Here is a 1,040,040-nt window from a genome sequence, read left to right as displayed (position 1 = left end):
GGGGGAGGGGGTGGGATATGGAGATTGGGCGGTGGGAATTGTGTGGAGTTGTACCCCTCCTACCCTATGGTTTTGTTAATTAATCCTTTCTTAAATAAAAAATAAATAAATAAATAAATAAATAAATAAAAAGAAAAAAAAGTGCAGTGGGAGCCGGGCGGCAGTGGGAGTGCAAGTGCATGGTGCGGAATGCAAGGACCTGTGTAGGGATCCCAGTTCGAGCCCCCGGCTCCCCAGCTGCAGGAGGGAAGCTTCACAAGTGGTGAAGCAGGTCTGCAGGTATCTATCTTTCTCTCCCCTTCTCTGTCTTCCCCTCCTCTCTCCATTTCTCTCTGTCCTATCCAACAACAATGACAATAATAACAAAACCAATGATAAACAACTAGGACAACAAAGGGGAAAAATGACCTCCAGGAGCAGTAGATTTGTAGTACAGGGAACCCCAGAAATAACCCAGGAGGCAAAAAAAAAAGTGTAGTATTCTAGTCACAGGATGCTGTGACTTCATGGCTGGATGTAAGGCAACAAGAGTGCTCTAAGTAAGTCATCAAATACAGGACTGGTTCTGTATTTACTTAAACTTTAGGCTATATTTTGAAGAGCATAATAGGTTTGTTTGCTTCCCTCCACATCTTAAACACAACTTACATATCTACTGAAAATAACCTATAACGTTCATTTTGCTGATGAAAAAGCCCTTGGGCAGTGACGCATCCAGTAAAGCACACACATTACTGGGTTCAAGCCCCCAGTCCCCACCTGCAAAGGGGAAGTTTCACAAGTGGTGGAGGAGTGCTGCAGGTATCTCTCCTCTCTATGCCTCTCTTTCTCTTCTCATTCTCTATCAAAGAAAAAAAAATTAAGTAAGATTAAAAAAAAAAACAGTACAATTAAAAGCTCTTCTGGTGTTCATTGCAGAAAGTAAATGTTGGGAAAGGCTGTCTCCCACTCTGTCTTCCAACCTACACTCAGCTGTGTTAGACTGGGCCTGGGTCTGGTCCCAATCAAGAGATAAGGAGCCCACACACACTTTCAGTCTCCTTCACAGCTCCTCTTACTTATTTATTTGATAGAGTCTGAGAAATTGAGGGAAGAGGAGAAAGAGAGAAACCTGCAGTATTGCTTTACCACTTGTAAAGTTTCCCTACCTCTCCTGAAGGTGGGGACTAGGGGTTTGAACACAGGCCCTTGGCACTGTAAACATATGCATTCAATTGGGTGTGCCACTGCTGGCCCCTCCCTACTAGTTCTCTTTTAAAATTTACTTATTTAATCACATGAGTGTAAACCAGCATATAACTCTGTCACATGCAATGGGGTGGTGGTGGTCACAGGACCTCATGCTTCCAAGGCCAATGCTACCACCACCGCACAACCTCCCAGATCACATCTTTTATCTTGTAACTCTTCTCCCTAAAATGTTGATATCCTTCATTATTTATCTCCTGATCAATCTATCTTCTTGCTACATTATCCTCTCTAGAAGATTCTATAAACAACTCTAATCTCCATTTTGTTGTTGTTGTTCAAATATTCATGCAAAAAGCATTCCTCTTTTTTTCATCTTCTTAATAGTTATGCATTTCTCTACCTAGTCACTAAACTGGAAAACTGGAATAAACTCACATTCCTCTCTTATTCTGTATAATAGAAATTTCTCTGGGCACCACTACATTACTGACATTTTGGATCATACAATTCAATGCTGCAGGCGCTGTCCTGTGCATCACAGGATATTCAGTAGTGATCCTGGTTTCAAATCATTAGATTCCATAGCTATCAATCAATCTTGCCCCTAGTGTTGTTCCAAGCTATGACTCCCCAAAATATTGCCAGCAATTTCTAAATGTCCCCTAGAGGAGAAGTTGCCCTTTCTTTAAGAATTCCAATATTCAGTCTTAGCCATCCAAATGGTAGTATTGACCCCTTCAGTTGCATTTTTTTTTTTTACCATTTATTTTATAGATCTTACACCATTTCATGCCTAGAGTTATCTAAATGCATCTTATCTGGCTATGGTAAATTGGCTAGCCCGCCAGTTACTCTTGATTCAAATCTATACTGCCACCTGTCACTAGAGACAAATACTTGTTGATCAGCCTTCCTTGCATGGCCAGGTGACACCATTTAGCATGGCAAATGAGGTACGTGCCAAGAGTGACAACAGAATCTAAAGGTTATGATTAATCTTTAGAGCCATTCAGTTTAGACTTTCTCAGCCTCATTGCTTTGGAAGGAATGTAGCCTTAGAAAAGTTACTCAGCGCATTAGTAACACTGGGACAATAATAGTACTGATCTTATACTATCGATAACATGAACACAAACAAGTCCATACGCACGGAGCATAAGCACTTAACAGGCTGAATACAAACAGTAAGTGGTCTTCTGATATGGAGTTAGAAGCAATGCTGTCACCCCTCTTTTCTCTGATAATCTCAACTATCTCCAACTACAGTTCATCTTTTGTAGTTAGCATAGGGACGAAGTGTTCCCATAGTTTTGTTTTGAAACCACAAGTCCTTTCTCAGATATTCTTGTTTTTTTTCCCACACTCAGCTGTGAACTACTTCAAGGAACACACACACACACACACACAATCTATCTCTCCCTTCCTCACCCCAAGACCATAAGTATTCAATAAGTATGAACTGCTCATAAAAGTCTGTTTACTAAGTAAGTCAGTTAATGAATACTAGTCTAGTCACATACACCAGTCTACTGAATTCTTTCTTTCCCATTTAGTAGCAGGTAGGATGGTGGACTGCTAAAAAGCTCTGGAAATACCTATTGTAAAGATACATGAATAAATCAATTTACTAAAAGGTGGATTTTTTTTTTCTCCTGTCCCCAGGGATACACTGTTCCAGACTGACTTTTTTTCCAGGTAGACAGGCAGACAGACAGAGGCACTACAGCACTGCATTAGCTTCCCGCAGTGCAGTGGGGGTCCTGGCTGCAATCTGGGTTGCAAACATGACAAAACAGACACCCTCCCAGGTAAGCTATCCGGATGGACAAAGGCAAGTTTTTAGAAGGAAATTGATCTCATTAGCCTGACCCCTCCCGCCAGCTTTTCAGTAAACTGAAGCCAGTCACTAAATTATTCTTAAAGAAGACATGAATAGGGCTAGGGGTACAATATAAATGTTAGGCAAAAGGCTTCTATGCTTGAGGCTCCAAAATCCAAAGTTCAGACCTCCAGCACCTCATAAACCAGAATTGTGCAGTGCTCTCGGGAAAATAAATGGAGGAATTGACATGTATACAAATACATGACATACATGACACCAAACTTGGCAGAAACCCTCACAAGCCTTTACTAGAAGTACATTGACCTAAATCTGCACAAAAGTGGCAATGGAAAGAGTTAAAGGCAGAAAAGTCATAAGTTTACCATTCCATGGATAGTTTTTCCAAATGAAGATATTCAACGTGGTTACCTTGCGGTTTAAGGGACTTTTAATTACACGCCTGCCTGCCCGCTCACACCCACACGTGTGCCCTTTTCACCTCTCCAGTCAGGCAGATTCTTAGTAAACTGAAAAAAACTTCAGTTTAAAGGGTTGGGAGGGAAGGTAAATGTAATCTCAAATAAATCTAAAGATAAACTCTTTCTGTCCCTATAAACGGGGTCCATTGAACAGGCAAACTACCCACTATGGTCACACTTTTCACCTGTCCAAACTACCCACTATGGTCACACTTGTCACCCACTTGTCACACTTGTCACTGTCCACATCAGTCTCAGCAGCACCTGACACTTTCTTAGAATGCTACTGTCCTTCAAGACACTGGTGACCCCATCACTTTGCAAGGACGCCCCCTCTGAAGTGCTGGCATCAACTCCAGGGCTCACCCAACAGGTGGCACGCCCAGCGTTCTCCAGGTGGCAACACCCCCCACCCCAGGAGGCTCTTTGTCAGAGATTAGCACCCTGGGTGCTGGGGAGGGAGGGGGCTCCTGAGCTTTGGGGAGCGGGGAAGGGAGGGCTGGCGAGTTCCCATCGCCTTCCCCGCCCCTTGCCAAAGCTGTTGGGGACTTTCAGGACTGCCCTGATTGTTGTTGGCTGCGTCCGTCACTCTGTGGCTGGTTGACATGAATGGATGGGCTGGACACACCTTCCAGCCTTCAATTAAAAAAAAAAATCTGCATAGAGAGCGGCCAGGACTTACCCCCTCCCCGACGCCCCCGGGCCCAGGCCACCGGGCTAAGGAAATGCACAACTTCCCCCTCCCCCTGCCTCCTCCCACCCCTTCAAAAGTGCCCAACCCCAATAAATAATATCGCTCCACTCCCGTTCCCCAGTCGGTGCGCCGCAGCCCCGCAGGAGGCGGCCCAGGCGGGTGGGCGCGGGGCGCGGGGCGCGGGGCGCGGCACCATGCTCCCCAGCGCCGTGGCGGCCCACGCCGGCGCCTACTGGGACGTGGTGGCCTCCTCGGCTCTGCTGCACCTCCCCGCCGCGCCTGGCTTCGGCAACCTGGGCAAGAGTTTCTTGATCGAGAACTTGCTGCGGGCCGGGGGCGCCCCGCCGCACGGGCTGCAGCCCCCGCCGCCCCACGGCCCCGCGGCCGCCCTTGCCCCCGCCGCCGCCGCGGGCGCGCAGCTCCGGGCCCTGCCGGCCAGTCCCGTCCCGCTCAAGCTGTGCCCCGCGGCCGAGCAGCTCAGCCCCGCCGGCGGGCCCTATGGCACGCGCTGGACTTTCCAAGTGCTCAGCCCCTCGGCGACCGGGACCAGGTTGCCGGGCCGCGCCCCCGGAGGACGAGACGCTACCTTCCAAACTTCGGCCCCAGGTGAGGCGGCTCTCGGGTCCCCGTCTCCGCCGCTCCCGTGCCCGCTGTGCGCACCGCGAGGACAGCGCCCTCGGGTTCGGAGCCCCGCGTACCCGGCCACCCCTCGCCTCTTGCGCTTGGGCGCGGGCGTCACGCCGGGGTTGTTACATACAGACAGATGTGTGTCTGTAGGGTGTGTGTGTGTGTCACTCCTAACCCCAATTTCCCTCCGAAGGGCGCCCCGCCAATGTTCTCTCCATTCCCTCTTTGCAACAAGTAACACGGCTTCTTGGCATATGGTGGTGCTGGGTATCGAACCGGGGACCTCAGAGCCTCAGGCAGGAAAGTCTTTTGCACAACTGTTATGCTGTCTCCCCATCCTGAATGGTCTGGCCTTCCCGGAGAAACCCCCGTGGGTGCTGGAGAAGGCAGACCCTGAGCCGCCATCTCCAGGCTCCCGGAACTGGCTTTCTCCGGGTTCCTCAGATCAGCTCCCGCGCCCCAAGGCCTCGCGGTTACCCCAGCCGGGTGGAAAGTTCTGGGTCAGGGCAGCTTTATGGCAGCCAGCTCTCCGAACTTTTCGCACCCACCACCTTTTGACCCGCGGGGAGCTTGCAAGAGCAAGCAAAGATCTTTGCAAGGAGAGTTACACAGAGTTCTTTTGGTTTTCTCTGCACTCAGGTTCAGGATTATTATAGCTATGAGAAACTCCAGGCTGAGTTTGGAACCCGGAGTAGGAAGTTCACCAGCCATTGCGAGTCAAGGGAACTGGGATCTGTTTTAATTGCTACAGGAACCCCAAATAGGGTGTGCGGACTGTTAAGTAGAATATTTGCTAAAGTTTCTAGAGAGGTTGTAGAATTTGCTAAGGAAGATAAGAAAATCCTCTTACAAAGGAATTGAGCTAAAGTTGAATTACTGTTTGGGTGGTGGGAGTGGAAAGCGAGTCCTTAGAACTCTTAACTCCTTATTTTAATTAAGATGGGTTCCTTCAGAATGACTAATAGATTTGTTTTTAGCAGATTCCATTGTCCCTGCAAACTGTCGGTTCAAAAAAATATATATTGCTAATGGCATTCTACACTTTTAAGCCCTTTTAGGACCTGACCTGGTCTTTCAGTTTGAAGTGGCTACTAACAAAATAGAATATGACTGTGTGAACATTAGTCTCCAGTCACCTGTTTGCAAAACGTAAACTGTGGGAAGCTATTCTGCTTCCTGGGAGAGGAACAAATGTAGTTGAGGCAAAGTTTCTATGCCTTGGAAATTGGGACCATTTTGCTCTTCTTGAGGTATTAATTTAGAAAACATAAAGCAGGTTCACATAGTCAAAACTTAGTAAATAAAGTCTCATCAAAACAGCATTTGGTAATTTGAGTAACTTCTGTTGGTCTGACATTGTATTCATAGAAGTTATTTTCCTAAGATTTCTCAATTGTCCCTAATCATGATTGGCTTCTCAACTGTGACAAGGTACATAATTGTAACCTTCCAACATATTACAGATTAAACTTAAATTAACTAAAAGTTAACTGAGTGTAGGTATTCCAATAGCTGCAATTTTATTTAAAAATTCAGCCATTTTATTCAAAATATTGCGATTATTGGGAAAGTTTTTCCTAATTGCATTCTTTGTGCTTTCAAGAACATTTTCATCCTTGTGCATGTATTAAAGTATCAAAATGATTTTTTTCAGAACAATTTCCATTTCCCTTTGAAGTATTCTAAGGTAGTTAAAGCATGCATTCTTCCTGCTATATTATTCCCTTCTCACTGAAGATTTTATGTTCCCTCAGGTTAATTTTATTTTGAAGAAATAATCTTTTGTTTCCAGGTTAATTTTCTTTTGAAGAAATAATCTTTTGTTTGAATAAAATTTATTCTTGCCAAGCATACTTTCAGTTTTTGAAGCTAGAAAAATAACCTTAGGAAGGAAATTCAGACTTCATAAAATTTGTGCCCACATATAGACTACTTAAAACCAACATTTACATTATTTTAATAATTAAAAAAAATTGCAAAGAATAGTTTTCTGAACATTGGCCTGGCTTCATTTAGATGACAGCTTTGCTCTGCCAGATGTTGTTTGGATATTGTTTTATACAGTTTAGGATTGTGAAGCTAGTTAGGAATGCTTAAAATGCCAACTATCACCTGCAAATGAGGCAAGAAGGAAACAGTGATGGAAAACAAAGGAGATAGAAAAACTAACATTCCAGATATCACAATATATCTCTCTCTGAACTGTCAAGGAAAAGTCTGCAAATTCTTGGGAGTGGATCAAAGTGTAAATATATATATATATATATATGAAGCAATTCCAACATACTGCTATCTCTCCCATTTCTCTCTCTCTCTTCTGAATTTGTTGCTTTTGCCAGTCTAAATGTTGACTAAGAAAAGCCCTAAATGCTCCGGTAGCACATTAATCAAGTACAGCGCCATTTTAATTAGGGAGCTTAAGCCACCATGTTCAATGCTGCTTCACTGTTTTTGTTAGACCATCTATTTCTTCCATATTATCTCCCATATGGCAGATTCTATTCTTGGCCACTAGGATCATCAGTGACCAAAACAGGTGACTGTCTTCGTGAAGCTAACATTCCATATTCTGTAAGGCATTTGCACAGTTGTTAGCTGCTTTAGTCCTCAGAATGGACACATTTATTTCTATAGTGACTACTCCACTTGCTCATTTTGCTGAAGACCTCTGGACTTGTGAAAGAGAACAACAAATGGCTTCGCATCTTTAGGTTCCTTAGCTAGTCTCTCTCTCTCTGAGTATGAGAAACAAGTAAAAAAGAATGTTATGTTATCATGTTAATAAATTAGACTGTGTACCTGAGCCCATAAGAAACTGGCTTCCCTTCTCATCTTGTTATAAGTTGTATTTGAAAGGGGTGGCAGTTTGATGGGAACAGAGTTACAGGCCAAGGCTGAAAGGACAGCTGTCATAGCCTAAACCCTGAAAATCAGGAAGACTTCCAGTGTTGAGAGTCAGAAAGAGAATACTCTCTAAGTTGTTCAGTTGCTTATATAGAGTAGTCAGAAAACATACCTTAAAAATCAAAGGGCCTTCCTCAGTGGGAAAGGAGCATGTTTAGTGCAATAGCAGGTAATAAATAGACTCACCTTGGGGCTTGTATCTGAAAAAGCGAGACAAGTGTTGGCTCTGTTAGAATTTATTCCTGTAAACCATTCAGTATTGCAAGTAAGTCTTAATTGTCAGAGATCTCTCTTCCCAGAAGTTCAGTGGTGATATGACTTGGGGTATGTGATGCCAGATTAAGGATTCTTGTTTTTGATTGTAAAAGATGGTCTTGGGATGTTAAAAAAAATGCTGAAAATGATAAATTATTCTTGGATTTGCCCCTCTTCAAAATAAATGGAACAAACAAGCCTGTTGTTTTCAATGATCTTTGTTATTTTAAATGTTAGAAAATACTTAAATAATCTGAATAGACTTTATTTTATTGGTTATTAAATCTGCTCTGTTGCATATGAAAAGATTGGAGAGAAATGTTTATTTTGGATAAATGAGTTTACTCTTTTTTTAAAAAAAAAAAAAGTGCAGTCATTTTGATAAGGAAGTTGTGTAGTATAGAATAGAAGCCAGATTCACAGTGTAGTTTTTTTTTTTTTGCCACCCTATTAGAGTTTTTCTTACTATTAATGTAGTGTACACTCCGGTTTTCTTGCTCTCACCTCACTGTAGTTACTGTTTTTGCTAACTCTTGATTCTATCTTCAACTGCTCCTATTTATTCAACGAGTAATTTTCTCTCCATTTACTAAAATGCTCTCAAAGTATGAAATAAAATAATTTCACTTCTCTTTTGGGCTAGTGATGGGGAGAAGAGGGAACTGTGGGTTCAGGTGGGAGGTAGTCCAGCCTAACTCAAGGCAGACAGATTGTTTTTTACTATAGTTAATTATTATTATTGTTATTATTATTTTACCAGAGCACTGCTCAGCTCTGATTTTTGCTGGGGATGAGGGATTGAACCTGGGACCTCAAGCATGGAAGTCTTTTTCCATAACCATTATGCTGTCTCCTCAGCCCTTCATTCGATTTATTTTTATTAATACTAAGCCAAGTTTGTTCTTTATTTTTGCTAACACTGTGCTCTGAATTTGGACAACTTATTAACATAAAATCTATCTTACTTGATGATGCTGACACAGAACCAGGAAAACAAAAATGGGAATTCAGAAACAAATATCAATGGGACCAATTTCAGTGGCTTTCTAAATCTGGAGGCCATCATCCTTAATCATCCTTTGGTAGAATTTGTAGATAATGCAGAGTGGGGGTAAAATGTTTAATGGTTATGCAAAGAGACTCCTGCCTAAAGATCCAAAGTCCCAGGTTCAACAGCCCAGCCCCCACCACCATAAAGTGGAGCTGAGCAATGTTGGGGGGGGGGATTTGTAGACAATGCTAACCAATAGTCTTACTTCATCCATCCAAATCTGCTTAAGATTTATATTAACATACAAAAAGGTTTTTTTTTTTTTTTTTTTTACTTAGTCCATGAGGAATTGTTTATGAACACAGTGCTGTATGGTCCTCAAGATAACAGCCCTCAGTTTAAGGAGTTCTGGAAGTGAAAAACAGCCAATAGGCCAGTTTCAGGCCCCTGGTCTCCACCAGCAGGGCGGAAGCTTCACAAGTGATAAAGCAGTGCTACAGGTGTCTGTCTCTCTCCCTATCTCAATTTCTCACCGACTCTATCTTATAATAAACAGTACTTTACTTGTAGCCTGAGTCAGCTGTATGTATTAATGGTGTATTATTACAAAATGATGTATTAGAGGTAGATCTGGAGAGCAACATTTGGCCTTGAGTTTCACCCGCTTCTCTCCCAACAGGAAGACATCTATCTCTACTTGATTTGAATAAGGAACACCAGTCTTTTAACATATGCTACACTTACTGTTGTTTACTAATAGAACAGGGTAAACCTAGCAGGCAAGTAGGAACATTTTTATTTTGTTTACATAGGGAAAATTTTACTGGTATTTAAATAAATTCGGTTTCATCCAGTGAGCGGTATTTGCTTTTGTACCACGTGCGCTTAATCCGCTGGGTACCGCCCAGATCCCATGTATTTGCTTTTGTGTTTTGTTTTTTAGCTAGAGGCAGAAACAGAGAATGAAGGAAGACTACAGCACCAATGCTTTCTTCAATACAGTGGATCTTGTACATGACAAAGCAGCAAACTACCCTAGTGAGCTATTTCACTGGTCCTCAGTGAGCAACTCTTTACCAGTGTTATATCTGATAAAAAGAAAAAAAATATATATATATATATATATTTTTAAGTGACATAAATAAACAGAAATTCCTGTTTTCTTTTAGCATGAGAGTAGTTTGTCTAATAATTGGAGTATGGGCATCCCAGCTCGGAAACCAATATGTAAAAAGCGTATGCAAGAGTGAGTGTAATGGCTCTACAGAACACTTTCATACCTGGTCCCAGGTTTCACACTTCAACGCTCTAGATTCATTCCCCTAAGCCTTCAAGAACTGAGTAGTACTCCGATAAAATATATATACATACATATACATGGACATGTGTATGTATGTATGTATATTTTATATGTACATGTATATGTATGTATATAGGGGGCCGGGCAGTAGCGCAGCGGGTTGAGCTTATGGTGCAAAGTCCAAGGACCCGCGTAAGGATCCCAGTTCCAGCCCCTGGCTCCCCACCTGCACGGAGATCACTTCGTAAGTGGTGAAGCAGGTTTGCAGGTGTCTATCATTCTCTCCCCCTCTCTGCCTTCCCCATCTCTCTCCATTTCTCCCTGTCCTATCCAACAACAGCAATGGCAAAAATATCAACATCAATAAGGGCAATAAAAATGGAAAAGTAGTCTCCAGGAGCAGTGGATTCATAGTGCAGCCCCAGCAATAACCCTGGAGGCAAAAGCAAAACAAACAAACAAAATCGTGTGTGTGTGTGTGTGTGTGTGTGTGTGTGTGTGTGTGTGTGTGTGTGTGTTACTTCCTTTTTTTTTATTGAGCTTAACAAACTTAACTGAAGTAATGTAACTTTATGGCATACATATTTTCAGTGTTAGTTACTGCAAATCAGCATACATATATACTACTTAAGTTCACCACTAAAAGTACAGTTCATTCTTTCACCTACAATTGTTCCTTTTGTCACTATCTACATACCCCCCTTGCTTCTAATTTTCTGGTAACAACTACTAGGTCTTCTCATCTAAAATTTTGTTTTGCTCTTTTGAATTTATCTGCTTACTTGTTTTCTGTCTATGCCATACGAGTAAGATCATGTGGTGTTCATCTTCCTCAGGTTTATTTCACTAGGCACAAATGTAGGGGTCTATATTTTTTTCAAATCACTAGATTGTATCTTTTTTACATAGCTGCATATTATTCAATTAGCATTTATATTGTATCCGATTCTTAACTATTTGTAAATAATGCTATTATAAATGGTGTGTCTTATTCTTCAATTTAGGGTTTTTGCTTTTTGGGAGTAAATACTGAGAAGTGGGTGGAATTTTATTTTTATGTCTTAATTGAGTTAATGGTTTACAATAAACACAGTTGTTCATACATGTGTAGAATTTCTCAATTTTCTGCAAAACACTCTCAACCCAGTCTAAGTCCTCCTCCACCATCACGCACCAGGATGTGAAAATACTCCCCACTTCCCCCAGTCCTTTGCTTTGATGCAATACACCAAACCCAGTCCAAGTCCTGTATTTTGTTTACTCTTTCTGTTCTTATTTCTCAACTTCTGTCCATGAGTGAGACAGAGGCAGAGAGAGGTAGACAGAAAGAGATCACAGCACCAAAGCTTCTTTCAATTAATTGGGGTCTGGACTCAAACCTGGGCCATACACAATTGCAAAGCAGCACACTATCCTAGTGAGCTAACTAGCCAGCCCTCCCTTCCTGGCTACCCCTAGCCACGCACCCACTTCCTCCCTTTTTATAGAGAGAGATATCTCCATATTGCTCTCCATAGTGGCTACACCCATTTACAGAGCCACCAATAGTAGACAAGCCCTCTCTTCTCTGTGCAACACTTGTTGGCCTGGTTGTTTACATTGTGGCCGTTCTCTCTGGCCTGAGAAAAGAACTGATTCTGTTTTGATTTGCACTGATTGTCTTTTCATGCATCTATTAGCCTTCTGAGTGTCTTTCAAAAGATGGTCACATTATTCCCATTTTTAAAATTGGATTTAAAAAATATTTATTTTTCATGAAAGAGAGCTACAGAGTAAAAGAATGTGTGAGAGAGAGCGAAAAAGAGAAAGGGGAATCAGAGCACTGTTCTACTCTGATTTATAGTGGTGCTGGGGATTGAAACTGGGACCTCAGAGCCTCAGACATGACAGTGTTTTGCAGAACCATTATGCTGTTGGGCACCAGTAAATACGTCATCACTCCTCACTTACCTATTTCTCATCACTACTTTTGTTTTGTTGAAATTGCCCATAACTTTGGAATCCAGATTACTTTGCTGCCCGGGTTATTATTGGGACTTGATGTCTACATTACAAAACTATCACTCCTGGTGTTCATTTTTTGCTACCTTGTTTATGTTTTTCTTTGCTTTGCTTTGCTTTCCTTCTTTCTTTCTCTTTGTCTTTTTTCCTTTCTTTCTTTTTTAAATTTTTAAAATATTTTTAAAATTTTTAAAGTTTATTTTGCCTTTTGTTGCCCTTGTTTTTCGTTGTTGTTGTAGTTATTATTGTTATTGATGTCATCATTGTTAGATAGGACAGAGAGAAATGGAGAGAGGAGGGGAAGACAGAGAGGGGGAGAGAAAGATAGACACCTGCAGACCTGCTTCACCACCTGTCAAGGGACTCCCCTGCAGGTGGGGAGCCGGGGGCTCAAACCGGGATCCTTACACCGGTCCTTGCACTTAGTGCCACATGAGTTTAAGCAGCTGCGCTACCGCCCAACTCCCTCTTTTTTTTTTATTTTATTGTCTTGACTTACTGGATAGAGACAGCAAGAAATCTAGAGGGAAGAAGAGAGAGATACAGAGACAGAGAGACAGAGAGACAGCCATGCTTCACCACTTGCAAAGCTATCCCTGTGCAGGTGGGGGCCAGGGGCCCAAACCTGAGTCCTTGCTCATTGTAATGTGCACTCAACCAGGTGCGCCACCACCTACCCCCAATTTTTTTTCTTTTACTTGATAAGACTGAGAGAAATTGAAGGGGAGAGGTGATAGAAAGGAAAAGAGAGAGAGAGAGAGAGAGAGAGAGAGAGAGAGAGAGGCACCTGCAGCACTGCTCCACAGTTCATGAAGATTTCCTCCTTGCAAGTAGGGACCAGGGATTAAACCCAAGTCCTTGCATTTAGTAAAGTATATGCTCAACCAGATGCACCACTGCCTGGCCCCCTCCAGCATGTTTTTGCAAAGATGTTTTGGTTATTTTGTTTGCTTTTTCAAGTTAATCTGCTTTAGTTACCAAACTTCCACATGTAAGGAAAACCTGTTAATGTCTTTTCGTTTCTTATTTCACTTAGTATAATCACCTCAAGTCCCGTCCATTTTGCCCTGAACAATATAATATCTTTTTTTTTTTTTTTGCTTCCAGGGTTATCTCTGCGGCTCAGTGCCTACACTACGAATTCACTGCTCCTGACCGCCATCTTTTCCCATTGTTGTCATTGCTGCCATTGTTGTTGTTGTTGGATAGGACAGAGAAAAATTGAAACAGGAGGGTAAGACAGGGGAGAAAGACACTTGCAGACCTACCTCACCACTTGTGAAGTGACCCCCCCCCCCTTTAGGTAGGGAGCCAGGGGCTCCAACTGAAATCCTTGAGTGGGTCTTTGTGTTTCTCAATATGTATGCGTGAGCTGATGTGCCACTGCCTGGTTTCACAATATCAACTTTTTAAATTGCAGAGTAGGACTATACATTTAATTTATAGCCAAGATTTCTTTTTATTAATAAATTAAAAAATGTAAATGTTTATTTTATTTAGTAGGACAGAAGGAAATTCAGAGGGAAGAAGAATAGACTAGGAGAGAGACACCTGCATCACCACTAGTGAAGCTTTCTCTTTGCAAGTGGGGACAGGGGACTTGAACCCTGATCCTTGTGCACTGTAATGTGTGCACTCAACCACGTGTGTGCCATTGCTGACCCCTGGCTTCTTTATCTTGTCTGTTGAAGAGCATTTTGATCCCATATCTTGACTATTATGAGTAGTGTAACTACCAATATAGGGATGTATATATCCCCTCAAATTAGTATTGCTAGATCATACTTGTCATATGGTCTTTCCATTGTCTACTTGTTTCAGGATGCTCCATACTGTTTTCCACAGGCTCTCCAGCAGTTTGCATCTCCACCAACAGTTCAGGCACACAGATTTAAAGCCAGTTGAATAACTGCGAGTCAAGTTTTCATCTAAATACACCTGGAAAGCAAGTTGCAAAAAGAAACTAAGACTTTACCAAGGAATGCTTGTTAGAATCCTTATTAATTTAAGATTTCATTCAATCTTACTTTTATTTTATTCCCTCAGTAAGAAATTGGATTTTCACCTTAACTTAGAACATGCTTACCAGACCCTTGTATATTTCATTCCCAAGTATTTTATTTTACTTGCAGTAATGTTTCCACTTTAAATCAAGTCTCTCCCTTTCATTCTTTTTAGCCTGCAGTCAACACTTGATTTGGCAATGCTGAATGAGTCATCACTTTATATAAAGTCTCTATGACTGACTTCATTTTTATAATAGTGTTATTCTTTTTGTCAGCCAGCTATTAGTTGGGAATATTTCAGGGGCACATTTTCCCCCCGAGTTATATGAACAGTAAACTTAAGGCACTAAAATTCTCTCTGAAGTCAAAGATCAAAAACCTCTATAAGTTTTAGTCTTTTGTTTCCAAACCAAAGCATTCAGGAACAGGAAAGAAAAAAAAAGTCAGTATTTTTGTATTGCTGAATATTTAATGGCCTTATTGTTTTTAAGTATTCCAAAGGTGAATTATATTTTGCACTTTTATATGCTGTCACTGTACTGTAACAACCTTCATTTTAGCATCTCTAGGGTTTGTGTGCACGCATCTTTTTTCTTTCTTTTAGATAGAGGAGAAAAAGGAGGGGGAGACTACAGCAACAATGCTTCTTTCAATGCAATGGGGGCGAGACTCAAACTTGGTTCTTGTGCATTGCAGAGCAGTGGTCTACCCAAGTGAGCTATTTTACTACACCTCCGATTTCTGCCAGTCTTCTTGAGAGGCTTTATAATTTCTTGTTCTTTAAAACTTTAAATTTATGTGGGTTGGGCAGTGGTGCACCAGGTTAAATGCGTGTAGTACCAAGTGCAAGTATCCTGATTTGAGCCCCAAGCTCCCCACCTATGGGGGGTCGCTTCACAAGCTGTGAAGCAGGTGTACAGGTGTCTTATCTTTCTCCCCTTCTCTTTCTTCTTCTCCCAATTTCTCTCTGTTTTATTAAAAATAAGTTGAAACAGTGGCCTCCAGGAGCTGTGGATTCATATTGCGGGCACCAAGGCAGACCAATAACCAGGGTGGCAAAAATAAATAAAATAAAATAAAAATAAAACTTTAAATTTATGGGGGACAGTTGATGGCACAACTGGTTGAGCACACACATTACAATGCACAAGGACTTAGGTTCAAGACACTGGCCCCCATCTGCTTCAGGGAAGCTTCAGGAGTAGTGAAGCAGTATAGCAGGTATTTATCTCTCCCTATCCCCCCCTTCTCCTCTCAAACTTCTCAACTTCTCTGTCTATTCAAAAAAAAGGAAGGTCAGGTGGTAGTGTAGCCTTTTGAGCATACCTGTTACCATCATGTGCAAAGACCTGGGTTCAAGCCCCTACTCCCACTGGCAGGGGGGGGGGAAGCTTCATGAGTAGTGAAGCAGGTCTGCAGGTGTCTCTCTGTTCCTCTCTATCTCCCCTTTCCCTCTCAGTTTCTGTCTCTATCCAATAAAAATGAAATATTAAAAATAAATAATAAAAATAAAATAGGAAAGAAAAGATATATTTATTTTTCTATAAGAAAAGAAAAACCGGGTGGAGGGTAGATAGCATAATGGTTATGCAAACAGACTCTCATGCCTGAGGATCCAACATCCCAGGTTCAATCCCCCACACCACCATAAGCCAGAACTGAACAGTGTTCTGGTAAAACAGAAGAAAGAAAGAATAAAAAAAGAAAATAAAAACCTTAAAATTCTAATTAGAGTTCATGAAAGGAGAAGGTAAGTTCTTCTTTGAGAAGATTTACATACATTTCAAAGGCATAAACACCAGGACTGTACATAGGTTTTATGATAGGTTGATGGAGGGATAGACCGATTTTAGATGTATTGAACCAATTCTAGAGTTACGGTGAATGAGATACGAAAAGTCAGTCTTGCGTCTTCAAATTACGAATTCATTTTAGTTTATATATTCCCCACAGGTGCTTGATTGAACAGTTGCAACAGTGCACGTGTGCACGTGTTACAACTTTCAAAGCCTCATGTATTTACTGCCTGACCTTTTACAGTAATAGTCTGCCAACCCTCCCGAAAGCATAAATAGCAAATTGGAAAGGAGATTAAATACTGGATACATTTCTGAGCCTTTTTTAAAGAAGCATTTCTCTCGTTTTAAAGCTTAGATTCAAGTAATCCCGAGCAGTTCTGATAAGTTTACTGAGCTTCTGTGTCCTCAGTGGAGAATGAGGACAGATCTCAGGGTGAGCACTTGATGTTCAAGTCTGGGGATAAGACACAGGGGGTGATGTGAGAGGTGCCTTGAACCACTCCACCAGAAGCCGACTGTTGTCAGAAGCAGTATTGTGAAAGAAATTGTCTCAAAGACTCATAGATGTAAAGGAATTATTTGTTAATTTCCTCCCATATTTTGTGACTGTACTGGGCTCCACTTGGTGCTTGGCGGTTCTCACCTGAAACCTCCTGCATCTGCAGTTGGACCCTACCTGGCTTGCTGTCATCTGAACACAGCTGGACTGCATGTCCCTGATGGCAGCTCGCATGGCTGACAGTTGATGCCAGCCATGAGCTGGGTGCTCACCCAGGGCAGTTCGTTGGAACATCCACACTTGAATTGTGTGGAACTGAGCCATTAAGGGGATGAGTTCTAACAGCAGGCATTCCCAAGAAGTGGGTGCCAGGCTCTTTTAGATTCACTTTGTGGGAAATTCCAGACTGTCACTTCTCCCACATCCTTTGGTCAAACAAGATCATTCCAAATCCCCAGGGAAGAGATGCCAGGTCATTTGTAACCACTAAAATCTGCCATAGGATGTAACCAAGGAAACTCATTAGATGAAGTTCCTGCCTAGAATAGGCAAGTGAAGGACATACTTACCTAGAGCAATGTACTTGGAAACTTTCACAAAAACAGTCTTCTCCTTCTCCTTCCTCCTCCTCTTCTTTTTTTCCTTCCTCCTCCTCCTCCTCCTTCTTCTTTTTAAGATTTTTTATTTAATCCACTGTCAGGGATTGAAGTCAGGACCTCATGCCTGAGAGTCCAAAGCTCCATCCACTGCACCGCCTTCAGGATCAATACTCTGGTAATTCTAATGGATACTCAGTATTGAGAACCACTAGTTAGGAAAACACACAGGTCTCATCTTTTTCTTAGGGAATGCTCATATTTAGCAGGATAAAATTGAAGTTGGAATGTGGAGAAATGTTGCATTTCATTCCTTTAACAAGAGATCCAGAACCCATGAGGCCAAAACATTTACAGTCTTCTTTGAGGGAGGAAAATGATCCTTTTCCATCTTTGTGGTCCCAGTACATAGTATACTTGGCACTTGATGGCTATGCAATAAACATTGTTTGCATGGAATTAAAAAGACAGAATTAAATACATGAAACACTAAGCTTAATTTGTCTTCTTATGAGCTGTATCAGGACATTAAGATCTTTGTTTCTGTGGGGCCAGGCAGTGCCACACCTGGTTAAGCTCTCACAGTGTGCAAGGACCTAGATTCAAGCCCTTGGTCCCCACCTGCATAGGGAAAGCTTCCTGAGTGGTAAAGCAGGGCTTCAGGTATCTCTCTGTCTCACCTTTCTCAATTTCTTTCTCTGTCTCTATCCAGTAAAAAAAAAAAAAAGTTTTTCTGTCTGAAATTCTTAGGGCTAAAGAATACTGAATTGTGTTGTTTTCCGATGAGCACAATGGTAAAGCAAGATTTTTTTTTTTTCAGATAGAAAGAGCAGGGCAGAGAGAGGAGATAGGGAAAGAAACCACAGCACTACAGCTTCCTCCAGTGTGGTGGGGTCAGGCTTGAACCTGGGCTCCACACTTGGCAAAGCAGAGCATTATCCAAGTGAATTGGTGTTTTTGTTTGTTTGTTTGTTTTTGCATGCCCTGAATTCACTATTCCTTTGACTGAAGGCAGGTTTGCAAACAGGGTCACACCTGTGTATTACCTCAAAGGTGTATGGTGAAACAAATCAGACCACATTCAAATATTACTACTTCCTACACCTTACCGCTGAAGGGAGATAGATGACTGTTCTGCAGCCTCATATTAGGGACCAGTTTGTTCAGTTAAGTGCCACTTTCAGATTTATTTTTATTAGTGATTTAATAATGATCAACAAGATTGTGGGGACAAAAGGGTTACAATACCATACAATTCCCACCAATAGAGCCCCATATCCCCTCTCCTTCATAGGAAGTTTTCCTATTCTTTATCCTTCTGGGAGTATGGACCATAATTCTATATGGGGTGCAGAAGGTGGAAGATCTGCTTTCTATAATTGCTTCTTCACTGGACATGAATGTTGATAGGTCAATCCATAGCCCAACCTGTCTCTCTTTCCCTAGTGGGGGAGGGCTCTGGAAAGCCCAGGGAACATTGGTGAGGTTGTCTGCCCAGGGAAGTCAGGTTGGCGTCATGATAGCATCTGCAACTTGGTGGCTGAAAAGCATTAAAATATAAAGCAGAACAACTTGTTTATAACCAGGAACCTAAAGCTAAGAATATAGCAGATGAAATTTAGGGTCTTCATGTTAGAAGAAACTAGGAAGTCTGTTTTGGGTATATTCTTTTTTTTAATTTTTATTTATTTTATTTTATTTATTTATTCCCTTTTGTTGCCCTCGTTGTTTTATTGTTGTAGTCGTTGTTGGATAGGACAGAGAGAAATGGAGAGAGGAGGGGAAGACAGAGAGGGGGAGAGAAAGATAGACACCTGCAGACCTGCTTCACCGCCTGTGAAGCGACTCCTCTGCAGGTGGGGAGCCGGGGTTCGAACCGGGATCCTTATGCCGGTCCTTGTGCTTTGTGCCACCTGCGCTTAACCCGCTGCGCTACAGCCCGACTCCCAGGGTATATTCTTTTTTTAAAAAAAAATTATTTATAAAAGTGAAACACTGGCAAAACCATAGAATAAGGGGTACAACTCCACACAATTCCCACTACCAGAACTCTGTATCCCATCCTTTCCCTTGCTTGTTTTCCTATTTGTTAACCTTCTGGGAGTATGGACCCAAGGTCATTGTGGGATGCAGAAGGTAAAAGGTCTGGCTTCTGTAATTGCTTCCCCGCTTAACATGGGCATTAACTGGTCAATCCATACTCCTAGCCTGCCTCTCTCTTTCCCTAGTTGGGCAGGGTTCTGGGGAATTGGAGCTCCAGGACAAATTGGTGGGGTTGTCTGTCCAGGGAAGTCTGGTTGGCATCATGCTAGCATCTGGAACCTGGTGGCTGAAAAGAGAGTTAACATATAAAGCCAAACAAGTTGTTAACTAATCATGAACCTAAAGGCTGGAGTAGTGCAGATGAAGAGTTGGGGGGGGTCTCCATTTTGTAGAAAGGGCCTGTGGCTATACTAGGTTTTTTTTTCATTTTTCCCTGAGCCTGAAATCTGCTATGCAGCTGGATCCAAGTTATTCTCTGGGGAGATGATGTCATGGCTGGAAAAAGGACCAGAAAGCTTGATCAGGGAAGAGAGTAGCTCCCAAATATGGGAAAGGTGTATAAATATTGTTGACTGTAAACCCCATCAATTTGATCTGATCTGGGGCCTATATTCAGCTTAGGAGACTATGTGACCTCTTCTGAGTTCACATTCTGTGGTCATGAGTAGGAACATCCCAAGCTGCCCTACTATCAGGAACCATCTTCCTCAGGTGTACCATAGAGTATGTTGTCCAGCCTCCCTTTGGAGAATGGAACATTCTCTACTGTTATTGATCCAAGTTGAGGGAAAGTCCTTTGGGGGCCCACAAAGGGGTCTGTTTTGTTGTTCCTGATAGAGATGACTAGTAACAATGGAGAGAGTGATTTATTTGAGGTCTAGGCCCATCATGTCTGTTTGGGAATCTCAGTACTCCCCGACTAGGGCCCCAGCTAATGGGGTGGCCTGATACTGACTAGAGTTGTCGTTAAATTATGCCAGTCTCTTGCCTTTATTCAGCTTTTGCAGTCCTTGCTTTGATAAGGATAGCTTGGGAGTGAGTGAGGGAAGTATAATAAGAAATAGGTGAAGAGGGTATCTATGTCTAAGTAGACACTATTTCATTATGAACTTCATACTCACTGTAGACTGTTGTGTACTTTTGCTTTCAGGTATATATTTTGCCCTAATTTAAGGATACATGTGAACATATGCCCTATTTCATGGAACCTGGTCTATATCTAAGTTTTGGGACTTTGTTAGGAAGTGAACTACCTGGAATTAGAGAATCATGTGAAAGGAAAGGTCTCACCTGAGTAATGAGGCTGAAGGGTTGACATTCCATGCCTGACGTCTCTGGACACAGTCTGAAGTGAAGCATGCCAAGGTGGTATTCATTGTGTTGATTAGGTTGGGATTAGCAGATGTGGTATCACTTGGTATGAATTGAGAGAAGCATGCAGGATAGTGAGCACCACTCTAGAGGTTCCAGGACTGGGGGAAATATAGGCTCTATAGAGGAGGTGGGAGGTTTCTGCTGTCTTAGGGTTTAAGAAGGCAATGGATAGTTATTGCTGTAATCACATTATATGGCAGTTGGATTAACTTTGAAAAATCCCTTTGTTAGGATTTATTGTATCATATACAACATCACCATAATTTATGTCCTTTGACATTATTTGTATGTAGCTGTGCCACCAGTTGCTTCTGTTCTCCCTGGTCTAAGCTTTTAAGAGAGTCAGCATAACAAAGACTCAGCCTATGATCTGTGCATTAAAAAGTTTGATACATTCAATCAATTTTTCCCCTCTCACATGAATTAGTGATTTATATGACTACAAATTAATAGGAGTGTACAAAAACACCATTCCCACCATCAAAAGACTGTGTCCCACCCCCCACCCCTGCCCCATAAAGTGGAACATCCACCCTCACCCTCAACCAGGGTTTTTACTTTGGTGCCCTATGTTTTAGGTATATTCTAAGGGACCCATGACTTTACTAATTTTTGCCTGAGCCTGACAGCTAGCATGCAGGTGGCTGAAGCTATTGTTTGGGAAGATGTCAGAGTTAAGACTTAGAGTAAAATGGTGAATCAGGGCAGAGAGGAGCTTCCCAATTTTTTTAAATCCCAGTATGCTTGTGTCAGCGCTTGAAGGAGGTCTTTGGAACCATTCTTTTGAAACCATTTAGTTTCCCGTTACTTCAGAGATATTTGTGGAGCATTGGGTTGACTCAGGAAGACTTTTTTTTTTTGCCTCAAGGGTTATTGCTGGGACTCGATGCCTGCACTATGAATCCACTGCTCCTGGAGGCCATTTTTTTCCCTTTTGTTGCCCTTGTTATTTATCGTTGCTATTATTATTATTGTTATTGCTGTCATTGTTGTTGGACAGGACAGAGAGAAATCAAGAGAGGAGAGTCAGGCAGAAGGGGAGAGAAAGATAGACACCTGAATGGGGTTGGGCGGTGGCGCAGTGGGTTAAGCGCACGTGGCGCATAAGGATCCCGGTTCGAGCCCCCAGCTCCCCACCTGCACGGGAGTCGCTTCACAGGCGGTGAAGCAGGTCTGCAGGTGTCTATCTTTCTCTCCCCTTCTCTGTCTTTCCCTCCTCTCTCCATTTCTCTCTGTCCTATCCAACAACGAATTGCGTCAACAAGGGCAATAATAATAGCCACAACGAAGCTACAAGGGCAACAAAAGGGGAAAAAAATGGCCTCCAGGAGCGGTGGATTCATGGTGCAGGCACCAAGCCCAGCAATAACCCTGGAGGAGGAAAAAAAAAAAAAAAGATAGACACCTGAAGATCCGCCTCACTTGCAGGTGGGGAACCAGGGGCTCGAACTAGGATCCTTACACAGGACCCTGTGCTTTGTGTCATATGCACTTACCTGCTGTCCTACCTTCTGGCCCCTCAGGAAGACTCTTCTTTCTCGTCATCCTTCTTAACATTTGCTGCCTGAGCAGCCCAGCTGTTGGTGGGCTCCTAAAATTTGTTGAGGCTTTTATCTGTAATCTTCAGTGCTCTTTCTCTGAAATGTTAGTTGAAGCCTGGAGCCACAGTTGAGCTGATGATTAAAAAAAAAAGTGTTAGGCTTGATACCATTAATACAGTCATCTATCATCCCCCATAATAACTAAGAATGAAAATAATGGGCCGGCAAGGGAACTCACCTGGAGAGAGCACCTGCTTTGCCATGTGTGCGGCCTAGATTCAAACCCAGCTCGCACTACAGTAGAGGAAGTTCTGGCACTTTTGTGCCTTTCCCTCTCTTCCTCTGTCTGTGAAGAGAAGGAAAAGAAGAAGAAGGAGATTGCTGAGTCAGTGAAGCCCCAGACATGATAAAAAGAAAAAAAAAAAAAGAATGAATGAGAATGACAAAACACACAGACACACACACACACACACACACACACACACACACACACACACACACACACTATGGGGCCAGGTGGTGGCACACCCAGTTAAACAAAGTATAAAGTGCAAGGATCCCAGTTCAAGCTCCCAGTTCCCACCTGCATGGGGGTCACTTCAAAAGATGTGAAGCAAGTCTGCAGGTGTCTTCCTCTCTTCCTCTCTGTCTACCCCCTTCCCCATAATTTCTCTCAGTCTAATTCAATAAATGGAAAAAAAAAAGGCCTTCAGGAGCAGTGGCATGCACCCATGGCTAGCAATAACCCTGGAGGCAAAAAATATGTATTGCTATCTAGACAATAGAAAAATTAAAATAATTTCTCTCTAGCTTTCAACCATTCTTGACCACAGAATTGTATTACTATGGAGCCATACAGTTAGTTATGTTTTTTAAAAAGTCAGCCCAGGTTCATCAGTAAGTTAACTCTCAGTCTCCATTTTAACTAAAATCTAAATCAATTAGTAGATATTTTGATCTGTAGCTTGAATTAAATCAGGATTTCTGGTTTAGAAGTAAAAAGTTCACCAAGTCTTCTGCAAAGCAGTAATTTTAGTCATTTGAAGTCAAGCCACAATGTAGTTCCAGGAATTTTAAGTCCCTTCCTTCCTTCCTTCCTTCCTTCCTTCCTTCCTTCCTTCCTTCCTTCCTTTTTTCCTTCCTTCCTTCCTTCCTTCTTCCTTCCTTCTGTGGCATGTTACAGTTTCACACAAAACCCAGAGGTTAGATTAGCTCACAGGTTGAAAAATTCACAGCCTGCTAAAGTATTGTACCAGAAGAGCCTGCAGAATCTGACAGTGGTGTGTACTGTTTCATAGGCAAGACCATTTATTTTTCTCTTGTGAAAAGCTTGGGAACCATATCCATTTTCTGGGCTCCAGCTCTTACTCAATAACTGGAAGTCTCAATGCATGAAAACTTTATCCCTCCTGGCTTGTAAATAAATATGCTGACATTTCGTATGTCTCCCTTATCCTTTAAAATTCTTGCTGAGTCCTATGATGGAGGGAGAGGATGGTGGCAGGTGAAGTATGCTGACATTAATCTTGGGAGGATTTGAAAACTACCCCTGTGACAACAACAGTCACATAAAACATTTCCTCAATAAAGGGATTTGGGTAAAATACTGAAAGTGGTCATCATCACATCCTAGGTACATGCCCATTTGATTCTGGTCATTCAAGAATCAGTGAGAACACATTAAAACTGAGGCAGCTCACTTGAGCCTGCCATTTATTGTATTCATATGTTACGAATTTCCATTTCATTTTTACAATAATTTTTTCCTAAGATGAGAAGGGGCTGCTTCTTGATTTTACCAGTGGGTTTTGCAACACATATTACCCAGATGAAATAAATTTCTTTTCTCCCCTTTTTAGAGTATCATCACCATCATTCTTAGTGGTTTAGAAAAGTTTCAACACATCTGGCAACCTGTCACTTTTTCTTTTGAATCAAGCTTCCTTTACTTCGCTGGTTGCTTCCAAAAGCATGTAGTTTACAAGCATTTCAAAGTTGCATGTATTTTTATGGTGCATTGCCTTGTTTTAAATGACCATTTCCTAACACCATTCAGTCCTCCTGTGGTGACATACTCAGATGGATTAGCATTTGACTTATGTCAGAGTAGGAGCATGTAGAGAAAAAAAATGGAGCACTTAATTGGAATTTCACAGTGATTTCCGCATAAACCAGTTCCAACAAGGTGTATGTATGTATAGCAGTCAAGAATTGACTAATCTCCTGTGTAAATCTGTGTGTATCAAAAAGGTGATTGAAAACGGTAAAGAAATTCTACACAATGGGACTTAAAGCCAGTCATGTCATATATAGTTCGTTGGTTCTTTAGCCAGAACTTGCATTGTAACTGTAGAGAGTGTCACTTTGAATCAGGTTTTACTGCATTCAGATGGGGCAATATAAAGCACCCTAATGAACTGTTCAATTAAACTTCTTTCTGGTTAAATTTAACAATAACATCTCAGAAGCATATTTACCACAAACAGGTTTAATTGATTACTTGATCTCAGGCAGTCGTCCATTTTTTCTTATTAATTTTTCCATTTCTAGGGTCATAAGGTTAGACTGAGAAACATTTAGCCAGAATTGAACAATCTGTAATTTGCACATATTCTGCCTTGTTATTCTAATGGCATCACTGGTATATGGTCTTATGTTCTGTGCTCTTTATGGAACAAAAGTAAATTTTTTGCATGTATTTTCATTTATGGTGATGTTCATTATATGCATGGAAATGCAACATTACTGAGTTTTCTCTTTCACCTCATTTATTAAAAAATGCCAAGCAGCACAGCTGATGCAACTTAATTATCAGCTGAGGGTTTATTTTAGAGCTGAAGTAAGCTACCTAACAAGAATAAATTTTTTTTAATATTTAATTTATTTATTTATGAAGAAGATAGGAGTAGAGAGAGAAAGAACCAGACATCACTCTGGTACATGTGCTGCTGGGGATTGAACTCAGGACCTCATGCTCAAGAGTCTAATGCTTTATCCACTGTGTCACCTCCCGAACCACAACAAGAATAAATTTTTAAGAATATTTAAGAATAAATAAAGTTAGGTGACTTTTATATGTAGAAGCATATATCCATTTTCAAAGTATATACTGACAGGATAATGAATAAAAAAATTAAGCATAACTAAATAATGCCAAAAGTTTGTGATATAATTTAGATGTTAGATTCAAATGAAAAGACTTTATGCTATGACGATTTTACAGTCAATGTTAAAGCAACTCAAGTAGGAATGATGAATATTTAAAAATTTTTATGGAAGTGTTTGAACACTGTAGTGGGTTTTCATCTTATGCTTTGTCCAGTTGCCACATTTTCAAAAGAGCAGTAAAACAAGACTTTATCCTGACACTCAAGGTCCTAGAAAACTAAAACTACAGTTTCCCACTTTGTTACAGAAAAACCCTGCATTTATGACTGACTTGCAATTTGAATGAATTAAGGACCCCAAAACTTGAAAAATCTTACTGGGTAATAGTTACTTTGATATATAACCTTCAACAGTATTGTTGAAAATAAGTGCATGCTTTTAATTTGGTTAAAAGACAAATTTGCAACTTCTGTGTTATCAAAATTGTATGTATTATGGGTGATTAGAAAAAGAACAGGCTAGGGATCTGGGGGCTGGTGTACTTGGTTAAGTGCACAAGTTAATGACTATGCATCAGGGTTTGAGCCCTGGCTCCCCCAGCTGCAGAAAGGAAGCTTCACGAGCAGTAAAGCAAGTACTGCAGGTGTCCCTCTATACTTCATCCTCTCTATTCCCCCTCCCATCTCAGTTTCTCTTTATCTTATCAAATAAAGGGAGGAAAAAAGAGGAAAATGACAACCAGGAGTGGTGGATTCATTGTGCAGGCACTGAGCCTCAGTGATAGCAATTGAAAAGAGAAGAGAATAAAAACTAAAGCAAGATAGCTCACTGAAGAGGGTGTCTGCTTTGTCATGGATGCACTTGTCCCAGTGAAGCTGATTCTCTTCTCACTGGGGGAAATTTTGGTGTCTTTCCTCTTCTCCTGCTTCTGTTTCTGAAAGAGTAGGCCCAAACTGGAGAAGCCCAAATGACTAGGAAAAAAAAAAAGAAGAAGAAGAAAGAAAGAGAGAAAAAAGGGAAAAGGAAAAAATTGCCATTCAATTTGAAAGAGTAATAAAAATATTTATTTCTTTTAAAATTATTTTTATTGTTATTAGTTTATTTATAAAATAAAAAATATCAACAAGACCATAGGATAAGAGGGGTACAATTCCACACAGTTTCTACTACCAGAGTTCCATATCCCATCCCATCCCATCCCATCCCTTGAAAGCTTTCCTATTCTTTATCTCTCTGGGAGCATGAACTCAGGGTCATTATGGGGTGCAGAAGGTGGGAGGTCTGGCTTCTGTAATTGCTTGTCTGTTGGACATGGGCTCTGGCAAGTTGATCCATACTCCCAGCCTGTTTCTGTCTTTGTCTAGTCAGGTTAGGCTTTGGAGAGGTGGGTACATTGGTGAGTTTGTCTGCCCAGGGAAGTCAGGTTGGCATCATGGTAGCATCTGCAACTTGGTGGCTGAAAAAGCATTAGGATGTAATAGTTTAATAGTTTTAATAGTCAGAAACTTAAACGTAAGGATGTAGCAGATGAGTTTTGGGGTCTCCATATTGGAAAAAGCTAGTAGGTCTATTTTAGGTATATTCCAAGGGACCCATGACTTTACTAATTTCTGCCTGAGCCTGACAGCTAACATGCAGGTGGACCCAAGGTATCATCTGTGGAGATGGTGTCAGGAGAGTTGGAAATAGGACTGGAAAGGTAAATCAGGGCAGAGAGTAGCTCCCAAATATGGGAAAAGTATATAAGTATTTTACAGTGTCGTTTTTTTTTTTTTTTAGTTTTTTCTACTTGCTTACTGTTTTGGGTTATTGTGCACTTTTGCTTTTAGGTGTATATTTCTCCCCAACTTGTGGGTACATGTGCACATGTGTTCTGTCTCATGGGCCCTGATTTATATCTAGGTTCTGTGGCTTTGTTAGGTGGTGCACCACCTGATATGGGATTGAGGAGTCTAAGAGCTAGGAATGGTCTCACCAGAGTGCTGGAGCTGAAAGGTTCACATTCCAGGCCTGTTGTCTCTGGACACAATCCAAAGTGAAATGTGCCAAGGTGGTACTGGTTGCATAAAAATATTTATTTTCAAGTCATGTTCTAGGTTTCAAGATAATCTGCTATGGAAGATTTTTGTATTTCAGCAGTGTGTCAGAAGATCAGGAAAGGAGTTAAACCTTGCTGCTCATCCTTTAACTAGGAAGACCAGGAGATGACCACTGTTTCTGAATTCTGTATAGCATTTACTGAGTACTGACTGACTATTTAGAGTGAACCATATGCTCAGCAAATTGCCCACCTTCGGGAACCCTCACTCATATTTATATAGCTATAAACCCTATTATCTTAAAAACCATTAAGTGAAAAAAAAATAAAGGAAAAAATTAAAATTAAAATTAAAATAAAAAAAAAATTAAAGGAAAAAGAAAAAAAGGAGGCTGGGTGGTGGTACACTTGGTTGAGTGCACACATTTCAGTGCACAGTCCCCATCTGTAGGGGAAAAGCTTCATGAGTGATGTCTGGCTCTTTCCCTCTCCTCTTATGTTTCTCATAAATAAATGAAATCTTAAAAAAAAAAGAGCAGAACAGAGATGGTAGCAAATGCCTATTTTTTTCAAACACAAATACAGCTAGATTTGTCTTGAGATGAAAGTTTAGTACTATCCCCAAATACTTAACAACCTTGAAATGTAGTCAGAAACATCACTGTTGTTGTTATTTTTTTATGGACTTCTTGGTAAACCAATCAATTTTGAAACCCTGTGAATTCATATGTATTTCAAAGAAACTGAAAATCAACAAAAGCATTGAACCTCAATGTGTCCTGGAGCCCCACTTTCCCAGAGCCCTGCCCCACTAGAGACAGAGAGAGAGAGACAGGCTGGGAATATGGATTGACCTGCCAGTGCCCATGTTCAGTGGGGAAGCAGTTACAGAAGCCAGACCTTCCACCTTCTGCATCCCACAGTGACCTTGGGTCCATACTCCCAGAGGGTTAAAGAATAGGAAAGCTATCAAGAGAGGGGATGGGAAATGGAGTTCTGGTGGTGGGAATTGTGTGGAGTTGTCTTATCATATGGTTTTTGTCAGTGTTTCCTTTTATAAATAAAAGTTAAAAAAATCAAACTTAAGCACCTAATAGTTAACTTGCTTCTTGGTAAATCCAGTATTCGGAGCTTTTCCAGTTGCTATGATAGCCTCTAGCTACAGGAGTCAATTTTCAATGAAATCTATGATTAAGAATTCAGTTCCCTAGACTTACTAGTTGTCTTGCAGGTGCTCAGACATTGAACATGGCTAGATGCTGCCAAGTGCAGATCTGGAACATTTGCCATCACATCTAAAGATGCTCTTAATGTTGCTCTAGGACAGATAAAGAAATATTTAATACTTGGCATTTATTGAACTGTTAAGTACACTTTGTATTATTGGAACACTCCTACCACATCTACTAGATCTTGATAAAATTCTTTGATAAGATATGTATATATAGTTATAGAAATAATAGTCAACCCAAATCTGTGACCCTGGGAGAACTAATGCAGTTTTCAATAGGCAGGAAGGTGTGGAACTATATTCCTGTTCTCTTATAATTTTGTAAATAACTAATAGAAATATTTTAGCAGGAAAAGTTATTGACAAACTTAGGCTGTGGATTAGAGGGTAATCTTCTTACGCACAGGGACTGTGTCTTTGCTTCTTTCCCTACAAACCTGATGTGTTGCCAGGGGGAACAGAACACAGTAGTAGAGGTGGTTGGTTTCTTAATTGAGTGAAAATGGAACCCCCACTTAAAAAAAAAAAGTAAGTTAATGCTATGCTCAGAACAAGTAAAATCTTAATACCATAACTTTTAGTTGTTGTGAAGCCATTTTCTCTAATAAAGTGTGTGATTTTTTAATATTTATTTCCTTTTCTTGCCCTTGTTGCTTTATGGTTGTAGTTATATTGCTGTCATTGTTGGACAGGACAGAGAGAAATGGGGAGAGGAGGGGAAGACAGAGAAGGGGAGAGAAAGACAGACACCTGCAGACCTGCTTCACTGCTTGTGAAGCGAATCCCCTGCAGGTGGGGAGCCGGGGGCTCAAACCGGGATCCTTAAGCCTGTCCTTGCGCTTTGTACCACGTGCGCTTAACCTGCTACCCTACCGCCCGACTCCCAAAGTGTATGTTTTTAGAAGGGAGGAATTCTTTGCTATTTATTTATTTATAAGATTTTATTATTTTTTAATTGGGGGGGGCAATTAATGGTTTACAGTATAGTCTTTAGCACATAGGCACAATCTCTCATCTCCCCTTGACTGGAGTCTAGGAGACACAGGAGGATCCCACTGCCCCTTAATCTGTCCCTCACCCTTCTTCCCCAGAGTCCTTTGTTTTGGTGCACTATGCCACACCCAGTCCACATTTCACCTTGTTTTCCCTTACTGTTCTTTGTTCTTAAGTTTCACCTATAAGTATTGGCCTTTCTCTTTCTGTCTTGTCTCACTCAACAAGATTCCTTCCAGTTCTGAACACACTGTTGCATAATAGATGACCTCATCATTTTTGGCAGCTGCTAGTGTTCCATCGTATATATGTATCACAGAGAAAATAAAAACACCTATCTGTAAAGACCTACGCACACCAATGTTCCTATCAGCACAGTTCATAAAAGCTTAAACTTGGAAGCAACCTAGATGCCCAAGACAGATGATGGCCAGGACTACTTTTAAGGGACTCTCCCCTGAGTAAAAGTTAAAACTACTTAAAATCAAGGCTCAGGGAGCTTTGTACTTAGTGACTTATGGGGAAGTGACTTTCGGGGGAGGTTGCTTAAAAATAGAGTAATCCATGCGCTCCATGTTTTCTCCGCAGTGCCTCCTTCCAAGCCGTTTTTCCTGAGCGCCCCGCCATTCTGCTCTGCGTGCTGCGGTGGGTCCTGCCGGCGCCCCACGCCCCCCACTGCCTTCCCAAGTAAGTCTTCATGCTTCATCAGCAACGCTTCAGTTGGTCTCTAAATCCAGGCAGCGGGGCTTAATGTGCACTGGAAAACTAATTGGCGATGCGATGGCTAATTCCTCACGGCAAAAACCACAGCGCCCCTATTCAGGAGGGTCCCAGAGATTTATCAAACCCTCAGCACACTGAGCAATTGTGCACGGTCCCCAGTGCCATTGAAACCTGGGGCCGACACACTGAGGAAAGCGACTTGTTTTCCAGTTGCTATAAAAGCGCTCAGAGGGACTGTTTGGCTCTTTCTGGAACGCGTCACCATGCTCATTTAAAGATGGGAACAGAGGAAAGTGAAGGCATCGTGCAGTCTAAAAATTGCCATTTAGCTCAGATGTGTGGGCCACTAAGCATCCTATAAAGTAATAAAACTTTATTTATTTTGTTTTTATCAAAGGACATTAGTGCCTCCTCCTCCTTCCTTAGGCTGGGAGAAAACCAATCAGACCTGTAGGAGACTTTTTTCCTCCTAACATAATCAAAGTTTAGTAGTGGGCGAGGGTGTTCAAATGAGAATTTAAAATTCTCAAAAACTTGTAAAGCAGGCACACTCAAGCACGAGAAGAAATATTGTTTCACAGTAAATAAAATAACTGTGGGCAGTCGGGTGGTAGCGCAGCAGGTTAAACACACGTGGCGCAAAGCGCAAGGACCAGATGCTGGTTCGAGTCCCTGGCTCCCCACCTGCAGGAGAGTCGCTTCACAAGCGGTGAAGCAGGTCTGCAGGTGTCTATGTTTCTCTCCCCCTCGCTGTCTTCCCTTCCTCTCTCCATTTCTCTCTGTCCTATCTAACAATGACGACATCAATAACAACAATAATAACTGCTACAACAATAAAAAACAAGGGCAACAAAAGGGAAAATAAATAAATTTTAAAAATTAAAAAAAATAAAGTAACTGTGCTTGTGTCTCAACAACTGTCCTGTAAACAAGTAGCCTCTCCCCCCACACACACATACCCAATAAAATGGTTTGGATTAAAAGAACAAAAGAGTTCATTTTTGTCTTACTATTCCTAAGAAAGTGCAGACAAGGAGAAGCAGAGCTTTTGATAAATGTGGGGTGTGTTTAGTCCAGCTGCCCGAGAGAAAATATCTATTTGGCTTCACTGCTTTGTCAACTGGACGTGAAAAAGAAGAAAACAGAGTAAAACTTGGATTGGGTTTGGTGTGTTGCACCAAAGCAAAGGACTCTGGGGAAGGAGAGCAGGGGTAGTTTGGTGGGTAGGGGCCTTGGGGACCTAATACGTGATGGTGGAGGGGGACCTAGGTTGTTGGTTAAGAATGTTTTGCAGACATCTGTCACACGGAGATGAGAATTTGTACCCCTCTGTCAACAACCGTACTGTAAACCACTAATGCTCCAATAAAATGTGGATGATGATGATGATAATAGAAGGAAGAAGAAAAGAAAAAGAGGAGTCTGGTCAGGCTGATGCTCAAAGCTCCAGCTCAGCTGAATTCGGAGCCCTGTGACTGCCCTGCATGTATATTCTGAATGCTTCAGGGGTTGCTCAGAAGAATGCTTCCTGACAAGCCAGGCAGCAAATGCAGGCCTTTTAATAGGCTGCGAGCTTCTGAGCATCTCTTTAGGGGGCTGGTACTTTCCCACAGAGTCCTTGACATGGCTGAGAGCGAGCCACAAAGGGAGACAGAGCCGTGACCAATCTTCACTTTCACTTGACTCATCCACACGCGACCTCACCACGATTTTTCACTGGGCAGATGAACTTTCGGACCCGTTTTCACATGGAAAAGGCTTAGGCAAGGGTCAGTCGCCCTTTTGTATGGACATAAAGCAAGGCTCCCCGCGCCAGTCTTTTCTCCTGTCCACATTCCAAGTTGCATTTTTGGACACCATTTAAAGCACTCAACTGAAAAATCAAGCAGTGAATGAAGCTGACTTTTATAGACTCATTCCAGCTCATCTTCCCATATAAACCCTGTCCACCTGAAAAGGGGTTTAGTGTATACAGGGACTTGCTGAATACATAGGGCCCATTATCTACTGTGGGGACTGTGTATTAACCAGGATGGATCCACTACTATCTTGGAAGTGACCTATTAATTGTCTATTTAGCTAGAATGCATTGAATGCAGATAGAAAAATAGAAACCATGACTAAACCTTTTACGTGCTCCTTCAAGGTGGTCTCCTGTGAGGGCAATTGAAAACTGTTGTGCAAATTAAGGAGACATTTATCACCGTATATTCAGGCATCAGGAAATGATTGCTGGAAAAGGAACTTATGCTCCAACTCTCTCTGTGGAATTAAAATCTATAGTGGTGTATTCTGGAGGCAGAGGTGCAAAGAGAGCCCACACCTCATATCACTTATTTTACCTTGAATATAATACTGGTTTTCTGCTTTAGAATATGCTTAGCAATGCTGGTTAGGCTAAGTGGAAATGAACATAAACAAAAAAATCCCATATAAAGGCAGATATCAGTGTTATGCATGTATTTACTTTGTAGTGGTGTTTTAATAAGTCTTTCAGAGCCATAAAAGTACACAGTTTAATAAACAGAACACATAAAAATAATTCTGGAGAAATTTCCTAAATAACTTCTTAGTTGCTTAAGAAATAACTTTAGGGAAATCTCTTTTTCCTCTCTCTCTCTCTCTCTCTCTCTCTCTCTCTTCCTTCCCACTTTTTGCCTTTGGTATAACTACTGTGGAGGCTTGTAAAGTCTTCTTTTTATCTTTTTATTTAACAGAACATACGAGGGGAAAAATCAGTATGGCTCATATAAATGATAGGGATTGTTGTGCTTGGTTAGAGTCCATTTCTGATGCTGGCATTTCAAAATGATTTTGAAATGCCACAACTATTTTTTTTTTCAAATAAGCTTTTGGGCCTCATATTATTACTTGTAAATCTGAAATGAGCTTTTATTTTTTTGCTTATAATGTTTATCATACTGAGAAAATAATAATGAGATGTCAAATTTATACTATTAATAAAGGGCTTTTGGCAAATTGTGGTGACAAGGAACAGTTAATAAGATTTCTGTTTGAGTAGTGATTTTTTTTTTAATTTAAGATGTTTACTAGGTCTTATTTCCCTGTTTTTTAAAAAAATAATTAGAGTAGCTCTTATGTTCAACTACTTAACAGTGTTTCCATTGTACAAAAGAAGGAAAATGAACTGTCCCAGTAATCTCATAACAAGTAGCAGGACAACCAAAAATATGGTCTGTGCTAAAAAGTTTAATAAGCTGTGAAATCAACAGCCATCATCATTTCACAATGATGAAGACTCCAATCTTTCCCAAAAGTTTAGGGTTAGAACGAGTCCACGGCCATGCAAATATAGTTATCACTTTGCCTCTTTTAACATGATTCCTCTACAGTGAGTGGATTCACTTTTTCTTGTTAATCCTTGAGATTTATGATCGACTTGTTTCTGCAATGTGGAAACAATTATTCGTCTGGTGCCCTTCTCACATATAGTAGGTAGTTTAACAGGGCTATTTAAGCACAGCCCTTATAGTGGGAAGAAATTTTAAAAGCTCTGATAAAAGTTCTCCTCTCCCCAAAGTGGTGGAAAGAAAATCTTTGATATTACATCCACAAGGAAAACAACACACTCCTCAGCTCAAATGAAAGGGGAAGTTGTGAAAATGACCTATTTAAAAAAAAAAAAAAACTTCCTGTAAAGACATAGGAAGTTAATTATGTACACTACTTAATTGAATTAATCAGACAATTACTACATTTTGTCTTGAAGTACCCAACTTGAATTTGACCTTTTGAGAGTTTTACACCTTAAAAGACAAAGTCTAAATTCAGAGCAGCATTATAATGATATGTTAAAGGAAGTACTCTGAACAGAGACCAGGTCCTTTGCTTACCACTTATGGGGTTGACATACTTTAGCTGGACACTTGAAGATCCGATATTCTCTTCCCTTCTTGTAGGCAGTTGAAACTTGAAAGAACATAAGATGCTTTCCAAATTGGTATTTAGGATCTTTTCCGAAGGGAGTAAGGAAGGGCTGTTATGTTTACAGTGTGAATCTTGGCTCGTACTATGAATGTCACTGTCCCAAATCGGCAGCTTCCTGATTCATGTTCCTGCCACCTACTTCCCTGTTGCATGTGACTTTCCCTGCCCTCAGCTGGAGTGTTGCGTGGAGCCCAGGAAACTGGTCGAGTCCCCCTCCTGGGACTCTTATCATACAGCGGGACAGGAAGACTATGATCGATCGTCTGAGGCCTTTATATTATCCAGTGACTGATGTCTTCTTTATGTGCATCTTGGTGGTAAAGTCCATCTCATTTCAAAATGTAAAAGGAGTGGGTGCCAGAACTGCAGGAATATGCACCCAATGTACCCTGCTTATTAAAAGGAACTCAGATTGATCTCTGAGATGACCCCAAAACTCTGGCAACTGAATGACATGAAAGAAAAGCCTCTATGTTTGGAACAAGGACAGAAACTAGCAAAAGAGATAGCAGCATGCTGCTCTGTGGCATATTCAGCTTTAACCCTGAAGGGACTGGAGACTGTTTTTGATGAGGCTGTCATAGCCATTTTAACTCCCAAGAAACACACAGAATCAAGATATATTAACTGGTGTTTGATTATGTGAAAAACGTCTTCAGTGGCCAAGGAAATTGTCCATTTTTTTCTTTTTCTATATTGAGTGATTAATGGTTTGCAGTTGACTGTAAAACACAATAGTTTTTACATGTGTAACATTTCAGTTTTCCATGTAACAATTCAAACCCCACTAGGTCGCCTCTGCCATCATGTTCCAGGGCCTGGCCTCTCCCCCCCAGACAGAGTCTTTTACTTTAGTGCAATACACCAACTCCAGCCCAGGTTCTGCTTTGTATTTTCCCTTCTGTCCATTTTCTCTCAGAGAACATATAAAATACGACAGCTATACCTAGACCTCTTATGAAGCAGTTCGAAACATGAAAGATAAACAAACAACCCCTGCCCTCAGAATTCTGTGGTCATTAAGAATACTTCTTAAAAGTCCAAGAAACAGCAGACAACATCTGAAGCCACAATCTATTATAAATACTCCGTACTCTCCTTTTGCTCCAAATTAAGTGTTCTTGTATGTAAGTTTCTTTCTATTCCAGTATAACTAGAGTGGTGAAATGATAAGGCCAGCCATGTAGCTAAAGGTTGCTTCAAGTGTACAGGAGATGGGCCATACCTGAGGAGAGCATGTATGAAATCAGAAAGGGAACAAGTTTTCTGATTACTTGAGCACAAGTTAAGTGTAACCTAAGTACTTTTTTTTTCTTTCTTTTTTTTTCCCTCCAGGGGCTCGGTGCCTACACTATGAATCCACTGCTGCTGGAGGCTATTTTTTCATTTTGTTGCCCTTGTTATTTATCTTTATTGTTGTTACTACTGTGTTCTTATTGCTTTCGTTGTTGTTGGATAGGCAGAGAGAAATCGAGAAAGGAGGGGAAGACAGAGAGGGGGAGAGAAAGACAGACACCTGCAGACCTGCTTCACCGCCTGTGAAGCGACTACCCTGCAGGTGGGGAGCCGGGGGCTCAAACCGGGGTCCTTACTCTGTTCCTTGCATCAAGAGATCCTTGAGCCAACCGGTCCTTGCGCTTTGCACCATGTGTGCTTAACCCGCTGTGCCACTACCCAGCCATCAACCTGAATATTTCTGTATTAGGGCTTCATGTGCTTTCTTAAAGAATGCCAAAAGTGTAATAACGTCATAGCTGCATTTATCATGACCACTAAAAATGTACATCTTACAGTTAATGTGCTTTAAGCTATAACAAGGCTTCCACCAACTGTAGAGTTAGTTTGATGCTCTCCAAACTGCATGCGATACATGCTAAATTTACAAATTAAAACTCTGAGTCAGACTTTGCCATTAAAAAGGTCTCCCCCTCTCCATCTTTTTACCCAAGATGAGAATCAGGCCAATACCAGGATACTACATAACATCTATGAGAATATTCTACAGTATAAAGGCCAGATATAGCAAATGTTGGGGAGGATGTTGAGGACCCTTATTCACTGTCGGCGGGAATATAAACTAGTCAAGCACTTACAGAATAAAATATGGAGAGAAGAAAAATAGATCCATCCCAATAAAGAAAAGAAAATTATCTAAATTCCAAAAAGAAGGGAAAAAAAAGATTAAATTTCACCTTTTCCCACACCATGGATGGAACTGAAGAGACTCATGCTAAGTGAAACAAGCCAGAAAGAGGAATTCAGTTATCCGATGATCTCATTTTTATGTGGGATTTAAGAGACAAAGCAAAGGTACAGAGTGAAGCATATATACACCCTTAGTTTATGTCTACAGATCTGAGTTCCCTGAAAGGCAAAGAGCAAAAGGGTAGGAAGCACCATGGCCTTATGGTGGAGGCAGATGGCATTTTGGTAGTCGGTGTGTGTATGTGTGTGTGTCAACACATGCTTTGGAGTGGTAAGAAATGTAACACCGAGACAACTACCGTCTTATAAAACAACACTTCCTAAATAGTAAAAATATTTACTATTTTAATAAAACAAGTCAGATGAAGATGTGGCAACATAGGACCCGTGTCTAGCTAGAGAGACACCTGCTACGTGCTCTGGTAGCCCTTTGCTTTATGGGAAGGTGAGCCCAGTGTCATTGGCTGCCTTGGAAGATGTTTGATCGTTGGACTTCACATGGAATCTCCCAATCTCTCTCTCCCCACTTCTCTCCTTCTTTCCCTCTTTCCCTCGCTCCCTCTTCCTAGGATTTTTGCTGGAAATTGGTGCCTGCATAACAATTCCATTGCTTCCAGTGGCCAAGCCCCCACTTTTATACATAGAGATGGAGAGAAATCAAGAAGGCAGAGGGAGATAGTGAGGAAGCGAGAGAAAGTGAAGCCTGCAGCACTGCTTCATCACTCATGGAATTTCCCCATTGCAAGTGGGGATGGGGGACTTGAACTTGAGTCCTTATGTGTGTGTTCTCTCTCTCTCTTTCTATTTGTTTGTTTGTCTGTTTGTTTTTCCACCACTCCTGTCACCAAGGGTCTATGTCTCCATCCCCACACCCATAGATAACCACTATAGTTCTCCCACAGTCTTGCAAATTGGTTGGTATTTTGTTTTTTCTCACATTTGTTTATTCAGTTGTCTATATTCTGAATATGAGTGAAACCATTCTGTAGTTGTCCTTTGCCTCCTTTCTTGCTTCACTGAGCATAATGTTCTATAATTCCATCCACTTTATCCCAAAGGACACAATATCATCCCTTTTTATTGCTGCATAATACTCTATTGAGTATATGTCCCATAACTTTTTGATCCAGTTATCTGTTGAGGAGCATTTTGGTTGTTTCCAGGTTTTTGTTATTGTTAATAAAGCCACTATAAATACGGGGATGCCTATATCCCTTTGAATCAGTGCAATTATCTCTTTTGGGTATATGCCTAGTAGTGGAATTTCTGGGTCATATGGCATTTCCATTTGTATTTGTTTAAGGATTCCCTGTACTGTTCTCCAGAGTGTTTGGACTAGTTTACATTTCCACAAGCACTGTAGTGGTTCTTTCTCTCTTAAACTGAATTGAATTCTTTTTATTTATTTATTTATTTATTTATTTTCCCTTTTGTTGCCCTTGTTGTTTAACATTGTTGTGGTTATTAATGTCGTTGTTGTTGGATAGGACAGAGAGAAATGGAGAGAAGAGGGGAAGACAGAGAGGAGGAAAGACAGACACCTGCAGACCTGCTTCACCGCTTGTGAAGCGACTCCCCTGCAGGTGGGGAGCCGGGCTCGAACCCGGATCCTTACGCCGGTCCTTGTGCTTTGCATCACGTGCGCTTAACCCGCTGCGCTACCGCCCAACTCCTGAATTCTTTTTAAAGATATGACTCAACCTAACTTTCTGAGCTTACTATTCCCTCGTTTCCCATAGCATAGCATTTTGTAGCTCATTGCTGTCAGTACTAAGGCAGCCATTTACTTAGTTAGAAATAATGATTGTGCACCAGAACATATGCCAACTACAGCTATAAGCCAGAGTTCCTGTTCTCCAGGCATCTGTATTCTGAAGGGAATGCTCATGTGTTTGTCCTCCCATGAGGAAATGAGCTCTGTGAAGTCAGGTGCTATTTTTCTGGTTTCCTTGGTAATTAACCTGTTGAACCTGATGCAACAAAGCAAAGGACTCTGGGTGTGTGTGTGTGTGTGTGTGTGTGTGTGTGTGTGTGTACAGTTTTTTTATTCCTCCCCCTTCCTGCTTCTCTTTCCCACCCAGAGTTCTTTGTTTTGGTGTAATACACCAACCCCAGTCTAAGTTTGATTTTCTGCTTTCCCTTTCTGTCTTTGTCTCTTACTTTATATTGGGGCTTCTTAACCTAGAACCATGGACTTTTCAACAGGATACATGACATTGGGGAGATAGACTGTGAACACACACATGTGAACTCCTTTTGCAATAGGGAGCAGAAAGCATGAGATTCTCCATAGTAATTGACTACAAAGAGGTCAAGAAGTAATGTCCAGTGAGGGCATGCAGAGGTGAGACAGGATGTTCCAGTCCTGGGATGGACTGACGTCTCATCACTAAAATGGACCTTGATGTCTTTTTTTTTTTTTTCCCCTCTAGGAGAAGAGAGTGTGCTGCCTCTCCTCACACAAGACTCTAATTCCAAAGCCCGGAGGGGAATTTTGAGAAGAGCCGTCTTTTCTGAGGACCAGAGGAAGACTCTGGAGAAAATGTTCCAGAAGCAGAAATATATCAGCAAAACAGATAGGAAGAAACTTGCCATCAACTTGGGACTAAAGGAATCTCAGGTACCAATAATCAGGGAGGCATCTGCAGCTTCTGTTTCCTGAAAGAATATTTTTAAGATCCCTCCCCATTACTTGGCAAATGTGTATACTAGAAACAAATTTTTTTTTAGATTTTATTTATTTATTAATGAGAAACATAGGAGGAGAGGGAAAGAGCCAGACATCACTCTGGTACATGTGCTGCCAGGGATTGAACTCAGGACCTCATGCTTGAGAGTCCAGTGCTTTATTTACTGCGCCACCTCCTGGACCACCAAAATTTCTATACTAGATATAGTGTGGATTCTTCAGTATTACTGGAATACTTTTTTTCTTACTCCTTAGTGGAAATATATGACCCAATTTCTATTTGGAAACAAGTCATCCATTTGCTGAAAAGTCCTAGGTTTTTGCAGTTGAGTGCACACTCCCAGAAAGGATAGTGCTGGTCATGTGACATTTACATCATGAACCTGCTTTCTCTGTAGTCAGACTACAGATTCCTTACAAAAGCAGGGACCAGCTTCCTTGCCTCTTCCCTTTTTTTCCAATCCAAAATCAAGGCACGAATGCGCAACTCATAAATATCTCCTAACAGATTTTCATTATTCTGCCCTGTGGTTTGAGTAATTTCACATTTGCTGCTCTTACACATCTTCCTGTACACTCATGTTTCACATAATTTAGAATTAGACTTTCTGGCTTTTGGGGAAGCATAGAACATGCCATGTGAACTTGCTTGATTATTCCAAACAATTAGCGTTGTCAGACTGCGGTATTTTCCTATCCGACCCGTCATATAATCATCATGTAAGTACTGTAATCACCCACCTCCATTTTTTAGCTAAGAGCAGGTAGAGAGGTAAAATCAGGCCCTTGTACCCTGGGCAGCCTGGGTCTCGAGGTTGTGTTCTCTTTAACCTTGACCACCATGTACAACTGTTCAGGATCTTCACTGCACCAAGACAGTTGATGAGAGGGTGGCAGGCAGCTGACATGCAGCAGTTGCTCTAACTGGAAGGTAACTTTCCTAGCTCTAAGCTTGGCTGCATCACTTCTTCTCCCTCTCTCTCTCTCTTTCCCTCTCTCACTGCTACCAGGGTTATCTTAGGATCTTGTTACCTTCATAATAAATCCACTTTTCCCAGCAGTCATTTTTGTATCTCCTCCCTCCTTCCCTCTCTTCCTTCCTTTCTTTATTTCATCCCTTCCTTTCTGCCTCCATTTTCAGATAGAAACAGAGAGAAATTGACACAGAAGCGGGAGATAGGTAGAGAGAGAGAGAGAGAGAGAGAGAGAGAGAGAGACCTGCATTACTGTTTCACCACTTGTAAGCTTCTCCCTTGCGAATGGGGTTAGGGGACTTAAACCTTAGTCCCCTGTACATGGTGATGTATGTGCTCTGCCAGGTGTGCCACCACCACTGGGTCCCTCACCTGGACTTTTCACTTAGCACAGAAGCATGGAAAGTCTAGCCAAAGGTTTGTCTTAAGCATCACACTCCTCTACTGTTCTTCCCTCAATATCCTTGGCCCACTTCTCAACCGACCTTGCACTTTATTAAGCCAGTTGTGTTAAGGAGCACAACTCTCTTTGGTTTGACTTCCCTAAGTAAATGATCTGTCTCCCCCTGCTGTCTCCTTTTTTTCAAGTCACAGGAAGCAGTCAGTATGTGGTGTGCTTAAGGGTTACTGGCCTAGAAAAGCCTCACTGTATGGTAAGAATGAGAGCCCAGAACCTTGACTGACTGCTTTGCACATCAGTTTCCCATTTTAAAAATAGGAAGATGGGGAGGCTATATAGGCATTCTGTCTATGTCACAATATAATATTGTATATGATGGATCAGTAGCTCTATCACGGTGGCTTGTTATGTCCAAGACCATGTGCTAGGTAAACAAGAAGATATAATTGTGATGTATAACTAATTTATTTGTGTATATTGGGAGAGAAGGGAAAGAAAGTGAGAGATATCTACAGCACTGTGTCACTACTTCTGAAGCTCCTCCTTTAGAGGATGGGGGAACTTGAGCCCAGAGCACTGATTAAGATATACTCTTTGGGGAGTCGGGTTGTAGCACAGCGGGTTAAGCGCAGGTGGCGCAAAGCACAAGGACTGGCATAAGGATCCCGGTTCGAACCCCGCTCCCCACCTGCAGGGGAGTCGCTTCACAGGCGGTGAAGCAGGTCTGCAGGTGTCTGTCTTTCTCTCCTCCTCTCTGTCTTCCCCTCCTCTCTCCATGTCTCTCTGTCCTATCCAACAACGACAACAACAATAAAACAACAAGGCAACAAAAGGGAATAAATAAATAAAATAAATATTTTTTAAAAATTAAAAAAAGATATACTCTTTGTTAAATTAATAATAAAAATTTTTTTTAAATAGCAGGTCGGGAGGTAGCACAACAGGTTAATTGCACATGGTAAGAAGTGCAAGGACAGGTGTAAGAGCCGCGGTTCGAGCCCCCAGCTTCTTACCTGTAGGGGAGTCGTTTCACAAATGAAGCAGGTCTGCAGGTGTCTGTCTTTCTCTTCCTCTTTCTGTCTTCCCCTTCTCTCTCAATTTCTTTCTGTCCTGTCCAACAACAATAGCTATAACCTGGGTCATTGTGCATAGTAACATGGCACTCAACCAGGTGTGACACCAATTTTTTTTATCATTTATTTACTTATTTTGGATAGAGACAGAGAGAATTTGGTGGGGGGATACCTGCAGCACTGTTTAATTGCTCATGAAATTTCCCTTGTGTAAGTGGGGACCAGGGACTTGAATCCAGATCCTTGCACACTATGATGTATGCACTCATCAAGGTGATCCACCATGAAACCCCTGGTGTCTTTTTTTTTTTTTTTTTTGCCTCTAAGGTTGGGGTTAGTGCCTGCACTACGAATCCACTACTGGTGGCAATTTTTTTTTTTTTTTTTTACGTTGTTGTTGTTGTCGGATAGGACAGAGAGAAATTGAGAGAGGAGGGGAAGGTAGAGCCAGGTAGATGGGGAGCCAGGGGGTTCAAACCAGGATCCTTGTGCCAATCCTTTTGCACTATGTGTGCTTAACCTGCTACCGCCCAACTCACACCACGGCCGTGTCTTCTTAAAAGCAGGTTATCCCAAAGGGCGTGCAAGAACTGTAGTCAAGAGAGTATCTGTGAGTTTATGACCATAATCCTAGAAAGCCAACCATTCTCCTATTTGTATCTTACCTTTCAGTTGTTAACCAGAGGTGAACAATTTTACATAATTGATCATACCATTTTAAGTGTAGGAGACAGCATCATGGTTATGCAAAAGACTTTTCATGCCTCAGGCTCCATGGTCCCAAGTTCAGTCCCCAGCACCACAAGCCAGAGCTAAGCAGTGCTCTGATTAAAAAAAAATACACATGTACAGGGAGTTGGGTGGAAGCACGGCAGGTTAAGCGCATGTGGCATGAAGCTCAAAGACCAGCTTAAGGATCCTGGTTCGAGCCCCTGGCTCCCCACTGCAGGGGAGTCACTTCATAAGCAGTGAAGCAGGTCTGCAAGTGTCTGTCTTTCTCTCCTCCTCTCTGTCTTCCCCTCCTCTCTCCATTTCTCTCTGTCCTATTCAACAACAACAGCATCAATAACAACAACAATAATAACTACAACAATAAAAAAGGGGCAACAAAAGGGAATAAATAAATAAATATCAAATTTTAAAAAAATATATACATGTACAAACTATTGTATCTTACTGTCAACTATAAACCATTAATCCCCCTCAATAATGGGAACATAAATATACATATACATAATGAGTAGAATAGATTGAAGTACCTCAGGAATGAACATATTTTATCTTATTAAGTTTAGTGAGACAACTCAGACACAATTTAACATTTATTTGTGCGTGTGTATGCGCACACACAGACAACCAACTCATGGCATTTGTGATGATAAATTAAAACAAAAGGGAAATTGGTAAAGTGAACAAGCGAATCTCACTCCTTTTCCTGTCCCTAATTCCTTGCTTGATCATGTTTGCTTTTTTATAAGTGGCTCTTGTGTGATTTTTTTACACATCATTTAAATATCATGTGTGCTAAGGGGCTGAGAGATGACACACCTTGTTGAATGCATGTGTTACAACATGCAAAGACCCAGGTTCAAGCCCCTTGTGGAACTGTTTCCATTTGCCTCTTTGTATCTGGCTTCCTCATTTCACTGAGCATGGTGTCAAGGCTTATTTAGGCAGTAGCACACATCAGAACTTCCTTTTTAGGCTGAATAACATTCCTCTGGGTGTTTGTACCCAGTGTGTTTGTATCAGTGTTATATCAGTGTGCTTGCTGATCTATCAGTATGCCCTGGAGTTTTGTGACATCTTTTGGATGTTACGAATAACACACCATGAACAGGGTATACAAGTATTTCTTCATGTATCTGTTTTTTAAAAAATATTTTTTATTATCTTTATTTATTGGATAGAAACAGCCAGAAATCAAGAGGGAAGGGGGTGGTAGAGAGGGAGAGAGACACAGAGACACCTGCAGCCCTGCTTCACCACTCATGAAGCTTTCCCCCTGCAGGTGGGGACCGGGGACTCAAACTTGGGTCCTTGCACATTGTAATACATGCACTCAACCAGGTGCACCACCACCCAGCCCCTAATGTCTCTATTTTTTATTGTTTTTGATAGTTTGTGATTTTAAAAAATATGTACATAGTATCTGCATTTGTACAGAAAATTCTCAGTTTGATATAACCAACTCCATCTTTCCCTTTGTGTCCTCAGTCTTTTGTGTTTTATTTAAGAACATATTCATTGGGAGGTGGTGTGATGGATAAAGCATTAGACTCCCAAGCATGGGATCACGAGTTTGATCCCTGTCATCACATGTACTAGAGTGATGCTCTGGTTCTCCTTCCCTCCTCCCCTCTCTCCCCTTCTCACTCTTCCTCCTCTCATAAATAAATAAGTAAAATTTAAAAAGAATTTTATTATCTTTATTTATTAGATAGAGACCGTCAGAGATCAAGAGGGAAGAGGGTAATGGAGAAGGGGAGAGACAGACACCTGCAGCCCTGCTTCACCATTTGCAAAGCTTTCCACCTGCAGGTTGGGGACCAGGGCACCAACCAGGGTCCTTGCGCATTATAATGTGTATGCTTAACCAGGTGTGCCACCGCCCGCCCCCCCTCCCCCCAGTAAATATTTTTCAAAAGTTCTGATCACTGAATTGTAATTTAAATGGATGTCTTGTGGACTCAGCTGCCTGGGTAGGTTTCTTTTACATTTTTTTTTTAAACATTGCCAGTCCAATTAGAAGAACAAGAGGAGTCTAGCAGTGGCGCACTTGGTACCATGTGCAAGGTCCCAAGTTCAAGCATTTCATCCCCACCTGCAAGAGAGAAACTTCATGAGAAGTGAGTGCTGTAGGTGCCTCTCTTTCTCTCTCCCCTCTTCCTCCCCTTTCCCTCTTGATTTTATTAAAAAAATTTTAAAAGGAAAGAAAGGGGTGGTGGTCACCAGGAGCAGCAGAGTCATCACACAGCAATGAGCCCTAGCAGTAACACTGGTGGGAAGGAGGGAAAGAGGGAGAGAGGGAGGAAGGGAGGAAGGGAGGGAAGAAAGAGAAAAAGGAAGGAAGAATTTCACTATTCTGTAAAGGCTTTCTCAGCTGGATATTTTTGCTCCATTAGGAGAAATATTTTGTTGATACACTCTAATATTTATTTTTAAAAAATCTTATTTATAGTTTATTTATTGGATAGAGACAGAAATTGAGAGGGGAGGGGGAGATAGAAAGATGCCTAGGGTAGATAGCATAATGGTTATGCAAAGAGACTCTTATACCTGAGGCTCCACAGTTCAATCCCCAGCACCACTGTAAGCCAGAGCTGAGCAGTGCTCTGGTAAAGAGAGGGAGAGGCAGAAGGAGAGGGAGAAGGAGAGGGAGAGCAAGAACGAGAGGAGAAAGAGAGAGACCTGCAGCACTGCAGCATTACTAGTACAGCCTTCCCCCCTGCAGGTGGGGACCAAGAGCTTGTACCCACATCCTTGCTGATTGTGACATGTAGTAGCTGGATTTGTTTGTTTGTTTTTATACCAGAGCATTGCTTAGCTCTGGTTTATGTTGGTGCAGGGGACTGAACCTGGGGCCTTGGAGCCTTAGGCATGAGAGTCTTTTTGCATAACCATTATACTATCTACCCAGCCCAATAGTTATTTCTTTAGGTATATGTTTTTCATCTTTTAAAAATAGGAATCTACTAAGTTGTGTAAGGCTACAATATGCTACACAGGAAAGCCATGTGAATGGGATTAGAATGTGTTAGGAAAGCAGCTGTGAAGGTTTCTGTTCAAGTACAGCAGATAGAAGGGAGCTTAATAATGGGGTGAGGAGGAGGGAAGACCCTCCTCTTCGGGAAGACCCAGGATCAGAAGCACTTGTGACTTAATTACAATTATCTGCTATTTACTGAGCCCATTTTCTTCCCTAGTTTGATAAGTCCTAGGAGCTGTTATATTTGGAAGCTGGATAAAGCCCGATAATTAGCAAAGTATTATAGAACATATTCTTAATTTAGTCTTTTAATACGAGCCCCTGTCAAGGGCTGAGTGTTTGAAAGAAACTGGGCTCTGGAATGACCATTGTGGATTCTAGTCTCAGTGTTCCCATTTTACTGGCTTGAGCTTTATTCTCTCCCTGAACCTCACTCCCCCCAGGCCCATGTCAAGTAGTAATTTCTTGCAGTCATTGTAAGGATTAGACTACATCATCCACAGAGTATGTCTGACCTATATTGACACTCAGATATTATTCATAGCTGATAGTATTTCCACCGAATAAACAATTTAACAGTCTTCCCTGTTAAATTGGGAAGGTGGCTAAGAGAGTTGTCAGTTTTGAAAAATGTCAAAAACTTATAGGACAGAACTAATTTCTTACAGTTGTTTTGTTTTAGAGGTGCATGGGGGCAGGGGTATTATACAAAGGTAATTTCTAGCACATTGTGCAAAACCATACAAGGACTTGGCTGGGTAGGCTCTCACACTAAGGTAGTCAGTCTACAGACAGAATAGCCAGGGAAACTGCAGCTTCAAATGCTGAAGCACGTGCAATAAGTCGGTGGTTCTTGTCTGATTATTTTATCCATAGGTGAAAATTTGGTTTCAGAACAGAAGGATGAAATGGCGGAATTCCAAAGAGAAAGAAGTGCTGGCCAACAGGTGTCTCCAAGAGGACCACCTGTCAAGACCAGATCTGGGCTTCCCTTCTCCGCCGTGTCCTTCTCTCTGGAAAGTCTCCCAGCAGCGCTCAAGTCCAAGATGGAGGGAGAACTCTCCAGAACCTTCGGAAAGACTCATCCAGGGGAGTGCAGGGGCACCACCCCCAGAAGGCCATTCCCTGCCTGGTGCCTTGTTTCTGTGTTCTGAAGAAGATGGAGACAAGGGTGTAATTACTGGGACTATATGAATGGAAGCATTCTGATACTTGAAAGAAAGAAAAAAAATTAACTATTAATGTTTGGACTTAAAATCCAGCTCGCTGTGGCTCGTCAGTGCCTAAAATCTAACACTTTCGGAGTGACTCTTGGACTAATGCCTGTAGTGCTTTCTATTGGCTCTTCTTTGGGGCCCCAGACTCAGATATAATTTGTACATGGAATAGAACCTTCCAAAAAGTATGAGGGAACTGAAAAGATTGAGAGAGATTGTTGGCTTAGTCCCTGCTTTGAGTATGTATATGTGTGTGTGTATTTCTATTTCTGTACATATATAAATATTCATTAAAATACATGCGTAGAAATTAATTCCTCTTTAAATATCTCATGGAGCAAATCCATTGCCTTTCATCTGAAGGAGAACAAACCATTGCCGGAAAGTTCTTAATTTTAAAAATGACATGAAATGTGTCCATGTTTCATACCCCAAGAAAATGCTTTCAGTTTCCTCTGCAGTTCTAGTTTCTTTGGGTATCCAGCTGTGCATGAATTTTAACAACACAGCAGCCCTAATCAAACGAGTTACTCCTCTGTATAAACACTGAAAGTTCATACTGAAAATTAATCCAGCAAATTAGAAGACTTTCCAAATGCAGCTATTAGCAGCATTAATTTTCAAGGCTCTGGACTCTGTCAGACCCTCAGTCAGGGAGGCATCCAATTAGCCAGTGGTTATCTTTTGATCTCTTCTTTGTGAACATGTGCCTTAATCATGGTTTGCATGTAACAATGGAATGCCTATCAGGTAAATAGAGTTCACAGCACAATGACAGATATTTGGGTTTAATAATTTCTAAATACTATATTGGCCAAATAAAACATCTGACCCAATCAGACTGTGACCTCCAGTCAAGACACAAGTGTCACAGTTCTGAAAGTGTTCCCCAAGTTTTGGCTTTCAAAACCCAACTGCTGATGGGAACCTCTTGTGATTTCTGCTTGCTCTTGTACTAGTAATACACTTGACTTTCCACATAGGTGCTATTCACTACATATGTAGTAGGTGACTCTTATGTGCTAACAAACTCACACAGATGGTTTTCTGGTTTTCAGCTACCCTAAACTAGTCTTACGATCAAATTTGCCTATTAATCTAGAACAATTAGAAGTTCATGATGTGGAATTCTGTTAAGATGCTATGTTTTTAAAAAGTATATGTTGGGCTGGCAAAATAGCTCACTTAGTATGCTGCTTTGCCATGTGCCGAGATCAAGCCTGGCCCCCACCATATTGCAGGAAGTTTGGGTGCTGTGGTTTCTTTCACTCTCTTGCTGCCTCTATGTCTCTATCTCTCTCTCTCTCTCTAAGAAAAAAGTATCTTATAATTTTCTTACATTCTTTATTACAGACTTGTAGGGTTTAGGGCTTAGAAAAGAGTGTTTCAGAAGGGTCTACTAAACTTCAGAGAATTACCCTGTTTGAGTGGAATTCGATTTGATAAACACCAGCCTTTCTTTGTCATAACATCTTTTACTTAAAAGTCATCTCAAAAGAAGCTTGTCTGTGTGTCTTTGTGGGGGAACTGGGGCAAGGGTTTGCTGACAACAGTTTAAATTATAAAACCTAACATTATAAAACTTCTTCAAAGGAGTCACGATTAGGCCTCATTTATTGCTTCCTTTCTATGCGCTAGAGACAGAGCTAAACATTTAGGGTGGGTTATCTCATTTAATCTTTCTGGTAATAATCCTATAAAGTGGTCACTATTACTGTCTAGGTTCCTTATGCCAGTCTTTGCGCTTTGCACCATGTGTGCTTAACCCGCTGTGTGATTGCCCACCCCCCAACTGTCTAGGTTCCTATTGCCCAGGCAAAGGGCCTGAGACAGTGTAATTATGTGAATGCCTACGGTTATAAGGTCACTCATTGGGCTTTGGACCCTGGCCCTTGAAAACTCACCAACCTTGTGTAATACATTCACTCAGCCTTGGGATTCATTGCAAAACCTAAATTTAGAAAATTGTAGTGAGATTTACTAAGGAAATCCAGAAGCATATTTGAGATTTACAGTCTCTTAAAATGTGATTACTGCTTCTGTATTCTCTGTTAGGTTTTGAAATTCAGACAAGTTATAAAGTTAAATTCAGGCAAATTATAACTATGAAGCCTCTACAAACTATTTGAATGTGAAATGGAAATGTATGTTTTTATCACTCACTACAAAAAATCATGAAGTGCTTATCAATGGTTAATGTTTCTTGAAAGTAGCATGAATAATCAAGTGAGAGAAATCTGTTATCCAGGGACTGAATGGACTAAGGGATGCTCAAATGACCTCCCCTGGGGCTTCAACCCCAGAGTACTAAGATCTAGAGGAGGCTTGTAGTAAGATTAGCTTGGGATTCAAATCTGCTAATCAGTCTTCTAGTTGGTTTCCAGTTTGGACTGTGCTAAGGCTCATGAAAAAATATATACTTTGGGATGAAGATATTAGTGGCACTTAAGAAACACATACAAATGCATGGTGTGCCTATTGTGCCTTTATTTTGCGTCTACTCACATGACTTGTGAGAACTACCAAGCTCCTGGATGGGCAGTGACACACCTGGCTGAATAAATGCAAATGATACCATGCACAAGGTTCAAGTCCTTGGTTTCCGCCTGCAGGGAGAAAATATCAGGAGCTGTGAAGCAGTGCTGTTGGTATCTCTCTTTCTCCCTCCCCACCTCCCTTTTCCCTCTCAGTTTCTCTCTGTTGCTATCCAATGAAATGAAAATATATAGAACACATAAAAAAATGTAAGGGGGGTGGGCAGTAGTGCAGCGGGTCAAGTGCACGTGGCGCAAAGTGTAAGGACCTGTGTAAAGGATCCCAGTTGGAGCCTACAGCTCCCCACCTCTGGGGGGGGGGGCTCTTCACAAGTGGTGAAGCAGGTCTGCAGGTATCTTTCTCTCCCCCTTTCTGTCTCCCCATCCTCTCTCCATTTCTTTCTATCCTATCCAACAACAACGAGAGAAATAACAACAACGATGATACACAACAATGGCAATAAAAGGGAAATAATAGACTCCAGGAGCAGTGGATTCATAGTGCAGGCACTGAGCCCCAGCAATAACCCTGGAGGGAAAAAAATTAAAAGAACCAACAAGCTCATTATTCCAGTTCCAAGATTGATTCTTCTCTTACTTTGTCCCCCACTAGCCTGCCCTCTACTCACAGTGCACTAAATGGATATTTTCCTACTGACTAGGAAATATGGTCACAGGTCAGTCCATTTGTCTTTTGCTTTCCAGACAAACACAGCACTAGTAACACCAGGACCATGGAAGCCTAGCAATATATATATATATTTAAAAAAAAAAAAAAAAAGCAATTCTTGGAGGAGGGGAGGTGGGTGGTGACACACTTGGTTAAGCTCGCACACTCGACCCCGATTCCCATCTACAGGGGGAAAGCTTTACAAGTGATGATGCAGGGCTGTAGGTGTCTCTCTGCCTTTTTCCCTCTCTAGTTCCCTTTCCACCTCAATTTCTCTCTATCCAATAATAAATAAAAATATTTAAAAATAAATTAAATCATAATTTTTGAGTGGTATTAATCTGGTGAAAGGAAAAAATATGGTGACCATCATCCCCTGAACTTTCAAAGCTTTATATCAATGTTTCTATTATAAAGGTTGTTAGAACAGAAACAGGTTGGGGGTAATCACTGGATCTGACAGTGAAGGTCTTGGTGTCATGACCACTTATGTGTAAAGGGAAACTGGATTTCCTTTTTCTTTTTTTAAAATATTTATTTATTCATTCCCTTTTATTGCCCTTGTTTTATTGTTGTAGTTATTATTGTGGTTGTTGTTGTTGTATAGGACAGAGAGAAATTGAGTGAGAAGGGAAAGATAAAGATGGGGAGAGAAAGACAGACACCTGCAGACCTGCTTCACAGCTTGTGAATCGACCCCTCTGCAGGTAGCGAGCCGGAGGCTCGAACGGGGATCCCTACGCTGGTCCTTGTGCTTCTTGCCATGTGCACTTAACCTGCTGTGCTACTGCCCGACCCCCTATATGATTCCTTCTAATTGGTTGTGGGCATGTTCTCACATGTAGGAATTTACTTCATGCACATTTTATATGCTTCCTTCAGTCCATCCTTAAGAATCACAGTACATATTTTTTCACTTTCCACAATTGAATGTGCTTGTCAAAACACAGAGGTCCTTTGTAACCTCTTTGTGACATATCCTTTTACGACCTAACATGCTCCAGGATCCAGTCCTTGATGTTCAACAAGCTCTGTTGGCCTTAAATGCGACAAAAGTCTTTCCATTTCGTTGGCAAGATTGCTTCAAAACTGTCCTTGAAGTCACCTAAAAAATTACAAAAACATTATTTTCTTTCTAGATTTCACAATTTCTTGGGCACTGTACTTGAGTCACTGTCCCAGGTTTTTATTAGACAAGCATCAGGTGAAGTGTGATCATCTACAGTGGGCTTCGTTTCTAGCCTCCTTGATAAATAACTTTTCAGATGTTTCATGCTACTTGTGAATGGGTCCAATCTTCTAAGATGACTTCTAGAACTCCCCTGTGTACTTACAGGATTATAAAATGCTCTAGTCTGGAGGAATAAAAGCAGCTTGGCATTGCTGGTCTTGTAGGCTCTCTCCTCCATTCAGTCTACCGTGGCCACAAGAGAAATCAGAATGAAGCTAATGAAAGAATTTAGCTACTTTTGCTCTACCTCACCCTTTATGCTTTCTACTTTCTCAGTTTCAAATCAAGATACACACACACAGTGGGAAAAGAGAAGAAGAAATAACACAAGTTACAGGGATTCTGAATGATGAGTATTCTTGAAAATATAGTCAATCTTCTGCCAAACGTATTTATTCCCTCCACCTTCTGCACCCCTTAATGATCCTGGGTCCATACTCCCAGAGGGATAAAGAATAGGAAAAATTCCAATGGAGGGGATGGGATACGGAACTCTGGTGGTGGGAATTGTGTGGAATTACACCCCTCTTATCAGTCTTGTCGATCATTATTAAATCAGTAATAAAAAAATGAGAATGACCTCTTCAGAGCCCCACCCCACTAAGAAAAGATAGAAACAGGCTGGGGGTATGGATCGACCTACCAAGGTTCATGTCCAGCGACAAATAAATTACATAAGCCAGACCTCCCGCCTTCCGCACCCCAAAATGAATTTTGGTCCAATATTCTCAGAGAGACAAAGAATAGAGAAGTTTACAATGGAGGAGATGGGACACAGAACTCTTGTAGTGGGAACTGTGTGAAATTGTACACCTGTCATCTTACAATCTTGTTAATCATTATTAAACCACTATTAAAAATTAAAAAATTTAAAAAAACTGAGACAAGACTTTGTAACTTAATATTAGTTTGGTTATAATATGTGCATTCATGGCCTTAACAACTGGGAAAAAGTCTAAGCTTGTCAGACAGGGACTACAAGAACTGGAAAAGGGCAAGAGACCAGCTCATTTAATGAGTACCAGATCACCTCATCACCTGGGAGCCTAGTCAGGAAATCCTTGGATTCTTCCCCATGGACCTAGACCTCTAACAGATCCCTCTCTTTACAATCACTGGTCATTTCCATCAGGAATATCATCGTAAGCCCTTTTGAGGACCTTTCCAGGACCTTACCCTCGCTATAAATTAACAATGATAAGGACAGTCCCACTGTCTGAAGGGAGACTAGGTCATTGTGCTCTGCCACTCAAGGAAGACTGGTCCAGAAACGAGTACAGCCTGCAGCCTCTCCATGTCCAGTAGAGAAGCAATGACAGAGGCCAGAACTCCCACCTTCTACACCCCATAAAGAATTTTGGTTCATATTCCTAGAGGGGTAAATGTTAAGGGAAGATGACCAGAAAGTTCTAAATCCCCACTTGACTAGGATTTGAAATGTTTGTCATGAGGAACTTTTTTTTTTTTTTTTTTGGCCTCCAGGGTTATTGCTGGGGCTCAGTGCCTGCACCATGGATCCACTGCTCCTGGAGGCCACTTTTTCCCCTTTTGTTGCCCTTGTTGTGGTTATTATTGTTACTGTTAATGTCATTCGTTGTTGGATAGGACAGAGAGAAATGGAGAGAGGAGGGGAAGACAAAGAGGAGGAGAGAAAGACAGGCACCTGCAGACCTACTTCACCACTTATGAAGTGACTCCTCTGCAGGTGGGGAGCTGGAGGCTCTAACCGGGATCCTAACGCCAGTCCTTGTGCTTCACACCATGTGCTTTTAACCCGCTGCACTACCACCCGATCCCCGAAACTTTGTTTTGTACCATCACTGAAAAGGAACTCACTCTGGAAAACACCAGAGGAAGTCAGGCACTGTTTTGCTTATCTGAGAGAGAAGAAGAAAAAGGAAGTAGACTTAGAAAGAAAGTGAAGGCAAGATCATAGACATGAATAAAAATGGACAAAAAAGAACAAATAGGTAGATAGATGGATAGACAGACAGATAGATAGATAGATAGATAGATAGATAGATAGATAGATAGATAGATGGATAGACTGACAGACGGGTAGGTAGATAGATAGATATAGAAATATAGTCAACTGATATCTGTGACCTTGGGAGAACTACTGCCATTTCTGCTAGAGAGGGTTGGAGACATAGATCTCTGCTGGTGGGAACTGTGTGGAATTATATCTCTAGTATCTTATAACTTTGCAAATCACTATTAACTCACTAAAGTAGTTCCTTTAAGGACATAATATAACCCCACAAAGATGGCCCTTAGCTTCCACTCACTAGTTGGGTTCCATTACATTATTTGCTTTGGCTGTAAAAGTTACGTATGCATAGTAGAAAGAAACACATTTGAACATAAAACTGAGAGGCCAGGTCGTGGCACACTGGGCCAAGTGCACACATTACTGTGCACACATTACTGTGCACACATTACCGTGCACACATTACCATGCACAAGGACCTGGGTTTAAGCCCTGGTCCCTACCTGTAGGGATGAAGCTTCACAAACATTGATGCAGTGAGACAAGTGTTTCTATTTCTCCCTCTCTATTTCCCCTTCACTCTCAATTTCTCTGTTTCTATGCTACATAAATAAATATTTAAAAAGAGAAAAGAAAACATGTAACTCCACCATTTGGAAAAAGCTGACTCATCTCATGATTTTCTTCATTTTTTAATGTGTTTATATGCAAATGTGTATGTGCCTAAATGAATTTGCAACAAATATATCCTGATTTTTAAAAATGCAACTCTGTACAGAAAACACATCCCTAGGCCATTAAAAATTCTTTGAGGGAGTTGGGCGGTAGCGCAGCGGGTTAAGAGCACGTGGTGCTTAGCGCAAGGACCGGTATAAGGATTCCGGTTCGAGCCCCCAGCTCCCCACTTTCAGGGGAATTGCTTCACAGGCAGTGAAGCAGGTTTGCAGGTGTCTATCTCTCACCCTCTTTGTTTTCCCCATTTCTCTCTGTCCTATATAACAACGACGACATCAATAATACCAACAATAATAACCACAACAGCAATAAAAAAACAAGGGCAAAAAAAGGAAAAATAAATAAATAAATACTTATGAATATTTTTTCCCTACACCTGGAGACTGTAAGAAAAAGCAACACTAATTTTTAAAGCCTTCACATGTATTCCAGATGTTGAGTATTTAATACAAGAAGGTGTTTCCTTATTATGGGAATATGGGGCATATCAAAAAATTGGCATTGTTTAATTCATGACTCACACATGAGCCATTGTTTTTTGTGATGTAGTTATTTTAGTGATTCATAAACCAAACAGTGCTAACATTTTGGACACATACCATGTTTGTATAATGAGGAAACACCTTCTTGCATTAAATGGTCAGCATCTGGGATCCATGTGAGAATGTCTTTGAAATTTTAAATAAAGACAAATCAGCATGGAATACAATTTCTCAGAGATGCAGCAAGCTGGTAATCAAATGACGGAGTGAACTTAGTGTGACATTATAGTTAAGAAAATGGGGGATATCACTGATAGAGGCACCCAATAATGCTCATACGACACTAAGATAAACAGAGGTGTGACACGAAATGCCCTACAGATAGCACTGAGTCAGGGGTCACGACTCAACCAAGGTGTGCTAATTTAGCACACTTCAGAAAATTTAAAACTTTCTAGAGGTCAGCTTAACATAGAGAACTTGTTAAATGAAATGAACATACACTTTGATGAGGCAGCTCAACTTACTGGAGTATATCATTTAAAAAAAATTTATTTATTTTATCTTTGAGAGAGATTCAGAAAGACACAGAGAGAGAGAGAGAGAGAGAGAGAGAGAGAGAGAGAGAGAGAGACACACCAGAGCACTGCTCAGCTCTGGCTTATGGTGGTACGAAGGATTGAACCTGGGGGAGCCTCAGGCATGAGAGTCTGTTTACATAACCATTATGCTAACTCCCCCACCCACTGGACTATATTTTAAGGAAATAGAAGTATTCAAATAGGGGGCCGGGTGGTGGAGCACCTGGTTGAGTGCACATGTCACAATGTGCAAGGACCTGGGTTCAACCACCAGTCCCCACCTGCAGGGGGAAGCTTTTCATGTGGTGAAGTAGTGTTTTAGGTGTCTCTCTGCCTCTATCTCTCTCTCTCTGTCTCTCTCTCCCACCCCCTTCCCTCTTGATTTCTGGCTGTTTCTATCCAATAAAAATAATTTAAAAATTGAAATATTCAAATAGTATTATAGAGAGGATGCTCATTCTAATGTAATTACTTTTAGAGCAGTTTTTGTCTCAACAAAATTGAGTGGAAGGTACAATGGTTTCCCAGACAGTTTCTACTCCAATATCAACACCTTCTACCAGATTGAAATGCTTATTACAATTGATGAGCCCATGCTGATACATTGTTATCATGCAAAGTCTATAGTTGATATTAGGGCTTAATATTGATGTTATACATTCTATGGGTTTTGAAAAAAAATCTCATGACATATATCCACCACTGTACAGAAAATTCTTCAATTTTTTTTTGCAACAATAGGTAATAGCCTATTCATTTTTTGTTATCCTCATCATAAGAATCTAAATAGTGTTACCTTTTTTAAACTCAGTAAGGTTAGCGTGTGTCTTCCTTTGTTGTTAGAAAGTGACAGAGTTTGGAATTTATTAATCCTACAATGCACTTTTATTGGTTTAATTAGACATGAAATGACATGAACATTTTTTGCGGGGTGAGGGGGGGTCCTCCATTTGCCCTATGCATTTGACTGCTATACAGTTTCCTTGTTAAACAGAAGAAAGGAGAGCATAATGAGACAAAAAGGCAAGGGAGACAATGTGGCACATAGAATAATAGAATTCCTGCTTCTGCCAGTCTGGCGATGGTCACCAGGGTTTCCAGAGTATCGCAGGTCCATTGGAAAGACCTGCACTTTCTATAGTCTGACCTGTTTGTTTCTTTTAAAATCTTTTTATTTTATTTTATTTTATTTTATTCCCAGAGCACTGCTCAACTCTAGTTTATGGTAGTGTGAAGGAACTGAATCTGGAACTTTGGAGCCTCAGGCATGAGAGCTTCTTGCATAACCATTATACTATCCACCCTTACCCTCTGTCTATTTATTATCATAGATAAAGGATATGAGAAGACTGAGAGAAGAACAGAGAATTGCTCACCTCTGGCATAAAGTGGTACAGAGGATTGAATTGGTAACCACTGGGACCTCAGACATGCAAGTCTGTGCTCTGATAGGCTGAGCTATGTCCCTAACCACAGTCCTTCTCTTCCTAGACTATATAATATCAAACACAAACTCAGATTATATAGGGCATAGCAAACATCTGGGAATACTGCAGTGTAAAATGTCTTTCCAATAAAGGCAAGACAAAGCATATTTCTTTCCTTCTTTTTTAATTTTTTTATATATACTTATTTATTTTTCCTTTTGTTGCCCTTGTTTTTTTTTTATTGTTGTTGTAGTTATTATTGTTGTTGATGATGATGTCATTGTTGGATAGGTCAGAGAGAAATGGAGAGAGGAGGGGAAGACAGAGAGGGGGAGAGAAAGATAGACACCTGCAGACCTGCTTCACCACCTGTGAAGCAACTCCCCTGCAGTTAAGGGGCTGGGGGCTCAAACCAGGATCCTGAGGCGGGTCCTTGTGCTTCATGCCACATGCACTTAACACACTGAGCTACCACCAGACTCCCAGCATATTTCTATTAGCATGGGCAGTGTGACAGAATGCCACAGGATGAGTGGCTTAAGTGACAGAAGTGAATTTCTCACCTTCTAGAGGCTGGCAGTGCAAGATGGAGGTATCAGCAGGGTTGGGTTGGGAGAAGCCTTTCTCTTAGACTTGCAGACAACCAACCACCTTATTATGCCTCATCTATTTTTCCTCTGTACAACTATAGGTACAGAGAAGTCTTTGATATCTCTTTCTCTTTTCTTTTGAATTTAAAAATATTTTAAAAAATATTTTACTTACAAATTGTATGAATTTGAGAGAGGTAGAGAAAATAGGAAGGGGAGAGAAAGAGAGAAACCTGCATCATTGCTTCTGGGCTCATGAAGCTCCCTCTCTGCAGGTGGGGTTGGGGGGCTTGAACCCAAGTCTTTGCAGACTGTAATGTGGGTGCTCTCCTAGGTGCACCAACACCTGTGCTCCTATTTTACTCTTCTTACAAAGACATAAATACCAATGGATTAGGGCTATACATGTAGGACTTCATTTAATCTTAATTACTACCTCTTAAAAAAAAAACTCTATCTCCAAAATGTTGGACACTCAGCATTAAGTGTCAACTGCAATCCCCAACATTACATATGCCAGAATGATGCTCTAATTCTCTCTTTCTCATTTTTCTCTCATTAATAAAATAAATAAATCTTTTACTAAATGAAAATCTCTGTCTCCAAACACAATAACGTTATGTGGAATTATAATGTCAACAAGGATTTGAAGCGCACAATTTTAAGTCTTTAACACTATTATCTACGGCTCATTCTATTTTATATAGATAAAATTTAAATGGACTTTTTAAAATTCATAAATATTTATGGACTAGTGTCCAGTGGTTACTGTAATAAGAAACTATTACATGTTGGTTGTTTAAAACTACAGAAAAAGTGGGAGTCGGGCTGTAGCGCAGCGGGTTAAGCTCAGGTGGCGCAAAGCACAAGGACCGGCATAAGGATCCTGGTTCGAACCCTGGCTCCCCACCTGCAGGGGAGTCGCTTCACAGGCGGTGAAGCAGGTCTGCAGGTGTCTATCTTTCTCTCCTCCTCTCTGTCTCCCCCTCCTCTCTCCATTTCTCTCTGTCCTATCCAACAACGACAACAACAATAATAACTACAACAATAAAACAACAAGGGCAACAAAAGGGAATAAATAAATAAAATAAAATAACTACAGAAAAGTATTTTTAAAATACCATTGTTTTTTATAATTAAACCTTGGTCTTAGGCTAGATGAAAGTATATATTTTTTATTTATTTATTTATTCATTTACTTTCTATTTTTTATTTCTTTACTAGAGGACTGCACTGCTCTGGCTTATAGTGGCCCCGGGCAATTGAACCTGGGACCTTGGGACATCAGTGATGGAAGTCTTTTTGCATAGCCATTATGCTATCTCCCCAGCATAAAACTATATTTTATGTAACAATTCTAAAACATACATCAATCTTTATGATAACTTCAAGTCATGGAAGTTAGAGGTAAAATCAATAGTCCCGCTACAATTGTTTTTAAATTGTCGTCTCTCTGTGCATTATGTAAGGAACAGAAATTAGCTATTTCATTGTTTATTTACATTAGAAGAAATGATACACTTAATTAAAAAACTAAAAGATTTTCTGATCTCATTGTCAGCTTTATATAAGTTCAGTTTATGTTTTATTGCATGACCTCAACTGTTTTCTTCTAGGTAATTTATATAGAAGCATTTATGAAGCAAAGATGAGGGATTTTCATTGTGGAACTGCATAAGTAAGTTATCTGGTGGTTGGAAAATAAAATATTTAAAGCTATGACTATAGAATTGATGACATTTATTTTTTTAATTTTTAATACTTATTGATTCCCTTTTGTTACCCTTGTTGTTTTATTGTTGTAGTTATTATTGTTGTTGTCTGAAGGTGAGGAGCCGGGGGATCAAACTGGAATCCTTACGCTGGTCCTTGCACATTAACTACGTCTGCTTAATCCGCTGCGCTACCACCTGATTCCCAGAATGGATGCCATTTCTATTGTTTATGAGGACCAGGATGAGACAGCAGGGATAGGTAAATGACGGATGGGTAAACAGGTGGAAAATCTAGGATTTTGCAGTGAGTACCCCCCCCAACACTTCCTCTCCACTATTCCAACCTTTGGGTTCATGATTGCTCAACAATTTGTTTGGCTTTGTATGTTAACTCTCTTTTCAGCCACCAGGTTCCAGATGCCATCAGGATGCCGGCCAGGCTTCTCTGGGCTGAAGACCCCACCAATGTGCCCTGGAGCTCTACTTCCCCAGAGACCCACCCTACTAGGGAAAGAGAGAGGCAGACTGGGAGTATGGACCGACCAGTCAACGTCCATGTTCAGCGGGGAAGCAATTACAGAAGCCAGACCTTCCACCTTCTGCAGCCCACAACGACCATGCTCCCAGAGGGATAGAGAATGGGAAAGCTATCAGGGGAGGGGATGGGATATGGAGATTGGGTGGTGGGAATTGTGTGGAGTTGTACCCCCCCTACCCTATAGTTTTATTCATTTATCCTTTCTTAAATAAAAAAATAAATTAAAAAAATCTAGGAGAATTTCTATTGCTTTTAGGATGAATTCATTGATAGGGATCCTCACTGATTTTTGTGAAATGAACTTTGAACATAGAATTCTGTGTAAGTCATCTATCTTTCTGTTTCAGGTAGATTCTATATTTTCTCTTTAATAATTGCAAGTATCAAAGAAGATCTAACACCATTCTCCTCAAATTCTTCAGAAAAAAGAAGAAGAGAGACAGTCCCAAACACATTTTATAAGGCTAACATCATCCTCGACCCCAAAGCAGTAAAGGACACCACCGAAAGATAAAACTATAGACCTATATCCCTGATGAACATTGATGCAAATATCATCAATAAAATCTTGCCTAATAGAATCCCACTGCATAGCAAGAGAACAATCCAAGTAGGATTCATCACTGGAAAAGTCAATGTAATCCACCATATGCACAAAAAGAAAGATAAAAATCACATAATTTTATGCAGAAGAAGCATTTGATAAGGTTCAACACCTTTTATTATAAAGGCCCACAAGAAATTGGGAATGGAAGGAAAATTCCTCAACATAATAAAGACTATATATGACAAATCCATGGCTAACACCTTACTCAATGGGGAGAAATTGTAACCTTTCCCCCTAAAATTAGGAACTAGTCAAGGTCACTCTCACCACTTCTATTGAACATAGTCCTAGAAGTCCATGAGAAAAGAAAGAGATATTAAAGGGATTCAAACTGGGAAGGTTGAAGTTAAATTATTATTTACAGATGATATGTTGATATACCTAGAAGATCCCAGAAACTCTGCCAAAAAAACCCTGGAAATCAATAATTTCACTAAAGCAGCAGGTTACAAAAAGCAATACTCCCAAATCTGTGACATTACTTTATAAGAAATATGGACCAGAGGAAAAGGAACTAAAGAAAGCAATCTCATATACAATGGAAGTAAAAAAAGAAAAAATATCTAGGCCTAAATCAAGGCTACCAGTGCTGCCACGCCACATTATGCTGCTACTGATTTGTTACTGTGGACTGTCACCAAAGATACCAAGCCTGAGATGTCAACGTCCCAACTCCTTAATCTGGTGATATCTCTCCTAACACATGGGACTATCTAGTTTCATTTCAGATGGCATGTTATCTAACAAAGTTACAGATACTAGACACAGGCTAGGGGTTGGGGACTGGGTACAGGTGTGCATGTATCTATAAGCAAGATGCAATTATATAACTCAAGATAAAAGTGCTTAATAGCCCTCTATGGTTAGACTTAAACCTAATAAACTCTGGATCCTAGTAGAAGGACCCAGCGAAGGCATCATAAAATCCTCTAACCAATTATACTTAGAACAAATAAACTTGTCAATCTAGTAGAAAGGCCCAAAGAAGGCAGACCCCACAAACCTAATACTGGTTTGGATACAACAAAGGACACTCAATGCTTTAACAACTGGGAGAAAGTCTAAAGTTTTCCAATAAAGAAAGGACTGCAGGGAGCTGGGTGGTGGCGCACCTGGTTGAGCGTACATGCTACCATGCCCAAAGACCCAAGTTCAAGCCCCTGATCCCCACCTGGAGGGGGAAAGCTTTACAAGTGGTGAAGCAGGGCTGCAGGTGTCTCTCACTCTATCTTCCCCTTCCCTCTCAATTTCTGGCTATCTCTGTCCAATAATAAATAAAAATAACAAAAAAGACTACAAAAGTTGGATAAGGACAAGAGACTGGCTCACTTAATAATAGCCTTTTTTGGTCAATACCAGACCACCTCATCATCTGGGGCCCTAGTTAGGGAATCCTTGGATTCCCATACAGATATGATTGGCCTAGACCTCTAATAAATTCCTCTCTCCACCATCCCAGGTCACTTCCATCAGGAATGTCAGCATAAGCCCTCTCATGGGCCACTCCAGGAAGCTTCTATCCCTGTAAAATAACAATGGTATGGACTGCCCCACTCTCTGAAGGGAGGCTGGGCCATCCCACCCTGATACTCAAGGAAAACTGGTCCTGAAATGAATGCAGCCTGGAATGTTCCGAGCTGTGACCATGAACTGTGAGCTCAGACCAACTATGACTCAGAGGTTACACAGGCTCTGTGCTAAATATGAATGATCTTGGGTCAGGTTGATGGTAAACAGTTGATTTTATTCATAGATTTTCTTCAAGTTTAGAAGCTACTCTTTACCTTAATCCAACTTTCTAGCTCTATTCTCAACTCTGACACCATCCTCCCAGACAATATTTTTGTTCACCTCCGTGTCAGCTGTAAAACTCAAGTGAAGGGGGTTGGGCAGTAGTGCACAGGGTTAAGCACCTGTAGTATGAAGTGCAAGACTGGTCCAAGGATCTAGGTTGGAGCCCCCTGACTCTCCACCTGCTGGGAGGTCACTTCACAAGTGGTGAAGCAGGTCTACAGAAGTCTATCTTTCTCTTCTCTCCCTCTTTATCTCCCCCTCTTTTATTAATTTTTCTCTGTCCTATACACACACACACACACACACACAAAAAAAAAAAAAAAAAAAAAAAAAAGGCTGCCAGGAGCAGTGGATTCATAGTGCCAGCACTGAGCCCCAGCAATAAACCTGGAGGGAAAAAAAATACTCAAGCAAAACCCACAAAATTCATGACCCTCTAGGAAAATACCTAAAATAGACTTTCTTACTTATTTCCACCCTAATATCACTATTCTCACCTGTTCTGTTTCTACTTTTTGATTCCTATTCATTAATCATTTGCCCTGCTTTATATCTTACCACCTTTCAACCACCAAGTTGGAGGTGCTATCATGATTCCATCTAGACCCTGGGCAGATGGCCAGGAACCTCACCTCTTCAGAGCCCTACCCCACTGACAAAAGATAGAAACAAGCTGGGGGTATGGATGGACCTGCCAATGTCCATGTCCAGTGGAGAAACAATTGCAGAAGCCAGACATCTACCTTCTGCCCCCTGCACCTCCCAGAGCTTGGTTCATACTTCCAGCAGAGTAGAACTGAAAGGGGAAGATGAGCAGAGGGCTCCGAATTCCAACTCTGTCAGAAAACAGAGAGAGAAGAGGGGAAAAAAAAAAAAAAAAGGAAAGACATTCAGAAGTTGTAGAAGGTGTAATAGGAAGAGAAGGCAGGACCATAGAAAACAATGGGCAACTATATTGAAATATAGACAGATAGATATAGAAATAATATTAAACCCATATCTGCAACCTTAGGAGGGCTACTGTAGCTCCCAAGGAAGGGGATGGGGACACAGAGATGTGATGGTGGGAACAGTGCAGAGTTACATCCCTTTTATCTTATAATTTTGTAAATCAATATTGAGTCACTAATAAAATTTTTTTAAAAGAAAGAAAACAAATTGCAGACTTTGGGAAAAATTAAAGATACAATTTAAAAGATTTCCTGACAAAACCAGCCTTGTTTTGTACTATGGAACTACATTTAAGAAAAGAGTCTGAAATGCATTTAATAATCCTTCAAATCAAATGTTTCCACTTTATTCTCAAATCAAAGTACATCTTAAGCTAAATGAGATACAGATGTTTTTGATTCAAGAAGTTGTTTTGTCTGGGTCACTCCATGTAAGTAAAATTGATTTTTCTCTTTAGTAAGTTTCTAATGAGTCATTTGATTTTTAAAGGCAGGTGGTCCAATTTTTCCATTAGGAAATTCTCTAAATTCATAGGTTCAAATCATGAACAGTCCTAGTAGGATTTGGCAAAACTAGTCAACTCCTCTTTATTTTAGTATACTTATCCAATGTGCAAGTGCTTGAAAAATGACTTAAGTGATGGCTAAATGGATCTTGATTCTATTATATTGTCAATAGAGTTGATTTTTTTTTTTTTTTAAATAAAGCTTCTTTGTAACTGTTGCCTCATTAAAGTGGTTAAAAATCTCAGGAAATAGTGTGCTAATAACTTACATAAGAAATCTTACTATTTGGAAAAGTCTGCTTTCAGTCTTTTCTCCCTGTGACAGTCTAAAGATTATTTACCCCTCTGTCTTCCCCTTCTTGCTCCATTTCTCTCTGTCCTATCTAACAGCAATAACAATAATAACTACAACAGCAATAAAAAACAAGGGCAACAAAAGGGAAAATAAATAATAATAATAATTTAAAAAGCAGATATCAGCACTGAAAACATGTTAAAAGGCATATTTATTTATTTAATTTTTTATTTAAGAAAGGATTAATTAACAAAACCATAGGGTAGGAGGGGTACAATTCCACACAATTCCCACCACCCAATCTCCATTTCCCACCCCCTCCCCTGATAGCTTTCCCATTCTCTATCCCTCTGGGAGCATGGACCCAGGGTCATTGTGGGTTGCAGAAGGTAGAAGGTCTGGCTTCTGTATTTGCTTCCCCGCTGAACATGGGCATTGACTGGTCGGTCCATACTCCCAGTCAAAAGGCATATTTTTATTGATCACACAGTAACGTGCCCTGAGTTCAAATGTTTGATTAAAAAGACCAAGTTGCAGATGCTACCATGCTACCAACCTGGCTTCCGTGGGCAGACGGCCTCACGAATGTGTCCTAGAATCCAACCTCCCCAGAGCTCTGCCCTACTAGGGAAACCAGAAACAGGCTGGGGGTATGGAACTACCTGCCAACACCCATGTCCAGCAGAGAAGCAATTATAGAAGCCAGATCTCCCAACTTCTCTGCTCCCCATAAAGAATTTTGGTCCAGGGGCTGGGTGGTGGTGCACCTGGTTGAGTGCACATATTACATTGTGCACGGACCCAAGTTTGAGCCTGTAGCAGGAAAGCTTTGGATATGGTGAAGTAGGGTTTCAGGTATCTCTCTGTCTCTCTCCCTCTCTATTACCCTCTTCCCTCCCGATTTATGGCTGTTTCTATCCAATAAATAAAGATAATAAAAAAAAATTAGGATTTGACTTCTGGAGGCAGAGCTACGAGCAGCAGATCGCTTTCTCTCCTCTCCTCTCCCAGATCAACTAGGAATAATACCAAAGGAGACCACCGGGACCGAAACAAGACAGGACTAGAATGACCACAGAAACCCAGTAAATCACCCGTGAGTACAAACACATGTGGCTGGTGACAGAGAGGAGAGAGGAGCCTAAGGAGAGATTAAGTGACTGCTAACACTTCAGCAGTGTATCATTTGAGACATCACCTCCAGTTTGCTCCACCAACAAGGGGACAGCTTAAGGGAGGAGAGGACTCCCCCAGAGACTCACCAAGTGCAACTCTGAGTCTCCATTGCTACTACCCTCAGAATCTGGAGCAGTGGCAGGGAGGGACACCAGGGGACAGAGATCTAACCGGGAAACTCAGGAGAAGACCTATACATAGGTGGCATAGCTTCTACTTATAGCATTTGCCCTTCTTCCGTAGCCAGTCAACAGCATCAGGTTGAGCCTGATGTAAAGTTTCGAGACCTCCTTTGAATCTGGAGAGGTGGCAGTCATTGACTATGTGGGTCATAGTCTGTCTGGAGCCGCAGGGGCAGTTCAGGTCGTCTCTGGCTCCCCAGCGATGGAACATAGCGGCGCACTGGCCATGGCCTGTTCGATAGCCATTGAGGAGGGCCCAATCATATCGAGCTAGGTCAAAGCCGGGTTGACGCTTGCAGGGGTCTGTGATAAGGTGTTTGTTCTTGACCTCAGCTGACTGCCAGCTCTGTTTCCAAGAGACTGGAACAGAGAAGTTCAGTGTAGGCGTAGGGGACCAGATTGGGTGACAAGACGTCAAGCGTTGAACAGGTGGCATAGCTGAGGGGCTGTGAAAGTCTCTTTGCATAACCACTGGATTATCTCTGCCACACCCTGCTTGGTCAGGAGTCAGTGATTAAGCTGAAGCCTATTGATAGTTTAAAAGCCCTCAGGCTCCCATCGCCTACAGGGAAGAAAAAAAAAAGAGGCTTTTAAACCACTGAGCTCCAACTCAAGGGATTGAAAAAACTGTTAACTTCCACCACTGTGAACCCTTTAATTAACTTACTTAGACACAAGTCAATCCAGGCAATAGTGATCAATAATTTGAAAAGTACTGATAAAGGGAACTCATAACATAATATATAAAATGGTTAAAACAACAAGAAAAAATATTGGAGACTCGAACCAGGACAAGAGTCCAGCTAAAAGTCCTCCAGAGGGTGAAGCACAAAACAACGAGTTCAACATCCAAACATTAGCTAAGGAAATAATAACAGGAGTGAGTAAAGAATTTGAAAAAATTGTAATCAGAAATGTAGGAACAACAAGTGAGAATATGGAAGAAAATTCTAATTATCTCATGGTTATTAGAGAGCTGAAAGCTGAAATCGCTGAGCTAAAAATGCAACTAGCTGAACAAGCTAAAACAGTATCAGAGCAGGGCAACAAAATAGATGAACTCCAGAAAGCAGTAGAGGGCAGAGAGAATAGAATCTCTGAGGCTGAAGACAGAATTAGCAAGATTGAGAATGAATTAGAGACAACTAAAAAAGAAGTAAGAGATCTCAAAAAGAGATTAAGAGATGCTGAAAACAACAACAGAGTCCTATGGGATGACTTCAAAAGAAACAATATATGCATTATTGGCTTACCAGAGGAAGAAAGAGAAGGAGAGGAAGAAAGCATTCTCCAGGCCATAATAGCTGAAAATTTCTCTAGTCTAGACAACATCAAAGACATAAAGATTCAAGAAGCCCAGAGGGTCCCAAACAGAATTACCCCAGACCTAAAGACACCAAGACATGTCATACTTAGAATGGAAAAGAATAAGGATAAAGAAAGGATCCTTAAGGCTGCAAGAGAAAAACAGAGTCACCTACAAAGGAAAACCCATAAGATTAGCAGCAGACTTCTCCATACAAACACTACAGGCCAGAAGAGAATGGCAAGATATCTATTGAGTGCTCAATGAAAAAGGCTTTCAGCCAAGAATACTATATCCTGCTAGACTGTCATTCAGACTAGATGGAAGCATCAAAACCTTCTCAGACAAGCAACAGTTGAAGGAAGCAACCATCACCAAGCCTGCCCTGAAAGAAGTTCTGAAAGGTCTCCTATAAACAACCAGACCACCACAAATAGGACATATATCAAAACACTCTAAAACTCTACAAGAATAGTGTTAAAATATCTTCAATCTTTGATATCAATAAATGTCAATGGCCTGAATTCACCTATTAAAAGACACAGAGTAGGAAGATAGATCAGAAAACACAACCCAACAATATGTTGTCTACAGGAAACTCACCTAACTCAACAAGACAAACACAGACTTAAAGTGAAAGGATGGAAAACTATCATACAAGCCAATGTCCCACAAAAAGGGGCAGGAACAGCTATTCTCATATCTGACATGATAGACTTTAAAATAGATAAAATTTAAAAAGATAGGAATGGACACTACTTAATGCTCAGAGGATAAATCAAGAATACATAACAATTATTAAGATCTATGCACCCAATGAGAAGCCATTTAAATACATCAAACTTCTACTGAAAGAGCTACAGCAATATATTAACAGTAACACAATCATAGTAGGGGACTTCAACACCCCACTCCCTCAACTTGACAGATCATCCAGGAAGAAAATCAGTAAAGACATAAGGGAGCTAAATGAAGAGATAGATAAACTAGAACTATTGGACATTTTCAGAGTCATTCATCTCAAGAAACTGGAATACACATTTTACTCAAATCCACATGGGTCATTCTCAAGGATAGACCATATGTTAGGCCACAAAGACAGCATCAGCCAATTCAAGAGCACTGAAATCATCCCAAGCATCTTCTCAGACCACAGTGGAATTAAACTAACACTTAACAATCAACAAAAGATTAGTAACAGTCTCAAAATGTGTAAGCTCAAGAGTACACTTCTTAACAACTTCTGGGTCAAAGAGGAAATCAAGGAAGAAATCAAAATGTTTCGAGAGTTCAATGAAAATGAAGACACAAGCTATCAAAATATTTGGGATACAGCTAAAGCAGTCCTAAGAGGGAAGTTCATAGCTATATAAGCACACATTAGGAAACAAGAAAAAGCACAAATAAACAGCCTGATTGCCCATCTTGAAGACCTAGAAGAAGAACAACAAAGGAATCCTAAAGCAACCAGAAGGACAGAAATCACTAAAGTTAGGGAAGAAATAAATAACATTGAGAATAGGAAAACTATACAAAAGATCAATGAAAGTAAATGTTGGTTCTTCAAAAGAGTAAACAAAATCGACAAACCTTTAGCCAGACTCACAAAACAAAAAAGAGAGAAGACCCAAATAAATCGGATAGTAAATGAAAGAGAAGATATCACAACAGACACCGCAGAAATTAAACATATCATTTGAGGCTTCTATGAACAACTATATGCCACCAAGCTAGAGAACCTGGAAGAAATGGACGATTTCCTAGATACCTACCAAATTCCAAAACTAAGTAAAGAGGAAGTGGATAACATGAACAGTCCCATCACAGCTAATGAAATTGAAACAGTTATCAAAAATCTTCCCAAAAATAAAAGTCCTGGACCAGATGGTTTTACAAATGAATTCTACAAAACCTTCAAAGAAGAACTAATACCTCTACTTTTAAAAGTCTTCCAGAAGATTGAAGACACTGGAATACTCCCTGCCAGCTTCTATGAAGCCAACATCACCCTGATACCAAAAGCAGACAGGGACACAACCAAAAAAGAAAACTACAGACCAATATCTCTGATGAACATAGATGCGAAAATATTGAACAAAATTCTAGCCAACCGGATACAGCAGTATATCAAAAAGATTGTTCATCATGACCAAGTGGTGTTTATCCGAGGCATGCAAGGTTGGTTTAATATACGTAAATCAATCAATGTGATCCACCACATCAACAAAAGCAAGACCAAAAACCACATGGTCATATCAATAGATGCAGAGAAAGCCTTTGACAAAATACCAGCATCCCTTTATGATCAAAACACTACAAAAAATGGGAATAGATGGAAAATTCCTGATAGTGGAGTCTATATATAGCAAACCTACAGCCCACATCATACTCAATGGTGAAAAACTGGAAGCATTTCCCCTCAGATCAGGTACTAGACAGGGCTGCCCACTATCATCATTACTATTCAACATAGTGTTGGAAGTTCTTGCCATAGCAATCAGGCAGGAACAAGGAATTAAAGGCATACAGATTGGAAGAGAAGAAGTCAAACTCTCCTTATTTGCAGATGACATGATAGTATACATGGAAAAACCTAAGGACTCCAGCAAGAAGCTTTTGGAAATCATCAGGCAATACAGTAAGGTGTCAGGCTATAAAATTAACATTCAAAAGTCAGTGGCATTCCTCTATGCAAACACTAAGTTAGAAGAAATTGAAATCCAGAAATCAGTTCCTTTTACTATAGCAACAAAAACAATAAAATATCTAGGAGTAAACTTAGCCAAAGAAGTGAAAGACTTGTATACTGAAAATTATGAGTCACTACTCAAAGAAATTGAAAAAGACACAAAGAAGTGGAAAGACATTCCATGTTCATGGGTTGGAAGAATTAACATCATCAAAATGAATATATTACCCAGAGCCATCTACAAATTTAATGCTATCCCCATCAAGATCCCAAGCACATTTTTTAGGAGAATAGAAAAAATGCTACAAATGTTTATCTGGAACCAGAAAAGACCTAGAATTGCCAAAACAATCTTGAGAAAAAAAACAGAACCGGAGGCATCACACTCCCAGATCTCAAACTGTATTATAGGGCCATTGTCATCAAAACTGCTTGGTACTGGAACATGAACAGACACACTGACCAGTGGAATAGAATTGAGAGCCCAGAAATGAGGCCCCACACGTATGGACATCTAATCTTTGACAAAGGGGCCCAGACTATTACATGGGGAAAGCAGAGTCTCTTCAACAAATGGTGTTGGAAACAATGGGTTGAAACATGCAGAAGAATGAAACTGAATCACTGTATTTCACCAAATACAAAAGTAAATTCCAAGTGGATCAAGGACTTGTATGTTAGACCAAAAACTATCAAATACTTAGAGGAAAATATTGGCAGAACTTTTTTCCACATAAATTTTAAAGACATTTTTAATGAAACAAATCCAATTACAAAGAAAACTAAGGCAACTATAAACCTATGGGACTACATCAAATTAAAAAGCTTCTTCACAGCAAAAGAAACCACTACCCAAACCAAGAGACCCCTCACAGAATGGGAGAAGATCTTTCCATGCCATACATCAGATAAGAGTTTAATAACCAACATATATAAAGAGCTTGCCAGACTCAACAACAAGACAACAAATAATCCCATCCAAAAATGGGGGGAGGACTTGGACAGAATATTCACCACAGAACAGATCCAAAAGGCTGAGAAACACATGAAAAATGCTCCAAGTCTCTGATTGTCAGAGAAATGCAAATAAAGACAACAATGAGATATCACTTCACTCCTGTGGGAATGTCATACATCAGAAAAGGTAACAGCAGCAAATGCTGGAGAGGGTGTGGGGTCAAAGGAACCCTCCTGCACTGCTGGTGGGAATGTCAATTGGTCCAACCTCTGTGGAGAACAGTCTGGAGAACTCTCAGAAGGCTAGAAATGGACCTACCCTATGATCCTGCAATTCCTCTCCTGAGGATATATCCTAAAGAACCCAACACATCCATCCAAAAAGATCTGTGTACACATATGTTCTTGGCAGCACAATTTGTAATAGCCAAAACCCGGAAGCAACCCAGGTGTCCAACAACAGATGAGTGGCTGAGCAAGTTGTGGTATATATACACAATGGAATACTACTCGGCTGTAGAAATGGTGACTTCACCGTTTTCAGCCGATCTTGGATGGACCTTGAAAAAATCATGTTGAGTGAAATAAGTCAGAAACAGAAGGATGAATATGGGATGATCTCACTCTCAGGCCGAAGTTGAAAAACAAGATTAGAAAAGAAAACACAAGTAGAACCTGAAATGGAAGTGGCATATCGCACCAAAGTAAAAGACTCTGGGGTGGGTGGGTGGGTGGGGAGAATACAGGTCCATGAAAGATGATGAATGACATAGTGGGGGTTGTATTGTTAAATGGGAATCTGGGGAATGTTATGCATGTACAAACTACTGTATTTACTGTTGAATGTAAAACATTAATTCCCCAATAAAGAAATAAATTATAAAAAAAAAATTAAAAAAAAGAATTTTGGTCCATACTCCCAGAGGGACAAAGAATAGGAAACCTTTCAATGGAGGGGATGGGTTACAGAACTCTGGTCGTGGGAATTATATGGAATTTTATCCCACAATCTTGTTGCTCATTATTAAATCACTAAAAAAACCAACAACAACCTGGGACCAGGTGTTGGTGTACCTGGTTAAGAGCTCACATTACAGTGCACAAGGACCCAAGTTCAAGCCCCTGGTGTCTACCTGCAGGGGAAAAGCTTGATGAGTAGTGAAGCAGGGCTGCAGGTGTCTCTCTGTCTCTCTCCCCCTCTCTGTCCTTCTCTCAATTTCTCTGTCTCTAATAGTAAATGAATAAAATAATTAAAAAAGAAAGTAAAAAAAATATCCTAGTAACAATTCAGTGTGTAGGATTGAAAAGCAGACAGGTTTAAAAAAAGGTACATCAAATTATTGAACAGTACTTATATTTTTCATTCTATTTAACTATATAAATGGCATTCTTGAGTCAATAAATGCAGCAAGAAAGTAGAAAGACCTAAAAAGACCTATAAAGTACCTAATAAAATAGTTTCTATTTAGATCTAGACACCCTCCTCACCTACCTCCTATTATACATCATTCAATCACTCCAAAGCTAACCTTGTCAGACAAAGTAAGGACTAAAAAGCCAAATACACTAGAGTTTGCAGTGAGTACCCCCCCACACACACACACTTCCTCTCCACTATTTCAACCTTTGGGCCCATGATTGCTCAACAATTTGTTTGGCTTCGTATGTTAACTCTCTTTTCAGCCACCAGGTTCCAGATGCCATCAGGATGCCGGCCAGGCTTCTCTGGGCTGAAGACCCCACCAATGTGCCCTGGAGCTCCACTTCCCCAGAGACCCACCCTACTAGGGAAAGAGAGAGGCAGACTGGGAGTATGGACCGACCAGTCAACGTCCATGTTCAGTGGGGAAGCAATTACAGAAGCCAGACCTTCCACCTTCTGCAACCCACAACAACCCTGGGTCCATCCTCCCAGAGGGATAGAGAATGGAAAAGCTATCAGGGGAGGGGATGGGATATGGAGATTGGGTGGTGGGAATTGTGTGGAGTTGTACCCCTCCTACCCTATGGTTTTGTTAATTTATCCTTTCTTAAATAAAAAATAAATAAAAAAAAAAGCCAAATAAGGGCAAGAAACTGCATACTTTAAAAAAAATTTATAAAAAGGAAACACTAACAAAAGCCATAGGATAAGAGGGGTACAACTCCACACAATTCCCACCACCAGAACTCCATATCCCATCCCCTGCCCTGATAGCTTTCCTATTCTTTATCTCTCTGGGAGTATGGAACCAGGGTCATTATGGGGTGCAGTAGGTGGAAGGCCTGGCTTCTGTAATTGCTTCCCTGCTGAACATGGGCATTGACAGACTGATCCATACTTCCAGCCTGTCTCACTCTTTCTCTAGTGGGTGGGGCTCCAGGGAAGTGGGGCTCCAGGACACATTGGTGGGGTCCTCTGCCCAGAAAAGTCCAGTTGGCATCATGTTAGCATCTGGAACCTGGTGGCTGAAAAATTAGTTAACATACAGAGCCAAACAAATAGTTGATTAATCATGAACCTAAAGGCTGGAATAGTTCATATGGAGAGGTGGGGGTGGGTCCTCCATTTTGTAGATAGTTAGTAGTCCTATTTTAGTTATATTCCAAAGAGCCCATGACTATACTAGTTATTTTTTTTCCTGAGCCTGACATCTGATATGCAGATGGATCCAAGTTATTGTCTGGGGAGATGATGTCATGGCTGGAAAAAGGACCAGAAAGCTTGATCAGGGAAGAGAGTAGCTCCCAAATATGGGAAAGTTGTATAAATATTGTTGACTGTTAAACCCCATCAATTTGATCTGATTTGGGGCCCATATTCAGCTTAAGAGCCTATGTGACCTCTGCATCCCTGTAGATCTGATCTCACATTCTGTGATCATGAGTAGGAATGTTCCAAGATTCCCCAATTTCAGGACCCATCTTCCTTGAGTGGAAGACAGAGTATGTTGTCCATAGAGTATGTTGTCCAGCTTCCCTTCAGAAGATGGAACATTCTCTACCGTTGTTAATGCACATTGAGGGCAAGGTCTTATGGGGGCCCACAAAGAGGTATATTGTGTTGTTCCTGATAGAGATGGCCAGTAACAATGGAGAGAGAGATCTATTTGAAGTCTAGGCCCACCATGTCTGTGTGGGAATCCCAGGACTCCCTGACATGGTGGGCCTATACCTCTAAACATATCTCTCTTGCCATTTTCACTGGTAATCTCCATCAAGAACAACATAATGGACCCCTTTGTGAGCCCCTATAGGACCTTGCCCTCAATGTGGATAAACAACTGTAGGAAATGTTCCATTCTCAGAAGGGAGGTTGGATAATATATGCTACCTATCACCCAAGGAAGATGGGTCCTGAAATTAGTGCAGCCTGGAATGTTCCTAGCTGTGACCGCAGAACAGAATGTGAGCTCAGACCTACAGGGATGCAGAGGTTACACAGGCTCCTGTGCTGAATATGGGCCCCAAATCAAATCGAATGGGTTTACAGTTAACACTATTTATATACTTCCCTCATATTTGGGAACTATTCTTTTCCCTGATCCAGCTTTCTAGTCTTTTTTACCAGCTATGACACCATCTCCCCAGATAATAACTTGGGTCCACCTACATACTAGATGTCAGGCTCGGGCAAAAACTAGTAAAGTCATGGACCCCTTGGAATATACATAAAATAGACCTACTAGCTTTTTCCAAAACAGAGACCGCCAAATCTTCATCTGCAATATCCTTGTCTTCAGGTTCATGATTAGTCAACAATTTTTTTTCTTTATATGTTTTTTTAATATTTTTTAAAAATATATATTTCCTTTTGTTTCCCTTGTCTCATTGTTGTAATTGTTGTTGTTATTGATGTTGTTATTGTTGGACAGGGCAGAGAAAAATGGAGAGAGGAGGGGAAGACAGAGAGGAGGGAGAGAAAGATGGGCACCTGAAGACCTGCTTCACCGCTTGTGAAGCGAGTCCTCTGCAGGTGGGTAGCCGGGGGCTCGAACCGGGATTGTTATGTTGGTCCTTGCGCTTTGTGCCACCTGCGCTTATCCCACTGCACTACCAGCCAACTCCCTCTGCTTTGTATCTTAACTCATTTTCAGCCATTAGGTTCCAGATACTATCATGACACCAACCTGACTTCACTGAGCAGACAACCCCACCAATGTGTCCTGGAATCCCACCTCCCCACATCCCTGCCCCACTAGGGAATGAGAGAGACAGGCTGGGAGTATGGATCAACCTTCCAACACCCATGTTCAGTGAAGAAATAATTACAGAAGCCAGACCTTCCACCTTCTGCATCCCATAATCATCCTGGGTACATACCCCCAGAGGAATAAAGAATAGGAAAGCTATCAAGGAAGGGGATGGGATATGGAGTTCTGGTGGTGGGAATTGTGTGGAAATATACCCCTCTTATCCTATAGTCTTGTCAATATTTCCATTTTATAAATAAAATTAAAAATATAAAATAAATGGCACTCTTTACACTTGTCACTAGTTTGCATGTGTGATTGAACATATATGAACAACTGGATCCTACCATTTTTGAAGCTAGAAACCTATGGCATTTCATTTGATTAAGTCTGTTTCAACCACTAGTGTGAGAATTTTATCTCCAGCAGTCAGTCTTAACTAGAAGAATCATCATTACATTTGCTTTCTCTTCTGTTTATTTACAATGCCTTGATTATAAAACACTGAGCTGGAGGGGGCCGGGTTGAGTGTACATATACAATGTGCAAGGACCCAGGTTTGAGCCCCCAGCCCCCAACTGAAAAAAGCTTTGTGAGCAGTGAAGCAGGGCTGCAGGTGTCTCTGTGTCTCTTTCCCTCTCTATCATCCCCTTCCCTCTTGATTTCTGGCTGTCTCTATCTAATAACTAAATAAAGAATAAAAATAGATAAATAAATGAAGCACTAAGTTGGTAGATCCAAAGTCTACTGAAGTCACACCATTAAGAATACATAAACCAAACATAGCATTGTATAAGTCTGATAAAAGTCTTAGGTAACTCCTTAGTTTATATTTCAAGGAATGAGATAACATTTTAAAATTCCCAAGTGATATAGGCAACAATAATTAAATTTTGCTTTTAGACAGGGTGGTTGAAATTGTGTTTTTGAGGCCACTGTAAGACAAATTTTGATGGGAAATCCAGCAATTCAGATAAGTTAGAAGTTTTACTGTAAAAAAAAAAAAGCAGAAATTGGATATATAGGAATCAACTCAAGGGGGACTAGGTTTTAAGTCATAGAATGTTTTCATTCAAGACAAAGTAACAGCAATACTGCATGAATAAAAAAATACTGTGAAACCTACAGAACTCATGAAGGAGGGGGGGACAATGAGACTGGGGGAGGTCCTTACCAGGTTGGTAATACCCCAGGAACAAAACAACAGACGGAGACATTCTTTGTAAGTGAGTCATTTCATTTTTACCTAAAATCATCACCTTCTGACATGCACTGAAGGGTGAGCACTGACTCAGTGAAACCTTCTTTAAAAAAATTTTTTTTTATTTATAAAAAGGAAACATTGACAAAACCATAGGATAAGAGGGGTACAACTTCGCACAATTTCCACCACCAGACCTCTGTATATCAACCCCTCCACTGATAGCTTTCCTAATCTTTAACCCTCTGGGAGTATGGACCCAAGATCCTTGTGGGATGCAGAAGGTTGAAGGTCCCTTGCTGAACATGGGCATTGACAGGTCAACCCATACTTCCAGCCTGTCTCTCTCTTTCCCTAGTGGGGAAGGGCTCAGGGGAAACAGAGCTCCAAGGCACATTGGTGGGGTTGTCTGGTTGCATCCTGCTAGCATCTGGAACCTGGTGGCTGAAAAGAGAGTTAATATACAAATACAAACAAATTGTTGAACAATCATGGACCTAAAGGCTGGGGTAGTGCAGATGAAGTGTTGGGAGGGGTCCTCCATTTTGTAGATAGCTAGTAGGCATATTTTAGTTATATTTCAAAGGGCCTATATCCAAAAAAAAAAAAAAAAAAAAAAAGGAAAACCAACAAACAATAAAACACTAGTGAAACCTTTTAGAGGTTGATGTTCTCTAAACATCTAAACCTTTTAGAGAACTGGGGTGTGAGAAGTTGAACACCTACCCCACCCTGGGATTTTAAGAAGACTGAATGATTTCCATAAGGAAGTGAAAGAACATTTCTGTGAAATTGGAGATGTTGACTGCTGGGAAATTGTGCAAATGAGGTCACATCCACCATGCTGTCCCCTCAGGGTATAGCCCATTCCCACAAGAGCTGTAATTCTAATCCCGGAGTGCCTTGTTCCACCATGTTGTCCCCTCAGGGTACTGCCAATTCCCGACAGAGTTGAAATGATATTCCCAGAGTGCCTTTCCCAACCAATCCTGTCCTGACTTGTCACTTCCGGTTTTTGCCCTATAAAGCGCTCCTGCTTCTGCCTCTCTCTCTCTTGCCCGCTTTTCACCTTGGTGACTGAACGCAGGGAAGGGCACTGTGTGTAGCGGGAGGTAGCCATTTTGCTAGCTTCACGTGGCCTGAACTGCTGCGCTCTCACCCAACTCTGAGGTGCCCGTGTGAATAAAGATTTGTGTTCCCTCTCCGCTCCAGATCTCCTCTCTCTCCTCCATGTCGCAGCCCAACAGTTGACTTTTAAAAATTTATTTATTATATATTCTTAAATGTTTTATTTATTTATTTTAGATAGAACAGAAATTGAGAGGGAAGTGGAAGATAGAGAGAGCGAGAGTGAGAGAGAGAGAGGGAGAGAGAAACTTATAGCTCTACTTTAGCACTGTGAAGCTTCCTCCCTCCCCTACAGGTAGGGACTGGGGGCTTAAACTTGTAATGTGTACACTCAGCCAGGTGCCCCAACACCTGGCCCCTGGCCTTGACTTTTTAAATGAGACTAGATGAGGGTAGGGAGATAGTGCCCTTAGTAGCACAATAGACTTTCATTCTTGAGACGCCTGAGGCTCCAAGTTCAATCCCTAATACCAGAACTGAGCAGTTCTCTGGTAAAATGCTAAATTAAATTAAATTAAACTAAAGTGGATGGTCACTGGGGTTGAGCAGTGGAACACCTGGTCTTAAGTATACATTACCATGCACAAATATATATATCGTCAACAGGTATTTGACAAGGGATCAAAGGATCAAAGAGTACTCAGTGACTGGGGCCAAAGTATTCCAAAGTATATTCCAAGTATGGCTTGTCTTGCATGTGCCAGATTTGAGCACAGGCAACACATAGGAGTAGTTTTGGCACTTGAGGAAGTTCCAGTGATGTGGAGTCTCTACACTCTGTCTATCTGAATTTAAAAATGACTCAGAGTGGTGAAATTTCATATGCTGAAAATCTCAACTAGGGGGAAAAAAACAGCAAATATTCAGTGGCAAAAAAATATATATCTCTTTAATACGCCATGTTGGGGAAAATGGGCATCTACATGCTAAATAATGAAAGTACACCACTCATAAAGCCCAATTTAAAAACATATATATATAGGGAGATGGCATAGTACATAGAGTGTTTGGCTCAAGCATGAGGTCCCTCTCTCTCCTTTTCTCTTTCTTCCTCCCTCTTTTCATCTTATTAAATAAATAAAATATAAAACCTAATAGTAATACTGGAAACCAGTAAACTTCTAGAGGAAAACTGAGAAAAATCTTGACAGTTTTTTTTTAATTTGACATTAACACCCCCCACAAATATCAACAAATAATCAAAAGCAATAAAAGTGAAAAAAGTATCAGTACAACATCAAATTACAAAAACCTAAGCACAACAAAAACCAAATAAGGAACAGAATGAAGAAAAGCTTTGGGTCCTATGTATACTTAACAGGGTGCGATACTGCCTGGCCCCCAAAAGACAGCTTTTGGAATGAAAGGAAATATTTGCAAATCATATGTCTGATAAGGAGTTACTACCTACCTCAAATATATACAGAATCTTTACATTAGACACTATTTATTAACATGCATTGAACTTATTATCACATTTCATTGGCCAAAGTAAGTCACGTGTATGGTTACATGTGACTTTAGACAGGCCCATTCTGACAGGGCAATCTGTTAGGTGACCAAATCTTTGATGGACAGCATTAATGATGACTGAGAAATGAGGGCAACTTCAAGTGAAATACAGGGTTACTGTGACTTTTTAAGACATGAAATATGGCCATCTTGGAGATTCATTCCAAGAAGTGAACCCCTTGGGCTATGGTTCAAAAGATCTTTTTGTCATATAGAGTTACTGTTTTTCTTGAAGCACTGCTTGTGTTTCAATGGTGTTTGGTAAGTAAGTTTATGGCTACATTTTCCTAAATCAAATACCATTTCTAGGGGACCAAGACTCTCTGTGATAAATTAGAAACACTGAGGCCATTCAGTTATGGTCTGTTTTCCTGGCTTAATGAGCTACGTATGATAGATTTGAAGCTAACGGCTGACAATGGTTTTGAAACCTTAGCATCATAGCTACAGTTATGAACTACATTAAAAAAAAAACACAGATGGGGGGGTTATGATTAAAGAAACATTTCCCTCCCTAAAAAGAATCTAGCATTCACTTGGCAATTTATAAATCATATCTCGAAGAACTGTTGGGTGACTCTAGCTATGAAAAGATCCTTTATCAAAGGATCAGCTATAGAAACATTTTGCAAAATATAAAAGTCTATGAAAACTACCAAAAGCATGTATATAGCAAAAGAGAGAAGCTACCTCTCAAAAAATTTAAAGTCACAGCATAAAGTAGACATTCCATAATGATGAGAATCCAAGTATGGGGAGGAAAACTAGGATTTGGCCTCTTTCCATGGTTCAGAGTGTTTAAGGATTAAGTTTGAAATTGCATTTTTTTGTATCTCCAAATTTAGTTCATCAGCACTACAGAAATCACAACTTGACTATTAAAAAGTTAAGCTTATGTGTTTTATATCCCTAACAAGGTTTATACTAATTGTAACCCTTTTTATTGAGTATGCCAGATGTTGCCTGATGTGTAAGCAACACTGGCATCATAATGTTTTATAGTAAAAAAGAAAAAAAGAAAAAAAATTCTTGGCAAGACCTCAGTCTCCTTGTGCAAGAGGGCTGTGGGGAGAAAAATAACAGAAATGGATTTCAAGAGACTGCAATTCTTGATTTTCTGCTTAATGATTTTTACACAAATAACTCCCACCCCCAAAATGCTATTCTTGCAGAGATTACTAAAAAAAAAAAAATTAAGACTATAATCCTTGTAAAAAGCCACAAGGATATTATAGTTAAGCATTTCAAAGCACTTCCATTAATGCAAGAAGCTGAGGGAGCTTTGAACATTCACTGTTGTAGTTTCCTAATTATTTCAGTTGAAATTTTAACCCAGCTTTGCTTCTGCTTTGAAAGTTCATGCCAATATTAAAAGACACAATTTACCTTAAGATTTATGACAGCCAGTGACAGTGCTGAATTTTACATGCCATTTATATGAATTTACCAAGTTGCCAATAACTTAGGAAAGAGATTAGCAAATTCATTAAAAGGTAGCAAATTAATCTGTTTATATTTTAAAAATATTCATAGATATGCAGATATTTCTCTATTTTTCTAGGATGATTTTTTTTTAAAAAAAACTGATTTGTCTATTTATCAAAGAGAAAAAGAGGAAAGAATAAGGAGGGAAGAGGGGAGAGGGAGGAAGAGAAAGGGGAGGAAAAAGAACCAGAGCTATACTGTGGCACATGGAATGTCTGAGAACAAACTCAGCACTTCATGCCTGAGAGCCCAATGCCTTATCCATTATGCCACTTTCTAGGCTGCTCTCAGAAGATTAAAAAAAAAAAGTTTGAACAAATTTCAATCAATATTTTCAAAATAGAAAGTTTTCAAAATAGAAAGAATGAACATTTGGGGCTGAGGCAGTGGTGCACCGGGCTAAGGGTAAAGGGTACATACATAGTAGAAAGCTCAAGAACCTACACAAGGTTCCCTATCTGCAGGTGTCTCTCTTTCTCTCTCCCAATCTCTCCCTCCTCTCTCACTTTCTCTTTGTCCTATCCAATAAAATGGAAAAATGGCTGCCAGGAGCAGTGGACTCATAGTGCAGGCACAGAGCCTCAGTGATAACCCTGGAGTCATAAAAGAAAAGAGAAGAGAAGAGAAGAAAAGAAAAGAAAAGAAAAGAGAAAACAAAAGTCAAGATCATTGGGATATTCTTCAATCTGGTGAGATAATAATCTTTTCACCGCAAACAATATCAATAGATCAGGTATTTTTTCTAGGTGAAAAAAAAACCTCTGTGTTGAGAATCAGTGCACTTATGATGTTGCATATGATCTACAACTGATTTGTACTAGAATTGCATTAGTACTATTTCCTGGAAAACTTTGGGACTTGGTTTAGAGATGGCATTAGAGGATCACTGAGACACATCCTTGGCATGTTCTCCTCTGCGCCTTCCAAATTCAGTTAACTCAACAGGCCACTGTCATGGAAATTTTCCAACAACTATACTTTTCAAAATTAATAACAGTCTTGGGGCCTGGTGGTGGCACACTGGGTAGAGCACACGTGATATTATGCACAAGGCCTGTGTTCAAACCTAACCACCACCACCCCACCCACCTTCTGGGGTAACTTTTATCAGTGGTGAATCAGTGTTACAGGTGTTTTTCTCTATCTCCTCTTTCCCTCTCAATCAGTTTCTCTCTTTCTCTATCAAATAAATAAATAAAATTAAAAAAAGAAGAGAAAGAAAGAAAATAGGCAAAAAAAAGACAAAAAAAATTAAAAAGAAAAAAAAAGCCATCTGGAATGGTGGATTCATCATCTAGGCTTGAAGCTCCAGTGATAGTCCTGGTGGAAATAAACAGACAGACAAACAAACCATACAGTATGTCTTCTGAGCCACACTATCCTCAATTCAAATCCCAGTTCTGTTTTATATTAATTACAGAGATATCAACCTTGGTACTTACCTTGACCCAGTCTCTTAATCTCCTTAAATATGTTTCTTCACTTGCAAGCATCATAGGATTATTGTGGTAGCTAAATGAAACAGTGCATAGAAAGAGACAGAGTAAGCAATCAGTAAATCATTATAAATAATAATTAAGAATCAGTGAAATAGCTCACTTGGATAGTTATTGCTTTACCAGTTCAAGCCTGGCCCTCACTGCACTGAAAGAAGATTTGGTGCTGTGGTCTCTTTCTTCCTCTCTGTCTCTATCTAAAAAAATAAGTGAGAAATGTTATGCATGTACACACTATTGTATTTACTGTCGAATATACAACATTAATTCCCCAAAAGATGGTGGCGAGTCCGGCGGTAGCCCAGCGGGTTAAGCACACGTGGTGCAAAGCGCAAAGACCCAGCGGAAGGATCCTGGTTCCAGCCTCGTGTCCCCACCTGCAGGGGAGTCTCTTCACAAGCGGTGAGGCAGGTCTGCAGGTGTCTATCTTTCTCTCCCCCTCTCTGTCTTCCCCTCCTCTCTCCATTTCTCTCTGTCCTATCCAACAATGACATCAATAACAATAATAACTACAACAATAAAAACAAGGACAACAAAAGGAAATAAATAAATGCTTTGAAAAAAAATTTTTTAAAAAAAGATGGTGAACTCACCTTCTTCACCTAGTATTGAATGGAGCTTGAAGGAATCATGTTAAGTGAGATAAGTCAGAAAGAGAAGGATGAATATGGGATGATCTCACTCATGGACAGAAGTTGAAAAACAAGAAAACAAGGGAAAACACAAAAGCAGAATTTGGACTGGAGTTGGTGTATTGCACCAAAGTAAAAGACTCTGGGGTGGGGGCAGAGAATGATTCAGGTCCTGAAACATGATGACAGAGGAGGACCTAGTGGGGGTTGAGTTTTTATGTGGAAAACTGAGAAATGTTACATGTGTACAAACTATTATATTTTACTGTAGACTAAAAATCATTAATTCCCCAATAAAGAAAATTTAAAAAAATTAATAATTGTGGATATACTAGGCAAAATCATCAAAATCAATTAAGAAATAGAGGTGGAAAGAACAGTGGATTCATTAGCCAGAACAAACTTAAGAAAAACAAGAGACGGGAAAAAGATGGAAAAAGCATATTAGAACATAGCTTGCTTGACTGAACCTAGTGATTTTAACACTCAACTACCCAGAAAGGGAGGGAGGAAGGGAAGGGAGGAAGGAAGAAAGAAATGAAACAAGATGGGAAAGAAGAAGGAACCCATCTTTTAACTCATTTACTGTGCTCCTTGTGCTGAATTGATGTTTTGTTTTTTTTTTAGATAAAAAAGACAGAATTTTAAATCAGAATAAGTGCTTTTAAAAAACCAAATCAGTGTAATAATGTTTGCATTCATTCTGTTATTATCATGACCATTATTTTAATCAGAACACTGCTTAGCTCTGAATTTTGGTAGTGCTGGGATTGAATCTGGGATCTCAGAGCCTCAGGCATACAAGTACTTTTTGCATAACCATCATACTATCGCTCTAGCCCCACATCCCTTCTATTAACGTATTTATTGTGTTTACCTCATAGTTGTTTTTTTTTTTTTTTTTTGCCTCCAGGGCTATTGCTGGGGCTCTGTGCCTGCACTATAAATCCACTGCTCCTGGAGGCCATTTTTCCCATTTTGTAGTCCTTGTTGTTTTGTTGTTGTAGTTATTATTGTTGTTGTCATTGTTGGATAGGACAGAGAGAAATGGAGAGAGGAGGGGAAGACAAAGAGGGGGAGAGAAAGAGAGACACCTACAGACCTGCTTCACCACCTGTGAAGCGACTACCCTGCAGGTGGGGAGCTGGAGGCTTGCACCGGGGACCCTTATGCTGGTCCTTGCACTTTGCACCACGTGCGCTCAACCTGAGGCGCTACTGCCCAACCCTCCTCCTAGTTCTTTTTAAAAAATTATTATGATGATGATTATTTTCACTGTCACCAGGATTATTCTGGGGGCTTCATGGTGGCATTATAAATCCGCTGCTCCCAGAAGCCATGTCTTTCCTTTTCTCCTTTTAATTTAATTTAATTTAATTTTATTTATTTATTTATTTGCCTTCAGGGTTATTACTGGGGCTCTGTGCTTGCACTACGAATCCACTGCTCCTGGAGGCCATTTAAAAAAGATATTTATTTATTTATTTATTTCCTTTTGTTGCCCTTGTTGTTTTTATTATTGTTGTAGTTGTTTTTATTATTGTTGTAGTTATTGTGTAAGGTTCAAGGAAAGCTCCGAATATTGAGAACAGCTATTAACCCGAAACCAATTGTTCCTTGTAAATATTTTTCCATGTAAATATTTCCACCTGTACCCAACCTGTGATAACTATAAAAAGGTGGGATGAAAAATGATCGGGGTCGCAGACTTTCCCCTTGTGTGGAAGGGTGTCGGCTGCCCAAGCTTAAGCTTGCTAATAAAGGCTCTTACTATTGCATGTGACTCTGGTCTTCTTTGTGTGAAATCGGGACTTGAACCTCTGGGCATAACATTTGTTGTCGTCATTGTTGGATAAGACAGAGAGAAATGGAGAGAGGAGGGGAAGACAGAGAAGGGAAGAGAAAGATAGACACCTACAGACCTGCTTCACCACTTGTGAAGCGACTCCCCTACAAGGTGAGGAGCCGGGGGCTCGAACCGGGATCCTTAAACTGGTTCTTGCGCTTCATACTATTGCGCTAAACTCGCTGCACTACTGCCCGACTCCCCCCTCTTCTCCTTTTTTAAAAATTAGATTAAGACAGTTATAAATTGAGAAGGGAGAGTTAGAGAAAGAGAGACACAGCACTTTTTCACCACCCATGAAGCTTCACCCCAGAAGGTGGAAGAAGGGAGCTTGAACTTGGTCATTGTGCATGGTAAAATGTGCACTCAACCAGGTGAGCCTGCCCATCCCCTACCTCACAGTTCTTTAAAACACTTTATATGCTTAATATAAAAAATATGAACAGAATTTTTTCCATAAACTACTGATTTAAACTGTTTCTTGGCTTGCAATCTACAGGGAATCATGAGCTGTCAACACAGATATAAAAGCAACTACAATTATGCTGTTGCTTGGGCTCTTTTAGAGAACACAGCTGATTTCTTGGGTATCTGTTCTATCATGAAGTAGATAAATGTGCCTGAAGTATGGAACATTAATCTGTCATAAACTCAATGGTTGCTGTTTTCAAAGAGCTCAAGTCCAATGTGGGAAGTCATAAATTTAAAAATTCAAGACAGATGCAATAGCTTCAAGGCATAATATGGATGAAAGGGTTGAAGGGAAGAAAAAACCCCACAAAGGTGAGATTTACTATGAGCAAAGTCTAAAAACTGTATGCATGTGTTAATTAATTTATTTATTTTGTTAATGCTAGGGCTTTCCTGTGAGCTTTTTCAGATAGGATGCAAGTGACAGAGATATAGATAGATAGATAGATAGATAGGATGGCATCACAACAAAGTTTCTGTGAGAGCTCGAGCTTGAACCTAGATTGTGCCCATGACAAAGCAAGAACACTGTCCAGGTAAGCTATCTTGTCAAGCTAATATTTCTTCCTTCCTTCCCTTCCTTCCTTCCTTCCTTTTTCTCTCAGCTCTGGCTTAATGGTGGTGGTAGGAGTAGCCTCAAGCATAAAAGTCTTTTTTGCATAATCATTATATTATCACTCCAGTCCTGTTTCCAGCTAATTCTTTTTATTTTTAAAAATTTTTTATTTAGAAAAAGGAAACACTGACAAAACCATAGAATTAGAGAAGTAATGCTCCATACAGTTCCCACCACCAGAACTCTGTATCCCATTCCCTCCCCTGATAGCTTTCCTGTACTTTATCCCCCTGGGAGTATGGAGCCAGGGCCATTATGGGTACAGAAGGTGGAAGGTCTGGCTTCTGTAATTGCTTCCTCTCTGAACATGGACATTGGCAGGTGGATCCATACTCTCAGCCTGTCTCTCTCTTTCCCTAGTGGGGCAGGGCTCTGGGGAAGCGGAGCTCCAGGACACATTGGTGGGGTTGTCTGTTCAGGGAAGTCTGGTTGGCATCATGCTAGCATCTGGAACCTGGTGGCTAAAAAGAGAGTTAACATATAAAGCCAAACAAATAGTTGACTAATCATGAACCTAAAGGCTGGAATAGAGCAGTTGAAGAGTTGGGGTGGTGGTGGTTGTAGATAGCTAATAGGCCGATTTTAGTTATATTCCAAAGGAACCATGACTATACTAATTTTTTCCCCCCCTGAGCCTGACATCTGATATGCAGGTGGATACAAGTTATTGTCTGGGGAGATGATGTCATGGCTGGAAAAAGGTCCAGCTAATTATTAACCCAATCAAATCTTAATGTTGAATCAGGCCAAAGTAGCATTGTAAGTATCAATTTTTGAGTTCCTGCACTCTGCCTGGAAATTTACCCACACTTTGACTTATTGCAGTGACATTTAATGAATCTATAAATATCCCCATTTTTCTGTGTGACTGCCCAGAATAACTGACTCCGGGTCATGGGAGGAGTAAGTAACTAAACAGGGATTTGGAGTCCCTTCTGCCTCACTCCCAGGCCCGTGTATTCTGGCATTATACTATGTCTAGAGGTCTTTTGTCCCTCAGGGCTTCCCAGATGGAGGCATTTATTTTTTGTTTGTTTTTGTTCTTTTCTTTTTAAAATATTTATTCTAATGAGAGTAACAGACACACCGAGGGAGAACAGAGAGAAAGATACACATACACACAAATAGAAAGAGAGAGAGAGAGAGAGAGAGAGAGAGAAATACTACTCAGCTCTAGTTTATGGTGTTCAAGAGACTGAATCTGGGACCTCTGAGCCTCAGGCATGAAAGTCTTTTTGCACAACCATTATGCTGTCTCCTCTGCCCAAGGCTCTTGCTTTTTTAAGCATTCTCTAGGGCCAAAAGAATCTCAGCAGAAAGCTTGCCTTATACATTTTGATTTCTGACTTTTGACCCTTTTGGGGGGCAACAGTCAAACGGACTCTGGGGTGTTTACATTTCTGGCTTCAGGCATTCTGCCATCTGTTTTGTGACCCAGTGGGCTAATCTGGGTAACTGTCTCAAGGAGGAGGATGTGAAGATCTGGAGGTAACTAGTTTGAGCTGTGTTCCTTTGTGAGCCATAGCAATATGTAAGAGAAAAGGTTTTTTTAAAAATTTTTATTGTCATTTCTTAACTTTTTAATATTTATTTGTTTATTTTTACTAGAGCACTGCTCAGTTCTGACTTGTGATGGTACTGGCCATTGAAACTGGGACTTTCTGAGGCCTTAGGAATGTAATTTATTTATTTATTTTTAAATATTTATTTATTTACTTTGCCTCCAGGGTTATTGCTGGGGCTCAGTGCCTGCACTATGAATCCACTGCTCCTGGCGGCTATTTTCCCCATTTCTAAAAAATTTATTTATAAAAGGACACACTGACAAAAATCATAGGATAAGAGAGGTACAACTCCACACAATTCCCACCACCAGAACTTTGTATCCCATCCCCTCCCTGGATAGCTTTCCTATTCTTTATCCCTCTGGGAGGATAGACCCAGGATCATTATGGGGTGCAGAAGGTGGGAGGTCTGGTTTCTGTAATTGCTTCCTCGCTGAACATGGAAAAGTTATCTTTATTTATTTATTGGATAAAGACAGAGAGAAAGTGAGAGGGAAGGGGGTGATAGAGAGGGAGAGTCTCAGAGACAGCTGCAGGCCTGCTTCACCAGTCGTGAAGCTTTCCCCCTGCAGGTGGGGACCAGGGGCTTGAACCTGGATCCTTGTGCACTGTAATCTGAGCGCTTAATCAGGTGCGCCACCACCCAGCCCCATGTTTCTTTCTCTCTCATTTCCCCTCCCTTATCAATTTCTTTCAATCCTATTAAATAAAATAAGATAAAAATAAATGAAAATATTACATAGAAATGGAGAGAGGAGGGGAAGACAGAGAGGGGGAGAGAAAGATAGACACCTGCAGACCTGCTTCATCGCTTGTGAAGCAACTCCCCTGCAGGCGGGGAGCTGAGGGCTTGAACTGGGATCCTTAGGCTGGTCCTTGCGCTTTGTGCCACCTGGGCTTAACCCGCTGCACTACCGCCTGATTCCCGATGTTTTGGATTTCTGTACATGTTGCAATGTACAAGTTTGAGCCCCTGGTTAGTTTCCCCCTGTAGGGGGAAAACTTTGCCAGTGGTGAAACAGTGTTGCAGGTGTCTCTCTCTGTCTCTTGCCCTCTCTATTACCCCCCTTTCCTCTCAATTTCTGGCTGTCTCTAACCAATAAATAAAGATAATAAAAAAAGAAAGAAAGAAAGAAAATGAGAGGGAGAGAGGACGATAGACATGAGCAGTACTGCTCCAGCAGATGAAGGTTGAGCCTGTATGTGGGTACCAGGGCCTTCAACCTGGGTCCTTTAACCTGATAATGCTTGTGTTCTACCAGGTGCAACACTGCTTCCTGAATTTATATATAATCTTCCACCCTGCCCCCCTCTTCTCATTTGGCAACTGCAGTTCAGAAAGATACTCTTTGTCCCTTGGGGAACCAAAGGTATCACATGAAAATTCATTTTAAACAGGGAGTTGGGCGGTAGCACAGCAGGTTAAGCGAATGCGGCGCAAAGCACAAGAATCAGCTTAAGATTCCTGGTTAGAGCCCTTGGCTCCCCACCTGCAGGGGAGTCACTTCACAAGTGGTGAAGCAGGTCTGTAGGTGTCTATCTTTCTCTGCCCCTCCTTTCTTCATTTCTCTCTGTCCTATCCAACAATGATGACAACAATAAAACAAGGGCAACAAAATATAATAAATAAATATTAAAAAAAATTAGTTTAAACAGATTGGCCATGCCAGTTGGGGTTTAGATAGACCACAATTTGATGTCTGTGAGAACTATTGAAAATCTAAAGTACAAAACATTGCAGGTTTATGAATAGTAGACTTTTGGGGGGCATTCTGATACTCCACCAAGTCTAGTTTTGACTAGTCTGAAGTCTAGATGGTATCTTGACTGAGATGTCAGATAATATTAATAACAACATTACTATCACTACTGTGTATTTTAAGACAGAACACTGCTCAACTCTGCTTTATGGTGGTGCTGTTGATTGAACTTGAACTTGGGACCCCACAGCTTCTGATAGTAAAGTCTTTTTTTTTTTTTTACCAGAGCTGATCAGTTCTGGCTTATGGTGGTGTAAGGGATTGAACCTGGGACTTTGGAGAGTCTCTTTGCATAACCATTTTGCTATCTACCCCCACTGCCCAGCCCATTAGTCTTTCTGCAGAACCAATAGGCTATCACCTGTTCCGGAGATGCTAATTTTATTTAAGAGTCTTGGGGACACACACATGGAGTATCTGAGATTCCAATTGCACTAAGTTGCTTAGCAACTGGAGAAATGGCTCCATTGGTAGTGCTGTGCTCATCTGCTTGAGGCTCATGGTTCAATCCACAGCACCGTGTACCAGTGTGTGCTCTGGTTTTTTTCTGTCTGTGTCTCATGGGAAACTCTTACATGTAAACAATAAAATACATCTTGAAAAATTTTAAGTGACTTAACAAAACATACAATTTAACTTCCTTTTTAGCAACTACAGTCTATTTTTGAAGCACGGTTGATACCAAATAGCAAGTCTTTTCTAGAGAAGGAGACTGAAGATTAGAGACATTAAACATTACAATCATTCACCATATCCTGTTAACAATTGAAAAAGCTGAACTCCTCAAGAAATCACTTTTAATTAGCCACTGCATGTCTTAGGAAAGGCTTTAATATTTTATGAAAATTAGTGAATGCTCAGAAATGCTGCAAAAACACTTTGCAATGAATGTGCTTTGTACTAGATCCCACCTGTGACACATTAGGAGGTGAAGTGATAGATATCCTGTCTAATTTCCAACTGAGATCCACAAATAGAGGTTTATCCATCCCACCCCCCAACAGCAGAGTATTTTGAAGCATTTTCTGTTTTTTTTAAAAAAATTTTTTCTATGTGCATTTATGAAGTACCAAGACACATAGAAATAAACTATATTTTAATAAAAAATAAACTATATATTTAATCTAATAAATAAAAAAAGCTGGACTTTGGCTTCCAGCCTGTCTAACCAGAAACTTTTTTTCTTTCACTTAATTTTATTTTATAGTTCTTACATATCCTTTACAGTCTTTTTGAACACCCATTCTGTTGACAGTAATGCAGTAGTCGTCCCTTATTCAAGGGAGGCTTGTTCCCAGACTCCTAGTGGATGTCTGAAACCTCAGAAGTACCAAACTATATATATATATATATATATATATATATATATATATATATATATATATATATAGTGTTTATATGTATATATTCTGTTTTTTTTTTTACTGTTGTTGTGGTTATTATTTGTTGTTGTTATTAATGTCGTCATTGCTAGCTAGGACAGAGAGAAATGGAGAGAGGAGGGGAAGACAGTGGGAGAGAAAGACAGACACCTGCAGACCTGCTTCACCACCTGTGAAGCGACTCCTCTGCAGGTGGGGAGCCGGGGGCTCAAACCGGGATCTTTACTCTGGTCCCTGTGCTTTGTGCCATGTGCGCTTAACCCGCTGCGCTACCACCGCCCGACTCCCATATATATTCTGTTTTTACTATTTATCCACACATAAGAGTTTAAATTATGTTTATGGCAGGTAAACTATTAACAATAACTACTAATAAAATATACTTAATTGAACTTCAACTGACTGTGGGTAGCTGAGAGTTTAAACAATTAAACCATAGGTAAAGGGAACCAGGAATTTGTCTGGAGTCTGGCATTTCCTAATTCCGACCGAGCACTTTTCTCCTTCAGGGCAACGGCGGTGGATACAAGTAAGACACTTGAAACTGCAAGGCAAGAGAGGTCTTTCTCTGCTAAGCCCACAGAAGGCATCAGTGACCTACCTACAAGATTCTTTGAATGAGCTTCACAAAGTCCATGCTCCTGCGCTCATTGGTCCCCTTGCCAGCCTTAGTGGCGGCTGTTTTCCTCCCTGGGCCGCCAGAGGGCGCTCTGCAGCGATGCTTCCCGGAGGAAGCGCCCCTCTGCACTCTGGCACCACCTGTCCCTAGGAACATTCTTAAAGCTCCGTGGATGTTGCCGGAGGGGAAGCCAGGCTGTGTGACACCGCCCAGAGTGCCCCCCCCCCCCCAAGCTTCCCTTTAGGTGCTGGTGGGGCAGGTCCTCCAGCTCTGCCTGAGCTAAGATGAAGCCCCAGATCCCCCCGTGGTGTCCCCTGGGCCGCGCCAGGGTGGATGTGGACCCTGGATTTCTGGAAGAACCCAACACAGGTATATCTACAAGATGTGGCAGCAAGTCCCAAGTCGACTTATTTATCCCTCCAAACACGCAGGGAGGTTTATCTAAACTGGCCCCCCTCCCCCAGGCAGCCCTGGAGCCTTGTACTTTCTCCAAGTCAAGTTTAACATCGTCCCAGGAAAACCTGAGCTGACACGGGGCAGGGTAGCTATGATTTGATCAGGGGCTTTGCTGTTGTCGACGATGTATGGACAGAGTATTATCTGAAAACCTGGGCAGATCTCCCATAGTCTCAGGTAGGGGTCCTGTCAGCTTTTCATCTCATCATTTTCATATAATGATGACACCGTGGTATTAATTGAACGGAACGACTCTAGATTATTCGTATCATCGTGGAATGGAAATATATGTGTTTGTATTTAAATGCACATAAATTTTAACCTGTGAATTTTGATAACCAAATATAGTAAGATAGCAAATACCTATTTTACTGCTTCCGCTGGGCTTTTCGGATCTTATTTTATTATTGTGTTCAAAGTAGAACAAGTTACTTTGGGAGCAAAAAAGTTACTGTCTTTAAATAATCAACACCGAAAAGACTTGTCTCTTGGGCATATCTCAAAAACTTTAATAAGATGGGAAAAATGTTTAATAGGCACATACTGTGAAACACTATGCTGTTATATCCCCTTAAAATTTATCAACAAATCAAAGCAAAGCTTTGTTGGAAAAAATATTTACAGAGTGACAGTGTTAGCTGCTTATGAAGTGGCAAATGGGAACAGGGCATGATTCAAAATCATCCTCAAAATTCAGGGAGTGAAGTAAAGACAAGTTTCTAAACAGCTTAAAGAAGATATTACGATGGAATACTATGATTTTAGCAAAGCAAATGATCACAGAAACAAATGGGGTGGGGGACAGAGAGAGAGGAAGAGAGAGAGGGAGAGGGGTTTAACTACTGCCCACAACAGTGCCTATCATTCGTTCCAATGATTCCTTGAAATGAACCTGATGGGAAGGAATGAGTCAGTAGTAGTCCCCTCAGTTTCTCTGTTTTTATTTTTTTTGGTAGGGGGTGAAGGGGAAGTCTCTTCATTCAATGTGAGTTTATCGCTGAGCTAAGTGTGATTCTGGTTTTTAAAGACGTGCACGTATACATTTTTCCTATACATTGTACCCTAAAAGCAAGCCTACTACTTCATCTGGTGCTCAGCTGAAGAAACGGGAATCTGCTCCAAGGCTGGAGAGAAAAATGGCTGTGCTGAACCAGTTGGTGTTCTCCAGGCAAGCCCCCATCAACAGACTTTTCCAGGGTAATTTTGATTATTCATGATTTTATGTTTCTGATTTTAGAATTTAAGAAATTTGACATTAACATAAGAGCAGTATCATCAGAGAAGTACAAACAGCCTGGGGGGGGTGGTTTACTAGGAAGGAGGGAATCACCTGCCAGGCTAACTTAGCTTGACTTTATTTTACCATACAAGGGGAAATTATTTAAGCTTTGGAAGAGAGGGATGCCAGGAGCTGGGTTTGGATTGGCGGTGCTATTTTACAAGAGCTTAACGATGAAAAAAAAAAATCATACCAGGAAGCAATTGGGAAATAGTTATAATCTTAGAGGTGAAGGAGACTCTCTTTGATTGGAAACTCCTTTGGGTCTTTCAAAGTTGTGTAAATAAAGGAGTGCTCTAGACCCCAGTTATTGGCTCTCCTAGGCCACGTAGAAGTGACTGGAGTAGCAGAGACCAGGAGAAATTATCTTCAGATGAGGAAATGAAGAGAGTATTGAGATTAAGCACAGCTTGTAGAAAAGATGAGCCATCTATAATTATTTTTCTGCTGAATGTTACTCAAGATCTGATCAGTGAACTGAATACAGTAAAGTGATTAAATTCAGCCCTACAAATATTTACTGAGCTCTGACAGTGGAAAAGATGAGGAAGGAGACTTAATGACGAAGCAAAGAATCCTTGCCAACTTGATGCTAGAAGTAGACAGATCCTGAGAGACGGCAGTTAATTACTCCAATTTAGTCAATGGAAGCATAAGAATAAAGTCAATGCAGTAGTCTTCCTCTATTTGCAAATGATATGTTCCAAGACTCCTGGTAGATGCTTGAAAACATGGGTAATACCACACATATTTTCAGTCAGCCATCAGTAGGATTTCTGTATTGGTACAATTTGGCTTTTTCTTCTTCTTTTTTTTAAATTTTATCTGTGGCCTTGGGAGAACTAGGACAATTATTGCTGGAGGTCAGTGGGAACACAGAACTTTGGTAGTGGGAGTGATGTGGAATTATATCTCTATTATCTTATAATCTTGCAAATAAATATATGCTTAGTGAGCTTCTGATTCCTTCTTTAGAACATTCAACTAGAATGCCAGGCTTATTAGGTCTAAGTCTAATCATGGAGGATGATGATGAAGCCCTTTTCCTTTGAGGTATATAGTTGCCCCTTGCCTGTGGATCCATGTATACATGTTCCCAGTACTCTTAAGTGCTAGCCTGTGTGTAGTATCTGCAACCGTGTTAGAAACAGTGCCATCTGCAAGGTCGTCCCATGTGAAACTGAGAGTTTTAATAATTTTTTTCTAAGGAGCTGAGAAACATGCTTCTAGTCTTTTTTGTTTTCAGACAGAAAAGGGAGTGAAACAAATAATGCACACTATGTCTGGAACTTTTGCTTAATTATCTTGTTTAACAAAAGTAGAAGTGAAGGCATAGATTACAACATGAACCTTGTGCTTATTAGCATTTTGTATTACAAGGATGCAAGTCCTCTGGCAAGTCCTTTTTTTTTTTTTCTTTTCTTTTGAGATACTCTACTTACCTACCTGGTGTTTTTTTTTTTTTTTTAATTCGTTCAAATCATTTTATTAGGGATAAAGTCTTACGGTACAAATGTTGACTCATGAGGTCAGTTTCTTATCTCCCCATGCTAGGTGTCTGAAAACACTCTCACCCTCACTGCATAGTGCAACTCCCCTGTGTCAGCCTCAAACTGTCTAGGTGATACCTCAGTTCTTGACCCTACGGAGGCTAAGTGAATTGTTTCTCCACATCAAGATTTTTTTCTTCTTATTTAATGACTGCTGAAGGATTCCTTCTTTGCAAAGCAATTTCCAACTTGTTTTTTTTTTTTTTTTTTAAGGAATACTTGTACAAGTGTTGATCCTCCTTTATAAAGAGAATTGCTGAGAGTTAGGTTTTCGATGGACATAGATGAAGGGCAGCCATGCTTGCATTCTTCTTCCCTGTTTTTGAACCCAAGCACACAGTAAGTTTAGGGCATGTCTGATTTCTTGTTCTGTAGCTATTTTCTTAGAGAACTTAGAGCTTGACTTTCGTGTTAGTTAACAGTTGGTGACTTTAATTGTTTGTGTTTTTGGTGTTCAAAGTCAAGTTCACTGATGTGAATATGTGATCAAACTAAACAGAAATAAGTTAGTTAAAAAATAGAAATTGGATTCCAGATGGATTTTTTTTTTGCCTCCAGGGTTATTGCTGGGGCTCAGTGCCTGCACTATGAATCCATTGTTCCTGGAGCCCACTTTTTCCTTCTTGTTGCCCTTGTTGTTTTATCATTATTGTTATTATTATCATTGTTACTGCTGTTATTGTTGTTGGATAGGACAGAGATAAATTGAGAGAGGAGGGGAAGACAGAGAAGGGGAGAGAAAGAGAGACACCTGCAGACTTGCTTCACCACCTGTGAAGTGACCCTTCCTTTTTTTTTTTCAACTCTTAGTTTCCATCAGATGTCATCAGTTTTCTTCTTTCTTCTTCTGAGTTATCTCACTTAACATGATTCCTTCAAGTTCCATTCAAATGAAGGGAAAACAAAGGACTTCCAGGGATGTTCAGATTGGAGAGGTGCAGACATGTCTACACTGGTGTATGATGGTGGAGGAAGACTTGTATGAGTGGTGGGAGTGAAAAGCAGACACCTTACCATGAGATGAAACGTTGTCCCTATCATTGGGAAAGTAGACTCAGGGTTGAAAACCCTACAGGAAACGCTGGCAAGTGACAACTTTGGAAATAAATCAGTACAACCATAGCTCAGTAATGGCTGCGGTATCTTATGGAATGACTGCTTGATTTTTACATGAGGAGGGCAAGATTTTCACCACACACAAATACCACTGTAAATGTATAATTGACTGGGGGCTGGGTGGTAATGGAGCAGGTTAAGCACACATGGCTCAAAGTGCAAGGACCGGTATAAGGATCCCGGCTCAAGCCCCCACCTCCCCACCTGCGGTGGATGGGGGTCACTTCACTAAAGGTCTGTCTTTCTGTCTCCCACTCTGTCTTCCCCTCCTCTCTCCATTTCTCTCTGTTGTATCCAAAAATAAATAAATAAATAAATAAATAAATAGATAAATAAATGTATAACAGACTCAATCCAGGAAAACAGGTTATAAGTGCTGAATATGCACTGTGATTAGTATCCTTGTGAATATAAGGATGGGTAAGACAGTCTTTTTTTTGGTGGTGTGGGGGCTGGGGCCTGTGGCTTTGGGAGCTGTAGGATTAAAGAAGAAAGGATGACAAGAATGAGAAAAAGAATAAAAAAGAGAGAGAAAAAAGAAAAAGATAGGAAAAAGAACAGTCATAAAAGAGCAGTGAAAGGAAAGAGTTTTTAAGTTAATTTATTTACTTTTAATTATTTAATTAGCTATCGGGGTGAGGTGGGGGGGGGTTGGCTACTTAGAAAGAAAAAAGAGCCAGAGGTTTCAGAAGGGTATAGACTTAGAATGAATGATACTCCCTGGTGGGACAGGAATTTGGTAAAGACAGAAGCTCAGCAGGGGATTCTGCTAGGAGCTGGTCCCCAGGGACTGGTTGGAGGGGAGGGGAGGCGGTGTGCTTAATAATTAAAAGGAAAAAAAGTTTTTGTTCCCTTTTTTTCTACTCTAATTCTTAACCCAAATTAAGTTATAGTCACCTCCTTGGTGTCACCGCTAGGACCCCTTATTGATTGGCCTACTAAAGGCAGAAAATCCTACCATTTCCAGAAGATGTGATCAGAGCTCAAGCCACTAGCAGCTTCTCAGTCCGCCATCTTCCGACAGTCTTTTTTTTTTTTATTATTCAATTTATATGACTACAAGTTAGTAGGAGTGCACATAAACACCATTCCTACCACCAAAAGACTGTATCCCATTCCATCCCATTCTCCCCCCTCCCCCTGTAAAGCCAAATAGCCACCCTTTGTTTATTTATTTTATATTTATTTATCTCCCCTTTTGTTGCCCTTGTTTTTTATTGTTGTTACAGTTATTATTGTTGTTGTTATTGATGTCGTCATTGTTAGATATGACAGAGTGAAATGGAGAGAGGAGGGGAAGACAAGGAGGGGGAGAGAATCTTTCACCTGTAGACCTGTTTCACTGCCTGTGAAGCGACTCCCATGCAGGTGGGGAGCCAGGGCCTTGAACCAGGATCCTTACACTGGTCCTTGTGCTTCATGCCACATCACTTAACCTGCTATGCTACTGTCTGACTCCCCCACCCTTTGTTTTTTAAGTGCTCACAGTCATAGAAGAAGGAGGCAGATAGTTAATGATTAATAAAGCATGAAGTGTGAGATTATGTACTGAATTATGAACAAGTTGCTATGGAAGGACAGAGGAAGGAGAGAGGATGCCTAATTCTATGTGAGGGAAGGTTTTACTCTGTGCTTTTGTGGATTCGTAGTTGTCTGGAAAGTACTTTGATGATGAGTAGTGATCTCTTGCTTTTCAAAAGTTTGGGTTAGGCCGTTTAGCTTTATGAAAGACTCAAAGACTTACATTTGGGCCTGTTTTTACAGTCTGAAAGAAATCCAAAGAGGATTTTCCCATTCAGGATAAGAGTGGAAAAATAAAACTGATGTTCAGTACAAAAAAAAAAAAATTTTTTTTTCAGCCAGTACAACCAGAGCAGGCAAAGAACTCCTTCATACCGTATGTGTATTTATCATGCAATTCCTACTTTTACTCCTATATTGTTACCTAGTTTTGTGTGTCATTAGGTATGATTTAGTTGTTTATTTCTTGGGTCTGGGAACACTCTGCTTCTTTTTTTTTTTTCTATATAAAATGATGACTGTTTCTTCTTTGCTTTATGCCATTTTTATATTCAAAAGCCTTCAGAGACACGCTATGATTTTTGATGGTGGAGGAAAGCTCTGTAGCATTGAAAATGAGTGGAAAACCTTCTTTTTCTCCTCTTTCCTCTCAAGTTTTTTTTAAAAAAAATATATTTATTTATATATAGAGAGAGACATTAATGAAGGGGAAATATTGAGAAGAAAAGAGAGAGACACCTGCAGCCATGCTTCACTGCTTCTCACCCTTATCCCCTGCAAGTGAGGACTTGGGGCTTGAACCTGGGTCCTTTACACTTTGTAACATGTGTGCTCTATCAGGTGTCTCCTCCCCACAACCCTCACTTCTAATAAATGTCTTACAGATAGCTTGATCTTGTGAACTAGCCATCTAAAGCATTACTCCTAATGAAGAATGATCTGGAGGCCAGGTGGTGGTGCACTTGGTTGAGTGCACATGTTACAATGTACAAGGACCCAGGTTTGAGCCCCTGGTCCCTGCCTGCAGGAGGAAGGCTTTGCAAGTGGTGAAGCAGGGCTACAGGTCTCAGTCTCTCTCTCTCTCTCATTCACTCTCTCTCTCTCTCCATCTCCCCTACCCTCTCGATTTCTGACTGTCTCTATCCAATAAATACAGATAATAAAAAATAAAAATAAACAAATGAAATAAAAATAAAAATAAATAAATAAAAGAATCACCTGTGGACTTTACCATCCTCTGAATGTCTTGAGGGCGGGATTATGTATATTGTTCATTCATTCACTTCCTGTGCCTAGCGAGTTCTTGGTACTTGTAGTCTCCCAATGCATTTTGCTTCATTGAACTAAGAAGAACATAAAAGATCCATGATGCTCTCATTTCACACAGTTACCCTTATTTTCCCTTGGACCTCAGCAAAGTTCCTTCTTTCTGATTAAGAGTATTCAGAAAAATGCTTCCATAACAAGTTCTTCAGATGATGTAGTGCAGTTATAGTTAAGGATTCCCTTTGGCTTTCAAATTGGAATGAAGAATGGAAAAGCCTTCTTCCTTTTCTACCACTCTGTATTTTCAAGGATTCCAGGGAAAGGTCTAATAGAGACATAAACAACGTTTTTTTCTTTTTTCTTTCTTTTTTTAAAAACTTGATGCCCTTGTTGTTTATCGTCGTTGTTATTATTGCTGTCATTGTTGTTGGATAGGACAGAGAGAAATGGAGAGAGGAGGGGAAGACAGAAAGGGGGAGAGAAAGATAGACACCTGAAGACCTGCCTTACCATCTGTGAAAAGACTCCCCTGCAGGTGGGGAGCCAGGGGCTCAAACCAGGATTCTTAAGCCGGTCCTTGCGCTCTGCACCATGTGCACTTTACCTGCCGCACTACTGCCCAACTCCCGCAAATTATGCTGTTTTTTTAAAAAGAAATCATCATTAAAAGAAACTTGAGTTGGTGGACAGGAATTTCAGTTACATTTTTTTTCTAATCACAACATTTTACTAATTGGATAATTTGTTCCACGAGATGGCGCTGTAGTACTACTTATTATTTCATTCTAGACGGGTTTATTATTTTCTTTTTAATTGAGGAAGTCTTGTTTCACAAGCCTGTAGTCTTAGGGGCACAGTGTTACATCTCCAGATATTTGTCAGTATACTTTACCTACCACCAAAGTGTCATTTCCCTCTTCAGGAATTTACTTTTTGAAGTATTTCTTTTTCTTATGTCTTTATGTTTACAAGTGACATATAAGAGAAACTGTAGGACTGTTACTTCATAAAAGGCCAGATTTTAGATATTTTTAGATAGGTTCATTCGTATAGAAAAGCCAGAATAATGTGAATTGTTAACAAATAACAGGAATGTGCACACTGTGAGTGATTACCAGAAACGAGATGTAAGTGGTTTTTCTTGATAGAATTTTTTCTTTAAAAATTGTTCTTACTAGAAGAAAATTTATCAAACAGCATTTTGAAGCATTGTGGGTGTTTGAAAAGTGAGTTATTTACTTTGTTGGGCATTTTGTTTTGTCTCTTGAAGAGAAACATCTTAGAGGGGTGCACCTGGTTGAGTGCATATGTTTCAAGGTGCAAGGACCCAGGTTCGAGCCTCCAGTTTCTAACTGGAGGGGGAAAGCTTTGCTAATAGTGAAGCAGTGCTGCAGGGGCCTCTCTAACCTCTGCTCTCTCTCCCCCTACCCTCTTAATTTCTGGCTATCTCTATCCAATAAATAAAAATGATAAAAAATATTAACACAAGGAAACATCTTAGATATAGGACTGAATTCAGTTTTGCTGTAAGTCTTTTTAAGTTGGGCTAGGTGGTGGGCCCCCAACTATAGGACTGGGAAGCTTCATGAATGGTGGAGCAGTCCTACATGTGTCTGTCCTTCTACTCCAGTAAAAGGGGAAAAAATGTCTTCTGGGGAGGGGAGGGTCATGTAGACAGTGAGCCCTGGCAATAACCCAGTGGCAAAAAAAAAAAAAAAAAAGAGATTTACCCAAATTTGTGGATAAATTGGCAATTGAATCCGTTACTAATAAGGACTTTAATTTTTATTTATTTTTCTTGTGAACTATGAACTCTTTTAATGTGCCAATGGACTCTACCCAGGAAAATAAAATGTCATTATTAGAGCAGGTCCTTGAATACTCTCTTTCCATCAACATCCTTTCCTTATAATATTGATTGGGAAAAAAGTGAATTTCTAGCCCAGCTACTGTCTGTATGGTGTGTTTTCTGCTTTGGGCTACCCTATGTGAATTAGAAAATGAATAAGTACAGGGGTGGCAGGACCTGTACAGTGGCACACCTCAGTAACCGCACAGGTTATTATGCTCAGGGACCTGAGTTCAAGCCTACTGCTCCCCACCTGCTGGAGAGAAGCTTCACAAGCCATGAAGCAGTTCTGCAGGTCCTCTCTCTCTCTCTCTCTCTCTCTCTGTCTGTATGTGTGTGTGTGTATTTATGTCCCTGTTCCCTCTCATTTTCTCTCTGTCCTGTCATATGTAGGGGGAAGAAAAAAGAAAACGAATAAATACAAATGATGTCTTAATACTGGGGTGTTTGGGATCTTCCTAGAGTATGAGCATGTGTGCACGCCCTTGGCCTATGTCTACAGACCTTGGGTCACTCAGTAGTGTGTAACTGGGGGCCATAGGGAGCAAGGGGGCCCAGTTCCCTGAAATGGAGGAGAAGGGCACTTTGGGTCCTGGGCGAGGTAGGTCAGTACATATTTTGGGGAGATGTGAAATTGTACCCCTGAAGCAGCAACAGTCTTGCAAACCAGCATTTCCTCCATGAAAGTCAAGTAGCAAAAAGAAAAAGAGATTTGGTGATGTTTTCATGAACAGAAATAGTGACTCAGAAGCTTAACTCTTGGTTTTCCATTTTAAGTAATGAAGGGAATGAGTGGGAGGGGAGTGAAAGAGCACACTGCTCTGCCACTTGTAATGTTCCTTGTTTCTCCTTTTTTGTTGGGCAGTGCTGGGGATTGAATCCAGGGCCTCTCAAATTCAAAGCACTTGCCCTACCACTGAGCCCACCTTTGAGACCTCAAGAACTTAACTCTTATTTATATCATTTAGTAGAATTGGGCTTATTTTTAAAAGTCTGTTTAAATATATAGTTCTGAAAACTTAACAATGATTTTGAGTACTTATGGTCTTTTCTTATAAGACACAAAACCTGAAGAAATAAAATAATTGCTATTAATAAAAAATATATTCAGGAACATTCTATTTTAATATAACTTTCGGGTGACTACTTTTTAGTTTCATTTTGACCATCCTTGGTTTACTTAATAAAAATTACACATCAACTCAGAATATTACAAATCTTAGTTGATGTCCAATCTTAATAAATGTCCAATCATATTTTAATAAGTCACAAATTTAATTAAATAGTACATTGTGACAGGAAGAGAAAAAAATCACTACACGCAATTCTTAACTATGTGTAACTGCAGAGAGTCTGTGATGTTTTTACATTTAGAAAACTGCTTAAGTTATCAATGTCTGAGACAACAGTTTGTGTTTATGAATTGCACATTTAGAAGGAGTGAATTTGTTAATGTGCTAATTTGAAAACTCTTGCCAGGGAGAAGATAGGTTGTGGTTCACTTTTCTCCCTTTGCACTGTTCGCATTATATGGTGGTGGTGGAGTGAGTTAGAAAGCCATGTTATGTTTATTTTTACTTTTTTTTTAAAATACTTTTATATTACAGAATTACATGTCGACAGGGGTTTGAATCCACACCATTCCCACCACCAGAGTTCTAAATCTTCAGTCTCCCCACTGCAATCCACCACAGTTCCCCTAAAGTTGTAGACATGGGCCAACCATCTTCTCTACAACTATCTGTCCATATTTATACAGAGTTGCCCCTTCTCTTTCTGATTCAATCCTCTCTTCCTCTCTAAGCCACTCATGACATCATAACTACCTCCATATGTCCCTCTCCTTTTCCTTCTCTCTCTCTGGGTGCTGATGGAGCTGGAGTGCAGAACTCTTTTATCTTCATCCTATCACTTCTCCCCTGCTAGGAGTATGGATCAAGGTTGTTTATGGGGAGCAGAAGGTAGGAGTTCTGGCTTCTGTAGCTGCTTCTGTGCTGAGCATAGGCATTGACAGGTCGATCCATACCCCCAGCCTGTTTCTACCTTTCCTTAGTGGACCAGAGCTCGGGAAAGGTGAAGGTCCAGGACACATTGGTGAGGTCGTCTGCCCAGAGACATTGGGGTGGAGTCATGGTAACATCTGCAGCCTGGTGTCTGGAAGGTGGAAAGCCACGTTATGTTTTTTAAAAAAATCACTGGAGGGGCTGGGTGGTGGAGCACCTGGCTGATTGCTCATACAAGGAACATACAAGGAACCCAGTTCAAGGCCCTGATCTCCACCTACTGGGGTGTGTGCGATAAATGGTGAAGCAGTTCTACAGATCTTTCTTCCACCTCTACCCCCACCTCCAGCTTCCCCTTCTCTCCCAGCTTTTCTCTGTCTCTAGCCCAAACAATGATATGTATATGGATATATATGTACATATATATGTATATATATTAAATCACTGAATGCACATGAGCAGAGAGGTTTATGTTTTCATTTGTGGCTTGACGTACTTATACCATCTACACTGTCCTTGTGACTGCGACTACTATTAATTGCTCTCAGGTTCTATCTCCTGCATAAATAAATTGACAATAAAAACAAAGACGGCAGTGTCTGTGAAATACCCCATCTGGATAGTGTGTTGCTTTGCCAAGTGCACAACCCAGGTTACAATCTAGTCCCTGTGGCATTGAAAGACACATTGGAGCTGTGGTCTCTTTTGCTCTCTTTGTCTCTCTGTCTCCCTGAAACAAATTAAAAGACTGTCTCACTTGCACAACCCAGGTTTGAGCCTGGCCCCTATCACCTTGTAGAGCTAGCTTCAGTGCTGTGGTCTCTTTCCCTCTCTCTCTGTCTGTCTGTCTCAGATCAATGGTCAGATTATTAATTAACAATTAATGGTTTTTATATACTCTTCTCATATTTGGGAGCTACTCTCTGCCCCAGTCCAGATTTCTAGTCCTATTCTCAATTCTTTTTTTTTTTTTTGCCTCCGGGGTTATTGCTGGGGCTCGGTGCCTGCACTGCAAAGCCACTGCTCTTGGAGGCTATTTTTTACCTTTTGTTGCCCTTGTACTTTATTGTTGTTGATACTATTATCATTGTTGCTATTGCTGTCATTGTTGCTGGATAGGACAGAGATAAATCGAGAGAGGAAGGTAAAATAGAGAAGGGGAGAGAAAGACACCTACAGACCTGCTTCACTGCTTGTGAAGCGACCCCCCTGCAGGTAGGGAGCCGGGGGCTCAAACTGGGATCCTTACACCAGTCCTTGTGCTTTGTGCCATGTGCAATTAACCTGCTGCGCTACTGCCCAGCTCCCCTATTCTCAATTCTGACACAGTCTTCCCAGACAAAATTTTTCGTCCACCCTCATGTTAGCTGTCGAGCTGAGTGGTGGTCTGGTCAACAGTAACAGAAAAAAAAGATGGTTCCAGAGAGCTATCTCACCTGGAAGGGGACCTGCTTTGCCAAGTTCAGCCTGTGTTCAAGGACCCAGTACACTACACATGGGAGATGCTTCATTGCTGTTTTCTCTCCCTCCCCTTTCCCCCCAAAAGTTTGGTCTGGAGCCATGTAACTTTAGTATGACAAAGCGGGAGGGAGGATGCTAAGTGGCTATCTGGGTGAACTGGATCTGTGTACAATGAAGTCTTCATAGAAAAAGAAAATTCTGGTGCCAGGTGGTTGAGTGCACATGTTACAGTGTGCAAGGACCCCGGGTTCAAGCCCCCAGTGCCCATCTGCAGGGCAAAGCTTCACGAGTGGTGAAGCATTGCTGCACCACTGTCTCTCCCTCTGTCTCCCCCTTCCCTTTCAATTTCTGGCTGGCTCTATCCAATAAATAAACAAAGGTAATTAAAAAACATTAAAAAAAAAAAGAAAGTTCTGATGACTATTAAACTCTCCATTAACCCCAACCATAAGGATTCTTTACTTCCGGGTCACGGCACTGCCCCAGCATAGCCAGCTGAGCAGCACACCTGGGTAAGAGAAGGCTTTGTACACTGACTGTGGGCAGCTGCCCTCTGAAGGCTTAGCATTTTTAGCCTATTCAGTTCAGTATCTGCTGACCTCTGTGTCACAGGCAATGTGTGGAGTATTGCAAGTCTCAACACACACAAAATCAAATGATCAATTTAGTGTATTTGCCTCTATATGTGATTATATCTCTTATGGTGCCAATGATAGAATCTTTGGGGCTACAGTTTTTTTAAAAAATAATTTTTATTAGTGACTTAATAATGATTAACAAGATTGCTAGTTAACAGGGGTACAATTCCACATAGTACCCCTAAATTATGTCCATTTTCATTATCATTTAATAGGACCTGAAAAATCCCTTCCCCCCACCCCCCTCCCTGTCCTCCTTTCCCGGAGTTCTTTGCTTTGGTGCAATATACCAAGCCATTCCGAGTTTTACTTTGCATTTTCCCCTTTCTGTTCTTGTTTATGCAGTTTTGTCCATGTATTGTGTGTTACCAGGGGATAAACCCAAGGCTTTGCACATATGTGATACCACTGCTGAGCAAACTCCACAGGCTTCATTCTTTATTTTGAAAGGGGTTTGGGTTTTCATTCTTTATTTTGAAAGGGGGCAGGGGGAAACACCACTGTACTTCTGACACTGTTATGGAGTGCCAGGGCTCACACCCTGGGCCTCAAACCTAACAAGATACATGCCTGACCAAGTGTGCTCTCTTCTGGACCTCAAGACAGTTTCTCACGATGACTGGGAGAGACTAAAGATTAAGAATATCACAACCACAGGGGGCTGGGCAGTGGCACACCTGGTTAAGTGCACATATTACCACGCTCAAGGACCTGGATTCAAGCCCCCAGCTCCCCACCTGCAGGGGGAGCTTCATGAGCAGGTCTTCAGGTGTCTGTCTCTTTCCCTCTCTTCCCCTCCCCTTTCAATTTCTGGCTGTCTCTACTCAATAAATAAATAAATAAATAAATAAATAAATATAATTTAAAAATTAAAAATATCACAAGCTTTGGACATTTTCAAGGATGGACTTTAAATAGAAAGAAAGTTGTCATTTTCAAAAGATACCATGGTTGAGACGAGGCTAGAGCTAAGCAATGTCAAGGTGTTGGCTTAGGAGTTAGTCAGGGATTTGCATTTTATTCATTTTGCAATAAGAACAGGAAGAAATCTGAAATATGTGTCTGATTTTCCTGTTAGATATTTACATTCCTCTTAGATATATATATATATACATATATATATATATTTGATCTCTTGAATTCACAGCAGTACCCAACTCCTGTCTTTGTAATGTGTTTCTAAAATCATTTCATTGAAACCAGAATAAATTCTGTTCCCTACTCAAGACTTGAGGGTTGCAGTATTTCCCAAGGTCACTTTAAGGAATGAGAAGCAAATAGAGTAAATTTCAAGAGGAGATTAAAAATAAAATTGTGGGTCCAGACAATGGCACACCCAGTTGAGTGCACCTTACCTTATTTCTTTTCCTATTTGAGTTCAAAGCCCCTCCTCCCCACCTACAGTGAGGAAGCTTCATAAAAATAGAGCTAGCCTGCAAGCCTCTTTTTCTCTCTTAATTAAAAATTTTTTTTTATTTATAAAAAGGAAACACTGACAAAAACTATAGGATAAGAGGGGTACAACTCCGTACAGTTCCCACCACCAGAACTCTGTATCCCATCCCTTCCCTGATAGCTTTCCTATTCTTTATCCCTCTGGGAGTATGGACCCAGGGTCATTATGGGGTGCAGAAGGTGGGAGGTCTGGCTTCTGTAATTGCTTCCCTGCTGAACATGGAAAAATTATCTTTATTTATTTATTGGATAAAGACAGAAAGTGAGAGGGAAGGGGGTGATAGAGAGGCGAGAGTCTCAGTGATACCTGCAGGCTTGCTTCACCAGTCGTGAAGCTTTCCCCCTGCAGGTGGGGACCAGGGGCTTGAACCTGGGTCCTTGTGCACTGTAATCTGAGCGCTTAATCAGGTATGTCGCTACCCAGCCCTCATTGTCTCTTTCTCTCTCATTTCCCCTCCCTTTTCAATTTCTTTCAGTCCTATTAAAATAAGATAAAAATAAATGGAAATGTAAACATCAAAAACAAATTTTAAATCTATTCATAGTTTTTGCTTAGAAAATTTGAAGTTCACAAATCCTTTCTGTTTAGTGAGATTTCTGAAACAGTAGAAGTCAACACTGTGCTTGTGAGAAGTCACAGATTTGTGGTTTTCCTTTAAATAGTTCTCCTCATCTTATGAATTAAGGTAGAGTGAGATAGTTTATCATGAAGCGTATAAATTTCACTTTGTACTGTGGGTAAAGGCACGTTTTAAACATAACCTCATAATGAAACAGAAAGAAAGTGAACTGAACTGCACCTAGATCCTTTATAAGAGATCTTATTGCATAATATGGGATGTCAGTAATCTCTGAAATTTAACTGGGGAGTTGATTCATATCTACTATTAAAGTGAAGCTTACTTATAACAGACTAATACCTATGTATAATGCTGATGTCTAGCTCAGTAAAATTTTCCCTCCAATATATAAAAAGACAACTTGTATGTATATGGAGTTAGTTTGAACCAAAGAATAGTTAAAACTAAATTATATAATTTGCCACATTAGTTTGTATTTGGGGGTAGCCAGTTAATATTTTTGAACTTCTGTTCCATTTCCTATAAAAGTAAAGTTGACCCTGGGTCCATTGTTCCCAGAGGGATAAAGAATAGGAAAGCTATCAAGGGAGGGGATGGGATACAGAGTTCTGCTGGTGGGAATTGTGTGGAATTGTACCCCTCTTATCCTATCGTTTTGTCAGTGCTTCCATTTTATAAATAAAAACTAAAAAAAAAAAAAGAAAGAGACAAAAAAAATGAGTGTGTAAAAAAAAAGTAAGAAAAATAAAATAAATAAAAGTAAAGTTGAGCCAAATGGCTTTCCAAGGAGGCATATAGATCTGCAATTCCTATGATTTTGTAATCAACATTGATGAGCTAATTATGTAATTAATAAGGAAAATGGAGGGGAGGGTATTTGTTATAATTTTGTGATTATTTATTCAAGGTTATAGAATGAATAAATGTTAAAATGTAAGACTGTTTTATAAACTTGATAGGACAGAGAGAAATTGAAAGAGGAGGAGGAACTAGAGAGGGAAAGAGAGAGCTTCCTGCAGCGCTGCTTTACAGCTCATTAAGCTTCACCCTTGCAGGTGGGGACCAAGGACTGAGCTCAGGTCCTTGCACATGGCAACATGTGCTCAAACAAAGTGCCACTGCTGGAGCCCCAGGATGTAAAATGATTGGCTGATAGTCAGTTATTGTTTTATAGATAAGAAGACATCTTAGTTTTTGCAGTATTCTCTGAATTACATGGAAATTAGATTCCATAAACATTCCCCAATGTTTCTCACTTCAAAAAAAGTTTTTGGAGCTTGAAGCAATCATACTAAGTGAGATAAGCCAGCATGAGAAAACTGAATATAACATGATTTCACTCATGGGCAGATCTTAAGAAGCAAGAACGGAAAAGGGGAGGCACAAAGTAAAAATTGGGCTGCTGGTGTATTGCACCACAGCAAAGAACTCTGGGAAAGGGAGAGAGAGCTGGGGTTAGGGGAGAGGGTAGGCTTTCAGGTATTGGTACAGAATGATAACCTAATTTGGGAGGGAGGGAGAGTATTTTGCAGACATTTGTTCCCATGTGCTAACAACTGTACTGTAAACCGTTAATCTCCCAATAAAAAAATAAAGGGGAAAAAAAGTTTCTGGAAAGAAAACTCTCACTGTTATTGCCTCTTGCATGTGTTTTCACACCCTCAGGACCTGAGGTTAGTTCTGTGAATTAGTCATGGTGTTAAATCACTGCTGTTTTTTGCCTCTTTTCCTGTAATGTTCTCAATAATCCAAATGCTGTAAGTAAATGAAAGAGAAGTTCAATGTTGAGTGGAAGAATAAGAGTTCAGTCTGGTAACAATAGCTCTTCTAGGGTTTTGATTTGAATGCAGATATTCTTATAGGAAACTTGAATTTTTGCAAATATGTTGATTTAAAAATTGCTTATGGGGGCAGGCAGTGGGGCACTCAGTAAGCACACAGATTACCATGCACAAGGAAATGGGTTTGCCTGCAGTGTGGACACTTTGCGAACGGTGAAGGAGGTCTGCAGATGTCTATTTTCTCTCCCTCTTTCCATCTCCCCTCTGCTCTAAATTTTTCTCTGTTCTATCTAATAAAAGAGAAGGAAAAAAAACAAACAAACCAGGAACAAATGACCACCAGGAGTAGTGGATTCATAGTGTTGGTACCAAGCCCCAGGGATAACCCTGATGGCAACAAAAATAAAAACAAACATAAATACTTATATTATCATTATGAGAGAGAGAGAAAGTGAATGAGAGAGCAAGTGCTACCTGGACAATGCTCAATTATGTACAGTACTAGAGATAAAACTCAGGGCCACACACATATAAATCCTGTGTCTTAGCCACCAAGATACTTCCCCTTCCATGAGCAAATTGCTTTCTTATAGGAGAGTATTTACCTAAGACCTTTTTAGAGATGTCACAAGTACAGTATGCAAAGTCATTTAATTGCTCTAATTTATCCTTGGTAGATTTTTTCAAAAATCAGGAACACCCAACCCAGTGAGCTATTTATTTATTTTTCTTTAATGGGGGGATTAATGGTTTACAGTTGACAGTAAAATACAATACTTTGTACATGTGTAAAATTTCTCACCTTTCCACATAACAATCTAACCCCACCCAACCCCCAGGTCCTCCTCTGCCATCATGTTCCAGGACCTGAACACTCCTCCCCTCCCCAGAGTCTTTTACTTTGGTGCAACACACAAAACCCAGTCCAACTTTTCTGTTTAGCATGTTCCTTTCTGTTTTTATTTTTTAATTTCTGTCTATGAGTGAGTTCATCCGATACTTATCCTTCTCTTTCTGCCTTATCTCATTTAACATGATTCCTTCAAGCCCCATCCAAAATGAGGTGAAGAAAGTGAATTCTTCATTTTCAGTAACTGTTTAGTATTCATTCTGTATATATACCATAAATTGCTCACCTACTTATTAGTTGTTGGACACAACTAATTGCTCACCTACTTATTAGTTGTTGGTTTTAGTTTTTACAAATTGTGCTGCTACAATCATAGGTGTACACAGAACTTTTTGGATGGTGTGTTTGGTTCCGTAGGATATATCCCTCGGAAAGGAATTGCAGGGTCATAGGACAGGTCCATTTCTAGACTTCTGAGACTTTTCCAGACTGCTCCTGACAGAGGGTGGACCAATTTACATTCCCACCAGCAGTGCAGGAGGGTTCCTTTTTCTCCACAACCTCTCCAGCATTTGTTGTTGCTGTCCTTTCTGATGTATGACATTCTCACAGGAGTGCAGTGGTATCTCATTATCTCATTGTTGTCTTTATTTGCATTTCTCTGACAGTTTTTTTTTCATATGTTTGTTGGCCTTCTGGATCTCTTCTATGGTGAATATTCTGATCCTATCTTCTCCCCATTTTTGAATGGGGTATCTTTTTTTTCTGCTGAGTTTGGTGAGCTCTTTCTATATTTTGCTTATTAGTCTCTTCTCTGATGTATGGCATGTAAAGATCTTCTCCCATTCTGTGAGTGATCTTTTTGTTTGGGTGGCGGTTTCTTTTGCTGTGCAGAAGCTTTTTAAGTTGATGTAGTCTCATTGGCTTACTTTTTGTTTTAGTCTTCCTTGAACTTGGATTCATATTATTGAAGATGCCTATAAAATTTAGATGGAAGAGGGTTCTGTCAATATTTTCCTCTAAGTATTTAATAGTTTCTGGTCTAACATCGAAGTCCTTGATGCATTTGAAATTTACTTTTGTGTCTGATGAAATAATAGTGTTTCAGCCCAAATTTTCAAACACCATTTGTTGAAGAGACTTTCCTTTCCCCACTTCATAGTCTGGGCACCTTTGCTGAAGATTAGATATCCATAGGTATGGGGGCTTATTTTTGGGCTCTCAATTTTATACCACTGGTCAGTGTTTCTATTTTTGTTCCAGTATCAGGCAGTTTTGATTATAAAGGCCCTGTAATATAAATTGAGATCTGGGATTGTGATGCTTCCAGATTCTTTTATCTCAAGATTGTTTTGGCAATTGTAGGTGTTTTCTAGTTGCAGTAGCTTTTGTTCTAGTTTCTTAAAAGATGGGAAGACCTTGATGTGGATTACATTAAATTTGTACATGGCTCTGGGTAGCATATTCCTTTTGATGGTGTTGATTCTTCCAATCTATGAACAGGCAATACCTTTCCACTTCTTTGTTTCTTTTTCTATTTCCTTAAATAGCGACTCATAATTTTCAGTATATAAGTCTTTAACTTCTTTTGTTAGGTTTACTCCTTTATATTTTGTTGTTTTGGGGCTATAGCAAGTGGGACTGGTTTCTGAATTTTTTCTTCTTCTGACTTAGTGTTTGTGTAGAGGAATGCCACTGACTTTTGTATGTTAATTTTATAGCCTGACACCTTACTATATTGCCTGATAATTTCCAGGAGCTTCCTGCTGTATTCTTTAGCTTTTCTTCTGTGTATACTATCATGCCATCTGCAAATAGTGACAATTTGACTTCTTCTCTTCCATTCTATATCCCTTTAATTCCTTCTGTTGCCTGGTTACCATAGCGAGAACTTCCAACACTATGTTGAATAGTATTGGTTGTAGTTGGCAGTCCTGTCTAGTACTTGATCTTAAGTGGAGATGCCTTAAGTTTCTCAACATTGAGTATGATGTTGGCTATAGGTTTGCTTTATATGAACTTCACTAGATTAAGTAATTTTCCATTTATTCTCATTTTTTGATCATTTAGGAATGTTGGATTTTTGTCAAAGGCTTTCTCTGCATCTATTGAGATAATTATGTGGTTTTTGGTTTTTCTTTTACTGATGCATACATCAAACCACATTTATTTATGTATGTATATTGTACTAGCCTTGCATCCCTGGTATAAATGCCACTTGGTTGTGATGTAAAATATTTTTAAGACACTGTTGTATCTGGTTGGCTAGAATTTTATTCAACATATTAGCATCTATATTCATCAGAGATATTGGTCTGTAGTTCTGTTTTTTTGTTGTGTTCCTATCAGCTATTGTTATCAAGGTGATGTTGGCTTCATAGAAGGTGGAAGGGAGTATTTCTGTGTCTTCAATCTTTTAGAATAGCTTCAAATGTAGAGGTATTAACTCTTCCTTAAAGTTTTTGTAGAATTCATTTGTAAAAGCATTTTTCCCAGATTTTTTATTCTTGGAAAGGTTTTTGATAACTGTTTCAATTTCTTTGGCTGTGATTGAACTGTTTATATTTTATAATTTCTCTTGGTTCACTTTTGGACAGTTATATGCTTCTACAAGATCTTCCATTTCTTCCAGGTTCTCTAGTTTTATGACATATAGTTGTTTATTGAAGCCTCATATGATACTTAGTATTTCTGTGGTGTCTGTGTGATATCTCCTCTTTCATTTACTATCCTATTGATTTGAATCTTCTCCCTATTTTTTAGTGAGGCTGGCCAAGGGTTTTATCAATTTTATTTACCATTTCAAAGAACCAGTGCTTAACTTCATTAATCTTTTATATGATTCTTTTATTTTTTATGTTATTTATTTCTGCCCTATTTTTAGTTATTTGAATCCTTCCGGTTGCTTTATGGTTCCTTTGTACCTCTTCTACTAAGTCCTTCAAGTGTTTAGTCAGGTTGTTTATTTGAGCTTTTTCTTGTTTTGTAATGTTTGCCTGTGTGGCTATGAATTTCCCTCTCAGTACTGCCTTAGCTGTGTCGCAAATATTTTGATAGCTCTTGTGTTCATTGTAATCTGATTACAATGAACTACAGGTGTTTTGATTGTTTTCTTAGTTTTTTTCTTTGAACCAGTAGTTGTTAAGTAGTGGACTGTTGACTTTCCATGTTTTGCAACTTTTGCTAATTTTTATTTAAGTGTTATTTAGTTCCGCTGTATTCTTAGAAGGTTCCTGGGATTATTTCAGTGTTCTTGAACTTTTTTGACACTGTCTTTGTGGCCTAACATATTGTATATCCTTGAGAACATCCCATGCAGACTCAAAAAAAATGTGCATCTCAGTCTCTTGGGGTAAAGGTTTCTGAAAATGTTCAGTAGGTCAAGTCAATATCTTGATTTAATTCTCTTATTTCTTTATTAATTCTGCCTAGGTGATCTGTTAGTTTGTGAAAGTGTGTTGTTGAATCTCCTACTATTACTATGTTGCTGTTGATGTATTTTCCTAGGTCTTTCAGTAGATGCTTGATGTATTTAGATAGTCTCTCAATGTGTGCATAAATTCACCTTGATGTGGTCTCCCTTTCACCCTATTCACCGAAGCCACTTTGACCTAGGAACTGACCTCTGTGCCATATTTTTCCTTGCTCATCAGGCCCCTTCAAATATACAGTTTGCTCAACTTAAAGCAGTATTTCTTGTTTGTTCTCCCAGCTGACTATCATTAGTCCCCAGAAGGCAGTTAACTTCTATTTATTACTCTTCCCAAATATCATTTCCACAGGGAAGCCTGGTTTGATCTTTTAGAAAAGGTCACATCTCCTTTTATAAGCACTCTGTGATCCTGTTCTCTCTTTTTTTCCCTGTCATTTATTCACGCAATAATTATTGGGTGACAGCAACCCCACATATGTATAAAAGTTGGTGATGTAATAATGGAAGACTCACAAAAATTATAAGTTATATGATTCCATGCAGTGATAAAGACTCTAAAGAAAGTTAAGCTGTTGTAGTCTGGGAAAACCTCTCAGCTGGGTGGGGATATAAATTGGTCTGACCTCTGTCAAGAACAGTCTGGAAAAGTCTCAGAAGTCTAGAAATAGACCTATCTAATGACCCTGCAATTCCTCTCTGAGGGATATATCCTAGGGAACCAAACATATCCATCCAAAAAGTTCTGTGTACACCTATGATTGTAGCAGCACAATTTGTAATAGCCAAAACCTGAAAGCAATCCAGGTGTCCAACAACTGATGAGTGGGTGAGCAAGTTATGGTATATATACAGAATGAATACTAAACAGTTACTGAAAATGAAGAATTCACTTTCTGCACTTCATGTTGGATGGGGCTTGAAGGAATCATGTTAAATGAGATAAGCCAAAACGAGAAGGATAAATATCGGATGAACTCACTCATAGACAGAAATTGAGAAATAAGAACAAAGGGAAACACAAAGCAGAACTTGGACTGGGTTTTGTGTGTTGCACCAAAGTAAAGGACTTTGGGTGGGAGGGGTTCTCACGTCATGGTGCATGATAGTGGAGGAGGACCCAGAATGTTTTGTAGAAAACAGAAATTTGCACAGGTATGTTGTTTTCTCCGGGCTGGCTTCACGGGTGGGTAACAGATGACCAGGGACACATGGCTGAGCTGAGAACGCAGTTTAATCTTTATTCACGAGTGGGCAAGCAGTCCAACAACCTAATCACCACACAATGTGCTCCTCCATCTCTCTCCTCCGCCCACAGCATCCCGAACCCAGGAAGTATGTAGGATAGGGGGTGGGGAGAAGGAAGAAGTGCAAAACTAGCAAGGACTAAACCAAAATCTCTCAGAGGCAGGGGGAGTGAGACCAAACCAATGTAACAGAATGACCATGTAAATAGACCACAATGTCAAGCAATGTAACAGAAGGGATCCCAGAAGCAGAACTAGAAGCATACCAACACAGGTACCCACAATTTTATTTACTTCAAAGTGTTAATCCTCCCAATTAAAACAAAAATTTCAGCTGGTACAGTGCAGGACTTGTATTCTTTTTTAAGATTTTATTTATTTATTTGATAGAGACAGCCAGAAATTGAGAGGGAGGGGGAAGATAGAGAGGGGCCCTATTTGGGGAGTCTTGAGATTCCCAAACAGACATGATGGGCCTAGACCTCAAATAAATCCCTCTCTCCATTGTTAGCGGTTATCGCTATCAGGAACAACAAAATAGACTCCTTTGTGGGCCCCCTCATAGGACCCTGCCGTCAACTGGGATCAACAACAGTAGAGAATGTTCCATCCTCCAAAGGGAGGCTGGGCAACATACTCTATGCTACACCTGAGGAAGATGGGTCCTGATATTGGGGCATCTTGGAACGTTTCTACTCATGACCGCAGAATGAGAGCTCAGATCTACAGGGATGCAGATGTCACACAGGATCCTAAGTTGAATCTGGGCCCCTGACCAAATCAAATTTATGGGGTTTACAATCAATAATATTTATACCCCTTTCCCATAGTAGGGAGTTACTTTCTTCCCTGATCCAGCTTTCTGTTCCTTTTTCAGACATGACATCATCTCCCCAGACAATAAATTGGATCCACCTGAATATCAGATTTCAGGCTCAGGGGAAAAAAAAAAAAACACACCAAAAAACTAGTATAGCCACAGGCCCTTTGGAATATAACTAAAATATAGGCATATTTTAGTTATCTACAAAATGGAGATATCTACAAAATGAAGGACCCCCCCCAACTCTTCATCTGCACTATCACAGCCTTTAGGTCCATGATTGTTCAACAATTTGTTTGGCTTTTTATGTTAACTCTCTTTTCAGCCACCAGGTTCCAGATGCTAGCATGATGCCAAACAGACTTCCCTGGACAGATAACCCCACCAATGTGTCCTGGAGCTCTGATTTCCCAGAGTCCCACCCTACTAGGGAAAGAGAAAGACAGGCTGGGAGTATGGATCAAACAGTCAATGCCCGTGTTCATCGGGGAAGCAATTGCAGAAGCCAGACCTTCCACCTTCTGCATCCCACAATGACCTTGGTTCCATACTCCCAGAGGGATAAAGAATAGGGACGCTATCAGGGGATGGGATGGGATATGGAGAGCTGGTGGTGGGAATTGTACCCCTCTTATCCTATGATTTTGTCAATGTTTCCTTTTTATAAATAAAAAATTAAATTAAAAAAAAAAGATAGGGAGAGACAGAAGACACCTGCAGTCCTGCCTCACCACTTGTGATGTTTCCACCCTGCAGGTGACTTGGGGCTCGAACCTGAATCCTTGTGCACTGTAGCAGGTGTGCCCAACCAGTTGTCCAACATTCAGCCCTGGACTTGTATTCATGAGGTTCCTTTTTTTTTTTAATTTAAGAAAGGATTAATTAACAAAACCATAGGGTAGGAGGGGTACAACTCCACACAATTCCCACCACCCAATCTCCATATCCCACCCTCTCCCCTGATAGCTTTCCCATTTTCCATCCCTCTGGGAGCATGGACCCAGGGTCATTGTGGATTGCAGAAGGTAGAAGGTCTGGCTTCTGTAATTGCTTCCCCGCTGAACATGGGCATTGACTGGTCGGTCCATACTCCCAGTCTGTCTCTCTCTTTCCCTAGTAGGGTGTGTCTCTGGGGAAGCTGAGCTCCAGGACACATTGGTGGGGTCTTCAATCCAGGGAAGCCTGGCCGGCATCCTGATGGCATCTGGAACCTGGTGACTGAAAAGAGAGTTAACATACGAAGCCAAACAAATTGTTGAGCAATCATGGACCCAAAGCTTGGAATAGTGGAGAGGAAGTGTTAGGGAGGTACTCACTGCAAACTCTAGTGTACTTCTGCTTTCAGGTATATATTTTGCAGTAGTTTATAGATACGTGTGAAGATACGCTCTCACAGAAACTGGTGTATATCTAGGTTTTGGGACTTTGTTAGAAAGTGAACCACCTGAGATGAAATTAGAGTATACTATGAAAAGAAAGGTCTCACCCGAGTAATGAAGCTGAAGGGTTGTCATTCCACATGTGAAGTCTCTGGACACAGTCTGAAGTGAAGCATGTTGAGGTGGCAATCATTGCGTTGGTTAGGTTGTGATGGGCGGATACAATATATTTGATATGGATTGGGAGAGGCATTCGGAAAAGTGGGCCCTATCCAAGGGTTCCAGGACTGGGGGAAGTAGGAGCTCTATAGTGGAGATGTGAGGTTCCTGCTGTCTTAGGGTTCCAAATGATAATCGATAGTTAATGTTATCATTACATTATTTGGTAATTGGGTTAACTTTGAAAAGTCTTTTTGTTATGGTTTTCTGTACAGTACCCAGTATCTTGTATATAGCTGTGCTATTGGATGCTTCTGATCTACTTGGTCTAGGCTTTTGAGAGAGTCCGCATATCAAATACACAGCCTATATATTAAAAAAGATTCAGTTTGTGTTTTGAAAAACTTTTGAGACATACAATTAATTTTACCCCTCTCAAATTAATTAACTAGTGATTTATATGTCTACATTTTGCTAGGAGTGTACATAGACACCATTCCCACCACCAAAAGACTGTGACCCATCTCTCCCACCCACTCCCTCCCCCCATTGGCCCAGGAAGCTGCATGTCTACCCCTTACCACAGGGTTTTTACTTTGGTGCCCTACTTACAATTTGGTCAGGTCCTGCTTTTAGTTTCCCTTTCAGATCTTCTTAACTCAACTTCTGTTGATGAGTGGGATCATCCCATACTCATCTTTATCTTTCTGACTTAGCTCACTTAACATAATTCCTTCTAGCTCTGTCCAAGATGGGTCAGAGAAGGTGGGTTCATTGTTCTGGATAGCTGCATAGTATTCCATTGTGTATATATACCACAGCTTTCTCAGCCACTCACCTGTTGTTGGGCACCTGGGTTGCTTCCAGGTTTTAGCTATTATGAATTGTGCTGCTATGAACATAGGAGTGCACACCTCTTTTTGGTTGGGTGTTATGGAGTCCTTGGGGTATAACCCCAGGAGAGGAATTACTGGATCATATGGAAGGTCCATGTCTAGCCTTCATGAGGTTCCTTTTTCCATCGCCAGTGCTTCATATAATGGGATGGTGCTCTGGCTTCTCTCTGTATGTCTTACATAAAACACACACACGGGAGTTGGGCAGTAGCACAGCGGGTTAAGCGCACATGGCACAAAGCGCAAGGTCCTGTTAGGATCCCGGTTCCAGCCCCCGGCTCCCTACCTGCAGGGAAGTCACTTCACAGGCGTTGAAGCAGGTCTGCAGGTGTCTCTCTGTCTCTCTTCCTCTCTATCTCCCCTTTCTCTCTCAATTTCTCTCTGTCTCTAGCCAATAACAAATAAATTAAAAAAAATTAAACACACACACACATACACACACACTTTTTCTCTCATGAAAGGAATAAAATAAATCTTAAAAATGACAGTCTATATTGTGTTAGTAAATGACTTGAGAGAGTTACTTTGAGTATTTTCTTTCAAATCAATCTGATAAGTGCTAATATATTTTGGATTTCTTTCTTTCTTTTTAAAAAATTTTATTTATAATCTGGAAATATTGACAAGACTATAGGATAAGAGTGGTACATTCCCACACAGTTCTCACCACCAGAACTCCATATCCAATCCCCTTCCTTGATAGCTTCCCTATTCATTATCCCTCTGGGAGTATGGACCCAGGATCATTATGGGATGCAGAAGGTGGAAGGTCTGGCTTCTGTAATTGTTTCTTCGCTGAACATGGGTAATGGCAGGTCGATCCATATTCTCAGCCTGTCCCTCTCTTTCCCTTGTGGAAGAGGGATCTGGGGATGGGGGCTCCAGGACAGATTGGTGGGGTCGTCTGCCCAGGGAAGTCCAGTTGGCATCCTGCTAGCATCTAAAACCTGGTGGCTGAAAAAGGAGTTAACATATAAAGCCAGACCAGATCAGATCAAATCAATGGGGTTTATAATCAACAATATTTATGAACCTTTCCCATATTTGGGAGCTACTCTCTTCCCTGATCCAGCTTTCTTGTCCTTTTTCCAGCCATGACATCATGTCCCCAGACAATAACTTGATCTACCTGTATATCAGATGTCAGGCTCAGGAATAAAAGAAAAAAAAAACTAGTATAGTCATGGACTCTTTGTAATATAACTAAAATAGACCTATTAACTATCTACAAAATGGAGACCCCCCAGCTCTTCATCTGGACTATTCTAGCCTTTAGGTTCATGATTAGTAAACAATTTGTTTGGCTCTTTCCTTATTTCTTAAGTTCATAGCCACACCTAGCAGTTCACCCAGCAATTAGCAGACTCAGTAAATGTTGCTGAATAAATAAATCAGTTGACCTAATGTATTCTTTTTGTACATCTTCCATAACAGTTTTATAACCTGTAACTGAAAACAACTAAATGAGTTCTGTTACTCTTCTCTAGGATAGGAGTCTTGAATCAAGAAGGCAGCGTCACCTTAATCATTTTGAATTCTCTCAGGAACGAATTCCTTCTTGCATCTACCTAGCTTGATATCTTTGCCAGCAACCCTTGATGTTTATTGGCTTGTAACTATATCACTTCAATTTTACCCTCTGTCACGACAAGGTCTTTTCTGTCTGTTGGTCTGCTCTATCTCTGTATCCAAAAGCCCTTTCTATTATAAAGATATTAAGAACTTGATTAGGACCCACCTTAATTCAATGAGATCTCTCTTATCTAGATTACATCTGCAATGACTATTTCCCAGAAAGTCACATTTTTTTCATATATCTGTTGGCTGCTTGGATCTCTTCTTTGGAAAAGATTCAACTCATGAAGTGATATAAAAGGGAAAATATCAGTCACATTTACAGGTAGAGGGGTGGGGTGAGGGCTATAGTGTATCATCTGTTGAGACACAATTTATGCCACAATAAATAATTCAATAAGTGAAAGAAAATGAAAATTTTACATTCAAAAGTTATGTAACGTAGTCTTTAAGACTTAAAAAAAAGTTCTGTATGATATGGAAATGTTTGAAAATGCATTATTGTTTTACTCTGTGTAAGCCTAATCAGTTATTTTTGTTTTGCCCCAGACTATTAGGTTGACCACACCAATATTCATGCCATAGCAGCAAAGAAATAAAGTATTTTTAATACTTCTTGTATTAAAAATAAATGAGTGTGGTAGGATATTCATGGCACTCGTATCTTACAAATTTATCCTGACATTTTTGCAAAGACTATGTGGAGAATATTGACATATTTTTGTTATAAAATGACAGTTTTAGTGCAAGTTGTTCTCATTGTGACCAAGGAGAAAGAGCAATAAAAGGATGAGAATAAGTTACAGTAGGACCCACACATGAAGCAAACCTGTCAAGCAGTAGAATAGTATGAAATACTATCTGAAAAAGTAGAGAAGTTCTTTAGCATATGACCTGGCTGGTCTTTTTATTATCTTAGAAAAATCATCCCAGACTTTATCATTGAAGGCCATCATATAATCCCTTGGAGAATACATTAGCACCTTCTAAAACATTCCTCAAATAATAACCCTACCCTAATATTTATTGTTTTTACTTTGCTAAGTGCAGAAACATAAACAGTGACATAAATTATGTGTATTAACATAACTATCTTTGTAACAACCCATTTCCATTCCACAGCTGAAAAACTGAGACACAGAAAGATTGTAACCAGAATTCAATCTCTTATTTCTTGCCCACTTCTGACACCTATTATGCTGTATCACATTCATCGTTAATGCACTTTAAACTTGTTGTATACCCCCTGACAGAGAGTGAACTTTTTTTTTTAATATTTATTTATTTATTTATTCCCTTTTGTTGCCTTTGTTGTTGTAGCTATTGTTGCTGGTGTCGTTCGTTGTTGGATAGGGCAGAGAGAAATGGAGAGAGGAGGGGAAGACAGAGATGGGGAGAGAAAGATAGACACCTGCAGGCCTGCTTCACCGCCTGTGAAGCGACTCCCCTGCAGGTGGGGAGCCGGGGGCTTGAACCGGGATCCTTACGCCGGTCCTTGCACTTTGTGCCACGTGCGCTTAATGCTCTGCGCTACCACCCGACTCCCGAGAGTGAACTTTTGAGAGCTTATTCACTGTATCTTCTTTGCATATGTATTTCTCAGCACACCTAGCTCCATATATATTTGTTCATAGTAGGCACTCAGCAGGTGTATATAAATGCATTGAAGGTTGACCATGGCTTGCGCATGTCTACAGGAGTCTGCCCTCTAACCTCCATATCATGTTTTACATAAGAAGATGTTCATTTGGGAAATAAAAAAAAGGAGGTAACAAATGTCAGCTTGGGCACTACCAGCCTCCATCTCAGACTCTTTTCTCCTCAATCCCCTATTATTAGTTATGAAAATTTAGGTTGAGATCACAAAACATGTTAACTGAGGGTGTGGGCAATTGTACAGCAGGTTGTACACGCACATTACCATGGGCAAGGACCTAGTTTCAAGCCCCCATTCTTTCTCTCTCTTTAAATATTTTTACCTTTATTGATTTACTGGTTAGATAGCCAGGAATTGAGAGGAGGAGGAAGTTAGAGAGGGAGAGAATCAGAGAGACAGCTGTAGCCCTGCTTCACCACTCGTAAAGCTTTCCCCTTGCAGGTGGGGACCAGGGGCTTGAACCTGGGTCCTTGTGCACTGTAACATGTATGCTCAACTAGGTGAGCCACCACCTGGCCCCTCAACCCTTCACTGCAGCTATCTGTCTTTCTCTTTCCCTCTCCATTTCCCTTCCCTCTCGGTTTTTCTCTTGTCTATCAGAAAGGAAAAAGGCAGAAAAATGAAGGGAAAAAAAAGAGAAAGAAAAACCTGAAGATCTCTTTATTAAAAACAATTTTTTAGCTGAGAATAGTTTACAGTCACTTCCTTTAAGCATATTAACATTTTCACAGTAACTGACACTTTAATAATTTCTCCCACCTGTCATAGATGGAGTCATTTGAACAGCAGAAACACGACCCATTTTGTGTAAAATATATTGTTTTTATCATTTTGTTGCTAACTTTTGAACTTATCTGTTCTCTCTTGGTGTATACATATGAGATTAATTAAAAGAAAATTAAAGCTTTAACCTTCAATTTTCAATCTGACAGCTCTGAAATAATGTATCCAGGTTGGTATTCATTTGCTTATAGGAAATCTTGCTACATATGAATTTAAATTTAATCTTTCCTTTTTATCATGTGATATGTACATAACAAGCCTGTGAGCAATAGATGAGCTTTAATAAAGCTAAAAATAAATAACATGGGAATGTTAATAAACCTTGTAGCTCATTAAACATTTGGATCCACTGAATATATATCTATTAATTTTAGATGAGACTACATTAGAAAACCTTTGTTACATGAAGGTTGTAATTAAGTGAATAATATATTCAAATTCAATATAAAACATCTTCTTCCACATCTTTTTGCTGACATCTCTTTACTAAGAAATCTAAAGGAACTGAAAGACTTAAAATGAAACTATTAAATATGCAAATATACCAATTTCTAGTCCTTTGTAAAGCATTAAAATTTAAAAGACATGTCCAAATGGATTCTCTTCTCACATCTTATTATCTTCTAAATCTACTCTAGCATTTCTGGTTTCATCATTTCATTAAGAACATGCACATGTCTTTTAACCCTCTTTATTGCTTAGTTCCATTTATGTATTAAAGAATTCTTCCTCAGATCATATTAAAATGCATACTCTTCAAATTGTTCCTTGGTATTTCTCTGTAGAATGTTCTTCTTTCTCTCAAGAAGCTCTTCTGTCTCTGGCCTGAGGTTAATCCATATATACAGACTTTATTTTGTGAATGACTGTTTTAAACTACCACCAGTTAATTATCCATGAAGCTAAACAAGAGCTTATGAAAGTATGACTGTGAAAATGTGAAAGTCCGTTTTCTGTTCTGTTCTGTTGGATTCTTGGTTTATTATTATTATTATTGTACTATTGATTATATAGATTAGCTTGCTAGGATTGCTGTAGCTCTCTGATACAAAGTGGGTATCTTAGGGAGTTGGCGGTAGTGCAGTGATTTAAGCGCACATGTCATGAAGCGCAAGGACCAGCATAAGGATCCTGGTTCGAGCCTCTGGCTCCCCACCTGCAGGGGGGTCGATTTACAAGCGGTGAAGCAGGTCTGCAGGTGTCTGTCTTTCTCTCCTCCTCTCTGTCTTCCCCTCCTCTCTCTATTTCACTCTGTCCTATCTAACAACGATGACATCAATAACAACAACAACAATAAAAAACGAAAAACACAGTGAGTATCTTAAACACTGTATTGTGTCGTCTCACAATTCTGGAAGTTAGAAGTTCAGAATCAAAGTATTAGCAGTATTGATTCCTTCTGAGAACTAGTCCAACTCCTCACCTGACTTTAGATGATTTCATGGCCATCTTTATCCTTCTTGTCCTGTAGACATATAACCTTTGTCTCTTCCTTCATGTTCACAGGGTGGTTTTTTTTTTTTTCTTACTGTGTGTCTCTATGTATCAAAATCCCCCCTTTTTGTAATGACACAGTCATTTTGGATTAGGGCCCCACCTTAATGGTTTTATCTTAAATGGATCATCTGCACAGATGATCCATTTAAATATCAATATAAGTCCTGTTAGAGTACAGGACTTTAGTGCTTGACTCCCCCCCCCCCCCAAAGTCATTCTTTAAAGGTAATTCAGCTATTGTGCAGGGATTAGGAGAAGAATGCCCAGGACCATGAAAGAATTTGAGACATATGAACAACCGGTAGTGCTAACTTTTCTGCTGTTGTAAACCAGCTAACTATAAACACAGTGATGATACAAACATTGTGATTTTTCTTGAAGTTTCTGGGGCTCAGTAATCTGGGTAAATCTCCACTGGGACTCACAGGCTGAATTTTCAGTTTGAGGCTTGATGAAGAGTTGCTACTGAGCTTGATCAAGCATGTTGTTGGCAGAATGTATTGCTTTGAAGTTATATAACTGGAAGCCCTTAATTAAAAATATGTATTTAGGGGTCGGGCGGCGGCACAGTGGGTTAAGCGCATGTGGCGCAAAGCGCAAGGACCGGCGTAAGGATCCCGGTTCGAGCCCCTGGCTCCCCACCTGCAGGGGAGTCGCTTCACAGGCGGTGAAGCAGGCCTGAAGGTGTCTATCTTTCTCTCCCCCTCTCTGTCTTCCCCTCCTCTCTCCATTTCTATCTGTCCTATCCAACAACGAATAGCGTCAACAATGGCAATAATAATAACCACAACGAGGCTACAACAACAAGGGCAACAAAAGGGGAAAAAATGGCCTCCAGGAGCGGTGGATTCATGGTGCAGGCACCGAGCCCAGCAATAACCCTGGAGGGAAAAAAAAATGTATTTAGTTATGAGAGAGAGAGGGAGAGGGAGAGGGACAGGAGGGGGAGAATAAAACAAGCTAGAGTATCACTGTCACACATACAATGTCAGGGATATGACTTGAGACCTCATGTTTATTTTTCAGTGCTTTATTCACTGCACCACCATCAGGGCAGCTGGAAGCATGCTTTTTTTTTTTTTTAAATTAGTGATTTAATAATGATTAGAAAGATTGTAGGATAAGTAGGATACAATTCCATACAATTCCCACCACCAGACTATATTCTATCCCCTCCATTGGAAGGTTTCCTATTCTTTATCCCTCTGTGAGTATGGACCAAAAACAATTTTATATTTATTTATTTATTTTCCCTTTTGTTGCCCTTTGTTTTGTTTTGTTGTTGTAGTTATTATTGTAGTTGTTGTTGGATAGGACAGAGAGAAATGGAGAGAGGAGGGGAAGACAGAGGGGGGAGAGAAAGACAGACACACCTGCTTCACTGCCTATGAAGTGACCCCCCCCCCCCCCCCCCCGCAGGTGGGGAGCTGGGGGCTCGAACCGGCATCCTTACTCTGGTCCTTGCACTTTGTACCACGTGCGATTAACCCGCTGTGCTACCTCCTGACTTTCTTGGACCAAAATTTTTTATGAGGTGCAAAAGGTGGAAGGGCTGGCTTCTGTAATTGCTTCTCCACTAGTCTTGATATCTTGATGAGCTGTTGACTGAATGCATTGGAGACCACCTGTAGTTCTTCACTAGTAAGCTTCTGTAGTATAACCTTGAAGCAGAAGAGTCACCTCAAATGACATCAGGGACGGGCTCCTTATTCTTGAATACTTTCACTTGATTATACCAGGCCCCACTTGAGATAATCTTCCCTTTGAAGAATTTGTCTTTTAATTGTTGAATTTGGTGAGTTCATTGTATATTTTGATTATCAGTCCTTTGTCTGATATATGACACATAAAGATTGCTGTCTCTTTGTTATGGTAGTGATACCTTTGCTGTGCAGAAGCGGGTTCAGTTTGATGTAGTCCCATTGGTCTCTTTTTGCTTCTGTTTTCCTTACAGTTGAATTTGAATTAGTGAAGATATTGCAATAATTTCAATGGAAGAGAATTTTGACTATGTATTCTTCTAAGTATTTAATAGTTTCTAGTCTAACTCCTAAATTTTTGGTCCACTTAGAGTTAAGTTTTGTATATGATGAAATTTGGTGGTCCAGTTTCATGCTTCTGCATATTGCAACCCAATTTTCTCCAAATCATTTGTTGAATATGCTTCTCTTTTTTACATTTGATATTTTGTCAAAAATTAGTTGAGGGGGTTGATTTCTGGACTTTCAATTTTGTTCCACTGGACTACATGACTATTTTGGTTATAGTACCCAGTCATTTTGAGTATAGTGGCTCTGTAGTACATTTTGAGATCAGGAAGTGTTATGCCTCCATTCTTGCTCTTTTCCCTCAAGATTGCTTTGGCTATCTTGGACATTTTCTGTATCCAGACACATTTTTGCTATCTTTTGCTCTGAACTCTTGAAAAAATTTGGTGAAGCCCTGTTAGAGGTTGTGTTAAATTTGTATATGGCTCTGGGTAGAACAGTCATTTTGATGTTAATTCTTTTCGTCCATCAGCTTAGATGTCTTTCCACTTCTTTCTATCTTTTTCAATTTCATTGAGAACTGTCTTATAGTTCTCAGTATAAAGGTCTTTAATTTCCTTTGTTAGGTTTATCCCTAGATACTTGGTTATTTTCACTACTATGGTGAATGGCATTACTTTCTGGATTTCTTCTTCTATTTTGATAGAACAATGCCACTGATTTTTTTGTATGTTGAATTTGTAACCTGCAACCTTACTACATTGCATGATAATTTCTAAGAGTTTCCTACTGGATTTTTTTTGGGTTCTCTATGTATACTACCATATCATTTGTGACTAGTAACAGATTGACTTCCTCTCTTACAATCTGGATCCCTCCCTTTAATCTCTTTCTTTTGTCTGACTTGTTAGCTTTTTCTTTCTCTCTCCCTTCCTTCCTTCCTTCCTTCCTTCCTTCCTTCCTTCCTTCCTTCCTTCCTACCAAAGTACTGCTCAGCTCTGATTATGGTGGTGCAGGGGATTGAACCTGGGATTTTGGAGCCTCAGGCATGAGAGTGTCTTTGCATAACCATTATGCATAGCATCAAGGAATCAAACTGATGCCGAACTGTGGGGAAGGCAGATAATCTGGACACAGTCTGAAGTGAAGGTTGCTGAGGTGGTGCTTGTTGCATTGATTAGGTTGGGATCAGGAGATGCAGTATCATTTGATATGAATTGAGAGAGTCATGCAGGAAAAGTGAGCCCCACCCTAGAGGTTCCAGGACTGGGGGAAATATAGGCTCTATAGAGGAAGCAGGAGCTTCCTGCTGTCTTAGGGTTTAAGAAGGCAATAGATAGTTATTGCTATAGTCAAGTTATTTGGCAATTGGGTTAACTTTGAGAATTCCATTATTTGGATTTGCTGTATCATACACAACATCACCATAATTTATGACCTTTGACATTATTTATATACAGCTGTGTCTTATAGAGTAACACCACCAGTTGCTTCTGTTTTCCCTGGTCTAAGCTTTTAGGAGAGTCAACATTTCAAAGACTCAGCCTATGGTCTTTGCAATAAAAAGTTTGAGACATTCAATCAACTTTCCCCTCTCATATTAATTAAATAGTGATTTCTATGACTACAAGTTAATAGGAGTGTACATAAGCACCATTCCTACCACCAAAAGACTGTGTCCCATCCCATCCTCCCCCCTCAGTGAAGCTGAACATCCACCTTCACCCTCCACCCAGAGGTTTTAACTTTGTTGCCCTACTCTCTTTCTGCCCTTTTTTTTTTTTGCTTTTTTTTCCTTTTGTTGCCCTTGTTTCATTGTTGTTGTAGTTATTATTGTTGTTGTTATTGATATCATCATTGTTGGATAGGACAGAGAGAAATAGAGAGAGGAGGGGAAGACAGAGAGGGGGAGAGAGAGATAGAAACCTGCAGACCTGCTTAACCTCCTGTGAAATGACTGAAACCGGGATTCTTATGCAGGTCCTTGCACTTCATGCCACATGTGCTTAACTCACTGTGCTACTGCCTAACTCCCCTTTCTGTGCTTTCTTATCAATGAGTAGCTCAGGTAAAATATTTGACTTGAATGACATAAGAATGGGATGACTAGAACAATGATGAAGTGATGTTTTGTTTTTTTTTGGGGGGGGAGAAGGTTCATTCTGGAAGACAGTGAATTCTCTATTAATCAAAATATCTCAGTAGAAATAATCTGTCTGCTTGGCAGGAGTGTTATGATAGAGGAAATTTGAGAATGTGGAGTTTGTTGGGTGAACTTCCTCTAAAAATATCTTCTGACCTTGACAATCTATGATAGTCTATTATGCTGGCGCTCAATATGTTTTAAATCTGAATTATAATGGGTTACCCCAAAGGGTCTCAAAATTGTAATTTTCTTGACTCCCATGGTCCTTACTAAAGGTGGATTTATGGTTGTGATTCTGGATGCTGTGCACCATGCTGCAGAGATGGAGAAGAAAAGGCTCCAGAGATTTTAATGGGAAGGAGACTGAAACAAAAATGAATGACGATGGCTCGTTTACTTTGAACCTCCACAAAATTTCAGGATTCTCTTTCTTCATTTTATATTCTATCAGTTACAGTGCTGTCCATTTCTAATGCGGGTTTGGTAGGATTGTTGTTAATACCACATTATTGTTAGCAAGCAAGGCAAATAAATGAAATGTGCTGTTGTCTAAGCTAAAAAGGATGCTGTTTCAATAGTTTCTGCTTCTTTACTTTTATACTTTTCTGTTTTCTCACGTGATTTTTCCCTCATCTGTTTCCTTAACAGAATTTTAATTTCTTGCTCGGTGTCTTCATTTTCTTTTTTCTTTCTTTACTTTTCTTAAAAAGTCTTTTTTTAAAGTATTTATTTATTTTTGTTGCATAGGCCAAAGATAAATTGAGAGGAGAGGGAGAGAGTGAGGGGGCAAAGAGAGAGACAGAGAAAAATAGATAGATAGAGAGATAGAGAGAGAGATCTACAGCACTGCTTCTCTGCTCCTGAACTTCCTCCCTGAAAGTGAGGAATGTGGACTTGAACTGAAGTCCTTGTGCATGGTGTGCACTCAACTGGGTGCACCACCACCCAGCCCGAGTCTTCATTTCCATGACTCCCAACCTGCAGTTGCTTATAGTTTTCTGACAGGTAAGGTTAGTCTGTTGATGGCCTCTCATCTGCTTAGTCAGTACCCTCTAATATATGCTACTTGCTCAATTATGTAGGCCCTTCCAATACCTTAACTTCTATTTAGACACACTTAAAATATATAATGTAGGCTTTATGAATTTAAACATAGTAGGCGATGAAATACATCATTTTGGAATGCAGTGGTTGTGAATATGCATTAAAGATGTTTGGGAAAGACTCTAGATTAATCTGTGGCCTTGTATCGTCTAAGCTGACTACATTTGCATCATGTTGGAACAAACTGCAGGGGCTGATACGCTGATATGTGATGTCACCTAAAGTACAGTGTGTTGACAACCTCACAAATACAGTTACCACAAACTGCTAGGCAATGGGAATGATCAGTATGTATTGACTTGCTGGGAATGTCATGAAGTATTTTTGTCTGGTTTTCTAACCAAAACTGGATCAGGAGTTTTCAGACAACCTGGTTATACTCTCCCTACTATTCACATCTGTTTTTACAAAATGCAGACAGTGGTCTTTGAAGGGACTGTTATGCATCCTAATCGTTCATCTTCAGTAAAGTGTTGTCTGACCTTGTGTTCTGCATTTTTGTTTTGGAAAAGATTCCACATGAGTTTCAGATTATTAGAGTGAGGATTGTGATATCCATTTACTTCCAAATATGTTATTTCAATCCCCAAATGTCTTGTTAGTCCACGTGTACAATTAAATGGTGTCAAGAGGAATTCCTTAGAAACACATTATCTCTGTTTTATTTCTGTATTGGTGCTTCATGTTCATTGTTTCATTTAGATGGTAGATAGAAGTATGAAGGGCCATCTATGTCCTTTGTTTACTGAGAAGACAAGGTAACTTTGAATAGGAAATACAGCAAAAATGCAATTAGAACCTTATTAAATTTCTTTTATCCAAACTCCTGCAATTACAGAATTTTATACCTTTGAAACAGCCATCCATTTTGTAAATTTTGCTAAATTGAAATGTGCAAAAAATATATATATGTTCTTTAGGGGCCAGGCAATGGTGCACCTGGTTGAGTGCACACATTACCAAGCACAAGGACTAAGGATCTGGATCCCACCTGTAGTGAGTAGGGGGACCTTCACAAGTGGTGAAGCTGTGCTGCTGGTATCTCTTTCTTTCTCTCTCTCCTGTCTCTGTCTCTCAGTTTCTCTCTGTCCTATCAAAATAAATAAATAATTTGAAAAGTACTTCATTTTTTTAAGATTCTGCTTTTCCAACAATAGTATGAAAATAAATGCTTTCTACCTTAATTAATATCTTACTATCTGCCAAATATTTCTCGAGTAGCTACTGCGTACCAAGCTTTGCTCTAACCACTGGGAATAAGCAGGAAGCAAAACACAGCAAAGAGCTATCTTTATGATGCTGCTTTATTGAGGATATTCAAACAGATAAACAATGAAAATATCCGAGTTGTCAGTGTTAAGTGCCATGGAGAAATTGCTTGTGTGAGATAGTTTGCAATTTCACAGGTGGTGAGGGAAAAATCTTACTGATAAGCTATCATTTGAGCAGTTTGGTAAAGGAAAGGGAGTAAGTCATGGGGGCATCTGTAGCAACATTCCAGGCATAGAGTATAGCACGTGCAAAGGCCCGACTTACTTTTTACTAGGAATACCAAAGAGACAAGAGAGAAAGAGAAATGAGAGTGGGTGATAACTTTGCAGACTTGACCGGGACTTTGGATTCTACTTTAGGCAAGGTAGAAAGCCACTGAGGGTTTGAGGCAGAAGGATGGCATTTTCTGATATGTCATAACAAAGACCATTCTTTTGGTTGTTGTTTTGAGCATAGACTGAAGTAAAGGACAGTGTGGGTAGAATAATTAGGGTATTAGCTTAAACCAAGGTGGTAGATGTGATAAGTAGTCACATTCTGTATACACACATGAACACAAACACAAACATGTATACACATGTGAACACAAACACATACATATGTGCATGTTTGTACAAACACACACATGTGCATGCACACACATATATGGAGTAGAAAGGTATGAAGATATAGGAATATACTGGGAAATTGGGTATTAGATGCCATAGGAATGACTCCAAGGGGGACAAGCAGTAGCATACTCAGTTAAGCACACTTCACCGTGCAGAAGGATCTGGGTTCAAGTCCCTGTTTCCCACCTGCAGCATGGATGCTTTACATGGTTGAAGCAGGTCTGCAGGCATCTATCTTTCTCTCTCCCTCTCTATCTCCCCTCCCCTCTCAATTTCTCTCTGTCCTGTCAAATAAAATAGAAAAAAGAAAATGGAAAAAACGGCCGTGGGGAACAGTGGATTGGCACCGAGCCCCAGTGATAACCTTGGTGGAAAGAGAGAGAGGAAGAGAGAGAGGGAGAGAGGAATGACTTCAGTGTTTTTGACTTGAGAGATTCATCACGTACTTATTAAAATGAAAAATATTCCTTTATAAAATTTAAAAGAAAACAACTTTATTGTCTTAATATATGGATAAGAAGACGTCTCAGTTTTAATCCTCAAAATTAAAGTTCTTAATCCTTTTCTTACAAACTTCATTTCAAGATTACTCTGAATGCCATTTTCATTTTTTTATTATCTGATTTTTTAAATCATATATAAAGATTCACTGTCTTGGCTGACTTTTTTGTTTATTAATTTTAAAATTATTATTAATTTATTTATAAAATAAAAATACCAACAAGACAGTAGGATAAGATGGTACAGTTCCACACAATTCCTACCCACCAGAACTCTGCATCCCATCCCCTCCCCTGATAGCTTTCCTATACTTTAGCCCTCTGGGAGTATGAACACAGGATCATTATGGGGTGCAGAAGGTGGAAAGTCTGACTTTTGTAATTGCTTCTTCGCTGAACATGGGTATTGGTAGGTCAACCCATACTCCCAGACTGTCTCTCTCTTTCCCTAGTTGAGCAAGGCTCTGGAGAGGTAGGGTTCCAGGGTACACTGGTGAGGTCTTCTGCCTAGGAAAGTCAGGTTGGCATCATGGTAGCATCTATGACTTGGTGGCTGAAAAATCAACCAGACTTCCCTGGACAGACAAACCCAAGAATGTGTCTTAGAGCTCCGATTCCCCAGGACTCCGCCCCACTAGGGAAAGAGAGAGGCAAGCTGGGAGTATGGATCAACCTGTCAATGCCCATGTTCAGCAGGGAAGCAATTACAGAAGCCAGACCTTCCACCTTCTGCATCCCACAATGACCTTGGATCCATACTCCCAGAGGGTTAAAGAATAGGAAAGTTATCAAGGGAAAGGATGGGATACAGAGTTTTGGTGGTGGGAATTGTGTGGAGTTGTACCCCTCTTATCCTATGGTTTTGTCAGTGTTTCCTTTCTATAAATAAAATTTAAAAAAGATATAAAGCAGAACAAATTGTTTAATAGTCAGGAAACTAAAGGCAAGAAAATAGCAGATGAGTTTTGGGGTCTCCATTTTGGAAAAAGCTATTAGGTCTATTTTAGGTGTATCCCAAGGGGCCCATGGCTTTACTAGTTTTTTGCCTGAGTCTGACAGCTAACATGCAGGTGGACCAAATGTATTGTCTGGGGAGATGGTGTCAGAATTGGAAATAGGACTAGAAAGCTGGATCAGGGCAGAGAGTAGCTCCCAAATATGGGAAGAACATACAAGTATCATCTTATGTTGTCTTTTTTTTTTTTTTTTTATCTTTCTACTTGCTTGTTGTTTGGAGTCACTGCAAACTATTGTGCACTTTTGCTCTGAGGTGTATATTTTCCGCCAACTTATGGGTACATGTGCACATCTGTTCTGTCTTACGGGCCCTGATTTATGTCTAAGTTCTGTGGCTTTGTTAGGAGGTGCACCACCTGATAATGGCTTTGAGGAATCCTATGAGCTAAGAACAGTCTCACCAGAGTGCTGGAGCAGAAGGGTCGACATCCCACGCCTGGTGTCTTTGGACACAATCTGAAATGAAGGGTGTCAAGGTGGTACTGGTTGCATTCATTTGGCTGAGCTCAGCAGATACAGTATCAAATGGTATGGTCCAGTGAAGCGTGTAGGAAGTTTCGCCATGCTCCAGTGTTTCCAGGAATGGGTTTTATAGAGAATTGGGAGGGTTCCTGTTGTCTTGGACTTTAAAGAAGGCAATAAATAGTTATTATTGTAACCAAGTTATTAGCGAATTCGGTTTACTTTGAAAATCCCATGGTTAGGATTTACTATATCATACACAACTTTACCATGATTTTTACCATTTAATGCTATTTATGTAAATAGCTATATCTTATATAGTGACACAAGCAGTTGCTTCTGGTCTTCCTGGTCTAAGACTATATGTGATTTAATATTTCAATTAAACAGTCATTATTAGAAACATATTAAAAATTGGAGTCCACTCTTAAACTTGTCAAGTTACTGATTTGAAACCTTAAGTGCTCAGATTGAACGAATATATACTCAGAACTGGGGCCTATCCATAAAAAAGTTTCAGAGTTTCAATCTATTTTTCCCCTCACATATTGATTAAATAATGATTTATAGGATTATAGTTAATAGCAGTTATATAATATATAATATAGTTAAACCATTCCCACCTGTATCCTCAGCCCCACCCCCTTATAGTGAAGCTAAAAATCTACCCTCTCCCCTGACCCGGAGTTTTTTTTTTACTTTGGTGAAATACTCCAAACTTAGTCAAATTCTACTTTGTTTTTCCCTGTCTGTTCTTCTTTCTCAATTTCTGTTTATGAGTGGGATCACCCAGTACTTGTCTTTCTCTTTCTGACTTATCTCACTTAACATAATCCCTTCTAACTCCATCCAAAATGGGTCAGGGAAGGTGGGTTTATTATTCTTAATAGCTGAGTAGTATTCCATTGAGTATATATACCACAACTTTCTCGTGGCTGACTTAAAAAAAAATTATAAAGTGAAAAAAAATATATATATTAACAACGAAGTGGAAATATTGACAAGATTATAGGATTAGAGGGGTACATTTCCACACAGTTCCCACCACCAAAACTCAGTATCCAATCCCCTCCCTTGGCAGGTTTCCTATTCTTTATCCCTCTGAGAGTATGGACCCAGGATCATTGTGGGGTTCAGAAGGTGGAAGGTCTGGCTTCTGTAGTTGTTTCTCTACTGAACATGGGCATTGGCAGGTCAATCCATACTCCCAGCCTAAGGCTGACTTTTTGTAAAGGCAGAAAGGCTATGGGGTGGGGGGTGGGTGGGTGGGGGGATGGAGACACCACATCACCAAAAATTTCCCCAGTAAATTATGGGTTCAAGCTTGCATAAATGACAAAGCAGTGAACTATCCAAGTGAGCTATTTTGTTGGCCCTGAATGACCTTTAAAACAGCTATGAATATGACTATTGTTTCATTAAAAATATATTGCTGGTCATTAAAATTTCAGTGTATTAAAATTTTGTATTTTATTTGGTAAATTCACAATTTATAATTTGAAGTATAATACTCAACCCAACTTTTTAAAAATATTTTTTTATATTTTACTTATTTATTTTCCCTTTTGTTACCCTTGTTGTTTTTTATTGTTGTTGTAGGTATTACTGCTGTTGTTGTCATTGTTGTTGGATAGGACAGAGAGAAATGGAGAGAGGAGAAGACAGAGAGGGGGAGAGAAAGATAGACACCTGCAGACCTGCTTCACTGCCTGTGAAGCGACTCCTCTGCAGGTGGGGAGCCGGGGGGCTCCAACCAGGATCCTTCCACCTGTCCTTGTGCTTCGCGCCTTGTATGCTTAACCCACTGAGCTACTCCCCGACTCCCTCAACCCAACTTTACCTGCAGCTTATCCCTGTTTAGGCTGAGAAGGAAAGAAAAGACACCACATTGTATTTGTCTTCTTTTCTAACTCTAATTTGAAAACTGACTTTTTAAAAGAGCAGTTGTTCTGAAGAATAAAAGTGGTACACACTGAATTTGGAGAATAGGAAGAATAGGAATAAATATGAAGATGAAACCAGTAACTAACTTTACCCCTTCATCCTGCTGTTACTTTTTTTTTTTTTTTTTTTTTTTTACCAGAGCACTGCTCAGCTCTGGCTTATGGTGGTGTGGGGGATTGAACCTGGGACTTTGGAGCCTCAGGCACAAGAGTCTCTTTGCATAGCCATTATGCTATCTACCCTTCCCCCCTTTACTTTTTTTTTAAATCCCAACTTTTTAAATGGGGTATATAGAGAAAATAATGAAAGCCAGGAAACAATTGCTCACTACCTAGGGGAAAGATTGATGTTTCACTCAAGTTTCTTGCTTCAGGGAAAAGCCTAAATGGTTTTGTGTTATCTCCAATCTCTAAAAGGCCTATTGATTTATTACAGTATTTTCCCAGAGTAAATGTGCAGTAAAATACTTTGGTATAGGAATGAAAATCACCCCCTCTGACACTGGCAAATGTTTCCTTTCTTTAACCAAAACATAAATTGTAATTGCTCTGTGCCAATTGTGGAGTTGGAGGAGGGCCCCCAATATTGAGAGCAGCTGTTGATGTGTAGCCAATTGTTCTTGTTCCGTGTGGATATTTCCACCTCTATAACCCCTGTGATAACTATAAAAAGGTGGGACGAGAAGTTATCGGGTTCACAGATTCTCCCTTTGCTTGGAAGGGTGTCAGCAGCCCAAGCTTAAGCTTGATACTAAAGGCTCTTGCTATTGCATGTGATTCTGGTCTTTTCTGCGTGAGATCGGGACTCGAACTTCTGGGCATAACACCAACTACTGCGGTAAGTGCAGTAGCAGGTTTGATATATTCCATTTATCTGATCATTATCAGAACAATTTCAGGTAGGGACTACTCCAATTTCCACTTTATAGCAATGAGCTGGAAGAGAATATGAAATCATTCAGTTTTTCTTTAAAAAATGAGCTGAGAAGAGAGGTTAAGGTGCCAATGCACATCTGAATAAACATTAAAGAAGGAATTTGATTCATTGATTTCTTACTTGTATCCTGATTGCTAGGTTTTGTTTGTTCAGGTTAGTGTCAGTGAGTACTAACTTGAGAAATGTCTACTACTGAAAGAAAGCATTACTCACAGAAGAATGATATTTGGATATTAGAGTTACCTCAGATAAGATTTATAAAAATCATGATAACTCACTCTTAGAACTAGAAAAATTAATTAAAAAGGAAATTTCTAAGTACAAAAAATCACATAAAATTAAAAATATTGCATTATATATATTGAGAAAGTACATGGTAAAATATAATTACATTAGGAGGAGAAATAATATTCTAGGGAAATATTAGAAAACAGTTCATATAATGTTCAAAAAAATTTGGTTGTCAGAAATGAAAAGTTGTTTATTTTTATATTTTAGCTCATAAAGCTGGCAAACATCTGGTTTGGTGCTCAGAGTTTTTTCTTTTGTGTCATCTCAGATCTGTTTGGCCTTCATTGGGCACTGCCCACAGAAGAATTACAATGAAACAGCCAAATCCCTAATGAGTTATCATGTCATGTAGAGGCTCTATAGTGGAGATGTGAGGTTCCTGCTATCTTAGGGTTCAAAAAGACAATCGATAGTTAATGATATCATCACATTATGTGGTAATTGCGTTGACTTTGAAAAGTCCTTTTGTTAGGGTTTGCTGTACAGTACCCAGTATCTTGTATATAGCTATGCTATTGGTTGCTTCTGATCTACTTGGTCTAGGCTTTTGAGAGAGTCTGCATATCAAATACACAGCCTATATATTAAAAAGATTCAGTTTGTGTTTTAAAAAACTTCAAGACATACAATTAATTTCCCCCTCTCGTATTAATTAACTAGTGATTTATATGACTACATTTTACTAGGAGTGTACATAAACACCATTCCCACCACCAAAAGACTGTGACCCATCCCTCCCACCCACCCCCATCCCCCATTGGCCCAGGAAGCTGCATGTCTACCCCTCACCACAGGGTTTTTACTTGGTGCCCTACTTACCATTTGGTCAGGTCCTACTTTTAGTTTCCCTTTCAGATCTTCTTCCTCCACTTCTGTTGATGAGTGGGATCATCCCAACTCCTCTTTATCTTTCTGACTTAGCTCACTTAACATAATTCCTTCTAGCTCTGTCCAAGATGGGTCAGAGAAGGTGGGTTCATTGTTCTTGATAGCTGCATAGTATTCCATTGTGTATATATACCACAGCTTTCTCAGCCACTCACCTGTTGTTGGGCACCTGGGTTGCTTCCAGGTTTTAGCTATTATGAATTGTGCTGCTATGAACATAGGAGTACACACCTCTTTTTGGTTGGGTGTTATGGACTCCTTGGGGTATAACCCCAGGAGAGGAATTACTGGATCATATGGAAGGTCCATGTCTAGCCTTCTGAGAATTTTCCAGACTGCTCTCCACAGAGGTTGTACCAATTTACATTCCCACCAGTAATACAAAAGGGTTCCTCTGTCCCCACAACCTCTCCAGCATTTGTTGCTGCTGTCCTTTTTGAGGTATGCCATTCTTACAGGAGTGAGGTGGTATCTTAGTGTTGTCTTAATTTGCATTTCTCTGACAATCAGTGACCTAGAGCAGTTTTTCATATGTTTGTTAGCCTTTTGGATCTCCTCTGAGGTGAATGTTTTGTTCATATCCTCTGCCCATTTTTGGATGGGGTCATTTGCTTTTTTGGTGCTAAGTTTGCTGAGCTCTTTATATATTTTGGTGATTAGTTTCTTGTCTGATGTCTGGCATGTGAAGATCTTCTCCCATTCTGTGAGGGGTCTCTCTGTTTGTTTAATAGTTTCTTTGGATGTGCAGAACCTTTTCAATTTGATGTAGTCCCATTGGTTTGTTTCTGCTTTAGTCTTCCTTGCAATTGGGTTTGATTCATCAAAGATGTCCTTGAGGTATAGGTGGGAAAGTGTTTTACCAATGTTTTCCTCTAAGTATTTGATTGTTTCTGGTCTGACATCCAGGTCTTTGATCCATTTGGAGTTGATTTTTGTTTCTGGTGAGATAAAGTGGTTCAATTTCATTCTTCTGCATGTTATAACACAGTTTTCCCAGTACCACTTATTGAAGAGAGCCTCCTTCTTCCATTTAGTCCTTTGGGCCCCCTTATCAAAGATTAGATGTCCATAGGTGTGGGGATTTATTTCTGGGCTTTCAATTCTGTTCCACTGGTCTGTGTGCCTATTTTTGTTCCAGTACCATGCTGTTTTGATGACGATGGCTTTATAATATAGTTTAAGGTCTGGGAGTGTGATGCCTCCATTTCTGTTTCTTTTCCTCAAGATGGTTATGGCAATTCTAGGTGTTTTCAGGTTCTAGATAAATGATTGTAGTGTTTGTTCTATTCTCTTAAAGAAGCTTGGTGGAACTTTGATGGGTATTGCATTAAATTTGTATATGGCTCTGGCGAGAATATTCATTTTGATGATATTTATTCTTCCAATCCATGAGCATGGGATATCTTTCCATTTCTTGGTGTCAGTTTCTATTTCCTTGAGTAGTGACTCATAGTTTTCAGTATACAAGTCTTTCACTTCTTTGGTCAACTTTATCCCTAGGTATTTGATTGATTTCACTGAAACAGTCAATGGGAGTGATTTCTGGATGTCTTCTTCTTCAGATCTAGTGTTTGCATAAAGAAATGCCATCGATTTTTGTACATTGATTTTGTAGCCTGATACCTTGCTATACTGCCTAATAACTTCCAGTAGTTTTCTACTGGATTTTTAGGTTTTTCTATGTATACTATCATATCATCTGCAAATAGTGAGAGTTTGACTTCTTCCCTTCCAATCTGTATTCCTTTGATTCCTTTCTCTTGCCTGATTGCTATGGCAAGAACTTCCAATACTATGTTGAAGAGTAATGGTGACAGTGGACAGCCCTGTCTAGTCCCTGATCTGAGGGGGAATGTTTTCAGCTTCTGTCCATTGAGTATGATGTTGGCTGTAGGTGTGCTATATATAGACTCCACTATCTTGAGGAATTTCCCATCTATTCCCATTTTTTGTAGAGTTTTGAGCATGAATGGGTGTTGGATTTTGTCAAAGGCTTTCTCTGCATCTATTGAGATAATCATGTGGTTTTTAGCTTTGCTTTTACTGATGTGGTGAATGACATTGATTGACTTACGGATGTTGAACCAGCCTTGCATTCCTGGGATGAATCCCATTTGGTCGTGATGAACAATCTTTTTGATATGTTGCTGTATCCAGTTGGCCAAGATCTTGTTTAATATTTTGGCATCTATGTTCATCAGAGTTATTGGTCTGTAGTTTTCCTTTTTTGTTCTGTCCCTATCAGCTTTTGGTATCAGGGTGATGTTGGCTTCATAGAAGGTGGAAGGGAGTATTCCTGTTTCTTCAGTCTTATTGAAAAGCTTAAGAAGTATGGGTACTAACTGTTTCCTGAAAGTTTTGTAGAATTCATTTGTGAAGCCATCTGGTTCAGGACTTTTGTTGTTGGGGAGATTCTTTTCTTTTTTTTAAAAATTTTTTATTTATAAAAAGGAAACATTAACTAAACCATAAGATAAGAGAGGTACAACACCACATAATTCCCAATACCAGAATTTTGTATCCCATCCTCTCCCCTGATAACAGAGGGGATGGGGAGATTCTTATTAATGGTTTCTATTTCTTTGTCTGTGATTGGTGCATTTAGATTTTGTAGTTCTTCTTGGTTCAGTTTTGGAAGGGCATATGCTTCTAGGAATTGTTCCATTTCTTCCAGATTCTCTAGCTTGGTGGCATATAGTTCTTTATAGAAGTTTTGCAGGATTCTCTGGATTTCTGTGGTGTCAGTTGTGATATCTCCTCCATCGTTTACAATTCTATTAATTTGAGTCTTCTCTCTTTTTGTTTGGTGAGTCTGGCTAGGGGTTTGTCAATTTTGTTTAATCATCAAAGAACCAACTCTTGGCTTCATTGATCTTTTGTATGTTTCTTTTATTTTCGATGTTGTTTATTTCTGCTCTAATTTTAGTGATTTCTGTCCTTCTGGTTGCTTTATGGTTCCTTTGTTCCTCTTCCTCTAAGTCCTTGAGGTGTGCAGTAAGGTCATTCATTTGAGCTTCTTCTTGGTGTTTAATATGTGATCGTATGGCTATTTCCCTCTCAGTACTGATTTAGCTATGTCCCAAATATTTTGATAGGTTGTGTCTTCATTTTCATTAATTTCCAGGAACATTTGAATTTCCTGCTTGAGTGAGTCTCTGACCCAGTGGTTCTTAAAGAGTATGTTGTTTAGTTTCCAAATTCTGTGACTTTTAATAATTTTCTGTTTGTTGGTAAATGTTAGTTTTACTCCACTGTGGTCTGAGAAGATACTTGGGATGATTTCAATGTTCTTGAATTTATTGATGCTGTCTTTGTGGCCTAGCATGTGGTCTATCCTTGAGTATGTGTTATGTGGATTTGAAAAGAAGGTGTATTCCAGTTTTTTGGGGTGAAGGACTCTGAAAATGTCCAAGAGGTCTAGTCTGTCAATCTCTTCATTCAATTCTCTTGTATCTTTGTTAGTTCTCTGCTTTGTTGATCTAAGTGTGAGAGTGGGGTATTGAAGTCTCCCACTATTATTGTATTACTATTGATGTATATTTGAAATTCTTTCAGTAAGTGCTTGACGTATTTAGATGATCCCTCATTGGGTGCATAGATGTTAATGATTGTTAACTCTTCTTGGTTGATTGATCCTCTAATCATTATGTAATGTCCTTGCCTATCTTTTATTACTTTATTTAATTTAAAATCTATCGTGTCTGAGATGAGAATGGTTGTTTCTGCCCTTTTTTGTGGTCCGTTAGCCTGTATGATAGTTTTCTTCTATTATTTCCTCGAGAATGTTTGCTTCCCCTTCCTCTGTTTTTTCCTCTGGCAGGGCAATTATACGAATGTTACTTCTTTTGAGATCATCCCATATGTCTCTCTTGTTGTTTTCAGTGTCTCTCAATCTTTTTTTGATCTCTTTCACCTCTTTCTTCATTTTCTCTAACTCATCATCTGTCTGACTAATTCTGTTTTCTGCTTCTGTTAGTCTGCTTTCCCTTGCCTCAGCTTCTTTCTTCATTACAGCTATTTCAGCTTTCAGTTCTCTAATTGCCTCAAGATAGTCAGTATTTTCCTTGGGGGTCTCAACTGTTGTTTCCCTAATACTGCCATTCCTTTCCTCCAATGTTGTTTTCATTTCTGTGATTAATAAGTTTATTATTGCTTGCATACTTTTCTTATCTGTGGTTACTTCTGGCTGATTTATAGTTTCTTCTGGGCTCTTGTCTTCATTCATTGGAGTAGCAGTTTTATTGTTTTTTTATCTACCCATTTTTTTAATTTATGTGTTTCTTTTTTTTTTATGCTCTGTTGTTCCTCAGTTGTTGTGTCTTGAGTACAAGCGACACTGTAATAAATACCTTTATGACAATTGCACTCACCATCCTCAGGAATTACAGTAGCAACTGAAGCAAGTATTGAAGCAGTTTAATCACTACCAGTTAGCCAAACAATGTCTCCAGTCCATGAAAAAATAGTAACCAGATCCCAGTGAAGAAGAAAGATAAAAGAAGGGATAGCAAGAATAGACAGTTATGCAAATCTACTATCCACTGTATATTCTAGGGGTAACAAGAGGGGAAAGGGGAAAGAGCAGAGAGACACACATAGAGAGTCCACTCTGAGTCTGATTTCTTCCCCCAAATAATTCACAAATTCAGAAAGGCAAAGAAGAAGGAAGGAAGAGCTGTATGACAAGATAAAAAAAAAAAAGAAACAAGGGAGAGAAAAGAGAAAATATAAGAAAAAGAGCTGTAATTAAAAAAGAGCAGTGAAAGTAAACTTTTTTTTGATTACTTTATTTTTAATTTAATTTAATTTTTTTAATTAGCTAGGAGAAGGAAGGGGAGAGTCTGTAGAGGAGGTAGCAGTAAGGAGACAAGTTCCTCCCACAATAGATAAGATGACCACTACCCTAGCAATGAAAGATACCCTAAGAGTTAATTCTGATCATCCTAAAGGGGAGGGAAGATATCTGCCTTTATATAATATTAATAATAAAGTAGAGCAGGGTAAAAAAAATCCCTGTCCCAGATTACCTCAAACCTCATGAGCAGAGGCAGCTGATTGTTAAGAAAGGAAAAAAACAAAACAAATAAAAAAAAAAACACCTCAGGACTAGATAAGGATAGCTGAAATAGACAGTTATGCAAATCTACTATCCACTGTATATTCTAGGGGTAGATAAAGGAGGAAGGGAAGTTGAGCAGAGATACTCGCAGTGAGAGTCCACTCTGAGTCAGAATTCTTCCCCATAATAATTCCCAAACGTGTATCAGTGAATTCAGTGAAAGCACACTGTTTGGTGGTGTGGGGGATGGGGCCTGTGGCTTTGGAAGCTGTAGGATTAAGGAAGAAAGGATGACAAGAATGAGAAAAAGAAAAAAAGATAGAGAGAAAAAAAGATAAGAAAAAGAACAGTAATAAAAGAGCGGTCTAAGGAAAGAGTTATTTATTTATTTATTTTTTTATTATTTAATTAGCTATTTGGGGGGGGTGTTTTGGCTACTTAGAAAGAAAAAAGGCCAGAGGTTTCAGAAGGGAATAGACTTAGAATGAATGATACTCCCTGGTGGGACAGGAATCTTGGTAAAGAAAGAAGCTCAGTAGGGGAGCCTGCTATGAGCTGGTCCCCAGGGACTGGTTATGGGGGGGGAAGGGGGGGAGGTGCGCTTTGGGAATAATAATTTAAAAGAAATTTTTTTTCCCTTTTTTTATACTCTATTTTTTAACCCAAATTAAGTTATAGTCACCTCCTTGGTGTCATCACTAGGACCCCTTATTGACTGGCCTACTAAAGGCAGAAAATCCTACCGTTTCCAGACGATGTGGTCAGAGCTCAAGCCACTAGCAGCTTCTCAGTCTGCCATCTTCCGGGAACCCCCCTGTGCTAACTACTCTTAATAAACACCCCAAATCTTACTCAGTTTTCATTTCTTGTACAAGCTAAAACCGAGAAACAGGACAAAGGTCCTTCTGGATAGCCCTACAGAGATCTAAACTTCTTTCTTCATATGGCATTTTTCCCTCCTCAAATCTGCAAGAACCCCAGAAAAATCCATCCATCCATCCATCCATCCATCCATCCATCCATCCATCCATCCATCCATCCATCCATCCATTATACCTAACCAGTATACCATGAAAGAGAGAAAGCATGGAGGTTTCAGGAGTCTGACTTGGGAGAAACAGATGTCACTTCTCATATTCTGTTGGCTAAAATTCAGGCAAGAGCTTTTTCTGTACAAGGTGACTTGAGGAACATATTCTGGCTGTTTCTTTAATAAAAGAGAAAACCGAGTATAGAGTATATTATATGTATACACTACATCTGTCCCAGTGCCTGACCTGGTTCTTCCCACTTCCTCATGTTGAGAAGTTTAATGCAGTGAAGTCACAGTCTTTCTAAAAATGACATTTGGGCTTTTAATTAACTGTATTTGCAAACTAGTAATCCAAAATCTTCCTGGATACTTTGGTAGATTCATTTTGAATTCTCCTGACTATACATAATAATTTGCCTAGATTTTGAAGATGCTAAGTTTTAACGTCAGAAATCACTCCTTGTTTCCATATCTTATTTTTCAAAGTGAATCTTCATTGTTTTTCTGTTATCTTCAGGAAGGTCACGATCAGTTTCTTTCTCATGTTCTGTGATCTGGAAACCCTGATGGGTGCTCAGCTTAGCTCTGTAGGTGATTTTTACTCATAGTCATCATGTCATATTGGAGAGGAATCACAGTTTCTTTTTAACAGTCTGATTTCACCAGTGCTTTATTGATGAGTCTTTTTGTGAAGGTATGCCAACAATATATTTAGTATTTACTTGCATAAAAGAACAAAGGGCACTTTAGAAGCCTTTTATGGTTGAGTCACTCTTGTGCCTGGATAACCATTAGCAGTTCCTATTGTCAGTATGGACACCTGCATGATAATCATTGTCAAGGCTACTCAACCTCTTCCGTGAATCATGTATCTCTATATGTAAACTGTATTTTTGTTCTTTAATTAGGGAGCAAACATTTGCTTCTGATGGTCCTTCTATCTAGAACGCTTTATTTCCTTTTCTTTTGGACCTTTTTTTTTCTTCTTACCCTACCTCTCTTCCTCCCATCCCTCTTCCTTCCTATTTCCTTCTCTACTTGTTTCTTTAATCCTTCCTTCCTTTCTCTTCTCATCTCCTCTCCTTCCCTCTCTTCCATTCTCCCCTCCCTCCCCTTCTCCTTCCCTCTCTTCCTCTCCCCTCCTAGCTTCATCTTCTTCTCTCTTCTCTTTCCTCCCACTTTCCCTCCCCCCTTCTCCTTTTCCATTTCTTTCTTCTTTTTACATTAAAACCCAAATCAAATACTCCATGCTCTAAGACAATTCCACTGGTCTTCAAGTCAATCATATTGCCTTGCCCTCTGTGTTCTTCTAATACTCTGAGTAGTTCCCCTTTCATAGAACCAGTTACATTTGACTTTGCCAATGGTTTCCGTGTATATACATGTGACTAGACTATGCCTTTCTTAAGAGCACATTTTTAGCTTTTACCACTCCTGTGTTTACTTTGCCCATGGGATTCCTGTAAGGAATGTTAATTGATTTGGATTAAAATGTTAAAGTCATATTAATTGCCATTATTGATTAGCAAAGGACTTTAAAAAAATATTGGTGATTTAATAATAACTGACAAGATTGTGGGGTAAGAGGGGTACAATTCCATACAATTCGTAGCACCAGAGTTCTGTATCCTATCCTCTTCATTGGAAGTTTCCCTATTCTTTATCCTCCTTTGGGAGTATGGACCAAAGATCTCTATGGAGTACTGAAGGTGGGAGGTCTGGCTTCAGTAATTGCTTTTCCACTGGACATGGGCTTTGACAGGTCAATCCATACCCCCAGCCTATTCCTGTGTTTCCCTAGTGGGACAAGGCTCTGGGGAGGTGCGTTTTCCAGGACACATTGGTGAGGTTGTCTGTTCAGGGAAATGAGGTTGGTGTCATGGTAGCATCTGTGATTTGGTGGCTGAAAAGCATTAAGATATAAAGCAGAGAATTTTTTTTTTTAATAATTAGGAACCTATAGGTAAGAGTATTGCAGATAAGAGTGGCGGTCTTCATATTAGAAGAAGCCAGGAAGTCTATTTTAGGTACTAATTTTGCCTGGGATGGACAGCTAGTGTGCAGGTAAGCTAAAAGTATTGTCTGGAAGGATTGTTTCAGAGTTGGTAATAGGACCAGAAAACTGAATCAGGGCAGAGAGTAGCTCCCAAATATGGGAAAAATATATAAATACTGTTAACTGTAACCCCCATATATCTGACCCATGGCCCATGCCTATTCATATTCAGCAAAGGAGCCTGTGTGACTTCTGCATCCCTGTCAATCGGTCTGAGCTCGAATTCCATGGTCACAGCTAGGAACATTCTAGGCTGCACTCATTTCAAAGGACTTTTAACTAAGACACAGAAATGTTTAAAATCTGCCTTCACCTTACTTAAGGAAGTCAGTTCAGCTACCTACCCTTGGCTCCTGGATGTCTTTAACTGAAACATGCATTTTCTTCTTTTTTAAAAAATTGCTGTGTATTTCATAATAGATTATACTAGCATATATATATTTAGCAACTGTCAAGAATTGCTTAGTTGGTTGATTTTCGTGAAGTGGTACACACTTTTAGCCTGTTAAAATGACATCTCTTGGCTTTTGATTTAGCCAAATGAAGACCTGCCCTGCTAGCCCTTCTTTCTCGCTGAATAGGAATTACTTTTCCAACTAGTGATAATTTGACCTTAGTGAAACTCAAACTTTTTGCTTTTCTCATTCTTTATTCTTAACATACAAGCACAAATTAGCCAAAATAACAGACCAAGGCACCACTTAAACTATATATAACAAAACATTCCCATTTTAAATGTATGCATTTAATTAATTGTCCAATTGAGTTTTTACCGGTTTAGACATATTAGATGACAGTGCAACCCAGTTTTGGTTTTTGTTCTTATTTTTGGCCCATCTTTGGAACTTCATCACTTCAGGCTTTTTCAGCTAGACAAAGGCAGGGAAAGAGAGTAAGAAATCACAGTACTGAAACTTCCTTCAATATAGTGGGGGTTGGGATTGAATCTGGGACATATAGACATAGACATAGACATGGCAATGTAGTATGCTACCCAAGGGAGCTATTTTGCTGTTCCTGTAACCCAGTGTTTTTATTTCATTTGTGTGTTGATGACAGAATGCCACCAAAAACACACAGGGGGCAGGCAGTGGTGCACCAGGTTGAGTGCACATAGTACGAAGCACAAGGACCTATGTAAGTATCCTGGTTTGAGCCCTGTGGCTCCACACCTGCAGCAGAGGGGGGGTCATTTCACAAATGGTGAATCAGGTCTGCAGGCATCTCTCTTTCTCTCCCTCTCTATCTTCCCCTCCCCTCTCAATTTCTTTCTGTCCTATCCTATTTTAAGAAAAAAATGGCCTCCATGGGCAGTAGATTTATAGTACAGCCACTGAGCCCCAGTGATAACCCTGGAGGTAATAAAAAAACAAACAAAGTGATTCTTTCAAGTCAATGATTCTTAAAGTGGAAGTAAGTGTCCTGGAATGGTGCCAGTATAAAATTAAGATGGGGTGGTAGGGTGATTTGAAAATATTAACAAGACTCAGTGAAAATCTTAAGTGACTATTAAAGGGATAGGGGAAATTTCTCATCTACATCTCTTGGTACTTGTTAGTCTGAGCAATAGGAAAAACCTCAGGCCAATCAGAAGGAGAAAACAACAAGTTCAATTATATATGTATGAAGAATTTACCTGTATATAAATTCTTTTTAAAAAAGTTTATTGGGGATTGTTAATGAATTGCAATACATTTGTTTATACATGTGTATGGTTTCCCAGTTCTGCGTAACAGCTGTCTACTAATACTCTTATTACCCTTTCATCAAGAGTCCCCAAGCCCCCTCTCCCCCTCTCCCCCAACCCCCCTATTCCATTTCTTCTCCAGGCCTCTTGCTGTGGTACACCACCCACTGTTCAAGTTTCACCTGGTCTTCTCCCTTTGAACTCTGTCTCTCAAGTTCCACTTACATGTGGAGTCATCCCACATCCCGGCCTCTTGTCCTGACCTACCCCATCCAACACTTTTCCTTCTGTTTCTAGTGAAGTGAGGCAAAGATTAAGTTTTAAGAGTTTCTGTTCTGATGTCCAGGTCTCTGATGGTTGGTCAACATTGGTCATATCACACTGCCCTTTTTGCACTCCTTTTTCCTATAGTTTGCTCCTTTTATTACTGCTGTTTGAGTCTCCATTTCTAGCCCAACATTCTCATCAACAGTGTAGGGAGTTCCTTTCCCCCACATCCTCTCCAACAGTTAGTGTTTCTGTCTTTTCTTTTCTTTCTTACCAGAGCACTGCTTAGTTTTGGCTAATGGTAGTGCCAAGTGAGGAGTGAGTCCAGGGCATCGGAACCTCAGGCAAGAGAGTCTGAATAACCATTTTTCAACCTCCCCTGCCCTTGTATTTTCTAATATATGATATTCTCACTGATGTAAAGTGGTATCTCATTGTTGTTTTTATTTGCCTTTCCCTGGCCATCAGTTACTGAGCATCTTTCCATATGTCTGTTGGCCCTATGAATCTCTTCTTTGGTGAAGATTCTGCTTGTGTCCTTTCCCCATATTCCAATGAGGTTCTTTGTTCTTTTATTGCTGAGTTTGGTGAGATATTTATGTATTTTTGTTACAAGCCTTCTGTTTGATGTATGTCACGTAAAGATAAAAAAAGAATTCCTTTTTTTTCTGCTTTCAGAAGACTTATCATAGGAAGCAGTTACGTTATCAAAGTGATGCATCACTTTTTACTTTTGATTTTCAGAGCATCTGAAAATATTTTATACATTTTTTCTAAGTGTATGAGGCACTTTTTATGGCTGTATCCAGCCACTGTTGAAAAAGTCTGTTCAGTGAATAATTATTGAGTACCTGCAATGTTCCTGACATTGGAATTTGGGATAATAAAAGAAGGCAGTCTTGGTATCTGTCCCCATGGTGGTTCCATTCTAGAAGGAAACACAGACATTAAAGAAATAGTGATGAAGATAATGAGTTCTAACAGAGAGTACAGGGTATGAAGGGGGAACAATAACTATGTATGCGCGAGAGTGAAAAGGAGGAGAGAGAGGAAGTGGCATGAGATAAAATCTCGATGGCTGAGTGAGGGTTGGAAAGAGTCTTATAATTCAAGTTTATACTATGTGTGCTGTTGTTAAGTAGTTTACGGTGGGTCCATTGTAAATGTTTAGAAGCTCTTACTGTATTTTGATCAGTATCAGTGTGAGATGCAGATTGGTTTTATGCACATCTATGATTCTGTGTTATAACTAACAAGAAAAAAACGCTATGGAGATAAATGCCCAGAGTAAGAAGCTTGCAATGTAACATACTTCTTCCATCATCAAGAAAGTTTTGTCATGAGAACAATGCCATCTGAACTGAACAGCATTCTTACCCAACACAGTAAGAATCAAGAGGTCTGCCAGAGATAATGCGTTAAATTCTATATTACGCTCCTTATTCTGACTTGAAAAATTTGAAAGCTTATTGATTTTAAGCCACTTTTTGTATGCTCACACGCTGCTGCTGCTCATGGTGGTGGTGATGTTGGTGGGAAAATTCTGTTGAGGACGTTTGAACTGTGAAAGAAACTCGTAGTTTCTATCTCTGCAAGATAAGAAATCAGTTTTATCTCAACATTTTAATGCTGTGAATCGAGCAGTATAAATCTGTCTATACAGATGACACATTTGCTATTTTTAAAGATCTGAGTATATCCATGCAAGGAAGGAATGAAAAATATATTTCAATAATAGTTAAAAACTGAAGAGTAGAATTGAGAGTTAGAAGCTTGGAAGAACGGCTTCAATAAATTGTTATGACATGTTCCATAACTGAACAAAAAGAATCAATGAGATAATTGATGATCTTGGTTGTGCACATCTGTGAATGCCATACAAGTTTCAGAGAATGTGTGGTGATCTGTTTTATATCTGAAGAAAATGCATGCGATGAAAAGCACTGAACTCATCCTTTCTTTTGCTTTTGGGGAAATAAGGTAAATTTAACCACGAATCTCCATAAGTTGTTTTAACTGTTTATAACTGAAGGATTAAAGGGGGATTTTGAATATGCAGGATCACTTGTTTCACTACAGATCTTTTTTTTTTTATTCTGAGCTTACTGTAACTAATTTTCTTATGTTCCTGTCAGTTTACTATCGATAGACCAATTTCTTTATTAGGAGTATCAATAAAGACACAAGAAGAGATGCATGCTATCAGCTGAGAGTGGCATTGCCACTAATCCAACCTAGATAAATTAACATGCAGAGAAAAAGCTCAACTATCTAACTAACTCGATAGACATGTTCAATCAGGGTGTGTGGAGCTTGATTTAGTATAGGGAATTGCTATCTTATTTATTTACTTTTGTGATTTTCCGTGACAAAATTATGAACACATTCAGCAATTCTCCATTTTAATATCCTATCACAATTTCAATATACAAATTTTACATTATACATGGTTTCTAGTTCTTTTCATTTATGTTTATTCTGATTAGATTTATTGAAATGTAATTTTGGCTCTGCTGAGTTCATTTATTTTTATAGACATTATTGTACTTTTTAAACTTTTTAAAAATTATCTTTATTTATTTATAGGATAGAGACAGCCTGAAATTGAGAGGGATAGGGTAGATAGAAAGGAAGAGAAACAGACACCTGCAACCCTGCTTCACCACTTGCAAAGCTTTTCCCCTTCAGGTGGGGACCAGGGGCTCAAACCTAGGCCCTTGTGTATTGTAATATATGTGCCAAAACCTGGCCCCCTTATTGTACTTTCTAGACATAAACAATGTAAATCTTGCATCTGTGGATTCATCCCAATACAACTGGAAAAAAATTATTCTGTAGCTGCAGATGGTTTTAGATGTTTTTATTTAGGCAGATTTAATAGTTTAAACATGTTCCTAAGGGCAGTAAAAGTCTTAGGAAATTCTGTGGTAGTTGTTATTTTCTTTTTAAAAATATTTTATTATTATTATTTTTTTATTTAAGAAAGGATTAATTAACAAAACCATAGGGTAGGAGGGGTACAACTCCACACAATTCCCACCACCCAATCTCCATAACCCATCCCCTCCCCTGATAGCTTTCCCATTCTCTATCCCTCTGGGAGCATGGACCCAGGGTCATTGAGGGTTGCAGAAGGTAGAAGGTCTGGCTTCTGTAATTGCTTCCCCGCTGAACGTGGGCGTTGACTGGTCGGTCCATACTCCCAGTCTACCTCTCTCTTTCCCTAGTAAGGTGTGTCTCTGGGGAAGCTGAGCTCCAGGACACATTGGTGGGGTCTTCAATCCAGGGAAGCCTGGCCAGCATCCTGGTGGCATCTGGAACCTGGTGACTGAAAAGAGAGTTAACATACGAAGCCAAACAAATTGTTGAGCAATCATGGACCCAAAGCTTGGAATAGTGGAGAGGAAGTGTTGGGGATGGGGGGTACTCACTGCAAACTCTAGTGTACTTCTGCTTTCAGGTATATATTTTGCAGTAGTTTATGGATACGTGTGAACATAAGCTCTCTCTCACAGAAACTGGTGTATATCTAGGTTATGGGACTTTGTTAGAAAGTTAACCACCTGACATGAAATTAGAGTGTACTATAAAAGGAAAGGTCTCACCCAAGTAATGAAGCTGAAGGGTTGTCATTCCACACGTAAAGTCTCTGGACACAGTCTGAGGTGAAGCATGTTGAGGTGGCAATCGTTGCATTGGTTAGGTTGTGATCAGAGGATGCAATATTATTTGGTATGGATTGGGAGAGGCATACGGCAAAGTGGGCCCTATCCAAGGGTTCCAGGACTGGGGGAAGTAGGGGCTGTATAGTGGAGATGTGAGGTTCCTGCTATCTTAGGGTTCAAAAAGACAATCGATAGTTAATGTTATCATCACATTATTTGGTAATTGGGTTAACTTTGAAAAGTCCTTTTGTTATGGTTTGCTGTACAGTATCCAGTATCTTGTATATAGCTGTGCTATTGGATGCTTCTAATCTACTTGGGCTAGGCTTTTGAGAGAGTCCGCATATCAAATACACAGCCTATATATTAAAAAAATTCAGTTTGTGTTTTGAAAAACTTTGAGACATATAATTGATTTTCCCCCTCTCATGTTAATTAACTACTGATTTATATGTCTACATTTTGCTAGGAGTGTACATAAACACCATTCCCACCACCAAAAGACTGTGACCCATCCCTCCCACCCATTCCCATCCCCCATTGGCCCAGGAAGCTGCATGTCTACCCCTCACCACAGGGTTTTTACTTTGGTGCCCTACTTACCATTTGATCAGGTCCTACTTTTAGTTTCCCTTTCAGATCTTCTTAGTTAACTTCTATTGATGAGTAGGATTATCCCATACTCATCTTTATCTTTCTGACTTAGTTCACTTAACATAATTCCTTCTAGCTCTGTCCAAGATGGGTCAGAGAAGGTGGGTTCATTGTTCTTGATAGCTGCTTAGTATTCCATTGTGTATATATACCACAGCTTTCTCAGTCACTCATCTGTTGTTGGGCAACTGGGTTGCTTCCAGGTTTTAGCTATTATGAATTGTGCTGCTATGAACATAGGAGTGAGTACACACCTCTCTTTGGTTGGGTGTTATGGAGTCCTTGGGGTATAACCCCAGGAAAGGAATTACTGAATCATATGGAAGGTCCATGTCTAGCCTTCTGAGAGTTTTCCAGACTGCTCTCCACAGAGGCTGTACCAACTTACATTCCCACCAGTAATACAAAAGGGTTCCTCTGTCCCCACAACCTCTCCAGCATTTGTTGCTGCTGTCCTTTTTGATGTATGCCATTCTTACAGGAGTGAGGTGGTATCTTAGTGTTGTCTTAATTTGCATTTCTCTGACAATCAGTGACCTAGAGCAGTTTTTCATATGTTTGTTAGCCTTTTGGATCTCCTCTGAGGTGAATGTTTTGTTCATATCCTCTGCCCATTTTTGGATGGGGTCATTTGCTTTTTTGGTGCTAAGTTTGCTGAGCTCTTTATATATTTTGGTGATTAGTTTCTTGTCTGATGTCTGGCATGTGAAGATCTTCTCCCATTCTGTGAGGGGTCTCTCTGTTTGTTTAATAGTTTCTTTGGATGTGCAGAACCTTTTCAATTTGGTGTAGTCCCATTGGTTTGTTTCTGCTTTAGTCTTCCTTGCAATTGGGTTTGATTCATCAAAGATGTCCTTGAGGTGTAGGTGGGAAACTGTTTTACCAATGTTTTCCTCTAAGTATTTGATTGTTTCTTGTCTGACATCCAGGTCTTTGATCCATTTGGAGTTGATTTTTGTTTCTGGTGAGATAAAGTGGTTCAATTTCATTCTTCTGCATGTTTCAACCCAGTTTTCCCAGCACCATTTATTGAAGAGAGCCTCCTTTTTCCATTTAGTCCTTTGGGCCCCCTTATCAAAGATTAGATGTCCATAGGTGTGGGGATTTATTTCTGGGCTTTCATTTCTGTTCCACTGGTCTGTGTGCCTATTTTTGTTCCAGTACCATGCTGTTTTGATGATGATGGTAGTTGTTATTTTCTTTAGGTAAGAATGCTACGTGGACAGCCACAGTCAGGTGAGTTGGGAGGGCCTGTCAGTTTTCCAGAGGTGTTTGAACAGGTGCACAGCTAGTTGCACCTCCTATCGTCAAGTTGGTTAAATATAAGTGCCTCTCTGTAATCAATCCTGAAGTGCAACCTTTGCCCACAGTGAGAGGTAACAATCAACTTCAAGAAATATTGGATTTAATGGTGTTAAAGTAATGTCAGTTGTCACTCATGTAGTGGATGGCCTTTTATGCTAGACTGCCATTAGCATAATCATGATGAAGTGAGTTACCTGTAACTAGTTGATCTTAGTCATATGCAAGATGTAGTGGAACAGAAAAAAAAAGAACCATGTCCAACAAAAACAAGCCCCATGACGCTAATGTAGAACTGAGGTCATCAAGGAGAGGGAGGAACGAATGGCACCTTGGTGGTAGACTTGTTGTAGAAGCACGTAACTGGAGCAGAGGTGAAGCTGTACACCTGAACTGTATGCAGTCTTCTCAAGCAGTATCACCTCAATAAAAAGGCGACTTTGGAGTTGAGACCTCATAACCAGTGTGAGATGCCCCTTATCCTTGATGCCCATTTGCCTCCTCCAGAAGTGTTCCCTCTGTTCTATGTTGGACACCGCTTTCCAAGTTTGATGGTTGTACCCCTCTTATCCTATGGTTTTGTCAGTGTTTCCTTATTTATAAATAAAAAAAAAGAATAAAACTTGGGATCATCTTATTTATGGCTCCACTTCCAGAGTCAACCACAGTGCCGAGCAGTATGCCCAGGGCTCCATGTGTAGTTACTTAAGCAACTTGAAGTAGAATTTCATCTGCCTCTTCATCATTTCCATGCAGCGTGGTTCTAATGCCCTGCCTCGATAAAGCCAGCTTTTTTTTTTTTTTAAAACAACTAATTAGATAGATATGTTTATTGTCTAAATTTCAAAATATACTATAGTTCATTTCAACTACATCTTAAAAAGAATGTGCTTACTCTAGTTTGTCAATAATGGTGGCTTATGTATGGGTTTTTTTTGGCACATGGGTACAATTTCTCATCTGCCTATGACAGGTGTCTGCAAAACACTCTTGTCCCCAACTTATTAAGTACTTTTCTTTTTTTTTGTTTTGTTATCTTTTCTTATTTATAAAAAGGAAACGTTGACAAGACCATAGGATAAGAGGGGTACAGCTCCACACAGTTCCCACCATCAGAACTCCATATCCCATCCCCTTCCCTGATAGCTTTCCTATTCTTTAACCCTTTGGGAGTATAGACCCAAGGTCATTGTGGGATGCAGAAGGTGGAAGGTCTGGCTTCTGTAATTGCTTCCCTGCTGAACATGGGTGTTGGCAGGTGGATACTCCCAGCCTGCCTCTGTCTTTCCCTAGTGGGGCAGGATTTTGGCAAAACGGAGTTCCAGGACATATTGGTGGGGTTGTCTGTCCAGAGAAGTCTGGTTGGCATCCTGCTAGCATTTGGAACCTGGTGGCTGCAAAGAGAGTTAATATATAAAGCCAAACAAAATGTTGACCAGTCATGAACCTAAAGGCTGGAATATTGCAGATGAAGAGTTGGGGGGTGGGTCTCCATTTTGTAGATAGCTAGTAGGCATATTTTAGTTATATTCCAAAGACTCAGGGAAAAAAAAAACTAGTATAGCCACAGGCCCTTTGGATTATTAAGTACTTTTCTATCATTATACACCAGAACCCCAGCAACCTCACCGCTCTCTCCCTTCCCCCTTCTTCCCCAGAGACCTTTCTTTGCCTTCCAGCTCAAGTTTGACCTTGTGTATTTCCTTTCTGTTCTTGTTTCTTAGTATCATCAGGCTAGTAGTACTGATGAAGGAAACAGAGCAGGAAATAAATCAACTAACTTACCTAAGATCAGTATTAAGTTAGGGACAGCTGGGTGCTGAATCTTAACCTGATTAGCAGATCCAAGCTCCTCACTCTAGAGAGGATTTTAGTTAATTAGGAAAGTTGCATACTGAACTGCACTCTATCAGTACATGTGTCAATTTACTCAGAACTCTGCTTCTGAGCAGTTTTGCTTAGCCTGATCCCCTCCAGCTCCATTTATGTTGCAGCCAAAAGCTACATCTCATGCTTTCTTATAGCTTAGCAGTGTTCTCTTGAGTATATAAACTCCACTTCTTCATCGACTCCTCTGTCATTGAACACCTGGGTTGTTTCCATATCTTGGCTCTTGTGAATGGTGCTGCAATGAACATAGGTATGCAGATATATTTGCATATTAGTAGTGATGGGGTTTTCTTTGGATTGTTAGCTTATAGGGAAAACTTCTAGATCTAATGAAGGAACTATTTTTAATCTTTTAAACTTATTTTTTATTTAAAAAAATCTTAATTTTTCCATACCGTTTTCTACCAACAGTGCACTAATGATGTCTTTTCTCTACATCCCCACCAGCAAGTGTTGCTTTTGTCCATTTTGATGCACACCATTCTCACAGGTGTAAGGTGGCATTTCAGTGTTGTCTTGATTTGCATCCCCCTGATAATAATATCTGTTACATGAGCTTTTATTTTATTGCCACCAATGTTATTTATGGGACTTGGTGTCTGTACCATGAATCCCTTTGGGAAACCTTTTTTATGGGTACAAAGAGATACTGAGAGGGAAGGAGGGGAAGAAAGGGCAAGAGAGGGGCCAGGTGGTGGAAAACCTGGTTGAATGCACATGCTACAGTGCACAAGGACTCATTTAGGTTCAAGTCCCTGGTCCCCACCTATAGGGGAAAAGTTCTCAAAAGGTGAAGCAGTATATCAGGTATATCTCTTATCACCCTCTCTATCTTCCCCTCCCCTCTTGATTTCAATTAGTCTCTGTCCAGTACATACATAAATAAATAAATGCTATTATATATATATGTTTAAAAAAATGAATGGGAGAGAGAAAGGGAGACAGTTATCCTCCACCCCTCGCGAAGCTTCACTCCTGCCAATGGGGACCCAGGACTAGAACCTAGATCCTCACACGTGGGAATGTGTGTGCTCCACTAGGTGTATCACTGCCTGGCCCGACATGGACATTTTTTCACATGCCTCTTGACCATCTGTATTTCTTCTTTGGTGAAGCATCTGTTCAGCTTTCCCCTAACCCACACCGTCTGTTGAGATTATATAGCAGAAAAAATAGAGTTGCATTTCTGTTGCACCTACATTTTGTAGATTAACATAATATATCATCTACAGATGGAGATAAGTATTCCAGCATAAAGAAAAAATAATTGATAAAATCTGGTAAATATACCTGTTATGTTGTCAAGATAGCTGTCAGTCATATGGCTACACTTTGCTGTGGGGTTGGAAGGAAACAAAAAGAATGAAAAGATTTTCTGCGCTTTATCCAAACTTTGAGGTGTTTTGAGGCATAATCTTGTGTCTAATCAATAACAACCTAAATGCAGAGATAAATAACAAGTGAAAATAAGTTGTCAATTTCTTTTTGTTGCTAAAAATTATACTACAAAACTGCTGCAAATTTTAAACAGTATATTTTACATGAAAGCTTAGATCTTTATAAAAATCATTTGCTTAAACAGCAAGGGAACAAAAGGGAAAATAAATACGTAAATAAATAAATGTAAAAAATAATTTTCTGAAATCATTTTGATTTATTATAGTGGTAGAGAGATGAAAGAGGCAGGTTTTGTCATATCGTAGCAGACAGGTAGAATGTTCTATAGCTGCTAAGGGGGACTTTTTGCATATCCTAGAAGGTGGTGCTCTACTAATCAATAGTTTATACAGTTTCTAGTTAATTTGAAGCATTAGTTGCTAGTAGGAAGAATATAGGGGGGGTCAGGCAGTGATGCACCAGGTTAAGCACACATGTTACTATGTGCAAACACCCAGGTTTGAGCCCCCTGCGGGGCTCATTATTGGTGCGTTAGGTGTATAGGTCTGTCTCTCTCTGTCTCTCTCCATATGTCCTTTTCCCCACTCAATTTCTCTCTGTCCTATCCATTAAAAAAAAATGGAAAGAAAAAAAGAAAAAGGAAAAAATGGCTGCTGGAACTGATGGATTTGTAGTTCTGGCACCAAGCGATAACCCTGGTGGCAGAAAGAAAGAAAGAAAGAAAGAAAGAAACAGAGAAAGAAAGAAGGAAAGAAGGAAGGAAGGAAGGAAGGAAAGAAAGAAAAAAGGAAAGAAAGAGAGGAACTAGGTATGTTTATATACATTATTATTTTCTTTGTTTAGAAAGAGACAGAGAATCATAGAGAGAGTGTAAGTGAGCACAGCACTGAAGTTTCCTTTTTCAAAGTGGAAGGGATTAGGCTTGAATCTGGGTCTCACACAGGGCAAAGCAGTGAATTCATCCAAGTGAATTATTTTAGTAGCCCTCTGTATATAATTCTTATTTTTACTGACAATTATGCTAGTTTACATACTGTTATAGGTATTATGGGGGAAACAGTGATGGAGGGGGCCAGGAGATGGCTCATCTGGCAGAGGACACACTTTGCCATGCACAGGAACCTGGGCTCAAGCCTCCAGCCACTACATGGAAGCACCTGCATTGGGGAAGCTTCACAAATGTCAGAGTAGTGCCGTAGCATCTCTCCTTTTTTCTGTGTATCTCTTTCCCGGTTTTTCTCTTGCTCTGTCTTTAAAAGAAGAAAATAAAAAGATCTGCTAGGGGTGGTGGAAACCTGCAAATACCAGTCCCTGTGGTAACCATGGTGGCAATAAAAATAAAAACAAACACAAAACAAACAAAATCCCAGGATGGCCAGAGAAATAACATCCTTTACATGTTGAAGGCCCTGAGTTCAAGCTTGGATACCAAATAGGACTAACCAGTGCTCTAATCTTTGTCTTGATCCCTTTCATTCTCATATATGTATGCATATATATGCATATATTATATATAATATATATTATTATATATACTATATATTATATTATATATAATATATATGTTATATATATATAATATATATATATAATACGTTTCTGTACTTATGTATACATTTGTAATGTATATGGCTATGAGAACATTAAAAAGTTAACAAAGCCCATGAAAAATGGAGCTTATGTACCAGAGTAGAGGGGCATAAATAAATAGCTTGATAAGTAAATTTATAATGAATGTACAAATAAAAATCAGCAGGGAACAGCATCTAGAACTCTGTCTCTTGGTCTCCGTCTCTCTCAATATATGATTGCGATCTCAAATAAGTTCCTTTTGGGGGTGAGTTTGCTGAGAAGGTGAGTTTGGAAGTGGTGAAGCAGAGGTGTGGGACAAAGAGGAAACCAAACCTGAGAGGAGACACTCCTATGCTTGATTCAAGAACAGCCAAGGAGCAGATAGGATAGGGAGATGTTGAGGAAGATGGTGATGGGGACTGAGAAAGCCTTCCTGTAGGTGATCCTGGCCACACAAATAGCTGGGACATTATTTTCTTAGGAAACCAGGAGGCAGAGGTTACATCTTGAGATTTGTCTGTGACCCTTCATAAGGCTCTTTTGCTAAATAGGTCTGTAGCTTCCTGGATACCTGTGCCTATGAGGCATGGGGAGTGGTGCTCATCACACAGTCCTCAAGTGAATGAATGAATGAATGAATGAGCATATCACACCTTATATGCAAACTCAGAATTAATTGACTCAATTGTGCTATTTGGAACCAATGATTTGCACTGCTGGTGTGCTGGTGTGCAGCACAGGAACTTGTCAACATTTCCTGTTCAGCAATTTTTTTTTCCTCCAGGGTTATTGCTGGGTCTCAGTGCCTGCACTATGAATCCACCGCTCCTGGATGCCATTTTTTCCCCTTTGTTGCCCTTGTTGTTGTAGCCTCATTGTGGTTATTATTATTGCCATTGTTGATGTTGTTCGTTGTTGGATAGGACAGAGAGAAATGAAGAGAGGAGGGGAAGACAGAGGGGGAGAGAAAGACAGACATCTGCAGACCTGCTTCACCGCCTTTGAAGCAACTCCCCTGAAGGTGGGGAGCTGGGGGCTTGAACTGGGATCCTTACGCCGGTCCTTGAGCTTCCTGTTCAGCAATTTTAAGTGAAGACGTCCCTTCCTCATTACTTGGCCCAGGGACTGTTGAGCACCAGCCTGCCAAAGGGAGGAAGACCAATGGCACCACTCCTGTGGTTATGTACCTGCCCACTCAGCAGCTCTGGCTTCCTGTTTGCATTTTCAGTTCCATTCTTAGGCCAACACAGAGAAAAATGGAGTCAGAGGTCAGTTCTGCAGGGCAACACAATTCCGGAGACATTTTTTCCCCTCCATGTGAGATTTGAAGTGTGAAAAGACTTTTTTCCCCCTGAGTTTATGGTGAATCTGGGTCCTTACTTGCTTTTTAAGATCCTAACATAAAATTATCCTTGTCTGAAACCTAGTCTGAATTTCTGTGTAGTAACTACATGTTCATCATAAAGAAAGTCCCAGTATTAGTAGCTAAGCACTAGCAGGGATAACATGCCAAGTAAGGACAGATTGTTAATTGTTGTATCTTGGGACAAAAACGGAATACATTTTCTTTAAGGTGTGGGGTATGTGTATCTTAGAAAAAGAAGTAGGGGCTGGGTGGTGGTGCACCTGGCTGAGCACACATGCTATCATGCACAAATACCTGGGTTCAAACCCCCTGTAGATAGAGAAACTTCATGAGTGGTGAAGCAGTGCTGCAGGTGTCCTTCCTTCCTCTCCTCTCCCTTCCTCCCTCCCTCCCTCCCTCCCTCCCTAGAGAACCAGAACATCATCTGTCCTGTGTGGTGCCTGGGATTGAACTCAAGACCTCATGCTCAAGAGTCCAACATCTTATCCACTGCACCATCTCCTGAGCCACTGCAGCTGTCTTGATTGCTTTCTCTCTCTCTTTTAAAATTTGTTATCTTTATTTATTATTGGATAGAGACAGCCAGATACTGAGAGAGGACGGGATGTTAGAGAGGGAGAGAGCCACCTGCAGCCCTGCTTCACCACTCATGAAGCTTTCCCCTGCAGGTAGGGACTGGGGGCTTGAACCCATGTCCTTGAGCACTGTAATATGTGTGCCTAACCAGGCGCATCACCACCTGGCCCTTCTCTTTCTCTCTCTATATTAACCCCTTCCTTCTCAACTCCTTTGTCTGTCCTATCAGATTAAGAAATAATAAAATAAATAACATATATAAAAATTAAAAAAATAGAAATAAAGTATATATGATGGTACTAGAAGTGGAATATTAAAAAGACCTGCTTTTGAAAATAAGATTCTTCATCACATGTATAGTTACTATTTTCAGAGTTAAGTTTACGAGGGCAGGGGGTGGGTGGGTGATGGTGGTGAGGAGAAACCTCAGAAGTAAAGCTCATTTCTGGAAAGTGACAAAAATATCCTGGCCTTTAGTTCTTTGCCTCTCCATGAGAGGCACAGCCTTCAGCAAGGCTGGGAGCCAGCAGACCGTCTGGATCTGGTAGAGGTTGGATGTTTCATTCTGTTCAGATGAACATTAAGTGCTGCAGCCTGCTGGCAAAAGCAGCCCTGCTCATTCTGCTTGTCTATTGGCAGTTAAAAATAAGGCTCACACGGTGGGATAAGTTTTTAAACCTATGACTCATGGCTCTTGGAGACTGATAACATTTAAAAGCCAGTTCTGTGTTCAGAATACTTGATGTATATTTTTAGCCATCTTAGCTAGGCTCACTAGCTAAGAGTGCTATTCAGTTAACCTGTTCATACTCCCAGTTCTTCACTTTACCTTGCTTGTTTCTGTGGACTACCTTTAAATTATCATTATTTTGCATTATAGTGACAAAATGACAGAGGGAATGACAGAAACAGGCCAGCCCTGAGATGGTATAGTTTAATGTGACAACAGCAGGGAGAAGTCGTGTTTGTGTGTGCCACAGCAATTTTTGACCCTCAACAACCCTGGAATAGATGAGGTATGATCTTAATAGCAGGTGCAGGGGAGAAGTTTGTATCTGGCTCTGAAAAGAGATAGAACAATGCTTCTTTTTCTTTCTTTCTTTCTTTCTTTCTTTCTTTCTTTCTTTCTTTCTTCTTTTCTTTTCTTTTTTTTTTTACTTTATTGCCATCAGGACTCTGTACCTAAGAGATGAATCCACTGTTCCTAGGGCCATTTTCCCCTCTTTTACTTAATAGGAGAGAGAAAATTGGGATAGAGGGAGAGAGAAAGGGAGACACCTGCAACTCATGAAACTTTCCTCTACAGATGGGGGCCAGGGCCTTGAACCTGGGTCCCTGTGCTTGGTAACAAGTATGCTCAATCAGGTGCACCACCTCCTGCCCCCCCCCCCCCGACAGTGCTTCTGAGTGCTTTCTTTCATCACACTGCTTTTAGAACTGGATTTGAAGCAACAATTTTTATTTTCCTTAGTTTCATTGAACTGTATCAACAGTTCAGAGTGTGTGGAGAATATAAAGGAAAGCTGACCGAAACCCAACTTTCTTTCATGTCCCCAGTTGGTATCTTTTACCTTCCTGTGTCAGCATGAGAGTGAGAGTGTTTCAGTTGGGAAGGTACCCTTGCTGTAGAAATGATCTGCTCTCATCATCCATTCTCCCATATTTTAGTCATTTTGAGATACTGCTTCTTTATTCTGACCTCTTTTCTCTTATACTTTGCTTTCTGATAATTTAACATGCCAACATTTTTCACATTATTTGGCCTTACTAACCAAATTTGTTTAGACTTATTTTTTTATGTTGTTCTTTTGTTTAAAAGAATCTTCTCAGATAAAGTCTTGAAGTGTTAAATCCTTTTATTTTTAAAACATTTAATTTAACAAATGAGAGACATACAGAGAGGAACACAGAGAGAAAGACCAGAACACTGCTCAGCTCTGACTTATGGTGATGTTAAGGACTGAACCTGGCACCTTGGAGCCTCAGGCACAGAATTCTTTTGCATATCCATTATGCTATCTCCCCAGGGCCCTGAAGTCTTTTTTTTTTTTTTTAATATTTTATTTAGATGAGAGACACAAGAGATGCCAGAGCACTGCTCAACTCTAGATTATGGTGAGGCTGGAAATTGAACCTGTGACTTTAGAGCCTCAGGCATGTGAGTCTTTTTGCATAACCAGTAGTCTGTGTCCCCAGCCCAAATCTTTTCAAATTAAATCTAGGCTAGGGAGGTATATGAGTGTGTGGTTGTTAAATAAATCTGAGTGAACCTGCTTTGCCCCCTAGAATCTAAACCAAGGTACTCTGATCATTATTAATATGAAATGAAGGGGAGAAGAAAATAAGTCAGGATCATTCTGTCATCAGCCCAAGTTTTGTAACAGACACCAAAGTGTAAAAGAAGCACATGGTCAAACAGAGGTTGTTGCTTTTCATTGTACGCTAGTGGTCCATTGCATGTGTCTACCATGGTTTGTGTATCAGCTCATGGACATTTGAAATGATTCTACATTTGTTAAATACTGAATAAGAATCAGAAATGATGGGTACTGTGGTGAGCATAATGGTTATGCAGAGAGCCTTTCATGTCTGAGGCATCAAAGGCCCCAGGTTCAGTCTCTAGCACTGTATTGGTGGGAGTATGGCCCACTTCACTTCCTGCTGACTTAAAGGTTCCTCATACATAAACCCAACAAGGAACTGAGGAGAAAGCATGGTTTTTCAGGAATGTTAAACTTTATTCAGGAAAATTGAGAACGCCCACATGTTGGAGAACATATGGGCTCTGTGTGTATGTGTGTGTGGTGGGGTTTGGGGGTGGGTGAAAGGGAGAGAGAATTAGAACACAAGCCATTTACTCACTTGTTAAAGCCCCCACATTGGGGGGGGGAGAGAGAGAAAGAAGGGGGGCAGAGAGGGAGCAAAAGGGATCACAAGAGAGCAACCAGGCCCCTAACAGTTTCTTCTAATTCCCAAGATCTAGCCTCACTCCGTTTCTAAGCCACACCCAGGTCCTTGTGCAGGGTAATATGTATACTTAACCAGGTTGCCACTGCCTGGCCCCATTCATCCTTTATTAAATTTATGCACTGTTAATATTTTCTCCTATTCTTTAATTTGGTTTTATAAAAGGTTTCTAAATAATTTCTTTAAAAAAAGTTTTGGATTTTTTGCATTCTTATTAGTTTATTTTTACTATTTTCATTCAGTGGTACTGAAACCCATTGAAGCTGGTGTTTGTGCCATTGTTCTTAGCCATATAAGGATACCACAATTTGTTCATTCTTCACCAATAGTTGTAAATTCTGATGAAGCACGGTGCATCAACTTTTCTTTTTTATGTGTTTTTTCCCCTAGATTAAAAATCTTAAAAAAATTATCATGGGGGTGGTTAGTGGTTTCTAGTACAGTTGTTGACACATAGGTATAATTTCCCATTTCCTCATGCTAAATGTCTGTAAAATGCCCCCCCCCCCCAACTTAGGACCCCTCAGCTCCCCCAGGCTTCTCTCTTTCCCTTCTTAAGTCTTCTGTGTTTTTAGTGCCATTGTAAATGGTTTTATTTCAATTTGCATTTCCAGTTATTTCTTGCTAGCCTGTCCAAAGACACTTCACTTGTGCAAATTGATTTTGTATTCTGTGACATTGCTAAACTCATAAGTTTCAGTAGCTTTTTCAGAGATGCACTGGGATTTCTTTTTTCTTTCTTTCTTTCTTTTTTTTTTTTTGCCTCCAGGGTTATTGCTGGGTCTCAGTGCCTGCACCATGAATTTACTACTCCTGGAGGCCATTTTTCCCCCCTTTTGTTGCACTTGTTGTTATAACCTTGTTGTGGTTATTATTATTGTTGTTGTTGATGTCATTCATTGTTGGATAGGACAGAGAGAAATGGAGAGAGGAGGGAAAGACAGAGAGGGGGAGAGAAAGATAGACACCTGCAGACCTGCTTCACCACCTTTGAAGTGAAGTGACTCCCCTGTAGGTGGGGAGCTGGGGCCTTGAACCGGGATCCTTAAGCCCGTCCTTGCACTTTGTTTCATGTGCGCTTAACCCGCTGCGCTACTGCCTGAACCCCCCTCCGGATTTCTAAATTAGAGGATAACCATATTGTCTAGGGAAAAACTGTTATCTCTTCTTTCCAATGTAGATGACTTTCACTTAATTTTATTGCTCATTCTATTGATTAGAAGCCCCAAACAACTGTTGCTTATTTAATATAGGTTCTTTTAGATGACTTTTATTGTCCTTCTAATATTGTGTTATTTATTTTATCATCAATAGTTGTTGAATATTGACAAATGATTTTCTTGCTTCATTGATATGATCACAATTTTTTCCACTTTAGCTTGTAAAGATGTGATAGTAAATACTGAATTAATCTTGCATTGCTGCAATAAATCCTTATACTTTGTACTTTATATTATTTTAATATATTGGTAATTTAATTAACTTGATTTTGTTAAGGATTGTGTATGCATGTTCAAAAGATACATTTTGTGCCCATGCTCCAAAGTTTTTGTGTGTGCCTATATTCTGGTTTTCTTTTTCTTGCTGTTTCATTTTGGTATAAAAGCTTTGCTTTGGGAGTCGGGCTGTAGCGCAGGGGGTTAAGCGCAGGTGGCGCAAAGCACAAGGACCTGCATAAGGATCCCGGTTAGAACCCCGGCTCCCCACCTGCAGGGGAGTCACTTCACAGGCGGTAAAGCAGGTCTGCAGGTGTCTATCTTTCTCTCCTCCTCTCTGTCTTCCCCTCCTCTCTCCATTTCTCTCTGTCCTATCCAACAACGACAACAACAACAATAACTACAACAATAAAAAAAAATAAGGGCAACAAAAGGGAATAAATAAATAAATAAATAATAAATAAATAAATAAAAGCTTTGCTTTTATAGGTCTTCACTATTTACATAAAGAGATGGACTGTGTTCCTACCCTTCTATTTCCTGGAAGATATGTGTACAGTTGATATTATTTCCTCTTTGTTTGCTGGGATTTGACATAGAAACTTTATGACTGGAGATGTCCATAGACTATGAGAGAACTGCTGGAAATTTTCAAACATACTTGTGAATTTTTGTTTCTTCTTTCAGTTCTGTTTTCATTTCTTTAGGGCAAATGCTACATATATTTTGCTGCAGTGCTCTTAGGTGTATACACACAGTGCTCTGTCTCCTTTGTGAGTTGACTTTTTTATTATTATGCATCATGCAATTATTTACCTGTATCTGAAGTTGATTGTTTTCAGGACTCCCTCTCTTGAGGACACTCACATCTGTAGAAACCCTTGTATAAAATGGTACAATATCTGCATTAACCCTATGCACATCCTTTTGTTTATGCTCTCACTAGATTATTTACAATACTTACTACAATGTAAGTGCTGTATAAATGGTTCTTCTACTGTACTGTTTAGGGAGTAAGAGAAGAAAAGAAGTCTGTACATTGCTAGTACAGACATAAATGTCATAACTAAGCAGTATCCATTTCTATATGTGGTATGTTGAATTGCCAGATAGGAAGTCACAGCTGTGGAAGGCAGATCATTCCTATTTATCCCTCGTAACTTTTATTTACTCTAAATTTTTTTTCTGATATTAATATACCCATTCCCACTTTTTTATTATATTTGCATGATATTTCTTTTAAAATTATCCTACCTTCACCAAATTATATTGAAGTTACTTTCTTTTTATTTTTTGTTAGTGATTTAATATTGATTTACAAAATTATGAGTTAACAGGGGTATGATCCCACATTGTTCCTACCACTAGAGTTCTGTGTCCCTATTTTCTCCATTGGAAACTGCAGTAGTTTTCCTAAGGTCATAAATATGGGATGATATATATGTGTGTGTGTGTGTGTGTGTGTGTGTGTGTGTGTGTCCTTTTTATGGTCCTGCTTTCTCTTCTTTTCTGTGTCACATCTATACTGAGGTTTCTTTTATTTATTTTTTTGGTTAGTTTATTTTAATAGCATATAGTGAGGTAACATTTTCAAGTCTATTCTGACTACCTTTTAATTGATGCACTTAGGACATTTACACTTATTACTGTTTTTGATATGTTGAGATTTGGTCTATTGTTTTAAAAATATTTTAATTTTTTGATAGAAGCAGAGAAGGTAGATGGAGAAAGAGGGGGGGAGAGGGAGAGAGAGAGGGGGAGGGAGGGAGGGAGGGAGGGAGAGAGAGAGAGAGAGAGCGAGTTATGCAGAGAGGAGAGAGAACACAACACTGAAGCCTCCTTTAATACAGTTGGGGCAATGCTTGGGCCTGTGTCATGCACATGGCAAAGCTGTACACTATCCAAGTGAACTATTACTATTTTGCTGGCCTGGCCAAGTTTTAAAATATCTGCTTTCTCTTTGTTCTTTTTGTTGGATATTTACCTTTCCTCTCTTAATCTTTGTTGTGCTTTCTTTTGAGTTATTTAAATTTTTTACATTTCAATTTTATGTATGGTAACTATTTCTCTATGTATAGTTATTTAAAATTTGCCCTCTAGGGAATACAATATTCATACTTTTCATTGTTCACTTGGATTTCATAACTTTTTGATAGAAATATAGAAGCTTCACTATTACATAGGTCCCTTTTTCTTTTCTTCTTCTTTTCATAGCTCACTTGCATAGTGTGCTTCTTTTAAAAATTTTTTTGTATTATCTTTATTTGTTGGATAGAGACAGCCAGAAATTGAGAGGGAGACAGAGAAACACTTGCAACATGCTTCACCACTGGTGAAGCTTTCCCCCTGCAGGTGGGAACCGAGGGCTCTTGAGCACTGTAACATGTGCACTCAACCAGGTGCACTGTGGCACTTGGTCCCTTTTTCCTAACCTCTAAGTATGTGGCTGTCTTGTATATTACATTTACATGCACTGAGATCTCTTTAGAGAATTTTTAAATATTTTCTTTCATTCAGTGTCTGTGTTTGTGGCTACATAAGCAGTTATGACCAAATAACAACAACAACAACAACAACAAAACTTTGCACATACAATTATGGTTAATGGCTTTTTGGTGGGGACATTTTCCTAGATTTTTCAGGTAGCCCTAGTACATTATATAACATCTTGAAAGTAGATATTTTCAAACAATAATCAGACAGTAAGAAAGAATATACTGTGAGAATTCAGTCTGTCATTGCTATCTTTAAAGATAGAAGGAAACAAGGAGCCAAGGAATGTAGACATTTTCTAGAAGTTTACAAACAAACATGCAAATGGATTTTATTTTAGAGCCTTCTTAAAGAAAATACAGCCTTGTCGACACTTACAGCTTAACTTAATGAGGTTAGTGTCATATCTATGGCCTTGGAAACTGCCAGATGACAAAGTTGTCTTCATTAAAGTCACTGACTTTGCGGTGACTTGTTACAGCAGTAACAGAAAACTAACAGAGCCATGAAACATACTTTACAGGAGTCAAGAGAACAATCATCTTTTCTGTTTTACCACTCTTGCTACTTTTCCTTCATTTCTGATATACTGGTTGTATTTCTGTTACCATTTCTTTTCTGTCTGAGAAACTTCCTTTAGCAATTCTTCCAGTGATGATAAGCTAGCAAACAATTCTTTGACGTTTTCTTTATCTAGGATTTTTTTTTTTTTACTTCATTTTCACTCCTAAAGGGTATCTTCTCTAGATATAGAATTCTGGGATGCTAATATTCTTTGAGCATGTCAAGAAATCTGTTGCTTTTGATACCCCTGCTTTCTGATGAGAACTTCATCTTTCAAATTGTTGCTCCACCGTAAATAGTATAGATTCCCCCTTCTTTATTTCTAGCTATGCTTCTTTGTGACATTTTTCTCTTTATATAGTTTTCAGAAATTTGATTCTGATAGGACTGGATTCCTTTGCATTTGTTCTGTTTGGGTTTGCTAAGCTCCTTGAACCTATAAGCTTGTGTCTTTCACCAAATTTGGGAACTCTTAGCTTGTTCTTTTTAAAATACTTATTAAATACATTTTTTTCTACACTGTTTCTTCTCTTCTGTGATTCTGGTGACACTAGAAGTTTTGGATTTTGCACTTGCTTCTTTGGGAGACTCTGGAGGCTATACGTGAGTTCTGATGTTAGAACTCTTACACCAGTAGGGAGTGTTGGAGTCAAGATTATAATTCAGCAGCTTTCTATCTATCAGGGTGAGAGTCAGAGGGACTCCACATACTGTGATTTAACTGAGTACAGTTAGGAGAACTTCTACATCTAAATATTCATGCATATGCATATTTTCTTTTCTTTGTCATCTTATCTTCTAGTAAAAATTTAGGTATTTTTTGTAGCTTTTATAAATATTATAGTACTTAGTATGTGCTGCTATAGAGAGCTTTAATTTCCCGGTGAATAATTTCCTTTTATTCAACTTTGTTATCTTAATGTTATCTTGTATAGTTTTACAAATTTGGGGAGTTTCATACAACAGTTAAATCACATGGGAGTGCTTTCCCAAAATTACAAAAATCAAATGGAAAGTTGATAATGATAATAAAAATTTAATTTGGAAAACTTCCAGAATATGCTGTTTTTTTTTTTTTCCTTAAGAAGTCCAAGGACAGAGGCTGGATGGTGGCACACCTGGTTAAGTGCACGTTACCATGCACAAGACTTGGGTTCAAGCCCTCAGTTCCTACCTGCAGGGGGAAAGCTTAACAAGTGTTGAAGCAGGGCTGCAGCTATCTCTTTGCCTCTCTCCTTTTCTATCCCCCCTCCCTCTCAATTTCTCTCTGTCCTATAAAATAAAGTTAAAAAAAAATCCAAGGACAGAGTTAAAAATAGGGAATGTCCTAACCGCATTCTAGAGCAATGTACGTATCACTTTCCAGGCGTCCCAAACTCTGCCCTGTAGGTGTTTGATAACTAGATATGTAGAATGCTGCTAGGGCAATTAGGTCTACGTGTTTGGACAGTAAGTTAAGAAAGCCAAAGAGTCTTAATACAGACTAACATTTTAAGTGCCCGTGAAACTTGTCTTTTTCATTATGGGAGCTGAATGCCATTATTCAAAATGCACCTCAAAATGTTGAGACTATGTTGAATCAAACATCGTTTGCCACTGAATTAGAATACACACACACACACACACACACACACACACACACACATATATATATTTTTACCTGTGAGAACTAGATCTCCGATGACTTCACAGGTGTAGTCCTGGGTCTATGAGATGAAGGGGGTTGGGGGGTAGAGCCTGTGTGAGGGTGCTCTGTCTTCATCTGCTAACCTATTTATCTTTTTCATCTATGGATAGATCATCTATTATGCCGGCATTTGCCTTCATCTACTTTTCCCTCCAATAATCTATTCTGTAGTCTACCTATGTATTAATGAATAACCTAGCCTTGCCTATTTCCTATCTCTTATCTCATCTATCAATTCTTCTCTATCTTATATGTGTAGTCATCTATTATCTGCCATGCCGGCTTTATGCCTTCACTTGCTCACTGTCCCCCCCCCCCCCGCCCCCTCCGCCGCCTCATGATGTACCCTGCTCATCTTCACTTATCTTATCTCTCCTATCTGTCTATGCTTGTCCTTTCTATCCTTTTTGGTGTGGGCGCTCAGGTTATTGGTTATGCTGTCCCAGCCTCCCGCCTTGCACTGGTGCTGGGAGCTAGGGTCTGGGTGTCCTAGCTGTGTGTGGCAGGGGGCGCGCGCGGTCCTGGAGCTGTCCAGTCTGTGCCAAGTTCTCCCCTGAGCTCTGGGCCCCGGGCAAGCTCTCCAGCGCCCCTCCCCGGCCAGGGGACCTCTCTCCCCGGAACCCTCGGGCTCCCCGGGCTCTCCAGGTTGGCCCAGCTTCCCCTGGCAGCCTTTGCGGGGCTTGCCCCGCCCCAGTTCTGGAGCCTCTATCCGCAGGTCCCGAGCGGGAGTCCCTGGCCCAGTCCCGGGCGGCCGGGAGCCTGTGCAGGCGTGTGCGGCGCCCTCCTCTGCCTGCAGGCGGGGCGGGTGCTGCTCTCCTCTCCATCCGAGACGCCCCATCCCTTTCTCGCTCCCTCCGTCTTTGCCGCCCCAAATCGCCGGGTGAGCAGAGACCGCCCCTCAACTTAGCACCTGGATTTTAGGTTTTCCGATGCAGAGGAGCGGATAGCTGGGCCCCGGCGGGGGCGGCTTCGGGGTTGGCTGACGGAGCTGGGGGGGGGGGGAAGGAGGCTCTGGGCGCGGGCTCCGGGCGAGGTCCCCCCACTCCCGCCGCTCTCTGCTCGCCCGCGCGCGCCCCTCCCCGCCGCGCCCCGCCCCGCCCGGCCGTGGAGCGTCTCCCCGTGCCTGGCGCCCACTCCATTGTCTGCCTTTCCGCGGGCTCGGCGGCGGGTGCTGCGGGGCTCGGGCCGCCTCCCAGTCTGCGGGCACAGAGCCCGGTTGCGGGGGCGCCGCATCCAGTCCTGGAGCTCCCTCCCTCCCGGAGAGTAGCCCCGGCGCCCAGCCTCTAGCGGGGCCCCTGCCGCCCGGGCGCAGCCCGTGGGAAGAAGGATGCGCGCACTGGGGGCGCCAAGTTCTTCACGTGCCGGGGAGGTCCCCCCTTTCTTTCCCGAGGCCCCCAGGTCCTCCTGATCCCCTTCAGCCGGAACCTGAGACACCAAAGCTCCTTTCCCGCTAGATTCCAAAATCCTCTCCGATTTCTCTTTTTCTTTTTCCCCCTTTTTTCTTAAAGAGAGAGACGATGGACTGAGCCGAGCCACACCATGGAGTCTTGGATATTACTGAGAACATTCTGTCTGATCTTCGGTCTCGGAGCAGGTGAGTGGCGGCGGCCAAGGTTTGGGGGTACCGGGCAGGAGGGTAGCCCCAACTTCAGAGCAGCCAGGTATTGGGGGCCCCTGGCTTCTCGGGACGAAGTGGGAAGCTGGGGTCGGGGCGGTTTTTTCCCTGTGCCTGTTTGGAGGTGTCCGGAGGAGTCACACCCTGGGTTCGGGTTCCCAGGGCTTGGGGGCAACTTTGCACCAGAGGGGTTTAAAGTAGATTAGGGAGATGGGACTGGTGCTCTGTTATTAAAAGACGGGGCGCGGGGCCCAGGTGAGGTTGTGGGCAGTGGTGGAGGGAGGCACCCCTGCCCCCGGCCCAATCTTGACTCCCAGATTCGGGTCTCGGTCACCCCGGGAAGAGGCTGGTGTTTTGACAGAACCTTTCTTTTCCTTCCTTTTCCTTCCCTCCACCCCTACTAGTCTGGGGGCTTGGGGTGGACCCCTCCCTACAGATCGACATCTTAACAGAGTTAGAACTTGGGGAGTCCACGACCGGAGTTCGCCAGGTCCCCGGGCTGCACAATGGGACGAAAGCCTTCCTCTTCCAGGGTAAGGTATGAGGAGCAATTCCAGACGCCCCTCTGCGTGTTCAGTCTGTGAGATTCACAGACCATGCACCCCCCCCCCCCAAGTGACTTGATTTTTCTTCCTCTCTCGCTCTCCTCTCCGCCTGATTTTTGTACTCTTGCCAGTCCTAATGGATAGTTCCTTAATTACTGCACAGAAACTCCAATAGCAGATGGTTGATCTTAGAGTCTGGGGAACAATGAATTATAACACAAACGCCTCATTTGGGTGAAATTGATTTAGGTAGGAAATAAGATAGCTTAATCTCGGTTAACACACTGCTCTTGGAACCTTTCAAGCACACTGTGGAGAGTAATTTCTTTATGTTGTGTAGTTTTCTGGCCAGTACCTCTCAGTAGTTTTACTTCATGTACATATTATATTTGAGACAAGGTTTATCAGCAGAAGATCATGAATCTTTCTTTACAAAAGGAGATACTTCCTGAAAACTATACTGAAAATATTTCCTATAACTACTATATCCACACTAATGGTATACATACCATTTTAAAGCTTAGAAAAATCATTGGAAATTGGCTATGCATGCATGTCTACATTTGAAATTATATTTCAATGTGCTGTGTAGTCAGAAGCAAATTCCACCACATTAAGAAACCAGCTTTGCTTTTTCACTGCTTTTGACAATTGATTGGGGACCTGCTGTAGTAGCTTCAATAAGGTAAAATCACACAGAAAGACTAGATTTACAGAAGGTGAAGTATAGATGGAGGCAAAAGACAAATGGATTCTAATTTAATGTCTCTGATGAATTCTGTCTTTTTTTTTAAAGTCTTTTTGTGAGAGAGAGAAAGAGAGAGAGAGATGCAAAAGGAGTGCAACTAAGAGTTAGATTTGTAAAATAAAGCCACTTCAGCAAATCTGCCACCAAGAAATAGGCATAAAATACAGCTTGAGTGCTATTGCTTGATATGGCCAGTGTGTGTCACCATGGACATTAACACCAAGCTTGCAAGGAAGTCGATATGTGTTGCATTTTTTTTGCAAACAAATTCACTCCTATTAGAGATTAAACTGTGCTTTTTTTTTGTTTCCACTAAGTGTGTTTATGGTGACCATTAAGTATGGTACTATTTAGTTTATTTAACTTATTTTGGGGACATGGGAATGGAGGTGAGACTTGGATGTGAGTCATTAAGCTAGGCTGTCAGCAAAATTCAGAATGGAATAGATGTGTCCTTAGGTTTAAGCTTTTCTTTTCTTTTTCTTCTTCTCTCCATCTCTGATTTTTAATCCCTATGAACTGTAAACAGAATTGTTCCAAGATTTCCAATTTGAGTGGATGAAAAGCTCTATAGAAGCTAAAGCTCTTAATAAACAAATGACTTGAAATGTTCTTAAAGTTTTCAGAGGTCCTTTAAATTACATTACTGTTCTTCCTAGCTTCTTCTGAAGACGAAGTTGTCATGAATAGGCACCTTCAGAAATATGCATTTATACTGTGCTGTTAGGCAATCACATGATTTCTTAAAATAATCTAAAGGGGCCAATATCTTTCTCTGGTTGTTTTTAAAATTGAATATTTAGCTTTTGTTTTTGTTAGAGGGTCAGTTCTTCAAGGCAGAACTCATGGAACATATCTCTTGGATAATCTGTAGTAACTACATGTCAGTGTACACTATTTGTATAACTAATTGAGGTTTTTTGTTGTTGTTGTTTGTTTGTTTTTGTTGGTACCAAGCCCAGCATATGGATTGAGTCAATACATAACAATTGAGATGTAAAATTTTCTTTTTTGGCCAAATTTTGAACCTTATTTCACATAGTTAACCAACCAATCAGGAGGTTTTTGCTGTGTTCTCTGTAGGCATATGTTCGTTATTGTTGTATTGATTATATTCTAATGATTTCTCCTATGCTAAGATTTAGATCCTGAAATTAACAAGTGTCACTGGAGTCCTTCCTTACCGGTTCTGCATTCATTGCCTTAGGAAGGTCTTTTCTCTGCTATTCCAATATGAAAACTACTATTAATCAAATCAATCTTAACTCCTATTGCTTTACTGGATTCCATGGGGCTTAGAGAAACTAAAGCTTTCAAACCTTGAAGACTTTATGTATTCAGTTTACAGTGAATTGAGGCTGATACAGATATTTTTGCGGGAAGTATATAAACTGCTATTGCAGGGTAGCAACAAATTACAAATTACAAAACTTGTGAGATGCTCTTAGAATGTAGGCCTATCAGATAACCTACTTTGTGCTCTCAGATATGTTCCAGAGAGATGGAAGAGATTTTAAACCAGTAAATTTCACCTGTCATGAATATTCCTCTGCTTTTGGCTCTTAGTTTTAAAAGAAAGAAATCTCAATGTCTAGTTTTTTTTTGTTGTTGTTGTTGAGTTTTTAACTCACCAAATATTTATATAATTCGACTTTTCCTTTTCATTACTTTCTTCTTTCCTTTAGTGCTTTTTATGGTGCTCACAATTTAATACTTTTTTGAGACTATAAATATTTATAAGTATTTTGTAATACACATTTACTGTGCTTTCTAATTGTAATATTTTATTGTATATGGGCAATTAAAATAAATGAAACTATATTTCAAAATCTTGGATATTTAAAAAATAACAGTAACAATAATCCCAGTAAAAGTGTTTTGTTGGTGAAATTTGATTTATAGTTGCTTTGGAGATTAAAATAACAAAATACTAAATTAAATTAGGTTACCTCTTAGTAAATAAGACTTTTGATCTATGCCAATTATAATAATTTGCAAAAGCAAAAGGTGTCCATGCAACAGCTTGGGCTCTATACTAAGATCTTCTAAGTATTTCTAGCTCCAATATGACTCATAGCCACAAAAATAGACTAATGGTTTTAAATAATAAAGGACTGAATGCTGACAATGAAAAAACCTCAGAAAGATTGTGAAAAGTTTTGAAGTCTTAAGGCCTAGTGAAATTATAAATAGAACTCTGCCTACCTTACTTAAAATCTCAGAAGTGTTCTTCAAGATAATGATTATGATGTTCCTTCCTCTCTGTACACAGGAGACCAAGATTGAGAGCATACAAAAGGTCAGTTTTCTTTCTAGCAATGGTAGCAGGATTTCCATATTGTTTAAAAAGTATTTTTTGTTAGTGATTTAATATTGATTTACAAAATTAAGAGATAACGGGGATATAATTTTATACCTTTCCCACCACCAGAGTTCTTTGTCCCTATTCCCTCCACTGGAAACTGGTAGTTCCACCATGATCACAATTATGGGTTGTCTATTATTTCTATAACTATCTATCTATATTTATATATACTTGCCCCCCTTTTTTCTGTAGTTCTGCCTTCTCTTCCTTTCTAAGGCGTACTTACTACTCAGAGTGCCCTTCTTCCCTTACTTCCCCTACCTTACCCCCCCTTCTCTCTCTGGGTCCTGATGGAATTGAATCATTGCCATCTTCCCTCTAACATTTACCCCTCTGGGAGTATGGGCCAAAATTTTTTTTATGGGGAACAGAAAGTGAGAGGTCTGGTTTCTGTAACTGCTTCTCCACTGGACATGGCCATTGACAGGTTAATCCATACCTTCAGTCAATATCTTTCCCTAGTGGGGTAAGGCTCTGGAGAGGTGAGGTTCCAGGACACACTGGTGAGGCTGTATGCCCAGGGAGTGCAGGATGAAATTTTAGTAGTATAGTAGCATCTGCAACTTGGTGACTGTAGCTTAGTGAATTTCTGGAGAGATACTGGTTGTATTTTGTTGAGTTTTCAGGTGATTTTTCATTTTTTCCCCCTTAGTTTATTAGGAGCATGATATGAAATGGATCCTACTTCATAGCTGCACCTCAGGATTTTCAGATTTTAATAATTTATCTGGCAAGGTTTCAGGGAGAGTTTTATCTGTTGCTTTAATAAAATTTCTTCTGAAGTGGGCACAGATTTTGTAAGACAAGTGGATTAAATCGTTTTCCTTGAGTTGATAATTTGAAAATGAGTTGTGGATTATTATTTTTTTTCCATTGGATGGGACAGAGAGAAATTAAGAGGAGAGGGAAAGATAGAGATAGACACCTGCAGACCCACTTCACCGCTTGTGAAGCGACCCCCCCTTCAGGTGGGGAGCCCGAGGCTCGAACCCAGATCCTTCCACTGTTGCTTACACTTGGTGCTATGTATGCTTAACCCAGTGTGCCACCACCCAGCCTCCAGTTTGTGAATTCTTTTTATGGACTGTAATATTATAAAGGAGAGCATTTTCATAAGTTTACTCTTATGCCAGTATTTTTAAAATTTCTTTATTGGGGAATTAATGTTTTTCATTCAACTGTAAATACAAAAGTTTGTACATGCATAAAATTTTTCAGTTTTCCATATAATAATACAACCCCCACTAGGACCTTTGTCATCCTTTTTTTTTAAAGTTTTTTTTACATTTATTTATTTTCCCTTTTGTTGCTCTTGTTGTTTTATTGTTGTAGTTATTGTTGTTGATGATGATGTCATCGTTGTTGGATAGGACAGAGAGAAATGGAGAGAGGAGGGGAAAACAGAGAGGAGGAGAGAAAGAGAGACACCTACAGACCTGCTTCACCGCCTGTGAAGTGACTCTCCTGCAGGTGGGGAGCGGGGGGCTCGAACCAGGATCCTTACACTGGTCCTTGTGCTTTGTGCCACATGCGCTTAACCCACTGCGCTACCGCCAGAGTCCCCTTTGTCATCCTTCTTGGACCTGTATTTATGCCAGTATTTGAGAGGAGGGAATGAAATCTGACGTTTGTTAGTAGGCATAGAATGTGAGAGGGTGCTGAGTCCTTTCTTTAGTATGAAGATCACTGAGTATCTGTGGACTTAAAGGCAAGGGTTATTGGTGCCCTAGAGAATCAAATAGCGTAGTAACCAAAAAGATGACCTTAGGAACTAAAGAAACTCAGATGCAATCTCATTAATCATGTTGCTATGGTGAAGTTACTTAGTTTTTCTAAGCTTCAGTACCTTCAAATATAAAGTTAATATTATGAGGATTAAAAGGGACGTGTTCCTTCATTCAAATAGTTCTTTTTTTTTTTTTTTTGGCTCATCACTCAGCCTTCACTGCTCTGGGCTGAATTTTTCGGGGGGGGGGGAGAGAGAGAGAGAGACCGACCCCATAGGTGTCGAAGCTTCTCCCAGGACCTTGGTGGCTGGGTGCACATGGTAAAGCAAATGGCTTCCCAGATGAGCTTTGTCACCAGCCATCAAATACATTTTTGTTGTGAAATTACTCTTCTAAGTTTTAGGTATGTATGTAGTAGAGGAAGAGGGTTGGACTTAGATGCCACTCTGCCTCTAGAGTAGTTAGTAAACAAACAATTCCATAGCCAGTAATGGAATCCCCATGAAATGAAATGAAGAAACACTAAAGGCACAATAGTGATCTGTATTTTTGTTGAGGGAGTCACTAGATCAGGAAAACTGTCATTGAAGAAAAGTAAATTAAACTGATGGCAGAAGCACTGTAACTTAAGACACCAAGTTGTACATGCTACTACGGTTCTGTCTTGACCCTCTTAGACAGATGACATCATCTAACCTCAGAGCCGTACCCCACTAAGGAAAGATAGAAACACGCTGGGGGTATGGATCTAATGGCCAACATCCAGGTCCAGTGGAGAAGCAATTACAGAAGCCAGAACACTTTTCTTCTGTACCCTAAAAAGAATTTTGGCCTAATTTTGGGGAAGCATTAGGGGGAAGATGACCAGAGGGCTCTGAACCCCAGTTCCACTGGGACCAGAAATGTTTGCCACTAGAAATTCTTTTTTTTTTTTTTAATTATCTTCATTTATTTATTGTGTAGAGACAGCTAGAAGTTGAGAGTGAAGGGGGTGATAGAAACAAAGAGAGACAGAGACACCTGCAGCCCTGCTTTACCACTCGAAAAGCTTTCACACTGCAGGTGGGGACTGTGGACTTGAACCTGGGTCCTTGCACATTTTAACATGCACACTCAACCAGGTGCATTACCACCTGGCCCCTGGGAATCCTTGTTTTTATATCATCACTGAAAGAGAAGTGAATTTGAAAAACACCAGAGAAAGTTAGGCACTGTTTAGCTTATCTGAGAGGGAAGAGTTTCTATCTCTCTGTCTGTCTGTCTATCTATCTATCTATCTAGTCAACTCTTATATCTGTGACCTTGGAACTATTGCACTTTTAGCTGGAGGGTGATGGGGACAACTGATGGTGAGAATTGTGTGGAATTATACCCCTATTATGTTGCAATTTTATAAATCACTATTAAAGCACTAGTAAAAATATTAAATAGCCTTTATTAAGATGATAGTTACAATAAAAATTCTCATAATAAAAAAAGAAAAGCAACTTAAACTGATGGCTGAAGAACACAAGTCTTCTGGTATAGAGGGTCTTGAGGATTCAGAGAAAGAACCACACAGAAGGAACAGCTAGAGTAAAGGTTTTGAATCTGAGATGAACCAATGAAAAAAATCCTAGAGTAATGGAGATAAAGAGGTATATAATGGATGACATAAAATGAAGCAAATGAATGATATAAAATGAAAGAGGGGCCACTGTGACTGATGACAAGCCATATTCATATAGACTAATGAAAATGTATCACTGTAAGTACAAGAATCAATTGTGGAAGGCAGAATAATGGTCCCTCAAAAATGTTCATGTCTTGATTCTAAAATCCCGAGAGTTTTATTTAAGGGGGATCAAGGTGGCAGGTAGAATTGAGATTACTAATCAGATGATCTTGAGAAAAATAGACAATCCTGGATTATTTGGGTAGATTCCGTGTAATTAATGAAGTATTTTACTTTTGGAAAAGAGAGGTAGCAGTTTCCCCCTTAAGAGTGTTGGGAAGGAACAGCAGGGCTGACACTTTGACTTATTTTTTCTTTTTGATGGGCTTTTCTTTTCTTTTTTTTTTTTTAATTTCTATTTCTAAAATGGAAATATTGACAAGACCATATGATAAGAGGTGTACATTTCCACACAATTCCCACCACCAGAACTCCATATGCAATCCCCTCCCTTGACAGCTTTCTTATTCATTAGCCTTCTGGGAGCATGGACCCAGGATCATTATGGGGTGCAGAAGGTAGAAGGTCTGGCTTCTGTAATTGCTTCTCTGTTGAACATGGGTGTTGGCAGGTCGATTCATACTCCAGCCTGTCTCTCTCTTTGCCTAGTTGGGCGGGGTTTGGGGGAAGCAGGGCTCCAGGGCACATTGGTGGGGTCTTTTTAAAAAAAATTTTATTTATAAAAAGGAATCATTGACAAAACCATAGGATAAGAGAGGTACAACACCACACAATACCCACCACCAGAACTCATTATCCCATCCCCTCCCCTGATAGCTTTCCTATTCTTTAATCCTCTGGGAGTATGGATCCAAGGTCATTATGGGATGCAGAAGGTGGAAGGTCTGGCTTCTGTAATTGCTTTCCTGCTGGACATGGGCACTGACAGGTCGATCCATACTCCCAGCCTGCATCTCTCTTTCCCTAGTGGGGAAGGGTTCTGGGGAAGAGGAGCTCCAAAGCACACTGGTGGGGTTGTCTGTCCAGGGAAATCTGGTTGGCATGATGGTAGCATTTGGAACCTGGTGGCTGAAAAGAGAGTTAACATATAAAGCCAAACAAATTGTTGACTAATCATGAACCTAAAGGCTGGAATAGTGCAGATGAAGAGTTGGCGGTGTGTGTGTGTGGGGTGTCTCCATTTTGTAGATAGCTAGTAGACATATTTTAGTTATATTCCAAAGGGCCTGTGGCTATACTAGTTTTTTTTTTCCCCTGAGCCTGAAATCTGATATGCAGGTGGATCCAAGTTATTGTCTGGGGAAATGATGTCATGGCTGGAAAAAGGACTAGAAGGTCTGTGGTAGGCTAGCATCTCCTGTTGATTTTACTTAATTTTATACTTATTCAGGATACTGATTTACAGGATAATAGAGGAAGGAAGATGCCTGTGTAGATGATTAAAGAGGTAAAACAGGAACCAACATTTAGTTATAAATAGTGAAAAAGGAAATTTGGAACTTTGTTTTAAAGAACAGAGTTAGCAGATTGTTGAAATAGTTCACTTGGGATATTGTCTGCTTTGCCTTGTTTCGGACTCATGTTGGAGCTTGATACCCACCTACCCACTGAAGGAAACTCCAGCTTTGGTCTCTTTAATGCTGCTTCACCACTGGCTGGGTAACCTTGGATTTCCATAGCAAGGTACAAATTAGGCCAGTTAAGTTTGTGGTGGGGGTTAAGATTTTTAGGACATGATTATGAAGAGAGACTTGAGTTGATGGTGGGAGTGGTGTGCAAATACCTATTGTGGGGAGATAAGAAATGTACCCTTAAACGCTTGAGAAAAAAAACACAACAACTGTACTTATCTGTCAACAACTGTCCTGTAAACCATTATTTGCCCAATAAGATGGCTTGAAAGAAAAAGTATCTTCAGGAACCCTAAATAGTGGTGCAGGGCTGAATTTAATGTTGGCAGAATCATTGGGGTGGCTCTGTAGACCTTGGTGATTTGCTGCTGCTTTTCCCGGCATATTTTTTTTTTTTTTGACTGTTCTTTGGCTTCATCTCTTTTCTATCTTACTGGCACTGTTTTTATTTATTTATTATTATTATTTTTTATTTCTGCAATCCAAAGTCCTGCCAATTTTGATTTAAGTAGCATCTGTAATAAGCAAGTTGCTGTTTTCTCTTCCCTATTGCGACGGCAAATTCTCTAGGGAATGAATCATGCTTATTTTTCTCCTGCCTACCAACTTCATGCCAGTTCTCTTATTTGGACCCCCCCACCCCAACCCCAGCCAGGTTCTTTTTCTTGGTGAACTTATCATTTAGAACTCAGCTAGGTTTTGGTTCTTTGGCTACATGTTCTTCTTTTGGGGGTAATTGTTTATTTATCTGTGCTGTATTAGCTTCCACTATTTAAACAACCATCAACTTGTTTTCTCCTTCCACCACAGGACAGTGGGCCCTCAACTACCTTCAACTACGTTCCCTTCACCCCTTGCCACTTTGAGTCTATGATTCTGCTGCAGTAGATCACATTTTGTCATTGTTTATTGTATTTTCCCTTTGTTTCTTCGGTCCTACCTATGAGAGAAACTGTTGGGAACATGTGTGAGCCTGATAGAGCTTAGGGAGAACCACCCCCATCTTTGGATGGAGGTCTGAGAAGATAACCTCTTGGTAAGTCTCTCTCAACCGAGGTGAGCATAAGGGGGGAAACTCAGACTTGGTTCTTTCCTTCTTGACTCTCAGGCCCACAGATACCCCAGTACTTCCCTCCATTAACTACAGGCCACATGGCTGCAGATTCACTTATTCTAAGTCACCTTCTGATCACAGAAGAACACACCTTATCACACACTTCATCACACACCTCAGACCCCAGACAAGAGAAATTCCAAACTATATGGCCTTTTGATATACATCTTCTTTCTGTTTCACCCTACAGGTTTAATCCCTATGCTTCTCTCAAATACCTTTGGATAATTAAGTTGCTTGTGTCATGGAGAATAACTGTTTTGTATCTCATCAGTTCCTGTCATACCAGCCCCCTACCTTAGGGGCATGCTGACTGTTAAGAAACCTGTAATTTATGTCATATTTCAACAATAATTACCTCCATTGCTTTTCTATTTAACTCATGTCAATTTTGCTAATAAACGGACTCTAGGATTCTGGGACTCTAAGGACTCAGATTCTAGATTCACACTAAGAGTCCCTGGTGTCTTTTACTTCGTGTTACCCCTGTCATGAGCGAGAAAGAACCAGCCCATTACCTTTCCCCTGGAGGCCACCCTGCCAGAGAAGGAGAGAGACACCCCGAAAAGAAACCACAACTATTTAGCCTTCTCTTTCTGGTTTATTTAGCTTAGCATGATTCCCTCCAATTCATTAGTGTGTAGCAAAAGAGAAGACTTAATATCTTCCTACAGAAAAGCATCATTCCACACATAGCACTGTTGATGTGCTGTGCATACAACTTCCTTCTTCACTTATCTGTTGTTGGACATGTGGGTTGTTTCTAAATCTGTGTAACATAGCACATAGTGCTGCAGTGCACGTAGGCATGCACCAAGCTCTTCAGATGAGAGCATTTGTGTTCTTTAGCTAGAAATGTAGGAGAGGACCTGCCAGATCACATGGCAAGTCTATTTTTTAGGATTTTGAGGAGTATCTAAGCTGTTTTCCATAGGAAATGGGCCAGTTTACATTATCACAAACATGTTAGAAGGCTTTCTTTTCCCATGAGTGATTATTTGTGAGCTTAAATTGATTCCATTTATTCATGGAAAGTTTCATGCTTATTTGGGTGATATTTTATATTTTTGGGTGATGTTTTATATTTTTATAATTTTAAAGAAAGCTGAAGGATTATTCTTTTAAATCAAAACACCTACTTCCTTCTTAGTCATGAAAAAGGAGAGAGAGTTGAGAGGCATGGTAAAAAGGTAGTTCTGTTTAACTTAGTGTTCTGAATTGTTCTGAAAGAGCTCTTGTCTATCCCAGCATGAAATGTACTAAGGGGGAAATGGCAGCATGTTGAAGCACTTGGACATCCTGAATGCTTCTTGATGAGTGAGTACAAGATTTTCATTTGAAGTATTGTGACTCCAACATTTAGCAGAGCTATTCATGTTCAAATAGTGCTTAATATGAAAATACCAAGAAACTTTTTCAAGACTAATAAGAAGGGAGGGAGGGAGGAATGGGAGAGAGAGGGAGAGAAAGAGATCACCAGACAATGTAGTCCAGCTTCCATCTCACCTCTGTCTGAGTATAAAAACCTATTCAGAATGGTGAAATGACACCTTTTTGCTCTTTCAAAAAGAAAAGTACTAATAGGGGTTAATATGGGTTACTTATACTATGGTACTGTTACACTGTTATAAATAAGCCACATCAACTGGAATGCTTGTCAAACAAAGACAGCAACCAGGGAATTAAGGTATAGAAATCTTATTAGATGAAGAATGGCAGAAAGACCTTGATGTTTTTAGTCTGAAGAATAAATGATAGTGGAGATAAAATGTTTTTTGGATATTTGAAGAATAATTATATATAAGACTAACATCTATTTTGTTCTGCAACTGGGTAGGTATTCCTAGATGTCTTTCTGGTGGTCTACTGTTTACTGACTATTGAAATCACCTTTAAACCAACTAAATTTGGATATCTGGGAGTGAGACCTAGGCAATCTGTGTTTCAAAGCTCCAAGCTTCCTTCAGTGTGGCAGGAACTAGGTTCAAGCCTGGACTGCACACATGGCAAAACAGAATACTATTTAAATAAGCTGTTATCCCAATCCAAAGCTTTCCTGTGATTTGGGTTGATATTCAGCTAAATTTGTGAATTGTTAGCTTGTCCCAAGCTAAACAGTTTAATACAGTAGCTTCTAGTCACTTGAAATGAGCTTAATATAAATTGAGATGTATTGCAAGTGTGAAGATGTGGAATTCTGAAGAATGTATTAAAAAGAATTAGAAATCTCATTTTTATGTCAGCTGTGTGTAGAAATAGTATCTTGGCTCTATTTGCTCAACTAGATATGCTATAAACAGTAACCTTACCTGTTCAAGTTACCTGACTCCCATTTGTGGTGCTCACACTTATGTTGAATAGTAGTGCTCTAGAGTCAAAACTAGGATCTATAAAGAAAGTTAGGAGGGGGTCAGGCAGTGACACACCCTATTAAAACATACGATTACCATGTGTAAGGATTCTGGTTCAGGCCCTTATTCCCCACCTGCAGTGGGGACCATTCAGAACCAGTGAAGTACCTGGTCTCTTTTCTGCCCCCTCTCCATTTCCCCCACCTTCTCATTTTCTATCTGTCCTATCAAATAAAAATAGAAAAAAAGGAGAAAATCTCCTTATTGAATGTTGAATTTGTAGTGCTGCTACTGAACTTCAGCAATAATCCTGGTGGCCATGATGATGATGATGATGATAATGATGATGATGATGATGATGATGATAATGATGATGATGATAGGAGCAGGAAAATTTTTGAGTTGACAGAAGGAAAATATTTGCAACAAATCAAGTTTTAAAAGCTAAGTGACTTATGTTAAGGAGTATCTATTTCTGTTCACTCATCTGTCATGTATTCACCTCTCTATCCATCCATCCATCCATCCATCCATCCATCCATCCATCCATCCATCCATCCATCCATCCACCCATCCACCCATCCATCCCACATGCTTTTAAAAAAACTCTTGTATCTGAGCATGGTACTTGGAGATAGCCTGCTTTTTGTCATTGTGCTATATGTGTATTTATTATAGAGGAGGGGAAGACAGAGGAGGAGAGAAAGACAGACACCTGCAGACCTGCTTCACCGCTTGTGAAGCAACTCCCTGGCAGGTGGAGAGCCAGGAGCTCAAACTGGGATCCTTACGCCTTATGCATGTATGAATATACATACTGATTGTTAGTGGTCATAATCCACTTTATTTCTTCCATTCACTGATGCTTTCCTGTTTAATCTATTTTGTTTGTCTGTTTAAGTGGAGAGTTCCATAGACAAGCACTATGTGATGATGTGTTCTTATAGTATAACAAATTCTGTTGACAGGCCATTAAATGTCCCTGAAAAAGGGCCCATTAAATTAAGTATTTAGTTTTAGAACTTCTTTAAATCTCCAGCAGTAATTGGTAGCTGGACATCCTGATTATGAGTGGTGTTTGTTGATGTGTACTTGTAACTAAGTAGAGTTCTTTTTTGGAGACTGACAAATCTTAATTAGAAAACTAAAAAGGCATATGAAGATGGTTTCTGCTCTGTGCTGTGAAATGTAGTGCTATTGGTTACTAAATGTTGAACTTGAATCTTTCCTGAGAGCCTGCTGCCTTTGTTTAGAGGAGGACATATATTGCTAAAAGCACTGTAAATACAGATTTATTTAAAGTGTATAAGTATTCCAGAGAGGTAGCTTCTTTTATGAAATTATCATAAAAGTCACGAAAGTTTTTCCAAGACTGATTTTCAAAAGGTTTGTTAAAATTTGAGGATTAGTGCTCTTGCTTTTGCTAATACTTTCTATCCATTGATATTTAGAGTGAATGTATATAGGATCGTTAATAGATCATTTATTTTATGCATCTTAGGCTTCAAGACTCTAGGCTTGATGTTTTTGCCTTTCAAATGGAAATAAAAGGATTTTTTGTCTCTGTGAAGAAGCATCATATGCCAAATAAAGGGAGAAATGCTATAAAATTTTTCTCCAAGGAGGGATTGTTAAAGCCAGATTTGAGTCCAAAGAATTTAAATTAGGATTTGTCTTGGGTTTTAGTATACTTAATGTTGCCTTAAGATTCTGAAAAATAAAATGTACAGAAATGTCTTTATTGCTCCTTTACTGCTCATCTCCCTTTCTTTCTTTGTCTCTCTTTCCTTCTTTCCTGCTAGAGCCTCACACATATGGGACTCCACTATTCCCAAGAGACTCCCCCCCTTTAATTCCACATAAAGAAATGGAGAGAGAAAAAGAGAAACACTATAGCATGCTCCTTCCTTCATAGAACCTCCTTGATGCTGTCTGTGCATGGTGCTCCTCTGTGGTGTTGCTGGGGCTTGAACACAAGATATTGCGCAATGAGCTATCTCCTGGTACCCACGGTTCTTTAATGTAAAATTTCTGGGTCAAAATGAACATTTTAACTGGACTTTGGAATTTTTAAGTCAAATTGGGTTGCCCTGACCATATACCTCATCAAATTCTTATTGAAGTTTGTCATTCATTTTTATGGTAAGCAGTAGTCCTGAAGAGTCAAGGTGTTGATTTAATTAATATTTTGTATAAAACTACCATGGGATGGGTTAAAATAAGGAATTACTTGACGTTGAGATGAAATGGCTGTAAGAACTTAAGTTAGTATATGAAGTAGTATAGGGATCTTGCAAGAAATGATACCCAAATAAAGGAAGGAAAGAATTCAGAGTGGATGGGAGTCGGGTGGCGTAGCGCACTGGGTTAAGCACAGGCGGTGCAAAGCGCAAGGACGGGTGTAAGGATCCCAGTTCAAGCCCTGGGCTCCCCACCTGCTGGGGAGTTGCTTCACAAGCGGCGAAGGTGTCTATCTTTCTCTCCCTCTCTTTGTCTTCCCCTCCTCTCTCCATTTCTCTCTGTCTTATCCAACAACATCAATAACAACAACAATAATAACTAGAACAATAAAACAAGGGAAACAAGGAAATAAATAAATATTTAAAAATATATTAAAAAAGAATTCAGAGTGGATGTGTAACTATTGCCATCTATCTTCAAGATGCTAATCTTCTGAGTGAGAGGCTAATTTTTTAAAAAGTTGATACAGAAATTTTATTATGAATGCCTCTCAATAGCAAAGCATCACAGAGCATATTTTCATCCTTAAAAATAAAAACATCAATAAAAATCAGTCACACTATCAACAAAATGCAGCACATTTTCATTTGATTAAAATTGTTGCATTTTTAATAGTTGGACTGCACCTCCAGTGTAAATAGAGTAATCCAATTTAATTTTTGATAAAACACTTCCTAATGGAAACATGTTTTAGAGACTCATAAAAAACTGTATAATCACTCTTGAGTTGTTAATCAAGAAAGAAATTGTTAGCTCTTTTTGTTATTTTTGTCAACAAATCAATAAAGTAAGATGGTAAGGTTGGGCAGTTCAGTAAGTTGTAGAAACTTGCTTTTGGGGGTTTATTGTTAGTTATCAGACTTCTGATAAGAAGAAAATAGGGTTCTAAGTAAACACTCTCCTAGCTGCCTCTTGAAAACTAGAGGGAGTGTTTGACCTGTAGTCATCTGTAAGTGATAAAGATTTTCACTCCTCGGAAAAGCAGAAAAGAGGTGTAAGTGCAAAACCACCTAGTTTTAGACTTTCTGAAACTATTAGCTAATGATGCAGCCAAAAATATATGGCTGAAAAGTCCCAGAAGATTTATGTTCTTTCCATGCTGCTATCTTAGTTGAAGAAGAAGCTAAGGGAAATGCAATTGGATATATATATGTATTTGGTGAATGTTGAGATGCAATTTCATAAAATGAAAAAAAAGGTGACCATTGAACAGTGGATCTATTTATATTTAGTAAATTAAGTATAAAGGATTCATTGTAAAATAAATAAATAAAAGTAGGAGAGGGCACGAGTGGAGTGAAATTAATGTTCACAGTTCTTTCTGCAGAAAGTGTCCTTTTCAGCCAAAGAAACTATAATGGCATGTACTTATATGCAAAATGTTTTCAAAGGGCAAAATCTCTCCTTGTGGCAGTGTAGGTGCTGAGGAGAAACAAGATGTGGCATAAGATGCCTCAAAACAGATTCAGCTGTCAGTATGTGATGCATGAAAAGACCTGGGTACTGCTGGCTCTGGAACTGGGATTCTGGCCCAGATTGCTTCTACATTGGAAATTCAAATAGGCTATTTCGCACATGGTGCCTCAATCTTCTGTAGGAGGAATGAAGTTTATTATAAATGTTAGCTACTCAGTAGCCTCTCCTCCAGTTAGGACCAGAAAGCTTGTTTCCATTTTGATTTTGAAAGCACTATGATTTATGGTCTAAGTTTATAGATATAAATGTAAATAAACCAATTACTAGAAAAATAAAATGAACATTATAGCAAAGCTATAAGTTGGGTGCTAAAAATGATGGCAACAGGTAACCCTTGACTACATCTGTATCATTCTGTCTAGAGTTTGCATATTCTAACACTGACTGTCTATTATATCTGTGCATATATTATATCTGTGTTATTAATATGCAGTCATAAAGAATTAATCCATATTTGGACTTGTCTAGATCTTAGTACTTTTGATATTTCACTGAAGGAAAATGCATAGTTATGACTATTCCAAAATCCCTTATCAAATTCTTTCTGGAATTTACCATTTGTACCTTTCTGTGGATGTGAATTCCTTGCTCCATTTGATTGATGCTGGTGGGTGGTTGAATTTAGAAGACTGAATCAGTCAGATTTTCTGTATTCTTTCCAGAATAGTGGTGTTCTGACTTGATGGATTTAGCCATTTCTATTATAAGTGATAGTAGCTGTTTAGGATTTTGTTGTGAATTCTGTTAAAAACATTTTATTTGTTGGCTAGAGATAGGTAGAGAAAAACTGACTGGGACTGACTGTGATCAGGCTGCTTATGTTTTCTCATTTCTCAATTTTGAAAGGATATATATTTCTAGGAACTTTTCCATTTTTTTTCAGGGTTCTCTAGCTTGGTGGCATATAGTTGTTCACAGAAGCTTCATATTATACTTTGGAATTCTGTGTTGTCTGTTGTGATATCTCTTCTTTTCTTTATAATCTTTTTTTTTTTTTTTGAGTGAATCTAGCCAAAGGTTAATCAATTTTGTTTCCCCTATAACTTCTCTCCTTCGGGGAGTATGGACAAAAATTTATTTTGGGGTGCAGAAGGTGGGGGTTCTGGCTTCTGTAATTGCTTCTCTACTGTATATGGGTGTTGGCAGGTTATAACCCCAGCCTGTTTCTATCTTTCTCTAGTGGGGTAAAGCTTTGCTTAGGTGAGGTTCTCCGATACATTGGTGAAGTAGTCTGCCCAGAAAAGTCAGGATTGAATCATGATAGCATCTACAATTTGGTGGCTGAAAGGTGGTAAGATATAAAGCAGGACAAAATGATTAATGAACAGGAATTAACAGTAAGAATAGAGTAGATGAGAATAGGGATTTTAGGGTGGAAAGAAAATAGGAAATCTATTTTAGGTATGTTTCTAGGGGCCAATAACTTTCATAGTTTTTGACTGAATTTGTTGTCTAACATGGAGGTGGACACATATATTGTTTGGGAAAATAGTATCTAAGTTGAGAAAAGGGCTGGAAAACTGGATTATGGGAGACAGTAGCTGCCAAACTTGAAGAAAATCCATGAGTAAAGTTTACTGTTTATCCCATTTGAGTTTTATTTTGTTTCCTAATGTGTGCTTGTATGGCTGTCAATTTGCCTTTTAGTACTGCCTTAGCTATGCCCCAAATACTCTAATAGTTTATGTTTTCATTTTCATTTAGTTCTAGGAGCATTTTAATTTTTTTTTTGACCCAGAAGTTGTTAAGCAGTTTACTTTCCATACTTGGGGTCTTTTATTAATTTTCTGTTTGTTGTTTAATTCTGCTGTGGTTGTTTTAGGAGATACTAGGGATGATTTCAATGCTCTTGAATTTTTTTCTTTTTTTATTGGTGGTGATTAATGGTTTACAGTCGACTGTAAAATACAATAGTTGGTGCGTGTGTAATATTTCTCATTTTTTTGCATAATACTTTTTATTCTAGTGTCTTGGGGTAAAGTACTCTAAAAATGTCCAGTAGGTCTAGTCTATCTATCTCTGTTTAATTCTGTTTCTTTATTAACTTTCTTTGTAGATGATCTGTCACTTTGACAGAGTGGGTGGGTATTGAGAACTCCTACCATTACTGTGTTGCTATTGATATATTCTTGTATCTCTTTCAGTAGATGTTTGAGGTAGTTAGATGGCACCTCATTGGGTGCATAGATTTTAATAATTTTTTAAGTTCTTTTGTTTGACTGATCCATTGAACATTAGGTAATGTCCATTTCTATCTGTTATAACTTTATTTATTTCAAATTCTATTATGTCAGATATGAGAATAGCTATTCCTGCCCTTCTTGTTGTCCATTAGATTGTATGATATTTTTCCATCCTTTCACTTTGAGTCTGTGTTTGTCCTATTGAGTTAGATAGGATTCCTGCAGGCACCATACAGTTGGGTTGTGTTTTCCTATTCATCTTTGTACTGACCCTTTTAATGGCAAAATCAGGCCATTGACGTTTATTGATATTATGGATTTAAGATACTTCACTGTTTTGATATATGGCATATTTTTGATAATGCTATTGTTTGATATATAGTATTTTTTGATGATGTTGTTGTTTAAGACAACATAAGAGTCCTTTAAGAACTTATTACAGGGCAGTTTTGGTGATAATTGACTTCTTCAACTGTTGCTTGTCAGAGAAGGTTTATATGCCTCTGAATGACAGACTATTCTTAGCTGAATGCTTTTCTTGTTGGACATTCAATATACATCTTGCCATTCTCTTCAGACTTTTAGAGTTTGCTTGGAGATAATTGCTGATAATCTTCTGTATATGACTTTGATTTCTCTTGCAGCCTTCAGAATCCTTGATTTATGTTTACTTCTTTCCATTTTAACTATGATGTGGCTTGGTATTTGTAGGTCTGGTTTGATTCTATTTGGGACAATCCGGGATTGCTGAATCGTTGTCTTTTCTTGTCATCTAGAGTGGGGAAGTTTTCTTCTATCATCTTCTCTAGCTTTCTTTCTTCAAACCCTTGCTCCCCCATCCCCCTGGTAAGCCAATAATGCTTTTTCTTGCTGTCATCCCATAAGCCTCTGTTGTTGTTTTCAGTATCTCTTAACCTCCTTTTTTTGTTATTCGTTTACTTTAGTTTTCACTAATTCATCTTTAGTCTTGCTAATTGTTTTCTGGCTCAGTTGTTCTGTTGTAATTTCCCTCAGCTCTATTCCTTAGTTCAGCTTGTTCATCTGGTTGGTCTCTTAGTTGTTTCAGCTTTCATCTCTTTAAGACAGTGTTTTGTTTCAGTCTTATTTGTTGCTTTCCCATTTCTGATGATATCAAAAGCTTTCCTCACACCTGTGATTATTTCATCAATCAGTGTTTGGATGTTTTTCCTCATTCTTTTTTGGTTTTGGCTTGTTGGGGATATTTTTTCCAGACTTCTGTCCTGGTTCATTGCTGCTGTGGTTCTTTTGGTTTGACCATTATATTTTGTGTCTTGAAATTTGTTTCCTAGGTGTTTCTACTAAGGTATCGTGTGAGGTTGTCTCTGGTCTGTTGGGTCCTGGTCCTCTAAAGCCAATCAGTTTGTGCTGTATCTCACTAGTGTATGGAGCTATTGTTCTAGTGGTGACACCAGTGCCTTTGGAAATTGAAAAATAGTATCTCTTGTTCAAATTGAATAGAGTAGTAGACAACTGGAACAGCTACAAAAAGGATTTTAAAAAAGCAAAACAAAACAAAATAACAGACCCCTTGAAAACAAACAAAAAAAAAACCCAAAACCAAAAAACCAAAACAAAAAAAATAAAGAACAGAACAACAACAAAAAGCAGCTAACAACAGCAGAGAAGAAGTATACCCTGAGAGACAGAGAAGCAATTAATAAACTAAAAGAACCAAGTTTGGTGATGCAGTGGGAGACCTGGCACTGGGCTTGTCTTTGTCATTTCCAGCACCCTTTAGCCAGTTTATAAGTGGGTTATAATTTTCCACCATGGTTTCTCTTTGTCCCCTCCTTTATAGTTTCTCTTCTGTTTTCTTCCATTTAGAAATTTCAGGATCTGAGGAGAGTCTGCTGAAGTGCTGTCTTCATGCAGCCATCTTGACTCCACCCTCACCCTCTTTTAGTGAATTCTTTAAACAAAAGACATGCTGGTGGATTACATACAGGATGGGTGACTTACTTTAATTAATTATACAGACATTTTAAGTGCACAACTAGACATGCCCAAATTTTGTTTGTTTATTTTCTTCAATCTCTTGATCTGGAGTCACCAATTTCCTCCATTACACATTGTCTTTCTGAGCTCTTTGGTGGCAGTTCTTTTAACATTTACATATATATATATATATATATATATATATATATATATATATATATATATACATACATACATACATACACATATATATATATCATCATCATCATCGTCATCATCATCCATTTCTGTAGAGGTAGCTACCACTTATTGTTATTCCTAAAGCTTTGTTTAACCTTTCATTTTAGGTTATTTATTCATTTTATGATGTTTATTTTATATTTCAAGCTGTAAACTTTACATTCACTCTTGAGAAACTAGTTTCATGAATTTGCTTTATTCAACAAAAGCTCGTCAACTGTCTTAGATCTGTTGGTGTTAGCTTGATAATCCATTTTACTTTTGATGTACATTTGGGTTGTTTCTGGTTTTGGTCTATGAGTCAGGATGCATAATTATGATTGTACAAGTTCTCTTTTGTATTTGTTCAGAGATTCTAGTCCAAGCCTCTGCTTTCCACCTGCAGTGGGGAACTATCATGAGCAAGCAGTGAAGCTGAGTTGCAAGTGTCTCTTTCTCCTTCTCTGTTTTCTCCTCTCCCCTCAATATCTTTTTGCCTCATAAAAATAAAAAAAATAATAAACTTTCCAATAAGCACTTAAAAATAAAGAATGATCTTTGTCTATTGATCATTGCTTAATGAAGGACTCTTTTCAGGTTCGAAGGAGTGATGAGAGCTCAGACTGCTGATAAAAAGCCTGTTTCCTTAATTAGTCTCCTTCCTTTTCTTTCCTCTTCTTCCTGCTCAGCCTCTTCTTCCTTCTCTTCTTTCTTGTTTTGTAATGATATAACTTTGTGTGAAGAGGGGGGTGTAACTTTAAACAACCTCACACCTAAAGAGAAAACTTGAGATACTGGGGAGAAATTTTCTCTGATGCATATATCTATGGTGTGTGTGTGTGTGTTGCCAATCTTCCTGCTGCTTACTGAGGTGGTGTCATTGGGTGACCACCTGTTGCTACCTGTTCTGCAGGCTGTTGTGGTTCATATTTATGATTGCTGTCACTTGTATAATATTTTTGTTGTTGCTGTTAGCTTGGTCAGAATGCAATTGTAATATCTAGCTGACTCTGCCTTAGCTTGGCTTCTTCCTTGGTGCTACGAAATGAAATGCTATGAAATCTTTCTCTAACTTCCATTCAACCCTGGCCAGTGTGCTAGCCCTCAGCATTGCTTTCTGTAAAACTGTCTCATTGTTGCTTTAAACTTTGCTCTATGGCAGAGTCCTCAGTCAGACTGTGGGAAGTCTCAGGACATTCCCTTCTTCTCTGAGTTTACTATGATGTATATCTGCATCAAGTTGATACAGTGCAGTCTCCAAGGCCATCCTCTTCCCAAGTTTAAATATGAGTGAGCAAGAGATCTCTTCTGACCTCTATAGTCCCCCCCACTCCCACTTACTTCTTTTAATTTAATTTAATTAACTTATTTTTTTATGCCACCAGTGTTATCACCAGGGTTCAGTGCCTGTATAATTCTATTACTCTGGTGGTCAGTTGTTTCTCCCATCCAGTTAGAGAGTAAAGACAGAGAGAAAAAGAGACATAGGAGAAAATAGTAGGACATATCCTAAAGCAGCACCACTCTAACAGTTGTAAAACTTCCCTTCATTAGGCGCTCCCACATGGGGGTCTGGGACTTGAACCTGGGTCCTTGTGCATGGTATTGTGTGCTCTCCAACTGTGAGCCATTTGTTAACCTCTGCCCACATCCCAAGAGATTTATCTACTTAGCTCTTTCTGGCTTTCTTCACAATCCTACCCATCCTTGAAAGACACGTATTTCAATTTTTACTTTTTAAATGATAGTAGTAATAATTAGGAACTCTAATATATCCCTTCTGATCTTTTACTGCTTGTTGTTGGTGGATGGGGTATATTTAGTCCATTAATAGTGAACTTTTTTTTTTCTTATTTCCACCAGAGTTATCACTGGGCTTGGTACCTGCATGACTAATTTACCATTCTCCATGGGCATTTTATTTATTTACTTATTTTTGATAGTGACAGAGTGAAATTGAAAGGGAAGAGGGAAATGAAGAGGGGGGATAGACACCTGAAGCACTGTTTCACTACTCATGAAGCTTCCCTCCTGCAGGTATGAGTTAGGGAGTTGAAAGTGGATCCTTATGCATGATAACCTGTGCACTCTTCCAGGTTTGCCCATGCTTGACCCTCGTTAGGTAGTATTTACAGTTACACACAACAAAAATGACCAATGGTAGCTAAAGAATCAAGAAACTTGTAAATCCTTTTTGGAGACAGTACCATGTTCCTAAGATTGTAATCTTTCTGTAAAATCCTATTTTTGAGTTACAAAGTAGAATAGTAAGGCCCTCCTCCCTTCCTCTTTTGAATTCCACTTGTACTGTACGAGTCAAAACATTCCTCTCAGGCAGAATGAGGCTTAGACTTGCTAGGTGAATGCTTTCAGAGAGAGCATTAATAATTTAGAAAGTTTCTCTACTACCATAGGAAAAGTTCACTGTGTTATATCTGCTATATCAGTCTCCATGGAGTTAAACACTAACTACTAAGAGGTTGTTATATGATGGTGATACTTAATACTCCTCAATGTGGAAAGTTGATTATGAAAAGTTAAGAACCTGTAGATAAGATTATAACCCAGTGTGCTTGCTTCTTAAGAATATTACATGTACATATTTTACCTTAACTCTCTTTGCATCTTGACTATACTAGTGATCTTGGTGTGGACTGAATTATTGGTTTATATTGGTGCCGAGGATTGAACCTGAGTCTTTTTGTGTCGCAGGCATGAAAGGCCTTTTGCAGAACCATGATACTATCTCCCCAGCCCAGTAATGGTACTGTTGATGGGACAGCTGAGTCCCTAGCCCATTACTGGGGTCCGTTTCTGGTCTAACCTGTCAGCTTTGAAAGAAGCTTTAGTGCTGTGTTCTCTCTGCTTATCTCTGGAGCTATCAGAGATAGAGGACATTATCTTGTATCTTGAATTCTGGTAGCAGCATTATGTAGCATGGGGAGGATCTTTGCTTGGTGATAATAAAGTGATTCTCTTTCACTACATGATAGTCTGAGATTAAAGAGCTGGCTCTCAGAGATTCGTGGGACATTGGTGTTTGTGAAAGGTCAGAACGCCATGGCAGAAAGGGGTTGCTTTTAATTCTGGACAGTGGGATAACTGAATGTTCCAAGCAATATTTATATGTGTCCAGCATGTAGTGCTGGCTCAGGTGGACATTAAGAGACATTTTGAGCATCTTAAAAGTAATCAGCCTAAAGGCTGGTGAAATAACTCATTGTGATAGTGAGCTACTTTGTCATGTGCCTGACCCAGGTGTGATCTTGGTTTTCACAGCATTGAAGGAAGCTTCAGTGCTATGCTCTGTCTGCCTATCTCTATCTCTATCTCTATCTCTATCTCTATCTCTATCTCTATCTCTATCTCTATCTCTATCTCTATCTCTATATCTATCTTTATCTATCTTTCTCTTTCTGCCTCTATTTAAAAAAAAAACAAAAATTCCCACCTGAGGAAAACTAGAAAAGTTAGTTTGGGAGCCAGCTGGTGCACACCTGGTTGAGTGCACATATTATATATAGTGTGCAAGGACCTGGGTTCAAATCCCCAACCTCCACCTGGAGGTGGAAACTTCATGAGCAGTAAAGCAATGCTGCAGGTCTGTCTGTCTGTCTGTTTGTCTATCTATCTCCCCTTCCTTTTGATTTCTCTCTAATAAATAAATAAAATATTAAAAATGAAGCATTTGCTTTAGGGTTCACTTCACACATTTTGATTTGATCATCTTAAATGAGTTGCTTACAATAAAATCTTATAATGCTCTGACGTATTATCTGAAAGGGGAAGAATATGGAAGAAGAGTTAATTTTTTTTTTTTTCATATGGAGCCCAGACTACTGTTAAAGGGACTGTATTGGAGCAGGAGCTGTAATGACATGACAAATGATAATGGTTCCAGGGGCGCTCTGCTCATCAATACTGCTCGTGATCCATAAACTGAGGACTCTCTTAACAGAGCTTGATGCGATTAGACCACACTGTTGTGAAAGCAGCCACTCATCCATGTATTGAGGATCTTCTTGAAAACTGAATGTTGACACTGACACTGTAGCCTGCCTGGCAGTGCTGCAATCTCCCTTAAGATAAATGCATTATTAGCCGTGATGGTTCCAAAGGAGCTTTTGTGGTTTTGGGGGTCAGTGATCTCCAAATGTCTTACATACCGAACCACAGATGCTTGAACTTTCACAGTCATCTGGCCTACCAGTCATCTCTTAAATGGATGTAAACCATGCATGTGGCCAAGCCTGTAACTTCAAAGGAGCCAATTCAGTCATTAGTCCACATGGCTTATTAGAGCTCTTTTGCAAATGTTCCCAGTCTGGTTATTTGTTGTTGTTGTTATAGTTTTATGGTATCAGCATTTTCAAGTACAGAATAAGAATTGTCTTCGTAGGGAGCTCAAGCCATTTCCTAGTCTAAGATTCAAAAGCTTTTAGGATTTAATTCATTAACAAAAATGGACTCACTGAAGCAAAGAAAAAGTGCACCTTGGCTCAAAGAATTTCTCTGTAAATGGAGTCAAATTTGGTGCCACAAGCTTTCTTTGGCTAACTCCCATAGGACCTGAGGCAAGATACGCTAGTATGACAGAATACAGATGTTACAGCGCACAAGGATATAGGTTCAAGCCCCTGGTGCCCATCTATAGGGGAAAAGCTTCAAGAGCACATGGGAAAGTATGTGTTCAACAAGGTGTGTGGTGTGTCATAGTCTGGTCCCACACAGGTAGCTGTTGAGCACTTGAGATGTCACTAGTGTGAACAAGCACCTGAATTATTTTTTTCTTTTAAAAATATTACTTCTTTTTGACAGAACAAAGAGAGATTGAGAAGAGGGGGAGGGGAGAAAATGAAGAGGAAGAGGAACAGACACCTGTAGCACTGCTTCACATCTCATGAAGCTTCCTCCCTGCAGGTCGTTAATTTTTTATTTAAAAGTTGCAGTCTGGGGGTCGGGCGGTAGCACAGTGGGTTAAACACACATGATGCAAAACACAAGGACTGGCATAAAGATCCTGGTTTGAGCTCCCGCCTCCCCACCTTCAGAGGGGTTGTTTCACAGGCAGTGAAGCAAGTCTGTAGGTGTATATCTTTCTCTCCCACTCTCTGTCTTCCCCATCTCTCTAGATTTCTCTCTCTCCTACTCAACAACAATGACAGCAATAACAACAACAATAATAACAATGACAATAAGCAACAAGGGCAACAAAAGGGGAAAAAATTACAAAATAAATTAAAAAAATTTAAAAAGAAAGTTATAGTCTAAGATGTCTCCCAGTAGGCTAGTGTACTGACCACCACTGAACACTGTGCTACATCCCACACTGAACACTGCTCTCCTGAATTGGATTCAACTCTGGATACTGTCTTCCATTCCTATGCTTGCTCATGTCCTTGGTGGACTTGAAGCCAGGAATCATCACATTTGATTAGGATAGGTTATACTCAGTCCACAATCTCTCTCCGACTGTCTACACTAAAGGCCTTTTGTTTGAAAAATGTTCAGCAGTTAACAGGCCTGCCAATTCTTAAAGTTTGGGATCTTTGTGGTTTCATCACAAAGTTCTCTCAGTTTTCAAAGTGATCAATGACTTTCTATTTCAGTTCATATTGAACAGGAGAGTCACACTAGACTAAACCTTCTCAGAACCCTTGGCATGTTCATTATTTTCACTATTGAATGGAAAATCCTAAAGGGTTAAAAGACTATGTGCAAAAATACCTAGTAGGAGACAGAGTGTACAGATTGCCAGAATTAAAATGGAACAACTATACCTATTATAACGAAAAAAAAAGGTTTTGGGGCCAGGTGGTGGCACAATACAGTGTGTGAGGACTCACGTTCAAACCCCTGGTCCCCACCTGAAGGGAGGAAGCTTCATAAGAGGTGAAGAAGTGTTGCAGTTGTGTGTGTGTGTGTGTGTGTGTGTGTGTATGTGTGTGTGTGTTGTGTGTGTGTGTCCCTCTCTGTCTCCCCCTTCCCTCCCAACTTCTTTCTGTCTCTATCCAAAATAAATAATAAAAATAAATGAAATATAAAAAATTAGGTTTTAAGACCTGCAGTGAGGCTCCTCAGTTCTAGGAAAGCCTGCTTTGTCAGGAGTTACCCAGCTTTGAGTCCTTGGCCACGTGACTCTAGAGGAAGCTTCCATGCTATGGTGTTTCTTCCTCTCACTTCTGCCTCTCCCTTTGTAACTGTAAAATAATTGGCCTGAAGAGGTGAAGTCCCAATGATGACTAAAAAAAAAATAGGTTCATTTTTATATTGTGTACAATAATACATTTTCTTCTATTATGATATTCTTTCTCTAAGAGAAGGAAAATATAGACTGTTGTGGTCTGACCTCTAGAACCCAATGCTTCCTATGACTCTAATGACTTATTTAAGATTTTGAATGGCTTTTAAAATCTGAGTGGATATATATATATAATTTAAAAAATTCTATTTATGAAAAGGAAACATTGACTAAAACCATTGGATAAGAGGGGCACAATTCCACATAGTTCCCACCACCAGAACTCCGTATTCCATCTTATCCCCTCCCCTGATAGCTTCCCTGTTCTTTATTCCTCTGGGAGTGTAGGCCAAGGGTCATTGTGGGTGCAGTAGGTAGAAGGTCTGGCTTCTGTGATTGCTTCCTAAATTTATGTATAGTGAAATACTGAGACATTAAGTATGCAGCGACCTGAGCTTTGAGAAATATTATAGTGGGGCTTCTCATATTTCTTCACTCCAGACACAGGAAAATTTCTCATGTAAAAAAAAAACAAACTCAGGAGGTCAGGTGGTGGTGCACCTGGTTGAGTGCACATTAAAATGCTCAAAGACCTGGGTTTGAGACCCCGGTCCCCATCTGCAGGGGGAATGTTTTGTGGTGAAGAAGTGCTGCTGGTGTCTCTCTGTCTCTCTCCCTCTCTATCACCCCTTTCCCTCTCGAATTCTGTCTCTATCCAATGAATAAATAAAGATAATAAAAAATAAATTAAAACAACTCAGATGGGACAGTTTAGCTGGTGCACCTGGTAGAATACCCACCTCACTGTTCTTAAGGACCCACTCTCCACCTGCAGAGAGGAAGCTTCAGTAGTGGTGGAGGAGTGCTGCAGGTGTCTATTTCTCTCCCTCCCTCTTCACACTCTCTTTATAGTTTTCTTTGTCCCTGTTGGAAAAGAAAGGAAAAAAAATGGCATTTTGGTGTGGTGGACTCATTGTGATGGCACTGAGCCTCAGCAATAGTCATGGTGGGAATTAAGTATAAAAGGAAATAATAAAAAAATGAATAAAACGTAAAAAAAAAAAGTCTCAAAATATTTAGGCATCTTTGTGCTTCTTTGCCACACCCCCTTGACTGTGCCCACCGTTGAGTGTTGTGATTCTGCTAACAATAGTTTTGTCTCTCTAGTGCTGCTTAAGTTGGGATGACATAGTGCTTAGAGTTGTTTGGATACTCTGGTTTCTCATCAGATCGCTTAAATCTTTCACTTTTTAGATTCTTTTGTTTGTCAAATTATGGGACAAGTCCTTTTTGTACATCTGAAATTAGTCTTTCTTCATTGCTGAGTAATATACCACTGTAGAAATATGTCACCACCTGCTTTTCCATTCTTTTCAAAATACATATTTGGACTGCTTCCCAGTTTGGGTTGTTTTGACTAAAACTGCTATGTATTTTAATGTGAATAATTTGGTTTTTGGACAAAGGGTTTCATTTTTCTTGGTAAAAAATTAACAGTGGAATTTTTAAAAAGATTTTATTTATTTATTAATGAGAGAGATAGGAGAGAGAGCGAGAGAGAGAGAGAGAGAGAGAGAGAGAGAGAGAGAAAGAAAAGGAAAGAAAGAGAAAGAACCAGACATCACTCTGGTACATGTGCTGCCAGGGATTGAACTTAGGACCTCATGCTTGAGACTCTAATGCCTTAGCCACTGCGCCACATCCTGGACCACAGCCGTGGAATTTCTTACAAGCTATATTAGCTGAACAACAAGCCAACAGACTCACTTATATTTTTAAAGTGAGCTTATTTAAAAAAAAAATCAAAATGAAGTCTCCAGCCCAGGAAGGACTCAAATCCAAGGACTGCTCTCACACTGCCCTTAGAATACTGCTTCAAATATTGGAGTTTGGTGTAGAAATTTTATATACTGTATGGGTAAGAGGGGAAGTAACAGCTAGTATATAAGGAATTCTATAAGATGGAAGTGATTATACAGTACTGTATGACTCAGTGTTATCTCTGCACTGAAGCAACTAAGCAAGGATATTTTATTTTATAAGGATAATTTTATTAGTGATTTGATAATGGTATGCACAATTATAAGATTTCGGGGGGATAGCTCGGTATAATACTGGACCATCTCACTCTTAGCAGGAACATAAGACACAAGGCCAGAGAGGGAAAACGAGGTGATCCTTGGACTGTGTGTGGTGTTTTGCACCAAAGCAGAGGGCTCTGGGGAAGGAGGGATTCCTGTGAAGTTACTGAGTCTTCAAATATAGTATGAGAAGCCTCCCCATCTTCTTTCTCCTTCCCTCCCTTTTCAAGATCGTTTCGATTATTCTAGGTCCTTTTATTTCAACTGGATTTTATTATCTTCCTCTAAGTGTTAAGTTTCTTTTCCCTGATTGCCAGTAGCTTTACAATCATCACCGTTCTGTGAAGGCCTGGGTTTTAGCGTTCACTGAGGTAGTTCTAGAGTATCTGGAGCTACAGTGGCTTCATTTTTTTTCTGAATAATTTTACTGTATAATTAATGGTCAACAGTTGTTGACACGTGGGGATAATTTCTCATCTCTCTGTGGTAGGTGTCTGAGAAACTCTCTCACCTCCAGCTTAGCTCTAGTTCCACCACAATGCATCCAAAGCTACTCCCTTTTCTTCTCTTTCTCTCCTTCCCCAGAGTCCTTTCCTTTATTGCAATGTACCACATTCAGTCCAAGTTTTACTTTGTATTTTCCCTTTCTGTTCTTTCTTTTATTTATTTATTTAAAAAGTATTTTTTTATTTGGGGCCTGGTGGTGGAGCACCTGACTGAACACACATGTTATAACAAGCAAGGACCTAGGTTCGAGCCTCTGGTCTCCACCTGCAGAGGGAAAGCTTTCCAAGTGTCGCAATATTGTTACAGGTATCTCTCTGTCTCGCTCTTTATCCCTCCCTCCCCTATTGATTTCTAGCTGTCTCTATCCAATAAATAAAGATAATAAAAACTAAAAGATATTTTTAAATATTTTAATTTTATTTATTTTTCATAGAGACAGAAATTGAACAGGAAGGGGGAGGTAGAGAGGGAGGTATCTATAGCACTGTTTTACTGCTTATGAAGCTTCCCCCCTGCAGTGAGGGAATGGGTCCTTGAACCTGATTCCTTGTGCATTGTAACATGTGCATTCAACCTGCTACACCACTGCTTGTTTCAGAAGTTCTACTTTATTTATTTATTTATATTTTACCTTTTGTTGCCCTTGTTTTTTTATTATTGTTGTAGTTATTATTTTTGTTGTTATTGATATCGTCGTTGTTAGATAGGACAGAGAGAAATTGAGAGAGAAGGGGAGACAGAGAGGGGGAGAGAAAGATAGACACCTGTAGACTTGCTTCAGTGCTTATGAAGTGACTCCCCTGCAGGTGGGGAGCCAGGGGCTTGAACCGGGATTCTTTCTGCTCTAATTTTAATGATTTCTGTCCTTCTGGTTGCTTTAGGTTTCCTTTGTTCCTCTTTCTCTAAGTCCTTAAGGTGTGCAGTAAAGTCATTTATTTGAGCTTTTTCTTGTTCTTTAATATGTGCTTGTATGGCTATGTGTTTCCCTCTCAATACTGCTTTAGCTGTGTCCCAAATATTTTGATAACTTGTGTCTTCATCTTCATTTGTTTCCAGGAACATTTGAATTTCTTGCTTGAGTGTCTCTCTGACCTAGCGGTTCTTAATCAGTATATTGTTGAGTTTCCAAATTCTGTGACTTTCAATAATTTTCTGTTTGTTGGTAAATGTTAGCTTTACTCCACTGTGGTCTGAGAAGATACTTGGGATGATTTCAGTGCTCTTGAATTTGTTGATACTGTATTTGTGGACTAACATGTGGTCTATCCTTGAGTATGTGTTATGTGGATTTGAAAAGAATGTGTATTCCAGTTTTGGGGGGTGAAGGACTCTGAAAATGTCCAGGAGGTCTAGTCTGTCCATCTCTTCATTTAATTCTCTTTGTTTCTTTGTTGATTCTCTACTTCATTGATCTAAGTGTGAGAGTGTGGTGTTGAAGTCTCCCACTATAGTTATATAGCTATTGATATATTTTTGTAGTTCCTTTCAGTAGTTGTTTGATGTATTTAGATGGTTCCCTCATTGGGTGCATAGATTTTAATAATTGTTAAGTCTTCTTGGTTGATTGATCTTCTAATCATTATGTAATGGCCTTGCCGGTCTTTTATTACTTTATTTAATTTAAAGTTTATGGTGTCAGAGATGAGAATAGCTGTTCCTGCCTTTTTTTGTGGTCCATTAGCATGTATGATAGTTTTCCATCCTTTCACTTTCAGTCTGTGTTTGTCTTATTGGGTCAGGTGTGATTCTTGCAAGCAGCATATGGGTGGGTTGTGTTTTCTGATCCATCCTCTCACTCTGTGCCTTTTAATGGGTGAATTTAATCCATTGACATTTACTGATATTATGGATTGAATGTATTGTATTGTATTCAACAATTCTTTATTTGCTCTGATATATGGTAAGTATTGCAATGATGGTCTACTTTATAGGAGATCTTTTAGTACCTCTTCAGGGCAGGCTTGCTGATGGTTGCTTCCTTTAACTGTTTTCTGTCTGAGAAGGTTTTGATACCTCCATCTAGTTTGAATGAAAGTCTAACAGGATATACTGTCCTTGGTTGAAACCCTTTTCGTACAGGGCTCAATAGATATCTTGCCATTCTCTTCTGGCTTTTAGAGTTTGAGTGTCGAAATCTGCTGATAGTCTTATGGGTTTTCCACTGTATGTGACTTTTTGTTTCTCTCTTGCAGCCTTTAGGATCCTTTCTTTATCCTTGCTTCTTTTCATTGTAACTATGATTTGTCTTGGTGTCTTCAGGTCTGGGATGATTCTGTTTGGGGCTCTCTGTGCCTCTTGATCTTAATGTCATTTCTGTTGTTTAGATCTGGGAAGTTTTCTTCCATTATTTCCTCTAGAATATTTACTTCCCCTTCCTCTCTTTCTTCCTCTGGTAGGCCAATTATACGAATGTTACTTCTTTTGAGATCATCCCATATGTCTCTGTTTTTGTTTTCAGTGTCTCTCAATATCTTTTTGAGCTATTTTACCTCTTTCTTAGTTTTCTCTATCTCATCCTCTGTCTGGCTAATTCTGTTTTCTGCTTCTGTTAATCTGCTTTCCCTTCCCTCAGCTTCTTTCTTCAGTTCAGTTATAGTATTAGCTTGTTCTCTTAGTTGGCCTTTTAGTTCAGCTATTTCAGCTTTCAGTTCTCTAATTACCTAGAGGTAACTTGTATTTTCTTTGAGGTTATACTCTGATGTTTCCCTAATTATGATAGCCCTTTCCTCCATAGTAGTCTTCATTTTTGTGATTATTAGGTTTACTATTGCTTACATACTTTTCTTATCTATGGTTACTTCCGACTAATTTGGAGTTTCCTCTGGGCTCCAGTCCTGATTCATTGTGACAGCAGTTTTATTTGCTCTTGATTTTACCATTTTTTTTAAATTGATGTGGTTTTTATTTTTCTGTTCTGTCATTCTTCAGTTGTTGTGTTTTGAGTATAAGCCACGCTATACTAAAGACCTTTATGATAAGTGCAGTCACCAACCTCAGAAATTACAGCAATCGTAACTGAGGCCAGGATTGATGCAGTTGAACCAGTACCATTTAGCCAAACAATACCTCCAGTCCAAGAAAAAATAGCAACCAAACAAAAGAAAAAGAAAGAGACTGGGAAAAAGGGGGAGCAAGAATAGACAATTATGCAGTCCTACTGTCCACTATAAATTCTAGGGATAGAAAGGGGAGAAATGGAAGTAGAGAAGACCTCTGCACATATAGTCCACTCCAAATCAGATTTCTTCCCCTAAATAATTCATAAGCAAGTATCAGTGAATTCATAAAACAAAAGGAGGAAGGAAGAAAAGAATAAATAAAAAAAAAAAGGAAGAAAGAAAGAAAGGAAGAACAGTGAACGGAAAGGCTTTTTTTTTTTTTATTCGCTAGGAGGATGGAAAAAGGAGAGTAGAGAGAAGAGGTAGAAACAAGTTCCTCTCACAATGGACAGAACACCTGATCACCTAGCAATCGAAAAACAACAATGGTTAATTTTGGTCAACCTGAAGAAGGTGGATGGAAAAGGAATACGTGTATATAATAATAGTAGTAATAAAACAAAATAAAATAGAGTAGAAAACCCCTAACAGTCAGTGTGAAGCTTGGACTGCTAGATTGGCTGCAGACAGCCTGGACAAAGACAGCCAATTGTGAGAGGAATCCAAAAACCCCTCCAGGTAGTCTTTCCCAAGCAGGGATGAGGCTCTGACTGGTCAGGTATTTTGTCACCCAAATAGAGCTCCTGCCACTTAAAAAAAGGAGAGAAATTAAAGGAAGAGAGTTGTAATAACACCCCTGGTGAACCAGGAATCTTGTTAAAGAAAACAACTTAGCAGGGAGCCTGCTAGGAGTGGCTGAGCTGCCCCTGTGGGCTGGTATTGGGGTGGGGCGGTGAGCTCAGAAATAAAGGATTTTCCTTTGTTCCCCTGACCTCAATTTGTCAGCCCGAGAGAGTTATAGGTCTGTATTTTGGTGTCACTCTGACTAGCTTGTGTTTACCCTCCTACAGGCAGCCCAATATCCTACCAGATCCAGTGGATTCCAGGTTGCAGGCAGGAATCTTGGAGTTCATGGCAGCTGTGGCACCATCTTGGCTCTGCCCCCTGAACCGCGATTATTATGCAGGTCCTTGTGCTTAGCACTACGTGTACTTAACCCGATGAGCTACCCTCTGACTCCCCAGAAGTTCTAGTTATTGATGTCATCTGGTATTCATCCTTCTCTTTTTGGCTTATCTCATTTAGCATTATCCCCTCAACTTCCATCCACGATGAGGAGAAGGAGTTGACTTTATTATTTTTGAAAACTGAGTAGTATTTCCTTTTGTACATATACCACCAGCTTTTGTAGGAGTGGGTTCATTTTTCAGTCACACCTTTTTGCAATTGAACGAACTTGTTTAGAGATACGGTTTCATTCTGGATGACCATCATGACTACCAGAATCGTGTCTCCTCTGAATTTCTGTTCAGTTCAGACTCTCCAAGAGCTATTCCTGTCTACTTGCTAGGATTTTGTCTGTTGTGTACATGGCTCAGTAATGGGCATAACTTGGGCAGTTTTCAGGGTTCTTAGGAGCTCTGTGCAGATAACCAGAGCTCTTTCTCTGTTTCTCCATCTTGAAAGCAACTCTGCTTTCCAATCTCAGAACACTGTTCACCTTTCTGTGCCTCAGTTTGCCAAGTGCACCTGGGCAGGCAGTCAAGGTCCTCAGCATTGTATGTTGCTCAATACCTAAGGAGAGCTGCTTTCTTTATTTTTTGTGAACAATGAGGGGCCGAGTGGTGTGATGGTGCTCCTGGTGAAGTGCACATGTTACAATGGCTTGAATCTGGGTTCAAGCCTCCTTTCCCCACCTGCAGGAGGAAGAAATTGTGAATAGTGAAGCAGTACAGCAAGTTAATCTCTCTCCACCCTCCCTCTTGATTTCCCCGTCTCTTAATAAAATATTAAAAAAAGTGATTGATAACAGTTGTGGATAAGTCTGATTAGTCACTGCTGCATTATGGCTGAGATGGGAAGTTTGAGAAAGAAAACTGTTAGCAAGATTATAAGGCAGTTAGCCATGAAGACGTCAGGTCTTTAAGGACACCATCTGGAGAAAGTGGAGACAGGCTGTAGAGGTAAGGAGCAGGAAAAGGCCTGGAGGGTGCATTTAAGGAAGTTCAAGTGATTCTGGCGGTGGAGACTGCAGACATATGAAATGGCATATTATATACCTGGCCAATTTCTGTTCTATTCTCTATTGAATTTTCAGCTAATAGATTTCTGAGGCAGTGCCCAGTGCACAAATGCTCTCTGGCCTATTGCTTTAAACTGTTAGATTTTTAATAAAATTATTATAGTCTTCCCCAATAGATTGTTCTGCCAATAAAAACACCGAGGCTGTTAATAGTGTTTTGTGAAGCTACTTGCTATCTTCTCAAATTCAGACACATAAACAACTTCCTGGAAAGATGTTTTATGAATTTTAAGATATCTTTTCCCCCCTCCCCCAGTGTATTTGACTCATTCTGGCCTGGAGGGAAAAAAAAGAGAAAATGAGCCACTACATTTCTCCACTATATTTGTGGACTTAATTCACAATACAATTTGTTTTCAGGTCTGTGAAGTAGTGGTTGAAGTTTCAGTTCATCAGGGAACCTCTTTGCTCTGTATTCCGTTCCTTCTGGGGGTTTGTTAAGAACATAGGCTATATATAATGTGTTTTGAAAAGAAAACATAAAGAACATTGTTAAGGAACATATATTTAAATATCAAAGCAAGAGATGCGCATTTTATACCTATTTGGAGCTAGGTTGAAGTCTGAACATTTGGCCAAGAGGAAACATTAGCTACTTAGAGAGAGAGAAAGGGGCTGGCATAGGGGAGAGGGTGATACATGAAATGAGTGATGTGATTTTATAGCAGCTCTCCCTTGTGTGTGTTGTGTCAGCCTTTTGTAAGCTGCAGAACCTCATTAAGTACATACATTATTTGGGTTGTATTGCTCTCTAAATTTCATGTTAGCAGAGACTGGGCCTTGTTTCAGCTGATAAAGTGCCCAAGTTACTATGTGGCAGGACCCAGGTTCGATGCCGAGGTCCCAGCCTACAATGGGGAAAGCTTCACTAGCAGTGGAGCAGGCTGTAGGTGTTACTCTTTCTCTCTCCCTCTCTATTGCCCTACTTTACTCAGTCTCTATCATAAATCGTGCCAGCAAAAGGCAAAATAAATATCTTTGTGCTAGTAACACATTTCTTTTAAATCAAAACAAATTTACAATTTACAGAGTGATAAATAGAAATGAACATTAGTTTAAGATGTTGGACAATGTGTTTTTGAAAACCTGGAATGTTAATTTATGATGTAAATAAGCTGCTGGTTATTAATACGCAGGTTCTTTTAAGTCCTATTGACATACTGTGGGATGGCTCATTTCTCCTGCCAATTTGTTGTGGATATTGAAAAGCCTTTTATCACAGTGCTCAGTGATGTAAGTTGACTGGCTTCTTGGTTTGAAATAGATTTTGTAGGTTTTGTTTACAAATATCTTTTACATTGGTTTATAATGACTGTAGTGGTACTCCTAGGGACATTGAGCTATAAACAAAAACAATTAAGTACCTGAAAACTTCTGACATCCCTCCAGAAGGTGATTTGCCAGATGTTTAGAGTGTATTTGTGCGAATCTTAAAGACTATTATCTACGATCAGTGAGATAGCTCACTTGGGAGGGTGTCTGCTTTGCCATGCTTGTGACCCATGTTTGAGTCCAGCTCCCATTGCTGTGGGGAAAATTCAGTGTTGTGATGTCCCTCCACTCTGTCTCTGTTTTTCCAGTCTGTCTGTCTCTCTTTATATCTGAAAAAGTCAGTCTAGAGTGGTATAGTCCTGAGGATATAAAAATAAAAGTTATTATCAAGTTAGAAAATGATACAGTTCTTATGGGTAACTTTGGAACTCTTAGGAGTATGCCTATGTCTGTACAGCCTTGTAGCATCAAGAGTCAGAGATTGAATGCAGGAAGAGTAGGGGATTATTAATGAAACAATTCAGGGTTGGGGGAGACAGAATATAATGGTTCTGCAAAAAACTTTCATGTCTAAGACTCTGAGGTCTCAGGTTTGATCCCCAGCACAACCATAAGCCAAAACTGAGCCATACCCTGGTAAATCAACCAACCAAACAAAACCAAAACAATTTAGAAGGTGCAAATCAGAGCCTAAATCAGAGTGGAAGTAAGTGGGTGGTCATTAGTCCAAAAATTCCAGTGCATTTGAAAGGTTTTTGAATAGCGTATTCAGTCATTCATTCCTTCACTTGTTCTGATGTTGCTGGCGAGGTTGTGCTCAGTGGTGTGAAAAAGTAAAAAATGTAAACTGTTGGTAAACAGTAAGCTCTTTAAGAATGAGGGCTATTACTAATCTGTTTATATTTATTTATTTTTATTTAATGCTTATTTATTTCCCAGAGTGCTGCTGAGCTCTGGCTTATAATGGTATGGGGATTGAACCTGGACCTTGGAGCCTCAGGCATGAGAGTCTGTTTGTATCAGTGTCATGTTATCTCTTGTCCAATTCCTTGGCTTTTTAACCATGTCAAGAAGTTGAACAAATCAGGCTAGGTAAGATCTCAGTATGATATTTATTCCTCAGAATTCCATTCTGTCTCCATTGGCAAGCACACCATATTGCTGGGTAGTTACTTGACTGAGCACACCTCCATTGGCAAGCACACCATATTGCTGGGTAGTTACTTGACTTAGACCCCACCTTAGTGGGGTCTGCAGGGCAGTGCTGTAGAGCAGGCACATGACTGAGCTCAAGTGTGGAAAGCGTTCATGTGTTTCTTGGGTAGGCCAGCTAGGCTAGGAAGACCTTCTTGGCAGAGCCACAGCATTTGTAAAGTTGCAGGGAGTTCAGGAGCTGGGCAGAGTGGATGACATTCAGTGTTTCTTTAGGGTGAGTAGGGGTACAGGTAGAGAGAGATAAGACAACATGTGTCCTGGATTATGGGGCTCAGATAACAGGAATGGATCCCAAATCTGTGTCTTCGGTTGGCAGGCAAGTAGAAGTCAAAAGAGTGTTATCATTAGGGTTTTTTCAGTGGCATCATGACAATTTTTGCTGCCATTGTAGCCTTGGTAGCAATCTGAGGGAATAATAGTTCATAGGTGAAATCTGTACTAAGTTATATTAGATGTTTGAGGGAAAAAAATCTCATAATTGAAGGAGTTCTCAATGAGATTATTGTAAATGTGTGTGTCATATTAGTTATTTGGTTGTCAGAAAAGTCACGATGTGTTTTTACATAGAAAATCATAGGAAAATACATCATGACTTTTCTGACAACTCAGTATGTCTGACAACCAAATCGAAGGGTTATTTTTGGAATCACTGTTGTTTTGTTTTCCAGTCACTCCATATTAAATTTGAATCTAGGTATTTCTAGAGTAGTAGAGAGAGCTTTCCGCTTTCATATACTAATGCTCACATTCTCATTATTTACAGTTGTATAGATTTAAAAACACTGAATTTGGCTTTTGTTACAAATTATTTTTTTATGACTTACACTGTACCATTTGTATAGACAGAGCCTTTCTTTTCTTCTAATTCAATTTTCTTTTGCTTTCTTCTCACTGTCATAAGTAGAATGAAAATGTAAATATAGGTTGGTTGTTCTAATGATGACCATAGCACCTTAACTTGCTTAAAATTTTTTTCTTATTTTAATTTATTTATTAATTTACTCACTTTTGTTGTCCTTCTTGTTTTTATTGTTGTAGTTATAATTGTTGTTGATTTTGACGTTGGATAGGACAGAGAGAAATCGAGAGAGGAGGGGAAGACAGAGAGGGGGAGAGAAAAATAGACACCTACAGACCTGCTTCACCACTTGTGAAACGATTCCCTTGCAGGTGGGGAGTTGGGGGCTCAAACTGGGATCCTTATGCCGGTCATTGTGCTTTGTACTACCTGCACTTAACCCGCAGTGCTACCGCCTGACTCCCCCAATTTTTTTTTCTATTGCTGGGTATTACCAAGCTTACCAAAAGGGCTGATAAGTATTTTTCAGAAGCTTAATCAATCAGTCCAAAGGCAGAGAGAGAGTTTTTCACAGATGGTATAAAGAAGTCACAGAAAAAAATATGACAAAAATCCTAAGGAGAACAGGAAGTGGTATAATATAAATTCACTCATGTGGCGCAGATTGAAGTGTGCGTGGGGAGGTGTGGGAGAGGCACAGAATTAAACCCCCAAACCACACTCTGAAAATTGCCATCTTGCAGTCTTCAACTCCTCCTCCTCAGATGGAAGAGCTGTGCTCCCAGACCAGCAGAAGAAAATTCGAGTTCATCGGAGTCCCACTTATTTGATGAACTCTTTTACCCTGTTGGCTGTGAAAGACTGTGGCTGTGCATTTTACATGATTGTTCATGTCCATATCTTCCAGAGAAGTATTCTGTTTTACCTGTGACCTTTAGGCCTCTCATTGTGTAATAAAGGTATAAGTATTCTGCTTCCACTTGAATAGCTTAAAACTCTGATTTGGCATTGGACTTTCCTACTTTCTCCTCCTCCTCCTCCTTCTTCTTTTATAAAAAAAAAAAAAACATGCTGGATGCAGGGGATAAGAATTTCATTTGCATTTAGGGTTGAGAAATAAACTAGGTTTGTTTTTTTGTCTCACCATTAATAGTGAGAGACTAAAGGGGATATGGAGTTGCCGACACATGGTGTACATCTTAAAAGGAAGTTCTGCTAAATGTCTTCATTGGTTCTGCCTAATCTCCAGAGCGAGGTTGCTGTCCCTCTAGTTATTGGGTATGTATGTATATAGATATGTCAAAGGTGTACATAAACATCTGAAAGGTATGCGGCATATGGAATTGAATGATCTCTCTCCCAGTGCTAGGCCACTCTATATCAGTCTTGTTATCTCCAATTCTGGTGATTATATCTGATTCTATGTTTACTCTGCAAGTCTGGATCTTACTCTAGGGATGTCGGCATAGTTCAGGACTATCTGATAAGGTGGGATTCATGTAAGCCTGATAGGGCCAAAACATCCCTGGCAGCTGCAGACAGAACTACAGAGTTAACTAAGAATTTCTGTCATGTCTGATGTAATACATAGCTATTAGTAATTAAGAAAAATCATTCAGCCAAGAAATAGAAATCATTATAATTCAGGGGTAGTCAAGAAATCAGGGGTTTTCCAACTGTCGTTGTTAATGTCACTTGATTTCACTACTTCAGGATGACTTTTCCTTTCTTCTTTTTCATTTTTAAATTTATTTATTGGGGGATTAATGTTTTATAGTTGACAGTAAATACAATAGTTTGTACATGCATGACATTTCCCAGTTTTCCACATAACAATACAACGCCCACTAGGCCCTGTGCCATCGTTTTCCAGGAACTGACCCCCGCCCCCCAGAGTCTTACTTTGGTGCAATATACAGACTTCATTCCAAGTTCTGCTTAGTGTTTTCTCTTCTGATCTTGTTTTTCAACTTCTGCCTATGAGTGAGATCATCCCATATTCACGGGGAGGGAGAGGGAGAGAAAGAGAGACACACCAAAGCTTCCCCCAGTACTGAAATGCTCAGTTTAGCAGGCCTCTAATTGGCACAGTGCACATATGACAAAGCACAAGCCTTCCCAGGTGAGCTGTCTTGCTGCCCTTACCGACTATATTCTGATTTATATATTTTTACACACCTTTTTATATATACACATCATTTCTGATATTTTGAGTCTCACCATTTCTGCACATATGTCCCCATTTGGTATTGATGGGATATTTGTGTGCTAAACCACCTTTCTTTGGGTCCATCTGTATGAATTCTTTTTTTTTTCTTTTTTATTTAAGAAAGGATTAATTAACAAAACCATAGGGTAGGAGGGGTACAGTTCCACACAATTCCCACCACCCAATCTCCATATCCCACCCCCTCCCCTGATAGCTTTCCCATTCTCCATCCCTCTGGGAGCATGGACCCAGGGTCATTGTGGGTTGCAGAAGGTAGAAGGTCTGGCTTGTGTAATTGCTTCCCCGCTGAACATGGGCGTTGACTGGTCGGTCCATACTCCCAGTCTGCTTCTCTCTTTCCCTAGTAGGGTGTGTCTCTGGGGAAGCGGAGCTCCAGGACACATTGGTGTGGTCTTCAGTCCAGGGAAGCCTGGCCGGCATCCTGATGACATCTGGAACCTGGTGACTGAAAAGAGAGTTAACATACGAAGCCAAACAAATTGTTGAGCAATCATGGACTCAAAGCATAACACCCAACCAAAAAGAGGTGTGTACTCCTATGTTCATAGCAGCACAGTTCATAATAGCTAAAACCTGGAAGCAACCCAGGTGCCCAACAACAGATGAGTGGCTGAGAAAGCTGTGGTATATATACACAATGGAATACTATGCAGCTATCAAGAACAATGAACCCACCTTCACTGACCCATCTTGGACAGAGCTAGAAGGAATTATGTTAAGTGAGCTAAGTCAGAAAGATAAAGATGAGTATGGGATAATCCCACTCATCAACAGAAGTTGAGGAAGAAGATCTGAAAGGGAAACTAAAAGCAGGACCTGACCAAATTGTAAGTAGGGCACCAAAGTAAAAACCCTGTGGTGAGGGGTAGACATGCAGCTTCCTGGGACAGTGGGGGGGTGGGAGTGGGTGGGAGGCATGGGTCACAGTCTTTTGGTGGTGGGAATGATGTTTATGTACACTCCTAGTAAAATGTAGTCATATAAATCACTAGTTAATTAATACGAGAGAGGGAAAATTAATTGTATGTCTCAAAGTTTTTCAAAACACAAACTGAATCTTTTTAATATATAGGCTGTGTAATTGATATGCAGACTCTCTCAAAAGCCTAGACCAAGTAGATCAGAAGCAACCAATAGCACAGCTATATACAAGATACTTGGTACTGTACAGCAAACCCTAACAAAAGGACTTTTCAAAGTTAACCCAATTACCAAATAATGTGATGATAGTATTAACTATCGATTGTCTTTTTGAACCCTAAGATAGCAGGAACCTTACATCTCCACTATAGAGCCTCTACTTCCCCCAGTCCTGGAACCATTGTATAGGGCCCACTTTCCCGTATGCCTCTCACAATCCATATCAAATAATATTGCATCTGCCGATCACAACCTAACCAACACAACGATTGCCATCTGTATGAATTCTGCCAGTGATCCAAAGTGCTTTTATCATTCTGGTTTTCTGGTGAGAGCTATGGTAGTCCAGACCCAGTGAGATGATGGAACTGGTACAGATCTCAGTGTGTGCTGATTCCAGAGTGCAGACAATGATCAGAAATGCTGCTCTATCTACTCTGTGAAAATTCAGCTCTTAAAATTTATGCATTCATGTTATCTTTGTCATTCATACTGGTATTTCTTACAAGAAACTTTTTTTTTTACAATTCTGTAAGTAGTAGTTGCCTTTTATTTTTCAGTATAATCCTCCACGTAAAGTACTGTGACTGACCTCTTAGGGAGTCTTTCCTCTCTTGACATCACTCCAGACATGCTTTCTGTGCTTTGGGCAATTCTGTGCTACCAGTTCCTGGTGCCATATTTCTCAGTGGGTTTTATTACTTTTAATATGAGCTAGTTCATGCTATAAGTTCTAAATACTCAAGACAGGTACTCTGCAGGGAAGTTGCTTCACAAGTGGTGAAGTAGGTCTGTAGGTGTCTATCTTTCTTTCCCTCTCTTTGTCTTTCCTTCCTCTCTTGCCTTCTCTCTGTCCTATCCAACAACAAGAATAGCAATGACAACAACAATAATAATAACAAAAGCAACAAAAGGGAAAAAATAGCCTGTAGGAGCAGTGGATTTGTAGTGTAGGCACTGAGCCCCAGCGATAACTCTGGAGGCAAAAAAAAAAAAAGTTAAAAAAATATCTATCTTGTCCTTCATTCAGAAAATATGTGGGGAAGGCTTGCTGTGTGCCAGGCACTGTCCTTGATGCCAGGAATACAGTGGCAGCAAAATAAGCTCGGTCTCCTCTCTGGAGGTCCTTGCTACTGACTGTAGGCGTCACTGCAGAGTGACTGCTATTCCTGACGGGTAGCAACACCTCTCCCTCTTGGATCTACCTAATGTTCATACCTGTTGTCTTTATTTCTTCTTTCTTTAGCAGGAGAGATGCCTGCAGCACTACTTCACCATTCATAAAGCTTCCCCTCTGCAGGTTGGGCTGTAGAATTTGAACCCTGGTTCTCTAATATATTATGCATGCATGAAGTCCTGAGTTGGATCCCTAGCCTAGCATATGACAGAGTGATGCTCTGGCATGTAGTCTCTCTCTCTCTTCTTCTCTCTTTTGTAAATTAACCAACGAATGAATCTTGAAAACGAGGTCTCTTCTAGACATAGAAGAACTCCCTAAAAGAAGAACAAGATTAGCCTCAAGTTCCCACCCTCACTCGGGTGCAGAGGCTGAATGCATCCAGAGTAGGGGGTGGGATGGGTTCTTTCAAGCCAGTGCTCCTCAGTCAGACAGTGGATAGCACCTTGAGACTCCTCTCCTTCCTCACCACTGGCTGTGGTCATCCTACTCTCCCTTCGTCAATGCTGTGATCCATGAGTTTCTTCTCCTTTTTCTTCTTTCTGCAGAGCTGTCAGGAAGACCTCAGGTTCCCCGTTGCCCCTATAGCTTGGAGGAAAGGAGCTCCCCAGTTCATCTGCAGGTTCTCTTGAGGGAGGAGATGTTCCTGGTGTCTCTAGTCTGTGGTAGCAGATGAAGGCATTCACACTATGAATGCTGGGTTGTGCCAGCAGCTCTTTTCTGATGTGGTTGACTCACGCCTTGAATGCCAACTATTCCCAGCTCCAGAGCCAAGCCCATTCTCTCCAGGTCAGGGAGTGCCTGGGACCTCACCCAAACAGTTGTGGGGGGTGGGGGGTGGTGTGGGGTGGGAGGCTTGGTTATAGCTCACTGTGCCAGCGACAGCTGCCTGGGTTTCTTTTTCTTCTTTTCCCCAGGAATTTTAAACTTTATTCAGCAAAGTTGAGAACATTCACATATTAGGTCGAGAGAGGTAGCCCTCCTTACTCACACTTCAATGAAGACTCACCTAGGCTTAGACGCTGTCCAACGCTTGACGTCTCGTCACCCAATCTGGTCCCCTACGCCTACACTGAACTTCTCTGTTCCAGACTCTTGGAAACAGAGTTGGCAGTCAGCTGAGGTAAAGAACAAACACCTCATCACAGACCCCTGCAAGCGTCAACCCGGCTTTGACCTAGCACGTTATGATTGGGCCCTCCTCAATCGCTATCGAACAGGCCATGGCCGGTGCGCCGCTATGTTCCATCGCTGGGGAGCCAGAGACGACCCGAACTGCCCCTGCAGCTCCAGACAGACTATGACCCACATAGTCAATGACTGCCACCTCTCCAGATTTAAAGGAGGTCTTGAAACTTTACATCAGGCTCAACCTGACGCTGTTGACTGGCTACAGAAGAAGGGCAAACGCTAGAAGAAGAAGAAGAGCAAAAAAAAAGGGGGGGGCATTTGGATGTAGTAATTGGTGTACATGTGACTTGGAAAGGAAGAGAAGATGGGATGGGATCATAGGGAAAAAGGGAAAATATATACAAATATAGACAGATAGTTGTAGGAATAATAATTCATGTCTACAACCGCAAGAGAACAGCTATAGCTTACATCAGAGATCCAGATCTCTGGTCAAGGGAATGGTGTGGAGTTTTACCCCTCTGTTATCTTGTAATTTTATAACTCACTTTAAAAAGAAGAAGGAAAAGGAGGAGAAAAGAAAAAGAGAAGCCCTGTGCTGCTTTGTCCTTTTCCTCCAGTTATTACTTTACTCAAGCACTTTACTTACACATCTATCTCTTGGTTGGTCCAGTTTATATAATTGGGCTTCAGTCTTGGTTTTGTCTTGACCTAGTATTTCTTTGAGTGACACATTGTTTTTTGAAAAGACTGCTCATAGAGCTGTGATCTGTTCCTAAGTGCTGGTCTTATTTTCTGCATCCCTTCCCCTTATCCTCCTTCTGTTCTGGCAGTAAACACTACAGGTGGGTCCAAGGCTCACCTTGCTCTATACATGCACAGCTCCAGACTCTGTGTTTGTAGATTGCAAACAAGCCTGCATCCACCTTTAACTGTGATAATCAGGTGCTGCGTCCTTGCTTTAGTATCTAGCCTGTAGCTTATTCAGCTCTCCCACTTCTCTGTTGCATCTTGGGTTTTAAGTTTTTTTACCCTTGCTTAGTGAGCTATTGGGGGTTTATGGACTTTAATGTACCAGGCTCATGAATCTAGAAGCCACATAGTTTTCCCCCCCTTTTGTTGTTGGTTGTTTATCATTGTTGTTGGTATTGATGTCGTTGTTGGGTAGGACAGAGAGAAATCGAGAGAGGAGGGGAAGACAGAGGCGGGAGAGAAAGACACCTGCAGACCTGCCTCACCACCTGTGAAGCGAACTCTCTGCTAGTGGGGAGCTGGGGGCTCGAACCTGTATCCTTATGCTAGTTCTTGCGCTTTGTACCATGTGCATTTAACTTGCTGCGCACCACCACCCAGCTTCCGAAACCACGTAATTTAAATCAGCCACAGCATGCCAGCATAGACTCATTCTTCTAAGGACCTAATCATGGTGTATAATTATGTTTCTGTATAAAGATGCAGGGCAGGGTTTTGAAAAATGTTACTGATGTTTTGGAAACAGTTAAATCTGTAAACTATAGGTTGACCATGGAAGAATGTGTATGGAGAGGTGTGTAGACATGCTTATACACATACACATGCATATGTGAATATTAATGTACTCCAATCTTTGTACTCTATGCATTTATGTAAAAACTTTATGTAACAACTGAGAAGAATGAACAAACATGCTACAGTAAGAAATCAAGGGGAAATAAAATTAGAGTATAATTGTAGTGACTAAGTGTGGAATTGTACAGATAAAGGAGAGGGTTATGCAAATAAAGAACTACATGAGTGAATCATTGGGTGCTGATATTTAAATAGATGTGATTAACATATAAGGACTAATTTCCCGAGTTAGAAATAGAAGTGTAGGGTTCTGGGCAGTGACTCAGTGGGTAGAGTGCAAGTGTTACCATGTACAAGGATCTGTGCTCATGCATTTGGTCCCCACCTCCAGGAGGGATGCTTCACATTAGTGGAGTAGTGCTACAGGTATCTCACCTTCTTTCTGTACACCGCCCCCCCACTTTGTCAAAGGAAAAGAAAAGAAATTACTGCAGTGGGCCCCAGCAATAATTGTGGTAAAGAAGAAAGATGGAAATACATCTTTCACATATGTGTATGTAATTTTTAAAGGTAAAGACAGAAGCAGAGAGATTGTGTGTGTGTGTGTGTGTGTGTGTGTGTGTGTGTGTGTGTGTGTGTGTGTTAAGAAGGGAGGGAGGGAGAGAGAGAAAGAAACAGAGTTAGAGAAGGGGGCAGAGAGAAACACACACGTGCACACGCACACACGCACACGCACACACACACACACACACACACACACACACATTACAGTACTGAGGCTTCCTTCAATGCAGTGAGGACCAGTGTCAAATCTGGGTCATGCACTTAGCAAAGCAGCTCACTATCCAAATAGTGCTGCCCTCTTAATGTAACACAGAGTCATGTCCAAACAGGCTGCTAAGGTTTCTGTATCCATTTTACTTCTCCTTCTCTTCCTCCCCACCTTCTCCTCCTCCTTTTTAACTTTAGAACTTTATTGAGTCGTGGTTTACAGTATAGTCTTTTTTTACCACTCCCATCATCAAAAGTCTATGCCTATTTTCCTTCCTAATGCTTGGAAGAAAACAATTTTGTGGAAGGTGGAATATGGGGCAAAGTACAAGGAAGATTTGGCTTGGAGTATTTATCATTCACACAGGAAATTCTGGGAGAAAAGAAAGCAGTTTGTTTTAAACTCTAACTCAGACAAGATAGCTTTAATGTAATTTGAAATCCTAACAACTTTCCTTGCTGGACTAATGAGATAGTTGTACCCAGTAATTAGTTTGGGCCATGCCTCCCAGGACCTCTTCATAAACCTTTGTGCAGGATAAATTGTGTTTGCACTGTAGATGATCAGGGACTATTAAGAGCCTTATGGTGGTTTCAGGGCCATAATCCTTGCTCCAGTGGAGAATTAGGAGAAGAGGGGTGAGACTTATCCTTATCCAGTCAGTGTAGGTATTGTGTCTTTTCTTTCAGACCCTGAAAAGGGAAATTAACTCAACTCTGTTCAGCAAATGTTTATCGAGCTCTTTCTTTCTAGCTCGGGCCATATTTTTTGGTGATAATTGGAAGGGAAGTATGATATACAGTTCTTAAGGAGATTGAAATCTGTTTGTGGATGTAGGACTAGCTTATAAAGCAATTACATTAAAAACAAAACAAAACAGAAAGATACAGGATAGTACAAACAGCTATTCTGAAAGAAGGAAAGTTCGGAGTAGGTAAGCAGAGCAATGGACTATCACAAAAGCAAAAGAACTGTCAAGAAGGTACAGTGTGACATGGTGGACTCTTCAAGTCAGCGAAATAATAATAATAATTCAAGTCCTGGTTGATTTCAGTGCCCCGCTCTTCTCTGATTTAAAGAGTATAAAATATGAAGCAAGTATCTATAGACCACTCTTTAGGCTTTTCTGCCTGGATTTTTGTTTTCCAATTTTTATTATTATCTTTACTTATTTATTGGATAGGGAGAGTCAGAAATTGAGAGGAAAGGGGGTGATAAAGAGGGAGAGAGATAGATACCTGCAGACCTTCTTTACCACTTGTGAAGCTTTCCCCTTGAAGGTGGCGACAGGGGCTTGAATGGAGTCTTAAAGTGAACTCAGCTAGATGTACCACCCACCTGGCCCCCTGAATTGTTTTTTAAAAACACAATATTAGATACAAAAGGAAAAAATGACATTAATTTGTTAAATATACATCCTTTGTAGGCTAACTTACAGCTACCCCTCAAATTAATGGTGAAATTGCAAAGAGATTGGTTCAGTACTTCGGTTTGATTCTGGAAGGTGTTTCTGGCCATTCAGCTAGAAATTATTATTTTTTTCTCTGATATTACAGAGCTCACCTAAATTTCCAAGAATATATTCAAGTTGTCATTACCAGAGGGAATGTTTCATACCTGCCCTTAAGTGAGGCTCTCTAGTATTCAGAATAATAAAAATGATTAATTCTTTTCATAATTCTAGATTCCCCATGTAGATGTACCAGTTTACATTCCAAGAAAATAGGAGAGTCTTTAGTCTTAATGCATGACAACTCAAATGCTGTTGTTAGTTCTTTCTAGTATATTTTCTACTTTAGTTCACTGGAGTTATCACCTATCCCACCTTTACATCAAAATATTGAGCTTGCTGGCAATGGAAGAAATGTTTGAAGACAAGCAGATCTGTCCTTTTACTTGTTTTTCTGTGCAGGCATCACTGCACTGTGTTATGAACAAGAAAAGAATGGTGAAATCATCAATGAGCAACACAATTGACCATACTTAATTGACCATTTGCTGCATGGAGAGCACTGACAAGGGGATTTATGAAATTGATCCCCACACTTGGAAGCCTTCTCTTAGAAAAGAGGGATGCTAGGATAAGCACCAAAAGGGATACTTCAGGAGCAGTGATGCAAACAAATCAACAGGCAGTACAATTTGTTTCCTTCCTTTTCTGCTTGTGCAGCATCTAACCTGGCTCTAAGCCTCTTATCACATTGCTTTGTTCTTCTTTCCTATACATAACTATAATTAACTGAAAATACCAAAGAGCTACTTTTTTTCATTTTTTTTTTAATCTGGAGGAAGTTAGAACTATTGTTGTCTCCAGGGGCCAGTCAACTCTGTGTCCTGAAGGCCATCTTCAGGACCTGCTTTTGTTAGACCTTTTAAGTTGAGAACAACAGGTTTTATTTTTTTAAAGGAGTGTTAAAAAATACACGCACAAATAGAAACTAACACATAGCAGAGATGTATGTTACCAGCAAATTCTGAGAAGTGTTTATGGTTGAGTCTTACCCAGAACATTTTGCTGACCCTTGTTATTTATTTAATTGCCATCAGGGTTATCTCTGGCATGCAGTGCTGACACCACGAATCCACTACTCCCGGAAACCATCTTTTCATTTTATTTTTCTACTTTATACTTCATTTTGATAGGACAGAGAGAGATTGAAGAGGGTGGGGGATAGAAAGCAGCTCTGCTTCCTGGCTCATGAAGTGTCCTCCCTGTAGGTGAGGAACTGGGGCTCAAACTCAGGTCCTTGCACTTGGCCATATGTATACTTAACCAAGTGGCCTTTTTAAATTTCTTAATTAGAGTTTTAATAGTGATTTGCAAGCTTATAAGATAATAGGGGTAGAGTCCTATACCACTTTTACCACCAAAGTTCTATTCCCCACACCCTCATTGGTAACCACCAAAATTGTCCCAAAGTCTTAAAGATAGGTTAACTACTTTTTTGTTCTTTCAAGTTCATGTTGTTGTCTGTATTCCACATGTGAGTGGAAACCATCTGGTAGTTGTCCTTCACTTCATTCTTACTTTAATAAATCACCTTTATCCCAAAGGACACAGTATCATCTTTAAAATTGCTGAGTAATACTCCATTGAGTATATGTCCCATAACTTCTTTAAGCTTTTACTTTTTAAATATTTTTATTTTGGATAGAGACAGAGAGAAGTTGAGAGGGGAGGGAAGGTGAAGGAGAGAGAGGGGAGGGGCAGGGGGGGAGAGAGAGATAGAGAGACCTGTAGCACTGCTTTACCACTTGGGAAGCTTGCCCACTGCAGGTGGGTTATGGGAATTTGAACCTGGATTCTTGCACACTGTAATGTGTACACTCTACGAGGTATACCACCATTCCACCCCACCCACAATTTATTTGTTTAGTCCTCTGTCCATGGGCATTTAGGTTGCTTTCATATTTTGACTATATAAATGTGGGCGTGCATAAGTCCCTTTGAATTAGTGTTTTCATGTCTTTTGGATAAATGCCTAAGAGTGGCATGGCTGGATCATAAGGTATTCCCATTTGTATGTGTTTAAGGATTCTCCATACTGTTCTCCATAGTGGCTATACCAGTTTGCACACCCACCAACAGTATATAATAGAATCCTTCTTTCTCCATGTGTCCCCAACACTCAACTCCAATTTTGATGATGAAGGTCATTCAGGTGTGAGGTAGAATATCAGTGTGGTTTTAATTTGCATTTCTCTAATGATAAGTGAAGTAGAACATTTCCTCAGATGGCTGGCTGGCTTTTGCTTTGAAGAAGAACCTCCTAATGAAACATCTGAATAAACCAGAGGGAACTAGGGAAGATGGATTACTTAGGGAGTAGGCTGAGCCCCTATAACAGGAGCTACAAACATATGTCAAACAATAAATACATTTATTTACCTCCCTGGCATCATTCTAAAGGCAGACTGGTGGCTCCAGGGCTGATGGTAGCTCTCCACACGAGGTGATTCAGGTTCCCATAATGCCCAGGTCTTCACTGAAGATCAGGACTCTGTGCCACCACTTCCTCTGTGTAGTTTCAAGGAAAGAAGAACAGGTCATAGTTCCCTTGGGTTATCACACTGTGTGTGTGTGTTTATTCTGAAAGCAAAAATGAGAATTACTACTACTGGAGGAAATAAAATGGACGACACAACTTTTAGAGGATGGTAGGATGAGGTGATGGCAGGGTGGGTGTGATGGTGAGTAGGAGTTGGTGTTGGTATCAGTGTAGTATATTGGGCAAGTCCAGAAGAACCCCCGTGTGCCACTTTCAAAGTCAGACAGGCATTGTTTGATGTATTTAGCCTTTTTATGCTTCTTAACAGGATCCATCCATTCCTGAGAGACAGCAGAGTGAGTTCTGGCAAGACCGTGCCCAAGTATTTGCCTCAGCCAAGCAGATGAAGAGGCAGGAGCTCAACTTGATAGATTGGGCCAATATAGCAGTACTGGGCAGTGATGTATTTTAGAGACTACCCACATGCTCAGAACTGTTTGTTGTTGATTTGAGTCTCTAGGCAACAAGACTTAGTTCTGATTCCCACTTCTGATTTTCTGCCATCAACATCTTGTCTGGTTCAGGGAATAGATATGGGACTTGGGGAAACAAGGGCAGCAGGTGGCATATCTAAGATTCTGGATTGAAACATTTACACAGCACCTCTTGTCCTTGGGACAGTAAAGGGCTGCTTTCTCCTTTTCTTCCTTGAAAATAATAATGAAAAATAGAATACCATTTTGATTGGGTGATAAGTCATGGTAATAGATACTTTGTTGTCTTGTTAATTCTAAAGGAATTTGATTCTAATGATTAAAAAAGGAGAGAAAAAGCAAACAACAACCTACATCACAAAATTGATGTCAGGTCAAACTGATCTCTTAGATGCAAGGAGAAACTGCATTTCAGCACTTTAGGTCTGCATAATTGATGGGGCACTGTGTGCACTGTCTCTTTGGCTACTCAGCAAAGACTCTGCTAGAACCTGCTTTCAAAACCTGAGATTGCACTACATATGACACATATATTCTATAGATGTAAAACTAGGTTATAGATGCCTATTCCTTGTTGCTGTCAATAGGTACCAACCATGTGTTAAATATATATATATATAATAGGAATATTACCTCGAGCCTATTATGTTTCTGTCCTTCTTTCTACACTAGTCCTGCAAAAGCCAAGCCAGAAACAGCAGCACATATGAAGATAAAAAGATAGGCAGTTCTTTGTACTATGTGCCCTTAGCTCAGTGCGCCACCGCCAGGCCCCCATATGGACAGCTCTTTGAATGGAAATAGTTTTTTTTCTTTCTCTCTCTCTCTTACTTCTTCTCAGATTCTATAAGTATGATCAGACCTCAAATAAAACAAAAAAATGACCTGTGATTCAGTTTTCACTTAAAAATTGGGTGTTATTTCCTTTTTTAATTCTCTTAATAGATCAGCATTTTAGAAAGAGTAATTATATGTGTGTTTAAGATATAATTAGAAACTGTGTATAGGGTACTTTAGAAAAAAGAAAAATTACCTAATTCATGAATGTATATGCTTGCAAATTAAGGTGAGTAATTGTTTAATTTAAGCTCAACTACTAATAACTGGTATCTGCATACAGAAGTACAAAAGAGCCTTTTTATCTATATTACAGAAGGAAGAGCCCAGCAGAGACTCAGGTGCTTTGATTTTTAAAAATAACTCCAATCATTTCCTTTATTCAGGTTTTCAATAACTTCAGTCAAGGCCAAAAGCATGTGCTGTCAAACATGATGGTTGATGAATTTAATTTTACATATATATTTAAGACTTTGGCTCAGAGTAGTAGCTGACAAATTGTGTGCATTCAACCCGGGTTCATTTTGATGTGATTTCTTGCTGATTCTTAAATCTGCTACAAATCAAGTGGTATTGTTGAAATTGTGGTCTACAGGTAAAGATGTACTATCAATCAAGGGATGTTTCCATCTGCTCAAATTGCATATGGCATCGCTAGTCGATCATTTCCGTTATTAGTTGTCAGCCCTCTCTTTTGCTTAGTATTTCTGCCTATCTCATGCTCCTCTTGAGCAGTCTCCCAGGTGGGAGAAGAGAAGATAAAGAAAAGCACTGTTAAGACTTATTTTACTTCCCCAATGTTGCTACTAAAAAAAAAAAAAAAGCAGGTTCTGAGTGACTGATTCTCACAAGTCAGAAACACTAGCCTGATTATGAGCTCAAATGCCAACTTTAATTTTCTTTTCTTTTCCTTTCTTTTTGCCTCCGAGGTTATCACTGAGTCTAGGTGCCTGCACTATGTATCCACTGCTCTTGCCATTTAAAAAAATTTTTTTTTTGGATAGGACAGAGAGAAATTGACAAGGGAGTGGAAGATAGGGAGAGAGAAAGACATCTGCAGACCTGCTTTACCACTTGTAACGGCAACCTCCTTGCTAGTCAGGAGCTGGGGGGTTGAACTGGGATCCTTGAGCTTGTCCTTGCCTTATGTGCTATTTGTGCTTAACCTGATGTGCCACTACCCGGCACCCTTTAATTTTAATCTATACAATTTATTGAACTAAACCAGAATACTCATGCTGGTCTGTACTGTTCTCTCTAAAGAAAGATGTATCTGGGAAACTATATTATTACTATATTGTCTTTATCTTGTAATTAAGACAATTAACAGCTTGTATTATATCTGTTATGTATAAAATTTATACTTTAATTTTAAGGTCAAACTTATAAAAAGTTTTTGTTTCTGGTACTTTGACACTACAGTTTTCTGTATTTTATTAATGAAAATTCCAGTATAGGAGCCATAATCATTTGCTTAAAATTCAGTGACTGAATTCTAGAGTAGAACCTTCCTCCCTTTTTTCCTTCCCCTTCTCTCCCTCTCCCCTCCCTGCTTCCCTTCCTTCCTTACCTTTGTTTCTTCCTTCCACTGTGAGTGTGTGTTAGTTCAGTGCTATAGGGGCCAAGCTCGAACCTGGGTCACACACATGGCAAAGCAACACACTGCTAGCCCACCTTTTGTTTCTATGGAGGGTTCTTGATACTATGTTTATTTTTAAATATTTAATTATGTATTTTGTATCAAGACAGACATTGAGAGGGCTGGGGTGCTGATGTAGAGAGGGATGGAGAGAGATACCTGCAGCACTGCTTCACTATTCATGAAGCTTTCCCCAAAGGTGGAGATCAGGGGTTTGAACCAGGGTCCTTTGGTTCATTGTACCTTGTGCACTCAAACAGCTGTGCCATCATTCTGCCCTACTGTATTTCTTTTTCCCTTCACTTTATTGGGGGGTTCGGGGTGGGGCTTATTGATTTACAGTATAGATGCTACATTTCTGATTATATTAACTTATTTAAATTTTATGTAGCTGGATATTTGCATTAAGTCAAAAACAGTTTTCTGTGTCTAATACATGAAGATACACATGCTTATTGTGCACTGAATTATTATTTTTTGCAGATTGGAAAGAAACTTTTGAGATTGTTTGACATTTTCATGGGAATAAAATTTAGAAGGGAAATCTCTACTTCCAAATTCCAGTTTCAGAGGGGAGCCGGGTGGTGACTCCAACTTCCTGTGTTCTCCAAATCTGGCAGTGTAAAGGACGCATAGATGCCAGAGAGTGGCATCATTAGATGTGGGCTTACCCAATGAAACATTTGTGGATTATTTTGACATGTTTCTAGGTAATTCTTTTAGGGATAATTATATGAAGATTGTGTTTTTAAAAAGCTTCTGGTATTAAAATTCAGAAATTTAGTGCCCCTTTTATCTCAGTAGTTTGTAGTATCAAGCTGAACAATTACACAGGTATGATTAGTATTGTAGATCCAAAAAGCCTACTTGGCCAAAGATCAAATGAAATATATTTATATCCTTTCAAAGAATATTTCAATAAAAATCAGCTTTTATCACTATAGTGTTGGTAGGGCACAGTTTTGTAATGATAGGAAATATATTCTTTCTTGGGCTATTATCCTAGCTTTGAGTATTGTCCATCTTGATCATTCTGTTGGAGGTTCTTGAGAGGACTGAATTGCCAAATGAATTGGGTTCTGGAAGGGCTTTCTTATCCTTTGAATGTATGTCCTGTCCATGTTCAAAGTGATTTTATTCACAATAGCAAAAACTTGGAAGCAACCAAAATGCCCTTCGACAGATGACTGGATCAAAAAGTTATGGGGCATGTACTCAAAAGAGTATTATACAGCCAGAAAAAGATGACATTGTGTCCTTTGGGATAAAAAGGATGGAAGTAGAAATTATGGTTAGTAAAGCAAGTAAGGAGGTGAAGGACAACTACACAATTGTTTCACTCGTATGTAGATATAGAGAACTGAACATATGAATGTGAAAAAAAAAATGTCAACCAGAGGCTGGGTGGTAGTGCGGTGGGTTAAGCACACATGGTGCAAAGGATTCCGGTTTGAGCCCCCGGCTCCCCACCTGCACAGGGGTTGCTTCGCAAGTGGTGAAGCTAGCCTGCAGGTGTCTATCTTTCTCTCCTCTTCTCTGTCTTCCCCAACTCTCTCCATTTCTGTTTGTCCTATCCAAGAACAGTAACAGCTTAAAACAACAATAACAACCACAACAAGGACAACAAAATGGGAAAAATGATCTCCAGGAGCAGTGGATTCATATTGCAGGCACCGAGCTCCAGAGATAACCCTGGAGGCAAAAAAATAAATAAATAAAAAGTCAACCTGTTCCTAAGACTGCAGGGGAACTACAGGGGTGAGGATGGGGACACAGACCTTTGGTTATGGCAGGGGGGATGTATGGTGGTGCCTGCACTACAAATCCACTGCTCCTGGAGGCTTTTTTTCCCATTTTGTTGCCCTTGTTGTTGTGCTTGTTGTTAGTTGTTATTGTCATAGCTGTTGTTGTTGTTGGATAGGACAGAGAGAAATGGAGAGAGGAGGGGAAGACAGAGAGGAGGAGAGAATGATAGACACCTGCAGACCTGCTTCACTGCTTGCGAAGTGACCTCCTGCAGGTGGGGAGCCAGGGACTCGGATTCTTACGCCGGCCCTTGCGCTTTGCGCCATGTGTGCTTAACCCGCTGCACTACCGCCCAACTCCCCATTTTAATTTTCATGGATAGAACTTATCCACTTATTTGAAGGTGCTCTGAGGTTTATGTGAGATTATTCATGTCTAAGGACTTAGCTAGCTTTATGTATAGTATTAATCAAATTTTAGTGCATTTGCAGAGGGTTACTGTTGCTTTGCTTTGAGGTATGGGCATACTGAAGGGAGAGTAAGAACTACAGACAGTACTATAGTAATAGCTCTAGCTTCATCACTTTCTTTAAAAGAATATTTTACCTATTTATTTATTGACTAGCTACTGAAAAATCAAGAGGAAAGGGGGAGATAGAAGGAGAAAGAAAGAAAGATACCTATAGCACTGCTTCACTGTTTGTGAAGCTTTTCTCCTGCAAGTGGAGACCAGAGACTTGAACCAGGGTGCTTGTGCATTGTGATGTGTGCACTTAAGTTTGGGTGCATCACTGCCTATTTATTTATTTCTAATGTGAATATAGAAGGCATCAACCTTTCTTAAGACTGAAAAAAATATGTGTTTTAAAGCATTCTAAGTGAGTTATGCTAGTCTGGAGACCAAATGTTTTGTAGCTTGATTTTCACGTGACAGTTTTACAGTCTGGTGAGGAGGGGGCAAGTAAATCTAGGTTGCTGCACGCTGCCCATGGGCTGGAGATCTGTCACCTGGCAGGGACTCAAGGATACACAATGGCACCTGTATTGGTGCAGTGTAAGTGATAAGGGAGACAGTGATGGAGGCTGATATCTTTGTTAGTGGAAGACAGACCAGTTCCTTCTCTTTATTTTCACTAACACTCTAAAAATATTAAGGGAAACTTCAGACTGACTCTGTTTTTCTTTTAAGACTCATATTTGCTATCACATACGTAATTTTTTATTAAGCTAGAAATAAGACATTCTAGGGGTTGGGCTGTGACACACTTGGTTGAGTGCACATATTACCATGTACAAGGACCTGAGTTTAAACCCTACATCCCCTCCTGCATGGGGGAAGAAGCGGTGTGAAGTTCCTCTTCCTCCTCAACTTCTGTCTATTCTATTACATGAAGTAAAGATTTTTTTTTTTTTTTTTTGTAAATTAGACACAAAGAAATAAGCCAGTCTTAGGCTGGGAGTATGGATCGACCTGTCAATGCCCATGTTTAGTGGAGAAGCAATTACAGAAGCCAGACCTTCCACCTTCTGCACCCAATAGTGATCCTGGGTCCATACTCCCAGAGGGATAAAGAATAGAAAAGCAAGCTACCAAGGGAGGGGGTGAGATACAGAGTTCTGGTGGTAGGACTTGCACCCCTCTTATCCTATGGTCTTGTCGGTGTTTCCATTTTATAAATAAAAAATTTGAAAAAAAATGAAATAAGTCAGTCTCTTTCTTGATCTCTCACCATGTATTTGCAGTCTTTCTCCCCTAAACTGTGTGTATAGAGAATACACAAATTAGTCCCTAGAAATCACTGTTTGTCCACATTTGAATGCTGTACTCCATTTTGGTAGTTCCATGACTAAATACAATTATTTCAATGTAATTGCTTCTGAATTGCTTCATTATATATTAATAACTGCTCTAAAATGGCACTCAGTTGTTTACTTTGTGGGATTTTAGCCTTTCCATGTATTCAGAAAGGAAGATGTTGGAACAAACTTGTGGTTTTTTTTTGTTTTTTTTTTTACTCAAGCAGTTCTCTTGTTAAAAAGGCCCAATATGCCATAGGTTTAATTTTTTCTATAGACTTTAGTGGTAGTATATTAATTTTCCTTTCCTCAGCTATTTTTTTTTCTGAAGAAGAATGTTGAATGATCTTTGTCAGTCTTTGAAAAAAAATTCAATTTCCATTGATTTTTGTTCATAGAGGAAAGATCATTCATAGCTCTCTACAAACAGATTGGGTAGGCAGACTTTTATCTAAAAAATTAGTCTGACTGCCAAAAATGTTTATGCTTGTTTTGCAAAAGTAGAAAGCAGTCATTTGCATCTGAGTTTAATATACGTATAAAGACAACAAATTAAAAAAAAATCATCACAAGAGTATTTTGGCTATTGGTAGTTTCTGCTAGCACTATAGGCTAAATTCCATAATTCTAACAGCCAACGTATTGGTATTTGCTGGATGCCAAGAGAGCTATTAATCTGCATAGTTGACATTGGAATATAGTCTCTTAATTTTTAAAGATTAATTTATTTAATGGGGTAGGGACTGATGAGAATACCACTTCACCTGTGCAGTGGTGGGGATACAACTTAGGGTCTCACCCATACAAGTCCTGCACGCTACTACTGAACCACCTCCCTGGTCACTGGGAACACATTTTTCTGTATTCAGAATTAATTCTTATTGTTCTCATAACCTCCACCCTCACTTAAATAGATGTCTGAAGTAAAAATTTTAACTTAGAAAACTGAAATGCTAACAAATATAAAGTAAAATTTATCCTCACAGGGTAAAGGATGGAGAGAGGGAGGAAGGAAGAGAGAGAGAGAGAGAGAGAGAGATCATGAGAACCAGAGATACCGGGGTACCACTCCACAATGCAATGAACTTTCTTAGTGCTATCCTTGGTGTGTGGTGCCATAAATCTAGGGCTTCCTTGAGTTAGGAGAATGCTTGGTGCTGCTACTCAGTCAGTCTCCTATTCTGTCAGCCTCTTGTTATCCAACCCTTTACTCCAGCATTCCTGTCACTTTAGGCGCCATGATCTGATGACTTACAAATCTCTTGAGATCAAAGCCTGTAGTCCAGTCTCCTAATTGGCATCTCTCTACATGCATTTCCCACAGCACCTCAAAATTACTATTTCTTTTTCCTTTCCTTAAAAATATATGTTTATTTATTTTTTTATTTGTCATGTTGGGGACTTTGCCAGTACATCAACTACTTTGATTTTCTTTTTTCTTTCTTTCATCTCAGAGAGAGAGAGAGAGAGGAGATACCACAGCAGTGCTCCACCACTCATGAACCTTCCCCTGTGTGTGTGGTGCTCTCATGTGATACCAGCAGTTTGAACCTAGTTCCTCACACATGTTAAAGTGTTTGCTCTACCTAGTGATCTAGCTCTTGGCCCTAAAATTACCATTTCTAAATGAGGGAGATTTTGGTGTTGTGCTTTCTGTCTCTTTTCTCTATCTGGAAAAGTCAGCCCCAAGTGGTATAATCAGGACAATTACTCCCCTCCCCCTAGAAAGAAAAAAGAAATAAAGAAAAATAAAATAAAATTTGAAATCACATCTGATGCAAATTTCTACATCATTGTCTTTCATTTTAGTTCCTCAAATTAGAAATTGTGGATTCACTTTTCTATTTCTTTTGCCTTTGATTGGTGACCAAACTCTTCATATGTAACTCTATAAATACCCCCTGAATTTCTTTTTTTATTATTATCTTTATTTATTTGATAGAGACAGCCAGAAATTGAGAGGGAAGGAGCTGATAGAGACAGAGACAGAGAGACACCTGCAGCCCTGCTTCACTACTTATGAAGCTTTTCCCCTGAAGGTGGGGACCAGGGGCTAGATTCTGGGTCCCTGTGCACTGTAACGTGCACTCAATCAGGTGCACCACCACCCATCTTGAATTTACCTCTTGAATTTCTTCTCTCCTGTTTGTGCTGATGCTGCTGACAGAATTCAGGCTGTCTTCAAGTGCTTCCTGAATTCATGCACAATGAATTCTTGGAAAGATAAAGAACAATAGATTTAAACTTAAGAACAAGAGATTAAACTTGGGTGCAGTAAAGGTTGGTGGGGAGCTGCTGATTTGCTGACACAGAGCTGAGAAGCATAATGTAGTCATGACTTAGGTTCCCATAGACTTTTGCTTTGTCACTTAATTGTTTTCCCTTCAGTCCTGGGCCCCTGGGCTGGTGGTATTAGGCCAACAGACTGTCCTGAGGATTTGGTATGTTAGGTCCTTTCTCTTTTACATTTGCCTCTCACTGTGGTAGTGATAGAAAGTTCATTGCAAGCCCCAGTTATAAACTTAAGTGCAATTAACTTTACTCACAGGCTTTAGATTATACACAATTTAATCAGGGTGTGGAAAATCATGTTTCCTTTTTCTACCTTGTACATTATACTGTCTTAACTGAAAGAGCATAGTATTGTGGAAGGGTCCTTCTTTCCTGGAATTCATCCTCTATGCCCATAGACGGCACACAACAGCAAGGGAATGGACCAGGAGACGCTGGATAGAGTAAATGTCCTGAAATGTAACCTTGCAAGAATGATTAAGCTGGACTGGTTCTGCGTAGTATGCATACCACTTCAGGAAGCATAGGAGAGAATTTCCCTCTGTAGGTTTCTGTGGTCACTTCCTTAAGCATCTCAATGAGGAGATAGGTCCTTATTAGGTTTTCCTGGCTCTTCTCAGTATCCTAACAAGGAGTACAAGAAGCAAAGGCTCTATGATCATTCTTACTGGCCAAAGGGCAATGGAAAGCTTGATTTGAGAAAGGTTCTTTTAGAATGTCTAATTGTGATGCTTAAAATCTTTCTAGTCCTATTCCTAACTCTGACATTATCTTCCCAGACAATACTATTAGACTACCTGCGTGTTGTCAGGCACAGGAAAAAAAGTTAGTGAAGTCATAGGCCCCTTGGAATATACCTAAATTAGACCTATTAGCTTCTTCCTCTTACATGAAGACCCCAAATCTCATCTGCTCTATTCTTACCTTTAGGTTCCTGATTATTAAGCAATTTGCTCTGCTTTATATCTTAATGCTTTTCAGCCACCAAGGCTGGGGATATGGATCAGCCAGTCAATGGCCATGTCAAGCAGAGAAGCAATTACAGAAGCCGGACCTCCGACCTTCTGCAACTTATAATCATCCACACACCCAGAAGGATAAAGAACAGGGAAGCTTCCAATGGAGAAAATAGTATATGGCACTCTGGTAGTGGGGATTGTGTGGAATTGTACCCCTCTTATCTCACAATATTATAGATCATTATTAAATCACTAAAAAATGTGAAGTTTAACATAAAAGTCAAAGGTCTCCCTAATTTCTGGAGCTTAATCAGTCATCCTAGGTTTAAGTATATTTATTTGTTTATTTATTTATTCATTTTGGATAGAGACAGAGAAAAATTGAGAGGGGAGAGGAAGGTTAAACAGAAAGGGAACAGAAATAAAGTTACCTGTAGTCACTGTTTTCACTTCTCACGAAGCTTCCTTCTTGCAGGTAGGGACCAGGGGCTTGTTTTCTTAAGCACCGTGATGTGTATGTTTAACCAGGTGCGCCACCACTCAGCCCTTAATATTCTTTTCTTCAAAAGAATTTTCACAGGATCTCCAGAGACATTTTTGCAAGTGCTGTTTTAAAAAACTGTTTTTCTCACCATGTTTTCAAGCAAGTATGTGGGTTTGCATTTTTACTAGGTATTCAGATTGTCATGTGGATCTTTTTATTTTAAGGCCAGCCTTTCTATGGCATTTGCTTTTTTCCTGAAACAAGACCAGTAAACATGTGAAAAACTACAAAAGAAATAAATGGTGCATCTGATCCCACAAATCTGACTTTAAAAGAAAGGGGAAATAATATAGCAACTCAGTGGATGTTTGTTGTATATACAAACACAGAAACACAGATCTTCCTAGAATTTCTCTTTAAGCATTTCTTCTTTGAAGTTTCACCTTGTAAGGCAGCTGCCATTTATTTCTAAAGTCCTTTTCTTGCCTGGTAAGAGCTGTAACTCTGGGCCACACTTTTGGCCCTCTCAGTGGGCCTGATCTTCCTCTCTGTATTCTGTGTGGTCCTATCTCTAGTTCTCTCATTTGCATCCTCATCTGTCATCCTGCTAGACAAGGTAAAGGCTGCTGTTCAGTCTCTACCTGTCTGATGGGGTGAGGTGGGGGATAAATATTTATCATTTCATTTTAAGTTACTTTTATCGGTCACAGTAAAGCAAAGTAATAAAGGTCATGAATGACTAAGTTGTGTACACATTAGGGTGAATTAAGAGTTACTGTTGGATGAATTAGTCTCACAGAATTATAGTGTGCATGCTTCTGTGAGGAAGCAGGTGTGGGAATAGGAAGAATTGTGTGGATCACCCCTGTAGCCTCTTTCAGTTCTAGTGGAGCCTGGAGAGAAGCTATTAAGTCTGAAGAAACTAGAGATTATTGTTAGGTTTCTGAAATGTGCATATTGAGTAAAAAAAAGAAGGGGATGTTTTAAAGGAATGCTTTATAAATTTGTAAAAAAATTTTATAGAATAGAGAGAAATTGAGTGGGGAAAGGCTGATCAAGAGGGAAAGAGAGAGACACACACTTGTAGCACTTCACTGCTCATGAAGCTTCCCTCCCTACAGGTGGGGACTGGGAAGATTAATGTTGGGTCCTTGTGCATGGTAACATGAGCTCTTAATCAGGTGCAACATGTCCTGGTCCCAGTGAGGAGATTTCAGAAAAAAGAATATATATATATATATTTCCTTAGATTTGGACAGATGTACAGGGGTTGATGACATCATCCTAGAACAGGTGCCCAATCTCCACACTTAGCATTCCAGTGTTTTAATTCCTCATATGTGCAGAACTTAAATTAATCCTCTCATCTCTACTTCATCAAGGCTGTGTTTCTTAACTAGGTTTCTACCCACTCTTGAAAGGAAAGCTTGACAATATGTAGAAGTACTTTGGGCTGTCAACAATGACTTGGCTCTGTAGTTCATGGGGCAGTCTTGAATATGGAAGGATTGTTTTCTTCAAATACTAGTGTTTCCCAACTGAGTTCTACCTACCTAGTCACCTGGTCCACCTCTAAGGGACAGCAAGGAGGTTCTAGAATGATCTGATAATGCAAACTGTGGTTCTGGTCCCATCAGTGCTTTGTGCTCACTGGGAACAGGTTATATTCAGCTAGCAGATGGCTTGAAAGATAGGTATTTCCTGTCCACTAGATAAGTTTCTATCCATGTCTACTTCCTTACTGTTCTCTGGGTCCTGAAGTTGGAGTGCAAGACTGAACCATTTGGGAGGGGTGGGGCACATAAATGTTTCTCCTTCTGCAGGCAAACCTCGCTTGGCTCCCCTTTCTCCTGGTTTGCAGAGGACGTGGGAACTAGTTCTGTGTATTTCTTTGAACAAATGCTGTGAAGCAATTTGATCATAATGTTTCATCTACTGCACAGAAGGCTGCGAGTGACTAATTTCAATGATCTTTTAGAAGAATCTATCTATAGCAAACCTTCTGGCTAGAGACATCTATGTGGAAGGTGGCACATAGTTTCAAACCCAGTGATTTCTTTTCTTTTTTTTCCTTTTGTCATGAGGTGTCATTCAGGTCTTACCATGGGAACATCTTTTTGTTTGTCTTTGCACTGATGTGACTCAGGTACCCAGAGCATAGGGAATGTGGTAAGAGCACAGCTGTCTGTATGCATCTTTCAATGGGCTTTTGATCCTTTGTCTCAAATGTGTCATTTCTGCAAACAGACTTCTGAATCTCAAGTTCAGTAGTCCTGTGGTTTTATTGGTCTACGTTTATATGTAGCACAATTTCTTGCTGCACAGATTTATCAGGAGCATCTGCCACTTGGTTTACTGGTTATTACTTGACAACGGTTTTTTGAAAGATGTTGCATGTGAAGGGTACTTTATAAAATCGTATACTAGTCTATTCTGACTGTATGCTTGTTTCTTTCTTAGATGCTCCCAGAAGCATAAAAGCCTCTACTGTGACAGCTGAACAGTTTTTCCAGAAGCTGAGAAATAAACACGAGTTTACTATTTTGGCGACCCTAAAGCAGAGCCACTTAAACTCTGGAGTAATTTTCTCCATTCACCACGTGGATCACAGGTATGTGTAGCTACTGGTGCTTCTGCACTTTCATTCTGTCTGTTTAAAGGGAAGTAAACAAAAGCAAGATATGCTGGGCACTTAAAATACTTAAGATAATTTTGATGCACATTCAAAACTCCAAGCACTAATAATTGAGATCTGCCAAAACACAGAAGCTGCTGTTTTTATTTATTTATTTAAAAAAGGAAACATTGACAAAATCATAGGATAAAAGGGGTACAACTCCACACAATTCCCACCACCAGATCTCCGTTTCCCCCCCCTCCCCTGATAGCTTTCCTATTTTTTATCCCTCTGGGACTATGGACCCAAGGTCATTGTGGGTTGCAGGTCATTGTGGAAGGTCTGGCTTCTGTAATTAAGAAACTTCTGCTTTTTAAGATTACTAAGAATACACAGAAGTTACAATCCCTAAAGCAAATTTACTAATGACTAACTTCCTCGTTATGTATCTTCCACAGTTTTCATGGCAATGTAATTCTCCATTTGTTAGTATTCAAGCTAAGAAATACTATCTATGTAGTGTATATGTATATATAGAGGAAAGTCCTTGGGTTTAGTGTATTATAGTCATACTTTTAGCCATTGGCTCATGACTTCTTTTCCAACCTACTTCTTCGATTACTGTTGTTACATTTGTATTTATGTGTGTATGTTTTATCAATGTGCCATTCAGTCTCTTCCATTTTCTCTTATGGATGGAAATCAGGTGAGGAGAACTTGGTGGGAATAATCAAAGAAGGATGGAAGAAAAAGAGACTCACTCAAGGTACTTGAACTAGACATAAATCACTTCTAAACAACAGGCAGCTTAAATTATTTTTTTCAGAAAGAATTACCATAATTCTAACAGTATAAGTTCCTCCTTGCTCATGCTTTGATTATCTGTTCTACCACATATCACCTGTGTATATTGTCCAAGTCACATAACCTCTCTGTGCTTCAATTTTCTTTTCCATAAAACTGGAAGCATGATATAATTCATAGATTATTGTGAAGATTATCTGTATAAACTTATTCCCATATCTGTATGTCTGTCTCAGCCATAATGGTCTGTTTGATTTATTATCTTTATTTATTGGATAGAGATGACCAGAAATCGAGAGGACAGGGGAGATAGAAAGGAAGAGACAGAGAGATACCTGCAGCACTGTTTCACTACTTACAAAGCTTTCCCCCTGCAAGTGAGGACCAAGGGCTCAAACCTGGGTCCTTATGCATTGTTACTTGCACTCAACCAGATGCACCACCACCCGACCCATTAATGGTCTGTTTGTATGTGGGAAGAAACCTTTTTGTTTCTGTTATCAGTAATGAAACATTCTAGGGCATTGAAAACTCTTAAATTCAATGATAAAGGGCAGACAGAGCATATAATATGTGATGAACCAAAATATGGCAAGTTTTTTATAGAGAGGTTGTGATTCACGCTTTGAGTAATCACATGTGGCTTTAAAGGCCACCTAATGGAAGTTGGGCAGTAGCGCAGTGGGTCAAGCATACATGGCGCGAAGTAACAAGGACTGGAGTAAGGATCTGGGTTGGAGACCCCGGCTCCCCACCTGCAGGGGAGTTGCTTCTCAGGCAATGAGGTAGATCTGCAGGTGTCTATCTCTTCCCCTCTGTTTTCCCCTCCTCTCTCCATTTCTCTCTGTCCTAGCCAATGACAACGTCATCAATAACAACAACAATAACAACAATAAAAGCAACAAGAGCAACAAAAAGGAAATAAATAAATATTTTTAAAAATCTTTTAAAAAAATTAAGGCCACCTAATGTCCCAGCTCTTGTCTTGAGGACTGATGTAACTTCCAAGACCACTCAGGTGGCTTCCTTTTCTCCCACTTTTTCTCCTGGGTGTGAGAGAAGGCTGCTATCCTAAACACCCACCTGGTAGTTGGCTTAGGCAATTACAGAGCTAGAAAGGTAGACAGCCCATTAGAGTCCCCATCTCTAGTGGTTGGCTAGGACTTTATATCTTGGTGTGTTTCTGCTCCTGGGATAGACTTTGTTCCCAGGTGACTAATCATAATCCAGCTCCTGGTTGGTAGCACTGTGCCTCTGTTTGTCTCAACTGGGATTCTAGGCCTTGGTATCTGCATATAACAAAGGAAGATTGTTCTTTTATAGATCTCCCTGATGTATTACTGAGTAGTTCCACTTGCTAAGAATTCTGCCCTTGTATTTTAGGTACTATGTGTATTTCTTCCCTGTTCTTTTTTCTACTACCTGGTTTGTATAGGTGTGGGCTTTTCCACTCTTCTTTGTGTGTCCGTCTTCCAAATTGCATCCCTTATGTACTGATTCACCTCTATAGCCTCTTGTCTAGCCCCCTTTTAAAAATACTATTTATTTATTGAATTGTATTAACATTATTTTATTAGTGACTTAATAATGATTGACAAGATTGTGAGAGAAGGGGTACAATTCCACACAGTTCACACCATCAGAGTTCCACATCCCCTCCCCTCCACTGGCAGCTTCCCTATTGTTTATTCCTTTGGGAGTATGGACCAGTGATCTTTATGGGGTGCCGAAGGTGGGGAGTCTGGCTTCTTCTCTGGGCTAGTGGAGCTAGGTACTTCATCTGCTCCTCTTATGACCTGATTGGTGGCACCTCTTAGCTAAATGTTTCTTTGTTCCCATCGTCTCCGCTTCATGCAGTCCATATATTTTCCCATGAATGTGTTATTGAAGTAGTGTGAAGATGTGTTTAGCACCTTAAATGTAGTGAGAACGTGAACCACTGCATCTGATAAGGATTTTTGGTTACCAGGCAGTTTCTTTCTTACTATTCCTATAAACTTGATTTGTTAAAATTATATGTAGAGCTTAATATCGAGTTACTTCAATTAAAATATTTGTTTTTGAAAATTATTGTGATATATTTTCATAGTCTAAAATTTGCCAACTGACAAGTGTAAATAAAAAGGAAAACTAATACAAATCACGTTACCCAAAGGAAACTAATGTTGAAATTCTGTCACATTTTAATTCCATCCTTATGTCTCTGTGTATAGATATTGCCATATTTTGTTTGATCAGCCCTTCCTTTTGGATATTTATTTCATTTCCTTTTTAGATTTTAATAAACAACAGCATGCTGAGTCTGTTTATGCACAAATTTTTCTCTTCAACTCTCAGGGTTCCTGGTTGTACTTGTTAAATTTCATGTTAATTGTGCATTTCTTTGTTTTTCTCCTGGTCATTCTTTCTTTACATTACATAGAAGTTTGATAATATTTATCTGACCAAATACAACACTGGAGACATTATGTGTCTTTTTGTGGTTTAAAAAAGCCCCACCTGACTAGGGAAAGAGAGAGACAGGCTGGGAGTATGGACTGTCCTTTCAACGCCCATGTTCAACGGGGAAGCAATTACAGAACCCGGACCTTCCACCTTTTGCACCCCATAATGACCCTGAGTCCATACTCCCAGAGAGATAAAGAATAGAAAAGCTATTGGGAAGAGATAGGATATGGAGTTCTGGTGGTGGGAATTGTGTGGAGTTGTACCCCTATGGTTTCTTTCAGTGTTTCCTTTTTACAAATAAAAATTAAAAAATAAGACATTTTGATTTGAAAATCTCTTTTCATTTGCTGAGTGCAGCAGTTACTAAAGGTTTTCTGTATATTAAGCACAGTGGTCAGTATACAACTTGCCTTTGTTCCTTTTATCATGTTATTTTATTTTATTTGCCACTAAGGTTTATCACTGGGGCTCAGTCCTGCATGATGAATCCATCACTCCTTGTAGCCATTTTGTTTATTTGTTTGTTTTGCTTTCTTTTATGGATAGAGACAGAGAAAAATTGAGAGTTAAGTAGAAATAGAGAGGGAGAGACAAGCGTAGCACTGCTTCATTGCTTCCCTTCTGCAAGTGAGGATTTGGGCCTGTGTTCTTGTGCATCGTAATTATTGTGTGTCTGTGTGTTTACCAGTTTACTGCTTTTTCTGATGTACGACATTCTCACAGGAGTGAAGTGTTATCTCATTGTTTTATTTATTTGCATTTCTCTGACAACCAAAGACTTGGAGCATTTTTTCATGTGTTTCTTGGTCTTTTGAATCTCTTCTGTGATGGATATTCTGTCCATGTCCTCTCCCTATTTTTGGATGGGGTTATTTGTTTTCTTGTTGTTGAGTTTAGGAAGCTCTTTAAATATTTTAGTTATTAAACTCTTGTCTGACATATGGCATGTAAAGATCTTCTCCCATTATGTGAGAGGTCTCTTTGTTTGGGTAGTGGTTTCTTTTGCTGCGCAGAAGCTTTTTATTATTTTTTAAAATTTATTTAAGAAAGGAGACATTAACAAAACCATAGAATAAGAGGGGTACAATTCCGCACAATTCCCATAACCCAATCTCCACATCTCACCCCCTCCCCTGATAGTCTTCCCATTCTCTATCTCTCTGGGAGTATGGATCCAGGGTCGTTGTGGGTTGCAGAGGGTGGAAGGTCTGGCTTCTGTAATTGCTTCCCCGCTGAATATGGGCGTTGACTGGTCGATCCATACTCCCAGTCTGTCTCTCTCTTTCCCTAGTAGGGTGGGGCTCTGAGGAAGTGGCGCTCCAGTACACATTGATGGGGTCGCCTGTCCAGGGAAGTCTGGTCAGCATCCGGAACCTGGTGGCTGAAAAGAGAGTTAACATACAAAGCCAAACAAATTGTTGAATAATCATGGATCTAAAGACTGTAATAGTGCAGATGAAGTGTTGGGGGTATTCCCTGCATGCTCTTGTGTACTTCTGCTTTCAGGTATATATTTTTCCCCTAGTTTATGGGCACGGGTGAACCTGTGCTCTATCTCAGGGGACCTGGACTATATCTAGGTTTGGGGACTTTATTGGGGAGTGGAACACCTGGAATGGAATTAGAGAATACTATGAAAGGAAAGGTCTCACCCGAGTGATGAAGCTGAAGGGTTGTCATTCCACACCTGAAGTCGTGCAGAAGCTTTTTAATTTGATGTATTCCCATAGGTGTATGCTTGCCTTAGTCTTCTTTGTAATTGGATTCGTTTCATTGAAGATGTCTTTACAATTTATGCGGAAACAAGTTCTGCCAATATTTTCCTCTAAGTATCTAATAGATTCTGGTCTAACATCCAAGTCCTTGATCCATTTTTGTATTTGGTGAAATATAGTGGTTCAGTTTCATTCTTCTGCATTTTTCAACCCATTCTGTGAAACACCATTTGTTGAAGAGACTCTGCTTTTCCCATTTAAATGTCTGGGCACCTCTGTCAAAGATTAGATGTCCATAGGTGTGGGAGCTTACTTCTGGGCTCTCAATTCTATTCCCCTGGTCAGTGTGTCTATTCATGCATGTTTCAATCCCAAGCAGTTTTGATTGCAATGGCCCTATAATACAGTTTGAGATATGGGAGTGTGATGCCTCCAGTTCTGTTATTTCTTCTCAAGATTGTTTTGGCAATTCTAGTTCTTTTCTGGTTCCAGATAAACATCTGTAGCATTTGTTCTATTTGCCTACATAATGTGGTTGGGATCCAGATGGGGATAGCATTCAATCTGTATATGGCTGTAGGTATTTTAATGATATTAATTCTTCCAACCCATGAACACAGAATATTTTTCCACTTCTTTGTGTCTTTTTCAATTTCCTTGAGAAGTGACTCATAATTTTCAGTATATAAGTCCAATAGTTCTAGTTTATCTATCTCCTCATTTAGCTCCTTCATGTCTTTATTGATTTTCTGCCTGGATCATCTGTCAAGTTGAGAGAGTGGGGTGTTGAAGTCCCCTACTATGACTGTGTTGCTGTTAATATATTGCTGTAGCTCTTTCAGTTGATGTTTGATGTATTTAGATGGCTTCTCATGGGGTCCATAGCTGTTAATAATTGTTAAGTCCTCTTGATTAACTGATCCTCTGAGCATTAAATAATGTCCACTCCTATCTTTTTAAATTTTATTTATTTTAAAGTCTGTTGTGTCAGATATGAGAATAGCTGTTCCTACCCTTTTTTTTGGACCAGTGGATTGTTTGATAATTTTCCACCCTTTCACTTTAAGTCTGTGTTTGTCTTGTTGAGTTAGGTGGGTTTCCTGTAGACAGCATATTGTTGGGTTATGTTTTCTGATCCATCTTCCTACTCTGTGCCTTTTAATAGGTGAATTCAGGCCATTGACATTTATTGATATCAAAGATTGAAGATATTTTAGTGCCATTCTTGTAGAGTTTTAGAGTGTTCTGATATATGGCCTATTTATGGTGGTCTGGCTGTTTATAGTAGACCTTTTAGAACTTTTTTCAGGGCATGATTGGTGATAGTTGAGTCTTTTAACTATTGCTTGTGTGAGAAAGTTTTTATGCCTCCATCTAGTCTTAATGGCATTCTATCAGGATACAGTAGTCTTGGTTAAAAGCCTTTCTCATTGAGCACCCAATAGATATCTTTTCATTCTCTTCTGGCCTGTAGTGTTTGGAGAAGTCTGCTGCTAATCTTACAGGTTTTCTTCTGTAGGTGAGTGACTATTTTTCTATTGCTGTCTTTAGGGTCCTTTCTTTATTTTTATTCCTTTTAATTCTAAATATGATGTGTCATGTCTTTAAGTCTGGGTTAATTCTGCCTGGAACCCTTTGGGTTTCTTGAACCTTTATGTCTTTGATGTTGTCTAGACTAGAGAAGTTCTCTACTATTATGTCCTGAAGAATGCTTTCTTCCCCTCTCTCTCTTTCTTCCTCTGGTAAGCCAATAATGCATATATTATTTCTTTTGAAGTCATCCCATACATAGGTCTCTGTTGTTGTTTTCAGTATCTCTTAATCTCTTTTTGAGATCTCTTACTTGTCTCTAATTTTTTCCTTGTCTCTAATTCATCCTTGATCTTGCTAATTCTGTCTTCAGCCTCATTTATTCTATTCTCTCTCCCCTGTAGTGTTTTCTGGAGTTCAAATATTTTGTTACCCTGTTCTGATACTGTTTTAGCTTGTTCAGCTAGTTGTGTTCTTAGCTCAGCTATTTCAGCTTTCAGCTCTCTAATAACCTTGAGATAATTAGTGTTTTCTTCCAGGGTCTCATTCGTTGTTTCTGCATTTCTGATGACAATTCTTTCAAACTCTTTACTCACTCCTGAGATTATTTCCTTAACTAGTGTTTAGATGTTGACCTCATTATTTTGTGCTTCAACGTTTGGGGGGCTTTTAGCTGGACTCTTGTCCTGGTTCATTTCTCCAATATTTCTTCTTGTTGGTTTAACCATTCTATGTAGTATGTTATGAGTTCCCTCTTTCAGTACTTTTCAAATTATTGATCACTCTTGCTTGGATTGACTTGTGTCTAAGTAAGGTACATAAAGGGTTTTGGAAATTGACAGTTGTTTCAATATTATTTTAATCCCTGAGTTGGAACACAGTGGCTTTTAAAGTCTCTTTTGTTCTTTTTCTTTGTAGGCTATGGGAGCCTGAGGGCTTTTAAGCTATAACTAGGCTTCTTAGCTTAATCCCTCACTGCTGACCAGGAGATAAAGAAGGGTGGGGGAGAGAAGTCTCCCTTATCCATATTTTTAATTTCATTATTTCTTGAATGCTTATTTTTTATTATCTGCTTTTTTGACCCCCTTGAAAAATTATGGTGGTCTACAGGACAAGACAAAGAAACTAAAGCAAGATGTGCATGGGAGGACAAAGGAAATGTTGAAACACCGTTAGATGATTATGGGAGACTGTGACTCTTTTTGGTCTAAGACTGGAGGCACATTTCTCCTGTTTCTTCTCTGTGCAATAATGTAAAGACTGGTTTTAGAGAAGTTCAGAGGACTTCGTGTCAGCAGGTGTCATCATGCAACCAAGGAATTGAGAAAAAGCTGACCCACAGTGATGCCACCCCAGTGCACCTGGCTGGGCAGGGACTGGAGATTGCCACTGACTCGCAGGCCCTTGGTAGTGTGCACGCAAGTTGTGTGCAGCTGGTTTTCCTGCTGAAAATACCAGTTATCCTCTCCTCTCTGAAACCATGAGACGAGATTGTGTGCTTCAGGCAATACTCTGTAGAGGTAGTTTCTCTGGAGTGTAACTCTTGAGAGTGATGTTGAGTTCAAGTTGAACTTCCCTAAGAAATACCCAAATTGCCACTTTCTTTGTTGACAGCTAAGTGTTGAGCACGAGTCAAAATAGCATTGGAGAAAATTTTAACTTATTTACACAAATGAACCTAGCTGGGAGTCAGAAGGTAGTGCAGCAGATTAAGCGCATGTGCTACAAATTGCAAGGAGTGGCGTAAAGATCCTGGTTCGAACCCCCAGCTCCTCACCTGCAGGGGAGTCACTTCACAAGCGGTGAAGCAGGTCTGCAGGTGTCTATCTTTCCCCCTCTATGTCATCCCATTACTCTCTGTCCTATCCAACAAAGATGACATCAATAACAACAGTAATAACAACAACAACAACAAAACAATAAGGCAACAAAAGGGAAAATAAATAAATAAATATATATATATATATAATGAACATAGCCAGGGAAGGCTTGAATGTAGGGTACCCATCTTTGTTTGGGGGAGCTACTCAGCAAATTCTGGGGCTGTTGGAAAAGTCATCCCAGGGGCTTCACTGCTCTAGGTAGGGTAGGCTTAAGAATTGGTAATATATTTCATGGTCCAAAATTTAAAGGCACAATGCAAGGAATAGAGAATATCCACCTCAACTCCTGTTTCTAGACACTTCGTTTTTTTCTCTGGAGGGAAAAAATGGCATTATCACCAAATAAATGTAGAAAATAAAAAATATGAGGAGAAAAAAAACATGTAATTTATCCAATTGGTGATATTCTGGAATGGACTCATACTGGCTCACACAATTTGACTTGCACACTGGCTGACTTTATTATGGTAGTTTAAAATGGGCCTTAGTGACAGTGTTTGCGTCATAGAAATTACCAAGTGCTACAAAGAAGGGATTCTTTAGAGTATATTGATAACTTATCTCATGTTGTTAAAATTCGGAGGTTCCAGCTGGCCGGGATAGCTTCACGGGCAGGTAACAGAGACTCAAGGACACATGGCTGGGCCGGGAAGCTGTATTTCTTTATTCAGGAACAACGATTCATAAACTAACCCAAACTAATCACCAAACAGAACTCTGTTGCCTCTTTCCCCCGCGATGGTGCCAAGCACTCTCGAACTCTGCAACTCTGGAACCCTCTCAGGGTTCCTTGGGGCGGGGCCAAGCGGGCCCGCAAAACTAGCAGGACTGATCCAATTTTCTTGGCAGGGGGAGAGCTAGAACAACCCAATGTAAAGCATACAACAATTCCCCCTTTTCTTTTTAACTAAATGACTACAGTATCAAGGGTGTGGGGTGAACAGAAACCTATATCGTACAGGCATTTTTAAAAAAAGAAACTGGCACAAACATGGAGAAACATGTAAGCAAGTAATAAGAACCAGTGTGCTGCCACGGTAAGGCCTGAGGGGGCCATGTTTTGCCTCTGTGGGCAAAACTTTATCAGCTTAAAAAAAGATTTCTTGCCTCTGGGGGGAGTACTTGCCTCGACAGGCTTTTGCATGGGGGTGGGGAACGGCCTAGAGTCCCAAAGGTAGCTGGCTGCAATTTACTTGCTATGAAACAAAACTTGTTATTAGCATAACCACAGCACAATCTAACGTTTCTAACAGAGAAGGAATTTGAGACTTTTACATATCAACAACGTCTTTTTAACCTTTTGTTACACCCATTCAAGATGGAGACACACCCTAGGTGTGCGCAGGAAAGAAAACCTCAGGCATGAGAATAATTAGCATAGCCATTGTGCGATCTACCAATTCTAATAGAGAAGGTAATGGAGAGTTTTACATATCAACAAGTCTATTTAACCTTTTGTTTAGACCAACTTAGTTAAAATATATTGATTGTTAACTAATTTTTACCTCAGACTTTAAATGTAAGTTAATTTTATCTTTATGAGAATTACGTTGAAAACCTTTTTCATTTAACTTTGACTAGTAAGAATTTAGCCTTAAAGTTACTGTTTACCAAACTTTAAACATATACATAAACATGGTCATTAATGTACAAGGAGAGAAACCTTTGTTACGAAGACATGTCATTTCAAACACGAATTTAGATATGTACTGTCTTAGTTGTTGGGGGGGTGCGTTGTCCAGCGGTGGTCTCTTGGGCAGCTTCACTTCTAGGAATTTCAGGTTGCGATCTCTGTACAAATCTCTGCGTACTCCAGCTTGTCTGCCTTCAGACTGGACCGGCAGCTGGAGATCTTGTGTGCCCAGTTTCGGCAGAGAGCCCGGGGGTCCGGGAGGTCCGGGATCATTCCAGAATTCATACCATGAGAGCGGGCGGGCCAGCCTTGTAGAAGGCGCGGGCCGAGGTGCCCAGGGGTGACGGCCATGATAGGCTGCCGCGGCCCTGCCCATGGCCCTGCCATGTCTGCTGCCCTGCTCGCAGTGGCCGAGCAGCGTGGAGGGATCCAGTGCCCTGCGCCACACAGTGGAGAGCCGGCTCCTGTGGGCTGGCCTGCGTGCTGGCATTGGGCTCCTGCGTGGTGGCATCAGGCTCCTGCGTGTTGGCATCGGGCTCCAGCGTGTTGGCATTGGGCTCCTGTGTGGTGGCATCGGGCTCCTGCGTGTTGGCATCGGGCTCCTGTGTGGTGGCGTCGGCCTCCTGTGGGCTGTGGGGCTGCGGGCGTGGTGCGTGGGGTTGAATGGGCACAGCTGGCTGGCTGTTTAACCAGGTGGAAACAGCAGCTCCGCGCCTCGCCTCCCGCCCACAGGCTCCTCCCGCTGGCTGTTCTGAGTTCAGCCGAGCGAGTGGAAACCACAGAGTGGTCAAGAGATAAATGTTCCAGAAACAGCAAAACAGTCTCGTGAAGAAAGAGCAGAGGACTTTGGAGATCTCTTCACAAGCAGAAGAGAAGGCCATAGTACATAGGTAGCCAAATTGTCTTTACTTATCTGAGAGATGCACAGGTCAGGTCCACGTGGGCGCCATTTGTTGTTAAAATTCGGAGGCTCCAGCTGGCCGGGCTAGCTTCACGGGCGGGTAACAGAGAGTCAAGGACACATGGCTGGGCCGGGAAGCTGTATTTCTTTATTCAGGAACAACGATTCATAAACTAACCCAAACTAATCACCAAACAGAACTCTGTTGCCTCTTTCCCCCGCGATGGCGCCAAGCACTCTCGAACTCTGCAACTCTGGAACCCTCTCGGGGTTCCTTGGGGCGGGGCCAAGCGGGCCCGCAAAACTAGCAGGACTGATCCAATTTTCTTGGCAGAGGGAGAGCTAGGACAACCCAATGTAAAGCATACAACAATCTCAGTCTTTTTTTCTTTCTTTTTTTGGGTCTTTATTTCGTAACCATGTATTTGCCTTCCTTTCTGTTTCTCCATTCCTTTCTTTCCTTCTTAATTTCTGTTTTTGATGAGCTGCGGTCTCACAAGTGCACTGTGTCACTGCTTTTATGCCAGTTTTCCACTCAGATGGGGGTGGGGTGGGGGGGAGAGAGAGAGATATGAAAGTATCAAAGTTAGGTTTGATGCTATGGATTCCCTTGTGATGCTGGCACTCAAACTTTTCCTGTGTGCTTCCCAAGGCTCTATGAGCTATTGCTCCAGCCCTATTATTTCTGTTCTCTTTTGCTTCCTATACACATGTATAAGTGAACTCATATCTTAGAATAATTTCTCTGGCTGACAGAGAACTAGCCTCTATACGTTTGAGCAGCATCCACGACCTATTATCCTGCTTCTAGAGATAACAACTAGGACATAACTCTCTAAGCTTTCCCCAGCTGTGCTGGTGTGTTTGTGAACATGTTTATATATGACATATTTTGTACAGATCTTGAGTTGTTTCTCTTGTCAAAGATCGGGCATGTAACTTGTTAACTGTATTTCTACACACACGTTGCATACACATTGGGTGGGTGAGGGAGTGTGTGCAGGATCAAGAGAAAGGCCACTGTAAGTGCTCCTGGGACCTTGAATGATGCCAGGAAGTTTCATTAGGCTATGGCAAAGGATCTGGAGAATGTGGTCATTGTTGTATTGATAAGGGGTGCCTAATTTATCCTGAAATGTCATTAGAGCCCTTGTGAGGATTTCACTAATGGGCAGCCACTGCCTTGGAACAGCTCTAGGTCAAGTTCTCAGGAAAGTAATGACAACTGCAATGAGCAGCATCTCTGCCACTGTGTTAAGGCTAGAAATCTAATCATACAACTTGGTGCTCTGGACAAGTGAGACTAATAACACACTCTAGATTCTACGGTGCCTAAAGTGGGTGAAGAGCAACACAGGAGTAAGAAAGGCAGACAGCACAGCAGCTTGCAAATGGAAGAGGGCTTGGCCCTGAAATGTATTGATAGCTTCAAACAAAGTGGCATAATTGTGAGCCTGTTGGAAGAAACTCTGAGACCAATGGAGACCTCATCCCCACTATGCTGGTAGGGTGTGAGCAAACTCCCAACCCTCTTTGCCACCCCAATCTGAGAGCCATTTTTCAACCAGTGCTTTCTCCTGGGAGGGCTGCCATTAAGGACTCGACCACAAAGGACATGCGAGTATAGTGTGACAAGGCTGTAGAATTTCCAGCCATTTTTGTGTCTGCTTTGCTAAGATTAGGGCTAACATCAAAAAGAATAGGTACTAAGATGTGACATTTTATGTCTGAAAGAATGCACACGCTCAAGCAGATCAAAGGGATTACTTACCTGGCTATTGTGTTTTGGAAAAAAATATAAAGAAATAACAATTTCAAGATCCTGCCTCACACATCCATCTTTATAGGGAGTGCAGAAGAGAAATATGAAAACAGCCAAGGTTTATTGAAAAGCAAAATCTAGAGGCTGGGTGGTGGTGCACCTGGTTAAGTGCACATATTATCATGCACAGGGACTGGGATTTAAGCCCCTGGTTCTGCCTGCTGGGAGCAAGCTTCATGAGCAATGAAGCAGGACTGCAGGTCACTCTCTCTCTCCCTCTCCTTCTCTCCCCTTTCCCTTTCAATTCCTCTCTGTCCTATCATGTTAAATAAAGTGCCACACCTGATTGAGTACATGCCTTACCATGTATAAGGACCTAGGTTCAAACCCTAGGTCCTCATCTATGAAGAGGGGGACGGACCTTGATGAGTGATTTAGCAGGGCTGTAGGAGTCTCTCCTTCTCTCTCCTCTATCTCCCCTGCCCATATCAATTTCTCTCTATCCTATCAAATAAGTAAAGTAATTAATTAAAAGTAAAAGTTGAAAAGAAAGAGCTTACTTACATAAAAGTGAATGAGAAAACATTTCCCTCATTTAAAAGGACTTCATTCCCTTCTAAGTGTACAGAATTGTTGTTCCTTTAGAATTAATAAAAGCTTTTTGCTAAGTCTCGGTGTAGCTTTGGTAGGATCACCTAGATTACGTTCTGTATTTTCTAGTACTTCTCATATTTAAGATGAAGTTTAGCTTTTGGTAAATTTGGGTTTTTGATACGTAATGGGTTCTCATGGTGTTATTATTGGTGATTTCCTTGCTATGCAAACATTATCTTTGAATGCTTTGCAATTAGCAGACCTGGAAATACTCCTCAAATACCTGAAATTACCATTTTTCTTTCCTGACATAACTAAATAAATATTAAGCTAGCTGGCAATATTAGCTTGGTTTAATGGTTTTGAACTAAAAATGACTGCTTATTATAGATCAAATTAACAGCCTGACACAACAGTTACTGTACTCTTTACACTTTTGTTGCACTCTCTAGGAAAAATATTAAGAAAACAGGATTTATAAATTAAAAATTCAAGCCCAAATGTCTGCACCATTCAACATGCTTGCTTACATATAAATCTGTTAAATATGCTTCTGGATCATTGTTTATCCCCAATAATATTTTGTCTCTAATGTATATTGTAGTCCCTTTCCTATTTTTTTGGAAACTTGCAGGACTGTGGTTAGGTATGCATATATCTTTACCAAGAGGACAGGGTGAGGTGTTCATCAAATAAAATGAATCATAGGGCAAATGAGCATCTTATATGTCTTATAGGTCATACTTATTTATAGATGAAGTGACAGGAATAAGTACCCATTTTCTTTTTTGAAGATTGTAGAAGATTGTATTTATTGGATACAGATAGAGCACAATTGTGAGGGAAGTGGGGCATAGAGAAAGACACCTGTAGTATTGCTTTATTACCTATGAGGCTTCCTCCATGCAAGTGAGGACCAGTACCCTGCACATGGTAACTCAATGGAGTGTGCCTTCTGTCCCAAGTACTTGTGTTTATGTGTAGAAGATACTGCATGCAACATGAACCTTCCTCTCTTGCTTAAGAAGTGAGATGTTCTTTTCCTATGGGCTATAATTCACTCTCCAGTGCCAAAGAATGAATCACTTGGCTTTTACTTATTCAACTATAGACTAACTCACATCACTGCCGTCATTCATTTTAGCTATTTACTTTCCTAGTCAGACACACGGGACCAAGGTTATTTCTTGGTCTCTTTCCTGTTTTGATCTCTTCTAGTTGTTAGGCTCCAAATAAACTCAGTTGCAACCTTCATGTTGTGATTCTCTCACATCTGCTGTCTTCATTCCAGTTGACAGCATGCCAGTGCCCTGGCTATGTGTAGGCAACTTCCACTGAGGGGTCAGCTGCCCATATTTTAGGAAAGCATCTTATAAATGTGTAATGTCAAATGTAATACAGAATGTGTCATGGCCAGATACCAGATTCAAAGCACTAAATGTGATACTGTCTTCTTTAAAAAATAATCATTTTATTTCAGAGAGAGAGAGAGAGAGAGAGAGACAGGGGAGAGATAGGTAGTTGGGCTTCTTAGCTCTGGCTTCTGGTAGTGCTGGAGTTTGAACCTGGTACTTCAGAGTCTCAGGTATGGAAGTCTTTTTTCATAACCATTAGTCTATCTCCACAGCCCAAACAATCAGTCTTCTATAATGGGTAGTCCGTTTCTGGGACCTGTGTTCTGTTCCATTAATCTACCTTTTGGCTTAGGTAGTTAGACCACACTATTTTAACTTGTGTAGTTTTATAAGATTACTTAGTAGTAGTTCAGGTATTTGATCTGAAATATTTGCTGTGCTGATACTTCCTTTTTTTTTTTTTTTGGTATAAACTTTAGAATCAGTTTGTTAAGTTTTACAAAAAAGATCCCACTGGGATTAATACTGGATTTGTATCACACTTACAGGTTAATACATATTGAGTTGACATTTTTATGAGATTCCTCTCTCTTTTTTCCAAGAAATGACATGGTTGTAATTATCTCCATAAAGGGCACAGACATATTTTGTTAGATTTATTTCTACATACCTTATCAGTTGTGTTCTTCCTCAGGTGAGTTTTCTATCAATATTATGTTTTGTAATTTGCAGAATATGTTTAAGTTGTTAAATTACAAAAATGTGGATTTCATTTTGTCTCAAAATAACATTCTTGTACTAATTAAATTGCACTCTATTTTGTCTTTGGGAGAATTAGATTCTTTGAATACATCTCAAAGTATAATAAAAAAACTCAGGGTGCTATTAAAGTTCATTTAACTTTTTTTTTCCCAATCTGCTGTACATTGATATGCACTGACATTTCAGTGCTCTTTTCCAAGATGAATGTTGAGGGATTGTTGTAATATATTTTAATTCTTTGGCATTAAAACTCTTTTCAGTCTTCTAATGTCAGTGTGAGACTCCTCAAATGCACTTGAGGCTTTGGATCAGCTACTTACAATCATTCCACAGAAGGTTTTTTAGAAAGTTTTTAAAAGATATATGTGTTTATAAATTATTAGGAGAAAGGGAGTGAGAACCTTGAGTAGCACTCTGGCACATGTGATGTCAGAGTTAGCACACAGGACTTCATGCTTAAGAAACTAAGGCTTTATCTGTTGTGCCATCTCCTAGATTGTGGTTTATTTCCCCACTCTGTGTGTGTGTGTGTGTGTGTTTGTGTGTGTGTGAGAGAGAGAGAGGGAGTGGGAGAGGGAGAGGGAGAGGGAGAGGGAGAGGGAGAGGGAGAGGGAGAGGGAGAGGGAGAGGGAGAGGGAGAGGGAGAGGGAGAGGGAGAGGGAGAGGGAGAGAGAGAGAGAGAAGAGAGAGAGAAGAGAACAGTGGAGAGGAGGGAAGAGGGGAAGCCACCAGTGCTAGAGATTGAATTTAGGACATTCTACTTGTAACTTTCACACTTTAAAGGGATACTTTCCAACTTATTATTCATATACAAGAAATAAAATTCAGTTTATTTTTAGCTCATTTTGCTAATTCTTTTGCTTAAGGTGAAACGTACCTTTTTAAAACTCGATATGAAATATTACATTGGTGAACTTATTGACAGTGGGGTCTGTGTTATCTGCATTACCTGAGAAGTTTTATTTCTCTTGATGTTGCATAGAGTTGAATCCTATTGCTCTTACTGTTGTGGTTGAAACCATATATCAATGTGTCCCTCCATGTCGTTTACTTATAGCTTTCCTCCTCCTGGCAATTTTGTCTGTTGAACATTTGAAAAGATTTATTTCATATGAGACAGAGTTTCATATAAGCTAGAGCAGAAGTGAAACTGGAGCACCAGTTCAATGCATGTGGTGCTGGTGATTGAACCCAGAGCCTCAGCATGGGGTTAGTTTTACCAGCTGAGCTATTTCCCCAGCCTCCTCTTTGAATATTTTTAGACGATAGTCAACCCATCGTCAGCTTTTGTTTCTAAGTTAATCAGCTGTTATTTCTCATTCTAATTTCTGTTGTGGCTTTAAACTTTTTCAGGCTTTTTAGATGTTTGCTTCCCTTGAATTTGTAATCTCAGTAAGTATCCTTAGGATCATAGTTTTAATGGATTTAGGAATCTTCCTTGTTGTTACTGTCTTGGCCCAGCAGTGTAAGTAATCTCCACTGCCCTTTCTTATTTGATATTCCATGAGGACTGGGGCTTGAGGAATGGGGTGGGGAGGGTCTGTGTTTGAAGCTGCATAGCCACCAAAAGTTCTGGGTTCTAAGTGCTTAACATTCACTAGGTTGCCATGAACAAGGATTCAGGCCTGATATGGACTGGGACCTCAATTTAGCTTGTGACAGTTCTACAAGTGCTCTAGGTCTGGTAAGCTGTGAAGCTGGAATCTCCCCTCAGGGTGTGCTGCTATGCAGATTGAATTCCTGTATGGATGGATGGCATCACCCGAAGCTCTAGCAAGTCACCTTGCTGACCAGATAGCTCTGCTTCAGGGACTCCTCTGCTCCCTTGTATAGCTTTCCAGTTTTCCATTTTCTGTTGCCATGGAACCTCACCAATAGGTTTCTGTATATCTTGCTCTCTGCTTGTTAATTGTCTTTTGAGTGTGGCTTGTTGTGGCATAGAGGGACTATTGTCTTCTTCCTGGAGAGTTTTTTTTCTGTGTCTTGCTGCCTGGACATTGACCTCTTTGTATTTTCTTTTTTCTTTTTCTTTCTTCTTTCCTTTCTTTCTTTCTTCCTTTTTCTTTCTTTCTTTCTTTCTTTTTTTTTTTTTTTTTTTTTTGATTCCAGGGTTATTGCTGGGGCTCCTGCCTACAGTAAGAATCCACTGCTCCTGTAAGCTATTTTTCCCATTTTGTTGCCGTTATTGTTGTTGTGTTGTCATAGCTGTTGTTGTTGGATAGGACAGAGAGAAATGGAGAGAGGAGGGGAAGACAGAGAGGAGGAGAGAAAGATAGACATCTGCAGACCTGCTTCACGGCTTGTGAAGCGACCTCCTGCCGTTGGGGGAGCCAGGGGCTAGAACCAGGATCCTTAATGCAGGTCCTTGCGCTTTGCGCCATGTGTGCTTAACCCACTGTGCTACCACCCAACTCCCTACAAAGTCTGTTTCTCCTTCCTTCCTTCCTTCCTTCCTTCCTTCCTTCCTTCCTTCCTTCCTTCCTTCCTTCCTTCCCTTTCTTTCTGTCTTTGTCATTCTTTTAAAAAAATATTTGTTTTCCCTTTTGTTGCCCTTGTTTTTTTATTGTTGTTGTAGTTATTGTTGTTGTTATTGATGTTGTCATTGTTAGATAGGACAGAGAGAAATGGAGAGAGGAGGGGAAGACAGAGAGGGAGAAAGAAAGATAGACATCTGCAGACCTGCTTCATCACCTGTGAAGTGACTCCCCGGCAGGTGGGGAGCCTGGGACTGGAACCGGGTTCCTTACACCAGTCCTCGTGCTTTGCGCCAACTGCACTTAACCTGCTGTCCTACCGCCCGATTCCCTGTCATTCTTTTTTATTATCTTACTGTGGCTTTGGCGTTGATTCCTGGAGGAGATTCACAGGCTTTCTTTATATGAGTACATTGATCCTGCTTCCCCTTATACATCCCTTTTTAAAGTGCATACCAGCATTTATTAACTAAAACATCTTTATATTTGCTAAATATCTTTATTCTTCTTTACTCATAAATCATTAAAATGAATTTCATTTTGAGAAAAAGTCATTTTTATTTGAAATTTAATTCAGAGAAAAAAATCTTATTTTCATATAGGTTATTTCTCTGAATTTTCTACCACTTGACAGTTTTGTATACAGTATTAATTAAACTGAAATATAAGACATTTATGAAAGCAGTATTAAAGTGTATATAACATATATCAGAGATAAATTTTTTAAAAAAATTTTATTTGTAAAAAGGAAACATTGACAAAACCATAGGATAAGAGAGGTACAACTTTGCAGAATTCCCACCACCAGAACTCTGTATCCTATCCCATACTCTGGGAGTATGGACTCAAGTTCATTGTGGGATGCAGAAGGTGGATGGTCTGGCTTGTGTAATTGCTTCCCCGCTGAACATGGGCATCAGCAGGTTGATCCATATTCCCAGCCTGTCTCTCTCTTTCCCTAGTGGGGAAGGGTTCTGGGGAATCAGAGCTCCAGGACACATTGGTGGGGTTGTCTGTCTAGGGAAGTCTGGTCGGCATCATGCTAGCATCTGGAACCTGGTGGTTGGCAAGAGAGTTAACATACAAAGCCAAACAAATTGTTGACCAATCATGGACCTAAAGGCTGTGATAGTGCAGATGAAGAGTTGGAGGCTCCTCCATTTTGTAGATAGTTAGTAGGCATATTTTAGTTAAATTCCAAAGGGCCTGTGGCTATGCTAGTTTTTTTTTTTTTTTTTACTTTATCTTTTTGCCCCTGAGCCTGAAATCTGATATGCCAGTGGATCCATGTTATTGTGTGGGGAGATGATGTCATGGCTGGAAAAAGGACCAGAAAGCTGGATCAGGGAAGAGAGTAGCTCCCTAATATGGGAAAGTGGTATAAATATTGTTGACTGTAAACCCCATTGATTTGATGTGATCTGGGGCCCATAATTAGCTTAGGAGCCTGTGTGACCAATGTATCCCTGTAGAACTGAGCTCATATTCTGTGGTCATGAGTAGAAACACTCAATGCTGCCCCAATATCGACCCATCTTCCTCAGGAGTAGCATAGAGTATGTTGTCCATCCTCCCTTCAGAGGATGGAACATTCTCAACCATTGTTGATCCAAGTCGAGGGGAAGGTCCTATGGGGGCCCACAAAGGGGTCTATTTTGTTGTTCCTCATAGGAATGACCGGTAACAATGGAGAGAGGGATTTATTGGAGTTTAGACCCATTATTGTGATTATTAGGTTTACTATTGCTTGCATACTTTTCTTATCTATGGTTACTTCTGACTGATTTGGAGTTTCTTCTGGGCTCCTGTCTTGTTTCATTGTGGTAGCAGTTTTATTTGCTCTTGATTTAACCACTTTTTTTTACTGACAGGTTTTTATTTTTCTGTTCTGTCATTTTCTGTTGTTATGTTTTGAGTACAAGCCACACTATACTAAAGACCTTTATGACAAATGCAGTCACCACCCTCAGAAATTACAACAATAGTTGCTGAAGCAAGGATTGATGCAGTTTAACCAATAACAGTTAGCCAAACAACACCTTCAGTCCAAGAAAAAAATAGCAACCAAATCCAGAAGAAAAAGAAAGAGAAATGAAAAAAGGGAAAGAAAGAATAGACAATTATGCAAATCTACTGTCCACTGTAAATTCTAGGGATAGCAAGAGGGGAAAGGAAAGTAGAGAAGAAATACACACTGAGAGTCCACTCTGTGTCAGATTTCTTCCCCAAAATTATTCACAAGTCAGTATCAGTGAATTCAAAAAGCAGAAGAAAGAGGAAGGAAGAACACAAGAACAAGAAAAAAAAGAGGAGTGATAGGAATTTTTTTTTTTTTAATTAGCTAGGAGGAAGGAAAAAGGGGATAGTGGAGAGAAGTAGCAGAAACAAGAACCCAGTCACCTAGCAATGGAAAAGACAGTAACAGTTAATTTTGGTCAACCTGAAGAAGTAGGCGGGAAAAGGGACTCATGTATATATAATAGTAATAATAAAATAGAATAGAGTAAAAAAACCCTAATAGTTAGTATGCAGCTTGAATGGCTGCGTATTCACTCAGGCAGCCTGAGCAAAGACAGCTAATTATAGGAAGTATCAGGAAAAAACACACACACAAAAACAAAGAACTTACAGGTAGTCTTTCCCAGGCAGGGGTGAGGCTCTGATTGGTCAGATATTTTGTCACTCAAATAGAGCTCCAACCAATTAGAAAAAAAAGAGAAGGAAATCAGAAAGGAAAAGGATTGGAATGACACCCCTCATGAGCCAGGAATCTTGGTAAAGAAAATAGTTCAGCTGGAAGTCAGCTAGGAGAAGCTGTCCAGCCCCTGGGGTCTGGGTCTGGGGTAGGGGGGAGGGGTGAGCTTCAGAAATAATCAAAAGATTTCCTTTCTATTTCCTCCATTTTCTAACCCAAGAGTGAGGTATAGGACCCCTCCTTGGTGTCCCACTCTGGACTCCTTTTTCACCCTGCTGACAACCCAGTATCCGACCTTATATAGTGAATCCTAGGTCACAAGCTGCTGCTTGCTGGGGCTCACACCAGCAGCTGCCTCCAAGTCACCATCTTCCAGAGATAAATTTCTTAAGGTTTTGTTTTGTTTTTTACATTTAGTTGGCTAAGACTGGCCTATTGGTGTTTTTTTTTTTAAATCTAGTTAGTGGATTTTCATTTCTTAAAATTTTTAAAATATAAAAAAATGCATGCTTTCTTCATTTAATTAAAATACTTGTTTTCCATTAGCTAGTAACAGAAATAAATACACAGCAAAATCTTTCCAACCTCCAACTATCACAATTCAGGTTCTGTTGCCTGAGTTTTGCTTATTAGCCTCAAAAAATTGCAGCTGTTTGTACACCCTGTATTGCCAAGTTGGTTTGGTAATGTAGCATAATATGAAATGATGAATATGAAACCAGCATAAAATATCTGGTGTTAGAGAATAAAGACATGGCAGAAATATAGCAATTCTAGGCAGACGTGAAACTACTAGATTTGTTAGCAAGTTATCATCCTGAGAAGTATCAACTCTGGGTACTGTTGATAATGAGCAAATAGGAAGCTCTTTAAGGGCTTTGACTTGGTCTCTTTTATCCTTTTTTTCATGTTCACAACTTACATCTTTCTTTTTCCCAACAACTATTGAAGTTGATGAAATATAAGTAAATTGTGTTAAGCTGTGTGACTGGATTTTTTTCTTTTTGGAAATGTCTTCTAATTCCTTTTCTATAAAATGCTTTTGCAAAAACTTGAAACTAATATTCCAAGCTTTTTGACCTTTTCATAATGGCTTGAATTGGAGAGCATGTAGGTTCTGTTCTACTTCTTCTGTCTAGGGGTGTTCTACACCTAATGTAGTTGGGAATGCCTAAGGTCATGGTCCCACTAGGAGTGAAATGTCACCTCAGTAAATGACCCAGGAATCCTGCTGCCATTCTCATGGTCTCTTATTTATTCTGAGCCTTTGCAGAAGCATGCTGACCCTTGAAGCATGTCAGAAACAGATGCTGTGGTGGTGACAGCTTACTGTCCCCTGTGACTCATTTCTTTCTTTCAATTGCAATCTGCCTTGGACTCCTAGTTGTCTTACATGCATCATTGTTTTTCCCTTATTGTCTGCCCACGGATTTACCATGTGTTACATAGAAAGCTGCTGAAAATTCCCACACTGGGCAACTTTGATTGATTTAAAGAATTTCAGTCAGCTTTGGACACCCTAAGAAAACAAATTACTAATTTGAAATTGAGGTTTAAATCCAGATAAAATGCTGTATGGATTCATAAGACATAGAGGATGTTAAGGAGTCACTCGAGATGAACACATCTCTGAAAGAAGCATGAAGCAAAATTGGGTGAAGGTGAAGATGAAAACCTATCACCTTGGGGATATCGTTTTCTTCCCAAATTATTGTTATTAGAAATAGTACAGCTGTTACATCTTGATATACTTGTAAAATCACTTAGGTATATGAAAACCAAACAGAATATTATTATTATATTCCTTGAGAAGGCACTCACAAGTCCTTTCACTTTGAGCCCTGTTTTTGTCTTGTTGAGTCAACTGTGTCTCTTGCAGACAGCATATGGTTGGATCATGTTTCTTGATCTATATTTCAACTCTGTTTCTTTTGATTAGTGAGTTCAGACATTAACACTTAATGTAATTATAGATTTGAGGTGTTTCAGTGCCACTATTGAATGTTATTGACTATTCTTGTGTGTGTTTGCTTTTTTACTCCATCCTCAAGTTTCACGCCATGTGCACTTAACATGTCTTTGCTTTTTTAAAAGTCCCTTTAGAACTTCTTGTAAGGCTGGTTTGGTTGAAATTGATTGTGTCAGTTCTCTCTTTTTTTTTTTCTGAGAATTTTTTTATTCCTCCCTCCAATTTGAAGTGGAATCTAGCAGGATAGAGTATTCTTGGTTGGAGCCTTTCTTGTTTATTTTAGAGTTTCAGTTGAGAAATCTGCTGATAGACTTAAGGCTTTACGTCTCTATGATACTATTTGTTTTTATCTTACTGTTTTCAGGAACTTTTCTTCATCTTTCTTCTTTGCAAGTTTCATAATGTGCCTTGGTGTATGCATCTCTATTGATTTTTTCCAGTATTCTCCGAACTTCCTGCATCTTTATATGTTCCCTGTGGGGATATTGAAGGTCGAGCAGGGCTGACACCCCAATCATTTAAAACCTCCCTCTCCTCAGCTGGCCTTGTTGCCAGCATTCTGCACCTGGCCCGAGGGCAGGAGCTATTACCAAAACTGCTCCACAGATTATAGTTGAATTTCCATTTCCTTCAGGCAAAAGGGTATTGCCACAAATAGCTTAGCCATTGAGATTCCATAAGCCTTTGCCCCAGCCTGTTCCTGATAAGACTACAACTTCCCTGTCCCCAGCTTGTTCCCACTTCACAATATTGACCTTTACAATGATTGGTCGTACCATACTTCCTTTTTCCTGCCTGCTTGTTCACGTATAGGAATACCTTCCTGTATCCCAATAAATGCACCATCCTCTGCTATAATGCCTAGAGAAGTCTCTCTGTGTACTTACCCCCATGGCGGCCTGTTCTCCTCATCCCCTATGACACCTCTCTGGTGGCCAACAGGCTGGTGGGTATGGTGTGGTCAATACAGGCCATCCAGAGCTTGCCCTGTAGTTCCCCATTTTTCATTTGGGGGAAGTTCTCTATTACTTCATCAAGTATTCGTTCCTCTGTCTCTTCCTCTCCTTCTGATAAGCTGATGATTCTAATTTTGTTCTGCTTTAAGCCATCACACATGTCTCTGGTGTTGTTTTCATTGTCTCTTAGCCCCTTATCTAGGTCTGCTACTTTTTTGTTAGTTTTCCCTGTTTCATCTTCATTCTTGATAATTCTTTCTTCAGTTTCCGTTGTTCTGCTTGAAAGTTCTTCAACTCTATTTGTTAGTTTCTTTATTTTGTCCTTTTGCTCAGCTACTGTAGCTTTTAGTTCATTAATTGTGTGACTTTGTCCTGCTGTTGTGGCTTTTAGCTCTGCTGTTGTACTATTTTGCTGTGTTGTGGCATTCACTGTGGTTAATGTTGCAGTTAATTACTTTTTTGACACTTGTTTCTTTTCTTTCTTTTTAATAGATATTTTTATTTATTTATTATTGGATATAGCCAGAAATTGATAGGGCAAATGGAGATGGAGAGGGAGATACAGAGAGAGACACCTGAATCCCTGCTTCATGACTTGTGAAGCTTTCCCCCTGAAGTTGGGGACCAGGGGCTTGAACCCAGGTCCTTGACATAGCAGTGTGTATTTAACCAGGTATGCCACCATCTGGCCCCATTCTTTTCTGTCTTCTGGGTTTTAAGTCCTGTTCTCCTTTGGGGTCTCGAACCCCAATGAAAAGGAGTTTTCTCACTTCTATGGCAAACATGTGGACTAGTTTTCCAGGCTTCACTTCAAAGATTTTGATTATCTCTGGTTTATTAAAGTTTTTTTTTTTTTTTGATTTGCTGGAATTTCTAGTCTCCCCATTCTACCTATTGCTAACATACTTCAGGTTACTCTGTGATCTCAGGGGATGGGTGGTTGGCCAGTAGTAGTATCAGTGGTGTTCTATACTGAGAACTGGTCACTTGGGGGTACACACAGAGTGGTTTCTGGGGTAGTCAGTGTGTTCAAAGATATTTAGAAGACACCCTAAATTTGTCACTGGCCTGGGGAGCTTGCGGGGTTGTCTTTGTGATGATTAGTGGCACAGAGTCCAGTCCTAGATGGAAGGCCAGCTGATGGTCTCTGGGTGGAGCACTTGAGGTCTAGCAGGTGCACAGGGTTCTTAGAAGTTCCTGGGTGTCTGTATGCAAAGGGAGACCTGTTTTTCTCTAGGATTGGTATGTACAGTCTGGTAGTGCAGGAGGGGTTTCAACAACTGTGGTGTGGCTGAGTGTGAACTGGTGGTAGGCCTGTTCAGGCTCTGTGGGACACACATCTGAGAGTTGGGATACATACTGATAGGAGCACAATAAAACCTGAGGGTGGGGGAGCGGCTGCATTGAGTCCAGTGGGTGTGCAAGCAGATTTGGAAGCCACACTTCTCAGAATACAGTGGAGTTTGGGGCGAGAGGCCCGATATCTTATCACATTGTAGGAATTAATGCACCCCCATGTGGGTATACAATTAATACTCCTATATATTATTTTTTATTAAAAGATTAAAATTCAATAATTTGTACTATTTGTTTTATTTGTATATCTTAGCTATTGTAAATAGTTCTGCATTGAATGTAAGTGTGAACATGTCTTTTCAGACTATTGCTTTTGTGTTCTTCAGATAGATAACAAGTAGAGGAATTGCTGGATCCAATGACATGTCTATTCTTCACTTTTTGAGAAATCCTCATACTGCTTTCATTCCCATCAACAGTATGAATCTCCCTTTCTCTGTATCCTCTCTGTATCATACTTCATGTATTGGCTGGCCATATGGAGACTTTGTTTGGTGACGTGTTTCTTCAACTTTTTTCTCCATTTTCTGATGGGGTCCTTTATCTTTGCTGCTGTTGAATTTAGTGAATTCTTAAATACTTTCGGTATTAGCCCTTTATCAAATCTATGTTGTGTGACATTTTCTCCCATTTAGTAGGATGCTTTTTTGTGTTGATAACAACATTCTTTATTGAGCAGAAGCTTTTTAATCTGATGCAATCCCATCTGTTGATTTTTTTTTTTTTACTTTAGTTTCCTGTGCTATTAGACTCAAATCCCAAAATACATTTTTTTTCCTATGGTATTGAATTCTCTTCCTTTCTGAGTCACACCTATATCTATTACTACTTCCAAATGTCCTTTTCTTCACTATTAGCTTTATTTATTGGATAGAGATAGCCAGAAATCGAGAGTGAAAGGGTGATATAAAGTGAGAGAGACATAGAGACGCCTGCAACCCTGCTTCACCACCTGCAAAGATATCCCCCTGAAGCTGGGGGCCAGAGGCTTGAATCTGGGTCCTTGCACGTTGTAACATCTGCACTTAACTAGGTACTCCACTACGTGGTCCCTCCCCTCCCCCATCTTTTCAGATCCTGATGGAGTTCAGAGCCCTCTTTCCATCTTCCCCTAACATTTCTCTACCTCTGAGAGCACAGAACAAAATTCTTTATGGGGTGCAGAAGGTGGGAGTTCTCTGCAATTCTTTTCTGGACAAGGATGTTGGTGGGCCTATCCATACCACTATCTTGTATCTCTTTCCCTAGTGGGGTAGGGATCTGGAGAGGTAAGGTCCCAGGGCATACTGGCGAGGTCTTCTGCCCAGGGAAGTCAGGATAGAATCATAATAGCATCTGCAACTTGGTGGCTGAAAATTAGTAAGGTATAAAACAAGATATATAAAAAAATAAGAATAGAGTAGATGAAATTAGGGATCTTACAGTGGAAAGAAGCGAGGATGTCTATTTTAGGTATGCTTTTTGGGACCCATGACTTGTAGTTTTGCTTGATTTTGATAGCTAATGTGGCTCCCAAACTTGGAAAAAGTATATAAATACCATTAACTGTTTACCCCATCCATGTGACCTAGGGCCCATATGTCTTCATATATAGCATAGCAGTCTGTGTAACCTCTGAGTCTTTGTCAGTCTGAACTTGCAGTCTTGGTCATAGTTGAGAACATTCTAGGTTGCACTCATTTCAGGACCAGTGTTCCTTGAGTGGCAGAATAGGCTAACCCAGACTCTCTTTGGAGATTGGGGCAACCCCTGCCTTTGATCCATACTCCAAGCCTGTTTCTATCTTTCCCTAATGGGGTAAGAGAGATGAGATTCCAGGACACATTGGTGAGTTCGTCTGCCCAGGGAAGTCAGGTTGGCATCATGGTAGCATCTGCAACTTGGTGGCTGATAATCTTTAAGATATAATGAAGGACAAATTGTTAAATAATCAGGAACCTAAAGGTAAAAATACAGCAGATGAAATTTGGGCTCTCCATTTTGGAAGAGGCTAGGAAGTCTATTTTAGGTATATTCAAAGGATCCCATGACTTTATTAATTTTTGCCTGAGCCTGACAGCTAACATGCAGATGGACTGAAGGTGTTGTCTGGGGAGATGGTGTCAGAGTTGGAAATAAGACTAGAAAGCTGTATTGTATCAGGGAAGAGAGTAGCTCCCAAATATGGGAAGAGTATATAAGTACCATCCTTTTTCCTTACACCCTTGACATCTAAGTGCAGGACTGTGCCAGCAGTCAATCCTCAGTGTCCTCTCAGCCCACACCCATCCTAGGCAATCTCACTGGAGGAAAGGCTCTCAGTCCCCTCTCAGTGAAACAAAGATTTCCTGTCTTTGCCCTTAAAAGCCAGGCTTGTGTGCCCAGTCTTTGAGAATCTTCTTTACTTGAATGTTTAATGGGAATATCAAACTGTTAATATCACAAATTCACCTTCTCTTCCTCTCCTCCAAACTTGCTTTTCTTTCAGTCTTTCTCATATTAGTAAATGACAATTGCTTTCTTCTAGTTGTCCAAGTGAGAAATCTTGAAGTCTTTGTTTATTGTCAGAGCACTGCTCATTTCTGGCTTATGCTGGGGATTGAGGATAGAATTTGGGAGCCTTTTGCTTATCCATCTTGCTATCTCCCCAGCTCTGTTTCATGATATTTATTTATTTATTTATTTATTTGCCTCCAGGGTTATTACCGGGGCTCCCATTTTTATTGGATAAGACAGAGAGAAATTGGGAGTCAGGCGGTAGCACAGCGGATTAAGCGCACGTGGCACAAAGCACAAGGATTCGCACACAGAAGGATCCTGGTTCGAGCCCTGGCTCCCCACCTGCAGGGGCGTCGCTTCACAGGCAGTGAAGCACGTCTGCAGGTGTCTATCTTTCTCTCCCCCTCTCTGTCTTCCCCTCCTCTCTCCGTTTCTCTCTGTCCTATCCAACACTAGGACATCATCATCAACAACAATAATAAATAAATAAACAAAAAATAAACAAAAAACAAGACAGAGAAATTGAGAGATAAGGGGAAGATAGAGAGGGAAAGAGAAAGATAGACATCTGCAGACCTCCTTCACCACTTGTGAGGTGACACCCCTGTAGGTGGGGAGCCAGGGGCTCAATCTGGAATCCTTATGCAGGTCTTATGCTTTGTACTATATGGGCTTAAATAAGTGTGCCACCACCTGGCACGTTTCCTGATTTTTATGACTCTCACAGTTTACATTTAGTCCTAAAAAAATTATTCTTTCTCCCTTTAAAACTGGGTCCATGGTTTGACCCTCTTCCTCACTCTCTCTAGGTTTAGCCACCCCTTACAACAACCGTCACACTCATCTTGCTTTAATCCTGCAATCTCTCATCCTCTACAAATAGCCTGTTTCTCTCATGACAGCTCTGTTGATTATATTGAAGCTCAAGTAGTGGGGCTAGCTAAGTACACATATTACCATGCGCAAATCCTGGGTTTGAGTCCCCACTCCCCACATGCAGGGGGAACGCTTCACCACTGATGAAACAGGTCTGCAGGCATCTTATCTTTCTCTCTCCCTCTCTATCTCTCCTCCTCTCTCAATTTATCTCTTTCCTATCCAATAATATAGTAAGGTGAAAAGAAAAAAAAAGGCCTCTAGAAGTGGTGGATTCATGTGCTGCCAGGCCTCCAGTCCACAACAGCCAAAGCCATCCTGCTAGAGCATAAGCTCCTAAATGACCTCCTTCCTAGCCTTCTGGTACCTTTCATACTTTATTTCCTACTATTTTGCCTTTACTCGTTCCATTTTAGCCACACAGATATCAGTGATATTTCTTATATTGCAGGCAGACTACTGACTTGGGGCAATCGCTCTGCTTCAGGGATTCACTCAATGTCACATTTTGCATGAGGCTCTTCCTGAACAGCTTGTTTTAATGTCACTTTGCCATACGCTTAGCTTCTTTCCTACTTTAGTATTCTCAACAGATTCTATCACTCTCTAGCTATTCAATTTATAAAACTTCAATAAGGGACATATATATCTTTGGTCTACTTCACTAGTCCCAGCTCCTAGAACTGAGCCTAGAACAAAGTGGATATTCAAAAATATATTTGGAGGGCTGGGGACATATAATAATGATTATGCAAAATACCTTCATTCCTGTGGCTCTGAGGTGCATGGTTCAATCCCTGGCACCTGTACACACCAGAGCAGAGGAATACTCTGGTCTGTCTGTCCATCCATCCATCCGTCCATCCATTCATCTGTCCATCCACTATTTACTTGCATATTTCTCTCTCATTAAAGTAAATACATAAAATATTAAAAATATTTTGAATGAATAAAGCAATTAATTAATTAATTAATGTAAGAAACTCCAATGAAGTGTTTATACTATCTGGGCCAAGAATAAATGGGCACATACACATTCATGGAAACATTACTATTTTTTTTTTGTTAAATTTATTTATTTATTCCGTTATGTTGTCCTTGTTTTTTTTTATTATTGTAGTTGTTCTTGATGTCATCGTTGTTGGATAGGACAGAGAGAAATGGAGAGAGGAGGGGAAGACAGAGAGGGGGAGAGAAAGATAGACACGTGCAGACGTGCTTCACTGCCTGTGAAGCGACGCCCCTGCAGGTGGGGAGCCAGGGCTCGAACCGTGATCCTTCTGCATGTGGATCCTTGTGCTTTGTGCCACGTGCGCTTAATCCACTGCGCTACCACCTGACTCCTGGAAACATTACTATTAAGACTTTTTTTTTTTTTCAGAGCACTGCTCACCTCTGGCTGCTGGTGATGAGGGGGATTGAACTTGGGACTTAAAAGCCTCTTTGCATAACCGTTATGCTATCTCCCCTGAACAATATTATCTTTAAGAATGAAACAATACAAATAGTAACAAAATCACGTAGTATAAAATTTGTAGTATAGGTATTCTACCAAATACAATGCTTCTTTTTAAATGGATGTGGGTTTGCTTTTAGTGACATGAGAATATATTTGCTGTGGAGATGAAGTGCATATAACCAGGAAGGATGTTACCAAAATGCTTACATTGATTAGTTCTTGCCAGCTGCACATTAGTGATCTGCATTTCCTTTCTTTCCTTCTTTCTTTCTTTCTTTCTTTCTTTCTTTCTTTCTTTCTTTCTTTCTTTCTTTCTTTCTTTCTTTCTTTCACTTCCAGGATTATCACTGGCTCTGAATGCTTTGGAGGCCATTTTCCCCCATTGTATAGGACAAAGAGAAATTGAGAGGATAAGGGAGGAAGGTAAGATAGAGAGGGGTGAGAGAAAAAGAGACACCTGAAGCCCTGTTTTACCACTTGTGAAGTGAAGCCCCCTGCAGGTGGGGACCCAGGAGCTCGAACCAGGATCCTTATGCAGGTCCTTCACTTTTGTACTATGTATGCTTGACACTGTGCACTGTAGCCTGGCCCCCTGTGATCTGAATTTTCTTCTCTGTACTTTTGAGTACTTTCTGAATTTTTTTTTTTGGTGGCTTAAAACAACATACCTTTATTATTCTATAATTATGGAGATCAGAAATCGGACACCAAGTTTCCTGTGTTGAATTTAAGGTAATAAGGGTTTTATTTTTTTATTTCCTTTTTCTTCTTTTTTTATTTAAGAAAGGATTAATTAACAAAACCATAGGGTAGGAGGGATACAATTCCACACAATTCCCACCACCCAATCTCCATATACCACCCCCTCCCCTGATAGCTTTCCCATTCTCTATCCCTCTGGGAGCATGGACCCAGGGTCATTGTGGGTTGCAGAAGGTAGAAGGTCTGGATTCTGTAGTTGCTTCCCCACTGAACGGTCCATACTCCCAATCTGCCTCTCTCTATCCCTAGTAGGGTGGGTCTCTGGGGAAGCTGAGCTCCAGGACACATTGGTGGGGTCTTCAGTCTAGGGAAGCCTGGCCGGCATCCTGATGACATCTGGAACCTAGTGACTGAAAAGAGAGTTAACATACAAAGCCAAACAAATTGTTGAGCAATCATGGACCCAAAGGTTGGAATAGTGGAAAGGAAGTATTAGGGGGGTACTCACTGCAAACTCTAGTGTACTTCTGCTTTCAGGTATATATTTTGCAGTAGTTTACGGATACGTGTGAACATATGCTCTCTCTCACAGAAACTGGTCTATATCTAGGTTTTGGGACTTTGTTAGAAAGTGAACCACCTGAGATGGAATTAGAGTATACTATGAAAGGAAAGGTCTCACCTGAGTAATGAAGCTGAAGGGTTGTCATTCCACACGTGAAGTCTCTGGACACAGTCTGAAGTGAAGCATGTTGAGGTGGCAATCGTTGCATTGGTTAGGTTGTGATCGGCAGATGCAATATTATTTGATACGGATTGGGAGAGGCATACGGGAAAGTGGGACCTATCCAAGGGTTCCAGAACTGGGGGAAGTAGAGGCTCTACAGTGGAGATGTGAGGTTCCTGCTGTCTTAGGGTTCAAAAAGACAATCGATAGTTAATGTTATCATCACATTATTTGGTAATTGGGCTAACTTTGAAAAGTCCTTTTGTTATGGTTTGCTGTACAGTACCCAGTATCTTGTATATAGCTGTGCTATTGGATGCTTCTGGTCTACTTGGTCTAGGCTTTTGAAAGAGTCTGCATATCAATTACACAGCCTATATATTGAAAAGATTCAGTCTGTGTTTTGAAAAACTTCGAGACATACAATTAATTTTCCCCCTCTTGTATTAATTAACTAGTGATTTATATGACTACATTTTACTAGGAGTGTACATAAACACCATTCCCACCACCAAAAGACTGTGACCCATCCCTCCCACCCACCCCCACCCCCCACTGGCCCACGAAGCTGCATGTCTACCCTTCACCACAGGGTTTTTACTTTGGTGCCCTACTTACAATTTGGTCAGGTCTTGCTTTTAGTTTCCCTTTCAGATCTTCTTAGTCAACTTCTGTTGATGAGTGGGATCATCCCATACTCAACTTTATCTTTCTGACTTAGCTCACTTAACATAATTCCTTCAGCTCTGTCCAAGATGGTTCAGTGAAGGTGGGTTCATTGTTCTTGATAGTTGCATAGTATTCCATTGTGTATATATACCACAGCTTTCTCAGCCACTCATCTGTTGTTGGGCACCTGGATTGCTTCCAGGTTTTAGCTATTATGAATTGTGCTGCTATGAACATAGGAGTACACACCTCTTTTTGGTTGGGTGTTATGGAGTCCTTGGGGTATAACCCCAGGAGAGGAATTACTGGATCATATGGAATGTCTATGTCTAGCCTTCTGAGAGTTTTCCAGACTGCTCTCCACAGAGGCTGTACCAACTTACATTCCCACCAGCAATGTAAAAGGGTTCCTCTGTCTCCACAACCTCTCCAGCATTTGTTGCTGCTGTCCTTTTTGATGTATGCCATTCTTACAGGAGTTAGGTGGTATCTTAGTGTTGTCTTAATTTGCATTTCTCTGACAATCAGTGACCTAGAGCAGTTTTTCATATGTTTGTTAGCCTTTTGGATCTCCTCTGAGGTGAATGTTTTGTTCATATCCTCTGCCCATTTTTGGATGGGGTCATTTTCTTTTTTGGTGCTAAGTTTGCTGAGCTCTTTATATATTTTGGTGATTAGTTTCTTGTCGGATGATTGGCTTGTGAAGATCTTCTCCCATTCTGTGAGGGGTCTCTTTGTTTGTTTAATAGTTTTTTTGGATGTGCAGAAGCTTTTCAATATGATGTAGTCTCATTGGTTTGTTTCTGCTTTAGTCTTCCTTGCAATTGGGTTTGATTCATCAAAGATGTCCTTGAGGTGTAGGTGGGAAACTGTTTTACCAATGTTTTCCTCTAAGTATTTGATTGTTTCTGGTCTGACATCTAGGTCTTTGATCCATTTGGAGTTGATTTTTGTTTCTGGTGAGATAAAGTGGTTCAATTTCATTCTTCTGCATGTGTCAACCCAGTTTTCCCAGCATCATTTATTGAAGAGAGCCTCCTTCTTCCATTTAATGCTTTGGGCCTCCTTATCAAAGATTAGATGTCCATAGGTGTTGGGATTTACTTCTGGGCTTTCAATTCTGTTCCACTGGTCTGTGTGCCTATTTTTGTTTCAGTACCATGCTGTTTTGATGATGATGGCTTTATAATATAGTTTAAGGTCTGGGAGTGTGATGCCTCCATTTCTGTTTCTTTTCCTCAAGATGGTTTTGGCAATTCTACGTGTTTTCAGGTTTCAGATAAATGATTGTAGTGTTTGTTCTATTCTCTTAAAGAAGCTTGGTGGAACTTTGATGGGTATTGCATTAAATTTGTATATGGCTTTGGGGAGAATATTCATTTTGATGATATTTATTCTTCCAATCCATGAGCATGGGATATCGTTCCATTTCTTGGTATCAGTTTCTATTTCCTTGAGTAGTGACTCATAGTTTTCAGTATACAAATCTTTCACTTCTTTCGTCAACTTTATTCCTAGGTATTTTATTGATTTTGCTGAAACAGTAAATGGGAGTGTTTTCTGGATGTCTCCTTCTTCAGATTTAGTTTTTGCATAAAGAAATGCCACTGATTTTTGTACATTGATTTTGTAGCCTGATACCTTGCTATATTGCCTAATAACTTCCAGTAGTTTTCTGCTGTATTATTTAGGTTTTTCTATGTATACTATCATATCATCTGCAAATAGTGAGAGTTTGACTTCTTCCCTTCAATCTGTATTCCTTTGATTTCTTTCTCTTGCCTGATTGCTATGGCAAGAACTTCTAATACTATGCTGAAGAGTAATGGTGACAGTGGACAGCCCTGTCTAGTGCCCAGTCTGAGGGGGAATGCTTTCAGCTTCTGTCCATTGAGTATGATCTTGGCTGTAGGTTTGCTATATATAGACTCCACTATCTTGAGGAATTTCCCATCTATTCCCATTTTTTGTAGAGTTTTGAGCATGAATGGGTGTTGGATTTTGTCAAAGGCTTTCTCTGCATTTATTGAGATAATCATGTGGTTTTTAGCTTTGCTTTTATTGATGTGGTGAATGACATTGACTGACTTACGAATGTTGAACCAGCCTTGCATTCCTGGTATGAATCCCACTAGGTCGTGATGCACAATCTTTTTGATATGTTGCTGTATCTGGTTGGCCAATATCTTGTTTAATATTTTGGCATCTATGTTCATCAGAGATATTGGTCTGTAGTTTTCCTTTTTTGTTCTATCCCTATCAGCTTTTGGTATCAGGGTGATGTTGGCTTCATAGAAGGTGGAAGGGAGAATTCCTGTTTCTTCAGTCTTATGGAAAAGCTTAAGAAGTATGGGTACTAACTGTTTCCTTAAAGTTTTGTAGAATTCATTTGTGAAGCCATCTGGTCCAGGACTTTTGTTGTTGGGGAGATTCTTAATATCGGTTTCAATTTCTTTGTGATTGGTGCATTTAGATTTTGTAGTTCTTCTTGGTTCAGTTTTGGAAGGGCATATGCTTCTAGGAATTGTTCCATTTCTTCCAGATTCTCTAGCTTGGTGGCATATAGTTCTTCATAGAAGTTTCGCAGGATTCTCTGGATTTCTGTTGTGTCAGTTGTGATATCTCCTCCATTGTTTACAATTCTATTAATTTGAGTCTTCTCTCTTTTTTTGTTTGGTGAGTCTGGCTAGGCGTTTGTCAATTTTGTTTAATCTTTCAAAGAACCAACACTTGACTTCATTGATCTTTTGTATGGTTCTTTTATTTTCGATGTTGTTTATTTCTGCTCTGACTTTAGTGATTTCTGTCCTTCTGGTTGCTTTATGGTTCCTTTGTTCCTCTTCCTCTAAGTCCTTGAGGTGTGCAGTAAGGTCGTTCATTTGAGCTTCTTCTTGGTGTTTAATATGTGATCGTATGGCTATAAGTTTCCCTCTCAGTACTGCTTTAGCTGTGTCCCAAATATTTTGATAGGTTTTATCTTTATTTTCATTTGTTTCCAGGAACATTTGAATTTCCTGCTTGACTGAATCTCTGACCCAGTGGTTCTTAAGGAGTATGTTATTTAGTTTCCAAATTCTGTGACTTTTAATAATTGTCTGTTTCTTGGTAAATGTTAGTTTTACTCCACTGTGGTCTGAGAAGATACTTGGGATTACTTCAATGTTCTTGAATTTATTGATGCTGTGTTTGTAGCCTAACATGTGGTCTATCCTTGAGTACGTGTTATGTGGATTTGAAAAGAAGGTGTATTCCAGTTTTTTGGGGTGAAGGGCTCTGAAAATGTCCAAGAGGTCTAGTCTGTCAATCTCTTCAGTCAATTCTCTTGTATCTTTGTTGGTTCTCTGCTTTGTTGATCTGTCTAAGTGTGAGAGTGGGGTATTGAAGTCTCCCACTATTATTGTATTACTATTGATGTATTTTTGAAATTCTTTCAGTAAGTGCTTGATGTATTTAGATGGTCCCTCATTGGGTGCATAGATGTTAATGATTGTTAAGTCTTCTTGACTGATTGATCCTCTAATCATTATGTAATGTCCTTGCCTATCTTTTATTAGTTTATTCAATTTAAAATCTATCGTGTCTGAGATGAGAATGGCTGTTCCTGTCCTTTTTTGTGGTCGTTGGCCTGTATGATAGTTTTCCATCCTTTCACTTTAAGTCTGTGTTTATCTTGTTGTGACAGATGGGATTCTTGCAAGCAGCATATGGTTGGATTATGTTTTCTGATCCATCCCCCAACTCTGTGCCTTTTGATGGGTGCATTTAAGCCACTGACAGTTATAGATATTATGGATTTAATGTATTGTAGAGCCATTGTTCAAAAAAAACATTTTTTTTTGTTTGCTCTGATATATTGCCAGTATTATAGCGATGTTCTTGTTTGTAAGAGGTCTTTTAGAACCTCTTTCAGGGCTGGTTTGGTGATAGTTGCCTCTTTTAACTGTTGTTTGTCTAAGAAGGTTTTGATCCCTCCATCTAGCTTGAATGAAAGTCTAGCAGGATATATTATCCATGGTTGAAACCCTTTTTCATTCAGGGCTCGATAGATATCTTGCCATTCTCTTCTGGCTTTTAGAGTTTGAGTGGAAAAGTCTGCAGATAATCTTATGGGTTTTCCCTTGTATGTGACTTTTTGTTTCTCTCTTGCAGCCTTTAGGATCCTTTCTTTATCCTTACTTCTTCTCATTGTGACTATGATGTGTCTTGGTGTCTTCAGGTCTGGGTTGATTCTGTTTGGTACTCTCTGGGCCTCTTGAACCTTGATATCCTTTCTGTTATTCAGGTCTGGGAAGTTTTCTTCTATTATTTCCTCTAGAATGTTTACTTCCCCTTCCTCTCTTTCTTCCTCTGGCAGGCCAATTATACAAATGTTACTTCTTTTGAGATCATCCCATATGACTCTGTTGTTGTTTTCAGTGTCTCTGAATCTCTTTTTAAGCTCTTTCATCTTCTTCGTTTTCTCTAAGTCATCTTCTGTCTGACTAATTCTGTTTTCTGCTTCTGTTAGTCTGCTTTCCCTTGCCTCAGCTTCTTTCTTCATTACAGCTATTTCAGCTTTCAGTTCTCTAATAGCCTCAAGATAATCAGTATTTTCCTAGGGGGTCTCAACTGTTGTTTCCCTAATACTGCCGTTCCTAAGTTTATTATTGCTTGCATACTTTTCTTATCTATGGTTACTTCTTGCTGATTTGTAGTTTCTTCTGGGCTCTTGTCTTCGTTCATTGGAGTCTCAGTTTTATTTGTTTTTGATCTACCCATTTTTTTGATTTATGTGTTTCTTTTTCTATTCTCTGTTGTTCCTCAGCTGTTGTGTCTTGAGTACAAGCAACACTGTACTGAATACCTTTATGACAGTTGCACTCACCAACCTCAGGAATTACAGTAGCAACTGAAGCAAGTATTGAAGCAGTTTAATCACTACCAGTTAGCCAAACAATTTCTCCAGTCTGTGAAAAAATAGTAACCAAATCCCAGTGAAGAAGAAAGAGAAAAGAAAGAAGGGATAACAACAATAGACAGTTATGCAAATCTACTATCCACTGTATATTCTAGGGGTAGTAAGGGGGGAAAGGGAAGTAGAGCAGAGATACACACATAGAGAGTCCACTCTGAGTCAGATTTCTTCCCCAAAATAATTCAAAAATTCAGAACGGCAAAGAAGAAGGAAAGAAGAAGTGTATGACAAGATTAAAAAAAAAAAGAAAAAAGAGACAAGTGAGAGAAAAGGGAAAAGATAAGAAAACGAGCTGTAATTAAAGAGCAGTGAAAGGAAAGGGTTTTTTTTTGATTACTTTATTTTTAATTTAATTTAATTTTTTTAATTAGCTAGGAGGAGGAGGGAAGGGAGAGTCTGTAGAGGAGGTAGGAGTAAGGAGACAATAAATAAGATGCCCACAACCCTAGCAATGAAAGATACCCTAAGAGTTAATTCTGATCAACCTAAAGGGGGGGAAGATATATGCCTTTATATAATATTAATAATAAAATAGAGCAGGGTAAAAAAAAAAAACAAAAAAAAACATGTCCCAGATTACCTCAAACCTTGTAATCAGAGGCAGCTGATTGTTAAGAATGAGAAAAAAAAAACAAAAAACCAATAAACCTCAGGACTAGACAAGGATGGCTGATATTAGACAGTTATGCAAATCTACTATCCACTGTATGTTCTAGGGGTGGCTAAAGGAGGAAGGACTCTCGCAGTGAGAGTCCACACTGAGTCAGAATTCTTCCCCCAAATAATTCCCAAATGTGTATCAGTGAGTTCAAAAAAGCACACTGTTTGGTGGTGTGGGGGTTGGGGCCTGTGGATTTGGAAGCTGTAGGATTAAGGAAGAAATGATGACAAGAATGAGAAAAGAAAAAAAAGAGAGAGAAAAATGAAAAAGATAAGAAAAAGAAAAGTCATAAAAGAGCGGTGAAAGGAAAGAGTTTAATTTTTTATTAATTTATTTTTAATTATTTAATTAGCTATGCAGGGTGAGGTGGGGGGGTTGGCTACTTAGAAAGAAAAAAGGCCAGAGGTTTCAGGAGGGTATAGACTTAGAATGAATGATACTCCCTGGTGGGGTAGGAATTTGGTAAAGACAGAAGCTCAGCAGGGGAGCCTGCTAGGAGCTGGTCCCCAGGGACTGGTTATGGGGGGGTGGGGTGGGAGGAGATGTGCTTAATAATTAAAAGGAAAAAAATTTATTTTCCCTTTTTTTCTACTCTATTTTTTAACCCAAATTAAGTTATAGTCACCTCCTTGGTGTCACCGCTCGGACCCCTTATTGACTGGCCTACTAAAGCTAAAAAATCCTACCGTTTCCAGAAGATGTTGTCAGAGCTCAAGCCACTAGCAGCTTTTCAGTCTGCCATCTTCCGGGAACCTCTTTTCTGAATTTTTGTCTAAGTATAGCCTACTACTTTATATAAATTCATGTGGGACCATGTTGTCAAATCTTTCGCGTTCTTTCTGCTTGTTCTTAGCATAAGGCAGGAGCACTTCATTTGAAGTCTGAAGAGATTTCATGGACTCTGCAAATTCTTGTAAAATTTGTATAGTAAAATTTTCCCCTTCTTCCTCTGGTCTTCCTTGTCTACCTACCTTCATCCCCCCCCCCCCTTTTTTGTTACTAGAGCTTCTTTTTTCCAGGTCAACTTTCAGATGGAACCACAGAGATAGACATAGAAATAGAGATAGAGAGACACCACAAAACAGAAGCATCTGACTGTGTGGAGTGAGCTGGTTTCCAACCTGCGTCATACCCAGGACAAAGCAGGCACATCTAAGTGTATGATCTTGTGGGTCCTTAAGCTTTTACTACTTTACCTTTCTCCTTCCCCTTCCCCTTCTTCCCCGCCCGCCCTCCCACCCTCCTTCCTTTAATATAGAGTGGGAAAGAGACGCAGAAAGAGAAAAGAATCAGAGAACGAAAGCTTTCGTCATTGTGGTGAGCTGGGTTTGGACCTGTATCTTGCACATGACAAAGCATGGAACTTTCCAAGTGAGATGCTGTTGGTGCATCTGTTTTATCATGTATCTTTTTTCTCCCCACTAATTCTCATGTAATACATTCTTCAAATTGAAATTTTATAAAAACACAAAGTTCCACAAAACCCTCATTCTCTCTAGGATTATATCATCTTATTTCTTAGAATTTCTTTGTTTCCCCTTGGCCTTGTCATTAATAGTAAATAGTGAAATACCTCTATTATAGAAGTGGTAATTGCTTCCCTTTTATTATCATTGTCAACTCAGTTACATAGGGTAGTAATATGGAAGCTTATTATTTAACCATGATGTTAGATACCAGAACTTCAGTCATGAGTTACTTCTGTTTGCCACTCATCATTCCCTTTGGTGAATGATCTGTGTTCTGGCTCCTGGCTATATTATTTGTGAAGAAACCATCTGTCTTCATTAATCTGGCTCTATTCCTCTTCTTGTGGCAAGACTTTACTAGTACTATTAGCTTTGAAATGGCTATACTTAATGTTCACTTAAGTTTATTACTGATGAAGTCTAGCTCACCATATTATTTGATCTTGTTCACAGCAATATGCTCAGTGCCCATAATGTTCCCTCATATAAACCGAGCAATGAATCAGAATTTATAGAATCTTTTTCTCTTTATGCTCTTTATAAGGGATGGTCTATATTTTGTAAACATGAAATTGTAGCAATCTTGGAATTGTTATTTTCTGAATGCATTCAAAGTTAACTGCATGATCATTTCATGGGAATATCACAGTGAGATTTCACATTAGTTAGATATCTTATTTTGGAAATACCATGCTGTTTTCATACTGGTTTAAATTATAATCCACTTGGAAAAATTACTAAAATTTAAATAGCATACATAAATGTCATGGCAAATGTATCGATAAATCATAAACATGATAGGAATGGGGTCTTTCTATAAAGAACCATGCAAACTAAGCATGGCATTTTACTTAATTCTTTAAACACTCATATAAAGAAAATAACATATTATTTCTACTTCAAAGAACCTGAGTTTCTTTTTTTCACTTATTCCGGTATCAGAGTAATTTGTGGAGATAAGGACTGAGAGTTTTTTTTGAGAACTCATAAATTACTGCCTTATACTTTCTTACCTTTATGATCAAATGCCATTAAAGACAATCCCAGCTAGGGGAGTCAGGCAATAGCACAGTGGGTTAAGCGCAGGTGGCGGAAAGCAGAAGGACTTGCATAAGGATCCTGGTTCCAGCCCCAAGCTCCCCACCTGCAAGGGAGTAGGTGAAGCAGGTCTGCAGGTGTCTGTCTTTCTCTCCCCCTCTCTGTCTTCCCCTCCTCTCTCCATTTCTCTCTGTTATATCCAACAGTGATGACAACAATAAAACAACAAGGGCAACAAAATGGAATAAATAAAAAAAATAAAATTTTAAAAATCCCAACTAACAAAAATAGAATCAATATTAACTTTTATATTTATAAAAATGAAATTTTAATCAATATTTTTTATTTATTAAAAGGAAACATTGACAAAACCATAGGATAAGAGAGGTATAACTCCACACAATTCCTACCACAGAACTCTGTATCCCATCCCCTCCCCTGATAGCTTTCCTATTCTTTAGCCCTCTGGGAGTATGGACCCAGGGTCATTATGGGATGCATAAAGTGGAAGGTCTGGCTTCTATAATTGCTTCCCCACTGAACATGGGTGTTGACAGGTCGATCCATACTCCCAGCCTCTCTCTTTCCCTAGTGAGGCAGGGCTCTGGGGAAGCGGAGCTCCAGGACATATTGGTGGGGTTGTCGTGTTGGCATGATGGTAGCATCTGGAACTTTGTGGCTGAAAAGAGAGTTAACATACAAAACCAAACAAGTTGTTGACTAATCATGGACCTAAAGGCTGGAATAGTGCAGATGAAGAGGTGGGGGGAGGGGTGTCTCCATTTTGTAGATAGCTAGTAGGCATATTTTAGTTCTATTCTAAAGGGCCTATGACTTTACTAGTTCTTTTTTTTCCCCTGAGTCTGAAATCTGATATGCAGGTGGATCCAAGTTGTTGTCTGGGGAGATGATGTCATGGCTGGAAAAAGGAACAGAAAGCTGGATCATGGAAGACTAATCATGAACTTAAAGGCTGGAATAGTGCAGGTTCAAAGAGTGGGGGGGGATCTCCATTTTGTAAATAGTAGTCCTATTTTAGTTGTATTCCAGAGGGCCCAAAACAGATCAGATCAAATCGATGGGGCTTATAGTCAACAACATTTATACACCTTTCCCATAATTGGGAGCTACTCTCTTCCCTGATCTGGCTTTCTGGTCCTTTTTCCAGCCATGACATCATCATGTCTCTTTGGTAGTATCAGGACTCCCTGATTAGGGCCCCAGCTGATGGAATGGCCTGATAGTGACTAAAGAATCATCGTTAAAGTATGCCAGTCTCTTGCCCTTATTTAGCTTTTGCTTTCCTTGCTTTGATAAAGTTAGCTATGGAGTGAGTGAGTGAGTGAGTGAAGTGTAATAGGAAGTAGGTGAGGAGGGTATCTAAGTCTAAGTAGACACTATTTCATTATGAACTTTATACTGACTCACTGCAGACTGTTGTGTACTTTTGCTTTCAGGTATATATTTTGCTCCAATTTATGGATACCTGTGAACATATGCTCTATCTTATGGGACCTGTTCTATATCTAGGTTTTGGGACTTTGTTAGGAAGTGAACCACCCGGAATGGAATTAGAGGATCCTATGAAAGGAAAGGCCTCACCTGAGTAATGATGCTGAAGTGTTGACATTCCATGCCTGACATCTACAGTCTGAAGTGAAGCATGCTGAGGTGGTTTTTGTTGTGTTGATTAGGCTGGGACTGGTGGATGCAATATCATTTGGTATGACTTGAGAGAAGCATGCAGGAAAGTGAGTCCCACTCTCGGGGTTCCCAGACTTGGGGAAATATAGGCTCTTTAGAGTAAGTGGGAGGTTCCTGCTGTCTTAGGGTTTAAGAAGGCAATAGATAGTTCTTGCTATAATCATATTATTTGGCAATTGGGTTAACTTTGAAAAATCCTTTTGTAGGGATTTACTGTATCATACACACCATCATCATAATTTGACATCACCATAATGTACTTTGACATTATTTGTATATAGCCATGCCACTGGTTACTTCCGTTCTTCCTGGTCTAAACTTTTAAGAGAGTCAACATATTCAAGAGTCTACAAAAGGTCAATTTTTTATAGAAAATGAGCAAAAGCTTTAAACTCAATCATTTTGACTCTAGCATTGGACTTCACATTTCATATGTTCTATATTGTCACAATGCTGTCAGCTAGGTTCTTCTGTTTTGCTTGTTTGTTTGTTTCTGTTTTTTTTCCTAGTTTCTGCATTCTTTCACTGAATAAATGTATTCAAGTTTTATTTTCTGTTTTTCTTTCTTGTCCTTTTTTTTGTTAAGTTGTCCCATATGAGCGAGGTCATCTGGTACTGGTATTTGTCCTTTCTCTTTTTGGCTTATCTCAGTTAGCATAGATGTGCTCTACTGCACCAAAACAAAGGATTGTGTGGAGGGAGGGGAATAGATGGAGTGGTAGGTGGTGGGAACTTAGGGAATCTGGTGCATGATAGTGGAAAAGGGGTGAGAGTGTTTGAGAGAGGCCTCTCATGGGGATATGAGAAGTTGTATCCATATGTGACGATTATACTGTAAACCACCAACACCTCCAATAAAGTGAAAACACACACACACACACACACACACTCACACACCCCACTTATTTATAGAATTGACTAAGAAGCCAACTTTTCAACTGGGATTACTAACTTATAATGGAAATACTTCATATGTCTTGTTTCAGATGCCCTCCATTATATGACCATCTCTTGTGTTCTGTCATTTTACAGGTGAGAAAGCTGAGGCAGGGAAGAGTCAGATTATAATTATGTAGAGAGGAGTGAGAGGCAGCCCAGTTGGACTTTTAGTTCTAAAGTCTGTGCCTGTACCTCTCTCTGTAACTGTGTCATTCATGAGCTCCACAGAGGATATGTGTGGCCATGTAAGCACCTGCGACTTCTCTTCAGGTGACTAATTTACAGCTGGGTTGTAACTTAATGTACTGTGATGATCAGATCATTTTTCTGTTTACATTTAATTTAAGGCAGCATGGAAGTTCTCATTTCACATTGCGTGCAGCATTTTTGTCAGCTAAGACATGACCTTATTTTTATCCTTTGATCTTGAGTTGTGAAGGGAGTTGTTATGATGAAGGATGTCCAGTCACTGTTGTTAGCCTTTCTGAAGTCTAATTTTAAATTAGTTTACATCTCTGCCAAACCAAAGGGCATTTGAATAACGAGGAAACGAACCATTGTACAGGATGAACTTTCTTTCTGATTAGAGTTACTTCTCAAAATTATGAATAGTAAAGGGGAAGTAAAAGGCAATGGAAGGGTTAAGTAACTACTCAGTGATTCCACTGCTCAAACAATGGCTTTCAAAAATACTGAAACCTTTAGGGCCAGGTGGTGGTTAAACACAAAGACTCCAGCTGTAACCCCCAGTTCCTACATGTGCTTTACCAGCAGTGAAGTAATGCTGTAGGTATCTCTCTCTCCCCTTTTCTATCTCCCCAATCCTTCTTAATTTTTTGCTGTCCCTTTCAAAATGAAAAATGAGAAAAAGGAAAGAACACGGGCCACTGGGGAGCTGTGGGGGCATTAAAAAATTAAAATACTGATATGTTTAGTTCCAACTGTGTGTTTTGCCTCTAGTCATAGTTGTATCATCTAATTGTGTCAGATTTTTAGTTGCCCAGTGATCTTGCAGATGTGGGTAAGAGGGCAGCTTACAGCATTGATGGAAAGCTGGGGCCCCTGAACTCAGGAGCAGTTGATAACTCAAGGCACTAGCAAAAGGGAAGCAAGGTGCAGGGTGCCCTTGGTGTAGCTGATCAGGGTGCTGCTGTCCTCACATCATGCCATAGTCTCCTCTTGCTCTGTCCTAGCTGTGCCCCACGTAGACTCCAGGGCTCAGGAATGAGCCTCTGATTGCTAGGTCAGGACCCTGCCTCTGGCTGCGACATAGGAAGAAAAAGGAGAGATTTGACCTCTTGCTTTTGTTTAATAGTAATAAAAAAGTTTAGCTGCCACAGACCTTTTTACTGAATGTCATACCTGGACCAAGTAGCATGAGGAGAGTTTTCTCAAATTAACTTTTTCAAATTCTTACAAAACCCCTTTTTGGTATGGGGTGTGTGTGTGTGTGTGTGTGTGTGTGTGTGTGTGTGTGTGTGTGTGTGTGTGTGTGCGCTAGTATGTAGTGATGGACCTGATTTGGGGGTAAGAATGTTTTGCAGACACCTATGTGCCAGTAACTACTATAAATCATTAACCCCCAATTAAAACAAGACAAAATAAAACAAACAAGCCATAAATATAAAATCTTAACTTGAGATAGAAGGAGAGAGAGAAAAATTCAGGACTACTGCAGCACATGTGATGGTGGGCCATAGTTTTTTATTTTATTTTATTTTTTCACCAGAGCACTTCTCAGCTTTGGTTTCTGGTGAAGCAGGGCATTAAACCTCAGGCATAAGAGTCTTTCTGCATAGTTATTATGATTTTACCAGCTCCCATTTTAGTGTTTTGAATCATTATTTTCTTCTTGCTCCTTTTTTTTTTTTTTTTTTTTTACAAATGTACTTAATTAAACAAAAACAAAAACAAAAAAACCTGTATTGATAATACTCATGAAACGATAGCTTTTGGTTAGCTGCTTCATTCCGAAGGTTTGCTTTTGCTCCAAAGGCATACTGTCAACCTCATCATGACTGAGAGCTGCTTTGGGTGCCAAGTTCGAAATCCAATTCAAGCAACATTTCTTTTTTTTTGTTGTTGTTTTCTGGTCTTTTTTTTTTTTAATTTAAGAAAGGAAAGATTAACAAAACCATAGGGTAGGAGGGGTACAATTCCACACAATTCCCACCACCCAATCTCCATATCCCACCCCCTCCCCTGATAGCTTTCCCATTCTCTATCCCTCTGGGAGCATGGACCCAGGGTCGTTGTGGGTTGCAGAGGGTGGAAGGTCTGGCTTCTGTAATTACTTCATGGATGTTGACTGGTCGGTCCATACTCCCAGTCTGCCTCTCTCTTTCCCTAGTAGGGTGGGTCTCTGGGGAAGCAGAGCTCCAGGACACATTGGTGTGGTCTTCAGTCCAGGGAAACCTGGCCGGCATCCTGATGGCATCTGGAACGTGGTGGCTGAAAAGAGAGTTAACATACAAAGCCAAACAAATTGTTGAGCAATCATGGACCCAAAGGTTGGAATAGTGGAGAGGAAGTGTTGGGGATAGGGGGTACTCACTGCAAACTCTAGTGTACTTCTGCTTTCAGGTATATATTTTGCACTAGTTTATGGATACGTGTGAACATATGCTCTCTCTCACAGAAACTGGTCTATATCTAGGTTTTGGGACTTTGTTAGAAAGTGAACCACCTGGGATGGAATTAGAGAATACTATGAAAGGAAAGGTCTCACCCGAGTAATGAAGCTGAAGGGTTGTCATTCCACACGTGAAGTCTCTGGACACAGTCTGAAGTGAAGCATGTTGAGGTGGCAATTGTTGCGTTGATTAGGTTGCGACCGGCTGATGCAATATTATTTGATATGGATTGGGAGAGGCAAACGGGAAAGTGGGCACTATCCTAAGGTTCTAGGACTGGGGGAAATATATGCTCTATAGTGGAGATGTGAGGTTCCTGCTGTCTTAGGGTTCAAAAAGACAATGGATAGTTAATGCTATCATCACATTATTTGGTAATTGGGTTAACTTTGAAAAGTCCTTTTGTTACGGTTTGCTGTATAGTACACAGTATCTTATATAGCAGTGCCACTGGTTGTTTCTGATCTACTTGGTCTAGGCTTTTGAGAGAGTCCGTATATCAAATACACACAAGCAACATTTCTGATCCTATCTCCAGGAGGAAACCTCACAGCAACCACAGGGCTCTTAACTGGCCACGTTTTGGGCTCACAGGGATGTCTTGTCTGTGCAGGTACCTGGAGCTGGAAAGCAGTGGCCATAGGAATGAAGTCAGACTGCACTATCGCACAGGCAGTCGCCCTCACACGGAAGTGTTTCCTTACATTCTGGCTGATGACAAGTGGCACAAGCTCTCCTTAGCCATCAGTGCCTCCCATTTGATTTTGCACATTGACTGCAATAAGTAAGTGTGCTGATTTTGGTTTAGGACATGTAAGTATTTAGAAAATGACTGTCAACTCATATTATATGTATCTGATGTCTCCTTTCTACAGAATATATGAAAGAGTGGTGGAAAAGCCTTCCACGGACTTTCCTCTGGGCACAACATTCTGGCTAGGACAGAGGAATAATGCACATGGCTATTTTAAGGTATCTTTTGGTCAACATCTGAGCATTATGTATAAATATGAATGCTTTCTTAGGAGCTTGGGAAAAAATGTTCTTTTTATTTTAAAGGTGTGATATAAACAATTTGTGTAATTATTTTTTTCTGTTTGTGTGTATTTTTTTTTTTGCCCTGGTGATTTATTTTACTAATCATTGTTGTTTTATCTTTTATCCTAAACCACTGCTTCAAGTTTCAGACACAGTAGAGATTGCCTTTGGGCTATGATCACAGTACAATTAGCATGATATTCTTGAGATGAGTTATTAAAAATAATAAGAATCTTGATTAGGGAACAAGGAAGGTGTATGCTCTAGGTAGAGTTGTCTCTTTGGTGTAGCGGCACTGAAACTAATGGTGGGTGAAAAGAGTCTATTTATACAGACACATACACACAAAGAGATGTTGAGAGGGGAGGGAGAATAGAAAGGGAGAGAGAGAGACACTTGCAGCACTGCTTAACTACTTTGTGAAGCTTCCCCACCTGCAAGGTGGAGATTAAAGCTTAAACCTGAATCCTTGTACATGGAAATATATATTTATATTTATCCCTAAAACTGTAATTTTTGCAAAGCCATGTTGAATCATTAAAAATTAACATCTAAAATATTAATACCCAAATAAATTATCCAACATTGAACTATCAGTTTTGAAGATACTTTTAGAGTATACTAATGATAGTATACTAATGATAGAGGATTGAAAGCTTTTCTATATTCATTATTCATGGTTTGCTTGTCTTCCAGAAAGTGAGAGAGGAATACATATGTATTTAAACATTTATCATACTTAGCAAGCAATCATAATTTATGGTCTTTTCTTCAGTGTCTACGTAGAGATACACATCAGAGAGTTTTATTACTGTTGAGGTGCTCAAAGAACCTCTTTGACTTTCTGTATTTTTAGAATAAAGAAATAAAGTCCAGAAAATTTCTTAACAGCAAACCCATAATATAGCCATGGTCCTTCTAGTGACTATATTATAGCCATTGCTGGGGAAATGAAAGTGCATGGTGAGATTAAAAAAAAAAAAATCATAGGTGATGTGTCCAAATCATGGATGTGCAGGTAGAGTAAGTACGAGTAACTTAAAAAATAGTTTCCTAGGACTAGTCAGTAGCACACAGGGTTAAGCACACACAGTGCAAAGAGCAAGGATCCTGGTTTGAGCCCCTGGCTGCCTACCTGCAGGGAGGTCGCTTCACAAGCAGTGAAGCAGGTCTGCAGGTGTCAATATTTTTCTCCCCCTCTCTGTCTTCCTCTCTTCTCTCAATTTCTCTGTTTTATCCATCCAACAACAGTAACAACAACAATGAAAAAAAGATGGCTTCCTAGAGGCAAAAAAAGAAAAAAAGAAAAGAAAATGGTTTCCTAAGCAAGGCCTATATAATTTCAGCAAGATATTTTAAAGCTGAAACATTTTCTGTTACTTGGAAACCAGGTGCTTTGACTATGTTAGTCCATTGAATCATAGTCTTGCTAGCCCAATGCAAGGACTTCTCCCGTGTAAATATTCCTAAATCTGCTCAGAGAAGTTTAGTGACTTGTCCAGAACCAGTCATGGGGAATTGATCCCATTCCTGCAATTTATGAAAAGTGAATGCTTTTATCCTGTGAAAGCGGTGGCAGACTTGTGCTGAGTGCCAAGATTCTCCTATAGTTAAGTCTGAGAGACTTTCTCATGTGTTCCAAATAGGACTTTAGAATCCTTCTCACACATCAACTTTGTGTATTACTCCAGGGTCATATTTTTGTTTTATAGATTGGGGATGTGGATGTCCACTAAAGTTTTACTGTATTCAAACCTTTAAAGTATATATACATTTGGACTTGCATTCACATTGTTACTTTTAACACCAAACAGCAGATTGAGCAATTGCTCTATAACAAGCTGAAATATTGATGATTTTCATAGGTGCTGTTTTTGTGCTATGCTAGTAATAAGATTAAACAGATACCACTGAAATCCTAAGATTTTGTTAACCATGATCGAATGGTAATAAGTGAAGTAGAAGATACATAGGCCAGTATTTAACTGTGAAGTTGCCATCACATTCAGAATTGTCTTGATAGTATGATGGCACTAGTCACCTCTGTCATCAGACATCCTGTTTGTATTTGTAAAGGAATAATGGGCTACATTAGTTACATAAATAGATAACGTTGATAAAGGAGGAAGGTCTTGGTGGATGAAGAGGGCAGCTGGTGACGTGAGGGTTATCTGGCTGTGACATCTGTCACCCCATTGACTTCCAGGGTTGATTCAGCTGGTTTGGTTGGCCAGGTGGGTGTCCCCTTCCTTCCTCGAGGCTCTATCTGCAGCCCTTCTGAAGCTGCGCGCTTCGTCAAAGAGGATGGCCTTCCCCTAATAGAGACGGACCAGTCTGAGGTCAAGGGTATATGAGTAGCTGCTTTCCCCTGCTAGAACCTCCAAATAAGCTCGCAAGGTCCATTTGTAGGAGATCGTAGGGTAGTCAAGCTTCCAAGACTCCAGACACATCCAAATGAGGTGCTGCATGTTGCAGTCTGCCTTTCTTAAAAAATAATAATAATAATAATAATTGGGAGTTGGGTGGTAGCACAGCAGGTGGCGCAAAGCACAAGGACATGGTGCAAAGCACAAGGACCGGCTTAAGGATCCCGGTTCGAGCCCCCGGCTCCCCACCTGCAGGGAGGGTCACTTCACAGTTGGTGAAGCAGGTCTGCAGGTGTCTATTTTTCTCTCCCCCTCTCCTCTCGATTTCTCTCTGTCCTATCCAACAACTATGGCATAAATAACTACAATAATAAAACAACAAGGGCAACAATAGGGGATAAATATTTACAAAAAATTTAAAAAATAATTTAAAAAGAGGGTAGCTGGAATGTGCCATTTGCCAGCCACCATTTGATGTTTGTTTTAAGATCGCCACAATGTAGAAACTAATCATATCCTCACAGTACATACAAGGGGCCAGGACCAGTGGATTCGTAGTGCAGACACCGACCTCGCCTAGTGATAAACCTGGAGGCAAAATAATATTGATAATAATAAATTAAAAATAATACATGTGAAACTTTCTGTACACATAAGGACTCATCACTAATTCTTTGAACTGAGAAATGAGTTACAAAGACTCTCAGTGGAAAAAATGAGACATGATTAAATGCTGTTATGACTCAGTTTTTCTATCCTTTTCTTTCTACTGTTTGCAGTTAATTTAAAACTAGGATCAGTTTTACTGGTGCTGAAAGCAGATTTTTTTTTTCCCAGATTGATTATAAAGGTCATTTTCAAGCCTGTCTTTAGTAACTACCTAAAAATAGCTTCTCAAAACAACATGACTATTGCCTTTTAATTATATCTTGACATTTAATCTTGAGGCTTTAATAATATTATCAGAAGGAGAGTATGTGGGTAATCATCTATTTTTCCCATTGTAATTTCTTTGTACCTTTGGTTTGAAGCACAAGTGATGTGTTTTAAAAAATATTTTACTCTGGGATTTTGGTGAGTCTGTTCTGTAATACTTTCCTTCATGAACTTGACTGTTAAACATAATTTGGGGTATATGAGAGTAATATGTCTCTAAAACAATTTTTCACACAGGGTATAATGCAGGATGTGCAATTACTTGTCATGCCCCAAGGATTTATTGTCCAGTGCCCAGATCTTAATCGCAGTAAGTCCATTAGTTTTTGTACTGTCTGATGAGATGTGTGCTTCTTGCTTAATTTTGTCCAGAATGTCAATTTGATATTGGAGTTCTCCTATATTAGTTGTCAGCATTGACTTAATCATATTGAACTCCTTATAAATCCAGCTTGACCAATGTGGTGTTTGTAATTCCAGCCTGCCCAACTTGCAATGACTTTCATGGACTTGTGCAGAAAATCATGGAGCTACAGGATATTTTAGCCAAAACATCAGCCAAGGTAAAAAAAAAAAAAAATCTACTTAGAACTACAGTGTAGAAGAGCTTAACCATCCTTGAGCTTGTCTAAGATTCACCCTTATACACACTAAGATTCACCCTTAAAGGCCATCATACTATACTGTTTTCTAACACTGAATCTAAATCCCTAGTCAATGATGAGCTTATAAATATTCAAGCTGTAGCCATCTGTATGACCAGTGATTCAATACATCAGGAAAGAGACAAATTTCCTGGTTTATATACTCTTTATTAGAACAAGAATTGTTGTTTAATGTATTATTATTTTACTTCTTTTTTTTCAAGAAAGAAGCGAGAGGAAGGACACTGTAGAGAACATGAGTACTAGAATTATATATAGGAAACAGTTCCACAAATACTTCCTACCACTGTGGACACTTGTGTGATTTTTATGTCTTAAACTTGTATCCAGTTTACCTACATTTTCCTAAGACAATTATGATTACCTACATTTCCCCAAGGCAGTTATGAAGATGCATGGTAGTTGCTGACAGCCTTAAAGTTGCATGGTACAGGAGCTTATTTCGGACACGTATAAGTTCTAAAATGTTTGTTTTCACTAGAGTAAGCATATTAATGAAACAAAACATATTTTAATCTTCACTTTTTTTTTGGTAGTATAAAACACTTTTCTGCATTGTTGGTGCTGCCATCTTGACTTAGACTTTATATAGAAATATCCAAATAAAATAAACTTTTTATTTTCACCTTTAAGAAGCAGATTTATCATGCAAGGGGAAAAGCTCTTGCCAATCAAAGGCTTACATATGCATATAGCTAGTAGTAGGTAGGCATAACCATCTTCACTGCTTTGCACTAAAAAAAATAATAATCTGACCCCAACTGTAGTATTTTGCATTTTGTGTTGATGGATTGTTGAACATTATATGTACTCCTTTGTGCCCTAGCTGTCTCGAGCTGAACAACGAATGAACAGATTGGATCAGTGCTATTGTGAACGGACTTGCACCATGAAGGGGACCACCTACCGAGAATTCGAGTCCTGGACAGATGGCTGTAAGAACTGCACATGCCTGGTATGGATTCCACTGGCATTTAGATCAAGGGAACACAGGGGCCCCCATTCTTCAAAAATGTATTACAACAATGTGGTCATGAAAATTTCAAGACCCATTTCCTCAAGATACAACACTCAAGTGCCAGCAAACCCTGTGAAATCTAAAGGATTGTGTGTTACATTATTAAAGACACTTTCTAGCCCATAAAGATAGAGGATTATGACCTACATATACTACAAAGTTCAAGTTTATTGGTGCCAACATCAAGTTAGCAATGTAGATGAGCTTAGTGAGGTGACTCCTCAAGGACTGAGTCCTGTGATCCTTAGCATTTCCATGATTAGCATTTCCCTCAAGTCTTTATTAATGTATTTTAATAAAACAAATTTTATGTGGCTTGGGAACCTCTTGTGATGGTTGTCAGCATAGCATCTTGGTAGAGTCTGTCCAACTTCTGGGTGGATTCTGTGTCCTGAGGTTGGATCTCCAGGATGGTAGCAACTGGTCCAGAAATCTCCTGGTTTGTTAATGTTCAGATTATGGATAATCTGGGGAGACACGGCTTCCAGATTTATCCTTGACCTGCTAGTTCCCTGTTGGTTTGTGCCCACCCCTCTATCGATGTTCTCATCTACCTTACTGCAGCAAAATTTTGGACAGAAATTATTGTTGAACAGAAGAGTTGAAGGACAGAAATTAAGAACCAATCTCTACCTATGTCATTACCTAGTTTGTGTTTTTTAAATCACTTTATTGTGGGGTTGATATGTTAGAATACAGTTGTTGGCACATGGGTACCATCTCTAATCTCTCCATGTTAGGAGCCTGCAAAACACACTCAACTCCCAACATAGGTCCTTTCTCACCATCATGCATCAGGAGCAATTACTGTAGTTCTTTGTTATATAATAAAGACCATATTTACAGTGGATTTGTTTTCCGTAGAATAATTGAAGACACTGATGATATTTATGATATTTTATGCCAGTAACTTGAATCTATAAAATTTAAAGCTATTTTGAGGGCAAAATTTTAAAAGATTATAGAAGTATGGAAGATTAAAAACACATTGAGAGTGCCAAACTACAACCTGAGAATGATTTGATTGTGGTTTGCTTCGCAGAATGGAACCATCCAGTGTGAGACTCTGAGCTGCCCCACTCCTGACTGTCCACGAAAGATGGCGCCTGCATATGTGGATGGCAAGTGCTGTAAGGAATGCAAATGTGAGCATCACTTTTTTTACTGTGGAAAAATAGAGCTGTTTATTCATCTGTGTGCACTTGTAGTTGGCATGATAGATTTGCAGATAGCTGGAAAAAGAAAGGATACTTTTCTTTTGTGTGATCACTTTTTTTTTCTCATTTAAAGTGCTTTGCTTGAATTTTAAGCAGAAAATTGGTTCTTCTTTCTTCTTCTTTCTTCTTCCTTCTTCTTTCTTCTTCCTTCTCCTTCTCCTTCTCCTCCTCCTCCTCCTCCTCCTCCTTCTTCTTCTTTTTTACTTTAAGCCATAGAGTTTTTCACTTTCTGGCTAGGGTTCAGTGCCTGCACTATGAATCCACTGCTTCCCAGCAGCCATTTATTTTTCTTTTCTTTTTTTATTAGATAGGTTAGAGAGAAATTGACAGGGGAGAGGGAGAGAGAAAGAAAGACACCTGCAGACCTGCTTTACTGCTCATGAACATCTCCTCTGGAGGTAGGGAATGGAGGCTGGAACCCCAGGTCCTCTTGTGCATGGTAACCTGCAGAATGCTTTTTCTAAAGGGAGTTGGTTCTGTGTCATAAGAGTACTAGAAAAGATAGAAAACTTAGTGGAAGACATTTCTCTGTCTTTACACTGCTCAATTTCTTTTTCTTTCTACTACTTTATATAAATATCTCCCATTAGATCAAGGCTATTCTACATTCAGCCACAATAACCAAAGATGTCAACAGTAGATTATAATGCAACATCATTAGCCTGAACCATTGTAGTTCACACCGTTACAAGATTAGTCAGTGTAGGCAGGGAAATGGTTTTAGTTCATTAGAAGACAAGTTCACGTCACTGACCAAGAAAGCTTTTCTGACTTTTAGTCATCATTGTATGCAGTTGGTTTATGATACCAGCAATGTTCTTTGACTCCATGGCGGTGCTCATCATTCATGGCTGTGCTTTTCATTAGTAGAAAAGCTTTGTACCTGTGTTACTTAAACTAGGATAGACTGTCCCCCTGTCCTCAAGCTCTGGTCAAAATTGTTGTAAAATGTAAATTATAAGACTATATATAATTGTAGCATAATACAGAAAAAAACCAAAGGGGGGGAGATGGAGAAAGAGAAAGTGAATAGCAGGCAAAGGTGGGAAGGTGTGGAAAAGGGAAGGGAAGAAGGGGGAGTATAAAACCTTGCTTTTATTAGGGCTTTTGTGTTTATCATGTGGTCATTGGTGCTATGTTATCTTACCTAGAGGGTTTTAAGTCTGCTACTGCTGGTGAGAATGACAAGGTATTAGAGAAAATTCAGGAAGTCACTTTGTGTCAGACCATTTATAAAATTCTCTTATAGTTTCATTTATGTATAATTTAGTAGACTTTACATTTAAACTATTTTCTGTCAGGAGTGTATATTTGCCTAGTCACTTCAATTCAGTTGAGCTAGAAAGGATCAAATCAAACTGTTCTTTTATGCATACTGGGAGTTAATTTCTATTCTGAGTTTCTACTTGAACTTGACTTAATAACTAAGTTATTGGCTAATGTTTTATTCTGTAGTTTTCTCTATGGATGATTGGAGGTAGGAAGAAGACGGGCCCTCTATTGGGCTTTATAACAAGACAGTTTTAGGAATCATAGTTTTTGCTGTTATTTACTTTATTCTTCTTTCTTCCAATAACTCTATACTGTTGTTTGTGATATGATAGATTGGCTTTGAGTGAAGTTGATTTTATTAGATAGGTTGACTGAAATAATGGAATATCATGATAGATGAATTATAATTGTGACTTTAAATTCTGATTTTACCATTCATTTTTGTAACCAGTGTATACTCAATCTGTTCTTGAAATCATACTAAAAAACATGGGTTTAGGCTTAATGAAATGGTAAAATATTTTGAGATTCACTAGTGCAGAAATGCTTCTGGCAGATTTTGGTGTTAATGATGGAAAATCTACTGTAGTTGCCTCATCTGTGAAATCATGAAAACTAGAAATAAATAATCAATTCAGAAACCAAAATACTACTGGAAAGAAAAACCCAAAATTGATCATTTCAATTTGTTAATGACTGAAAATAATCAGCAAAAAGTGACTGTGCCTTCTGGTAATACTAGTGATCATTTAATATAGACTTTTTGTGCCTTTATTTGTGCTTTGAGTGTTTGAGCTTTTAGTCCAGGTGAGTTCAACACTTTAGAAGAGCTAAAGAGACATTTTCAGTAAAGACCCACAGATTTTTTTTTAACTCATGTGAATAAACATTTAATTCATATGGAGAATATTCTTAGAGGTCATTTAGAAATGTGTTTCCACAAAATGCAATTTGAAAACTACTCAGATATTTTAGACAATCTGAAATACAAGTATTGAAGAAACAATGCTTCTGAAGAATCATGCACATTTTATAAAAGACAAGTGACACTGAAGTACTGATTAACTGACTTGTCCGTTCATATTTCCACAATATAGTTTTAACTTTCTGTGTTGTTTTAATAGGTATGTGTGCAGGTTTGCATCTATCCCATTGTTACAAATGAAGGGAAACATTCACATGTTCCTATGTTAATTGTTCACTATAGCCATTGTGATTCAGATACAATTTCATACATAGTCGATTCAGATTCATTGATGCAGATACAATTCCAGTGGATTACACATTCACTTCCGTTTTTACTTTTAAAAAGATAACACAGACTTCCTTATATGCCCTACACTCATCCTACCTTTGAAACCCTTTTGCTCAATAGCTTTATAATGACAAAAAATTCACAAAACATATTTTTAATGGAAATTGTTGAGAGGATGAACCTCTTATTGCTTCTAAAACCCTTGCTAGGTAAAATGCAACTCAAATACTGTTTCCCTGTCAAGATCGAAAGGAGCAAAAACAAGTACATGTGGACATTCCCCCGGTTCCCTTTTTTGGTTCTTTGAGGCTTGCTACATCAGAGTTGTTTACACAACTACTAGCTGCCCTATTTTGCACTGTCTTATTATTTCCCTCTGCAGCTTCAACTCTGGCCCTTTATCCAAATACAAATGCTAATGTAAGTAAGAAGGTGGTGGTTTTAAGAAAGAAGTCAGAGAGAACCCAGCCATCACTTTTCTTTATTTGAACCTACATCTGCAAAATGTTTGCAGAATGGGTTTCAAATCTGACTTTACTGCTTATTTGCTATGCTTAACCTCTCCTGCCCCTGTTATTGAGCTAATGTGGTGTAGCTTAACTGAGAGAGTGTAAAATCCAAAGTTATGCACAAGGACCTGTGTTCAAACCCCAGCCCTTACCTGCTGGGTGGGGTGGGTGGGGCTTCATGAACAGTGAAGCCATGCAGTAGGTGTCCCTTTTCCTCCTTCTTTATCCTCCAGTCCCCCTTCAATTTTTCTCTGCTTTATCAAACTAAAGAAAGAAGCAGTGGTTGGGGACATGGGGGATGGCCTCCAGGAACAGTGGATTCATCATGCAGTCACCAAGCCTCAATGGTAACCCTGGTGTAATATAGAAATAAACAAATAAGTAAAAACAAACTAGGAAAGTCCAACAAATATCAATGTACAAGCACCCAGGTTCAGACCCCCCAGTCCCTACCTGCAGAATGGAAGCTTTACAAGTGGTGAAGCAGTACTGCAGGTACTTCTCTGTCTCTCCTCTATCTCTCTATCCCTCTCAATTTCTGTCTAGTGATGAAAGTAAAAATAAATCCAAAGGCAGAAATCCTCACTGCCAACTCATCAAGATAAACACAATTATAAGTCAGATACCACTTTTATAGGTCAGAAGGCAAATAACATACTCCTCTTTTGATTTTTTTAAAAAATATTTATTTACTTACTTATTTACATATTTATTTTGCATAGAGACAGAGAAATTGAGAAAGAAGGGCATATAGAGGAGAGAGAAGTGGACTGGGCAGTGTTGCACCTGGTTATGTACATTACCACGTATAAGGATCCTGCTTCAAGCCCCTCATCTGGATGTGAGGGCGATCTCACTGGGACATCTGTCACCCCACTGATTGCCAGGGTTGATTTGGCTGACCTGGCTGGCTAGGCAGGTGTCCCCTTCCTCCCTCACCACTACATGTGCGTCCCTCCACAAGGTGCATGCTCAGTTGAAGAGGAAGGCCTTCCCTGAATAGAGATGGACTGGTCTTCCGTTGAGGGTATAGGAGTAGCTGCACTCCCCTGTTAGAACCTCCAAACAAGTTCTCAAGCCCCTAATCTCCACTTATAGACAGAAAGCTTCATGAGCAGTGAATCAGTGCTACAAATGCCTCTTTTCTCTCCTTTTATATCTTCCTCTTCTTTATGGGCTTCTTTCTCTGTCTCTATCCAATAAGTAAATATAAAAAAGAGGGAAGGAAGGAGCGACACCTCCAGCACTTTCACTGCTTGTGAAGCTTCCTACCAGCAGGGGAGGACCCAGGGCTTGAACCCAGGCCCTTGAACACTATAATGCATGTGCTTAGCCAAGTGCACCACCGTCTGTCCCCCATCCTTTGACTATTACAATAGCTCACAACATATATTATAGTTAGTAAAAAATGAAGACAACAAAGAAGGAAGATTTCAAATGTAGGAAATAGGAATGTGGCCATCAAAATCAGTTGGTGCTTTTCTAGTATAGATAGTTATTTTAATTGGCTCTGTTTCAGAGACCAGATATGTCTGAATAAATTGGACCGTCATTTTATTGAACAAAATCAGTTTAAATACATAATATAGATTACATTTTAATATGTTTTGTGCCGATGAGAAGACAGTAGATTGTTAATATGATGCCTTTGTATATTAAGTAGCTAACTAAGTATTTGGGTTATAGTTAGATTTGGGGGGGTTGAGTTCTGACTTTACTGCTTATTTGCTATGGTTGAATTGCTTGAAGTCTAAATTTCCTCATCTGTGCAATGAATAAAGCAATTGTGTGGTTTTTAAAATTTTTCCATAGGATAGATTTTTAGGATTGGTTCAGCAGTACATGTAATGTGCTTTAAACAATATTAGCTATTGTTTTACTAAAGTAACTGTTTGTGATTTTCTTTTTTTTATTGATTTATTTTATAAAATAAAACATTGACAGAACCATAGGATAAGAGGGGTACAACTCCACACAATTCCCACCGCCATAACTCCATATCCCATCCCCTCCCCTGATAGCTTTCCTATTCTCTAACCCTTTGGGAGTATGGACCCAAGGTCATTGTGGGATGCAGAAAGTGGAAGGTCTGGCTTCTGTAATTGCTTCCCCACTGAACATGGGTGTTGACAGGTCGATCCATACTCCCAGCCTGCCTCTCTCTTTCCATAGTAGGGTGGGGCTCTGGGGAAGCAGAGCTCCAGGATATATTGGTGGGTTTGTCTGTTCAGGGAAGTCTGGTCGGCATCATGATAGCATCTGGAACCTGGTGGCTAAAAAGAGAGTTAGCATACAAAGCCAAACAAATTGTTGATCAGTCATGATCTTAAAGGCTAAAATAGTGCAGATGAATAGTTGGGGGGGGGGGTCCTTTTTGTAGATAGCTAGTAGGCCTATTTCAGTTATATTCCAAAGGGCCTGTGGCTATACTAGTTTTTGTTTTTTTTCCCTGAGCCTGAAATGTGATATGCAGGTGGATCCAAGTTATTGTCTAGGGAGATAATGGCATGGCTGAAAAAGGAACAGAAAGCTAGATCAGGGAAGAGAATAGCTCTCTAATATGGGAAAGAGGTATACATATTGTTGACTTTAAACCCTATGTATTTGATTTGGTCTGGGGCTCATATTCAGCTTAGCAGCCTATGTGACCTCTGTATCCCTGTAGATCTGAGCTCACATTCTGTGGTCATGAGTAGGAACATTCCAAGCTGCCCCAATATTGACCAATCTTCCTTAGGTGTAGCATAGAGTATGTTGTCCATCCTCCCTTCGACATTCTCTACCTTTGTGGATCCAAATTGACGGCAAGGTCTTATGGGGGCCCAAAAATGGGTCTGTTTGGTTGTTCCTGATAGAGATGACCAGTAACAAGGTGAGAGGGATTTATTTGAGGTCTAGGCTCATCAAGTCTGCTTGGAACTCTCAGGATTCTGTGAATAGGGCCCCAGCTGATGGGGTGGCCTGATAGTGACTAAAGAGTCATCATTAAAGTATGCCAGCCTCTTGCCCTCATTCAGCTTTTGCAGTACTTGCTTCATGCTTTTCTTGATGAAAATACAAAGCAGTGACATTATCTCTTTGGGGCAAAGATCTTCAGGTTATCTTTTGAGTATGTGAGGTTTTACTATGTGCTGAGAAATACTGACACCATGGAGATTAGATGACTTTCTTGAGATCAGGTCGTGCATGCTGAGAGTCAACTTGTCTTTAACATTTGCATTCTAAAGTATGATAATTTCTCCATATGGTGCTCTTCCTCAGTATTTTGGATGCCTTGGCCAAAGTTGATACCAATGACCAATTTTTCATGTACTGTGTATTCTTTCATGTCTAGATTAATTCACTCCAAATCACATCTTTGGGAGTCATCACTGTAGGAATATGTCGGTTCGTGCTGTCTATATTCTATTTGTACAGGTGTACCACAGTGTAATACACTAGGGAGTGATTAGATAGTTGTCAGTTTTAGACTTTAAAATAACCCTATAGACATTATTTGAATGCCTCATGGGCATATAGTCAAAGAGTGTATTGTTTTGGTTTTAGGATATAAAACTTCTTTTTACTTTTAGGTAAAATTGTTTCGCCAGTTTTCCAAAGCTGATACTTTAGCCAAATGATTTTCTGTGGTGGTTACACTGCTTGAACCTCCCAACAACAGTATGTGAGTGTTCCAGCTCTTCCACATCCTCATACATTTCACATTTTTTCCTTTTAAATTTAGCTATTGTGATTAATAGTGTGGGTACATGATATTGCATTATAGTTCCAATTCATTTTTACTTCCCAGATTACTAAGAAAGATTTTTGCATGATGTGTGGGTAGCACCCATTAATTTTAGATAACTGAATGGAAGGGTAGATGCTTCATGTTTTATGTGTACATATTTTGCTAAGTGTGGTTTTCTTGTTTGAACTGGGGATTGTAGAATGGGAGGTTTGACTCTTTTTTTAATTCTCCACATTGGTGTGCAAATATGGATGATTCTGAATCTATCACTTAAAATGCTTTGCACACTGTGGATAGAAATTAAATGACTACTACTTAAGTAATTTGGAGAATGAAAGAAAAGGATGAAAGCATAATACAGCTGATCCACACACCTTTGAACATGCAAATATAAGCATGAGGAACAAAAATAAGTGGGATACCATTGGCCAAAGGTCCCTTTGTTTCTAAAATAAAAGGAAGACAAAAGCTATGCCATTTTTCTATGAAACAATAGGAAAACAATTTTGGGCCAGTGTAACCAGTGACCTGAGGTGCCCCTCAGTGTTGCTGCAGATATGGGGGCGGGGTCACAGTATATGCTGGAGGTTCTCATCTCCCAACACAATTATAAAGCGCTTGACATTTTGAAGACAGAAAGGGCTGCATGATCAGAATGCTGGTGTTGCCTGTAGCAATCTACAAAACAATGAAAAAGGTAGAAGCAGCAATAGAACAGGGGGCAGGATGTTTTACATATCAGGTGCACTATCTTTAGACCGTTTCCCCAGTCTAGTTATAAAGGATTATTTTGTGACAGCAAAGAACTGAATGAGTTGAGGGTCTATGCTGCCTCCATGTGTCTTGTGTACAACTTTGGTTTGAATTCAGTCTTTTCTCACTAAAACTTTCTGTACGTGCTACTTTGAGATTATATTGGCTGGACATGGACCTGCATTGAAAACCTGCAAGAGGCTATGAAGGGGGTTGGGGGAGAGGTTCATGGTGAAGCAAGGCTGGAGGACATTTTCTTTCTGTTTTCCCGTCTGTCTCCCCCTCCCCTCTCAATTTCTCTCTGTCCCTATCCAAAACAAATAAAATGCTTGAAAATTGTATATCAAAAAGTTTCTAAGATCATTTAGGCCAGCTGATAGACTTAGGACACTTTTTCTTATTCTGTAAGCATATGTTAAAAGATGGGTAAGAATAGTCTGTTTGTAGGTGGTGTGTCAGGTTGTGTGTGTCTCTGCCATGCACAGGGACTTAGGTCCAGTCCCCCCACTCCCCACCTACAGGGGGAGTTTCACATACAGTAAGGCAAGTGCTGAAAGTGTCTCTCTTCCCCTCTTTATCTCCCCCCTCCTCTCTCAATTTGTCTGTATCTTGTCAAAAAAACAAAAAAAGAAGAAATGGCCACATAGGAGTGGTAATTTGTTGTGTAGGCACCAAGCCTTAGTGATAACCCTGGTGGCAGTAAAAAAACAAAAAAGAATCATCTATTTGTGCATTACTTTACTAAGATAATTGGGCTTAACATAGTGAATGTTTTCTCTAGAGTAAATTTAGTCAACAGTGAAGTTACACAAGAGAGAGATTTTATCAGGATAACCTCATAGGTTTCCTAAACAGAATCAATCCTATGCTGACTTTTCCCCAGAAGCTCTTCAGAAAGGCATTTGGCACCCTGCTCGCTTTTAGGCAGTATAAAAACTGTTGAATGTCAAATCACTGGAAAAGTATTGGCAATATCTTAATAAGCAGGAAGTAACAATACGGCCTTCAGATTAATGACTGTATGAGACTCCACATGATACTTTTTAATGATCTTGAGAAAATTATAAATCTCATTAGTTACAGCAGAACTGAGAAGCCAGGGAAAGGCCGGGCAGACTCACAGGCTGATGACAGTGTCACTGTGATTTAGTGACTGTGTAGCACCATCATGAGTAGCAAAGTTGTTTGCTTCTGAGCGTTGTACTTTCATCTCAGTCCTCATGTAGCATTTTGAGTTTTCAACGAGAATTAGTTCAAGCATGCAATAACTAGGCAAACCATAGGTAAAATTATGTACATATTTATGATTGGCATATATAAAGGTGTAGAAACCACTTTTCTCTCTCTTTTTAAGCTTCTAGTCTTTGTTTATTCTTCCTGATGCTATTTTAAAATACTTTATCTTTTGGATAGAGACAGAAGCAAAGAGGGAAGAGGAAGATAAATAGATGATAGATAGATAGATAGATAGATAGATAGATAGATAGATAGATAGATACAGACTGACCTGTGGCCCTGCTTCACCAGGCAGTGAAACTTTTTTCCTGTAAGTGGGGACCAGGGACTTGAGCCCAGATCCTTGGCATTGTAACACATGCACTCTACCTGGTGCACCACCCCCCTCCCCCAGTTGATTTTTAATGCTTTCACTCATATGTGACAGTGTAGATTCTCTGTTTATGTTAAATGATACCATATGTTTCCCTACACTTTTATCTCAGAAGCATTTCCATTATCAACTAAGTTTTTAAAATGACTGCATGTTGGAGCCAGGCAATGGCTCACATGGTAAAACACGTGCCTTTCCATGGTTCAAGAACCACACGGTAGTGCCACAGCACCAGGGGCCACTCTAATTCTGTGGTATAACTCTCTGCCCTGTGTGTGTGTGTGTGTGTGTGTGTGTGTGTGTGTCTGTAATAAAAGTGTTGGCCTGAAAACTGAAATTTTTGCCTACTTGAGGCCCCTGTGCCTCAGAAATAAATAGATAATAAATAAATAGATAAAATGACTGGCTGTATGCTATTCCTTTGGCTCATTATAATGTTGGTTTAACTTCTCAAAGGTATTTTGGTTGCTTCTACTTTGTTGGGATTATTTATTTATTTAGAATGAAAAATGGTACTGCAGTTTGCCATGCATATACAATTCTGGCCCACTTTTTATATGGCTTTACATATAGAGTAAATTGCTAAGGGCAGAAGTGTGGAGTGCTAGACAAAGAGATTTAATATTTCCATGTACTTTAATCCACGAACACACTAACATCCCCCCCCATGCCAGTAAAGAAAGAACAAGGAAAAGACAGTGAGCACACACTACCAGTATAAGGACCCATAGGAGGGAAGTTTCAGGAATGGTGAAGCTGTGCTACAGGTGTCTCTCTTTTTCTTTCCCTGTCTATCTCTCCTCCCTCTCAATTTCTATCTCGATCAAAAATAAAACAAATAAAATTTAAATTAAGGTATTTAAAAATAAAAGAACTGGAAAATTATCTCCAGCTTCCCCTGCATAAAACTGACTGGATGTCCCTCTGCCTTTCTGGGGAGTTGTGAAACTTTTCACCTGTGAAAACAACAACCTTGTTGTGAATTTTCATTTTTCCAGTCAAGTGAAAAAAAAAAAACCTAGAAAATACTTCAGCTGTGGTGCTTTATTTTCCCAAAGATCCTTCTTAAGGGCATGGCTCTTTATTAGAGATGCTTTTTAAAAAAATCTTAATTGTTCATAAGTGAGAGAGTAAGAGAGGAAGAGAAAGAGAGAAAACCAGAGTATCACTCTGACACATGTGATATTAGGGGTTGAGCTTGGGCCTCGTGCTTGAAAGTCCAACACATCATTCACTGTACCAGCTCCTGGGCCACTTCTAGGAGATGCTTTAATGAGATGCAGCCTATGGAAACCTGAGCACCCTTTTTCTACCATGAATAATTGTGAACTCATTTGAACTTTCTGAGAAAAACACTTGGTATTCTGAATCTCCAGTCAAGTCTCAGAGTGGCATAGAGATATATTGAATCTCTTTTATTGCTGATAGCAAACTAGCCATCCAGGGGGCATAGCGTGGGGCACTGCCCTCTGATTCTGAGGCATTTGGCTGTACTGATTTAATCATGTTTTATTGTAAAGTGATAGGAAGTATTCAACTTCTAGTTATTCATTCTGAATTGTAATTTCTCTTCATTACTAAGAGGCTTGAATGAATGTATTCTGTGGGTCTTATTATTTTTCACACCCCATTACATTTTCTCAAAAGAACTTCTCTGCCTGTCTAATAACGTTTCTTAAATGGTCTAACACTCTTCAGAAGAAAGCTTCATGAAATTCTGTAATAATAATTAAATCGACCCATATAGCACAGATTCAGGAGACTACAAATGGAACTCTTTAGGTGATCAGAAGGTTAGTCTTCCTTAGTAAGAAAAGACTTTGAAAGTGAGAGGATTTCAGCTTTATACCAAAGCAAAGTGGCAATAATCTAGCTATCATTCATATGAGACACACTTTAACAGAAAAGAAAAGCACTTAACTTCAGTTGAAAATGCAGTTTCTTATCTACAGTGATGCTAGGTAATTATTTTAAAAATGAACTTTTTTTTTCTCAATAGAGATCATACAAAATGGTATTTTAGAAGAAGAGTTGAGACAATAAGATGCATTGCAATTTAGAACATCTTACAAGTTGATTTTTAGCAATTAAGTGGAAAGTAGCAAGCCATAAAGAATAGCTATTCATAGTAAAAGTAGGAAGACACCATAGTGCTCACTGAGAATGAAGCTCCAACACCCACCATGCCCAACAAAAAGCATGAGACAGCAGTTCCTTTGCACTGGTTTCTGAATCAGCACCTTGTGTACTGGCTGTGGGCTATGTTCTCTAGTAGGTGTATACATTGTATAAAACCAGTGGAGGTTAACCTTCAGCCAAAGCAAACAGTGGAGTTGGGGCTCTATGTGAAGAGTAAGAAAGGGGTTCTCTTTTCTCTGCTTGGGGATATTTGTGCTAGTGGAACATTTTAGGTGAATTTTTACAGGAAAAAATTTAGCTCCCAATTTAAAACTTCTTAACTGCAAAAAAAAAAAAAAGTGAAGTTGCTCTAAAATTATTACTGAAATTGACAGAATAAGAATGGAAAAGGTCCCTTTCTTCTTTCCTTCCTTCCTCCCTTCCTTCCTATCTTTCTTTCTTCCTTTTTTGCTTCCAGAGTTATCACTGGGGCTCAGTGCCAGCACGAAGAATCCACTGCTCCTACAAAGGAAGACTATAAAAAAATAACAGACACATGTATATTTGTCTTTATACATATACATATGACTATACACACACACACACACACACACACACACACACATATATTCATGCAATTGGATAGATACTGTCATCTCATGACCTGTTACTAGGATGTGCCACCACTTTATATACTAGATCCTTTACCTGGAATTATCTGCTAATGTAGACAGCTCATAGTCACTCCACTTGCCGTAATGCTGCCTCTCTTGGGAAATCAGGTACATGATTGCTCGATTTGGGGCCATGTTAGATAGTAGGATTTGGTTCATATATGGGTTTATTGTTTGTTCTATACTCTGGTTATATCACTGGTTTAATTTCTCTTTTCTGCTTTGACTGACTTCAGAATGGCCCTGCCTAATAAATATTATTTCCACCCATAAAGAAACGTCTCATAAAAAAAAAAACTTGCAAATTCAGCAGTTCAGGAAAGAGAATTCAAGTCCAGCTAGCATGATAGAGGTTCTGCAGATACAATATTTATGATTTTAACCATTGGCCACTGACCCCAATCACCTGTGACACAGGCATTGATAATTTTTCTGAGGTTTAATTTTCATCCAGGGAGCTATGAGGCCAGTGTGCAGGGCACATATTACTTAGTTTAGTGCCTCTCAAAATTTAATGGGGCCATGAGTCACCTGGGGATTTTGTTAAAGGGAAAATCAGGACTCACTGGTTGTGGATTGAGTGTGGCCTGAGAGTTTGCATTCTTACCGAGCTTCTGGGTGGAGCCCTCACTGCTTGGTAAGTACACTTTGATTAAAAAATAATAATACTAATAGTAAAGCTATTGAGTATACTTTTCTTATTACCCATGTTTTTTATGGGGATTTATTTTTCTCTTTCTGATTTCCAATGTGCAGTAAACTTTTGGGCTGTGTTTCATGTCGGATGTTCCAAGCCAACAATAAGTATTTTTGGCATACAAGGAGGGAATGTGAATCATTTCTCTTCCTTCTCACAACGGCTCCCAATTTACAGGGGAAAGAGACTTAGGTTGGAGGAGGCTATTTCCCTTGCCTTTGCCTGAAGTTGTCCCACCAATAAAGTGGCAGTGTCCCAAGTTGAGCACAAGCCGAGTTTCTGGAGTACTGGGTCATGTGGTGTGTGGTATGTTTAATTAATGGAAAAACAAAATCAGTTTGAATAAAGAGGTTTAAAGTTCATAATGTCCCAGACACAACAAATGTGTGTATGTTCCAAGGTTATGTAGATATTTGAGAAATAAAGTTTTGTATCACTGACTTCTCTGTGTACTAATAAAGGAGAGAAGTCAGTTATAAATTACATACCACTTATTACTGAAATGAAGTGTTATACCTACTATAAATAACAAGTATTTATTTATTATTTTGCCAGAGCACTGCTCAGCTCTCGCAAGAGATTGAACCTGAGACTTTGGAGCCTCAGACATGAAAGAAAGTCTCTTTGCATAACCATTATGTATCTAACTCCACAAAACCTAGCTTTTGATTGTAGTACCCCATACACAGAACAAAAACTCTTGACCCTCATAGTACTAAAAAAAAAAAAAGAAAAGAAAAGACATCTCAAAGCAATATCTTCTGTTTGAGGCTTTAAAAAAAATTTAATAGGAAGAATGGGAAAATTTCCAAGTTAAATTGGAAAAAAATTGAAAATCTTTAGGCCTATTTAGATTATTAACTGAAATTCTTAAAAATCTGTGATCATGGAGAATTCTTCCTTTTGGATCTCAAAACTTTAAAAATCATTAACTTCTCCACATTGTTACTAATCAAAGTCTTTTCATGAAAACTGTTAGAGGAATATTTTACATCAAGCTCATTTCCCAAACTGTTAGTGGCTTACTCCAGCCTCATCAGATAGTCTTAATTCACTCCACTCACTTCTGCTGAGATGAATCATGTTTGTCCTTGCTAAATTAAGCTGTTCTCATTTCACATCTAACTATAGGAGTCCCATGTCTGTTGACGTCTTTTGTTTTTTGATTGTAGGGCTAGGGATGATACGGAGATTTATAAAAGCAATCCAGTATGAGAAAGCTCAAGGACTGTGCACTTTTCCATGAGTTTGAATTCCCTTTGTACAAATGTCTATTATGCCAGGCCTTTACAGTCATGCTCCATGTCCCCTGATTCCCACGTAGCAGGCGATCTAGGAGGAGTCAGTGAGCCTGCACAAATGTACTTCCAGTGTGTGCAGAAGGTTCTGAACACCCTTAATTTCTATTAGCTGGGTTCATATACAGAACTTTTGATTAGTTTTAGGTCCTAGGGGTTGATCCTAGCATCAATGGTAAGAACATAAAATAGAAACTTTTTTCCCCCCTACATAGTTGATATTAGATTTGCGATGCTAATTCTGATTCTTTTTTTTTTTTCATTCTTTGAATGAGGGAGAATAAAAATGGTGAGGTGGGTCAACAATCCTTTTCATGTTATTTTATGCTATTTCAAGCATAATGATTTTAAGCCAGTGGCATTGGGCTTTCCTGATAAAAGTTTAGGCCATGTCGCAGCAAGCAGTATTAAGAATCCACCATATTGTTGTACCCTTCTTATCCTATGGTTTAGTCAATGTTTCCTTTTTATAAATAAAGAATTAAAAAAAAAGAATCTGCCATATTAAGAATCCGCTGTGTCTGTTTCTGCTTTTAGTCTACCCCCACCTTTTCTCAGGCCCTGAATCTCACAAAGGTCACTTTTATTTGTTGGCTGGAATAAAGGGAAGGGATAGGCTCGTATCAAACAAGATGGACATTGTTCTTATTCACTGGTTTATTTAATCTATTAATGTCCCTCAGACTATGATTCCTAAATGCGGGAGAACTTAGAGCTTGGGAGAGACAGACACTATAGTATGAAGTGGGATGTAAGGATTCAATTAACTGGCCTGGGTGCATCTTCCACACCCCTCAGAATGAACTTCATGCAGTTACGATTCTTGGAATAATTCTGTAATAGTAGTAAGAGGAAGATTGGTTTTCACCTTTAAAATTTTATTGAGTATGGATGAAATTGCTTGTCTTCACTCTGAGTCTCTTTCCTATAATCTTCATTCATTTGGGAAATAGCTAAGTACGTCCTATGAAGTAGGCACCACTGAGGCTCAAGTGGTGAACAAAATAAGAATACTTTATAGCTTGGGAGTCGGGCAGTAGTACCACGGGTTAAGTGCAGGTGGCGCAAAGCATAAGGATCCCGGTTCGAGCCCCCGGCTCCCCACCTGCAGGGGAGTTGCTTTACAAGCAGTGAAGCAGGTCTGCAGGTGTCTGTGTTTCTCTCCACCTCTTTCTTCCCTTCCTCTCTCCATTTCTCTCTGTCCTATCCGATAACGACAACAATAAAACAACAAGGGCAACAAAAGGTAATAAATATTTTTTAAAAAGAATACTTTATAGCACATATCATGGGCCTGATAATCAGGTTGCAGAGACAGTCAGTCCTCATATAATGATGACATGTGCAGTGCAATGTTGTGGCAGTAAGTTATTGATAAGGGAGGAAGGTGCTGATGCACTTGGTACAGCACATGTCTCACCTGCATGGGGAAATCTTCACAAGTGGTGGAGCAGTGCTGAAGGTGTCTTTTTCTCTCTATCTCCCCCTCCTTCTCAATCTCCACTCTGTCTCCATGCATAAATAAGTAAATAAAAAGATGTTAATAAAACATCTAGAATAAATGAAGCTTACCTCACAGAGGGGACCAGGGAGGCATCAACAACCATCAGGATTTTCTGTTTGCTTGATGTGAGTGTGAAGAACAGGTAGAGTGATTCCAAGGTTTTTAGATTGAGGCAGCAGGGAGATGGAGTTGCTGTTAATTGAGATGGAGACGGATGCTAATGGAGCTTTAATTGAACAGTGATTCAGGGTTCAGTTTAGATCTGGTCTTTTAAAGAGGTGGGTTAGCCATTTTCGTGGAAATGTTGAGCACATGTTTGTATGAATCTGGAATCTGGGACAAAGCTTCAAACAGGAGGCAAACATATGGACATGGAACTTTTTTCACGGATTATTTGACAATTTATATCATCATTATCATAATCACCATTATCATTATTAGCCACAAGGGTTATCAGAGGGGCTTGGTGACTGCAAAAGGAATATACAGCTTCCAGTGGCTTTTTCAAAAAAATGTTATTGTTAGAGAGAAACAGAGAAGAGAAGAGAGACAGACAGAGACAGAAAAATACTTGCAGCACTGCTCTGCTGCTTGTGAAGCTTTCCCCCCTGCAGGTGGGGATCAGTGTCCTTGCATATTGTAACGTTCGATCTACCATGTGTACCACGCCCTGGTCCCTGCTTATTTATTTGTTTATTTGTTTGTTTTCTTTATTGGGGGTTAATGGTTACAGTTGACAGTAAAATACAGTAGTTTGTATATGTGTAAAATTTCTTAGTTTTCCACGTAACAATTCAACCCCCCCCAGATCCTTCTCTGTTTCATGTTCTAAGACCTGAACCCTCCCCCTCACCCCAGAGTCTTTTACATTGGTGCAGTATACCAAACCCAGTCCAAGTTCTGCCTTTTGTTTTCTTATTTTTCAACTTTTAAAAAAAAAAATAAGTGACTTAATAATAATCAGCTGTGTGGGATAAAAAGGGTATAATGGCATACAATTCCCAAAACCAGAGTGCCATATCCCATCCCCTCCATTGGAAGGTTCCCTTTTCTTTATACCTTTGGGAGTGTGGACCCAGGATCATTATGGGGTGCAGACTCTGGGAGATCTGGTTTCTGTAATTGCTTCTCTGCTGGACATGGTGTTGGCAGGTGGATCCATACCCCCAGCCTGTTTCTATATTTCCTTAGTGTGGCAGGGCTCTGGGGAGATGGGGCTCCAGGACACACTGGTGAGGTCGTCTACCCAGGGAGATCAGGTTGGTGTCACTGTAGGATTTTTCAACTTCTGTCTATGAATGAGGTCACCCCATATTCATCCTTCTCTTTCTGACTTATCTCACTTAACATGATTCCTTCAAGTTCCATCCAAGATGGGGTGAAGAAAATGAAATCACCATTTTGAGTAGTATTCCATTGTGTATACACACCACAACTTTCTCAGCTACCCTCTGCTGGTTTATTTTGAATGAATTTTCCTGTTTACTACTCAATTATTTTTGATTCTGGGTTTATAAGGACCTTTTTATAACCTAACGCATGCATTGTATGTTGAAATAGATATCTTAATAACATTGCTTATATTATTATTATATCAATATATTATGAATACATACTAATATATCAGTATTTTCTACATGAAGACTTAGCATTTCTTGTAATTAATCTCTTATCCATACTAAAAGTAAAGGCTTTTCCCTCTTTTTGTGTGTACAAATATTCACCATCTAACTTCTGATGTCTCACTTTTTACAGTTTAAGTATCAGGAGTCTGGTATTTATTTTGGTGCACTGGAGGTAATAATTCAGATTAGCTGTTTTGCTCAAGTAAGTTCACCAATAATTCCTGCATCATTTGTTGACTTCTATTTTTGTCCACTGTGCACTTCGCTTTACTTTATAATTTGTATTTACATGTATTTGAATTTGTTTTGGGGGTTTACACTCCTTCCTTCCCTCTGCCCTCTTTCTTTTCTTTTTTTTTTCTGTGAAGCTGGGACCTAACACATGCATGTCTTTACCATCCTTGGTTGCTTTTTCATCCAGATAAGAGAGGTAGAGAGATAGTGAGAGCCCCAGATCTATCCCCAGTGTACCTCTTACGTAGCTTCAGGATTTGAACCTGGGCTGTGTGGATGGCAGGAGACATACCCTCCTTATCCTTGGTGAGCTCTTCTAGGACTCTATATTTTTTTCTGTTGATGTATTTTTTCTTTTTTTTTTCTTTTTTAAATTTTTTATTTAAGAAAGGATTAATGAACAAAAACATAAGGTAGGAGGGGTACAACTCCACACAATTCCCACCACCCAATCTCCATAACCCACCCCCTCCCCTGATAGCTTTCCCATTCTCTAGCCCTCTGGGAGCATGGACCCAGGGTCATTGTGGGTTGCAGAAGGTAGAAGGTCTGGCTTCTGTAATTGCTTCCCCGCTGAACATGGGCGTTGACTGGTCGGTCCATACTCCCAGTCTGCCTCTCTCTTTCCCTAGTAGGGTGTGTCTCTGGGGAAGCAGAGCTCCAGGACACATTGGTGGGGTCTTCAATCCAGGGAAGCCTGGCCAGCATCCTGGTGGCATCTGGAACCCGAGTAATGAAGCCGAAGGGTTGTCATTCCACATGTGAAGTCTCTGGACGCAGTCTGAGGTGAAGCATGTTGAGGTGGCAATCGTTGCGTTGGTTAGGTTGTGATCGGCGGATGCAATATTATTTGGGGGGTGGGTGGGAGGGATGGGTCACAGTCTTTTGGTGGTGGGAATGGTATTTATGTACACTCCTAGCAAAATGTAGACATATAAATCAGTAGTTAATTAATATAAGGGGGGAAATCAGTTGTATGTCTCAAAGTTTCTCAAAACACAACTGAATCTTTTTAATATATAGGCTGTGTATTTGATATGCGGACTCTCTCAAAAGCCTAGACCAAGTAGATTAGAAGCATCCAATAGCACAGCTATATACAAGATACTGGGTACTGTACAGCAAACCCTAACAAAAGGACTTTTCAAAGTTAACCCAATTACCAAATAATGTGATGATAACATTAACTATCGATTGTCTTTTGGAACCCTAAGACAGCAGGAACCTTACATCTCCACTATAGAGCCCCTACTTCCCCCAGTCCTGGAACCCTTGGACAGGGCCCACTTTCCCGTATGATGTATTTTTTTCTATCATTATAATGATTCTACAGTATTTTAATTATTATTGATTTTGAGCTTAACTCATTTTCTGGGAAGATAGTTTTTCATCATTCTTCTTTTTAAATATTCCCTTGGAGTATTTCTACTCTCATGTTTTCAAATGGCTTATATGTATCATGAGAATTATCTGTATCTAATTGGTTTTAAATGCTTAGTCATATGTATAACTGACTCAGAGGGGCTTTTTCTTTCTTCTTTTTTCTTTATAGATAACCACCTATTTTAAACCATGAAACTGCTTTTACTAACACATACAAAATAAACATGGATAATTACAATTTTTTTCCTGTGATGGCTGCAAATATAGATATCTGTGGTAGCTATTCAGAAATAATCATTTCTCTCCCCCTTCCCCTCTTCCTCTTCTTCTTCTTCTTTTTTTTTTTTTTTTTTTACCACCAGGATTCTTTCTGGGACTTGATGCCTGCATCCTGGAGGCCACTTTCCTTTTTCGTTCTTTTTGCTAGAGTATGAGAGACTTCCATAGCAATATATCACAGCCTGCATTGCTTCAACCTAAGAAGCTTGTCTTCTCTTGTTCAAAGGCCAGAAGTTTAAGATCAAGGTGTTGACAGGCTTGGTTCTCCTGAGGACTTTCTTCCTTGTCTTGCAGACACACCACCTACTGGCTGTGTCCATGCATGTGCTTGCTCTGCCTTGTGTCTGTGAGTGTCTCTTGCCTTTTTGTGTGACTGACCTTCTTGTTATAAGGAAGCACTGGTTAAATTGCAGTAGATCAGGGCTCACAGTAATCATCTTTTATCACCTCTTCAATGGCCTTTTAATAATGATTGCATTTTTTTTTTGCCTCCAAGGTTGTTGCTGGGGCTCAGTGCCTGCACCATGAATCCACTGTTCCTGGAGGCCATTCCCCCCCTCTTTTGTTGCCTTTGTTGTTGTAGCCTTGTTATGGTTATTATTGTTGTTGTTGGAGAAATGGAGAGAGGAGGGGAAGACAGAGAGGGGGAGAGAAAGACACCTGCAAACCTGTTTCACAGCCTGTGAAGCGACTCCACTGCAGGTGGGGAGCCAGGGGCTGGAACCAGGATTCTTATGCTCCACTTGTGCTCTCCTCGTGCTTTGCTCCACGTGTGCTTAACCAGCTGCACTACTGTCCAACCCCCAATGATTGCATTTTCTGTTGTCTATAGGACTTTATCACTCTGTGCTGACTTTTTCAGATAGAGAGGGTCCAGTTGGAGACACCATAATGTTTAAACCTCCCCCAGGTCAGTGGGGGAGAGGGTGTCCAGCTCTAGCCTAGGTTGTGCACATAACCAAATAGACACCCTCCCAGGTGAGCAATATTACCTGCCCTAAGGCCTTAAGTTCAAGTACAGGTACATTGCACGTACTAGTGTCCTTTTGTATTTCTGTGGTACAAGATACCTCATGCGATCCAGGTGTTACTCTCCTGGGGAAGCCAGAGCTCACCTAAGGCTAAAAGCCTAGAAGGTGAAGTAACAGAAGGGATTTAATTAGAACTCTTAGGGGCCAGATGATGGCACACACACAATAGTGCATGGAAGACTGGTTTCAAGCCCCTGGTCTCTACCTGCAGAGGGGAAGCTTCAGGAGCGCTGAAACAAGTCTGCGGGTCTCTTCCCCCCTATACTCCAAATTCCTAGCTTTTCATCTAATAATAAAAGGGGAAATGTAAAGAAATAGTTAGAACTGAGTTTAACAGAGAGGGGAAAGTTTCTAGGCCACAGGTAGGTATGTGCAAGGGAGTCACAGTGCTTATTATAATGGTTTGAATTTAAGAGAAGGGAATGAATAGAATTCACTGGTTGGGTTCACAAAAGCACATGAAAGGAGATATTTGACTTTTTGTTGAATTCACTGCCACATGGCAATGTCAATAATAAATCCTGATGGAAAAATAGTGGGTTTTGCAGTGCTTTTCACAGTATTTTATGTTATTTCTGTTCCAAGTGAGTAGGTCTTTATTTATTTTTACATTGTACTTCTCAATAGGTTATTATTTATATAAAGAAAGGCTATTGATTTTGTTCTACCTATTTTATAACTCAATTATGGGTTTAAATAGTTTCTTGGGGATTCCTCTTGTTCAGGTTATCATTCATATCTTCCATAAATAGTGATCATTTTGTTTCTTTTCCAATATACCTCTAATCTTATTAATTGTAATGATAGCAGTGACTCTGGACATCTTTGTTATATATTGACCCATGGGAGCAACCGGGTTTTATTCTTAGAAATGAATGCAGCTCTGACTGAATATAGAGTCTAAAAGAAGAGAGTTAAATTATTATTTCTTTCCTCATTTCCACCCAGATATCAGTGAAACATAAGGAGAATGCCTCTGTTGTTTTACCCTTCCTTCCTTCCTTCCTTCCTTCCTTCCTTCCTTCCTTCCTTCCTTTCTCTCTTTTTTTTCCCTCCAGGTTTATTGCTTGGGCTTGGTGATAGCACTATGAATCCACTGCTCTTGGCAGTCGTTTTTTTTTTTTTTTTTTTTTTTTATTGGATAGGACAGAGAAAAATTAGGAGAGGCAGAAGAGGTAGACAGGGAGAGAGAAAGACAGATACCTGAAGATGTGCTTCGCTGCTTGTGAAGTGTCCCCCCTGTAGATGGGAGCTGGGGGCTCAAACCTAGATAATTGCACTTAGTACTATGTGTGTTTAACTGGTGCACAACCACTGGATCCTCAGAGTATTTCTTTATAAGAAATGTTTGGAAGGAAAAAACTACACCAAAGGCTATCTAGTATTTTAGTACTTAAAAGAGACAATTTACTAATGTATTGACTAGCAAGCAAACTAATGGGAAGGGGAGGCAGAGAGGGAGAGAGAAAGAGAGAGACCTGCACAGCTGCTTCATCGCCCATGAAGCTGTCCTCTTGCAGGTTTGGAATAGGAGCTTAATCCTGAGTCCTTGTGCATGGTAACTTGTGTACTCAACTAAGTGCACTACTGCTCGGCCCTTAGTAATTTTTTGTGCAAGCTACCAAACTGTATCCAGTTATTTCAGCTATCTTTGCATGCCTCTTTGCCAAAACTGTTGAAGCAGGTCTACAGGTGTCTTTCCCTCCCCCTTCTTATCTCTCCCTCCACTCTCAATTTCTCTCTGTCCTATCAAACAAAACAGAAAGAAAATAGAAATGGCTACCAGGAGCAGTAGCTATGTAATATTGGCACCGAGCCCCAGCAACAACCCTGGAGGCAAAAAAAAAAGAAAGAAAAGACAAAGAAACACTGATTGTCACATGATTGTCTAAAATTATAAAGTTACCATAGGAGCTCAAACAGAAGGCTATACAAAAGAGACTAGGAACTTAGTTTTATTAATACCATGCATACCTTACATTTAGTTTTTCTTATATTCCAGAATTAGTTCACATACATTATCTAAGATGAATCATATAGTATTTTAATAACTACCTTAAGAGCAACATTTAATAGGTTTTACTTTATTCCAGCAGTATAGTTAATATTGAATCTCATTTGCTCAACACCAAAAATCATGGGGGGTGGGGAGAGAGGCTAAGTAATCAAGATACAATTGAATAATGTCCCCAAGTTCACAGTGATTGAAGTTACAGATTCTGAGGTCCAGCTAGATAGCTTACCTGGATAGTGCACCTGCTTTGTTGTGCACATGGCCCAGGCTGAAGCCTGGCCTCCCAGCACTAAAGGAAGTTTCACTCTGTCTTTCTTCTTTCCTGGCTGACAAAGAAGGCAAAGTTGGGAGGCCCCGGAGAAAATAAAAGCAACAAGAAGAAAGTGATAGAGTCTGGACTCTAATCCAGTGTTGGGTTCAACTACAGGCAGTAACCACCACACCACAGTCTGTGCTTCCCAAGAATTTAAAGGCATTCTTAGGAGAAGACTAAATCTCAGGTCAGAATGTCCTGAAAAGGTCTGTCACTCAGTCCAGGACTCAGTTCCATCTTAGTTTTCCTCCTACTTTTCTGACTATTATTTGCTTCCTGTTTGTTTTTCTGTTTGTTTTAGATAGAGACACAGAGAGTGAAAGAGACCACAGCACCAATATGAAATAATGGCTTGGCCATAGATACTTTATTTGATTTATTTGATAGAGACAGAAAAAAATCGAGAGTGATGGGGGTGGGAGAGAAAGAGAGAAAAGAGATACCTTCAGTAGTGCTCCTCTGCTTGAGAAGCTTTGTCCCTGCAGATGCAGACCAGAGGCTTGAACTCAGACCCTTTTGCATGGTAACGTGTCCATTCAGCCAAGTGAGAGACTGCCCCCAGGTAGGTTTTTTTTTTGTTTTGTTTTGTTTTTTTGCTTATTTGCTTGTTTGTTTGTTTGTTTTCCTCTTTCCTGTGCTGATAGACACAGAAAGCAAAGAGTGGGGCTAGGGGACAGGGGAGAGGAAGGTGAGATCTGTAGCACTGCTCCACTTCTCCTAGAGCTTTCCCCCCACCTACTGGTGAGAACTAGGGCCTTGAACCCGGGTCCTTGCACAAGGTAATGTGTGCATTCTACTGTGTGCACCACTGGCCACCCCCAGAGACATTTAATCTTACTGTTACTTTCTGGTTTTGTGTATTAAACACTCGTTTCTTGGAAATGAAATTGTAATTAAATATGTGTAGCTAATAGCTAATCTTAATGAGAATGTTGAGAAGGTAGAAAAAATATGCTTCAAATTTCTAGTGAGGAAGAGTTATCTTACTGGCTCAGATGCTTCCAGCACCTGAGCCACTCCCTTGAGGCCATTAAGGGCACTATCGAACGCTGAATATGAAGAAAAAATGTAATTGAATCGGGGAAAAAAATATCTAAGTTTGTCTGTGAATGTCTTTAAAGAAAAATTGGTTCATCTGAAACCAAAATGCTATTTATGAATACTTCTGCTATCCTTCCCACCTCCCTTTCCCATACTCTGTAATTATATTTTATTTCCTATTACCCTGTCTCTCATCCCGTAATGACCTCAATTTTCTGATTGGTCGTCTTTGACCTACACAGAAGCCTGCTTAAGCATTCAACGAATTCTTTATGAAATTCCGTGGATATTTAATCTGCTTTATAGGGGTCTCTGTGGAGTTTTGTTCAGTTCTGTAATGTTCAGATTAGAAAGGCTATAGTCAAATCTTGATGTTTTTATGTGATCACCTGGGCTTCAATGGTCTGGGATGACTTTTTCAGGTAGAGAGAAAGACAGGCAGGATGAAAAGAAGCTTCTTCCATTGTGGTCAAGCTGGCTTGAACTGGGTCATCCACTTGGCTAAGCCATGTACTATCCATGAGGTAGATTTTGCCAGCCCCCAAATCTTAATTTTTTAAATTTTTTCCTCCTGTTAGTAGTATGTTAGTTAGGGAAGAACCCACACAGAAGTCCCCCAGGTTCCTTTCTAACTTCTTTCTTGATAATTTTGATCTTGGAACATTTTGAGAAGTACGGAATTCCATTTAAGTCATCTGACCTCATGGCATTTAGAACCTGTATCTTCATCTTCTTATTCAGAATATCTTAGTATTTGTTATCATGCTTCGTCTCCCCAGTGGGTGGTGTGTGTGTGTGTGTGTGTGTGTGTGTGTGTGTGTGTATCTGCCTATATGTGTGTGCCTGAATATGTTATAACCAAGCTTATATATAGAAAAATAACAGAAAAAATGAAACTTAGTGCTTGTTGTCAAGCCCTATCTCCCTTGATTGTATGTGTATTATAACCAAAAAAATATATTTTTATATGTATATATGAACAGAAAAATTGAAATGTGTCTAGACACTTTGTCTTGTTGTTTTGATTGTTATTATGGTGCTTGGGATCATGGTACCTGAGAAAGAATGAGAAGTTCTTTTCTGTGAATAATGCTCACCCAAGAAGAGTGAATTTTCTTGCTTTTTTAAAAGAATTTATTTATTTATGAGAAAGAAGGAGAGAGAGAAAGAACCAGATATCACTCTGGTACATGTGCTGCTGGGGATTGAATTCATGACCTCATGCTTGAGAATCCAGTGCTTTATTCACTGCACCACCTCCCAGGAGTGAATTTTCTAATAGTACAAGTTTAGGGTAACTCCACTGACTCTTAACTAATTACCATATCACTTTAGCAATTTGCACCTGTTAATAGAATACAAACATTTTTGATTTGCTTGATTTTTCTTGCATGATGCAAAATACTCACATGTAAGCTTATAAGCATATAAACATGAAAATTTATGTTTCTCATTGGTGAATCATCCAGCCTTAACATGATGGAAAATAACTTGTAGGGGTAGATAGCATAATAGTTATACAAAAAGACTCTCATGCCTGAAGCCCCAAGTTCTGTTCCTAGATTTAATCCCTAGCATCATTATAGAGTTTAGCAGTGCTCTGGTAAAAAAAAAAATGTATATATATGTGTGTGTGTGTGTGTGTGTGTGTGTGTGTGTGTGTATATATATATATATATATATATATATATATATATATATATATATATATATCCATATCCTATGAACAGCTCTTAACAATTTTTCCTCACATGATTGTTTAATAAAAATCTTCCTGTTTATCAGTTCTGCTAGGTAATTGTGTGTTTTTTCAAACATCAGCTGCTGTAGAGATCAGAAAGAAAGATACATTTCCTTTTTATTTTTGCTGTAGTGATATGCATTTGTTAATTCCACACTATTTTTGAAAGCATGTGGAAGGGAAAAAATTCCCTCTGGGTGGTTTTATTTCCCTTTGAAGATTAATATACCTTTATAATTCCAACCACCTGTAGTGGAGAGAACTTTTCTTTTTCTGTCATTTATTTTATTGAGGAAATTCTGATTTATAAGGCTATTGTCACAGGGGTGCAGCTTTACATCTCCCTCAAATATGTGTCAGCCCACACCACTTACCATCAAAATGCAATCAATTTCCATAGGACACAGTGGACTCCTAATGCCCTACTTATCACCTACTTTCCTCTGTAGAGTCCTTAAATCTGTTCAACTTGACCACGAGGGTATTATTTTACCCTCTATTTTCCATTGCTTTGTTTTTTGAATTCCACTAATTAATGAGATCATCAGGTATATGTCTTTTTTTTTAATTTCACCTAATATGATCTGTTACAGAAAATAAAATGGAGGAGCAGAAGACACAGTGGAGGAGAGACAAGATGGAAGAGATGCCTTTGCTTAGAATGCACACTCAGAATCCCCATTATGTCTCATTTTTCTCCTCTTTCCTGTTTTCTGCAGTTACCCTTTTTGTTGTAGCACTTTCATTGCTTGAGACTATTTCCCCATCATTTCTGTGGTATGTACCTGCACCAAGTGATCAGTTTTCCACAACATAGCAGAAAGTGCTTCTTGGGTGAGTGAAATAGCTCACTTAGACAGTGCTATGATTTGCCATGTGCCAAACCCAAGTTCAAAAACACAGCGCCGAAGGAAGCTTTAGTGCTGTGGTTCCTTTCCCTCTCTGCCTCTCTCTCTATTTTAAAAGAAAAAACAAAAGACATGAGATAGTGCTATTTTTGTTGGGCCATTTCCCTCTCCCTCTCCCTCTCTCTCTTTTTGATGTCATTTGGCCTTTCTGCATAGCTGTGTTCTGAATGGCAGTATCATTTCTCCTACTCTCTCACTAGAATTCTAGGAAGACCCTCACTATCTACCCCTTTCCTTCTCTATTGGGGTTATCACTTCTCTCTTATCAGGGAGAGGATAGTCATCATAGCATTTCTCCACTATTTGTGAGGCTTCCATGATGTAAGTGCTTCCATGTGCTAATCTAGTCTCAAGCCTGGTTCCTTGGGCATGACAAAGTGTTCTTTTTACTAGGTGAGCTATTGCTGGGCCTAAGTACTGCAGTTAATTTTTGACATGTACTCCATATATTCTGAGCTATGGGAGGCAGAAAGATGGTTAAAAGTAGAATTCAAATAGAATGAGGGGGCAGACAGTGGTGCTCCTAGTTGAGTGTACATGTTACCATAAGCAAGGACCTGGGTCCAATACCCTGCTCTCCACTAGCTGACACTTCAGAAGTGGTGAAGCAGGTCTACAGGTACCTTTCTTTCTCTCTTCCTCTCTCTCCCCCCTCACCCTCTCAGTTTCTGTCTGTCTTATCAAGTAAAATAGAATGGAAAAAAAAAAGGCCAGTGGGATTTTGGATTCATAGTGCCAGCTCCGAGCCCAACAACAATCCTGGTGGCAATAAAGTAAGTAAATAAATAATAGATTCAGAAAAAATAATGCAACAGTGATGAAAGTATATAACTTTCCCCCCATATATCAGTAAGGTTGAGATAAAATAACAAAGCAAAAGTACAGGGAAATTTAAATAGCACTAAAAAAATAAAATGTGTGTGATAAATAATTTTGAAAGGCAATGATACTGCATTATTTATCACCTCACCTTTCAGCTAGCCCCTGATGTACTGAACCCTCCTGGGAAATTTCTTATGCAGTTTGCCTTTAAGCTACACCTTTGGGGAAAGACTGAACCAAAGGAACCGACACCTTCAAGAGGTTCACTACATGGCAATCTTTGATTTAAACTCTTGTCAGTGCTAACAAAACAGCAGAGTTACTCCTTTGGAGCCATCTTTTTTTTTTTTTTTTGTAGAGAGGACAATTTTGTCATGTGGCAGGAGTGATGTTCATTAAATACTGAGAACCCTGTAAGAAGGAACATTTTTCTTTTTGTTATTAATTAATTTATAAGATAAAAAAATATCAATGAGAGCATAGGATAGGAGGGGTACAATTACACACAATTCCTACCACCAGAGTTCCGTACTCCATCCTCTGCCTTGAAAGCTTTCCTATTCTTTATCCCTCTGGGAGGATGGACTCAGGGTCTTTTTTTTTAATCTACATTATTTATGAGTGTGCAAATTCACCATCTTATAAGCCCTATAAAGTGAAGTACATTAAAAAAAAACTCTTCTCTCTTTGTTAACCTTTAATATTCTCTCTTTGGCATTTGATTTTCATTTCTTGACTTTGGAGGGCTGATCTTAAATTCTGATTTTTAATTTGGTAAATGGATAAATCTTTTCACTGTTTTCATACTGTCCAAGTTGAAGAACTTGGTTAGCATAAGGCCAAAAATGTCTGGAAGTTTCCACTTGTACTCTATAAGCAAAATATGTTTAACATAAATGATTATATTGCCACAGAGATCAGACATTTCTCAACAATTATTCTTTCATGTTTCCTTTTACTGCACATTATTAGGAAATCAGTGCTAACAATACCAGTGATGACTTATGTTCATCCCTTTGTAAATGTAATATTTTCTTAATATTGTGGGTAACAAATTTCATTGAGAACATTTGATAAGACTTTCAGCTGTATTATTTCTGTAAACCAGAATCATTAGGAAACAAAATGATTTTTTTTTTTTTTTTACTATGAAGATTAAATGGAGTCCAGGAAAAGAGCTCACTTGGACATAGTACTCTGCATTGCATGTGTGTGACCCGGGGTGGAGCCTGGCCCCACCTTACTGAAAAAATCTTTGGTGCTGTGGTCTCCTTCATTCATGTTCTCTCTCCCTCTCTCTCTCTCTATCTAAATAAATCAACAAGTAATGATTAAAGATTAAAAGGAAGACAAAAATGATCTATGAAACCAGACTACATTAAAAAATGGTTCATTGACTATGTTTCTGACCCAAAGAAGCAAAAAGGGTCAATTTTCTTCCTTCCTTCCTTCCTTCCTTCCTTCCTTCCTTCCTCCCTCCCTCCCTCCCTCCCTCCCTCCCTCCCTCCCTCTCTCTCTCTCTTCCTTTCTTTCTTTTTAATATTTCCTTTGGATAAACAAAGAGAGAAATTGAGAATGAAGGGTGATATAGTGTGGGAGGGAGGGAAAGAAGGAAGAAGAGAGAGAGAGAGACAGAGACACAGAGAGAGAGATCTGTAGCACTGCTTCACCTCCTATGAAGCTTCTCCCTTGCATTTGGGTTCCAGGGCATCGATCCCAGGTCCTTACACATGGTAGTAAGTGTGTTCAGCAAAGTGTACTACCATCTGGCCCCATCAGTTTTATTTCTATTATATGTTAGTATTCTATTATATGTTGTGTGAACTATATGTTACTTCTAGATAACTGTGTGGAGAAATGTGCCCCTTAGTGTTGAACTTTCCAAAAAAGATTAATTTTCATTGACGCTAATTGCTGGTTTATCTTACATATATTTGTGGAGTTTATTTTTGCTATGATGAAGAGTTCGTTTTACATATGAGAAAATTGATCGTTAGATAAGGGATGGTATATATTCGTGGGAAGTCTGGATTCTGGAACAAGAACACTTGATTTCACATCGTGCCTTTGCTACTTACTATCCAAGTGACTTAGGTTACTTACATAGACTCCTTGGTAGAGTTAGTGTTTAATGTATATAAAGTGCTCACATTCTGTGATCATAAGTAGGAACATTTCAAGCTGCCTGAATATCAGGACCCATCTTCCTCAGGTGTAGCATAGAGTATATTGTTCAACATCACTTGGGAGAATGGAACATTCTCTACCATTGTTGATCCAAGTTGATGGCAAAGTCCTATGTGGGCCCACAAAGGGGTCTATTGTGCTGTTCCTGATAGGAATGACCGGTAACAATGGAGAGAGGGATCTATTCGAGGTTTAGGCCTATCATGTCTGTTTGGTAATATCAGGACTCCCCATTTAGGGCCCCAGCTGATGGAGTGGCCTGATAGTAACTAAAGAGTCATCATTAAAGTATGCCAGTCTCTTGCCCTTATTCAGCGTTTGCAGTCCTTGCTTTGATGAGGTTAGCTTGGAGTGAGTGAGAGAACTGAAATAGATAGTAGGTGAGGAGGGTATCTAAGTCTTAAGTAGATACTATTTCATTAGGAACTTAATACTGACTCACTACAGACTATTGTGTATTTTTGCTTTCAGGTATATATTTTGCGCCAATTTATGGATACATGTGAACATATGCTCTATCTTATGGGACCTGATCTATATCTAGGTTTTGCGACTTTGTTAGGAAGTGAACCTCCTGAATGGAATTAGAGAATCCTATGAAAGGAAAGGTCTCACTTGAGTAATGAGGCAGAAGGGTTAATATTCCATGCCTGATGTCTCTCGACACAGTCTGAAGTGAAGCATGCTGAAGTGGTACTCCTTGCACTGATTAGTTTGGGATTGCAATATCATTTGGTATGGCTTGAGAGAAGCATGCAGGAAAGTGAGTCCCACCCTCGGGGTTCCTGGACTTGGGGAAATATAGGCTCTTTAGAGGAAGTGGGAGGTTCCTGCTGTCTTAGGGTTTAAGAAGGCAATAGATAGTTCTTGCTATAATCACATTATTGGCAGTTGGGTTAACTTTGAAAAATCCCTTTGTTAGGATTTATTGTATCATACACACCATCACCATAATTTATGTCCTTTGACATTATTTGTATATAGCTGTGCCACCGGTTGCTTCTGTTCTCCCTGGTCTAAACTTTTAAGAGAGTCAACATATCAAAGACTCAGCTTATTTATTAAAGAGACTCAGTCTGTTATTTAAAAAGTTTGTGGCATTCAATCAATATATTCCCTCTCATCTTAATTAAATAGTGACTTATATGACTACAAATTAATAGGAGTGTACATAAACACCATTCCTACCACCAGAAGACTGTGTCCCATCCCATCCCCCCCCCATGCCCCATAAAGCTGAACATTCACCCTCACCCTCAACCCAGGATTTTTACTTTGGTGCTCTACTCCAAATTCAGTCAAATCCTGCTTTGAGTTTCCCTTTCTGTTATTCTTTCTCAACTTCTGTTGATGAGTGGGATCATCCCATACTTATCTTTCTGACTTAGCTCACTTAACATAAGATCTACAGGGATGCAGAGGTCACATAGACTCTTAAGCTGAATATGGGCCCCAGATCAGATCAAATCAATGGGGTTTACAGTCAACAATATTTATACCCCTTCCCATATTAGGGAGCTACTCTCTTCCCTGATCCAGCTTTCTGGTCCTTTTTCCAGCCATGACACCATCTCCCCAGACAATAATTAGGATCCACCTGCATATCATATTTCAGGCTCAGGCAAAACAAACAAACAAATAAACCAAAAAACACTAGTATAGCCACAGGCTCTTTGGAATATAACCAAAATATGCCTACTAGCTATCTACAAAATGGAAATCCCCCTAACTGTTCATCTGCACTGTTGCAGCTATTTAGGTTCCATGATTGGTCAATAATATATTTGGCTTTGTACGTTAACTCTCTTTTCAGTCACCAGGTTCCAGATGCTAGCATGATGCCAACCAGACTTCCCTGGACAGACAACCCCAAGTGTCCTGGAGCTCTGATTCCCCAGAGCCCCACCCTACTAGGGAAAGAGAGAGGCAGGCTGGGAGTATGGATCAACCTGTCAATGCCCATGTTCAGCAGGGAAGCAATTACACAAGCCAGACCTTTTACCTTCTGCATCCCACAATGACCTTGGGTCCATACTCCCAGAGGGTTAAAGAATAGGAAAATTATCAGGGGAGGGGATGGGCTACAGGGTTCTGGTGTTGGGAATTGTGTGAAGTTGTATCCCTCTTATCCTATGGTTTAGTCAATGTTTCCTTTTTATAAATAAAAATTTAAGAAAAAAATATATCTCCCTAACTAAGGTTTTATTCTTTTAGATCACATGTTTAACACCACTAGGAACTAGGCTAGACTTAGAAAACTCTGAGGTACTCAAGTTGAAAAATCAGATATAGATATCACTACATTCTCTGATCTACCCCAAATTACATCTTATATTTTTTTCTGTGAGATATATATATATATGTAACCTGGTCAGATATGATTTTTACTGTATAATAAAGTTGTAATTTACAAAAAAAATATATAAAGTACTCTAAAACTGTGTCTTGCACAGGATAAATTCACATAAGTGTTTTTATTATTGCTAACATTCATGTGACTGCAGATTATTCAAGTCAGTACTGACTGGTTTTTTTCTCTTTCTCTAAACTATATTATATTATATGCTGTTCTCTTAGTATGTCAGGCTATTGTGTGTTGTTTCTTTGAAATGTAAAGATACTTTCAGAAAGATAAGACCTGTGTGAATTTTAGGCCTTTATTTGGTATAGCAGAGGGATATCTCGATGTCAAGTGGTAACTGCTACAGAAAAAAAGAAATCCAAAGTGAATAATAATGGGACTGTTGGATTTATAGTGCTGGCATGGAGCCTTAGCAATAACCTTGGGGGGGGGGGAAGAGAAGAAGAAGGAGGAGGAAGAGGAGGAGGAGGGTAGAAAAGAAGGGAAGGGAAGAGCAAAGGTGGTGGATACTCCTTGAGGTGATTCTTGTACAGGACTTAATGTGTCTGAGCTCATTTTGTCTACTTGTGATAGCCATATTTGTTGGAGACTGTCATTGCTCCATTGTATTGCTTTTCCTTCTTATTTTTTTAAATAAAGAATATATATAGCCATGCTTTTATTTTATTGACATAAAACATACAAATGACTTTTATTTATTTTTATTTAATTTATTTATAAAGTAAAAACTAGAAATTATCAACAAAACCATAGGATAAGAGGGGTAAAATTCCACACATTTCCCACCATCAGAGTTACATTATAGATCCCCTTCTTCACTGTCACTGGTCATCTCCATCAAGAACAACATAATGGGCCCCTTTGTGGGCCCCTATAATACCTTGTCCTCACTGTGGATCAACAATGATAGGGGCTGTTCCATTCTGGGAAGGGAGGTTTGACCCAAATCCTCTACCACTAGAGGAAGTTGGGTCTGGCAATGGATATACCCTAGAATATTCCTAGCTATGACCACAAAATGTCTTATTTATTTTTGTGGAGCTGGCGAATGAACTCAGGGGCCTCTTAAATGTGAGACATGACAACACTGCTGAGCACCATCCTAGGCCACCTTTTGTCTCAATTTTAAAAGTTGTCATTAATAGTTTGTTACAAGATTGTAAGGTTACAGTGTGTACTTCTACTACACACGCACCAACCAGGATCCATATCCTCACCCTCCCATCTCTCAAAGATAGATAACCACCATAGTTCTCATAAGTCTTATAGTTTGCTTGCTTCTGTTTTGTTTGGATTTTTTTTTTTTTGTTTGGATTTTTCTTTTTTGCCAAGTTCATGTAAATTAGATCTCTAGATTCCACATATGAGTGCTTTTACTTCTATTTCAAATATTAGTGAACCATTTTTATGGGCATCTACTTCTGGATTTTCTCTCCCATTCAGTTGATCTAATCTCTTTTTTTGTTTTGTTTTGCTAATATCATATTGCTTTGATCACTGTAGCTTTGTGGAAAATCGTGAAGTCAGGTGGTGTCAATCATTCTTCTTTGCTTTTCTCCTTCAATATGCACACAGTGAGTGATCATTGATAGAATTGGATGCCATAAGGAAGTAAAATGATAACTTCAATATATATATACAAAAGGAAAATTGCTTCTGATCTGGAATTTTAAAAATATTTATTTGTATAATTAGTAATTTTAGTGCTACCAGGTTTATAGCTGGGGCTCAGTGGCTGCACAATAAATCCACTGCTCCCCATGGCCATCCCCCACCCTGCTTTATTTCTCCTTTCTTTTATTTGATTGCTAAAGAGGTTGAGAAGGGATGGGTAGATGGAGATAGAGAAACCTATAGCACTGCTTCACCACTTGTGAAGCTTCTGCCCTGCAGGTAGGAACCCTGAATCCTTAAATGTGGGCCCTTGTTCATGGTAAAATGTGTAATCAACCAGTTGTGCCACTGCCCAATCCCTATCTTTTTTATTATTATTTTATGGACAAATTGGAGACAAAGGGAGAGGGAGGAGAGGGAGAGGGAGATGGGGGTTGGGGGAGAGAGAGAGAGAAAGAGAAACTAGAGCACCAGTCTGCACAGGTGATGCCAAAGATTGAACTAGAGACCTTATGCTTGAGGGGCCAGTGCTCTATCCATTGCACCACCACCCAGGCCACTGATCTGCAAGTTTATCCTTAATAATATCAATTTGAGGAAAAACATTTGGGCTGGAAATTAACTCAGCTAGTAGGGAAGCCCTATACCATCCATAGGTTTTGGACTTGAGCCCCAGGACTACATGGGCACATCAGGAATGACATTATGGGAGGTTCTCTGTATTTCAGATTCAGAGGCCAGGATATTTGTTTCTCTGTTCACTGCCATGTCCCTCGTCCCACATAGTTTCTGTCATTTAGTAAACACTGGAATTATGGAATTATTCCTTGAAAATAAACATTTCTCTTATTCTCAATAAATGGAGCTGAAAAGCCATACAGCACTAGGTGTGATAATATCATTATCTGCCTGACTAATTATGGGAAGCCCTTCACTTACTTCCAGAGACTTTGAAGGAGTGTAATCAAATGTTGACACATTCTTATGAGACGTGTTAAGAGTTGGGGTAGTTTAATTCTTAATTCCCTGACTTCATTGTGTTACCATTTTAACCTCCTCAATGTTTCATTCAACACAGCTGTCAAGAATTTCATTCAGTTGACCCCCTAGGGGAGAAAATTGTCTGGAAATAGGAGACAGTGATACATTTTCATAAGTTGCTTGTCACAAAGTGTAAGTACAGCTGTATCAAATGAAACTCAGTCTTCTGTTTAATAGTGTATGAATGTGGCTTCTTCTCTTTCTCTGTTTCTCTCCACTCTGCCCCTGTCCTTCCATCCCTTTCCCTTGAGCTCTATATCCATCACTCCTAATGTGTTATTTGAAGTTAAGAACACAGTGATTCTGAAGTTAAGAAGTTATTGGAAACAGACTTTAGGTTTATACCATTATCTTTATAGCATAAAAAATTGTACTGTAAAATCTTGTGAGGATGGAGATGTATGTAGTGTTTGACTAGCTGGATGAATCTATAGCATTGATTCTTAACAATAAGCATTATAATAATCTGGACTTTTCCCCCATACTGGTGCTTATATTACTAAATCCAAGATGCACATTGCTCCTGGCTTGAAAGCCAATATTCAAGAGACAAGGGAAGCAGTAGGAACTGAAAAGTCGGTTAAGATGCTAGCGGTGGGAGTTGGGCTGTAGTGCAGCAGGTTAAGCGCAGGTGGCGCAAAGCACAAGGACCGGCATAAAGATCCCGGTTCGAACCCCGCCTCCCCACCTGCAGGGGAGTCACTTCACAGGCGGTGAAGCAGGTCTGCAGGTGTCTTTCTCTCCCCCTCTCTGTCTTCCCCTCCTCTCTCCGTTTCTCTCTGTCCTATCCAACAACAACGACAACAAGAATAATAACTACAACAATAAAACAACAAGGGCAACAAAAGGGAATAAATAAATAAAATTTAAAAAAAAGATGCTGGCGGTTTGAAAAGATAGCAGACTTGGTTCATCAAAAACTTCTTCTCAAATAAGCTTCTCCACAAACTTATTCTCAGGCTGGAGTTTGGGATTTATGTAGGTCTATTTGAGGAAGTAAAGACTATAAAAGTGAAGTGGGACAGAAAGGATGTTGTCACAAGGCCATTTGTCTGGGTGTCAGTGGCTTAAAAAATCACCAGAGACCGTGGGGGGAGGTCTACCTCTTGTAAACCTTTGAGATAGCATTGTGAGGCAGTATATGTCCCCTGAGGTCCAAGTGGCAGGTTTCTAGTTTACCATTCCTTAGTATTAAAAGCCAAGGCAAGTGAGAACTGCAGAACTGCAACCTCCCTTCAGGTGGGGAGCCTGGGGCTCGTACTCTGTCCTCTTAACCTGGTGTGCTACTGCCTGGCCTCCTGCTCATTTTTTTTTTAATTGCAAAGATCCTTACTAATTGCTCTGGTGTCTCCCTGGAGCATAGAGAGTTAGATGTTTTTGAAGTGATTTAGATATGCGTCCATAGATAACTAACTGTTGGCTGGTAGGTCGGATCACTTAGCCAGCTTATAGGCAATCAGTTTTATGGTGGGGGGTATGGTAAATTAAATTAACTGGTGGAACAGGAATTGAATGCCTGAAGGTCGTAGATCTCTGGTCCCACATGTCTGGCATCTCTCTCTCTCCCTTTCTCCTCTGAAGCTGTCTCTCATAATAAATAAATAAATATCAACAAGTTGGTAGCTCATCCTTTAGAGAACACACATTACCATGTGTGAGGATGTGGGTTTAAGCCTCTGGTCCTGCGAGGGGGATGTTTCAGGAGCTGTGAAGCAGTGCTGCAGGTCTTTCTCCCCCTCCACCCCTCCTTTCATCTTTTACTCTATAACAAAAAATGGCCACTGAGAACAAAGGAGCAATGTAGATACCAAGCACCAGTGATAATCTTGGTGGGAAAGAAAGGATGGAACGAAGGAAGAAGCAAGGAAGGAAGGGAGCCAGGAAGGAAATCTCTAAAAATTAAATCAGCTTCAGCTTATATAAGTAATTATGTAGTAAATCTCTCTCCTCTCCTCTGAGTCTATTAAGAGTGTTACTTTCCCTGCCATAAACAATGTTCAAGCTTTCCTTCTTCATTGTTCATTTGCAGATGCTCCTCTGTGAACCCTTTTCAATTTCACCCTTGCCAAACCCTGATTTTCCTTCCAGTTCTTGTGTGACCTCTGACCTGTATGCAGCCCTTTGTGTGTGTCCTGTTCCTGCACTAGGTGGGGATACACCTTGGAGGCAGGAAATTGCTGTTCAAGATAGATCCTGGTGGACAGTTGGTTATCAGACATGTGTCTCATTTCAAGCAGGCCTTGCCACTCTTGTTGAGAGTCTTTAAGAAGTCATTTTGTTGCTCTTGTGTATCCTTTTGATACTGTCTGCATTTCCTTTTTCTACTCCAGCTCAATGGTATTTTTAAATATATATATATTTTACTAATATTTCATTTTATTTATTTTTTAACAAGAGATACAGAGATAGCAGAGCAGCTCTGACTTATGGTGGTGCTGGGGATTTGAACCTGGGACCTCAGAGCCACAGGCATGAAATCTTTTTTTTTTTTTTTTTGCAGAGCCATTGTACTGTCTCCCCAGCCTTATTTTCAAATATTTCTGCTAATTATGGCTTGCTCTGCTCTCCCTCCTCATTGTTCCTTCTGCAAGTCTAGCTCTCCACGGAATAGTTGCCCTTTGATTTTGTGCTGCTTCCTTTCTCTTGGCTCATATTATTTGCATGATGAAGGGAGATATTAATATCTTCTCAGGTCACTTATTTAAAATATGTCCTCATAAGACAGTAGCCCCACTCCCTGTTTATTCATTTTCCTTTGTCCTGTCTGTACACAAGAAGTGGATTTAAAAATTGCATAATCGTTGTTTAGGGTCTTGTAATGTCTTAGTTGAACACTAATACAATGGATTGTGCTTTACAGTCTAGAAAGTCTTTTGTGTTCAGCAACACCTTCATTGTAGTATTGAAATGCTCTGTGTCTAAAAGATAAGATGGAAGTTATTTGGATAAAAAAAAAAATCCACAATGTTAAACCAAAGACCACATGCTCAGGTGTGGCTGAGAGCACTGGATACTTAGTGTGAGAAACCACACAGAAGGCCTGTCAGATAAAGATTTTTCTAGGCCTGGCTTTGAAACTGACGACGTGTGAACTTTTTCTTACTCTGTTACACATTACACTTTCTTTTAAGTGAAAAAAAAAAGGAAAAGAAAAGGCAAGCCTGTTGCTCGTGTGTCTCATGTTCTATCACTTTAAAAGCCTTCTGTACTGACACAAATAATATATTTCCCCCAGATCTTGTGTCTATCCATTAAATTTTTATTTTTTTATCCCCAAAGGATCAAATAGATTTGTTACATTGCCACTAAGAAAACAAAACAAAACACAACAAGCAAAAAAAGATTGTGATTCTGGATGGAGTATAAGGCCATTGATGGAAAGATAAGTGGAAAAAAAAATTCAGAATACGTCTCAGTTGCCATTTAAATAGGTAAAACTAAATTAGAATCCAAAATACAACAAAGCAACCAGAATCTTCCTTTTGATTATAAGTTTGGTCTTTTTTGCTATTATCCTTTAAACATCAAATCTCTTATTTTCCCATTGTGTAGCTTCTTCTCCAATCCAAAGGTGTATTTGAATAAGGTAATAGGATTTTTGCACTTGTTCTATTCTGCAAGTTATTTTTATCCTCCTTTGCTTCCAACCCCTCACCATGCCAGATTTATGTTGTTTCAGTGGCTGTTCTTTTCTTGGAAGAGTAGGCAAGTGACCTAAAATAAGGCCCCCTAGGACAAGTGCTCTTTGGTCCCTCAGAAGCCCAAGGACATGGTTTATATAATGAAAAGGCATGGCTGAATAGTGACTCTCGCCATCTTATTTCCTCAACTCTAATATTAGTTTTGTAAACAACGAAATTCTCCAACAATTAATGAGATTTCGTTAGAGGAAGTGATCATGCATAATTAATGAGGCTGTGAATAATTGAAGCGCCAGTAAATTCTGATTCTTTTAAATAGCACAGACTTATAGAAACTGGTATTCTGTTGAGGCAGGATAAAGTTTTGTCATCATACTTGTCCAGAACGACTTCTGTCTTGCCTGTATTCTTTGTGTTACTAAGTTACTGTGGTAATAGCAGGCAGCTGCTTTTTCTGAACTGATAGGCAAATCTGCTTCTGTTCCTGGTGCTCCAGCTACACTCCAGTATAAAGTAAGTATTCCATTTTGCATAAAAAACAACTATTTCTATGGGATCAAGTGATAAACCCTTTAGAGTAAGTGGCAACATCAAAGAACAAGGTGAAATGTAAAGGAAAATGCAGAGATCAGAGGGTCTAATTCGTTTATTTTCTGATTTTTTTCATCAAATATGAAACTAGTAGAAAACTTACCACAAAAAATAAGGAAGGAAGAAAGGAAAAGAAAAGGAATATAGAAAAACCAAATAAATCTCTAGATTTTATTATGCATGCTCAGTGCTGGACATCAAATAAGTTTCAAACACAAATAAGGCACTGTCCTTGTTCTTATTATAAGAAAGATTTAAATTAGGTCCTGGAAAAAGATGGCAGAGGACCTAGTGGGGATTGTATTGTTATGTGGAAACAGAAATATTATGCAAACTATTGTATTTACTATCGACTTAAAAACATTAATGATTTCTTCAATAAAGGAAAAATAAAAAAGAAAGATTCAAATAAAAAAAAATGTAACACAAGGTGAAGAGAAGGAAAACTGTGATAAGATCCCTAGTAGGGGTTTAAGCTCTAATCAAGATTGCAGAAGAAGAATTAAGATATAGCATGCTTTTATATGCTTGCCAGCACTCTCTCTCTCTCTCTCTCCACCCCCCAAATCCCCCCTCCCCAGGATTATTGCTGAGGTTTAGTGCCTACAATGACAAACCCACTGTTTTGGGTGCCCTGTCTTGTTTTGTTTGTCTGATAGAGACAGAGAAGCATGAATTGACGGGAACATGGAGATGGGGAGAAAGAGAGACACCTGCAGCACCCCTTTACTATTTATGAAGACCTCCTTTACCCCCACTTAAAGCAGGTCCTTGAGCATGATACCATGCTTTACCAGATGTGCCACTACCCAGCCCCAGCATTTAGTTTTTAATTCTTTTATTATGACTATATTGTAACAATTGACTGGGAATATTTTCAGATTATAGAAAAGATTATGGCTGGACAGATGCATGGTCAACTGGAGTCTTTAAAGAGTACTGGAACACCTTTAGATGTTTTTTATTGTTTCTAAAAAAATCTTATCGTGGGGTGGGGTCTGGTGGTGGTGCACCTGATTCAGCGTACATATTACAATGTACAAGGACCTGGGTTCAAGCTCCTGGTCCCTACCTTTAGGGGGAAAGCTTTGCCAGTGGTGAAGCAGAGCTGCAGATGTCTGTCTCTGTTCCTCTCTATCTTCCCCTTCCTCTTAATTTCGGGTTGTCTCTATTCAATAAGTAAAGATAACAAAAAAAAATATATTTTCCTACCTTGTCAGTTAATGTATTATACATTTTAATTAAATATATATAGTGTTGTAATTTGAAATTTAAAAGGGGTGTAGGGCTGGGGCGCATAAAGTATTCACAGTGGAAAGCTGAGTACAGGTTTAAACAATAGAGGCTTTATTTGGGCTGATATCTAGGTGCTGCAAAATAAGTGGGTCCATTTAAAGTTAAGCAAAAGAGAGGTTTATTCAATAAAATTACTGACAATGTGAGGGGAGAAGTCTAGTTAAGAAAATAGGCAAACATTCAAAGTCCACACAGTAAGTTACCCAAGATCACCACGTGAAAAGACCAGGATCAATCCAGGATCCATGGGAAATGCAGAGTCCATGGTGAAGGTCATAGGATTAAGAGAGCACGCTGCTCCAAGTCAGTGCTTTTATACATTCCCTTGTGTGTCCTGAGTCAGGCTGACAGCGTTCATATGCTGATAGCCCCAAACTGCTGTTGGGGTCATAACAATATAGAATACAGGACTTGGTGGTTGATGATACACGTGGTTGCTCTGAAAGTTATAATGCACAAGAACCTGGGTTCAAGCCCCAGGCCCCATGTGAAGGGGGAAGCTTCATGAGCAGTGAGGCAGTGCTGCAGGTCTCTCTCTCTCTCTCTCTCTCTTCCTAACCCCTCTGTCTTATAAAATAAACAAAAATATAAAATAAAAGCACTCATGATTGCTGTTTATAAGATATTTCTTATCCAACAATTTTGGTTTGTTATCACTATCAGATATCAATCATGTTGACTCAGAATGAAATGATTGACTTTGCACATGAGATGTCTAAGAACTCTGCCAAAAGAAATCATGATCTCGAAAAAATGAAACGCCACATATCTTATCAAGTTCTACCCTTAAACTACAGCTTAAGTAAGTCAGTGATCCCGAATTCCTAGTGATTTCAAAGAGAATTTAAAAAACCCACAAATTCTGTTTCTCACACAAGTGAATTATACTGTTTTTTCTTTTTCTTAATATCTAAAACAGTTAATTTTATGTTGGAGACATGCTTAAGGTACAGACACAATTCAGGACAAATAGATTCTTCTATTTTCACTTTAGTAATACAAAGAAGAGTTACATTTGTAGTGAATAAGGAAATGTTTAGAATTAAAATATAATATCTCCCTTTTGCTTTATATTTTAAAAATATTTTTAGATAGCCTCAGATGATTCTTTCTACAAAGATTTGCAGAAGTTAATTTAGGTCTTATTATACCTTTTTATCTTTATACTAATGGCATGAAAATCATGATATTAAAGTATAACTTGGAACATTTAGAGTTTTACTGGCTTCTTTTGCTTTATTTTTCAATCTGTGCAATAAATTCCTTTTCACTTTGTTACAGCTGGTGACTTTCAGATTTGCATCAGCACCATTTCTTGCCTTCTTTTTTTTTGCTAATTGTAGAAATGAGAGGGAAAATGAAGTGAAAATCATTCACATTAATTGCTTTTGCAGATTCTCTCCTAATTATGGTGCTAGTAACTAGGTAATTAGAAATACTTAACATTGCTCTTGGTTAAACATAGATGCCACTTGCTGTATCATCCGATTGAACTTGCCCATGTTTAATTAATCTTCCAACCTATGCGTGAACAGGCTGTGTGTGGAGTGCTCCACAGCTCTGGGTGAAGTCATTCATTTAGACCATGATGTGAATGGTACCCATGGAGGTAGACTAACAGCAGCATATCCCAGAGTCAAAGCAAATATACATTTGGCCTTCATTAATGTCATATCCTAAAAAGCATTTGTGCTGCAATGGATCAGTTCGATTTAATGGGGATCTAGATTCCTAGTCTGGACTGAAATGCCTTTAGGAATGAGTTTATACTCACCTGCAAATCATCATCATCATGTCTTGAAGTGTACACTCGGAATGTATTCAATTAGTGTCTTAGCTTTGATGTCTTAAAATAGAGGCTATCCCATATAATTCTGTTGTAAACTGTTATGTTAATTTGCAATAGAAGATTCAGGGTTCTTATCTCCCATGAACTGCTTCCTTTTTTCCCTTTACTGTTTATTTATTATTTATGAGATAGAGACAGAGACAAATCAAGAGGGAAGGAGGGAAAGAGCTAGAGACACACCTGTAGTACTGCTTCTCTGCTTGCGAAGCTTTCCCGCTGCAGGTAAGGACCAAGGGCTTGAGCCTGGGTCCCTGTGCATTATAACATTTGGGCTTAACTGTGTGTACCACCATCTGATGTTTCCAAGAACTGTTTTACATACCTACTCTTATGGAGATATGGACATACATACACATACACACACACTCCAAAACTAGAGGGGAGAGGAACTTCTGATATGAATATGTGAATGTAATTAAGTACATTAAAGATGAAATCAGAGTAAAATGACTATTCCTTTGTGGTATTTTTGAGAAAGTGGTTTTCAAAAATAATCTATTTATGTTTTGCTTATTGAATAGAGACAGAAATTAAAAGGGAAGGGGAATTACGGAAAAAGTGAGATAACAGCTGTACTGGTTCACCACTGGAGATGCTTCCTTCCTACAGATGGGGACCAGTGGCTTCAACTGGGTCCTTGTGTACTATACTATGTGCCCTGAAGTGGATGTGCTACTATCTGGTCCTTTGATTTTTTTATTATTATTATTATTTAAGCTTTATGTTTCACTGGGGAATAAGTAGACAGGGAGCTGTATTTTAGTTACATCAGATGTTGGATTTATTATCTCTGAGTTTTTGTTGTTGATATCATCAGGGGCTGGTCTTTATTATTATTATTGACTTCATAATGATAAAAAAGACTATAGGATAAATTGGGTACAATCACACACAGTTCCCACCAACAGAGTTCCACATCCCATCCCATCATATCCCCTCTATTGGAAAGTTCCTATTCTTTATCCCTCTGGAAGTATGGACCAAAGATCTTTATGGGATGCAGAAGGTGGGAATTCTAACTTCTGTAATTGCTTCTCTGCTGGACATGAGCATTGACAGGACAATCCGTACCCCCAGCCTGTTTCTGTCTTTCCCTAGTGAGGCATGGCTCTGAGGCAGTGGTGTTCCAGGTCTCATTGGTGAGGTCATCTGCCCAGGGAAGTCAGGTTGGCATCATGGTAGCATCTGCAGCTTGGTGGCTGAAAAGCTTTAAGACACAAAGCAGAACAAATTGTTTAATAATCAGGAAACTAAAGGCAAGAGTATAGCAGATGAGATTTGGGGTCTGGTCTTGTTTAAAAGAACGGCATAGGCGTAATCCTATTTCCCTCCTGCCTTTTGACAGTTGATCTCCACAACACTCATTTCCTTCCTGTTGCCTTCTAAAAACCTCTGGGCCTCATTCGCTAGTTGTTGTCTTCAGCAGGACTTCACCATTCTGGACTGACTTACTCAGATAATAAGAGAAAGAGACAGGGAGAGAGAAGACACCTCAGCACCTAAGCTTCCTCCGGCACAATGGAAGTCAGGCTCGAACCTGGGTTGTGCCCATGGTAAAGCAGGTACCCTCCCAAAGATGCTATTTTGACCTACTGACCTCATATTAGTAAACTCTCTGAATATTTTTTGAGAGTGGATGAGTATTTTAGAAACATTTCTCTTTCCCTTCTTCAAAGCTGTGCAGGCTTTGTTCCACTTTTTCAAGCCCATTGTAGGGAACCTGCCCTTGTATACCTGTCCTCTTCATAGTTTTACATGAATCAGTATGATAACCCTATCATACTAGCTCATACTGGGCTCCAGAAAAACCATTTTCTCTATGGTTCTTTAGCCCTGGGGTGATGGTGGCGTCTTACTGTTGTCAGAAGCCGGGCCCTTCATCAGCTATCTTTTTTTTTTTTAATTTATTTATTTTAAAAAAGAGACATTAACAAAACCATAGGATAAGAGGGGTACAACTCCACACAATTCCCACCACCAGATCTCTGTATCCCATCCCTGCCCTTGATAGCTTTCTTATTCTTTATCCCTCTGGGAGTATGGACCCAAGGTCATTGTGGGATGCAGAAGGTGGAAGGTCTGGCTTCTGTAATTGCTCCCCCCGCCCCTTTTAAAGTCCTGCTCCAGTTGTCTGGAAGTTCACCACTCAGTCTGTTGTGTTTGTATACAATTTACTAATTTCTCAATTATAGAACTTGAGGCTTGCGTCTAGTTGACTTACTCATGAGTCTGTGTGTCCTAAGGAATAGTGCAAACATGAGACATGAGTCGTTTCTCATCTATCTTTGAATGTTAATCTCCAGCAGGCTATCCCACACAGTCAGTTCCTGCTCAAGGCTTTAATGCATGGCTAGCACTACTTCATCAGTGTGCTTTCATGTTCATCCTAGTGGTGTTTTCACGTTCTCTTAGAGTATTTTAAGAATCATTACAGATTCTGTTTTGTTAGGTTGGTTTTAATTTCTCAGTAATTTTTACCTTCAGAGTCTGAGGAGGACTCTTGATGACTTTTTTTTTTTTTAGCTGTTTGGTTGATATAAACCTCAAAATTATGGAGACTCACTAACTTATCAAAAAACAGATTTAAAAAGAACAGTTTACTCTGGTTTCTCTGTGAGCCTACTTTGTGCTCATTGCTTGAAAGGAGATGAAGTCATTGTGATCTCATTTATTTTTGGTTGGTCAGCCTCTCTCTCTCTCTCTCTCTCTCTCTCTCTCTCTCTCTCTCCCTTTTTTCTCTTTCTGCCAAGCTCCATTTGGTGCCTTACTGTTCCCTGAGTTGCCTCTATGAATCTTTTAAATTAAGAGTTTGTTATAGAAAGAAGTTCCATCTGCTCTACATGAATATTAAATTGTCCTAAGACCTTCTGTAAGGAGAATTTACCCTTATTATTATTTTTTTTACAGTGCTTCCTTTTCCATTAAAAAAAAAACAAACCATGGAGCTTCAGATCCTTTTTTTTTTTCCTATTAATATACCTTTGGATTTGAATAGGTTGCTGTTATCAAGCCATACAATATAATGGGCTTGGAAGCCTTGAATGACAGGTGCTTAAGAGACGTAAGAAGGTTTTATTTATCCTCATTATCTTATAAAATGTGCTACTTATTAAGTATAATTGAACACGTGGTATGTCAGGTTTTGATATTTAGAGGTTACTGGATCTCCTAAGGAAAAAAGGCACACTTAAAAAATAATGTGTTGGGTGGGGTATTTTACAATCAACATTCATTAAGCAAGTGCACATGACATTTTAATTCATAATATGGTAGATTGAATGCAACTGACAAATCCTTAGTTTCAATTTGAATATTCATGAGTGAGCAAGCATCAGCCAGCTTTTAAGTAGTAAAATTTATGGAAGCAGGTTGTATTCTTTCCCAGCAAGCTACCAAAATTTAAATATCAATTTTCCAGTGATATATATCATGAAGCAAAGTTTGTTAATAAGAGCTGAGTAAGGAGATTAGTTGAAGGATGGCATTTTATTTTAGTTTTGAAAGATGGTATTTAAAAAAACAGGCATACTCTCCATTACTTAAATAGGTTGCTCTAAAATACTTCTTTTTAGTGAAGAGAGAAGCTAAGCTATGTACACATAAGTACATGTGCAGAGTATATGTGTATATTTACTACTATTAAGAAATGTAGGTATAAATTTCCTTGCTAGCAATTATTGTAGAAACTTGATGCTTTTAAATGTAAAACAAATAAAATAAAAACAGTGGTCTGACGGGTGGTATAGTGAATTGGGCTCTCAAACATGAGGTCCAGAGTTCAGTCCCCAGCAGCACATGTATTAGAATAATTCTCTGGGTCTTTTCCCTTTCTCCTCCTATCCCTCTCATTAATAAAATTAAAAACAAAAAGTGGGCAAAGTGTTTTTTTTCCCTCCAGGGTTATTGCTGGCCTTGGTGCCTGCACCATGAATCCACTGCTCCTGGAGGCCATTTTCCCCCCTTTTGTTGCCCTTGTTGTTGTAGCCTCGTTGTGGTTACTATTATTGCCATTGTTGATGTTGTTCGTTATTGGATAGGACAGAGAGAAATGGAGAGAGATGGGGAAGACAGAGAGGGGGAGAGAAAGATAGACACCTGCAGACCTGCTTCACCACCTGTGAAGCGACTCCCCTGCAGGTGGGAGCCGGGGGCTGGAACTGGGATCCTTACGCTGGTCCTCATGCTTTGCGCCACATGCGCTTAACCTACTGCGCCACCGCCCGACCCCCCAAAGTGTTTCTTAAGACTCTGTGAGAACTTTTGTGATAATCATTGAGGAATGTGAGTACAGAGCTTTTGGTTATGTGGAACTGTAATCTTATAATCTTGTAAACCACCTTTAAATCACTCATCAAAATTTTAAAAAAATAAGTAAACGTTTGCATTCTGAATATGGCAGTGTTTTCCTTTTCTCTTTTAAAATCATATATTCTTATATACATTTATATTATATATGTAAATATATATATCTTCTTGTCTATACACAAGAAATTTTTTTTCTTTCTTTGATAGAACAGAGATAAATTGAGAGGAGAGAGAGAGAGACAGAGACAGGGACAGAAACAGACACACCTACAGTGCTTGCTTCACCACTTGTGAAGAGTTCTTCCTGCAGGTCAGGAGCTGGGGCTTAAAAAAGAGTTCTTTCACATGGGATTGTGTAAATTTACCCAGGAGTGCCACCACAAAGTCTTGGACAATATATATATTTGAAGATTTTTCTTTTAACTTTGATTTGATAGGACAGAGAGAAATTGAGAGGAAAGGGGGATAGAGAAAGAAGACACCTGCAGTACTGCTTCACCACTTGTGATCCTTTCTTCCTGTGAGGGGAAGCGGGAGTGAGACTGAGGTTTGAACCTGAGTAAAATATGCACTTACCCTGCCCCCAGCAATATTTTTAATTCCTACAGAGTAACTAAAAGAAAATGTGTGCATCTATTTTATAAAGTAGGTAATCCATGTGTTGGTTTTGTATTTAGGACTCACGGACTGCTGGATTTGTCTTTTGTTTGTTTGTTTGTTTCTATCAAATGATTATATTTTTGTAATCTTTTGAGTAGTTAACCTGAGGGAGAGCTGGATATTATGACACTCCAAAGCATCTACCAGGGGCAAGACCTTTTCAAAGAGAGAATCATGAAAATAAACGTTAGTTTGGATTCATAATAGATTTCTAAACTGGGGTGTAAATTTAGTAACACATTGCCTGTTTGCATGCCTGAGCCCCTACAGGCTGACCTTTCAATCCCCTTACTACTCTATTCCAGAGCTGAGGAGAGTTTTGCTTCTCATTCCTCTCTACCTCTAGCTCTGTCCCCCCCTCCCCCTCATAATAAAAAAAACAAAACCTTGAAATGTATGTCTTTGTTCAGGTGGTAAGTCAAAATGGGTAGTGTGAAGTACACAGTACATTTCAAAACAAGCAAGTTCTTTTTTAAAAATTTATTTTTCCTTTTGTTGCCCTTTTTAATTGTTGTTGTAGTTACTGTGTTGATGATGTCATCATTGTTAAATAGGACAGAGAGAAATAAAGAGAGGAGGGGAAGACAGAGAGGGGGAGAGAAAGACACCTGCAGACCTGCTTCACCTACTATGAAGCGACTCCCTTGCAGGTGGGGAGCTGGGGCTTGAACCGGGATCCTTATGCTGGTCCTTACGCTGGTCCTTGTGCTTCGCACTATGTGCACTTAACCCGCTGCTCTACCTTCTGACCCCCAACAAGCAAGTTCTAAGTGTGCATTGGCAATCCCAAATGCATTGAAGGTTCAAAAACGAACATTTCTAAGTCTTTCCCTAGAAATTTTAGTTAACACTGATAGAAGCAAAGGAAAAAAAAAAAAAAACCTAGATTAAGACCTTTTAACAACCAGAGGCCAGAACTTGGTTTCAGTTCCTACCACCCTGCCACACACATACTACTGCCAGTTATACAGGATGAAAAAAATTGGGTCGATGAGGCTGGCCACTGGATTTCAAAGTCATCCATGTGCCGAGGCCCCTGGTTCATTCCCTGGTACAAAACAAAAGAGAAAAAGGTGTCTTGGTATTCTAAATAGAGTATTCTCATCAATAAACACATAGAAATACTACTAACCTCCAAAAGATAAAGTTGGTATGCATGTTTTAAAAATTAAAACAGCTTCTAATTTCTGTTTGAAAAATATGTAAAGGAATATGACTAATAAATTTTTGTTATACTTGTTACCTCTGAGTTTTAGCTCCCATAATAACACTGATATGCTCCTAGTGTAATTGTCATATTGCAGACAGGTAATTGCTTGTACATCTGCTTTCTGGCATTCCGTTATCAAAGTCTGATTCTGACCTGCCCTGTTCTTTTTAAACTTGTTAGTTTATCGCCACAAGGGTTATCACTGGGGGTAGATGCTGGCACTGTCAATCCTTCACTCCTGGCAGCCATTTTTCCCCTCCCCCCTTCTTTTATTTCATTTGATACAACTGAGAGAAATTGAGAGGGATGAGAAAGAGAGTAAGAGAGAAAGAGAGATACATGCAGACCTACTTTACCACTTCTGAAGCATCCCCCCCTGAAGGTCGGAGCAGAAACTCAAGCCCCAGTTCTTGGGCATGGAAATGTATGCACTTAACTGTGTGCACCACACCCGCCCCTCGGCCATATTATCCTTTTTATACCTCCGTTTCCTAGCTGAACTTCATGGGCATGCCAATCACCCGAGAATACATGTGCTTTTTGTTAGGATGACTTTAGATCGACGTACAGTCATATATCAGCATGTTGAAAATATCTTTGAGGGGCTGGGCTCTGGCACACCTAGTTCAGCACACATATTACCATGCACAAAGTTCCTGGGTCAGGCCTCCAGGCCCCACGTGCAGGGGAAGCTGCATGAGTGGTTAAGCAGTGCTGCAGTGCTCTCTCTCTTTCTCTCTTTCTTTTTCTCTCTCTCCCCAACTCCCCTTCCCTCCTCCCTCTTCCTCTTTTCTTCTCTCCCTCTCCTCCTCTCTCCCTTTCTCCCCTTTCTATTTCCCTGTTACCTCTAAATTTCTTTAAATTCTATATCTGAACAAATACAGGAAAATAAATGAATTAACAAATGTGATTTATTTTTTAAAGTATAAGAACATGCGACATATTGCTGCCAAATGATATGAACACCTCTAAGCTATTTTTTTCTAATGAAAACAAAGCAAAAATAAAATGCATTTTTTAAATTTTTATTCCCCCCCTAAAGCTATATGCCAGTTTCAAGGACGAACCTACTTTGAAGGAGAAAGGAATACAGTCTATTCCTCTTCTGGCGTATGTGTTCTATATGAATGTAAGGTAAGAGAACTCTTGATTCCTTCAAAAATTACTGCAGTGTGTACATACAACAAATATTTCTTTATAATGTCACCTCTGTGTTACATTTAAAACTTCTAAAGCAAAAAAGAACATTCAAGATATCATAGTTTAGTGTGCCGGGCAGGTTTGACCCTGCTCCCAGTCAGCAAGGATGACACTGCATAAGCAGTGAAGCAGGTTTTCAGATGGCTCTGTTTCTCTCCCCCTCTAGATGCCTCTCCTCTCTTAATTTTTCTCTCCTATCAAATAAAAAACAGGCATCCTCATTGTTTTTACAAACGTGCAGTTTAATGGTTGTAAAGTTACCGTCTGCATGTCTGCATAGATAAAAATGCTCTTATGTCCTATTTTATTTTCCAAATTTAAATGAACTTCTTGTCTGCCATTGTGGATAAAATGCAAATAAGGATAAATTAGGTGTGTTGTAACTCATACTTTTTACCCATTTAAGAAATATTATTCAGTTCGTTTAAAAACATAAAAATTATCTGCTTGCCTTTTACAAATTATAATGGCATTTTTGTTGACCTTAATATTATATATCCCAAGTCATCTTCTTTTTTATTATTCTTTTTTTATTGAGGGGGAGCTAATGCTTCACAGTAGAATCACTGACATATGCATACAATTTTATTATATAATAGGCCCCCAGAGACTTCTCCCTGTTCACACTCACCTTCCCTCCCCAGAGTCCTTTGTATTGGTACAATATACCATGTTCAGTCCATGTTTCACTTTGTGCCTTCCTTCCCCAGAGTCCTTTGCTTGGGTGAAATACACCATGTCCAGTCCATGTTTCAGTTTGTGCTCTCTCTGTCCCTAATTTATTCAGTCCCACTAATAAGTGAGATCATTTAGTTTTCATCCTTCTCTTTTTGGCTTATCTCACTGAACATGATGTCCTTGAGTTTCATCCAAGAGGATGCAAAAGAGACAGCCTTGTCATTTTATAACAGCTGAGTACTATTCCACATTTCAAAAAATATTTATTTATTCCCTTTTGTTGCCCTTGTTGTTTTATTGTTGTAGTTATTATTATTGTTGTTATTGATGTCCTTGTTGTTGGATAGGACAGAGAGAAATGGAGAGAGGAGGGAAACATTGAGAGGAGGAGAGAAAGATAGACACCTGCAGACCTGCTTCACCGCCTGTGAAGCGACTCCCCTGCAGGTGGGGAGTCGGGAGCTCGAACCGGGATCATTATGCTGGTCTTTGAGCTTTGCGCCACCTGCACTTAACCCACTGTGCTACTGCCTGACTCCCTCCACATTTTTTTTTTTAAACCACTCATTTGATGTTGGACATCTAGGTTGCTTCCAGGTTCTGGCAATTACAAATTGCTGCTATGAACATAGGTATACACAGATCTCTTCTCATAGGTGTTTCTGTCTCCTTTGGAAGAGGAATTGCTGGTTTATAGGGTATGTCCATTCCTAGTGTTCCAATAAGTCTCCAAATTGCTTTCCACAATGGTTGGATTATTTTGCCCTCCCACCAGCTGTGAAAAAGTGTCCTTTTTTCTCAACATCCTCTCCAACATTTGTCACTTCTATCCTTTTTGATGAAGGACATTCTCACAGGTGTAAAGTGGTATCTCAGTGTTGTCTTTGTTTGTATTTCTCTGAGATCAGTGACTTTGTGCACCTTCTCATATATCTGTTGGCCTTCTGGATCTCTTGCTTGGTGAAATTTTCTGCCCATTACCTTGCCCCATTTTTTTTCTTTTACAACATTTTTTTAATTCATTATTCAATAGAGACAGAGAATTGAGATGAAAGTGTTAAAAAGAAAATAAGACACCCATAGCACTGCTTCAATGCCCATGATGCTTCCCCTGCTGTAGGTGGGGACTGGAATATTGAACCTGGGTCCTCATACTTTATAGCATGTGTGCTCAATGGGTGCATCACTTCTTGTGAGGGCTAATTACTTAACTAGAGATTGACCTATTAAGTTTTATTTTTTATAATTTTTTATTTTTATATTATAGAATTACATGTCGATAGGGGTTTGAATCCACACCATTCCCACCACCAAACTTCTGAATCTTCACTCTCCCCACTGCAATCCACCACTGTTCTCCTAAAGCTATAGACATGGGCCAACTATCTTCTCTACAACTATCTGTCCACATTTATACATAGTTGCCCCTTCTTTTTCTGATTCAATCCTCTCTTCCCCTCCAAGCCACTCCTTACATCATAGCTACCTCCATATGTCCCTCTCCTTTTCCTTCTCTCTCTCTGGGTGCTGATGGAGCTGGAGTGCAGAGTCCTCTTACCATCATCCTATCACTTCTCCCCTGCTGGTAGTACGGATCAAGGTTGTTTATGGGGAGCAGAAGGTAGGAGTTCTGGCTTCTGTAGCTGCTTCTTTGCTGAGCATGGGTGTTGACAGGTCAGTCCATACCCCAGCCTATTTGTATTTTTCTCTAGTGGACCATAGCTCTGGAGATGCGAGGCTCCAGGACACATTGGTGAGGCCATCTGCCCAGACAAGTCAGGATAGAATCATGGTAGCATCATGGTGTCTGGAAGGTGGCATGACCTAAGTTGAGATAAGATGGCTAATGAACGGGAACCAAAATGTAGGAACAAAGCAGATGAGATTATGGATTTTAGGGTAGAAGAAAGCTAGGAAAACCATTTTAGTCATGTTCCTAGGGGCATACAACTATGGTAGTATTGCTTAAGTTTGGTAGCTAGCCTGAGGTTGGATAAAAATATTGTCTGAGAGAAGGGTGTCAGAGTAAAGAAAAGGCCTAGAAAGTTGAATTGGGGCAGGGAGTAGCTCCCATTCATATATATATATGAATATATGAATTAGGGCAGGGATATATATATATATATATATATAAATTCTATGCTAAAAAATTAACTGTTTACTTCCATACACCCACTCCAGGGCATATGCATATATATATAGATATATATTGATATATATATATATATATATAGATATATATATATATATAGAGAGAGAGACCCATTTTCTAATGGGGTTGCCTTTTTTTCGTTATTAGTCCTTCGTTTGATGTGTGTTGTGTAAAGATCTTATGGATGCTGTTGGGCTCTCTTTGTTTGAGTAATGGTACCCTTTGCTGTACACAAGCTTTCAGTTTCGATGTAGTCCTACTGATCTGTTTTTGCTTTTATTTTCTTTTCTGTTGGATTTGAATCTTTGAAGGATTTTTTGAAGCATAGGTCATAAAGTGTCCTGCCAATGTTTTCTTCTTTGTATTTGATAGTTTCTGGCCTAGTGTCCTGGTCCTTAATCCACTTGGAGTTGATTTCTTGTGCATGGTGATAAGTGATGATTCAATTTCATCTGCTTACATTTTTCTTTTTCTTTTTTTTTTAAATATTTATTTTATTTATTTATTCCCTTTTGTTACCCTTGTTGTTTTATTGTTGTAGTTATTATTGTTGTCGTCTGCTTACATTTTTCAATCCAGTTTTTAACCACCATTTGTTGAAGAGACTATCCTTTCACCATTTAATGGTTTGGTTCTCCCTTGTCAAAAATTAGCTGGCTCTAGATGTGGGGGTTTATTTCTGGATCTTCAATTTTATTTCACTGGTCTGTGTCTATTTTGGTTCCAGTACCAAGCTGTTTTGATTACAGTAGCTTTGTAGTATAGCTTGAGGTCAGGCAGTATAATGCCTTTAGCCTTGTTCTTTTTCTTCGTAAGATTACTTTGGCAGTCCTGAGGATTTTTGGGTTCTAGATAAATTTTTTAAGCTTTTGTTCTATTCTTTTAAAGAAGCTCATTGGAACCTTGATGGGGATGGCGTTAAATCTGTATATAGCTCTGGACAGGGTGGTCATTGTGATAATGTTAATCCTTCCAATCATTGAGCATGGGGTGTCTTTCCATTTCTTTGTGTCTCTTTCTGTTTCTTTGAAAAGCATTTCATAGTTTTCAGCATATCAATCTTTCACTTCCTTTGTTAGCTTTATTCCCAAATATTTCGTTGTTTTTATTGCTATGATGAAGGGCATTGATTTTTGTATCTTTTCTTCTTCTGATCTGGTATTTGCATAGAAAAATGCCATTAATTTTTGTATGTTGAGTTTGTAACCTGCCACTTTACTATACTGTTCAATGGTATCTAGGAGTTTTCTACTGGACTTTAGGGTCTTGAATATATACAATTATGTCATCTGCAAATAAGGACAGTTTGACTTCTTCTCTTCTAATCTATATCCCTTTGATTCCTTTCTCTTGCCTTATTGCTATGGCTAAGCCTTCCAAGGCAATGTTGAATAGTAGTGGTGGTAATGAATTGCCCTCCCTTGTACCTGACTGAGAGAAATACCTTCAGTTTTCACCACTGAGTATAATGTTAGCTGTTGATTTACTATATATAGACTCAACTTGTTTGAGGTATTTCCTATCCCCAATTTTCTAAGTGTTTTTATCATGAAAGGATGTTGGCTTTTGTCAAAGGCTTTCTCTGCATCTACTGAGATGATCATGTGATCTTTGCATTCCTTAATGTAGTGGATCACACTTAATAATTTACATATATTGAACCAGCCCTGCATCCTTGGGATAAACCTACTAGATGCACAATCTTCTTGATATGTGGTTGGCTGCTGTATGTGGTTGGACAGAATCTTGTGGAACATCTTAGCATCTATGTTCATTAGGGACATTGGTCTGTAATTTTCTTTTTTTTTCTTTTTTTTTTTTTTGTTGGATCTCTGTCTGTTTTAAGTATTAGTGTGATGTTGACCTCATAAAAATGTGTTTGGGAGATCCCTGTGTCTTCAATAGTTTGAAAGAACTTGAGCAGTCTTGGTAGTAATTCTTCTTTAAAGGCCTCTGTCACCTGTAAGTTCATTAGGGGAATGCAGTCCCTGGGATCAAGACAAGGTGCTTTGAGTTCCCTCCCCTCATGCCTTGGGTGCAAGTGAGTTCCTTTGATCCACAAGATCCCCTACTGGGATAAATGGCACTTGGAAGGCTAGGAGCTTTAGTAGTGCAGCCCTAGAGGAGCCAAGCAAGTGGGCATCTGCCAGTGAAACCTGGTTGGGATGTGTATGTGGAGGCTCTGGCAGTGAGTGGGGTCTTGGGGCACTTCCCTGTGTGTCCAGGATGTGCAGGAGCCTTCACTCAGGTAGTGAGTGCAGTAGTCTGGATTGTGCCCTACCCCAGCCATAGTGGGTTCCTCTTTCAGTGCTGCTCTGGGATTCCCCAAGCCATCTTCTAGCTGAATAAAGCTGCCCACATTTGAAGTATTTGCTTTAGTGTTCCATTTACATTTGAGTTTTTATTTTCCATTTAAGTGCCCCCCCCCCAACGTTTGGGGGATTGTGGATAAGTTACATCGAAAAATAAAAGAAAATCCTAAGAATTTTGTCAGTTGAAGTCTAAAACACAACTGTGAGCTTTGTGTATCTAAAGTTGAACTCCTTTAAGCAAGGAAGGAGGAGGTGCAGAGACTCCAAAACTGACAGCATTGATTTTTAAAACATGAAAACTTTGAATTATTTGTGCCTATTATGAAATGGCTTGAAATCACTTCTCCTGTGATGTAGATAGTCTCTGCTGCAGCATCATTAATATGTAGTACTGAACTTATATGTATAGGTAGAGGTTGCCTGCCACTTCCCTCCCAGTGCCCTGTTGGGTCGTGTAGGACCCATTGTAACATAAAGACTGAAAAACTCTAGGATGAGAAAAGGGAAACACTTACTTTATGGAAGCTAGAAAGCTGGTAAACTGTAATTTTGACATGTTAGCTCTCAATTTTACAATCTTAAAGGCATTTGAAAATTTGCTGTTCAGTGTACATGTGTGTGTTCTAGCCCTTTAATCAGTGTATTCCACAGTGCTGGTAGTTATGGTTTAGAAATATAGTGACACTCTTGATTGTTAGAATTAAAATGATTTTATGTTAGATCGGTTTAGTGAGAGGACTTTTAGATAGGCACCACTGCAGGTGCTCAGTAAATATTAGCTGAATAAACTGCTTCTATTTACTCAAGAATATGGCACCACTTCCTGCCCTCTGAAGTTGCTCTGATCCATAAAAATAGGATGCAATCCTCACACATGTTTTTATTGAATTAAAGCTTCTGTGTTTAGGCACATGTAGAAAATGGTAGGCACATGTAGAAAATCATTATCATTTCAACCTGTAGTTGAAATAACACTATTCATGAAATATTTCACATGATTTGTCACATTCTGCCCCCCGAATCTTGTGTGTATGTCACATTTAGAGTGAGTGGCTACTGACTGAACAGTACAGCTCTCTTCCATCTTATCATAAGCTTTTGTAGTTCTTGACTAAATTCTGGACATCAAGGACTATTCATTGTTTCTGCTCCCTTCAGGCATGTCACCGTCTTCAATTACACCTTTACATAATTGACAGCTCTCATGGTGCTTCCCTTTTGAGGACTGTTTTTGTTTCTTTCATGTCAGCTTTGTGGCCTTGAAAATACATCCTTAGAGTTGATGATTTTAATAGTAACATAAAAAAAATAGCTTTGTGATTCTGAAAATAAGATTCCCAGAACATATATTACTGTCAAACACAAGGAAGACCAGCGGTTGACTCTGCTATATGCGTGTCTCCTGCCACTTTCTTGATAGTAGTTTGTGATGATTTGTAGATACAGAAATGCCATCCAAAAATCTAAACACCTGATCTGTATTAAACTGGAAGCCTACAAGTTCCAAATATGGTTTTATTGCATAACACCAATCATATAGTAATTTACATATAGCATGAAAATCAAATATAAAATAGATCAAAATAAATTAAAAACTAAATGTAACAGGACACAGAGGCAGAGGACAACTAACCCTTAAGAGAATCTCACTTTACCAAGTGTGGGGGCCCAGCTCTTGGCTTTATACTTCAAAGAGGAAACTGCACAAGCATTGAAGAAGCAATTTTGTGGTCTCTCCTCCTTCTCTCTGTATCTCTGTATCTGACTATCTCTCTGTCTTTCACCTTTGGAGGGAAAATAAGGCATCCAGGAGCTCAGAAATCACGTAGATACACGGCCCAGGGTAACGGGTAAAAACAAAAGCAGAATTCAAATACAATATAAGTTATTTCATTACTCATATACTGATAGCTTATCCAGTGACTTTCCTTCCATAGAAATTAGGGATTGACACTGTCTAAAAGTTTGCTTTGAGGTAAAGCTACTAGTTTTACCAGTAGTCTTTTGTGTTTTGGTTTCTTCTTGAGAAGGATTTTTGCTGCTTTGATTGCTGTAACTAGAAACATTTAACCTTGAATTATTCATTTATTCAAGGAAATTTTTATGCAAATAATATGCGAGGAAATATGCTAGACATTCATTCAAAAGAGATAGAAATCCTCCTCTCATTTTGTCATTTTATGAAAAATCCTTAATATTTCTTATCAGAATCCACTGCATAATAAATAAAATCAAAACCCAGCTATCATCTATTATTATTATTTTTTATCAGAATGAACAGCCAGTCTAATTTAAGCTGTATCTTTGCCACAATTGTCTTGATTTACAAATGTATTGTAAAACTATCACTATTCTTAAGGATTACTCATATGTTTGACAAATTGTAGACATAACCACAATGTGGTTTCTGCTCCTTTTCCAGAGCTCTTGATTTTAAAGGCTTTCTGGCTCTGAGTTACGTACCATTTTGTGAACAATGCAGGGATTCTCAGGAGAGAAATTTTGTTCTTATATTTGAAGAGACTCCTCAGATCCAGTGCTTTCTAGATTTGGAAACTTCTGACTAAGCCTTAACGAAGAAGTTAGAAACACTTATGTTCTGTGTTTTTCATAGGACCAGACCATGAAGCTGATTGAGAGTTCAGGCTGCCCAACTTTGGATTGTCCAGAGTCTCAGCAGATCACCTTGTCACATAGTTGTTGCAAAGTTTGTAAAGGTAAGAGTTTTGTTTGTTTTTGAAAAGTAAGTATTCTCTTCATGAGTCATTCTCAGAAAGGGGTTCAACTGAAATGAAGTAGACATTTTTTATAACCAAGTTGCTTATAAAGATCAGTAATATTTCTCTAAATGCTTTCCTAATTGGGCATTGGGCATATAGTCAGAAGCCATGAAATGTTCACTGTAGTGACTAAGTTTGCTAGCCCCTTTCCCAACTTGAAATACCAGCAAGCCTCTTCACTGAATTACCATTTAATTCAGCATGTTCATCAGGCCTGATAGTAGGATATTATAATTATATTATATTATACTGTATTATATATAGTAGGCTATAGCTATGCCAGGCATAGGTAGGCAAAACCAAATAGTATTCACCTAAATGTATTGTACTTTCTTTCACCTAGCTATTATGCATACATTGGTTTCCTTGAGGTTAAAATTCAAATAAAAATAAAAATTTTTAGAATATATTCAATTATTTATCCATCCATTTGTATGACACATTTGCATTTTCTCCTTTGTAAATAATCGGATACCATGAGCTATTAAATTATCCTTCTTAGAAAAAGCACAATGGTTGCTAGGCTATAACAGTGAAAGCTGAATCACATTATTATGTTGGAACATTTCTCCTTATCGATTAAGCATCACATGGCATTTGATGCTGAGATGAGGGAGTGTCACCCTTACAGAGGCAGAAAGGAACATTTTTATAAGAAATAGAAGCGTGATGGCATAGACAAATGAGGGCAGAGGCTGGGCAGAGTCTGAAAAAATGTGAGAGGAGATACGCAGCCAGGGACAAACTGAAAAATAGTTTTGAAAAATGGAAACAAATGAAAGAAAAATTGATATGTAGTAGTCACCAGACCTGTTTTTAGTCATAGCACTCAAGAAATTGTTTGAAACATTACACTCTACAGAGATTCTGACCACATCAGAACACGCCGTCTTAATAATTCTCTTGGCACTTAAAGAAATAGATTAGGTTGAATATCAAGTGACTGAGATCTTTTCATTTTAGGCTGATGATGTGTCTATGCTATTGGGATAGAGAATGAAGCTCACTTTTAGCTGAAATGATTCACCCTCAGGCATTGTAAAAGGACAATGGAATACATTTTAAGAAGTATAGCCTCAATTTAGCTACCTAAAGAAAAAGGATAAAAAGGCTTGAGGAGAAAAAAAAATAACTTTTCCTCTTCAGAATTAGCTTTTTACTTCTAGATGTTAACTTGATCCTGAATATTGAAATTATGAAGGAACTGGTCCAGAACAGTTGTCAGGTGATTTAAGTTTTGTTGTTTATTAATATATTTCATGCAGCCCTGCTATATTTTATTATCATTATTTTTAGGAAACCACTAATTTATTTGAGTTTTGTCTATTCTATTTTAATAACAGCATTGCTTTTGAGAGTATCACTCTCCTTAAGACTTACAAATTTATACAAACAAGTATTTTTATATGTCCTGCCATTCCCATATCATAGGAGATATGTTTTAACTCTGAGATGATACTCATAATGACCATTATGGGCACCAACCAATCAGAAGAGACATGCTGTTCTAGGCTGGTCCATTCTACTCTGTACTAGAGTAGGTCTGCCAAATGAGTAGAACTTGGTCGACCCTTTATCACACTGAAGCATACACCATTCTACTGTAATTTGATTACAAATACAATGAACTCATTTAGAATTTCCATCTTCATGATTTCCTCAAGTATGAGTCCTTTCTTGGTGATGGGATGATAACTATATTCTGAGCTAAGTGAAATAGATTCTTTTACTTCTCTTTGTGTAGGGAGTGTGATAGTAATTCATTAGGCATTGTGAAATGAAATAGATAACTTATGCATCGGGCAATTTGAAAACTGTTTGAATGATGCATAATCATGTAATTTTCATTTAATATGGATTCTCATGCTGATGCTTTTCATTCAGCTTCTTAAATAATTTTTGAACAAAAGACTCACCCAGGAAAAAGAGCTGAAGAAATTGCACATGATTGGTGTCACTCTTTATAAAAAATGTTCTACTTCTCTTTCTGCTCATAAAGATGTAAGATTTTATGAAATATTTCTAAGCTATAGAAATTTTCTTCTCTATTGAGTAGACATACTTTGTCCAGTGTACTTCCAGAGGAAACTTAGGTAAAAAGTAATGTAACTCACCTTTTTAAAAAAGAGACAGTCAGAATTTTAATATATATATATTTATTATTTTTATTTTTAGGGATTTGTTTTTAAATATTTTATTTATTCAATTTTTAAGATAGAGAAAGAAACTGAGAGGAAAAGAAGAGCTAGAGAGTGACATAGAAAGACAGACACCTGCAGCTTTGTTTCACAACTTGTGAAACTTCCCCTCTGCAGGTGAGCCGGGTCCTTGAGTATTGTAACATGTGTACTCAACCAGGTGCACCACCACTTAGCTCCTTTATTTATTTACATTAATGAGCAAGAGAAAGGAGGAGGAGGAGGAGAGGGGGGGGCAAGGGAGAGGGAGAGGGAAAGAGAGAGAGAGAGAAGGAGAGGAACGGAAGAGGGAGAGAGAGAGAGAGAGAGAGAGGAGAGGGAACGGGAGAGGGAGAGAGAGACAGAGACAGAGAGGCCAGAGGCCAGAGCACTGCTCAACTCTGGCTTATGGTGTTACTGGTGATTGTACCTGGAACCTTAGAGCTTCAGACATGAAAGTCTTTTGCATAACCATTATATTGTCTCCTCATGCCAGGTCACACTTAAAAAAATTATTTCAAGCTACCATTTTCATCTTGGAAAATTTCACATTTCATCTAGCCAAGTATGCATTTATCTGTAGTTGTTGATAATGTTGAGCCACTAGTCCTCAGATTATGTTCTCACTGTTTTCTTCTATAAGTCTTTGCAGTCTTAGGATTTTCATTTCTGATATTTGGAGGACTGTAATTAGAATATTAGGCTCTAGATAGCATTTTAAAAATTAAAAACAAAAGAGGCAGGGAGTTAACTTGCAGTAGGGACTGAATGAAGCATGAAGAACTTTGGGGTACATAGCAATGAATGAAGATATCAATTAAAAACCATTTAAAGAAAATAGCTTCTAAATTGTAGGAATTAAATCGGCAGAGTTTATCTTGTCATAATTTCATTTACCTTAATAGGTTTTTACTTCTTCTTCTTTTTTTTTTTTTCATTTTCCCTTTTAGGTTATGACTTTTGTTCTGAAAGGCACAACTGCATGGAGAATTCTGTCTGCAGAAATCTCAATGACAGGGCTGTCTGTAGCTGCCGGGATGGGTTCAGAGCTCTTCGTGAGGACAATGCCTATTGTGAAGGTAATCCCTGCAATGCTATATAGCTCCACTGCAAAAATGTCCGAGGAGTACTGCATGCCAGATTTATTAATTTCCCAGGTTGTCTAGTTGATGGGCCCATTAGAAGTAACGAATTTAATTTGAAGCATATTAATCACCTAAAAATAATTATCTCCCAAATGAAGGTTTTCCAGCGATCTGCTCGATGTCAGACTAATAAGCTAATATGGCTGGTTTCTAGAATTAGACTAATGCTTCCACTGTGAAATCGCTTTCTTTTTTTCATAATTAGATATTCTGATAGTTCACATATTGATGTGATTACTGTGCCTTGCAGTTGGAATTATAGTCAGATTTTCCCAGACCCCATTGTGTAAAAAAAGACAATCAATTAACAGGAAGATAAAAGTGTCCAATGATATTTTTGTTTGCTAACATATGTGGTCTTGGTGGTTGTGTTCATGCTGTGTGCTGTTTACTAAATAGTTCCAATGGATCACACAGTTTCTTAGGTGTTTTTTTTTCTTTTTTTAGATATCTAAAGTAATATTCAAGGCACTTTTCCCTTTCATCTTGAGCAATGATGCAGGTGCCTCTCTTTCTCTTTCCCTCTCTATCACCCACCCCAATTTCTCTCTGCTCTATCAAATTAAATAAATAATTTTTTTTAAAAAGAGTACTTTCTTCACTCATGGAAAGAAGAGACCAAATACAGTGAGTAGGCCATTGATATTCACAAATATGGTAGTTTTGACTATGAAGACCATAGAAGTTCATGAGATGTTAGAATTTACAATTTCTCTGAGGCATGAATTTGAATCTTTTCCAAATTATTGTGTAGCTGAGTCGCAAGTTAGTTGTGTGTGTGTGTATGGGAAAGGGCAGTGCTGGGGTGCTGGGGTGCTGGGGAATGAACTCAGGGCCTCAGATGTGAGAGGTATACATTCTACCACTCAGCTACATCCTGGGCTACCTTGAAAAAATGGTTTTCTATCTCTGGGGGCTTCAGTGCTCTAGGCTGACTTGTTCAGATAGAGAGAAACAGGAGTTACGTTGCACATGTTTTCATATGCAAGGTCTCTGGTTTAAGCCCTAGCCCCCACACACATGAGAGAACTTTCTGGGTGATGGAGCAGTGCTTCAGATGTTTCTCTGTCTCTTTCCCTTTCACAATCCTTTCCAGCCTGCAATTCTCTAAACAAACCACTGCCAGGAATAATGGAGTCATGCAGTCACCAAGCTCCACTGATAACTCCGGGGTCGGGGGAGGGGGAGGTGTGAGAGAAACTACAGAACCAGAAGCTTCCCCCAGTGCAGTGGGCATCAGGCTCAAGCCTGGATCATGGGCAGAGCACAGCAGGCACTTTCCCCAATGAACCATCTTGCTGCTTATGAGTTAATGGGTCTTTCACATTAAGCCACTGATATAGTGATGGTTGGGTATTTCAAGGATTTTTCAGACTTACCAAAAACATGAATGCACGATACATCTTTGGAGTTGAGAAACTCCAGTTTCAAATTTCCAGATTCTGTTTAGCTACAAGACGACTTATAGGCCCTTATGAATCAAAATCCTGTTGTTCTCTTTGGTTTTGAATAGACTTTTTCTTAGCCTTAGAATTAGATTCAGTGGGAGTCGGGCGGTAGCGCAGAGTTAACCCTCTGCACTGGTGGCAACAAGCACAAGGACCAGCATGAGGATCCGGGTTCAAGCCCCCAGCTCCCCACCTGCAGGGAAGTCGCTTCACAGGTGGTGAAGCAGGTCTGCAGGTGTCTAGCTTTCTCTCTTCCTCTCTGTCTTCCCCTCCTCTCTCCATTTCTCTCTGTCCTATCCAACAACAATGACATTAATAACAACAACAGTAACTACAACAATAAAACAAGGGCAACAAAAGGGAATAAATAAATATTTTTAAAAAATTAGATTCAGTTTGGGGAGAAAATTCAGCCTGTTAAGAGGACCAACTTGTGTTCCTAAGTCCCCAGAGGTCAGAGGTTCGATCCCCAGCAACACTTTATTTATTTATTTATTTATTTATTTATTTATTTATTTATTCTTTAATTATCTTTATTTATAGAGATAGCCAGAAATTGAAAAGGGATTTAGGGAAAAGAGACACTGAAGCACTGCTTCACCACTTGTGAAGTTTTCCCTTGAAGTTGGGTACTGGGGGATTGAACCTGGCTCCTTGAATTTAGTAACATGTACACTCAACCAGGTATGCCTCCACCCCCACCCCAGCACCACTTTGAGCCAGAACCGGGCAGTGCTCTGGTCTTCTCTTTCTTCCTCTCTATCTCTCTCATGATAAATAAATCTTTTAGAACATTTTGCTTGTAGAACTGGATAATAGCCTACCTGGTAGAATGCACACTTTTCCTTGCACAGGGACCAGAGTTGAAGCCCCAAGTATCCCATTGGTATCCCATGCAAAGGGGCAGCAGTGGAGATGCCCTGTTGTGCTTCTCTTCTACTTTCTGTATTTCTCTTTCTGGAAAAAAATGATGAAAGAGAAGAAAAGAGTCCATTTTAGTGCCAGAAATATTCGGGCATGAAGCCTCAGAGAACACAGGACCAAGGAAGAGAAGACAGGACGATGGAAAAAATGGACAAATACACAAAAATATAGATAGATGGTTATAGAAATAACAGTCAACGCATATCTGTGACCTCGGAAGAACTACTACAACTTCCAACAGAGGGATTGGTTTACAGAACTCTGGTGATGGGAACAGTGTGGAATTATATACCACCTTATCTTAAAATTTTGTAAATCATTATGAAGTCACTAATAAAAAAATGTAGTTATATTGTGAATAAGAAAATTTTATTCTCTAATTGATTTCCTAGCTAGATAGGAGTTGTTTACTTAAATGAGAGTGAGAGAGCATGAGAGAGAAACCAACACCAGAGGACTTCTTAGCTTTGACTTAAGTGGGGTGATACTGGGGGTTGAACATGAGGAATGAAAGTCTTCTTGCATAATCGGTGTGCTGTCTCACCAGCCGCTGTATTTGTTTTAAGTTTGTATGTATTAAATTTTTAAAGTGATTTTGAAGTGTAAAAACAGAAGTTATTGATCTGTGGTACTCATTTTTTTTTTTTTACTTAATTTATTTTATTTTACTTTTTAACCAGAGCATTCTTCAGTTCTGGTTTATGTTGGTGTGGGGGATTGAACCTGGGACTTTGGAGCCTCAAGCATGAGAGTCTCTTTGCATAACCATTGTGCTATCTCCCCCACCCATTGTTTTAAATTTATTTATTTTTTAGTATATTTATTTAGTTTGGATAGAGACAGAAATTGATAAGGGAGGGGAGAGAGAGAGAGATGCACATTACAAGTATTGGGAATCCTAGAAATTTCTTTTTTTTTTTTTGACAGGACAGAGAGAAGTTGAGAAGGGAGGGGAGAGAGAGAAGAGAAAGACACCTGCAGACTTGCTTTGCCACTCAGGAAGCATTTCCCCCTGCAGGTGTGGGCATGGGACTCAAACTCAGGTCCTTGCACATGGTGATATGTAACCCTGGTGCACCACAGCCTGGTCCTAAAATCTTCCCATCTTTATTGTTTTTACTAAACATTCTCAGCTATTGCTCAGAATTTGAATTTTGTCTGCAATATGCAAGCCAACTCACTTGAACATCATGTATCTGCTTTTGAAAAAGGCCAATTTGCTGATTTAAAAAAAGAAAAAAGGACTCTTCACACCTTCAAGCATAAACTTTAAGTTCTTTTATTTAGATAGCCATTTTTAAACCAGGCAGTGGCACACTTGGTTGAGTGTGCATGTCACTATGCGCAGGAACCTGGGTTAAAGCCCCTAGTCCTCACCCATAGGGTAGGAAGCTTCATTAGCAGTCAAGCAGCACTTCACAGGTCTCTTTTTCTTTCCCTCTTGACCTCCCATTTCCCTCTCAAATGCTCTCTTCCCTATCAAGTAAAAAATAATAATAATAAGTAAATAATGATGCTCATTTCATATATATATATGTATACTTACAAATAACTTTTTAATGATTAAGCTGTGTTTATGCATAAATATATATATACTTAATATGTATATATATATTCCATCCTTCATGTGTTTCCAAATGCAATGCTGCCTCCTCCCGCCATATTCCTATCTTTCTATTGTTTAAAAGTATTTTGTTTATTTATTTACTAAATAGAGTCAGAGAGAAATCTTTTGGTTAATGTTGCTTCTTCTAATTTCTTTCTTGTTCTGCATTTTAATAGAATTTAGCCCTTGCTGAAAATAATAACAGAAACTTTCTGTTCTTTTCTATTTTTTATTCTTATTTCATGCCACCCTTTCTCACTAGAGCTCTAATAAAATATAGCACCAACAACTAATCAACATAATAAGGATCTGGTTCTTTGCAAGCACTTTAGATGCTTTCTACAGAGGAGGGTTTATCTCACCCAGAAATCCTATGATGCAGATATTACTCTAATATGCTGTTTTGTGTTTGAGAAAATGGAAGACTTCAGTAACCCATTATTTGCCCCAAAGCATTTACCCATACACCAAACAGGATATAGGGTTCTAGGTCTATTTCATCTTATTTGCTGCTTTTAAATCTCTTACTAGATGGATAATCTACTTCATATTTTTATACATAATAGTAGCATACAGATTTTCATTTAAAAAAGACATCTTTTCTCCTCTTTGCCAGAGCACTATTCAGCTCTGACTTATTGTGGTGGTGGAGACTGAACGTGGAATCTCTGTGCCTGAAGCATGAAAGACTGTTATGTAAATTGCAGTGCTCTCTCTAAAGACATTTGCAATGATTTAACTGATTTAAAAAAACTGAATGCGTTTGAAAGTGAGGAAAAATATATATAGTTCACCCAGAAAGCAGCTCACTGGCATGAGTTATAATGAGTTGCTTTCATAGTAAATACCCTATTCAGGGAGCCAGGCAGTGGCACACATGGTTAAGCACACAGATTATAGTGCACAAGGACCTGGGTTCAAGCCCCTGTTTCCCACCTGCAGGGGTAAAGCTTCATGTGTGGTGAAGCAGGACGGCAGGTATCTCTCTGTCTTTTTCCTGTCTATCTCTATTATTGTCTTATCCAATAATATGTAAGTAGTAAATAAATAAAAAATAAAAATTTAAAAATGCCCTATTCAGGAGTCAGTGGGAAAATAGCCAGTGTTTCTTCCTCCTCTTTGCCTCTCTCTTCTCCCTTTCTTCCTACTCCGCCAAAGGTAATTCAGTCAGTGATTAATGCCTCCCATAGCCACTGTCTGTATGTCATTAATTATGAGAACATAGAGTCAATCTGAGAAGATCCTGGGAATATGATGGTGATAAACTCCCTAGGTTGCTCTCACAAAGGTGCAGAACAGAGGCAGAATGATCTCCACCCTTGGTTTGTAAACCCAGCACACAGGACTCCACTGGGCATGATGGGAGTCCTGATAAGCAAAAATAAATAACCAGAGGACCAAGCCCTATGGGACTAATTAAGGGATTCTAGCAGACTCTGTAGCTTTCAAAACCATGGTTAATGATGTACTCACTATGGTGTGCCGTAGTAGAGTTTGCTAAATAAATAAATTTAAAAAAAATGTCCCAAGGCTGTTGCATTATGCTTTTTATCAGTCAGTGTTCTCCATAAAAATGCAGCCAGCAGAGTCTATCACCTGTCTGTATACCTGTGTGTTTCATCTCTGTGTCTGTCTATCTATCTATCTATCTATCTATCTATCTATCTATCTATCTATCTATCTATCTGTAAGGAATTGGCTTATGAGATTATAAAGCCTGAGATATCCTGAGATCTGCAATCAACAAGCTGGGTACTGAGGAGTAGGAGGTAATAGTGTCCAAGTCCAAAGACCTGAGGACAGGGAGAAATGATGGCTTACATCTAACTCATACACAAGTGAAGACCAACACCCCAGTTCATATTGTCAAACAAGCACATATAGTGCATAACAGTTCTAAATAGAGATAAATAAAGATGGGAGAGAGAAAAGAGAGACATCTACAGCACTATCTACAGTGCTGCTCCACAGCTCCTGAAGCTTTCCCTCTGCAGGTGGGGGAATCTGGGGCTGGAACCTGGCTGCAAAGCACCTTCTTAACCAGCCATTTTGTTGTGATCTGATCTTCATTAGCTAGGCTGAGGCTTAACCACACTATGGAGGACAGTCTAAATACTATTCAAACATGATGTCATTGATGCCTCCCAGACTGATTTCCAGATAAATTTCTGCTCACTCTAGAACCTAGTCAGATTATACATAAGGTAGCCAACAAACTTACTTGATTTCAAAGAGAAAGAAGAGCAAAATTATGTTTACAATTATTAATTTGTCTTTTAATTACATTATCTATCCACCCAAACAAGTAAAAATGTTTCCATATAAAACAAATTTCAGTGTTTATGTGTTTTATGGACAGATTAAGTTACTTTGTGGCAGTGGGGATCATCTAGTTTAATTATCTTTATTTATTTATTGGATAGAGACAGCCAGAAATTGAGAGGGAAGGGGGTGATAGAAAAGGTGAGAACAGAGAGATACCTGCATCCCTACTTCACCACTTGAAAAGTTTGCCCCCCTGCAGATGGGGACTGGGGGCTTGAACTCAGGTCCTTGCACATTGTAACGTGCTCTCAACTAGGTACGCCACCACCCAACCCCTCATTTGCATTATTAGTTCTTCAGATTTTATTTGTCACTTAATATCTTAGGCTCTTAACTTTAGCAAAAACAATCTTCACTCATTTGTAAAGTGAGCATATTTCATATACTCATATCAGAGAAAAAGGAAAAATATTCTTTGAAGTCTCTAATATGAAGGGAAGTCTTTAAAATTTTAAAAATCAGAGGCTGGCTGGTGGCGCACCTGGTTGAGGGCACATGTTACAATGCACAAGGACCCAGGACTGAGCCCCTGGTCCCCACCTGCAGCGGGAATGCTTTGCAAATGGTGAAGCAGTGTTCCAGGTGTCTCTCTGTCTCTATCACACCATTCCCTCTTGATTTCTGGCTGTCTCTATCCAATAAATAAAATAAAGATAATTTAAATATTTAAAAATTTAAAAATCAAACCTATGAAAAGTTAAACTTCGTTAGAATTTCTGATTCTTGACCAGAGCAGTGCTCAATTCTGTTACGGTATTGCCCGAATTGAACCTGGGGCCGCAAAGTCTCAGGGATGACAGTAAACCTTGTTATTCTTCTCAGGTATGGTTTCTCATGCAGAGGAAATTGAAAGAGAAATCAGTGCTATATACATACTATTCTTTTGAAACAATGCATCACAGTTGTGTGACTCCCAAGGTCAGATGATATTTTTCCCTCCAAAGGATGCACTTCTCTAGAAAATATTCACATTTAAGTCTATTGTAGCTGATGATTACTTCGGATAGAGAATAAATAATAAATTCATTGTAATTCAACAATCCACCTATCCAAGTGCCACCTTCTTTCCTTCCTTCCTTCCATCAGGCCTTGCATATGTTCACTTTCATTAGTCTGGGCCTTTTTTACATTCAGATGGACAGACTGTAGAGAGACAGAGATAAGAGAGACAGCACAGAACCAGAGCATCCTCCATGGACAGAGCATGACAATGTGTTGCCAGGATTCAAACTTAAGTCATGCAAATGGCAGGACAAACACCTCAGCTGATGAGTTGTGTCTGTATTCCTATATCTCTGCATTAAACCTGTCAAAGAACAAAAAACTAGCAGGACTAAGAACTTTCTTCTTCCTGGGCTGGATGAATAGGTTCTTTGTTAGATTTTCACTGTACTACCTCCATCCTTAGACTTCATGGTGAGAACCTCAGTCAACATTCATTTATAGATATTTGTAGTATTTTCTGAGCACATTCTACATATCATTCTGTGAGAGATTGTTGGTTCTAGCACCAAAATTCAAGTCAGTCAAAGTCCTGGACCTGACTTTCTCTTGGGGGTGGCATTTCACATCTGTGTCTTTAAGTAAAATGATCCCTCCTCGTTTGGAAAGGAACCGTTTAATGTGACATGTAAGACATTATATACTTAAGTTAAAAAAAAAAAGATATAGAATGTCTTTTTTGCAACTACATTAAGTTTATGATCAGTTATAAAGATTAAGTTATGAGTATCATCTCTGCTTTCAAGTAACTTTAAGTCATATATCCTGCCTATATTTGTGAATAGTGTTGAAAGTTTAGGAGGTCAGAGCTGTGTTTTGTAGGAAGGTTTTTGAGCTCAGTTAAATGAATATGATAGGGCAGAGGGTAGATAGCATAATGGTTATGCAAAGTGACTCTCATGCTTGAGGCTCCAAAGCCCCAGGTTCAATCCCCTGCACCACCATAAGCCAGAGCTGAACAGTGCTCTGGTAAAAAACAAACAAACAAACAAACAAAAATAAACAAAAATTAAAATGAATGTGATAGATAAGAAGAAAAAATCTTTCAGTGCTGTGATTCAAACAAACAAAATTGTCTCAAGGAATTTTTGGATTTCTCCTTTGATTTCTTTGTTGACTAGTTAGTTGTTTGGTAAATATTGTGATCTTGAAATATGTGTCTATTTTTAAAACATAAGTATTAATGAGAGAGAGAAAACCAAAGAACCATTCTGGCTTATGTGGGACTCAATACTGAACTTCAGGTGTATAAGTCCTACAGTCTTCTGCTATGCTGACAATACCCAGACAACTGCAAATTTCTGCAGTATTTTTCCATATTTTTGAAATTGATTTCTAATTTCATAGCATTGTGCTCAAAGAAGATGTCTGGACTGATTCAGTCTTTCTAGCGTCTTTAAGCTTTGCTTTGTGACCTAACAGAGTCAGAGAACACTGATGGAAAACTTGATGAAGATTGTTCGAAGACAGAATCTTTGAGTAACAGATAATATAAATCCTGGACATTCAGGTTCCAGCATGGTGCCATAGCTGTTAATTGCATTATATGTTTTAAACAAGTTTAGAGAGTAAATTTTAAAAGTTTCCATCACAAAAAAGGAAGTTGTCATACTGTGTGGTGATGGACATGACTAGACTTATTGTAACTAATTAATTGTGAGATTTCAGTTAAGCCTCAAATTCCTTTATGTCATTTTTCTCTTTTTCACTGCAAGTGATTTTGAGAGAGAGACCAAAGCACTTTCCGGCCATTAAATGCTGAGACTGGAATTGAACCCAGGATCTTAAGCAAACAGGGTATATATTGTACCATGGAGTCATCTCCCTGGCCCCTTATTTCATTGAAAGTTTCTTTCAGGTATTTTCTTAATATCAAGAATGTGTAAGAATGTGCTTTTTACAGATTACTCAAATCCTTAAAGAACATGGTGGGACTAAAATTATGACACATATATATGTACTGATTAGTTGTGAGGTAAGGCTTCTTTATAAAAATATTTTTTATTACTTTTATCTTATTTTTATTGTGGATAGAGACAGAGAGAAATGGAGAAGGAAGGGGGAGATAGAGAAACACCTGCACCATTGCCCCCACCACCAGGTAAGGCTTCTAATCAACATCAAGCATTGATTAAGATTATGAAAAGTAGGGAAGTAATTTAGTTGGTGATTTATGTTTACACACGCAATTGAGAGCTAGAGTAACTCCGTAACATTCATGAAAACACTGGTACAATATTTAAAGTAAATCTGAATAGGCAGCAATTAGGCTATTACTATGACTTAAATCCTTGTTTTCTGACAAAAAGAAAATATTCATCTTGTTTGTTTGTTTGTTTGTTTTTAACCAGAACACTTCTCAGCTCTGGATTCTGGTGGTATAGAGGACTGAACCTGGGACCTTGGAGCCTCAGGCATGAGATTCTCTTTGCATAATCATTATGCTATCTACCCCGGTCCCTGTTTTTTTTATATTTAAAAGTAATATTAATCTTCCTTCCTGAGAATAGCATTATTGCAAATTGATGAGTTTTCCAATTCAACATGACAGAACAATCACTCAAATGAGACTGCCTGTTCCTTAGTTGTCAGTGCATTGGATTCAGCCAGAATAGCTCCTAACTACGTATGAACAAGCACAGAAGTAAAAACAGATGGCATCCCTATCACCCAAGAGGTTAGGGAAGATATCATGGTAGGAAAGGGACTTTACTTGAGCTTTGAGGAATGAATCCAATTTAGACTGGCAGAGAAGAATATGCATTGAGAAGGAGAAAAACCAGTTTGGAAGTTTTTCTGCAATAGGATCCTTGTATCTCCAGCTGTGAATATACCAAACTCAGAAGTGGAGACCAGATTGTAAAGAAAATAGGTTATGGGGAGTCGGGCTGTAGCGCAGCGGGTTAAGCGCAGGTGGCACAAAGCACAAGGACCGGCATAAGGATCCCGGTTCAAACCCCGGCTCCCCACCTGCAGGGGAGTCACTTCATAAGTGGTGAAGCAGGTCTGCAGGTGTCTATCTTTCTCTCCTCCTCTCTGTCTTCCCCTCCTCTCTCCATTTCTCTCTGTCCTATCCAACAACGACAACAACAATAATAACTACAACAATAAAACAACAAGGGCAACAAAAGGGAATAAGTAAATATATAAAAAATTAATTTAAAAAAGGAAAAAAAAGAAAATAGGTTATGAAAGGTGATGCTGCTCTAAACTAGCTAGAAACTAGAAACCTGCTATGGGAAGCTTCTAAGTTATATGCAAGTCTTTTGACTATGAAAAGGGGTAACCATCTTCTCCCTGAGTCACAATGTTATTATGAAAATTGTAGTCTTATATAGGAGGATTGTAACATATAGTATAATGAATTTAACATAAATCAAAAGGCTATAAAATTGGCAAGCTCTCAATCTATATAGACTGTATAGGCGTGACTGCTAACTTACCAGCTGCCAGCACTAACTGAGCTTAGTAATATTATACCATGTGCCCCTACTTCATTTTCTTTCATTGTCTACAATGACTATTTCAGATATGTGGTTTTCTTGCCCACATTTGGCTCTACCCATTATCTTATTCTCAGAAGGTAACTACTCTTTTAAAAAAAATTTCATGGGAATCAGGCGGTAGCACAGAGGGTTAAGCGCATGTGGCGCAAAGCGCAAGGACCAGCGTAAGGATCCCTGTTCGAACCCCCGGCTACCCACCTGCAGGGGAGTTGCTTCACAGTAGGTGAAGCAGATCTGCAGGTGTCTGTCTTTCTCTCCCCCTCCGTGTCTTCCCCTCCTCTCTCCATTTCTCTCTGTCCTATCCAGCAACGACATCAATCATAGCTACAACAATAAAAAGCAACAAAAGGGAATAAATAAATATTTTAAAAAATTTATTATCTTTATTTACTTATTGGATGGAGTCAGCCAGAAATTGAGAGGGAAGGGTTGACAGAGAGGGAGAGAGACAGAGAGATAGACCTCCAGCAACACTGTTTCACCACTTGCAAAGCTTTCCCCCTGTAGCTGGGGCCCAGGTGTTTGAACCCAGGTCCTTGAGCATGGTAATACGTATGCTCAAACAGGTATGCCACCACCCAGTCTCAGGAGGTAACCAACCAACCAGAGAAAGATAGAGACATTCTCATCTTTCTGGTCTCATTATCCATTTGTTTTACTCTTATTTCCATCTTTTCCTGGCCCCACCTACTCCCATCTCTTCCTCTGTTCAGAGGAAATTTGCCCCATCTGCTATCTCTCTGTTTTCAACTTCATTATCCTCTCTCTCTCTCTCTCTCTCTCTCTCCCTCCCTTCCTACCTCCCTCCCTCCCTTTCTACTTTCCCATCAACCCCTTGTGTTGGAAATGAAAATGAAGAAACCAATGCAGAAGTGGTGGAATTACACATGTGTGAGGCTCCAGTGCTACTAAATAAATTACATAATATAAAAAAAATCAAGGAATGTTCAGTGGCTTCAGATATATGTGGGAGGACAAGTTTTGATGATGTTCAGTCTAGTCAACACCTACTCATGTTTTAATTGTGTTTTCCTTTTCTGTTCTTGTTCCTAAGTTTTGCTTATGAGTGAGATCACCTGGTGTTCAGCCTTCTGTTTTTGGCTTATCTCATTACACATGATTCCTTCAAAGCAAAAGACTCTGGGAAAGGAGGGGAGAGAAGCCATTGGAGAAGGAATTGAGGTCCTGGTACATGAAGGTAGAAAAAAAAAAGTTTGAGGTGAGAATGTTTTGCAGCCATCTGTCCCAGAGAGATGAGAAATTGTACCCATGTGTCAGTGCCTGCAGTATCATCTGTTAACTCCCAAAAAAACTTAAAAAAAAAAAAAAGGTTAACACGTTATCATGTCTGAGTTCAAAGGTGACAGGTGGACCTAAGTGTTGGTAGTCACGTCCCTCGAAAGCTCCTCTAGTATTGCTTTTACCTCTCTGAGCACTCTTTTTTAGTCTTCTTTATTCACTTGTTATCCCAGTGTTCACACTCTCCTGGAGTCCATCTCAACATTTTCTTCTTCTCTCTTGGTACCCTCTCCCTGGATGATGTACCCTATTATCTTTGCTTTAACACACCTTCTCTGTGACGTTGGTTCCATCATCTTGGTCTCTACCCTTTTCATTTTTCCTGAACTCCAGGCCAAAACATGTAACTACCTCTTAGCTATTCTTGGATGTGTCGTACACACCTCACATTTAACATATCTAAAACTATACTTTTCTGTAACCCAAAGGCATTCATTTCATTTCCCATGTACAGATACAACCAGTTGTTCAGTTAAGAAAAGAGGGTCTGGGGAGACTCTCACTATAGTGGCTATGTAGTCAGAGGCATTTCAGATTACCCTCCTGATAAATTAGCAAAAGCAATGAAAATTCACTTGAAAAACTCAGCAAAATACAAATGAGATGTCTTCAGAAATTCACTAAGCCGCAGTGAGTACACACACATGTAGCCAGTGGGTGGAAAAGGGCTGAGGAAGAGATTCTGGGACCTTAAGAAATTTAACTTACTGAAGGCTGGCTCCCAACTGGGAATGAAGCAGCAGAGCACACTGACTGTGGCGGGACAGTAGGGCAGGGCACTTAAACTGTGAAATTGGGCAAAGGAACATCATACTGCTCATAAGGACTCACTAGTGACTAAGTAAAAATCAAACTATAGTTCGGGGTCCAGGCGGTAGTGCATTGGGTTAAAAGCGCAAGGACCTCGCAAAGCGCAAGGACCAGCATAGGGATCCCGGTTGGAGCCCCTGGCTCCCCACCTGCAGGGGAGTCGCTTCACAGGTCTGCAGGTGTGAAAGTTGTGTAGCAGGTCTGCAGGTGTCTATCTTTCTCTCCTCCTCTCTGTCTTCCCCTCCTCTCTTGATTTCTCTCTGTCCTATCCAACAGCAACAGTAATGACAACAATAACAATAAATACAACAAAGACAACAAAAATGGGAAAAAAGATGACCTCCAGGAGCAGTGGATTAGTTCGTGGTGCAGGCTCCAAGCCCAAGCTCAAGCCCCAGCAATGACCCTGGAGGCAAAAACAAAAAAACCCCTATAGTTCAAGACCTCAGATCAGCTCAGGCTTTCATGGCCAGCTAGAAAAAATAAATTCCAGCCAACATCCTAGCAATTTAGTAAGGAATTACCAACTACTGTGCATCACCTGGGGGATTGAGTTAAAGATACAACTGATAACAAAAACAAATAAACAGAAAAATCACATAAAGCCTTACCAATTTATAACTACAACTTCTTTTATTATTTATTTAGTTTATTTTAATTATTTATTTTATTTCATGGAACACTGCTCAGCTCTAGCTTGTGGTGGTGAAGAGGATTTGAGCCTGATGATACTTTGGAGCCTCGGGCAGGAGAACCTCTTTGTATAACCATTATGCTATCTACCCCCTCCCAACAACCTTGACTTCTTAAATAACTCACTTAGCCACAAGTGGATCTAGAAAAGAAAAGGAAAGAAAAGAGGGAGAAGACACAAGTAAATAGGATAGTCACAACAGACACCACAGTAACCCAAAGTATCATTCCAGGCTTCTGCATGCTTTCATGATCAAATGCTACAAAAACACGGGACTAGATGTAAAATTCCTTAATTTAGTAGATTGTATATTCAGCAAACCTATAGTCAACATCATTCTCAGTGGTGAGAAACTGAAAGCATTTCTGCTCAGATCAGATACTAGACAGGAGTGTTCACTATCACCATTACTATTCAACATAGTGTTGGAAGTTGTTGTCATTGCAATCAGGCAAGAGCAAGGAATTAATGGGCTACAGTTTGAAAGAAAAGAAGTCAAACTGTCACTGTTTGCAGATGATACCATAGTATACATGGAAAAAACAAAAGAATCCAGTAGGCTTCTAACAATTATCAGGCAATACTACAAGGTGTCAGGCTAGAAAATTAACATACACAAGTCATTAGCACTCCTTTATGCAAACACTAAATCTGAAGTAAGAAGAAGAAATCCAGAAATCAATCCCACTTACTACTGAAGCAAAAATAATATCTAGGAATAAATCTCACAAAAGAAGTGAAAGACTTGTATACTGAAAACTATGAGTTGCTATTCAAGGAAATAGAAGAAGATATAAAGAAGAAGAAAGATATTCCATGTTCATGGTATGTAAGGATTACCATGATCAAAATGAATATTCTACCCAAAGCCATATACAAATTTAATGCAGTATTCATCAGGGCCCCACCCAATTTGTTAGGAGACTAGAATGATTGCTACAAATGTTTATCTGGAACCAGAAGGTATCTATAATCACCAAAGAAGTAATGAGTAAAAAAAAAATAAAAAAGAGCAGAACTGGAGGCATCACACTCTCAGATTTCAAACTATATTATAGGGCCATTGTAATCAAGATTGCCTGGTACTGGAACTGAAATAGACACACTGACCAGTAGAATAGATTGAAAGCCTAGAATTAAGCCTTCTCACATATAGTCATCTAATCTTTGACAAAGGAGTCCAGAGTATTAAATGGGGAAAGGAGTGTCTCTTCAAAAGATGGTGTTAGAAAAATTGGTATCCTCATTCATAGAAACCCAACTGCAAGGTACACAAAAACAAAAATAAACCAATAGGACTATGTCAAATTAAAAAATTTATGCAAGACAAACCTCTACCCAAACAAAAAGTGTTTAGTAGGAAACTAAAATATTTTACACATGTCCCTACAAGTGTATTTACTGTAAACTATTAAATCCTCCCAATAAATAAATAATTTAAAAAATGAAAAGGGCTGGGTGGTGACACACCAGGTTGAGCACACACATTCAGTGGGCAAGGACCTAGATTCCTGTCCCCAGTCTCCACTTACAAGGGGAAGTCTTCATGTGTGGTGAGGTATGGAGACAGTTGTCTCTCTTTGTTTATATCCCTTTTCCCTCTCAATTTATCGCTGCCTCTATCCAATAAATAATAATTAAAGAAAAGATTTTTAAAAGAGAAGAAGTATGGGACCAGGCAGTAGCATACCCTGTTGAGTGCAGATTCTACCATAACTATACACAAGGTCCTGATATAGGTTCAAGTCCCTGCTCTTCCACCCCACTGCATCCACCTGCAGAATGGATGTTTCACAAGCAGTGAAGTTGGTCTGCAAGTGTTTCTCTTTCTCCTCTCCCCCTCTCAATTTCTTTCTGTCTTATCAAATAAAATAGAATAAAATAGAGACAGACAGAGAGAGAGAGAGAGAGAGAGAGAGAGAGGACATTTCTGAGAGCTTTATTCCCTTATCTGTAGATACCCAGTTTGTTCAGAGTACAGCCAAGTTGAGGAAAAACTTACTAATCTGCTTCACTATCTCTATGTTCAATTATGATATTCTGTCACAGACCTAGAACCTAAACTACTAATTAAGCTTTCTCCTGCCTCCCAGATTTCCTCTCAAATTCACACTATACCTTACTGTTAAAAAGATTTTGCTTAACATCTCATGTCATTTTATTCTCCTGTACAACAACCTTCAGTGGAGAAATACTCACAGTTCACCCGCAACCCTCTCTGTGTATGCTTATACAGTTCTAAATCACCTGTTGATGTTTTGGTCAACACCACTCTCCATAGCCCACAGTAGGCCTTGAAACTGCACTATATAGTGGAGATTTACAGTGTCCTCTGGAAAAATAAAGTAGTCATTACCATCTAGATGTGCATAACTACAGCCTGTGATGTTCACAGAACAATGAAATCACCTACCAACACATTCCTTATAAAGTACCCTGTCATTGGCGTATTGCACCAAGGTAAAAGACTCTGGGGTTGGTGGGGAGTGGGCAGAATACAGGCCCAAAAAGGATGACCGAGGACCTCTTGGGGGTTGTATTGTTATATGGAAAACTGGGAAATATTATGCATGTACAAACTATTGTATTTGTTGAATGGAAAACATTAATTCCCCAATAAAGAATTTTAAACACATTTTTTTAAAAAAGAGTGGTCCAGGAGGTGGCACAGTGATAAAGCTTTGGACTCTCAAGCATGAGGTCCCGAGTTTGATCCCTGGCAACACATGTGCCAGAGTGATGTCTGGTTCTTTCTCTCCCTATCTTCCTCATAAATAAATAAAATATTAAAAAAAAAAAAAAGAAAGTACCCTGTCATTAAGTGAAGCACAACTGCATATATGAGTGTCTCGCAATGTTTTCCTAAGAAATGTATAACAGTGGTTGTCTCAGGGATCTGGGTTGCCTTGGGAGTTTGTAAACTACTGGGTGACTGAGAGTCAAACTTAAAATGATTTTATTCATTTATTTTATAGAGGACAAGAGAAATAAATGGATGAGGGAGATTTAAAATGATATAGATACCCACAGCACTTCACCACACATGAACCTTCCCCCTACAAGTGGGGACAGAGGGCTTGAATCTGGGTCCTTGTGCATGGTAATAAAGTGTTCAATGACCTTTCTCCACCACCTGTCCCCCAGACTTCCCTTTAATGTAGACTTACTTTTTTAAAAGACTTTTTAGTATTTATTTATTCCCTTTTGTTGCCCTTGTTGTTTTATTGTTGTTGTTATTGATGTCATTGTTGTTGGATAAGACAGAGAGAAATGGAGAGAGGAGGGGAAGACAGAGAGGAGGAAAGACATCTGTAGACCTGCTTCACTGTCTGTGAAGCGACTCCCCCTGCCGGTGGGGAGCCAGGGGCTCGAACCGGGATCCTTATGCAGGTCCTTGTGCTTTGGCCCAACTGTGCTTAACCCATGGTGCTATTGCCTGACTCCCATAGACTTACTTTTTAATATACACTTTATTACATCTTACATTTTATACCATGTTTACAGACGATGTATTAAAATTGACAAAATTTCTTTTCAATATCTCCTACTAACCATAGTGTAGCATAAACTCATGTGCTATGTAAGAAATCAACACAAAATTACTCCTGTTTATTTTGTTAGTAGTACTGAATGCTTGACTAGTCATTCAGTATTTCTGGTATCTGTTCATAGTTTCCTATGTTGGCAGGAAACTCTCTTCTATCTTCTTATCTGGATAATTCTGCTTCTCCAATTCATTGCTTTAAAGTCTCATCTTTCTGTACATCTATCTTGCCTCAGGAGTAGATTTGGACTCCCCCACCCTAACCCTTTGTTTTCCATATGACACTGACCTTATCAGACTCCCTTTGTGTTCTATTATGACTGTTATTTGTCTTTCTTTGCAGAATGATCATAGACTAATAAAGGACAGGTGCCACATCTGCCATAGTCTAGGTTATACCATTATTGTCAAGATCAAACATAGTTGGAATAGTTACGATATAGTGGGAGTTCAGTAAATATTATTTACATGGATACCATGAATACTTTTGTTTTCAAATATATTTTAAAACAATTTTAAGGCATATATCTCGGATATTCTGCCTGATTATGTGCACGTGTGATTATGTAGTAATATATACTATTACAATATAATATGCATATCTGTACTTTGTAGTAAATTTTTCATTTATATGTTTTGATCATCTTTATTTTTTTAACTTTTATATATAAGGTGGAAATACTGAAAAGGCCATAGGATAAAAGGAGTACAATTCCACACAATTCCCGCCACCAGAATTCCATATCCAGCCCTCTTCCTTGAAAGCTTTCCTATTCTTTATTCCTCTGGGAGTATGGAACAGGATCATTGTGGGGTGCAGAAGGTGGAAGGTCTGGTTTTTGTAATTACTTCCCCACTGAACATGGGCATTGGCAGGTCAATCCATACTCTCAGCCTGTCTCTCTCCTTTCCTTGTAGGGTAGGGATTTGGGAGGCAGGGCTCCAGGACACATTGGTGGGGTCTGGGGTCCTCTGCCCAGGGAAGCATCATGTTACCATCTGGAACCTGGTGGCTGAAAAGAGTTAAGATATAAAGCAGAACAAATTGTTGACTAATCATGAACTTAAAGGCAAGAATATTGCAGATGAAGATTTGGGATCTCCTACTAGCTGAAAAAGTTTTAGGTCTATTTTAGATATATTCTAAGGGGCCCATGACTTTACTAGTTTTATTTATTTATTTAAAAAATTAAGTTGCAAGATTGTAGTCTTACAGGGCATATAGTTCTACCACACCTACCACCAAAATTTTGTGCCCCCATTCCCCCACCTCCCAAAGATAACTATCACAGTTTTTATAAGTCTCAGAAACAGTTTGTTTGCTTTTGTTTTGGGGGGATTTTTTTTTTGCAAGTCCATTTGTATCAGTTCTCTAGACTGCGCATATGAGTGAAACCATCCTATAGTTGTCCTCCACCCCTTTGCTTGTTTCTATAAGGATAATTACCTGAACTTCTATCAGTTTTAGCCCAAAGGACTTAATACTGTCTTTTTCTAAATGCTGATTAATAAGCAGTGAGATATATGTCCCATAGCTTCTTTTGCCATTCATCTGTTGATGGGCACTTAGGCCACGTCCTCTTCATGAACACATACTCTTGTCTCCTCTGCTTCCAGTTATTTCCTATTTACTCAAAGACATGATTTTGTGAACCACTCACAACCCTGTCCAAATTTTCCCAATTTCTCTATATATTAAGTATTAACTAACTATGTTAACTATATTAAATGTAGAAGCCCCAAGTAAAATAGTAATGGGAGTATATTTGAAGTAGTGCAAAAGATGATAGACTAGATCTTTTACTCTCTTTGAGAGATGTACCTTGCATTTAATAAAATGACTAAAGGAAATTTATGATGATTTTTGGATATGTCAAAAATTGTGTTTCTGTAGTATATGATAGATACATATTTTAGAACATGAAATTATTATTTGGTAAACAGACTCATCAATGCCATTGACTTTCAAACATGATTGCTGGCAATTCTTTTTAAATGTTAGCTTATTTGTACCTTGCATTTTAATTTATTCTTTACCGATATTTTCCCCAAGTAGCCTACTTATACTTGCAAATCTTTTTTATTTTTAAAAATACTCTAATCTTCTCAAATGTTACTCTCAAATATCTCCCCTGAATTACATTTCTCAGAACCCAGCCTTTCCCCCAGTTTATGAATTAAGTTAGCGCTCTCTTTGCCAGCTATGCCAAGCCAGTTTCTCAGAGTTGCTGGGCAAGATTTAGCAATAACTTATACTGATCTGTATTATTCCTCAGTATGAAGAATCCTTGATTTTGAGCTACATGACTTCAAGATTTTGTTGATTGAATTAGAAGATATTAGTCTTCCTTAATGCAAATTTAATCCCCTTCTTATGGCTTAATTGAGATAAATGCTATAGCCTTAGAAATACACCAGGTTTTGGGAGTCGGGCTGTAGCGCAGTGGGTTAAGCACAGGTGGCACAAAGCACAAGGATCGGCTTAAGGATCCTGGTACGAGCCTGGCTCCCCACCTGCAAGGGAGTCGCTTCACAGGCATTGAAACAGGTCTGCAGGTGTCTATCTTTCTCTCCCTCTCTGTCTTCCCCCATCTCTCTCCATTTCTCTCTGTCCTATACAACAACAACAACAACAATAATAACTACAACAATAAAACAACAAGGGCAACAAAAGGGAATAAATAAATTAAATAAATATTTTTTTAAAAATTTAAAAAGAAATACACCAGGTTTTTAAAGAACTAACACTGGAGGTGTGCAAGGCCTAAGTTAGGGGCCTAAAACCATGATTGTGTGGCAAAAGCACACAGAAATGGTGACATCATGCCTGAATGCTCCTTGCCTCCAGGCACTGGCTTGGGTAGTGGGATGTGGAAATGTTGTTTTTACTATATCACTAATTACCTGTATAGACTTTTGCTAGAGTGCTCATCCAAAAATAGAGATCTGATTCAACCACTTCTCTCCTGTAATTTTTCCAATTCATAGAAGATGAAATTCATATTTTTAAATATGTATTATTAAGGTATCACTGTCTGATTCCTGCTATTTCTTTAACATGAACATTTTTACTGTTTTTATGCTTGTTTATGCCACCAGAGTTATCTCTGGGGCTTGGTCCTTGTGTGACAACTCCAAGAAGCCTTCTTTAATTTTATTTCTCTTTATTATTTATAATAGAGACAGAGAGAAATAGAAAGGAGAGAACGAGAGAGAGGGAGGGAGGAGGGAGAGAGAGAGAGAGAGAAAGAGACTACTTCATCACTTGTGATGCTCCCACCTGCATATTATTGGGGACTGGGGACTTGAACCTTGGTCCCTGCACATGAGAACTATGTGCATTTTACACAGTGTACCAGCTCCCAATAATTAGTTTTATGCCTGGTCTCTCTCTGCCTCCATTTCTTCCATTGTAAATGACATGGATTAGGCTTCACAATTTCTATAGTTCTTTTCAGGTCAAAAAAATTCTGAGCTTCTGAATAATTATACAGTCTCAGACTTCAAATAGCATAAAAGGGAATTTATAAATTCCCTAGTTCTAAAAAAGATCAGCTTAAATTATCCTGTGTCAAGAGAAGTAGTGCAAGTATAAGAAACAGTTTACTTCTGCTTTTTTAAGTTGGTAAAGTGTGACTGTGTAGCCTACAAAATTCAGGATACTCAACCATTGCAAACACAACCATAAGGTTGTGTTCTCTTTGTTAATACTGTAAAGTTTACCAGATATGAAACTTTACAGTATTAACAAAGAATTCACTCTACCAAGTTGAGCTCCAGGTCAGACTAAGGTACATTATAACTTTTAGGAGTGCACTGTAGCACAAGCAAGTGTACTAACAAAGTGATCCTGAAACTCAATTTGATCGTGTAGTACTCAGTATTCAAGTGAACACTGAATCTTTCTTAGGCATGTTGTTCTCTAAAAGGCAGGCTTAAACATAGCAGGCGGGGGTCGGGCGGTGGCGCAGTGGGTAAAGCGCACGTGGTGCAAAGCGCAGGGACCGGTGTAAGGATCCCGGTTCAAGCCCCTGGCTCCCCACCTGCAGTGGAGTCGCTTCACGGGCGGTGAAGCAGGTATGCAGGTGTCTATCTTTCTCTCTCCCTCTTTCTCTGTCTTCCCCTCCTCTCTCCATTTCTCTCTGTCCTATCCAACAACAAAGCAATGTCAACAATGACAATAATAACCGCAACGAGGCTGCAACAGCTAGGGCAACAAAAAGGGGGGAAAATGGCCTCCAGGAGCGGTGGATTCATGGTGCAGGCACCGAGCCCAGCAATAACCCTGGAGGGAAAAAAAAAAAAACATAGCAGGCACCAAACTATGATAAAGGTGACACTGATGGGGACCAAGAGATAGTTTACCAACACAGTGCAGCCTTTGCCATGCTCTGGGCCCTGAATATGAACCCTCACACCAGAGGGGAGTACCATACATGGCATCAGTACAAGCTTCACCAATAGTGGAGTGGTTCTCTGAGGTCTCATCATCTGTTTATCTTTCTCTCTCTTTCTTTAATTTCTTACATTCTTATTTTAGATTTTAGTTATTTTATTTATTTATTTTTTAGAGAGATATGCGGAGAGAGAGACACACAGAGAGCGAAACACCAGAGCACTGCTCAGCTCTGGTTTATGGTGGTGCAGGGGATTGAACCTGGGATTTAGGAGCCTCATGCATGAGAGTCTGATTGCATAACCATTATGCTGTCTCACCCACCCCTATCTTTCTCTTTTTAAAAATTATTTATTTATTTATTTATTATTGGATAGAGACACAGAGAAGTTGAGAGGAGAAAAGGAGACAGAGAGAGAGAGAGAGAGACAGAGAGACGCATGCGGTACTGCTTCACCACTCATGAAACTGTCCCCCTGCAGGTGGGGGTCAGGGGCTTGAATCTGGGTTCTCACACACTGTATGTAATGTGAGCGCTGAACCAGGTGCACCACTGCCTGTCCCCATTTATTTATCTTTCTCTGTCTCTTTCTATCTGAAATTAAAAGGAAAAGATGATTAGGAAATGCTGACTGGTAGAGCACATAGCATGCATAAGAACCCAGGTTTGAGACCCCAACCACTAGATATGAGCACAATGCAAAGTTTAAGAGCCTCATGAACAGTGGACTAGTGCTATGGTGATTCTCTTTTCATCATCTCTCCCTCTCTGCCACTCACCCTCTTAACAAAGTAAAAGAGTTTGCCAAGAGCAGTAGAATCAACAGTATGAGTGATAATCCAGGAAAATATATTGGACATAAAAGGCGTTCAACACATACGTAGGGAATTTCACTGGACTGTGAGGGTTTGACAGCTTGCCATTTTGGATTGGAATTTAGAATAGAAAAAATTTGCACTGCTATAAATTTTGAATATAACATCCCACAACATTATTTTCAAGGCTTATAATTTGTGTGCCTGTGAGTATCTGAACAGAGAAAGGAATTTCTTTATCTTTGCTATTTTAGATGTAAATAGAACTTTGGGAGAAATTCTACTTTTGAGGATATAGCATGGGAAATTTAAAAAAGGCAACTGACAAGATGATGATATACAGTTCTGTGGTCTAGATGTGTGTGTCTGTGTGTAGTATACCCTTTTTTCCTTATAACACTGCTTCAGGAAGGAGGCTACACATGTCGGTCATGAACCCAATAATTGAATAATATAAATCTTACAAGTTCCAGAAAGGATTTCCAGCTAGGTAGTACCCCCCCATTTCCCCCCTCCCAACGGTGTACTATTGAGTTTTCTCTGACCATTTGATAGCTTAGAAGGGGGAACACCTGTGTCAGCAAAAAAGCTCACTTGGACGATGTGTTGCTTTGCTGTGTGCTCAGTCCAGGTTCATGCTTAATCCCCATCACACTGAAGGAAGCTCTCATGCTGTGATTTCTCTCTCTCTTTTATCTCACTCTTTTTGAGTCAACTCAGAGCAGTGAAACCATGGATATGATCAAAAAGAAAGAAAATGGGGAAAAATCAGAGAGAGAGAGAAGGAAAGATTTCACATCTCAAGTGGAAGTTGGGTAAATTAGTGATCCAAACAGTCTAGTATATAGCCTGGTATATAGCCTATAGTTTTCCTTTCCTTTCCTTTCCTTTATTGGGGTGATTAAAGGTTTACAGTAAATGCAGTTGTTGACACATGTGTAAAATATCTCAGACTTCTGCAGAACATTCTTACCCCCAGCCTATGTCCTCCTCCAACATTGTGCATCAGGACCAGAAAGTCCAGAGTCCTTTGCTTGGGTGCAAGACACCAAGCCCAGTGCAAGTTCTACTTTGTGTTTTCCCATTCTGTTCTTATTTTTCAACTTGTGTCCATGAGTGAAATCATCCCATGTTTATCTTTCACTTGCTGGCTTATCTCACTTAACATTATTCCTTTAAGGGACAGTTTACCTTTGCACAGACTAGACCTACCTTTCTTATAAGCAAAACTACCCAGTAACTCATGGTTGTAAATAGGGTCACATTAGCAGAAATAATCCTGATTGGCTAGTTCTTTCACTGTCACTTCTCAAAGGACTTAGTAACTATTCCTTAAGTATCCTTGGAAAGGATCTAGGATACTTCATGCTTACTTAGGACTTTTATTTTTCAGGCCTGACAATTTCTCCTGCTAGGGAAGGGTTTCTTTGTTAAGATACTGTCTTGTCTCTGGAGAGAGGGCAATACCTGCAGTAATTAGTGCTTGCTCCTTAAATGACTGCTCTAGATTGCTTCCTGGACTCCACCAGGGAAAGTCTCGAACCAGGATCTACTCTTGTTTGGAGGAGCTGCCACAGTGTGCTCAGATCATTCTTCTCTCAAAAACAAACTTTTTTTTTTTATTATTTTAATTACTATTTTTTAATGAGTGAGAGGTACAGAAATAAAGATGAGAGAGAGAAAGAGAGAGAGAGAGAGAGGAGAGAGAGAGAGAGAGATCAGGACACTGCTCAGCTCTGGTTTATGGTGGTTCTAGGAATTGAATCTGGGATCTTAGATCCCTGGTATGAAAGTCTTTTGTATAACTATTATGCTATCTCTCCAGACTGAAACCAATATGTCTTTCTGGGATAATGTTCACTATTCTTGGCTCTTTCATCCCCAGAGGGAAATTCTTCATGCCTTCTTGTCCATGAACTTTATGGACATTCCTCTATTCATAAGCTACAACTCCAAGTTACTTCTGTTACTCCTTTTCGTAACTTTCACTTCTCTGCAAGGAGGCTGGGTTAAAGTTTATTGATTCAGATAAGCACACAAATAATCCCATGTGATTCTAAGTATCAACTTAAGACCCTGAGAAAGTTTTCATCATGTTCTCCCATGGTGTTTTTATACTTTATTTATTTATTTATTGGATAGACACAGAGAAAAACTAGAGGAGAGGAGGAGATGGAGAGGGAGAGAGACAGAGAGACACTTGCAGCCCTACCTCATCAATACCTTATTAAGCCCACCTCATCAATACCTTATTAAGTACCTCTGATATAGTGATAGAATGATAGAAAGCTCACCACTTGTGAAGCTTTCCCCCTGCAGGTGGGGACTAGGGCCTTGAACCTGCAATCCTGCACACTTAACCAGGTATGCTACCTCCTGGCCCCACCATGGTGTTTTATAGTTTGATTTTTTTAAGGCTGTATTTAAAGATGATACTTTCTTTGTAGAACATTACAAACATTTAGCAGTAGCAGGCTATCATGAGAACAATACTAGTATAAGTCAGAAAGCCTGAGAGCTATTTTTATATCCTACTAAAACTAGCCTTGAAACATGTAGTCATAACTTCTGCAGCATTGAAGCCCTAGGGGTGAGACAGTGGCTAGAGGGTTAAACTTAGAAGCATGACATCCCATGTTCAATACCCAGTGATGCATGTACCAGCAATGATGTTCTGAGTCTCTCTTTTCTCTCTTTATACCTAAGTAAAAAGCTTTAAAATATTTAAATCTTATTTTGTAGCATTCTATCACTGTATCAGAGGTGCTTAATAAGGTATTGATGAGGTGGATACAGAAATTAGTTATATGTGCCCTGATTTTAAAAAATAATTTTATATAATTATTTTAAAAATAATTATTAAAAATTATTGAAAAATTGTTTAAAAAATAATTTTATATAAATTATGTTTTGATACAGAGAGAAATTGAGAGATAGGGAGAGAGAACGATATCGCTGCAGCATTGCTTTACCACTCATGAGGCTTTCTCCGCAGGTAGGAGCAGGAGGTTTGAACTTAGGTCCTTGCTAATGGTAATGTGTGCACTCTCTGGGGTATGCTACATCAGACGCCATGCCCTTATTCTTAACTCTGGTAGTGCAGGGATTAGCCTAGGAGTCACTGAACTGTGGCCCCCAATCAAATATAATTCACCATCTATTTTTGGAACTAGAATATTTTGAACAATGTAAGGCTCATTGTTTCCGTTCCATGTTGCTTTCATGCTACAGCAACAAAGTTAGTTAGGCGCAGTAGAGATCCTGTGACCAATTCTGGCTCTTTACTGGAAAAAAAAATGCTGACCATTATATTGGAGTCATCAGAGAAAAGATATAAAATAATTATTTCCTGTGCTTCACCCCACAGGGTAATTCTTATAATTAAATCAGAATTTGCACTAGAGAATTGTAGGAGTTTTCCCAAGAACCAGTTTTTTGTTTGCTTGCTTGTTTATTTGTTTTAATATCCAAGATGAATATAATGTGTTGCTGGAATGAAGAAATGCTACTATTGAGGGAGGGATATAGCTTGTTGGGGAGCAAGAACCATACAAAGTTAAGAAAGGCACAATTAATAAACCTATATGAGACATTGACAAAACCCAAGGGAGCTCCTGTGAGCAGCTTTTTAGTTTATGAGAGATGTTTACAGAGACAGACACTAGGATAGAATTAAGGAGGAGTTCACTGGTGGGCAAGACCCACTGGGGGTGGTGATAAGAGAAGCAGTAGATATGGGATGATCTCACAAATAGACAGAAGCTGAAAAACAAGATCAGAAGGAAAAACACAAAGCGGAACGTGAACTGGAGTTGGTGTCCTGCAACAAAGTAAAAGACTCTGGGGTTGTGGGGGGAGGGTTCAGGTCCTGGAACATGATGGCAGAGGAGGACCTAGTGGGGGTTGAATTGTTATGTGGAAAATTGGGAAATGTTATGCATGTACAAACTATTGTATTTTAACTGTCAACTGTATACCATTAATCCCCCAATAAATAAATTTTACAAAGAGACAGAAGTAGAAGAGAGAATAGCATATACAGTGGCACATAGTAACGAGAGCATTGCCCATTCAGAGAATGCTAGAAACTCAGCGTGACCAGAATATTGATGGAAGTGAGGGCATAGGATATGAACTGGAGGAGGGCCAAGCCAGGAAGGATTTTGTATGCTAAGAGGTTTAAGTTTATTGTGCTGACAGTTATATAGAAGTTGAATGGAATGATCAGTTTCTCCGCATCTCAGTTTTTCCATCTAATTCATCTGTTTCTCTTAATAATACAGATGAAGGCTTTGTTGTTTTTGGAGCCTCCACAAAGATTTAAGAAATTCAAATTCTTCTGGCAAAAGTCCTTGCCTGGCCAACACATTAAAATATTTAATAATGCAAGTTATATAATGATAAAATACCTTTGAGTACTTCAGAGAGGTGCTATAAAACTGGGACAGTTTGGTTGTCAAAATGTATATCCGTCCCAATTAGTAATAGTACCTCTTAGAACTTAGCATCTGTAAGTCTTTGCACTCAAAAGTTTGTGTGCAAATTTCTATGAAGGTTCTTAAAGATTATATCTCACCTTGATATTTTACAACTGTCCTTTATAGCAGGTCTGTAGCAGAGATTTCATCGATGTTCAGACATTTATGGGATAACTGTCTCTCTACTTATATATCTGATAATATCTTACTGGTTTCACATCTGGAAGTGAAGGTGTATAAACTTAATGCTTTATTTAATTCTTGGGGACTGTTCCAAGTTATATTATAGTAAGTGAATGGAGAAACAACATAAGCTAGGTTCAATGATTGAAACTTCCAACACTCTATAAAACAACCCAGTCTATGCCCTGACTCACTTTATTCAGCTCAGGTAGGTGAAAGCAATGAGAAATTCCAAGTGTATTTGGAATGATGCTTGCTGAAACATGCAGGCATTTCTTAAACTCCAGTAATCACTGCTGGAAAATAAACTCCCTATGTCTGTCCCTTGAACACCAAGCACTCTTATTAAAGAAGTTTTGAATGTGTTGGAAAGGTGCTTTAAATTAGTAACTATTGGAGGGATAGGTGGTGGTGCCCCTGGTTAAGCATACACATTACAGTGCACAGGGACTCAGTTTCAAGCCCCTGATCCCCAGCTGCAAGGAGAAAGCTTCACAAGTGGTGAAGCAAGTGTGCAGGTACCCCCCCCCACTTCTCTCTCTTTCTCCTCTCAGTTTCTCTGTCTCTATGGAATACTAAATAATTAAATAAATAATAGTAACTATTTCCCAACTACCATCAAAGAAAATTGTAGAGGTGTTGCTGAATATGGGCCTCTTGTTAACTTCTTTGCCTTCCTTTGCTTTTACAGACATTGATGAGTGTGCTGAAGGACGCCATTACTGTCGCGAGAACACCATGTGTGTCAACACCCCGGGCTCTTTCATGTGTATTTGCAAGACTGGCTACATCAGAATTGACGATTATTCATGTACAGGTAAACTGCAGCTACCTGAGAAATAGAATCTTCCTTTGCCTTAAATTTGCTTTAAGTTTTGAGAATTGCCAGTAAATTTACCAGTTTCTACTTCTTAGTTTATTCTAAACAATTTTACATGATAGCAATATATTCTTTTTTTCTTTTGTAGACAACACTTAGTATACAGATATATTTCTACATAAAAAGGGATGAGAACACATGACTTCTAATTGGCCACAGTCTAAAAGGAAGGGAGATGTGGGAATAATAAATGAAGGGTTAAGGGTGCATTCTATAGTCAAGGGCAAATTGAACTTTTAGAGGTTGGCTAAATGTACTGTTAGCAGATGCTGCACACTGCAGCCTATGTAGAGTTATGCTGCAGTGTTGCTTGAGTCATACAAAGAAAAGTCTTTTTTAATTATTAGTGATTTAATAATGATCCATAAGGTAGTGGGATAAGAGGAGTACAATTCTGTAAAATTCCCACCACCAGAGTTCCATATCCCATCTCCTCCATTAGAAGCTTCCCTGTTCTTTATCCCTCTGGTTGTGTGTGGATGATTATGGGGTGCAGAAGGTGGGAAGTCTGGCTTCTGTAATTGCTTCTCTGCTGGACATGGGAATTGACTGGTTGATCCATATCCCCAGCCGATTTCTGTCTTTCCCTGGTGGGGCAGGGCTCTGGGGAGGTGGGGTTCCAGTACACAATGGTGAGGTTGTCTGCCCATGGAAGTCAGGTTGGCTTCATGGTAGCATCTGGAACTTAATGGCTGAAGAGTATCAAGATATAAAGTGGAACAAATTGTTTTATAATTAGGAGCCTAAAGGTAAGACTATAGCAGATAGGTTTGGGGCCTTCATGTTGGAAGAAGCTAGGAAGTCTATTTTGCGTATATCCCAAGGGGCCCATGACTTTACTAATTTTTGCCTTAGCCTGACAACTAACCTGCAGGTGGGCTCAAAATATTGTCTGGAAAGATGGTGTCAGAGTTGGGAATAGGACTAGAAAGCTGGCTCATAACAGAGTAGCTCCCAAATATGGGGAAAGTGTGCTGGTCTCTTGCCCTTATCCACAAAGGTCAAGTCTTAATAAATGCATGGAAAATAAAATACTAATACCAATAAGTCTGAAGTCCAATGTAATGGTTAAAAAAAAAAAACATGACGAAACTGCTGCACTTCAGAGAGTTATATTTCAAGATGTGCTCATTGAAAATAAGAGTGCTAGCCATTTCAGATGGGTCTGCTTATAGGGAGTTAAAGAGCATTGTGCCTTTTTACACTCCTACTGAATCTTTTCTTTTCTGTGCTTAACATATAAATTGGCCTTGTATTAAATGATGAGTGTTGAGCCTTTTTTTTTAACTTTTTAAAAAATTTTATTTATTTAAAAAAGGAGACATTAACAGAACCATAGGATAAGAGGGGTACAACTCCACACAATTCCTACCACCAGATCTCTGTATCCCCTCCCTTCCCCTGATAACTTTCCTGTTCTCTAATGTCGGGCTGAGCTTCACGGGTGGGAAACAGAGACGACCAGGGACTCATGGCTGAGTGGTGTGCAGTTCAGTCTTTATTCATGTGGAACGCAGCACAATCTAAGCTATCTCTAATCACAATCTTGTCCTTATATATCCTGAGACAGAACAGTCAGGTCCGAAGAGGATGTACGTAGGATAGGGGGTGGAGAGAAGGAAAAAGCTCGAGCCAGTGAGGATTAAACCAATACCCTGGAGCCAGGGGAGTGCTTAGTTAACAGTGGTTATGTAAATAGAATACAGTGTTAAGCAGGGGGGATTAAACCAATGAAACAGAAGGGGTTTTGGAAGCAGAATTTAGAAGCATACCAACACTCTCACCCTCTGGGAGTATGGACCCAAGGTCATTGTGGGATGCAGAAGGTGGAAGGTCTGGCTTCTGTAATTGCTTCCCTGCTGAACATGGGCGTTGAATTGTCAATCCATACTCCCAGCCTGCCTCTCTCTTTCCCTAGTAGGGTGGGGCTCTGGGGAAGTGGAGCTCCAGGACACATTGGTGGGGTCGTCTGTCCAAGGAAGTTGGGTGGCATCATATGGGACCTGGTGGCTGAAAAGAGAGTTAATATACAAAGCCAAAAAAATTGTTGAACAATCATGGACCTAAAGGCTGGAATAGTGCAGATGAAGAGTTGGGGGGTCCTCCATTTTTTAGATAGCTAGCTGGCATATTTTATATTTCAAAGGGCCTGTTTTTTTTTTTTTTTTAAGCGGTTCATTTCCACTATGAGTCTGTCTACTGGAAGTAAATCCAGAGACTAGCTTAACTGTCACTCCTTAAACAAAGTCTGCTCCTTCACATTACCTCTCCTGGGTATTTTCTATTCATACAAAACCCCCAAACTATTGTCACTTTGAAAATTTGGGGAGGATGATGAAAATAATATGCCACTTTGTAGGAATTCTCAAGAAAATCAATATCAGATCTTTGTCATTCCTAGGACTTCCCCATTCCCAGCCCACTTTTCTAGACACAGAGGGAGGCAGAGATAACTAGAGGCAGAGGGAGTTGGGAGAAGAGAGAAAGGCATCACAGCACTTAAACTTCTCCCAGTACAGTGGTGGCCAGACATGAACTTGGGTTACTCAGAACAAAGTAGGCACCCTCTCAGGAGAGCAATCTTGCTAACACAAACTCACTTAAAAGTAAAAGTTTTTCACACCATTATTTTTGTGCCTGAGAAGTCAGAGCTATGAACTTCAAGATCATGAGGTAATATTGTAATGGTATAGTAATATACCAACATTTTCAACTATTACCATGCTCAGTGCTGACACTATGAATCCAGTGCTCCTGGAGGCCATTTTATTGGATAGGCCATAAAGAAATTGGGGGAGGGAGACAAGACAGTAAATGAGAGAAAGAGACAGAGAGACAGAGACCTGCAGACCTGCTTGTGAAGCATCTGCCCTGCATGTGTGGAGCAGGGGCTGGATCCTGGATGCTTCCTAGGGTCCTTGTGCTTCCTCCTGTGCAGTTAACCCAGTGTGCCATGGCTTGGCCCCCATCACTCTATGCTTCAACTGAAGAAGAGAAGTATTCTTGCTCTCATCTTTTCTGTGGACTATAACTAGGTCTAAAAATCTGATAAATTACATCATAAATAAGATTGTTTTACTCAAGAAATATAAATGGGTGATTTCATTTTGGACTCGAGTCAGGTGACTGGTCATTGCCAGAACTCCTTTTATGTTAGGCCAGGCAGGGATGGCACTCAGGGTTCCTGGAAAAGAAATAAATATTTAAATTCTCCTCTTTGGCTATCCAAACAGCTCACCTGGTAGGGTGCATGCACTGCCATGCAGGTGACTTAACTCCCAATCTGGCCTCCAGTGCTCTTGGAGGGAAGCTTCCCTGCACTCTGGTGTATTTCTGTTGCTCACTCTGTCTTTCTGTCACTCTCTTACTATCTGAAAAAGTTAGCTCAGAGCACTGCAACCCTGATGATAAAAATATATATATAAAGTATCCCTTTCATATCTTCTTCTTTGCACTGTAAAAAAAAAAACCCTCAAAGAAATGAATCTTCTTCGGAGGGTTTGCCTTGTGGTTAAAGGCACCTCCGCTGTATCTTTTCAAGAGCTTATACATGACTAGGCTCTGACTTTAGTTTCTGGACAAATATTGATGTGTCTTTCCTCTTAATTTTAGTAACAGGCACCATATGCTTGCAAAACAATAAACATCGGGACACCTCTGCAGAGCTCTCTGATGACTGTGGCTGAGCTCTTGGAGTTCTGATCTTCCCTAGCTTGTATCCCCTACTTTCTTTCCTGATTGAGATCCCCTGCCTTGACATAACAGCTGGCACTCTCAACACTGTACCCAGCAGACTCTCACAGATACTTGCCCTGTCTGGAAATTAATCACAGACATTCTAATTTAAAGAAGAACCCAGGCATAATACACGTTACTTTATAGTCATGAGCTTTGATCAGAAAGAGAAGCCTTTATTTATTTATTTATTTATTTATTTATTTATTTTTGCTTTTATAACCCTGTAGCTCTGGCATACAAATTATGCATGCCACAGCGTAATTACCTTCCATACTAGATAGAATTGCAGGGTTTTTTTTTTTTTTATCTTTCAGTTTCAGGTGATTTCAGTTCTATTTCCTCCATGATGATAAAACTTTGGAGCTGGAAGAATTCTTGAAATCTAATCCTCTAACTTTTGCAAAATAGAAGAAATTGCCTTTCTCCTGGTCATACAGTTAGACCAAAGCAAAGAGGGCCCAAGACCAGCCTCCATTTTCTCAGCTCTTGTAAGATAGCATCATTGTTTAACTTACCACCACATAAAGTAAATGAGGGGAGAAATATTTATGTTTTCTATGGTAGCTCCTTACTCAATTTGTAATGTTTAGTAATTAAACTGTCTTTCATATGTATTGTTGCAATTTGTTCACTTTCACTCCAAGAAGAAAACTTCCCCATAAGTCTTATAATAAGAATCTTAAATCAGTTGAATAAAAATAAATAACAATCTTTCTGGGGCTGTAATGCTACTGCTTAATTGTACTGTTTGCATTGAATACAGCATTTTATGCTCTTCTGTATTCAGTATAATTTTCCATCCTTTGAGGATTTTTAAATAATTAATATTGCATAATATCTCACAGTCTCATGTCCTTTTCTACTTTCATAGAGAAAAGCATGGTTATACCCACAAAGAGAGAGAGAGGGAGAAAGAGAGAGCAGAGAAGGCAGGAGGAAGGAAAAGAATTTGATTAACATGAACCAAATGTAGAAGTCTGTTCCTCAGTGTCTCTCATTGCAAAAATTTAGAGATTTCTTTTAATGAATATTTATTTACTTATTAGTGATAGAGAGAGAGGAAAACAGACAACCAGAACATCACTCTGGCATAAGTGATGTTAGGTATTGAACTCAGCATTTCATGCTTGTATGTTCATCCCTTTGTCCACTAAACCAACTCCCAAGCCCAACATAACGGTTTCTTGATCACTTTATTTATTTTTTCTTAGACCTTTTCAACTGAGATATTTTTTCTACTTACTTTACAATTTAGTCATGAGTCTTCATCCTTCACAGACAGCCCCCCTCATGACCCAAAGTGTCAGTAGTGCCAAGGTTGAAAAGTTCTACCATACAGCCTACCAATCAAAGAAAACTGTAAGGTGTAGACTTTCTTTTCAATTTTTCCTTATGTTTCCTTTAAACTTCTCTGCTTCTGTTAGCATGCTGTGTGCATTTGTTGTCTTTTGTTCACTAAGGGGACCCTTTCTCAATAGGGTACACTAGTCCCTAAGTTATTCACTCACCTGTCTTTCATGCAAATCTGTTCTTTTTTTTTTAATTGAGGTGTTTTTTATTATTATTTTTATTGAGGTTAATGGTTTATAATGCAGTTGTTTACACGTGGCTAGTCTCTCATCTCCCCATGAAAGGTCTATGCAGAACACTCTTACCTCCAAATTAGGTCATTTTCCATCATCAGACAACAAAGCCCCAAGGTCCTTATCACCCCTTCCCTCCCTCTCCTTTCCCCGTACTCTTATTTTCACATTGTGTTTTCCTATTCTTTCTTTATTTCTTAATTTAAACTTACAAGTAAGATCATTTGGCATTCACTCTTCTCTTTTGACTTATCTCACTTAACGTGGTGCCTTAATTTCCATCCAAGATGAGGCAAAATACATGACATCATTTTTTCCTTAGTTGATTTTTTTCAAAGTAGTAGTTCCTTTTTAAAAAAGTAACAATGTATAAGAGTAGAGGTTAATTGGAATGTATATTAACACCATTCCCACTGCAATAGATCTGTGTCCCTATGCTCTCTACTCCCTACACCACCCCTTCAAAAGAGCTTAAAATCTACCCTCCCCTCACCTGAGTCTTTTACTTTTGTGCAATACCCCAAACCCAGTCCAAGTTGCTTTGTGTTCCCTTTTTGTTTTTCTTTCTCAGCTTCTTTTTTTTTTTTTAATTTTTTATTTAAGAAAGGATCAATGAACAAAGCCATAAGGTAGGAGGGGTACAACTCCACACAATTCCCACCACCCATTCTCCATAACCCACCCCCACCCCTGATAGCTTTCCCATTCTCTATCCCTCTGGGAGCATGGACCCAGGGTCATTGAGGGTTGCAGAAGGTAGAAGGTCTGGCTTCTGTAATTGCTTCCCCACTGAACATGGGCGTTGACTGGTCGGTCCATACTCCCAGTCTGCCTCTCTCCTTCCCTAGTAAGGTGTGTCTCTGGGGAAGCTGAGCTCCAGGACACATTGGTGGGGTCTTCAATCCAGGGAAGCCTGGCCAGCATCCTGGTGGCATCTGGAACCTGGTGATTGAAAAGAGAGTTAACATATGAAGCCAAACAATTTGTTGAGCAATCATGGATCCCAGGCTTGGAATAGTGGAGAGGAAGTGTTAGGGAGGTACTCACTGCAAACTCTAGTGTACTTCTGCTTTCAGGTATATATTTTGCAGTAGTTTATGGATACGTGTGAACATAAGCTCTCTCTCACAGAAACTGGTGTATATCTAGGTTATGGGACTTTGTTAGAAAGTGATCCACCTGAGATGAAATTAGAGTGTACTATAAATGGAAAGGTCTCACCTGAGTAATGAAGCTGAAGGGTTGTCATTCCACACGTGAAGTCTCTGGACACAGTCTGAGGTGAAGCATGTTGAGGTGGCAATCGTTGCGTTGGTTAGGTTGTGATCGGCGGATGCAATATTATTTGGTATGGATTGGGAGACGCATACGGGAAAGTGGGCCCTATCCAAGGGTTCCAGGACTGGGGGAAGTAGGGGCTCTATATTGGAGATGTGAGGTTCCTGCTGTCTTAGGGTTCCAAAAGACAATCGATAGTTAATGTTATCATCACATTATTTGGTAATTGGGTTAACTTTGAAAAGTCCTTTTGTTATGGTTTGCTGTACAGTATCCAGTATCTTGTATATAGCTGTGCTATTGGATGCTTCTAATCTACTTGGTCTAGGCTTTTGAGAGAGTCCGCATATCAAATACACAGCCTATATATTAAAAAGATTCAGTTTGTGTTTTGAGAACTTTGAGACATACAACTGATTTTCCCCCTCTCATATTAATTAACTACTGATTTATATGTCTACATTTTGCTAGGAGTGTACATAAACACCATTCCCACCACCAAAAGACTGTGACCCATCCCTCCCACCCACTCCCACCCCCCACTGGCCCAGGAAGCTGCATGTCTACCCCTCACCACAGGGTTTTTACTTTGGTGCCCTACTTACAATTTGATCAGGTCCTGCTTTTAGTTTCCCTTTCAGATCTTCTTAGTCAGCTTCTGTTGATGAGTGGGATCATCCCATACTCATCTTTATCTTTCTGACTTAGTTCACTTATCATAATTCCTTCTAGCTCTGTCCAAGATGGGTCAGAGAAGGTAGGTTCATTGTTCTTGATAGCTGCATAGTATTCCATTGTGTATATATACCACAGCTTTCTCAGCCACTCATCTGTTGTTGGGCACCTGGGTTGCTTCCAGGTTTTAGCTATTATGAATTGTGCTGCTATGAACATAGGAGTACACACCTCTTTTTGGTTGGGTGTTATGGAGTCCTTGGGGTATAACCCCAGGAGAGGAATTACTGGATCATATGGAAGGTCCATGTCTAGCCTTCTGAGAGTTTTCCAGACTGCTCTCCACAGAGGTTGTACCAACTTACATTCCCACCAGCAATGTAAAAGGGTTCCTCTGTCCCCACATCCTCTCCAGCATTTGTTGCTGCTGTCCTTTTTGATGTATGCCATTCTTACAGGAGTGAGGTGGTATCTTAGTGTTGTCCTTATTTGCATTTCTCTGACAATCTGACAATCTCTAGAGCAGTTTTTCATATGTTTGTTAGCCTTTTGGATCTCCTCTGAGGTGAATGTTTTATTCATATCCTCTGCCCATTTTTGGATGGGGTCATTTGCTTTTTTGGTGCTAAGTTTGCTGAGCTCTTTATATATTTTGGTGATTAGTTTCTTGTCTGATGTCTGGCATGTGAAGATCTTCTCCCATTCTGTGAGGGGTCTCTCTGTTTGTTTAATAGTTTCTTTGGATGTGCAGAAGCTTTTCAATTTGATGTAGTCCCATTGGTTTGTTTCTGCTTTAGTCTTCCTTGCAATTGGGTTTGATTCATCAAAGATGTCCTTGAGGTATAGGTGGGAAACTGTTTTACCAATGTTTTCCTCTAAGTATTTGATTGTTTCTGGTCTGACATCTAGGTCTTTGATCCATTTGGAGTTGATTTTTGTTTCTGGTGAGATAAAGTGGTTCAATTTCATTCTTCTGCATGTGTCAACCCAGTTTTCCCAGCATCAATTATTGAAGAGAGCCTCCTTTTTCCATTTAATCCTTTGGGACCCCTTATCAAAGATTAGATGCCCATAGGTGTTGGGATTGACTCTTGGGCCTTCAATTCTGTTCCAGTGGTCTGTGTGCCTATTTTTGTTCCAGTACCATGCTGTTTTGATGATGATGGCTTTATAATATAGTTTAAGGTCTGGGAGTGTGATGCCTCCATTTCTGTTTCTTTTCCTCAAGATGGTTTTGGCAATTCTAGGTGTTCTTTCTCAACTTCTGTTGAGTGGATCATCCCATACTTATCTTTCTCTTTCTGGCTTATTTTCACTTAACATAATTAACTTCAAGCTCTCCAAGATGGGTCAAACGAGGTGGATACATTATTCTTAATAGCAGAGTAGTATTCTAACGTGTATCTATACCACAGTTTTCTCACCCATTCCTCTGTTGTTGGACACCTGGGTTGTTTCCAGGTTTGAGCTATTACAAATTGTGCTGCTGTGAGATGACATCACTTTTAACAGCTCTGTACTATCTCATATCTATAACACAAATTCCTTGCCCACTCATCTGTTGCTGGGCATCTAGGTTACTTACAAGTTTTCGCTATTATGAATTGTGTTGCTATGCACATAGGTGTGCATGGGAGTCTTCTGATAGGTGCTTTTATAGCTTGACCTATTGGGAGATTCTCCAGTGGTAAAATGGCAGGCCTCAGTAGGGGGCAGTAGTAGGGAACTTCTTTAGGACTCCTGAAATGCCCTTGACCTGATACCTGCTGGATGTGCTGCCTCCCAAGAGTGGCTTTGTCTACTCTAAGACCTTCTAGTGCTGGCTTGCTCTATGACACACATCATAGAAAGTCTATAAAGTGTCAGCCCTTAGGGAATTCTACTACAAACTTGATCTGTATTGTTAGACATAGAGCCTCCTCTGCTAGTCCCTAAGGAGTTTTGCTTCTGAAAATACTTAACTTTTTATAGCAGTGCATACTCCTTTGTAGTGGTTGCATTTTATGACTCATTGTCTTTCTCATTCTATAAAATAGTCAGTCCCAGTGTTGTTTTTGTTGTTGTCTTTATTTCCTTTTCTTCTCCTTTTGCTTCTCCTCCTTCTTTTCTTCCTTTTCCCTCTGCCTTGTCCTTTTTCTTCCTCTCCTCTCCTCTCCTCTCCTCTCCTCTCCTCTCCCTGCCCCTCCCCTCCCCTCCTCCCCTCCTCTCTTCTTCTCTCTTCTCTTAAGTATTACCATCACCCAGACTGGTTTAGTTTTATGATCATGGAGAAAAAGTCGTAAATTTTATCATGAAAGGTTCCCCCCCCCTCTTCTTTATTACTGTTGATTTCCTAGCATATAAAAGTCTTAAATGCTGTTGTCATGCTCAGTAGGTTACAAAGAAGCATTTACTGCTTCTTGTAACCTGTGTATACCCTTCTCTCAAATCACTGCTTCCTGTTTATGCAATGCCTTATGAAGCAATGCTAGAGAAGATAATCCAAGGGACTAGATAGTATAATGGTTATGCAAACAGATTCTCATACCTGAGGCTGGCTCCAAAGTCTCAGGTTCAATCTTTCACAGCACCATAAACCAGAGGTGAAGAATGCTATGTTTTTTTTTTAAAGAAAAGATAAGACAATTTGTTTAAGGTGTTAAAAAAAAAACTTCATTTGGAAGAGGCAGTAATGCCATTTAAAAATATCTCAAAGGATTAAAATTGAAGCTGGTAATTTTATTGTATAGATGGATAATAGTATTAACAGCTATTTTAAAATAGCTAAGGATAGAGTTCTCAAAATCACAAATACAGAACAAGACAGAAAACTGTGTTTGTGTGATAATAATTACTTGACTATAAATGGAAAATGAGTTTAAAAAAAACAGCTCTGAACAATGGCAGAGAGAATAGGGGGTCAGGAGAAGCACAGATCACAGAACAGCAACTACAAAAACAGGAAGTAAACACATGACTGTCAGCATTCACAGGAAAATCCCAGTCCACAAGGTTATTTTCTTGATAGTTGTAAAATGCATGATGCTTCATCTTTAGTGAAAGGCCTAGCACAAAGAAATCTTTAATAAATGTAAACTACTATTATTGCTGCTGCTACTGTTATGACTAGACAAACTATCCTCTTAAGGGAAAGTGTTGCTTCCCTGGGACCTTATCAGCTGGGCTTTTCTCTGGTTATTTTTCAGCTGAGTGATTGATTAGCTCTGTGCAGTAGATAGCTTCACTACAACAACAGGTTCAATGTACTGCTGTGCATTCTACTGCCCTTCTTCTGTACCTGTGAAAAAAGACTTGAGGAAAGAAAGGAAAACCTTAGAGCAACTGAATAACACTTTCGCTGGAAGCGAAACAAAAATAAATAAAAATCAACTCCTTCCTTAGTAGAATCCCTTGTACTTCCCTGATAGGGGAAAATTCCCCTTTGTTCTTGTGCTGTAGTGTTAGTTGGTCTCCTCTGGGGCTAGATATTCCAGAGTCCAGCCTTGTAGACTAACCTCTCTAGAGCAAAGACCAGGTCCTCAAAGGAATTGCTGAGTCTAGTCACTCTTTCTGCAAGGCAGGGTTTCTGAGCAACCCTGCCCTGCTTCTGTCTGGAGATTTCTTTTTTTTTTCCCTCTTTTTTGTTGCCCTTTTTTTTTTTTATTATTGTTGTAGTTATTGTTGTTGTTGATGTCATCCTTGTTGGATAGGACAGAGAGAAATGGAGAGAGGAGGGGAATTGTTGTATGCTTTACATTGGGTTCTAGTTCTCCCCCGCCCAGAGAATTGGATCAGTCCTGTTAATTTCACGGGCCCGCTTGGCCCCACCCCAAGGAACCCCGAGAGAGGGCCAGAGTTCCAGAGAGAAGGTTCCTGATTTACAGAGTGAGAGAGAGTGCTTGCGCTGCCGCAAAGAGACAGCAGAGTTCTGTTTGGTGATTAGTTTGTCTTAGTTAATGAATCGTTGTTCCTAAATAAAGAAATACAGCTTCCCTGCCCAGCCGTTGTCTCCGCGTCTCTGTTACCCGCCCGAGAAGCTAGCCCGCCCAGCTAGAGCCGTCCAAATTTTAACAACAAATGGCACCCAACTTGGGGCTGACCTGCGCATCTCTCAGATAAGTAAAGACAATTTGGCTACCTATGCACTATGGCCTTCTCTTCTGCTTGTGAAGAGATCTCCAAAGGCCTCTGCTCTTTCTTCACGAGACTGTTTTGCTGTTTCTGGAACATTTATCTCTGGACCACTCTGTGGTTTCCACTCACTCGGGCGAACTCAGAACAGCCAGTGGGAATAGCCAGCGGGCGGGAGGCGAGGCGCGGAGCTGCCTTTTCCACCTGGTGGAACAGCCAGCCAGCAGACTGCACCCAGACAACCCCGCGCACCACGCACCACGCCCGCAGCCCTGCAGCCCCGCAGCCCGCAGGAGGCTGCCGCCAGCACGCTAGAGCCGAATGCCAACACGCTGGAGCCCGATGCCACCACGCAAGAGCCCGATGCCAACACGCAAGAGCCCGATGCCAGCATGCAGGCCAGCCCACAGGAGCCGGCTCTCCACCGCGTGGCACAGGGCACTGGACGCGTGATCCCTCCACGCTGCTCGGCCACTGTGAGCAGGGCAGCAGACATGGCAGGGCCATGGGGCAGGGCCGTGGCGGCCTATCATGGCCGCCACCCCTGGGCACCTAGGCCCACACCTTCTACAAGCCTGGCCTGCCTGCCCTCTTGCTATGAATTCTGGAACGATCCCAGACCTCCCGGACCCCCAGGCTCCCTGCCGAAACTGGGCACATGAGATCTCCAGCTTGCCAGTCCGGTCTGAAGGCAGACAAGCTGGAGTACGCAGAGATTTGTGCAGAGATCGCAACCTGCAATTCCTAGAAGTGAAGCTGCGCGGGAAGCCACCTCCGGATGGTGAACCCCCCTCCCCCAACAACTAAGACAGTACAGATTTAAATTCATGTTTAAAATGACATGTCTTCGTAACAAAGGTTTCTCTCCTTGTATACTAATGACCATGTTTATGTGTATGTTTAAAGTTTGGTAAACAGTAACTTTAAGGCTAAATTCTTACTAGACAAAGTTAAATGAAAAAGGTTTTCAACATAATTCTCATAAAGATAAAATTAACTTACATTTAAAGTCTGAGGTAAAAATTAGTTAACAATCAATATATTTTAACTAAGTTGGTCTAAACAAAAGGTTAAATAGACTTGTTGATGTGTAAAACTCTCCATTACCTTCTCTATTAGAAATGGTAGATCGCACAATGGCTATGCTAATTATTCTCATGCCTGAGGTTTCCTTTCCTGACTCCATCTTGAATGGATGTAACAAAAGGTTAAAAAGACGTTGTTGCTATGTAAAAGTCTCAAATTCCTTCTCTATTAGAAATATGCTAATAACAAGTTTTGTTTCATAGTAAGTAAGTTGCAGCCAGCTGCCTTTGGGACTCTAGGCTGTTCCCCGCCCCCATGCAAATGCCCGTCAAGGCAAGTAGCCCCCCAGAGGCAAGAAATGTTTTTTTTAAGCTGATAAAGTTTAGCCCACAGAGGCAGATATGGCCCTCTCAGGCCTTCCCTTAGCAGCACACTGGTTCTTGTTACTTGCTTGCATGTTTCTCCATGTTTGTGCCAGTTTCTTTTTATAAAAATGCCTGTACGATATAGGTTTCTGTTCACCCCACACCCTTGATACCCTTGATAAGAAAAGGGGGAATTGTTGTATGCTTTACATTGGGTTCTAGTTCTCCCCCGCCCAGAGAATTGGATCAGTCCTGTTAATTTCACGGGCCCGCTTGGCCCCGCCCCAGGGAACCCCGAGAGAGGGCCAGAGTTCCAGAGAGAGGGTTCCTGATTTACAGAGTGAGAGAGAGTGCTTGCGCTGCCGCAAAGAGACAGCAGAGTTCTGTTTGGTGATTAGTTTGTCTTAGTTAATGAATCGTTGTTCCTAAATAAAGAAATACAGCTTCCCTGCCCAGCCGTTGTCTCCACGTCTCTGTTACCCGCCCGAGAAGCTAGCCTGCCCAGCTAGAGCCGTCCGAATTTTAACAACAGGGGAAGACAGAGAGGGGGAGAGAAAGATAGAAACTTGCAGACCTGCTTCACCACCTGTGAAAGGACTCCCCTGCAGATGGGGAGTTGGGGATTCCAACCAGGATCCTTAGGCCAGTCCTTGCACTTCGCGCCACATGAACTTAACCCACTAAGTTACCACCTGACTCCTATGTCTGGAGATTTCTTTTCTGAAGAATCACAATAAGTATCAGACAGTCCCTCCATCTGGACTCCAGTTGCCCTGACTATTGGAACAAACACTTGTATCTTTATGAACAGGCTCATAAAGGCTCTAGACTTGCAATATATGAGAAAATCATAGTACTAATTTTTAAGTGAGAAATAGACATTAAGTTTCTTAATATATATTTATTTTTCAGTGAAACAAAATATTGACAGCAAAACACACACACACAAACAGAGAGAGAGAGAGAGACCAGAACACTATGACTCTGGCTGATGCAAGTGCTGGGGAATGAACTTGAGATCTTAGAACCTCAGGAATGAAAGTCTTTTACATAACTATCATGATGCTATTTCCCTTAGACATTAGGTTTTACTATTTAAAATGTACCTCTTCATATTAAAAGGTAATCCGTGAATCACCTGTAGTTTACTACATGTGTCATTGTTACAGGGACATCTTATACCCTCCAAATTCTGTTACAGGGTGAGCTTATGGCCTCCCCCAATTTTATGAGGTTAGTATAGAAATCACTAATTTGAGGTTATTATCTAGTAGGTGCTACCATAAAAATATATTAATTAACTTAATAAAAACAGGTTTTATTTTCTTAAACTAGAGACAGTGATATGCACTTAGTAAAGGGATGCCCATGTGGACTGCTCCCTCCACTCCCTCCAGTCATTGTTTCTCCCCTTCCTGGTCCAGCCCTCATATCTCCTCACCTCAGCTCCATGCTCCCAGTTCCAACTTTATCTCCTTTTCCATCTCTCCCTGCAAGGTACTACTGCATTATGCTTCTTCCTCTGTCTCCTGCTGTTTATAACCTAAATTGAAAGGTCAGATTCCAGGTTCTCCACTGTCCAAACATATGTCTTGCATTCTTCCTTTGGGGCACTTTTTGTTTTATGTTACTTGGTGCTAGGAATTCTGGGAAATGTAGTTTTATTACCTTTTATCCTGCAGACCTGCTTCACCTCTTGTGAAGTGACTTGAACCAGTATCCTTATGTCAGTCCACATGTTCCATGCCATGTGTGCTTAACCCACTGCGCCACCATCCAGCCCCAATGTAGACTTTTCTACATCAAGTTATACACCTTAATTAAAAAAAATTATTATTGGATAGAGACAGAGAGATATTGATGGGAGAGAGGCAAAGAGACACCTAAAGCTCTACTTCATCACTTTTGAAGCTTTCCTCCTGCTTGAACCCAGGTCCTTGGGCACTGTAGTGTGTGCAGTTAACCAGGAGTGTCACCACCTGGCACCCACACCTTAATTTTTTATTAGTGATTTAATAATGACTAACAAGATTATAGGCAAGGAGGGGTACAATTCTCACCACCAGATTTCCATTATCCCATCCCCTCCATTGAAAGCTTCCCTATTCTTTATCCCATTGGGGTTATGAACCAAAAATTTTTATGGGGTGCAGAAGGTGGGAGGTCCTTCTTTAATTACTTCTTCACTGAACATGGAAGTTAGTAGGTGATCCATACCCCCAGTCTGTCTCTTCCCGTAGTGGGATACGGTTTTGGGGAGGTGATGTTTCAGGACACGTTAAGAGGTTGTCTGCCCATGGTAGTCAAGATAGCATCATAGTAGCCCCTGCAACTTGACACCTTAATCTTTCTTTCTTTCTCTCTTTCTTTTTGCCTCCAGGGTTATTGCTGAGGCTCAGTGCCTGCACTATGAATCCACTGCTCCTGGAGGCCATTCTTCCCATTTGTTATTGTTATTGCTCTTGTTGAATAGAACAGAGAGAAATTGAGAGGTGGGGGAAGACAGAGAGGGAGAGAGAAAGATAGACACCTGCAGACAAACCTGCTTTGTCACTGGTGAAGTGAAAACGACCCCCCTGTAGGTGGGGAGATGGAAGCTCGAACCAGGAGACTTAATGCCGGTCCTCATGTTTTGCGCCATGTGCACTTAACCCGCTGTACTACCACCCGGCCACCCGACACCTTAGTTTTTTAATACCATGAAACAGAATTAATAGCCCACTTGTGACCTGTAACATTATAAGGTAATTATTATTTGTGTTTGAAGATAAAAACATGGTCACCAAAGCTAATCAAAACAACAACAGTAGGACTCAGATGTCTCTCTTTCCCTCTTTTTTTCCGCCTCCCATCTCAATTTCTCTCTGTTCTACCAAATAAGATAGAGAAAAAAGGAGGGAAATGGCCTTCTAGAGCAGTGGATTCACAGTTGCCAGTACTGAGCCCCAGTGATAACTCTGGTGGCAGTAACAATAACAATAAAAATTAATTGTTACAAAGAAGAACTTTAAGCAACATGCTCTAAAAATAAAATAATAAGAACAATAATAATATGTTTAAACAATAATAATATGTTTATACAATCAAGAAAGCATATCAGAAGAACATGCACCATAGTTGCCAGGAAGAGTTAATGTTTCGAAAATTTCAGGGACCTTTCAAAAACTTACTGGCAACAGAAGTAAGCCATGCCTGTGCAGCTAGGGAGGAGGCCAAAGCAATGTGCTTATCTCTTGCTCTTAAACACAGATTGTGTACATACAATTAACAGCGGGCTCAAAGTAGAACCATTGCAAAAGCTCCCGGAGCCCCACTGCCTTTGTAAAAATGAAAAGCCTACAAAGGAGCCTGTGCTATCTGACTGTGTCAGCAAGTGTTGGGTAGAAGCACAGAAGCTCCCTGCAATAGCTGGCTTGTCCGCAGACTTGGCGAGCTTTAAGCAGCACCCAGGTGCAGCCATCCTGGCCATTTCTGACCTCACCCCACCCCAATTCTGGTCTGATTATCAGAACAGCCAGTTCTGTTCACAAGATCCTGCTTCATAAGCTTTGACCTGGTTAGTCGCTAAGCCCTCATTCACCTTTGTCCCAATTGGATGTATGACTTGAGTTTTCTGTTGAGCTTCTTGTGTGAAAGGAAGAGAGCTGAAAACTCGCAGGGTTGAATAAAAGGATTATATGTGTTGCCACCAGTGGAATGCTGGTGGTGTCTTAGCAACAGACACCTGTGGAGTACAGAGTTATTGAAATCAAGAGCCAGCAGATGCTTTTCAGCTCCTTCCTTGATAGCTGGCCTTGACATGTTTGTTGCGATGGCAGCTTGGCCTTCCTTGAGCCTCCTCGCCAGTGGAGTGCTCCTTGGAGCAGAACTTCTATGCTTCTGCCATGATCCAATCCGAGAGACTTCTTTCTTCCCCAGCCCAGGCTACTTCTGTCCTGGTACACTCAGGTCTTAGACTTAAGCTCTGGGGGTGAGTTTCTTCTCTGAAATCTGGTCTCTGTTCTGCCCATTTGTTGGGGACAAGCAAATGCTTCACTAGCTTTCTTTTTTTCTAACCCCGCCCCACCCCACCCCATACACATGGAGCCGGGACCTTACACATAATATAATCTCACTGCTCTGGGTTAATTTTTTTACTGAAAGGGAGAGGGAGAAGGGTGGGGTGGTGGTCAGGCAGTAGCACAGAGAGTTAAGCGTACATGGTGTGAAGTGCAAGGTCCAGTGTAAGGATCCTGGTTCCAGCCCCCAGCTCCCCAGCTGTGGGGGCATTCCCTTCACAAGCGGTGAAGCAATTCTGCAGGTGTCTATCTTTCTCTCCCCATCTGTCTTCCCATCCTCTCTCCATTTCTCTCTGTCCTATCCAACAACAACAGTAATAATAACCACAACAGTGATTAAAAAAAAAAAAAAGCAAGGGCAACAAAAGGGGAAAAAATAGCCTCTAGGAGCAGTGGATTCATGGTGTAGGCATCAAGCCCCAACAATAACTCTGGAGGCTAAAAATAAAATAAAGTAAAATAAAATAAAATATAAGAAAAGAAAGAAATATAAATGGTAGCAGAGCTTTGCCTCATGCCAAGGCATGCCCAAGAACATATCCTCCTAAGTGAGCTCTCTCCAGCCTCCCCCACCCACTTTCCAGTATCCTTTTCATCTCATTTCTGCTATTATATAGGAAGTTTCCTGTGGCTTAACATCTTTCATCAAAGTAAATAACATTGTATTAGTTATCTACTTCAGGGTAACAAAGAGCCCCAAGATATGTAGTTTAGCAGCTGAAAATGACTGAATGTGGCATGGCAAGGTCCTTGGATTGAGGGTCTCTCCCATATCATAGTCAAGATGACTGCCTGGGTTAGGGGAGGATTTGTTTCTAGACTTGTTTTGTGTGGTTTTTGGGAGATTCAGTTTTTCACTGACTGTCTATTAGAGGTCATCTTCAGCTGCTTGCCATATAGAACCTTTTCAATATGGCTGTCTGCGTCATGAAAGCCATGGAGGGTCTGCCAGCAGGATGGAAGTCACCATCCTTAGTGACCTAATGACGGAAGTGACTGCTTGTCCTTTTTGCTGTAGTATGTGGGCTAGAAGCACATCTTCAGACACTTTCCATGCTGAAGGAAGGGAACCACACAAAGGCATAAAGATCAGGAGGAGATGGTAAATAAGACCATTTTAATGTGCCTTCTACAGACATTCAGCTTGTCATAGAGCTCAAGCTCCCACTGTAGCTAGATTTTGCTCTAGAACACCAGCTTGACTATTGAAGGTAAAGAGAGTAAGTAGTAAGGTGTTAGGGACAACCTGTGGAGGGGGGTGATGGTGAAAACCTTGGGATCTTACACATTTCTCTTATTCTTACATCAGAGCTTTGAGCTGGGAACACAGTAAGGTTATTCCCCAATATAACAGCAAGAATAGTGTAAATGAATCATCATAGTATATTATGGTACAATTTGTAGCAAAGAAATGCTCAGAACTCTATAAGAAGCCCAGAACAGACAGTGAGTAATCTCACCAAACCCTGGATATGGGTAGGCCTCATCAAGCGACATTTAAATTGAGGTTTTAAGGATGAGCAGACATTTTGGGAGATAAAGAAGTGAGAAGACATTTCAGGATGAAGGAAGAGTAGCTACAAAAGTATACATTGTTGTGTAATAGCAATTTTTGTGTCAATGGAATTGTAAGTGATAGAGCCTGAAAAATCTGTAGAAAATTCTATGATACATGTTTTTTCTTTGTGAAATATTTCAGTCCCTGCACACTCTAATTGAGATGTTCACTTTGAAGTGTCAGTCCTTTATTTTTGTTTTATGTTATTCTTCTTTTATGGAAATCTTATTATTGAATTGATGATGTTTCAAGCAGTTAATGCAGACCTTAAATCAAGGTGATAGGGCTTTCCATTTTAAGGCAGACAGAATGCTTTGTCAATATCCTTGGAAAGTTCATGAAAACATATTTTCAGTGTGGCCTAATAAGAAGTGATATTCAGATTTTTCATCACCGCTGACTTACTACCTGAGGCATTCACTTCTACAAAATAGATTTGTGTAAACATGTCCACTAAATGTGATAGAATAAAGCAATAACAAAAGTAAGGCAAGAAATGACTACAAGGCTATAGAGACTCTCTCTCCTGAGCTGGCCCATGTGAAATCATTATCATTCTCTCTGACTGGGTCTTCTTTCTGACTGGTTGGTGGCATTTTTTAGCTTGTGAATAATAATAGCTAAGTCTGGCTTTTTGGATTTGAGCTCTTACTCTGCTATCTACTAGCTGTGGTCTGGAGAGCAATTTATCTATTTGCTTCAGTTTCCCAATCCTTAATATTAAATATCATTACCTGTCTTGAATGTTCATTTTAGAATTAAATGAGATAGAGGTATGCACAAGGCCCCAGGTTCAGGTCCCCAGTGCCCATCCTCTTAGGGATAGCTATGAATATGTGCTATAGGTGTCTCTTTTTATCTCTCCTTCTCTATCTTCCCCTTCCCTATCTCTGTCTACGTGATAAATAACTTTCTGTCTCTATCTGATAAATAACTTTTTTTTTTTTACCAGAGCACTGCTCAGCTCTAATTTATGGTGGGTGGGGGATTGAACCTGCACTTTGGAGCCTCAGGCACTAGAGTCTCTTTGCATAACTAGCCCTGCCCTAAGGGAAAAAAAAGAATTAAATGAAGTTTAGTAAATGATCAGCATAACTGGAACATAGTACTCAGCAAGAGGTGTCATTACTGTTGCTGTATGTAAAGACAGCATAATGGTCCTCCCAAGATGTCTACTTCCCCATTCTTAAAACCTGTGAAGATGCTACCTCACATGGCAAAAGGGAACTTTTTCAAGGTTAAAGTCCTCAATATGGGATTATGTTGATTTACATGACCTTAGTATAATCACAGGGGTCCTTAAAAAAACAAGTACCTTTTCTCTACTTTCATGAAAAATAGATGTTATTATGGAAGAAGAATCAGAGAGATGAAATGTTACTGGTTTTGAAGATGAGGTAGGGTTGCATGGGTAGTAATAATCTCTGGAGGAAGTCTCTAGAAGCTGGAAAAGGCAAGGTGACAGAACACCTAGAAAGGAATGTAGCCCTGTGGACATCTTGATTTTAGCTTGGTAGATCTATATAGGATTTTTATTCATTTTTTATTTTTTAATTAATTATTTTTTTTACAGAACTACATGTTGACAGGGTTTTGAATCAACACCATTCCTACATACAGGATTTTTAAATGATAGATGATATGAAACAGATTTCATAGTGTTTCAGTTCACTAAGTTTAGAGTGTTTTGTTATAGTGACAATAAAAAATGAATATAGTATCTGCTAGTGTTAGATAACACTATTAAGTTGTCCAAGATGATATATATATATATTTTTTTTTTTTTCTTTTTGCCTCCAGGGTTATAACTGGGGCTTGGTACCTGCACTACTAATATAAATCCACTGCTCCTGTGGCCATTTTCTTTCTTTATTTTTTAAAGAAATATTTATATTTGGACAGGACAGAGAGAAATTGAGAGGGAGGAGGAGATAAGAAGAGAGACAGAGACACTTGCAGATCTGCTTCTGCTGCTTGTAAAGTGACCCTTCTGCAGATGGGGAGCTGGGGTTTGAACCAGGATCCTTGCACAAGTCATTGTGCTCCATACTATGTATACTTAACAAGGTGTGCCACCTCCTGGCTCAGCTAGAGGGATAAAGAATAGGAAAGCTATCAGGGGAGGGGATGGGATATGGAGTTCTGGTGGTGGGAATTGTGTGGAGTTGTACCCCTCTTATCCTATGGTTTTTGTCAGTGTTTCCTTTTTATAAATAAAAATTTGAAAAGTGATATGTCAATATGATCTCTTATATCCCATCTCTTCCAATTGCTTAAGAGAAACAATTAAATTATAATAATTCCAGAACAAGTCTGATGTTTTGGGCGAAGAATGAGAGGGCTCCTCTGCTAAGGAAAGAGGGATACTGTACCTGTTGATTTACTCTTTAAATTCTTACTGTCATGACTGAGTTGCTTTACCATACTTGTTCTTGGTGAAAACATTAGTGGAGTTCATTGCTTTTCAGCACTGTTTAATAGGCTGCTTCTAATGAACACAAGCACACAAAATCATGCAAAATATAGATTATATGTCAACCCCAAACATATTAAATCAAGCAATGATGTAGTCTCCCCTTCAGCTTTATTACCCTGAGATTAATAACATGAAGGAAGTGGGCAGCCAGTACTTTTGAAGGCACTATATAAAAATTTACTTTGTAGCTTGAAGTAGCTGTTGGGAATTGTTGCTGCCATCCATCTAGAACATGGAGTTGAGAATAATCTTGTAACTCAGAAAGACTTCATGCTAACAAGACAAGGTCTGAGTCACAAATTTTTGAGAGAGATGCAGAGAGACAAAGACACAGAGAGAAACACCAGAGCACTGCACAGCTCTGGCTTACGTGGTGCGGGGAATTGAACCTCAGGCATGAGAGTCTCTTTGATATCCATTATGCTATCTATCCCCGTGAGTCACAAATTAGTGACCTGTGAGCTGAAGTTGTCTCTTGATGATACAGTTGACTTTTGAGGCAGATTAGTGACTTTAGATTTTGACACTCAGAATTCATTATGAAATATAGATTGTAGGCAGCCTTTCTAGATTGTTCTTCACCTATTTGTTCTCGTGTTGCTACGCTACTTCAGCTATTCAGTACAGCTGAAGAATAGCAGCCCTTTCAGGAAATGAATGTCTTTCCATTTTACCACAGCCCTTTGTACCCCAGTACAAAGACACAGCAGGTTCAATAAGAAAATTAATTTCCAAATGCCAGAAATCTTAGCCATTGTGCCTGATCTATTTTCTCTATCTGTTTGACCTGTGAATTGGAATATTTTTAGTTTGGAGCATCTGGCTTGTATCATTAATGTAATAATAAGTATGGCTATCTTAAGGCAAGGTGGTTTTAATATAGAAATAGTACTAAAGGTTGGGCTACATTATGAGTCACTTCTTTATTAAATTCATAAATCGCTGCCTGCCTGAGCTCTCTGAGGTCTCAACTTTAATCCCTGGCGCCACCATAGGCCTAGCTGACTCAAGTCCTGATCTCTCACTCTCTCATGAAAATAAAGAAATCTTTTAAATGGAAGAAATTCATAAGTTACTTCAGAAGTATCATCAGACACTTCCATAAAATTTTGACAGACTGTAATATTTTCCTTGTGAAATTAAATCATATGACACTATAGTGTCAGCCTAATCATCCATCAATTTTAAAAAAACTCTTAAAAATTGAATTGATTGCAAAATATATAGCACAACAAAGGGGGGAACACATAAAATGTGCTTATAAATACTGGATGTCATTTTGTTTTCTTTTTTAAATTTTTATTAGTGATCTAATATTGATTTACAAAATTATAAGATAAGGGGCATAACTCCATACCTTTCCCCACCACCAGAGCTCAGTACCTCCATTCCCTCTAGTGGAAGCTGCATTAGTTCTCCCAAGATTACAGGTATGTGTTGACTGTTATTTGTGTTCTATAACTACTTATTATTTATAATCCTTTACCCATTATTTAGAACTATTTACCCATTTTTTCCCTATGGTTCTGCTTTCTCTTTCTAAGTCATACCTGCTATTTCGTTTTTTTTTTTAAATTATTTATAAAAAGGAGACACTGACAAAACCATAGGATAAGAGGGGTACAACATACAATTCCCACCACAAGAACTTTATATCCCATCCCCTCCTTTGATAGCTTTCTTATTCTTTAACCCTCTGGGAATATGGACCCAGGGTCACTATGGGGTGCATCAGGTGGAAGGTCTGGCATCTGTAATTGCTTCCCCACTGTACATGGGTGTTGACAGGTCAATCCATACTCCCATCCTGCCTCTCTCTTTGCTTAGTGAGGAGGGACTCTGGGGAAGCTGAGCTCCAGGACACTTGGTGGAGTTGTCTGTCCAGGGAAGTATGGTTAGCACCATGCTAGTATCTGGAACCTGGTGGCTGAACAGAGAGTTAACATATAAAGCCAAACAAGTTGTTGACCTTTAGGTTCATGATTAAAGGCTGGAATAGGGCAGATGAAGAGTTGGGGGGGGGGGATCTCCATTTTGTAGATAGCTAGTAGGCATATTTTAGTTATATTTCAAAGGGCCTGTGACTATACTAGTTGTTTTTTTGTTGTTGTTTGTTTGTTTGTTTTGTTTTTTGTCCCTGAGCCTGAAATCTGATATGCAGGTGAGTCCAACTTATTATCTGGGGAGATGATGTCATGGCAGGAAAAAGGACCAGAAAGCTGGATCAGGGAAGAGAGTAGCTCCCAAATATGGGAAAGGTATATAAATATTGATGACTGTAAACCCCACCGATTTGATGTGATCTTTGGCCCATAATCAGCTTAGGATCCTATGTGACCTCTGCATTGCTGTAGATCTGAGGTCACATTCTGTGGTCATGACTAGGAACGTTCCAAGCTGCCCCAATAGCAGGACCCATCTTCCTCACGTATAGCATAGAGTATGTTGTCCAGCCTTTCTTTGGAGGATTGGAACATTCTCTACACTTGTCGATCCATGTTGAGGACAAGGTCCTATGGGGGCCCACAAAACGGTTCTATTTTGTTGTTCCTGATAGAGATGACCAGTAACAATGGAGAGAGGGATTTATTTGAGGTCTAGGCCCATCATGTTTGTTTGGGACTCTCAGGACTCCCTGACTAGGCCCCAGCTGACAGAGTGGACTGATAGTGACTAAAGAGTCATCATAAAGTATGCCAGTCTCTTGCTATTATTATGCTTTTGCAGTCCTTGATTTGATAGCTTGGTTAGCTTTGGAGTGAGTGAGGGAAATGTAATAGGAAGTAGATGAGGTGGGTATCTAAGTCTAAGTAGACACTATTTCATTATGCACTTTATACTGACTCACTGCAGACTATTGTGTATTTTTGCTTTCAGGTATATATTTTTCCCTAATTAATGGATACATGTCAACATATGCTCTTTCTCATGGGACCTGGTCTACATCTAGGCTTTGAGACTTTGTTAGGAAGTGAACCACCTGAAATGGAATTAGAGAATCCTATGAAAGGAAAGGTCTCACCCAAGTAATGAGACTGAAGGGTTGACATTCCATGCCTGACGTCTCTGGAAACAGTCTGGAGTGGAGCATGCTGAGGTGGTACTCCTTGCGTTGATTAGGTTGGGATCAGCAGATGCAATATCATTTAGTATGACTTGAGAGAAGCATGCAGGAAAGTGAGCCCCACCCCAGAGGTTACAGGACTGGGGGAAATATAGGCTCTATAGAGGAAGTGGGATATTCCTGCTGTCTTAGGGCTTAAGAAGGCAATAGATAGTTATTGGTATAATCACATTATTTGGCAATTGGGTTAACTTTGAAATATCCCTTTGTTAGGGTTTTCTGTATGATACACACCATCACCATAATTTATGTCCTTTGACATTATTTGTATATAGCTGTGCCACCGGTTGCTTCTGTTCTCCCTGATCTAAGCTTTTAAGAAAGTCAACATATCAAAGACTTGGCCTATGGTCTGTGCATTAAAACATTTGAGGCATTTAATCAACTTTTGCCCTCTCATATTAATTCAATAGTAATTTGTATTACTACAAATTAATAGGAGTGTACATAAACACTATTCCCTCTACCAAAAGTCTGTTTCTCATCCCATCCCTTCTTAACCCCCCCACCCCAGTAAAGCCGAACATCTGCACTCTCCCTCAACCCAGGGTTTTTACTTGTGCACTACTCCAAATTCAGTCAAAACCTGAAGTTTCCCTTTCTTTTCTTCTTTCTCAACTTCTGTTTATGTGTGGGATCATCCCATACTCCTTTTTATCTTTCTGACTTAGTTCACTTAACATAATTCTTTCTAAAAGAAGGTGGATTTATTGTTCTTAATAGCAGTGTAGTATTTAATTGCATATATATATACCACAGTTTTCTCAGCCACTCAACTATTGTTGGGCATCTGGGTTGCTTCCAGGTTTTAGCTATAACAAATTGTGCTGCTATAAATATAGGTGTTCACACATCTTTTTGTTTGGATGTTATGGATTCCTTGGGGTATATTCCTAGGAGAGGAATTAGTGGGTCATAAGGAAGGTCCATGTCTAGCCTTGTGAGAGTTCTCCAGACTCGCCTCCACAGAAGTTGGACCAATTTACATTCCCACCAACAGTGCAGAAGGGTTCCTCTGTCCCCACAGCCTCTCCAGCATTTGTTGCTGCTATCCTTTTTGATGTATGCCATTCTCACAGGAGTGAGGTGATATTTCATTGTTGTCTTTATTTGCATTTCTCTGACAATCAGTGACCTGGAGCAATTTTTCATGTGTTTGTTAGCCTTTTGGATTTCTTCTTTAGTGAATGTTCTGTTAATATCCTCTGCCCACTTTTGGATGACGTCATTTGCTTTTTTGTTGCTAATTTTGCTCAGCTCTTTGTACATATTGGTGATTAGTCTTTTGTCTGATGTATGGCATGTGAAGATCTTCTCCCATTCTGTGAGGGGTCTGTTTGTTTGTGTGATAGTTTCTTTGGATGTGCAGAAGCTTTTCAATTTGATGTAGTCCCATTATTTATTTTTGTTTTAGTCTTCCTTGGGTTTGTATAATCAAAGATGTCCTTGAGGTTTAGGTGGGAAAGTGTTCCACCAATGTTTTCCTCTAAGTATTTGATAGTTTATGGTTTAACATCCAGGTCCTTGATCCACTTGGAGTTGACTTTTGTTTCTGGTGAGATAAAGTGATTCACTTTCATTCTCCTGCATGTTTCAACCCAGTTTTCCCAGCACCATTTATTGAAGAGAGCTTTCTTTCTCCATTTAATACTTTGGGCCCCCTTATCAAAGATTAGATGGCCATTGATGTGGAGGTTTAGTTCTGGGCTTTTGGTACTGTTCCACTGGTCTGTGTGCCTATTTTTGTTCCAGTACCAGGCTGTTTTGATGATGATGGCTTTATAATATAGTCTGAGATCTGGGAATGTGATGCCTCCATTTCTGTTTCTTTTCCTCAAGATTGTTTTGGTGTATTCTGGTTTCATATAAATGATTATAATTTTTGTTCTATTCTCTTAAAGAAGCTTGATGGAAGTTTAATGGGTATCGCATTAAATTTGTATATGGATCTTTGGAGAATATTCATTTTGAAGCTATTCTTCCAATCCATGAACATGGGATATCTTTCCATTTCTTGGTATCATTTTCTATTTCCTTGACTAGTGACTCATAGTTTTCAGTGTACAAGTCTTTCACCTCTTTGTTCAGCTTGATTCCTAGGTATTTTATTGATTTTGTTGCAATACTGAATGGGAGTGATTTCTAGATGTCCTCTTCTTTGGATCTATTGTATGGATAAAGAAAGGCCACTGATTTTTATACATTGATTTTTGTAGCCTGACACCTTAATATATTGCTTACAAACTTCCAGTAGTTTTCTGCTGGATTCTTTAGGTTTTTCTTGTATACTATCATATCATCTGCAAATAGTGAGAGCTGACTTCTTTCCTTCCAATCTGTTTTCCTTTGGTTTCTTTATTTTGCCTTATTTCTATGGCAAGAACCATCAATACTATGCTGAAGAGTAATGATGGTAATGGACAGCCCTGTCTAATCCCCAATCTGAGGGGTAATGCTTTCAGCTTCTGTCCATTGTGTGTGATGTTGCTTATAGATTTGCTATATATGGTCCACTCTATTGAGGAATTTCCCATCTATTTCCATTTTTGTAGTGTTTTGAACATGAATGGGTGTTGGATTTTGTCAAAGGCTTTCTCTGCATCTGTTGAGAACAATCATGTTTGGTTTTGCTTTACTGATGTGGTGAATGGCATTGGTTGACTTACGTATGTTGAACCAGCCTTGCATTCCTGGGATAAATCCCACTTGGTCCTGATGAACAATCCTTCTGATACACTGCTGTACCCAGTTGGCCAGGATCTTGTTCAATATTTTGACAGCTATGTTGTTGTGTCCCTATCTGCTTTTGGTATCAGGGTGATGTTGGCTTCATAGAAGGTGGAAGGAAGTGTTCCTGTTTCTTTGGTCTTATGGAAGAGCTTTAGAAGGTAAGGGAGTCTGGCGGTAGTGCAGAGGGTTAAGCAACTGTGGCACAAAGCGCAAGGACCAGAAAAAGGATCCTGGTTCAAGCCCCCGGTTTCCCACCTGCAGGGGCTTCACTTCACGTGAAGCGGTGAAGCAGGTCTGCAGGTGTCTATCTTTCTCTCCCCCTCTCTGTCTTCCCCTCCTCTCTTCATTTCTCTCTGTCATATCCAACAATGACATCAATAACAACAACAATAATAACTACAACAATAAAACAAGGGAAACAAAAGGGAATAAATAAATATTAAAAGAAAAAAAATTTTTTTTAATTTTTTTAAGTATAGGTATTAACTGCTTCCTGAAGGTTTTGTAGAATTCGTCAAGGACTTTTGTTGTTGGAAAGATTCTTAATAACTGTTTTGATTTCTTTGTCTGTGATTGGTACATTTAGTTTTTGTCGTTCTTCTTGGTTCAGTTTTAGAAGGGCATATGTTTCTAGGAATTCTTCCATTTCTTCCAGAATCTCTAGCTTGGTGGCATAGAGTTCTTCATAGAATTTTCACATGATTTTCTGGATTTCTGTGCTGTCAATTGTGATGTCCTCTATTGATTACAATTCTATTTATTTGAGTCTTCTTCCTTTTTTTTAGTGAGTCTGGATAAGGGTTTGTCAATTTTATTTAATTTTCAAAGAACCAACATTTGGCTTCATTGATCTTTTGTATGGTTCTCTTATTTTTGATGTTGTTTATTTCTGCTCTAATTTCAGTGATTTCTGTCCATCTGGTTGCTTTAGGGTTCCTTTGTTCCTCTTCCTGTAAGTCCTTCAGGCGTGCAGTAAGGTTGGTTATTTGAGCTTTTTCTTGTTCTCTAATGTGTGATTGTATGGCTATGAGTGTCCCTCACGATACTGCTCTAGCTGTGTCACAAATATTTTGATAGCTTGTGACTTCATTTTCATTTGTTTGCAGGAACATTTGAATTTCTTGCTTGAGTGCCTCTCTGACCCAGTGGCTTTTAAGCAGTATGTTGTGTTAGTTTCCAAATTCTGTGGTTCTTAAGTGGCATTTGTTAAGTTTACAAATTCTGTGACTTTTAATATTTTTCTGTTTGTTGTTGAATGTTAGCTTTATTCCACTGTGATCTGAGAAGATACTTGGGATGATTTCACTGCTCTTGAATTTGCTGATACTGTCTTTGTGGCCTAATATGTGGTTTATCCTTGAGGATGTGCTGTGTGGATTTGAAAATAATATGTATTCCAGGTTTTTGGAGTGAAGAACTCTGAAAATGTCCAGGAGGTCTAGTCTGACCATCTCTTCATTTAATTCTCTAGTTTCTTTGTTGATTCTCTGCTTTGTTGATCTGTCTAAGTGTGAGAGTGGAGTGTTGAAGTCTCCCACTATTATTGTATTATTATTGGTCTATTTTTGTAGTTCTTTTGGTAGGTTTTTGATATATTTGGATGGGCCCTCATTGGGTGCATAGATGTTAATAATTGTTAAATCTTCTTGGTTGGTGGATCCTCTAATCATTATTTAATGGCCTTGCCTATCTTTTGTTACTTTATTTAATTTAAAGTCTGATATTCTTTTATTATTTCATTTTATTTTTATTACTTTATTTAATTTAAAGTCTGATTTTCTGTTTTCATATCCAACTAAATCCTTCAACAGGCTTTTTCTTCTTTATAGAATGTCTGGAGTAATACTTGGTAAGATACCAGACATTCCAGTAAAAAATTTGATGAATTAACTTACAATGATACAGATGGAGATAAAATTGACACTAGTCCCCATTCTTCTACTGGCATAGCTAAAAACCTTGTATTTGGGGAAGAGTTGTGGGAGGATTGAGGGGCATCAAAATTTTGGAGAGAAAAAGGCAGAAAGGAAATAACTGACTCCCTGTCTTCGGAGACACTAGATGTTTAAATCAGAACATATTGAATTTTGCAAGGGTTCAGCAGAGAACAGACCCAGAAGTCTTCAAGTGCAAGAACATCTCAATGCTGGGCCAAGTGGTGGCATACCTGGTTGAACGCACATGTTACAATACTCAAGGACTCAAATTTGAGTCCCCACTCCCCATCTGCAGGGTGAAAACTTCAGGAGTGGTGAGGCAAGGCTTCAGGTGTCTCTCTGATTCTCTCCTTCTTTATCACCCACTTCCCTCTCAGTTTCTGGCTGTCTCTGTCTAATTAACAAATAAAGATTAAAAAATAAATATATAAATAAATAAACAAACAAAAAAGACCTCAATGCTCCCAACATATGTAGATTCAAGAGTCAACCCTATTACCTTCCTTTATCTGCTTCTGTCAGTTCTCTCACACAGTGGAACTGGTTTAAAACCCGTGAACCAGACTCTGGCTCCTTTCTAGTCTCAGCTCAGAACAATGCACAGATCCCTTGCCTAAAGCCAGAAGTACCAGCATCTCTCTCCTCCCCTTTTCACCAGAGAAACACATTCTAAAGTAAGGACCTGATCCAACAACTAGAAAGAATGATTCTCATCAGCCTCATAGCACTACTATCTGTACTGTACTCCCTTACTGTTTAGACCCCTCCTACCTAAATGCCAGATGTTACTGTATTAATCTTTGAAAACATCCTCGCTGTGTGAGTTTTACCAAGCCAAGCAGCTTTATTATCTTTTCCTCTCATTCACTAACTGTAGCTCAGTAAACATGGCTTTCATGTTCCTGCATGAACTTTCTTGGAATCTTCCCATTAGAAAGTGTGAGTTAATTTAGCAGCTGATGTGGACCTGACTGTCACCTTCCTGGTCACAGTAGGACATTTTGTATAGATTTTCTATGTCTGCACCTTTAGAGCTCCTAATTAAATCTGTCTGCTTTTACAGTTAGTTGATTCTACTATACCTGCCTTCCCTCATTAACTTAAATGTTATTTGAAGATCGGTGTTATGTCCTGTTCATCTCCACACCCAGAAAGTAGAGCTTGAATTAATTTAAAGTATCCCGTGTATATTAGGAGAACAAACAAGACGTTGGCATAAGCATTTATCTGATCGATCAGTATACTTTTGCCTTTTCAAAACTAATTGTATCCACCTACTCAGTATTAGGTCTTAAAGCCAGGCAACATGTATATGAAATGTATTCTTAATGTTGCGCATTTTGCGTATTTTCCATGTGCCAGATATTTGCTTAGAGTAACATCTCCAGATAGAAGATAACCATGTGGTGCAGATGAGGAAATTTTGTCTCAGGTTGAGACACTTGACACATTTCTTAGTAACTGTAAGTAGAGGAAAAGTAAAGAGGAAAAAAATATATATTTGGATATCCTCTTCTTTGATCATTTCAAAGAATGCACAACCAACCCCTGGAAGTGAAATTATGCAAGCCATACATACAGTTGTGAACTTTGACTGATTCTCACCACCCTCAAGTTTGTCATAGTTTAAATATTGGAGTCAGCCCCACTTAAAATTGAAAGGTGATTTTTCTAGCAGAACTCAAAGAATTCATTGAACAAATTCATTGAGCAAAGAATTCATTGAACAAATGACAGTTGAGCGTCATTCTTGCTACTATAAACTGGAAATATATGCTTGCTGTGCTAGGCATAAAGCAAGACCCTTGTGTGCACCATCTCCTTGGTAGATACTAATTTATCTTATCATTTGACATAAGAAGGAACAGAAGTTAAAGAAGCTTCTCACATCCAAATTTTGTAAACTTTTTAGGAGTAGGGACTCTGAGGGAGGAGAATATTAAGCATCTTGCTGATATTTTAGTTTAGAAATAAAAATAGCTGTATGGATCCAGAGAGATTTGAGTTCTATTCATTCATGTTTTTCTCAGACTTCTTTTCTTAAGTTGAGCAGTTCACTTCATATTCAGTAGTACTATTTATAAGCACCTCTTCAGAAACAGACCACTAGGTTTGAATGCTGGCTAGATAGTATGACTTTCAGCAAGTCACTTCACCCTTTGCAACGTTTCTTGTTTTATTATGTGGGAATTAAAGTAACAAAGATACCTCATAATTGACGCAAACCTTAGCTGAGATTTTATATATATACACATTTATCTCTGTATATGAAATTTACATCAGTGACTGACATGTCTTATTTTGCAATATCTGTTAACTGTTGGAAGCAATGTGTTTGATATTTTGGATGATACAAACACAAATATGATCTTTACCCTTGAGGAATGTCTGAGAGAAGGTAGAGAGGTGTTTATACAGTCACTTATCTAAAATGAATAAAAGATAAAATGAGGGGGGCAGGCTATAGCACAGTGGGTCAAGCACACATGGTGCTAAGCGCAAGGACCTACATAAGGATCCTGGTTCAAGCCCCTGGCTCCCCACCTGCAGGGGAGTCACTTCAGAGGTGGTGAATCGGGTCTGCAGGTGTCTGTCTTTCTCTCCCTTTCTGTCTCCACCTTCTCTGCTTATTTCTCTCTGTCCTATCCAACAACAGCAATAACAGTAATAACAAGGGCAACAAAAATTGAAAGAATGGCCTCTAGGAGCACTGGATTTGTGGTACAGGCACTAGGCTGCAGCAATAACCCTGGAGGTAAAATGATGATGATGATGATACAATAAAATTGATTGCTTTAAAAAAGACAGGCTGGGACTATGGATCAACTTGTCAATGCCCATGTTCAGCGGGGAAGTAATTACAGAAGCCAGACCTTCCATGTTCAACACACCATAATGACCCTATAGGTCCATACTTCCAGAAGGATAATGAATAGGAAAGCTATCAGGGGAGGGGAGTTCTAGTGGTGGGAATTGTGTGGAGTTGTACCCCTTTTATCCTGTGTTTTTTGTTGGTGTTTCCTTTCTTTTTTTTTAATATTCATTTAATTTATTTATTCCCTTTTGTTGCCCTTGTTTTATTGTTGTAGTTATTATTGTTGTTGTCGTTGTTGGATAGGACAGAGAGAAATGGAGAGAGGAGGGGAAGACAGAGAGGAGGAGAGAAAGATAGACACCTGCAGACCTGCTTCACCGCCTGTGAAGCGACTCCCCTGCAGGTGGGGAGCCGGGTTTCGAACCAGGATCCTTATGCCGGTTCCTTGTGCTTTGCGCCACCTGCGCTTAACCCGCTGCGCTACAGCCCGACTCCCCTGGTGTTTCCTTTCTATAAATAAAAATTTTTAAAAAAGATTTGTAAATGACAGGCTTTTATCATACATTTCCTTTTATCAAATTATAATGGAAGCTGGAACCTGAGAAAATATATGTATGCTATAAAACATTGGGCAGGAGATAGGAAATAGACAGTAAAAACCTAGGTTGGTGGAGAGTCTTGAAGACAACATCACGGGAAGATGAAGAGTTGGACCTATGTCAATGACTGTGTTGTAAAAAAATCATTAACCCTTCAGTGAAGTGGGAGAAAATTGTGTCATTTTATACCTTTCCTTACCATCTAAACTTCTACTTGCTATTGTAAGCCTATATATAGTATATAGTTCCTACTTACTTTTCCTTACTTGTCTAATTTAAATCTTTTTTTTTGTCAGATTTGTTTACTTACTTATTTTTGTGTTTGAGAGACCAGAATATCACTCAACTCTGGAGTTTGTAATGATTAGAATCAAGCCTGGGGCTTTACACATGGAAGCCCTATGCTGTAACACTGAGCAATTTCTTTAGCCCTCCTCACTCTATTTCTTGTAATTGGCCTCTTCTGATTTTTGAGATGGAATGTCAACCCTCTTCCTCCTTCCGAGATTTGTGTATATTTTGATCCTTTTACTTAGAACTCTTTCACTAACTGATTTAAGCATCTCATGGGTAAGGAAACTGGCTGTGGGTTCTTCTGTTTGTCACTGGATACCCAGAATGGCTATGGGGCAGGACTTAATGAACTAGTAGACATTTGAGCTCATTAATTCATCAACCAAATATTTGTTGACTGGCTTTTCCAAAAGTCAGATTCTATCACAGCAGAGTTTTGAAGAATAAAAATAGCTTAGGGAGTGTAGGCTATTGTGCAATTTACTTGTCTGGTGTAGGGTTTCTGCAGTGCTTACTAGTGCCTTCAGAGGACTGACTATCATATGGTTTGCCAGAAAGCTGAGTCTGAATGAAATTCACACTTTCCCTCTTGTGTCACATCCCGTTACCATAGTTGCTTGATTCTGACAGAAGAGAAAGGTATGTTCTACTTTATAAATACCAGTGAGTGGTTGCTATGAGTCTTGTTCATTTTTTAGCTATGCTGCCTAGAATGTATCTCAGCTACATTAGACAAAATTACAGTTGCATACCACACAGTGAGCTTATCTCTGTAAGTCTTGTTGACCTCTTGTGTAGGCTTATGGCTTTTTATTAAACCAAGTCAATTTTATTTGTATATTTTTATTTTGTCTGTGGCTACACAGTGACCTGAATGTGGCACTCAAAGATATCATAACAGAGGAATAAATGAGGTTGTTTGTCACCTGAACTGGCCTCTACATTCACAGGCTTTCAATAACTGAGTCTTCCTTTGTGGCAGTAATAAATGTAATTTTGCAGTACTTTCAACCCAGATGTCTTACCAGAATTATTTCTGTCTATTGTGCCTTGTATTATCAGGCATCTTCCTGATTAGATTTTTCTCTGATAAATTAGCTGATATTGTTCCAATGTTTCCAAGCCTTTTAAATGTCTGTTAAGTAATTGTTAAGTTGACACTTTTTTTTTCCCGGCTTCTCTGGGACTTCACCACTCCAGATTGACTTTGTCTAATGGAGGCAGAGAGAAGAAAAGACTTCACAACATAAAAGTTTCCTCCAACACAGCGGGGGCCAGGCTCAAATTGGGTCCAGGCACACCATCCAGAAGAGCTCTCTTGTTGCCACAAAGTTACATTTTTTTCTAAATATTTTTATTAATTAGTGAGAGAGATAAGGAGGGTGGGAGAGAGAAAGGAGAGACATACAGAGAAAGAGAGAGAAAAACAGGCATCACTCTGATGCATGTGCTGCCAGGGATTGAACCCAGAGCCTCAGACTTGAGAGTCCTGCACATTATCTACTGTACTACCTTCTGGCACTAAGATTACACGATTCTAAAAATGTGCTTATTTGTTGAAAGAGACCAGAGACCACTCTGATGACATGTAGTGCTGCAGATTGAACCTGGATCTCTTGTGCAAAAATTTGGTGTGCCACCTGCTAGGTCTCTTCCTTGACCTAAAGTCTGCTATGTATGGTTATTTATTGTTGACAGCATAAGAGGGAAGGAGAGATAGATAGATAGATAGATAGATAGATAGATAGATAGATAGATAGATGGATGGATGGATGGATAGATAGATAGATAGATAGATAGATAGATAGATAGATAGATAGATAGATAGATAGGTGGATTAATGAAACACCAGAGCATCACTCTGGCATATGCAATGTTGTGAATCAAACTTAGTAACCCATACTTGAAAATCCAACACTTTATCACTACAGCACATTCTGGGATTACTGCTATACATTTTTAAGTGTACAAAAATGTTATTTTCTTAAATATAATATATATATATGCCATACCTAAGACCTAGGAAAAACCATGGTGATTACCATTAGAGGTACATAGGGATACAGAACTTTGGTGTTGGGAGTAGGATGGAGTTATACCCCTGTTATGCTATAATCTTGCAAATGACTATTATATTACTAATAAAACATATATTTAAAACCTTTTAATTTCGATAAAAATCTATGTGACCTAATACACACAACAGAATCTTTCACACAAAATACATTTGGATAATATTGAAAGTTAGATATACTATTGAAATTCTGGGGGAAATTTATTAATTTAAGTATACCACATTTATAGAAAAGTTTGAATTTGTTGCTTTCATTTTAACATACTTTTAATGTATGTATCACATTTTATTACATTGACATATTGTAAAGGCTTGCACCTTGTAAATTAAATACAGGAAGGCCCACAGAAGAGAAAAGAAAGAGAGGACATTAAAACTCCTCACTCGTCCACGTAACAGAGATACTGTTGTTCATATCTTAGAAACAAGCTTTTACTCTTTTATCTGTGCATGTAGTGTGTGTATACTTTTCTAAATTCAATTGAAATCATCCAATTATACTTTAGAACTTATTGTTTTAAAAAGGACAGTTTAGAACAAGCATTTTCTCGTGTGAACAGCATAATTTATAATAATGGTATACCATTCTGTAAAATAGATATATTTAGATTAATTCTGTGTGGTTGAAATTCTAAGCTCTTACCACCTTCTCCTCTTGCAGATGATATGTGCTTTAGGAATTTTTATAGACACCTCTGACAATTTCCTTTGGAAACATTTTATATTTCAATATTTCCGACATATATTGTCAACTTGTCCACTGGGAGCTTGCATCAATTTAAATTCTCATCAGTGGAATCTGTGCAGACTGATTTTCTTTTTTATTTTTTTTTTCAGACTGATTTTCTAAATTCTTGTTTGTACTGGTATTTTTTCCTTTTCTGACTGTCAGTTTTATAGGCCTAATATATATAAATTGTTGTCTTTAAAGTCTTTTTGTTTTAACTAGTGAATGTTATCCTTGTCTCATCACAAGTGCATTAGTCTTTTGTTGTTGTTTTTATTAACTGTGTTGACTCTTTTAATCTATTTTGGTTTGATTTCTCTTAATGTCTGGTAAATTACATTTATTTTCAAAACCTTTCTTAGGCTGGATAGCATAATAATTTAGTTAGAAGTCATCTAGAAAACCTTGCCTACATGATTAAGAAAATTGCTATGGGAGTTAGGTGGTAGCGCAGTGGGTTAAGAACACGTGGCACAAAGCACAAGGACCTGCATAAGGATCCTGGATCGAGTCCCCGGCTCCCCACATGCAGGGGAGTCGCTTCACAAGCAGTGAAGCTGGTCTGCATATGTCTATCTTTCTCTCCCCCTCCTTTCTCCATTTCTCTCTGTCCTATACAACAACAATGACATCAATAACAGTAACAATAAAACAAGGGTAACAAAAGGGAATAAATAAAAAAATATTAAAAAAAAGAAAATTGCTTAACCTGGTAGAACAACAGACTTTCATGGCTGAAGTTCCTGGTTTGACCCCTGGCACTACGTATAGCAGAGTGATACTCTTCCTCTCATATGAAGCTCTCTCTGTGACTCATATTAACAAATAAAACAAAATTAAGTAATGCATTTATGAGAGAAAGACTCAAATTTTCACTCTGGCATATACAATGCTGGGGGTCAATCTCAGGACCTCAGATTGACAACCCAGCTCATTTATAACCCAACTCTTAGGCCACAATAAAGTAAACTTGACTGCAGTGGGCAGGCATCGAAGGAGGAGGGGGCTTTGGGGTCCTGCAGCATAATGGACTTGAGTTGGAAGTGAGACTGTTTTGCGGACACCTAGCACAGGGAATGAGAAAATGCACCCACATTCAACAACTGCAGTGCAATCCATTAATCCCCCAATAAGTAAAAAAAAAAAAAAAAAAGGAAGGAAGGAAGAAAGAAAGAAAGAAAGGAAAGAAAAGTGAGAGAGACAGAGAAAGGAAGAAGGGAGGGAGAGAGAACTAGAGAAAGGGAGGGAAATTTTGCATAGGTGGTAAGCTTCCCATCTATGCCAACCATACCACTGATACACTGATGTCTTCAGACTCCTAAGTGAACCCTGTGGTAGTTCCCTTGTTCTTTCTGTTCTAGTTTTTCTGGTAACACACACACACACACACACACACACACACACACACACACACACACACCTGTGAATTAGACAGAGGGGGCACTATTATTCCCATTTCACGTTTCACAGAAATTTGTGAAGAAAAATGAAGCAACCAGGAGGGGGTTGAACAGTTGAGCTCGTGATTTCCATGAGTGTGGCCTTGGGTTCAATCCCTGGCAGTATAAGAGCGCACCAAAGGAGAGGCAGTTGAAATTCCACAGAGATGGAATAGCACTCTGGGTCTCTCCTGCCTTTCACCTTTGCTTTCTTTCTTGCAAATGTAAAAATAAAAATTAGGCCAGAAAGGTTCTTTGAATAGTATCATGCATGTGAAGCAAGGCCCTTAGTTCAATCCCTGGGACCACATTTTTAAAAAATTAAATAATTGGTACAAGACTTCAGAATTTTTAGTAGCAGACCAACAACTAGGTTTTCGATACCCAATTGTTGTATCTTTGTGCTTTCCTAACAAGTTTGTGATTTCCCTTTTCTCATTATTATATTTTATTGTACCTTAACAACACCTCAGCACTTAACAGGGGCAATTGAATCTGGCCCTGAGCATCGCTAGATGCACTGAAAAAGTGAACCATCTGATACCATCCCTTTAGTCCAAATCCATAATCCGGCACTAAATTTGTTTGAATTTTATAGGAGATTGTATTACTTGCTTTTAGAGACAGAATATGGCAACGAGTAAGCTGTAGGACAAGAAATAATATTAGTCACCAGTTTTCAAATACATGTATTATTATTTTATTACAATAACAACAGCAACAGCAGCTGCTACTACTACTACTGCTACTACTGGTGATGGCTTTGCAGAGAACTAATCGTATGTTCTTTTTCAAGTACATCTGTTTCCAAGAGACTGCAGCTGTGAGAACTCTGGAGAGGATCTGGTATCTGGGGACCAGATATTCCCTTTTTCTTGACAAAGTAGCCATAGTTCTGTCCAACCCTACCACTCTTCACTGGTTCAGTTCTAACATTTTTAACATCCTTCATCCCATGTTGCCACTCCTCATCACGTTGGATTCTAAATACATTTGAGGACTGAAAGAATCATCTGGAAACTGAAGTGTTCTTGGTCAGAAAAAGCTTCTACCCTATTGTTTATGCTTCATTGCTGAGCTGCTGCTTGATATCATACTAATTTACCCACTCTAATCCATGCTTATTTCCATGTGAATGATATGTCAACAGTATTAGAACAAACAACATTCAACCTGGAGGATCATTCTGATTAATAATGCTGTTGCTAGGCAACTGTGTTGCCAAAATAGTAACAATGCAGTGCAGTGTCAGCATAAGATATCTAAACAATGTTTAACATAGGAGTTGATCCATACTTGTACTGATGTTACAGATTTTGAGTTTTTAATATGATTCCTTCTCAGTGCTGCAGATAAACAAAGTACCTAATTTAAAACTTTTAAAAATACAAGGAAAGTACCTAATTATTTGTAGGGACAGATCAGATTCAAAACCCAGTTCATTTTTTGCTGAGATATATTGGGTGATCTATGTAGCCCTTCAATGTTAGTTTCATCCTTTGTGGGATGGTTGTAAAGACTCAGTGAATAATTCAATAATTCAATAATTTCAATAATTCCTGGTACATAGAAAGTGTTGTGTGAATTTTAATTACAGTGGTCAAGATGATGTTGGTAGCAATTAAAGGTAATAAAAGAATAAATTTTAACTGTCCCATATCTGTGACACAGTCAGCAACTATTTATTTAGCATGACCCTTGAGCATTAAACCATAAATGGTTCCGTGCCTTCCAAGAATTAGCAGTTTTATTTGGGAGGCATATCTGCTCTAGGGAAAAACACAGTGACAGCCAAGCATACCAAAAAAGCCTTGAGCTGGGATAAGAGTGTCTTCAGGGCACTAAAAAGAGATCCAAGTGTATATAGCACAGGGAACAAGGAGAAGATGGCATGAGGTAAGAATGAAACAGCCACTGGTGGGGCCAGGTGGTGGCTCACCTTGTTAAATGCACACATTACCATGCTAGAGGACCTGGGTTCACATCCCAAGTCCTACCTGCAGAGAGGAAGCTTCACTACCACTGCTGCAGGTATCTCTTCTCTTTTTCTTCTTTATTGTTTCTCTCTGTCTCTCACCCTCTACCAAAAAGTAAAAGAAAAGGAAAAATTTGTCACTGGAAATGGTAGAATTAGGCAGACACTGAACCCCACAAATAGCTTAAGTAGCAAAAACAAAGAATGAAAGAATGGAATGGGGTTAAATCATGCTGTCTTATACCGTAGGAAGCATTTGAATTTTAACCTGAATGTCATAGTAAACCACTTAAGTGTTTTAAGCAAAAGAGAGATTTCATCTGAATTATGTTTTTAAAAGACATTCCTGTATGGACTGTCTGAAGTATGAATTGGTTAGAAATAAATGGAATAAATATTGGGATAAAGAATAGGAAAGCTATCAGAGGAGGGGATGAAATATGGAGTTCTGGTTTTGTCAATGTTTCCTTTTTATAAATTATAAATTAAAAATTAAAAAAGATATGGGAAAGAAACAACCAGTTAGGAATCTCTTCCAGACAATAGATGCCAATGATCCAGACCAGAGGTGTTAGCCCTGGATATGGAGAAGAGTGAACAACTTCAAAACACTTTGCAGGTGTGTGTGGGTGTGTTTGTGTTAAAAACTACCATTTATGTGTGGGATGTAGAGAGGGTTGGACTGGGCGCAAGAGTCAAGTATGACTCATATTTCTAGATTAGGCATGTGGGTTCATAGTCAAAGTGAAGGATTAAGATATCAAGATTGGCAAGGAAATGGAATGGCTTTTTTTTTAAAAGTGAAATATTATTATTAAATATCTTTTTCAAATAAATTTGATTGAGAGGAAATTAAAACCTAAAGTATTTTTTTATTAGTGATTTAATAATGATTGACAAGATTGTGGGATAAGAAGGGTACAATTCCATATAGTTCTCACCACCTGAGTTCCATATCCCATCCCCTCCATTGGAAGCTTCCCTGTTCTTTATCCCTCTGGCAATATAGACCAAAAATCTTTATGGCATGCTGAAGGTGGGAGGTCTGGCTTCTGTAATTGCTTCTCTACTCTGCTGGACATGGGTGTTAGCAGGTCGATCCATAGCCCCAGCCTGTTTATACCTTTGCCTCGTGAGGCAGGACTCTGGGGAGGTGAGGTTCCAGGACATATTGGTGAGGTCATCTGCCCAGGGAAGTCAGGTTGGGTTCATGGTAGCATCTATAACTTAGTGGCTGAAAAACTTTAAGATATAAAGCAGAATGGGTTGCTTAATAATCAGGAACTATGGTAAGAATAGCAGATGAAATTTGGGGTCTTTACGTTGGAAGAGGCTAGGAAGTCTATTGTAGGTATATTCCATGGGGTCCATAACTTTACTAATCTTTGCCTGAGCCTGACAGCTAACATGCAGGTGGGGTAAGAGTATTGTCCAGGAAAGATGATGTCAGAGTTGAAAACAAGGCTAGAAAGCTGGATCAGGGCAGAGAGTAGCTCTCAAATATGGGAAATGTACATAATACTGTTAATTGTAAACCCCATAGGGCCCGTGTTTGTTCATGTTTAGCACAGGAGCCTTTGTAACTTCTGCACACCTGTCAGTCTGAGCTTGTATTCCATGCTCACAGCTAGGAACATTCTAGCTTGCACTCATTTGAGAATATATTTTTAATTTTATTTATTATTGGATGTAGACAGAGAGACACTTAAAACCCTGCTTCACCATTTGTGAAGCTTTCTTATTGTAGGTGGGTACCAGGGGCTTGAACCTAGGTCCTTGCACACTATACTATCTGCCCTTAACCTAGTACAGCACCATCTTGGCCCCAGAATTCAGAATCTTAGAAACGAGTAAGTGGCCTAGCTCAGGATTTAGTTATGTGTGTATAGGGGTGCAAGAACAATGCTCCTTTGCATGCATTTGTGAAGGTCAAGCAAACATATATGTGGCTTCTTCATTTGAGTCACTATTTTTATAGACATTTATTATTAATGGAAAATCAAGAAGAAAAAAGAAACAGAGCATGCTTTTTTCTGACATATGCTATGCCAGAGCTTGAACACAGGACCTAATACTTACAAGTCAAGGGATCTACTGCCTGAGCAAATTCCAAGGCCACAATTAAAAATTATATACCTACTGTCTGTGGACTTGCTTTTCTACTGCCCCATCAGGGAAAATTTCATCCTCCCAAAGGACAGTAAAGAAATGGAAAAGAACACAAAGAGCAAGATGTGCATCCCAGTAAGATAACTGCTGGTCACCTGTGTCTCTTCAGCACTTGAAATGTAGCTTCATTGAACTAAGGTATGGTTAAGTGTAAAAGGTATACAAGATGATGAGGGCTTAGTATGAAGAGAATGAATTTTAAATATCTTAATGATCTTATCAGTGATTATAAGTTGAAAAATGTTTTAGATGGTTTAAGGTGGATAAAATATATATTGTTAAATGTTATTTGAAATTATGGGGCTATTTGGGATAAACAAGAATGTGCAGGGACTGCTAGAAAGTGTATGGACTTACATTATCCTTCTGTTGGGCAGTGTAAATCTAAGTTAATTTCCAAATGGTAGCATCTTACCCAGGCCACCTGGAAAGTGAGTGTCCATCAATCGTTTCTTGAAGACTGTAGTCCTTCAAATAGAGCAAGTGGTATCGTGTGACTGCATCATCCCAAGACGTGTAATACTTCATCAGGGTCCCTGGGTCCCTGGGTAAAGCTCGTGGTCAGCTTTACCCATAAGGAAGTTGTTTATCCTCTACAAATCATTGGCAAAACTGTGCTGATTTTTCATGTTGTTTCTTGCTTCCCTTACAAGAATGGGCTTTCTCTCCATAAGATTTGCATGGCAGATCTCTTTTCCCTGTTCATTGATTCTAAGTCAGTTCCTCCCACTGAAAACTACATGTGGTGATGCATTTTACTGCCATTAGCCAGGTGCTATCCAGATGCTAATACTTGTAGCCAACACTAATGTACTGAGGACATGTGTGTCACCTGTATACAGCCTAAAATCATCTGGGATCACTTAAGCTGCTACAGCACCTACCATCTGATGCTGTTTGTTAGTGGATTCTGTAAGGCTATTACAGGAGACACAAGCAAGTGATGACTCAACATTCAAGAAGACAAAAAGAATGTACATCTGGTCAGCATAGAATAAATCTAAAAACCACCTCTGTTTTATTGGTTATGGAAAGACTGTGAGGAAGAGGATTTTTTGCGGAAGTTAGCATTAAATGAATCATTTTCATATTAAGGGTGTACCTGGAAAAAAGGACTTTTCACAGATATATACAGGAAGAAAAGTCTGTACGTTGAAAGTGAAAGAGTCAGGGGACAAGTGGTGGCATACATGGTAGAGCAGATCTGTTAAAATATGCAAGGGCCCTGACCCCCACCTGTGGAGGGAAAACTGGCAAATCAGTGTTGTGTCTCTCTTTCCCTCTCCATCTCTGTTGCTCCCACCTCTTGATTTCTCTCTGTCCTATCCAATAAATAAATAAATATTTTTAAAAGAGTCACTAAACTAGAATAAGGAAGGAATAAAGAGACAAGATTGCTAACAATATTGCTGTAAATGTCAGAGGATAGATCCTTGACTGTAGTTAAAGAAAAACATGGGAACTCTGCTTTAGGGATAGAATTGATTGACTCTGACACATACTTGCCTTCCTTGAACCTGTCCTTCACACTAAAAAGTCATGTTTTAAGTCCCTATTACTAATTTTTAACTGGTCTTAGGGTAAAATGTAAACAACAACCTCATGTGCCCTAAAGGGTGATTTACGGTTTGACTTCTGTCTGTCTTTCATCGTTGCCTCCTGTCAGGGTCCCTGCCTCAGTTTACTCCAAATACACTGGATTTTTAAGTTTTTCTTCTTCTTCTTTTTTTAATATTTACTTATTTATTTATTTTCCCTTTTTATTGTCCTAGTTGTGGTTATTGATGTTGTTGTTGTTGGATAGGACAGAGAGAAATGGAGAGAGGAGGGGAAGACAGAGAGGGGGAGAGAAAGACAGACACCAGCAGACCTGCTTCACTGCTTGTGAAGCGACTCCCATGCAGGTGGGGAGGCGGGGGCTCCAACTGGGATCCTTACGCTGGTCCTCATGCTTTGCGCCACCTGCGCTTAACCCACTGCACCACTTCCCGACTCCCCACACTGGATTTTTATCAAATCTCAAACACCAGGGTATTTCCACATCTTTTTATTTTCTTCCTGAGACAGATTTTTCTCCAGTTCTGAATTGACTATAATTCATTCTTGAGATCTCAAAAAGGAACCAAATTTAATATGACTAGCACTAGTTATTTTCTCACAAAGCAGCCAAAATTTCTTCCTTCAGCACTACTCACTCACTGACTAGTACATCCACTTAGTTTTAATCCAGGTTTTCTTTATTAAATTATGAGCCCCATAAGTGCAGAGAATATACCTGTGCTTTTAAGTGTATAATTGGTACCTACCAGTGTCTGCGGTACAGTTGGTGGTCCATAAAAAGAAGGATTAACAAATGAGTGATGGATGGAATGAATACTTCTTTCATTTAATAATCAGTACTTGCTGTTGTAGAGAGCTCTGCAGTTCTTAGAGCATTTTACATACATTCCCTTATTTTAAATAGTTCTCTCTCTCTCTCTCTCTTTCTGGAAGTTGTATAATAGGAGAAATTAGATCAGTGTCAGATATACACATATATATATATATACGCATACATATATATATATGTGTATATCTGACACTGATCTAATTTCTATAACATATATACATGTATATATATATATATATATAGAGAGAGAGAGAGAGAGAGAGAGAGAGATGGAGCATGTGATCTTTTTAAAGGTTTATTTCAAGAGAGAAATTTGAGCTGACATCCCTGTATTATGCCCCAGTATATTTTGCCTTAAAGAACTTTATGGCACTGGTGTCAGAGTAAAGAAGAAGGTAGCAATATCCCTATATAGCAGATACTCCTTTAACTGGCACAGCCTAATCAACACACAAGATTAGCTGATGAATTTCAGAAAGTGTTTTTTCAAAAAAAATAAATAAACCCACCAGTATATTTTGAATATGTATAGGAAGACCTTGATTCAATGAAGTCACTTTAAAACTTGTCATCAAATTATAGGGGGGAAATGTCATAATTTATAGGGTGTCATGGAAATCTACTTTTCTCCATCAGATTGCTCTACGAGTATCTTTAATTTTTCACTCCACTTTGAATAAATTAAAAGCTGGCAATCCTACAGAATACCTAGTCAGTTTGATTTATGAAAGAAAGACTTTGGGGAGCTCAAAGTAAGCCTTCCATTAGGGAGTGACAGGCAAATGTGCTTTTATATCATTTAAGTTAAAGTGTTTAACACACTCACACACACACACACACACACACACACACACACACACACACACACACTACTTCCTAATTAGGTTCTTCCTCTGACTGTGACCTGACTACAAATCACAGTGGGTGTTAAAATACAGAGCTAATGTTTTGTAGAATGGGGCCCAGATTCTAGTACCATACTAACTTACCACACAATGTGTGAAGAAATTTAGGAAGATTCTCTGCTTCTTCCACCCTTCTTTACCATGGAACCACTTCTTGAAAAGTTACTAGGTTCTCCCTTCTTTTTGTCCTAATTACCTTTATTTTATTGATTTTTATGTTTGTATTATCTTTATTTATTTATTGGGTAGATACAGCCAGAAATTGAGAGAGAGTGTGGTGATAGAGAGGGAGAGAGAAAGCTAGACATCTGCAGCACTACTTTACCATTCATGAAGCTTTCCCCCTGTAGGTGAGAACCAGGGGTTCAAAATTGATCCTTGTGCACTGTAACATGTGTACTTAACCAGGTCCACCACCACCAGGCCCTTGTCCTAATTATTACCATTACATTACAACTGGCTTGTTGGTTTACATTAAATTTTTCTTTCTTGAGACCTTGGAAATACTTTTACTTCTCTAAATTTTTAATTTTTATTTATTAAAAGAAAAACACTGACAAAAACATAGGATAATAATAGTACAGCTCCACACAATTCTCACCACTAAAACTCTGTATCCCATTCCCTCCCCTGATACCTTTCCTCTTCTTTATCCCTCTGGTAGCATGGACCTAGGGTCATTATGGGGTGCAGAAGGTGGAAAGTCTGGCTTCTGTAATTGTTTCCCCATTGAACATAGGTGTAAACAGGTCAATCCATACTCCCAGCCTGTCTCTCTTTCCCTAGTGGGGCAGGGCTCTGGGGAAGCGGGGCTCTAGGACACATTGGTGGGGTTGTCTGTTCAGGGAAGTCCAGTTAGCATCATGTTAGCATCTGGAACCTAATGGCTGAAAAAGAGTTAACCTATAAAGCCAAACAAATTGTTGACTAATCATGAACCTAAAGGCTGGAATATTGCAGATGAAAATTTGGGGGTCTCTGTTTCGTAGATAGTTAGTAGGCCTATTTTAGGTATATTCCAAAAGGCCTATGACTGTCTAGTTTTGTTTTCTTTTCTGAGCCTTATGCATGTGGACCCAAGTTATTGTCTGGGGAGATGATACCATGCCTGCAAAAGGGACCAGAAAGCTGAATCAGGGAAGAGAGTAGCTCCCAACTATGGGAAAGGTGTATAAGTATTATTGGCTGTAAACCCCATCAATTTGATGTGATCTGGGGCCCATATTCAGCTTAAGAGCCTATGTGACCTCTGCATCCCTGTAGATCTGAGGTCACATTCTGTCGTCATGAGTAGGAACGTTCCAAGCTGCCCCAATTTCAGGACCCATCTTCCTCAGGTGGAACATAGAGTATGTTGTCCAGCCTTCCTTTGGAGGATGGAACATTCTCTACCACTGTTGGCCCACATTACTTATTTTATTTTATTTTTTGTCACTGCTGGTCGTTCATTGCTCTGGGCTGACTTTTACAGAGACATAGGGAAAGAAAAGATACTGTAGTACTAAGGCTTCCTCTGGTGCCCTGGCGTCAGGGCTGGAAACTGGGTCATGTGCGTAACAGCAAATGTATCCTGTAGGTGCTATATCTTGCTGGCCCTGTAGAAACTTTTATATATGTCTGTTTTCATTCCATTTTAAGCTTGCAACAGGTACTAATTGCACTTCATCTTGACTATAAATGCCAGGACAAAAAATGGAACATTTGCCTGTTTGTATCAACTCTATATACAACAATATACAGTATTTACAACAACAATATACAGTATTTATAGACAAATTGCAACAATATACAGTATTTATAGACAAAGTAGTAGAATGCTAAATAGGCATCTGGATTGTGGAATCTCAACACAGTGTGACTCTTAGTGCCATAGGGCCAAGTAATCGTGCTCCACTGTTTATAACACAGAAACAAAAGTCTGTTCATTTCAAAGGAACTTTTTACTAGTTGAACCAGTGCTATTTATGGGGATCTTTTTAGAAGTACAAAGGAAAACAGACTAAAAAAGAAAATATTAGAGTGTACAGATACTCTAAAAACATTTATATGTTCATAGTTCCAGGTGAGGATTCAGCCACATCAATTATCCAATTATCCTGTGTCTGAAAGTGTACAGCCGTCTATATAACACATTGCAAGACAACCTCTAGAGCTAGGTGATAGTGAAGCCTGGAGAAAGTCATTTGCTAATAAATATTTTCAGTTTGCATTTTGATTCAATTACCATGATAGTCACAGAAATGAATGAGGAAAGTAACCATTTAACCTGGAAGTGTCAGAGAGACATACTGCTTACTTTATCATTTCACTGTATGTGCCAAGTCTGTCCTGAAAGGTACAGCTCATCTGTGAAGACCTTGTACTAATGCATGTAAATGTGACAGTGGTGGCATGCTGTCCATTTCCAAACCACTCACCACTTTTGTGTGCTTTTGTGCTTTTTTGCCTCTGATTCATTATCTCTGATTCATTCCAGGTGTAGTACAAACCTGCCTTGTAGTTCTATACACAATATCACCTTCACTGGATCTTCATATTTTAATCCTCTGGAATCAATATGACTTAGATAAGTCTATTGACCAGATAATCCTATTAATGGGGAAAGGAGTTCATAAACTTGTTCTTTAATACTCCAAAGGTGATTTTTAAATTATTCCTGACAATAATATTGAGCTCGCTAACCTGAAGTTTTGCTTTTATGGTGGACCTTGTGGATATGCTGGAATGGAAATTATACCCTTTCAGTTTGAAAGTGATTATTTAGGTCATCTGAAGAGAAGTATTTCTCACTGCTAGGGAATGAAATTACATTGTTAGGCTGCTTTTTATTCTAATTTAGGTATGTTTTCTATAATAACATCTTTCTTGAAATATAACTACAGGAAAATAAGAGTCTGATACTATGTAATTCCTTCACATTGTTTCTAAAAGCCTTTCCATTCCTCACTACTTATTTACTAGTCTCCAAACCTGTAAGATTTCAAAAGTGGAGTTATGAAGTATGATGGGTAATATACACAGGGGTCGCTTTAGTCTGAAAGACAAATCCAATTCATCTTCTTCTTAATGTTATTTTATTTTATTTTATTTTAGTGAGAGAGATACAGACAGAAAAATACTCATTAAGAAGGGAGGAGGGAGAGGTAGAGGGAGGAAGGTAGAGGGACCAGAGCACTACTTATCTCTGGGTTATTGTCATACTGGGGATTGAACTTGGAACCTCTGGTGTCAAAGGCATGTAAGTCTTTCACATAATATATGCTATCTTTCCAGCCCTACCCAACTCATTTTCATTTCCATGTGTGCTCTGAACTGGCTACATTGCTGGCTAACATTGCCTCTGCTCTCAGGGACCTCTACTGGGAGGAGGAAGAGGGATAAGCAAATTAAGTGCACAAAAATAGGCAAATATTAAGGATTTGCTTAAAGGAATGCTATCCAGACCAGTATCTAGGATCAGTTTTGATTCTGTGATCAGTGGAGGCCTTTCTAGGGTTACAGTGGTGGTTAAAACCCAGCAAAAAATATTGCAACCAGAGGAATCAGCAGTTCTAAAATCCCAAAGCAAACACAGTGGGATCAGAGATTGGACAAGCACATGCAGTTATCTCAACCCTGGTTTGCAGACTTCCTTTTCACGTGGGTTGTGGCATATTGCATTTGTTAAGAGGCGATCCACTCTATGAAATATGTGTGTGTATATGTGTGTGGGGGGCTACAGTTCTTTAGTAACTCTGGGTAATTAAAAGAAAACAAAAAGAAAGAAAGAAAAAGTTAAAATATCTAGGGTGAGGGCTGCAGAAATAGCATAATATTTACACAAAAGGCTTTCATGCCTGAGGCATAATAGGTTCAATTCCCAGTACCACCATAAGCCAGAGCTGAGCAATGCTCTGGTTTAAAAAGAACAAAAAACAAAACAAAACAAAAAATATTTTATATATATATATCACATACACACACACACACACACAGAGAGAATTTATCATTGCTTTCATACCCAAAACTGATCCTGCAATAACTGTTTCATTATTAGCTAATGTTGCATATCACTGTATTTTGTTATTTGTGACACTAGAACCCCACAAAAGTGGTTTCTCCAATCGCAGGCCAACCTTTTTCATTCATTTTATTTTAGAGACAGACAGAATGTGTGTGTGTGAGAGAGAGAGAGAGAGATATGCAAACACAGAGATAGACATACACAGAGAGACAGATAGATCATAACACCAGACCTTCCCCTGGTGCTGTGATATTCCACGTAATATTGGGACTTGAAAGCAGGCTGTAGGCATAGCAAGGCTTGTGGCCTACTGAGTGAGCTATCATTTAGCTCCTGTTACTATATTTTAAGTGATTTTTTTTTTTTTGTCTCCTTTGGTACATTAAGACATAAAGTATATATGGAGATTTGTACGCTTGTCTTTTCTCATCCTCCTTAGTAGTCATGTAACACTTTATTGTGATATTTGGATAGCATTTTATACTAACTCTATTAGAAAGAACTATGAACATTTCATTAAATTGAAATGCTAATGGAACCAGAGATCAGTCAAGCACAGGACTTGCCTACCTGGAACTCTAGTTCTGCCCTGGCGCCACAGTGGTGCTCTCTTTTCTCCTCTCTCTCACTTTTGTTCTCACTCAAAGTGCTTTCTCATTAATTTCTCATATGAAATTAATCATTTTTATATTTGTGTAACCATCCAAATTTTATTTTCTTTATTGAGTGATTAATGAATTACAGTATAGTTACTGATATGGTGTCTAATTTCTCTATAGTTAAGTGTCTGCAGAATACTCACCCCCAGCTTATGTCCTTTTCTACCATCATGCCTCAGGCTTTAGAGACTTGGTGCATTTTTTTTAACAATCATATAACTATAATAGAGTGACACTGGTAACAAGTAAATGTACATTTATTACCTTAGATCAGGCTGTATTTTCTTAGATGTGATGCCCAAAAGTCCAAGTATCTATCTTTCTCTTCCCCTCTCTGTCTTCCCCTCCTCTCTCAATTTCTCTCTGTCCTATCTAACAACAACAACAGCAATAACAACAGTAATAACAACAACAATGATAAACAACAAGGACAACAAAAGGGAAAAAAAATAGCCTCCAGGAGCAGTGGATTCATAGCGCAGGCACCAAGCCCCAGCGATAACCCTGGAGACCAAAACATAAAATAAAATAAAATAAAATAAAATAAAATAAAATAAAATAAACAAAAAAAGCACTAAACCAGCAGAACACCTCACTTGGATAGTTTTCTACTTTGCCATATGCATGACTCAGGTTCAAGTCTGGCATTCCTGCACTGAAGGCAGTTTTAGTGCTTCTCTGTCTCCCATCCTCCCCCCCCTCTCTCCCTCCCTCCTTCCCTCCCTCCCTCTCTGCAACCACTGTCTATCAAATAAATAAGTAAATAAATAAATAAATAAATAAATAAATAAATAAGTGTGTTAAGATGGGTGTGATTCCTTTGTGTCCCCCTGGAGTTTGCTTTTTAACCACTGTGTAGCTGAATTATGAATCCGTCTTCTTTTGTCCAGCTCTGATATTTACTGCTGAGAGTTCCCACCACTGGTCATCCAGTACATGTCCTTTCTTTCCGACCCCCTCACCCATGCATTTATTCATAGGTTTCTGTGGATGGTATCTAACTATGTTAGAGCATGTTAGACCCAATAAGGACATGATAAGTGCTGTTCAGGGATAATCGGCCTTCTTTAATGGCATCAGTAAAGCTGGAGCTACTTACTCACAAAGTCAAATGCATCTGGTTACTGATATGCTTTGCCGGCATAGTGGTGTAATCACAGGGAGGGAAAAGTGTGTTCCTTGAATATGCTTGAAAAAGACCTAGTACTGCTATCTTCTAAGTGGGAGGCTTTTAATCCTGTCTTGAAGCTATTCAGTCAGCTAATCCCAAACTTAAAAAGGGGGGGATTTGGTATTTGTGCTTTTTTGAAAATAAAGCAAAGCAACTCAAGTTATATCTGCAGGCAGGATGTCCATTTGCTTTTTTTTTTTTTTTTTTTTTTTTGCTGTCAGCCTACCTATACTTTTTGAAGAACTTTGCCTGGCAGCCAAACTCACAACTGTTAGCGGTTAAAATTGCTTATGTCTGGAGGTATTCTCAGATGTCTTTATTGCTGAAAAAGAAATTAGTTAAGTATACGGCAGATCACTCTGAAGAGGGCTTTATTTTCTCACTTCTGAGGTCTTCAGAGGATCTGCTTTTTCTGTGCATATTTATAACCAGGGAGAACAAATTCTTGATTTAAAAGCAAACTGATTTAAGAAAATTGCATGTCAATGTAAAAAATTATATTAAAGCAGAAGGCACTCACAATACTTGGATTATTATAAGTAATGAGTGTCCACTTAGGTTTGAGCTTTGAGTTTTAAACATTTACTTAGCAAATGCTGCCCGGAATACATAGGCAGAGACTTTGATTGGATTGACAGAAAAAGCAGTTCTGAATTTCATAAAGCAGTCACCTGGGAGGCCGTATTGTCAGCAGCAGTAATTACAGCAGGTAATTGTGTCATTTACCTTGTTACAGACCACTGAATGTGACGAACATGGGACACACCAGCTGTCATACCCCGTTAGCTTTCATGTTCTGGCGTTTGCAAAATCAGACTAAGACTTATTCTTCATGAATGGAAGGAAAACAAAAACAAACCAGGACTAAAACTGGTTGCAGTTGTTATAGAAAGGGTTGACTAGAAAAATAAACAGTGCAAATTGCAATCAAATTAGAAATCACCCTAGGCGTTCTGATGTGTGCTATTCTAGTCCATAGCCCTGGACTGAAGTTAAGTATGACTAAGATTCATTGTTGTTGCTTTTTACTGTGACTTTGGATAATCCCTTTCATCTTCTTGAGCCTTGGTTTCTTTCTTTTTAAAAAATATTTTTCTTTATTTAATTTGGATAGAGACAGAAAAATCAAGAGGGAAGGTATAAATTTAGAAGGAGGAAGAGAGGTAGGGGAGAGACCTGCAGTGTAACTTCACTGCTCCTGTAGCTTTCTCCCTGCAGTGGGGCATCAGAGACTAGAACCTGGGTCCTTGTGCCTTCTAATGCATGTGTTCAATCAAGTGCGCCACCACCCAACCCCAGTTGAGTCTTAGTTTCTTCTTTTGCAGCTAGCCACAATTTTAGTGAAGGCTACAACCACTAAGACCCAGTCTCCCTGATAGATTTCTTTGTGTTTCTACTGTGACTAAATTCTCATTAGATACTATGGAAAAAAACCAGTGAAGAAATTAGTGCCTCAAGTTGGGGGCAAGAATGTTCTGCAGATACCATGGGGAGATGAGAAGTCCTCATGAAACTTGTAATGAGGAAGGCAGAGCTCAAATATTTAAGCAAGCCATTTTATGTAGAATGATAGGATCAAGTGCTATGAAGAAAGCATCCAGGTAAGAAAGGGGTATGGAGTAGAGGGAGCCCCTTTTAAGTAGAGACCTGAAATAAGTGAGTGAATGAATGGGGGGGAGGGGAATGTGATTTAATAGCCTCTCAAGAAGAGGGGGATATCAGCCCAGGAGGTGACGCAGTGGATGAAGCACTGGATTCTGGGACACGAGACCCAGGTTTGATGTCTGGCACCACATATGCCAGAACAGTGCTTTGGTTCTTGCTTTCGTTCCCTCTTGCACACACACAATTAGTTAAACAATAAAAAAAGAGAAAGGGGCAACAAGATGTTTGTTCCCAAGTACCACACACAGAGTGCTAGAGTTGTACTATAGCCCCTCTTCCTCTCTATGAATCATTTTTGGAAATTTTTAGTGATTCAATAATGATTAACAGGGTTGTAAAATAACAGAAGTACAATTCCATACAGTTCCCACCATGTGAGTTCCCTGTCCCATCCCCTCCATTGGAAAGTACCCTATTCTTTATCCCTCTGGGAGTATGAATCAAAACTATGAACCAATAATTTGTTGTTGTTGTTTTTAAAAATCATATGTTTCAAATTTGTGGGAGAATTTTTTTGTGGAGAACTTAGACTAATGGTTACACATGAGTTTCTCCATCTTCTAATTTTTATTTTTGTGTGGAGCTGAGGGCCTCACCCACCCTTTCAGAATGGTGGGGGAAGAGACCACTGCACTGGAGCTTCCTCTGGTGCTGCAGGCCCACATGGGGAGAAGGTATTTAAGTTTGAACCTGGCTTATGCACGTGAAGACAATGGACCTTATACAGTGAGTTCTCTCCAGTCTTCTATGAATTCAATTTATTACAGGGAGGGGGGATAATAATTTATAAGACATTTGTTGTCACCTGTGTATGGTTTCTTATTTCCCCATGGTAGCTGTCTGCACGTCTCACATCCCACTCAGATGACAGCTTCCTACACCATGGTGCACTGGGTCTCCAACCCACTTTCAATTCCCTTCTGCCTCCCCACTTCAGAGCCATTGGATCTACTGCAGTAGATCTTAGCTAGTCACTGTGAAGCCATCTGGCTGTGGATCTGTAACCCCACTGATCACCAAGGTTGTATTTGCTGATCTGGCTGGGTTGTCTGGTGTTACCTTTTCCTCTCTGTAAGTTAAAAAAAAAGAAGGAGGAGGAGGAAGAGGAGGAGGAGGAGACTTTCTGAGAAGGAGGAGGAGGGGGAAGGGAGGAGGAAGAGAATAATAAGAAGAAGAAGAAGAAGAAGGGACTTTCTGAATTTCCTTTTACTTTAGATAATGTAAAATTGGCAGGGATCATCATACAAGGAAGGGAAGATACTAACTTCATTTGGCAAACCTGGGGTGTTTCAAGTCCAGAAAAGACTTTTGAGTTATGATGAGTTGCTAAAACAGAAAGAAAAATGAATATTTCCTATGTGCTTTTCTCTAGAATACTTGAATTGGAACAAAGAGAGGAGAGAGCTCAACTGTATGAATCTAATTAAACTAAAAGATAAACCTTTTGTCTTAAGTGTTTGGCATTTTGACCAGTAACTTCTTACAACATTCCAGATGACTCTCTTTTCCTTTTGTTGCTATAGCATGCCAAGCTTATTCACCTTTTATTTTTATGTCCAAAACCACTTAATCAGCATGCGTAGTGGTAGAGTCAATGAGGCCACATTACCAGATGCTCAGGATATGGGGTCTCTGCAGAAAGTATGCTTGTGACAGTCAGCTGAAGGTGGGGGGGGGTTCACTATATCTTTCTGAAGTTGTATTTACATTCTCAGCCATGCAGCTCATCTTAGATGTCTTGGGAGGTGGGGACTACAGTGTTAGCTGATGCACATTCAAGCCAGGTTAGCTGCCCATTCCTTGCTTTTTGCTATATTCCTCATACTCAAAAAGCAAAACCTATAGTCTTTGTCAATGAGGCAATCATAGCCTAGAAGTGGATATTGTCAGTAGACCAGTGCGATCCACAGTATTCTCCAGTGCTATGAAGGTGGCTGAAGGCGCAGCTTAGGCAAAGATGCTGAACCATGGCAATGAGGAGGAGGTTGTGGCAAATGGAGTAGAAATTTAAAGAGGTCCAGTCAAGCTCTGCACTTCTGTTTTCCTTTAAACAATTCTGTAATGAACATCAGCAGTGTGTTTTTCTTGGCATTCAGTGATTCAGAAATATTTGTGTGTATATGATAAGTATGTATACATATATGAAGGGCCTATATCTTTTACTATTTTTTAAATTTCTACCAGGGTTATTTCTGGTGCTCGATGCCAGTACTACAGACTCACTGCTTTTGGTAGCCCTTTTCCCCTTTGTTTTCTGTTTTCTTTCTATTATAATTGATATGACAAAGAAATCAAGAGATGGTGGAAATAGAGAGGGAGAGAGAGAAAGATAGGTACCTGTAGCCCTGCCTCACCACTTGTGAAACACCCCAGTCAGGTGGGGAGTGGGCGTTCCAACCCGAGTCCTGATGTATGGTAATATGTGCACTTAACCAAGTGCACCACTGCCTGGTCCCTGTTTTATTTTATTTTATTTTATTTTATTTTATTTTATTTTATTTTATACCAGGGATACTCAGCTCTTACTTATAGTGGTGCTGGGAACTGAACCCCAAATCTTCACTGCCTCAGACCAGAAAATATTTTTGGACAACCATCATGCTATCTCCCCAGCCCTGTATCTTCTCTTTGAGAAAATTTCACTTCTAACAAGTGTTCAATCATGACCCTGTAATTTTGTCTTTCCTGCTTTTCTGGGATTTTTTTTCTCCAGAATGGTCATATCTCACTTTCAGAATAATCCTTGTGATTTAGTGTCTTTGTTTGTTTGAGCTGCTCTAACAAAAATATCACAGACTGGGCAGCTTAAACCTCAGACAATGAATCTCACAGTTCTGGAGGCTGGCAGGTGCAAGGTCAAGGGACTGCTCCTTCTTCCTGCTTTGGAGACTCCGCATTGGCTGCCATTTCCTCACATGGGAGGAGGAGTGAGAGTTGTCTGGGGTCTCTTCCATGAAGCCCCCAAGCTCCTGACTCAGTCACCTCCTAACACCAGAATACCATTAGTTGGGTTTCAACATATGAATTTGGGGAGGATATGAGTATTTAATCCACAAGATGTCATTGTCATTTTGTCTTGGGGTACACTGGGTTGGGGTGGAGGATGACAGTGCAGCCACTCTGCCTTAGAGGCATGGGGAGGGTTCCCTGGTGCCTTTCTGCTTTCCACCTTTCATCCCAGGTTTTATTAAAGGCTCACCTGTTTTCTGTTGCTTGCAGGAAGATATGTGGAACATTTTTCAATAACCCTAAAAGAAGGAGCCTTTAAATAGACTTACTTGCCAGATCCCTAGAGAAAGGAGAGGGAGGGAAAGAGGCATTGATGAGGGAGGACTGACTGTAATTAGAAGAGGTAGAATAAGAGCAGAGAACACACATAGCAAATGTTTGCCCCCAGGGCAGACATTGCTGGTTGTAAGTAAAATACATGCTTGAAGTCAGAGGAAAGATGACAAGTTAGAATTTAAAAAAAAAAATTGATACTGGAAAGACTAACAAAAGTGGAAATGAATCAGTGGGAAAGGCTTGTGAAGTAAAGCGTGTCGTTGGGGAGAAAGGGTAAAGCATAGACAGAAGAAGACAAATAGTGAAAAGGGAAGGAAATAAGGAAAGTTAGAGTCAGAACTTTCAGAACACTGGCTGTCCAGCAGTTTCTCCAGCTACACACCTTCTGTTCTTGAGGCTGAATTTCTGCTCACCAAGCAATTTGATTAGAATCTCAGATGCCAAACCAAGGCTAATGTATAAGTAATGGACACAGAGAGGAGTGAGTAGTCAGTATGCTGAGGTAGAGAGCATGCTATTCAGAGACGATGAAGGATGAGTTGGCAGATTCAAGTCCTTCTCAAACTCTTGTGAAGACTTTCTTGATTCCTGGGAGCAAGAGCTTTCCTCCTGGGTGAAACCTTGAGCAAGGAATTACAGCCTTTGAAGGAAACTCATCAGGTCAAAGTGAGTGATTCAAAGGGAAGTTTAGCATAAAAGCCATTTCAGATGCTTGAAAAAATATAAGAAGAGGTACTCTAACTGTATTTTGAGAAAAGAAAATCCTTTTTGGATTTAAAAAGGGTGGCTTTCTTAATGACAGATAGAGATTTTACTACACTCTCTTAAATTGATTCTTGCCACTCAAGAACTGAACAAAACACAGGTATAAATTAGTCACTGACATGCTACTTAACATCTCTGTATATTTCATAGATAGATGAGAGAGAGAAACACACAGGATAAATTTGCACACAGTCATGCACATACATAAAGAGAAACACTTCTGTGTACATCTTAGGAGGAAGCAATATCACTAAGTACTTGAGGACAGAAATTCTGCCTTCTTCCTGTAGCACTCAGAGCTCCTAAGTGTAGTGTAATTGAACACATATTTGTAACGTAAATATATTGTGAATAGAAATATAGGTTATTAAGACAGTAGCTCTCAAATATAAGAGACAGTTAAATATCCTGATACACACAGAAACATGAAATTACACAGAAGATCTTTCTTTATATAGTCCTTTATGTTTTATCAAGGATATTGAAGAACAGTAGATATAATAATTTGGAATATAAATTATTATAGTTGATATTTTGCTGTGATAAAAGCAGCATACTCTAAGACATATGGATTTTTTAAACAAAACTAATTCTAATTTTTTAAATATTTTATTTTAATTAGAGAGATCAGAGCACTTCTCAGCTCTTGCTGGGGATTAAACAATATGTAAACTTTTTTTTTCCTCCAGGGTTATTGCTGGGCTCAGTGCCTGCACCATGAATCCACTGCTCCTGAAGGCCATTTTTCCCCTTTTGCTGCCCTTGTTGTTGTAGCCTCATTGTGGTTATTACTATTGCCATTGTTGATATTGTTCGTTGTTGGATAGGACAGAGAAATGGAGAGAGGAGGGGAAGACAGAGAGGGGGAGAGAAAGATAGACACCTGCAGACCTGCTTCACTGCCTGTGAAGCGACTCCCCTGCTTAAGGGGAGCCGGGGGCATGAACCGGAATCCTTACGCCGGTCCTTGCACTTTGCGCCACATGCGCTTAACCCACTGTGCCACCGCCCGACCCCTAATATGTAAACATTTTATAGATTGTCTTAAACTTCATTAGAGTGACTCTCTGCATTGGAATACTGTGGTTATTGTACTTAGATAGTTTTTTATTTCACAAGTCCCTTTTTAATTTTGGGGGAGGATTCAGTGGACAATAGTACAGTTGTTGACACCTGGGCACAGCTTCACTTCTCCCTGTGACAGGCCTCTATAAAACAGCCTCACCTCCAACTTAGGTCCTTCTCACCATAATGTACAAGAGCACAAGCCATGTTCTAAGGTTGCATTTTGTTTGAGGTACTGATTTTAAGTCTTCATTTGTTTTATGTGCTTTCTTGTATTATTAATTTTTCAAGTCATTTTTTATTTATGACTAATAGTAGCTTACAAAATTTTAAGATTATATAGATCCATGTCGCACCCAACACCAAAACTCAGAGCCTCCCCCCTCCCCCCCAGCAATACCAGCATCATCGTCGTCATCTTCCTCATCATTTGTACATACTGAAATGAGCAGACCACAAAGCATTAATTACAGGTTTGGTGGGTTTTGTTTTGGTTTGTTTTGTTTTTTGTCTATCAACTTTCAATAGGTTAGTGGGCACCTTTTCTTTGTTGCAAGCAAATGTCAATAAGTGGGAAGACAAATGGCCTTCTAAAAAACTAGCAACACCACTGACATGAAGACATGGAGCAGTAAACTTGAACCTTTTCCTTGCTAAATGTCAGGATCATTTTTTTTATTATTGATCTAATAATCATCTACAAGACTGTTGGATAAGGGAGGTATAATTCCACACAATTCCCACCACCAAAGTTCTGTATCCCATCCCTTCCATTAGAAGTTTTTCTATTCTTTACCCCTTTATCATTACGAGATGCCGAGGTCTGGCTTCTGTAATTGCTTCTCCCCTGGACATGGGCATTGGCAGAATGATCCATACTCCCAGCTTATCTCCTCATTTCCTCTATATTTCTTTCTATCTCTATCCAAATAAATATACAAGTAAGGATTAAAAAGCAAAAGAGAGTGTTAGACTTGCTAACCTGAGACAATCAATTTGACAAAGAAAATGAGTTTCTCTTCATTAACCCACTACTGCTAGTTTCCCTAAAAGTCGACTCTGACTCTAATTTTTATCTTGTCACCACATATTATACGCCTAAAAGTGACTGTCTTGAGTTTTGCCTTAAAGGGATTTGAACATTAATGTTGGTGCTGACTTTCCAACTATATCTCCTGTAGGGCCTACCAGACAAAACCATGTTTTACTCCTAACCCTCCCTACACATATCCCTTAGCATTTCTTTTCATTCATTACTTATGCCCATTCAAGCACTTCGTGGATTTACCTTGTGAAATTACTGTCAGGGCAAGGAGGAAATGTTGAATGTGTTTTGGTTTTTGAGATTCTTTATCAAATTAGGATTAGGAAAGGGTACTGAGCTTACAGGGAAAAGACTAGAAGGAAAGAAACCAAGCGTGTCAGAGGAAGGAAGTTGGAACAAATTCTTAGTTGCCAGACAAACTGAAGAATAACAAGAAGTCAGTGTTGAATTGCTGTGGTTAGTGAACAGGAAACTGGAGTAGTAAACAAAAGATGCTTAGGTGTTCAGAATGAGTTTAAATGGGGCTACCAAAGCGGGTTTCCTATAGTCCCTCCAACAGTGTGAAAAGTCGATTTCTTTTCCTAAAATACCGTCATTAAAAAATAGAAATAGTTCCGGGCATAGCTTGGCATGGGTTTAAGACAATCAAGGTTTACTACATCTTGGTTCAGTGGTACAAAATGGTATTATTTAGGTACAGTAAGATAGGCAATTATTTTGGCAGAGATAAGACTAGGCTATGCCAGTGAGTCCCTAAATTAGTTACCATAGTTCAGCTACAGGTGCACAGGTCCCAGGAGAAGGCAGCATGGTATGTCCTGTGGAGTGGAACAGGTACCACATCCATGCAGGAAGAGAATGGCAGGAAAAGAGACTGACTTCTGGCAGCCTGGCAGTTAAATAACTCCCGAAGCATCCACAACCCCTTGTGGGTTTGTGTAAGGTCATGCTATGTTGATAGGCTGACTTTAGCCCAGCCATATGCTAGTTACGTTCATCAGCCCCAGCCATATGCTGATTATGTCCCCAAATGCCTTCTGTGTCACAGCACTAGAGATCTGTTTATTTATTTGTATTTATTAGGAGAGGGGGGGGGGAACATCAGAGTATTACTTAGTTCTGACATGATGGTGGTACTGGTGGGACTTAAACCTGTGGCCTCTGGAGCTTCAGATATGCAGCTTTGGTGCTCTTAGGTTCAACTACTTCCCCAGGCCAAAAGTAAATTTTTCATAAAATGTCATTATAGTAAATACATTTTTTTTCCTGCAAGGTAATTTTAATAACGTAATCATAAGGAACATTGTTTTTAGTGCTGGGACCTTGTGCCTCTGTGATTCCATTGGTCCTTGGATGTCCTTTTCACTTTTTTTTTTCTACTTCAGCCTTTCTATTTAGTTAGGGTCATACTATGAAATAGTTAATAGTAGGCATTCTTTTTTAAATTTTATTTTATTTATAAAAAGGAAACACTGACAAAACCATAGGAAAAGAGGGGTACCACTCCACACAATTCCTACCACCAGAACTCCGTATCCCATCCCCTCCCTTGATAGCTTTCCTATTCTTCATCCCTCTGAGAGTATGGACCCAGACTCATTATGGGGTGCAGAAGGTGGAAGGTCTGGCTTCTGTAATTGCTTCCCTGCTGAACATGGGTGTTGACAGGTTGATCCATACTTTCAGCCTGTCTCTCTCTTTCCCTAGTGGGGCGGGGTTCTGAGGAAGCAGAGTACCAGGACATACTGGTGAGGTTGTCTGTCCAGGGAAGTCTGGTTGGCATCATGCTAGCATCTTGAACTTAGAACCTAGTGGCTGAAAAGAGAGTTAACATATAAAGCTAGACAAGTTGTTGACTAATTATGAACCTAAAGGCTGGAGTAGTGCAGATGAAGAGTTGGGGGGGGGGATCTCCGTTCTGTAGATAGCTAGTAGGCATATTTTAGTTATATTCCAAAAGCCATGTGGATATACTAGTGTTTTGTTGTTGTTTTTCCCTGAGCCTGAAATCTGTTATGCAGATGAGTCGAAGTTATTGTCTGGGGAGATGATGTCATGGCTGGAAAAAGGACCAGAAAGTTGGATCAAGGAAGAGAGTAGCTCCCTAATATGGGAAAAGGGTATAAATATTGTTGACTCTAAACCCCATCGATTTAATGTGATCTGGAGCCCATATTCAGCATAGGAGCCTATGTTACCTCTATATCTGTAGATCCCTGTAGATATGAGCTTACATTATATGGTCATGAGTAGGAACATTTCAAGCTGCCCCAGTATCAACCCATCTTCCTCAGGTGTAGCATAGAGTATGTTGTCCATCCTCCCTTCGGGGGACGGAACATTCTCTACTGTTGTCTATCCATGTTGAGGGCAAGGTCCTATGGGGGCCCACAAAGGGGTATATTTTGTTTTCCTGATAGAGATGACTGGTAATATTGGGGGCAGGAACTTATTCAAGGTCTAGGTCTATCATGTCTGTTTGGGAATCTCAGGACTCCCTGAATAGGGCCCCAGCTGATGGGGTGGCCTTATAGTGACTAAAGAGTCATCATAATAGAGGGCATTCTTAAGTGATTAATGTGTTTCAGTGATGATCCCTCACACTAAGGTCTATATATTTTGAATACAGGGGTATTTCTTGCTGATGGCAGAGAGTCTTCAAATGTCTGACCATTAACTGAGTACAGGGGAGAAAAGGAAGAAAGGAAAAAAAGTAAGGAAGGAGCTGTAGGTCTTTTTAAAACAATTTTTGGGGGTGTTAATGGTTTACAATATAGATTTTTTTTTTTTTAATTTCTTATGATGGTTCTGGAGACTGAACTTGGGCTCTTAGAGCCTCAGGCAAGAAAATCATTTGCATAACCATTATGTTGTCTCCCCAACCCTCTGCAGTATAGTCTTTAACATATACACGTGGCCTCTCATCTCCCCTTAATTGGTGTCTAGGAGATGCAACAGGATCCCAATGTCCCTTCATTCTGTCCCACCCCTCTTTCCCCAGAGTCCTCTGTATCTTGGAGGTCTTTCTGAGAGATCCTTAAAACCCAGACTTTTCAAAACTGTTGAGTTATAATCCATGCAGTCTTTAATTTCAATTTGTTCTCATTTTGAAAAATGCTGCTATAGTACTTATCTTTTGAATATCCTAAGGCCCTGTGGGCACATCTACTAAGTAGTTTAGCTTAGGGGACTGGCTGATGTACTTATCTTTTGAATATCCTAAGGCCCTATGGGCACATCTTCTAAGTTGTTTAGCTTAGGGAACTGGCTGGTGGTACATTCAGTTAAGCACATGTTACCTTGTGTAAGGTCCTGGGCTCAAGCCCCTATGCCTCACCTATAGGAGGAAAACTTCATGAGCCATGAAGCTGGTGTCACTTTCTCTTTCTCTATTTCCCCCTCCTCCTATCAATTTCTCTCTGTCCTATCCAATAAAATTGAAAGAATTTTTTAAAAAGGAAAAAAAGACTGCCAAAAGCAGTGGATTCACAGCGCAGGCGCCAAGCTCCAGCTTGATGCTGTGGAGGTGGCATATTTTATCAGAACTCTCAGTTGCTACCATGGATAGAATAAAACCAAAGATCTCAGTACTACAGACCTGAGGACCTTTTTTGATGCTGTCAATAGGTCAGTGCAGATATTCACACATTGATTTTGTAGGGAACCCATTTGCATGACACTCACAGATGAGTTTCTGCAATAGCTATTGATAATCTTCAGGCAGGCAGTCTGTACCATAGAGATGTAAGGTGAGGACTACACAGCTATACATTTTTTAATAAACTAACCTTCTAAGCATGCATTTAAATGGTGTTACTACCAAAGGATAAACTGCTACAGTGCAATTTGCATTTTGTTAACGGAATTCCTTGTCCCAAGACTTCTCAGTCTTTAGCTGTAAGGAGCTTATTCTCACCTGTCTAGTAATCATATAATAGACCTGGTGGGGGTTGTATTGTTATATGGGAAACTAGGGAATGTTATGCATGTACAAACTATTGTATTTACTGTTGAATGTAAAACATTAATTCCCCAGTAAAGAAAAATTTTTAAATATAAATAAATAAATAAAAATATTAAATAAAATAAACTTATGAATTAAAAAAAAGAACTACTATACATTTCTAGACATAAAACTATTCAGATAATAGTTAAGAACAGAGGTAGGACTTAAGAAACAAGGACAGTAACAGGAAAGCTTCAGGTAGAAATAGGGACTGGGTATGGTGTGCTGGACCAAAGCAAAGGGCTGTGGGGAAGAAGGGGATGGGGTGAGAGGGAGGGGCCTTGGAGTCCTGTTGCATGATGGTGAAAGACCAGCGATGGCAGGAGGAGTATCATGGGGAGATGAGAGGTCATACTCATATGTCAGTAGCGGTAGTGTAAACCATTAACCTACCCCCCATAAGGTATTTGAAACAAAACAGAGATACATTTGTATTCTGCAAAACACAGTTGAGGAAGAATGCTAACAACTTTTTTTTTTTTTTTTTTGCTACCAGAGTTTTCAGTCTTGCACAGCTCCACTATTCTCAGTGGGCTTTTTAAAAAAATTTTATAGAGAGTAAAAGACAAAGGAAGACAGAGGTAGAGACACATGCAGTGATGCTCCACCATTCCAGAAGCTTTCCCTGTGCATTTGGGGACCAGGTAATGTGTACATTCTCTGGGTGAGCCACCAGCCAAACCCTAAAATCCAAAATCAGTGTGTCTGAAATTGCTGTACGTTATGATAGCAACTGTCTCCCCAACATGTCTGGGTTTAGACAGGGGAATAAAAGATGCAGCACAGACATTGCCATTCTTGTAGTAGAGGGAAAAAATAAGATTCTCAGAGGGTAGTGAGCCAGCTATGTAGTTACATTAATGATTTCAGCTTCCGGAAGAGTAGGTGTATAAACGTGTCAGCCAGGCTGTAAAATGCTGCCAGAAATATAAGCGGAATCACTGAGGAAATCAGTGCTCAAGGTTAGTAGAGCCTAACCACAGGTATCAGAGAGGAGGACTCTTAAACTTTGAAGGTTCATTTTTGTTTATTTGTTCCAAACTCTATTCATATTGAGCTTTCAGAGATGTTTACATTGGGGAAATTCATTCTGGAGTTTATGTTGTATAAGATAGTTTCTCTATTTTGCAGAGAGTTGTAGTTGACCATACTGGTATCTTCCTTTCTTTAAAAAAATAATTAATAGTCATCTATTTGCTTTTATGAGGTGGGAGATGAGGGAAAGGGGAAGTGGAGCAGAGTGGGAGGGGAGGGAGGAGGAAAAAATGAGTTTGTCTGTTGAGAGAGCAGCCAGAGCAACATTGCTCAGCTCTGGCCTTTTTGGTGCCAAGGGTTCATCCTGGGACTTCAGACTTACAAGTCCTGTGATCTACTGCTGGGCTCTCTGCATACCACCCCCATCCTTTGCTTTCAGAAATTCTCTCAGCCTTAGGAAAGCATGAATTTTATGATGAGGAAAAGGTTCCACAGTCATGTGATGTGCATCGTGCTCTGAGCCGTCATTCTTGAATCCATGTCTGAATGGGCCAGAAATGATTCCTCTTTCCAATTCTGCAACCTTCTGTAAACATAGGTTACTTCCTTATATTATTCCACCTCATTTTGCCGCCAAGTACTAAAGCCTTTTGTGTTTTTATCCTTTCTTCTCAACTAAAGTGGAAGTTTTCTTTTATTCCAAGCAGATTCTAATTAAAACAATAGACATGTATATTTATTTTTGAATGATTATTTTTACTCTGGTTTTCGGCAATATTTCACTTTGTATCCCAGTGAAATTCTTGAATAATATATGTGTTATGTGTATTGGATGCCTATATTGACATCATAGTGAGGGATGTTATGAAGAGTGTAGCATGGACCTTTTGTCCCTGCATGATACCTTATTCGGAAACAGTTCAACATGAATGCTAAAAGTGAAGCTTAATATAAGTCCTACTACATATCATTATTGTGAATGGTCTGCTGAGTTGGGGAGTCATAAAATGATTTTGATCTGGGAGTCCAGTGATAGCTCAGCGGGTTAAGCACACGTGGTGCTAAGTGTAAGGACCGGCATAAGGATCCCGGTTCGAGCCCCTGGCTCCCCACCTGCAGGGGAGTCTCTTCACAGGCGGTGAAGCAAGTCTGCAGATGTCTCTCTTTCTCTTCCCCTCTCTGTCTTCCCCTCCTCTCTCCATTTCTCTCTGTCCTATCCAACAACAACAATAATAAGCACAACAGTAAAGCAACAAGGGCAATAAAAGGGAATAAATAAACATAAAAAATGATTTTGAATCACTAATGTACTCTGTTTCAGAAGTAGAAAACTAAAGCATATGTAACACCTGCATTTAGGTGGCTTCACGGGTGTATACTTCTACTTTATCTTTTCTATATTGATCTCAGTCATGGGTGCTAAATCTGTTTTACTTAAACATTAAGATACAAAGCAGGGTGAGGGGGCTGGGGAGATAGTATAATGGTTCTGCAAAAGATTTTCATGCCTATGGTTCAAACCTCAGCTCCACCAAAAGCCAGAGCTGACCAGTGCTCTGGCCCCTATCTATTACTATCTTTATCTCTATTATCTCTCTTTCTCTCTCTTCCCCCTTATTAAAATAAAAATTTAAAAAAAAAACTATGTGAAGCAGGGAACAGGGGAGAGCTCATGTAGAACACACATTTATGCACAAAGACCTGCGTTTGAGCAGCAACCTGCAGAGCCCCAAGGGAAGCTTTGAGAATGGTGAGGCAGTGCTGTGATCACTGTCACTTTCACTCTTCTTTATATCTATTTAAATCTTAGAATAAAAGGAGTTCACTGGGAGTAGTAGAAATGCTCAAGTAAAAAAAGCCCCAGCACTCTGCCCTATCCCCCACTGAAAAAAAAATATGTAGAGCAAATAAATTATGGTACATAGCATAGATCTTTGTGGTCCTGCTGTAAGGTTATTGAACCTTTATGTAGTGTATTCTTATAACTTATGCCCACTTACTTTTATTTACTACCAAAGAATAGGAGTCATGGGGTTTTATTTTCTTATGTTTATTTTTTCCACTGTATGACAAATTCATAGATTGTGGGCCACTGAGTATAGTCCCTGATACTGAATATAGGTCTCTTTTGCTCTTACTCTCTCTCTGTCTCTCTCTTTTTCTCCCTCTCTTCCCCTAAATTAAAATGTCAATAATTTATAACTTGAATGATTAATTTTAATTAAAAGAGCCAGTGTTAATATTTATTTCTAATGAAGAAATCCCAGAAAGAAGTGCCTGCAAGTTCAACCCCAGATGCTCCTTGGACTGGCAGTCAATGCAACTTTTCCTGAGGCTGTGAAAATAGCACAGACATTTCCTGGCTTGGGGATTCTCCCCATGAGATCAGAACCCTCTGTTTGTCAGTATTTTTCAAAGGCAAGCTGGGAATGAAATCCCTCTTCCATCATGCCTTGTTCTTCTCGGATGTTGTCAAGTAACAGTGCTTTAAATCTTACCTTACTTTTCCCCTCCTTATGCAACTTTACTCACCATCTGTTGAAATGCTGGAGTAGTGTGACAAATGGAAATGCCAGCTGTGGGTTGGGACTGGCATCCGTGGGGAGATGTGAGTCAGGGAGAGGGCAAGAAGTGGCATTTCTCCAAACTAGAATGGAGTTGCCACAATTAGCTATGTAATTGAGATGACCTGACTGAATCTTTGCTCTTTGCTTCAATCGCATACTGTTTTGTAAAAGGCTATTGAATTAATTGTTTTATGAGATTACAGGAATTTTTAAAGTATTTCCTAAGGTCACAATTTACTTTAATAGATAATGATGGCTATAAGTATAACCAACTGTAAGTAGTGTGAAAGTATTTTAAGTTATGGTGTAAAGAAACTAGTATTATGATTTTCAAAATATATGCTGTTACCGTAACTGATATTTGAAATGTTCTAGGACAAGTAAAATTATCACCATAGTAAAGTCAGTGAAAACCAACATAGTCAGTGTTTCAACATAGTCAGTGTTTTTTATTTGGGATCAAGTCTATAGTTAAACAGTTTGGTATTTGTATTGTTTTAGAGGAAGCAATGTCTAGTTTTCTTCATTTGATCCTTTCAGTCCCTTCCCCAAGAAACACTGTTTGTCAAAATGAAATATAAAGATAAATTTTTAAAAATTATTTAACAAATTCACAACCCACATGAAACTCGAGAATAGAAAACCAAGGAGATAATGAAAGGGAGTAAAAACATGTGTGGAGTTGTTTCCCTCTTATCCTATGGTTTTTGTCAGTGTTTCCTTTTTATAAATAAAAATTTTTAAAAAAAAAACCTAACCAAGGTGACAACAGACACTCAAGATAAAATAAAACCACCAACCCCAATTGTGCAGGGCGTAGGGAATATAGTATTTTAACACAGGACTCAACATTTGGTTAAATCTATAAATTGACAAGAGTTTTTCCAAGAGAATCCATGAGGACAGGCACCTCAGGCACAGTTACAATATGCATAAATATATAAATAGATTTTCAATCTGAAAACTGGGCTGTAAGACATACAGATGTAGCACACCAGACTTCCATCCTTAAGACCCAAGAGGTTGCAGAGCTGTTTTCTGGGCTCTAATGCATTCATATTCCCTATCTATCTATCTATCTATCTATCTATATCTCTCTCTCCTCTCTCCCTCGCTCTCTCTCCACCCCTCCCTCTCTCATCAAAATAGATAAAAATCATTTGGGCAGCAAGATAAGTCACCTGGAATTATGACACCTGCTTTACTATGCACTCAACACAGGTTGGGATCCCCAGCACAACACATGGGTGCTCAGCATTGGAGGAAAAAGCTTCAGTGCTGTGAGATCTTGCTTTATCTCTCTCTGTCTATCTGGAAAAAAAAAGTTTCCCCAGAAACTTGTTTGGACTGCACTACAAGTACAAAAAAAACAATAGTTCTGTAAATCTATAAAAACTGTCTACCTTTAAAGTGCTTCTGAGCATTCTTAATCATTTGAGTAACCACTGGAGTAGATGACAACTGTAGAAACTAGAGCTCAGGTAGTACAATTCTTTTTTTATTTATTTTTTATTTTTTTATTTATTTTTATTTTTTTTATTTTTTTATTTAAGAAAGGATTAATTAACAAAACCATAGGGTAGGAGGGGTACAACTCCACACAATTCCCACCGCCCAATCTCCATATACCACCCCCTCCCCCGATAGCTTTCCCATTCTCTATCCCTCTGGGAGCATGGACCCAGGGTCATTGTGGGTTGCAGAAGGTAGAAGGTGGGAAGCAATTACAGAAGCCAGACCTTCTACCTTCTGCAGGTAGTACAATTCTTTAATGTTCATTGACTATTTTAAACCAGGCGCTAAACTGAATTTCATTAGGCACTTCCTCTACACAGGGAACAGGGTCTAATTAAGAAGACAGCCAAGGCAAGGATGAAAACAGCATCAAATCAATCAGCAGCTGTCTTTAAAGGGCCTACAGCTGTCCATACAGAGATTTATAGATTAACTGTAGCACTTTGAATTGCACTGTGGGTAGGAAATTGGCAGCAGGTGCAAGCTTCAGAGCTCCAGGCAGCTGAACCCAAAGGCAGTGGGCTGCCCACGCCTGTCCCTTTGAAATCTTATGGTGGTCTAAAGGGTAACCCCAATTAGAAGACCTGTGTGTAATTCAGCTACTTTCTAAGTGGTCATCAATATTCATAAATGTATAAAAGCTACCAGGGTAGGAATTTGTACAGTCAGGGTGGGTGGGGGGGAGAGAATTCAGCAAGAAATTTGAAGAAAAAGTTACCCAGTCACAAAAACCTTAGTGCTGAAGTCACTTTCCTCTGAAAGATAACTGGAATGAATTTTGTCATATAGTTATCTATGTAGTTTCTGTGTATATAGTTTAGATATGAAGATATCCCTTATATATTACATAAACATATACAATAGTAATCTATGATATTTTTATATATGGTAGGAATTTTTATTCAAATGCAAATAGTTCTAAAGTGAAAAGTAGATTTCTTTTTCATTAATTGGATGATTTTCATCATAAGGAACCAGTGGCTCGATGAACATCAGCCAACTAAAATATGCATTTGCTTCTAAGCCTGAATATTATTTGTGTAAGAGACCAAATAAGTAGTGTCACTGTAAGATTTTAGCTGGCTGAGCTAACTGTATGCATTTCCACATTTACATTTTATTTCCTACTCATCTGGATGTTGATCTTAGATTTGTTTTTTTCCATACTCTATCTGTTCCTTATATTCACACTTTTGCTAGAATTCTTGAGTTGCTAATATCCTGGAAACATAGGGAGCTTACTTAAACACTCTGAGTCACCACCAATTCATTTTTAAAATAGTCAGAATGACATTAGTTCTCCCACTCATGGGCATGTTGGGAGAGTCAGCGGATTCATTACTTCCCAGAAGGTCAAGTTCTATATAGTTAAAGGAGACATCATATTGACTGTATATTTTAAAGTTTGTATTTGCACATAATATTAAGGCATGCCTGTCTTACTTGGTAGAAGTGTGATGCTCTAAAGGTTGTCAAATACTCCCCAGAAATTTATATGTGTATCTATTTTATAAATTTTTGATTAGAGAGAGAGGAGGAAGAGAGGGACCCAGAGTATTACTCTGGCACCTGTGTTGCCAGGGATCAAGCTCAGGAACTATAGATTTCACCACTATGCTGCCTCCCAGTTCACAGTTTGTCTTTATGGCTGCAAGTATGGATGCACAAGTTAATGGCATTTCACTTGTAGTTTCATCTCCCTTATCCTACACGGTCAGGATTCATGGAGCAATGAAATTTCATGCTCTTTCCATTCACCATTCATGTGATACAATAAAGTTAGGTGGCAGTTTTGCTTAATGAAAATAACTCTGAATATTAACCCCAGAGTCCATATACAATTGGCACTTGAATCTACTTCTGAGACTTATTCTCCATGCCAGTCATTCATTTCTTTCCCACTATGGCAAACATTTTGTCCAAATCATTTTGCATTCAGGTACGTGGATGTGTAAACTATGTAAGTACTTCAAGAGCAACATATAATAGTGTAAACTAGGAACTCTTACTTAATCTTTAATCTTCCTGTTTATCTGTGTGTACAAGAAATACCACAAAGTATCCAAGATGCAGGTGCTAATAAAAATGGTCTTTAAGAACCTGACTTTAAAATAGGTCTTTAGGGAGTCGGGCTGTAGCGCAGCGGGTTAAGCTCAGGTGGCGCAAAGCACAAGGACCGGCATAAGGATCCTGGTTCGAACCCCGGCTCCCCACCTGCAGGGGAGTCGCTTCACAGGCGGTGAAGCAGGTCTGCAGGTGTCTGTCTTTCTCTCCTCCTCTCTGTCTTCCCCTCCTCTCTCCATTTCTCTCTGTCCTATCCAATAATGACGACAACAACAATAATAACTACAACAATAAAACAACAAGGGCAACAAAAGGGAATAAATAAGTAAAATAAAATATTAAAAAAAAAAACATTTAAAAGAAAAAAATAAAATAGGTCTTTAAAAACCTGACTTCCAGTAATGGAATTGTGTTCTTCATTGCAGAACACGATGAATGTGTCACAAATCAGCACAACTGTGATGAAAATGCCTTATGCTTCAACACCGTCGGAGGACACAACTGTGTTTGCAAGCCTGGCTACACAGGGAATGGAACCACGTGCAAAGGTAAAAGAAGGCTTGAGTGCCAGCAGTCCATCTCTGTTTCCCTTGATGCCTTCTCAGTACTGTGATCTAACTATTGACCACATCCCACAGTCACTAAGAATATTAGAGCATGCCCTGCAGAGTTCCTCTCCAGTCTCACCATCCTTCAGTGCCTAAGTGTCCAAAACAGCCAGCTGCTCTGACTTCATGCCTCGTGATCACAGCCACGGTGCTGTTCACCTCTGCTCCTCTCTTAACAGGTTTCCTCTGTGATCACACCCTGGGAATTTCCATACAGAACTGCTCTGTCTTCAGAATCTTAAAGCATCCACATTTTTGTCATGGAGTCACAAGTTTCTAGCACTTCTAGTTCTTGCAGCATCTTGGACTCTTCCATGTCATCTATTTTGTCAGTCTCCTACCAATGTCATACATTTTCTTTGGCATCAAATAAGGCATATTTCTCCCCTTTTCTTTCCTTCCTTCATTCTCCCTTTCCTTCCTTCTCTCTCCCTTCCTTTCCTACTTCTCTCTCTCTCTTTCTCTCTCTCTATTTCTTTCTTCATTTATTTCTTTCTCCTTTTTCCCCCTTTCTTTCTTTTGCATGTGGAACCAGGGTCTCATGTGTGTGCAATTATACCACTATAGGTCATTCTTTTTTAATTTATAAAACGGAAACACTGACAAAACCATAGGATAAGAGGGGTACAACTCTGCACAATTCCCACCACCAGAACTCTGTATCCCTTCCCCTTCCCTGATAGCTTTCCTACTCTTTAACCCTCTGGGAGTATGGACCCAAGGTGGAATGCAGAAGGTGGAAGGTCTGGCTTCTATAATTGCTTCCCTGCTGAACATGGGCATTGGCAGGTTGATCCATACTCCCAGCCTGTCTCTCTCTTTCCCTAGTGGGGCAAGGTTCTAGGGAATCGGGACTCAAGGACACATTGGTAGGGTCGTCTGTACAAGGAAGTCTGGTTGGCATCATGCTAGCATCTGGAAACTGGTGACTGAAAAGAGAGTTAATATATAAAGCCAGACAAGTTGTTGACTAATCATGAACCTAAAGGCTGGAGTAGTGCAGATGAAGAGTTGCTGGTGGTGGGGGGGTATCTCCGTTCTGTAGATAGCTAGTAGGCATATTTTTGTTATATTCCAAAGGGCCTGTGGCTATACTAGGTCACTTTTTCATTCAGAGAGAGAGAGCCCATAGTATCAAACCTTCCTTCAAATGATATAATATTGCCCATGTGATTTCAGGGTTCAAACCTGGACCACACACGGCAAGGCATACACCCTATAGAATGAACTATTTCTTCTGCCCAATTTTGAGCAGCAGTATCTACCCATTTGTGTTACTGTCCTCAGCCACTGTGAAAAACTTGTGCTTTGATTCAGTCTGAGTTGCTTTTTTTCTGTTCTCTGTCTTGAGCAGGTGAGTACTTATTAGTGGGACATACTTATGTCCCATTTCAGCTGACTTGCCAGGACCATTCATGCTTCTTTTAAATGCCCTGTTGAACTCAGATTTCCCTCTGCAGTCCATCACCATCCACTAATTTGTTCTTTCCCTACTAGTTTCTTTGCCCTCACCAGATGAGATTCCCTCCTACTTCACAGGGAAATGGATTCTTTTTTTGGACACTCTGCCAATTTTCATAGGGGAGAATACAGCCCATATTACTTAATATATCATAGCAATTTTTGTGGTTTGTCTAGTTTAAGCATTATAAATTTCAGGTTTGCTTATCCCCCAAATTCACAATGGCCATCATCCTGGAATACATTAGAATCAACTTCTGTTGGCACCCTGGTTGTGAGAGACAGGAAATCACTAGGGGCATTCAATGATGAAATATCAGTGAACATGAATTAGATACTAGTTGCAGATATGGATGGAACCCACAGATTATTCTGGTGTGCAAAAGTCTCTGGAGTTCTTGAATATTGCGAAGAAGGCCCAAGCCCCAGAAATATTTTTGTAGAGGAACTAGGCAAATTCTCACAAAAGCTAGGCTTTTGAAGTTAATAGTATGCTGAAAGCTTATGTATCCACAAGTACTGGAACACTGTCTTTAAGTTTTTATCTGATGCCTTTCAATGTCTCATAATTATTGCTGCATGATTTGATAGCTAGTTAATATGAAAATAAAGTATACAACACAGAGAAACTTTTAAATCATGAGATGTCCTTAATTATTATTTTTGTTTTTTATTTGTGATTAATAGTGGTTTACAAGAGTTTTAAATTACAAGGTATAGTACAACATTGTACACACCGTCAAAGTTCTATGTTCTCAGCCATCCACTTCAAAAAGTCTTGGAAACATATTGCTTATTTCTGTTTTTTTTTATTTTTTTTATTATCTTTATTTTATTCATTGTATAGAGACAGCCAGAAATCTAGAGGGAAGTGGGTAATAGAGAGACACCGGCAGCCTTGATTCACCACTTGCAAAGTTTTCCCCCTGCAGGTGGGGACTGGGGGCTTGAAACTGGGTCCTTGCTCATTGTCACATGTGCGGTCAACCAGGTGCACCGCCACCTGGTCCCGAGTTTCTGGGTTTTTGTTTGTTTGTTTTTTGCGAGTTCATGTGTACCCGTTTTCTAGATTCCACATATGAGTGAAACTGTCTGGTAGTTTTCTGCCATCTTTTTATTTCACTAAATATAACTACCTCCAGTTCCTTCCATGTTGTCCCAAAAGACAATATCATCTATTTTGATTGCAGGCAGTATTCCATGGGGTAGCTATACCAGAACTTCTTTGACCAGTCATCTGTCAATGGACATTTAGGATGCTTCCACTTTTTGGCTATTGTGAATTCTTATTCACAATACAGCAATGAACATTGAGGTATATATGTTCATTGAATTAGTGTTTGCTTGTCCTTTGGATAAATACCTAAGAGTGGCATTGCTGGATCATAAAATAACTCCATTTTTATTTGATTAATGACTCTCCATACAGTCTTTCAAATGAGATGCATCAGTTTGCATTCCCACAAGCAGAGTAGCAGAGCTCCTTTTTCTCCACAACGTTGATGACACCTGTCATTTCCTGTTTTGTTGATGTAGGCAATCTCACAGGTATAAGTGGAATTTCAGTATAGTTTTAATACGCACTTTTCAGATGGAGTTAATTCTTTGTTTTAATTTTTATCATCTTTATTCGTTGGATAGAAACAACCAGAACTTGAGAGGGTAGAGGGAGATAGAGAGGGAAAGAGATACCCACAGTCCTGTTTCACCACTAGCAAAGCTTTCCCCCTGCAGGTGGAGACCAGGGGCTTGAACCTGGGTCCCCGTGCACTGTAGCATATGCACTCAACCACGTATGCCACCATCTGGCCCCTAATTCTTTGTTATGACAGAAAAAGTTGGAGGTTCTACAGATTTTCACTGGAAATCCAGACTACAAGTTGCCTGAATAAAAAATCACAAGTTGTTGTGTGTTCCTGTTGGGGATGACATAAACTAAGAAACAAGTATTTTGAATTTAGAATCTAAATTACTGAGTCCCACATTTTATCAATAGACTCCAACCTAATAAATAATCCTAAGAAATAGATGAAAGTGTGGTGTATGTATCCTACATTATATGTGAGGTTTGAATTCTCAATCTATTTGCAAGTCCTTGGTGATCCAGTGTTATTTTTTGACTAAACTGAAAACAAACCATAAAAAGTAAAATGGCCACTTTGGATACTTTTCTTTAATTCAGAATCTTTAATTTAATTTAATGTCTTTAATTCAGAATCTCAATTTTCTACACTTCATTGATTTGAAAAATTACATCCTAACTCATTAGAGAAAACACAATTTTTTGGAAAACTAGAGAAAAGGCTTTGCTACAGTGCCTGGTATAAGCTGGTCAGATCTCACAGAGTGAGGAAATATCTCCCTGAAATTTCCAGGGCCAAAAAAATTAGCTAAAGTGGAGACAGATATTTCTCAGGGAGTTCAACCTCAACCATCTTATTTCCTCACCCTCTGACAGCTTGAATGGCTAAATCTTCTTCCTATTGGATGACACATCACCTGGACTTACTTAGATTATTTTTTAAATTTCTTTAATGGGTGATTAATGGTTTACAGTCAACAGTAAAATACAATAGTTTGTACATGCATAGCATTTCCACATAGCAATACAGCCCCTACTAGGTTCTCTTCTGTCATCATGTTTCAGGACTGGAACCCTCCCAACCCAGAATCTTTTACTTTGGTGCAACAGACTAGCTCCTGTCCAAGTTCTGCTTAAAGTTTTCCCTTATGATCTCGTTTTTTTTAATTTCTACCTATGAGTGAGATCATCCCATATCCATCCTTCTCTTTCTGACTTATCACACTTAACATGATATCTTTGAACTACATCCAAAATAGGTTAAAGAAGATGAATTCACCATGAACCTGAGACATTGGAGCTTCAGGAATAAGAGTCTCTTTGCATAACCATTATGCCATATGGCCCTGTTCACATTTCTCAGTTTTCCAAGTAACAGTTCAATGCCCCTCTAAGTCCTCCTCTGCCATCATGTTCCAAGACCTGCAACCCAACACACACACACACTCCAGAGTCCTTTACTATGGTGCAGTACACCAGACCCGGTCCAAGTTCTGTTTTGTGTTTATTGTTCAAATTTGGGGGATGGGGGTAATTCGATTTGTTTCATTGAAGGAGCCCTTAAAATTTTAGATGGAAAAGAGTTCTGCCAATATTTTTCTCTAATTATTTGATAGTTTCTGGTCAAACATCCAAAGGGTGCTCAACTCCCCTACTATTACTGTGCTGCTGTAGATGTTTGATGTATTTAGATGGCCTCTCATTGGGTGCATAGATGTTAATAATCATTAAGTCCTCTTGATTGACTGATCCTCTGAGCGTTAAGTAATGTCCATCCCTATCTTTTTAATTTTTTTGTTTGTTTTAAGATCTATTGTGTCAGATTGAGAATAACTGTTCCTGTCCCTTTTTGTGGTCCATTGGGTTGTATGATAATTTTTCATCTTTTCATTTTGAGTCTGTGTTTGTCTTGTTGAGTTAAATGAGATTCCTGCTGACAACATATGTTTGGGTTGTGTTCTCTGATCCATCTACCTACTCTATGCTTTTAAATAGGTGAATTCAGTCCATTATTTATTGATATTATGGAATGAATATATTTTAATGCCATTATTATAAACTTTTAGAGTGTTCTGATATGTGGCATGTTTATGAAGATGTAACTGTTTATAAGAGACCTTTTAGAGCTTCTTGTAGGGCAGGGTTGGTGATAGTTGATTACTTCAGCTGTTGCTTGTCTGAGAAGGTTTTCATGCCTCCATCTAGTTTGAATGGCAGTCTAGCAGGATACAGTAGTCTAGATTGAAAGCCTTTCTCATTGAGAACTCAATATATCTTGCCATTCTCTTCTGGCCGTTAGTGTTTGTGTGGAGAAATCTGCTTCTAATCTTATGGGTCTTCCTTTGTAGGTACTCTTTGTTTTTCTCTTGCAGGGCTTGAGATCCTTTATTTATCCTTATTCCTTTTCATTCTAAATATGATGGTGTCTTTAAGTCTGGGTTAATTCTTTTTAGGACCCTCTAGGTTTCTTGAACCTTTATGTCTTTTATGTTTTCTAGAGTGGGGGGAAGTTCTCAGCTATTATATCCTATAGAATGCTTTCTTCCCCTCCCTCTTTCTTCTTCTGGCAGCTGATAATGCGTATATTTCTTCTGTTGAAGTCATCCCATATGTCTCTGTTGTTTTCAATATCTCTGAATCTCTTTTTGAGATCTCTTACTTCTTTCTTAGTTTTCTCTAACTCATCCTCAATCTTGCTCATTCTGCTTTCTGCCACACTTATTCTATTCTCTCTCACCTCTGTTGTTTTCTGTAGCTCAGCTATTTTGTTACCCTGTTCCATTACTGTATTTGCTTGTTCAGCTAGTTGAGCTCTTAGCTCAGCCTTTTCAGCTTTCAGATCTCTGATTACCTCCAGAGAGTTAGTGTTTTCTTTTAGAGTCTCATTTATTGTATCCCCATTTCTGATGATATTACTTTCAAACTCTTTCCTCACCCCTGTGACTACTAATACCTCAGTTAGTGTTTGGATCTTGTCCTCAAAATCCTATGTAGAATTTTTTTAAATAATGAGTCTTTATTCTAATATTTCAGCACTTTGACCAGTAACATGCAGCTATATAGCTTCACATGGTTCAGTCACTTCCTAGTTCCAAATCTTATTCTCTGGGTGATGTTTTGGTTCTTAAGAAAACTATCTTTCATAGCTGCCAAAATAGACGGCAAACTGACTTGACTAAGTGAAACAAAGTTCTAATTCTAATGCAACAAATTGTGTGTAAGGTGATTGCTTTTATTCAAGGAAAGGTCAATATTTTATAGGCAAAATGTAGCTTTAACACTGGAAAGTATATTTGTCTTAGAAATTGTGGAGTTGTTTTACCTCTATGGAAAGATTATGTGAATATGAAATTATATTCAGTAATAATATTTATATTTTGCTATCATCGACTCTAAAAGTAAAAGAAAGACACATTGAAATACTTACTTCTAAAGTGCTGAACTCATGTACCTGAATTATTTCAGCATTTTGCAGAGATGGCTGTAGGAATGGAGGAGCTTGTATTGCTGCTAATGTGTGTGCCTGCCCACAAGGCTTCACTGGCCCCAGCTGTGAAACAGGTAAGAGTATCATTTCATCTTCTAGAGAGTGGATTTTCACACTAATGTATAAAGTAACCCATGAGGAAAACAGAGTTTCAAGTAGACACTCAAAACTCTGAGCTACTAATAAGGAAGTGCTAGGAGGGAGGAGATGGGCAGTTTTAGTGATGCCTGTTCCCTGGGTATCTCCCCAAAGTGAAGGAGGGTTTGACATATTGAGCTTTTCCAGAAAGACAGGTGAGCCTGCCTGAGATTTTATGAGTTCACAATTCATTTTAATCATTTGCATCCTATTTTCTTTTCTTTTCTATTTTTTATTTATAAAAAGGAAACACTAGGGAGTAGGGCAGTAGCACAGCAGGTTAAGCGCACGTGTTGCAAAGCGCAAGGACGTGCTTAAGGATCCCAGTTCGAGCCCCCGGCTCCCCACCTGCAGGGGAGTCGCTTCACAGGTGGTGAAGCAGTTTTGCAGGTGTCTGTCTTTCTCTTTCTTTATCTTTATCTTTCTTCCCCATCTCTCTTCATTTCTCTCTGTCCTATCTAACAACGACAAGATAAATAACATCAACAATAATAACTACAACAACAATAAAAAAAAAGGCAACAATAGGGAGAATAAATAAATAAATAAAAGAAACTACATGTAACAATAGCCTTGTAAATCATTACTGGCCAATAAAGGTATTTAATTTAAAAATAAAAATAATTAAAAAAGGAAAACACTGACAAAACCATAGAGTAAGAGAGGTATAACTCCACACAATTCCCACGACCAGAACTCTGTATCCCACCCCCTCCCCTGATAGCTTTCCTATTCTCTAGCCCTCTGGGAGTATGGACCCAAGGTCATTGTGGGGTGAAGAAGGTGGAAGGTCTGGCTTCTGTAATTGTTTCCCTGCTGAACATGGGCGTTGGCAGATAGATCCATACTCCCAGCCTGTCTCTCTCTTTCCCTAGTGGGGCAGGGTTCTGGGGAATCAGAGCTCCAGGACACATTGGTGGGGGTGTCTGTCCAGGGAAGTCTGGTTGGCATCCTGCTAGCCTCTGGAACCTGGTGGCTGAAACGGATCCTATTTTCTTCCTGAATCTATCGAGACTGTGTTAAAGCAGAGAACTCAAATCAGTGTCCGATTTACTTCTAAAACATACCACCAGGAGTATGTACAGTTGGGAAATTTTCATAAATTCTTGTCTGGCTCATTCTATCATCATTTATTGTTTATTTATCTAGAGCATATTTAAAGCCTTTCTACTCTCTAATCATTCCTCATTCAACCCCATTCTGAATTTATTCTATGCAGTGAACATTAATACTAGATAATGAAAAAAAAATTTTTAGAAGGTGGGGAACACAGAATTTTTTGGTTCAGGGCTGTGGTATTAAATGATATGCTGCAGTCTTACAATCTTGTAACCCATGACTAGTCACAAAAATTATAGGAAAATGCGTTTAAAATGCAATATCTTTACATAGCGTATAACCCAAGGTAGCATACTATGCCAGGGAAAACACACTTTAGAGCAACTAAAGCTAGTTTTGGGTACTGAACTCTAATTAAAATCATATTACTAATAGATTTGGTTGCCTTGGGTTGAGTCACTTTCGATAGAATGTTCCTTCTGAAAGTCTGATAGTCTTGGTTTAGAGAAAGCTGCTGTTACCAGTGATTGGTGGTTGTCAGCTCTTGGTACTTTCTATATGTCTCAGTGCAGTAGATGCAGTATCCACCCTGCCTCCATACCACTTTGCGGAGTCACCTGGTTTAAGAAAAGCACAGATCACAATGAGAGGCAGTTCTGGTCCATTCTGAAGTAAAGATTGCACAGAATAGATAATTTCACTGTAAGTAGAAGGATGCTGAAAAAAAATGGTTGAAGAGTGGATAAAGGGGCTGGGTGGTGGTGCACCTGGTTGAGCACACATGTTACAGTGCAAAAGGACCCAGGTACAAGCCCCCAGTCTCCACCTGCAGGGGGAAAGCTTCACAAGTGGTGAAGCAGGGCTGCAGATGTCTGTCTGTCTCCCTGTCCCCCCTTCCTCTCAATTTCTGGCTGTCTCTATCCAAAAAATAAATAAAGATAAAAAGAAGAGTGGATAAAGAGGATATGAATATATATGTATGTGTATATACATACGTTCAGTGGAGTATTTTTCAGTTGTAGGAAAAAAAGAGCTCTCTTTTTTTTAAATTGTTGTTGTAGTTATTATTGTTGTTGTTATTGATGTCGTTGTTGTTAAATAGGATAGAGAGAAATGGAGAGAGGAGGGGAAGAGAAAGACAGACACCTGCAGACCTGCTTCAGTGCCTGTGAAGCGACTCCCCTGCAGGTGGGGAGCCAGGGGCTCAAACCAGAATCCTTAAACAGGTCCTTGCACTTTGTGCCACCTGAGCTTAACCCACTGTGCTACCACCTGACTCCCCTTCTCTTTTGTTCTAATATGAATAAAACTAGAGGGGGTTGTGCTGAGTGGACTAAGCTGGAAGGACAAATAGCAGATGATCTTACTCAGACAGAGGGCTTAAGAAATAAAACGACGGGAAGATAGGGTGAAACATTCATCAGTTTTTGGTCTATATTAGCAGGTTGGAAAATACTAATGGGAGATGGGTAGAGGGGGGAAAGGGGATACTGTACCCCACAGTCATGAGAGGTAACAGTTTGGTGGCAGATGAGGTGTGCCAACACATATTGGGTGTGCTAAGAAATTATACCCCTGAGGGCTAGCAAAGTAGTTCACTTGGATAGTGTGCTTGCTTATGAGGGTGAGTCATGAGTATGACCCAGGTTTGAGTCTGACCCCCACTACCCTGAAGAAAGAGGCTCCAGTCTTGTGGCATCTTTTTCTCTGTCACTCTGTCTCTCTGTGTTTCTGTCTTTATTTCTATTCACTGATTTACTGATTTTACCAGAGTAATGCTTGACTCTGGTTTATAGAGTTATGGTGGTGCTGGAGATTGAATGTGGGACCTTGGAGCCTCAGGCATGAGAGTCTCTTTGCATAACCATTATGCTGTCTATCCCTGCTCTGTTTCCGTCATCTGAATAATCAGCCTAGAATGCTGATGCTCCACTGACAACAAAACAATAAGAAATTGTACCCCTGAAGCAACAATTGTCTTATAAAATTTCCCTAATAAAAATTAATTATAAAAGTAAGAGAGTTGATTGTAAATACAAGGCAGCAAAAATCAGGACAGGATGGCATCAATTTCTACAAGTAATTCTGTGTGGTATTATATGGTATATTTCAAACTCAAGTAACTATTTGTTGTTAAAGGACTCTAACAGAAAATAATAGTGGGACCCTGGTGGTAACACACTTGGTTGAATACACTGGGTACCATGCACAAGGACCCAGGTTCAAGCCTTAAGTCCCCACATGCAAGGGGAAGCTTCACAAGCATTGAAGCAGGACAGCATCTCTCTCTCTCCCTTTCTCTCTTTCCCTCTCTATCTGCCCCTCCCCCCTCAATTTATTTCAGTTCTATGAAATAAAAGAAAAAGAAAAAAGAAAAAAAACTAGCTCACAGGAGCAGTGGATTTGTTGTACAGGTACCAAGCCCCAACAATAACCCTGGTGGTAATAAAAATAAATAAATAAATATATATATATATATATATATATATATATGCTATCACTGATATGTATGTGAATCTGTTTACCAAGGGAATCACTGCCTAAATAAGAAATTCCCACACCAATGGTTGTCTATTCAGTTCACCCATAGAACTCACTAACTTGTTTATAAAACACATTTCTGGGAATGACCATAGGATTAACTAACTCAAAATTGGGCACCTCCGATGCAGTGGTTTTCCATTGTTAGGATTTTCTGGTCTTCTCCATCCGTAACCATTAAGGTGAACTGGGGACATAGCTTTTCACAACTCTCTTCTTTACCTGTGATGTCTATGTTTCCTAAATACACTATTCTGTACTGGCAAAGTAGGGATAATGAAATAGTGTCTTTTTCAGGGCCTTTCAGCAAAGTGAGATTTTGAAATAAAGCCTGTCCCAGAAAAGCTGGTATGAGTAATGGTAGTGCTCTGGCCTATGTAGCATCTTTTCCATTAGAAAAGAAATGATATTATGAGATCATGAAAATCTGAAATGGCAAACGATTAATCTCAGTAATGTTAAATTTAAAGCAGGAGTTAAAAATAGCCTAATGGAATATTTATCTTTTTTGTATTTAATCATCCTAAAACTTTCAGACTATAAGAAGGCAATAGCAGACTTAAACAAAGGAACTGGCAATGTGAGCCAAGGATTTGGAAAAGGACAGATATAGTTCAGAAATCCACTTCTACTATTTACTTGTGGCCTCAAACAAATCATATAACTTCTCAGTGTTTTATACCTTCTGTAATTTCAATATATCACTTTCCTCTTCTCAAGTCTCTTCTATGCTAGGCTTCATTTTTCCTTTACAAACAAAATTAGTGGGTTCAGGGTGAATATTTTTTGTCCTAATGTCAAGAGTGAACACAGAATACAAAGGCCTTCCTACTCTCAAGCCCAAGGTGTTTTTATCAGTGCATTTCCAAGTTTCCTCTGACTGTATCTCTAGAAGTTGGCCTGGGCCAGAGAAATAGCTCACTTGGATAGTGAACTGCTTTGCCAATTGCAAAACGCAGGTGCAAGCCCAAACTTGACTGGATGGCAGAAAGCTTCGGTTCTGTGGTCTATTTTACACTTTCTTGAGTTCTCAAGCTCTCTACTTTCTCTGTCTCTAACTAAAAGAAGTTGTCAGCCTGGAATAGTGAAACCCAGTGATCACTGAAAAATAAATAAATAAATAAATAGTTTAAGACAATGCCTTTATCTAAGGAATCCATGAGCTGGCCAACCACAAGAGTATACACAATTTCTTCAAATGATCATATTTTTTTTAATTCTTTTATTATCTTTACTTTTTTACTGGATAGAGACAGTCAGAAATGGAGATGGAAGGAGGAGATAGAAAAGAAGAAAGACAGAGAGACACCTGCAGATCTGCTTCACCATTTGCAAAGCTTTCCCCCCTGCAGTTGGGAACCAGGGGTTCGAACCTGGGTCCCTTTGCATTGTAACATGTGAGCTCAACCAGGTGCACCATAACTCAGCCCCCTCAAACGGTCATGTTTTAAACCTAAAAGCTGTATGCATTCTTATCCCACAATAGAGAAAAGATTCAGCCTATCGCCACCATGTAATGTTGGTGCACTAAGGCAGTGGATCACAGTGTATTTCTGTCTTGTCAAACTCTTGGTACAAGGCAGTATCTCAACTATTTGAGGCGCAAGGCAAATCTGCCTCCAATTTGAAAAAATGTAATGATCATTTCTTGCTTTAAAGCACCTGCCTCAGTTATTGATCCAGGTTAGAGCTTAACCCCTTTATTCCCAACACTAACAATTGCTTGACAGAAGTTTTAAATAAGGATGAGGGTAGATACCATAATGGTTATGCAAAGAGACTGTCATGCCTAAGGCTCCAAAGTCCCAAGTTCAGCCCCCTGCACCAGCATAAACCAAAGCTGAGCAGTGCTCTGATGAAAAAATTGAAAAAGAAAGGTTTTTTAATATTTATTTATTTATTCCCTTTTGTTGCCCTTGTTGTTTTATTGTTGTAGTTATTATTGTTGTTATTGTATAGGACAGAGAGAAATGGAGAGAGGAGGGGAAGACAGAGAGGGGGAGAGAAAGATAGACACCTGCAGACCTGCTTCACTGCTTGTGAAGCAAGGGCTTGATCCTTACACCAGTCCTTGCGCTGTGCTTTACCTACTGCACTACTACCCGACTACCCCCCCAAAAAAAGTGTTAAAGTTTGATCCTTTTAAAATTAACTGTAGGGGGTCAGGCGGTGGCGCAGTGGGTTAAGCGCATGTGGCGTAAGGATCCCGGTTCATGCCCCCGGCTCCCCACCTGCAGGAGGGTCGCTTCACAGGCAGTGAAGCAGGTCGGCAGGTGTCTATCTTTCTCTCCCCCTCTCTGTCTTCCCCTCCTCTCTCCATTTCTCTCTGTCCTATCCAACAACAAACGATATCAATGATGGCAATAACGATAGCCACAGCGAGGCTACAACAACAAGGGCAACAAAAAGGGGTAAAAATGGCCTCCAGGAGCAGTGGATTCATGGTGCAGGCACCGAGCCCAGCAATAACCCTGGAGGAAAGAAAAAAAAATTAACTGAAAATAAGAAATGATCCACATGAGTTAATTTACTCACTGATGCAGCAATTGTTTAGTTAGGACTTGATTATGCTGAATACTGGCCTTGAAACAGGACACAGAAGTGGAAGCAGGTCACATCTATGGGAATCATGATCTTGTGAGGTAGAGAGAAAGCAAACAGAAAAATAAACACATGAGGTAATCGGTGCTACTAAGAAACTCAAGTAAATCATGTGAAGTATATACATTGCGGCCCTTCTACCTGCTTTAGGTATTATTATGAGAGTTATTTAGTCTCATAATCCAGGTAACTAGCATCAGCTTCTATAATGAGTCCCTGAGGGGCAAATAGAGATTCATGTTGTACTAGATATAGTGGGGGGAGCTGTAAGCAATTGGATTAGAGATTACTCAAGTCAGTGTCTCATTTTTATGTTCAAGAACTCTTCCTACTGACACCAGTCATATAAAGTCTGTGTTTTCTTATATTTTTTAATTTTTTATTTATAAAAAGGAAATATTGACTACACCATAGAATAAGAGGGGTACAACTCCACACAATTCCCACCACCAGAACTTTGTACCCCATCCCTTCCTCTGATAGCTTTCCTATTCTTTAACCCTCTGGGAGCATGGACCCAGGGTCATTGTGGGATGCAGAAGGTGGAAGGTCTGGCTTCTGTAATTGCTTCCCCACTGAACATGGACGTTGACAGATGGATCCATACTCCCAGCCTCTCTCTCTTTCCCTAGTGGGGAAGGGCCCTATCGCTTCAACTGTAAATAATTCTGTTGCCAGTAACGGTGAAAAGCTATGGCAATTTTCCTCTATCAACGTAAGGAAAGAATTGAAATGTTGTGATTTCTTTCTTTAATTGTTTTAGATTTACTTTTTTATTTGATAAAGGCAGAGAGATATTGAGAGGGAAGTGGGAGATAGAGAAAGAGGGTGCAATAAAGACACCTGCAGCACTGCTCCACTGCTTGTGAAGCTCCCCTCCTCAAGGTGGAGACCAGGGACTGGACCCCATGTCTTTACACATGGTAATGTCTGTGCTCAGCCAGGTATGCCACTGCCTGGCCCATCTCGATTTCCTAAATATCAGAGTGGTCTGGAATGGGCCTAATGGAGTCAGATACTGTGTTGCCTGGTAGCCTAGATAGATTAATTCCTGACTAAAGTACTATCTATGGAGCTCTCACAGTGGAGTCACTGAGGATGAAATAAAGGAATTATTAGGGTGTTAAAAGACAATCTAAATGTGCATGACATTTACCAACCCCTGTGACTCTGGTTGAGAAGGTCTTCTTTGCCCACTCCTCCCACCCATTTATTATTTGGTCTCTCTATATATCATCTGTAACATGGCAAAGTGATTGAATTTATTTACCAACTATGTGAGCTATTTGTGTGTGTTTAACTGAGGAAAATTAATTTTCATGGCCTTCTTTTTTAACCACAGTGTAAAATCACCCATTTGTACAGCATAACTCCATTTTTAATGAAACAGCCTAATAGTCTACCAGGTGTTTGGATTTAGCAGGGGATTATTTCTTGGATAACTCAATAAAATGTATTAGAAATGCTGAGTTTAACAGCTCCATCTCTGCATTGCTTGTATTTACTGCACAATAGTTAAACCTCAGCAAACATTCGTCTGATGGTCTGATTAATATGCAAAGCTCTCTTATTATACCAAAAGTAAATCTTTCGGACTGATTTAAAGCATAACTCTAAAAGATGTGGCAGTCCCCTATAAGTAACTGCCAAATTAAATCAAATTTTCATGCTTAGAACTAGGGGAAAGTTAAAATCAAGTGGCAAGGCTAAAAACAGACCCTGTCAGACATTTTGGTGATAAATGGCTTTTTCTCTGGTCCATATATAATGGACCAAATAATGAGATTCTTAGTGACACATCAAAGCTTGAGCTGAGGTTTTAATTACTTTTAGTGAGTAGTTAAATGAATATAAATACTGAGCACTGCTCTGGACTCTACATTTCTCTCTCTCTCTCTCTTTGTCTCTGTCTCTCCCTCTCACTCTCCCTCAAAAACAAATGAAAAATAAATCTAAGGCCAACAAGGATGACTTCCCTTGGAAGGTACCTGCTCTGCCATGTGTACAGCCCAGGTTCCAGTCTTACCCCCTCTGAACTGGGGGAAGCTCCAGCACTGTGGCGTCTTTCCCTCTCTGTCTCTTCCTCTCCTTTTCTTGCTAAATAAAAACAGTTGACCTAGTGTGAAACTGGTGAAGACACACACACACACAAAGAACATCTAAGTTTATGTCATAGTCATTTACATTGTGTTTGTGTCTTAAGTAGATGCAGTTTTAAAATGATGAAATGAAGCATATATAAGTGTTACTTTACTTCAAAGGTAACTTTAAAAAAAAAAAAGTTTGTGTGGCGTGAAGCGCAAGGACCGGTATAAGGAACCCGGTTCGAGCCCCCGGCTCCCCACCTGCAGGGGAGTCTCTTCACAGGCGGTGAAGCAGGTCTGCAGGTGTCTATCTTTCTCTCCCCCTCTCTGTCTCCCCTCCTCTTTCCATATCTCTCTGTCCTATCCAACAATGGTGACATTAATAACAACAACAATAATAATAACTACTACAACAACAAAAATAAGAGCAATAAAAGGGAAAATAAGTAAATATTAAAAAATTAAAAAGTTTAATACTTTTCAATATAGTCTTTAACACATAGGCACAGCCTTTCATCTCTCCTCAATTGGCGTCAAAGAAGCACACTTGGTCTCCAGTGTCTCTTCCTTCCCAATGTCTCTTCCCCACTTCCCCAGAGTCCATGGCTCTGTTGCTATATGCTACATTCAATCCAGGCTTCACTTTCTTATGTTTTCCCTGACTGTCCTTAATTCTTAAGTCCCCCCCACCATAAGTAAGGTCATTTGGTACTGGTATTCATTTTAAACAACTGTGCAATATTCCATTGTACCACAACGTTCTTAGTCATTCATGTTTTGTTGGGCATCTGAATTGTTTCCAAGTTTGGGCTATTACAAGCAGTAGTACTATGAACACTGGTGTGTATAAGTGTCTGAGGACAGGAAAACAAAGGCAAAAAGGGAACAATGGGACTACATAAAACTGAAAAGTTTTTGTGCTGTAAAGGGAATCATTACCATTACAAAGAGACTCCTCTGACACATATACAGTAGGAGGAATATTTTGTCTCATACATCAGAGGACTGATAACCAAAATACAAAGGAAGAGAGAAAGAGAGAAAGAAAGAAAGGAAAAGAAAACTCACCAAACTCAACAATATAAACAGCCTCAACCTCATTGAGAAGATGGAGGAGGTTAGATATGGAAAGAATATTCTCTAATGAAGAGATCCAAAGGACCAGTAGACATAAGAAAAAAATGGCCAAAACCACTGATGATTGGAAAAATACAAATAAAAACAATGAGACACCACTTTACATTTGTGAGAATGTCTTACATTAGAAAAGACAGGCAAAGTGCAAAGACTGGTGTTAAGGATCTGGGTTCGAGCCCCTGGCTCCCCACCTGCTGGGGAGCCGCTTCACAGGTGGTGAAGCAGGTCTGCAGGTGTCTGTCTTTCTTTCCCCCCTCTGTCTTCCCCTCCTCTCTCTATTTCTGTCTGTCCTATCTACCAACAAAGACATCAATAACAACAACAATAATTGAAAAAAGAAAGAAAGAAAAGACAGGAACTTCAACTGTTGGAAAGACTGTTGGGGGGAAGGGTCTCTCCTGTATTGCTGGTCCAATTGGTTCAGTCCCTGTGGACAACAGTCAGGAGATTCTTCTTAACTTTTTTAAAACTAGATCTACCATATGACCCAGCAATCCTTCTCTCAGGATTTATCCAGGGAAGACAAAAATACCTATCCAAAAAGGTGACTTTAAATTGAGGTTCCTGCATAAAAAACATTATACTGCCAGTATTATGGTATAAGTAGTAAAAAAATTTTTTAAGTTATGGTCTGAGGTTATTTTGCAAGCTGTATATATATTTAGCATTTACTATTAATGTCAACTTATATTTCCTGATATGATTAAATGAGTACATTTGTTGTTAATATTCGGAGGCTCCAGCTGGCCGGGCTAGCTTCACAGGCGGGTAACAGACTCGAAGACACACGGCTGGGCAGGGAAGCTGTATTTCTTTATTCAAGAACAATGATTCATAAACTAAACCAAACTAATCACCAAACAGAACTCTGCTGCCTCCTTCCCCTGCGGCAGCGCCAAGAACTCTCCAACTCTGGAACTTTGGAACTCTCTCGGGGTTCCTTGGGGCAGGGACAAGCGGGCGCCGAGAAACTAGCAGGAACCTAGCAGGACTAATCCAATTTTCCTGGCAGGGGGAGGGCTTACAACAATTCCCCCTTTTCTTTTTAACTAAATGACCACAGTATCAGGAGTGTGGGGTGAACAGAAACCTATATCGTACAGGCATTTTCAAAAAAGAAACTGGCACAAACATGGAGAAACATGTAAGCAAGTAACAAGAACCAGTGTGCTGCCAAGGGAAGGCCTGAGGGGGCCATTTTTTGCCTCTGTGGGCAAAACTTTATCAGCTTAAAAAAAACATTGTTTGCCTCTGGGGAGTGTACTTGCCTCGACAACAACAAATGGCGCCCACGTGGACCTGACCTGCGCATCTCTCAGATAAGTGAAGACAATTTGGCTACCTATGTACTATGGCCTTCTCTTCTGCTTGTGAAGAGATCTCCAAAGGCCTCTGCCCTTTCTTCACGAGACTGTTTTGCTGTTTCTGGAACATTTATCTCTGGACCACTCTGTGGTTTCCACTCACTCGGGCGCACTCAGAACAGCCAGAGGAGTCGGGAGGAGCCAGCGGCCAGGGGGCGAGGCGCGGAGCTGCCGTTTCCACCTGGTGGAGCAGCCAGCCAGCCAGCCAGCTGCGCCCAGACTATCCCATGCATCGCGCCCACAGCCCCGCAGCCCCACAGCCCGCAGGAGGCCAACGCCAGCACACAGGAGCCCGACGCCAGCATGCAGGAGCCCGATGCCACCACACAGGAGCCCAATGCCAACATGCAGGCCAGCCCACAGGAGCCGGCTCTCCACTGCGTGGTGCAGGGTACTGGGCACGTGATCCCTCCACGCTGCTCGGCCACTGCAAGCAGGACAGCAGACATGGCAGGGCCATGGGGCAGGGCCGTGGTGGCCTATAATGGCCACCACCCCTGGGCACCTCGGCCCCGCGCCTTCTACAAGGCTGGCCCGCCCACCCTCGGGCTATGAATTCTATACAGATCCCGGACCTCCCGGACCCCCCGGGTTCCCTGCCAAAACTGGGCACCCTGGCCGAGATCCTCAGCTCCGGTCTGAAGGCAGACAAGCTGGAGTACGCAGAGATTTGTGCAGAGATCGAAACCTGTAATTCTAGAAGTGGAGCTGCGCGGGAGGCCACCTCCAGATGGTGGTCCCCCCCAACAACTAAGACAGTACAGATCTAAATTTGTGTTTAAAATGACATGTCTTCGTAATAAAGGTTTCTCTCCTTGTGTATTAATGACCATGTTTATGTGTGTGTTTAAAGTTTGGTAAACAGTAACTTTAAAGCTAAATTCTTACTAGGCAAAGTTAAATGAAAAAGGTTTTCAACATAATTCTCATAAAGATAAAATTAACTTACATTTAAAGTCTGAGGCAACAACATCTGGCGCCCAACGTGGGATAGGAGGAGATGTTGCTGAGGAATTATTCTGATGCAGTCTCCGCCCCCAGGTTTTACTATGCCCCACGAAATCCTAGCAGTACCCCCTTCAACCAATCCTGGCCCCACACGTCACCCCTGGTTGTCGCCCAATAAAAAGTCCCCTCACCCCCCCTTTCTGGGCTCTCAGCTCCCCCTCTCTCAGATCTCGCCCCTTCTCTCTCTCCGTGGTCAGATAGTGGGGATGGCCATTGCAGGCTGGCTCCACATGGTCTGAACCAACCCCCCCCCCCATCCTATAATAAAGATTTGTGTACCCCTTTGCTCTGGACGTCCACTCTCTTCGCGGTGCAGCCCGACACCAGACCGCTACAACAACATACATTTTATCATAATAGTTATAGTGATTTCATCAAACCACTATATATTTCAACAGCATATTTTTCAGAAATTTAAATCATTTATATCCTGTTATACTGGAAAACTAAAATAGTTAAAAAGCAGGAGAAAAATCTCAAAATATTTTCGAGATAGTATGCATTAGCTTACCATAATGACTCTCAATTGAATTCCATTATCAAAATGGAATATGGAAAGAGAACTTGAGTAAACACTTGGTGAAAATTCAATGTGGTTTAAAGAAAAATGAGATACTTTTATATTAACAAGTAAAGAAATAAAATAATAAAATAAGTAAAATAAAGTAATAAAATAACTTGGAATGAAAGAAACTCTCACCAAGAAGGGTATTTTTCTTGTTAGTTTAAATTTATTTTTGTTTCTTCTAAGCAAATACAGACTTTGTATACAAAATAAAACATTAAGGGAACATCATTTTATACTTGAGATAAAGAAAGGTCTGCTCCTGATTCATTAAAATGTCTGCGAAGGTCATTTTTCCTATTCTGAATTTCTGAAGGCAAAACACAGTACACAGAGCAGACCATTTGGTGGTTCTTGTGATGTAGGAACACACACACGAACGGATGCTTATTCTGATAAGAGTTGCTAAGACCTCCACTCTTACTTGGGGAGAGCCATCTGATCTTGAACCCCAGCCTCTAGTGAGAAAAGTGATTGATCATACTACACTTGTTGAGAATATGTATTACTGAACTTAAAATGGATTAGAAATTTAGGTTTCTGATACTTTTTATCTGTTATAAAACAACACAAAACAAAGAGGTGCTGGGGAGGTGGCCTGGTAATAAAGCATCGGCCTTGCTTGTATGAAACTATCAGTTTGATCCCCAACACCACACAGAGCAGCAAGGAGAACCCACAAATGGTGGAATCTACCTTCATCCTTTCTCTCAGAAGTAATAATAATAATAACAGCATTGTTTGGGGGAGGCAAGTCAGCAGTAATGCACATGTATGAGACCCTAGGATTGATCTCTAACACCACGTACCAGTAATAAAATAAGTTGGAACGAAAGAAACTCTCACCAAAGGCTTTTTGATGATACCTTGAATAAGAAAAGTTGATTCGAGTTCTTAAGACTTTTTCTTTTTCTTTTCTTTTTTGTTTTTGTTTTGATTTTTAAACCAGGGCAGTGCTCAGCTCTAGTTTATGGCGCATTGAACTTGGGACTTTGGAGCTTCAGGCTTCAGAGTCTCTTTGTATAACCATTATGCTATCTGCCCTCCAACCAAGACTTACTTTCTTTATAGATTGGTGACCCTTAACTTTTTCCAGATAATCCTCTAATTGCTTAATGGAACACCAGAGCTAGGACCTTTCTGAAACATTTTATGTAGTGATCAAGACCACAAAAATTAAAATCAAAGAAAAATTAACATGAATCCTAGCTCTACTGTTGTTATCCAGCTGTGTGACCTCTTCTGTTACTTCATTTTTTCCAGGCCTTAATTTTCACGTGTACAATGAAGATGGTAGTATCTATCTCATGGTTTGTTCTGCAGATTAAGTAATGTAAGACATGCATTATCATGTCTAAAAGAGATTTAACAGCTGATGTGATTGATTACATTATAATTTTGTCAAAATTTCCTATACATAAATGTTTGAAGCTTTCCCTATGGAAAATAAAACAACGTCTAAGAATAAGAAATCATTCTAATTTTCCTTGTATAAACTAGCTTTTCTATACTTTAAGTGCATATGTAATAGCATTAAAAATCTTTTATTTGACAATTTACTCTCTTTGCATTTATTCAAAATTGCTATAGTTTAGTTATAATGCAAATTTTAAAGCTTTAAGTTTAAAAATATTTTAAGGAAATCTGTCTTTGTGCTAGTCAAAAAGCAGTTAAAAAGTCTTACTGTTAAATCTCCAAGTCATTTATCTAAGCCCTTCAGGTTAATTGGAAAAAAAAAAATCTGACTTACTTTTTTCATGTAACAGTCATGTATAATAGATAATAACTATATGGAGAAGCTTTTAAGGCTCTTTTATTGTGAGACCTATCTAATTAAGACTGGAAATGAGGACATAGAGAGTCGCAAAAGGAGAGAAATTTCATTGAGATTGTTACAGCGCAGTCTTCTAATGGGGAAAAAAAAACATATAGATTATTTGGAAATTTAGCAAATATCACCACTTTCAATTTAAAGGATTGATATTTGTTTTCAATTTATATCCTTTGTAAAATAACATACAGTGTTATTATAGTCTTGGATTTTTCTTTTAGAATCCATATCCCTCTTGTTTATTTATTTATTCAAAGCAAATTACATAGTTTTTCTAGATGGGAGTTTGATTTTATTCTAACATTAACTGACCACTCATTGATATATAGCTTTCACTGATGTTCTGAATAAGAAGTATATGCATATGGTGTAACACTTGAAAGGACAAGGAACACAGAATGAGAAGGGAATTTCATTTATACCCATCAGTCATTACTTCCTTACCATAACCTGATATTTCTGAAATCATACTGTTGTTAGTGTCCTCATTAGGTAGAATAAAACAAATAAGAAAGTCAGTATGTTTTAGTTAAGAAAATGCTGTTGTACAAAACTCTGCTTGTCTCAGGAATACATCTTACATTTCCTCCAAAGTATGTGTTAGCACGTCTTGCCTAGAACAAAAATACCATCTGCCTCCACCAAGAGACATAGAGGATATATTTTATTTATATTCAATTTGGTTTTGCTTCTTGTATTCTTTGTATTCTTTTTTTTTTTCTCCTTATATGTTTCCACTTCTTCCTCTGGGACATACTTAAGTACTCTCTTACAGTTATTATATTAGTGGCAAACTCTCAGTCATGGTCTGCATTTTGGATAGAGATAGAGAAATTGAAAGGGAGGGGATGGAGAGATAAAGAGAGGTACTTGTAGCACTGCTTCATAACTTGTGAAGCTTCCCTCCTGCAGGTGGGGACTGGGGTCTTGAACCTGGGTCCTTGTGCACTATAATGTATGTGCTCAACCAAATGCACCACCACCTGGTCCCCAAGAGCATTCTTGGGTTAGTTAGGCATGGAATTCTCCACGCCTTTCTCTATGCAAGAGTCTAGTCCATTGTTTTCCAAACCTTTGCAGTTTCTGTTTAAAAATCTGCTGTTCAGTGTAATTGCTTTGAAAATACAACTTGCTTTCATTGGTTCTAACCATCTTTTTTTATTTGGGATTTTAGTTTTAGTCCATTATATCTGTGCATGACTTTATTTTAATTTAGTTTGTTTGTAACTTGCTGGGCGAGCGTCGAGGGAGGGAGAGATGATCTAGGAACCAAGCTCGTGGTGGTAGCAATACAAATCTTTATTCATGCAGGAGCCCCCGAGTTGGGCATGTGTGTAGCGGGTTAAGCCACGTAGAGCCAACCATAATGGCTGGCTTCTGCCTCCCCGCCTCCCCGCCTCCTGGTCTGCTTGCCTGACCTCCTCTAGGTCTGGATGCAGAAGAGAGAGAGAAACCAGAAATGGAAGTGTCTTTTATAATACCATAAGTGGGAGGGGCTGGAAATGGTAGGGGCTTCCCTAGCAACCGTTGCCAGGGATTCCGTTGGCAGGAATTAGCAACACCCTGTGGGGACTTAGGAAGTAGACCTTTAATTATTTATAAGACAAAGCAGAAGATTGGTATGTAGATAATAATACTAGCACAATAATAGGGTGGTTTGTGGGCCCTGCCAAGCTTGACTACATCTGCACAATTTCCCAACAGTAACTCTTAGCTTCTTTAATCTGAGAAGTCATCTCTTTTATAAATTTTAGAAAACACTCAACTTGTGTCCCCTTAAATATTGCTTACCTTCACATTCTCCTTATTCCTTTCACTTCTCTTCTTCTTTCTTTCTTTCTTTCTTTCTTTCTTTCTTTCTTTCTTTCTTTCTTTCTTCCTTTCTTTCTTTCTTTCTTTTCTTTCCTTCTTTCCTCCTTTCTTTCTCTCTTTCCTTCTTTCTTTCTTTCTCTTTCTTTCCTTCTTTCTCTATCTCATGTATCTACCAATTGCTGCCAGCAGGCATATTGCTGGGGTTCAGTGCACTCATCACTCCTCCATTCCTAGTGGCCATTTTGTTCTTTCTTTCTACATGGTGAGCCCCCATGCAGCACCTCATTCTCTTTATTCTTATGGACTAACCATTTCATAGATCTTTGGTTTACCCTTTCTACCTTTCATCAGTTTTTGTCTGTATTTATCTCTCAGTACTGTCCCATTTCTAATTTTTGAACTTCTATTGATTAATTTACTATGACTAAGAAAAAAAAGGAGAGTGGAAACAAGAGGGACACCTGCAGCTCTGTTTCACTGCTTGTAAATTTTCCCTCCTGCAGGTGGGGACTAGGGATTTGAACCTGGATCCTTGCACCTTGTGATGTGTGAGCTCAATAAGATGCATGGTCACCCTTCTGTATTTTTTTTACCATAGCACTGTTCAATTCTGCCTTATGATGATGCTGAGAATTGAACCTGAGACCATAAAGCCTCACACAAGGAAGGCTCTTTGCATAACCACTGTGTTACCTCCCCAGTCATCCCTCTGTAGTGTCTGTATAAGTATCCTTAAGCCTTAAGTTTCTCCTAAGCTTTGTCTAATTCTTTATTTAGCTTATCCACTGAATGTTTTTAAAATCTTTAGTAATTATCTTATTCATTTCTGGGAGTTTTTATTTTGAACTTTTGTACTTTCCTCCTTAATGTGTATTATTTTCTCATGGGTTTGAAGCTTTCTTTTATGTCCCAAAAAAAATCAAAGATGCTCAAATTACAATGTGATCGTTACCATGTTGCTATTGTCTGAAACTCCGGGGGGGGGGGGGGTCTAAAAATGCCTGCTACAGTATCTCTTGTCCTTAATGGAGCATACTCCCTATGTGTGTTATACTTTGGGTGTCTGATTGTATGGTCTTTTAAGGTTTACCTATGATAAGAGGTATTTTCCCTACATTCCCTAATTTGGCATTTGCTTCTGTAAATGCACAAATATGGTCACAATCAGTATCTATATTCATCTCTTTGTCAAATTGTGTATCATGGTGGGGAAAGTATGAACTTCAAAACTTTCAAAGAGCGTCTTCTCTGTTGTCACCATATGGGTTGTAAGTGCCAAATTGGGTGTTCAACCTCTCCTTGGGCCACAAAGAGATTATAAATGAGTTCAGTTGTTAATTTAATATTACATTTTAAGCTACATTATTTGTAAAAAGAGGATTTCAGGGATATATAGCTCCAGTATTACAGGAATTGGAAACAGTCACCAGATTTAGACAGAAGTATGTTGTTTTGAAGCTCAGTGGTTCCAACCATTGAGATAAATGATGTAAATATGAAGGTGCTGAGGTGAAACTATGATGGAAAATGAAAATAGGGTAGAATGTAGGAAGAAGCAGTGGCAATAAAACTTCCATATGCAATTCACTGTCAGTAAAGCTGAAAATGTGACTGCTTCTCCCTCTTTAGTAAAGTTCTGATGTACCCAAAGAGAATCTTCACCTCTTCCTAAGGGTTTTCATCTGTAATTGGTTTCCACTCCTGTCTTGGTGTTAGCTTTCTCAAATAAGCCTCTGGGAATTAGGTACAACAAGCCCATAGCAGTTCTCTTGATGCAGCTGACAGCTGACTCTTCCTTAATAACTTGATGTAGTGTAAGAGAATAAAATCTACTCTAGGCAGTGTTCTTAAAATTTAAACTACAATGTAGTGCTTACAGGTAGAGTTAAATATACAATGTAAATGTGGAATCAAGTGAAAGAAGAACGATCAGATTTGCAAAGGACACCGATTGTGGAAGGTAGTTTATATAACAAAAGGCAAAACTACACCTCAGTGTCACTTAAATTGCAAGAACAGGAGGATCCAAATAAAACCATAGTTGACTTTTTACCTTTTTTTTATTATTGATAAATAACTGATATTTCCAAAAACCTCTTACAGTTCTTCAAAATTCAACTCTCAAATAGGTACATAATATTTTTAAGTTCTTAATTCACAATAAATAATTCTGTTTTTCTAATGTATTTTCCCACATTCATTGTGTCCCTTGTACTTTGATTTGATTTTCTTATGCATTATTCTCTTTGAAATATCTGCCGCTTTTTCTTCTCCCTTCTCCCTCAAGTCTGGGTTTCCTGAGAGTACTGGGGAAACTAGTAGGTGTGTTTGCATAGGACCTAGCATCAGGTTTCTCTTGTAATCAATAGTCATTGACTATTAATAAAATACACATATACTCTTGCATCAGAGACTACAAAGAAAAATCGCACAAGGGAGAGGAAACCAACTTTAGCAATTTCGTACTTTACATAGCTGCTGCTTCCAAAAGTGTATTACGCTATATCTAAAATAAAAAGCATACTTAACCTCTGTTAATAGAAATAATGTCCAAAGCATTATGGTAGTCACCATATATTCTGCCATACTTATTTCATACTGGACTGTTTTATTAACTTTGGTAAACAGATTTAAAGAAGCTCTTGGCAAGGGGGCTGGGCAGTGGTGCACCTAGTCGAGCACACATGTTACCCTGGGCAAGGACCCGGGTTTGAGCCTGCAGGGGAAGTTCCATATGAAGCAAGTCTAAATGTCTTTCTCTCTCCTTCTCTGTCTTCCCCTCCCTCTCAATTTCTAATTGCACTACTAAATAAAATGAACTTTACAAAAGAAGTTATTTGGGGTCAAGCAGTGGCACACCAAGTTAAATGCACATAGTACAAAGTGCAAGGACCCGCACAAAGATCCCAGTTCTATCCCCTGGCTCCCCACCGGTCTCTGGCGGGATGATCTCCAGGGGAAAGGTAACGGACTGGTTCTTTCTAGAGTAAAGACACCAGGGAGCCCTTCAGCATGCTCAGAACTCGTTTATTAGCAAGGTGGACATGAGTTAAATAGAAAACCAAACAAAGGGAAATATTATTGAAATATGTCAGAAATTACAGGTTTCTTAAAGGTCAGCTTGCCCCTATGGTAGGGGGCTGGTATGACAGGAATTGATGAGATACAAGACAGTTATTCTCCATGACACAAGCAACTTAATTATCCAAAGGTATTTGAGAGAAGCATAGGGGTTAAACCAGTAGGATGAGGCAGAGAGAAGATGGATATCAAAAAGTCATATAGTTTGGAATTTCTCTTGTCTGGGGTCTGAGGTGTATGATGGAATGTGTGATAAGGTGTGTTCTTCTGTGATCAGAAGGTGACTTTGAATAAGTGAACCTGCGGCCATGTGGCCTGCAGTTAATGGAGGGAAGTATTGGGGTTTCTGTGGGCCTGAGAGTAAAGAAGGAAAGAACTAAGTCTGAGTTTCCCCCCTTTAGCTTACCTCGGTTGAGAGAAACTCACCAAGAGGTTATATTCTCAGACCTCCATTCAAGGATGGGGGTAGTTCTCCCTAAGCTCTATCAAGCTTACACATAGTCCCAACACCCACCTGCAGGGGTGTGGCTTTACAAGAGGTAAAGCAGGTCTGTAGGTATCTGTCCTCTTTTCCTATCATCCCCTCACCTCTCATTTTCTCTCTGTTCTATCAATAAAATGGGAAAAAGATGGTCACTAGGAGCAGTGGATTCATAGTGCCTGCACTGAGCCCCAGTGATAACCCTGGAGGCCAAAAAAAAAAAAAGTTATTGACAAATGAAAGTATTAGTAGGAAAAACTTAATTGGAAGATGAAGACATGTGGTTATGAAAGTTGAATAACTGCTAGTTGTTTAACCAAGAAATTACAAGAATAGGAAAAGAAAAAAGTCGTGTGAAAACTAAGTACATGAAAAACTAAACATGCGGATTTTGAGTAGACTCCAATATAGTATAAGTGCTAGGAAGCAAATTTGTATTCCACATAAGAAACACACTAATCAGAAAATTCATATGAAAATGGGATGGGGCCGGAGTCAGGGCTACAGAGCAGCAGCAGCTGTGTTTCTCTTCTCTCCTCTCCCGGGTCAACTAGGAATACCAAAGGAAACCACCTGGGACCACAATAAGGCAGGACAAGAATGACTTCAGGAACCCACCAAACCAACGGTGAGTGCAAACACGTGTGGCTATACTACCCAGAGCCATATACAAATTTAATGCTATCCCCATCAAGATCCCAACCACATTTTTTAGAAAAATAGAACAAATGCTACAAATGTTTATCTGGAATGAGAAAAGACCTAGAATTGCCAAAACAATCTTGAGAAGAAAGAACGGAACTGGAGGTATCACACTCCCAGATCTCAAATTGTTTTATAGGGCCATTGTAATCATAACTTCTTGGTACTGGAACATAAATTGACACACTGACCAGTGGAATAGAACTGAGAGTCCAGATGTAAGCCCCCATACCTATGGACATGTAATCTTTGACAAAGGTGCCCAGTCTTTTAAATGGGGAAAGCAGAGTCTCTTCAACAAATGGTGTTGGAAAAAATACATTGAACCATGCAGAAGAATGAAACTGAACCACTATATTTCACTAAAAACAAAAGTAAATTCCAAGTGGATCAAGGACTTGGGTGTTAGACCACAAACTATGAGATACTTAGAGGAAAATATTGGGAGAACTCTTTTCCACATAAATTTTAAAGACATCTTCAATGAAATTAATCCAATTACAAAGAAGACTAAGGCAAGTATAAACCTATGGGACTACATAAAATTAAAAATCTTCTGCACAGCAAAAGAAACCACTACCCAAACCAAGAGACAGACCCCTCACAGAATGGGAGAAGATCTTTACATGCCATACATCAGACAAGAAGCTAATAACCAAAATATATAAAGAGCTTGCCAAACTCAACAACAAGAAAACAAATAACACCATCCAAAAATGGGGAGAGAACATAGACAGAATATTCACCACAGAAAAGATCCAAAAGGCCGAGAAACACATGAAAAAATGCTCCAAGTCTCTGATTGTCAGAGAAATGCAAATAAAGACAACAGTGAGATACCACTCCACTCCTGTGAGAATGTCATACATCAGAAAAGGTAGCAGCAACAAATGCTAGAGAGGTTGTGGGGTCAAAGGAACCCTACTGCACTGCTGGTGGGAATGTCAGTTGGTCCAGCCTCTGTGGAGAACAGTTTGGAGAACTCTCAGAAGGCTAGAAATGGACTCACCCTATGATCCTGCAAATCCTATCCTGGGGATATATGCTAAGAAACCCAACACATCCATCCAAAAAGATTTGTGTATAACTATGTTTATAGCAGCACAATTTGTAATAGCCAAAACCTGGAAGCAACCCAGATGTCCAACAACAGATGAGTGGCTGAGCAAGTTGTGGTATATATATACACAATGGAATATTACTCGGCTATTAAAAATGATGACTTCACTGTTTTCATCCCATCTGGGATGGAGCTTGAAGAATTCATGTTAAGTGAAATAATTCATTAACAGAGGGATGAATATGGGATGATCTCCCTCTCAGGCAGAAGTTGAAAAACAAGATCAGAAAAGAAAACACAGGTAGAACCTTAATTGGAGTCAGTGTATTGCACCAAAGTAAAAGATCTGGGGTGGGGGATGGAGAGTATAGGTCCAAAAAGGATGACAGTGGACCTAGTGGGGGTTGTATTGTTATGTGAGAAACTGAGAAATGTTATGCATATACAAACTATTGTATTTACTGTCGATTCTAAAACATTAATCCCCCAATAAAGAAATTTTTTAAAAAAGAAGAGAAAATGTGATGGGCCACATCTATGTTTAGGCAGGATCTAGATAATTCAATGTTTAGAAGCATTTTAGAATTTGTAGGCTTTCCTTGGTGTCTCTACAGAGCCTTAGTTATTAGGAATATTGAGAAGTCTTAGTTTTTCATATGTTAACTTTGTAGCCTGCCTTAGCCTTACTGTATTGCCTGATAATTACCAGGAGTTTCCTTCAGGTTTTTCTATGTTAATTATTATATTGTTCATAAATAATAATAATGTCTTCTGTTCTTTTCCCCTTTAATTTCTTTCTTTTGCCTAATTGCTAAGGCAAGAAATTCCAACACTGTGTTGAATAGTAACAGTTATAGTGAGTAGCCCTGTCTAGTACCTAATCTAAGTTCAAATGCTTTCAATTTCTCACCGTGAGTATGATGTTGTCTATAGGTTTACTATACATGGATTCCATTAGGTTAAGGAATTTTTTATCTGTTGTTATTTTTGCAATGATTTGATCATGAATGGATGTTACATTTTGTCAAAAGCTTTCTATACATTTATTGAAGGAATAGTGTGGCTGTTGATTTTTCTTTTATTGATGTGGTGGATCACATTTATCGAGATATATATATATATATCAAGGCTGGTTCAACATATAGATATATATGTTGAACCAGCCTTGATCTCTGGGGTAAATCCCACTTGGTCATGATGTACAGTCTTTTTTGTATGCTGCTATATCCAGTTGGCTAGAATTTTGTGAATAATTTAGCATCTATGTTTATCAGAGATAGTGGTCTGTAGTTTTCTTTTCCTTCTTTGTTTTTGTTTTTGTTTTTGTTGTGTGCCTCTCTGATTTTGGCATCAAGGTATTGTTAGCTTCATAGAAGTTGAAAGGGCATATTATTATGTCTTCAATATTTTGGAGGGGCTTTAAAAAGTTATAGATATTCTTCTTAGAATTTTTTCCACTTCAGTGACTACTCAAACTGCACGTCTAGGGATACTAATTATATTTCTATTTCCTTTTATCTTTGTCATAATTTTAAAAATAAAGAAATAAAATGCCCATCAAGTGCAGTAGATTTGTTGTACAAGCACTTAGTTTCAGTGATAACCCTAAAAGAATTAAATAAACAGTAAGTAGATTTTTAAACAGTTGTGGTATTGTAAGATGGACTTGTGGGTACACACCTGTGCTTGCTTTCCCTCTGACTATTGGATGGACAGAGATTAACTACTTAATTTTGAATTTTCAATTTCCTTGATTAAAAATAAAATAATAGAATCAATTTTATTGCATTTTTAAATTACATTAGTAAGTAATGCAGACAGCAGTAATTAAGTAATATGTGATAACTTTGCCCTTCATCTCTACAATTACCCTCAGAGGTAATTACTACTACCATGTGAGAAAACCAAGGATTTCCAAGGATTACAGAGCAGCTAGGAAAATAGAAAAAAAAAAAAAAAGGGCATACCCAGGACTGGTGCTCTTCCCACTCTGATATTTGGCCTCCATTGCACCAGAAAGGTGATTAAATGCCTTAGGATGGCAGCAAGCTTTGTGGCATTCAGGCTGTAAATTTCCAGAAGCCCTTCTACGTGCTTGTGCAGCACTATGTGAATAAAGATGCAGAACGTAAATGCAGGCCATTTACCAGGGGAGTTTACATCTAATGCACAAGGGAAAACTGTGGCTGAGTGGCAAAGAAAGGACAGGTGGCTGCCAAAATAATAGTCATACCTTTGCAGCAACCACTAACTACTAATCTTGTCTGGCATGGTAAACCACAGAAAAAAATTGTTCTCAAGAAGAAAGGATGTTAGAACTGTAATCTCATCTGCTGTAATTTCCAGGGCAAAGTTTCATGATAAATTCCTACTGGCAGGGCCTAGAAGGCGGGCAGACAGCTCACTAAATGTGTGATTAGTACACTCTGAGGCATTAGACAGGGTTTTCATCGCTCGTTTTCACAATATTTTGAGTCTGCAGATAATTACAAGACAGAACAAAAGTGATCTTAGGCCTCTTACTTAATTCCAAACTTTAGGGAAATAAGTTAAAGAAGTTCTCTGAAGTTCCATCTCTGTTAAGATGTGTTAACTCTTTTTTTTAAATTTTTTTATATTTATTTTATTTATTTATTCCCTTTTGTTGCCCTTGTTGTTTTATTGTTGTAGTTATTATTGTTGTTGTCGTTGTTGGATAGGACAGAGAGAAATGGAGAGAGGAGGGGAAGACAGAGAGGAGGAGAGAAAGAGAGACACCTGCAGACCTGCTTCACCGCCTGTGAAGCGACTCCCCTGCAGGTGGGGAGCCGGTGGGGGGGGGGGGGCTCGAACCTTGATCCTTAACTGCAGTCCTTGTGCTTTGCGCCACCTGCGCTTAACCTGCTGCGCTACAGCCCGACTCCCGTGTTAACTCTTTCTTATCTTTTTTGATCAAGTGTGTCTTGGGCAGCCTTTGAAATATAACACACTCTAACATCTTTTCTTTTTTCAGTATTTTAAAAGGTTCAGTTCCAGTCTGTGAATTAACTTCATATGTGTCCTTTTTCATATATATATATATATATCTGAGGATATTTATACTACCTATTATATTTTTTTTTAAAAAGTTCAATTCATGGAAAATAAATTTAGTTTATTGCATCTTTTTGTTTTTTGCTTAAAAATTGCCAGTCTAACAGACATAACATTAGTTATTTTTCTGGGGGTTTTCTGAACCATTTATGACAAAAAAAAATTTAAAACAGTAGGTGTTATAAATGGTCCCAAAATGCACATAGATCTAGAGTAAGTCACATACTGTAAAATGGCAGGACTGGGCTGATGGGATATCTCTTTCAGATAGTACGCTGCTTTGCCATGTGTGTGACCTAGGTCCAAACCTGGCCCCCAGAACACTGAACTATAATATCCTCTCTCTATCCCACTCTCCCTCTCTCCCTCTTTCCTTTACTCCTCTCTCCATCTCTATAAAAAAAATAATAAAATAAACTTCTAGAACATTCCCTCAGTAGATAATGGGGAGGGGATTCTCAATCATAATTAGCATAATTAGAAACGACAAAGTACTGGCTTGATGGGCAAAATTTTGTAAGTATCTAAAATCATTCATATTGATGAATAAACTAACTTCAGTGCTGTAAGGGGATGCATTCTTAGATTTTCTTGGAGGCCTTATAGTTTCTTTCGGAGTTCTAGGTTAGAAGCAAATGTGGGGGAGTAGGGATTTGTTTTCCTGAAGCATCCCCTACTCACTTACGTTAGACCTCACCCCATGCACTGATTATATCAAATAAAACCCCTTCATTATTGGAAATCAGATGAAGCCCCTTCATGTTCTCAGTCTTCAGTTTTGACCTTTCTGCAGAATTGACGTTATTATCCCAAAGCCTTCCCAGCAGCCCCGTTTAGTTGGTGGGGGTGGGGGACAGTTCCTTGATGTGACATTTTCTCCAGATTGTTGTATTGCAACAACTGTATGTGCTAAACATTTCAAGTTACGTATTTAGAGGAAAATCCAGAGAAATACATACAGGGTTAAAGAAGGGCTGAAAAGAAGAGCTTGAGGTGAAACACAGGTTTAACTAAACAGGGAGGCAGAAATGCAAAGCCCAGGTGTTGCCCACTTGGTGGCTTCTGAGCAGGTGAGGTCTTGCCGTTATTGCCTTCTTGCCTGTCTTTGAATTTCCCTTTCCTTTCATTGCCTTAATAGATTAAATAGCATACTTGATCATCCAGTTTCTTTCTTAATGCTTCTTAACTTCCCTAAGTGGTTTTCAGCCACCCTCAACTCTTCAAAAGGAGGAATTCTATCCAGAGACTTTCCACAGTTTAGTAATCCTGTGTCCAGGAGGTAACTGTCTGTTCCCCCTTAGGCATTCTGCACTACTCTGTAACATGCTTCCCTCCTGCTCTCAAGATCTTGACTGTTCTCCTTGCTCCATCCTGGAATCACTTTAGTATGAGAAACCACTCAGGTCCTTTCATTCCCTTCATTCTCCTCAAAACAACACGAGGATAGTGTGGAGCAGGATATTAATCAGAGTCTGAAGGGTAATGGCAGAAGAGGAGAGGATGACAAAGCAAAGGCAAACACTACAATGGAGATCTCAATTTGCTAAAAATGTTTGGGCTATTTTGCACCAGGGAGGCAGAGAGGCAGGCTTTCCATTAAACCAAAGAAGCTCAAGATTCTGCTCTACTTATATTGTCATGTTTCTTCTGAGTTCTTAGCACTGTGTTCACCTGGACATGTATTTTTTTTCTGAAATTTGCAGTGGTTATAAATTTTAGTGACCTTTGTTGGCCTGAAAGGATCCTACAATTTTATAGGTTTTTGGACTTTATGAAAGATCCACTTATACACAGAATTTAACCTTCCTACGCAGGATATCTTAAAGCCATGGCGTAGTTCCATTCTCACTAGCCTCTTTTTTTTCCTGGGCCCAGATCTTCCTATAAGCATGATTTCAAGACTCAGGGCTACTCTTATATTCAGAGAGAGATAGAGAAAATGGAAGGGGGAGGGAGAGAGAAAAAAAGAGAGCGAAAGATCACAGTGTTGTGAGTTACACACATGACAAAGCAGGACATTATTCAAATGAGCTATTTTGCTGACTCTAGAATGGTTTTTAAGGCAGAGACAATTAAGGTTATATCTGGATAAAGGAAATTATATCAGGAACTTCATATACAGACAACGTAAAAAATTCTGGGGAGCCGAAGTGTCCCTTTTCTGAACATATCTTTGGTGCACAATGTAGTGATGAGTATAACTGTTTAAAAATATTTCCTTCTTAACTTCCCTGGGCAGGTCACCTCTCTAGAGCCCTACCCCACTATGGAAAGATAGAAACAGGCTGGGGTGGGGGGAGAGAAGAATTAATCTGCTAATGTCCATATCCAGCATGGAAGCAATCATAGAAGCCAGAACTCCAACCTTCTGCACTCCATAAAGAATTTTGGTCCATACTACCAGAAGGATAAAGAGTAGGGAAGCTTCCAATGAAGGGGATGGGACATGGAATTCTGGTTGTGGGAACTGTATGGAGTTGTACCACTGTTATCTTACAATCTTCTTAATCAATATTAAATCACTAATAAAAAAGAAAAATTAAAAAAAAAACTGCTGAAAAAGGAATCAGTTACTAGCTAAAGCAGAGCATTACTTATGTGACTTATATCTCTTAAGTGAAGCACTGAAGCTGCATTATGGAAACACATGCTCATGTCACTTGCAGGAGATTGAAAATGCAGCACATTATCTTCTCTAAAGGGTGAGGTTGACTCTTAACAGGGAACTGTGTGTTGGAATAAAGCAGTTGTTCTTAGTTGGCAGAGGAAGGTTCTTGATAACTGTTTTAATTTCTTTGGTTGTGGTTGGCCTATTCTCTAGCTCCTATTAGTTCAATTTTGGAAGCTTATAGGTTTCTAGGAATTTTCCTGTTTCTTCCAAGTTCTTTAGCCTGGTGACATATAGTTGTTCATAGAAGTGTTGCATGATAATATTGATTTCTGTGATATCTCCTCTTTCACTTAGTCATATTTATTTGTCTTCCCTCTTTTTTCCTTGTATTTGTCAATTTTATTTACCTTTTGAAGAACTACCACTTAGTTCATTGAACTTTTGTATAGCTATTTTATTTTCAGCATTCTTTATTTCTGCCCTAGTTTTAATTATTTCACTAATGCTGGTTGCTTTAGGGTTTCTTTGTTCTTCTTCTGAGGCCTTAAGGTGTGTAATCAAATTGTTTATTTTATTTTTTATATTTATTTATTTATTCCCTTTTGTTGCCCTTGTTTTTTTGTTGTAGTTATTATTGTTGTCATTATTGGATAGGACATTATTGGATAGGAGAGAAGTGGAGAGAGGAGGGGAAGACAGAGGGGGAGAGAAAGATAGATACCTGCAGACCTGCTTCACCGTTTGTGAAGTGACTCACCTACAGGTGGGGAGCCGGAGGCTCAAACTGGCATCCTTACACCAGTCCTTGTGCTTTGTACCACCTGTGCATAACCTGCTGCACTACCGCCTGACTCCCTGTTTATTTTATTTTTCTTTGTTCCCTAATATGCACCAGCATGGCTATGAATTTCCCTCTTAGTACAGCACTAGCCGTGTTCCAAGCTGTAAGTCATAAGAAGGGGAAATCAGTCCCATTTAATATAGCAGCAAAAACTATAAAACTCTAAAAATAGACCCAAGGTCATTTTGGGATGGAGAAGGTGGAAGGTCTGGCTTCTGTAATTGCTTCCCCGCTTCTTCTTCTTCTTCTAGCATTTGCCCTTCTTCCATAGCCAGTCAACAGCGTCAGGTTGAGCCTGATGTCTGCTCGCTGAACATGGGAGTTGTTTAATGAGAGAGGTAGAGATAGACATGGTGGCGGGGGAGGGGGGAGACAAGAGAATTTAATTATTAAAAACCTTTTGGAGGGCATATGGTGGCACACCAGGTTAAGCACACATAGTATAAAGCACAGGGACCAGCGCTTACTTTCTCTCTCTCTCTCTTTCTTCCCCTCCTCTCTCAGTTTCTCTCTGTCCTATCTAACAACAGCAGCAGCAACAGCAACAACAACAATGAAAAAATATATATATGGCCACCAGGAGCAGTGGATTCATAGTGCAGGAACCAAGCCCCAGCAATAACCCTGGAGGAAAAAATAAATAAATAAATAAAACAAAAAACCTTCCCAAAATGACCTTGGGTCCATACTCCCAGAGGGTTAAAGAATAGGAAAGCTATCAGGGGAGGGGATGGGATATGGAGTTCTGGTGGTGGGTTTGTATGGAGTTGTACCCCTTTTATCCTATGGTTTTGTCAATGTTTCCTTTTATAAGCAAAAAATAAATAAATTAAAAAAATGAATAAATAAAATATTTTAAAAGAAAACTCTAAAAATAAAACTAACTAAAGAAGTAAAAATTATGACTCACTGTTCACGCAAACAGAAAAGGCTACAAAGAGGTAGAAGGTTATCCCATGTTCATAAACTGGAAGAATGAACATCAAAATGAATATTTTATGCAGAACCTTATACAAATTTCATGCAGTGTCCAGCCAATTTTTTAAGAGAACAGAAAAAAGCTACAGGTGTTTATCTGGGACCATAAAATACCTAGAATCACCAAAGCAGTCTTGAAAAGACAGAACAGAACTGGAGACATCACACTCCCAGATATCAAACTATATTCAGGGGCATTGTAATCAAAACTGCTTGGTATGGGAACATAAATAGACACACTGACCACTGGAATATAATTGAGAGCCCAGAAGTAAGCCCCCATACCTATGGACATCTACTTTTTGACAAGAGATGTGAAACTATTAAATAGAGTAAGGAGAGTCTCTTCAGCAAATGGTGTTGGGAAAATTAGGTTGAAACATGCATAAGAATGAAACTGAAGTACTATATTACACCACACACAAAAGTAAATGCCAAATGGATCAAGGACTGAAATATTGGACCAGAAATGATCAAATACTTAGAGGAAATTATTGGCAGAACTCGTTTTCATCTAAACTTTATATGCCTCTTCAATGACACAGTCCAGTTGCAAGGGAAACAAAAATGAAAATAAACCAATAGGACCATATCAAATTAAAAAGCTTCTGCATAGCAAAAGAAACCACCACCCAAACAAAGAGACCCCTTACAGAAGGGAAAAGCCCTTTATATGCCATACATCAGACAAAACACTAATAACCAAAATATATAAAGAACTCACCAAACTCAACTACAAAAAATAAATAAATAAATAACCCTGTCCAAAAGTGGGGCGAGAATGCGAACAGAATATTCACCGAAGATATCCAAAAGGCCACCATATATATGGAAAAAATGCTCCAAGTCTTTGTCGGAGAAATGCAAATAAAGACAATGAGATACCACTTCACCCATATAAGAATGTCATACATCAGACACAGTAGTAACAACAAATGCAGAAGTGGTTGTAGGGGCAAAGGAACCCACCTGCACTGCTGATAGGAAAGTAAATTAGTCCAATCCTGATTGAGAGCACTCTGGAGAACTCTCAAAAGACTAGAAATGGACCTACCCAGGGCCCTGCATACTTTCCAGGGCATATATCCTAAGGAGTCAAACACACTCATCCAAAAAGATCTGTGTATACCTATGTTCAGAGCAACACAATTTGTAATAGCCAATGCCTAGAAGCAGCCTAGGTGTCCAATAACAGATGAGTGGCTATTAAGAATGATGAAGTCACCTTCTTACCTCATTTTGGATAGAGCTTGAAGGAATCATGTTAAGTGAGATAAGCCAGAAAGAGAAGGGTAAATATGGGATGATCTGACTCATGGGTAGAATTTGAAAAATAAGAACAGAAAGTGGAAACACGAAGCAGAACTTGGACTGGATTTCAACTTGGGCATGGGATGTGCTTTCAGGTCCCGGTGCATGATGATGGAGGAGGACCTATGCTGTGGGTAAGAATGTTTTGCAGCTGGGAGTCGGGCAGTAGTGCAGCAGGTTAAGTGCATGTGGCGCAAAGCGCAAGGGCCGGCATAAGGATCCTGGTTCAAGCCCAGGCTCCCCACCTGCAGGGGAGTCGCTTCACAAGGTGGTGAAGCAGGTCTGCAGGTGTCTGTCTTTCTCTCCCCCTCTTTATCTTCCCCTCCCTTCTCCATTTTTCTGTCCTAGCCAACAATGATGACATCAATAACAACAATAAAACAAGGGCAACAAAAGAGTAAATAAATAAATAAATGTTTTTATAAAAAAATTTTTTGTAGAAAACTGATAAATTTTACATACTATCAACAACTGTGTCTACTATCAGCCATTAATTAATCCCCCCAATAAAAAATAAAATACCACAATAAAAATGTTTTATAATTTTAGATGCAGAGTGTTTTACTAACTTATCAGTAGACTGGTTACCTTCAAAGGAGCTATTAAAACCAAAGAAAGTTAGACACAGAAGGACTTGTTCTCCTGCTACCTGCAATCATTTTTTTCCAACTACTTGATAGATTCTTGAAAATCTAAAATTGAAGTGAACACAGCTCTTCTGAGCCATTAGAATTATTCTGAAATATGTTTAAACTAGTTATAAGACCTCAGGAAGTTCTTTTTGACTAATTCTATTAATTATACTCACCTCTAGCTGTGTAGAGAAAAGAAATGCCACAATTATTCCTTTTACCAAACTGTGAAAAAAAATCTGGAAAATAAAATATGATCACTTGGTACTTCAATACGGATTTAAATGATTAAGTTTATTTTTAAGCTGCTATTGTTCATCATAACCATAATAATAATTTTATTTTTATAACTTCATGCTTAATATACTTAATCACTAATCAGTGAGTTTTCTGTTATATATAACTGTTAATTTTTTTTGCATGTGAGATAGGTTTGCTTTTTATCATTTCACACATATGTCCAGAACACCTGCTTTCTGCAAGGCATGTTGTAGGCATTGAGACTGTGCCAGGGAAAGAAACTGGGTAACATCCTTGCTGTCATTGCCTATTCCAACCACCTCCCCAAACTAAGCATCAAGTCATAGTAATAATGTGAATTCTGATATCTAGTGAAACAAAATGGGGGAAATAGCTACTCCACTGCAACTTTCATTGCACCTGTCAGAAATCCTGTGAAATGGCTTTATTAGTCTTTTCTTTTAAGAGAGGACATTACCTTCAGATACGTCAGAAGTTAAAGAGTAGAATTTCTTTACTGGTTATTCAGTAGATTCTGTATAATTAGTTTAAATATCTTAGCAAAATATGAGAGTAATTTGGTAATTAGATGAGTTGATATATAATGGTGTTTGAGTAGAGTCTATAAGAATTAATTTACCACCCCATCAGCTAGGGCCGTAATCGGGGAGTCTTGAGATTCCCAAACAGACATGATGAACCTAGACCTCGAATAAATCCCTGTCTCCATTGCTACTGGTCATTTCTAGCAGGAATAACACAATAGACCCCTTTGTGGGCCCCCATATGACCTTTCCCTCAACTTTCCCTTAACAACGGTAGAAAATGTTCCATCCTCCGAAGGGAGGCTGGACAACATACTCTATGCTACACCTGAGGAAGATGGGTCAATACTGGGTCAACTTGGAATGTTCCTACTCCTGACCACAGAATGTGAGCTCAGATCTACAAGGATGCAAAGGTCACATAGGGTCCTAAGCTGAATATGGGCCCCAGATCACATCAAATCAGTGGGGTTTACAGTCAACAATATTTATACCCCTTTCCCATATTAGGAAGCTACTCTCTTCTCTGATCCAGCTTTCTGGTCCTTTTTCCAGCCATGACATCATTTCCCCAGACAATAACTTAGATCCACCTGCCTAGCAGATTTCAGGCTCGGGAAAAAAAGGAATTAATTTAAAAATAAATCTTTAAATAAACAGCAATAAAAGAAGTGTTTGTTTTAAGGAAGCATGTATATGACAGCTAATGCTACCTATCTAGATTCTCTTTGTGTATATATACCATAACTTTCTTAGACATTTGAGGTGTTATTTTAATTATCCTCTGACTTGCTATTATGGATTCCAAGTTGGACGTCTTTTGGTCATTTTCTGCTTTCAATTATCATTCTGTAGGACTGCTTATTTTCCATGCATATGTAAATGTACCTATACCTACACTAATTTGTTTGGCTCATTCATAGTTATGGCCATCTAGATTGTTTTCAACATTTTGCTATTTCAAATCACCACAGCGAAAGTATTCATATATGCATTTTTGTTCAGAATGTAAGCATTTCTATAGAACTATTTCTTTTTTTAAAAAAACTTTTCTCTCTTTTTAAAATATTTTATTTATTTATTCCCTTTTGTTGCCCTTGTTGTTTTATTGTTGTAGTTATTATTGATGTCATTGTTGGATAGGACAGAGAGAAATGGAAAGAGGAGGGGAAGATAGAGACAGAGGGGGAGAGAAAGACAGACACCTGTAGACCTGCTTCACCGCCTGTGAAGCAACTGCCCTGCAGGTGGGGAGCCGGGGGCTTGAACCCAGATCCTTACGCTGGTCCATTAGCGCTTTGCGCCACGTGTGCTTAACCCGCTGCGCTACCGCCCGACTCCCAGAACTATTTCTATAAGTTTTGACAAACTGTATGAACATTTTATGAATTTTTGATACTACCAAGCCCTCTAGAAATAATGTACCATAGTTATGATTCCATCTACCTTAAGAGTGACAGGGATATTTTTAATGATGTGTGTCTTACTAGTAGGGAATGTAGCGTAAACAGACTTCTTCCTGATTTCAATAACAGTAGGACAAAGCCACAAAAATCATCAAGCTATATCAAAGAACATAATAATGGTGATTAGACAGTGACATGGAATAATCACAGTTTATTTATTTATTTTTAAATATTATTCCTCTTTTTAAATTATTTTTCCCTTTTGTTGCCCTTGTTGTTTATCGTCATTGTTGTTATTGTTGTTGGATAGGACAGAGAGAAATCGAGAGAAGAGGGAAAGACATGGGGAAAGACAAACACCTACAGGCCTGCTTCACTGCCTGTGAAGCGACCCCTCTGCAGCTGGGGAGCCAGGGGCTCAAACCGGGATCCTGATGATGGTCTGTGCGCTTTCTGCCATGTACACTTAACCCACTGAGCCACTGCCCAGCTCCTTATTTATTTATTTATTGTCGCTGGGGTTCTTACTGCGGTTTTGTGGTTACAAGATAATTCCTCTACTCCTGGAAGCCATTCCTTTCTTCCTTTCTTTCCTTCCATCCTTCCTCCCTTCTTTCCTTCTTTCTTTCATCCTTTATTTCTTTTTCTTAGACAGAAAGAGAGGAGCAGAGAGAAGAGGGAGAAAAAGAATACCTGCAGCCCTTCTCCACAGCTTGTGGCACTGTCCTCCTTCCCCGTGCAGGTGGGGATGGGAAACTTGAATACATGGTAGTGTGTGTGGTCTACTGGGTGTGCCACCACACCAAGTAGGGGCTACCAGAAATCCTTCTGTTTCATAAGTAATAACTAAGAAGACTAATCCCTTCCACCCTGTGTCAAGTGTATCCATTGGGAGCTGATGGATTCTGGTTGCCTTGTTAATACTATCCACTGTGTCATCTGACTTCACCTTGCTGCCAGGGAGCTGAAGTAACTGCAGTAGCTCACAGAATTTATAGCTACCTGACTTCTCAGTAAGTCCAAGGGGTAACAAGACAGTAAAAGAAGCTTCCCAGTGAGATTACTGGAAGAGGAACAGTGAATAAATGAATTCTAAGAATAGAATTTTTCCTGACTGAAAAATGGAATCAAGTAAACTTGAATTAAATCATATTTTCCTTTAACCTTTCCCAAATAAAACAATTATAGAGTTGTCTTGGTATGTAATATGTGCAAGTCCAAGTATAGAATGCAGAATGCATAGGAAACTGAGTAAGTCGATTACACAAGAAGACAGATTTGTGGAATGAAAGAATGCATATAAAGCAAGACCTTAAAATTGAATGCCTGTTTTGTCAGCAAATATTACAGCAGTTTCTATCACTTATATGACTTTTTTTTTGTTTTTTACTAGAGAACTGTTCAGTTCAGGTTTATGATGGTGCTGTGGATTGAACCTGAGCCCTTTAGTGCCTCTAGCAAGAAAGGGTTTTTTTGTTTGTTTGTTTGCTTATTTGCATAACCATTATGCTATCTTCCCCAGCTTTTATATTGCCTTTCTTACTTGTTGCTTTGTCATTAAGATATTTTTCCTGTGGGAATATTTTTCTTACTAAAAAAATTATCTACTAAAGTTACAATGGGAAAAAGAAGGGCCTTTTTCTCCTTGTGGAGCTTCCATGTTAGAAGCTAAAGGGTACATTTAAATTGCAGTGTGTAATTATTTAAATTTAAATGTGACAAATGTTGAAGTTGCTTTCAAAGGATATAACCAGATACCTGATCTCCTCTAGTAGGTGAGTGAGGAAGTCAACTTCAAAGAAATTATACTTACACCAAGATAAGTAAACTATCTTACTTGTGCCTTTGATCACTTGTAGCATTTTGAATCAGAATTAAGGTACATTTTATATATGCCCTAGTGTTTTATCCTTCTCAAGAATTAACTTCCTTTATAGAGTGAATACTTCATAGGAAAAAGTTTTAATATTCTGGATGTTTTTTTTTTCTATAATCAATTAGCATAGTTCAGTTTGTGACATGTACTAATGGCCTAATAACAGTTGTTATCCATTTACTCGTTGTTTTAATTCACTCAACAATGCCTACGGTATGACTTTCAGTATTCTAATTCCCTAGATGATGATTGGGTCCTGCTTTCAGGTGGCATCTGTCCTGGTGGGGATCCAGAAAAACAGATATAAATCAATGATATGTAAAGTGACATACTTTAAAGAAAATTAAATTAACTCATGTGGTGTAGTGTGTGAGCATTGGTGATAAAGAGAAGTATTTTTTTTTCTTAGCAAATTGGGCTTAAATTGTACCCATGTGTTAACATCTGTACTTTAATCCATTAAATCCTTCTTCCATAGAAGTTTTATAAAGATAGAAAAAGAAGGTGGGGAGATAGCATAAGTGTTATGCAAAAAGCATTTCATAATACACAAAAGTTCCCAAGTTCAGATCTCAGCACCACAGAAAGCCAGAGCTGAGTAGTGCTCTGGGGAAAAAAGAAAAAAGAAAAAGAAATACGTTGCTACAATAAGAAAAACGAAGTGGAGCTTAAACTTGGACATTTATACTGACAAGCCGTAAGTTCCCTCAGCCTCCCTTGTTCTTTCTTTCTCATTCATTGCAGACTTGCCCATCTGCTTGGTTATATTCTTCTACCACAGACTCACTTTACTCTTCCAGTTTTCATGTGATGAAACAAGCAATACCCAGGCTTTCAATTCCATTGATCTTCTCAATCCTCAGACACCCAATCCCATGGTTATAACTTTGACTTTGCCTTCACCTTTGACTACATTACTCTCAAAATCTTTCAAGGACTCTACCTTCAGTTTCACATACACTAGGACCATTACTCTATTACTAGATTTACTTTATTGGGAATGTTGATCCTTTTATTGAAATACTTTTCTGATAATCAACTTCTTTGTGCATACTCCTAAATTTTTATTTTTCTCTCTACATCATAATCAGCTAATAAGATTCCAACCCTTATCAGTTGCAAATCTTGGCTTGCTCCATTCTGCTCCTTGGCAGCTGAGCAGGGCTGAACAAAAACACAGCTGCTCTGCATAGCCACTCTTTACATTAATGAGCCCAGACACCAGAGCTACCATTCCTTAGAACATTCCCTCATATACCACTATCTTGTCAATCATTATTAGATCACTAATAAAATTTTTTTAAGTATAGTCCCTTCTCACTTTCCAAAATAACAACTTCCTGACCATTTCTGTCTTACCAACTTCTTATACCACTATCTTGTCAATCATTGTTAGATCACTAATAAAAAAAATTTTAAGTATAGTCCCTTCTCACTTTCCAAAATAACAGCTTCCTGGCCATTTCTGTCTCACCAACTTCTAACTATTCCCTTACAACCTTCAATCACTCCCCCAATCCCAAACCCCATTGTTAGTGATTTTGTAACTTCTCTGATAACAAAATTAAAAAGGATTTAAACTTGAAAAAGGTTTGAGAAATGATAGGAGCATACATTATTTTATCATTTTCCTCCATATACTTGCTCAAAATAAATAAGTAAATTAATGCTGAAACATTTACTTAGAGTCAGCTTAATATATGTGTTTGAACTTTTGAAACTTTAGTAATCATAAGCTTTTTTTCATATAGTACTAGAGCATGTATTATTTTTATTTTTTATTTATAAAAAGGAAACATTGACAAAACCATAGGATAAGAGGGATACAACACCACAAAATTCCCACCACCAGAACTCTGTATCCCATCCCCTTCCCTGATAGCTTTGTTATTCTTTAACCCTACGGGAGTATAGACCCAAGATCATTGTGGGATGCAGAAGACTGAAAGTCTGGCATCTGTAATTGTTCCCCCGCTGAATATAGGCATTGACAGGTTGATCCATACTCCCAGCCTGTCTCTCTCCTTCCCTAGTGGGGAAGGGCTCTGGGGAAGCGGAGCTCCAAGGCACACTGGTGGGGTTGTCTGTCCAGGGAAGTCTGGTCGCATGCTGCTAGCATCTGGGAACCTGGTGGCTGAAAAGAATTTATCATAAAAAGCCTAACAAATTGTTGAACAGTCATGGACCTAAATGCTGGAGTAGAGCAGATGAAGTGTTGGGGGGGTCCTCCATTTTGTAGATAGCTAGTAGGCATATTTTAGTTATATTTCAAAGGCCTGTAGCTATACTAGTGTTTTTTGTGTGTGTGTGTTTGTTTTCCGAGCCTAAAATCTGATATGCAGATGAGTCCAAGTTATTGTCTGGAGAGATGATGTCATGACTGGAAAAAGGACCAGAAAGCTGGATCAGGGAAGAGAGTTGCTCCCTAATATGGGAAAGGGGTATAAATATTGTTGACTGTAAACCCCATTGATTTGATGTGATCTGGGCCCATAATTAGCTTAGGAGCCTGTGTGACCTCTGCATCCCTCTAGATCTGAGCTGACATTCTGTGGTCATGAGTAGGAACATTTCAAGCTGCCCCAATATCAGGACCCATCTTCCTCAGGTGTAGCATAGAGTATGTTGTCCAGCCTCCCTACGGAGGATGGAACATTCTCTTATCATTGTTGATCCAAGTTGAATCATAAGCTTTTTTCTTTTCAGCAAGTGGTTAGGTCCTAATTTATTCTTTCTTCTTCTGCTGAAATTCAAAGCTTTTGATGTATTTTTAGGCTCCTTATGTCAATGGAAATCATATTTTCAATCAGATTCTCAATTGATTTTTATTCCCTTGTTGTAAGCTCTCAAGTGGAATATGACCCCAAAACATTTAGGACTGCCTTAACTGTGTCCCAAATATTTTGATAGCTTGTGTATTCATTTACATTTGTTCTCAAGAACATTGTAATTTTTCCTTAATTTCCTCTTTGACCCAGTAGTTGTTAAATAGTATACTGTTGAGTTTCCACATTTTGGTACTTTGACTTATATTTTGTTTGTTGTTAAGTGTTAGTTTAATCCTATTGTGGTCTGAGAAGATGCTTGAGATGGTGTCAATGCTCTTGAATTTGTTGACACTGTCTTTGTGACCTAACATATGGTCTATCCTTCAGAAGGACCCATGTGGACTAAAATAGAATGTGTATTCTGGTTTCTTAGGGTGAAGTACTTTGAAAATATCCAGTAGTTCTAGTCTATGAATATATCCAGTAGTTCTAGTCTATCTGACTCTTCAATTAATTCCTTTGTTTCTTTTTTTTTAAATTTCTTTATTGGGGGATTAATGTTTTACAGTCGACATTAAATACAATAGTTTGTACATGCATAGCATTCTCAGTTTTCCACATAACAGTACAAGCCCCACTAGGTCCTCTGTCATCCTTTTCCATCCTTTGTTTCTTTTATTTAATTCTAAAAAGAATAAATATTTTATTTATTTATTATTGGATAGAGTGTTCTGATATATGGCAAGTTTTTGGTGATGTTATTATTACTTATAGGAGACCTTTTAGAATATCTTGCAGAACAAAGTTGATTCCTTCAACTATTTCTTGTCAGAGAGGGTTTTCTATCCCTCCATCTAGTCTGAAGGGTAGTCTAGAATCATACAATAATCTTAGTTGAAAGCCTTTCTAATTGAGCACTTAATAGATATCTTGCCATTCTCTTCTGACTTTTATTATTTGTGTGGAGAAATTTGCTGATAATCTTATGAGTTTCCCTCTGTATGTGGCTCTTTATTAATATTATTATATTTAATTATTTATTGGATAGAGACAGCCAGAAATTGAGAGGGGAGGATGATAGCAAGGGAAAGACACTTGTAGCCCAGCTTCAAAGCTTTCCCCCTACAGGTGGGGACCAGGGGCTCAAACTTGTCCTTGTGCATTGTAACATATGTGCTCAACAAGGTGCACCACCACCTGTCTCCCTGTATATGACTCTTTGTTTTTCTCTTGAAGCCTTTAAAATACTTTATCTTTATTCCTTTTCATTCTGAATAAATATATTTAGGTCTGGGTCAATTCTGTTTGGGACTCTGGGCTTCTTGAGTTTTTATGTCCTTTCTGTTGTTTAAAGTGGGGATTTTTTTCTTCTATTTTCTCCCCTCATATGCTTTCTTCCCCTTCCTCTCTTTCCTCCTCTGGCAATCCAATAGTGTGTATATTATTTCTTTAAAGGTTACCCCATATCTCTCTGTTGTCATTTTCAAGTTTCTTAATCTCTTTTTTAGTACTCTTATTTATTTCTTAGTTTTTTACTAATTTATCCTCGATCTTGCCAATTCTGTCTTTTGTCTCAGTTATTCTGCTTTCATTTTTCTCAGCTTTTTTTTAGTTCAATTAATTTGTTTTTTACCCTATTCAGCTACACTGTTAGCTTGTTCAGTTCATTGGACTCTTAAGTAAACTATTTCAGCTTTTAGCTCTCTAATTACCTCAAGATAGTTTGTATTTTCTTTCAGATCATTTGTTGCTTCCCATTTCTGATAAAATTTCCTTCAAAAACTTTTTCCATTTCTGTGATTAGTGCATCACTTAGTGTTTGGATGTTTTCCTCATTCTTATTTGCTTCTGGCTTGTTGGAATTTTTTCTGGGCTTTTGTCTTAGTTCATTTCTGCAATGTTTCTTTTTGATTTGAACATTATGTTTGTTCTCTTTTGAAATTTATGCCTTGAGTGTTGCTGTTCAGGTATGTTGTGAGGTGGGCTCTGGTTTGTTGGTTCCTGCACTCCTGAAGCCAGTCATCTTTTGTGAGTCTCTGAAGTGGCTAGACCTGTTAATCTAATGGTGACACCATTGCCTTTGGAAGGTGAGAAGTAGGATCTCTTGGGTTCAACTTGAAGAGAGAAATAGATGACTAGAACAGCAAGATGAACATGTCTTCTTAGATTTTATAGTGTCTTTCCCTCACACCTTTTCAGTCCTCTGATTATGCTTGTGGTTGTGCAAGTTACTTAAGAGGTCACAGTTGTAAAATTTAATGGTTGTTTTTTGTTTTAACTCAGTCTCTGTGGTGAAGCAGGATAGCTGGCAGTTCTTTGCTTTGCTGCTGGAAAGTTGGCTGAGAGCTACTTTTCTAGCAGTTCCTCACTCACTAGTAATTAAGAGAAGAAACTAAGATAAATGAAGATAAGAGGGATGAGATAGGAAAACATAAATAGCCATTATAATTTTAACTTAATCACTCACTAGTGATTAAGAAAGATGACAAAGATAATAGAGATAGCAGAGATAAGGGAAAAAAACAGACTGAGGAAGGGATATATGTATGGTTGCACAACAGGCAAATGATTGAGTAGGGCTAGATCCCAATTTTTCTCCTCTATTTCCCAGTGGCTATATCTAGATTCTGCCTAGCATTAGATTGGCAGCCAGTGGTCTTAGAAAGATGGAGTTCAATGAGGAATCAACATTCTACACTTGGTCTTCTCCTGCTACCTTTAAAACACTCAGCTACTTCACTGCCAGTTTGGAGCCAGCCATCACCAAGCATGGCCTCTTGTTCCAATGATCTCCTCCTCGCCCCTTTTCTACTCACTGGCCACACATGTCTGTACTCACCTGTGACTTAGTGAGTTTCTGAAGAAATCTTGGTTGTATTTTGTTGAGTTTTAAGGTGAGTTCAGAGAGGAGGGGGAGATAAAGAGGGAGAAAGAGAAAAAAAAAAAAAAGACAGACATCTGCAGCCCTGCTTCATCACTTGCAAAACTTTCCCCCTGCAGGTGGGAACCAGGGGCTTGAACCCGGGTCCTTGCCTGGTCCCAAGTATTAAAAGTTACTTTATAATTAGGACTCATTTTGCTTGAGTTTTTCCTTCAATCTGTGAGTTTATTATCTGTATTTAAGCAACTATAGTAAAACTGTTCCAGATATTCTGAAGTGTTTTACAAGGAGATCTTTCATGAACAGATAACATCTTGGCTGTAACCATCAATTTATTCTGCCTTCAGTTCATCAAGTGGAAAATTTAGACTGTAAAGAATAATTGCCTTTTTGCTTTTAAATTAAACTAAATTAAATTTCTGCTAGATGAGGGATTCTAACTACTTTTCTCATAATTGCAAGGCTAGTTCTAATTATAATGGTATATTGGTAAGTAAAAATTGATGACTTTAAGTGTATACTTGGGTTTAAAAGTATTGGAAGATTTTATTTATTCACTGAAAGACCTGTAGTAGTTCACATACAAAAAAATCACCTAAAATAGAAATGGAACCACTTATGCAATTGACCAAAGTGTTAGATACTTAAAATGGAAATTGTGTCATGCAAATATTTAAAGTTTCTAAAGGTTTGCTTCGCAATGTAGTGAAAATGTAAATTTTTATTTTATTGACCACTTCTGCAATATGGACTAAAAACCCATTCCTATATGGACTAAAAACCCATTTCAATACTTTAAAATTCAAGGCAAGCTCTTTTCTACTTCTGAGGGCAAATTAATGGGCATTTGTTTTATGAGGTAAGATAAATCATATATCTCACAAACAGTAGACTACCTTAGGGCTTCCTTTTAGTGGTTTGGAGAACCTGAAAATAATTTCCAGAAATTCAGCAAATCCAGTCCCTCTATGTGTGGTCAAAAACTCGTTCATTGAAAGATAACTCACTCTATGCTGGTCTTCTGATTTTTGTTTCCTGTGTAAGTATGTGAATATGTATGAATAATATCTTCTATTTTATAAATTGGAAATGCTTTAAGAAAATAGAATTGATGCAGGGCCCGAAAGTGGTGCACTCAGTAGAGTGCACACCCTACAACATGCAAGGACCAGGGCTCAAGCCCCCGCAATCCCCATGTGCAGGGGTAAACTTCATAAGTGGTGAAACAGTACTGAAGGAATTTTTTCTCTCTCTCCCTATTTCCTCCATCTCTGTTGATTTGTCTCTAGTCAATAAATAAATACATAAATAATTTTTTGTGACTGGGGCTCAGTGCTATGAATCCACCACTCCCAGTGGTCAATTTTCCTTTCTAAATTTTTTCTTATTTCTCTCTATTGATTTGATAGGACAGAGAAAGTGTAATAGAAAAGGAGAAAGACACCTGTAGACCTGCTTGCAGGTACAGAGTGAAAGCTAGAACCTATGTCATTGTGCATAGTAACATGGTAACTGGATGAACCACTTCAACAGAACAGAAAATTCAAATTGAAAGCCCTTTTAATCCAACCCTTACCCAAAACTGACTTGACCTCTTTGATATGTTTAGAGAGAAATAATCAAAAAGAAATAGCAAACTCCATTCCTGTGGATATTCTGTGCTCCATCTCTGCATTGAATGAGGTAACAAAAAGCAAACAAACAAATAACGCCTCTGAGAAAGGCCTTTACTAAGTTATGATGAACTGAGGTGAGGAGAGAATGTAGGCACTTGAGGAATTTCTATTTTCTGATCGATAGTGAAACGTTGACCATCATCTTTAGATATTTCCCTAGCAAAGTTCTTTCAGAATTCAAAACTGGGGAGCGTCTATGAGAAAAATTGTATGTACCATATTGAGAGCTATTAAAACTAGTTAACTTATAATTTTAAAAATCAATATTAAATAACTAATATAAAATAAAAATGAAAAAATGTATTAATATAAAAAATGAGCCAAGGATCTGTCTTCTCCATAGATGACACAGAAATTACCCACAAACACATGAAAAATGTCTCAACATCACATAAGGAAAATGCAAACTAAAATTGAATGCAAATTAAAAACACGATGAAATATAACCTCACATTGGAATTAAGGCTGACATTAGTAATAGTATATGCAGCACTGTTCCATTGGTTCACTGGTGATGGGAATGCAAGCTGGTGCAGCCTCTACGGAATACAATATGGTGGGTCCTTAGAAATAAACACACAGGGGATGGCATACCTGGTTGAGCACATATATTACTATACACAAGGACCCTGGTTCAAGATGCAGGTCCCTACCTAAAGGATCTAAAAGAGCCAGCCACCCCAGTACTGGCAGTAAGAATATTCTGGGCAAAAGGAACACAGTGCTGATTCTCTGAAGCCCTGACATCTTTTGATTTAAATGGCACTTCTCTTCCTGCCTGTTTATAGACACAGACAACTAATTGAATAATGAAATATTTAAAAAGTTATCAGCACAGAATAAGATGGTGGGGTTTCATTGTCAATTAGGATATTGTTGTTTTCTTTCTCTCTCCAAACTCTTGTTTAATATGGCATACAAAGAGCTTAGTGTTATCACAACATATATTTTAAAGGTTTTCCCAAATGTTAAATATTTAAAGCTTATAAAACACACTAAGCAATTTTTGTCAACACTTAAGCTTCATGTTTCAATTTCAGGCAATGTTAAGAAACTCAACATCAGGATAAACACATCACACCTGCAGACAATTTTTATTCATTTTTATTTTATATGCTTTGAAAGTTTATGATTTTAATTTTTTGTAACCATATATGCCCAGATTTTTTCTGTTGGTGAAATCATGATGAGGTAAATGAAACTTTGATTATGTGAGAGAAATCCACTGGGGAGGCTTTTGGATAGCAGGATGCAGTGCAGGGAGAGTTCTCGAACTGATAATGCTTGTGCCGAGACAGATAGCCTCCCCAGATGCCTGCTCATCAGAGATCTGAGTTCAGACTGTCTCCATGTGAAAGCTTCTATATCAGGCATCCTCCAAAATGGCGTGGTCTTCCTATGAACAATAAAAATATTTCTTCTGTGTGGTGTGAAGCACAAAGGACCGGCATAAGGATCCTGTTTCAATCCCCTGGCTCCCCACTTGCAGGGGAGTCGCATCACAGGTGGTGAAGCAGGTATGCAGGTGTCTTTCTCTCCCCCTTTTTATCTCCCCTCCTCTCTCGATTTCTCTCTGTCTTATCCAACGACAGCAACAACAACAACAATATTAATAACCACAACAATGATAAAACAAGGGCAACTAAAGGGGAAAAAATGGTCTCCAGGAGCAGTGGATTTGTGGTGCAGGCATCGAGCACCGGCAATAACCATGGAGGCAAAAAAAATTTTATATATTCCTTCAATGATGGAAACTGTATTCAATACTTTCAAACACATTTTCCTCTTGCAATTAAAGTCTCTCTTTTAGATACCCCAATTAGCCATACTTGAATTATAGTTGCTAGTCTTACATATCTGTTAGCTTCATCCTAACTACTTAAAACATCTTTATTCCTCCTGATAAATTAAATTGGAAGCTTTATTATACATCATAGATATTCTGACCTTCTCTATTATTGCCACAGTAGAGGTGGTACCATGGTCTTTACTCTTAGTTCCTTTAGGCCTGCAATTATCCTTTCTGTTACTTTATTTTTATGATCTCATTTAGAACACACTGTTATTCAGTTTATGTATTCCTAGTAAGATTTTTGGAAAGTCTCCTGTTTGGAGGTTATTCAATTAATCTTTCTGTGCTTTGGTTTCTATTGTTTTCTATAGTTTTAGACACCTGATTGACTTATTTTCTGCTTATTTTACTCACATGTAGGCAGTGAGGTTCAAGTTTCCTCTGGTGCTTCTTTACACCTCCTCTGAGAACTGTTTGTTGTGTCCCTACAGTTGTGGTTTGGAAAGTGGGTCTTTCGTATTGTATCCATAATTTCCTCTGGATCTGTACAGAATGCTCATCTGAAGAACTGTCTTTTAATATCTGAGCTTTGCCCTCTGCCTAGGATCTTATCAAGTGTCAAGTGTCAGAGCTAAGCCTTGTAGAGTCAGGTCAGTTTTTTTTTAATTTCTTTTATATTTATGTATTTATTTTCCCTTTTGTTGTCCTTGTTTATTTTCACTGTTGTTGTAATTATTATTGTTGTTGTTACTGATGTCATTGTTAGGACAGAGAGAAATGGAGAGAGGAAGGGAAGACAGAGACGGGGAGAGAAATATAGACCCTGGCAGACCTGCTTCACTTCCTGTGAAACGACTCCCCTGCAGGTGGGGAGCCCGGGGCTCAAACCAGGATCCTTCCATCTGTCGTTGAACTTCACGCCATGTGCTCCACACCTGACTTCTTAACTCAGCCCTCTCTTATACTTTTCCTATCCCCGCCCCCTGCCATTTTTCCCTTGATGCTGTCCCTAATCAGAGAAGAGTACTTATTCATTTTCTTCTTGCCATATCTGGGAGTATTGTTGAGAATTTCAGAATCAGTTTTATTTTTCTCACTGACTTTTTGGAAATAGAGTAGGATAAGGGATTTGGCTTTGTCACATGGCTGCAGAAACCTGGGTTGCTTTGTGTAAGCCATTGTGTTATGTCCTTCATTTATTTAGTTGTAGGTGGTGGATTTTGTAACAGTTATTGCTGTAACGTGTTCTGTTGCTCATTCTGCCACCCAAACTATAAATATCCTCTTACCTGTTTATTAGTCCAGCTATTTAATTTACGTGTATGCAAATAGGCTCTAGAGCAATACTGAAACACAGTTTCGCATAAATTGACCTGGGTAAAAGTTCTGTAAATATTTTTGTATTTGCTAAAGTAAATTACTAGTGCCTTTCCTGATTGATTGAGTTTTTTGTTTATTCTATTTCCTAACAAAATCAGAAGTATTATTATCAAACATAACAAACACTTAAATAATTTATCCTAAAAGTATTAAGTAAAATTAAAACATATAATGAGGGAATGGGAATAGTAGAATTTCTTTGAAGAAAAGGAGAAAATATAGATTGGCCTTCATGACCCATTCAGTTTTCTTTGTTTGTTTTGTTGTAGCTATGTGCTGTATTACCAGTAGTAGAAAAGTCCCTAACATTTTACATGGTATGTTTGTCTCTCTCATTTTATTTCTTTCTTTGTTTATTGTGTATGTGGATAAGTATAGTCTATAAACTTTGACTATGGAATTCTTATGGTTAATATAGAGTTATGAGTTCCTGTTAAAATAAAATTGGGGGAGCCAGGTTGTGGCGCACCTAGTTGAGCACCCATGTTACAGTGCGCAAGGACCCAGGTTCAAGACCCTGCCTGGTCCCCACCTGCAGGAGGAAAGCTTCACAAGTAGTGAAGCAGGGCTACAGGTGTCTCTCTGTCTCTCTCCCTCTCTGTCACCCCTGTCCCTCTCAATTTCTGGCTGTCTCTATCAAATAAATAAAGATAATTTTTTTAAAAAAACATTAAAAAAGAAATAAAATTGAAATCTTTGAAGCTGTATGAAATCTTAGAACACTGCATGTAAAGTTCATTCATATGTTTATGTGGTAAATATTAAAATACTACCAAAAACTTTCTGTAAAATACTACCCAAAACTTTTTTTTTTGTCATCACCAGGGCTTCACCAGTCTGGGATGACATTTTCAGATAGATAAGAGAAGGAGATAGAGAGAGAGAGAGAGAGAGAGAGAGAGAGACCGAAGCATTAAAGCTTTCTCCAATGCAGTGGTGTCCAGGCTTGAACCTGCATCATATGTATACATGTCAAAGCTGTATATACCATTCAAGTGAGCTATCTTTCAGGCCTTCAGAAACTCTTCTAAAGACTGGGATGCTCTGATGAACATGATAACATACCTTCCTATACATAATTTCACTTTAGAAATTTAGGAGATAGTACAACAAGTTTTTTTTTTAATGTTTCATTTATTTATTTATTTTCACTTTTGTTGCTCTTGTTTTATTGTTGTTGTAGTTATTATTGTTGTCACTGATGTCATCGTTGTTGGATAGGACAGAGAGAAATGGAGAGAGGAGGGGAAGACAGAGAAGGGGAGAGAGAGAGACACCTGCAGACCTGCTTCACCACCTGTGAGGCAACCCCCCTGCAGGTGGGGAGCCAGAGGCTTGAACTAGGATCCTTACTCCAGTCCTTGTACTTCGCCCCAAGTGCTCTTAACCCACTGTACCACTGCTGGCCCCCCAACACAACAAGTTTTAAAAATAATAAGTAGTTGCCTGACCAGTTGGTGTTTGGGTTTTTTTTTTAATTTTTTGTTTGTTTTTGTTTTGTTTGTTTATTTTTGCCAGCAGGGTTCTCAGTGGGGCTCAGTGACTCCACTGCTCTTGCTGATGTCACCCCCCTCCCCTTTTTCCTTTCTTTCATTTGACAGGACAGAGAAAAGTTGAGAGGAGAGGCATAGAGACAGCTGTAGCACTACTTCATGGCTGCAGAAGCTTTTTCCCCTGAAGACTAAGGGCAGGGTCATAAACCTGGGTCCTTGAGCATGGCAGCACATGTTCTCTGCTAGGTGTGCCACTGCCTGGTCCCTTGCTGGATTGTGGTTTTTTTTTCATATTTTATTTATGATTAATAGTGTATTATTGTAAGATTACAGGGAATAGTTTCACACCACTCCCACTACCAAAGTTCTGTGTCCCCACCCTCCCATTTCCTAAAAGTAACAGATAACCACTATAGTTTTTATATTTTAAAAATCATGTTGTTGTTATTGTTGTTTCCAAGTTCATGGAGTTCTATTTTCTAGATGCCACATATGAGTTAAACCATCTGGTACTTATCTTTCATCTCTTCTTTTGCCAAGCATAATCTTCTCTAGTTCTGTCCATTTTGTACTAAGGGACACAATTCCATCTTTTTTTTTATTGCAGAGTGGTAGTCCATGGAGCATATCTGATTTAATTTCATGAGAGCAATTATTAGTGTTAGCTGTTTCTCCTTTCAGTTGCGTCATTACTGGCCTGAGGGCTGGGATGGTAAATATCAGTGCAGGCTAATTGCTGACTTGCACCTAAAATGTGTATTCTGGGTTACAAATTTCTACACACTGGGTGAAACCAAAGAGGCACAACTATGCATTAAAAACATAAAGCAAGGAGAATAAATAGCTAGAGCTCTTTAATAAGTGTCCCGTTTAAGACCTTGCTATCTAAAGAGGGGAAAATAGTTGTAAGGATTGTGTAAAGGCTGCCCTCCATGGTAGATTTTCCTCTTGCTGCTAAAATTGCTTTTGTTCACACAGCTGTTTCTAGCACACTCCTTATAAAATTCTGTCTGGCTTTTCCCTTCATAATATAAAAAGTGTGTGATGTGCTTCAAGCTTATTAATAAAGCACAATAGGGTTGTTCTGACCTTGATTCCTTATGGAAGAACCCAAGTACAACTGTCTGTGCTACTTCCACAGCGAGCTGGAAACACTCTGCCTTTACAGGGCAAGCTAGCAGAACCACACAATGTTTTGCTAAATTTGACTTGAGCAGAATGTATTTCTGTCTAATTTTTCAGACAACACATACTGGCATTCACTAGTTGATGCCATATTCATGGGCTGAAGATAACAATTTTTACCCAGAGTCTGAGATGTGGAAAATCAAGCAATTTAAGTTTCAAGGACAAATTGGCAGAGGATGAGCAGAGTATTGTGATTTTTAAAGAGACAGCCCTTATAAAAATAGAACATCAAGACATAATTCTTCAAGCCAATACTCAAAATTATGATTGTAGTCTCTTGTTTAGGATATTTTACATATTCAGTTAAATTTTTAAAGAACACTGGCAGTGCTACCAATAGGAAAATACAGTGCATACAACTTTAAAAAAAAAAAGATTGAAGCATACATTAAATTCATCATGCCTAATTAAGTGTTCTGAATTATCAGCCGCAATTGTTAGAAGTGCCATTGTCTCTCATGGCATTGGACACATAATAGGAGACTGTCACCATCCCAGTTGTCTGTGGGCCTGTGATTGATCAATTTTTGACAACAAAGAAATGTTCACGGGGCTACACAGTGAAGAAGCCAGTGGAAAAAATCCCTTTCACACTGTTTCCACCTAATTGTAGAACACCACCACTGCCACACATGATATAGCAACACAACGACATCTCCTTTTGCTCACATTTTGTGGGACCTATGGGGTGTGCAGGAATCTGTAGGGGACCAGGAGCCTGGAAAATTACATACTTGAAGAATTAATGAACTATAATTCTGTATTACACTCTCAATCAAATTGTGCTTCCTATTCATTAATGGAACTAAATTGGTTTTCTATAGACAGGGTACATATAAAAATGTTGCCATGCTTCTTCTCAGGCTTTAAAAAAAATGTAACCTTCTTTTTAGGTGAGACTTGTTTTATCACAAAATATGTCAGAAGGAAATTTGTAGAGAAGAACACATCTACTGTGTTAACTCACCCTATTGCCATGCCATAAAGATCTGACTTCAAATTCCCAACAAGAAGTGGTGACTAATTTCTTAGTAGTTATTCTTTTTTAAGGAGAAAAATAATTCCAAAAGGTAGAATTTGCTACGTGTCAGAGTCAGACTCAGAATCTTCTGAGTCAGATGACTATCTTCTTGCAATATATATATATATATATATGTCAAAACTAATATTCAGGAAGCTTTTGAAGTCTTATAAGCATTTCATTTTCTACATATTACTTCTGCATCCTAAGGCAAAATGTAGTGTTCATACTTTTTAAAGTGAAGTCTAGACATAAATGTAAACATTTATCGAAAAATGTGAATTAGGTTAATTTCTCATTACATATGGCACTGATTAGTGTAACTAACAAAAATTCATCATGGTAGGCATTTTGCAGGAATTTCTTTCTCATGAACATATCAACTACTTTACAATGTGCTTTAAGTGTACACACATAGTTGAGACTTGCAAATGTGGGTGTAGTGGTGTAGTAGTCTAACACTACGAAAGCTAGTTTTATCAGGACTCATGTCAGAAACAATTTCAGGTAATATTACTGCTGGGTACACATCCCATGAATTCTAGATTTTAAGATTCAAATCATATTTCTTGCTATTATAGGCAATTCCCTTTTTAAAATATTATACTGATGGGGAGTCGGGCTGTAGCGTAGCGGGTTAAGCGCAGGTGGTGCAAATCACAAGGACCAGCATAAGGATCCCGGTTCGAAGCCCGGCTCCCCACCTGCAGGGGAGTTGCTTCACAGGCAGTGAAGCAGGTCTGCAGGTGTCTTTCTCTCCTCTTCTCTGTCTTCCCCTCCTCTCTCCATTTCTCTCTGTCCTTTCCAACAATGACAACAACAATAATAACTACAACAATAAAACAACAAGGGCAACAAAAGGGAATAAATAAATACAATAAATAAAATATTATACTGATGAGATGATGAGTTATATAGGGTACAGGCAATCTAGGTGAATCAACTCTTCAACTCAAAAGGCTCTTGTGCTTCCAAGCTCCCATGATTGTGTCTCATTTCCATGATATCATATCTCATAGGGAAATGCAATCTGAATACAACTAAAGTATTGCAAATATGGGGAAAAACACAATTACATAAAAACACCAGTGCATGCAGAGTTGTTGTTATAAATTAAGCCATATTTGAACACAACTTGTTTAATGTCAGTTCCTCAGTATGTAATTCTTGATTCTCTTCCATAAAGTTGTAATGACTTGGTAGATTTGAGCTTTTCATTCTTACCAAGGCATGCCTCATCTCTTACATATACTCAACTGTGTTTCTGGCCACCAGACCTTTTCTTTTACAACTGTATAGCAAAGCAAAGCAAAGCAAACCCCTTTTCCTTTCCAACCTTTATTTCATTCATAGAGTTTACTCACTCCAGTCTTGCCATGCAGGTCAACCAGACCCAGTACCTTTTGCCTTCTTTATCTCTAGTTGCTAAGTGATGAAATCTTAACTTAATATGATTACTAATGTGATTTTACTATTTATGCATACTATCTGTGTTTACCTCAGTGCCTCTTTCAAATTAAAAACTTTGAAACATAAGTACATTTCACCCTCAGGTTTAAAATTCTGTAAACTCCATCTAAACTGGCAGGGAAAAAATTGAGTTTAACTTTAGCATAGTTTTAACAGCTAATAGGTTTTCTTATCTTGTAATTATTTGGGCCTATTGCCTTCAATATTACATATGATGACATAATTAGAAATTAGATTGACCCTTCAGTAAAGCAGGACCAACCTTCCCCAAAAAACATGGCAGAATGATGACAGACTGTTGATAGAATTAATGTCAGTGTATATATGCACATTTAAACGATATACCACATTTAAAATCCTTAAATTTAGAACTTAGGGTTTTTTAAATTTTTATTAAGATTTACTATTGATTTACAAAATAATAAGATGACAGTGGTATAATTCCACACCTCTTCCACCATCAGAGTTCTGTATCCCCATTCCCTCCACTGGAAACTGAATTTGTTCTCCCAAGATCACAGGTGTATGGGTTGACTATTCTTTCTATAACCATATACCTATATTTATATATTTTGCCCATTTTTATTAGTGATTTAATAATGATTGACTAGATATGGGATAAGAGTGGTACAATTCCATATAATTCCCACTTACAATTACAACTTCCCAGAGTTCCATATCCCATCCCCTCCATTGGAAGCTTCCCTATTCTTTATCCCTCTGTGAGTATGGACCAAAATTCTTTATAAGGTGCAGAAGGTGGGAGATCTGATTTCTGTAATTGCTTCTTGGCTGGACATGGGCATTGGCAAGTCAATCCATACCTCCAACTTCTTTCATTCTTTTCCTACTGAGGCAGGGCTCTGAGGAGTCAGGATTTTTTTTTTCTTCTCTCTTTCTCTTTCTTTTTATTTTATTTATTTATTTATTTATTTACCTCCAGGGTTATTGCTGGGCTCAGTGCCAGCACTAGAAATCCACTGCTTCTGGTGGCCATTTTTTCCATTTTTAAAAATTTTTAATTATTATTTATGTTCCTTTTTGTTGCCATTGTTGTTGTAGTTATTATTGTTGTTGTTGATGATGATGTCATCATTGTTAGATAGGACAAAGAGAAAAAGAGGAAAGAGGAGGGGAAGACAGAGAGGGGGAGAGAAAGAGAGACACCTACAGATCTGCTTCACCACCTGTGAAACGACCCCCCTGCAGGTGGGGAGCTGAGGGCTTGAACTGAGATCCTTACACCAGTCCTTCGTGCCACATGTGTTTAACTCACTGCGCTGCGCTACTGATCAACCTCCCCATTTTTCCCATTTTTTTAAAATTTATTAAAAAGAAGCATTGACAAAACCATAGGATAAGAGGGGTACAACTCCAAACAATTCCCACCGTCAGAACTCTGTATCCCATCCCCTCCCCTGATAGCTTTCCTATTCTTAAACCTTCTGGGAGTATGGACCCAGGGTTATTATGAGGTGCAGAAGGTGGAAGGTCTGGCTTCTGTAATTGCTTCCCCACTGAACATGGGCGTTGACAGGTCAATCCATACTCCCAGCCTGTTTCTTTCCCTAGTGAGGCAGGGTTCTGGGGAATCAGAGCTCCAGGACACATTGGTGGGGCTGTCTGTCCAGGGAAGTCTGGTTGGCATCATGCTAACATCTGGAACCTGGTGGCTGAAAAGAGAGTTAACATAGAAAGACAAACAAGTTTCTGACTAATCATGAACCTAAAGACTGGAATAGTGCAGATGAAGAGTTGGGGTGGTCTCCATTTTGTAGATAGCTAGTAGGCATATTTTAGTTATATTCCAAAGGGCCTATGACTATACGAGTTATTTTTTTTTCCCTGAAATCTGATATGCAGGTGGATCCAAGTTATTGTCTGGGGAAATGATGTCATGGCTGGAAAAAGGACCAGAAAGCTGGATCAAGGAAAAGAGTAGCTCCCAAATATGAGAAAAGTTTTGACTGTAAATAAATACTGTTGTCTGTAAACCCCATCAATTTGATCTTATCTGGGGCTCATATTCAGCTTAGGAGCTATGTAACCTCTGCATCCCTGTAGATCTGAGCTCACATTCTGTGGTCATGAGTAGGAATTTTTTTCCATTTTTTTATAGCATAGGACAGAGACATTGAGAGAGGAGGGGAAGATAGAGAGGGGGAGAGAATAACACCTGTAGACCTGCTTCACTGCTTGTGAAGGACTCCCTCTGCCCCCAATCCCCCGCAGGTTGGCAGGTTGGGAGCCGGAACCTCAAACCAGAATCCTTGTGCATTCCTTGTGCTTTGTACTATGTGCGCTTAATCCAGTGCACCACCGCCAGACCCTCAAACTCAAGATTTTTCCTAGTAGCTGTGGAAGTAAAAGAAGGGGGGGGGGGGGAGAATCTCAATTATAGCTTTCTTCTTTGTTCTAATGTTCTTGGTTTTTGTTTGTTTACCATAGTTTATGCTCTTTTTTGAATGTCACAGAGGAATACAATTGTCTTATGTCTGATTAACTTCACTCCTATTCCTTGCCCCTGTGGGCTGAAGACCTGGTAATATTGCTTTTATCCCTACATGCTTCTCATTGACCTTGGCCTCAGACATTCCCCACAGGCAAATGCCACCATCCTTGATCCTGGTTAAAATTTCTGACAAACCTCTTTAAAGAGTCCCCTGTTTTCATGGGATAGAGGCTGAGTTCATGTATTACTGAATTCACAGTAGTCAGCATGCTCACTGCAGGAACAGTCTTAATGTCTGTCTTCTTGACTTGATTAGAAACATCCTGAAATTAACTACAGAAACCTTACCCGCCTTTGGCCATGCCAGCCGTGCTACATTAGTTAGAATAATCAACTTTAGAGGCCCTTTCCCACTCCATTTCAGGGAGACAAAAGAATCTGAAAGAGTTTACAGTGTGAACTCATCAATAGTGCAGCTTGGTGCTATGGCCACAGAGTGGACCTGCAGCAGTATGTGCATCTTGTGTATGTCTGGAACCAAGTCAGTCTGTGAGCTTAACAGCTTAACATCACCAGGTCATATATGAAATCTAAACAGTCTCACTAATCAGCACTTCACTGCTGGAGTAAAGGAAGAGCAATGAAGGTGAATATTATGCTTTCCAACCCTGGGTGGATTAGCTCTGGGATTTGTCTCCTACTTAGATAGACTACTAAGAATTTTGTCAAGTTGAATCACACACCAGGAGAAGCCAAGGAGCTTGTGAATTGGGGCAGAGAGTTCAGATTTCTTAGCTTCTTGCCACACTGGTCTCTTTTTTTGAATAAAGAAAGTCCATGATTTATCATGGGTTAAAAGGTTACTACAATTCAGTTCTCAGCTTCTAACATCAACATTCTGGGGAACTAGTAGTCTTTGAAGCAGAAGACTGTGTCAACTGGGAAGCAGAGCTAATAAGCTTTGGGAAAGCCCACTAACATTAATTTTATTCCCTGGCTCAGTTTTTAATATGAAGGATCAAAGATTCATAAGAATCCCCCCCTCACACACACAGGCCCACATACACTGCTGGAATTATGAACTCAAATAGATTGGTAGTAATCAAACACATACCTAAATAGCACTAAAGCAAACCAACTGTGTTAGGAGACTTGATAGACCAGTAAGTTATGTAATTATTCAGAAAGAAAGACAATGTCATCTCAAACTAGGCCTGGCATTCTAGCCCTTTTAAGAGTCTGCTTTTTGCAAGAAGGCTCCATACAGGTTGGGAATCCACTGGCCACCAACCCTTACCCTGAACCCAGCCAGTTCCAACTTGGCTGCTCTTTGCTTCTAGCACCTTCTCAGAAGAGCTGCCATTTAGACAGGCCTGCTGAGTTCCATTATTATTCAGAGCAGTGTTTCTTCCCCTCACCTGCTTTCTCTACTGTGAAAATGGAGGCTTCCCAGAGTGCCTTTACATTTCTGTATCTGCACCATTTCTGTTTCTTTCTGCAAGCCTCAAAGACTTGTATTCTTGGCACATTCTAATGGTTCTGATGTTGAGTTCTCAAACTTACAGTCTTGGTCTATATTTTGCTCATTCTGATGCAAGTCGTGGCGCATTTTCTGAGGATAATTTACTACCTGAATTCTTGGAAGTTCTTTGTTGTCAGTTATAAATTATTGACACGCACTTTTATAGCCATTGTACTATATATGCAGTAGATGTAGTCCCAGAATCAAGTTGATGACACATTTCATTTTTTATTATGTATTGTGAAACATTTATTGAGTGAAATTGGTATATATAACTTTATATATTGAAAGTATAAAATCTGCTAAGTTTTACAACATCGTATGTTTTACTGCAATCAACTGAACAGACTTGCAAAATGAAATCAGAACTGCCATCAAAATAGTGAAGATAACCTTCAATCCCCAAGTTTTCCTAGTTCTCTGTTTTAATCCTCCTTTTCTTAGTCATTGATTTACTTATATGTTACTCTGCTTTTCCTAGATATGTTGGTAAATGAACTGCTAAGTATGTACTATATTGTTTCTCTATTTCTTATTTGATCTGCACATAGTATGGTCTTTATTACTCATCAGACATCCAAGTTGGTTAGAGAGGTGGGTGCAGATAAGGATCCTCACACATTGTGGCTCAGTTTGTAGATCTTTTGCTATCTGTGGAGAAAATAACATCCTTCCATTCACAGTTCTGAGGGATGTAATTTATTTTAAAACTTCTGTCATAAAGTTACAAATGTTATATCTCAGATTTAAAGTCTATCTGACTATATCACCAATGGCAATATAGTGCCTACCATACGTTAATATCCTATACATACAACATGATATCTATAATTGTGAGTTTTTCTTTTATGTCATTATGTCTACCATATCGAGCCTAACCTATAAAGTAGTTTTCACATGGATAAATCATATTTGGGTGGAACTGGCATATGTAAATCATCTAAAATGCTTAGACACTAAGTTCCAGACAAAGGCAATTGTGCTTGTATTTGTAGAACAGTAAGTTAGCTTTCTCACTACCTTGTAACACTTAAACTATCATGTTCTAAACTTGTGCAATCTATTGTCCTCTATAGCCCCATGCTAGGATTTTCATTCTAAAATGGGCTTCTTATTTTAAACATGCAGTGTGTAAACCACGTGTATTACCTTTTTTTGTTTATATTATACTGTACATTTGAATAATAATGATGTTTAGTGCTTCATTTATTTGAAGAGATTTTTCTGAGAAAACGGAAAGACCATGTTATACATACCTCAAATCAAATGGTACATTAGGTCATAAATCAGTCTGGGAAATATAAATGAAGATACTCATTTATAGGAATGTTCACCTTTAGCCATCCCTCCATAGCCAAATTGAAATAGGGAGGTAAGTAGGGTAGATAATGGAAGTTGGCCAAATAAAACCTCAACGATGAGAATCTCAAATTATAGGTCATATTTTATGGCACGTATGGGATCCTTGGTCTGTGGTGAAATGGAATTTCGAAGTTGCAGCAATAATTTAAAGACATTGAGCAAAAGAGCTCTCTTATTAATGTGAGACTTGGGGAAGGTTTCCTCAAAATGTAAGCACAAGTGTAACCATTTGTGTCTGTTCTGATTTCCTTGTTTTTATCAAGTCTTCACACCATGTACCAAGTCACTTTGTAAATGCTTTCCTTGTGAATAATTCTATATATTGCAAATAGAGTTTGTACTAGTAATAACTGTTGGTAGACATCTTGAAAATAAAAAAGGTAATTTTTTTTCCTCTAGGGTTTCACTGAGATTTCACACTTGTGTCCCCTTAGTGGACTCTTTATTCCTTTCTTTCTTTTTCTTCTTTTCTATTTTTTTTTTCTAGGTAGAGGGTGAAAGACAGAGAGATACCACAGGAGCACTGCACTGTTCATAAAGATTCCTCTTTGCATGGTGTAGGTATATATGAAACCAAACAGCAATCTAAAACTAGCAGAGTTAATCTCTTAAAAATAGGACTTCTTAGGGTCAAAAGTTATAGGTCATAAACCCATCTGGGATATAGGAAAGAAGATATAATGTATAAGACAGGGTGGAAAGGAGCTCAAACCTAGGCTCTCACACATTCTAAGGTATGCACCATGCTAGGTAAGCCATCTCCTAGCCCTCAAGGTAAGCTTTTAGAATAATGTCATGCTCGAAAAGGACTTTGTAATAGAAATATTCTGTGAAATTCCAGAAATACAGTGCAACTGGTGAAGAGACATTTAGGCCAATAGAAAATATGCTTATTTTAAAGAATACATAAAGAAGATTTTAAAGCTTAGGAACTCTTCTAAGAGATGATAATAACATTTAGATATTAAGGTCAACTGAGAAAGGACATCTTTATTGTATTCAATTACCGCAGCCAAAGAATTGGCACTGTGCTGTGAGACTTGCCAGTTTGATTCCCAGTACCAAATATGCCAGAAGGTTGCACTCTTCTCTCTAATTAATAATTTTTAAAAATATTTTAAAGTATTTTAAAAACAATATTAAGGAATGATGAGGTGTGGCACAAAGGTAATCCTATTAACCACTTACCATTTTGGTAATATTTTGGGGGAGAACTTCATATACATATATTGTTTTGTTTTTTCCAAGAGAAAGTACGAAAGTATTGCTGTGGCATTTACCAGAAATCAGATCTGGGCCCTCAGGCATGTATGTCATGCATCTTACCACTGAGTCATCTCCCAGGTCACTCATAGTTTCTGTATCTGAAAACATTTTCAAACTACATTTCATAAGCAAAGTGACTAAACAATCTAGCTAATGATCTAAACGTAATCTTTTTAATTTTGTGTAACTTTACATTCCAGATTTTACCAGTGACCTATATTAGTTTAGTATTCCAAGGTTCTGCACTGTGAACCTATGAGTACTAGCAGCCAGATGACTAAATCTTTTTATTTATTTATTTATTTATTTATTTAAGAAAGGATAAATTAACAAAACCATAGGGTAGGAGGGGTACAACTCCACACAATTCCCACCACCCAATCTCCATATCCAACCCTCTCCCCTGATAGCTTCTCCACTCTCTATCCCTCTGGGAGCATGGACCCAGGGTCATTGTGGGTTGTAGAAGGTAGAAGGTCTGGCTTCTGTAATTGCTTCCCCGCTGAACATGGGCATTGACTGGTCGGTCCATACTCCCAGTCTGCCTCTCTCTTTCCCTAGTAGGGTGGGTCTCTGGGGAAGCTGAGCTCCAGGACACATTGGTGGGGTCTTCAGTCCAGGGAAGCCTGGCCGGCATCCTGATGACATCTGGAACCTGGTGACTGAAAAGAGAGTTAACATACAAAGCCAAACAAATTGTTGAGCAATCATGGACCCAAAGCTTGGAATAGTGGAGAGGAAGTGTTAGGGGGGTACTCACTGCAAACTCTAGTGTACTTCTGCTTTCAGGTATATATTTTGCAGTAGTTTACGGATACATGTGAACATATGCTCGCTCTCACAGAAACTGGTGTATATCTAGGTTTTGGGACTTTGTTAGAAAGTGAACCACCTGAGATGGAATTAGAGTATACTGTGAAAGGAAAGGTCTCACCCGAGTAATGAAGCTGAAGGGTTGTCATTCCACACATGAAGTCTCTGGACACAATATGAAGTGAAGCATGTTGAGGTGGCAATCGTTGTGTTGATTAGGTTTTGATCGGCAGATGCAATATTATTTGATATGGATTGGGAGAGGCATGCGGGAAAGTGGGCCCTATCCAAGGGTTCCAGGACTGGGGGAAGTAGAGGCTCTATAGTGGAGATGTGAGGTTCCTGCTGTCTTAGGGTTCCAAAAGACAATCGATAGTTAATGTTATCATCACATTATTTGGTAATTGGGTTAACTTTGAAAAGTCCTTTTGTTAGGGTTTGCTCTACAGTACCCAGTATCTTGTATATAGCTGTGCTGTTGGTTGTTTCTGATCTGCTTGGTCTAGGCTTTTGAGAGAGTCCACATATCAAATACACAGCCTATATATTAAAAAGACTCACTCTGTGTTTTTTTTTATTTTTTTTTTTATTTAAGAAAGGATTAATTAACAAAACCATAGGGTAGGAGGGGTACAACTCCACACAATTCCCACCACCCAATCTCCATATCCCACCCCCTCCCCTGATAGCTTCTCCACTCTCTATCCCTCTGGGAGCATGGACCCAAGGTCATTATGGATTGCAGAAGGTAGAAGGTCTGGTTTCTGTAATTGCTTCCCCGCTGAACATGGGCATTGACTGGTCAGTCCATACTCCCAGTCTGCCTCTCTCTTTCCCTAGTAGGGTGGGTCTCTGGGGAAGCTGAGCTCCAGGACACATTGGTGGGGTCTTCAATCCAGGGAAGCCTGGCCAGCATCCTGATGGCATCTGGAACCTGGTGACTGAAAAGAGAGTTAACATATGAAGCCAAACAAATTGTTGAGGAATCATGGACCCAAAGCTTGGAATAGTGGAGAGGAAGTGTTAGGGGGGTACTCACTGCAAACTCTAGTGTACTTCTGCTTTCAGGTATATATTTTGCAGTAGTTTATAGATACGTGTGAACATATGCTCTCTCTCACAGAAACTGGTGTATATCTAGGTTTTGGGACTTTGTTAGAAAGTGAACCACCTGAGATGGAATTAGAGTATACTATGAAAGGAAAGGTCTCACCCGAGTAATGAAGCTGAAGGGTTGTCATTCCACACGTGAAGTCTCTGGACACAGTCTGAAGTGAAGCATGTTGAGGTGGCAATCGTTGTGTTGATTAGGTTTTGATTGGCAGATGCAATATTATTTGATATGGATTGGGAGAGGCATGCGGGAAAGTGGGCCCTATCCAAGGGTTCCAGGACTGGGGGAAGTAGAGGCTCTATAGTGGAGATGTGAGGTTCCTGCTGTCTTAGGGTTCCAAAAGACAATCGATAGTTAATGTTATCATCACATTATTTGGTAATTGGGTTAACTTTGAAAAGTCCTTTTGTTAGGGTTTGCTGTACAGTATCCAGTATCTTGTATATAGCTGTGCTATTGGATGCTTCTGATCTACTTGGTCTAGGCTTTTGAGAGAGTCCGCATATCAAATACATAGCCTATATATTAAAAAGATTCAGTTTGTGTTTTGAAAAACTTTGGTACATACAATTGATTTTCCCCCTCTCAAATTAATTAACTAGTGATTTATAAGTCTACTTTTTGCTAGGAGTGTATATAGACACCATTCCCACCACCAAAAGTCTGTGACCCATCCCTACCACCCATCCCCACCCCCCACTGGCCCAGGAAGCTACATGTCTACCCCTCACCACAGGGTTTTTACTTTGGTGCCCTACTTACAGTTTGGTCAGGTCCTGCTTTTAGTTTCCCTTTCACATCTTCTTACTCAACTTCTGTTGATGAGTGGGATCATCCCATACTCATCTTTATCTTTCTGACTTAGCTCACTTAACATAATTCCTTTTAGCTCTGTCCAAGATGGGTCAGAGAAGGTGGGTTCATTGTTCTTGATAGCTGTATAGTATTCCATTGTGTATATATACCACAGCTTTCTCAGCCACTCATCTGTTGTTGGACACCTGGGTTGCTTCCAGGTTTTAGCTATTATGAATTGTACTGCTATGAACATAGGAGTACACACCCCTTTTTGGTTAGGTGTTATGGAGTCCTTGGGGTATAATCCCAGGAGAGGAATTACTGGATCATATGGAAGGTCCATGTCTAGCCTTGTGAGAGTTTAACTTTGTGTACCTTTACATTCCAGATTTTACCAGTGACCTATATTAGTTTAGTATTCCAAGGTTCTGCACTGTGAACCTATGAGTACTAGCAGCCAGATGACTAAATCTTAAGTCAACCTAGAGATAATTATTTTTTCTTATTGTTATTTATTATTTTTTAAATTGTTGTTATTTTTTAACCAGAGCACTACTCAGCTCTGTTCTATGGTAGTGCAGAAGATTACACTTGGGGCTTTGGAGCCTAAGGAATGAGTTTCTTTGCATCACCACTATGCCATCTCTTCCACCTAACCTAGAGATAGATATTTATATATATGGCCTCAGTGTCTTTCCAGTTTGTGTATCCAGGATAATTTCACTTTCTCTCAAGGGATGCTGATAGTTGGTGATATCAGAGGATTCTTTGTGTTATGTCTGAGTAAAGATTTTGCTTTTTTTTTTTAATAAAAGTGATTTTTTTCTTCGTGTATTTATTTTGTTTTCTTTTGATAAGAGAGAAAGAAAGATAGAGTCACAAGTGCAGAGAAAGAGACCGCAACACTGCTCAGCTCTGGTTGATGGAGGTACAGGGCATTGGACCTGGGACTTTGGAGTCTCAGGCATGAAAGCCTTTTTGTGTAATCATTATGCTGTCTCTCTACCCTAAACAGGTGCTTTTAAAACAGTCATTGTGGACTCCTCCATGTTAAGTTGCACACCAGGTCCTATTAGTCTTTCCTTCAGATCAGCTTCTGAATCCTTCAATAGACTTACTAATATCATGTCATTAACTCTTCCCTGATTTTGCCAAATACCCTTTACCAAGTATCCATTTGGGATTATTTCTTTGAATCTTCCAGTATTTGTTATTGTCAATAAACAGGAAGTACAGAGATCCATACACTAGGTTATTGCCTTGCTTCACAGATCTGTCCCTTGCTACATCAAGAGTTTTCTCTTAAAATCAGGTCCCATGTTTGACTTGAGACCTATGTTATGTATTCTAAATGGCTTATGTATACTATATATACTTGTAGAGAAATAGTATCATGTTCAAGAATAAAGAAATTAGAAATCAGAGCACACAGCAAATAATACTTGTGTTTCCCATCCATGTGTATTTGAGAGACTTCAGATAGTGTAGTGTATCTGTAGTACTAGTTAGGGCACTAGAGGCAAAATGTAATATAATCATTGTAGTTTATCTTGTGCAACTGCCCAATTAACACCCCTTTGTCACTTTTGTCTCTCCTGTTCCCCCTTTTAAATTTCACAAGGCTTTGCTAACTGTATGCAGATAATGAAAGGGAACAAAGAGTGAGAGCTACATACTCACTTCCTAAAATCTTTGGCTACTCATATTCTACTGGCTGAATTTTAGGTAGTCTTATTTTGTATCAAGAAAGAACAGGAAGTGGATTTCTATGAACTGCCAGCAATCTCTGATACAATTAGCATACAACTATTTTCATTCTTTCCAGAGATTTATCTTATTAGTAGACATAGTGACTCGATGTTCTTTAATGAGAAATCAAAAGTCTAAGTAGAAAATTTACAGCCAGTGAGGTTGAATTAATCAATTAATTTTTCCTGCCTGTCTAATAAGTTTCATTTTTCTAGTAAGAGAAATTCTTTTGTTCTTTTAGCACAATAACGACTAGAGTAGAAAGAGTTCAAGAGTTAAAGAAGCTATCTCCATAGTTTTGAATGAACCTACCAGTAGGTCATAAATCAAGGTGACTTAACACACATTTTCTCCATCTTTTTCTACCACCCAGTAAGAAACTAGAAGTATAGTGTTTCATCTTGTCATTTTGTGCTATAGATGTTTTATGCACTGTATTTGAAATAATTCCCATTAAATGATGGAGAAAATTAATGCTTATTTAATGCTAAAGTTCAGATTTCTTTAATTAGAAGTAATAACTATTAGTACAATTCTGATGTTAATGAAAAGAAAAAAGAAAGAAAATGACAACTATCAATATGTATTATATTCTTTAACACACACACACACACAAATTAGTAGCTTAAGCTTTTATTAGATCTGTCTCCCTAATGTTTTCTCTTTGATTTTCTAAATACAAAGATCCTTCTTGTTTCATACTACTCACTGTGGGCAAAGTTTAAGGGAACAACATTTAATTTATGCTCTTAAATCCACTACAGAATCAGTTCCTTTGAAGAAATACAATTGTTTAAATCACTTCATTAGTGCTCTTTCAGTTGCTTTGAAACACTCACATGAATCCAAATGACTGATACTCATGATTCAGTCCTGCTTTATTTTTTTTTCATTATTTTTAGAAGTGCCTTAACAATTTTAAATCTAGTGTCAGGATTCAATCAGTTTACAAATTTGAAATATTAAGTACTTAGGCTAAAGGAATATATACTCAGAACCGAAATCTATGCATTTAAAGAACTTGAAACATTCAGTCTATTTTCCCCCTGACATATTGAAGAGTGATTTATGAGATTATAAATTGGGTGGAAGAGAATTTCTTTCTTTCTTTCTTCCTTTCTTTCTTTCTTGTGTGTATGTGTTTTTAAAAAACTTTTATTAGTGATTTAGTAATGATAAACAAGATTGTAAGATAAGAGGGGTACAATTCCACACAGTTCCCACCACCAGAGTTCCATGTCCCATCCCCTTCACTGGAATCTTTCCTATCCTTTATCCCTCTGGGAGTATGGACCAAACTTCTTTATGGGATGCAGAAGGTGGAAGGTCTGGATTCATTAATTGCTTCTCCACTGGACATGGATGTTGGTGGGTCAGTCCATACCTTCAGCCAAAATTTTCCCTTCTTTACTTTTTTTTTTTTCCCTCTCCAGGGTTATCACTGGACTCAGTGTCTACACTACGAATCCACTGTTCCTGTTAGCCATTTTTTTTTCATTTTATTGGATAGGACAAAGATAAACTGGGGGGGGGGGAGGCAGGGCAGATAAAGAGGGTGAGAGAGGCACCTGCAGACCTGCTTCATCACTTGCGAAGCAATTCCCCTGCAGATAAGGAGCCGAGAGGTCCAACATGGTTCCTTGTGCAGGTACTTTTACTTCATACTATGTGCACTTAACCCCGTGTGCCACCTGTATCCCCCTCCCCAGCCTGTTTCTGTCTTTCCCTAGTGGGGTAGGGCTCTGGAGAGGTGAAGTTCCAAAATATATTGGTGAGGCCATCTGCTCAGAGAGGTCAAGATGACTTCCTGGTAGCATCTGCCACTTGGTGGCTGAAAGGTTGGTAAGATAAATTTATTTAATTATTTTTTACTCTTACTCTTCATCTAGTTGATTGCACAAACATTTTCCTTCAGATCATAGTGGTTGACTGCAGTCAGTTGCTATGGTTCACATGCCAGTTCTTTGCAGAGGAGACTTTCATGCCTAAGGCTCCAAAGTCCCAGGCTCAATCCCCAGCACCACCATATGCCAGAGCTGGTGGTGAAGCAGGTCTGCAGGTGTCTATCTTTTTCTCCCCCTCTCTGTCTTCCCCTCCTCTCTCCATTTCTCTCTGTCCTATCCAACAACGAACAACATCAACAGTGGCAATAATAATAACCACAACAAGGCTACAACAACAAGGGCAACAAAAGGGGGAAAAATGGCCTCCAGGAGCAGTGGATTCATGGTGCAGGCACCGAGCCCAGCAATAACCCTGGAGGAAAAAAAAAAAGAATGAATTTGTCAGAATTCAACAGGTACCAGAGCCAAGTGATGGCACACCCAGTTAAGTGCACATATTACCAGAAGCAAGGATCCAGGTTCAGGGCTTCTCAATTTCTTTCTGTCCCATCAAAATAAAAGGGAATTTTTTAATAGGTACTTACTGAGGCCTATTGCACTCCAGATTGTATCCTAGAAACAGGAGGACTTAAAGATAAATAATGCATGATTCATGCCCTCTGAGGACTCTCAATAGAAACAATGAAAGTGTCTGTTAATGGACGAACAGAAAAGCATATGCACATTCAGATACATGTTTGAATATTCACAAGGAGGAAATCCTGCCATTTGCCTCTTTTAGATGGACCTCAAAAATATGCTAAGTGCAATAAATCAGGCAGGAAAAAAAAGAGACAAATACTATATGCTTTTATGTGAAATCTGAAAAAGATGAACGAGTAGCAGACAGGAGAATGGTTGCTGAGAAGCTGGTCAAAGAGTAACCCTGTGGGATTGGGTGGTGACGCACATGTTGAGCATATATGTTACAGTGCACAAGGACCCAGGTTTGAACCCCAGTCCCCACCTGCAGGGAGAAAGTTTTGCGAGTGGTAATTCAAGTCTGCAGGTGTCTCTCTGTCTCTCTCCCTCTTTATCTCCCCTTCTCACAATTTCTGGCTGTCTCTATCCAACAAATAAATAAAGATGATAAAAAATAAGAGTAACCCTGTTCTAACTTCCCATTAGAAGATGAATTAGTGTGGTCCAGGAGGTGGTGCAGTGGATAAAGCACTGGATTCTCAACCATGAGGTCCTGAGTTCAATCCCCAGCAGTACATGTACCAGAATGATGTCTGGTTCTTTCTCTCTCTACCTATCTTTCTCATGAATAAATAAATACATTCTAAAAAATATATTATGGAAAAAAAGAAGATGAATTAGTTCTGAGGATCTAATGCACAAATTCATATTTGATATTGTACTATATACTTGAAAATTGCTTAAGAGTAAATATGAAATGGCCTCAACATGAAAAAGAAATAAAATGGGCCATGCAGTGGAGCACTTTGCCACACTCAAGGATCCTGTTCAAGCCCCTGCTCCCTACCTGTCTGTCTTTCTCTCTCCCTTTCTGTCCCTCCCCACTCTCCCTCAGTTTTTCTCTGTCCTATCCAATAAAATAGGAGGGGAAAAAGGAATCAATGACTACCAAGCAGGAGTGGTAGATTCATAGTGCAGGCACTGAACCTCATCATTAACCCCTGTGGCAATAAAAAAATGGAAGAGGAGAAGGGAGAAGGAAAAGAAAAACAAATAAGGATGTGACTTGATGGAGATTTGAGCTAGTGCTGCAATAGTATATTAGCAAATGAAAGCAGCATGTCATCTAGCTTAAACCTTCACAAGGTCAATATAGTCTCACTAATTCCAGAGACAGGAGACTAATGGGCATTCAGTGAGCTGACAAGTTCACCAGTAGGTGCAGCAGAAGAACTAGAACAGAGACTTTGAAATGCATTCCCAAGTAAGTACAATTTTTGCATTGCCTTGCAAATACAGTGTTGATGAGTCTAAGAGAGTGTATGCTTGAATAGAATGACCATTCTATGACAACAACAAGGGGTAAGGGGAGTCCAGCTCATATCAGAATATCAGACAGAGCCAGTGGGAGACAAGGCTCGGTGGTTTTAACCATTCACTTAAGACATCAGTGTTAGGTATATATCAGCTATTCTTCTAATCAATCCTGATTTTATTTAAAAATACCATGTAGGTTCAGGCTGCAGAAATAGCATAATGATTTATACAAAAAACTTTCATTCCTGAGGCATCAAAGGTAACAGGTTCAATCCATAGCACTGCCGTAAGCACTATTCTGGTAAAAATAATAATAATTTTATAAATACAATTCATTTTATATTTGCACTTCACATTATAATAGCAATGAATACTTACTCTTACATGATTTATAAATTTTAGAAATGTGCAAAATTTGAAAGACATAATATTTTCAAATTTATTTATTTTGAATAGAGACAAAGAAACTGAACAGGGAAGGAGAGATAGAGAGAGAGATTAAGAGAGACACCTGCAGCACTGTTTCATCACTCATGAAGCTACCCCCCTACAGGTGGGAACTGGGGTCTTGAACCTAGGTCGTTGTACACTGTAAGGTGTGTGCTCATCTAGGTGTGCCACCACCCAGCCCCAAACACTTGTAATATTAACAGTTAGTGGTAGCCAAAATGAAATACATGCTTACACCCTTTATAAAACAAGCTTATTTTGGGGAGTTGGGTGGTGGCACAGTGGGTTAAGTGCAGGTGGCATGAAGCACAAAGACTGGCCCCCAGCTCCCCACCTGTAGGGGAGTCACTTCAAAGCAGTGAAGCAGGTCTGCAGGTCTGCCTTTCTCTCCCCCTCTCTTTCTTCCCCTCCTGTCTCCATTTCTCTCTGTCCTATCCAACAATGATGGCATCAATTACAACAGTAATAACTACTACAACAATAAAAACAACAAGGACAACAAAAGGGAAAATAAGTAAAAAAAAATAAAATAAGATAAAAACAAGCTTATTTTATCCATAATCTTAATGTTGCTCTTTTTTTTTTTTCAACTTCTCCAGGATAGATGCTGGTGAGTTTTGAGACCTTTGAATTGAAGTTATCAAATTACTTTTTCTATTTTTTTTCTTTATTTTTTTATTTAAGAAAGGATTAACAAAACCATAGGGTAGGAGGGGTACAATTCCACACAATTCCCACCACCCTTTCCCCTGATAGCTTTCCCATTCTCTATCCCTCTAGGAGTATGGACCCAGGGTCATTGTGGGTTGCAGAAGGTAGAAGGTCTGGCTTCTGTAATTGCTTCCCCGCTGAACATGGGCGTTGACTGGTTGGTCCATACTCCCAGTCTGCCTCTCTCTTTCCCTAGTAGGGTGTGTCTCTGGGGAAGCTGAGCTCCAGGACACATTGGTGGGGTCTTCAGTCTAGGAAAGCCTGGCCGGCATCCTGATGACATCTGGAAACTGGTGACTGAAAAGAGAGTTAACATGCGAAGCCAAACAAATTGTTGATTAATGTTGCTCTTGTACAGGACATTTGTCATCAACATTTTGGCTTAGTAGTCCTTTGAAAAGCATTGCTCCAATAAGCTGTGTATATTCAGTTTTGCGCATGTATTATAATGTAGTCGCTTCCTCATCATTGCTTCCTGAGAACATTCCCTTTACTCTAGAAACTTAGTGCTGAGATATAAAGACATAGAAATGGATAACGCTGAGTGTAGATGAAACTTGAGTTCCAATTGCTTCTGTTATGACTAGTGCACTGAGACTACTATTCAATAAAAGGACAAGCCTCTTTGCAACAACAGAACCTGTCTCTGAGCAGCCACAGGGTGAATTTCTAGGAAATGAACATTGCTGCCACAGAAAAGTCCCTGTAACTTGTGGCATCTCTGTTCACCCATAGATTTTCTTTTCCCCTTTGGACTCCTTCATAGCATCCCTCCTCCTGTTACATTAAAATGTTACATGTGTACTGTAGCAATAAGATGAGGTGAAACCAGATGTGAAGGATAGAGAATTGTCAAACATCTGTCAGTTGCCTTCTCTGTTCTTCTTTCTTCATGATACCAATCTTCAAAATGGTTTTCAGGACTAGGGAGGCAGGTGTCAAAGTGTGCATGTATGAGGTCTCAAGTAGGATTCTTATACTGCAAAGCGGTGCTCTGATTCTCTCTCTCACACATCAAATAAATACTTATAAAAGAACTGGGGTATTTTTTAATTTTTAGTTTTAAGATATATTACCCAAGTGCAGAATTAGGCTGAGTCTTTAAGGTCAGACACTATGAATTTTATCCCACATCTGGTGTGGCCTTCTTGATAAAATTTGATTATACAGGAATCGGGCGGTAGTGCAGTGGGTTAAGTGCATGTAGTGCAAAGCGCAAGGACCAGTGCAAGGATCCCGGTTCAAGCCCCTGGTTCCCCACCTGCAGGGGAGTCACTTCACAGGTGGTGAAGCAGGTCTGCCGGTGTCTGTCTTTCTCTCCCCCCTCTGTTTTCCCCTCCTCTCTCCATTTCTCTCTGTCCTATCCAACAACGATGACAACAATAACTACAGCAATTTAAAAAACAAGGGCAACAAAAGGGAATAAATAAATATTTTTAAATTTTCTTTTAATTTGATTATACAACTCAACTGATTAATTAATTTTGTTTAAGTGGGCAAAAAGTGAAGTTAGCCTGGAAAACATGTGACCTCATGTTGACAAGGCCAAAGGATGCCATCTTGTGGCTAGGAGGTTTTAGGGCACTACCAGTTAGGATATATATATTTAATTTCTTTATTTGGGGGAATTAATGTTTTACATTCGACTGTAAATACAGTAGTTTGTACATGCGTAACATTTCTGTTTTCCACATAACAAGAAAACCCCCACTAGGTCATCCTTTTTGGACCTGTACTCTCTCCCCCACCCACCCCAGAGTCTTTTACTTTGGTGCAATACGCCAATTCCAATTCAGTTTCTACTTGTCTTTTCTCTTCTGATCTTGTTTTCAACTTCTGCCTGAGATTGAGATCATCCCATATTCATCCTTCTGTTTCTGACTTATTTCACTTAACATGATTTCTTCAAGCTCCATCCAAGATGGGATGAAAACGGTGAAGTTGGGGCCGGGTGGTGGCGCACCTGGTTAAGCGCATGTATTACAATGCTCAAAGACCCAGGTTCGAGCCCCCAGTCCCCACCTGCAGGGGGAAAGCTTTATGAGTGGTGAAGTAGGGCTGCAGGTGTCTCTCTGTCTCTCTCCTTCTCTATCACCCCCTTCCCTCTTGATTTCTGGTTGTCTCTATCCAATAAATAAATATAATAAAAAAATTTAAAAAAAGAAAATGGTGAAGTCACCATTTTTAATAACTGAGTAGTATTCCATTTTATATATATATACCACAACTTGCTCAGCCACTCACCTGTTGTTGGACACCTGGGTTGCTTCCAGGTTTTGGCTGTTACAAATTGCACTGCTGTGAACATATGTGTACACAAATCTTTTTGGATGGGTGTGTTGGGTTCCTTAGGATGTATCCCCAGGAGAGGAATTGCAGGATCATAGGGTAGGTCCATTTCTAGCCTTCTAAGGAGACCTATCTTTGGCAAACACATTTGCCGTTTTACTTACAGTTGGAAGGAGTTATCAGTCTGCTCAATTGCTTTTATTTTTAGCATTCCTCCCTTCAATTATCTAGATGGTAGAGATAAGATGTTTGCTTGTGACTGAAAGGCCTATGTCAAACTAATGGGTCTTTCAGCAGAGATGTAGAGAAGTGGTATTAATAAAATGGTCTGGAAGGATACACTCTGTCAAGGATCTGACACTTGTTCAGAGCCCACAGAAACCATCCATCACTACATTTCATGGTGAGGATGCTCTCAAATCTCTATCTGGCAATACCTGATTCAGATATATGCAAAGTACAGTGTTGCATTTCTTTGTTTACTGGCATCAGTGAGCTCATTTCACTCAAAGGAGTATTTCTTTTGATAAAAGTTTGTCAGTTTCTTTGCAAATAAATACCAAACACCTACTTTGACTGTCACCTAACCACTCCTGGCTTGCTATTCAAAGTTTGTTCTCCTGAGTAACTAATAAGTGAGCTCACAAAATGTATGAGGCCATATATTAACAGATCCCAATAGTAATAAGTAGAAGCCTATGGTGGATTGTTAAGACAAAGACACTCTGGCCTTCCCATCCTTATTGGGCAGTTTGAAAATTGACTTCTTTTTTCTCCTCCTAGAAAGCAATCTTGAAGTACATCAAGTAGACATAATAATCCATATTATTAGAAAGTGGCTCAAGGATACATGAGAATCAAGACTTTCCTGTTTTTACACTAAGAGTGGTCCACTTTTCATTGTGCAGCTAGCTGGTGCTTTGCATTCATAACTGTAATGTTATATAATCCGTAAAAAGCATGCCTATTTTAAAAGTAGGTACTTGGGCTGAGATGTAATAAATGAACAGATGTTTTATGTCATTTGTGAGCATTTGCAGAAAGAAATCTGGAAGTTTCTGCTCAGCCATGTTTTACTCCAGTGATCTTAATTGGCATTTACCTTTCACTGTCAGAGTTGGAGAGTAAAGAAGTGCCTTTCTCCTAAATTCATATTCTTCATCTGAGTTAACCCTCTAGGCCTCAAGATCTCTATCTACCTTTTGTCTGTTTCCCACCTTCTGCTGTCTCTTATATCTTCCAACTTCAATTTTCTGTCTTCTTAGATTATCTAGATTTCTAAGTTAATTTTAGTAATGACAACAAAATATTTTTCAATTAATTTATTTATTTAAGAAAGGAGACATTAACAAAATCATAGGATGGGGGGGTACAACTCCACACAATTCCCACCACCCAATATCCATATCCCATCCCCTCCCCAATAGCTTTCCCATTCTCTATCCCTCTGGGAGCATGGACCCAGGGTCGTGGGTTGCAGAAGGTGGAAGGTCTGGCTTCTGTAATTGCTTCCCCACTGAACATGGACGTTGACTGGTTGATCCATACTCCCAGTCTGCCTCTCTCTTTCCCTAGAAGGGTGAGTCTCTGGGGAAGCTGAGCTCCAGGACACATTGGTGGGGTCTTCAGTCTAGGGAAACCTGGTCGGCATCCTGATGGCATCTGGAACCTGGTGGCTGAAAAGAGAGTTAACATACAAAGCCAAACAAATTGTTGAAGAATCATGGACCCAAAGGCTGGAATAGTGGAGAGGAAGTGTTGGGGGTACACACTGCAAACTCTAGTGTACTACTGCTTTCAGGTATATATTTGTCCTGGTTTATGGGTACCTGTGAACATATGCTCTATCTCCTGGAACCTGGTCTATATCTAGGTTTTGGGACTTTGTTAGGAAGTGAACCACCTGGGATGGAATTAGAGAATCCTATGAAAGGAAAGGTCTCACCTGAGTGATGAAGATAAAGGGTTGTCGTTCCGCACCTGAAGTCTCGGGACACAGTCTGAAGTGAAGCATGCTGGGGTGGCACTCGTTGCCTTGATTAGGTTGCGATCAGCGGATGCAATATTATTTGTTAAGAATTGTGAGAAGCAAACGGGAAAGTGGGCCCTACCCTAGGGTCCCAGGATTGGGGAAAGTTTCGGCTCTATAGTGGAAATGTGAGGCTCCTGCTGTCTTGGGGTTCGAGAAGACAATGGATAGCTACTGTTATCGTCACATTATTTGGTAAGTGGGTTAGCTTTGAAAAGTCACTTTGTTAGACATACAATCAATTCCCCCCTCATATTAATTAATTAGTGATTTATATGACTACAGTTTACTAGGAATGTACATAAACACCATTCCCACCACCAAAAGACTGTGTCCCATCCCACCCACCCACCCCCACCCCGACCCCTCCACCCCCGCCAGCCCAGGAAGCCTCATGACCATCCTCCCACTCACCACAAGGTTTTTACTTTGATGCCCTACTTTCAGTTTAGTCATATCCTGCCCTTAGTTTCCCTTTCAGATCTTCTTTCTCAACTTCTATTGATGAGTGGGATCATCCCATACTCATCTTTATCTTTCTGACTTAGCTCACTTAACATAATTCCTTCTAGCTCTGACCAAGATGGGTCAGAGAAGTTGAGTTCATTGTTCTTAGTAGCTGCGTTGTATTCCATTGTGTATATATACCACAGCTTTCTCAGCCACTCATCTGTTGTTGGGCACCTGGGTTGCTTCCAGGTTTTAGCTATTATGAATTGTGCTGCTATAAAGATAGGAGTACACACCTCTTTTTGGTTGGGTGTAATGGAGTCCTTGGGGTATAACCCCAGGAGAGGAATTACTGGATCATGTGGAAGGTCCATGTCTAGCCTTGTGAGAGTTCGACAACAAAATATTTTGTTTTCACTGTGGCTTGTACCTAAAATTTGAAAGTTCATAGATGCATCATTGTGGCCACATAAAATTATTATTAGAGAGACATGTAGAAAGAGAAAGAAGGAAAGAGGAAGAGAGGGAGAAGGAGAGGGAGACGGGGAGAGAGAGAGAGAGAGAGGTGGTTTAACATGCAGAAATGTATTCTTTCTCAGTTCTGAAGGTAGTAAGTTCAAAATTGAGGCAAGAGCAGGGCCAAGCTTCTTTGTAAGGATTCAAGGAAAGAACACACCTTTCCCTCTTCAGTTTCTAGTGATCTCAGACATACTTTAGCTCATGACTGCTTAACTATAGTTTCTGCTTTTGATTTCTCATTAACTTCCCTTGTGTCTCTGTATCTTCTTTTCTTAGAGAGATACTAGTATATGGATTTAGATACCATATGAAATCGGGGATGATTTTATATTATCATCTTTGCCTCATTATTTTTGTAAAGATCCTATATGCAAGTAAAGTCACATTCTGAGCTCTGAGTGGACATTATTAAACCCTGCAGATAGTTTACATTGTACAATGAGTGCTGGTTATTTAAAGGCCTAGTACTAAATGAAATCATGAAAAAGTGAGTAGATAGAAAATATCTGAGGCTGTTTTTTTTTTTTTAGAAAATCCAAACTTTGGAGATTAAATATATAATATAAAGGGGGCAGATTGTGGTGTTTCTGGTAGAATGCACATATTATAATGTGCAAAGATCCTAGTTCAAGTCCTTAGACCCCACCTAGGGTGGAGGAAGCCTCATCATTGGTGAAGCAGGGTTATAGGTCTCTCTCTCTTTCTCTTTCTCTATCTCTCCTCACATATTTCCTACACCCTCTACTTCCTCCTTCCCTCTCAATTTGTCTGTCTCTATGCAAAATATATAAAATTAAATTAAAAATAATATAGGATCAAAAGAGTGTTATGGCAACAGAAGAAACTTTATTACTGTGGTGCCTCCTCCCTCTATATATCTGTCTCTGTCTATAGATCAGAGCAGTTAAATGGCACATACACAATGCCCCCATGTCACACACACATAAAATTAATATATATTTGTTATCTGCCTACAAGGCCAAAATATAAGCTTTCTAATACTTATATTTAATTAGTCTAACATCTCTTGTGTTGCTATGGACCAGTCAAGCTCACATTTCACCTGGCTATGGATCTAACAGGCAGAGAAAGATGATAGAAACAATTGACTTTCCTCAGAAAGGATTTACTAGAAAAGACTTTCCTCAGATTTGAACTTGTACTAAATAATCAATGTAATTTTGTGATAGTTGCTATTAAGGCACTAAACAAGGAAAATCTTTGGGCATTAAAAATAAAATAAAATAAGCAATAGCTTTTGTCATTAATGCAGGCTTCCATAAGAAAATTAATTTTAGAATAAATCACAGACAAGACACCTTACTTGATAAGGGAGGTGAATAAGAAGATTTTAGCCAATGAGAGTAGCATATTTAAAAGGAAAAGGTAATGATAAAATAGTAAGACTCCAGGAAACACAAGAAAAGTCTTTCATCTGCTATGTCCCTAGACAGGTTAAATGTGTCCTTTACTGGTCTGACATCAATGCAAAAGATGTGAGACTAGTAGTTAAAGATAAGTATTGGGGGCAAAGCCAAGATGGCAGTTTGGAGACAACACCTGGTGTGAGCTCTGCTAGGAAGCTACTTTCAGCCTGGGAATCACGGCTAATGCCACCAGGTTCTAGATGATGCCATGATGTCAACCCAACTTCCTTGGGCAGAGGAACCCACCATGTGTCTTGGAGCCCTGCCTCCCCAGAGCCCTACCCCACTAGGGAAAGAGAGAGACAGGCTGGGAGTATGGGTCGATTTGTTCAGCCCATGTTCAGCAGCAAAGCACTTACAGAAGCCAGACCTTCCACCTTCTGTACCCCATAATGACCCTGGGTCCACACTCCCAGAGGGATAAAGAATAGGGAAGCTGTCAAGGAAGGGGATTGGATATGGAGCTCTCGGGGTAGACATTGTGTGGAAATGTACCTCTGTTATCCTACAGTCTTGTCAATATTTCCATTTTATAAATAAAAATTAAAAAAATGGTAAGTATTGGGGGAGATATGCTTCTTTATTCTTCATCCTACTCTTTTTTTCTCCTAACTAATCCTTAGTATCTTTATGTTACTATATAATGAAAAGCAGCCTCTATGGATTTCAGACTGCCTCTAATTGTGCCCAGTCACCTCTGTCCAAAATATAGGTGCTCCTATAGCTTCCCTAAGATCTCATCACTCTACTATTAATAGCTCTCAGTGACTATTAATAGCCACATAAGACCAAGCATTTTCTGTCCTAAACCCTGCTTATAAAACTTGATTCCCCTTCTACTCCTTCAAAATAGCCAAACAATAAATGAGCATGGCTCATAAACTCTAAAGGGTTATTTCAGAGGAGGAAGTGGAGTTTTCACATATAAACATCTCCTAGAAACAGCTTAGACACTTTCTCCTGTGAACCTTTGTAGAGCTGACAGTAGAACTTAGTGGCAAAGTATTAAGAAACTGAGTCTTATTTCCAATTCACAAACAGGAAACTTGGAGGCATTTACTAAATATTCAGTTACACAGCTAGCAAGGCATTCACTCACAATAAGACAGACACTGAAATATTCCAAAGCAGAGTCTTGTTTCTGGTTGGCCAAGCATAGCCGAGTGTAGGAGAAAGAGTATTCAACTTGGTTGCTGAGAGACCCCTTCTACATGAAGGTCTTTACTCTCACCCCTTTGTCTACACCATTATCAATAGGAATATTTCACATGGTTGTTGTAAGGACAAAATGTTATGTACATTTTTTACATATGTATTTTTTACGATTCAGATGAGGAGGTGGGTCTTAAGAAATCTGGACATCTTCAAATCCAAATCTAACATAGTTATATATAAAAAAAATAATGTAGTGCTGGAGTGATTTTTGCATTCCTGGAGCACTCCCATCTAAATGTTGAAATCAGACTCTCCAGAAACTCAGAAAAGACAGAGGGAAATGACCTTGTGATTAAAATAAAGCACTGCAGATAATTTAGACAGCAAATAATCCACATGTGGGCAATCAAGAGTTGATTAATTGTTTTGAGAATGTTTAATTGCCTGCTGTTTATCAATATAATTCAACTACTACTGCATAGATAGTGATATGAATAATCCAAGTACTAATTTTTTGTAAGAAATGATGTCACTCATCTCTCCAGAGAATAATTTGGATCCACCTACATATCAGATGTCAGGCTCAGGAAAAAACAAACAAAACTAGTATAGTCATGGGCTCTTTTGGAATATAACTAAAATAGGACTTCTAACTATCTACAAAACAGAGACACCCCCCCCCCAATTCTTCATCTGAACTATTCTAGCCTTTAGGTTCCTGATTAGCCAATAATTTGTTGGCTCTATATGTTAACTCTTTCTTCAGCCACCAGGTTTCAGATGCTAACGTGATGTCAGACAGACTTCCCTGGACAGATGACCCCACCAGTGTGTCCTGTGTCCTGGAGCCCCACTTCCCCAGAACCCCACCCCACTAGGGAAAGAGAGAGACAGGCTGGGAGTATGGATTGACCTGCCAACACCCATGTTCAGCAGGGAAGCAATTACAGAAGCCAGACCTTTCACCTTTTGCACCCCATAATGACCCTGGGTCCATACTCCCAGAGGGTTAAAGAATAGGAAAGCTATCAGGGGAGGGGATAGGATACAGAGTTCTGGTGGTGGGAATTGTGTGGAGTTGTACCCCTCTTTTCCTATGGTTTTTGTCAGTGTTTCCTTTTTATGAATAAAAATTAAAAAAAAAAAAGAAATGGTGTCAGACCTTTATGAATGATGAACAGTATGAAAGGGTATCTAATTTTGCATTAAAATAGTGTGTTCATCTTTAAAAGATCGTGGCTTTCTCTTCTTTTGTGTAAAATGTAAGAAGTTTTCATTTAGCTTTTATTAAAAATAAGCAGGTTAGGGTCCTAGAAATAGCTCACTAGGACAGGATGCTGCTTTACCATGTTCAGGTTTGACCCATGTTCAAGTCCTGATCCAGCCATGTGGAAGGAAAGGAAGACTGGTCCTTTCCCTTTCTCACCTGTTTCTCTGCCTCTCCCCTTCTCTCTCTCTCTCTCTCTCTCTCTCTCTCTCTCTCTCTTCCTCCCTCCCTCTCTCTCTCTCTCTCCAAAATAACAATAATAATAATAACAATAAATGGGTTAAAGTAATAATTAGGGTATATTTTAGATATGTATTATTCTAGACTTTTAAGTATTTTTATTCTTGTTATCTTGCTCTCATAGAAATAACAGCATTAGGACAAGGTTGTTTCTCACTCTGATGTCTCCTTTATAAATACTTTTTTATGTTACAAGAAACAGTGTGTTGTTTTCTTTAGTAACCCTTTAAATGCTGATAGCAAAAGCCATTTACAGGGAACTGGTGCAGTGGCACACCTGGTTGAGTGCACATGTTACAGTGTACAAGGACCCAGGTTTGAGCCCCTGGTCCCACCTGCAGGAGGAAAGCTTTACAAGTGGTGAAGCAGGACTACAGGTATCTCTCTGTCTCTCTCCCTCTCTCCCTCCCCTTATCCTCTCCATTTCTGACTGTCTCTATCGAATAAATAAAGATAATATTTTTTAAAGCTTTTTATAGTTGGTGCTGAAGCACGTGGTCTCTGGTGGTGAGGAAGAGAGTTTTGTGTGACCACACCTATGAGAGTCTGAGAGAATTAGGCACCTGTATGGGTTTTTTTCAGTCATACTTTTTCCTCTCTTTAGTTTTTTTTTTCTTTTCAGTTTATTTTTTATCATTACCTCTCAACAATGCCTTAGAGAAACTGTCCTCACCAGTGCCGTCTATTTTTATTATCTAAGTTAATTCTAGTCACTGGGGTATGCCTATAACTATTGTTGGATGGTGAAACATTTGATTCTGAGCTATATGTACTCTGGAACAGCAACTTAATGTCAGCATGAGTTGACTATTCTGCAAAAAAACAAAGCTAATTAGAGAGTTCTTATTGTTCCTAAGGAAGTAGAAACTAGTTCCTGTCTACAACAGAAAATATAATGAAGTCAGAGCTTTTTATGCAATTTATTTTTACTTTTCTGTAGAATGTACCTACTGAGTATAAAATTAAAGTCCTTATAATCAAGACTAAATCCTGTGAGCTTATACATCCTGTACTAAGTTTTTGGAATATTTTGATTACTCAATTTGGAAAGTAATTTGTTCAAACTTGGTAATTCTTAGATGATATTTTAAAAAATGCCAGTTTTCTTCCTCAGCTCTAGTCTTTGTGTAACTGTCTCAATTAAATAGTGAAGGACTTCATTTTAATGTACCTAAAGCAAATAAGCATACAAGAAATAAAGGCTACGTTTTTCCTGTTTGCTATTTCGCTCTTTGAAGGATGGCTATGTGCATATTTGAAGGCGCAGACAATAAAATAGTTAATCTTTAAATTGTGGATCAGGTTTCAGTTTCTCATCTTCTGAAGAGTTTCTGGGTCAGGAAATCTTTCTCATTCAGGGACTTAGACTGGCCTTCAGAACTTCTGGGAACTGCTGAGTGTGATTGGATGAGTTTACATGTGACTCTCATGCGTACTAAAGGCTCTGTCTAAAAGCCCAATAATTAAGAAAGTAGCATGGCAGTACTAAAGGAATCTGTAAATACTGACCACGCTGTGCTAATGATTCTCACACATGGTTTGTTTGTTTTCTTTCTTCTTGTTAATTTTGAAATCACTTTATTGGGGAAATAAAAGATCTACAAGACAGTTGTTGAGTGTCAACCCTAGGGTTGGTGTCTGCACACCAGTCCCACCATCAACAGAAGTCCTTCTCTGCCATCTTGAACTGGATCCCTAACATCTTTTAACTCCCTTCTGTAGGTGCCCTCTTAGGATCCTAGGCCAGTCTGTTTTCTATCTGCTGGGTGGCATGTGTAATAAAGAAGCCTTTAGATGTTTCTGCCTGTATAACTTTTGACAACCAAATGGACTTTCTTAATTTCCTATTTTCTCAGTTCTCAGGACTTGTCAGCAATCAACATTTTTATATCCAATGAGCAAAATATTTCAGTGTCTTTAAAGGGGAAGGATGAATCATGCAACATCTTGATTGTGTTTTTTTTTAATTTTTGCTTTCTTTGACAAACAGACATTGACGAGTGCTCTGATGGTTTTGTTCAGTGCGACAGTCGTGCTAACTGTATCAACCTGCCTGGCTGGTACCACTGTGAGTGCAGAGACGGCTACCACGACAACGGAATGTTTTCATTGAGCGGAGAATCCTGTGAAGGTCAGTACAAGTTTATGTGTTATATCTTTAGCACAAGCCCTTTAGTTTTTGACTAAGGTATAAAGTATGAAGTTTTTGTACTAATACATGGTTCCAGTTCAAGAAATATTTGTTATCTTCTATAAACAGTTGATAGTGTCAACCTTACTGTAGTTTCACGTTCTAGAAACGGCAACTCTCTGTTTTGACTTAATCTTTCAAAGGAAATGCAGCAGTCACCCAACTTTTAGTAAATGTGAAAAGCATCACAAACATCAGAAAAAGAATATATTATGTACATTTGCATATATAAATAATTGATATTAGGGTTAAGTTATTGGTGATTTTGTTGTGTGTTCATACAAATAGTGATGAGAAATATCTTGAATTCTAACTTTGGTTTGCAATGTGCGATCACTGATGGTTTGAATAGTTAAAATCTATGACACTTGATTCTGTGGACATATAACTGGCAAAGGGTGTCTTAGGATAAATAAACCCATAGTAATTGGTAAAATTTTTATGAGCAAGAAAATATCTGACCCAAAAGGGGCTAGGAAAATGAAATAAGGAAAGCAGGATAGATGAAAACTGAAGATAGAGGAAATAGCATGATGATGTGTCCAAGGAAAATATATACAATAACACTACTTTGGGCTCTTCCTGACATGTCACTTGCCTGGCAAACTAAGAGGTGCTTATTTAGTGCCAAATATTTGATATAGAACATATGGTCCCTCCTTCCAAAAAGATTTAATATATATCAACAAAAACTCAGTTATATTTTACTTAGCTACTTACCTTTAATTTTTTTATTATTTTCAGTGAACTGAAAAATATGATAATGCCTTCTCTTAAGGGGTTTGATTCTTTGGAAGGAAGCCGAGGGGAGAGAAGGTAGCTCTCATCTACAGTTAGCCTTGTGAAATATGCCTGGGTTTTCAAGCCTGGGCACCACATATAAGTATCACAGAACTACAGGAAACTTTGGTGCTGTGATATCTCTCCCTCTCTGTCTCTCTGTATCTGAAGTAAAATTAATGAAAATAAGTCAGCCCAGGAGTGGTGAAATCATGTATGTGTTGAGGCCCTTGCACTGGAGAAAGAAAGGAAAGGAAAGGGGCGGGAAGACAGGAGGGGAGGTGAGAGAGGAAGGAGAATAAGCAAAGCCCAGTTGTTAATTGCCAGGAGGTCTCCTCACATTGCAAAGATTTGCCATCTGAGGATTGGTACAGGAGTGTTAAGTAAAATGAACCTCAAAAAGTCATAATTTTCTCTATGTATAGTTACAATTTTGTAGATTAACAGCCTGAGAGAATAATGCAGCTAAGATGACACAATCAATGAAAACCTTGGAGAATCTAACTCAACAGTACCTGAAATCTAAATAATAAAGAGCTTTTTATCCTTGGGCCTCAAAGGTCTTTCTCATAGAGAAAAGTGAATCCAACTTGGGTGATAGATGTCAAGGCTCCCAAAATGCTTTGCTAGAAGCTGTAAAGCTCTGGGAACTTGAGCAGAGAATTCTTCTGAATGTTTATATAAGATAGATGTGCTGCCTTCAAAAGATTTGTTGATTTTTGAATTGATGAGAGCAAGAGAAGAAGAGAGAGCAAGAACCAGAGCATCACTCTGGCACATGTGTTGCCAGGGATCAAACTCCAAACTCTTATGCTTAAGGGTTCAAGGCTTATTCACTGTAACACCTCTTAAGAAGTGCTTTGTCCTTACCCAGGAGTAAAACCTGACATATGTAAATACCCACATAGCTTTGGTTTGAGAGTTGTACCTCACAGATGTGAATGTTCCGGAGTGATTATTTCTCTCTATAGAGAAGACCCAAAACCACAGTTTTACAGTTAGTGGGACAACCCAAACTGATTTTGCTCTTCACTGGTAGGCTACTTTGCATTCTTTCCATGTTGGATTATGAGAAGAAGCCTTCAGCACTATTTTTTGGCTAAGGTTTTTTTTTTTTTCCTTGTAAGTTATACCTAGTGGATATATGCGGATTATGAATAATGCAAATAACACACATTAAATATAGATGAACGGTGAAAACGCCTCTTCATTTCATCACCCCCCTCTCCCCATCCTTTCCATTTCCACTCTAATGCAGCCTATGCTGAATTCTGCCTGGTGTTTAGCCTTGCATTCCACACCCTTTTCTGTGCATCTGAGATTGGTTAGAAAAGCAAGCATACCTTTGCCAACTCTCTTATTTACATTTGTATCTGTATTCTCCATCTTTTAAACTGAGGACCACAAGCCTCATGAGGCTTGCATTAATTATCTACTGATGCATGACAAATTACCCTCAAAACTTAGCAGCTAAAATAATAAGTGTTCACTCATGGCTTCTCTAAGTAAGTAATCTACTCACTGATTAGCTGGATTTCTCATGCATTTATTGTCTAGGTCTATGGTCTCATAGCCTAGACTGGGACAGGAGCAACAGAGAGTGGGAATCTATTTCCAAAGTCATTCATGTGACTTGAGTTCCCCAAAGCATAGTTGCTTTACACAATTACACTGACAGAAGGAAGAAGGCAAGGAGGGATGGTCTTTACTTGGAGCAACCTGCAAGCAAAGGCAGGTGTCAATGACACAAGCCACCGTCTCAAACACAGAATTTCATCACTTCCCCCATATTCTGAATGGAAGAAGCAAGAGATCCAGCTCCCATCCCAAAGGAGAGCACTGCATAAGAATACAAACAAGGGGCCGGGTTTTGGCACACTTAATTAAGTGCACACACTACAATACCCAGGTTCAAGCCCCTAGCCCCCACCTTCAGGGGGAAAACTTCACAAGTTGTAAAGCAGGGCTGCAGGTGTCTCTCTGTCTCTTTCCCTCATCTATCTTCCCCCCTCTTAATTTATGGTTGTCTCTATCAAATAAAGATAACAAAAAAAATTTTTTTTTAAAGAATAGAAACAAAACATGGGGAAATTCTTAGGGGACTGCTACCAGGATTGTTAATCTATAATTTTATACCCCACCCTACAATCGCAAGGTCCCCTGCATTGCTTGATGCTGTGGTCTATTTACATAATCACTGTTTTGCCTGAGACCCGCCTTGCCTTCAGGGTACTGGTTTAATCCCATTGGTTAGAACCTTCGCAACAGCTGCTATGGAAGCTTTCTATGTTCTCGCTTTTTTTTTTGCTCCGCACCCTCTCCTAGCCATTTCCTTTCCCTATTTGCCATTTCCGGTTAAAGAGATATATAAAAGGCGTTGTATCTGATCAATAAAGGAGAGTTGTACTGCATTCCCGCTCAATCACAAGAGTTCCTGGTTCCTCTCCCGCATCGTTGCGTAAGCAGCAGCCTAGGTCGAGTTCTCTCCAATCCAGAGAGCACATGCCCGGACAGAAACACCCTCAGACTAGCCTGGCATTTTCTCTTCATTCTGTGTTGAGGGTCTTGTTTCTTATTTAACTGAGAAAACAAAGTCAGTCAGAAAAAACTATTTCAGTTTTGCATTAGAAGCTAAACTTAGCATACTTTCATTTTATTAGTTATTTAGTAATAATCGAAAAGATTGTGGGATAAGGGGTATAGTTCCATATAGTTCCCACCACCAGAGTATCCTATCCACTTCCTTGGAAGCTTCCCTATTCTTTATCCCTCTGGGAGTATGGACCAAAGATCTTTATGGGGTGCAAAAGGTGGGAGGTATGGCTTCTGTAATCGATTTTCTGCTGGACATGGGCATTGGCGAGTCAATCCATACTCCCAGCCTGTTTCTATCTTTCTCTGAGTGGGGTAGGGCTCTGGAGAAGTGGGGTTCCAGGACACATTGGTGAGGCCATCTGCCCAGGGAAGTCCAGGTGGCATCATGGTAGCATCTGCAACTTGGTAGCTGAAAAAATCATTGAGATACAAAGCAGAACAAATTATGTAATAATCAGGAACCCCAAGGTAAGAATATAGCAGGTGAGATTTGGGGTCTTCATGTTGGAAGAAGCTAGGAAGTCTAATTTAATATATTCCAAGGGGGTCATGACTTTACTAATTTTTTCTTGAGCCTGACAGCTAATGTGCAAGTGGACAAAAAGTATTTTCTGGGAAGATGGTGCTAGAGTTGAGAATAGTATTAGAAAGCTGGATCAGGGCAGAGAGGAGCTCCCAAATATGGGAAAAGTATATAATACCATTAACTGTAAACCCCATTGATCTGATGTAGGGCCTATGTCTATGCATATTTAGCACAGGAGCCTTGTACATTGCAAGAACAGTGCACTACCCAAGAAAGCTACTTTGCCAGCCTGAAATTCTATACTTGTTCCTCCTCTCTTTATTTACTCATTTTTATTTATTTTTTTATGGCCATCAGAGTTATCACTGTGACTCACTGCCTTCACAGCTTTACCTTTTTTTTTTCTTATGTTGAGCTTTGATAGGACAGAGAGATGTTGAAAGGGTATTGGATATAAAGAGAGAGAGAGAGAAAGAGAGACACCTGCAACACTGATTCATTGCTCATGAAGCTTCCCCTCCCCCACTCCCGCAAATGGGAACTGGGGATTTGAGCCCAGTTCCTAGCATGTAGTAGTAACATGTGTGCTCAGCTGGGTGCACCACCACCCAGCCTCCCAGAGCATGCATAGTCATGTAAACCAAGGCTACCTCAATAACAAACAGCTGTTATGAATAAAAAGGCACGGGGGCTAGGGGGAGGCACAGGACCCAGGTGAAGGACATAGAAGTTGTGCAACTATCCCTCATAAGCCTATCACATGTCAATCCCTAATAAAAACAATTAATAAATACTAAAGACAATTTTATTTTTCTCTTATATTTTTTACAAAGTTAAAAAAATAAAAATAACTCTCAGGGACATCCCATACACAAAGACAGTGGGAAATGTTGCTTTTTTTAAAAAAAAAAATCCCCATTCAAGCTGCATCTAAGATGAGGTGAAGAAGTTTACTCCATTATTCTTGATAGTGGAGTCCATTGTGCATATATACAACTTTCTTAGCTACTCTGCATGTTGCTCTGGGTCCCCCGCCTCCCTGGCAGTAGGCAGCAGAGAGTGAAGCCACCCTGGGAGATCTAGGTGGCTCTGTGTGACAAGGGTGTAGTGCGCAGAGAGACAAGCAAGCAGTCAGCTCCGGGAGAAGCCTCAGAGAGTCAATTCATTTATTAGGGATACAAGCAAGCAGATATGCCCACAGTCCAGGGAGAAGGTTGAGGTTAGTCTTTAACCCAAACACAATGCATAGTTACATCTTGACCTACAAAGTATTTGATCACAACTGCAAAGTTACCGTACAAGACTTGGTCATGAGCTCAACAATGCAATTTTCTCTGAGGGTAAATTTCAGGGCAGGGGGGAGAGGAGCAATTGAGTACACAGTAATTCACGGCCTTTGTTTTAAGTGGATGGAGTGGCATGTACAGAAAGGGTGCCATATCTATCTCTGAAGCCATCCATCATTAGTTCAGGAGGTCAGGAGGGACCTGCCATTGTTTCTACCCAGGAAGGGGGAGAACTTGGGGTCTGTTTGCTCAGACTCTCATGGAAACAATGACCTGGACTTCCCGGACAGTGGGCCCTTTTCCCACACCACTCATCTGTTATTTGATGCCTAGGCTGTACTCCTGTGAACATAGGTATACACAGATCTCTTTGCATAGCTGTTTGCTTCCTTAAGATAAATCCCCAGAGAGCATGTGGAGATACCATATGGATATGCAGATGGCTTTCATTCCTGAGGCTCTGGGGTCCCAGGTTCAATCCCCAGAGTCACCATAGTCAGTGCTCTGCTGTCTCTCTCTACAATGAATAAAATACTTAATAATAAAAAAAAAAACTTAAAAGATCTTTTTAGATTTAGAATATATCCCCAAGAGAGGAATTGCCAGGTCATAGGGTAGATTCATTTCTAGCCTTCTGAGAGTTCTCTAGACTGCTCTCCACAGAGATTGGACCAATTGACATTCACACCAGCAGTAAAGAGAAGGATGAATATAGGATGGTCTCAGTACTGATCAGACCTTAGGAAACAAGACCAAAAAAAGGAAACATAAAATAAAACTTGGGGGAGTCAGGTGGTAGTGCAGCGGGTTAAGCGTATGTGGCGCAAAGCACAAGGACCGACATAAGGATCCCGGTTTAGGGAGTCGGGCTGTAGCGCAGCGGGTTAAGCGCAGGTGGCACAAAGCACAAGGACCGGCATAAGGATCCCGGTTTGAACCCCACCTCCCCACCTGCAGGGGAGTCGCTTCACAGGCAGTGAAGCAGGTCTGCAGGTGTCAATCTTTCTCTTCTCCTCTCTGTCTTCCCCTCCTCTCTCCATTTCTCTCTGTCCTATCCAACAACGACAACAACAATAATAACTACAACAATAAAACAACAAGGGCAACAAAAGGGAATGAATAAATAAAATAAATATTTTTTTTAAAAAGGGGGGGGGGAAAAAGGATCCCGGTTTGGGCCCCTGGCTCCCCACCTGCAAGGGAGTCACTTCACAATCCGTGAAGCCGGTCTGCAGGTGTCTGCCTTTCTCTCCCCCTCTCTGTCTTCCCCTCCTCTCTATTTCTCTCTGTCCTACCTAACAACAACATCAATTACAACAACAACAATAACTGCAACAATAAAACAACTAGGACAACAAAAGGGAATAAATAAATAAATAAATATTTTTAAAAATTAAAAAAAATAAAACTTGGACTGGTTTGTCATATTGCACCAAAGCAAGTGATTCTGGGGAAGGAGGACAGGGAAGTTTCAGGTCTTGGTACATGATGATGGATCTAGTTTGGGGGTGAGATTGTTCTGTACACACCTATCTTCAGGAGATGAGAACTTGTATCTATATGCCAACAACTATACTGTAAACCACTAACCTCCCAATTAAAAAATAAATAAGAAAAAAATGTAGTTAAAAAATCACAATTCTAGAAAGATGATTTTACTGTGATCTTCCCACAGAATTTATAACAACTTCAAAAAAATCTACCATTATTTCAGAAGACAGTGTGTTCTGAAGGATTCTTTCAGAAGAATCCACCTGTGTTCCATACATATAAAGATCCCTATCCTTCTAAAAAAAAAAATCCCCTTTTTGTGGAATTGTAATATTAATATGTAGAAGGATGCAGGTATACGAGTATGATTACAGCTGAGAAAGTGCCACTTTTCAGCTGTGAGAGAAATGAGCATTTCCAAGTTGACAACACCACAGCAGTGGGCTTGCAATTTCTCTCAAGCAGCAGACTCATCCTGGAAGACATGAATAAGATGCCGAACCCTGTTCCGCTACTTTTAGGCTGCTGTTATGTAGTCCACAATATAGTGTCTATACACTGTATCCATGCACAGTTTATGTTGTTTTGCTCATCCATTTGCCTCAGGAGTGTAGATATTTAATCTGCAGGTACTGTGCCAGCACCTCCTTCTCCTCCATGTCATCCTGTTATCTATGCCTGACAGTTCATCTCTACTTGGGTGTGAAGCCCCATGGTTTTCTCACATTGGACTACTCATTTTCTTCCCTATACTTCCCTGTGTTGCTTTAATTTCTGGATTACATTTAAGCTCCATGAGTTTTTCTGAGTTAGTAAGAAGAACACACACACACACAATAATGTTTACAGGATAGTATCATTTGAGTAGTATGTTCAAGCCAAGTACCATTAAAGTTTTAGTATAAATCAAGAAAAAGAATAAAGGTGATATGAATCCCACTCAACACAATAAATAGCAGTTCCAGAGCCACATGCACAGGTACCCTGAGGTACTTCGCCAGGCCCTGGCTGAATGCAGGTATAAAGGAGCTGTGGCCACTGCACTCATGTTGTTGAAGAGATAAAAATATACAACAGTACCTGTCATACAAGATAGAATGCACTGCCTTTCTTTAGTAGATGTGAAAGCTATGGCCAGGGAGATGACTGGTTGCACACACTTGTGTAAGTGAAATCATGAGACACCACATCTCTCTCTCACACAGGAAAGAGTGCTTTAAGAGTAGATGAGAAAAGCCTGGCAAAGTAACTCAGTTGAGCAGTCAGCCACTTTGCCATGTATCCAGTCCCCACTCAAGCCCAGACCCCCACCTCAATGAAGGAAGTTCTGGTACTGTGTTTCCTCTCTCTCTGTTTCTCTGCCTCTCTCTATCTATAAATAAATAATAGATGGGAAAACTAGAAAAGCAAAAATGGTAAGCACTTGAGGACAAATATTTTAAAAAAGTGTTGTAAGTAAATATGAAGAAATCACTCTATATTTGAGTTCAAGAAAGCCTTTGCAGAATATATGGTATTTTCAGAATTATCTGATGTGACCGCTACAGACTCAGAGAGGATAGGGAAATGCAAATGGAAAACCTCTGGAGTTAACCTCTGGAGTCCTAGTTCCTGAGCTGCAAACGCAAATCCAACTACTACTAAGCAGCTCTACTTAAACCTCAAAGGAAAGCGTATTTCAGCACATGTACCCTAAGCCAACACCTGTCTTTTCTTATCCCTCTCATCCACCACCACTCCTCAGCCAGCCCAAGCTCTTCTTTTTATAGATAGCATCAACCAAGTTTTCCAAGCCAGATATTGAAGCTTCATTCTTAACCCCCACCCACTGAAGCAAAATAGATTATTAGGTTATTTTATCTTCATAGTTTCTACCTTGGGGAGATTCTATCTTTACCATTCCTTTATTTTTTTAATTTTTTTGATTTTTTTGACCTATGTATCCCTGCTGCTTATCAGTAAGCACAGCACCATCTGGACTCTATACTGTAGTGGCTTTGTGGTTTTTAGAAAATCATGGAATGGGAGTCGGGCTGTAGCGCAGTGGGTTAAGCACAGGTGGTGCAAAGCACAAGGACCGGCATAAGGATCCCGGTTCGAACCCCGGCTCCCCACCTGCAGGGGAGTCGCTTCACAGGCGGTGAAGCAGGTCTGCAGGTGTCTTTCTCTCCTCCTCTCTGTCTTCCCCTCCTCTCTCCATTTCTCTCTGTCCTATCCAACAACGACAACAACAATAATAACTACAACAATAAAACAATATGGGCAACAAAAGGGAATAAATAAATAAAATAAATATTTAAAAGAAAAAAGAAAATCATGGAACATTTATTTTGAGGGGGGAGGTGAATTAACGGTGTATAGTAAATACAGTTGTGGGTACATGTGTAAAATTTCTCAGTTTTCTGCAAAACATGCTCACCCCCAGCCTAGATCCTCCTCCACCATCATGTACCAGGACCTGAAAGCTCCTCAGTCCCCAGTCCTTTCCTTTGGTGCAATACACCAAACCCAGCCCAAGTTCTGCTTTGTGTTTCCCTTTCTGTCCTTATTTCTCAGCTTCTGTCCATGAGTGAGATCATCCCATATTCATCCTTCTCTTTCTGGCTTATCTCACTTAACATGATTCCTTCAAGCTTCTTCCAAGATGAGGTGAAGAAGGTAAATTCATCATTTTAAATAGCGGAGTAGTATTCCATTATGTGTATATACCTGATCTATACAAGGGGGATCATGACTGTACCCATTAGAGTTGCTATGAGAAGGATTAAATGAGTTATCATATGAAAGTGCTTAAAGTCTTGTATATTAGAAGACTATTTAGATACTTGCTTTTATTACATGGCTACATCTTGCCTGGACTACTGAAATGGCTTATTTAACTGATTTACTGACTCCCAGTACTAAAATCCCTTTTCCAAAATAGTTGAAAATCTTCTAGAGTGAACATCTGGATGAGATATTTCTGCAATTCCCTAAGAGCACATTCTGCTGTCTGCTTGATAAAGCTCAGACTAAGCATGGTCCTTGCTCGTGCCCTGAGTACCTCTTCAGCTGCAGGTCTAGTAGCTACTCCCCCCATGCCACAAGTCCTACCTGCAGTATATCTTGATGATTTTAAAGGAGGCATCATTCAATGCCCTCTTGCCACCGACCATATGAGTGTTTGTTTATTGGACCAGTGCACTGCTCAGCTTTGACTACTAGCGGTGCCAGGGATTGAACTTGGGACCTCTACATGCAAATTCTGTGTGTTACTTGTACCAGTGTGCAACTTTAATCCCTGGCCCAAGATCATGCTTTCTTTACCTCCTCTTTGCTAACTGCTAGTTTAGTGGCCCTACCTGGAGAATGTGTTGGCAGGAGAACAATACAAAAATAGTTATTGACCTAATAGGAAGCAGGAAATAAAGTGAATCAGGGAGAGGAGATGAACTTTCTTTGTCAGATGCTACAAGGAGTTCAAATTATTATTTGAAACCGAATATAATAAATAAATAAATAATTATTATGTGAAACCGAAGTCTTTTTTTCCCTCCAAGGTTATCTCTGGGACTCAGTGCCTGCACTACAAATCCATTGCTCCTGGGGCCATTTTTTTTTCTTTTTTTTTTTTAATTAGAGAAGAAAGAGAGAAATTGAGAGGGTTGGGGGGAGATAGGGAAGGGAAGAGAAAGACACCTGCAGACCTGCTTCACCACTTATAAAATGACCCCCCTGCAAATGGGGAGCTGGGGGCTTGAACCAGGATCCTTGTGTGGGTCCTTGCCCTTGGTACTGTGTGTACTTAATCCAGTGTGCCACCACCCAGCCCCCTAAACTGAAGTCTTGACAATATTATTTCTCTAGTGACTCACTCAAGGAACTAGAGGTGTTTTCTTTTAACTCAGAAATCACTATACTACAGTAGGTTTTACAAAGCAGAGTACATACCATTTACATATGTTTATTTTAGGAAACTTAGACTATAATAAAACTGTATCTATAAGAGCGTTTCAAAATGTGATGATGTCCTTAATCTGAGGATGGGCTGCATTGGGAAACCCAAGGTAGCAAGTAGAAAAGGCAAAAGGTGTCCAAATTAATTCACATCCCACTGGATGTCAAAAGGCGCTAATTAGTCCTCTATGATGTTCTCGCTTACACATTTCTCCAGTATATACCAACCTTTTTTTGGGGAGCAATTTTTTTTCTGTTTCTTCATTATAGATGTACTTTATTTAAGAGCATAGATTTTTTTGTGCCAAGAAATCTCTGCTTTGTCATCAATAGCAAATCTGGGGCTCTGTCTGTCTTTATGAAAATAAAATGAGGATCAGCAAAATAGTTCCCTTGGATAAGCACTTTCATATGTTAACTCATTTAATCCTCATAGCCATGGGTGCAACCCAGGCTCAAGTCTGGCCCCTGTCACATTGAAGGAAGTTTTGCTGCTATGGTATCTTTCCATACCTATCTATCTGTCTGTCTTTCTGCCTATCTCTACCTAACAGAAAAAGGAAGGGAAGGAGGGAGGGAAGAGAGGGGAAGGGGAAGGGAAAGGAGAGGACAAAGAAGAAATGTATTACCTGCTAACAGTGTTTTGTTTTAAATGTTCATCAAAGTGATTATAAAAATCCAACCACTGCTATAAATGCTACAATGTCTTTCTTATGGGTATTAAAATGATTGTCTGTGAAGAGTACTTTGTAGAGTTTATGGTTAAAGACACTATATTTAGTGCCCTCCTACTTGTGAAAATTCCTTATAGCAAAGGTATCTAATGTGATAGAATGGCCAACTCATCAAATATGCTTGATGTTTCCCAATAGATCAGCTATGGAGCTACTTTATAGAATTTAACTTCCATTACTAAGGGAAAACTTTCTGATATGAAAGAAATAATACTTCTTCACCTACAGAAGGGAAGCTTCACAAGTGGTGAAGCAGTGTTTCAGGTATCTTCCTTTCTCCTTCTCTATCTCCCCTTCCTCTCCCTCTTATTCTCTGATTCAATCTAATAAATAAATAAAACATTTAAATATTTTAAAAGAAATATTTAAAATATTACTTAACTAGTATTTTTTTATTTCCTTTTATTTATTTTTCAGACCCAGAGACCAAAGTGGGCATCATAAATATAGATAAACCTATTTGTCAGGTAGCTTTTTTTAAGAATGCATATACAACAGAACATAGGCACTTAATAATTTACTAATCAAATATATAACTAATTATATATTATGGGCAATATAAAATTAAATGTATAATCTTGACAAAGCTATGTCTTCAAGTAATTTTGACAGCCAGCAATTTTAGAAATATATTTACTGAGTTATTTCTATTAATTTTTTTCAAGGCAATTAGCTCCCCTCATTAAAAGCTACATGTCTGTTCCATTGTCTCCCTAATCCACTTTCTACTGCTGTGATATAATTCTTTCTTTCTTGACCTTTACTCAAGAGGAAACAGGTGAAATGGGAAAAGGCTGCTCACTACCACTCACACAGTGTTCTCAGAATGTGTTTTGGCTTGTGACCTTTAAATTATGGGGATAAAGAAAAAACGAATCACTTCTCCTCTTATAGGCCTGGTCTATGGGTCAAGATCTGTTTGCTTTTCATCTGTGTGAAAATGCTCTAGGTCCTGGTCACCGTGGAAATAGTGAGGTTGGGTAAAGACTAGGAAGTTGCCAGTGGAGTCCAGCCAGAGCTGAAATGATAACCAGTAATGGAAAAGTTAGCAAGTGGGGATTCTTTGTGGGAGGCATGGGTTGTTAGTGGTCATTTGACCTTTTGTGGACAAGAGGCAGGATGTGAAGACAAGCTGGGAATGACGGACAGCCCTGGTTCCAGTCCAGTCTTCACTGCATTGAAGGAAACTTCAGTGCTGTGTTCTCTCAGTCTCTCTCTCTCTCTCTCTTTTCCCCCTTTTATTTATTTATTATTGGCTAGAGACAGAGGGAGAGGGAGAGGGGAGGGAAAGAAAGAGAAGGAAAGAAACAGAGAGATACCTGCAGCACCACTTCACCACTCAAACTCCCCCTGCAGGTGCGGACCAGGGGCTTAAACCTGGGTCCTTGCGTACTGTAATGTGTGCACTTAACCACATGCACCACCACCTGGCCCCCATTTCTCTATCTTTATCTCTCCTCCCCCTTTCTCTCTCTTCCTTCTGGTGGGGGGTAGAGTGGTAAGTGCAAGAAAAGAACACAGGCAGAGCACGGGACAAAGCTGTCATGTTGACATTGTGTTTGTGTGAGTAGGGAATAAAGTTGAATAAAGGTCCCTGGGGTCCCATGACATTTCCTATCCCACTAAGAAAGGATATTCTGCAAGCCCCCCTTTTTTTTCATATTTCACTGGGTGAGGGGAGCTAATGGTTTACACTATGACTGTTGGCACATGGGTGCAACTTCTCATCTCCTCGTGGATGTCTGAAAAGCACTCTCACCCCCAACATGGGTCCTTTTCCACAATCATGCACCAGGACCCCAAAGCTCCTCGAGCCCTATTCCCTTCTGTTCCCCCCCCCCCCAAGAGCCCTTTGCTCTGGTGGAATACCCAAAAACACCACCAAATTTCACTATGTTTTCCTTTTCTGTCTTTGTTTTTTAAGTTCCACCTATGAGTGAGATCATCCAGTATTCATCTTCTCTTTTTGACTTACCTCACTTAGCATGATTTCTTCAAGCTCTGTCCAAGATGAAGCAAATGGGATGACTTAATCGTTTTTAACATCATATGTATATGCCACAACTTTCTTGTACTTTTTCTCTTTTTTTTTTAAATGCATTAGATAGGATGGAGAGAAATTGAGAGAAGATGGGAAGATAGGCAAGGGAAGAGATAAAGACACCTACAGCATGACTTCACCACTTGAAGCTCTCCCCCACGTAGGTGGAGGGACCAAGAGCTTGAGCCCAGGTCCTTGAGCAGTATAACATGGCGCTAAACCAAGTATGCCACTGCCCAGCCTGCACCAGTATTTTTTTAGAAATTTATTTTATTAGTGATTTAATAATGACTGAACCAGACTAGGGGATAAGAGTGGTATAATTCCATATAATTCCCACCACCAGAGTTCAGTATCCCATCTCCTCCATCGGAAGCTTCCCTATTCTTTACCTCTCTGGGATTATGGACCAAAATTTTTTATGGAGTGCAGAAGGTGGGAGGTCTGGCTTTTGTAATTGCCTCTCCACTGGGCACGGACATTGGCAGATCAATCCATACCCCCAACCTGTTTCTGTCTTTCCCTAGTGGGGTAGGGCTCTGGGGTGGTGGGGTTCCAGGACACATTCATCTGCCCAGGGAAGTCCAGTTGGCATCATGATAGCATCTACAACTTGGTGGCTGAAAAGCATTAAGATACAAAGCAGAGGGAGTTAGGTGGTAGCACAGCGGGTTAAGCGCCCGTGGCACAAAGCACAAGGACCGACATAAGGATCCCAATTCAAGCCCCTGACTCCCCAGCTGCAGGGAAGTCGCTTCACAGGCGGTGAAGCAGGTCTGCAGGTGTCTATCTTTTTCTCCCCCTCTCTGTCTTCCCCTCCTCTCTCCATTTCTCTCTGTCCTATCTAACAATGATGACATCAATAGTAACAATAAAACACAAGGGCAACAAAAGGAAATAAATAAATAAATAAATATTTTTAAAAGGTGTAAAGCAGAACAAATTATTTAATTATCAGGAACCCAAAGATGAGTATAGCAGATACTCATGTTGGAAGAAGCTAGGAAGTCTATTTTAGCTATATTCTGATGGGCCTGTGATTTTATTAATTTTTGCCTGGGACGGACAGATAACATGCAGGTGGACTAAATGCATTGTCTGGGAGGTTTATGTCAAAGTTAGCAATAGGACCAGAAAGCTGTATCAGGGCAGAGAGTAGCTCCCAAATATGGGGAAAGTATATAAATACCATTAACTATGAACACCATCAATCTGACCCAGGGCTGATATCTGGAGCCTTTGTAACCTTTGCATCTCTGTCAGTCTGAGCTTGCATTCCATGGTCATAGCTGGGAACATTCTAGGCTGCACTCATTTCAGGACCAGTCTTCCTCATGTGACAGAGTATGTTGACCCAGCTTCCCTTTGAAGAGTGGGGCACTCCCTACCATTGGTGTTCTACATTGGGGGCAAGGTCCTGTATAGGCCCACAAGAGGGTTTATGAGGTTGTTCCTGATGGAGATGACCAGTGATGGTGGAGAGAGGGATCTGTTAGAGTTGTAGGTCCATATCTGTATGGGAATCCCAGGATTCCCTGACTAGGGCCCTAGATGATGGGGTGCCTGGTAGTGACCAAAAGTGACCGTCATTAGAGTTTGCCTGTCTCTTCACCTTATCCAGCCTTTGTAGTCCTTACTTTGTCTGACAGGGTTAGACTTAGAGTGATTGAGGGAAGTGAAATAGGTTGTAAGTGAGGAGGGTCTAAGTAAAAACTACTTGATTAAGTACTTTATGGTATCTTTCAGGTCTTTCTACTTGCTTGCTGCACTTACTGAGTCACTGCAAACTGTTGCACACTTTTACTTTAAGGTGTATATTTCCCCCTAACTTATGGATGCATGTGCACATGTGCTTTATTTGTCCTTGAACATTTAGGTTTCTTCCCAGTTTTAACCTTGACATTGACTTCTTGGTAAAACAGAGGTGCTTCCACAGATTCCATTGCCAAATTCTTTCCATTTGATAACTTGAGTCCTACTCTGACTGTTCAAAACAGAGTGTTTCATAAAGCCTAATAGTGCTTCCAGAGCTAATGCTGTGCACCCAGCCAAGGTTACCTGATGTTTGAAATCTGACCTTATAATATTTTCCCGTAAAACCCTTGGATCATTAACATTGCTGTAGTAAGAACTTGACCGGAAGTGCAGGCCGGGGTGGGGGGTGGTGAAAAGTAATGTGCAGGGAAATGCTTTATGTCCAGAGACAGCTCGCCTGACTGCGGCGGTTTGAAGTGAGCAGACCCTGCCTTTTCTTGGCTGCAGATATTGACGAGTGCGGGACCGGGAGGCACAGCTGTGCCAATGACACCATTTGCTTTAACTTGGATGGTGGCTATGACTGCCGCTGCCCCCATGGCAAGAACTGCACAGGGGACTGCATCCACGATGGAAAAATCAAGCACAATGGCCAGATCTGGGTGCTGGAAAACGACCGGTGCTCTGTGTGCTCATGCCAGGTTGGTATAAAGAAAGGTTAACTTTTACTTATTTATTTATTTGTATGTTGATTTTTTTTTTTTTTTTAACTACAGCACTGCTCAACTGTGGTTTACGGTGATGTGGGGATTGAACCTGGAACCACCAGAGCTCAAACCACTGTGCTGTCCTGGCCCAAGAGTTCTGACAGTTGCATACATCTATTTAAGGACCATCACACGTACTATTCCAGAACCTTTTCATCTTTCCAAAGTGTATACTCTCTGTCTATACTTTGACCTGTCCCCAGGCTCAGGCTAACCCATCTTCTCATCATCATAGGTTAAACTCAGGTTTTTCAGAGCCTCAGAGAGAGTCACAAACTGCACACGCTTTGGAGTCTGACTTCTTTCTCTTAGCATTGTGTTTTTGACACTCACTTACAGTTTTGCTTGTACCAGTAGCCCATCATTCCCTTTTATTGCTGGAGAGTAATCCATGGTATAGAAATACCACAGTGTGTTAGGTATTTACACAGCAGTAAAATGTGGTGCTCACTAACTAATGTTTTTACAGTCATAAGAGCACTCGTTTTTTGTTTTTTGTTTTTGTTTTTAACCTGGATCCTTGTGCACTCAACCAGGTATATCAACTACCCGGCCCCTGAATAGCATATCTGAATGAATGACCACTTTGTGCCAGAATAGACATGTTATGACCCTACCAGTGAAAAACATATATCTGGATTATATTTCAGTTCTAATGAAGTGTTCTGTTTTGTTTCACCATTTAATAATAATAAAGATTTAAATTAAAGTTAAAATTTATGTAGATATCTATGTAAGGGGTACTCTGTAAAATTTATGTAGATGTATTATGTAATGGGGACTATAAAATTTATGTAGATATCTATGTAACGAGGACTCTGTCTTTTAATTAATTGATTTATTAAGTAAATTAATATCAGTTTGTAGAGAAGCAGAAAGTCTCAAATATTCCAGAAATCTAATGTATAAAAATTCTTATCTTGTTGCCATGCCCTCACACAAAACTACGCATAAGAACTCAGCAGTGGTTGTCATGTTAGCTGCTGTTTTCTGGAAAATTCCCATCTGGTAGCTATTGAAAAGTAATGTGTAGAAAAGAAATAGGGAACTTCCCAGCTGGGGTAATTTCTGTGTGATGGCTACCGAACAGTACTGAAGGAAAATCAATGATATTGGGCAAACAGTGTGAATTATCTTAACTTCAAATCACCACTTGACATTCGTACAGTGCCAGTGTGTGGAGAGATGGAGGCTTTTAGTAACTAGTTATTTTTTTCCCCTTCTCATATAGAATGGATTTGTGATGTGTCGACGCATGGTCTGTGACTGTGAGAATCCCACCGTTGATCTCTTTTGCTGCCCTGAATGTGACCCAAGGCTCAGCAGCCAGTGCCTCCATCAGAATGGGGAAACCTTGTACAACAGTGGCGACACCTGGGTCCAGAATTGTCAGCAGTGTCGCTGCTTGGTAAGTGTCTATATGAGAAGGGGAGGAAAAGATTAAGCCAAGAATGTGCATATAAATGCATCCCTGCCCTCCTTCACACACCTCCCCACACCTCCAGTGTCTGGCCTTGGTGAGGGCAGATACACACAATGTAAGGTTGGTTAGAATGATGAACTGGGGAGTCGGGCTGTAGCGCAGCGGGTTAAGCGCAGGTGGTGCAAAGCACAAGGACCGGCATAAGGATCCCGGTTCGAACCCCGGCTCCCCACCTGCAGGGGAGTCGCTTCACAGGCGGTGAAGCAGGTCTGCAGGTGTCTATCTTTCTCTCCTCCTCTCTGTCTTCCCCTCCTCTCTCCATTTCTCTCTGTCCTATCCAACAACGACAACAACAATAATAACTACAACAATAAAACAACAAGGGCAACAAAAGGGAATAAATAAATAAAATAAATATTTAAAAAAATATATAAAAAAATTAAAAAAAAAAAAAGAATGATGAACTGATGACTGTGCAGTCAGGACCAGAGATAAAATATCCAGGGGTAGGTGTAATGCAGATGTGTCTTGGAGGAGTGTCACCAGGGCTTGAAAGAAGGCAAGTCTTTCCTAGTTTTCTCAGCCCCAATCACCTTTGAGGTGCTTGGAGATAATTATGAGACTCCATTTGTAGAAAACATCGTGTGTGTGTGTGTGTGTGTGTGTGTGTGTGTGTGTGTGTGTGTGTGTGTATGATGATCAGTCACACATATATTGATATATAGGGAACTTGTGTTAATCCATTCTTTTCCAACATAGACTTAAAGTAAAGCTACTTTTATATTTTAATTTATTTGCCTCCAGGGTTATCAATGGGACTCTGTACCTACGTGTTCCACTGCTCTAAGCAGCCATTTTTTTTTCCTTTTCCTTTACTGTATTTTAAGAGACAGCGAGAAGTAGAGACACCTACAGCACTGTTCTACTGCATATAAAGTTTCCCTTTGAAGGTGGGAATGGAGGCTTGAACCCAGGTCCTTCTGCATGATACTATGTATATTTCACAGGCTGAATCACCACCACTCAGCCCTCAAAACCATTTTTTTTTCTTCTAAAAATTGTTACTGCCAGTGCTGTCTTAGTGGGTACTTTTTTTTTTTTTTACACACATATAATGGATATGTAGTAAATGAGTTTTAGTTTATAATTGGATATATGCTATTTAGCTTATGGAAACGTGGACTCTACTGCACCAAAACAAGGACACTGTGGGAGGAGAACAGGGCAGGGCAGGCAATGATGGCTCTGCGGTCCTGGTACTTGGTAGAAAAGGGCCTAGTGGGGAGACATAGGGTCTTGCATACACCTGTCATTGGGAGATGAGAGATTGTGCTCATGTGTGTTGCACTGTAATCCATTAACAACCCCCCAATAAAATTATTTAAAAGTATGAAAACAAAAGATAAAAACAGTACAGACTGGACAAAGAAAGCGCCAGTCTTTTTTTCTTTCTTTTTTTTTTTTTTACCAAACTTCCTGTTTGGTGAAGTATTTTTTAAGCTAGTGGCACACACAAAAGGGAGAGTTGGCCGGCTTTCTTTGTTTTCCTAGAAGAGAGAGCTTCACATACGTGACTTTAAAGTCATGGCGAGTTTCTGCTCAGTTTGTGCAAGGATATTTTTAAGGCAATGCTTTTTCTGTTGCTTTTTTTGTATACTCCCAACCCCAAAATCAATTGAAAGAGCAAGGTCAGCCTCTGTGCCTGAAGGCAGTTTTCATCTCCAAAAACCATGAGGTTTAGAACCATGAAGAAAATGGGCAACAGGAGGGGGAACTAAGTTGTTTTTTTTAAAAAGAAATCCAACTCACAGTTTTCCCTCATGGAATAAAAAAAGGCTGAAATCAGGTCCAAAATCTGTGTCGCCCACCCACCCTCCGAAAATCACTGCAGTAAGAAACAAATAAAAAGAGAAAACCTGTCTACTTCCTGTTATATTTCAGTTCATTTTCTTGTCAATGCACACAGATGTGTGCAGAGAATAGATTGGAAGTTCAGAGGGAATAAAGATCAAAAAAAATAAAACTCTCTCACACACAGACACATCTCATAGGCAAAAAGTTAAATAAAAATCTCTTCCATAGTAAGTAATTCTCCCAGATAGGTTCATACAACTCTGGTGACTTTAGAGAAAGGGTTTATCCTGTTGTTTTATTATTGTTCTTGTTTAATCCTTAAGGATTCTGTAATCCATCAGTAGTATCGATCGCATCACTGTGATGGGCTTCAGTATAAAAATCCATGCTGTGAGTTGCCTGTTTGGTGAGCCATTCTCCACCTGTCCATCCCTTGTAGCAGGGGGAAGTGGACTGCTGGCCACTGCCTTGCCCAGAGGTGGAGTGTGAATTCAGCCTCCTCCCGGAGAATGAGTGCTGCCCGCGCTGTGTCACAGACCCTTGCCAGGCGAACACCATCCGCAATGACATCACCAAAACCTGCCTGGACGAGATGAATGTGGTTCGCTTCACTGGGTCCTCTTGGATCAAACACGGCACTGAGTGTACTCTCTGTCAGTGCAAGGTAAGTCCTTTAGTTTCAGCTTGAGGCTCTTGGCCAGCTGTACCTGGGACTCATCAGGGTTCTCAGTGTGGACAAGGGGCTGCCTTCAACCCCACCCCCTTCGTCACTCACCCAAAGGCTGGAGGAGTGTCCCTCAACCTTATCAACACCACAGCTGGAGCCCTGATGCAGAATTCAGAGAGAAAATACCTGGTCAGAATCAGTCATCAGTTATTTATATCACCAGTACAAAAAGAACCTACTTAAATTGCCCTATAGTATGTAACTATACAGATCTTAGAAAACAAGGAACACTGGTGCACCCAGTTGGGGACATGTCTTACCATGTGCAAGGACCCAGGTTTAAGCCCCCACTTCCCACCTGCAAGGGAGAAGCATCATGAGGAGAAAAACAGTGCTGTATGTGTCTCTCTTTCTCTCTCCCTCTCTCCCTTCTCAATTTCTCTTTGTCTTTATCAAATAAAAAATGGAAAGAGGAAAAAAAAAACGTATCACAGAACTTCCATGTTTCTTCATGACGAGACAATGTTAATGTATTGATTTTTCTCTGGTTCTTTTGTGAGGACTCTCTGGTATATGGTAAGGAAGATTTATTACATTTTCTAAAGTGAAAATCATTAAATCAAAAATGGGCATATTTCTTGGTTTTCTGAAGGCAGTTACACTGAGTAAGAAAAATTAAAGATCTGTTATTTACTGTATTTTATTCCTGTGTGTGGAGGGGACAAAATCATTATAAAGACTTTTTTTATCTTGCAGGGGAGATAGCATAATAGTTATGCAAAAGGACTTTCAAAGCCTGAGGCTCTGAAGTCAGAGGTTCAATCCCCCACACCCATAAGCCAGAATTGTATAGTGCTCTGATAAAAAAAAAAAAAAGAAGAAGAAAGAAATATATATATGTATGTGTGTGTATTTATATATGTGTGTGTATTATTTTTATACTTCAAAGAAAGCAAAAGTATAGTTATGTAGATACTTTGAAGAATTCACATTGTTCTATCTGAAAGCATTATATTAGAATTTTCAAATTTTTATTTTTTTCAATTATTTCTTTACTGGGGAATTAATGTTTTACAGTCAACAGTAAATACAATAGTTTGTACATGCATAACATTTCTCAGTTTTCCACACAACAATACAACCCCATCTAGGTCCTATGCGATCTATTTTCTATATTAATTTGATAGAGACAGCCAGAAATTGAGAGGAAGGGGGAGAGACAGAGAGATACCTGCAGCCCCGCTTTACCACCTGTGAAGCTTTCCCTCTGCAGGTGGGGTCTGGGGGCTTGAACCTTGGTCCTTCTGCAGTCTAACATGTGCACTCAACCAGGTAAGCTACCACCTAAGCCCCTCAAATTTTTACTAATATATATATATATATATATATATATATATATATATATATTTTTTTTTTTTTTTTTTTTTTTTTGCTTGATGCCTGCAGGATGAATCCACTACTTCTAATGGCCGTTTTTCCTCTTTCTTTCTTCTTTTTGATGGAAATAGGAGGGAGAGAGGAAGAGAAAGAGTGAGATTTTAGCACTGCTTTGCCACTCGTGAAGCTTCCTCACTTCAGGCCCTTGCACACGTGTTATGCTCTAATAGGTGCTCCATTGCCCAGACCCCATTTAAATTACCTTCCTACAGGTATGTGATTTAGTAGTCACTTACTTCCTAGCCATACTTTTGCAGTAGACTCCAAAACTAAATAATCTAAAAGATGTAGCAATAATATCAGAGATTTTTCCCAGCATAGCAGCCAGATTATGTGTAATCACCCACACACTTTTTTTAAAGCAATTTAATTCATACTCCCTTACTTCCAGTGCTTACCAGAGTGACTTGATGTAATGAAGCAGAAATATAAATTAGTTTAAACTTTGAGATACTACTAATGCCACTTCCAAACCAAGATGCCTAGTTCCTTCCATCAGTGCAGTTTGTCAATCAGGCAAAGCTTTTGCAGTGAACATTCACGCTGTTTTCTGAAATTACATTAGCAAATTTGAAAGTTACTACGGCTGATGAAAGTTACTAATAATGTAGTTGTGATGCTCTTTTAATGTCCATTTAATATGAGTGCAGTTAACAGTGCTTGTCTTGAAGCTTCATTATTAATGTCCAGCAGGGAAATAACTTTCTTACATTTAATGACCAAATAAGAGTTGAGTCTCCTTACACATTTAATCTAATTGTTAGATTATTGTTCTGAGCCGGGACTACAAAAAACATATGTCAGGTTACGGGAAGAAAGCCATAATAAATATGGCTCAGAACATTCCACTAAGAAAAATGTATTCAATAGGCAGGGAAAACACTAGGCTGTTTTCTGGGAATAATAAAAAACATGAAAGAGCTTATCATTCACTGCCTTAGAAAGAGCTACTAGGAAACCTGAGTGGGAATATAAGAAAGTGTATTTTGACATTCAGTTAATCCATTTCTTGGAGCAGTTACATATTGATTCTCAGAAGTTATTTGATGTCATCTCTGTTTTCTCTTATTAAATATGAATTATGGAATATACTCAGTTTTATCAAATTTATTTCCCAAATATCCAAAACACTTATTTCCAAATACTTACTTTTATTTTATGTAACTGCAAAAAGAAAATGTATGCACAATCTCCAGATATATTACTGGTGAATATTCTTAACAACTTGGTACTTTCAGTGCACTGTCTTTACTTACTTTCCCATCTTACTCCTTCCTCCCTTAGTTATCACTGTAGCCAGTAAATATACACCCTGCACTGATACTACAGGAATGATTGCTTAACAGCTTATTGTATAGAGTTGTGTTTTTAAAGCTACTTAAATATCGATAAACTATTAGGGGACAAGGTAGTGGGCATACCTAAATGAGTGCACATGTTACCTAATGTGCAAGGAACCCAGTCCCCACCAGCATGAGCAAAACTTCATGACTGTTGAAGCAATGTTGCAGGTGTCCCTCTTATCTCCCTCCACTCTTAAGTGCTCTATGTCCTATCAAATAAAAAGGAAAACAAAAAAGAAAAAAGGAAAGAGAGAGAAAAAAAAGAGAGAGAGAAAGGGAAAGAAATGGCATCAGTAGCACTGGAGCATATAGGCACCATCCCCCAGTGATAACCATGGTGGAAAGAGAATGAGAGAGAGGAATCCAACAGTTCAGAAATGCTAGCCACCTTTCAGCTGCTTTCTACATGCAGCTAGTGGTCACCAGATCTGACAGCACGTTGAAGGAGCCTTTCTGTCATCACAGAATGTTGTTATTGGACAGGCTAGTAGATAAAGAATGTGGCGCCTGCACTTGGACTGTTTATTGGTAATCAAAGCCTAGTCAACACCATTCATGATGGGACATTCCATAGATTCGTGTGTAATTCACTTTGTTCATCTGAAAACAATACAAGCTATCTAGGAACTAGGAACAGCTGTAGTATCTACTTGAGAAGGATGCTGTAAGAATTGCCATAAGCTATACAGAGCCTTTCCCACATTCAAAGAATGGACTTAACAGATCCTGCACATTGTAAAATCAACATTCTTAAGTCATAAAGCCAAGAAAGACAACGTTATAGACTTGTGGTGGATCCCTTAAGGGGGGGGGGTGTTTGCTGTGCTAAGTGGCTTGGCAATGTGTGGAGCAACTACCTCCTGAGGAAATAGCATTGACGATAAACTCTGAGGAATTAGGCGTAAGCTAGGTGAAATAGATTGAGAGTCTGCTTTCCTTTTAAAAAGATGTCTATGAATGCATTTTGGTTAGGTTGAAACAACAACAACAAAGTGTCCCTTTTACTCAGAAGTTAAACTCTTTTGTGAAAAGTGAGTTACGAAGGCCTCCTTTCCTAACCCTGATAGAGACGCATCCAAGTATGGTCAGAATGCTCCACACAGTTATGCTGTCAGCTCCAAACAATGCAGAGGGATACATGCCCAGCTGAGAAAGTAGGAGGGTTCAGGAGTTGAGGGGGTGGGGTGGGGAGTAGGGGTCATTTCCTTTAAAAAGCATGTTAATCAGGTGGGGGTATAGCATAATGGTTATGCAAAGAGACTTTCATGCCTGAGGCATGAGTCCCAGGTTTAATCCCCCACACTGCCATAAACCAGAGCTGAGCAGTGCTCTGGTTAAAAAAAAAAAAAAAGTATGTTATTGGATGAGCTCAGGTGACTTTGAAAACTGAACATGAGAGGGTTCTAGGGAGAAACTCCAGATGGAACACTGAAATAACTGTGATATGCGACCAATTAGGATTTTATAGTAATGCAATTCCTCACTTGCTAAGTGTTGATTTCCTCATTGTATTCTTTGTCATTAAGGGCAAACGGTGTTTTTGAAAGTGGACCTCTATAACATTAGGGTAATTTGAACTATTTATAGAAACAAATGCCCCATAAACAGGCAATAACCTAATGAAGACTTAGTAGATGGTCAGGAAAGCTTTGACTATCCATGGAGGGAAAACAGATTATCCTCTAAGTATTGAAACAATGTGAACGCAATTTGAGAATAATAATCTGATATGATATATATCAAAACAGATCCCATATAGAAAACGTTTTAAATATTTAAAGCAAGGAAACTTAGAGGGGAGGTATCTTGCCAAACTTAGAAGTGATAAAATATACCTCAAAGAAAACATAGTATCTATCAGTAACATTATCAAAATGAAAAGTCAAAGTAGAGATGGGGAATGTGTTTTCCGCAGATGTGGGACTTTTTAGATTAAAAACACAATCAATGTGAAAAAAATTTGTACCCATAAATAAATTACAAGGATGACTAAACAGTTCACTAAAATAGCAAGTCTATTATCCCAGAGGGATAAAGAATGGGAAAGCTATCAAGGGAGGGGATTGGATAGAGTTTTGGGGGTGGGAATTGTATGGAAATGTACCCATCTTATTCTATGGTCTTGCCATTATTTCCATTTTATAAATAAAAATTTTTTTAAAAGAGAGAAAATCATATGATCTTTAAATAATTGAAACTACAACCCGAGTAACATAGTGAAAGAGTCTCCATTTTAACATATAACGTGAAACACTTCGCAGTAATTGCCATTAACAAGATGTGCTGGAATTATATATTTTATTATATTTATTTATTTTCCCTTTTGTTGTCCTCGTTTTTTATTGTTGTTGTAGTTATTGTTGTTGTTATTGATGTCATCATTGTTAGATAGGGCAGAGAGAAATGGAGAGAGGAGGGGAAGACAGAGGGGTAGAGAGAGATAGATACCTGCAGACCTATTTCACTGCCTGTGAAGCGACTCCCCTGCAGGAGGGGAGCTGGGGGCTTGAACCAGGATCCTGACACAGGTCCTTGCACTTTGCACCATGTGCGCTTAACCCACTGCACTACTGTCCAACTCCCAGAATTATATTTTTTATACACTGATAGTGACAATTAAAAATACTTTTTGGACCAACAAAATATCTCCTGTGCAGAAAGCACCTGTTTTCCCATACTTGTGCCCCAGAATTTGACTGAATTTGGAGTAGGGCACCAAAGTAAAAACCCTGGGTTGAGGGTGAGGGTGTATGTTCAGCTTCATGGGGGGGGGGGGTTGTGTGGAGAGGACAGGACACAGTCTTTTGGTGGTGGGAATGGTGTGTATGTAAAAAAAAAATTTAGGATTCAAAATGTGAATAACTACAAATGCACCTTGTAGGAAGGTTACAAATAAAGGAATATGAAATGAATTCTATGAAAACATACTAAAATATTAATAGCAGTGGGATTTTAAAAGATGTATTATTTATGTATACATTTTATATAGTTTATGTGTGTGATTTATAGCAGATTAATGTTTTAATAATACATAAAATGCTAGATATTATTCTCTCACTAAAATTAAAAGATACTATAGTGGGAAACACTGATTTTTAGAGGTTAGTATAATAAGAGTGATGATCTTTCATCTCCTTTGCCTCATCTTGGCTAGACCTTGAAAATGACATGTTAAATGAAATCAGTCAAAAAGAGGACAAATACCAAATAATGTCATGGGTGAAATTTAAGAAATAAGGGCAGAGAGGAAAAACACAAAGTGAAGCTTGGACATGATGTGGTGCATTGCATTAAAGCAAAGGACTCTGGGAAAGGTGAGGAATTGAGGAGGTGGAGGGAACCTTTAGGTCCTGTTGCATGATGCAAAGGGAGATGAGGAATTGTACCCATGTGTCTACATCAGCACTGTAAACCATTAGCCCCTTAATTGAAGGGAAAAAAGTGGTTACTTTAACAGTAGGCATATTAGAAATAATAGGGTGTTCTAAAAAGTTACTGTTACTATGTGTCTGTTTATGCAATAATCTGGTTTTATAGTCATCTATGAGAATATACAGTTATTATTTCTATCAGTCAGAGTGTCTATAAATCAGTTTTTTAATTATTTTTTCTTTTTAATTGTTAGTGGCTAGAGGCAGAGAGATTGAGAGGGGAGGAGGAGGTGGAGAGGGAAAGAGAAAGAGAGACACCTGCAGCCCTGCTTCACCACTCCCGAAGCTTTCCCCCTGCAGGTCGGGACCAGGGGCTTGAACCCAAGTCTTTGCACACTGTAATGGGGGCACTTAACCAAGTTCCTGGCCATTGTAGGCAGTTTATTTTCCTTTTTATCAAAGCACGATGAAATATACAGTGATTCCATGTATCATTTGATGAGTTTGATAAACTGAAACAGAGAATAGTTGCAAACCCCAGCAAGTGTTAAGTGCCCTTACAAAGCATACTTCCATTGCAAACCTAAATCTTAATAAGATTTATCTTATAGGTTTACATTGGCTATGTTAAAAGTGCAATAGGTGAACTTACAATGTTCCCCTTTTGTGTCTTCTACTGAAGTGGAGTATTTTATCACAGTGAAATGTACTTCCTCATCTCTAGCAAGGATTCCACACATTTTTCTAATCATATTTATATGATACTCATGTTTTTATTTTTTTTAATGTTTTATGTCTAAAGGATATTTGTGTAGATAATGTATGATTCTTTTTTATTCATTGAGACAGTCTGCCTTTTAATTGATGCGTTTAGTCTATTTACCTTTAATGTAATTTTTACAACTGTGGGCTTGGAGGATTCTAGTTAGGTCATTTGTTTTCTTTTTGTCCCATCTATTTTTAATACCCTGCTCCTTCTTTTTGTTAAACAATATATTATTTCACTTAACTTTTGGATTTTTTACTATCATTTCTTTTATTATCATTTTAATGGTTCATCTAGTGATATATAGGTACATAACTTACTAAAGTCTGTTAAGATTTCATATTTTGGGAGTCAGTCGGGCAGTAGCGCAGCGGGTTAAGCACACGTGGTGCCAAGCGCAAAGACTGGCATAAGGATCCTGGTTCGAGCCCCGACTCCTGCTTCACAAGCGGTGAAGCAGGTCTGCAGGTCTCTATTTTTCTCTCCCCTCTCTGTATTCCCCTCCTCTCTCCACTTCTCTCTGTCCTATCCAACAACAACCACATCAATAATAACGACAACAATAAAACAACAAGGGCAGCAAAAGGGAATAAATATTTTAAAATAAATAAATAAATAAATAATAAAATAAACCTTTAAAAATATATTTTATATTTTACGGGGTTGGGCAGTAGTGCACCGGGTTAAGTACACATGGCGCAAAGTACAAGGACCAGCACAAGGATCCTAGTTCAAGCCCCCTGCTCCACACCTGCAGAGGTAGGAGGTCATTTCACAAGTGGTGAAGCAGGTCTGCAGGTGTCTATTTTTCTCTCCCCCCCTCTGTCCTTCCTCTCTCTGTTTCTCTCCTATCCAACAATAACAACAGCAATAACAACAACAATAACAATGATAAACAACAAGGGCAAAAAAAGGAAAGATGGCCTCCAGGAGCAGTGGATTCAAGTGCAGGCACCAAGCAATAACAAAGGAGGAAAAAAAAAAAGATTTCATATTTTACTTTATATAAAATGTGAAAATTTGAGAATGACTCTGTCCCCCTAGTTGTTGAGCTGTAATAATTACACATTTTAGGGTTATGTTCACTCTAAATTCCAAAGTTCCATGTTATCTTTTATTTAGTTATCTTTTGATGAAATTAAGAAAAATGCCATCTTTTCTATTACTCACACATTTTAACATTCCTGATGTTCTTCATTTCTTCCCACATCTGGAATCCTTTCCCTTCAACTTCGATAACTTCCTTTGGCATTTTCCATATTCAGATCATCTTTATAGTTGAAGCACATTTTTATATAACAGACTTCAGAATTGACAAATGACTTTTTTTCCTATTTTATTTGATATGACAGAGAGAAACTGGGAGGGCAAGGGTGGTAAAGGGAAGGGAGAAGAGGAGCAGGGAGGTGAGGGGAGGGGAGGGAGCTGAGCTGAGAGAGAGATAGAAAGGGAATAAGAGGAGCCAGGCAGTGGTGCATCTGGTTAAAAGCACATATTACAGTGGTGAAGCAGGACTGCAGGTTCTCTCTGTCTCTCTCCTCTCTGCCTCTCCCTCCCTTCTCAATTTCTCTTTGTCTCTATCCATTAATAAATAAAAATAACAAAAAAAGAAAGGAAGGGAGAGAGAGAAAGACATCTACAGATTTGCTTCACTGCTCATGATGTGTCCTTACTCAAACCCACCCGGGTCTTTGCACATGGTAATATGTACGCTTAACCAGGTGTGCCATCGCCCAGCCCCCAATTAATGGCTTCAAACACGATGCTATAATGGTTTTTTAAATATTTTATTTATTTATTTATTTATTTATTCATTCATTCATTCATTCATTTTAAGGAGAGAGAAACAGAGACCAGAGAACTGCTAAACTCTAGCTTATGATGGTGCTGGCGATTGAACCTGGTATCTAGGAGTCTCAGGCATGAAAATCTTTTGCTGTCTCCCCAGCCTGCTGATTTTTAATCCCCATTGTTTCTGCTGAAGTTTCATCTGTCATTTTACCTATAAATTACTAGCTACTCACCCTGTCCTTAAGTAGACTGGGCTTTACACTAGTTAGGAGGGTCTCTTTTACATTTAGCCTTGAGTCTAGCAGACATCTTCAATGTCCCATGGTGTTGAGTGACAACTCAAATTGTTTGTTAATCCTTTCTAAACTGGTAGGACACAGATTTTAAACACTGCTGTCCATAGTGAGCTACGTCTGAATTCCCTACGGAGATTCTTTCACTCTGTTGGTCCTCTGTCTCTTGAGGATCTTCTGTGTTATTTAAACACAAATCAAGCATTTGAGAAGTGTATATGCTGATACACACTCCTTTCTAGATGTTCCCTCTTGAATTCCAGCCATTCTGACAGCCCTAAAAGTTGCCCTCTGGTATTCAGGGCCCATCAGATTATGGTTTCCTGCTCAAGCTATAATTATCCTAAACTTGCCCTGACTAAGGAGTGCGCTGAGGTGAAACTCCAAGAAAAATTGAATCTGACATTGTACATTTTCTTTCTTTCAGAGGTTGAAATGCCTGCTTTGGGTTATTCTCATTGCCTTGAAGTAGTTATTCTATTTTATACAGACCTTATATTTATTATCTGTAGGAAGTTTAGTCTTATATATGAAACTGTACCTTTACTGAAATGGTAACCTTGGGGGTATGTGATGACTCTTTCCTTATGTGAACTATGCCTCCGATTGAAGTGCTGTTGGTGGCATGGTTTGTAGCAGGTCAGTCTTGGTATAGCATGGCAAACTGATAGGAATAAGAAGATCAGCACCTGCCTGGCTCAGCCTTGAACCCCAGCACCACATGAGATAATCCACAGAACCAGAGGATGATCCAATGATCTGTCTCACCCTCTCTGTCTTTCTTTCTCCCTGTCTCTCTCTCTGAATGAAAATGCAGCCTAGGAGCTGTGAAATACTCCATGCTTGAAACCCTGACGCCTCAACAACAGGGAGAGAGTAACATTCCCTCCTGACACATTTTGAGAAATAGACATTCCCTTTCTAAAACAGCATTCATGAGAATCAGGCTCATGAGTGCTACTCATAAAATTCTAAGCCTGGTTTCACACAGCAACAGAAGACTCCACAAGTTCTCAAATTTTTTTTGTTCTGTTCCAAAACCTTGTGTTTGTAATCTTCAGAGCTGTGTTCCTCTTGCTGACAGAATAAAATCTTCTCCAACCTGAGAGTGGTGAAACCACACACATAATTTCCTTTTTATCTCTCACTATCTTGTAATAAATAAATAAAAATAAATTAGGGCTGCCCTCGTTTGGCAAGCTCAGCAGAGTTCACACAGTCTTCTCACCCCATACACAGTGGCACCTGCCTAGGAGAGCACTAGCCCTGTCTACTTCATCTGTTTATCTATGAATACACATATTCCTGCACCAGTATTTCTACATGCATGTCCATAACTATGACTGTTGGACACATATCTCACGACAGTATCAAAAAGAGCAAATGGGACTTACATGGACTGTGAAGGAAACAAAATGAGCCTAGAATTTACCATAGATAACTGCACAGAACTACACTAGTGGACACATGAGAAGAGACCGAGCCTTTCAGGGATGCAGCAATGACAGATCAACCTTACTGCACATCTGTTTGTGTATATGACTAATAGGTGTGCTGGCAACTCCCTTCCACACTCACACCACCCTTTTTTTTTTCTGTCTTCTTTTTCCTCTAGAATGGCCACGTGTGTTGCTCAGTAGACCCACAGTGCCTTCAGGAACTGTGAAGTTAACTGTCTCTCCAGGATGTTTCTGTTTAAAGAAGGTTCTTTCATGAAAAAGACCAAAAAGAAGAAGAAAGAAAGAAAAAAAAAAAAAGCTAGACTTTCAAGTGGAGGATTTGTGGGCCGCAGCTAAGTGCAGCTGTGTTAACAGTGGAGTGAACTTTTTATGAAGAAATCCGTAGAACTTGAGAAAATCATAAAAGGAGAATTCCCAAGTTCCTAGGGCAAAACTAGAGCGTATCTCCTGGGCAGTGAGTGTGTGATGTCACCATGTGGAAGAGTGGGTGGGGGAGCTCATAGTGACATCGGCAACCCTGGCCGAAGCCTGAGCCTGGAGGAAGCATCACTCGGGCAGGAAAAATGCCTCTAGGTCAGAATCTTCAGAATCTGCTGGGCTCCTCTTTGCAAGCAAAAAATGTGCGAGCGGCAGTGATTGGATTCTATCTTCCAGAAGTGACGCAGAAAGACTGTGATACGTGATATATAGTATTCACTGAGGGGAAACCCACAACCAGTTATTGTCATGATTAAAATTAATGCACAGGCATGGTTACTTGATATTTTCTAACCGGACAAATCATCCCTCTCTCCTAGTTTTACTGCACCTCCTCTTATTTGGTTGAGTTTGTTCAGTATGATAAGCTCGTTCTCGTGCAACATGAAATAAATATTTCTCTTACCTTATAACACATCTGTGTCTTGTTTACTGGACTCCCTTCCTCCTTCCCCACTGTGGTTTCATCATATAAATTGCTTCCTAGCTCTGCTGATGAAAAACTACTGCTATACTCTTTCCAAATTGAAAGGCCACTCTTATTGACGTGTGTGTGTGTGTGTGTGTGTGTGTGTGTGTGTGTGTGTGTGTGTGTGTGTGTGTGTGTATCTGTGCGACATGTCTGATACCTTCTTTGATTTGTTTGTTTATCAGAGCACTGCTCAGGTCTGGCTTTTGGTTGGGTGGGGGATTGAACCTGGGACCTTGACTCCTCAGCCATGAGAGTCTGTTTGCCATAAGCATTATGCTATCTCCTTCACCCTGATACTTTCATTCTATTTATCTGGGTCCTCTTGTGCCTTATTTTATTTTGTTTTTATATCACTTTACTGGGGGGGGGGGGAGGTAATGGTTGTCGGCACAGTTGTTGGCACATGGATACTGTTCCTCAACTTCCTGTGACAGGTGTGTTTGCAAAACACCCTAACCCCCAACTTGGGTCCTTTTCCACCATCATGCACCAGGACTCCAAAGCTCCCCCTTCCTGACCTTCCTTCCCCAGAGCCTTTTGCTTTGATACAATACACAATACCCAGACCAAGTCTCACTTTGTGTTTTCCCTTTCTGTCCTTGCTTTCTAAGTTCCACCTATGAGTGAGTCCCCTTTCCTACCCTGCCATGTTTCCTCTGGATGAGCCACAGAGACCCTCTTCCTGGGTTCTCTTGTCCTCTGGACTCTGGTTCAGTTTTACCAGCAGTGTCTCCAGCCAGATGTGTAGATGAGGAAAAGTTGGGGTATATATTCTGCTGGTGGCCTTCCTGCATGACATCTCATTACCATAGCCGGCTGTGTCACCACACTGAAGGCTGGATTTTCCCACTGGTGTCCCTTTCTATTAAGTGGCCTCCTCCAGGGTCTGCTAACTTCCTCCTCTGTTTACGTCTAGCTTTGGATAGTAACAGCTCTGGCTGTTTCATCCACAGGAGGTACCTGTTCAATTTCTTGTTGCTTTCCCTACTGCCTCTCATGTCTTTATAAATGGTCCCTTTGTCAAGCTCTCTCTAATTAACCAGCTTGTGTACACCATCTGTTTCCTGCAAGATCTCTGACTGATCCACATAAGGAGATCGTAGATCGGACTGGGAATGTCACCTCTTCATACCGAAATTTAAAGACTTTTAGTTGTGATGTTAAGGATTAAGGATGCAGGCTGCACTAGTGGCAAAGATATTCGCAGGCCCCCTCACCGTAACCGGTAGTCCATTCAATATTGCCTCATGCTGATGCTTTGCACAAGTGTGAAAATGAAATGTTAACATGATCAAATTGAATTTTTTGTTGTTGTTGCCTGGAGACTTTTTTTTTTAAAAAAAAGGGAAATGGAAATGGACAGGCTGTGGCTACCGCAAGCTATAGAAGTGACAAAATGGCGTTTTAACTATCCCTTATCATTAATATGGAAACAGACTGATGCAAGCAGACCTGTAGGGTGATTGATAGTGTCTCAATACTCAGGCATGGGTAATCCCTGTTGACTATTAATTCAGCTATCTCTCCCTTCTCTCAATTCATAGAAATAGTTCTCGTTTTTCTGCAGCCCTTCTACATTTAAAATGTCAGTGGATGATAAGATTTATTTTATCACTTCATTTCCACTTAGCTGCAAATGGCAATTCAAAGTGAGAAGATAATGAATTTGAAGGTTTTTTTTTCCTCTTGTGATATTTTGATATATAAGCTTGGGATTTCAGATTAAATCTTCTCTCCAAAATATTTCCCTTGCCTAGGAAGAGAGAGAGAGAATAGCACGTGTGCATGTCAGTATGCACATTTGCGGCATATACCCATATACTGATACTTTTTTTTTTCATCATTTGTGTCTTTTGGAAGATGCAGCAAGGCTGGATTTTACATTCTCGACATTTATAAGTATCCGTAGCACTCTGAGCATATTGATGCTTTCAAATCCCTAGTTTCTACAGACTACTGAATGATGCAAGCAAATCCTTCTAACATGAAGGGCTTTTTTTTTTTTTTTGGAAGGGGAGGAAAAAAAAAAGGATAAAATAAGATTATGTCCTTCCAAAGACCATTAAAGCAATGAGTGTTCTCAGACTAATGTCTTTCCCTTTCAAGGTTTATCCCATAAATAATAGACCCCCGGGAGAATGACTGTTTACCTCAGCAAGCAGTAATCAATTGCGTCTTAAGAACTTTGTTCCTTGAAAAAGCGGTGGTTAATGCCCTGTTTCTCACTCTGGAGATAATTGGCAAAATGTCTTGGTTGAATGATGTCAATATGATGAGAAAGTGAAAATTGGGAAACAAGGATTTAACTTGGGGCCTCTTGGTACTGTGAAGAACAGCCCTTGGTGGAAATGGTCTGTATTACATTTATTTATTACATTTCTGGGTGGAGGGAAACCTTGGATATTTAAATATGGTTCTTTGGTAATTAATTAATTAATTCATTCATTCATCCATCGAACTTGCCTCTGCTTTTGAAAGACTGTGAAATTGCTTCTTCTCACTGTGTTCTCTATTGACAAAGAGAATCGTGCAGTTGTCCAATTATACTGCAATATCAAGGAACTCCTTTCATCTTCCCAATAACTTGCTAATCTATAGGCAGAGTGGAAACACCCTGTAATCATCTCCACAAAATGAACGTTGTATCAAGGCGCTGAAACAGCGATCGATACTCTGAGTATTAAGGCAGCAGACGTTATTCAATGCACAAAGCTGAGGTTATAGGTACTGAATAAAAATTTTTTTTTAAAGTTTCTTTTCACCAAGCACCAACTTATCAGCCCAAGGTGTACATTGCTGCTCAGTTAGGAGTTCATCTGCAGGCCAGCAGATCCCACCTGCACCTGCAGAACGCAGCCCAGTTGATCAAGGGCTTCTGCAATGATGAGGTCAGCTGTTTTTAGAGCAAGACCTTCCCCAAAATGGAGTGTGTTAGCTAGACAACATGAAGTGGATCTCTGAGTCACACTGAAAGTTAGTAAGTGAATGCCTGTGCTCCATACACTTTGCATTCACTCCGGTACCTAGACACACCCCCTTTCTGTGGCTCTAGGGTAGGGAAGGTTCTTACTGACCTTTCATTACTGCCGCACTGTTTCCTGTCCTAGAATCCAATATCTTCCACAAAGGAATAGTTCACTTCTTTGCAGAAAGATTGCCCTTACTTAATAGACCTTGGGGTAGAAAGAAAGGAGTTCCTTGAACTCAATATTGACTTCAGGTCTGCCGAGAGGGGGTTATAGAGAAGGAGAGAGAGAAGGACTCCCACAACACAACACTGCTTCACCTCTCACAAAGCTTTCCCCCTGCAAGTGGGAGCCCAGGGGCTCGAATCGGGGTCCTTGGGAATTGTACTATATGCACTCAACTAGGTGGACCACGCACCCAGCTTCTTTTTAAAAATACTAAGTTACCTGTAACCTTAGACCAGATAGATGAAAATCATTTGGTCCTGTCTAAGATATTATTGCTAGTAGTTGCCATTAAATGACACAAAGCATGGTGAGGTCAAGAAAAACAAGGTAAATCCCAATCATGGAATTTTCAAAGAAAAGCAAGCTCCCAACTAACTTGGTTATAATAATAATTATCTACTGACTCTTTAAACTGCAAGGAATCCTCCCCATTTTCTTTAAAATCCATATTCTTCCCAGTTCCAGAACCTCTAGGACTTTACTTATATTTCTTGAGAGCTTGTTTGGAGGTTCTAGCAGGGGAGCGCAGCTACTCATATACCCTCAACCGAAGACTGGTCCATCTCTATTCAGGGAAGGCTGTCCTCTTCGACCAAGAGCGCAGCTTCGGGAGGGACGCACATGGAGCGGTGAGGGAGGAAGGGGACACCCGCCTAGCCAGCCAGATCAGCTGAATCAACCCTGGCGATCAATGGGGTGACAGATGTCACAGCCAAATCGCCCTCACATCCTACTTGTATTTCTTGATGCCTCTCCTTCACATCCCTCACTCTGTGATACTGCCTCTGCTGACCTCAAATAAATCAGTGCAACCAGTGCCAACATGCCACATTATGCTGCCACTGCCTTTTTGCTTCCAATTATATCCAGAGACGCCAGGCTAGAGGTCTCAACCTTTCAGCTCCAATAATCTGGTGAGATTTTTCCTATCACATGGGACTACCCAATTCCACTTCAAATGGTGTGCTCTCAAACAGTGTTCCAGATCCTAGATATAGGCTTAGGCAAGGGGACTGGGTTCATGTATACACATATCCAGAAATTAGTGACAACTATATATCTCAAAATAAAAAGTGCTTATTAGTCCTCTGTGATTAGAGTTAGACCTGATAAGCTCAGCAATCTAGTACAATGGCCTAATGGAGGTACTAGGAATTGTCTAATCAAATATTTATTACTTAAGCCTAAACAGCTTCCTCTCCTGCTCCTAACTTCACTTCTATCAATCACTCTGTCTACTCAACTAACTACACAATAAAAGTAAAATAAATCTCTTAATCATTTCTGACTGCATCAGCAATATTGTCACCCCTTGATATAGTCTCTTTAGAAGAAAAACTGTATTCAGTTTACCAAGGATATAAAAGCAATATGTGTGTGTGTGTGTGTGTGTGTGTGTGTGTGTGTGTGTGTGTGTGTGTGTGTGTATGTATATCAACTTTAACATCTAGAAGAAAATCCATGCTTGTCAGATAAAGAAGGGCCTACATAAACTGGAAATGGTCAGAGACTGGCTCACTTGATGGCCTTTTTGGTCATTATCAGGCCACTCCATCAGGGAGCCCTAGCACTGCCCCATAGGTATTATGTGCCTAGACCCCTAGTCGATCCCGCTTTCCACCATAACTGGTTACTTGCATCAAGGACGTCATCATAAGCCCTTTTGAGAGCCTTTCCAGGACCTTGGCCTCACTATAAATTAGCAATGGCAGGGACTGCCCCACTCTCTAAAGGGAAGATGGGTCACCATATTCTTTTTTTGCCCCCTCTTCTATCTTTGGGTCCTGATAGAATTGGGGTTCAAAGCCATCCTGTAATATTCCCCTAAAATTTCTCCCCCTCTGGGATCTATCATATGTTTCTATCTTGTTTCTTGTCCTGAAATGAGTGCAGCCTAGTATGTTTCCAGATGTGATTATGGACTGAGAGCTCAGACTGACAGATTTAGAGGTTATACAGACTCATGTGCTAAATATGAATATACATGACCCTGGGTCAGGTTGATTTGGCAAACAGTTAATTGTATGTATATATTTTCTTCAAGTTTGGGAGCTACTCTCTGCCCTAATCCAGCTTCCTAGTCTATTCTCAACTCTGACACCATCTTCCCAGACAATATTTTCAGTCCGCCTGCATGTTAGCTATCAAGCTCCAACAAAATTACTATAGTCACAGGGCCCTAGGAACACACCCAAGATAGACATCCTAGCTTCTTTCCACCCTAACACTTTTCCAGATTTATATCTTACTGCCTTTCAGACACCAAGTTGCAGATGCTACTATGATTCCATCCTGAACTCCCTGAGATGACCTCACCCCCAATGTGTCCCAAAGCCTCACCTCTCCAGAGCCTTATCCCACTAGGGAAAGATAGAAAAAGCTGAGAGAAATGTTAGGGGAATATGACAGAAGGGCTCTGAACCCCAATTCTATCAGGACCCAAAGGAAGAGGGGCAGAAAAGAGGGAGGATATATGGATGTAGTAACAGGTGTAGCTGTAACTTAGAAAGGAAGAGAAAGCAGAACCATAAAAAAATGGATAAAAATTTGATAGTTATAGAAATAATAGTCAATCCATATCAGTGACCTTGGGAGAACTACTGCTATTTGCAGTGGAGAGAATGGGGATACAGAACTCTGCTGGTGGGAAAAGTGTGGAATTTTACCCCTGTTATCTTATAATTTTGTAAATCAATATTAAATCAGTCATAATGATAATAATAAAAAGATGTGTCCATGTTGGGCAAGATGGCACAGCCACAACTGGGAGGACGCCTGCTTCATGTTGTGCATGGCCCAGGTTTAAGTAAGGGTTCCCACTGCATTAGGGGAGAAGCTTTGGTGCTATGGTCTATCTATCTATCTATCTATCTCCTTGATCTAGAACAGTAAGATTCCAGTGATGGTTTAAAAAAAAAATCCTCAGAATTAAATGCTTAAAGTCAAAGCTCATGCTCACTGTTACGTGGTTGCACACCCTTTCCACCTGCAGTCTCTGTCTCAATAAGAAGTAACATGGCCTTGTAGAGGAGTTAGGTGATGTGGAGGAGTGAGCCACCTGCATACTTGAAAAGTCCATCAGTGCAGACAGGTGTGTGGCGTGAGTGGCATGAGTGCTCTGAAATGGGGATGGTGGGGGTAGGGGGTGTTCAGAGGAGTGGCTGGTGAGGAATCACATACGTCCTTCTGGACCAGGGGTCTGGATCTGTCCTTTCATTCTCAGCCAGGTGGAGATGTACAATCTCAGCAAAGGTTGCTTTGTGCAAAGGGCATCAGAGGAGGAGCAGGAGGTATGTTCTTGCCACAGAATTTTACACAATATGAGAATAATTTGGGCTAAGTGGGAACACTGAGGGTTAGAAATGAGAACCAATAGGATTTAACACCCAAGCAAATCCAAATAACCCTGGCAACAAAAAAAAAAAAAAAGAAAGAAAGAAAAAGAAATAAATCTTAAGTTTGGGCTGTGGAGCCCAACATGTATTTCCCCAAATACTCTGGAGAGCTGCACTGTCCAATACGATAGTCACTGAACATTAGTGACTAGATAAATTCAAGTTACTTTGATTTAATCTCATTTATGATTCAGTCTCTGTTGTATGAGCACATTTCAAGGGCTCATTAGTCACTCATGGACTAGTGGCTAGTGCCCAACAAAGAAGATAGCAATATGGCACTTCTCTCATGGTAGAAAGTTCTGTTAGACAACACACAGATGAGAAAGTCTCTTAGAACATGTGCAAGAAGGATTCGGGAGGTGGTGCAGCAGGTTAAGCACACATGGTGCAAAGCATAAAGACTGGCACAAGGATCTCGGTTCAAGTCCCCGGCTCCCTACCTGCAGGGGAGTCGCTTCACAGGCGGTGAAGCAGGTCTGCAGGTGTCTATCTTTCTCTCCCCCTCTCTATCTTCCCCTCCTCTCTCCATTTCTCTCTGTCCTATCCAACAACTATGACATCAAGAACAACAATAGTAACTACAATAATAAAACAACAAGGGCAACAAAAGGGAAAATAAGTAAATATTTTTTTAAAAGTTAAAAAAAAAAAGAACATGTGCAAGAAATCCTGAAAAAGATACTCAGAATAGCATTATTTGTAAAATGAAAGTTCTAGAAACACCACAGTGTCTGTCAATGGAACCGTGTATCAAAGGTAGTAGGCCTGTATTTTGGAATATTGTAGAGTTATGGAAATGTTAGGACTGTCTACAACAGCATAGGTGAATCCTAGAAACATTGTTTAGAAAGTCAGGATGTAGAAAATGCATGCTCAGCACAATAATTATATATATATTTTTTAATGTACCAAAAACAAACTGTAGATTGCCTAGCAATACATTTATGCAAATGTAGGTTTTTTTCTTTTGTAATATGCAGGGATGATAAATATCAAAATAGGATAATGGCTGTCTCTGAGAGGGAAAACAGCAGTACCAGGAAAGCTTCACTGTGCTAGCAATGTATTTTTATTCTGTATATTTCAAAATAAATAATGTTGTTCGTCAGAGGTACTTAGGTGGTTTAATTTACAAATTGACTAACTGTGCTTTTAGTCATATTTCTGTTTCAAAATGAAGTCAGCTAGTTTTACTCGTGTGCGGATAAAAAGATTTGAAGAGCACGGTTTTAGTAAATTTCATAAGTGGATGTCTAAAAGATTACTATCACTATTAATTTAATGAACACTGTTCCTTTGAAGACAAATGAAAAATCATGACCTAACCACCTCTGCTATTGTTTTTAATTTATCTTTGCCCTTTGCTCATTTGCTTGCTTCTCTGACATTGTTACAATCATGCTGTCATTTTTTTCATTTCTACCCTTTGAATAGCATTTTATTGTAAAAAATACATATGTGTGTATTGCCAGATGTTCATGAAAATTTAATAACATAAATATTTCATTGATTTGTTGAGTATATTGTTTATTTTCTTCCAAGTTTTTTTGTAGTGTAGATATTGCTGCAAGTCATACCTTATGTTATTTCTTTAGACTATATTGTCAAGAATAGAAGCATTGAAGCAAGCTCTGAACCTTTCTAATGATGTACTTTAACTTGTGCTGTTGCTTGTCTCATGACTATATTAACCAACAATGCCACTGGCAGTGTATGGAATTATTTCATGGAAATATGGAAATAACCTGGCCACCACTGCAAGTTATCCATTTAATTTCAGCCCTTTGTTGTGTTTCTTTTATTAGTATAAAATGATCCAATATATGCCAGGAAAATAGTTCACCTGCTTTGCCGTGTGCTCAACCCAGGTTCAAGTCCAGCCTCTGTCATCCTGGGAGGGGAAGCTTCCAGACTATGGCATCTCTTCCTCTTTTTCCCTATGTCTCTCTATTTCTGTCTTTCTTTCTGAATATTGTTGACCTGGAGTGGTGCAGCCTCTACAAAGAAAAAAGCAAAATTACTGTTGTTATTTTAATTGCCTCAAGTTACTGAAAGGGGAGTGACTAAGCATTAGAGGTAGGTCCCAGGTTCAATCCCCAGCACAGTATATGCCAGAGTTGAGCAGTGCTCTGGTTCCTGGCTCTCATAAACATTAGATTAACAGGAAGAAAGAAAGAAAGAAAGAAAGAAAGAAAGAAAGAAAGAAAGAAAGAAAGAAAGAAAGATTACTGTGACATAACACTTATGCTGGCATTGTTATTTTCCATTTTTGTCTTTTAGTTTTATATATGTGTGTGTGTGTGTCTTAATATCTTTACTGTATATCTGAATGAACTAATTATGTATAGTAGTTGGATGTCTTTTGACATATTTTTTTAATTTTAAAAAATTTATATCTGTTATTGGATGGAGACAGAGAGAAATTGAGATGGGAAGGGGAGCCAGAGAGAGAGAGAGACAGAGAGACACCTGTAGCCCTGCTTTACCACTTGTGAAGCTTTTCCTCTGCAGGTGGGGACCAGGGGTTTGAACTTGGATCCTTGCACACTATAATGCATGCACTTAATGTGGTTAATTACTGCCTAATCCCTCTTTTGACATATTTTGCAGCATCCTCATTATATTTACTTTTAAAAGTGTATTTATTCTATTCTACTGTTAATTACTAAAATTAAATTGACTGAATGTCTCAAAATTTTTAATGCACAGACCATAGGCTGAGTCTTAGATATGTTGACTTTCTTAAAAGCTCAGACCAGGGAGAACAGAAGCAACTGGTGGCACAGCTATATACAAACAATGTCAAAAGACATAAATTGTGGTGATGTTATGTATGATACAGCAAATCCTAACAAAGGGATTTTTCAAAGTTAGCCCAATTGCCAAATAATTTGATTATAGCAATAACTATCTATTGCCTTCTTAAACCCTAGGACAACAGAAACCTCCCACTTCCTCTATAGAGCCTATATTTCCCCCAGTCCTGGAACCTCTAGAGTGGGGCTCACTTTCCTGCATGCTTCTCTCAATTCATACCAAATGATACTGCATCTGCTGATCCCAACCTAATCAATGCAATGAATACCATTTCAGTACGCTTCACTTCAGACTGTGTCCAGAGACGTCAGGCATGGAATGTTAACCCTTCAACTTCATTACTCAGGTGAGACCTTTCCTTTCATAGGGTTCTCTAATTCCATAACAGGTGGTTCACTTCCTAACAAAGTCCCAAAACCTAGATATAGACCAGGTCCCATGAGATAGGTCATCTGTTCACATGTATCCATATATATATTTTAAAGCAAAAGTGCACAATAGTCTACAGTGAGTCAGTATGAAGTTCATAATGAAATAGTGTCTAATTAGACTTAGATACTCTCCTCATCCATTTCCTATTATACTTTCCTCATCAAAAACCACAAATAAAATAAAAAGAAAAAAATGTATATGGGGCAGGCAGTGGTGCACCTGACTGAATGCACATACTACAATGTGCAGGTATCCAGGTACAAGCCCCAAGTCCTCATCTACAGGGTAATCTTCACAAATGGTAAAGCAGTGCTGCAGATGTCTCTCTGTCTCTATCTATCATCTATCTCCCCCTTCCCTGTTGATTTCTGTCTCTATCCAAGAAACAAAGATATTTAAAAATAATATTGATATGTATCATTGATGATTACTTTTATATATTCCTATAGTTCTTCAAAATTCAAAGATTAACTTCTCCAAAGAGCTGATTTGGAATGTTCTATATGTGCCCCCAACAGAAGCCATCTCTTCCATTTTTAAAAGCCTCTACTTACATTCTTCTAAAAATTAATTGAAGACTGTTTTCCTAGCATTTTATCTTATTACTTTACATGTTGGTTCCAATTCTACATATTGAGCCATACTGACAAATTTCCTCTTCAAATGTCTTTCCAGAACTCTCTTTCCTCTGAATTAAATGTCTCTTGTTTCTTCGGTCTGTCCAAATTAAAAAAACAAACAACTCAGTTGTCCTCTCCCAAATGTTTCTGAATGACTGTTGTTGTATTATGTCAAGAAACAAACATAATATCCCAGGAGATAGTATCTTCAGTCAAAGATAGAATTAATTTCAAAACTGTCACTATCAATGGGTTCTTTTTTGCCAGACTTCTCTATTTTAAGGACAAAGGGAAAAAGGTTTTCACCTAGTTCATCCAGTGATCTCATCTGATGTATCTGAAATTCATAAAAAGTCTAAAATGCTAAATAAGATAACATTTATATTTAAATTATATCCTCCCAAGTGTGTTTATAAAATCATCATTTTTTCTGAGAGCATAGTAAAAAAAAAAATATATATATATATATATATATATATATATCATATTCTATCCGGTGGGATATTTCTATCCCATGTATTTTCTATTTCAAATTGAATTTTTCTAGTAATTTGGGTTTTTCATCTACAATGAAGACATCTCTCAGTGTAGGTCATTGTGCACCATTTCATCACTTTGAAATGATATTCTGAAGGAAGATAACTTCTCCTTGCTATGAATAAAATGGTTCAATTTTATGTTAGTGGTTTTAATCATTTTAATAGCAAACAAAAGCCATTGTGAACAGAGTCATGTTTCTTTGGTTAATTTCTCATTATCCACAGAGCAGGATAAGAGTAAAACACTTCATTAAGTAGGTGGTGATTAAACTACAGATAACTTGCCTTTGACACTTTCAACCCATTTTTCTGTATGTTGTTTTGTACTTTTTATCAGGGAAATAAATCACTTGCCACCCATTTCATTCATTAAGGTCAATTTTTTTTTTTAGCTTCGTCTTGCACTTTTGTTTAGAATGTGCACTTTTTTTTTCTACTTATGTTCCCTGATTCTGTTTGTTTCTGGGCATTACATAAAAACAATGCCTCTCATTGGTCCAACCCCAATGGAGAGTGTCTGATTGCTAGGAATGGACCTACACTATGACCTGGCAATTCCTCTCCTGTGTACATATCCAGAGAAATATTTTGTAAAGAGACCTATGTACCCATGTGCCAATAACTGTACTGTAAACCATTAACTGCCACCCCAATATATATATATATATATATATTTACCTCCAGGGTTATCACTGGGACTCGGTGCCTACACTACGAATCCACCGCTCCTGGTGGTCATTTTCTTCCATTTTTGGTGTTGTTGTTTTTGCTGCTGCTGTTGTTGAATAGGACAGAGAGAAATGGAGAGAGGAGGGGAAAACAGAGAGGGGGAGAGAAATATAGAGACCTGCAGACCTGCTTCACTGCTTGTGAAGTGACTCTCCTGCAGGTGGGGAGCCAGGGGCTCGAACTGGGATCCTTGTGCCTGCCTTTGTGCTTCGCACTATGTGTGCTTAACCCAGTGCACTACCACCTGGTCCCCCTAGTAAAATAATTTTAAAAGGAAAGAAAAGAAGAGAGAAAGAAAGGAGGGAGGGAGAGAGGAATAGCCTCTTTGGAAAACACACATCTTATGAATCAGTCTGGCCTGATCTCTTAGCGGGCCAAGCTGCTTGCTTTGTTCTTAGGATTCCCCAATAGTTGAGTGTAACAGGAATTATCACTCTCCCTTCAGGGAAGATTGGAGTCAGCACTAAGATGCAGGCTGATTGGAAACTAGACCTTCAGTGGACAGCTGGTAAAGTATGTAGTTAGGATACTTCTGTAGACAAAAGACAAGCTTCCATAGACAGGATTCACCTGCTTCCTCCCCTGTGCTTTCCTGCCACCAGCATAGACAGAGTGCAGGGGAGGAGCTCTTCCACAGCTTAGCACCTGTGTCTCTGCTTGCTAGTGTCTGCGGGGCACACGAAAGCAAGCCCATTCAGCTACCAGAAGCAGGAGATACACCTTTGGAATGAGTACTGTCTATTTCATGGACTTGCGTGAGGACTCGGGGACTGTTCCTGTGAGACTAGCACAATATTGACCCTGATGAAAACATTTCTGATCCTGGGCTGTTCCTTCTCACTGTGTCTCTCTACTCCATCTGAAAAGACTCATTCTCCTTTTGGCTGAAACAATAGTGAATCCCAGGCCTTCAGATACTTCAAGGTCTCTGAATCTTGTGGTTATTGGAAGAGCATCAAGTTAGATATCTAAAATTTCCCCAACTATTCTTATTTATTTATTTGTTTATTCATTCAACCATTCATTTATTGGACAAAGACAGAAATTGAAATGGAAAGGGAGAGAAGGACAGAGAGAGGGACCTGCAGTACTGTTTTACCACTCATGAATCTTCCCTCCTGCAGGTGGAGATTAGGAGCTTGAACCCTGATCCTTGCACATGGTGAAAACAAGTGCATTCAACCAAGTACACAATCACCTGACCCTCCCCCAAATATTTTTAAAGACATGAAATATATTATACCTGGAGGGAAGAAGGGATATATAGATGATAGATTAGATAGATAGATAGATAGATAGATAGATAGATAGATAGATAGATAGATAATAGAGACTGAGAAGGAGAAAAAAGAGAACTAGAACATCATTCTGGCACAGGTGATGTTGGTACCAGACTTGGATCTCATGCTCAAGTCCAACACTCTAGCCAGTGTACCACCTCTTGGTTCATGAGACTAGTATCTTTGCCTAAAGAAGTATTGATAAAATTAAGCCAGAGCAGGTTTACTACTGAACTGAACACACAGCTGATCTTGGTATAAATAATTCTGAGTTCCAAAACAACAAAAGAAATGGAAACTTCCTAAAACCACCTCTCAAAGACACACTGGAAAATGGTGATACAATACAAGGGAATATTAACAGCTCCCACTTTTAGAATCAGGGTGACCCCATGTGCTGAAGTCATATTCCCAGCTCAGGTACTCTGGGAGGAGAGTGTGACACTTGCTGGTTTTCTTTCTAGTCTCCCTGGAGCATGTAGTTGAGACTAGTCTTTGTTAATTGGACATTTTCAGTAAACCCTCACCCTAGGAGAATGCAAAGAGAAATCCTAAGAGCTTTCTTTTCTTTTCCTGGATCTCCTTTTTGATTATGTTCAATGTTATTCAAATGTGTCTCTTATTTCTACAATTCTGCGTTACTCCTTATAGTATTTTCTCAAAGAGAATCCTAGCTCTGAAAACTGAAACTTAAGAAGACTTTCTCCCAAGCACTACAATATAAATGACTGCATAGAAATCTGTCCAGATTTCTATGATTTAAATTATGGCATGAAAGAGAAATAAAAGCTACTGAGATTGTAATAATGTTGTTTGCTCCAGCACTTAGTCAAATATCTCTGTTCTCTGATAGCAATTGGAATCTCCAGCTTATGATTAATATTCAGCCAGCTGACTGAAAATCAGGACGTGTTATGTCATGTAGAAGGCATTTGCAAATATTGGTAGCTAGCAATGATTGTGTTGTCACAAGCCTAGGCTGTTACTTATGCTTCTGACCAACTGGCTACTTGTTATAGTAGATATATTGATGCTGACCACTTACCAGGTTTGGTTTTCTCAGACACAAGGAAGAACTACATATCCCAGCCTCCTTTGCAGTTTCCTATAGTCTGGATCTGCAGTCCCAGCTAATAGGATGTGGACAGCCACTACCCATATACTTTTCTACAGTGGAGAACTCTGAGAAAGACATCAGTCCATGGGCTAAAATCTGCCTCACCTTCTATTTTTGTATGATCTGCAGACAGAAATGGTTTCACCTGTCCAAGTGTATTTTAAAGGCTGTTGTATTTCTCATTTGGATAGTGTACTTGCTTTGCCATATGCAGGAATCAGGTGTGAGCTTGACCACCTCCACAGTGAAGGAAGCTTCAGTTCTGGGTCTCTTCTCTCTCTCTTCTCTCTCTCTACCTGTCTATCTCTACCTAAAATAAAATAATCAATAATAACAATAATGGCAAAATTAAATGTATTTCAAAAGTATGAGAGTATTTTTCAACAGTCAAACTTGCAAACAAATTAAATTGCAGTGTCATAAAGAAACTTTGAGGAGCCAGGTGGTAGCACACATGATTAAGTGCACACATTATAGTGACAAGGACCCAGATTCAAGCCCCTGATCCCCACCTGCAGGGGGAAAGATTCACAAATGGTGAAGCAGGGCTGCAGGTGTCTCTCTGTCTCTTTTCCTCCATATCTCTCCCTTTTCTCTCCTCGATTTTTCTTTGTCTCTATACAATAATAAATAAATAAGATATTAAAAAAGGAAACTAAAATATGTCTGCAAGCACAATGACAAATAATCATTTTGTCTGCTTTTATAGCAGCAAGTTAGACCCTGGTGACAGCAGAGCACAACTCTCAGTGCTGCCCCTTGTGGATGACTCAGTTTAGGACATACTCAGCTACACTATGACATCATACTTTTTTTTTCTGAGTAATTTTAAATTTGTGATTAATAGTGATTTACAAAATTGTAAGATTACAGGGTAGAGCTCCACACCATATCTACCACCAAAGTTCTGTGCTCTCACTTTCCCAATGATAACCACCATTGTTCTTACAAAGAGAACATTTGTTTGCCTCTGTTTATTTTGTTGTTCTTACAAATTTACATGTTTCATTTCTCTAGATTCCATACATTAGTGGAACCATATAGCAGTTGTCTTTAATCCCTTTATTTATTTTTGTAAACATAATCACTTCCAGTTCCATCCATTGTGTCTCAAAAGACACAGTATCATCTTTTTTATTTCAGGATAGTATTCCACTGAGTATAGATCCCATAACTTCTTTTTTAAAATTTTGTTAGTGATTTAATACTGATTTACAAAATTGCAACTCTGCATAGCTCCCACAACCAGAGTTCTGTATTCCCATTCCATCCACTGGAAGCTACAACAGTTCTCCTAAGATTGCAGATATAGGTTTCTACAGCTATATGTCTATATTTGTATATATTTGCCAATTTTTTCCTATGGCCCAATCTTCTTTTCCTTTTCAAGTCACACATACACCTGTTACTACATCCAAATGGCCCTCCCCTTTTCCTCTTCTCTCTCTGGGTTCTGATGGAATTGGAGTTCAAAGCCCTCTGGTCATCTTCTTTCACTTCTCTCTGGCTAGGAGTATGGACCAAAATTGTTCTTGGGGTGCGAAAGTCTGGCTCCTGTAATTTCTTCTTCATAGCACATGGGCATTAGCAGGTTGGTCCATACTCTCAACTTGTTTTTCTTTTCCTAGTGGGGTAGGGCTCTGGAAAGGAAACACTGATCCCGTAACTTTTCTATCCGGTCACCTTGTAACAGCATTTTGAATGTAGTTAAAGAGCAAAAAGTTGACTCCTATTTCCACCCTCATACTTTTGACAAAAGATTAGTTTTATAGGAGGGGTTTTGAAAATAGAATGGAGATTACCTGTGAAAGTTAAGTGCACAGTCTAGAGAAGATCTGATCAACAGGCAAAGTAGAACTTGAGTCTACTTGCTTTTGTTTTTCTGTTCCATCTTTGGTCACCTTGCTAACTGACCTCTTTATCCTTCCCAAGGTTATCTGTCTTAGCTAAACTATTTAAGAAATCTTTCAACGTCTCCTGTTTGCAGAAAGTACACGTGTTATTAATCTATTGTTTTTTCTCTAATTCTTCACTTATCAGTCTATTTGCTACTTTTCTTTTTTAACCTCTCACCAGGGCTTCACTGCTCCAGACTGACTTTTTTAGATAAAAAAAAAAAGAGATTCAGAAAGAGGGAGAGAGGAGGACTTCTGGTAGGAGTGGCCATGGAATAATTCAGACCAAACCACCTCTCCTCACAAGACAAATAAATACAAGAGACCCAACTGAAGTCATAATCTACAGCCTGAAGTGGGTGCTCGTGTGTGGTTAGAGCGAAAATGGTTGTGGGCACAGGTTAAAGAACAGCAAAGTCATATCATAGCTCTGGGCGGCGCGGGCACTGAGCTGTGCTATTTTGGCAATTTCACTTTAAGCACAGCAAGCAAGTAACATTGTTCCTAGTGCTGGAAGAAGAGACAGAGGCTTAAAACCTCTCAGTCTTTGACTCAGGGCAGCTTTAGCCTTCTGAATTTAAGGCAAGGACACAACATAAAACAGGGCATTTGTAACCACAAGACAACCCAAAGCAACTACCCACCCCCACCCATCACAGATGATAACAAGCAAGAGAAACCTAGAGAGAGCACAATGGCACCACCTGCTGGCCATCAATAACCAGCACACAAAAAATGTGCAAGCAGAGAAACAGAACTAAACAGCCAATTATGCCATATCAGCCAGACAGAAATGAAACAGAGGAAATCCAAGGAATTACAGATTTAGAGAGACTCTCAGAGACAGACTACATAGAGCTCATTATGAGTATTCTCCAAGAAATTAAGCAAGAATTAAAAGAACATGTTACTACGGAATTTAAACACATGAGAGAGAAACTTATAACAGAGTTAACTAAGAATCTTCAAATCTCAAAAGAAGAACTTCAGTCAAAACCTCAGGGAGTAAAAGACACCCTAACTTCAATCTATGCCCAGGTAGAAGATTTAGGAAGTAGATCCACAAATTCAGAAGAAATAATCTCAAATCTAGAAGATACGGCCACTCTTTCAATTCAAAGATGAGGGAGAGGAATGGTTTAGAAAGACTGAAGCATCTCTCTGTGAAATTGCAGACTCTGGGAGTCAGGCAGTAGTGCAACAGGTTAAGCACACATGGCGCAAAGTGCAAGGACTGGCGTAAGGATCCTGGTTCGAGCCCCTGGCTCCCTACCAGCAGGGAAGTCACTTCACAAGCAGTGAAGCAGGTCTGTAGGTCTGTAGGTGTCTGTCTTTCTGTCCCCCTTTCTGTCTTCCCCTCCTCTCTTCATTTCTCTGTCTCCTATCCAACAACAACAACTACAACAATAAAAAAGGAATAAATAAATAATAAAAAATCTAAAAAAAAATAAAATAAATAAATAAAAAGAAATTGTAGACTCCATCAAAAGAGCAAATATAGGAGTGATAAGAGGAGGAGAAGGCCAAAGGCCCAGAGTCCACTTTCAGAGCAATTTTAGCTGAGAACTTCCCTCACTTAGGAAACCATCAGATCATTCTCATTCAAGAGGCAGAATGATAACCCAGATTTATAAATACAAAAAGACCAATGCCAAGGCACATTATTGTAAAACTATCAAAAGCCAACAACAAAGGGAAAAAAATGCTGGCTGCTAGGGAAATGAAAGAAGTTGCATTCAAAGGCAGAGCTATAAGCCTTTCATTAGATTTCTTTTTACAAACTCTAGAGGCAAAGAGAGAGTGGAATGACATATTCAAAGTTCTAAAGGAGAGGGAATTCCAGGCACGAATATTGTATCCTACAAAATTATCCTTCAGATCTGAGGAAGAAATAAAGGTTTTTCTCAAATATTCAAGAACTAAAGGAATTTGCCATAATCAACCCCAACTTACAAAGAACTACTGAACTGAGTCCCACAAAAAAGGAGGAACAAAGGAATACACATTCCAAATACCAAGTTGCAAATACTACCATGGTGCCAGCTTGACTCTCCTGGACAGACAACCTCACCAATGTACCCTAGAACCCCACCTCTCCAGAGCCCTGCCCCAGTAGGGAAAGATAGGGACAGGCTGAGAGTATGGATCAACCTGTCAATGCTCATGTCCATTGGAGAAGCAATTACAGAAACCAGACCTCCCACCTTCTGCAGCCTGGGTCCATGCTCCCAGAGAGATAAAGAATAGGGAAGCTTCCAATGGAGGGGATGGGGTATGGAACCCTGGTGGTGGGAAATGTGTGGAATTTCATCCCTCTTATTTTATGGTTCTGTCAATATTTTCTAATTTTTATTTTACAAATAAATTAAATTTAGAAAAAGATAAAGAAAAAAAGAAAAAACTTAAAACATACTAAAAAGGAAAGAAAGAAAGAAAGAAAGAAAGAAAGAAAGAAAGAAAGGGAGGAAATGAGAACACAGCACTGAAGCTTCCTTCAGTGTGGTGGGGACCAAACTGGGCCTTGGGTCAAGTGCTTGGCAAAGCAGACAAATTACTCAGGTGAGCTTCTTGCCAACCCCTGCCTGATATATATATATATATATATATATATATTTTTTTTTTTTTTGCGGGGGGGGGGGGAGAAGTGAAGCATAAAGAGAGAAGTAGAGCTATCTGGAGCACTACTGCACCACTCATGAAGCTTTCCCCCTGTAGGTGTGGCCTGGGAACTTAAGCCCAGGTCTTCTGAGTTTGGTAAAATGTGCACTTTGCCTTCTGTGCCACTGCCTAGCGCATTGATAATTTTTGAAAATTTTTCCAGCCAAATGAAAGAAAACCCAGTGTGGAAGAGAATGATTTGTGTGCATGTATGCCCTAATGGTGTCATGTGCATCAATAACTTAACATTGTATTTACTATTAGTGTATATCTGACACTTCAAATGAAGACAGGAAAAAGTGAATGGTTTTCAAATGTCACATTTTTAAGGCACAGTAGATTGTAGGTTATTTTGTTATCAAATAATATAGGAGGGCATTGTGCTTTAAAAAATCTTAATTGAGTGAGTCGAGCGGTAGTGCAGCGGGTTAAGCACAAGTGGCGCAAAACCCAAGGACCAGTGTAAGGATCCCGGTTCGAGCTCCCAGCTCCCCACCAGCAGAGGAGTCACTTCACAGGTGGTGAAGCCGGTCTACAGGTGTCTGTCTTTCTCTCCCCTTCTCTGTCTTCCCCTCCTCTCTCCATTTCTCTCTGTCCTAACCAACAATGACATTACTAACAACAACAATAATAACGACAACAATAAAACAACCAGGGCAACAAAAGGGAATAAATAAATATTTTTTTTAAACTTAAAAAAAAAATCTTAATTGAATTACAATCGCATTAGAACAGTGTATCACTTTCAAGTGTTCATTGAAAAGCAACATGTACGTTTCCTGTGTCCTGACTTATCTGCCCTTTCCCTTTGGTGACTACAAATTGGTCTTATAGTCTAAAAGATTATTATTGTCTTATTTAGTTCACCTGCTTATACTTTTTTTCATATGCCTCTTATTGGGAGAAATCTCATGGTGCTTATTTTATTTACTTATGTGTGTATGTATGTATGTATGTATGTATGTATGTATTACCTTTCTGAGTTGTTTCACTTAGCAGACAATGGTGTTTGAATCACAGCAAGCAAAATAATTCCCCTCCCCTAAAAGGTTCATATCCATTCACTGGTATCTGTGAATATGCCGAGTTAAATGTGACAATAGACGTTGTAGATGTAGTAAGTGATGCATGTTGAAATGGAGCTGTTTTCCTTATAAATATTTAAACTCATGGCATTTTATTACCTCAAATGAATATTGTAGCACCCTGAACACATCCTGTTGCAAGAACATTATGACCCACTACCCAGCTTTAGAAATCAAAATACTGTACACAAAAATCTGTAGTTTTGAGTTGGTGGTAGGTGGCTTATTTGTTGTGTTTTTGTAAGTATTTATACACATCAGCAGGCAATAGCCCTTGGGAAAATCTCTTGGAATGGAGCAGTGTAAATAACAAAGATCTGGGTAAGTCTTTAAGTGAATCCATCAATCTGCTCCAGGCATGCTGTTTTCAGACTAGTGAAACAAGAACTAAAATGAAGAGTTCACAAAGTAGCCAGATTCTATTTTCTGCACACTGTAGGTTTGACTCTTAATTTAATTTTAACTCTACACTACTCTGCTGCTACCGCCAAGTTACAACACAAAAAGATCTTTCTTTCTCTCTCTTTTTTTAATCTAATACTTGCAAAGAAGGATTCAAAATGAACTGAGTGCACATGATCCAATATCTGAAGCTTACTTATTCTACTTCAAACAACTTCCCAATTCCTGGCCTGAATTAAAACTCAGTTAGAAACTAATGAACAGAAGCTAGCCACTTGACAAAATGTGAGTTTGATATCTAAAGAAATAAGATTGTTGCTCTTACAACTTAAAGGTATTTTTTATTGGTCAAACCACCATACACAATAATGTCTTACTTTGAGTCATTATAGACAATGAAACACCAATAAGAACTCTCCCCTTTATTAAATAATTTATGCAGTGCAGGGGAGATATATAATGGTTATGCATACAGACTCTCAAGCCTGAGGCTTTGAGGTCCCAGGTTCAGCCCCCAGCACCACCATAAACCAGAGCTGAGCAGTGCTCTGGTCAAACAAACACAAAACTATGCCAACATAACATCAAAGAATATCTGATTTTTGTCCTTAGTGTGAGGGTTTAAATTATCATGGTGTTAAAAAATGCATAATCTGAAATCCTGTAACAACAAGCCCATTGTTCTGATGAACTTGCTATTCTAACAGGTGATGGGACCACTGTTATTCAGTGAACCCAATATAATCACAATGGTTTTTTCCAATCTTTGTTCCTCTTTTTTTCTTCTTCTTCTTTTTAAATTAGGCAGAGAATGAAAGTCATGAGGAGCAAGACAGAAACATCACAGTGCTGCTCCACCACTCATGTTTTCCCTAGCGGTAGCTCCTATGTGGTGACCTAAAACTTGACACCAAATCCTTACTCATGGTAATGTATTTACTCTACCATGTGAGTCCCTCCTGTTGCCAGACTGAGCACATATTAAAATGTCAACAAAGAAAGCAAAGCCTCCCCCCTCAATTTTTTGAAATAAAATATTATAGTATTTCTTCAAAACAAGTAAAAAATAAAATGTCTGCAACACAAGCAAGTTACTGAATGTCTCCTATGTTAGTGAAGCAAAGAAAATTGAATTAAAAGTAATTAAAAGTGAGATAATGAAATTTGTTTGTTTGCAGCCGTTAGAATTATTACCCTTTTTGAGATTTACTTCTCTGTGTCTGAAGGCAAGAATGAGGTAGCTAAAGGAATGATAGATCTCAATAGAAAGATGATAGATGACACCAGAGCCCTGCCCTATTCTGGCATATGATGGTGCTGGTGATTGAATTAAGGATCTCTGGGGTCTTAGGCATGCAAGTCCTATGTGCTACCACTATTTCTGTGACCCCTAATTATTGCAATTAAAAAGTCACTTGGGGCTGATAAAACAACTTGTTTGTATCATATACTGCTTTGCCATGTGTGTGACCTTAAGTATGCTTCTAGGCCTCATTGAAGAAGCTTCAGTGCTGTTTTTGTCGGCTTGCTTGCTTCTCTTTTCCTTTCTCTCTCCTTTCCTCTCTATATCTAAGAAAAAAAGTGGCTCTAAGAGTTGAACTTGAAGAAGAAAACACTGTAAATGGCTTGATGAGCCAGTGTTCCTGATGACACTGTATATACCACCCAGTTGTCATTGCTCATTCAATGCCAGGTTTGAAGTCTATGGGGAAAAACAGGTAGGCATCTTGGCAGAGAGCCAAGTAAACATTAGTTCAGAACAACCTGAACTGTTATCTGCTCAGACACATTAAAACTGGTGGTGGGAGTGAAGTGGTATCTCATTGTTGTCTTTATTTTCGTTTCTCTGATCATCAGTGATTTTGGCCTCTTGAATCTCTTCTTTGGTGAATATTCTGTCCATACCCTCTTCCTGCTTTTGGATGGGGTTATTGGGTTTCTGCTGACTTTGGTGAGCTCTTTGTATAAGTTGATTAGTAACTTTTTGTCTGATATATGACATAGAAAGACTTTCTCTCATTACATAAAGAGTTTCTCTGTTGGGTGTTAGTTTCTTTTGCTGTGGAGAAGCTTTTAAGTAAGATGTAGTCCCTCTCCACATCACATCTACACCCAGCTAATTTTTGACAAGGGGGCCCAAATGATTAAATGGTGAAAGGAGAGTCTATTCAATAAATGGTGCTGGGAAAATTGAATTGAAACATGCAAGCAGATGAAATTGAACCCTCACATATCACCATGCACAAAAGTCAACTCCAAGTGGATCAAGAACATGGAAATTAGGCCAGAAATTATCAAATACATAGAAGAAAACATTGGCAGGACACTTCATGACCTATGCTTCAGAAAATCCTTCAAAGATTCAAATCCAACAGCAAAGAAGATAAAAGCAAAAGTAAACCAATGGGACTACATTAAACTGAAAAGTTTCTATACGCAAAGGATGCCACTACTCAAACAGAAAGACACCCAACAGCATGGGAAAAGATCTTCACACAAGACACATCAGACAAAAGACTAATAACCAAAATATATAAAGAGCTCAGCAAACTTAGCACCCCTCCCCACAAAAAAAGCAACCTCATTAGAAAATGGGGCCAGAACATGGACAGACATTTCACCAAGGAAGAGATCTAGAGGGCCAACAGATATATAAGGTGCTCAAAGTCATTTATTAGCAGAGAAATGCAAATAATAACAATAAGGAGATAGCATTTTACACTTGTGAGAATGTCCTTCATCAGAAAGGACAGAAATGACAAGTGTTGGAGAGGATATGGAGTAAAAGGGACAATTCTTCACTGCTGGTGGAAGTGCAAAATGATCCAATCACTGGGGCAAGCAATTTGGAGACTTATTGGAACACTAGGAATGGATCTACCTTACAGCCCAGCAATTCCTCTCCTGGGGATTTACCCAAAGGAGACAGAAACACCTATCAGAAGAGATCTCTATATAACTATGCTCATACCAGCAGTTTGTAATTGCTAGAACCTTGAAGGAACCCAGATGTCCAACATCAGATAAATGATTTTAATCGTGGTGTGTGTGTGTGTGTGTATTATGGAAAGCTATTCAGCTGTTAAAAATTATGAGGCTGCCTCCTTTGCATCCTCGTGGATGAAACTCAAAGATATCATGTTTAGTGACATAAGCCAAAAAGAGAAGGACAAATAACAAACTATCTCACTTATTAGTGGTACTTTATAAAGTAGGGACAGGGAGAGAAAGCACAAAGTGAAACATGGAGTGGACATGGTGTATTGCACCAAAGCAAAGGACTCCGGGAAGGGAGGACATAAAGTGAAACATGGACTAGAATAGTGTATTATACTGAAGCAAAGGATTCTGGGGAAAGGGGGAGGAAAAGTAGGAAGAAAAATTTGGGGGCCTATTACACAATGAAATTGTATGCATATGTTAATGATTGTGCTGTAAAACATTAACCCCCTTAATAACAAAAATAAGAAGGAAACCCAGTTTATTTTTGGTTTTGTTTTCATTGTTAATAGATTTGAGTTAACAAAGAAGCCTTTAAAACTTAGACCATTAGTCAACAATTTATTTGCCTTTATATGTTAACTCTCTTTTCAGCCACCAGGTTCCAGATGCTAGCATGATGCCAAGACTTCCCTGGACAGAGAACCCCACCAATGTGTCTTGGAGCTCTGATTCCCCAGAACCCCGCCCCACTAGAGAAAGAGAGAGGTAGGCTGGGAGTATATATATCGACCTTTCAATGCCTATGTTCAGCAGGGAAGCAATTACAGAAGCCAGACCTTCCACCTTCTATATCCCACAATGACCTTGGGTCCATACTCCTGGAGGGTTAAAGAATAGGAACGCTGGGAGTGTGGCAGTAGCACAGTGGGTTAAGCGCACATGGCACAAAGCTCAATTACCAGCATAAGGATCCCCACTTGCAGGGGAGTCACTTCACAAGCAGTGAAGCCGGTCTGCAGGTGTCTATCTTTCTCTCCCCCTCTCTGTTTTCCCTTCCTCCATTTCTCTCTGTCCTATCCAACAATGATGACTACAACAATAAAACAACAAGGTTAACAAAAGGGAATAAATAAATGAATAATTAATTTAAAAAGAATAGGAAAGCTATCAGGGGAGGGCATGGGATGCAGAGTTCCGATGGTGGGAATTGTGTGGAGTTGTACCCCCTCTTATCCTAGGGTCTTGTCAGTGCTTCCTTTTTATAAATAAAAAAAGGATTTATTTATAAAAGCAAGTGTAAAATAAAAAAAAATTAGATCATAAAGAGTTCTGCCAATATTTTCCTCTAAATATTTGATGGTTTATGGTTTAACATCCAAATCCTCAATCCATTTGGAGTTTACTTTTATGCATGGTGAGATGAAGTGGTTCTGTTTAATTCTTTCGTGTTCTTCAACCCAATTTTCCCAACACCATTTATTGAAGAGATTCTTCTTTCTCCATTAAATATTTTGGGGGACCCTTGTGAAAAATTGAATTTCATCATTCATTTCATCATCATTTTTTTCACTTCATCTTCGATAGAGCTTGAAGGAATCATAGATAGAAACAGTCTGTGGGTATGGATCAACCTGCCAATGTCCATGCTAGTGGAAAAGAAACTACGAAGCCAGACCTTCCACCTTCTGCACCCCATGAAGAATTTTGGTCCATACACCCAGAGGAATAAAGAATAGGGAAGCTTCCAGTAGAGGGGAGGGAATATGAAACTCTGGTGGTGGGAATTGTACGGAATCGTACCCCCTCTTATCCTGCAATCTTATCAATCATTATTAAATAACTAGTAAAATAATAATAATAACTGATGATGGGAAAAATATCTGAGGAACACACAAGGAAGGGCTAAGTTGAACAATTTCACAAAGGTAGTGAAAAAGTAAGCTATTTTATGCCTAAGCTTGTACACTAATTACTTATTAGACAGGACTATGCAGAAAATATTTGTTTTTTATAATTTCTTTAATATTTATTTTCCATTTTGTTGCCCTTGTTGGTTTTTTTTTCATTATTGTTGTGGTTATTGTTGTTGTTGATGATGTCATTGTAAGATAGGACAGAGAGAAATGGATAGAGGAGGGGAAGACAGAGAGGGGAAGAGAAAGATAAACACCAGCAGACCTGCTTCACCACCTATGAAGCGACCCCCCTGCCAGTGGGGAGCAGGGGGCTCGGACCTGGGTCTTTATGTCGTTCCTCACACTTTGTGCCATGTGCACTTAAACCTCAGTGCTACCACCCGACTCCCACAGAAAATATTTGTAATGTGTTCTATTAAAATAAAAGTGTCAGCAATCTGCTTTAGTTGCTATTGGGGATTTACCAATAACAAAATCCATGGTGTTTTTTTTTTTTCCTCAGAAACAGAAGTTGGACATTTGGATTTTCTCTGTCACAGAGAAGTATCATGATTTTGCAGGGGTAATTTTCTAGTTCTTAAAAATTGGATCAAAATAGAAATTTTCTGAACAAGGAAAATCACTCTATATTTTTTATCTTATTTATTATTGGATAGAGAATGAGAGAAATTGAGGAGGGAGAGGGAGATAGAAAGACACCTGCAGCCCTGCTTCCCCTCTTGTGAAGCTTTCCCCCTGCAGGTGGGGACCAAGGTCTTGAACCTGGATCTCTGAATACTGTAATGTGTGCGCTTAACCAGGTTCGCCACCATCTGGCCCACAAGGGAAACCATTCAATCACTATTATCAAACACTGAATGTCTTTAGAAACTAATTTTGTCCATGGAACTGATACTGTTTAGTGAATTCAAGCTACACATTCAAGGCAAAAGAACTCTTGTATGTGAAACACTACAAGCATAACGTTATTTTCATAACAATGAATGTCATTTGAGTCACAAGTGATATCAAACTGCTTTATGTACTTTCTGTGCATTCAATCGAAAACAAAATTCAAAACCCCTTTCCCCACACAAATTTGCAGTGATAAATTTTCTCAGCCCTAACTAATGTTCCTGCTGTGAATGTTTTTGGTATCTTAATGCAAGTACTGAGGAAGTTTCTGTATTTCAGCATCCACAGAGTCATTTGATTGAGAAGTTTCCTCCTAATTGGAAATCACCCATCTCCACCGTAGGGAAAGATTGAAAGGCAAGACAATCTAATAGAATCTTGAAAAATACCTTCCAAAGCATGACTATGGCTTTTGGCAAATTAAAAGCATACATTCCTGGATGGCTATCAGTTTCGACCAAATTTACCCATGTGAAAAAATGAAACTGGGGAGTTGGGGGTAGCACAATAGTGTTAAGCGCACGTGGAGCAAAGCACAAGGACCGATGTAAGGATCTCGAGCCCCCGACTCCCCACCTGCAGGGGAGTCGCTTCACAAGCGGTGAAGCAGGTCTGCAGGTGTCTTTCTCTCCCCCTCTCTGTCTTCCCCTCCTCTCTCCATTTCTCTCTGTCCTATCCAACAACGACGACATCTACAACAACAATACAAAAAAAAAAAAGAAGTCACCTGTGCCTGTGCAAAATGCAAGGACCAGTGTGAGGATCCCGGTTAGAGACCCCGGGATTTCCACGTGCAGGAGAGTCGCTTCACAAGCGGTGAAGGAGGCCTGCAGGTGTCTATCTTCCTCTCCCCTTCTCTTTCTTCCCCTCCTCTCTCCATTTCTCTCTGTCCTATCCAACAACAATGACATCAATAACAGCTATAATAATAACTACAACAAAAAAACAACAAGGGCAACAAAAGGGGAAAAGATGGCCTCCAGGAGCAATGGCTTCGTGGTGCAGGCACCAAGACCCAGCCATAACCCTGGAGACAAAAAAAAAAAAAAAAAAAAATCACCTATGCCATTTGTTCAATGAAAATTTTTGATTTGGTGATGAAAAAATATGTATTTCTAATTTACAAAGTAAGGAACTTCTTTTCCTTTCAGAATGATACTAAGTGATTTGTAGCTTGTAAACTACAAAAGAGAAGGAAAAAATAAAGAAGTCTGAATGGGAAAGTGCTGAAACTGAACCACCAATAGATGACTGCCAACGGAGACTGACAGATCTATAATTGAAGCAGTTTTATTATCAGAGAGAAGTTTGCCATCTTCAGACTCTGATTGTGCTCTAGGTCAGCAAATTGCTAGGCACCCTGGGATGACAGGCCTTCTAGAAACAGGAGAAAGAATAACTATGCGCCTTTGCATGTAGGAGCAAACTTGGAGTTTATTTGACATCCAGACCAGAACACTTTTCATCTCTGGCTTGTGGTGGTATGGGGATTGAACCTGGGACTTTGGGGCCTAGCTTTGAAATATCCCCCAGAGAAAATGAGGCAAACTCCAACGATGAAATATAGCCATCAAATCATCAATAATTACCCTAATTGCATAGGAAGTAAAGAGAGCCAAACACCAAGAAGGGAACATGCTTTCCATTTGGCATTATGAAGAGAATGATTACCTGAAGTAATAGCATTTTACTTTCCTGAATTAGAGTCGAATCCCATCCATAAAATTAAATTCTATAAATGTGAACCAATACTTTTTTTTGACATCACATATAAAAAGAACATTTTCTGGGTATGTATAATGTGTATACTGTATACTCTGCCATTCTAATCAGTGTTTCCCAAATGACCCACAGTTGAACATCTCAGATCTCATATCAAGAAGCTGGACTGGTCTGGTGTTCTAGTGACACAAGAATCTGCATTTGTAGGCTGGGAGTATGGATCGACCAGTCCATGCCCATGTTCAGCGGGGAAGCAATTACAGAAGCCAGACCTTCCACCTTCTGCATCCCACAATGACCTTGGGTTCACACTTCAGAGGGATAAAGAATCCCTTGATAAAGGAGAGGGGATGGGATACAGAGTTCTGGTGGTGGGAATTGTGTGGAGTTGTACCCCTCTTAGCCTATGGTTTTGTTAATGTCTCCTTTTTATTAAAAAAAAAAATACTACATTTGTGTAGATTTCCCAGGGAAGTTAAATTGTGCCTGGATAGCATGACTGAGCTGACTCAGTCTCTGTTGTGCTTTCTGGTTCTTATTTGCTTTACTTTTTTGCAGCTAGACTTCTAGCTACAAATCCATTCTCTCAATTAGATCTACTCACAGGAAATCAGGAAAGGAAAAGCAAGGTGGAGGTTACATTTCTGCCTCAGCTGGGTGTTTCTATTCTCAGCAAGTTTGGGTTTGGCTTTTCTTAGGTGATGTTTCAGTTTCTGTTATTCATTTTGCTCGTTTGATGAAAAGTAGTAAATTCAGGTCCAGGTGGTGGCACATGCAAGGACCCAGCTATTAAGCTGTGATTAATAAAGAATATAATGTCAGGAGCCAGGGGGTAGTTCATTTGGTAGAGTGTGAGGCCTGTGTTAGAGTCCAGGCACCATCTGGGAGCATTGTGGAGGTACTCCAAGGGTTGTGAAGTGGTGATAAGATGTCTCGCCTTTCTCTATCTCTCTTGCTCTTAATAAAGAAAAATGAAATATATATATTGGGTACAGGAAGCCACCCTGCAATATGAGGCAGATGTGAGGTCCTGAACACAATCCCTGGGGGCATATTTTAAAAAGAAAAGAATATGATATTACACAGCAGTGAGTTCTAGACAAACATCAGCATTTGGCCTATTAGGAACCTGGTAGAGTGCACATATTACAGTGTTCAAGGACCCAGGTTCAAACTTTCTGTCCTCAACTGCAGGGGGAATCTTCACAAGTGTTGAAGCTGTGCTATAGACCTCTCTCTTATTTGCTCTCTCTTTCTCTTCTCTCATTTTCTCTGTCTCTAACCAACAAATAAAATATTTTTAAAAGAAAGCTATTTTTTAATCATACCATGTTGGAATATTTTTAACAAGATGAGTCATTAATGGCTTCAAGAAGCCCTGAATTTCCTTGATACTAGGACAACAAATATGACTTCCTGCTGCCACCTGACTCCACTCCATGCCACAAATCACCACATGCATGAAAGAACAAAGGATCATAACAAGCCTTCTAACCACAGATTCTTTAGGTCAAGACCAGTGTTAGTTTATAATCACAAACCCTTCCTGGAAAGCTGGCAACATGCAGCATATAAGGGGAGAAAGTCATCACAATGTGAACTTAAGGGCAGACATGCTTGCTTCTCTCTTCCCAATATTGCAGTTACAACTACTGTAACAGTACTTGCCGATCAACATTGAGAATTTGTTGAATAACTGAATTTGCTGAGGACAAAACTTCCAGAGACTTGCATTGTCTTTGGACTTGACTGACAGATTTTGGCTAAACAACAAGAATATCCATGTTCTAGGATCCATAAGCTCTAAGAAGGCTGGGATTTTGGATATTAACCTGTATCCCTAAACCCCATGATTCTGCTAGCTGGGCAGTCACTCTGTGGCCTTGAATGTTATTAAGCAGTCACATGTTGCTCTTAGTGCCCATGTGTCTACAGCCAGGCCCTCAACTTATACCCTGAAAAGGCTTCTGCACCCTCCCATCAGAATGTCAGGCTTATCAACTGCTATAAATATCAAGAGATGAAAAAAATACAGAACACAGTTCTATTAATTTTCTTTTTTGCCACCAGTGTTATTGCTTCTGGCTTCCATTTTCACCATTTTTTCTTCTTTATTTTTATTTGATAGGACAGAGAGAAATTGAGAGGGGTTGGGGATATAGTTAGAGAGAGAAAGATTGACACCGACAGACCTGCTTCACCACTCATGAAGAGTAGCCCCTGTAGGTGGGGAGCAGGGACTTGAACCCAGGTCCTTGAATATGGTGATGTGTATGCTTAATTGGGTGTGCCATCACCCGGCCCCGCTACTAATTTTTTTTGGGGGGGTTCGATTTATTATCACTTTTTTTTAAGAAAGGATTAATTAACAAAACCATAGATAGGGTAGGAGGGGTACAACTCCACACAATTCCCACCACCCAATCTCCATATCCCATCCCCTCCCCTGACAGCTTTACCAGGGTCACTGTGGGTTGCAGAAGGTAGAAGGTCTGGCTTCTGTAATTGCTTCCCCGCTGAACATGGGCGTTGACTGGTCGGTCCATACTCCCAGTCTGCCTCTCTCTTTCCCTAGTAGGGTGTGTCTCTGGGGAAGCTGAGCTCCAGGACACATTGGTGGGGTCTTCAATCCAGGGAAGCCTGGCCAGCATCCTGATGGCATCTGGAACCTGGTGACTGAAAAGAGAGTTAACATATGAAGCCAAACAAATTGTTGAGCAATCATGGACCCAAAGCTTGGAATAGTGGAGAGGAAGTGTTGGGGGCAGGGGGTACTCACTGCAAACTCTAGTGTACTTCTGCTTTTCAGATATATATTTTGTAGTAGTTTATGGATACGTGTGAACATATGCTCTCTCTCACAGAAACTGGTGTATATCTAGGTTTTGGGACTTTGTTAGAAAGTGAACCACCTGAGATGAAATTAGAGTATACTATGAAAGGAAAGGTCTCACCGGAGTAATGAAGCTGAAGGGTTGTCATTCCACACGTGAAGTCTCTGGACACAGTCTGAAGTGAAGCATTTTGAGGTGGCAATCGTTGCATTGGTTAGGTTGTGATCGGCAGATGCAATATTATTTGATATGCATTAAGAGAGGCATACGGGAAAGTGGGCCCTATCCAATGGTTCCAGGACTGGGGAAAGTAGAGGCTCTATAGTGGAGATGTGAGGTTCCTGCTGTCTTAGGGTTCCAAAAGACAATCGATAGTTAATGTTATCATCACATTATTTGGTAATTGGGTTAACTATGAAAAGTCCTTTTGTTAGGGTTTGCTCTACAGTACCCAGTATCTTGTATATAGCTGTGCTATTGGATGCCCCTCTACTAATTTTTATTGGATGTCATTTGTACTGTTAAGTATTTTTTAACTTTCTTTTAAGTCATTTATTTATTTATTTAGATAGGGGCAGAGAGAAATGAGAGGGGAGGAGAAAACAGAGACACACAAGCCTGCAGTAGTGCTGCACTGTTCCTGAAGCGTCCCTCCTGCAGGCAGGGACCAGGGGCTTGAACCTGGGTCCTTGCAAACTGCAATATATGTTCAACCAGGTTTACCACTGCTCAGCTTCTCTTATCTTCTCTCTCCAACAAACATATGTGGGCTCATCTTAAACAAACAACAAAAATAAAGACATCTAAAAATGATTCTCACATTTTCTTTTTTTTTATTTTTAAAATTTTTATATTTATTTATTTATTTTCCTTTTTGTTGCCCTTGTTGTTTTTTATTATTGTTGTAGTTACTATTGTTGTTGTTACTGATGTTGTCATCTTTGGATAGGACAGAGATAAATGGAGAGAGGAGAGGAAGACAGAGAGGGGGAGAGAAAGATAGACATCTATAGACCTGCTTTACTGCTTGTGAAGCGACTCCCCTGCAGGTGAGGAGCCCAGGAGCCAGGGGCTCCAACCTGCATCCTTACTCACGCCATGTGCACTTAACCTGCTGCGCTGTTGCCTGATTCCCCTCATGATATTTTCTAGCTTGAGTACTACATGTTTCCTGTGCATTTCTCTACCCTTAAAACTGTTTCACTTGCATCTGACAAGACTAAGGCACAAGATTAGGTTACAATTGTGCAGATCCATTAACTTGTTCAAGCATTTGTGAGGCCTTCACATCTGCTACCCATTTCACTGAGTGGAATGACTAAGCCCTACTCTCATTTTACTGGGAAGAGAAACTGGGACCACATATTTTGCTCAGTTGATGGAGAAAAAAAAAATGAATATAAGATAGAATTCTAGGTTCCTCCTGTAGAGTGGGGATCACTTTCCTGCATGATTCTCTCAATTCATACCAAATGATACCACAATGCAATGAGTACCACCTCAGTATGCCTCACTTCAGACTGTGTCCAGAGATGTCAGGCATGGAATGTCAACCCTTCACCCTCATTACTCGGGTGAGACATTTCCTTTCATAGGATTCTCTAATTCCATTCCAGGAGGTTCACTTCCTAACAAAGTCCCAACTATAGATATAGATATACCTGGTCTAGACCAGGTCCCATAAGATAGAGTATATGTTCACATGTATCCATAAATTAGGGCAAAAGATATACCTGAAAGAAAAAGTACACAATAGTCTACAGTGAGTCAGTATGAAGTTCCTAATGAAATAGTGTCTACTTAGACTTAGCTACCCTCCTCACCTATTTCCTATTATATTTCCCTCACTCATTCCCAAGCTAACTTTATCAAAGCAAGGACTGCAAAAGCTGAATAAGAGCAAGAGACTGGCATACTTTAACGATGACTCTTTAATTACTATCAGGCCACCCCATCAGCTGGGGCCCTATTCGGGGAGTACTGAGATTCATAAACAGACATGATGAACCTAGACCTTGAATAAATCCCTCTCTCCATTGTTACCGGTCATCTATATCAGGAACAACAAAACAGACCCCATGTAGGCTCTGTATAGGACCTTGCCCTCAACTTGGATCAACAATGGTAGAGAATGTTCCATTTTCTGAAGGGAGGATGGACAACATACTCTATGCTACACCTGAGGAAGATGGGTCCTGATACTGGGGCAGCTTGGAACATTCCTACTCATGACCACAGAATGTGAGCTCAGGTCTACAGAGATGCAAAGGTCACATAGGCACCTAAGCTGAATATGGGCCCCACATCAGATCAAATCAATGGGGTTTACAGTCAACAACATTTATACACATTTTCCATATCTGGGAGCTACTCTTTTCCCTGATCCAGCTTTTTGGTCCCTTTTCCAGCCATAACACCATCTCCCCAGATAATAACTTGGATCCACCTGTATATCAGATTTCAGGCTCAGGGGGAAAAAAAACTATTATAGCCACAGGCCATTTGGAATATAACTAAAATATGCCTGCTAGCTATCTACAAAATGGAAGGGCCCCCAACTCTTCATCTGCACTACTCCAGCCTTTAGGTTCATGATTAGTCAACAACTTGTTTGGCTTTATATGTTAACTCTTTTTTCAGCCACCAGGTTCCAGATGCTAGCATGATGCCAACCAGACTTCCCTGGACAGACAACCCCACCAATGAGTCCTGGAGCTCTGATTCCCCAGAATTCTGCCCCACTAGGGAAAGAGAGAGAAAGGCTGGGAGTATAGATTGACCTGTCAATGCCCATGTTCAGTGGGGAAGCAATAACAGAAGCCAGACCTTACATCTTCTGCATCCCACAATGACCTTGGGACCACACTCCCAGAAGGTTAAAGAACAGGAAAGCTATCAAGTGAGGATATGGGATATGGAGTTCTGGTGGTGGGAACTGTGTGGAGTTGTACCCCTCTTATCCTATGGTTTTGTCAGTGTTTCCTTTTTATAAATAAATTTAAAAAATTATCATAGGCCAAATACCACAAAATAAAAGAAGGGATTCTAGGTTCCTATTTTTGGACACTTTTATTATCTCACACAGCTGCTTCCCTAATTAACTATAAAATAATAAAAGGTTACTTCTGAAATAAAAGTTATAAGTAAAAGGTTCTTTATTATTCCCAGATATTTAAATGAACCTATGTTACATAATGCTCTGTCGCCCCACGTTTACAACCTTGTTGCTATAATTTGATTTAGAAAAAAGTATTTCTTACAGAGAGTAAGAGTCCAGATCCACAGAGACACTCTCATGGTATTTTTGTACTATCTTGACACATATGTCCTATTCTCTTGAAAAAGTCACATTATATGAGTAATAAGCCCTTTTATATCTTCTTGGGGGCATGTGTGTGTGTGTGTTTGTGTGTGCATGCACGCGTGAGCGTTCACCAGTGTCAGCATCTGAACCCCCAAAGTGGATGAGGGATCATTCTGTTTCTACAATGCTGCCCTGACACATGATAACTCTGGTGTAAGCTATTCTTACCTATTTCATTATAACCTTCCACGTTTGGTCTCCCAGTGTCAGCCTTGTCCTATGTTTGTCTATTATTTACAGACCAATCAGGGTGGTAATTCTAATACATAAGGTATATTATGTTACTTCCCCACTGAAAATCCACACTGGACCCAAAGTAAGAACAAAGTCTTTAATGTGAATGGTTAAGAATTGCTTTGAATTTCTAGGCTCTGCTATTGTTCTGACACTCCCCTCTTCACATTCTGCTCATTTCATTACACTTTGGCCAACTCTGGTAGCCTCCATGTTGTCCATTCAGTGGGCTAAGCTTGATCCTCCTCAGTCTCATTTTCCATACCCTCTGCTGCATGTGGAAACTCTTGTTCTTCAATATCTGATGACTACTTCCCTCAGTGCCTTCATGTCTCAGATCAAATATCACCTTCCACTGGGATCCTCTCTGAACATCTACATAGAGCTAGTAATCACCTCACTCTCTATTGGTCACTCAATTACCCTGTAATAGTCCATCTTTCTGGCACTAATCACCCCCCAACATGTGCTATATTATGCACATATTATCTGCAACTGTTTATGACTTCTGCTGTTTTCAAGAAGTTAAGCTTCCTAAGACCAGAACTTTGTTCACTCTTGAGAGCTTTTTTGGAGATTCTAACAGGATCCCAGCTCCATTTAGACCTATGAACAAAGACCAGTTTGTCAGAGAAGATCTTTCACTTTCACTGATTACACAGCTTTGGGAGGGATGCACACAGAGCAGTGAGGGAGGAAGGAAGCACCCACCTAGACACCCAGATCAATGGAGTGACAGATGTCGCAGCTAGGTCACCCTCATGTCCAAAACTTTATTCATCCTGATATCCTCAGTAATGAAGCAGCTGGTAGAGAGGATGTGCTCGGTATTTGTCAAAACACAAACACAAACACACACACACACACACACACACACACACACACTTGTTAGCATGCATAGTTTTATAAATGTCCTTCTTGGATAACCAAGTTAATTCTTTAATCTTAACTTCTTTCTACTGGATAGACACAAAGCTATGCAATGAATCATCAATCAAAGTTCACAATCTGTTCTCCATACCAGACCTACCATACCAGAATACTAGACAGACCAAAATAATTCATTTTGTTTCTTGATCTTGTTTCTGAACAGAACTTTCACTATACAAAACATTTTAGCAAGAGGGGCCAGGCAGTGGTGCACCATGTCAAGCACATAAGATACCATGCACAAGGACCCCCAGTTCGAGCCCCTGTCCCCTGTCTGCAGAGAGGAATTTTTCTGAGTGGGTGGAGTGTGTGTTTCTCTGTGTGTCCTTGTTTCTCTGTTGTCAAAGTGTGTCTTTGTTTCTCTGTCTGTCCTTGTCTCCTTTGCATCTCAATTTCTCTCTGTTTCTATCAAAAAGAAAAAGGGAGAGGGGGAGAAAAAGGAAGCAAATGCTGCTAGTAGCCATATATTCTATGGTGGTCATACAAATAAATAAATAAATAGCAATAAAAAAATCAGTTGGCCTTCCATTTCTGCAGTGAGTATAAGGGCATTCCTGAATAAGAGATGTGGACTTGCTTTATATTCAGGCAGGTGGAGAGGGGTATGCTGGGTCCTGTGGACCTCCCCTGCATCAGTAATGATTATGAAAGAGAGTAATGATTCTAACAGCCACTTCAGAATACCCTTATGTTGCCTTTATTTTTCTACCCTGTAATTTGCACCCGCAGGATGCCATTACAAAAGCTGCAACTTGTCTCCAGTGTGTCTCTTTTGTCCCCTTGGGTTGACACAGCAAGGCATGCCTTTGAAGGCAGTGGGAGCTCTATGCTGGCAACTCTTCCAGAGAGAAGCCTGGTTACTGAAGGCTTCTCTGAGAATGCAAGTTTCAGAAGTCTCCCCAGCAAGAAAACCCCAATGGAGAATGCCATGAAGCAGGAATCTCACAGAAAAACCCTTATATTTATTTGGTTGTTTGTTTTGCCATTTGACCCTCCATACATTCTTTCTTTAAAAATATTAAATAAATGCTAACTTTTTTGCCCCCACCCTCTCCCCCCCACCCCAGAGCACTGATCAGCTTTGGTTTATAGTAGGGCTGGGGGACCTGGGTGCTAGTGAACTTGGGATCTTTGGTGCCTCAGAACTGAAAGCCTTTTTTGCGTAACCATTAAGCTGTCTCCCCAGCCCCATCATCATGTTTTTTTTTAATAAGGGATATTTCTTTAAAATTTTTTTTATTATCTTTATTTATTGGATAGAGACAGCCGGAAATTGAGAGGAGTAGGGAGACAGAGAGTCACCTGCAGCCCTGCTCCACCACTTGTGAAACTTTGCCTCTGCGATGGGGACCGGAGGCTTGAACCCAGGTCCTTGTACACTATACTGTGTGTGCTCATCCAGGTGCACCATCACCCGGCCCATGCCATCATGTTCTAGAGTGCTTTATTTGTTTTAGAAATGGAGAGATGCAGAGAGAGAGAGAGAGAGAGAGAGAGAGAGAGAGAGGGAGGGAGAGAGAGGCGCCAGAGCACTGCTCAGCTCTGTTTTATGATGGTGCTGGGGATTGGAGCTGGGGCCTTGAGCCTCAGGCATGAGAGTTGTTTGTATAAACCTTGTGCTATCTCCCCAGCCTTACACATTCTTTTTCTGTTAAACTGTTTTAAAAAGAAAAAGAAGGCTGAGGAGACAACTTCACCATAAGCCAGAGCTGAGCAGTGCTCTGGTCTCTCTCTGAATCTTACTCTTTATATCTCTCTCTCATTAAATAAATAAATAAATAAATAAATAAATAAATAAATAAATAAATAGGAGCCAGGTGGCGGCACACCTGGTTGAGCGCACGTTACAATGTGCAAAGACCCTGATTAGAGCCCCCGGTCCCCACCTGTAGGGGGAAAGGTTTGTAAGTGGTGAAGCAGTGCTACAGGTGTCTCTCTCTCTCTCTGTCTCTCTCCCTCTCTGTCACCCCTTCCCTCTCAATTCCTGGCTGACTCTATCCAATAAATAAATATAATAAAAAAGTAAACATTATAAATAAAATACTATTATTTTATAATTTTAATAAAATTATATTCGATTATAAAATTACAGTGTATTGTTTCACACCATACCCACCACCACTGTCATGGCATGTTAATAATCAGAGTACATTATCTCAAAATAACTCTATGCCTACGTGGCCTGAAATTTGTAGGAAAAAATTATTCATAATATATATATATATATATATATATATATATATATATATATGTATCATGTAACACTTAACTGCACAAATCAAAGGGATATGAATGCTTCTCAATTAGGATCCATGGAAGGAGATATGATTCCTACTGCATTTTTAATTTGTGAGAATTCTGGCACTGGGATTAAGGTAGATCCTGACTTTCTCTCACCCTGCGTTTGAATTAGTGACTATGGTGGGCGGGGCCAGCAAAGTAGCTCACTTAGATAGTACGCTACTTCGAGTGCGGCCCCTACCTCATTAAGAGTGCCGTGTTCTCTGTCACTCTCTCTTTATGAAGAGGAAGACAAGGATGAGGAGAAAGTGGAGGAAAAGACTGAATTAATGATTTTGAATTTATTATATTTTTCAAGTCTTTGTTCTATTTCTTTCTTTCTTTTTTTTTTTTTTTGACTGCAGGTAAAAGATGATGGTAGAGAAAAACAGAAAGAAGGAGAGACACTGCAACACTCACTGCACCACCACTCCTGAAGTTTCCTCTTTGTGAACATTCCCATGTGGTGAGCTCAGACTTGAACCTGCATCCTTACACACAGTTACGTGTGTTCTCTACCAGGTGAGCCACCACCCAGCCCCAGAACAAGTCAATTCCTATTAAGAGTTTGAGTTGTAAGTATCCGAATCAACTTTAAATAACTTAAGCAAAATAGCTATTGGAAGGATGTTATTATCGTCACTGTTCTTGTTATTACCACTAGAGCTTTGCCCAGCTCTAGATTATGCTGGTACTGGGGACTGAACCAGGAAGCTCAGAACCTCAGGCATGAATGCCATTTTGCATAACCATTATACTCTTAACCAACCCTGGAAGGACATTAGGGTTTACAGAATGCTATAACAGAAAGGATAGCCAGCCTTGAAAACCAGGCCAGAATTCAGAAGCGTTGATAGTAAGAAATGGCCCGGCTCTGTGGTTGGTTCATCCAGTTAGAACTTTTGTAGCTACCACTATTTCTGGTCACTACCAACAGTCTGTCAGATTCACAGCTTTGCTTCTGGAAAAGGGTTTTTAACTATGCTTGTTTTTGTGCTCAATTCGTGCAAGATTCAGAACTTGGATGTGAGATTATCTGTTTATCCTTTAGCTGTTGTATGAGAAGAGAAAGCATCTCACTTTCCTAGTTCTCTAGTGAGAACCTGCTTTTTTAGATAGTGGGTGTTCATCTAGACAGAAGGTTCTTCACATAGTAGGCAGCCAAATAATTTGTTAGAAATAGTTCATCTTGGAGCCAGGCAGTGGTACACCTGGTTGAGCACAGATATTCCCATGTTCAAGGGTCTGGGCTCAATCCCCTAGTCCCCATTTTTTGGGGGGTCTTCATAACTGGTGAAGTAGTACTGCGGGTGTCTCTCCCTTCTTTTTCTCTCCTTCCCCACTTAGTTCTCTCTGCCTCTAATCTAAATAAATACTTAATAAAATATTTTTGAAGATAAATAGGTAATCCTTGTTCAGTTCATTTAGAAACCCATTCTGACCGCTTATCACCTTGATAAATCCATCAGATTTTCTACATTCCTGCCTTAGCTGGATAAATGACACTGTTCTTATTTGCCTAAATCCTGGCCAAACATAGGGCACGTGTGTGTGTGTGTGTGTGTGTGTGTGTGTGTGTGTGTGTGTGTGTGTGTGTGTGTGTCTGTGTTTGACTTCTGAGAGAAATATACACATTTCTGTCATGTCATCTTTTTTAAAAAAAATTGTTATTAATAGTGTGTTACAAGATTATGAAATTACAGTGTATAGTTTCACATCATACCCACCACCATTGCCATGGCATCTTAATAATTAGATTACATCATTCTCAAAATAACTCTATGCCTATGTGGCCTGAAATTTGGAGGAAAAAAAGTATTCACATCACTGAATATCATGTTCATTACATAGCAGCAATATTCAACAACTGCGTGTTGAGATCATACTCACAGGAGCTGGTTTTTAGTTGGCATTGAGTGATGGAGTAGGCACTATGAAAAGCAATAGCTATGCATTATCTAATGTAGTAGTCACCATTGTTATGACCCATAACTTACCAGTGAGGCAGCAGGGGTAATGAGGTGACAATACCTGCAGTGGAGTAGCACTAAGTAATTGTAACGTCACCTGAATCTTGGGCAACACGGAGTGAGCCAGGAAGTGGAGTTTCTCCCTCAATTGTGTGTGCTGCTCTGTGCCCCTGAGAAATGGCTGCTGCTACACTCGTTTCACCTCAATTCTCTGTGAACTAAGTGCATAGACTATTGTTATCATATATCACTTTATTCAGTGGTCATGAACTATTATTATATCATAGACCATAAGTGAAATAAGAACTAAACATTTTGTCTTATTCTTTACCTCTTTATCAATGGGCACCTTAGAATAAACCTAAAATAGAATTCCCAGCTTCCTCCAATATGAAGACCTCGAGTCTCATCTGCTATATTCTTACCTTTAAGTTCCTGATTATTAAACAATTTGTTCTGCTTTATAATCTTAATGCTTTTTCAGCCACCAAGTTGCAGATGCTATTATGACACCATTCTGACTTCCTTGGGCAGATGACTTCACCAATATTTCCTGGAACACCCACCTCCCTTAAGCCCTGCCCCACTAGGGAAAGACAGAAACAGGCTACGGGTATGGATTGACCTACCAATGCCCATGTCCAGCCAAGAAGCTATCACAGAAGCGAGACCTCCCACCTTCTGTACCCCATAGAGATCTTTGGTCCATCTTTTATCCAAATGGATAAAGAATAGGGAAACTTCCAATGGAGAGGAGGGGATACTGAACTCTGCTGGTGGGAATTGTATGGAATTGTAGCCCTCTTATCCCACAATCTTGTTGGTCATTATTAAGTCACTAATAAAAAAGAAAAATATTTGTTTGTTTATCTATTTACGTGTGTGTGTGTCTGTGTGTGTGTATGAGAGAGAGAGAGAGATAAAGAGAAAGAGAGAAGAGGAGGAAAGAGAGAACCAGAACATCATTTGCATATGAGATGCCAGGGATCAACCTTTGTGCTACATGCTTGAGAGTCCAATGCTTTATCCTCTACGTCACTCAATTTTTATTTTCAAAGAATATCTATTTATTAGCATGACAGAGAGGGAGGAGAATGAGAGACAGAACCAGATCATCTCTCATGATGCCAGGGACTGATCTCAAAACAACATGCTTTTTTAAGTGCAGCATTCTAGACATTGGCCCACCTCCTAAGTTGCCCTTATAAGTTTTTTATTTTTTACTATATTTATTTATTTGTTGGATAAAGACAGTTAGAAATTGAGAGGGAGAGAGGCAGAGACACCTGCAACACTGCTTCACCACTTGCAAAGCTTTCCCCCTGCAGGTGGGGAACATGGGCTCAAACCCAGGTCCTTGCACATTGTAACATGTGTGCTTAACTAGATGCGCCACCACCACCCCCCGCCCGATCAATTTCCTAATAAGATTTATGCAGAAACTTTCATATTTCTCCCAGTGAGATAGGGAGGGTCTTGAGGGGAGCAAACATTGTTACCTCAACAGAGACCAAAATGTTGTTTCACCATCAGAAAATATGACTTGCGAGGGCACGTGGAAATATGAAGAAATGCTTCATTTATTTTTTATTTACAAAGGGAAATTTCCACAATCATACACCAGTTTCCAGACAGAAACTCAGTAGAGAAAAGAGACCACTGATCCTTGAGTGCTTTAGAAAAGAAAAAAGAAAAAAAGGCGGCCGGGGAATTGACAGTTGCCAATTGGTTAATTAGTACCTAACTAAAATGCTTCCAAATGTGAGTGCTCCCAGATGAACAGTAGGACAAGTAAGCAGGAAATAAACTTAGTGTACTAAAAGAGGAATGCACAAGATTGTGCCGGCAGCTGAGCAGCTGCCCTGCTCTTCCTTTTGAGGCAGGACTTTTTCTTTGAGTTAGCACATGAAAATGCAGATAACAAAGGAATATTCAGTAGCTATTAGTTCACTGTCCTGTCCAGCAACTCACTTGCAGTCCCAGTCTACAGAGGACACCCAAGGCTACTCCATATGCTGCCAGCAGAGAGGATGCTTATCTGCAATCATTTCTGCTGTTAGTGTTTTCTAAAGAATCTGCTATACATCAGGTAGCAAGCTAGACACTGAGGCAACAGACATGGTTCCTGTGTTTGTGAAACTACTAGTCCTGCACAGGAAGACTTTAAATAAGTGATTCCTTAGCAATCTTTATGATGGCTCTGAAGATAAAGCAACAGCCACCCAGAATCAGGAGAGTGGAAAGGAAACATATAGAGAGCCAGAAACAGTGTCCTTTCTTCAGTCAGGGACCCACTACCCAAAACAAACAAGCAAGAATGTGAAGCAGCAAATGAGATCGGAGAATCAAATATTCAGAAGAGGAGAAACTTTATTTATGCTGGTGGGCTTGATATCAGGTCTCTCCGAAAAAGGGTGCCAGCCACTAGCCTTTGTTTTATATATTTATACTTATAGGACAAATCTCAGTGGTTTAATTGCTGCATAGCAAGCAGGGAATTCAGAAAGAGATTACTAGAAGTTGGCTCTTATAATTACACATATAGCTCTTACAATTACATATGTACATGTCTTCGAATCCCTTCCTGTATAAGGCAGTGACATTCCCTTTGCTTATATTTAGCCTGGTCTTTCTTTAACTATTTAAAGGTTATAGTAGTGTTCTTGTTTGCCTTCCTGAAAATCTAGGAGACATTTCACCCATGTTCCTATTGAGCCACTGCAGGTGGCCAACTGACTTGTTTCCATCCTCAGGGAAGTTTTTGGTCATGTCCTTGAAGTCAGAATCTCAATTATCTTTAAAAGAAGTCAGCAGATGATATCCAAAATGGTGGATGGTGGATATTAACAAAAGGTGAAGAGGTCACACTGTTGCCTCTCATTCTCTGTGCTCTTAAATCTCCTGAGGGTTTTTAGCTAAGCAACTTTTTTGTTTGTTTGTTTTTTGTCTTTTGTCAACCTGAACTTTGGAGGAGCTTTATATTAGCAATGCAGAGGCAAAGAATTGGTATCAAATGTTTGCAGGCAGCCAATCACTACTCCTTAATAATACTAATTTACATTTACTCAGGACTTGAAACCACATTTCAAACATGACCTCTTGTAGATAATTTCCTGCTTCAAGAAGACCCTAATGCTGGAGCCAGCCCAGGACTTGGGGTGGAGTGTGTGTTAAAGTATGCTTCAGTTCCTCAAAGTGCAACATTTTATTTTGAACTGGGGACTTAAGTCAGGATCTCAAAGCCACATACGGCTTCAGGCTAGTGCTTTTTTACATATAATGTATGCCAAGGTGTTTCACACCTCCAAATATGCTTCTTAGAGAAAGACTTCTGGCAACTCAGGTTTCAAGACAGATAAAACATACTTAGTCGGACTGGAAAGACAGCTTACTAAGAGAGTATGTCTGCTTTTCCATGAACACAGTCCAAGATCAAGCCTGACTCAAGCTTCAGTGCTATGGTATCTCCCCATCTCTCTTTTTATATTTTAAAAATATCAGTTCAGAGCAGTGAAGCTCCAATAGTGACAACAAGGACAACAAAGACCTCAGTGACCAACAATGCTTCAATTAAAAATTACTAAATCATACCTTATTTTAAAAATCCCTTGAAGAAGCCAGGTTGATCACACCAGGTTGAACACACACATTATCATGCACCAGGACCCAGTCAAGTTCCCAGTCTCCACCAGCAGGGGACAGGGGTGGGGCTTCGCAGCTGGTGAAGCAGTGCTACAACTCCTTATCTCCTCTCTTCACTCTCAGTTTCTCTGTCTCTGTCTAAAATAAAAAGGTAGAAAAAGCAGGAAAGACTCCTTTAAAAATTACTTAAACTTCAAGATCTTTTCCAGTTGTACTTTTTTTCTTTATTTTTTTATGCATTATAAACTTTATTCAGAATGAGGTCACATGACTAGAAGATTAGCTCTTTTTTTTTGTACGTAATTCTATTTTTATCAATGTAAAGTTAGGCAGGAAATGCATCTAGGATTTTAGTGGGGTTTAAGCTTACCTTGAATTTTACTGCATTTACTTGTTAGGTGATTCTAATAATGGTTGTCATATTAACTGATACTGCATCTGCTGATCCCAATCTGTTCAATACAATGAGTATCACCTTGGCATGCTTCACTTTGGAATGTGTCCAGAGACATCAGGCATGGAATGTCAACCCTTCAGCATCATTACTTGGGTGAGACCTATCCTTTCTCATAGGACTCCTTAATTCCATTTCAGTTTGTTCACTTCCTAACAAAGCCTCAAAACCTAGATATAGATCAGGTCCCATGCGACAGGGCATATGTACACATGTACCCATACATTAAGGCAAAATATATACCTGAAAGCAAAAGTGCACAATAGTTTGCAGTGAGCCAATAAATGAAGCAAGCAAGTAGAAAGACCTAAAAAAGACACCATTAAGTACCTAATGAAATAGTTTCTACTTAGACTTAAATACCCCTGCTCACCTACTTCCTATTATACTTCCTTCGGTAATTCCAAAGCTAACCTTGTGAAAGTAAGGACTACAAAAACTGAATAAGGGCAAGAGACTGGCATACTTTAACAATTACTCTTTAGTCACTATCAGGCCACCCATCAGCTGGGGCCCAAGCCGGGAAGTCCTAGGATTCTCACACAGACATGATGAGCCTAGACCTCAAATAGATCCCTCTCTCCATTGTCACTGGTCATCTCCATCAGGAACAACATAGTGGACCCCTTTGGGGGTCCCCAAAGGACCTTGCCCTCCTCTAAAGGGGGGTTGGATAACATACTCTGTTTACCACCTGAGGAAGATGGGTCCTGAAATTAGTTCAGCTTGGAATGTTCCTGTTCATGACCATGGAATGTGAGTTCGGACCTACAGGGATGCAAAGGTACATAGGCTCCTATGCTGAATATGGGCCCTGGTTCAGATCAAATCGATGGGGTTTACAGTCAGCAATATTTATACATTTTTCCCATATTTGGGAGCTACCCTCTTCCCTGATCCAGCTTTCTGGTCCTTTATGCAGCCATGACATCATCTCCTCAGACAATAACTTGGGTCCACCTGTGTATCAGATGCCAGATTTAGACAAAAACTAATAAAGTCATAGTCCCTTTGGAATATACCTAAAATAGGCCTATTAGCTATTTCCAAAACGAGATTCCAAACCTTTATCTTCAGTATTCTAGCCTTTAGGTTTATGATTAGTCAACAATTTGTTTGGCTTTATATGTTAACACTTTTTTCAGCCACCAGCTTCCAGATGCTAACATGATGCCAGCCGGACTTCCCTGGGCAGACGACCCCACCAACGTGTCCTGGAGCACCGCTTCCTCAGAACTCTGCCCTACTAGGGAAAGAGAGAGACAGGTTGGGAGTATGAATCGACCTGTCAATGCCCACTCTCAGTGGCGAAGCAATTACAGAAGCCAGACCTTCTACTTTCTGTGTCCCATAATGACCCTGGGTCCATACTCCCAGAGGGATAAAGAGTAGGAAAGCTATAAGGGGAGGGGATGAGATACAGAGTTCTGGTGGTGGGAATTGTGTGGAATTGTACCCCTCTTATCCTATGGTCTTGTCAGTGTTTCCATTTTTTAGGCTACTTTTTAATTTTTTTCCCTTTTGTTTCCCTTGTTGTTTATCGCTGCTGTTATTATTGTAGTTATTGCTGTTGTTGTCGGATAGGATATAGAGAAATCAAGAGAGGATGGGAAAACAGAGAGGAAGAGAGAAGGACACCTGCAAGACAGGCTTCACCACCTGTGAAGCAACCCCCTGCAGGTTGGGGGGGGGGGTTGGGGCTCGAACCAGAATCCTTATGCTGGTCCTTGTGCTTTGCACCATGTGTGCTTAACCCATTGTGCCACCACCGGCCCCATTTTTCCATTTTATAAATAAAAATTTTTAAAAAAAAAGGTTGTCAAAGAGACAATAATTGACCTTTAGTTGATAAATATTTTTTGCCAGTATATCTCTCACAGTATACAGTGTTTCTTCTAAAGATTATGGGGGGGGGGTGATAATAATGTTGATGCTATCAAAAGAGATTAAGAGATACATCTTTCTTTTGTGTAATTAGTTTAGTAGATAAAGTGACTGAGGGAAGTGAAGTAGCAGGTAGGAAAGGAGGGTGTCCAAGCCTAAGTAATAAAATATCTGACTAGAAAATTCATGGTGAGGGAGTCAGGTGGTAACGCAGCAGGTTAAGCACACGTGGCACGAAGCGCAAGGACAGGCATAAGCATCCTGGTTTGAGCCCCTGGCTCCCCACCTGCAGGTGAGTCGCTTCACAAGTGGTGAAGCAGGTCTGCAGGTGTCTATCATTCTCTCCCCCTCTCTATCTTCCCCTCCTATCTCCATTTATCTCTATCCTATTCAACAATGATGACATCAATAACAACAACAATAATAACTACAAGTATAATAAAAGATAAGGGAAACAAAAGAGAAAATAAATAAATAGATATAAAATTTGTTTTTAAAAAAGGAAAATTCATGGTGCTATGTTTCTTTTTGGTTTGACCATTTTATTTAGTGACTTTTGACATTTTTCTCCTGGGGGCAGCTGTTCAGGTATTATGCGACGTAGCCTCTGGTCTTTGGTTACTGGTGCCTTGAACTTAGTCATTTTAGGTGTGTCTCAGGAGTGGGTGGAGGTGTTATTCTGATGGTGGCATCATTGCTTTTGGAAGATGAGAGGCAGCATCTCTTTCAAACTGAGAGAAAAGTATATGACTGGAATAGCAAGGTGGTGCCCTCATATGCTGAGCTTGGTTTCTTGAGCTGTAAAGAATCCCTGTCACCATTGTTTTTTGTTAGTTTGTTTGTATGTTTTCTTGTTTCATCTCAATCCCTGTGGCAAATGAAGCAGGCAGCTGGTACTTCCTTGTTTTGCTGCAAGGAATTTGGCTGTGATTTACTTTCCTCACAGGCCTTGAAGGCTTTTTCACTATATGTAGATTTTTCACTTAATCACTTACTTGTGATTGAGAAGACAAAGAAAGAGAAGAATGAAAAGAGATAGAAGAGAGAAAACAGTACCTCAGAAAATGAAAGGTTTTGGTCTGTCACACAAGAAGCAACAGATTGGGTGTGGACCCCAAATTCTCTCCCCTGTTGTCCAGTAGCTAAATTGAGATTCTGCCAAGCACTGGGCTGACAGTCAGTGGTCTTGGAGAGATTAGCTCTGATGAGGAACCAGAGCGCTCTCCTTGGTATTCTTCCCAGAGGGAACCCAGGTAATGTGCTTGGCTGCTTCACTTCAGTCTGGAGCCAAGGAAGGCTTTTGAGTTAGGAGAATTTTTTCCTCACCCCTCACCCCTTTTCCACAGACTGCCCACATATTTCTGTACTCACTTGTGCATTATTGAGTTTCTGGAGATATCTTGGTTGTATTTGGTTGAGTTTTCAGGTAATTTTTTTTTTTTTTTTAGTTTCTTGGGAGTGTGATCTGAAATGCTTCTTACTCCTTATTAGGAGCCATTTCTTCCTTTCTCCTTTGCTTGCTTTCTAATGGAGACAAAGAGGTGCATGTGCACACACACACACACATACACACACACACACACACACACAGAGGGAGGGGAGGGAGAGGGAGAGGGAGAGGGAGAGGGAGAGGGAGAGGGAGAGGGAGAGGGAGAGGGAGAGGGAGAGGGAGAGGGAGAGGGAGAGGGAGAGGGAGAGGGAGAGGGAGAGGGAGAGACCACAACACTGAAGCTTCTCATGTGGGTTGGGCTCTAACCAGTGTTGTGCACATGGCAAATGCTATCTTTTCAATTCAAGCTCATAATTCCTACCTTATACAAAAAGGAGGGATATTACCAAGAGTTTAAAATCATTTGCTTCCTTCCATTCAGGGGAGATAGTATAATGGTTATTGTGCAAAGATATTCTTATGCCTGAACCTCCAAGGTCCCAGGTTCATCCCTCAGCACCACTATTACCCAGAGCTGAGTAGTGCTCTGGTAAAATTAATAAACAAACAAATGTATAAATTCTTTTTCCCTATTTAAGACAATACAAACAAGGAAAAAAAGAGAAGCTGATTTTCATGGCAGCTAGACTGAAGCGGTATTTAGTTTCATTTTTTTCTTTTCAAAGATGTTTTTAAATTCCATATGGGTATTCTCTGTACCTGGCTAGACAGAAGTTTCAGAAGTGAAACTTGAGTCCTTTCCAAGGAGTTGAAAATGAAATCCTAATGTGTTCTATTTCCAGAAGAGTGATGGTTGGGTAAGGGGACAATTTTTCCTACCATGCTGGTAGGGAGCTTTTGAAAAATGACAATTTAGATAAGGTCTGTCAGTCTTCCCACAATGGCTAGAATTCAAACCTTGGAAGAGTTAGAAATTAGCACTGTCCTCTCAACCAGAGCCTCAGACTGAGTCCCATTTTCTGCACTATGCCATATTCCTGTGTAATTATTGGGGGTGGGGGGGTATCTAAAATGTGTCTCTTGCAAATTTCTCTACTTCTAAAGAGAGAGAGAAATGAAATAGTTCACACCTCACAGCAAGCTGTGAGAGCTCAGTTCTGTTTGTAAATGTTAATCAAATGGCAGGCCTGGATACCTGTGAAATATTGCTTCTTTCTAATTTAAAATTGGCTAGGTAACTGAGTGAGGCCTGAGTAGTCATTACAGCTGGTGGTTGGCTTGTGGTTTGGGGCAGTTCTTTCCTATGTATTCATCTCAGAGCTGGGTGGGAGCTTTAGGGCTTTCCATGGAGACAGTGTCTACAAACAATGATTTCTTTAAATTCTGATCATGCTTTCTAATTATATATATATTCAATCACCTCTTTCTGACTTGACTCTTAAGATGTTGGGAACTCTTTCTATATATAACATTTGGCGACATTTCTTGGCTCCTATGCATTAAACACTGTGGGTTGTGTGTATGTGTGTGGGGGGGGATCAAGCTGAATGCTTTTCAGTAATTCATCATTTTTCAAATTTTATTGCCACCACAGTTATCACTGGAGATCAGTGCTAGCACTACAAATCCACTACTCCTGGTGGTCATTTTTTCCTTCTATTTTATTTTGATAAGACAGAGGGAAATTGAGAGAGGAGGAAAGTTACAGGAGGAGAGAGACTAACCAACAGCTAAGAGACTAACCAACAGAAACTGCCTATTTTGTTGGTTTTATGTTATTTTTCTTCCTAGAGCTTAACAGTCCCACCATATGAAATTTATTTACTTATATTCTTATAAATAAAAAAAAAGTACATACCTGGGTTTTTGTGTCCATACTGTAAATTCCCTGAAAGTAAATTTTTGCCACTTAATTTACCTAGAATAGTACACAAAAACTTTTCACTGAGGTAAAATTAATTTTAAACTGCTTTTTGTGATTTTTCTTTTTTTAAAATTTATTTTTATTTAAGAAAGGAAAAATTTATGTGTCTCCCAATCCATACCAAATAATATTGCATCCGCCGATCACAACCTAACCAACGCAACAATTGCCACCTCAACATGCTTCACCTCAGACTGTGTCCGGAGACTTCACGAGTGGAATGACAACCCTTCAACTTCAATACTCGGGTGAGACCTTTCCTTTTATAGTACATTCTAATTTCATCTCAGGTGGTTCACTTTCTAACAAAGTCCCAAAACCTAGATATACACCAGTTTCTGTGAGAGAGAGCTTATGTTCACATGTATCCATAAACTACTGCAAAATATATACCTGAAAGCAGAAGTACACTAGAGTTTGCAGTGAGTACCCCCTGCCCCCAACACTTCCTCTCCACTATTCCAAGCTTTGGGTCCATGATTGCTCAACAATTTGTTTGGCTTCATATGTTAACTCTCTTTTCAATCACCAGGTTCCAGATGCCACCAGGATGCTGGCCAGGCTTCCCTGGATTGAAGACCCCACCAATGTGTCCTGGAGCTCAGCTTCCCCAGAGACACACCCTACTAGGGAAAGAGAGAGACAGACTGGGAGTATGGACCGACCAGTCAATGCCCATGTTCAGTGGGGAAGCAATTACAGAAGCCAGACCTTCCACCTTCTGCAACCCACAAAGACCCTGGGTCCATGCTCCCAGAGGGATAGAGAATGGGAAAGCTATCAGGGGAGGGGATGGGATATGGAGATTGGGTGGTGGGAATTGTGTGGAGTTGTACCCCTCCTACCCTATGGTTTTGTTAATTTTTCCTTTCTTTTTTTTATTTAAGAAAGGATTAATTTTTCCTTTCTTTTTTTTATTTAAGAAAGGATTAATTTTTCCTTTCTTTTTTTTAATTTAAGAAAGGATTAATTAACAAAACCATAAGGTAGGAGGGGTACAACTCCACACAATTCCCACCACCCAATCTCCATAACCCACCCCCTCCCCTGATAGCTTTCCCATTCTCTATCCCTCTGGGAGCATGGACCCAGGGTCATTGTGGGTTGCAGAAGGTAGAAGGTCTGGCTTCTGTAATTGCTTCCCCGCTGAACACGGGCGTTGTTGACTGTTCGGTCCATACTCCCAGTCTGTCTCTCTCTTTCCCTAGTAGGGTGTGTCTCTGGGGAAGCTGAGCTCCAGGACAGATTGGTGGGGTCTTCAGTCTAGGGAAGCCTGGCCAGCATCCTGATGGCATCTGGAACCTGGTGGCTAAAAAGAGAGTTAACATACAAAGCCAAACAAATTGTTGAGCAATCATGGACCCAAAGCTTGGAATAGTGGAGAGGAAGTGTTGGGGGCAGGGGGTACTCACTGCAAACTCTAGTGTACTTCTGCTTTCAGGTATATATTTTGCAGTAGTTTATGGATACATGTGAACATATGCTCTCTCTCTCTCTCACAGAACCTGGTGTATATCTAGGTTTTGGGACTTTGTTAGAAAGTGAACCACCTGGGATGGAATTAGAGAATACTATGAAAGGAAAGGTCTCACCCGAGTAATGAAGCTGAAGGGTTGTCATTCCACTCTTGAAGTCTCTGGACACAGTCTGAAGTGAAGCATGTTGAGGTGGCAATCACTGCGTTGATTAGGTTGCGATCAGCAGATGCAATATTATTTGATATGGATTGGGAGAGGCATACGGGAAAGTGGGCCCTATCCAAGGGTTCCAGGACTGGGGGAAATATAAAAATTTTTGTGATTTTTTTCTATCCAAGGTATAAGACAATTTGGCATGAAAGCTAAAGCTTCCAGGTGTTTCTGCTAGTTACTCCTTTCTTGTTTCTGTTTGTGTGTGTGTGTGTGTGTGTGTGTGTGTGTGTGTGATGTTTTGGATGGTATGACTGATTTGGAAGAAAAAAAATTTCCAGAAATAATTTGAAGCATTGAATATATTCCTCCAGGGGAAAAATTTATTGCTTCCATATGTACAGGGAAGCATGAATATTCAGGCATATTTGAATCTAATTCTAGAATGATATTTTTAATTATTTTTATTTATTTATTTGATAGAGACAGCCAGAAATTGAGAGGGAAGCGGGTGATAGAGAGGGAGAGAGACAGAGAGATACCTGCTGCACTACTTCACCACTTGTGAAGTTTTCCCCCTGCAGGGAGGTACTAGGGACTTGAACCCTGGTCCTTGTGCATTGTAACATATGCACTCAACTGGGTGCACCACCAGCTGGCCCCTTCTGATATATATATATTTTAAGACATAACATTTTGGGCATTTAAACCCAAGATGTAGATGCTGTGTCACACCCCCCTTTAATGTTTTATTTTTCTTATATTTGTTAGGACAGAGAGCAATCAAGAGGGGAGAAGAAGATAGAGGTGGAGAGAGACAGAGAGATATCTGCAGCCCTGTTTCACCACTAATGAAGCTTCTCTCCTGCAGGTGGGGACCAGGGGCTTGAACAGGAGCCCTTGTGTGTATTAAAATGTGCATCACCACCAGGCCACCAGACCCATTTTTGACCTCTCACCTACTTAAAGTTTTAAATATTCAAATTAGTCTTCAGCTAATCAGGGAACCATCAACACAGGTTTAGTTAATGTCCCCAGGGCAAAGTCAGCTATAAAGGGCGTGGTACCTTCCTCCTCCCAGTCTTGTTCTGGTATTTTTCAGTCTGCCTCTCTCCCAGTTGTCCAGCAATGAATTTGATTTTGGGCCCTTCTCTCCCAGTTGTCTTCAGTATTGGTTGTCAGGGTTGATTCAAATTACCTAGCCCACCATTAGATGCTGAAATCTTGAAAACCACAGTGTTGAACTGTTAATGCTTTCTCCCTTCCCACCCCACCCGCCTCCCAACTTCAGTAGAATGATCATTAGCTCTGGCAGAGTTTAAATTAGCCATAGCAGGAATCCTAGATAGTTGGCTGAGAGCTGGGTAACATTCTGAAAGCTCCCAGGAAATGATAATAAAACATCAGATCCTCCAGCTCCAGAGTTCAGCTGAGTGCATCTTCCATTTCAGACTAGTACAGAATACATCTCAATGGTAATGCAAGTCAGTCTTCATTCCCTGCGACTCTCTTTTCCTCTTAGTCATAACCAAATATGAATAGAAATTAACATTGAGACAAGAACTTAAGTATATACTTTCTATAGACAGTCCACTTTTTGAAATAAGAGGATTGATGAAGAGGCAAAAAGAGAAATAAAATAATGACAGGTAGAAGGACAAGTGATTATAGGATTAATTCTTGCTTCATCATTTTTTTCCCCAGAATCCCAAGGTGTATGAGATATGGTAAGAAATCTAGGAAGCAAAATTGTAAAAGAAAGGCATGGTTTCTGCCCTCCAAGGAATCATTTAATGCATAGTAACGTAAAAAATTTCTAGAACTGGGGCTGGGTGGTAGCACACTTTGTGAGGGCACACATCACTGTGTAGAAGGACCAGGATTCAAGCCCCTGGTCCCCACTTGCAGGGGGAAGCTTCTCGAGCTGTGTTACACTATTAGACACAGTGCTACAAGTGTCTCTCTTTCGACCTTTCCTTTCCCTCTCAACTTCTCTCTGTCCTGTCATATAAATCCATAAATTAAAAAAAAATTCTTTCCAGAACTCACTCAAAATGGTCTGAGTTCTCTTGACCACATAAATTTGGAGTGGATGCTGAAATTGCAGGTTAGTGGCAACAAAAGGTAACCATTGTTGGATGCTGTACAAAGGGGAAGGAGGAAGGCTAGTGTGAACTGACATTAGGAGAGAATGACTGGGCATTATGAGACAAAGGATTGGCCTTACAAGAGGGGAGAGTTTTCTGCTGTGCTGGATGAAGGTTGACTAAAAAAACTGATACGACTTTTATTAGCTTTTGCCTTCGCCTGACATCTAATATCAAGGGAAGGGACTGGATATGGAGCTCTGGGAGTGGGTATTATGTGCAAATGTACCCGACACCCCTCTTATCCTGTAGTCTTGTCAATATTTCCATTTTATAAATAAATAAATAAATAACTGATACAAAATCACTTTGAATCTTCCTGTTCACTATTTGACTATTTTCTCCTAGTGTTGAGAGAAAATGAATCCAACTTCCTGGACAAGGACCTGTCTCCTACTTCCTTCACCTCTCTTCTCACCATTACCTAAATATCATAGTGAAGATTTTGCTTAGATGAATTAAGATCTACAGTGTAGCCACAGACAAAACACAGCACTTTCCTGGGTCTCTTTCTAAAATCACAAGTTTTATTTAAAGGTTAAGAAATAACTTAGTAATTTTTCAAATGTGACATCCTGACTCATTTCCTAGACCTTTCCCAGGAATTCCAAACACTGCTTTAAAAAAAAACGCACATTTCCTAAGGTAAAAGGTAGTTGCTAAGTTAAATGGACTCCAAAATTGTGCAGAAATCAGTCAAGCTATTAATATTATTGCTGGGTTTTAAAACCAGGGCTAGAACTAAGAAGTGACATGTTTCTATTCTCTCTCTGTCTCTCCTCTCAATTCATTCAACCAAAATGACACACTTTAGAGAAGTTCTAACACTAATGAAAAAACAGATTGAACAAAACTGCTTGGAGTTTAGATATTCAAGTTAAAGACCAAACTGCCAATAATGTGATCCAATGGAACTGGAGAATGCTAAGGAAGGGTTGCCAGTGTGAAAGTTATGAAAAACAGAGGGCCAAAATATAAAAGTGAATGCAGTTTCTCTAATACCACAACCACTTGCATTCTCTGTAAAAGCTAATTTGATATTGACAGCCTTCCTCATGTATATTTTTTTAGTTTTTTAAAAATTTTTTATATTTATTTATTCCCTTTTGTTGTCCTTGTTGTTTTATTGTTGTCATTATTATTGTTATTGATGTTGTTGTTGGATAGGACAGAGAGAAATCGAGAGAGGATGGGAAGACAGAGACAGGGAGAGAAAGACAGACACCTGCAGACCTGCTTCACCACCTGTGAAGCGACTCCCCTGCAGGTGGGGAGCCAGGGCCTGGAACCCAGATGCTTATGCCTGTCCTTGCGCTTCATACCACGTGCACTTAACCCGCTGCGCTACCACCCTACTCCCCCTTTCTCATATATTTGCACTGCCTTTACTCCTCGTTTGCTATTATTTTACCTAACTAATTAATTAAGTAATTGAAACTTAGCACAGTTGTCCAATTAAAAATTAATTAATACAATAATTGGAAGTAGTCAAATAAATCATGACTTATCAGCATGTCCCCCTGGGACCTGCTTTGATGAACAGATCAAAATGATTGACCACTAGATGTTAATTATTTATATGTAAATAATATTGCTAAAAGGGTCAGAGGACATGCTGAAAATTTTATTTTTGACCTGTGAAGACAGGGCCACAGTGAAATAATGACTAGCAAAGTCTGCTTTAAAAATCATAGGAAGAGGGAGTCGGGCGGTAGCATAGCGGGTTAAGTACACATGACGCAAAGTGCAAGGACCAACTTAAGGATCCCAGTTTGAGCCCCCTGCTCCCCACCTGCAGGGGAGTTGCTTCACAAGCAGTGAAGCAGGTCTGTAGGTGTCTATCTTTCCCCCTCTCTGTCTTCCCCATCTCTTTCAATTTCTCTCTGTCCTATCCAACAACAATGACATCAATAATGACTACAACAATAAAACAACAAAGGCAACAAAAAGGGAATAAATAAATATAAAAAATTTAAAAATAAAAATCATAGAAAGACATGCCAGGTGGTGATGAGCCGATTGTACTTATTATAGGTCTGCACAGAAACATGCCTTCCCTAAAAATGCATACACATTCTCTTCAAGTGAATGGAATATTCACAATGGTTGAGTACAAGGACAGATTTAGTAAAGATGTAAAGGCTGAAGTCATGAAAACAGTGTTTTTCTGATGACAAAAATCTGAATCGACCACAGAAAGAAAATGATGAAACTCTCAAACCCCTGTGCCTACCTGCAGAGGGGAAGCTTTGCAAGCAGTGAAGCAGTTTGTGTTGCAGGTGTCTCTTTTTCTCTCCCCCTCTCTACCTCTCCTCTTCTCTCTTGATTTCTCCTAGTTTCTGTCCAACCAATAAATATTTTAAAAATAAAGAAAAAGCCCCGGCTCCCCACCTGCAGGGGAGTCGCTTCACAGGCGGTGAAGCAGGTCTGCAGGTGTCTGTCTTTCTCTCCCCCTCTCTGTCTTCCCCTCCTCTCTCCATTTCTCTCTGTCCTATCCAACAACAATGACATGAATAATAACCATAACAATAAAACAACAAGGACAACAAAAGGGAATAAATAAATATATATTAAAAATTTTTTAAAATAAAGAAAAAGAAAGATTTTAAAAAATTCAGAGCAGATGTAGATGAAATGGAAACCAAAAAGAAGATACAGGGAAAAAAAAATCAATGAAACCCCAAGAGTTTGTTCTTAGAAAGAATAGGTTCACAAAGAAAAAATAGATATCCATTGTGAAAATAACCAGAATTGAGAGGCTTACAAAAGACATCGTAGAAATGTAAAGTATATGTACAAAATACCCAAACATCTCTTTAAAAATATATTGGACAATCTAGAAGAAGTGGACATAGTTTTGAACCCAAGACAGAAGATTCAGAACAAACCAATCACTAGAGTAGTAGTCAAATCAGTTACAAAAATGTCTCCAAGAACAGAAACCTAGGGTTGTTTCATTATTTAATTCTATGAGATTTTCAAAGAAGTAACCTATGAGAATTGCTTCCATCAAAAGGGAGGGGGAACAAGTGCTGGTGAGGAAGTGGAGGTAAAGGAACTCTGGTTCGCTGCTGGTGTGAATGCAAACGGGTGAATCTTCTGTGGAGAACAGTATAGAGAGTCCTTAAAAATTGGAAATACATCCCAATCCTGCAATACCAACTCCTAGGCACATATGCAAAAAGACATGAAAACACTAATTCTCAAAGATATCTACACCTCTATGCTCACAGGAGCTTTATTCACAATACTCAAAATATGACATCAACCTAAATGCCCAGATGCCTAGATGACTGAATAGAGAAGTCATGGGTTAATAGAATACTGTTCAGTCCTTAAAAATGATAGCAATCATGTCTTTCAAGACAAAATAGAAGGAACTAGAGGTGATTATACAACATGAAATATTGATTCTTAAAGAAGTGAAAGGCAACTATCAAATGGTTCTACCAAAGGTAACTAAAACAAATAAACTTGAAAAAAATGGCTAAACTGACTCCCAAACTCCATGAAAACCATAGTGGTTCAGGGAGGAATGAGAAGGGGAGAAGAGGAGAGAAAGGTGGTTTCTCTTAAGCATAGTGGCACAAAAACTTTGGTGCCAGGTGCAGTGAGTTGTTCTCTCTCTCTCTTTCTCTCTCTCCCTCTCTCTATCTCCCTCTCCCCCTCCCTCTTTCCCTCTTCCCCTCCCCTCCCCCTCTCCCTCTTTGTCTTTGTCTCTCTCTCACTCTCTCACACTCCCTTCCTCCTTCACTCTTTCTCTTTAGAAGTACTATCAAGGCCAAAGGTCAGGCCAAAGGTTAGGCTGAGGGGAAATGGTCTCAGAAGGGCAAGGTCCCAACATGTGAAATTGTCAATGGAGTGGACAAGAGACAGAGGGAAAGAGAGAGAGAGGGAGGAGGGAGAGGGAGAGAGACCATGGGAATGCTTACTCTGCTTCTGCTTGCTAGCTTCTCCCCTTTTATTGATTTCTCAAACAGCCTTTACACATTGCATCAGTTAACGTCAGATGCAAACATTACAACAATCAGTATCTGGTGCAAAGGCTCAACATTATATCAAGTACATCACGTGCAAAGGTACCATGTGCATAACAAGGGCCTTGAGCTTGTAAAACACCAACTTTGAGCTAAAACTACCAGGAGCTTCAAATTAGGGCATAATCCTGTCTTAACAAGTATATAGGTGTGTGAAGCTAATCATATAATTTTGTAAACCAATGTTAAATTCATAGACTCAAAAAAAAATTGCAGGAGGAGGGGAGGAGGGGATGGGCAGTAGTTCAGTGGGTTAAGCGCACATGGCGCCCAAAGCGCAAGGACCAGCGCAAGAATCCTGGTTGGAACCTCCAGCTCCCCACCTGCAGGGGGGTTGCTTCACAAGCAGTGAAGCAGGTCTGCAGGTGTCTCTTTCTCTCCCCCTCTCTGTCTTGCCCTCCTCTCTCAATTTCTCTCTGTCCTGTCCAACAACATTAATAGCAGTGGCAACAATAACAATAATAGCAACAGCAAGGTCAACAAAATAAGAAAAATGGCCTCCAGGAGCAGCAGATTTGTAGTGCATGCAGTGAGCCCCAACGACCCTAGAGGGAAAAAATATTCAGGGGCCAGGAGGTGCAGTACCTGGTTGAGTGCACATGTTACAATGAGCAAGGAACAGGGTAAGAGCCCCTGGTTCTCACCTGCAAGGGGGGAAAGCTTTAAAAGTGATGAAGCAGTGTGGCAGGTTTCTCTCTGTCTCTTTGCCTGTATATCACACCCTTCCCTCTCAATTTCTGATTGTCTTTATCCAAAAGAAAAAAGATAATTAAAATATATTGTCAGGAGGTTTAGGCATCTCTTTCCCCTATAATCTTATTTTTATCTGTTATTGATTTTCTTAGCATGCTATAGTTACAAAGTAAGACTACAGCTTTCTCTTTGCTCATTTAGAAACTTTTAAACCAGCACATGTTAATTTATAATAATGCACTCCTAAAACCACAATGTTGCAATCCAGTGTTAATCTCAATGAGTAAAGAGAAGGAAAGGCACTGTTTGGTTGTAGGAGAGAAACTGTGCTAGTATTTTACTCAGTATTAATCAATTTACCTTAAAAAATTCTAAGCTTCTCATTACCACAGAATGTGAGCTCAGATCTACAGGGATGCAGAGGTCACATAGGCTACTAAGCTGAATATAGGCCCCAGACCAAATCAAATAGATGGAGTTTATAGTCAACAATATTTATACCCATTTCCTATATTAGGGAGCTACTCCCTTCCCTGATCCAGCTTTCTGGTCTTTTTCCAGCCATGACACCATCTCCCCAGACAATACCTTGGATCCACCTATATATCAGATTTCAGGCTCAGGGGAAAAAAAACTATTATAGCCACAGGCCCTTTGGAATATAACTAAAATATGATAGCAAGAGAATTAGTAAATTTGTCTTATGTTTATTTTATTTATGTATTTATTAATTTTTATTTATTTTCCCTTTTGTTGCCCTTGTTGTCTTTTTATTGTTATTGTAGTTATTGTTGTTGTTATTGATGTCGTCGTTGTTGGATAGGACAGAGAGAAATGGAGAGAGGAGGGGAAGACAGAGAGAGGGAGAGAAAGATAGATACTTGCAGACCTGCTCCACTACCTGTGAAGCGACTCCCCTGCAGATGGGGAACCAGAGGCTGGAACCGGGATCCTTCCGCAGGTCCTTGCGCTTTGTGCCACATGTGGTTAACCCGCTGCGCTACTGCCAGACTCCCATATTTTATTTATTTTATCTTTAAAATAGGTACTCATCAGTGGATAATCGTGTGCCTGTTTGCAAAAATTAGTCTGATTAAATTCAGGAAAAAATTGCTTTTTCTTTGTTAAGAAAAATCTTAAACTAGATCAGCTCATTATTATCCCTTCCATTCCTCCCTTCTTCTCTCCTTCCCTTCTTCCCATCCTTCCTTCTTTTCTACCTTTCTTCTCTTCTTCCTCTCATCATCTCTCATTCCTTTCCTCCTTTCCTTTGTTTCTACCTCCATTTCTCTGTTCATTCTTTCTTATTTGCTGTTACTTCATAGGAAGGTTCTGGACCTTGTAAGGATTCATAAAACAAGCACTTAGTAAATATAGAGTTCATCAAAAATACTTTATATTTGTGTACAACTTTTATGGGCATCTTCCCTTTTAATCTTCATAATTCTTTTTTTTCTGATATATATCTGTTTTTTATTTTTATTTATAAAAAGGAAACATTGACAATACCATAGGATAAGAGGGGTACAACTTCGCACAATTCCCACCACCAGACCTCTGTACCCATCCGCTCCCCTGAAAGCTTTCCTACTCTTTAACCCTCTGGGAGTATGGACTCAAGGTCATTGTGGGATGCAGAAGGTGGAAGGTCTGACTTATGGAGTTGCTTCCCCTCTGAATATGGGCATTGACAGGTCGATCTGTACTCTCAGCCTCTTTCATTTTCCCTAGTGGGGAAGGACTCTGGGAAAGGACTCTGTCTCCAGGACACATTGGTGGGTTTGTCTGTCCAGGGAAGTCTGGTCAGCATCATCTGGAACCTGGTGGTTGAAGAGAGAGTTAACATACAAAGCCAAACAAATTGTTGACCAATTATGGACTTAAGGGCTGGAGTAGTGCAGATGAAAAGTTGGGGGGTCCTCCATTTTGTAGATAGGTAGTAGGCATATTTTAGTTATATTCCAAATGGCCTGTGGCTATACTAGTTTTTTTTTTTTTTTCCTTTTTCTTTTTGCCCCTGAGCCTGAAATCTGATATACAGGTGGATCTAAGTTATTGTCTGGGGAGATGATGTCATGGCTGGAAAAAAGACCAGAAAGCTGGATCAGGGACGAGAGTAGCTCCCTAATATGGGAAAGAGGTATAAATATTGTTGACAGTAAACCCCATCAATTTGGGGCCCATAATCAGCTTAGGAGCCAGTGTGATCTCTGCATCCCTGTAGATCTGAGCTCACATTCTATGGTCATGAGTAAGAACATTCCATGCTGCCCCAATATCGACCCATCTTCTTCAGGTGTAGCAGAGTATGTTGTCCATCCTCCCTTCAGAGGATGGAACATTCTCTACCAATGTTGATCCAAGCTGAGGGTAAGGTCCTATGGGGCCCACAAAGGGGTCTATTGTTTTGTTTCTAACAGAAATGACTGGTAATAATGGAAAGAGGGATTTATTCGAGGTCTAGGCCCAACAAGTCTGTTTGAGAATCTCAGGACTCCCTGATTAGGGCCCCAGCTGATGGAATGGCCTGATAGTGACTAAAGAGTCATCTTTAAAAAGTATGCCAGTCTCTTGCCCTTATTCAGCTTTTAGAGTCCTTGCTTTGATAAGGTTAGCTTTGGGGTGAGTCAGAGAAGTGTAATAGGAAGTAGGTGAGTAGGGTATCTAAGTCTAAGTAGACACTACTATATTATGAACTTTATACTGACTCACTACAGGCTATTGTTATTTTTGCACTCAGATAAATATTTTGCCCTAATTTATGGATACATGTAAACATATGCTCTATCTTATGGGACCTGGTCTGTATCTGGGTTTTGGGACTTTGTTAGGAAGTGAACTTCCTTGAATGGAATTAGAGAATACCATGAAAGGAAAGGTTTCACCTGAGTAATAAGGGTGAAGGGTTGACATTCCATACCTGATGTCTCTGGACACAGTCTGAAGTGAAGCATGCTGAGGTGGTACTCATTGCTTTGATTAGGTTGGGATAGGTATTAGCTGTTTCCTGAAGTATAGGTGTTAGCTGTTTCCTGTTTTAGAAGTATAGGTATTAGCTGTTTCCTGAAGTATAGGTATGAGCTGTTTCCATTAGAATGTTTGTGAAGCCATCTGGTCCAGGACTTTTGTTGTTGGGAAGATTCTTAATAATAGTTTCTATTTCTTTGTCTGTGATTGGTGCATTTAGGTTTTGTGGTTCTTCTTGGTTCAGTTTTGGAAGGGCATATGTTTCTAGGAATTCTTCCATTTTTTCCTGATTATCTAGTTTGGTGGTGTATATTTCTTCATAAAAGTTCTGCTTGATTTTCTGGATTTCTGTGGTGTCAGTTGTGATATTTCCTCTATTGTTTACAATTCTATTTATTTGAGTCTTCTCCCTTTTTTAGTGAGTCTGGCTAGGGGTTTATCAATCTTATTTAATTTTTCGAAGAACCAACATTTGGCTTCATTGGTCTTTTGTATAGTTCTCAGTTATTAAGGGAAGAAGTCGAGCTCTCACTATTTGCAGATGATATGATAGTATACATAGAAAAACCTAAAGAATCCAGCAGAAAACTACTGGAAGTTATTACTCAATATAGCAAGGTGTCAGGCTACAAAAATCAGAGGCATTTCTTTATGCAAACACCAAATCTGAAGAAGACATCCACTCCCATTTACTGACTTGTATACTGAAAACTATGAGTCACTATTCAAGGAAATAGAAAATGACACCAAGAAATGGAAAGACATCCCATGCTCACGGATTGGAAGAATAATTTTTCCCCTTTTGTTGTCCTTGTTTTATCGTTGCTGTGGTTTTTATTATCATTGTTGGATAGGACAGAGTAATGGAGAGGGAAGGGGAAGACAGGGAGGGGAAGAGCAAGATAGACACCTGCAGACCTGCTTCACTGCTTGTGAGGCGACACCCCCTGCAGGTAGGGAGCCGGGGGCTTGAACAGAGATCACTACTCTGTTCCTTGTGCTTCTCGCCATCTTAACTTGCTGCGCTACCACCTACCCTCTCCCCAAGTTGTTTAAAAGTAATAGAGTAGGTATAAAGGAAATTACAGGAGTGGTCCGGGAAGTGGTGCAGTAGATAAAGCATTGTATTCTCATGCTTGAGGTCCTGAGTTCAATCCCCCGCAGCACATGTACCAGAGTGATGTCTGGTTCTTTCTCTCTCTACTCCTGTCTTTCTCATGAATAAATAAATAAATAAATTACAGGATAAAATAAATAAATAAATAAATAAATAATTTTAAAAAGACTGTGGTTATATGCTAACGGTGCAAAAGTCAATATACCAGCCTGGAAAAAAATTGTAACTTATTATTGTTTATTTTTACAATTATTTGTTTAAGTTTACTAAGGCATTCATTTTTAATTTTCACAATATGAAAAAAGTGTTCCTGAGTTGGGTATAAGGAAAGCTAATGTCTGATTATGTTCACATATATTATTTTTGTACTATAAGGTCATTAGTGATATCTGAACTTTAATGTGAGAGTCTTAGGCCCCCAAGTTGATTCCTATTCATTTCACTTTTATTTGCTTCATGATACATTTTTTAAAAATTTCTAATAAGCAGCATTTCAGTGCAGCTGAAATGATTCAAGTGTTTTCAATGCTTTTCTGGAAGAATATCCTTTCAAAGATATCCATTATTGACAGATAATGAATTACTAATTGTTAGTATACTCGTCCATCATTTTATCTTTTTTAAAATTTTGTTTTCCTAGATCATTGTTCAGCTCTGACTTCTAGATATTGTGTTTTGAACCTGGGATATCAGAGCATCAGATGAATGTCTTTTTCAGCACCACTATCTCCCTCTGATCTACACACTTATTTTAATTTATTTAATATGATTTAGAATTTCACATTAGAGAAAGATGGAGGAATAGAGAGAAACCAGAGCATCCCTACAGTCCATGCTTTGAACTGGGAGCCTCAGGCATGTAAGTCCTGCACTCTACCAGGTGAGCCACATAGCCATCCAACTTGGATATTCATGAGAGGAAAATCTAAGGAGATAATTCAGGCACAAACTTTTGAAAACCTTCCTATAATGGTAAATACTTGCTAGTAGTTTTACATGCTGTTAAAAACTTTTGTAATATCTTATTCTTTTTTTAAAACAAATCTCAGTTTAATATTTTTAAAATATTTATTTCTTTTTGTTACCTTTGTTGTTTTATTGTATTTATTATTGTTGTTGTTGATGTCATTGTTGTTGGATAGGACAGAGAGAAATGGAGAGAGGAGAAGAAGACAGAGAGGGGGAGAGAAAGATAGACATCTGCAGACCTACTTCAGCACCTGTAAAGCGACTCCCCTTCAGGTGGGGAGCCAGGGGCTCGAACCAGGATGCTTACATTGGTCCTTGTGCTTTGCACCACGTGTGCTTAACCCGCTGCACTACCACCAGACTCCTGCAATATCTTATTCTTTCCACAGAATGGCTTTATTCTTGCTGGGTGTGTCCCTTGCATAGTATTTCTCAACAGATTGGTGTGAGGACAATTGCTAGCTCAGTGCTGACATCAGTGACATGAGTAAACTCAGAAAGAGTTTAAACTCTGCTTCCCCCATTAGGGGAAAAAAAAAATACCACATGCTTCATATAATTCTGAGATGCACAGTTTTCAAGCAGAAATGGGCACTTTTGCAAAAGCTTGCATGGTTAGATCTATAACTGTAGCTCTTTAAGCTCTGAATGCATCTATAGCCACCTCTCCTGCCAAGTTGAATTCTGTGGAGCTTTCCAGTCTTCAGTATGCTCAATAAATGTTAAGGTTGGCTAAGTAAGTGGGAGAGTTAGCTGTGAATCACCTGCAAAGCCAGCTGGTGGTGAATAAGCAAAGAGAAATTTGAACATTTTTCATCTGCCACAAGGTATAGGTTAGTGAGATTGTGTTTTTCATTTTAAATTTCTGTCCGAGGCATTATGAGTTATCACCATCATAATTTTGTTGATTGGTAGAGAAAGAAATAACAAGGAGTTGATTTCATCAGAGTTGGAAGTCATTTTGCTCATGTGAGCATCATCAATGCATATGCATATATTCAAAATTCTGTTTATACCACTAATAAAAAAAAAGTTCACCTTTACTGGAAAGATGAATCTCCCTCCTCCCTTCCTTTCTTGCCTTCTTTCTAACCTTTTTTTTCTTTCTCTCTTTCTTCCTTTCTTTCTTTTTCTTACTTTCTGCCTTCCTTCTTTCCTTCCTTCCTTCCATTATCTCTTTCTTTCTATCTTTCTTTCTCTTGTTCTGTCTTCACCAGAGTTTCACTGCTCTTGGAAGAGAAAGAGAGAGAGAGAGATGAGGAAAGAAATCACAGCATTGATGCTTCCTCAGTGTGGTGGAGTTGGGCTCCAAGCTGGGTCAACTTTGCAGATGAGAATCCTGCTGGCTGTTAAAGATGATTCTTTATTAAGACTCATGATTCTCACACTGAAGTTGTAACAGTAGTCATGATGTGGACTGTGATGGAAATGAACACTGCTGGGAAAAAGTAAGCAAATTTGAGAACAAGTAGACTTTAGTTCTCCATGTCAGTCATGGGGGTGAAATGCTATTCATGTTTCCTTACCCCCCCTTTTCTCACCAGTTACCAGAGCTCTAGCACTTTAGCATTTCCACATGTTCTTTCTAAAATTCTTTTGTTTTCTTTTTTTTTAATTATTTTTATTTATTGGATAAGGACAGCCATAAATCAAGAGGGTAGAGGGAGCTAGAGAGGGAGGGAGACAGAGAGACAACTGCAGCCCTGCTCCATTACTTATGAAGCTTTCCTCCTACAGGTGGGAACCAGGGGCTTGAACCTGGGTCCTTGCACACTGTAATGTGAGATCTTAACCAGGTGCACTACTACCTGCACGCCTACATTTCATTTTTTTTAATACAACCATTTAAAGTAAGATCCCTTTAATCCTAAGTGTACATGAGATGAAAATTAGACTCAGGTCACAGAGAGCCAATGTCTTAGTGACACTAACCTTTGAGCACAGACAGAAATATAATCACCATAATTATGTTTTCTCAGGATTTCCACACTTGTGTGTTTGAACTACTCAATTGTCTGGATGCTTGTCATAAATTCTGGATTCTGGGCTCCCTCCCAGAATGCGTGAATGACAATCTCTGCCCAGCAATCTCATTTAACTAATTAAAACCATTCCAAAGGCATAAACAATCTGAGATTTCTTATATCACATCATGCCATCTCTGAGGAAAAGCCACTGAACATTAGACTTTGGGACAATGTTTGTTAATTTTCAATACACTCCACCCTCAGAACAAACTTGTTTTTGTAAAAGATGGGTATTGATTGCTCTTCCTTTTTTTCTCCTCTGGTGCCTCTTGAAAAGGAGAAATTTGAGATAAAGAGAGGAAAAATGATTTATCCAAAGACTTAACACAGTTAAATCCCAGATTTGAAAGCATCTGGCCATAATAAAATCACTTGAACACAACTACCTTTTATTTTTATCTACTACAGTTTGTTAAGACAAAACTGTTTTATGTATCTATTGTCTGGGGGTACATTTTTACGTCTCCCCCAAATATGCTGGTACACCTCACCCAACAGCAAAATTGTACTTCTACCACTAGGTACCGAGATCCTCCTCCCTCACCCCCACCCCCACGCCTACACCCCACTCCAGTAACCACCTCTCCTTCTAATACTGTCTTTTAATGTGATTTTTGCATTAGTTATGCTGTGAGGGAATATCGTATTTCTGTGCAGCTCACTCGGTTTTTTTGTGCTCATTTCTGTGGTTAGCCTGTGCCAATGCAGACATTGCAAATGGCTGGTAGACTTTTAAATTAAGAGCAATGAGCAAACCTTGACAGAAAACGCAGCATAGCATTCTGAGAGCTAGTTTCCACTCCAGGTTCAAATTGATTGTATTATTCATTTAGGTCTCCTAAGGTCTAATTAGAGAAAGCAGAGGCAATAAAACCACAGCCTCTGTGTGATGGGTCTAGGGAAATGGACCCTTTGGCTGTGGCTGTGAGGCTGAAGGATGTACCTATGAAGATAGAGACATAGTCACTGGGAGTGGTCTCTTTTGACTGTGGTGTTCCCCTCGAGAACTCCCCTATTCTCCACAGGAATGTCTAAGGAAATCGGCATAATGTTTACCTCGGATGGATTTGCTCCTATTCTGCAGTTGAGATGGGTTAGGACATGACATACTGTCATTGAAAAAAGGTCATTCGGGTAAAAGAGCAAGAAAAGGGATCATGGCCATTCTTTAATGGGCTGACTAGTAGGTCAGTCTTCTATCACTTTTCTGTTTTTTCAATTTATTTAATTTATTTATTTTCCTTTGTTGCCCTTGTTTTTTTTGTTGTAGTTTTTATTGTTGTTGTTGGACAGGACAGAGAGAAATGGAGAAAGGAGGAGAAGACAGAGAGGGGGAGAGAAAGACAGACACCTGCAGACCTGCTTCACCACCTGTGAAGTGACTCCCCTGCAGGTGGGGAGCTAGGGGCTTGAACTGGGATCCTTCTGCCGGTCCTTGTACTTTTTAACCCGCTGTGCTACCGCCTGACTCCCCTTCTATCACTTTTCACACATCCCCCCAAGATTCTTTTCTTTTCTGCTGGGTTCCAATGTAACTTCCAACCTGGGTGACTCTGAATTACTCCTCACCCACCACTCCACCCCCACTGAGCTCTGAGAGGCTTGGGTGACAGTTTTGTTATAACTCCATCAGCTTTTACAATCCTCACTGTAAAACGGGCTCCCTGTGCCCAATTCCACTTCACATACCACCTCCCAAATATAAAATTGAAGTCTCCTACCTGATACCTATTTTTTTTTTTTGTCACCAGGGTTATCCCTGGGGCCTAGTGCCTGCACAGTGAATCCACTGCTCCTGGCAGCCAGCCATCAGTTTCGTTTCTTTTCTTTTTTTAGTTGATAGAGACAAGAAGAAACTGAGAGGGAAGAGCAGAGGGGAGGGAAGAAAGAGAGAGAGCAGCCTGCAGCATTGTTTTACTGCTTATGAAGTCTCCCCCTCCCAACCCCCAGCCCCCAACTGCAAGTGGGGGCTCGGGGCTTGAACTCAGGTCCTTGTGTAAGGTAACACTTGCTGTGCCATCATCTGGCCCCTCCATACATCTTCTGTAGACAAATTCCAGAGTCTTTTCCCAGGGGGCCAACCCAGCATTCAGCCTTTGGGAGACAATGGGTGATCATTCCCCAATGTCTTGGAGAGAGGTGCTAAGACAGCCATGCCTAATGTACTCACAGTTAGTAGTAAAATTACTAGGGTCTCTTGCCAGGAGCCATTTCTCTGCTTTATAGATGATAAGCTTTGAGACACCCCTCAAGACAAATGTTAATTCCCCCCTGGGCAGGCCATTTCCCCTTAGGTAAACCATTTATCAGTAATCAAGTGAGTCAACACAAGTGAGTCAACACACAGTTTGGTTCCTGCCATTTGTTGCAAGGAACATTCCTCTTTGAAGATTGCTCCCCCTCCTCCTCCTCCAGCACTTCCCCCCTCCTTCCCCAAAGCCTTATAATGTCTGTGCACACAATAAAATTTAGAGCTTGATCAGAAACTTGACTTGCTCTCATTCTTCGCGTCTCTTGTCCCTATCATTTCAGGTCTCATTGGGTTCCTAGCCCCTGCTCACCGCCCTGCTGGCCGGGGCAGTCTCTATTTTAGGGTCCAGGCAAAAAAGCAGGGACATTGTCAGGATGTGGTGAGGGATGAGTAAACTACTGAGATTATATTACTTCAGAGGCATAACCTTAGGTTTGTAAGTACAGAACCAACGTCCTCCCCTCACTCTTAAAGAGAAAAAATGGTAGCAGTAACAGAGGAAACCCCAGAGGACACAGTGACCCAGGCTATTCTACTGTTGATTAAGCTAAAGGAAGGAACCCAGACTGGCCAGGACTGACTGGGCAGGATCATAGTAACACCACCCGGCCTAGGACTAGGTCTGCCAACTCAGCTAATTAGACCTAGGGGAAGAGTAAGGCACACTGGGAAGAGAAAGGTCAAGTCCCTTGCCTGGAGGAACATGATGCAGTGCTGGGGCTGGGAAGATAGCATAATGGTTATGCAAGAGACTTTCTTCCTTATTTTATTTTATTGTATTTATTTAGAAAAAGGAAACACTGACAAAACCATAAGATAAGAGGGGTATAACTCCACACAATTCCCATCCCCTTGCTTGATAGCTTCCCTATTCTTTACCCCTCTGGGAGTATGGACCAAAGATCTTTATGGGGTGTAGAAGGTGGAAGGTCTGGCTTCTGTAATTGCTTTCCCAATGAACATGGGTGTTGACAAGTCGATCCATACTCCCAGCCTGCCTCTCTCTTTCCTTAGTGGGGCAGGTTTCTGGGGAATCTGAGCTCCAGGACACATTGTTGGGTTTGTCTGTCCAGGGAAGTCTGGTTGGCATCTTGGTATCTGGAACCTGGTGGCTGAAAAGAGAATTAACATATAAAGTCAAACAAGTTGTTAACTAATCATGAACCTAAAGGCTGGAGACTTTCATGCCTAAGGCTCTGAGGTCCCAGGTTCAATACCTAGCGCCACCATAAGCCAGAGCTAAGCAGTGTTCTGAGCTCTCTGTCTTGCCTGCTGTATCTCTCTCATTAAAAAAAGAAGTACTATATTTAAAAAGGATGTTGCAGTTCTCTCTTTCTCCCCACCTTAATTCCCAGTCTTTTGGAAGTATGCTTTTAAAAAAATTTTCTAAGTTGGGGGATTAATGGTTTACAGTCAACAGTAAAAAACAATAGTTTGTAAGTGTGTAACATTTCTCAGTTTTCCACATTTCTTTCAACCTCCAGTAGGTCCTCCTCTGCCATCATGTTTCAGGACATGAACACTCCCTCACCACCCCAGAGTCTTTTACTTTGGTACAGTACACCAACTCTAGTCTAAGTCTGCTTTGTGTTTTTTCTTCTGTTATTTCTCAACTTCTGTCTATGAGTGAGATCATTCCATATTCTTTCTTTGTCTTTATGGATGTCCTCACTTAACATGATTCTTTCAAGCTCCACCCAAGATGAGGTAAAGAAGGTGAATTCACCATTTTTAATAGCTGAGTACTATTCCATTGTGTATGCATATACATACCACAACTTGCTCAGCCACTCATCTGTTGTTGGACACCTAGGTTGCTTCCAGGTTTTGGCTATTACAAATTGTACTGCTATCAACATAGGTATACACAGATCTTTTTGGATGGTTGTGTTTGGTTCTTTGGGATATATCCCCAAGAGAGGAATTGCAGGGTCATAGAGAATACTTCTAGCCTTGTGAGTGTTCTCCAGACTGCTCTCCACAGAAGTTGGACCAATTTACACTCCCACGACCAGTGTAGGAGGGTTCCTTTGTCCCCACAACCTCTCTAGCATTTGTTGCTGCTATCTTTTCTGATGTATGACATTCTCACAGGAGTGAAGCGTTATCTTATTGTTGTCTTTATTTGCATTTCTCTGACAAACAATAACTTGGAGCATTTTTTCATATCTTTGTTGGCCTTTTGGATTTCTTCTTTGGTGAATATTCTGTTCATCTCCTCATCCAATTTTTGGATGGGATCATTTGTCCTTTTTTTTTTTTTTTTGAGCTTTGTGAGCTCTTAATATATTTGATTTTTGGCTTCTTGTGTTAAGTATGGCATATAAAGAACTTCTCCCATTCTCTTTGTTTGGGTGGTGATATCTTTTGCCATGCAGAAACTTTTTAATCTGATATAGTCCCATTGGTTTATTTTTGTTTTAGCCTTCTTTGTAATTGGATCAGTATTACTGGAGATGCCTTTACAATTTATATGGAAAAGAGTTCCACCAACATTTTCCTCTAAATATTTGATAATTTCTGGTCTAACATCTGGAAGTATGCTTTTGCTCTCTCTCCAAATATTGCAAAGCCAGGCATCTCATTCTCTGGTGCTTCCCCATTTCCTATTCTGCTGGGAGTTTACTGTATTTTTCAGCCTCTACTTTCTTGGAAGTTCTCTCCTTCTGCACTTCCTAACAATCAAACACAGAAAATGAGATACAAATAAAGTTCCACTGGTAATATGACTATCAGGAGAGCCTACAAGTGAAATGGCCCAGCAGGTAGCCTGAAGAACTTGCAATACCTGAGACCCTCAGTTACTTTCCACACCACATGTACCAGATTGGTGCTCTGGCTTCTCTCTCCCCTGCTTTTTCTCACTCACATGAAGTCCTATCTTATGTGAAGTAAATTTGATACATCTTAAAAATATCAGGTGAGGAATAATTGAAAACTGCAAGTCCTTCACAGCAATGATACTGCAAAATAGTTAAGCAAAGCCTATGAAGGCAGCAGAACAGTAAATTATATGGAGCAAATGAGATCACAGCCAAGGATATAAAAATCTAATTATTAGAGATGCAAGCGAGATATAATAAAATATAGCTACAATGGGAAGTTTTAATGCATCTCTTTCAGGCCTAGACAAACATCATAAACTCAAAATAAATAAGAACAGTGTTTGGAATAATTAAATAGCTCAATCTACATAAAATATTACACTTCAGAAAAGCAAAGCACACTTGTACTTTGCAATGGACTTTGGGTTGTCTTTATAAATTTATTTAATCTTTATATACATATTTATTTATTTATTTTGGATACAGACAGATTAAAATTGAGAGGGGGAGGAAAAGATAAAGAGGGAGAGAAAAAGAGAGATACCTTCAGCACAGTTTCACCCCTTGTGAAGCTTCCCCCCTACAGGTGAGAACTCAGGGCTTAAACTGTGTTCCTTATGAATTGTAATGTGTGCACTCAACCAGGTGCACCACCACTTTGCCTCTCTCCTTGAATTTCTACCCAGACACAAAATCACTCAAAAGCAATCTTCCACAAACCATTGTTTAACTTCTCTAGATGGAAAGAATTTTTCTTTCCTCTTCTGCTATTTAATTTCCCATTGTTGGCCACACCCTCCTTCCTGCTCTGTGTGTCTCATCTTTTTCATCTACCTTTGTGAGATGTGCTTTACATTTAATGAAATACCTGCATTGCCCCCATGTTAGCTGTCAAGTTCAGGAAAACATTATTAAGACAGGCTCCTAACAACATTCCTAAAACAGACTACCTAATTTTCTTCTATCCTAAAGTCCCTATTTTCATCTGCTCTATTCCTACTTTATGGTTCCTGTTTATTAAACATTTTATCCTGTTTTCCATCTTCCTGCCTTTCAGCCACCAAATTCCAGATGCTATTATGATTCTATCCAGACTTCCCTGGACAAATGACCTCACCAATGCTTCATGGAGCCTTACCTCTCCAGAGCTCTGCCCCACCAGGGAATAACAGAAACAGGCTGGGTGTATAGATTGCCTGCTAATGCCCATGTCCAGTGGAGAAGCTATAATAGAAGCCAGAGCTCCCACCTTCTGCACTCCAAAGAGATATTTGGTCCATATTCCCAGAGGGATAAAGAATAGGGAAGCTTCTTGTAAATCAATATTATATCATTAAGTAAAAAAATATTAAAAACTACCTGCTTTGGAAGTTTATAGTTAAGGGGTAACAAGTCTGATAAATGTAGACCCCTACTGACCAGTAACCCAATCAAAAAGTAGACAATTTCTATCACCATAGATATTTCTGATAAGTTCTATGCAGTAGGGGACCCCGGAATTCACCATTTACCAAATAAGTAAAAGTATTTACCACTATTTGCATTAGGAGATGATCACTCTGACTTGCCCCAGTAGAATCTTTTGTGTCATGTCTATGGCTGGAATAAATTATAGAGCCCAAAACTCTTTTCAGCTTGATTGATTTCATTCAATATAGGACTGTGTATGTGTGTGTACATTATCTATATAGAAAGATTTATTTATTAAGAAGAGGGAGAGAGAAACAGAGCATTACTCTGGTGTGCATGCGGCTAGGATTGAATTTAGGACCTCAAACACACAAGTCTAGCATGCTATGTGCTACACCATTTCCCCATCATTATTTATTTATTTAATACCAGAACACTGTTCAGCTCTGGTTTATGGTGGTATGGGAAATTGAACCTGGGAACTGGGAGGCTCAGGCATAAAAGTCTTTTTGCTATAACCACTAAGCTATCTCTCCTGCAAGTAATGCTTTCTTTTATGTTGTTAAATATCATTCATCTATGAGTATTATAATCTTCACTGCTTTTTTCAAGTGGTTCTCAGGTGTTTGAATCTTTCCAATATGAACTATTTGAACACAAGGGCAGTGGATATTTGCATATGTCACTTGACTATTTCTGCTTGTATATATTTTATACAAATATCTTAGAGCAGAGGAGGTGAGTTTTATGATAGGAACTGCCTCTCTTTAGAAACACTGATAATATGTTTCTGAGAATGTTTGTATAATGTATACTCTTACCAGCAATGCATGAACAATTATTTTGCATTTCACCAATGACTAATGATTTCCTAAAACTTCTAGTGTAAAGAAGCAAGTTAAGTCTTTTTGCTAATGAAAAAAAGATGACCTGTTTATCTTCTTGTTATTGAGTTGTAAGGATCCTTTTCTATCATAGTCATGCTATTTTTGTGAAATTATTAGTCTAGGACTGGGAAGAGAGCTCACCTTGTAGGATGCATGCAATGCTGGCATTTGAGCCCTGATAGATCATGGGACTGTCAGTGCACTGGAAGAAACTTTACAGTTTCTTGCACTCCCTATATATGACATTAAAAAAAAATGAAAAAGTTGGCTCAAGAGTGATGACATTTTATATGCATGGGACCCAAGAACCTCAAAACTTCACACAAACACTCATACACGTTTGCATATTCTGAGTACAATTTGTTAGAAATTCTGGTATGGGGGTAGATAACGGTTATGCAAAGAGACTCTCACGCCTGAGGCTCTGAAGTCCCAGGTTCCCAGGTTCAACCCTCCATACCACCATAAGGCAGAGCTGATCAGTGGTAAACGAGAAAGAGACCAAACATTTCTCCTATTGTCTTTTCATTGTCTTAAAATAATATTCAAAAATCAAATGCTTAACTAATTTTTCCTTGTTAGTGTGCTTTAGAGTCTGCAAAACCTTTGCTTATTCCAAAGGTGTGTGCTGTCCTTGATTGATGGCATTGTTCACAGATGCTCAGTAGTGATGTTTATGTGATTGTTGAGTTCATGATTAGTAGAGCTGACAGTGCAAGGATCTACTATAGCTAATTGCTATCCCAGTGGCTGACTTGATGAATAAGCACATAGGCTGTTAGCTCAATCTATAGGTGGTACAATCAAAATGGAGATTGCGTCTGTCATAACATTTCCACTCACTCTGATCTTAACAGCTACTATTCTGCAGGCACCAAAGAAGCATGGATTCTAACTCAGTAACATCACTGCAAATGGTATCAATAAAACTTGCTTCATGCACAGGATGGGGTTACAGAAAGGGTACTGAGGAGCTCAAAAGATGTGGGGGACTCTCTAAAGGTAGTCATTGAAAAGAATCAGGAACCAAGAGGACTCTGAAGGCCAAAAGGTAGGAAGACTGTCTCCACTAAATGCCTTAGCTGCCATTTTCTACCTGCTGGAGTGAGTTTTAAATTTTTGTGTTTTTTTTGTTTTGTTTTTAATTTATTTTTTTATTTAAGAAAGAATAATTAACAAAACCATAGGGTAGGAGGGGTACAACTCCACACAATTCCCACCACTCAATCTCCATATCCCATCCCCTCCCCTGATAGCTTTCCCATTCTCTATCCCTCTGGGAGCATGGACCCAGGGTCTTTGTGGGTTGCAAAAGGTGGAAGGTCTGGCTTCTGTAATTGCTTCCCCGCTGAACATGGACGTTGACTGGTCGGTCCATACTCCCAGTCTGCCTCTCTCTTTCCCTGGTAGGGTGGGTCTCTGGGGAAGCGGAGCTCCAGGACATATTGGTGGGGTCTTCAATCCAGGGAAGCCTGGCCGGCATCCTGATGGCATCTGGAACCTGGTGGCTGAAAAGAGAGTTAACATACAAAGCCAAACAAATTGTTGAGCAATCATGGACCCAAAGGTTGGAACAGTGGAGAGGAAGTGCTGGAGGAAGGGGGTACTCACTGCAAACTCACTGCAAACTCACTGCACACTTCTGCTTTCAGGTATATATTTTGCACTTGTTTATGGATACGTGGGAACATATGCTCTCTCTCTCTCTCACAAAACCTGGTGTATATCTAGGTTTTGGGACTTTGTTAGAAAGTGATACACTTGAGATGGAATAAGAGAATACTAAAAAGGAAGGGTCTCACCCGAGTAATGAAGCTAAACGGTTGTCATTCCACACCTGAAGTCTCTGGACACAGTCTGAAGTGAAGCATGTTGAGGTGGCAATCTTTGCGTTGATTAGGTTGCGATCGGCAGATGCAATATTATTTGATATGGATTGGGAAAGGCATGCAGGAAAGTGGGCCCTATCCTAAGGTCCCAGGACTAGGGGAAAAATAGGCTCTATAGTGGAGATGTGAGGTTCCTGCTGTCTTAGGGTTCAAAAAGACAATCGATAGTTAATGTTATCATCACATTATTTGGTAATTGGGTTAACTTTGAAAAGTCCTTCTGTTAGGGTTTGCTGTATAGTACTCAGTATCTTATATATAGCTGTGCCACTGGTTGCTTCTGATCTACTTGGTCTAGGCTTTTGAGATAGTCCACATATCAAATACACAGCCTATATATTAAAAAGATTCAGTCTGTGTTTCAAAACCTTTGAGACATACAATTAATTTCCCCCTCATATTAATTAACTAGTAATTTATATGACTACACTTTACTAGGAGTGTACATAAACACCATTCCCACCACCAAAAGACTGTGTCCCATCCCACCCACACACCCCCAGCCCCCACTGGCCCAGGAAGCTGCATGTCTACCCCTCACCACTGGGTTTTTACTTTGGTGCCCTACTTTCAATTTAGTCACATCCTGCTTTTAGTTTCCCATTCAGATCTTCTTTCTCAACTTCTGTTGATGAGTGGGATCATCCCATACTCATCTTTGTCTTTCTGACTTAGCTCACTTAACATAATTCCTTCAAGCTCTGTCCAAGATGGGTTAAAGAAGGTGGGTTCATTGTTCTTAATAGCTGCATAGTATTCCATTGTGTATATATACCACAGCTTTCTCAGCCACTCATCTGTTGTTGGGCACCTGGGTTGCTTCCAGGTTTTAGCTATTATGAATTGTGCTGCTATAAACCTAGGAGTACACACCTCTTTTTGGTTGGGTGTTATGGAGTCCTTGGGGTATAACCCTAGGAGAGGAATTACTGGATCATATGAAAGGTCCATGTCTAGCCTTCTGAGAGTTTTCCAGACTGTTCTCCACAGAGGCTGTACCAGTTTACATTCCCACCAGCAATGTAAAAGGGTTCCTCTGTCACCACAACCTCTCCAGCATTTGTTGCTGCTGTCCTTTTTGATGTATTCCATTCTTACAGGAGTGAGGTGGTATCTTAGTGTTGTCTTAATTTGCATTTCTCTGACAATCAGTGACCTAGAGCAGTTTTTCATATGTTTGTTAGCCTTTTGGATCTCCTCTGAGGTGAATGTTTTGTTCATATCCTCTGCCCATTTTTGGATGGGGTCATTTGCTTTTTTGGTGGTAAGTTTCCTGAGCTCTTTATATATTTTGGTGATTAGTTTCTTGTCTGATGTATGGCATGTGAAGATCTTCTCCCATTCTGTGAGGGGTCTCTCTGTTTGTTTAATAGTTTCTTTGGATGTGCAGAAGCTTTTCAATTTGATGTAGTCCCATTGGTTTGTTTCTGCTTTAGTCTTTCTTGCAATTAGGTTTACTTCATCAAAGATGTCCTTGAGGTGTAGGTGGGAAAGTGTTTTACCAATGTTTTCCTCTAAGTATTTGATTGTTTCTGGTCTAACATCTAGGTCTTTGATCCATTTGGAGTTGATTTTTGTTTCTGGTGAGATAAAGTGGTTCAATTTCATTCTTCTGCATGTTACAACCCAGTTTTCTCAGCACCATTTATTGAAGAGAGCCTCATTCTTCCATTTAATGCTTTGGGCCCCCTTATCAAAGATTAGATGTCTGTAGGTGTGGGGATTTATTTCTGGGCTTTCAATTCTGTTCCACTGGTCTGTGTGCCTATTTTTGTTCCAGTACCATGCTGTTTTGATGATGATGGCTTTATAATATAGTTTGAGATCTGGGAGTGTGATGCCTCCATTTCTGTTTCTTTTCCTCAAGATGGTTTTGGCAATTCTAGGTGTTTTCAGGTTTCAGATAAATGATTGTAGTGCTTGTTCTATTCTCTTAAAGAAGCTTGGTGGAACTTTGATGGGTATTGCATTAAATTTGTATATGGCTCTGGGGAGAATATTCATTTTGATGATATTTATTCTTCCAATCCATGAGCATGGGATATCTTTCCATTTCTTGGTATCAGTTTCTATTTCCTTGAGTAGCGACTCATAGTTTTCAGTATACAAATCTTTCACTTCTTTGGTCAACTTTATTCCTAGGTATTTGATTGATTTTGCTGAAACAGTAAATGGGAGTGATTTCTGGATGTCTTCTTCTTCAGATTTAGTGTTTGCATAAAGAAATGCCACTGATTTTTGTACATTGATTTTGTAGCCCGACACCTTGCTATATTGTATAATAACTTCCAGTAGTTTTCTGCTGAATTCTTTAGGTTTTTCTATGTATACTATCATATCATCTGCAAATAGTGAGAGCTTGACTTCTTCCCTTCCAATCTGTATTCCTTTGATTTCTTTCTCTTGCCTGATTGCTATGGCAAGAACTTCCAATACTATGTTGAAGAGTAATGGTGACAGTGGACAGCCCTGTCTAGTCCCCGATCTGAGGGGGAATGTTTTCAGCTTCTGTCCATTGAGTATGATGTTGGCTGTAGGTTTGCTATATATAGATTCCACTATCTTGAGGAATTTCCCATCTATTCCCATTTTTTGTAGAATTTTGAGCGTGATTGGGTGTATCATCTTGTGTATCATCTGTTCATTGTTCAGTATTTTGGATAGAAGTATAAAATTTGTATATTCACTGGTCATCTTTTTGTGTCAAGCAGTGTTCTTCGATACTTGGGATAATCTCATGAACAAGATTTATTAAAAATGCTTTCTCTTCTGAAGTGTATGGTATCAGGGTGAATTACAATAACAATAGACATTGCAGGCATGTGAAATATGACATGATATGTTATTGACAGAAGTAGAGAGCACATCTCCATGGTTGCTTTCATTATAAGGTAGGAACACACACACACACACACACACACACACACACACATATATATATACACAAAGTGGAAGAAATAAAAAATATATCATATGGGGGAGCTGAGTGGTAGCACTTTGGGTTAAGCTCACATGGCATGAAGCGCAAGGACAGATGCAAGGATCCAGGTTTGACCTCCAGCTCCCCACACGCAGGGGAGTTGCTTCACAAGTAGTGAAGCAGGTCTGCAGATGTCTATCTTTCTCTCCCCCTCTCTGTCTTCCCCTCCTTTCTTGATTTCTCTCTGTCCTATCCAACAATAATTACAGCAATAACAACAACAATAAACAACAAGGGCAACAAAGGGGAAAAATTGGCTTCCAGAAGCAGTGGATCCGTAGTGCATGCACTGCGCTCCTTTGATAACCCTGGAGACAAAAAAAATCATATAAGTATAATTTAATTATCTTTATTTGTTTATTGGAGAGACAGACAGAAATTGAGAGGGAAGGGGGATATATAGAGAGAAACAGACAGATACCTGCATCCCTGCTTTACCACTTGTGAAGCTTTCCCCTTGCAGGTAGGGACCAGGGGCTCTAGCCCTGGTCCTTGCGCATTGTATCGTGTGTGCTCAATCAGGTGCACCACCACCTGGCCCCAATGGATGCTATTTGATTTTAAAACACAGATGAATAGTTTCTTGTCATCTGATATTTACCCAATAACATTTATTACCTTCTTGTTCTAGGAGGCATATTCACATATTACTCACTTTATCCTCAGAGCTATGCCATAATACCTAAATTATTATCCATCTCTTCTGCAGTCAGGCAGTGGGAAGTTCTGTGTCAGGATATAGTTATTAAAGGTTGGAGAACAGGATTCATATCCAATTAATTTTGACCTGAATCTTGTGTTATTTTTCCCTTACCAGTATTCCATTAAGAAAAGAAGCTTGGCATTGGAACTTCAGATGGTAGGTGTTCTTCCAGATCTACACTAACATGACTCCAGTTCTCTACTTTCATATGTAACAAACATCAAAAATGTCCTTAATCCATGTAATGAACCCTGGTAATTTTTCTCTATACCCTGTACCAATTTTTCAAAATCATCAGTTGTTGTTGGAACAGTTCAGGTCTGATTATTTCCATTTCTGGGGTGATACGAGTTTGGAGCAAGGGAAGCAATGATTACACCTTGCAATTGCTAATGAAGTGCTCCTTGTTCATATCAAATCATATCATAAGGTCCATAAAACTGCATAAAAACACTAACAAGTCAGCAAGTATCTTCACTGACATCAGAGGCACTCAGAGTCACTGACCTAGGGGCTCAGAAGGATTTTGACTGGGGCTTATTCTTTCATTACATGTCTACACTTGGCATTCTATTTGGCAATAAGCTCAAGGTTATGCTGTCAGTGCAAGATCATTAGCTTTGCAATTTTCCAGAAAGCATTTGCCTTAGCAAATGTGCGTCCCAACCTTGGTGAACATGTTTGTATCCAGGTGTAAATTCTGTGGCTGCAAGAGCTGCTTGCTAATTACCCTGACTTGTTCTTTATTTCTCTGCGCATGGATGGGGCAGTAGAAATTTATCAGAAACCTCTTCTTCCTGAATGGCATTAGCTGATGCTCCCAGATAAGCCAGAGCAACTGTGCTTGGTAAGCAATTTCTTCTTGTCAACTGTCCTTGTCCAGGGCAAGGTCTACAGAGAGGTGTCCCCTTCACCCCAGTGTTATCAAAACAATGCGCAAAGTGACAAATGTCTAGTAGTTTTCAGTCAAAGTGATGTCTGTTAGATGTCAGAAAATGTTCAAACTGAAAAAATGTTCAAAATGTTCAAAATGTTCAAATCTCTCTCTCTTGTTTTGTTTATTTATCTATTTTTACTTTGAGAGCTTCTTATAAAGAAAAGGATATGGCTTGTTAGAGGAGGAGGAGGAGGCTGGGAGAAGTTTGGAGCTGGGGTTATGAGACTTGACCAAGTGACTAGAACATAGTGAGTACTGCGCTCTTTGACCAAAATGTCACCACCACTTCTACTGAATCTTCTACTTATGGGACTTGTCAGTCTCCATAATGACCCAGGGTGCATCATGGGATAGATGCTAAGGCTCAAAACCATGGGCTGTGTGTGAATAAGATGAGCTATCCCCTGTCCCCTATTGAATACATCTCAAAGCTTATTACTGTTCTGGACAGTTGGACTAAATCTCTGAACAAATCAGATAAAAATCCCTGTCATCATGGAACTTAATTCATCTACAGTAAACAGCACTAAATAAACAAGTCAATGATGGGATATTCTAGGTGAGGCCCTATGACAAGGTGGAGTGGGGTAGGTCATAGGAGGAGGGCAGGGAGTGACAAGAGTGACCATTTCTGATAGGACACTTAGGTTTGGCCACCATGAGTAGGTGGCATCTGAACAACACATAGAGCTAATGAGAGAGCTGGAATGGCTGTAGTGACATCCAGAAGGCAGCTATTGCAGAGTACCGCCAACAGAGCATAAATACTGGTGAAATGTGCTTGAGGATAAACAAGGAGGTCAATAACTGGCATTCAACGAGCAACAGGGTTGGGGTGAGGGGTAGGAAATAACCACAGAAGATGAAAAACACAGAACAAAATGTGTTATGGAATGAGGCCATTCTTCTTCTAGCGTTTGCCCTTCTTCCGTAGCCAGTCAACAGCGTCAGGTTGAGCCTGATGTAAAGTTTCGAGACCTCCTTTGAATCTGGAGAGGTAGCAGTCGTTGACTATGTGGGTCATAGTCTGTCTGTAGCCGCAGGGGCAGTTCGGGTCGTCTCTGGCTCCCCAGCGATGGAACATAGCGGCGCACTGGCCATGGCCTGTTCGATAGCGATTGAGGGGGGTCCAATCATAACGTGCTAGGTCAAAGCCGGTTGACGCTTGCAGGGGTCTGTGATGAGGTGTTTGTTCTTTACCTCAGCTGACTGCCAACTCTGTTTCCAAGAGTCTGGAACAGAGAAGTTCAGTGTAAGCATAGGGGACCAGATTGGGTGACTAGACGTCAAGCGTTGGACAGGGTGGGCGAAGATATCCGCGTATATTGGCAGGTCCGGTCGAGCGTAGACGTGGGAAATGTACTTAGATGATGCCGCATCCTGACGAATATCTGGTGGGGCGATGTTGCTAAGAACTGGCAGCCATGGAACCGGGGTGGAATGGATAGTTCCAGAAATTATCCTCATGGAGGAATATAATTTGGAATCGACCAAGTGGACATGGGGGCTACGGAACCATACTGGGGCACAGTATTCTGCAGTGGAATAGCATAATGCCAGAGATGATGATCGTAGTGTGGAAGCACTCGCGCCCCATGAGGAGCTGGCCAGTCTTGCAATGATGTTATTCCTCGCGCCCACCTTTGCTGCAGTTTTTATGAGATGTTTGTGAAATGACAGAGTGCGATCGAGAGTAATGCCAAGATAGACTGGCTGGGCTTCATGCTGGATTCTCATATCGCCAAGCTGCACATTAAGCTCACGCAAGGCCGAGGTATGGTGTAGATGGAAAACAGATGATACCGTTTTTGCAGTGCTAGGGATTAGTCGCCATTTTTTACAGTAATCAGATATCAGAGACATGTCTTTTGTGAGTGTTTCCTCGAGGATGTCGAACTTTGATGCCTGAGTTGCACAGCAGATGTCATCGCGTAGATGAACTTACTTGAAGAAGTTTCTGGGAGGTCATTAATGTAAATATTGAATAGCGTAGGAGCCAGAACAGAGCCCTGGGGGAGGCCACTTGAGACAAGTCTCCATCTGCTAGACTTGTCACCCAGATGCACCCGGAATCTTCTGTTTTGGAGAGGAAACGATATAGTGTTGGCCACCCATGGAGGCAGGCATCTTGAGATCTTGACTAGGAGACCACGGTGCCAAACCGTGTCATAGGCTGCTGTGAGATCAACAAAGACAGCACCCGTCTTTAAATTCAGTCTTTGTGATGACTCTGAGCAGTGAGTACAACTGGCTCTTTTTGCAGACAAGGATGAGAGTCAGAGTCAGAGCTGTAAAGGGTCTGATTCAAGCCACCCTTAAATTACATTTTCTTGATCACATCTATTTCTTTCATAATCACACACACAAAAAAATAAAGGTTATATTATCTCTTGGGCTAATTCTACACTCCAGGGTTTAAAAATTTGATAATGATAATTCCTATGTTTAGTAATCACACTTGAAGTTTGATTTCTAATGGGTGGTACTTCAAATACTAACTAAACTCCCTACAGAGTGGAGATTAGAATTAACCTGAGTACCTGCTTAAAACACAAGACTACTTTACACTGTTTATAAAGAAACATTTTTGAGTCAACTATCATTATAATAGAAAGCTCTTTGGAAAAGTGTTAGATACACCAAATAAAAAAATGGCTTTTGGTGGACCAGTGAAATAGCTCACTTGGATAGTGGGCTGCCTTCCCATGTGCACAACCCAGGATTGAGCCTGGGCTCCACGACACTGCAAGGAGCAGGGGTATTGTACTCTTTCTCACTCTCTGCTTTCTGCTTCTTGTTCTCTGTCAAAAAATCTTTGGTGTCTACACATATACATTATGAATGTTTACACATAGAAACCCAAAGTTCAGTTTGGAGCTAGATCTCAGTAATATTGTATTAGTCATTGCCAAACTATAGCACAAGGGACTGAGGAGATAGTATAGTGGCGATACAAAAGACTTTCATGCCTGAGATTCTAAGGCCCTAGGTTCAATCCTCAGTGCCACCACAAGCCAGAACTGAGCAGTCCTATGCTAAAAAGATTATATATATATGAAAAAGTGGACTGTTCTGAATATCACTAATGCACACAAACATTTGTTTATATAACTTACACTATGTTGATCCCTTGATTCTTTTTCTCTTTATTTCTTTCTCTCTTGTTTCTTTCTTTTGGATAAAGACAGAGATAAATTGAGAAGGAAGGGGGAGATAAAGAGGGAGAGAGGAAAGACACTTACTGTTTCAATGCTCATGGAGCTTCCCTCCTGCAGGTGGGGACCAGCAGCTTGAACACTATAATGTGTGCACTCAATCAAGTGACTTTCTCTTTCTTTCTTTCTTTCTTTCTTTCTTTCTTTCTTTCTTTCTTTCTTTCTTCCTTTAATTTGCTTTGTTTTCCAGAGCACTACTTAGCTCTAGTTGATGGTAGTGCTGGAGACTGAACCTGAGATCTTTGGTGCCTCAGGCATGAAGGGCTTTCTGCATAATGATTATCCTAGAATGTCCCCAGCTGTGATCATGGACTGTGAGCTCAGACTGACAGGGACCCAGAGGTTATATAGGATTCTGAGGTAGATATTAATATGCATTGGCCCCAGGTCAGACTGATGTAATAGTTAATTGTGTTTATATTTATTTTTCAAGTTTGGGAATCACGTTCTGTCCTAACTCAACTCTCAAGTCCCATTCTGCACTCTGACATCATCTTTCTAGATAATATTTCTAGCCACTTTCATATTAACTATTAAGCTCTGACTTGAGCAAGGTATAAGAGTAAGGACTCACTCAGAGAGTGTGTTGGGGTTAAGCAATAATTCTTTACTTATTTTAGATGCCAGAGAAGGGTCACACAATTCACTCAACACACAGTCAACCCGATACCTCTCCTTACTAGTAGCCGTTTGCAGGTAAGGCTCACGACGTGGTCACCAGCTGCTGTGTTGCCAGACTGGAGGTCCTTTGCTGGCACAACCAGATGAATGAGGATCTCTGGAAGCTGGGGAAGCAGTTACCTAGCCTAGCTGCGTGTGCTTAAGTCTTTAGAAACACAGGCAACATCCCAGTCAGTAACGGTGAAGGTACTTCATCCAGCTGGTTTCTTTGTCTCTATTTATACTAGCTTGCCTCTGATTTTAAGGTTACATTTCCACTGGCCAACCAGGTACAGGTTGATGTCTTATCTTATGTATACATATGCCTCTGTTTTATCACACTATGCAGGAGCAGTATGGTTACTATAGTTACTAGGGTTACATGTTCACTACACTTATGTATACATATGTCTCTGTCTTAGCACACTATGCAGACGCACTATGGTTACTATGGTTACTAGGGTTGCATGTTCACTACAGCTCAAGCAAAGATTACTAAACTTCTGGGCTTCTAGGAACATACCTATGTTGGGTAGTATGCCACCTCCCCCTGGCTTCTGCTTAACCATATGCCTATATAGGGATTTACTGATCCAAAGCTTTGGTCTATTTACATAAATCACTTTTACATAAAGCACTCCAGGGCATTGGTGGTTCAGTGATAGGATTCTCGCCTGTTCTGCCCCCTCCTTGTCACACTCTGATTTTCACCAGTCACTTTTCTCTCCACCCTCTCTATATCACATCCTGTTTCCACCCTACTTGGAGAGTATAAAAACAGCTGCTCTTCTGATTAAAGACACTTGGAAATTGCTTTCCGGCTCCGAGAGTTCCAGAATGTATCTCTTGTGGAAGTTAGTGCGGCACGAGTTCCTGATCCCTCTCCCACGCAGCAGCCTAGATCAGCTCCAGTTGAGTTCTCTCCAAGCCAGAGAGCACTAGCTCGGGAAGAAGTACCCTCAGGCTATCCCGGCATCTGGCGCCCAGAACAGGGACCCATAAGCAGCAGATTTACAAGAAGACATCTTAGATAAGTACACACCTTTTGGGTATCTGCAATATTGTGTTAAGGCACTGTGATTTTTTTTCTTTTTTTTTCTTATTGTTTTCCTGAGATCTCTCCAACATGGAAAATCTTTTCCAAATTCTGCATTCTTTTTCCAGTATACAATTTTTATATATCTGGGACATTTTTCTCGGGGCTTCACCTTATATCCTGTTGATCATCATAGCAGCTTTTAAGGGATATATAGGGCAACCTCTCAAAAGGCTTAAGGACCTAGAGGCTGAGGTCCAAGAGATAAAGGAAGTAATAATAGAACTTAACCAGCACCTTAAAAACAAGAAGAAGCAAAGGCCTGTCGTGATCTTGACCCACCCTAATTCCTCTGCATCTTGCCCTGAGGCCCCTATTTTGGCAGACACGTGTCCGAATTCTCCTTTGGACTCCACAGTCACTTCTTCGGCCACCCCCATTTTGGCAGACACATGTCCGGAACCTCCTGCTGCCTCCACGGCTGCTTCTTCGCCCACCCCTGTTTTGATAGACACATGTCCGAATTCTCCTGTAGCCTCCAAAACCACTTCTTCGGCCACTTGTCTAGAAGCTTCCACTTCGGTGACTCCTCCTACCGCTACACACTTATCAGAGCAAGTCCACACATTTCCGGTCAATGTTGCCCCCAATAGACAAAAACCTCAGGCCTGGTATCCATATTCCGCCACAGACCTGAAGGAACTACGCCAGGCTATCAAAGATGACGGTGTTCATGCCCCATGGACCAGGTCCATTTTACAAGCCCTGCTTCAGAACCTTAATACCCCCCAAGATTGGAGAGATGTGACTCGTGCTACGCTCCCAGGCCCCCTCTTCCTGCAATGGGAGGCATTCTTTTGCAACGAATGTTTACAACAATCATGGAAAAATATTCAAAACCAGCCAGAGGGTAATTTTCATGCATTGTTTGGAACAGGCCAATTAGAAACAGGGATTCAACAGGCAGAAGCCAAGTTTCCACCGGGGTATTTTGATCAAGTACGCCTGTGTGCATTAAAAGCATGGGAGCGATTAACACCACCCATGGGAGCAGCCTCAGCCCCCATTCTCTCCCTGCAACAAGAACCTGATGAATCCCTCGCTAAATTCATTGCCAGGGTCCAGTCGAGTTTGGAAAGGAAGATTTATAATCCTGACGCTCGTTTTCTCCTCCTGCGATCCATAGTCTGGGATGGAATGCTTCCGCATTTTCGACAGGCCTGTATCACTCTTAAAAACGAACACCCAGATACTTGGATTCTAGCTACACAGGATCTCAGATCAAGCTCTTTTCAAGGACCTATGTTACAGGCCTATGCAGCTACCTTACATAAGCAAAAAGGGGCTTGCTTTCAGTGCGGTCGCCAAGGGCATTGGCGTAACCAATGTCCAGAAAATAGACCGCGACCACACCTCCAGTCAGGGCGACCCCACCTCCAGTCAGGGCAACCCCGCCTCCAGACAGGGAACCAGAGACCACAAATGCCTTGTCCCAGATGCCAGAAAGGATTTCACTGGAGGAGAGATTGTTGGTCAAGGTTCCATAGGAACGGCACGCCTCTGCCAAATGTAAACAGGGATTTAAACTAGGTGTGGGGCTTCCCTTAGCCCCGCCCCCAAGAGGGAATGAAGCAGGTCGCCCGCTTGGTGCTGTGACCTCCTTCCACAAACAGAAGCCCAGCTTGGGACCCAATCCGTCGCTATACCCACCACGCCAAGTAACAATAACAGAGGGTGAGCAGAAGGAGGAACCTGTGGTATGTGGGAACTTCCAGCATAGAAATAACCGGCTGGAGCAAGAGAACAGCTCGAATTCGGAGCCTGAGATTTTATGGACCACCCCTGTTTTAGAAAAGGGTCACCCAACTATGACAGTAAAGATTGGTAATATTCCTTTTAAGTGTTTGATTGACACGGGAGCAGATAAGACAATATTAAGACAAGCAGAGGTTCCCCAGAGTTGGGAACTCCTCCCAGGACCACGCTTACATGGTGTTGGAGGATTGACTCAGACATTCCGCACACGAGATTCCCTTGTGTGGGAAGATCCAGAAGGGACTACCGGACGCTTTCAGCCTTTAATAGCTGATATAAGCACCAATTTATTGGGAAGAGACTTGCTGGAATCTTTAGATGTAGTGATATCCTCAGACACCTCTGCAGGACACCACACTCACTTCTGTGAGAGTGCTAAACCCAACCAGCACCCCCAATACTAATTGCCACTGTTCATAACAGAACTCCCCGCTTATATTGGCTTTCTAATGAGCCTGTCTGGGTGGAACAGTGGCCTTTGCCTAGGGAGAAGCTAGAAATTTTTAAAAAACTCGTCCAAGAGCAGTTATCTTTGGGACACATTCGTCATTCTCAGAGCCCATGGAATACTCCAGTCTTTGTGATTAAAAAGCGCTCAGGAAAATGGCGCCTCCTCCAAGATCTTCGTGCAGTTAATAAAACCATGCAGGTTTGGGGCTCCCCCCAAAGGGGTTTGCCTCTTGCTTCTGCAATTCCCACAGGAATTCCAATCATAGCTATTGATATACAGGATTGTTTTTTCTCTATTCCCTTACACCCACAAGATTGTAAACGTTTTGCTTTCTCTGTTCCTTCTATTAATAACGCCAGCCCTGCCGATAGATTTGAATGGGTGGTACTGCCCCAGGGCATGGCTAATAGTCCTACTATTTGTCAAGAGGTTGTTAAATCTGCCCTTTTTCCATATATTCATAAGGGCCTTAAGGTTTTTCATTATATGGATGATGTGTTAATATGGGGAGAATTAGATACAGATCTCTCCGCGCTACGTGATTTTCTAATCCCTGCCTTAAAGAGAAGTGGACTTAATGTAGCTCCTGAGAAGATACAGCTAATCCCTCCAATATCTTTCTTAGGCTCAGAGATTTCCCTAACGCAGATTCGTCCTTAAAACCTTGTGTTACTTTTCCTTCTAATCTCACTCTTGCTTCTTTACAAAGTTTTCTTGGAAATTTGAATTGGCTTAGGCAGTATCTTTATCTGCCTACGAGCTGCCTGCAACCACTGTTCGATCTGTTAAAAGGAAACAAACAGCCTTCCTCAAAGCGTATGTTAACCCCCGAAGCATCCTTGGCTCTGGAAAAAGTTAACCAGGCTCTCCAGGACATGCACTTCGTTCGGTTCTCCCCCTCCTCTCCAGTAAATCTTCTAATCTTTAACTCCACCCCCACGGTAGTGGGGGCATTGTGGCAGAAACATGGCGTTCTCGAATGGTTTCATACACCAGTAGGCGGAGCTCCAAGACTCCTTACCGAGATTGATGCCTTAGCATTTATGGTTCGCCAAGGAAGAAACAGATCGGTTCAGGTCTTAGGAAGGGAACCAGATTCAATCATTCTTCCCTTTTCTCTCACTGATACAGAATGGCTCATATGCCACCATTCTCGTTTTGCCATAAGTTTAATGGGTTTTCCAGGACAATTAGATAATAATTTTCCCTCTAATAATTTGATAGCTTCTTTACCTCTGTTGCCTCTACTAGTACCTAAAATTTTCTCTCAAGATCCCATCCCCTCTGCTCCTACAGTGTTCACTGATGGTGCAAAAAAGGGAGCTGCTGCCCTTATATATTATCCAGAACAGCAATACCCCAAACCTCTCTTTACTGAACTTCCTGATAATTCCCCTCAGTACAAAGAACTTTATGCTGTTTTCCTTGCATTAAAAGCTGTACCAGAATCCTTCAACCTTTTTTCTGTGACAGTGTGTATACTGTTAACTTACTTCCATGGCTTGCTCGATCTTATGTAAGAATTGATGACAACCCACTTTCTCCTCTTTTAATTCAAATTGCCTCTATGCTCTGTTCTCGAACCCATCCACTGTATGTTCAGCACCTACATTCCCACAGCCCTCTTCCTGGTCCCCTGTCCGAAGGGAATGCTGCAGCTGACCGCCTTGCCTCCACAGGAATTCTCCTAGCCTCTGTCTCTAATCCTGCTGACTTTCATTCCCTAACCCATGTTAATCTTAAAGGTCTTCGAGCTCGATTTCCTGATATTCCTCTGCCACAGTTAAAACGTATTCTTGCTACATGTTCCTCCTGTGCAGGTCTAATCAAAACACCTGCTCTTCAGACTCTGGGGGTTAATCCTCGAGGTTTAATAGCCAACGCTCTTTGGCAAATTGATGTTACCCACATACCTAACTTTGGCAAACAAAAATATGTGTTCGTCTCAATTGATACCTTCTCTAAGTTTATGTGGGCTACAGCTCAGACTGGAGAAAACTCAAAAAAGCTTATAAGCCATATACTCTCCTGTTTTGTTGTAATGGGCTTACCTCTTCAACTTAAAACGGATAATGGACCTGCTTTTACCAGCAAACAATTTAAAGATTTTTGTTCCCTCTGGAACATTACTCATACTACAGGCATTCCGTATAATCCACAGGGACAAGGCATTGTTGAGAGGGCCCATCAAACTCTTAAGGCTCAATTAAATAAAGAAAATGGGGAAATTTCCCCCCCCTAATATCCAGCTGGCAAAAGCCTTAAGTACATTAAATCTCTTTAATATTTACAAAAACTCAGACCAACCTCCTATAATTCTTCATTGGCAAACACCACCCACCCTCCCAGCTATTAAAGTCAAATGGAAAGACCCACTTGATAAAATTTGGAAAGGACCTGACCCCCTGTTGACTATGGGGAGGGGTTTTGCATGTATTTTTCCACAAAATTACTCCAAGCCTGTTTGGGTTCCTGCCCACCATGTTCGGCAATACCCACATGATGGCGCTGATATCCCTGAAGAACAAGAAACACTGCAAGAAGACTGGCTGCAAGAGGACTGGCTACAGGATGCACCCCAGGATCCATAATACAGCATGGCAGAATCAAAAAAAAAAATCTGATTCACAAAACTCTTCCCTCCCACCCCTGAATGAATGTCTTATGCTATGACTGGCCAGTTGTGTTTTGTGAGTGATTGAGTGAAAAAAAAAATTGAGTGAGTTGAGTGACCAAAATTTTTGTATGACCCATTGTGCTCAGAGTACTCTGAAAGTTAACTGACTTTATATGAAACGGCTGGATGCAGCCATGGTTTCTGGAGATGTCCAGAAACAGTCCAAAAATTGTTCATTCCCCTTTTGATTTCTTTTGTAAGTCTTGATATCAATATGAAATGTTTAGTCTTAAACTTTGTGAGTAAAGATGGTTCAACTATGACAGTAGATCTAAATTCACATTTGAAATGATATATCTTATTTACAAGTTTTTCTCCTCCTGTGTGTTATAAACTATATGTTTAATATGCGTGTTTCAAGTTTGGTAAACATTAACTTAACAGTTAAATTGTAACTTCGAAGCTACATTTTTATGAGAAGAGGTAATATCAATTCATTTAAGTAACTGAGTGTTTAAGATAAAACTCTAAATATTCAATGTGACAATTCATCATCTCCTAAGTTAAAATACAAATCCTCTATACAGGACATTTTTAGAGGGCCCCCAAAAATGTCCTATAAGCTATCTTGTGGAAATTAATCCACAAAAAATTTGGCATCAATCCGATATTGTAAATGTACCAAAAAAAAAATTGTCACTAAAATGTGTTAACTCTAGTAACCTGAGTTTGCTTAAAAACCCAATGTAAAAATAGTTAAGAATCAATATATGTGACTTAAATTCGGTATGAAAACTTTGCTATATAAAGACTGCTACATGAGGTCACGTAAGATGACCTTTACATGAAATTATAAAGATACCTAAACCAATTATAATCACTGAGTTATCAATTGTAGTAAACTTCTAATTTGTTACAAAGTTTTTTCATAAGTAATTGACTACAGCTATGACAAGCCTTCGCATAAAGAGGCATCTGCTCATATAGAATCCCCAGAAATCCATCTTGGACCCCTGACCTCTGACATCACCCACAATTACAGCCATCCCCCGAAACCCATTATGTGACCTGACACGATCTGGAGAACCTGATTCACAGACTCCAAAGGACAAGACTTTCCTACTGCCTTTCTCTCAACCATCGGTGTCTGCTCTTCCTGCTTCTGTTTCGCCCACCATGTTTTGGCGGTTCCAGGTCACTCTCTACAGAGAAGAAAAGTTCCAGTGGTCGTCCTCCTCCATCAAGATAGATGTGTGGCATTTATTTCCTGGCCATTGACATTGGACTGATGCTTCTATAGAACTTGCTGGACACTCCTTTTATACTGCTGGACTTCTTGAAGAATGACTGTAGCAGTTCATAGAACTTACCGCCAGCTGACTCGGGATTTTGCAATGCCAGATCACCCCTCTAGCCCCTCGGCTTATCAGGCCCCCACTCCTCCACCCATCAGGCTCACTCTGTCTCTTGCTACTCTTACTTATCCCTCCCTGTCTTGTGCTAGTTCTTTTTGAAGACACTTACACACTATCATTCTGCTTTCTTCCCAACAGGTTTCCGTTCACCCCTACACTGCTATTCCCCTGACAGAGATGAAGCCTTTTACAGACATTGACCCAGTTATATATGGCCATTAAGCAAGAGGAAGATGTTGGGGAATTGTGAGGATATGGTTGAGCTTGGAAGGGCTTGAGCCTGAGGGGTGTGTCAATCCTGTTAGTCTCTCTCTCCACGGAGAGGTTGAGCAAGGAGGGACAGTAGAACCCCAAAAAAGGTGTGCCTCTTATCAGTCTCCCTGCCTCACAAAGTGCCCCACACTCCTGATACTATGGCAAATAGTTAAAAAGAAAGGGGGAGATGTTGGGTAGTATGCCACCTCCCCCTGGCTTCTGCTTAACCATATGCCTATATAGGGATTTACTGATCCAAAGCTTTGGTCTATTTACATAAATCACTTTTACATAAAGCACTCCAGGGCATTGGTGGTTCAGTGATAGGATTCTCGCCTGTTCTGCCCCCTCCTTGTCACACTCTGATTTTCACCAGTCACTTTTCTCTCCACCCTCTCTATATCACATCCTGTTTCCACCCTACTTGGAGAGTATAAAAACAGCTGCTCTTCTGATTAAAGACACTTGGAAATTGCTTTCCGGCTCTGAGAGTTCCAGAGTGTATCTCTTGTGGAAGTTAGTGCGGCATGAGTTCCTGATCCCTCTCCCACGCAGCAGCCTAGATCAGCTCCAGTTGAGTTCTCTCCAAGCCAGAGAGCACTAGCTCGGGAAGAAGTACCCTCAGGCTATCCCGGCATCCCTACACTAGATATCCTAGTTTCCTTCCACCATAGGGTCCTTCCTTGTTTTCATTGACTCTAACCTTACTCTTTGATCTCTGTTTATTAACCATTTTGTCCTGCTTTATATCTTAGTGCCTTTCATCCACAAAGTTCCAAATGCTACTACAATCCCACCCTGACCTCCCTAGGCAGATGACCACATCAATGTGCTGCAGGACCTCATTCTCCAGAGTTCTGTCCTAATAGCGAAATACAGAGACAGGCTGGGGGTATGGATCAACTGGCCAACTCCCATGTCCAGTAGAGAAACACAGAAGCCAAAACTTCCAACTTCTGCACCCCAAAAAGAATTTTAATCCTCCCAGAGGGGGATGACTACAGGGCCCTGAACCACAGTTCTACCAGGATCCCAAACTTTTGTGACCACAAACCTTTGTTCTTATTTTTTTATATCTTTATTTATTTGATAGAGACAGCCAGACATTGAGAGGGTAGAGGGTAGATAAAGAGGGAGGGAGACAGAGAGACAACTGCAGCCCTGCTTCACCACTTATGAAGTTTTCCCCCAACAGGTGGGGACCAGGCATCCCAAATGCATGTCCTTGCAAATTATAACATGTGCACTCAACCAGGACCGCCACCACCAGGCCCCCAAACCTTTGCTTTTACCCTGTCACTGAGAGGGAAGAGAATTCGGAGATCACCTGAGGAAGTCAGGCCCTGTTTCCCTTACCTGAGAGAGAAGAGGGGGAAAGGAAGCACATCTAGAGGCTGTAGTAGGTGTAGGTATGGTTTAGAAAGAAAGTGAAGGCAGAGTCTTGACGTAAATAAAAACAGGCATCAGCTTCTACATACAGTTAGCTATTTTTATCAAATGGCCCGTGTGTGTGTGTGTGTGTGTGTGTGCATGCGTGTGTTTTTGTTTTCCTACATGATTAAAAGTTTAAAATATTTAGGGGGAAAAAACCCAATGAGAAATATTTAAAGAGAGTAAGGGTGGAAAGTCCTTAATGGTAGAATAAAAATGACTCATTTAAGTTTTATAAATAGAAAAATAACATATTCATGTAACATACACTCAATGGAGTACTACTCAACAGTTCAAGAAGAGTATATTGTGTCTTTTGGGACAAAATGGATGGAACTGTTGGTTTGGCAGTTATTATGATTCGTGAAGTAAGAAGTAAGTAAGGAAATGGAGAACAACTACTGGATGATTTCACTCATATGTGGAATATAGAGAATTAAAACACAGGGGCCAAGTGGTGGTGGAGATGATTGAGCATACATATTACTATGTGCAAGGAACTGGGTTCAAGTCCCTGGTCCCCATCTGCAAGGGGAAAGCTTTGCGAGTGGTGAAGCAGGGTTGCAGGTATCTCTCTCCCTCTCTCTCTCCCCCTTCCCTCTTAATTTCTGACTGTCTCTATCCAGTTAATAAACAAAGATAAAAAGAGAAAATTAAAACACACAAACTTGAAAGAAATATATGTGTAGTCAACCCATATTTAAGACCTTGGGAGAATTATGGTGGTTTTGGTTGGGGAATGGGGCACAGAACTTGGGCCATGGGAATGGTGAAGAATTATATACCACTATTATCTTATAATACTGTAAACTATTAAAAAATATAGTAATTCTTAAAAAAAAAAGTTGATCAAGAGCAGTGAAGCTCTAGTAGCAATGAAAATAGAAAACCGGTTTACCAGATTGACTGGTTGTATACCTGTTGGACCATACATCTTATCATGCCCAAGTATGTGGGTCCAAGCCCCCCAGTTCCTACCTGCAGGAATGAATCTTAGTAAGATCAGTGCTGCAGGTCTCCGTCTCTCTCAGAAAAGGAAAAACAAAAGAAAACAAACTAACTAACAAAAAAAGACCATCTGGGAATAGTGGAGTTGTCCAGCAGGTTTCACAAACCAATTATAATCCTAATAGCAAACAAAGAAAGACACCAGTTAACTTTCTCTAAGAAAGATGCTGAAATACTGTTTCTTCCGAGTCTAATGAAGCCTCTAAATGAAACCTTGTGGTCAAGGTTGTTTGGGGATAGGGAGCTGGGACAGCAGAAGTGGGCTCTCAGTATAGGCTGAAGCCTCCTCATGCCCCCAAAGTGGTGGGCCCTTCAGGGGAGGGCAGGCCCTGGAGATCAGAATAGTCACAGAGCTGTTATCAGACTGGCTTTATTGATGATGTCTCCCTTCCTCCCACCTGTTGGTATGCATGAGACCCCTTCTGTTTCATTTGGTTTAAATCCCCCCTGCTTAACACTATTCTATTTACATAACCACTTCATTCTATTTATATAACCGCTGTTAACAAGTACCTCCCTCCAGGGCATTGGTTCAATCCCCACTGTTTCATGATATGTTTTTGCTCCACCCCCCCTCCTTGTCACACCCTGATTGTCACCAGTCACTTTTCTCTCCACCCTCTCTTATGTCACACCCTGTTTCCACCCTACTTGGCAAGTATATATAAAGACAGCATTGTGAGTTTTAGAGTACTTTACCTTGAGTTTAGCTTAGCTCGGCTTAGATTGTGCTGAGTCCTGCATGAATAAAGAGATACTGCCTACAGCTCAACTATGAGTCCCTGGTCGTCTGTTACCCGCCCGTGAAGCCAGCCCGGAGAAAACAACCTAACCCGTCGAAAACGACATATGGCGCAACAACGTGGGACCAGACCTGCGCAACTCCCAGATAAGTGAAGACTTTGCCTACCTATGCACTATGGTCTTCTCTTCTACTTACGAAGAGGTTTGCCAAAGCCTCTACTGTTTCATTATGAGACAGTTTCTCTGTCTCTGGAACATTTTACTCTGGGCCACACTTCGGTTCCCTCACCGGGAACTTTGGTTTCTTATGACCGGGATCATAGAGCTTGGGAGATGCACGGAGATTTCTCCTTGGACTTTCTGGATTCCCTCTCCCATGTTTCCTGAGGAAAAGGACTACATTTTGCTCCGGGCCACAGTTTGGTTCTTTATGACCGTGATCGTAGACCTTGGGATATGCATGGGGATTTCCCCTGGAACTTTCTGGACTTCTTCTCGAATGTTTCCCATGGAGAAGGACTACTCTAATTTGAAGAACATTCTCGAGTACCCTGGCAGTTCCCAAGTATGGAGACATGTGGTTAGTTCTACTCTCCTGATTGGATTCTTTCTTCAATGGGAAGACGCTTTTAAAAATGGGTGCCTGAAGCAATTCAGCAGGAACAGTCAGAAACACCCTAAATGGAATTTCGAGGACCTTTTTGGACTAGGTCGCCCTCCGGGGATTCTTAATCCTACATGGTGAGATCTTGATAATCTGGTTCAAGTTGCGTTTCATAAGAGAATGATTTGAATGACTGAATTTTTGTTTGACATTGACTTAAAAAAAAAATGCTGGACGCAGCCATGATTTCTAGAGACATCCAGAAACAATCCAAAAAAATTGTTTTTTTCCTCCTTTGATTTCTCTTTTACGTCTTGACATGAATCTGAAACGTTTAATCCTGAAAACTGTATGAGTTATGGGTGGGGCAGATAGTGCAATGATTATGTTAATTATTCTCATGCCTAAGGCTTTTAACCGTGGTTCTTCTGTTTACCTTTCCACATTTTATTGAGTTTAAAGTGTTTTAACAACCTTGAAATGATACTAGAAAGGACTTCCAATTATAATGGAGTTATCAATGATAGTAAACTTCTAATCTGCTACAAGTTTTGTTTGACAAGTAAGTGAATTTCAGCTGTCAAGTCTTCACATGAAAAAGCATCTACTCAAATGGAATTCCCGGAAATCCATTTGGACCCCTGTTCTCTGACATCACCCCCGGAAACCAATAATGTGACCTGGCACGACCTGAAGAAACAGATTCACAGACTTGAAAGCTCACTCTCTACAGAAAAGCAGAATTCTGGTGGCCAACATTCCCCATCGAGACAGACGTGCAGCGTTTCATCCTCCGGCATTTTCTTCTGTGGTCAGCTACTTTGGACTGACACCTCCATCGGACTTACTGGTACACACAGCTGTGTTTCTCAAAGACTAACTTCAGCCAATTGCCTTGAGACTTTATAGACCATGTCCTCTCGCCTGCAGGCTCTGCCCAGAGGCAGAAAACTCCCCCTCCTTATTAGGTTATGCCCACAGAGGCATGAAGCGCCCCAAGAGGCAAGAGATGCCCACAGAGGCAGGAAACGCCCTTTGAGGCAAGAGATGCCCCCAGAGGCATGAAGCGTTCCCAGAGGCAAGAAATGCCCTTTCGCCTGCTAGGCCTTGCCCTTTGAGGCAAGAAAAGCTCCACTTGGCATCACACTGGTTATTGCTGCTCGCCTATTTTGTTTTCCATGTCATATGCCAGTTCTTTTGAAAACGCCTGTACAATATACATTTCTGTTCACCCCGCAATGGCCATTAGTTAAAAAGAAAGGGGGAATTGTTGGTATGCATGAGACCCCTTCTGTTTCATTTGGTTTAAATCCCCCCTGCTTAACACTATTCTATTTACATAACCACTTCATTCTATTTATATAACTGCTGTTAACAAGTACCTCCCTCCAGGGCATTGGTTCAATCCCCACTGTTTCATGATATGTTTTTGCTCCACCCCCCCTCCTTGTCACACCCTGATCCTCTCCTTGTCACACTCTGATTGTCACCAGTCACTTTTCTCTCCACCCTCTCTATGTCACACCCTGTTTCCACCCTACTTGGCAAGTATATATAAAGACAGCATTGTGAGTTTTAGAGTACTTTACCTTGAGTTTAGCTTAGCTCGGCTTAGATTGTGCTGAGTCCTGCATGAATAAAGAGATACTGCCTACAGCTCAACTATGAGTCCCTGGTCGTCTGTTACCCGCCCGTGAAGCCAGCCCGGAGAAAACAACCTAACCCGTGGAAAACAACACCCACCCTCCCCCCTCTGTCACAGAAAGGCTTGAACAGAATCTATAGTTGTGCCATCTGTGTTGTTTCTCTCTTCCTGGAGATGGCGCCACTGAGAGGGATCACTCTTGTGAGAGTTGCTGCTGGGGGGCTGGGGTGGGAGGTGGGGGGCAGCGGGGGGAGCTGTCGTCTCAAATGCTCCAAAGACCTTCTGATGGTTTTATACACCCGCCAAGGGACAGAGATCATAGGACGTGCGGTCATACACACAACGCTTCACAATTTTGATCCCAGGCCTCCCTTTGCCAACTTGGATACATCATATGACCCCTCCCTGGCTGAATGAAAGTTGTATGTATGTCTTTCCACCTTAGTTGTTGGAAGATTTCCATAGCCCATGGCTAGAACATAGTGAGAAAATAATAGGTGGCAGCTATTGTTATTATCGTGGATCTACAAAGAGCAAAACTGAACAGACTAGGAGAAGGCATCATTGTGACTTTGCACGGTGACACACCTGCTTGCAGTACGTTATGAATGAGTGTATTTTTAGAAATCTAATTAGCAACTGATAAATAGATCATCTATATTGTTGTATGCATGCATTTTTCTATTTGAGGCATTTTGTTCAAGAAGTAGAAAACATGTTTTGAACCAAACAATTTTTTGTAGTCCTATTTTTGTTCAACTTTATTTTTAATGTCCAGAAGCCTCAGGAAATGGATGTGACCAAGACTATTTATCATTTATTTTGTTATTATTAATATTATTTTATTGGGGTTGGGGTGGTTAATGGCTTACAGTATAGTTATTGACACACTGGTACAATTTATCTCCCCATAATATGTGTCTAAAAATTTATGTATTGCACCAAAGAGCTTTAGGGGAGGACTTAAAAGAAGGTTTTTGGGTCCTTGTGCATAGTGGTGGAAAAGGACCGAAGTTGGAGGTGAAAGTGCTTTGAGGTCAACATTTACCATTTCTGAATCACTTGGGAACCCTCATGTGACTGCTATGAGAGTGGACTGAGTAGTGTCACTCACACCTTTATTATGTGTCCACACATATATAATGGTATGATTACATTGCCTATGAAATAAATCACTATGTTTCATAAATCTTTTTAAATTAATTATTTGTTTTGGATAGAGATAGAGACACCTGCAATGCTACTTCACCACTTATAAAGCTTTCCCCCTGCAAGTAGGGCTGGGGGTTTGAACCCTGGTCCTTGTACACTGGAATGTATGTACTCTACTGGGTGTGCCACCAGCAGGCCCCCACATCAGTATTCTCTAGTCAGCTAACGTGCCACTTCCCCCTGTGGGTGGGAACCGGGGGCTTGAACCTGGGTCCTCAAGCACTGTGATTTTTGTGCTTTTCCAGGTGCACCACTATTCACCTCTATAGTTATTTATCTTTTAGTTGAATTAAATTCTGAGTGGGGGAATTAAGTGGAGGATGAAACATGAACTATGGACTCCATTATAAAATGTTTCAACTACTGCCAGAAGCTTTAATGTGTTCTAAGTTAAGTTAAACATTAATCATTCACCTTTATTTAACTTTAACTGACATAGTATTAACACTGTGAAACTAACATTATTAATTAACTTTATGAAATTGAGGCATCCAAGGTAGTGATTTTACATACTTCTAGAATGTCAAGTGATAAATACAATAAGCTTAGTTCGCACATCCATCGCCTCATCCTAATATGTGGGTCAGTCCCCCTACGTGGGCGGAGAACTTTCCATCACAACTTATGTCAATTATGTATAATGACAATATTATTTACAGGACAGGGAAACTCTCATTATGATAATCCAAGCAAACACTTCAATGGGCAGTAGAAGAATGGCACTAAGACAAGGTTCAGGAGACCAATACAAAAGTAGTAGCTTTCTGATGGGGAAGCTTCCCAGAACATTGGGGAGGGAGATATTACATCTCCTGGTTGAGCCTCCATAGATAGCTGCTAACATCTGGAGGCTTTAGAGACATCCCCTTCCCCCACCATGAGCATGAAGTCTAAAGTATCTCTAACTGGAATATTTCATCTCCTCTATATAGTGTGTTAGCCAAGCCACCTGTCAGATTTCCAGCTTGAATTTAGGGCACAGCTAGGCTTTCATTAATGCAGGTTTGTTTACCAATGGCCTCTCTACATTCTTATTCTCTCTTAACTTCTCTCCATCTCTAAGATAAAAGGAGATAAATAGAAGATGAGAGAGAGAGAGAGAGAGAGAGAGAGAGAGAGAGAGGGAGAGAGAGAGAGAGAATGATTACAGGGAGCAGAGGAACTTTCATTTTAAATTATTAGTGTAATTATTAAGCAGACCCCATCTCCCATTCTTCCCAAACTATTAAAATACCAAAAGCATGCCATACTCACATAGTAATAGTATTGTGGTAATGAGGACTTTAAAACTCTTCTCTCGCTGAGGAAGTGAACTAGTGGGGAGGATGATAGGTTTGCAGGCATGGGACGCAGGCTTTCCGCTTTCTCCCCTTCCCTTTCTCTTCTCCCCCTCCCAGAGATATCCAACTCTTCCAGGGATTCAATCACAGGCCTCTAGTTTCACATCCAGCAACTTAACCTCTTGACCACAACTGTCAGCCATGCCGGGGAAGGTTTCTAGTAATCTTAGCTTCTATCCATAATCATGAAAACCTGCAAGGACCCACTTACCCACTTCCTGCTTCCAATCACACATTTCAGATGTTTTCCCTTCTCCATCTCACTTTTGCCCTCTTTCTTCTCTTTCCACACCATATCTCCCCAAGGACTAAACCATCCCTATGTACCCCACTTTTTCAAACCATCCCTATGTACCCCATCATTTCTCCTCTTTTTCCTTATTAATGCTTTTGCTATTTTTGCTTTTTTAAAGTTCCATATAAATTCTTGAATAAGCTGTTCAATTTACTCCAATTATATCATTGTGAATTCAATAGGAATTCTACTGATTTTATAGATTGCAGACTGCTGCTGAGAAGTCACAAGGATCAGAGACTTCAAGAACTAAGGAGGGGACTGGTAGGGAGTTGGAAGAACTGGGTAGTATTGGGGCATATTTATCCTGGGTTTCTTGGCTTACGGAAATACTTCTAGAAATCCACCAGTCACACCTAAAATAGAGAGACTGTGTATCCAACACCAGAATTTCAAAGTTAATTGGAAAAAGTGTTTGGTGATTTGTTATATGAGATTTGCATTATTTCTATAGGCAAGAGGTGTTTTTGTTTGTTTGTTTGTTTTATAGATTTCCTTGGTCAAGTCAACCATTAAGGAATCCCTGGCGGTGGGTGCTTATTATTGGTGTTTAAAACAAAATGGAATGTTTTCTAAAATGTTTATTTTTGGCATTATCAGGGCCTTATGAAAGCACAATTTCATCACTCCACACCAACTTCTTCATATGTAGATGTCAGAAAGAGTAATATTGAAAAAATGTTGGAAAATAAGAAAACACAAAGCAAAACTTGGACTGGGTTTGGTGTATTGCACCAAAGTAAAAGACTCTCAAGTTGGAGTGGAGGGTTCAGGTCCTAGAATATAATGACACCCCAATTAATGGGATTCAAACACAGACCCCTGGCTTCACATCCAGCGACTCAACCACTCACCAAGGCCCTTCAGCTGTGCTGGGGGAAGGTTCCTAGTAACACTTCCTGGCTCCCGTTAACACTTTGTCATCTCACTCTTGCCCTCTTTCCTAGCCTTTCTATGACTTAGCTCCACAAGAACCAAACCATATCTACATACCCCACTTTCACTTGACCTGTGTGCCCACAGGATAAAACAAGACAGGTAGAAATCCCCCATCCCCTTCACCTGTGAAGCCCCAAAACCTTTCCCTCAGCTCTCCCTGCACCTCCAGATACACACACTCCACACCTTCACAACAAACTTACTCCACAGTCTTCTTCCAACACCAATCTTTGACATCCCTTTCTACCACAAAGGACATAACACGGCAGTTCCCCTTCTACTTTTCCTCTCTTCTATCAACTACACTCATGCATCACATACACATATCTCAATCAACTAAACAGAAGAAAGGAAGAGAGAACCCTAGTCTCTTCTGACACAATAAACAAAAATCCAAATAGTTCTGTTAAAAATGGGGAAAACAAGGCAGATGACTGGATCAAGAAGCTACAGGATATAGATTTAACGGGACACTACTCTAAAGGCAAAGAAGACGAGAGTGTGCTACTTTTCAAGTAGACATGGAAGTTGTAGGAAAGGATTATGCTAGAATTACTGTACCTACCACAGTGATTTCACTCCCTTTTTCCTTCTACCTTCTCCACAAGTTCTAACTGTTTACAAATCTCTTCTTTCCTAATGCTCAATAACCATAGCTACCATTTTATTATTATAGATTAGCCATTAGAGACATCCCAAGAACAGGAGCTTTCAATAATAAGCCAGAAATGACAAAAGAAGAAACCTTCTCCTTATTATAATCATCAAACAAGGAAAATTCAAGAGGACTTAAGGTTGACTTAGTGGCCCTTGGGGAATAGTTGTGTGAGCCACCCAGAGAAGGAGCCAAGGAATCGTCTTCGAAAGGGGTAAAATATGGAGGAGTGTCTGACACAATGAAAAAAGACTGTTGGAGACAGTGGGCACTGAGCTACTTTGGATGGTGTCTACCCCAACTAAAGATGAAATCATTAAATAAACAATGTAGGGGGTCTAAATGATCTAATATGGGAGGGGCTATTGTTAACCTCAAAAAACCTTCTCCTTAGATGTTGTGGGATTTCTGAAATCTTTTAAAATACATTTTTAAAAAAATGTCTGAATTTTGGGTCTTACTTCAAGAGTGATGGCTTACTCAACAAACAGTAGGACAGGACAATATACTTACCCTTTTCGAAAAGACTAGCATCTCAAGATTCATCCAGCCATCACATAACTGTCCACCCCATCATCATCAATCAGCTGTGCAAATTTATAGCATAAGTAACCAAATCGTCGTCCAAGATATAGCAGTCCTGTTTTCCACCCAGTGCTCTCATTCCCTGTCCTTTGTTTAAACTATATTTCATGTTTTGTCCTCTTTGTGTACCTATATTGAGTCTCCCTTGTATGAAAAAAAGCTTGTTTTCATTTTTCTAGCTTAACTGTGACAGTCCTTTTTAATAATATGCTTTGAGTTTGTTAACCTTATCTCCTGTGAAGTTAACTTTATGTGTCGACTTGAGTAGGTCATGAGTGATTAGATACAGATCTCTCTGGGAGTGTCTGGGGTTATCTTCCCATATGTGATCAATATTTGAATGGATAAACACTATGGGCTGTCCTCACTGATGTGTTTGGACATCAGACCAATGAATGGATCATGTTAGTCATGGTGGACAAGGGGATTTCAAAGGAAGACATTAAGCAAAAGTAGCATTGAATGGTACAGGGAGTAGGTGGTGATGCATCCAGCAAAGCACAAACATTATTTTGCCTAAGATTCCAGCTTCAAGGTCCTACTTCTGACCTATAGGAAGGAAGCTTCACGAGTCATGGAGCAGTGCTACAGGTGTCTCTCTTTCTCTTGATGTCTCTTTCTTCCTCTCTCCTGTATTTCTTGCTCATCTTCTGTAAAAAAATTTCCAAGGGTGTAGATAGTAGAACACACATGTTACCCTGCACAAGAACCTGGTTCAAGCCTCTGGTTCATATCTGAGAGGAGGAAGCTTCACAAGTGGTAAAGAAGTGATCCAGCCTCCATCTCTCTCTCTCTTTCTCTCTCTTTCTGTCTCCTTTTCCTCTCAATTTCTCTGTCTCTATTAGAAGAAAAGAAGAAATAAAGAAAATGTTTGCCATAACCTCCAACACAGCAACAAAGAGAGACGTGAGGAAAGTTAAAAAGAGATCAACCCCCAGGAAATTCTAGCAGATTCCATACTTTATATTTTACTGTAGGGAAATTATGAGGATGTGATAGAGCCTAACAGGGCTTGACCTGAGGGTTGTGTCCATCCTGTTAGTCTCTCTCTCTCTCTCTCTACAGAGAGGTTGAGCAAGGGGGGACACAGGAACCCCAAAGGATTACCATGTCATATCAGACTCCCTACCTCACAAAACACCCTGCATTTTTCTGTCTTCAGGAGCCCAGCATTCCTTAAAACATTAAGCCAGCTCCCCCTGCTCCACCCTGCATTCCTTGGTACTATGGCCCGTCCTTTTATTATCTACATATCAATCTTCTGCTTTGTCTAACAAATGACTTAAGGCCTCCACCCTATTCCCCCACCCATTCTGCTCATTTAACATATTCCTTTTCTACCCTCAAGACCACAGGGTATTATTAATCCTACCAGTTTAATCCCTAGTAACAGTTGCTAAGAAAGCCCCTACCATTCCCAGCCCCTTCCACCTTTCTCCACCCCTTTCCTAACCATTTATGGTATTGTCAAGTTGCTTCTGTTAAATACTTGTCTCTTCCCTGGTCCGGGCTAGAGAGGCGGGCAGGCAGACCAGGAAGCTGACGCCAGCTATTGTGGTTTGCGCGACATGGCTTAACCAGTTGTGTTACCGCCCAACTCTAGGGGCTTGAATGAATGAAGATTTGAATTGCCTTGCCATCATGAGCTTGGTTCCTGGGTCATCTCTCTCTCTTGCATGTCACTAACCTGACATTTTACTAAATTATTTATTTGTTTTGAAAAGAGATATAGAGAAATTGAGAAGGGAGATAGAGAAGGACAGAGAGAGACACCTGCAGCCCTGCTCCACTACTCGTGAAGCTTCCTTCCTGCAGGTGGGGACCAGGGAACTCAAACCCCTGTCCTTGTTCCTAGGAACAGGTGCACTCAGCCAGGTGAATTACTACCCAGATTTTAAATTTATTTTTGTTTCTTTCTTTTATTTATTTTTTTTTTGCCTCCAGGGTTATTCCTTGGGTCTGGTGCTTAGGACCCTAGAAAAAAATGAGCAAATATACTTATAAATATCAATAGTTGCAGAAATAATAGTCAGCCCATATCTGTGAGCTTGGAAGAACCAGCATAGTTTCCAGTGGAGGGAATGGGAACACAGAACTCTGGAGGGGGGACTGGGGTGGAATTAGATCCCTGTTGTCTCATAATTTGGAAAAACATTATTAAATCACTAATAAAAATGTAATACAAATATATATAATATTTGCCAAGAATAGTGGAGTTGTATAGACACAGAGTCTTGGTGACATTCTTGGTGGCAATAAAAATTGGTTTCTGGGCAATGGTTCTGGTGTCATGCAGGCTCTGAGTCCCAGTAATAACCCTGGTAGGAAAAAAAAAATTGTATGGTACAGTGACTCCATAGAAGAAAAGTACACAATTCAACATGATTGTATGGTTAGAACCCATTGGGCACAGAAGAGAAAACCAAAGTAGTCAGACAGCCTCCCCACATCAGAGAGGCTTCTGCATTTTATCAGTAGTTTCCAAAGTGATGTTTGTAAGAGAGTCAATTACAAAACTTTTACAACTCAGTTCAGGTTCAGCTCCATCACAAACCCACTGAGTTGGAATTTGCAGGTATGAGAACTGACTGGGGTTGGTATATCCTCTGATAAGTGTGCTAAGTTGTACCCCTCCTACCCTATGGTTTTGTTAATTAATCCTTTCTTAAATAAAAAATAAAAAAAATAAAAATAAAATAAAATAAAAAAAAGAAAAAAAAATGCTCTTCTGAAGAGAAAATCCTCCAATTTCCCTATCTTTTGTGGGCACAGAGGTAAATAGCTTTCCTCTTTCTTCCTAAATTACTTTTACTAGTGATTTCATAATAGTTTACAAGATCATAAGATTACAAGGGTATAATTCCTCACTGCAGCCACCACTACAATTCTGTGTGTGTTCCCTCATTCAAGATAACCATCATAGTTTTCACAAAGTTTTAGCCACAATTTGGATACTTCCCCCCCTTCTTTACTTTCTTCTCTCTTTTTCTTCTTCCTTCTTCTGAACAAGTGTCATGTGATTCAATTTTTTATATTATGCATATGAGTAATAAAAAACCATATGGTAGTTACTGGGAAATTGTGCAGACTCAGTCACATCTGCCACGCTGTCCCCTCGGGCTATTGCTAGTTCCCACGAGAGTTGGGACATTCTTGGAGCGCCTGTTCTGCCATGTTGTGCCCTCAGGGCATTGTCTATTTCCCTGCCATAGTTGAAGTGCTTTGGTTACTCCTCCCTTTTCCCATTCTCAAGAGAGTTATTATCCTATCTTGGAGTGCTATGGTTACTCCTCCCCCTTCCCATTCTCACAAAAGCTACTCCTATAAAGCCCTTCTTCTTCCGCATCTCTCTCTCTTGCCAGTGCTTCACTTTGGTGTTTAGACGCAGGAAAGGTTACTGTGTGAGGCGGCCATTTTTTCTACCTCCACATGGTCCAACCTGCTTCTCTCGCACCCAACTCTGAGGTGTCAGCGCAAATAAAGATTTGTGTTCCCTCTTCACTCCGGACCTCCTCTCTCTTCTCTGCGGCGCAGAACAACAGGTAGTTGACTTTCAGAGAAATGTAGATCATTTGGTAACAGATATAAACTATAGGGGTAAAAGTCCTTAAGCACAGAAAAACTAAAGGATAAAACTCCTTGTCTTTACCTCTCTCCCCCACCCCCAAATTTTTTCTTAATGCTGAGCCAACTGGTGGAAGGTAATACAGTTATCATGCAAAATACTTTCATACCTGAGGCTCCAGAGTTTCAGGTTTTAGGCACCACCACAAGTCAGAGCTGAAAAATTGCTCCAATGAAAAGAAGACAAGAAATGAAAGAGACAGAAGAAAAAAAAAAATCAACCAACAGTGTCAGAGGATGAACTCATTAACTCTTGCTTATGAAGAGTCCTCCTTGCAGGTGAGGAGCAAGTGCTTGAACCCAGGTCCTTGTGCAGGGTAATGTGTCCACTCAACTGGATATGCCACCACCCGGTCTCCACAAGGATTTCCTTTATTATTCCTTCTTTCTCAGTCGTCACCTGTATACACTGAAGACTCTTACACCCTAGACGCTCAAGGGACCACCTGTTGGAATATGCCTGAATCTCTGAGTCATTGAATGGAAGGTCACTCAGAAGATGTTCAATTTGTTTGTTATATGTGCAAGAAATAAATTTTATTGTGTCAAGCTATTTGAAGATTGAAGTTGTAACCAGTACTATTGAAAATCACTGGCAGGTCATTAAAAGAGGAAAGAATTCGATCAGATTTAGATATTGGAAAGACTGTTCTGGTAGAAGTATGGAGAATGTATTGCACTGTGGGCTGGGTGGTAGCACACTGGGTTAAGCGCACATAGCAAAGCTCAAAGACCCAAGCAAGTATCCCAATTTGAGCCCCCAGCTCCCCACCTGCAGGGAAGGTGGGGTCACTTCACAAGTGGTGAAGCAGGTCTGCAGATGTCTCTCTTTCTCTCTCCCTCTCTATCTTCCCTTTCAACTTCAATTGCTCTCTGTCCTACCCTATTGAAAAAAATAAAGAAAGCCCCTCCAGGAGTAGTAGATTCATAGTGCAGGCACTGAGCCCAGTGATAACCCTGGAAGCAAAAAAAAAAAAGTGTATTGCACTGAACAAGGGGATAATAGAGAAGATCAATTAAGATCAAACTGCAGTTATCATAGTAAGAGACAATGAGCTGTCTGGATGCTAGTAAATGATAATGGCAGAGTGGATGTGAGTGGGTATGTGAGCAACAAAGTAGAGAAATGACTCCCTTTTTTATTTTTTTTTTATTTAAAAAAGTATTAATTAACAAAACCATAGGGTAGGAGGGGTACAATTCCACACAATTCCCACCACCCAATCTCCATATCCCACCCCCTCCCCTGATAGCTTTCCCATTCTCTATCCCTCTGGGAGCATGGACCCAGGGTCATTGTGGGTTGCAGAAGGTAGAAGGTCTGGCTTCTGTAATTGCTTCCCCGCTGAACATGGGCATTGACTGGTCAGTCCATACTCCCAGTCTGCCTCTCTCTCTCCCTAGTAGGGTGGGTCTCTGGGGAAGCGGAGCTCCAGGACACATTGGTGGGATCTTCAGTCCAGGGAAGCCTGGCCGGCATCCTGATGACATCTGGAACCTGGTGACTGAAAAGAGAGTTAACATACGAAGCCAAACAAGTTGTTGAGCAATCATGGACCCAAAGTTTGGAATAGTGGAGAGGAAGTGTTAGGGGGATACTCACTGCAAACTCTAGTGTACTTCTGCTTTCAGGTATATATTTTGCAGTAGTTTACGGATACGTGTGAACATATGCTCTCTCTCACAGAAACTGGTGTATATCTAGGTTTTGGGACTTTGTTAGAAAGTGAACCACCTGAGATGGAATTAGAATATACTATGAAAGGAAAGGTCTCACCGAGTAATGAAGCTGAAGGGTTGTCATTCCACACGTGTAGTCTCTGGGCACAGTCTGAAGTGAAGCATGTTGAGGACACAATTGTTGTGTTGGTTAGGTTGTGATCAGCAGATGCAATATTATTTGATATGGATTGGGAGAGGCATACAGGAAAGTGGGCCCTATCCAATGGTTCCAGGACTTGGGGAAGTAGGGGGTCTATAGTGGAGATGTGAGGTTCCTGCTGTCTTAGGGTTCAAAAAGACAATCGATAGTTAATGTTATCATCACAATATTTGGTAATTGGGTTAACTTTGAAAAGTCCCTTCGTTAGGGTTTGCTGTACAGTACCTAGTATCTTGTATATAGCTGTGCTATTGGTTGCTTCTGATCTACTTGGTCTAGGCTTTTGAGAGAGTCTGCATATCAATTACACAGCCTATATATTGAAAAGATTCAGTTTGTGTCTTGAAAAACTTCGAGACATACAGTCAATTTTCCCCCTCATATTAATTAACTAGTGATTTATATGACTACATTTTACTAGGAGTGCACATAAACACCATTCCCACCACCATCCCTCCTGTGACCCATCCCTCCCACCCGCTCCCACCCCCTACTGGCCCAGGAAACTGCATGTCCACCCCTGACCACAGGGTTTTTACTTTGGTGCCCTACTTACAATTTGGTCAGGTCCTGCTTTTAGTTTCCCTTTCAGATCTTCTTACTCAATTTCTGTTGATGACTGGGATCATCCCATACTCATCCCATACTCATCTTTATCTTTCTGACTTAGCTCACTTAACATAATTCCTTCTAGCTCTGTCCAAAATGGGTCAGAGAAGGTGGGTTCATTGTTCTTGATAGCTGCATAGTATTCCATTGTGTATATATACCACAGCTTTCTCAGCCACTCATCTGTTGTTGGGCACCTGGGTTGCTTCCAGGTTTTAGCTATTATGAATTGTGCTGCTATGAACATAGGAGTACACACCTCTTTTTGGCTGGGTGTTATGGAGTCCTTGGGGTATAAACCCAGGAGAGGAATTACTGGATCATATGGAAGGTCCATGTCTAGCCTTCTGAGAGTTTTCCAGACTGTTCTCCACAGAGGCTGTACCAGTTTACATTCCCACCAGCAATGTAAAAGGGTTCCTCTGTCCTCACAACCTCTCCAGCATTTGTTGCTGCTGTCCTTTTTGATGTATTCCATTCTTACAGGAGTGAGGTGGTATCTTAGTGTTGTCTTAATTTGCATTTCTCTGACAATCAGTGACCTAGAGCAGTTTTTCATATGTTTGTTAGCCTTTTGGATCTCCTCTGAGGTGAATGTTTTGTTCATATCCTCTGCCCATTTTTGGATGGGGTCATTTGCTTTTTTGGTGGTAAGTTTCCTGAGCTCTTTATATATTTTGGTGATTTGTTTCTTGTCTGATGTAAGGCATGTGAAGATCTTCTCCCATTCTGTGAGGAGTCTCTTTGTTTGTTTAATAGTTTCTTTGGATGTGTAGAAGCTTTTCAATTTGATGTAGTCCCATTGGTTTGTTTCTGCTTTAGTCTTCCTTGCAATTGGGTTTGATTTATCAAAGATGTCCTTGAGGTGTAGGTGGGAAACTGTTTTAACAATGTTTTCCTCTAAGTATTTGATTGTTTCTGGTCTGACATCCAGGTCTTTGATCCATTTGGAGTTGATTTTTGTTTCCGGTGAGATAAAGTGGTTGAATTTCATTCTTCTGCATATTATAACACAGTTTTCCCAGTACCACTTATTGAAGATAGCCTCATTCTTCCATTAAGGGGGACCATTTAGTCCTTTGGTCCCCCTTATCAAAGATTAGATGTCCATAGGTGTGGAGATTTATTTCTGGGCTTTCAATTCTGTTCCACTTGTCTGTGTGCCTATTTTTGTTCCAGTACCATGCTGTTTTGATGATGATGGCTTTATAATATAGTTTAAGGTCTGGGTGTGTGATGCCTCCATTTCTGTTTCTTTTCCTCAAGATGGTTTTGGCAATTCTAGGTGTTTTCAGGTTCCAGATAAATGATTGTAGTGTTTGTTCTATTCTCTTAAAGAAGCTTGGTGGAACTTTGATGGGTATGGCATTAAATTTGTATATGGCTCTGGCGAGAATATTCATTTTGATGATATTTATTCTTCCAATCCATGAGCATGGGATATCGTTCCATTTCTTGGTATCAGTTTCTATTTCCTTGAGTAGCGACTCATAGTTTTCAGTATACAAGTCTTTCACTTCTTTGGTCAACTTTATTCATCTGCAAATAGTGAGAGCTTGACTTCTTCCCTTCCAATCTGTATTCCTTTGATTTCTGTCTTTTGCCTGATTGCTATGGCAAGAACTTCCAATACTATGTTGAAGAGTAATGGTGACAGTGGACAGCCCTGTCTAGTCCCCGATCTGAGGGGGAATGCTTTCAGCTTCTGTCCATTGAGTATGATGTTGGCTGTAGGTTTGCTATATATAGACTCCACTATCTTGAGGAATTTCCCATTTTTTGTAGAGTTTTGAGCATGAATGGGTGTTGGATTTTGTCAAAGGCTTTCTCTGCATCTATTGAGATAATCATGTGGTTTTTGGCTTTGCTTTTATTGATGTGGTGAATGACATTGATTGACTTATGGATGTTGAACCAGCCTTGCATTCCTGGGATGAATCCCACTTGGTTGTGATGAACAATCTTTTTGATATGTTGCTGTATCCGGTTGGCCAAGATCTTGCTTAATATTTTGGCATCTATGTTCATCAGAGATATTCGTCCGTAGTTTTCCTTTTTTGTTCTGTCCCTATCAGCTTTTGGTATCAGGGTGATGTTGGCTTCATAGAAGGTGGAAGGGAGTATTCCTGTTTCTTCAATCTTATGGAAATGCTTCAGAAGTATGGGTACTGTTTCCTGAAAGTTTTGTAGAATTCATTTGTGAAGCCATGTGGTCCAGGACTTTTGTTGTTGGGGAGGTTCTTAATAATGGTTTCAATTTCTTTGTCTGTGATTGGTGCATTTAGATTTTGTAGTTCTTCTTGGTTCAGTTTTGGAAGGGCATATGCTTCTAGGAATTGTTCCATTTCTTCCAGATTCTCTAGCTTGGTGGCGTATAGTTCTTTATAGAAGTTTTGCAGGATTCTCTGGATTTCTGTGGTGTCAGTTGTGATATCTCCTCCATCATTTACAATTCTATTAATTTGAGTCTTCTCTTTTTTTTTGTTTGGTGAGTCTGGCTAGCGGTTTGTCAATTTTGTTTAATCTTTCAAAGAACCAACATTTGGCTTCATTGATCTTTTGTATGGTTCTTTTATTTTTGATGTTGTTTATTTCTGCTCTAACTTTAGTGATTTCTGTCCTTCTGGATGCTGAAATGACTCCCTTTTGAAGATCATTTGGGTATGTAAATAAGAACATCCAGTTTCCCAGCATATTTGAAGCTATACATACTGCTTTTCAAATTTAAGGACACTGTACCTTGTTCAAAAGCAATGTGGTGTGGTGGTGGCAGATAGCATAATGGTTATGCAAAGAGACTCTCATGCCTGAGGCTCCAAAGTCCCAGGTTCAATCCCCTGCACCATCATAAGCCAGAGCTAGCAGCACTCTGGTGTTTCTCTCTGTGTCTCTCTCAAAAATAAAATAAATAAAATACAAAAGCAGTGTGGCAGTAATCCTGGCATTATTTAACCAAACCAGTAATTATAAAAGTTGTGTTTTCTGATTTGGTCATTGCTCTTTCTCTGATCTAATATATTTTGATACATTTAAGAGTGACTATTTGGAGGTATTAAGAGGATGCTGGAGACTCAGTGCATAGTTGCGGAGAAGGATTAAGCTGGTCATAGGCATGTTGTGTAGACACCTATCATGAGGTTATGGGAAACTGTACCCATGTGACAACAGCTATCTTGTAAACCATTATCTCCTCAATAATTAAAAAAAAATAAAGGTGTTGATTCCAATGAGAAAAAAAGAGTGACTATATTTATTTGTCATTGGGACTTGAAAGTTCTGTACTGATTTTTTTCTCCAGATAGATGGAAAGGCACAGAGATAGAAGGAGAGGGAGGAAAGGACAACACAGCACTAAAGCTGAAGTAGGTTGAGGGCGAGGTTCCTATCTTGTATGACCAAGCAGATGTACTGGTGAGCTGTCTCGTTGGACCATAAGTGACTGTGTTTTTCAAGGTAAAACCACAGTCCTGTTCATCTCTGGCTTATGCCCATGCCTGGGGTTGAACCTGGCATCCCCAGTTCCTCTGGCATGAAAGTCTATTGTGATCCTGATGGGGCTACCTACCCAGACAGGAGTGACAGTCATTTAGATACCAGTTTATTATTAGGTTGGGGGCTGAATGATGGCACAATCATCCCAAGGACCTGGGTTCAAGCTCTCAGTCTTCACCTGCAAGGGTGAAACTTCACAAGTGGTGAAGTAGTGTTGCAGGTCTCTTTCTTCTCTCTCCCTCCCCTTGTCCACTCAACATCCCTCTGTCATATCAAATTAAATAACTATCTAAAAATATATTATTAGGGTGTAGTCAATGAGAATATCTACATAATATAATATACTAGGACTTGGAAGAGCATAATGGTTATGCAAAAGACTTTCAGGAGGTTGGGCAGTAGTAGTACAGCTGGTTAAGCATACATGGCAATGAGCACAGGGACCCAGGTAAGGATCCTGGTTCGAACCCTCAGCTCCCCACCTGTATGGGAGTCACTTCACAAGTGGTGAAGCAGGTCTGTAGGTGTCTATCTTTCTCTCCCCCTCTATCTTCCCCTCCTCTCTCAATTTCACTCTGTCCTATCCAACAGCAGTAACAATATCAACAAGGGCAACAAAAATTTTAAAAAAAAGATTGACAGGAGCGTGGATTCGTAGTGCAGGCACCAAACCCCAGTAATAAACCTGGGGGCAAAAAAAAAAAAAAAGACTGTCATGCCTGAGGCTCCAAGAACCCAAGTTCAATCTCTAGCACCATCATAAACCAGAACTGCTCAGTCTTTCTCTCTCTCTCTCTCTCTCTCTCATTAAATAAAATATATAATAAAATCATGGTGTACTCAAAGCAAAAAGTCTATAAACTGAAATAAAAGATATGATTCTATTTTAAAGCACCAGTCTATAAAGCATTAAAGTCTGGCTTTAGTGTCACCTTGATCCTGAGATTCTTTCTGAATCCTGAGACTCTTTCTGAAAGGCAAGGCTGGAGTGACACTCTGGGACAGTGACACTCCTGGGCATCTAGAAACTCAGTTTGGAAGAGCCAAAATTGTGAGAGCACAGGTGCATGTACTGCCTCTCCTTTAAATGCCGAAGACGTAAACACTTTCACACCGGGATTTAGCAAAGGCGGTGGATTACTGGCTCAATGAGAAAGTGCTGAGACACTAAGCTGGTAAAGCAATCACAAAAGGAAGGAAATAATTCAGCAACTCCAGAGCTGAGGGAAGTTGGAGGACTAAGTTTGGCCCCATAGCTCCAGAGGATTATGGCCATTGATTGTAGGCAATTTAGCCACTTGCTTGTAAACCAAGAGGTCTGAACTTTTGTCAGGAGCAAAAGAGATTACACTGCAGTTTGCAGAGTTCACGACATAGAAACAGAAAAAAAAAAATGTATGTAAACTGCTTAGTGCTAGCATTACAAATCCACTGCTCCTGGTGGCCATTTTTTTTATTGGATAGACAAAGAGAAATTTAAGAGAGGGAGAAGTAGAGATAGAGAGATAAAAATACCCCTGCAGACCTGCTTTACCGCTTGTGAAGCGACCCCATTGCAGATGGGGAATCGGGGCTCGAACCCAGGTCCTTACACAGGTCCTTGTGCTTCATACTATGTGCTCTTGCCAGGTGTTCCACTGCTCGATCCCTAAAAAAAACTTCATTATTTTGGGGACTCAATGCTGCCTGTTCAATCCACTGCATATATATTCCTTTCTTTTCTTTGATAGAATAGAGAAATTGAGAAGAGAAGGGGAAATAGAGAGGAGATTGACACCTGCAGCGCTGCTTCATTGCTCCTGAACCTGGATCCTGTGCATGACAAAGCTGGTGTACTCTCCAAGTGATCTGATTCCAATTAGAAACCAGCATGACCCTCTCTGGTCATGAAGGGAAGTCCTGGAAAATCTCAACCATGTAAGAGTTTCTGAAAAATAATGCTGGAGAACTAAGAAATAGGCTTGTTGAGACATGCTCAGTACTCTCCAGTAAAATAAGTGATACCTCACACTACACTCAAGGAGTATCAGTAGTATTTTGCACATATTAAGTTAGCAATAATGTTGCCTAATCTTTTTCACATTTAAAGTTTTGAGGCTAGGGGCCAGGCAGTGGTGTACTCATTTGAATGTACAAGTTACTATGTGCAACGACCCCAGTTCAAGGCCCTGGCCCCCACATGTGGGCAGGAGAACTTCATGAGCAGTGAAGCAGTGCTGTAGGTGTTTCTCTTCTGCTCTCCCTTTCTTCTCAATTTATTTCTGTCCTATCATATAAAATAAATATTTAGCAATAGACAGATGTTTTTGAGATGATTACAGAGCATCTAAAAGATTTCCCTGTTGATGTCTGTTTTTTATATACTGATGACAAGCTTAAATGGACATTGCCTCAGTGTTTGCCCTTTGATCAAGGATGCCCCAGTCTCCTGTTGAAGATTGATTTTTGTCCTTCACATCCCACATTGTTCTTTCCCCTCAACTATCTATGAACTTCTTTTTTTAAGGGTCCCATGCCTCCTCCCCCCAGGTCTCACATGCTCCCTGAGGCATAGAGTGATTGGAGTCATACAGGCTAAGAAATCAACCATTCCAACCAATTGACCTTTTGTGGAACCCCATAAGATCTGCTGAGCATTTTCTTTTGAGTCTACTCCCTTAGGGACAGAAGTACTAAATTCACAAAATCTTCATGTTGAATTTCCCTTGACAGTGACACCCAGACTGCATTTTTGTCCAAGTCCATGCTAGTTATCAAACTCAAGCAAAAACTAAAAAAGGCATGAGCCTCTAGCAACATAACTAAAATAAAATTCATTGCTTCTTTCCACCCTATTCTGTTCATTCCTATTCTCATATGCTCTATTCCTATCTTTGGGTTACCTCCTTTCAGTTACCAAGTTGTAGATGCTTTTATGATTCCATCCTGATTTCTCTGGGCAGACAACCTCACTAATGTATCCCAGAACCTCATCTCTCCAGAGCTCTACCCAACTATGGAGATAGAAAAAGGCTGGGGGTATGGATTGACCTGTCAATACCCATGTCCAGAGGAGAAGCTATTATAGAAGCCAGAACTCCCACCTTCTGAATCCCAAAAAGAATTTTGGTCCATACTCCCAGATGGGGAGATAGGATAAGGGAAGTTGAACAGAGGGCTTTGAACTCTAACTCCATCAGGACCTGGAGAGAGAAGAGGGAATATACATATATATAAATATATGTATACATATACATATATATAAATATACATAAATAGGGATAGATAGTTATAGAAATGATAGTCAGCCCACATCCTCAACCTTGGGAGAACTACTGCACTTTTCAATAGAGGGACTAGGGATACTGAATTTTGGTGGTGGGAATGGTATAGAATTATAAGCATTTTTTATGATTCTGTAAATCAATACTAAGTCACTATATATATCAGTTCAGGATAGGTAGGTGTCAATCAGTGGTGGCGTGTTGATATCTTGCCTGAATTCTAGATAATCCATTTGGCATTAGGAGGCATCAGCTGTTGGGGTAGCTGACAGCTATGTATGTGTCAGCATCATCTTTTCTATGTTTCATATTAGACTATGTTGTTGGCTCCCAGAATAGCTAAACCAGTTGATACAACCCCTTTCTGGAACCCAGTGGAATTCAACAACAGCACCGACTCTCATTTCCAGGTGTCTGCTCTGATGACTTCTTTCTACTATACCATCTGCATGTAGAGCTTTTGCATACTCTCCAAGGCTGGAAATGGAAAAGATGTTGAGCCTGACTGATTTCCCCAGGACAAATGGGGAAAAAATAATCTTTAACATCCCTGATGGGATTCACTAGTGATCTTAGAACTTCTACAGGATATGTGAACACAATAGGCAGCCACCCTGCAGAGAAGATGAGGTAGCTAACTATGGCTAGATGATGTGAGTGGGCATGGAGTTATGAGATTTATATCTGGGCAAGTGTTACCAGGCAGAAATTCATAGTGTTGATTTAATTGTCCATTTAAACGATTACATGCTGTACCGTATAGGGTACTAAGATTGTGTCAAATTAAGGCAAATTCCACACTGCATGAAAGAAATCTTATACTTATTGAACAGTAGACATACAATTGCTTATCATCCTTTAGCATTATGGCAGTGAAAGCATATTTGTTATGCTTTCTTTACAGTCAGTGTGACTTTTAATCCTTTTTTTTTATAACTCTTTAATTTTCTGTGTGGTCTTTAAACCTTTGTTTCAATTGTCCACAAGGTCAGCTTTGCCATGTGCATGATCCGGGATTAAGCCTGGTCTTTACTGAATTGAAGGAAGCTTTGGGGCTGTGGTCTTTTCCTCTTTCTCTCTCTCCTGTCTCTCTCCCTCTGTCTCTCTCTCTATGTCTCTGTGTGTGTGTGTGTGTGTGTATACTTAAAAAAAGGACAGGGAGGCCTATAAGTGGAACTCTGGGTTAAGTGCACATAGTAGGAATTGCAAGGACCCATGCAAGAATCCCAGTTTGAGCCCCCTGGCTCTCCACCTGTGGGGGGCGGGGAGAGGGTCACTTCATGAGTGGTGACGCAGGTCTGCAGGTATCTATCTCTCTCCCTATCCCCTATCTCCCTCCCCTTTCTGTCCTATATGTATGTGTGTGTGTGTGTGTGTGTGTGTGTGTGTGTATTTCTCTCTGTCCTATCAATAAAAAAAAGCCACCAGGAGAAGTGGATTTTAGTGCTGTCACTGAACCCCAGCGATAACTCTGGAGGTAGCTCTGTAGATGCCAGTCTATTGAAACATAGCTCAGAATCCAAGACTAAACATGAATGGCTGTCAGAGGCTTTGGTGCTATTTTCTTTTCTTTTTTTTAATTTATTTTTTATTTAAGAAAGGATAAATTAACAAAACCATAGGGTAGAAGGGGTACAACTCCACACAATTCCCACCACCCAATCTCCATAACCCACCCCCTCCCCTGATAGCTTTCCCATTCTCTATCCCTCTGGGAGCTTGGACCCAGGGTCGTGGGTTGAAGAATGTGGAAGGTCTGGCTTCTGTAATTGCTTCCCCGCTGAACATGGACATTGACTGGTCGGTCCATACTCCCAATTTAATGTGATGATAACATTAACTATCCATTGTCTTTTTGAACCCTAAGATAGCAGGAACCTCACATCTCTACTATAGAGCCTATATTTCTCCCAGTCCTGGAACCTTAGAATAGGGCCCACTTTCCCGCATGCCTTTCCCAATCCATATCAAATAATATTGCATCAACCGATCGCAACCTAATCAACGCAATGATTGCCACCTCAACATGCTTCACTTCAGACTGTGTCCAGAGACTTCACGTGTGGAATGACAACCCTTCAGCTTCATTACTCGGGTGAGACCTTTCCTTTCATAGTATTCTCTAATTCCATCCCAGGTGGATCACTTTCTAACAAAGTCCCAAAACCTAGATATACACCAGTTTCTGTGAGAGAGAGCATATGTTCACATGTATCCATAAACAAGTGCAAAATATATACCTGAAAGCAGAAGTACAATAGAGTTTGCAGTGAGTACCCCCCCAACTCTTCCTCTCCGCTATTTTATTTTCTAATCTTTGGTTGCTACAAATGCAGATAGGGTGCAGTATCTAAAAGAGGCAGCAAAAGAAGGAAGGAAATTCACAATTAGAGAAACGGTTAAAACTGGTATATATGATTGAAAACCCAAAGGCTTCCAAAGGCTCAGATCTTGTTTGGGTATTAAAATGTCACCTCTGGAAGTTATTTCATTTGAGAGTAAAACTTATGGAGACTTTAAAGACTTATCTTCATATCAGATGGTGATCAGTCAATACCTATAAGCACAAAAGCAAAGTGTTCTAGGGTTTGTCATTTTTTAAAATCTTCTCATTAAATTTCCTCCTTGAAGCATTTCTTTTTCTAAAGCCCATATATAAGTCTCAAACATTTTCATCCGAAATGCATATAAACAATAAACACCCTCTTTCTAAGTTAATTCCTTGTTCACTCTATAAGGTGTTGAATTTAAGAATAAATGATAATATTGAAGTATTACTTGCACCCAGAGTTTTAAGTTGAATGTTTCACAGATATGTTAATAGCCAATGTTACTACATTTGGGGGATCAGGTGGTAAATCTCTTTGGGTCAATATTGTTTCTTTGCATTAACAGATTGCTATGGGAGCTTGACCTCTGAATTTTCAGAGAAATTTATTATTCTGAGTAGCACCATGCATGGCTATTAAAGGTAAAAGAAACAGCAGGGGCCTGGTTCCAATTGCTCTGTAAATAATTTTAGAAAGATGTTTATCAAAGTTGGCTCCCAAGTGACAGATAAATGCAGAGTCCTATTATGCATGCTTAGTTCAGCATGCTGCAAGCTTAAAAGCAGATAGGTCAAAACAAAAGAGATTTAAAAAAATTGTAAAGACATAGATATAGAAGTATATCCTTATGTGAAAGGAAACCAATTTTGCCTTAACAGTGATCTCTCCCCTTCAAGGAGATAAAATATGAAACCAAACTCAAGGTAAGGTGGGAGTGTTCAATTTATTTACTTTTATGAAAGATGCACACACACACACACACACACACACACACACACACACATATGGAGGGGGGAGAGAGATGCCAAAGCACTGCTCAGATCTGTCTTATGGATTGAACCTCAGATACAAAAGTCTTTTGTACAACCTCTGCTGTCTCCCCAGCCCCTAGGTGTTCCCTTTCTTAAATTGCCTAACATCAAGATAAAAAAAAATTGAAACATCCAATTCTAACTCCTCCCATATAAACAAAAACTACATCACACCATCACTGATGTATAACTCATTTTTATTAGTGTGCGATGTTTAATTTTTTTTAAAAAAAAAAAGAACTGCACACACAAGCCACAGAACGGATTTATTCATGCACATCTTTTTTCTACCTCACAAGGTTCTGATGCCTGCTTCTAAAGATGCTCTCTTGTTCAAGGCTGGTGTATGTTTTACCCTCCAGAGCCATTTTTGCAGAAAGATGTACAAACATTGTAGCTAGTAGGCTGGAAGAGCTCAGGCAATCAGAACTTCAGTTCCTAGGTTTGCTTTGACTTTGTGTAAATGCCAACCAATTTGAGAGTCCCTCCCCTTTCCCCCAACTGCGCCTCTTTACCTTGGTTTCCATCAAAAGGTGAAAGGGTAGGATTCTCAATCAGGTAGCAATTTACCTTTCACTAGGAAAACATAATTAGATCTTGATCATCTCATTGCAATGGGTTGGAGAAAGTCACGTTTCGCAAGTAGTGACCGTGCTGTAAGATCATTCTCACATTACTGAATTTTGCATCTGCATTTGTATTTGGAGGGCAGCCAATGGGAATTCAAAGGCGACCACCATGTTACTTGCTCTGCAGGGCAGCTGTCAGCATCACTCCCTCCACTGCTGAATCAGAAGCCAAAAAGGTCTTTCCTGAGCTACATCTTGGCTGGATCTGTTTTCTGCTCAGAGATCAAGTGTAGAGAACAATTGCGTACAAAAAAAAAATCCCACTGGAAGTAGGTTAGAGAACTGTTCCACACTTCATTTCTGGTACAGTTAAAAACAGTTTAATGTCTCAAGGCACCACTATGGTTGAACATCAGACACACTGGGTAATCAGCTAATCTTCTACCATGCTGGAGAGTCAGTACAGAGCTTGTGTGATTGTGAAGAGCAATCTAAAGAGGACTGTTAGACAGACAGTAGGCACATGTATCATCATACAGATAGAAAACAATGAGTCCTAGAAAAAAGCATGTTGAGCACCGTTGTGGCATTTGTTTATATCTCCTGAACCTAACGCTACATAAACCTGACATTGACAAAAGGAAAGACTAACTTTGCAAAGTTGCACTCAGGCTGTTGCTGTGTTGCTATCTTCGAGACAGGGAAGCTAGTTCATAGGTGTGCTCTTGGAAGTCACTGGATCTGGCTCACCTTCCGTGATGCTGGCAGGCTCGTTTAAGTGTGAGCTCAAGTTCTCTGACGTGAGGTGGGAGGACTTGTAGACAATCTCATTGAAGTCAGACCTGATGCACACCAGAGGGGGGTCGTTCAGTGGGTCTTCCACTGAGACCTGGGTGTTTTCTCTCGTGATCCCCATGTCTTTGCTGTGTTCCGATGGAGATTTCCTTTTCATGCGTGTGTATGTTTTGTCTTGATTCTCCATGCCTTGCTCATTTTTCAAAAATCGTCCAAAGAACCAGATAAAGAATCCAAACCACACAAAAGCTATCAGACTTGGAACAAATGCTAGACACTTGACATCAAGGCTAGCTCCTATGTACCTGCTGTGTAAGAACATGTCCCCCTCCACGTATGTTTTATTAGTCTGTGGGTTCGTGTGATTGGATCGCCATTCCCAAGATAGCTTGGTTCTGTTCAAATCCTTTAAGCTTTCTGAGTCCTTCACTGTATAGATCTTCTGCCCAGGTCCAATATACTGTCCATATTCATGAGGCTTATAAAATATCTGGTTCTTCCACATATTCAGGTCCAATATCAAGACAAGAAAGATAATTCCGTAGTTAAACCATTTACCTGCATTTAAGAAGAAATACTGCATTAGTCAAAGAACTATAAAATTGCAAGAAGCTTCTTCTCTTCAACAGAATAGAGATATTGTTAGAACAAACTGTTAATGTTTTAGAGCCATTGACAGTTCCTTTTTTTTTAAGAATAATATATTATCACTAAATGTATTTATAAAGGAAATTTCTTAAATTTATTTCCTTGCTGTAAATGGCATGTGTCCTGAATCCAGATTGGATGTTGTTGGGGAAAGAGATCCTTGAACCTCTTGGTACACAATACAGGCCCATGAAAATGTAGTGATAGGTCTGAGAGCCTATAACTTATAGTATTTTTTTAGAAAAAAAATTATGGCAAATATGTTCAAACAACAGTGATTGCTTTTCTTTTAATTATCTTAAGGTATACAAACATGCTCTTTTTGAAATATCTGTTTGTTTGGGGGAGAGATTGTTGTGATGGGCATGGCAATGAATGTGTTACCAATATGTTTTTTAAAATTTTATATATAAAAAGGAAACACTGACAAAACCATAGGATAAGAGAGGTACAACTCCACATAATTCACACCACCAGAACTCTTTATCCCATCCCCTCCCTTGATAGCTTTCCTATTCTTTAACTTTCTGGGAATATGGACCCAAAGTCATTGTGGGATGCAGAAGGTGGAAGGTCTGGCTTCTGTAATTGCTTCCCCGATGAACATGGGCACTGACAGGTTGATCCATACTCCAAGCCTGCCTCTCTTTTTCCCTAGGGGGGCGGGGTTCTGGGGAATTGGAGCTCCAGAACACATTGGTGGGGTTGTCTGTCCAGGGAAGTCTGGTTGGCATTTTTTAACCAAAGACATACCTTCTTGTTTTATAGGCATCACAGCTGTACTCAAATATGGTTCCATGTGGATTGTTCTATAGAATATTTCAATTAATGTTTAAAAATGTAGTTCTAATGAAATTCTTAGAAAAGTCCAGTGTATGATTGAACAGCTCTTACAGTTTTGTTTTTATTTTTAATTTATAAAAAGGAAACATTGAAAAAACCATAGGATAAGAGGGGTACAACTTCACAAAATTCCCACCACCAGAACTCTGTATCCCATCCCCTCCCAGCTCTTACAGTTTTATAATTATGTCTGGGCAAGAAATAAATCATTTTGCAATGCAAGCACAGTAGTATATCAATTGAATTCACTTTGCTATTTGTAGGTGACCTGTTGATTAAGCCATTAGTTGGTGTGATGGAGATCAATAAGCCTTGAGCATTTATTTAAGACTTTAAAAATAATTGCATCAAATTCTTGTTGAAGGATCCATTTGTGAAACACATAAATATAGCTACAGCTAATGAACTGTTTTAGAAGACATGATTTGGAGACATTGTATGTACTGCGATTTATTTGTAGTATTTAAAAACCTTATATAAATAAGACATTATTTAGAGACCTTCTTTGGTGATATCTTTATCTGTAAATAGGATATAAGAACAAAGATCAGGGTTTATTGGATTACATGGCAATTTTTATCACAGTCATGACTTATTTCAAGTTTTACCATATGAAGTGTGTCACACTAACATTCTCATAGGTTTTCTGCAGAAAACTGGGTGACAGAGGTAACATGTTTTAAACATTAGTATAATTAATGTATCATTATGATGAAGTTATGTGGACATTATAATCATGTTTCACAGGGTTATAGGTCTCTTGGGATGGGGTAGAGATAAAATTTTGAACAAACCAAAACTGTTAGAAATGTCTTTTGCAAAGGGGCCAGGTGATGGTGCAATCACTTGAGCAGACATATTACCATGTTCAAATCCCTGTTCCCTGATGGTGGGGGCAGGAGGGAGCAGTTTATGAGTGGTAAAGCAGTGCTGCAGGCATCTCTCTTTCTCTCAATTTTCCCACTCTTCTCAATTTTTCTCTATCTTATGAAATAATAGAAGAACAAAAATAATAGAAAAAAGAACAAAAATATTTTTAAACATGCACTCTAACAGAATATACATCTATTTAAAAGTGAAAAATGTAGTATCGTATCATCACCATTACATATTTTCAAGCTTCTTGTATGTGCAGTGTTGAAGGGTTTTAGTCCCAGATTCAAAACTTACTAGCTCTGTGATTTGAAATCCAGTTTCTCCACATGCAGAAAGTAGTATTTTTTTTTGTAATATTTATTTATTTGTTCCCTTTTGTTGCCCTTGTTTTTTATTGTTGTAGTTGTTGTTGGATAGGACAGAGAGAAATGGAAAGAGGAGGGGAAGATAAAGAGGGGGAGAGAAAGATAGACACCTGCAGACCTGCTTCACCACTTGTGAAGCAACTCCCCTGCAGGCAGGAGCTTGAACTGGGATCCTTAAGCTGGTCCTTGCATTTTGTGCCACATGCGCTTAACCCACTACGCTACTGCCTGACTCCCTGGTAGTATTTATTTTAAACTGTTAGCATTTCATGAGATTGTTACAAGCTAAGTTCAGTGTGTGGTGGATAATAGGAACTCATTATCATTATCAAAGTCTTTTCTAAGTCATGATAATTTTTCACTGACTTGAAAAGATATACCTTCTCCATGAACAGAAATCAAGCAAGTCATGTGAAGGGAAGTGATAAGTAACTCTGTCCTGAAATTGGTCAACTACACTGTACTTAACAATATTTTTAACAGAAACTCTTGTCTGAGTGAATAGCTTTCTGAATGCCTAAGTTAGGACCATGGAAATCTGAGTGTGGTGCAGTGTATTGCACTAAAGCAAAGCACTCTGGTAAAGGAGGGAGAGGGAGGGGGTGAAGAGGATATAGTACATGATGGTGGGAAAGGACCTAAGTTGAGGGTAAGAGTGTTTTACAGACATCTATCACGGAGAGATAAATTGTATCCACGTGCCAACAGTTGTACTGTAAATCATTAACTTCTCCCAATTAAATGATTTTAAAAACAACACTGGAATGTTTTCAGATATGATAAAATATTTACAACATCTGGCAGTATAAAATTTGAACTTCTAGACTTCCTGATCTTCAAAACCAAAACAGTGACACTAAGTATCAACCATAAAACAAATTAAGAAAAACTCAAGGGGAGAAATTCAATTAACTACAAAGGTGAGCATAATTACCAATTTATTTTGCTTACAATAGGCTCTGTGTAGGAGTCCTTAGAAACTGGTGTGTGTGTGTCTGTGTGTTTAGGAAATAAATTCATCACCTTATTGAGGAAACAGAACAGAGACATCAGGAGATACAGAATAAGAGGCTACATTTCAGAGGTGCCAATTATAAATTATAAATGCTGCAGATGTTGAGAAAGTAGAGTCAAAACTCAGGGCTAATTTTTGTGGAAAGGATTTTAGAGGAAGTGACAATTCATAGTATCCTTGAGAGAAAACTAGGGCAGAGAACAGTTTGGAAAAGTTTATGTGTTTATTATGCTGCACATAGAATCACACACAACATAGTCAGATGATGTGGAAGAGAGAGGCTAAGTGCCAGGAGCCAGCCCCGGCGAAAGTCCCTGAAGGAAAGGGGGAGTCGGTGAGATGAATGAAGTGAGACACGTCAACCGCTTTAGGTGCAGGAGAGAAGCATCTCAGCCCTCTGTCTGCAGAGGGTTTTTTTATTTAAACACTTTTTGCCAAGATATAATTGACATCATGTAAGATTATTTTCATTAACATCAAGGATACAGATGACATACTGTATGATTGTTTTCATTAACATCAAGAATAACCTTCAACAAACAACATTATTATTATTAGTAGTAGTATGTATGTATGTATTCTTTAAAAAGTTACCTAGGTCTGGGGCATCCTAATCTTCCCTTGAAAGTTTCCTGAGTCTGGGGTAGTCTAAATCTATCCTTGAAAGTTTCCTTGATCTGGAGTAGTCTAAATCTATCCTTGAAATGACCACCTGTGTTTTGACCATCTCCCTGTTCTGACCTTCTGCATGAATAAACCTTTTTCCCTGGAGCTAAATCTAATGCCTTTTCTTCTTAACCCATTCTTGGGTGAGTCTGAGTAGATCATAAGCCAAGTTTTTTTAAAATATAGTAGGCTGTCCACCTAAAGAAATCTTCTGCTGTAAAGTAAGCACACATCATGGGCCTCTCTTCTGGTTAACCTCTGCATATATAAACGTTCACTAACTTTTAGCTAATGAAAGTTTACTTACTTCTACCCATATATCCTAACATTAGCTATTTAACTACACAACCTAATATTCATCATGGATGCCTGTAAGTGGAAGCAGGGTGTTTGTGGGTGAGGATAAGCAATAGGGCCTCTTTATATTTAGATGGAGATCACAGTCTGTCACTCATACTATAAGCCACCCATAATTCTGGCTTTTGCTCTGAGTCCAGCTAATTGAGAAGCTGTAGTGCTGAGAAGTAGCTCTTTTTCTGAAAGCCTCCCAATGGGTACAGCAGCTTCTGCTCCTAGGCCATTTTTAGTCTTGTCACACTCATTGCCATAATTGTTGTCACAATGTACTTCCCCCAGGGACCTCATTTTATTGTCCCCAGGTATTATTTATGCATATCCAGTATAGCCAATAGGTCTTTAAATTATCAGTGTAAGGAAAAATAGCTTCAGTTTAGTCTTAGGACTCCCCGCTTTGCAGTTAGCCCATGCCTGCTGGGGCTGTGCCATACAGCAGGCCTGACTTGCCTCCACCATTGTCGTCAGGTAATATTTGTGTATTTTCAATTGCCAATAAATCTTTAAATTATCAATGTAAGGAAAAATAGCTTCGGTTTAGTACAGGACTCCCTGCTTTGCAGTTAGCCCTAGCCTGCTGGGGCTGTGCCATACAGCAGGCCTGACTTTGCTTCCCGCCAGCTATGAGGAGAGGGACAGAAAAGAAAGGAAAAGATTATGAGGCAAATGAGCAGGAACAAAAAAATAAAAGAGAGAAAGAGACAGGTATTCTGGAAAAGTCTGTGATTCTCATCTCCAAGGCACCAGTGAGTAGATGCCATCCTAGAAAGCAAGCTGACAGAGCAGCTTTGGATGTGAGCCTTATAAAAGCTTCATATTTACTCCCTTGCTGTAAATGACATGTGTCCTGAATCCAAGCTGGATGTTGTTGGGGAAAGAGATCCTTGGACCTCTTTAATTTCATCACTTTCTTTATTCACTAAAGGCTTTTGCAGAATGGTTATTTGAATACTCTTGTGACTCAGGCAGTCCTGTGTGAAGGAGTTCTTGTTTCTAGGAAACCAGGACATCAGAATGTGAAGGGAGGAGCCTCACAGTCAGGGAGGACAGAGAGGGATGTTCAAAAAGCATGCAGACGGTGCTGACAGGGAAAGATGCTCAGTGAGTGTTACTAACCAGAGGAAGGGATCAAGTTGGTGATAAATATGGAAGTGACCTCCAAAGGAGACACACAGACAACTTACAGGCACAGGAAAATAGGCGGTGCACCATTTATAATTAGAAAAGCAAATAAACGCCACAATGAGGTACCACCTCATACCAGGGAAAAGAACCCACATTATAAAGATTGGAAACAAGTGCTGGTGAGTTTGTGGGAACAAAAGAACACTGATGCACTGCTGATGGGAAAGCAAACTGGTACAGCACCAATGGAAACAGTACAGAGATTCTTTAAAAAAATAAAAATGGAAATACCTCACCATCCAACTATACCATTCTTAGACATTTATCTGAAGAACACAAAAGCACTAATTGAAAGTATAGGAGGCCTGGCAGTGGAGCACCCGGTTAAGCATACATAGTATTAAGTACAAGGACTTGTTCAAGGATCCAGGTTCGAACCCCAGCTCCTCACCTGCGGGGGGGGGTGGGGATGGGGGTGGTCGTTTCACAAGCGGTGAAGCAGGTCTGCAGGTGTCTATCTTTCCCCTTCTCTGTCTTGCCCTCCTCTCTCAATTTGTAATTTCTTTCTGTCCTATCCAATTAGAAAAAAAAAAGGCTGCCAGCAGTCTTGGATTTGTAGTGCTGGCACTAAGCCCCCTACAATAACCCTGGAGGAAAAAAAAAAAGAGGAGAGATAAAAAGTATGTAGTCTATGAACACCTATGTTCATAGCATCACTATTCACTATAGCCAAATTGTGGCATCTATCTAAATACATTTTGACAGATGGATGAATAAAGAAGTTGTGAGATATATGCAATAGAATAAAAAATGAAATACAAAAAAAAAAAAAAGACAGAAAAGAAAAATAGCATCATGTCTCCAGGGAAAAGTGGAAGTGAAAGGAATAAGTAAAGGTCTTGAAAGGCAATTGTTGGATAATTTCACTTACATGTTGGATGTAAACAATTAAGACAAACGAGCTTGCAAGCAAACCTGACTGTCCTACTCCATAACAAATCTGGTGGTGGGTGTGGAGAATCTCTATACACGTAGAGTGTGACAGCAACCCTCTACATGGTATAATAGTGCTAACCAATATTAAAAAGAACAAAGTTAGAAAAAAATGGAAGTGATTGTTCACTCATGAAACTAAGAAGGCTTATGGCAGTTAGGAGAAGCTTTTGTCTATATTTTCAGATTGTTTTTGTAGCACCTCAGTTGAATCGTGTTGGACTAGTCTGGTTACTAAACTTTCACCCTGAGGAATCCCTTTATGCTGTTTCTCCTATGGCCTGGAGTTTGAATGTGTAGATGAGATGCAGGAGGAGCAAACTGAAAGCCTGGAGTTTGGCAACAGTGGATGAAATACACCATCTTGCTCTCCACCTCTTTGCTGATTTGCAAGAGGGCTAACACAGCGACGAAAGTATAGGTTAAAAACTAATAGATAGTTCTCATTCTCATACAACAATACATCATCATGGGTGTCACTGTGGATTAAGGGCTGGACTTGCAGGAATGAGGTCCTGAGTTTGATCTCTGGCATCCCCAGAGTGGTGCTCTGGTTCTTTCTCTCCCTCTCACAAAAAAAAAAAAAAAAAAACAAATAAACAACAACAACAAAACCAGACATTTAACAAAGGAAGTTGCAAAAGATAATTTAAGCTTGAATGTCAACCTATTCAACCTCCCTAGAACTCAGTCATTTTATTTTCAAATTGAGCATACTGAACTAGAAGACTTCTATTTCCATGATTCTTTTCTTTTTCACATTATTCGTAATATGAAGCCATTTTTTAAAAATTCACATGAAATAGAGAATGACACCAATGCAACTATTTCCAGGGACTATCAGGAGGGTGAAATGAAAAGTTATTTTTGAAATTTCTCCCCAAAGCATAGTTTGTTACAAATGTAGATAGTATTATTTTTCATAAATTTATTCTTCTGCTTTTTAATTTCAGCTAATATAGGTTCTTGGTAACAGAACAGAGGAAGAAAAGAGAATAGACAGGTAGCAAAGACATATCCTAAAGGTAATCAGATGTTCCAGTTTGGATAAAGCAGCGTGTATTACCTAGCACTGACATTGATGGGTAAATTATACATAACCAGCTATTTAAGACAATCCAGTGTGTGACTATGTAAATACGCTTTGTAAATCAGCATATAAAACATGTTACAAATCTTATGCCATTAATAATTTGTCTACAACTTCCAGCTGGATTGGACCTGAGAAGAAATCTTTTATGTACACACAATTTCAGCTAAGAAACAGTCTTCTACCTCTTTCCCACAGTAGAGAAAGAGAGTATTCCACACAGAGTAGAACAGGGCAGAGGTGAGAGGCTAGAGTAAGGCAAAATTCCTACCAATATTGTATCTTCACTTAATTTCTTCTGGGGGTGGAGTATTACCCTTGCTTTCAGTGTCAGAGGCCCTCAGCTGAAACTCGTAGCTACTTAAAATGTAAAATAAATTGTTTTTAAAAAAAAAATTATAAAAAGGAAACATTGACAAAAACCATAGGATAAGAGGGGTACAACTCCACACAATTCCCACCACCAGAACTCTGTATCCCATCCCCTTTTCTGATAGCTTTCCTATTCTTTATCCCTCTGGGAGTATGGACCCAGGGTCATTATGGATGCAGAAGGTGGAAGGTCTGGCTTCTTTAATTGTTTCTCTGCTGAACATGGGCATTGACAGGTTGATCCATACTCCCAGCCTGCCTCTCTTTTTCCCTAGTGGGGCAGGGCTCTGGGGAAGCAGAGCTCCAGGACACATTGGTGGGGTTGTCTGTCCAGTAAAGTCTGGTTGGCATCATATTAGCATCTGGAACCTGGTGGCTGAAAAATGAGTTAAATATACAGAGCCAAACAAATTGCTGACTAATCATGAACCTAAAGGCTAGAATAGTTCAGATGAAGAGCCGGGGGGTGTCTCCATTTTATAGATAGTGAGTAGTTATATTTTAGTTATATTCCAAAGAGCCCATGACTATACACTATTTTCATGTTTCAAATTTATACAGAGGAAGGATGTTAATTTTTATCCTCCATCCTTTCACTATCCTATGGTGTTCTGCTATCTTGGCAGTAGTTTTCCCCTCTTTAAAAAGCAATGGTTGCCCTATGAACTGTGGCAAGCCAGAAAACAAAACAAGGCAGGGTACTCATTCCCATTGTTCTTGTCTACAAAGTGAGATAATTGAGCTTTATCATCTTTAAGACTTTTTTCCAGTCCTAAAGGAGTCTTTGATGAGTCTATTAATGTTTTATGAGGGATCAGGAAATCTCACAGAGAGAAAGAGAGAGAGAGAGGGTAGAGATGGAATACACAATGTTCAGATGGAGAAAGCTTTCCTAAAAACATAAAAACACAGATTTTTTTTTTGTCATGAAAATACATTCAAGTCCCTGACATGACCCACACAGAAAGGTTACAAGATACATAAGAGAAAAGAAGAGAAAGTGCTTCTACTGCCATTTCCCAAGAGTGTTGTTGTGAATATACAATCAGACATAACAAGAGGCTTGGCACTTCTGTATTAATCATATGGGAGATTTTTACATTCCCCTGTTGTTTTAACTACATGGCATAATGTAAATCAGCAAGGATGTAGGGTAAGAATCCATACATCATTTCTATTAACCTTCTCACTGAAATAGTTCACTGTCTCCTTTAATGAGAAATCACTGCATGGTGTTAGTGGGATAACCCTTTTCTTATATTCTGTGCTTTTAATGAATCTCATTGATCGTCAAAAAATAACATCATAATGGTAATTTTATCTTTTGGCATTGTGGGAATTCCTAGAATTCTGTGCTAGTTCACTTTACAAAGGATCCTTTATTAAATATCACCCTCCCTTGGCATCAGTGCTAACAATCTGGAGGAATGGATCTCGTTTTATTCAACCAAGAACAAGGATACCAAGTGCTGATATTACCACTATATCATGAAACTCTCTTGATTCAAATATGTGATCATAGTTTTTTTTTTTTTGTTTATTTTTGCCTCCAGAGTTATTGCTGGCAATCAGTGCCTGCACTATGAATTCACTGTTCCTGTTGCCATTTTTTCAATTTTTTGATAGGATGAAAAGAAATTGACAGGGGAGGGTAATTTAGAGAGGGAGAAAGATAGACACCTGCAAACTTGCTTCACTATTTGTGAAGTGACTCCCTTGCAGGTGTTGAGCTGGGTGCTCGAACTGGGATCTTTGCATAGGTCCTTGTGCTTGGTATTATGTTTGCTTAACCTGGTACACCACTGCCCAGCCCCCCTGTGATCACAGTATTTTTAAAATACTGGGCTGGGTCATAGCACAACAGGTTAAGTGCACATGAAGTAAAGTTCAAGGACTGGTGTGAGGATGCTGGTTCGAGCCCCCAGCTCCCCACCTACAGAGGGGTGGCTTTATAGGTGGTGAAGCAGGTCTACAGGTGTCTCTCTCTCCCCTCTCTGTCTTCCCTTCCTCTCTCCATTTCTCACTGTCCTACCCAACAACAACAGCAGCAAGGGCAACAATAATAACAACAACAAGGGCAACAAAATAGGCGAAATGGTCTCCTGGAGCAGTAGATTTGTAGTGTAGGCACTGAGCCCCAGAAATAACCCTGAAGGCAGAAAAAAAAAACTTTTTGTTGTTGTTGAGTTGCCAGTTGTCACTGTGGTTTAGTTGTGTAGTGGGATGCTCTATGTCCACCCTATGCCACTGCTTGGCCAGACTGGCATGCAGTACAGATGCATAAAATAGTCTTGTTCTTAGCATGTGTTATAGGATAAGAGAAAACTTAGTTTTCAACAAATGTTAACTCAAAAAGTATTTTTTCATTAGTAGGTAGATCCTGAGATATTGCCCAGAAAACTACAAGGAATGAAGTCCTTTTGTTTTTCCATTGCTACCAGGGTTATCACTGGGACTGGATGCCAGCATTACAAATCTACTATTCCCACTGGACATTTTTTTCTCTACTTTTCTATATTAGACAGGACAGAGGTAAATTGAGAGAAGAGGGGGAGACTCAGACATAGACAGCAGACCTGTTTCACCACTCTTTAAGTGCCCCCCCCCTGCAGGTGGGAAATGAAGGCTCAAATTCAGGTCCTTATTCTTGGTAATCTGTGTGCTTAACCAGTTGTACCATGACCCAACACCCACAAGAAGTGAAGTTCTAGTCTTTCAAATAAGATAGACATTTCAAAATGGTCTGTTATATTTCAGGATCTTCTTTAAGAAGATCTTTAAATCAGATATGATCTTTAAAACTAGGGAAAGCAAAATAGTCATGCCTCAGAGAGTACAATCAATTTAGTATTCCAATCCTCTCTCTGACATTGAAGGCAATTCCTCAAGGACATTTGAGTTTAATTAGAAAATCCTCACAGGGGGGTTGGGCGGTGGCGCAGTGGGTTAAGCGCATGTGGCACAAAGCGCAAGGACCAGCGTGAGGATTCCAGTTCAAGCCCCCTGCTCCCCACCTGCAGGGGAGTCGCTTCACAAGTGGTGAAGCAGGTCTGCAGGTGTCTGTCTTTCTCTCTCCCTCTCTGTCTTCTCCTCCTCTCTCCATTTCTCTCTGTCTTACCCAACAACGAACAACATCAACAATGGCAATAATAATAACCTCAACGAGGCTACAACAACAAGGGCAACAAAAAAGGGGGAAAATGGCCTCCAGGAGCAGTAGATTCATGGTGCAGGCATGGTCCAGCAATAACCTTGGAGGAAAAAAAAAAAGAAAATCCTCACATATGCACAAATGGAGTTGGGGCACCATCTTTGAACAGAGCTGGCCAACTCAGAGTAAGAAAGGAAGACAGCCAGTGATCAAAATTACCATAGCCTTGAAGAAGAAGCAGTAGCATTTTGGGACAATTAAAAGGAACTGTTGATTTGTGTAAGAAGAAACAGACTAACACTTAGGCTGTATATACATAGTGACAATGGAAATGGCCTCAGGAAAGATTTAGAAAAACTCACAGCTGAGACACTAGCAAGAGAATTGTGTACTTTAGATGCATCTGTGGTCACTGGGGACTTCCTTCGTGAGAAGGATGCCTCCTGTTTTCGTGTAACAAGTCCCTCGCTGATTCTGTCAGGCAAAATATTCTGATAGACCACTAAGTGACCCTCCCTCAGTCCCTTCCCAGAGCTTGACTGACACACTGGAGAGCTCTTTCAACACCATCTCTGGGAACTCGTTTACCAGAAAGGCACCGGTAAGAAACTAACACACAGGGGTTCCACCCTATCTCCCACTTTTCTGCCACTGCAGAGCACCTGTACTCTGACATTGCTCAGAAACCAAAACAAGAACACAAACACTTTGAAGGCTCATTTACATCCTCATTTTCCATTTTGGCCAAAAGAGTTCCTGTGGGCATCACTGAGCCAACAGTGTGAATTCTCTCCTTTGCACAGTATGGGCCTTCCTTCTGGCCTTTCTCCTAGCCTCCTCCTAATTTACTCAGATGATAGTGACCACTGGGACACTTTCTTTGTCTGGCTGGGATGACAGATGGCAGAACTTCCACTGGGATTGGCATTAATAGGACTCAGAGGAGCTTCTGGGAATGAATTAAGAGGCCATCCTTCTCTAGTCCTGAGACATGGTCCATCAAAATTTGCATCCTTCTTTGCATCCACCGTTTACATAAAAGGCAAGAGGGCAGTGGAGGTAGTCATGCAGTGGCAAGTAGCATTTCCTTTACAGAAGAACAATGGGCTTAGGCTGAAAGTGCCCATGTGACTGGATTGGACCACTGACCAACCATTTATCAACTCTGTTGCCCAAATCAAAACCTCTTGAAAAAAGATGTTAAGATGAGCCTTTGGATAGAGATGATTTATTTTTATAAGCTGTAACCCAGCTTATAAAATGAAAGCTCATGTATGCTGCGACAAACCATCTGTCAAGGGGAATCCAGATGAGCTAAACAGATGCAACAATTCAGCTTCTTCCTGACAGGGATATATAAAACTAGCTTGGAATGAGGAGTAAAAAAAAAAAAATCAAATCAAATCCTAAAATGTTTTTAAAATGCCAGCAGGAACACTTCAGTGTCACATCATCCTACATACACAGTTTTTAATTGAGAGGGAGCTTTTTTTTCCCCTTCACATTCACATTCTTAGTTTTCCCCTTCTTGAAGGCTCAGACCAGTAGCAGAGAATAGTAACTGGAAAACAAACTAGCTTTCTCAGACTGCCTAAGCTATCTCATTAAATAGGACATACAACAGAGGCAAGGAGAAATGAGGTATTCACAGTAAATGCTCATTGAATGCTTTCTCCAAAGGAGTCAGTGTGTAAGATGCTTTGCACCTATCAATCTAAGAGGATTTTGCCACTAGTCAGCAGCTGAGCCAGAGCCTGTGTTCCAAGCTCTTATTTCCTGTGCCTCAGCAAGCACTGTCTTCTAGATCACAGAGAAATGGTTCTTGAGGCCATCTGGTCTACCCGTGATGCCAGAGGTCCCCTGTGGCCCTTGTCTATGTTCTTCCAGTGCAAAATAAACCCAGGCAGAGAAAGCAACAGACTGAACCATCTAGGAAGTGGGCAAGGCCACTTCCTGTCCCTGGCTCCCCCTAGTTCTATTGTACTCCAGACCTTTCCTCAGCCTTATTCTGCTGGGAGCTCAGAAGGTTCCAGCTCCTGGCAGGAATCTCTCTCTCATGTGCTTTTTTTTTTTTATTCATCACCTTATTTATCCTATTTCTAATGAATTTGCATTTTGTTCTTTAGCTATTTATTTGTTTTTGTATTGGAGCCAAAGCCTCATGAATACACAATTTCACTGCTGTCTATTCTTTTAATAGAGAGATAGAGATAGAGAGAGAGATACAGAGAGAGGTAGAGATACTATGGCATGCAAGCTGCCTCCAGTACCAAAGCATCTCCCTGTAACCTAAGCCTCAATCCACATTCTTGAAATTGCATATGGAAATAAAGCAAAGCTGGCATGACAGGAATTCTGACATGGGAAGGTGTTTCTGAGCAGTATGTATCTCATCCCAGGGGCTTACTGAAGGGCAGATTTTTGGCTCCATTTCCAGTCTCAGGCATTACCTAAGGGTGTGTGTAGCCAATAGGCTGTCTAAACAAGCTCCCCAAATGACTCTAATACACACTGAAGTTTGAGACCTGCCAATGGATGCAGGTTGACAGCATATATGACTGATGGATGGATTTGTACTTATGACTCACCCATAGAAGTGATGCTTTACATGCTTATCAAGGAAAACTCTAAAAAATCTCTAGAAAAAAGAAGTAGAGCTTAGAGCACCTGACCAATTCAGCATTTGCAGTTTGCTTGGAAATCTGTAGGTCACCAGAGCAAACTAGAATATAATATGTTCTGATCTGGGGCCCATATTCAGTATGGATCGACCTGCCAACACCCATGTTCAGTGGGGAAGCAATTACAGAAGCCAGACCTTCTACTTTCTGTATCTCATAATGACCCTGGGTCCATACTCCCAGAGGGATAAAGAATAGGAAAGCTATCAGGGGAGGGGATGGGATATGGAGTTCTGGTGATGGGTTCTGGTGATGGGAATTGTGTGGAGTTGTATCCCTCTTATCCTATGGTTTTTGCCAGTGTTTTCTTTTTATAAATAAAAATTTTAAAAGCATATATATATATATATATATATATATATATATATATATATATATATATGATGTTGGGGGGCAGAGCCAAGATGGCTACTCAGAGATAACACATGGCCTGAGCTTTGCAAGGAGGCTGCTTCAAAACTGGGAAGTTTGGGTGAGGCCACCAGGTTCCAGATGCTACCATGATGCCAACTGGACTTCCCTGGACAGACAACCCCACCAATATGTCCTGGAGCTCTGCTTCCTCAGAGTTCTGCTTCCTCAGAGCCCTGCCCCACTAGGGAAAGAGAGAGGCTGGGAGTATGGATCGACTTGCCAACACCCATGTTCATCAGGGAAGCAATTACAGAAGCCAGACCTTCCACCTTCTGCACCCCATAATGACCCTAGGTCCATACTCCCAAAGGGATAAAGAATAGGAAAGCTATCAGGGGAGGGGGTGGGATACATAGCTCTGGTGGTGGTAATTGTACCTCTCTTATCCTATGGTCTTGTCAGTGTTTCCATTTTATTAATAAATAAATTTTTAAAAAGAATAGGAAAACTATCAGAAGAAGTGATGGGATATGGAGTTCTGGTGGTGGGATTTGTACCCTTCTTATCCTATGATCTTGTCAGTGTTTCCATTTTATAAATAAATATTTTTTTAAAAGAATATAATATGTTGTCTCTAGTATTGGAATTTCTACATAGATCTCTCTCAAAATGATTCTTTTCCAAAGTCAGGTGACAAGGACTCATGGGAGACTGAGTTCTAATCCAGAGATGTCTGAGAAAAACCTTTGGCCAGTTAATAGAACAAAGAGAGTCCCAGAGGAAAATCAAGAGAGGAAAGGTTCTGACTTTCTTCAGTCTCCAAATCTGCAACCTTTATTCTGTCAGTTTTCATCACTGATCTTGGAAGGAACCTATACCTTACATGCACACTGGATTTAGGTTATATAAAGAGGAGGTCCTCACTCCAAAGCCTATATGAACCTGATTTTGAGTGTCCATAACAGCGTCCTTAAAAGCCTTGTTGGTAGGTTCAGGCACCCAATCATTTGTGTGGTTTGTCTTGGGAAATGGTCTGACCTCATCTGTGGCTTCTCCATCGGGAAGGGATTAGTTCTCAATCATCAGCTTCATTTCTGGGAGGTGGGGGTAAGGATTTTTCAAATTCCTATTCCTTGGCCTCTTCTAGGTCTGTTAGGTGGGAAGCATTAGGTATGAAGCCCAGTAAACTATGTATTTGCATATTCTCCCAATTATACTTTAATCAGCATAACTGGACACATATTGTACCAGAGCCTTCATTACAATGTATTTCTACTTCTTGGAAATTTTTTTTTATTAATGTGTAGACCCCATTAGAAAGCCATAGTAAGCTTTTCTTTCAAGTGTTTCACAAATCATTCTTGCTTTATTTCCAATATACTGCCATGAAAGCTCAGGGACACCACTTTCAATACCCCTGTCCAAGGTCCTGAAAATAATTTCAGTGGCAATTTTATATCCATCTTCTACAATAGGGTCCTCCACATTGCGTAAGTCTAGACCATCCAAAACCTCAACCTCCCTTGGTCTATAAAAGACAGGACATATGACAATGCCATGAGAAATAACCCCAAACTTCCTATGTGATGAGCTTAGCTTTTTGTCTTAAAAAAAAAATATGAGTTTTGCAAATCCTTATTTACTTGTTAAAAAAAATATCTGGTTTTGTACTCAAGGGGTGCATTTTTGACAGGGATTCTGATCCATAGTCAGTGATAGTCAGGGACAAGAGCTGATAGCAAGAACAGATGGTCCAGGCAAAAGCCCACCCAAAGGGAAAAGATGAGGCCATGTGTGTGATAGCTGTTTTAGAAGTCCAGGCAGGTAGCATGCTGCAGAGATTAAGCGGGGCCTTTGAAACCACACTATGTGACCTGAACTCAAATTGATTGATTTATCCAGTGAATTTAATAGATGGGCCTCATTCATTTTCAATAGGAAAGAAGCTCACTGCATCTTCCTTATTCATGAGCTCATTCTCCAATTTAGGAAGGTCGCTTCATGCTCAAAGCATCAGGCAGCCTTCGAGTTGGGAAGCAAAGGGTTTTCACAGTGCTCAGATGTTCACATTTTCTGGACTCAGGCTATTTTTATTTGGCAGCACAGACAGTAGTGGAAGCACAGGTTTCTTCAGCAGGTTTTTTTTTTTTTTAAATATATATATATATATATATATAGCAGGTGTGGGATCCTAGCCCATTGTCCTTAAAACACACACATTCTCTACCTGCACTGCAACAGTTTGGGAATTAATGCTGTTCTTTATTTGTGATTATTTGGCTGACTGTTTCTTGTTATGAAGGCTAAAAAAAGGTCTGAAATGTAACTCCAGGAAGACTGCTGTAGATGAGAATGATGGAGATGTCATGAAAGAGCACTCTGATAAATCATATTGGCACTGTTTCAAGAGCAGGTGAATCTGAGAATAAAATAATCTGAGGCTCAACCACAAGACAATCATCTCACCTGCCACCACGGTAGTTTTTATCAAAGAAGAAGTAGCTACCTCACTCCAGGTGTTTGATATCTCTAGGATAGTATTTTTTTTTCCTCAGAAGTAAATGAAGAACATATGCTTGAAGGGGAGTAAGGTTGAAATGATACACTAATCTATGCATTGTGAAAGAGACCTTCCCAATGAACAGGAGCCTGGGTGGAGAGGGGTTTGGGGTGTGACAGAGATGCTAGCCATCAAGGCTGCTATGTAGCCTTCCTGTCTCCTAAGCCTATGCTAGAACACTACACTTGACACACTGGTTGTCAGTATCTGACTGGCTGTTCCATTTCTTCTTTCTTTTTGACTCTGTGTGGTGGTTGAGCTAACAATAGTTACTGACAGTAGAATGGAAGTGACAATACTCTTTTCAGCACAAGTAAGTTAAGAGATATAAAGGACTTCTCCATTCTTTAAAAAAAAAAAAGTAATGTTATTTTATTTTTGCAACCAGGGTTATCACTGAGACTCTGCTTATACGATGATTCCACTACTCTTGGTGGTCATGTTATTCTTTCTTTTTCTGATAGAAACAAAGAAAAATTGGTAGGTTGAAAGAGAGGGGACAGAGAGTGGAAGGGAGAAAGGGGGAGAGAGGAAAAGAGATATCTGCAGCATTGCTCCACCGCTTATGAAGTTCCTCCTCATTGTGAGGTGAGGAGGTTAACCTGGGTCCTTGCCCATTGTGAACTCTGTGTGCTTTACTTTCCCAACATTTATTTTGATAGAGCATGAGAGACAGTGAAATATAGAGAGATAGAGAAGGAGAAGGAGATGGGGGAGAGAGAGAGAGAGAGAGACAGAGAGGGAGACACCTGCAGCATTGCTCCCCCATTCATGAACCTTTCTCCCTGCAGGTGGGGACTGGGGGCTTGAACCTGGGTCCTCATGTATAGTAAAGTGTGTGCTCAACTGACTGAGCCAGCACCCAATTCCTATTCTATTATTTTTATTTTTATTCCTATCTGCTTGTTGAATGCTGGAGCTGAAATTATTAAAAACCACCAGTAGTCTAAGCTCCAGAGGATGAGCTAAGTGGTGGGAGACTAAACTATATTTACACATGCCTCTGAAATGTTACCATTTGTTTATTTTATAGTAGCTCACCTGGCATTAGCCAGGAGACACATCATATCCAAAGGTGCAACATACCAGTGATATGAATGCGGTACTCCTCTTTGAAGATCTTCTGGAAGAAAGGAATCTTGAACTGCATGTGAGGAGTGTGTAACCCAGGGAGGTTGACATCCACATCGCCCATGAAATGTGGGAATTCCCAGTCCTGTCAGACAAAGCCAACCATGAAGCTGATTTGTGATTTGTTTCATTCCTTGGTAACAAAACAACACAAAGTGACATTTTAGAAGCACATATTTCAAAATGGTTTAAATGCAGCCCACTGTCAGATGTATCCATCTTATCCTGTGATGGCTGGTTAATGTACATTAGTTAGTGCTATGCATTCAAATCTAAAACTAAGCTAGAACTTAAGCTCTCAGATTGCCCCCTTTAACACAGTAATAAGAATCCAATCCAGAACTGATTTCTAAACTCAAACACGGATATACATTTCTTTCATTGTAGACAGTTGATCTTAAAATGTTGGAGAAATAAAAGTGATTCACATATTTTAAATAAGAGGCAATATTATTTCATTTCTTTTTCAAAGAGATGAACCCTATATTATCATGTCTTATAACAAGAAGGAAAACAGTGTGAGGGGAAGAGAAATGTTTAATTAACTTAACCAAGTTCATCAGTTCATATTAAGAGACTTTTATCAATCAATTCTGTCAGTGGCTATATGAAACGTAAAAATGCAGAAGACTCCTGTCTGCTTTTAGGAAATTTAGCAGCAAGGTGAGCTAAATTATAGAGGGTGTAAGATGACCACATGGAAGAGGAACAATGGCTTAATGCTTACGCTGCCATTAGTTATTTCTTTGTAGTCAAGGCAAAAATCTGGTGGAGTGATCCTCTCATTAGCAAGGGAAATAGATGCAAGTGAAAAGTGTTTTCAGTATTTCATCTGCTCTTAGGTTTGGGGCAGAGGCACTCAAAAAAAGCCCATAAGTTTGTAGTATACATGAAGAAAAAAAATGCACCAAGTGTGAAGAAACATTTGAGGTGAATCAAAACCAGGGATGTTGATATATGTATATTCATTTTTAATATCAAAATAATTGCTACATTATACTGATAAAAAATTAATCTTTTAAAATATTTAGCTTTTAAATTCCTCTTTTTAAAAAGTTATTTATTTATTTTTTGCCTCCAGGGTTATTGCTGGGGTTCAGTGCCTACACTATGAATCTGTGCTCCTGGAAGCTATTTTCCCCATTTTGTTGACCCTGTTGTTATTACTGTTATTATTGACATTGCTGTCATTGTTGTTGGATAGGACAGAGAGAAACCAAGAGAGAAGGGGAAGACAGGGTGGAGGAGAGAAAGATAGACACCTGCAGACCTGATTCACCGCCTATGAAGCAACCCCCCACCCCCACAGGTGGCGAGCCGGGGTCTCAAACTGGGATCCTTATGCTGGTCCTTGAGCTTTGCGCCATGTGTGCTTAACACACTGCACTACCCCTCAGCCCAGAGTTATTTATTTTTAAGAGAGAGATGGAGAGAAGGAGAGAGATACCAGAGAACTGCTCAGCTCTGGCTTATGATGGTGGTGCTGGGGATTGAACTTGGTACGTCAGGGCTTCAAGCATGCATTTTAGTGATTATTTTAAGAGGATCTTAATATGAAAAAACAGTGAGCAAGATATTAATTTAGAAGTTCCAGCCAACTTCTCAAAATTAAATGTTAACTTTACCTAAAACATCTTTACATGAAGCTGATAAAGCCATATTAACAAAAGAGAGCTTGTTTTGGGGATTCTCCTGTCTATTCCTTTCCCCTTTGTTGAGAATTCTGAAAACTGTGGAGACTATGAAAATATATTTTGATGTATGTTAGTTTACCGACATACAGGTCATTTTAAACAGCTAATAGAAATAATCCTGCAAGCAAGGATCAGTGGAAGGATCCCAGTTCAAGCCACTGGCTCCCCACCTGCAGAGGGTTCGCTTCATAGGCAGTGAAGCAGGTCTGCAGGTGTCTTTCTTCCCCCCTCTCTATCTTCCCCTCCTTTCTTGATTTCTCTCTGTCCTATCCAACAACAATGACAGCAATAACAACAACAACGATAAACAACAAGGGCAACAAAAGGTAAAAATAATAATAAATAACCCTGCAAGTAGAAAAGTCAAACACGATCCCTTTCTATTGGTGGCTATGCAATTATTTTGTCGGTATTACCTCACATTGTTTCTTAGACATGGGCAGCAAACAGACTTTTATGGTGGGGAGGTGGGGGAGTGGTGAAAACGTAAAGCACTAGAGCTGTCAGAATTTGAAACACTTTGATTTAAAAAGTCAGGGAAACATGGGATGTGAACTATTATTGCATCCGACTTATGAACCATTGCACTTATTAAAGTATTCAATATATTTGCCTTTTCTTCTCACTGCTACTATCTTGTTCTTACTATGCTACCTTGCAAAGAGAGTTGAAATCAAATTTGAGCTTTTGCTAAAATATAATTGATAATGTCAATGAAAAGTGAAGTTTGGCAAATAAAGGGACAAGCAAGAGTGTTAAACAAGTCTTTCACTTACTCTATTCAAAAAAAAAAACAAAAAAACAGAAGCATGTCCAATGTCCTGTGTTGATGGGATCATACAAAACTCCTGCTCAGGGCCTCTGAATTTATAGACATTGTCTGTGTGGATTTTCTCCAGCTACTTTGGTCTCCTTCCAAGTCTCAAAGACAAACTTGGTAGGTGTGTTGGAACATCTAGGCAACCTTAGTGGGGGGGGGGGTGTGTGTGTGCGTGTGCGTGTGTGCCTTATTTTTTGATCACTTCTGATCACAGTCCTTTATAAAGTGGACCAGGAGTTGCATGTATGGATAAATACAGTTTTTAAAAAATATACTGTTAGTGGGTGCTTATTTAGTTTTGGTGATATTGTGTGAGACAATAATAATAACAATAATGCTGTAGGAGGTATAGATTGACCTATCAATGTCCATATTCAGCAGAGAAGCAATTATAGAAGCCAGACTTACCACCTTCTGCACCCCATAAAGAATGTTGGTCCATACTCCCAAAGGGATAAAGAATAGGGAAGCTTCCAGTGGAGGGGATGGGATATAGAATTCCAGTGGTGAGAATTGTATGTAATTGTACACCTCTTATCCTACAATCTTGTCAATTATTATCAAATCACTAATAAAAAAATGCTGTAGTAAATTCAGTTTAACTTCTTTCCATTAACTTATGGCCAAAGTGGTTTTATCATTCACCACTTCGCCTAGAGTCCAGTTTCCAAAATCTGTGGATGACATTAAATGAGGGTTGACTATATTTTGATTCTTACCCTTGCAGTCATTTCCAGGAACAGTATTGATCCTGGGTAAATTCTGGAACAATTAGACTCAGAGTTGAATGGTGATAATAATACTTGCTACAATTTTCAGGACATTTTAGACTCATCTTAATGAAGAATGGATAGATGAGACTGGTGATACTACAAAAATTGAGTTAGAGAAGGTAAAAGTTTTCTGAGTCACCCTCTTTTTGAGTCTTTACATTTACAAACTATATTAATATTATAGCTATTATGCCCCAATCTCACAGGTTTCTTAGGAGGATATGATAATGTCTGGATAGTAATTAGCACATTACTGGAGAGAGATAAAGGACATAAGGAAGTGGCTGATAAGCACGGATGATTTCTGGGTGATTCCAAGGTTATGTTTAACCTCAGAATGAAGCAGAGAGAAGGACTTGGAGGACTCAAATGATGGTTTTGTGACCTATGAAGTCTGACTTCTTTTTGCCCCACTTCAGCTGCTGCTGTTCTATGTGCACAGCTAAGATTCAATCCCAGCCTCCATCACACTGGAGGAAAATTCAGTCCTGTGCTCTCTTTTCCTCTCTCCACCTCTTCCTCTCTGTTTCTGTGCCTGACAAAATCATGCAAGAGCAGCGAAGGCCTGGTGACAACAACAGCAACAGCAAAAACAGCAATAAAAATACACACTTTCTCCTAGATCATGCTATCTCTGTGAAAAATGACTGCACTTACTACATCTTTTTTTTTTTTTTAGCTCTAGAATTATTTTCACCTGCTCTACCTGTTCTAATCGAGAATCACCAATGGTAGGCATTGCCCGTTTATCTGTCACTGAAAGCCAATTCCACGAAGGATTGAAGCGACTCTTTCTTCTCCCCAGCACCCCCCACCACTATTTGACCCTATTCAGAGCAAGCACACCTGTAACTCTTCCTCCACTAAGCAACTTTCCCAGGGAGAGCGAGGCTCTGAGCTGACTAGAGATTTAACCAGTGGGTGGAAGATACTCAGATTCTCTTGGCATCATCAGTGTGAATAGAAATTCTTTTTTTTTTTTCCTGTAGAAAGTGTATAAGTTTACGAGAGTCATAGTTTATAGTAAGTACTATAAAAACAAGATGAAAATGTTCAATTAAGATAATGGCCAAACATATGTTGTGTTAAGACTAGGGTTGAGATAAGCTAATCCTGTGACCACATGTTAAGAAATGATAATTTATTTGACTCTTGCAAATGTTACCAGTACTTAGTGATTCCAGACTTCCTTAACCCTCTCTGTTGTTAACTTTAACAGTAACTGCAGTGGCCTCATTTGTGGTCCAATGATGTGAGAGACATTTTGGGACACTGTGTTATCATCACACACACCATTCCAGTTCTCATCAGTTCATGGTGATGAACAGACTTCCAGCTCTGCATCTTGCCTCATATATGAGAAACAGCTAATTTTCATTCAAATGGGTATGTTTCTCATATAAAAATAAATGAGCAGTGCCATGACATATGTCTAATCTTATTTCTTCCATACTGTGGTTACTTCTGCCTATTGCAATAAAACTCACATCTGAGCACTGACACTCAAATTACCCTTGGACATGTATTTTGTACTGATGTGTCTGGATGTGGTCCTATCCATATGTGGCCTGTTATTCATGGGCCACATTTGGACATAATTTCAGAACACTATCAAGTGCATAGGCAAGATGGCCTTAGGACAGCCTGAATCTATCATTTCCCTATATTATCTGATTGAGATCCCTGCCTTAGGCCAAGAAGTAGAGTTGATACTATACAGAGGAAGTCAAGCTTGAAATGAACCTCATTCTGAATTCTTGAAGAAGCATTAGAGGCTAAAAATGTAAATGACACAATTATTCTACTCTGCCAAAGTTAAGTCATTGTAGCAAGACAAAAGTCATACATACTTTTGAGGGGTTAAGGGTTTGTCACCTGGGTTTTGAAGACTAAGAGATCAGATTAGAAATTTTGGACAGCACTGGTAATCATTTAGAACTGAATTGAAAATAGATGTCAAACACTAATAAAAATATTAACGTTTTTATGCAAAATGATTCTCACTTCTGAGACTACAAATCCATATGTTAACCACCCCCCCCCCATCCCACATAAACCAGAGCTGAGCCATGCTCTGGAAAAAAATAAATGTTCATATTTTTATGTAATGATTTCAGTATCTTCTCTTTATAAGTATAAGGCCAGTAGGTTTTAAATGATTTCAAAAATTACCTTTACAGACATATTTATTTAAATATATTTAAATCCACTGATACCAGATCATTCTATCAAAATGTCCTCAGCTTGTAAAGGCTGCTTAGCTATTCTGTGCTTGACAGCAACCTAGAAACAGGATTTTGGATGCCTCTGAGTGAAGGTTACCTGAAGAATTATACTCATGCTCTGGGTGATGCTCTTGCTCATATTAAGATTTACCAGTGTTTGATTTCTCTCAGAAACCCTGTGCTTCTAAAAAGTCCCTACCTGCAGAGGGGAAGCTTCCTAAGTAGTGAAGCAGTGTTGTAGGCGTCTCTCTCTTCTTCTCTACCTCCCTCTTCCTTCACAATTTCTCTCAGCCCTATCAAATAAAAGGGAGCGGGGACAAGAAAAATGTGGATTGCCAGGAGTGGCTGACTTGTCACGCAGGCACCAAACCCCAGGAATAACTGTGGTAGCAATAAAAAATAAATAAATCTTTGGGAAAGTTGACATCTTTTTCTTATGTGTGCTTAAAAGTCCAATGGCACATCTACTGCACCACCTCCCAGGCCTTATTTTTCTTATTTGTATATCTTTTCATCTCCTCCTCTTTGGAATGTAAGCTTCAGGGAGTGGGCAGCAATTTTTCTTTAACTATTTCTCTGTTCTTGTACCTGAAATACTGCTCAGCATACAGGGAGCACACATCATTTGTTACGTTGATGAATGTACTCTCTGAAAGTTAAATATCTATAGTAAACCCTTTGTGGTTTCACCTAAATAGGAACATAGGATACCTGTACAGGAGCAGCACAACAAATACCTGCTTTTGAATAATATGACACTTCCACCTAAGATTCATTGCTATAATAAAATCATTTTTTTATTCCTAGAAGCTAGATATACTAGAGTCATAGAGGGTAACTCAAAGATTGAGCCATTTGCTGACTATTAGAGAGGAAAAGAGGCGGTAGGAAAAGAAAAGAAAAGAAAAGAAAATGGAAGCCTCAGGCCAGGCAGTGCCACACTGGGTAAGTGCACATATCAGTATGCACATGTGTTCCAGCACAAGGTCACCTGCAGGGGGATGCTTTAGGAGCAGTGAAGCAGGTCTGCAGATGTCTATCTTTTTAAAATTTATTCCCTTTTGTTGCCCTTGTTGCTTTTATTATTGTTATAATTATTATTGTTTCATCGTTGTTGGATAGGACAGAGAGAAATGGAGAGAGGAGAGGAAGACAGAGAGGGGGAAGAGAGGAGAGGAAGACAGAGAGGGGGAGGAGAAAGACAGACACCTGCAGACCTACTTCACGACGCCCCTGCAGGTGGGGATCCCGGGGCGTGAACCGGGATCCTTCCACTGGTCCTTGTGCTTTGTGCCATGTGCGCTTAAGCTGCTGTGCTACCACTTGACTCCCTATGTCTATCTTTCTTTTTCCTTCTCTGTCTCCCCCTCCTCTCTCAAATTCTCTCTGTAAATGGCCGCCAGGAGCCATGGATTCCTAGTGCAAGCACCCAGACCAAGTGACAATTCTGGTAGAAGAAAGGAAGAAAAGAAGAAAGGAAGTGAGGGAGGGAGGGAGGGAGGAAGGAAGGAAGGAAGGAAGGAAGGAAGGAAGGAAGGAAGGAAGGAAACGGAGGCCTCAGTTTTAGCATACACAAAACCCACAGATGAGCCCAGCCCCAACTGCATTAAAGGAAGCTTCAGCACTATAAAGTCACTTTCTCTCCCCTCTCCTCTTTCCTTGCCTTATCTGTCTCTATAAAATAATAATAATAATAATGAATTGGTGGTCAAGTCTGGCTACTGTGAGATGATGGTGAAAGGCAGTACATGTTTGGGGATTTTATCAAAATACTTTTTGGGATGACTCAAGACACCCTTTTAGTTACTATATAAATATAAAGGAACTCAAGACATAGTGCCAACCAAATCAGAAAGAAGAGAATTTAAATTGACACTTGGCTAACAAGAAAAGGAGGGCTTATTCCCCACAGAGGGCCATGAACTTGTGGGCAGAGGTTAGACTATTCAAGATGGTCTACAGTTAGACTGTGGAGGAGAAATGGAATTAAGAGTTGGCTGGCCTTTGACAAAGACTTTCTTTTTTCCCCTCCTATGGTATATTCTCATTTTCTTTTAATAGTCACTGTTGCTTTTTTTTTTTTTCCCTCAAGGGCAAATGAATTCTATAACCTTTAGAAGTTTTCTCTCAAGAGGTATAGTTGCTATTTAAAAGATTTAAAATCTCTGAGGAAAAATCTTGACTTTCTGTTTGAAGTAGGTTTTTTATTTTTCCCCCAATAAGTTGTAGAGAAGGCAGAGGGCATTCTATGCTAAAATAAATCTCAATCACACTGTAAGTTATTACTTAAACTGTTGAAATAATTCAATTTTTTCATGTGATTTTGTATATTTTAAGATGTCAGTGCACTCTCAAAAATTGTCTGAGCCACCCAATTGTCCTGTGTCTATTGTGTATTGTTAACATAGTGTTCTTCTGCAAAGACCAATATCAATTTTACCAGTTAATTTTGAAGCCAAGCCATATTTTTCAGATGTGAGGAACGGCTAAGTGTCTAGAGATAAAGCCCAAATAAGACTTGAAAAATAAGTACAGCTTGTTACTTTTGAAAGATTTTCACCTTCAGAATCCAGCAGCCGCAGTATTTGAAAATATGTTTTACTTTATTTTATTTTACTTATTTTAATAAGAAAGTGATAAACAAAGGGAAAGATAGATACCAGAGCACTGTTCAGCTCCAGTTTATGGTGGTGCTGGGGATTAAAACTGGAACCTCAGAACTTCAAGCATAAAAGTCTTTTACATAACATTTGTGCTGTTTTCCTAGCTTTCTGGTCTTTTTTAAATATTTTATTTATTTTATTTTTGAGATAGATGCAGAGAGAGAGATAAACACTAGGGTACTGCTCAGCTCTGGCTTATGGTGGTGTGGGACATTGAACCTGGGACTTAAGAACCTCAGGCGTGAGAGTGTTGCATAACCATTATGCTATCTCCCCACCTTTTTTTTTAAAAGCAAGCTTTATTATGTCTAGACACCTTGAAAGTCTCCTATCTTTAAGCACCAAGGTGGGGAAAGTAATGAAATATGCTGGGCCTTATTTACAGATGCCCTGCCCTGGCAGACCTATGTGATGAAGGACAAAGTAAAAGTTGGTCCCGTAAGTGTTTGCAACTAATAGAAATGCATCGTGTGGCATATAAGAGTACTGGGAAATCAATATCCATCACGAGGACTATATCATTTACCAGTACCCAAGGAAAAAGTGCTTGACATCTTAGGGACTCTCATAAGGGGTGGGAGTAGACACACAATTGACTATGATGAATTGCTGATACCTCACACAACTGCAAAGTGTGAAGCACTGCATTCTGATAACTCAACAGTAGGTCCTTTTGGATAAAGTTTCCATCAGTTATCAAACAGCAACTTGACCTACTTAGCACTTCTCAAGAAGAATGAAAATGAACTGTATAATAAATCGACATCTTTTTGAGAACTAATAACTCAACTCTTCACTTCCTAATAAGGAGAGAGTCAGGCCTAGCGAAAGTCAATTAGACAGCAGGATTTCATGTTATTTTTCAGACACTGGCTACAGTTCAACAGCGCACAGTCCCTTCTTTTTCTGTGCTTTATTGTGTTTGCACATTTGGTACAAAATGCCACTGCTCCACTATCCTGACACCACGCCTGCTGCCAACAATGGTTACATTCAACTGTCTAAATGACTAATTTCATATATATGGAATACAGAAGAAAATTAATTGCATACTGTCAACACAGCAGATATTATTGTCCTTGGTAAGTTTCTTATTTAGTACTAAGGTAATCTTTCTCTGTGGAAAATAATAATAGTGGAAATCAATAGGTAGAAGGGATTCAATATAAAACTATTCACAATGGAAAATAAAAAACTGATGATCTGAACATTAGTTGAGGCAATGTGACTGCTAGGATTTCTTCCACTTGTTTCATTTCTATGATTATAGCTCCTCCCACACATACTACACTAACCCTAGAAATGTCTCTTCAATGAAGCCAATATTCTAGTAGGGAGAAAGACCAGTCAATCAGTAAATAACAAATAAGTATGATGTCATATAGGGATAAGTGCTCTTAAGAAAACATATTAGGACAAGGGGGTGGAGAATAAAGAGTTAGGTATAGGTGCTATTTTGTCAAAAGAAAGCCTTCTGAGAGTGACTTCTGTATGGAATGCTACTTGAACAAAAACTCAAACTGTGCAAAGTTCTGATGGAGAAAATCAGATCAGCTAGGCAGATGGCAAATGCAATGGCCCTGAGGAGGAAATGAGATGGGTGGTTTCCAGAAACAGCAAGGTCTCAGCTGTGAGTCAGATGGCAGGAGAATAAAGAGAAGTTAGAAAGCCATGGCTGTAGTTGCTCTCTGAGAATGGTGGTTAAATAAAAGCAACTGCTCACTGTGAGTAGCAGATAGGAGAGAGAGCCTGGGAAACCAATGCACTTAAGGAAGATTTGGAATTGGTAAGATGACAAGAAATCTAATCAGAAAGATCTAGGAGACACCAAGTAGCGATATTATGAGGTAACTGGAAAGCTCAAGGGGAAGGGAAAAGCTGGAAGTGTAGATGTGGGATTCGCCAGTGGACCTGCTTATCTAAAGGCACAGAATATATAACATCACCTGGACAGGTGGTATAGAAAACCATGAAGTGCTGAAGCATTCTGATGTGTACTTATTTGTTTACTGCAGAGCCAAAGCTTTTTTTTTCATTCTGAGAGAGAAATCACCACAATGGAGTTGCCTCTGGTGCCACAGCATCTCCCAAGTGGTGCCATGGCACAGACCCTACAGTGAGTTGTCTCTTGGGCCCCACTAACATTTAGAAGTTGGAAGAGTGGGAACCAGGAAAGGAAACGAAAGGGAATGACATATATTACACAAGAATAGGGAAAGGAAAATCTTAGAAATCAGGTGAGAAAGGTGTTTCAAAAAGGTAGTAGTGCTCTTCTTGGCCATGTGTATGACCTAGGTTCAAGCCTGCCTCCCATTACATTGGAGGAAACTTCACAGCTGTGGTCTCTCTCATTCTCTCTCTCTCTCTCTCTCTCTCTCTCTCTCTCTCTCTCTAGCTGAGAAAGAAAAAGCCATCCTAGAGCAGTGAAGTCATAGCGATGATCGGAAAAAAAAAAAAAAAAAAAACAAGAAAGAAATAATCAGTTATGCTTAGTACACATGCCAGATTTTGTAAGAAGAGGAGTGAAAATTAATTATATTTTGGCGGGATTAATTATAGTTTGGCAGGATGTAGGCTGTTGATCTTGATCTTGATAAGTCTTATCCAAAGAAAGCTGGTCTTGGGGAGCAAAAAGTTTGGTTGGAATTTGTCCAAAGTTCAGAGGGAAAAGAAATACATACAGAAATCTTACTCTCTGTCTCTATCCAGTAGTAAGTTAATAAAAGATTAAGAAAAAAAAAAAGAAGCAATGAGTAAAGAGACCATGGTTATGAAGATTGTAACTACACTTGTTAGTTTAAAAGAAAGTCACTTTTGGGAGAGTGGGGGAATCTCAGAAGCCTGAAACTTCCTTTTCAGATTTCTTTCCCAGGAGCTAGTAAAACAACTGCTGGTGTAACCCAGCAGTAAAGAATCAAAAGGACCTTTGCTTAGCTCAGCCTGGGGTCTGAAAACAGACACTTCCAACCCCCACCTCCACACTTGGGAAACAATGGGAGGTAATTTGCATGGTGACAAAGAATGGATTTGCCTAACAGCACACTGAAACTTGAAAACATTTAAAAAGGGGAAGAAGGACTAGGAAGATCACACAGTGGTTGTACAAGACTTTCATTCCTGAAGCTCTGAGCCCCAGGTTCGACCCCCAGCACCAACATAAACCAGAGCTGCACAGTGCTCCAGCTCTGTTTTTCTCTTTGTATCACTGTCATAAAAATAAATAAGATAGGGAGTCGGGCTGTAGCACAGCGGGTTAAGCGCAGGTGGCACAAAGCACAAGGACCGGCATAAGGATCCCGGTTCGAGCCCCGGGATCCCCACCTGCAGGGGAGTCATTTCACAGGCGGTGAAGCAGGTCTGCAGGTATCTATCTTTCTCTCCTCCTCTCTGTCTTCCCCTCCTCTCTCCATTTCTCTCTGTCCTATCCAACAATGACAACAACAATAATAACTACAACAATAAAACAACAAGGGCAACAAAGGGAATAAATAAAATAAATATTAAAAAGAAAAAAAAATAAAAATAAATAAATAAAATAGGGGAGTCCGGCGGTAGTTCAAAGGGTTAAGTACAAGTGGCTGGAAGTGCAAGGACAGGCATAAGGATCCTGGTTGGAGCCCTGGCTCCCACCTGCAGGGGAGTCACTTCACAGGCAGTGAAGTAGGTCTGCAGATGTCTGTCTTTCTCTCCCCCTCTCTGTCTTCCCCTCCTCTCTCCATTTCTCTCTGTCCTATCCAACAATGATGGCATCAATAACAACAACAATAATAACTGCAACAATAAAACAACAAGGGCAACAAAAGGGAATAAATATTAAAATAAAATAATATAAAATATCTTAAAAGGGGGGTGAGGTTGACAAAAGACATTAGGAGGAGAGTTTTTTTATTTTTTGAGGCAAAATGGCATTTTCCCCCTTCAGTGACCAATAGCTTGGGTTTTTTGTTTTTGGTTGTTTTCAATCACATGTTTATTTTCTCATTTTACTCTAGACGACGTAATTTATTTTTAAACATACTATTTATTTTATTTTAACGTGCATGAGAGGGAAAGCTATGGGGAGAGGACTGGTCTGCTCAGCTCTGGCTCATGGTGGTGCTGAGATGAACCTGAGATCTAGGAGCCTCAGGCAAGGAAGTATCTTGCAGAACCATTATGTTTGTTGTCTCCCCATTGCCTAACCAATGCTTATCTTAATAAATCACCCTTCCCCAGCACAAATGAGGTAGGGGTTTCTATTCATCAGTGGCTAGATAGCTATCTATCTAATAGGAGAAGCCTATTTTGAGTGCTATTTCACTGGTGTGTATGGACCTGCTATGGACCTGCTGGTTATTTACAGCTGGATTCCATTTCATTGGGAAGTACCTCTGTTGAACTTGCAATTAAATGCTCTCTTCCTTTGTGAAGTCAATATGGCTGTTTTTTCCAAGCAAAGTCCATTAGTGTCTTGAATACAGTGGGCTTTTAGGAACAATTTTGAAGATCCTTGACTGAAAACAGTGTGGTTTCACACAGTTTCCATTTTTCTCAGTTAAGATTTTAGATTCTGGAACAATCACAGTCTCTATCTTTGACTTCTGATGTACCACCCAGTGATAAAATGAACAAGAAGCAAAATCTTTTGAGCAAGAGAATTGAACTGCCATCCTTCTTATGGCTTTCTTCAATGAGTTTTAGGTCAAAAGTGTGCATCCTCTGAACTTTGGCAAAAAGTATCAACTCTCCAGTTAGAGAACAAAGACTGAGCAAAACAAGTTACATAGAGGCAGGGTAAAGGGATGAGAGGAGTAAAATATATTTTGTTATTGGAGAATTATACCCTCATTGAAGTGAAAAAAATTTGGAAGCTATCTTTTAGTCCAGAGACCAATGAGTGAAAATGACCTATAATATATGGTTTTGCTTGTCAGACACCTATGGGAGAGATATTCTTTCACCCTTCTGAAAATAAAGCTTACATGCTGGGGTTAGAAGCCTTATTTTTGTACTGAGGTGGTTACAGTGGGTTGAGCATGGCTCACAGAACACACAGCACACATGGCACTGATAGAGTGAACAGGGAGGACACACTCTCACACAAGTTCTCAGCAGGATGGTACCATACTAGAGTACCATTCAGCTACTCCAGTGAGTGCCTACTGCATAAAAAACACATATTATCAATAAACATCAAATGCATCAACAGATGACTCTTCAACTTGAAAAGATATTGTGTCCATTGAGGCAAAATGGATAGAAATAGAAGTGATTATGCTTAGTGAAGGAAGTAAGGAAGTGAAAGACAACTACTGGATGGGTTCACTTATGTGTGGAATACAGATGATCAAAACACATAAACTTGTACAAAAAAAAAAAGTAGCCAACCTATCTAAGACCTTGAGATAACGAAGGTGGTTTTCACTGAGGTGGGGGGGGGGGGGGGCACAGAACTCCAGTGGTGGGTGTTGTGTGAAACTATCTTACAAATTACTATTAAATACTAGTAAAAATAAACACAAAATAGTCACTAGATGTGGTAATGAACGTCAATAAAGAACACGAAATGTATTCATATTGATTTGTATATATGTACTATATATTTATATGAAAAATAAACACAAAAATTTTCATCTTAAATTCATAAAGTATCATTAGAAATGAGGTTAATAGGTTCTTATAATGTCACCTAGTAGATTACCAATAGAAGATACCAGACATCACTAACTGACCACCCCATCATATGGGACCCTAGTCAAGGAGTGCTGGGATTCCCACATAGATATGATGGGCTTAGACCTCTAACAGACCCCTCTCTCCACCATCACTGGTTATCTACATCAGGAATTGAAGGAAATATGCAGAGACCTGCCCTCCCTAATTTCTAATCTCATGGGAAAAGATTACCTTGCTGAAATGAAGAAAGTAAACCCATCACCCACACAGGAATTTATCCCCACCTGCATCAGACAACTTTAACAAGAATTAAAACAATACTGATGACAAGGCCAGCCAAAAGCACTATATTGGATATTTCCCACTAGTAGTTTATTTCCATAAAACTTGGGACAATATCAACTTCCAGACTTCCAGGCTGAAAGCAAACAAGTCTTGGACAATATAAAAATGTCCCCAGCCTACACTGGGAGGTGACCCTCCACTCCCCTAACTGGCCATGGACAGTCTGCCACTCCTAACTCTTCTTGCTTGATTAAAAATGTTTTCTTTATTTGCTCTCCCAACTCATCTTGATTTATTTTATGCCTTGTAACTCTAACACTTTACTGACACACAAACTTAACAGAAACAATTTCATAAGCCCTCTTGTGGCCCTCTACAGGACCTTGCCCTCAACAAGGAACAACAATGGTAGGGACTGCCCCACTCTCCAAAGGAAGGCTAGGTCCTAAAATGAGTGCAGCCTAGAATGTTTCTAGCTGTGACCATGGAATGTGAGCTCAGACCTACAGGCATGAAGAGGTTACACAGGCTTCTGTGCTGAATATAAATAGACATGGGTCCCAGGTCAGATCAATAGGGTTTATAGTTAATGACATTTGCATACTTTTCCCATATTTGAGAACTATTCTCTGCCCTGCTCCAGCTTTCTAATCCTATTTCCAACTCTGATACCATCTCCATAAATAGTAATTTTAGCCCACTGTGCATTAGCTGTTGGGCTCAGGCAAAATTTAGTAAAATCATGGCACCTTGGAATATACCTAAAATAGATTTCCTAGCTTATTCCAAAATAAAGACCCCAAATACCATCTGTTATATTCTTACCTTTAGTTTTCTTATTATTAAACAATTTGATCTGCTTTATATCTTAATGCTTTTCAGCCATCAAGTTGCAGATGCTATCATGATGCCAACCTGACTTCCCTGGGCAGACAGCCTCACCTAGAATTCTAGCTCTCCAGAACCCTGTCCCACTAGGGAAAGATAGAAACAGGCTGGAAACATAGATCAATCTGCCACTGCCCATGTCCAGCAGAGAAGTAATTACAGAATCCAGCTCTCCCACCTTCTGCACTTCTGTATTGATCCTGGGTCTGTACTCCAAGAGAGGTGAAGAACAGGGAAGCTTCCAGTGTAGGGGATGAGATACAGAACTCTGGTGGTGAGAATTGTATAGAATTGTACCCCTCTTACTCTACAATCTTGTCGATCATTATTAAGTCAATAATAAAAAAATACAAGAGACCAGAAAAAATTTGATCAGTAGCCCCCAAGCTATATCTTATGGTATCCCACTGAGAGGCCCCAGGGGAAAGAAAACCTTACTCAGGACACCGACTTCATATTCTGACTAAGAAAACCATGCTTTGTTATGAACTTGCTCTGTGATTTGATTCACTAGAATCTTCATGGAAATACACATGGTAGGTAGCTATTTTCTCATTTTACAGGGGAGTACACTGAGCTTCAGAAAGTAGGCAAGGAGCCTGTCCATGGCTGCATAGCTGGTCTCAAAGTATTTATACCTAGTTGGACTGACTCCAAAGAACATTTGTTCACCCTATCAAGCTTTTCATCACTTTTTTTTTTCATCAGGCTCTACTGAAAGCATCAATTTTCCCCTTAAAAGCCAACTGCCATGCTAATGTGTTCAAGGCTAATATATCTGTGAAAGGGGGGTTTCTTTGAAATCATAGTTTCCTAGAATTACTTGTTCACCTTTAATGCAACGTGAAGGGATGCAGTAGGTCTGTGTTTATTGTGCAAATCACTGACAAAGTTTGCACATTATGCAGGCTGCAAGAGGCATTTAACTGTAGATAGTTTATGACCTTCTTTAAAGTTTTACTGCCAACATTGAGATTTAACTCTGAACTTAGAATATTTCTGGTGATAAATACCATTGCCTCCACTTATCTGCCCTTCAGTTTCCTCTCTCACCTGAGGCTATTTTTCATAATGCTCAAGTACTCAGATAGCAGTGTTTTATATTACACAATAGCATGAGAAAACAAGATGTCTTCTGGGATGATTCAGGGCCCCCTAGTGGTGGCTACTTCTGCAACTTCCTGAAAAGACAACTTTTTATATATCCTTGGAATTCTATGATAAAAATGTTTGTGCCGCTGACCCTAAAGAGAATTATAACACACACACCTTAGCAATCTAAAAAAAAAATTTTTTACCATTTTATGGGGAATTAATGACTTACAGTATAGTTACTGACATATGGGTATGAATTCTCATATCCCCATGATAGGTATCTGCAAAACTCACCCCCAACCTAGTTCCCTTTCCACCATCATCCACCAAGACCCCAAAGTCCCCTCTGGCCCCTTCCTGCTCTCTTTCCCCACCAGAGTTCTTTGCTTTGGTGCTGTTCACTAGATCAGTATAAGTCTCATTTTGTGTTTTCTTTAAGCTTTTTTTCCTAAAATTTTTATTATATTAATTTATTGGATAGAGACAGAAATCAGGAGGAAAGGTGGATATAGAGAGGGAGAGAGACAGAGAGACACCTGCAGTCCTGCTTCACCGTGTGCAAAGCTTCCCCCCCTACAGGTGGAATCAGGGGCTCAAACCCAGGCCCTTGCACATTTTAACATGTGAGCTCAACCAGGTCCACCAGCACCTAGCCTCTCTGTCCTTGTTTCTTAAGTTCTACCTATAAATAGACTTTTACTTATCTCAAGTCTTTCATGTTCTTTATAATAGTGAACAAAGTATGTTACTGGGGGCCCTTAATCCAACGATCAATTTTCCTGATCCATAATTATTATCTGTAGAAAAATGACATAATTTTCATAAAGAAAACATCCTAAATAATTTTATTTAAAACCCTTCTTTATATTTGTTTGACCTTAGATAGAATTATTAGTGTAAACAACATTAAAAAGACACATAGTATCATGAGGTTGTAACTTCCAACTTCTAATGAAAATAAAATGTCATATTTTCAAGTATTATAAACAACATCCTTCAGTAAATGTGGAAGCAAACCAACAACAGAATTGTAGAAGGTGGCAAAACTCACCAGAGAAGTATTTTATAATACTTAATAATGTAACATTTTTATTCATAAAGACTGGCATGTCTGTGGTTGGGAAAGTTGGTTTTTAATGTACAGAAAAGCTCTATGAAAGCAATCATAAAAACTAAACATAAAACTGGGCCTTCAAGCCTCAGAATGTATCTGATGAATCACTGGTAACCGTGAAATGATTACATCTATTTGACAAAGGCTTTGCTTCATGGGCATCAGAAACATGTACACATAAATCAATTAATATGTTATTTTTCTTATAAAAACCCAGGTGCACCTGACTCATTACCTCTCACTGGAGAGGCAAAGCAGTATCACGAGGAAACTGCTCAGGCTATAGATGATATTCAGCAATTAGTTTACTGAAAGAAGTTTTCAAATTGTTTTAATTAGAGATGATTTACCAAATGGTCTCCACCCCATGTCCAACCAAGACAGGGTGGTGTTTAATATTGTGTTTATATTTTAAACAACTACAGACACAGGTAAAAGCATCAAATTATCATGTATCATTTGTTTTTCAACACAGGTATAGGATTTGTCTTAGGCAGAGATGAGAACTTCAAATCTCTTCTCTGGGAACAATACAAATAAAGCATTTTTAGGTATTTAAATATAGGCACCTGCAAGTATGCTAATTAATCCATATTTGGTGAACTATACCTCCAATTGTATTCCAAAACAACAAGGCAAAAACAGTGTGAAAGAATAACTATTGTCACAATTAATAGTCCTTTCTTTTTCAAGGCAGTAGTTTATGATTTTCATGCTCTTGCTGCCAATTATGTAGCATGAGAAGTAAGTTCCTGTGCTCTGACCCCAATAAAGAAACACTACCTGAAAGTATATAAATGAAAGGACATAGATTACCCTTAACTAATATTGGATATTCTGCTTACCACACCTCCAACGGGGCACTGTCACTGATGAGTTGTTATGGCAAAACAGACATCATTTCAACAGTTAAGTGGAATAGGTTCTGTTCAGTCTTAGTCCTTTACATAGACCTTCTTTATCTTTAAAGCAATTTTATGAGGGAGTGTTTATGTTTTCCCTTTTGAAATTACCCACTATAATCCAGTTAGTAATTGGAGGAGTAGGAATGAAATCAAAGCTATGTCTGCCCAGACTGATCCAGCCTTCTTTACCCTATACTCAGGAAGATAAGTAGGAGTTTAGCTTCTAAAGTTGACTTTAACTGACCTACTACTATTTTGTCCTAGCCATTGTTTTTTGGTCTCTGGTGAATCTCAAAAGAATATAGATGTTTGCTCAATAGTTGGTTTCTTCCTTAAAATACCTTGGCTTTCCACAGTCATTATTTTCCATTTAAAGGAGATTTTCTTTTGCTTCAATTATTTCTAAGCTAACACCTGTTTGGGCTATTCTACCTAGCTAATAGGTAATCAATTTCTTTGTTGTTTTTTCAAACAATTCTTTTGCTTTTCTTGCTGTCATCATTGTCAAATGTAGCTGTGCATTAGGTAGACCTAAGTTCTAGGTTGTGTCTTTATAGAGTTTGTCATTTAAAAGTAGGACAAATGCATGGATAATTTCAGAAAATATGTACCAAAGAGAAATAATTGGCTGGCAGCTTTGATAATTGCATTAGAAGATGTTTCTATGCAGATAGAATTTCAATAGCGCAAGTTCCCAGGTCCTAATATAGCTGCTATAGACATAATAGACTGAGAGAGTCCCCCCACAGTCAAGTAACTCAAGTCCAAGGGGAATAAAAGATAAAATAACCAATAAAGACTCAAATAAATAAATTAAATGAGCGGAGATAAGCACTGAGGGGACTAAGGAAGAAAATAACAAAGGGGAACTCAAGAAGGCAACTAGGTTGCCCCAAAGTTGACAGCTGAAGATATAAGTAATCTTGCCACACAAAGAGCAGAGAATATTAAGCACAATCAAGCTATCAGTTATCTACTCCATGCTAGCAACTCAGCCAGGTCTTAAGAATACAATGGAAAACAATAGCCCATGCACACCCTCACTTCTTGGAGTTTATGGTCTAGCAGGGATATGTACAAGAACTAAATAACCATGTCAATAAAGCTTGGTACTTGTGGGTTAGTATAGAAGACCAAATTCATTCATCACTCCATTTAACCAACACAATGTCACAATTTTCTTAGACTGTGACTTCTGGTTATTTTCATCAATGCCAGCAGCAAAGAATCTTCTGTTTCAACTTCATGACAAACAGGTTCCCTAAATGGTGATCATTTAACTTTTGATATTTATGTGTTGTCAATACACTCCTTGAAGGTATACTTCTTTAAATCTTTCTGGGTCCTTAGCATTGTTCCAAATATATGGTACAAAGTAAAAATCCATGCCAAAGATATAAATGCAAATTTCTGTTTCCAAGATACTCATCTTCTATGAAAAGAGGTAAACAAGTTAATCAGCTCTTACAGAAAAGTTGAAAAGTATTATATTGGAGGCGTGAAACAGGTTTTCTACAGATATACTGAGGAAGGAGTTCTTCATTTATGCTGTGAGACAATATGGAAATAAACCCATCTTTCACTAGCTTCCATTTTCACAGTGACCAGAAGCTGTTCAGATATGTGGGTCATCACTATGCTGTAGGAATAAGATGTAGCATTATTATTGTTGTTGTTGTTACTATAATTTTCAGTGTTGCTGGTTTTCAAATCCCAACCAAAAAAACTTCAGTCACACTACCCTAACTGTGGTTATCTAAGATCTCTTTCACAGATATTCTTTTCTTTTTTTTAAATGTCTATTTATTCATTTATTCCCTTTTGTTGCCCTTGTTGTTTTACTGCTGTTGTTATTACTGTTGTTGTTATTGATGTCATTGTTGTTGGACAGGACAGAGAGAAATGGGGAAGACAGAGAGGGGGAGAGAAAGAGAGACACCTGCAGACCTGCTTCACCACTTGTGAAGCCAGATCTTCTTTTCTTATATAACATTTTAACTTCTTTTCCAAGATAAACTCAGCTTACTAGAGTTTGTAGTAAATAAGAAAATGCAATCTACAGAACTGAGAGAGTGCTCAATGCACATCATTTGAACACTAGGAATAGTTTGTGAGATTCCTGGAAGTTAGTAAAAATGGTTTTACCATCCCCACCTTAACCTGAATCAATCTGCTACATTGCTTCCAACCACATAATGGATCAAAATGGGGCTATGACTTTAGACAAGTCAGAATGTTACTGAGAAAAGTGAATAAAAACTTAAGATTCCCAGGAGTCGGGCTGCAGTGCAGCAGGTTAAGCGCAGATGGCGCGAAGCACAAGGACCAGCGTAAGGATCCCAGTTCGAGCCCCCGGATCCCCAACTGCAGGGGAGTCGCTTCACAAGTGGTGAAGCAGGTCTGCAGGTGTCTATCGTTCTCTCCCCCTCTCTGTCTTCCCCTCCTCTCTCCATTTCTCTCTGTCCTATCCAACAACGATGACAACAATAATAACTACAACAATAAAACAACAAGGGCAACAAAAGGGAATAAATAAATTAATTAATTAATTTTAAAAAGTATTTAAGAAAAAAAACTCAAGATTTCCAAGTCCATGGCTGAAGCTGCAGGCCTCATTTACATGCAAATCAGCCTTAATGTCATCTCCTACCATAGATGAACTTCTATTTGTAGTAGCATCTGTCAGGCAGAATTCTTGGTCAGTATTTACAACATACATCAATATTTTGAAATGTTTATTTTATCCAAAATGAGCATTTAAAAAAATATTGTATTCATTTATTAGTGAGAAAGATAGGAGGAGAGAGAGAAAGAGCCAGACATCACTCTGGTACATGTGCTGCCAGGGATAGAACTCAGGACCTCAAGCTTGAGAGTCTAGTGCCTTAGCCACTGTGCCACCTCCTGGACCACCCAAAATGAGCATTTCTTAATTCTTGACTCTTGAGAATTATTTTTTCACTAAATGATTGTAGAATAAATCAGATAACCATAAAACACCTTATAGTGAAAAAGCTATACACATCATTTTCTTAGTACCTCTGTAAGTTTTAAGAAAACTCTCCAATGTGATTTACTTTTATAACATGGAACTATAAGTCTTGCTATATACATGCATGCACATACATTTTTCTAATGATTTTTAGGTAACTAACATTTGACTATGTAAATTTAAGATAAGAAGGCAGAGAAATTACATAGTAAACCTACTTTTATATTATACATTGGGTAAACATTTCTGTTTCCTATGAGATTCAACTTTTTATTTTGATCCAGTTCACATAATGAAAATAACTTAATTAAATGATGGAAAATAAAATCAAGCAACTTTTTGCACAAGGGGGAAAATGCTTATTTTTCACTTCTAATGTAGCTGTCTGGACAATTTATAAGCATAGTTGGGGTTTTATGTTCTTTTTTCACATAAATGTTAATTTATAAGAGTGACTGATTATACAGTCATGTTTTGACACAAACTTCTATGTTATACTGAAAATTCTTTGTCTGGAAATAGTCTCAGCTAAATAAATAACTACAAAATTAAAAAGCCTTGGCCATAAAGCTAGACATCCAGTATGGTGATATTTAATTATGGTTAAAACTGGAAACAAGCTTATGATGCAAGAATGAAGGAAATTATAGTATATCATCCCACTGAAAAGTGATACTGCTTCTGATGATCATAATCACACAAACTTTATGAAGTATTGTTAAGTGAATAATATAATATACAAACTTGAATATACATGTAATTCTAAGTGTAATTTTTGTAATTCACAGCAAAATGGGAAATAAAACAAAAACAAAAGATGTTCTTGTTGTAGAATTACAGATGGTTTAATGAAACCTCTTGCTTTACAAAAAAAAAAAACCCTGCTTTTCAAATTTCTAAAGTGCTTATTCTTATTTAAATTTTAGTTATACAAATATTTATGTGTGCAAATTGTCCCATGTTCACAGAAATTCTTCTTTCTTGTGCCTTTAAATATCTCCTTAATTCTAACAGTATTTTTTCCCTTTTAAACTCTAACCTTATATCTTCTTACAAATCTTGCTTTTATTCAATCTGGCTTTTATTTACTTTTGGTAGAAGCAATTCCTTTTCAGCTCTGAGTTCAAAGGGGATATAATATCACCTGCATTCTCTCCAGGTCCCCAGTGTGCTGTGAGAGTTAATGAGATAATGTCCACATAGCACTCCAGGCTCCTTGAAGAAAGGTGCTATATAAAAACAATGCATTGTAATTACTGATGCTATTATAAAACCCAAAAAGTTATTAGAGCTACAACTTAGCACAAGAACACAAGGTTGGACCAATTCCAAGTGCAGGTTTGGCTCTGTGTCTTAATGGCAGACTAGAGTTTGAATGTCAGGAGTGGAAGAAGTTTCTTCCTGCAGTTAGTTAGTAGTACCAAAAAGTGCGCGCGCGCGCACGCACACACACACACACACACACACACACACACACACACACTTTTCTGTTTATTTGGTATACTATTGCTTAACTTCAACTGAATATATTACCAATTAACTTATATAACTTGGGTTAAAAGACAAATAATAATTCTTATTAGAAATCACTGACTGGATGGAAGGATGTAAAATACTGGAATAGTAATAGAATTTATAAGTTAGATTTAAGATCATATAATATTGTCACTTTCTTCCTTATGCAAGTACCTGTTATCCAGAAACTCATGAGTAGTTAGTAGCTCTCTAAACAGTTCTAGATAAAGTATACTTGTTACATCCCTGAAAGAGCTCTAAAAGGGGCTGGTGGTAGCTCACTTCGTTGGGCACACACACACACATTACAGTGAGAAAGGACATGGGTTCAAGCCCCTAGTTCCCACCTGCAGGGGGGGAAAGTTCAGAAGTGATGAAACAGTACTGTTGGTGTCACTCTTCCTCTGCCCCTGCCCCTAAGTTCCCCTCCTCCCTCAATTTCTCAGCCTCTATCTAAAATATAAAAATATTTTTAAAAGAATTTTAAAAAAGAGCTCTGAAAAAATATTCTACTTGCCATTTAGATGAACTTTTCTTCCATACTTCTATTTTCTGAAGCCATGCTGTGTCCTTCCTCCTAATCACTATGCTTTGTCATTCATTTATTTGGCCACCATTTACTCTAAAGCCTGTGTGGCTCTGGGGATTATGATACTTTGTATCATAATCATCTAATCCTAGATGACTTCCGTACATAATGGGGGTGCAGATACCAATGCAGATAAATTACCATGGGCCTGTGGTTATGACAAATGCTATATTACAGGTAGGGAGTGAAAAGTCACGTGGCAGAAAAGAGGAAGACAAGTATACATGAAAACTTCCCAGAGGCAACTCAGCCCTTTGAAAATATGACTAAGATGGTAACATCTGGAGTAGATGCGAATGAATAAGGCTTATGTAAGGTGTTGTAAGAAGTTCAGTGTGACCGAGTCTAGATAGCAGGGAGGAGACTCAGAGGCATGTGCTTATGAAGGGTTTTATTTTCCATGCTTAAAGGTTAGACTTCATGACACACACAATGGTGCCAACAGTGATTTTGGAGCTGGTGAGTTAGTCTGTAGGAAGATGACTATAATAATAGGGTAGGTGGATTATTGATGAGAGTGGGGAGTCATGTGTTAAGAAGTTACTCAAAAACTTTAGGTTACACACTGATGAGGACCTACCATCCTATGGTAGGTAGTCAGGAATGAGATGTGAGAAATTAATAATGACAACAACCTCTATGTATTGGCATGAGAACCAAAAGGAGTGGGAGTAGCAATAAGTGAATCTATTTCACTTATCCAGAGAATAAATGGATGGTGATATCATTAACAATATCAATAGCAACAAAATACAAGAGGCAGAGAAATTTAGGAGAAAATTTTAATGTAGTAGAACCATTAAAGTAGACGTTTGATGACTTCGGGCTTAATGTTTTGTTCGTTTTGCCTCCAGGGTTATCAGTGGGGCTCAGTGCTGGCTCTACAAATCCGCTGTTCCTGGTGGCCACTTTTCCCCATGTTATTGGATAGGACAGAGAGAAATTGAGAGAGGAGTGAGAGATAGGGAGAGATAAAGATAGACTCCTGCAGACCTGCTTCACCACTGGTGAAGCCTTTCCCCCGTGCGGATCAGGGGCTCAAATCTAGATCCTTGTGCAAGTCCTTGTGCTTTGTCCTATGTGCACTCAACCAGGTGCACCACTGAATGCCCCTCCCTCCTTAATGTTTACTTAATGTCTAATTCAGTACCTGGAAGGCATTGCAAATAGTAAGCTGCATGCAAATTCCTCAAACACAGATGGGGTTAGTGAACAATAGCATATAGGAAGCAAAGGTCCCAGGTAAAGTCTGAACCCTTGATATGGGAAAGGAAAACAATAGCTTTCTGAAGTACAGTAACCATAAAGATGCTAAGTTTACAAAGTCACAGATAACCACATAAATGCAAATAAAAACAACAATGAGATATCACTTCACAACTGTGAGAATGTCATACATAAAATAAAGACAGAAACACCAACTGTGGGTGGACTTCTGGAGGTGTGGATATGGCTACTGCTAGTAGCTGCATTTTGCTCTCCTGGACCAACTAGGAAAAGCAACAAGGATCACCTGAGAACTCAACAAGAACTCAACTCAAAAACCCACTAAGCCACAGGTGAGTGCAAACACGTGTGTGGCTTGTGGATATACAGGGGGTGAGGGAGAGATTCCTATGGCTAATTGGCTATACTCAGGAGCAGCTAGTGCCAGTCTGGGAGTTTTCCAGCTGATGCACCACTTCCAGTCTGAGTTTTAGCAACAAAAAGACTATTGAATGGAGGAGAAAATCACCTAAAACACACCAATTTAAAACAGTTAAGTCTCCATTGCTGTTGCCCTTCAGAGGCTGGAACAGCAGCAGGGAAATCCTATATTGATATGGGGGGGGGGTGCACAGAACTGGCTGGTGATTCAGGACAGAATCAACTCTCCTGGTGGTGCAGAGATGTGGCTATGGAGTAGGAGCCACATTATTCTCCTGATAAGCTGGGAAAAATGGTGAAGAACTGCCTCAAAATTCACCAAATACAACCAGGATTTATTCAGAAACTCACTGGGCCACAGAGTGCAGCTCAGCTCTGGCTGCTGGTGAAGCAGAATATTGGGCCTGGGGTATTGAGCCATTGGACTTGGGATATTGAGCCATTGGGCATGGTAGTCTCTTTGCATAACCATTGTACTCTCTATCCTCCACTGTGTTTTATCTCTTGGTTATAGTGAGTCATTAAGTAAAAAATCTACTTTTAGCTAAAAAGCCCTCACATTCCCATTGCTGCCTGCTGGGAAGATAGATAACATAAAAATCACCAACAACATAACAAGAGTTTAACAGCCACTGTGCTTCACCTCAGGGTTTGAGATAAAACAAAAACAACTATTAATATTTGCAATTGTGAACTCTTAAATATCTTACTTAGATACAAGTCAATCCAGGCAAGTGTGATTTGTGGATTGAAAAGTAATGAGGGAAGGACCCTTCAGACCTTATAAGCTGTACTCATAGAAGGTGCTATCTTTTGATTTCAATCATCCATTTCTATCTTCAGTTTGAACACAAGAGACCCTACCTTCCATCATCCAAAAGTAGCAGTGCCAACATTAGACTAACAATTCCACCCATTTCCAGAACACACCAAAGGCACAAAGGCAACCAGCTTCAGGATCCAGGAACCAATTAACCAGAAACCACCTCACACCATATATAATCAGAAATATCTTGGGAATTTGTGTAAATTTCATAACACACCAAATATAATGGTCAACATGAAAAGAAACTTAGAAAAATGAACCAGGACAAAAGCCCAGAAAAAAAAATCTCAAAATACCCCCCCAAAATTATTAGTAAATAAGAATGAGGACAACATCCAAACACTAATTAATGCAATAATCACAGGAGTGAGGAAAGCTTTTGAATGTAACATCATCAGAAATGAGGAAACGACAAATGAGACTCTAAAAGAAAACACTAATTACATAGAGGTAATTAAAGAGCTGAAAGCTGAAATAGCTGAACTAAAAGCACAACTAGCTGAACAAGCTCATATAGTGTCTGAACAAGGTAACAAAATAGTTGAGTTACAGAAAACAACAAAGGGGAAAAAGAGCAGAATAACTGAGGCCCCCCAAAAAAAGAATTAGCAAAATCAAGGATGAATTGGAGAAAATTAAGAAAGAAGTGAGAGATCTCAAAAAGAGTATAAGAGATGCTGAAAACAACAACAGAGATATATGGGATGACTTCAGTAGAAGTAATATTCACATTATTGGATTGCCAGAGGAAGAAAAAGAGGAAGGGGAAGAAAGAGAGGAAAGGGGAAGAAAATATTCTACAGAACATAACAGCTGAGAACCTCCCTACTCTAAATAACATAAAAGACATAAAGGTTCAAAAAGCAAAGAGAGTCACAATCAGAATTGACCTGGACCTAAAGACACATAATATTTAGAATGACAAGGAATAAGGATAAATAAAGGTTTCTGAAGGCTACAAGAGAAAAAACAAAGAATCATTTACAAATGAAAACTCATAAGATTAGCAGCAGATTTCTCCACACAAACTCTAAAGTCCAGAAGAGAATAGCAAGATATATATCAAGTGCTCAATGAGAAAGGCTATTGTATCCTTCTAGACTGTCATTTAGACTAGATGGAGGCAAAAAAACAAACAAACAAAAAAACCCTTCTTAGACAAGCAACAGTTGAAGGAATCAACTATAACCAAGCCCTCCCTGCAAGAAGTTCTAAAAGGCTTCCTATAAACAATTACCTCACTGACGACGTGCTATATATCAGAAGACTCTAAAAGTTTAGAATAATAGCATTAAAATATCTTTAATCTGTGATATCAATAAATGTCAATAACCTGAATCCATCCATCTAAAGTCACAGATTAAGAAGATGGATCAGAAAACACAACTCTACTGAATGTTTTCTGCAGGAATTTCACCTAAGTCAACAGGACAAACACAGACTCAAAGTGAAAGGATGGAAAACTATCATACAAGCCAATGGGTTACAATAAAGGGCAGGAACATCTAACCTCTGACACAATATTGCTGGCACAATAGACTTTAAAATAAATACAATAAAAAAGACATGGATAGGCATAACTTAATGCTCAGAAGATTTGTCAATCAAAAGGAACTAACAATTATTAACATCTATGCACCAATGAGAGGCCATCTAAATACATCAAACGTGAGATCTGTTCCTCTCCTCTCCTTTCTTCCCCTCTCCCAGATCAACTAGGAATAACAAAGGAGACTACCTGGGACCAAAACAAGACAGGCATAGAACAATTTCAGGAACCCACCAAACTACAGGTCAGTGAAAACACATGTGGCTGGTGGTCAGCGAGGAGCCTAGGGAGATATTAAGTGGCTGGTAACAGTCCGGCAGTTTATCAGTTGAGATACCACCTCCAGTCTGTTCCACCAACAAGGGGACAGCTGAAGGGAGGAGAGAACTCCCCTGGGACTCACTAAGTGCAACTCTGAGTCTCCATTGCTACTGCCCTCAGAATCTGGAGCAGCAGCAGGGAGGCCCTGGGCTGACACCAGGGGACAGAGAACTAACCAGGAAACTCAGGAGAAGACCTATACCTCGGTGGCATTACGGTGGGGCTGTGAAAGTCTAATGCATAACCAATTGTTATCTCTGCCACACCTTGCTTAATCTCTTGGTCAGAAGTCAGTGATTAAGCTAAGAAGCCAACTTATAGTTGAAAAGCCCTCAGGCTACCATAGCCTACAGAGAAGAAAAAGCACAAAAGAGGCTTTTAAGCCACTGAGCTCCAAATCATGGATTAAAATACTATTGAAACAACTGTTAACTTCCATAACTGTAAACCCTTTAATTACCTTACTTAGACACAAGTCAATCCAGGCAATAGTGATCAGTAATTTGAAAAGTACTGAGAGAGGGAACTCATAGCATAATATATAAAATGGTTAAACCAACAAGAAGAAATATTGGAGAAATGAACCAGGACAAGAGTCCAGCTAAAAGCCCCCCAAAATAATGAGGTCAACATCCAAACACTAGCTAAGGAAATAATCACAGGAGTAAAGAGTTTGAAGGATTGTCATCAGAAATACAGAAACAACAAATGAGACTGTAAAAGAAAACACTAATTACCTCAAGGTTATTAGAGAGCTGAAAGCTAAAATAGCTGAGCTAAGAACACAACTAGCTGAACAAACTAAAACAGTATCAGAACAGGGTAACAAAATAGATGAATTCCAGAAAACAGTAGAGGGGAGAGAGAATAGAATCAATGAGACTGAAGACAGAATTAGCAAGATTGAGGATGAATTAGAGACAACTAAGAAAGAAGTAAGAGATCTCAAAAAGAGATTAAGAGATACTGAAAACAACAACAGAGGCCTATGGGATGACTTCAAAAGAAATAATATACGCATTATTGTCTTACCAGAGGAAGAAAGAGAGGGAGAGGAAGAAAGCATTCTTCAGGCCATAGTAGCTGAAAACTTCTCTAGTCTAGACAACATCAAAGACATAAAGATTCAAGAAGCCCAGAGAGTCCCAAACAGAATTAACCCAGACTTAAAGACACCAAGACACATCACATTCAGAATGGAAAGGAATAAGGATAAAGAAAGGAACCTGATGGCTGCAAGAAAAAAACAAAGAGTCACCTACAGAGGAAAACCCATAAGGTTAGCAGCAGACTTCTGCACACAAACACTAGAGGCCCTAAGAGAATGGCAAGATCTCTATGGAGTACTCAATAAGAAAAGCTTTCAACCAAGAATACTGTATCCTGCTAGACTGACATTCAGACTAGATGGAGGTATCAAAACCTCAGACAAGCAACAGTTGAAAGAATCAACTATCACCAAGCCTGCCCTGAAAGAAGTTCTGAAAGATCTCCTATAAACAGTCAGACCACTATAAATAGGCCATTTATCAGAACACTCTAAAACTCTGCAAGAATGGCATTAAAATATCTTCAATCTTTGATATCAATAAATGTGAATGGCCTGAATTCACCTATTAAAAGACACAGAGTAGGAAGATGGATCAGAAGACACAACCCAACTATATGCTGTCTACAGGAAACCCATTTAACTCAACAAGACAAACACAGACTCAAACTGAAAGGATGGAAAACTATCATACAAGTCAATGGCCCACAAAAAGGGGCAGAAACAGCTATTCTCATAACAGACACAATACACTTTAAAATAGATAAGATTTAAAAAGATAGGAATGGACACTACTTAATGCTCAGAGGATCAGTCAATCAAGAGGACTTTACAATTATTAACATCTATCTATGCACCCAATGAGAAGCCATCTAAATACATCAAACATCTACTGAAAAAGCTACAGCAATATATTAACAGTAACACAGTTATAGTAGGGGACTTAAACATCCTACTCTCTCAACTTGAGAGATCATCCAGACAGAAAATCAATAAAGACATAAGGGAGCTAAATGAAGAGATAGATAAACTAGAACTATTGGACATTTTCAGAGTCATTCATCCCAAGAAACTGGAATACACATTTTACTCAAGTCCACATGGGTCATTCTCAAGGATAGACCATATGTTAGGCCACAAAGACAGCATCAGCAAATTCAAGAGCATTGAAATCATCCCAAGCATCTTCTCAGACCACAGATGAATTAAACTAACACTGAACAATCAACAAAAGATTATTAGTAATAGTCCCAAAATGTGGAAGCTCAACAGTACACTCCTTAACAACTACTGGGTCAAAGAGGAAATAAAGGAAGAAATCAAAATGTTTTGAAAGTTCAATGAAAATGAAGACACAAGCTATCAAAATATATGGGACACAGCTAAGGTAGTACTGAGAGGGAAGTTCATAGCCATACAAGCACACACTAGGAAACAAGAAAAAGCACAAATAAATAGCCTGATTGCACATCTTAAAGACCTAGAAGAAGAAGAACAAGGAATCCTAAAGCAGCCAGAAGGACAGAAATCACTAAAGTTAGGGCAGAAATCAGTAACATTGAAAATAAAAAAAAAAAACATACAAAAGATCAACGAAAGTAAATGTTGGTTCTTTGAAAGAGTGAACAAAATCAATAAACCTTTAGCCAGACTCACAGAACAAAAAAGGGAGCAGACCTAAATAAATCGGATACTAAATGAAAGAAGAGATATCACAACAGACACCTCAGAAATTCAACATATCATGTGAGGCTTCTATGAACAACTATACGCCACCAAGCTAGAGAATCTGGAAGAAATGGACGATTTCCTAGATACTGACCAACTTCCAAAACTAAGTAAAGAGGAAGTAGATAACATCAACAGGCCCATCACAGCTAATGAAATTGAAACAGTTATCAAAAATCTTCCCCAAAATAAAAGTCATGGACCAGATGGTTTTACAAATGAATTCTACAAAACCTTCAAAGAAGAACTAATACCTCTACTTTTAAAAGTCTTCCAGAAGATTGAAGACAATGGAATACTCCCTACCAACTTCTATGAAGCCAACATCACTTTGATAGCAAAAGGAGACAGGGATACAACCAAAAAAGAAAACTACAGACCAATATCTCTGATGAACATAGATGCGAAAATATTGAACAAAATTCTAGCCACCCAGATACAGCAGTGTATTAAAAAAGATTGTTCATCATGACCAAATGAGGTTTATTCCAGCCATGCAAGGTTGGTTTAATATACATAAATCAATCAGCGTGATCCACTACATCAACAAAAGCAAGACCAAAAACCACATGGTCATATCAATAGATGCAGAGAAAGCCTTTGACAAAATACAACACCCCTCTATGATAAAAACACTACAAAAAATGGAAATAAATGGAAAATTCCTCAAGATAGTGGAGCCTATATATAGCAAACCTACAGTCAACATCATACTCAGTGGTGGAAAACTGGAAGCATTTCCCCTCAGATCAGGTACTAGACAGGGCTGCCCACTATCACCATTACTATTGAACATAATTTTGGAAGTTCTTGCCATAGCAATCAGGCAGGAGCAAGGAATTTTCAAGCTCTCCCTATTTGTAGATGACATGATAATATACATAGAAAAACCTAAGGAATCCATCAAGAAGCTTTTGGACATCGTCAGGCAATACAATAATGTGTCAGGCTATAAAATTAACATTCAAAAGTCAGTGGCATTCCTCTATGCAAACACTAAGTTAGAAGAAGTTGAAATCCAGAAATCAATTCCTTTTACTATAGCAATAAAAACAATAAAATATCTAGGAGTAAACCTAACCAAAGAAGTGAAAGACTTGTATACTGAAAATTTTGAGTCACTGCTCAAGGAAACTGAAAAAGACACAAAAAAGTGGAAAGATAGTCCATGAACAATTAACATCATCAAAATGAATATACTACTCAGAGCCATCTACAAATCTAATGCTATCCCCATCAAGATCCCAAGCACATTTTTTTAGGAGAATAGAAAAAATGCTACAAATGCTGATCTGGAACCAGAAAAGACCTAGAATTGCCAATACAATCTTGAGAAGAAAGAACAGAACTAGAGGCATCACACTCCCCAATCTTAAATTGTATTATAGGGTCATTGTCATCAAAACTGCTTGGTACTGGAACATGAATAGACATACTGACCAGTGGAATAGAACTGAGATCCCAGAAGTAATCCCTCACACCTATGGATATCTAATCTTTGATAAAGGTGCCCAGACTATTAAATAGGGAAAGCAGAGTCTCTTCAACAAATGGTGTTGGAAACAATAGGTTGAAACATGCAGAAGAATGAAACTGAGCCACTATATTTCACCAAATACAAAAGTAAATTCCAAGTGGATCAAGGACTTGGATGTTAGACCAGAAACTATCAGATACTTAGAGGAAAATATTGGCAGAACTCTTTTCTGCATAAATCTTAAAGACATCTTCAATGAAAGATATCCAATTACAAAGAAGACTAAGGCAAGCATAAACCTATGGGACTACATAAAATTAAAAAGTTTCTGCACAGCTAAAGAAACTACTACCCAAACCAAGAGACCCCTCACAGAATGGAAGAAGGTCTTTCCATGCCATACATCAGACAAGAGGCTAATAACCAGAATATATAAAGAAATTGCAAATCCCTACAACAAGAAAACAAATAACCCCATCCAAAAATGGGGGGAAGACATGGACAGAATATTCACCACAGAAGAGATCCAAAAGGCTGAGAAACACATGAAAAAATGCTCCAAGTCTCTGATTGTCAGAGAAATGCAAATAAAGACAACAATGAGATACCACTTCACTCCTGTGAGAATATCATACATCAGAAAGGTGGCAGCAGCAAATGCTGGAGAGGTTGTGAGGGTCAAAGGAACCCTCCTACACTGCTGATAGGAATGTAAATTGGTCCAACCTCTTTGGAAAACAGTCTGGAGAACTCTCAGAAGGCTAGAAATGGACCTATCCTATGATCCTGTAATTCCTCTCCTGGGGATATATCCTAAGGAACCAAACACATCCATCCAAAAAGATCTGTGTACACATATGTTCTTGGCAACACAATTTGTAATAGCCAAAACCTGGAAGCAACCCAGGTGTCCAATAACAGATGAGTGGCTGAGCAAGTTGTGGTATATATACACCATGGAATAAAAAATGGTGACTTCGCCGTTTTCAGCCGATCTTGGATGGACCTTGAAAAATTCATGTTAAGTGAAGTAAGTCAGAAACAGAAGGATGAGTATGGGATGATCTTACTCTCAGGCAGAAGTTGAAAAACAAGATTAGAAAAGAAAGCACAAGTAGAACCTGAACTGGAACTGGCGTATTGCACCAAAGTAAGACTCTGGGGTGGATAGGTAGGGAGAATACAGATCCAAGAAGGATGAAAGAGGACCTAGTGGGTGTTGTATTGTTATGTGGAAAACTGGGAAATGTTATGCATGTACAAACTATTGTATTTACTGTTGAATGTAAAACATTAATTCTCCGATAAAGAAAAAAATAAATACATAAAAATACATCAAATGACTACTGACAGAGCTACAGTAATACTGTATATAAACACTCAGCTCTCTCAATTTGACACATGATCTAGGCATAGAATGAATAAAGAAACAAAGGAATTAAATAAAGAGATAGACTAGAATTATTGGACATTTTCAGAGTCATTCACTCCAAGAAACTGGAATGTACATTCTATTTCAGTCCACATGAGACATTCTAACCATATGTTAGGCCACAAAGACAGTAGCAACAAATTCAAGAGCACTGAAATCATCATCAACATCTTTTCAGACCACAGTGGAATTAAATTAACATGTAACAACAAGCAAAGAATTAGTAAAAGTCTCAAAATGGAAACTCAACTACTTAGCAACTACTGGGTAAAAAAGGAAAATAAGAAAGAAATCAAAATATTTTGAGAATTCAGTGAAAATGTAAGACATGAGCCATCAAATTATTTCGGACACAGCTAAGGCAGCACTGAGAGGGAAGTTCATAGCCATACAAACACACATTAGGAAACAAGAAACAGCGCAAGTAAACCGCCTGACTGCCTACCTTAAAGACTTAGAAGAAAAACAGCAAAGGAGCCCTAAAGCAACCAGCAGAACTGCCGTAAAATTAGGGCAGTAATAAATAACACTGAAAATAAGAGAACCATATAAAAATATAAAACCATATAAAAAAGCAACTAAGCTAAATGTTGCTTCTTTGGAAGAGTAAACAAAATTGAGAAACCCTTAGCCAGAATCACTAAAAAAAAGGGTATAACTAAAATAAATAGGATTGTAAATGAAAGAATATATATATTAAAACAGACACCAGAGAAATGCAAAGTATCATGCAAATCTTCTATGAACAACTATATGCCACCAAGCTAGAGAACCTAGAAGAAATGGCCAAGCTCCTAGATCATACAAACTTCCAAAAGTAAATAAAGTGGAACTAGAAAATACGAACAGGCCATTCACAGCCAAAGAATTTGCAATGATTATTAAAAACCTTCCCAACAATAAAATTCCTAGACCAGATGGTTTTACAAATGAATTCTACAAAACCTTCACTTCTCATGGCCTTTTCTCCCATTCTCGATGAGTAGTTGTCTACCTACTATCATTCTTCCTGCTAGGTAATCCTAGCTCCCCTAAGAAAGCTAGTACTTCGGTAATTGGTTTCACAGCTTAACTGAACTTAGTTGTGCAAGTAGGAAGTACTAATGTGATCTCTCTGTTAGTATGTTAATTCTATCATTTTCTCCGAAGGTGATGAACTCATTCAGAAGACCGTTGTGTACAGGTGAAATGAATGAAGGGAGCTTAATATAACAGCATTTTCCCCTTTATAATTTTGCATTTGGGTTTTAGTTGTTTAACAAGTGCACTTCTGATTATTTGTAATCTTGTTATTTATTATTTTTTCTTATCATGTTACACTAATCTATCTTCCATAAGACATCCTCTATAGGAAAAGCAACCTGATACATTTCAAGGTCTTTTTTTTTTCTGCCTCCAGGAGACATTTCAAGGTCTTTTTTTTTTTTTTGCCTCCAGGTTTATTGCTGGGCTTGGTGACTGCACTATGAACCCACTGCTCCTAGAGGCTATTTTTCCCATTTTGTTGCCCCTGTTGTTGTGCTTGTTGTTGTTATTGTTGTCATAGCTGTCATTGTTGTTGGATAGGACAGAGAGAAATGGAGAGAGGAGGGGAAGACAGAGAGGAGGAGAGAAAGATAAACACTGGCAGACCTGCTTCACTGCTTGCGAAGGACTTCCTATAAGTGGGGAGCCAGAGGCTCAAACCAGGATCCCCACGCTGGCCCTTGCACTTTGCGCCATGTGCACTTAACCCGCTGCGCTACCGCCCAACTCCCTAGGCCATTTTATATATATATATATATATATGTTTTACTTTGCGGGCATTGATTACAGTACAGTTGTTGACACATGTGTGCAATTTCTCACCTCCCCAGGACAAGTGTTTGCTGAACATTCTCACCCCCAACTTGGGTCCCTTTACACCATTCTGATGGTGCAACATCTTTATTCTTAAATAGCTGTCTCACCAACTCAGCACTGCCAGTGGTTCTTACAACTGCACATAAATTCATTTAGTTCTCTCTTTTACCAAGCAGCACCTATCTTTGCCATGATTTTTTCTTCTGACTCACAAGACATCTACCATAGGAGACAGTGCCCATGAACCTTGTGGGGGGAAATTCTGGGAAGCCTCTGCATTCTAACTAGCTTTTCAAAACTGTCTCCTCCCACTGCTAGAATTTCTGGTTTTGCATCCAGCTAGCCACCGCAAAAGATGTTGCTTTCCTTTCTGCTCCTCTGGGTCAGCCTCCTTGATACAGTTTCTGGCTGCAGTCACTTCTCTGCTGAGTACTCCAGTCTTCAGGAGCTATATATTGGCTACTTCTATCAAGCTTTTCTCTGTTGATTGTTTATTTCTGGAGGATTGATTGTTCCTCCAAATACTCCCCAGTCTGCCCTGCAAATGGACTCTTGGGAGGTTGGTCTCTAGAGCGCTCCATACTCTATGCAGCTACAGACCCAACAGAGTACACAGAGATTGTGGCATGATGCAAGCAGAATAACCAGAAGACAGTCTAGGCATCCATCCAATAGCCAATGGAAATGGACTGTCAGATCTAACAAAACTAAATCTTGGGAGTCCGGTGGTAATGCAGCGGGTTAAGTGCACGTGGCGCAAAGTACAAGGACCAGAGTAAGAATCCTGGTTTGAGCTGGCTCTCCACCTGCAGGGGTGTCACTTCACAAGTGGTGAAGCAGGTCTGCAAGTGTCTATATTTCTCTCTCCCTCTCTGTCTTCCCCTCCTCTCTCAGTTTCTCTCTGTCCTATCTAACAACAATGACATCAATAATAATTACTATAACAATAAAACAATAAGGGTAACAAAAGGGAATAAATAAATATATAAAATAACTAAATCTCTATGTTTCAATCTTGCATTTTTAAAAATATTTATTTTACTTATTCCCTTTTGTTACCCTTGATTTTTTTTATTGTTGTAGTTATTATTGTTGTTATTGATGTTGTGGATAGGACAGAGAGAAATGGAGAGAGGAGGGGAAGACAGAGAGGGGGAGAGAAAGATAGACACCTGCACACCTGCTTCACCACTTGTGAAGCAACCCCCCCACCCCTGCAGGTAGAGAGCTGGAGATTCAAACCGGGATGCTTATGCTGGTCCTTGAGCTTCGTACCACCTGTGATTAACCTGCTGTGCTACCACCGGACTCCCTCAATCTTGTATTTTAAGAAACTCAGAATCCTACCTCATCATTAAACTCAAATAGAAATTTGAGCATTCTAATTTATCAAACCAGAGATAGAAACAGATTTTTAAACAAACGGACTGAACTGTGAAGGTCAACTTGAAAAATGCAGAATTTAATTTTTGAGTTATTGGACATAGTTTAATTTTTAGAACATCATGCATGAAATTTGAGTGACCTCGGCCTTTGGAAATAATAATGAAAACAGCACTGTAAATCCATTTCCTTTGGGTCTGCTGATTTTATTGTTTTTAATAATAATAAAAAGTTTTAAGTATAGTGGTCAGATTAATTCTAATTGCACAGTCTTCTAAGTGACTGTAAAGTTTTCAAAAGAATTGAGATACCATAAAATTTCTCCCTCAGTAATTCTTGACACAGACTTATATTACTAAAAATATTTCTCAAATTAAAAGTGCTTTACATTTTTTACTGAAATGTGATTTAACAACACTTACTTATCATGTATCTGTCTGTCTTAAGAAACAAACGAGGAAAACTTAAGATAAGTGAGTGAAAATAAAGGAAAAGTAAGTCTGTTCACTAGCTTCTTTGTCTCCAGTATAGGAAAGGTCTTAATGAGGGTGCTCCATGGGAAACTCAATTTCAGCTTTAGAAGCCACACACCAAGGCCAATGCTATGTACAGAAGATCAAAGGCCATCCTAGAGGCAGGCCACTTTTCAGAAATCTCTTGGGATGCCTTGTCAAAAAGTACTCTAAACTGTATACTGTCAATGGTAACTCCCCCTGGATTATGACCAATGTCATTGTTTGGTCTAAATACTTTAATAATATTTATCAAAAATACACAAGCAAAATGTAAATTTTTTTGTGTAATGTACATCAGATTTCAATATCAGAATCAGAATTTAATTGCAGGCTTTGAATAAATATGTGAAGAAAATCTTTCTTAGTTAAAGCTGGTTTTTACCAATAAGGAATTGTTTTTAGAAAGACAGATAACAAACTTGTGGATTCACACACACACACCCCCCCCCCAAATAGCAATGGGACTGAGGTAGGGGGAATATATAATGCTTCAGCAAAAGATCATGCCTGAGGCTCTGAGGTCCCAGGCTCAATCCCTAAATCTTGCTCTTTTTTTTTTTTCTTCAAGAAAATGAAAGAGAAGAGGAGGAGGATGGGAGGAAGGGAAGAAGGAAGAATTAGGAGGAGGAGGAAGGAAAGAAAAGAAAAGAAAAGGGGACTAGGCCTTCCTTGAGCACAAGTGGGGCGCTGACCCCAGTGTTCTGTGCCCAATAAAGTCACGTGCTGGCAAAAAAAAAAAAAAGGAAGAAAGAAAGGAAAGGAAGAGAAGGAAATAGCAATGATCTAGACAGAAGTTTTAGTAAGACCTGGGCCAGATGCAAACCTAATCCAGTGACTAGGTACTTCCCTAACCATTCCTGTTTCATTTCCTGACATTGACACTGGAACCTGAAATCACCATGACCTTCTTGGGTATGATCTCTGCATTTTCGCAGCTCAATCAGCTTTAATATAACTAAGTACATGCCATAGGGCAGATTGGCTGATTTTGTCCCTCTCCTCTGTCATGTCAATAACATGCAGGCAAGGGCTATGGTTTACTCCCTTTAAAAATGTTATTGGCAACTGAAACAATATGGGGAATGTCATAAAACATTTTCTTAAATGTTTAAAGTATGAATGAGTGAGGGAATCTATTCCATAAACCAGGAAACACTAACAGATTAAGCCCTCAAGGAAAGATATTACTCCCAAAAGAGCAATCAGCATTTCCCTAGGGAACTAAAAATGCAGATCCCACAATGTGTTCTCACAGGGAGTGACACAGACCAGCACCCAGTACTCAAAGCTTATCTGACAAGAATGTCAATTGCCATATTGTGATTCATTGGAGGAGTCACTCAAGCATTTGGAGAGTCTACAAAAGAAGCATGGTTTCCTCTATTGTGAACTCTGCTAAAGCACCCAGACAATTTGGTTCCAGTCTTCCTAGCTAAAACAATAACTCCTCACTCACATTTTACTGAATGAGTAGATTTTCTTCAACACATGAAGCTACTTACTGTTTTCTTAAACAATAGAAGGTCATTTGTATCACAAAGGCCTTAATGAATAAGTCAAGTCAGTCTGACTATCTAGCAACTTTCACAGAAAAAAATATATATACATTTGCAAAAGTTTCAAGTTATATATCCCATCATATTTTATGACCTAAATCATTGAAAGTCTGTCACTGAGTATTTAAGAGGGGTAAAAATCCAGTTTGCTTGAGCTCCTGTACTAGTTAATGTCATCATTCATTCATTCATTCATTCATTCATAAGAAGAGAGAGCAAAAAAAAGAACACAGCACCAAAACAACCTTCAATGCAATGGCAGCCAGTCTCAAACCTGGGTTTCACGCATGGCAAAGTAGCTCACTATCCAAATGAGCTATTTCACTGACCTGCCTGTTAAAATTCTATACTTGACTAATAACAATATAGTTTCACTGCAACTGGGGAGAGTTAGCAACCAAAATACTGAATTAAACCATGTCTCTGGCATAGCAAAAACCTGGAGACAGAGGTTAAGGATCGGCTCTGTAACAAAAATAATACTTTTAGTTCTAGAGAACTGATACACATGAACTTGAATAAAGAGAAAACAAACAGAAGCAAACAAACTGCTTCTGAGACTTGTGAGAACTTTGGTGGTTATCTTTGGGATGTGGGAGGGTGGGGACACAAACTTGGTGGTTGGTGTGGTGTGGAAATATACACTGTAATCTTAGAATTTTGTAACCTACTATTAATAACAAATAAATAAAACAGAATTAGTGGGAAAAATGGCTTGCTGTAATGGCCCCAACTGTTTATATCATCTTTAAGTTTTCACTCATGTCTTGAGGTCCTGCCTGTCTCCACCATACTTTACCTCAAAGGGACACCAACCCTGCCCCCCCCAATTGAAAAACCAAAATCCACATAAAGCATAAAATGAATCTCCCTTTTTAATATAACTAAGTCTAGTACTAGCTTTCCAAAGGAAAAAATTAATAATTTAGACATATAAACCCAGAAAACACATATAAAAGTCTTAAAATACTTGCCTCTGGAATTATACTAATAATATGTCATCACCTATGAGGCACTGAGAACTTATTTTTCTGGTGAGATTTGTTTACAGTTGACCCTGGTAATTTCTCAGACTTTCTTATATAATGCAGTTGTTTTAAGATCATATTTGTGAAGACAATTTTGACAGCTTCCTGGAGTGAAACACATCTACTGCCATTGGTCTTCTGCTATTGATTTTCCTCTTCTCTTCTTCCTCTCCTCCTCCTCCTCCTTCTCCTCCTCCTCTTCCTTTTTCTCCTCTTCCTCCTCTTCCTCCTCCTTCTTCTTTTCTCTTTCTATTTCAGTTGTTAGGACAGAGAAATTGAAATGGGAGAGGGAGATAGAGAAGGAGAGAGGAAGACAGACACATACAGACCTGCTTTACCCCTCATGAAGTGCCCCCCCACCCTGCGCATAGGGAGTGGGGCTTGAAGTGGGTCCTTGCACATGGTGATGTGTGTGCTCAACTGGGTGTGCCATTGCTTGATTCCCTTTGTCTTATTCTTACATGCAGGTATTTTTAATCTCAATGCCCAGATAGTATTCTAACTACATACTTTCTTGTTTGGTTATTTGTTTTTAGATAGATAGACAGACAGACAGAAATCATAGCATCAAAGCTTCCTTCTCATCAACCCCTAAAGATATTTTCTAGTGCTTCACTGCTTGATATTTGTGCATAATTAGCCTGCCTTATTTCCCTCTATTAGTTTTCTACATATAAAACCACTTTAATTAATTAATTAATTAATTCTCACCAAGGTTACTGGTGGACTCAGTGCCTGAATAATGAATCCACCACTCCTAGTAGCCATTTTTATTTATTTATTTATTTTTACATAGAAAGGAATTGAAAGGGAAGGAGGATAAGAGGGAGAGAGTGACAGAGAGACACCAGTAGCACTGCATCATTGTTTAGGAAGCTTCCCTTGTGTAGGTGGGGATAGAGAACTTGAACCAGGGTCTTTCTTTGTGCATGGTCATGTGTGTGCCACCTCCTGTCCCCTAAAATCACCTGATTGTCACATCTTTTTTCTTTACCTTGGACCTTGCCTCCAATCCTGCTAGAAAGTGAGGTACTTGTTTCTTTACTTTGGTTTTAAAGATGGATTCATATGCCTCACAACAAAAAGGCCAGACTACCACTGAAATACAGCATAGATGGTAGTGGCTATTGAGTGTAGTGTCTCTCGTATGCAAGTCCTGTGCTCTTCTGCTGAGTACCCCTCCCACTAATGTACTCCATTCTTCTGGTTCTTGCTATATGTGATAAAGTCTCTTGAATAAGCATTAGTCTTATGTCTCAATCTTTGGGAGGTGGGAGGATGGGGACAAAGAACTTCGGTGGTGGGTGTGGTGTGGAACTATTCATTGTAATCTTACAATTTTATAATATACTATTAATCACAAATAAAAAATAAATTAAAAATACTGTATCTCAAGGAAAATAAACCAAACTTCTCTATGGCAAAGGGAGTCATGACCAGAACGGAGAGGCACCCCCCCCCCCCACCATGGACTGGGAGAAAGTCTTTATGTGTCATACATCAAACTGATAACCAAAATATACAAAGAATTAAAGCACATAGTTTAAAGAGGCATGAGATTATACTCCTCAAATAAATACAGTCTGTAACCTGCCAATCTCCCTCCAGCCCAGTGCACAAATTCGGGAAATTCTAATATGCAGACAGATTTGAAACCATCACTGTAAGAATTGAAAAAGAATAGTTTACTAGGAGGCTGGGTGGTAGCACAGCAGGTTAAGTACACATGACATAAAGCGCTAGGGCCAGCTTCAGGATCCCTGTTCAAGCCCCCAGCTCCTACCAGAGAAATTCAGTAAGGGGGGTCGTTTCACAAGCAGTGAGTCAGGTCTGCAGGTGTCTATCTTTCTCTCCTCTCTCTGCCTTCCCCTCCTCTCTCGATTTCTCTCTGTCCTATTCAACAACAAAAACAATAAAAACAACAACAGGGCAACAAAAATGGGAAAAATGGTCTCCAGGAGCAGCAGATTTGTGGTGCAGGCACCACCTCAGCAATAACCCTGGAAGCAAAAAAGAGAATAATTTACCAAAGAAATCATTCTTTTTTAATTAATTAATTAATTAATTGGTCAGAGACTGAGAAAAATGGAGAGGGAAAGAGGAGATAGAGAGGGAGAGAGAAAGATACCTACAACACTGCTTCACCACTTGTGAAGCTTTCCCCATGCAGGTGGAGACTGGAGGTTTGAATCTGCATCCTTATGCACTGTAACATGTGTGCTCAACCAGACACACTACCACCCAGCTCCTATCAGAGAAATTCTAATTAGCATAGACTGCTAGTGATCTGGGACTTTTTTTTTTTTCTGAGTTTTACAATGTGCTTTCTTCTAACTCTTAAAAAAAAAGTCACCTTTATGGAAAACACCTAAGAGAGGAGAAAACAACTTTTATTTTACATAAAGATGGTTACCACATTAAGGTCAGCTATAAAAAAAAATTAACTTATGGACTCAATGGCTGTCTCTCTAGAGATTTACGTTCATATGTAAAGAATTTGTGGAATCCTAACTTGACAGGCTCTTATATTGATATAATAAAACCCCACACTGAACACACATATCACAAAAGCTATGAGGTTCTGGAGAAAGCTAGGAGTCATTCAGAGAAAACTTTGTCTTGAGGCCTACATACCATTCAACAATAGTGTTCTTGAAAACACTCTTGAGATGTTTATGATTCTATCACATACTGAATTTTCTGGAGTTCAAAATTTATTTCTACATCTTTGCAGCCAAAGGAGAAATTTAAAATGCAGGTCTTTAAAAAATGTCTCCAGAATATGTTACCTGTGGGAGGAAAAGTCACACTTTAATCTACAAGAATATTCACTCTGGGATCAAAGGTAGGAGTGCTTTAATTGCACAGTTACACAATAGAAAGGATCCTTTTTAAGTTAATTTGGTGTCTATGTTTACACAAAGACAGAAGGACAGCCTGAATATAAATCATGATGATTTACAGTTTATATTCACTTGTCTAGAGGAGTGGCAAAATCTTGGTGGAAAAGTCAGTAAGATTAAAATTAATTCATTGATCCAGAAAAAAAAAAAACTCTTTTCAAAGCTATCCTTTAGAGGGGGTCTTTTAAAAATAAATTTAGTTATTTATTATTTATTGGATAGAAACAGAGAAATTGAGAAGGAATTGGGAGATAGAAAGAGAGACCTGCAGCACTGCTTCACTGTTTCTTCCTGTGGGTGGAAACTGGAGCCTTGAACCTGGGTTCCTACACATTATAACATGTGTGCTCAATCAGGTGCACCACTGCCCACATGCTGGGCACCTTTTTTTTAGTGATGTGCTTACTTACTTACAGTCATGTAAGTTATCAAGAGATAACTGTCATCTCCCTTCAGTGAGCTGGAGATGTTGGTAGTAACTTGGTCTGTGGCATCTTTTTTATTTATTTTTTTCTACACTGGAAAATTCATCAGTTAAAATCCATGTGGACCATCAACTACAGGGCAGCCTTGGACACTGAAGTTACTCTCCTGTTTCAAACTGGGCTTTGAAAGGAGCTGCCCAAGTCACACTGGACACAAGGACCAACTCAGCAACACAAGCTACAGAAACACAGTCTAGAGAACAAGGCACCAAGCCGGGTCCACTGCTTCGTACTTTGATTATTGCACACTATGCACAAGTGTCTAAGAGACAAATCAACATTAGGGATGCTTTTGGGGAGAAGAAAAAATGATAATGAGGATGGGGAGGAAGAGAAAAATACTCCGTATTTTGTGTGTCACATATTGACTATGCATTTTGAAGTAGAAATAAAAGAAAGCCACAGTGTATTTTGAGGGAAAAAATGAGGCAACAACATTTATTTTTTCTATCAATGATGGGCACAGAACAGGCATTATTCTGCAAGAATGGCACATTGTGGGGGCAAATTAATTATATTATTTTTTCATAGCTGTTAGTAGTGATACAGAGCACTGTGTGTGTATACATATGTGTATATATGATTAAAAACATTGGTCGATTATAAATCAAATACACTACCAAGTATTTGTCCAAAACAAGCATTTCGTAATAGAAGGAGAGCAGTGGGAAGCCAGGCAGTGGCTCATCCAGTGAAGTGTGCATGTTACTGTCACAAGGACCGAGGTTCAAATCCCTAGTTCCGACCTGCAGGGATCACAAAAGGTGAAGCAGTGCTACAGGTGTCTCTCTCTCTCCCTATCTCCCTCCCCGTTTCCTCTAAATTATTCTCTGTATATACAAAAATAGAGTAAAAATACTTTTTTAAAGGAGAGCTATACACTAATTATATAGCTCTTATTTCTCACCTACGTCTTTTTTTACATTTAATTATTTTGCTGATATTAGATGATACATTTACCTTTGCATAATTAAAATCTGTCCATTTGTTCTTGTTTTTTGATTAAAAATTTGAGTGAAATAATAAAAAAATGGAGTAAACATTTCATGTCCAGTATTAACAACAGCAAAAATGGACTCTTATTGATTCATGTGATTAAGGGAACTCACTCTACTTTATAGGAGTTTATATGGTAGGAAAAGAATTTCACCAGAGTATGCTACCAAAGTCTGTGGCATTATCTAAAAAAATTCAAAGTATTCTGAGAATTTCTCCTGCCCAGGCATCCTCATGTTTCCCATGAGTAGTTTCTGAGAACATACCCTGGTCCTACACCATGGCAAATGATCAAGGATATAATACTTTGTTGTGGCTGAGTATTTTACACAATATTTTAGATTTTTATTGCAGCATGTGGCATAAGGATATTTGACAAGCATTGTGCTTTTTTTCAGGATAGTAGCAGGTCAGCATACTGCCATTCAACTACAGTTTTGTCAATGATTGGCTACATCCTGGGGCTTGGTAAAAACATCGTGGTAAAAACAGTCTCTTAGATGTAGTTTCACAAACCCCAATATTTGCATTTGTCAAAAGGGAAAAATTTTGTGGATCTGTAAGTTCCCTTTCATCTGAGTAATAGTCACTTTCTCTGGAAGGGAAAAAAGAAAACTTCGTAGAGGATACAAAGATACACTGTCTCTGTCATCTTATTTGCACAGTCATCAGAAAGAAAATCCAGTGGTGCCAACACTCACTATGGAGACCTATTTAACAGGAAGATATAATTATACCAGTACATTGAAAATATGACAATTGGAAATAAATTAATATTATAAATATTATATAATATATAAATATTATATTTGATATATTTAATATTATATTTATAACATAAATATTAGTAATATGTTAAGTGTGTGAATGAATAGCAGTAAATTTTCTGTCCATCTTAATCTCCACAGATTCATGTCTGTTTGCTATGTTTTTACTTCTTTACTCTCTGAAGGGTAATTGTAATTCTGATGGTATTTATAATAGATACAAGTCATATAGAATCCATTTAGCTTGTGTTCCACACTTGATATACTACCAAAAGACCCCTAGTATTTCCCTTCTGCTCCTTTGATCCACTAAACATGCCCGAAGCTTGGAAATCCCATTCCTCATGACAGTTCCCAGTTGGCTGAAATCTCTGGTCTAATGTTTGATGAGTGATCCAATTGATGGGCAGGCCTACCCTTCTCAGGGTGACAAGGATGAAAGATGATGTTGAGGGTTAAAGAATAGGAAAGCTATCAAGGGAGGGGATAGGATACAAAGTTTTGGTGGTGGGAATTGTGTGGAGTTGTACCTCTCTTATCCTATGGTCTTGTCAATGTTTCCTTTTTAAATAAAAAAAATATCATAATAAAAAAAGAAAAGAAAGATTGTGGGGAAATTGTGTGGATGTGGTTGAGCTTGGCAGAGCTCACAAAGCACCCTGCATTCCTGATACTATGGCCTATCTACATAATCATTGTTTTGCCTGAAAGATCCCCACCCATTCCATTCCTTTGATCTATCTTCTTTCTACCCTCAGGACCCTCCCTGCCTGCAGGGTAGTATTATTAATCCTACCAGTTAAAACCCTCACAACAGTTGCTAAGGAAGTTCCTACCTTTCCAGCTCCATTTTGCCTTTCTCCACCCCTTTCCTAGCCATTTCCATTTCCAACTTGCCACTTCCGGGTATGCCTTTTAAAAGTTGTGGCTCTCTGATCAATAAAGATATTGCATTGTTTTGCCACCATGTGTTTGGCTCCTGAGTCATTGCCCTCATGTCATTGAGTGAGTAGCTGTTGGGCATTATACCAGCCCCCCTGCATTGCTTGATACTATGGCCTATTTACATAATCATTGTTTTGCCTGAAAGATCCCCACCCATGCCTGCAGGGTACATAAATCCTGTCAGCCTTCTACCTTCCCAAAGTGCCTTGATTTCTCCACTCCCTTTCCTAGCCAATCCCTTTCCTGACTTGCCACTTCCGTTTTTATCCTATAAAGCCTGATGCTGTTCCTGATTTCACTTTCTTTCTCTTCCATGTCCTGACCTGGAGAAGGTCTGGCATGCATAGTGGGAGGCGGCCATTTTGCTAGCTCAATGTGGTCTAAAACCACGGTGCTCACACCCAACTCTGGAGCATCCGCATCAATAAAGAATTGTATCACCACGCCGTCACGAGTTCCTTGTCTCTCTTGCCGGTGAAGCTAGCCTGGCAAGTAGCAACCCAGCCGGCTCTGGTTGCGTTCCCTCCAACCCAGAGAGTACGCGCCCGGGAAGAGGCACCCCCATGCTAGCCTGGCAAAAGATGATATTGAGAGTAGGATGAGCAATAGAAGCAATAATAAATCAGGTGGGATCTTCCCCACATAGATGGAGATATGTGAGGGAAGGAAGAAGCAATGTTTATGTGACTGTGAGCCTAGAAATGACCACAGGACTCAGTCCCCACTAGCTGACTGACAGGTGTGCTAAAAGGCATACATTTCCCTTTCCTGTATTCCCTTTCTGACACCACCAGATAACATGCCTCCGAGGGTCATGTATCAACCCCAGGTCGTGCTGGCCATACTCTAGGAGCCTGATCAGTCCTGGGCTCTTGATTATTTCAAAATTTTAAACTGCAGTTAAATGTCACACATACATTTTTTTTTCTTTTCTTTTTTTTTTTTGGCCTCTTTTTGCCATCTTCTTCATTACCACCCTTCACTGTCTCAACTATTGCCCTTGGTAGCAAAATTATTTTCTGCTACCATGAATCTATTCTTTCAGCCTAAATAGAGTTTACTATTGTAAACTATTAATTCGTGGGCATTAAATACGTTTACATGGTGGTGTACTCTCACCTCTGCCTGGGTCCAGAACTATTTCCATCTTCCCAATTCCAACCTACACACACACACACACACACACACACACACACACACACACACTCTTCCTCTCATCCCTTGTTTGGCACTATTCTACTTTCTGTCTCTCTGATTTTGACAGATCCAGTAACTCATTTGGTCTACTGTACCAAAGCAGGGTATTCTGGGGAAGAGAGAGGGTAAAGAAGGCATTGGGGTCTGGTGCATGCTGGTGAAAAAGGACTCAAGTTGGGATTAAGAGCATTTTGCAGATACTTCTCACAGGGAGATGAGCATTTGTACCCATATGTCAACAACTGTACTTTAGTTCATTAACTCACTCTTGCAATAAAGTGAAAAAAGGAAAAAGAAAAAAAAAAAAGACTAATTTTACAATTGTATTTCACACAGAATTGTCTGACTAGCTTATTTGACTCTAATTTTTTTGAGGGGAAGAGATGAGGTCTTGCACAGGTGCAATTCCACAACCATTTCAGACTCAACCTTCATTCAGACACAGAGACAGAGACACCCTACCCAGCACAGGAGTCTTTGAGGCTGGCCTCACTCAAGACCATCTCTCCTATAATAATAATCATTGCTATAAATGTTCCAGGTATGTTCACAGACCTGGAGAATAATGAGCTAAAAGGACAATTCTAGACAGCCTCTGAGTACAGGGGTAGGCCTCAGAAGCAGTACTATCTCTCTGCTGTCACTTTGACATCCTGTGACACCAAAGGTCTCCATAACTTTTCAAAGTGGCCTGTTTCTTTTTTCCCCATCCCATCCCATCCCATCCCATCCCATCCCATCCCATCCCATCCCATCCCATCTCATCCATCTCTCCTTCCTTCTTTCCTTCCTCCCTCCCTCCCTTCTTCTTTCTGTCTTTCTCTCTTTTTTTAATTTGACAGGATAGAGAGAAAATAAGAGAGAAGGGAGACCAGTGGTGGTGCACCTGGTTGAGCATACATGTTACAATGTGCAAGGACACTGGCTTGAGCCTCTGGTCCCCACCTGCTGGGGGAAAGCTTTGCAGGTATTTATCTTTCTCTCTTCCTCTCTATCTCCCCTTTTCCTCACAATTTCTGACTGTCTATCCAGTAGATAAATGAAAAGATAATACTAAGTTTATATTAAAAAAGAAGAGAGAATGGGGAGCTAGAGAGGGAAAAAGAGACACCTGCAGCAGTGCTTCACAGACAGTGAAGCTCACACCATCACCACACACACCCCCACTACCACTGGTCACCACAGGTGAGGACCAGGGGCTTCAAACTAGGCCCTTGAACCTGGTCACTTGTGTATTCAACTGGGTGAGCCAACACCTAGTCCTAAAGAACTTGAAAAAAATGCCTGCCCTTTTTGTCTCTTCTTACTACAGCAGAATTTGCTCAGAGACAAACCTGCAAACTCTCCTGTTGTTTTTTTTTTTTTTTTTTTAGATATTTTGTTTGTTTGTTTTTGACTAGTCATCAACTTATTTCTGTTTCACTAATCCTCAGTTCACCCTCCTACTTAATGGGAATACTTTGCCTAGATATGCAAATCCTTGAATATTGACCTTGATAAATGTCCTGTATTTGTGTAATTTAGATTAGTCCAGTAATTGTTTAGACCAGAGGACAGGAATCTGTCCCCAGGGGTATGAGATCTTTCTGGAGATGGTGGTTTGTGAGGAGGAAAAGGGCAGCTCAAAGCTGTTTTTGCTGCCTTTGACCCAAAGCCTCACCAGCTTTGACTGTCTCCAAGCAGTTTCTAAGAATCCATCATTCCAGAGGCTAATGGAGGGTGTGTGCCTGTGTGGGGGGTGGTGGTAGTGGTGGAGGAAGATGGCCATTAGAGTTGTGGGGAAGCTGCGGGATAGTGAAGCTGGATAACCTTTAGGGGGAAAAAAAAAATAGAGAGAGAGAGAGAGAGAAAGGTCAAATCAATAAGGTAATAAAAGTGCTCCAGTGGCCTTCAGATATGACAAATGATCCAGATCCTTTTAGAAGCCTCTAGCCTGGATGAATTCTCCATCATCTAGGTGGAGGGCAGACTTGGAGTTTCAGAACTTATTTATTTATTTATTTAGCCTCCAGGGTTATCGCTGGGGCTCCATGCCTGCACTACAACTCCATTGCTCCTGGAGGCCCTTTTCCCCATTTTGTTGCCCTTGTTGTTGTCACTGTTATTATTATTGTTGTCATTGCTGTTCCGCCATGTTCACTTAACCTGCAGTTTTGTCTCTGTCCCCTTCCTCCTCCTTTTCACCACCTCTCATGGTAGCATTTTTTTTACATTTTCTAGCTGGTTCAGACTTCTCTGTCAGCACAGTCTCTACATCTCCATCCCTCCCTTCTCTCCCTTCCTTCTTTTCTTCTTTCTTCTGTTTTTTTTTTTTTTTTTTTCTGGCCACTGGGAGTATTGCTGGGCCTGTATGACTACACCATTCCCAGTGGCCTCTCATGCTTAAACATCTATTTAGTGAGTGGTAAATGTAAAGGCTTTTTTTTTTTTAATGCTCCCTTCCTGCAGGGGCAAGCTTCATGGGTGGTGATGCAGGTCTATAGGTCTCTCTCTCTCTCTCTCTCTCTCTCTCTCTCTTCTACTCTCAATTTCTCTGTCCTCTGTAATAACAATGAAAAAAGAAAAAAGTGGCTGCTAGGTGAGGTGAATTCATTGTGTAAGCACTGAGCCCCAGTGATAACCCTGCTGGGGGAAAAAAAAACCTGACATGATAGTCATATGATTAATTATATATTATTGAATGAGGGAAATTACAATATTGGTAAAATATGATCTTTTCATCCAAAGTAAATTGTGCTTCAATCCCCCCAGCCCCCAGCCTCCCTTGCCTCACTGCCACCAGGGTGATAGCTGAGGTTAACTACCTGTATCATGAATCCACAGTTACTGGCAGCTACTTTTTCTTTGATAGGACAGAGAGAATTTGAGAGGGGCTGGGAAAAGAGATAAGAAGAGAGAGAAAGAGACACCTGAAAATCTTCTTCACCACTTGTGCAGTTTTCCTCCTGCAGGTGGGGAACAGGGGCTTGAACCCAGGTCCTTGTAGCTGGTAATGTGTGTGCTCAACTGGGTAGCCACCACTCTGTCCTCTACTTGGCTTTTTCTTATATACTCCTATATACTCCGATAGGAATCTGTGAAGATTACTTCACATAAAACCTATAATTTTTCACCTTCAACAAGCCACCAGGTATATTCTGCAAGTTTCCACAACTGCAAAGGAATGTGACACAGGACAGAAACAAACTAAAGTTACTGAAGGCACTGAATTTCAAATAGCAACTAAAAACATCAGGTTTGCTCGTCTTACATATCAATGGTTAGAGCACCTCTGTCAGTATCTTCATCTTTTTTTTTTTCTTCTCCTTCAAGAACTTCTCTAACCACTAGTAGGTCTTTTTGAAAAATATTAACTTGAGCAGGGTGGTAGTGCCGTGGATTAAGCACACATGGCACAAAGTACAAGGAGCAGGGTTAGGATTGGGGGTTCAAGCCGCTAGCTTCCCACCTGCAGGGGGGGTTCACTTCACAAGTGGTGAAGCAGGTCTGCAGCTGTCTATCTTTCTCTCCCCATCTCTGTCATCCCGTCCTCTTTCAATTTCTCTCTGTCCAATCCAATAGCAATAATAAAAATAATGATAAACAACAAGGGCAACAAAAAAATGGAGAAAATGGCCTCCAGGAGCAGTGGATTCGTAGTGCAGGCACCGGGCCCCCATGATAACCCTGGAGGCAAAAAAGAAAAAAGTTAACTCAAGTGATTGCAAAAAGGAATATTTTTCTAACTAATATTTTCTAGTATTTGCAGAGTGCAACAATAGAGAGGAGAAAGAGTGAAGAAATGTCCAGAATTAAACATCTACAAATATGACCAGTACCACATTTTACATATAGAGTTTATTTGAGAAATAAAGCTCTGGCATAAAAGAAAAGACTTTGAAATGTGACTTTTAAGCTCCCCTCCCCCCCCACCTCAGGGCCTAATGCATTGCTTTAAAACATAATTTTAGGAATCCAGGAACTATTTCCTTTTGGTTTTTAATAAAGTTTCATTAATCATCATAGATCATTAAAAAAAATCAGTAAAATCTTATAAAAGCATGTGATTCATTTCCCTGTAAACCCAATGCTGACACTTCTATTATGAAATACTTAGAAATTGGAATGGATTAGACATGGTACAGAATACAAATTAGTAGTTCAGGGCAAATAAGAACTATATGTAGGCTTGTATCTAAGTGTTAATATATGCATGACAGTGGTTTTTCTGGCACAGTTTTAATTCCATACCATAAATTCATGTTCTGGTCCTATTTTTAAATAAATATAGCTAAAATTTACTAAGTTATCATCATCATTCCCCCACTTTTTTTTTTTAACAGATGAAACCAGTAAGGCCCCATAGGTTAAGAAACATAACATTTTAGTAAATTGAGAATGAGGGTTTGAACAAATCTAACTACAGAATCTGTCCTCAAGGGGCCAGGCAGTGGTGCACCTGTTACCCAGATTTGAGTCCCAGCTCCTCACTGCGGGAGTCGGGGTTACGGGGGAACACACTTCACAGAGTGGTGAAGCAAGTCTGTGAATGTCTATGTTTTTCTCTTCCTCCCCATCTCCTCTTCCCCTCTCAATTTCTCTCTGTTATGTCCAATATAATAGAAAAGTGGAAGAAGAGAGGAGAAGGGGGAGGGGAGGGGGAAGAGGAGGGGGAAGAGGAAGGGGAGGAGGAAGGGGAAGAGGAAGGGGAGGAGGAAGGGGAGGAGGAGGAGGAGTCTGTCCACAATATTTTATGACCTCCTACCAAAAAATTCAGCAATAAATTATCATATGTATCATTCTATTGTCAGAGTGTGAATCAACACAACATTCAGGAAGTAGTTAAATATCTTCATCGCCTGTCCTAAATTTGCTTTGTTTGTCATATATATCATATTTCCTCTACAGAAAAACTAGGCTCTGTAATAAACTCTTAAGTACTTAAGCCATTTAAAAGTTGTGTGTTTCTGGCAGGCTGGGGTATAGATTGGCTTGCTGTCCATGTCCAACAGAGAAGCAATTATAGAAGCCAGAACTTTCTGGACCACAAAAAGAATTTCAGTTTATACTCTCAGAGGGGTAAATGATAGGGAAAGATAACCAGAGGGCTCTGAACTCCCCCTTCCACCAGGATCCCAAGTGTCTGTCACCAGAAAATTTGTTTTTATAACATCTCTGAAAGGGAGGTGAATCTAGAAAACACCAGAGGAAGTCAGACACTGGTATCTGACTTATAAAGGAAGTGACGGCAGGACCATAGAAAAAACATTTGCAAAGAAAAAAAATATATATATATATGGTTTTAAAGTCAATCCATGTCTGTGATCTTGAGAAAACTACAGTTTCCAATGGAGGGGATGGGGACACAGATCTCTGGTGGTGGGAACAGTGTATACCTCTATTATCTTATAAACTTGTAAGTCAATATTAAATCACTAACAAAAATTTTTAAATAATGTCCCTGGTTTCTGATATACAAGCTAAGTCAACAATGTAAATGTCTGAATATCTTGACACTTGAATATTATAAATGAGTTTACCCAGCAAAATCTGACTAATTCTGTTCAAAGTCATGGCTTTGAACATAGGCTTACAAATACATGTTATTTACTGATATACTTTTTACCTAAGAGCAAACAAAACACCAACAAAAGTTCCTACGTCTTTCACCAGTTCTATAGTGAGAGTGTCTCTAGACATTTTTTTTTATATAAAAATGACTACCACTAAATGCAATGTATCTTAGCTTTACCTTTAATGCTAGAGATTTGAAATTCAAACTTTCTTCTTTTTAGTCCCAATTCCCTCATTAGCTGTTGAGCCTGAACATGTCATTTCATATTTTCCCACACATCTGGTTAGGGTTTTTTCTTTAGGGGAACTCAAGGGACTGACATACCATCAAGTTTCTCATTGAAGGTGACTCTTAAGAATTCTAGAAAGAACATCTAGCCAACTGAAAAGGACACAGGCTTCATTCTTCAGTTTCCTAAAATGACTGACCTAAAAGGATTTAGGACTCTTCTGAGTCATTCTCCAATGACTTTTCAAGCCCCTCAGCTACTATCAACATCTCCTAACTCTTAGTTCTTCAGGTTTTCTGTCAGTCACATGGCTTCGCACATTCAAGCTAATGAGATGCAGAATTCATGCTCTTTTGCTAAAGTCAATGAATCCATTCCCTTAATTACTTTACTCATCAAACAGATGACTTGGAATTAAATGCCCTGAATAGGATATTGGTATTTTCACATCAAATACAATTCTACATTATAGTTATTTGTCTTGACCAGAACAGGATTTAGGGAGGGGGGGGGTGGGAAGAAGGATATAATTTTATTTGGGTATTCAGAAAAAGTTTGTCATCGAAGAAGCAGTGGAGAGAAAGGACACTGTGGGTAATCACTCATGATTACTCACTTTTGTAGTAATTGCCAATGCTATGGTGATAAATACAACAAAATTCTCTTAGAAATGAGAAAATTGGGAGTCCGGTGGTAGCACAGCGGGTTAAGCACACATGGCACAAAGCGCAAGGACCTGCGCAAGAAACCCGGTTCGAGCCCCTGGCTCCCCAGCTGCAGGGAAGTCGCTTCATTGGTGGTGAAGCAGGTCTTTCTCTCCCCATCTATGTCTTCCCCTCCTCTCTCCATTTCTCTCTGTCCTATCCAACAACAACATCAACGACATCAATAACAACAACAATAACTACAACAACAATAAAAACAAGGGCAACAAAAAGGAAAATAAATATTTTTAAAAAAGAAATGAGACAATTGAGATTTCAGAGAGTTAATCAATGTAATTCAGGAAAAAGAACCAGACTGAAAACTCGAATTTAGATATCTTGCCCAAGTTAATTTTTTCTCTCACTCTCCTTCTTCACCTAGTTGATTGTCCAGAAAGGTGATCTATAACCAAATTCTCTAGACCATACTAAGCTCACCTTGTCTAAAAAGTTCCCAGTACTTTTTCATAAGAAAACTCACCAGAAATCATACTTCTATATTTATTGTATAATTTATGGATAGTCACTATTGCTACTGGATTCCAGGTCCAAAAGACAGTGCTACTTCTATCAAGACATTATTTTTAAACAACTTTAAAAATAATTTTAATTAAAATAATATTACATTATATAATATAACATTCCAGTATGCATCAAAAGTCACTATCTGTATATACTATAAGTATACCACTAAGAGTTTAATTCTTTTTTATATATTTTTATTAATGATTTAATAATGATCAACAAGACTGTAAGGTAACAGGGGTATTATTCCATACTAAAAGGCAGCCTTAAACAAGCATTTAAAAAATATTTATTTATTTATTCCCTTTTGTTGTCCTTTTTTTTTCAATTTATTTATTCCCTTTCGTTGCCCTTATTTTTTGTTGTTGTTGTTGTTGTAGTTGTTATTGATGTCATCGTTGTTGGATAGGACAGAGAGAAATGGAGAGAGGAGGGGAAGACAGAGAGGGAGAGTGAAAGATAGACACGTGCAGCCCTGCTTCACCACCTGTGAAGCGACTCCCCTGCAGGTGGGGAGCCGGGGCTCGAATTGGGATCCTTACAGCGGTCCTTGCGCTTTGCGCCATGTGCGCTTAACCCGCTGAGCTACCACCCGACTCACCTTGTTGCCCTTGTTTTTTATTGTTGTTGTAATTATTATTGTTGTTCTTATTGATGTTGTCTTTGCTAGACAGGGCAGAGAGAAATGGAGAGAGGAGGGGAAGACAGAGAGCAGGAGAGAGAAAGATAAAGACACCTGCAGACCTGCTTCACTGCTTGTGAAGCGACTCTCTTGCAGGTGGAGAGCGGGGGTTCCAACTCAGACCTGCTTCATTTCCTGTGAAGCAACTCCCCTGCTTTTTTTTTTTTTTTAGAACTGGCATCCTTAGGCCAGACCTTGCGCTTTGTGCCACCTACCTGCGCATAACCCGCTGAGCTGCCGCCTGACTCCCAATTTTTCTTTTATAAAATATTTAATTTATTTATTTATGAGAGAGAGAGAATGCAGAGAGGGCAGAACACTGCTCAGCGTGGCATATGATGCTAAGGATTGATCTTGTGGCCTTTGGGTTCTCAGGCTTAAAGCCTGATGTACTACCTCTACACTATTTCCTTGACACCAAGCCTCCCCCTGTCTTTTCTCTTGGTCTCATCCTTTGTCTAATATATTCTTTGTTTGGTAGAACTCAGTAAAGAGTGGCTTCAATGATTTAAGTGAGAGCTATTTTTACACCTCATAAGTGAAATGCTTTGCCCAAACTTATTCATCCATGCAAAGCAAGGAAAAAGGTAAAAATAAAATATTGTGCAATTTATTAATTTTTAAAATGTTTCTCTTTTTCTATTTGATAGGTGAGATATCTATATATTATATATGTATAAATCTATATATCTATATTGCGTGCACACACACAGGGAGAGAAGGAGTCACCTGCATCACTGCTCATGAAACTCTCCCTTCACTGTCCACCCACAGGTGGGAACTGTAGGAGCTGGAACTTGGGCCCTAGTAAGTGGTAATGTGCACACTCTGCCTGGTATGCCACCACTCAACCCCCCAATTTCTTTCTTGCATCAATATTTAGCAGCTGTAATGCTGTGCTCATCCCTTTACTAAGAAATCTACGATCCAGAGAGATTAGGCAGCAATCAAGTGTACCAGAGCTAGCAAGTGATGTATTGAGAATGTGTCTTCCTGGGTCTCAGTCCACTTGCCAATAGGGGGAAAGTACTTCTCTGTCAGATCGTACCTGCTAAGTCAATGAAGCATTCTGATGTCTCTTGTACAGAGGGGGCACTCAGCAAGCACTCACAGACATAACTGCATGAATATTGCTTTAATTAGCTAAGTAGATTTTGGTAGCATAGGTAAAGCCCATGTGGCAGATGTGATAAGCATTAAAAAAAAAAAAAAAAGGTTTTCATCCGTCAATGAGTTAGAGCCCAGAGAATCAGGGAGCCCTGGTGGGGGTGGGGGGGGTGAAGATTAACAGCAGGTATGAACCCCCTCCCTGTGTAGCCACTAAGCTTGTAGCATAAGGGAAAATTCAGTGTCAAAGAGAGGACAGCCAACACTCTCAGAAAAATACTTGTTAAATTCTTGTTGTTGTTTTCTTTTTGATAGACACATAGAGAAATTGACAGAAAAGAGGGAGATAGAGAGGAAGCGAGAAAGAGAGATACCTGCAGATCTCGTGCAGGGGCTCAAACCCTGATCTTTGCACCTGGTATGTATGCCCAACCAGGTGCACCACCTTCTGGTCTGTTTCCCTGCTTGTAAAATTCTATAGACATTCAGAAAGATAGTCACTAGCACCCACTGCATTCCAGTGAGTCTCCCTGCGGCTCTAACTCATGAACAATTGTCTCATGATCTCAGATATCAGCATGTAAGCTTCAGCTGACAAGTGGTTCCTTTTTAAGTGTTTAAAGGGAGGTCGGGTGGTAGTGTAGCGGATTAAGCACTCAAAGCACAAGGAACTGCATAAGGATACCGGTTGGAGCCCCCAGCTCCCCACCTGCAGGGCAGTCGCTTCACAGGCGGTAAAGCAGGTCTGCAGGTGTCTCTCTTTCTCACCCCTTCTCTGTCTTTCTTTCCTCTCTCCATTTCTCTCTGTCCTATCTAACAACGACATCAACAACAACAACAATAACTACAACAACAATAAGGGCAACAAAAGGGAAAATAAATAATAATAATAAAATTTAAAAAACAAAACAAAAAAACTGTCTCATCCCCACCCGCAGGAGGGGTAAGATTCATAAATGAAGCAGTACTGCAGGTGTCTCTCTATTTCCCCTTCTCATTATTTCTCTGTCCTATAAAAAAAAATAAACAAACAAACAACAACAAAAACAAAACAATCAAAGCTCTCTGACTTGATCTCACTCATGGGCAGATCTTAAGAAACAAGAACAGGAGGGCTAGGTGTTGGCACACCTAGTTGAGCACACACATCCCCATGTACAAGGATGTGGGTTCAAACCTCCAATCCCTACCTACAGGGGGGAAGCTTCACAAGCTATGAAGCTGGTCTGCAGGTGTCTGTCTCTTCTCTCCATCTCCTCTATACATCTCAGTGTCTCTCCGTCTTTATACAAAATAAGTAAAAAAAATACTATATCTATACCTATACCTATACCTATACCTCTATATTTATATCTACCTATATATAAAAGAAACAAGAACAGAAAGGGCAAACACAAAGTAAAAGTTGGATTGGATATGGTGTATTGCACCAAAGCAAAGGACTCTGGGAAGGAGGGCAAGGAGAGGGCTGGCATGGGGATTGTGCCTTGAAGTCCTGGTACATGGTGGTGGAAAAGGATGTAGGGGGTAAGAGTATTTTGCAGACAGCTGTGAGATGGGAAACTATTATCAATGATTGTACTGTAAATTATTAATGCCAAAAAAAAATCCCTCTAAGTCTCAGGCAGGAGGCCTGTACATGGGGGGAGAAACAGATATGGATACTTTGGAGTGCTAAAATAGGCTCCAACTCAATGGCTCTTAGTGATAGGTTGACCCCACAGACCATTTTCAAAAGTTCATTTCTGTGGCATAAAGTGTGCTCACAATGTTGGACAGCTGACAAAAACTCTCTCCTTGAACCAACTTTATTTAGTCAGGCTCCTCTGAGTGCTGCCCTTGACTAGGCCAAATGCCTTTGTCTTCATGCCTGCATAACTTAACCCTACTAACTCAGTTTAGAGAGAATGCCTTACCCTAAATATCTGGCTCAAACCTTGATGTGTCTTGTGAGTTAATTTGAACACACATACACCACCCTACCCACACTCTCATGCCACATAAACCTTGACATTTGTCTATGATTCCACAGCTGTCTTTATTGTATTCAGAATTGAACTTGACATTTCTCTCTCTCTCTCTCTCTCTCTCTCTCCCTCTCTCCCTCTCTCCCTCTTTCCCTCTCTCCCTCCATCCCTCCCCATATAGGTGGGGACTGGGGGGTTGAACCCTCTCTCTCTCTCAGCATCCCCCATATAGGTGGGGACCAGGGGCTTGAACCCAGATTGTTAAGTCTGGTAATATGTGCACTTTATGAAGTGAGCCACCACCCGGGCCATTCTACCCATAGACTTTTAAATAATCTCTGAACACTATGGTAAAGAGGGAGATTTTTTTTTTTTTATGCTACAGGAAGATTCTAGAACTCTCTAGAAATAAGAGTTGAAATGCTTGCAAAACTTTAAGGTGAACATTGGGGAAAACTTGTTCAAGTTCCAAGCAGATACCTTTTAGTTGCCAATTATGAGATATTCATTTTGCCAATTATGAGACAGTTCATGAGAGTAGAATTTTACCTGGCTAGAATCTGCTGCCTTGTCTAGTGTGTGATAATAGTTTCCCAAAAGTAACTGAACCTATGAAACACAAAAGGTAATTGTTTCCTCCTGGAATTCTTATTTTTAATTCACTAGAAGAATAAAATTACTTTTTCTTAAACCTTCAAACTCTACATAGACCTCACAGTGATGAGTGCTGAAATCTTTTGGAAATGTTACTATTCATGGCAAAGGAAGTGAACTCTTACTGCCACTGATGGCCAAACAGTGGTGCTAAGAAGATGAAAAGGCAATGATAGAGACTACCCCACTCTCCAAAGGGAGGCTGGGTCAGCCTACTCTGCCACCTGAGGAAGACTGGTCCTGAAATGAGTGCAGCCTAGAATGTTCCCAGCTGTAACCATGGATTGTAAGCTCAGACTAACAGGGACTCAGAGGTTACATAGGCTCCTGTGTTAAATATGAATAGATATGGGCCCTAGGTCAGAGCAATGAAGTAAACAGTTAAATGTATTTATATACTTTCTTCAAGTTTGGGAGCTACTCTCTTCCTTGATCCAGCTTTCTATCCCTATTCTTAACTCTGACATCATCTTCCCAGACAATATATATATATATTTAAATTTTTATTTATAAAAAAGAAACACTGACAAAAGTCATAGGATAAGAGGGGTACAACTCCACACAATTCCCACCACCAGAACTATATATTCCATTCCCTCCCCTGATAGCTATCCTATTCTGTATCCCACTGGGAATATGTACACAGGGTCATTATGGGGTGCAGAAGGTGGAAGGCCTGGCCTCTGTAATTGCTTCCCGGATGAACATGGGCATTGACAGGTCCCAGCCTGTCTTTCTCTTTCCCTAGTGGGGTGGGGGTCTGGGGAAGCAGGGCTCCAGGACACATTGGTAGGGTCCTGTGCCCAGGGAAGTCCAGTTGGGGTCATGTTAGCATCTGGAACCTGGTGGCTGAGAGAAAAGTTAACATAATTGTTGGCTAATCATGAACCTAAAGGCTGGGGGAGGGCTGTAGATAGCATAACTGTTATGCAAAGAGACTCTCCAGCCTGAAGCTCCAAAGTCCCAGGTTTAATCCCTAGCACCACCATAAACCAGAGCTCAGCAGTGCTCTAGTTAAAAAAAAAAAAAAAATTAAAAAATGGCTGGAATATTACAGATGAAGATTTGGGGGTCTCCATTTTGTTGTTAGTAGACCTATTTTAGTTATATTCCAATTATATTCCAAAGGGCCAATGACTATACTAGTTTGTTTTTTTTTCCTGATCCTGACATCTGATATTCAGATGGACCCAAGTTATTGCCCAGACAATATTTTTATTCCACCTTCATGTTAGCTATCAGTCTTAGGCAAAAATTATTAAAGTCATGAACACCATAAAACATTCCTAAAATAGACTTCACAGCTTCTTTGCAATCTAAGATCGCTAATTTCATCTGTTCTATTCTTACTTTTTTGGTTCCTGTTTATCAAAAATTTTGTCCTTCTTTACATTTTACTCCTTTTTCAGCCACCAAGTTGCAGAAGTTACCATGTTTCCATTCTAACTTCCCTGAGCAGACAACCTCACCAACATATCCCAGAACCTCAACTCTCCAGAGCTCTGCCCCACTAGGCAAAGATAGACACAGGCTGGGGGTATGGTTTGACCCATCAACACCCATGTTCAGTGGAGAAACAACTACACAAGCCAGATTTACCACCTTGTGTACCCTATAAAGAATTTTGGTCCATACTCCGAGATGGGGAGAAATGATAGGGGAAGATGACCAGAGGGCTCTGAACTCAAACTCCATCCGGACCTGTAGAAAGAAAAGTAATAAAGGAAGGACACTCAGAAGTAGTAATGGGTGTAGTCATGTCTTAGAAAGGAAGAAAAGGCAGGAACATAAAAAAAGGGGGGCAAATATATGTAAATATAGATAGATAAGTACAGGAATAATAGTTAACCCATACCTGTGACCTTGGGAAAACTACTGCTGCTTCCAATGGAGGGAATAAGGATACAGACCTTTGGTGGTAGGAAAGGTGTAGAATTATTCCCTTATTATCACATAGTTCTTTAAATCCCTATTAAATCACTAATAAAATAATAATAATAAAGAAGATGACAAGGAAGTTCCTAACTTCATGGAATGAACCAGTTTTAAACTTCAGAGGAAATCAGCCCAAGTTAATAAAATTGGTATCAACTCTCAAGATGTTCTCCAGTGAAAGAAAGAAAAAAAAAAAGTTGGTCCATCACCTAGAGTAAAAAAGCTCTGGTTTGTGATCAACCTGTGATAACATCGACCTGCATTTGGATGACAAGTATACTATTTAGAAATTACTTAGCTGGCTCACTGCTCCAGAGAGGAAAACACATTTGTAATCTGTCACTGGAGTTCAGACCTGGAACTGGCTGCTTAACTCACAAAGTTGTGGAGTGCCCGGGAAATGCATTTTATTTAATGGAACTTCTTTTTTTTTTTTTTTAATTTATTTCTTTATTGGGGAATTAACGTTTTACATTCAACAGTAAATACAATAGTTTGTACATGCATAATATTCCCCAGTTTCCCATTTAACAATACAAGCCCCACTATGTTATTTATCATCCTTCATGGACCTGTATTCTCCCCACCAACCCCCCCCAGAGTCTTTTACTTTGGTGCGATATGCCAATGCCATTTCAGGTCTAATTGTGTTTTCTTTTCTAATCTTGTTTTTCAACTTCAGCCTGAGAGTGAGATCATCCCATATTCATCCCTCTGTTTCTGACTTATTTCACTCAACATGATTTTTTTCAAGGTCCATCCAAGATCGGCTGAAAACAGTGAAGTCACCAGTTTTTACAGCTGAGTAGTATTCCATTGTGTATATATACCACAGCTTTCTCAGCCACTCATCTGTTGTTGGACACCTGGGTTGTTTCCAGGTTTTGGCTATTACAAATTGTGCTGCCAAAAACATATGTGTACACAGATTTTTTGGATGAATATGTTGGGTTTCTTAGGATATATCCCCAGCAGAGGAATTGCAGGATCATAGGGTAGGTCCATTTCTAGCCTTCTGAGAGTTCTCCAGACTGTTCTCCACAGAGGTTGGACCAATTGACATTCCCACCAGCAGTGCAGGAGGGTTCCTTTGACCCCACACCCTCTCCAGCATTTGCTCCTGTTACCTTTTCTGATGTATGACATTCTCACAGGAGTAAAGTGATATCTCATTGTTGTCTTGATTTGCATTTCTCTGACAGAGACTTGGAGCATTTTTTTAATGTGTTTCTGAGCCTTTTGGATCTCTTCTGTGGTGAATATTCTGTCCAAGTCCTCCCCCCCCCATTTTTGGATGGGGTTATTTGTTGTCTTGTTGTTGAGTCTGGCAAGCTCTTTATATATGTTGGTTATTAAACTCTTATCTGATGTATGGCATGTAAAGATCTTCTCCCATTCTGTGAGGGGTCTCTTTGTTTGGGAAGTGGTTTCTTTTGCTGTGAAGAAGCTTTTTAATTTGATGTAGTCCCACAGGCTTATACTTGCCTTAGTCTTCTTTGTAATTAGATTCGTTTCATTGAAAATGTCTTTAAAATTTATGTGGAAAAGAGTTCTACCAATATTTTCTTCTAAGTATCTGATAGTTTCTGGTCTAACATCCAAGTCTTTGATCCACTTGGAATTTACTTTTGTATTTGGTGAAATACAGTGATTCAGTTTCATTCTTCTGCATGTTTCAACCCATTGTTTCCAACACCATTTGTTGAAGAGACTCTGCTTTCCCCATTGAATAGTCTGGGCACCTTTGTCAAAGATCAGATGTTCATAGGTGTGGGGCGTCATTTCTGGGCTCTCAATTCTATTCCACTGGTCAATATGTCTATTCATGTTCCAGTACCAAGCAGTTTTGATGACAGCGGCCCTATAATATAGTTTGAGATCTGGGAGTGTGATGCCTCCGGTTCTGTTCTTTTTTCTCAAGATTGTTTTGGCAATTCTAGGTCTTTTCTGGTTCCAGATAAACATTTGTAGCATTTTTTCCATTCTCCTAAAAAATGTGCTTGGGGTCTTGATGGGGATAGCAGTAAATTTGTAGATGGCTCTGGGTACTATATTCATTTTGATGATGTTAATTCTTCCAACCCATAAACATGGAATATGTTTCCACTTCTTTGTGTCTTTTTCAATTTCTTTGAATAGTGACTCATAATTTTCAGTATACAAGTCTTTCACTTCCCTGGTTAGATTTACTCCTAGATATTTTATTGTTTTTGTTGCTATAGTAAAAGGAATTGATTTCTGGATTTCAATTTCTTCTAACTTAGTGTTTGCATAAAGGAATGCCACTGACTTTTGAATGTTAATTTTATAGCCTGACACCTTACTGTATTGCCTGATGATTTCCAAAAGCTTCTTGATGGATTCTTTAGGTTTTTCTATGTATACTATTATGTCATCTGCAAATAAGGAGAGTTTGACTTCTTCTCTTCCAATCTGTATGCCTTTAATTCCTTGCTCCTGCCTGATTGCTATGGCAAGAACTTCCAACACTATGTTGAATAGTAATGGTGATAGTGGGCAGCCCTGTCTAGTACCTGATCTGAGTGGAAATGCTTCTAGTTTTTCACCATTGAGTCTGATGTTGGCTGTAGGTTTGCTACATATAGACTCCACTATCTTCAGGAATTTTCCATCTAGTCCCATTTTTTGTAGTGTTTTGATCATAAAGGGATGTTGTATTTTGTCAAAGGCTTTCTCTGCATCTATTGATAAGACCATGTGATTTTTGGTCTTGCTTTTGTTGATGTGGTGGATCATATTGATTGATTTACGTATATTAAACCAACCTTGCATGCCTGGGATAAACCCCACTTGGTCATGATGAACAATCTTTTTGATATACTGCTGTATCCGGTTGGCTAGAATTTTGTTCAATATTTTCGCATCTATGTTCATCAGAGATATTGGTCTGTAGTTTTCTTTTTTGGTTGTTTCCCTGTCTGCTTTTGGTATCAGGGTGATGTTGGCTTCATAGAAGCTGGCAGGGAGTATTCCAGTGTCTTCAATCTTCTGGAAGACTTTTAAAAGTAGAGGTATTAGTTCTTCTTTGAAGGTTTTGTAGAATTCATTTGTAAAACCATCTGGTCCAGAACTTTTATTTTGGGGGAGATTTTTGATAACTGTTTCAATTTCATTAGCTGTGATGGGGCTGTTAATGTTATCCACTTCCTCTTTACTTAGTTTTGGAAGTTGGTCAGTATCTAGGAAATCGTCCATTTCTTCCAGGTTCTCTAGCTTGGTGGCGTATAGTTGTTCATAGAAGCCTCACATGATATGTTGAATTTCTGTGGTGTCTGTTGTGATATCTCCTCTTTCATTTACTATCCGATTTATTTGGGTCTTCTCCCTTTTTTGTTTTGTGAGTCTGGCTAAAGGTTTGTCGATTTTGTTTACTCTTTCGAAGAACCAACATTTACTTTCGTTGATCTTTTGTATGGTTTTCCTATTCTCAATGTTATTTATTTGTGCCCTAACTTTAGTGATTTCTGACCTTCTCGTTGCTTTAGGATTCCTTTCTTGTTCTTCTTTTAGGTCTTTAAGATGTGCAATCAGGCTGTTTATTTGTGCTTTTTCTTGTTTCCTAATGTGTGCTTGTATAGCTATGAACTTCCCTCTTAGGACTGCTTTAGCTGTGTCCCAAATATTTTGATAGCTTGTGTCTTCATTTTCATTGAACTCTCGAAACATTTTGACTTCTTCCTTGATTTCTTCTTTGACCCAGAAGTTGTTAAGAAGTGTACTGCTGAGCTTCCACATTTTGGGACTGTTACTAATCTTTTGTTGATTGTTAAGTGTTAATTTAATTCCACTGTGGTCTGAGAAGATTCTTGGGATTATTTCAATGCTCTTGAATTGGCTGATGCTGTGGCCTAACATATGGTCTATCCTTGAGAATGATCCATGTGGATTTGAGTAAAATGTGTATTCCAGTTTCTTGGGATGAATGACTCTGAAAATGTCCAATAGTTCTAGTTTATCTATCTCTTCATTTAGCTCCCTTATGTCTTTATTGATTTTCTGCCTGGATGATCTGTCAAGTTGAGATAGTGGGGTGTTGAAGTCCCCTACTATGATTGTGTTACTGTTAATATATTGCTATAGCTCTTTCAGTAGAAGTTTGATATATTTAGATGGCTTCTCACTGGGTGCATAGATGTTAATAATTGTTAAGTCCTCTTGATTAACTGATCCTCTGAGCATTAAGTAGTGTCCATTCCTATCTTTTTTAATCTTATCTGTTTTAAAGACTATCATGTCAGATATGAGAATAGCTGTTCATGCCCCTTTTTGTGAGCCATTGGCTTGTATGATAGTTTTCCATCCTTTCACTTTAAGTCTGTGTTTGTCTTGTTGAGTTAGGTGGGTTTCCTGTAGACAGCATATTGTTGGGTTGTGTTTTCTGATCCATCTTCCTACTCTGTGTCTTTTAATAGGTGAATTCAGGCCATTGACATTTATTGATATCAAAGATTGAAGATATTTTAACGCCATTCTTGTAGAGTTTTAGAGTGTTTTGATATATGTCCTATTTGTGGTGATCTGATTGTTTATAGGAGACCTTTCAGAACTTCTTTCAGGGCAGGCTTGGTGATAGTTGATTCCTTCAACTGTTGCTTGTCTGAGAAGGTTTTGATGCCTCCATCTAGTCTGAATGACAGTCTAGCAGGATATAGTATTCTTGGCTGAAAGCCTTTCTCATTGAGCACTCGATAGATATCTTGCCATTCTCTTCTGGCCTGTAGTGTTTGTATGGAGAAGTCTGCTGCTAATCTTATGTGTTTTCCTTTGTAGGTGACTCTTTGTTTTTCTCTTGCAGCCTTCAGGATCCTTTCTTTATCCTTGTTCCTTTCCATTCTAAGTATGATATGTCTTGGTGTCTTTAGCTCTGGGTTAATTCTGTTTGGGACCCTCTGGGCTTCTTGAATCTTTATGTCTTTGATGTTGTCTAGACTAGAGAAATTTTCAGCTATTATGGCCTGGAAAATGCTTTCTTCCTCTCCTTCTCTTTCTTCCTCTGGTATGCCAATAATGCATATATTATTTCTTTTGAAGTCATCCCATAGGACTCTCTTGTTGTTTTCAGCATCTCTTCATCTCTTTTTGAGATCTCTTACTTCTTTTTTAGTTGTCTCTAATTCATCCTCAATCTTGCTAATTCTGTCTTCAGCTTCATAGATTCTATTCTCTCTGCCCTCTACTGTTTTCTGGAGTTCATTTATTTTGTTGCCCTGCTCTGATACTGATTTAGCTTGTTCAGCTAGTTGTATTCTTAGCTCAGGGATTTCACCTTTCAGCTCTCTAATAACCATGAGATAATTAGTATTTTCTTCCATATTCTCATTTGTTGTTCCTGTATTTCTGATTATGATTTTTCAAATTCTTTACTCACTCCTGTTATTATTTCCTTAGCTAATGTTTGGATGTTGAACTCGTTATTTTGTGCTTCACCCTCTGGGGGACTTTTAGCTGGGCTCTTGTCCTGGTTTGATTCTCCAATATTTTTTCTTGTTATTTTAACCATTTTATATATTATGTTATGAGTTCCCTTTATCAGTACTTTTCAAATTATTGATCACTATTGCCTGGATTGACTTGTGTCTAAGTAAGTTAATTAAAGGGTTCACAGTGGCAGAAGTTAACAGTTGTTTCAATAGTATTTAAATCTCTGAGTTGGAGCTCAGTGGTTTAAAAGCCTTTTTTTTTTTCTTCCCTGTAGGCTATGGGAGCCTGAGGGCTTTTAAACTACCAATAGTCTTCAGCTTAATCACTGACTCCTACCCAAGAGATAAAGCAGGGTGTGGCAGAGATAATCCAGTGGTTATGCAAAGAGACTTTCACAGCCCCTCAGCTATGCCACCAAGGTATAGGTCGTCTCCTGAGTTTCCTGGTTAGATCTCTGTCCCCTGGTGTCCCTCCCTGTTGCTGCTCCAGATTCTGAGGGTAGTATCAATGGAGACTCAGAGTTGTACTTGTTGAGTCTCTGGGTAGTCCTCTCCTCCCTTCAGCTGTCGCCTTGTTGGTGGAGCAGACTGGAGGTGTTGTCTCAACTGATAAACTGCTGAATTGTTAGCAGTCACTTAATCTCTCCTTAGGCTCCTCTCTCCTCTCTGTCACCAGCCACACATGTTTGTACTCACTGGTGATTTACTGGGTTCCTGTGGTCATTCTAGTCCTGTCTTGTTTCGGTCCTGGGTGGTCTCCTTTGGTATTCCTAGTTGATCTGGGAGAGGAGAGGAGAGGAGAGAAAGAGATCTGCTGCTCGTAGCTCCGCCTCTGAAAGTTGAATCTTTAATGGAACTTCTATGACAGCTCACTAACCAGCTCTGGACTTGTGCAGATATGGAGCTCAAATATTGGGGGATTCTGACTTTGGGAAATGGGGGTGCCTACAGGCCCAGAACTTTAGCCATACCATACACTGGGATTTGAAAGAAGGAACTCAAAATGCTTGAGTAATTTCCTGCTTGAAAAACTTCAACACCTATTACAAATAGCAATCTGACAATATAAAAAAAAAAAAATGTCTTCTCTCCATGAACATAGATGCCAAAATATTAAACAAGATCTTGGCCAACCGGATACAGCAGCATATCAAAAAGATTGTTCATCACGACCAAGTGGGATTCATCCCAGGAATGCAAGGCTGGTTCAACATCCATAAGTCAATCAATGTCATTCACCACATCAATAAAAGCAAAGCCAAAAACCACATTATTATCTCAATAGATGCAGAGAAAGCCTTTGACAAAATCCAACACCCATTCATGCTCAAAACTCTACAAAAAATGGGAATAGATGGGAAATTCCTCAAGATAGTGGAGTCTATATATAGCAAACCTATATACCTGAAAATATATACCTGAAAGCAGAAGTACACTAGAGTTTGCAGTGAGTACCTCCCTAACACTTCCTCTCCACTATTCCAAGCTTTGGGTCCATGATTGCTCAACAATTTGTTTGTCTTTATATGTTAACTCTCTTTTCAGTCACCAGGTTCCAGATGCCATCAGGATGCTGGCCAGGCTTCCCTGGATTGAAGACCCCACCAATGTGTCCTGGAGCTCAGCTTCCCCAGAGACACACCCTACTAGGGAAAGAGAGAGGCAGACTGGGAGTATGGACCGACCAGTCAATGCCCATGTTCAGTGGGGAAGCAATTACAGAAGCCAGACCTTCTACCTTCTGCAACCCACAATGACCCTGGGTCCACGCTCCCAGAGGGATGGAGAATGGGAAAGCTATCAGAGGAGGGGGTGGGATATGGAGATTGGGTGGTGGGAATTGTGTGGAGTTGTACCCCTCCTACCCTATGGTTTTGTTAATTAATCCTTTCTTAAATAATAAAATAAAATAAAATAAAATGTCTTCTCTCCAGTGGGAGCAAAAATGAACTATCAGTAGTTCATTTATAAATATAAATATAACAGATACTCAAATAGGTACCACACTGTATTTCAAGGCAGTGATTAACTGTGCATGCTTGCTTTGTTATGCAAATGTACACAACCACTTTACTGAACATTATAGGGACTTCTGAACAAGTGAAAACCAGTCGAAATTTCAGCAGAAGAAAAGACACTTTCCACTTAATCATCTTGGCAAATGTGATGCATTTGGTTCAGAAGACAAAGCTGCTAGCTCTCTAGATTAATTCAGGCATGCTTACTTCTTTATCTTTTATTTCTTCTCTAAAACAGAGTTTGATGTCTAAATACATTTTAAGCCCACTCAAATTTTTATAACAGTGGCTGAAATGTGAATTGTATATAGATGGGTTATGGTTCTTTCTCCAATGCTTAAATATTCGTTGAACTTGTCTCTTTCCCTCTCCCTTTCCCTTTCCCTTTCCCTTTCCCTTTCCCTTTCCCTCTCCCTCTCCCTCTCCCTCTCCCTCTCCCCTTCTCCCTCTCCCTCTCCCTCTCCCTCTCCCTCTCCCTCTCCCTCTCCCTCTCTCTCTCTCTCTGTGTGTGTGTGTGTGTGTGTGTGTGTGTATACTTCCTTCCCTTGGCTGCTTTTATTCCATTCAGAGAGAGAAAGAGAAAGGGAGAGACACCACAGCCTTGGAGCTTCAGTTGATGCCATAAAACTTTCCATGTGGTGTTGGGGTTTGAACCTGGGCAGTGCACACATGCATCCTACCTGCTGAGTCACCTCTCTGACCTTTTCTCATACTCTTTCATTTTCTTTGGCACTGGGGTGTCTTAGTGTGTGATTCTACCACTTCTGGTAGAGGCTTTTTTTTTTTCTTTTTCTTATTACTCTTATAATAAAATGATTTCAGATAGAGATAGTGAGAGAAGAGAGACAGAAGAGATACTTCACTATTCATGAAACTTCCCCTGAGTTGTGCATAGTACCCTCCACATAGTGTTGAGGGTTCAAACCCAGGCCCTCACCCATGGTCAAGAGTGCACTCTACTAGGAGCCATGTCCTGGTCTCCATGTAACTTTCATAAAGAATTCAATTTTGAGAATTTGAGGCTCTTTAAAGAGGATATGGGCCAGCGAAATAGCTCACTTGGATCCTGTGCTGCTTTGCCATGTGCAGGACCCAGGTTCAAGCCTGGCCACCACTGCATTGAAGGAAGTTTTGGTTCTGTAGTCTTTTTCATTGTCTCTCTGCTTCTCCTTTTTCTTCCCACTCCTCTGCTTCTATTTTTTTTAAATACATTTTATTTATTTTCTTTCAGTGAGAAAGAGTCAGAGACAGAAATCAGAGCAACAAGCAGTTCTGGCTTATGGTGGTGCTGGGGATTGAACACGGGACTTGGAAACTCAGTCAGGAGAGCCACTTGCATAACCACTATGCTCTATCCAGCCCTCTGACACTATCTAAAAAAGAGAAAGTATGTATTTTACTCATATTCATAACCCTAGTAGCTCCCTTATAGCTACTAAGTGCTAAGCCCATGTACATTTTCAATGACTTGTTTTCTGAATTTCATACTGAGAACATTCCTGAGAGGACCATGGAAGAAACTGATTTTTAAACAATTTGTCCTCCTTTATATATATTTAAGGCTTTTTCAGCCACCAAGTTGCAGGTGCTACCATGATGCCAACCTGACTTCCCTGGGCAGATGACCTTAACAGTGTACCCTGGGAACCCATTTCCCTAGAGTCCTGCCCCACTAGGGAAAGAGAGAGACAGGCTGGGGGTATGGATCAACCTGGAAATGCCTATGTCCAGTGGGGAAGCAATTACAGAAGCCAGACTTTCCACCTTCTGCACCCCATAATGATCCTGGGTCCATGTTCCCAGAAGGATAAAAAATAAGGGAGCTTTCTATGGACAGGATGGGATACAGAACTCTGGTGGTGGGAATTGTGTGAAATTGTACCTTTCTTATCCTATGGTTTAAATCAATAGGAAGGAAAGAAAGGAAGGAAGGAAGGAAGGAAGGAAGGAAGGAAGGAAGGGAAGGAGAAAGGGAGAAAATGACTCCTAAGGACTAGAGCTGGAGGGCACTGCAGTGGATCAGACAGCCTTCAGAATCCAAATTCATAAAGAAAGGAAGATGGATAAATCTGTTGAGTTTTGGAGAAGCATCAATCCCTTCACCTGCACATTTACCAGGACTTGGGCTTAGGAATGGAGAAGTACATTTGAAAAGCATACTCCCAAACACAGAGACTGATTCCACTAAAATGTTCTGACCATAATGGATGGGAAGATTTCTTTTTTTTTTTTTTAATATTTATTTTATTTATTTATTCCCTTTTGTTGTCCTTGTTGTTTTATTATTGTAGTTATTATTGTTGTCATTGTTGGATAGGACAGAGAGAAATGGAGAGAGGAGGGGAAGACAGAGAGGAGGAGAGAAAGATAGACACCTGCAGACCTGCTTCACCGCCTGTGAAGCGACTCCCCTGCAGGTGGGGAGCCGGGGTTCGAACCGGGATCCTTATGCCGGTCCTTGTGCTTTGCGCCACCTGCGCTTAACCCGCTGCGCTACAGCCCGACTCCCGGGAAGATTTCTTTTTGTATCTAGACATTTCCACAAACATAGTCCAAGTTCAGATTACAAAAGATAAATTAACAGTATATCTGTGATTGCCATAAAGTAAACAGGCTTTCATATAAGTCATAACAAGCACAGTGATGGTAATACTGTAAACAATAAAGCATCACAGAAAGAGAAAGCTAATTAACTCACAGCCTACGATGTTAACAAATCACACAAGTTTGGATCCTGTGTGCCATCTTATCTTTCCTCCCATAATTAGAGCAATGACTTAAAATTTAAAATATATATATGACTTTAAAAGATGGAGTCTGATCTAAAACTGTTGTATAGATTACCTTTTTTTTTCTTCTGTTTCTAAGTACCATGAATTTTATTGGTATAATATAAAAATGAAGTTGAGGAAACTAATCTTTAACAAGGCATGGGACAATACAAAACATATCAGAAATAGCTTCCATAGATTTAAATTATTCTAGAGCACAGCAAAAATCAGCTTTCAATTCATTTATATACTTGCATCCAAAAATTGAGAAAAAAATAAGGTCTACAAATTTCACCTAAAATAGACTTGCAAAACTGAATCTGTTAAAAAGTAGTATATATTTTAGTGATGTAAGGAAGGGGTAAGGTAAGAAATTATTCTTAGGAATTAAAAAATAAATTTAAAAAAAAGAAATTATTCTTAGGATCAGGTGGTGGCACACCTCACTGAGCACATATATCACAATGCTCAAGGATCTAGGTTCGAGCTCTAGTCCCCACCTGCAGGAGGAAAGTTTCATGAGAGGGAAGCAGTACTACAGTACAAGTGTGTCTGTTTCCGTTTCTCATTCTCTCTCTCCCTCTTTCCCCTCAATTTCTTTTGTCTCTATCAAATATAATAAAATATTAAAAAATAGACATTAAAAAATTTGTTCATGTAGTTATTTACATCAAGAGTTTATAGTAGACAAGTTAAAAGAAAGCACATGTGGTCATCTCTACGGATGTTTTTGTTGTTTTGTTTTAGTTTTGTTTTTTACCAGAGCACTGCTCAGCTCTGGTTTATTATAGTGTGGAGGATTAAACATTGGACTTAGGAGCCTCAGGCATGAGAGTCTTTTTGCACAACCATTATACTGTATATCCCCTCTAGTGATGTTAATTACCTCTAGTTGCCTTGTTACATTAGAAATTACCATAAATTGCTGGGCTAGGGAGATAGCTTAGTGGTTATGTAAAAGACTTTCGTGCCTGAGGCTTTGAGATCCCAGGTTCAACTCCAGCACTACCATAAGCCAGAGCTGAGCAGTATTTCAGTCTGTCTCTCTAAAATAAAAATATATGTAGAAAAACAAATTCCTGATAAAATCACTAAGTACTTTTCCTTATGTGGTTGACACTCCCAGCAAAAACAATATGTAATAATCAAATATACAGGTTAAAAAGAAAACTTCCGAGGCCTCAATGAAATAGGATCACTCTGAACTGGTTATCTATAAAACACTGCCATTTAAAAAAAATTAAAGAAATTATCAAGCAACAGAAGGAGATAGTTTAACGTAGATTTTTTTTTATTGCTGTAGTTATTGGTGTCGCTGTTGTTGGATAGGACAGAGAGAAATGGAGAGAGGAGGGGAAGACAGAGGGGAAGAGAAAGATAGACACCGGCAGACCTGCTTCACCACCTGTGAAGCGACTATCCTGCAGGTGGGGAGCTGGGTGCTCGAACTGGTATCCTTACAGCGGTCCTTGCGCTTTGCGCCACATGCACTTAACCCGCTGTGCTACCGCCCAACTTCCTTAACCTAACTTCTAATGAGAAAAGTAAGGGGCCAGCCTATGGTGCACCTGGTTAAGCACTCATATTACAGTGTGCAAGGACCCAGGTTCAAGCCATTGGTGGAAAAGCTTCACGAGTGGTGAAGTAAGGCTGCAGTGTCTCTATTTCCCTCTCTCTCCCCCACCCCTCTCAATTTCTCTCTATCTCTATCCAATAATGAATAAATTATATATTTTTAAAAAACAAGGAAAAGCTACAAGATGTGCAGAACTTGGACTGGGTTTGCTGTTATTGCACCAAATGGGGGTGGGGTGGGGTTTAGGTCCTGGAACATGATGGCAGAGGAGGACCTAGAGGGGATTGAACTGTTATGTGGAAAACTGAGAAATGGTACACATGTACCAACTACTGTATATTACTGTTGACTGTAAACCATTAGTCCCCCAATAAAGAAAAAAAAAAAGATTATAAGATTATTGAGCTTAACTTGATCTTAAGAGTCCTGGAGGTTACATAATGGACGTCACTGACCCCAAATCAAGCTATCTGCTTGGCCATGTCCCTTCTACAGACTCAAAGAGATAATCTTACCCCTTGTTCTTTTTAGATGTTGCTTGCATTCCTTGGTTTGTGGCACCCTTCTTCTGTATTCAAAGCTAGCAGTGCTGGGTCAAGCTCTTGTGCTACCATCTGTCTGGTTCTCTTCTGCATGCCCCTTCTATTTAAAGACCCTTGTGATGACATTGGCTCTTTGAAATAACCCAATCTCCCTAAAACATTAACTTCCCTTTGCCATATGCTTAACATATTTTCAGGTCCCAAGGTTTAGGATGTGGATATTTTTTGGAGGTGGGTGGGGGTATCACTCACTGCGGGTGTTGGTGCTGTATATATCATTACAACCTTTCCTGCTGGTTGGCAATGAAATGTCTCTACAGCTAACTGCATTGCGGACTATTAGTTGCATGCTAGTTAGATTCACAAATTCTTATTTTATAGCATAGTTTTGAAATATAACTAAAAGAAGTGCTGAAAATATTTATATTGGCCTTCCCTCCAGAAGTTCAGTGGGGATGGACTGTGTTTTCTGACCTTACAGGAAAATTACAGTCTATTAGGGATGTGGATCATTTTCTAAAACGTTGAAAATCAAATCAAATTTATTCCTACTGAGAGGAGTGAATCAGAGTCTTCTGAGAAGTGGCATGAAATGTCTTGTGAATTTGAGCAGAAATAGAATGCCTAGACATTCTAGCTATCTGGGAAAGATGTTCCATTATTTGTTGAGTTGGCTAAGTGCACTTGTTGGGTTCATCTCAGACACTACACATTGAATCACCTAGAGAGCCCTAGAGGTCAAACAGGAAATGTTCCAGAACCATTATCCATGTGAATGTAGCCAGAACCTACACTTGAACCACAATGAAAAGTGGTAGATAACTTCTCAGCCTCCTCCATGACAAGTAAGGTTTGTCTGAAGTAAGAAGTCAATGCATTGGATCGACCTTCCCGTGGTGCATCTCGTGAGTACCCATTCATTGAGGAAACTGACGATCCTTCCTAGCTGAGTGAATCCACATGGATCCCAGTCACTTTCAAAGCCAGCAACAAGCAGCTCCTGACAGCTTTCAAGCTGTTGGTCCTGCTCTTTGAGTCCTCCAACTTAATGTTGAGGGGCTGTCCTTTGCCAAACGCGTTCTTATTGGTCAATTAGCGATACAGCATCAGGCAGATGTTATCTGCCTACAAGAAACACATATAGCAGTCGATGAAGCTGTTTGATTCACCATCAGTGGATTCGATTTAATATGCTATAATCTCCATCCTAAACACGGCCGAGTCATCTACGCCAAATCGTGTCTTGTGGACGTTTACCATACGGCCTCTTCGACCTTCTACGACTCCATTACTATTGGAACTATTCAGCTCATCAACGTATATAAGCCTCCCAGTGCCTCATGGGATAGTGAGGTCCTGCCTAGCCCGAATCACCCAGCCGTTTACGTTGGAGACTTTAATAGTCATCACCAAGACTGGGGATATTCCTCCACTCGTGCTGACGGCTCTATCTTAGCTGACTGAGCTTCAGCGAATGACCTCTCCCTATTATACGATCCCAAACAGCCAGGCTCTTTTCACAGTGCTAGATGGAATAAAGACTCGTCACCCGACCTATGCTGGATTAGCACAGTCAACGGCCAAGCCTTTCCCACTACAAGACAAGTTCTCAAGATCTTCCCGCACAGTCATCACCGCCCAGCTGTCATCCACATTGGTCTCCAGCCCCCACTGATTCTGTGCTCGGAGAAACTAAGATGGAACTTTCGGAAAGCAAACTGGCGTCTGTTCAGTGATCTTACCAACAAATCTATTCCTGCAATTCCAATTAACTCTATCCCCTCTGAAGACTCCTACAGGCGCTTCTGCCAAGCCATCTTCAAAGCAGCTTCCCAAGCCATTCCTCATGGGAGACGTGCTAATTATACGCCTTGTCTTGATGCTGAATGCCAGCAACTACTAAAACAGTATGATGAGTCGGGCGACCCAGATGTGGCTGACAATCTCATTGCCTCCCTGGATGCAGCACGCCAAGCCCGCTGGCAGCAACTCACGGAAAGTCTGAACTTCACCCACTCAAGTAGGAAGGTCTGGAAGCTTCTTCACAGACTGGGTGCCGGTAGCCAACCCCCTCCCATCTCCTATCCTCCTGTATCTCCAAACTCAGTGGCCAGTCACCTAACTCAAGTTGGACGTGCTAAGATCCACACAGTCTGGAAAAGAGAAATTTCCCATGAGTGGTCATCCCATTTCCGGTTATCTTGTCCATCTCCAAAACTCTCTCCCTTTACACTGTCTGAACTGGAAGATGCTTTGAAGAGGGTTAAACCAGGAACAGCTGCTGGCTATGATAACATCACCCCAGAACTCATTCTTAACCTGGGTCCCGCGGCAAAGAAGTGGCTCGCTTCATTCCTGTCCCACATCTTGGAATCTGAGTCTATGCCCAAAGTTTGGCGTCGTGCGAAGATAATAGCGGTTTTGAAACCAAAGAAAGACCCAACACTGGCCGCCAGCTATAGACCAATTTCTCTCCTTTCCATGTGTTACAAACTCCTTGAGAGGCTGCTTCTGTCACGTATTTCTCATCTTACAGAGAAATTCCTATCACCCGCCCAAGCTGGTTTCCGCCCAGGAAGATCTACCTGCAAACAAGCCCTGGCCCTCTCAACTTACATTGAAAATGGATTCCAGAAGAATTTAAAGACGGGTGCTGTCTTTGTTGATCTCACTGCAGCCTATGACACGGTCTGGCACCGTGGTCTCCTAGTCAAGATCTCAAGATGCCTGCCTCCATGGGTGGCCAACACTATATCGTTTCTTCTCCAAAACAGAAGATTCCGGGTGCATCTGGGTGACAAGTCTAGCAGATGGAGACTTGTCTCAAGTGGCCTCCCCCAGGGCTCTGTTCTGGCTCCTACGCTATTCAATATTTACATCAATGACCTCCCAGAAACTTCTTCAAGAAAGTTCATCTACGCCGATGGCATCTGCTGTGCAACTCATGCATCCAAGTTCGACATCCTCGAGGAAACACTCATGAAAGACATGTCTCTGATATCTGATTACTGTAAAAAATGGCGACTAATCCCTAGCACTGCAAAAACGGTATCATCTGTTTTCCATCTACACCATGCCTCGGCCTCGCGTGAGCTTAATGTGCAGCTTGGCGATACGAGAATCCGGCATGAAGCCCAGCCAGTCTATCTTGGCGTTACTCTCGATCGCACCCTGTCATTTCACAAACATCTCATAAAAACTGCAGCAAAAGTGGGTGCGAGGAATAACATCATTGCAAGACTGGCCAGCTCCTCATGGGGCACGAGCGCTTCTACACTACGATCATCATCTCTGGCATTGTGCTATTCCACTGCAGAATACTGTGCCCCAGTATGGTTCCGTATCCCCTATGTCCACTTGGTCGATTCCAAATTATATTCCTCCATGAGGATAATTTCTGGAACCATCCGTTCCACCCCGGTTCCATGGCTGCCAGTTCTTAGCAACATCGCCCCGCCAGATATTTGTCGGGATGCGGCATCATCTAAGTTCATTTCCCACGTCTACGCTCGACCGGACCTGCCAATATACGCGGATATCTTCACCCACCCTGTCCAACGCTTGACGTCTCTTCACCCAATCTGGTCCCCTACGCCTACACTGAACTCTGTTCCAGACTCTTGGAAACAGAGTTGGCAGTCAGCTGAGGTAAAGAACAAACACCTCATCACAGACCCCTGCAAGCGTCAACCCGGCTTTGACCTAGCACGTTAAGATTGGGCCCTCCTCAATCGCTATCGAACAGGCCATGGCCGGTGCGCCGCTATGTTCCATCGCTGGGGAGCCAGAGATGACCCGAACTGCCCCTGCGGCTACAGACAAACTATGACCCACATAGTCAACGACTGCCACCTCTCCAGATTCAAAGGAGGTCTCGAAACTTTACATCAGGCTCAACCTGACGCTGTTGACTGGCTACGGAAGAAGGGCAAACGCTAGAAGAAGAAGAAGCAGTCAATTTTGTAGTCTAATCCAAATGTGACCTTATTACAGGCCACTCTGTTCCACCCAGGTCATATGGCTAGAGACTTTTTCTAGTGGAAGGACAGATTTGAAATATATTTATCAAGAATGAATCAGCTTAATGATGGACCGAAAGAGAAGAAAGAAAGAAGAAAAGTCTTGGTTTTTCTCAAGGTGTTTAGAATGGAGCAACTAAGTGAATAGCAGTCTGAGGGATTCATGGTGTTGGTTTTGGTCACAAGCAGATACAGAAGTCGATTGAACATTTAGATGAATATAACCAAATGGCAGGTAGATAACCTGATCTGCAACTCAGCAGAGACATATGAGTTTGAAAAAGATTAGACCAAGACTAGCTTACAGAGAAGGCTCACAAGACACAGAAAAGGGGAAGATTTTGTCTAGTACCCAGGACAAGATGGGACTTGGGTTGGTGACAGGGTGCAAACACTATAACTGTCCTTAAGCCATTATTCACCCAATAAAATGATTTGAGAAAAAGAGAAGGCTGGAGTCAGGGCAGTAACTGATATTACCTTGAATAAGCACATGGGATAACAAGATAAGAAAAACTATGTCAGCAACCTCAGAGGAAATCTATATTTAAAGGATAATTAGAGGAAGGAGGTCTGGAAAACTAAACTGAATAGAAAGAGGCATATCATTTGGCTGTGAGTTAGTAAAGAGGTAGTTGTATGGAAAACAAAAGAAGAGAGAGTTTCATTTGTTTTCTTTTCTTTTTATTTTATTTTATTTTATTTTATTTTATTTTATTTTATTTTTTTTACCTCCAGGGTTATTGCTGGGGCTTGGTGCCTGCACTACAAATCTACTGCTCCTGGAGGCCATTTTTCCCATTTTGTTGCCCTTGTTGTTGCCCTTGCTGTTTTATTGTAGTTACTACTGTTGTCATCTTTTTTAGATAGGACAGAGAGAAATGGAGAAAGGAGGAAAAGACAGAGAGGGAGAGAGAAAGATAGACACTGGGGGAAGTAGGGGCTCTATAGTGGAGATGAGGTTCCTGCTGTCTTAGGGTTCAAAAAGACAATCGATAGTTAATGTTATCATCACATTATTGGTAATTGGGTTAACTTTGAAAAGTCCTTTTGCTATGGTTTGCTGTACAGTATCCAGTATCTTGTATATAGCTGTGCTATTGGATGCTTCTAATCTACTTGGTCTAGGCTTTTGAGAGAGTCCGCATATCAATTACACAGCCTATATATTAAAAAGATTCAGTTTGTGTTTTGAAAAACTTTGAGACATACGATTGATTTTCCCCCTCTCATATTAATTAACTAGTGGTTTATATGTCTACATTTTGCTAGGAGTGTACATAAACACCATTCCCACCACCAAAAGACTGTGACCCATCCCTCCCACCCACTCCCACCCCCCACTGGCCCAGGAAGCTGCATGTCTACCCTTTACCACAGGGTTTTTACTTTGGTGCCCTACTTACAATTTGGTCAGATCCTGCTTTTAGTTTCCCTTTCAGATCTTCTTAGTCAACTTCTGTTGATGAGTGGGATCATCCCATACTCATCTTTATCTTTCTGACTTAGCTCACTTAACATAATTCCTTCTAGCTCTGTCCAAGATGGGTCAGAGAAGGTGGGTTCATTGTTCTTGATAGCTGCATAGTATTCCATTGTGTATATATACCACAGCTTTCTCAGCCACTCATCTGTTATTGGGCACCTGGGTTGCTTCCAGGTTTTAGCTATTATGAGCCCTTACTTCCCCCAGTCCTGGAACCCTTGGATAGGGCCCACTTTCCCGTATGCCTCTCCCAATCCATATCAAATAATATTGCATCTGCTGACCATAACCTAACCAACGCAACAATTGCCACCTCAACATGCTTCACCTCAGACTGTGTCCAGAGACTTCACGTGTGGAATGACAACCCTTCAGCTTCATTACTTGGGTGAGACCTTTCCTTTCATAGTATACTCTAATTCCATCTCAGGTGGTTCACTTTCTAACAAAGTCCCAAAACCTAGATATACACCAGTTTCTGTGAGAGAGAGCTTATGTTCACACGTATCCATAAACTACTGCAAAATATATACCTGAAAGCAGAAGTACACTAGAGTTTGCAGTGAGTACCTCCCTAACACTTCCTCTCCACTATTCCAAGCTTTGGGTCCATGATTGCTCAACAATTTGTTTGGCTTTGTATGTTAACTCTCTTTTCCATCACCAGGTTCCAGATGCCATCAGGATGCTAGCCAGGCTTCCCTGGATTGAAGACCCCACCAATGTGTCCTGGAGCTCAGCTTCCCCAGAGACCCACCCTACTAGGGAAAGAGAGAGGCAAACTGGGAGTATGGACTGACCAGTCAAAGCCCATGTTCAGCGGGGAAGCAATTACAGAAGCCAGACCTTCTACCTTCTGCAACCCACAAAGACCCTGGGTCCATGCTCCCAGAGGGATAGAGAATAGGAAAGCTATCGGGGGAGGGGGTGGCATATGGAGATTGGGAATTGTGTGGAGTTGTACCCCTCCTACCCTATGGTTTTGTTAATTAATCCTTTCTTAAATAAAAAAAAAAATTAAAAAAAAAGAAAGATAGACACATGCAGACCTACTTCACCACTTGCGAAGTGACCCCTGGCAAGTGGGGAGCTGGGGGCTTGAACAGAGACCCTTACACTGGTCCTTCCTCTTTGTGCCACATGCGCTTAACCGGCTACGCTACTGCCCAGCCCCCTAAAATTTTTTATTTATGTTTGATGAGTTATCTCTGGACCTCAGTGCCTATATGATTCCGCTCCAAACAGTCTTTCCAAAGGGCTGCACCAGTTCGCATTCCCACCAGCAGTGTAGCAGAGTTCCTTTCTTTCCACAACCTCTCCAATACCTGTCACTTCCTGATTTGCTGATGGAAGCCATTATCTCAGGTGTAAGATGGTTATCTCTGTGTAGTTTTAATCTGCATTTCTCTTGTACCTTTTTATTTTGCTATTATTTTTTAAATCTGCATTTCTCTAATGATAATGAAGTGGGGTATTTCTTTATGTGTCTATTGGCCACGTGTTAACTCTTCTTTAGAAATTGTTGGGGCCAGGTAGAGTTGCACCTGGTTGAGCGCCAATTATAATGTGCAAGCGCCCAAGTTAAAGCCCCCACTCCAAACCTGTAGAATAACAGCTTTGCGAGTGGTAAAGCTGTGCTGCAGGTATCTGTTTATCTCTCTCTTTATCTCCCCCTTCCCTCTCAATTTCTGGCTGTCTCTATCCAATAAATAAATAAAGATAATAAAAATTTCTTCTTTAAAATAAAGAGAAAACTGTTTAGTTCTTTGGCCACTATTTTATTAGGTTTTGTTTACTTCTTTAGATCTGTATCAATTCTGTATAGCTGTTTGATATCAGTCACATAGCAGATGTGTGATGTGCAAATATCCTCTCCCATTTACTGGGTTACCTGGCTATCCTTGTGTGGTTTGCTTTCATGTGTAGAAGTGCTTTAGTTTTGTGTAATCCCAATTACTCTTGTTTTCATTCCCATGCCCATGGAGTTGAGTCTCCAAATACATCTTTGATGTGAAGATTCTGCAAAGTTTCACTGATGTTTTCTTCTATAAATTTTGAATTGTGTTTTTTTTTTTTAAAAAAATTATTCATGAAAATGATAGGAGGAAGAGAGAGAGAGAGAGAGAAAGAACCAGACATCACTCTGGCACATGTGCTGTCAGGGATTGAACTCAGAACCTCATGCTTGAAAGTCCAATGCTTTATCCATTGCATCACCTCCCAGACCATAGGAATCTGCATTCTTACAAGTACTCAGTTGACTCTCTAACACAGATGACTAAGGTAAAAGAAACATCTTCAATGTATCTTTCAGATTAACTATAAACTGGTGGCTTCAAGTATATTCAACCTTTTGAGTTTGCAATCTGCTCAAGAGGAGTTGGGAACTTGATGAAAAAACTATCAATCAGTCTTCAACATTTACACTTTTCATAAAGTACGTACATACTTTTCATAAATGACATACATACGGTCTGGGGGTGGCACAATGGAAAAGAGTTGGACTTTCAAGCATGAAGTCCTGACTTTGATTCCTGGCATCACATGTGTCAGAGTGATGCTCTGTTTCTCTGTCTCTTTTCCTCCCCCCCTCATATTTATCATTAGCTGATAAATAAATATTTTTAAAATCATGTACAAATATGTGAATACAAGTTACAACAACTACATAGAACTTCCTACCATGAAAAATACACACACAGATGAAGTCGAGGGCTAGATTATTCTTTCAGACAATAATAAGAAATGAGTCGGGGGCCAAGCGGTGGCACAGTGGGTTAAGCGCACTTGGCGCAAAGCACAAGGAATGGAGTGAGGATCCTGGTCTGAGCCCCCGGCTCCCCACCTGCAGGGGGGTTGCCTCACTGGTGGTGAAGCGGGTCTGCAGGTGTCTATCTTTCTCTCCCCCTCTCTGTCTTCCCCTCCTCTCTCCATTTCTCTCTGTCCTATCCAATGATGATGGCATCAGTGACGACAACAATAATAACTACAACAATAAAACAAGAGCAATAAAAGGGAAAATAAATAAATAAAACATTAAAAAAACTTAAAAAAGAAACGAGTCATTCACATGGCAAGGCAGCAGCATGGCGCCACTTGGAAAAATACATATTTGAAGATCATATACCTTGTTTTTTTATTATTTTATCTCAACAAGATAGAGCTACAGAGCACAAGGCCAGAGCGCTGTTCAGCTCTGGCTTATGGTAGTGCTGGGGACTGAACCTGGGATCTTAAAGCCTTAGGCATGAAAGTCTTCTGTAGAAGCATCTCCTCTGCCCCAGGTCTTATATTCATTTATCTTAGTATGACTTTGAAAAATTATTGTTCCTGTACAATAACATAGACTTTATATGCTCCCAATTTTCTAATCATGCCTTAACTCTCTTTTAAAATACACCGCAGGGACTGAAATATTTAAATTGGGATAAAACTTGAATGCTTCTATTTTCCACTTGCTTAACCAGATCTTAGAATTCCTTCAAGCTACATTTTCCCCACATTATCCATAAAGATGTGGGTTATCTCCTCTGTTCACAATAGTCTCTCATAAGTTACTGTCTGTTTTCAAATTGTGATCTATGTCATATGCTAACCAGACCATTAGTTTTATTTCCAAGTGAGTGGGGTTTTTTTTGTTTTTTTTTTGCCACTCCAGTCCCTATGATTGAATCCTAATTTTGCCTTGCCTAGTCATCCCAGCTCACCTGTTACCTTGGTCTGAACTTCATGATACTGTGAGTCACCTGCACAGATCTGTTTCTGATGGCTCCCACAAACTACACACTTGACTGAACTCCTTCATGTCATGTGGACAGGGTTTAGGATGGCAAGTCTACTCTGTGGGGAGACTAGTTGTTGGACTACAACCAGCCACACTGAGGTTCTTCTCCTCCATGAGTTCCCCTTGAATAGTTCCTTTCCTCCACAGAACCAGCAATGTCAGAAGTAAAAAATGGTGACAGCCAAATAAAACTGAGATTCAAAGTCATGGATAGACTCTATGCAGACAGCAAGTATTGATGGCTGATCTAGCTTTTTCTCTTTTCTTTTTTAAAGTATAATTTCCATTTTATCTTTTCTCAAGAAGACTGCTTTTCTTCAGGTCACAACTCTTATATGGGCTTTGGTAGAGGTCCTGGGGCAGCACCTGCAGGTCTAAATTGTGGTGGGGGAGTGTGGTCCTTCCTGTCTTCATGAGAGAGATTCCTGACTACTTTGCTGTGAATAGTGCAACTCACACAGTAATGTAATTTCACATACAATTTGGGAAGCACAAAGTGTAGGAGCAGTCCTTGCAGGTGGTGGTTTCTACCATGTTTCAAATGACAAACTTCGTAATGGCCTTGTCCTTGGGCATGCATCAGGCTCAGTTAGTGCAGCAGATAGGTTGCACGTGACTGCGGCCCTTTTGGGGGGCACTGTTCCTCCTCAGTCATCTTGGAATTGAGGACCTGAGAGCTAGCTGTTTCTTAAATGACAGTTATCCTTGCTCCAGGTCCTGATTTAAGATTGGGACTTTGGCAACAAAAACAATAAAATATCTAGGAGTAAACCTAACCAAAGAAGTGAAAGACTTGTATACTGAAAATTATGAGTCACTATTCAAGGAAATTGAAAAAGACACAAAAAAGTGGAAAGATATTCCATGTTCATGGGTTGGAAGAATTAACATCATCAAAATGAATAAACTACCCAGAGTCATCTACAAACTTAATGCTATCCCCATCAAGATCCCAAGCACATTTTTTAGGAGAATAGAGCAAATGCTACAAATGTTGATCTGGAACCAGAAAAGACCTAGAATTGCCAAAACAATCTTGATAAAAAAGAACAGAACCGGAGGCATCACACTCCCAGATCTCAAATTGTATTATAGGGCCATTGTCATCAAAACTGCTTGGTACTAGAACATGAATAGACATACTAACCAGTGGAATAGAATTGAGATCCCAGAAGTAAGCCCTCACACCTATGGATATCTAATCTTTGACAAAGGAGCCCAGACTATTAAATGGGGAAAGCAGAGTCTCTTCAACAAATGGTGTTGGAAACAATGGGTTGAAACTTGCAGAAGAATGAAACTGAACCACTATATTTCACCAAATACAAAAGTAAATTCCAAGTGGATCAAGGACTTGGATGTTAGACCAGAAACTATCAGATACTTAGAGAAAAATACTGGCAGAACTCTTTTCTGCATAAATCTTAAAGACATCTTCAATGAAAGAAATCCAATTACAAAGAAGACTAAGGCAAGCATAAACCTATGGGACTACATAAAATTAAAAAGTTTCTGCACAGCTAAAGAAACTACTACCCAAACCAAGAGACCCCTCACAGAATGGAAGAAGGTCTTTCCATGCCATACATCAGACAAGAGGCTAATAACCAGAATATATAAAGAAATTGCAAATACCAACAACAAGAAAACAAATAACCCCATCCAAAAATGGGGGGAAGACATGGACAGAATATTCACCACAGAAGAGATCCAAAAGGCTGAGAAACACATGAAAAAATGCTCCAAGTCTCTGATTGTCAGAGAAATGCAAATAAAGACAACAATGAGATACCACTTCACTCCTGTAAGAATATCATACATCAGAAATGCTGGAGAGGTTGTGGGGTCAAAGGAACCCTCCTACACTGCTGGTAGGAATGTAAATTGGTCCAACCTCTTTGGAGAACAGTCTGGGGAACTCTCAGAAGGCTAGAAATGGACCTATCCTATGATCCTGCAATTCCTCTCCTGGGGTTATATCTTAAGGAACCCAACACACCCATCCAAAAAGATCTGAGTACATATATGTTCTTGACAACACAATTTGTAATAGCCAAAACCTGGAAGCAACCCAGGTGTCCAACAACAGATGAGTGGCTGAGCAAGTTGTGGTATATATACACAATGGAATAAAAATGGTGATTTCGCCGTTTTCAGCCGATCTTGGATGGACCTTGAAAAATTCATGTTAAGTGAAATAAGTCAGAAACAAAAGGGTGAGTATGGGATGATCTTACTCTCAGGCAGAAGTTGAAAAACAAGATTAGAAACGAAAACACAAGTAGAACCTGAACTGGAACTGGCATATTGCACCAAAGTAAGACTCTGGGGTGGGTAGGTGGGGAAAATACAGATCCAAGGATGAAAGAGGACCTAGTGGGGGTTGTATTGTTATATGGAAAACTGGGAAGTGTTATGTGTGTACAAACTATTGTATTTACTGTTGAATGTAAAACATTAATTCCCCAATAAAGAAATAAAAAAAAAAAGATTGGGATTTTGTCGGGCCTTAAACCAGCCACCCCCCTCCTTTGCTCCATCCTCCATTGTTGACACTATGGCCTGTTTACATAATCATGGTTTTGCCTGAAAGATCCCCACCTTTGATCTATCATCTTTCTACCTTGAGACTAGCCCTGCCTGCAGTGTATTAATTAATCCCACTGGTTAAAACCTTCACAACAATTGCTAAGGGAGTTTCAACCTTAGCCCTCTCTTTTCTTTTCTCCACCCCCTTTCTTAGCCATTTCCTCTTCTGACTTGCCACTTCTGGTTCTAATATATAAAAGCGTTGTCTCTGATCAATAAAGACACATTGTGTTCCTGCTCTGCCATGAGTTCCTGGTCTCTCTCCCACATTGCTGAGTGAGCAGCAGCCCAGCTCTGGCTCTAGTCGAGTTCTCTCCAACCCAGAGAGCACATGCCCAGGAAGAAACACCCTCACACTAGCCTGGCAGGATTTAAAACAAGTTCAATTTTAAAAACAGTATGTTGTTTGACTTATTGAAACAATGCTGTGTTCCCTCTCCCATCCATTCACTTAGCAGATTACTTACAGTAAGAATGTAATGTATTGGATGTGATGTAACTATGAGAATGAAAAATAAAATAATTTTCTTTCCTGAATGAAAAATAAAATAATTTTCTTTCCTCATAGAGCAAGTCATAGGAGGTATATAGGTACGCAAGCACAAATGTATATAGACAGAAAACAAGGCCACAAAGTCATGATAAAAACTAGGAGAATTTATCAAAATATGACCTTGCAATCTTCTTCTCTTTAAAATACTTTCCCTAGGGAGTCGGGCAGTAGTGCAGCAGGTTAAGCTCATGTGGCACAAGGCCCAAGGACCAGCATAAGGATCCCGGTTAGAGCCCCCGACTCCCCACCTACAGGGGAGTTGCTTCACAGGCCGTTAAGCAGGTCTGCAGGTGTCTATTTTTCTCTCCCCCTCTCTGTCTTCACCTCCTTTCTCCATTTCTCTCTGTCCTATCCAACAATGATGACATCAATAACAACAATAAAAAAAGAAACAAGGGCAACAAAAGGGAATAAATAAATAAATATTTTTTAAAAATAAATAAAATAAAATACTTTCCCTAGAAGACTTCTTCTATTACCTCAAAGCACAGAAGGCTAATATATTACATGGAATATGTATTTTTTTAAATATTTATTTATTTATCTTATTTATTCTCTTTTGGTTGCCCTTGTTGTTTTATTGTTGTTGTCATTGTTGTTGGATAGGACAGAAAGAAATGGAGAGAGGAGGGGAAGACAGAGAGGGGAAGAGAAAGATAGACACCTGCTGACCTGCTTCACGGATTGTGAAGTGACTCCCCTGCAGGTGGGAAGCCTGAGGCTCTAACCAGGATCCTTAAACTGTTCCTTGTGCTTTATGCTACCTGTACTTAATCTGCTTAATCTATTTTATGTATCTATTTAGATATATAAATCTAAGGTCTATATATAAGATGATGAGAGAAGCCATATATTGATAGAACTTCTCTTTAGCAAGAGAAGTTGCAAAGCGATAAATACACCTATTTATCTAGACGTGTAAAGTCTTTCATAATTGCATATACATTCTCAGAAACACGTATTCTCTAGGCTTTGTCTACCTCCTGAGAACCAATTTTAGCTGATGTATTTTTATACTTTGGTCCAATTGTGAAACTCAGTAATTTAATCTCTCCTAAACCAAAATCTTAGAGTTCTGTTATCATAAGCATTCCTGAGAGACAAACAGTAGATGGAAGTTTAATAGCACATTAAATTTAAATCCCCATGGTCATTAAAACTGCCCAATCCTGCCTTTTCCCACTCATCTCTGTAGACTGAAGAAATATTTGTTCTTCCATGGATCCCTTGCTGCTTTTCCCCTCCCCTCGCCTCCCCTCCTCTCTCTCTTCCTCTCCTCTTCCCTCCCTTCCCCTCCCCTCCTCTCCTCTCCCCTCGTCCCTCCCTTCCCCTCTCCTCTGCTCCTCTCCTCTTCTCTAATGCTCCAGCACTCATGAAGCTTCCCCCCCTGCAGGTGGGGACTGGGTACTTGAACCCAGGTCTTTGCACATGGTAATGTGTGTACTAAACCATGTGTACCACAGCCCATCACTCTTCACTTTGGGAGGGGTGCATTCTTATTCCTAGTCAGTTCAGAAATAGGAGCAAGACAAGCCAGGTCCTGAAACACCTCCCCAGTAGTATATAATTTCGTCTGACAGGTAAAGAACTATCTCCCTCTGATGTGTTGGCTGTGGTTATTATCTCCCACATGCACTGGAAACTTAAATGATCTTCTGAGAAAGGAAGCATCTGTGATGGGAAAAAAGAGGAAAGTTGTTGGTCATCATTTCTCCTTTGGCTAATTCTGCTTCTGTTTCTATCCATCACGCCAGGTTCCCCTGCATTGCTTTAACTGTGGTCTATTTACATAATCATTGTTTGAGACCCGCCCTGATTTAATCCCCATTGGTTTAATCCTCACTGGTTTAATCCCCACTGGTTCGAGCTCTTTTTCCACTCCACCCCCTTATCCTACGTACTTCCTTTTCCACCCTACCACTTAGTCTCAGAATATATTTAAAGGTAGATCAATAAACGCAGCAGGGTATTGTGTGTTCCTGCTCTGAGAGTCCCAGAGTCTCTCTCTCACCATGCTACTTCCTGACCACTTTCCTGCGCAGTAGCCTAGGTTGGCTCCAGTCGAGTTCTCTCCAACCCAGAGAGCACGTGCCTGGGAAGAAGCACCCTCAGGCTAGCCCGGCAGAAAGTGTAGGCGTTAAAGAGTGATGAACTCATTCCCTATGCCTCATCTTGGATGGGGATTGAGGAATCATGCTAAGGAAAATGAATCAGAAAGAGAAGGATGAATACCAGATAATCTTACTCGTAGATGGAACTCAAGAAACAAGGTCAGGAAGGGAAATCACAATGTAAAATTTGGATTAGGTTTTATGTATTGCACCAAAGTAAAAGACTCTGGAGAGTACTGAGGGGAGGGGTACTGGGAAGACAACTCTGGGGTCTCCTGGTGTGAGGTGGGAAAAGACCTAAGTTGAGTGTGAGAGTGCTTTGCAGATATCTGACCTTGGGAGACAAGAAATTGTACCTTTCTGTCAACAGCCATACTGTAAACCACTAATCCCTCAATAATATTACATTAAATCAAAGATGAGAGCCAGAGAATAAAGGCCAGGTCTATACTTTCTGTTATACTGTGGTCTCTGCTACTATACATCCATAAAATGTAATCACATCCATCCTTGTTCATTCTGTCCTGCATCCTTATGTGCACTGACACAGCCTCCCTTTTGATTAAACCAGCTTGGCAGGAGTATAATGACTTGTCACCAGAAAAGGCTCAAACTGCTATCTCTCTTTGCTGGAACCCTCCACTCAGAACTTCTGCACCTGGCTGACTCCAATTTTGTGTTTCCTTTCCCAACCCTGCAGACTCAGTTTGCATATATCATGACTGTCTTTCCTTTACCCCATCTCTTTTTTATTCAACACTTTGGAGCAATGAAATATGCAACCTTGAAGGTGACATTCCCTCACTCCAGGTCCCTCATTTCTGTGGACTTAATGCATAAATAATTATAACTATATAAATAGGGTAAAAAAATTGAGGATAAGAGTGGTGAGTCAGGAAATCAATGTCCTGATATATAAAAATCCAACAAATATAGAGGTAAAAGGAGGGATTGGTACTATAGAAAAAATTTACCACTTCTCTTTTCTTTATAATTAAAGAAAACATTTTATTTACTTAGGATAGAGACAAATAAATTTAGAAGGAAGAGGGAGAAGATAGATAGATGACAGATACATAGATAGATAGATAGATAGATAGATAGATAGATAGATAGATAGATAGATAGGCCTGCAGTACTATTTCACCACTCCTGAAGCTTCCCCCTTGCAGGCAGGGACTGGGGTGCTTGAACCAGAGTCTCTGCTCATTGTACTCTGTGCGTTCTACCAGGCACACTACGCTCTGACCCGGAAATTTTACCATTTCTTATATTAGTGAGGAATATAAGATAGAAAAAATACAGTATCTCTTTGAACAAGTAACCCGTGACATCTGATTACATGCATGCTCTAAGTTAGATTTTTAAAAAGGTATATACATACATATGTATATATGTATATGAAGAAAGAGATACCAGAGCACTACTCAGCTCTGGTTTATGGTGGTTCTGAGGACTAAACCTGGGACCTTGGATAACCATTCAGCTGTCTCCACAGCCCCTAAGATATATATGATACCTTATACCAAGTAAGAGACAGCAGAATCTGCTTTCTCTTTTAAAATATTTTATTTATTTAATTATTTTGGATAGAGACAAAAAGAAATTGAGAGGAAAGGGGGACATAGAGAGGAAAAAGGAATCTGCTTTCAACACTGCTCCACTTCTCATGAGGCCTCCCACTTGGTAACAAATTCAGTTGACTAGGTGCTCCACCACCTGATCCCTACCAATGTTTTTTTACTTGTGCACCAGAGCTCAGTCACTATGCTAAACTCTCCCACAGTAAATGGAAAAGAAATGCATCTGTGTTTTGGTAAGCCAAAAATTGGCTTCATGTCTTTAAGAAATTTGCAAATAAAAAATAATGCTTTAGTGATCATCCATTCAAGTAGTAATTACTCTCTGACCCACTGTGTAGATAATACCTAGACATATTATATACTGCTCCCCTGCAGCGTGACTCAGTTTGAAGCACTACACAGTGTCTTTTACAAAGGCCTCTGCTGGCCTCTTCTGATATGAGAAAGACAACTTGCTGTCCTGTGAACTGTTACATAAATTTGGAACACAAGGCAGGGCCTGTCAGGGGTGCACCCAGTTGAACACACCTGCAATAATGCACAAGGACCTGGTTTCAAGTCTCAGATTTCCACCAACAGGGGGAAAGCTTCACAAGCTGTAAAGCATGCTGCAGGCATCTCTTTTTCTTTCTCCCTCTATCTTCTTTTCTCTCTCTCTCAATTTCTCACTGTCTCTATCCTAAATAAATAAGATTTTAAAAATTATTGGAAGACAAGGGGGTTTACTTTCCTGTTAGCAATGGTCCTCTTTGTTCTGGGAACTTATAATGTGCTTATATGAAAATGCAAAGTTGTTTCAGAGAAGCAATCAGAATATGTCCAGCAAATAAAATGAATGGGCACTTAATGAGCCAGCTGAAGTGCCAATAATAGTTCAAGTTGCTTTCTGCCCATTCAAAAGAACACACCTGAAGCCCCCTCAATCATTCAGACCAGAAGATTGCAGGAGAAGCACAGATAACAATGATGCTGTCGTACCAGCAAGCTGTTGCCAAGCAGGACAGAAATATTCTTTCCATGAAAATACTGAATGAATTCTGGTGAATACTGAAAGAAAGCGATCATTTCTATCACCAGGGAAAGTATATGTATACCAGTCCATTTCCACTGCTGTAAAACCCAGCTCTGGCAGGTGCTCATCTCTGGCTTTTCATCACCATCAGGTCTGCAGCTTGTCATTTACTAAATGACAGGGTATTTTTGTTAGTGTTTTGTTTTTTTATTTTAAAAGCCTTGGCAGAGGAGACCACCTGCCATAGGCTGCCCTGAAGTCCACTTGGTAATATTCCTATAAATCAATCTCTGATGTCCTTCTAATAAAATCCCTATTTTTCCCCCTCCCAGTCAAATTACTGGAAACAGGAGCAGAGAAGGTCCTACTTGGAGCAACCATGCATGTTGCACTGCTCCAGCTTCATGAAGTCTTCCTCTGTTTGGTCTTCCTTTGTTGCTACTGAGAACAAAGCCTGAGGCAGCTTCAGTGAGAACAGAGCCCTTACCTGCATCACAATAAGAAGGTCAAATACCAATATGAAAGAAGCCAGAAACGCTCTGGAAACCTCATCACTGGGAAGAAATCCTCGGTTTAGCTTGTCCCAGCTGATCCAGTCAGTTGTAATGACCAGTACCACCACTGAAGTCAGAGTAAGAAGAACTGTCCTGCAAGAAACAAGGCATTCGGTAAAGACATATTACTTAAAGAACATGGATTGTGGGGAGGGGAGAGAGCAGAACGATTATGCAAAAAGACTTTCATGCCTAAACGTCCAAAGTCCCTGATTCAGTCCCCTGTACCACCATAAGTCAGAGCTGATCTCTCTATTTACATGTTTTTTTCTCTGCATCTCTCTCATTAAAATAAAATATAAAAAATATGGATTGTGGCAAATGCATACTATCTGTGCTGTAGTAAACATCTCTGCCTTGCCGAGTGCCTCACCTAAGACATCATTTCTCTTTCTTTCTTTCTTTCTTTCTTTCTTTCTTTCTTTCTTTCTTTCTTTCTTTCTACCAGAGCACTGCTCAGCTCTGGTTTATGGTGGTTTGGAGGGATTGAACCTGGGACTTTGGAGCCTCAGGCACTGAGAGTCTCTTTGCATAATCATTATGCTATCCACTCTCTGCCCTAAGGCATCACTTCTAAGAAGCAAATTAAGTGCTTTCTTTTCCAAAGCAATTAGAAATAGGTCTGATAGCATCTCCACCAAGATTTCCCCTGAAGAATATTAAGATAATGATTATAGAACAAATAATTAACAACAAAAATATTAAAAATGTTCTCCACTGGAACAATATGGGTCCCAAAGGAGTGTTGGTGTGTAACTCTTATTACCTGTGTATCATTTGATTGCAGGTCGTGGCCATGCATACTGAAGAATAATAACCCTTTATTAGCTGGCCCTCACTGAGCCTGCCAGTTATACTAAGTAACTCAGAGGAAAAAGAACCCCTCCATCAACAAGCACAGCACTGATTAAAGAACACTCAACACAATGACAGACAGTGTAAAAAGGTACATTCTTATCTCGCCATGAGAAGTATCTGCAAAACACTCTCACCCTCAACTTAGGTCACATTCACCATCACCACACCCACCCCCCTACACACACGTAGCCCACTGCAGAGTCCTTTGCTTTGGTGCAGTGTAGCAAACCCAGCCTGCGTTTTACTTTTGTGTTCTCCCTTTCTGTTCTACTTTCTAAGTTCCACCTGTAAGTGCGATCATCCAGTATTCACCCTTCTCATTTCGGCTAATATCACTTAACAGGATTCCTTCACACTCTATCCATGGTGAGGAAAAGGAAGTTGCCTTCATCATTATTAAGACCTGAGTAGTATTAACTAGTATTAAAATATTAAGATATTTCCTCACCACTAAGTTTTTTTTTTTTTTTTTCAAATTTGTCTGTAGTAGACTAGGGACATAGATGCTTCGTCAAGATACTTATGACTATTTTAGGATGGGTAAATACAGAGTTCCATCAGGCTCTCCTCTTCATTGCTTCCTCAGCCTCCATTTATTTTTTTTAAACACTATTCCCACCACCAAAAAGACTGTGTCCCATCCCATCCTCCCCCCTCGCCACCTCCCCCCCAAGTGAAGCCGAACATCCACACTCACCCTTCAAACAGATTTTTACATTGGTACCCTACTCCTAACTCAGTCAAATCCTGTTTTGAGTTTCCCTTTCTGTTCTTCTTTCTCAAATTCTGTTGATGAGTGGGATCATCCCATAGGCATCTTTGTCTTTCTGACTAAGCTCACTTAACATAATTCCTTCTAGCTCCATCCAAGATGGGTCAGAGAAGGTGGGTTCATTGTTCTTCATAGCTGCATACTATTCCATCATATGTATGTATGTATGTATGTATGTATATATATATATATATATATATATATATATACCACAGCTTTCTCAGTCATTCATCTGTTGTTGAGCACCTGGGTTGCTTCCAGTGCTTCCAGGTTTGAGCTATTATGAATTGTGCTGCTATAAACATGGGTATACACACATCTTTTTGGCTGGGTGTTATGGAGTCCTTGGGGTATATCCCTAGGAGAGGAATTACTGGGTCCTATGGAAGGTCGATGTCTAGCCTTGTGAGAGTTCTCCAGACTGCTCTCCACAGAGGCTGGACCAATTTACATTCCTAACAGCAGTGCAAAAGGATTCCTTTATTGTCCCCACAACTTCTCCAGCATTTGTTGCTGGTGTCCTTTTTGTTGTATGCCATTCTCACAGGAGTGAGGTGGGAATCTCAATATTGTCTTTATTTGCATTTCTCTGACAATCAGTGACCTGGAGCAATTGTTCATGTGTTTGTTAGCCTTTTGGATCTCTTCTGTAGTGAATGTTCTGTTCATATCCTCTGCACATTTTTGGGTGGGGTTATTTGCTTTTTTGTTGCTAAGTTTGCTGAGCTCTTTGTCTATTTTGGTTATTAGTCTCTTGTCTGATGTATGGCATGTGAATATCATCTCCCATTCTGTGAGGGGTCTGTTTGTATGATAGTTTCTTTGGATGTGCAGAAGCTTTTCAATTTAATGTAGTCCCATTGATTTATTTTTTTTAGTCTTCCTTGCAATTGGGTTTGAATCATCAAAGATGGTCTTGAGGTTTAGGTGGGAAAGTGTTCCACCTCTAAGTGTTTGATAGTTTCTGGTCTAACATCCAGGTCCTTGATCCATTTGGAGTTGATTTTTGTTTCTGGTGAGAGAAAGTGGTTCAGTTTTATTCTTCTGCATGTTTCAACCCAGTTTTCCCAGCACCATTTATTGAAGAGAGCCTCTTTTCACCATTTAATACTTTGGGCCCCCTTTTCAAAGATTAGATGTCCATAGGTGTGGGGGTTTATTTCTGGGCTTTGAATTCTGTTCCACTGGTCTGTGTGCCTATTTTTGTTCCAATACCAGGCTGTTTTGATCATGATGGCCTTATAATTAGTTTGAGATCTGGGAGTGTGATGCCTCCATTTCTGTCTCTTTTCCTCAAGATAGTTTTGGCAATTGTAGGTGTTTTCTGATTACAGATAAACTATTGTAATTTTTGTTCTATTCTCTTAAAGAAGCTTGGAGGAACTTTGATGGATATCACATTAAATTTGTATGTGGTGCTGGGAAGAATATTCATCTTGATGATACTAATTCCTCCAATCCATGAACATGTGATGTCTTTTCATTTCATGGTATCATTTTCGATTTCCTTGAATAGTGACTCATAGTTTTCAGTATACAAGTATTTAACTTTTTTGGTCAACTTTATTCCTAGGTATTTTATTGATTTTGCTGCAACAATGAATGGGAGTGATTTCTGGATATCCTCTTCTTCAGATTCAGTATTTTCATAAAGAAATGCCACTTATTTTTATATGTTGATTTTGTAGCCTGACACCATGCTCTATTACTTAATAACTTCAAGTGGCTTTCTGCTGTAATTTTTAGGTTTTTCTATGTATACTATCATATCATCTGCAAACTGTGAGAGCTTGATTTATTTTCTTTCAATCTGTATTCCTTTGATTCCTTTCTCTTGCCTGATTGCTATGGCAAGAACTTCCAATACTATGTTAAAGAGTAATAGTGATAATGGACAGCCCTCTCTAGTCCCTGATCTGAGGGGGAATGCTTTAAGCTTTCGTCCATTGAGTATGATGTTGGTTGTAGGTTTTCTGTATATGGACTCCACTATTTTGAGGAATTTCCCATCTATACCCATTTTTGTAGTGTTTTGAGCATGAATGAGTGTTGTATTTTGTCAAAGGCTTTCTCTGAATCTACTGAGGTAATCATGTGGTTTTTGGTTTTGCTTTTATTGATGTGGTGAATGACACTGATTGACTAACATATATTGAACCAACTTTGCATTCCTGTGATAGCTCCCACTTGGTTGTAATGAACAATCTTTTGATATACTGCTGTATCCAGTTGGCCAGGTTCTTGTTCAGTATTTTGGCATCTATGTTCATCAGAGATATTGGTCTGTAGTTTTCCTTTTTTGTTGTGTCCCTATCTGCTTTTGGCTTCATAGAAGGTGGGAGTGTTTCTGTTTCTTCAATCTTTTGGAAGAGATTTAAAAAGTATAGGTATCAACTGTTAACTGAAGGTTTTGTAGAATTCATTTGTAAAGCCATCTGGCTCAGGTCTTTTGTTGTTGGGAAGACTTTTAATAATTGTTTAGATTTCTTTGTCTGTGATTAGTGCATTTAGGTTCTGTAGTTCTTCCTGGTTCAGTTTTCGAAGGGTATATGTTTCTAGGAATTCTTCCATTTCTTCTAGATTTTCTAGCGTGGTGGTGTATAGTTCTTCATAGAAGTTTCACATGATTTTCTGGATTTCTGTGGTGTCTGTGTGATATCTCCTCTATCTTTTACAATTCTATTTATCTGAGTCTTCTCTCTCTCTCTTTTTAGTGAGTCTGGCTAGGGGTTTGTCGATTTTGTTTAATTTTCAAAGAACCAACATTGGCTTCATTGATCTTTTATATGGTTCTCTTATTTTAGATGTTGTTTATTTCTGCTTTAATTTCAGTGATTTCCGTCCTTCTGGTTGCTTTAGGGTTCCTTTGTTCCTCTAAGTCATTAAGGCATGAAGTAAGTCGTTTATTTGAGCTTTTTTCTTGTTTTCTAATGTGTGATTGTGGCTATGAGTTTCCCTTATTATAACTTCTTGGTAATTAGGATTTGTCATAACATCTGCTTTGTGCAAGCTTTCTCAGACCAAATTTGTGCCAATTTACCTACTGGATTTTCTTTATTGTACGCATCTCACTTATATAATATATAATTCTTTCTAAAAGTATGTATACCCATTTCCCTAGCTTAAATGTGTATTTGACAGACTAAATGTACTGGTAACCAGAAAAAATACTGGTAATATTTAACTATACATGAGTGAAATTAAAGAATGTATTCTGCCTGAGAGTTGATATTTATTGCTACAGAAAGAATGACAATGGCAATCATTAAATATAAGCACTTACAGATCAGAGATGAAGGCTTAAAATCAAACTCCCAAGTGAAAGGAGAAATAAGACAAGGAAAGATCAAAATGTTCTAATTGATCATCCCCACTTCCAAAGTTATATCCAAAGACTTGTCTTGACACAGCTGAAAAAACATGTTTTTTTTTCTTTTTTAGTTGATTCTTATAAAAAGTTATTGCCTTTAGTTTCCATTCAATGAGAAAACTCAGTGAAAATCATCCAGATTAAAAAAAAAAAAACATAACACAATTATATTGAAACCATTATTTTCATATAAGATTAGGCAAAGGGAGAAGTCACAGTAGAAAATTAGGACTGTCGGGACAGAGTAAGATGGCAGACTGAGAAGCTGCTAGTGGCTTGAGCTCTGGCCACATCTTCTGGAAACGGTAGGATTTTCTGCCTTTAGTAGGCCAGTAAATAAGGGGTCCTAGTGGTGACACCAAGCACGTGACTATAACTTAATTTGGGTTAAAATATAGAGTAGGAAAAAAGGGGAAATAATTTTTTTTCTTTCTTTTAAATTATTAAGCACACCTTCTTCCCCTCCCCCCCCCCCCATAACCAGTTCCTGGGGACCAGCCCCTAGCAGGCTCCCCTGCTGAGCCCCTTTCTTTACCAAAATTCCTGTCCCACCAGGGAGTATCATTCATTCTAAGTCTATACCCTTCTGAAACCTCTGGCCTTTTTTCTAAGTAGCCAACCCCCCCCACCTCACCCCGCATAGCTAATTAAATAATTAAAAAAAAAAAAACTCTTTCCTTTCACCGCTCTTTTATGACTGTTCTTTTTCTTATCTTTTTCTTTTTTCTCTCTTTTTTTTTTTTCTTTTTCTCATTCTGGCCATCCTTTCTTCCTTAATCCTACAGCTTCCAAAGCCACAGGGCCCAGCCCTCACACCACCAAACAGTGTGCTTTTTTGAATACACTGATAAACATTTGGGAATTATTTTGGGGAAGAATTCTGACTCAGAGTTGACTCTCACTGCGAGTATCTCTGTTCAACATCCCTTCTTCCTTTAGCTACCCCTAGAATATACAGTGGATAGTAGATCTGCATAACTGTCTATTTAAGCTATCCTTGTCTAGTCCTGAGGATTTTTTTTTCTCTTTCTTAACAATCAGCTGCTTCTGATAATGAGATTTGAGGAAATCTGGGACAGGGTCTTTTTTTTTTTTACCCTGCTCTATTTTATTATTAATATTATATAAAGGCATATATCTTCACCCCCCCTTTAGGTTGATCAGAATTAACTCTTAGGGTATCTTTCATTGCTAGGGTAGTGGGCATCTTATCTATTGTGGGAGGAACTTATCTCGTTACTCCTACCTCCTCTACTGACTCTCCCCTCCCTCCTCCTCCTAGCTAATTAAAAACATTAAATTAAATTAAATTAAAAATAAAGTAATCAAAAAAACCTTTCATTTCACTGCTTTTTAATTACAGCTCTTTTTCTTATCTTTTCTCTTTTTTCTCTCTTGTCTCTCTCTTTTTTTTTTTTTATCTTGTCATACACTTCTTCCTTCCTTCTTCTTTGCCTTTCTGAATTTGTGAATTATTTTGGGGAAGAAATCTGACTCAGAGTGGACTCTCTATGTGAGTATCCCTGCTCTACTTCCCTTTCCCCCCTTGTTACCCCTAGAATATACAGTGGATAGTAGATTTGCATAACTGTCTATTCTTGCTATCCCTTCTTTCTTTTCTCTTTCTTCTTCACTGGGACCTGGTTACTATCTTTTCACGGACAGGAGAAATTGTTTGGCTAACTGGTAGTGATTAAACTGCTTCAATACTTGCTTCAGTTGCTACTGTAATTCCTGAGGTTGGTGAGTGCAATTGTCATAAAGGTATTTAGTACAGTGTTGCTTGTACTCAAGACACAACAACTGAGGAACAACACAGCATAAAAAAAGAAACACATAAATCAAAAAAATGGGTAGATAAAAAACAAATAAAACTGCTACTCCAATGAATGAAGACAAGAGCCCAGAAGAAACTACAAATCAGCCAGAAGTAACCATAGATAAGAAAAGTATGCAAGCAATAATAAACTTATTAATCACAGAAATGAAAACAACATTGGAGGAAAGGAATGGCAGTATTAGGGAAACAACAGTTGAGACCCCCAAGGAAAATACTGATTTTCTTGAAGCAATTAGAGAACTGAAAGCTGAAATAGCTGTAATGAAGAAAGAAGCTGAGGGAAGGGAGAGCAGACTAAGAGAAGCAGAAAACAGAATTAGTCAGACAGAGGATGAGTTAGAGAAAACGAAAAAAGAGGTGAAAGAGCTTAAAAAGAGAATGAGAGACACTGAAAACAACAACAGAGACATATGGGATGATCTCAAAAGAAATAACATTCAAATAATTGGCCTGCCAGAGGAAGAAAGAGAGGAAGGGGAAGCAAACATTCTAGAGGAAATAATAGAAGAAAACTTCCCGGGGGTCGGGCGGTGGCGCAGTGGGTTAAGCGCACGTGGCGCAAAGCGCAGGGACCAGCGTAAGGATCCCGGTTCGAGCCCCCGGCTCCCCACCTGCAGGGGAGTCGCTTCACAGGCGGTGAAGGGTCTGCAGGTGTCTATCTTTCTCTCCCCTTCTCTGTCTTCCCCTCCTCTCTCCATTTCTCTCTGTCCTATCCAACAACAAAGCAACGTCAACAATGGCAATAATAATCGCAACGAGGCTGCAACAACTAGGGCAACAAAAAAAAAAAAAAAAGAAGAAAACTTCCCAGACCTGAATAACAGAAAGGACATCAAGATTCAAGAGGCCCAGAGAGTTCCAAACAGAATCAACCCAGACCTGAAGACACCAAGACACATCATAGTCACAATGAGAAGAAGTAAGGATAAAGAAAGGATCCTAAAGGCTACAAGAGAGAAACAAAAAGTCACATACAAGGGAAAACCCATAAGATTATCTGCAGACTTCTCCACTCAAACTCTAAAAGCCAGAAGGGAGTGGCAAGATATCTATCGAGCCCTGAATGAAAAAGGGTTTCAACCAAGGATAATATATCCTGCTAGACTTTAATTCAAACTAGATGGAGGGATCAAAACCTTCTTAGACAAACAACAGTTAAAGGAGGCAACCATCACCAAGCCAGTCCTGAGAGAGGTACTAAAAGACCTCTTATAAACAAGAACATCACTATAATACTTGCAATATATCAGAGAAAACAAAAAAAAAAATTTTTTTAGAACAATGGCACTACAATACATTAAATCCATAATATCAATAAATGTCAATGGCTTAAACTCACCCATCAAAAGGCACAGAGTTGGGGGATGGATCAGAAAACATAATCCAACCATATGCTGCTTACAAGAATCCCATCTGTCACAACAAGATAAATACAGACTTAAAATGAAAGGATGGAAAACTATCATACAGGCCAACGGACCACAAAAAAAGGACAGGAACAGCCATTCTCATCTCAGACAGGATAGATTTTAAATTAAATAAAGTAATAAAAGATAGGCAAGGACATTACATAATGATTAAAGGATCAATCAGCCAAGAAGACTTAACAATTATTAACATCTATGCACCCAATGAGGGACCATCTAAATACGTCAAGCAGTTACTGAAAGAATTTCAAAAATACATCAATAGTAATACAATAATAGTGGGAGACTTCAGTACCCAACTCTCACATTTAGACAGATCAACAAAGCAGAAAGCCAACAAAGATACAAGAGAATTGAATGAAGAGATTGACAGACTAGACCTCTTGGACATTTTCAGAGTCCTTCACCCCAAAAAACTGGAATACACCTTCTTTTCAAATCCACATAACACATACTCAAGGATAGACCACATGTTAGGCCACAAAGACAGCATCAATAAATGCTGGAGAGGTTGTGGGGACAGAGGAACCCTTTTACATTGCTGGTGGGAATGTAAATTGGTACAGCCTCTGTGGAGAGCAGTCTGGAAAACTCTCACAAGGCTAGACATGGACCTTCCATATGATCCAGCAATTCCTCTCCTGGGGTTATACCCCAAGGACTCCATAACACCCAACCAAAAAGAGGTGTGTACTGCTATGTTCATAGCAGCATAATTCATAATAGCTAAAACCTGGAAGCAACCCAAGTGCCCAACAACAGATGAGTGGCTGAGAAAGCTGTGGTATATATACACAATGAAATACTATGCAGCTATCAAGAACAATGAACCCACCTTCTCTGACCCATCTTGGATGGAGCTAGAAGGAATTATGTTAAGTGAGCTAAGTCAGAAAGATAAAGATGAGTATGGGATGATCCCACTCATCAGCAGAAGTTGAGGAAGAAGATCTGAAAGGGAAACTAAAAGCAGGACCTGACCAAATTGTAAGTAGGGCACCAAAGTAAAAACCCTGTGGTGAGGGGTAGACATGCAGCTTCCTGGGCCAGTGGGGTTGGGAGTGGGTGGGAGGGATGGGTCACAGTCTTTTGGTGGTTGGGAATGGTGTTTATGTACACTCATAGTAAAATGTAGTCATATAAATCACTAGTTAATTAATACGAGAGGGGGAAAATTAATTGTATGTCTCGAAGTTTTTCAAAACACAAACTGAATCTTTTAAATATATAGGCTGTGTAATTGATATGCAGACTCTCTCAAAAGCCTAGACCAAGTAGATCAGAAGCAACCAATTGCACAGCTATATACAAGATACTGGGTATTGTACAGCAAACCCTAACAAAAGGACTTTTCAATGTTAACCCAATTACCAAATAATGTAATGATAACATTAACTATCGATTGTCTTTTGGAACCCTAAGACAGCAGGATCCTCACATCTCCACTATAGAGCCTCTACTTCCCCCAGTCCTGGAACCATTGGATAGGGCCCACTTTCCCATATGCCTCTCCCAATCCATATCAAATAATATTGCATCTGCCGATCACAACCTAAACAACACAACGATTGCCACCTCAACATGCTTCACTTCAGACTGTGTCCAGAGACTTCACGTGTGGAATGACAACCCTTCAGCTTCATTACTCAGGTGAGACCTTTCCTTTCATAGTATACTCTAATTCCATCTCAGGTGGTTCACTTTCTAACAAAGTCCGAAAACCTACATATACACCAGTTTCTGTAAGAGAGAGCATATGTTCACACGTATTCCGTAAACTACTGCAAAATATATACCTGAAAGCAGAAGTACACTAGAGTTTGCAGTGAGTACCCCCCTAACACTTTCTCTCCACTACCAAGCATTGGGTCCATGATTGCTCAACAATTGTTTGGCTTTGTATGTTAACTCTCTTTTCAGTCACCAGGTTGCAGATGCCATCAGGATGCCGGCCAGGCTTCCCTTGACTGAAGACCCCACCAATGTGTCCTGGAGCTCAGCTTCCCCAGAGACACACCCTACTAGGGAAAGAAAGAGGCAGACTGGGAGTATGGACCGACCAGTCAACGCCCATGTTCAGCGGGGAAGCAATTACAGAAGCCAGACCTTCTACCTTCTGCAACCCACAATGACCCTGGGTCCATTCTCCCAGAGGGATAGAGAATGGGAAAGCTATCAGGGGAGGGGGTGGGATATGGAGATTGGGTGGTGGGAATTCTGTGGAATTGTACCCCTCCTACCCTATGTTTTTGTTAATTAATCCTTTCTTAAATTAAAAAAAAATGAAAATTAGGACTATGTTTATTAATAATAGAAAATGATCATTGTAGTACCAAATATACCAGTAGTTAAAATACACTAAGTACTGGTATACATGCTTTGCATGGTTAACCATGCATTCACCATATATATATATATATATATATATATATATATACTAACTGAAGCAATATTGTTATATGAGACTTATCTCAGAGTTCAGTGTCTCATCTCTCACAAATATGTGTAACATAATATTTACTATAGACCTCTTATATCTACTCCCAGTTTACAGATACAAAAACTGAGTCATAGAAAGATCAAATCACCTGCCATGACTACACAATTAATAATGTATACAAACAACAGAATGTTATAAAAATAGAGTGATTCAAACCTAGGCTAATGTATGATACTCTGCAGTCAACCCTGAAGGTACTGTTGCTTCCAGGAAGCCCTTGAGATTACCCTTCAGGGACGAGTGAGACTAACCGGAAGGACAAGGACAGGCTGGGAAACTATTCAAATATCACACTTTTCCTGGGAGTGAAAATGGAACTGGGAGGATGGTGACCACCAGTGCAACATCCCCAGGCTTTTATTTAACCACTGATTTTGATAAGATGTTTATTCTGGACTGTGGTTCCTGGGGAGTTCCTGCTTCTCTTTTTAAGTGGCACCCAATTAAACAATTATCTGGATTATTTCCTTTCAGGCTGCAGGCAGCACCCGCAGGACAGGCTGCTTCATCAATTCCAGTGTCTCTGCCTTCTGGCCAGCAGTCAGTTGGAGAGTGTTCAGGCATAATTATCAGTGTGAATTCTTAGGTTCTTCATTTTCATGTCTTCATGTTTCTAGTTTATTTACTTTTCCTTCAATTGTTGATCATTTCTTACACAGTATTAGAAAAAAGAATTTGAGATCAATACTCTTTTTCTAACCCAAAGACTCCCCTTCTGGGATAGTGGTTGGGGTGAGGGGGCGTGCTCCTGGGCCCCATTAGAGCTGTTGTTGGAGTGAGAATTAACATGCACAGTAAGATCTGTGGATCACAGGAACAAATGAAATGTTTCCAGAAGGTAGGAACCTAGCTTGTGTCACACTGTCACTGACAGAGCTAACAAATTGCTCACTCTGAGCCTGGACTCACCCTGCCATAAACTTCTCTCTCTGTTCGATGAAAACTCTGCAGGGTTTCTCAAAAAAAAAAAAATTTAGTATCATCTTGATCTCATTTTATTTTATCACCTGCTCAAGTCCTTCACCATAACTGCTGCATTTTATTTTTTTTAAACAGAGCTTCTATTTTAAGTAACTGAGTTAACACTGCTTTCCTTCTTTAAGTCATAACTATGTGAAGGCTGAATCCCTGTACAGATGAAATAGCCTGCAAGTGGATATTAAATCGAGAGAGAACTAGGACTAGGTTAGGATTATCTTTGTAGGGAAAACTCAGTACGTGTTTACTGTCATACAGTTTCATTTTAATTTGACTGGGTAGCAGAAATGTATGGAATCCCCTAGCTAATGTAAATTGAGTCAAGCAAATGGCCAAAATTTGACCATGTCTTATCCACTTAAAAGAAGCATTATGGGAGTCGGGCTGTATTGCAGTGGACTAAGCGCAGGTGGCGCAAAGCACAAGGACCAGCATAAGGATCCCGCTTCCAACCCCGGCTCCCCACCTGCAGGGGAGTCGCTTCACAGGCGGTGAAGCAGGTCTGCAGGTGTCTATCTTTCTCTCCTCCTCTCTGTCTTCCCCTCCCTCTCTCCATTTCTCTCTGTCCTATCCAACAACGACAACAACAACAATAACAACAACAATAAAAAACAAGGGCAACAAAAGGAAATGAATAAATAAATAAAATAAATATTAAAAAATTTTTTTAAAAAAAGAAGCATTATCAGGCCAGGAGAAAAGCACCAAATGGTAGAGCAATGGACTTTAATTCCTGAGGTCCCATGATCCCAGGTTCAATTCCCAATATTACCATGAACCACAGCTGAGCAGGGCTCTGGGAAGATAAAAGAAACAAATAAACTGAAAGTAGCTATTTCATTTCACTCAATATGATAAATATGTTTTCACAAGTTATAATATATTAGATTTTAGTCACATTAAAAATGTTTAGAATAACTGCCTCTAGTCATTAGTCTCATAGGAAAGACTTTGATTTTGTCTGCCAATTATTATAAAGCTGAAAAGAAAGTAAAATCGCCTTTTTTTTGGCCTTTCTATAATACTTGCATTAAACACTTGCTCAAAATAAGTCATTGTTCTCATACCAAAATAAAATCTGTGAATTTTATTAAAAATGAAGGCTGAAAGTTACCATTACAATAAAATGTGTGTATCAAGATAGTAAATATACAGTCAAGTTATGGTCTCATATTTCATAGAGATAAATATGTGAAACAAAATGCAGTGTGGCTGGGGACTGGGTGGTAGTGCAGCAGGTTAAGCGCATATGGTGCGAAGTGCAGGGACCAGCATAAGGATTCCAGTTGAAGCCCCTGCTCCCCACGTTCAGGGGGGTCACTTCACAGGTGATGAAGCAGATCTGCGGGTGTCTATCTTTCTCTCCCCTCTCTGTCTTCCCCTCCTCTAGATTTCTTTCTGTCCTAACCAACAATAACAACAGAAATAATAATAATAGCACAAAGCGCAAGGACCAGAGTAAGGATCTCAGTTCGAGTCCCCTGCTCCCCACCTGCAGGGGAGTTTGCTTCACAAGCAGTTAAGCAGGTCTGCAGGTGTTTATCTTTCTCTCCCCCTGTCTTCCCCACCTCTGTGTGTCCTATCCAACAACAATAGCAAAACAACAACAATAACTACAACAATATAACAACAAGGGCAACAAAATGGGAAAAATGGCCACCAGGAGCAGTGGATTCATGGTGCAGGTACCAAGCCCCAGAGATTACCCTGGAGGCAAAAAAAAAAAAAAAAGCAGTCTGGTGATAGAACTTTAAATGACTTAATGATATAATTTCTAACCATGTGATTTAGAGGGAAAAATACAAATAGCAGGTATAAGCATAAGAAATGTGTATTTTACTCTTCATTGTAGAGGCAAGTGCCAGTTCAAACATTCAATTCCTGTCTAAACACCAAGTCCCAGTACATAAAAGTCACAGATGGCCATGAGACAATGCCAACACATTTCATTTTGCTTGCTTTAATTATGAAGCTGCTATTATAACTGGATTTGGAAAACAACTACTCAGGTCCTCAAGCCTGTTCATCTTGCTGCTTGTGAGTTTCCCTAGCACTTCAGTCTTGCTGATGAAGTCAAGGTTATTATTTAGAAACTCTATAAGAGAAGAGTTTAGTGTCCTTCTGAACACTAAATTTCTGAATTTTTGAGTTCAGGGAGCATTGAGGCAACAGCATAAAGGTAATGTCTACTACGTGACCAAATGAAAGAGCACTACTTCTCTGCGTGACTGTCATCAGTTAATGCCACTGACTGTTCTTGGCCAACCCAATCTCAGTCATTAAGACGGGATCTTTAGTAAGGAGATGCAGTGATTAGTTCATCTTCATTGTGGCTCCGCTGGGATCTGGAGTCTGTATAGGAAATTACTAGGCCCTAATATTGCCCATTAAACCAGAGCCTGGCGAGTCATTTATTTATTTATTCTTTATATTTCTCTATCAGTCCCCTGAGCAAAATGTTCTGAACAAAGCAAGAACTCAGAAATGACTGAATAAATTAAAATGGAGAAACTACTGGGCCATGAAGGAAGCAGCTAAATCATTCCTGGTTGGGAGCACCTGGGCATGGGGATTGCCACTTCTGTGAACATAACTTGACATGGTCATCTATACCAACAGTGTCCCTTGGAGTTCTAATACCACTGCCATTGCAACCTTTAAAAGAACTATTTTATTTCTTTATTGGCTAGAAACAGAAATTGAAAGATAAGGGAGAGAGAGAGAGAGAGAGATCCACAGTACTTCTTTTTTTAAATTTTTTTATTAGCTTTACTTATTGGATAGAGACAGCCAGAAATTGAGAGGGAGGGGGTGATAGAGAGACAAAGAGACACCTGTAGCACAGCATCACCACTTGCAAAGCTTTTCCCCTGCAAGTGGGGACCAGGGGCTTGAACCTGGGTCCTTGCACATTGTAATATGTGCGCTCAACCAGGTGCACCACCCCCCCCCCACAGCACTTCTTCACCACTTGTGTTAAAATAACATTCTCTTTGCAAGTGGGGACTGTGGGCTTGACCCAGGTCTTTGTGCATTATGTGTGTCTACCAGATGAGCCACTGTCTGGTTCCTGCCACTCCAACTTTAAGTGTGACTGTGAGGCACTGGCAATGCTGAGGGAAGAGGAGTGGAAGGAAATGACTACGTTGCTTTTCATGGTTTGAACGTCTCTACCTGTGTCTGAGTGGTTTTAGCTTACTCAGATGCACTCAGAAAGCAGCTCGTGGATTTAAAGCCTCAGTCAGGAGAAACCATTGTCTTTCCTTTCTGTTCCCAGTTTTAGGAGTGAACAAAGCAAATTTTAGGATAATAAATAATACTCACTAGACTTCAAAGTCCTTTAGGACATGAGCTATGCCATTTATTACTGGTGCTTAAAAAAAAAAAAAAAACTAGTTGAATGAGTAAACGAAACTATATACTCTGGGGAACAAAAATGTTCACTTTTACCCTTCATGTAACTCAGATACTATTACCATTAGTGGCAATTCTCCTGGTGTTTACAGAGCAAAGAAAGAGGACCCTGCAATGTGAAATTATGTTGGGTGGACCTAATGTGTATGTTAATTCTCTGTCCCTTAACAAACTCACTAGCTCATTTTTTCTTTATAGTGACTAGCCTTGTATGTATTAAATGATTTTTCCAGTTAAGTAGAGAAAAACATATGGGATATACTCTCCTAATTGCAACTCTGGGTATAAGACACTACCTCCAATTAAGTAATAAAAGTAATAATAAAAGCCAGGCTATCGCTAAATGTTCATTAAGTATAGATTATACCAGCAAGAACTATGCCCACTACTGTTCATTTAATTAAAATCATGACAATATACAATTTTAATGATAAAAAAGGCAAGGTAGGCACTTTTAAATAAATATATCAAGATGCATATTTTCCTGATGCTAAATTTCTCTAGAAATGGAATGGATAAAAATGGGGTTGGCGAATGGAATGGAGAAAATGGCACACCTGGTTGAGCACACATGTTACAATGCATAACGATCCAGGTTCAAGCCCTGGTGCCCATCTGCAGGGAGGAAGCATCAGGCGGTGAAGTAGGGCTGTAGGTGTCACTCTTTCTCTCTCCCTCTATCTCCATCTCTCCTCTTGATTTCTCTTTCTCCACCCAAGATATAAAGTCATTTTTAAGATTTATTATTTTTTATCATTATTTAATAATAATTGACAAGACCATAGGGTAAGAGGGGTACAATTCCACACAATTTCCACCAGCAGAATGCCTAATCAATAGGAGAGGGGGAAAAGATTGAATGTCTCGAATTTTTGATGCATAGACTCCAGTTCTGTGTATTTAGTCCTTCAATCTAAACACTTAAGGTTTCAAATTGGTAACCTCATTGAATTCTAACAGTGTGCTTAACTTGTTAATACTTTTCTTTGAAATAAAGTCTTTCTTAAAAAGAAAGAAGTGGAGAAAAACTACGAACAGGGTGATAGTTCACCTAGTAAAAGGAACATGGTACCATATGTATATCAAGCCAAGGAGAAGCTTCAGGAGAAGCAGAACAGTGTTGTGGTGTTTCTCTTCTCTCTCTTCACCCCCCCTTTCTCCATTTCTCTATCTTTCATACTCTATCTAAAAATAAGAGGCCAGTGGGAGCTATGAAATCATATAGACACAAAACTTTAACTTCAACTATGCCCTGTCAGGGAAAAGGAAAAAAAAAGAAAAGAAAAGAAAAGAAAAGAAAAGAAAAGAAAAGAAAAGAAAAGAGGAGAAAATCCAAGGCATGGTCCAACAATGTGAACAAAACTAATGGAAGATTTATTTGATTTTTTTTAAAGCTAGGCAAATTTACATACTGGATCTAAAATTAAAGTTTTGGTCAAATTCTGTGACTTTGTTGAAGTCAGAATATTTACATAAGTCAAAACCAAGGCTAAGAGTACATCTTTTGCTACATCTTAAACACCCCTTGAAGAAGAGGGTATAACATCAGAAGTTGGACTACTGGGAACATTGCTTTCAGAACTCTCCCCACATACCCCAGAAGAAAGAATCTTTTTGTCAACCTTGGGCACATGATATAATGGTGGGGAAAGTAGATTATCATAAGTACAGACTGCTTTTATTCCTACAAAAGACTATGAAATGTACAAAAAAGAAATGGAAAATTCCCTACAGTTATACAAAACTATGCAATGGAAGTATTGTTATATCACAATGGAAGTTTAGAAAAACTTAGAATGGGATTCACAAGACACAGATTTCCTTCTTGAGTTCTCAGAGAAGAGATTTTTTTCAAAGCATCTAAACCTCAACTACTGTGAACTTATATTTAGTTTCACTAGGGAAACTAAAGAATTTTCAATTTATTTAACACCAGTGCAGGAAAAGTAGGACAAAACATTGCTATCTTATTCAAAGGTAAAGAAAGAGTATAATGGTGTTAGTAGAAATCAGAGTTCTGACTCATGAGATCTATTTGCTGGTTTTTTAAAGGCAGGTCATCAGTATTATCTGGTCAGTCCAATGAGAGTTCTAAAGTGATTAGAAAGTGTCATTTCATCATGAATTTAGAAAACCATATGATAGAAAACGCTATTACATGTCTCATGTAAGAACAGGAAATAGTACTGCAAAAGGAATTTATATTGGAAGGCAGACAAGCACATAGAAGTCAAATATTTGTTGAATATCTATCTACCATGCCAAAGGCACAGATCTAAATTAAAAGAGCACAGAATGATCTCTCTTGTTAATGAACTTGTTATCAATTGATGGATGCCAACATATGAATCCAATCACGCTAAACATTAAGTAAAAACCATGATTATCTGGAAGCTTCTAGGATAATATGATTTGTTTTTATCCAGTATAAAGGGCATTTGGGAGGCTGCATGAAAGTAACTCTAAGTAATGAGTCTATTTTTTCCACTGTAAAGACTATTGCAGGCAAAAGACAAATTTAAACAGAAATATGGCAATAGCAGTGACTCGGAAAATGATACATGGGAAAAGAGTATCAGATATTTCCAAATTTTCCAGATTGTGTATTTAACAGGATTGCAAAGCTATTAGCTGAAGGAAGACTATGAAAGCAAGCAGGAATAAAATAGTATGAACTCGGATTTGGACAAAATGTTGAATTTAAGGGACTGGCAGGCTCCACAGGAAATAAGGACAGTCAACTGGTGATTGGAACCTCAAAGAAGGAAAGGTCAGTTCCTGAGTTGTGACTCTTTCAAACTTATCACTGAGAGAAAAGGGAATTTTCAGGTAAAAATTTGCAAATGCAAAAGGGAATAGGAAAGATTAAGAACAGAATCTGGAAGATCACTGCTTTTTTACACTTATTTATATTTATTTTTTACTATCACCACCTGACTCTATCTATTTATTTATTTATTTATTTATTTATTTATTTATTTATTTAATTGCTACCAGAATTATTGCTAGGGTTCAGTGTCTATATAACCAAACCACCACCCTTCTGGTAGCCATCTCTCTCTCTCTCTCTCTCTCTCTCTCTCTTCTCTCTCTGTCTCCCCACCCACCCCCCAGGAGAGGAGGGGGATAGAGGAGTGAGAAAAACAAAGCCACAGCACTGCTTCACCACTCATTAAGCTTCTTCTTGCAGATGCAGACTGGGGGCTTGTTCCCAGTCCTTATCCATGTTGCATGTGGTAGAATACAGCCTCTACCAGGTGTACCATGGCCTTACTCCAGATCAGTGCTTTTTATGATATAGCCAGACAATAATGGAGGCTAACACCACAGCTACATTTGGCAGCAATTCAAACATCCAGCAACGGATTAGTGCTTGAGGAAGTTGTAGTATATATACACAATGGAGTGACACGACTGGAAGATATGATGATGTTGTCTCTTTTGCTACATCTTGGATGGAACATGAAGAAATTATTAAGTGAAATAATCCTACAAGGGAAGGATGGATACTTGTAAGGTCTCAGTTGTAGGCAGGAGTTAATAAGCAAGGAAAGAGAAAATACAGGGTGAAAATTTAGTCAGCTGTGGTTTACTGCAGGAGACCTGTGGACTCGAGAAAAACAAACAAAAAACTTAGGGTCAACCATATAGCTCACCTAAAAGTATACCTCTTCTGCCAGGTACACAATTCTGGCTTGGGATTAACATTCACGGCACTTGGACAAAAGTAAGTGCTGTAATATCTTTCCTCTCTCTGCTTATGACTCTACTTGAAAAAGTTATCCTAAACTTGTGAAACTACTGCATCTACAAAAGCAAACAAAGAAAACTTCACATCTATCATCATCACATATGATGATGAAACCTGAAAACTTTCCTTTCAAAATGATGAAAAAAAGAAAAAGATACTTGTATTTGCTTTTACAACTTTTATAAACATTGTACTAGATATTATATCTAGAAAAAAATCAGACAGAAATTATAAATAAAAGGGGTTAAATTAAAAAAATCCTATTAGCAGATGATAATTGATTTTTTAATAGAAAACCCTAAGAAATACACACAAATAAGTACATTAAGATATACACAATTACTATAACTAACAAAGGAATGCCAAAAGGTTATGGGACAGTAGTAGATCAATATTCAAATATTAATTATATTTTTACATATAGCATAAAATGATCTGGAAATGAAATTAAGAAAAAATTCACTTACTAAAGCACCAAAAAGAATAACATACTTGGGATTAATTTAATAAAAAAATAATAAAGGTAAAATTTGCACTGTGATTATAATAAAACATCATGGGAGAAATTCTGAAAAGACCCAAGTGAATAGGAAAGTAGTCTATTTTCATGGATTATAAGACTGAATACTGTCAAGGTGAAAATACTCTTCAAAATGACATACAGATTTAATGTAAATCTTATTGGAACTTCACCAGTTTTGTTGGTAGCAATGACAAGCTGATTCTAAAATTTGTAGGAAAATGCAAAAGAGCCATTGGCATAAAGACAAACATATATCAATGAAATGAAACTGAAAATCCAGAAATCAATTCACAAATATGTAGCCAACTTATTTCTGAAAGGGGTGCCAAGATCAGTCAGTAGAGAAAGAATCGTTTTTCCAACAGTAAAAATGTTACAAACAGAAAATAGCTATCCACCAGTTGATGAATGGGAAAGCATAATGTGCTTTATTTGTATATTAGAATACTTGAGGGGATCATGCTGAGTGAAAAAAGTCAGAAGGAAAAGAAAAAATAGTGGATGATCTTACTCAGATGGGGCTGAAGAAACAACAAAAGGGAAAATATAGGGTGAGACTTTAATTAATTATGGTCTATTGCAGAGATTCAAGGACTCTAAAGGGGACAGGGAGGACAAAAGGGTGAGCTTCCTTTTAATCTCTAGATTACAGTTTCTTAAAACAAGCAAAAAAAAATAATAACAACACATATGTATAAATATATACTGACTATCTGTTCAACTTTACAGATAGGGAAATACACCTATGCCTTGCATAATACCTAAGTTTGTATGTACAAATTAAATGAGTGGCATGATTCAAATTCCAGAATGTTTACATGACAGTCTATTTAAAGCATTTGACACATTACTTTTAAGACAGAGCTTATCTATTGCACACACACAAAAACTTCACATGCTAAGAAACAAAGCAAGGAATAATTCAGTGTTAAATCTCTATGGATCGCAGTAACAGCAGATCCAGGAACTCAGGAGGGGGGGTGGTTCATGGCAAAGGATGTTACAAGGAGTGGGAATCCAGTGCCATACAGTAGAGGAAGATGGTTTGGTGGAGGATGAATTCTACTAATAGCAAATCAAGAATGACATCAATCTTGGGAAGTTACGAAGCTATGCACCTGCTGACAATACTTCTGTACCCCTCTATAAAGTGACAAAATAAATATTCAGGTCAATCTCTAGAGATGTTGGTTCATACCTATATTAATTATCCCAGATTTTTCTTTTACATCAAACCCACAGAGATTTTCTTTTTATTTTATTTTATTATCTTTATTTATTGGATAGAGATAACCAGAAATCAAGAGGGAAGGGGGTGACAGACAGGGAGAGACAGAGAGACACCTGCAGCTCTGCTTCACCACTCACAAAGCTTTCCCTACAGGTGGGGACTGGAGGCTCGAACCTGGGTCCTTTCACACTGTAACATGTGTGCTCAACAAGGTGCACCGCCAACTGACCCCAAGAGATTTTCTTATAATAACAAAACTATTGACATTTTGCATTTAATTTCATTAAACAAGGCAATTTTCCAAGTTTGAGCAAATCTTGTAATTCGAGCATAAATCAGTAGAATAGTAAGATGAATTTTACAGGGTGCAATCCAGAGAGATATCTAACTTGCTTTAATTGAATTTTATTCTAATTTTTGGTTCCAAATTCTATTCAACACTCCAGCAAATGTCAGAAAAGACTTCTATTTCTCAATCTACTACTACTTGAAAAATTACAATGGCTTACCCTACCAGTTAAATGTCGTAACATCAATGGCAGGACCTGATGAACACCATTTATGTTCCTATCATTAGACCAGGCCACTTTGTTAACTGTGAGATTTTTATTATCACTCACATAACAGCTCATTAGCATAAGGGGCATCAAGTTTTAAAATATATAAACCTTTAAGTAAATACAGTACTTAGAGGGCCAGGTGGTGGCGCATCTGGTTGAGCACACATGTTGCAATGTGCAAGGAACCGGGTTTGAACTCCTAGTCCCCATCTGCAGGGGGAAAGCTTTGCAAGTGGTGAAGCAGGGCTGCAGGTGTCTCTCTGTCTCTCTCCCTTCTCTACCACCCACTTTCCTCTTGATTTCTGGCTGTCTCTACCCAATAAATAAATAAAGGTAATTTAAAAAAAAGAAATAAGTGCAGTACTTAGCAGGTTATATCCTCAGTAGTATAAATCTTATCCGCAAATCTAGAATGTTATAAGAATAACAGTGAAAAAGTGCAGCTATTTTTGTTGTTTTTATTACCAGGTGTTCACAGTCTGAACCAACTTTTTCAGATAGAAAGAAAGATACAGAAACAGAGGGAGAGACAGAAGGATGTATCCCACAGCACTAAAGTTTCCCCCAATGAAGAGGGGGCTGGACTTGAACTTGGCTTGCGTCTGTGGCAAAGCAGGTTCACTCCCAGGTGAGCTGTCAGATTTTTTTTTATTTTGCACCATTCACATTAGAGTTTAATATTTTGCATCAAATAACCTGGAAGGTTGCCGAGTTGGGCAGATTCATATTTGATTCTCAACTTTGCTATTAATTATATCGTAAGTGCAATATTTGTTCATTTTGAGCCTTAGCATATTCATTTGTGTGACAGAAGAAATCCTTACCTCCTTCCTAAAGCCACTCACTGAATAAATCATACAAAGAACCCATAGTATAAGGGGCTTGACATAAATGACTATTTTTTTTACTATTCTTATTATTATTTATTTTTGCCTCCAGGGTTATTGCTGGGGTTCAGTACCTGCACCATGAATCCATTGCTCCTGGAGGCCATTTCCCCCCACTTTGTTGCCCTTGTTATTGTAGCCTTGTTGTGGTTATTATTGTTATTGTTAATGTCATTCATTGTTGGATAGGTCAGAGAGAAATGGAGAGAGGAGGGGAAGACAGAGAGAAGGAGAGAAAGGCAGACACCTGCAGACCGGCTTCAATGCCTGTGAAGTGACTCCCCTGCAGGTGGGGAGCTGGGGGTTTGAACCAGGATCCTTATGCCAGTCCTTGCGCTTTGTGCCAAGTGCACTTAACCTGCTGCACTACCGCCCAACCCCCAAATGACTATTTTTTAAGCCAATTAATGCTTCCAGGTTTTTTGTTTGTTTGTTTTTGCCACCAGGGTTATTGCTGGGGCTCCTGTTGGCACTACAAATCCACTCCATTTTTCTTTTTTCTTTCTTTCTTTTTTTAATTTCTATTTTGTTTGATAGGACAAAGATGAGTTGAGAAGGAAGGAGAACATAGAGAGGGACAGAAAGATACACACCTGCAGACCTGCTTCACCTCTAGGAGGCTTCTCTTATAAGTAGGGAGCGGAGGTGCACACATTAACTGAGCTTCACCACAGTGCTTCCAGATTTTTAACTGATATTAAAAAATTATATCTTTAGATGGACCAACCATATAGTGTACTTTCATGACAAGTATATACTTACTAATCAAATATATATAGGATCCCAACACAAACCTTGATTGTCTCAATGTATTCACTTAATAGAAACGCTAGCAGGAGAAAGAATATTCTCCAGAAAGTCTAATATGTAACTCAGAATCACAAAACAGATTTTAAAAGCAATTTGATAAAAAATAAAAAGGAAAAACTTCCCTTTTTTTTTTTTACTTATGGAGTCTGATTAAGATGCTTCACCTCAAGATTTATGCCCGTCTGCCTCTTTCTAGGCCTGCCAGGAGCTCTGATTTACATATGGTTTCTCACAGTGAACCCAGTAGGGGTTTGAAGGGATAGAGAATGTTTGAAAAAAAAAAAAAAAGAAAACTATACTAAACTAATCTCTATCCAGGGACAGATGTATCATTTTTTGTTTTTAACAAGCATAGCCCAAAATCCACATTGTCATGGAAACGAGCCCTGAAGTAGCCAAATTTAAAATAACTTCAGACAGACAGTTATGAAAATAATAGTCAACCTGACCCATGTCTGTGACCTTAGGAGGGCTACTGCAGTTTCTAGTGGAGGGAACAGGGACTCAGTACTCCAGTGGTGGGAATAGTACAAAATTATACTAATGTTCCCATAATTTTGTAATTTAATATTAAATCACTAATGCAAAAAATGAATAAAGATAATTTCACTCTGAGCAGTGTCTCCCACACGATACCAAGTAATAAATAATGTACACTTGGGGGGGTTTTGTACATACTATAGAGAAATAATAAAAGATGATATAACTGACAGATTCAAAATAAAGGATTTCATAGTCAACCCATATCTGTGACCTTGGGAGAACCATTGCAGTTTCTGCTACAGGGGGAGGGAAACACAGAACTCTGTTGGTGGGAATGGTGTGGAGTGATATCCCTATTATCTTATAATTTTGTAAATTACTATTAGAACACTAATGAGAATTTAAGAACAAAGGATATCAGAAAATACTTTTTGGTAAGTATGAATAACAGCATTCATTAGGCACAATTTCTTTTTCTGTCACACAGATTTCAACTAAAAGGGGACTTTAAACAAGTGCAACTGCAAGTCAAGACAGGATCTGAGGAACCATTTAGATCCATGTTAGGTATCTGACAAATCAAAAACACCTCAAGTGTCTACAAGGGACTATCTCACAGCAGACCTTGTAAATCTGATCATGACTTCAAGTAGTTGGAGAACACGTTCTATGACCTTTCTCTATTTTCTGCCTCTGTATATGTATATGATTACTTGAGGGGTCAGAATGACATTTCTGCACAGAAGAACTATGTGCTATATATAAAAGGACACTATGGTTGCCACCAGATTCTTTCTACCTTGACATTGAAGCAACAGGGAAGATGTCTATCCACAGTCAATAGTAGCCAATGAAGCAAGCCAGCAAAACACTAGTTAATACAATGTTCTAGGTGTCTTGTACATTTTTAATCATTTTAATGTACTTTTTTAAAAGTAGTACTCCTTGATTCCTAACTAAGAGTTAGTGAAACTCATTAATGAGTTTCATGCTCCAACTAATCAAATGTTAGTGGTATTAAACATGAGCTAGGGTATAATCATTTTATTATGAAGTTTTAGTAGCTGTTTATAGTTTTAAGTGGTTTTTCCTCTACCTCAAAGAAATTCTTTTATTTCTACAAAATAAATGTTAAACTCTGATTCATGTCATTATTATAATAATAACTGTGAGAAGAAGCACATAAAGTGACCATTTTGGTCAATTCCAAGATTTATCATTCCCAGAGATACTTATTTGACTGAATACTGATTACAGAGCACCTCCTCTCAGAAAAAATCTAGTACAGCTGTTGTCAACAATGATTGTTTTCACTATTTCCAAAAATCAATAAACCCGGCATCACTCCTTGCTATACAACACCAACTCAATACATTTCCTAGAAGGTCTTAAGTGCTAAGAAGGACAGGAGATATATTTACATGATGCTATGGGGACTCACAAATTCATTTTAAATTCTGACTCAGTCATTGAGTCATTTTGTAATATCAAAATCTTTTTTTTTTAGCCATCTAAAAGATAGTTTCATTATACTAAGCTGAGGGTATCATAACTACATTATGGCATGTTGTGAAGAGACATGAGACGTGAATGGAAGTTACCCGGCACATTGCCGGTATTTCCAACGTAGGAGGCTACATCACCTAGCAAAAACATTGAAGACAAGGCTTAAAGACTCAATGTAAAAAGGCTAAGGTAATCAGGCAGTCCCACCTAACAAATAATTGAGTGGGAAACAATGGTTTGGAAACACTACAGAGTTCACAGGAACCCTTATATAAAGATGAAGCACATTTTTATTATCATGCTTTATACACAAAGAAAAAAATACCATCCACAAATGTGAACCCCATGTGTAAGTTTTCATTTTGTAGTGGCCTCATTTCTAAAGCATTGAAATAAAGAGGTGACGTTCATCCATAAATTAAAAACCCTATTTAGCTCAATAATTCCAAAAGGCTATGTAACAATGATCTTATAACAGTAGTAGTTATGACCATAAATTTGAGATTTTATGTTTTCCTACTAATTCCTTAATATCCACTGTGAGTATTTATTTGCACATACATAAATTTAGACTAGTTATATAGCATATGCTCAGTCATCTCATATTGCTGGCAGCTCCTTATTGCAAAGTGTAAACTGATCAACCATTTGCATAGGTGGACTGGGATTATCAATATTCGTCTCAATGTTCCAGCAGCCTGTGAGTGTGGTCACAACTACATATTGGCTATATCCCTGAGTCAGGTGTGATAATGAAAGGAATCATCTTCTCCATTGAGATGCCTTAAAAGAAATGTCTGTTTACTATTGAATTGTAAAAAAAAATAAAAAGGATTTCATGGTAAAAAAAACGAAAATATAATTACAAATGTTTTGAACCCATTTTAGTGTTTCTTCAAAAGAGTGTGAACAAATATAGATTCTTTCATCTAGCAAGGTTGATTTTTTTTCCAGGAAGAGTTAAATAATAGAAGTGTCAAAACACTCTAATCTTCTTTTCCCTAGTGATGCTTTAATGTTAAAAATATTTCTCTAGAATATATACCATATGTCATCAGGAAGGAAGAAAAAAATCTCGGAAGTAAGTGAAACTTCAAAATCAACTATTGAACTTACAAGTCTTTCAAACTATTAAAAGAAATAGACCAGGTCCCAGAAGACAGAGAAGGACCTAGTGGGGTTTCAATTGTTTTATGGAAAACTGAGAAATGTTACATATGTAAAACTATTGTATTTTATTTACTGTTGACTGTAAACCATTAATTCTGCAACAAATAAATTAAATAATAATAATAATTTAAAAAATTAAAAAAGAAAGAAACTGAAAAAAAAAATAGACCAACCATTATTTAACAGGATCACATCTGTTCATTATAGATGGTAATAACATGAGGTAAGAAATATTAATGATAAAGCAAAATAGATAAACATATATTTTTAAATGCAAGGGATAATCTTTTCTGCTCTGAGATATCTATCAAATATTATGCCATAGAAGTATTTTGTTCAAGTCTGCTACTTTCTAAGTTGAAGTGTAAGAAATACACAAGAAAATGTGTGGAGTTGTACCCCTCTTAGTCCTATGGTTTTGTCAGTGTTTCCTTTTTTTCTATTTTTTTTATTGGGGAATTAATGTTTTACATTCAACAGTAAGTACAATGATTTGTACATGCATAACATTCCCCAGTTTCCCATATAACAATACAACCCCCACCAGGTCCTCGTCATCCTTCTTGGACCTGTATTTTCCCCACCCACCCACCCCAGAGTCTTTTACTTTGGTGCGATATGCCAATGCCATTTCAGGTTCTACTTGTGTTTTCTTTTCTGATCTTGTTTTTCAACTTCGGCCTGAGAGTGAGATCATCCCATATTCATCCCTCTGTTTCTGACTTATTTCACTCAACATGATTTTTTCAAGGTCCATCCAAGATCGGCTGAAAACAGTGAAGTCACCATTTTTTACAGCTGAGTAGTATTCCACTGTGTATATATACCACAACTCGCTCAGCCACTCATCTGTTGTTGGACACCTGGGTTGCTTCCAGGTTTTGGCTGTTACAAATTGTGCTGCCAAGAACATATGTGTACACAGATCTTTTTGGATGGATATGCTGGGTTTCTTAGGATATATCCCCAGGAGAGGAATTGCAGGATCATAGGGTAGGTCCATTTCTAGCCTTGTGAGAGTTCTCCAGACTGTTCTCCACAGAGGTTGGACCAATTTACATTCCCACCAGCAGTGTAGGAGGGTTCCTTTGACCCCACACCCTCTCCAGCATTTGCTGCTGCTAACTTTTCTGATGTATGACATTCTCACAGGAGTGAAGTGTTATCTCGTTGTTGTCTTGATTTGCATTTCTCTGACAATCAGAGACTTGGAGCATTTTTTCATGTGTTTCTCAGCCTTTTGGATCTCTTCTGTGGTGAATATTCTGTCCATGTCCTCCCCCCATATTTGGATGGGGTTATTTGTTGTCTTGTTGTTGAGTTTGGCAAGCTCTTTATATATTGGTTATTAACCTCTTGTCTGATGTATGGCATGTAAAGATCTTCTCCCATTCTGTGAGGGGTCTCTTTGTTTGGGTAGTGGTTTCTTTTGCTGTGAAGAAGCTTTTTAATTTGATGTAGTTCCATAGGTTTATACTTGCCTTAGTCTTCTTTGTAATTGGATTCGTTTCATTGAAGATGTCTTTAAAATTTATGTGGAAAAGAGTTCTGCCAATATTTTCTTCTAAGTATCTGATAGTTTCTGGTCTAACATCCAAGTCCTTGATCCACTAGGAATTTACTTTTGTATTTGGTGAAATATAGTGGTTCAGTTTCATTCTTCTGCATGTTTCAACCCATTTTTTTCCAACACTATTTGTTGAAGAGATTCTGCTTTCCCCATTTAATAGTCTGGGCCCCGTGGTCAAAGATGTATTTTGTTCAAGTCTGGTACTTTCTAAGTTGAAGTATAAGAAATACACAAGAAAATGTGTGGAGTTGTACCCCTCTTAGTCCTATGGTTTTGTCAGTGTTTCCTTTTTATAAAAAAAAAAAAACTAGCCAAAAAATAACATAAGAAAAGAGGTGACAAATTTTCTACCAAGAAAAATCAATTAAAATAATTTTAATATATAATATATAGTTCAATTAGTGACTTTATTTTCCCCAATTTTATTAAGGTATAATTTTACAAAAATTAATTATATAACAACTTGATGTTTTAATATACATGAGCCCTGCAAAATCATTACATAACTTAACTTATTGATGAATTCACATCCTCATATAAGTACCTTTTCTGTGCTGTGACTATTTAAGATCTATTATTTGAGTCAATTTCAAGTACTATGTGGAATCAACTACAGCCATGAATCATGCTGCATATTAGAATTGCAGAACTTACTATGGATAACAAACTTTAAAAAAAAATTTTTTTATATTTATTTATTTTCCCTTTTGTTGCCCTTGTTTTTATTGTTATTGTAGTCATTATTGTTGTTGTTACTCATGTTGTCGTTATTGGATAGGACAGAGAGAAATGGAGAGAGGAGGGGAAGACAGAGAGGGGGAGAGAAAGACAGACACCTGCAGACCTGCTTCACCGCCTTTGAAGCGACTCCCCTGCAGGCGGGAAGCCGGGGGCTCGAACTGGGGGCTCGAACCTGGATCCTTTCGCCGGTCCTTGTACTTTGCGCCATGTGCACTTAACCCACTGCGCTACCGCCCAACTCCTGATAACAAACTTTTTAATGCCTTTGACAAATATCTTTCCATTTCAAAATTATTTGTTACTTTCCCATAAAGATGTAAAATATAAACACTGAATTCAGTGTGGACACTTATTTTAAAAATATGGGGATTTCAAAGTAAATCAACTTCCCAAGTAAATTGGTTACAGTAATAATTATCTCTTGCCTTCGTAAAGTCTAATACAGCAAGGAACCCTCCTCATTCTCTGTAAAGACCTGTATTTCAAAAACAAACAAACAAATAAAAAACCATATTTCTCCCAGTCCTGACACCTCTGGGGCTTTGCTCTTTTTCCACCTTCTGCACCCCAAAATGACCCTGGGTCCATACTCCCAGAGGGATAAAGAATAGGGAAGCTATCAGGGAGGGGATTGGATATGGAGCTCTGGGGGTGGGCACTGTGTGGAAATGTACCCCTCTTATCCTATAATCTTGTCAATATTTCCATTTTATAAATAAGAATTTTTTTAAGTGCCCCATTCTTTGAAGGGAGGCTGCTGATCAGCCTACTCTGCCACTCGGGAAGACTGGTCCTGAAATAAGAGCAGCCTAAAATGTTCCTAGCTATGACCAAGGAATGCAAGTTTAGACTAACAGGGATGCAGCAGTTACACAGGTTCCTGTGCTGAATATGAATAGACATGGGCCCTAGGTCAGATCGACGGGGTTTACAGTTTAACAGTATTTATATACTTTTCCCATATTTGAGAGCTACTCTCTGTCCTGATCCAGCATTCTAGTCCTATTCCCAACTCTGACACCATCTTCCCAGATAATACTTTTAGCCTACCTCCATGTTAGCGGCCGGGCTCAGGCAAAAATTAGTAAAGTCATGGGCCCCCTGAAATATACCTAAAATAGACTTCCTGGCTTTTTCCAACATGAGACCCCCAAATCTCATCTGCTATACTCTTACCTTTAGGTTTCTGATTATTAAGCAATTTGTTCTGCTTTATAACTTAATGCTTTTCAGCCACCAAATTGCAGTTGCTGCTTTGACACCAATCTGACTTCCCTAGGCAGAGGAACTCACCAATGTGGCCTAGAACCCCACCTCTCCAGAGCCCTCCCCCACTAGGGAAAAACAGAAACAGGCTGGGAGTATGGATTGACCTGCCAACACCCAAGTCCAGAGGTGAAGCAATTATAGAAACCAGACCTCCAACCTTCTGCCCCTCATAGATATCTGTGATCCCTAATTCCAGAGGGAACAGCTGCTGGCTATGATAACATCACCCCAGAACTCATTCTTAACCTGGGCCCCGCAGCAAAGAAGTGGCTCGCTTCATTCCTGTCCCACATCTTGGAATCTGAGTCTATGCCCAAAGTTTGGCGTCGTGCGAAGATTATAGCGGTTTTGAAACCAAAGAAAGACCCAACACTGGCCGCCAGCTATAGACCAATTTCTCTCCTCTCCATGTGTTACAAACTCCTTGAGAGGCTGCTTCTGTCACGTATTTCTCATCTTACAGAGAAATTCCTATCACCCGCCCAGGCTGGTTTCCGCCCAGGAAGATCTACCTGCGAACAAGCCCTGGCCCTCTCAACTTACATTGAAAATGGATTCCAGAAGAATTTAAAGACGGGTGCTGTCTTTGTTGATCTCACTGCAGCCTATGACACGGTCTGGCACCGTGGTCTCCTAGTCAAGATCTCAAGATGCCTGCCTCCATGGGTGGCCAACACTATATCGTTTCTTCTCCAAAACAGAAGATTCCGGGTGCATCTGGGTGACAAGTCTAGCAGATGGAGACTTGTCTCAAGTGGCCTCCCCCAGGGCTCTGTTCTGGCTCCTACACTATTTAATATTTACATCAATGACCTCCCAGAAACTTCTTCAAGGAAGTTCATCTACGCCGGTAACATCTGCTGTGCAACTCAGGCATCAAAGTTCGACATCCTCGAGGAAACACTCACAAAAGACATGTTTCTGATATCTGATTACTGTAAAAAATGGTGACTAATCCCTAGCACTGCAAAAACGGTATCATCTGTTTTCCATCTACACCATGCCTCGGCCTCGCGTGAGCTTAATGTGCAGCTTGGCGATACAAGAATCCGGCATGAAGCCCAGTCAGTCTATCTTGGCGTTACTCTCGATCGCACTCTGTCATTTCACAAACATCTCATAAAAACTGCAGCAAAGGTGGGCGCGAGGAATAACATCATTGCAAGACTGGCCAGCTCCTCATGGGGGGCGAGCGCTTCCACACTACGATCATCATCTCTGGCATTATGCTATTCCACTGCAGAATACTGTGCCCCAGTATGGCTCCGTAGCCCCCATGTCCACTTGGTCGATTCCAAATTATATTCCTCCATGAGGATAATTTCTGGAACCATCCGTTCCACCCTGGTTCCATGGCTGCCAGTTCTTAGCAACATCGCCCCGCCAGATATTCGTCGGGATGCGGCATCATCTAAGTTCATTTCCCACGTCTACGCTCGACCGGACCTGCCAATATACGCGGATATCTTCACCCACCCTGTCCAACGCTTGACGTCTCTTCACCCAATCTGGTCCCCTACGCCTACACTGAACTTCTCTGTTCCAGTCTCTTGGAAACAGAGCTGGCAGTCAGCTGAGGTAAAGAACAAACACCTCATCACAGACCCCTGCAAGCGTCAACCCGGCTTTGACCTAGGACGTTATGATTGGGCCCTCCTCAATCGCTATTGAACAGGCCATGGCCGGTGCGCCGCTATGTTCCATCGCTGGGGAGCCAGAGACGACCCGAACTGCCCCTGCGGCTACAAACAGACTATGACCCACATAGTCAACGACTGCCACCTTTCCAGATTCAAAGGAGGTCTCGAAACTTTACATCAGGCTCAACCTGATGCTGTTGATTGGCTACGGAAGAAGGGCAAACGCTAGAAGAAGAAGAGGGATGAAGAATAGGGAAGCTTCCAATGGAGGGGATGGGATAGAGAACTCTAGTGCTGGGAATTGTATGGAATTGTACCCCCCTTATCCCACAATCTTGTTGATCATTATTAAATTACTAATAAAAATATAGGACTTAGATTATTTTAAGAAACTAAAAGTTAATAAATTTATGGATGGAATATTATAGTAGAAATAACTCTGGCTCAATCTGGAAAGATACATATACAGTATATACTTTATTTAAAATAGAATCATCATACTTTCTTATATATGTCTTACTCATTGTAGGTTACATATCTGTTTGCTTTGAGAAGCGAATGCAAAATAAAAAGCTTCTACAAAAAGTGTTTGACTTTCTTGAAGAGAATCAGGAACCTAAGAATCAGTAGCATTTAGATTAGAGTCCGAGTTGAGAAAGAAAAATTCTCATCAGTGTGCCTCATCTTCTCTTTCTCTTTAACTTCCTTGTCCAATGAATGCATTTCTGAAATGATCTAGTTTATAGCCTATATGGAGATTCAATGAGGTAGTATATGTTTAAGCATCTGGTACACACATGATACTTCTTTATTGTTTCCTTTGTATGAGGAAAGGTTATCTGGGATAGAAAAAAAATTCTTTTGCATTCTACAGAAATCTAAGTCCAGCTAGAGCTGGCAAGATGTATTGAGAACGTTGAAAACAAAAATATCCACCTTTATTAATATTATAATGTATAACTTATATTTATGGAACAAATATTTATATTATTTATGTTATACTTTATTCTGCTAGATTATTAACCAGATTTAAAGGAGCAATGAAAAGTTTTTCAAACAAATAATAGCTGAAGGAATGTATTACCACTAAACCAGGCCTACAAGAAATACTAAAGAGAAATATATTACATTAAAATAAAGTATTGGCCTCACTCATGGAGAGGGGGTGGGGGGATAACTTCAACAAACAGTACAGAGAAAATAAGCAAAGTGCAAGGAAGACTATGGTTTCAAAGTGTAGAACTGAGGTTACCAAATGCAACTAGGGAGGGGGAACTAGTAGGAGAGGGGACAGGTTACCTAACATTTTGGTGAAGGAATATTGGTGTTTTGGTAGGTGTGGTTGTGGGATAATGCATTTTGAGAAGGTGAGAAAGTTTACTTCTAAAGCTTTATAGGCTTGCAAACCAAAGGGATCTCAAAAATAAATAAAACCGATCAGTTAAAAGTTTTAGCAGGACCCCTGTCACAGATCAGGAAAAGGGAAGACTACAGCACTGGCCTATTTATCTAGGTAATGTCCAAGTTACAAACCCTTTTGAAAAGGCTTAAAGGCAAACAAGTTACCATCATATTCTGGAACTGGTAAAATCAATAGCTCACAGAAAAAAATTGTCATTTTAGAAAACAGTGAAAATTATTTAAAGACATTGATTTTTTTTAAGAGAAACATTTCCTTCATTATTGCAAATAATGTGATTTTCAGAAGCAGAAACCAAATCAAATCAAAGTCCATATTATTTTATAGCTATTAATTCTATATATAAATTCTTCCTGGAATTTTTCGCATAATGCTAAATGAAAATGCGCTGTATTGCTACTAGTAATAACTTCCAGTATAGATTTCAGAAATGCATAGTAGTAATATAAGACAAATAATTTCACATCATATAAATCTACACAAAAATTCATATGAGATACCCATGTATTATTCATAAAGTAATTTCATCTTGTGATGCTGATCAAATCATAAATAATAAGATGAGACCAAAAATTAAATTTAGTTTTACTGAATTATGTGATTGAATAAATCTTCCCTTTTTCAAATTTAAAAGGTTAAAAGAACATTTTTTTTGTCATTTCAAAGGTAAAATGTCTGCTTTGTTCATCAAATATTTCAGAAGTATTTGTTATAGATAATAGATTGCAATGTATCAGCATTTTCTCCACCTATAAACACAAAGAGACAACTTCTAATACTTTACTACCAGTTCTCTTTATTGTCAATTTACCGGAAAGGCCAAAAGTGTTTTGTAAATATATAAAAACAAAAACATGATATTTGGGGTACATATTCAATATTTTATATATCTATTGTTTGAGTATAGTAATGAGAGTTCATCCAGCCACAGCATTAAATACTATAGAATAGATATGGTCGTAGTTTAAACAACAACTCAATAAAACTTAAGAGAAAGGCTCTTTAGGCGTGTGTATTTATATAAGCATGTATGTACTTTGTTACGTATGTACACACAATGTATATAAAAGTTACATTTAAACATACGACTATTGTATAGATTTATTTATTTTAAAATACAAAATTTTCAAAACTGCTGACCACAAATCATGTCCCAAAATGGTGTTTTCATAAGTAAATGATATGAGTCACTTAACAGAAGTCTCTAAGTCAGATGATTGACACCTTACTTTCATAGGTCAATAACTTATATTTATGATCAGTGTGCAGGGATGTATGCTAATTCTGAAATATGGGTGAGTAGATTTACAAAACATATATTCCAAGCACTGGGGAGATAATGCCAGTGAAAATACATCAAACATTCATGCCTGAGATCTCTGAGGTTCCAGGTTCAATCCCTGGCAATACTATATACCAGAGCTAAGCTGTGCTCTGGTTTCTCTCTCATTACAACATGTAAGTATATCTTTTTAAAAACAGTATCTTCCATTTTTAAGTATCTTTAAATAATCATAAAATACTACAGAAAAAAGTGAACTTAAAAATAAGGCAACTTCGACAGAAATTTGAAGAATGACTTTCCTATCATTATCTAATTTTTCCTTGGTTAGACTCTATTCCACTATTTGATCAATAATCATGTATTCATGTTTGTATGTGTTTTGCAAAACTCATGATCCTGTCATATCCAAGTTTTTTTTTGTTTTTACAGTTGGTAAATTATAGAAAATATTTGTCAGAAAATTTCAGTGTCTTTAACAAGATCTGATATTATTGTGCAATATTCCATGGCACAGATTTAATGAACTTATTTGCATTTTCTATTTGACATTTGGTTGCTTCTAGTATGTTAGTCTCACACATCACAGTCAACAATTAGTGCTCTCTTAAGATATGCTCCTAGGAGCTGAATAATTACTGAGACAAAGGTTATGTTAAACCTTACGCTGTAGAAGTTATATCCTATGAGGTTGATTCAGATTATACTTCCCACCAGCACTGTATGAGGGCATCTACTATAATCTTATTCAACAGAGACTTTTTAAAATAATGTCCAATTTGGGAGCTGGGTGGTGGTGCAGCGGGTTAAGTGCACATGGCACAAAGAGCATGGACTGGCATCAGGATCCTGCTTTGAGCCCCCGGCTCCCCATCTGCAGGGGGTTCACTTCACAGGCAGTGAAAGCAGGTCTGCAGGTGTCTTTCTCTCCCCATCTCTGTCTTCCCATCCTCTCTTGATTTCTCTCTGTCCTATCCAACAATAATGACAGCAATAACAACAACAATAATAACAACAACAATGACGATAAACAAGGGCAGCAAAAGGGAAATTTTTTAAATACTAAGTAAATAAATATTTTAAAAATAATGTCCAATTTAATAAGTAAAAACATTGTGTTGCAGTTTTCATTTGAATTTCTCTGATCAATAACGATGTTATTCATTTTCTGTCTAGGAGCTATTTCTGTACATTTTTTATAAGCTTTGCATATTTCTGTTTTTCAAGCTAACTATTCAGCTGTTGAAAATATTAATCCTCATTTTAATATGGATTGAAAATATTTTTCTGAATTTATTACTTTAAACTTATTTATGATAATTTTATCTTAATGTGTGTATATATATATATATATATTTCAGTAGCTAATATCTTCACTTGTGAATTTTCTATGTATGATTTACCTCACTATGCATAAATATTTCATTATAATTCATATTTCTCTTCCTTTTGTTTTTTGAGTCATAGTGGTTGCTATTGCTTTGAATGCTTTAGCCATTCAAATTATTTGTCATGGGGAAAGAAAAAGAAATGAGGATCACAGTTGAATTTATTTTTTGAGGGTGAGAAATAGAGATATAGAGGGAGAGGGAGAGAGAGAGAGAGATAGATAAAAGTCACCTGAAGTACTGTTTCACTGTCCATGAAACTTCCCCACTGAAGATAGGAACTGGGGACTTGGACCTATGTCCTCAACACAGTAATGTGTACACTCTACTGGGTGCACCACCATCTGGCCCCTACATTTGATTTTTTTCTAAAAAGACAATTTTCTATTGACAGTAAGATCTCCCTTCTTCCTCTTTGTTTGTTTCTTCCTTTCTTTCTCTCTCTCTATCATTGCCAGGGTTTCACCACTCCAGGCTGACTTCTTTTTTTCAGGTAGAATATGAGAGAGACAGAGACAGAGACAGAGAGAGAGAGAGAGAGAGAGAGGAAAGAAGAAGAAGAAGAAGGAGGAGGAGGAGGAGGAGGCGGCGGAGGAGGAGGAGAAGGAGAAAGGAGAGGGAAGGAGAGGGGAGGGGAGGGGAGGGGAGGAGAGGGGAGGAGGGGAGGGGAGGGGAGGGGAGAGGGGAGGGGAGGGGAGGGGAGGGGAGGGGAGGGGAGGGGAGGGGAGGGGAGGGGAGGGGAGGGGAGGGGAGGGGAGGGGAGGGGAGGGGAGGGGAGGGGAGGGGAGGGGAGAGGAGAGGAGAGGAGAGGAGAGGAGAGGAGAGGAGAGGAGAGGAGAGGAGAGGAGAGGAGAGGAATGAAGAGAAAAGAAGAGATATGATAGCATTGACATTTCTTCAAATACAGCCAGAGTCAAACCTGAACCTGGGTCACTCATATGGCAAAGTAGATACACTATCCAAATAGTTTATTGGCCCAACAAGATATTTCTTTGTGGTTTATGTAATGCTTCTTTGACTATGTGTGTGTGCTTTAATTCATTAAAAGTGTGTGTGAGGGAAGGTGTCAGTGTGTCATAGAGGTTTTGATGGATGTTCTGAAGTCGTATTAGATACAATTGTAAACAAATTACCTGGCTTCTCTACTCCAAGCTTTCTGAGTTCAAAATGTGAATAGCCATGTCAGATGCTCAGATGACATGAGAATGGAATGAAATGTGTAAAGACTATCAACTAGCCTTCAGATGTGTCTAGCCAACTAGACACACTTGTTCTAATCCATATTCTAGGGAATCAGTCAGCCCAACCAAGCAACCTCAGTGTCTAATCTCTTTGACCTCACTACTTGCCTCGATTTGTAGCAAAAACATTTATTTATTTATTTATTTATTTATTTATTTATTCAGTTAGTTATTGTTAATATTCTTATTGTCATCAGGGACTCAGTTCCTGCATGACAAATACACTGCTACCAGAAGCCACTTTTACTTTTATTATTTTTTTCTTTGACAGAACAGAGAGAAATTGAAAGGGGAGGGGAGAAAAAGAGAGAGAGAGAGAGAGAGAGACTGGGGTTTAAACACAGGCCCTTGTGTATGGTAATGCGGGCACTCAACTGGTTGTGCCACCACTGGCCCTCTATTCTGTCTTTTTAGTTTGTAATTTGGAGAAACTCATGCAGATCAGTATTCACACCTCCCTATCCAACACACATATGTCCTGCTCCATATTTAAGGGGAAATATACAGGCATCTATGATTAAGACACAGCCAGTTCATACCTCATATGTGGCTCTTATTCACAGTCATTTTCTAGTGTGACTGTATAGAAGTTTTAACAAGGGGTTTTAGATGAAGTAGGTAGGTGTGGTATTACATGCACAGTATTTGAAGCCACAGTTCAAAGAAAAGGCACCAATTCTTGACATTTGCTTTCAATGTCAAGTTTTTTTCTATCTTCTTCACCTCCCTCCCTTACTTCTGTCTTCTTTACTGTCATCTTTGTCTTCTTTTTGTTAAGTAATTACTATTGATAAGAACAATAATTCTCCAACAAAGAAATTTTAAAAAAGAACAGTAACATCTCACTTAGTGATCTTGATTGCTCTCAGTTTACTGGGGAATAATGATATTTTTCTTCCTGGACAGGGGTGGCCAGACACTTTTTTTTTTAAATAACATTATTACTAATATTTTGTTACAAGACTGTAAGATTACAATGTATAGTTCTACTTCGCACCCACCAACCACCATAGTTCTGTATTCCCACCCTCCCAAAGATAACCACCATAGTTCTCATAAGTCTTGCTTGCTTGCTTCTGTTTTTTTTTTTGAAAGTGCATGTAAATCAGATCTCTAGATTCCATGTATGAATGAAAACACCTGGTAGTTATTTTTCTTTTCTTTATTTTGCTCAGCATAATCACCTCCAGTTATATCCACTTTGTTCCAAAGGACACACTGTCATCTTTTTTAATTACAGAGTGGTATTCTGTGGGATGCTTATCTCATAGCAGCTGCTTTAGCCAGTCAACTGTTGATGGACAGCTAAACTGCTTCCATTCATTGGCTATTGTGAATAACGCAGCTATGAATGTAGGGGTGCATATGTCCCTTCACATTGGTATTTGAGTGTCAACTGAATAAATGCCCAAGAGTGGCATTTATTGCTGCATCATAACGTACTTCCATTTTTATGTGTTTAAGGACTTCCCAGTCTTTCCAAAGGTGTTGTACCAATTTGCATTCCCACCAGCAGTAAAGCAAAGTTCCCTTTTCTCCACAACCTCTCCAACACCTGTCATTTCCTGGTTTGTTGATGTAAAGCCTTTCTCTCAGGTATGAGATGGTATCTCAGCGTACTTTTAATTTGCATTTCTCTAATTAAAAGTGAAGTGGAGCATTTCTTTAATACTCACTCTGTGTCTAAAACTGTTATGTGTTTTCCATAGTATCAAGGAAATGCTTGCTTCTCAAAGGATTAAATAAGGTGCTCTAGGCAATTCATCTGCAACAAAGGTTCCTAGGCCACTGTAAATCAAGTATGTAAAAGTATCAACCTTAAGTACTAGGCAACAAGGCAGATAATGGAAAGATAAATCAAGGGATCTGAAATGGAAGGAACCCTACATATGCAATGAGACTGAGGAAGATTCCATTAATAAACATGGATGTAATTGGAATGTTTCAAAAGTGGTGTATTTTGAATAGATACAAAACTTAGAAGGTAGAAAAGAGAGAAAGACCGCCGAGGCAATGGTAGATCAAGGTCAGAATCACCTGAGAAACCAATATAATGGGTCTGTGGGTCTGTGAGGAGATCCTGGGTAAACTAGAGTACTGGTTTATTACAAAGCAGAAAATAAGCCAGACATGGGGGGTGTATCAGAAGCTGCAGAATCTTCAGTGCTGTGCTGTGAAGGCTATATTGCCCCTCAGAAGGCAATAAGCTAGAGGCAGTAAGGGTGGCCTGGGGTTAGCACCCAAGTGGGCCATGACCATACAAAATATCATTGCTTCTGAGAGTGACCTGTCTCAATCAGAATTTCAAGAAGTCAATGCCAAAAGCTTTGCTTTATTACCTACTTATTTCCAACCTCAGAACTCTGGGCTTGGTGAATGACCTTAATACTACTTCTCTGATCAACTGCAGTTCAGATTCACTAAGGGAAAACATGAGCTGGGACTCCTGGAAGGCTTGGAGTTGACTGATATGATTATCGGTATTTCTTATTATCCTGGGGCCAAGATGATAAGTGAATTCAATGGATAGCTTAAAGTCTACCTTGTGTGTAAAGGAATGAGCTGCAAAGCATTTCTTCAGTGATCTAGGACAGTGGTCAAACTATACTTAGGCTCATGTTGCCATCACAGACGATTAAATGTCTATCTCAGGGGAGCAGAATCTATCATCTTCTAACTACCCTTCAGATTTCTTCAGTATAAGAAAAGCATCCAACTGATGGCCCTCTAGGCCTTAAATGCCAGTGTCCTAAAAGGAGCTTAGGAAGCAGAGCTTTCATGGCTCATAAATTGGCCGTGACAGATCTGTCAGTAACCACCTTTTAAAGGCCTCCCCGGGATTTCAGGTTTCCATTTGAGGAGGCCTGTTTTCATTTTATATCCAGTTAAATTATGGTGATGCTTCAGCCCTTTCCTTTAATAATGTTGTAAATCTATTTCAAAGATGAATGCCTGGGCTCAGCAGCACATCCATCAGAGATGTCATTCAATCTGAAAGCACAGGCTTTCGTCCTGGTCCTGAACGGTTCCCAGGATGAGATTACATGTAGTGCAGACTGTGTTGAGACACCTACCAGTGCAATCGTCATTGAGAAGCCTCTCAGAAGCCTTATCCTGTGACTATGTTGCCCACTGTATGGATTCTTAGTTGTCTGATGATCACATTTCCATCAGGTTGCAGCCAACACATTTGTCCTGTGAAAAATCATTATTGTTCCCTACACATTGGCACTGCCCTACAATAGTAAGCAAAATAAAAACCCATTTCCTGTTTTGCCTTCACTTATTTTGCAATCAAGAATATCAAGAACATGGTTGGGGGAGTTTCTTTTTCATTGTTGTTCTTTTTCTCTCCCCAAACATTTTTTTGGAGTTGATTTCATCAGCAATAGCATAATAACCTTCTATTGCTTTGCAGGGATAAAGTGTAGCTGAAGACACAGTTTACAGCTATGATACAAATAGATTCTAACTGAAAGGCCTAAATTTCTCATCTGTGAACAGAAATGGGAGGGTTACTAATATGGATCCTGTCCATTAAGTGTTAGGCTGACCACTCTCCAACACAGTCTTAGTAGCGACAAATTTATTAATGAGGCAGCATCAGGTGCCCAGATGCTAACCTCAAACTCCCATTCCCCCTCTTCTGCCCATGCTCCTTAAGATGATTAAAAATAACCACTGTTTCTGAGTGGTTGTCAGTCAAAGCTCAGCACAGGGTATAGGATGCGGAGGGCCCTGGTGTGTTTTGAGACCATTAAGCATCAGCTTACTCAGAAGTACTGAATAAATTAAACCAAAAATATAAACCCCAAGTGGACAGGTTTGAACTTTTCAGCAAACATTCTTCATACATATTTAATTGCTCCATTGAGACTGTTACTGTTTGGAGAGGTTCCAGGCATTATTTCCATTCCATTAGGAAGCTTGCAGGGTGCCTACTCCTTAACCCAAAATGATTGATTCTATAAAATGCCTTCCCACTCGCTGACCTGCACGCTAATTGAGTTTGCAAAGAGATGAAAAGAAAAGGGGTGTTTTCAGAAGTTCTTTGAGAGATATCGCTGTCACTTAAATTCCTGGAGGTGGGAGGAAAAAATGGCACATCTATCTGATGACACTAAACATCTCATTCGGACTGGCTGTTTAGAGCAGGGTATGCAGCAAACTAAGTTACAGAAGCTGAAAACAAAAGAAGCAGAGGAGACAGATTGTTCAAGGCAAAAGCAGACTGTCTTCTTCAAAAGGAGAATGAATAAACCTTTGTAGCTGCCTTAATATCTTGTTCTGGCAGCCCCAGCACTCTCCTTCGTGGGAGTAAATGTGTTTATCATATGAAAATGTACATTTGTTTATATTCTCTTACAAAAAGCAACCTCTAGAATATCTTATTTAGGTTTACCAGAGAGAAAATGAAAGGTCTCTTAAGCTCCTTTGCAAACAAACAATACATGTTGAAGGGTAAACTATACTACTTGCAAAGTCAAGGAGTCTACCTTCACACATATGCCATTAGTAAAATATCAGTAATTAATGTCAGTTTCATGGGACTGGTCTTGAGAAACTGACTTGATACTTCTCACATTTATTCACCTCTTTTGACCATATAGCTCGTGATCAAATGAATATTCCCAGACTTCTAGCCCGATAGAACAAGTAAAAGAGTTTATGTAAAAGAAGCATTAACAATTCTTTAGAATCTGTACCTATGGGGTTACATGAATGCTGTTTTCATTGTATATATAATGTACTTTTCAATGGTCATTTAGCATCTAAGAATCTAAATTAATACCAGATTAAAGAGAGCTATTTTTGCCCATAATTCTTCCCCCAACAATCATTCTAATATGCACTAAAGTGTTTGCTTTTGTTTCTTTTGTTTAACCAAAGTACTGCTGCCAGAGATAGAACCTCTGAACTTGGAGCCTCAGGCATGATCTTTTGCAGATCCTTTACATTGTCTCCCTGGCTCTTGAAAGTGTTCTCTAGTTCTTTTTGCTGTAACATCCAGAGTTCGCCTTATTACTTTCTCAGTGTCCCACAGAACTGCTTTCTTTAAATAATTAAATTTTAAAAATAAATGGTTTTAATGTATTCATGCTTAGTATCTGCTCTGATTTTCTAAGCCTAGGAAATATGTACAAACTGTTCATTATTACAGTTATTACACGCTTCTTCAGGTGCAGCTTTCTGATGAGTCGAGTCTGCCACAAAGTATACAACAGAACTGGCCAGCAGCCTAGGTCTGTATAGTCTGGATATTTTATGAAGATATTAGTTCTACTCTGAGCTAAATCTGAGAACGCCATCATTGAAAAATACGCAAAATATATTTGAAATTGGAGATAACTATTAAAAAATCCTGATTTCTAAAATGACCTGAAGTTCACTGGAAAGAAAGTAAGTAAATAAACTCAAGGAAAACACTGCAAAAATCAAATAAGAAATTCTATATCTACAAACAGGAGAAGCAAGGAAGATACACATCTTCTGGTGAAAGACTCTAAGAAAAATCTCAATAGGATTATTCAAAAGAATATAAACTCACTCTAAAATTCAAATAGATAAATGAAAAACAGTCAAGAAAATTATGAAAAACAAACGAATCGGGATCAGTCCAAGAGACACTGAAATACATTATCACATTCTACTAATTAGATCGGCCTGTGATTGATGGAAGGATAAAAACATGCAACTCTAGAGAAGGATAGAAGGCCTGTTAATTAGTAGATAAAGACAACAGCATGTAAAATCTGTGAGGTAAAATGGATCTCATTCATCAAGTGGGGCTAGACCACACTGGACTTCCAGTTTAAAATAATTTAATGGAAGACTTCATACCTCACATCAACCAAAGCAGGGTCAGAACCTTAACTGCAAAGGAATGAAGTCATGAGACAGAGAAGTATCTTTCTCGTCGAACAACAGGAGAGAACATCTAATTTAAACAAATCCTAGTAAGCAGAAAGATCAATAAGTAAACCACAAACAAGGGACATATTTCTTCAAGGGGAAAAAAAAGTTCATCTTTACCAAATAAAAGAGAACTCATCAACTTTATTCAGAATAAAAGTAATACAGTGCTTGCTGCAACAACACACACACTGAAGCTGGAGTGATACACACTCCCATTGTCCCGTATAAAGATGGTATGTGGAGAAATGCAAAGCACAGCCTTTTAACTTTTTTTAAAAAGAGAAAAGTAAAAATTAAATAGTTTTACAGTTATTCAAGAGAGATTAGAGAACTGTATTAGTTTATGCAATGTATATAGCTGACATCTCAGTATTTGAAAATACCACTTATTAAATGAGCGAGAGGAAGAGAACTGATGCTGGGTATCGAACTCAAGACCTTGTGCTTGAGAGTGCAATCACAATAGTTCAGTTTTATTGTTCAGTCCAGAAATTTTGGATATCATGCCTCCATTCCTCACATCTTTCTCAAACAAACATCTTACTTGACGTATTAAATTGGATGTTTAACAGACACCTACCTGTCAAAGAGAGTTCTAGATTCTAAAATTCAGTTTCTTGGGCCAATTTTCTGTCTCTGTTTCATTTTTATTTATATTATTGAATAGAGACAGAGAGAAATTGAGACGAGAAGGGAGATAAAAAAGGGAAAGAGACAGAGATACCTGTAGCTCTGCTTTTGCCTGCTCACTGTAGTGTGCATTTAACCAGGTGGCCGCCACCTGGTCCCAATTTTATACCTCTAAATGGCATTGTCATCTGCCCCAGTGCTCAAGGCTGAAAGTAATCTTCACATCATCCCAATCTGCTGCTCTTCATGCCTATTTTCCCTCCCAAACAGGTTCTGAATCTATGTATATTGTTCCATCTCTACTATTACCATATTGGCCCAAGTCAACATCATACTGTGCCCAAAACCTCACCTCACCTCACCTCACCTCACCTCACCTCACCTCACCTCACCTCACCTCACCTCACCTCACCTCACCTCACCTCCCCTCCCCTCCCCTCTCCTCCCTTCCCCTCCCCCCTCCCCTCCCTCTTCCCCTCCCTTCCCCTTCCCCTCCCTTCCCCTCTCCCCTCCCCTCCCTTCCCCTCCCCCTTCCCCTCCTTTCCCCTCTCCCCTCCCCTCCTCACCTCACTTCCCTTACCTCCTCTACCACTTCCTCCTCTTTATTTCTTCTTCCTTCTCTCTCTCTCCCTCCCCCCCCAACAGTTATTGCTGGAGTTCTTTGCTTGCATGACAAATCTTTAAATATCTGCTTCTAGTGATCTTTTCCCCCCTTTTCTTTGATTCAAGATGAGAAATAGAGAGTGGGAGAGAAAGAGAGAGACACATAGAAGAGATACCTGTAGCACAGTTCCACCACTTACGAAGCTGGGGACAGGGGTTTGAACCCAGGCCCACAGGCATAGCTACTTGTACACTATGCCTGGTGAGCCACCACCCAGCATCATTATTTTTTTATCTTTACTTTTTCATGTTACCCACCTACAATCTGTTATCTATAGAGGAGTGAAAGAATTGCTTACTTGACTAAAATTTCATAGGGACTAGCTGCTGTCCTCCTTAGGAAAACCCACAGAGTTTCATGCTATATTGCCTCTTGCAACTTCTTAAGCTCAAATGAGAGTCTTTGCCAGAAGAAACATTTTCACTTCCTGTAAGCCAGTCTGTCTACTTTCTATTCACAGAACATGCTAAGCCTGTTTCCAGTGTAAAGTTGTTGCTTTAGTCATTTCCTTTTGTAGGATTCTTTTTCATAGGTATGCATGTTTCCAGTGTCTTCCTACTACTTGGTTATCTAAATATCCCCTGGGAATTTCTCTGGCTATATGATTTAAGGTGCATTCACTGCATTGTTTTCTTTATGGCAAAAAAAAAATAGAAAACACAATGGATTTAAAATTATTATACTTCTAGGGTTTTTGCTGGGGTTCAGGGCCTGCACTATGAATCCACTACTCCTGGAGGCCATTTTTCCCTTTTTGTTGCCCTTGTTGTAGCTGTTATTGTTGTCATTGCTGTTGTTGTTGTTGGATAGGACATAGAGAAATCAAGAGAGGAAGGGAAGACAGAAAGGAGGAGAGAAAGATAGACACCTGCAGACCTGCTTCACTGCTTGTGAAGTAACTCCCCTGCAGTTGGGGAGCCGGGGGCTTGAACCCCGATCCTTAAGCCAGCCCTTGCGCCTTGTACCATGTGCGCTCAACCCACTGTGCTACCGCCCAGATCCCGATTTAAAATTATTTATATAATAATGGGGATAGTGGGAGAAAGAGAGAGATAGAACCAGAGTATCACTCTGGCACATGTGATGCTGGGGATCAAGTGTAGGTCCTCATGTGCCTCATACCCTGTGCCACCTGCCATTGGGGATTTTTATATTGAAACCCCACTTGAATTCAAACTAATGTTCCTGTACATCAGGTACCTTATTTCTTTTATTTACTTTTGTTTCTTTTTAAAATATCTTTATTGGGGGATTAATGGTTTACAGTCTACAGTAAATACAATAGTTTGTACATGCATAACATTTCCCAGTTTTCCACATAACAATACAACCCCCACTAGGTCCTCTGCCATCCTGTTCCAGGACCTGAACCCCCCCCCACACACACACCAGAGTCTTTTACTTTGATACAATACTTTATTTTATTTTTCATTTTTTATTTTTATCTCCAGGGTAATTGCTAGGGCTTGGTGCAAGCACTATGAATCCACTGCTTCTGTTGGCCTTTTTTATTCCCCCATGTTCTTGGATAGGACAGAGAGAAACTGAGAGGGGATGGGGAGATAGAGAGGGAGAAAAACAGACACCTGCAGACCTGCTTCACTGCTTGTGAAATGTGCCCCCTGCAGGTGGCAATCAGGGGCTCGAACCTGGGTCCTTGCCTGGATCCTTGAGCTTCATACTAAATGAGCTTATCTGGGTGCACCACCATCCGGCCCCCCTTACTTCAATTTTTCACATATGTCCAGTATCTAAAATTGTGACTGAGGGCTGGTAAAGTAGCTCACTTGGAAAGAGTGCTACATTGAAATGTGAGTGGCCCAAGTTTGAGTCTAAACTCCACCACAACAGAGGAAGCTTTGTTGCTATAGTCTCCTGTCTGCCTGTCTATCTATCAAAAAAGAAATAAAACAGTGAATGGTGCCTAACAGCTATTTGATTTATCACAAATGAATAAGTAATACTCTCCAAAACACCAGCAAGTCCTGTTAAGTTTTCCTTCCAAAACTGTATTTGGCAATGATCTACTTCTTTTTTTTCCCCCTGATACTATTATCATCCAAGCCTCCAATCTGCAGCGCCCTTTTAATTGGTCTCTTGGTTTCCATCAGCAGCCAGAGCTATCTTTGAAAAATGTAAATGAAATCATACCATGCAGCTATTTCAAACTATCTATGACTTTCCATCTCTCTTAGAACAAAATCGCAATACCTAAGATGACCTAGCCTTTGACTGCACTAATTATCCCACGTCATTCCTTCTTCCTCCACTTCTGGTGTTGTGTATGTGTTTCCCTCTGTCTCCTTTGCCAATGAAGCCCTCCTCCAGATAATAGCTCCTTCAACTCTGGAAATAGTCTGTCTGGTGAGGCAGGATGAAGCTACATGAAGAATGACTGTGCACTTGCTGTGTACCTGACACTGAGCTGAATAGAATGAGGAGAAGTCTGAGCGGGTGTAGTGACTGCCTTTGAGGAGACCATCATTTAAGCAAATAAACCACATGGCAGCGGGGAGCAGCCCAGTGACCAGATTAAAGGGTGCTGAATCTGTTAGCAGAGCCTCAAAAGCTTCACAGAAGAGCTTCAAAGTTCCTGCGTTAGGTTGCAAAGCACACTGGAAAGGCAATGTGTGGAAACTGTTCAAATGCAGAAGCAAGTAGAAGGTTTGTTTTCAGCAAAGTTGACTCTGTCTCAACACATGATTAGGCAGAAACAGCTGCTTGAGTCAACTGACTTTCTAGCTAACTTCAAAACCCATTTTATTTCGACTTGCAAATATTTCTAAAATCTAATAATCCATTTCTTGCCTTTGGAAGTGTAATAGAGGAAACCTGATTGAATCTTTTTGTTCATGACTACAAAGAATAAAGTGCCCCAGGGCCGTGTTCCTGCAAATCGACTACAACTGTGACTCTGTAATGCAAATACTGAATATGTGGGAGACTGGGCATAATGTTTCGATGAGCCAAAGGCATTCACATCCATTCTAGAATGTGCCTTTGTGAAATTCCGTGACATCAGGGTGTCATTGCATCAGCTCATCAGTTATTGTGTTTTACTAATTATTTGGAGATTGGGCTTTGTTAAGCGTGTTTTATTACTCTCTCAATACTTATATGATGTGTGTGTAATAGTCTCAGATCAAGGTATCTTCAATTGGACTTCTGAAGGTTTTCTCCTATTTGGCAGGGCTTTTGCTCTTGTGTTTTCACTAGATCTTTCTTTTAGGTATGGCTGTGATTAATTTCCTTTTTTTTTTTTTTAACCATAGCTCAGCTCTGGCTTATGGTGGTGCAGAGGATTGAACCTGGAACTTTGGAGCTTCAGGCATAAGAGTCTCTTTGCATAACCATTATGCTGTCTAGACCCATTCTAATTTCCTCTTCTATTAATCTGTTTTTATTGTTTATTAGTTTGCTTTTTGACAGAGACAGAGAAATTGAGAAGTAGGGGTCATAGAGAGGAAGAGAGAGAGACACCTACAGCACTGTTCACTATGAATCTTAACCCCTGCAGATGAGGGCTGGGACTTGGATCTGGGACTTCCGCATGGTAACATGTGCATTCAACTGGAGGCATCAAAGCCTGACCCTAATTTCCTCTTCTAATGAAAGCATTAGTCCTACTGTTATAATGGCCCACCCTACTGACCTCATTTGAACATCATTTCTTTAATGATGCTCTCTCTACAAATATAAACTGGAATCACATCACACATCTATTTAAAAACACCTATGAGCGTCTATCTCAGAACAAAATCTCAACACCTAGATTATTCAAATTTTTAATTTATTTTCCCCTTTGTTTTTTTATTGTTGTTATAGTTATTATTGTTGTTGTTATTGATGCTGTCATGGTTGGATAGGACAGAGAGAAATGGAGAGAGGAGAGGAAGGCAGAGAGGGGAAAGAAAGATAGACACCTGCAGACCTGGCTCACCATCTGTGAAGTGACTCCCCTGCAGTGGGGAGCCAGAGCTTGAACCAGGATCCTTGAGCTTCGTGCCATGTGTGCTTAACCCGCTCCACTACAGCCCGACTCCCCATTTATACAACTTTTGACTGTGCATTAACTCTCCCCTGTCACTTCCTTCTCCAATTCTGGGATTTGTTGTCTTTCCCTAGTCCTACCTGCCAATTAAACTTTCTTTTTTTTAATTTTTTTTATTGTTGTAGTTATTCTTCTTGTTGTCATTGCTGTTGGATAGGACAGAGAGAAATGGAGAGATGAGGGGAAGACAGAGAGGGGGAGAGAAAGATAGACACCTGCAGACCTGCTTCACTGCTTGTGAAGTGACTCCCCTACAGGTGGGGAGCCAGGGGTTCGAACCCAGATTCTTACACCGGTCCTTGTGCTTTGCGCCACGTGCGCTTAAGCCACTGTGCTACCACCTGACACCCCAATTAAACTTTCTTAATAGGTGATGCATTAGGAGAATTCATCACAAACTTTTCGGTAATACACTCAATTCAAAACAGTATGTGTATTGTCTATATTATAGTTACACATACTATATATCAGATAAAATATAATACATTATATAGGCATATATATATATATATATAGAGAGAGAGAGAGAGAGAGAGATAGTTATATATTGAGTTCAATGTAAATGTACTGAGTTTATGGAGTACAAATTGAGGGAAATCTCTCTACCTAAGGATAGAATAGGATCTTTGATACTAAAACCTGGGTATCTTCTGGTTGTATACTATCCTTCATTAATTTAAGAGAAATAACTTGCTTTATCTATGTTACTTTAAGGGAATTTCCAACATCTTTTCTCCTTGTCTCCTTCATCTTATTCAGATGCTAAACTAGAGATTACTTCTTAGTCTGTTACCTACTTACATGGAAAGATAGCCATGGTACCTAGACAGGTGCAATAAGGAGAATTTCCCAACAGACATTGGTAAACATTCTGCCTGACTCCAGGAAATCCTGGCAGCTGTCCCACAGAATAAAAATGCTTTGGGTCCTTGTGTATACTGATGTGAAAGGATTTAAATAGAAGATAAGAGTGATCTACAGATACCTATCACATGGAAATTAGAAATTGTACTTATATGTCAACAACTGTGATGCAATCCATTAACATCTTCCAACAACATAAATAAAAGAAAAGAAAAAGAAATTTTCCTAGTAAAGGGTCTTCTTTTGTCTTATCATGAAACATTCAGAGCTTCATGTAAATCTGAAGTCTAGAAGCAACATGATGGGATAAAACAAATGTAATTATCGGCAATTAAAAGGGTTTTGTGACATTAATTAGATCAAACTGAGGTTTCCCCTGTATATAACATCATTAGCAACATCTAACAATGTTTTGTAAAAGTTAAGTGAGATTTGAACAATGTGCCTGTCTTGCCACGAGCACGACTCAGGTTCAAGCCTGTCTCCCACCATACTAGAAGCTCTGGTGCTATGGTCTCCCTCTATCCCTCTCCCTCTCCCTCTCCCTCTCCCTCTCCCTCTCCCTCTCCCTCTCCCCCTCCCCCTCCCCCTCCCCCTCCCCCTTCCTCTCCCTCTCCCCTTCCCCTTCCCCTCCCCCTCCCCCTCTGTGTGTGTGTGTGTGTGTGTGTGTGTGTGTGTGTGTCTGTCTGTCTGTCTGTCTGTCTGTCTCTTTCTCTCTCTTCTATCACTCCATCTACCTGAAAAACTCAGCCAGGAGAAGTAAAGCCTTGGAAATGAAAAAAAAGGGAAAAATAGGAAGAGGATGAGGAAGAAAGAGACAGAGGAGGAAGAGGAAGTGGAGAAGCAGGAGAAGATGGAGGGAAGAGAAGGAAGAGTTTCGGGGTGTTCGGGGTGTCTCTCTCCTTCTCCGGCAGGGTGTCCTCCAGGGGAAAGGCAACGGGCTGGTTCTTTCTCGCTCATGACAGGGGTGACACGAAGTAAAAGACACCAGGGGACTCTTAGCGTGAATCTAGAATCTGAGTCCTTAGAGTCCCAGAATCCTAGAGTCCGTTTATTGGCAAAGTGGACATGAGTTAAATAGAAAAGCAATGGAGGTAATTATTGTTGCAATATGACAGAAATTACAGGTTTCTTAACAGTTAGCATGCCCCTAAGGTAGGGGGTTGGTATGACAGGAATTGATGAGATACAAGACAGTTATTTTCCATAACACAAGCAACTTAATTATCCAAAGGTATTTGAGAGAAGCATAGGGGTTAAACCCGTAGGGTGAGACAGAGAGAAGATGAATATCAAAAGGCCATATAGTTTGGCATTTCTCTTGTCTGGGGTCTGAGGTGTGTGATGAAGTGTGTGATAAGGTGTGTTCTTCTGTGATCAGAAGGTGACTTTGAATGAGTGAATCTGTGGCCATGTGGCCTGCAGTTAATGGAGGGAAGTACTTGGGTATCTGTGGGCCTGAGAGTCAAGAAGGAAAGAACCAAGTCTGAGTTTCCCCCCTTATGCTCACCTCGGTTGAGAGAGACTTACCAAGAGGTTATCTTCTCAGACCTCCATCCAAAGATGGGGGTGGTTCTCCCTAAGCTCTATCAGGCTCACACATGTTCCCAACAGAGGAGGAAAAGAAAAAAAAAAGCACTTACATTACTTACATTTTTCTAAGCCGAGGCAATGTATCTCCTGTTCCTCACATCCCCATCAGAGCACTGTTCAATTCTGGCTTATGGTGGTGAAGGGATTGAACCTGGGGAATCAGAGCCGCTCACATAAAAGTATTATTATTATTATTATTATTATTATTATTATTATTATTTTGCCTTGAGGGTTATTGCTGGGGCTCTGTGCCTGGACTATGGATCCACTGCTCCCAGGGCTATTTTTTCCCTTTTGTTGCTGTTGTTGTTTATCATTGTAGTTATTACTGTAGTTGTTGTTACTGCTGTCGTTGTTGGATAGGACAGAGAGAAATTGAGAGAGGATGGGAAGACAGAGAGAGGGATAGAAAGATAGACACCTGCAGAGCTGTTTCTCCTCTTGTGAAGCAACTCCCCTGTAGGTGGGGAACTGGAGGCTCAAACCAGGATCCTTACACCTGTCCTTGTGCTTTGTGTCATGTTCACTTAACACACTGCACTACCGCCCAGCCCCCATAAAAGTCTTTAAAAAAAAAAAGCCTCACTGTGCTATCTCTCCAGACAAAGCATGTCTTTTTGTTACCAGTCAGTACTAGGTTATTGCTGGATACAGAAAAACATTTCCCAGAATTCCTGGAACCAAGCAACAAAGAAAGGAAGAAGTACCCCAAAGGAAGAATGTGAGACAAAGGACTGGACCAGAGCAGACCTTTGACTCTAGGTCATAAATACCAGGAGCAGAGGGGAAGAAGGGCAAGAAGCAGCAGCAGCATGAAGGAAAGGGGAGGAGATGCTGTTGGAACCCAGATTGTAGAGCTGAGCTGAGCTGAGCTGAACAGAGGACATATAACAGCTGGACCAGCGAGGGGAGAAACAATGATTAGAGGTGGAATGGGATTAATTTTCATGGATGTTTCTTTCCTGAGTGTTTTTTCACAGTCTCTAAGGTAGTAAAATCCCATTTTCATACAATTAATTAAGAAATAATAAATGTATTAATTTTATAATAGCCCTGAAAAGGTAATTAGTGATTTCTATACTAATGTAGGCATGGGCCCCATATTAATTTGAGGGACATGACCTCTCTACATAGGATACTATTTTTATGCAATTACATAGCATCCATCTTGCAAATTAAAATAAGCTATTTTTTAAAGTTAATTGAGCTACTATTCTAAGAAACAACATTAATAAAGACTCTGAATGTTAGTCTCCTTCTGCATCCCTTGATTCTACTTCACAATGAGCAGAGAATGTTAAAGAAGATTCCCATAATGCAAAAAATCAGAGCTAGCTTATCAGGTGTTTTCTATGGCTGAAATTGATTAGAGTGAGCACTGTGGTATATTTAATGTGTATGTATTAAATTATTTTAATTAAAACAAATGAAGTATTTTAATACAAAGAAGTCATAAAATTAGAATCTAGCTGAGGACTATGTGAAAGAATATATATACATACACATATATATTATGTGCATATAAATAAGTATATATATATAATCTTATACTAAAATGATAAGATCAGTTCATTTATCCACTATAAAAATAAAGCATACCAAATTGCCTCTGAGAGTTTCAACCTTGGCACTGTTCCGTTCTCTTAATTCCACCAACTCTATCACTGCTGTATTTTTGTAAAGCAACTGGGGTAATTCAAATGTAAGCTAAGTACATTTTAATGTAGCAGTATTTTCTGACCTGTCATTTCCTCTCTGTGACACTCAAACTTCATTTCATTAAGAACTATATTACTTCATGGTGTGTTGAATTCCAGCCAGTTGTATTTTAGAAGCATGAGGAGAAACCTAAGAGTAGTGTGCTCTTTTGCAATGGTATAAAACAAACAGCCCTGGACTGGTGAAATAGCTCACTTGGATACTGCTTTGCTATGTGCTTGACCCAAACTCAATGCTGGCTTCCATTACACTGAAAAAAGTATTTTTCTTTCTTTCTCCCTCCCTCCCTCCCTCCCTCCCTTCCTCCCTTCCTCCCTTTCTGTCTATCTATCTATCTATCTATCTATCACCTATCTTTCTCTACCTCCCTCCCTCTTTCCCTCTCCCTTTCCATCTGCCTTTCTATTTCTAAGACACGTATAGCCTTATCTTTTGACCATATATTTTCTTGTCCGCTTCCCTACACTCCATAAGAAAATACTTGCACATCAAATTTGCAGATGCAGTGATTCTACCTTACCAAAAAGCTGCAAATGGGAATCAGTCATGAGGGTCTTAGAATACTGAGTCATACTCCCAGAGAGATAAAGAATAGGAAAGCTTACAGTGGAGGGGATGGGACATCGAACTCTGGTGATGAGAAATGTGTGGAATTTAAACCCTCTTATCCTATGGTTTTGTTAATATTTTCTATCTTATAAATAAATTAAATTAAAAAATAATTCCCTTTATTTAGAGAGGAGGAAAGGGTGGGTGCCTGTTATGAGGCACAGCTGCTTTGCCTCTGGCATAGATTGCTTACTAAAGGAGTAGCAGCAACAAAACTAGTTTCACAGCAAAGGGAGTGGGTGAATCACACACATGGTAAGATTTCAGAGATTAAAAAAAAAGGTCTCAATGACTTCTGAAACTTACTTCATGTGCTTTCTAATGTAATGCTTGAAATTTTGACAAAGTCCCTTTAGGTTAACTTTTGAATGTTAAAATACAAACACACACACACACACACACACACACACACACACACACACACACACACTTTACTCATCCATGGCCAGATTAATAGAATAGACGAAAAATTCCTAAATCTAGTTGAGTCTATATACAACAAATTTACAGCCCACATTATATTTAATGGTAAGAAACTAAAAGCATTTCCACTTATACCAGGTACTACACAGGGCTCCCACTATCACCATTACTATTCAACTCTGTGTTAGAAGGGAGCTGAGAGTGCTTTGCAGATACTTACCATGGTGAGATGAAAATTTTTACATATGTGTCAGCAACTGTACTATAGACCATTAACACCCACCCATCAATAAAATGAATTTAAAAAGAAGTTATAATGAATCTGAAGACATGAAGTTTATGGAAGAAAAGAGCCTAAAGTAATTGTACAATGGGGGGTTCTTAGGTTGATGAATAATGACTGAAGTATATAAAGGCTAAGACAGACATGTTTAGATATAAAATTATTTTCTTGGGTAAACAGAGGAAGTGTAAAGAACTAAGCATGTGGTCAATCCAACATGTCTGTCTTTTCTAAGGGTGTGTCCATTAAATGTGGGCCTGTGTACATGGTGTGTTCATAGAGTCTGTGGGCATGTAAGTGTATGTGCACAAGTATGCATGTGCACAGGTCCGGATGTTGCCCCTAAGTGTAAGTATATATGTGTAAGGGAGTCAAGTCAGGTTAATCTTCTTTTTCTAGCGTTTGCCCTTCTTCCGTAGCCAGTCAACCGTGTCAGGCTGAGCCTGATGTAAAGTTTCGAGACCTCCTTTGAATCTGGAGAGGTGGCAGTCGTTGTCAGGTTAATGTGATATAGGAATAACATTCAATATATTTTCCTTCAATACAGAGGCAAGTTGGAAAGCACAGTATGTGAAAACAGTGACCAAAATACCAGTGAGAACACCAAACTTTGTAAAAAGTACAAACTCAGCAAGATGGAGTAGAGCTGTAGCTTAAAGGGAGATGATGGCTGACATCACACAGAATTCCAATTGACAAGGTAGACAACCATACTTTCAGACCTTCCTCTCGGTACTTTCTGTGTATTATTGGCACATCTATCTATCTAAAAAAAAAAAAAAAAAAACCCCAGTGTTTTTGCAGTGGTTTGCAGTATACCCTCACATGCCAATCAGTTCAAGCTGTAGTTAGTTTGATTATTTAGTTAATCTAATTAAAACTCCAAGCGGATGGTAGGAGGCAGGGCAGAACCTTCACACTTGAAGAAAACTCATAGTTTGAGAAAAGAGTTTCATAAATTAAAGAGTTTTGTATTCTTAGCAGCAATTGGAACACCAATTTGGAGAAAATAATCCATTCTTAGTAATCTTTGGTTTAAAGTTAAGTATAGAAAACAAATAAGTAGTACATTTTACCTTTTGTGGTAAGAAAAATCCTCCATCAAGCAAATATCTGAACTTAAGACTGCAGTTACAAGTGTTAATCTGAGCAGAAGCCACCAAGAATAGAAATGATCTAGGACTAAGGTTGAGGTACCTTTGATAACAACAGAATAACCCAACATATATTAAAAATAATTCTTAAAAGAATAATAGAAATCACATCTCACAATCACATGGGATTTGATTCAAGGATGCAAGGATGGGTTAAATAATAGAGTTCAATAAATGTGATATACCCTGTCAACTAAAAGAAGGACAAAAGTCAGATAGTCATCTCAAAGAATGCAAAAAAAATCATTTAGAAAGCTTCAATGTCCCTATATGATAAAAAAAAAAAAAAGCACTCAACAGAATGGGCTTAGAAGGAATGTAAACTTATTTCTTTATTGAATTTGGTCTTAGAAACTAGAATCAATGAACTGGATGTGAACTACTGGCAAATCATTATGCCAAGTCCTCTCAATAGACAGTGCTAAGAAAGACAGATATGTATTTCTAGCCATCATATACAAGCATATCTCAAATAGTTTTTGTAACTATATTAAGCTGAGTGTGTTTATAGTGAATCCTCTGACTCTAATCAAGTACCAATGTCTATGGTAGCTTCCCCCGCTGCCTGAAATCTGCTTATCTCTTACTCCTTTCTTGTACAATAAGAATCCTGGTTTCTATCACCTACCACACACTCACTGATTAACTCCATCATGAAAAGCAGATTTAGAACTGCCAGCTCATACTCCCTTAACAGAAAACTTTACTAATTAAAATACAGTTGTTTATATCTCCTTCCCTTTGTCTTTGGTCTGTCAGTTCTCAATCAAAACACTGATCTACAAAGCTACTTAGATCATCGTGTGTGCTTTTTATCCTCTTTTCATATCCTGCCAAATTATAACTTCTAAATGCAGGGCACCATTCCATAAAATGAGTTTAACTTTCCTTAAGTTGCTTTACTTTAAAATACTTTGAGTTACTTTAATCACTACTCTGAGCACTTCATATCTATTCAAAGACACAGATAATCTTGAATAAGGAAATTGCCAACCTAGAATCCTAGAATTTCAGATTCCTAGAGCTTTATGTATCATCCAGTCTATTCTTGCAGTCAGTGTTGGAACATTCTCTCTCTAGTAGACATTTTTCTGCAAGAATATTGAACACATTATTTACCAAGGTATAGGGTCCTGCTATGAGTAGCTATAATGTCTACTATCTTCTCATTTCTAGTGACCCCTAAAAAATGTTGTGATTGTTAGTGTGTGACTTGTGCCATTAACATTTACTTTTAATATATCAAATGTGCCTTTAAAAATTAAATATTAAAAGTTTCAGAAGGAAACAAGAAGACTAACAACTGGATTTCCCTGTGAGAACTTGAATGTAGCTTTAGTTAATACTTCATGCTATGTTGACATATTAATGTTTATATAGTGTACATGTTTCTTACCAGATTCCCCAAATTGAGAAAATATGTCATGTAACTATATCAACTCAAAGAAAAAAAATGTTACAATGATTAATACTGGCTCAGATAATCTGTTATTAAAATATTCAAGAATAATCAGATCCTTTTTGTTTGATTTTTAATAAGTTTTGAAAGTGAATTAAAGGAAAACAATGTGACACAGTAAAAAAAATAAATCATTAAGCCAGGAAACAACCATCCTGAGTGTTCTTGACTACTATGATATCAATCAATTTTGTAACCTTGGGTATGTTTCTCAACTGACTTTTAAGTTTCTTTGTCAGTACTATGATGGCACTATTATATAAATAGAAAAACTAAAAGGGTTCACAGACCTTATACTTATTTAATCAAAATCCATTTACAAGGCAGAAGAAATGGTTCTTTTTGTAAATGCATTAGTTAATTGTGATTAATTATAGTAAAATGTGTTAAATGTCTTTAACTCTTCGAATAATGTTATTAGTTGCAGTGTTGTAAAAACTCTTTCATCATCCTGCCTGCACTCAAATTCCAGCTTTGTTGTTTGTCAGTTATGTAACCTCTCTATACATAGTTTTTCATATTTAAAATATAGATAATAATAGTTATCTGGTAAAGCAGTCCTGTGAATTAAAATAAATAGTATCTGTAAACACCTCAAAGCTGAATAAACCAGAAGCAGTCAATAAAGTACAATCATTTTTGAACAGTACTATATAAAAAATATTTTAATAGCAATGCAACGGTTTAATGTTTATTGTGGTTGACAATCATGTAGAGATGACTCAGAGTCCTTCAAACTTCACTGGAGATGAGGTGAAAAGGGTACATTCATCATTCTTGATAGTTGAGTGATACTCCATTGTGTATGTATACCACAACTTTCATAGCTACTCATCTATTGTTGGAAACTTGGGTTGTTTTCAAGTTTGGGCCATTACAAATTATGTAAACCATTAACCTTCCAATAAAAAAATAAATAAAAGAGAAAAATGACTCAAAGTCATCATTAATTCTCAAATATAACTTTGGTTACTCTTTGGTTCATAAATACCCTGAGTTGAGTCATGAATAATAAATAAATATTATTTTTAAAAGGGCAAGATTATCCCTAAATTAATCACCAAGCTCCGTCAATAACTCAGGTCTAGAAAGTTGATGGTAGCTTTATACCAGAGTTGTTCAAGGAGGATTCCACTATAAATGGGCACATGGTGGCTCAAACCACATAGAAACAGCCAGAACAAGAAAAAGTTGAACGATATACTGAGTGAAATTTCCCAAAACATTTGGATGTCTTGAATGAGGAGAGGGTAGAGGATCACAGACCTCTATTTAAGACACTTCAATGTGTTTCTGTCTTTACATTCTGAACATTATTTCCTTTTCCCTTCAAGGTTAGTATAGTGCTAGAAAATGGTAGGCTATTAACCATGATAAAAGGAAATTAAGAAAGGTATTTATCATGCTTGGCAAAGGTCATGACACTGCAGCAGCAGTGTAAATGAGACAGACAAACCCCATAGGGATAAAACTGGAGCCACTTTGACAAATCCTTTCCAACAGAAACTCATTACATAACAACTCTCTACTCCAATATTAGAAGGTGGGGAGTGGGTGCACCTAGCCTAGCATACGTGTTAAATATTAGAATGTTCTGGTTCTGTTTCCTAACTTCAGCCATTTATTTAAAAGAGCAACTGAAGAAATATTTGATAGTTAATAGACCTGAGGAATAGTGAGCAAAACAAATCATGACCTCTCCTATCAACTCACAGGGTGAAAAGCATGGTAAGAAAACCACAAATAATGAGGAGTTCTCTGACATAGTTTGGAATGAAATCCTAAACTTAAATATTATTTTTAAAATTTTTACTAGTGATTTAATAATGGATTACACTATGGTAAGATCACCTGGGTATAGTTCCACACTCAACTGTGGAGTTTAGAGGACTTTAAGTATTTTTAGTTAAAGTGTGAGTGACTCAATATTGGATCAACATTGCTGTTACTGAGTTTGGTCAGTTGGGTTTGACAGTTTCTGAGAAGCAATCTTAAGTCTTACCCTTCAAGTAAGTCCTTATATGTAATCACCTGACTAGTACCCACACTTTACTCTAAAAACTGAAGACAATTCCTACTCTGATACCCCAAAGCAGTGAGAAGATGCATTGGATGGACCTTCCCGTGGTGCATCCCGTGAGTACCCATTCATTGGGGAAACTGACGATCCTTCCTAGCCGACTGAATCCACATGGATCCCAGTCACTTTCAAAGCCATTAACTGGCTACGGAAGAAGGGCAAACGCTAGAAGAAGAAGTGAGAAGATTCTTAATATCAGAACAAAAATGGCTTCCCTATCTTCAGGTCTTAGTTGGACCCTAAAACAGTGAGGGTCCCCATCTTTCTCTAAGGATGTTCTTATTTCTCCTTGCTTGACCTTCCACCATCTGAAGGTTCTCCTGCTTTGTTCTTTTTCCTGAGCTCTACCTTTTCCACTGACCTAATTAAAGACAATTTCCTCCATGATTAATTCCATGACTGTCAATATGCTTTGGCTATGTTCCATTTCCAAATGGCACTCAGGATCAGCTTGAGCTCACTCAATTCTAGATCACAAAGCATCTTGTGTTATCTGCTCTTCATTGTATTGAAGCATACTTTGAGTTGCCCAATATAATCTGTACAGATCTTGAAAGCCGAGATCATGTTTAGTGTTTTGCTCTAGTAACTTATCGAATGCTTACTGAAAGTATTGCTGATTCTGAATTACATGAAAGAAATAAAAAGACAGTTTAAATAAGACTGGCAGGGAGCAATATTTGTTCTTCGAAAGTTCACTGAACCAAACTGAAAATGTGTTATACTAAGAATATCAATTCTAGAATGCCAATATCATAAGAAAATATTCATACTATATGATGGTCTGTCTGCATCTCATTAAATCTTGACAGAGTTCTAATAAATCTTGATCAAGGAGTGTAAATACCTTAGTTCAATACCCATAAAGAATATCCATCTAAAATACACATTAATGAAAGAGAGCTTTTCTATTCCACAGTATGTAATTATTTTATAGGTTTGACAACTAAATATCATGTACCATGTTTCTGTACTAAGTAATGAACCAGAGGGAAACAAAGAAATCTTTCCATTTTGACAATTGTCTCTTTTTATCCTGTTAAAGGTGACATTAGTGAAGGAAGTGGTAAGCTGGGAATAGCTGTTCAAACTAAAGTATAGTGTGGTGTTTATTCTTCATTTTGACAACTGGACTATGATTATTTAAAGAGAATGTACTTGTTTAAGCAAAAATGGCAAAATATTCAGTCCCTCTTGAAACTTTTCTTGAAAATGTTAATAAACTATTACAAAATATGTATCCTTTCTTGAAAGAGCAACCTTGCACTTGCTCTCACTGTCTTCTAATTACAAAAATTAGGAGATTAATATTGGCACATTATCTAATTAAAATACTGAGTGAAAACAAATGAGAAGGGAAATGTCATACAATGTTGTTAGCTGGTAACATGGATCAATGGTATACAAGCATCATTTGTATGATTAAGATACTCTTTTTATGCAAATTAAAATTATTTTAAAACAAAAGCAGATTTATAATTCGACCTAGTAGTGTATTTGAAATATTTATGGTAGATCTGTGGGAACTACCGTAACAGGAATCTGTGGGAACTACTCTAACAGGAATACTTGGGCCTGGGGAGATAATGCATAATAGTTATGCAAAAGACTTTGATGCGTGAGGCTCCAAAGTCCCAGTTTCCATCCTTAGCACCACTATAAGCCACAGTTGAACAGTGCTCTGGCCTGTTTCCCCCATACCCCTCTGCAGATCTTTTTCTCTGCATCTCCTATTAAATGTTGTTTAAAATCATGGTTGAACTTAGACACAGCAGACATTTATTTGTCACAGTTCTGTAAACAGAAATTCAAGATCAAGGCACCAGTAGGCCTGATATAATTGACAGCAGTCTTCTCACAGAGTCTCCACACGGTGTAAAGAGGTGAAGGTATTGCTTTTATAAAAGCAGAAATCTCTATGAAATGGGGAAAGGAGGGTCTCTTCAACAATTGGTGTTGGAAAAATGGAGTTGAAACATGCAGAAGAATGAAACTGAACCACTATATTTCACCAAACACAAAAGTAAATTTCAAACGGATAAAGGACTTGGATGTTAGACTAGAAACTATCAAATACTTAAAAGAAAATACTGGTGGAACTCTTTTCTATATAATTTTAAAGACATATTCAATGAAATGAATCCAATTACAAAGAAGACTAAATAAAAAATAAACCAATGGGACTACATCAAATTTAAAAGCTTCTGCATGGCAAAATAAACCACCACCCAAACAAAGAGACCCCTTACAGAATGGGAGAAGATCTTTACATGCCATACATCAAACAAGAGGCTAATAACCAAAATATATAAAGAGCTCATCACACTCAGCAACAAGAAAACAATCACACCAAAAATGGGGAGGGATTATGAACATAATCTTCTCCATAGAATAGATCCAAAAGGCCAACAAACATGAAAAAATGCTCCAAGTCACTGATTGTCAGAGAAATGCAAATAAACACAACAATGAGATATCACTTCACTCCTGTGAGAGTGTCATACATCAGAAAGGTAGCAGCAACAAATTTTGGAGAGGTTGTGGCGACAAAGGAACCCTCCTGCACTGCTGGTGGGAATGTCAATTGGTCCAAACTCCGTGGAAAACAGTCTGGGGAACTCTCAGAAGGCTAGAAGTGGACCTACCTTATGACCCTGCAATTCCTCTCATGGGGATAAATCCTAAGAAACCAAACATATCCACCCAAAAAGATCTGTGTATACCTATGTTCAGAGCAGCACAATTTGTAATAGCCAAAACCCAGGTGTAACCCAGGTGTCCAACAACAGATGAGTGGCTGAGAAAGTGGTGGTATATATACACAATGGACTACTAGTTAGCTATTAAGAATAACGAACCCACCTTCTCTGACCCATCTTGGGTAGAACTTGAAGAAATCATGTTAAGTGAGATAAGTCAGAAACAAAAGGTTGAATATGGGATGATCTCACTCATAGACAGAAGTTGAAAAAACAAGATCAGAAGGGAAAACACTAAGCAGAACTTGGACTGGATTTAGTGTATTGTACCAAAGTCAAAAACTGTGGAGCTGAAGAGGAGGGTTCAGGTCCTGGAACATGATGGCAGAGGAGGACCTAGTGGGCATTGTATTGTTATGTGGAAATATTATGTATGTACAAACTATTGTATTGTACTGTTGACTATACTATTAATCTCCCATTGAAGAAATTAAAAATAAATAAAATAAAAGCAGTAATTTCCAAAGCGCAAGGACTGGTATAAGGATTCTGATTCGAGGCCCTGGCTCCCCACCTGCATGGGAGTTGCTTCACAGGCAGTGAAGCAGGTCTGCAGGTGTCTGTCTTTCTCTCCCCTTCTCTGTCTTCCCCTCCCCGCTCCATTTCTCTCTGTCCTATCTAACTACGATGACAACAATAATCTAACAACAACAATAATAACTACAGCAACAATGAAAAACAACAAGGGCAACAAAAAAGGAAAATAAATAAATATTTTTAAAAAGCAGTAATTTCACCCCTGAAGTCTTTACCCTCACCACCTCCTCACATCTGAGAACACTCCCTCCAAATACCATCTTGTTAGGAATTAGGTTTTAACATGGAATTCTGGAGGAGAAACAGTCTGTTTATAGAAATTAATGTACATAATCTTCACTACTTCCAAATTCTTACAGCATTCTTATTTGCCTCCTTTAAAAATAGGTATTTTAGGGAGTTGGGTAGTAGCACAGCCGGTTAAGCACACGTGGTGCAAAGCTCAGAGAACCGACGTAAGGTGTCTTTCTTTCGCCCTCTCTGACTTCCCCTTCTCTCTCCATTTCTCTCTGTTCTATCCAACAACAACGATAGCAATAAAAAAATAATAACTACAACAATGATAAAAGAACAAGGGCAACAACAAAAGGGAAAAAAATAGCCTCTAGGAGCAGTGGATTCATGGTGTAGGCACCAAGCCCCAGCAATAACTGCAGAGGCAAAAAAAAAAAAAAAAAGGTATTTTATTTGTGTGTCAGAGAGAGAGAGAGAGAGAGAGAGAGAGAGAGAGAGAGAGAACTAGAAAACTGTTCAGTTCTGGCATATGGCAGTGCCAGGATTGAATGTAGACTCTAAAGCATGTAAGTCCTCTGCTCTAAGGTGTTGAGATAGCTCTGTACTTCTTGAGACTTCTGTTCCATATTTGAAGTACTGCTTTAGGCACAAATCCTTCTTCCCTGATCTCACTTCACTAAAAATATGCTTCTCTGCATTTTCCAAAGTAAGAATCTAGTCCTAAAATATAGACTTCTACATGGTCCTATAATATGGTTAATACATCTCTCTCTTCTTTAAGGAAGAAAGCATTCCTAAAAGAAGCTTTGACCAAGAGTATTCTGCAAAACAGAGCTGGCATTATAAAGAGATCAAGATACAAGGTGTGGCTATAACCATCTGATTTCAGAAAGTGTTTATCAATAAGGTGTGCCAGAAGTATCATTTTGTATTGTAAGAACCCTTCCTTATTACCTTCCTCTTGATCAGTGGCCCTCAAAGTGAAAAGTGATTCAATTCAACTTAGATATGGTAAAAGAGTGGAGAAGATAAGAGTATTAGTGACTGAGGTCAATCCCCAAACCAGATCCGAACCTTAATGGACCAGCTAAGCATTAAACAACCAGTTGTACCTTAATGACATGAGTGTTTGTTCCTTTTCCAGCCAATCTGCAAAAAAGTGGACTTTTTTTTTAAGTCAGAGTGACTTAAACAAGGAACAACAGCTCTTCTGATACAATAATTGTCACCTGAATAGAAAACAACTCCAAATGGCATGCTTTGATCAAAGCATGCAAAAGCAAGCATTCCCATTAAGGGGCACTTTTTATCTCTGCAAAAGGCATCTCCACAGCAGCATTTTACTCAGATATTCTCATAGTGGACACTTTGTAAATCGTGGCATAATTCCACTAGTGTTCATCAAAAGAGATATTGAAATAGTAAGAGTGAGTTTATCTGGGCTGTAGTAGAGATAAAGTCATGTAAATATTTTGAGTTTTACTAACATGAAAGACTTGAATTTTTCATCCATTAGAGATGAAGCAAGTGACATGAATTATAAGGCAAATATATAAAGACAGGCATAGGCCATACTGCTAAAATGGGGCAAGTTACTAAACTGGATTCAATATTAGTTTCTCTCCTCTAGAAATTATTGTTTCTATTTCAAATTTCTGTGTTTATGTCATTATAGCTGAACTCAGAGACCTTTGAAACCATGACCTACTCTGTAGCAACTTATTAAGTCTGACTTAGGTCTCTTGGCTCAGGGGAGTATTCCATTCAGCCAATACATTTAAGCTTGAATAGACAAGGATAGTTTTGTTCTACCAATAACTGTAAAACAGAACAACCATGCTATTCCCAAGTTTTTATTAAAAAGAATTTTCTTTCAAAGAGTCATAAATCCAAGGATGGTCTTCTGCTCAGTGTCCTTCTTCCAAACCTTAGTGACTGGGATTAAGTCCTATAATAGAGATACTAAAAAAAAAAAAAAAAAAACCTAAAGTAAATTAATTTAGTTTTATTTTCTTAAATTTCATTCTGCTGTAAGAACTCTGAACACCAGTGTGAGATGATGCTACATCATTGCAGTCACACAGCAAGTCATATTTCAGCTAGCCTTCAAGTTGGAGACAGTACAAATAATTTGGGACTGAGATGACTTTTAAAGTGATAAAAATGGTGGTGGCATAGCAGGTTAAGTGCCTGATAAACATGCTTAAGGATCTGTATTCAGTTCCCAGCTCCCCACCTGCACGGTGTGTCTGTGTGTGTGTGTGTGTGTGTGTTGGGGGGTTCTTCACAAGCAATGAAGTTAAAATCCCAATGAAAATTTTGCATTTTAATCTTTTCGGAACATGTATGTAGCGTTGTTGGTATTGCCATGTTTCTTGAAACATTCTGTTCTCCTGTGTATTCAGCTATACACATTTTTAGATTTTTTTTGCACTCCTCCTGTCCTCTATTATTCTGTCTTTGCAGATACCACTTCTGCCTGTTCTCAAATAGAAGAGCTCGATAGGCTTTATGCCAGTAGATCATTTGCATCATTCACATTCCTTCAAATATCATCTGCATGTAAATAAATGCATTTGGGGCAAAATATAAGCCAAAATATAAATTCTGTGTTATATTTCTGTCTTAGAATTTATTATCATACTACTTAGCTCACTCAGACTCCTCTGCATCCAGCTTGAGGTCACATGGTCACAATACTCAGCTCAGATCCACACAGGGAATTACTTCTTCAGTGTCTCAAGAAGCGCATCAAATTCAACATGTTCCCATCTGGACTCACAATGCTACTCCTCCCCCAAAATGCTAAACTTGAACTCTTGCTCTGTCCCCCTCCATATGCCTAACCAATCACTGTATTTCCTCTCATCCCATTCCACCTGTGAAGTACTCCCCTGCAGGTGGGGATCCCCGGGGGCTCGAACTGGGATCCTTGTGCTTTGCACCACCTGTGCTTAACCCGCTTAACCTGCTGTGCTACAGCCTGACTCCCAGATATTTTGTTTTGTTTATTTACTTATTTATTTATTTAAATTTTATTTATAAAAAGGAAACACTGACGAAAACACAGGATACGAGGGGTACAACTCCACACAATTCCCACAACCAGAGCTCTGTATCCCATCCCCTCCCCTGATAGCTTTCCTATTCTTTATCCTTCTGGGAGAATGGATTCATGGTCATTACGGGGTGCAGAAGGTGGAAGGTCTGGCTTCTGTAATTACTTCCCTGCTGAACATAGGTGTTGAAGTTACCCCTAAGACACATACTGGTAATGGGAAAGCTATCATGGGAGGGGGTGGGTTATGGAGATTGGGTGGTGGGAATTGTGTGGAGTTGTACCCCTCCTACCTTATGTTTTTGTTCATTAATCCTTTCTTAAATAAAAAATTTTTAAAAAAAGAATCTTTGCATACCACAACCCTCTTGGAACTTTTCATGAAGTATTGCCTAATGTAAAATATTTGTTCCTCATAATGACAGAGTTATACAGAGTATAATATATTATACTTATCCTTTTCTCTATTATAAAGCTAAGAAAAATATTTTTGGCTTAAAATGTCACCCAGGATCGTGGCATTTTTTTTTTACAATTTAGAAATTATTTTTCTTATTCATTGTGAAAATCAATTTATAGCATCCCTGCAAGATTGGTGAACCTTTGTAGGATTACTATCGATGCATATGGGATTCAGGAGGCTCACATTATTATGAAATTATTTCATATACAAATCAAAACCTGTGTCCATGAGTCTGGTACTCATGGGCACATGTGCTAATTCATTTTTGAGATACTACTGTGGCATATCACAGACTCACCAGCTTGCAAGCAACAGAAACATTTCTTATAATTCGTAGAGATAGAGAAGGTCAAATCCAAGGACTTTGCTTGTGTGTGTGTGTGTGTGTGTGTGTGTGTGTGTGTGTTTGTGTGTGTGTACCTCATTCATTGTTTATAGTTATAGCCATTCCCTGTGTTCTTGCATGGTGAGGAGGGGTTAGGGATCTCACTGGAATCTGTTAGAGTCACACTGAGTCAACTCAGGAGGTTCCACCCTGAGACCTAAACACCTCCCCAAGTATCACCTCCCTAAGCATCACCTTCTATTAATATCACACTGGACGTAGGATTTGAACACATGTATTCTGCAGGGTCACACTCAGGCATGGATATTCAAATTCTATCTTCCGAAGCAAAGGAAATGGAATTACTCTCTATACAACGTTTTAATCTTACACTGAAAAACGGTATTTTGGTGCTGAAAAAAATAACACAAATTACAAAAAACACATTCACTGTGAAAAATAGAAAATAAAACTCAAAGTAGCATTATAGGTCAGAAATCTTGATATTGGTAGAGCTGTGTGAACACGCTTTTGACTGATGTTTTAACTAATTCTTGGGTCTTATTATTACTTTATTGAACTGCATTATTACTGCACTGTTATTGTTTTGTCCTTCTACACCATGTATATCAATATAATAATCATTTCTTGTTTGGCTCTGAACTGAACTCGTCAAAATGAATAGAAAAAGCAAATTCCGGGGGTCGGGCGGTGGCGCAGTGGGTTAAGCGCACGTGTCGCAAAGCACAGGGACCGGCATAAGGATCCCGGTTCGAGCCCCCGGCTCCCCACCTGCAGGGGATTCGCTTCACGGGCGGTGAAGCAGGTCTGCAGGTGTCTATCTTTCTCTCCCCCTCTCTGTCTTCCCCTCCTCTCTCCATTTCTCTCTGTCCTATCCAACAACAAAGCAACGTCAACAATGGCAATAATAACCGCAACGAGGCTGCAACAACTAGGGCAACAAAAAGGGGGAAAAATGGCCTCCAGGAGCGGTGGATTCATGGTGCAGGCACCGAGCCCAGCAATAACCCTGGAGGACACAAAAAAAAAAAAGAAAAAGAAAATTCCTTTTGTTACACTTTCAAAAAAGCTATGTTATACAAAGCAAGAAAAACCACAGTTATTTCTAATTCACAGCTAAAGATTAAGATAACCACTACTGTAGCTGTTGAAATAGCTTACTTAGACAGTGTACTACTTTACCAAGTGTGTGACTCAGATATGAACCCAGACCCAACTGCACTTAAAGGAAGCTTCAGTGCTGTACCTTCTTCCATTCTCTCACTCTCGTTGTCTCTATCAAAAAGTGGGAAATAATAGATACTAAGAGCTACCCACCTAAATCATTACAGTACTAAATAAAATATCTTTTGAAATATGGACACTCATAAAGAAAAAAAGAAAAAAAGGTAGTCTTATGCATCAGAATAGACAAGGATAATTATATACAGCTGGACACAGCAAGCCACTGTTAGAATTTAGTTTCCCTAATTCTCCTAAAGCATCTAAATAATTAATTATAGACCACATTTTTTTAAAATGTTACCATTTTACCATAGTAACATCTGGTTCAGTATCTTTCTAGCCTCTGTCATTATTTTCGTTGTCATTTGCTACCTAGTTCTTGAAATACAAATGTCATCTTTCTGTCTTAGCAGCATGCTACTTCTAGTGGTCAAGTTCTTAATGGATCAGATTATTCTGGTCGGAATGTCAATTTGTCCAACCTCTGTGAAGAGCAGTCTGGAGTACTCTCAGAAGGCTAGAAGTGGACCTACTCTAAGACCCTGCAATTCCTCTCCTGGGGATATATTCAAAGAAACGAAGCATACCCATCCAGAAAGATCTGTGTATACCTATGTTCATAGCAGCACAATTTGTAATAGCCAAAACCTGGAAGCAACCCAGGTGTCCAACAGCAAATGAGTGTCTGAGAAAGTTGTGGTCTATATACACAATGGGATACTACTCAGCTATTAAAAATGGTGAATTACCTTCTTCACTTCATCTTGGGTGAAGCTTGAAGGAATCATGTGATGTGAGATAAGCCAGAAATCAAAGGATGAATATGTTATAATCTCACTCATGGACAGAAGTTGAGAAATAAGAACAGAAGGGAAAACACAAAGCAAAACTTAGACCGGAGTTGGAGTATTGCACCAAAGTAAAAAAAAACAAAAAACGGAGGATCTAGTGGGGGTTGAACTGTTATCTGGAAAAGTGAGAAACGTTATACATGTACAAACTATTGTATTTTACTGTCAACTGTAAGCCATTAATACCCCAATAAAGTAAATAAATAAATTGATTAAAAAGATTATAGCAGTTGATACTGTGGCACTTAGTAGCCCCTGTCAGTAGCTTAACATTTGCAATGGGTTGTCTCCTTTTTTTATTTAATGGGTTATTTCTTGCTCATACTATCAACTTACTTTGTTGTTGAGGATGCTGTATTTCTAGGTGTTCAGAGGTCTGGTTAGACAATGGCACCACTAAGAATAGATGTCCCTTCAATGCTTCTCAATGACAGTGAAATACTTCTACCTAGACATAGCACAAGTCTCTTCCACTCACATTGTCATTGGTCAGTGTAAGTCATGTGACTAGTAGAGGCAGCAAGCACAATTCTCTTTTGTGTTCAAAAGGAGTCAGTCTGGATTGTTTGTCAGTCCCAATGATCAAAGCTTTCTTCCACCAATTCCTTTGCCACTTCCTCAGAAGTGCCTATCCTCAGTTTTTTTTTTTTTTTTTTCTGTTTAAAGTTACATCTTTGGTAGATAGTATACCAAAATGCTTTCCATAAAAAGCTTGCAAGTTATTATCTCTGAAGGGTAAATAAAATAGGTGTATAGGAGCTAAATAAATACATTATGTGTTTTATATGCTTATATTATTGCTTACTTCAGACATAGTAAAATGGTTGTGAGTACCCTCTGTGAAAAAGAGAACAGTGTATGACATTCACTTAGGGTTTAACTTTTTAGGTCTTTACTGCTTTTAATTATTAAAATATCTGGGGAAAATGCTTTAGGAAGGAAGTTCTGTAAATAGTCTTCCATCTTCCTTTTAATATTTGCAAACACAGCCACACTTGTCTCCTCCCAAACATAAATGTTCATGTATTAAAGTTAGACTCTTACTGGCGCAATTACACATTGGAACCTTTTTTTTCAATGTAGAGACACTGATCACTAAAAATCAGGAGGAATTCAGCCACAAAATTGCAAGGAAAATGGTTTCTGACTGGCATTTGTGAGTTAAACTAGCTGCACTTACAAGTACATTAGCATATATAACTTCTAAAAGCTTTCCTTTGCGAAATATCTTCACCACGGTAGATATTTCACACTAATTCTCTTCCCTTAACTACACACAACCCAAAAGAAAATGCATTGTGAGAGAGTGATACATAATTTGTTAATAGTCTCTCACTATATTTAAAGTCTGACCAGTAGTTTTCTGTAATATATCTCCTACTGCTGAAAAAAAGTAGTCCTTTATACTTGCAGGATCTTTTCAAAATATGAACAAGATTTTAAAATTATACTTTCAATATTCAAAATTCTGCCTCATATTGTTCTTTTTTTTTTTTTTTTTCCTCCAGGGTTATTGCTGGGCTCGGTGCCTGCACCATGAATCCACCGCTCCTGGAGGCCATTTTTCCCCCTTTTTGTTGCCCTAATTGTTGCAGCCTCGTTGCGGTTATTATTGCCATCGTTGACGTTGCTTTGTTGTTGGATAGGACAGAGAGAAATGGAGAGAGGAGGGGAAGACAGAGAGAGAGGGGGAGAGAAAGATAGACACCTGCAGACCTGCTTCACCGCCCGTGAAGCGACTCACCTGCAGGTGGGGAGCCGGGGGCTCGAACCGGGATCCTTATGCCGGTCCCTGCGCTTTGCGCCAAGTGCACTTAACCCACTGAGCCACCGCCCGACCCCCCATATTGTTCTTTTTTAAAGCCAGTGTAATGATGTCTAGATCATCTAACTATATGGCCTGTAATCCTCCCATCTTATAAACCACTATTAATCATATTTTTAAAAAGTGGCTTTAGAGGGGCCAGGTAGTGGTATTCTTGGTTAAGCACACATGTTACAATGTGCAAGAATCCAGGTCTGAATCCTTAGTCCCCAACTGCAGGAGGAAAGCTTTTTGAGCGGTGAAGCAGTACTGCAGGTATCACTGTTTCGCTCCTTCTCTATCATCTCCTTCTCTCTCAATTTCTAGCTGTCTCTAGTCAATAAAAAAACCAAATAAATAAAATATAAATTTTTAAAAAACAGCTTTAAAAATAAATCAGTTGAACAGTAAACCGTTAACCCTCCAAGTCAAAAAAAAAAAACTGGTTTTGAAGTCAGGCTCTGTCTTTTTAGAGCTAAGCAACACTGGGCAAGTTGTCTGACATTATGCCCTTATAATCTCATCTGTTAACTAAGTTTGATGAGAAGGAAACTCCAACTGCCTAGAAAATAAATAAAGTTTTGTATATATGATATTGGTAAGCATGAATAACAATGTACAAGAAAAAATTTAGAAGCTATTACAAGAAAAATTATGTACAGATCCCTTTTTACTAAAACAGCAACTGTGATTGAATGAAATTAACAACAAAAATAGCAGAAGTCTTATTATTATTTGCAGGGCTCAACTTTTAAAATAATATATGTGAGCTATCTCTGAAACACATTATACAAAACAAAATGTCTGGACATTTTGTCAGTGGCTATTGTTTTAAGAGAAATAGAGTTAATTTTAATATTGGGATCTATCTCTTTTAAGTGGTAATTCTTAAACATCCTATAAGAATTCAGTGATGGTGGAATGATTTCCCCCAGAATTTTACGTTCTTATCTAGACTTATTACCTAAACAGTGAACTAAAATATAACCACCACAGTATGAAGTGTAAAGGCCAGTGCAAGGCAAGGATCCCAGTGCAAGCCCCTGGCTTCCCACCTACAGGGGGGTTGCTTAAGAAGCAGTGAAGAAGGCCTGCAAGTGTCTGTCTTTCTCTCCTCCTCTCTGTCTTCCCCATCTCTCTCAAATTCTCTCTGTCCTATCCAACAGCAGCAGCAGCAACAATGGAAAAAACATGGCCTCCAGGAGTAGTGGATTTGTAGTGCTGGCAACAAGCCCCAGCAATAACCAGGAGGCAAAATAAATAAATAAATAAATAATCCCAAGCATACGGATGTACTTCTGGAACTCAAGAAGCTATCTAGAATTATGACTGAGAGCTGGGAGTGCTTGAATCAGATACCTAATGTTAACACTTGCCTAGTGGAGTTGTATGGCTCAAATGGGCAAATACATAGAATGCCAGATACTGACCCTGTTCTTAGAACACATACACTCTCACTAAATATTTGCTAGTATTTATATATACCTGATTCAGACATGTTATATAGGGAATACACAATCAGGAGCAAAACATGTTTAAATAGCTCCATAAAATTAGGTCACACTACCAGTGATCTGCAGTGACTCAGTAAGTACAGCAAGAAAGTAAAAAGAACTAAAAAAGACATCATAAAGTACTTAAATATTTTCTACTTAATCTAGATACCCTTCTCACCTACTTCCTATTTCACTTAACTCAGTAACAGTGGAACAAACTGCCCCACTCTCCGAAGGGAGGCTGGGTCAACATATTCTGCCACTAGAGGAAGACTGGTCTTGAAATGAGTGCAGCCTAGAATGTTCCTAGCTATGACCAGGGAATGTGAGCTCAGACTGACAGGAATGCAGAAGTTAAACAGGCTCCTGTGCTAAATATGATTAGACATGGGCCCTAGGTCAAATCAATGGGGTTTATAGTTAATGGTATTTATATATTTTACCCATATTTGAGAGCTGCTTTCTGTCCTAATCCAGCTTCCTAGTCCGATTCCCAACTCTAACACTATCATCCCAGATAAAACTTTCAGTCCATCTGCATGTTATCTATGGGGCCCAGGGAAAAATTAGTAAAGTCATGGGCCCCTTGGAACATACCTAAAATAGACTTCCTAGCTTGCTTCTTTCAATATGAAGACCCCAAATCTCATCTGCTATAATCTTACCTTTAAGTTCCTGATTATTAAACAATTTTTTCTGCTTTGTATCTTAATGTTTTTCAGCTACCAAGCTGCAGATGCTACCATGATGCCAACCTGACTATGCTGGACAGAAGACTTCATCAATGTGTCCAGGAAACCCACCTCACTAGAGGCCTATCCCAATTGGGAAAGATAGAAACAGGCTGGGGGTATGGATTGACCTGTCAACTGCCATGTCCAGCAGGGAAGCAATTATTATAGAAGCCAGACCACCCACCTTCTACACCACATAAAAATCTTTGGTCTACAAATGCTAGCTCAAATCTACAGAGATGCAGAGGTTACATAGGCTCCTGTGCTGAATGTGGGCCCCAGATAAAATCAATGGGGTCTATAGTCAACAGTATTTACATACTTTTCCCATATTTGGGAGCTACTGTCTTCCTTGATACAGCTTTCTAGTCCTTTTTCCAACTATGACACCATCTCCTCAGATAGTAACTTGGGTCCACCTGCATATCAGATGTCAGGCTCAGGAAAAAACTAGTAAAGTCATGGGACCCTTGGAACATACCTAAAATAGATCTATCAGCTTTTTCCAAAACCAAGACCCCAAATCTTCATCTGCAATATTCTTGCCTTCAGGTTCATGATTAGTCAATAATTTGTGCTGCTTTATATCTTAACTCTTTTCAGCCACCAGGTTCCAGATGCTACCATGATATCAACCTGACTTCCCTGGGCAAATGACCCCACCAATGTGGCTTGGAGCCTGACTTCCCCAGACCCCTGCCCCACAAGGGAAAGAGAGAGACAGGCTGGGAGTATGGATTGACCTGACAATGCCCATGTTCAGCAGGGAAGCAATTACAGAAGCCAGACCTCCCATCTTCTGCACCCCATAATGACCCTGGGTCCATGCTCCCAGAGGGATAAAGAATAAAAAAGCTTTCAAGGGATGGGATACGGAGTTCTGGTGGTAAGAACTGTGTGGATTTGTACCCCTCTTATCCTGTGGTCTTGTCAATATTTTCATTTATAAATAAATTTTTTAGAAAGAATAACATTTACATCTGTGCTTATTAACTTTGACATATTAGTAAAAGTTGCAACAAAAAAATCTTTGGTCCAAACTCCTAGATGGATAAAGAATAAGGAACCTTCCAATGGAGGGAAGCATATGTGGAACTCTGGTGGTGGGAAGTGTATGGAATTGTACCCCTCTTAATCCCATAATGTTGTCAATCATTATTAAATCATTAATAAAATTTTAAAATTAGCTCACACTAAACTCCTAAAGTCAAGGTGTGAATAAATACTACTCAGCTGTGAAGAATGATGAAGTCACCTTCTTTGCCTCATCTTTGATGAAACTTGGAAGGAATTGTGTTAAGTGAGATAAGCCAAAAATAGAAGAATTAATACCAGATGATCTCACTAAAAGGGAGAACTTAAGCAACAAAGATAGGACGGGAAAACACAAAGTAAAGCATGACTGGAAGTGGAATATTGCACCCAAACAAAGGACTTTGGGGCAAGAGGGGAAAGAGGTGACTGGAGAGGGGAGGGCACTGGGGTTCTGGTATATGATGGTGGGAAAGGATCTAACTTGGGTTGGGGTTGGAAATGCTTTGCAGACATCTGCCACAGAGAGATGAGAAATTGTGGACCTTGACTTTATTTTTATTTATTTAATTGGGGGACAACAGTGTTATTACAGGGACTCTGCACCTGTATGATCCCTACACTCCTATAAACTCTCAGAAAGAATGAGATACAGAGATGGAGAGAGAGACAGAGGTGAAGCTCCTTTTTTTTTTTTCTTTTTGCTTCCAGGGTTATTGCTAGGGCTCGGTTCCTGCAGCATGAATCCACTGCTCCTGGAGGTCACTTTGTCACTTTTTTCAATTTTTTTCGATAGGACAAAGAGAAATTGAGAGAAGGGGAAGAAAGGGAGGGAGGAAGATAGACTCCTCTAGACCTGTTTCCCTGATTACGTGGCCCTTGTACTTCATACTGTGCGCTTAACCTGGTGTACCACTGCCTGGCTCCCCAAGCTCCCCTTTCGCATGGTGCTCACAGATGGTGGCCCAGGCTCAAACCTGGATCTTGCACAAGGTAAAGTGTGTGCTTCACTGGCTGCACCATAACCCATGCCGTCCAGTGATATCCAACAATATTGCTAAAACACAAAGAGAGCTTAAAGTAGGTATGTCTCTAGTACTTCGTAAATGTGAATTTTGCAGCTTGTATATAAAATTTAAAAGTTAGGCCCCAGAATTAAATCCAAGAAAAGGAAAACCCCACTTCTGCATTTGAAAAAGGAGGTGAGCAGGATGGCAGTAACTGGCACAACTCATCATTATTTATGACGGAGTGTTAGCGCACACACCTTTTCACATGTCAGGTTGAGTCAGTGTAATTGACCATCAACACACAGCCAGGTAAAGGTGTTCTCCCTGCCTTCATCCTTTTCTAATCCAAACTTGTTCAAATACCCACAAATAATGATGACATCACACAGTACAAACTCCTGTATGGCATAGATTGTTTTTTTTAATCATGATGACTGAGTTAAAGAACTAACGGAAAACACATAAAAAGAGAAATGCACTGTACCAGATGTGATTCTGTAACTTCTTCAGAGCAGGATTATATCCTGTCATAAAGATGGGGAATTTCATATTTACCAGAGACATTTTTATATCAGACTTCATTGATGTAAAATTGTACCTTGTATTTTTTGTTGTTGAGTCAAAAACCTACTTACCTGTTATAAAATCTTAACTGGTTCATTTTTACCAGTGAAACATAACTGCTTGAAATGTGTATAGGTGACAATATGGAGTGAAAATTAATCCACAAAATAATAAGGATCGTGGTTTTAAGCTCTTTAATGGAACACAGTTACCAACGAATATGTCTCACTACATTGAATTCTATATATCTAAGGAGATATACATGAAACTTAAGTGTTTTTGTGAGTGAAAGGTATCATAAAGCAATACAGGAAACAATATCTTACCAGAATAAAATGATCCTAACATTTCCTTTCTTCCAGAAAGCTCTTGCTGACTTTCCCCAGTCAGGGTAGGGTTTGTCCTGAAGCATCATATCAGTAACCTGAAGCAAAGGCAAAAAAAAAAAAAAAAAAATTAGTGTTTTCATAAATTTCATATTCACTTTTCAATACATATAACATTTATACATTGCTGAGAATAAAAATACATGTATTTTAAATCTAGAATGTATGCACAGATATGAGACCCTTTAGCTAAAAACTGCAACAGTTCACTTAACATTGCGCAGTGAATAGGCACATTTACGGTTACTCAACATGTCAATATTGATGACGCTTTACAAACATCAATCAAGGATCCATGTTAGCCTCTACACAGAACCCAAACCTAGAGAAAAAAAAAAAAAAAGAACCCAAACCTACATAGTAAGTAAAATATTCTATTCTTTTGAAGTTTGTATAAATCACAAACTTACACATTCAAATATTTCCGTCTGCAGTATTTTACATATGTCACTAGTCAAAATATTATCACCTCTCCCTCTTCCTTCAATTATATTAAACCCAGTTCAGTGGAAATCTTTATTCTAATTATTTAGCATTCTTTCACCTCCTTCTTTTTAGTACTTCTTCTTCTTCTTCCTAAAAGGTTCTACTGATTTTATTCACATGCACAGATTTTGTGCTTCTTCTGAGACCTAGAGAAACGCACTGGAAAGATGTGATGTCGTTGCTATTCCCTTCAACTGAATATTTTTACTTCCTTCTCATGCACATATGCGCATGTCACTTCCTACCTTCTATTTTATTTAACTATGTTACTCTTCAGTGGGCTTTAAAATCCTTGAAGGTGAAGTTAATCTTTGCACAGCTTCAAACACTTCCGAGAAGTTTTTCAATAAAAATGTTTGACAAAGAAGAAAATAACATAATGAATTAGGGTATAGATGTTTGCTTTTAAAGATGCATTAGAAATGCAAATCAAACCTCATATGAGTTTCAAGAAATATGCTAGGCATCACAAAATGGATCATGTACTATAAAAGCATTTAAATAATCGTTAAGGGTAAAAGTAAAATTTCCTTCTTTATTGTAATGAAGAAAAATATGTGTGTACCTTTAAATGCCCCCAATCAGGAGAACATTGTTTCATCAATTATTTCTTCTATTTTAAAATGCTTATGATTTAAAATTGTTACACAGAACTGTGAAACTCTAGGGATACAGATTCATACCCATGTATGTGTCTTGTTTTATTTTTAGAGAGAAATAGAGAAAGCAGAGTAGAGAGAGTGCAAGAGACCACAGTACCAAAGCTTCCTTCAATGCAGTGGGAATTGGGCTCAAACTTGTGTCCTGTACATGGCAAAGCAGTACATTTTCCAAAAAATGAGCTATTTCACCGGCCCCGATACCCATGTATGTGTATAAGACTCACTATACTCACCACCAACATTGCAGTGTCATTAGCCCAAAGAAACCTATCTGCCTGTTACACTACTCCCCCTTGCTAACTCCTGATAACCACTAGATTTTTTTTTATAGAATTGAAGGTGACTTTGCTATTGTATTTTGCAAGTTTTTTTTATATACCATATGAATGAAATCAGCTATAGATGTCTCTAACATCCTTGTTTAATACATTTAGCAAAATCACCTTGAGTTCCATCCATCTTACACCAAAATGGCTGCTGCTATCATATGTTTAACGACAGAGTAGTACTTCACTGAGTCTATCTCCCAAAGTACTTGATTTGGTTTTATAGTTGGCTACAGTGAATAGTGTAGCTATGAAGCTAGGAGTGCATATGACCTCTTGAACTAGTATTTTTGTATTATTAGATCAATACCCAGGGGTGGTGTTGCTAGATTGCATGGCATGTCTACTTTTAATTTAATTAATTAACGTTTTGCTACTAAGGTCATTGCTGGGGCTTGCTACCATTTCTAATTTTTTTTGTAATCTTTTCATTATTTTTCTTCAATTTATTCACCCATTGTTTTTAAATTTCTAAAATATTATTTTTAATGAAAGAAACTGAAAGGGAAGAAGAGCTAGAGGAGGAGAGAGAATGAGAGACACCTGTAGCACTGTTTTACTACTCTTGAAAATCCCACCCCCTTTCAGGTGGGCACCAGAAGCTTGAACCTGGGTCCTTCTGCTTTGTAACACATGCACTCAACCATGTGCACCAGTGTCTGGCCTTCACTTATTTTTTTAATAGAGGGTGAGAGACAGAGAGGGGTAGAGAGGAAGAAAGTGAGGGAGAGAACAAAGTGAATAAAGAACTTGAAGAAATAACTGTACAACCACTCATGAAGCTTCCCTCCCGCAGGAAGGGTCAGGGTTCTCACTCACAGCTCTGTATGCACTGTACTAGGTCAGCAAACATATAGCCCTCCTTAGTTTCATTTTTCCAAAAATTTAGTTTTTTACTATACTGTAATCTTTTTTTTTTTTTTTTTTTTGGTATTCTAAAGGACTCTCCGAGCTATATTCATAGTAGCTGAGCCAGTTTATATTCCTACCAACTACGGAGTAAGGAGTAAAGTTCCTTTTCATCCATGTCCTTGCCAACACAAGCCTTTACAGTCTTTTCTTCTTTAATTAATTTATTTATGCTTTAACCAGAGTACTACTGAGCTCTGACTTAGGGTGGTGCTGGAGACTGAACCTGGGCCCTCAGAATCTCAGGCATGGAAGTCTTTTAATCAGTATCCTGTCTCCCCAGCCCCATCTACAGTCTTTTGCATGTAGGTCATACTCACCAGTATGAGAGATTTCTTCTCAACATCAGTTCTAGAAATAGAAGCCCTAAGCTCCTCTTGACTGACAAAAATCAAAATAAACTCATTGGCCTACATTGAGTGGCACTATAGATCTGGGTCAACTCTGTTTACCTTAGATACATAACTATGATCGAGGAAATATCACAGCAATCACATACGCTCAGTTAATTTCTTTAAATGGTAATTACTTCAATAAGTCTAAATGTAACTAGTGTTAAGAGTCCAAAAATATATTTTTACCTATTTTAAAAGAAAATCTGTTTATTGATGACTTAAAATATTTTTTTACTTTGCTTATTGATAATTTTATTTTCCTCCTAACACTTGAAAATTACAAAATTCTTATTTCCTCACACAGAATAATTCACTTGGATTACATCTCCCATGAAGAGAAATTAAATTCCACATTTTCTCGGGCATGAAAAGTTTTATATTGTAACTCCCTCAGAGGCGCAAATTACTGTTCTTCCAAATATAGCAATGTCACCCACAGTTCCTTCATAACCTTCAATAACAATATTCATGTCAAATCTTATGTTTACAAAACCTTAAGGTTAAGTAAATAAATATTCAGATAAATATTTCATGTTTTACCAGCTTCTTTTAGAAATAGATTTAATTAATTCTGCTCAGTAATATTTATACAGTTCCAGAAAGCGTTGCATGGTAATAAATGTTTTCAAGGAACATGATGATTACTGGGTGGATTTTATTTAATTTTCAATGTTTTCTCCAGGGCAATTTCTGGGAAATACTTATTATATTTTCAAGAAGTAGGCAATCTGCTGTTCTATGACCAATTATTATAGCAGCATGTTTTGTAAAAGTGACACTAAATAATAAAGGATTTTTTCTTCTCAGAAAAAAATGGCAAGATGAAGAGAGAAAAAATATATAATTATTTTTTTCTTATGCCAGACAGCTGGTCTTTTTCACCTCTTGGTCCAAATCTTTATTTTAAGTCATATCATCAGATCAATGTCAGGTCACTTGCAGCTAAATTGGCAGAAGCAAAGGCAATCATTAAAAGGATGCATTCAATAAAGAAAAATCCAATTACCTTCTGCATTAGGAAAATCAAATTTATTTCTGCTGTTGTTCAAGGGCAGTCTTTGTGGGGAAGAGATGCACAGATGCAGAGACTCAAAATGATGCAAAAAGGTTGCTGTGTAGCCTAAATAGAATGCAAAACCCATTGTTGCTTCTGTCTCCCATATGGAAATTAACTGAATGTAAAATTGTGGGTCTTTCTAAGCTCAAGAAAACTTAACTCTTTGAGTCTCATAGTCCATCCCTTTGGAGTTCCACTCTAGTGGAAATTTACAAAGATTCAGAATGTTATTATAACACTGGCACATTATGACTTGTCTGGTAGTTTTCTCAGAAAAATAGAGACTGTCTTAAACTATGAAGCTGGCACAATCTGAGCACATCCTTGCATGTTGAGATGTATTTAATTTTTATTGGTGTTATGATGAATCTACAGCTTTCAATACCCATCCCTCTTTATTTTTATAGAGACAGGAAGAAAATTGAGGGGGAAGGGAGAAACAGAGAGCAAAAGAAAAATGGAGATACCTGTAGCACTGCTTCACTGCTCATGAAGCTTTACCCAGGCAGGTAGGAGATAGAGGTCATGAATCTGGGTCCTTGCACTTGGTGATGTGTATAAATGGTGTGCTACCACCTGGACTATTGCATGTTGAGATTTAAAGGTCAATAATGATTGTAAAAGTAACTAATCTCTACAGGAACCTAAGTGAAGACTTACCTTCTCTATTAGTTGAACCTGTATGATGTGACCACAGTGGAATCATACACAACAACAGGAATTCTCTACATAGACTACAGAGCTTCATGGATTGGAAAACATCTAGATTTACTTTTTTTTTTTTTTTTTTTTTTTTTTACCAGAGCATTGTTTAGTTCTGGCTTACGGTGGTGCGGGGGGATTGAACCTGGGACTTTCGAGCCTCAGGCATGCGAGTCTGTTTGCATAACCATTATGGTATCTACCCTCTGCCCTAGATTTACTTTTATGAATAACTTTCATGGCAACTTTATGAAGTAAGTATATCATTTCTCACCATTTACCAATGGAGAAAGAGAAGTTGCTGAGGTTCATAGCTGAGCAGGGTCACACACATAATGTACTGGTCAGAGCACCAGTCACCAACCTGGTGGGTTTTAACTTTGTTTCTTTCTAATTATGCTTTAGGGCCAAGTAATTAACTGCCATGTACCTCAGTTTCTTAATCATCACATATGGATACACAGTATACATTAGCAGGTGCTATAATGATTATTGGCATGTCATTCATGCTAATGATGTGTTAACTAATTTGGCCTGTATCCTGTATAATTTTTTACTTTTCCAGTGTTATCTTCATAGCCAGACTTCTCATCTTAAATTTTATATGCACTACGTACAGATATGAGAATTATCACAAAATATATTACGTGAAAATAACTGTAGCTCTGCTTCTCAGGGATATTAGTCTCAGCACTGCTTCTAGAATAATAAAGGTTCACTGCATGCTTAATGAATTAATAGAGATAGAGCTGAATGAATGGATGAACAAAAGGAAACCAAGAAGGGCAAGAATTGGAATTCAGAACAGGTCAGTAGGTAAGACTAGGGCAAAGACTATATCCCAAGTAGTTCTTGGAGTGTTTCCTAGTTAAAGTGCTTCAGTGGCAAGTGGCGATGGTGGTATTAATGGAAGAAGTAGTGGTAGGAGTAGTAGGAACAGCAATATATATATCCTTTACTCTCTCACCCCTGTCCTTTCACTACCTAGAAAGGGAAGTAGGGGGAGTTGGGCGGTAGTGCAGCGGGTTAAGCGCACATGGCACAAAGTGCAAGGACCTCCTGTAAGGATCCCGGTTCGAGCCCCTGGCTCCCCATCTGCAGGGGAGTTGCTTCACAGGCAGTAAAGCAGGTCTGCAGGTGTCTATCTTTCTCTCCCCCTCTCTTTCTTCCCCTCCTCTCTCCATTTCTCTCTGTCCTATCTAACAACGATGACATCAATAACAACAACAATAAAACAACAAGGGCAACAAAAGGGAAAATAAACCAATAAATATTTAAATAAATAAATAAAAAGAAAGAGAATAAGGTTCAGCAGATACATTGCACAAGAGGATGGAGTCACCTTTGTCATCATCTACAAAAACAGCTTAATACATGATTTAAATATGAAGAGTAGTAGCATTCCTCAGATGCACACTCACATTATCAAAGCATAAAATAGATTTGTGTTATTGTTGACTTCTAGACTAACTGAGTAAGGACACACATTTTAAATACTGAACATGTAAAATAGCTCATTTAGATAGTGTTTGCTTTGCCTGGCATGTGACTCAGGTTCAAGCCTGGCCCCCACTGCATTGGAGGAAGACTCATTGTTGTGGTTTCTTTCACTCTTTTTCCGGAAAAACAAAAACAAAAAACTGGCTCAGAATAGTCAACCCCCAGAGATGACCTAAACAAGTAAACAAGTAAGTAAAGAGGGTTGGCGGTAGGGTAAGCACACATGGAGCAAAGCAAAAGGATCCTGGTTCGAACCCCCGGCTCCCCACCTGCAGGGGGTCGCTTCACCTGCAGTGAAGCAGGTCTACAGGTGTCTGTCTTTCTCTCCCCCACTCTATCTCCGCATCTCTCTCTGTCCTGTTCAACAACAACAATGACAACAACAATAATAACTACAACAAGGGTAACAGCAAGGGCAACAAAATTGGAAAAATGGCCTCCAGAAGCACTGGATTCATAGTGCAGGCACTGAGCCCCAGCTATAGCCCTGGAGGCAAAATAATAATAATAAGTAAACAAGTAAGTAAAGACTGCATTGTACTAAACTTATATCTGCTCTATTAGTGACAGTGATAAGTTATTACATCACAGTGGGGTGGGGCATATGGTGCCTCTGAAGTTGGCTGTACTCAAAACCTGTGCATGTTTATATAATGGTTCTGTTTGTCAGCACTTGTGAATTTTTTGCACAGCATTGTTTTCTCATGCTTCAATGTAGACAATACTATATGGGGGTAAAAAAAAAAAGTCCACACTGCAATTCTTTGACACTAGAGGATACTGTATTATAAAGAACAACACATAGAGTTTTTGCTCTTTTTTTTTTTTTGTCTCTCTATAAATGTCATGTCTCCCGCACAGACATACGTATAAGAGCAGTGTTAAACAAGAGAACATCCAACTGAGAAAAAGAAAGACCCAAAGTCTAGCCCTCAAGCATCATGAATAATCACAGAGGAACGTTAGCTGAGTATACAATTAAGTTAATAGAAAGCATGGAAGAGCATTCTCTGAATTACCTAGTGATACCTTGAATGAATGGCCACAGGAAGGATCTGAAAATCACTGCCAACCATCTAGTGGTGAATATTAAACCTGGAATGTATTCTACAGCTTTTAGAAGCACATCTTGGATTTTGTAGGGCATGAATATTAATGCACCTGCTTATTATCTCCAATGATAGCCTGTACTGTTTTTGTGATGTGTTGTACCTTATTGCTGGGTCCCTGATGATTTACAATGAGTCACGGCTGTTTTATTATTAAGTAAGGAAATTGTGCATGCTTCAGAATATATAAGTGTTTAGAAAAAGATACCTGAATCACCCGAATACAGAAATATACACAATCAAAAAGTTCCTGCCCAGGCAAAGCTTGCAGAGTTTCAAATTGTGTGCTAACAAATGCAAAATCAACATGATGTGCCCTCCTACAATTTGCTTTCCACCACACTGAATTACAATTTAGAGTAAATGGAAAGAATGAGAATTATTACTGGTTTTGCTGAGCTAGAAGCCAGCAGAAAAATATATACTTACACCATCTTTTGACATGCCTATTCCTTATGCGTGGATAAATGTTCAAAAAAGACTGTCATCCAATATGGCATAGTTGAATATTCATTTTGGTTTTTTGATTTGAAATAATGAGTAGGTTAGTGGAAATAATGAGTATGCATTTTTTGTCTTTAGTGTTGACATAAATAAGTGACTGTTAACTACAGAGGTTAATTTTACTAGGTATAGCACAATAAATGGTTATGTGAATTGTCAATAGACAAAGAAACAAAGTTATTTACCTATACATGATTGTAAGAATCATTATCCATAAAGAAACCCCAGGGGTATAAAGAGAGCAAACATCTCAAAGAGAAAGTCAGTTTCACTTTAAGGATCCCATAATTTCAGCTTTCTTAATGAAATGTCAAATAAATACTAGCCCTAATGGTAGAGCCAACGGAGCTGACTGGGTCTCTCAGACCAGCACCTCTATACAGGTGCCACATTGCCTGTTCAGTGTCATTTATCAAAATGTCTCAGTCACCTCCATAAGGTGCAAATCCAAAGATATAGGCAGCAAAATGAAAAAAAAAATTCAACTGCTTTGACTTTCTGTTGCTAGTAAATAGTAAGCCCAAGTGAAAGATGATAAATCAATCATCTGACATGACCACCTTTGTTATAAACTAAGACAAACACAAAGTTTCTAGGTTCAAGCAAGTATTATTTCTATACTTCATTGTGATCTGAGGACAGGCATAATTACAACCCTATCGACTGAGAGTTAGGGTGTCTCTATAGTAATATCAACTCATCATTCATAATCTAAAAGTAAAACCAAATATTTTCAAACTTCAAACACAGTAAAATACCAGTTTTGAGACAGTTTTGTGTAAGTTTCCTGGAATCAAACTGACTGATTCAAGTTTCAATCTCCAGCACCACCACCATAGCAGAGCTGAGAAGTACTCTTCTCTCCTTTTCTCTCTTTTGCTCTCACTAAAATGAGATGTCTTTAAAAAAATAAACAAAGTTACATTATGCCTTCAATGTCATCACCTTTTCTTGACCTAAGTGTAAAAAACAAGGGCTCTGAGTCACTAATGATTAGCAAAGTTCTTGGCTTATTGGATACTTCCTACACTTATCAGAGTTTGATTTAAATTTCATTTTTAGTCTCAAAGATATCTTTTACTTTCCTAAAGTAAATGATGATATTTAAAAAAACATTTCTATCTTAATTTTATAAAAATATTATAAATTCAGGGAGTCGGGCGGTAGCGCAGCGGGTTAAGCACACGTGGCGCCAAATGCAAGGACCGGCTTAAGGATCCTGGTTCGAGCCCCCCGGCTTCCCACCTGCAGGGGAATCGCTTCACAGGCGGTGAAGCAGTTCTGCAGGTATCTGTCTTTCTCTCCCCCTCTATGTCTTCCCCTCCTCTCTGTCCTATCCAACAATGATGACATCATCATCAACAATAATAATTACAACACAATAAAAAAATATATTATAAGCTCTATCTCTGAGTTGTTCTGTTTTGAAGATGGTTATTTAGCCTGATTTTTTATTGTGGCTTTTTCTAATTATCTTGGAATGCACCAACTGCCATGAAGCTGTTTAATTTTTTCTCTACTATTTCTCTTAGTAATGCATAGAAAAATATTTTAACAAAGAACTTTAATCATTAATCCTAGTGGTGCATCCCGTGAGTACCCATTCATTGGGGAAACTGACGATCCTTCCTAGCCAACTGAATCCACATGGATCCCAGTCACTTTCAAAGCCAGCAACAAGCAGCTCCTGACAGCTTTCAACCTGACGCTGTTGACTGGCTATGGAAGAAGGGCAAACACTAGAAGAAGAAGATTAATCCTAGTAAGGCATGATTAATGTCTTGAAAAATAAGTCTAGAAGGAATAAAGACATCTCATTATCTTCAAATGTACAAGGTCAAATAAACCTTATACATTCTACTTTGTCTGCAAGTAAACAAGTAGAGAAGATGGTTGCACTTGAGAAATTATGCCCCTCCTCACACATATCTCATTTCTTCAGTTACTCTACATCAGAGGAAAGGATGATTGACTTTTCTTTTTCCATCTTTGGGAGCTTCACATATGTCTAAGAACAAACAATCAGCAGGTTCCTGGTTCTGTAGAATGGGAGAAACTTGACAACTGGCCCATAGAAAACCCTTATTAGATATATAATAAATAAAAGATTTGTAGGGAGGAAAGAAGAAAGAAAGGAAAAAAGGAGGGGCCGGGGCCAAGTGGTGGTATATCTGGGTGAATGCACACATTACAGTGTGTAAGGACCCAAGTTCAAGTCCCCAGTCCCCACCTGCAAGAGAGAAGCTACATAAATGGTGAAGCAGTGTTACAGGTCTCTCTCTCTTTCTCCCTCTCTCTCTCTCTCTCCCTCCCTCCATCTCTCCTTTCCCTCTCAATGTCTCTCTGTCTCTATCCAAAATAAAAAAATAATAAATGGAATATGCTAAAATTTTTCATCTGGGAAGAAAGAATAGCCCATATGTAGCCATTTGACATTGGATAACACTGACAATCTTGATGTGACACCTGAGAAACAGCCACAGGGAAGTTTTATTACTTGCACAGAAGAATTGAGTATCACCACCAAACCAGGCCATTATGTATTTAAAACTCTTTCATATTCACACTTGTAGTCAGAAAATGGCAATCTCCTAATGAACAGAAGGCCCTTACAGGGTGCATAAGCATGTCCTGAGTGGAATAGTGGGTATTGCTGCAAGCAGGAAGTGATTTTTGCACTAAATTGAAAACAGGTAGTAGATGATTGATAAAGCACATCAACAGGAAGAAGGGGGCTTATAAATAAAGTCTATGGGCCCCTTCCATTTAACCTCTAACCTCTGAAGACAACAGTGGGGAAGTGACTTTTTCCTGGTGAGGAGCTTCTTGGTCCTCTGACCCCCAGGCACATCACACTTAGACTTGAGCTATTATAAAACCCCTGACTTTTGAGTCAGTTAATCAATAAGATGCAGCAAGACTCAAGCCACTGTGAGAAACACAGTAATAAAAATGCAGCAGGACTTAGCAGCAAATCACAAGCAAACCCAAAGTGGTTTGTTGGATGTTCAAATGGAGATGATAACATCACTACAAGACAAAAGGAGAACCATAGCCTAAAAGAGAAACACAAATCAGAGATAAGGAAAACATCAGCATGTTACATCATCATCAGGTTACATCAGCATGTAACTAGTTCACACTGTCTGAGGAAATTAATGTGATTTTTAAGGCCTGGGTCTATGCCTTCTTGCCTCACTAAGATGTCTCCACTATCATACTGTATATTAAAGATGTGCAGGAAGAATTTCCATGAACATATACCTCAAATACCAGGTTAGAGTCTCTAACATCACCTTATAAGTCAGGCTCTAATTCCACCAGTCACTTCTTGAAATGGAAAGATAGTTCTTATTGATTTTTTTTCTTAGACCTATTGGCTAGACAGATCAATGCTAACCAAATAACTGGTTAGAGCACCTTACAAGTCAGTGAGTGCCTTACAGAAAGAGGACTCTGCTCAATACTTGTACACTGTGCCCCTCACATGAAGCAGTCATTGCAAACAACAAATACTGATGGTCAAATGAGGCTGCTTAAGGACCACAGATGATCAGTCCTCAAACATCAGGACATACTGCTTTGCCTAAAAAGATTTTGCACTTCTTTGTCTGAATTAATTCTATTTATGACTCAGGCCCAGAGACAGAAAACAACCCAACAAATATGTGCACTTAGCCAGGTGCACCACCACATGGCCTTGCTCCTACACTTTCTTGACACTTTCCTTGGCACATGCTATATGGACTTAAACCCCAACTGTTGAGTAGCCAGCATTAAAATATATAACCTTTCGGGAGAATACAGGTCCAAAAAGGATGACAGAGGACCTAGTGGGGGTTGTATTGTTATATGGAAAATTGGCAAATGTTATGCATGTACAAAATATTGTATGTACTTTTGAATGTAAAACATTAATTCCCCAATAAAGAAATAAAATATATATATGACCCTTGCCTTTCAGGGACCTTTAAGTATGTCACAAGTAATCTGAGAAACAAATGAATATTGGGCTAATAACACTAGTATAAGATATCACATATAGTCAAAACTACTCTTACTGGATATAAAACCCTTTTTAGGATAGAAAAATATGAATTCTTCTTTGACATATAGAATAAAGGAAATTCCAGAAATCTAAAGTTGGGTAAACCATGAAAATTAGTCTGCAATGAGTGGTATCATTTACTTTGCAACTTGTGTTTAACTGATATATTTTCAAATTACCTTTGAGTTGTTACTGCAGAAAGAGGGAAAGAGAGGAGGCATGAAAGTGTGAATATGCAAAAGCAAATCTTTGATCCTGACTATGTTAATTTTTTCCTATATATCTCTGTCCATCTGGACAGAGATAATGGGGGGGGTATAATGTATATAAACACAATTATAAACTATAAACACAAGACTCTGGTTAGACTTAAAATATATATTAAATAGCTTTAAGAAATCATTTGTGAGCATCCATCTGTGCAAGAAACTAATATGTACTAGAAATTTGATACCGTAAGAATTAAATTAAAAAGATGCCTAATTAGAAAAGTATGGCTACTTTGGTATGATAATCTTTTACACACACACTTCAAGGTTCTTATTCTTCAAACTGCTCCAAGGATTCAGTCAGGCATGGTCAAAGGCATAGTAACTGGACAAACACCTAATTATTTTCTGATGTACAAAAGGTCCTTTAAAATGATTTATTCATCATATATTAATGAGAGAGGGAAGTATTTTTTAATTGGGGGGTTAATAGTTTATAGTCAATACAGTTGATACATGGGTAAAACTTCCCAATTTCCTGCAAAATGTTCTCACTCCTAGACTAGATCCTCTTTCATTTCACCATCATGCACTGGGACCTGAAAGGCCCCAACACCCCACCCAGAGTCTTTTACTTCAGTGCAATACACCAACTCCAGTCCAAGTTCTGCTTTGTATTTTCCCTTCTGTTCTTATTTCTCAACATCTATCCATAAGTAAGATCATCCCATATTCATCCTTCTGTTTCTGGCTTATCTCACTTAACATGGTTCCTTCAAGTTCCATCCAAGATGAGGTGAAGAAAGTGACTTCATCGTTCTTAATTGTTAAATAAATAGTGTTCCCATTGTGTATATATACCACAGCTTTCTCAGCCACTTATCTGTCACTGAATATTTAGGTTGCTTCCAAGATTGGGCTATTACAAATTGTGTTGATATGAACATAGGCATACACAAATCTTTTTTGGGATGAGTGTGTTTGACTCCTTAAGATATATCCTCAGAAGAGAAATTGCCAGGTCATAGAGTAGGTCCATTTCTAGCTTTCTGTGAGTTCTCCAGACTGCTCTCCATAGGGGTTGGACCAATATACATTCCCACCTGTAGTGTAGAAGAGTTACTTTGTCCCCACAACCTCTCCAGCATTTGTTGCTGCTACCTTTTCTGATGTCTGACATTCTCACAGGAGTGAAGTGGTATCTCATTGTTGTCTATATTTGCATTTCTCTGACAATCAATGACTGGAGCATTTTTTCATATATTTATTGGCCTTTTGGATCTCTTCTATGGAGAATATTCTGTTCATATCCTCTCCCCACTTTTGGATGGGGTTGTTTATTTTGTTTTTGTTGTTATTGCTGCTGAGTTTGGTGAGATCTTTATAAATTTTGGTTTTTAACGTTTTGTCTGATGTATGCTTATAAAGATCTCCTATTATGTAAGGAGTCTCTTTGTTTGGGTATTGGTTTCTTTTGCTGTGCAAAAGCTTTTCAATTTGATGTAACTCCACTGATTTATTTTAGGTTTTGTCTTTGTTGCAATTGGATTTGAATCATTAAAGATGCCTGTAAAACTTAGATGGAAAAGACTGCTGCCAATATTTTCCTTTAAGTATTTGATAGCTTCTGGTCTAACATCCAAGTCCCTAAGCCATGTGGAGTTCACTTTTGTATGTGTTTCCATTTGATTCTCCTGCATGTTTCAACCCAATTTTCCCAACACTATTTGTTAAACAGACTCTTTTTTTTTTTTGTAATATTTTGGGGCACCTTGTCAAAATTATATTTCCATAGGTTTGGGGGCTTATTTCTGGGCTCTTGATTGTGTTCCATCAGTTCGAGATCAGATACATTTCATTTGCTAGGTTTATTCCTAGAGATTTTATTGTTTTGCTGCTATAGTGAATGGTCGTGGCTTCTAGGTTTCTTCTTCTGGCTTAATGTTTTCATAGAGGACTGTCATTAGAATTAAAGGGGTACAGATCGCACAAGAATAAGTTAAACTGTCATTATTTGCAGACAATGTGATAGTATACCTAGAAAACCCTAGAGTCCAGCAGGAATTTCCTAGAAATTATCAAGCAGTATCTTAAGATGTCAGGCTACAAACTGAATTTTTTTTTTCTACTTCTTTTTTTTTCTCTGCCATCATGTTCCAGGTGCTGAACCCTCCCTACCCTCATCCCAGAGTCTTTCACTTTGGTGCAATACACCAAAGCCAGCAAACTGAAGTTTTAATATGCATCACAACCACACAAGCACAGGGTCAGGACGTTTTTAGGAGCTGAAACTAGAGGTGGAACTTGGAGATAAAACTGACTTTGCTTTGCTAGTACATTACTATCATTTTTTTTAAATTTGTGTCATGCTCTCCCACAACTCAATTTTAACATGAGAGTGCCTTTTGCTACCACAAGAATGGAACTGGAGGTGGTCTTGGTAAGCAAAATAAACCAGAAAAGGCAAGTGGCCTAATTTATAAGTGAGATACAAAGACAAAGCAAAGAAACACACAGAGAGAGAGAGAGAGAGAGAGAGAGAGAGAGAGAGAACAAGAACCTCAGATTTTGCTGTAGAACTGAGGTCACCAGGAAGGGAAAGGCTGGGGGACAGGATAAAATGAGCAGTGGGAGAGGATATTGGCACCTTGGTGGTAGCCATGTGGTATGGTGACAGATGGTCTGTTGTCATCAAAATGTACCTCTAAAGCTTACATGGTCATGTACCCCTAAATATATATGAATCATAAAAATCCATCTTTACAAAAAAGCAGGGTGGCTGTTGAAGATTATTTTTCATAGAGATTGCTTTCAACATATGTTCCTTAGAAAACTTGGCTATTCTGACAGTAAATCACTCTTGTCTCACCTACCCCATTCCTGAGGAGAAACAGCTGATGTGACACGACATATGGGATGTGTGGTGGTAAGCAATTCACACACACAAGCCCCTGATCTTCTGCATTATTCCATGTGCATTTAACAGCTCACAGAGAATTTGCAAAGTTGACAATAACAAGTTGCAGGGAGAAGGGTACCACTCTCACCAAAAACCATTTTTTCTTGGCTTGCCAAGCCCTGCTCTCTGGGGGACAAGCATTTTGATTACATTCATGAATCAAGAAGGTTCTAAGGAAGGCAAGTCAATAGGGGTTCTCTAACTCAGCTGTCAGTGGTGGTGGTGGCAGGTTGAGGGCTGGAAGAGCAGATGTAAAAATCCTAACTGCACTTCATGATCCTCAGTATCACAACTCCCAAGGGTCCTGTTCACAAACAGGGAGGTTTTGGCAGAGATTCCAGCCATGATCTTTCCCCATTTTCCATGCTGACTGCCCTTTGGAGCTTCTTTGAATAAGTTACCATTTCTATCTCAGATCACTGAAGAACACTCTGGCCACCTATTAAATATATATATCACACATAGAGAGAATACACAGAGGATGAGAGCATCACGTTGGCACATGTAATACCAGAGACTGAACTCAGGACTTCTGCTTGCAAGTCCAAGTCCTTTTTTTTTTTTTTTTTGCCTCCAGGCTTATTGCTGGGGCTCAGTGCCTGCACTATGAATCCACTGCTCCTGGAGGCCTTTTTTCCCATTTTTTTGCCCTTGTTGTTGTTGTTGTTATTATTGTTGTTGTTACTGCTGTTTCTGTTAATGAATATAACAGAGAGAAATAGAGAGAGGGAGGGAAGACAGGGGGAGAGAAAGATAGACACATGTAGACCTGCTTCACCGTTTGTGAAGCAACTCACCTGCAGGTGGGGAGCCGGGGGCTTGAACTGGGATCCTTATACCAGTACTTGTGCTTTGCACCGTGTGCACTTAACCCGCTACAGTACTGTCTGACCCCAGCAAGTCCGACTCTTAACCCCTGCACCATCTCCAAGACCGCCCTCAATCAGCTCATTATCTATTTGTAGCCTGATGATCATAAGTATCATGAGACTTATTTCCAATTTCAACTTTCTCCCTCTATCTTCTTCAATTTAGTAACACAGAATGAAATTTAATAAATTTGGGTTAAAAAAAGGTGCTGCTTGTGCTATAATGAACAGAAAGGAGCTCATCTGCATAAATTAGATCTGTATAAGAAGATACGTTCAATGGCTGCCTTTTCTCAAACATTAGCCACATTCTTTATGTTGTGAAGCTTGTACACAGAAGAGAATACACCATTAAACAAATGACTCCAGCCTCATGGCTCCCCAGAGCAGAGACACTCTATTTGCTCTGAGAAGACAATACAGGACATCAGGGTACTATTTACAGAGCAGGATGGAATACAATGTAAAATGTTTAATACGCTATCTTTCATGTGCAGTAGGAATGATATTTGCCAACGAGTAATGCAGGAATATGTTACATGTGTACAATATAAATTCAAAACTGTAAACATGAATTTATGATAACATGTTTTTACAAGTACCAGTTCCCTTCCCTGAAATTTTGCTGTCAATCATTTATTCTTTTTTTCTGGTGCTTTTGTGGGAAGATCTGAAAAATCATCAGTAGGATCAAATTCAAAAATGGAGAAAAATAGGTAGAATTAAATTCAAAAGTGGAATATTTTAATTTCTGCACCTTTACTGTAAAATAGCAAAAAATAAATCATTATCCAATTTTTGTGACTATATTTTTTAGCCCAGGTCATTGACCTTTGCCTGGAAATCCATGTTCCTATTGAAAAATTATTTCAACCACTGTGAGTTTTTTTATTTTACTTTATTTTTTTTTTATTTTTTTATTTTTTTAACCAGAGCACTGATCAACTCTGGCTTATGGTGGTACAGGGGATTGAACCTTGGGACTTCAGAGCCTCAGGCATGACAGTCTGTTTGCATAACCATTATGCTATCTTCCCTTGCCCGAGTTTTTTTAATTTTACTGTCAATATTTTTGTTTTACCAGGGCACTGCTCAGCTCTGGCTTATGGTGGTATGGAGAACCTGGGACATTGGAGCTTTATGCATGGCAGCTTTTAGTATAACAATTATTCTAACTCCCCGACCCCACTGAGCATTTTTTAATGAAGTCAGTGGTTTTATTGAACATCATAAGCTGAAGGCAGTGGTTTTATAAAAAAAATTATTTTATTATTCACTTATAGAGAGAGCAAGAAGAGGAGAGAAAGAGAACCAGAGCATCACTCTGGCACATATGACGCCATTGTGTTTTATGTGACTAATAGTCAGGCACTATAATAGTTCACTCAAGAAGCAAAGACAGACTAGACATAATCCCTACCAAAAGACTTAAAGAAAATCTTTTAAAATATTTTATTTATTAGGACGAGAGGGAGAGGAAACCAGAGAATCACTCTGGAAAATGCATATGAACCTGGGCCCCTTTCATGCAAGCTCTGCACTCTACCCACTGAGCCACCTCCCCAATGACCTATTTAAGACTCTCAAGGGAGTCCGGTAGTAGCACAGCAGGCTAAGTGCAGGTGGCCCAAAGCACAATGACGGGAGTAAAGATCCCAGTTTGAGCCCCCGGCTCCCCACCTGCAGGGGAGTCACTTCACAAGCAGTGAAGCAAGTCTGCAGGTGTCTGTCTTTCTCCCCCCCCCTTCTTCCCCTCCTCTCTCCATTTCTCTCTGTCTTATCCAACGACGATAACAATAAGAATAACTACAACAATAAAACAACAAGGGCGACAAAAGGTAATAAATAAGTATTAAAAAAAATTAAAAAGACTCTCTAAAAGGACTTTAGGTAAGTGGTCAACCTATCTTTACCAGTCTATATACTAAGGTCAATAACAGAAGTATGTGCAGGTTACTACCATGACCCTTAGCAACTGTATCCAAATCACTCTGAATTATATCAAAGAAAGTCTCCTGGTAGAAGTGACACAATTATTTTAAAAGATTAGTTCTTTTAAAATATGGGGACCACAAAGGGGTCCATTATGTTATTCCTGATGGATATGACCCGTGAAAGTGGCAAGAGGGATCTGTTAGAGGTCTAGGCCCATCTTGTCTGTGTGTGGGAGTCCTAGGGGATCAACAATAGTGAGACTGTTCCATTCTCGGAAGGGAGGCTGGATAACATACTCTTACCTACCTAACACCTGAGGAAGATGGTTACTGAAATAGGTGCAGCCTGGAACGTTCTTACTTGTGACCACAGAATACGAACTTGTACCTACAGGAATGCACTGGTTACATAAGCTCCTGAGCTGACTATGGACCCCAGACCAAATTGATGGGGTTTACAATCAATAATTTACACAGTTTTCCCGTATTTGGGAGCTACGCTCTTCCTTGATCCAGCTTTCTAGCCCTTTTGCCAACTATGACATCATCTCCCCAGACAATAACTTGGGTCCACCTGGATATCAGATGTCAGGCTCAGGAAAAAATTAGTAAAGTCATGGGCCCCTTGGAATTTACCTAAAATAGAACTACTAGCTGTTTCCAAAATGGAGACCCCAAATATTCATCTCTATATTCTTGCCTTCAGGTTCATGATTAGTCAACAATCTGTTCTGCTTTATATCTTAACTCTTTTTCAGCCACCAGGTTCCAGATGCTACCATGATACCAACCTGGCTTCCCTGGTAGATGAACCCACCAATGGAGCCCTGCCTCCCCAGAGCCCAGGCCCTCTAGGGAAAGAGACAGGCTGGGAGTATGGCTCGATCTGCTAATGCCCATGATCAGCAGGGAAGCACTTACAGACGCCAGACCTTCCACTTGCACCCCATAATGACCCTGGGTCCATGTTCCCAGAGGGATAATGAATAGGAAAACTTTCAAAGGAGGGGATGGGATATGGAATTCTGGTGTGGGAACTGTGTGGAATTATACCCTTCTTATCCTAAGGCCTTGTTGGTGCTTCCATTTTATAAATAAAAATTATATATGTAAAAAAAGGTGAGTTGGGCAGGGCAGGTGGTGGTGCACCTGGCTGAAATTTGAACAAGTTAAAATGTGCAAACACTCAGGTTCAAGCCCCCAGTCCCCACTTGCAGGGGATCTCCTAGCCCCAAAGTAAAGTTCACAGCACAGCATTCTCTAGGACTGTTCAGTTTAATTGGGGCAGCAAAATCAAACATAAAAGTGTTGAGCACTTGCTCTTATATCTAAATGCTTTAAAATCCCTGAAGCTCACAGAGAGGGAAACTCAAAGCAGGATTTGACTGAATTTGGAGTAGGGCACCAAAGTAAAAACCCTAGTTTAAGAGTGAGGGTGTATGTTTGGCTTGGGGGTGGGGTGGGGTAGGGGGACACACTCTTTTGGTGGTAGGAATGGTGTTTATGTACACTCCTATTAAGTTGTAGTCATATAAATCACTATTTAGTTAATATGAGAGGGGGAAAATTGATTGAATGTCTCAAACTTCTTAATGCACATACCATAGGCTAAGTCTTTGATATATTGACTCTCTTAAAAGCTTAGACCAGGGAGAACAGAAGCAACCGGTGGCACAGCTATATAGAAATAATATCAAAAGACATAAATTATGGTGATGTTGTGTATGATACAGCAAATCCTAACAAAGGGATTTTTCAAAGTTGACCCAGTTGCCAAATAATATGATTATAGCAATATCTTTTTAAAAAATATTTATTGTATTTATTTATTCCCTTTTGTTGCCCTTATTGTTTTATTGTTGTAGTTATTATTGTTGTAGTTACTGCTGGATGGGACAGAGAGAAATGGAGACAGAAGGGGAAGACAGAGAGGGGGAGAGAAAGACAGACACCTGCAGACCTGCTTCACCGCCTGTGAAGCGATTCCCCTGCAGGTGGGGAGCTGGGGGCTCGAACCGGGATCCTTTTTCTGGTCCTTGCGCTTTGCGCCACGTGCGCTTAACCTGCTGTGCTACCGCCCGGCTCCCGATTATAGCAATATCTATCTATTGCCTTCTTAAACCCTAAGGCAGCAGGAACCTCCCACTTCCTCTATAGAGCCTATATTTCCCCAGTCCTGGAACCTCTAGAGTGGGATACACTTTCCTGCATGCTTCTCTCAATTCATACCAAACGATATTGCATCAACCGATCCCAACCTAACCAATGCAACAAGTACCACCTCAGTATGCTTCATGTCAGACTGTGTCCAGAGACATCAGGCATGGAATGTCAACCCTTCAGTCTCATTACTTGGGTGAAACTTTTCCTTTCATAGGATTGTCTAATTCCATTTAGGGTGGTTCACTTCCTAACAAAGTCCCAAAACCTAGATACAGACCAGTTCCCATGAGATAGGGCATATGTTCACATGTATCCATAAATTAGGGCAAAATATATACCTGAAAGCAACAGTACACAAGTCTGCAGTGAGTCAGTATGAAGTTCCTAATGAAATAGTGTCTACTTAGACTTAGATACCCTCCTCACCTATTTCCTATTATATTCCCTCACTCACTCCCAAGCTATCTTTATCAAAGCAAGGACTGCAAAAGTTGAATAAGGGCATATGTCATATATTTCTTTCACTGCCAATAATGCATGCTAACCATTAATAACACTTTCCTATAGCAACAGAAATATATAACACTAGCATCAAACTATAAATTGCTATTATCTCAGCCTATGGTTTCTAGAATTGTTTCTTTTTTCCTGAGTATTCTACATGAATATACACATATATGATATATACATTTGTCTATATACACACATAAGCATGGCATATGTCTGAGCTCCTTACTGGAGTTTAGGAAAACTCTTAGCATATCAAAGGGGACTTGATTATCAGATATGCATTATTGTTTTCTTTTTTAAATTTTTTAATTTATTCGGTAGAGACAGTCAGAAATCAAGAGGGAAGAGAAAGATAGAGAGGAAGAGAGACAGAGAGACACCTGCAGAACTGCCTCAACCACTCAAAAAGCTTTCCTCCTGCAGGTGGGGACCGGGGTCTCAAACCTGGGTCTTTGTGCCCTGCAATATGTATCCTCAGCCAGGTGCACCACCACCTGGACCCTTATTACTTTCTTATAAAGTCTCAAAACCATTGAGTGTGTAAAAAAAGGCATGGTGAAATGTCAAGTAGTTATTTTAATTTAATACTGATGCTGACAGAATCTTACTGAACAAGGTAGAGGAACATGAACTGCACGTGGCTTAATGAAGGACATTGTTGATAATGAAAGTGGTGGTTATAAAAGAGACGACAAATTGCCTACAAAACGATGTGTGATCTTAAGCTAACAGTAGGAAGTGACTGCCCAGCCAGGGAAACATTTACCATGACCTCTTTGCAGTTAAGTGAGGCCATGTGATTAGTTCTCCCCAGTGAAATGAGAGTTGAAGTGATTTATTTCACCTCAGGGCAAGGAAAGTTATGAAGTATGTATTCTTTCTTACCTTCTTTTTATATGATACTTAGGTAGAGTAGACACTGAGCTCTTAAAAGACTGATGAATTCCCAATTTAAAAAGAGTTCAGGTCTTTGACTTACAGCCTGGGAGAAAGATACATATCAGGGTAGCCCAGAGTAGAATGAAATTGTGGCTACTATTTCCCTAAACAAGACAAGGATATATGCAGTCCATATTATTTGAGTCAATATAAAGTGCCACTACTAAGTGCTCCACATTCATGTCCCATCCTATCCCATTCAAAGTGTTTCCCAGACTCTACAATGTACACACTCTATCTTGTTTGAACAGTAAGAAATCTATAGGGTGGAAGAACTGCATAATTTATCACAGTGATTTAGATATTACATCTTTTATGCGGTAAAGAAATCAGTGGCTAGTAAATCTGACTTCTCAACCTGTGCGCTTAACTACAATGTATATGGTATTTATAGGCCTGAAACTAGTCGAATGACCTTATGCAGATAGCATGATTCCAATTTAGAGAGAATTCTGGGGTGTAATACATGAATCAGTAGGCTGACTAGAGATACACAGTGCTATGCTTTTCAAACTTGCAGGTGACAAATAGATGGCAGATAAACAGACTAGATGAGAGAAAAGAACCAATGCCTACATTAGGAAGAATGTATATTAGGACTGGCTGAGTGCACAAGTTACCATGTACAAGGACCCTGGTTCAAGTCCCTGGTCCCCACTTGTAGGGAGAAAGCTTCATAAGTGATGAAGTAGTGCTGTAGGTGTCTTTCTCTATCTCCCCTCCCCTCTCAATTTATCTGTCTCTATCCAAGCAAATAAAATTAAAAAATTAAATACAATGCCTGAATCTTGCAAGTTAAAATGAGAGAAAGTTAAAATCTAAGTTTCTATCATTCATAGTCAATTATCAAGGTAGACAGGTACTGGTGGGAGAAACATAACAGTAGCATATGGTCTAAGTCAGTGTTTTTTCAATATGATTCAGTGTCAAATGACATTGATTACCAAAAGCAAACATAACCACAGGCTGAATTAACAGCAGTCACACAGTCAGAACAACAGTCATAGGCTGTCAACTCAAGGTAAGTGGTTTTAGGTCACCGTAGGAAAATTTATCAAATAGATTTGTCAAGAAAGAGAATGTGCTTTGCCACAAAGTGATGAGTTCTCCATCACTGGAGGCATTCAAGCTTCTTCTGGACAAGCCAGTTGACAAAGTTGCCACAGAGAATGATTTCATGATTATTGATATTAGCATGGTAACCATTCCCATGATCTCCCCACACTCAATAACTAAGTGGACTCGTTATAACTTTCCATTTTCATTAATTCATGACTTAATCAGTCCCACCTTTATGTTGTGAAGATTGAATTACTAATAGCTTTCCTGAGGCATGGTGAGTCAGGTGAGGCAAAGATCTGAGAAAATAAAGAAATATGCGGGATTTCAGGCTGGGTGTACACAGCTCGCTCTCATTAATTAAATCTGCAACAATGCACTTTGTTCTGCCCACAAAGGCATAGCCACAGGCAAATATAGAACACAAATAAGTCATAAATAAATAAATATTTCAATTACAGTCTAGGTTTTGTGATTATGTGTGCAAAAAGAATGGATTGCTTTTAAGATTTAGATGCAGAGATGGAAAAGAGATTGTTCTCTTTGCACTGAGCTTTAAATGAGCTGTAACAGTAAATCTCTTGTGCACAGAAGAGAAATAAGATGGATGTCTAATAAAATTTCATCCAGCATATTTTTCCTTTCTGGGAAGTTTTGCAGATTTAGAGACTTGACCATAGAGCCCAAATTGTTGTGTATATTTCTATGTCATCTAAAGTATTTCTTCCCTTTTGAAAATGAATGTGCTGCACTGTAAATAGGACACCCACATAAGAAACCGCTAAGAAATGTTGCTGGATTTTTGGCTGGAAATGTTACTTCTAGTTCCTTAATGACTTGCAGCTCTACTTTTGCTAATCTGAGAAAATGCAGTTGGAATTGTAGTTAAAGTATCTCACAATTTACAACTTCTAATTCTACTACCCCTTTCCTTAGCTAGTCATTACGCTGTATCAGTTTCTATATAGTTTGTTTTATTTTAGAGAGGGAAAGACAGAATACAAAAAGAATGACCAGAACTAAGCTGTGGTTTATGTAGTGCTGGGAATTGAAACTGGAACCTCAAAGCCTCAGTATGAAAGTTTTCTGCATAAACATGTTTTCTTCTTGCCCTCGGATATCATCTTACAAATAATATTTAAGTGGGGCCAGGTGGTGATGCAACTTATTGAGTTTACACATTACAGTGCACAAAGACCTGGGTTCAAACCCCCACACTCCACCTGCAGAGGAAAGTTTTACAAGAGGTTAAGTAGTGCTGAAGGTGTCTATCTCTCCTTCTTGATCTCTCACTTCCCTCTCAATTTTTCTCTGTCTCTATCCTAAACAAGTAAATAAAAAGACAAGGTAAGTAGTATTTAAGCTGTGGCTTTCTTAATTGCTTTATAATGTTTTTGGGGTCTGGGTTATAACTATCCAGAGACCATTATATAGCACTCTCTCCCTCACCATTTGAAAAATTATCTCTGAGCAACTTCCTATCACCAGGAAAAAAAGATCCCTCCTCTAGCCAAGATAATGTTCTACTACTAATGGTAATGTCCTGGTCTAGTTAGGCCTAAGTGAGGGCTAACATGTGTATGTCAGTAGTGGCAACACAAATTAGTTACAGTATTACAGAGAAATTTTGAAATGAACAGAAGATTAAGTTTCCTTTGAGGGTGTATGGAGTTCAGAACCTGAATTCTGGAAGATATGAAATTGTACGCTTGTGACCATTATAGTCTTACATGACAATATTCTCTGAATAAATAAAGAATATGAGGGGTGCACGTAGAGGTATAAACAAATATGGAACCATTCCATTGCAAAAGGACTAAGCTAGATGCTACTAAGTTTAGTAAGGAAATCAGATGATAAAATATAAACACTCTATGATTTCACACAGACATATAATATATAAAGAAAAAAATGGATGAACTAAAACAAAATCAATTTTTAGATTACAAAAACACTCAAAAGTTCCAGCAGACAGAAGGAAAGAGTGGCTATAAGAGGGGATAGTTACACAGTGAAGGAGAGAATTGGACTTCTATTCCAGTTGGCCATAACTGCACTTCATGTAGTATATACAGATGCTGATATTTTAATGGTGCACATCTGAAACTTATTTAATGCAATGTTACTTTTATAAAATTAACCTCACCAATAGAAGGACCAAAAGCCTATGTAGGTGACATCAAGTTTTGTATAACAACATTCTGAATAGAGAATGAATGGATGGTAAGAACACTGAATAAAATTAACTAAAAAAATAAAATGCAGGGGCCAGGTAGTGGCTCACGCACTTTGCAAACAAAGAGGCAGTGTTCCAGTTATTACTCTCTCGTTCCCTCTACCTCCCTATGTATGCCCTCTTGATTACTCTCCATCTCTATTCAATAAATAAAATATTAAAAATACAAAATAGGGGGCTGGGCGGTAGCATAGCAGGTTAAGTGCACATGGTGAATTGCACTGGACTGTAGTAAGGATCCGGGTTCGAGCCCCAGGCTCCCCACCTGCAGGGGGGGTGTCACTTCACAAGCAGTGAAACAGGTCTGCAGGTGTATATCTTTCTCTCCACCTCTCTGTTTTCTCCTCCTCTCTTTACTTCTCTCTGCCTTATCTAACAATAACAACAAAAACAATAATAACAACAAGGGCAACAAAAATGGAAAAACATGGCCTCTAGGAGCAGTGGATTTCATAGTGCAGGCCCAGAGATAACACTGAAGGCAAATAATAATAATAATAATAATAACAACAACACAAAATAATATCTTTAAAACAGTTTGAAAAAGTAGGAGGGGCTAGGGAGCAGCAGCAGCTATGTTTCTCTCCTCTCCTCTCCCAGATCAACTAGGAATACCAAAGGAAATCATCTGCAAATGCAACAAGGCAGGACTAGAATGACTTCAGGAACCCACCAAATCACCGGTTAGTGCAAATACGTGTGGCTCTTGGAAAGAGAGGAGCCTGGAAGAGATTAAGTGGCTGGTAACAGTATGGCAGTTTATCAGTTAAGACACAACCTCCAGTCTGTTTTACAAACAAAAAGACAGCTAAAGGGAGAAGAGGACTCCCTGTGAGTCTCCATTGCTACTGCCCTCAGAACCTGGAGCAGCAGGGGGGAGGCCTGTGCTGACACCAAGGGACAAGAGAACTAACCAGGAAACTCAGAAGATCTACACCTTGGTGGCCTAGCGGTGGGGCTGTGTGGTGGAGCCTTTCCATGTTGTTCTCCTGATGAGAACATACTGAATAGTTGCCTCAGAACCTACAGACTATAAAACGGGACTGGTTTAGAAGCTCACAGGGCTCAGCAGTGCAACCTGGCTTGGCAGAGAAGCTGAATTGATCCTAGAGCTCTGGATCCTTGGGGTGTGGGAGTCTCTTTGCATAAACACTGTGCTATCTCTCCCCCACCCTGCTTTATCTCTTGGTCAGGAGTGAGGGATTAAGCTAAGAAGCCTACTTATAGTTTAAAAGCCCTCAGGTTCCCATAGCCTACAGGGAAGGAAAAGAATAAAAGACGCTTTAAAAGGCACTGTACTCCAACTCAGGGATTAAAATAATATTGAAACAACTGTCAATTTCCACAACTGTGAACCCTTAGGTACCTTACTTAGACACAGTCAATCCAGGCAAGAATGATCAGTCATTTGAATAGTACGGAGAGTGGAACCTCCTAACATACGATATAGAATGATTAAACCAACAAGAAGAAATATTGGAGAAATGAACCAGGACAAGAGTCCAGCTAAAAGCCCCCAAACATTGAAGCACAGAATAATGAAGTCAACATCTAAACACTAGTTAAGGAAATAATCACAGGAGTAAGTAAAGAGTTTGAAAGAATTGTCATCAGAAATGCAGAAACAACAAATGAGACTCTGGAAGAAAAGACTAATTATCTCAAGGTTAGTAGAGAGCTGAAAGCTGAAATAGATGAGCTAAGAACACAACTAGCTGAACAAACTAAAACAGTACCAGAGCAGGGTAACAAAACTGATGAACTCCAGAAATCAGTAGAGGGGAGAGAGAATAAAATCAATGAGGCTGAAGACAGAATTAGCAAGATTGAAGATGAATTAAGAGACAAGGAAAAAATTAGAGACAAGTAAGAGATCTCAAAAAGAGGTTAAGAGATACTGAAAACAACAACAGAGACCTATGGGATGACTTCGAGAGAAATAATATACGCATTATTGTATTACCAGAGGAAGAAAGAAAGGGAGGGGAAGAAAGCATTCTTCAGGACATAATAGCTGAGAATGTCTCTAGTCTAGACAACATCAAAGACATAAAAGTTCAAGAAAAAAGTTTACAAAAATAAATAGTCATCTAAAATGTTGCATAATTTATAACAGAATAGATATTAAGTAGACTTTCCAGAAAGGTGTAAATGGTTTGGTGGGACCGGAGAAAGCTCAAGAGTTGTATCTCTTCTCTCTCTCTCTCTTTCCCATCTCTGTTCTTTATCTGAATGTAGTGAATTGTACATGTGTAATGCTTTGGCTATACAAAAGTTAATGAATTTGTCTTATATTAATAAATGGGGGCAGAGGGATTGTTCTTCATTTCAAAATCCAACAACAGTGCAGGATATGCATGAATACTACTAGAGGAGCCAACAGTGATAATTGTTTCAGGAAAGATTCATTAATGTTACTTAAATTTGACAGTAGGTTTAAAGAAACAGATTTGTGTTGACATCACTGCCACCAAGATTTTGATTAACTACTAAGAGAAAAAGTGAGATCCTGGAACAGATCTGGGCTGTGAGGTTCCAAATATGATCCCTGGCATTGCATACTCCAGAGCTGATGCTTTGTTTCTCTCCCATAAACAAAGAGACAAATATATCTTCTGCAAAAAGTTTGTATGATACTAGTGGACTGCAGAAATAACTTAAAAGAGTTATATAAAAAGACTTTTATACCTGAGGCTCTGAAGTCCCATGCCTTATCTCTGGTACCATCACAAGCCAGAGCTGAGCATTACTCTGTTAAAAAAATATTAACATATGGTAATGATATCTTAGTAGATATATATGTCTAATGGACTAGAACAGAGTCCCAAAATCAATCCTCGTACACATGCTTAAATGGCTTTTGACAGAGGTACCACAACCAACTCAGTACAGAAAAGGTAAGTCTTTATAACAAATGATATTGGGGAAACTGGGTAGCTATAGGCCAAAAGATGAAGCTAGGCCCTGCCTTCATATCTTGTACAAAAGTTACATTAAAAAAAAATAGATGAAAGGCCTAAATGTGTGAGAATTGAAACTAAGGAAATTAAAGGAGAAAAGTTTTGTGCCATTGTGTGGTGACCCCAGCAGGAGTTTGAGACTATTAGCATACAAATGACCTCACCCTGAGGAGGTGCTTCAGAGAAGGGACTGCATAAAAGCAAGGGACTTTGAGCACATGAGCCTCTTTGGCTGGCTGCTGCTGTTGCTTTAGATCAGAAGGTTCTTCTGGTCAAGTATCCGCCATGGCTGCTTCTCCTGGAAACTGAACACGTGTGACTCTGCTAGCCAGTAAACTTTTAGACTCCTCTACAACCATGAGCAACCTTTACCAGAGCTTACAACTGTTTATCTTATGGGACTAAACCATATTCAAACTTTATAGACCTAGCGTATGCTTAACCCTTGATGATAATTGCTTATTTTGCCTTTTACCTGTTTCACCCTAATAAACCGTGTATTGATTAAACCAGTTCCCAGCTCCCGCTGTGAATTCTTCTATATGCACCACAAGCAGCCCCAACCCCCATACCTCATTTTAAGTTAATTTACAACACCATTGAAGTTGGTATTGATGTTTTGGGTAAGATACTTGAAGCACAGGAAACAAAAGGAAAATAGATCAGTTGAACTTCATTAAAATTAGGGACTTTTTTCATTAGATTCCAATGTTCTCTATATTGTAAAACCCCAATACTATTGGTACGATGTATTCCCAGGAAGTGCCAAAAAAATACTCTGTGGGTGAGGGAATTTAGTACAAAACACATTTTATACATTTAACAGGGCTACAATGTATCCAGTATTTGTCATGCTCAAAGAACTTAACAATAAAACCTCCTGCCGACATATTCATCATATATTAGTTTCTAGTACAATAAAGTTTCCTGTACTGCATATAAATTCAGGCAAAAAAATATCCTAGGAGTTGTCTTATTGTATAAATCTCAAAATGCTGGTACATTGAGATAGAAAATGTAAAAATCCTATCATAGCATGGCAATCATTATAGGAAGAGTAGCACATTAAGCAGATACTTAATAAGAAAGCACATTAGACTAGATGCTGTACAGACATAGAACTAAAAGTTATAGGCTTTAAAATCTGATAGGCTCTAATTATATTTTTATTTGTTTCCATATATGGTATAAAATCTTGTAAATTCAGGTAAGGAGGGCTAACTTTAAAGTAAGAGTACTGGGAGAAATATGGACTGAAACTGCTCTCATCCAACCAGTGATAAAGAAGATTTTGGAGGATGCCAAAATTTATTTGAACACAAGAATCTTGCTAGAGGGCTAATAAATATGACTTTTTTTTTCCCCACTAGGGTTATTAGCTGGGGCTCAGTGCCAGCACTATGAGTGGCTCCTGGTGGCTATTCATTCATTCATTCATTCATTTGTTCTTCTTTTTTCTAACTTTTATTAGCTAGGACAGAGAGAAATTGAGACTGGATGGGGAGATAGACAAAAGGAGAGAAAGACTAACCCCTGCCTGCTTTACCACTCCTGAAGTGGAGCCTCTAGAGGTGGGGAGGGGGGCCTCAAATCCAGGTCCTTGCACTTGATAATACATGCACTTACCTGGGTGCACCACACACACCCATAAATAAAACTTTTTAATTGTAAGATCTGTAGTACAGCCACTTAAGTGGCGAAATGTTTATTTTACATAATGTTATCTGTTCACTTAGAAGCAGACCCAACTTTTATTATTCATACCAAAAATGACTGAACTCACAGGGGCCAGTTGGTATTGTACCTAGTTAAGCACACACATTACAGTGTGCAAGGAACCAGGTTCAAGCCCACGGTCTCCACTTGCTGGGGGAAAGTTTCAAGAGTGGTGAAGCAGGGCTTCAGGTGTCTCCCTGTCTCTCTCACTTTCTCTTTCTTTATCTTCTCCTCTCTCAAATTTTCTCTGTATTTATCCAATAATAAATAAGTTTTTAAAAAAACTGAACTCACTGCCAAACTGCAAAGTTTCTGAATTCTTAGGCTGTCTCTACTATTTTTATTTTTTCTCTTGGTTCTGCTTGAAAGACTGCCCTTACTAGGAGGTTCCTATCTGCTCCTGACAATATGAAACTTGCTGTTTTGCACAAAAATTGCTGAAAATGTCACCCCAAATATTCTCTTCTTTTATTATTTAAATTTTTTATTATTATCTTTATTTATTTATTGGATAGAGACAGGCAGAAATTGAGAAGGGGGAGACAGAGATGAAGAGAAACAGAGAGACAGAGAAACAGAGAGACACCTGCAGCACTGCTCAGCCTTGCAGGTGGGGACCAGGGGCTCAAACCTGGATCCTTGCGCTTAGTACTATGTGCACTCAACCAGGTGCAACACCACCTGGCCCCTCTCTCTTTTTTTTTTCAAAGATGTTTCAAGCCTAAATTTACTATGTTGGTACAGCTAACTAAGAGTGTGTTAAATACACCATCTGGACCATATTTTAAGTAATTCTCAGAACATTTGACAGGGTCGCTGTGTTCAAGCCTTCTATTTCAACTGATGATTCAGAAATCTCATACTTGAGCTAAGGGCACCACCCAGGTTATTCTCTCCTTTTCAAAACATTTTTTTTTTTCTATTTCCGTTCTTTCTTCTAAGATCATGGTTTTTGTCCAGCCCCTCAGAGTGATGTGAATATGTTGCTTGGACCCATATATTTTGACTCCTCTGTGCTCTTCTTTCAAATCTCTCCTGTTTCATTCTGTGTTCACTTCAGTCCAGGACTATAGAGAGTAGAGAATATATTGTAAGCAGGCCCATTCTAGCTCTTGTTTATCATCCCAGGGTCACTTCTATTAGTTGGAAGTTCTTGTTATCCAGGAATTTAGAAAACAATAGCTTATCTCTATTAGAGTTTAATGCCAAATGAAAACAACAAAATGCAGAAGAAATCCATGAGTAGGCTCAACAATTGTTAACACACATGAGAAGATTTATATGTCTGACCTATAACATAAAAAGTAATCAAGATGGTGGCCTGACAGGTAGCACTGTGGATACAGAGCTGTATGCTCAAGCAGGAGGTCTTTGCATTCGATACATGACATCCCACATGCTGGTGTGATGCTCTGATTCTCTATCCCCCTTCTTTTTTCTAAAAATAAATAAATAAATCTTTTTAAAAAAATCAGTCTATGGCTGTGGAGACAGCATACAGTTATGTTAAAAAAGAAAACAACTTTCATTTCTGAGGCACTCAAAGTCCCAGGTTCAATCCTCAGAACTACCATAAACCAGAAATGAGCAATCTGGGGGTGGGTGGAGGGGTAACAAAGGTGCCACCTAGAAGGTTTTATTTTTGAGCTCCCATTCCTCAAAACTGGCTAACCACTGGCAAGTCTACTGGAATTAAATAATGGTAATGATGTTCACCATTTTATTGTGGGAAGAAGCAGGATTCAGTGAAATCGTTTTTTAGGCTACCATTCTGGCTTAAGTAAAATGCAGTCAGTTCTTCTCCTTTCAAATTGCAAAGTATCTTTCAAATGCTACAAGTTCTTATATATAAAACGAATAATTCTGAAAAAATTGTTATAGTGGTGCTTTCAAATATATTTCATATTTACCTATGAATGTAAAGGCAAAGCAAGCAAAAATCAATATTTATTTCCTGATAGCTTCTATTATTTTAGAAATGTCAGTGAAAGACCATTTCAGGAATTCCAACCTAGCTAAAAATAGAATTTCTATACTATTTCTAGATAAATAGTTCATTAAAATGTTTTAAAATATTTTTAGTTCTCTGTGTCTTTAAATGTTATATCAAGAAATAATATCATGGACCAAAGGTATTACAAATGCATGGAAAATTGTAGTGAATGACTTAAAAATATTCACTCACCTTATTGTTGAAAGATTTGAATCTTATTGCTTAACAGTGAATGCTACATAGACTTGTGTCAAAATACAAAACTATGGGTTTGCCAAACTATTCTCTTATTTTCCCCCCAGAGAAAAATGTGCAAGTTTTGCAACAAGTGATTTCTAAAGTTTTCTAGTTTCAGTGGCTATGGAGTAATAGTGAACAGTAAAGAATCCAGCCCCCCCCAAACAGCAAATATTAACAACAATGAATTTAACAAACCCCAGAAGACTGACTACAGATAAGACATCTACAGAGACACCGAAGCCTCAGGTGGGTACTTGTGTGCATGGTTAGGGAGAGGGGGCACAGGATTGAAACCAAACACACAGAAGTTGAGAGCTTCATCAAAAAATAGCACCATTCTGCTTCAGGGCAACAGCAACACGCTGTGCTGACTGTGAGAGGAGGTGGAACCTCTGAACTTTGATCCATGACCTCAAGGGTGTAAGTGTACTGAACTGCTGACAAGGACACACCACAGTGGTGGGGGAAATATCTGATTGAAAGCAGTCTCATCTGTCTCTAAATTAACGCAGACATACAGCAGCTGGCAGCTAAAAGATAAATTGAGCCCTGCTTCTTCGAACACAGATGCCACCTACCAGCAAATCCCAGAAGCTTGAATTCAGAATGAAATTCTACAGAGAAGCCATAAAGTAGACATCTGGAAGGTGTGGCCATGGAGCAATAGGGAATGGAGATGGTCTCCCCACTATATATATATATATATCCCACCAACTACAACTGAGACATTCACTTCAGCTACTAAGTTGCAGATGCTATCATGTTTCCATCCTGACTTCCTTCCCTGGTCAGACTACCCTATCAATTGTCCTGGAACCTCACCTCTCCAGAGCCCTACCCCACTAGGGAAAGACAGAGACAGGTTGAGGGTATGGATTGACCTGGCAATACCCATGTCCAGAGGAGAAACAATTACAGAAGCCAGAACCCCAACCTTCTGCACCCTAAAAAGAATTTTGATCCACACTCCCAGTGGGGGAGAAATGTTAGGGCGATGATGACCAGAGGGCTCTGAATTCCGACTCTACTAGGACTCAGAAAGAGAAGAGGAAAAAGGCAGGGACATTTGGATGTAGTGATAGCTTTATGTGCGACTTGGAAAGGAATAGATGATGGGACCTAAAAGGGGGGAGCAAATGTAGACAGATAGTTGTAGAAATTATAGTTAACCCATATCTTCCACCTTAGAAGAACTGCTGTAGCTTACAAATGGAAGAACTGGGGAGTCAGAATTCTGGTGGTGTGAAGAGTGTGGAGTTGTACCCTGTTATCTTGTAGTTTTGTAAATCAATATTAAATTACTAATAATTAAAAAATAATAAATAATAAAAAAGAGAATGTACATGTACACACCACCCAGAGAACAGATCATTTCAAGCAAATAACAAGAAAAACATAACCCCAGCCCCCATCTCATACCACCTAATATATAAATAAAGTGAAATCAAGTAATCATAACCTGAGCACCACCTGCTGAGTCAGCAATAACCAGTATAATAAATGCATAAACAGCAGAGAAATTGCAACACCTAATTTGAAAATATGACAACTTAGAAAGATAGAAGTGAAAAGAAAGGATCCAGCAAAATTTAGATATAGAAGAATGAAGATGATAGAAAATGATTTTGAAGTCTCTCTAAGAGTCTGAGCACAGTATGGAGAAGCATAGTCAAGAGTTGAAAGAGTATCTCACTAAGATGTTGGGGAAAAAAAAAGAAGAACTCCAAATAGAGCTCTCCAAGAAATTAGAAAATGTGAAAAGAAGAGCTTCAGTCAGAGTTCACTAAGAGTCAAGGAGCATTAAAGAAAAGCTTCAAACAGAATAGCAGAATATGAAAGACACTATGAGTACAGTACAAGCTCAGGTAAGAGGCTTTGAAAGTAAGCTCACTCATGCAGAGGAAAGAAGAGCTAACCTAGAAGAAATAATTAGCCCACTCTTTCAATTTAAAGATGATGGAGAAGAAAGGTGTAGAAAGAATGAAACAACTCTCTGTGAAAGAACAGACTCCATCAAGATATAAATTGAATATAAAAAGTGATAGGAATTCCTGAGGAAGAGGACAAGGTGAAGGAAACAGAGGCCACATTCAAAGAAATTATAGCAGAGAATTCTCCTCACCTGGGCAATCCTCAGAACATAACCTTCCTGGAAGCAGAGCATACGCCCAAGTACCTCAATGCAAAACATTTTCCAGTTCCCATCAAATAGCTAAGACCTTCTTTAAGTAGAGAGGGTTAGGATGTGTTAGGTATCATTGGTCTCTAGGCTGGTGGTGTAGGAATTATCTATTTGCACTTATTTATCTAACTTTGTAGACTAGTTAAAATACACTGGTAGGAACAGTGAAGATTTTTCTAGGGTACAGAAATTACTTAAAGTGATGTCTGTTTATTTCTTTATTTTTTTTACTTTTGATTTAATAGCTTATTTATAAGAAAGGAAAAATATAGCATGTCTATGCATAAGGTCAAACAGATAAACTACATATTATATTTAAGAGATAGTAGCAAGATGACTTCAGAGCCATTTCAGCGAATCAAGTATAAAGAGTACTACATAATCAGTATTCAACATAAGAACTGTTATAACCTTATTAGTGGACCCATACATTTAATCATAATGATACAGTAACCAGGTTTATCTGGAACTAAGGAAAAAAGATGATACTACTATAACAACCTGTAAAAAATCATAAGGCTTTGGAAACTTATCTCTGGGTCAAGCAGTCAGGGAATAGATCTGCAATAGGTCAGATCATGAGTTAGTAAGAGACAGTTTGAGTGACAAATGAGGGGATATTTCCAGTAGAAAAGATCAAAGATAAGTTCTTTTGCCCAACTTCCTTCAGCTCTGGGAGATAGTTAGCTCCTGGAGAGAATTCAGATTGCCTCATTCAGAGCAATCTTAGTATATAAAGAGAGTAGGACTAAAAGCAGCACCCACCCCAACATTTGTAATGAAGATTCTACAGCAGAGACATGGAGTCAACTGTTGAAGAAGTCAATGGCCATTGGATGAAATGTCCCATCTGTATTCACTGTCCAAAGATGCTGTGATTGATTTAAAACTCTGTTCTTCACTGGTTTTCTTAGTGATTTTTCTATAAAGTTCTCCTGGTGGTCCATGTTTTTTGGAGCTCCAACTCATCATACTCCCTTTTCTTACTCTTTTAACTCTACTTTAATGTCTCAAATAAAACACTCATTTTGAGGATTCCCAAATAATTATATAATTCCAGTTTGATTTCTGTATCCAATTGCTGACTATACTCTTCAACTCTGATTTTCCACAGATGCCTGCGACTAACAAAATGAAACAGCTCACCACATTCCTTACCACATAATTCTCACTCCCTGAATGACAGATCTTGGTGTCTGGGATCTAAAACACACTTGGGACAATCAGGAATTCTATAAAAACAAAGACATGAATTCATGTACCACAATTTAAATCAAACTGAATTGGGAGTAAATTTAACAGAACAGCATACTATAGAGTGGAGACCAATCATATAGTTTCATCTATAGGAATAAGTGTCTGTGTGTCTAGTATTTCTTCTAAGTTCTCTGCCAGCATTAACTCCATATGCTTATTGAATGTTGATTACTAACCACTATGAGTGGATGTCACACATACATATGTACTCAGAAAGAAAGCACTTACGTATTTCTATTGATTTAATTTGCAAGATCCTTACAAAGTGGGAATTTTTTCTCATTTTTCTTTAAAGGGAATAGGAACAATGCAACCCTAGTATTTAGTACAGTGGAATGTGGCCCAAGTTCCATGTTAAGTGGTTTAGAAGGACCTACATATCAGTTCACTTTACTGATAATGAAGCTGATTCCTAGGTCATAAAATCTCTAAGTGCAGGATTGAGATTTGAACCCATCTCAAGAATAATTCAATATCCCTTTCATTAAAAAAAAAATTTTAAAAATGTTAATATACTTTTTCCTTTTCTGTTTGTTAAGATGTGGACATATAAAGCAAATTTCAGAAACATTCTCAGTAATATATACATACACACACACACACACACACACACACACACACACACACACACATACACATATATATATATAACAATGTCCATAGATTAAGTTGCATTTCTACTAAGTCTCTAATGAAAAAAAAATCTAATTTTAGTATCAAATAAATGAGGTCTTAATCAATGTCTATAATAACCTCATTGATCAAGCTTTGTAAAATCTCGTAATTATAATGACTATGCAATATTTGGCATGCCATGTATTTCTTCAACTGTAAAATAGGAAGAATGAAAAATATACCCAGTATCATGGATCTAAGTAAGTCAATTAACTTAAGGCATTTAAAAGAGGCTCAAGAACCAGCAAAATAGCTCATTTGAATAGTGAGTGCACTGCTTTACCATGTGCACAACCCAGGCTCGAACCTGGCCTCTACCTCATTGGAGGAGCTTCAGCAATGTGCTTTATTTCCTTTCTCCCTGCTTCTCTATATCTATCTGGATAAAAGGAAAAAAAATAGGTACTGACACATGGGCTCAATAATTTATTATATTTAGCTGTTACTAATAGCCCTTGGGAATCACTAATATGAATCAAGGCACTGAGATTAATTTTTGAAAATTTTCATATAATAGTCTACTGAAATCCAAAATATTTAATAGTCATGTTATTGGAAAATAATGTACAGTCAGGGGCTGGGCGGTAGCACAGCAGGTTAAGCACACATGGTGTGAAGCATAAGGACTGGAGTAAGGATTTCAGGGGTTGGGGGGGTCACTTCACAGGTGATGAAGCAGGTCTGCAGGTGTCTATCTTTCTCTCCTCCTCTCTGTCTTCCCCTCCTCTTTTGATTTCCTCTCTGTCCTATCCAACAATAATAACAACCACAAGTGCAACAAAATGGGAAAAATAGCCTCCAGGAGCAGTGGTTTCGTATCGCTGGCACCGAGCCTCAGCAATAACCTTGGAGGCAAAAAAGAAAAAAGAAAAAGAAAATAATATACAGTTCAAAGTTTTAATAAAAATAATGTAATTTCTTAAAATAAGCTTCATGGATAGATTATTTTACATTTTAACCAATAATCTTCTTCTTAGAATTCCTAAAATTCCTACTAGGTAAGGGGAAAAAAAGTGGAAAACCCTAGATTTTTAACATTTTTTTTCTGTATTAGATAGATTCTGAACTGAATATAAAATTGTCACATGAATGAAGTAATATAGATGCTCACTAAAATGGCACAAATGATTTGGTAACTGGAAAGCATTAATACTACTTACAAATGCAAGATTCTCACTAGAGAGTAGCAGCTTGGACATCCACACTTTCTTGAAATTTGTTTTTTTTAGTCCTTGGAATATCTTCAGGAAATGCCATGTAGTATCACAGGTTAGTGACAGACTCCTGCTAATTTACAAGCTGCCACCTCTCAGTGTCATCCTTTGGCTAAGGGATCTATGCTTCCACCCTCACTTGGACAGAAAACAAGGAGTCTGGGTGGAAATGAGCATTATCCTAAACTGCTTACTTGTTTCTCTACTGGCTCTATTATTTCCACACCAGAATTTTGCTTCTCACCAGGCATCTTGGAACTTGGATTTCTTCTAAGTCACTTTTGATACTTGTAAAGCATCCCAATGAAGTCCTTTCTGTTGATAATGTCAACAAGTTCCTAAGGCATTGCTAATAATCTTGTCCTCATTTCAACTTTAATGTTATGTGTAGGAAGAATGGGAAATACCAGATTTAGAGTATCAAGGGCTAATTCCTAGGCAGGCTGAAATTGCATGCCTCGCAGTTGACACCAAATCTTGTGATTATCTCGCTGCACATTATACTCATGAATTTCAAGCCTGAATGGGCAAAGCCTTCATTAAAAATTACGGGCCCACTATTGGGGGTGGGTGGGTAGGAAATGAGAGCATCAGAAGTGAGGCTGACATTTGGTAAGCTTTCAAAAGCACAGCTCTGCAATTGTTTCAGCCTGATTAACCATTCACACCTTCACATTTGTCTTGGAAGCCAACTGCAGTTTGGGGGGGGTTGGAGGGGAAAGAGTGTTCATCTTTGAAAATGATCCTTTAAGGGTAAATAACACGATTGGACACCACAGTCTGGCGTGCCTGCAGGTAAGGAAAACAGGATCCAGGTTTTAAGAATATGGTAAGTAATGTTTTTACAATAGGAAGGAATATGAAGGCAGGCATTTCAGGAAGCAGGGGTTTTAAAGCAGTTCACAGACACCCCAATGGAAGAGGAGCACAGAACACTCAGTCGCTCCACAGGTAGCCTTTCCACTTGCTATGGAGTGTTTGGTCACTAACAGTGACTGCCATTCACAAAACCCACTGCCAGAATGCTATTCTAGAGCCTAAACAATCCTCTCTGATTCCTTAGGCACTAAATAGTTTTCACTGGCTGCCCTACTCCTAATTTCCTCAGTCAGGACGGACTTTCCCTCCCATCAGCCTCTCAGAGCACTACAAGCCATCATAAACATCTCAACCTTTTCTCTTAAGTCTGCTGGCATCTCGGATTATGCAACCTTTGCTCCTCCTCACCACCCTTCTTCTCCACATAAACTATAATCTTGTCAGCCGGCTGAATCATAGCAAAGACGCCCAAGAATGAAGCCGACTCCAACAGCTATCAACAATAGGGCCGTGAGAATCATACTTGCTGTTGTATAGAGGAAAGCTCTGGGGCTTTTTCAGGCAGTTTTTGTTTTTGTTTTTTTTAAGCTCCCAAACGCAATATACTTTTCTATAACAGTATTTCTAGCTCACTGTTTTTTTAAGGAAATCACAGAACAAATATTTAAAACTCAAAATACATGCTTAATTTTTTTCTTTAATTAAGATCACACCAGACCAACCTTCCTACATGGTTAATTTTTAAACCACCATAACCACACACAAAAAAGTTCAATCTGGATTTGAATCAAAGAACACAAACTCGCTTAAAAAACAATCTCTTGGGAGACGGGCTGTAGTGCAGCGGGCTAAACGCAGGTGGTGCAAAGCACAAAGACCAGCATAAGGATCCCGGTTTGAACCCCGGCTCCCCACCTGCAGGGGAGTCGCTTCACAGGCGGTGAAGCAGGTCTGCAGGTGTCTATCTTTCTCTCCTCCTCTCTGTCTTCCCCTCCCTCTCTCCATTTCTCTCTGTCCTATCCAACAACAACAACAATAATAACTACAACAATAAAAAAACAACAAGGGCAACAAAAGGGAAAAAATAAATTAAATAAATATAAAAAAATAAAAAAAATAATAATCTCTTCAGGCTGGGAGTATGGGTTGACCTGTCAACGCCCATGTTTAGCAGGGAAGCAATTACAGAAGCCAGACCTCTCACCTTCTGCATCCCATAATGACCTTGGGCCCATACTCTCAGAAGCATAAAGAATAGGAAAGCTTTCAATGGAGGGGGTTGGATCCAGAGTTCTGGTAGTGGGAACTGTACCCCTTTTATCCTATGGTCTTGTGATAGTTCCATTTTATACATAATTTTAAAAAAAAAGTCTCTTGGGGGCCAGGCAGTGGTGCACCTGATTAAGTGCATATGTTACCATGTGCAAGGAACTGGGTCTGAACCCTGATTCTCCATCTGCAGGGGGTCTGCTTCACAAACAGTGAAGCAAGTCTGCAGGTGTCTATCTTCCTCTTTGCTTCTACTTCTCTCATTTCAACTTCTTTATCCTATCAAATAAAATAGGGGGAAAAAAACTCACAAAATATGGACACCAGGAGCAGTGGATTTGTAGTGCAGGCACCAAGCCCCAGCAATAACACTTGTGGCAACTTAAAAACAAACAACAAAAAATGGAAAGGAAGAAAAAGCAAAGAAAACAAAAGTCTCTTAGTGGAAAAGGATACTAATATTAGTTTAGATGGAGTCTTGTCAAATGCATTTTAGAAATGCCAAGCTATACTTTCAGCCATATAGTCTGCTTAATCCCTTAAGACTATCTTGCATTTATGTTGACAAATGAACAGGACTGAAATATCAGAGATCTGAGGCCCTGTCAAGATCTACATCACGTCAAAAAATTGTTGTTCTTGTGTAGCTGTTTACTCAAAACTGCTGAAGTGAAATTTGCACTTATCTTACCCTAAGATTCCCGAGTTTGCTACTGAATGTCTTTGTTGTCACACCTTAAATGACTCCAAGCTTTAATCTTACAGACAAGTCAATGAACTGTTGTGAAAACAACACAGCAGGAAGATCAGATGAGAGGCTCCCGATAATTGTCATTGACTAGGAAAATGTAACCTTGACTCATCTGCTTCCCAAGTTTGCTTCTTGAGTGGCATACTTAGCCCAAACCATCCCTTTATGCAAATTTTCCATATTAGGGAATATAAAATTCATAAATTAATACAATCCATGACTTGGACTCTACTAAAACTCAGACTAAAAGCATATGGTACAATCTACTTAAAGGAATGTTTCAAATTTTGCCACTGCGAAAGAAACTCTTACTTGGAGCTCAAGGCTCATCAGTAGAGAAGCTAATGAGGCAAAATTTGATGACAGTTAAAAAGTTCAAATTATTCATCAAGTTTGCATTTTATGATTCAGTGTTTTTTAGTACTATTTGTCAGTCATTTCAGTAAATAGAGGCTATGATATGTCCACTCAACCTTGCCTTATTATTTGGAAACTATACTTTAGAGGTAAATATTTCCTTTCCTCTTTTTCTTTCCTATTTAGTTTTTTTCCGTGAGAGTTGTAGCTGGGGCCTAGCACTTGTATAATTCCTCTCCACATTTACTGGTGGACTCTTTTATTAGTTTTTTTTTTTTTTTTAGCCAGAGGACAAGAGATAGAGAGGGAACAAGAGACGGCATGAAGGAGAGACACTGCAGCTCATAAAGAATCCCCCCATAAAGGTGCTCCCATGTGGTGGCCAAGGGCTTCATCCAACTCAGGTCTTCACATATGATGAGTGTGTGCTCTACCAGGTAAGCCATTTCTCAATCAAAATATAAATATTTCTTAAACAATATAGACTTTCTGTTGTGACTTTTGTCAGCAAACATAATCCATATCCTTTTAAAAAAACACACAATAATAATTTTTTTATGAGAGAGACTAGATAACTGTTCTATTAATAACACATGACACTCCAGAGATTGAACCCAACTCTAGGGCCTCATGCTTGCAAAACATGTGTTTTACCCACCAAGCCACCTCTTGGCCACCATGATTCAAATCTGAATTTTACAAGCCAGAAAAATTCTGGTAAATGATATAACATTCACATTAGATATATGTATAATTTAAAGTGACCCACTTAAAGCTGAGCTCATTAAAAAAAAAAACTCACATAGCTAGTTCATTATGCAAAACAGGGGATGACATTAGTTCATGTTTGGCAGAGTCATGGGAATGACAGCACAGTAAAAATAAAAAAGATGTTAAAATTAGCAAGAAGTCTCCATTCAGAAAATGCAAATTGTGAACTATATTTTATGAAACACTGTAATTTTCAAATTAAGTAACACTAACAATATTAGCAGTCATAATTCCATATGCTTTATCTTTCATATCTCAGCAGTGCACAGCCATACTCCCTAAGTAATAATTACTAAGTGTAAGCCACCCTCTGGGCGAATGACAGCACTTACTAGTGTTTAATGAGAAGTAAAGAACCAAATGAAAGAACATGGAGAATCAGACTGGGACATTTGCTGGTAGGAAAGTGGATTGGAAACTTAGGTAGTTAATTCTAAATGGTGACATGACTATTCTTGGAACTAAAAGAAGACTTATCTGCATATTTGAATCTCTGGCAGCCTTTTGCAAATGCCATCATATGAAGTCAGCGGTGATGTACCCAGTAGAGCACTCACATTAGCATGAGCAAGGACTAGGTTCAATCCCTCAGTCACCACCTGCGGAGGGTAAGCTTTATGAGTGGCGGAAGAATATGGCAGGGCTGCAGATGTCTCTCCTATACATGTCTCTGTAGCCTACCTATCTGTCAACCTCTATCAAAGAGAAAGGATAAAAAGTTTCTTTAAAAAAAAGTGACCACCAAAGGCAGGAAATCACAATACAGGCCCCAAGTCTCAGCGATAACCCTAGTGACCACACACACACACACACACACACACACACACACACCATAACATTTGAAATAGTAATGTCATGGATTAGAAGTGTTCTATAGGTCTATCCTGACCCCATCAGATTATTAACACACACACACAGTAACTTCATCTTATTAGGTGTATCCCCTTACTCTATATTACCCGTGTTATCAATTGTTTAAATAGACTTATTTTTAAAATTCTGGCTACAATTCAACTAGATTTCCTTACTATTTCTAGGAGTAAGACAAAGGCACCCACTCCTGAAAGTCTTTGAAGCTCTCAGGTGTTTCCAATATGAAAACAAAATTGGAGAGCCATGTTACAGAGTACAGGTAAAAATTAACAGAGCCAATTAAATAAGAGGGCTGGTTCACTGCACTTTCAGAGCACTGCCTCTTGGCATTATAAATACTGACACTTTAATGACATTTGTACTCATTTAAGAATTCCACAATGCAAATTCATTAGGTTAACCACTTGCACACCACTTCCTTACTACAAATCAAAGCTCCTCAGTCAGTCAACAAACACAGCATGAGATTCAGTTCTCTCTGCATTCAGGCTGGTACTGTTTAACCTGACCGCAATAACAAGCATTTCATTAACACTTCTGAAAATGTTATTATGAACATGTTTCTTGCCTACTTGAGCCTTAAATATTTGGATGGAATGAGCGTTGAGTGGCACAAGAACCACTCAGGTGGTACATCTTAGCTATGATCACAGTGTGGCAGGCCTTGTGTCCCCTGCATTTTAGTGGTCAGAGAAAATAGGAAGAACCAATCCAATAGAGGATGACTAAATTCATAAGGTGTCATCAAAGAAGTCCCAAAATGGCACCTGCCCAGAAAATTACCCCTATGTTGATCTTTCAGCATCCCCTGATTATATAGTGTTGGTGACCAATAGGAAGAATATCTGCTGAAGTTACATAATATTTCACATTCCTGATATTTTTATAGAAAATTACATTTGAATGTTCCTAGTTGAGAATATGCTCTCTGGTTCACTGGTTCCTCCATCACTCCAGGTATACTCTCCCACCTCAATCCAGATGCCTCACTCTGCAAGAAACTCACCCAGTCCCAGTAGCAATTGAGTTTGCTACTCCAGTATCTCTGACATATGCTAATTTAACACAAGGAATCACTGTCACTCATTTAAAAAAAATGCTACAAATTGATGGCTTAGATTGCTGTGAAGAGGTTAAGAAGAAATAAATAAAGCAAAATGGTCACTAATATGGCACTTGCTAGACCAGCAGGCCTGCTGAAGAGTTGACAACACTCTAAGGAGATTTTCTTCAAATTAACTTTAAATGCAGTGATCTCATAACTCTATTTTTACCACATAAGGTAACCATTGGCACACCAGTCTATTATTGTGGCTATCCTTTAAGTATTAATCATTGTATTTGTATCATATCAATTACTTACCTGTGTCATATTTTCATATCTATTCTCAAGTTATCATTGATAATATATCACATGTATATTTTTAACCAAGAGAATAGTCTATTGTTATTATATTGAGTAACCATCTGCACACCATACCTCACTCACATATTATTCTAGAGGTACTTAGCATATATTTACTAAGTAGCTAGATTAAGAAAAAAACTGTGAGGTGGTCCGGGAAGTGGTGCAATGGATAAAGCATTGAACTCTCGAGCATGAGGTCCTGAGTTCAATCCTAGGCAGCACATGTGCCAGAGTGATGTCTGGTTCTTTCTCTCTCCTCCTATCTTCCTCATTAATAAATAAAATCTTTTAAAAAAAGAAAAGAAAAAATCTGTGAGCAGAGCCCTCAGAATTGTTTTGGGCTAATCAAGTTCTGTAACTTTTTAGCATCAGAACTTGGTAAAATATTCAGAAGTGGCACTTGGAGACAACTTATTTGAGTTCCGTTATGTAAATTTACTTCAATAAAGGCAAAATAAATAATATCAGAGGAAACATTCAGACTACAGTAGTACTAAAATTAATGTGTAAAGTACTCCATTAGTAGGCTGTGTTCTGAATTTTACAGATCCTTAAACACTAGAGAAAATACTGTCTCAAGGACATTATGTACTCAGTAATAACCTACTAGAGTCATCAACAATTTCAGAGATATCAGTGGTATCACCATACAGATATAAAAAAATTAAGACAGTAGAGCACCAAAAATACTCTGTAGGCTTTCTAATTCTAAGCCTAATAAAGGATTCATAGAAATTTTTCTATAATCCACATGAATATATGTCATTTTCATATTTGAAGGGGAAACTGATTTTAAGTGGTCTTTGTAAAGACATTTTATATCTTTTTACACTATAAACAAATTTGCTGGTCAACAAATATTTCAATGATTCAATAACTTTAGATACACTAAGTCCCTTTCAAAACTCAGGAGCATAATAAGGTCTGTGAAGTTGCTCACTGGGATAGTGTGCTGGTTTAGCATGCAGGTGTGAGCCTGGTCCTCACCACATTAAAGGAAGCTTCAGTGCTCTGAAGTCTGTTTCTCTCTCTCTCTTGTCTTCCTCATCATCTCTCTGCCTCATTTTCTCTTTCTTTGCTCTATGTATTTCTAAATTTTTTAAATAAAAATATTTTTCCAGTGTGTATAGATTTTTTATTGCTATTTTATTTGTAAAAATATTTTAAAATACTCAAATATATATATATAGTTATATATATATAATTATATGTATAATCTTGTATACAAATGATAAGGTCACAATACAAATACATTTTCATTTGATTAAAGTATAAGTTTAGATGTCTAGAATCTGATTAGGTATAAAATAGATTCACTTTGTTCATTTACTTAAACATAATAAAATTCATTTTTTAAACAATACTAAATATGTCCAGAATATTGCTTTGATTGTATAACCTCTAACTGAAATTCAAACTGTGAAATAAATGTCAGGATAATTCGAACAAAAACCAAAGGAAAAAATACTCAAGTCTTATAAACTTTTATCTTTCATTTTCCTTCAACAGTTTTGGGTCCACAGAATCTTTTATTGATGCGTTTAAAATCTTTGTGAGAGGTGTTATTCTTTTTAATGAAAACTTAAGACTTATCTCTAGGTTTCCTGTTCATCTCAATCCCTTGAGTCAGGTGCTCAATATTTCCCCTACATAATCTACCTAATAGTCCAGAATTGTAAGTTGCTATTTGTAATTCACTAACTTTCTCTGAACCCTGGTCTCTTTTAAAAAAAGTGATTAGTATAGGCTAGAACACAATGAGGGGCCAAGTAGTATGCCCAGTTAAGTACACACATTAATGTGCAACAGCCCAGGTTCAAGACCTGGTTCTCCACCTGCAAGGGGGAAGCTTCATAAGCATAAAGGGTGAAGCAGTGCTACAGGTGTTTCTCGTGTCTCTATTTACCCTTTCTCTGTATCTCTCACCTCTGTCTCTCAACTCCATCAAAAAATGGCTGTGAACAGTGGAGCTGAGCACGAACCAAGCCCAGTGACACTAATTTAAAAATATATATGGAGCAGGGGAGATAGTATAATGCTTATGCAAAGACACTTGCATTCCTGAGACTTTAAAGTGCCAAGTTCAATTCCCTATACCACCATAAGCCAGAGCTAAGCAATACTCTGGTGAGAGAGGGGGGGAGAAAGGGAGAGAGAGAGAGAGAGAGAGAGAGAGAGAGAGAGAGAATGAGAGCTATGTGTACCCCTATGTACCTGCATTGTTCACAATAGTCAAAATAAAGATTCAAAGTAATTGTCCATTCGCAGATGAGTAGATAACGCAGTAATGGTATGCATACTCTGTAAAATACTATATAGCCATTAAAAGATGGCTATAAGTAAAGGACTCTGGGGGGGTCCTGGAACATGATGCTGGAGGAAGACCTAGGTGAGATTTAGAGTGTTATTCAGAACACATGTACCAACTACTGTATTTTACTGTCAACTGTAAACCACTAACCCCCCACCCCAGTAAATGAAAAAAAGTGAAACAACAAATAAAAAGATGATCCTCCTAAAATCTTCTAATATTGTAAGCCAAAGTTAAATCAATACTTTAAAAAAGCTGTGTGACCATGCAGTCCCAAGGAAATTATTAGGCCAAGTAATAGTGCACCCACCTGAACGCACATGCTCTAATATGCAAGGACCCAGCTTCAAGCCCCCAGTCCCCAACTGTAGAAGGGACACTTCATGAGTAGTAAATAAGTGCTGCAGATGTCTTTTTTTTTCCTCTCTCCACTTATCTATCTCTGGCTTCCCACTCAATTTCTTTCTGTCTCTAGTCAAATGAATAAAACCAATAAATAAAAGTATAATTTTGGAACTTTTACCAACTTTCTGTTTGTTGTTGAATATTAGTTAAATTCCACTGTGACTCTGAAAGTATTCTTGGGATGATTTCAATTCTCTTGAATATGTTGACACTGTCTTTGTGGCCTAACATAAGGTCTGTCCTTGAGAATGTCCCATGTGGACTCAAAAATAATGTATATACCAGTTTCTTGAGGTGAAGAACTACGAAAATGTCTAACAGGTCTAGACTATCTGCCTCTTTAAATCTCTTGTTTCTTTATTAACTCTCTACCTAAATGATCTGTTTATTTGATAGATTTGGGTGGTCAATTTTCCTACTATTACTGTGTTGCTTTTGATGTAGTTTTGTAGCTCTTTCAGTAGCTATTTGATATATTTTGATGGCCCCTCAATTTTAATTATTGTTAAGCCTCAATGGTTGACTGATAGTATTATGAAATGCCCAACCTTATCTTTCATTACTTTATCTTAAATATGTTGTGTTAGATATTAGAATAGCTATCATTGCTCTTTTTTTTTAATGGTCCATGAGCTTATATGTTAGTTTTCTATCATTTCACTCTGTTAGTCCTGTTGAGTTTTATGGGATTGCTGCAGACAACATATGGTTGTGTAGAGTTTTCTGATCCATATCCCTACTCTGTGCCTTTTAATGGGTGAATTTAGACCACTGACATTTAATGATATTACGGATTAAGATATTTCAATGCTATTATTCTAAATGTGTCTTGATTGTTCTGATATATGGCATACTTTTGGTGATGTTGCTACTGTCTATTGAAGACCTTTTAAAAATTCTTGGAATGCAGGTTTGGTGATAACTGATTCCTTCAGCTGTTTCTTGTTTATTAAATGAGAAAAGGAGAGTATCTTCAACAAATAGTGTTGGGAAAATTGGGTTGAAACGTGCAGAAGAATCCAACTGAACCAATACATTACACAAAACACAAAAGTAAACTTTAAATGGATCAAGGATTTGGATATTAGACCTGAAACTATCTGATACTTAGAGGAAAACATTGGTAGTTCAAAGTACTGAAAACTGGAAATAAATAGAAATTTCAAGGGCATACATAATAGATCTGGGCCAATAGAAGGAGACACTAAATAAAAGGCAAAAGAACTGTATAATCTCCCCCCTTCAATAAAATTATCTATAAAAAATAGAAAAAAATAAATTAATGCCAGGAATATTCAAATGACTTCTAGATTGTTATAAGTAGTACAATGTAGTTCCTTTTTCACAATCTATTTTGAGCTGTTATTAATGAGCACCATTCATTTTATTGTATCATTAACTCTTGGAGGAAAAGACTGTATATATCAATGTCTCCTGGATTTTACTTAAATGTCTCTAGATGAGTGATTGATAAATGGTGCGTGCTTTCAAAAGTGAGGGCCATTATGTTAGGGAAATTATAAAGAATGTGTGGACAAAAGCACACCTGCCTCGAGGAAGTATAAACCAAGTAATAGCAATAAAGGATAATGGAACCAAAAGATGCGAATGTTGAGTTGGAGATGGAAAAGATGAAATGTGGGCTTTCTTGCCTCCAGTGGGAATATCTTTCTGTAAGAGATTTGCTTGGCATCTTTCATATCTTACTGTAGTTCAATTCAGTACATTTTCCCTAGGTACCTTTCATACCCTTAGAATAATGCATTCCATAAATTTTTAATAAATGATTATAAATTTCATCCAATACATCTATAATGGCCTATGGAATTTCTATGGAACACTGAATTTAGGAAAAATCACAGAAGAGCCAGAACTTATGCTTCTTTTTTTAAATACCTATATGCTAAATTATAGCCTTTTTTCACTCAGACATCCTTTGTTTAAAACAAATATATATTATTGTCACATTCTGCTACTACTTTAACCATTCAAGAATTCTAAGAAATTAAGTGATGATTGATCACCATTTGTGAAGCTATCTGAATACAGGAGGTTAGACTCTCCTGTCTTATTAATTTTTTAGTGAGAACTTATTATTTTGAAGGAACATGAAACACAATGCTAAAATATTAATAGGGACATTAAAATATTTATACATGCAAAGGCAAAATGACCAGATTTGGGTCTCTCTACATTTTCTAACAAATAAAGAAATTAAAAAAAACACCCTTCAATTCTGTCTTAATACTCTCATTTTTCCCCATGTAGATAACCATGTTTTCAGACATTATGAGTGCTATGAAGGCTAAAGTCCTTGAAGTTTTGTCCTTCTGAGAGGCAATATTGGTACCCTACTCAGTATTTCTTACCCTGGTATTAGCCTTCCCCCCTTCCCAAATCTCTTTCATCTCCTTAGATGTTCCCCTAGAGAGCACTTCCTCAACCAATCATATCACCCCCAAATTCCTGGTGAATGCGCTTTTCCTTGGGTATCTCAGTTAAAACACAATCTTTATTAAGAAATACTACACTGAATTCTTGGCTCAGATTTCATTATCACTGGATAAAATAATGAAATGTAATATACAAATTTACCAAACATGGGATTAAATAATCAACAAGGAGACTTAAGTTCTGAACTAACTCCAATAAATAAGCAGAAAGGAGGCACAAGAGGAGAATTCATAGTAACACTGGCCTTGTAGCTCCAGTTCCAGTGGTTTAAATGCCTCTCTGTCCTCTATTATCATTTACACTAGTTTAATGAATTTGCAAAAAACTGATCCTTCTAATCTGTGTTTCAATAGTTTAAATTTTTTATTATGAAGTTCAGTGAAGTTACTATTGCTATTTTATTTCAGATACTAAGTCAATTCAATTATGCTTTTTATTCTATCATTTTGAAATATCAGTGAAAGAGAAATAATTATAAAACTGACACTAATCATATAATAAACTGTCAAGTTCAATTTCAAACAAAATAATAGCTAGATGTGATGCCAGTTATAGTCTATGTTATTTTTCACTGAAAAACTTAGCATTTTCAGAATAGTTCACAAAATCATAACAAATATATAAAAGGCAATTCTGAAGTAAATCAGCTCTATGTCATTTGGTGAAATGAAAATGACACAGAAAGTCAAACACCTTCCTGAAAGTATGCAACAAACATAGAACAATAATAAAAGAAGCCATCACCCAATTTTAGGTTGCAATGTATAATTACAAAGTCTATTTCATGTTTTCTAAATTTAATCTGAAAGAATACTTCACTCTAAAAAAGCTGCAGAAGTACCTCCCCCATTCTGTTCTAGATGTGTAAACAAATACTAACTCTGAAAATTTTCAATTATCCTAAAGTATACACCATTCTGTAATTCTCTCTAGTTTAGTTCACTCAAGTTTAACCAATTTTCTGTGCTGGGCAGGAAAACTTCTCTGCTTACAGGGCTGAAAGGATCTACTTTTAACTACCTTTCTTCTGGCCCTTGAATCTGGAACCCACATATGCCTCTGACAGCAATAATGGCCATGCGAGGAATGCTTACTCAGGTGGATCTGAGGAGATGAAAATGCTGTGCTAGGAATGCTTTGAATACTTACAGTCACCTCACTAGAGTTTGCAAATAGCTTGCCAACTATAAGGTACACTTTACAACATGTGAGGACCTAGGTTCGAGCACATAGCACCACATGAAAAATTGCTCCAGGTCACTGATTGTCAGAGAAACGCAAATAATGACAACATTGAGATGTTGTCATTATTTGTCATAACCACCTCACCCCTGTGAGAATGGCATACATCAAAAAGGACACCAGCAACAAATGTTGGAGAGGCTGTGGGGACAAAGGAACCCTTCTGCACTGCTGGTGGGAATGTAAATTGGTCCAACCTCTGTGGAGAGCTGTCTGGAGAACTCTCACAAAGCTACACATGGGCCTTCCATATGACCCAGTAATTCCTCTCCTGGGGATATACCCCAAGGACTCCATAACACCCAATCAAAAAGATATGTGTACACCTATGTTCATAGCACAATTCCTAATAGCTAAAACCTGGAAGCAACCCAGGTGCCAAACAACAGATGAGTGGCTGAGAAAGCTGTGGTAAATATACATAATGAAATACTATGCAGCTATTAAGAGCAATGAACCCACCTTCTCTGACCCATCTTGGATGGAGCTAGAAGGAATTATATTAAGTGAGCTAAGAAAAAAAAAGTATGAAAGAAAAAAACAAGAAAGAAAAAAACAAGTATGGGATGATCCCACTCAAAAACAGAAGCTGAGAAAGAAGAACAGAAGGGTAAACTCAAAGCAGGTTTTGACAGAATTTGGAGTAGGGCACCAAAGTAAAAATCTCTGGGTTGAGGGTGAAGGCAGAAGTTCAGCTTCATTGGGGGGGGGGGGGAGAGGATGGGATGGGACACAGTCTTTTGGTGGTAGGAATGGTGTTTATGTATACTCCTATTAAGTTGAAGTCATATAAATCACTAATTAATATGAGAGGCGTAAAAATTGATGGAATGTCTCAAACTTTATAATGCACAGACCATAGGCTGAGTTTGATATGTTGACTCTCTTAAAAGCTTAGACCAGGGAGAACAGAAGCAAAAGGTGGCACAGCTATATACAAATAATGTCAAAGGACATAAATTATGATGATGTTATGTATGATACAGCAAGTCTTAACAAAGGGATTTAAAAAATACAACTCAATTGCCAAATATATGATTATTGCAATAACTATCTATTGCCTTCTTAAATCCTAAGACAGCAGGAACCTCCTGCTTCCTCTATATATAGAGCCTATATTTCCCCCAGTTCTGGAACCTCTAGAGTGGGGCTCACTTTACTGCATGCTTCTCTCAATTCATACCAAATGATATTGCATGCACCTGTCCCAAACTAATCAAAGCAATAAGTACCACTTCAGCATGCTTCCCCACTTCCCCAGAGCCTCACCCCACTACGGAAAAAGAAAGACAGGCTGGAAGTATAGATCGTCCTGTCAACACCCGTGTTCAGTGGGGAAGCAATTATAGAAGCCAGACCTTCCACCTTCTGCGTCCCACAATGATTTTGGGTCCATACTCCCAGAGGGATACAGAATAGGAAAGCTATCAGGGGAGGGGATGAGATGCGGAGTTCTGGTGGTGGGAATTGTGTGGAGTTGTACCCCTCTTATCCTATGGTTTTTTCAATGTTTCCTTTTTATAAATAAAAAGAAAAGGAAACGAAAAAATAAAATAATTTCATAGTCCTGTGTTGAACAGTGACGCAACTGCTTGAGCACAAATGTTAACAATGCTCAAGAACCCAGGTTCAATCCCTTAGTCCCCACCTGCAGAGGAAGCTTCACATGCACTGGAGCAGTGCTACAGATGTCTCTCTTCTCTCCCTCTGCTGCCCTATTTCTTTGTCTCTATCATCATAATAAAAAATTATAAGAATTTCATAGTCCAGGTAAGGGGAAAAGAGCTAGGGAGATAGCATAATGGCTCTGCAAAAGACATTAATACCTGAGCCTCCAAGGACCCAAGTTCAATCCCCAACATTACGATAAGCCATAACTGACCAGTGCTCTAGTGTTTTTATCTGTATCTCTCTCATTAAAATAAAATAAACAAAATTTACTTTAAAATGGCTATTGTCAGTCATAATTTATCTACAAAACCTATCTTCTTTTCCACATGAAGATATTAATTAGGCTTGTCTGACTGCAGTGGAGCTTTGAGGTAAGAAGAAAAAGCAGCTGCTAGAAATGGCCAGAATAAAAACATGAAATAAAGGGGAAATTGATAAATAAACTAAATTGCTCCATATGTATAGCAGTGCTTCATGGTGGAAGTTTTGCTAGTCATGGTTCACGTAGACAAATTCCTACAGATCATCCATATTCATTATAGGAATAACAGATCCAAACCAACCAATTCTTCCAACTATATAGAGTTTCTATGTACAGTATATGAATCTAGGATGTAAGATCTTTTTTTTTTTTTGACTCCAGGGTTAGTGCGTGGGCTTGATGCCTGTACCATGAATCCACTACTCCTGGAAGCCATTTTTTCCCTTTTGTTGCCCTGGATGTTTTATCATTGTTGTAGTTATTATTATTGATGTTATTGATGTCATTGTTGTTGGATAGGACAGAGAGAAATGGAGAGAGGAGGGGAAGACAGAGAAGAGGAAAGAAAGATAGACACCTGCTTCACTGCCTGTGAAGTGACTCCCTTACAGGTGGGGAGCTGGGGACTAGAACCGGGATCTTTATGCCCGTCCTTGCGCTTTGCGCCACATGCCCTTAACCCGCTGCACTACCACCCAACTCCTGATGTAAGATAACTTTATAATGATTTTAGGATTGATGGCCAGAATTTCCTTCTTTTATTTATTTATTTATTTATTTATTTATTCATTTTTGCCTCCAGGGTTATTGCTGGCGCTCAGTGCTTGCACTATGAATTCACTGCCCCGGTGGTCATCTTTTTCCCATTATTATTTGTTGTTGTTATTGCTGTTGTTGTTATTGAATAGGACAAACAGAAATAAAGAGAGGAGGGGGAGACAGAGAGGGGAAGAGAAAGATAGACACCTGTAGACTTGCTTCACCGCTTGCAGAGTGACCCTCCCTGCAAGTGGGGAGCCGGGGGCTCAAACCAGGATCCTTGTGCTGATCCTTGTGCTTTGCACTATGTGTGCTCAACCTGGTGTGCTATAGCCCAGCCCTGAACCACTGCAGTTTCCAGCAGAGGGATTGGAGACACAGAACTCTGATAGTGGGAAAGGTATGGAATTACACCCCTGTTATCTTATAATTTTCTAAATCAATATAAAAAATGAGTACTAATATAAAAAAATGAGTACTAAATGTTACTATGAAAAAAACTCTTTGCTCTCTTGGGCAGGACATTTTTTTTAAAAAAAAAAAACCTCCTAGATTCATAGAATTTTGAATCCTGCGTGTAGTTGCCTTGGGCTAGATATTTCCTATCCCTGATCTAGAGGAAAGAAAACATGGCTGCCAGAAACAGTAAAGGCATTCAGATCCTGAGCCCTAGCAATAATTATGGTGATCACATATGTAATAATAACAATATAAAGAAAAATATAACTGCCCTCTGTAGCAGGTAGTGCACAGAGCCAGGAAAAGTCAGGCCAATTTGGGAAGTAAAACCAAACAGAGCTTGATGGTCAGTAGTATGAAGATCCAAGATATTTGTCAAACTGGTTCATATCAGTTCTGCCTGTGAACCACATCGGCCCTCATGTGCCCACTAAAACCACAGCAAAGTTTCTGATTATTTCCATAAGAGAAAAATCCTCCTTTTCAGAAAGATCAAAAAAAAAAAAGTGAGGCACACCTTTATTGGAAATGTAAATGAACACATGCCTTTCCACAATGGTCCCCTTCCTCACTGATATTCACTCCATGAAGAGAAGTCTAGGGACAAATGAAGGTCAAAGCTACCTCTGGCTCCTCTCATGAGGAAAACTATTATTTTTTAAAATGTTATCAATGCACACATATGTAGAAATATAAATATTTATACAGAAACTTCCTGCCCAGTCAGTGAACAGGCATGGGAATAGAAATGATGAGCTCTGGGAATCCTCCCAGTGTGACTGCACTTTCAAATCAGAATATGACACTTCTTTTGTCATTGCTGCATCTAATGGGGTGAGGTTGGTATAAACAAAGAAGGACTTTGGATCCTCTACTAGTTTATAGAGAGGACAAGATGAGAGGCACCAGAAAGTTAAATTGTTTTCAAATCGCATTGCTGAGTTAAGCCTACTACATAGCTGTCTGCAATCCGTCCTTCTGCGGAGCTGAAACTATTGATCAGAATAGTAATCGAAGGTACAGAAAAAAGTGAAGAGTGATCAGATGAGCTGGTAAAAGTAGAAGGCAGTACAATGTGATGGGAAGTTGGGGAGAAATTCTGAATGTCAGCCAGACCTTGCAGAGAAAGAATGCAGGCTGAACTGCAGAATTATTTACATATCTCCTAAAGAATAGGGAAGGCAGAGACCAAGAGATAGCTCACCTGGTATAGCACACACTTCACCTGAAGTAAGGACCTGAGTTTGAGTCCTGGCATTACAGTGAAGCGTTGTGGACAACACCAGGGGGAGATTTTATGGATGGTGGAGCAGTGCTATAGTGTCTCTCTTCCTCTCTATGTCTTACTTCCTCTCTGTCTCTCTCCCTCTCCCTCAACCTGAAATAATGAAAGTATGATCCCAGAAGCAATGAAATTGCATACATGCAAGACTGCATCACTGAAAAAAAAGGGGGGAAGCAGGTAAGGAAGACAGTACATGACAGGCACCCAACCAGGAAGGTCTTTGGTCAAAGCTTCACTAATTTTTTACTGTCAGGACTTCCTTAGAAACAGGATTTTAACCTATGGTTCAAATTTTTAAGAATTCTAAGAAAAAATAATAATGAAACCTATAGATAGAGACAAAGAGATATGTGGCCTAGGAAACATTCTCTTGAGGGAATGTATGGGAAGGAGTTACATGGAACTGGGTCAGAAATAATGATATCATCATGGGATAGAGAATGATTTTTGTATTATGTGACTGACTGACTGCATACTGCAGAGTAAGTTCCCAGTTCGAATTAGTTAATGATATGCTGGACTTAATACACACTGCTGCTTCTCCTCTGCTTGTTGGCAGGGTCCATTTAATTTCATTCATAGGTAAGACTTTATGATGCAAGGACAGTAAGGGAGAACATAAGGTGAAACTTGGACTGGGTTTGTTGTGATTCATCAGAGCAAAGGACTCTGGAGAAGGTGCAAATGGGATGGAGCAGTTCTGGAGTTCTGGTGCATGTTGATGGAAAAGGACCTACGTTGGGGAAGAGAGAGTCTTTCAGACACCTGTCATGCGGAGAGGAAAGATTGTAGCTATGTGTCAACAACTGTATTTCAAATGATTAGCTCTCCAATAAAGTGATAAAAATAAAATAAAATATTGAATAGAAGCACTAAAAAAAGCCATTTACCACAGTTTTAGTCTTTTCTAGCACTGGCAATTGGAAAGGAAACTTCCAGGTACTCTGGGATAATATAGAACAAGGTGTATACCCAAAGACTAGAGGGGTCAGAAGTGTAGGCAGCCTAAGGCCTGTCTCTTGTTTCACTTCCAGAGACTGTTTTCCAGTCAAGGAGAGAAGAGATAAAACACTTCAATGAAAGAGCCTCCATATCTAACTTACACGTCAGCATTTTAAGTTGTCACAGGGCTACATGTTTAATTTTTACAGAAAACCTACAACAGGTTTTTTTTTTACCCACTTTTTATTGGGCTGTTCATTTTACTGTGTTAAGCTGTATGATTTCTTTATAGATGTTTGATATCAATTTCTCATCAGCTATGTAATGTGCAAATATCTTCTCCCAGTTACTAGGTTGTCTTGTCATCTCTGAAGAAGTCTCTTTTGATGTGTGGAAGCTTTCCAACTTGATGTGGTCCCATTTCTTTAGTCTTCCTTTAGTTTCTCTTGCCCATAGAGTTGAGTCTCTAAGTACATCTTTGATATCAAGACCCCAAAGCATTTTTGCTAATATTTTCTTCTAGCATTTTACAGTTCCAGGTATAATATCCATGAGTTAAATTTGGTGTATGATGTTAAGTGGGTCTAGTTTCATTTTTCTTACATGTGACTGTGGACTTTTCCATAGACTTGATTTATTCAAGAGACTTTCTTTACCCTTTGAGTTGTCTTATCTTCTTTGTCATATACTAGGTGACTATATGTGTGAGGGTTTATTTCTGGGATTTCTATATTGTTCCATTGGTCTGAGTGCCCCTTTTTGTTCCATTACTACACTGTTTTTAGTTACTATTGCTTTGTAGTATAAATTGAAGTCAGAAAGTGTAATTCTCCCCCTTTTCCTTTTTCCTCAGGAATGCCTGACTATTTGTGTTTTCTATGCTTTCACACAGATTTCTGCAATTGTTTCACAGACATACTAAGAAGTGTTCCACTTCACTTATTAGAGAAATGTAAATTAAAAACCACAGTGAGATACCAGCTCACACCTGTGCAAATGGCTCACATCAACTAATCAAGAGATAGCAACTGTTGGCCAGGATGTGAAGAAAAAGGAACTCTGTTACATTATTAGTGGGAATGCAAACTGATGCATTCCTTATGGAAAGCATTTTGGTGAGTCCTCAAACTCACAAAAAAGGAAATAAGTTATGATCCAGCAATGCCACTCCCAGACATACATCCAAAGGGTCTAAAATTACTAATTCATAGGGACATATGCACCCCCTCTATTCATAACTGCACTATTCACAATAGCCAAGGAGTGGAAGAGCCCTAAACACCCAATAACAGATGACTGGGTAAAAAAGATACGGAATATATATTCAACGGAGTAGTACCTGACAATTTAAAAAGGCAATATCATGTTCAGGACAAAAATGGACGGAATTTATGGTGACTATGCTTAGTGAAGTAAGCATGATTTCATTTATATGTTGAATATCTATGGAGAATTGAAACACATTAACTTGTAAACAATAAATAAGTAAAAGCAGACAGGCTGCAAACTGTCCCTAAGACAGTTTGGTCCCTAAGAATACATTGGTTAAGGGGGAGGGCATAGAACTTTGATAGTAGGTACAGTGTGGAACTATGGCCCTGTAGTTTGAGTCTTGTGAACCACTGCTAAGTCACAAATACAAATTATACGTTAAAGATGAAGAAAACCTACAACACTGGAGGAGCTGTTAATACCTTTGAAGAAATCTGCAAATGGAGACTCAATGGCTTAAATATTATTTGTGGAAAGTCAAGCAATCAATGGCAAGATCAGAGAATCCAAACTACTGAACTGCTAATCCAGTGTCTTTTCCATTTTATTTATTTATTTATTTGTGTTTTCCATTTTATTAAGCACTTTCCTGATAAAATGGAGTTGAACTCACAATTCACAATAAATACAGAAATATTTTTAATGCTTTGCCTCATATTTCAAGGAAATTGCATGTTTAAAGTTGATACATTTCCTTCTAAAGAGCCTTTTTCAGTGTAAACAGAAATGCTTGACATGAGGCAGTATGGTTTCAATGTCTGGCTTATTCTAGTTGCTATTCCAAGTGATGGCAAATAAAATATTTTCCTTTAAAATTTTTTAAGTTATGGAGATGTAATACATTTGATAATTTATTCTGCTTAACATTCTATAATTGAATAGAGGTGGGAGGAGGGTTAGGAAGAAGCTTTATAAACCCTATCATGGTTACAAAATACTCCTGTAAAATTATTATAATAGTAGCAGTTAAGAGATAGTGGACTGGGATCAGGTGGTTGCACACCCAGTACAGAAACATGTTATAAGGCACGGGGACTTAGGTTCTGGGGAAAGCTTCACAAATGGAGAAGTAGTGCTGCAGATCTCTCTCTCTCCCTCTCTCCCCCTCTCCCTCTCTCCCTCTCTCTCCCTCTCTCCCTCTCTCTCCCTCTCTCCCTCTCTCCCTCTCTCTCCCTCTCTCCCTCTCTCTCCCTCTCTCCCTCTCTCTCCCTCTAAAGCCAATTCATACTCCTGTAAAGCCAATTCATACTCCTCACAGCTCAGCATCAAAGGTAAAACCAATAATTAAATACAAGTGAAAAGATCTGACTATTGTTTATCAAGCATTTTCATTTCTATTGTCTCATGTGATGGTAAAAAAAATTCTAAGACTTATTTTCTCACTTTTCCATTTCTTTGAGAAACTAGAAACTAGAACTTAAGAGATTACTTAAGATATATTATCAATAACATATATAAAATCAATGAGAGTTACAAGCGAAATCAATCAATCACTCTTTTTCCTTCGTTTTATCTTTTTATTATTCTATTTTTAATTTTTGATTAGCCTTATTCTGTTCTACCCTGGTGACCAATCTCACTGTCCCTTCTCTCTTTAATGCTGTTTTTTACTCACTTTTTTCTTCATTTATTATTTATTAGTGATTTAATAATGATCTACAAAATTGTTAGATAAGAAGGGTACAATTCCCACCACCAGAATTCCTTATCCCATATCCTCCATTGGAAGGTTCCCTATTCTTTATCCCTCTGTGAGTCTGAGCCAATTAAATTTTTTAACTCTAAACTGTTCTCCTTTTCTAAAACTTGGAAATTTCTGTGCAATCTTTAGAATACTAGCTAACTTGAGTCTTCTTAGATTAAGAATAAATTAATCAAGTTGAAGAAGACTTTTTTTTTTCATCTATAAGAAGCCCAATTTGGAAGTTACTTAGAGGTAAGCCATCCCCAGTTAAGTCAGTTATCTTGGGGTTATTTCAAATAGTTTTGTTATTCATAAGTGTAACAGTGAACTTAACACAGGCAGGCTGATTTTTCCCCCTTTATTGGAGGATTAGTGTTTTACATTCTCCAGAAAAGACAATAGTTTGTACATGCATAACATTTCTCAGTTTTCCACAAGTTGTAGTTATGAATAATAATAACAACTAGGTCCTCTGCTATCATGTTCTAGGACCTGTAAAAGATAATCATCCCTTATTCATCCTCTCCCTCTTTCCCTCTCTCTCTTTCACCACTTCTCCCTCTCCTCCCACTCTACCTATTTATCTACTATATCTCCTTTCCTTCTCAATTTCTCTTTCTCTCTCTAAAGAATATATATTTCTGTACCCTTAAAATAAGAACAGAGGGCTCTGAACACTAATTCCTTCAGGACCCAGAGAGAGAAGAGTAAAATGAAAAGGGACTTGGAATTAGTAATATGTATAGTTGTAACTTGGAAAGGAACTGAAGGCAGGACCATAGAAAAATGGGCCAATAAATATAGATAGATAGTGATAGCCAACCCATATCTGTGATCTCGGGAACCAGTCCAGTTTCTGAAGGAAGGAATGGGGACACACAACTCTGGTGGTGAGAATGGTGCGAAATTATATGTTATCTTATAATTTTGTAAATAAACATTAAGTCACTAATAAAATATGGCAGTTTCTAGGTAAGAAGAAAAACTATCAATAGGAATGGCAATGGCTGTGTTAAGGGCCACAAACCTGCCTAGTTTTGTCTAGGGTAAACATCACCTTACCTTTGTAGATGCTCTTATTTTCAAGGGAAGGGCATTTAAGGCTATAGAAATAAACTGTTCTGATGCAATGTGTCAGTGAATGAGAAACATTTCATTTTCATGGCAGTTGACTTCTTTGCCCTCTGTGGTTTTCTGGTAAACTTACAGTACCTACGGTTATTTAGCTTTCCACTGTATTTCATTAATCCAATGGTGTGAAAGAGAAGTCTCTCTTGACAGATAAACCTAACAGAAAATAAATGCTTGGTTTGGTAGCTATGGGTTTATGATAATAAAGGCTGATAGTAAATAAGAGAGATTAGAAAAAGAATTCTCAGAAATCTTAGTTGCCACTAAGTAGGTTCAGCAAGGAAAACAAATGTCAAAAACTAGTACAAGACAAAATTTGGACTAAATTGAGTGTATAGCAGCAAAACAAATGACTGAATATGAAGGGGAATATGAAGATGGGAGGACAATATGAAGGGGAATATGAAGATGGGAGGACAGGACACTGGGGGCCCAGGATATGATGTTGAAGAGAGACTTGGACTGGCAGCAGGAGTAGTGTGCAAAAACCTACATGGGAAGACACTGTACCCATGTATCAATACCTGTCCTATAAACCATTATTTTTCCCAATAAGAAGGAAATATATATTGCCATGAGGCAGTATGGTTTCAATGTCTGGCTTATTCTAATTGCTATTCCAAGTGATGGCAAATAAAATATTTTGCTTTAAAAATTTTAAAGTTAGGGAGATGTAATGCATTTGGTCATTTATTCTGCTTAACATTATATATCCTTAACACATACACACACACACACATACATATACATATATATATATATATCCTATATACCCTCAAAGAATATGTCCATGACAGACCAAGTAACATCTTTTACCTGACAACTTCACGTTGACAAGAATCTTTACAGAACTATTGACAACTATACAAGGGGAGAAGTTTCTATAATTTAATGGACATGCATATACTCATCTGTCCATATAGACATGCATATGCATTTTATGCAGACATCCCTATCTACTTTGTAGCTATAGCCCTAACTAATGTGGATTTCAATGACTGTTCTCTTTGAGTAAAAAGACATTGCATATAATCTCTGAATTTATATACATTCATGAAATTGTTCCCTAAAGGAAAGATAGCTGGGTTTTTTTGCCATCAAGAAAAACATAACCATCCATGATGGTCAACATGGCCTCCTGTTAAGCTTGGAAATGGACCCAGGTATCATCCATTGCTTACCATCCAAGCGGTGACAAAGTCCCCCATCCAGGTCCCCACAGCAGCTAATTTCATGAAGCTCTCATTCCGGATGCCCATATAGTCTGTAATGATGTAGGCTCTGTGGAGACAAACAAGACATGGTCCAGATTCAGAAAGCCATGCAATGAGAGATTTTCTGAGGCAGCAACACACAAGAACTTTCTTTCAAAAAGTCTTCTTGTTTTTGTCTCATCGCTACGCTCACACATTCGAAAGGCCAAGCAGAGTTCTGAGGGTGTCTGGGTCAGTTCCCATTAGTATTGGAGGCTGCGTGTGTTTGAGTGTGGCTACACCAATTACCATTTACATTTCATTTTTGAGTGGTAAGACTGACAACAGCTTTGGAAAAAAAGCAAGCAGAATTGTGCAGCCAAGGCTTCATTTTATTCTCACTGGAGTCTGAGCAGAGTAGAGACAATTCCTGAATTAGAGAGGCCTGAGAGAGAGGAGAAAGCTAACTTTCCTTCAGTTCTATCATGTCAGACTATAGATAATCCACTGGAATGGGGCTTCAGATGTGATGTCATACCTGAATAGTGCCCAAAATCATGTTCATATTTGAAATAATATAATATTTCACACAATAAGGCCTTGGGAAATTTGGTACAGGGGCAAGGAAGACAGAATAATGGTTATATAAAGGACTTTCAGGTCTGAGACTCTGAAGGAGGTCCCAGGTTCAATCCCCTGCACTACCATAAGCCTTAGCTGAGCAGGGCTCTGGTCTCTCTCTGTGTGTGTCCTTCATTCTGTATCTCTTTCATTAAAAATAAACAAATAAAATAGTTCTTAAAAATTTAATGCAAATATATTTAGTTTAAATTCTTATTTAGATAATAATAACCAAAAGAGTTAATCTCATCATCACTCTTTTTTGGCATGATTCAATTTTGTTTACTTCTTTTTATAGATTTTATTATCTTTATTTGTTTATTGAATAGAGACAGCCAGAAATTGAGAGGTAAGGGAGTGATAGAGAGGGAGAGACAGAGAGACAGCTGCAGCCCTGCTTCACCATTCACAAAGCTTTCCCCCTGTAGGTGGGGATGGACCAGAGGCTTGAACCCAAGTCCTTTCGCACTGTAACATGTGTGTTCACAAGGTGTGCCACCACCTAGCTCCTTTGTTTACTTCCTGTAGTTTTTTTACTCACATTTTTTCTTCATTTATTATTTATTAGTGATTGAATAATGATCTACAAAATTGTTAGATAAGAAGGGTACAATTCCCACCACCAGAATTCCTTATCCCATATCCTCCATTGGACGGTTGGTTCCCTATTCTTTATCCCTTTGCAAGTCTGGGCCAATGAATTTTTTTTAACTCTAAACTGTTCTCCTTTTCTAAAACTTGGAAATTTCTGTGCAATCTTTAGAATACTAGCTAACTTGAGTCTTCTTAGATTAAGAATAAATTAATCAAGTTGAAGAAGACTTTTTTTTTTTCATCTATTAGAAGCCCAATTTGGAAGTTACTTAGAGGTAAGCCATCCCCAATTAAGTCAGTTATCTTGGGGTTATTTCAAACAGTTTTGTTATTCATAAGTGTAACAGTGAACTTAACACAGGCAGACTGATTTTTTTACCCTTTATTGGAGGATTAGTGTTTTACATTCTCCAGAAAAGACAATAGTTTGTACATGCATAACATTTCTCAGTTTTCCACACAACAACACAACCCCCACTAGGTCCTCTGCCATGATGTTCTAGGACCTGTAAAAGAGATCATCCCATATTCATCCTTCAGTTTCTGTCTTATTTCACTTAGCATGATTTCTTCAAGCTCCATCCAAGATGGGCTAAAATGGTGAAATCACCATTTTTAATAGCTGAGTAGTATTCCATTGTGTATATATAACACTACTTGCTCAGCCACTCATCTGTTACTGATTTTCAATAATGTCACACCTAAATTTATAACCCAATGCTAATTCATTTTTAAAAAAGATAATAGTGGAGATCATCTGGGAACAAAACAAGACAGGAATAGAATGACTTCAGGAACTCACCAAATCACCTAGATACCTAAGAACTTCCAAAGTTAAATAAAGAGGAACTAAATAATATGAACAGGCTCATCACAGCTAATAAAATTGAAACCTTCCCAAAAATAAAACCTTCCCAAGAATAAAAACAGATATAAGTTTTAGTTAAAGACAAAAGAAAACTTATGAACTTTTAAAGCAATTCCTTGTTCCAGAAGCTTCACCCATTTAGCTTGGAGGGTCAATGTAAATAGTTTAATGTCTCACTCCACTATTTCAGAATCTCTAATTCTTTTTTTGTAATTTATTTATTGGAGGATTAATGGCTTACAGTCAACAGTAAAATACTGTAGTTTATACATGTGTATTATTTCCCAGTTTTCCACATAACACACAACCCCCACTAGGTCCTCTGCCATCATGTTTCAGGACCTGAACCTTCCCCCCACCCCAGAGATTTTTTCTTTGGTGCAGTACAACAACTCCAGTCCAAGTTCTGCTTGGTGTTTGCCCTTCTGATCTTGTTTTAAACTTCTGTCTAAGAGTGAGATCATCCTATACATAATCTCTAATTCTGTGTTTCTACAATAAACAAAAACATTCAAAGCTACTATGAATTACATCCTTACAATGTGCCAGAGACCACTATTTGTGCAAGCTATGTTCTTTATATCAACTTTTATGACATCACAATGAAATGTATTCCTACTCTGCCTCACAGATATGGAATTGAGGCATTAAAAACTTTTCATATTTTATTCAAGGTCAAGCATCTTTAAGTAAATGAGATTTTAATTTAAAGCTGCTCATGTTACAAATCTGGAAAGCAAGTATAAAAGTCTACCCAATGACTGGATTAGGGCATCAGCTACTATTCTCTCTTCCTAACAGAGGGAAGAGTTAACCTTGTCCTGGAATATGAAATACCATCAAGCTCCTTTAAATATTTCCATATATAATCTCTACCATTCATTAATAAATTGCCAGAATATCAATGAGAGTCACATAACTGAAAACCAAGAGAGATGGTCACTAACCAATGCTTTGTTGGTGAATTAATGAAGTGATCCAAACAGTCACATTTATTTTGTATGCCATGGGTAGACTTACTCAACACTGGAACTACTGATAAGTTTAAAGAACTTTTGGAGAGATGACAAAACTAAACATGTTTTAAATTGCTCTCTGTGTTGGTTTTATTTCTCCAACCACACTTGAATCTCTTTGACTGAAGAACAGTTATCTTCATAGAGAAAGATATTCCAGCACAAAAGAAAGAAATGTTCCTCTTCTGAGGCTGTGGTGGCTACTGGATACTGTCATAACAGTGCAGACAACAGTACAGGAAAGTTAGTACAGACAAGCTGAGAAATAACCAAGATGCTTAAAAGTGGAGAGTAATTTACAAAAGTTAGTAGTAATGTATTATTTTTTCTGATAGGACAGAGAGAAGTTGAGAGGGAAAGAGAATAGGGAGGGAAGGAGGGAGAGAGTGAGAGACAGAGAGATACCAGCAGCTCTGCTTCACTGATCATAAAGCTTCCCCCGTTGATAAGGACAGGGGATTGCCCCATGGTCCTTGGCACTTGTGTGCACTCTGCTGAGTATACCACCACCCAGCCCCAATTAGTAGTAACTTTTATCTTTGCTACTTAGCAAAAAAATAAAAATAAATTCCAAATAGGAAGATGTAGCATAACAAGTCTCAACTACAAGTTTATTGATCTAAATATCAACAAATATTCAATATTTCCTGACCAAGTTGTGAAAAACAGGGTGTGCTTACATTTATTTTTAGCAATTCTAGCCAGCTTTGATGTCACTTTGGAGTCTCAAGAAAGCAAAGTTGTAATGCTTCATGTCCAATGGTTTTGGAGGTGGTAGAGGATTAAGTTTTCACTTGCTAAAGGCAGTTTTGTTCTGAGTTTTAGCTAATGATTTCAACTACTTCTATATCTTTTGTTTTGTTTATGCTTTTACCTGGGTACTTCTGCTACCCCTAGATCTAGACTATGTGACAATTCACCAACCATTCCAGGTAAATAAGGATTATTGATAGTTTCTAGAGAGTCTAAATGAATTTCTTTACAGGCAAGAAGTTCCATTTTTATTGTTATTTTTCATATTTCAAACCTGAGTGTCAAACCCAAAACAAATGTGAGGAAACTTTAATATAAAAGATCTTGAGAAAGTTTATAAATATCACAACCTAAAATATAAGCTACCACTACTATCATACATAATAAGAACTAAACACTAAGTAGCCATAAAGTAAACAGACTTTAAAGAGGGCAAACTAGTCATATGAGAACATAATACAATGAAATGCTCTTTGGGACTAGGTGGTGGTGCACCTGATTGAGCATACACATTACATTGTACAAAGACCCAGGTTAAGGCCCCAGCCCCTACCTACAGGGGGAAAGCTTTGCAAGTGGTGAATTAGTGTTACAGGTGTCTCTCTGTCTCTCTCCCTATCACCCCCTCCCCTCTCGATTTCTGACTCTCTATCCAATAAATAAATAGAGATTAAAAAAATGAATTGCTTTTCAAAGTGAGAATCTTGATCACTAACAACGACAAAAAATCCCAGTTCAATTTACTCCTTATATAAGAAGATTCAGTCAATGAGAGGTGATTTAGGATTCAGGTTTCTGTAAGTTGAACAGGAGGCAGTAAACATAGATCAACAAACCAACATGGATTCATGCTTCACTAACAATCCATCTGTGGCCAGCTGGATGCAGAATGTCGCAGCTGTCTCTCACAGCCTTATGTGGGCAACAAAAACAGATTAGGGGCTTCACAAACAAATATATCATGGATCAAGAGTTGATCTACAGTGGTTTTGAGGCGGTGCAGTGGATAAGGCATTGGACTCTCGAGCACAAGGTCCCAAGTTCAATCTCTGGCAGCACATGTACCAGAGTGATGTCTGGTTCTTTTTCCTTCTGTCTTTCTCATTAATAAATAAATAAATAAATAAATAAAACCTAAAAAAAAAGAGTTGACCTATATTATTACAGACCTGTATTAGGCCCACTGAAATCAGAGAAGAACATCTGAGGGCAGGCAAAATTGCTCACTTGGATAGTGGGCTGCTTTGCCATGTGCTTAACCCAAGTTCTAGCCTTTATCAAATTGAAGAAAGTTTCAGTGTTGTGGCCTCTCTATCTCTCACTTCTCTTTTCTTCTTTTCCTTCCCGTTCCCCTTCCCCTTCCCCTTCCCCTTCCCCTTCCCCTTCTCCTTCTCCTTCTCCTTCTTCTTCTTCTTCTTCTTTTCCTTCTTCTTCTTTTCCTTCTTCTTCTTCTCTCTCTCTAAAAATTTTTTGGAATATACTTAAAGGCTTTCAGGTGAAAATGCATCACTATGAAACTCAATTAATTAAAGACCAACTAAGTTGATTTTTTTTTTCTCAATCTTGTTGTGCTTGTAGTGGTATGATCACCATAACCCTATCCTAATAAATTTTACCAAAGTATGTCAATTATTTCCCCACCTTGACCTTCTCTGTTCAAGCCTTGGTGCATCAACAGTAAAGAACATGAATCAGTCATGTGTAGAAGGATCTAGAGATTTAACATGTTTACATCGATTCATAGTCAATTGATTAGTGTAAAATTACTCACATCATCTGACATCCAGGGCAAATAAGGAAGAGGATAGATAGATGCTGCATTATATAACTAATGGTGTTTTAACAAAAGTGGAATAGAATACAACTGTGTGTTTTTTGTTACCTCTCCTATAATAAAAACCTAATCATATAAAAGTGAAGCATAAATCCTTGATTTATTCCTATATTTATTCCTATAGTTACACATTATAAATTTGTTTAATTTGAATATATGCTAGATGACTAATGGCAAAATAATGTAAGATTTTTTTCGTGGCATCTACTGAATCTTAATCATTTTAAATGAATTATTGGAAGTGAAGTTAGATATCAATCTTTCATTGTGTGTATCAATTTTCTGGCACAATAATAAAAGAGCTGCATGGCAAAATACATTTATTTCATCTATGTGGAAAAAGAAAGAAAATTCATTTCACTGCCCTTTGGTTGGAAACTACCAAAACTACATTGGTTATTTGTCCTTTGAGTCAAAATTTAAACATTTACAAGGTCACACAACAATATGGCCTCAAAACTAATCTTAAAGTCACAGGTTTTTGTGGTTATACCTCAATTTTCTTTATTAGTTCATTTTCACAAAATTATAGGAATATATAATCTACTTTATAAATTCTACTTCCATTGAATTAAACAACAAAATGTAGACGTTTCCTGTATTTTTTTTTCTTTTTTGCCTCCAGGGTCATTGCTGGGGTTCATTGCCTGCACTATGAACCCACTGCTCCTAGAGGCCATTTTTTCCCATTTTGTTGCCCTTGTTGTTGCTGTTATTGTTGCCATTGCTGTTGTTGTTGTTGGATAGGACAGAGAGAAATTGAGAGAGGAAGAGAAGACAGAAAGGGAGAAAGACAGACACCTGCAGACCTGCTTCACCTGTGAATCGACCCCCTGCAGGTGAGGAACTGGGGGCTTGAACTGGGATCCCTACACTGGTCCCTGCTCTTTGCACCATGTGCACTTATCCTGGTGTGCTACCACCCAGCACCCCACTTCCTGTATTTTACTGAAGTCATTGTAAAAATAAGAAAAATGAGAAACGTTTAAATCCTAAGTTTGTTGCTAATAGAAATCTAATAAATCCCCCAGGGAATCCAGAGAGTCACAAATCACTTAAAATTAATTTCATATATAATTTAATCACATTTTAATGTGAAAATAACAGGCAATGTGTTTGTAACTCTACAGATAAAATGTATTTGAATTTTAAAAGTGAACAGCAAACTATGCCAGAATGACATTAATTGTCTTACATAAATGCTGTCTCCTTCCAAAGTAATTAGAAAAGCATAAAATAACATCTATTATGCTTAGATTTCTATACCGTTCTGAGTAGTACCGCAACAACAACAATAAAAAATTTTATTTCAATGGGTGCTTGTCAGTGAAAATAGAAGTTCATAACTGTTTAAAGGTCAATATAGATAAAAAATAATGGAATGAAGATGCTGGGACATAAACACAAATGAACTATTGGCAGAAGTTGTTATTTTCATATAATGCATAATAAAATCAGGATACATGAAAAATGAGACTGTCTTTTTCTATGCAATTTCCTAATTAAAAACATAATTGCTTTGCAACCATGTGACTACCGTGTGTGTGTGTGTGTGTGTGTGTGTGTGTGTGTGTATGTGTGTGTGTGTGTATGTGACTGAGGACTGAGTGATTTCACCATTTTGGGACACTATTTCATTCTGATAAACAGAGAAGAGACAGAGAGGAGAGATACAAAAGTGCAAGAGCTTTCCCCATGTGTTGTCAGGATTCAAACCTGAGTCACATGCATTACAAGACATGTGCCCTACCTACCCAGTAAGAGATACACTGCCTTGATAATGTGATAGATACTCTGCATCTTTTCTTCTTTCCCTCTTGCTGCTACTTCTTTTTAATCTGCTCTTTCTCCTTTTGGACATGAGTTCTACCACTATTTATTCACTTCCCAGCACTAATTCTTTTTTTTTAATTTATTTTTTATTTAAGAAAGGATAAATTAACAAATCCATAGGGTAGGAGGGGTACAACTCCACACAATTCCCACCACCCAATCTCCATTTCCCACCCCCTCCCCTGATAGCATAAAAGAACATAAATTATGGTGTGGTCTTGTATGATACAGCAAATACTAACAATGGGATTTTCAAAGTTAGCCCAATTGCCAAATAATTTGGTTATAGCAATAACAATTTATTGCCTTCTTAAACCCTAGGACAGCAGGAACCTTCCTCTTTCTCTATAAAGCCTGTATTTCTCCCAGTCCTGGAGCTTCTAGGGTGGGGCTCACTTTCCTGCATGCCTCTCTCAATTTATACCAACTGATACTGCATCTGCTGATCCTAACCTAATTAATGCAACAAGTACCATGGTTCACTTTGGACTGTGTTAAGAGACTTCAGATGTGGAATGTCAACCCTTCAGCTTCATTACTCTGGTGAGACCTTTCCTTCTGTACCCCATAATGATCCTGGGTCCATACTCCCAGAGGGATAAAGAATAAGAAATCTGTCAAGGTACTGGATGGGATACAGAGTTCTGGTGGTGGGAACTGTGTGGAAATGCACCCTTCTTATCCTATAGTCTTGTCAGTATTTCCATTTTATAAATAAAAATTTTAAAAAACAACAGAAACAAAACAAAACAAAAACTGCATAAAAAGTTTAAACTCAAGGTCTGAATTCAACCAGTTGACAAATTTGATAAATACTTAGACTAAAAAGCATATATACTCATTAAAAGGTAGGCAGTTATAGACCTTGAAATACTCAATGTATTTTCCCTGGCTTATTGAAGAATTTTGGTCCATACTCCCAGAAGGAGAGAACTGTTAGGGGAAGATGACCAGAGGGCCCTGAACTCCAATTACGTCAAAACCCAGAGAGAGAAGAGGGAAAAAGAAAGGGAGTCGGGCGGTGGCGCAGTGGGTTAAGCGCACTTGGAGCAAAGCGCAGGGACCTGCGTAAGGATCCTGGTTCCAGCCCCCGACTCCCCACCTGCAGGGGAGTCGCTTCACGGGCAGTGAAGCAGGTCTGCAGGTGTCTATCTTTCTCTCCCCTCTCTCTCTGTCTTCCCCTCCTCTCTCCATTTCTCTCTGTCCTATCCAACAACAAAGCAACGTCAACAATGGCAATAATAACCGCAACAAGGCTGCAACAACTAGGGCAACAAAAAGGAGGAAAAATGGCCTCCAGGAGCGGTGGATTCATGGTGCAGGCACCGAGCCCAGCAATAACCCTGGAGGAAAAAAAAAAGAAGAAAGGACATTCAGAAGTAGTAATAGGTGTAGGTGTTACACAGAAAGGGAGAGAAGATGGAACCATTAATAGTGACTTATAAGACTATGGGTTAATTAGAATACCACTCGCACCAGCCAAGAACTGTTCCCCACTAGGACCCCCACATGGTCAACCTGAAAGCTCCCCTACCCCCAGTTCTTTACTTGGGTGCAACATACCAAACCCAGTCCAGGTATACATTGTCTTTTCCCTTCCTGTTCTTATTTCTCAGCTTCTGTCTATGAGTGAGATCATCCCATATTCATCCTTCTCCTTCTAGCTTATCTCACCTAAGAGTGTAGGAGGGTTCCTTTGTCCCCACAACCTTTCCAGCATTTGTTGTTGCTACCTTTTCTGATGTATGACATTCTCATAGGAGTGAAGTGGTATCTCATTGTTGTCTTTCTTTGCATTTCTCTAACAATCAATGACTTGGAGCATTTTATATGTTTGTTGGCTTTTTGGATCTCTTCTTTGGTGAACATTCTATTCATGTCCTCTTCCAATTTTTAGATGGAATCTTTTTTTTTTTCCTGAGTTTTGTGAGCTCTTTATATATTTTGTTTATTAGCCTCTTGTCTGATGTATGGCATGTAAAGATCTTCTCCCATGTTAAGTGGTCTTTTTGTTTGGGTAGTGGTTTCTTGTGCTTTTCAATTTGATGTAGTCCCACTGGTTTACATTTCTATTTTGTCTTCCTTCCAGTTGGATTTGTATCATTGCTAATGCCTATAAAATCTAGATAGAAAGGAGTTCTGCCAATACTTTCCTCTAGGTAATTGATAGTTTCTGGTCTAACATCCAAGTCCTGGATCCATTTGGAATTTACTTTTGCGTGTGTTGAAATATAGTGGTTCAGTTTCATTCTTCTGCATACTTCAATCCAATTTTCCCAACATAATTTGTTGAAGAGACTCTCCTTTCTCCATTTAATAGCTGTTAAAAATCAGATGACCATAGGTGTGGGGATTTATTTCTGGGCTTCCAATTCTATTCCACTGGTCAGTGTGTCTATTTTTATTCCAATATCAGGCAGATTTGATTACAATGGCCCTGTAATATAGTTTGGGGTCTGGGAGCATTATGCCTCCAGTTCTGCTCTTCCTTCTCAAGATTGTTTTGTTGATTCTAGGTGTTCTCTGGCTCCAGATTAAACTTTTGTCATTTTTGGTCTATTTTCTTTAAAAAAAATTGGATGGGACCTTGATGGGAATTGTACTAAATTTGTATATAACTCTGGGTATAATATTCATTTTGATGCTGCTAATTCTTCTAACCTATAAATAATTTCTATCCATTTTTTGTTTCAAAGAATACATTCTTGTCTTTTTAATTGCAGAATAAATAGTATTCCATTGAAATGATATTCCAAACTTACAAATTTCTTTGTTAGAAGTTAACATAATATTTAAATCCACCTTTTTAGATGCTAACACTTTCCCTGGTGAATGGTTGTGATTCTTCAAAGCAATTATCAGAAACTTAATCAAATGGGCTTAAGAGCAGAGATGGGAAACTAATCATGAGTAGTTAATGGGAAATCAAAAATGTAAGAACATAGGTCTCCAGTGGTATTGGAATCCCATAGAACTAATGTTCCCTCTTATCCTTCTCTTTTCCTTTGTATAAGTTAGCCTGTCTCCATTCCTATCTCTCTGTGTGTGTGTCTAACAATAGGTCATCTATCTATCTATCTATCTATCTATCTATCTATCTATGTATCTAGTCTATCTATCTAGTCTATCATCTCTATTTACCATCTAAATATAAGCAGATTTATTAGCTATTTTATGCCTTTCTAATTTGGAAGGAGACATCTTTTATGTATGATAAATTAATGAATACCATTTTATGTAGTTTAAAACTCACCTTTTTTTTTCCCTTTTCTTTCCCTTTAAAGAGGGGAGGGGTTTATGGTTTACAGCTGACAGTAAGATAAAGTAGTTTGTAAATGTGTAACATTTCCCAGTTTTTTACATAACAATCAGCCCCACCCACCAAGTCCTCCTCTGCCATCATGTTCCAGGACCTGAACCCTCATCTCACCCACCCAGAGTCTTTTACTTTGGTGCAATACACCAATTCCAGTCCAAGTTCTGCTTTGCGTTTTCCCTTCTGTTCTCATTTTCAACTTAGCTCTATGAGTGAGATCATCATATATTCATCCTTTTTCTGGCTCCAATTCACTTTTACAATCCATATGTATTTTATATGCACCATAAATTTTATAGTCAAATATTTATTACTTAGGCTTAGACACCCTTCTTGTCCTAAACCTTACTTTACTTCCTTCAGTCACTTTATCTGTTCAGTTAATTACACAAAAGAAATTAAGATACATCTCTTAATCTCTTCTGACAGCATCAACATTATGATAACCCCCTGATAATCTTTAAAAGAAACACTGTATACAGCTGGCAAAGAGATGCACTGGCATAAAATATTTATCAAATAAAGGAAAATTATTGTCTCTGACAATCTTGAGAATCATCAAACATGCAGAAGCAGTAAAACTCAAGGTTAGTTTAGACCCCACTAAAATCCTAGCTGTATTTCCTCCCTAACTTGGGGCTGGACCCCATAAACCAAACACCGTTTTTGATATAACAAATGATGGTCAACACTTTAACAACTGGAAAAAAGTCTAAGCTTGTCAGATAAAAAAGGGTCTACAAAAACTGGAAAGGGCAACGGACTGGCTCACTTCATGATGGCCTTCTTGATCGTTGCCAGGCCACCCCATCACCTGGGGCTATAGTCAGGGAATCTTTGGATTCCCACATAGATTCAATGGGTCTAGACTTCTAATAGACCCCCCTCTCTCCATCATCACTGGTCACTTCCATCAGGAACATTATCATAGGCCCTCTTGTGGGCTTCTTCAGGACCATACTCTCACTATGAACTACCAATGATAAGGACAGTCCCAATCTCCGAAGGGAGCCTAGGTCAACATACTCTGCAACTTGATGAAAACTGGTCTTAAAATGAGTGCAACATAGACCATTCCCAGCCATGACCATAGACTGTGAACACAGACTGGCAGAGGCTCAGAACTTATACAGGCTCCTGTGCTAAGTATGAACATATATAGGCCCTGGGTCGTATCAAACTGGTCAACATTTAATTGTATTTAATTGTATTTATGTATTTTCTTCAAGTTTGGGAGCTACTCTCTGCCCTGATCCAGGTTTCTAGTCCCATCCTTAACTCTGACACCATCTTCCTAGCCAATATTTTTAATCTATCTACAGATTAGCTATTAGGTTCCATCAAAACTCACTAACAGCCATGGTCCCCTAGAAATATACACAAAGCAGACTTCTTAGCTTCCCTCCACCCTAAAATATCTATTCCCATCTACGGTTCATACTTTTTAGTTACTGTTCATTCAACATTTTGTCCTGTTAATACTTTGTAGTTCCTGTTCATTCAACTTTTTTCCCACTTTATATCATACAGCATTTCAGCAACCAAGTTGCAGGTGCTACTATGATTCCATCCTGAACTCCATGGGCAGACAGTCTCACCAATGTGTCCTGGAACCTCAACTCTCCAGAGTCATATCCCACTAAGGTAAGATAGAAACAGGCTGGGGGTATGGATCAACCTGCTGGTATCTATGTCCAATGGAGAAGCAAGACCTTCCACAGAAGCCAGACCTTCCACATTTTGCACCCACTTTTGGTCCATACTCCTACAGGGATAAACAATAGGAAAGCTTCCAGTGGAGGGGAAGGAATATAAAACTCTGGGAGTGGGAACTATATGGAATTGTACCTCTGTTATCTTACAATATTGTTAATCAATATTAAATCAGTAATATAAAATTTAAGAAAAATGGGAAAATGTATATAAATATAGACAGTTATAGGAATAATAGTCAACCCATCTCTATGATCTTGGGAAAATTACTTCAGTTTCCAGTGGAGGAAATGGGGACCCCAGTAGTGGGAAAACTGTGAAATTCTACCCATTATCTTGAATTTTGTAAATCAGTATTAAATCACTAATAAAAAGAATGAAAAAGGTAAATGGAATTGCAGGTGATTATGTTAAATGAAGCAAGCAAGGAGTTGAAAGGCAACTACAGGATGGTTATAATCATGTGAACTATAGATAACAAAAGCAAACAAACTCAGAAAAAAATATTAGTCAAAGTATTACAATTGGGGGAGAAAAAGATTTATAGAGACCATCACAAAGACAGGCAAAGAAACAGAAACTTTGGTGGAGGGTGGGACATACATATGTGGACATATGAAATCGTATCACTAAGAACATATAATTCTGCAAAGTCATATTAAACCAATATTTTTGTTTAATTTTTACTTTTATTGAAAAATTACTGTGATGAGAGAGAGAGAGATTGAAAGAGAGAGGTATGTGCCAGGGTTTTATCCCTGAGGACTCATACAAGCCAGGCGTACATTTCCTACTGAGTCATACCCCAATCCTTGTTATTCCATTTAGAAAAAGAATATCATTAAATTAGCTACAGGTGTGTGGCTAACAGATAAAGCTGGTTTTCCAGTTATTCCTAAGTAAATGCATTGCCTCCATCCAAGACAATAGAAAGACTCCTGTTTAAATTTAAAAAAAAAAGGTAGGTGTTTATGTACTGTCTACATGTACAAATTAAGTATGAGGTAAACATGTATCTATGGCCTTGCTAAAAAATCAACTCATTAGAATGTGTCTCCATTTTGTGAGCTGTGGACACACTGTGAAAGTATGCCAAATAAGTGACAATACGTGAGGGAATCTCTGCTGTGCATTTAATGGATAAAAAAGGATATAAATAGGTGACATCTCTTAGCTTTCTCTTCTAAGGAGGGCCTGATTTCACAAGGAAATGTGCTGACAATAAACAAAATGAGACACTGTAGCTTAGAGAAAGAAGAAGCTGCATTTCTCACATATAAAAGAACTTTTTTCTTTATTGGGAGGTTAATTATTGACAGTAAAGTTGTTGACTCATGGGTAAAATTTCTTATCTCCCCATGAAAGTGAAAACATTTCCACCCTCAATTTAGGTCCTTTTCCACCATCATGCACCAGGACCTCAAAGCCCTCCCCAGTCACCTCCCTGCCCTCCCTGCCCAGATTCCTTTGCTTTGGTGCAATACACCATACCCAGTCTAAACTTTACTTTGTGTTTTTCCTCTCTGTCCTTGTTTCTTATGTTCCATCTATGAGTGAGATAATCTGATAAGTATCCTCATTTTATCTCTTTCACTTAACATGACTGCTTCAACCTCCATCCAAGATGAGGCGAAGGACATGATCTGATCACTTTTAACAGCTGAGTAGCATACAGATAGATAGATAGATAGATGAAAGATAGATAGATATAGATATTGATATAGATATAGATATATATCACACAATTTTCATAGTCATTCCCCTGTCATTGAGCATCTGGAAGCCACCCAGATAAGAGTTTTCTATGTCAGCAAAATGTTAGGAGACAGTAACAAAAAGATGAAGCAGACATCTCTTGAAATAGAATAGAAAGCTATAGGGAATCACATAGATTCTTGGGAGGGGAGTCTTAGAATTGAGTTTGCTAATGGTATGAGTGATTTGTAAGAGCAAATGCAGAAATATGGAACACTTTCCAGGTGCTACTGGAAAGCTTCTGACCACATGTTTTAGTCAGTCACTTGTGTGAAGGCCAAGTACAGGGAGCTTCTCTTTAGTATATCAATGTCAATTATTACAAATGTCATAAAGTAAATGCCATATGGTTCTGACAACTCCATGAGTTTGTTCTGTATTATTACTAATAATATAATTTTATTTAACAATAGTTTCATGATCTGCTTTTACCACATGAGCTTCACAAACTACACCATAGTAACTTCTGGTTAAAAAAAAAGTCCTATTTGTACCTACCATGTGGATGGCATTAGGAATTTGAGGTCCACTAAGTCCCTCCCAGGAGATTCAGTGAGTTTTCAGAGATTTGTTCATGGCGCTGGAATGATGACTTTTAGCTACCATGGGGAATTTTTTCTCTTCACTTATGGTAATGAAGTCCAGTTGATGCCTTCAAGAAGCTAAAGTTCTTTCACAACTACATGAGCTGGTGGTGTGTGTACTAAGACCCCAAAGTACTGCCAGGAAAAATGATATTTATTTTGTTTTTCTTTTACTTGATAGGATTGAGAATGGAGGGGGAGATGCAGAAGGAGAAAGAGAGGGACCTACAGTACTGCTTCACAGCTCCTGAAGTATCCCCCTGTAGGTGGGAACTGCGACTTGAACTTAGATCCTTGTTGATGGTAGCAGGTGCACTCAGCCAAGTATGGCACCACCAGGGTCCCAAGGAAAATTCTCTTTGTTTTGACAGGTTGGAACAAATTGTGGTTGTAGTCTATCTATGACCTACACCAATTCTGAAACCAGTCAATAATATACCTGCATTCCTACACTATCCCAGTGCCACCACAATCTAACACTAATTGGGATACCCATGTGGTACAGTCTCAAATGACCAAGTTAAGATTGTGAAGAAATACCTCTAATTTGAGCTGGGAAGACAGTAATGGTTATGCAAAACAACTTTCATATCTAAGGCTCTGAACTCCAAATTCCAATCCCTAGCACCACCATAAACTAGAGCTAGTAGATCTCTGATAGAAGAAAGACAGAGAGGCTGGGTGGTAGCACAACCTGTTAGAGCGCACATGTTACAATGTGCAAGGACCTGGGTTCAAACCTCCAGTCCCCACCTGCAGAGGGGAAAGCTTTGTAAGTGGTGAAGCAGTGCTGCAGGTGTCTCTCCCTCTCTATCTCTCCCTTCCGTCTTGATCTCTGGTTTTCTCTATCCAACAAATAAATAAAGATAAAAAAATTAGAGATTTTAATTAAAAAAAAAAGAAATTTCTGCTTGCTTTTTATATAATGTTACCTACACATGAAAATCTCAAGAATCCTTTATACCATCTATTGTTATAAATGAGCAGTCTTCAGACATTAAACTATATTTGAGGAAAGTCTCTAACAAGAAACACATGCTCAAAACTACAACCTGTACCATGACTTCAGCTTGGGTACAACAAATGACATTCAATGCTTTAACACCTGGGAGAAAGTCTAAGCATGCCAGATAATGAAAGGACTACAAAAGCTGGGTAAGGGCAAGAGACTAGATAACTTAATGGCTTTTTTTTTTTTTTTTTTTTGGTCAATTACCATCATCTGTGGCCCTTGTTAGAGAATCCTTGGATTCCCACACAAATATGATGGTCTAAGACTTCTAATAGATCCATCCCTCTCTCCGCCATCACTGGTCACTTCCATCAGAAACATCAGCATATGGCCTCTTGTAGGACAACCATTGTAGAAAGAAATCTGGAGACTTACCAGGACACTAGAAATGGACCTATCCCTACAACCCAGCAATTCCTCTCTTGGGGATTTATTCAAAGGAAATAGAAACACCTATCAGGATCTGCGTATATCTATGTTCACAGCAGCACAATTTGTTATCTCCAGAATCTGGAAGCAACCCAGATGTTCAACATCAGATGAGTGGCTAAAAAAATTGTGATATATATATATATATATATATATATATATATATATATATATATATATATATATATATATGATAGAATACTACTCAGCTATCATACATGATGAAGTTGTCTCCTTTGCATCCTCTTGGATGAAACTTGAAGACATTATGATGAGTAAGATAAGTCAAAAATAGAAGGATAAATACCAAATTATCTCATTTATTAGTGGGACTTAATAAAGTAGGGACTAGGATGGAAAGCACAAAATGAAACATGGACTGGACATAGTGTATTGCACCAAATCAAAAAACTCTGGGGAGGGATGAGGGAGGGAGAAGGATGAGAGGGAGAAAACTTTGAGGGCCTGGGCATTGTATTAATATGTACTGAATCCATTGTAAAGCATTAACTCATAATAATAATAATAATAATAATAATAATAATAATAATACACTGATTACTCTCTAGTGAGATTGATCAAAATGTAAAGAAAGAAAGTCTGTATGACCAATATCAGAAAGGGAAAAGGATATCACTTTTTTAAGGTTTAAAGAGGTAAAAATTTATTTTAAGAAATTTAGATGAAGGAGTCGGGCGGTAACGCAGTGGGTTAAGTGCACGTGGCGCAAAGCATGACGACCAGTGTAAGGATCTTGGTTCGAGCTCCTGACTCCCCACCTTCAGGGGAGTCACTTTACAGGCGGTGAAGCAGGTCTGCAGGTGTCTATCTTTCACTTCCCCTCTCTGTCTTCCCCTCCTTCTTTCACTTCCCCTCTCTGTCTTCCCCTCCTCACTCCATTTCTCTCTGTCCTATCCAACAGCAATGGCAGCAATAACAACAACAATGATGAGATCCTGGGAGGTTGCCGATATTCTTTTGTTCATCATGAATGGTGGCAATGTGAGTGCTCATTTGGAAGATTTTACAATAATTTACTTTGCAATAGGTAAATTTTATCTATTGCTATATCTATTTTGTAGGAAATTTTTGACATTTTTTAATTTACAAAAAAAAGAGCTCATTATTATAGAAGAGGTTTAATAAGTAGGCTATGGAAGCCAGCATAATAGCCAAGCAAAGGATTTGGATGTCTGAGGCTCTGAGGTGCTTGATTCAAGCTCTAACAGAGCTAAGAAGTGCTCTACCGACTGCCTCCTTTCCTCTCTTTCTCTCTCTCTCTCTCCGTGTGTGTGTGTGTGTGTGTGTGTGTGTGTGTGTGTGTGTAACTTTCTGTATCACTCTCTATCTCATTAAAATTAAAGTAAACAAGTGTAAAAAAATTAATGTAGTAATTGTCATCACTTTACAGAAGGAACACTGATATTTAGATAGCACCACAGTGGGGGAAAAGGATATTTTGTGATGGATTAGAGGATGCTGCAAAGAGTAGCAGAAGATTTTTTTTGATGTTATGCTGGAGAGGTGCAATTAGTAAAATGCTCTGGCAAGAACAAGCACAATACAGAGGACTAATAAAAAGCAAAGCCTAAAATAAGTGATAAAGTGAAAAACATGGAGAGCCTACAATGTAATTTAGCTCCTGCTTTAAAATCTGCAGACAACCGACATTTAGAACTTAGCTTGAGTTTCTTCTACAAAGTACTGAATTTTAAACATCTTTCTGCTTCTTAAGTGGACATGCTTTTGGAGCCTCTTAATGGAAATGTAATAATATGGCCCTTTCCAAAGACACAAGTTACTATCTTACCTATATACTGCCTGACAGGGTGCAGATGAACACAACTGTCACTGAAAGGGCTATTAAATCTTATCCCTGCTTCATTTATTTCCAAGAATAAAGCAGAAAGTCACCTTAAGAATAATGTTCCCTTGGTCCCAGGGAGAATCATTTAGGTAGTTTCCAGTAATCTAGGATAAAATAAGGTGGTGCTACTCAACTGCTTAAAATGAGGTAGTCACCTCCTTTGCCTCATCATGAATGGAACTTAAAGGAAACATGTTATGTGAGATAAGTCAGAAAGAAGAGGAGAAATATCTTATGATCTCACTTTTAGGTGCAACTTAAGAAACAAGAGCAGAATGGGACTACACAAAACTTGTACTGGGTTTGGTGTATTACAGAAACACAAAGGACTCTGGGAGGAGCTAAGGGGGGCTTCAGCGTCCTGGTACGTGATGGAGGAAAAGGAGATGAGAATTTTTTTGCACATACCTATCATGGGTAGATAAGAGACTGTACCCATGTGTCATCAACTGTACTGTAACCATTAACTCCCAATAAAAAAATAAATAAATAAATAAACAAATAAGACAAGGTGGGGAAGGAGAATGAGAGGGCATGTGACTTTAGCAAAGCTCCCCAAGTCTGTGGCAGCCATACCTTGTCACTGGCGAGGCTAGGATGGATGGCTAGGATCAGAGGCTTTTTGAGAACCTGACTAAGAATGATGAGGTCTCTCAAAATTGTGAGGAAACTGGGTGGCAAACTTCTGACTTGGAATTCTCTACTGAGGAGTATCAGTAGGAGAGTTATTTCCAGTGCTATTATGACCATGAATCCTGCAGTAAGCCCAGTAACTCTGGGGGAAAAGGGTGCCACACCAACTCTGCAGAGTCTGGGCCCAGAAGGGCTAAATAGCTGGCTCAGTGAACAGGAGTTTATACAGTTACAAAGACACAAGTTTCAATACTGTGCTCATAGCAAGACACCCATGAAAGAGAAAAGTAATAATTAGATGGTGCAGTGATCTCTGTGGCTGGAGTTTGAAAGAGTCTCAATGGTGGCATGCTGGGCCAGGTAAGGCATCAAGTTTACAAATGATTGTGTGTGTGTGTGGGGGGGGGGCATCAAAGGGGTGATGGATTTCCTTGCTAATGAATGCAGGAAGAATGTGAACTTGCTAATAAAATGTTCAAATGAAGCAGCCCCAAGTCATTCCCCAGAGTTTGTGAAGCATTCACAATACCAAGATAGAATGTCAGAGATTTCTACACTGTTAACTCAGATCCACTTGACAAGTATTTTATCCTCTATGGAGACTGAAAGCATAGATCTTGGGTAGGAATTAGGTGTCTGTCTGTCTGTGAATTTCTCTTTTGGCATTTAAGACAAGGCATATCCCCAGTCCTTGAAGAACAGCCATTGGTGCTATCTTCCAGACTTAATCTGCAATTTAGGGAGGGGATCAGATATTTAATCATTTTTTCATTATTATTGATTGAGCTCCCTCTCAGCCTGGAGCTATGTTAAGTGCTGGGGATGCAAAGATGACTATGGCATGGTCTTTGCAAATTAGAAAAGACATTGAAACAAAGCAATGGAGTCCCCTGTGGAAGCTGTCACTAGCAAATAAACTATGATGGTAATGATGGTGATAAAACACTTTCAGAACTACACCAAAGCAAAGGGCTCTGGGGAAAGAATGAAAGGGATGGGGTGGACGGGCCTGGACTCCTGGTATACAATGTTGGAAAAGGACTTAGGTTGAGGGAGAATGCCTTACAGACACCGAAAACGGGGATGAGAGGTTGTACAACTACTAAAAACCACCAACCCCACTGAAGTGTGGGATGAAGCACTCATTGGGGTTATTTATTGAAATAGCTTCCTTGGATAGTTTGTTTCTTTGTTATGTATGCATCCTAGGTTCAAGTCCAGTCCCCACCACACTGAAGGAAGCTTGAATGTTGTGGTCTCTTTCACTCTCTCTTTCTTCCTCTCCGCTTCTCTGTCTAAAAACAAAACAATAGCACTTTCTGAAATTGCAGCAATAGAATAATAAACCCCAGGCCTCAGTCCTAATACCTGCCTGGATCTTATGTACTTGATATCTTCAAGTTGTTTTCCATTGCTTTTTCTTTTATTATTCTGTTTTCATAATGCTTTAAGAGAGATAGAGAAATAGATAGACAGACTGACCAACCTCAGGCATGAAAGTCTTTTGCATAACCACTATGCTGTCTTCCCAGCACCCTGTTTTCCATTTCTGAAGCTATGGCAGAAATATCTAGAGAAATAGAACCTGCAGGAGACAGTGAGATGTAGGAGACAGAAATGACAGAAGAGGAGAGATACATACACACATGTACAGGCAAAGAGAAGAGCTAGAATAGCAGAGAGAGATGGACACATATGCATCCATACATAATTCAAAAGGCTGTTTGAAAGGACGTGGCTTCTATATTGCAAGTACTGGCAAGTCCCTATAGGGATGTCTGGCAGACTCGAATTTCTTGGGAAGGAACTGATGTTCACAGTCCCTGGGAAGTATGTCTTCTATCTCCAGAAAGTCTTCTTGTTTGTTTTATCTTTTTTTCTAAGTCTTTGAGTTGACTGAAAGGGTTCACCCACATTATCCAGAACAGGCTCCTTATGTAGAGTCAACTGATTATATATCTGGTGTTCAGAGGGGCTTCTGAAAAGCATTCAATGAAACACTCATTAAAGCCATTTTCTGGGGCCAGGTGGTGGTGCACCAGGTTAAGCGCTCACATTACAGCGCACAAGGACGCAGGTTCAAGCCCTTGGTCCCCACCTGCAGGGGAAAGCTTCACGAGTGGTAAAGCAGGGTTGCAGGTGTCTCTCTGTCTCTTTACCCCTCTTTATCTCCCCTTCCCTTCTCAGTTTCTCTGTCTCTATCCAATAATAAGAAAAATAAAAAAGAAACATTTTTCTATAAAGGTACCATGAACTGCACTTTTTAGTGGGGGGTGGGAAAGTTGAATGCCAGTGTGGGGGGTGGGAGAAGAAGGGTAGCAGGGGATTTGTGGCTATGGAGAAAAAGGCTCTATAGCATAAACTTTATCCTCCCAGCCAAGGAGACTTATTCTGAGAGAAGTACATGTGAAGAATGGTTGCCACTGTTATATCTAGATGGACAAGGTGTTAATTCCTCTGTAGGCTGTAATTTTTGAAGTAAAAAAAATTATACAAGGATTAGTTAGGCTGCACTAGTACTTCTTAGAAGGAGTTGTTGGTTAAAGCTAGGAAAGGGAGCAGGCATGTCATGGCAAAGGCTGTTAAAATGGAGTCTGTTGTGCTAATAGTCATTAATTTAAGACTGCTTTCCTTTAATATTTTCACAGTTACATACATTTACAGCACTGCATTTCATTTGCCTTATTTTGTTTGTTTAAAATAAAACAGTATTTTTGAAAGAAAAAATAACTCCATTTCAAGCTGTCTGTTGTCACAGTTTATATATTTTAGTCATTTATAAATCTCTTCAGACTGTAGTGTTTTCTTCTTTTTTAATGACTGATACAGTATCCTAATTACATGGTTACTTTGTAGATGTCTTAATAACATGACTGTAATAAAACAGTTTAAGGGAAAAAAGTCTTCACTTCAATACCTAGTTGGACATTCTTTTAAAGTTTTACTTCTTGGAACCATACGCATCTTGTTAAGTGCATATGGTTAAGTGCTACCATGAGCAAGTAACCAATTTCAAACCCCCCAGTCCCCACTTATGGGGGAGGAGCTTCATGAATGGTGAAGCAGTGCTGCAAGTGTCTCTCTGCCTCTCTTCCTCTTTGTCTTCCCCCTCTTTGTTCTATCAAATAAAATTAAAATAAAGGAAATAAATATTTATTTATTCATTAATGAGAGAGAGAGAAGACCAAAGCATCACTCTGGCACACAAAATACCAGTAATCAAACATGAAACTTCATGCTTGAGGGTCCAGTGCTTTATCCATTTTGCCACCTCTCAGATTGTTGTTTGTTTGTCTGAATATTTTTAAAATTTTTCTGTATGTATTTTTGATAGAAACAGAACTTGAGAGGGAAGAGAGAGAAGAGGAAAGAAAGAGATATCTGCAGCACTGCTTCACCACTCATGAAGTTTTCTCTCATAGGTGGGGACCAGGGGCTTGAACATGGGTCCTCGTGCACTGTAACACATGCTCTCTAACACTAGCTAGTATGGGTGCATCGACTGACATTCTTATTTTTAACTTGTGGTGCTAGTAAGTAAAGAGGTGAAAGACAACTGTCAGATGATTTTACTCACATGTGGAATATATAAAATTGAAACTGATAAACTGGAGAAGGAAAAGGGAAAGGGTAGCGGAGAGGGAAGAGGAAGAGTCAAACTATCTCCAAGACTTTGTGAGAAATGTGGTGGTTATCACTGGAGTAGAAGCACAGACTGTGGTGGTTGGTGGATGCTGTGTGGAACTAGACCCCCATAATCTTATAATCATGTAAACCATTATTAAATCACTAATAAAAATCACATTCAATTGTAAATGAAATAAAAACTGCTGATGGTAATACATAGTTAGATTTGGGAACTATTCCTTTAACTGGTGGTCTGGAAGGCAATCTGAAACAATCTGCAATGAAAATAGCCACATTGAGCCACAATGGGTCTCAAGAGCTAATAATGAAGAGGACACTAAAAAGTAGTATATGCTGTGTGGGTCATTGTCCCAGGCTCTCCATCTCCCTGGCCACTGGCATCAGAGACTGGGGCGGCCCTTGGGGGTCCTAGGAATCAATCACAGGACTTCCTCCTCCAGGAGAACCTTCAGAGAGATGACTTGTTTATTGAGGGATATAAGCAAGTAGATATACCCAAGGGTTTGAGAAAGGTTACGGTAATCATTAATCCATATACAATACAGAGTTAAATCTTGACCTATCAAGTATTTGATCACAACTGGAAAGTTACCATATAAGGTCTGGTCATGAGCTCACAATACACAGGTAGACTTTTTTCTCTAAGAGTGAATTACAAGCACCTCAGGGAAAGGGGGGAAGGGGCCAGTTGAGCAAAGCCAAGATATTTGCGTTGGGTTTTGGTTGGCCATTCATGGTAATTCATGGCCTTTGTTCAAAGGGAATGAGGAAGCATGTGCAGGAAGGTTTCCAGTCTGGAAAAGCCCATCCATCATCAGTTCATGAGGTCAGGAGGGACCAGCCTACCACCTTTCTTAAGAAAGGGCTCAGGGTCAACCTGCTCAGACTCTCATGGAAATAATGGCTTGGACTTCCCAGACAATGATGTACGATACAGAATATACTTTCATAATCACAAGCATTCTAAGAACTATACACATCAAATGACCCCATTAAATATGGCTGACTAGAGCAGGAATGCTCAAAGCTCAGGCTCTCACTTTAGAGCCTCCAGACTCAATAAAGAATGGCTCATTCACTCACTCAGTTGGGTGCTCAGTAGCTTAGGTTCAGAAAAACCAGGATGATACTGTCATCAAGAGACAGCTAAAGGCTACTCTGGCTGTTTAGCTGGCCATTCCCTGCATTCTATATGTTAAGCATACAGGAAATACTGAAAACATAAAAGAATCACCTGCTTAAGAGTCACCAGTTTAAAAACCGCACAGCTGCAGTCCCAGAAGTGACTCAGTGATTGAGCACATGTGCATGAAAGAGGTCCTGAGTTCAATCCCAGGGGCAGCAATTGCCAGACTGGTGCCCTAGCCCCTCCCATCTTCTCTCATTAAATAAACAAGTCTTAAAAAAAAAAAAAAACAGAGCACAGGCTGGGGAAATAGCACTATAGTTATGCAAAAAGATTGTCATGCCTGAGGTTCAAGAAGTTTCAGTCCTCAGCACCACTGAGCAGATCACTGCTCTGCTCTCACTCTTTCATTATGTTTCTTTCTCTCAATAAAATTAATAAAACATTAAAGAAAGAAATTTTTTAAAAGTAAACAGAGCATACAGTGGCATAAGCTTATAACAAAACCAAAATCTATTTAAACTAGAGACTCCCAGTGAAAGGAAGTTGTAAACATGAACAATGTCTGGTCTAGCTTACATTTAAAGTGGAACACAGACAGCTACCATAATCTCATCCAGACTGCTCTGGTTTGTTTTGAAGTCTTTTAATAATAATGATGATAATAATAAAAATAATAAAAATAATAACAATCATAATTATAAGTAAGGTGATTCACTTCATATTATTTTCAATTATTTGGGACTTTGAGAGGAGAGTGTCTTTTCTTTATTACCAACTGCCTAAGAACAGAAAAAAAAAATGCAAGAACTGTGTTTTAGAACCATAAAAGGAGGACTAGCAAAGGAGCCCTTTCTGAGATTACTTGGGACACACCTGGAAGAGCAGAGACACACTTAGTAAGCGTGTGCTGGAGGAGAGACAAAGAGCCACACTGTGCTGAGGGCTGCTTCAGAGACAGGAGGAACACTGTCATGAGACACAGCAAGAATTCAATAAAATGGTATCTAAGAATTAGGAGAGAGGGATGATCGATAGAATGAAATGGACAGATGAAGTGAAAAATTAAGAACTGAAATAACTGCTAAGCATAACAGTGTCATTGTCGATCTCAGCAAGAACATTTCAGTGGTTAAGTAAAGACAAATATTAGAGTGCAGTGGGTTGAGTCATAGGTAGGGAAAAAGAAATGGATACAGTGAGCGCTGGGCATCATCTACATATGATCACCATGCTGATCATCATATTATGAGAGTTTGATTGTTCTTATATATTTTTCCCTTTTGTTGTTTTTTTATTGTTGTTGTAGTTATTATTGTTGTTGTTATTGATGTTGTCATTGTTAGATAGGACAGACAGAAATGGAGAAAGGAGGGGAAGTAGGAGAGGGGGAGAGAAAGACACCTGCAGACCTGCTTTACCACCTGTGAAGCGACTCCCCCTGCAGGTGGGGAGCCGGGGGCTCGAACCAGGATCCTTATGCCAGTCCTTGCACTTGGGCCACATGCGATTAACCAGCTGCGCTACTGCCTGACTCCCTTGATTTTTGTTGTTGTTGTTGTTGTTTGTTTGTTTTTGCCTCCAGAGTTATCGCTAAGGCTCAGTGCTAGCACTACAAATCCACTGCTCCTGGAAGCATTTTTTTTCCTCCATAGACTAGGACAGAGAGAAATGAGAGAGGAGGGGAACACAGAGAGGGGAGAGAGAAAGATAGACAGACACCGGCAGACCTGCTTCACCGCTTGCGAAGCGTTCCCCCTATAGATGGGGAGCTGGGGGCTCAAACCTGGATCCTTGCACAGGTCCTTGCGCTTAGTACTATCTGCACTTAACCTGGTGCACTGCCACCCAGCCCCCAAGTTGATTTTTTTACAACTAGGGATGTGTATCAAGTGGCCATCTTTATCCATTCTGTCAACCACCCTCATTTCGTCCAGCAATCACTTCTCTCTTCTCTTCATCTGTGAGTTCAGGGTCCTTTCTTATTTTTTTTTTTTCACATTCCATATATTAGTCAGATGAGAGTATTTTCCTTTTTCTGATCTGATTTATTTCACTCTGAAGAATGCATAATTAATAAGTAAATTAATGAATTAATCAGGAAGAAATAATATGAAAAAATAATATGAAAGCACAATGAATGCAGACAGACTTTAAAAATATAGAAAAAAACAGTGAAAGAAAAAAACAGATGTGGAAACTTATACCTTTGGGGATTTTGTTCCTATGACAACAAAATAATAACCTAAACAACATTAGTTGTTGCATATAAATGTATGCACATATATATGCATATAAACACACACAGAGTAGATTTCAGATTTGAAGAGTCGGAGTTGATCAGAAATTGCCAAGGCTTTGATCACCCCTTACTCTGCATAGTCTATGTAAGTACCGCACACTAACCTATTGTGCAGCTGGAGCTCCATACTCTGCATAGTCTGACAGATAAGCTGCAGTTGCCTAGAACATTACTGTAGAGAATTCTGAAATTGCCTTTAGTTGTGGTTCAGGAGGTGTTGCAGTGGATAAAGCACTGGACTCTCAAGCATGAGGTCCCAAGTTCAATCCCCAGCAGCATATGTACCAGAGTGATGTCTAGTTCTTTCTCTCTCTACTCCTTTTTCTTTTATTTATTTGTTTGTTTGTTTGTTTCCTTTTTTTGCCCTTGTTGTTTTATTGCTGTAGTTATTGATGTTGTTGTTGTTGGATAGGACAGAGAGAAATCGAGAGGAGGGGAAGACAGAGAGGAGGAGAGAAAGATAGACACCTACAGACCTGCTTCACCACCTGTGAAGTGACTCCCCTGCAGGTGGTGAGCTGAGGGCTCGAACCAGGATCCTAATGCTGGTCCTTGTCGACTCCTTTTTCATTTATAGATAAATAATTTTTTTTTAAAGGAAAGAATAGCGGGTGTAGATAGCATAATGGTTATGCAAAGAGGTTCTCGTACTTGAGGCTCCAAAGTCCCAGGTTCAATCCCCCGCACCACCATAAGCCAGAGCTGAGCAGTACTCTGGTAAAAGAAAAAAGAAAAAAAGAAAGAAAGAAAGAAGGGAGTGGTGTTTATGTACAATCCTATTAAAGTGTAAACATTATATAAACCACTATTTAATGAGAGGTGAAAAACTGATGATGTGTCTAGAACTTCTTAAAACACAGACTGAGTCTTTTAAATATGTAGGCTGTGTTTGATATGTTCTCTCCCAAAAGCCTAGACCAGGGAGAACAGAAGCAACCGATACCACAGCTATATATAAGATGCTGGGTACTATACCCCAAACCCTATCACCAAATAATGTGATGATAACAATAACTATCCATTGTCTTCTTGAACCCTAAGTCAACAGGAACCTCACATTTCCACTATAGAGCCTATATTTCCCCCAGTCCTGGAACCTTAGGGTGGGGCCCACTTTTCTGCATGCTGCTCTCAATTCAAATCAAATAACATTGCATCGCCGATTACAACCTAATCACACAACAAGTGCCACCCCAGCATGCTTCACTTCAGACTGTGTCCAGAGACTTCAGGTGTGGAATGACAACCCTTCAGCTTCATCACTCGGGTGAGACCTTTCCTTTCATAGTATTCTCTAATTCCATTCCAGGTGTTCCACTCCCCAGTAAAGTCCCCAAACCTAGGTATAGTCCAGGTCCCCTGAGATAGAGCATAGGTTCACCTGTACCCATAATCTAGGGGAAAAATATATACCTGAAAGCAGAAGTACACAAGAGCATGCAGGGAATACCCTCAACACTTCATCTGCACTATTACAGTCTTTAGGTCCATGATTGTTCAACAATTTGTTTGGCTTTGTATGTTAACTCTCTTTTCAGCCACCAAGTTCTGGATGCCAGCGAGATGCTGACCAGACTTCCCTGGATAGACGACCCCATCAATGTGTACTGGAGCTTCACTTCCTCAGAGCCCCACCCTACTAGGGAAAGAGAGAGACAGACAGGGAGTATGGATCAACCAGTCAATGCCCATGTTCAGCGGGGAAGCAATTACAGAAGCCAGACCTTCCACCCTTTGCAACCCACAATGACCTTGGATCCATACTCCCAGGGAGACAGAGAATGGGAAGGCTATCAGGGGAGGGGGGAGGCGGGATGTGGAGATCGGGTTATGGGAATTGTGCGGAATTGTATCCCTCTTATTCTATGGTTTTGTTAATGTCTCCTTTCTTAAATAAAAAAAAAATAGAAAGAAAGCTACACAAAAAAGAATGTTTTCACTCCTCCTAATCTTTACACTCTACTAATATGAGATAGTAACTTCTAAGTATCTACCATATTCCATGGACATTCTTTTTTTTAATTGTTATCATTGAGACTTTGCTGCTGCAAGCTTTCAGATAGAAAGTGAAAGACTGAGACACAAAGGGAGAGGGGAATAGACACCATAGCACTGAAACTTCCTCCAGTCTGGTGGGGGGCAGGCTTGAACCTAGGTTATGTGCATGACAAAGCAGATACATTATCCAGGTAAGCTTTCTTGCTGGACCTTAATGGACATTCTTTTCTTAACCTCAGAAGAATGTTGTGATGGTTAGTTGGTCAGTATGATCAGCTTCACTGACCAGATGGGAAAGCACACAGGGAACAGATTACTTTTCAGAGGCTACTGAGTACAACAGAATTGGATGTGGGAATGATTCCTTAAGGCAAACAGATGCAAGATTTGATTTTAACTATTTACTCAACTCTTTCAGAGCCAAAAAAAATACCATTATTTTTTTGTTTATATATATAATTTTCAGAATCACCAACAACTACTACATTCCTGTTTTCCATTGTGCAGAAATGCTAGAAATATACTGAAGTGAATGTGACTACTTACCTTGAAGATTCACTAAAAAAAAAAAAAAATGTGACTAGTGTAATAAATAAAGGCAAATTAAAATCAGTTATTTCTTTTAAGTTCTACCTGGTAGTTTAATAGAGCCGTGAAAGGTTGGATCTCTTTAAAACTATTGGGAAGGTTTTGCTTTTCATGCTACATGAAAAGCCTAAAAATAAGAAGCCACAGTTATAGGCCCCCATAAACAAATACTGACTGAGACAATCTAGTCCCCACAGCCAAGTCAGACAAGAATAGTTCTTTAGTCCTGCTCTAAGTTGATTCAGTGATTCATTTGTGAGTCCTATCCTGAAAGGACTGAAGAAACAATACTTTCATATAAGATAACTTTAGGGACTAGGCAGTGGTGCAGCTGATAGAGCAGACACAAGAACCCAGATTCAAGCCCCCAGTCCTCACTCGCAGTGGGGAAGAAGCTTCAGGAGTAGTGAAACAGGGCTGCTGGTGTCTCTCTGTCTCTCTTCCTATCTTTTCCTTTCCTCTCAATTTCTGTCTCTGTCCCAAAAATGAATAAAAAATTAAAAATAAATCAAAATATTTTAAAGTTAATTTTAATATCAATGTTAGTATATACTTTGTGGATGTCTAGAAAGATATTTTTATTTCCTTTACTTTTCAAATTTGAGGTCCCTGCAGGAATTATAGTGAACTGTGTAGGGCAAAAATTAAAAAAAAATTAAAAAAAAAAGACAGCCTATATCACTTAATTCAGACTCCTACACACCATAACTAAGCTTACTAGAAAAATATAGATTTTTATATCTTTAAAAATCAGAGACTTTTATGAGTAAACTATTCTAGAAGCCTGCCACACACCTGGGAGATGCCTAACAGAAACCCTACCTGCTATGCTGTGTTTTCTGCTCAGTATTAATGAAAGACAGTGAGGCTACATTTTAGGAAACACTTTATTCTTCTCTCTCCTCTCAGGAGTTTTCTCTTCTTGGTTAAATGATCGTTCTTTTACCTGTTTTTCATGGTTTAAATTTTATTTTAACACTTGTCTTCCTGAGCACTCTCTGTCAATCCTTCAAGCCCACTTCAGAGTGACCTAGTAACATGAACCACAGAGCACAGATCCTGTAGCTATGCTGGTATGAAACTCAGCAATTACACAGGTCTGGTTTCTTTCAATCAATACAATCTCCTAATAAAATTGGCATTGTACCTATCCTTATTATATGCAGATGTATGAAGACCTAGGTTCAAATCCTTGCTCTGCAGCTGATCAGCTCTGGATGACTGAGGAAAAATTTAACTCATCTTTATTTCGGTTTTCATATTTTTATACTGGAACTTGAGATCACTTCAATATAACTATTTTGCAACTAAGGAAAATCATTTCTTATAAAGGAAGTAACACTGTCAGACCCTGAGTAAATACTCACTACAATGTCCATTGTTGTTTTGCCATACCTCTGCAACTTTACTCATCCTAGTAGCCAAGTAATGGCTCCTCCTAACTGTCTTCTCACAGTGGACAGCTTATAAATGCAGGATTAAAGATATATACAGACTTCCAGGAGGTGTGGTTTATGGAGTAGCTGCAATCAGACCTTCACTCTCCCCGATACTATTAAACACAACAAGAGATCAAATTGGACACATAATCTACAGCTAAAAAAAATCCACAGCCTAAGGTCATACCACTGTCCAGACACCAGGCTTCAGATGCTACCATGACTCCACCCCGACTACTCTGGGAAGATGACCTCACCAATGTGTCCTGGACCCTCACCTCTCTAGTGCTCTGGTCCACTAGGGAAAGATAGACACAGGCTAGGGATATGGATCGACCTGTCAATGCCCATGCTCAGCGGAGAATCAGCTACAGAAGCCAGAACTCCTACCTTCTGCTCCCCATAGACAACCTTGATCCATACTACCAGCAGGGGAGAAGTGATAGGATGAAGACAAGAGAGTTCTGCACTCCAGCTCCATCAGCACCCAGAGAGAGAGGAGGAAAAGGAGAGGGACATATGGAGGTAGCTATGATGTAAGGAGTGGCTTGGAGGGGAAGAGGGAAGAGAGGATTGAATCAGAAAAAGAAGGAGCAACTCTGTATACATGTGGACAGATAGTTGTAAAGAAGATGGTTGCCTAAAATTTTAGGGGAACTGTGGTGGATTGCAGTGGGGAGAGTGAAGATTCAGAACTCTGGTGATGGGAATGGTGTGGATTCAAACCCTTGTCAACGTGTAATTCTGTAATATAAAAATATAAAAAATTAAAAAAGATATACACAAAACATATGACATTAAAAGGGTCAAGTGGTGGTGCACTGGTTGAGCATATGTGCTACAATGTACAAGGACCAGGGTCAAGCCCCTGGTCACCACCTGTGGGAGGGAAGCTTTACAAGTAGTGAAGCAGGGCTGCAAATGTCTTTCTCTCTCTCTCCATCTCCCCCATCCCTCTCACTTTCTCTGTCTCTATGAAGTAAATAAAATATTTTTAAAAACTAAAAAGGCCCTTGGGGAGGGATAAAGAATAGGAAATCAATCAGGGGAGGGATGGGATATGGAGATGTGGTGGTGGGAATTGTGTAGAGTTGTACCCAATGTCTCCTTTTTTAAATAAATAAATTAAAAAATAATAAAAAAAAAACATTTAAGAGTGACATGCAAATACAGCACTTAGGAATACCTACATTTTTTTTTCCACACTGCTCCCAGAGTTCTGTATCCCCATTCCCTCCACTGGAAACTATAGTGATTTTCTTAAGGTCACAGATATGGGTTGGCTATTATTTGTATATCTATCTGTCTGTCTATCTTTTTGCCCTCCCCCTTCCTCCTTTTATGGCCCTGCCTTTTTTTCCTTTCTGAGTACAATCACTCTCTTTTTTAATTTTATTGTTGTTGTAGTTATTATTGTTGCTGTTATTGATGTTGTCATTGTTAAGATAGGAATGGAGAAATGGAGAGAGGAGGGGAAGACAGAGAGGGGGAGATAAAGATAGACACCTGCAGACCTGCTTCATCACCTGTGAAGGGATTCCCCTGCAGGTGGGGAGCTGGGGCTTGAACTGGGATCTTTACGCTGGCCCTTGTGCTTCGGGTTAAGCACACGTGGCTCGAAGCACAAGGAATATCTATATTTTTATGAATGAGAATTACAGTCTCAAACTGAGGTAGAGACTATTCAAAGGACATTTTGAAAATTGATCATATGTCTAGAGTTTTTAAAACACAGACTGAGTCTTTTTAATACACAGGCTGAGTCTTTGATATGTTGAGTCTCTCAAAAGCCTAGACCAGGGAGAACAGAAGCAACCAGTGGCACCCCTATATACAAGATGCCAGGTAATATACAGCAAACCCTAACAAAGGGACTTTTCAGAGTTAACCCAATTACCCAATAATGTGATGATAACAATAACTATCCATTGTCTTCTTGAACCCTAAGACAGCAGGAACCTCACATTTCCACTATAGAGCCCATTATTTCCCCCAGTCCTGGAACCTTAGGGTGGGGCCCACTTTTCTGCATGCTGCTCTCAATTCATATCAAATAATATTGCATCTGCCGATCACAACCTAATCAACGCAATGAATGACACCCCAGTATGCTTCACTTCAGACTGTGTCCAGAGACTTCAGGTGTGGAAAGACAACCCTTCAGCTTCCTCACTCAGGTGAGACCGTTCCTTTCATAGTATTCTCTAATTCCATTCCAGGTGGTCCACTCCCCAATAAAGTCCCCAAACCTAGATATAGACCAGGTCCCCTGAGATACAGCATATGTTCACACATGTCCATAAGCCAGGGAAAAATATAAACCTAAAAGCAGAAGTACACAAGAGTCTGCAGAGATTACCCCCCCCCCCAACACTTCATCTGCACTATTCCATCCATTAGGTCCATGATTGTTCAACAATTTGTTTGGCTTTGTATGTTAACTCTCTTTTCAGCCACCAGGTTCCAGATGTCAGCAAGATGCTGACCAGACTTCCCTGGAATGAAGACCCCACCGATGTGTCCTGGAGCCCCACTTCCCCAGAGCCCCACCCTACTAGGGAAAGAGAGAGGCAGACTGGGAGTATGGATCGACCAGTCAATGCCCATGTTCAGCTGGGAAGCAATTACAGAAGCCAGATCTTCCACCTTCTGCAACCCTGGGTCCATACTCCCAGAGGGATAGAGAATGGGAAAGCTATTAGGGGAAGGGATGGGATATGGAGACCGGGTGGTGGGAATTGTGTGGAGTTGTACCCCTCCTATCCTGTGGTTTTGTTAATGTCTCCTTCTTAAATAAATAAATTTTTAAAAAAAAGGAACTCAACTTTTTGTTTTCTACATGCAAAGATATTCAATATCTACTGATTTTTCCATTTTAATTTTATATAAATTATAAATCTGTGAATTATGCAATGTGTATAAGAAAGTCCCCATATTTCAATGAACATCTAGATATGTAATTGTTATTCAATGTAGTAAAATATACAGTTTTAATTCAAAACAACCTGTATAATTGAATAGTTAAAGCACAATGGAAAGGAAACTGGAGTTCAAGTTCAAATAATCTTAGTTACTTATTGTTTTATTTGACAAAATAAAATAAAAACTTTGCTTTTATCTCTGTAAAGATAACACATTTACATGGTATGTATAGGAAGTTAATTAAATAGGCAATATAGTGATCCCAAGCAAAATATACAGGTTCAACATATATCCAACAATGAAGCAAAAACTCATCAAAATTAGCATTATTTACATGATGAGGCACTGACTGAGTTTATTATACAGATTCAAAAGATAGTAAATAAAGATAGTGTAAAAAAATGAATGAATGAAAGAAAGAAATAGTAGGAAGAGTGGGCATTTATAACCTGACAGCTACATGTCTCACTTAAGAGTGGTCACTGCTCATTTCTTTTATCTTAAATCCCTTTTCACACCTTTCAAGAGAAGTATCACTTTCACTCTTCTCATCAGAGTTTCTAGTTTGGTTTGAGTTTGGGCACTAACTATTGCTGGGTCACAACAATAGTAAGAAGAAGGAGGAGGAGGAGGAGGAAGAAGAGAAGGAGAAAAAAAACCAAAATGAAATTATCTAGCATCTTCTGAAAATGCTGAAGGGGTAAAGTCTAATAAACACCAGATTAAAAAAAAAAAAGTCACGGATGTGGTATGATACCTTCTTAGGAGAAAAAGAAAAAATAGTTATGCTGACACAGACATATGACTTTCTCACAAGTAACAGCCATTTCCTATCTGTCATTCAGTGCTATGGGGATTCCACTGGCAGGTGACAGGGTCCCCTGGCTTGCCAAGTGACAGCATGCTAGAGGGAAAATGCTAGTTGCATCTATCCAAGAATTTACAGGCCAATGAAGACTGAAAATTAAACATGAATTCATTTTATTTTAAATCATCTCTCCCTTCCTTTCTCCCTCCTTTTCTTTCTCTCTTTCCTTCTTCCTTTCTTCCTTCCTTCTTTCCTTCCTTTTCTTCCTTCCTCCTTCTTTCTTCCTTCCTTCCTTTCTTTCTTTCTTTCTTTCTTTCTTTCTTTCTTTCTTTCTTTCTTTCTTTCTTTCTTTCTCTTTGCCATAACGGTTATTGCTGGGACTCAGTACAGGCACTACAAATCCACTGCTCTCAGTGGCCGTTTTTTTTTTCTTTTCTTTTTTTTAATTAGATAGAGGCAAATTGAGAGAGGATGGGGAAATAGAGAGAAGGTAAGAAAGACACCCACAGACCTGCTTCACCACTCCTGAAGCAGACCCCCTGCAGATGGGGAGTTGGGATTTTAACCAAGGTCCTTGAACTTGGCAATATGTTCACTTAGCTGGTGCACCAACATCCAGCCCCAATCACTGTTCTTTTTTTAAAAACACATTTTATTTATTTTAATTTAATGAGAGAGATATATAGAGGAAAACCAGAGCACTACATAGCTCTAGCTTCCCATATTAGGGAGCTACTCTCTTCCCTGATCCAGCTTTCTGGACCTTTTCCAGCCATGACATCATCTCCCCAAGCAGTAACTTGGATCCACCTGCATATCAGATTTCAGGCTCAGGGAAACAAAAAAACCTAGTATAGCCACAGGCCCTTTGGAATATAACTAAAATATGCCTACTAGCTACCTACAAAATGGAGGACCTCTCAACTCTTCATCTGCACTATTCCAGTCTTTAGGTTCATGATTGGTCAACAATTTGTTTGGCTTTGTATATTAACTCTCTTTTCAGCCACCAGGTTCCAGATGCTAGCAGGATGCTGACCAGACTTCCCTGGACAGACAACCCCACCAATGTGTTTTGGAGCTCCACTTCCTCAGAGCCCCACCCCAGTAGGGAAAGAGAGAGGCAGGCTGGGGGTATGGATCGAACTGTCAACACCCATGTTCAGCAGGGAAGCAATTACAGAAGCCAGACCTTCCACCTTCTGCATCCCACAAGACCTTGGGTCCATGCTCCCAGAGGGATAAAGAAAAGGAAAGCTATCAGGGGATGGGATGGGATATGGAGATCTGGTGGTGGGAATTGTGTGGAGTTGTACCCCTCTTATCCTATGGTTTTGTCAATGTTTCCTTTTTATAAGCAAAAAATAAAATAAAAAATACATCTTAGTTATTTTAACTTAATGAGAGAGAGATACAGAGGAAAACCAGAGTACTACACAGCTCTAGCTTATGGTGGTGCTTGGAATTGAACCTGGGACCTGGGACTCTCTGGTATGAATGTCTTTGCATAACAATTATGCTGTCTTCCCAGCCCTAAATATGAACTTTAAGAAAGAAAGACAAAGCATCAGGTACCAGGCAGTGAAACACCCAGTTGAGCATACACATTACCAGGAGCAAGGATTAGGTTCAAGCCCCACCCCACCCTGTTCTCCATCTGCAAGGCAAAAGCTTATGGAGTGGTGAAACTGCTGCATATCCCTATCTATCTATCTATCTATCTATCTATCCATCTATCATCCATCTATCTACCTATCTATATATCCATCCATCCATCCATCTATCCATCCATCATCCATCTCTCTATCTAGCTATCTATCTCCTTCCCTCACAAAATCTCTTTCTAGGCAATAAATAAATAAAATATTTAAAAAATAAAGGCAAAGCATCAATAAAAGAATCCACATGGAAATGGATAGATCCTATAGCTAACTACCATCTCATAAATTCAATGGTGGCAAAGGAACCTGCAAAGATATCACGCAGAGATGAGGAGTAGCACCCTGGGGCACTCCTCGTTCCTCACAGTAGTGCTTCTGATTCCTGTCCAACACTTGCCCTGGTCTCCTGGCAGCTAACAAAAGGAACTTGATATTTCTATAGGAAAACGGACTGCTCACACAAGTCACAGAGGGCAAGTAGACTTTAAAAAACAAACAAACAAACAAAAAATATCAAATGAAAGGATAATGTAGAAGGAAGATCTCAGCAAATAATATTGTGGAACCAAGTGATCCTAAAGCTTTTCTCTCCTCTCATGATTACAAAAAGTTTCCTTTAATAACAAATATGTGCAATACCCATCAAAAGAGACAGTGAATTGGAGATAATAGTAATTGTTTGGGTCACTGCTGAAAATCTTTTCCTTCTCCTGTTAGGAGACCAAGGCAAACGTGCTGAATAGTATGAAGAGCAGGAGAAGAAAGCAAAGAGAAATAAGAAACAGAAATAGAAAGAAATGGAGAGACATTTAGAGAGACAGAGTCAGAGAGAGAGAGAGAGAAACACCCATTGGCAGTAAGATAAATGAAAGAAAGAAAGAAAGAAAGAAAGAGAGAGGGGGGGAGGGAGGGAGGAAGGAAGGAATGAAGGAAGAAAGAAAGAAAGAAAGAAAGAAAGAAAGAAAGAAAGAAAGAAAGAAAGATACCATGTGGTGACAACTCAGCTTGACAAGCATCCAGCTCAGACATGCACCCTGGCACTACATTTATATGTGGCCACACCAGAAGCTCCAGTGCTGTAATATCTCTCCTTCTCTTGGTCTCTATGTAGCTGAATTAAAAAATGGGAGTGGTGAAACTATACATATGCAAGGTTACAACACCTCAAAAATTAAAAATAGACATTAAATCACTTAATTCATTTCTCTTCATTTAGACTACTTCATACCTAAAGTGGCTAGATGAAAGAAAACATATTTTTACAACTATAAAAACCTTGGGGGTTCTCATAAATACACTGTTCTACAGAGCCAATGACATATCTGCAAGATCTTTTTATAGCAGCTAGAGATCCTACCTGTTTTACTCTATTACCCCATGTTAATGGAAGATGGCATAAGTCACTTCAAAGAACTCATCCCAACTTCATTCAGGATTCCTCTTTTCTTTTTTCTTTTTAATTTTTATTTATTTATTATTGGATAGAGATGTTGAGAAATTGAGAGAGGTAGAGGGAGGTAGAGGGAGAGAGACAGAGAGATACCTATAGCTCTGCTTCACCACTTGTGAAGCTTTTCCCCTGCATGTGGGGACCAGGGGCTTGAACCCGGGTCCTTGCGCACTGTAATGTGAGCACTTAACCAGGTGTGCCACCACCTGGCCTCCCCATTCAGGATTTTTCTACTTTGAGTTAAATAATTGCTCCAGTACTTGTTTTTCATGGTGCCATTTCTTTTCATGGTTCCATTAAAAAAAACTACTTTTAATTGCTTTTAATTACCTCTATTGGTTTCCTGAGCACTCTGTGCAAATTCCCTGAGGCTGCCTCAGTAATCTAATAGCATGAGCCACTATGAACATGCACAGAGACTCCAAGACTCCAAGGATGCCAAGATGCAATCTGGCTGTTACACAGGTCTTCTTTCTTCCCTTCTTTCTTCCCTTCAGTCTCCCCTTAATATAGCTACTGTAGTCACCCATGGTGAATGGACAGGGAAAAGACATGAAGAGATTAAACACACAGAAAGAGGACAGACACTAGAATGGAACTAGAGTCCTGAGGTGCTAAGTCTACACTTGTAGGAAGGAGAAATGAAATAAGAAATGATAAAATATTTTCCTTTCCCCATATCTTGTATGAAACTTAAAGGAACTGTATTATGTGCAAATAAGTCAGAAGAAGAATAAGTGTCAGATGATCTCGCTTAAAGGTGGGATTTAAGAAGCAAGGCAAAAGAAGAGAAACACAGGGTGAAGCTTGGACAGGGTAGGGTGTTTTGCACCAAAGCATAAGAAGGTCAGAGACTGTACTCATGTGTCAACAATTGTCTTGTAATTAATTATTTCCCCCAATAATATAACAAAAAAAGGAGGAGGAGAAGAAGAAAGAAGGAGGAGGAGGAGGAGGAGGAGGAGGAGGAGGAGGAGGAGGAGGAGAAGGAGAAAAATGGAAACCAGACTCTGAATAGGGGTTATACCATGGCTAGGATTCCTGTTTTAACCTTGGACAACAGCTATTTTAAGTAAGAAAGTGCAGATTCAGGTTTATCATAACAGGAAACACAGTGTGGAGTATAATCTGGAGTTGGTAGGAGTGGCTGACAGTTCCATAATTTGAGAAGATTTGAGTAGTAGCCATGTTGTGGAGCCATTAAAAAAGAGAAAAAATGCAGTCTGTGAAATAACCCAAAGGAACTAATCAGAGAAGCAGGAAGGACAGTGGGAAGAATGGTTCCTATGGCAACAGCACCACAGATTCCAGGATGAATGAATGCACAGAGCCTGCAAATAAACTCTGAGCTGGAACCTTCGGGTGACCACAAATGACCCTGAAGGGACTTTTGAGAGTAAGTGTGGGAGACAAAAGAGGAGCTACATCCTACACTCCTGGTTTCTACCTCTCTACAGGTGCATGTCAGAAATGTGACATTATAGCAAACTGCAGTGATACTCAAGATACTCAAAGATAAAAGCTAGTTTATTTATAACTTCTATGGTGGCAGGGAGGGATGATTGGAATTGAAGACAAACTGAAGTGAGAGAGAAAGAGTCTTGTTTGGGGCTATGTTATATAGACAGAGACAATGAGAAGAATATGAGCAAGGATTATCAAGCATTCTATGTTTACAGATGAAAATACACCATCACTTGACATTGAGTGAAACTAAGCGAAAAATAGAGTAAATCTGGCATAGAGCACTCCCATGAAGTGAGGAATCAAAGCACTAGTACATGAAGTAAATCTAGAAAGCAATAAGGATATTTAAATGAAAATTAATGGTCTTTGTACTCATAGATTTTGTGTGTGTGTGTGTGTGTGTGTGTGTGTGTGTGTGTGTGTGTGTGTGTGTGTGTGTGTGTTTGTGTAAACAGTTTTCTTTTTTTCTATTTAGCAGAGCAAAGGATTGAATCTGGAACCTTGGAATCCGAAGCATGAGACTTTTTGCATAACTATTATGCTATTGCCATCTTATTACACATTCAATTTCTTTTATTTATTTTTTGGCAGAGTTATTACTGGGGCTTGGTGCCTTCACGACTCCCCTGATACCAGTGGCCACTTTTTCTCTTAGATAGAGGGTAATGGACACAGAGAGATAGAGAAAGAGAGAGAAAGAGATACATTGCCCCACTGCTTGTACAGTTTTCACCCCATAAGTAAATACAGGTCTTTGCACAATGTAACATTTGTTTTCTGTGAATATATATATATATATATATATATATATATATATTCAGTTTTCCAACTAGCAATAGTTATAGAAAACAAATGAACACTGCTTCAAATGGATAGACCGGCCCCTGATTCTTACACTCTCAATTACTGAATGTCATTGTCCAATGAACTTGTAGGTAATATACTGCCAGTGAGTCCCATGTATGTCTATGGGCCATGAAATACCCCATTACTCATGACCACAGAATGTGAGATCAGATCTATAGGGATGAAGAGGTCACAGAGGCTCCTAAATTTAATATGGGCCCCAGATCACATCAAATAGATGGGGTTTACAGTCAGTAATACTTATACACCGTTCCCATATTTGGGAGCTACTCTCTTCCCTGATCCAGCTTTCTGATCCTCTTTCCTACTATGACATCATCTCCCCAGACAATAACTTGGATCCAACTGCATATCAGATGTCAAGCTCAAAAAAACAAAAAAACAAACAAATAAAAAAAAAAAAAACAGGAGTATAGTCATGGGCCCTTTGGAATAGAACTAAAATAGGCCTACAAAACAGAGACCCCCCAACTCTTCATCTAAACTATTCCAGCCTTTAGGTTCATGATTAGTCAACAACTTATTTAGCTTTATATGTTAAGTCTTTTTTCAGACACCAGGTTCCAGATGCTACCATGATGCCAACTGGACTTCACTGGACAAATAACCCCACCAACGAGTTCTGGAGCTCCGATTCCCCAGAACCCTGCCCCACTAGGGAAACAGAGAGACAGGCTGGGAGTATGGATCGACCTGTCAACACCCATGTTCAGTGGGGAAGCAATTATAGAAGCCAGACCTTCCACCTTCTGCATTCCACAATGACCTTGGGTCCATACTCCCAGAGGGATAAAGAATAAGAAAGCTAGGAGGGGAGCAGATGGGATATGGAGTTCTGGTGGTGGGAATTGTGTGGAGTTGTACCTCTCTCATCCTATGGTTTTTGTCAGTCTTTCCCTTTCATAAATAAAAAAAAATTTTTAAAAGAAATACCCCATGTTTTTAGTTCTTAGTTACAGCATTATTTCTAGTATGCTACATACTATAAAAGTACCCAGCAGTGTGTCTGGTCCACTATAAAGATTAATAAATTGAATTAAACTGAATGGCTATTTTTGGACTTTTCAATTGCCTGATTTCCTTTGCTCAAGGAAATTTTAAGTTAGACTGTGATTTTTTTAAAAGCCCCAGGTCCAGTCTTGAAGCTCCTTTGCAGTCTCTAACTAGTATGCCAGCACCCAGTTAACCTTCAGAATGTCCCTTCTGCCACAGGGCTAGCTCAGCTCTCAATTTGCTGAGTTACTTTAGTCTCTTGACTAACACCTAGCTTGTCTTGATGAGATTTTACAAAGGGTTCTTTCCTATACATAGGCAAAAAGATATTCAGTGTTGTTTGTTTGTTGTTTCCCATAGTCTCCTCTTTACTAACAACATTTGACACTGGAATATTAAACACCAAGTTTGATGTTGCAGTTTATGGAGTTCTAAATCAGGATGCACATTACCTGTCCTTCCAGACTTCAGGTCCTATCTCTAATCGCACCAGGCTCCCCATTTTACCTACATACAGGACTGTATTGCTAAGCCAAAAGTGTGACAAAGAAACAAAACAAAAATATCACTGTGGGAGCTGGGCCTATACATTAACAACATGTGCAAGGATCCAGGTTCAAGTCCTTGATCCCCACCTACAGAAGGGAAGCTTCACAAGAGGTGAAGGTCTACAGGTGTCTCTCTTTTTCTCTCCCCATCTCCATTTCCCCTCTCAATTTATCTCTGTCCTATCAAATAAAATAAATATACAGAGGATTATCCAAGTGAGCTATTTAAAAACAGACAAACAGGGCTGAGTGGTAGTGCAATGGGTTAAGCACACATGGCACAAGGCACAAGGACAGCATAAGGTTTGAGCCCCCAGCACCCCACCTGCAGGGGGTGTTACTTCACAAAGGGTGAAGCAGGTCAGCAGGTGTCTATCTTTCTCTCCATCTCTCTGCCCTCCCCTCCTCTCTTGATTTCTCTTTGTCCTATCCAACAACAACAGCTATAACAATAGTAACAATTACAACAAGGGCAACAAAATGGGGAAAAGGAGCAATGGATTAGTAGTGCAGGCACCAAGACCCAACAATAACCCTGGAGGCACAAAAAAAAAAAAAAAACAGACAAATAAATGAAACCAAAAATGGGACTAGCAATTTAGACACCCTGTTATTTTTTTTTTTTTAGTAAAAGTAAGTAATGACAAATTACCAAACTACCACATACCCCAAAACTGACACAGGAAAAAAAAATGTGTTCACCTTGACTTTCCTATTTCCACTTTGGATAAAGGTTTATCCAAAGTGGAAATAGGAATAGCGCTAACCACATGCACTGTGAATTATTCAACATAATACCATCTGGAGCATGAAATGTAAACAGTCACTGGGATCTGCATAGAACAATGGTAAAAAAAAAATGCATTACTTGTCATCAGGCAGAAATCTATGTAAGTAGGCTGTGTTGCAGGGTTATGAAAACTGTAAGAGGGAAGTGTTGATACCAAGAAAGGCTGGTTTTGTTAAAGCATGATTAGCTATTACTCTACTCAAGTTCTTTTCAGAAAAATGGAATTAACTTCAAGTTTAGTTTTTAAAAATATATCCTAAGGTTGGCTTTGCCAATAATCAAATAATAATAGGAGATACTTAAGTAGATGGATAAAAACCAGTTGTCAAAGCAAACTAACATATCGTGAGACCATTCCCTTGCCCGGACAGTAGCAATACTTCCCTTAAGATGATAAGGCAGCCCTTTGGGATAAGATGAACTCAAGGAGTGACACAAATGGACCAGCATTATGACAGAACCCATTAAAAAATAGCCTATGTACTCCATCACTGCCTTAAAGGGAATATCCCCTGGAGTAATGCTGAAGTTATTTTGGGAAAAATTCATAACAGCCATGCCTTCCAGAAATTTTAAGACAGGACAGGAAAAGTTAGCAGACATATTGCATGTCACCCAGCTGGCTGGTCCCCCACCCCATATATATATATTAGAGATTAAGAGAGTAATGATAGATGATAGAGAGATAGACATTCTCAGCCTACAAGACTCAAAAACTTGATTTTGGCAGCATTTTGAGAAATGATCCAACTGTTAGAAATGGACTCCCAATCAAGTGATAGAAAACACAGAATGTTCATGGCCAGATTTTAAAAGAGAGGTGTAGACTCCACGATGACTAAATTTCTCTTACTTGTTTGAGTAGAGAAACATTTCCCAGTAGATAGATTTACTAGGAATCCCAGTTGTGACCAGAGACTTAAGTAACATGAAGGGAGAAAAAGAAAGATAAGGTAAATCAGTTCTTAATAATAACAGACAAAAATGCTTGTTATTATCTCTATGTTCTGAGAAGAGGTGCTGCTAGCACTAAAAAAAAAAAATAGTATCACTGATGGTCTCTTCAGGACAACCCTAGTTGCAATGTTAGTGTCACACTGACCTTTGTGATCTAAGTCTTCTGAAGGGGGTCAAAGGAATCTGTTTTCTGCTTTCTGCTTTGCTTTTATGCTTTTATGTTTATTTATTTGTTTACCAAAGCACTGCTAAACTGTGGCATCAAGAGGTGCTGGGGATTGAAACTGGAACCTCTGGTGCCTCAGGCAGGATGGTTTTCCTGCATAACCAGCGTGCTATCTCCCCCATCTATCTCTTTTGCATCTCTGTACTTCTTGCCTCCTGCCTGGTAGTCAATCAGTATGTATTTCTTGACTGACTGAACTTAATGTACCTTTTCTCCATTTACAAGCTGACCAGTGCATATTCTATCCCCAAATATGCTAATACCCTCTGAGGTGACTCTAAAACATGCTGATTCAGAGGCCATTTTACCAACTGCTGGCTCTACTCATCTTTGCTGTGATGTATATTAAATGTGAGCTCTCGGCCATTACGCCCTATATTCCTCATTTCCAATTCATCATGGGTACATATCTGAGATGTCCCCAAGCGCCAATAGCTATTTTGAGCTGTTCCCAATCATTTTATTTCTGCTTGGTACAATTTCAATTTGGATCCTGGAAAGATTTGGAAGCATTTTTTAAATTGATTTAATTATGATTGACAAGTCCATTGGATAAGAGGGGTACAATTCCATACAATTCCACCACCATAACACCAAATTTCACTTCAGTGTGAGAGGGGGCGAGGCCTGAACCTGGGTCGTGCACATGGCAAAGCAGTGTACTATCCAAGTGCACAAAACATCTTTTAGTCACGAAAATGTATACCTAGCATGCAAGTGGCAACTGGAAGTTAAGGCTTTTCTTCTCTCTCTCTCTCTCTTCATTTCTGGTACCTTTTTCTCCTTGACTTCCTTTGGAACTGAAAGCCTACTTTTATTTCTCCTTTCTGTGACTGCACAGTAATACATGTAATGTCCAAGTGCTATTCCATGTTCTTTCCAAGAAATGTTTTCTAGTTCTGTCATTTTGCTACTTATTTCTGTGTGCCCAATCAAATTTTTATCAATAAATCAGCTATCCCCTCATTTAGAACCATCTTCAACATGGACTTCATACAGGATGGGTTTTCAATAGTCGTCATTAAATAAGCTTGCTTAACTTTCAGTGTTATTGCCAAACAATTGTCTGCTTTGAAGATACTATACACTAAAAGTGTTTAAGTTCATTATCAAATTCATTATCAAGTATTCACTTAAAAAAAAAAAAAAGAAAAGCTTGTGTATGGGATTCAAAATAGTTCACCTGGATAGTGCATTTGCTTTGTCATGCATGGGACCCAGGTTCAAACCCATTACTGCACTGGGGTAAGTCTCAGTGCTGTGGTGTCTTTTACTCTCTCACTCTGTTTCTGTTGCTATCTGAGAAATTCAGCCTGAATGGTGAAGTCCTGGTGATGACTAATATACATATTTGAGCCTGGGAGATAGCTCTATGTTTTAAAGCACAGGATTTGCCTGCTTGAAGCCCCAGAGGTCCCAGGTTCAAGTCCTGGCACCACTGCAAACCAAAGTTGAACACTGCTCTGATCTCTCTCTCTCTTTCTCTCTCTCACTCTGAAAAGTAAGTCTTTAACCTTCAGTTTGTGTAGTATTTTGTTATGCAAAACATACAAAGCAGAAACATACTCTTCTTCTTATCATCTTTCATAACGAAAACAAAAAAAGTCCCAATGATGTAATGCCATCAACCATATTACGCTTGAATGATATAACATTTTCCCTAACCCAACTCCCTCAAAAACATAGTAATTTTATTAGTGTGAAGACATCATAATTGATTGATAAACTAATATTGGTAATGTTACATGGCTTATGTAAAAATATGATGGCATATGAATCTGAAAAAGTCACATATTTTGGAGATATAATGTTAATTTCTTATAGATTAGGCATAAAATATCTAACAGAATCCCTAGCACAATCCCTAGCTTTGCATTGTGAGTGACCCACATCTGAGTCGGGCCCCTACCACCATGAAGGAAGGTTTGGTGTTGTGGTACCTCTCCCCCCCCATATATATAATTGTAATTCTTTTACATCTTGTCTCACTTTCCTTTTTCACTGAATGCCCTCTATACAAACACAGATGTTCATTCTATTTCCCTAATTTGTTCTGTTTATCAATTCAGAATGAGTGACTTTGGAGAGAGATCAACATGGATGACCACAGGATCCATTTTCTTAATACCAGTGCAACACTTGATGTATTTTCCAAACAGGAATGGGGATAATTAAATACTGGATACAAAAGGAAAAAATTAAAATGAATCTTCCTAGCAATTGATTTATGCGTATTTACCAGCCATTTGGATTTGCCCTTGTGGTGGAAATGTCACAGATAATTTTTTTAATACTTTCCACTAATGCACTTCCCTCATCACTCCTTCTGAGGCTTTCTCTATAATCAGCAAGCCAGCCAAAACAAAAAGTTAGGGACCATTACTATTAATAAATGCAGGCTTCAGGGTAACGTGTCAAAACATTTCCAAAGGGCCAGATTTAACCTCCAGTTTTCTCTGCTCCTTTCTGTCCAATTACAAAATGCATGCCTTTCTAACAGAGGCACATATTTTTAAAGTTTGACATTGACATGCACCACACAGAGATCAGAACTGGGCAGAGGCCCATGACTTCCCATGATTTATATTCTGTCACTGAAGCTAATGCATAGTGAATGGCTTGAAATCCTCTTCCTTTTCTCCAGCCCTTTAATGGAATCATGCATGGGCACAATATTAATTTTAAAGTTAACTTAACTCTAATTGAATGGCAACGCTTTATTATAGTCATGTATCAAGCAGGGGTTATAATATATCATAAATGACACAGCTATAGCAGATCCTCTGTGCTTGGCTTTTCATTCTTCTTGATTTTTTTCTTTTCATCTACAGGCTCCTTAAATGCTGCCATCAGTATATTTAAAATCATCTGTTAGTAAATTGCCATCACTAAATCATCCCTGTTGTGGTCAGATTGTGTCTAAATCATGTACAGTGAAATACAAGCCAGTTCTTACTTCTTCCAACAGAGATGCTCTTATATCATGGCTGGGGAAATGTATGTGACCACACAGTTCATATGCCTTCTTTCAAGAAGAATCTGTTTTCCTCTTTTTTTTTTATTGCCACTAGGGTTATTGCTGGGGTTTGGTGTCTATATGGCCAGTCTACCACTCCCAGTCATCATTTTTCCCCCTGTTACTTGATAGGAGAGAGAGAAATCGAGAGAGTGAGAGAGACACCTGATAACTACTACATTCCTCAGAGGTGCTCCCTGGCTACTGAAGAGAGAGAGGGGGGGAAAAAAAGTAGAAATGTACAATTTTCCAATTGTTGGTGTTTCTATAATCTTGAGTAAATATAACATCTACACCAGGCCACCATCCTTCCCAAAGAATTGCATATTGAAAGGAATGAGAACTTAATTGCATTCTGCCGTCTATCACTACCAACCAGCTCTGCAGTGCTAAGAACAGAATTATGGTTATGCAAAAATACCTTAATGCCTAAAGCTTTAATGTCTCAAGTTCGAGCCCCCCCCCCCCCATAAGCCATAGCTGAACACCGCTCTGGTGACAAAACAACAAACAGAACTCTGTCCCTCTCTGACCTTAGCATCAATCAGCAGACACTGTCAAATTTGGCATTCTATTGTCCCTTCCTTAGTGCCAGGCTATAAATAGAAACAGTGGTATAAACTGTTCCCTGAAGCTTGACATTGTACAAATTATACTGTGTACCCAATTTTATTAAATGGTAAAACACAGCAGGCTTCCTTTCAGAAGGCCAACCTATAGTACTTTGTTCTCCTGAGAAATGAGTCCTATACTGGCAAGATAAGCAAAAAGGTCTCATCACAACCATTCTTCAGCAGGTATCTCATCACATCTTTTCTTGGGAGACACATTAAAGCATTGATCCAGATCATCAATATATACGTTAACAGAAGCCTGAGCTGATGCCTGCAATCAGCAAAGAATAAACATGTGAGAACATCATAATTAGCACTTAGAAGCCAGAGAAACCACTCGCCAGAGAGGGCTCAGAACCTGTCATATGCACAGTCCAGATATGAGCCCAGAGCAACATGGAATATATCAGGGTACCAGGAGAAGTTCTGATATTGTGATGTCTCCTTCTCTGTCATTCTTTCTGTGTCTCCTTTCCTCTCTGTCTCTCTCCAACTGAATGAAAATGTGGTCCTGGAGTAATAAAATAGTATATGAGTTCATGGATCCAAAAAATAAATCAGTAGTACCTATAGAAAATAGAAAGGCAATGAAATGAAAGCAAAAATTAAAATGGTGATCCAATGTCTTTTTGTTTGTTTGTTTTTGTTTTTAGAAGTCATTTAAGTCACTTTCAAAAAAAATCAAATATCTCACTACATAACATGCTTAATATACCAGAGTAGACACATAGGTTATAAAAAGTCTATAAGATAAGCATTGGATAAGCACATGACATGTGACTGCTAGTTATAATAGGTAATCTGGAACAAGAGTTGCTGAATTCTGGCTCCATTACAAGTAATTATTGTAATGTATCTGCAAATAGTTTTATTGGAAAACAGTCATGGTTAACTATTTCAGGACTGTTCAAGATCATGTTTGTGTAATAACAGAGTTGATAAGTTACAACATAGATTTTACTTTTGACCCACTGAATTTAAAATATTGTATTTACTAGAAAACATTGCCAACATTTCTCTCAAAGGACAGAGAAAGAGGTGGCTATGCTCTGGACAGATAAGGAAAAGTCCAAGATGTGGAGAAGTCAGTGCAGGAAGAAAGTCTAGAGAGAACATTCTAAACTATGGGAACCCTATGGGCAAAAACTGCAGGGGGCTGGGGCAGTGGCTACTTGGTAGAGCACACATGTTACCATGCACCAAGCACTCAGGTTCAAGTACCCTAGCACCATGCGGGGTGGAGGAAAGTTCATAAGCACTGGGACAGTTCTGTGGTCTCTCTCTCTCTCTCTCTCCCCCCTCAACTTCTATAAAAAAAAAATAGCCACTGGGAACGGTAGACTCCTTGCAGGTGAACCCTAGTGGGCGAAAAAGAAAAAAGAAAAGAAAAGAAAAGAAAAGAAAAGAAAAGAAAAGAAAAGAAAAGAAAAGAAAAGAAAAGAAAAATACAATTAAAATCACTACCACTTTATCTCAATAAAACAGTCTTTTTAGTTCACCTAAGCAGAGTGATTTATTGCAAAGGAGATATGAAGGCAGCTTTTCATAGCATTTCTATGAATTCATTCATCCTTTTCATTTATTTCAAAGAAAATTTTACATTGTTGTATCTAGTTTCTAGCCCAGAACCTACTTGTATCCCTCACACCCGTGATCTACATGAATACCATGAAGAATCAAAGTCCTGAGCAGCAACACTGATAAAGAATGGTCTTTGACCCCGTCCTTTTTGATATACAGGGACAACAGTGCTGTCATTTTGATTGGCCTGAAGGTTAAAGCTTAAAGCCAGTACAGAAAGTGCAGCCCTCCAAAGGGATATAGATACACTAGGGCTGGCTCCCAAGAAAATGGTTTTTGATGTTTTTAGATGTTGGCTGTCTGCCATTTTAGCCTAGAGCTGGGAGCTCTAATTCAGTCAAAAAAAAGGCTTGATAAGCTTTTCTTGTGACCGAGTCACCAAGTGCTATAAACCTATCAGGACCCTATAAAGAGTATAGTTACAGGGGCCGGGTGATGGCTCACCTAGTAAAGCACATGTATTCCCATACAGGAGGATCCAGGTTCAAGCCCCCAGTGCCCATCTGCATGAGGGATTATTCACAAAAGGTAGAGTAATGCTGCAAGTAACTCTCCTCCTCTCTATCTCTGTCTCTTAGCCTCTATCAAAATGAAACAGTAGCTGGGAGAAGTGGAGCTGTGCTGCCACAGAGTCCCAGCAACAATCTTGATGGAAAAGAAAACAAAAAGTGTGGCTACTTTCGGTAGCACTGGTTTTTGACATGTGTCATTCCAGCACCACCCAGGATCAAGCAAAGAGCTATCTGGAACAATTCACCTTGTAGTTGTTACCCAAAGCCATAAAAGATATCACCGAATCAATTGAAAGTGCACGGTTCTGATCCAAATCAGTCTTACACTCAAGAAACGAAGCTGGAACTAAATTTAACTCAACTAACCTAGTTTCACGAACAGATTTTTAAGGTTGAGCAGCTATCAAAGGAAATAGGTTATCACAGAGAAATGAAAGCTTCTGCAATTGGAAGATCTCAGTCTGACTTTACAAGCTAAGTTTCCTTAAGCCAATCACCTAATTTCCCTGAATATAATCTTTTTCCTAGGTGGTAAATAGCATAGTCACAACCTCATGGTGTTATTCAGAGATTCAAGCAAGAAATTTTGTGAAATCACGATGCAAACTTAGACACACTTTACAAATATATATATTTAATTGCCACCAGAGTTATCATTGGGGTTTGGTGCCTGCACTACAAAATTCTGCTCCTAGCAACCACTTCTGAAATTGAGAAGGAAGTTGATAGGGAAGGGGGAGATAGAGAAGGAGACAAGAGCAACACTTGCAGCTCTGCTTCATTGCTTGTGAAACTCTCCCCCCTCCCCCATGGGTGGGGACTGAGGGCTTAAAACCAGGCTTGGTACTGTGTACACTCAACTGGGTATGCCAAGGTAGAGACCATACAAATATAAGTAGTATCACTGCCTCATGTTTTGTTCAGCAGCCGCTAAAATGTTGTTTGGGGACTGCCTAGATACAAAGACTCTTCTGGTTTTTCAAGAACAGATTTTTAGAATAAAATCACGTTACTATCTGACTATTTCACTCTGACTTCCTAAATTGTACAGAGGAATTTTCCAGAGCCTAAGTGAGATGTGATGGCATCATCACTCTAACAAAATAATGGTGATGTGTGTTTGTGAAAATTTGTGGGTTTCAGGGTTTTCCAATGTAAATCTTCAGGGACTGTCAGAAGTTATTGAAGGGAGACTAATATCAAAATGCTTGAGAACTAATGTTTCATAAGTTTAGAGCTACTAGAGCCAGGTGGTGGTACACTTAGTTAAGCACATGCATTACAGCACACAAGGACCCAGGTTCAAGCCCCTGGTCCCCACCTGCAGGGAGAAAGTTTCAGGAGTGGTGATGCAAGGCTGCAGGTCTCTCTCTCTCTCTCTCTCTCTCTCTTTCTCTCTCTCTCTCTCCAGGGTTATTTCTGGGGCTCAGTGCCTGCACCACAAATCCACTGCTCCTGGAGGCTATTTTTCCCCTTGTGTTTCCCTTGGTTTTTTTTTTATCATTGTTGTGTTTATTAATTAGTGTTGTTATTGATGTCGTTGTTGGATAGGACAGACAGAAATGGAGAGAGAAGGGGAAGACAGAGGGGGGGAAAGAAAGACACCTGCAGACCTGCTTCACTGCCTGTGAAGCGACCCCCTTGCCGGTGTAGAGCCATGGGCTTGAACCAGGATCTTTACACTGATCCTTGCACTGCACCATTTGGGCTTAACCCACTGTGCTACCGCCCAACCCCTCCCTCTTTTTCTATCCCCCCTCCCATCTCAATTTGCCCCGGGTCTCTATCCAATAACAAATAAACAAACAAGACCAAAAAAAAATAGAAAGAGGAACATTAAAATATAATAATAAGTTTAGAGCTACTTTGTTTTTTTGCACCGGGGCCTCAGGCATACACAAACCTACCACACCCCAAGAAAGACAGAGGTGGGGGGATCACAGCACCACTCCACCATCTGTGGAGATTCTACAGGTGTTACAGTGCTCTCATGTTGTGCAAGGGTTTGGACCTGGGGCTTCATTCTTAGCTTTCTCTTTATCTGGTGAACTATCCGTCAGTCAGTCCTAGAGCTTCTTAGATGTACCTTATAAGCAAATAAAGCATACACTGTTTCCTCTTTCAGTAAGCATATATGCAGTAAGAGAGGCAGAGAGGAAAGTCTTTAAATATTATATGCCTATCAGTTTATCTACTTATGAACAATAAAAATATGAAAAAAAATCCAAGTTCTGTTATATCAACCAACATATTTATTGAAAATATTTATGTCTGGTATTTTGCTCTAAGGCACCCAGAAATCTAACACATTTAGCACTAAAATGAAACCCTTAAAATAAATAATGATTGAAAGAATAATCCTCAGAGTGATAGGTATGTTGAGTAATATCCAACTGAGCCTATTCTTTTATACAATTCATAACATAACTAGACATCCTCCGAAACTAAATGTTTTGATTCTGTGGCACAGACAAAAAGTAAAAGATGTAGAACGAGAGTAGATCCATTTAACTGAAATCATCCAGTAATTAAGAAACAAGAACAGAAAGAAAAGCCACAAAGTAAAACATGGACTGGGTGTGATGTACTAAAGCAACACAAAGGACTCTGGGGAAGGAGGGGAGGGAGGCAGTGGAGAGGGCACAGAGATCCTGGTGCATGATGGTAGAAAAGGGCCTGAGCTGGGGGTGAGAGTGTATTACAGGCACAGGCCACAGGGACATAAAAATGAATACAAGTGATATTTCTCACAACCAACTCTGTTTCTCTCATCTCTGGTTAGGAAATAAAATATGGGGGCTGGGTGGTGGCTCACCTGGTTAAGCACATACATTACAGTGCACAAGGACCTGGGTTCAAGCTCCCAGCCCCTACTGGGAGGCAGGAAGCTTCATGAGCAGTGAAGCAGTGCTGCAGGTGTCTCTCTCTCTCCCATTCTATCTCCCTTCCCTCTGTATTTCTCTCTTTCCTATCAAATAAATAAACTTGAGAGAGATTAAAAAATCTTTTAAGAACGGAAATAAAATATGCCCAGAATCATTTACTAATTCGAAACTACATTTCTTGAGCATCAGGTTCATTGTCAGCTAATTAGAAGAAATCAAGTCCGAAAGCAGCCCTCAAGAAACTGTAAAACAAAAAAAATATCCCATTATTCAACAAACAGGGTTAGCCCAGATATACAATTTCATCTTCACAGTCTCCTAGCAAAATGAAATTTTTAGGAATTCTGCAAATATTAGCTTGTTAGAGAAATAAGAGGGTCAGAAAGTTTCCCCACATGAAAGTTCCTTACTATTTAGAAACAAGATTTGAGGTGAACTCTCACCTTACATAAAGACCACTGGCTTATGTGTTTGATGAGACCAGCAGGACAGAGATCTCCTTTATCTAAGAAGCAGCAGCCCGAGAATATACACCTTATGGAATATTACATGGTTATTGTTATGCTGCTATAAACACAGGAAACCAAGGAATAAATTAGGCCTAGAATGGGGGTCCGAGATCCAGGGAGAAGCAATGAAAAGACCTGGCCTTAGGAATTCAAACCCTCCCACCAGGGAGAAATGGGGAAGGGAGTAATTATCCCCAGAAAGCAATCTTTTCTGTATAGATGGAGGAAGAAATGAAAGATGCCTAATGGGGCAAGATCACGCTTCAAATAATACACTCTCCTCTTATAACTGAAATCTCACTTCAGGTCGTGATTGAATTTTAAGGCTGTATTTCCAGTAATTACAGTGATTGGTAGAACAATGTTTAAGTACCTTTAATGTTGATATCACATTACCACTGACAATGGCATAATGATATATTATTGGAAAGATTTTTTTTTTTTGTAAAGCTACAGATATGGCAGCAATGGCTTAAGTAGTGAGGCTGCTGAACTTATCTTTTACATCTTGATTTTGTGTGTGTGTGGACTTAGCATGCAATTCCACTGCTACCAGGCTGTTTCAGTTAATTTCAGGCAGATCAAGTCAGGTAGACACACAGAAAGGGAGAAACACCACAGCACTTCCCCACCGTCTATTCATGGAGTCTTATGTCATGGGGTCTCAAAGTCATGCTCATGCTAAGATATGCTTCATATAGAATAGGGACAAAAATGAGACCATCAAATGTCCAATAATAAACTAATAGACAAATCACTTGTGGTATAAAAGAATGTTTGATCAGGGGGCCAAGCAGTGGTGCACTCAGTTCAGCATACATATTACCTAGCGCAAGAACCTGGATCCAAAGCCCCCACTGACCACCTGCGGGGAGGGTGGGGGAGCACGGCTTCATGAGCAGTGAGGCAGGTCTGTAGGTGTCTTCCTCCCTCTCTCTTCCTCTCTCTCTAAATTTCTCTCTTTTCTATCCAATTAAAATAGAAAAAAAGAAAAAAGTGGCTGCAGAGAGCATTGAATTTGTGTAGTGCTGGCACCAAATCCCAATGATAACCCTGGTGGTCAACAAACAAATAAACAAACAAATAAATAAATAAATAGGAATGTGTAACCTCAAGGAGAAAGGATAACCAGATAAAACATCAGTAATGAAAAGACAAAATAGAGAAGATCGAAAACACAAAGAAAAAAATAAGCAACAACATATTAATTTTATGATTTAAAAAATCTATTTTAAAATAAAGTCATGGCAACAAGAAAAAAAAATCAAAGTAACTGCTATCACTGAAGCAATCCAGTATGGTACTACTATTAGTGATCAAGTTCTTGTTATGGATGGTCACGTTCATTACACGGTGTGCTACATAACACAGCTGGAACAGAATGTCTATAGAAACTAGAAGTTACAGAACTCGTAGAAAAATTCTTCATATACAATCTGAGGGCACTTAAAATAACATTTAGTAGTGGCAACTAAAGGACACATCTTCACAGTAAAAAAAATTCTGAAATTGTAATGAAATATAAATAGTACATTAATATTCTTAACCTAGATAAAAGTTTATATGATATCTACTTATTCTAAAAGGTTTCAAATGTTTCTCCTGTTAAAATGTATACAGCTGAGCCACAAAGTAGCTCACTTGGATAGTATGCTGCTTTGCCATGCGTGTGACCCAAGTTTGAACAGAGCTACCCCGAATTAAAGGAAACTTTGGCACTGTGATCTCTTTCAGTCTCTCTCTGTCTCTCTGTCTCTCTCTGTGTCTCTATCCAAATAAATAAATAAATAAATAATTAGTTTATAAAATCAATAATCTCAGTAATTCTGATTTTCACTCCAAAACCTAAATGTTTTATACAGAACAAATTAAATCATGCTGATGGCATTTTTTAAGAAAATTGTCAGATTGCATAATTCTAAGTTACATGGCTTCCCATAAAGAACTTGGCTGATGATATTAAATATTTTATTTGTTTACTGACTCTATATAAACTTTTGCTTTTTCAATTTTGTTTTGAACTTACTCCACTCTCAAAAGGAATTCCAAGGGAATAATTAACATTCCAAAAAAATTATAATCAGTAATCATAGAGGGCTCAGATTCGTAGTTCTAAAGAAAAGTAAAAAAAAAAAACAAAAAAAAACACAGCGGGACCTGGGCAGTAGTTTAGCAGGTTAAGTGCACATGGTGCAAAGCACAAGGGCTGGAGTAAATCCCAGTTCGAGCCCCCAGCTCCTCACCTGCAGAGGGTCACTTCGCAAGCAGTGAAGCAGGTCTGCAGGTGTCTATCTTTCTCTCCTCCTCTCTGTCTTCCCCTCCTCTCTTGATTTCTCTCTGTCCTATCCAACAACAACAGCTATGATAACAACAACAATAAGGGCAACAGAATGGGGGAAATGGCCTCTAGGAGCAGTGGATTTGTAGTGCAGGCACTGAGCCCCCAGTGATAACCCTGGAGGCAAAAAAAAACAGCCATTCTGTAGCATAAATTTCAGATTTATGCTTCAAGTCCATCTAGTTAGTGATTCTTTCCAAATGAATTTCTTTATGTATAAGTGGATGATTACAGTCACAAAAGCTTCTGTCTCCCAGTGTGAATAATCATGGAGATTTGCATATATGTTTTAATACTGCATGGCACAGAGGAATCATAAAATGAATTGGAAACACGAACTACTAGAAAACCACACATCTAATTAGGATTACATTTAGCTGAGTTAAATCAGACACACAGATCGTTTGCGATTCTACAAATGTATTGTTTTCAAATTTATTGCAATTAATTACTTCAGGGACATGAAAGGCATTGTTAGATTAAAGAAGTCTGGGGGAAAAAAGCATAGCTACTCAGGAAGTGGCTCAGCTGGTAAATCTAGATTTTGCATTCCTGAGGGCCCAAGTTTGATCCCCAGTATTGTATAGGAGAGAGCAGTGCTCTGATCTCTCCTTCTGTCTCTCTTTCTAACCTTTACTGACTCGCCCTCTCTCATAAAATATATGTTAATTTATACAACTAATTTAAATTATATTTAAAATGTATATATTTTTGCATTGATATTTTTCAGTGTCTAGTTAATCATCTTTTTTGCCATTTTTTATTTGTGTTTAATAGTGAGTTCCAAGATTGTAAGATTACAATGCATAGTCCACACCACACTCACCACCATTGTTTTCTGCCCTCACCCTCCCTAAGATAAGCACCATAGTTCTCACAATGTCTTAGAAACAGTTTGTTTGTTTCTCTCTTACACTCTCTCTCCCTCTCCCCGTGTGTGTGTGTGTGTGTGTATTTGTGTGTGTGTGTCTGTGTGTGTGTATCTGCAAGTCATATGTATCAGTTTTCTAGATTCCACATGTGAATGACGTCATCTAGTAATTGTCTTTCATCTCTACTGCTAGTTCCATCAATTTTTTTCCCAAAGAACACAATCTTTTCTTTTTTTGACTATGATTTAGTATTCCGTGGAGTATACACCCCATAATTTCTTTAGTCAGTCATCTGTTGATAGCCAGTTAAGCTGCTTCCACTCTGCAGTAATTGTGTATTTATTTAAATATATATATATACATATATATATATATATATTCCTTGAGATTCTATTGTTATCATGCCAGTGCAAAAGCAACACTGTTGTCCACTCAAACTGATGTAAATTGCATTCATACTTAGTCTATGTGGCATAAAGTCCAGTTTAATTATAAGAAGTACTTATTTCATGTTAGTGATATACACAGTAGTATCCCATTATGTATATAGACCACAACTTACTCAGCCACTCATCTGTGTTAGGCATCTGGGTTGCTTCCAAGTTTGGGCTATTACAGATTGTACTGCTATGAACATAGGTGTACACAGATTTCCTGGTTCATGATGATAGAAAAGGACCTAAGCTAAAGTGGAGAGTGTTTTGCAGACACCTATCATGGGTATTTGAGAACTACTGGAGAATAAGAACAAACCAAGTGGGAGAAGACACAAATGGCACAGGAAAAGTAGTAAGGTTTCAGGGTAGGGTTCCATGCTAGTTGAAAGAACACATTCTCAGGTTGGGGAAACAGCACAGTTTCCCCAAAAGATTTACATGCCGGGAGTCGGGCGGTAGTGCAGCGGGTTAAGCGCAAATGGCTCAAAGCACAAGGACCGGTGCAAGGATCCTGGTTCGAGCCCCCAGCTCCCCACCTGCAGGGGAGTCACATCACAGGCGGTGAAGCAGGTCTGCAGGGGTCTATCTTTCTCTCTCCCTGTCTTCCCCTCCTCTCTCCATTTCTCTCTGTCCTATCCTACAACGAAGACATCAATAACAGCAATGATAATAACTACAACAATAAAAAAACAAGGGCAACAAAAAAGGGAAAATAAATAAATAAATAAATAAATATTTTTTTAAAAAAAGATTTAAATGCCTGAGACTCAGGTTCAATGCTCAGCACACAATAAGCCAGAGCTCAGGAGTGCTCTGGATCCTCTCTCTCTCTCTCTCTCTTTTCTGTATGTGTCTTACTTTCTTTTTAAAATAATTAAAATGTTTGTAAAAAGAAAGCAAGAATACAATCTGGAGTCAAGTTTCCCATGTCCTGGCTCTGCCACTTATTGGCTTAATGACCCTGGATTTCTCTGCTTCAGCTTCCTCAGTGACAAATACATGACAGCACCAGCCTCATCATTATATAGGGAAAATTAAATGAGTTCAGGCAGGTAGCTCTGGATGGATTAAGTGTTTAATAAATGCCAACCATTATGAAAACAAGAAACACATTGTTAGCACACACAAAAGCAAGAAGGATTTTGCACATCATTTTGATCTGTGTTATTCACTCTTAGAAAGGTCTATTTATAGGGAGGATGAGTAATGGCAAACCTAGTTAAGCACACAATTACCATGCACATGGACTAGGTCTGAGCCCCGGCTCCCCACCTGCAGGGGGAAATTCACAAGCAGTGAAGCATGTTGCAGGTGTCTATTTTTCTCTCTCCTTCACTACCTCCCCTTCCCCTCTCTATTTCTCTTTGTCCTATCAAGTATAATAGAAAGAACAACAACTACAAAAAAAAAAAAAGGTGTGGTATATATACACAACGGAATACTTCTCAGCTATTAAAACTGGTAAATTTGGGCACCGGGCATTGGCACAGCAGGTTACATGCACATGGCATGAAGCACAAGGACCAGTATAAGGATTCTGGTTCGACCTCCCGGCTCCCCATCTGCAGGGGCGTCGTTTCACCGGGTGATGAAGATGTCTGCAGGTGTCTATCTTTCTCTCCCCCTCTCTATCTTCCCATTCTCTCTCTATTTCTCTCTGTTCTATCGAACAACAATGACAACAATAATAATAGCAACATCAACAATAAACAACAAGGGCAACTAAAAGGGGGGAAAATAGCCTCCAGGAGTAGTGGATTCATAGTGCAGACACCAAGTCCCAGTGATAACCCTGGAGACAAAAAAAAAGTGAATTTACCTGATTTACCCCATTTTGGATGGAGCTTGAAGATATCATGTTAAGTGAGATAAGTCAGAAACAAAAGGATGAACATGGGATGCTGTCACTCATAGACAGAAGTTGAAAAATAGAAACAGAAGGGAAAACACTAAACAGAACTTGAACTGGAGAAGTAAAAGACTCTGGGGTGGGGGGGAGCTTCAGGTTGTGGAACATGAAGGAAGAGGAGGACCTAGTGGGGGTTGTGTTGTTATGTGGAAAACTGGAAAATGTTATGCATGTACAAACTACTGTATGTTACTGTCGACTGTGAACCATTAGTCCCCCAATAAAGAAATTTTTTAAAAGAAAAGAGACCACAAGGAATAGTGGATTTGTAGTGCTGGCACTGAGTCCCAGCAATATTATTATTATATTACAATATTATAATAATAATTACAATATAATTATATTGTAATTATAATAATAATAAAAAGAAAGGATTTTTGCTAAACTGTAGTATCTTTATGCATTACATTAAAAAGGCTTTTGTGTTTCTTACATGAATTTAAAGATTCAAAGATGGTATTGTGGAATGGAATTACCAAACCTCAATACTTAGAGAAAAATTCCTTTATACTTAACTGAAGTTCTATACATTTTACTTTTAAAACACTTTTTAGGAACTAGCAGTGGTTAACATGGTTGAGAGCACACATTAGTATGTGCAAGGACCCAGGTTCAAGTCCCTGCTCCCCACCTGCAGGACAGAAGTTCCAAAATCTCTGTCCAATATACAAATAAATACCAATAAAAATTTTAAAAATAAAATTTGTTTTTTATTTGTTTGTTTTTGGGAGGTGGAAGTGTTGGAAAAGAAGTTGTGGAGAAGCATGGACCCTAATGGGAGTGGGGAAGGAAACTGATAAAACCTTTCTAAAGAACAGTATTGCAATTGGCGTTATTGCACCAAAGTAAAAAACTCTTGGGGGGGATATTGGTCCAAGAAGGATGAAGGAGAACCTAGTGGGGGTTGTATTGTTATATGGAAAACTGAGAAATGTTATGTATGTACAAACTACTGTATTTATTGTTGAGTGTAAAACATTAATTCCCCAATAAAGAAATTAAAAAATAATAATTAAATTAAATTAAATTTTAAAAAATGAACAGTACCGCGCATCATTCAATAAAGGAAAATGGAGTTCCTCTTTGACCCAGAAACATCACTCCTAGGCATATATCCAAAGGAGAAGAAAACACTAACTTCAAAAGATACAAGTACCCCTAGGTTTGTAGCTGCATGATTCACAATAGACAAAATATGGGATTAGCCTCCAACAAAACGTGACTAGATAAAGAAGTTATGGGATATATGCTCAGTGGAACACTACACTGCAATCCAAAAAGATGAGACTGTATCATTGAAAACAAAGTATATAGAACAACAGGTGATTTTTGTTAAGTGAAATAAGCCAAGAGATGAACGGAGCTACCAGATAGTTCCCCTTGTATGAGGAATGTGGACAACTAAAGCAAAAGAATTTTCAGGGGAAAAAAATGTCTTAGACTTTGGGAGGTGTTTATCAGAGGGAAGGGGGCACAGGAACTTTACACACACACACACATACATACACACACACACATACCACAAGGCTGGGTTTGAAACTACACTCACTGAAATCTTATGCTTTTATAAATCAATGTTAAATCAATCACTAATAATAAAAAATAGAATAATTTTTTATTTCCTGAGATCAAGAATTTCAGAGAGAGGGAGAATCCTGAGCATGTGGTACCACTCTGGTACATGTGGTATTTGTGATCAAACTAAGTGCTTCTGGCATGCAAGTCCTGCGTCCACCTCTTGATCACATAAAACTCTGGTACATGTGGTATTTGTGATCAAACTAGGTGCTTCTGGCATGCAAGTCCTGCGTCCACCTCTTGATCACATAAAACTTGACACTGAGGGGCTGAGCAGTGACACATCCAGTAGAGTACATATAAAACATATTACCATGTGTAAGGATCCAGGTTCAAGCCCCTGGTTCCCATCTAGGGGGAGGGAGGGGGAAGCTTCACAAGTGGTGAAGCAAAACTGCAGATGTTTCTTTAATTCCCCTTTCCCTCTCAATTTCTCTCTCTCTATCCAAATTAATTAACTAGATAGAGTATTTTTTTTAATATAAAGCCAGAGCTGAGTTCACTGAATCTGCCTCATTCAGAGTATTTTTATCTTGAAACACTGGTATTTAAACAAGTGAAAACAAGTAGGTTGAAAGCTGAGCTCCAAATGGCTTCCCCGTGGTCTGTCTGGATTGCACAGAGTACAGAGTACAGCGTTTGCTGAAAATGGCCACACTGGGGGAGTTGGGTGGTAGTGCAGTGGGTTAAGCGCACATGGCGCAAAGCACAAGAACCGGTATAAGGATCATGGTTCGAGCCCCGGCTCCCCACCTGTAGGGGAGTTGCTTCACAAGCGGTGAAGCAGGTCTGCAGGTGTCTATCTGTCTTTCCCCCTTTCTGTCTTCCTCTCCACTCTCCATTTCTCTCTGTCCTATCCAACTATAACGACATTAATAACAACAATAATAACTACAACAATAAAATAAGGGCAACAAAAGGGAAAATAAATATTATTAAAAATTTTAAAAAAAGAAAAAGAAAATGGCCACACTGACCCTATGAGCCTGCTATGTGTTCTACATGGTGCTGAGACGGGATAGCTTGCTAAGAAGAATCTCTACTCCTGGAATATTAGAGAAGATTATTTCTCCTGTGTTTCATGACATTTATTCTTTATTCTCAGCCCGCTCATCCCATTCAAATGATCTGATGTGATTTTATTAACTGCTACAAGGAGTCAAATCATTCTTTGGGATCTTCAATATTTCCAGAGAGTTGGCATGCCTCCCTATTTCAAAAACATTCTTCTGCAAAACACCAGTTTAGAGGGGGAAAAAAAGTGTCAGTCCTACAAAATGTCTCTTAAGCTAATGGTTTTCCACTTATTAAAATTAAAATATTTTAGAGAATTGTATTTTTTCCTTTTTCTGAGATTGAATCACCATATACTATGATTTAATTCCTGTAATTTTCTTTTTTAAGTTCTTTCTCTGGGTATCATCTTTTTGTAATTGCTTTCTTGGAGTGAATGTCAAAGAAATATTTGGTTTTTATCCTCCCTCCTTCAAGTTTCTCTTTCAGTTTGTGCTGCAAAATCATTTGTTTAGCTTAAGAACTGTTTCAAAATAACAAATCAGTAACATTTTGCATTTTTTCAAGGCCATAGCTGCATGTGAAATCATCTCAATGCTTCTAAATCAATCTTAGAAAACTATACTTTGTTTGAACAAAAAAAAAAAAAGAAAGAAAGAAAGAAAAAGAAAGGAAAAAGGAGCAAAATTTAGTAGATGGTATTTTTTTAAAAAAAAGAGTAGAATCTCCCAGGATTGGGAGTGGAGCCAAGATGGCAGACTGAGAAGTAGCTTCTAGTCTGAGTTCTGACAACAACTGCTGGAAACGGTAGGATTTTTTGCCTTCAGCAGGACAGAGAATTCGGGGTAGTAGCTGTGACACCAAGGGGGAGAATATAGCCCAGTTTGGGTTAGAATACAGAGGAAAAAAGAAAGGAAAATTTTTTTTTATTATTCCTGAAGCGCACCCCTGCCCCCCCACCATAACCAGACCCTATGTGCCAGAAAGCTGCTCCTAGCAGGCTTCCCTGCTGAGCTTCTTTCTTTACCAAGATTCCTAGCTCAACAGGGGTTCCATTCCAAGTCTATTCCTTTCTGAAACCCTCAGCCCTCTTTCTTTCTAAATGGTCAACTAGATCTACAAAAGGGAAAGACTGCCCTGAGGTGGTTTTTTTTTAATTTGTTTGTTTGTTTGTTTGTTTTACTTTCTTAACAATCAGCTGCCTCTGCTCAGGCATCTTGAGGCAATCTGGGACAGGGTATTTTTACCCTGCTCTATTTTATTATTAATATTATATAAAGGTGTATCTCTTTCCCTCTCCCCCCCTCCTTTGGGTTGACCATAATTAACTCTTAGTGTATTTTCCATTACTAGGGGACTGGGAATCTTATCCATTGCAAGAGGAACTTGTTTCACTACTCTTACCTCCTCTACCGACTCTCCCCTTCTCCCTCCTCTTAGCTAATTAAAAAATAAAATAAAAAATAATTAATTAATTTAAAAACTTTCCTTTCACTGCTCCTTTATTACAGTTCTTTTCTTATCTGTTTTTCTTTTCTCTCTCTTGTTTTTCTTACTTTTTTTTCTTGTCTTCCTTTCTTCCTCCCTCCTTCTTCGGCTTTCTGAATTCACTGATACTTGTTTGTGAATTATTTTGGGGAATAAATATGACTCAGAGTGGACTCTCTATGTATGTATCTCTGCTCTACTTCCCTTTCTCCTCTTTCTACCCCTAGAATATACAGTTAATAGTAGATTTTCATAATTGTCTATTATTGCTATCCCTTTTTTCCTTTCTCTTTCTTCTTCACTCAGACTTGGTTGCTATTTTTCATGGACTGGAAACATTGTTTGTCTAACTGGTAGTGGTTAAACTGCTTCAATCCTTGCTTCAGTTGCTATTGTAATTTCTGAGGTTGGTGATTGCATTTGTCATAAAGGTATTTAGTACAGTGTTGCTTGTACTCAAAACACAACAACTGAGAAACAACAGAACATAGAAATAAGAAACACATTTATCAAAAATAGATCAAGGGCAAATAAAACTGCTACGCAAATGAAGACAAGAACCCAGAAGAAACTACAAATCAGCCAGAAGTAACCATAGATAAGAAAAGTATGCAAGCAATAATAAACTTATTAATCACAGAAATGAAAACAACTTTGGAAGATAAGAATGGCAGTATTAGGGAAACAACAATTAGGGAGACCCCCAAGGAAAATACTGATTATCTTGAGGCATTAGAGAACTCAAAGCTGAAATAGCTGAACTGAAGAAAGAAGCTGTGGTAAGGGAAAGCAGACTAACAGAAGCAGAAAACAGAATTAGTCAGAGGATGAGTTAGAGAAAACTAAGAAAAAGGTGAAAGAGCTCAAAAAGAGATTGAGAGACACTGAAAACAACAACAAAGACATATGGGATGATCTCAGAAGAAGTAACATTCGTATAATTGGCCTGCCAGAGGAAGAAAGAGAGGAAGGGGAAGGAAACATTCTAGAGGAAATTATAGAAGAAAACTTCCCAGACCTGAATAACAGAAAGGACATTAAGATTCAAGAGGCCCAGAGAGTTCCAAACAGAATTAACCCAGACATGAAGACACCAAAACACATCATAGGCACAATGAGAAGTAAGGATAAAGAAAGGATCCTAAAGGCTGCAAGAGAAAAACAAAAAGTCACATACAGAGGAAAACCCATAAGACTATCGCAGACTTCTCCACTCAAACTCTAAAAACCAGAAGAGAATGACAAGATATCTATCGAGCCCTGAATGAAAAAGGGTTTCAACCAAGGATAATATATCCCACTAGACTTTGCTAGGCTGGTTCAACATGCGTAAGTCAACCAATGTCATTCACCACATCAATAAAAACAAAGCCAAAAAACACATGATTATCTCAATAGATGCAGAGAAAGCCTTTGACAAAATACAACACCTATTCATGCTCAAAACCCTACAAAAAATGGGAATAGATGGGAAATTCCTCAAGATAGTGGAATCCATATATAGCAAACCTACAACCAACAACATACTCAATGGACAGAAGCTGAAAGCATTCCCCCTCAGATAAGGGACTAGACAGGGTTGTCCACTGTCACCGTTACTCTTCAATATAGTGTTGGAAGTTCTTGCCATAGCAAACAGGCAAGAGAAAGAAATAAAAGGAATACAGATTGGAAGGGACGAAATCTAGCTCTCACTATTTGCAGATGATATGATAGTATACATATAAAAACCTAAAGAATCCAGTAGAAAACTACTGGAAGTTATTAGGCAATATAGCAAGGTGTCAGGCTACAAAATCAATGTACAAAAATCAGTGGCATTTCTTTATGAAAACACTAAATCTGAAGAAGAAGACATCCAGAAATCACTCCCATTCACTGTTTCAGCAAAATCAATAAAATACCTAGGAGTAAAGCTGACCAAAGAAATGAAGGACTTGTATACTGAAAACTATGAGTCGCTATTCAAGGAAATAGAAACTGATACCAAGAAATGGAAAGACATTCCATGCTCATGGATTAGAAGAATAACTATCATCAAAATGAATATTCTACCCGGAGCAATATACAAATTTAATGCGATACCCATCAAAGTTCCAGCAAACTTCTTTAAGAGAATAGAACAAAAACTACAATCATTTATCTGGAACCTGAAAACACCTAGAATTGCCAAAACCATCTTGAGGAAAAGAAACAGAAATGGAGGCATCACACACCCAGACCTCAAACTTTATTATAAAGCCATCATCATCAAAACAGCATGGTACTGGAACAAAAATAGGCACACAGACCAGTGGAACAGAATTGAAAGCCCAGAACTAATCCCCCACACCTATGGACATCTAATCTTTGATAAAGGGGCACAAAGTATTAAATGGAAGAAGGAGGCTCTCTTGAATAAACAGTGGAAAAACTGGGTTGTAACATGCAGAAGAATGAAACTAAACCACTTTATCTCACCAAAAACAAAAATCAACTCCAAATGGATTAAAGACCTTGATGTTAGACCAGAAACAATCAACTACTTAGAAGAAAACATTGATAAAACACTTTCCTACCTAAATCTCAAGGACATCTTTGATGAAACAAACCCAATTGCAAGGAAGACTAAAGCAGAAACAAACCAATGGGACTACATCAAATTGAAAAGCTTCTGCACAGCCAAAGAAACTATCACACAAACAAAGAGACCCCTCACAGAATGGGAGAAGATCTTCACATGCCAAACATCAGACAAGAGACTAATCACCAAAATATATAAAGAGCTCAGCAAACTTAGCACCAAAAAAGCAAATGGCCCCATCCATAAATGGGCAGAGGATATGAACAGAACATTCACTCCAGAGGAGATCCAAAAGGCTAACAAACATATGAAAAATTGCTCCAGGTCACTGATGTCAGAGAAATGCAAATTAAGACCACATTGCGATACCACCTTACCCCTGTGAGAATGGCATACATCAAAAAGGACAGCAGCAATAAATGCAGGAGAGGTCTTGGGGACAGAGGAACCCTTTTGCACTGCTGGTGGGAATGTAAATAGGTCTAGCCTCTGTGGAGAGTTGTCTGGAGAACTCTCACAAGGCTACACATGGACCTTCCATATGACCCAGTAACTCCTCTCCTGGGGATATACTCCAAGGACTCCATAAAACCCAACCAAAAAGAGGTGTGTACTCCTATGTTCATAGCAGCACAATCCATAATAGCTAAAACCTGGAAGCAACCCAGGTGCCCAACAACAGGTGAGTGGCTGAGAAAGCTGTGGTATATATACACAATGGAATACTATGCCGCTACTAAGAACAATGAACTCAACTTCTCTGACTCATCTTGGTCAGAGCTAGAAGAAATTATGTTAAGTGAGCTAAATCAGAAAGATAAAGATGAGTATGGAATGATCCCACTCATCAACAGAAGTTGAGAAAGATCAGAAAGGGAAACTAAAGGCAGTATCTGACTAAACTGAAGTAGGGCATCAAAGTAAAAACCCTGTGGTGAGCGGCAGGGTGGATATGCGGCTTCCTGGCCTGGAGGGGGGGTGAGGGTGGGGGCGGGTGGCTGGGATGGGACACAATCTTTTGGTGATGGGAATGGTGTTTATGTACACACCTATTAAATTGTAGTAATATAAATCACTATTTAATTAATATGAGAGGGGGAAAATTGATTGTATGTCTTACAAAGGGACTTTTCAAAGCTAACCCAATTACCAAATAATGTGATGATAACAGTAACTATCCATTGTCTTCTCGAACCCTAAGACAGCAGGAAGCTCACATTTCCACTATAGAGCCTAAACTTCCCCCAGTCCTGGGACCCTTGGGTAGGGCCCACTTTCCTGTATGCTTCTCCCAATTCTTATCAAATAATATTGCATCCGCAGACTGCAACCTAATCAACACAACGAGTGCCACCCCAGCATGCTTCACTTCAGACTGTGTCCAGAGACTTCAGGTGTGGAACAACAACCCTTCAGCTTCATCACTTGGGTGAGACCTTTCCTTTCATAGTATTCTCTAATTCCATCCCAGGTGGTTCACTTCCTAACAAAGTCCCAAAACCTAGATATAGAACAGGTTCCAGGAGATAGAGCATATGTTCACAGGTATCCATAAACTAGGGCAAATATATACCTGAAAGCAGTAGTACACTACAGTTTGCAGTGAGTATCCCCCAACACTTCATCTCCACTATTCCAAACTTTGGGTCCATGATTCTTCAACAATTTATTTGGCTTTGTATGTTAACTCTCTTTTCAGCCACCAGGTTCCAGATGCCATCAGGATGCCGGCCAGGCTTCCCTGGACTGAAGACCCCACGAATGCGTCCTGGAGCTCAGCTTCCCCTGAGACTCACCCTTCTAGGGAAAGAGAGAGGCAGACTGGGAGTATGGATCGACCAGTCAACGTCCATGTTCAACGGGGAAGCAATTACAGAAGCCAGACCTCCCCGCATTCTGCAACCCACAAGGACCCTGGGTCCATGCTCCCAGAGGGATAGAGAATGGGAAAGCTATTGGGGAGGGGATGGGATATGGAGATTGGGTAGCAGGAACTGTGTGGAGTTATACCCCCCATCCTATGATTTTGTTAATGTCTCCTTTCTTAAATTAATTAATTAATTTAAAAAAAAGAATCTCCCAGGATTTATTTATTCTCCTCAGAGAGGTTCATCAAATGAACCAGAATCAGGGTTGATTATTATTATTATTACTAAAAGAGCTAGAAAAATGTACATGTAGTCCAGGGTGGGGAAATTGAATAATAGTTACACAAAAAGTCTTTCATGTCTGAGGCTCTGAGTTCCCAGGTTCAATCCCCAGCACACCACAAGCAAATGTGGATCAGTGCTACGGTTTAAAGAAAAATAGGCCAAGCCATCTTTTAAGTGCCTCAATAATCCATTTAACTCAGGCCATTCAAAAGCAAGGTAACGGGGCATCTTTCTTGGGAAATATTCTTTCACGGTATGAGTATTCAAATGACTCAAAGGTGCAATGAAACAAAGCTCTCTGTCTTCTGCAAAGCTTCACAGTCAAGTCCTTGGACCGCTTGCATCAAGGAGAGTGCATCCAGTCTGGAAGATCAGGTTAGGTGGTTATGTCAATGAGACTCACTGGAGCAACTGCTCATAGGAAGATCACCCACTGTCTTCAGCACGTGAAGAACATTAAAGCCTCTATCCTGCTGAGCATGGCTGTGTTGTTTCTCTTTGCTAACTCCCCGGGAACCTGTTGTATATATCTCCTGGTGAGAATTAGATGTCATGGCATTTTGTAGTTGCCAGCTGGTAGGAATGGAAAAACGCCTGGGCAAGGTATTTGAGAAAGAGCAGAATTCTTCTCTGGGACAGGTGTCACAGACTCAGAAATCTGCTTCTTCTTTTGGTATTTTTTGCTTCTTAATGTTGCCTTAAGGAATCAGCCCTTTTAAGTCTAGTCTCTAAATTCTATGCTCTCAGAAATGCGAAGTGGGTTTTCATTTGGGCTTTTTTTTCCCCACAGGGGGTTGGGTTAAAGGCTTATAATACAGATGTTGACACATAGATACAATTTCCCGTCTCCCTATAACATGTGTCTCTCAGGTTTGAGTTTTGTCTTTCCAGTTGGTTTAACCATTTTATAATTCGTCATTGTTCTCAAAGGGCTTTGTTGATTTTACCGAATTCCACATACTAAGGAGACAGTTTATTCAGGTGTTGTTATGAATTAACAAATTTTGTGGGCAATGATTACTCAAGAGTGTGTGTGTGTGTGTGTGTGTGTGTGTGTTGTGTGCATGCATTTGTGTGTACATTTGTGTATGCATGTATGTGTGTCAGACAGCACTGGTTTATTGGAATATGAACTGATTTATTATCTGTTATCCATACTTAAATCTACAGAATGAATGTAGGGTCCTGAATAGGATACCGCACTCACGAACTAAAGTCTTCAATGTTGTGAACAGAGAGATGTAAACAAGAAATAAAAACTTGTGCTTATGCCAAAGGAATAATTCATGACCATTTAATAATCTTTATATTAAGAATTCTGATCTTATCATTTCTGGTGTTCAGATCATGATTCATTTCATTTCAATGCTATGTTGTTTCTAACATGGTTGAAATCCAATTATTTCCATTATTACTGTATAGAAGTAAAAGAGGCTCAGAAGTCAAAGTAATTTCTAAGCCAAAGACCTGTGAGGGTAAATTTCACAAGCCATGGAGCAGTGTGCTGCAAGTATCTTCTTTTTGCCCTCTTCTTCTTCTCTATTTCTCTCTGTGTCTGTCAGAAAAATGGAGGGGGTGGCAACCAACAGTGTAGTAGTCATACAGGCACTAAGCCCCAGTGATAGCCTTGGAAAGAGAGAGAGATAGCGGAAGAGAGAGAGAGAGAGAGAGAACAAAGGGGGAAAATAAATAGAAATAAACAGACCCACTTTATATTTTGCAAGATACAGCACAACATGTTAACGTGGGGCTCAGCATTGAAAAAAAATTACAAACTTGAAGATAGAGGCAGAAGATCATGAAGCCTGGAGGAGGATCTGTCCTCTGGAGTACTGAGCCCTGTGGCCCTGTTGAGATAACAGGCACAGAAGCTGGCCCTGCACACAGCTATGGCATTCAGGATGTGAACCCAGTCTGACTCCAACCAGCACCCTGACCCTCAATTCAAGGTCCTGAGCTCCTCTCTTTCTCAGGCAGCACCCTCATTGCTCCTCAGTTGTGACCAGCATTGGCCAAAACCTAAGGGGCAGCACAGCTTAGGTTCAAATTGAATACCTCAAAGCACCCAGATTTATCTAATCTAGACAAAGTTAATACTGAATGACTTTATGAAATCAGCATCAGGGTGGGGGAAGCATAATGGTTCTGCAAAACACTTTCATTTTTAAAAAAAATCATTTTAATTTATTTATAATTGAATAGAGACAGAGAGAAATCAAGTTATGTGCACTTAACCTGGTGCGCCACTGCCCGGCCCTGAGACAGAGAGAAATCGAAAGAAGAGAGGGAGAGAGGCAGAGAGATACTTGCAGCTCTGCTTCACCACTCATGGGGTGGTACAGGTGGGGACCAGGGGCTTGAACCTGGGTTCTTATGCTCTGTAATGTGAGTGCTTAACCAAGCACACCACCACCTGGCCCCTGAAAAAAAATGTTCATGCCTAAGGATCTAAGGTCCCAAGTTCAATATGCAGTACCAATAAAAGCCAGAGCTGAGCAGTGCTCTGGTATCAACAACTATACTATAAGCTACTAACACCACCCATAAAGTGATTAGGAAAAGAGAAACATAAAAAAAAAAAAAAAACACGGTATGGAAATAAGTATTTATGATGATGGGGAAAAAAAAAACACACAAGGCTAAGGTAAATTTTGGAAAGTGACTATGCTTTTGAAGAGAACAAAAGAAAACTAGAAAAGCATAATGTGGTTATGTTCGTAGAAAATTACTCCTCTTCCCCAAAGTCATCTCAAAGTGGGTGTGCTCCTTTCTTAACGATTCTAGGATTCTAAGAAGAGTTTCAACACTCATACAAAGGCCCAATCTATCTCTTCCTCTGAAATCCTCTGGCTGTTTCCAAGACATCAAACATTTTTCCAGGAATGCAATTTTTGCTTAAACACAGCATCTTTCTGCTTTCAGTATCTTTCCACTTCAGACCAGAACTGCCAATGTTTATTGTGTGAAAGTCCCAAACCAAAGATCTAGAACTGAAGCCTCCTTTGTATCTATTTCTATCGATGAAGTCTTGAAGAATTTACATGTCCCTTTGAGTTCTACAGGATATAATGTCTAACAAATTGGCATTGTGAAACTACTAATTTTTATTTCTCTCTTTTGTTTTAAACAACTCTCATAGCATTTACATGACTGAACCTTTGTATCCTTAATTTCTCAGGAACTGTACAGTTATTTCTTGTAGTAGGATCAACTAGGGATGTTATTTCATAAATGCAAACCATTATTAGGTAGCCCATTTATCTTTACCCAGAAAAAAGGGAAAAGCCAGCTTGACAGTCACTGCCTCAGCTTAATTGTTGAGTCACCTGTTCTCCAACAAGCCCCATACAAAAAGGGAGATATTTATCAGTAGAGAATTCAACTTTGCTAAAGTGAGATGCTAGGAACTAATGAATGAGAATCAGTGACATCTGTTCTAGGCTCTGCCCCAGCATTAAAATGCATGTGTGTGTTAACCCTTCTCAAAGCCATATCGGGTGGTGCATCTCCTAACAATGCTACAAAATAAAGATACAGATCAGAGCCCATGAGACTAAAAACATGTGCATATGTACTCATAAGTTAGGGGAAAATATACACCTTAAAGCAAAAGTGCACAATAGTTTCCAGTGACCCAAAACTGTGAGCAAGTAGAAAGACCTTAAAAAAAAAGACATCATAAAATGATACTTACATACCTTTCCCATATTTGAGAGCCACTCTCTGTCCTTACCCAGCTTTCTAGCCCTATTTCCAACTCTAACACAATATCCTCAGACAATACCTTTGGTCCACCTATATGTTAGCTGTTGTGTTCAGGCAGAAATTAGTAAAGTCATGGACCCCTTGGTTTATATCTAAAATTGATCTACTAGCTTTTTCCAAAATGGAGATCCCAAAACTTACGTGCTATATTCTTGTCATTAGGTTCCTGACTATTAAACAATTTGTTCTACTCTATATCTTAATGCTTTTTCAGCCACCAAGTTGCAGATGCTACCATGATGCCAACCTGACTTCCCTGGACAGAGGACCTCACCTGGACCCCCACCTCCCCAGAGCCCTGCCCCACTAGGGAAAGATAGGAAAAGTCTGGGAGTATGGATCAACCTGCCAATACCACTGTTCACTGGAGAAGCAACTACAGAAGTTAGACCTTGCACCTTCTGCACCCCATAATGACCCTGGGTCCATACTCCCAAAAGGATAAAGAATAGGAAAGCTTTCAAGGGAGGGGATGGGATATGAACTTTGGTGGTGGAACCTGCATGGAACTGTACCTCTTATCCTCTGGTCTTACAAATAAATAGAAAAAAATACATTTGCCTTTCTATCACCAAAAACCCTCCTGTGGGCCTCTCCAGGACCCCCGCCCCACTCTCCAAAGGGAGGCTGGGTCATCCTACTCTGCCACTTGTGGAAGACTGGTCCTAAAATTAGCACATCCTAGAATGTTCCCAGATGTGACTATGGACTGGCTCCTGTGCTAAATATGGGTCCTGGGTCAGATAGATGAGATAAGAAGTTAATTGTGTTTATATATTTTCTTCATGTTTGGGAACTACTCTCTACCCTAATTCAGCTTTCTAACCCTATTCTCAACATTAACACCATCTTCCAAGACAATATATTTAGCTCACCTCCATGTTAGTTGTCAAGTTCAAGCAAAATTTACCAAAAGTCAGGAGCCAGGTAGTGGTGCACCAGGTTAAGCACACATAGTACTAAGCACAAGGACCTGCACAAGAATCCCAGTTTGAGCCCCCAGTTCCCCACCCTGCAGGTGGGGTCACTTTATTAGTGGTGAAGCAGGTCTGAAGCTGTCTATCTTTCACTCTCCTCTCTATCTCCTCGTCCCTTCTCAACTTCTTTCTGTCCTATCCAATAAAATGAAAAAAAAAAAAAAGGCTACCAGGAGCAATGGATTTGTAGTGCCAGCAACTATACCCAGTGATAACCCTGGAAGCAAATATATATATTAAACTAAACTACAAGTCACGGGTCCTAGGAACATACATAAAATAGATTTTGTAGCTTCTTTCTACACTATGGTCCCTATCTTCATCTACTCTATTCCTACTTTCTGGTTCCTATTCATTAAACATTTTGTCCTGTACTTTGTTGCAGATGCTATTATGATTCCATCCTGACTTCCCTGGACAGATGACCTCACCAATGTGTCCCTGAACTTGACCTCTCCAGAGCCTTACCCATAGACAAAGATAGAAATATGTGGGGTATGGATTTGTGGGACTATGTGAAAGCTTGGTAGAGCTTAGGGGAGCTCTCCCATCCTTGGATGGAGGTTTGGAAAGACACCCCACTTGTTAGCCTCTCTCCTTATAGAGATGAGACAAGAGGGAAAAGTCTCCCAGACTCAGTTTCTCCTTGTTAGTCTCTCAAGCTCACAGAAAGACTACAAGCCTCTCACACTTAGTTTCCCCTGATAGCAGCAGGCTAAATGGTTGCCTGCTTTAGGGTTCACTCAAAGTTCACACATGCACTTCACCTTTTGATCACAAAGGAGAACACACTCTATCATATATCTCCCCAACACCAGACAGTGAAAACCCCAAATCCTATTTCCTTGTGTCCTTTGATATCTGTGATTTACATCAATCTTTGTTTTTCTTCTTCTCTACTCCACCTTACTGGCTTAACCCCTATGCTTCTCTCAAATGCCTTTGGATAATTAACTTGCCTGCATCATGGAGACTAATTGTCTTGACCTTTATGTATCACATCAATTCTTGTCATACCAGCCCCCTACCATAGGGGCAAGCTGAACTTTAAGAAACCTGTAATTTCTGACATATGTGAAAAATGTTCTTTGTTTAACTCTCTATATAAGCCTATACCCATCTACAAATAAATGAGTGTTTGTACCAGAATACTCCCCAAGTCCTCCTTTCTGAATCATGCGGTCCCTAGAACTGGCAAGAGAGGGTCAGTGGATTACCCCCTAGTTGGAGCCACTCCATGTGAGCGCCGGCATGGATTGACCTGCCAACACTCATGTCCAGTGGAGAAGCAATTACAGAAGTCAGAACTCCCAAGTTTGCATCCCATAAAGAATTTTGGTCCATACTCTCAGAGAGGGATAAATGATAGGGGAAGATAACCAGAGTGCTCTGAACTTCATCTCCATCAGGACCTGAAGAGAGAAGATGAATAAAGGAAGGATGTTTGGAAGTAGTACAGTTGTCCCTCACCACTTCACACTTCAACTTTCACGGCTTCACTCTACTGAAGTTTTTTTCAAATATATTCATTTAAAAGTTGATCGAGACAGTGAAAATGATACAATTTGTGCTTAGTCGTCTGAGTCAACTATACACTCCTATATTACAATTAAAATCAAAATTACTGTATGCATGGACTGTAGGTCTATATATTCGAGCACCCCACAAACTCTTCAGCACCAGGTGCAGCCACTTCACCTCTCCATGTGTGTGTTTGAAATCGAGTGTGGGGAAACCAAACCCATCAGAGCATGTTTCTCTCATAAGCATTTATACATCACTACACATCTGACTTATCTTTGCTCCTGTGTTTGTGATTTCTGAGAACCTTTATCTAAGCCTCACTATGGCTCCTAAATGTGCTGCTTCTTATATGCCTTCTGATGATAAAATTAAGAGCCAAAGGAAAATGTTTACCATCCAGGAGAAGGTTAAACTCTTGGATATGATAAAAAATGGCAAGAAAATCATGGAGGTTGCCCACTGTTATGATTTGAATAAGTCTACCATTCACTCTATCCATAAAAATGAAAAGAACATCCACACAATAGCAACTGTCTCTTTCAGAAAGCAAAGATAAAGGGGTGTTATTTCTTGTCTGGAGGGCTCTAATATGTTTTTTAAAACTGTATTTAGAAGGTCATAACCAGGATTTCTATGCTTTATGAAAATATTCAATTTATAAGTAAGGAAATTTACTTATCATGGCAGATTCTGGAACTGGTTAACCACAATAAATGAAAGACAACTGTAATAAGTGTGGGTGTGACTTAGAAAAGAAGGAAAGGCTGGACCATAGGGGGAAAATGGGCAAATATATAAAAAATATAGATAGGCAACACATCTCTGTGACCTTGAGAGAACTACTGCAGATTCCCATGTGGGGCGTAGGGACACAGAACTCTGGTGGTAGGACTGGTGTGGAATTATACCCGTTATCTCAGAAATTTTTTAATCACTAATAAAATGAAAAGTGCATGTGTCCTAGTCCTTTTTCTCCCTCACCTTGACTTTGTTATCGAAGATGAAGTTTACCATCCCTTTCTTGCCTTCCTTAGATGATCATTACAAGACCCTTAGGGAAATTTTTATACACAAGCAAACCTAACCTTTCTTAATTAAGAAAGGACATAAGTTTCTCTTTCTCCTGTCCTCTAAGTCTAGATGGCCTGTTACACAGATGGAAGCACCACTAAGAGAGTTCACTTGAACTTTCAATTTAGAAGCCCAGGAGGTGGCACAGTGGTAAATCTCTGCACATCAAAAATCAATCCCTGAGTTCAATACTTGACACCATGGTGAAAGTGTTGTTCTGAACTCTCCTCACCTTTCTCTCTCTGAATAAAATATATCATTTTTGAAAGTCTCCTGAGTATATTGAATAAAAGAGGTTAAAGACCTCTATAATAAGGGGACCAGGTGGTGGTTCACTCAGTTACGTGCACACAGTACTAAGCACAGGACTGCACAAGAATTTGGGTTCAAGCCCCTGCTCCCCACCTGCAAAAAAGAAGTTTTACATGTGGTGAAGCAGGTCTGCAGGTGTCTTTCTTTCTCTCTCCCTCTCTATCTCCCCCTTCTCTCTCAATTTCTGTCTGTCCTATCCAGTAAAATGGGGGTGGTGGGGAATAGCAAAAACAAACAAACAAAAAAAACCCTCTATGATGAAATCTAAAGAACATTGTAAAAGAATTAAAGACACAAAGAAACAGAGGCTATCAGATGTCCATGGGTTAAAAGAATAAACAGTTTTAAATAACCATCATTGCAATACCTATGATGTTCTTCAAGGAAATAGGAAAACAAAAGTTTAAACTTGTGTCAATTACAAAAAACAAAAGATAGCCAAAATAATGCTCAAGAAAAAAAATAAAAGCAGTATGACACTACCTGACTTCAAATAATATTACAATTTTATTTAAAACTACATGGTACTATCACAAACAAGCCATCAGATCCATGAATGGAATATAGCCCAGAAATAAATGCACATATATTCATACATCATATATGACAAAGGAGCCAAAACTATACAGTGGAGAAAAGAAAGCCTCTTCAACAAATGGTGTTAAGAAAAATAGGTAACCAAATGTCAAGAAAGCAGATGAACTCAGGTGGTTCACTTTCTAACAAAGTCCCATAACCTAGTTTCTGTGAGTCCATACACCAATTTCTGTGAGAGAGAGCTTATGTTCACACATATCCATAAACTACTGCAAAATATATACCTGAAAGCATAAGTACACTAGAGTTTGCAGTGAGTACCTCCCTAACACTTCCTCTCCACTATCCCAAGCTTTGGGTCCATGATTGCTCAACAAATTGTTTGGCTTCATATGTTAACTCTCTTTTCAATCACCAGGTTCCAGATGCCACCAGGATGCTGGCCAGGTTTCCCTGGATTGAAGACCCCACCAATGTGTCCTGGAGCTCAGCTTCCCCAGAGACACACCCTACTAGGGAAAGAGAGAGGCAGACTGGGAGCATGGACTGACCAGTCAACGCCCACGTTCAGCGGGGAAGCAATTACAGAAGCCAGACCTTCTACCTTCTGCAACCCTCAATGACCCTGGGTCCATGCTCCCAGAGGGCTAGAGAATGGGAAAGCTATCATGGGAGGGGGTGGGTTATGGAGATTGGGTGGTGGGAATTGTGTGGAGTTGTACCCCTCCTACCCTACGGTTTTGTTAATTAATCCTTTCTTAAATTAAAAAAAAAAATAACAAGGGCAACAAAAAGGGAAAATAAATAAATATAAAAAAATTAAAATAAAAGAACAGGGCTTTGAGCTCCAGCTTCATAAGCACCCAGAGAGAGAGAGGAGGGAAAGGAGGGGGACATATGGAGGTAATAATGAGTGACTTGGAAGGGAAGAAAGGATTGGATCAGGAAGAAAAATGGGGCAATTATATATAAATGTAGACAGATATAGAGATGATGGCTGGCCCATGTGGTGGCTTACAGTGGGGTGACTGAAGATTCAGAACCCTGGTGGTGGGAATGGAGTGCATTTTTATACCCCTGTTGACATGTAATTTTGTAAATCACCAATAAAATTTTAAAAAATAAATAAATAAAAAGAAAGCAGATGAAGAAGAAGGAAGAAACTAATTCAGTTTTTTTTTTCTTGCCTCCAAAGTTATTGCTGGGGCTCAGTGCCTGCAACACAAATCCACTGCTCCTGGAGGCTATTTTTTTTCCCTTTTGTTGCCCTTGTTGTTTTATCATTGTTGTGGTTATTATTGTTGTTATTGATGTCGTCGTTGTTGGACAGGACAGAGAAAAATCAAGAGAAGAGAGGAGACAGAGAGCATGATAGACACCTGCAGACCTGCTTCACCACTTGTGAAGAGACTCTCTGCAGGTGGGGAGCCAGGGACTTAAACTTGGACCTTTGAGCTGGTCCTTGTGCTTCAGGCCATGTGCACTTAATCTATGCACTACTGCCTGACCCCCACTAAATCAGTTTTTAATACCATTCACCCAGTTAACCAACAAGGACTGAAAACCAGATTGTTTCACTTTTTTGTGGAATAAAGATACCTAAAACATGATTGGTCAATAATTTGTTTGGCTTTGTATGTTAACTCTCTTTTCAGCCACCAGGTTCCAGATGCTAGCACGATGACAATCAGACTTCCCTGGACAGACAACCCCACCAATGTGTCCTGGAGCTCTGCTTCCCCAGAGCCCTTCCCTACTAGGGAAAGAGAGAGACAGGCTGGGAGTATGGATCGACCTGTCAATGCCCATGTTCATCAGAGAAGCAGTTACAGAAGCCAGACCTTCCACCTTCTGCATCCCACAATGACTTTGGGTCCATACTCCCAGAGGGATAAAGAACAGGAAAGCTATCAGGGGAGGGAATGGGATACAGAGTTCTGGTGGTGGGAACTGTGTTAAGTTGTACCCCTTTTATCCTATGGTTTAGTCAGTGTTTCCTTTTTATAAATAAAAAATTTTAAAACAGGGTGGGGGTAGATAACATAATGTTTATGCAGAGACTCTCAAGGCTGATGTTCCAAAGTCTCAGGTTCAATTGCCAGCACCACTATCAATGCTCTGGTTAAAAAAAAAAAAGCTATAACAAACACACTTGAAAAAAATAATCATCATCATAGTAGCCAAACTGACTCCCAGACTCTAACGTAAATCTATGGGGTTTGCCAGAAGGAAGGGATGTGAGGGACAGAGCAGATAGTTGAGGTTCCATGCAGTGTGATGGCAGAGAATCTTTATCTTTAGTGGTGATATCTATACACACACACACACACACACACACACACACACACACACACACACACTTCCTCAAAATCAAGGTTAAAATGAAAAAAAAAAAAAAACATTAGCACAGACTGATGTTTGGGTAGTAATAATATCAAGTTCCACCCCACCCCATTCTGCTCAGTTTCTGCTGTGCTTATCTGTACAGACTGGATTTCTTCAGCACATGTACTCAAACTCCCTTTCTTGCCTATCAGGATAATTTCAGTTCAGGACATTTTTATAAAGCCTTCCTATCCTGGCTAGTTCACATGGGTTTCTTCCAAATAGAATTTTCAATTTGTTGGAGTTTTTTTTTTCCAGATAAGAAAATATAACTCTATAATCACACATACATTTCTGTATAATCTGCTTGTCTATTTATTTCAGGAAGTATTTAATGAAACTTAAGTGTGTTCCAGTAACTATTTTGGGCACTAACAATAATGGGTAATATAGACAAAGTCTCTGCACTGTGAAATTTGTACTTCACTATTATTCATATGTATTTTTTTATTATTTCATCAGATCATATTGCTAATGTAATGGAAAGGAGTATTGATACTTCTCAACCCCTGCTCAATCCCTGTGGAGAGCAGTCTGGAGAACTCTCAGAAGGCTAAAAAAGGACCAACCCTGTGACCCAACAATCCCTCTCCTGGAGATATATCCTAAGGAACCAAACACACCCATCCAAAAAAAGCTCTGTATATACCCATGTTCATAGTATAATTTCTAATAGCCAAAACCTGGAAGCAACCCAGGTGTCCAACAACAGATGAGTGGCTGAGCAAGTTGTGGTCTATATGCACAATGGAATACTCCTCAGCTACTAAAAATGATGAATTCCCCTTCTTCATTTTATCTTAGATGGAGTTTGAAGGTATCATGTTAAGTGAGATAAGCCATAAAGAAAATGATCTCAAAGACAGCAGTTAGGAAATAACAGAAGGGAAAACAAAGCAGAACTTGGATTGGGCTTCGTGCTTTTCATCAAAGTAAAGGACACTGGGTGGGGTCAGGAGGTTCTTTCAGGTTCTGGTTCACAATGGTGCAGGAAAACCTAGTCAGGGGTGGTTAAGAGTGTTTAGCAGAAAATGGAGAAATTTTACACATGTGCCAACAACTGTATTTATCTCTAAACCATTAACCCTCACCCCTAATAAAAAAAATCAAAACAAGGTGGCCAGGTGGTAGCATACCAGATTAAGGGCACATGGCACGAAGTGCAAGGACTGGCGCAAGGATCCCAGTTCAAGCCCCCGGCTCCCCACCTGTAGGAGAGTCACTTCACAAGCAGTGAAGCAGGTCTGCAGATATCTACCTTTCTCTCCTCTCTGTCTTCCCCTCCTCTCTCAATTTCTCTCTGTCCTATCCAACAACAGCAGCAACAACAACAATAACAATAATAACAATAACAGGGCAACAAAAATGGGAAGACATGGTCTCCAGGAGCAGTGGATTCATAGTGCAGACACCGAGTCCCAGAAATAACCCTGGAGGCAAAATGAATAAATAAATAAATAAAACAAATAACAAGGGAGAAAACCATGATTTATCCTATAGTATATTTATCCAATAGTAAAATTGGTAATTATACTATTACGAGGGGGTGGTGGTAAACTCTTTAAAAATGAGTTATAAAGAGATATATCACCTGAGTCATTACACTAATGATACTGCAAAGTATTTTTATATAATTCTTCACTAGCAGACAACAGAACATGCATGGTACTTCTTCAAAGAGTCACTTGATAAAATATCCCTGTGATTTAAATAACTTTAGTGCCAGTTAGTGGCAGAGCTGTGAATTTATTTTTGGTCTAAATTGCAAGCCATACACTTGACTGAAATAATAAACCATTATGAACTCCAAGCAAACCCTTTTCCAATTAAAAACATATGTATTATGCAAATAGCATCTGTCTAAACAATATCTAAAAGTTATTCTTTAGACTTTTTTTTAAAGATAGAGACAGATGCAGAGAAAGTGAATGAAAGAGACCACAGCACCAAAGCTTCTTTCAGTACGGTGGAGGCCAGGCTTGAACCTAGGTCACACACATGGCAAAGCAGTGCACTCTCCAAGTGAGCTATTTCACCATTTGTAGACTTCCTTTTAAGAATACGGAAGTGATACCAACTTATTACAGAAGTGATATTCCCCAGAAAACCCGTGACAAACAGATACGTTTTGAATCTACCTAATACAAGAAAAGTTTATCCTTTAAAGAAACTATTTTAAATTTCCCTCCTTCCCTCTGATTAATGTTAACTCTGAAAGGAGTAACTCCATTTATTGAAAGGCTCTTTAACAGTTGCCCCTGGCAACCACCTTTAGTCACTTTTCTCCCTCGGAATCATCTGCCCTGTATAACATCAAAAAATCGCATCTAATTTTAATTGGCTTTCTCACATCTACCAGGGCTGAAACAGAATGAAGAATAATGAATAATGTACTCTGTAAAGAAACAAAATCAGAACTGACAAATTTGTACCCTGCTTCCCCACACAGAAACAACATAGATTTTTTCCAACTGGCAAGTATGTTGGCGTTTACACTGAGCAGTAAGTAAGACTGCAATTCTGAAAGCAAACTGGCATTGCTAATAAAAGACCCCAGGTTGTTTAGGGATTAGGAACTGTCAGTTGAGGAATTTCAGAGCTTTGTCACATTCTTTTATGTACCTAAAATTTCTCCTTGCTTCAAAAACAAATAATTCTGGAGTGAAAAATAAAACTGCTAATATACTGTCTCCAGGTCATAGCAAAGAAGATGATAGAAGCTTCCGAGAGGCAGATTTTTCAGCCCCACTGCCTGGTGAGGAGTTCTCTAAGCAGTCACTTTCTGCAGCAGAAGGATTACATGTACTGCTTCAATTTCAGCTGAATATTTCAAGTGTCCAAGTGAGAAGACAGACGCCATTGGCTCCCCTAGCAAGTAAACTGACTTATAGCTTATAGCATTGTAGCTATAAGCCTGGGAGCTCAAATAAAAAGGATGCATTGTACTGTTAGGATGGCATCTTTTGTTTCTTTTAGGAACTAGACTAGAAGGGCTAATGTACTAGCTTACCTGGTTAATTCACTGCTTTACCGTGTGCATGACCTAGGTTCAAGCCTGGCCTCCACAACATTGAAGATAACTTGAATGCTGTGATATCTCTCTCTCTCTCTCCCTCTCTCTCTCTCTCTCTCTCTGCCTTAGAAGGAAGGAAGGGAGGAAGGGAGGGAGGAAGGAAAGAAGGAAGGGTGGAAGGAAAAGGAAAGAAGGAAGGAAGGAAGGAAGGAAGGAAGGGAGGAAGGAAGGAAGGAAGGAAGGAAGGAAGGAAGGGAGGGAGGAAGGGAGGGAGGGAGGGAGGAAGGGAGAAAGGGATCTTCATTCTCCCATCATCATGGCTAGAAGTAGACTTAGGATGGTTTTTGCATTTTAAGCATCTCTTGCACTTTCTCATCTTGAGTGTCCCTCCACTAATTCTGCCAGGCACAATCACCACTTCACTTGAAAATGCTGCTCTACTTTTCCCAAGTATCTCCCTTTATCTCTGCTTCTGGGGGTGGGGGTGGGGTGGAGAAGCACCAAGTCTTCTGACCTATAAAACCCAGCTGTGAGCTCCTTCTAAATTTCCTCTAGTGACTGCGCTCTCTGTGGTTTCCTTCATCTACTCTAGAAGTACACCAACAGAAAATTTCTCATCTCAATGCCACATAAAGCAAGCTCAACAGAGCAAACAGCAGACAGTCATGGCAGTGGGTCCTCCTCCTAACAGAGTGGCTGTCTCAGTACTCAACCTACATGACTATAAACCTTGAATGAAGGAAAAATAGCTCACTTGGGACAGCATGCTGCCTTGCCATGTGTGCAGCCCAGCTTGGAATCCAACCTCCACTGCGTTGGAGGAAGTTTTGGTGCTATGGTGTCATTCTCTTTCTCTTTCTTTCTGTATCTCTCTCTCTCTACCTGTCCCTTCCCTCCCTCTCCTCCCTCCTCTCCCCCTCCCGCTCCCTTTCCCCTCCCCCTCCCCCTTCCCCTCCCTCTCTCAAAAAGTCAGCCTGGAGCAGTGAATCCCTAGAGATAGCCACCCCAAGAAAAAATTTTTTTTCTTTTACAATTTTTAATTTTTATTTATTTGATAGACACAGCCAGAAATTGAGAGGGGAGAAAGAGAGAGAGAGAGAGAGATAAAGAGAGACCTGCAGCACTGCTTCACCACTCATGAAGCTTTCCCCCTGCAGATGGGGACTCAGTTTTGAACCTGGGTCCTTGTGTACTGCAACATGTGCGCTCAACCAACGCGCCACAACCCAGCCCCAAGAAAAAAATTTTTTTTGCAAAAACAACTAATCACACCTACCACATGTTGACTTTTGTAGTTTTACTGAGATGTGTGAGGCTAACAGGCAGTGTCATGTGGCAGGAGTATTCCTTCAGAAACATCTCCATTAAATGCATCTTTTGCCCTGTCTCTACTAGAATGCCATCACTGTATTTTGCCTTAGAATTTCCACACTAGGACCAGCTAGGGTCCTAACTGGGGAGTCCTGAGTCTCCCAAACAGACTTGATGGGCCTAGATCTCAAATAAATCTCTCTCTCATTGTTTCCAGTCATCTCTATCAGGAACAACAAAATAGACCCCTTTGGGGCCCTCATAGGACCTTGTCCTCAACCTGGATCAACAATGGTAGAGAATGTTCCATCCTTTGAAGGGAGGCTGGACAACATACTCTATGATATGCCTGAGGAAGATGAGTCGATACTGGGGAAGCTTGGAATGTTTCTACTCATGACCACAGAATGTGAGCTCAGATCTAGAGAGATGTAGAGGTCACACAGGCTCCTAAGTTAATTATGGGCCTCAGATCACATCAAACTGATGGGGTTTACAGTAATATTTATACCCCTTTCCCATATTAGGGAGCCACTCTCTTCCCTGATCCAGCTTTCTGATCCTTTTCCCAGCCATGACATCATCTCCCCAGACAATAATTAGGATTCACCTGCATATCAGATTTCAGGCTCAGGCAAAAACAAACAAACAAAAAAACACACTAGTATAGCTGTAGACCCTTTGAAATATAACTAAAATATGCCTACTAGCTATCTACAAAATGGAGGACCCCCCCCCCCAATGCTTCACCTGCACTATTCCAGCCTTTAGGTCCATAATTATCCAACAGTTTGTTTGGCTTTGTATATTAACTCTCTTTTCAGCCACCAGATTCCAGATGCTAGCCAGACCTTCAACTTTCTGCATCCCACAATGATCTTGGGTCCATACTCCCAGAGGGTTTAAAGAGTAGGAAAGCTATCAGGGGAGGGGTTGATATACGGAAGTCTGGTGGTGGGAACTGTGTGATGCTGTACCCCTCTTATCCTATGGTTTGTCAATGTTTCCTTTTTATAAATAAAAAATTTCAAAAAAAGAATTTCCACACTAGGAAGTGCTGAGTTAAGCCTTTCCTCTTTTGCCCTTGTTTATCTTGCAGAGTAAACATGTTTGCTTCCATATAAAACAGACTCCAACAGCTTCCTCTTAACCCTCTGCGCAGAGAAAGCTCTTTTCTTTTTGTAAAGATATTCTCATTCGGGTTGCTAAAAAAATAAAATGTTTTCCACATTATATCCCCAAAGCCTCCTCAGACACACTTCGTATTTCTCTTCCAATTCTCCCCCTTTTCTCCACAGAAGATACGCAATCTGCCTCTGAATTCTATCCACAAGCTCTTCCTTCATCCCGCACAATGATTCTTTTCAATCCCAACAGCAAGCACTTTCTTGCATTTCACCAAATATGTCTTAACTAATAAAGCCAGTGGGCTTTCCTGGCTGTTTTCCCTGTATGTTTCTCAGAACCACTTTATTTCCCAAATTATGTTATTGGTGTGTGGGGGTGGGGTGGGGGGAGGGGGTTTGAAGGTTTGCAGTACAGTTGTTGACACATCAATACAATCTCCCTGTGATGGGTGTTTGTAGAGCATTCTCAACCCCCAACTTATGTCCTTTTCCATCACCATGCACTGAATTCTAAGGTCTCCTTTACTCTTTCCCTGCCCCTCCATCCCCAGAGTCCTTTGCTTTGGTGCAATACACCACATCCAGTCAAAATATTTCCCCTCTCTGTCCTTGCTTAAGTTCCTCCTATGAGTGAGCCCATCCTATTTCACTGTTCTAACTAATCTCATTTAGCATAACCTTTCCCTTTGAACTCGCCTTGGGGATGTCACCATAAAAGTAGAGCTTGAACTCAAGGTGATTTCTGGTTCAAGTCCACACAAAACACATTCAACTTTCCTGTTCTATAGCCCAATGATAGTATTTCATTGGTTGTTATGAAGTTAAAGACCTATAGAATCATCACACACTGGCTGAACTTAGTAGTCAATTAATGAACCATCTCCCACAGAAAAGGACATATTTTTGCCTATTTTTTACTTTTTTTTTTTCCTAAATGGCTATCCTTTCTTTTTTCTTTTCTTTTTTTTTTTCCTGTCTTTTACTGGCTTTACCTTATTCCAGATGCAACATATGAGCATATGTCAGAGTTAGGCACAACTTCCTTTGATCCCTCCCCTTTCTTATCCTAGTCCTCCTCTGTTTTTCTCTCTCCCTCCCTCTCCTTTATCCCTCAAAATGCACCAATTTCATTGCTATGTATACACAGCACTAACCTCTCCTTTGATTCTATGCTTCACACTTCCCCCTGCCATATCTAAAATTAAGTCACTCAAATCTATTTAAATCTCTTGAATCTACTCCTCTCCGGATACACATTTCTCTATAAAATATTCCATTATGATAGCAAGTCAAGTCATTCAACAACTGTCCCCAGTAGCCAAAAAATGAAGTCCACATACTCCTAGGCATTCATTGTTGAAGATCTCTAGAGTAGACTCCAATCTTAGCTATCGCTCCATTGCTCCTCAAACACAAACCCTCCTCAACCTGTCCTCTTGAAGGTTCACCAGTCTAGAATACACTCCCCACTTCCTCCAACTTTCTTTTGTTAATTTTTTTCCCTTTACTGTGGGATTAATGTTTTACAATAGACAGTGAATGTAGTAGTTTCTACATGCATAACATTTCTCAGTTTTCCACATAACAATACTTCCTCCAACTTTCACTTAAGCTTCCAGGTCCTTCATAGACTCAAGGCAGTTCTGTTTCTCCCTGAATTTTACATTGCTTGCTCCAAAGTTTCTCTCTGTTGAATTCATGCATGCCTTTTCCACTTCACCTGAGTTTCCTGACATAGTTTGGTAAGAGAAGCAGTGCTGGGAGATGATCGAAATATGCCTGTGAAGCCTCTTGTATATTGCAGTCACTGGGCTAAGAATTTTTACTAATCTTCACAATATTCTTGAGGGGCAGACATTACTGGTGTATGTATAATTGTTCCAGGGCTAAGGGCCCTCATATTTGTCATCTTTGGAAAGCTTTTGACGATAGTCACTTTCTTATATTTTGTTCCAAATCCCTGAGATACTTGGGATCATCTCAACCTAAAATGTGTCATAACAGCATTACACAGGTACATATCAGTTCTTTTGCTCAGAGCTTCCTATTTAGGCTGTCACCATTTAGCTAAGTGAGAGGCTGGGCCTCTAGCTTTAGTCCATAATGCTGTCACTACTATTCTCATGGACAATTTACAGTGACATGCCCATAGGCATGTCACTGAGAACTACATATAAGTGCCACAGTCAAATACTTGGTGGCAATTTATTCTGCTTTTTCTGTTGCTGTAATTTTAATGAGTAGGCTGCAAGTTCTCGTGGGGACCTGCTCTCCATTAGAGAATGGTGCCGTGTGCACTACATGGGCACTTGCCTCTCACAAAGCAGTTTGCTGACAAAATGGCATCATGCCTTATGTCTGCAATGTGACAAGAGAAAAAGTAGTGCAAACTTTTTTGTAAACTACATACAAAACTGAATGTCACCACTCATTTAGACATTTTAAAATACAGACTTCCTCCCCCCCCAAAAAGAGTAAGATTATCACTTTCCCTTAAAACAGGCTTGCAAGCACATGTGTTGACAGAATTGTCTCAAGTTCTGTGTGGTTTACTCTGTGAAAAAATATAGCTGATATAGAATTTCCAGATCACTATATTTGTCCCTTCTATTGCAAAGAGACTTTTTGATAAAGTCACAAGAAGGTGGCCATGATCTTATAGATATATGTGTTTTACAAATTCATTTCTGACGAGATCGGGCGTGTTCAGGGTGGTATGGCCATAGACTATAAATTCATTTCTAAAGGCCCAAAGAAGACAGATCCCAAAAAACTAATTCTGGTTCAGGTCAACAAATCACACTAAATGCTTAAGCTTAAGATAGAGAGGACTACAAAAGTTGGATAAGGACAAGAGACTTGCCTTTTTGTACCACCTCATCATCTGGGGCCATAGTTAAGGAATCCTCAGACTCCCACACAAATATGATGGGCCTAGACCTCTAATGGATCCCTCTCTCCATCACCACTGGTCAATTCCATCAGGAACAGCATCATAAGCCCTCTTGTGGGCCTTCCCAGGACCTTGCCCTCACCACAAAACAGCGATTGTAGGGACTGCCCCAGTCTCCAAAGGAAGTTGGAGTATCCTGCCCTGACACTTGAAGAAGACTGGTCCTGAAATGAGTGCAGCCTGCAATTATCCCAGCTGTGACCATGAGGACATAGAAGTGCATAGAGGTTACACAAGCTCATATATATATTCTGAGTCAGGTAGATGGAGGTAAATAGTTAATTTTATCCACAGAATTTTTCAAGAATGGGATCTACTCTCTGCTCTAATCTAACTTTCTAGCCCTGTTCTCTACTCTGACACCAGACAATATTTTAATCCAACTTCATGCTAAGTATCACACTCAAGCAAAAACTACTATAGTCGTGGGCCCCTAGAAACATGTCTAAAATGGTCTTCCTAGCTTTTTCCACCCTAAGATCCCTAATCTCTGCTGGGAAATTGTGCAGATGCAGTCACATCTGCCATGTTGTCCTCTCAGGCTACTGCTAGTTCCCACGAGAGTTGGGACATTCTCGGAGTGCTTGTTTCACCATGTTGTGCCCTCAGGGCATTGTCTATTTCCCTGCGATATTTGGAGTGCTTTGGTCACTCCTCCCCCCTCCCATTCTCACGAGAGTTATTATCCTATCCTGGAGTGCTATGGTTACTCCTCCCCTTTCCCATTCTCGCAAAAGCTGCTCCTATAAAAGCCCTTCTTCTTCCGCACCTCATTCTCTTGCCAGCGCTTCACTTCGGTGTTCAGACACAGGAAAGGTTACTGCGTGAGGCAGCCATTTTTGCTACCTCCACGTGGCCCAACCTGCTTCTATAGCACCCAACTCTGAGGTGCCAGCGAAAATAAAGATTTGTGTTCCCTCTTCGCTCTGGACCTCCTCTCTCTCTTCTCCACAGCACACAACAACAAATCTCATCTATGTTCCTATTTTTTGGTTCCTGTTCATGAACCATTTTGTCACACTTTATGTCCTGCCACCTTCCAGACACCAATTTACAGATATTACCATGATTCCATCCTGACTTCTCAGAACTCACCAATGTGTCCTAGAACCTCACCTCTCCAGAGGTCAAGCCCACTAGGGAAAGATAGAAACAAGCAGGGGGTATGGATCCACCTGCCAACACCCATGTCCAGTGGAGAAGCAATTACAGAAGCCAGAACTCCTACCTTCTGCACCCCAAAAACAAATTTGATCCATACTCCCAGTGGGGAAGAAATGAGAGGATGAAAATAATCGCTGGGGAGCCAGAGACAACCCGAACTACCCCTGCGGCTACAGACAGACTATGACCCACATAGTCAACGACTGCCACCTCTCCAGATTCAAAGAAAGTCTCGAAACTTTACATCAGGCTCAACCTGACGCTGTTGACTGGCTACGGAAGAAGGGCAAACGCTAGAAGAAGAAGAGGGCTCTGAACTCCAGCTCCATCAGGGCCTGGAAAGATAGGAGGGAAAAGGAAGGGACATTTGGATGTAGTAGTAGGGTCACAAGTGGCTTGGAAAGGAAGAGAAGACTAGACCTAGAGGGGAAAGGGGGAAATTATGTACAAATCGAGATAAATAGTTGTAGAGATGATAGTTAGTCCATGTCTGCAACCTTGAGAGAACTGCAGTGGCCTGCAATGAAGGGACTGCAGATTCAGAACTCTGGTGGTGGAAATAGTGTGGAGTTATATCCTCACTGACATGTAATTTTTTAAATCAATATTAAATCACTAATAAAATTAATAAAAACAAATTAACTTTTAAACTAGTGGTTATTTTTTAATAGAGAGGGGTTCTGGGGAGACAGCATAATGGTTATACAAAAGACTTTCATGCCTGAGGCACTAAAAGTCCCTGGATCAATTCCCTAGATCCACTGTAAGCCAGAGTTTAGGAGTCCTCTGGTTTAAAAAAAAAAAAAGTGGGGGTAGGGATGGAGTCGGGGTGCCAGGTAATGGTGCACCCAGTAGATGTTACAGTTGCACATGTTACAGTAATAAGGATATTGGTTCAAGTCCCTGGTCCCAATTGCAGGTGAGAGGTGAAGCAGTGCTGCAGGTCTCTCTCTCTCTCCTTCTCTCTCCCCATATCTCTCTGCCTATCTCAACATTCCCTCAATTTTTCTCTGTTACTATACAAAAATAATTAAAGAAATGTAAATTTCAAAAATATGAAAATCTATTCTTTGGTCCACACAATCTATTCCTCTGATCTTCAAAATTGATAGGCTGTAAAGTACAAAATTCTCTGACAGCACAGTCAACAACAACACTAAAGGAAAGGCTTACCAGCAAAATCCTTACAAGTCTATGACAGAACTTATAATAGCCACATTGCAGTTCACAGCTAAAATAATATATACGAGAAACCACACTCCTTTGAAAGAAAAAGAAAACTTTCCCAAATGAATATATCTCTGTGGATATTTTTATTTTAAGTTACCATGACAACTTTTACTTCTTTGGTTTAGGAATGTGTTAACTGCTTGAAACAACACTGAGCAATAATATAGGAGACATCCACAACCCTGTTTGATTCATCCTTAAATTGAAACTGCAGAAGAACACACCAACCTGGGGAAATGATAGCATTAGTATTCACAGCATAGAAAAAGCTGATCCCTGTACCAACGTCTTCCTGTGTACCACCTGGAGAAACCGCTCTCTGTTGTGATTAAAGAATATCACGTTCAATGAGAAAATATGAGTTTCAGATCTGTCATACTAATTTGACTATCTCTTGCTGGGTAAGTGAGCTTTCATTTTTTGACAACAGGGTGCTGAGATACTCAGCTCATCTATTATTTCCGGCCACTGGAATGGCCCAGCTTCTAATGTCAATAACAAGTTTGATGATTATTCCCAAAAAGAGATCTTCTATCACCTGCCTATTTTTGGCATTCTTTTCCTCCAAATTAAATATTGAATTAAATTGAGTAATAAGGCATAGATGTTCTAAGTGGGCTTCTTTTTTAAATTTATTTATTTTCCCTTTTGTTGCCCTTGTTTTTTTTTGTTATTGTAGTTATTATTGTTGTTGTTGTTGATGTCATCATCATTAGATAGGACAGAGAGAAATGGAGAGAGGAGGAGAAGACAGAAAGGAGGAGAGAAAGATAGACACCTGCAAGCCTGCTTCACCGCCTGTGAAGCGACTCCACTGCAGGCAGGAAGCTGGAGGCTCGAACCAGGATCCTTATGCTGGTCCTTGCGCTTTGCGCCATGTGCGCTTAACCCACTGTACTACCACCCGACTCCCTTACATGGGCTTCTTAGCAACATAGAACAGGAGGGAAAGGAATGTTTTGGTGAGGATTTGTATTTATATACAATAAACTCAGCTAACTAAATTCAGAAAAGCTGGTGAAATGCTGGTTTGGTAAACTGAAAGCTATCCAGGCATGAAAGTATAGAACAAGTCCAGTCACCACTGCTAGAACACAGACATCACTTCAGGAAGAACAAAACCGCTTAGTGCAAGATTTGTTACCCAATTGCATTCCACCATATAGTTTGCATTCATATTTCTAGATGATTAAATCAAGAAGGAGAAGTAAAGCATGATTTCTTCAAATCCCATAGTTTATAAGCAGCATAATTATAAGTCTAGAGTCACGATATTTTACACAGTGATTTTTAGATGGCTCTTGATTTTAAATGCAATTATCTTGTTTCTGACAAATCTGTTCCCTAATCTATCAGATGATCATATACTTCCTCTTTTTTTCCCCAAATAATTTTATTGAAGGAAATGATGATTAGCATTCAATCTTTTTATCCAAAACACTTCATCATAGCATTGACAATTTATGGCAAATCTTATCTCAGGACTTAGGTGAAGTTGCCTGGTACTATTTCCTAAATTCAAAGGGAAAGCTTTGACTCTATTTCAAGGACAGAAACTACATGTGCTTGTAATTTGGGCAGGAGCCATAGAAGAATTTCAACATCATATGTCCCTGTTCCTTATTCATATTTATTTATTTTGTGTCATCATCTCACGTATTTGTTCTCACTTGATGCTAAGAGGAGGCTTTACATTTACTTTACTTGAGTACAAACTCCAGAACTTAGTAGGGCAACTGGTCCCTTTAAGGAGAACCAAGACAGTTGTGAATGATTCATTCAAGATAGTCTTACCAACTCGGTGATTTAGATACACAACCCAACTTTTCTAATAGAGGCAGGGGTTCACACAGCACAGTCACCAAGATGCAAGAGTTCAATGTTAAATACAATTTATGTGCCTTCCAGATGAATACATGTCATTCCTTAATGGAATGTTAATACAACTAATGAGAAAGATTTTGTTGGGAACACGTTTTCCAACATGCTATAAACACATGGCTTAAGGACAGAGATTTAAACAAAGAATAACAATATCCTCATTCACTGATCCAAGGGGGGGAAATTAGAAAGACATTAAAAAAAAGATGTCTGGACCTTCCACCTTCTGCATCCCATAATGATCCTGGGTCCATGCTCTCAGAGGGATAAAGAATAGGGAAGCTATCAGGGGAGGGGATGGGGCACGGAGTGATGATACTTGTGTGGAATTGTACACCTCTTATCCTATAGTCTTGTCAATATTTCTATTTTATAAATAAAAATTATACAATTTTTTTAAAAGCTGTTTGTTAATTTATTTGAAAAATGCTGACACCTGTGCATACATGTGTTCTGTTCTGTTCTACTCACAATCCTAAATTCATGACTACTACAAACTTAGATATGATTCATATTATGTGTTTTAAAGCTGGAAACAAACTAAAAGTCAAAGGGTAGTTTACACAACTTGGAATGTAAATAAGTAATAAGTGCTCCAAGCTTTTCACAATCCAATTGTATTAAAAAGACATGGAAAAATATTATATTACCTAGACATACACACAGAGGGTGGGGGGTGAGAAACAAGATGTATGGAAGAATAAAATTTTGGTATAAGGAGGATGACTATGTTCTTTACTTTAAAATACACACAAGGACTCAAGAAATGCCTCACTGGGTACAGAACATGCCTTTCCTACTTGAAGCCCTGGTTTAATTCCTGGCACCACATGGGCACATCAGAAAAAATTAGGTCCAACTCCATAGATGTGGAGTTGTACTCTGGTCCCCTGTCCCTTCTCTCTCCCCCTCCCCTCCCCTCCTCTTCTCCTCTCTTTTCCCTTCTCTTCTCTCTCTCCCCCTCCCTCTCTTCCCTTTTTCCCTCCCCCTCTCCCCCTCGTCCTCTCCCTGTCTCAATATAAAATAAAAAAATCAGTTCAGGAAGATCAGTCATCAATATTGGGCATGTACAAAGTCCTGGGTTTAATACCAAGTATATCATAAAATTAATAAACTCATTACTTAAATGCAATCAGATGTTTCAAACACTGTTCTAAGCACTTTACAGAGAGGGAAGCAACTTCACTGTATGTCACAGTTATTAAATGGACATGCCTGGAATTGCACTCTAGAGTTCAGGCTCCAGGATCACTAGAGTTTTTTTTCTTGTGAAATCACTTTATTAGGGGGTGAGTGATGGTTTACAGTACAGTTGCTGACATATGAGTATAATTACTCATCTCCCCATGACAGACGTCTGCAAAACACTCTCACGCCCAACTTACAGCTTATGGCTGATTTTAAACTATCCACAAATATTTTTTTTCTACAGTGCCTTTGTATTATTTCCAATAAGATAATATTATGTTATTAATAGAGTCAAAGTGATTTCTAGACAGAAGAATAGCACCACAGAGACTAGATAGCTATTTCCAGTAGCTAAATATTTATTTCAGAGGCCAGGTCAAGGCATACCTGGTTATGTGCACAATTTCAGGGACCCAGTTCAAGCATGCAGTCCCAACCCACTTTATGAGCAGTACTGTAGGTTTCTCTCTATCTCTCTCCTTCCCCTCTTAGTTTCTCTGTCCTATGAAATAAAGGAAAAAAATTAAATCTCTACTAAGTACAAATATACATTTAAAAGCCTCTATTTTTAAAATTTTTTTCATTATCTTTATTTATTGGATAGAGACAGTCAGAAATTGAGAGGGTAGGGGAGACAGAGAGGGAAAGATAAAAAGAGAGACACCTGCAGCCCTGCTTCACCACTTGCAAAGCTTTCCTTCTGCAGGTGGGGACCAGGGGCTTGAACCCGGGTCTTTGTGCACTGTAACATGTGCATTCAACCAGGTGCGCCACCACCTGGTCCCAAAAGCCTCTATTTATTTTTTTATGAACAATGTCCTAGCTGTAAAAATCAGTAGAGAAATACAAACTGTTTATACATGACAAGTTTTGTCTAATTTAAATTTTCATCGATCTACCTAATTAAAACAGAAAGATCAATGGGGTTTACAGTTAATGGTATTTATATACCTTTCCCAAATTTGGGAGATTTTTCTCTGCCCTTATCCAACTTTCTAGTCCTATCCTCAACTCTGATACCATCTTCCCAGACAACACTCCTAGTCCGCTTGCATGTTAGCTGTTGGGCTCAGGCCAAAATGAATAAAGTCATGGGCTCCTTGGGATATACCTGAAATAGACTTCTTAACTCCTTCCAACAGGAATACCCCATATTTCATCTTCTATACTTTTACTTTTAGGTTCCTGACTATTAAACAAAATGTTCTGCTTTATATCTTAATGCTTTTCAGCCACCCAGTTGTAGACATGATGCCAACCTGACTTTCCTGGGCAAAAAACCTCACCAATGTGTCCTGGAACCCCACCTCCCCAGAGTCCTGCCCCACTAGGGAAAGATAGAAACAGGCTGGGAGTATGAATCCACCTGCCAATGTCCATGTTCAGCAGAGAAGCAATTACAGAAGCCAGACCTCCCACCATCTGCACCCCATAAATTTCTTTGGTCCATACTTCAGAAGGATAAAGAATAGGGAAGATTCCAATAGAGATGACAGGATATGGAACTCTGGTGGTGGGAACTGTATAAATGGAACCCCTCTTATACCACAATTTTGCCAATGATTATTAAGTCAATAATATATATACTATATGTATATTATAATATATACTATATATATCCAGCTATATATAATATATTATATATTACATATTATATGATTATATTTTATATAATAGTAATATTATATATAATATTATATATCCAGCTAATTCTAAAAAGTTTGAATAACTGTTGTTAATACAGTGTCAGAGAATAAATCTGGGGCCTCACACATGTGGGATACTACTAAACTACCTCCCTGGTTCAATTTTCATTCTCCATGTAATTTACAGAGACAAAGAGAGACACCAAGGTATCACTCCACCTTCCAGGAAGTCCCACTAGTGCAGTCCATGGTGCTCTCAGGTGGTGCTGGGGCTCTAACCCAACAGGGGAGGCAGGCACTTTACCCACTGAGGCACCTTCCCACCCCTGTATAGGCTTTTGTTTAATAGAGTTTGTACCACAGAGTCTGTTTGCTGAGAGAGAGAGAGAGAGAGAGAGAGAGAGAGACAGAGAACCAGATCATCATTCTGGCACACAGTATGCTGAGGATTGAAGCTGCGACCTCATGCGTAAGACTCCAGTACTTTATCCACTGTACCATCACCTGATTCACTGAATCACAGATTTCTATTTTCTTTCATTACTTCAGGTTATGTCGTAAAACAGCCAGAGATCTCTTGCAAATACCTGTGAGAATTGGGGGGTTGTTAATGGCTGGCCAAGGCTTCTCTGCACATGAACAAGATTTACAGAGTAAGGCAAGGGGACAGAGCAGTAAGACACCCTCTTAAATGTGCGTATTATCATGAGTGAGGACCTGGATTCAAGCCCCCATTCCCCACCTGAAGGGGGATGTTTCAGGAGCAGTGAAGCAGATCTACAAGAGTCTCTCTTTCTTTCTCTTTCTCTATATCCCCCCTCCCCTTCTCCCCTTTCAATTTCTACATGCCCTATCTAAAAAAGAAAGAAAAATGGCCACCAGAAATGGTGAATTTATAGTGCAGGCACCAAGTCCCCAGAGATATCCTTGGTGGCAAGAGAGAAAGAGAAAGAGAGGGAGAGGGAGAGGAAGGGAATAAGGTAAGTCTATAAACAATGCTAACTAGAAGAAAAGTACAAGGTATCACAGATCCACTTGCATTAAGACTGAAAGTTAAAGAAAAGGGACAACAAGGTTCTTTTGATATTTAAGACATACTTTGCAAAGATTTTCAGTTACTATGTAAGACTTCTAATCTGAACTACACCATAAGGTTTGCAATGCCTTCTCAATTATCATAACCATATCTCTGATACAATGCAGCTAGAATTTCAAAACCAACTGTGCATATATATTCAGGGAAATTTGCAGTAAGATCAAATTCCAGATCATGGGAAAAAGCAGCCTTTCAAGAAGTCTCAATATGACCCCGAGGTATTCTCCAAATTCAAAGCCTTTTACATGTTAGTGCCTGTCAAAGGTCTTTGATTTTTTTTTTTTCAAATCACCAGATAAATTACTCCTTTCAATTGCCAATAAAGATTAGGCACATAAATTCTTCCTAAACACAAACCCTTCCAAATAAGAAAATACCTTCCTCAATCTATGTCACCACTATAAAGCCTTTGGTGCCAAGGGATCACCATTCACCAAAGGTGAGACCTTTGTACTGTGCAGAGCAAACATTAAAAATATGTCATTAGCTATTAGGGATGAGATTTATCAACAAGTGCTTTGATCTGCATTGTTTCCTTTCACTTACAATTATCTAACTTGGTAGGAAAAAAAATTCTAACTAAATTTAAAGAGCCCCTACTCAAATCAAAAAGTCATATTTGGTATAAAGATACTACCACACTTTACACTGTGTGATAGGATGTTAAATAGGGATACTCCTGCTCCATGGTTCACATGCAAAGTTTCAAAAAGTATTGAAAGGGGCTGGGGAGACAGAATAATGGTTATGCAAAAAGTCTTCATACCAGAAGCATCAAAGGTACCAGGTTCAATCCCCAGCACTACTACAAACCAGAGATCAGCAGTGCTCTGGAAAAAATAAAAGGACTCAAATAATACAACAATGAAACTTTGAAGAGAAAAAGAAAAAGGATGAAGTCATTTTAGTTTCATTATGATGAGTTGATATCAACACACACAAAGCTATGCCAGAAACAAAAAGATTAATACAGAGTCATCAGGGTAACCACAAAACAAAAATTTGACTCAAGAAAAAGAAAAAGGAGGAGGAGGGGAAGAAGAAGAAGGAGGAGGAGGAGGAGGAGGAGGAGGAGGAGGAGGAGGAGGAGGAGGAGGAGAAGGAGAAGGAGAAGAAGAAGAAGAAAAGAGAAACAATGCAAAGAAATATGATTCAAATAAAAAGGTAAATGGAAATTTATTGGAAAAAAAGCATCACAAATGCAAAACACCCAGAAAATAAGACAGATAAAATGATAGTTATTAAAGCCCATAATTCAATAATCACCCTAAGTGTGAATGGCTTGAATTCATCATCAAAAATAAAGTGACCAGATAGAACTCTATTATGCCCCAGTGGGTTAAGCACAAGGACCAGTTCAAGCCCCCAGCTCCCCACCTGCAGGGGGTTCCCTTCACAGGTGATGAAGCAGGTCTGCAGGTGTCTATTTTTCTCTCCCCCTCTCTGTCTTCCCCTCCTCTCTCCATTTCTCTCTGTCCTATCCAACAATGACAAAATTAATAACAACAACAATAATAACTACAACAATAAAACATCAAAGGCAACAAAAGGGAATAAATAAATAAATATTTTTAAAGAACTCTATTATGCATCTAAGAGAGCCATATCAGACTTAAAGATAAACAGAATCATATCAAAAGGCTGTGGTAAGATATTTCAAGGTAATGATGCTGAGAAAAAGGCAAAAAATACTATTCTTTTCTCTGACAAAATGGACTGATAGGGGCTGGGAGGTGGGGTATCCGGTAGAGTGCACATGTTACAAACTTTATTAAGTAAATAAATGTCTCAAATAAAACAGTTGATCAGAAGGTCTTTTTTTTTTTTCCCTCCTCCAGGGTTATTGCTGGGCTCGGTGCCTGCACCATGAATCCACCGCTCCTGGAGGCCATTTTTCCCCCTTTTGTTGCCCTTGTTGTAGCTTCGTTGTGGTTATTATTATTGCCCTTGTTGACGCAATTCGTTGTTGGATAGGACAGAGAGAAATGGAGAGAGAAGGGGAAGATAGAGAAGGGGAGAGAAAGATAGACACCTGCAGACCTGCTTCACCGCCTGTGAAGCGACTCCCCTGCAGGTGGGGAGCCGGGGGCTCGAACCGGGATCCTTACGCCGGTCCCTGCGCTTTGCGCCACATGCACTTAACCCACTGCGCCACCGCCCGACCCCCGATCAGAAGGTCTTAATAGAAGCATACAGAAATCTCAACTCCAAGATAAAAGAATACACATTCTTCTTGGTTATTCATGGAACATACTCAAATATCATATTCTGGGTTTCAAAACAGGTCTCAAGTATGAAGGTTGAAGTTATTTACAATACACATCTCTTCTAACTATAATGCTATGAAGCTAGAAATCAACCACAAAAAGAAAACTAGAAAAATCTTAAATGCCATATCCCATGTATTAAGCAAAAGTAGTCTTAAGAAGGAAATTCATAGGAATACAGGTCCACAGGAATAAACAAGAGCAATCCCAAATAAACAGCCTAGTTTTACATCTAGAGGAACTAGCAAAAGAAGAAAAAAAATGAAATCACAAGTTAGTAAAAAAAAAAAAAAAAGGAAGTATCAAAATTTGGACCAGAAACAAATGAAATAGAAGCCAAAAAGACTAGCAGTAACAGCAACAACCACAAAAGAAAGAAAAAAAAAAAACACTAAATTGGTAGAATGGATGAGTAAAATGATGACTTAATTAAAGATAGAGAAAATATAAAAAGAGTGCACACAGATATTGTAGAGCTAAGCAACAAAACAGTTCAACTAAAATAAATATAACAGAGGTGCTGAACAGTAGACTTGGCAAAGCTGAGGATTAAATCAATGTGTTGGAAGATAGGGTAGTTCAAAGCATCTAAAAGGAAAACACACACAAAAAAATGTGTAATGGTTCTGCAAAAGATGCATGCTTGAGGCTCTGAGGTCCCAGGCTCAGCCCCCAGTACCAACATAAGCCAGAGATGTGTAGTGCTCTTTATTTCTTTTTCACTTTCTTTTATCCCTTTTTTTCTCTCTGTATCTCTCATTAAAATATATATTTAAAAAAGAAAGAAGGAAAATCTATGACACCTCCAGAAATGAAACTTAGCTAAATGAAACACCTTATCTTACCTTACATATCTACTTAGGGATAAAGCTTATGTCTGAATCCAAATCTCACTAGCAGATTTTGTTGGAGTGGAACCAACATAAAGGGCCAAACAGAGAGAGTTGGTATTGACCTCCTCTGGAGACCATAGAAAATATACATGGATTTGGGGGCCCTAGTCAGGGAATCCTGGGATTCCCATATAGATATGACGGGCCTAGACATCTAACAAATCCCTCTCTCCACCATCACTGGTCATCTCCATCAGGAACAACATCATAACCCCTCTTGCGGTCCTCTACAAGACCCTGCCCTCAATGTAGAACAACAGTGGCAGAAACTGCCCCACTTTCCCAAGGGAGACTGGTTCAACATATTCCGCCTCTCAAAAAAGACTGGTCCTGAAATGAGTACAGCCTAGTGTTCCTAGCTGTGACCATGGAATTTGTGAGTTCAGACCTACAGGGATGCAGAGCTTACACAGGCTCCTGTGCTGAATATGAATAGACATGGGCCCTAGGTCAGATTGATGGGGTTTACAGTTAATGGTATTTATATACTTTTCTCAAATTTAGGAGTTTCTCTCTCCCTTTATTCAGCTTGACACTATCTTCCCAGACAATACTTTTAGCCCACCTCTGTGTTAGCTGTTAGGCTTAGGCAAAAACTAGTAAAGTCATAGGCCCCTTGGAATATACCTAAAATAGAGTTCCTATCTCCTTCCAACATTAAGACCCCAAATTTAATGTTCTATACTTTTACCTTTAGGTTCCTGACTGTTAAACAAAATGTTCTGGGGAGTCAGGCAGTAGCACAGCTGGTTAAGCACAGGTGGCACAAAGCACAAGGACCAGCATAAGAATCCCAGTTCAAGCTCCCAGCTCCCCACCTACAGGGGAGTCACTTCACAGGAGGTGAAGCAGGTCTGCAGATGTCTTTCTCTCTCTCTCTCTCTCTGTCTTCCCCTCCTCTCTCCATTTCTCTCTGTCCTATCCAACAACAACAATAACTACAACAATAAAAAAGGGCAACAAAAGGGAATAAATAAATAAATGTTTTTTAAAAATGTTCTGCTGTATATCCGAATGCTTTTCAGCCACCAAGTTGCAGATGCTACCATGATGCCAACCTGAATTCCCTGAGCAGACAACTTCACCAATGTGTCCTGGAACCCCACCTCTCCAGAGCCCTAGCCCCACTAGGGAAAGATAGAAGCAGGCTGGGAGTATGGATCGACCAGTCAATCAACCAGTCAATGCCAATGTCCAGCAAAGAAGCAATTACAGAGACAGACCTTCCACTATCTTCACCCCATAAAGATCTTTGGTTCATACTCCTGGAGGGATAAAGAATAGGGAAGCTTCCAGTGAAGAAGAGGAAATATGGAACTTTGATGGTGGAAACTGTTTGAATGGTACCCCTCTTATACCACAGTCTTCCCAATCATTATTAAATGACTAATTAAAAAGTTATTAAAAAAGAAAGAAATGAGGACTCAATGAGACATAATACCCCACAGAGAAGGAAGCATGTGAGCAAGAAGTGGGAAATGTGAAGGGTACTCCATTCTAGAGGTGCAGGAGATATATAATCCAAGCATTTAAAGAGAAAAAGAAAGACAGAGAGAGAGAGAGAGAATGGACATGGAATAAACTACACCAAAACTCTCCTGAAACCAAGGTAAAAGGAGTCTTCACAGTAAGGAATAAAAGCAAAGGATCCAAGCAGAAAGCAGATGGACTGATGCCTCAAGACAGAGCAGCAGGCTATGAGACACAAGAGACTTCCTTGGTGAGGAACCTTCTTACTCCAAGGAACAAGGAGTGTAGAGGGTTGTGACAAACCCAGACAATCCAATCCTGTAATCTCACACTTCCTACAATAAAAGGGAAAGCAAGGAATTCTGAGATATAAAGCAAGGCCAGACCTGAAGGCAAATGCCATACTGGCCGTCTCTTGTTTCCTGACTGAGAGAAGGTCTCACTGTTGGCAGGCAGTGTCCTGAAGTAATGCATCATGTTGACTTGCCAGATAAATGTAGATTGAAAAAAAAAAAACATTGGCAAATAGGTAATGGTAGGTAAATACACATCATTGTTTCTAAAACTATACTATATACTCAGGTTTATTCATCCTTGCAGTAACTATGAATGAGAAGTATAAAGCATGGGGACACATACAGTTAAGAACTAATGCCACACACTGTCCTCATCCTCCTCTCCATGTCACTACTTTCCTTATTCACAGTCTCTAGGCTACCATTGTCTACATGTCACTTCTTTATCAAGATGATCTAATTCCCACTGTCAAATCACTTGATCATAGCTGATACCCCTAACTACTTATCTGATTTATCACTTGACAGGAGAGGAAATCTTTAGTGAAAGAATACCTAATGTACAATTTTCCTCTTACAACATCAGTCCAGCCAGAGCTCAGTCTTACAGTAATTTTTAATTACATACTGCCAGGCTTAAAGTCTATTTTATTATTCATTTATTCTGGAGCAATGAAAAGAAGCCTGACACTTTGTGCATATATACATAACACAGTTTGTGCTACTGGTGTTCCTGAGAACAGATGGGGTTATTATCTATTATTATTATTACCATCATCATTATTATCCTCCCTTCAGCATACAGTTGTCATGGCTACTGCTGTGGGTTGACAGAAAGGAAGGTTGGACCACCTTGGACATTCCATAAGATTCATCATATTTTGAGACTGCAAGTACCCCTCAGGGCATTCTGGGCATCCATGTGTGGGTCTTTGCACATTGCTGTCACCATTCCAGAGTTGCCCACTCAGAACTTTATATGCAATCTGTGGCACACTTGGGAATCCTTCAAAATGAATGACTCCACATAAAGGGATTATTATTGTTGTCTTCGACTATCTAAAATCCCAAGGATCATAATAAACGAAGCGAGAGGAATAATGAAATAATAAATTTTCATTTAGAAGAAGCTGCAATCTGAATATCCTTAATACATGTCATCACTCTCACGCCTAAACTTCTCAGGACATGGGGGTTATTGCCCTTGAATGTCCTCAGGGCTGTCAGCAAGATTAAATCTTCAGTCTTCACTGATGTAAATTCTTGCCTCAAGGGAATATAAGCCATTCTTGGTGAAACAAAAGGTGACAGGTAAAAATGGTTCCAGATATCAGTCTTTAGAACTATATGAACATTAGATTTAAAAAACACAGTTCTCATGAGATAAAAGTTACTCAGAATATGTTTGTTCCATCAATATTCGATACTTTTCCTTTTTATTTTTGTATTTCCTTTTTTTAAAAAGTATTTTGTTTGTTTTATTTTTGAGAAAGAAAGACAGAACGAAACACCAGAGCACTGCACAGCTCTGGCTTATTGTGGTGGTGTGGGGGGATTGAACCTAGGACTTCAGAGCCTCAGGCATGAGAGTCTCTTTGCATAACCATTATGCTATCTACCCTCACCTTTTGTATTTCCTTTTAAGCAAAAGACAAAAGAGCAGGTTCAGAGAAACAAAAAGTCGAGGTGATCATTCTAGAAAGTGATCTCGTGGAACTGAAACAAGGACAGAAATGGAAAACATAGAGTAAAACTGGGGCTGGTGTATTACACTGTTGTTAAAATTCAGAGGCTCTAGCTGGCCGGGCTAGCTTCACGGGCAGGTAACAGAGACGACCAGAGACATACAGCTGGGCAGGGAAGCTGTATTTCTTTATTCAAGAACAACGATTCATAAACTAATCCAAACTAATCACCAAACTGAACTCTGTTGCCTCTTTCCCCCGCAGCGGCGCCAAACACTCTCTTACTCTGGAACTCTCTCGGTGTTCCTTGGGGCGGGGACAAGCGGGCCCGCGAAACTAGCAGGACTGAACCAATTTTCTTGGCAGGGGGAGAGCTAGAACAACCCAATGTAAAGCATACAACATTACACCAAAGCAAAGGACTCTGGGGAAGGAGGGGGAAAGAAGTTGTGGGAAGAGATTTAGGGCTCCTGGTACATGATGGCTGAAAAGGACTCAAGTTGGGGCTGAGACACCTAGTACGAGGAGATGAGAAGTTTTACCCATGTGTCAACAACAGTACTTTAAACCATTCAGTCCCAATAAAATGATAAAAAAAATAAATTGATCTTCTTAATGCCTAGATGCTGATAGTTATCCTCAAAGTTATGACCTGCTTAAGCAACAACTACAATCATCATAGGCCTCTAAAAACATATGTAAAACAGACATCTTCACTTCTTTCCACCATAAGATCCCTATTCTCATCTGTTCTATTCCTACTTTGTGGTTCTTAACAATCATTTTATCGTGCTTTATATCTTGCTGTCTTTCAACCACCAAGTTGCAGATGCTATCATGATGCCATCTTGAACTATCTGGGCAGACACCCTCACCAATGTGTCCCAGAACTTCTCCAGAACCCTATCTGAGATAGAAACAAGTAGAGGGTATCAATCAACTTTCCAACACCCCTATCAGCAAAGAAACAATTACAGTAGCAATTACTCCCACCTTCTGAACCCCAACAAGAATTTTGGTCCAGACTCCAAGTAGGGAAGAAATGATAGGAGGAGAACTAGAGGGCTCTGAACTCCAACTCCATCAGGACCCAGAGAGATAATAGAAAGAAGGGAAGGACATTCAGATGTAATATTAGGTGTAGATGTGACTTATAAAGGAAAAGATGGAAATGGGGGGGGGCAAATATATACAAACACAGACAGATAGTTGTAGAAATAATAGTTAACTCATATCTGAAACCTTAGGAGAACTGCTGTAGCTTCCAACAGAGGTAATAGAAATGTAAAATTATACCCGTTATCTTATATTTTTGTAAATCAATTTTAAATCACTAGAAAATTAAGAAATAATTTCTGAACAACAGAAAAGCCACTAACCCTGCCTTTATTTTAATGACAAAAATTTATCACACTTAATGTCACATTTCATAAAGGTTTTAAACATATTTAAAGTAAATTTTATCTCCACTTTCTTTATGTTGCCCATAGCCTTAATAATGTTTTATTACATATCAATAGATGTTGCACATTTTAGTTTTTAGTGGATTTTTTTTTTTGTCTACAGGGTTATTTCAGGGGCTCAGTGACTGCACTACAAATCCACTGCTCCTGGAGGCCATTTTTTCCCTTTTGTTGCCTCTGTTGTTTATCATGGTCATTGTTACTATTATTATTGTTATTGTTGTCATTGTTGTTGGATAGGACAGAGAGAAATCGAGAGAGGAGGGGAGGACAGAGAGGGGAAGAGAAAGACAGACACCTGTAGACCTGCTTCACTGTTTGTAAAGTGACCCTCCTACAGGTGAGTAGCCGGGGGCTCATATCAGAATCCTTATGCCGGTCCTGGCGCTTTGTGCCACATGCACTGATGCACTACTGCCAGGGCCCCATAGTGAAATTTTTTAAAGCATCAAGAATATTAGGTGATCATTAGAGGGCCCTTAAGTAACTTATAACATTATAGCCTTTCATTTGTTCTTCAAATGATACACTGAATATATATTGATATTTCAGATGAACACTTTTGTAATGTAACAAAGAACTAAAAGTAGCTTACACTTTGAAATATATATATGTACACACACACACATACATAAAATCTTGCGTACTCTTGCTCTTATATGATTACTGGTAGAAAATAAAGGTGTGAATATAAGAAAGTGCTAACACAGGGATTAATCTACCACTATTAAATCTAAAATGGAATCAGGTATTTTAGTACATATTTACTAAAACTGGTTATGAAGACTGTGCTTAAAGATATACAGAATAAGGGGCTAGATGGTGATGCACCTGGTTGAGCACACATGTTACAATGTGCAAGGACCCAGGTTCAAGCCCCCAGTCCCCAGGTGAAGGAAGAAAGCTTTGCCAGTGGTGAATCAGTGCTGCAGGTGTCTCTGTCTCTCTCCCTCTCTATCAACCCATACATCTCGATTTCTGACTGCCTCTAAATAATAAATAACTAAAGATAATAAAAATGTTTTTAAAAAGAGATATACATAATATACCATTAAATGCCACTCCTATAAACTTCTGATTTGCCTGAAAGCTTTTTCCCTTGGGAAAAAAACAGTGTGAAATTCTATTTCCTAGGCTTTCAATGTTAATATGACCATAATCACTGACAAATACACTACAGTTTTTCTTAGTCAGTTGGTGTCACTCTAATCTACTAAAATTTTTCTCAGCCAATAAACTGAAGGAAAAAAAAAAATGAGCACATCACCTTAGCAGGAATTGAACACTTTTGGAAATATTCATTGTTTCTTTGTCTTTCTCATTGCCATGTTCTTCTCCTTACTTATTTATTTTTTACGTGGGGACTTCATGTGGGGACTGGGGGCTTGAACCTGGGTCCTTGCACATTGTAACATGTGCACTCAACCAGGTGCATCACCATCCAGCCCTTATTCTGTATATCTTTAAGCACAGTCTTCATGACCAGTTTTAGTAAATATGTACTAAAATACCTGATTCCATTTTTAGTTGTGGTCTCTCTTTTTGTCTTGTATATTATGCAGTGAAAACAGTTTGGGACCATAATAGCTGACAAGTAGATTTGCAAGTGATAGCATACAGCAAAATTCTCATATTCAGATAAAGCTGTTCCAGAAATCTTTAGGACTATGTAGAGTCTTTAAAGTATATAACAGGAAAAAAAGAGAGAGATTAAAATTAATGAGCCAAATATCCATCTTAAAATCTCCTAAAATGGCCATAAAATAGGTCAGTGTTAGATCACAAGACTTATGTACCTGAGACCCCAGAGATCTCAGATTCAACCCCAGGCATCATTTGTTATATGCTGTGTCATCCTCTCAATCGACACAGCATACTCACAAAACTTAGCATCTGCCCATGAGAAAAAGTAGCACATTCTTATCTATGAATAAAAGGATAAGCATAAGCAGATATCATAAGCATAAGCAGATATCAGAAAGAACTATGACATCTTGAGACATTCCTTGAAAATCAGAAACAAGATGTAAACGTTTTCCATTCCCACTAAAATTCAATAGTGGAATAGAGGTTTATGTTAATACAGTAACATAGCAAGAAGACATAAAATATGAAATGACTGGAAATGAATAAATAAAACTTTCAGTATCTGCAAATAGGAACATCTACAAAGAAACCAAAAAAATGTACACATACATTATTTAAATTATAACCAGATTTCAGCCAACTTGCCAAATTTAAGGACACTGCACAAAAACTATTGTATACCTACCAACAGGAATTTTTAGACTTCATTTTAAAAGCAAACTATATATATATATTTAGTGGGCCAGGCAGAGGCACACATGGTTGAGTGCACAAGGCCAATCCCCTTCTGCAGAGCTGAAGTGAAGTAGTACTGCAGCGCTCTCTCTCTCTCTCTCTCTCTCTCTCCCTATCTATCTCTCCCTTTCCTCTCTCAGATTCTCTCTGTTATATAAAATAAAAACATTTTTTACAAGAAAATATACTTAGAAGCCAAAAAGTACAAAAAACCTAGGCAGTGGTATTGCAGAGTTGGCTTGCTTAGCTTGAAAGAGATCAATGTTAAATTTTAAGAATGCTGCAAACCAATTATTCAATACAACTTCTGTTAAAAATTTAATTCTATAAATGTATAATTAAATAACTATCTAGTAAAGTGGAGAGGCACATAATCTAAAAACCTACCTACATTTTTGAGTCTTAGAAATATTTATCTTTATATATGTGCACAAAGAGATTTACACAAGAATATTCTTAGAACATATTTAAAATGACAAAAACCACAATCAAAATTTCTACTAAGAATATAAGGTTAAAATTACTTGCGGTATTTCCATTAAGTGTAATATAGCAGTGAATAGAATAATTATTTTAATTTATTTATTGAGGAATTAATGTTTACATTCGACAGTAAATACAATAGTTAGTACATGCATAACACTTCCCAGTTTTCCATATAACAATACAAGCCCCACTAGGTCCTCTGTCATCCTTGTTGGACCTGTATTCTCCCCCCACCCCCACCCCAGAGTCTTTTACTTTGGTGCAATACGCCAATTCCAGTTCAGGTTCCACTTGTGTTTTCTCTTCTAATCTTGTTTTTCAGCTTCTGCCTGAGAGTGAGATCATCCCACATTCATCCTTCTGTTTCTGACTTATTTCACTTAACATGAATTTTGCAAGGTCCATCCAAGATCGGCTGAAAATGGTGAAGTCACCATTTTTTATAGCTGAGTAATATTCCATTGTATTTATATACCACAACTTGCTCAGCTACTCATTTGTTGTTGGACACCTGGGTTGCTTCCAGGTTTTGGCTATTACAAATTGTGCTGCTAAGAACATATGTGTACACAGATCTTTTTTGGATGGGTATGTTTGGTTTCTTAGGATATATCCTCATGAGAGGAATTGCAGGGTCTTAGGGTAGGTCCACTTCTAGCCTTGTGAGAGGTCTCCAGACTATTCTCCACAGAGGTTGGACCAATTTACTTTCCCACCAGCAGTGCAGGAGGATTCTTTTGACCCTACAACTTCTCCAGCATTTGCTGCTGTTATATTTTCTGATGTATGACATTCTCACAGTAATGAAGTGGTATCTCATTGTTGTCTTTATTTGTATTTCTCTGACAATCAAAGACTTGGAGCATTTTTTCATGTGTTTCTTGGCCTTTTGGATCTCTTCTGTGGTGAATAGTCTGTCCATGTCGTCTCCCCATTTTTGGATGGGGTTATTGTTTTCTCATTGTTGAGCTTGACAAGCTCTTTGTATATTTTGGTTATTAAACTCTTGACTGATGTATGGCATGTAAAGATCTTCTTCCATTCTGTGAGGAGTATTTTGGTTTGGGTAGTGGTTTCTTTTGCTGTGAAGAAGCTTTTTAATTTGATGTAGTCCCATAGGTTTGTGCTTGCCTTAGTCTTCTTTGTAATTGGATACGTTTCATTGAAGATTTCTTTAAAATTGATGCGGAAAAGAGTTCTGCCAATATTTTCCTCTAAGTATCTGATAGTTTGTGGTCTAACATCCAAGTCCTTGATCCACTTGGAATTTACTTTTGTTTTTGGTGAAATATAGTGGTTCAGTTTCATTCTTCTGCATGTTTCAACCCACTTTTTCCAACACCATTTGTTGAAGAGATTCTGCTTTCTCCATTTAATAGTCTGGGCACCTTTGCCAAAGACTAGATGTCCGTAAGTGTGGGGGCTTAGTTCTGGGCTCTCAATTCAAATGAATAAATTTTAGTCATTAAGTAAAACCTAGTCATCATAAAGGAAATAGTCATGGGCCAGGCAGTATCACAGCGGGTTAAGTGCACATGGGATAAAGCACAAGGACCAGCATAAGGATCCCAGTTCGAGCCCCCGGCTACTCACCTGCAAGGGGGTCACTTCACAAGCAGTGAAGTAGGTCTGCAGGTATCTATCTTTCTCTCCTCCTCTCTGCCTTCCCCTCCTCTCTCGATTTCTCTCTGTCCTACACAACAACAATGACAGCAATGACAACAACAATGATAAACTACAAGGGCAACAAAAGTGGGGGGGGAAGCCTCTAGGAGTAGTGGACTCACAGTGCAAGCAACCAGCCAAAGCAATAACCCTGGAGGCAAAAAAAGAAAAAAAAGAAATAGTCATAAACAGCTCAGAAAAATAAAGTAAAAAAATTAAGTTTTGGAATATACATGATGTGAGTATTGTTCTATTTATATTAAGTACCAGAAATAATAAAATAAATATACTAGTCAAAACATATATATTATATATGCATATTTGTATATATTAACATATGAAAAACAGATTAAGAACATAAAATTCATTCTAGATGTTTCTACTGGAGGAAGGTAAGAAAGTGAAATCAGAGAGAGACCCAGAAGAAACTCAAACTATTAAGATCTGGATAGAGAGATGCTCCTTTCACTATCATTTGTTACAAATATTTTACAAACTTCTTTCTACATGTGAAATATTTCATAATGCATATAATACTTGTAAAAGGATAATGAGTAATAATTTCAATGGGAAAGATGTTTTTTTTTCCACTATAATCACTGAGAACTGTAATGATCCTACAATCTAGCAACAGTCTGCTACATTGTAGCTACTCAAAGCTGGTAGAGCTTTGAGGAAGATGGCAGACTGAGAAGCTGCTAGCAGCGTGTGCTCTGATCACATCTTCTGGAAACGGTAGGATTTTCTGCCTTTAGCAGGCCAGTCAATAAGGGGTCCTAGTGGTGACACCAAAGAGGTGACTATAATTTAATTTGGGTTAAGAATTAGAGTAAAGGTGGCACGGACTAGCGGGCGGGCTGCTCCAGACTTCCCAGGCGGCGGTGGGCAAGGCGGGTGCCTTGTCCTCCGCCCGGGAAGGCGGCTCCTCCACCGGTTGCAGAGCGCTGCTGGGCGGCCGGCAGAGGACCCGGAGGGAGCACTATAGCTCGGGGGCTTTCTCTTGGGAGTCTCCAGGGACCACCGCGACCCTGAGGGCGGATCCAAAGACTTCTTAAGTATAGCTCTCATTGGATCAAAGGATTTGGAGCTAGTTTTCATTTTCGAGAAATCCTTTAAAAAAGTCTGGAGGGGGGGTTTCCTGGAAGATGGCAGACTGAGAAGCTGCTAGCCGCTGAGCTCCGAACACATCTCCTGGAAACAGTAGGATTTTCTGCCTTTAGCAGGCTAGCCAATAAGGGGCCATAGCGGTGACACCAAGGAGGTGACTATAACTTAATTTGGGTTAAGAATTAGAGTAGGAGAAAAAATTCTTTTTTCTTCCTTTTAATTTTCAAGCATACCTCCTTTCCCCCCCCCATAAACAGTCCCTGGGGACCAGCTCCTAGCAGGATACCCCACACCACCAAACAGGGTGCTTTTTTGAATTCACTGATGCACATTTGGGAATTTCCTTGCACTGCTCTTTAATTACAACTCTTTTTCTTATCTTCTCCCTTTTCTCTCTCTTGTCTCTCTCTCTCTCTTTTTTTAATCTTGTCATACACTTCTTCCTTCTTCTTTGCCTTTCTGAATTTGTGAATTATTTTGGGGAAGAAATCTGACTCAGAGTGGACTCTCTATGTGTATATCTCTGCTCTAGTTCCCTTTCCCCTCTTGTTTCCTCTAGAATATACAGTGGATAGTAGATTTGCATAACTGTCTATTCTTGCTATCCTCTCTTTCTTTTCTCTTTCATCACTGGGATTTGGCTACTATTTTTTCATGGACTGGAGAAATTGTTTGGCTAACTGGTAACGATTAAACTACTTCAATACTTACTTCAGTTGCTACTGTAATTCCGGAGGTTGGTGAGTGCAATTGTCATAAAGATATTTAGTACAGTGTTACTTGTACTCAAGACACAACAATTGAGGAACAACAGAGCATAAAAAAAAAGAAACACATAAATAAAAAAAATGGGTAGATCAAAAACAAATAAAACTGTTAGTCCAATGAATGAAGACAAGAGCCCAGAAGAAACTACAAATCAGCCAGAAGTAACCATAGATAAGAAAAGTATGCGAGCAATAATAAACTTATTAATCACAGAAATGAAAACAACATTGGAGGAAAGGAATGGCAGTATTAGGGAGACAACAGTTGAGACCCCCAAGGAAAATACTGATTATCTTGAGGCAATTAGAGAACTCAAAGCTGAAATAGCTGTAATGAAGAAAGAAGCTGAGGCAAGGGAAAGCAGACTAACAGAAGCAGAAAACAGAATTAGTCAGACAGAGGATGAGTTAGAGAAAACAAAGAAAGAGGTGAAAGAGTTTAAAAAGAGATTGAGAGACACTGAAAACAACAACAGAGACATATGGGATGATCTCAGAAGAAGAAACATTCTCATAATTGGCCTGCCAGAGGAAGAAAGAGAGGAAGGGGAAGCAGACATTCTAGAGGAAATAATAGAAGACAACTTCCCAGACCTGAATAACAGAAAGGACATCAAGATTCAAGAGGCCCAGAGAGTACCAAACAGAATCAACCCAGACCTGAAGACACCAAGACACATCATAGTCACAATGAGAAGAAGTAAGGATAATGAAAGGATCCTAAAGGCTGCAAGAGAGAAACAAAAAGTCACATACAAGGGAAAACCCATAAGATTATCTGCAGACTTCTCCACTCAAACTCTAAAAGCCAGAAGGGAGTGGCAAGATATCTATTGAGCCCTGAATAAAAGGGTTTCAACCAAGGATAATATATACTGCTAGATTTTCATTCAAACTAGATGGAGGGATCAAAACCTTCTTAGATAAACAACAGTTAAAGGAGGCAACCATCACCAAGCCGGCCCTGAAAGAGGTACTAAAAGACCTCTTATAAACAAGAACATCACTATAATACTTGCAATATATCAGAGCAAACAAGTTTTTTTAGAACAATGGCACTACAATACATTAAATCCATAATATCAATAAACGTCAATGGCTTAAACTCACCCATCAAAAGGCACAGGGTGGGGGGATGGATCAGAAAACATAGCCCAACCATATGCTGCTTGCAAGAATCCCATCTGTCACAACAAGATAAACACAGACTTAAAGTGAAAGGATGGAAAACTATCATACAGGCTAATGGTCCACAAAAAAGGGCAGGAACAGCCATTCTCATCTCAGACACGATAGACTTTAAATTGAATAAAGTAATAAAAGATAGGCAAGGACATTACATAATGATTAGAGGATCAATCAGCCAAGAAGACTTAACAATTATTAACATCTATGCACCCAATGAGGGACCATCTAAATACATTAAGCATCTACTGAAAGAATTTCAAAAATACATCAATAGTAATACAATAATAGTGGGAGACTTCAATACCCCACTCTCACACTTAGACAGATCAACAAAGCAGAGAACCAATAAAGATACATGAGAACTGAATGAAGAGATCGACATACTAGACCTCTTGGACATTTTCAGACTCCTCCACCCCAAAAAACTGGAATACACCTTCTTTTCAAATCCACATAACACATACTCAAGGATAGACCACATGTTAGGCCACAAAGACAGCATCAATAAATTCAGAGCATTGAAATCATCCCAAGTATCTTCTCAGACCACAGTGGAGTAAAACTAACATTTAACAACAAACGGAAAATTATTAAAAGACACAGAATTTGGAAACTAAACAACATGCTCCTTAAGAACCACTGGGTCAGAGACTCACTCAAGCAGGAAATTCAAATGTTCCTGGAAACTAATGAAAATGAAGACACAACCTATCAAAATATTTAGACCACAGCTAAAGCAGTACTGAGAGGGAAACTTATAGCCATACAATGACATATTAAACACCAAGAAGAAGCTCAAATGAACGACCTTACTGCACACCTCAAGGACTTAGAGGAAGAGGAACAAAGGAACCCTAAAGCAACCAGAAGGACAGAAATCACTAAAGTTAGAGCAGAAATAAACAACATCGAAAATAAAAGAACAATACAAAAGATCAATGAAGCCAAATGTTGGTTCTTTGAAATATTAAACAAAATTGGCAAACCCCTAGCCAGACTCACCAAACAAAAAAGAGAGAAGACTCAAATTAATAGAATTGTAAACAATGCAGGAGATATAACAACTGACAACACAGAAATCCAGAGAATCCTGCAAAACTTCTATAAAGAACTATATGCCACCAAGCTAGAGAATCTGGAAGAAATGGAACAATTCCTAGAAACCTATGCACTTCCAAAACTGAACCAAGAAGAACTACAAAATCTAAATGCACCAATCACAGACAAAGAAATTGAAATTGTTATTAAGAATCTCCCCAACAACAAAAGTCCTGGACCAGATGGCTTCACGAACGAATTCTACAATACTTTCAGGAAACAGTTAATACCCATACTTCTTAAGCTATTCCATAAGATTGAAGAAACAGGAATACTCCTTTCCACCTTTTATGAAGCCAACATCACCCTGATACCAAAAGCTGATAGGGACAGAACAAAAAAGGAAAACTACAGACCAATATCTCTATGAACATAGATGCCAAAATATTAAACAAGATCTTGGCCAACCAGATACAGCAACTCATCAAAAAGATTGTTCATCATGACCAAATGGGATTCATCCCAGGAATGCAAGGTTGGTTCAACATCTGTAAGTCAATCAATGTCATTCACCACATCAATAAAAGCAAAGCCAAAAACCACATGATTATCTCAATAGATGCAGAGAAAGCCTTTGACAAAATCCAACACCCGTTCATGCTCAAAACTCTACAAAAAATGGGAACAGATGGGAAATTCCTCAAGATAGTGGAGTCTATATATAGCAAACCTACAGCCAACATCATACTCTATGGACAGAAGCTGAAAGCATTCCCCCTCAGATCGGGGACTAGACAGGGCTGTCCACTGTCACCATTACTCTTCAACATAGTATTGGAAGTTCTTGCCATAGCAATCAGGCAAGAGAAAGAAATCAAAGGAATACAGATTGGAAGGGAAGAAGTCAAGCTCTCACTATTTGCAGATGATATGATAGTATACATAGAAAAACCTAAAGAATCCAGTAGAAAATTACTGGAAGTTATTAGGCAATATAGCAAGGTATCAGGCTACAAAATCAATGTACAAAAATCAGTGGCATTTCTTTATGCAAACACTAAATCTGAAGAAGAAGAAGACATCCAGAAATCACTCCCATTTACTGTTTCAGCAAAATCAATCAAATACCTAGGAATAAAGTTGACCAAAGAAGTGAAAGACTTGTATGCTGAAAACTATGAGTCGCTACTCAAGGAAATAGAAACTGATACCAAGAAATGGAAAGATATCCCATGCTCATGGATTGGAAGAATAAATATCATCAAAATGAATATTCTCCCCAGAGCCATATACAAATTTAATGCAATACCCATCAAAGTTCCACCAAGCTTCTTTAAGAGAATAGAACAAACACTACAATCATTTATCTGGAACCTGAAAACACCTAGAATTGCCAAAACCATCTTGAGGAAAAGAAACAGAAATGGAGGCATCACACTCCCAGACCTTAAACTATATTATAAAGCCATCATCATCAAAACAGCATGGTACTGGAACAAAAATAGGCACACAGACCAGTGGAACAGAATTGAAAGCCCAGAAGTAAATCCCAACACCTATGGGCATCTAATCTTTGATAAGGGGGCCCAAAGGATTAAATGGAAAAAGGAGGCTCTCTTCAATAAATGGTGCTGGGAAAACTGGGTTGAAACATGCAGAAGAATGAAATTGAACCACTTTATCTCACCAGAAACAAAAATCAACTCCAAATGGATCAAAGACCTAGATGTCAGACCAGAAACAATCAAATACTTAGAGGAAAACATTGGTAAAACACTTTCCCACATACACCTCAAGGACAACTTTGATGAATCAAACCCAATTGCAAGGAAGACTAAAGCAGAAACAAACCAATGGGACTACATCAAATTGAAAAGCTTCTGCACATCCAAAGAAACTATTAAACAAACAGAGAGACCCCTCACAGAATGGGAGAAGATCTTCACATGCCATACATCAGACAAGAAACTAATGACCAAAATATATAAAGAGCTCAGCAAACTTAGCACCAAAAAAGCAAATGACCCCATCCAAAAATGGGCAGAGGATATGAACAAAACATTCACCTCAGAGGAGATCCAAAAGGCTAACAAACATATGAAAAACTGCTCTAGGTCACTGATTGTCAGAGAAATGCAAATTAAGACAACACTAAGATACCACCTAACTCCTGTAAGAATGGCATACATCAAAAAGGACAGCAGCAACTAATGCTGGAGAGGATGTGGGGACAGAGGAACCCTTTTACATTGCTGGTGGGAATGTAAATTGGTACAGCCTCTGTGGAGAGCAGTCTGGAAAACTCTCACAAGGCTAGACATGGACCTTCCATATGATCCAGTAATTCCTCTCCTGGGGTTATACCCCAAGGACTCCATAACACCCAACCAAAAAGAGGTGTGTACTCCTATGTTCATAGCAGCATAATTCATAATAGCTAAAACCTGGAAGCAACCCAGGTGCCCAACAACAGATGAGTGGCTGAGAAAGCTGTGGTATATATACACAATGGAATACTATGCAGCTATCAAGAACAATGAACCCACCTTCTCTGACCCATCTTGGACAGAGCTAGAAGGAATTATGTTAAGTGAGCTAAGTCAGAAAGATAAAGATGAGTATGGGATGATCCCACTCATCAGCAGAAGTTGACTAAGAAGATCTGAAAGGGAAACTAAAAGCAGGATCTGACGAAATTGTAAGTAGGGCACCAAAGTAAAAACCCAGTGGTGAGGGGTAGACATGCAGCTTCCTGGGCCAGTGGGGGGTGGGAGTGGGTGGGAGGGATGGGTTACAGTCCTTTGGTGGTGGGTATGGTGTTTATGTACACTCCTAGCAAAATGTAGACATATAAATCACTAGTTAATTAATATGAGAGGGGGAAAATCAATTGTATGTCTCAAAGTTTCTCAAAAGACAAACTGAATCTTTTTAATATATAGGCTATGTATTTGATATGCGGACTCTCTCAAAAGCCTAGACCAAGTAGATTAGAAGCATCCAATAGCACAGCTATATACAAGATACTGGATATTGTACAGCAAACCATAACAAAGGGACTTTTCAAAGTTAACCCAATTAACAAATAATGTGATGACAATATTAACTATCAATTGTCTTTTTGAACCCTAAGACAGCAGGAACCTCACATCTCCACTATAGAGCCCCTACTTCCCCCAGTCCTGGAACCCTTGGATAGGGCCCACTTTCCCGTATGCATCTCCCAATCCAAACCAAATAATATTGCATCTGCCGATCACAACCTAACCAACGCAACGATTGCCACCTCAACATGCTTCACCTCAGACTGTATCCAGAGACTTCACGTGTGGAATGACAACCCTTCAGCTTCATTACTCGGGTGAGACCTTTCCTTTTATAGTACACTCTAATTTCATCTCAGGTAGTTCACTTTCTAACAAAGTACCAAAACCTAGATATACACCAGTTTCTGTGAGAGAGAGCTTATGTTCACACGTACCCATAAACTACTGCAAAATATATACCTGAAAGCAGAAGTACACTAGAGTTTGCAGTGAGTACCTCCCTAACACTTCCTCTCCACTATTCCAAGCTTGGGATCCATGATAGCTCAACAAATTGTTTGGCTTCGTATGTTAACTCTCTTTTCAATCACCAGGTTCCAGATGCTACCAGGATGCTGGCCAGGCTTCTCTGGATTGAAGACCCCACCAATATGTCCTGGAGCTCAGCTTCCCCAGAGACACACCTTACTAGGGAAAGAGAGAGGCAGACTGGGAGTATGGACCGACCAGTCAACACCCATGTTCAGCGGGGAAGCAATTACAGAAGCCAGACCCTCTACCTTCTGCAACCCTCAACGACCCTGGGTCTATGCTCCCAGAGGGCTAGAGAATGGGAAAGCTATCATGGGAGGGGGTGGGTTATGGAGAATGGGTGGTGAAAATTGTGTGGAGTTGTACCCCTCCTACCTTATGTTTTTGTTCATTAATCCTTTCTTAAATAAAAAATTTAAATAAAAACAAAATTTAAAAAAAGCTGGTAGAGACCAGGACAGAACTAAACTTCAAGAGCAAATTGGGGGACCAGTCGGTGGCACACCTGGTTAAGTGCAGCCATTACAGTGAGCAGGGACCTCATCTCCAGCCCCTAGTACCCACCTGCAGGGGAAAAGCTTCACGAGTGGTAAATCAGGGCTGCAGGTGTCTGTCTCTTTCCCTCTATCTTCACTCCTTCCAATTTCTCTCTGTCTCTGTCCAATAATAAATAAAAATATATATTAAAATACAGAGTCAAGGCTTTAAAATTTTTTAAATAGAGCAAATCAGGCCATGCCCTGTCACCATGTCATTAAATATCTATTATCTTTCATTGCGTAAGACATTTCACTCAATGCAGAGGCTTCAATAACCCTCTTCCTTGGCCCTCTTTCCTTTCCAGTGTAATTCCAGTTGTTTCCATCTGCGATCAAATGGCAGTCACAAAAGGGAATGCATGGTCCTACTGTCACCACTGTATCACCTCACAACCCTGTATTAACAAGCATAGTCCATTCTGATAATTGCAAGACCCTACTGACAGACAAACACTTATTATATAAAATCCAAGCCAGGTCAAATATAATGCTAAACATTATGGACTTGAAAAAAGGGGGTATATATAATGCTGGCAAAAATAGCTCATCTGGGCAATATGTCTGTTTTGTTCTATACATGACCTAGATTTGAGCTTGGACCTCACCACATTGGAGGATGCTTTGGTACCATGGCATCCCTATCTCTTTATCTTTCTCTGTCTGTCTGTCTGTCTGTCTGTCTGTCTGAAAAAGCTGACCTGAAGAGTGAAATCAACAACAGCAACAAAAGTGCATTTCCATGTGGCCTGTGAGATTAAGGTTTCATATAAATTCAATTCAGGTGATGTCTCTGAGACACATGGGACAGTGTGTGATATGATTCTCAGGGTGTTTTATTTATTGATGGAGATAGAAGGAAATTAAGAGAGATGGGTGGGGGAAGAGAGAAACACTGTAGGTGGGTACCCAGCCTGGGACCCAGGTCCTTGTGCATGGTAATATATGTGCTCAATTGGGTGTGCCACTGCCCTATTCTTGGGTTTTCAATCATATTCTAAATTAACAAATAAAGAGAAAGAAAATTCATCAGCAAGATACTAGTTACAGGAGTTTGAGATAAGAACAATTGATAGTACTATTGTGGACATCTGGACGTGCTTCGAAAAGTGTAATCAGTGTAATGCCAATGTAGACATCCAGAAAACAATCATAATGAGGAGAGAGCAAATACTCCTTACTTGAGGAGTAAATCAGAATAAGCACCATAAATAATGTAAATAAACTATTTTAAAAACTTAAAAAATAATAAGCACCAGACCGAAAAAGGAGAAGGCATAGAACACGGTTATCTGCTCTAGCTTCAGACAAGTCAGTGTGCTCTATCATACAGAAAATGGAAAAGATGACTGGTGACAAACTCATTTGTGTTGACAACCAAATCATATGTATACCTGGACTCATCTCTGAAACAGAAGGTCAAGAACCTGAGCCATCTAAAATCTCTCCAAAGAGATCTATTGGCTTGTCAGAAAAGTCATAATGCATATTTTTTTTCACAGAAAACTACACCATGACTTTTCCAACCACCCAATATAAATTGTTCATGAAAGGATGGGTATCCTTTGGACTGTCTCTGAATTCCATAAAGCTTTGACAAGAATGGTAGCTGTGCAATGAATCTAAATTTGTATTCCTATCACACATGCTATTGACAGAAGATTTGAGATGCCATCTGTTATCATATTGAAACTTCAGAAATATTCTCTAGAAATGTTCTTTTTCTCAAGGAAAGAGAATTCTTTAATATAAGTTTTAGCAGCATGAAAAATGAGACATTACAAAAATCTGCCAGCAACACTGTTTTTAAAAAAATACAACGTATCTGAATTCACAAGGAATTCACAAATTGTCCCAGCATCCCATCACAATATGTACCTAAACTCCTTTCAACACTAATCAATACAGCAATTAAAAAGGGGGCTTCTCTATTCATTCTCATTGCCTATTTTTAAATGGGGTGACTGCAATGTTCACACCTACTCATTGCTCCATACCTTTTATTTACTCATTTAGTTTATTTTCTTAAATTTACATGTATTGCAATTTGAACTATTATTATTCCCAGATTTGCAGAAATCAGACGGGCATGAATATTTATGAAATGTTAAGGAAATCTAGAGTTTGTCTAATTCTTTCCTGCTGTTGCATGAATCTGCCCAGGCCTCTTGGTTGCAATACTCCTAGAATTTGCTCCCAGAATATAGCTACGTGACTTGCTTTCTGCCTCATTATTTTATGATGATGATGATGATGATTATGCTACAAAACTAAGTCTTCAGTGTATGCCCGCATTGTACAGATGTTGTTTCATATATTTCCTAGAACAACCATTCAAGGATTACAATTATTTTATAAAGACAAAACCAGGGTCAATGAAGTAACTCACTCAGGTAGTGCACTGCTTTGCCATATGCACAGCCCAGGTTTGAGCCTGTCCCCACCACACTGAAGGAAGCTTCAGTGCTGTGGTTTCTTTCACTCTCTCTGCCTCTGCCTAACAAACAAACAAACAAAAATGAAGCTAAAACCTAGTAAAGTCAATTTATTTGCCCAAAGCCATTCACCCATTTATTTACTATGTAGTAATTCAAATCCAATTCCAAAATCAAGAAATTTGTGTAACTACATGTTTGTGTACTGCATGTGTGTATGTGTGTGTGTGTGTGTGTGTGTGTGTGTGTGTGTATAATAGTTCACATATAAGCTTTACTAGTGGTTACAGTAAGTTTTCTTATGTGAAGAAATTCCAATGGGAAATAATACTTGGGTAAATTTGTCTCTTAATCAACAAAATCTTTTGATTTATTTCCATTTGTTATTTCTTTAATTCCTTCCTTCTTTTCTTCCTTCCTTGCTTCCTTCTTTTTACTTATTTAATGGTATTCTGTTAAATATACATCTTTCTTCCTCTCAGAAGGTTTCTGTCAGAGCTACCTATGTCATGAAAGAGCATTAAGTTTATTTCCATGATACTATCTCTTAACAACTCAATCTCATCTGTATATGTGGCCAGTTTGCTCTCTAGACCATTCATCACAGAAATCAACAATCATACAATTGAGCAGTGCTCCTTTTCACGTCTGGTCACCCAGAAATAATCTGCTTAGCCTATATAGTTGCCCAGGTCACCTTGTCTTTTATTGGACTTCATTTTCCATGAAAGACATTTCTGTTGAGCAGCATATAGTCTAAGTAAATGTATCAGCCCCGCCTTTATTTTAGCTGCATTGTCTTTGCTATAACCTCTTAATGCACTGCACCACACCAACGGCATACTCCTTTGAGATGCACTTAGCAATATTATACATTAGCTTATGAGGTACAAATGTCAACTGTGCATTGTATAGTCTGATCCTACATGCCAAACTAGTCTCATGAAAAGGATTCCCTAGACACATGGGCTTCTGAGATTTTACAAAGTTGCCTTGCCTTCATTCAAGCATAATCTATGCTTTATTTCTGTTATGAGAACTGAGTCCATGAGTCCACCATGAGCAAAGTATTCAATATCATGTTGGAGACACTAACCTGTTTTTTTTTTAATTTGTAGCTTTTTTATTATTAGCTTCTAGGTTTATTGATGTGATTCACTGTCTGGAGATTTTATTAAAGCAAGAAACCTCCTAGAGTTTGTTTTTTTTTCCTATCTCTATACTTGAGTAATATTTTGTGGTCTGAGTGTATGTAAAATCTAAATACATGTGAATCATTGGAAAAAAAACAGATGAAAATTATTTTGATCATCTGTAGGCAGTCTGACAGTTCCCTTTGGAATTTTTACTCACATAAATGCAGAACCATTGTCTAAAGATCTAATGGCTGAATATTACCCATTCTTAAAGATCTGACTTCTTTAACATCTGTTTATTTGTTTACTTATTTATTGAATGGAGAAAGATAGAAATAGATAGGGGAGGGGAAATAGAGAGGGAGACAGAGAGATACCTGCAACCCTGCTCCACTGCTCATAAAGCTTTTTGCCTACAGGTGGGGACCAGGGGCTTGGGTCTATGAACACTGTCACATGTGTGCTCAACCAGGTGCCCCACTGCTTGACCCCAAGATCTGACTTTTTTGATGTGTTCACAATCCTTCATGGAACCTAAATATGATTTAAAGGTTGTTCTAATTCACAAAATTTTCTCATGAAGTGTTGGGAACATGTGTGAGCCTGATAGAGCTTAGGGAGAACCACCCCCATCTTTGGATGGAAGTCTGAGAAGATAACCTCTTGGTAAGTCTCTCTCAACCGAGGTGAGCATAAGGGGGGAAACTCAGACTTGGTTCTTTCCTTCTTGACTCTCAGGCCCACAGATACCCCAGTACTTCCCTCCATTAACCGCAGGCCACATGGCCACAGATTCACTCAAAGTCACCTTCTGATCACAGAAGAACACACCTTATCACACACTTCATCACACACCTCAGGCCCCAGACAAGAGAAATTCCAAACTATATGGCCTTTTGATATCCATCTTCTCTCTGTCTCACCCTACGGGTTTAACCCCTATGCTTCTCTCAAATACCTTTGGATAATTAAGTTGCTTGTGTTATGGAAAATAACTGTCTTGTATCTCATCAATTCCTGTCATACCAACCCCCTACCTTAGGGGCATGCTGACTGTTAAGAAACCTGTAATTTCTGTCATATTGCAACAATAATTACCTCCATTGCTTTTATATTTAACTTATGTCAATTTTGCTAATAAACGGACTCTAGGATTCTGGGACTCAAGGACTCAGATTCTAGATTCACGCTAAGAGTCCCCTGGTGTCTTTTACTTCGTGTCACCCCTGTCGTGAGCGAGAAAGAACCAGCCTGTTACCTTTCCCCTGGAGGACACCCTGCCGGAGAAGGAGAGAGACACCCCGAAAATGAAGCTCCTATGTAGAATGCATGTTTTTATCTGTGCACTAGAAATATTTGAAGGCAAATGCTTTGATCTTCAGAGCAACCCTATGAAGCAAATAATATTGTGATCCTCATTTGATCATAAAATAAGAATCAGAGAGATCACATAAGTGGAAAGGCTAAAATCTGAAGATAAGAATCTACCCTCTTAGTCACACTCTATTTTAAAGCTTAACTCCATTATCTGTCACTTTCTGTCACACTGTATTATGTATTACATATTTCACTGTATTATGTTATCCTTAATGTTCACATAGAGCTGCCAATTCACGATTTAACACCTGGATAGAACAACAATTATTAAGGTGTCATTTAAATAGATTCATTTTTTTCATGCATGGTCATAAATAAGTCCATCTGATTTGTTTTAAAAGTGTATTCATATATTTATCTTGTTCTTTTTAAAAATTTGATAGGATAGAGATTGAGAGGGAGAGAGAGAAAGAGAAAGACTAGGGAAAGCACTGCCTCACCATTGATGAAGCTTCCCCTGCAGGTGGGGACTGTGGGCTTGGACCTGGGTCTTTGAGCATAGTAACATGTGTACTCAACCAGGTGCACCATCACCCGCCCCCTACACATATAATTATAAGAATATGAGTAGCTGTTAGCTAACTATCCTAGCCTGTGAGGAAGAAGAAGCAGCAATACTTGGGCTAACAGAAAAGTCATCTTTAGTCATTTCCATAGTAATCTGCAAATCTCCAATCTAAAGTTGATTAATTTACATGGGAGAAAAGAGTAATATTTACATGCATAGTTTAGTCATACACTGATGAATATTGATTTGAACTTTTGTACATTTTCATTTAGTTTTGTGAATTACTTTATAGAGAGAGAAGAGAGAGGGTAACACATCACTTCGTCACATGTGGTACATGTATCCAATGCAGACCCTCCTACCTACAGGGCATGTATACTACTCCTGAGTCACCTGTCCCTGTTGATTTTTTTTTCCTCCAGGGTTATTGCTTGCGCTCAGTGCCTGCACTATGAATCCACTGTTCCTGGTGGCCATCTTTTTTCCATCGTTGTTGTTGTGGCTGGATAGGACAGAGAGAAATTGAGAGAGGAGAGGAAGATAGAGAGGAGAAAGAGAGACACCTGTAGACCTGCTTCACCTCTTATGAAGTGACCCCCCCCAGCAGGTGAAGAGCTGGGGGCTTGAGCTGGGGTCCTTGTGCTTCATACTTTGTATGCTTAACCCAGTGCACTACCACTTGGTCCCTGTCCCTATTGATATTTTTAACAAATAGCCTGATAAAATCAGCCCTAACCAGGCTATAATCAGAAACAGATAAATGACTCGTTTTTCACAAGTCTTGTAGTTCCTATGACTAAATTCAATCACTAGCAATCTGGCTAGAGGTAGACATCATGGCATGCATTTAGTTTAATAAAGGAAAGAGCCAGTTAATTTAACAAGCTTATCTAAACACTTTTGGCTTGGCAAACTACAGTGCAAACTGAAGAACCATTTTAGGTGTTCTAAATTCTGTGTATTGTGGCCTGTCTCCATTTTGTTTTCAGCATTCTCTCCAATGGAGATGGTGTGTTGAGTTCAGCTGCTGACTAGTTTCGACAAGTGATTAACTTCTCAAAATACCTATAACATACCTTGATTATCAAGAACCTAAGAATGTTTATAAAAATCACTGGAGTTTGAATAAAAACTTCCTAGACCCAGGTATAAACCAGCATTCACAGACTTGGTTGTTTATGCCAAGTTTTAAGCATACTGACTTAATTAGTCACATAAAACATCAAGATTGAAAGGCAAGACTGCTGTTAGTCAACTTCCTCAATTTATAGATGGGAGCAAACGGTGTCACACAGCTAAATGGCAGTCAGTGATGGATTAGAAGTCAGGAGTCTTGAATTCAAAATGAGTCTGTGAGTTCTACTACTTAATGCTACCAATTTATAAATTCTTCACAGATGATGCTTGACCAAAAGAAGAATATACCGAATTTGGAGAATATAAGAGATAATATCTATGTGCTCTTTTTGAATATCGATTCCTGTCATTTGGGGCTCCATGTAACATGAAAGACATAGCTGTTGAGTGAGTAGCGATTTACCAATCATTACATTTGAATATTTCTAACAGAACATAACTGCTTTTATTAAAATGGATGTTTCTGTTATTGAAGACATCCTACATGGGATCATTGGATTTGACCACTTCTAATTCTTCAATTAGTGTGTTCCTAATTCTTAAATTATTATTTATTCCCCCGGCTCCCCACCTGCAGGGGAGTCGCTTCACAGGCGGTGAAGCAGGTCTGCAGGTGTCTATCTTTCTCTCCCCTCTCTCTCTGCCTTCCCCTCCTCTCTCCATTTCTCTCTGTCCTATCCAACAACAAAGCAACGTCAACAATGGCAATAATAACCACAACGAGGCTGCAACAACTAGGGCAACAAAAAGGAGGAAAAATGGCCTCCAGGAGCGGTGGATTCATGGTGCAGGCACAGAGCCCAGCAATAACCCTGGAGGAAAAAAAAAATTATTTATTTTCCTCTACTTTATACAGGGATTGATGGTTTACAAGGCAATTGTTGACAAAGGGGTACCACCTCTCATCTCCCCAGGATAGGGGTCTGTAAGACACACTCTCACCCACCCTACATCCATTTCCCCATCATACACCAGGACCTTAGAGCCCCTCTATCCCATCCTTCTCCCTCCTTCCTCAAAGTCCTTTGTTTTGGCGCAATACATCATACCTCTCAAAGTTTCATTTTATGTTTTCCTTACTGTTCTTGCTTCTTAAAATCCACCTATGAGTGAGATCATCAGAATTTATATTATTCTTAATATGCATGGTCAATTGGAAATTTCTAAGAAAGTGTCATTACAAAGACATCAACAAAGGGCAAAGTGACTGTGGAAGGATGGCTATCTATTTACTGATTTCGTTTACTAGCCATATTCTGTCACAGAGCGGCAACAATCAGCACCTTCAGTCTGTTCAAAAGCTTTATTTTTCTCAAACTGGGCACTACTGCTTATGGAATGAGAAAAGCCAAACCAGTATAGAGAAATTCAGTAGGCGTGTTCATAAAGATTTCCTTAAAAGTGGATAGATTTTCCAGAGATTTCATTGCATTTTTTGATAATCAGCAATGTCAAGGAAAATATTCGCATGTGTATATATTATAAAAAGCATCATTTGGGGGGCCAGGTAGTAGCATAGCGGGTTAAGCGCACATGGCACAAAGCTCACGGACCGGCGTAGGGAGCCCAGTTCGAGTCCCGGCTCCCCACCTATAGGGGGGGTGGCTTCACAAGCAGTGAAGCAGGTCAGCAGGTGGCTATCTTTCTCTCCCCCTCTCTGTCTTTCCTCTCAATTTCTCTTGTCCTATCCAACAACCATGACAGCAACAATAATAACAACAATGATAAACAACAAGGGTAACAAAAAAAGAAAAAAATAGCCTCCAGGAGCAATGGATTTGTAGTACAGTCACTGAGCCCTAGTAATAAGCTTGGGGTGGGGGTAAAGCATCATTTGGGTGCCAGGTGGTGATGCATCTGGTTGTGTGCACACATTACAGTGCACGAGGGCCAGAATTTGCTATTTGCAGGGGGAAAGCTTCATGAACGATGAAGCAAGTCTCTCTCTTCCTCTCTATCATCCCTGCTTCTACCCAAAAATAAATAAAATACAAAAAAAGTTTTAAAAAAAGATTTAAAAAACACCATTTGGTCAGTTTGTAATCAATACCTACTCATATATTATTATGAACCCACTATTTTAAAGAAACAAAAGTTATGCTATAAGAGTTATATTTACTAAAAATAAAAGCCATGTGTGAAATCTGAAATAATAAGCACCCAGAATTTCTTTGTTTGCATGCCTTTATCCAGAAGGTTAAAGATAAAAAAAGATGTAGATAAGAAATAAATGTACAGGACCCCAGATTGAATAGGACTCAGACAAGGTAGCAAAAAATTTGAGTCCTGGCGTGAATTTCAGTGTTTATTTACAATACAAATGTGAATAAGCCAATAGTTCTTAAGGCCTGAATTTCTGACACTACCTTTATCTCCATTGTTGGAGGTGAGCTTGGCTATGGAATAAAATGGCACCCTGAGTAGAAGGAACTACCTGTGTTTAGTCAGTCACTCATGGAAGAGTAACAGCTACACTGATTAGACAGAGATAGTCTTTGCAGGTTTTACATTCTAGGGAACTAATGACTCTGATCACATAAGATAAACTGAATATATATAGAGATATATATATGGAAAAAGCATAATGAAAAAATACTTTCATGCCTGAGGCACCAAAGGTCCCAGGTTCAAACCCTAGCACCACCAAAAGTCAAAGCTAAGTGCTCTGGTGAAAATAAAAAAGGGGGGAGTGGGCAGGAGTAGTATATCAGGCAAAGACCAGGTTTCAAGCCCCCGGTCCCCAACTACAGTGGGTAAGCTTCACCAGTGGTGAAACGGTACTACAGGTATCTCTCTTCCTCTCTTTTTAATTTTTTTTATTTTATTTATAAAATGGAAACACTGACAAGACCATAGGATAAGAGGGCTACAATTCCACACAATTCCCACCACCAGAGCTCTGTATCCCATCCCCTCTGCTGATAGCTTTCCTATCCTATTCTTTACCCCTCTGGGAGTATGGACCCAGAGACATTATGGGGTGCAGAAGGTGGAAGGTCTGGGTTCTGTAATTGCTTCCCCACTGAACATGGGTGTTGGCAGGTCGATCCATACTCCCAGTCTGTCTTTCTCATTCCCTAGTGGGGCAGGGCTCTGAGGAGGTGGGGCTCCAGGACACAATGGTTCTCTTCCTCTCTCTTAAGTCTCCCCTTTTCCCTCTCAATTTCTCTTGGTCTCTATCCAAAATCAAAACAAAAATGGCTATCCTTAGTCACACACACACAAAAAAATTCTCATTGCCAACAGTCTTTCACACAAGAACACAATTAAATAAGCAAAAAGTCTCCACAGGCTATTTAAATGCATAAATCACTCCCCACCTGACCTCTGCCCAAAGCTGACAACCACTGACTTAGATGAAGTCTACTAGGGTTAAGTGCCATGGCAAAAGCAGAGAGTCAATCATCAAGAGCACTTTCTGGAGAAAATAATTGATGAGAGCCTGGGCGATGTTGTTCAAGATTCATT

The 1,040,040-nt window shown here is 39.4% G+C and overlaps 3 protein-coding genes and 2 long non-coding RNA genes across 11 annotated transcripts in view; 2 read left to right on the top strand and 3 right to left on the bottom strand.

Moving 5' to 3' along the window:
- The window catches only part of LOC132538625 (uncharacterized), a 126,462-nt gene extending 121,352 nt beyond the window's left edge, over positions 1 to 5,110 (bottom strand). For both annotated transcript variants that reach the window (XR_009549975.1, XR_009549974.1), the window contains exon 1: positions 4,773 to 5,110. This is a non-coding gene — a long non-coding RNA (uncharacterized LOC132538625). The remainder of the gene's footprint in view (positions 1 to 4,772) is intronic.
- DBX2 (developing brain homeobox 2) lies at positions 4,275 to 47,930 on the top strand. The gene is made up of 4 exons (XM_007524650.3): positions 4,275 to 4,792; positions 30,081 to 30,179; positions 38,801 to 38,988; positions 46,090 to 47,930. The coding sequence occupies exons 1-4, from the start codon at positions 4,381 to 4,383 to the stop codon at positions 46,405 to 46,407; spliced, it is 1,017 nt and encodes a 338-aa protein (XP_007524712.2). The 5' UTR covers positions 4,275 to 4,380; the 3' UTR covers positions 46,408 to 47,930.
- Positions 47,931 to 89,553: 41,623 nt separating this feature from the next.
- Positions 89,554 to 555,180, top strand: NELL2 (neural EGFL like 2). 3 transcript variants are annotated; one of them, XM_060191433.1, is made up of 21 exons: positions 89,554 to 89,639; positions 166,862 to 166,947; positions 167,373 to 167,501; positions 229,251 to 229,401; positions 275,167 to 275,337; positions 275,429 to 275,525; positions 279,131 to 279,203; positions 279,374 to 279,456; positions 280,385 to 280,513; positions 281,619 to 281,721; positions 330,402 to 330,493; positions 338,316 to 338,418; positions 341,609 to 341,737; positions 369,526 to 369,651; positions 438,969 to 439,091; positions 445,660 to 445,755; positions 523,772 to 523,912; positions 539,624 to 539,817; positions 541,115 to 541,291; positions 543,600 to 543,824; positions 554,444 to 555,180. In XM_060191433.1, exons 2-21 carry the CDS (start codon positions 166,893 to 166,895, stop codon positions 554,492 to 554,494), a joined length of 2,448 nt encoding a protein of 815 aa, XP_060047416.1. In that variant the 5' UTR covers positions 89,554 to 89,639; positions 166,862 to 166,892; the 3' UTR covers positions 554,495 to 555,180. The 3 variants fall into 3 exon arrangements, with proteins under 3 accessions (XP_060047416.1, XP_016044329.1, XP_060047415.1); XM_016188843.2 differs by lacking the exon at positions 89,554 to 89,639 and adding an exon at positions 165,983 to 166,233; XM_060191432.1 differs by lacking the exon at positions 89,554 to 89,639 and adding an exon at positions 166,442 to 166,751.
- A 67,193-nt stretch (positions 555,181 to 622,373) lies between these two features.
- On the bottom strand, positions 622,374 to 658,347 carry LOC132538624 (uncharacterized). Its single transcript, XR_009549973.1, has 3 exons — positions 658,146 to 658,347; positions 655,102 to 655,175; positions 622,374 to 622,732 (listed from the first exon to the last, which is right to left on the bottom strand). It is a non-coding gene; the product is annotated as an uncharacterized LOC132538624 (long non-coding RNA).
- A 7,922-nt stretch (positions 658,348 to 666,269) lies between these two features.
- Positions 666,270 to 1,040,040, bottom strand: part of TMEM117 (transmembrane protein 117) — a 581,240-nt gene continuing 207,469 nt past the window's right edge. Inside the window, exons 4-10 of one of the 4 annotated variants that reach the window (XM_060191441.1) lie at positions 915,940 to 916,039; positions 855,761 to 855,858; positions 781,180 to 781,339; positions 750,875 to 750,973; positions 690,948 to 691,077; positions 674,170 to 674,225; positions 673,215 to 673,326 (exon numbers count right to left, since the gene is read on the bottom strand). In XM_060191441.1, the coding sequence (XP_060047424.1) occupies positions 674,200 to 674,225; positions 690,948 to 691,077; positions 750,875 to 750,973; positions 781,180 to 781,339; positions 855,761 to 855,858; positions 915,940 to 916,039 (613 nt within the window). In that variant the 3' untranslated portion in view covers positions 673,215 to 673,326; positions 674,170 to 674,199. Of the gene's footprint in view, positions 666,429 to 671,297; positions 673,327 to 674,169; positions 674,226 to 690,947; positions 691,078 to 750,874; positions 750,974 to 781,179; positions 781,340 to 855,760; positions 855,859 to 915,939; positions 916,040 to 1,040,040 lie in introns of those variants that run through there. The other 3 variants (XM_060191440.1, XM_060191438.1, XM_060191439.1) reach the window with 3 other exon arrangements.

Source organism: Erinaceus europaeus, chromosome 5 (assembly GCF_950295315.1).
Source record: "Erinaceus europaeus chromosome 5, mEriEur2.1, whole genome shotgun sequence".
In the NCBI taxonomy this organism is placed as follows: Eukaryota; Metazoa; Chordata; class Mammalia; order Eulipotyphla; family Erinaceidae; genus Erinaceus; species Erinaceus europaeus.
The sequence above is the reverse complement of the archived record's forward strand: the minus strand, read 5'-3'. Positions and strand labels throughout refer to the sequence as shown.

Bases quoted from the DNA above. Each gene is read 5' to 3' on its own strand.
- NELL2 (XM_060191432.1), top strand. From the start codon at position 166,681: ATGCGCGCACTGGGGGCGCCAAGTTCTTCACGTGCCGGGGAGGTCCCC. The intron at 229,402-275,166 runs GTATGTGTAGCT...TTGTCTGTGCAG, and splicing joins ATTCACCACGTGGATCACAG to GTACCTGGAGCTGGAAAGCA. The intron at 369,652-438,968 runs GTAAACTGCAGC...TCTTCATTGCAG, and splicing joins TGACGATTATTCATGTACAG to AACACGATGAATGTGTCACA.
- DBX2 (XM_007524650.3), top strand. From the start codon at position 4,381: ATGCTCCCCAGCGCCGTGGCGGCCCACGCCGGCGCCTACTGGGACGTG. The intron at 4,793-30,080 runs GTGAGGCGGCTC...TTTTCTCCGCAG, and splicing joins CTTCCAAACTTCGGCCCCAG to TGCCTCCTTCCAAGCCGTTT. The intron at 38,989-46,089 runs GTACCAATAATC...TTTTATCCATAG, and splicing joins TGGGACTAAAGGAATCTCAG to GTGAAAATTTGGTTTCAGAA.